Here is a 1,141,128-nt window from a genome sequence, read left to right on the forward strand (position 1 = left end):
AGCAGAGTAATCATGTATCATTGTCACAGAGTCATGCACTTCACTCCTAAGAGAGAAGTAACAACAAACTTCATTGACACAAAGCCATGAGCATGCAAAGTTCAGTGTTAAATGTGACAAGGATTTCACAGCGTCTGATGGCAAGATAGGCTTGATTATTTATTGAGTGGGGAACACAGTCAGCCAAAATTGTCAGGGAGACCCTCCCCTTGAGTTCAGAAAGCACCCTATTGTTTTCTACACACCTTCTCAGAGGGGAGTCTAGGTGCAGTCCAATCCTAGTCCCAGACTTGGTCAATGGTTTCACAGAATCATAGAATGGTTTGCGTTGGAAGGGACCTCCAGAGATCATCTAGTCCAACCCCCCTGCAGTCAGTGGTGACATCGTTCACTAGATCAAGTTGCTCAGAGTCTTGTTCAGCCTCATCTTAAACACAGAATCATTGAATCAGATAATGGCCCAGGTTGGAAGGGACCTTAGAACCCTTGCCATTGGCAGGAATGCCTCTCAGCTAGACTCGGCTGCTCAAGGCCTCATCCAACTTGGCCTTGAACACCAGAGGGAGGAGGCATCCACAACCTCCCTGGGCAGCCTATTCCAGAGTCTCACCTCCCTTGTACCGAAAAATTTCTTCCTATGATCCAGTCTAAACCTCCTCTCCCTCAGCTTCAAACCATTCTCCCTTGTCCTATCTCTAGATACCCTTACAAAATGTCCCTCTCCAGCCTTCTTGTAGGATCCCTTCAGGTATTGTACAGGAAGGCTGTAATAAAACACGCTTGTTAAATTCATTCAAAAGAGAACTCAGATTCCCTTATGCCTTAACATTTTCTTATTGCAGATCAGCAATGCAAATGTCTGCATCTGTTTTAGCTTACCTAATAGAGCCTCCTGGACAGAAGGAAAGAGGATTAAATTTTTAAAAAATTTTATTATGGCATAACAATGCAACCACACAGGAAGGTGTTGCTCAAATTTTACTTCCAATGCATTAACAGACCTGCACGTTTTTTATGGAAATGAGCTGGAATTGGAGAACATGATTGTTCTTGCAGGCTTATCAGGAAATGGTAAAAATATCCAGTTCTTCTACGGAGATAACCTCATGGAGTTAAGAGTAAGTATTAACAAATAAATGGGGATTACGCTAACAAGCTGGATGATGAAAGGACCAGCTTTAGAGATCACTCTCTGTTGCTGTTTTTTTTGTAAGTAAGAAGGCACTCAAAGAAACTAACCAGTCTAAACTTTTGATCTCCTTGCAGTATCCATGTTGAAACCTCTTCTGTCTCCGCATAACACCAGACACAAGGAAAAGGACCTACACAGCTCTACAGGTTCATAAACTTTTCCACCCTTCCTTCAAGTAATACCTTCTTCTAATCCTGATGCCAATTCTGCGAGCTGAAGAAATCCCTTACTGACTGAAAATCTGTATGATGAAAGCACAGCAGTACCAACACCTTATATACACTCAACTATTTGGCAGGCTGAGATGGAATATTAGAAAACACCTCACTCTGAGCTCTGGCAGTAGAGAGAAAATTATTTTTCTCTTTTCTAGTAGGGAATAGCAACGACATCATAACAGTGACATGGGGGAGGAATACAGCTCAGAATCCTGCTGTAAAATAGTGCATAGCATATGAAAAGGATAAACTAACTTCCAGATGCACTGCACAGGGAAACAAGGAGCTTTTGCTGAACCCTTATGCATGCCACAAGCAGACAGCCAATCATTCTTTACAGATCTAGAAGGAGGGAAAAAATACTGTCCCAGCATCAGTTTGGGGTTTCCCCTTGTCTAAAGAATGCATCCAGAAGTCTGAAGTTCCAGGCAGCTGGAAATTTTACAATCTTTTTTCACATCTAAAATATTATTGCGCACAAATATTTGTGCAGTGCCCTGCACACTTTGATTACATGTAAATTAATTACCAGTATCACTAAATACCAATAGCAACAGTAACAGTGTTAACAAGTGAGAATTTTGGTCTCCTGTTCAGGAAAGTAGCAACAGTTAGCACAAAATGAAATGAAAGACACGAACATGAAAGCAAAGCTTAGCAAAGAATTAAACCATAAAGGGAGGCTGGGTGAAATGCCTGGCCAGCTGGACAGCATTTACATTCCAAGCAGTGTTCTCATGATTTACTCTGAACACATGGTGAGGTCATGACTATCAAGTAACTCTACTCCAGATTCACATATCTTTGGGCCTGAAAAGAAAATTGAAGGACAAAAAAGATTAAAAAATGGTCATTTAAAGAAGTGGTTTCATATATCACAGGAGTGCATAATTTCTTCCATGCACAAGGATTTTCAAAATATTTCTGTAGAGAAATAATTTTCTCCTTCACTGATTTTGCAAAGATATTTGATATGGTGGAATGAAAGTGAAATTGCCATAGCATCTAGTTGAATTTTCATGTAAGCTTTGTTGCAATAAAAATATTTGTCAAAGTTGCAGGCACAAAGTTGAAGGCACTGGAGTGCTTGGTCATTTTAAAAGACATAAACCAAGAGTGTATATTATGGAGCTTGCTTTTCACCTATTTTTTATCTATTTTCTGGTGTGTTTCCAACAGATAGAAAAAAAAATACAGCAGGTTAAAGAAGAAATGATACAAAATTGCAACACTTAAAAACTTATATATAGCAATTAATATGCAGATTTTACACTCTTGACTAGAGTGAATTAATCTCTACAGCTGCTCATTATCCACCTTCTAAACTTAATCTTAAACCTCCAGTTCCATTCACTCTTGGGTAGCCTTTTCCCATATTCTACTAAGTGTCCACTTTTTCCCCTGCACATGCTTAAGTAATTCTCTTTTTCAGCTTCCTTCATATCTGACTACATGTACAAAAATCTGACTTCTTCTAATTGCTTCAGTATTGAAGCATCCAATTTCTAAGCATTTTTTAACTTTTAGTACAATCTTAAGAGTGAAGTTCTCACAGCAAAATAGGGTTGATGTGGCTTATAGGGAGAATGAAGAACCATTTAGAGGTTTAGATCTCCTTCTTGACTCTGAGATGACAGAGGGAGGTGACAGAGGCTGTCCAAAGTGGTTTCATAGCTGCTTAAAGTCACAGGTTCATCTGGTCCTGGAAATACGGCATGAATCTGAAGGGACTGTTTGTTTCATGTGGTCATGGCACTCTGGAACATGTTTTAATGGCCCTGCTGATGTTTGGTTGACAATCTTAGAGATCTCTTCCAACTCAAACAATTCTGTGATTCTGTTATAATTTCCTCAGAGTTCAGATTATAAATTGATTTTCTCCCTCTATTTTTCCTGATCCTTTTAGTCTATATGGTGTTTATAATCTCCTTTAAACAAGCTGCTCATATGAACTACTTGATTCATTAAGCCTCATCATAAAGAGGCTAAAATACATCCTTTTGGCTCTTATTCAGGCTCTTTCTATTAGTCCAGAATCATCAGAATTTTCTGTCATTTCTTTTGGCAGTTGTTTCTATTTGATAGAGACAACTGATGAGTTTTTCCTCTGATATGACTTTGTTACACATAGCCTTTAACCACATTCCTCAGACAACAAGATAGCCAGAATCATATATATTCTGCAAAATTCAGGCTTGTGAGGAACCTGCTTCCTGCCTTAGTTCTTCCCCTAAAATCTCTCAGGATTTTGCTTATCATCTCTATTAAAATGCAAAATTCTGATCACTCTTGACATTGAAAGACATTCATTGAAAGGATTCAGAGAGTAGATAGGAAATAACTCAGATGAAGGCAGCTGAAAATATACTGAAAAAGAAAGAAAAGGAACAAGCAAGAAGATCCCATGTTACTATTTGAAACAAATGAAGACAAATAAGAGAGAAACCTTGCAGACAGACCTAGGCTGAATCACAAATACAGAAGTTGAGCTTAAAGAGAGTTTTACAAGTTATGAAAGAGTTTTGTCACCTTAGTAATCATAAAATTAAGATTTACAATTTGAGAGAAATCTATTAATCGATTCCTCTACTACCACCGTACACTGTGTGATGGTTGATCATCAATGCCAAGTGAAAGGGAATCATAGCATCCTAGGTTGGAAGGGACCTCAGAGATTCTGCCTCTCAAGTAGACTTGGCTGGTTAAGGCCTCATCCAACCTCCTTCCTTGAATACCCCCAGGAAGGAGGCTTACACAACCAACCTCCCTGGGCAACCTATTACAGAGTCTCACCACCCTCATACTGAAGAACTTCTTCCTAAGATCCAGTCTAAACCTACTTAAAACTATTCCCCCTTGTCCTATTTCCAGACACCTGTATGAAGAGCCCCACTCCAGCCTTCCTGCAGAATCCCTTCAGGTATTGGAAGGCAGCTCTAAGGTCGCCTTGGAGTCTTCTCTTCTCTAGGCCGAACAATCCCAGATCCTTCAGCCTATCCTCTCTTCTCTCCTAATGCTATTCTCCTAATTGCAGTGTCATGCACCGTCTGGAGACAGCACAAACACATAATGACTCGGAAGTGCTGAAAGATCCCACCTAAACAAATTGTGCTGCAGTCTTCAAATGTAACGAATAAAGCTGTGCTTTACATAGCTACACGAAGTGTTGGATGTTGATTTTGAAGCAGGCTAGATATGGAAAAAAAAATCAGAGTAAACTGTCTATGATTTTCATAGTTCCATTTGTTGTTCCTAGTATCTGCAGACCTAATGCCTGAGAAACAATACAATTAAAATAGACAGTTAAGTCTCATTCAGTTGCTGTGGTCACTACAGATTTGGAGTATCACTTGGCCTATTAACACCCAGATTTCATTAATCCAAATTTTGGTAATGGATGAAGTGAAGCTTTGTTAGTACTATTGCAAATGCTCATATTCCTTATGCTTTTCAACTGCATATTAAGTATTCTAGACAGAATGAAAGTTTTGACTTTGCTCTTACGGGCAAAAACTGACATCAACACAGTTCAACTGATCTTCAGGCTCCTCTATTCATAGTCACACTGTCCTAACCACATTCTTACCCTCAGGTCTAATTCCTGTGTCCAACACATGGGTAATGAGAAGCACTGTCTATCGCATTGAGGAAGATTGATTTACATTGGTCCAGTTTTGGATTCTTTGGGGCAAAAACCCGATCTGTGCAGAATCAGAGTTCTTTGCACTTTCCTAAGAGGTTGTTCTAGCAGGCTGTGTCCCAAGACACACCGCTTAAAGCTTAAAGCTTAAAGCCTGGCCCTCGCTTACTGGCCTTTTCATCTTCCTGAGCACTTGCTGCAGACAATGGCACAACCTTACTGGAACATACTGGCATTCCAATTCGTGCAGCATATCCGTAAAGGTTCACTTTTAGTGGCAAAGGCAGAAAAACTGTTCAGGCACCATCAGCCTGGGCTTGTCAGAATTACTTCCCAACTCCACGGCTGCTGATGAGCACATACTGGGCTCATGTACTCCATAATTTAGATGAAATGAGTCAAAGAAGAGTGCAACCGCTTTTCTGGCTTCTTACCAATGGCCAAGATACCAAGCTAATACAAACTAAATATAGACCCTTCCTGGCATCCACACCACAGTAGCTGCAATATAAATTCCTACCCCAAAGGTGGAAGTATCCTGGTGACTCACCTGGGGCACATCTTCATCCTCATTTCGTCAGCTGAGTCTAAATGAACTTCCAGCAGAAAACCCAGTGTCATCATTCTCTCCATGACCACAGCTCACAAACACTTCCTCTGATTTAAGTGCAACTTCCATTTGCTAATTGTAATAAACAAAGTGCTTCTGAAGCCCCTGTGATAGGACAGGATAACATGATAACATTAAAATTAGGTTGTTACACTGCCTTCTATTTGTTCATGCTACTTTTTCAGCATTAGAAGATAGTTAAAATACCATAGTAAAATATAAATGTCCTTCATCAAGAAAACATCAGAATATTAAATTTCCCTAATATTTGGCAATACACACATGTATGTTGCACTAAAAAAATAATACCATCAATTCTGAATGTTTATGCTGAGTTTTCTATACTGAATTAATACAATGACATATTAATTATTTATCTGAAGCACCGATACACTCTGTAATAAGAAATATATGAAATAGAGTTGTCAGGTAGGAAAGATGATTTAAAAAGTTAATATTTGCAGGAAAGGACCTCCCATTCCATCCAGGCTGAAGAGTTTGTTTCACAGATTCATAGAATGGTTTAGGTTGCAAGGAACCTCGACAATCATCTAGTTCCAACTTCCTTGCCATGGCCAGGGACACCTTCCAGGTTGCTTTTATTTAAAAAATCAGCAACAAGTTCTATCATCTTTGAACCACAATATATCCTAATACATGAGACTGAAAGAAATAATAATGTTACCTTTATTAATTAAGCACATAGGAGTTTATTTATGAAACTAACATTTTATTTTCCATCATATATGCCATAAGATTGTTTTTCAGAATAACTCAACTGAAAGTAGATTTCAGGCTTCACTTATGTCTTATATTTGCTGTTCGTCCCTGAGTTTTGTAAATAACAGCTTTACCTTTCATATAATAATTTCATTAAAAACCCACCCACAACCCACCATGCTGATTAACCTCCACAGCTCTTCAAGGCAAAGGCATCATGAGTCCACTTGATATTCAGTATTGGTAGTATTGAAATATATGAAGAGTAAGTTATCACAGAATGGTTTGGGTTGGGAGGGACCTCCACAGCTCACCTAGAATGTACTGGTTTAATCTGGATTGTATATTCTCCTGCACTGATCAGGGACATCCTCCACTAGATCAGGTTGCTCAGAGCCTTGTCCAGCCTCACCCTGAATATCTCTGGGGATGCGGCCTCTTCCAGTGTTCCACCCTCCTCACGCTAAATATTTGGTCTAAATCTTCTCTCATTCAAACCAGTGCCCCTTGTCCTGTCACTGCAGGTCTCTGGAAACAGTCCCTCTGCAGCCTTCTTGTAGGCCCCTTTGAGTACTGGAAGGCTGATACTAGGCCTCTCTGGAGCCTTCTCTTCTCCATGCTGAACAACTCCAGCTCCTTCACCTGCTCTCGTAGCAGAGGTGTTCATCGTTTATGTGGCCCTGCTCCATTTGGTGGACCTGCTCCACCAGCTCCAAGCCATTCTGGTGTTGAGGGGTCCAGTGCTGGATGCGGTACTCCAGATGAGGTCTCACCAGAGCAAAATGGCAGAATTACATAGGGCAAATTGCATAAAGTTATAGGAGCATAAATGTGCCCTGTTATGCCTAGAAAGTATTTGAAAGCTGATCAACTCCACTGAAGTCTCCAAAACTGCAATTACTTCATAAAATTTGATGCATTAAGAGCAGCCAATGCAGTCAGCAGTTACATACCCTGTTACCTCAGAGGTCAGCCCTAAAGAGAATTCTACATTTGATAGTGATGTCCAATATATGTATATGGTAAAGAACTATTTGTTGCTCCCTGAAGATTATTAAGATTTCAATTATTTAAGACATATTAATTTTTCCCTTTCATCTGGTAGAGTATTTCTGCTCTGCTGCAGTTTTTAATAAAATATTTTATCACTCTTCCAGTTTAGTTTCTGATTTAAACAGGTTTCCCATGCACTGTGACTGATTAGATGTTCCATCTGTGATTCAGGGTTGCTAAAACTTTAACCCTCAGGAAGGTCCTTCACTTACTTAATCTATTAATGTGAAACTTAATAAGAGCTGTACTACATTTTGCTCTCCATTACATGAGCACAATATGATGGAACGGGGAAAACATACTCTTTGGATTCAATACTCCTTCTAACAGAATTGCCAGCCCATGAATGTCACTTGTGGACTGTGCTTTTAGTATTGAGCTGGTCATGATTTTCAAAAAAACAAAAGCTTTGCAAAGCAACATCTTCACTTCTGCACAGCTTTCACAGAGAAGAGTTAGACTTCACCAGAGAAATCTTTCTGAGACACAGTGAAAAAGAGTTTTACTCTACAATAGTTTTGTGATTCAAACCCTTGTCTCCACAGCAGGAAAAGGGAAAGCAGGAACCTGAACATTGAGACATTCAAGGCAGCTATGATAGTCTCTGAGTGGGAACTCTCCTTCCTGCTGCTCTAAAGTGGCTGGGAGTCAGACACTCTTTTGGGACTCTTAGGCTGTTTTGTTTTATTCTATCTGTGAAGCATCCTCAATGATATTAATTTTATCCAGATGTATCTGTGAATTGTTTTTTCAACATCTTTGCTCACCCTCCCATTAACATAATATCTCATGCTGTTATGGCTATTGAATACTCTGACACTACCAAATAGCTGGAAGTTTCACTCCAGGTTAGGGCATCCTCTGTCAAAAAAGCCTGTTGTGTTTTACGCATATAAGGATCTCAGCCTGTAGAACATAACCAAAAGGTGTACAATGAGCACAATTCAGTCCTAAATAACTCCAGATGAGGCATTGGTTGTTGTGTACAAAGCACAAGCAACAACTGTTGAGGCATAAACACGTAATTCTGAGGGCAAATTCCTTTTTCAGTTCACTTAGTGTTAATGAGGCTTCCTCTTACTTGAACAATCAGCTTTTAATTTAGAGGAAACTTAACATTCATCTAGCATATAGATCCAGTGAAAAGAGACAGGTGCAGAATGGTGTAGCTTCATCTTAGTTAACTCTAGACTTCTAAAGTATTTCAATACGAACTAGGCAGCCCCACCTCTCTAGTCAATGGAGAGAAACAGACTCTTCGAATGCCTACCTTGCACAACTATTTTAGGAAGGGATGAATAATTTCCTAGAAACATTTATTTTTCTTGAGCCTTCTCAACTGTAAATCTCTTGAGATAAGGGGGCTTATATGACATTTTGACTCCTAATGACATAAGACACTGACATATGACTCCTAGTTCCAGTTCCAAAAAGGAGTAGCCTGTGAACACACATAAAGAAGAGGTAGGAGACAATTGTTCAGAGTAATTCTGAGCACCACCAGAAGCATGGCAATGGGTGAGCAATGCAAGTAGCAAAAAGGTAGAATGGTAATCTTGTGGACCATTGACACTTCTGACCTTGGTCCAGAAACCTACATGCTAAGGACTGATTGAATAAATCAGCATGGCTAAGCACAGTGTTTTGTCACAGGATTAAATATTCCCTGACAAATATTTAAACTTTATTTTTATGAAGTAAATGATTAGCTACCACTGTCAGTATTTCCCATCTAATGTAATGGAGGTCAGGAGGAGCTTTACCAACACTGAATAAGGAGTCTATATTAGTCTTAACAGGTTTGAATTCAGACCACTACAATTACTGTAGTAATTTTCCATTTAATTAATTTAATACACTGCAATCCTTAAATTAAAATTGTTCGTGCTTTCACAAAAACACTTTCTTTTGATTCATTGACCCAGCACACTAAAATAAGAAGTAAATTGTTTAAGAACATGCAGTGAAAGGAATTTGAAACATATCTTTTTTTCCTGATTCTTTCAAAAGAATAGCACCTAATAGCCCACTCCAACCTCCAGTGAAGTTCATAGAAAGACTCCTATTCATTTTAATGAGGGCTGGCTCAGTCCTACAGTTCTACTAATTTAAGCCAAATATAAATGAGGCCCCTGGTTTTTAAACTAAATGTCACAATATTACCAGCAATAAGCATGTGTTCAGTAATACTTTAACTTTTTTTTTTTTATTACAGACTCGATATCTTTTTTTATTCTCACTAAATAGCTGGAAGAAGTGAAGAATAAAATGCATTCCCTGATGAAAATATAAAATTGTATCTTCAGACTCTTAACCATATTCTAAAACTTAGGTGATGGCTGCTTGCCAATCTTAACTCTTCCCTCGGAGTTGATGAGTTACAGTGGTTCAGAATGGGTTATGATCAGCTGGTGCTCCTAGCCTGGACAGATGGAACAATGATAAAAGGTGCCCCCAGCCACCAGTCATATCTCAGCCTTACCTAGAGGTGAGAGCAAAGAGATTCTATTTCTGCCAAGTGCAGGACAGACTAGTTCAGATACCGAGCAGAAACAAAACCATGGCTGCTATCAGGTGCTGAAATAGAGAGTGATACAGGAATCACCTCTTAGCTAAATCCATAGCTGATGTAAACTGGCCTTTGGCTCCACTAAATTCAACTGATGCCCCATCAGTGAATATTAGCTGTGGAACTATCCTGTTGTCACTGCATGCCATGACCTCAGGTTCAGACTGTGCCTGCTGTTAGACTTAGCAACGACAAGTGGCTTTACAGCTCCACTTTGCCCTCCGGGCCCCAACTAACATCACCACAAGAGTGCAACTTAGTGCTTGCTGACCTCGCTGCAGACGTATTTCTAATGTATCTTAGTACTAAAAGGTATTCTGTGTTACATCAGATGTAAAGCTTATGTAAGCACACTTTTGGGAAGCAATGGTCCATTAGCACTGAAAACATGAAAAAAAGGCACACTGTGCAGAGTTTGAAACATCTACCTCAGCTCCTCTTCACCCCTCAGTAGGTTATGAGGTGGGGAAGAGCAGGGAAGCACTTCACAAGTTCAAACAAGCACTCCAGATCTGTTAGCAGCAAAGTTGTACCTTGACACTAGTGTACAGCAGGTATCATGAAGCATTTTGGAAGGCTTTGCTCCCTCTCATCCCCAGGAATGATAGAGACAGAAGAGGTCTGGCAGCAGTGTGCTGTCTCCACTTCACATTTATTTAATAGATTGGAAAGCCTGCAGAGCTTGAACAAGTGAGACCAATACTTAGGGCTACTTTTTATTTCATCTTTTTGTTACTTCCTTATGGCTGCCTTAGATCAGTTGCTGAGATCTGTTCACTTCTGAGATTCCTTCCTTCCTTCCTCACTTTCTGGATTTCACTAAATGATGTAACACAGTATACTAAAAAAAAAAACCAACACACAAACAAGCAGAGCAATTCAGAAACTGTTGCTAGTAGTTGCTTTTCAGACTTCTTTTTTTTTAGCAGTTTATGCTTCAAGACAAGATTTCAGAGCTGATTAACAGTCTTGCAACCATTATTTTGGTAGGCAGCTCTCCAATACCAGTACATCTAGTCTGAAGCTGACTTAAAGGCTGCAGAAGTGTTTATTTGCACCCATCTCTTCTGGTGTCTAGCCAAGATAAGGGAAAACGTTATGGTGCTGTCAAGGGCCTTGAGTTTGAGCTCATTGAGCCAGTAAGAGGGCCATTAAGCATGTCTTACATGACTTTTCAAGGAGAATAATATTTTGACAGCTTACTAATAAATTCTACTTGAAATACAAATATAGTGGAAAATATTGTAAAATCAAAATTGAAATGAAAAATTATGAAAAATGATGCAGCTCATGGCTTGAGTAATTTATTTTACAAGATTTCTGGTCAATACTTCACAAAAGTACTACAAATAATCAGTATTTCATGTTATTAACATCCCCAAGTTTTCATAATAAAGCTGTTTTATTTTAATAGTCTGTTCCCATAAGGCTTCTAGTGTGATTGTGGTTCGTTATGGCCACAAAAGCATTTGGTTTTATCTGAAGAGTGCAGAAATCACAACACTGCATGCAAATGCAGGATAAAAGTTGAAGAGCACAGGAGACATAGATGAGAGAGGCGTTGATGATCCAGGGCTGGAGCACCTCTGCTATGAGCTAGGCTGAGGGAGCTGGAGTTGTCCAGCCTAGAGAAGAGAAGACTCCAGGGGGACTTAGAGCTGCCTTCCAAGACCTGCAGGGATCCTACTGGCAGGCTGGAGGGGGACTTTTCATAAAACCATCTAGCAATAGGACAAGGGGGAATGGTTTGAAGCTGAGGTGGGTTTAGAGTGGATCATAGGAAGAAGTTCTTCAGTATGGGGATGAGACTCTCTAATAGATTGCTAGCGGAGGTTGTGGATGCCTCCTTCCCGGGGGTGCTCAAGGCCAGGCTGGATGAGGCCTTGAGCAGCCAAGTGTAGTTGAGAGGTGTCCCTGCCCATGGCAGGTAGGTTGGAGTAGCTGATTTCTGAGGTCCCTTCCAACTGAAGCCATTCTAGGATTCCATGATCTTGCAGTAGTAAGAACCAAGCAGCACAAGTGGGACAGTTACACATCACAAAATGCCTCATCACCGTGCTGAGGTCTTTAGCACCAGTCCACACATTTATTGACTTTGTTGGTCATCTCTGCCCAGTTTCTTTCCCCAAACGAAGCCACACATGCAAGGACTGGACACAGATTTCATGTTGCAGAGCACGTTAACCAATTATTCCAAATTGTGCAATCTGCCTGTGAATTAGTCCTGAAGAAAAACTTTGTGGTGCTTATAGTCTCTAAAATCTTGCAGAATGAAGATCACAGCACTTACATGGCTGTACACACACACTACAAGCAGGCTGGAAATGTTTACGTTGCAACACAGACTTTTGAGTACAGCTGGTACTCACTGCATTTGCTCTTTAATGCATGAAGTTTATCCAGTGGTCTGCATTTCTATTTGCTGCAGCAAAGTGACTCTGCTGTTCCTTCCTTAGCAAATGCTCTAAGTCACTGTGAAGCACTACACAGTGTGGTGTACCTTTTACAGTGGCAAATTCACAAATATCAGCCGTCAACTGTGTGAATATTTGGGGCAGCATCAGGTCTCTCTTGAAAAAATTACAACTGTCTCTTGCAGTATCTTGGGATGCTTCAAACCTCTAAGATCTCATTAGAAGAATGGTACTTGTTAAAATGATAACATTTGCACTGAAATGTTAAAATTTAAAATAGAAATGAAATCAGAACCATGACTTAGGAAAGGGTCTTCAAGCCATCTTTCTCCTTCTGGCAAGACTAAACTGGAAATTTGTATCAAATATCACGATAATGAGATTGATGTTACAAAAATAATCAATCCTCTTGGTTATTAGTAATAAACAATGATGGATGCTGATTAATTCATTACACATTATTAAAAACATTTTATGAATTAGAGTCAGAAAAGGAAAAAAATAAAGAATGTTTATGATTAATGAGTTATTTTTTTAAAGCCAATTCCAAAATCAATAAATAAAGCTTTAAACTCCCTGTGCCTAATGCAAAGTACAGCACCTACTGCTCTCCTAATCCAGGGGCTGTTACCTAGGCTCCCAGGTTGGTCTGGCTCAAAAGTCCCTGTGCTGCTGCCAAAGGTACCACTGAACTCTGGGCTTTTATTTTTCAAGAAAGCTGAGGAAGCACAACAAAGAACACATTGTAGGACCAGAAACAAAAAGATCAAGGGGAATGCACTTGATTTTAATCTGCCTGCTTCACCTTCACATTCATTCCAGCTTTTCTTTTAGATAGAGCTTGCTGCTCATTGGACCTCTAAGTTCAAAACTTGCTACCTCAGCTTCTGATGCAACTCTCTTTGAAGCAACAAAAATCCTATTAGCTGTTATAAAAAGAGAGTCATGACCCATGTGATCACTTAGCAGTGTTCCTCCTTCCTCTTAAAAAAGAGAATAGCCAGAAGGCTAGCAAAAAACCCAGTAAGAGTTCTTTTTTCCTAAAGGAGGAGTAAAAGAATTCACAGTATCTCCCCCTGGGGCTTAATGAAGGAAGGTTACTGGAAAGCTTTAATGACTTTTGCACACAAAATCCCATTCTGATCCTCAGGAGCAGCTCTCTGCCCCAGCCAGCAGCAGTGAGTTCAATATGCTCCCAAATACATCTCTAATGGGCGAAAAGTCTGATCCCCTGCAACCAGTGTGTTATGCTCTTTTGCTGTATTACCATGAAAACCCTTCCCCCAGCACCCAACCTCTATATTATTCTTATTTTTCAGGGACATGAAAAACTGCTTTCTTCTTTTGCAGCAGCATGTCTTATATTTAGAGTGAAAACAAAATTTCTCAACTTTTTACTACATCTCCACTGTATCTCCATTATGCTAAATAGTTCTACCTTATTCAGCATCTCCTTCCAGGTTATGTGTCCTGGATTTATGATTACTTACATTTCTATATATTACTCTCACACTTTTGCTACCAGACATGAAGAGCTAAGCATGTGCAGAGCTCAGATAGCAAGTATGTGCAGTGTATTCTAGACAGTTAAGGTTTCTTCTTACTCATACTTTAAAAGAAGCTGATAAACTATATGAATGCTGCAGAAAGATAATATTATTTTTTTTTCAATGAGAAGCAAACTAATAACAAGCAAGTACAGTGTTGGATAAGGAAGAGTCAATAAGATAATGCATTTAAATCATCAGAAAAAGGTCTTTAGAATAAAAGGCAGAGAATTTTTCATGAAGAACTAGATAGGAAACATAAAATAAATGGTAAAAATTCATAGCAAAGTTCATTCTGACTGTGTGTTGAGTTCAGTATTGTGCTTATCAGTACACTAGAAGAAGGACTCTTTGCAAAATGCCATATTAAAGAGGGTTATCTGAGAAAAGCAGATCTCTCACCAAGAATTTCTTCGGTAGTACACAACAAGAAGAGCAGCATGAATAACACTAATTTCTCCAATTTTTTCTTCTTAGGTCAGTTTTTCAAGATCCCTGCTCATGTTTGGTATTCCTCCCAAGACTCTCTAGAACTTTCCTTACTATTCATTGTATTTACTAGTCACTTATAGGTAAACCTCCCATGGATTTAAGTGATACCATTTGGTCTCCACAGTGCTTTTTGTCAATATGTTCTACAGTTTAGTGATGTACCCTCTGAAAAAGGCTTTCCTTTTATTGTTTTAAATTGTATTACACACTGTTTTCTTGGCTTCCCTGCTGTTTTTGGATCATGAGAAACAGTGAATAGTCAATTTCCATTCACTTTCCTCAGCAATTTATAGACTTTTATCCAAACTGCCTAAATAATCTCTTTTCAAATCTAATTCTTCTACTCCATTAATCATCTTCTTCTTCAGAAGTTGTTTGTACTTTTGATCGGCTTTGTTCTTCTAAATCATCTCTGAGATGGAGTGGCCAGGAGTCCACAAAGCATCCATGGCTGGACATGATTGTTCATAAAGTCATGTTCAGCTGCTGCTTCCCATGCCATGTTCTACAGAAAATATATAGCTTTTTAATGTGATCCTGTAGTTTTCCAAGTGCAGAATTTAAAATAATGGTTAGATAATACTTTGGGTTTTCTTTTGTTGTGTTTGAAAGAGAATAACTAAGACATAGCATGTGAAATCTTACTGTTTGTGATGTTTCCTGTGTAATGTTTCACAGTTCAAATGCTTAACAATTTCAAGTGTCTACTAAATCTACGTAATCTTGAATCTATTTTTTTGTATAGTTAGAGCTTACTTTTTTCTGTCCTGTGTCTGCTGTCTGACTACAACTGACTTTGTTCTGAGAATGCTGCTACTAAAAACCCACTTGTGCCACCCCGATATATTGTTACTTTTCCCACTCAGTAGGCAACCAGCTCTTCCCTGAGTTCTTACTTTCTACTTAAGGCACTTACAGAACGTTTTTCTTGTCCATCCTAATGCCCCTTGCAAGCCATGCCTTATTTTGTACTTTTTTTTGTGCTTTCTGCTATTGTCCATGGATGCTTACTTGTCCCTAGCACCTTGGCTTAATTGGTCAGTCTCCAGAGTTCTTTCCTGTGTTGCCTGCTCTTGATGCAGCCACAGCAGTCTCTTACTGCTTGCCCTCCTCTGCACTGGTACAGTTTGTAGTTGTGCCTATATTGTTGTTTTCTTAGGAGAGCTCCCTATTAGATTATATTCCTTTTTTTAAATACAGATTTCCATTGAATAGTAAATCTCTGAGTTTAATGATGCCTTCACAATGCAGGGACCAGACAGTCTTGAGGATTTTCTTCTTTAGCAGACTTCTGTTTTATTCAAGGACTCCAATGTTATAATAACTTGTGTTGTGTCTGATTCCTAAATGTGTTTTCCAGCTTAAATGATTCTCTGATTCTATGACTTCACTGTCTACTTACAGAAAACTGCATCTACCTCATCTTCACAGTAAACTTATCCATAGAGTATCCCTGCTAGGGCAATTGACTTTATTACAGTCGGTACTTGAAGAAATTCTACAGGAAGGCTGCAGAAGAGCTTTTCATAAGAGTTTCTAGCAATGGGACAAGGGGGAAAGGTTTGAAGCTGAGGGAGGGTAGGTTTGGACTGGATCTTAGGAAGAAGTTCTTCAATAGGAGGGTGTTAAGACCCTGGAATAGGATTCCCATGAAGGTTGAGGATGCCTCCTCCCTGGGCGCGTTCAAGGGCAGGTTGGATGAGGACTTGAGCAGCTGACTCTAGTTGAGGGGCATTTGGGGAACTGCATAACCTTGTTGAAAGGCAGTAAGCAGAATAATCTTGGCAGTGTGTATTTCCAAGAGTGCATTTGAAGAAACAAGTAAGGTATCCCAGATACACACCAGTGGGCACCTTGGAACTGCACAAAATGTTTTCATGTCATGGGATTCAGGTAAACCTTTCCATTCTCAAAGATAATCAAGGAAAATGATCAGTAATCATATAAACCAATTACACCAAACAGAAACACCTCAGTGCAGCTTCCTTAAGCTTCCTAAAGAATAAATTCATCTTATATTACCAAGAGCGTTTATCCATTCTCACGCAATTTTAAAGCTTAGAAACCCATTTAATTGTAGCATTATTTTCAATGATTGTATTTTTCTAAATACTGCTTCATAAACTATTGCATTTCTTCACCTAACACATGAACTAAATTTTACTTATATTATCATTGTTTTGTTTGGGGTTTTCCCTTCTTGACCCAGTGTGTTGTGTTCTAGCTTGTATAGATAAGTGGTTTAGGTAGTTTTCGCATTCAGGTATGATGTCACCACAAGTGCTGCAACTGCTGAAATTTTATGCTCAGCCAACTAAATTCAGTCATAGATTCTCATTTATAGATGGAAGCATTTACACAAATTGTCAAAGCTCTCTGTCCTGCAGCTCCTCTCAGACCCATCTGTGGTTTTAACGCACATTGTCCCCCAACTTACATTATTTAACTTTGGAAAGGTCCACTTTATTTTGTTGCCATGTCAGATAATACATTTTGCTTCTTTGTAACACTTCATTTAACAAACAGAATTAATCTGTGGAACCAGGCTGCGTGTGGCCCTAGCCCAGGTATGCTGGGGCTGTCTCTTTGCTGTAGAGCTGTAGTTTCAAAGACAGCAAGTATGATCACTGCTGACTCTCCCTTCTCTCTAACGGGGATGAAGGCAACCAAAAAGCAATAAAGCAAGGCTGTGAAGAAGAAAAACATTATTTTCATATGACAGAGTATTTGACAAACAACTTTCAGAAGATACCATGCTGTAATCATTCAACAGTTGTATCGGCAAAAGAGAAGTGGGACGCTGAGGCCCGCTCTGATGGAACCATAATAGTTGTTTGTTCACTGCTGAGGGCAACACAAACCATCTCTGATCCAGAAACCATTTAGACATATGACTGGACACCCATATAGCCCATGGCCACCAGATCGGAGCAGTCCTGTGGTCTTCTGGCTCTGATGAGCACGGGGAAAATGAATGGCTGCCTCTTTGAACTAGACCTTCACAGGCCAGCAAAATGAGAGCAACCAAATGCATGAACTCTGTTCCTCTGCTGCTTCCTTAGCTTCATATTGGCAGAAACGCACTGGGATCTGGTAGCCCTGTGACTTCAGTGTGGCCACAATGTGCTGAACTGAGATAGAGGCAAACCCCTCCAAGAACAGAGCTTGCAAAAAATTGTTTCTGCTCACTTAGTTTCCTTTTGAAGTCCATCAAAACTGATTGACTCAGAAATCCTATTTCCAAAGTCAAGTTGCAACTCTTAAGGACTCCTTTTGCGAACTTTTTTGTTTAGCCTAGCCTGTGCTTATCATTTCAGATTTACAGATTGCATTGGGTTGGAAGGGACCCTCAGAGGCCATCTCGTCCAACCCCCCTGCAGTCAGCAGGGCCAGGTCATTTTCCTGGCATGGGTGAGAAGTGACTGCTCAGACATTACACAGAGGAGCCCCACCAGCCAGCACCTCCCTCTCCTCTTTGGCTCACCCTTCATGACCTGCAGCTCTCCAAACCTCATTTTATGTCCTGAGAAATTTTTTAATGTAGGAGGGAAATATAGGAAATTAGAAGGGTGGGAAATGTTGAAATAGGGAGTTGTGATGGTTTTAAAGACTGTGTATTTAATTTTTCTTCACAAAGTTCGAGGAGAAAGTGAAAGAATGTAAATAAATCACTATTGGGTGTAAGAAAGCAAAATAATAATTATTCTAAACATTTCCATTGGAGAGATAGAAGTGTTTAAGAGTCAGTACTGAAAGTCAGTTTCAGCTTGCTCTGCTTCTTTCTTCTTCTCTGCCTTCGGAAAATAACACTCACCCCTGCATACTGAAGCACAACTCTCTTTTGGGGGGCCCAAGGGGCTTTGTTGTGTTTTTCTGTTTATTGTACATATTTGTAAATGTTGTGAATAGTGTATATTTGTTCACGTTCATTGCATTTCATCAGAGATTGTAGTTTTGCTTGTAAATACAGCTTTCATTTGCTTCTGGGCTGAGCTAGCCTGATTATTGTCAGTGTGGGAGGGGGATTTCAGCTCTCACACTGTAACAGAAGTGTATTTGAACTCTCAAATTGCTGAACTTGCAGGTAAGAAAGTACATTGAACTGAACCTTTGCTATATTTTGATGTTCACTTTTTCTGCTGGTTTTGTTTTAGAATGTTTACTTTGGACATGTGTGGGTTTTTGTGTGTATGTGAGTTAAATAACAAAATGAAAAATCCAGGCTCATACTATTTTCAGCTATCTGGTTTATGCAAGCTTTTCCAGTTGATATACAGCATGAAGCACATGAGTTAAGGGAAGCAACATTTTTCTCCCCATTCATCTTTTAACACGCAATTTTATTTATTTTATTTTTATTTCTTGAGATATATTTGCAGTCATGCTGCAATTAACACACAGTCCTGGGCAGGTAGAACAGTATTCATATATATTTAGCAGGCCCCATTTAAGTTAATACAAAATCACTCTTCCTTGGGATTACATTGGAAAGAATTTTTACTGCAACTATGAAGGAATGAAGGCACTGTTGTGATGGGATATTTTTTGTGATTTTGGGGGGATGATTTACCCAGAAATAACTGTGTATGCTGCAAAATATCCTGTCACAGCAGTGATTTTGCAGCATACATAGTTATTTATAGGCGAGCAAATAGCTATCCTCATATATAATCTCATTAAAATATCAAAGCTAGTCCACTGAGGCTCCTGAGAAATAACATTGTGCTTCCATCAAACTGTGAGATTACTGGAAAGGCACCACATTATTTTGCCAGTGAGGCTCATTTTTGTGCACAGTAGCATGGAGCTGCCATGCCCAAAGATGTTACTGATTTTTTTTAGCTTTCCTAAACTCTAGCTGTACAAATGCAACTTTCTGATACCAGATACCATAGCCACATGCACAGTTGAATTGCATCTCCCATTTTTAATTGCATGCAATATCACTTCTGACTACTTAAAAAATGCTTTGTGCTGTGTATGCTCTTCAGGCCCACTCTACCTGAATGTTTTATTGGAATGTGGACTCAGATTACCAGGTAGTAAATACACTAGTGAGGGAATTCAGATGTGTGTGTGGGGGTAATTTATTTTTCAAATAATGACCTGTAGCGCAACTTGCTATTATTTTTTCTAATTATTCCTGTTTGAAGGCTATTGACTGTACTTTGCTCCTTTGATACCTTGTGGATTTGAAGCACTTCTCAAAATAAACCTCTGATTTCAGAAGGGGAGCACACACCTTTAGTTAGACATGTGTTGCATGGCAGAAATTCTCTGCTGTGGTTTTATTTCTAATTATTGAGTTGAATGGATTTTTCCTTAAAAGTGCTCTCTCAGTTGTAATGAGTTACATTTGTCATTTGTTCTTGAGTTATGATGGCCTTCTGTTAATACTGCAGCTATATCTACGACAAAAGCATCAGCAGACATTCCCTGGCCACACTTTTTTGTTTTCATGGTAGCTCTGATAACTTTCATTGTCTTTCCTTGCAGACAATTACATGCTTAAAAACATCTTAGTTAAAACTAATTACTCAATCTTTTTTTTCACCAGGTCAGATTTTGAGGGGTACTGAGCCACATAACCTTTGCTGACTCAGAAGCATGTGAAATCTGTAGTGTTCAGATTACTGTCTGCAGATGTATAAACAGCAAGTTTTGTTCCAAAAGATTAATTCTGTCTTAAATATTCAAGATCCCTATCCAAACATGGGAAATACCTCTCAGAAGGAAATTAACAAAAGTTTTAAGATGACACCTGTCTTTCTAGCCTACACAAAGTACGTATTTCCTAACAGGGAAATTCAGCTTGCCACACAATTTGCAAGAACATGCCTAGAACCAGCACAAAAGGGAGCCCAAGAAAGTAGTGGTCTGAAGCATAGTCAGCTATTCGGCCGTACAAGTATCTTTGTTTCCCTTCTCTGGATGTGTTCCAGCCCCTCAATGTTGTTCTAGTAGTGAGGGACCCAAAATTGAACACAGTATTTGAGGTGCAGCCTCACTGGGGCATGATCACTTCTCTACTCCTGCTGGCCACACTATTCCTGATGCAGGCCAGGATGCTGGTGGCCTTCTTGGCCACATGAGCACACTGCTGGCTCATGTTCAGCCAGATTTCAACCAGCACCCCCAGATCTTCTTCTGCTAGGCATCCTTCCAGCCACTCTCCCCAAGCCTGTAGCATTGCATAGGGTTTTTGTGACCCAGGTGCAGGACTTGGCACTTGGCTTTGTTAAACCTCATACAACTGACCTTGGACCATGAATCCAGCCTGGGCAGATCCCTCTGCAGAGCTTTCCTACCTTCAACCAGATCAACACTCCTACCCAGTTTGGTATCATCTGCAAACTTATTGAGGGTGCACTCAATGCTCTCATCCAGATCATTGACAGATACTAAACAGAACTGGCCCCAGAACTGGCCCTGGGGAACACCACTTGTAACCAGACACCAAGTGGATTTAACTCCAGTCACCATCACTCTTTGGGCCTTGCCATCCAGACAGTTTTTTACCTAGAAAAGCATACACCCATCCAAGCCATAAGCAGCCTCTTTCTCCAGAGGGATGCTGTGTGAGAAAGTGTCAAAGGCTTTACTAAAACCAAGATAAACAACATCCTTAGCTTTTCCTCACCCACTAAGTGGGTCACCTTGCCATAGAAGGAGACCAGGCTCATCAAGCAGGAACTGCCCTTCATGAACCCTGTGGGTGGCATTTTGAATAGTCCACTGAAGATTCATGTGACATAACGAGCATCTTCTGATGGATGACTTATTTCAGCCAGTCTGACTAGAGGACAGAGAGGGATAATTAGCTCTAAGATGTCTTAGGTACCAAGAGCAATGATGCCTGAGGCTTCAGTGCAGCAATACAACCATTTGCCAAAGACTGTGAGTGCTCTGCTATTGATATCTCAGCCAGCTGGACTTAAGGCACTGCAGGCATGTCAGCTGTAACCCTTATGCACAGGCATGAGTGCTCTTTAATTTGCTTTCTGTACATTTGCTGTCTTTTCAGAGACATCAGTATCTCTTATTAGGTCTAATCACTCATGAGATGTATACAGGGAATGTATTCGCTCATGAAGGATTAATCTCCCCAAACTCCAGCCCTCAAGTGCATGCAGCTGCCACTGCAGTATTGGCTGCCAGTATTCTTCTGCACCCTGCTCTTTGTTGCCAATTCCTCATGTACTGTTATGCAGTTTTGTAGCCCTTGGGGATTTTCCTGGAAGTCCTTGTTCTCCTGTGACTTTAAGTTTTTCATAATGTGAATATTTGTTTGTCACACGAAGAGCTGGAAAAAATGTTAGAACTAAAGCTACAAGCACTGGAAGTGAAAGAAAAGAGAAGCATTTATGAGTCCTAAGGCTACAGAGTTTTTTAAAGCCTGGATTACAATTACCAAAAATTAATTGCTGCTAAAAGTAGTCCCAAATCAAAACAGGAGACAACGTAGGCAGACAGCACATGCTGTGGTTGCTGTCAGCTGCCAATCTGCCAGGATACTCTGTCTTCTCATGCTGAATCTTGCTCTCTTCTAAAAAGAAATGATGCAGGGGTCAGCAGAATCACAGTGCCTGCAGCTTGAGACAGAAGGAAGCAAAAAGTAAGCATAAGAGAAAAAAAAAATCTTCAATTCAGGTCTCAAAGATAAAAAAAAAAAGGAAAGGGAAACCGAGCAAATCATCAGGTGCTCCTAGAAATGAAAGAATGTAGGCAACGAATTTGGTCACAAGCACAGGAAACAGTGAAGCAAGGGTATAGAAAACAAGGGTGTGTAAGTTCCTACCATTTAGGCAGAACCATTAGTGTGCCAGTTCCCACCTGCCTGTTTGTCATCTCCCACAGCATCTTGCTGAACAGGAATCAGCATGATGTGATCTGAGGTGAAGGAAAGCCTTCAAGATCTGTCCAGGGACATTTTGCACTTGGAGGAAAGGGACAGTCAGGAGAAATCCTTTGGGAGGAGGATGGAAATATTGTGAAGGGTTTATGTGGAGTGTTGCTTCTCTCTCTCATCTGTTTAGGCAGCACAAAAAGCAAGAGAATCCACACCCTTGTGTCTGCACAGTGCCTGGCAGAAATCAGGAGCTGCAGTCAAATAAAAGAAGGGAAATGCAGTGAGAAAAGGAAAGTGGAAAGCAGGATTTTTTTGCATGTCCAAGACACTCAAGTCAATCCTACTGAACGGTAATGTATCTGCATTTGAGGGTTTCATTCTTCCAATTTGTTTGTTGGGTATTTTCAGCTGTGTTGAAAACTGAAAGGTGATTTTACTGAACACAGATTTTTAGGATTATGTTTTTGTAGAAGTGTATCACAAGCATTTAAATGGTGATGACTGCCACACCAGCACCCTATTTCGTTTAAAACTCATTGCTTCTATCTTGTGCAGATTTCTTTTCCTGGTTACTGGGAAGAATTATACATAGGCAAGCCATAAAATGCAGAAGTGAAGGAAACAAATCTGCTTTGAAAAGAGAAATGGAAAATGAGACACAGGAAAGATAAAAGGGTAAAATGTAAAGACAAGGGAATCAAGACCAAGCCCCACAAGAACTACTTAGCTATATAAAATAAAGCATGTATGTAATCGTGCTTTCTGAAATGGAGTCATTTCAAAACACAAATTGAACAAAAAATTTATCCATAAAAACGTATCCTGCTCTTGCACTCTTCTGCTAGAGAGCTACATAAACCTGCTAACACTATTTCTGTGCTGTGCAAATCTTTTCTTCAATATTATTTTATCTCCTCACATTAATGAGTGCAAGAAATCAGCATAATGCAAGGCAACTGATTAATGCATTGCCTACCATCATGGAAAACTCAGCATGAGCCAGCAGTGCACTCATGCAGCCCAGAAGGAAAATCATATGCTCCATCAACAGGAGTGTGGCCAGCAGGGCAAGAAAGGGGATTCTGCCCCATTGTTCTGGTGAGACCCCACCTTGAATATTGCATCCAGTTCAGGTGTCCCCAGCATAAGAAGGACACAGAGCTGTTGGACTGAGTCCAGAGGAAGGCCACAAAAGGGCTGGAGCACCTCTGCTATGAGGATAGGCTGAGGGAGCTGGGACTGTTCAGCCTGGAGAAGAAAAGACTCTAGGGGGACCTTAGAACTGCCTTCCAGTACTTGAAGGGATCCTACAGGTAGGCTGCAGAGGGACTTGTCAAAAGGGTGTCCAGCAACAGGACATGGAAGAATGGTTTGAAGCTGAGGGAGAGTAGATTTAGACTGGATCTTAGGAAGAAGTTATTCAGTATGAGGGCAGTGAGACTCTGGAATAGGCTTCCCAGGAAGGTTGTGAATGCCTCCTCCTCAGGGGTGTTCAAGGCCAGGCTGGATGAGGCCATGAGCAGCCAAGTCTAGTTGACGGGTTTCCCTGCCCATGGCAGGGGGGTTGGAGTACATGATATCTAAGTTTCCTTCCAACATAAGCCATTCTATGATAAGCTGTTTGCTGCTAAGCCTATGACTCATTTTCTCATTAAAAGAAAACTAGGAATGTCTGTAGCATTTGCTGCTATGTGATAAAATACATTTGATTACAGAACTATTTCCCAAACATGAGCATTTATTAAAAGTATGATAATTTACAGAAAACTGAAGGCTTTTAGAGTGCCTTGACTGGAGTGATTCAGTCCTTAATAGAGGGACTTTTAACTCCAATTTCATGCACTTTTCAGCTATAGGAAATTATGAGGGAAATGTATTTACCAGCTCTAAGCTGTAAAAATAACTTTACAATGTTCAGAGTTAATGTTTCACACAGTTCTGGTTATGAGGTAAATGCTAATAACTTACAATGCACTCAAAATGCCACTGCCTTACTCTGCTTGTTCATGTGAGATAATTACAGCAAATGAGAGTTTTTCAGGTGAAAGGATTGCTCAATTCATCTCCTCTGTAATTTTAAAGTCAATATGTTGTGGTTTTATCTCATTAGATTAATTAGTAATAAATAAATAAATCCATCACTAACTGGACTTGTAACCTTCAAAAAGTTTCTGCTGCCTTTAGTTTTTTTTCTCATTTTTTTATCTGCCTAATCTCATTAGATTTCCAAAGCAGGGATTATCTCACAGCATATTCTGTTCAGTTTAAAAGACCTTGATCTCATTTAGAGTCTGCTCACTGTCGTAATATAATGTTAATAAAGAGTGCAAACCAGTAGCATGTAGAATAGCCATCAGAGACTATTCTATAGACCAATATTTCAAACAAGTTTTCCCTTTTCATATTTTATCACACCCCTTTCCTTCTCTGCATGGCTCTTATCTGTTCTCAGCTGTTCTGCTGAATGCTGTCCATCTTGACCTTGAAAGTCCACTCATCAAAGATTTATAACTGAGATTAATGTCTTATCACCTGTTAAGTTAAATACATAGATTTCCCCTTCTAAATCCTCTCACACCACCCCTCTACCCACCCCAGCCCCTTGACTTCTTTTTGTGGTTCACCTTTGGCCATCCAGTATTTCATACAAAGGTATCCTTTTTGCTACAGACAGCACAAAGAAAATATCACCAAGGACACTGATGGCCCTAAAAAAATGCTTCACAAAAACCTGCCATAACAAGCAGTCTTTTTTTTCTTCAACTTACCATGGTACGGGGAAGTAGCATGGCTCCCCAGTGACAGACCATAAACCATGCTCCCACCAGTTTTAATACCTTTCTCAGAACAGCTTCTGTGTTTAAAGCATAAAATAAATGTTTGATATTTAAAGCAAGAGGATTCCATTTGCCCTCTATAAGCTTTGCCAGTCATAAGGCACAATGAGAACTCTTTTGCCAGCACCAGCATCCTGCTCTCATGCTGCTGGTGCCACAACTGATTAGACTTAGCAGATAGATGAGAACTGCTAGCAGCAAGTCCAGGAAGACTCAGCCTTCCCCCACTTTTTATAGGCTTTGATCCAAAATGTGTTTCACAGCTCCTAAATGTTTTTTTTTTTTTTTCCCATGTGGATATGCATTTGAAACCCTACGCCAAGGAAAAGCTGTTTTTCTTTCAGGGATATGAGTAAAGCAAGTATTTTTCAAGTAAAATGCTCCAGACCACTGTATGAAGTGATGGACCCTTTTTCACACACAGCTACTTTCTCAAGGCCAAATCCTGTTCCAAATGAAATCCAGGGGAGATTTACAATTGATTGCAGCAAGATCAGGATACTGCATTTAAGGTCAAGTTCTCTCTTCAAAGCTTAGCTTTCGTGTATGCAACAAAATGGGTGGTCAGACTTGCAGAAAACGCCAATGTAGATTGGTTGTCCTTGGAAAAAATTATCCTGATGGTCCATGACAAGCATTGTATGTATAATGATTTGCAAACTTTCTTATGGCCCTACTATTATTTTTATAAGTCCAAGTTAGAGCTGGAATCATAGAATCATAGAAGGGTTTGTGTTGGAAGGTGCCTCCAAGGTCATCCAGTCAACTGCCCTCCTCCATTCTCTCTCCCCTCTTCCTCTCAGTTCTCCTATCTTAATCTTTACATCAGAATCTATTTCTCTGCCTCTAGAAGATACAAGGGTATCTTCTCTTTTCCAAAGTACATTTCTGCTCTGTAATGTGGCCTGTTTTGATACAGTTAGATAATGGCTTTTCACAGATACTATATCTCTGATTGCTAAAGAATCCAGCTCTAAACAGTTTCACGTAGACTCCAGGTCTGGTGCTCATGATGGCACTAGTGACTGCGAACAGACCAGCCACCACCAGTGGTATTCAGCTGCCTAATCTAACTGTCTAATTATGAGATACCCTGAAGTCTATCAGACATACACCCATCAGTGGCAGGCATGATAGAGGAAACCAGCACCCTTCTGCCTGTGTTTAGACAATCAAAGTAAGCCTTAGGTATCGCTGTCCATGTAAGGTGAATTGCTGTATGGGCTCTGTTTTTGGAACTGAGTAGGGCTCTGATGGCTCCAAAGGGATCTTAGATGCCATAGCTATCATACAGACACCTGGGTAGATACACTTACATTTAAATACTATAGAATGGCTTAGGTTGGAAGGAACCTTAGAGATGATAAATATCTTGGTTTAGAGTTGAATTTTGTTCATATGGTTTGGACTAGCACAAGAAGCACAGTCATCTTTGTCATACAATACTATTCCCTAAAGATTTCATATTACTTGTTAACTGTTTTGATGCCAAATCAAGGCAGATTTTAAAAAAGATTTAAAAAATCCACACCAACTGAAATTCAATGAGTAAAACAAGAACTTGCTACTTAACTATTGCTGTTTAAGAGAAGAATTGTCTACAGTCAGTTTATAGACACACAACCAAAACTATACCACACCAGGCAAGATCTGGGAAACAGCTCTACTATCTTTGGTCTGCCATGCTAAAGTCTACAAAGAAAACGATCCTTATCCAGAACATCAATGAAGACTCTGCTGTGGCACATAATGAATTGAGACTTCTGAGTAGTTGCAGAGGTATATTGATTCTAGAATAAAGCCATTACTATTAATGGCTCAATATGTAGAGTCTACAACATGCATGTGATTACTGCCCTGCTGAGTTTGAGACAAGAGTGTAAATAGCCTTGTGAAAAAATAAACTGTCAGTGTCAGAAACAACTGCCTGGCTTTCATGAACTCTAATTCAAACATTTTGGTTCCATACACCAAGTAGAGCATAGCAGGGCTTGTGGGGAAACATTGTGTTTTATCAATACAACAGTGGCAGATGAAAATCCATTCTGTACCTGATGGCATTTTTAAGTAGGACAGGGATGTATTTTATCCATTAGGTATGGCTGACTGGCTAGCTACAGACCTTAATACCAACTAGCCCAGAAGACCCTGACTCGCAGGAAAAACAACTAATGATTCAAGAGCATCTGCAGCAGCCTGGCCCATGGGCTTGCAGCCAGGAGTGCCCATGTCCATGTGAACAGGCAGCACAAGCTGGTAGCTGAGATGCGACCACAACGTTCTCTGAAAGCAGAGGTCAGGGCACTTATCCCTGGCTGAGGAATGTTACAGATCTGACCAGGATTTTGCAGCCGGAACATAGTGAGCAGCAATTATAAGCAAAACTCATCTACAGTGAGCTAATTGCTTCAATGTGGGATTGGAAATCAAGTGGAGAATTATACTGGGGGCTTTTGGAAGATGTAATCTTAAATAATTTTTATTCTATTAAAAGCACAAAATCAGAAACCAGGGGATTCCTCCTTGGTTTTTCCTTTGGTGGCTCTCAAATACTGGTGAAGGTTTAATGGGGCACAGAGAGATGTCAAGTTTAACTCTTCTCTAAGGTCAACACTGGAACAGGTTGCCCAGGAAGGTCATGGATGCCTCCTCCTCAGAGGTGTTCAAGGCCAGGCTGGATTGGCCAGACTTGAGCAGCAGTCTAGTGGGAAGTGTCCCTGCCCATGGGGAGGAGGTCAGAACTAGATGATCTTTAAGGTCCCTTCTAACCCAAACCATTCTATGTATCTATGAATTCAATTCACACTATAGAAGATTCAAATGTCCGCAGATTCCAGATTCCAGATTCCATTTTGGCTTGAGGCACAAAAACTCTCTATGAGGTCTTACATGATAGCCATTTCTGACCCTTAGTACCAGAGTCAGCTTTGAAGCTCTATGTTCTTGATCCTACAAAGTGCTGAAAAATAGGAAAACGTGTTTAATCAAAGACAGCTAGAAGTGCTTACAATTTCATCTGCTTTTGATTTACCTGCACAAAGCGTTGGAAGGAAGTCCATAACACAAACGATTGGCCACTGTGCTTCAACCCACTAAATTTCTCAAGACTGAGGTATTTTGTTTGAGTCTGTGTAAACAGCTGTAATTACAGGCCAATTAAATTAAAGTCCATAGAGGTTTTGTATTGATATTTTTAATGTAATTTTAATTTTAAAAACTGCAAATCTCTGTAACTCTCTGAACTACACAGTTCATAGTGGAATCCAGGTGTGGAATTCAGGCAAGTTTCAACAATTACTTTTTTTGTATGCATTCTATAATTAAGTAGGATTATTGAGGTGAGAAGCAGAGGAAGAACAATGCAGGTAACAGCACAGAAGGTGTGTTTGTAGCTTTCAGGAAAAAACCAGAGTTTAATTAAAAGTTTTAAAGATGTAATTTTTTATTAACCTTGCATTTCAATATAAACTTAGAAAACAGGAATATCAAAACCTCTTTCTACAAAGATGCACATTATAGTTGACAGAGTTGACAGAAAACAATCAAATTGTTTATCAAATCTAGTCTCAACCTTTCTACTTTCTTAACTATGCACCTAATTATCACAGATTTCAGGAAAATTTATTGATTTACTTGTCCTGATGTGTATTCAGAAAATTATTAATTCTGCAAGGGTTTACTGTGCTGATTTTTTTACCATTCAAATTGTTTTTAGTGAAGAGGAAAGGGTGTAACATATTAATTGGATGTGAGTATCTAGTCTTTCACCATAACATTGATCAGATGATGGTTTGTATAGCTCAAATGTTCTGTCTCTGTTTCACAATTTCCTGTGTTAGGACAGGTGAGCTTTAACTTTCAAATGGAAGGTGATAATGTGCTAGTCACAGCATCCCATTTGGTTAGTTATTTCACAAAACTATGCAGATGACTAATCACTTTCATTGTGTCAAAATGAAGCCTACTCAGTTTGAAGGGTTTGGAAGTAGTATGGATTAAAATTATATGTGGATAATGACTTTAAAATGCCGAAAGAAACAGTAGTGTTCTACACAGCTTGTAAACTACACATACACCTATGCATAATAAAGGATCACAAGACTGTCTCTTGAAATCTAGTTCCTAGTAACACATTTTGTATTATTCTTTTCATAAACCAATATGGCTCTATCTTCAAATTCATTATACCCTTACTCTTCTAATTGGGAGCCTGTTCCAGAGTTTTGTTTCTTTCATGGTTAAAAATCTCCTGATATCCAGTCTAATTGCATCCATAGCTAGTTTATATGCATGTATTCTTGTGCAATCACTGTCCTTTACCATAAATAGTTTTTTACTTCCTGATGCTTATCCATCAAGGATCTTTACAGAGCAGTCATATCCTCTCTCAGACTTCATCTGACTAAACAAGCAAAGCTGCTTTAGGAGATTTTTCTAAAAAGGCTCTCCATGCTATCAACCATCTCAGTATTGTTACGTTTCTGAACCAAACTTAGATTCAACTTGGAAAATAATGAGAAAAATCTGTATTTAATTTAGATGGGTTTTCTCCAGCATCTAGAATAGTCACTCATATAGCCATGATCCATTTTGTTACATCTCACTATTGCATTCAGTGACTTCTTTCATTGCTGATTATGTATTGACTGGCTTATGCCAGTCTCTCCTGTTCATCAGACTTTCTCTCCCTACTGTTTTGTACGTGTACATCTGTGTATTCCCTAAATTAGTGGCACTTTCACTGTGATTAATAACCAGAGTATGGATTACTCTGCACCTGATTTATAGATAATTCAACTTTATGTTCATATGAATTATGAGAACACAAAGCAATATTATTTCTTGGTTTTGTTCAGGAAACCAAGAAATCATAGTTGAACTTCACCAGGAAGACTTAATGGTCTGTTAGCACTAATTAAACCCACATACACGTTTTTGAAATAAGTCCTAAACACCTTAAGATTATCAGTACTACAGTTACAGATATCTCTACTGACCCTGTGGACAAACTCCAGCTAACTCAAGTAAGTCATATGCTATGCAGGGACAGAGTTCAAACTGCAAAACCTGCCTGGTATCTAGGGTAGAGGGGCAGACATTGCTGAATGCCATAATGAGGCCGCAACATCACCTCTCTCTTTCGGAGACAGTAAATAAAAACTTTGTTGTGTAAAAGGAAAACTACGTTGAAATATTATTAGACATTAAACTTCCATGAAAATTCTGTGACATGCATACATGTGACATAGAATCATAGAATGGTTTGGGTTGGAAAGGACCTCTAAAGTGCCCATTGCTGGCTCATGTCCATCTTCTCATCCACCAGCATCCCCAAGTCCTCTTCTGCAGGGCTGCTCTCGATTTCATCATCCTCCAGCCTAGACTGATATCTAGGGTTGCCCTGACCTAGGTGCAGGACCTTAGATTTTGCCTTATTGAACCTCACGCAATTCTCCTCAGCCCACATCTCCAGCCTGTCTATGTCCCTCTGGATGGCACCCATCCTATCCTTCAGACTTATGAACCACACCATTCAGCTTGGGCTCATCTGCAAACTTGCTTAAGGTGCCTCAATCTCGCTGTCAATATCACTGTTCAAGATATTGAATAGCACTGGTCCCAGTACAGACCCTTGAGGGACATCACTTCTCACCCATCTCCATTTTGACATCGAGCTGTTGACCACCGCCCTTTGGATGTGATCACACAACCAATTTCTTTTCCACTGGACAGTCCACCCATCAAATCCGTATCTCTCCAGCTTAGAGAGAAGGATGTTGTCGGGGACTGTGTCAAAGGCTTTACAAAAGTCCAGAGAGGCAACATCTGTCTTCCCTCATCCACTGATGTAGTTAAAGAATAGGCACATGTAAAAATTCCAGTACCCAAGCTTTGACAGATGGACCTAGTCTAAAGGATAGGTCAGAAAGATAAAATCATTTACAAATTGTCTATAGATTTGTGCTTACATTTTAGAAGAATATTGCAGCTGGGGGAAGAATATTGCCAGAAGATACTTTCACTGAAAAACTGGGATAGCCCTGAGCTACCTTTGCAGCCTAAACTGCAATGTGCCCTCGATTAAGGAAAATCTGACTCAGAGCAAACTGAAATCTTGAGCCACTGATAGTTTTACAATTCCAAGTGATTGCTTTGCAGTAAAACTCCTCACCACTGTGCAGGTGGGCATTTCCTTTGAGAGCTTTGTCAGCCTGAATTTGTCATCGAGTGGCTGTCACACATCTTTAGCAAATTTCTCCTTGTCACATGCAAAGAGCTCTGTCACCAGAATTGGAATGACTGTCATTAGCAGTTATGCAAACCACAGGGAATTCTTGCAACATTTTTAAGTGAAATTTCTGTAATATTACTTGAACAGCAGTCTGGCACTATTGAGTGGTCTGCTAATAGTCAGGACAGGTATGGCACAGATGCATGTCTTCACACAGCCTTACAAAGCAGCACAGCTGCATTTTTATCGTAGTGTGAGAACCTCAGGAGGAGGGATGGGCTTGGGACATACTTCTGCTGTATACTCCCTGGGTGACTATAATCAAAAGTCTGTCAAGAAGTGAAGAAGTGGTGATGATACTTCAGCACTGGGTGTGGATACGCTTTAATGAATGATGGCAGAATGGTTGCATGGGGCTCACACAAGGAAAGCTTTTTTCATTGCTAGAGGCAAACCAATTCTGGTGTAGAAGGCATTTAACAAAGGCAAAAGGGGAAGGTATCTTAAGATGCTGACACAATAATGTAGCTCTATGGCTTCAAGGATGGAGACTGCTCTTGTCCAGACAACTCAGAAAACAAGCAATAAATTTTTTAACTGCCCAAAGCTGTCTATCAGTCATAAGCCTAAGAAGATATGTTCAGAGATATTTCTGCCTTCACTTTCATTGTAAGTCTGCTTAACAGTATTTAGGGAATTTTAACTCTTATGATGTATTTTAAATTATAAAACTCTAGGATAGAATTATGCCAAACCAAATGTCTAGCCTTATCTTGTTTGATAAAATGCTACTGCTAAAGAACACCTCATGGTGGTGTGTCTACAGTAACTCTTCCACTGAAATACTGATACTCATACCTTCTACTCTGTGCTCATAACAGTAGTGCTTTCTGTGTAGCTACAGCACACTGCTGCCTGTCACACTGATTTCCCATGGAAATGTTCTGATGGGCAAAAGAACAGGATTTCTAGAAAGGCATCTGGAACTGTTCTACAGATAAATGAACTTCCATCAGACAGAAGGAACTTTCAGTGATAGCTTTTCTCTAATACTGGTATTTTCAAAGACATTATAAGGCACTCAATTACCAGTGGCTGTAGAGAGGAACTGGGTCAGTAAATTCATAGTCTAACCCTCTGCCACCTCAGCACCTTTCCTGCTTCTCTGTGTTTTAAAAGAAGGTTCCTTGAAAGCGATATTCTCCTCCACTTTCCTTTATTGCTAGTTAGAGGTAGAACACCTGAAGAGGTAAATAGGTATCAGCAGTTCTAATGACCCTGTTCAATGGAGTGACTGCATCAGCAGAGACAAGGCAAGAGCTACAAATGTCTTCCACCCAGACTTCTCTAAGGCCTTTGATACAGTCCCCCACAACCTTCTTGCTACTAAATTGAAGAGGTATGAGCTTCACAGATGGACTGTTAGATGGATAAAGAACGGGATGGATCGCTGTGGGATCTAGTACAGCCTCAAGTTTGCAGATGACACCAAACTGAGTGGTGCAGTTGATTTATTTCAGAGAAGGACTGCCAACCAGAGAAACTTTGTCAGGCTTGAGGAATGGTCCTGTGCAAGCCCCAAGAAGTTCAACAAGACCAAGTGCAAGGTCCTGTAAATGGGCCAGGGCAATCCTCAGTAGCAATATGGATCAGGGTGGAGGAATGGATTGAGAGCAGCCCTGAAGAGGAGGACTGGGAAATACTCATTAAAGTATCAGGTCACAGAACGTTAAGTCCAGTAGTGGACTGCCTGCTTCCAGGGCCTAAAGCAGCGGATGTCTGAAGGGATCTGAAACTAAATACCCTTCTGCTCAGACCCACAAAATCTCCACCTCACTGCTGACTTAATCATAAATTAATGACTGCTGTAAAAAACTCAGACTGTGAGCTTTATTGAGCCAAGCATGACACCCAGCAATTCAGGAGGGAACAATCCAACCATAACGTTTCATTTTCTTTCATGAAGTCAAGAGCCCACATAAATTTCAAGTTCATTTCAGCTTTCTTGTCGACTTCACCTGAAAATGATGCCCCCCCTCCATGTACAGTTTTGGTCTACTACAATTATATGAAATTTATCTACACTGAACTTCACAGTTTCTAAGACCAATGTTATATGGCTTGCCATACAGAGAAATATATCAGACTGATGAAAAAGAGTGAAAGTTTTGTATACAAATATGTAATGACTGAGTTGTTGTAGCCTTCAAATAGGAAGAGCCCTAGAAAAGAGTTCAGAGAACAGAAGTTCTCAGAGGCATTTTAAAGAGCACCAGTCCAGCAACTAACTTTTTTCCTTTCTTTTGTATCCTAGGATGCATCAAAAGTAGTATGGCCGGTAGATGGAGAGAGGTGATTCTGCCCCTCTGCTCTGCTCTGGTGAGACCTCACCTGGAGTGCTGTGTCCAGCTCTGGAGCCCTCAACACAGGAAGGACATGGACCTGATGGAGCAGGTCCAGAGGAGGGCCATGAAAAAAAAAAAAGGGCTGGAACACCTCTGCTGTGAGGACAGGCTGAAGGAGTTGGGGTTGTACAGCCTGGAGAAGAGAAGGCTTCAGGGAAACCCAACAGCAACCTTCCAGTACCTGAAGGGGGCCTACAAGAAGGCTGCAGAGGGACTGTTTCCAAAGGCCTGAAGTGATAGGAGGAGAGGCAAAGGTTTGAAATGAGAGAAGACTAGATTTAGATTGGATGTTAGGAACAAGTTCAGCACCATGAATGTGGTGGAACACTGGAATAGGTTGTCCAGGGAAGTGGTTAAGGCCCCATCCCTGGAAATATTCAAGGTTAGGCTTAATAAGGCTCTGAGCAACATGATCTAGTGGAGGATGTCCCTGCTGACTGACGGGTATTGGACCTTTGGTGGTCCCTTCCAGTTCAAACCATTCTATGATTCTATGATTCTTTGATTCCTGTCTGGTTGTCTGACAATATAGGGAGTGAAACAAAATATAAAGCTTAAGATATTAAAAATCAGTCTAAAACAGAAGGAATGGAAGAATAAAGGTTGGGACAGAAGTGTGTACACACACACACACACACACACATATATATATATATGATCTGGAATTTCCTTTCTTTTATTTCCAAAAACCCATGTGTGTTCCTTCACTAAGAAATTGAGTTAGTAACCCAGTCTTACTGGAAATATATTCCATTTCCAGGAAGAGCTAACTGTACATTTCTTTTATGACTGGAACACCAGTGAGGCTGTAGGACATATCTCAAGTCTTGCCACAGCGCTGCCCTGCCCAGCCATGGGACACATTGAGTTAGACTCATCTGTGGTTGACTTCCCACCCCTGTCCCTAGAGAGATGTCTAATACCCAGGACTGGCACTACTTGGTGCTCTCCAACCTACTTTGCTCTCATCTGCAAGCTTCTGCCCTCAGCTCCTGTACAATGGTGTGCAGAGTGGATGAGTGGGATAGAGGCAGCCATGTGTAATGAGCTAGAAGCAAGAGAGGAGTAAATCACAGTCTTTCAGGGGATTCAATAACTTGTTGAGCAGAAGGGTAACAGAGATTCTCCCGAATTGCTAATAGGACAGAGCAGTTACAAGCTCTCCTTTATTTGGAGAAGAGCAGCTGAAGCTGACTCACACAAAATGTCAAATCTTATACTGACCTACTGTAGCCTCTATTACAATCACTGGGTGTCTGCCTGGAGAGTTATGTTTTCCATACAATATGTTCTTGTTATCAAAGTGATGTATGCACACAAGCCTACATACTCATGCTGAATTTCAGGAACACAGATACGTATATAGATGGATTCTTGAAAATAGATATGTATGTATATATGCATTTAGACAGGGAAAAAATTTCCATGAAATACTTCCATACAGAGTCAGATTGTCTTTTAAGCATACAGTTCAAGCTTGGCAACTGCTCACACAAATGCTGGTTTTAAGGTAGGAACTTTAGCAAAAACATGAATGTCTAGAAAAGTTAGACCTATGCACATACAGCATACTTTTTATGTGTAGTGGGAAATAATTCTTTTGCAGATTTTAAGTAATTGGTTGGAAAGCTCATCAATCACTCTTTAGACAAGGAAGCCAACAGTGAAGTGTCATTTTTACTTAACGCCAATTTCTCCTTTTGAAAAAGAATCCTACAAACAATGAGATTAGAAATAATATCAAGTTATCTGTAACATTTTTCCGATGTGAATTTTCAAATATAATTTTTAGGTCCAGTCCTTGGTATCTTCAGATCCAGGTATGGGCCACGTGTATCTTTATTTTCAGTGAATAAAATATTCCCATGTCTCAAAGAATCAAACACCATGATTTTATTCCTAACAGGGATTTTGATCACTACCACTATTTCCCAGCGTGCTCTGGAGCAAAGCTCTACCATTGTGTTTCAGAGATCTTTCTGTGCTCCCTAGCAGAACAAACTGCAAACAAGCCCTAGCTGACCTTTCATATGCAAGGGGTCACTACTTCTTTTTTACCTCTGGCCACCCTACATATCTTGTTTTGCCAGTCAAAACCTGAACTGAAAAGAACTCACCATCAAGCTGACAGTTTGTCACATTTCTGACTTGAGTCTGCATGTTCACATTAAATTCATCTGTCTCAGCAAAAGGATTTGGTCCACTGTTTTACAGACAAATGTGTCTAACTGATCAATAATCTAGCCTCATCAGGCCATGAAAAGCATTTACTTCCTCTCAGTGACTGACAAAATTCTCTAATCCAATAGGCTGGCAAATGAGAACACATTAAACTATTTTCCTCCATGTATACGTCTATTAAAGAGAGATTTCAAGCTAATCTCCTTTATACCATAGAACTCTTACTGTGTGACCGCTTCAGCTTTTTTCTTTGTTGGACAGTAAAGGTAATCATGTTTTCTTTTCCATATATTTCTCCTTCCTGCCTCAATATGAACACAAACATTTTCTCTGTAAGTTTAATGGGAAAATTTTACATTTTTAAAGAAAACACATTAATTGTTTTAAACACAAACCTCTCTAAAGTTGATTAACTTGTGGTGACAGGACATAGTTTCAATACCTTGCCCATCCACCAGGCTTAACCTAAGGTATATTTACTTGGTAGAAAACCTTGTAAGAGAATCTCCAATTTTATCTCCATGACAGAGGGTTAGAGGCACCTAGGTGGGGCAATACTAGATACTAGATATCAATACAGGCTGGGGGATGATGAAATTGTAAGCAGCCCTGCAGGAAAGGACTTGGGGGTGCTGTAGATGAGAAGCTGGACAAGAGCCAGCAGTGGACACTTGCAGCCCAGAAGGCCATTAGCATCCTGGGATGCATCAAAAGTAGTATGGCCAGTAGATGGAGAGAGGTGATTCTGCCCCTCTGCTCTGCTCTGGTGAGACCTCACCTGGAGTGCTGTGTCCAACTCTGGAGCCCTCAACACGGGAAGGACATGGACCTGATGGAACAGGTCCAGAGGAGGGCCATGAAAACAATAAAAGGGCTGGAACACCTCTGCTGTGAGGACAGGCTGAAGGAGTTGGGGTTGTACAGCCTGGAGAAGAGAAGGCTTCAGGGAAACCCAACAGCAGCCTTCCAGCACCTGAAGGGGGCCTACAAGAAGGCTGCAGAGGGACTGCTTCCAAAGGCCTGCAGTGATAGGATGAGGGGCAATGGTTTGAAATGAGAGGAGATTTAGATTGGATGTTAGGAACAAGTTCTGCACTGTGAGGATGGTAGAACACTGGAATAGGCTGCCCAGGGAGGTGGTTAAGGCCTCATCCCTGGAAATGTTCAAGGTTAGGCTTAATAAGGCTCTGAGCAAGCTGCTCTAGTGGAGGATGTCCCTGCTGACTGCAGTGGTGTGGGACCTTTAGAGGTCCATTGCAACCCAAACCACTCTATGATTCTATGATGAAAGAATTACTTAATTTTAATATAAAGTATCACAACTTACGTTAAAAGATGGACAGTCTTTGTTATAAAAAAAAAGGAACACCCCATGACTTTTGAAAGGCAGCCCTGCAATTTCTCAAGTCATATAACTGAGGCAGTATCTCCCTGTGCTACCGTCGCTGTGTACAGGTTCTTATCCACCCCGTGTGTGCTGATAAGATAGTCAAATACTACAGGTCTGTCATTTGTAAATATCCCAATCAAGGACACTGCTGCATTTCACCATCGCTCATGCAGCAGAGCACAGCAAAATGGAACAAAAAAGCTCTTTGCAGCTCTGACTGCAATGCACACTTTAATAAATTAGTTGAATGTCTGGGAAGGTTAAAAGAAGCAAGCTGCTTTGATTTAAGCTAAAATTATTTTGCTTGTATAATTTCTGGCATGCTCAAAGCTTGTCTATGCCCATATAATTCTTCTAACTATATGCAAATTATTACTCTATGCATGACCTTGTCAGGCAGCCACATTGAGCATTTCATTGTCTTTGAGAAAGCTCTGTTTCTATTTATCCAGTTAATTGCCACACAATTGGTGCAGTGAAAAAAACAAATCCCTGGATCTGATGCTGCATCACCCCAGATTTTGTAGTGATTTGTGAAACATACAGAAGAGATGAAAGACATAAAAAAAAAAAAACAAGACAACGGGACCCATACACATTTAATTTGATCATGAAACATTGTGCTGCATCTCAAAACAGGTATCTCAGCTGCCACCAAAGATGTGACTGCAGTTCCTTTTGCCATGTTATGCTGCAAACCATTCCACCTTGTCCTATTGCTAGATACCCTTGTGAAAACTTCCTCTGCTGCCTTCCTGTAGGATCCCTTCAGGTATAAGAAGGCAGGTATAAGGTTCCCCCCAGAATATTCTCTTCTCTAGGCTGAACAACCCCAGCTCCTCAGCCTGTCCTCATAGCAGAGGAGCTTCAACCCTTGGATCATCTTTGTGGCTTTCCTCTGGACTAGCTCCCCTGCACATGTCTTAGCTCTAAAGAACCTTGCATTTTGCCCTCCAGAATCATGCCTTTCATACAACTTAAAAGTAGCACAGAAAAGGCAACTTTCCTCTGTGAGACAGCAGTCCTGTCTTAAGAATCATAGGTTTAGCAAAGTAAACTGAGGTAGAAATTAATTGCAATTAATGCAATTAATGTCTATCTTCATTTAATTTTAATTTCCAGGTTTCAAAATTGGATAAATCATCTTCTTTATGAACATTTATATTGAACTGTAAATCTGATAGCATATATGTTTAGAGAAGTGCTAAGGGTATAATATTTAATTTGGTTTAGACAAAATGTATATTCTTAAACACTGCTTGTATGGCTTAAATATTTTATATATTTTTTTTGTCATGTACCATTTCTGGTGAAAAAAGAGGGAAAAAAAGTGTAATTTTCAGTCAATCCTAAATCATTAGTGTTAAGTAGCAAAATTTTCTTTGAAAATAAAGTGGATCCTAAAGCTACATTTCTTCCCTTTACACTTTTCCAGTCATTTCTGCCTCCAAGCTAAATTCAAGGTAAAATGGTCTCAGGTTGGTCTCAAATGGTCTCACATGGCCAGGTGATAATGTTATAGCCTGCTGAACTTCTTTTAGCTTCTTTCATTTTTTTTCTGCTTTTATCCTTCCTTTTTTTTCACTAAGGTGAAATAAAGCTTGTTACAGGAACAGTGGGAACCAGAGGAGCAGATGCAGCAAGGCACTGCTGTAGGAGAATAATGACATGTTCTCCAGCAACTCCAGCAACTCCAGAAAATAAAGCAAAAAGTGGTGCCATGTTGGAGGACATCCAACAGAGCATTAAGATTTGTGTATTGACTCACTGCTTACTAACAGTACCGAAAACATCTGATACTGAAGCTCATTAACAGGCCCAAAAGAAATCTCACATTTAGTATTAGTGACACAGAAACATAATATCTGAAAAAGATACTAAAAATATTTGTGGAGAGAGGATCAAGAATGCTGTTTGTAAGCACAGTGTATTGTTGCAAGCTGAGCCACAGACAGAGGGAGATGAAAATGGAAGTGCAGATCTCAGCAGTATTCTGTTCTTTTAAATCTCCAGCAATGCCAAATCTAATTTACTCCATTCTGAACAGCCAAACCTCCTTCAGAAGATAGGCTTATCCTCCTAGGTTCATCATGCAACTGTTCTCCAGGAAGCAACTGCCTCCTAGTCAATCCCTGAGCTTCCATTTTCCACCTGAAGTACACGTTAGTTATAGAACCATAACATACTCATCAACGTAACAGCCAGGGAAAACTAGTTAAAAAAAAAAAAAATCAGGCTGAACAGATTTCCACACTGAAAGAACTAAAGAATTTAGATTTTTCCACATTAATTTATACCTCTGAGAGCTTAGGGTAAAACTACTAAGTCATCTCTTGATGATGCAGATTGTACTTTTAAAGCCAATACAAGCCAAAAAGTTCATTTACTATGATTGTAAAACCAGGGATTGAATTTTAAACATGCATTTCTGGAAAGAAAAGGTCAGAGTTTTGGAGCACTGGGGAAATGTAGAAATCACAGGAAGTGATGGAAATATTAATTCAGAGGAAAGAATGCAGGAGAATTTCCTCTTTTCTGCAGTTTGACTTCTTCAGCATAGTCTTGATGGTGAACACTGGCCTAGGTGTGACTCCCAGCTGCATGAAGTAAGATCAGGATTTTATCATTTGATGCTCTCCAGTGAATATATCCCATACTAGTGCAGCTATGGGCTTAGAATCACAGAGTCATAGAGTTGTAGAACCATTACCGTTGGAAAAGACCTCTACGATCAAGTCTAACCTAACTAACTGCCAAGTTCACCACTAAACCATGTCCTGAAGCACCACAACTGCACATTTTTTAAGTATCTCCAGGGATGGTAACTCTGCCACTTCCCAGGCAGCCTGTTCAAATTAATGTCTTCCTGCTTCTTAACACTGCATTAAAGAGCAACTCATGCTACAATTTTCAGGCCGAATTCCATGCTCATCTAATTGTGCTATGGTTTTGAAGAAATCTTGGTAGGCACCAGAATTTGTCATGGTACCTATGCTGCAGTGGAAAACCCATGACTATCACTCCATAGGTTATCACATTAGATATCCTGACCTATCCATGACCTAGCATGAGGTCCTACACCTGTGTAAAGACCTGAGGTCCGCTGTTATGGAAACTACAGCCATACATTCTCATGCCATGCTCAGTGCTTCTGTAGCCCATCAGATCATGGCAAGGACTCTTGACAGTGCAAGTGCAAGGTGACCACAGACATCCTAGAGACATAGGCACAAGGTGATACCAGGCACACTCAGGACACAAACAAAAATGACAGGCAATTGGCCTGTGTATCCTAAAAAAATCTTTCCTGGACAGTTAGATAGAACCAGTTTTAGAGCACAGCAAAGACAGCCCAAAAAGTGGCCCAAAAAGTAGGTCCATGTCCCAGTGGAGGCCAGTGACAAGTAGAGTCCCTCAGGGATCAGTACTGGGACCAGTCTTGTTCAACATCTTTGTCAGTGACATGGACAGTGGCATTGAGTGCACCCTCAGCAAGTTAGATAGTGACACCAAGCTGTGTGGTGCAGCAGACACACTGGAGGAACGGGATGGCATCCAGAGGGACCTTGACAGGCTGGAGAGGTGGACCCATGACAATATCATGAGGTTCAACAAGACCAAATGCAAGGTCCTGCATCTGGGTCAGGACAATCCCAAGCACCAATATAGGCTTGGCAGTGCCTGGCTTGAGAGCAGCTCTGAAGAAAAGGACTCGAGGGTGCTGGTGGATGAGAAGCTCAGTATGAGCCACCAGTGTACACTTCCAGCCCAGAAAGCCATCACATCCTGGGCTGCATCAAGAGAAGTGTAGCCAGCAGGTTGAGGGAGGTGATTCTCCCCCTGGTGAGACCCCACCTGGAGTACTGTGTCCAGTTCTGGAGCCCCTATTACAGGAAAGATATGGACATGCTGGAACACGTCCAGAGAAGAGCCACGAAGATGATCAGAGGGCTGGAGCTCCTAGCCTATGACGACAGACTGAGAGAGTTGGGGCTATTCAATCTCGAGAAGAGAAGGCTCCAGGAGACCCTATTGTCCAGTACTTAAGGGGGCCTACAAGAAAGCTGGGGAGGGACTTTTTAGGGTGTCAGGTAGTGATAGGAATAAGGGGAATGGAAAAAAAAAGTAGAAATGTGTAGATTCAGATTGGATGTTAGGAAGAAATTCTTCACCATGAGGGTGGTGAGACACGGAACAGGTTGCCCAGGGTGGTGGTAGAAGCCTCATCCCTAGAGGTTTTCAAGGCCAGGCTGGATGTGGCTCTGAGCAGCCTGATCTAGTGTGAGGTGTCCCTGCCCATGGCAGGGGGGTTGGAACTAGATGATCCTTGAGGTCCCTTCCAATCCTAACAATTCTATGATTCAACGATTTTAAAGAGAACGAAGAACATATTTCCAACACGAAATATATCTCACATTGGGGGAAGAAACAAAGGTGATAATGAGATGGTATAAACCAGTCATGCCTCCTGCTAGGATAAGAGTAAGGTAAATGCAGAAACAATGGAAGTGCTCCAGCCCTGCTGTGCTTGATTAAAGGTGCTCTACCTGATCAATTCTGCTGCAAATCTGCAGTGCTTCCTCTATCACCTCCAACAGAAAAAAGAGCACTCTTGCCTAGTTTGCCATTTGCCACATTCTGCAACTGGGCAGCCATGTGTGAAGGGTTATCTTGGACTACATCACTGGGTTAAGGAAATTTCTCTTCTAAACTACAATGACTGTGTGCGTTTGTATTTTCTGGCCCAACCTTCCCACTGACAAGATAATTGATACCAAAGCAGGCAGGAAGGATGAAGGTGCAGCTGTGTATCTTAAAAATCTCCCCCAAACCAGCAGAGCATTTAGCCTTCTCATTCACTAATCTGCACTTAGACTTAAATGTGACTGATAGGAGGAACTGAAGATTAATGAAGACTACAGACACAGGCTCTTCCAAAGGCAGAGTCCACTTTACTTTCTCAGATCTGAAGGCAGAATTAGAGAGGTGGCCTGGCACACAGCAGCCCCGATGCATCAGTTGTCTCTGCTCTCCAGCAACAAGACACCAGAGTCTGCCGTCCCCACACATGCATGACTGCATGACCCATTTGGCACTGCTGGCCAGTGAGCGTAGGTCTGCACCTGTCCAGAGCACTCTGAATGCACTCAGTATCAGAGGATGCCTGAACCACTCAGGGATCCACTGGTTTTTGCTATGATACAGGTAATTTACTTTGTAACTTGCATGGTGTTACGGTTTTGATCTGTGCTGTCAATGCACTAATGTTCCAGCTGCTCCTGAGAAGCGCTTACCCAGCATCAAGGACTTTTCTGAATCTTACACTGCCCTACCAGAAAGCAGACTGGGTGTACAACAGCTGGGACAGCTGACCCCAGCTGACTAGAGCATACTATACTGTGATCTGCTCAGCAACAAAAGCTGAAGAAAGAAGGGGAAGCAGGAGGACATTTAGAATGATGGTGCTTGTCTTCTCAAATAACCATTACACAGGATGGAGCCCTGCTTTCCTGGAGATGGCTGAACAACTGCCTGTTCATGGGAAGTGGTGAATGAATTCCATGTTTTGCCTTGCTTGCACATGCAACATTTGCTTTACATATTAAACTGCCCATTTCAACCCATGAGTTTTCTAACTTCAGCCCTTTGATTCTCTTCCCCATCCTGTTGCGGGGGGAGCAAGCAAGTGGTTGTTGCAGCTGAGCTGCCTTCTTGCACAACAAAATATGTTCTTCAATAGTCCAGTATTTAATCCCTTTGCTTGGTCTGGCTGTACAAAGTGTTGTAACACTGGAAGGGAACACAATGTTTTTTATGGGTCACAACATTTGACACTGGATTTCTTGACACGCTTGAACTCCTAGCTTAGTAAGTGGTTGGAAAGTGAACTGAAAGGTCAGAACCCTTCAAATTTTGTGGTATTTGTGGAGCTCTCTAGATCAAGAAAATGTCAGTCAGCTTCAGTTGAAATGTTTGTGTATGGATGAAAAGATGCACAGTTGTACTTAGTGGGTGTTAGAAAAGAACATCTGATTATTCAGTTTCTGCCTAGGTGTGCTTCGGCATGGCCCAAACCATTTCTGAAACTATACAGGGATTACGGAATATAAGCAACTAAGACCTGATAAAACACCAGTTCTTACAACTTCTTATCTTGTCAATTTGCCAATCTTTCAGCTAGAAGGGATGAAACAAGCTTAAAAGAACTTCCTAACAGGGTACAGAGATGATCAATGCCCTTAAAAGAGACATAAGCCTTGTAACCAGTCCATATTGTTGTCTTTGAAGGATGGATAAGAAAGAGATAGAGGCTGCAATGTGTAATGAGGATTAAAAGTACTTCTCATGTTGAGAGGAGCACATCTGACAGCCATTTAAAGGTAATGATAGCAGTCTACTAAAGGCAGGTGAAACAAAGAGACAAGGGAAAATGTGTCCAAATAAAAAACAATGGTCATGAAGCTTAAAGGACTTAAAAATAAGCAAACATCAGGTTACTAACTGGTAAAAAATAAAATATTAAGTGCCATTTTTCACAGAACTGAACAGATATACATGAAAAGAATAATATTCTTCTACTCAAATAGTAAATCAAAATTATGATTTTAACAAGGAATAGTTCAACAGAGGGAAACAGAAAAATGCTTTTGATTCAATCTTGACACTGCAGAGAGAAAGGCATTACCTCTTCAGACAGTGAAAGCTAAGTCTTAGGGCCTTTTTTATTTAATTAAAAATAAAAGTAATTGAAAGGAAGATACAGAGTTTGCAAAGTAATTTGTGCTTTATTCTGATGGCTTGAGTGACAGCTCCATCCAGCTGAACTGATATGTCTTAAATGTTCTATGTAACTATAAAACCCTATAAAACTCAAACAGCATTCATAACCAATCTGGTCACCATGAAGTGTAAGACTCGTTTCAGAAGTTTGTTGATTTTTCCCTCCTTCAGGCTGTGCTATGAAGATAAGCAGATACAAATGCAGATTTCTGGCAGACTGCAGTTCACACACCAGATTCTCAGCTTGTATACATGGTTGCATCTTATTAAACTTCACAGAGACGTGCAGATTCAGAGAAGCAGAGCATCTTGTCCGTCAAGCAAGTAATGGTGTCCGTCAAGCAAGGAACAGCTTATTTTAGGACTACAAAAGGAAACTATTTCATGCAAGAGTGAGATAGGCTTGCGGAGTTTAGTTTTCAACAAAATTTGCACACAGTAACTGGATTTGGTTCACCTACTCAAAATTCATAAATAAGATCTTGTTCCACAGATCTGACCAAATCTCATCAACACATCAGAGAACTTTTCTGACTCAGATATGTTCCAGAGTATAGAAACCTGCTGGCACAGAAGCCACTTTTACAGGTTGGAAAGACACTTCATACTAGCAGAATTTATAATTTCAACCTCTTTCTTTTCACAATAAAGCGATTATTTGCTTGATTTTTTTGACTTAAATTTGTGCAGTTTGATGCTACCCAACAGACAGTAATGTCATGCACACACAGTCATGTGTACAGACATGCATGTCAGCTAACCCATGAAGGTGCTTTTGAAAAACATTTTCCATGCAAACCTTCTAAAATCTCACATGTCTACTTTGGATGGAACCCACCCGGAAAATTGAAATGAATAGCAAAAGGATGACTGTTTGAGTTGATATTCTAACAGGCTTGGATTACTGAAACACACTGCCAGTAAAATCATTCAAGATTTCTCACGATAATTTAACATACAATTTCTGTCTCTTTACTTGTCTGGTAATGTCTCTGGAAAGATAGTCATAATCATCATCTTAATTAAAAGATGTCCAAAATTAGACTTACAGAACCATGAGACTAAGTCTGTCTTCTGTCAGACTTGCTGTAGTATGTTCTGAAGCTATTCCATATCCCACATACTATCTTGCTAGTTACTATGTGGCTATTAGAGAAACATCTTTCTTTGTTTTAGGAAGCATTAGAGAAGAATTTTCCTGCATGGTAAATGCTACTTATAGGGGGATATTTTTCAGCCTTCAGTGTTTAAAAAGCCTCCACAATTTCTACACAGGTAATACATATAAACCACTTAATGGAAATAGTCACAGTAATGCTTGCTTTGGCATCAATTCCATTACTTTGACTAGGACCCTTCACAGTACAAAACAGCTTATGTAAAACAGTTCAAAATGCTTCATTCACAGATTCATAAATTTATAGAATAGTTTAGGTTGGAAGGGACCTTAAAGATCATCTAGTTTCACCCCCTGGCCATGGGCAGGGATACCTTCCACTAGACCAACTTGCTTCAGGCCTCATCTAACCTGACCTTGAACACCTCCAAGGAGAGGACATCCAAGACTTCCCTGGGCAACTTGTTCCAGTGTCTCACCACCCTCACTGTAAAGAATTCCTTCCTAATCTCTAATCTAAATCTCACTTCTTCCAGCTGAAAGCCATTGCCCCTCATCCTGTCACTACAAGCCCTTGTAAAAAGCCCCCTTCCCAGCTTTCTCATAGCCCATTTCAGGGATTAAACCCAAAAGCTAGACCTCCTAAATCACAGGGCTGATGTCCTTCTTACTTGAAGACCAATGAATTGTGTCACACCTTCTGTTTTGTTGAGGATTTCATGGTATCCAGTCCAAGAAGAAATTACTGCACTCCAGCACAAATCCATCCTCTATCTAAATTATTGTTCACAATAAGCAAACCAAGTGAGAGGTAGAACAACTCTTAAGAATCTGTAAAATAATGTGGCAGTTTGCATCTGGTTACCTTTAAAAAAGGCACAAAGTTGCAGTCCTCCAGGGGCTTGGCAGTCCAGTAGGTGGGCCCAGAAAATTGTAATTTTGCAATTCAATCCCGTAATTCCGCTATCTCTTTATGAACTGGCAGCAAGGACACCTGGGTCTCTTTTCTCCCTCCTGTCGGCTCTCCAGAGGGAGTCCTCATCTGGTAGCAATGGGGCAGTAGGCCTGTTTGGGGTCTTCAGAGGCCTGACTAATTTTTCCTGAGCAGTCTTGGCCTGTTTAGGCCTAATGGAAGGGAGACAATGGTGGGGGGACAAAACAAACACTGGGACTTGTGGTTTAGTCTGGTTGGGGAAAGGTTTTTGAGAGGGTTTTCATGTATCCTCTATATGTATTAGGTGCTAAGGATTCATGTATTCTGTATTTTCCTGCATGTTGTTGAATACAATTACTGTATTTCTCTCCAATCAATTAGAGCATCTTTATTTTACTTTCTTTGGCAGTAAAATTATTTCTGTCTGCTCTTTAAACGAAGACAAATAATTAAGAACAAATGTTTATTCTCAAGTTCCTAATGCACCCATCCATGCTCTGCGACTTGTGTCCTTTCAGCCAGTTCTTCCTCTAGGCATACGTGGGACCTAAGTCAAAAAGGCTGCAAAACTACTTTTGTACTTTTGAAAAGGTTTCCCATCATGAACTGAGTCAGACTCGTCCCTGAACTTTATGAGGTTCTGTGAAATGGATGAACATTGAAATGCCTTTGATATTATCATTGTCTCTCAGAGTAATAATTATAATTAGCTCTTTTCTAATATCCTCTTTTGGCTTTAGTTCACCTACAGCTATAAAACAGACTTGAAAATTATCCCAGGAACTGTTGGGAACTCTTTTGTATTGTAAGTCAATACCCAAATGTAATCAGCTTTCTTAATGTGAATGAGAAGTGAAAGGGCTTTTATGGTGTTCTGGAAAGATGCTAGACTCTTATTCCCGTGAAATAACCTTGACTAGATGCATGGACCTTCTGGTAAGGGGCACAATAAAATATTTCCTGTTTTCTTTCCTTCCTCCCACCATTTCATGCCTTTATGCTTCTCTTACTCCTATCCTACACAGAATCTTCCTTTCCAACTGACCTGAGCCTCTCCCACATTCTTACCTCTCCAAAACCTTACTTCATCTTTTTTGTTTCTAAATACTTCCTATTCATTTATAGCCACTGTGTTTCCTTCCGCAGTCAGAAACTGTTCCCAAAGACATCTGCCCATGAGTCCTTGATAATTAAGCCCATATCAAGTGTTCTCATAACTGCTTCCTAAAAAACAAGTATTCCACCTCCACCATTCCTTGATAAGGGCTATCTTCTTGCATTTTTGAACTGTTGCTCTCTTTTAACTTTAAGAATTTGGCTTTATTTTGGTCATTAAGGTGTCTGTTACAGTTTGAAGGGGAACTCTAGCCTAATCCCTGACTGCAAAGACTGAAATTACCATTGGATGTAAAAGGAAAACAGCGGTAAGGTCTATATAATTCATTGGATTGCTAACAGGAATATAGATCAGAGGCAAAAACAGGTTTTTTCTCTCTTCTGTTGCTTCTGCTTGCAACCTCTCTCTCTCTTCTATATATACAATATATAGTACATATATAGTATATTTTGTATGTATTCATTGCATTTCATATTTCTAGAGTTTAGTTTGCTTGTAAATATAACTTCACTTGCTTCCATCCCAAACTGAGCTAGTCTGGCAATTTATTTTCGGGGTAGTTCTCCAAATTAGTTTGGGGGTAATTTCAATCCACCACAGTGTCTATAGTTCTACAGGTCATTCATTGTCTGCTGCTCTTGCCCTTCTGCATAGTGTCACTGAAGACAGTGAAGAAAACTGCAGCCTCTCTGGGAACCTAGTGCTGGTCTGTTCTTGTGAATCAGTCTTGACATCTAGACATTGATAAGGGGACAGAGAGTCTGCTCAGCAATGATGATATGAAACTGGGAGGCTTGGCTGATATACTGAAGGCTGTGCGGTCATTCAGCAAGACTTGGACAGACTGGAGAGCTGGGCAAAGAGGAACCTAATAAGGTTCAAAAAGGATAAGTGCAGAGTCCTGCACCTAGGAAGGAATAATAAACTGCACCAGTACAGGTTAGGAGGTGATCTGTTAGACAGCAGCCCCATGGAGAAGGACCTAGGAGTCCTGGTGGACAACAAGCTATCCATGGGACAGCAATGTGCCCTTGTGCCCAAGAAGGCCAATGGGATCCTGGGGTGCATGAAGAGGAGTGTGTCCAGCAGATCGAGGGAGGTTCTCCTCCCCCTCTACTCTGCCCTAGTGAGGCCCTACCTGGAATATTGCATCCAGTTTTGGGCTCCCCAGTTCAAGAGAGACAGGGATCTACTTGAGAGAGTCCAACGGGGGCTACAAGGATGATTAAGGGAATGGAGCACATGCCTTATGAGGAAAGGCTGAGAGACCTGGGGCTTTTTAGTGTGGAGAGAAGACTGGAAGGGGGTCTAATAAATTTATATAAATATATGGGGGCTTGGTGTCAAGAAGGAAGGGACAGACTGTTCTTACTTGTGCTCTGTGACAGGACTAGGGGCAATGGATGTAAACTACAGCATTAGAAGTTCCACCTCAACATGAGGAAAATCTTTACTATAAGGGTCACAGAGCACTGGAACAGGCTCCCCAGAGATGTTGTGAAGTCTCCTTCTCTGGAGACTTTCAAGACCCATCTAGATTCTATGGTCCTGCTCCGGCAGGGGGGTTGGAGTCAAAGATCTCCAAAGGTCCCTTCCATCTATTAACATCCTGTGATCCTGTCATCCTGTAATCTTGACATCCTGTGATCTTACCCTGAGCGCTGCTTGTCTTCAGTTCTCATTTACTATGTATTTTTTCTTCTCATCAAGTTACACCTCCTGAGGGCCAATGTTATAGAAACAGTCAAAGATAGAATTCTGTGTGTAGGAATTAATTTATGTGGATTGTGGCACAGGATCACACAAATGGCATGGGGAGATTGCATCTGCCTGGTGGCAGGAGTCTCCATTGCAAGGGTTCTCACAGCAGCATCTTCAGCTGGACAGAGGGAGGACTCCCTGCTATGCTATTCTGCTCATTTTATATAACCTAGCTGACTTATATGTGACCTCTTCAACACAGATGTAATAAATTGTTATTGATTGTTTCCACTAAATACAAAAGGCCTCCAAAATATCTTATGAAAGAGGTGTCCTATGTGAGCATTTCTGCCTCTGTAGGAGCATTTTGTATTAACTATTTACATGTTTTGTCCATGTACAATGTGATCAATCCTGCAGCAAGAATCTCTGTGACACTCCACCCACAGTAGATTAATCAATAGCTTTAAACAAATAAATTAGACTTGGCTCAACAGGAGCCGCTGGGTGGAATATCCTGGGCTGCCTACAATTCCCACCTGGAGAGCCCTTGCAACAATCAATAAATTATTTCATTTTCAAGCTGGCTAGGGTTTCAGAAAATCACCTAGTTTGTTTTGTTTTGTTTAATTCTCTCTTGAAAAGTGATGACAACAGTAAGATCAATTCCTAAACTTCAATGAGATGGAGGAACAATAAAGTCCTAGGAGTTTTTTGCTGTCACTGGTGTGTATCTTGGTCATTTCAATAAACCATGTACTTCTCTAGGAGCTAAGTGGAAGCCTCCAGCTGGGATTCAAATTAGCAAATCAGTTTACTATAGCAATATCACATCGACACAAGCAAAGAAATGAAATTTCTTTGGCAATTTTAGTGTTTTTAACTACGTATAAAGAAGGACATTTTACTAATGTATACATTATGGTTTGTTCTCATCTTATACATATTAGTTATTATCATATTTTCATTTCTTCCTCCAGGTATATTTGCTAAGCCAGAGATAGTGCCTGATACTGTTGTTGTTATTTGAAAAACAAAACCAAACACAACACAACCAACACAAATAAAAACGCTTCTCCTTTTGCCTCTTTCTTTGTACCAGTATCTTATTTTTGGAATGAAAGACTGAACAAAAATATTCGGATGTTACATCCTTCCTGAGAATTCAGGGCTGATGCTTGTCTATGTCCTACTTTCAGCTACCCTCGAGTGACACAGCAAGGCTATATCAGGTTTAGAATATACTCAGAATTTATGAATGTGAGATTGTGAAGAGCAAGTAAGTTAATGGCCCTAAGAATCTATCAGGAAACTTCTATACATAGTAAAACTTTATAGCCTCTGGAGATTGGATACCTGAGATGAAATGACAATGAGTGAAAGAAATGACAATGACCACAATTCTCTTTCACATATTACTTTAATCTTCTCCATGAAAACCACTGAAAAGTCTTAGTCATGATAGTTGCTTGGAAGTCACATAGGAAAAAGTTCCTAAAATTAAATTTCACTCAGTCCTTGTTCAAACAGTTCAGAAAAACTGTTAATAATACTATCAATTTTACTTCCTCTATTTTGTATGTATCTGTGGATTTTAATGAAGACAGTCTACACACTGGAAAATGGAAGTATTCAGAAACACCTTTGACATGACTGACTGGATGCTCTACTTTGACTTCACTCTGAAGACCACAGTCAAGTTTGAGAATGAGCATACATATGCACACAGAAAACCAGATGCACAAACCCATCAAATAGTCACATTAATTATATTTTTACAACAGAAAGCAACTTCAAAAACGCCTGTTGCTAGCTCTGTTGTATGCTTAGAGTACGGGAAATGACCAGAAGCACCTCATCTAGGTCAGGGCCATCTTCTTGAATGCAAAAAATTCCACCAATCATTTCAAGATTTCCTGAGGCATTTCTGAGACCACCTGGGGCCTGATAACAATCTGTCTTGCACCCCTAACAGATTTTCTACTGCCTTCCTATTACTTTTGCTTAACTAATAGAGTAAAGAAATCTATCTGTTTAACCAGTTTAATTAAATAAATGTGGTCTTTTAGTGCAAACATTGTTTGGGATTATTTGAATTTAGTTGAAATATTCTGAATCAATTTATACTAAAAAAGAAATAAACAGTATTGGACTGGAACAGTTGTTCACACAGAGATCTAACTCTACAGCGTGGGTTAAACTAGTGTCATTTTGGATCTTTGACTGTGTATGATGCCATTCTGCAGAACATCACATTTTTGAGACTGTATTTTCTGGGTCTGCATTTACTTCATCATCTACTCCTCCTTAAAAATTCAGCATGAACAGGTGCATTTGTTTTAAAAAAAAAAAGGGACCTAGAAACTATTTTCATGATTAGCAACAGCACAAATCATACTTGGAGTCTACAAATGGTCAGATCCAGAAGCTGGTGAAATCAGTGGGAAAATGCTTATTGACATTAAAATTTTGGACTACATCCAGGAGACAAACATTCAGAACTGATAACAAATTTTATGGTGACTAATAGTCTCCAACATGAAGTTTTTCTCTTACTTGAAACAGTAAAAAGAGCAGTTCCTTTAGGCTATTTTATAGAGCTAAGAATAAAAAAAGTCCATAATAGCCAGATTTAAATTGTTAAAAGGGAATTTTTTAAGGGCATTTAATGAGGATTTTTGCAAGCCACTGTGTTCTAATCTCCCATTTGGGACAGTTTTATGACATTTTGGCAAAGAAGCTTTTTTACACACAGAATGTCAAAGGTAGCTTCTCTTCTTACAAACATTTTGTGTTTAAGCACAGCACAGCCAGGCTGGATGGGGTCTAGAGTAGTCTGGTCTAGGAGGAGGTGTCTCTTCCCAGGGCAGAGGTTGGAACTAGATGATCTTTAAGGTATCTTCCAACCCAAACCATTCTATGATTCTACAAAATTTGTGTTAGTTGAACATTATTAGCACAATAATTTTTTTTTCCCTCAATGGGAAATTACTTACATTTAATTAAGATATAAAGTCAAAATATTGTCCACCCATACAGCGCTTTACAAAGAACTCATAAATTTACTGGGACAATATACACAGCTGGCAACTGCAAAAGATATTTGTACCTAAATGTCAGAGACATTTGTGTCCTCTGTATGTTCAGAGCCATCCAAAATGTCTTTCAGACCAAATGAGATGCAGGCTGTATGTATTGGCTTTAAAATGAGCAAGGCTAGGTCCTGATGAAGTGAGAGCAAGATGGCAACAGGTTTCTGTTCCTCATGCATGAATGGTGATGGAAATGAAGAGAACTAGATGGGCAGCCTGTTGATGTAACAGAGTGAAGAGAAAAACCCTTCTCATCATCCTCATTTTGTTTCTTTAATGAAATATATACATATAATGAAATGTATACATTTCTTCTGTATTCCTGTAAGAAACGAATTATTTCTGGGAATGAGAATTGGGGTTTATAACACACCTGCATTTTTATTCTTTCTCCTGCTTAACTGAAGTTAAGTTGAAATTGAATACTGAACTATCACATTTCAACCATAGAACACATCTCTACTTTTCAATTGCTTGGCTGAGAAGAAGTCCCAGAATTATGACCCTCTCCTAACATTAGTAGAGACAGTCCAAAGCTATTTTTGCCAAATGCGGCAGTGGAATCCTCTTTTGGCTGTTCAGACCACTTTATGCCAGCACCTGCAATAGTTCTGTTCCCACTAGGCAGTGGTCAACTGGTGTAAAGTGAGATTAAGTAGAATGTAATTTTGTTCCTGGCACAGGCAAGTTGTGGAGATTTCTGAGATCTCCTTGTCCCTCATTCCACACTAGGGTCAGCTTTGTTGTATTTGTGTGCAGATACCAAAGAAGTAATAGAGAAAGAGGCAGGCTGTGGTCTCCATGCTTGCCTTTGCTCAGTTCTCTGCAGTATCTGCTGGCAAGAAATGGTAAAATCTGGAGATGCCTTGGTTTTATTTATTGCCAGTGTTTACAGTAACTCAGTTGTTTTAGCAGATTGCAACAGTTGTGAAGCTCCACCACAGAGAGACTCCTGGAATAATTCTTTCCTGCTGCAGTACAACCAGAATAGAGATTGTGACTGGGTCTAGGCTTTGGAGTTTGCTAAGAGGAAATTCATGCAATGATAAATAATGTATGTGTCTAATGTGTTGCAACAAGATGTAAAAGAAAATTAATTCCAAAGGTTGTTATTATTCTCAAGTCTGTAACTTGTCATCTTCACTGCGAAATGCCAAATTACAGCCAAAATCCTGTTCTGCAAATTAAATCTTTTAGCTATGCTAATTTTAATTTTAAATTTAATTGTTTGCACTTTACAACTCTTACTATTAGCCTAGAAGCCAGACCTCCTTCCCAAATTTGAAGCTACTTTCCTATTATAGTACTGTTGATGCAAATAATGATTCCATAGCCTTATGTCAACTATGTTTTAAGCAAGCCAAATGCAATGAAGTGAGCAGGAAATTGGGGCTATGAGAAAGGCCTAGAGGAAGCATAGGACTTGGGGCAGAAAGGATCTTGAGACCTTTGGTGTATCTAGGTGACAAAGCCATAGAAAACTGTGTTTCCACCCCTTACTCCATACCATTTGTATCATGCTCAGGTTCCACACCGTTCAATACATTTTACCACCTCATTTGATTCTCATACTTAAATCCCTTCTTGCTTACACTAATGACTTAAAATACATATTTAAACCATCTCAATACCCAACACACAGATCTATACATTTTGATCAGTATCTTAGTCCTTTAATAGAAAGATGTTCTTCCACTCCTCCAGATGTTACTTGGGACTGTTCAGGACAGGAGAAACAGGGTATTATACCGTTGGGTACCAACACCAGCTTGGTTTCAGCTACTGTTGTGCTCTTGTTTCTTGTGATACACCCACTCAACGCTGTGTTTCTTGGCCCAGAAACTGAAGGTGTTATTCCTAAAGTGAGTCCCATTGTCGGATTGGATTTGTTCAAGGGTACTATGTCGCCCCTTCATCAGGATTAAGGGATGTAACCTGAGGTTTTTCTCCACCTGGAAGATCATTGATTACCTTCTTGACTCTACATCAGCTACCTTGACTGCCTTCTTAGATGATCTTAGATGATCCTTTCCTAACCACTGTCTCCCCTCTCAGTTCATGTACTCAAGCCTCAAGTTTAGAGGTACATTCACCATCCCACTTCCTTATGTCCTACCCTTGGTCACACAGCATGGAATACCTCTTTGGCCAGTTTGGGTCAGCTGGCTCGACTGTGTCCCCTCCCAAGACCTTGCCCACCCCTCAGTGTACTCTTGGGGTGGGGAAATGTTGGAAAAGTACAGCCTGGGTACGCTGTTCAGAAGTAGCCAAAACAGAGGTGTGTTACCAACACCCAGCTACAGCACTGCAAAACACAGCACTAGAAAGATGCTCTGAGAATTAACTCCAGCTCAGCCAAATACGATACACTACCAGAACAGTTTGTCTCTAGAGGAAAATATATCTGTGGAAATAACCAATAAAGTCCAACTACTGCCCAGGTTCAACAAGCTGTCAGTGGAGACTTGTGCTGCTTTGAGTGGAAAGACCATGTCTGAGAGCTGGCCACAGTAACTTCCTGGCAGCTGTAACCCTATCTAGTTCAAATGCTTCTCTTACATCTCAATTTTTGGACCTGGTTTTGACCTCCTAATACTTAAGCTTCAAAATTACTTCAAGGCACTTAACCAGCCAAACTTACTAAAAGATCACTTTCCCTTTAAAGAAATTACTTTGGACTGAAATAGGACTTTTTTTTTTTTACAACATGAATCAATTCTAACCAATATTTTATTAGAGGAAATTAAACATACCAGGTGGAGCTGCACCAGGAATTTTAAATTGGTAAAATTAATCAAACCCTAAAGTTGACAGATCAGTAGAGTTAACATAACTAGGCTTGCAGAAAGTTCCCACAAGTGAATATTGTGCAAGACTGTTGCTTTCCAAGTGGAAGAATGAAAATCAAACCTTTTACATGCCATCAGCTCCATGCAACCAAAGGGGTTACAGTAGTGCACTCCATAACAAATGACTGGACATGTACAAATGGCATAGGTTAATCTTTTGCTCTAAAAATTCACTAGCTCCAGGCAGACCTCTGTCTAGAGCAACTGCAAAAGAGGTTTACATGACCTTGATGTCTACACCAACAAGTACAGAGATCATAATCTGAGAATATATAAGTATAAATTACTCAAGCTAAGTGCTAGAGCTCTATGTTCAGTTGAAATTTACTGAACATATTTGCAAACCAGCTTTGCTAATATGTAATTTTAATTGCAGAAGTCCTGCTAATTAGTTCAGTATTCAGCATCTCAGCTTTGAGATCCCTTTTCTCATTGACATAGATATGAAATGCCTAGGCCAGTTTATGAGAGGGCAAGTGATCTGGAAAGGGAAAAAGAACTGGTACCATAGCACACAGCACAAGTGTTGATCTGGCAGCTGATAGTTGTGAATATCCAACAGGACACTTCTAATAACCTAAAAAAGCAACATCTGAAAATACTTATCAGTAAAATGGAAACAGAGAAAGAGAAGACAAGGACAGCATTCACTGAATCATTCAGAATATCTAATGAAAAACTAAGTTATAAAGTTATTTGGGAGAGATGATGGGAACCTTCCATTGAGGTGTATGTAAGAATTGCTTTTTAGATCTACTGTACAGGATATTTTGAGATAATCCTCAACTTTCTAACTGGCATTAGGTTGTCCTGGGAGGAACCCTGTGGATGGTAGGCAGTTGATGGATGTAGTTTTTCTGGGGTTTATTAAGGCTGTCCATCCCAGTATCATTCTGGACAAGTTGTCCAGCTGTGGCATGACTAGGTATGGGTGACTTTTATGAGGTTACATGGCAGATAATTTGGATCTTTTTGTAAAACCTCTCCTGGCAAATACTAGCTATCAGATTGATTTCTGAAGAATACTTGAGATTTTCATGCTCGTGTCATGGCTCATTAACATACAGTAATTCAAAAAACACATCGATTTGGGACTTTGTTTTCCTATCAATATTAATTAACTCCTGACTATACCAATCATCTACATCTGAGATAGCCAGAATGGACTATGATGATCTTTATTCACTCATCGTTGTAGATATTGTTTTAGATTAGATGGATAGTAGTAGCAGCCAATGAAATTGTTTAGAAGGGGTGGACCATCACAAGCAGAATGACTGAGACAGAAGATATTTTTATTTTGTCCTTAGCTGGGAATCTTGCTCACAAACTTTGAACTACACATGTCTTTTCATGAAGAGGAAAAGAAAATAGTATCACAATATTCCTGGATTTCTAGGCTCAAAACTTCAGAAGAAAAATGTAGATGTGGAATTTGTATTTTTAAATGTAGAGATGGGAGAGAAAGCAGGGCAGAAAAAAATCATTAATCATTTATGGATGTAAGTACTGTCCATCATTCTAATGTAAAGCAAAGAAGAAGACAAATAGGCAAGGTGAAAGGAAGACTGGGAAACACATTTTACTGCTCACTTGTGAACAGGGAGGTCATTCCTCTCTGTGCCCTTAAACACTGTTTTTTGCAAGACACTGTAATGCTTGATCCTCATTAGAAATTTGCTGTCAGCAAAAGCCTGAAGGCTTTTGTCCTTCAAGTTGCTGAAATGGAAAGTACAGCAGACAGAATACAGCCAACCCCTTCATGCCTGACAATTTGGAGCATACTGAATGCATGCAATTTTCAACAGCCAGCATAGAAATACAGTCTATTTCTTAAAGAATTCACCTGTGCATGGTGTATTCACAACTGTTGTGCTCAGGATAAAGACTTTTCAAAGGAATAATTGTAAAATGAAGGTTTAGACAGGAAATGTAACAGAAACCACTCCTGAGAATTTGTTTGCTATGTTTCTAAGAGTCTGTAAAGAGATTTTGCATCTTTTTTTCTATGACCTTGAATAGATCACTTTCACAATGATTATAAACTGCTTCCTAATATTTAACTTAAATTATTCCCTACCAAAAGTTAATTATCTTTCCTACTTTAGACATGTAGAAACCCCCCTTTATTCTCCTCTTTTATAACCGTTGACAAATCACAATGCCATTATTATGATTTCCCCTTTATATCTCTCTATCTTAGACCAAATAAAATGAATCCCTTTATGTATTTGTTTTGATTGTTACACTATTACTTTAATTATTTCTCTGGATAATAATGAGTCTCCTTATCAAATGCTGTCATTAGTAATAGTGAGACTATTATTTGTGTCTCACATTCCCTTTAATAATGCTTGGAAGATAAGGCTTGATGTCTAAATAATAAAAGAAGTAGAGTGTTTCCAGATGGCCACAGTAAAACTGTTTAAATATCAAAATGGAGCACAAGCAGGCAAGATGAAAGGAAGACTGGAAAATAGATTTTACTGCTCACTTATGAACAGGGAGGTCATTCCTCTCTGGACCCTTAAACACTGCTATTTGCAAGACACTGTAATGCTTGATCCTCATTAGAAATTTGCTACAGTAAAATATGAACAATTTATCTGGTCTCTTCTTATTACAATTGCAGAAAGATTGGTGGTTGGTGTGATGGATTTGTAATAAGTCTCTTGGAATCACCTGAAGAAAAGAACTTGCAGGTGCTGGTGGATGAGAAGCTCAACATGAGCCACCAGTGCACACTTGCAGCCCAGAAAACCAGATCCTGGGCTGCATTAAGAGAAGCTTAGCCAGCAGGTTGAGGGAGGTGATTCTCACCCTCTACTCTACTCTGATGAGACCCCACCTGGAGTACTGTGTCCAGTTCTGGAGCCCCTATTACAGGAAAGATATGGACATGCTGGAATGTCCATGTCCAGAGAAGGGCCACAAGGATGATCAGAGGGCTGGAGCTCCTCTCCTGTGATGACAGGCTAAGAGAGCTGGAGTTCAGTGTGGAGAAGAGAAGGCTCCGAGGAGACCTTATTGTGGTGTTCCAGTATCTGAAGGGGGCCTACAAGAAAGCTGGGGAGGGACTTTTTAGGGTGTCAGGTAATGATAGGACTAAGGGGAATGGAAAAAAAATAGAAATGGGTAGATTCAGATTGGATGTTAGGAAGAAATTCTTCACCATGAGGGTGGTGAGACACTGGAACAGGTTGCCCAGGGAGGTGGTGGAAGCCTCATCCCTGGAGGTGTTTAAGGCCAGGCTGGATGTGGCTCTGAGCAGCCTGATCTAGTGTGAGGTGTCCCTGTCCATGGCAGGGGGATTTGAACTAGATGATCCTTGAGGTCCCTTCCAACCCTAATAATTCAATGATTCTATGATCTCCGTTGCTGGTCTCACCATCTGAAAATGTTTTGGTTTACAGATGACTTGCAGCACTGGTGACTTGTTGAAGTGGTATCTTGCAAATGATTAAGGAGAATAAAAACTAAAAACAGATATGGCAAATAAATGTTGAAAAATGTCATTGAAAAGCAAAGAAAGAGCAGGATGGCAAATTCAGCTGGAGCAGAGAGGAACCACTAAATCTAAAATTTATAATTTTGTATCATAAGAGAGATGATGTAGCATCTATTCTAAATTAAAGTGCAAGGATATTTTCAGTAGATATCACGTACAATTACAATACAGAGTTGCTACAAATTGAGAGCAGGTCATATGGCTAACCTTGACTGAAGTGTGCAAAGCCAGCCAGAGTGATGCAGAAGAGACCCAGTCAACACCAAATCTTTACATCATATGAACTAACTAAAAATTTGAAGCACTGTACAAATAACGGGATAAAGTGGAAAAGTGGATTGGACTTGAGAATGAAAACAATCTTCTACAGAGCACATATGTTTACTTCAGCATAGCTATAAAGATCATTACATTTGGTTGGATGCCTGCAAACAGAAATTCCCTGTAATGTATGAAAGGACTTGAATCAGTATGGTGCTTTAGAAACAAATGTTCCTAAAAAAGACTGGATAAACCCCAGAATATAGACCCTCACAAAGGGTGCAAAGGTCGCTGCAGCATTGATAGGTCACTTAAGATCTTGAATAATTCTACTACCATGTTGTGCTTTAAAGCCACAATAATGAACACTGGTACACAAATGAGCCTATAGCTGAAAGGCAATTGCTTCAAAAACATCAGGCAAAGCAAAAGGAAAGAGACTAGAAATAATGCACAAGGGACAAAAACCTTTAAGTAAAATTGATAGTAAAATAATTTATATACATTTTCTAGACATTATCAATGTTAACAGAAAATAAAACACAAGAAATAATCTTCACAGTATGCAGATGACAATAAGCCATTTTTGCAAATACTGATTTGCACACCTTAAAATAAGCAACTTATTTGACAGGTGTTTAAGGAAAAGAATGGCCTATATGCTCTCCTTCCATTGCTGTGTGCTCTCATCTTTAAGCTGGTGGTTACCTTCTTTCTCGAGTTCTACAAATTCTGTCTTTGTTTTATTTGTCTTAACAGATTCTGGGATGCTGTGAAAAAAGACTTGGCTAATTCAGTAGTGGAACACAGAGTAGAAGTTTAACACAGAAGTGGAACAAAGAAGGAAAATTACAGTTCCATTAAAAAATATTTTGATAATAAAGATAAATGAAAACCATATCAAAACAAACCAAGTTAGAAATAAAGAATTTAGATCAAAAGTGCTAAGACTATCCAATAGAATAATGCCTTAGGAAAGGATCCAAACCTAATAGAGCCTGCAAAAATAGAAAATGTTCTATTGAAATAAATGATTTACAGAATAGTTATCAAAGGGTCATTGTGAAAATGAAAGGGTTTATTGCATGGGGTTTTGAGAAAGTCTACTGTGGATTGAAACTAATTGATTATTTTCAAGAATTACTTGGATGATAGATAGAATCAAGGGGATTTCTTACATTTGCTAATGCCACCATTCTGGATGGCACTGCAAGTACATTCACCTGGAATTCAATCTTGATAATTTAGGAGAATACCTGAAGAAGATGACATAAGGAAAGCATATGGCTGTCATCCAAAATAGGAACAAGATACTGAACACAGGGCCAGAGTAATCAGCTGCAGAAATAAAGGGGACAATGGATTAGGGAGTAGTTCTGCAGGGGTATATGGCTTAGAGGTAATTACAAAGTGAACTTGAATCATTCAAGGTCAAGTGATTGATTGCAAAAATGACAAATAGAGGGGAGGGATGGCATGTTGAGAGGCACCCCTGCCCATAGTGGGGAGTTTGGAGCAGATGGTCTCTAATGTCCCTTCCAACCTAAGCCATTCTAGGATTCTATGGTAGGATCTCCAAGCAGGAATACAGTTTCCAAAGGACTTGAAGCAATATCCCAGAAGTCTCTGCTAATGGGTGTTCCTGGGCTCAAGCATGGCAAGAACCAGCTGGACAGAATCAGTAGAGTAAGGAAATTAATCTGTAATCACACACACAAATTCATCCTGGGAAAAAATGGGACTGGCATTTGGACAGAGGAAGAGACAGTTGAGGGTTCCTCAGTAATTACTCAAAATTAAAAAAGGTTGCTACAAAGAGGAAGGAAACAATCTATTTTCCATTGTTATTGATTAAACAATCTATTATTCATGTGAAAAATGCAAGCAGCAATCAAAAGAGAAATATAAACATTAAAATTCAACTGCAGAAAGTGTTTTCATAGAAAAAAATAGTGAGATACCAGACATGAGAAAGTAGGATGACCTCTGCAGATGGAGGTCTTTAGGAACAAGTTAGACAACCATGTTGCAATGGTATTTGCTTGGGACATGAAGATTAACTAAATGATCTCCTGAGGTCCCTTTCAGAATGTCAGGTGTTAGAAATAAAGTGATATCGCAGTAAAGTGAAACTTGACTAAGGGAATGCTCAAGGAGGGCTTGCAAATGATTAGGGGAAGTAAGAACTAATAAAAAAGAAAGACAAAACAGAATGGGTTTTATCTGTATAAATAGACACAGAGGGAAAAAAAAGTTTTCATATAAGAATGAGATTTAAAAAATAATATTGACCTAGAACAGATATGGCAAATAAATGTTGAAAAAGTCATTGAAAAATCAAAGAGCAGGATGTCAAATTCTTCATCTGAAGTGGAAGTGGAAAGGTTTAGCACTTTTTAAGACTGGGCACAGACTTCACTGAACAGTAATGAATAAAAAAATCTAGGCAAAATTAATGATAAAGTATAAAACACTTCTGAGAAAATGTGAATGCCAGAAATGCATCTTTATGAATCGTGAAAATAGAAACCATATGCTGCAGGAAAATGTCATGTCACTAACTACAAAATAATTATTTTTCTGACCTTAATATTATGCAAGACTTTGGAACAATTTTTTGGAAGAAAAAAAATCCTTGAAAACATGCAGATTAAAAAAGACAGGATAAAACACAATCTGTGTTAACCAAGCAACAGATTGTCCTGATATCTCAGCAAGAAACTATTTTTATAGAAAAATTTAAATATAGTAGATTTATTTTCTCTTGCTCTTCAAATATGGTGCTTTGTGCAAAACAGTTGATGCCTGACTGCGTAGGAATTAGTAAATGAATTCTGATGGGAAAAGGAAATGACTTATGGAAAATGACACCTGGGCATGCTCGAGGGGGAAATACCAATCTGGATGGAGGTTACTATTCTCTGACATTTTCAAATAAAAGAAATACTCAGCTAGTGGGTGTTCAGTCCATGGGACCAAAGCAGAGGTTTCACGAAGTGAAGCCAGAAGAGCAGACAGGCTAGGACAGAGTGGTACTTTGGGGTGTTATGGAATGGAAGTGTCCCACTACATACATGTTGTATTGCCTCTGAAGGTTCCTGTTGGTGCTGGCAACAGTAAGAAGCCATGCTGCAGCCCAGCACACTCTGCACAGCTCAAGTACCTGACTTCATGTGTGTAGGCCATTTTGGGGTTGCAATTGGAAGTCTTCCTAGGCTCAGTGGCATGGAGATGGGAGGGCATGACCTGCGAGCCATGTTAGAGTCACATGCAAATGACTGAATGCTGACTAGGTCATGGCCTGAGGTTAATGTAACTGAATAGGACATGAGAAAGTGCTGGACAAGACATAAGAAAAATATTGGGCTTAACAAATAACAACGTGAGAAGCTGACAAAAGTAACAGCAATGTGAGGAATAGCTAGATCTCAAAAAAGGATAAGGAGGAGGTATGTGAGAAACAGACAAGCTTCACAGATAATTGATGGGGGGGAAAGGGGAGCCTTTAGGAAGCAGAGACTTGGAGGACCACCATTGCCAAAGAAACATAATATTATGTAACGATGTCATCTTGTTACCTGAGTAGCTAAATATGGGTACAGATGCAGCAAAAGTGGTGGCAATGGGGGAAAACTAGTGAAGGACAGGTTGTTTATGTTGGATGGGATAAGGGAGGGAAATGAGAAGAATAGTGAGGCAAAAAGGGATAGGAATAGACAGAAGATGCTGACAGAAAATAAAAAATTAATTTTTCCTCTTCTGAAGAAACAGAATATTTGTCAACTACTTCCTGACAGAAGAGGCAAAGTTTTGAATTTGCAAAACTTTGACACTATCCTTTCATGAGTGCAGGTGACATCTTTCTATGTAGTTCTGGTGCCACATCTTGCTATATGCATTAGAAAAGGCTGACCCAGTGAGAATAAGCAGCAGAAGGAACTGTAGAAATGAGAGTAAATAAAAGAAAATTGCTTTCACTTCTCAAAGGATTACAACAGCCCTGAAGCTATGCAAATCACTATCTTCCTAACCTCAAGTAATCTAAAGCAATCCTGTACCTGCCCTTGCTAAATTATAAAACCAATACAACCTTGCAAAGAAACCCAGTGTTATAATAAGCAAGGTTATTCAACTGCAGCCCAGAAGCTGAAGTAATTAAAGACTCATGTATTAAAAAAAGAGCTGTGTGCCAACTTAATCACATCTAGGAGAGTGCACATATTATAGACAAATCGTCTCTCAGACTCAGGAAGAGTTAATATATTTTTGCTGAGCGTGACAAGAGCTATCGCTCTGTAGAACAGTGATGATTTACAGAGAGAGGAAAAGGTGCTACTGATACACTCCTTGATGTTTCAAAGAAGCTGTCAAGGAAAGAAGTTGTATCAGGGCATCCAAATAGATCCATTCTTCACCGAACTGATTCACTTGATTCTAACAGTTCAATCTGACACTAAAGTAAGAAATAAAATTTAATTTTAATATTTGTATCTCAGCAAAATTGATTAATGAATGCTTTCCAGCACAGGAGAATCCCAAATGCCTGTATGATCTACATTTTCATAGAATCATAGAATGATTCAGGTTGGAAAATACCTTTGAGATACCAGGTCCAACAATTAACCCTAAACTACCAAGTTTACCACTAAACCATATTGCTAAGCACCACATCTAAATGACCTTTAAACACATCTAGGGATGGTGACTCAACCACCTCCCTGGGCAGCCTCTTCCAATGCTTGACTAAAATGCCTAAATTGTGGCCACTGAACAATTTCCAGTTATTCTGGAGCTATCTGTTCAAAACAAAACCAAGCTCAACAGTGTAACAGAGGAAACTGGGGAAAAATATTCTTTTGTTTCTTAGTTTAGAATTTAATCATGTCCAGATTAAAGTATTCATGCATGATGATGATGGAGATTGGGTACAGTAGAGTAAGGCAAGAACAGAATACGGTAGAACAGAGAAAAAGAACACATGCCCTTGTCAAAATATTCGGGTTGCACAAATGAAGCCACTTAGCAACTCATCTGAAAATATCTCTTCTCCCAGGCAGGGGGAATTATTTCAATACATACAGCTTTATGTTTTCAATAGCTAGAGAAAATGAATATATATTTCTAAAGGAAGTAATAGCAATGATTGTAGCTAACTATGAAAGGTCTTTTGTTTGGTGAATCATCCACATTTTTAAGTGCTCACAATTATGTGTTGAAAAATCCCATTTCCTGAAGTTGTGACCTAATTTTCCCTCAACATGAAGAGAAGTGTTTTTAGACCCTTAAGTAAAATTGGTTGAGGTTGCTATAAACTTGCTGTCGGAATTTTGTAGAATGGTCATCACAGCAAGAAAAGATTCTTTAATGTAAAGTTTAAGTCTTAGTTTTTCTGTGGCTTTTACTGAGATATAGGAACAAAAGGATAGCAACAACTTGAAAAGTTATGAATTTTTAAACATAATTTCATACAGACTTCCTGCATTGCTGAAAAGAACATGTGGATCATAAATCACAGGGGTTTGAAGGGACCACCAGAGATCATCAAGTCCAACCCCCCCTGCCAAAGCAGAATCACGTGGGGCAGGTCACACAGAAACACATCCAGGTGGGTTTTAGATGTGTCCAGAGAAAGAAACTCCACAACCTCTCTGGGCAGCCTGTTCCTGCTGTAAAGCAGCTCCACAGAGAAGGACTGTGGACAGTAGTTATCCAAGGACCATAATGTGGCCAAGAAGGCCAATGGAGTGCATTAAAAAGAGCATTGTCAGTGGGTCAAGGGAGGTTCTTCTGTCCCTCTGCTCTGGTGATACCACATCTGGAGTGTTGTGTCCAGTTCTGGGCTCCCAGTTTATGAGAGACAAGGAAATGAATAAGGGACTGGGACATCTGTCTGATGAGGGAAGGCTAAGAAACATGGGGCTGTTTAGGCTCTGGAAGATGGGCTGGACTCAATGATCTTTCAAGGTCCCTTCCAATCCCTAAATTCTGTGATTCTTTGATTCTGTGAATAGTTATGCCATCCATGCCATGCAGCAAGCAATGCTGTATAATGATCTTGCACACACCTTTATATAAAGCCTTGTGTGTTTAACAATGGTTACAACAAAAGCATTCTCACATGTGGTGCTCTGTTCTTTAGCAGCAGAGGGGATGGCAGACCACTTAATGCAGCATAGCATAGGAATGAGCTGTGCAGTACAGCAGTGTATGCCTCTAGTCTGTACAATATGCAAATGTCTTGTGACAGTTTTTATAAAGAGATTTTTTCTTACATAGTAGGTAATTTTCAGATTAATATTGTCATTGACACAAACAGGATCTCCAAAATGTTCTAGAGTGTGCACAAAGAAGTTACAAATTCAAATAGAAAAGTTATTCTGAAGGAGAACATTTACCATAAGTATCATGAAATTAAAGACCAAGATCATCTCTCTCATGTGGTTGGCATGCCACAGAGGACAGGTCCCACTCAAGAATTAGAAAAATGGGATTGGACAGAAAGATTGATAAGGAAAAGGGTGAAGACAGTGGAAAACTAGAACTAGGAAGTAAGCTTGCCTTTAAAAATCAAGAGGTGCAATTTTTAGTAGCTGTTGGACACATTCATTGTTTTTGAATTTGATAGAAGTTTCAGATTATTTGCTTTATGGAAAGCTAGAAGATCTGTGAATAATTAGTACCAGATTCCTGCACTGTGAGTGAAGTCACTGGCAATGACAAAGCATAGCATGAGAGCCACAAGAAGTGGTTTAAATATAACTAGGTCAGCAAGGTGAATCTTGACTAAATGAGTGCTGTGATGGATGAACTATGATAAAGGTTTCAGTATAGGAGATATCAGGAAACAGCACTCTTGGTGCTATTAATAGAATGATAAGCAGCCTCAGGGAGACAAGAGGCTTCAACTGACAGCTGACAACAGGAGAAGAAAATGTCTAGCAATCTCACCCATCATCAAAATACATCTGGCTCAGGTAAGGACATCAGAGCACTGCTGCCTTCTCGGTGACTGCTAATCCTGCTCAGTTGCTCAGTGACTCCAGAATAATACAAGGGCCTCCAGCCATTCATTTGTTACTAAAGCTGTTCCATGAGTCTAAATACCACACCAGCTTCAAGCAGAGTCCCTAAACACAGGTAATATCATCTATCAGACAGAGCAGAACCTCACCAGTTGCTCATGTAAGAAACTGAAGGTCTTTCATTAGTCTCTGCAGCATAATGAATATAGGTGACAAGTTTCTGGTAGCTGTCCATGAAGAACTAATCTTGAGCTTTTGTGTCTCAGTGTACATCCTAATTTGATAATTTAAATGATCAAATCACAGACTCTTAGATCACAGAAAGCCTTATTTTATCACCACTGGGATTATTTTGTCTCATAGGTAGTTCAGTAGATTTCAACTCTGTTTTCATTTAACTGCAGGAAGAATTGGACTTCAACAGACAGAAAGAAGGATAAAATCTCACTGCAGTTCTACTCTCCTTTGCAGAATTACAGACTCAGAATAAAAGATGTATCCCTGGTAGGGAAAAGCAGACGCCAAAGAACATAGATTCATAAATTTGAAGGCCAAGAAAAAGATTATGATGATCATTTATGCCTTCATGCATAGTTCAATTTACAGAATACCTCACAAGTGATTGCAGTGTCAAATCTAACGATTTAAAGCTGAACTAGAGAACATGCCATGAAAATGATGGGAACTTCTCCATAACGATGCAGTGTAGCCCAGTCTGCTCTGCAGTGCTAGTAGAGCAGCTCCCTTCCTACAAAATTACTGGAAAAAATAATCTCACACTTGCAAAAACTTTGGTTTAAAACATTGTTCAGCATTCTTCCATTTCTTATTTTGAAATTAGACTGAATTTGAAATTAGACTGAAATTAGACTGAAAAAAATAATCTCACACTTGCAAAAACTTTGGTTTAAAACATTGTTCAGCATTCTTCCATTTCTTATTTTGAAATTAGACTGAATTTAGTTTTCAAAAGCAAATACATTGTTACAGTATTCACTGAGCTCTGCCACATGAGATATTCAGTGACAATTTCTGCAAGTATCACCCCTGACATGACTGGCACATCCCAGATCCACTTCTGACATGAGGGTATATTTGTAATGAACAGTAATGAACAGTATGAGCGACCTGATCTCTTCTGTGGCTCTGCTCTACATTAATCTTTTGTCAGATGTATTTACTCTGTACTTGTGCTCACTGTGCATCTAGGTACAAGAATGTCTGAACACTTGAGATGGATCTCAGGCAGGTTTCTGCGGGTGTTCAGAATACCTGCCTTTATCTGTGTCATGGTTAGTGTGGCACCCAAGAAACTATATATTTGCCACAAGGACATTGCAGTCATTCAGCTAACACTCTTATTAACAGAATCTGCCCAAATGGAGGCTGCAAAGGAAATTTTCATCTTCATGTTATTTCAAGGCAATGGGTCTCAGGTCTCAGCTCGTGCAAAATTCAATTTACTGAAGTGAAGAAAGCTACAAGAAAATCTGTTGAAACCATGTGGGGAGAAAGCCATCTTCAAAACCTCCTGAAATGGCAATGCTGCCTGGAAAGGGCTTATTGCCCAGCATCTCTGGCAAGAGCATTTCTCACCTGGGCTCCTGCAAGCTGCTTCCATACCATCAGTGTACCCATCAGCAAGCAACCACTGTGGAAAACATGCAGAAGAAGGGAACCAATGGACTGTGTATTGTCTCTTCTGGCCTGGAATGACCAGGCAGCTAATAGAAGTCCAGTCCTAGTTCAGTGCATAATTATTGCTGCATTACTTTTGGAAATGACTGACTTTTATCAGACTTGATAGCTCCTCCCCTGGAAAAGGTCAGTGTCTCCCCAGGGAGGTACTGCTCACAGCCTGTGAGAGATTGCCTGAGAGTCATACCCTTTTGTCAGCTGACCTTTAAACACAATAATGTCAGTTTGTTAACAAGAAAGTTGCATTTGTTAAAGTCCTTAAGTGTTAGTATGACATGACGTGCCATTTAAAACATTTAGATGATTTTTCCTTCACTGTGATCTCATGACAATGCTATAGTGGTCACCTACTAGGCAGATTCCCTCTCTAGCCCATACTTGCAAGCTTAATATAAATACTTTGTCATTAAAATATTTCTATGGAAGTTTAGACAGAAGTTCAAAGAAATGCCATACAATTTTCAAAAGCTTTTACAGTGGGGACTAGGAATGACCATTCTGGTTCTCTCTGTCCCCCATTTGGCAATGTTGGGAAATCTAGGTAAAGTTTTTTGCAGTCCCTTCCAACCTAAGCCATTGCATGATTTCAGGAGTATTATTAAATCAGAGCTCTGAAATACCAATATCATACTCATCCTCTCTGTATTAAAGGAGCAAACACTGAGCTTTAATTAAAGACAACATGAGTGCAAAACTGTTTTGAAGATATGAATTTAGCTAGTGTATAGTTGGGCAAATGTGACTCATGCAACTTGGCAGCATACATTGAGATACAGTTTCCTGAAGTCCTAGGCTTCCTCTGGTGCTGACCATATTCAGAATGACAGGCATGATATTCAGCCTTTTGGGGAGCACACGTGTTAGGGACAGAAAGTAAAGGATTTTCTGTCAGACTATCTAGGGACATCGTTTTGCTTGTCATATTCTTACACAAACAGAAGGTCAGGTTCTTACAGATCCCCTCCTAGGAGTTATCCAAGTAGTTACAGAGCACAGGTATCAAGCCAAATACAAACCTTCCCTTGAAACTAGCTGAGTCCCTGATGCACAGCTGTTCTTCACTTGAAGGCTGCTTATATAGACAATCTATCAAAATGTACAGGATGCCTTTCTGCCTACCCAAGTTTTCTTCCAAAGAAAAGTGAGAAAAATGTGCATGATGATAACCACCATGTGAGGACTAAGGCTATGATGCAGAGCACACTTCCTTCCAGCATGGACACATCCATGTAGAATCACAGAACTGTCAGGGTGGGAAGGGACCTCAAGGATCATCTAGTTCCAACCCCCCTGCCACAGGGAGGAACACTTTCCACTAGATCACATTGCCCAGAGCCACATCCAGCCTGGTCTTAAAAACTTCCAGGGATGTGGCTTCCACCCCACCTCTGGGCAACCTGATCCAGTGTCTCACCACCCTTATGGTGAAGAATTTCTTTCTGACATCTAATCTAAATCTCCCTTCTCTAGCCTGGATCTATTCCCCTTAGTCTTATCACTACCCAACAGCCTAAAAAGTCCCTCCCCAGGTTTCTTGTAGGCCCCCTTCAGGTACTGGAGCACCACAATAAGGTCTTCTTGGAGCCTTCTCTTCTCCAAACTAAACAACTCCATCTCTCTCAGTCTGTCCTCATAGGAGAGGAGCTCCAGCCCTCTGATCATCCTCGTGGCTCTTCTCTGGACACGTTCCAGCATGCCCATATCCTTCTTGTAATAGGAGCTGCAGAACTGGACACAGTACTCCAGGTGGGGTCTCATGAAAGCAGTGTAGAGGGGGAACCAGGGACCTGTTGGCTACACTTCTCTTAATGCAGCCCAGGATGTGATGGCTTTCTGGGCTGCAAGTGTACACTGGTGGCTCATGTTGAGCTTCTCATTCACCAGCACCCTCGAGTCCTTTTCTTCAGGGCTGCTCTCAAGCCAGGCACTGCCAAGCCTATATTGGTGCTTGGGATTGCCCCGACCCAGATGCAGGACCTTGCATTTGATCTTTTTGAACCTCATGATGTTGTCATGGGCCTCTCCAGCCTGTCAAGGTTCCTCTGGATGTCATTCCTTCCCTCCAGCCTGTCTGCTGCACCACACAGCTTGGTGTCACTATCTAACTTGCTGAGGGTGCACTCAATGCCACTGTCCATGTTACCAACAAAGATGTTAAACAAGACTGGTCCCAGTACTGATCCCTGAGGGACTCCACTTGTCACTGGCCTTCACTAAGACATGGAGCCATTGACAGCCAGTCTTTGGCTGTGGCCATCAAGTCAGTTCTTTATCCACCAAGCGGTTCATTAATCAAACCCATACTTTACCAGCTTGGAGATCAGGATGTTGTGTGGGACAGTGCCAGAAGCTTTGGTCAGATATATGACATCAGTTGCCCACTCCTTGTGTATTGATGTTGTGACCTTGTCATAGAAGGCCACCAGGTTTGTCAGGCAGGATTTGCCCTTGGTGAAGCCATGCTGATTGTACCCAATCACCTCTTCACTGTTATTCTGCCTCAGCAGTGCCCCCAGGAGAATCTGCTCCATGATCATACCAGGCACAGAGGTGAGACTGATTGGCCTATAGTTCCTTTCTTTCCCTTTTTGAAAATGGGAGTTGTTTCCCCTTTTCCAGTCAGTGGGGACTTCCCCGGACTGACACAACTTTTGGCATATAATAGAGAGAAGTTTAGTGACCTTGTCCACCAATTCCCTCAGTACCTGTGGGTGTATCCATCAGGTCTCATGGACTTGTACACTCTCAAGTTCTTCATGTGGTCATGAACCTGATCTTCCCTCACAATGGGCAGTTCCTTCTTCCAGCCCTTGCCATTATCTTCTGTGACTCCAAGACTGTGACTGGAGCCCTTGCCAGTGAAGACTGAGGTAAAGTCATTGAGAACCTCAGCCTTCTCCACATCACTTGGCACCAGTTCTCTCATTTCCTTTCTGAGGGGGCCCACATCTTCTTTAGTCTTCCTTTTGCCATTAATGCACCTATAGAAACTTTTGCTATTCCCCTTGATCTCCCTGGCTAGATTTAATTCTAACAGAGCTTTAGCTTTTCTAACCAGGTCTCTTGCTGCTCAGACAGCTTCCTTATATTCCCCCAATTCTAGCTTCCTTTCTTCCACTCCTTGTACAATTTCTTTTTGTGTGACAGTGTGTCTAGGAAATCCTTGCTCATCCAGGCAGATCTTCTAACATTCTTTCCTGCCTTTCTCTAAGTTGACATATTTTGCTCCTGGGCACAGAGAAGGTGATCCTTGAATATGGACCAGATGCCCTGGGTCCCCCTTCCCTCTAGGGCCTTGTCCCATGATATTTTGGCCAGCAGATCCCTAAGGTGATCAAAGTCTGCATGCCTAAAGTCCAGAGTCATAAGTTTGGAATACATCCTCTTAGGTGCTCTGAGGATCTTAAATTCTAGTGCATCATGGTCACTGCAACCAAGGCTGTCCCTGAGCCTCATATTGGTCATCAGCCCTTCCCTGTTAGTGAGAACAAGCACAGCACCTTTTCTTGTTGGTTCCTCTACCACTTGGAGGAGGAAGTTGTCATCTGTGAATTCCAGGAGCATTCTGGATTGCTGGTGCCTTGCTGTGTTGTCCCTCCAGAAGAAGACCAGTCTTGTTCAACATCTTTGCCGGTGACATGGAGAGTGGCATTGAGTGCACCCTCAGCAAGTTTGCTGATGACACCAAGCTGTGTGGTGCAGCAGACAGGCTGGAGGGAAGGGATGCCATCCAGAGGGACCTTGACAGGCTGGAGAGGTGGGCACAAGCCAACCTCATGAGGTTCAACAAGACAAAATGCAGGGTCCTGCATCTGGGTCGAGGCAATCCCAAGCACAAATACAGGCTGGACAGTGACTGGCTAGAAAGCAGCCCTGAGGAGAGGGACTTGGGGGTGCTGGTGGATGAGAAGCTCAACAAGAGCTGTCAATGTGCACTTGCAGCCCAGAAAGCCAACCAGATCCTGGGCTGCATCAGGAGAAGTGTGGCCAGCAGGTCAAGGGAGGTGATTCTCCCTCTCTACTCAGCTCTGGTGAGACCCCACCTGGAGTACTGTGTCCAGTTTTGGAGTCCCTATTACAAGAGGGATATGGACATGCTGGAACGTGTCCAGAGGAGGGCCACCAGAATGATCAGAGGGCTGGAGCACTTCTCCTATGAGGACAGACTGAAAGAGTTGGGGCTGTTCAGTCTGGAGAAGAGAAGGCTCCGAGGTGACCTTCTTGTGGCCTTCCAGTATCTGAAAGCTGGGGAAGGACTTCTTAGGATATCAGGTGTGATAGGACTAGGGGGAGTGGAATAAAGCTAGAAGTGGGGAGATTCAGGCTGGACGTGAGGAAGAAGTTCTTCACCAGGAGCGTGGTGAGACCCTGGAATGGGTTGTCCAGGGAGGTGGTTGAGGCCCCATCCCTGGAGGTTTTTAAGGCCAGGCTGGATGAGGCTCTGGCCAGCCTGATCTAGTGTGAGGTGTCCCTGCCCATGGCGGGGGAGTTGGAACTAGATGATCCTTGTGGTCCCTTCCAACCCTGACTGATTCTATGGTTCCATGATTCTAAGAGAATCGCAGACTCACAGACTCCTCATAGACTCATAGAATCAGAGAATGACTTAGGTTGGAAGGGACCTCAAAGATCATCTACTCCAACCTCCCCACCATGAGCAAGGATGCCTCTCAACTAGACTCAGCTGCTCAAGGTCTCATCCAACATCTGGCCTTGAACACCTCCAGGGAGGAGGCATCCACAACCTTCCTTGGCAACCTATTGCAGAGTCTCACCACCCTTGTACTGAAGAACTTCTTTCTAAGATCCAGTATAAACCCACTCTCCCTCAGCTTCAAACCACCTTTATGAAAAGCCCCTCTACAGTCTTCCTGTAAGATCCTTTCAAGTACTGGAAGGCAGCTCTAAGGCCACCCCAAAATCTTCTCTTCTCTAGGCTGAACAAACTGAGCTCCCTCAGCCTATCCTCCTAGCAGAGGTGTTCCAGCCCTTGGATCATCTTTGTGGCCCTTCTGTGGACTCACTCCAACAGCTCTGTGCCCTTCTTATGATGGGGACACCAGGACTGGAAGCCACCTAGGCTGACTGTCTATTATCACCTGTATCTTATTCTTTATCCAGACATCTCATAAGGACTGTAAGATCCCTAGTCCTCAGTTTTCAGAGTGTGAACAAGGTGAGAGGAAAGGAGTGATGTACCATCAGAGACTGAGAGTTGTTTAGAGCAGACAAAACACAACTGAATATCCCTGACTTCACACTACAAACGCCACATGAAAAAAATACAAAGACATTCCAAATTAATTTGTCTAATCCAAGGGAAAATATTCTTCAATAATCTTTAATAATCACCTTGATAATGAATGTGTGATTGCTTTACACTCACAGCACATGTAAGGACATAGATTTCCTGCAACTGATCAAAGCACTGACAGAGCTGTGCCGCAGTTGTGCCCCCAACTGTGCCCCATAAGCAGTGCTTCAGGTTCAGATGCACACACACAAACTTCAGATGATTCTCCTACCTCTGCTTGATATATTTTCCCTTCATTGTAGTTATAAAGTTCACATTATCCCTTTTAGCCACAGCATCCCAGGCAGCTCATGTTAAGCAATTACCTGAAATGACCCTGAAGTCCTCCTTGGGTTGTAATGGACCTATCATGCTCATTACCATAATATCACGGTCACCAGAGCGTCAAAGCATCTGAGTCTGTTATGTCAATCTGCAAAGCACAGCCTGCAGAACAGCAGAGAAGGAAAGGAGATGAAGATAAAGATTCAGTTATAAAAGATTTTTAAATTTGGAAAGATATTTAGGAGACCAAAAGGGAAATTTTCAGTAATCAAGCAAAGAATTAGTGGTTTCACTGGAAATACTAATGCTGAAATCACTTTGTGAAACACAGCGCAAGACTGCAGTGCGAGAACTGACAGGAAATCTTTTGTTCTAAGAACAAATAGATTGAACAAAAACAAACTGCAACAGAAGACTGATGCCACTGTCATGTACAATGCGCAAACCAGCAATCATTTCACTGAAAGCCATGCAGTTACACATGTGCAAGAGCACTGGAAGGGCAGAACGTAGCTCAAAGTGAGCGAAATTCAGCTGCATCAGTATTGCTGTGTTTGGGGAACTGTCACATAACAATAATGCACATTACCCAGCATGGCTTCCATCAAATTATACAGTCACTGTACTCTTACACATCTTCCCTTGGTTATTTGTTTCTTGCTGGTTACTCATTAGCTGACCTCCTTTAACAAATGACACAGGCTTCCTAACATCTCTAGCTCAGCAGCACTAACAGAGAGAGTATCAATCACACATTTTCTCTGTTGAATTACACATCTCCTATTTGTGACTGTATTGTGGGAACAGCCATGCTGGAACAGCAGTGCCGCAGGGTGGGAATCATCTCACCTGACGTTACATGTTTACAGCTAAGACAGTCAAATTCAATTCTTCTTGTAGCCAATTGCAGGCATTTCTGTATTAGGGCATAAATGACATCTACTGCAAGTGCAGATGAGTCATGAGCTAAAAGTGCCTATTTCTCTTTACTGGCTGCAAAGGGAGCCAGAAGCAACTAGATCAGATATATCCTGATACAATAGACAGCTCCACAGAGTCAGCTGTGTATCTCCCCCACACTTTTTAATTTTGACAAATTACACATGCATTTTAAACCAAATGTGTTCAGTGAAGCATTGTTTTAACAGAGCTTTTGGCAACTAACACACAATCTAGAAAGTAGGTCTTTCTGTATACAAACCTTCCTTGCCAACACACACACCAGGCAGCCTGTGCCAGTGTTGGACTATCTTTCACCTGGCCAAGCACTTTGCCACTCACCAAAGGACAGCAGTCTGAAATTGCTGCCTCCTGATTGAATCTTAGTCCCCTGAGGCTTGGTCTGTAGTAAAGCATTTTAACGAAGAGATGGAAAGACAGTTTTTTTCCTAAATACTCTTTGGAAATCAGATAAATCAGTCACTTCTTGCTACAGGTGTCAGGCTATTCCAGAAAGCCTGCATGCCCTATGGTATGTGTTGTCCTATGTTGCTGAATACTCATGCAACTAAGCAGTGTCCTCATTCACCTTGTGCTCTTTTCTTCTAATTGCCACTGCAGGTATCAAGCCAGAGATGATGAGCTAAAAGCACAGCAGTGCAGATGCCCAGAGTCACATACTTGCTTCAAGCCCCTTTAGTACAAGGTATTTTTGGTCTCCAAGCTGCCTAATCAACGTAGTGGCTTGAAGGGCACTGACTGGGACCCTGTCTCTCTTGTTTTCAGTCATAACAGCAACATGCCAACATCTCAAGGGGTATGCTTTGCTTACAAACAAAAAGAAAATAAATTTATATTGCAGATGACCAAGAAATAACTTGAGGCACAACACTCCAGGTAGAAACACCAAATAGAACAAGTCACCTAAAGAGGTTGTGGAGTCTCCCTCCTTGGAGACAATCAAAAGTTGTCTAGACAAGGTCCTGGACAGCTGGCTTCAATGTCCCTGCTTGAGCAGGAGTTTGGATAAGACGACTTTCAGAGGCCTTGTCCAACCTCAGCTATTCTGTAATTGTGCCAAAACCCTTACAATGCAGCTGAAATGGAGTTGATGCTTTTGTACCTCTGCCTGAAAAAGCAATTTGTGAAGCAATCTTTAAATATGCAGTGAGGAAGGGTATCACTGCTGCTGCTATTAGAGATTCTTATTCAGGTATCCAGGTAAAACCAGACTTGTAGATTTCAAGTCTGCCACATGAAGTAATTGGACTATTCTGTCCCTCTCTACTGCCTCCCTTCAGCAACTACTTCACAGCAAGATGCCAATTTCTGCTGTACAGTTACAAATACAACAATCCATGTTACAGCAAAATGGCAGCTTTCATTGGCATTCTTTTAAGACAATTCTTACATATCCTATGTTGGAGTCATTCTTTAGCCTGCTCATGAACAGCTGTACGAAATCATATAGCTGTTTGCAAATTAACCAGTCTAGAGAAAAATCACATGCAATAACACAATTCCTAAGATGCCAGCACACAGCAGGGTGGAATTTTCAAGGTGCTAAAACTACAGAAAAAAAACCCCAATAAGGTCTTTCTTCTTGTTTCTTCTTAACAAATACTACAGATATAACCTAAATTGGCTCTCTTCACATGAAACATTCGAAAAATACATGCCTCACCATGTTTGGGACATTTGCCCATATTTCAGATTGGCTTAGTTCTCAAAATCAAGATCTGCCAAATGAAAACCGAGCTCTGAATGCCAAGCAAAGCATCTTGATGTACAATTATGTCCTTAAAATTTTAATTGTTTTGCAAATAGAAGCATTGAATCTCACTCATGATTCATTGGCTCACATGAAATATTGAGTACCCAAAGAGAAAACAATAGTTTGTAATTTAGTCCTCATCTTACATCCTTAGCCTATGGTCCTAGAATCTCACAGCTGGACCATTCATATCAGCATACACTAGTTGTGTTTTGTACCTTCCAAAGGTGCTGTAGGTTCAGTACTGTATGCTTCATAGTTTTTATTAAATATTCCATTCAGTGTCTGAGGAAAGACAGTCTGCAGATGCAGGCCACAAAACTATAGGCCAGTCAGTCTCACCTCTGTGCCTCGCAAGATCATGGAGCAGATCCTCCTGAAGGCCTTGCTAAGGCATACAGAAAATGAAAAGATGATTGGTGATAACCAACACAGCTTCACCAAAGGCAAATCCTGCCTGATGAACTTGGTGGCTTTATATGATGTAGTTACACCATCAGTGGATAAGGGAAGAGCAACTGATGTCATCTACCCAGACCTGTGTGAAGTGTTTGACACTGTCCTGAATGACATCCTGATCACCAAACTGAAAAAGTATGGACATGAGGGGTGAACCACTCACTGGATAAGGAATTGGCTGGACAGCCAATCTTTGAATCCACAAAGAGTTTTCAAGGCAATCTTATCTTTATTTGATATTTTGTTAGTTGCTACAAGTTGAGAGAAACACTAAAGGCATTTGTGTTCAGTGACAGTCCCAGAGACTGATGTACAAACCAGCCTCACTATATTTTATGCATACAGATTGCCTAGTATATTTTTAAACCTTTCTTTGGGGGGAAAATATGTATGGAAAATACTTACATGACACTAAATTTTCTTAGAGTTTTAAGAATTTATATGAGATGAGAAGGTGCCCTTTTAAAATATTTTGGTTTTCCAGAAATTGACATTAAGGACATCTTTTAAAATTCAGATGATGTAAGACTGTAATTTCTTTTCCTCATCCCCAAAAGTGCTTACCTGTCATTCTGATCATTAAAGCATAGAAACCCAAAGCAATTATTTACCCACCTGCCACTTTATAAACATAAATCTTGTATATTTATTGCAGCAGTCACTCTTACAACACTTGCTCTGCTTTGTAGCTTTTGCATTAAGGAAATACGTCAGGAAGTGAGTTAGATCATGTGGATGTACAGAACAGCTTTGGGAGTCACCTTTGCATTCATGTGGAGAAGAAATGACGGCAAAGCTCAGCCAAAAGGTAAATTGTTTCCAGTTTACTCTATGACATGTCAGATGATGACTACCTTCCCTGTGGGAAAGTGGCACTTAGTAACAGTATGTGCAACATGAATGCTTCAGAGAGAGAATTCAAAGAATTACAGAATCACAGAACATATTTGGTTGGAAGAGACCTCCAAGATCATCGAGTCCAAACTTCAAGCCAGAACCGAAGGGTCAACACTAATCCCTAAGCACCAGGTCCAGAGGCCACTTAAACACCCCCTGGGATGGGGACTCCACCACTGCCCTGGGCAGACCATTCCAATGTTTGAGAACACTTTCAGTGAAGAAATATTTCCTAATATGCAGCCTGAACCTCCCCTGACATAGTTTGTAACTATTTCCTCTAATCCTTTTGCTTGTCATGAAGGAAAAGAAGCTGGGCCTCTCCTTGCTTCAATGCCCCTTGTAGAGAGCAATGGGGTTTCCCCTCAGCCTCCTCTTCAATTTGAGTCCATGAAACCTGGAAGACTAAATTAGAGGAACTGACAGAGACAAGAAAATTAAACAATAGCACTTTCAGGGACATGCTGAAGCTATCTAATCTTCAAACAGGTGTAAGTCCTATCTTAAAAGCAAACTGAGAAGTGGAGCTGCTCATTAGGGAGAGATGTGGAACTACTATAGAAGCTTGAACAGCTGAGAAAAGATCCTAATGAGAGGTTTTCTCCCTTAGATAATACTGATGCAGAGTACAGCACCAAGGATGCTTTTCTGAAAACAAGAACCTAAACTGGAAGGAGAGGAAAGATTGGTACAAGTAGACATAAACATCAGAATGAAAAAAATGTTTGCTACCTCAAAGATGATTATATAGTGACTTCCATTTTGCTCATCACAAATCCCATTGATATCATAAGGAACCTGAATCACCTACACCCCCAACAGGACAAGATAAAGGGAAAGAAACTGTTTGGTGAAGATGATGAGAAGAGGAAACGGCTCCAGGTTCATTGTGAATCAAGGCAGTCTGAGCAGGTGAGATGAACTATAAGGGAACAAACCAGGTGGCATTTAAAATCAAGGTACTGAGTGAGGTTTTAAAATGTAATGATAGAGGAATTCCAGTGTTTGGGATGAAAATTCAAAGAAACCTGCTGTAGCCCAGAGCACAAAGGAAAGCTTGGGAAAGACAAGTCCATTGAAGCAGGCAGATGAACTCTTTGCATGGGCATTCACGTTAGAAGAAACTGAGGATATTGCTGCATGAAAGCTTTTTCTTATGGGCAAGGAGAAAAGGGACAAGGAGAAAAGGGACAAGGATGTCCACAGAGAATCTGTTTGAAATCAAACAAACTGTGGTATAACTACACATAAATGATGTATTGGTGCACCTGTGGATAAATACTGTCTGATTACAAAGTCAGCATTGGTTCTTTAAGGGGAAATCTTGCTTTGCAAGTGTCTTAGAGGCTTCTAAATGGGTCAACACTTATGTGAATAATAGTTATTTGACTGATTTAATCTACCCTGATTTTCCAAATAATTTTTGAAGGAAACTGAGAAGAGAAAAGGACACAGCATGTATAAAATTCTTGATAAAATACAGAAACTGAGAAACGAGTAAATAAATAGTTCTTACAGATAAGAGATGTCAGCTCTAGATTCTGTATGGATCTGTACTGATTAATATATCCATAAATTACCTAGAAAATAGAATAATCGATATGAAAGGTAGTAAGATGAGAGCCAGATGTGAAGCGTTGCAGAACTGACAAAACTAATTAGGCAATAAAATGTCAGATGAAATTTAGTGTAGACAAAAGTAAAATTATAGTCATGTGGAAAATCAGTTGTAGTTTCAGGTAAAGTGGTTTATTCTGAGCTGGCTTTTATTTCTTGGGAGTGAAAACTTAGGGTATGATAGTTCTATGTAAATACTAGCTCTGGGCTTAGAAGGGGTTTAGGATAAAAAAACTAAAACCATAGTCTCTTGAAGTTGCTAAGTTAACTTTTGATAACAGTTGTGTTTCATGAAGATGTACAAGATTTCAGCTTGGCCAATTTAATGTTGAATTGAAGTAAAGCTGTGAGATCCAGAGCTTGCTGAAAATAAAGCAAGGCTTTATTTCCAGCTTCAGTTTGTAAGTAATGATGAGGTGCAAAATAATAAAATTTTATAAACTTGAAGAACATGGTAAGCAAAAATAACCAGTTGACTAGTGATGGTTAACACTTTCTTCATTGAATACACTTAATAATTTTGCATTAAAGGAAGCTCTTTTTGCAATTTCTGTAGTTTTATGTCCCCAATAAACAATATGAAACTACTGTTTTGTTTCATTTTCAAGCAAATGTCAGTTAAACTGAATTTCCATTCAAATGAAACTTCACACAAGTAATACTTACACAGAATAAAATATCCATTAAATAATAAATCCACTATTAACTGTTTTCCATAATAATAAAACTGTAAATACTGAGGCACAATAAATGCATGTAGCTTTATAACACCTTAGTCAAATATGTACCAGATATCCATCCTTCACTGAGCAAATAGCTTCATTAAATTAATCAAATTATATCAGCTAATTAAAATAGACTTTATTTTGCAGAATATCTTAGGAAAAAAGGTAAACACTTAAATGAATGTTTGTTGATATAAATGATACTTCAAATCACTACAATTTAAATCACCCATATTGGTGCCTGTACTGCATATACACTCTGTTTTTATATGGAAGAAATGATATCTCATTTGGAAAAGGCTGAAATATAAACCTATTCCATTGTTAGCTGTTGAAGATTTGCATTTGCAAGTCTGATACTATTCTATGATCTATATTTTAGAGACAGCTGTTCTAAATTAATGTAAATTACAAGTCTTTTCTGCTTAAACTTTGTTAAGAAATCTGAGTACAAAGAGCATTTCCACACTTGTTGTAGCCATGGCTAAGGTATGTAGATAGGAGAGACACACGGGAGTGAGCACATCTGCATTTTGGAACATTTTCAAGTGACAGTGTGATCTGTAAATAAGGTGAAAACAGAAGTTTCATAGTACAGCTACAGGATGTAAAATGGTGGAAATCATGAAGTGATGAACTACAACACTCAACTGCAGGAACTTAACACATGATTGTGCAGTGCCTCCACACTCTCCATGATTTCCACCAAAGATAAATCAAGATCTGTGACGTTGAATTTTAATATATGGGAGAAAGTTAAGGTTAATTTCTAAAAGGCATTGTGCACAGAAATAATGGGCTTGAAAACAGACAAGGCAGGAAAGCTCACTGTAAACCCCAGAAAAAATGCAGTTGTCATTGATTTATTAAAAGAATTGTATTTAGAAAACCTGTTTTGATCTAATTTAACCTAGCCTCAGTAATCAGTACTTGGGGAGCTGGCTACAACAGTGAAATGCAAATTTGTACAGACTAAGCAGCCACACACTGCATCAGAGGATGCTAGAGAGACTAATTTGGCAATCCAACACGCTGCACTACCTGCAAGCAAATCCAAATAAGATGTGCCACTGACAAAGCAACACACACAGGCCAAAGAGCTGCTCTGGACATGACCAGGCAGTGTGTACTTGCAGCCCAGAAGGTGAATCACATCCTGGGCTGCATCAAAAGATGTGTTGCTAGCAGATCTAGAGAGGTGATTCTGCCACTTTGCTCTGGTGAAACCTCACCTGGAGTACTGTGTACAGGTCTGGAGACCTCCATATAGGAAGGACGTGGACCTGATGGAGTGCGTGCAGAGGAGGGCTGCAAGAATGACCAAGGGATTGGAGCACATCTGCTATGATGACAGTCTGAGGGAACTGGAGTTGTTCAGCCTTGAGAAGAGGAGGCTCCAGGGAGACCAAATAGTAGCCTTCCAGTGGCAGAAGGGGGCCTGCAAGAAGGATGGGGAGAGTCTGTTTATAAAGGCCTGCAGTTACAGGATGAGGAGCAATGGCTTTAAGCTGAAGAAGGTCAGATTTAGTCTGGATGTCAGGGACAAGTTCTTTACTATGAGGCTAGTGAAACATTGGAACAGGCTGCCCAGGGAGGTGGTTGAGTCCCCTTCCCTGGCGATATTCAAGGTGAGGCTCGACAAAGCCCAGGGCAACCTGGTCTAGTTGGGGATGTGCCTTCTGACTGTGGGGAGGTTGGACCAGATGACCTTTGGAGGTCCCTTCCAGCCTGCACCATTCTATGGTTCTATGAATTTTCCCCTGCCTGTTCATTTTTGTCACAGGGAAAATATATTTTCTGAAAAACTTCACAGATTCATAGAATGGTTTGGGTTGGAAGGGACCTTCAAGATAATCTACTTCCAACCCCCCTGCCATGGGCAAGGACATGTTCAACTAGGCCACATTGCTCAAGGCCTCATCCAGCCTGGCCTTGAACACCTCCAGGGATGGGGCATCCACAACCTTCCAGGGCAACCTGTTCCAATGCCTCAACAACCTCACTTCTTCCTAATCTCCAGACTAAATCTACCCTCCTCAAGTTTCAGTCTATTCCTCCTCATCCTACCACTACAAGTTGTCGTAAAAAGTTCCTTCCTGGCTTTCTTGTAGGCCCCCTTCAGGCACTGGAAGGCTGCTATAAGGTCTCCCTGGAGCCTTCTCTTCTCCAGACTGAACAGCCCCAACTCTTGCAGCCTATTCCTATAGGAGAGGTTCCCCAGACCTCCGATCATCTTCAGGGCTCAGCAGCTCGATGTGCCTCTTATGCTGGGGGCACCAGAACTGGATGCAATACTTCAGATCCAAATACCCACATAGTACTTGGCAGGGGATAGCTGTACTTGGCAGGACAAACTGACTAATCTGAGGATAACAAAACCAGTAGTCGCACATGAGGTTAGATTTTCAGAGAACATGATTTATTGCAACTGTTGAAACCTTTTGAGAGCCACAGGAGAGCATAGCAGTTGTTTTTAAAGCTCGGTCATGAAGATTATAAGTGTCAAATTATATATGAATTTGCACATTACATTGGAATTACACATGAAATTGGAAAAACTTAGATGATTCAAAGAGTAAAGCTTCTGTGCTTTCTCTTTGTTCTGGCTCTTACAAAAAAAATTAAGAAGTTATTTTTTGACAGACATAACCAAATTTTTTTTTTCAAGAACATCAGAATACAAACCAGAGTAAGAAAAACAGCTTACAGAATATTTAGCTGACATAGATATATTCAAGTAAGTATAACCAGACATAATCATCCTTGGATGATTAAGGAAATTGACTATCTTTAAGAAGTCATGACAGACATAATATCTTGAAGACTGGAAAAGGACTACTAAATTCCCTGTCTCCAAACCAATGGGGAGAAAAGGGAACTCAGTGAAATACAGATCTAATCAGCTTAGTTTCAGATCTTGACATACACTGGAAAGTTTATTAAAGGTTCAATTTGTGAGTGCCCAAATGTTGATTAGATGGTAAACAAAAACCAACATAATTTTGTTAATTAATACTTTCAATAGCTAATTAGCAAGCCAACAAGAAAAATATGTGATACAGCTTGATAAACTGCATCAAAAGCAACATTGCCAGTATATAGAGAGAGGTGATTCTGCCACTTTGCTCTGGTGAGACCTCACCTGGAGTAATGCATCCAGCTCTGGAGCTCTCAACACAGGAAGGATGGACATGAAAATGATCAGGGAGCTGGAACCTCTCTGCTACAAGGACAGGCTGAGGGAGCTGGGGTTGTCCAGCCTGGAGAAGAAAAGGCTTCAGGGAGACCTAATAGCAGCCTTCCAGTACCTGAAGGAGACCTACAAGAAGGCTTCAGAGCGACTGTTTCCAAAGGTGTGCAGTGATAGGATGAGGGGCAATGGTGTGAAACTAGAGGAGAGATTTAAATCCCGGTTCTGCACCATGAGGGTGGTGGAACACTGGAACAGATTGCCTGTGGAGATAGTTGAGGCCCCATCCCTGGAGATCTTCAAGGTCAGGCTGGACAGGGCTCTGAGAAACCTGCTCTAGTGGAAGATGCCCCTGCTGACTGCAGGGAGGTTAGACTAGATGAGCGTTGGCAGTACCCTCCAACCCAAACTATTCTATGATTCCATGATTTTAATAAGGTTTATGACAGTATCTACCATAGTGTTCCTTAATACAATGAAATAAGAAGTAATAACTTCATGATGAATCAATAATTGGTTAAAAATTTATTTCAAATTGGCTTTTACCTGTGGTCAACTCTTAAAACATTATGCACAGTCATACAGAAGTCTGGTCTGTTTCACTGTATTGAGAAATGCATCTCTAAATAGGCAGCCGGGCATGTAAGGTGCTTCTTAGCAGAATGTAGTGGTTTGAAGCACACTAATATTCTTCACTATCAGAATTGATGAGTTTACGACTGTAGGGCACTACCACCCTGGACAGGAGATTCTCAGTCGCTCCCTCGCTTTTCGGGTCTCGAGTGTGCAGATGCATCACTGCTTGCTTTTGGGATCCGGACGGAATTTTTCTTTTCCTTTTATTTTTGTTTCATATATATATACTGATGTAATCTGATACTTTCGTAGTGGAGAAGTAAAATATTCTGTGTAAATTAACTAAGAAAACTCTCTCTGCCTGATCTGGACAGGCTGGAGAGCTGGGTGCAGGCAAACCTCATAAAGTTCAATAAGGACAAGTGCAGGGTCCTGCATTTAGGGACAAATAATGACAGGCACCAGTACAGGTTAGGGGCTGCCCTGGTGGAAAGCAGCTCCATGAGAAAGACCTTGGAGTTCTAGTGGACAGCAAATTCTCCATGGGACATCAATGTGACCTTGTGGCCAAGAGAGCCAGTGGTATCCTGGAGTGCATCAAGAAAAGTGTGTCCAGCAGGTCTAGGGAAGTTCTTCTCCCCCTCGACTCTGTCCTGGTGAGACCACACCTGGAATACTGTGTCCAGTTCAAGAGAGTCTGGGACCTGCTAGAGAGAATCCAATGGAGAGCCAGGAGGATGATTAGGGAACTTGAGCACCTCCCCTATGAAGACAGACTGAGAAACCTGTGGCTGTTTAGGCTTGAGAAGACTGAGAGAGGATCTCATCAATGTCTATAAATATCTGAGGGGTGGAAGGGGCCAATCTCTTTTTGGTGGTGGACACTAATAAGACAAGAAACAACAGGCACAAGCTTGAAATAGAAGGTTTCACCTCAAAATGAGGAGAAACTTCTTTACAGCGAGGGTGATGGAGCACCCTCAGTGAGGTTGTGGAGTCTCCTTCTCTGGACACATTCAAAACCCGCCTGGATGCTTTCCTGTGCAGGCTACCCTAGGTGATCCTGCTTTGGCAGGGATCAAGAATCAAGAATCAAGAAGGTTGGGAGAGACCTCAAAGATCATCAAGTCCAACCTGTCACCCTAAACCTCATGACTATCTAAACCATGCACCAAGTGCCACGTCCAATCTCCTCTTGAACACCTCCAGGGATGGTGAATCCACCACCTCCCTGGGCAGCACATTCCAATGGCCAACCACTCTCTCTGTGAAGAACTTTCTCCTCACCTCCAGCCTAAACCTCCCCTGGCGCAGCTTGAGACTGTGTCCTCTTGTTCTGGTGCTGGTTGCCTGGGAGAAGAGCCCAACCCCCACCTGGCTACAACCTCCCTTCAGGTAGTTCTAGACAGCAATGAGGTCACCCCTGAGCCTCCTCTTCTCCAGGCTAAACAGTCCCAGCTCCCTCAGCCTCTCCTCATAGGGCTTGTGCTCAAGGCCTCTCACCAGCCTCATTGCCCTTCTCTGGACATGCTCCAGCAATTCAACATCTTTCCTAAACCGAGGGGCCCAGAACTGGACACAGTACTCAAGGTGTGGCCTAACCAGTGCTGTGTACAGGGGTACAATGACCTCCCTGCTCCTGCTGGCCACACTATGACTGATGCAGGCCAGGATGCCATTGGCTCTCTTGGTCACCTGGGCACACTGCTGGCTCATGTTCAGGCGCCTGTCAACCAGTACCCCCAGGTCCCTTTCTGCCTGGCTGCTCTCCAGCCACTCTGACCCCAGCCTGTAGCTCTGCATGGGGTTGTTGTGGCCAAAGTGGAGCACCCGGCACTTGGTACTTGGATTTGTTGAATGCCATCCTGTTGGACTCTGCCCATCTGTCCAGCCTGTCAAGGTCCCTCTGCAGAGCCCTTCTACCTTCTAACACATCAACACCTGCTCCCAGCTTGGTGTCATCTGCAAATTTACTGATGATGGACTCAATCCCCTCATCCAGATCATCAATAAAGATACTGAACAGGAATGTTGGATGTTGGACCTAATGATCTTTGGAGGTCCCTTCCAACTTCTAATGTTCTGTGATTCTGTGATTTTTCCTCCCTGTCTTATCTCTTGGTAAGAGGGGAGGGAGGAGGCAGGAGGGGAAAGTGGCGGAGTTGTTTTTTCACTCTTGCATTAAACCATAACACTGGCCTGAAAATTTCAATCCTTCTACTGAAACATCTGCATTATTATACTTTCTCTTTCTAGAATATTAGACAATTTTTAGATGAAATATGGCAAATTAGTACTGAATAATTTGATGTCATAAAACAATATTACATTTAATCCCAATTTCCATTTATCTCCATGTCTTAATTACTTTTCCAAATTTGCTCAAAAGCTTTTCATTATACTTAGGTCAAACTGGCAGATCAGTGGTTTTCAAGATTACACTTTTCCTTCTCTCAGATATCATTACTGTAATGCTGTTCTTGCTGCTGTACCATCTCCACTTTGACAAACTCAGTAAAATTTCTTGCTGCTAACTATGGAACTTTGTGTACTAGTTCTTTTCAGTATTATGCAATGCACACTATTATTTCTCTCCAGACTCAGCATAGGAACTTTGTGTCCACCTGACATGGACAGACACATTAATCACATTTCCTATAATCTACAGGGAAGATGACAGATGCTGGTGCCAACCTTCCCTTTGAAGCCAAATTTCTCTTACTAGCCCATTCTCTAACTTCTCCAGACATGAACTCAGCCCACACTGGGCAGTAATCAGGACCATGTGAACAGCTTCTTGCAGGATGAACATGGCATGCAGTAATCCAAGATGATCAGCTGAAACCTTTGTCTTCTAGCTCCACTCAGAACTATGAGTATGCTCAAATTGTTAACCCTCTGATTGCTTTGATTAATCAGGCCTCTCATTAGTATCTCATTCAGTCTAGCTTCCCATACCTGGTCTCTTTATCAGACATGACCCTTCTCTGTCTCATAGATTGCCTTAAGTTACTAAATTGACAGTAACTTAGTTAGATCCAAAGCTACACCTGGTCTTTCTTTTCTACAGAAATATTATCTTAATGGATCATATCCTGGAGGTCTGTTGTAGATCCAGTATTGCCATATCCAAAGCAATTTGAGTCTGAGAAATTCCGGTTTTCTTGTACACTTGGTTTGTTATATGATTAATATTCCAAACTACATATCACATGTATACTTTTCCCTCATAGTTCTTACCCTTCATCATAGTCAAAATTCCTTTCTGCCATATCTCTGACCCTCCTGTAATACCCCCTTTCTCTTCATTCACCTGTAATGTTTTGGTTTGTTGCACTGCATTAGCGTGTGTTGGTGCTTTTTTTTCTGCACATGTCCAATCTGAGAGCTACATAACAAATTTTCACTGTTTATATTCCTCACGGCACTCATCACAGAGAATGTCTTCAGTTTGAAGGGACCTTTAAAGGTCATGTAGTCCCCCTCTTGCAGTGAAGTAGGGGGTTCGACTAGACAGGCTGACACCCTCAACTAGATCAGGTTGCACAGAGCCTAGGCCAACCTGGCCTTGAGTAGTCATTTCCAGGGATGGGACACCTACTACCTTTCTGGGCAACCTGTGCCAGTGTTTCCTCACTCTCATTTTGAAAAATGGTTTAGTTATATTTAGTTTAAATCTAATGTCTTTTAAAACAGTTACCCCTTGTCCTGTCACAACAGGTCCTGATCTAAAGCTTGCCCTCATCTATTTTATAAGCCCCTTTTTAAGTATTGAAAGGCTGCAATAAGTTCTCTCCAAAGCTTTCTCTTTTCCAGGCTGAACAACCTCAGCTTTCTCAGCCTAAGAGAGATGTTCTATCCCTCTAACCATTTCTGTGCCCCTACTCTGGACCTGCTCTAAAAGGTCCATGTCTTTCCTGTACTGAGGACTCCAGAGCTTGACACAGTACTCCATATGTTGTCTCACCAGAGCAGAGTGGATCAGCAGAATCACTTCCCTCAACCTGCTGACCACATTTCTTTTGATGCACCTCAGAATATAGTTGTTTTTCTGGGCTCTGAGGACAGATTTTCATCCACCAGTATCCAAAGTCATTCTCCACACGGCAGCTGCCAATCTCTTAATCCCTTACCCTATATCGATACTTCACGTTGTCCATACCCAATGCGGGACTTTCTACTTGGCTTTGTTGAACCTCATGATGTTCACACAGGCCCAGTTCTCAAGCTTTCCAGGTCTCTCTGGATGGCATCTCATTTCTCAGATGTGTTAACCATACAAATCATCTTGATGTTGTCTTCGGGCTTGCTGAAGGTGCATTTGATCCCGCTCACATTGATGAAGATATTAAACAGCACTGATACCAGTACAGACCCCTGAGGGACACCAGTTATAACCAATCTCCATCTAGACATCAAGCCGTTGACTACTTCCCTGTGACCACTCACCAAGTTCCTTATCCACCAAAGGGTCTATCAATCAAATCCATCTCTCTCAAATTTAGAGAGAAGGATGTTGTGGTTGACCACATCGAAGGCTTTACAGAAGTCCAGATAGACGACATCCATAGCTCTTCCCTTGCCCACTGATGCAGTCACTCCATCACAGAAGGCCACTAGGTTAGCCAGGCAGGACTTGTCCTTGGTGAAGCCACACTGGTTGTCTCAAATCAAATCATGTGCCTAAATAGCATAGCTTCTAGGAGGATCTTCCCAGACACAGAGGTGAGGTGACAGGTCAGTAGTTTCCAGGGTCCTCCTTCACACCCTTTTAGAAATGTGTGCAGTGATTCCCATTATCCAGTCACCAGGGACTTCACCTGAGTTTCATGATTTTTCAAATATCATGGAGAGTGGCTTGGCAACTACATAAGAACTCAAGAACACTCTGGAACAGTGCTTTCATTGTTTTTCTCTGTTATCCTGCTTTCTTTTCTCATAGAGCTAGTCCCTTTCTTTACTTGTTCAGCTCTGTCTGATCCCAATCTATCCTTCATTTGTGAAAATTCTTCACTTCTATTTTCTCTTCATCTCTTCCATGATTACGGGTTTCACTGGTACCCATCCTCCTTCCTGGGTTAATCTTCATCCCAATCGGTACCCAGTTAGGACTTGTTCTAAGTGGTGCTCATCTGATCAGCACTCATGGGTAACACAACCTCTGGTTTTTTCATTCACTCATCTTTGCTCTTTCTTCTTTCTGCATCATCTTCATTTATAATTCACAGTAATGCACTCATCTCTTTTAACACTTCCAAAACATTTTACTTCCCACATTTAAAAGATAATTTATTGAAGATTTCCTGCCAAAACACATTTCATATATAATACTGAGACTATTCTTCATCCTAAAACCTCTGTTAGCATCTTAGAAGAAGTTTTCTTCAAGGAAAATCATGCTGATTAAGCAGTACTGACTGTCCTTTGCTGCTTCAGCCCCGCAGTCCTAGAATTAACTGTTTCTGTAATTCTCAGCTTCTTGGTTAATTATGCACAAATTTTACACTACTGAATAAAGCACGTTGAAAGTTTCCCAGGCTGATGCGACTGATTTACTATTACTCCCTCTCCACGCACACTAGTTCATGGATTGGACTAATTCTAACGCCTACTTGTAATACAGTGTATGAGCAGTAATTTTTGCATGTAATTCTACAGCATTGCTAGCATTTATTTTTCACAGTTGTCAAGGACAGACAGATTTCTAATCTGCTTTCATAATTTTAACAGGAATTTACGGAAAAGTTGAAATACTACTGCTTTATATGTTCAGGTATAATAATTATTTTGTTGTTTCCTTTCAAAGCAGCAGTCTCAGAAAACAACAGATCCTGCTTTCCAAAATAATCTGTGCTTTTAGGGCTGGGAATCACAATCCCATTTAATACCAAACACCAAATAATTTGCTATGAAGCTTTAACAGCCAAGGTATTTGCTCCACAGTGGATGGAAGTGCTCAGCAGGGATTTACACAGTATTTAATAGCACAGGTTCAAATCCATGATTTTGAGAACTTGGCACTTAAATGCTGCCTAACTCTGCAACTGACAAAAATTCTTAATGCCTCAGGTTTCAAGTTCTCAAGCACCTCAACGCACGAAGGACATGGACCTGATAGAGCAGGTCCAGAGGAGGCCAATGAAAATGATCAGGGGGCTGGAATACCTGTACTACAAGGACAGGCTGAGGGAGCTGAGGTTGTTCAGCCTGGAGAAGAGAAAGCTCCAGGGAGACCTAACAGCAGCCCTGAAGGGGGCTGAAGGGGGCCTACAAGAAGGCTGCAGAGGGACTGTTTCCAAAGGCCTGCAGTGATAAGATGAGGGGCAATGGTTTGAAAGGAGAGGAGATATAAATTGGATGTTAGGAACAAATTCTTTGCCATGAGGGTGGTGGGAGATTGAAACAGGTTGCTCAGGGAGGTAATTGAGGCCCTGTTTCCAGAGATTTTCCAGGTGAGGCTGGACAAGGCTCTAAGCAACCTGCTCTAGTGGAGGATGTCCCTACCCACGGCAGCAGGGTTGGACAAGAACAGCCAAAACAATTCTATGGTTCTATGATTCTCTCTTCCTGGCACTACAAGTTACAGTAAGTTGGACGAGATATCACTGTTAACCAGCTATCTGATCACCTTCAAGGGTGCATTGGGTGAAAGGATTTATGTGATTGACTGATATACAAGGAGAAAATACTGGATCAGTGTAGACAGACGATATTGGTGGTTTAGCAGCAATGATGCTGTTACCAGAATAATAGTCCATTTCTGCTATATAGGACTGAAGAACTAAAGAATAGAGATAGTTATGAATGATTGAAGGACTGGAAAATATTGCCTGCAATGAAATCTTCAAAGGCCTGACTCCATATAGTTGAACCAAAAAAAAAAAAAAAATTTGATTATGTGCTGTAAATTCTAATTTGAGTAACAATCTGATTCTATCTGGCTCATCGCCTTGGAGATAAAGATAAAAGAAGACCCAATGAGTGAAAATTGAAGGAAGAAAAGTTCAGATTCAGAAATAAAAGAAACTGAGGATTTTAAGAAAAAGGATAATTAACCACTGAGATAACCTAAGAAGATTATTATTACTACTAAGTTTTATTTGCTTTCAAAAGGTTTAATTTGTTTTTAAAAAATTATTTTATATAAGGAATATTTAATTCAAGAAAATTTATTCAGGAAAGCCTTAAGGCCTGTATTATTCAAGGGTTCAGAACAGGTGATGGTGATGATGATAATAACACAGACCTAAGATCTCTTCTGAGTGGAAGCCCAAGTTTATTTAATCCACAAGTATTTTGCCACTGTTGTGATTTCATTGTTGCATTTGATTATATTAAAGATTCTTTCATCACACCTAGTTTACTGGTAAAATAAACATATACAAGCCCCAGCTGATGCAAAATATGTTATTTATTATATAATTAAAAGGAAAGGAGGAAGCCTTTCCCAAATATGATTGAAATCCTGTCACCGGTTACTCTTTTTTCAGAGCAGTGTAGCACAACTGTGCCAGGGCAACTGCCCGTGGCTCAAGCTCATGAAAGGGATCTGGTCAAAGACAGTACTCCAAAACCAAAAGGTTTGTCAGGGCTTTTGTAAGCCAAATTTCTGTGAACCTGACTACAGTACACCACCACAAATAGTTAGACTGGCACAACTGAAAGCAGTTGATTGTGCCAGGGTGGCATGATAGGCAAATCTCACTTTGACAGAGGGAACGGGGAACTTTCGAAGCCAGCTTCACCACCAAAAACTGCATTCCATGTAGCGATTTCCTACTGCAGGATAAGGGACAGAATTGGACAATACTGGTACTTGGGCTATTCATTGCTAGGCCTGTTAAGACAGTAGATTTTTCCAATGCATTGTGTCTGAGATGTTCTCCTCAAGTTTGTTAATGAGTGAGACTGAAGTGCTTTTACCACAGAATAGTTTTGATGCAAGCCACAAGCTCACATTACATTTGCTAATAGCTGTACTTTACATTTTCAGCATTCAAAGGAAATAATACAGACTGTTAATGGCATCCTTCTTTCTGAGGTTCAACCTCTCTCATACACTGTACATTACACTCAGCAGTGATCACTGAGTGGGAGCAGGACTGTTTTTTTTCTTTGTGTTTAAGACTCAGTGAGATGCTGACTCAGAATAACCTTGCTTGGAGGTGTGCCTTCCTCACACACTAGTCCTTGCTTAGACCTCCACATCCATTTAAAATATACTTGATTCTCTACACGGCAACGTGACTTTTGAATATTATTCCAACAGCACTTACACCGTGCTTCAAAATAGCATCCATATACAGTCATGTCTTACACAGACAATTTATTTTTAGCATACAGCCCTGCGCATTTTTTAATGCCCACATTTCATATTGTATCTATCTTTGATTTGTGCCATGAAGAAGGCCTAGTTAAGGCAAAGTTCATCCAAATGTTCTTTTAAGCATTTCTGAACTGACATGCTATTTTTAGAGAAGATTTGTTATTCCCTCATCTAGCTGCTATATTTTGATTTGCTGCTAACAGGCCTCAAGACAGCCATAATATGTCACGTCCTGAAAAAAAGAGAAGAGAAACAGTGGAAAGGAGACGTAGCTGTGTACTTATATCTGCACAACACATCCAGGATAGAGAAATTCAGCTAAAATGCCTGTAAGCTTCCAGGTAAACAGCTCACACAACTCTGTGTTGCATCACTCCTGTAATTACAATGTATGTTCACTAATACTTAAGGCTATCATTAAACCCACTGATTTTAATGATACAGCTTAAAGGCCATAAATGACTCTCTTCCTCAAGTGTCTAGTCAAATCCTAAAAGAGTGTCTGGATCTGCATTTCCTGAATTCCTTTGATATTCTGATAAAGAAATTTAAAATTATTATTATTATTATATCAAATACTGTTTTGCACTTCTGTAACTCATAGTCTACAAATACCCCAGTGCCCTGCAGGAAAAAAAGAAGTGTTATACTTAAAAAATGACTCAGCATTGCTCATCATCACTCACTATTATTGGAAAAATTTCAATCATGCAGGTAGTAAGATCAAATGTATCTGTTAAAAATCAGATACATGAAGCATAATTTTCAAATTATTTCTACCTCCAGAAAAAGGTGAGATTTAAATTTTCCTTTTTTAATTCCTCTGAAAAATGAAGGTTAAAAGTATGAGCATTTTCACCTAAGTGACATCCTTAAGATCACCACAGGGAAAGTAATGGCATTGATAGTATAAACCAGATCTTCCCAATTCCATTTTTGCTATTGGTTATCATTCATAGAATCATAGAATCATAGAATCATAGAATCAAGAAGGTTGGAAGAGACCTCAAAGATCATCGAGTCCAACCTGTCACCCTAAACCTCATGACTATCTAAACCATGGCACCAAGTGCCACGTCCAATCCCCTCTTGAACACCTCCAGGGATGGTGACTCTACCACCTCCCTGGGCAGCACATTCCAATGGCCAACCACTCTCTCTGTGAAGAACTTTCTCCTCACCTCCAGCCTAAACCTCCCCTGGCGCAGCTTGAGACTGTGTCCTCTTGTTCTGCTGCTGGTTGCCTGGGAGAAGAGACCAAACCCCTCCTGGCTACAACCTCCCTTCAGGTAGTTGTAGACAGCAATGAGGTCACCCCTGAGCCTCCTCTTCTCCAGGCTAAACAGTCCCAGCTCCCTCAGCCTCTCCTCATAGGGCTTGTGCTCAAGGCCTCTCCCCAGCCTCGTTGCCCTTCTCTGGACATGCTCCAGCAATTCAACATCTTTCCTAAACTGAGGGGCCCAGAACTGGGCACAGTACTCAAGGTGTGGCCTAACCAGTGCTGTGTACAGGGGTACAATGACCTCCCTGCTCCTGCTGGCCAAACTATGCCTGATGCAGGCCAGGATGCCATTGGCTCTCTTGGCCACCTGGGCACACTGCTGGCTCATGTTCAGCTGCTGTCAATCAGTACCCCCAGGTCCCTTTCTGCCTGGCTGCTCTCCAGCCACTCTGACCCCAGCCTGTAGCTCTGCATGGGGTTGTTGTGGCCAAAGTGCAGCACCTGGCACTTGGATTTGTTGAATGCCATCATGTTGGACTCTGCCCATCTGTCCAGCCTGTCAAGGTCCCTCTGCAGAGCCCTTCTACCTTCTAACAGATCAACACCTGCTCCCAGCTTGGTGTCATCTGCAAATTTACTGATGATGGACTCAATCCCCTCATCCAGATCATCAATAAAGATATTGAACAGGATGGGGCCCAGCACTGATCCCTGGAGGACACCACTTGTGACAGGCTGCCAGCTGACAGGTACTGCACTCATTTCTTCAATGTTAGTTTTTCAGAAATTTCATGCTCTTTAAAGCTCCTCATCCAAGAATGTTTCTGATCTAGAATTATAAAAGTTGTTAACTTGTTTGTATGAATTTGTTTTTATGCCTTATTTAAAAATAGATTTTCAGATCTTGAGAATACATCTTTTCTCAACAAATTGCAAACTTCAGTGTATGCACAAAGCTAATTTATTTCCTTGGCAACTGACCTTTTTGGCATGATACCAACACTGAATCACTTGTCCTGCAGCACTACTTTTAAAAGCCCTGAGCCATATTGGTAACTTCATGTTCCGATCATTAACATCAATTGCTGTTCAATGAACCACAGAAACTAGGGATCCTGACACACCTTCATGCAGAAGATGAATTAAAACCTCTCTCAACACACTGAGAGAAGATGGAGACTCCATTTTTATGAGGAGTCCCATGAGGAGACAATGGCTGATCAGGACAAGTTACTGCTGAGGAGATTCCAACTGGACTCTAGAAGAAAATTTTTCACTATGAGGACAGTTAGACATTGGAACAATCTCCCAGGGCAAGTAGTAGATTCCCCTGCACTGGAAAGTTTTAAGACTCAGCTTGACAGGGTGCTGGACCAGTTAACTTAAACTCTACTATTACCAGGAAGGTTGGATCAGATGATCCGTAAGGCCCCTTCCAAGCTGGTATTCCATGATTCTATGATTAATCATAGGTATAGCATCTATTTTTATTAGGATCCCTGAAATGTGATGCAATCACAAAGAACGGACCATTGGGTGCAATAGTAACACTTCCTATACCACGATGCTTGTGACAAATTTGCCACCAACAGTAAATACTCTAGACAATAATAGGTAGATGCATTGTGCTTTGACTTTTGAGCTGCTCACAGGCAATAGCAGAAGAGCCACATTTTTCAGATTTTGAGTAGCTCCTAGCTAGTTTGGATGAATTATTGCTAATTTTTCACCTGATGTTTCTTATTTGCACAGTGCAGAATGGAGTTGAAAGCCCATGTGAGTTGTTTTTTTTTCTCTAAGTCCCCATTATCAGTAATGAACATTAACAAATCTCTTGTCTGGGTTATTAAAAGAAAGTCGAGAGCTACATAACCATGGAAACACAACTTCCAGCCCCCTCAAGCACATGACTGCTACAAGCCATGACATGTGAAGCCCTGGTAGCAGGAGGGCCTGAGCTAATGGATCTGCTGAAAATTTTGTTCAAACTTATATTCATTGGAGTTTTCATTATAGAATGTGAATTTTTGAAGTATAAAACTAACACCTAAAAGGACAAAGAAATTTTTTCTAATAACTTCAATGAGCTTTATGTGTTACAATTTGTGTTATAGCAGCACCCCAGAACCTGACCCCAGACATGTTTTGTTTTAGGGCTTTGCACAAGCATACAGTGGGAGACAGTTCTGGTCCTGGGGAGCTTACAAGGCTTGCAAATTACACAGACAAAATACAAGGATGACAACAACAACAAAAAAGGCCTTGTTTGATCACATCTTTAAACACATCAGTCACACCACCAGAAAATCAAGCTGTTTACTGAGTCACAGGATCACAGGATCTCAGGGGTTGGAAGGGACCCATATAGATCATCGAGTCCAACCCCCCCCTGCCAGAGCAGGACCACACAATGTCTAACTGTGTGGTCCTGCTGTGTGTCTAACTATCTATCCTAAGAATACATAGAAAATCAGCACTGGAGTCAAAGGCTGAACCTGCATTGCCCATGTACCACTGTAGCTTCAGCAACAACCCCCTACTATCTTCCTCAAGAGCTGTGCATCTCCTCTTCTGCTGCTCAGATGATTTTCACAAGAACAGATTTCACTACAGATTTAAAACCTGTCACACTGTCACTCTTTCCACTCCTCCAGAAGGGAAAACTACAAAGTTCTTCATGAATGTCTCACAAATCATTGTTACATTCACATGCCAGGTACACTGGGTGGTGTCAGAAAAGGTGTTGAAACACTGTGTTATGTCAATACTTCCTCTGGTTTTAACCCTGACAGTTCAACACTCTGCTTCCTGGGAAGTTCAGCTTTCAGCAGGTAGTATTATTATTCCCAAGAGACCACCCTGCGAAAGGCTGTTTCCAGAATTTGGGCATTCCCCACACATAAAATCAGAAAGGATCTTTTTTAGGAATAGCTTCGAAGTCTTTTGCTGCTGTTGAATGTATTCCTAATGTACTCAATACAGCAAAATTAGCCTTCAATTCAAAGTGCTCCATAGTCCTAGGACATCCCAATCTTTGGAAGGAACTGCAGCATGTAGCTCTGCTACTGGGGACACAAACTGGAGCTACTCAGTGCACGCTCACCTCTTAGGAAGACTCTGACTTCAGCTCAGACCACAGCACAACCAGTCAATGCCACTATTAGAAACCCCACTCTGGTTTTGTTTTTCTTTTGTTTTGTATTTTTTCGACACACACATTTGCCATTGTTTCCAGGTGCAGATTGCACAGTGTGCATATTATTTATTAAATAAGCTGTAAATGTTGTCCTTGGGGAAAGAAATGAACTGCACATAATGATAGACAATAAGTGTTGCTTTCAGCACTTTCAATAGGCTTTAGTAGTAAGTACAGTAGTAGAGGAGAATATTGACACTGTTGTCTTAAATGGGAACATCCCAGCAGTACCCAGCCACTCCTGCATGAGTGCTACCAGCAAGCTTTAGCAGAGCAGGTGTATTGAGGATTGGGAGATAGAATTTCCTGGGTCCTACCTGCTTTCTGTGCTCTCAGGAAAGAAATGCAGAGACCCAATTTGGTGACTGCATGACTGTCTCATCATTGGGGTCCTGTAGGGAGATGTTCTGCTTAAAATCTGGTAAAGACTTTACTTCCTGGAAGGCACACATATGTACGAGCCTGCTGGTCACATCTCTTCCAAGCACAATCCTGCTCACCCACAGAAGTTCATAACATAACTATTTTCTCACCAAAATGGTAAACACTTAACTCTGGGGGCAGCCCATGATGCCTCCAAGATCTGCCTCAGATCTCTGTGCTCTTACTAGTGCTGCAGAGGGAATGTCACCTGGCCTAAAGTGAAGCGTCCATGAAGAGAACAAGCAATTGGTAAGAAATTCCAGCTGTTATCCACTTGTGATCCAGACTACTCAGCCCTCTGCTAAGCATGAGAAACTAATCGACCAGGCCTGCTGCTCTGTATCTTTTGCACTTTAGTCTAGTAATTGAAGCAGTGACTGTTATGAATAAAGGGGTAAAAAGGTGAGAAATTAATAATAATAGATTATTGATTTTATTCCACCTCCCACGTAACTTGATACAAAGGTTATAAAGGTTCAGTATTCAGTTGAGATTATCTTTACAATAGGAACGGTTACAAATAGTTTGAGAATAGCATTTGGAAAAGATAAATCCATAAGCAGTAAATATTACCCTACTAACAAAAGGAAGGAAGTTCCTGGAGACTTTAGGAATATATCAATTACTCACAATGCTGTTTGCTGATTGTAGGAATTTCTATTTGTCTCTTTTAATTGAAAAATCCTCCTGAACTGCTGCTGCTGCCTATAATCCATGTGTGGGGCAAAGACCCAAGAGAGAAGAGCATATGCTCTGAAGCTTACATTTCTTATCAAGCCAAGGTAATTTTTGTCATACATTGCCATAAAGCACATCCAAAGATGAAACAAAAGGCCAGAAGCTGATAACCATCAGTTCTCTGCCTAAAACATGCCCAGACTTGCCCCAGCACAGGGTCTGTGCCCGGCACGTGGCTTGGGGGAAGGTTCCATGTGAATTCACCAATCGACAGGCCTGGGAGGGGGAGGTAGCTCCCCTGGCTCCCTCCATCCCAGCTCCCCTGTCTCCCTTATCCCATCTTCGGGGGGAGGGAGGGAGGGAGGGAGCTGGGATGGGAGGGGTATTGGATGTACTGCCACACTCCACACCACTGACATTTCACCACAAAATTAGTCTTTGCCCCTTGGAGTGGTGGGCAATCACCTCTTGCCTCCAAAGTTAAAAGGAGTTGCAGTTAAGTAAGGTTTGTTTTGTGCTCCTTGTGGATTTATCCTTTTCCAAATACTATTCTCAAACTATCTGTAACCATTCCTACTGTGAAAAAATCTCAGTCGAATACCGAATCTTTATAACCTTTATAATCTTTGTATCAAGTTATGTGGGAGGCAGAGTGAAACTAATAAATAATTAATATATTATCATTAATTTCTCCCCTTATTACCCCACTGAATTATTATCCCAGGATTATAGGTAGTTTCTTCTATTAGCTTGCTTTGTCTCCCTCCTGTTAAAGCCAAACCACTACCAGTCAAGAAGGAGACCAGACTGTGTACCTGCTCTTCCTATTTGAACAGATTTGCTGAAAACAGTGATTCTGTTGTGAATTTGTTTGTTATAGATAAACTCTGAATGCAGCCTTGTAAGTATAATGGAAGTCTTGGATCATAAACAACAGTTCAGTGGCAGATCCATGCAGTGAGAGTTGCTCAGCTCCAAAGGAACTGTGAGCTTCCCCACTACAGCAAACAGACTTGCTCCAATATCAGTGCCAGCAGAAGATGTCATCCCCACATCAGGCATCTGAAGAAATGCCCTGGGTACACTGACCTGCCAGTTGGAGAGAAGAACACTTTTCTCTCATAAAATAAAAATGTTAAGTTTAAACAAACATAGTCCTAGCCTTGTTAGGAATCTGTCCAAAATGAGCAGAAGAAATAACACTCACCTGCAAGAATATTGTGCCAGCCAGGTAGGGAAAGGTTTCTGCTCACCAAAATTATCAATATAGGCTGAGGAATGATGAGATTGAGAGCAGCCTTGCAGAAAAGAACTTGAGGGTGCTGGTAGATGAGAAACTGGACATGAGCCAGCAATGGGCACTTGCAGCCCAGAAGGCCCATGGCAGCAGCATGGCCAGCATGTCGACAGAGGTGATTCTGCCACTTTGCTCTGAGGGCTGGAACACCTCTGCTACAAGAACAGGCTGAAGGAACTGGGGTTGTTCAGCCTGGAGAAGAGAAGGCTTCCAGGGAGACCTAAAAGCAGCCTGCAAGTACCTGAAGGGGGCTACAAGAAGTCTGCAGAGGGACTGTTTCCAAAGGCCTGGAGTGACAGGATGAGGGGCAGTGGTTTGAAATTAGAGCAGAGGAGATTTAGATTGGATGTTAAGAACAAGTTCTTGACCAAGAGATTGATGGAAGACTGAAACAGTTTGCCTGGGGAGATAGTTAAGGCCCCATCACTGGACACATTTAAGGTTGACAAGGCTCTGAGCAACCTGATCTAGACGATGTCCCTGAGGACTGAAGGGAGGTTGGACTAGATGACCTTTGGAGGTCCCTTCCAACCTAAACCATACTATGATTCTATGTGAGGGAGAAGAGCAGGAGCATTGTGATCCCAGATGTCGTGCATGAGGAATGAAAATATGGCTTTATATGTGCAAAGGCAATTTCATTAGGTGCTGCCACATCTGGTAGCTGTAACACTTCCAGTATTACCGCCATTCCTATCAGCTGAGTGATGCCATTTCAGCCATCACTTTTATTGTTTTACCTTCTCTTAAAATGTCTGATGGGTTTTCACATGCTAACCTCGCTGAACTATTTAGGGGTTGATGAAACAATTTTGTTCTGTCTGTTCTTCAAAGCAGCCACCTTCTTTTCCTTTATCATGGTGCATAAGCCTTTTACTTCCACTGACTATTAACAATAAGCTGGGTAAATACCCACTCGTCAATTAAGTTTAGCCCAGCAAACAGTCACAGAAAGCTGATAGAGGTATTTTAAGAATACTGTATCTTTGCACAACAGAGAAGAATCCTAAAATATTCCATAATGTAAATTCAAGGCTTCTTGAAGAGTGGGCACAGAACTTAAGTTCTTGGTGGACATCTCTTGATTCTTAAGCTGTTTGTTAAAAAGGGAAAAAAAAAAAAAAAGTGGGGGAAAGTGGAGCATCATTACCAGTTGCAGTGCTGCCCATTTTAACACTGGGATTCTCTGGGAATTTTGTCAGACCTGGATGCCCATATGGATACAAAGCACCCTCAGGAAGGCTATAGGAGCTCATGTATCTGCTACTACTCCATACAACTTAATGACTACACTTAAGCATCCAGGGAACATTTAGGCTAAACAGAACAGCATATTCTGATTATAAGCAGGTATTGTCTGGGTAAGAACAACAGATATCACAGAATTTATCTCTGAAAACAAGAAGTACTCCTTTATCTCCACAGCCACATTATGGACATTCTCACTTGTGAACTCTACATACCAATGTATTTTGCCACGGACCTTGAAATACTCTGTTTTATTTGTTAGACATCACATTTACATCACTTCTGCATTAATCATGTCACTGGGGTCATGGTGCTGCCAGAGCTTGACCTGGACAATGTTGTTACATATTTGGCATCAACATTTCTGAATTCAGAAATGTCTTTGAACCGCAAAAGTAAATTATTTGCATGCATGCTTCCTCATATGTCCATCATACTTATTAATAAGACTAGCCACGTCAGAAGAGTAATTGATTTCTATTTATAAAAGCAATGTTTATGTGTCTTAATATATATTTGCTTATCTATATACAATGAGATCTTTGTTTCTTCTTGAATCAGCCTGTTGCCACCTGTTTAACTGTTTGCATCTTCATCCTGGGTGCTGCTAATTCCTGAAGCTGGTGCCAAAGCCATACAAGATTGATGGTTTTCTACTGTGTGGGAGTTATCAGTCATGGTAACATATCAGATATATGGCCATCACACGACAGTGATTCTAGCCCCAGAAAGGTTCTTCCTTTTCTATTTTTATTTCCAGGTCTACAGACAAAAGAAATAATTGTCTTTCCTTGAAATACTGGTTATGTGCTCATTAAATTACCATTTTTACTGGGAATTAGAAACTTGGTTTTGTTCCTAATTCACTGAAATAATTTCTGCTACTAGTGATCTAAACAAAGAGAAGAAAAGTATTGAACCCCAAACATGCACTCCTGATCGATGCCTGTTTTCCTTTTTTTGTCTTCTCAAAGTAGTGGCTCCATACAAAAAAATTTTATGACCATGAGATAATTTTTGTCATCACTGCATCAGGTCTTTACTATGATATTCTTCATAGTACTTAGTAACAAATACTCAAAGGTTTTTATGGTATCTCTTGCCAATAACAATTAAGTTGATAGTGATTTCTGAATAAGAGAATATCCAGATCTGTTGACCCAAGAGTTAAATATTAACTGAGGAGATGACAAGGTCAACATTCTCCTAGAGCAACAATAAATCCTGATGTTCTTCACCATAAAAAAGATGCACCTAATACCATATGTACTAAAATGTATTGTGCAGATCTACTAGGCAAATAAAGGATATTCATGACAGAGGGAAAGCTTTGTCGTAGGTAAGAACAAAAAGGGAAAGCTACAGTAAGTCAGCCGAGAATCCATCTTCCATGAAGTTATTTAAAGTAAACTCTGTTGTTCAGGAAAGGTTTCAATCTGTAACCACCAGAATATGGAGAAAACATGTGGGTGATTGCCTCAGCTTCAGAGCTTATACTTCCAGATGCATAGGGTCATAGAATGGGTTGGGTTGGAAGGGACCTCCAAAGGTCATCTAGTCCAGCCCCCTGCAGTCAGCAGGGACATCCTCCACTAGAGCAGGTTGCTCAGAGCCTTGCCCAGCCTCATCTTGAAAATCACCAGGGACAGGGCATTAACTACCTGGCTGGACAACCTGTTCCGGAGTTCCCCCAAGCTCATGGTAAAGAGCTTGTTCCTAACATGCAGTCTAATTCTGCTCTTCTGTAATTTCAAACCATTGCCCCTCATCCTATCACTGCAGGCCTCGGGAAGCAGTCCCTCTGCAGCCTTCTTGTAGGCCCCCTTCAGGTACTGGAAGGCTGCTCTTAGGTCTTTCTGCAACCTTCTCTTCTCCAGGCTGAACAACCCCAACTCCCTCAGCCTGTCCTCATAGCAGAGGTGTTCCAGCCCCCTGATCATTTTTGTGGCCCTCCTCTGGACCTGCTCTACCAGGCCCACGTTCTTCCTGCGTTGAGGGCTCTTCATCCAAATTAGACACAGAATTAGATTTCTGTCTCACAGCAAATGGGCTGTGTAATGATTCTCGGCCTTCTTTGGAGACCATCTGAAATGTTGGCAATTTCCCATTACAAACATTTATGAGAACATATGAACATACATAACAATAACTTAAAATGGAATGTGATAAGAAATTTCTGATTCAAAGACCTCTCACTTCTTTTCAGTTAAAAAAAAAAAACAACCAAATAACGGTCTCAAGGAATTCACTAACCAGTAAACACTCAATTTTTATACCTGACCCATTATTGCATTTCCTTTGCAGATAGTCAGAAAAGATTGAAGCTGACAACTAAGTTAGATACTAGAATTTATATTTCAATCACCTGAATTTTCTGCATGTGCAGTTCCAGTAGGATTTTATTATTGCCCAGCTGAAGCTCTTTTACATTCAACAGGATTACTGTGTGGTAAACCAACATTCAATTCAGGAACAAGAGTTGCAATTTAGGGTCTGAATGACTCACACAGTCACTCAGCAGATCAGAAGGCAGGGTAAGAACCATGTCAGCATGATTTTCAGTCTCATGGATGGAATATTTACTGACTCTATTGTTTAATGTAAACGTTAAAAATAATCTTTGAAATGATAAGGTGTCAAGTAAAAGACTTCATTATACATTGAGTTTAACTCTTACCCAAGGTCAGAATTAGCAGGCAAAACAAAATTTCATTTTAAGTCAAAACAGCACTAAAGCAGCTGCTTGCTCAGTTACTGCTAGGGCTCAACACAATTCCACTGTGAGAAGCCAAGGCATTAACATATCTTTATTTGCGTGATTAAACATGGTAAACAGATACTTCCACAGACAACTCATTGTACCATGTTAAGCATCAGGCTCTAACAATGTGAGAAAATGATCACACACACAACTTGTACTTAAGGAGCAAAAAAGTTACAGAAAATCCTGACCCTAATGCATAGACCAAAAGCTCTGACTTTGATACAGACACAAGGATGAATAACGTTGGGATGAAAAAATAAATAGTCAAGTTAGAAAGCCAAGGTGGGAAATTCAATTACAACAACTGGAAATGTACATCCAAAAATCACCTTGCCTAGTGATTTGATAAGCTTTTATAAAGCCTGATAGGACATGACACAAATTCTTCTAATTTTTTACACACCTATACTTTGCACAATATATGGTGGGATTAAACCTTGCAACAACAAGGTGTTTGGGTGGGGGTTTTGTATGTGTGTCTGTCCATTAATCCATTCTTTACCCATACAATTTCTGTACAACCCCATGCAATGTTACAGGCTTGGGTAAGTGTGGCTGGAAAGTTGTCCAGCAGAAAGGGACCTGGGGATTCTTATTGACAAGCAGCTGAATATTAGCCAGCAGTGTGCCCAGGTGGCAGAGAAAGCCAATGGCATCATGGCTTGGATCAGCAATAGTGGATCAACAGGAGTAGGGAATTGATTGTCTCCTGAACTCTGCACTGGTGAGGCTGTGCTCAGTTTTGGGCACTTCAGTACAAGAAGGATGTTGAGGTGCTGGAGTGGGTGCAAAGAAGAGCAACTAAGCTGGTGAAGGGTCTAGAGAATGAGTCTGATGAAGAGCACCTGCGAGAGCTGGGTCTGTCTAGTTTGAGGAAGAGGAGGCTGAGTGGAGACCTCATTGACCTCTACAACTACCTGGAAGGACAATAGAGAGAAGCAGGTGCTGTTCTCTTCTCATAGGTAATTAGTGATAGAATAAGAGGGAATGGCTTCGAGCAGCACCAGGAGAAGTTTAGGCTGGATATTAGGAAATATTTTTTCCTTGAAAAAGTGGCCAGGCATTGAAACAGGCTGCCCATGGAGGTGGTGGAGTCACCATCCCTGGATGTGTTTAAAGATAGTTTAGATGTGGCACTTAGTGATTTGGTTTAGTGGTAAAGTAGGGTTAATGGTTGGACCTGATGATCTCAAGGGTCTTTTCCAGGATTCTGTGAACAAATTCAGATAAACAGTTTTTGACCAGACCAGAGTTTACAACCTATAAAGTGCATGATCCAATACAAGTTAAAGGAATTTTCAAATACTTGTTTGAACTGCCTCGATTTCTCCTGTGTACATCTGAAGAATCCATCTCATAATTTATTTTACACTGTTTGATACTAACCATGGGGGAAAAAATGTGAGGATTTTTTTTCTTATTTGCTTACTCTAGCTTCTGATATTTAAATGTAAATCACCTACTTTTAGCAGGATTGTTTCTCTTATCTCCCAGAACCTTGTCTTTCTTGTCTCCCTCATTTGTTCTGCTTTAATATATGTGAATGGTCTTTTTAAATTCCTACAGGGAAGTCCCACAGGTCTGTTCTAAGAGGCACAGTGGTAAATGTTCTCTAATTTCAGCAGGGAGAGCCACCAATTTACATTTCATTTTCATGCTGTTGGAAATGGTGAAAAATGATCAGAAGATTTGTTTATCTATCACAGTTTCTCTAAGGTTCAAACTGTTATAACAAGAAAATCTTATTCAGTATTCAGAGAGAAAAATGTCAAACAGAAAATATGGATCTATCAGCTATTCAGGTGGCTGCATCTCAAACAATACTGTACTAGGGAAAGAGGACAAAAGCAATTTTGTAGTTAAATATCTCAGATAATTTAGAAGATGAACAGCAGGCAAAGGTCTTTTACTCACGGCTTTTTTTTTTTTTTTTTTTTTTTTGTGGTCTAAAATACAAAATTCTAAGCCCAGTGACTGAGCACAAAGACATAGTGCAATGGAAATTGCTTGGTTCTCTTTTGGACTTAGGAATGTATTGCTATAACTGAGTTCCAGTTGAAGCCACCAAGATTTTATTGAAAATTGACCATTTTGAACAATTGTAAGATGGAAAATAAGCCTGCACTAACATGCAGAAGGGAAAGAGCCTGATGACAGATTCTTCTGAGTGTGATCAGATTGTTTTACAAAATATTTAAAGAAAATTATTGAGATAACTAAAAGGATGATTCTTTTTATTACAGACAACACATATTTAGGAAATTAATACTGGCTTTTAATTATTTGTTGCTGGGTTTAATCTTGTAATTGAATTTAGTGTTTGGGCTAATGCTAAGTCAGCAAACTTCTTCTACACCCAGAAAAATGAAAGCAGACATAAATTAGCTTTTTGTGCACAGCCCCATAAATGTCTTTCTTCTGTCACCTAAGGGAACTACCCCCAAAGCCCTTTCTGCTCAGGTTTTGGATAGTGTGGTGTGGCTTTCTCTAAGGTAGCCCTGCTTGAACAGGACACTTGGACCAGGTGACCTCCAAAGGTCTCTTCCAACCTCAACCATACTGTGATTCTACAAACATGTTGGTAATTTTCTGGGAAGGCTATGTGGCCACTGTAAACTCCTCTGAGCCTATTAGGACTTGTTCTGATGGATCACAAAACTGTCAAGAGACAGTGACAAATTTCACTTCCTCATGAACTGAAAGAGGTAGATTTATACTAGGTATTAGAAAGAAATTCTTTACTATGAAGGTGGTGAGACACTAGAACAAGTTGCCCAGAGAAGTTGTGGATGCCCCCTCCCTGGAAGTGTTCAAAGCTGCAATGAATTGGGCTTTGAGCAACCTAATCAAGTGGAATGTGTCCCTGTTCGTGGCAGAGGGAGTGGAACAAGATGAACTAAGTTCCTTTCCAATCCAAACCATTTTATGATTCTATGACCTGTTGACCCAAACCAGGAGGCTTGGCTGATACACCTGAAGGCTGTGCAGCCATCCAGCGAGACTTGGACAGACTGGAGAGCTGGGCACAGAGGAACCTGATGAGGTTCAACAAGGATAAGTGCAGAGTCCTGCATCTGGGAAGGAATAATAAACTGCACCAGTACAGGTTGGGAGGTGATCTGTTGGAGAACAGCCCTGTGGAGAGGGACTTGGGAGTCCTAGTGGATAACAAGTTATCCATGGGATAGCAATGTGCTCTTGTGGCCAAGAGGGCCAGTGGGATCCTGGGGTGTATTAAGAAGAGTGTGTCCAGCAGAACAAGGGAGGTTCTCCTCCCCCTCTACTCTGCCCTGGTGAGACCTCACCTGGAATACTGCATCCAGTTCTGGTTTCCCCAGTTCAGGAGGGACAAGGACCTGCTAGAGAAGGTCCAGTGGAGGGCTACGAGGATGATTAGGGGACTGGAGCATGTGCCCTATGAGGAGAGGCTGTGAGCCCTGGGGCTTTTTAGTCTGGAAAAGAGAAGATTTAGAGGGGATTTAATAAATGTTTATAAATATCTGAGGGCTGGGTGTCAAGAGGGAGGGGACAGGCTCTTCTTACTGGCTCCCTGTGATAGGACGAGGAGCAATGGATATAAGCTGCAGCACAGGAGGTTCCAACTCAACAGAAGGGGCAACTTCTTTACTGTAAGGGTCACAGAGCACTGGAACAGGCTCCCCCAGAGAGGTTGTTGGAGCCTCCTTCTCTGGAGACTTTCAAGGCCTGTTGGGATGCTAGCTCTGTGACCTGAGCTAGATTGTATGGTCCTGCTCTGGCAGGGAGGTTGGACTCAATGACCAATTTGGGTGCCTTCCAACCCCTGACATCCTGTGAACTTCAGACCTCCATACAAGGAAGTAATTTAAGCACATGAGTACCTTCAAGAATGGAGTACTGCCATTGAATCAAGCCTCAAAGGGTTTGACTTATTTCTTTAATAGACTTTTCCATATGCTTAAAAAGACGTATGTGCATTTGTGTTTTATCCCAAGCTGCAGCCTTGTCCTGGGTTTCTTCCAAGCTGACCCTTAGCCCCAGCAGAAGCTGCTGCAGCTTGGCACTGGCTTTCAGGGGGCAGTCAAGTAGCTGACCTGAGTATTCCTCACTTCTTTCAATTTTATTTTCAAGCTATTTCCTTTCTTTTGATATTTATCATTGCCTAAACTGCAATTCCTTTCTAAGCAAATATAACGTCCATTGTAATGCTGCAAGTCCCCTTCAGAGAGCTTCATTCTCCACTGCTACTCCAGTCTTACTGCACATAAAGCCACTGGAATCCTTGCAGCTAAGCAGAGTAGTGACCTTGCCCTCTGAACTGCTTTTTTTGTATCACCAGCTTGCATGGGGTTAGTCTGCATAAGGCAAACATTCCTGCCTATGGCCAGGATAAATCCTTAAATGCTATTTAAAATCCTTCCATCAGCTTCTTTCTCCTATAGGTTCAGGGATAAACATTTTGGCCTGGTTATTCTCACAAACATTTTGTTTAAATGTTGAAAAGGAAATTTGAGAGTGTATTAGCGCTTGCTTTTTGAGAAGAGATGAATAACTTAGTGCTAAGATTAACAAGTCTGCTAAGGAAGATGTTACCTACTTCCCAGAAGGAGCAGCCCATCCTCACTGAAGATTTCCCTGTGACACAAGGGTGTCCCTTCTGCATAGCTTGACTCAGTTCAGCCTGGAAAAATCAGTCCAGGAACAGACTACATTTTTAGACCTTAATTCTGCCTCCTATGTCAGTAAGACTTTAGTTTGGGAACGTAGATATGAACATGGTGCTCTGGGTTTTTCTCATTTTTTTGCTGTTTTCATACCAGAGTATCTTCAGTGACTTCTGTAACATCATATCTGATTTGCAACTCAGAAAATATAGTCCTTACTTTCAGTCACACTGGAAGATTTGCCAATTAATTTCATTTTCACAGAACAAAGTTAAAATTTAGACCCTAGATTTGCTCTCAGTTAAGCAAATATACCTGAAAAAAACTTAAATACCAAGCAACCCAAATTCTAATGTTTTTCAGTCATTGCCCAACTGTTAATTTATTCTTTACATAATGAAGAGCTGAGTAGCAGAAAATTGCTATGTCACTATTTCTCTGAGGAAAAATAACTTATGAAACATTCTTTTGTTAGCAAAGAAGTCCTCAACTGATCTTGGATAAAATTAAAATTTGACAATCAAAAGATGATGATTTGTAGTATTCCTACAATATTTTTTCTCCTGAAAATACATAAAAGGAAGTTATAAACTTTTACTTTCTAAATTGCCTGAAATCATAGAAACATAGAATGGTTTGGGTTGGAAGGGACCTTTAAAGGTCTTCTAGTCCAAACCCCTGAGGCTGAGGGAAAGGGGGCTGTTCAGATGTTTCTCTGAACCACAAATGTGGTATGTTGTATAGGTTTGGTTTTTATGATGATCAAATTTTGCAGGTTTAATTTGTAAGATCTCTGTCATCCCAAATCAGCAGAATTTTGGTCTCACGATGTTCTTGCTATGTCTAAACTAGAATCAGAAGAATCAGGATTTTAGTTTGGACTTGTCCCAAGTGTGACTCCCTTGGAATAGAGGGAAATTTGAATATATACGTTTCGTGCTCTGGGAATCAAAATATCACTTCATGTTTTTCAGATATCTTTAAAGCCTCAACATTTGCTGGCCATTTTCAGTTTCTTCCAGAGTATATTTTTTGGAGCCCATTATCACTGAAGCACTTCACATTAACTTGTTTTCTTCAGTGATCTAAAATATGGATTAGATTTCCATTCTTATGTTAATATTGTGCCAGATTCATTGGTGATCAGCTCTAATCTTTCATCCATTTCTGTCCTTATGTGAGCCTTCCATGAGAAAATAAATGCCTGACTAGTCAAATATATATTAAAATATAATGCTAATAACAGTGAACTATTGAACTGAGATATGTAGCGTTCAGATGTTGTCATTTTCTTTTCTTTTTTTTAACTTTCAGCACCCTTTCCTGGTCACACACCATCAACTTAGCAGGTAATCTCAAGACTATTAGGGTTCACTATTACAAAAGAGACATTTCTAAGAACATAAGTGTACAAGTTAATTTGGTCAAAAAGCAAGGAAAATTAGTGCCTCACATCTGGAAATTGGCTTAAGAGCACAACTTCATTTAGGTAGAAAAAATACAGTATGTTGCCCTAAAAAAATGGTTTTTTACAGCATTTTTAATACATGGCAAGCATAAAGGTATAAACCTATCATGTCCTTTTTATGGAAATAATGTTTTTTGAGATCCCCAAAGAGGAGAATGACTCAAATGAATATTTTGCAACCTTTATTCTTTCCATAAATTAAAGTCGAAGTGTAGTGACAAAGAAATTCTACTGGAGAGTTTAATGGAATCAAAGCTTTTTATGGAGATCAATAATAGGCAAGTTACAAGTGCTCTTACCATCATGTCAGAGTGATGCTGTATTCCTGTAGCAGCACAGCACACATTTCATGACCATTCTGCTTTACAGGAGCCTGCTAACACTTCGAGACTACAGAATATAATAACAGCTCATTTCTAAGAGCAAACTCTATTGGGGAAGCAATGCCTGTATCAAAAAATACAGGATTTAATGAACACAAGAAGGATCAAATCTCTGCTTTGTTATGTTTTCAACTTTACCTCAAAGCCCAGACAATTGGAGAGATTTTTACTGTCTTTTAACTAATTCCTGTCAAGAATATTCACAGCCAGCTATTTAAAAATGAAGGTTTCATTGTCTCAATGCCCTTCTCAATTCAGGTTAACAGTCTCGCAGAATCGTGCCTAATATTTCCTGATATTCAGAAAACACTACACTGTAACCTTGGTATGGAATGGTCAGGTGAAAGGAAAGCCACAAATTTATGTTATAAAAGCTATAATTTTTAAAGCCCCAAATAAAAGCAAAAATAATCCATTGTGACAAATCTGGGTTTACTTGCCTTTGATATTTTTCTTTTTTTTCTTCTAGTCTTCTTCGAAAAGGAAATAAAAATTATAAAGCAATGAAGAATGCTAGTATGTTGAAGTAGTAATCTTATTAAGATTTGTCAGTCAGAGCGCAATTTTTGATCTTTCCATAATGCCATTCATCTGAATTAATCAACTCACATACAGAATGTGGTTTGTGTTTTAAAAAGGGCTTTTCCCCCTATCAGATACACCTAAGAAATTGGCAATTGAAAACAGATACCGAATGCCTTAGTGGGATGAAGTTGGCTGCCTCAACAAACAACTCAGATTGATACAACAATTAGGCAAGGCTCTCAAAGCGGTTGCTGCATGAGATACTTCCCTTATCAACAAATTGCAACATCTGATTTACATAATTAAATGTAATTCTTCTTGCCACCTGCATAATGTGAAAAACAACTGATGACAATTTTAAAAAAGCTTAAAAAAAGAGATTACCCTGAAGCAGTGGCTCACCCCACTAACACAGTCCAAGATCCACTGAGCTGAGGTAAAACACTGAAGGATGTTTCAGGTAAGCAGAAATTTGCTGGTGATTCTGGTTGGCTTTGCATGCAATTCAGTACAAGGGTGGTGAGACTCTGGAACACGCTGCCAAGGCAGGTTATGGATGCTTCCTCTCTGGGGGTGTTCAAGGCTGGCTGGATGAGACCTTGAGCAGTCGAGTCTAGTTGAAAGGCATCCCTGCCCATGTTGGGGAGGTTGGAGTAGATGATCTCTAAGGTCCCTTCCAACCTTAGCCATTCTAGGATTTTTCCATTATTTCATAAATAAAACAACATGGGGATCATCCACAGTCTATACAAGATATTGTCAGTAGTTTTCTATATTGCTTTTTACAACTACAGAAAAACACATCTATTTTTGCTTGCTATAATACACAACTCTGCTGAGGAATTTAGCTGCAAAACCTAATTGCTGTGTTATGTTCTCCATCATTCCTATGACACTCCAAGGAAGTAAGAATGAGAAATTTTTAACTGTGAAAGGAATCTTTTCAACCCTTTGGGCAGCTATGTCTTCAAATATTTTTAAAAGGAATTTCAAGCATTATTAGTTTAGCAGACAGTTTTTGTTACTCTAACCAGGTTGCTCAAAGCCTCATCCAACTTGGCCTTGAACACTTTCAGGGAGGGTGCATTCAGAACTTCTCTGGGAAATCTGTTTCAGTGCTTCACCATGCCCATAGTGAAGAATGTCTTCTTTATATCTAACTGAAGTCTACCCTCTTTCAATGTAAAGCTATTGCCCCTTGTCCTATCACTACATGTCCTTGTAAAAAGTTCCCCTCCAGCTTTCTTGTAGGCACTTTTCAGGTATTGGAAGGCTGCATTAAGTTGTTCCCAGGTCCTTCTCTTCTCCATGCTGAACAACCCCAGCTCTCTGAGCCTGTCTTCAAAGAGGTTTACCAGCTCTGATTATCTTCACGACCCTCCTCTGGACTCACTCCAACAAGCATGTCCTTCTTTTGTTGAGGGCCCCAGAGATGAACACAGTACCCTAGGCAGGGTATCATGAGATCAGAAGGAGAGAATCACCACCCTCAACCAGTTGCTTACACTGCTTTGGATGCAGCCCAAGATATGACTGACCAAATATTTCTCCTCAGTTCCTGTAAAATCAGTGGAGAAAGAACAGCTGCTACAAGTCATTCACTGATTGGGCAAGCTGAGTCATGCCCAGTGCTGCCCATCCTACTCTGGCTGAAGAAAGATGCTCTAACAACTGTATGTCTCAAGAAGGCTCCCAAGCAAGGTATACAAAGCTAGCTGCAACTGCTACAGTCATGCATTCTCACCCCCTTAACTGACTTCAGTCTGCATGATTCCTTTTGGCACATTTTTCTGCATGCCATTTTCCCATTACCTCCAGATTGTGGATTAGAAGACAAGCAAGCCCATTGTGTAACACTATAAAATTAGAGCAGTGACTAGATTCAGGAAAGCAGATAGGATCCTTTATTTTGTTTTCCTTCAGAAGTCTTTTACTTCAATTTTCATATCATTACTGTCACAACATTTTAAGATCTGTTTTCTAATGGCTTTTTACAGACTAAGGATTATGCTCCAGTAGATAGAGTTCTTTCCCATTTAACCTACCAACCAACCCAAATGGTTATACTCAAATTTCTAACTTCAGCTCTCCGTGAGGTGAGGAATATCTTAAAGAAGCCATGTGCTATGCAATGCCTCCCATCTCCTCCAGATACATGAGAATTGACAAGGAGTGTCCGCATTTATGGTAGACAAACAATCTATACTTACAAATTATGCTAGTACCTAAATGAGTGAGCAGAACAAAGATGAGAGGAAATGCTGGCACCACAGAGCACTGCTCATGCAGTTTTGAAGCATGAAAGAAACTTGTTCCATATCCTCCACAACCATCTACTCTTCCATTGTCCAGCTGAGCTGAGGTGGAGAATGTAGGGCATGAGTTCATACCAGAAATTGATGTTATTGCAATCAGATCAGAGGGGGACCAAACTCCTGAAACTGATGTCTAACTCATGTGTTCAAACACTGGAAGTCACAGCAAAGATGGCAGGTGGAACTGTAATCCTCTTTAATACACAGGTTTTGAGTTTTCTGGCCAGTCTCTCCTTCCTGTTCCTATAGTCTCTGACTGTACTTAGCTAAATTTATTTGTTCTTTATCATTAGGAAAGATTCTTTGTAATTTTCTTTCACATGACATTGTTGTATCTCTGATCAAAAATACCACCTACATACATTCTGTGAAGCCTCAGATGCCTTCAGACACCAACCTCGTTTACATACACAGTATCTTTTCTCTCTTACTTAATAAAGTGCTGTCACCCAACAGGTTTTTGTATCCCATCTGGCATGAACATAACACACAAACTACTTAAACCTAAGTCTGTTGCTAACAGAATTATATAGAACATGATTTAACATTGTGCTTTATACTAAAAGAGAGTGGTAACACATTCTTGGCAATATCTCATGGGGTAATATCACAGAATCCTAGAATGGCTTAGAATGGAAGGGACCTCAGAGATCATCTACTCCAACCTCCCTGCCATGGGCAGGGACACCTCTCAACTAGACTGGGCTGCTCAAGGCCTCATCCAACCTGGCCTTGAACACCCACAGGAAGGAGGCATCCACAACCTCCCTGGGCAACCTATTCCAGTGTCTCACCACCCTCATACTGAAGAACTTTTTCCTAAGATCCAGTCTAAACCTTCTCTCCCTCAGCTTCAAACCATTCCCCCTAGTCCTATTGCTAGACACCCCTATAAAAAGTCTCTTTGCAGCCTTTCTGTAGGATCCCTTCAGGCATTGGAAGGCAGCTCTAAGGTCCCCCTCGGGGTTCTTTTCTCTAGGCTGAACAATCCTGGCTCCCTCAGTCTATCCTCACAGCAGAGGTGTTCCAGCCCTTGGATCATTTTTGTGGCCCTCCTCTGGACTTGCTCCACCAGAACTGGACACAATAGTCAAGGAGGAGCAAAACATGGGGCCAAAGGATGCTGAATATCTGAGTGCTCTTAGCACATTAGAGACAGGAAATGAAAGGCAAATAATAAGATGAAAAGGCTCTGCATTAGAAATGCAGGGGGGGGATAACCTTCCTGGCAACAAAGCAAACAGATTGCTGCTTAACACTACTCTTCTGTAATTATAATTATTGTCAATATTAGCAAGGTAATTAGCTCTCCACTGCACATAGTAAGTTGGGGTCAGAATATGATTCAGACATTGTAACATATCTGTTGAGATTTTTCACGGTGGGAACTGCTTACTCTGTTCTGAATCAGTCACATTTTGCCGCTATTAGGTATTCTTGTGCTCTGCTGATGCTTATAATTGTCATAGGGTAGTTGGAACACTGGAACAGATTGCCCAGGGAGGTAGTTCAGGCCCCATCCCTGGAGATATTCAAGGTGAGGCTCCACAAGGCTCTGAGCAACCTGATCTAGTGGAGGATGTCCTTGCTGACTGCAGGGGACCTTTGGAAGTCCCTTCCAACCCAGACCATTCCATGATTCTGTGATTCTAAATTCTGAAAGATTTATCATAAAGAGCAGTTACAGCAAAGACGTGCTGAATATGAAAGTCTGAAATGTTTGTGAGTGTGTAATTCTCAGAGCAAATCCTTTGAGCAAAGCTACTCCTTTCAGGAGAAAATGCCATGCAGGAAAAATAATTAAATATTGTTTATGCAGCTGCATTGGCTAAAAGTACCAATAACATCACAGGAATTACTTAAAGAGCTAAATGATCTCGCACTACAAGTACCAAAGGTCTCTTAGCTCTAGCTGAGCTTAGACGATTCCTCTTCAGCACAAAATCTGTTCTTTTATGATATGCTTTTTGCACTTAAAATGTATCACAATTCTATGTTCATTAAATGAAAAGCAAGGAGAGAAGATATGATAACTCTCAATAGCTGAGCTGCATAAATAGCAAGGAGAGAGATGTGTAATGAGGTAATAACCCAGCAGACACACAGAGAATAGTTCAGGTTCAACCTGACATCAAATGTCTTACTGATGATAAGGTCTACTGGACTACAGAGTAGTCTTTAAAAGGGAATCAGGGAAACTCCATCTCCAGGGACAGGTATGAGCACAATGGGAAAACTACAGAATAACATGGTATAAGAAGCAATCCTGATGTGACCTGAGATGAAGCAGATTATTGCAACTGTTTTTGTTCATGGAATAATAGAATCATAGAATCAATGATAGAATGGCCTGAGTTGGAAAGGACCTTAAAACCTTATATTTTTCCTGTAAGCCCCCTTCAGGTACTGGAAAGCTTCTATGAGGTCTTTTCAGAGCCTTCTCTTCTCCAGGCTGAACAGACTCAACTCCCTCAGTCTGTCTTTGTAGGAAAGGTATTCCAGCCCCTTGATCTTCTTTGTGACCTTCTTCTGGACCCTCTCCAGCAGTTCCATATCCTTTTTGTGCAGGGGACTCCAGAGCTGGATGCAGTACTTCAGGTGGTGTCTCATAAGAGCAGAGCAGAGGGGCAGAATGACCTCCCTTGATCTGCTGGCCACACATTTTTTGATGCAGCCCAGGAGACATCTGGGTTTTTGGGCTTCCAGCACACATTGATGGCTCATATTAAGCACCTCATGCACCAGCAGCCCACCAAGTACTTCTCTGCAGGGCTGCTCTCAATCCACTTGTCACCCAGCCTGTATTTGTGCTTGGGATTGCCTCAACCCAGGTGCAAGACCTTCCACTTTGCCTTTTTGAAATTCATGAGGTTGGCATGGGCCCACCTCTTCAGCCTGTCAAGGTCCCTCTGGATGGATCCCTTCCCTCCAGCATGAATATCTTTAATATCTGATTCATGGTGGACTAAGACAAAAAGAAAACACCACAGCAACATTCCAGAACTGCAGTGAGGGAATCAGCTTGGAGATTAACATTTGGAAGACAGTTTTGCAGACCTATCAAAATATATATTGATAATAATGGATAATTTGCATTTAAGTTTTCAAGTCTCTATTCCTTGCCTTCATTCGTTCTGGGCTTCATTTAACAAAAAATACAGCAAATAGAGCAACGGAGTCTCTGATAGTTATGTCTGTAGATCTTGTCAGGGCATAATCACTATGGAAATGATGTTGTCAACCAAGTCCAATTTCCTAGGCACTTTTCTCTTTATTGCCATGGATACTTTCGTCCTTACAAACACTAACATACAGATTTGATAGAAGAATGTGTTTTGTGTGATATTCTGACACGTGGAAATAAAACCACACTGAAACTGTAGCATTCCACTAATTTGAGACCCTTAAACAGTACTTTTAGTTGGTAGAAGAGGACATAGATAGGCAAAGGCCAGTCCCTAAAAATTAGGGTCTACAAATGTTAAGGTCACAGATGCTAGAAGGATTTTATTTCAGTCTCTTCTAGTTTCTTTCCCAAGTCTGTATTCTAGTTATAATGCAAACTCTTCAGAGAGGACCCTCTGAGGGTTCCTTCACTTTCCAAGTCACAGCATCACAGAATCACAGAATGTCAGGGGTTGAGGAGACAGAGACTTAAAAGAACAAGTTACTGACCTGGAGAAACTTGAAAGCTTTTATTCTAGAAAGATGCTGGCAAAACACAACAGAGTATAGTACACAGGTATATTCAGGATGTCAGCCATGCCAGAGGTCCTGTGATACTCTGAAGACCACAGTAACTTCTGAGAGCTTCTCATTGATGCCTATGGCTGCAGTGTAGAACCAGATGAAATACTTTAGCTAATTTTGCATGACACCATAATTGGTGAGTGTGCCCTCCTTGTCCTTTGTCTTGATACTTAAGCCTTTTGTTCTATTTTCTCCTCCTCATCCCACTATGAAGGTAGTGGGATAGAAGTGAGCAAGCAGCTGTGAAGGTGCTTTGTTGCCAGCTGGTTGGGCCTAAACCATGACAGTTTGCCTGAGAGAAATGGACATTAAACCCTTCATACCAGTTTCTACAGACAGTTCAGAACAAAGAGCTAATTTTTAAATTTCTGAAATTGACTAGACGACTCTCAATCAGGTTGAGGGGGTTACTGTGCACAACAGATTTGCACCCAACTAGGACAAGTCACATAAAACTCAGGTGAACTACAGACACTTTTGTTATCGAGGAGTCACCATGTGCTATTAGGAGGGAACAGGAACCCAGTGAAGGGCTTGGCCACCTCAGCATGACAAAGGCAAGATGTAGGTATTGAACACTAAACCACATAAATTGGAAAGCAACAGAAGAGCTGAATGTAGCTCCGGAAACACCTACACTTCAGGTTTGCCTCATTTTTCTACCCTACCTTTCTCCAGATGCTGGTTTACTTTGGGCCTGCCTTGAACTACCACCTGTCTACCCAGCACCCAAGCACCTGACTTCCAGAGTGTCACACTGTGATTAAGAGATAGCAGCTTCTTTGGTTTATTTTCTGGGAAACGTGAACATACAGTCTTCTCGGAGCACAGCAGGTTGTCATCTTCAAAAGAAAAAGCATAAAGCAGCAAAGCTGCCAGTATCTTTTTACCTTTCTTCTCATTCCCATTTATTTATCTAATAGACAAACCACTTCACCTATGAAAACAGCAAATCAAAGTTAATTTTCTCCTAGCTGAGAGAAGTCTTAAATTGGAAAACATATTTTTTTGCCAGTCATCTGTGCAGATAGATTTATTTTCTCAACAAATTTTAAACCATCTATTAATAAGGATCTATTATTTAAAGTGGCAGTTAAAATAATTCTATCTCGGTGATCTCAATTGCACCCATACAATCCTAACAAACAGTATTTTTGCACTGAATATAACTTGTCCTTTGGTTCTGTAAAAGAAGTTTCAAGGGTCTGATGCCCATTTGCACTTGGATTTTTCCAAGGTTTCTAGAAATTCAACTCAGAATACTTGTGAAATGTTGCTGAATCTCAAGATTAGTGCTGTATACACACTGTATAAGATGACACTGATGCAAAGCACAGGACAATGCAGGGTCTTAGGTTCTCAGACCTCAAGGAAAATTTCTCAGTCTCTGCATAACATTTCCCCTATAGCTTTTAAGTTTTCAGAATCTGGTAGTATTTTAGATCTGCAGAAGGCTGTGAATAATAATGTGCACTAATAAGGTAGCAGGAGATACAAGTTCCTGCTGACTGAACATCCAAGCTTGTTGATAATGACATGAGTTGCTATAAATGTAAACAAATTCCTACTTGGAGAGATCCAAGATATGCCAGTTGCCTAGTAGCTAAAGAAGATTAACATTTCAGCAAGGAAATGCTCAACCGTGCTGTCATTTTCAAGGAATGACTTTCACAAGTAATGTTTTTTTGGAAAGAGTATCAAAACCACTTGAAAGTATAAAATATTTTCAGAAGAAGTCTACAGATTTTATTCCCTTCTTTATCCAGACTGCGATGTCTGCCATCCAGTTCAGCACTAAAACGGCCAAGTAATGAAGCAAACTTTCAGATATAAAATACAAATGATATTTATTAACTTTCACTTTTAGTAGTAAAATTGAAAACACCCCCATTTCTTTAATCAATAGCTTAGTTTGATAATCTTATGTACCTGATGAGAATTAGAATTCATCTCATATCCTAGAGATGAGTCCACATACCTCCAACTGATGCCAACAGGCTGAGTCTTTCCCATTGACTTAATCTGAGCTTTTTCCCACTGGACTGTTGAAGGATTAGGCTGCTTCTATGAAGATTCTTATTGAGGTGTGTGAGCCAGGTTCAGCACTGAAGGACTTTATTTTTGGAATAAGGGAAATGAAAGTAGATTGTTGCATGAATATCTTTCTAGAAAGTTCTGCAACATGCAACAAAATATTTCATATTTAGCTTTGTAGAGACATTAAAAGCTACAGAATTCTGGGATCCACCTAACAGAGCCTGACTTATAATTTCACCTAGGAAATTACTTAAGAGAAGTTCTCAGAAAACACATTATAGAATCACAGAATCACAGAATGGCTTAGGTTGGAAGGGACCTTAGAGATAGGTCATCTACTCCAACCACCCTGCCATGGGCAGGGATGCCTCTCAACTAGACTTGACCACTCAAAAGTTTGGGTTGGAAGGGACCACCAAAGCTCATCTAGTCCAACCCCCCCGCAGTCTGTAGGGACATCCTCTACTAAAGCAGGTTGCACAGAGCCTTGACCAGCCTCACCTTGAATATTTCCAGGGATGGGGCCTCAACTACCTCCCTGGGCAACCACTTCCAGTCTTCCACCACCCTCATGCTAAAGAACCTATTCCTAACATCCAATTTAAATCTCCCATTCTCTAATTTCAAACCACTGCTGCTCATCCTATCACTGCAGGCCTTTGGAAACAATTGCTCTGCAGCCTTCTTGTAGGCTCCCTTCAGCTACTGGAAGGCTGATATTAGGTCTCACTGGAGCCTTCTCTTCTCCAGGCTGCGTCAGCAGTGTGCCCTTGTGGCCAAGAAGGCCAATGGGATCCTGGGGTGCATGAAGAGGAGTGTGTCTAGCAGATCGAGGGAGGTTCTCCTCCCCCTCTGCTCTGCCCTGGTGAGACCGCACCTGGAATACTGCATCCAGTTTTGGGCTCCCCAGTTCAAGAGGGACAGGGATCTACTTCAGACAGTCTAACGGAGAGCTACCAGGATCATTAAGGGACTGGAGCACTGCCCTATGAGGAGAGGCTGAGAGCCCTGGAGCTTTTTAGTCTGGAGAAGAGAATATTGAGAGGATATTTAATAAATGTTTATAAATATCTGAGGGCTAGGTGTCAAGAGGGAGGGGACAGGCTCTTCTCAGTTGCACCCTGTGAGAGGACAAGGGACAAGGATATAAACTACAGCACAGGAGGATCTACCTCAGAGAGCACTGGAACAGGCTCCCCTGAAACGTTGCAGAGTCTCCTTCTCTGGAGTCTTTCAGGACCCATCTGGATGCATTCCTGTGCAACCTGTGATAGATTCTATGGTCCCGCTCTGGCAGGGAGGGTTGGACACAATGATCTTTGGAGGTCCCTTCTAACCCCTAACATCCTGTGATCCTGTGAACAATCCCAGCTCCCTCAGCCTGTGCTGGTAGTAGAGGTGCGCCAGCCTCCTGATCATTTTTGTGGACCTGCTCCATAAGGTCTATGGCATTCCTGTGTTCAGGGCTCCAGGGCTGGATGCAGTACTCCAGATGAGTGTCAGAATCACCTGTGTCCATCTGCTGGCCACTCTTCTTTTGATGCAGCCCAGGCTGCCATTGGCCTTCTGGGCTGCAAGTGCCCATTGCTGGCGCATTTCCAGTTTCTCATCCACCAGCACGTCCAAGTCTTATTCTGCAGGCTGCTCTCAATGTCATCATCCCCCAGCCTGGACTGATATCTAGGATTTCCCTGGCCAAGGTGCATGACCTTACACTTTGCCTTACTGAACCTCTCCAGCCTGGCCAGATCCCTCTGGATGGCACCTGTCCCATTCTTCAGACTTAGCAACTGCACCACTCATCTGCAGACTTGTTGAGGGTGCCTCAATCTTGCTGTCAGGATCACTGATGAAGGTATTGAACAGCACTGGTCCTCATACAGACATAGTGACATTTCAGCTGGGAATACAAACTAAGGACTCAAATCTTTCTAAGAAGTTTTTCCAAAGTTTCTTTACAGCTATCTTCTATCAAATCCCATTTGGGATTATAAACTGCTGAAAACCCTAATCAGAAGTGTCTGTGCTTAAGAGCTCAGCACAGTGTCATCTGTATCATGTCTTCCCTGCAAGAACCCTTGAATCCCACCAAAATGACATGCCTTTCCTAATTCAAACAGTTGGCATAATAGATGATGTAACAAGGGAGATCCTAATAAGAAACATGTGCAGACTGCTGAAGGCAGGCAATATGTCAGAGTCTAAGAATTTACCACAAGTAAAAAATACAGACAAAAATATGTAAAAAATGTTTATATTCAACATTGCTTGAAATGCAGCATGAACAAAATGTGTAACAATAGCACGCACACAGAGCACAACCCTCTTTTCATATTTATAAAGATAATGACAGGTTGCATCTGGGTTGGGTCAATCCCAGGCATAAATCCAGGCTGGGTGCAGAGTGGGTTGAGAGTAGCTCTGAAGAAAGACTTGGAGGTATTGACTGATGAGAAGTTCACCGTGAGCCAGCTGTGTGCTGGGCTGCATCAAGAGGAGTATGCCCAGCAGGGCAAGAAAGGAGAGTCTGTCCCCATACTCTGCTCTGGTGAGATTCCACCTTGAATACTGCATCCAGTTCTGCTGTCCTCAGCATAAGAAGAACACAGAGCTGTTGGAGTGAGTCAAGAAGAGGGCCACAAAGACGATCCAAGGGCTGCAACACCTCTGCTGTGAGGACAGGCTGAGGGAGCTCAAGTTGTTCAGCCTAAAGAAGACTCTGGGGAGACCTTAGAACTACCTTTGAACACCTGGAGTGACCCTACAGGAGGGCTGCAGAGGGTGTTTAGCAATAGGACAAGGAGGAATGGTTTGAAGCTGAGGGAGTGTAGGTTTAGGATCTTAGGAAGAAGTTCTTCAGTACGAGGGTGGTGAGACTTTGGAATAGGCTTCCCAGGGAGATTGTGGATGCCTCCTCCCTGTGGGTGTTCAAGGCCAGGTTGGATGAGGCCTTGAGCACCCAAGTCTAGTTGAGAGGCTCCAACTTGAGGCTGGAGTAGACAATCTCTTCCAACCTGGTTCTATGGTTCTATGACACAGGGAAGTAATAGTGTTGTCTATGTCTGTAGCTACTCAGAAATGCATTTCCTGTCCATAGGTACATATTTTTCTCCATCTAAGCCTCATTTCACACAAACAAGCACATTCAGCCTTAGACCAGTTTTGCAGGATAGAGTAAGATGATTAACTCTCCCTTTCTGATTGGAAAACTCAGGTGTAGGGAAGTAAAGTCAAAATTGTTCCTATAATCTGTCTGTAATAACATTTGGGTAATCCATTTCATTTACCTATTACCTCATCAAAAAAAAAATGCTGTATGTCTGAATCTTCACTGCTTTCAGCTAAAGAAATCAGAATTTGGCCTCCTTGGAAACCATGTCCAAGACTTCTCAAGTCACAGATCTCCACATGAGTATGACTTGAAGGTCATTCACAGCATAAGGAATTTGCCTGAGGACACTCCTACACTGCCTGTCCTTATAACACGACTCCCTGTGCTTCAACATAATACAGTTTTCTCTCTTTTACAGGACTTTTTCTTCATCCATGTGTACCAGTCTGGAATGAGCAATAAAAACAAGATAAAACATCCTGCTGAAAGCTATGGAAATTTAGAATAGAATCAAGAAGGTTGGAAGAGACCTCAAGGATCATCGAGTCCAACCTGTCACCCTACACCTCATGCCTATCTAAACCATGGCACCAAGTGCCACATCCAATCCCCTCTTGAACACCTCCAGGGATGGTGAATCCACCACCTCCCTGGGCAGCACATTCCAATGGCCAACCACTCTCTCTGTGAAGAACTTTCTCCTCACCTCCAGCCTAAACTCCCCTGGTGCAGCTTGAGACTGTGTCCTCTTGTTCTGGTGCTGGTTGCCTGGGAGAAGAGACCAAACCCCTCCTGGCTACAACCTCCCTTCAGGTAGTTGTAGACAGCAATGAGGTCTCCCCTGAGCCTTCTCTTCTCCAGGCTAAACAGTCCCAGTTCCCTCAGCCTCTCCTCATAGGGCTTGTGCTCAAGGCCTCTCACCAGCCTCGTTGCCCTTCTCTGGACATGCTCCAGCAATTCAACATCTTTCCTAAACCGAGGGGCCCAGAACTGGACACAGTACTCAAGGTGTGGCCTAACCAGTGCTGTGTACAGGGGTACAATGACCTCCCTGCTCCTGCTGGCCAAACTATGCCTGATGCAGGCCAGGATGCCATTGGCTCTCTTGGCCACCTGGGCACACTGCTGGCTCATGTTCAGGCGCCTGTCAACCAGTACCCCCAGGTCCCTTTCTGCCTGGCTGCTCTCCAGCCACTCCGACCCCAGCCTGTAGCTCTGCATGAGGTTGTTGTGGCCGAAGTGCAGCACCCGGCACTTGGATTTGTTGAATGCCATCATGTTGGACTCTGCCCATCTGTCCAGCCTGTCATGGTCCCTCTGCAGAGCCCTTCTACCTTCTAACAGATCAACATCTGCTCCCAGCTTGGTGTCATCTGCAAATTTACTGATGATGGACTCAATCCCCTCATCCAGATCATCAATAAAGATATTGAACAGGATGGGGCCCAGCACTGATCCCTGGGGGACACCACTAGTGACAGGCTGCCAGCTGGATGTGGCACCATTCACCACCACTCTCTGGGCTCGGCCCTCCAGCCAGTTCCTAACCCAGCACAGAGTGCTGCTGTCCTAGCCACAGGCTGACAGCTTGGCCAGGAGTTTGCTGTGGGGGACAGTGTCAAAGACCTTGCTGAAGTCCAGGCAGACTACATCCACAGCCTTTCCCACGTCCACCAGGCGGGTCACTTGATCATAGAAGGAGATCAGGTTGGTGAGGCAGGACCTGCCCTTCCTAAATCCATGTTGGCTGGGCCTGATTCCTTGGCCATCCTTCAGGTATGCAGTGATTGCCCCCAAGACAATCTGCTCCATGATTTTCCCTGGCACTGAGGTCAGGCTGACAGGCCTGTAGTTCCCAGGTTCTTCTGTTCATCCCTTCTTGTGGATGGGCGTCACATTGGCCAGTTTCCAATCTTCTGGGACCTCTCCAGTGAGCCAGGACTGGTGGAAAATGATGGAGAGAGGCTTGGCCAGCTCATCTGCCAGCTCTTTCAGCACCCTAGGATGAATCCCATCAGGTCCCATGGACTTGTGAATATCCAAGTGACTTAACAGGTCTCGAACTAATTCCACATGGATTTCAGGAGTACAACACTGCTCCTTGACCCCATCAACCAGCTCAGGAGGCCAGTTATCCTGAAGTCCTCCTGCCTTACTGTTGAAAATGGAGGCAGGCTTTCACTAGCAGGTAGGGAAGGCAGATGCCAAGACTCTAATTAGGCATACAAAAAAGGAGTGCACTTTGAACCACAGAATCACAGAATGTCAGGGGTTGGAAGGGACCTCAACAGATCATCCAGTCCAACCCCCTGCCAGAGCAGGATCACCTAGGGCAGGTTACACAGGAATACATCCAGGTAACTTTTGAGTATTTCCAGTGAAGGAGACTCCACAACCTGTCCCATGTGGTAGTTTGAGCAGAGCCTGGCTCCATCCTCCTGACACTGCCCTTCACATCTTTATAAACACGAATGAGGTCACCCCTCAGTCTCCTCCAAGCTAAAGAGACCCATCTCTCTTGGCCTTTCCTCAGAAGGGAGATGTTCCACTCCCTTCAGCATCTTTGTGGTTCTTTAAGCTGCAGGAGGAGAAAGCAATGAAAGAAAAAATAGGAAATAGTTTGGCATATTCCAGACAATGAATAAGCAAGATGGAGAAGAAAGCAGTACCATGTCAGCCTCCTTCTAATGACAGGCTCACTTTTGCAGGAATTGATGTCCTATGCCTGGAGTCCAAGAGGCAAAGGTGTTGAGAGCCTTCAATCTTGCACTTTCTTAAGGGCTTGGTCAGGTCTAGGAGGCCAGTACCTGAGTATTATGTAGTATTGAGTGGTGATGCCTCTGCTGTACCAGATAGTTGATTATGAGAACTCAGGAACTACTTATGCTGTATGCCACTGATACTCAAAATTTTTGTTTCATACTTGGCTAGGGTTTTTTCCAATTTTTGTCATTCCTCAGAGCTTTTCAAAGAATGCTTTAAAAGTTGGAAATAAACTGTTTCAGGTTCTTAATTGATGCTAATTGTTTCTCTGTGCATGAGGCTACATAGCTGGGAGGAGAGCTGAGGATGGCTTTTTAACAACAAACTCCTTTACTCATAATTACAGAAAATACTTCTGTATTCTATAAAAAAATATGCTGACTGTCTTCCAACAAGCTCACTGCTGAGATGCCACAGTGAGCCTCAATATTTTTAGATCGTTTGGGCCCCAGGCAAACTAAAGTAAATATATTTATTTTAGCTCATCCCTGGTGTAAACAGAGAAAACCTGAACATGAGGCTAAAGGTCATAATCCCCTGGGCAGCATCTGCTCTCTTGAATTTTGAGGAATATTCTGACTGCATGTGCAATAAAGCTCAATAACTCTGCTCAAGATCTCAGTGTTCTTATACCCCTCCAAATCTGTCAGTCCCAAAATGTTGTAATTTTTGAGTTTCACCTCATGCACCAGACAGGACTGGATCAGCTACAAGCACCAGACAAGCTTCAAACTGGGAGTCAGTCTCAGAGTGCCCCATCTTAAGTGAAAGTCTCAAACAAGCTTTCATTACCTCTTATCATCACTCTTAAAATCAAGAAACAAGAAATGCAGGTCTTATTATTGTGCAATCTGTACTTATTTTTCTACAGAAAAGGTGATGCTCTTCATTTAGTTCAAACATTGCAGACAGGACAGATATGATCTTGATGCTACATTCTGCCACACGGACAAACACATTTAAAAGCTGATTGTTTGTCATTCATTGTTTTCCTTTTATTGTGCTAGAAAGTGTGGAATAGCATTTATTAATTGTTTCCTCCTGATTTCCTGCTTTGCAGGAATCAGAATCCATTTCAAAATACCAGGCATCTCAGTTATGCCTGATTATTATTTATGTAAAATTATTTCCTATGTTCTGAACAAAGAATGAAAAATCATGTATCAGAAGCATTTATTATTGAAGAGTAACTAAAAAGTGAAAAGTAGTTTTAGTTTCAGAACACATAGTCCTTCAGGATTGTAGATCTAAGCAGATCACAGTCTCTCAGATGTACAGGATATTCTCACGTTGCTGCAGCTCCATCTCTGTTTTGCTCGGTGTTTGCACTGCTTATATACAGCAGAGTGCCTACCTTGTGTGTGCCTGAAGTTGTAATTTATAAATAACAGTCAATAACAAACTGTTCCTGCATTCCTGAGGTTTTCTGCTCACAAGAATTGAAATACACATAAAACATATGCTTTTCAGGGATGTTATGCTCTGGAGTTGTATGTAGTGAGATTATTCCAAATCTAAACCAATGAAACAGATAAATTCAAGTCCCAGTATATTTAACTTTATTTATAGCAAAGCAGCTGTACTAGTTCAAGGCATTTTATTTTTCCAAGCAAGCTTTTGCATAATGGCCTGACTTGTTCAAATTATAAAGAGGGAAAAATAAATAATTGGCAAAGTATGAAAGGAAGAAAGCAGACATAAGAACACATTCCTAGCATGGATTTGCAGTGACACAGTGAAGACCCTCGTCTGGGAATTCACCAACACTGGACATATTTGGGAGAAAAGGAGGAAACCACTTGGAGAGAGGTCTCTCAATATCATATATTTTCACATGAGCTCTAGATGTCCTTGAAATGTCAGGCATCAAACGAACTCCTTACTGCAGATCAAGGCTCTGGTGCTTAGAGGGTGCAGCCTCCCCTGAGCTAAAGATTACAGCTGAGCTACATCACCTTTTGTTATCTAAAGGAGCTGAAGTGTTGCTTTTGCTCCTACAGAGACACACTGAGTGTTGTTCTATGCCAGCGTGTCTAAAAAGTTCCAATTTGCATTAAATTAGATATTAACTGATAGCAAGCAATTATTTATAATGGCTCTAGAGGAGGAACACATGCAATTGTGATTTCAGGCTTACCTCTGACTGCTCACTATTTGATTTCTGAAGCTGTATGATGCATGAACAGTAGGCAACTATTAGGTTAAGATGTAGGCAGATTTAGACCAACTATCTGCCAGATATTTACACATTGTACAGATGACAGAGTCACATCCTGAGGATGTTGGCAATTTAGAAGATTTCAGGATCCAGCCTGAAGAATCACACTCAGCTTTTGTGTTTATTGGAGGCTCCCTGTCAATCAGCCGTGGACTCCCAGGCCACCTGAAGCAGAGGACCACATTGAGAGTCACAAATGTTCAATTCACTGAGCACTTTCTTCACCTTATAGGTGCTTACAAGATGTTCACACATCACAGCCTGAGAATCACTCTACCAAATTACACTTGTGTTACTGAAATTATATGGCAGCTTAACTAACACTGGAAGGGACAATATGGGTTACTGAGCCCAGCTCTGCATAACCTCAGGCAAGAACATCATTGTCACTAAGAGCAGAAAGGTGCACAAGGATGTCCTCTCTAGACTGTACCACTATGCACTAAACATCCCATCGTGTTTGACTTAAGACCTTTCACCAAAACCTAAAAACCCAATCATGTCCAATGACAGGAGAAACTGACATTCTCATTTATGGGGTGGGCCCTTGCAGTGGCTGGAAAACTGCTGGTACTAAAGCTGATATGACCTGCATTTATGAAACCTACCCTAAAGAGAAAGAGTTCTTCCTCATTTCTGCAAAGTAGAAACAAAGGGTAAGCATTTAAATGATACAGGCTTAAAAACAACAAATGGTCATCACTGCGAAAGATTTTACGGGTCCCTCCATGTACTGTTAACTTAGTACTAAACCTGAACTACAATTAAGAGAGAAAATGGGAAAGACAGACTCAAGGAAGAAAGACTTACAGATCTTAGAAATAATGTCTAAATCTGTAACCACCATTTTTCTGAACTGCAGTGATAATCTTTTATCGGAAGCTGTCTTGTGTCACTTTTGTATTTTATCACCATAGCACAAACACAGCTGCACTTGGGATATATACAGTCATGGATTCAGACTGACATGTGTGTTTGACCTAGACCAAGGCAGCATCTGACATTTATGCTCTCTGAATAAGCATGGAGAGGTACAGCAAGACAGTCTGCCTCCCCCTGTGCTAGCTGAGACTGAGACACTCTGACCAGAGCCCTGCACTCAAAGAAATCCTGCTTAAAGTGATTTTCTACTGAAGTCCATATACAGAAACTCTCTTTTCAGTCTTGTGGCCTCAGAGGAGCCACATACATTGCAATATGTAAACTGTGACTCTGCTACCGGACCCATGGCATGAATCTCATGTCAGTTTAATCAGAAAAGTAGAGAGTACCCCCATCTAGGAAGATGAGCTCATTCAGACCCAAAATCTCCATGTGAATAACCACAGTGAGCATAACACCAGGCACACTTGTTTCATTAATAAATAGTTTTATGCTGAGAGTTTCAAAGCCACCCAATGCAAATACCAGCCTTGTCAGACTGCTCTGCAAATACATCACTGAATCCTAGAATTCTAAAATCACAGAATGGTTTCGGTTGGAAAGACTTTAAAGATCATCTAGTTTCAACTCCATTGCTCTGGCCAGGGACCTCTTCCAGTGGATCAGGCAGCTTAAAGCCTCATCCAGCATGGTCTTGAACAGTTCCAGGGATGAAGCATACAAAGATTCTCTGAGCAACCTGTTCCAGTGCCTCAGCACTCTCACAGTAAATTATATCTAATTTAAATCTACCCTTTTCCAGTTTAAAACAATTACTCCTTATACTGCGCTACACTCCCTTATAGAGAGCCCCTCCTCATCTTTTCTGTAGGCCCCCTCTAAGTATTGGAAGGCCTCCCTGGAGCTTTCTCTTCTCTGTGGCAAGTAACTCCAACTCTCCCAGCTTATCCTCACACAGTATGTGCTCCAGCCCTCTGACCATCTTTCTGGCCCTATCTACAAAGAGGAAGTGGATATGACAGTAGTCTAGGAACAATATAATAAATAAATACATAAATTTTAAATAAGTAATTAAATAAATAGACAAATCAACTACCAAAACAACAATAAAAACACACACACCCTTCCACAAGCTGCATGAGGCATAGGTTGTCACCTACCATTTTTTCTTCCTCAGCCATATTACCACAACCCCAACTTTTGTCCTCTAGCAATGGATTTTTCACTATCACCACAGTGTCATTTAGCTGAAAATTTTAAATAACGTGTATTTCATATGCCTCAGTAGATGTTTAATTTTGTTCTTATTTCCCCCTTTAGTTTATTTAGCATATACACAGGCTCTTTTTACTGTTACAGATATTTTATCTCTTCAGACAAAATATGTTAAGCTAGAGGTCAAGAATAAATTTTCCATAATACTGCTCTGTTTTTAAGCTACTGTGACTAGTAAATTAGCAAATATCTTTACTACCATAAAATTAAAGTAACACAGAAAAGATCTGGCCTATAGGTTGATTCAATTCAGGAAACCAAGAAGCAACAAGAACCAAAGTGTCTACTTAACCAGTCAGGAAACAGCACAAGTGTGACTTAATAGCAATTTGCCCCATGCCAGCCACAGTGGCATACAGAGCCTGCCTCACCTGTATACATTGCAGTTCTTTTCACAGCCACAGCAAATGAAGAGGAATGTTCCCAAGAGCTGAGTGCATGTTATTTTGCTGGTTGCAGTTGTCAAATCAGAAGTGAGCAGAAGTCCTCGGAACCAGGGAGAACAGGAGATGATGAGCATGAGCTGCAAGAAGCCTATAGAGGTAGTGGTCATTCCTGCTCTGATTGTTACACAACTATGTGGGATGACCCAATAATACAGAAAATCCATTTTAGGGACATGTTCAATTTCTGCCTAACTTTTCATGTGGTTTCACTTTATCATTATATCATAATACAACTAGCCAGCTCTCTCATTCATGGTTTATCCAGGAGCCACAACTGCCTGACATGAGGATCAAACCCATTTGACATCAGCCTCTTTTCAGCATCAAATGCAGTAAAGGTGGCAAGCCCTAAGATAAACTGCTGTGTTTTTCTGAGAAGGACACATAGTATTAAACCAGAGAAAAGATTCCCCCACTGTGAGGTGTACAAACCAATGACTTCTCTTGCTTCTGGCCAGGCTAGAGCATAAGAAGATGAGCAATCATGAACATCTTCTAATTTGAAACAAATAACATTAATTTTAACCCAAATGGGAAATCCCCTCAAACTGAAATATAATTCTTATGCTGTATTCTGAAGCTTTTGGAGGAAAATCAAATCTAACTCCATATTCTTAATGAATAGCAAAAAGCTTATTCTTCACAGCTGGCAAGTCAGTGTGAGGTATATAATAAAGTGGATGTTCTAGCTATGGAGTTACAACCAGGGCTATCAAAATAAAATGATGGATGGTAAGAGATGTTTTACACTATCTGCTCCAAATCTGCTTCTGTTTTGCTTGTAAATCCCTTCCATTGCAACATGCCGGGAGAGCAACAGATTTATATGCTCTCAGCTATGATTGTCAGCTTCAATAACTCAGGTGATATCGACAGTGCAATACTGGCTTAAAAAGAACCCACATGAGAAGAGAATCAGGCTCAGCAGTTACAAAACAGCTATATTAGAAGAGCATTAGCTGTTTCCATAGAAATGGAAAGGAAACATAGACTCAGTACCTAAAAATCTGTGCTCTGAATGAAGCAGGAGAAACCAAACCATTTGTAAATGTGTCATGTCAAACAGAAATGCCTGTTAAAAGCACAGGCTTGCAATGCTTAGCATGCTAATGGAACTAATGTTTATAATAAAGGTAGGCAAAACGCAGGTCCCAGTGCCTCCAGTCTGCCTTGCTTGCTCTTGCTATAGTGGGAAGGAGGACAGGAAAGCAATTGTGGATCACTGAGTGTTGTGATAGCTCAGTCCTTGTCATTGGGTGGAGCAGTTTACAATGCCCTGATAGTTCACACTTCTGGTACTTACCTCGATGTACATCTTTTGTCACAGGGGCATTATTCCTCACAGAAACAGCAGATGGCACTCCAGAATACCCAGCATCATCACAGCTCTTACTGCTGGGCAGCAAAGGTACCTCCCTCCCAGAGAACCAGAGGTCAGGGCTCCTAACTAAATTACTAGAAATATTTCCAGGCAGAAATGACTGTAGGATGTGGGCAATGCCATACCCTCTGGAAGCATAAATTGCTCTCAGTTACATCCGCAGTGCAGTAAGTCCTTACTCCATGCACTGCAGCATTCGGCATGCCAGCAGCAACAGTACTAGAAAGCACATCCATTGCTTCTCTCCAGTGGGTTTTTTAAAACGTCAGAGTAACCGTGACTGGGTCTGCAGAGCTACAGCAAACTGCCAAAGAGAAACTGAAAAGAAAATCAAGGAGAGAGTGAAAAGAATAAGCAGGAAATTGTGAGCACAGGAAACACCAAAACAAGCAATTACTGCAAGCAAGGCTGAAGATGTTCTCCTGTAACAGGGAGATGATAATGCAACAGCAGTGACTGGCCTTTCAGGAGGGAGCCACAGCTCTATCTCTAACCTCTCCTACTCCATACAGAACAAAAATCAATTAGCAGATGCTCTTCTTTTGCATTTAATCCCAGTCTCGGTTTTTCATTAGCTTGGGAGAGTGCTGACGACTCCTACATCAGCAAGAATTTTCCAATTGCTTTCAGAAAGGCTGCTTGCTGCATTCCTCTGAGAAGTGCCTCACCGTTTGCACAGTGCAAACCGGCACACACATGGGCAACATTTTCTGAAAACCCTTTGAAGCAGTGAAAAGCCAACACTCCTCCACAAATCCTTACTTCTATGCATGAACTTTGACCTCTCAGTTTACAGCAATACTTGTTAAAGAATTTTTTTGCAATAAACTGAAAAGAGGATAAAAGCAGAAAAACAGGTAAAACAACTGTTTGACACCTACAGGGGAAGACTGAAAAGGAAAAAATAATTATTAACATTATTTTCTAGGCTTTATTATTAATTTCCAGTATATCTTCTTGTTTACTGTGTTTTTTATGGTCTTTTAATTATCTTTGTTTATAATAGCAGGTTTCAGAACCTTACTTCCTATTTACAGCATTGTGTCTTCCAAGTCAGGCTACCATTCACAACTGAGTAGCAGATGTTTGTACTCTTGCTCAGGAATTTACTATGATAGAATGGTTTAGGTTGGAAGGGACCACCAAAGGTCATCTAGTCCAACCCCACTACAGTCAGCAGGGACATCCTCCACTGGAGGAGGTTGCTCAGAGCCTTTTCAAGCCTCACCTTGAATATCTCCAGGCATGGGGCCTCAACTGCCTCCCTGGGCAACCTGTTTCAATGTTCCACCACCCTTTGTGGCCCTACTCTGGACCCACTCCATGAGGCCCAGAGTATTTTTGCTCTTTATTAGGAATGGCTGATTTGACTTAGGCTAAAACTAATGATGACAATAACAAAAACATGGGAAATGTTCTGGTGTTCCAAGTATTAATTTCATTATTTTAAAGAATAAAAACCTGCTGTTCCATGGTGCTTCTCTTCTGATTAGGCTGTTCTAGATTAGCGTTATTTTCCTGCATTTTCCTTTCAGTTACTGACCATAACTTTCTTGTTATAGTCACTATAACAAAGGCCTAAATCATTTGACTTGGAGGCATCAGTTCAGTCATTTTAATAACTGTTGCTTAAATATTTCTGTATCAAGGTAAATAGAGATTGAGTTAAAGTCCCCAAAATACTACATGGATATGTTCTATGCAGAGAGCTCTAGAAATATTTTGCACCCACATATTCAGCACTGTGTTTTGCAGAGCAGTAAGTTGGTTACTATGTCATAAAATACCTTATGATTTTTTCTAACCTTCACAGATACAAAATGGAGAAGCAAATCCTATTTCTGAACCATGAACAGAAAAAATATATGGCTGCGTCAATGTTAAAAAAATAATTCCTTTAAAAGCCCAAAGCATTTTTGAAACTAAATTATTCATTCTTGAAAATTCTCACACATGTAGAGAACATAAAAAGCTGGATTCAGTACAGCAAACACTAATCTCCCTGATTCTGTTCTAAGCAACTGCTCATTAAAATGATTTCATACATGTCCACCTATGATGAATGAAAATTAGACTGTTCTAAAAATTAAAATAAAATAAAACAAAAGAAGTTTACTTTGTGGTTGCAAAGCAAGGTTGAAAAATGACCATACTTTCCCCTCCCTTCTCACACCCACCCACATGGGTTTTGTTCAGTGAGGATTTCTTTTTTCATTCCCAGGCCTTTAGCCCTCCTCTAGCTCTTCCTTTGAGTACTGCCCTGGATCTGTGTAGGTGTCACATGGAACTAGTTTGAAAGCATTTGCAGCAACTACTGGATTAGATCTCAGCTGCTGGTCTACGAACAAGTTTAGGTGGGGTATACTCATTCCTTCTTGTGGTTCTCTTTCCATGTCTAGCTCTTGATGAAAGCTATATACTAGGTTTTGCATCACCTCTTCCTACACACAGCTCTAACAGCAAAGCATACCCAGCTTTTTGTCACCAGAATCAAGAGCTGATATAAACACCTCCCTCTTACCTAGCAGCTAGCATAATGTTTGTGTGATGAACAAGACAAAAGTCTTTTCTTCTGTGCACAGATCTTTGAATCTGCCACGTTTTTCATGTTAGTGCTTTTAAACACAAGGCTATTTGAACTTCACAATCCTTCAAACTGTTCTACTGTGTATGACATATAGGAATAGCCACTTGAGAAAACAAAAGGCAGGGATTATGCATGATATGATACACACGTGACAAACATAAAGGTAACCAGTTCCTGCTGAGAAGTTACATAAATTTCAGCTCTCACTCCAAGTACTACTTAATACAGGCAGTACAATACCTACTTTGTGTTCTCTACCCAAAGCTAGCACTCTAACCGGGGGACAAAATGTCATACCTCCCCTCCCTTGAATACAAATAGCTATTTACTCTTCATGGAAGAAAACAGCTGCAACATGAGAAATTGAGAAATGCAGGTACTATATCATCTGGCTGTCAAAGGGAGTTGATCTTAGCTTTTTCACTTACTGAATGATGACTAACCTTAGGTGTTGGTAAAATTAGATGTAAAACATGGCTTCAGCAGATAAATGTCCTTTCTTACAATCATAGCATCATAGAATGGTTTGGGTTGGAAAAGACATCCAAAGCTCATTTAGTCCAAACCCCCTTCAGACAGCAGGGATATCCTTCAATAGATCAACTTGCTCAGAGCCTTGTCCAGCCTAACCTTGAATATCTCTAGGGCTGGAGCCTCTATTACCTCCCTGGGCAACCTCTTCCAGTGTTCCACCACCGTCATGCTAAAGAACTTGTTCCTAACAGCCAATCTACATCTCCTCTTCTCTAATTTCAAACCACTGCCCCTCACCCTGCCACCGTAGGCCTTTGGAAACAGTCCCTCAGCAGCCTTCTTGTAGGCCCCTTTCAAGTACTGGAAGGCTGCTATTAGGTCACCCTGGAACCTTCTTTTCTCCAGGCTGAAAACCCCCAGCTCCCTCAGCCTGTCCTTGTGGCAGAGGTGTTCCAGCCCCCTGAAGCTCTTTGTGCCCCTCCTCTGAACCCACTCCATCAGGTCCATGTCCTTCCTGTGTTGAGGGCTCAGAGGTGAAATCAGTACTCCAGGTGAGGTATTACCAGAGCAGAACCACTTCTACCAATTCTAACAGGGCATGGGGCATAAGAATTTCCTAACAATTCTCATGCTCACATTGAAGACATTAGTGGATCTTTCCTTGGGATCGAATTCTTTCTATACACCACAGGTATCTAATTATCACCATATAATTGATATATATCCAGGAATACAACTCCCAGCTTCTTCTGGCTACTCGAAGTTGTCTCCTGCAACACTATAATGCTGTAGGAGCAAAGTACTTACGGAGTTCTACATCTCAAAGAAGTGTATTCTATCTTTGAAGGATGATTACAAAGGTCTAGTATCAATCAGTTAATTACGCTCTTCAGTTGTTAGAAAACAAGGTAATTATTTCTAATCCTAGCTGGGGGCTTTGGACCCCATCCATTTAGTCCTGTTTGAAAAGTTTCACCACAGCCACGTTACCCGCTGCAGGACCTGGATTCACAAGATTTTACATTTAAGGATTTAAATATTTTTTTCCCAATTAGCTTTTCCTATTTCCATGAGAACTTAGTTTCCAATTAATAGAGGAGATGATTTTGGTAGCTGCTTTACAGAAGTATATCATTTAGAGTTTTGCCCAAGACACAGAACAAGCTTTAGTGGAGATGTCCCTGCTAACTGCAGGGGGATTGGCCCAGAAGACCTTTGGAAGTCCATTCCAACCCAAACCATTCTACGAGTCCATGATTCTATAACACTAAAAAATATAAGTAAAGAATTATTTTACAGCTCATCTCATCAGAGCCCTATGAGGGAAATGAGAGAAAGCTTGAGAAAAAGTTTGTGAACTCTGCAGATGAAGTATCTTTTAATTTATTTTGTACACTTCAAGCAATTTCAAACTTTTCCCCCTTTTGTCATTTTCTATGTCAATGTAAGTATTTAGGGCACTGATATGGGAAACACTTGCACAAATTTTGTACTTCTCTAATGAGTTATCCTCCAAAAGAGAAGAAGATGTTTATTTGTTTAAAGTTCAGTACCTATCTAAAAACATGTGTCATAAATCTGAGTTTTACAACAGGCTACTGTGATTATTAATACTTCTTGGAAAAAAAACCCCAAACCCTAGACTGAAAAAAAAGCAGTTTTTTTTTTTTAAGTTATTAAGTATACTTTGATTTTATATGACAATTAGATCATTAATTTAGAAGTTGAAGTTAACAGTTAATAATTGCAATACTCTTATTTTAACTAAAAAGGCCAATTAAACTAAATTCACCAACACCAAGATATTGTGATGATAAATGGCTACATTTCTTTACTAATTTATTCCAGTATATTAGATACACCAACCTCTTTCAAAGACTCTTTAGTTGTTAATAACCCAAACAAGGACACTTGTGGGGGTTTAATTCCTATTACAAGAAAAGTAGGCTGCATGGTCAGGGATGGAGCCACCATGTGATCTTACAGTTTGTTAAATTTTGATTATCAGGAGTGAGTCCTAGAATGACTTACGTTGGAAAAGACCTTAGAGGTCATCTGCTCCAACCTCCCCACCATGGGCAGGGACTCCTCTCAACTAGACTTGGCTGCTCAAGGCCTCAATACTTCCCTTTCTGTCTTACACGCACAAATAGTTACTGTGCTTTCTGTGTTTAGAAGCGTGGAATATATATATAAAAAAAATTCTAAGTCCTCAAATGAGTTTACAAATCTGGATTATTGCCAGAAACAACAGTGAGTGAAGTAAGCAGATGGAAAAGTAAGGGCTAGAATAAGGAGCAAGTTTTCCCTGGTGAGTAGCAGTCACAGCGTAACACCTGCCTACTACTGTCCTCCGATTGCTGCAGAAAGCCAAGTGTTAGTAGTAACAAATACTGTCAAGTGCCATCGTTTTGCAAAAAAGGAGTAAGCTCCTAAAGAGTAAGCACTCAGAACAGTTAAAATCACTGCTTGAATCATCATTTTTAGAATCTTTTTTAAAAAGTCTATAATTCAGAACAAAAAAATTATAAACAGTTAAATAACATTCTCTGTCAGATGAAAGTAATAAAATTATTGCCTTAAATCTCCAACAATTATCCTAGAAAATCTTCCACTTTTCAAATGACAGACTAGTTTTATAACTGCTCAAAGAGAATATAGAAATGTCTAACTAAAGGCAAACTGAGAGATGTACATAGAGTAGAAAATTGGAGTAAAATCAGTGACGATAGAAATTCAAGTTTAATATTAATGTTTTATATTGAGTCTGTTAATAGTAATTATTTAACATGACACAAATCAGTTCAAAGGAGTTAAAGACTCATATTTACAACATGAAGAAAGAATAGAAATTACTCTCACTTCTTACTCTGTGATTCTGTGATTTTTGCAGTGACTGAAAAGTTGTTCTTCAGAAAATCTTTCTGAACAAAATCACTGTGAAAACAAAATCACTGTGAAAAATCTAATCTAATTTTTTGTTTGCTGAGGATTTAATGCTTTTAAAAATAAACCAGCTAACTTCAGAAGATACTAGTTTAAAAATTATTGTCTTTTAGAGTTTGCAACTGCACAATCCAAAATCAATAACTGTTAGTATTTTTTCATATACAAAAAGGATGAAAAACAAAAATCTGACTAACTGTATTTATTTTGAAGACAACAGTGAGACTAATGGACTTTAGTAGGAGCCAAGGTACAAGAGAGTTCAGATCTCCTTTAGGAAGTTGAGTGCTTACATGAAATCTGAAGTTGGAAACCTGTGTATTTTCTGAAAGATGAGCATTCTAAGGTTACTAAATATCAAAACTGAAGGAAACAACACTGAAGTACTTGAGAAAATCATATTGTTATTTGATCAGGTCACACTTTTGCTCACATCAGTAGTGCAGGGAAACAGTTGCCAGTGCAGCACTCATTTTTTTTAAGGAGTGAGGACAGGTTTTTTCCACGGATATGTGAAAATGTGCACCCAACATTTAAGTCAGACATTATATGCAGCAGTATGTGGGGCCCACTGAAAATTTGGTTTAACCTACTGAGACTTCCTTTGAAGAAGTAAAAATTAATTCATTATTATTTTATCTACATAGGATGATGCAACATTTTAGTCTATGCCCTGCACTCCTCTTCTAAGTGCATCCCACAAGAGACAAAATCCTGTCAAATGTACAATTTGGCATTTTTCTTTCATCACTGGAAGAGATCATTTCCAACCTGAGACCAGCTGAATTAATACCAGTTGCATCCATTTACTACTCAAGGAATGCCAATATATTAACACAGTTAATATATCATTAATTCATCCAGAGCTCCTAGGTCTGAAAATTAAGTGGGATATTAATCTGGGTTTGCAAGAAGTGTCTTAATAGTGCCAATTAATTTTTAAATTGAATTGCATGTTAACGTCTTAACCTTCAGGTCAAGAAGTGCTCAGAAGTCAATTTAATATATAAGTCAATGAGACAATTGGTATGAAGAAGTGCTACTAAATCTAACAATTGCAGAACTGGTCTCCATCCATAACAATATTGGCAAACTTCATGGCAAACGTTATGTGAATGGTTATGTCAGAAAACTTCAGAAATTTAGGTCCTGTTGATTCTGCTCTTAAGAATCACACAGAATCACTGAACTGTTGAGTTTGGCCAGGAGCTCTGGAGACCTCCTAGTCAGATACTGTCCTCAGAGCGGGGTCAAGGAGAGCAGGGTGCTCAAGACTGAGTCCGGTTGGGTTTTAAGTGCCTGCAAAGATGAAGGCTCCACAGCTTCTCTGCACAACTTGTTCAAACATCTTCAACTTCTATTTTACGCTTAGAAAGTGATCATGGAACTATGTCATCCCATCTTACCAGAGCAAAGTGGCAGACTCACCTCTGAAGCCATATTCTAAGAATAAAGCCTGAACTGCACAATAGTACAATTCAGCCTCCTTGAACACACTTTTGTTTACCACCTCACTTCCAAAGCAAAGCCCAATACGTGCCTTCAGCATCTGTGCACTTATTTCAGAACTATAGAAACAACATGGAATAAAACCTTGATGATAAGACATTTTGAGAATCTTATGCCTAGGCATGGTGGCACAAATTTCTTTATCATCCAGAGCACACACACTCTGGATGTTGGGTGGAAAGAAGAGGTTATCAGCCTCTAAGTTTACCCTAAGTTTTTGGAATATTTATATATTATTCTGTATACTTAAGTGGTAATAGCCCTGAGAATTCATAAGGATTTCTGCCACTAATCTCAGAATGATGATACTTTTACCTAAACTTGCATGCATTCCTAGCCAATCTTTCAATACAATCAGCTTTAGGAAGCAATCTGATATTGCTACAGTTTTGAAAAGTATCTGCAGAGTTGAGACTAGCTGCATCCTCGTCCTCAGCACCCTCTGGGCAGGGAATGCCCTGTCTCTCCAGTTGTCATGGGGCAGCACATGTCAGCAACTCTATCAAATTGAAAAGCTTGGTAGAGCAACGGAAATCAGACATCATCCTCACTCAGCTAAGTTCTCTATAGCTTCAGGCTTACTAAGGTTAAAAAAAAAAAAGAGAATCTGGCCAGTGCAGTGTTTGGGCACTACTTTGCACTGAAGTGCTAAGCTGACTGAGGTGTAAGTCTTTCTGACATTTCATGCTCAGCCTCTGAGCAGTGACAAGCATTGGGTGAGTTTGTGCTGGTATTATTTTAAAGCTATTTTCTCTCAACTCCTCACTGTATCATGATTTAATATTTATGGAAATCTATCTTCAAAGTATGTAAGCTTTTATAAATTTCCATGGTGATATCTGTGTGAAGTTACACTACTGCTAACTTCAGAAGTGTTTGTTAATTTTCATGACAAAAACTCTTTGCTATCACATTAAGAACAAGAATTTTGACACAGAAAGGTGATCCCTCTCAGAGACATGAGACTGATGTGCAAATAAGGTTCTGAATGGACATGCTGTCACAATTTTATGTGGAACGTGAACAATACATCCCTAGAACAATATGCCTTCATTTTATCTAAGTTCATAAAACATTCATCTGCTTTCCAAGCTATGCTGTGAGATCAATCTCAGAAGCATCATTAGTTCATATGAAACGTAAAATGAAGCTGATTATAGACATGAAAGAGGAAAATCTCATTTTGGTCTAATCCAAAGGAAATGAAAATGCAACAAGGAAAAAAGAATTCAGAGAATAGTTCCTTTGTAGTTTGTTAATCTAAGATATCATCTATCAAAAGCAATGACTAAATTTGTATAGATACTTTAATGGTAAGACAAACCACTGAATATTAAATAATGGGAAATGAAGATACTAGAAATTCAAATTCAGTGAAAAGACACAGGCTAGTCCACATGATTCAATGCAGTAAGACCCTAACGCTATCCAGTGAGGCTTGCCAGTGAGTGTAATTTAAGCTAGCAAGTACACGCATCGGTGCCATGGCAGTGGAGAAGCTGTCACTCCACACTCAGGCAGCTACCCAGTTGCTTTATCTGATATTATCCAAAACTGCAGCCATCATGGCCCTGTGTGCCACAAGGATCTCAGCAGCAGTAATTCACTGGGTAAGCCTCACTCTTCTTTTTCCATTCCCAGTAACAGATATTTGCAGGTTTGCAATCCTCCCAGTGTCAGGCCAAATTTAAGGTATTCTTTTCAGACAGGGTATTCTGCATGGGTTTGCTTCTGTCTTACTCTGTCTCCTAGTGTGGGTTTTTGCTGGGATGCAATTTAAGCTTCTGTTTGCATGGAAAGAGGCCACCTTTTGTTTATTTTAATGGCTCTTACCAAATTTATTTCGACAGCCTGTCTCCCAGAACTTTGTCCCTGGGGAAGTTTTTGACCTCTAACAAGTTTTCTCTATGTCACCTTAATCAGCTCATGAGCAGCTAGAAAGAGCAGCACAGGAAGTATATAATATTGAACTCTGATGAGAAAAGAGAGAAAGGAAACTGGAAAACATCACATTTAAAGCAAACATCAATACAGAGATGATCAGGAGAGAACATCTACTGCAATCTTACAAACCTATAATAAACTGTACTATTTAGATGAACTCTTTAATTTTTCCTTCATCCAGGCTGTCTTTATTTCTCAGTACAAGCATTGAGACTATTTCACTTCATGTTCGGAAGCAGATTTGCCCTCTCCAAGGGCTATTGCCACAACATAAATCTTCTAATGGGTTGAGAAGGCTGAGCGGTTTCCATTATTTTCTATTCTAACCAAATATATTTTTTACAAAGTTTTTAAGTTTACAATTAAATAACAGATTATTTTGAGGCACTGATGGCCAAAGGCATGGAAGGTTTTGGTCTAAGACTTAAAAACAAGCCAAAACAAACGATACAATAATTGTTCTTTGGATTTGTAGTACAATAGAAGATGTATTTTTATTAAAGCTTCCAGAGTTTGGAGGACTTGGGAAATGAGGTTTTAGAAAATTAGCCTGAGGTTTTAGCTTTTCTGAAGCAAAAGTTCTCAACATTTGATACCAGAAAATATGAAAAGATCATATTAGTAATAATACTAGGCTCATACTACTAAAAGTAGGCTCATGACTGGTAATAATAAATATCTTAACAAACTTTTATTAACTTTTTGGTGAAATCTGCATCTGCACAGGCTAGGAAATTGCACTTTTTATCCAAAAAAAAGGGACAGATTTAGAACATTCTCAGTATTCAAGCAGAATGCCAAGCAGAAGACAGTGAAATGAGTTAAGACACAGCAGAAGACAGTGAAATGAGTTAAGACACTCTGAAGCTCCAGTGGTGGAAATATTACTTGTTGCAATCTTTACAGGCAATTAGGGGCATAGGCAAAATTTTTGTGAATGTGAAATTAAATATCTGAGTTATGCCCAAGTCCTAGGTGAACTTGGTCCTGTGATGGAGCTAAGTTGTAGTGTTGAAAAGCCTACCTAAGAATAAGGTTGTTGTGTAGCTGACCTGCTAAATAGAATACTGTGAGAGTAAAGAGGAATTACGACCACAGTATACTGGGAAAAAAAAGAAGGTGGCAATGTCATGTAGTTAGCATCCAGGTACATGAAGCATGTGTCAAAGAAGGAACTTATGAGTCATCTTAATGGCTTTTGAGTTCAAGTCCAATGCTACAAATACAATTACAAAGTAGAGAACTCTAGTCCTGCATAAATGGCAGTAGGTAATGGATGTATTTTCTTCTCCAGCCCTCTTTGGTGGTGATGCAATACATCATTTTTCATTTGAGGAATTAACTTCTCCAAAAATGTTGCATACTGAGATACAGGTGGAATTCAGCTACATTTTTACTGAATCTGCAGAGTCACAGTAGGAAGGATTACTTTCCACCTACAAAATACATTTATTTACTTAATTCTCATACTTCAGCTTACTCATATGCTCAACTTTACTCCCCAAAGTACAGTGACTTACTGGTTCCTGTGTTTACAGGCTCAGATTTAAAGGAATAATAAAAGGCATTTGTGTTGTGTTTGGTGAACGTGTTTAATTACATGTTGTTACTTCTACCCACAGGAAATCCCTTGTGTTAGATACCCTGACAATCACACTCAGAAACAGTTCATACCTTCCTGGGATGAAACCCAACAGAAGGAACAAACAGAAAGATCTTGACAAGTCACAAAATGTTTTCATGCTCTTAAGGGGCCAGACAGAAAATCTGCTAACTCACCCCACCCCCTCAGCCACACTTCGGGACGCTTGCTGACAGGATAATATTGTTACACAGCTACCCCTCTAACACTGCAATAATGAAAGTTATCTGAAAGAGCGTAGCTACTGCAAAAGACCTTGATATGAAGTGTAATTTCCACAACTACAAGACCAAAGCAAACTATGCATTCCAGTTACTATCGCCCTAGATCCCCAAAACATAAACTAATGATATGATGGCAAGAATTTATCCATATACAAAACTCTAAAAATGTATGCTCTCTGTGTTGTAGAGAAATACTATATCCCTCAGGCATCCCCCAATACAGTATCACAGAATCACAGAATGTTAAGAGTTGGAATGGACCTCCAGAGATCATACAGTCCAACTCCCCTGCCAAAGCAGGATCACCTAGGGCAGGTCACACGTGAACACCCCCAGGTGGGTTTTGAAACTCTACAGAGAAGGAGACTCCACAACGTCCCTGGGCAGCCTATTCCAGTGCTCCATTACCCTCACCATAAAGAAGTACCTCCTTGTGTTGAGGTGGAACCTCCTGTGTTCTAGCTTATACCCGTTGTTCCTTGTCCTGTCACTGACTGCCACTGAGAAGAGCCTGGCTCCTTTATCTTCACATCCACCCGTCAGATATTTACAGACGTTGATAAGATCCCGTCTTAGCCTTTGCTTCTCTAGACTAAAAAGCCCCAGGGCTCTCAGTCTTTCTTCATAGCAGAGATGTTCAAGTACTCTTCACTCTATCCTGATGTTAACCATATGACCTGCCATTCCAATTGCCAACTTTTGCTCATCTACGAACCTAAAAACTGTAATCCCTTCCTGGTATGAAGATTAACTGACATACAATCTTCGACTTAGGAAAACTGATAAAGGTCCTTCCAAATATCTCCCCCTCCCCCAATCTCTCTGCCAAACTGTGGATGCCTGTGTTAGGGTCGTGCTTGGGTCTTGCTTACATTACTGTCCACCTTCAAAAGGCAAAATTAACACAACTGGACTTCCACCAGCTCTATATGGTATCATTTTTGTCAGAAATGAGAAATCCATTCAGCCTGACTTGTCCACAACACGTGTTAAACCGGAAATGCTCTGAATTGTAGGCCTTTCAAAACCGGAGTTTGTGCCACTGCTTACTTAGCAAAACATCTACTATTATCTACTGTTAGTGTCATCTGACTTAAAATGGTAATGAACACTTAAAAAATTCTGATCAGTAAACTATCAGAGACCTCTAAGAAATAACAAAACTACACCCACAGGATTCCTTTCCTCCTTCTCCTAGGAATATTTCAAGTATTTCCTGACATATTTCTTAAAAGCTGTGTTTTTGGGCAAACACCCTACTTGTACATATATTAGGGTGAACATGGACTTATTAGAAATATACTTTTGATACAAATCAACAATTGCAATCCTATACTAGTAGAATAACTATAAACTCTAAAATAAGAAATGGTGACCATTTAAGTAGAAGTGGGTTTAGTAGCGTGGGTTTAGTAGAGTGGAAGACTCAGCAAAGAAGTATATGTGGAAACATTTGTGAAACTGGAGGGTAGCAAGATGTTTTGTCTTGCAACTCCACTTTTTAGCCATTCACTTCCTACCCCATTTTTGAACTAAAAAGCAAGACAAAAAAAGCTATAGAGAGAAACAAAGCTACTCACTCTTGCACTTCTTCCAAGTGTCATAGCTCTTTCCCTGTTCAGACCAGATGCCTTGTTCCCGGTGGTAGCAGACATTTCTGATGGTCTTTAGAAAAGGAGACCATTACTGTAATCCTTGTCACATCCATGAAAATCCTCTTAGTAATACCTTTGCAGTTCCTCTCCCGTCTTCCATTGTCTGTGCTTATGGATCTCTTCTTTCCAGTTTTGTGGGGTCATCTCTTTTGGTTTTGTGTTTGTTTTTTGGGTTTTTTTTTGTTCTTCAATCCCATTTCTGTGAAGCCCCTCACACTCAGAGCGTTACACCACTGGCCAGGCCCACAGAGCAAAGCAGGTGAAATTTGCAGTAATTTCTCATTGCTTTCTTCCCCTCTGCATGTGCCTAGTCCACCTCTGAGTGCATGAGGGTGTTAATCAGGTAGTTCTGGGAGAAGAGGAACAGAAGAAACTTGGTTTCCCTCAGACTTACGCTGAGGCTGATAACAAGCTGTAATTGAGACTTTTCTCATTACAAGATACTTGTATGGTCACTCAACCATGTGAATCGCTGTTTAATAAGAGGCAAGCTCATGTTACAGCCTTTGGGACATTTACAGGATCTCAGCCCTACCCAGATGACTATTTTCACAAAATAATTATATTTGAGATAGATTTGAGTAAAGCTGCCCAGCAGTTTCAAAAGTCATTGGAGAAGTAAAGGAAGCACAGCCAAGCATGATCACATAAAGGCCTGTTTCCATAGGAACCTAGAGGGAAAACAGGAACACAGTTTGTGAAAAATTTCATTGCAAGTCACTTTAATTGAAATTTTAAAAATATCTGACTAGCTTTAAATCAAGTGCCATAACACACACTAGGTTCTGCCACATTCCCCCCTTCAGTACCCTGTCTGCAGACTCATGCTTTCATGCAGTCCACTCTCCTATATCCTGAAGTCACAAAAACTCTGACTCTTAAAGTCAGGAGGATGCTCTGCCTGCATTTCGACAATCACATTTTCAGATGAAAACTATTTTTTTAGGCAAGGCAAGCATCTCAGAAAGACATGGCAACTACTACACTCCCCTGCTTGCATATGTGATACATATATGACAGAAGTAAGCAAGAGCCCAATGAAGGAATGGGCTACAAAATCACCTGCTGAACAAAACCCCCATTTGAGTACTTGGACAGAGAGATAGGGTCTTTGGTCTCTAAGATCATTGGGTGTTCAAGGCCAAGGAGCAGATGGCAACTTGAGGTAAACATCTGGTGAGAAGTAGATTTTGTAGAAAAAAAGTGCCACCCTCCTCTTCAATATACCCTTTCCAGGTGTAACACCCATCTGACCTACCAGCTCCTCTGAAGTGGACACAGTAACCAGCATTAAAGATTACATTCATATACAGCCAATAAACTGAAGCGTGAGACCTACAGACGGAGGGCAAACTGTCTGAAAACATTCATGATATCAAAATCTTCCAAGTAAATGGCTGTTATTTGTTTTCGTGGCCACAACTTCAAGCCTGTCTGTTGCTGGATCCTTCCCTGACAAAGGCAGAACTACTGAACCACAGGATCCCACTTCCTTGCCATCTCATTTCAGGCAGGCTTCCCAAACTCCAGCAGACCACCGATGAGGGTGCCACCCTTTGCACGTTCAGAAGGTTGCCGGGTGGCTCAGCCTGACCTGAAGGAGGCCTCAGTCTGTCCCTGCGGGGAGCTCAGGCTGCCGCTGGGGAGCGTTCAGCTTGCCCCTAGGGCGCGCTCAGCCTCTTCGGGTGGAGGCCGGCGGGAAGCCGCTCGAGGCCGCCTCCTCGCGCATCTTGCCCCCGAGCGCCCCCTCTTGCCCAGGGCAGTGCGGCCGGATGGGGTGGGGTCCGGGCCCGGGGAACACTGTTCTTCCTTCCAGGCCCTTTGCTCCCCTTGCCTGGGTCACTCTCCTCCTTCTGCCAGCCATGCCAGACAGCCTCTCTCTCGGCCTTCACTACCGGGTCAGGCAAGGCGGGAGCGGCGAGGCAGCGCCCGCCTCGCTCCAGCACCGACACCCCTCCTCCTCCCTCCGCCACGGCCGTCCCCTCCCTCCTCCCTCCCACCCCTCTGCCAGTTTTTCTACAACTAGTACATCCACGCACAGGCAGGGTCCCGGCCGCAGTGGCTGCCATGGATATCAGCTAAAGGCGGACAGAAAGGGCAGAGAGGCGCTCCCCAACCCAGCTGCCGAGCCCCACGGGGCCGCCCCGTGCTCCCTCCCGCCGGCCGGCAGCAGCGGCGGCCGCTCCTGCCCGCCCCGAGCCTGCCCCAGAGGAGCCCGGCTGCCCCAGGGAGGTGGGGAAGTGAGGGAGGCGGGGGCAAGAAGCACGGAATACAGGAAAGGAGTCGGGCAGAGCATCCTCACGGCAATGTCCAAGGGCTTGAAGAAGAAAAGCCACTGGACTAGCCGAGTCCACGAGATCGTGATCGTGAGGAACCCGGAGGGGCAGCTGGGCTTCGAGCTGAAAGGGGGCGCCGAGAACGGGCAATTCCCCTACCTGGGGGAGGTGAAGCCCGGCAAGGTGGCCTATGAGGGCGGCAGCAAGTTAGTGCCCGAGGAGCTCCTGCTGGAGGTGAACGAGACCCCCGTGGCCGGGCTCACCATCAGGGATGTGCTGGCCGTGATCAAGCACTGCAAGGACCCCATCAGGCTCAAGTGCGTCAAGCAAGGTAAGGCGGGGACTACCCCCCCTCCGCCCCCTCTCCACAGGGGCCAGGGCAGGTCTGGGGGTATCGGGGGGGAGCAACTTTGTTGCTGCAGTTTGACTTTCCCCCTCCCCGCCGGAGCCGCCCCCTCCCCGCCGGCGCGGGAAGGATGCGAGCGGCGCTGCGCGGTGCCCGCAGCCGGGCGAATTAAATGTGCGTCAGTGACAGCGCTTCGCCATGCCGCGGGAGGGGACGGGGGGGCGGCAGCGCCGCCGGGCAGCACTCTCACAGCATCACCTACCAGCCGGCCAGGACCACGTCGCTGACCCCAACCGAGCTGCGGGCACTGGCCACTGGCCGCCCCTCCGCAGATGCTGCTGGCGCGGTCGGTGGGGCCGGAGTTGCGGCTGGGTACAGTTGCGGAGAGGGGCTCGCCCTTGGCTTCGCTTCGCTGCGGGCTCCTTGGCTCGGACTCAGGGGCTTGTCGCTGCGCGGCGGGTACCTGCTGGCGTTAAGGGCAGCTTTAGGATCTCTTAAATGTCATTAGCGGGAAAGTCATTCATTTGATCCCTGGTGAAAGCTATAGTCTAATCCTAGGGAACGGGGAGCTCAGGAAAAGTGGGAGGGAGCGGCTGAAAGAAACTTCTGGGAGAGAACGGTCTACTTTTGCCTCTCCGCTGTTTCTCTTATTTATTTCCGAAGTACTGCAGTAGATCAGTGCATTTCCAGGAAAGTCAATGGAGAAGAGGCGTCACAGGCGCTGTTTACATGTTTGTTTCTGTCCTCTTTGAACTATGCTGAGTTGGGCTCTGCAGTTGAGCCTCCGGAGATTGCTGCTACCCCAGCAGCATGCCTGAAGCACAGGAGCTCTGTCAGCTGCGCTGCACCCACTGACTGTAGGTGTTCCTTGGCCATGGCTGGTGCAATGCCTGTGCGTGTATTGCCAAAGAACTCCTTTCAGCCGGGCAGTGAGCTCAGCCATTGAAAACTTGGGCATTTCTACTATGGGAAGGCTTCAGATGCTATGCACCAGTGATGTCTGTGCTCTCTAATTATAGCCAGCAGCCTTTGCTCAGAGGATGCACAGTTCCTCTAACATTTGGTATAATTTATTAATTTAACTTCCTTGTTGCAATTGGCAGTTTATTAAAGTGTCATTTATGATGCTGCTGAGTGCTTGAAGGATATGCCAATTGCTAGTTTATCAAAACATGACAGAATCAATGGAAAGAATTGGACTTCCACTCAGGCCTTTATATGTTATTTTATATATTCACTTGTCTACATAAGGTCAAACCTCTAAATACAGATATGATCTGGGATTTTTGTGGTTGGTCTCTTGGGTAAGTTGTGCAGAGTGCTGTAGATCGTATCTTGATCGGCGATGCAGGGAGACACAGTAGTTGATAGGGTAAGTGAAGATTAGAAAGGAGTATAACGGATTCTGTCTTGCATGTATAGTGACATTTCTTGGCACCTAAACTCCAGGAAACCTGCTCTGTAGTTTGGTTTGATTTTTAATTAGTAATGTTAATGTTCTTTCTGTGATGGGATTCAAAGAGTAGCAGCAGTGGGAGTGTCAAGAAGAAGATAAGGGTACATTGTCTGTTAAGCTAGTTGACTTATTACTTCTTTTCTTTTTGCAGAAGTCTTATGGATACTTTACAGTAGTGCCAATTTAGGATTACGTTCATTTGCTACATGAAACAGTCTCTGTCTCACCTCTTCACTGTTTTCCTAGTATTTCTCTGTAAGTCAAAGCAATCACCAGTGATTCATTAATGTGTGCACCCTTAGTAGAGATATCTGTCATATTTGAATTTGGGACATTAGTCAGGCTTAGCCCATGGATTACTGCAAGTTTCTTGAATGAAGCACAAAGGATAAATTCTAAATTCTGCCTAGTTTATTGCTCTCTGTCTCTGAAAAGTTTTACTTCAGCATGGGAACACACTATGCTTTCCATGCAAGTCCTCAAAGCACTGGCCAGATGACTGCATGTTTGGAAGTGACAGTTCTGCATAGATTCTTGGACTGAGAGAGACTTCCTGGCTGCAATGATCTCTTTTGTGTTCCAGTGTATTTTTCAGTTTGCCAAAGGGAGAGGCCTTTTGGATCCAACTTACTATTTTTTTTTAAAAAAAAAAAAGGTCAGTGGTTTGTGTATTTTACCACCTGACTCCTCCTTCTGTGTAATTCAGTCTCATCTCTGTACCCCTTGGTTACAAAGCACAAACAGCAGACATCTACCTTACAGGAACAAATTACTATTCCCTAATGGCACTTTGCAGCAGTGTGTAGGAGATAAAAAGCTGGGCAATAAAATCTTTATGTCTTTATGTATTTTTGTAAGTTTTGTTCTCCTTTAGTGTGCTGGAACTGTGTTAATGACTCCATTATCATTGTTTCTGCATAATTTATCGATATTTCTGTAAATCAGAATAGCATGACCTTGAATGCACCATGTGGCTGTAGCTTCTTCAGTGCTGCTTAGGAATGAAGGCAGAGAGAGAAATGTGGAGATAGGACAGGTCTATTTATATTGTGGTGATAAATAACTGAGTATTTCTCTTGTTTGAATGTTTCGATAATCATCAGCAAAAAAATCACTTGGAGATGAAATCCGGGAATGGCTAATTCAGTTTACAGGAATTAGCTGTTTTGAAGTATGGAAAATAAAGGTACATTCATGATTTCTCATTATGTTGTGTTTGATTAAACACACCTCTCTTCAAAGAATGAATTACTTCATTTTGTATCACATTACAAAATGAAATATTTGTTTTAAGTAAGTAAGTACAATGAAATACTGCTATTTTATGTGAGCTGAACATCTTGAGCTAAAAATATTAACTCAGAAAAAACAATCAGATAGTGTAGGAGTTGCTGTATATCACCAGAAGGAGTAAACATCATGAGAAACCAATTAGCAGTTTCACGATATGATCTGACATAGAACTCTCCTAAGTATGACACCAAATAAATAATGTTTTAATGCAGGAAATTATTACTTGGTTTTGCATGGGAAGAAAAGATTGTAAGAATCATTATTACTGTTATTGTGGCTGCTGTTATTAGTATTATTTAATCTTAAGTGTAAGAGTTCTCAGAGAAGTATTACTTGAAGACTATTTCCTATTTTGTTGGTTGTGTTTTTTTTTTTTTTTTTGGATTTTTGTTTGTGTTTTGTTTTTTCAGTTTGGTTTTTTGTTTGTTTTGGTTGGTTGGTTTTGCTTTTTATCCACTTCTTGTTCTGCTGTTGGCAGAATCAGGCAGATTCTCTTAAAATACATGAAGTGAAATCTTGGCCCAGATGAAATCAATGGCAAAACTGTCCTTGAAATCAATTGAAGAAAGCAGGGATTGCCCTGTAAAGTGCTATGCTTTTTGGAATATATGACCTTTTCATGGAGAATTTTGTACAGCAGTAAAATTTGTTGGGCACATTTGCAAATGTTATGCATTCTGACCTTCTGATCTGTCTGGTGAAGAGAAGGGCCTTATTGTGTCTGCAAGAAATACTTTGGAATTGCAAAAATGATTGTTTTTACATGCCAAACAGTTTGGATTAAATACTGTGTTTTCCCTAGAGACGCAAAGATGTGTAGTTGTAAAATGTGTTAAGGAAAGGCATCTTAATCTGGATAAGCAATCATACAGGTAAAAGTCAAATGAGGAGCAATGTTGTCTCCAGCTTCACTCTCTGTTTGTCACTGTTGTCTCAGACCCAGTAATTCCCATCAGTAGGCAAGTTAGTCTGTGATCTGCACAGACTCCAATACAGCTTTGGTTTTAGTTTGAAGGATTGCAGGAACAGTCCACTCACTTGTACTGCATAAACCAGGACCTTTATTCTTTGCATAGGGTTGTAAAGTTTCACAGACATGCTCAGCACAATGTTGAGGAATGGTCTGAAAACATGGATTTTAGAACTCAGGAGCATTACAGCAGATTTTGTCCTGGAGGTGCTGCCTGACACATGTCATCTTCCTGGAAAATGGTTTGAATATACTACGTAGCCAGGTGACCTTAACAGTTAAGTTTACTTAAGCAGTTTAGTTTACTTTTAGAAGTACTCAGTTGTATGACCATGTGAGATACTAATAACACTGGTACTTTATACCAACACTTCAAGATTTTCAGACTTCAAGCATCAATCCATAATGCTTTAGCTCCTCATGCAAAAAGGCATTTAGTACATATAATGTAAGCAGGGATTTAAAACCAGTTTTATTTTCTCTGTCTAATCATTTACTTAAGTAAGCATATGCAAAAATGTTTTCCTGACTGTCGATGGACTTGGCCGTATTTGCAAATGCTCTACCAGTCAGGAGAGTATTTGGATCGTCATTAGAATGTGTACAGGAGTGGATGTGTTTGGGCAGACTACAGGTCTGCATCCTCCACATCCTCATACTGCTAGTGGCAGCAGTGCTTTCCTGGTGGAAACTAGAAGTTCAGAACAATGCTGCCCCAGCACCCAGTGATTTGTGGCTCAGGGATTTAATAGGCTTGTAGTGTTTGGGTTTTGCCCTTTTTTTTGTTATTTCCTAAAGAGTTCATCTGTGAGTTTTGCAATTAAAACCTAGCTTGGAGTGAACTTTTAAATTATTTTATTAAAGTCTGTGACAAGCCTTTTGACAGAGAAGTACAGGAATGTTTTGGTTTGCAAAAATTCTCAAAAATTTCTTCAGCGTTCATTACAAGACTGTGTGCGCAGAGATTGTAATTTTTTGTTTTCTCTTCCTGGATATCAATATATAATATATTCCATGACGTGAATGTTGGATACAATTTTTTTCACTAATATAAATACAAATATTTTACAATAGAAACATATATGATTTTCCTGAACAACAAACCCCACAAGAGTCCTGCAAAAAAATACACCCAGAGAACTATGAAAACCTGTATGCTGGCACTTCTGATACAAAGATAGTCTCTGAAAATAAACTCTGTTTCAGACCTGCTCCTGTTTCCTTGCTTGTGCTCCTTAGGATTTTGCTAATTCTAGGAATTAAATTGAGAGTTCTCTTCTTACCATTACTTTACATCATTCTTATACTTGTCCATCTTAATTTAAAGACCATTGAAGCTGACTTCTGACTCATGTAGCCAGAGATTTATTCTTCAGCTCCTCCAGAGAGGTTATGATCTTTCATGTCAGGAAATCTGTGCTCACTGGCAGTAGAATTATATTCATCTGTCTTCTCTGAGAGTTACAAATGTGCCATTAAAGGATGGGGCCATGACTTTGTTAGTGCATCATTTCCTTGAAGAAATTAAATAATTGAGACTGCTCTGTTTAGTTCTGTTGAATCACATATGGTAAACTTCATCTCACACTAACACTTGTCTGTCCATTAATACTGTTGACATTAAGGGAAAGTACCAGTATGAAGGGGTAAAATTGTGTCTCTCTCATTTTATGCATCCTGTAACCTCACCTGCATTGACTCAGCATTACATGAAAGATGCATTCTGAGCTTTCGGTGTTTGTGATCTTCTCCTTGATCGTTATAGGTGAGAAGCCCTTTTCAAGATGTGCAGGAGTTGATAAATGTCTCTTTTGTGTATGAGAAGTGGTGTAAACATTGAGGAGAGTAGTTGTAGAAGCAGATGTTTTGTGTTCATGTCTTCCTGACAGTGGGATGAACAAATAAAAAAAGAGGGAAATGTCTTTTTGCTGGAGAGTATCAAGGCAAGGGTTGAAGCACATAATGCTATTGCACTGTGTTAACATTGTCAATGTAATTTCACACAGAATCACAGAGTGTTGGGGGTTGGAAGGGACCTCAAAAGACCATCCAGTCCAACCCCCCTGCCAGAGCAGGATCACCTAGAGCAGGTCACACAGGAATGCATCCAGGCAGGTTTTGAATGTCTGCACAGATGGAGACTCCACAACCTCTCTGGGCAGCCTGTTTCAGGGCTCCATTACCCTCACAGTGAAAAGGTTTCCCTTATGTTCACATGGAACCTCTTCTGCTGCAGCTTGCACATGCTGTCCCTTGTCCTATCGTTGGACAAGCCTGGCTCTGTCCTCCCAACGCTGCCCTTCAAATCTTTATAAATAGGAATGAGGCCACCCCTCAGCCTCTTCTCCAAGCTAAAGAGACCCAGCTGCAGCCATTCCTCAGAATGAAGATGTTCCACTCCCTTCATCATTTATTTTCTTCCATACAAACAGTAGGTGGTTATAAATATATGAGGACAGCTGTAGGTAGAACTTTTTATTTGTAGGCTAAGAATGTAGAAGACTCTGTAGTATGGGTGCACAATAGTGTAATAGATAATGACGTTTATGGTCTACAGTACTAATCTAGAATGTTATTCTTACAAGGTTTGATAGTTATGATGTACCCATCTCTTTGGTGGCCAAGCAGTGTGCAGTATGGCAAAGTATTTGGCAGTATGAAATAAAATGATCATAAACTTTAGGATGATTGATACCTACCCAAGCAAGTGAAGTCTATAGCACAGAGTTTGAAGGTATTGATTTCAGCAGCAAAGTGCCAAACTTTGAGTTTTGTTACTCAATGTCATTGCAATGCTGGCCTTAACTAGATTTTCTAAATGCACAGGGGCTGTCATCCCAACAGTGTATCTTCAGCACACCTAGCTTCTAACAAATCAGCTTGCTTTCAAATTGCTGGATATCTGACAGTGAGAAGGTGTAATAGTTCTGCTGGCCACTTGTGTAGCTTTCTCACTCTAGGCTCAAGCTATCACAATGGAAAATGTAATGGCAGACAGAGGCAAGAGAAAAGGGTGGGAAGGGTTTTGACAAAACCAAACTTTAATGTTCCTAAACTGAAAAGAAATCCTCAATGGTAACTGATAATTTCTAAAACAATACTTAGTGTTGAATGTTGTTTTTAAAAGTCTCATTTATTACAAGCTGCTATCCATAAACTGGACTCCTTGGTAGATGCTGTTGAAGATAGCTGACAGAATACTTTTGTTTATGTCTATTTGCCATGTATTTTTCCTTTTTTACAGTGTGTAAATGAAGCACAAATGCATTATTTCTGAACTCTCAGTCAACATATGCATATTGCTGGGATTCAGACAGCTCTCTCAGAAAGTCTGTGGTTGTAAACAACACTTCCAGGTGTCTTCTCATTCATGTATAGGTTATGATTAGCAGCGTATGAATAATGCTGTTTAACTCTTCTTACCAACCTCAGGTGTTTCTCATGGATGTCTTTGATTATTTCCACAACTCATGAACTCAAGACAAAGGAAAGTAAGACAAGGAACAAAATGGCGAAGGTAAAATGTGGGAGGAAAAAAAATGTCCTAGGGGAAAAAAAATCCAGGGATTATTAAACGAAAACATTACGGGTTTTGAAAATTACGTGTTCTGTCATATGCAAGAGAGACTTGGGGAGATTGTTCAGCACAGGGAAAGTCTGCAAAAGGAATCTGCATTTCCTAGGTCAATTTTAGTTCCTTGAAATATGTTGAATCATAGAATTGCTTAGACTGAAAAAGACCTTGAAGATCGAGTCCGACCTAGTGCACCCTAGTGCATCACTAAACCACGTCCCTAGGTGCTACATCTACATGTCTTTGAGTCACCAGGAATGGTGACTCAACCACTTCCCTGAGCAGTCTGTTCCAGTGCTTGACAGCCCTTCCAGTAAGGAAATTTTTCCTAATGTCCAATCTAAACCTCCACTGGTGCAACTTGTGTAGTGTAGTTACGATCACACTGAAACTGAATGCTGAGACCTTTGTTGCTGAGGAAGCACCTTGACCTTCCTGCTCACTTTCTTCATCCTCCTTCTCTAGTACTGACACAGTTGTGTCATTGACCTTCAGAAGTGGCACTAGCTCACAAAGACCAAGTAGCTTCCATGCCCTTCTTTTCAAACCTCTGACCTTGGGAAGCAAGGATTACAGTTCAGTTGTTCAAGACCATGTACAAATGGAAATAAAAAACCCAGCATGCTTGTGTTCTATGGTCTGCAGACAGCAAAGTGGCTATATTCACTATCGGAAAAAAAATACATAGGGAAAATAATGCCTCCTTACATTTGTGTATCAGATTTTTTCTGACTTTCTTGAATCATTCTTTGGTTCAGATCAGCGTACTTCAAGGAGCTCCCCCATACACCTTTTCTTATATGGACACCCACCTGCTACCAGTGTCCTTGCCTATTCCATAGCTTTCCTGCTACTGAAACAGTTTTGTTCAGGAGTTCCTCTGTCCCTGGAATTAATGTTGACCCTTTCAGGTCTGGCATTAGCACCAAATACTTTAGTCTGTTAGTAAGATATTTCTACCCTCTATGCTCTAATTTACTTCATAAAGCATGCAGAAACTTGTTTTGAACCAGAATTTTGTCATTCCATGATTCCAGATCATTGCTGTTCTGGGGGAGCAAGCTTGGTGTAACAATCTTCTGTTGTCCTTAGCCTGGGAGATACATGGTGTAGCCTTGACAATATGGGAGGCTCTACAGCCAGGCATGGCAGCCCCCACTGAGAGCCAGGGTTTTTTCTTTGGTAGTCTGTTAAGTGAGACACTGAGGACAAAATTCCAATCGCTTGCTATTTGCAGAGTCAGAGCAAGCTTGTCTGCTTATGTTTAAAAACTCAAAAGAATTTTTCTGTCCTCAGTATGCAGAAAAAAAGAAAAATTTGAAATAGATTTTATAGTTAAGAGTAATGTTGATAGATTCTCTATGGATAGCAGAACAATTGGGAAATGATAGTAGAAATATGAGGAGAAAAAATTTCTACATGGTCTACTAGCAAGTAAATTGTGTAGCTGTGTTAATGTAGCAGTAGTATTCCAGAACAGAAATACTTTCTGGAAACAGGTACAAGTTGTAATTTTTTAATTTACCTTAGTGTCTTCATACCTCATGTTGTCCTTGCATTTGTGGAAGGGAAATGTGGAATATGATTTCCTAAATTGCACATTGTATAGCAGGATTATTTTTTTTTGTTTAATAATAATAAAACAATTCTTCTAGGTTTGGTTTTTTTCTCATGGCAGTTGTGAATTAATATGCATATTCCTGAGAAAATACATTCACTTCATAAAGTCACACCTAATTCATGCTACAGAAGCTGAAAGGAAACAAAATTAGGGCACCAGTCTCATTCTAGGACATCTGTTTCACTTTAAGTTCTTGTAACACATACATTCTTTGCTTGATCTTAAACTCGGACTGAAAATTGAAGAACCCTCCCTGTCTGCACCCTGTATGTGTTAAACTAAATAGTTTTCAATGTGTTGCATGCATGTGGCTGGTTCTTTAACTAGTGTGAGATGAAATGGCTGTCTTGGTTGCTGTTATTTTCTTACTAAGTCCTTCCGCCTGCTAAATCTATGTTAATAAACATCACATAAGCCTCTCTTACACTTCCAACTGCTACTTTACTATGAATAAGCATGAATCCCATCATCTTTTAGTTCTCTGTTCTTGTATTTGTATTTTTATAAGAACAGCATTTTATATGTCACAGTGTTGCAGACATGTGGTGTAAACTTAATAATAAAAGAAGACTTCGGTCCCATGAGTGAAGTACAGTTCTTACAGAGTGGGAAAGGAAAGGCAGCAGCAGCTAAACTCTTGTAGCAGATAGATTGAGGGAGTAGGTGAAAACTCTTTCAGTGGAAACTTTCCTGTGCTTGGTTTACGTAAAGTGTAATTGCCCCCAGATTTCTACACAGACGCCACACTATTCTTTTGCACAGCTCTCCCTGAAACTCGGTTCTGCTAAGGTGTCTACTTTGCACTTAACAATATTATGTGGTGTGCTGTGACTCCTTTTTCTGCTTTCTCTTTCCACATGGGTTTGTTTTACCTGCGTGATGATGTCACCTGTGTCACCTTTTTTGGTGAAAGCAACTGCCTTTTTGTTACAGCAACTAGCATGACAATTTTAAGTTGGGAGTTCCTAGTTTCTATGGCAATGCAAGGAAGTATTCACATTAAATTCAGAGTTAGCCATTAGGACTTTCTTAGTAATAGTTATTGGAAATATTCTGTCGGTTTTGACATAGGATCTGTAATTCAAATTCACAATATTTCAGAAGCTGTGAAGTAGATAAAAGTTGAGCGGTAAGATTTAAGAGAAAATACCTGGTTATAAGTAATGTGAAGCTTCCATTATTGGTAGCACTAGTTTGTTGTCTCTTTATCTTCCCGTTACAACTGCTGCTAGGGAACCCTGGTCAAAAAACCCTTAGCTATGCCATATAAAAATTTCCCAAGGAATTTAGCTTTTATCTGCTCCATTTATTTGTGGAAGAACATTTCCCCTCCTTTAAACTTCTGGAAGAATTACTGGAATTTCTGATAAGGCAGTAAAAAGAGCTTTTTTCAACATTCACTCTATTTGGTCATTTTCCAGTAAAAATAGCATAAAAGATTTTGGGAAAAGAATGCATCACAGCACTGAAGGTTTCATTGGGAAATTAAAGTAAAAAGATGTTGGATTTTCTTAATTAAAATTAAAAGGCAATTAATTAAAAGGTCTGGATTCATATTTATGTTGAGTTTTTATGGTACTTACGTACTGAAGTACTTTTTAGAACAGATGAACCCATAAAATTTCAAAATGTCTCCTTTAAATACGTGTGAAATATTGTAGGGCTTTGTGAACAGTTAATTTGACTTGCAGAAGGATCACAGCTGCTTTGCCTCGATAGGGATTTATGTCCATGTGTGTGTTTTAAGGGTAATAAAATATATTGCTTCTGTTTGTAAAAGTTGAAGAAACTGATGATTTTTTTTTTCTTACTTGAGAAGACTCTTCCCACGTGTGACCAGAGCACTATCAGATTTTTAAAGGAATTTTAGCAGATCCAGTTGGTATCCAGTAGTGTTCCTTTAAGTCAATACTAAGCAGATTTCTATTAAGCAGTAAGCAACTTTCTCACCAACTGCTGTAGTGGCTGATTGCAGAGAGCTTGAGAATTTCTCCCTCTATATCTGCACATTGTTGGACAGCTAGTGAGGAGGATGCTGCTGGGAAAGAGATTTGCAGCTGAGACATTAAAACAGAAGTCCTCACATGGATCCCTCTAGATACTAATATTGCTCTTGTAACTAAACTATCTGCATGGTTTTGAAATTCTAAAACTCCTTTACCAAAAGAGATTTCAGACTCCACTCATCAAGGAGTTATGCCTGGTATCCTCACCACTTTCCATGAATTTCAATGTGGGGAGAGAAGCTGGGACTGTGTCAAACTTCTCACATTTTTGATCTGATCTAGGCTATGAGATAAGGTTTTTAAAAATTTCTGGGAAATTGTTGAGTTTCACAATTGTAGTGATTATATTTTTATCATATGTGCTGTCTTTCCGTGTTTATTTTTAATGTTATTTATAGCCTGGCTAGCTTTTTAGAAAGAAAGGATCTATCAGTTTACCAAACTGGTGCAGTATTTCTCCATTACAATTGCTTAGATTTTTCTTTTTTATTCTTAATCTCTTCAAACATGAATGTTATTATTACTTTATTAAGACAACTGAAATCAGATCAGATCCCATGGAGACAGGTACTACAAGCTGGCAGTGAGAAACAGATGCCACCCCAAAGGGTTTATAAAGGCCAGTTAGACACAAAAATAGGTAGGAAGAGACAGAACTGCATGATGGTGAAATGACTTGCTAAAAATCTCAGGTTAGTCAGTAGCAAGTGAAGAGCCCTAAAATGTAATTCCAAAATTTGTGCAAGCAGTACTGTGTCCAAGTAAAGGCACACAAACTGCAAACTCTCTCCTGTTCAATAAGGATTGCTATTGATTGCTTTAATAAAATATTTTTGTAAATACTTGTTTTAAATTCTATGACAAACCCTGTGTAAAGCAGAAGCTGTGTGATTAAGAAAAGTACAAGCATGTGAAGTTCTATACAGATGAGTGTGCTGTGGTGTTGTCTCCTCAAATAAAATGCATTTTGGAAATGTATGGGAAGTGGAAAGTATACGGAGCCAAAGTACTGTACAAAACGTATGTTTTGATGAGAGATCAAAAGAAGCATGGTCAGCAGATAGAGAGCCTGGAGAAGACAAGGCTCAGGGGAGACCTTACAACCTTTCCAGAGGCACTTGAAAATGTGACACTTGGGCCACAAAACCCATGCAGTGCTACAGGTTTGGGTGAGTGTAGCTGGGAAGTTGTCCAGCAGAAAGGGACCTGGGGATTCTAATCGACAAGCAGCTGAATATGAGCCAGCAGTGTGCCCAGGTGGCAGAGAAAGCCAATGGCATCATGGCTTGGATCAGCAATATTGTGACCCGCAGGAGTAGGGAAGTGATCGTCACTCCATACTCAGCATTGGTGAGGCCAAACCTTGAGTGATGTGCTCAGTTTTGGGCACCTCAGTACAAGAGGGATGTCGAGGGCTGGAGTGGGTGCAAAGAAGAGCAACTAAGCTGGTGAAGGGCCTAGAGAATGAGTGTGATGAGGAGCAGCTGAGGGAACTGGGACAGTTTGGTTTGAGGAAGAGGAGGCTGAAGGGAGATGCTACCACCCTCTACAACTACCTGAAAGGACAACAGAGAGAGGTAGGTGCTGGTCTCTTCTTAATTAGTAATAGAACACGAGGGAACAGCCTCAAGCTGCACCAGAGTGGGTTTAGGCTGGACATTAGGAAACATTTTTTCCCTGAAAGGGTGGTCAGGCATTGGAACAGGCTGCCCAGGGAGGTGGTGGAGTCACTGTGCCTGGAGGTGTTTAAAGGTCCTTTAGATGCAGTGCTTAGCTGTATGGTTTAGTAGTGAACTTGGTAGAGTAGGGTTAATGGTTGGACCTGATGATCTCAGGGGTCTTTTCCAACCTAAATTATTCTATGATATGCTCACCAAGTGCCTTTCCCTTCTTTCACCAGGGTATCGTGTGCTGAAGCTTTTATTTAAGCATTTATTTAATATCTGTGGCCAAATTTTGGACTCTGGGGCAGTTCCACACAATTTAATTCCTTACTTTCCAACTGAACTGTGGTAGTAGAAGTTAATGTTGTTTGTGATTGTTACCTTTCACACTAGATTTGTCTCCTGATGGTGTGTGAACACTTTGGAAGATATCTGGCCAAAAATACATTTCTCTGTTGCTTTGTTACTCTTCTACTTTTTTATCCTTCTGTGATTTGTCTATTTTTCTTTCTTTATATAAGGTATCTGTTTTCTCCATTATATTTCTTTGCTTTTCTGAGCCTTTACTCTTCATTTCCATCCAAATTTATATTGTGGGCATTCTTCTGTTTGTTGTAGAGGTGGCACTGAAGGTGAAAAGAATTATAAAAATCCTGGTGTCAGAGTCCATAATAAAGGTAACTTGATTTAACTCTTGATTTCTGTTTGCTGGATTTTAATTGCCCAAATTCTACAGGCTGGTTGCAGTATTTCAGTAAAGTTCAGGATCACTAGGTGCATACAAGATAAGGCAAGAAAAATGTAAGGCCCCACTTCACAACCAAATTTGAAACTTGATTCCAAATGAAGGTGTGTTTGAAAAGAAAGTATCAGCTACTCTTTTGAGTACTCTTTTGGGCACTTTTTAGAAAGTGAGTTTCAATAATGAGAACACAGAAGCAAAGACTGAATTTGTGTCTTGGTTCGGATAGTTTTTTACTGGATGGTAAAAGAATAAATTGATCTCCTTTTCTGTAGACTGCTGTCTGATCACTGAGCATAACTAACACGTACCTCATTTACATGTTGTATTGATTCACATGTAAGAATGTTTTGTACAGAAGAAAAGCACATTTGGTCCCTTGTTTGGATTGTGCTCAGAATCATGGGACTTAATCATTTTGAGTAGTAACCAGAACAGATAATCCCTTTGGAGCTTAAGGAAGTGCTCCAAAATCAGGGTATGATCTTGCAAGCCTTGATTACTTGACCAAGGACTGTCAGCCCTATTTTTACTGATTGGTGCTGAAAGGTGTAAAAGCAGCTAGTGGGATTTTAAGGTGGTTTAGGCACTTCACTTGCCAGCTACACCTTTATACACTTGCGGACTTTCCCAGTGATTCCCCATTGTGTGTTAATACGGGATTATGAATAGGAAGCCTTTATTTTATTCTAACCTAAATATGTTCATGATTAAATGTAAGAATGTGGATCAACCAATTCTAATTCCTAAACTGATTAAAGGAAAGTGGAGTGTAGCTCCTCTTTGAAAAGCAGGGGTGTCCTCTCCTTTCCTTAATTGTTCACTGAGGATGTGTGGATGTAGGAGAGAGGAAAAAGTTGGTACCCAGCTGGTTTCCAGCTTTTTTGTTGAGCTGGGTGGAATAGCACACCCCCTCATGATAACTGGTGAGGAATTTTTGAGTTGGGGTTTTGTTTCCCTATCTGGGAATCTAATGCTAAAGGTAGAATGCCTATTTTCTGTTCTGCAGAAGTGTAGTAGTAGAGTTTGTAATAGCTGTGATGTCAGGAGTTCCCCAACCCCAGAAAGGTTCTGTCTCTCCATGGTGTCTCACTCACTCCCAACCACTTTGAAGAGCAGAATGGTTGTGTAGGAGGTGGGTTTGGACTTGCTAATTTCTCTGCGTCTGCATGCAGTGGTCAGGCCACAAATCTGCCATGGTTCATTTGCTAGCTACGTGTTTTTCTGTCCTATTCTTTCCCATGCTGCATCTTAGGAAGGGACATCTCTTTAATGCTGTATATGAGACTTTTACTTACATTGTAAAACTTTTGTTAGGGGAAAGTGGTGGAAGTACAGTCTTAAATTTGGGAGCTGGTTGTGCAAAATAGTTGTGCAAAATAGTTCTTATGATGGTATCAAAATCAGAGGCTATTGAAGAGAGTGGAGTTTAATGGATTTTGGCCCTCTGTGAGGAAGAAAGGTTTATGGCAATATATATATATGTATATGTTTTTTTCCCTACAAACTGCAGGTAAACTAGATTCAAATGTTGTTTTCCTATTATCTGTGGTAGATAATGCACGGAGAGTACCTGAATATATTTGGAGTCCTAATCTAATTATTGCAGAATCCAAATACCTTGACCCAAATGAAAAAAGCTGTACAGAATTTTTCTTTGTTTAGACTGCTTATGTCTGAAGAATGATTTAACATCTCAGGTCTAGAACGGAATACCAATAACCAGTTCAAACTGAAGAATAGTGCTTTCACTGTCTTTTAGAGAATAGCAGCAGGCAGAAAAATCAAAGTATCTGTGCCATCTTCCTCATAGGAGCATGTGCAACAACTCTGCAGTAGTTCACATACTAAAATACATACTGCCCAAACTGGGTGAACAATTTTTGCCTTCATACATATTTATATGAGCAAATGAATTATTAGAGTGTCTTGCTTCTCTTTACACTTGATAGTTGAAATTTATACCCATATGATCAGGTATCCATTACACTCTGACATTTCACTGATCAGCCACTTCCCAGAGGATAATTTATTCTTTTTATCTGCTTGTTTGTAAAACTAGTATAGAAAGGAGTTTTACATAAGGGAGAACAAGATTTTGGCTGCAGGGAGGAAATACTGAGCATAGGAGAATAGCTGGAAACACTGCAGGCTGTGTGGATGCTCTGTTTCATGGTGGTGTTACATCCTTCAGTGGTACATTAATACTATATTATGTCAGAAGCAACCCCTGCAGTTTCCCAGCCAGAGTGTCTTGTGAAGTCTCTGAGTCAGCAGATAATGGAGTCAAATCTGGGATTTGAGAGAATCCTTAAAAGAGACTTTATTCTCTTTTTATTTTCTTTTGTTTTTGTTTTTTTTTTCAATTGACATAAAAAATCAACAAAGCTTCCTAAAAACAATTTCTCAGTCTATTTATATTTAATACCTTTTGTTCTTATGCAAGTGTTATTTTTGTAACACTTTGTTTCAGCCTGGTCTGTTTAGGTTTTTGTACCATTCTCATCATTGTTTCTGACTGCATTTGAATGCTATATAAAATGACACGACAAACATCTGTCCCAAGTTTCTTTCATCCTCTCCCCAGGGGGAGTGCCTGCAGTGCTGTTTTTGTAAGACTTTTGTTCTTGGTTGTGTTTGTTTGTTTGTTTGTTTTTAAGCTATACACGTGTGGCTGTAAGCTTATGTTAGAGTAGGTTGGTTCAAAGGAGAGTATTTTGGACTTGGAGGAGAAGGTTTTGAGGTATTGTCTATCTCCCCATAAATATGGTAAAGAGCGGCGGTACTCAGCCACTTGCTCTCTGCTTTCAAAACCTGATGTTTCTTTTTTTTTTTTTTTTTTTTTAGAGGCATGCTAAGACATTATTGTGGGAAAGCTAAAGCAGAGGATTTGGCTTTGCCTTTGATTCAGCATGTGGTAAAGTCAGTGGTTGTCGTGTTTGTGATCCACTTCCAGCTTTTGTGAGGCTTCAGCTCTTGGACAAACCCTCTCCCTCACACATAGATTCAGCCTGCAGATACAGTCAGTCATCCTGAGCACTTTTCGAAGCACAAGCCTTCGCTGTCCTTTTTGGGAATGCCTAGTCAAGGGAAGGGAGATTAATCATGGCCTTCTGCACACTGTACAGAATGGGGTATGGCACTATGTCAGGCAGTAGACCTGAGACAAATATTCTCACAGTCAGAGTTGCCTGGATATCTCAGCTACAGTGACCGGTTTGGTGGGAGCCTAAGGCTGCAAACTAACATTAACTAGCAGAGAGAGATCATTGCAAGTGACTTCCCATGATTTTAGGGCTGCAAAACCTGATTGTTCAGTTCTAGACAACTAATCTTGATTGGCTTGGAAGATGTGAAAATGGATGCTTGAGTCTTGGATGATTCATAGAATGGTTTGGGTTGGAAGGAAGCTCCAAAGGTTGTCTAGCCCAACCTCCCTGCAGTCAGCAGGGACATCCTCCACTGAAGCAGATTGCTCAGAAACTTGTCAAGCCCTACCTTAAATATCTCCAAGGTTGGGGCCTCAACTACCTCTCTGGGCAACCTGTTCCAGTGTTCCAGCACCCTCACGGTAAAGAACTTGTTCCTGACACCCAATCTAAATCTCCTCTCATTTCAAACCGTTGCTCCTTGTCCTGTCACTGGCAGGCCTTTGGATACAGTCCCTCTGCAGCCTTCTTGTAGGCCCCCTTCAGGTACTGGAAGGCTGCTATTAGGTGTCCCTGGATCCTTCTCTTCTCCAGGCTGAAGGACCTCAACTCCCTCAGTCTGTCCTCGTAGCAGAGGTGCTCCTGCCGCCTGATCATGTTTGTGGCCCTCCTCTGGACCCACTCCATCAGGTCCATGTCCTTCTTGTGTTTGAGGGCTTCAGAGTTGGATGCAGTACTCCAGGTAAGATCTCACCAGAGCACAGTAAAAGAAGTGAAGAAGTGACTGGAGTGGGCAATTCTTGCCTTTGACTTCCGGCACTGTATAGGTTGTACTGTAACAATGCTAATTTTCTGAATGAAGGTTATTTTTGTTATAGGTGATTGGCAGTATCATGCCTGGAATCTCAGAGGCATGGATTCTGGAAGTTCAGCTGCTTCTGGCCTTTCTTGGACTACCATCTTGTAGTTTGGTGTTTGTTACCTTGAGCTTATATTTTAGAAATATGCACCATCTTGACTGAAGTGTCTTAAGGGAAGAGTGATTCATGATCAGTGAAGTGTTCCACATTTAATATTCAAACTCTTAAAAAACCTTTAGGTTTCTAGCTTCAGTTTCCAGTTGTTGAACTTTGTTAGGCATTTGAATGAAAATTAAAAAAATCCTCATACTGATATCTGGAGAAGAAGACTAAATTGCTTTTTAAACTTCTATGCGTGAACTACTTGAACTTTATTTAGTAATATCTGTTATTCTTAATTTATTGATATCTGCTTAAAACATGGGCACTAAAGTTGAGCCCAATATTCCACTAATGATCTTACAAAGCCAAAATGCAATGCTAGTAATGATTATGAGTGCTGTTTGAATACTCATCTTTGTGTGCAGTGATCATCTTCACACTGGATCAGTGTTTCTTGTCTACCACTCAGCATAACCATATAGCTTTATATTCCAAAACAGTGAAGGATAGATCTGTGTCCAACTAGGTCATAAATCTGCATGAACAGAGCTGTGAATTATGAAACTAGACCTTGTCTCCTTAGTTGCATACTCCAAAATGTGTGTATTATGGTACAATTACTTGCAAAGTCATATGATGTGTAACAGTAACCATTCTGACAATTGCAGTGGCAAAAAAAAAAAGCAGAGGTCAAATATATAAACATTTCTTTGCAGTGAAAAAAAATTGCCCTATATTAACAGACATGTATCCCCATCAAAAAACTTAGAAAACAGAATTATGTCATTACTATGTCATACTCTTTATTAGTAACCCAGTCATTAGTGGTGACTTAAACCAGTCCTAGTGGTTGGAAATTTTATGAAATTTGGCAGGAAAGGAAGACAAAAATTACTTTGGAATTAAATAATTAATGACTCGACAAACTTAGAGCTCCTGATGATAGTTTCCCTGTCACCATTTCGAGAGAGTAGAGAAGCACTTTGGTTTGCCATATTCCACTGAAATTCCACAGCTGGAAGACAGTCAATAAAAAGGCAGAGTATATCTTCTTCCCAAAAGGACAGGGTCTGACCATAACCACTCATCCAAGCAAAGGAAATCCATATTGTAATTCTTGGATTAGTCTGGTAATGTCTTGGATTTCAGCCTCAACAGATCGACCTAGGTCTTTGCTGGATAATGTAGGATGCTTTGAGTTGCCCTTTTCCCTAAGATAAATGAGCAGTTTGTGTCCAATCATCTAGGACAGCTTTGCGCAACTTAAAAGCACAGGACAGTTTTTTTTTTAGCTAACCTGGGAAATAGTGTTTGGTCTGATCAGATAGCTTGCCTAAGTTGACCTTCTGGCTGCCCGTCTTGGTGGTCATCCATGCAGAGAGCAGGTGTAGATTACCTTGCCATGGTCAAGCATATCATGATCAAATAATAGAAGGGGACATGATGGAGGGTAGTAGTTCAGGGAACAAAAGGGTGGGTGTGGTACTTACTGGCAGGGAGAATGGGCAGGTGAGAGGCATTAAGGTAGGACGGGAGAGATGAGAAAGCATGGTCAAATGAGAGTAGTACTTGGGAGAATATTGTGGGGAGACAGGTAATAGTGGGGAGAGATATGTGAAGAATAGTGGGGATTTGCAGAAGGAAAAGAGGATTTGTGGACGGAGAGGTATCCCAGAGGTGGAAAGGGGGTTGGTAAAACAGAGTGTATAGTAGCAGGAGATGGAAGTGTGAAGCTCAGTGTTGCTGAACAGGAATTGCTAATGACCTGCTCTTTCAGCTGATCTGCACACTGCTCCCCTTTGGCTTCATTCATTCAGCTTAGATACCACTCAGATGTGATGTGCTAGGAAAAGTAATTTCATCTGTAAACAGCAGTTTAAGAAGCAGGCTATCAAGAAGGTGCTTAGGGTATGGATAATGATGTGGCAGATAGGAAAAGAATCGCTCAGAAACATAAATAAGAGAAATATAACCACGTTGTTTCTTTGCAAAATTTTGACTAGAGCATGTCAGTTTAACAAGGATTGGTTTTGTCTTGTCATGGTAGTACTCTCCACATTTATTCTGTTAAGCAAGGAGTAAACATAAATAGTTTAGGTCTTCAGATAGCAAGGGGTTCTTTGACTTCTCAGACACCACAGAAATTTACCTCAGCAGAGTCCTCCTGGAAAGTGGCTGATTGTTCTTGGTTTCCCTTGTTTCTTCTTCTGAAACGAGTTTGGCAGTACTCTGCTTTATTGTCTTGGGTCTACCAGTCCTTGATAACAAATTTTACAGCCCTGAATTTACCATCTGTGTTGTGAAGAGAGACTAAGGAACCTCAGAGGAGAATCCACAATGTCCTGTGTAGTGCAGAGTGGGAGATACCTCTGCTACCCTCAGCATATCCTCCTGCTGCTGAAATCTGCACCTCTCATGGATGTGTGATGCAAGCAGACAATCAAGAGGCAGAAGCCAGCTCTTTACATAGCTGCTTGAGATATATGTGATGTGCTCTGCCTTTTAAACATCTTTGTCAGCAACATGGACAGTGGCATTGAGGCACTCTCAGCAAGTTTGCAGATGACACCAAGCTGTGTAGTGCAGCTGACACACAGGAGGGAAGGGGTGGCATCCAGAGAGACTTGGACAAGCTTGAGAGGTGGGCCCAAGGCTCAACAAGTGCAAGTGTAAGGTCGTACACCATGACTGGGGCAATCCCAAGCACAAATCCAGGCTGGGCAAGGAGTAGCTAGACAGCAGTATCAAGGAGAAGGATTTGGGGGTGTCAGTTGATGAAAAACTCAACATGAACTGGCAATGGTCACTGGCAGCCCAGCAGGCAGCTGTGTGCTGGGCTGCATCCAAAGTAGTGAGAGTAGCAGGACAGGGAGGGCATTCTGCCCTTCTGCTCTGCTGAGGCTCCACCTGGAACACTGCATCCAGTTCTGGTGCCCCCAGCATATGAGGGACATGGAACTGCTGGAGAGGGTCCAGAGGAGGCCACAAGGATGATCAGAGGGCTGGAGAACCTCCCCTATAGGGACAGGCTGAGAGTGTGTAGCTGTTCAGCCTGGTAAAGAAAAAGCTTCAGGCAAACCTTACAGTGGTTTTCCATCACCTGAAGGGGGCTTACAAGAAAGCCAGGAAGGGACTTTTTACAAGACCTTGTAGTGATAGGACAAGAGAGAATGGATTGAAGCTTGAGGAGGTCAGATTTCGTCTGGAGATTAGGAAGAAATTCTTTACAGTCATGGTGAGGCTCAACAAGGCTCTGAGCAAACTGCTCTAGTGGAGGATGTCCCTGCTGACTGCAGGGAGGTTGGACTAGATGAGTTTTGGAGGTCCCTTCCAACCCAACCATTCTGTGATTCTATGATATTTGATGTGGCTGGAACACTGGGAAAGTGGCTGGAGTGGTTTAAGTACCCTTGATCTATGGCTGGTGTCTTCTGAATTTGGTAAATAATCAGCCTGAGGCCAGTATATGACTCCTATTAGCATTCTGTACCTGGATTAAGGGTTGCAGTAAGCCTGTTGAGCATGCTGTACATTGGCCATAATTGATTTATTATGTAATGAAAGCTCTAGAAGTGGCACAAAAGCCATTCTCCATAGTGGGACAGGCCTAGTGAGCTTTTGGGGTGGAGAAATCACTCTCATGTTTCGTTTCAAGAAGCAGTTGCATAGTTTACCAGGCATATCATGCTCACGCAAATAAGAAAGTTATAGCAAGTAATTAAGTCTTACTCCAAATTACTGGTTAAACACCAAATGATTCCCATGTGGCACCAAGAATTACAAATATGAGCGGTTCTGAATTTTCTTCATTTTCAGCAACTGTGAGGTTTTTTTTGTAAGTCTGCCCTGTACTGCTTAATGCATAAGCTTGTATTAGATGAGATTTTGGAATCCAATGTCATTCACTGCAGGAAATAAGCAGCACAGAGGGAACTTTGGATTTCAGGAAAATTGAGGCTTACAGGACAAAGTAATATTTTATACTGCATACTGTAAACTGAAAGACAGCACGTGAGTAATTGCCTGGGTGCTGAGATTCAGATCCAATTTCACACCTTTTTTGGGGGGTAATGCAGCCTTTTTTTTTTTTTTTTTTAAATGCAATGGCTTAAATGCTGTGCAGACTGAGTGTACACCACAGTGCTGTCTGCTTAGATGATAAGCTCCTTAAGATACAGGGTTTTTCTTCACACAGCAGCTAGCATCATGGGGGCCTTGATCTCAGGGAGGGTTTATGCAAGTAGTGTGGTACAGTGTGTAGTGATATCTGAATAGCAGAACTACTTAGGAAAACTTCTTCCTTCCATGACACCATAAAATACTTTTTGCTGGAAGTCTTCTATGTATAGAACTGAGAAGTGTTCAGAAATGAGCTCAGAAACTGCCCTGTGTGGGTATGAAGTGCTCCATTTATTTTCTCTTCAACTGGAACCAAATCAGAGAATGGCTTAGGTTGGAAGGGACCTTAGAGATCATCTTCTCCAACCTCTCCACATGGGCAGGGTCACCTCTCAACTAGATTTGGCTGCTCAAGGCCTCATCCAACCTGGCCTCAAGGAATCATAGAATGGTCATCTAGTCAAACCCCCCTGCAGTTAGCAGGGACATCTTTCCTCCTCAGTACCTGAAGAGGGCCTACAAGAAGGATGCTGAGGAACTGTTTCCAAAGGCCTGCAGTGTTAGGACAAGGGACAGTGATTTGAAATTAGAGAAGAGGAGGCTTAGATTGGACGTTGGGAACAATTTTAGCATGAGGGTGGTGGAACACTGGATCAGGTTGCCCAGGGAGGTAGTTGAGACCCCATCCCTGGAGATATTTATGTAGGGCTTGACAAGGCTCTGAGCAACCTGACCTAGTTGAGGATGTTACTGCTGACTGCAGAGGGGTTGAACTAGAGACCTTTGGAAGTCCCCTCCAACACAAACCGTTCTATGATTCTATTGCAGCATGAAGTCATCAAATGAGACATTGTGTTTGTGCTTCAAGAGACAGGGGCTTATATTCTGTAAAATATGAAAAAAATATTTAGAAACTCAAAGGAATGAAAGAGCATCAAAGTAATTGCTGGGTAAGCTCACTACTTGAATGGTGTCTAGATAGAATTCTCACTTCGCTCTCTGCACCTGCATTGCAGTAGTACCTAGACATATAGTTTTTAATCGCTTTCCTCTAAAAATCCCCTTTGGTCACTGCTGAAAGCAGGATCCCAGGTGATGCAGGGAGTTGATATAATTTGTTGTGATAGGTGTTTTAGGTAACTATAAATCATGGAAAAATATCACAAATTAAATGATACGAACAAAAAAAATCCCCCCAAAATGCGCTAAGCTAATGCAGCATGTGATCAGTCAAATCTAGACAAGAAAGAGTCCAGCTGTACAAAACAGAACTGTCCCTTTACTGAGAGCTGTGCAATGCATATTGGGTGTGCTACTTATCTGGAGAACAATCATTCTATTTTTGGAGTGCTGTGTCCAACTGGTACAATACCTCTTAGGAAAAGCTGTTACAGTACTACCCATTATTGCAGCTGTACTTAATATTCTGTCAGCATTTGCATGATAAATCTATTTCTAAAGGTTGCAACAGGGCAGTAAATGTTCATTCAGAAACAAAGACAGCTGTGATTAGCCATGTAAAAAATGTAGAAGTAGCAGCAGACGTTCATGACAACAGTGTTGGGTTCTGGCACTTGTATACAGAATTTAGAAGTTGCACAAGCACTGCAGGGTTGGGACGTGCCTCTGGTGTGAGTTCCTACTGAACATAACAGTGGCTCTGGCTACCTGATTCTGCAAGAAAGCTGTGGAGTTGTCTTTAAGGCCCAAACCCTCTGATTATCCAAACTACCTGAGCCATCAGAAGTCCCATCTGGATCACCATGAGTGACCTCTCAGGACAAGTAAGCAGTTTGAATGACCAAATTGAAAGACTGATGCCATCACCTCCCTACTCTGTCTTTACATTCTCTCACTGGTCATCCTCAAGACATTGCTTGGCACAGGTGACCCACTGTCAACTGGTCCTAGAGAACACCTGCATATACCTGGCACCACAACATTCCCAAAGCCTTGCTTGTGTGCTGACCTCATTGCCTGGGAATACTCCAGCCAGTTGGCCACCAGTGCTCCATGAGGGCAAAAAAGCTGGAGGAGGTTGCAGCATGGTTAAGTGCAGCTGCTCTTGCTCATAGATGCCTCCTGCTTCTGCATTGAGTGTAAGGATTTATAGAACTCACTGCTTTTGCCATTCTCTTCATGCATTTATGCAGGCTTTCTTTGAGGTGAAGAAAAACTCCAGTAGCTGGAGAGGACAGAACTGAAACATCTGGTGTGTCCATATCAGTTCAGGACTTCTCTCACCCTGGTAAACTTGCAGTGCACTGAGGCATGAGTGTCACCAGTGTGAGGGACCAGTCTCTTTCCAGAAATGGTCAGATCTTTCTTGGTGTGATCTTCATCCTGAAACAGGAACTACTTATGGCTGAAACACTCCAGCCTGCAGTCTTTGCATTAGGACAGCCAGTCCTCCTCTTTCTCCTTCTGCCAGTAGGCCTCAGTTCACAGACAGGACTCAACTATTCCTCTTCAGGTCACCATCACTTGATGCTTGGCTACAAGCCCTCTGACTGAATGGTATACATCTGCCAGCAGATGTGGAGGAGGGCTTGTTCCAGGCATGCAGCCCAGATCCTGCAGAAGTTCTTCCTTCTACTGGACAGCAAGGAAGCCTTGAATATTGGTGAGTCTGGTTTGTGGTCTCATTTGTTTGGGAGAGGAAGGATAATTTGAGGTATCTTTAGGTAATTTTGAAGAGAGTAGCTCTGAGACTGGAGTCACAGAAAAAAGGCAGGGACAAGAACAAGCTGGACTCAGAGAGCTGGGTCTTTTGCATGATCTTGACCTATCACCTTACAAGCCATTTTGCTCAGAGGAAAAGCAACTTCTTCATACTGCCTAGAAGAAAATGTATCTACTCAGCTATCGCCCATGTGAGAGTCTGACCCATCTCTGGTCAGAAGAGTTAGGAGTGACAGTCTTATCCCTTGCTTTCTTCACAGAGTCACCAGACAAAGTGAATTGGTATGATGGATTTTTCTGTGTCACAGTACTTGTCCAGCAGAAGTTCAGGCTTCAGGGAGCACACCAACTGTGTTAACATCCCAGATCCAGTAGACCTCTCGATTGGCACCAGGCCATAATAAAGTTTACCAAGAGGGTAGATGAGCAGGAAGCCTAGGTGCAGCAGGACTGTACAGAGTGGAGATTTGGTGCAGCAGGACTGTACAGAGTGGAGATTTGGTGCAGCTGGCAGCCTCTACAGTAGAGGAGCCTGGTAGGGCATGAGGAGTCCCTGGCACTTCTCACTCCAGATGTGAGAGCTTGTCTATCACTTCTTTTCTGGGAAACTCCACATATCATGTGCAGACAACCAGGCAACCCACACTACTTCCAATCAGAGACAGTGTTTATGGTACCTGGTCTGCTGACTCACTTGTAAGCTTTTGTATTCTTAGTTCCAGGAAGTTCACTCAGATGGTTGGATTGCTGCGTGATGCAGCATTGGAGGGGCACTTACAAACTCACTGATACTGGTAGTGGAATGTTCATAGCCTTTGGTGGGCCTGAAGGTTACCGTATTCTCTCTTTTTTAAATGTTTTTTTGTTTGTTTTGTTGTTGCCTTTGACATTTGGAGAAGGTGTCCTGTCACAGACTGATAATTCTAATTAAAATTGGAGACAGTCTAATCCAATGAAGAAGTGAACAGACTCACTATAGGGTAGAGAAGACCAGAAACACTCATTATTTTTAGTGCATTTCAATAGATATGTGCTTGTGGTATAAGCCTGTGTTTTATATCAAGTTGCCCTTCAGAACATAGAATATTTTTGCTCTCATTCTGTCATCAACCAGAGGCATAAAGCCCAAAGAGGGCCCCTTGGTGCATGTAATTTGTCTCATCTTAAAGCATGCTCCCTAAGGATGAATGGCCAGTTTCCCAGTCTTGCATGGCAGGACTCTGCTTGATCTCATCTGGTCCTACTGAACAAGGGTGGCCTGCATGAAAATTTATGTATGGAGCAATTCTACTTGAGGATTTGGAGTGTGCTGGCTGCAACAAGAACAGCTGTCCCATTTTGAAACGTCTTATCTTTCAGCTTCTCAGTGTCCTGTTGTAGTAGGTAATCCATGGAGTTAAATAATGGTTGGCTTTCAGGTCTACTCCTTGTCAGTGGCTTTTCTATATAAGGTGAATATAGTTGCCCTGCACTTGTCAAACCAGATGGCAAATAAAGGAGGGTTTTTTCAGTGTACAGTGTGTGACTTGTTTTCTGTACTTGGTGAGCTTTGGGAAGGTTCTTAGCTATCTCAGCCTGGAGTTTAAAGGCCACTTGTCCCAGGGTTGGGGTGAACTGTTCATTCTTACAGAGACAAATGGGGAATTTGGCCTGGACTAGGGAGCTGCTGTACTGAGGAATGAGGCAAATATTAGCAAATGTGTGACTGGTATTCTTGGGGGCAAGCCTGTGGACTTGGCAGGCATCTGCAACATTTGCTGCTGCTTATATTGAGTGCTGAGCAATTCTGTAGTTCCTCACAACCCTTGGGAGGAGTGAAGCTTCCGTAAGTTGTAGCTACAGACTTCAAACAAGAAATGTCATACATGAAAAGAATGCTTTGGATGAGCAGAATTAGGGAGTTCTAACATTGGTTAACTCTTAACAAAGCTGCTGTCCATTTTTGTGGCAGTTAAGAGGAACAGTCTGGCTCTAAGTCTTCTCCAGACAGTGGTAGTCTCTCTTTGGCTGCATCAGGAAGACAAACATGAAAAAGAGCCCACAAAACAAAACATGGGGAGAGCTATGTAAAAGACCAGAACAGAATTTTGAAAGGACTGGATAAACAGGTGAGCCTCAAGTTAAAAGGTAAAGCTGATGCTCTGAGCTGGCATAGGAGGGGATGTTGGCAGTGGACAGAAGGCCTTACAGATCACCATTGTTTGCAGGTGCTGCCTTAATAGGGTTGTGTTGAGGCTTGCTGGTGGGCAAAGACTGGAGTACCTGATCCTCAGATAGCCCCAGCAGGATTTTTAAGGGCTCTCTATTGTCTTTGTACATATATACACCAAGACCATCTCATAAGGAATGCCATTCCGCAGAAGCTGATGAGTATATGAAATTCCTGGGCACTGTGGTCACTGGCATGAGTCCTGTGGCATTAAAGAATAGATAGCTTTGGCAATGACAAAGGGAAATACTTCCACTCTCACACAGTGGAAGTTTCTGTTCTGTAGAAGGAGCAAGGTACTAGCATGTCCCAGTAAGTACAGGCTGGAGCACTGACCCATGGGTTTACTTGTGGAGTTTGTACATAACCACGGAGACTTCTGAGGGGTGAGTGCATGATAGGTTTATAGCCCATATCATCACAAGCATCATGTATTTCCTCCAGTAACATTGAGGGGGGAAATATATCACACTTGGACCCTTGCTCATTAATGCTTCTCTTGGCTTTGCACCTCTTCAGTGGGGAATTACAATCAGCACAGTGATGGCCTTGCAAACCTGACAGATCTGCTGACAGTGTAAGAGTTTAGAAGCCCTTAAAATAAACCCAGAGTCTCACTGCAATGCTGATGATTGCATTTTTCCATTTTCTTGGTCCTCTTTGGAGACTTTAGCTCCCTCCTGCTTTTACTGACCCTTGCAAGTATTCATCTGTCATAGTATAGTAATGCAGCAGTGTGAAGGCAGGAGGGAACCAATAAACTGAGCCCTTCTTAGTGGATAGTGTGATTACCTGTGAACCAGGCAGAAGCTAAGAGAGCCTTGTGGAATATCGGTGGGTTTTGGAAGTCACCCCTCTTTGCTGTAGTACTGAGACACAGAACACAGGGTCAGCAACACTGCCAAAAAGTGAGCAATTGTAACCTACAGCCCCCTCTAAGATCCTTGGGAGGTTGTATCTACCAGTACCATCCAAGTCCTGGCAGTTCACCCCTTGTGTTTGATTGGTCTCATTAATAATTCAGGTTTAGTAAAGGTGGCGGTTTCATTACCTTTTCTGTGTCAGGTTTCTTAAGGTGCAGTGACAGTCATGCATCTTTAACTTTTGAGACTAAAGATGAGGTACACAGGGAGATGTCTTACCTAGGGTGCACTCAGAGACAAAACTTCCATCTTACTGCTCGGTGACCCTGATGCTATCAGGTGTTGAGTATCTTCAAGTTTCTTTGCTCTCCATAGTAAAATACTTGTACCTCTCAAGATCAGACCTTTAGGCCTTCAGTATTTGCACACTCATGCTGTCACTCTATGCATGCTTATTTTCTTGTCAAAAGACTGATGATGCAGGTGTCCTAGAAATACTTGTAATAGAAGATGAAGGAGTTTTTGAATTGCTTACACATTAGAAAAAGCTTTACAGCTTCTCTGGGGTTTCAGTTTGAGATACCACACTAATAATTATGACATTATGTTCCTTCTGTGCTTAGCATTTTCTAGCTTGCAGCCGAGTTACTGGTGCTAGTCATCGCTTGTCACTCCAGGGTTGTGATACCCTGACTCCCTTCAGTGTCCCTGTTTCCTGTTTCCCCAGACCCTCACGTGCTCTGTGCAAGTCTCAGCCTGCCCATACTGGGTCAGCCTCTCCTACCTGGGCATGGGCTCTGCAACTCGCACAGGGTACTGATAACCAAAATAAGGAGTGAAGGAGTTGGTCACTGCATTGGGATAGTTCCCCACACTAATCGGCTCCAAATTTCTGTCCTACTGTCCTACTCTTTGAAAGGCTGATTAGTAAGTGTGGCAATTCCTGTTAATAATTCAGTGCCTTTAAACAGATACTGGGCAACTACTGAGACTGTTCTCGAGGGAGAGGGCACTTGGACAATGAAAAAGATAAATGGCATATTTTTCCCCTTTGGTATTTTCTTTACTGAGCATTCTGTAAATAGCATGATCGTGGTTTTATTGAGTAAGTGTGGACATCTACATGCAATGCATTCATGTACCTTGAACAAGATGTTCCTTGCATTAGTGCAAGTATTTCATGGCCTTTTGGAATGAAATAGAAAAGAGAGCTTGTCAGCAGGCCTTAATGCCTTTCCATTTGGAGGCAGTGCCTTGTGCACATGATCATAGACTCATAGAATAGTTTGGATTGGAAGCGACCTCGGAAGATCATCTAGTCCAATCTCCCAGCAGTCAGCAGGGACATTCTCCACTAGAACAAGTTACTCAGAGCCTTGTTAAGCCTCACCTTGAATATCACCTACCTCCCTGCGTAGCTTGCTGCAGTGTTCCACCGCCCTCGTGCTAAGAACTTGTTCCTAAGATCCAATCTAACTCTCCTCTCATTTCAAACTATTGCCCTTTGCCCTATCACTGCAGGCCTCTGGAAACAGTCCCTCTGCAGCCTTCTTGCAGACCACCTTCAGGTGCTGGAAGGCTGCTATTAGGTCTGCTTGGAGCCTTTTCTTCTCCAGGCTGAACAACCCCAGCTCTCTCAGTCTGTCCTCACAGCAGAAGTGTTCCAACCCTGTGATCATCTTTGTGGCCTCATCTGGACCTGCTCCATCAGGTCCATGTCCTTCTTGTGTTGATGGCTCTGGAGCTGGACACAGTACTCCAGGTGAGGTCTCATTAGAACAGAGTAAAGTGATGTTTAATGTGTTTTCCCTTACTAAATTTCCTACCTTCTGGTATATATTTGTTTATTCTTTTTTGATAAAAGAGCAGAATTAAATTTATTATACGAAAGGCATAGTTCTTAACTCAGAGTTGTGTAAAACTTCCTGTACAGAGAATTATTTTTTGGTCATCTGAGCAATGTAGCTTGATGTTCTTGTAATGCTGGAACTTTTCTTATTCAGTGAGAGAAGTAAATATAAGTAGTTTGTAACAGGAAAACACATTGCTGTATTGAAATTAGAAAGATATGCTAAGAGGCTGTGGCAGTTCAGGCTGGGTGCCTCCTGTCACTGCCACATAAGCTACACCTCCAGTGTCCTGAGTGCCCGCCCAATAGGGGTGGACACAGGAAACGGCATAATTCTACCCATAAATCCTGCCCCCTATCAATCCATCTGCAAAGTCATTCTCTTTCTCTTTCTTCCCTCTCTGCTCCCGTGGCAGATGCTCTCTTACCGGGTAATGCCAGGGGAGTATCCTCAAGGCCTCTTAGGCCTGTCTAGGCCTAATGCCAGGAGGAGAAAGGAGAGGGGGGGCAGTCTCAGACCTGGCCAGCCTGAGACTTGCCTAGCAGTGGGGGGAGAAGAAAGAGCCCTGGGGGTTTGGGTAGACCCTCAGGTGGGGAGAAGGGAAGGATTGGAAAGCTTCTGGGTGTTATGTAAGGGGCTCTGTACACTTTGGGATATTCTTGGCACCATGCTTTGTAGTTTTCTGTAGTTTCACCAGCTGCTTTTCCATTTAAACTTTCCATCACTCTCCAATCCATTTGTGTGAGTGTCATACTTTTGTCCCTCTCGGGGCAAGAGAGGAACTCTCTGCCCTCAAACCAGCACAGAGGCCCATTTCTGTCCTTAGAATAATAATATAAAACTATAGATTGTGCAGCATAAGAATTTCAGAGTATGAAACAGAATAATACTGTGAGAAATACTTTACTTATGTTTCTGCTGGATGTGTTAGCTAGGTCTTTTCTGATCTAGAAATTACGTTAGAATTAATAGACATAAATGGAGTTGTCTGAACTGCATGGTTAAATCGAAAAACTTATCTCAGGTTTACTGAATCTTAATTTGATTGCAGTCACCCCTTCCTTCTGTCAGAGAATTTGATTTCCTCAACCTTAAAGAACTGGCTGGGGTTCAGCTGTTGGGATCCAAAGTAAAATCCAGTGCACTAAAATCCTTAGAGGCTAAAAACCCATCAACCCAGACAGCAGTAGGACAAATTTACTTTCTAGGACTGCACAACCTAGTAAGTATCTCTTCTTCTAGCCAGAAAGCTTCCTGGATTGCTGTTATGAGGAGATAAGCACTTACCTCTTGACTAGACTGTATTTGCAATTGGATTTAAGGAGGGAATCATTTATACTTCAGCTGGGTCCCTCAAGGAGCCCCAGCCCAAGAATTTAAATGACTGCTTTAGGTTGAATGCCTGTGCATCTTTCCATACTCTCCAAACAGCACTCAAAACACTTAGCTTCTGTGAAATGTCCTATCAAGGCTGATGCCATGAAAGATTAGCATTTCTTCTCCCTAAATACAGCTCTTGATGGAGTGATATTAGCCATGAAGGGAATCACTCACTATCCATGCTGCTGTTTATGGCAGAGGTTTCACCAGATGTGAAAGGAGGACAGACAGTGTTACCAGAGCCAGGAATAACATTCATGCTTGAATGTTGATCATTTGGATTTGAATTTTCTTCATGGGAGAGGGGGCAATGTGGAGCAGAGCCATTTTTCTCCTTTCTCCAGTTATTGAGCAGTATCTCTTACAATCTGTGCTAAACCAGGCCAGGAATAAGTCTGTGGTCTCAATACTGTATTCCCTGTAGCTTTCAATCCATGACACACCACATTATTTGTCCATAAGAGTCATCATGTGATAAAACTTCAAATAGAGCTCTGTGCATCTTTTCCTTTTAGCTGTTGCTAATATTGTTATTGATGATAATTCCTGTGCACAACATACCACAATCCTCTGGTAATTCAGCTGAATTTTGTTTTCCTAGTATTTCATCTCTTGCAGTAGGAGTATTCAATTGTTGGCATGACTATAAGCATTGAACCAGTTCAGGAAGTGTTGGATGGTGGCTATGGTGCCTCAGCAACTCAATGCCAGATGTTGTGCTTCATCTGTAGTGCCCAAGTGAATTCAAAATATCACACCTGTATATTAGCAACATGAAGACTTTTAATTTCTTTTTAACATAAAAAGTGTTGTCAGATATATGTCTCCTACAAGAGATAGAGAAGAACAGCTTGCTTTCATCAGTCTGTTTCCAAATGTTCTTAATAAAATTCAGTGACTCCAGCTTTGAATCCAGTGGCACGTGTGTAGAATCTTAACAAAACTATCAGAGATCCAGACTGTTACTTTAGTAGAAAATTAAAAAGGTATGATCCAGCTCAGCAATGTTCTCAAGGTGCTGAGCACATTTAGCTTCTAGGAATTTTACAGAAAGTACTGAATGGTTTGAAATTAGAGTAGATTCAGATTGGATGTTAGGAACAAGTTCTTTAGCATGAGGGTGGTGGAACACTGCAGCAGGTTGCCCATGGAAGCAGTTGAGGCCCTGTCCCTGAAGATACACAAAGTGAGGCTTGACAAGGCCCTGAGCTACCTGCTTTAGTGGAGGATGTCCCTGCTGACTGCAGGGGATTAGACTAGATGAGCTTTGGAGAGCCCTTCCCACCCAAACCACTCCATTACTCTGTGTTGCTCTAACTCTCCACATGAAAAGTATGTATGAAGGGTAATACCTGGTGATTTCTTGCTTGATGGATGCAGGATGGTAAGTGGCGAAAAAGGCTTTAATTTGAGTCACTTTTAGAAACCTTATATTTTTTTGATGAGTAACATGCATTATTTAGTTAATTGCTACTTTAGTCCTTTTTTATGGATACTAATTATGGTAGTTTGAAAAGTGTGATGGAAAGAAATACATCCTGGTCATCATCTAGTATAGGAAGAGGGGGGCAAATGCAGAAGTTACTGTGAGCTGCAGTTGTTGAAAGAATCATAGCATCATACCTGCAACAGGCAAAGCAGTCTGTCTCCTCAAAAGCTCTGCTGAGCCACATTATGAAATAATGTCTGACATATTGTTCTTGAGCTGTGTTTTTTATGGGCAAAGAGATGATAAATTCTTATTAAAAGAAAAATTATGTGGAAATGGCAATTGCATTGGAGACAGCAGAAATGCCACATGCTTAAATGATACCATTTGACAAATTAGAAGCTCAGTGAAGCAAGATTTTGACTTTATGTCTACAGGTTCTATAAATTAATGAAAAAAAGGAGAAGCTGGAGTGTAACCTTTATAGAAAAGGAATGTATTTTAAAGAAAGAAGTGGGTATAGGATGTTTTATGTATTTATGTTCCCCCATGAAACAAGTATTTCTGTGAGTGAAGAGGAAAGCTATCTGATCATGGTCACATCCATAACTCATTTGAATTTATTCATTGTAAAATATGTCAAGAAGAGATGCATTCCACCCATTGCTTCTAATGTTGGCAGGACTAGAAAGGAAACTGCATTTCACAAGCTGAGGAATGCCATTTCTAAAACAAATACTGAGTCTAATGCCTTTTCACACACTAGAAAAGAGAGCAGAAGCTACTGGTAGTGTTTCCTAACATACTTTCTCTGTTTGTTGTTAGAGAGCCTCTGGCAGAAGTCATGCTAGCTATAAAAAAAACAGTAACATGGACTTAGCTCTTTGCATCACAAGCAGCAGAAGTTCTTGACATTTCTTGTTGTCTGTACCAGGTATGCCTTCACTAGGTATTAAAAATTAAACTTAATCCTGCAGCTGAATCTCTTGGGAGTTTGTAAGCCTGTGAGAACTCTGCACTGGTGAAGGAAACAGAAAAAAAAAATCAGGCAAAACCAATAACAAAAAGGAAGAAGCCCTGACTAAGCAGTTTCTCTAAGATGATGGGAAACTTTTCAGTTTGCTCTATTATCAGGATTGGAAGCAGAGTCCTTGTGATAGCAGACTGCAGTTCAAGATGCTGCTTTGAAGACTCTGCTTTATCTTAATCAAAAATCTCTCAGGGATATATGAAATTCCAAGTCTATCATGCCCTCAAGACCCTTCAGATTGGGGTTGCTTCTTAAACCTTTCCCTAGAACTCCTCAGACTAGCAGGGATTCCTTACTCTTTCTCTAGTGTCTAGTCTGTATGATGACCTTTAATCTGGCTTCTGCAGCTTTATCTAACAGACAGAACTTTGCTGTCTCCACTGTGCCATTGTCAGTTCATAGTGTGTTTTACGAAACAAACCTAATAGCTACAAAAATTCCAGAAACAGTTAATGACTTTTCTCCTGACCAGGAATAGCCATTTTGTCATCTACTCTTGATACAGCAGTTGCTGCAGTGGTTGTGGTGTCATTTCAGTGGTCGTGCAGAACAAACACAGAAACAAAGATGCTGTGGATCTTACCAGTACAGTCATCTCTCACTGATGGCTTATCTCCAAAGCAGCGTGTGCAGTGCCTGAACAGTGTCTTATCCTATTTCCCATCATCATTTGCAGAACTCAGCTGTGGTGTTACGTGTCTAGCCTCAGCTCCCATTCTTCATTCATCAGCCTTTCTCCTGGGTTCAGCAGAGAGACACAGATATAGTAGAAAATAGTAACATAAAAGGCAAGGTTTAATAGTGTTTTCTTTCCTCTTGGAAATTCATATGGAAAATTCACAAGGCTTTATCCCATTTATTTTTGTTGTTGTCAGAGGAGGTAGTTGAGCAGCCTTTCAAACCTGGCAATAATATGGATTGTGATTTGTATCCTGTGTGACCAAGCCTTTCAGAAATACATCATCTCAAAGACCTTCTTCTTTTGGATTTGCTTAGGATTCGCTGGTAGTCTGAAAGGTGTTTGAAAAGGCCTAATGGATAATTTGACAAGCAACATGGTTGCTCAGGCTTCATTTTATCAGGCAGATGTATGGCAGAGTAAACAGTTGATTCCTGTGCTGCTCAGCAGAATCTGCTTTAAATTTGGAAAATCTGCATTTTCAATTTTTAATTAAAAATTTGAGCAGTAAAAAGTGCCTTGGTTATTCCTGCTCCTTAAACAAAAGTACATGAGGAAATAGAAGTTGATGTAGCTGGATGGAGACAAAGCAGGTCTACCACTTTACCCAACCACTCCATGCACCTTGATAATAGTGAAAGGCTTAGGTCCATGGGTTCGTGGTTCTCCTGCTTTTGAGTCTTAATGGAGCGGAAAGAGAGCTTGCATGTATCTTCACTGTTTGTTCAAAAACATCAGAGCAAGAAAGAGCAGATGATAGGGGTCTGGAACACCTCTGCTACGAGAACAGGCTGATGGAGCTGGGGTTGTTCAGCCTGGAGAAGAGAAGGCTCCAGGCAGACCTACTAGCAGCCTGCCAGTACCCGAAGGGGGCCTACAAGAAGGCTGCAGAGGGACTCTGTCAAAAGGCTTGCAGTGATAGGACAAGGGGCAATGGTTTGAAATGAGAGGAGGGGAGACTCAGATGTTAGGAACAAGTTCTTTAGCATGAGGGTGGTGGAACACTGGAACAGGTTGCCAAGGGAGGTAGTTAAGGCCCCATTCCTGGAGATATTGAAGGTGAGGCTGGACAAGATTCTGAGCAACCTCCTCTAGTGGAGAATGTTCCTGCTGACTGCAGGGGGATTGGACTAGATAAGCTTTGGAAGTCTCTTCCACTGCAAATCATTCTATGATCTTACTAATGCAGTCAATATGCAACTTTCTATCCTCTGTATCTCCCAAATCCAGCAGCTTGCATAGTATTCCTAAGGGAAATGCTGAAGGAGTGATTCGAGGTGCATGGAAACTGTAGTGCAAAAAAAGAGGGAGAGTTTTCCAAAGCCCTATTTAGTTCAGTATTGCACATTAGCATTAGTTGATGTGTAACAAATGAAGAAAGAAAAAGAAAAGAAAAAAAAATTTATTTCTTTTCTGAACTCAATTTGGCTGTCATGCTGTTATCAGTGAGATAAAAGGAAGTACTCTGAGAATGTCCATCAGCAGAAAAATGGTGATTGCATTAATATAAAACATTTCAGCTCAAAGCACTTCGCAAGCCACAAAGCTTTACAAGCAGAGGCCTCACTAGGGTAAAGAAGTATTAATCATTGTGTTACAGCAAAGTGCACAGCACTGGGAATGCACAGCACAGGAATTTCTTACAATCAAAAAAACTTACAGATAGGAATTGTGCTTTGTACTCCTTTTGCCATTTAATATCATGCTTTCGATTTGCTCCCAGGTTAAAAAATCAAATTCCAAAAATCACAGAATCACAGAATGGCTTAGTTTGGAAAGGACCTCAGAGATCATCTACTCCAAACTCACTGCCATGGGCAGGGATGCCTCTCAACTAGTCTCAACTGCTCAAGACCTCATCTAACCTGGCCTTGAACACCCCCAGGGTGGGGGCATTCTCAGCCTCACTGGGTAACTTGTTCCAGAGTCTCACCACCCTCATACTGAAGAAATTCTTCCTAAGACCCAGTTGAAACCTCCTCTCCTTCAGCTTCAAGCCATCCCCCATTGTCTTATTACTAGACACCCTTATGAAAAGTCCCTCTGTATCCTTCCTGTAGGATCCCTTCAAGTAATAGAAGGCAGCTCTTAGGTCCTCCCAGAGTTTTCTCCAGACTGTACAACCCCAGCTCCCTCAGCCTATCTTCATAGCAGAGGCGCTCCTGCCATTGGATCATCTTTGTGGCCCTCCTCGGGACTCACTCCAACAGTTCTGTGTCCTTCTTATGCTAGGGACAGCAGAACTGGATGCAGTACTTGAGATGGGGTCTCACAAAATCAAAGTAAAGGGGCAGTGTCACCTCTCTTGCCCTGCTGGCCACACTGCTCTTGATGCAGCCCAAGATACGATTTGCTGTCTGTGCTCTTTAAGATTTGCCCCCACCGACAACATTTATTCTCTCATTGACTTCTTGTTTAATTTGTGTTTAACAGTGTTTTCTTCATCAATCTAGAATTCACTGTTCTTGTTTCTTAGTTCCATGGGATTCTCAGTTGCTAAACTTGTGGTATTCATTTACATTAAGGGAAAATTGGTCCTCTGTATTTAAGCTATATAAAATACTTGTAGCAGTTATTTTTGCCACTTCTATCTATCAGATTCAAAGCCCCAAAAAAGTCTGACTGCAGTTCTGTCACTTTCTACCGTAACAGAGAAAAAACATGAGAGTGTTCTGAATTTGGGGAGTTTTCACTGTTCATACATTGCTAGTCATGCTTGATGTACTTAAGAAATTAAGTGGTAAACTCCTGCCTTGATTTCAGGGGATTTGTGCAGAGAAATATAAATTTACCCATAAATTTTGCCTGCAAAGACTATGTCAAACACTTAGAAAACAGAACACATGGTACAGAACAGAATTGCAAACAGCCATGTTTGACGTTTTTCTTCTTTAGTGCTTACCTTACATTATTTGATTTAACATGACCTGATGCAGGATCTAGTTACATACATTATATGACATATAAAACTAAAGCCAGTTGCACTTTACATCTTGAACAACTGATAATAGTTTAGTTTATTTGGAAAATGAAATTTGAAAACAAAGTGGAATGGCCTACTTGTGTAAAAGAAACTGTTTATGATTAAGAACCTTTAAGATTTGTTTTCTGTCATCGTTTATTTGATGAAACTCCAGAAAGAAAACAATTTGTAGTACCAAAAAGGATTTTAAAAGCTGCTTCAATAGGTGCATTGCTATCTAGTAATAGATACTTTAATTTGTAATCTAAAAGACCTTCACTGACTTGAAAGCATTGTGGATTGAACATCTTATGAAATTGTTGCCATTAGAAATTTCACACATCATTTAAATCTGCAAGAAAAAATACATCATTATCAGAATGTAACAATGGAATCTGGCCATTGAGATCGTGTCTGTCTCATCTTGGACTCTGTCTCAACCTTTTCTGCTCAGTGACCTCTACTGAAAGTATAAAATTTTCACAATCTTTTTATTTTAGTATTAAAATAACAAAAACCCCAAACCAAACCAAAAAAGGGCAGAAATACCAGCAGTGATAAACCTGTGTAGTTTATTAGTGTGTTTTGAAAAGCTAATGCCTACCATTCAGCCTTGAAGGGTAGAAGCTTTGTGGAATAAACTATTCTATTCTTTATATTATATTTAAGTATCTAGGATGTTGCATACTTTCTTGACTAAATTTGTGAATCCATAGGGACTCCAGAAAACCTCCAAAGTTCATGAATTGCAACTGTCCAGTCTTTGTAAAAATTATATACTGCATAGATGGAAAGAATTAAGCGTTCAGATGGCCGAATTACAGCTTTGCAACAGAGTCTCTGCATAAGGAGATGGAGACCAGTATACAAAAAGTGGTCAATCATAAATTGTTCCCAAGAACAGCATCTTAATAATGATAACTCAATGGAAAGCAGGACTTTTATGAGTGCGTTGTGATGAAATTTTCCTTCTTTATCAAAACTCAACTGTAATCTAAGAGTTTACACAATCATAGAATGATTTGCAGTGGAAGAGACTTCCAAAGCTCATCTAGTCCAATCCCCCTGCAGTCAGCAGGAACATTCTCCACTAGAGGAGGTTGCTCAGAATCTTGTCCAGCATCACCTTCAATATCTTCAGGGATGGGGCCTCAACTAGTTCCCTGGGCCGCCTGTTCCAGTGTTCCACCACCCTCATGCTAAAGAACTTGTTCCTAACATCCAATCTGAGTCTCCCTTCCTCTAATTTCAAACCATTGCCCCTTTGCCCTGTCACTACAAGCCTTTTGACAGAGTGCCTCTGCAGCCTTCTTGTAGGCCCCCTTCAGGTACTGGAAGACCACTACTAGGTCTGCCTGGAGCCCTCTCTTCTCCACGCTGAACAACCCCAGCTCCCTCAGCCTGTCCTCGTAGCAGAGGTGTTCCAGCCCCCTCATCATTTTTGTGACCCTTCTCTCTCGACTTGCTCCATCAGGTCCATGTCCTTCCTGTGTTGAGGGCTCCAGAGGTAGATGCAGTACTCCAGGTGAGATCTCACTAGACCAAAGATTAGGAGAAAATGTGAACCACTAGGTTTTACACAAATCTAGCCAAGACTGGATTCTGAAAGCAGAGCATGGGCTTCAAGTTTGGTTTGGTCATCTCAAAGTGATCACCACCTTGTGTGACTGCATAGCAATAGTGTACAGGCAATAAACTGACAAAAATAATGACAGATAAAAGATAAATTAATTGGGGCAATGCAATGTTACCCGATAGCAGCAGAAACCAGACTGCTGAGAATTAAGTAAGTCGTGAAGCCTTAGCACATGTTGGCTTGGTGTGATTAAATACCAGTGGAGAAACAAGAAAGATCAGCCAGAGCGGAAATAGTGATGGAGCAAGGGAGAGGAAGGAGTGGTTCTTTACAGTAGGTTTTCTTTGAGTTGTTCCCAAGAGACTGGATTGCTTTTGCCTCTGCAGATGGGAAATGTATTCCAGATCCACAGGTGTTTGCCCTGTATCAGCTGCTTGTGCCACATGGTCAGTATTGGGGTTCAGTCCATTCCTGTATTCATGCCTTTTAAAATACAAGAGCTGTGATTCCAAGACCTCAAAGAGATTTGCACATAGAATTGCTTGCAATTTTTTTGCAGAGATTTGTGGGAATTTTTAGACAAGAAAATAGTTATCTTCAAGATCATATTTGCATCTTCTTGCACTTTTCTGTGACCTTGGTGTGGTCTGTCTAGGTAGTGTAGGAAAGTAGCACAGAACCACAAGGACAGCTGCATTTTTTCTGTGCAGTGACACTTACATAGAGTCCTTGAAATACAGATGAATATTGTTCCTTCTTCCATCTAAGCATGCTTGCCTCAGCTGTACAGATGGTCAAATATGCAGATCATTGATAAACACACTAGTAAATTGCCAGCCTTAAATTTGAACTTTTTTTCATCAATAATCAAAACACATAAATATTTCCTTATCTCACTGCAGCACAAGACAAAGATAGCTAGCATACACAAAATGTGGAGAAAGAAAAGGAAGTTTACCATTTTATATGTATGCTTGAATTACTAAAAGGCAAAATGCTTTAAAATAAAGTGGGGTTTTTTTCTATTTCAAGGTCAATAAATATGACCAAAAGAGCCATATTTCAAGATTTCAAGTGATAAGTCTCTATAGCTTAGCATAAAACCTTAAGAAAGGCAATTTATATTGTTGGCTTCAACCATCATTGTCTTTCTTTGTGTCCAAATCAGAAGATTAATATATAATTCATCTGTATGAGTAAATTGATGTATTTTGGTGGTATCGAATTAGATTGTCTAAATAGAAAGGATGTGAAAGCAGAGCTACTCTGTAGGCTCATAAGATAGGATTCATTATTTCCAAATGTATTCTATGTGTTGTCAATGGATGATTGAAAAGAATGCAGCTCCACTGCTTGTGTTCTTTACAACACACAAGCTTTAGGAATCATTATGTGGCTAAACGACAGAGATGGCCTTTTTTAGATCTCTACTTATCTAACTACTGAAAATGAAGGGAGAAAAATCCCACAGACTTTAAAGGGTTTTTTACGTTAAAGGAAGATATTTAAAACCATTAATTTAAAACTGAGAAGGTTTCCACTGGTCATGGAATGTTGAGATGATTTATAAAGGGAACAACTTTGTAATTTAAATTCCTACCAACTGTTACTATTTTGTCAGGAACATTTCCAGCCTACTTGTTGTGAATTCCTGCCTTCCTTAGACCACAGTAAACTGCTAGATTTTTCTAGATAGAAAAAGATGAGGTTTTGTATCCTAAACAAACCCACTAAAAACAAACAAACAACCAACCCCAAAACAAATAAAACAGTCCAAGTAACTGTTCAGAGCACATCACAGTGGCAAAAAAGAATCAGGGATTCAATCTTTGTCCATTCCTAGGGCAGCAACCCCAGCATTCATCCTGCTGTCCTTGAAAGCTCACACCTCCCAGCATCCACTGGGCAATGTGGTGGAGGAGAGTGTCTGAAGGGACACTGTACAAACCATCTTGTGTTTGACAGGAAATCCTCATTCTCAAAGTGCTGCAAACTTTTCCTTACCAAAGTGATTTACTGATAGTGTGATCCACTGAACCGCTTCAGTTGGTTCACAAAAACGTGTGCTGGTGGGTCAAGTTAGTGACTTCTGACAATGAAGTACAGGGCAGGGGGAGCTGGGGTTGTTCATCCTGGAGAGGAGAGGGCTCTGGGCAGAACTGATAGTGGCCTTCCAGTATGTGAGGCAGGACAACAAGAAGACTGCAGAGGCACTGTTTCCAAAGACCTGCAGTGATAGGATGAGAGGCAAAGGCTTGAAATTAGAGGAGGTTTAGATTGGATATTAGGAACAAGTTCTTTAGCATGAGGGTGGTGGAACACTGGAACAGGTTGGCCAGGGCCGTAGTTGAGGCCCCATCCCTGGAGATCTTCAAGGTGAGGTTCAACAAGGCTCTGAGCAATCTGTTCTGGTGGAGGGTGTCCCTGTTGACTGCAGGAGGCTTGGACTAGATGACCTTTGGAGGTCCCTTCCAACCCAAACTATTCTATGATTCTGTGATAAGAAGGGCTGTTCTCATAGGCTTACTATTTTTGTTGTGGTCTCCTAGTTTTGATGTATTTCATGTAGAATTTGGCTAAGTGGTGGGTTGGAGGTTTTTGTTGTTGTGGGGGTTTATTTTGTTGGGGTTTTTTTTGGTTTTTTTTTGTTGGGTTTTTTTTTGACCACGAAAGAGTATCCTGAAACAGGTCTGCTGTCTGAGCTGAAAAGTCAACATAATTTAAGGCTGTTTTGATCTGTGTGACATTGTTCGCTCTGACTTCTTATCCCAGTAGTATTGTCATTGAAGGTACAGGAATGACCTGCTAGAGAACTTCCAAATAGACTTGTGCTTATGATTCATTATTCATTAAAGGAGATAATCTGTAGAGTGTTTTTAGGGTAGTCTAGTGTGATGTACTGCTTTATTCCTTGTTCCTTCTTCCCTTTATGATTTCCGAGCTCAAAGGGCAGCCTGTTCAATCAAAAGGCAAGAATATGACTTACAAAAATGAAAGTCCTTGTTTTACAGTGAAAACTTACAATGTAGGATGAGCTTAAGTGACAGAACTCAAGCCAAGATCCACATCCCCAGCATGCAGATGCTTACATTCTCCTATTCGCTCCACCTCAGTACCCTGAGACAATAGCCAGAAGGGGTCCTGGAATGGTTTTTCTCATTGCCCTTGGATAAAGGACAGAGTCTCAGAAGGTCATGCTGACTTCCCCAGGGGAAGAAACCCAGATGACTCTGAACTGCAAAGGACAGAGGATATGCCTCTTGTACAAATCTCCTGATTTGAAGTAAGATGGATTTTTTTATGATGATGATTATTGTGATGTGAAAAGATTGAGTAGTGAAAAATATTAATAGACAAATTATTAAAGGCAGCTGAAATGATAAAGGGAAAGAAAGAAATGAAGATTTTTGCAGTTATTGATTTTACTCTGATATCTCTGGTTTGTACTTGAATATCTCATTTTCGAAAAGAGCTAAAGAAGGACATTCATTCTCAGACAAACAAATGTAATGAGTGATGGGAGTTAGCACTTTATTCACTGTCCAAAATTTAAGCAAACAAGAGAATCAGTTTATTTTTGAATAATCATGTAGCCCACTTGAGTCATAAATGCGTATTTTTTATAGAAATATTATGGGCTTGCATTTTGTAAGTAGTGAATGATGCTGCTGAATGTTGAGTTTTGAATACAGATCTCCTTTTCTGAAATGTAGGCTATGTGAGACTTTTAGCAAAGGCTCTTGTTTCTCTCGCAAAGATTGTAGTTCAAGTTACTTATGCATGTGTGCAGTTTGGTGTGTATAGTCTTACTGATTTTAGCTTAAACTTTTAAACTTTGAAGCTTTAATTTATTTAATTAAATTACTGAACTAAAAAATAAATTGAGTTCTTAGGAATGCTATCACATTGAATTAAAATCTGTAAATTACTTATTATGGCATCAGTCACTACCCATTGTTAATTTGTGCTTTATTTACTGATAAGCATAGACTAAATACCTCTGTATCAGAAGTGGAATCTGCCTTGCTTTGCAATGTTTCCCATTCGCTCTTGTGAGACCCCACCTCGAGTACTGCATCTAGTTCCTGGTGTCCCCAGCATAAGGACTGTTGGAGTGTGTCCAGAGGAGAGCCACAAAGATGATCCAAGGGCTCGAGCATCTCTGCTACGAGGATAGGCTGAGGGAACTGGGGCTGTTCAGCCTAGAGAAGAGAAGACTCTATGGGGACCTTAGAGTTGCCATCCAATACCTGAAGGAATCCCACAGGAAGGCTGCAGAGGGTGCCTAACAATAGGACAAGGAGGAATGGTTTGAAGGTGAGGGAGAGTAGGTTTTAACTGGATCTTAGGAAGAAGTTCTTCAGTATGAGGGTGGTTGAGAGTCCAGAATAGGTTGCCCAGGGAGTTTGTGGATGCCCCCTCCCTGGGGGTGTTCAGGGTCAGGTTGGGTGAGGTCTTGAGCGGCCAAGTGTAGCTGAGGCGGCCCCACCCATGGCAGGGTGGTTGGAGTAGGTCTCTAAGGTCCCATCCAACCTAAGCTATTCTGTGGTTCTATGATTCCAGTACGTACCAGCTAGGGAAGAAATGAAGATTTAGAACAGCATTCTCCACAACCTCTAGGACACAGGGCTGTCCTACAACCATAATGTGGAGAGGAGGAGATACAGGTTATGAAATGAGGGAGAAAGCATTCACAAACTGATAGGGAAGGGAAAGACAGTTGTAGAAGTAGGACATGATATGATTTGCTTTTACTTTTGGTTGGTTGGTTGTGGGGTTTTTGTTTGCTTGGGGTTGTTTTGTTTTGTTTTTCTTTTTTAGGAAAAACACTCCCTTCACGTTGTTTTGGCTGTCATTGCAAATACACGGAAGAGTGTATGGGAGAGAAAGAACTCCGTAGGGCCAGGTCTATAACTAGTTTTCATGGTCCAATGGTGTGTAATTTTGCAGAAGTTAAACTCCCTTTGTGTTCCAGCTTGTCCTCAGATATCAGAGGGGCTGGGGGAGGCTGAGCTTAACTCCTGAATAATGCCAACTTGGACCTTCAGTCAGACTAACTTAACACTTTCGAGAACAGAATTAAGACTCAAGCAGAGTCAAGTGCCTGATGCAATCTCCAGGGCTCTAAACTGTGTCTCTGTCACTTCTGCCGCCAGGGAGTCACCAGGGTTCTAAAGTTCCCCCAGGGAGCCTCCCAGGCCCCAAAGCCCTACAGTTGACCATAGCGGGCAAAGTGCCAAGCTCCCCATATCCCAAATGATTCTCCCAACAATGTTTAGTCCCATATATAATGATTTCTGGTCTCTTACACTAGTAAGAGCTTATTTAAGTCAGGGGAATTACAGAGTTTGTTGGCACATAGGGGTTTAATTATTCTGAAATGTCTCCTGTGATGGAAAGCATAAAATAAGCACCCTGAAAGATATTGTGCTCTTTGAGGATCAGTACAAACCTGCCGATACTGCAAATGAATTTCAGTATTAGTAACATAACTGCCTCTGTTTTCATACCAGATTCCTGGTTCAGTGAACGAAAGTTAAGAGTGTCACTTTGAAGAAAAATAGTCTCTCTCAGGATATATTGTCAAAAGTTTGATGAGATGAAGTGCTGAAGCTTTGAGTGGTTCTTTGGTTGTGCTTTGACTTCAGAGTCCTTTGGGTTATTCTTTATTAATCTAAAGAAATCATGCCTTCTGGCTATTTCACATAGTTTGAATTGCTAAACAACCCTACCTGTTAGATTTCCAATTCCAAAGAAGTCCTCTAGATCATATGAATGACCTCGGGCAGTACTGCTAATACCTGAAAATGTTCTCTGGATGTAGTTACTAGAGGTGTAGTCCATATTACACAGGCTTATTCTGGGAATTTCTTTGGATGCAGAAAAGCTGCAATAGCAGTACTTGAGGTTTTGGGGTTTTTTTTAGGTTTGATCCTCAGTGCTGGACTTAATCTTCATTTCTCCATGCTCTTGATCCTATACTAGCAAGGTACTGAAATGAATTACTTTCAAATTAGTTATAATGACAAGGTTTCAGTGCTGAAATTATTGCTTAGTCTCCACATGGTGGAGGCTTCATCTTCCAATGTGGAAACTCTAAACCCTACCTACAGGTATCCTGGGTTGAAAAATCCTTACAAAGAACAAGAGATCAGGTAACTTTTTTATTAGTTTATTACTCTGTGCTCTGCACAAAGAGGCCTTGATCTCAGTTGCTATCCCAAAATAGAATCATCATAGAATAATTATGGGAGCTTTATATCACTGTGTTGCCTAAACACTGTCAGATCCAAGCATGAAGACTTAGTCCTCTTTTTACTGAGTAACTGGCTGGACTCTTTAATCTCTTTACATTATTTCACTGATGTGCTTATTGAATGTCGAAGTTAGTTAAATCTCTAGTAGGCACTGTATTTTGTCCAAATCTATTCATCCCAGAAGACAGAAGTTTCAATTTCCTTCTTTTTCTGCCTCTCAGTGCAGAGTAAAAGCAGACTGGGGAAGAATTCAAGAGACTGACAGTACATATTCTCTTGAGATTAATTGTTGTCTCAGGTTGGAGACGTACGGCTGAGATTCCTTTATTGTAAAGTCCTTTTCTGGTTTGGGTTTTATTTTATTTTATTTTTAATTAACATTTAAATTATGCTGAGTAATTCTACTCTGATGATAGCTTCTCTGAAAATAGATATTATTTCTTCCCAGTGGTTCCTGATGTAAAACATTGTGAAGGATGAGAGATTTTCAACACAGTAGGTTGTTCATTAGCTGTTCCAGTAGAGGAACTTGGCAGAAAACCATGTCACTGTACTGATTGGTTTATGTTTTGAGTAAAATAGGTTAAATTGTGGGGGATGTGCAGGGCCAGGGTGGATGAAGCCTTGAGCAGATGAGTCTAGTTGAGAGGTATCCCTGCCAATGGTGGGCAGGTTGGAGTAGATGATGTCTAAGGTCCCTTCCAACCTAAGCCATTCTGTGATTCATTTCTTTCCCTTCTCTCCTCATGACAGCTCTTCCACTTAATGACCCACTCCATTCCCTTATATTCTTTGTTTCGGTTCATTTGTTAGTTGCTCTGACTGTACCAGATGCTTATCTCACTCTGTGTTTACCTTATCTCCTGACACAAAATAAACTCCCCTATTTGCCAAAGATTTACACCACCTCCTGTTTCTTCAGTTGTTTCAGAATAATTGCACCACCCAAAGTTCTCCAGCCTTACACCTTTGGCAATACACACTAGTTATTCATTCATTTATTATTAGATTCTTACTGTCCTCTGGGTAATCCTGCCCTTTACCTTTCCTTTGGATTATAAATTCCTTTTGTATTGGTTCTCCCAAAATTTGTAGTGCATCTGTTGCTCTGACTCTGTGTCTCGCTTTTGTTCATGATATTTGAGCTGACTTCAGAGAACCAGAGATTCACAGAAAACATCTGGTTGGAAGAGACCTCAAAGATCATCCAGTCGACCCAGCACTGAAGGGTCAATACTAAACCATGTCCCCTAAGCACCAGGTCCACACGCTGCTTAAACACCTCCGGGGTTGGCAACTCCACCACTGCCCTGGGCAGACCATTCCAATGTTTAGTAACTCTGTGAAGAAGTATTTCCTAGCCTCCAGTCTGAGCCTCCCCTGGTGCATCCTGAAGTCATTTCCTCTAGTGCTGTTGCTTGCCACCAAGAAGAGACTGGCCCATTCCTCAGTCTGGCATCCCTTCAGGTAGTTGTAGAGATGAGGTCTCTCCTCAGCCTTCTCTTCTCCAGACTGAACAACTCCAGCTCCCTCAGATGCTCCCCGTGGTCCATGTGCTACAGGCCCTTCACAAGCATTGTTGCCTTTCTCTAAACACACTCCAAAACTTCGATGTCCTTCCTATAATTAGGGGCCCAGAACTCAACACAGTTCTCAAGGTGTGGCTTCAACAGTGCTGAGTACAGGGGGATAATCACCTCCCTGTTCCTGCTGGCCACTGTTTCTAATACAGGCCAGGATGCCATTGGCTTTCTTGGCCACCTGGGCACACTGCTGACTCATATTTAATCGACTGTCAACCAGAACACTCGGGTCTCTCTCAGAGTTGCAGCTTTCCAACCACACATGCCCAAGTCTGTAACTTGCCACGGGGTTGTTGTGACCCAGGTCGGGGACCTGGCAGTTGGCCTTGTTAAACTACATACAATTAGTCTTGGTCCAGGTCCTGCTGCAAACCTCCCTATCCTCTAGCAGACTGACATGGACACCCAGCTTGGTGTTATCTGCAAGTCTACTGAGAGTGCACTCAATCGTCTCATCCAGATCATTGATAAAGATATTAAAGAGGACAGGCCCCAGTACTGAACCCTGGGGGAGGCCACTAGTAACCTCTGAAATCTATAGCATTGAGCAAATGGATGACCTTCAGACATGCCTTGAAACTGTGAACATGCTGGTTGATCAACAATCATCAGAAAATATTAGTGTTTATCATGTAAAGGAGGAATCTGCTTGTGGTATTGAACTACAAGCTTTGGACAGGAATCCTGATTAAAAGGTTTAACAAGAGATTTAACAAGACCAGGTGCCAGGCCCTGCACTTGGGTTGCAACAACCCCAAGGAACACTCCAGGTCTGGGGCAGAGTGGGTGGAAAGGAGCCTGGGGATCCGGGGGTGCTGGTGGATGGCTGGCTGAACACGAGCCAGCAGTGTGCCCAGGTGGCCAAGAAGGCCAACAGCATCCTGGCCTGAATCAAAACCAGCATGCCCAGCAAGAGTAGGAAAGTGATAGTGCCTCTGTACTTGGCCCTGGTGAGGCCACAGCTTGAGTGCTGCATTCAATTCTGTGCACAACAGTATAGGAAAGACATTGAGGTCCTGGAGCATGTCCAGAGAAGAGCAATGAGACTGGGGAGGGGTTTGGAGGGTGTCATATGAGGAGCACCTGAGGGAGCTGGGGTTGTTTAGTCTGGAGAAGCAAAGACTGAGGGGAAATCTTATTACTCTCTACAGGTAGGAAAGGAAGTTGGAGTGAGGCTGCTGTTGGTCTCTTCTCCCAAGTAACCAGCAATAGGATGAGAGGAAATGGGTTTAAGTTGTGCCATGGAGATTTAGATTGGACATTAGGAAAAACTTCTTTACTGAAAGAGTGGCGAGGGGTTGGAATAGGCTGCCCAGAGAGGTGGTAGAGTCTGTCCCTGGAGGCATTCAGGAAGCTGTAGATGTCGTGCTTTAGGTTATGGTGGTAACGGGGTTGTGGTTGGACTTGATCTTAAAGGTCTTTTCCAGCCTTAGTGATTCTATGATTAAAAAAAAAGAGTGAAAATTGCACTTTAAAGTCCCATTTGTGACCATTTCCCTGTTAACTTGAAGGGTGTTGGTATTGTTCTCGAGAGGAAATACTGCTTACGTAGATTCATTTTTTTGGGGGGCATGAAAGGCCACAAATATTTCCAGAATGCTGCTCATATTCAATGCTGTTACTCTGTTGTACCATACACTGTGCTGGGTTTTTTAATCTTCTTCCATTCTTCACTTTTTCTTTATTCAGAGCAGTAGGAAAAAAAAAATTAAATCTTGGGTGTTTATGTTGTCAGAGGTGAACCAGAGCCTAGACAGAGGTTTACAATCCCCTGACTGAACAATATTCTGTAACTGAGGTGTTTGGAGTACTATTTTACAATCATGCTAGAACAAACACAGAATCCTCCTCTAAATCCTCTAAACTGACTGCAGTTGGGTTGGACTTGTGTCTTTTGGAGGTCCTTTCCAACTCAAACCATTCTATGATCAATGACTGAATTTTCGGCATTGCAGGCTGTTATCAACCCTTTTAATTTCTCTGTCTGCACTCTTAGTGTTACACACTAATTGCAGGTGCATGGTTTAACTGCAATCTGGTTAGCAAAGAATTGGGAGTAGTTGGTGTTTGGGAGAACACGTTTGGAAATCAGAAGGTAGAATATACCCTCTTAAGAGTCAGTCACCATTAGTGTGCTAATCAAAACATTGTTTACCTCAGGCAACAGCTTATATCTAGAAGTTCTGCATTCAGTTTATGGAAACAAGCCTGTGGAACAAGGCTTTAATCATAACATAGAACATATTTACCAACCTCCAGTGCAGGATATGATTTCTTGTACACAAATAAGTTATTTCACAGCAAATTGGTGCATTACTAAAGTTGGCAAAATATACCAATTCTAACTTGTCTAATCACATCATTAAGGATATGTGTTTTTTTTTCCACTCAGACCTTGGAAGTGGAACTTGAAAATTGGAGTAATTAAATAAAATTTGTCTTAATTTCTGTAATGTTAGAAATGCAGCCAGTAATTCATATGCCTAACCATAAGGGCCTAATGTTGTTAGAGGTGTTCTGGGGTAGCCAGAACAGTTTGTCAGGATTGGCAGATAAAACCCAAGACCTTTTTAGATGAAAAGCTGGAGGTAGGAAGACTAAGCGGGAAGATGACATGAGATCCTCTTAGCCTTGCAGTGCTCTGAGCAAACTGATCTAGCAGAGGATGTCCCTGTTCACTTCAGGGGGGCTTGGGCTGGATGACTTTTGGAGGTCCCTTCCAACCCAAACCATTCTATGATTCTATAACTTGGTGTTGGGTATTGCATAATAAGAGAGTGTCTGAAAAATACTCAAAAGACTCGAACACAGAAAAACATAGGTGAGGAAATCCTCCTCTGTTGACATCTAGTGGAGACATATCCAACATGAATAAAGATTTGCATTCCTTTTGCCAGACAGTGTGCCACGTGACAGTGATCTTTTGACTCACAGGCTGCTGAAATACAAATACATGGCAGTTTGAATTGCTCAAGTGCTCAGCACTGCAAGTGATAATTTCAATATTGAGGTCTGGTGTAACAGTTTTTAAGGATGGGCTTTGGATTTTAGCTGTGTACAGTGTAGTAAACTGGTTCTCTCTCCAGTATAAGAAAGGTCATTAGACTTCTGATGATTTTAAATATTGGCAATTCTTCAGTGACTGTCATTGTGGTGTTCATTTTTGTGGCACCACAATCCTGAGTTGAGCTTTTAAACATTTTAATTAAATGTGTCGTTTCAATCTAAACTCACAAATAATTGTATAACCAGGAATTGCAGAGTTTTCTTCAACATCAGTGTTACCATTGTGTTTGCCTTCCTATATACACCATTTATTTTGTGGAGAAATACTTGCTGTTGGTGGACTTTTGCTTTCCTGTTATTTTAAAACCTGAGAAAGTCATAGTTTAGCTGTGTAAGATATTCCTTGTGAATGTGCCAGGTGACAACATGAACACTTGCTGTGTCTCCAGGGGCAAACTGTATTTAGTTAAGTGATGCTACTTAAAGAGAAGCTGCAGTTTCCACTAACACTGGTTTCATTAAGTGACAGACTGGGACTCCATAGTTCCCTTTCATAGGTGTTCTGGTTTCTTAGCCTGAGTTTGCTCTGTCAGCTTTCACACAGGTTACTACTTTTTCTCTTTTAGCAATCATTTCAGTTATTGTGCCATTTGTGATGATAAGCTGTTTTGGTGTGGCCTTCACTAGGAATGCAGTCATCATCTAGCATGACAGTTGGTGGCCATGTAGTCCTTTGTGGTTTCCCCCACTTCCAGTGCATGCTGCTTTTTTTTTCTGCCCAGTGTGTGTTTCATTTGTTTGAGTTCAAGGCCAGGCTGGATGAGGTCTTGAGCAGCCAAGTCTAGTTAGGAGACATCCCTGCCCATGGTGAGGAGGTTGAAGTAGATGACTTCTAAGGTCCCTTCCAACCTAAGCCATTCTGGGATTCTATGAGTGGATACCCTTTGATCTGTATGCTGTTCTTACACTCCTGCCTGTCCTGGAACAGGCTTGCTGATTTATTCACCTTATCTTACTTGTTTATGATCCTTTGAGCCTATCCAGTTCCACAGTCTGGTTGCCTGCCAATCCCGGTCACTTATTTTCCATTCTTGGTCCAGGACCATTCAATACCTGGAACACTTATTATGGCCATGTCCCATCAAAGTTCAGACTGCTGGCTTTGCTGTTCACTCTCTGATTCTTTGGTGGTTGGACGTGTATGCATACTTCTTGCTATAAGCAGTTTCCTACTGGCTTTTCATTCTCAGACTACCAATGTGTCATCTCATCTCTGAGTCTACAGCCATGTCCATCCTGAGAAGCAGGCTTGGTCCTTGTGCTTGTTACAGGAGGGAGAGTATGGACAGGATCAGATTTTGCATAAAAAGGCACAGACAACTTCAGTAGGAGATTTAAGAGAAGACATCTTGCCCAAATGAATGCTTTACATTTTAGGAAAAATGCTTGAGCCAAGTCAGGAATAAAATTTATATTAGCAATCATTAAGAGCTTTAGAGCTCTTCATGGTCTTTAGACCATTTTATCATGTCATCTGACCTGCTGTATATCACATGCCAATTGTATTTCTTCTGGCTTTTTCTTCATTAAATCTAGTTTAAAAAGCAGACTTCCAAATATCGTGACTTTGTATCTCTTTTTACTGCAATCTCCATCCAGATTGATTTTCAATAATAGAAACTGGAAAGGAAATGATTTTTCATAGCTCACCTTTGCACACTTCTGTGTTTTCTGGAGAACTGAGGTAAATCTTTTCAATGTTGCTTACACATGCCTTCAAAAAATATGCTTGGTGTAGAATATTGAGCTGAGGGAGAATCTATCCAGCTATTTCCTAGCCTGCTAGAGCTGTCTTTCTATAAATATATATATTGATAACAACAGGAGGAATTTAGAATAAAACAAATTTAAACAACCCAGCTCTAGGTTGCTCACAATTATTTGGAATTTTCTGCCTTGATGATGGTGCTGAGTGTCTAGCAGCATTTGAAAACCAAATTCAAACAAACTTGCTGCTGTTTATACCTAGGTCATTTGGTATCCTGAGATTTGGAGGAGGTTTTTTACAGAAATTATCAATTACCAAACCATCTCACATTTTCTGTTGTCATATCTGATTACTATTTATTTTCAGGCTTAAAATTTTAATCCTTTTTATATTTCTGCCCTGTCATAACACTTATCGTGATATAGAATCATAGAATCATAGAATCAAGAAGGCTGGAAGAGACCTCAAAGATCATCGAGTCCAACCTGTCACCCTAAACCTCATGACTATCTAAACCATGGCACCAAGTGCCACGTCCAATCCCCTCTTGAACACCTCCAGGGATGGTGACTCTACCACCTCCCTGGACAGCACATTCCAATGGCCAACCACTCTCTGTGAAGAACTTTCTCCTCACCTCCAGCCTAAACCTCCCCTGGCGCAGCTTGAGACTGTGTCCTCTTGTTCTGGTGCTGGTTGCCTGGGAGAAGAGACCAAACCCCTCCTGGCTACAACCTCCCTTCAGGTAGTTGTAGACAGCAATGAGGTCACCCCTGAGCCTCCTCTTCTCCAGGCTAACAGTCCCAGTTCCCTCAGCGTCTCCTCATAGGGCTTGTGCTCAAGGCCTCTCGCCAGCCTCGTTGCCCTTCTCTGGACATGCTCCAGCAATTCAACATCTTTCCTAAACTGAGGGGCCCAGAACTGGACAGAGTACTCAAGGTGTGGCCTAACCAGTGCTGTGTACAGGGGTATATCTCATGATGTCCTCAGTACCTGTACATAAGAGCATGTTACAAATATATTTGCTATATGCCTATTGCTTATTTATTAAATATATGTCCAGTGTTTGTCCAACACTTTGGCATACCTCACAGAAGGTAACATGCTGCACCTGCTCTTAATTAGGGAAAATGTCGGTGGTTCGGTTAGAGGCATAACAGTTCCCTTTGCTTTACTCCCCAAATTGTACTGCCTGAGGGAAGGAAATAGCTGAGAGCACCATTTCATTAACAAACGTCTGCCCTTACTCAGGATTTCCCAGCATAATACCACTCACTCTCAGAATTAAGCCTCTACAGCATCTGTTAGCTGCTTATGAAACATGTCCTGCTGTATTCCTTTCACAAGTGTTCTTCGTTTCCAGCCTGGAGAAGAGAAGGCTCCAGGAACACCTAATAGTGGCCTTCCAGTACCTGAAGGGGGCCTGCAAATATGCTGCAGAGTTACTGTTTCCAAAGGCCTGCAGTGATAGGATGAGGGGCAATGGTTTGAAATTAGAGGAGATTTAGATTGCATGTTAGGAACAAGTTCGTTAGCGTGAGGGTGGTGGAACACTGGAACAGGTTGCCCAGGGAGGTAGTTGAGTCCACATCTCTGAAGCTAATCAAGGTTAGGCTGGACAAGGCTCTGAGCAGCCTGATCTAGCAGAGGATGTCCCTGCTCACAATCCCAAATTTACTTGCACAGAGGCTTACTGAAAATAGTCTGCATAGCCTGAGGGGATGGACAGGTAAATATTTCCTGTGAATGAAATCAGCTGCTCTGCGATTGAACTGATGCAATTATCCTGCAGCAAGCTGAGAGTTTGTTAAAAGTTATTTATATTGGTTTTGAATGCACCTACACGAATTAAGTACTGTGGTCTCATATAGGAAAAGAGATTAAAAACAATTATTTTACAATCAGATTAACTATATGATAAGAAATAATTATCATAGAATAATAGAATGGTTTGGGTTGGAAGGGAACTCTAATTGTCATCTAGTCAATTCTGCCTGCAGTCATCAGGGATGTCCTTCATTAGATCAGGTTGCTCAGAGCCTTGTCCAGTCTCACCTTGAGTATCTCCAGGGATGGAGCAGCCTCAACTGCCTCCCTGGGCAACCTGTTCCAATGTTACGCCACCCTCATAGTAAAGAACTTGTTCATATCATTCAGTCTAAATCTCCTCTTTTCTAATTTCCAACCATTGCCCTTCATCCTGTCATTGCAGGCCTTTGGAAACAGTCCCCCTACAGCCTTCTTGTAGGCCCCCTTCTGGTACTGGAAGGCTGCTATTAAGCCTCCCCAGAGCCTTTTCTTCTCCAGGCTGAGCAAACCCAGCTGTCTCAGCCTGTCTTCATAGCAGCAGTGTTCTGGTCCCCTGATCATCTTTGTGACCTGCTCCATCAGGTCCATGTCCTTCCTGTGTTGCTAAGGTGGTAAATATTAAATCTACAATAATATTTTTCATTATTGCTTTGAAAGTGTCGTTGAATTAGAGGCAATGAGCAAAGCAGACTAAAACCTGTTCAAAAAGTCAAGGAATGTGATCTACAGATATGAAGGGCAGAGAGTCAGCATTAACCAAGGATCCTAAGACTAAATGGGCAGGCAATTAGAGCAGCTTTTATTACATAAAGACTAAATACCATATTATACTATTGATTGAGACCTTAAACGCTCATTGATTTTTACAAGATGTTTCATCTGTGAAAGGGTGGTAAAAATTAAGGGTTTCAATGGAAATTTATTTGAGCAAGATAGGTGAAGTTAAAACCATACTATTTCAAACCACTTAAGAAGATCTGGGTTTTGGAAACAAGTGCATTATATTGGCAGAGCTGGGCTGCCTAGTGCAAAAAGGACACTGACTACAGCATGTCCAGAGAAGAGCCACTAAAACACAAATGGACTTGGGGAATCTCTTACATGAGGAGAGGATGAGAGATCTGGGACTATTCAAGCCTGGAGAAAAGAAGGGTAAGGCGAATCTTAGCTATGCATGAAAGGACAGTGTAAAGAAGACAGAGACAAATGTTGCTCAGTGACAGAAGAAGCAGTGGGCACAGGATGAAGGACAGGAAAATCCTTTTAAACGTCAGAAAATACAATTTTATTGTTAGGGGACAAACACCAGGGCAGGTTGTAGAGTATCCCTTCCTGCAGATAGGCAAAACCCATCTGGACACAGCTCTGAGCAATAAACTCTGGCTAACACTTCTCTGAGCAGGGATCCTGACAAGATGGTCTCCAGAAGTGCATGCCAACCTCATTCATGCTCTGATTGTTCCATTTTGTCACGTTGGACAGTTTTCTTATTGTCAATATATGTTTTGTAGGAGCTCAGATTTTCTTCAGCTTGTGAAAGTTTAATATTCTGAAAGCTTTTTCAAATTTGCTTATACTGCTAGAAGAAACATCTTTTTCATGGTCAGATGCATAGATTTTGTGCAAAGAGAAACGTCTTTGTTTTTTTCCCTAGGCCAAGTGGTTCTGAAGGACCATAAAATATTATCAAAGAAGAAAATACTTTTCAAAGTAAGAAAAATACCAAGAGTTCATTTTGAAAAAGAGAGGTGTTCTTGAAAGGCTGTCTAATGTTAGTTCAGGTTAAACATCTGTAGAATGATAGCCTGCATTGTTCTGTCCAGGTGCTCAAAGTCTTGTGCAAATACATCCAAAAACTTGGCAAAAAGTATTTTTTATAATTACATTTTTATGCTTGTTTTACAGTTTAATAGATTCATAGAATTGTGTAGGTTGGGAGGGAGCTTAAAGATCATCTAGTTCTGATCCCCCTGCCATGAACATGGACTCCTTCCACTAGACCATGTTGCTCAAGGCCTTGAATATCTCCAGGGAGTGGTCATCCACAACCTCCGCAGGCAACTTGTTCCAATGTCTTGCCACACTCACTGTAAAGAATTTCTTCCTAATCTCCAATATAAATCTGCCCTCCTCAAGCTTCAATCCATTCTCTCTTGTCCTATCACTACAAGCCCTGTAAAAAGTCTCTCCCCGGCTTTCATGTAGGCCCCCTTCAGGTACTGGAAGGCTGCTCTAAGGTCGGCCTGGAGCCTTCTCTTCTCCAGGCTGAGCAGCCCCAGCTCTCAGTCATAGGGAGGTTCTCTAGCCCTCTGGTCATCTTCATGGCCCTCCTTTGGACCTGCTCCAGCAACTCGAAGTCCCTCATATGCTGGGGGCACCAGAACTGGCTGCAGTGCTCCAGCAGAGCAGAGGGGCAGAATCCCCTCTCTCGACTGCTCTCGAGCCACTCTTTGCCTAGCCTGGATTTCTGCTTGGGATTGCCCCAGTGCAGGTGTAGGACTTTGCATTTGGCATTGTTGAACTTCGTGAGGTTGGCTTGGGCCCACCTCTCAAGTCTGTCCAAGTCCCACCTGAGTAAATTGAGCCACAGGGAATATAAGGAAATGGTGCATCAGAGCAGTGGCATCCACAGAAATGACAGCTATCTAGAGGGTCTGAGCTATAGACTCTGACATAAGATTCCATTGCATTAATTGAAAATTACATTGTGGTATACAACAAGTTTTGCAGTAAGGAAATTCTGGTGATTATATTAAATCCCTCAGAAGTTAAAATTAATAACTTGCAGATTAAGTGTCATTGTAGAGAATAACAGGCTTCCTCTTGTTCTGTAAAATAACTGTTTTCCAAGGGACCTAAGAAGGTGAAATCACATCTGCAGCTGAAATTCACTGGCACCAAAATCCTGATTCTCACTGGTGCTTTTAAAACATGCACATTTTGTGGCTTACAACCCACATTTCTATTAACTAACAGAAACGTAGCTGGAAAATAGTGTGAAGAAATCATCTGCATAAATATGAAGTTCGGCACAGCTGTTCTGAGAAAGCATGAAGCTAAAATAGCATAGGAAATGGTAGCAAGGAATTCCTTTGTCTTTAAAATATAAGCCTATATGAGGAGAGATTAATGAGCATAGTTGTGAAAATGAATTTATTTAAATATGAGCTATTTCTTGCATTTTGGACCTAGTAACTTCTGGTTTCATGAGTATTTGTCATAGTTAATGTCATGAAGCTGAGCTCTGTTGCTCTTTTCTTGGAGAGTACAAGTTATTGTCTTCCTTTGTAGCAGATATTCTCTTAAAAACTGAAGAGAATGCAGTGATTAATACTTGTGCTGGTAAGTTTTCAACAACTGATTCAGATATAGAACAAGAACATTTTGCTTCTTGTGAAAAAGTAATGACCTGTGTAAATACAGGAATCAAGCCTTAAAGTTGGCTGAAGACGATGAATGGCTCTTTTCTTTGGAAACTTTGTGCAGTTTCTTGACTTTCAGATAGGAAGAGCCATCAGGCTTTTCCACACTTGCTCATGCAGTAGTGCATCATTATAGTGCTTATGGTCTTATGGACAAAACAAGCCCTTGTCCAGTTATGAGGTGATGTACTTGGAAATAATACAGGTGCTCCTGCAGATTGAAAATAAAAAAAAGACCCCTTGTGGTTTTCCACAGTGACACTACAAAGCAAAACATTTGTCAAAGACAGCATATGTATTAAAAAAATGATCACAGAATCATAGAATTGTTTTGGTTGGAAAAGATCTCTAAGATCATCAACCACTGACCTCACACTACCATGGCCATTAAACCATATCCTGAAGTGCCACATCCACATGTTTCTTGAACACCTCCAGGGATGGCGACTCCACCACCTCCCTGGGCAGCCTGTTCTGATGCCTGACCACTCTTCTACTCTAACCCAAGTGCAGGACCTTGCACTTGGCCTTGTTGAACTTCATGAGGTTGGCGTAGACCCATTCCTCAAGCCTGTCCACACCCTCCCTTGCAGACCTGTGGGACGACTTCACTGTCCTTCCCTGTTCTGCTCCCTTCTCAGTGGGCTCTGTCCTAGGATGCCTAAAGTAAATGAGGCCATCAATAATGGTAGACTGTCCCAGCAGCTGGGCAGAATCTGAGTAGCTGATAAAAAGAGATGATTTCTTTATCATTAGTAAAATGATTTTCTACTATCAGAATACCTCTTCTTTGCCCTCCCCTCTCGTCACACACATATATACATAACCTTTCAGTAGCCAGATCTCACTGCTATTTAGCGTTGTTGAGGCAGAACAGTAGCTGAAACTGCATGACACTCATTCACAACTCCAAGGTTCACATCCACATCTAGTGCCACAGTGCATCAGCTCAGCTTTTCACCACATTCAACACCTTACAACAGCCACGCTCTTGCAGGGTGCAAGTTGTACAACTACACGTCTTAGAGGGTGTATTTCTTTTTAACCACAGACATCAGAGCATCTGACTTGTCGTTTAGACATTTTTTATTTCCCTAGGCCAGAAGTATAATATTGTTTGTCACATGCATATCTTTTCCTGTTTTGTTAAAATAAAGGTCATGACTTTCTTGCTTTTTCCAGATCACCTCAGGCAGGAAATGTTTTCTGTCTCCTCTGACAGTTAATCAGTAAAACTGTGTTCCTGTAATGCATGCAAAAAAATAAAAAAGGCTGCCTTCAGCACTAAAGTAATGATTAATTTATGCAATGTTTGAATGATTTTCATCAGTTAGCAGATACAATGATTTGATTTTCCTGTAAATGATTTCGTCTTGGATATCTCACTTGACAAATGAGCCTGACAGGTCTGATGTGAACACTATTTTTTTATTACCATAAACCACTTTGTATTCAGATTTTTTTTTTACATTTTCCTACATGCTTACCTTAAGAGAAAATTTAAAAAATTGTACTTCATCTTCATGTTGAATTTTTGTTCTTTTTAAAATGACTCATTGATGAACCTGTCAATTCCCTAATGCAGTTCAGAACTCAATTTATTTTAAATAACCAGCTGCTTCACAAAGAGTGTAAATGCTCAATCATAGAATCATAGCATGTTTTGGGTTGGAAGTGACCTCCAAAGGTCATCTATCCAAACCACCTGCAGTCAGCAGGGACATCCTCCACTAGAGCAGGTTGCTCAGAGTCTTGTCCAACCTCACCTTGCCTATCTCCAGGGCTGGGACCTCAACTACCTCCCTGGGCAACCTGTTCCAGTGTTTCACCACCCTCACTCTAAAGAACTTGTTCCTAACATCCAGTCTAAATCTCCTTTTTTCTAATTTCAAACCATTGCCCCTTGTCCTTTCACTGGAAACAGTGCCTCTGCAGTCTTCTGATAGGCTCTCCTCAGGTACTAGAAGGCCACTATCAGGTGTCCCCAGAACCTTCTCTTCTTCAGGCTGAACAACCACAGCTCCCTCAGTCTGTCCTTGTAGCAGAGGTGCTCTAGCCCCTGATGCTTTTCATGGCCTTCTTCTGGGCCCACTCCATCAGGTCCATGTCCACAGAGAGCAGTTCAGTCTCCCTACCATAATTTTGGATTTTGCCTGATGCATTCAATAGAGGCACTTCTGAAGATGTACAGCATCCAGCCTCTCTCCCTCATTCAAATACTCTTTTCTCTCCTTTGCCTCTAAGGGGTTTTTAGCACCTTGAGAGACTTTCTCAATCAGATTAATTGACAATCACCTTCACTGAAACAGAAGAAAGAGCAAATGTTAGAGAAATGCATTGAACAGCCATTTTGCCCAGCCCGAACCATTGGGATCTGTGGACTTCTAAGGAACCCTGTACTCGGCCCTGGTGAGGCCACAGCTTCAGTACTGGGTTCAGTTCTTGGTGCCACAGATTAGGAAAGACATTGAGGTCCTGGAGTGTGTCTGTAGAAGAACAATGAGGCTGGGGAGGGATTGGAGGGCATCCTACAAAGAGTGGCTGAGGGAGCCAGGGTTGTTTAGTCTGGAGAAGAGAAGGCTGAGAGGGGAGATCTTACTGCTCTCTACAACTATGTGAAAAGAGGTTTGAGTGAGGCTGGTGTTGGTCTCTTCTTCCAAGTAACCAGTTATAGGATGAGAGGAAAAGGGTTTGTGTTGTGCCGGGGAGGTTTAAATTGGACATTAGGGAAAACTTCTTTACTGAGGAGCCATTGGAACTTTTGTATCTTTTACATTATGTTGTTGTATAAAATCCTCCAGCTGGTCCAAGAAGCAAAGCTTAGACCTCCCCCTTTATACTCATCCTATGTGCCAGGTTGCTTTCCATGTACTTCCCTGTAGAGATGTGTCACTCACCTTTGGCTGCTTGGGGTAGCTGCCTTGCATCACAGCATGCTGAGGGCAGCCCAGGATTGGCTATTCAGGGAACATCTGGCAGCATAAAATGCCACACCAATTTGCAAATACAGGAATGTCAGCATCTTCAAGTTATCCCGTACCTGGGTGATTAAGTTTAAGCATGCAAAGAATGTCCAGACTAACTGGGGAAGTATCTAATGAAATTGATTCTTTCTGGAATAGTAGATCAATATCTAGATATTCAGGTGGACTTCATAGGTTCACCTCCCTACTCAAATAGAAACCTCCGCTTGTTTTTTCCTTTTGTAGAAACAAATAACAATTGAAGTTCGAGACTGGCCTTCTGAACTTGGCATTATAGGAAGGTCAGAAGATCATTGAAAGCAAACTTGGGGTAACACAGTGATAGAGTTTGCAGCCTACCTACCTTCATTAACACCTTAATTAATGTGTACTACAAACACCGTGGGTGATGATTTGCCTTTTCTTTGTCATACCTCCTGTATGAGAGACCGATCAGGATGCCAGATGTTCACAGGTGATTTCCTCTCAGGCACTGTGCACAAAGATGTAGGCAGTTAATTAATTACTCAATTCTATGTTAATGGAGCTGGGTAAACGGCTAATTCCTTTGTCAGCTTTTTCTAGTCCTTCTGACTCTCTGTCTCTCCTGTTCTGTGTTGAAGCTGGAGTAGTTAAAGTACTCTTGAAACTTGCCTAGCAGAGATGCTGCAGAGTGGTTCTTCTGGAGTTCATAGTGGTGGAGTTAATTTGTGAGCACTGAAACTCTATGAAGAGCTTCAGGCTGGAGGGTTTGGAATCGATTAACTTCTATTTTTGGGGGAGGGAGAGAGGAGATGCAAACCCCGTGCCAGGAGGCACAATGTGTTGGAAAGGTTTGTAATTTCATGTAAATTGAAAAATCTTAGTTTTTGTGATAGTCTACTGGCAGATGAGATTGCTGGCACATAATACAGTGCAATTATGTTCATGTTGCTCCTGGGGCAGCATGCTCAAGTGGTTAACCATATATAGTTGATCAAATGCATATAAAAGTTTGCCAAGTGTGTCTGAGCATTGTTCTGTTTAGGGAAGTATTAATTGGAATGAAGTAGGTAATAAAAGTTGTCTTTGCTGCTGAGTTAAAGATAGTATAAATCATGAAACAAAAAATAAATCAGTGAAAAATCTTGAAGCTCAGCCAAAAAAAGGAATGTTCTCTTCTATGTTGCTGTCATTCGTGACAGCTTATTGTTGAGGAGACATGCAGTCTACATCAAGGAGTTTAAATCCTTGAATATCTCATACATCGGTATTCCTACTACATCCCAGTTTAATTATTTTAAGGATATGTTTACAAGTAAATTTAATTCCTGTTTTAACAAAGTCTACAACATAAATTTTTCACGGTCAGGTTGGATGAGCTGTTGAGCAACTGAGTCTAGTTGAGAGGCATCCCTGCCCATGCAAGGGAGGTTGGAGTAGATGATCTTTGAGGTCCCTTCCAAACTAAACCATTCTATGATGAAATACTGAGGCATAAGTGCTGTGATTATTACTTTTATTTGACTATTTTATTTTATTTTTACTTTAAATGGAAGCAGAAAATGTCTCCTCTAATAGTAAAAGTGATGGAAAGTTTCCATCTGTAGATGTGCATATTATTAGTATGGCTTCATCTGAAGTTGAGCTCTGTGTAGAGAGGCAGTATGTCCAATTCTCCACTCAGCATCTCATTCTGAAAGCTATGTTTATAGGGATTAGTCACGGAAGTAAGTAAAGGTCTGATTGTAGTTGAAAGATCATATAGTTTGATCTTAAAATCATAGTTTGATTTTATAGGTTACATGGATTTAATTAGATCTCATTCAAAAATGGTACAGTTACAAAAACTGTTTTACAGAGTTATCCCTACTTCCTACAAGCTGCTTTAAATTACTTACATGGGATCATAGTACACATCTTGTTGACTTGTAGCTGTATGAGCTGTCCTTCACCAGGTAACTCTGCAGGAGTTGTCCTGATCCACCTAATGATGATTCCCTTGATGCCTCTGAGACAGGGAAATGCCTTTCTCTCTGTTGAGTTGCAGTAGCTGTCATAGGACATGAAAGAGAAGTAGGCAGGTCTCTTCCTCTCTTCCAATAACTACATTTTTATTCATAACTGTATCGAGTCTGCACATCTTGGAGGAGCTCTTGGCGTCAGAATAACATTCAAAGAGGTATATGATGTGGTCTGTGGTGGGGAAGCAGGAGAAGAGGTGTAAGTATCTTTTAGTATCTAACTTGCAAGTGCTGCCATCAAATTGGAGACAAATGTGATTATGGATCTGTAATACTCAAACCCTGTGCATAACTCAGTTTCCAAGGAAAGGATTAGGTAGTTGTCATTAGTTTCTCAGATTTTTTTTTCTCCTGTGTTCAGCCTGTACTTGAAGAACTAGAATATAAATAAGGATTTCAAAGAAACAGGCATAATATCTTCTCCCACTCCCACCCCCTTTTTTTTTTTTCTGGTTGCTGTTTCTCCTTTTTTATTAGACTTTTTAATGTGGTGTAAAGATTTGATTGGTGAGAAGAATTTAAATCATTGCTTTTGTGTGTTGAAGGATGGGCTGGAAAACTCTAGACCTAGTTAAAACTCGAGTCGCATTCAAACCACTTATGAGTTGAAATGCAGTCTGTGTTATGTAACTCTGATCATGAAAAGCCCATGAATTCTTAAACATGTACTTTGATACTGCTTGACAGATTGATTTACTCTACACAGACTCCTTCACATGCGTACACCCAGTTCTCCCTCCTGGAGCTCTGAATGTAAGGAAGTTCGTTTCACTGAAGTCAATGCCAGGGTGGTCAGGCGCCCAGAATGTAGAAACTCTCTTTGTTGTAGTAATTGTCGAGATCTGGTGTTATTGTCTTGGATTTTCCTGATTTTATTTATCTTTTGCTTGTTATTCTCCTCTTAATTTTTTTTCTCCCAAGGCATTATATTCTTAATTAAATGCAGTTTTTGCTTACAGATGGGAAGGACAGTTCTGTTGCTGTGGTACATAACAGACTTAGAGAAATCTGTCTTCTTTTCATGGTGATTGTGTTAAGTGTGCTGACAAATTTGGTCTGCTTAAGGAACAGAGATATTTTTCCTTACTTCACTGTCCTTAAATGTTCTCACCCATCTTCATTCAGTTAGACTCAAAGTTACTCAGACCTAGAAAGAGCTCTTACCATGTTAGAAAGTCTTATACTGAAAGTCTCTTGAATTGCCCAAGGATCAAGAACGTTACTATGCAACAAATTAAAAAATATTAATGTTCTTAATCGTTTGCCTGCAAAACCTGTTCAGTGAAGTACCTGTTTATTCTTAAATCTGCTGTTGTGTGACATCTCATAAAGAGTGGAGCCTGTTCTTGGATACAGCTTACAAATTATTGCTGTCCTTGTTTAATCTATAGTACTCCTAGGCTGCATCAAAAGCAGTGTGGCCAGCAGGGCAAGAGAGGTGATTCTGCCCCTTTACTCTGCTCTGCTGAGACCCCACCTCTAATGCCTCATCCAGTTCTGGTTTCCCCAGCATGAGAAGGACACAGAGCTGTTGGTGCAAGTCCAGAGGAGGGCCACAATGATGATCCAAGGGCTGGAGCACCTCTGCTATGAGGGTAGGCTGAGGGAGCTGGAGTTCTTCAGCCTAGAGAAGAGAAGACTCTGGGGGGTCTTAGGGCAGCCTTCCAGTGCCTGAAGGGATCCTACAGGAAGGCTGCAGAGGGACATTTCATCAGGGCGTCTAGCAATAGGACAAGAGGGAATGATTTGAAGCTGAGGGAGAGTAGGTTTCCCCTGGATCTTAGGAAAAAGTTCTTCAGTATGAGGGTGGTGAGACTTTGGAATAGGCTGCTCAGGGGATGCCTCCCCTCTATGGGTGTTCAAGGCCTAGTTGGATGTGGCCTTGAGCAGCTGAGTCTAATTGAGAGGCGTCCCTGCCTGTGGTGGGGAGGTTGGAGTAGATGGTCGCTAAGGTTCCTTCCAACCTAAGCCACAAAAAATGGCTGCTGGAGACTTAGCAGTCTTTGCAGATCTTTGTCAATGATATAATAGTAGGACAGACTGACTGAATCTTTTGCACAAACATTGCTACATATCTAACAAGTAATTTAACTCTTAAACTCTGCTTAATGTATTTATCTTTTTCAGTACCATTAGACTGGAGTACATCTTACGTTGCTGATAAAGCACCATGTGCACTGCAGCTGCAAGACTTTTATTATTAATTAGATCCATAGAAGTCCCATCTGAAATCTCACTAGCTGTGTAATTGACAGATTAACCCTCTGAAGAAACCAGTTAAACTCATCAGACCAGTAATGCACTCTCAAAGGAGATCTCTCAAATTGATCAATGATCAACTGTAATAGACAGCATAGAATGCATGCACTGATTTTCTTATCTAATAAATCTTAGTGCTGTATCTTTACTCAGTCTAGACAATGAGATTTATATTTGCCATGCACTCTCTTTATTCTTACATTTTAATTTTCTTGGTTGGACTTGCTTTCATGTCTGTAGCTATCATATCCCATGTAAAATGGTTCAGCTATTCTCTATAGATATATGTTAATGATATATGTTAATAATAGAAATGATACTTAGTTCTCTATAATTTTTATTTTAATGCATGATTGTCTCTATAAGAAAAAAATGCATTTTTTTCAGTGGGTGATTGAAAATCTTCCTCTGATTCATGGAATAGTTTAGGTTGGAAGGGACCTTAAAGATCATCTAGTTCCAACCCCCTACCTGACAGAAAGCTGCTTCATTTTAATTTTTCTATTCTAATATCAGGACTTTATTGAATAAAGCCTTAATTCTCATACATGCTAGTCATAAACACACTAACATAAACAATTAGTGCAGTGATTTTCTGGGAGTTAGAGGAGTAGAGGAGTTAATATTTACTGGTACAATGTACTAGGAAGACATCCAAACGTCCTACAATGCTGCTCTCAGTAGCTGGGAATCTTAGGATCAGCAGTACATGGAGTGAAAGACTGGCAAAGACAGGTTTCTAAGTCAAAAAGAGAGAAGCTGGATTTGTGCATGAAAATTGTTATTGTACAACACCGTGCAAAAGACAGTACTAGAGAGAGCATTTGTCCTGAGTTTGCCCCTATTTAACTAATTGCTCCCTAGCTAGCGATGCTGTTATGGTTATAAACTTTGGCATAAATGCCTCCAATTTTCACTATAATAAATCTTTTGCCATCAAAGCTCAATTGAATCTTCTCAGTGTTCTACTGACAATTATTCTTACTGGGGTCTCTTTTATGTTTGTCATATCTCTAACTTAATGCTGCTCTGCAGAGACCTGAGCTTGTCTGGATTATTTTCATAAAACTTGCATGTCCTTTTCTCAGAAATATTTTTAAGATCTGTTGCTTTTACCTAGACAGTTATGACAATCACATAAATATAATCTCTGTGTTTCAGAGGAAGTCTAATTGTAAAAAATTAAGGAAAGAAAAAAAAAAGATATTTCAACACAGAGGGACCTTTGGAAGTACAGTCATGACCAAGATAGAATTTATGCTTTCAGTAACAAGAAAAAAAAAAGGCAGTCAAATGGCCTATGGGCTTGACAAACAGTTGTAGAAAGTGGGTGGATGAAAATGGAGTAATTGGGATTTTGGCTTCTTATAGGAAGAAGCAGCTTCAATGAAAAATGGTGCTCAGGAAGGCTGCCTCTTATTAGCAGAGTTACAGGCATGCTTTGCATCTGTGCAAGCAGTTTGCTCAGTAAAAATATATTGAAATGAATAGGAAAGTATAAAACATAAACCCAACAAGATAATCAGTAAGTCTTGTTTACACAGTGGAACTGTTTGACCTTTACCACATTCAGTGTGTGTGTGCTGTTGTTCAAAGGGCAACTTGTTCTTTTAGCATGCTTGATCTTATTCTTTTAATCAAGGGATTGTGATACATGGCATTGGTTATGGTAGAAAATGCACTTCATATAAGGAGGAGTTCTTTATGATCTTTACGGCTGGAGAGGTGGGCACAAACCAACCTCATGAGGTTCAACAAGACAAAGTGCAAGGTCCTGCATCTGGGTCGAGGCAATCCCAAGCACAAATACAGGCTGGGCAGTGACTGGCTGGAGAGCAGCCCTGAGGAAAGAGACTTGGGGGTGCTGGTGGATGAGAAGCTCAACATGAGCTGTCAATGTGCACTTGCAGCCCAGAAAGCCAACCAGATCCTGGGCTGCATCAAGAGAAGTGTGGCCAGCAGGTCAAGGGAGGTGATTCTCCCCCTCTACTCAGCTCTGGTAAGACCCCACCTGGAGTACTGCATCCAGTTCTAGAGCCCCTATTACAAGAGGGATATGGACATGCTGGAACATGTCCAGAGGAGGGCCACAAGGATGATCAGAGAGCTGGAGCTCCTCTCCTATGAGGAGAGACTGAGAGAGTTGGGGCTGTTCAGTCTGGAGAAGAGAAGGCTCCGAGGTGACCTTATTGTGGCTTTCCAGTATCTGAAGGGGCCCTACAAGAAAGCTGGGGAGGGACTTTTGAGGATCTCAGGTAGTGACAGAACTAGGGGGAATGGAATAAAGCTGGAAGTGGGGAGATTCAGGCTGGACGTGAGGAAGAAGTTCTTCACCATGAGAGTGGTAAGAGCCTAGAATGGGTTGTCCAGGGAGGTGGTTGAGGCCCCATCCCTGGAGGTGTTTAAGGCCAGGCTGGATGAGGCTCTGGGCAGCCTGATGTAGTGTGAGGTGTCCCTGCCCATGGCAGGGGGGTTGGAACTAGATGATCCTTGTGGTCCCTTCCAACCCTGACTGATTCTATGATTTTGTGATTCTATAACTTCTTTTATATTAATAGGGCCACTAAGCAGCAAAGACTTTGTTCTGTTCATTGTACATCAGCAAGTCTTGATGCTTTAAAGAATTCTGCTCTTCTTCCAGAGCCTGTTTCCTCTCCAAACAGTTACATCCAGTAGGAATCATTAATTAGTAGCAATAGCTTTAACAGCAAGGGCAACTTAGAGAAATATCAGCACTGTAGGTCTGTATGTGGCTATTCAGCCAAACAAGTCACACAGCCTTTGTGGCTACTCTTGTCAAAGAACTCAGGAGGTGCAAAACCCATTTGTGTCCTTGCTGTAGGATTTGCAGCTGTGTCTCCTATGAAATGGTAAATACCTCAGTGTGGCTGTATAGCCTGTCTCATAAAATGTACCTGGCTGCTCCTACACTTCTAATTCCTTAGTTTTGTATTAGATGCTGTGTATTTTTGCAAAGTTGTTTGATGCCACAGTATCCATGCCATTCTGTGGCTGCACTGTGTCTTAAATGTCCTCTGTTCCTCTGAACTAACACTCCCTATGTGATCTATGGTACAGATAACTTCAAATGCTTTTCTTCAAGGTCCAGCAAGGCATTATAAAACATTACACTGTTGTGGACTCTCCTGAAGGCCTTATTACGATGTAATTGCTTCCTGGTTTGAATTTCATTTGCTCTACAATTTTCATCTGGTTTGCAAATTTTATCATGGGGATAGTGTATTAGTATAATATACTAATACTAATGTAACTGTAGTTACATACTCTGTGATCCATCAGGGCATCCTCATAAGAAAGAATGAAGCCAGCCACCTTTATGTTTTGTTTTAGTTGTCGCAAATATTTGTTGCAAGGAAATTTTTACTGGGGAAATTTCAGGTGTAATGTAAAAGTGATAAGATGGTGGTTCCCAGGATGTGGGTGAGGTGATTCTGCTTCTTTACTCTGCTCTGGTGGGACCTCGCCTGGAGTACTGTGTCCAAGTCTGGCACCCTCTACACAGGAAGTACATGGAACCGATGGAGTGGGTCCAGAGGAGGGCCCGAAAGTGATGAAGGGGCTGGAACACCTCTGCTGTGAGGACAGGCTGAGGGAGTTGGGGTTGCTCAGCCTGGAGAAGAGAAGGCTCTGCAGAGACCTAAGAGCAGCCTTCCAGTACCTGAAGGGGGCCTACAAGAAGGCTGCAGAGGGACTGTTTGCAAAGGCCTGCAGTGAAGGGACAACGGGCAATGGTTTGAAATTAGAGAAGAGCGGATTTAAACTGGATATTAGGAACAAGCTCTTTAGCATGAGGGTGGTAGAAGACTGGAACAGATTGCCAAAGGACGTAGTTAAGGCCCCATTCCTGGCACTATTCAAGGTGAGGCTGGACAAGGCTCTGAGCAACTTCTTCTAGTGGCGGATGTCCCTGCTGACTGCAGGGGGTTTGGGCTGTATGACCTTTGGAGGTCCCTTCCAACCCAAACCATTCTATGATTCTATGATCAGTTCTCTGTTCTGGAAACATTAGATACAAATTATTGCAAAGGAAACCATGGCAGCAATTCAGTGTAGGCAGGTGAAAAAGAAGATAAAATCCCAGGCCTAAATCCAGTTGTGTAATTTTCCGATTATCAGACAGTGTGATGGAGCTGGTGAGGTTTATGTTTGGCATTAAGACATGTTGTAATTTTGCTTCATGGGCAAAAACAAAAATGGGAATGCTTTTTGCAGTACTTTGAACAGAGAAATTTTACGGCTAAGGATTGCAAAATCTGCGTATTCTGTAGAGTTGGGGCTTACTTTTGCGTTAACACTTAGCTTGTCAGTTTACTGTTTGGATGGAACTGGAAAACTTCCAGTGAACATCTTTGCAATATTAGTTTGATTTGCTGACGTAAAAATTCTGGGTGCATCTTCTTTCTGAACTTCTAGGTTTTCTCTGTGTAGTAAAGGGATTTGAAGTTTATAGCATAGATATGCTTTTTTTTTACTGTGCTTGTAAAAATCCTCCCACATTTGGCAAAGTTACAAACATTTGTAAAAGTGCATTTCACAGATTCTTAGTCAAATCTTATTAGATTTTTTTTCCATTTTTTTTTTTTAAGCAGCTACATTTCCAAAAGATTATGTATGCATTGGGTGTTTGCCTCTCTTATGACAGGACTTTGCCTTGAAATTGCTACTCTTATTTGGACAGGCCAAACCAGTACAACCAGAGGAATTGAGATCAAGGAATTTGCCTTTCATGATTTCTATTGAGCATCATGTTAAGGTCAGTTAGCACATCAATATGAATTCAACATAGAGGATTAAACCTCAAAAGAGATAGGAACTAGGCAAGTGGGTGAGAGTGGTTGTTATTTAAGTGGTAAGCTGGATTTGTCTGCATGACTAACCAAAAGTGTGAGCAGGACTGAGGTTAGATGAGAATAATAAAAAGGAGCTCTGGCTGAACAAAGGACAGAGAATGAAGTGTTGGCTTTGAAGGAAGTGAGATCCAGTGAAAAGCTGGACTGCAGGTGGGGAAAAACTTGAAAAGGTAGAGAAAAACATGAGGCTGTAGAAAGACTGGACAGGATGCCCTTGATATGATAAAGGACAGGGACAGACTGGGGATTATGAATACCACTTCCTACAGAACTTCAACATGAGTTCTACCAGGAGGTAAAGTACTTCAAGTATGCTGGAAGTGTGCTTGAGTAGAAACTGTGACACAGTGTAGTTGCAAGGCAAATCTTTTGTTCTAAAAATGAATGCCTTCAGTGCATTAAATTCTTTATATAGATGCATCCAATGTTCCCCAACAATACTTGCACATACTGAAGTAGAGGTTCTCAATCATTCAGTTTTGTTGGCTACCCCTGCAAGCCCAGATTGTTATGATAATGTTCTCCTCCCCTTTTTTTTTTTTTTTTTTTTTGCTAGATCACCTTCCCTTTTGTTTTGCTTTGTGCAAAATCTTTGAGATGCTGAGGGGACTGGAATTTCTCTATTATGAGGAAAGGCTGGAGAATTTTAGTCAGGAGATTAGAAGGCTAAGGTAGAATCTCATCAATGCTCGTCTTCAAGGGTGGGTCTCAGGAGGATGGGACCAGGCTTTTTTCAGTGGTGCCCAGTGATGGAACAAGGGGTAATGGACACAAACTTGAGCATAAGAAGTTCCATCTAAACATGAGGAGAAACTTCTTTAAATTAAGGGTGATGGAGAACAGGATGCTTAGAGAGGTGGTGGAGTCTCCATCTCTGGAGACATTCAAAACCCATCGCGACATGTTCCTGTGTGACCTGCCTTGGCAGGGGGTTTGGGCTTGGGATCTTCAGAGGTCCCTTCCATTCCCTACCATTCTGTGATTCTGTCTCTGTATGGGAACTGATGCATGTGTGAGAAATTGTCTCTCTGATACTTCTAATGGAAAAGTTGGGACCCTTATTAATAACTTTACTCTGGTGCTGTCTCAAGAGGTTGCATTCTGTTGCATTTTCTGTTTGAAAATGACTACCTTGCTGCAAATGAGCCAGTGATTGAAGTTTCCGCAGCATCCATTTCTGAGTAGATTACCATTACAAGTAGTGGGAGGGAGGGAGAAAATTTTATTGCCCTCTTCAAGAGCTAGAAAGGTAAAAGCTATTTTACTTGCAGTTGGAGCTGAGATGCTGCAAAAGGTCCCAAGAAGGTAGTTAAGAAACCTTGATATCAAGCATTGTCTGGAGGAAGTGGCACAAAAATTCTTTTCATAGTCATGGGAGAAATGTGGAGCTCTCTTGCTCCTCCCATCTAAATGCTACAGAGAAATGCAGCTCAGACAGTATCTCCAAAGCTGGGGACAAAGCAGTGATGTCAATGCAGAACTCACTCATGCTGCTGGCCCCATCAAAGCTCTGGACTTTATTTGCCTTGCAGGACATCTAATGCCACAGCAGATCTGTTGCCTGCAAATTGGTTGGGGGTGGGGGGGAGGGGCAGCTTGGCAGCTTTTTATTTTGCCCATCCATCATCCCCCCCCAGGAAACAAGGACCTTGGTAGGCTTGGCCAACCCAGCTTTCCTCCTGACCTGTTAGAATAAATGGGGAATAGTTCCCAGCTCCAGATGTTTATTCCCTTGTTCCCCAGTATTAGATGCATGCAGGGTCTTGCTCTCACCTGAGTGACTTTTATCTTTCAGATGTAGAGCTGGACCTTTGGAAGTCCCTTTCAACCTAAACCATTGTATGATTCTGTGTGCTGTAGAATCTAGTACAGCTCATGGCTGTAAAGACACCATGTATTACATTTTGTAAACATTGCTGTAATCTCTTCCCATTATTAGAATAATATTAAATGTGCGATTTTTGCTTTTTACCTTTGGTTCCTGTATATGAGAGTGGTCAGCAGCATCTTCATAAATCCCACTGAATCTCAGCATACCCTTCAGTCTTTCCAGAATGTAGGCCAATAATAATTTTACAAATAGACTGGTAGTGTAGACCACAGTGTATGTAACAAATTCAGATGTTTTAAAAAGTTTAGGTTTCGTTTTTTGACATTTCCTAAGTTTAATACTACACAGATTTTTTTTGCTCTGTACAGTGCTGTACATATGTAGTGTGTTATGTATTATGCACTAACGTAACTGTACACAGATTTTTTTGCTATGTACAGTGCTGGAGAGATAATTTCTTACATTTCTTTACAAATAGATTAAATCAAGGAAAGGGACAATAGTGATGCCTAATTAATCCATTTGCTTGAGTATATCTTTCTCTTCTTTATTTGAATGTGTTTCACTTCATGTCTCCAAATGTTATGTTTTAATCTTTACCCAACTCCATGGGTCAGTTCCCAAATCCACATGCTATTACCTTTCCTCTCCCCACCTCTCCCCACCAGAATGAGCAATCACATTTTATTCCTTATTCTCCCAAGTGGGCTACTTCTGCCAGACTTGTGTTTGTTTTGTTTGCCTGCCAAACTCTAGAAAATGTGTTGTGTTTGAAGGATGATGGGTCAGTCTCTGCAGGAATTCATTTGGTTCTACAGATTTTTTGAGGTGGTTTTTTGTTCAGTTGTTTGTTTGTTGTTTGTTTTTTTTCTTCTGTTTTGGGCTTAAAATTTTTTTACTTGCAGATTTTTCAGTCTATGAGACAGCTGCTGAAATAATCTTCAGCTAAAGAGTGAATTTTATTCTGCTCTGCTGGAATGGCAAATGTTCAAATACACTTTATAAAGCAACCAGGAATTCAGAGAATTGCATGGTGAGGTCTTTCACGTGTTTATGGAAGAAAGATCAGCTGGTCAGGAATTTGTGGTTTAAATATGGCATTTACAGCTAGTACTCTTTAACAGCCCTTCACTGTGTTTACATGACCCAGTAAGGGCAAAACTTATGTCCACTCATTCTTCTACAATCAGTGAAATCTTGAAACCTGCCATCAAAATTCAATTTCAGTAGTGCACCACTGACATTTTTATGAAACTCCTCTGGGAAGTAGATTTTTATTTTACCACTGTGGGTAATGCCTATGTAAATCTGCCTGGGAAAATAAGCTGAATTGCATGCAAGGTTGAAATGATTTCCCTCTCCCTCCCAGCTATTGATCAGTTTTGTTCCATTGCACAAAATGATGATGATGTGGCTGTCCATGTCCATCTGAGTATTGCAATGTGAATGGGATAGTTTTAAACTGTTGAGGTATAAGTCAGAAAAAAAAGGCAATTATGAAAATGAGTTTGAAATATTTTTGGTATGCTTTTTAATTTTTTTTTTCAAACAAGAATTCAAACCATTATGTTCCATGGTGTTGGCTCTTAACTGCCTGTATAGGAAGAGTGGAGGGGTTTTACTGATCTCAGTATCACAGTATATTAGAGGTTGGAAGGGGGGACCTTAAGAGATGATCGGGTCCAACCCCTCTGCCAAAGTAACATCAACTTAGGGTAGTCTGCACAGGAATGCATCCAGGTGGGTTTTGAAAGTCTCCAGAGAAGCAGACTCCACAACCTCCCTGGGCAGCCTGTTCTTCTAATTGTCTACAGGCAGGTTGTACTTTCTTCTAAAAATCTACTGTTGCGCTTTGTAAGATTCGGATTGAGAGAGGTGATTCTGCCACTTTGCTCTCTAATTTCCAATCACTGACCCTCATCCTATCACTGCAGGCCTTTGGAAACAGTTCCTCTGCAGCCTTCTTGTAGGCCCCCTTCAGGTACTGGAAGGCTGCTGTTAGGTCTCCCTGAAGCCTTCTCTTCTCCAGGCTGAACAACCCCACCTCTCTCAGCCTGTCCCTTTAGCATAGCTGTTCCAGCCCCCTGATCATTTTCGTGGCCCTCTTCTGGACCCACTCCATCAGGTCCATGTCCCTGTGCTGAGGGCTCCAGAGCTGGGCACAGTACTCAAGTGAGGTTGACTTTTCCAAAATGCACATTGTGGTTGTGAGTACATCTGTGGATCCTTCTCTGGCATTTGTGTGGGCTTTTAGGGTGGTTTCCCCTGATCCATGTTGTTTCATCACATTGAGGTGTATCAGGACACCTGCTGGTCTGTTTCGTCAGGTCTCTCTGAATTGTACTGTTTTGCCATTGTCTCATCCTTTTTCTTGACTGGTGAGAGCACAGGAGTACAGCATGTTGACAGAGGTCTCCATCTGACATTTCCAGGTGTCCTACTCAGGCCAAGAAAGATGCCATTCCTTTTGCTTCCCACACTTGTCTGCTTCTTGATTGCTGCAGTGGCCTTGGTCTTGGGGGTGTGTGCTCAGATTTTGCCAGTGGAACATACATACAAGGTGTTGTGGGCACATGAAAAGTGCTGAACACCTTTGTTGTTGTTGTTGTTGCAGTCTGCCGAGGCAGTGAGCCTGGCCACATGTAGCAAAGCTTTCTGAAGAGGGGCTGCATGTATCTCTGTGGTTGAGGCATTAACATTCATCAAGCTTGTTCCTCCCCTCAGTGGTCTTTCTGATTAACCAAAAGCTGCAGCAGTGCTACAGAGCTGCTCATCTCTTCTGATGAGTTATATATATACAGCCCAAAGTTGTTTTGAAGAATTCAGCATATAAATGTAGAATAAATCTCTCTTAAAAATATTTCTTGATGAAAAATTTGAAAACAGTCTGTTCTGAGTGAGGAATTGCTTTATATTTGCCACGTCTAACAAGAAATGCTGAAGAATGAAGCAGTTCTGTGAGGATAACTGTAAACAGTCATCATGTTAGTTAGCAGTTTGTATTTCACTCATTGAAAAAAACATAAATAATCAAATTTATGTAGTTTCAGCTACTTTATGCTAATGCTTTTCAAAGTAACATAGTTCATTATTTGACTACCCAGTAATTCACAAAACTATTTTCATTCCAAGTGTTTACCTTCTTCAAAAGTTTGTCAGTAATGAATGTTTGTTAATAATAAGCTTTGAAAGACCCAAACAGTTTTCCAAATCTACACCTTGAGCTCTGTAATGAAATGAAGATGTCGCTCTGACAGGATTACCATGGTCTCAACAATTCTGATCTTGCCCTTTCTCAAGGAAGTTGGGTTGGGAGATGTTGAAAATAAAACAAGGCAGACTACAGGAGTACAACTGCTTTCAGCAAGAATTTTTATGCTTTGGGGCTTTTCGTTTGTTTGTTATTTTTAAGTGCTTCATAATCAAATACTCTGATTTATTGGAATTGTAATTAGGTCCCATGCTTCTGGAGAATGAGACTGCTAGGCATGACTGAGCTGCTGGATTTCCCTTGGTGTTGATCCATTTTTGTTTTACAGATTTAATTGATTCCAGATTCCCATTGCACACTGCATACAAATGTATTCTTAGGTTAAAATCCTGGAATCAAAATCAGATCTGGCTCCTACTGACTCGGTGGGAAATCATTCCTGATTTCCTGTAGGACTGATCCAGCTGAAGCTGTTGTACTTAAGGGAAGCAAAAAACAGTATTACCTGATTTCGTATCAGAAGAGACATGGAACTGGAGCGGGTCCAGAGGAGAGCCACAAAGGTGATCAGAGAGCTGGAGAACCTCTCCTGTGGGGAGAGGCTGAGAGGGCTGGGACTGTTCAGCCCGGAGAAGGCTCTGGGGAGACCTTACAGCAGCCTTCCAGTACCTGAAGAATGCTACAAAAAAAGCTGAGAAAGGACTTCTTATGAGGACTTGTAATGATAGGATGAGAGGGAGTGTATTGAAGCTTGAGGGGGGCAGATTTAGACTGGAGGTTAGGAAGGAATTCTTTTCAGTGAAGGTGGTGAGGCCAGGTTAGATGAGGCCTTGAGCAACCTGGTCTAGTGGATGGTATCCCTGTCCATGGCAGGGGAGTTGGCACTAGATGATCTTGAAGGTTCCTTCCAACCTAACCCATTCTATGAGTCTATGAATCTGTGAACTACTTAGGGGGGAAAAAATCATATTGTCAATCTCACAGTTAAACAGCATCGGTTCTTCAGGTTTTGGCTTCAGTTTTTCTTCCTTTGTAGTTGCGCAAAAATTCCTGTGGGTGGGGCAAAGCTCTATGAATACTGAGTTTGAGCTTTTTTCAGGTTTTTGTCCAGATTTCCCAAATCCTTTACATAGACATCCCTTATTTTCCTTCATTGTTTGCTTTTGAGTTGCTTTATCCTAAGGAAGCCAAGCTATAGCCAGGGAAGTAGATCTGTCATGCCAGCTGTTTTGTGTGGCTTGTGGGCAGACACAGCAGTAAGCTGTTGCAAGCTCTACTCCTGACTGTACACGAACAGCAGTGTGCTCTGAACCTGTTATGCTGTGGGAGGTTTGTCTGGCTGAGATGGCAGACACAGGTTAGTTAAAATGTGTAATATGCTTGAATGTGAAGCCTGCAGCAATACAATAAATGAACCAAAGGCTGTTCAATGGGAATTGATGGTGACAATCAATTGAGTGTATTCACTGATGGTAGACACAGAGACAGCTTCTCACTGGGTAATTTCTCTGAACTTTTGAAAAACATGGCAATATATTTAGGACATTTCACAGGAGAGCTGACTTCAAATTCTTCTGTAAATCTCTTAACTACTTTCTTAAATGGGAGCACAAGCTTGTCATTTAGGTGATCACTCAAAGAAACTTCTTTTAAATGTAGTACACAGCAAAAGCCTGAAATGGATTCTTCAATCAAAAGTAGCTTTAAGTAAGATACACTCTTGTTATCCTGTGAGCAAAGATGTTGTAGTAAATAAAGCAATTTGAGAAATCTCAATTTTGGAGCTCTGGTAATTGATGGGACGCATAATGGATGTTATTTTTGATTTTGATGTGCTTTAAGATTTAGTAATTTCCCTGAAGAATTGGCAATGCCCAAATAGAAGAGAAAACATGTAGAATAATAAGAGCTTTCAACCACAGAACCATAGAATGGTTTGGGTTGGAAGGGACCTCCAAAGGTCATCTAGTCCAACTCCACTGCAGTCAGCAGGGACATCAGCTAGAGCAGGGTTTTTAGAGCCTTGGGAGTCTCACCTTGAATATCCCCAGGAATGAGGCCTCAAGGCTGTGATTGTACCATTTTAATAACATGGCATTTCTTCACTGCTCTCAAGGAATTATCATCTTTTGTTCCAAGTTTTGTGTATGATAATACTGAAATAAATTAGAGATTGTAATGTTCAAATGTGCATTAATTTGGGCAATTTTGTTGTAGAAACTACATGACATACAGGAGATATGGGATCCTGTTTGAGGTTGAAAGGAATTAATTCAAAAGATTGCAGCAAACTTACAATTCATTTGTAATGAATTGCAAGTATTAGACCTTTCCAGCTTTACTATTCTTGATGTAATTTCTCTTTGTAATATTGCAGTTCTAAAGGCCAGAAAACTTCATGTTCCTTTTTCTTAAATTCAGAGGAAATGCTGCTTTATACTGAATTACACTGAATGCATCCAATTTAAATTTTTGCTTGGCTTCTTGGTTTTGTTTTCTTTGTGTTTTCATCTGGGAATAAAAGCAAAATTATCCTAGAAATTTATATTATTAAAATGAGGATATAAGATGGAAGCAGAAAGATCCCCAACTGTAGTTTTGCAGTGTATCCCAGGAGGAGTTTTAATGATGGAGACTTGATGAGCTTGAAAATCTATTTATATTAAAAACAAAAGCAAACTGAAACAACAAAAAAAACCCAACCCCTTAGCCTGTTCCAAATGGGAAATGTGAAAATTTGTGGCACACCGCATTTGTGATCTGCCAGATGCAGGGTTAGAAGTAGATGCAATCTTAACAGGAAACAGTGGGCAGTGAAGGATGTGCTTAGCCTATTCTCGCAGCCTGGCTGGCAACCAGAATCATCCCTCTTGCCCTGTCAACACCTGAAACACCAATTGGATATCAACTGGATATCAAAAAATAATCAAGGGATTATTTTTTAGATTAACAGCAAATCACTCAGTGTTTGAAGCAGCCTTTTTCTGGATGTAAGATGGATTTCTTTTAATTTAGTTCTAAGAGCAGTGCAGCCACAAACAACTTCAATTTGTACTCCTGAATTTAAGGTCATGATGTTGGAGGAAACTGAAATACAAGTTCAGAGATACTCATCAGTAAGACCCAATAATTTGTTACACACAGTTCCTGTGCTCTCCTCATACTTAGTGTTTTAAACAAAGCATGGGGCTTGTGGTTTGTGTTTTTTTTTTTTTCTGCTTGTTTTCCACAGAAGGCATAGGCCAATAACAAACCAAAAACACCTACTGTAACTTGCAGTCTTGGAAAACTTCATAAGCTTCACAGCTGTGGCATTCAGCTTCCTTTAATCTTTTCCTCTGTCATTTTTATGATCTCTTGGTGACTGTAGTTGTTCACAAATGTATTTTTCTCTTCTCTGTGTGAGTGGCCACTTCGTCACATGAAGGCCTGGACTTGGGTCATTCTTGCACCAACAGGAATTTAGAGATTATTAGTTTAGGGTGGGAGTGCAGATGAGCATTAACTTTGTATAGAGTGTCAGATGTGGATCGCAGAGAAATGAAACCCATTGATCTGAGCATTGTAAGTGCCTGATGTAGGTGTTTTAGAGACAGAGGAAGCCAACTGATCTCTGAACTCAATAAGTCAGCAGTGTATGTGGAGTGTAGGTCATGAGCAACAGCCTTTGTTTTTAGAATAGTGATGTTTTGTCCAATGCACTGGAATGTTTTATCATGGTGATTCTGAAGAATCATGTCCTTTCAACCTTTTATGTTTGTGGTCATTATCTTGGGCTCAAGTTGTCCTTTGACGGTCCCTTCCAAACTGATACAGTCTGTGAATACATAGAATCATAGAATTACTTAGGTTGGAAGGGACCTTAGACATCACCTACTCCAACTGCCCTGCCATGGGCAAGGACGCCTCTCCGCTAGATTGGCTGCTCAAGGCCTCATCCAACATGGCCATGAATACCTCCAGGGAGGAGGCATCCACAACCTCCTTAGGCAACCTATTCCAGAGTCTCATCACCCTTGTACTGAAGAACAGGCGCAACCTGCTCTCCCTCAGCTTCAAACTATTCCCCCTCATCCTATTGCTAGACACCCTTATGAAGGATCCTTCTCCATCCTTCCTGTAGGATCATTTCAGGTGCTGGAAGACAGCTCTAAGGTGTCTCTGGAGTCTTCTCCCTCAGCCTATGCTCATAGCAGAGGTGCTCCAGTCCTTGGATCATCTTCGTAGCACTACTCTGGACTCACAACATGTATGTATGTAGTAACCCAAATTAAAATTTTGTTTACAGTAAAATGAAAGCATTTTCAAACTTCATTGTATATTTGGTAAGTTAATAAGTTTCTTTTTAACACTATGAAATTAAAGATGCAATTAATATGACTAAGTGCAGTCAGCTAAAATACATCATAGAAGCATTTGAATATCCCAATTCCAACATATGAAAGGAAATTACTGAAATGAAATCAGCTAAATCAAGATATGTATCCACAACAGGGATACTCTTTTGCAGGGTGGGGATTGAGTTTGAGAAACAAAAAGAATGTATCTTACATCTGAAAATCAGAGCTGAATTCTTCATGTAATTGATTTCTTGTGGAGAGGTGTCTGTATGTAAATATATGTATGTATATATTCTGTTTTATATTAAAAAATCTGATGGAACTGCACTTGTGCAATTAAACTTAGACTCAAAAAGCAGAAAAGAGTATAAACCCGTAGATAAACATAAGGGTAAAATAAAGCATTGGCTTCAACACTCACAGAGCTGCTGCCATTGCCAAATGGTTTCTGTACCTGAGCTATGGTGGTTGTGAAACAATTTAAATTACGTTGCAAAATTAGCTTCTTTATAAACAAGAGTACTGCTAACAGAAATTCAAGTTGCAGCTAATGAATGAATGAAATTTCAGTGAAATAAGTAAAGTATAAGCAAAGTAATGTTTTGGTTTAGAATTGTTTCAAGCTATAGGGTAGACCCAATAGTGGCGTTCCAGTACCTGAAGAGGGCCTACAAGAAGGCTGCAGAGGGACTCTTTCCAAAGGCCTGCAGTGAAGGGACAAGGGGCACTGGTTTGAAATGAGAGAAGAGCAGATTTAGATTGGATGTTAGGAACAAGTTCTTTAACATGAGGGTGGTGTTACCCAGGAAAGGTAGTTGAAGCCCCATCCCTGGAGATATACAACATGAAGTTTGACAAGACTCTGAACAACCCGCTTTAGTGGAGGATGTCCCTGCTGACTGCACAGGGATTTGACTAGATGCCATTTGGAGTTACCTTCCAACCCAACCCATCCAATATTCCATAGTTTTAGGAGGTAGTATCCAACACACTTGAATAATTAGAGAGTTAAATGAAGTACATGCTGATGAATTGACTTTCATAAGTAGAATTTTGTAGTGTTGAATTATTAAAGAAACTCTATAGAATAGAGTCAGGAAAACAGAACTGTGGATATTAAAACCAGCATCAAACCCCCTTAGTCTTTTAATGAATACAGCAATTCCTGGTGCCATCTGCTGTTGGGAAGATAGCGATGACAGAGGCAAGCTGAGGGATGGAAACAAGCGTTGGAAGAAAACTTTTAAACAAACGGATAAATACTGGGGTGTTTTGAACAATGTCAGCAAGAATAGCGCAGACCATAAACTTGACTGCAATAGAAATAAAGATTTTACAACAAAAAACAGTAAAGAACAAATTCTCTTAACATAAGAAAACTTGTTAGGAACTTAAGATACTCAACTGCTTGTGTTGTTCAAGTGAGCTTGAAGCAGCGATACAGGAAAGCACAAAATGTTTCTGTCTGTGTATGTGCAGAGAACTTTGAGGGTGCTCTCACTGGAGATTTAATCTCTCATTATATTCTTGGGTCAGCAGGCTTTTTTCCTTCTAAGGCTGTACCCTGGTTTCAGTGAAGTCGATGTCAAAGGTCTTGATTACTTCAGCCAAGGCAGCATTTCATTCACAAGTAACCCTGAAATACAAAACTCACTTTCAGGTCCATATTCTGGGCACAACTGTGCTCTGGAGCGTAAGCTCTTGTTCCCTTCCTACTTTTGTAACCTTTTATATAGCTTTGCTAATGTGACTAGCATTTGATTTGAAATTCAAGGTCAATGAGGTGACCACTTTGTCAGCAGCCAAATTGAATATAAATTCAAAGGTCCAATTTTTTTCTTCATGTTGGTTTTGATTTGAATGTTGCTGGCATTAGCTATGTCTTTAACTTTTGTTACTATTAGGTTAATGCAGCAGCGCTGTTGTAAAGCTGTAGCAGTGTAAAGGCACAGCACTGGTCTGTGTCTGTGGGTATTAGAGGGCTTCCAATGCAGTTTCTTTTCTTTCACCTTTTCTTAGGGGCCAGGGGGATGTTGCTTGACTGATTCTAAATCTGTTGTCTGCTGCAGAAGTATTTGTTTGTCCCTGGATGAGAGGAATTTCAGGGTATTACACAGGTGCTGAATACTAGTGATTTGTGCTTTAATATTCCCTTCAAAGTACATGGCTCCCAGCCCTGATTGAAGTGAGAAGTGATTTCTAAGATATGATATGATAGCATCTCTAAATGTGGATGGATCAGAGGGAGGAGAAATCTCTGTGAAGGTTAAAACTTTGGCATGAATCCAGGTTAAAGTCCTCAGTGAAGTATTGTAAAATGAGCAGTAGAGGTGAAGGTGCAACTCATCAGCTGCTAATCTAATAGCACTGCTTTGCCTTTGAGCAGAGCTCAGCTTTACCCTTATTTAAAAGTCACTGGTAATTGTTTAATAGTTTGGGTTTTAACCACTTATTGTTGGTGTTGAAAAGCTTCCTATAGGCCATATTATCAGACTTTAGACTTTCTTTTTGGTATGCTTCCATACAAATTCCTGTACTTCTTTTTCATAATGACATCTAAACCAGATGGGTAGAATTGGAAACACAAGTAATTTTCCCCCCTATCTTAATTATTTGGAAGGTATTCTGCCAACAGGTACACTAAGCAAGTATGGCACAGTAATAGATGAGTTTGCATCAGTTTTCACATCTAAATGGTGGCTTTTTTTATATTATTCTAACACTGTTAGAAATCTATTCTAGACTGTGGATCTCTAAATATCAATAGTGTAAATTTACCTCTTTCTTTCTCTTGTCGTGAGAGAGTTTCTTGGGAATCCTGGTGACTGTCTGCTTATGTGCTGAAATTACAGGCAGAAGTTTGAAACATTCCTGGAAACTGTCATTTTTTTAGGCTATTACAGTAGGTATGCATATTGAAAACTTCAGAATTGAGTTTGCAGTAGCTGAAGTCAATGCATGCAGTTTGTCAGAATAGCTCTCTCAGATGATTCCTATCCTAGTCTAACTTGAGTGAAATAGTTTAAAATCAAAGTACCAAGTTTTGGTGTTTTTAAGGCTCTGCATTTCAATTTCAGATCCCACCAGAGGATAAAACCTGATAATATTTCTGGACTTCTAGTTTGTGGAGTCTTTTGTAATAGGAAGTTTCCTTGCTTTTGGTTAAGCAATTTTTGTTTCTCAGTCAATAGAAATGATTTGTAGTGGTGGGGTGGGGGAGAAGAACATAAATATAAGCTGTAAAATACTTGTGATTTCAGACTCTATTGTACCTGAACCCCTGGTGAATGAGCTCTTTGCTGCATAACCACTTTCCGGTGACTTGGCTATTGGTGTATTTTCTAGCAGCAGAGTGCTGCTGCTTCAAGAAGATGACAGGGATGGCAATAATTAGCAGTGCTGGGAGAGACTTAGCAGAAAGCTCAAGGTCAAACTGTTTCCTTGAAGTGATTTCTTTTTTCCTTCCCTTGCAAAGAGAGGTTGAGGTGTTCCTCATGTTGAATGAAGGAGGATAGGTTTTTCTAGATAATTAGAGGCCTTTAGTCTCTGAAGTTCTCATCTTACAGCTTTCATGAACATTGATTTTCACTGCAGAAAAGTCTAGGAGTGGGGATAGAGAAAGCTGAGGAGTCCATTGCACTTCATTTGTGAGAACTTGAGCTAAAATCTGAAATGTATCCAAAGAGCAAATGTGCTCAGTGGACTTGCTATTTTTTTAAGTGGTTATTTTCCTCAGAAGACCAACCTGCTGCTGGGTGGTTTTAGCCATTTCCAGTCAGCAGAGTCCTGGCCACAAGACATCAATAACCTTGCCAGTGCAGGGATATTTCCTCAGCAGTATATGAGAACTCCTGTTGAGGTCCTTCACTCTCTGTGATTGTGCTCAGATTAGTGATGGGGTTTTTTTTCTTTTTTTTTTTCCCCAACAGTAGAATATTTCACTAAAACAGTAACATAATAGACAACATGGAGGTTGCTTGTTGATAAGCTGACCAGAGGAAAGGTCAAATAAACCATCATGATAGCATTGTACAACATACAAATCCCAAATTTAGCAGTTGGAGTGTTCAATTCAAGGAGGGCTACAAAGATTATCCAATGGCTGCAGCATCTCTGCTATGAGGACAGGCTGAGGGAGCTGGGGTTGTTCAGCCTGGAGAAAAGAAGTCTCCAAGGGGACCTTAGACCTGCCTTCCAATACCTGAAGGGATCTTACAGGAAGGCTAGAGAAGGACTCTTCATAAGGGTGTCTAGCAATAGGACAAGGGGGAATGGTTTGAAGCTGAGGGAGAGTAAGTTGAAACTGGATCTTAGGAAGAAGTTGTTCAGTACAAGAGTGGCGAGGCTCTGGAATAGGTTGCCCAGGGAGGTTGTGGATGCCGTCCTGCGTGGGGATGGGATGCTCAAGGCCAGATTGGATGAAACCTTGAGCAGCTGAGTCTAGTTGAGAGGCATCCCTGCCCTTGGCAGGGCAATTGGAGTAGATGATCTCTAAGGTCCTTTCCAACCTAAGCCATTCTATGATTCTGTGATTTGAATTCATTAGAGGTGAACAGTGTAGATTTTGTGGAAGCTTAGAGAATGTTCAAGTAATACCAAAGCAGGGGACCTTTTGGCCTTAGAGCCATTGGAGAGGTAATTACTGTAATTGAACTGCACCAATTCCTTTCAGCACAGCTTGATGCATGTAGTGTATATTTTGCTTAATATTTGTATAAACCCTGTAATTTTAAGTAGCACATGCTGTTCTTTGGTACACAAAGATCTGCAGTCTGGTTAAAATAGAACAATTTGACATAACTGATGGCTGGAGGGAAGCAGTGTGAGCTGTAACAGCAAAGAGAAAGATGGATCAGAACTGTTGATCACCACCATAGGGGAAGCCTTAATGAAGCTTCTCTCTGTGCTTTTAAACATCTCAAAAGCCTCTCATTTAGTTGAGCAGCTTTTCACACCACACAGTTGCTTTGGCCAGGTGAGGAAGCACACCGTACAGTCACTGTTTGCCTAGGTTTGCTACTTCCTTACGTAAATATATTACTGCTGGTGGAACAGTGAAGAGGCATCTGTGTCCTGAAAGTTGGCTTGGTATTTACTCACCTGGTTGAAAAACTCAACTTTCTATTCCTCTCAAGCTTGAGCAAGCAGTCACAGTTTAGGGCTGTCTTTCTAGCAGAGTCCCTCAGGGCTCAGTCCTGGGACCAGTCTTGTTCAACATCTTTGTCGGTGACATGGAGAGTGGCATTGAGTGCACCCTCAGCAAGTTTGCTGATGACACCAAGCTGTGTGGTGTGGCTGACACACTGGAGGGAAGGGATGCCATCCAGAGGGACCTTGACAGGCTAGAGAGGTGGGCACAAGCCAACCTCATGAGGTTCAACAAGACCAAGTGCAGGTTCCTGCATCTGGGTCGAGGCAATCCCAAGCACAAATACAGGCTGGGCAGTAACTGGTTGGAAAGCAGCCCTGAGGAGAGGGACTTGGGGGTGCTGGTGGATGAGAAGCTCAACATGAGCTGTCAATGTGCACTTGCAGCCCAGAAAGCCAACCAGATTCTGGGCTGCATCAAGAGAAGTGTGGCCAGCAGGTCAAGGGAGGTGATTCTCCCCCTCTACTCAGCTCTGGTGAGACCCCACCTGGAGTACTGTGTCCAGTTCTGGAGCCCCTATTACAAGAGGGATATGGACATGCTGGAAGGTGTCCAGAGAAGGGCCACCAGGATGATCAGAGGGCTGGAGCACCTCTCCTATGAGGAAAGACTGAGAGAGTTGGGGCTGTTCAGTCTGGAGAAGAGAAGGCTCCGAGGTGACCTTATTGTGGCCTTCCAGTATCTGAAAGGGGCCTACAAGAAAGCTGGGGAGGGACTTTTTGGGATCTCAGGTAGTAATAGGACTAGGGGGAATGGAATAAAGCTGGAAGTGGGGAGATTCAGGCTGGATGTGAGGAAGAAGTTCTTCACCATGAGAGTGGTGAGAGCCTGGAATGGGTTGTCCAGGGAGGTGGTTGAGGCTCCATCCCTGGAGGTGTTTAAGGCCAGGCTGGATGAGGCTCTGGGCAGCCTGATGTAGTGTGAGGTGTCCCTGCCCATGGCAGGGGGGTTGGAACTAGATGATCCTTGTGGTCCCTTCCAACCCTGACTGATTCTATGATTCTTCTCTGTGCCAGTCTTTCAGAGCCAGTGCTGATTATGATGTCTTGATATCCGAAGTCCTGCAGAGGCAATGCTGATCAGAGTGTTTGGGTCTTGGTTTTGATTTCCTGACCTCTGGGTGCATCAGAGGTTGTTCAGAGGAAAATTAATTCCTGTTTGGAAAGCTGAGACATCTGTATATATCATCTGGAAATGTCAGAGTTCAGTTTTGCTAATCTTTTCACAAGAGAATCATGGGACAGATTGCCCAAAAGTATTTAAAGGGGGTGTGTGGTCTGAAAGATAATCTCTTGGCCCCTTTTTGTCTTAGTAGTGAGGGATAATCTTTTGGCCTTCAGTTCCCCTTTTCTCTTCCCCGTGAATGATGGAGACTAAAGAAAGAACAAGGTGCAGACCTACAGTTATTTCCCAGGGAGTATATATCTAAATCTGTTTTTTGGATTTATTGGTCAGGTTTTATTGCCCTCCACCTTGTTCAGGCAGAAACAAGGAACTGGGAGATGAGTTTAGAGGCTACAAAGGAGTAATTCCATCAGTCAGAATGTCAAGTACTGTGGATGTACATGTAAGAGGACTAAAAGTATATCTGCCTCAAAAAAAGCTATAGCCACTTCTGTTTCTCACATTGCTTGGGAAGCTGAAATTGAAGGAGAAAGACTTTCTTGCCACTCACGAAAAACTGAAATAGTATTTGGCTGTTTCGACAAAGTCCCAGCACCACTCTGAGTGTCTGTGACCTCATGTCTGTTTTCAGCAGCATAGCTGCTGCCCTGCAGATTATGCTTTTTTCTATTCCTGCTTCTCTCTGCCTATGACTGAGGTGGAAAGACTTGAAACAGAAAAAGAAGTGGCTTCTTGCTTACAACATATTTACTAGCCTACCTGTTGGACTGTTTCATCTTCTGGGTATGCTCAGTTCAGCCTATATTGTGTGAGGCTAAAAAAATTATCTGTCCTAGGAGCCCTGCTCTATATTAACACAACTGTCTGAAAAGGGTTTCTTCCTTATTTTTAACTCAGAGGTGTTTGTTCTTTTTAACGCTTTTTAATCCTTCAAAAACTGCAAATGATCCTTCAAGAGATGCAACTTTGGCTTCCATTAAAAAAACCCTCACAACTGATCTTCTGTCATCAGCCTAATACCAATGAAGGTACAAGCCTGAAGTGCCATATAATGCTGTGTCCTTACTTTCAGAGTGTGGTCTAACACTGGTGCTCAGTTTATGGTTTCTGCTTCATTAAATAAAAAAACCCAAACCACTTCAATAGGAGTGAGATAGGGCTGCGTCAGCATGTTGTACATAGTGTTCCATATCCTCTCTTCTACTTCAGAGGTCTATCTTTGAGAGTGATATATAGACACTGAAATTATATGCTGTGACAAATCCAAGCTTTCAGTGTGAGAACAGGAAAATTTGCAGAAAGCTTGAGACTAACCAGAATCAATCACAGTTGTTTGTGAGCCTTGTTTTTTTACCCTTTCTGTCAGAATCCACAGAAGGCAGTATGTGTTAGGTGACAAGTGTAAAGCAGTCCCCAAAACGAACCAAGGAGGAGTGTTACTTTCCAAGTGGTTTCTGTAATACCTCCAGACCTTAGAGCAATTTGTATGGCTGCTAACCCACTTTTACTGGAGTTGGTCCTTGCAATTAGCCAGGAGCCTGCAGTCTGGGAACATCCAGCTGACCATGGCTTCAGACAAAAGGAGGGAAATAGGCATTTCCCAGAGAGGGAAACTTGTCGAGCCCTAGGAGAATCTTTCTACAAACATGTCAATGGACTAGAAGCCATGCAACATGGATGTTCGGTTGTAACAGTGTAGGATCCTTGAGTGTCTTTGAATAAAGCTATGAAGAGGGAACAGGAATTCCATCTATAAATACCTCCAAAGGAGGTGCTGTTGTTGAAGCCCCACTCGTAGTCCACATCTCCTGCAGTGTACAGGTGGTTTTACTAATTTAGAGCATTAGCTTTGCCCAATATAAATAATCGTCATTGGATCTGAAGAAAATATTTCTATATAGGCAAAAGTCTCTTGAGGTTATAGAAATCACCAAATCAGTGTTTAAGAAAAGAGAAGATGGAAATTTGTTCTGCTGATCATCATTCCTTCCAGACAGGAAAATATATGCTCTTTTATGCAGTATCATGAGTTTCAATAAAAAACAGACATGGTGTAGTAAGTGCTATACTAGGAAGCCTGGATGGTATATGCAGCCTGGTTTTGCTGAAGCTGTTCTTGGAAGGGTGTTAGCTGAAGACAGTCATTAAAGACATGTCTGCGTCAGAAACGAAACTGCAGGTCTTAAAGAAAGCGTCTGGGAATGTTAATGTTACTTAAAAGTATCCTTCAGTGAACTGGTGTTCATGTTAATCCTCTCCATACTGTATCACATTACCCTACTGGCAGAAGTCAGGATCCTAAACTTCACCCATTTTTAAAGGATTAACCTGTTTAGCTGACAAATAATCATTGTTGTTCCTGCTACGATTGCCAGTTTGCCTGGCAGGCTTCTCACGAAGAAGCTAGAAGATGCATAATAGCCTGTTGCAGCTGAAAAAAATCAACATCTTTCTTGGACTCGGTAGCAGTACATGGTACCAGTTATAAACCACCTTGTGATCTCTTCAGGTGGTGAAATTCATCTGAGCAGATGATTAACAGTGTCTTGCAGACTGGAAAGGTTGCTGCTGTGGATCTTCACAAAACTCTTCAGGGCCAGATGGAATCCAGGAAGGAAGCAGCAGCTTTTGAGAAGGCTCTGGCTCACAGTAGTGATTAGCAGGAGAGCAGGATTTCCAACATAAGTCTTTCTTCATTAGGGAGATGGAAGTTATCAAATTTAGCTCTCTATTCATAATAACTCAAGCAGACACCTGCATGAAATGGTGGCCACTTTCATGTCCTTTATAGCAAAGCTAACAAGCCTGGCTAATTCTAGGAAAATTCACAGGGAGCCAACAATAGGGCTGCCAGCAGCACGATGGTCTGTGTAGCTTCTTTGGGAATATAACTTTGTTTCTAACAAAGTAGTAATGTTTGCAAACATTACACCTATTGTTTCTAGGTGTTTGTGGATTGGTTTTTTTCTTTTTTTTTTTTTTGGTGGGGGGAGGCCTATGGCAGGTGTGTTGGTATTTTCAGTTCTTTAGTTTGGGTTGGGTTTTTTGGGCAGGGGGGAAACAACCAACCAAACTTATTTAAAAATGTTTATTTAACTTATAGTTCATACAATATATTCCAAGCAAAAAGACACTTTTTACTTTCATATTGTCTTTAAAAGTTCATAAAAATATGTAGCCATGGCATCTTAGAAGTCTTGTTCCAGCCTGCAAGTAGATTTATTTCACAGAATACACTGGTACTTGCAGACTGCGCTGACAAATGTATGCAGCTACTAGTATATTCACATCTGTCCCTCCTTTAATTGCACTGGATGCAGAAGTATATCTTAGTGGAATGAGCACCACATTTTCCAGTTGCTGAAGTCCCATCCATCAAGAACTTTATCCGTCATGTAATTGTATTAACCTTGGCTGATTTCAATAGTTCAGCAGAACACATACACCAAAAAAAAAGCCTTTACCAGTTCTGTCTCTATTCATTAAACGCAGAAACAGCTCAAATCTATAGGCAAATAAACCCTGAGCCAACCAGTTGTATATTGCTAGCTAGAGTAATTCCATTGCATTTCAATACTGATTTCTGTTTCATTAGACTTAATTTTGCAGAAGACAACAACAACAAATCATATTGTTCTGGGATTGCTGTTGACCTTCAGAATCCATCACAGTACTCATGCTAATCATGTTAAAGCTATTAAACAAGGGAAATTTCTGCAGCAAGCATTTCCTTCATAGACATATAAGGCTGATTAAGCCCATGCAGGAAAAGTTACAGTCTCCATCAGGTTCTCTTTCACTTCGAGTGCATTTCTCAGGACAGAATCAATGATGCGTTCAGCTCCAGCATCCTGTGGCCACTTGGGATTTATAAGAAATTTAGAAGAAAAGGTCATGAGACCTGTTGGACAAAAGATAACTGTTCCTTGCATCAAAGACAGGAGTGCTTTATTTGGGGTATAAATTTGGAGAAAGAATAAAAATTTCATGAGGATTGAGGGCTATTTTATAATCCCAGAAGCATGCTGCCCTGTGACATGGGTCATCTTTGTCTGGTTTTGAAACTAATAATTTGAAAGAGTTCTGTTCCTTTGTGGAACATGTCCCGCCTTCACATTTTTCTGAACTTTTTTCTTTGTATTTTTTAAAAAGCTTGTATTAAAAATGTAAGCAAACTGTTAAGAGGACTTTTTAGAGCCTTAGAACCTTAATTTAAAGGCTTCAGTTCTTACTTTTACCCAGCTTTGATGTAATTATGTCTGCAAAAATGTTATATACCAGGTCCCTAGCTTCCTGAACATGAGCAACATCTTTTCTTCCACTATACCTATGAAAACAGACAGATCTAATTCAGCTGGAGCCTGCAAATCCAGCAAGAATGGTGTGGGGTGTGATTATAAGGCAGTAGTGTAGCATGCATGCCCTTCGTTCTGGATCCAGGTAGCTCTGGAATAAGGAGTTGTGAGAGCAAACATTGAAGTTTGAGTTGGGCTGTTCAGTGAGGAATAACTTCTCCATTATGCACATTAAACGAAGGACTAAAGTCTTATGAGAAGCAGCTGAGGAAACTGGGATTGTTTAGTCTGGAGGGGAGACCTCCTTGCTCTCTGCTGCTCCCTGAAAGGAAGTTGGTGTGTGTGGGGGTCAGTCTCTTCTCCCTGGCATTGGGTGGTGGGGTGAGAGGAAATGGCCTGGAGTTGTGCTGGGTCAGGGTTTGGGCTGGATATTGAGAAAAATGTTTTTACTGAAGTAGTGGCCAGGCATTGGAACAGGCTGCCCAGGGAGATGGTGGAGTCACCACCCCTGAAAGTGTTCAGGATGGGTGTGGACATGGCTGGTGCTCTGGGACGTAGTTTGGTGGCTGTAGGAAGATAGCAAACTGAACAATTTTTGAGAAGGCTATGTTTTGTCTTTGAGTTGGAAAGAATGTAAACATCTTTTAACAAACTGAAGAGAAAGACTAGACAGAAGTGACTGGATATGTTGAGAAGCTTGTTTGTCAGTATAAACCTGTTGTATGCTTTGCTTGGACCCATGTCAGTGGAAGGATAGCCAACTGGGATGTGGCAGCTCTGTATTAGAGAAGTACATAAGTTTACTGTGTAACACAGTAGAGGGGTCTTTGCTTTGGCTTTGCTTTTGCTTTTGCTTAGTACTTTGCTTAGTTGCTTAGGCAATAAATGCTTTTACCTTTTGCAATAAGAGTCTTCTCGTCTTCACCCGGAAACATTTTGTCACGCAGCCTGTGGAGCATAGTGCGTGCTGCCGTTACAGGTGGCCGTAGTGGTGTTCTGTTGATGGTTGGTCTTGATGCTCTCAGAGGTGTTTTCCAGCAAAAACAATTCTTTGATTCTGTATGAATATTAATGAATGAAAAATTCCTTTCTCACAGACATAGGCATATCAACATTTGTGTCACACCTCAGGACCACTAACTCCTGTGGTTAGAGCAGGAAAACATTTTGCAATCTCTGCCATGCTGTAATTGCTGCTGCTGTGCAAAAACAACAGTAAAAACTCAGGTCTCTTATATGTGCTTGCATCTTGTACAAAGATGCTTTTAAGTAACTTATAATAGTGGCTGTCTGTTTTTATCCCAGACACTGTAAATAAATGCTTAGAGTGTTTTTCTTTACAACTTTCTTCATCTTCTACCTCTGGCCTTGCTGGAGAAAATTAGGTTTATGAAAAATGTTTTTCATTTCTTATTTGCAGCTAGTGGTAGGAAAGTAGAATCTGGTATTTTCCATTTAAATAAAGGCACTGAACTGAATAAATAATTGAATTAAAAAATGAGACTTATCTAGGCATCAAATTTTAGTAATTTGTCTTTGCAGTGTCACTGTGTATGTATTTCTCTGCATGACACTTGGTTAATCTCTTTTGACAGCTACTTAATTTTACAAGCTAAGATACAGGGCTGAGCATCTATTAGAAAGTGTTTCTTGTGAGGCATTTGCCTGAGGCTAGTTTCTTATTTAAATGAAGAGCCCTCTACAGCACAACAGCTAAGTAAATGTACCTGAGTGTGTTTGAAACCCTATTCCTGTCTCTGTTACTCATCAGAGAATGGCACAGAAATGAGTATGAAATTGCACATGGAGATGTGTGGTAATGTGGGACTCTTGTTTTCCTCTGTTTTCCTTTGAACAACAGATAGCTAGGCTATTCTTTCATCGTTTTGCTTTTATTATTTCTCTTCTACTTTTTAGGATGCTATTATTCTAGTTATCCCCATATGCATTTAAGATGTTGAGTTGATGCTGTTCCATCTGATCAGAGATAAATTGTGTAATCTTGGTTGAAGGTTTGAAAGGAGGAGGAGCCAGCAGCCTCTCCTCTGTATCCTGAGCGGAGGAATCAGAGGCTGAAGTAGTGCTCAGTATGCAAATTTAACATGAGTGAAGGGTGCAGCACCTGAAGGACAGCACCCAATCTTCCCTCAGCATCTGTGTGTGCAGGTACAGCTAAAGCTATTTAAATAGGAAGAATTGCTATGTATGCCAGAGAGAGAGACTAGATTATTTTGTATTCTGTTGATGTTCTAAGCTCTCACTCTTGCAAGCATGTTTAACGCTCAAAAGGAGCTAGAAATGTGTTGATCCTATTAAAACAAACAAACAAAAAACAACCCACAAAGAAAACCCCAACCCAAATCTCAAAAAAAAGGTGGACTTTGTTTTGTCACTAATCTATTAAATTTTCAGGTACCTGCAGTGACTGTGAGACAACAAAAGATCTGAGGGGTTAAGAGACTGTTGAACCGCAGGCTAAGGGAGGAAAATGTGAGATTGGTCTGAATTATATTTTTGTGGAAAGATTAATGACTAAAATGCTTAGAGAGAGAAATTACAATTTTGAAGAAGCATGGGTGTTTCTATCAATACATCTCAAGTCTACAGAAAAACAGAAAATGCACGTGGTGGAAAGATGTAATGGGTGAGTGAAAATGTCTACTGTTCATAACTTACCTTCTAGAAGCAAAAAGATAAAAATTTCTTAAAATTTAAGCCTGTTTTTAGACTCTATTTTTTTTTAACTAGTTTTACTTTCTGATAGGTGACAGGTGAGAAAACATCTTATTTCCTACTGAAACATTTTATTCCCTTTGAATTTGCTTTCTGGAATCTTAAAATGTCAAAGCTATTCCTAGTCTTGTCCTTGTAGCATTTAAACAAAATTGAAGAAAATGTGTGTGCTTTCTGAAGTAAAGCTACAAGAAAGGACAGCCACGAGGAGAAGGGTGTTTGGATAATGTTGTTTGAGCTATGATATTACTTTGCATTGCATAGCCAAATGCAAATACTGCATTTAAAGAAAGAATGCTAAGGGAGGAGCCGTGAAGACCAGAGAACAACTGAAACAAGGAAAGGGCAGATGAAGAAAGAACTCCCCAGAGAATGTACAAGGTGGAGTCACAGAATCACAGACTGTTAGGGGTTAGAAGGGACATTGAAAGATCATCCAGTCCAACCTCGTTGGCGGAGCAGAATCACTTAGGCAGGCCACAGAGGAATGCATCCAGATGGGTTTTGAAGGTCTCCAGAGAAGGAGACTACACAACTTCTCCCATCAGCCTGTTCCAGGGCTCCAGCACCCTCACAATGAAAGGGTTTTTCCTTATGCTCAGCTGGAACCTCCTCTGTTCCAGCTTGCAGCTGTTGCCTCTTGTCCTGCCACTGGACATCACTGAGCAGAGCCTGGCTCCATCCTCCCCACACTGTCCTTCACATCTTCATAAACATGAATGAGGTCACCTCTCAGTCTCCTGTTCTCCAAGCTAAAGAGACTCAGCTACCTTAGCCTTTCCTCAGGAGGCAGATGTTTCACTCTCTTCAGGATCTTTGTGGCTCTGCACTGGACTCTTTCAAGCAGTTCCCTGAGTTTCTTCTTGAACTGAGTAACCTAGAGCAGGACACAGTATTCCAGATGCAGCCTCACCAGGGCAGAGTAGAGCAGCAGGGGAGAACCTCTCTCAACCTACTAACCACACCCCTTCTAATTCTCCCCAGGATTCCTTCTTGGCCACGAGGACCCATTGCTGGCTCTACAGCATCCTATTGTCCACCCTAATCTCTCTCAGCTTCCTAAGCATTTATGCAAATTAGACTCAAGCCTGTGGTTAAACCTTCATGGCTGTAGAGCTTTACCTTCTCCAATCACTGACAGGCTATTCCACCTGTCCATCAAAGAGAACTTAACTGCCAAAACAAGTCATAGGAAAGACAAGAGGAGATACTGCAAAGGCAGGTAGCAAGAGAGGTTATTAACATCATGAGGAAGCACAGAAGAGGCAGATGCTGCAGAATTACCAACATATGTAGAGAGGAATGGGGAAATGGCAACCAGGGTAAGAGTGGATCAGTAAGCAATGCTTGCTTCATCCAAAAGGACCAGCAGGAAGATTATTTCTACTGAAATAAAATAGCCATTTTAAAGCAGTTTGGCTTAACAGGTAACTTACTGGTTAATCATTGAACATTTAAGTGTGCACTTTGGAGGTCAGATGAAGGACATGGACCTGATGGTGCAGGCCCAGAGGAGAGCCACAAAAGTGATCAGGCAGCTGGAACACCTCTGCTGTGATGATAGACCGAGGGAACTGGGCTTGTTCAGCCTGGGGAAGAGAATACTCCAGGAAGACCTGATAGCGATAGCATCCTTCCAATACCTGAAGGGAGCCTGCAAGAAGGCTGCAGAGTTTTTTCACTGTTACTGCTTTAAATTACAGGATGCATACTGTGACAAATAAATTAGAAGTTAACACCTCTTAGGGTCATCTTAGGCTGATTATATTTCAGTTGTTTTGCATAGCCCTAGTTTTCTTACTTCTTATTCAGCATAAAAGAATGTTTGTATTCCTAAATGAAAACTTAGGACAGTGGGAGGTATTCAACAGTTGATGAGTAGTGAATGACTTTTCACAACTTACTGGCTGTAATTTGAAGTAGTTTGAAATTTCATTGAACTCCATATCATCATTTATTGTCAAAATAAATGATATAATAAGCCTGTCTTATTGTTCTCTACAGGTACCTGAAAGGAGGTTGGAGTGAGGATGATGTTGGTCTCTTGTCCCAAGTAACCAGGATAGGATGAGAAGAAATGGCTTTGAGTTGTGCCAAGGGAGGTTTAGATTGGACATTAGGACTGAGAGAGTGGTGAGGGTTTGGAACAGGCTGCCCAGGGAGGTGGTGGAGTCACAATTCCTGGAGGTGTTCAAGAAGCTGTAGATGTGGTGCTTCAGGATATAGTTTAGTGGTCATAGTAGTTGGGTTATGGCTGGTCTCAATGATCTTAAAGGTCTTTTGCAACCTTAATGATTCTGTAATTCTATGAAGTCTTTCAGATCTTTTAATTCCTTCCTCCTTTTGGCTGAATTTGCACAGAGGGTGTCATGACTAAATTCTTGGTGATGATCTTTGGATTCTGTTCCTTTACTGAATGGAATTTTGCAAAACTGTGTTGCTCAACTAGTCTTTTGGGGTTTTGTTGGGTCTCTTCTCTTTTCCCTTCCCTTCCCTTCCCTTCCCTTCCCTTCCCTTCCCTTCCCTTCCCTTCCCTTCCCTTCCCTTCCCTTCCCTTCCCTTCCCTTCCCTTCCCTTCCCTTCCCTTCCCTTCCCTTCCCTTCCCTTCCCTTCCCTTCCCTTCCCTTCCCTTCCCTTCCCTTCCCTTCCTTCCCTTCCCTTCCCTTCCCTTCCCTTCCCTTCCCTTCCCTTCCCTTCCCTTCCCTTCCCTTCCCTTCCCTTCCCTTCCCTTCCATTCCCTTCCATTCCCTTCCCTTCCCTTCCCTTCCCTTCCCTTCCCTTCCCTTCCCTTCCCTTCCCCTTTTCTCCTGATTTTATCACAAAATTTACTCATGACTGTGAATAATTAAGAGCAGAATATGAGACTACATTTCCACTTAAAACACATGCCCAGTAATCATGCTTATTTCAGATGATAAGAATGATTAATTACTGTACTCATCCTGGCTAGTGTTAGAAATTCTGCTAGAAGGAACAGCAAAAATAAAAAGTGCAATTAATTGCTCTGTAGATGTTCCACTGCTAGCTCTCTAAGCACTTTAAGCACTTTTGAAAAATTACTTAAGAAATATTATCTTCAGCACTCAAATCCATTTGACTCTTTTATTCTAGCAGTTCAAAGCTGACCAAGAGCCCATGCAGAAGTAGCAACTTGAATTGGTACTGTGTACCCCAGCAGTGTTGGTGTGTGGGCACAGCGTGACAGCTAACTGAGAGCCTCCGGGTGACAAACACTCATCAGCAGTACACTCACCCCATCACTCTATGGCAAAACCCTGCCTCTCAGCCAGCAATAGCAGTGGGAAGGGATATGGATGTTTTAGTGACCTGAGTGAAATTTTCAGGGTGGTAGGTAGGTGGTAGGTAGTTCTTGGCACTGCCCTCCCTTGTCCTGGGTCTGATACTCATGTTTCTTGCATTTCTTGATATTAGCACAACCCCAATTCTGAAGTAATGCTATTGGAGCCCTTTGATCTCCATCCAGACATCTTAATTCGTGAAGACATAGATTAATATAATTTATTAATTATCATTATAGGATGGTAGATAACACCTAACCAAAATTACAGCCCCATTATACTGGGCAGTGATTCAGCACAAAACTAGGAAGTTGTTCTGCCAAATAGTTTCATAGTTCTTAATGTTTAATAGAAGGGAGTTGGAGTCAGGATGTGGAGATAAATCTTTTCCAATGTCACACAGGAAGACTGTGACAGAACTTGGAATTTAAGACCTTATTAATCTTAGTCCACTGCCTTACCCAGAACAGCTTTTTCTTTCCTTGCAGTAGTTAATGTTATTTACTTAGTGTAGCTGAGCTTTTTCCCTTGCTTGGTAAGAAACACTATTAAACACTGCTAGAATAATGCCATAAATCTAAAACAATTAACAATGTATTCACCAGAGCAAAGACTTAGTGATTTTAGTATTTAGAGGATGTAAAGATTATTTATTTTTGCTTTAAAGCAAAAAAATTTGTGTGCACATTATGTGCAAATACAGTATTTGCATGTGTTTTGTTTTTCCCCTAAAGGAATGAATCAATTACTCCTCTCAAACAGAGCATGACATACTGGAGTAAATGTTAAAAAAATCACCAAATAGCCAAAGTTAAAGCAAGTAGTTATGGTAAAAACAAAACAGCCCTCTGCATTCAAGAAATCTGAAGTTAGACTATAGCCTGTCAAGAAGAAAATTACAATAGAAATTTTCTACATTAGAAATTATGCTGCTCTGCAAGCAAGGATTATGTAGATCTTTCTACTTCATTAGGATTCATTCAACTTTGATGTTATAGGGTTCCCTAAAATCCTCCCATAGGTGTCTGAAAAACAGTGCTATGACAGTGCAGGAGGAGAGAAAGGAATCTACACAAAATATTACTGATTTTTATTAGTGTCATTTATTTGTAAAGAAGGAGAACGAAAGTGTAAATTATATTTGAGGGCCTTGTGTTTACTATGCTGTGTGAGTGTCTGTTTTGCAGAGACCCAAACCATATAAACACATGTTCTTAAAAATTCAAATCCAGCACTGTTCTGTAAGGTGAGAGTGGATTCCAGGGTCCAGTAATGCACAGTGGCCCAGAATGAGCTGGACTCAAGTTGAAAGGCTTTGCTATGAAAGTGTTTGTGGGCAGGTGGCATCGGGCTGGAAGAACTCTAAGTGTGAAGAGCCATGGCTGGAAAGAGCCTGGGGTGTGAGAAGGGAACACAAATTGGTACTACAGTGTCCCCTTGGCTGTGAACCTGTAGGAGACACTTTCCAGTCTAGGGATTTTGTGTTCATCTGGGCATACGTTGTGAATCGAGACCAACTTAACATTGCTAAATGTCATATGTGTGGTTTCAGGCATACAACTTTTCCAGGTGGGGCTATTAACAGATATTACCTTTCCTTGAAACCTTGGATCTTGTAGGCAGTATTGTCTCAAGATACTAAATTTAATGCACCAGTTTGATGCGTTTCACTGTATCTGCATATTTGTGTGTACAAAGACCTTCTGGCTCTTGTCTTTGTAAATGTTCTTCCTCAAAATTTTCCTGATTTCATCTTTCCACCTTTACTGCTTTTAGCCTCTTTTCTATTCCGTGTTTTTTCCATCTTCTCGTCACTGTACTCATAACTGGATTCCTGTGCTGTTAAAGGATGTCTGCACTTGCAGTAAGATACCACAGAGTTCTCAAAGAGCACCTTATTGTACTAAACCAAGGCATCGGGAACGCCTCTGGAATGGAAGCTTGCAAAAGGGGAATCTGTTGTAGCCAATGCACCTAAAGCAAAACGTATTCCAGGGCAGGCTTTTCAGAGCAGTGTACAGAGTCCTTTGTATTAGCCTCTGATATTTCTTTGGAGAACTCTTATTGAATAATCTGTAGTGTTCTAAACTGAATCAGACAGTGATGACAGAGGCATTTCTTGAAGGAAGCTACAACAGCACTCTAAGCAAAAAAAAAAAAAAAAGATTCTCAGTCAGAACATGAAGATCTTTGATAGCTTTACTGCTGTTGTATTTCCTGACTTGTGAATGAGGTTTGTTTGCCTTCACTTTTACAAAGAAATGATTAAGGGAAAGCATAGTAGGGGTTTACAAAAGAATTAATGGAAAGAAAGGAGAATGGCTCCCTCATAAAAACTGATACAGAGTCACAGTTTAAAATTGTCAGGCATTTAGTAAAAGAAAACAAATGAAGCACTTCATGCAGTACTTCAGGTTGAACTTCCATATTAAGTTCTGTAGAATTAAGTAGTAGAACTTGCTGCTATGGGACATAGTTCATTAAAAGAAGCAAAAAGAGCCCTATTGCCATCTCTCAAAGGCAGTTTCTAGTTTAAAATCTCCCTAAGCTCTGGGCTTTCAGATTCAGGAAGGTGCACCATGGCAGTTTTTCTTTGTGCTCACATTGTTCTCAATTGCCATTGTTAGATAAAAGATGCTGACCTCACAGAGGTGTTTTAACCTACATCTTCTGATTGCCTTTGTTGTGTGTATGTTTGAAATTAATCCCAAAACCCCCAAATCTTTGAAGTTGATGAACAGATTTTTGTGAGATAGGTTAAGAGAAGTCATTTTAAGGGTGTCTTTGGTGTTGTTTCAGACTCTAGGTTCTGTGGTCTTTCCAGCTTAGGTTCTGACCACAGAAATCCTTGAGCAGGACCAGCAAATTTAGTACACCTTTGTCTAAGTGTCTGAGGTGAAAGGGTGTATATGAGGCAGTGAAAATAAGCAGCATATGAGATGAAAGTATCCAATTAGTGGGCTATCTGTTCTCTTTTTATTTTGGGTTATTCATAAGACAGAGGTGTATATTTCTGTGGGAAATCATTTAAAGCGGTCTCTTGAAAGAGCTCATTTTCCTTTGGGAATTCCATGGTGGAAAGCCAAGCTATGGGGAGCACACTGTTGTGCAGACACTGCTACCTTTCTGGCACCACTCTATTCCACCAGTTCAGATCACTTGGTCCACTAGACAGTCTTCCTTTTGCCAGGCAATTGGCAACTGTGTCTTTGCACTCTGAAAGTTAAAGAGAACAATGCTTGAATTTCACAGCCTCTTAGAGTATGTGAACCAAAACTTAATGGGAGAAATTCTACTAATTCCCTGGGTCACTTTTGGAAACATCAGCCATTGTTTCTGTGGAAGATGGTGTTCATCCATATCAGTGGGCGCACTCCATGAGTTGGCATCCTCTGAAACCTCTGGTATTTCAGTTGTGGTGGGTTCAAATTTCCCTCCCACATTAACAACAAAGTGATGTATAAGCCGATATGCAGAGAGAAGACTAACAAAATTCAATATTTTAAAAAGAAAGCAGCAATACAAAAAAAGTTTTACAGTACTTCTCCGATGCTGCTTTTTAAAATAAGCATGTTTTGGTTGATTTCACAGAATCACAGAAACATTCAGGTTGGGAAAGACCCTCAGCATCATCAAGTCCAACCGACAACCCTACTCTACAAAGTTCACCCCTAAACCATATTGCTAAGCCCCACATCTTAACAACCTTTGAACAAATCCAGGGTTGGTAACTCAACCACCTCGCTGGGCAGCCTGTTCTTATGCTTGACCACTCTTTCTTTTTTCATAATGTCCAGTCTAAACCTACCCAGTCGCAGCTTGAGGCTATTCCCTCTTGATCTATTGCTAATTACCTGTGAGAAAAGACCAGCACCAACCTTTCCACAATGTCCTTTCATGTAGTTGTAGAGTGATGAGAACATTATCTGGGGTTGTTCAGCCTGGAGAAGAGAAGGGTCCAGGGAGACCTAATAGTGACCTTCCAGCCCTCAATGAAGGCTGCAGAGCGATTGTTTCCAAAGGCCTGTAGTGATAGTATGAGGGACAATGCTTTGAAATTAGAGGAGATTTAGATTGGATGTTAGGAATGAGTTCTTTAGCATGAGGGTGGTGGGACACTGGAACAGGTTGCCCAGGGATGTAGTTGAGACCCCATCCCTGGAGATCTTCAAGGTGAGGCTCGACAAGACTCTGAGTGGAGGATGTTCCTGCTGACTGGAGGGCGTTTGGACCTTTGGAGGTCCCTTCTCAACCCAAACCATTCTGTTCATTCTGTTATTCAACGATAACTAGCCACAAGGAGCATGTATTTAATAAATTAGGAAGCGGCAAGCTTGCCTCTTGTAGTTGCTTCACTGTGTAGTCTCACCCTTCATCAAGTTAAAAACTTGTACAGTCAGATGTCTGACTACTTCATTACTGCAGTGATCAAGGCTTGTTCTATGACAGCAGGTGGCAAATTAGCTTTTAACAATCTTGCCTGCTGAAAAAAAGAAATTAGTTCTGTGCCTTTTTGGAAGGTTTTAAGGTGTTACTTTCCCTGCCGCTTTTGTTACTTTCCCAACTTAATACTCCTTTAGCCAGCTGTAATCTGTGATTGCCAGACTGCAGGCAACCGTTTGTTTAGACAACTAGAATATCATATTTCTGAAGTAGCTATCCATGAAAAGGGATTTATCTATCCAAATTTTGTTCTTTATAGAAGATAAATAGACATTGCAGTTGAATTAAAGGCTAGTGCTTGTTGCTCACAACAGTCACCCCTTACTTTAAAATTACATTTTTCCTCAAATGTATTTAAGAATTAAAAAAAACACCCATATCTCTAAAGGTCTTGTATATTCAAGACCATATTTGCAAGAAGCAGTCACACATGGTGAGATGAAGAATAAAAATGTGTTGAATTTTAATTTTAAAAAAATCACCTGATTTATGATCTTGGTATAATTATAGATATAAATAAATACATAAATGTACCTAAGAAGCAAAAAAACCCACATTTCTCTGGTCAAAAAACATTGCTTGCTAAAATAAAGGAGATGAAAGTCTGAGCTGTCTGAGTTACTATCTATTTATTCCAATCTAATCCCTGTTGCAGTGAAACTCTCAGATACATAACTAGAAATTTAACCCTTAGAGGGCTAGCATCCAAGGAATGAAAGCTTAGCAGAGCTGAGCTAGCAAAACTATGAAGCTGTGCTCTATGTATTGTGAGTGATGAAATGCAGGTAGCTTTCAAAATACCAAAATACTTTTTGGCATGAAAGCAAGCTCCATTTTTGGCAGAAAAAAAATTCCAGCAAAAATCAATTAAGAATTTTTTATTGAAGTGTAGTTGACATGGGTGCTGTTAAAACGATATTTGTATTATGTACTGCTGACCTCTATTGGCTTATTTCCACTATGTGCTGATGTTCTGGCACTGCTATTGTCTTCACCTGGCAATTATCAACATATGGTTTTGAATTTAGGGAGATTTTTAGCAGGATGACACAAACTTGAGCTTATATGGTACTTGTCACACAAGGGCACACCTATTAAGTTACTTTGCCAGTCTCAGGAAAGTCAATGGAAAAGCCATTATGTAGAAACAGTGATTTGATAGAGGCTGCTCATGTCTATGAATTTACAAATGTGCTTAAATGGTTTTACTGAACTACAGTCTGAGATATACTAGACTATAAAAATAAATGCAGTGGTTTCAATTTTCCTTTGCCTCTGTGTGTCAAAAACTACTTTTGTTTTAGAAAGATAATTTGCTGAATCATCCGACTGTGACGTAGCCTAATTGATTTTGAAGCCATAACATAAAATTTAAATTGGAGAAGGTATTTAAATGTTCAAAGTATTCTATTGATTCCCTCATAGAACTCCATGCCATAATGGTATTTTCTGAGAATTTGTTCTGATTAATTCTTTTTCTTGCGTTGCCTTTATGCACTTGTGTACAAATTTCAGATTTTGATTTGCATTTGTTATATCAGTGTCTCAGAACACTGCTTAGCCTAAAGTCACCTGCACTGACAAATGCAGGTTCTAGCTCATACTGAGCCCCCAAATCATGATTTTTATAAAGGCACTCTGCTGATGTCTTTTTGTCTTTAAGAAGTGGAGGCTGTAATGGAGGGACATGGACCTGGTGGAGTGGATCCAGAGGAAGCCATGAAAATGACCAGGAAGCTGGAACAGCTCTGCTATGAGGACAGGCTGACAGATCTGGGGTTGTTCAGCCTGGAGAAGGCTCTTGGGAGATCTAAGAGCAGCTTTCCAGTACCTGAAGAAGGCTGCAGAGGCACTGTTTCCAAAGGCCTGCAGTGATAGGATGAAGGGCTATGGTTTGAAATGAGAGGAGACTTAGATTGGATGTTAGCAACAAGTTCTTTGGGATGAGAGTGGTGGAACATTGCAATAAGTTGCCCATGGAGGTAGTTGAGGTCCCATCCCTGGGTATATTCAAGGTGAGGCTGGACAAGGCTCTGAGTAACCTGATCTAGTGGAGGATGTCCCTCTCACTGCAGTGGGATTGGACTAGATGACCCTTCCAAGCCAAACCATTCTATCATTCGTTTTCCAGATTTGCTTGATCAGAGTGCCTGTGTAACACTTAACACAGCCCTATGTACTGCTTGCAGTAGGTAAAGTGATGTTGATTGTGCACTTTTTAGATGAAGCCCTGGTTTGCAATTATCTTTTTTAAGGATTTGCTTAAATAATTTTGAAAAGCATCTGTATGTTTTTTCTGTTTAGAGTACTGCACTGGAATTTCAGATCGGAATGACTTCAGTGGCTTGAGAAGGTCATTCAAGGAAATACATGTTTAAGAAATAGTTTTTATATCATGGCAGTGTGCACACAGGTTATAGGGGTGGTCTGTAAGATCATGATGATTCTTTATGTGAACCTTCTATAATTTACTCAGAGTGGATCTAAGAAGCAGGCTTCAATGGTTACAGTAGGCTCAAAATTTCAGAGAATCAGGTCCAAAATAGGTTGGGATTTTCTTCTTTAATTTTCTCTAGGGAAACATAGGAAATAGCACTGAGAGAACAAATAATAAGGCTTTGGAAACACTTGGGGAATGGCATATCCCTCTGGGTGAATGCACATATGCACAAAAAGGAGATTTTTTTTTTATTCTGTCTTATAGCTGCCAGAGAAAGACCAGGAAGTTTCTAAACCGTTTGAATTCCTTCAGGTCTAAAACTACCCCATTATCATATAGTCCTAAAACAAGCAGGGCCATCTTTTTGAAAAAGAGACAGGAAACTGCTGTTCTGGCTGTTCCCTACTGCAAGTTTTGTTGGGAAGGAACATTTCAAAGGTCAACTTCTTTAAAGCCAGCACTTCTTAAATGAAGTCTGTTTCTAGAGAAATGTTTCATAGGTCTTTGTTCTCCAGCAATTATAACCTTGTTAGTGCTTACTAAGTCAAAAATAACCCATTGCAGCAAGCTGGATTTATCTGCATCAAAATTTCTTTATAGCCTGTGATTATTAATCTTCTTGCTATATACAGAAGGTTTTTTTCAGCTGAGTATTCTTAGCCAGTGAAACCCTAATGAATGAATTCACCACTGCCCACGGAAGACAGACACAATAAATTTGAACATCCACCCCTTTATTCTTCCCCCAGCTTCATATGCTGAGCATGTTGTCATATGTTACGGAATATCCCTTTGGTCATCTGTGTCCTCTCCCAGCTTCTTGTGCAACTGCAGTCTACTTGCTGATGAAGTGAGAGGCAGAAATGACCTTGACTCTCTAAGTGCTGCTCAGCATTCACTAAAGCATCCCTGAGTTACCAGCACTGTTTCCAGTACAGATCCAAAATATAGCCCATACTAGCTCCTGTGAAGAAAATTAACTCTATCCCAGCCAAAGCCAGCACAATTTTCAGTCAAACCTAAGGTTCAGGCTTTGGACATGTGCCCAGGGTAATGAGGTAGCAGAGATCAAGTTTGCTGAAGGTGAGGTGAGGTGGGACCAAGGGTCAGACAAACATAACATGCATGCTGCAAATCGAGTCAGGCAAGAAGTGTAGAGACAGCTTGAACAAGGCAGAGAACAACACTGAAAGAAACCAAAGACACTAGCATGAACATCAGGAATAAAAATTGAGCAGTTCTGACTCTGTATCAGATGATTGAAATATCCAAATATTTCAAGACATCTATTAAACCTCACATTAATGGCAAGGAATCTTTATTTGTTTCATTATATCACTATGGATGTAGCTAACCATATATATCTTTGTGATAAGGAATTCCAAAGAGTCCTGTTTAATCTTCAATGGCAGTGCTAGACATATGCTAAGGATCTAAACACTGTCTTTTCTGAGTTGGTTGGTTGGTTGTTTTCAGAGGGAGCTTTTTAGTATTAGAAATAGTATTCTTTTATTTTTACAAGCATTTTTTAAAAATTGCAGGAGAAATTGAGGTGTTTTTTTTCCCCTTGGAAATATTATAAAATTAAAATAAGAAAAGCCACTCTTCTGTTTCCTTTTCTTGTTTGAGTAATCAGCCTTGAAAAGATGGAAATTAATAGTAAATGGAAGTCTGAAAGATTTTATTTTCAACTCAGGCTAGTTTGACTCCCACAAGAATCTTACAAATTGGATTTCTCTGTGTGTCTTTGTGAGCATACAGTTTCATAATGATGATAAAATACTGCTGTGCTGGTTTCAAAATAAAATCAAACCTGGTACCAAAAAGCCTCTGGTAGGCTGGTCCAGGTCATTTTCCAGATGCAGAGAACTCTTTTTTAAAAGGCTCTGGCCATTTCTTAGAGTATTTTGTGTGGAAAGGCAGTAAATGTGAAGCATCAGAGAACAATATGATAGTGTTAGATACAGTTTTAGAAATCTCTAATTGTAGTTTCCCTGGAAAGTTCCATTCTTGTTCAGTGGTATTCTAGAAGTTTAGAAAAGCCATTGTGCATGGAGGCTCTGTTAAGTCTTTGACAGGAGTGTTGGGTGTTTTAATCTTGCAGGCTGCAGTCAGTGAATTCTGTTAATTAGCACCACGGCTACCCCGCCTCAGCGGTAGCAGGAGTGTTTCTTAAGAAATATGTCTTTTATAAGGTATCTTTAATGCACTTAATGTATACATTTATCCTCTTAAAATATTTATAATAGAGGGATTGTGTAGCTACTCGAGATAGGTTTGGAAAGAGGACCAAGCCCTGTGATACGTGCAGCAAGAAATTAGCCCACTGGTGAGAGGGCAGAGAGCTCTTTGTATCTTCCTGCACTACTGCCAGGAGAAATGCCGTTCAAAGTAAAGCAGTCTGAGGAAAGTCTGCTGAATTTTGCAGGATCAGTCTTGGATACTGAATTAAGTTCTAAGAGTACGAATCATAGCAATAAACTTGCCTGAGGTTGAGAATTCTGTCCCTCAGAAACCAAAGAAAAATCTAAGTGTCAATGAGTCGCCCTTTCCCAGATCATCCCCATTGCTCAGTGAACTGATTACCAATTCTAACACCTCTGTGGTAAGAGATGTGTAATCCATACTGAAATGCTGGAAGCACCAGAGTTAACATTAAGAGAGATCTCAAGTTTGGGTTTGTTCTCACCTTCTACAGTTCCTTGCAAACATATTTCTATCTGAAATCAGTATCAGTGTTAAACAAACAGACATACATACATCTGTCTTTTGGGGACAGTGAAATATAGTGTTTCAGGTAATTTACTGTACTGAAAGCAATGTAATATTGCATGTCCTTCAGTGAATAATTCAGAATGTGAAAGTTAACAGGGAAATGCAATTTGTCGGGGTCCCGAACGTTGAGGTGTTGCTTTTATCTCGAGAGGGCAGCAAAGAGCTTCCGTTCGAAACCTCTGCACAGACAGCCTGCAATGATCTGGTTTGGCTTCCGTAACAGCTTTAAAGTAACCACATGAAAGTATTTTTGGAGCGTTCCTTAGTTTTCTGAATCCAAGTATAATCACAAGGTTTGGGGGGTTGCTTTAAGTTATGAGACAGGATAGTCAGATTTACAACTTGACCACAGGCGAGGATTTTAGCAAATTGAGGCAATGCCTCCTAATTGAGACCCAAACTCCGTTTATCAGTCTCAGTGCTTCCATGTAATTGAGGATATTCGAAATAGGGGTTTTATTAAAGCTCAGGAAACATATTCATTGTCAAATCCATTGTCCTGAAAGAGCAGTCTGAATGTGTGCCACACAGACTTAGCAAACATTAAACAAAAATTCAGTGATTATGTTGCTTTTCAAAAGGAAATCCAGCTCCCTCATGACAGATATTGCAGGAGACAAATATGCTGCTGGCAGAGTTGCAAAGTGAAGGAAGGCATGGGGGCTATGGGATGTTTGGAGGGCAAATCCATAAACATCCCAACATTAAAGAAAGAAGAAAGTGGCTACTAATCCACTTTCCAGTGAATTCAGCAGAGCTGAGCCTTTTGGAGCAGAGATGTAAGAACAGTAGCACATGACTGAATTCCAGACTTACAACATCTGAAGTTTCTCTCATTCTGTTTATTATTCCCAGCTGTGTGGCTTAAGTCCAGGTTTTTGTCCCAAGTGATGCTAGTGGGAAATTTGTTCTACTTTCGCTGAGACTTGCATTTGAGATGAGCAGAATGGTCCTTACTGAATTTCTTGTGTGCTAGTCTACAGCAGTCCTGCAATGTGTCATGTTCAAAGCCACTTCTGATTACCAGCTTGGAGATTTTGTGATGTGTAGCTATCCCTGCCAGCCTGAAGGAACTGCAGGGTTATACCAGTTGTATTTTTCTCATATTCTGGGATCTAAAAAGGGCTTTATTTTTACTGTAGTGTGCCCCTCATGTACTGCAGTTCTTTAGTATGGATGGAACAGGCTAAGTGCTAGCCCTGACATCATGCATTGACTAGAACTGATTTCCATAACATCCCTCTTGAAAGCAGTGATTTGTATCCTCTTCTCAGTGGCAATTCACGGAAGGAGGGGGATCAGCAGGATATTATCTATTCGTAGAAATATCTGATGGGGTGGTAAAGAAGGCAGAGTCAGAGCAAGAGACAACAGGCACAAATAAAAAATTAGGAAAACCCACTCATACATAAGAAATAACTTCTTTTATTGTTTTTAAACTGTTGGGGTGGATGAATATCTGACACAGGTAGCTCTGAGTGCTTGTAGAATTGCCATTCTTGGAGACACTCAAAAGCTGGACACAACCTAGAGTAACCTGCTTTAGGTGATCCTGCTTTGAGCAGGAGAGTTGGGTGGGAGGATATCTTGAAGGTCCCTGCCAACCTTAACCATTCCGTGATTCCCCACCCAGATCTTCTTATTGTAACCTGATGAAAATAATTAACAGGTATGCAAATCCCATCAAAACTGCACAAAATGTTTATGTAAATTAAAAAAAGTAAAAAAAACACACTTGTTTTAAATTAATTTGATTAGTAGTCTCACCAAATGAATACAGTAGTACATTATCTGTTTAAAAGATGATCTTCTTATCCTGCTGCCTGGCCTGTATAAAGAAGATTTTTTTTTTTCCAATGTGTGCAATACTGTAAAAATTCCCTTTAAATATTTCATTTGATAATCTTCCTTCCATCGTAAAATTTCTGGTCTTCAACTGTCATTTAAAAGTCCTGAGCACTAATAAAATGTGAATTGTGGCAGAAGTCTGTCAGAGATGTAAAGAAAACGGGCATGCTTTTCCTTTCTCTATTTTATAAATGTTGTGACATTTTGACTAAAATAAAATGCAGCTCTTGCTGGACTGTGGAGGAGTAATGCCTGAATTTTTGATAGTCTTAGCTTGACATTCCTGAAAGTCAACACATCAATGTCATCCTCGGCTGCATCGAAGGAAGTGTGGCCAGCAGATTGAGAGGTGATTCTGCTGCATTACTCTGCGCTGGTGAGACCTCACCTGGAGTGCTGTGTCCCATCTCTGGAGCAGTCAACACAGGAAGGACATGGAACTGATGGAGCAGGTCCAGAGTAGGGCCATGAAAACGATCAGGGGGCTGGAACACCTCTGCTGACAGGCTGAGGGAGCTGGGGTTGTTTAGTCTTGGAGAAGAGAAGGCTTCAGGCAGACCTAATAGCAGCCTTCCAGTCCCTGAAGGGGGCCCACCAGAAGGCTGCAGAGGGACTGTTTCCAAAGGCCTGCAGTGATAGGATGAGGGGCAATAGTGTGAAATGAGAGGAGAGTTAGAGTGGATGTTAGGAACAAGTTCTTTAGCATGAGGATGGTGGAGCACTGGGACAGGTTGCCCAGGGATGTAGCTGAGGTCCCATCCCTGGAGATCTTCAATGTAATGACAAGGCTCTGAGCAACCTCATCTGGTGGAGGATGTATCTGCTGACTGCAGGGGTGTGGTCTAGAAGGGATCTTTGGAGGTCCCTTCTAACCCAAACCATTCAATGAAATTCTTACATTGCTCTTACAGACTCAATGCTATTGTGTGAGAGCTTTCCCAGTCAGGAAACAATACAAAAAATGACCATTAGACAAAGAGAACAACAACAAACACCAAACTCCCTGAAAACCCTGAAGCTATGTTGAATGTTCAAGGAGTCTCTGGCAGAGAGGAGCAAAATCAATTCAGAAGCAGCTATCCCATGCTGTTTGGCTTGTGTCTGAGAAACTATTTTCAAGCGAGCTCTATAGTAATCCAATCTCATTGATCATTCTTAGATGTTGGGTCTATCATTTGCCAATAATCCCTAGCTGACAGTACTTTCTTACTCTTGGCAGCAGCCTTTTGACTAATTGCAGGCATTTTTGATGTCTTTTCATTATCCATCTTATTTTTAGACTAAACTATCCTGATTGCTGTTGGTTTGGGATTTCCCCCCCCATCCTGCTGTTCATTGTTATTGCTGCCATGTGGACACTGTCCAGTGCTTAACATCTCTCTTGATCTGTGGGCATGCAGTAGTCATACTTCTCCCAGCCAGCAGACAGATTGCTACAACAATTTAGAGCTGCGGTTTGAAAATGGATGCAATTTTGTCAAAGCAGAGCTTTCTTAAGGGCAGCTTCATGTCTGAGCCACCTTAACTTTGAAGCTTTTTAAGTCTTTAAGATGGAAATTTGAGCCCAGCCCTTGAGGTGCTCATTTAGTAGGGAGGAAAATCTCCTGAGTCCCTAAGGTGTTAATGCACTGGATCAGTTCCTGACTAATATTGATCACAGCAGTCCAATTGTGAGCATTTGCCTGTGTGATGGGTTGATCCCAGCTGAATGCCAGGTGCCTTCTTTACCTCCCCCCCACCATCTGTGCAAGGGGACAGGGAATGTGGGTTGTGGTCAGTTCATCACATACGGTTTCTGCTGCTTCACCCTCCTTGAGAAGAGGAATCCTCACACCCTTCCCCTGCTCCAGTATGGGGTCTCTCCTGTGGAAGATAGTCCTCCACAAACTTCTCCAACATGAGTACTTCCTGTAGGCTACAGTTCTTCATGGACTGCTCCAGCCTGTGTCCCCTATGGGGTCACAAGTCCTGCCAGCAAATCTGCTCCAGTGTGGGCTCCTCTCTCCATGGCTCCAAGGTCCTGCCAGGAGCCTGCTCCAGAATGGGCTTTCCATGGGTCACAGCCTTCTTCGCCCCTCCATGGGTGCAGGGTGAATATCTGCTCCATCACTAACCTCCATGGGCTGCAGGGGGACAGCCTGCTTCATCATCATCTTCACCATAGGCTGTAGGGGAATTTCTGACCCAGCATCTGGAGGACCTTTACCCCTACTTTTTGACTGACCTTTGTGTCTGCAGAGTTGTTTGTCTTACATATTCTTACTCTTGCCTTTGTCTGAAGTTGACATTTCCCCCCTCACTCCCTCACCCCTTCTTCATTAGATTGTCCCTGGGGCATACCACAAAGGCTCAGCCTTGGCCAGGGGCAGGTCTGTCTTGGAGCGGGTACTGGCTCTATTTGACACAGGGGAAGCTTTTAGCAGCTTCTCACAGAAGCCACCCCTATTGCCCACCTGCTACCAAAAACTTGATGTGCAAAACCAGTACTCCCTGGGCTGACTGGACTGCAAGGAGATCTGTCTAATGCACTCCTCTTGGTAGGATATTTGCCTTTTCTTCAACAGCCTGAGACAGTTGGCATATTTGGTTGGTGAATGATGGAACCACTGAAATCCATGGGTACTATCAATCAGTTGTTTCTTGTCCTTAAGAAAATAATACAAAGAATTCTGTTCCTCATTACAGTTCATTTTCCTACTTGGAGTCCTCTGCCCCCATCCCCTGTGATCAATTTGAGAAGCAGAATTTTTTCTTCTTAAAGTGTATTTCCAGTCAGGGTACCGGCAGTGCCTCTCAGCATGATGTTGTCATAGTAGGGCCATGAAATGGCCCAGTACAAACCCAGACAGGCCTTAAGATGTCTAGACAAGGTCCCTTTCTCTCCCCTGCTTCCTGCAGAAAGACAGGGCAACACCGGAAAAAGAAGAAAGGGGACAAGACCCCTGCCTGACTGGTAAACAAGATATTTACCTGGGATAAGAGCACGTAAGCTGACCACTCTCCCCCAGAAACAAGGCCTTTGTTTCTGCCTTTTATGGCTGTAGCCTGGCAGAACGCCTTTCCATTGGGCAGCTACACGTTAGCTTCAGTTGCCCGTATGGGCCCAGTTGATCTCTGGCCAGGTATATATACACGTTGACTTGGTAGTTGCCTTGCCTTGCTTCAAACCTTGCTTTAAGCCTTGCTTCAAGCCTTGCTCTTGAACCTACTTGGACCCGTCTTGTAGAAGCTGCCTCAAGTTGCCCTTCCCTGCCTCGAGTGCCTGGTCCAGAGCCTGGGATGAAGCCACGAGCCCACACACAGCAAGCTGGAGAAGCCACAAGCCTAGAAACTGGATCCACCTAGCCTGCTTCCCCTAGCTACTAGAATCATGCCGTGCCTTGGTTTACCCAGGAACCTAGCAAGCGCCCGTTGCCAGAAGCATCATTAACTGCCTCCCATCTGCTGAAGCCGGACCAGCCTGGGACAATACGGCAAGCCCTTCTTGCCAGCAATCTGCCATGCCAGCGCTGTACAAGAGCGCCCCAAACCTTCATTGCTAACACAGCAGCAGCAGCGTCCCCGTGTGGGTAAAACCAGCTGTGAGTAATTAATTCATTGCCCTTTGGGTTTAAAGGTTCTCACCAAGTCTCACCCCATTATAATTGAGCGCTATGTGCTTCTGGGGATCTTCTCTTTCCAAGTTATTACTTCCTAATTTGTATAGAATTGTTTGTATTTTGCCCAAAGACTGTATATTCCCATTGTAAATGTATATTCAAACTGTCCAATGATCCTATTTAACAAGTTTTGGTAATTTTCTTAATACAGGGTTACTAATATTTTTATTAATACCCGTTTGCCATATCATTTATTAATAAAGGGCAACTTTCTTAACCCTCCCTTTACAACAGATGTCCTTTTCAAAATTTGCTTTCTGTTCTGTTACCCGAGTTCTTGCTGCTTCTGACAATTACCAGTTTTAGGTAAGAAAAAGGAGTAATGTTGACTGAAGAATATATACCCATCCATAATTTTCTATCTATGGAAACCATATAGTGATGGAAGCAATCTGCTGTCTGTGGAGTTGTCATTTCTTCTCCATCCATATTTCTGTCTTAAATACCTGGTTAGTGTCACTGTGAGCCTCTGGTGTTAAAAATCTGTTACTGTGAGTGGAAATTTCTGATTCGCAAGAAGGTGAGTAGATCCACCAGCATATGATGTGAACGTTTTTGCACGTGTCTGATCTGTATCGAATCATAGAATCATAGAAATGGAGGTTGGAAGAAACCTTTGAGATCATCAGGTCCAACCGCTCACCTGGAGCTCATAATCCCACCACAACTGCTAAGCTACTAGCACTAAACCATGTCCCTCAGCACCACATCTTTTAAATACCTCCACCACCTCACTGGGCAGCCTGTTCCAGTACCTGAGAACCCTTTCTGTAAAGAAACTTCTCCTGGTATCCAACCTGAACATCCCCTGGAACAAATTGAGGCTGTTCTCTCTTATTCTGTCACTTGTGCATGTGAGAAGAGACCAACCCCCACCTCACTCCAACCTCCTTTGAGGTAACTGTAGAGGGTGATGAGGTCTCCCCTCAGCATCCTCTTCTGACAGTAAAACAGGCCAGATTCCATCAGCTGTTCCTCAAAATACTTGTGTTCGAGGCCCTCCATAGCTTAGCTGCTCCTCTTTGGACATGCACCAGCAGCTCACTGTCATTTTTGCAGTGAGGGGCCCAAAACTGAACACAGTAGTGCCTAGATTGTTGTTGCTTGCTAGGGGAAGGCAGGCAGGAGAGAGTTGCCTGTGAGAGTGACCCTCTGGTGTGCCTGCAAGGATGTGTCAGGTTTCTATACGGGAAGGATGGAAGAAAGAGGGCAAGTCTGCCTCCTCTCTGGGCAGCCATGTCAACCTGATCTCATTAGCTCCAGCCCTGAGACAGAATCATAGAATGGTTAGGTTGGAAGGGACCTTAGAGATCATCTACTTCTACCTCTCAATTAGACTTGGCTGCTCAAGACCTTGTCCAACCTGGCCTTGAACACCCCCTGGGAGGAAGCATGCACAGCCTTTCTGGGCAACCTATTCAAGAAGACTGAAAAAATAAAATAGGAGAGAAAGAGAAGTTAGGTGAAGGATAATAAACCTTAACAGGTGACTTTCTTTAAGCACCAATGTGGGAGCAGAATTGTAGGTATGAATGGTTGTGGTGTTAATCTGAGGACAGAGGAAGAATCAAGAAATTAGTGGGCTTGCTTTGCTGATATCAGTGGTTTGGTTTGTGGTGGGTGATGTTTAAATTTTAGCTGTTCACTGTTCCCTGTGTTTGTTTTAGTGTTAAGTTTGAAAGTAGCTCAATTTTAGCGAATTGGAACACCTGAAATATGTCTAAAGGGACACACTCTATTAGGAAAACCAGCCCAGAGCTTCCTGTCTGCTTATTCATACCATGGAAAAGAAAAATGAATCTAACATAAAGGCTCCCAGAAGAAAGAACCCTGGAGGCCTTAGAGAAAGATAACTTCTGTATTTTGAATGAATGCTATTTTTCATCTGATTTCTAGACTGTCTCTTAAAAATTGCTTTGACCGTTATAATGAGCAGGAGGAAAAAAGTATGGCCAAAAAACCAGCTAAAGAACCACAGAGGAACAGACAGTAATCAAATGAGCATTGCTTCAATCTCAGATCAAACTTGCCTCGTCTGTTGTTTTGGTTTTTAATTACCTCGTTTAATGCTGCATAAAATACCATTAGATCTGCCTCTAGGTTTGAGGAGTCCTACTTTGTAGGTGATCAATCTCAGGCATTGGTAGGAAGTGAAAGTAAATGTTGCAGGAAAGTTCAGAGGTGAGAATGTGCCCTGAGGACACAAGAAGAAGAAGCTAATCCTTCTCTGAGTTTAGTGTCTACACATTTGGTGCCAGCTCTGTTTTCCTGGCCATCAAATATGTCTGCAGTACCACTGGTTTGCCAGCAGTGTGTTCTGGATGATTCTGCAGTTAGATGTTTCCTGCAAAGTCTCAGCTGTGGTTTTGTTTTTTGTGTGTGTGTGTGGTTTTTTTTTTTTTTTTTAATTTCTTGATGGGATTCATAGAACCCTAGAAGGGCTTAAGTTAGAAGGATCCCTTCAGGTATTGGAAGGCAGCTGTAAGGTCTCACCAGAGTTTTCTTTTCTCCAGGCTGAACAACCCCAGCTTCCTCAGCCTATCTTCATAGCAGAGGTGTTCCAGACTTCAGATCATCTTTGAGGCCCTTCTCTGGACTTGCTCCAACTTGTTGTTGGACTTGTCCCAACAGTTGTGTCCTTCTTATGATGGGACACCAGAATTCACAAGGATGCATTATAAATGCAATGTTAAAAGGAAAGAAGATGGTGACTAAAGCATTCCCAGTGGATAATCCTATACAAACACTGCCATGGTACAGTTGGATTTCTTTTTTTAATTATTTGACCAGCCTGGGAAAGTGCTGTCAGAGAGCAGTGATAACCTGTGCATTGCTTGTTTGAGCATACCAAGGGACTTGACTTGGAGAAAGCTGCAATGCTGATGAAGTATTGTCTGAGTTTATTATGCCTTTCTTGTTCTCAAGAAGCAGAAATTTAATCTAGAGCTGCAGTGGAATTTAGTACTTGGGTATATCTTTGCAGAGAAGGAAGTCAACGATACATTTCTCTAATTAACCACAGTCTTCCAGTACCTGGAGAGATCTGATAGGAAGGCTGCAGGTGGACTTTTCATAAGAGCGTCTAGCATTAGGGGGAATGGTTTGAATCTGAGGGAGAGAACGTTGAGAGTGGATCTTAGGAAGAAGGTCTTCAGTACGAGGGTGGTGAGGTCTGGAATAGGTTGTCCAGGGAGGTTATGGATGCCTCCTGTTGGCTGAGGCCTTGAGCAGCTGAGTCTAATGGAGAGGTGTCCCGGTCCATGGTGGGAAGATTGGAGTAGATGATCTCTAAGGTCCCTTCCAACCTAAGCTGTTCTATGATTTTATTGTTCTGCTGTGCTTTTGACCAGCTAGGAAATCTGCTGTATCAGAAGCATTGCTCTCACTGGTATCTTCCCTGCTTTACTTAATATTTTTCTTAAATCTGAGAATTGTATTAAATCTCTTTCTTTGGAGAAGTGTCTCATTGTATTCAAATGAGCACTGGATCAAATAAAATCTTAGGATATTTTTCCTTTATGGATTTCACATTTTGTCATTTTAGATTTTCAGGTGGTTTATACACATGGAAATACTGATAAAAGGGATTTGGAATAAACTGAGTGTGAAGACATAATCTACACAAAGTATATCATATCGTATTGTCTTGCATATAGTATGTTTTCTTTTCCTACCCTCTACTATGATGCTTGTGTTTTATAAATCAGCCTGACTCACTTTTCCTTCCTTTCAAAAGTAGGTGTGCACTGAGGTGCTGGTTATTTTTTTCTGCTGCAGAATTGACACAGGCTGCTGCAGTTATAGAATGAGTTTATTCCATTTATTTAAAGGAAGCCATAGCACACCAGAGGAACTTATGTTGAGACACTGGAATTTGGGAAGAGGAGTTAAAATAACCGGAGTAGTTCTGCAGACTGAGAGAATGAACAGTAAATAGCCATGCCCTGACATCTGAAGTGAGACTCTATTGCATGAGCATGGACACCTGATGATGCTTTAGATGTCCTGGGGTGTGTGAGACATTTCAAGAGTGCATTGACATGGCAGAGGAGTTCTGTAGTTCTAGATGGATGGCTTGGGGGCCAGGTGTCCACGAACCATCAAAAATATCTCCAGATGTCTTCATTTTAGTAGACAATTAAAACTTCCCTTGTATTCTAAATGAGCATGAGTCTGGCAGTAGAGAGGTGGATCTTAGGTGCTTTGCTGTGATTATTTAATCTCCTGCTCCCTGCATCTTACTGCCTCTTTGGGGGACAGAGGGATGTGGGGTGTGTGTTAGTTTGGTGGCATTTTGTTTGGTTTTTTTTTCCATTCAGAAGTACTGACCCTCTGGAAGACATTTGGAAGGAAATACTTTCAGAACATGTGAAATAAGGCTGGGTTTATGCATATTTTTAGAGAGAGAGAGAGATTATAAGAAGCTTTAGGAGCCTAAATATGGACTCCTCTAGAATCTGGTGCCCATGCCCTTCCTGCAAAGGTGACGTACCATTCTATGCAGACAAGTTCAGCACAAGAAGCATAGCAGTATACTGCGGCAGCTGTGGATGAAGAGGCATCAGGAGAGCTAGACTCATCTCAAGCTCAATGGATTCAGAGGATTACTGTGGCGTAAGCTGTATTTAGTGTCGAAGGAGCAATGCTCTGTTTCATTCAAATCTGTCAGATAAAAACTTCTCAACCAAGTTTAAGTACATACATTGCACACAGAATCACAGAATGTTAGGGGTTGGAAGGGATCTCCAAAGATTATCGAGTCCAACCCCCCTGCCAGAGCAGGATTCCATAGAGCAGGTCACACAGGAACACATCCAGGTGCGTTTTGACTGTCTCCAGAGAAGGAGACTTTACAACCTCTCTAGGCAGCCTGTTCCGGTGCTCTGTCACCCTCACAGTGAAACAGTTTTCAAATGTTTTTGCCTCATAACGAATCAAAATAAAATCCAGAACTTATTCTCAGGGTTGAAGTGAAGACTGTGGGTTATGAAATCATGCTGTGTGGTGTCAATTTTCTGCCTTTTGCCCTAGAAGAAAGTCATAGAAATGCTTCTGACTAGTCTGGTGCCTGCAAGTAGTGTGTAACATCTGGGTGACAGAACCATTATGAATGGATGGAGAAAGATTGCAAAGCCAGAGGAAACAGTTATGCAGAATTATTGTAACTCTATCTTTTGAACCTATTTGGAAAGTTCTGGGGATTCTGGATGGGAACATAGCAAATATTGGCAATCAGTCCTTGCAGAGTGCCAGGATATTCTCACAGTGCGAAGGAGATCCCTATGCAGCTGTTAAAATATTAGAATTGAAAATGTTAATGTGTTTAATTGCAGGCAGTTTAAAGAAGGTTGAAAATGTCATGTACAGCTTATTTTTCATTATTCCTAGGCAGAGCTGTCCAACTCATCATTGCAGCTGTTTCAGTGAGTGTCAACTCTAATCCCCTTAAGAGAAAGCAGTTCTCATTTTATAAAGGAAGTGAATGGCTGAAAGGCTAAAATATTATTGTTCAGAGGAAAGGGTGAGAAAACTGTTATTTGAGGCTCTTTATACATAGAATAAGGGTATGTTTGAGAAATGACAAATGATCAAGGTAGCTTTTCTGTCATCTGAGAACTGCGTGTACTCTTGTCATCTGGAAATAAGCAAGACACGTTAGCTAATCTGCTTTCCTGGCTAAAAGGAGATACAGTATGTTAGTTTAAACCTTAGCAAAGCCTCCTGTTCACAGCTGGCTGCAAACACTTGTGCAGTGGCTTGAGCTGACAGACAGGAACTTCATTAATCTCAGTAACGAGATGGTGGTCGGAGAGATAAATGGGACTGTCTATTCTGTATAGGTATCTGACAAAGCCTGTGGGAGGGCCTGAAGCGCAACCCTGAAGTCTCTATCTACCCAAGATCTCCCAGAGTCTTCCCAGTCTTGAAATGCTGCTAAAATGTTAAGTAAAAATTTCAGTTTTTAACACTACCAAGGGAAATGTCAGCATGTGTTTTTGCCTGAAGTCTATACCTCTAAGGTCTTGCAGTAAGCTCAGAGAAATGTAAAGGAAATCAAAATGTGTTCTCCAATAAAACTAATAATTTAGTCCTAAAGTCTGTTTTTATTAGCCCTTAGATTTCCTCCCCTTTTTGTCTTGTATGTAAGCTGATTAATGTTATTTTTGGGAACTACCTGATGCTGCTCAGTTATTGAGAACTGGGAATTACACAAGTAAATATTTTCTTATCTGTGAGTGAGAGTAAATTAGGCCATAAATTCTGGACTTTGTTGCTGTGATGCAGTTGTATTTTCTGTGAAGACATTGTCACAATCTTTCATCCCAGAAGTTGCAGAGGATTGTCATAGATTTTGAAAAACTTTTTTTTTTCTGAGACATTTTTCTGCATAAGAGGTTAGAAATATAAAGAACAAATTTGTGCAAAAAGCATCTGTGTGCCCTAATGCTGACAATTTTATCACTGTTTTCCCACTAAGACTTACTTCGTTACTCAAGAACCTTTTTAAAAGTCTGCCATCACATGGTTTCTAGTCAGATGAGAAAGTGGTATTAAGCATTTAGTTTATTCCTGCAGTTGTAATAGTTGGCATCTGTCCACAGGTCTTCAACTACAGCTGTCTACAAGTTTCCTTCTATTCATAAAATCACTGGGAAAATTGCAAAGAAAATATCCACAGAAATTTGTTCACATGAAAGCATGCCATGCATCTGTGGTGATAATGGTCTAGTACATGGTTTAGACCAATTGGTCTAGTATAAAACATGGAGTTGTGCCTTCACTTAAGTTCTGGTCTTTACAATTCTTAAATTATTAATTATTACTCATCCTGTTATTTAATCTAGGAAGGATATGGACCTGATGGAGCAGATCCAGAGGAGGGCCACAAAAATGATCGGGGGCTGGAATACCTCTGTTATGAGGACAAGCTGAAGGAGTGGGGGTTGTTCAGCCTGGAGAAGGCTCTGGGTAGACCTAAGAGCAGCCTGAAGGTGGCCTACAAGAAGGCTGCTGAGGGACTGCTTCCAAAGGTCTGCAGTGATAAGACAAGGGGCAGTGGTTTGAAATGAGAAGAGATTTAGATTGAATGTTGGGAACAAGTTTTGCACCATGAGGGTGCTGGAACAGTGGAAAAGGTTGCCCAGGGAAGTAGTTGAGGCCCCATCCATGAAGATATTCAAGGTCAGGCTGGACAAGGCTCTGAGCAACCTGCTATAGTGGAGGATGTCCGTGCTGACTGCAGGGTTTGAACTAGATAACCTCTGGGAGTCCCTTCCAACCCAAATCATTCTATGATTCTGTGCTAGTGGAGCTGATTTTCTGTTGACATGATTAATCTAATATCTTTAAATGCCAAGTGATTCATACAATATTTTTTGTAAAATTAAAACACGTCTTTGATGTTCCTCATAAATATCTGTGCTCCTGGCTGTGGACAAGAGCTGCAGAAAATAGAGCAAAATTCTTGTCTGCTTACCTTGAAATTAATTCCAAATTAATTACATGCACAAAATAAGTGCCCAAAGTCTCAGTTTCTCCCTTTCTTTCTCTTTCATTGATGTTATTTTTACCATTTTATTTTACACCTCCTTCGGCTCTGTAATCCCCTGAAACATTTCACAGTCCTGATTTTCACATTCTAGCTCTACAATTTTTTCCTGTGTATGCGGTCAGATTTGTGTTCTTCATAATCTCTTGGGCTTTCATGCACATGTTTTTATCTCTCCACATCCCCTTATCTATTTTTCCTTAAATCTCCTTATCCTAGACCCCAAATATGCCCTAACCTTTTTCATGCTCCACTCTCCCCATTGCTTTGATAATGCATATGTATTTCAGTTGCCTAGCCATCAGGTAGTTATCCCTTCATATTGCTTTTTCTCTGCTACAACTGCTTCTGCCTCACTTTAGTGGAGTATCAGGAAAGTTTGAACAGCTAGTGAATATCTTTAGTATCAATGTGACTTCCCACTCAGTGGTTGAACTAGCATGCTATAAGTCATTGCAGAAACCTGAAGAAGGGTTAACTGTCTTGTTTGCTGCAAGAAATCTGCATTAGCTCTATTTCAAATCTGAGCCCATAAAATCAACTAAAATCCTGTTTTCTCTGTAATAGGAGTTACTTCAGCTCCATTTTTACTGTTGCCTTCATTAAGTAGCTGCAAACTGTGAAAATTTGTGAGGATGCTAAAAGAACACAGAGCTTAATCCATTAAATAGCCAGAAAATCTTGTCAGTACTAGGAGTAGTTCTTTTTGTTATATACTTTTGTACCTAACACAAAATACTGCTCCTAGTACTGCCAGTGACATTTTCAGGCTATTTACACTGTAGTTACAGGTTTATGTGGAGTGGCCACAAGAAGAGCACAAGAATCTCCTAGCCTGCTTCCATGCTGTGGAAATTTGACCTTGGCTGGTACTGAAGTGGTCGTTGCCCCTTGCACTCCATTAGTTCATAGAGTCACAGAATGGCTTAGGTTGGGACCTAAGGGTACCTTAGGGTAGGAAGGGACCTCAGAGATCATCTACTCCAACCCCCCTGCCATGGGCAGGGATGCCTCTCAACTAGTTTTGGCTGCTCAAGGTCTCATCCAACCTGGCCTTGAACACCCCTAGGGAGAAGGCATCCACAAGCTCCCTGGGCATCCTATTCCAGTCTCACCACCCTTGTACTGAAAACTTCTTCCTAAGAAGAAGTTTGCTGCTTTTTTGGGGGGGGGCTGTCCTCAGCCACTGATTTGTGTCATTCAACATCTGTTGCCTTTAATGCCAGTGAATTTGAGCAGCAGGCAGTGATTCCCTTCAGTTTATATATCATTTTTAGTGCAGTTATGGAAGGAACAGGCCTGAAATGCTGTACAAATGCTGTAAAAAAAGGGAACAAACCCACAACCAAAATTACACAAACCAACCAATCAACACTGACACCAACCACACTATGGCTGCATGTAACAAAAAGTGAAATATATTGAGGTTACATTTGTTCAGGGATGACTATTCTGAAAAAAATATTCTTATAAATCCTAGTATTTCTGGAATCATGAATGATAAAATGAAGTACTTTGCCTTATAAGAGTATTCATGATTTTTCGAGACTGCATTGCATTTAATCAGGTTCAGAAAGAAAAGGAGAATTTTGTAGAGAAAAGACCAAAAAAGACATGATATCATAAATGGATAATTTAGACCTCCTTCACTCTTTGTCAAAAGGTGAAGAGCTTTTATTTTGGATTACTTAGGTTCAGTGGGTGTGTAGTGAAAGCTTTACCCAACACCTTCTGAAATGTTACCAATAGGAATGTGATCAGATTTGGTAAGGCAAAACTGAACTGGAGTGCTACAGGACTTCCTTCTGATTTCTTGAGAGAGAGACTTTCCTTTTTTTAAACATTCAAGAGAAATGAAATTTTACATTAAGACTTAGAGGTCCCCAAAGGATCCAGTAAGTTACTTAGTTAAAGTCAGGTTCTTTCATTAGTGTAAGAATGCTTATGACTTACAATATGCTTGAGGAAGAAAATTACACAGGGAAGAGAAGCAGTGCTGTGCTTGGCTTGTGCAGGGGTGTACGGTGTTTGGAACATGCCAGAGAAATGAACTTCCGAGGTCCTCCGAGAAGATGTGAGTGGGGAAGGGGTACAGGATACAGCCTTTCTATCCTAGGGGCCTTACTCTGTAGGAGTTAAAGGAGTATTCAAGGATTATATTTAAGTTACTGTTATTGGGGTTTTGTAGCCACCTTCACTTGGATGGAGCCTAAACAGGTTGTTATGCTGGAACTGTTCTTAACTGAAGCAGAGAATCTTCATCAAGTTGAGGTGGGAATAGACAAGATCGCAGAAGTATAAGATAAGAGAGAAGAATCTTGCACTGATTAAAACAGTCAGGAAACAGGACAGGAGTGATGATTTTCATATTGGAGGGTATTCATTGGTAGAATTTTTGAATTTGTGGGGTTTTTTCAACCTGGTCATGAATCATCTGGAAAATTATGGTAAAACTTGCTGACGGTAGTCACTTGTTCTGTATAGCAGAGACAAAGGGCAACTTGAAGAGCTACACTGAATAGCTGAGAAATCCAGTGGCAGAGGACAGGATATTCAGTATTGAAACATGCAAAATGATGCAAATGAGAGAGAAAAACATTCCCTACTTTTAGTTCAGCAGTGATCACTGAGATAGTGTCATTCTGGATTCTATGCCTTATAAAACATCCAGGATGTTTTCTTTTTTCTTTTTTCTTTTTTTTTTTTCTTCATAATTTGAGAGCTGAATTTACCATCTGGTGGTTTTCCCTAAAAATAGTTGAAGTGTAAGCATAGTGTGTGCATTTCCTTTCACTGATTTTTTAAAGGTACATTACTAGTGATACAAAATAGACATAATTTAGTCTTGGACACTGGAACTACAAAAAAGATGAATGGGGTGTACATGTACTACACAGGCAGCTTTCATTTTGTTCCTTTGGGCAACCATATAGTTAAATGATAATGTTCCCGGAGACTGACTCTATGAAGCAATAAATGGCTTTTATAGTTGATTAAGTGCTGAAGTGCAGCTGGAGCCACAAAAGCCATCTCAGGCATTAAGTATGTTATTACCCCGATGGAAACATAAAAGGAGAACATCATGGGAATAGGAATATTTAAAATTTTGACGAAGAAGTTATAGTATTTTCATTAAAAGTATTTGCAAGGAGATATGAATCAATATTCTCAGTCTATAACCTTTGCATTTTGGATCAAATCCAGATCCACAGCACACAACTGAACATTGTTACCACAATCTGTAAAACTTTAAAGTCTGAGCTGGTTTGGATCTGAATTGGGCTACTTATTTCTCAGAAGAAGCAGTGAGAAGGAAAACCAAGGTTTTGCAGCAGGAGTAGTTTTGCATTATTTTCCTAAATCAGTGTGAGTTCCAAATTTTGTTGGGCTTGGAAGGTGGAATGTGACTTTTTCTTTGTAAGATTTGGCCTCCTAAGACATTCCCTCCCCCGGGAAAATAACTTTAACCTCTACAGGTGGTTTGGAAGGGAAGGAATTTGGAAAGAACAGGACTGAGGAGTTTCTGACTGTCTCTACTTAAGCAAACAGAAGTCCTGCAGCAACTCCTTGTTCAGACCCAGGCTGCAGCTCCTTTTCCCAGGGAATTGATATCAAATGCAATCAGAGTGGGACTGAAGTGAACGGAGGTTCTTGTGTTGATGTTCTAATTAGGGCCGTGTTGAGCAAATGATCGTTTCTGCTGCACGATTCTGGACTTCCAGGAAAAAAACATGGTGAATGATGCCAAAAATTGCATTCGTGAAGCAGTGTACTTTACCTCAACTCTCTGAAGTGATTCATTTTCTTGTCCTCTCTGTTACAGAAACAAGAATGGTTGTCTGGCACAAAACAATCTGTAATTGTGTTAAAATTGTCAAATATACTCAAAACATATGAAATTAATTTTCCCAAGTAATTATCTGAAAATCATATCCTCATATTTGAACCAGTTCTTCAGGGCTGGGCAGGCAAACACATCAACACCTAGGTGCATGAATTGGGCAGTGAGCACACTTCTCTAACCCAGACTATTTCAGTCATTGGCATCATTTTACCCAGAAAAGGATTTAGGTGAACACTGGGTTTCCAGGAGTTTAAAGCTGTGGGTGTGCACTGGTAGCACCTGGAAGACTGATTTTATGCCATGTTTAGCCAACTACATTGTGATGTCAGATCTTCAGCAACTCCTATCAAAATTATGTGTCCTGGACTCCAAGACCTAAACATGAGTCAGCAAACTCATAGTGTGCTGAGCAGAGCTGCTTCTTCATGGCTTCTGCATTGCCTGTGATGCTTGGAGAACTCTAGGGCTACAGCTCCTGAATCATGCCTTTATATTAACAGATGTGTCTCTTCTTTTGAGTTTCATGAATAGTGGCTCAATCATTGTTGTAGTATGGTGGGATGAAATTCCCATCCCACATTAACAACACCAGACTAGCTCAGTTTGGAAGAAAATGAAGCTGTGTTTACAAAGCAAAAGCTACAGTCTACAATGGAATGCAATGAATATGTACAAATAAACAATATTTATAAATATGTACAATTAACAGAAACAGCACAAAACCCTCCTGGCCAAGGCTGGGAAAGCTGCCCCACTGCCTCCCCCTTCCTTGCCTTCCCCAGATCCCCCTGGCAGAAGGAAGAAAGACAAGAAGCAGAGAGGTTGTTAAAACTTAGCTTTCAAGGTCAGTATTCCAGTATGTTGTCCCTGAAGCTAAGCACAGAAGCGAAACGCAGACTGCCCAGCGGAGAAACAGCAGACAGACTAACAGAGAGACTGAGACTTTGTTTTGAGTACTGACTCTTAAACACTTCTATGGAAGTGTTTAGAATAATCATTATTTTGCTTTCTTACACACAATCATGATTTATTTGCGTTCCTTTACTTTTCTGCTCGAACTCTGTGGAAAGAAATTAAAAGCATAGGCGTAAAACCATCACAATCATGAAAGCCCAGTCTGTTCCCATTAAGTCAAAAAAACTTTTGTCAGTGATTTAAATGGAAGCAGACCTGACTCCAGTATGAAAACATCCATCGTGTCACTAGCAAAGAAGAGTGAAAAAGCTTAATTTAACCAAACTTGCCTTCAGTACTGTGTCATCTAAATGGGGTTATCTACAAGCAAACACCTCTTGCTGGTACCAGAGCTTTGGCTTTAACTATTCATTGAAATATATTTATTATAAATAACATCGGCAAACAGTTGTTTTCACTGGATCTTTTTTATAGATCTTTAATGTGTTATGGTACAATAGGAACTCCATCATTCATCAGAGCAATCTTTCTTTAATGTGATCCTGATGAACCAAATCTCCCAGGAACTGAATGCCCATCTTTATTCTGAACTGCAGCTTCCTGCATCTCTCTTTTTTTCAGCCATTTGTCTAAGTCGTCGTCTTGTTTATTTGAAGAATTTTGAATGTCTCTGTGGGAAAAATTCTTTATACCACATTTTTAATGCATGTAATATATGCTATTTTATTTTGCTTCTGTTAAAGGCGCAAGAGAAAAAAGTATCTGCACTTTTCTCATCTAAGTGTATGCTTTTGGTCAGCTCTTGAACGGGCTGCAGTTCTTAACTGGAAACTTTAACTTCATCAGGTAATGATAGCAACATATATCCATCCAGGTGGGAAGGATCTCAGGAGATCACCTGCTCAAAGCAGAAACAATACTGAATGCAGAGCGGGTTGCTAAGGGTTCATGCAAATTGCTTTCGGAAACCTTTGAGGATGGAGATCCCAAATCCTCTGGCAAACCTATTTCAGTGCTTAATTATCCTCACAGCGATTTTTTTCCCCTATACCCAATAGGATTCCTCTGTTTCAAGTTGTTCCCATCATCTTGCTTCTGCACTTCAGTAGAGAGCCTGCATCTATCTCCTTGGTGACCCCTTTGTTAACTATTGGCAGGTTGTCGTAGTTACTCTTGAAGTCTTCTGTTCTTGAGGCTAAAAATAAAGCTGCTCCCTCAGATTGTCTTCATAGGTATGTACTTACAGAATTATATATGTCCTGTAACACCTACAGTTGCTTGAGCACATCATTAGTTGTATATCCTGCAGTGTTTTGCTGGAGGTCAGATCATTTCAGATATTATTCATTACAAATTTGAATATCTTTTCTAAGTTGTTACTAAGCAAATGGTTTGTACCTATTGAACCCATAAATGCATTTTCAGTCAGTCTCAAAAAAATATTGATGCATAAGACCTCATCTGGGGTACTGTCTGGGCTCTGAAGCCCTCAACACAGGAAGGACATGGACCTGATGGAGTGGGTCCAGAGGAGGACCACAAAAATGATTGAGGGCCTAATCACCTCTGCTATGAGGACAGGCTGAGGGAGCTGAGGTTGTTCAGCCTAGAGAAGGGAAAGCTTCAGGCAGACCTAATAGCCTGAAGGGGCCTACAATAAGGGTGGAGAGAGACTGTTTCCAAAGGCCTGCAGTGACAGGATGAGGGGCAGTTGTTTGAAAGAAGAGAAGAGGAGATTTAGATTGGATGTTAGGAGCAAGTTCTGTGCCTCGAGGGTGCTGGAACACTGGAAGAAGTTGGCCAGGGAGGTAGTTGAGGCTCCATTCCTGGAGATACCCAGTCAGGCTCTACAAGGCTCTCTGCAACCTGATCTAGATGGGGATGTCCCTGATGACTGCAGGTGGGTTGAACTAGATGAACTTTGGAGGTCCTTTCTAACCTAAACCATTCTATGATTCTATGATTGCAAGGCCCTATACAGTCCTTACATGCAGGTTATACATTTCTAGTATGACCTGTAATTTGTGTTTCTCTAAGGAAGGGAAATACCTGTGATGTGGAGATTTGTACAACATGATAACCTTTGGCAATGCAATTTATACAGCAAATAATTTTCTGACTTGAGGCATGCATGAATCTTTTCTCTCATTTATTGTAGTCAATGGTTGTTTTGGATTAGCAGATCATGCTGTCACCTGATGTTGTATTTCTGTCTTGTACGCATGGATGTGTTTAGTGTGGAGGTTACTAGCAGTGAGAAATGAGCATAATCTCACCAACTCTTGTCATTATTATTAATTATTTTTACATCCCTCAAAAGCATTTTATGTACTTGCAGAAAATGTAAAAGCAATATAACACTTGTAATAATCCAGTAACCAGGAAAATTTTATACCTATATTTAGTCTTATGTAGAGAATTATACAAAATATGCTGCAAGCAATCACCTTACAGCTCCTTGTGTCACCAGTGTGTGTGATGTGCAGGGTCCTGCTGATTTTCCCTGCTCTCTTGTTCTGTTTCACAAGGGAGGCTGTATTTCTTACTTGTATTGTTGCAGTGCTTTATATCAAAGTGTGGTAGTGGCTTTACAAGAATTACAATGCAATTTTGTATGCTGCTCACTCTTAGTCGCACTCATATGTATGAAATCTGTGGGTGCACCTGCAGATGTGGAACAGCTAAAGTCACAGATGGTCTTATGAGACCACGCCTGCCTGCTGGAGTTGTATCCTGAGGGAGAGTTTGTTTCAAAGGAGAATTAAAGTGCCTCATTCTTTTTGCTCAAAATTAGCTCTGGTACTTTTATAGCCAAACCTCTACATGTCCATTTACATTTGGAGCTATTGCCAGTTTACCACAAGGGTTTGCAACCTGAAAAGGTCTGCTGCATCATACTTTAGCACCTCTGGTTCACTTGTGTGGCTGCTCAATGCTTTAGATATGGTCTAGGGTTGTACCTGTGCTTAGCACATCTCTGTGTACATCCCTGGTGGCATAAATGCAGGATATTTCTTTCCTACAAGACAAGTCAGAATTTAGTCTACATGTATGATATGATTCCATTGCACTTGGCTTTACTACCCAGATAAATTTATTTTGGGTTAATTTATATTTTTATATGTAATACTTGTTATATTTTTCTTATATATTGCATTTTCTTTGTGGATTTTGTGCCTGGAATGATCTCATGAACATTTCTTCTACATAACTTCTGATAAAGCTTCCTCATCATGTTAAATCAGATGAGAGTGCTTTTTACATATGGTCTTCAATCATGCATATTTAAGTCTGTAACCATCAAGATTGAAAAAAAAACCCAAAACAAAAGAGATGGACTGTGACCATCTCTTGCCATTCTTAAGCAAATTTAAATCATGTCTTCTTAATTCAAATTTAACTTTTTCTTTCATTTACATTGACCATGAATGAACTGGAATGAAGAGCAAATACTGCTAGATGTTATATGAACACCCAAGTGAAGAGCTGGAAACTCAGTTTGTTAATCATATTGGGAGTGTTGTATTTGACATTGTAAATGGGTGCAGTAGCAAAAGACCATTAACTTTTAAGTGTTGTTTGGAACAGAGGTGTACTATTTCTATTTGTGTATGAGGTTTTGGAAGCACATGTGTACTGGGAGCAAACAAATTTAAACTGCAAATAATGTACTTCTGTATTTAAAGGGTAGACAGAATTCATAAGCTATTGAAACCAGCCTATTAATTTGAGACAGTTCCATTATCTTAAAAAAAAAAAAAGAGGCGGGAAAAAAAAAGGAATTCAGTGAAGTGTAACTGATGCCATTTGTGCATTGTAATAGAATCACAATGGTAGAGATTTTTTTCAAACAGCAGCTCAGAGCAGACTGAAAGTTGTTCTAGAAACAAATGCAGGTTTTAGTGCAGCATTTAAATGATAGAGGTGTTGTATTAATAGTTTTCAATTAGAAAAAGAAAGTGGGTGTTGTTCAGTGCATGCATCCTCTTGGCATTCAGTGTTTCCCTGGAGTGGGGATTACAGCAGTTTGTTTAAAGATCTGTAAGGAAAAGACAGTATTTCATGAGTGTCCAGAGAGTAGAAAAAGATTTAGTCACTTTTTATAATAATAAAGTATCTTATAGCACCCTACATTACAGCACATCCCAGAGAGCTCTGCAGGTTGAAACACAGATCTAGATAGCTGCAGGTATTTGCTGTAGCCGAGTGCCAACTTGCAGGTGAAATACAAAAATCCTTATTAGCGTTTTGTGACCCACAGACCTGCATCAGAGGAAAAGGGAAACTTCTTTAAAGATTGCCTGCCTGTCTTTAGGTTTGCTAAATTATAATTTGAATATCTTAGTTCACCTTGGGTCAGTCAAATGTGTAAAACATGTGCAGGGCTTGCTTTGAAATCTAGATGTTCTATATGGTGTCACTTGCTCTTGCATCTTTTTGTTCATGGGTGATTGTGTGAGGACCATATGCACACACACAGACAAGCACTTTCAGAGCCCTCAGCAGTGTAGGCTCCTTCTTTTCAGCTTGATTCAGAGTTAAGTGGGGTGATTTGAGGCATAACTGAATTCATGTAGTAAATTCAAAAACTTCTGCCAGTAGTTAGCTAATTTGTTTGTCCATAAAGTCCTTGCTATGGAATTGAGAGGAGAGCTTTGGTACTGGTGCAGAGGAACTGTGTAGCACTAGCAAATACCCAGGAGCTGCTGGCTTCAGCGCTGCATTGAGCCAGGTGAATGTTCAGCCTCAGCCCCAAGTTAGTGGCACTAAGCATCACCACTGCCTGCACAGCTGGGCAAGGTATTGTTTCCTGGAATTAATAATAACTATGGGAATGTTCTTTTGCCTTTGGAGATGATATTTCCATAATAAAACATTATTACTGTTGGGATGAATGGCTTCTTTTCTTTTCCTTTTTCTTTTTTTTTCTTTGTTTTCTTTTTACAATTTTTTTTCTGTCAGAAATAGAAAAAAAAACCAACAAAAAACTATTGAAATCCATTACATTAAATCATTGCATTTAAAAGGCCTAGAGATTAATTTGGTTGTTGAAGCCTACAAAATATCCTTATTCAGGCTTCTTAGTGTGTGCTGTATTCAAATTGCTGGGACATAGAATTTGTTTGCACTTTCCAGTGTAAAGATTGCCCTGAGTTATTTGAAGTTTCAGAAATAAATTGCTACATATTTATTGCTATAAAGATAATATTCCAAGCAGGAACTGATACTTCTCTGACTTCCTGAGAGTTCAGCACTTCTACTGTAGAAAAACCTGTCCAATAAACGTAAAAGGCAAGCTGCCAGTACTTTGGTAATTGGAAGCTTGAAGGGTGAGGTGAGGATGATGTGATTTGCAAGGATAAGTATTCAGATATTTCTGGAAGAAAAAGAAAATCAGAGTGGCTAGGCAATGTTTCTGAGCATTCTGAGCAAAAATAATATTTTAAATTGTAAAACTGTGACTGACATCGTCTTCATTAAAACCAGTTTCTGTATACCTTTTGTGACTATAATAGCTGGAATTCCTCAACTGAGATTTAACTGCACTCTTACATTTGTTCAAACTAACTTAGTGAAATTAAAAAATCAGACTTCTTAATTGCTATCTACCACTCCACTTACAACTTTCTTTTGCTCCTATTTCCTTGGAAATTATTTGTAGATAAGGACAGGACAAATGTTGGAAGATAAGAGAATCCTTTCATAGAAAAACAGTTGTCCTGCTGTTCCAAGTCTCCAGGAGAGTAGACTGCTTTAGACAACCTACATGTAATATGTATTTTATTTTTTTCTTAAAACAGCAACAGCAATAAAGAGTTAAAAATATTAGGTGGTTTAGGCACTGTGGGTGTTGTTGGGTGAAGGAACTAATTCAATCTAAAATGTCTTCAGGATGAATGACTAAGGGAACTGAAGAAGAATTCACTGGTCCAGACTGACAGCTGTTTTCACCTTAGTTGCAACATGATACTTGTAAAGGTAGAGGTAGAGGGAATGCCTGTGTTTGGAAGAAATTCTGGGATATTGGATCAAAGCATCAAGTTACTTTGAAAAAAAAAACCACAACAGATCAATTTTACAAATTTCTGTTCTTTTTTTTAAGGAGAAAAATGTAGCAGCATTGGGCTCGATGAAAACCCCTTAATGATTTTTATTAGATTAATACATTACCTTCGAATGAGAAAATTGATATATTCTTGATGTGCTAGGCAAAGATTTATGTCCATCGAGGTTGTTCCGAGGTTTTTCAGGAAAAAGGTGCCACTGTTTCAAAGAGTATGTGATGTATTTTTGTGGTGCTTTCAAATGCCTGAAATCACTGTCTTCAGAAAAAAAACACAACCATATTTCCTGTAAATTCAAATGTAAATGTACAACATATTCTCTCCCATTTCAGGAGGTGACTTTTGCCATCTGCTACAGGTCTTTTCGTTGTGTACTCTGAATTCAGTTACAGTGTGACATTTCTAACGTGTGCCAAAACCAAAGCTATATTTAAATAAGAGGTTTGGGTGTTTTGAAGACACAATCTATCTGCTTTGAAAGAACGACAAGACTCATCTGCCAAACCTGCCATTACATGTTACTGTTGTCATGACCCGGTGTCCTGAGCCCTGGGCAGCAGGGGAGGCATAAGTTAAAGTGAACTGACACCAAGAGGTGGGTTTGTAAGACCCAGGGAAAACTCTGGGTGATGGTCTGGATCAGGGGGAAGATTAGAAGGAAATGAGGCTGAGGTGTTTGGAGGGCATCATACATGGAACAGCTGAAGGAGCTGGGGTTGCTTAATCTGGAGAAGAGAAGGCTGAGGGGAGATCTTCTTGTTGTATACAGCTACCTGAAAGGAGGTTGGTATGAGGCTGGTGTTGGTCTCTTCTCCCAAGTAACCAGTGATAGGACGAGAGGAAATGGGTTTGAGTTGTGCAATTTGGGCATTAGGAAAAACTTCTTTACTGAGAAAGTGGTGAGACATTGGAACAGGCTGCCCAGGAAGGTGGTGGGGTCACCATTCCTGGAGGTGTTCAGGAAGGTGTAGGTGTGGTGCTTCAGGATATTGATTAGTGATCATGATAGTTGGGTCACAGCTGGATCCCACAGGAAGGCTGGAGAGGGACTTTTCATAGGGGTGTCTAGCAATAGGACAAGGGGGAATAGTTTGAAGCTGAGGAAGAGTAGGTCTAGACTGGATTTTGGAAGAAGTTCTTCAGTATGAGGCTGATGAGACTCTGGAATAGGTTGTTCAGGGAGGTAGTAGATGCCTCCTGCCTGTGGGTGTTCAAGGCTGTGTTGGCTGAGGCCTTGAGCAGCTGAGACTGGTTGAGAGGCATCCCTGCCCATAGTGGGGAGGTTGGAGTAGATGATCACTTCCAACCTAAGCCATTCTGTGGTTCTGTATTTTGTATAGTGCTAAATCTTGTTGAAAAGGCAACTCAGCCTGGTGTCAGTGGAGCGTACTGCCAACTTGAGAGTGAAAATAAATAAATTAGGAACATCAGGTGATTGTATTGAGGTTACATCTTTTCAATACTTTCACTGCTTTCTAAAAAAGTATCTTGATATTACCCAGCTGTAAGGATTAAAAAAGGAAAAAGCTAATATTAAATAGACCACATGGGACATCTATTAGAATGGAGTGAGGGAGTCAAGCCTTCCTAACTTTAGGAGTAAATTATTGAGTCAGTGGATCTTATTTAGGATGGTATCTGCAATAATAAAATACAGGACTAAGACAGTAGATGCCTTCTCTGCTGTTAATCAAGTTCTTCTGTAAAGCCAATTTCCTAGTAGCATTAATCCTTGTTCTTCTCATAAGAATAGAAATAATTTCAGTTGATGAATTGATTACAAGTTGAAGAAGTCCTTTGTGACATTCAGAGAGTGAAGCTCAAAAACTATTTCTATTTTAGTTAATAACATAAAGTTAAGTCTGTTCTCTGGCCTCTGGAGCAAATGGCATGGTCTGGGTCATGTCCCTATTGCTATATTCTTTTCCAGTCAGAGACAGTGGCAGTAGCCATACTGATGGAAACTTGATTATCCTCTCCTTCTATTTTATTCACTAAAAAGTCTCATCACTTTAGAAGTGTTTTTTTATAAATTAAATTCTTATTTTGGAGCTGCAGAAGATTTCCAAGTCAGTTTCTACACCTTCGGAAGTATTTGCAGGCAACTTTAGGAGCAGTTTATACAGTTCCCTGAGAGAATTTTCATTGAAATTTCTATTCTGGTTTACTTTGTAATCCTCTGTGTTCCCAAGATGTTAGCCTGCTATTTAAAGACAGAGCTGTGCATGTTTTTCTAAATGTCACCATGAGCTGCATCTAATATTTTTTTATGAATACTCTAGTAATCTCTGAGTGCTTTCTATTGTATGAGACCCCCAAATAGTTAAACCAAATAAACTTGGAGCAGGAGCTATTGTTTGGCATGCTCTGGTTTTTAACTACTTTTTCGATGGCATAAGAAGGCAACACTGAGAACAAATATGCACGGAGCTGTAGTGGTCAGCAAGGTCTTTAAGGTTACAATGATAAACTGAATTTCATACTGTGCTAGAGAATCATAGAATCATATAATAGTTAGGGTTGGATCTCAAGGATCATCTAGTTCTAACCACCCTGCCATGGGCAGGGACACCTCACACTAGATCAGGCTGCTCAGAGACACATCCAGCCTGGCCTTAAACACCTCCAGATATGGGGCTTCTATCACCTCCCTGGAAGGTGATAGGGAATATGACTTTGGCTCCATTCAAGCAAAGTACTTAAAGCCAAAGCGTAGTCTCATTATGTAAATCTATTTATAGAGGTAGATATATTCCGTCTGTAATAAATGCGTGCATCTCATTCGTATGAACAGAATTTATGAGTTAGCAGTAAGGAGAAAATGTAGCTATTAGTTTGAGTAACTTTTTGTGTGTGTGTAATAAAATCTGACCTCAGAAAAATCCACCTCAGGGTTGTTCACAGGATACCTCTGCGAGTCAGTTTTGGAACAGAGAGGAGAACATGGTATCTGTCACATTCATGAGTTGAGCTGCAGTTTTTGACAAATAGCTTATTAAAAAGAAACAAGCAGAATTGTAAATTAAGGCATAATCAATTAAAATTAACAAGAAAATGTGAAGTACAGCCACGAGTGTACCTGTTTTTGCAAAAATGGAAAGCCAGTGATAGTCTCATTTCCACAGTGTGTTTAAAGAGAGCGTTCTTAAGAAATGGTAAGTCATTGATACATCATTTGGTACAGGATCATGCCATTATTGATGGAAGTACAGAAGATTAATGTCTAGAGACTCAAATAAGTTTGAAAGATGCTTATTCAACAGACCCTGGAGGTGTGTTAAAGGGATTATTGGAAATAGGAGGGAAAGGCTACAGGCTATTAAAGTTTATAAAATATTTACTTCTTAATTCCATTGGAAATTAAGTAAGAAGCAGCAATATATTAATCTGCTGTGCTTTGAGTTCAGGTGCACATGAGTCAGGCTTGGCCTAGTATTGCCTATTACAAAAGTACTTTTAATTGCTGAACTTGAATAAAGTTTTCAGACCTGAATCATTTGGGATCTCTGGGTCTGTGGGAGAACAGTGCCTGGGATTTGGCAGACAACGCCAAAGGCAGAAGGAAACACAGCAGAAGACCCAATGGAAACTGGAAGAATTTCTGCAAGATAAGATGACAGGAAAAGTTCAGCAGGAGGTGGAAAAGCAAAGCAGGAGCCAAAACAGAGGAAGTGCTGAGGAAGTGAAATTGGAATAAGGTTGGAAGACTCTCAGAGACCCAGGGTAAGGAATGCAGGGGTCAAGTTAAAACTAGGGATGATAAAACAAAACTGTGCACTGCTGTTACAGAGCAGGCTTGCTGCCAGACCCAAAGCCTGGATCTGTTATTTCTCAACGCTACTTTGTAATGGAAAAGGTTCATCATCAGAACCAGTTCAATACTGCTTAGCAATTTAGACAAAACTAAGTGTTTTTGCCCTATGGAAAAGAAAAAAATTAAGCTCTCTCTGACTGCTGTGGTGTGGGGCAGGAATGGGAACATACCCGTGTGTTTGCACCGTCCTCTCCCATGCACTCAGGTTGCTGCTGGTAGCAGTAATTGCAGTCAGACCATTGCCTCAAGACCATCCCACTAAGGAGAGCTGGCAGTATAGACACCTCTTACTAGGACAGTCTGAACATCTATTTATTTAGCCTCTGTCTGAAACTGGTACTATGTTCCTCTGCAGGGGCTAAATCCACAGAGAAGGAATGTCCTCTTACTGCCAGCCACTAAGCAAGCAAACTGTCTTAGTCTGGAGTAGCACTGTAACAATTTTTCCATTTTTACTTTTTTTTTTTTTTTAAATAAGAAAATTGGTTATAGTTTGCTGCCTCCTTTTTTCCTCAGTACCCCCCAAACCCGATTATTTTTCCACAAAATTCTTGTCTCAGTCAGGGTGTGGGAGAAGTGGTGATCACTGAATCAATAACTACTCGATATTTCTTTTTAACCTCAGCCATATGGTAAGTCTGTGATCGTTGCATAACTTGGTCAGGGGCTTAGAGATCTAAACCTTCTTATGCTTTTGTAAGGCCAGCTGTTTGTATTAGTAGGCTGAAGATTAAGCATTCATAGTGCTGAATTTATCTCAAAATCTCACTGTGTAAATCTCAAAATGGGAGTATTAAAACAAACCAAAAAAAGACTCTAATATGCACTGAGAATTTTTGCCTAAGAATTCTTCATAGAATGGTTTGGGTTAGAAGGGCGCTCCAAAGGTCACCTAGTCCAAACCCCCTGCAGTCAGAAGGGACATCCTCCACTAGATCAGGTGGCTCAGAGACTTGTAGAGCCTGACCTTGAATATCTTCAGGGGTAGGGCCTCAACTACCTGTCTGGGCAACCTCTTCCAGTGTTCCAGCAGAACTTTTTCCTAACATCCAATCTAAATCTCCTCTTCTCTCACTTCAAACCATTGCCCTTTTTGCTATCACTGTAAGTCTCTGGAAACAGTCCCTCTGCAGCGTTTTTGTAGGCCCCCTTCAGGTACTGGAAGGCCACTATTGATATTCCTTCTTTCCCATACTTCTTGCTGATTTCTCCAGTTTTTAATCACTGTATCAACTACCCATTTATTTGTAGTGACTATTTCAGCAATATGTCAGAAAGGAAAACAAGAATATTCAATTTCCAGTTTTATTTTAAGCACAGTTCAAAAGTTGCTATAACAGCTGGTAGCAAAACAAGAACCATTTTCTGCCATCCTAGTTTAAATTAACATTCCAGCACTATCACAAAAGCAGCAGCACTGTGATTGAAACAACTAATTGTATATGACTGCAATTGCAGGACACATTTCTAGAAGCTTCTCATTTTTCTGTAGGTTACAGTCAGCTGTGCTTTAAATCTACCTTATCAAATAATGATGTCCTTAAAGGTCTTCAAGACATGAATAAAGTTCCTGATGACATTGATGTTGGGAGGGAGGAGCTATTACTTAGAAAAATAAGAAAAACAACCTTTTTTCCCCCAGTACACATAGTGGCTTTACAGTGAGGCTAGAACTGACCACTGAGCAGGATGTGGTCCAAAACAGGACCCAACCCAGCTCTTGTCTTGCATTTGACTTGCCCCTAAGAAGTCCAATCAACCCAGGCACTGGGATTGCTGGTCCCATTCCCACAGGCATGTCTATTGTAAGTTGAAACAATTGGACAGACAGAATTTATGCTCTTCTTTCCAAGCCTTCATGCTTAAAAGTGGAAGAGAACTCGGTTGAGAGGATCTGAAAACATCTGGAAATAACCTGTCATCAAATGGGTGAAGTAATTCCACATCTGCAGGGCAGTTGCTTCTTCCTTTCTTTTCCAGCTTAGGAGCTGTGGGAGAAACAGGAGAATTTGTCAGTTTGTCCTGTTCTTTGTGCAAAACCACAACTGGGAGTTCTCATATTAATCTTTCAAGATCAATGTTACAGAAACATTCCTGCTGAAGAGCCTGCACAGAGGAAAAAACAGGGTTGTGCCTCCTGGAGTGGGAGAAAGAGGAGTTGCAACTCAACCAATAGGGCTGCAGTATCTGCAGACATGCAGCTACCACTTATTCAAACTTTCCACTGCCAGACATGCTTCAATAACTGCTGGCAAGCAGTGACTTTGGGAACAATGATCTCACTGCCGAGTCATTCAGGGTACCAGTGAGTTGCTATCACAGTGTGTCAGTGATTGTAGCTATTGCCCTTTCCATTTCTGCCTCTAGGTTAAGAGGCATTTCCTCATGCTCTCTAATTACCAGCCAAACAGCAAGAATCAGCACTGTCCATCTGACAGGGTCTGTGATACTCTGTGATTATTCCTACTGATGCAGTAACCATTCCATGATCTACTGGTTCTTGCAGGAGGCTTCTTTCATAGTTCCATTGAAGCACATTTAAGAACACAAGAATCTGAAGAGAGACTCTGATATAAGTAAAGCTAAGATATTGTAGTTTACACAGAGCTTTAATTTGAGACAACAAATGGCACAGTCATCAAGTCAATCAATTTAGAATGACAGGAAACATTTAGATTAACACAAAATCATCTATTCCATAAATACAACTAGCTAGCCTTCCTATAGAACGAAACTTAAATAAAAATGGAATAATGGGGGGGGCTTCTCACAAGATGTCTATTTATACTGTGCAGTCATTTCAGTTTAGCAGCATGAGTGGAAAGTATAATACATGACTTTTCAGCATTGAGGGCTTCAGGCTAGATCTAGTCTGCTGATTGTCAGTACGTGGTGAAAATATCGTCAATCAGAAAAAAATGTTCTCTGTCCTCTCACACCAAAAGAGTGATCTTTGGTTGCCTGGCAGTCCCGTTGGTTGGAAAAGGCCTATGCAAAAAAGAAAACCGTTTTCTCTGTATGGCCTGAAGGGGATTATGAGCAGAGGTGTTGCCATGCTTTGTCTGAGGGTATATGGAGAATTGGTGATGTCTGGCAGGTTCTTGGCCTCCCAGGAAGGGAAAACTTAATTTTCTTGCTTTTTGAAATCATTGGGTGATACAGCTAAGGCATCCCCTCTGTTGAAGGAATGAGGAAAAGGAGGCAGTGGATTGCAGGTGGACATGAATGATTTTTTATTACATATTTAACATTACAGGCTGGTATATGAAATCTATATCTTGGTTGTAAGATACAGATGAGAGTGAGATATTAAGAAAATCAGATCTAGTACTAAAATGTTAACAAAATATTCAGGAACTACAGATACAAAAATAAAACTATCTTTGTTCAGGAAAATGGCTTAATAGGCATTGAAGTAAAATATGATCTTGATTATATCCCTTATAAACTTGAGTGGTAAGCAGAGCTGAGAGAAAAAAAAATCTATAAAAATCAATCATAAAGCTGAAAATAGAGATATTAGGAGTTTGTTAAAGTGGAAGAACGAATCAACAGAGCATGTGAGCAGATACTACAGTGTGGTTCTGCTCATCACAAAGTTGAGATACTGCAGTGACAAGATCCTTGCAAGAAATTAGACTGCACAAGTGCAAAACTAAACAGAAGATTTTTAAACTCTGGTCACCTTTTGCTTGAAGTGGTGGTAAAGTGGAAGCAATTTTTTATGATCTTGTTCTCTGAAATATTCAGTTTGTTGAGTTCAACAATAAAAAATGTCATCAGCAGCATAATGTTTGAAGTAGCAAATTGATTTTTAAGCTTGGACAGCCAAAGGCAAAGTTCTCAGTAACATAAAAATGTTAGCCATGGGGTTCTGATTCTGAATGCTACCATCAATCATTTCCACTTGCAGTGCAACAAGTATAGGACAAAGGCAGAGCCTGTTAAAGGTCTTGCTTTAAATTCTACAGAAAGAAATTAAAATCATTCATAGGTTCTTAGAAAAGCAGGTAGGTACTGAGTAAAAGATCTGAATGGGAATGAATTTTCTGCATCCCTATAGCTCACTGTCAGTGGAAATTCCTTATGACTAAAAGTGAAAACAGTTACTACTGGAAATTCAATAGTGAACAATGCTATTGAGTGGTGTAAGAAAAGAAGACCCAGCTGATAGTGCGCTTCTTGGAAATGTCAGAAGTGCTACTCTCCCATGGTCACATCTTTGGACAGATGCTTCTTTAAATCCAATGTTTCTGTGTTGCTCTTTGCTCTATTTCCTGTCCTTGCAGTTTTGCAAAGGTTTTAAAATTTTCAGAGCAGAGCCACCTTCTGATGCAGGAATCCTGCACCGCATAGCATAATGCTGTGCTCTTTTCACTTGCCACAGTTGCTGCTGCTGCAGTAGTAAATAATAAGAATGCAGACGGTATCTGCCTAGTCAGTGCATTTGTAACTGAATAGAGAAATCACAACATTTTGTTATTTGGAAATTGGAAAGACAATATTCATTCTTAATTTGAGTTAATTACAAAGCCTGAAATCATTGCTGATACTGGGAACTGTGTGGTATGTGTTGACTTACATTTTGCCTCTGTGATTCTCTTGATAGTTTCAGGATGCTGAGTAATGTTTATTAAATTCTTCTTAGTATTCCCGGGTACCAGCTTGTGCGTGTTTGGTTATAACAGCAATGCCTTTGCACATTTGTGGATGTTTACGTCATAGAAAAGATTTGAAGGGAAAAGATGTGGCCCTTGTCAGGAGCTGGTTTGTAGAATGTGTCTCATAGTGCACCTCCTTGCTTTAACTTCATGATGCATTTCTCTTGCTGTCACCAATGATCCAAGGGAGAGCGGGGGTGGTGGGTTCCTGAGAATACCGACACTTTTAATACTCATTCCATGTTTGTGCTGAATGGAGAGAGTTTAGGACTTCCTCGTTTAAAAACCCAGAAGTTGCTAGCCTTCTCTGACATCAGTCTTGTATATCAATGCACAAGGGCTGCAGATTGTGGGGTGTGACAACGTACAAGGTTATTGTTAGTTTGGATTTCATATTTCTTTGGTATTGGAGAGTAAAGCAGCAAAAGAAGTGGCCTCATTTCTGTTTATTCTTTGGTGGCAAAAGTGGTAGAATTATTTTCTTTCTACATTTGATGATTTGTGCAGTTTCAGTGGGAGGCTTGGGTCAGTCTGTCTTTCAGCAGCTGTCATTTGTGGAGTTAGGAATTTTCATGAAACTGCCTGAGCTTCTCCTAGGCATGGCAGAAGTGAATGTGCCCTTCCCTTCTGTCCCGCTTCTGTCTTTTTCCAGGCTGGCTTTTAGACTTGCATCTTCTTTCACTGTGTAGGCAAACTGTAAGTCCTCTCTAGAGATAATAAATCGGAAGAAATCTAGTACAAAACTATTATAATAAGCTAAGGAATTGTTAAGCAGTTAGAGAAGAAACAGCACTGGAATTAACACTGGGTCTAGCAGAAGATCAGTGAACTTTAGGACTTAAAATTCATGCGTTATTTCCCCACTGAGCATGTGTAAAGTGCAGGTAAACAGCTACAAATCAAAGTGTTGCCCATATGAATCTTTTCTCCCTATTTCCAATTCATACAATCTAAGCACAGATGCTGCACAGGAACAGAGTTTCATAAGACAGTTTTTCATCTGGAAGAAACATTAATCTTTAAATATAAGGTTGTTCAGTTTGTATTCTTTTATGGATTATTTAGTGCTTTTCATGTGCTATAGCTCAAAGTATTTTACTAAGCAATGAGCTATAGCAGAGATGTGCCATGAATGCAGAACTCACCAGAGCTGTGGATGATATAAATGCATTATTTTTTTTTCGTCTGAATGCTTTCACTTGCACCTACACAAATGATGGATAGGGATGAGTCCTGTGCAAAACAGATGTTTGCTTTTATGAACTAACTAGAAAATGGGAATCCAAGAGTAATATTTACCAACAGGAAATCTGTTTTTTGATAGAGAAGTTTTCTGCCACCCCATGAAAACACAACAGAATACATGTAAAAAATATGGGCAGGAAAAATATTCGTAAATACGAAGCAGTATTCTAGGTTGGGTTTTGGTGGGTGTTGGTTGATTTGTTTGGTTTGTGGTTTTGAGTGTGTGTATTTGGTTTTTTTTGTGGTTTTGTGGGTTTTAGTTGGTTGGTTAGTTTGTGTTGGGTTTTTTTTTGCCACATTTTCTCAAGCATTGCAAATTTGCATGGTAGGGGATAGTTCTTCCCAGAAGACCTTGCGTTCTATATAGATAAAACAGGAAAAGCTTTTTGGTCACTAAAAAATGAGGATTGATGTTTGAAAACAAGTAAGTTGCTGTTGAATAACAAATTAATGTTGAGCAGCTGCAGAAAACTTAACATAATTTTAGCCTGTTCGGTTATGAGGTTATATTCATTTGCTTCATCATCCTTTACTGGAAATGCAGGTGAGTCCTGGAAACTGGTGATATTTCCTTGGCTGCTCTAAGGTGGCTTTTTTCACCACTGTGATTTGACCTTGCTCAGTCATTTGGCTACACCCTCAGTCACATAGAGAATGGAGTGGTTTGCACAGTCATTGATATTTAAATCTTGATGTTTCTACTACTCTTTCCAGTGTCTGAAGTGGAAGTCCCCTGTCTTTTGCTGTATTTAATGAGGCTTACAAGGAGATAAAGAGTCAAGATGAATTATCAGAGAATCATAGAATGGCTTAGGTTAGAAAAGACCCTAGAGATCATCTGCTCCAACCGTCCTGCCATAGGCAGGGACACCTCTCAACTAGACTCGGCTGCAAAAGGCCTCATCCAACCAGACCTTGAACACCCCCAGGGAGGAGGCATCCACAACCTCCCTGGGCAGCCTATTCCAGAGTCTCACCACCCTTGTGCTAAGAACTTCTTCCTAAGATTCAGTCTAAATCTACTCTCCTTCAGCTCCAAGCCATTCACCCCTTTCCTGATGCTAGACACCCTCATGAAAAGTCCCTCTGACTGTAGGATCCCTTCAGGTATTGGAAGGCAGCTCCAAGATCCTACTGGAGTCTTTTTCTTCTCAGGGCTGAACAATCCCAGCTCCATCAGCCTATTCTCACAGAAGAGGTGCTCCAGCCATTGGATCGTCTTTGTGACCCTCCTCTGGATTTGCTCCAACAGATCTGTGTCCTTATACTGGGTACATCAGAACCTGATGTAGTAGAATCCCCTCTCTAGCCCTGCTGGCCACACTCCTCTTGATGCAGCCTAGAGATCAGAAACTATTACATCTAATGTGCTGGTTTTCAAAGGTGTTTGCTGTAAGTCTCATCTTTCTATAGCACAACAATGTGAAAGCAGCAGTCAATAACTCTGGGAACAAAAAAGGAAAGGTATCTTGAAAATACAGGATTATAGCACACTGAGTATCTACAGTCACTTTGCTTAATGGATCCCTTGGGCAAAGCGAGTATTTTCACCACTTACTGCTCCTGCTGGTTATCACAGAAACAAACCTGTAAATTGTTTCAAATAACAGGAACAGCAGAACACTGGAGAAACTGCATTAGCTTTTTTCTGTTCTTGTCACTGCCATTATTCAGATGAGTCAAGAGCATCACCAAAATCAAGTCTGAATAATTTCCATCACTAATAGTTCTTTTAATTGTATAAGAGCAAGAGCTGTTTGTCATTACCATAACACATCTCAGTTCATGGTACCAAGAAGGGCAGGATTTCAGTATTTCATGTGCCTAGTACAGCATAATCACAATCACAGAATCATAGAATGGTTTGGGTTGGAAGGGACCTCCAAAGGGCAGTCAGCAGGGACATCCTCCACTAGAGCAGATTGCTCAGAGCTGTGGCAAGTCTCACTTTGAAGATCTCTAAGGATGGGGCCTCAACTACCTCCCTGGGTAACCTCTTCCAGTGTTCCACCACCCTCATGCTAAAGAACTTGTTCCTAACATCTGATCTAAATCTCCTCTCATTTCAAACCATTGCCCCCTGTCCTATCACTGCAGGCTTTTGGAAACAGTCCCTCTGTAGCCTTCTTGTAGGCCCCCTTCAGGTACTGGAAGGCTGCTATTAGGTCTCGCCAGAGTCTTCTCCAGGCTGAACAACCCCAGCTCCCTCTGCCTGTCATCTTAGCAGAGGTGTTCCAGCCCCCTGATCATTTTTGTGGCCCTGCTACAGACCTCCTCCATCAGGTCCATGTCCTTCCTGTGTTGAGGGCTCCACAGCTGGATGCACTGCTCCAAGTGAGGTCTTACCAGAGCAAAGTGGCAGAATCAGTGTTTTTAATAAATACACAGTTTTCTTAAATGCATGTGTAAAATGTGAAACTAATCTCACAGGTTATGTTGTCTTTCTGATCATCCAGCACAACTGATTTCAACACCTGCACATCCGTATAAATAAAGCTTTAAGTCACATTTGAAGATTTTTGTAGCCATACAGCTAACATTCTTATTTCTCTACTTTTGATGTGATTTGGTGAAAACCTGTGTTCATGGAGGGGGCAGCAATCAGTTCTTACAGTACATAAGCAATCTCTTATACTTGTCTAACATTTAAAACTGTCTTATGGAATCTGTTTCTTGCCTTGCTCTTAGCCATTTGAACTTTCCTGTTGTCAGTAAAATCTATAAAAAATGACAAGGGGATTCTGGTTTATACGCAAGTGAACTTTGAGCTCTTCTCAGACAGCAGTCACAAGTAAAACCTGAACATCTCTGAATTACTATTTCTGAAAGTGGTGATGTCTGACAATATTCAGCTCATCCAGCAAGATTCCAAAACCAAATAAGCATTGCTGCATTACTGCAAAAAATCATCCTCAAGTAACTGGTGTCTAATCATTTTTGTGGCCCTCCTCTGCACCCTATCCATCAGGTCCATGTCCTTCCTGTGGTGAAGGCTCCAGAGCTGTACACATATATCATAAATCATATTTGTATTTACATATAATTTAAAATAACAAGTATAAGGTAAAAATCTCAGTTCCCTTGAGTTGGTTTTAAAATCTCAGTTGAGTTCAGCATGCCAGGATTTCACAGTCAGCCCTGCTGAGCCTCAGAAATAGATTCCTTTCTGGCAATGTCATCTGAGGATGCACTTATCCTGGTGTCACTTTGAGTGCTCCCGGAGTGCTGCTAACAGGCCTTGGCAGTGTACTTGTAGGATGTAGTGTCTTTTGCCTTCACACCTAGAAAAGTGCCACCAGTGTTTTGTGTAGTGTGCTGGATGTATACTACAAAGAAAATACTTCCAATAATATGGCTTTCAAAATCTTTCCCCTGCGTAATGTTGTTTGTCCTTTAAAACATACGTGCAATCTGTTCACAGAATCACAGATTGTTAGAGGTTGGAAGGGACCTCGAAAGATCATCAAGTCCAACGCCCCTGCCAGAGCAGGATCACATAGAGCAGGTCACACAGGAACACATCCAGGTCAGTCTTGAATGTCTCCAGAGAAAGAGACTCCACAACCTCTCTGGGCAACCTATTCTAGGGCTCTGACACCCTCACAGTGAAAGAGTTTTCTCTTATATTCACATGGAAACTCCTCTGCTCCAGCTTACACCTCTTGCCTCTTGTCCTATCATTGGACATCACTGAGCAGAACCTGGCTCCATCATCCCAATGCTGCCCTTCACATCTTTATAAACATGAATGAGGTCACCCCTCAGGTTCCTCTTCTCCAAGCTAAAGAGACCCAGCTCCCTCAGCCTTTCCTCAGAAGGGAGATTTTCCACTCCCTTCAGCGTCTTTGTGGCTCCACATTGGACTCTTTCGAGCAGTAAACTCCAATTTAAACATATACGGACAATATAAAATATTGAAATTATAAACAAGAACTTTGGAGCCTCAGGAATAACTGAAGTTCGGTGTTAAAAAGCCACATTATGAATTTATCTTTATTTCTGTGGTCACAGCAGTTCAAATCCTCTATATTATTAAAGTTTTTATGGCTGTGCTCATATAATTTATATTGAACATGATTGATTAAGAAATTTGTTGAGCAAGACAGCACAATGTAGCTATAAGTAATATTTCATGTCCTTGCTAACTAAGAAATGCAGCATGAAAATATTTCACTTATTTTTCTGTACCAATGAGGCTAAGATAACAATTTTTTTCCAAAAGCAAAAATGCTTAAGTAAATGTCAGCAAAGCAATCCACTTTCTTTACCTCTCAGAAATACTTTATTATAAAAAAACCCTTCTGTTTTGTTAGAAGGAAACTAACTGTTAAACAAATTGATAGTTTTGTTGCCACAATCACTGCATCAGAAATACTTCATTTCATAATAAAACAATCATTGTGCCTCTTTGGAATGGCAACAAGTATTGATAAAAATAAATCTATTAAAAGGTGTACTTAGAAAAGCAGCAGAAAAATATAAACTAAATATAATTGTCTTGTTTTCTTTCTTGTTTTCTTAAGCAAATAACTTACTAGGTGCACTTTTGAAATACTTAGGTATTTAATACACTTTACATAGTTTTAAATCAGCTACCCCAAATCCACCCCAAAATGCCATCCTTCAGAGGCAGATGAGGATCTCATGGAGCAGGTCGAGAGCAGGGCCACAAAAATGATCAGGGGGCTGGAACACCTCTGGTAAGAGGACAGGCAGAGGGAGCTGGGGTTGTTCAGCCTGGAGAAGAGAAGACTCTGGTGAGACCTAATAGCAGCCTTCCAGTACCTGAAGGGGGCCTACAAGAAGGCTGCAGAGGGACTGTTTCCAAAGGCCTGAAGTGATAATACAAGGGGCAATGGTTTGAAATGAGAGAAGAAGAGATTTAGATCAGATGTTAGGAACAAGTTCTTTAGCATGAGGGTGGTGGAACACTGGAAGAGGTTACCCAGGGAGGTAGTTGAGGCCCCATCCTTAGAGATCTTCAAAGTGAGACTTGCCACAGCTCTGAGCAATCTGCTCTAGTGGAGGATGTCCCTGCTGACTGCCCTTTGGAGGTCCTTCCAACCCAAACCATTCTATGATTCTATGTACACCTCAAGGCTTGTACTAATCTCTACTGTTAGAAGTGGATATTGATGAAATGCAGACAATAGTTTAATGCACATATATGTGTCACAGGATTCTTGCACCTGTTACTGTTAGATACAAGATACAGAGCCAACTGGAAATTTGTATAGAAACAGCCTGGAATTTCCATCTGTTTTTGATAAGCTCAGATCAATCAGTGCTTCATTGCTGTCTGCAAACCGAAAGTATCAATCTGTGAGCGGTATTCAGTATCTACAGTTTTGTATCCTCTGTTCATGAAAGTAAATCTCCAAGGATTTAATCTTGCTATCCTGGATCCTTAGAATTTCCACAGGGTTCTGTTAAAGACGAGCTGGAATTATAGATTAGTAGATGAATACAAAGCACTCAAAGTGTACCAATGGCTATGAGTATTTTGAAGACTTTATTACTCTTGATATTAAGTTCATTGGCAGTAGGATCAGCACTTATTCTGCTTTTAACTTGCACTGTAAAATGCCTCATGTTCTTTGTAGTATAGTAAGAAGCAATGTTGTTGTCTAGAAAAGACAAATTAAACATAGCATTTTGAATTTTGAAGTTGCCCTTTTACCCTTACTCACCTGCTGGGGACTGTATGGGCAAAGGAAGAAACCTGTTAAGGTTAGCCTGTTATACATGACAGAAAACTGACTTTTGAGGCTTTCTGCCCTTGGAGGCTTACAGCTTGTTGGGTCACAGTTGCTGACACTTGTTTCTGAAGTACATTATCTCCACACTATGTCACTGGAAACAGAGGGGGACAATTCCAGGTGGAAATTCAGGTCTTACTGATTTGCCTGATGGAATTGCCTCTTTCTTTTGTTGACTGTAAAGGCAACTGCAGTAATGATGTGAGTTTAGCTGTCTGCAGGCATTTGTAGAGTGTGGTTTGTGTGACAAATACTAAGCAACTGCTGTAGGGTGAGATGAATCACGTCTAGAAATGCTAATTTCACCCCATTTACTGTAAGAAAAGTCCTTCTAACTACCTCATACATAAGTGTCTCTGTTCTCTGTGTAGGAGAGTAATTAGGCCATCAGCAATTCTGTGATGAGGGATTTATTCTAAATTCTTTTCATAAGGGCTGCTTCACTTGGCCTAAACAATTAAGATCCACTAGCTAAAAAGAGGGAACATTAATGAATGTTAACATAAAATAAAAGAATGTGGTTGTCACAGTTAATTAGCCATACCACTGAGGAAGACACAAGTTCTGGTTTTAGGCAATGCTGGACAAAAAGGTATAACAAGGACTGGAAGGCAGAACTACCATCACAGATGAATGCCCTGAAACTAAGCCTTGTGCTGAATCTGTCTTTTTCCTAGCAAATATTTGTGCAAAATGGAAAGCAGGAATGATTTAAAGTTGCCAGCAGTCTCCCCTGGAATACCCTGCAGGCTTGTGCCTGGCATACCATGTTAGTTGGACTGAACCTGGATGTGTTTGACTCACCTGGAAAAATGATGTGGTGGCTCATTCTGGAGGCCATCTCTAGGCACTTGGAAGAGAAGGTTATCAGGAGTAGTCAGCATGGATTTACTCATGCTTGACTAATCTGATAGCCTTCTATGATGTGGTAACTGAATGGGTAGATGCAGGGAGACCACTGGATGGAATCTCCCTTGACCTTAGCAAGGCTTTTGACACTGCCTCCCATAGCATCCTTTGAGTAAGCTCAGGAGGTGTGGGATAGAAGAGCAGTGAGATGCATTAGGAACTGGTTACAAAATAGAGTCCAAAGAGTGGTGATCAATGCTGCCAAGCCCATCTGGAGAGCTGTAACTAGTGGAGTCCTGCAGGGATCAGTGCTGGGCCCAGTCCTGTTCAACATTTCCATCAATGACATTGATGAGGACACAGAGAGTCTGCTCAGCAAGTTTGCTGATGATACCAAACTGGGAGGCTTGGCTGATAGAGCTGAAGGCTGTGAGGCCATTCAGTGAGACTTGGACAGACTGGAGAGCTGGGCACAGAGGAACCTGATGAGGTTCAACAAGGATAAGTGCAGAGTCCTGCACCTAGGAAGGAATAATAAACTGCACCAGTACAGGTTAGGAGGTTATCTGCTAGTCAGCAGCCCCATGGAGAAGGACCTGGGAGTCCTGGTGGATAACAAGTTATCCATGGGACAGCAGTGTGCCCTTGTGCCCAAGAAGGCCAATGGTATCCTGGGATGCATTAGGAAGAGTGTGTCCAGCAGATTAAGGGAATTTCTCCTCCCTCTCTGCCCTAGTGAGGCCCCACCTGGAATACTGCAGCCAGTTCTGGGCTCCCCACTTCAAGGGGGACAGGGATCTGCTTGAGAGAGTCTAACGAGGATGCTACAAGGATGATTAAGGGAATGGAGCACGTGCCTTATGAGGAAAGGCTGAGAGACCTGGGACTTTTTAGTGTGGAGAGGAGAAGACTGAAAGGGGATCTAATAAATTGGTATAAATATAGGGGGTCTGGGTGTCAGGAAGGAAGGGAGAGACTCTTCTCACCTGCACTCTGTGATAGGACAAGGGGCAATGGATGTAAACTACAGCCCAGGAAGTTCCACGTCAACATGAGATAAAAATTGTTTACTGTAAAGGTCACAGCACTGGAACAGGCTCTCAGAGAGGTTGTAGAGTCTCCTTCTCTGGAGACTTTCAAGACCCATTTGGATGTGTTCCTGTGCAACCTACACTAGATTATATGGTCTTGCTCAGGCAGGAGGTTGGACTTGAAGATGTCCGGAGGTCCCTTCCAGCCCCTAACATCCTGTGATCCTGTGGTCTGTGACCTTCTGCAGAAGAGATTTGAACATAGGTCTCTTAACACAGTCTGAGCATTTTTGTTAAAAGCTGAAAGCCAGAGAAGTACCACTGGAACAACAACCATGGTTTTCTTCAGCCTTGTTTTTAAGGAGAGTATTCATTTTTCCACAGCTTCTGGAAGCCAGGGCCCATGCACAGAACTGCAAAGGTGCATCCATGCTTGAGTGAGGCTCCTGTTTGTTGCAGAGTACAGGTTGCAGTTTCCTATTCCTTGCCTTGTGTAATTTCACATGCATGGTATCTGTTGCAAATCCTCTGTTGTTTTTATGTCATCCAACTCTGCTCAGCATTGTCCTTACCATCGGCCTCACTAAGTAGGAAAATGGAAAAATTTGTGTGTTACTTCATTCTTTTAGTGATGAACTTTTCCAGCACTCTTCCTGTGTAATCAGATCTCTTGAAGCATGGAGTCCATACCTTCCGTGCACAGAGGACATACCTTCTGTCAGTTCAGAGAAGCACTTCAATCTCAGCTGAAAGTCTGAAGGTTATAAAAATAAATGGAAACAGAGTATATATATGTGCAAATTAGTTTTTCAAGGAGCAGCAGGGAGCTCAGCTTCTGCTCTCAACAGATGAGCAGAACGGTGCATCTCAGTCGCCCATGCAGGAAAGCCACATGCCCACCACTGGTGGGTCTGCAAGGGCTTTTCTGCCTTCAGAGTGAGGCTTCCTAACCTTGACACAACCTCAGCAGCCAGCACATGAAGGGTGCAGCTCAAGCATTTCCCTTTGCAAAAGAGAGCATGGAAAAGTAGGTCTTTGTAAGCTGGCATTAATTTCAGTCTGCCCAGGTATTTAAACCATAGTTTATAGCACAGCGTCACTGAACCATTGGATTTTGCTAGCAAGACCCATGAAACTGAACAGAAAAAAGGCAACTTTTTCTTACTGCTTTGGGACCTATTAGGACAAACATTTTAGTACTCAAAACACAGACCTTGTAACTTACTGAGCAATACTGAAAGACACCACTGGATGTCTAGTGGATGCGAACTATGTTTAGTTTTATTGCCTTCTGAAAGCGTACTTTCTAAGAGCCTCTCTTCTGCATTGAGGAACAATTTTTTTCACACTAAAAGTGTGTTATTCCAGTGGGAAATTGAGAAAATATGAAGCTAATTAAACTTACCTCTAAGTGCTGTAGGTATAGTTATGACAGGAACGTTTCTTGAGTGCAGATTTTTATGTTTTCTGTCTAAAGAATGATGACAAAGCATTGGCCTGTGACTTCGATTAGAGGACACATGAGTCAACAACATGCCACAAAAATAGCCAGTTGTCAGATCAGATTTATCATTTGTGTTAGCAGACTTGTTAAACTAGAAAAAATTATTTCACTCTGGACATTAAAGAATTAGGTCAAAAATTATTTATAAAACAGAAAAAATAACAATAAGCTGCCACTGTATTTTTATTGTAATATTAGTTCCCCCACTAGTCTTTTGGTCCTAACTGAACTTCTGTCTTGGTAAGAGACACCACTGTTTCCTGGGTGAATCTATGAGCAAAGAAAACCTTACCAGATTTCCTAGGCAAGAGTAGCTTAAGATGTATAATGTAGAAAGCATAAATATTTTTCTCATGAATCATGAGAGTTTATTCATGTACATAAATATACAAACGTCTCTCAGTGTGGGTGGACCCATTGGTAGCAGAAATACATCTGTACTGATGTCTGAACATTTCAATGTGAGTATATTATTTCTCCTCTCTAAAATGTCTCTTAGAGCTTTAAAATATCCCAGATATGTTCATTCAAGATTTTGCTGAAAATGGTTCCTGAAACCATTCCCATAAAATTAAGCCAAACCAAACCCAAAAAACCCCAAACAACAAGAAACAGATAGAGATTGAACACATCAGTTTGCCCTCCTGGAACACCTGTAATTGGACATGTGTGCAATAACTGTTACTTCACATTTTAAATGTGGTTGTTCCCAGTATAGCTCCAAACGTAAATCCAGTTTTCCTCTAGAAGACAGCAAAGAGCTGTTCTTGTGGCTCAGACCTTTTCTTGTACAAATTTGCCTTTTGTCTCATAGGCTTTGTGCCCATATAGAGTGTATGAGCCAGTCACTGCCCTGCAGTCAGCTGCCTGGACCTTGGTGGTAGCTGATGAAGAAATGGGAAACAAGTTGGGCTTTGCAGCAGCCAAACTGATTCCAGTTAATTTGCTTTAATAAACTCAGATGTCTTTTCACTCAGATATGGTGATAAAACTGGAACCATCTCTTGAGCAAAGCTAAAGGGCTGCCATCCAGAGCTCTGAATAAACTGCTTAGCCCAGCTTAGCTTTTTAGGGTTCGTGAGCAGCTGCTTAGATCTTCAGTAATTACAAACTTCTACAAAAGACTATGGCTTCCATTTGTTGTAAGGGGAAGTATAAATTCAGCTCATTTACCCTCAGTGGTTATTCCACAGCTGAGATGCTAAGCTATTTCTTGTCTTTGTGTCTCTGTGTAATATATAATTATCATTTCTTAATTGCATTTTAATACCACCTGATTTTTTTTAATTCCACATGCTCCTTCTAGATACACTTTTATTCCTGCACAAGAGGAATGAATATTTGTATTTTAAGATTTTTGCAAATAAGTAATTTTGTTTTCTTGTTAGTTACAAAATTAATTTTAAATGCCTAGATCTTTCATACAAGTTCCAGCATTATTGTTAAAAAATACCTGACACAGAAGAAAAAAAAAGACAAATTCCTACCTTAAGATAGCAGCTCATTTAGTGATTAAGATGATGATTAAATTCTCATCTTGAAAGGCATCTGCTGCACAACTTATTACTACAATAAAATTCACAGAAGTTTTCTTAAAACTTAAAAAAAAAATTACTGGGGTCAATCCTGACTTGGTTTCTTGTGAACGTATCTGGGGAAGAGCCCTCCTTATGAGAGCTTCATGCTGTATTCCCCAGTTATATTACCACTTTGAGGAGAAGCCCACAGTACCTATCTAAGCTTTCTGATTTGAAATTTACAAGCCTCAGGAATTACCAATTCTACTACCGATGTGGCCACCATCACTATAGTTCTTTTGACTTCAGTGGAATTATTTTTGATGATGAGTGGCCCAAGCACATGACCTACATGCAAGCAGCTCATTGTGTGAGTCCATGGCTCTTTGTGCTGAAATTCAAATGAGGCCTTTCCAGCTCCACACAAACAGAAAGGCACCTCCACCTTTGGAGGTTGCTTCCAACCCAAACCATTCTATGATTCAATGATTATAATGTAGTTAAAGCACTGGGCAAGTCCTGCTATGTGGCCATAAATGGTTCAAATCCAATGATATGGCTGTCCTCAGCCATATTTTTGTCTGTGCTGTTACATACAGTAATTTTAGTAGGTCTTCCTGGTGCAACAGACTGTGAGCTGAAGTTTATAATATTGTACTGTGTCATCTAAATCACCATACTACTGGCAGAAGCACACTACAAAAATAGTCTTTCAGTAAAAGTTAAAGAACAACGATTGAATTGTCCATGGGTCACTACAGAGATGTTAAAAGTGGTGCCAGCTAATGGGAGCAGTGCAGAACACCTCAGTTAGAAAGGCATTCTTTCTGCCAGCAGCTTCTGTAGAAAAATAACAGAGCTGAAAGGTTTGCAGAAGAGGTTATAAGTTAAGGAACTGGAAAGATGAATTACTAGAACTCATACATATTTTATTTCCTTTAATACCTTGCTTTCCACTCCTCCAAAATAGCTTCTAATGGATTCTCAAGTGACCCTTGAGTTTTTACTCTAGAGACATTTTTTAAACATTATTTTTTGATAGGATAAAGTGCATCCATATGTCTGCTTTGCTGCATGCTCCTAATGCTCTCTGAAAAACAGCATTTTTGTTGACAGCAATATGTTCTTTCAATTTCTTCAGTTAAACGTTTTGGAAGACTAATCCATATAGGTTTAGGATCTAATACTGATTTTCATTGCACTGCTATAAAATGTGATTTAAGCAAATTTAACATTTCAGTAGATGCCTGAAAACGATTAAAAGATCCCAGTTTCTGTGCCACTTCATCACTGTTGTGTCCTAAGTCATAAAAAGAGCCAAAGTGATATATTCAGTCCAACAGAAGAAAAACTTTAACAGCTTATTCACTTCCCATATGGAACTCAGAAAAGACATCTAGAATGAAGATTGATGGATGGATTTGGCAAATTTTTAGTTCATAGTTTGGGTAAGAAACTAATTGTCCCATCATGAAATCTAATTTGGAATTATGTAAAAATGTTTGTTTTTTTCTCCTACTGTACTTTCAAATCTCATCCCTATATTGTTCTGTCTAAAGGCAGTTCTACAGCCAGTTTTAGGAACTTTGGGCTCCACTGTGTGCAGCAGAGGGGTTGGCAGGACATCTCCTTTCAGTTTAAGGATGAAGAAGCTAGGCAAATAAATTTCATTCCCTCTGTTGGTAGTTGGCAGAAGAAGGCTGTCCAGAATGGCCATTCTTCCGTCTAAGACACCTCTTTCAGTATTGGATGATGGTTCCCATCTTCCTGTATTAACTGCAGAGGGAGACCAAATGACTTGTTCAAGCTCCATGTCTCACTCTTAGCTAAAGATGATTCATACTAGTTCCATGCTGCAATTTTACTGATCCTCAGTAAGTGAAGAATGGGAAATAAGTGGGGCTGAAAGAGTCATGAATCTCTCAGCTTTAGCAGATTGGATTGTTTCCAGTTTCAGTTTTCCTTTTCCAACATCTGTAGCATTAATTCCCTGACAATTCAGCAAAACATCGGGGGGCCTCTGAGAAATTGAAAGCTGAAAGAGAATGATAGGAAGCAGTGTATGGCAGTGAAAAAAAGTCAGAGGGATAAGGATGTCTGTAACTGCAAGTAGCTTGAGTGGTGTTCCACAGCCCTGGAGAAGAGCCAGGCATCAGCCATCTCCCTGCTTCTGTGAACTGTTTGGAGTTTGTAACTTCAGAAGATTAGATACAGGTATTTTCTTCTGCATCAAAAATATGAGCCTTCAGTTTTGTAACTGTCCTAAGAGGGTTTTGAGGAAAGTCTGATATCTAAACCCTCACAAATCACAGAATCACTGAATCGCTTTGATTGGAAAAGACCCTTTAGATCCTTGAGTCAAGCTGTCACCACCATGGCCATTAAACCATGACCCAGAGTGCCACGTACACACATTTTTTGAACACCACCAGATAGTAGGGTCACAGAGAGTTTTTTACTATTGATACAGAAGGGAAATATAGGACTATAGGAATTATAGGACTACAGAAAAGATAAGAACTACAGGAAGTGGGAAAGAAACAAATGGGTAACAAGTAGAATAAAAAGAATTTGATTTAGCAGCATAATGCCTTTCCTCTGTAACTCTCAGTCCCCTGTTTTATAAATATGTCATTTTCATTCAGGATTATGTGCTGTGACAGCTGTACTATGCTTGCCTTACATTGGGAGAAAAGAGCATAGGGAGAAAACCAGTTGATGACAGTAAATGCTAACAGCATAATACTTCTACTTTGATACAGTTCAATCTATAAGATTGCTTTAAAGATTGCATTTTTGTAGATATGCCAAAAAACTATTGAAAGGGATCCCTAATACTTTTCTGAGACTCATCAAATATTTTTAAAAAGTCTTTCTGTTACAATGCAACGATTTTCTTTTTTGTTAAAGTGTGGCATGCCGCAGCTGAAATCTACTGATGTGAAAACAACGTTGAGATATTTTGCTGCAAAGGCGTTCATGTGCAAATCACAACTTAGGAAGCAGAGCAGATTATCTGTGAAATTTGATCTTAACTGTTCTCTATAGCTATGTATAGATTTAGAATTTCATAGAATCACACGATGGCTTAGGTTGGAAGGGACCTTAAAGATCATCTACTCCAACCTCCCTGCAATGGGCAGGGATACCTCTCGACTAGACTCAACTGCTCAAGGCCTCATCCAACCCTCCCTTGAACACTCCCAGGCAGCAGGCATCCATAACCTCCCTGGGCAGCCTCTTCCAGAGTCCACCACCCTTGTACTGAAGAACTTCTTCCTAAGATCCAGTCTAAATCTACTCTCCCTCAGCTTCAAGCCATTCCCCATTGTCTGGTCACTAGACACCCTTATGGAAAGTCCCTCTGCAGCCTTCCTGTAGGATCCCTTCAGGTATTGGGTGGCAGTTGTAAGGTCCTCTCAGAGTCTTCTCTTCTCTAGACTGAACAAGCCCAGCTGCCTCACAGCAGAGGTGCTCCAGCCCTTGTATCTTTTTTGGGGCTCTCCTCTGGACTTACTCTGCCAGCTCTGTGTCTTTCTTATGATAGGGACGCAGGAACTGGATGCAGTATGCGAGGTGGGGTCTCAGAAGAGCAGAGTAAAGAGGCAGAATCATCTGTCTTGACCTGCTGGCCACACTCCTCTTGATGCAGCCCAGGAGACAATTTCCCTTTTGGGCTGCATGAGCTGGCTCATGCTGAGCTTCTCATCAATCAGTACACTCGTGTTCCTTACTTCTTGCAAACATTTTTCTGTTTATCTTCAGCTTTTCTGCTGTGTTTTTGTATTGCAACACTGAAGTTTTATAAATAAATAAAGATCGACATCTTTTCTTAGTGCCTGACTTTGAAATCACAGTAAATACCTTGTTTTTTCACATGCTCCTTACAGCTTACTTCCTAGTGGTCACCTGTGCCATTGAACAGCCTGATTGTTGCTCTTACTAAATTATTTCTTCATTTGTTTTGTGATTCTTCAACATTTTATTTTCCCTAAATAGTTGTCTTGTACCTTTTCTTTTTCTGAGTCCTGTGAGTGGCAGTTGGAAGAGAATTACCATTGACAGCTTTCTTTTTCTGAAACTGAAATACACTTAATTATACAGCATTCTACAGGTAGTGTGAAAAAGTGTGGGGCTTTTCAGAAAACCTAAGAGTTTATTTCAGATAGAAATTAAAATCCTTTTGACTTCATTATGATGCAGTCACAGGCTCGCTGTGAGTGTTGGTGTTAGCGGGGTGTCAGCATGCAGCTCTGCACTCTTTTCTTTAGACAGAATGTAGACAAATTGGAAGCCAGCTGCAGGGAAGAACATGCAAGCGATGTGAAATCTGAGATTCTTTTTTTTCCGCTCAAGAATAACAGTGGGGGGAAGAAAAGTAAGAAGAAGAAAAGAAAGTGGTTTCATTTACAAAGTTCACATTTTTTTCATGGAGCTATTCCAGGTATTTCATTGTTGAAGGGCAACACAGATACTTCAGCCTAGGATTGGAAACTGAATATAGAGACATTCAAATTCAAATTAATGCACAAAAGAAGACTGAGACACACTAAACTACCAAAGAAAGAGGGGAGTCTATTTGTTTTCATCCTCAAGCCTATAGACATTTCTGGCAAGTGTTATAACAAACAAAAATTAATATGCTTAATACAGAAGTCACTGATCGCAATAGAGCGTCCTGCAACACGTGGGAGGCCACACTCAATCATCTGATGTTTTTTTTCTGACCTTAAACATCAAGCATTAATCTACACAATCTTAAAATAATACTGTATGCTATTGCCTAGCTTTGCAGCAGTTTTTGATCTTTCCAGATCTGCCACCATCAAATGATACATCTGGCTTTTCTGTGCAGTGCTTTTAAATTTCCCACATTTGTGATGCAGAAACTCAGAAAATGTAATTTGCCTTAAAATATGAAATTATTTAAAAAAACCCAAAAACATAGTAATACTGTCTCATGCTCAGTTCCACGTTTAGAGATATAAATTGCTCAGTGACATTTTTCTAACCCAGTCATTGTTTCAGTAGCCTTTAGCATCCTAGACACTTAGAGTCTACAGCTCTGAATAATTTATAATAAACAGTATTTTTCAGTCATATCTTTCTTGTTTGTGGTATAGTAGCTGGCTGCTACCCCAAAGTACATCAATTTTACCCTTGTGGAATTCTCTTTTGACACAATTTAATACATAGATGAATAACAGTATAATTATTAATAACAAAGCTAAAAGCAGCAAGAGTGCCAAGTATCTCTTCAGGTACTTGTTAGGGCAGCAGATAACCTTCATGTGTTGCCTGTAAAACAGAATCAAAATCAAGAACCATAGCATAGTTAGTATAGCATGAAAATAAAGGATTTACAATAACAGGAGAAACTTGGTTGCGTTGAGCAGTTAATTTTATATTATTACCAGAGCAATTCTAATTTATTAATGGATATTGATTTATTTCCAGCACAGATTAATCAAATGTTCGTGGTGATCATTATCTAAATTCCTCTGAAGTGTTACTGAAAAAGCAATAAATATAAACAAAACCTCCTCTGGTCACTGCTTTCAGGAAAACACTTAGTGAAATACAGAATCATAGAATCAGTCAGGGTTGGAAGGGACCACAAGGATCATCTAGTTCCAACTCCCCTGCCATGGGCAGGGACACCTCACACTAGATCAGGCTGGCCAGAGCCTCATCCAGCCTGGCCTTAAACACCTCCAGGGATGTGGCCTCAACCACCTCTCTGGACAACCCATTCCAGGGTCTCACCACTCTCATGGTAAAAAACTTCTTCCTCACGTCCAGCCTGAATCTCCCCACTTCCAGCTTTATTCCATTCCCCCTAGTCCTATCACACCTGATATCCTAAAAAGTCCCTCCCCAGTTTTCTTGTAGGCCCCTTTCAGATACTGGAAGGCCACAAGAAGGTCACCTCGGAGCCTTCTCTTCTCCAGACTGAACAGCCCCAACTCTTTCAGTCTCTTCTCATAGGAGAGGTGCTCCAGCCCTCTGATCATCCTGGTGGCCCTCCTCTGAACACATTCCAGCATGTCCATATCCCTCTTGTAATAGGGGCTCCAGAACTGGATGCAGTACTCCAGGTAGGGTCTCACCAGAGCAGAGTAGAGGGGGAGAATCACCTCCCTCAACCTGCTGGCCACACTTCTCTTGATGCAGCCCAGGATCTGGTTGGCTTTCTGAGCTGCAAGTGCACATTGACAGCTCATGTTGAGCTTCTCATCCACCAGCACCCCCAAGTCCCTCTCCTCAGGGCTGCTTTCTAGCCAGTCACTGCCCAGCCTGTATTTGTGCTTGGGATTGCCTCGACCCAGATGCAGGACCCTGTATTTTGTCTTGTTGAACCTCATGAGGTTGGCTTGTGTTGGCTTGTTCTCTCCAGCCTGTCAAGGTCCCTCTGGATGGCATCCCTTCCCAGTGTCTGCTGGACCACACAGCTTGGTGTCATCAGCAAACTTGCTGAGGGTGCACTCAATGCCACTGTCCATGTCACTGAGAAAGATGTTGAACAAGACTGGTCCCAGGACTGATCCCTGAGGGACTCCACTTGTCACTGGCCTCCACTGGGACATGGAGCCATTGACAGCCACTCTTTGGGTGCAGCCATCAAGCCAGTTCTTTATCCATCTTGTGGTCCACCCATCAAACCCATGTGTCACCAGTTTGGAGACCAGGATGTGGTGAGGGACAGTCTCGAAGGCTTTGCTCAGGTCCAGGTAAATGACATCAGTTGCTCTCCCCTCATCTATTACTGTTGTGACCTTGTCATAGAAGAACACCAGGTTTGTCAGGCAGGATTTGCTCTTGGTAAACCCATGCTGACTGTGCCCAATCACCTCTTCACTATTCTTCTCTCAGTAATGCCTCCAGAAGGATCTGCTCCATGATATTACTGGGCACAGAGGTGAGACTGACTGGCCTATAGTTCCCTGGTTCTTCCTTCTTACCCTTTTTGAAAATGGGAGTAACGTTTCCCCTCTTCCAGTCAGTAGGGACTTCGCCAGACACATTGTACCTTACATTTCCAGAGCTGCTGGATGAGGAGATGACATCACAGAATCAGAATCACAGAATGTTAGGGGTTAGAAGAGACCTTGAAAGATCATTGAGTTCAACCCCACTGCCAGAGCAGAGTCACCTGGGGCAGGTCAAACAGGAGCATGTCCTGGTGGATTTTGAAAGTGTCCAGAGAATGAAACTCTACAACCTCTCTGGGAAGCCGGCTCCAGGGCTTCAGCACCCTCATAGTAAAGTGTCTCCTCATGTTGAGATGGAATCTCCACTCATTGCAAAGTTCAGTGTGCTGGTGGCAATCATCTAGAAAGCAAATGTGGGTGTATATGCTTTAGGATTAATTGTAAAACCATAGAAATAAAAGTTCTTCAGGGGACTAGAAAGTCCTAAGAGGAAGGCACAGGATATTGTAATTTGTTATTCTGTTCCCTTTTCCTCTATCTTCCTATATAAGGAGCAGACTTTCCAGTCAGCTCTCTCTCTCTCTGGATGTGTGGCTTGCAGCATGGGGCAGGTTTGACTGGCTGGAGGATATTTTTGCTGCATTATTGAGGTCTGTCTTGGGGCTTAATTGAGACCTAGCAGAGGCCTAGTTTGGGGCATAGCCAGGGTGGCTAGGCCAGGGTTGATTCTGAGTGTATATAAATCCTTTTACCTTGGTACCTTCTGTATTTTGTTTTGTGTATTTTTGTAAACAACATTTCTATTTAACCTCCAATTCTGTGTGTGTTTATTTACTCCTTTGGAGTGAATTCATTCTGTCCTCAGTCCAGAGTTGTTCCAGCTCAAACCAAGACACAGTTCAAATCAGGAATGTTTTGAATTCTCCATTGCTTTATCACATTATAGTTTTTCTTGCATCTCAGCTTCACAGGATGTGGACTGGTTGAGGATAAACCAGGAAAGACCTTATATGAATAGCCACTAAGCCTATGGGATTAGACTAGAACAAGCAATACCCATAAAGCATGTGCAGCCTGAATGTCAGGTCCTCAGCTCTGCCAGTCTGCTGCCACTGAACCACACTGTTTGCTAATGTGGATAGATCCCTCTTTAGCCATTCACAAAAGCTTGCAGTATTAATAGGAAATACTATAGTGCTGGCAGAATCCTCAGATGTTAGCCTTCCTCTTGGTTTTCCTTGATGTGCAGCATTCCCTTTGTGGTTGAAATGTCTCCAATCAAAAAAAAAAAAAAAAAAAAAAAAAAAAAAAAAAAAATGCTGTTAACTCCATAAATTGACTATTCCCTTTCTGAGCAAGGGGATCTGCCAACTCTTCCTTGGCAACTGGTGAATTGCTGTGTCTTTCATGTATTCCTTAAGAACAAAAAATAGATCCTTTTTTTTTTCTGGTGTCTTTGGTCTTTTGCTGATTAGAAAGATGCCTGTAGACTGCAGCACAGGAGAGAATATTCTATTCAATTTTCTTTGAAATGTCTCTCCCCCATTTGCTTAATTAAAACACCAAATACAGAGGCCTTTGTGGAATACCTCTGAGTTCACATCATGAATAAGATCACAGCTTCAACTGGCTTGAAACAGCCAGCCAATCTTTTTGATGATTTGCTCTGCACTTCAACCAATATTACAGATTTAGAAACTTCTTGAAATGTTCTGGGTTTTTTTGCTGGGGCAAACTTTATTTGCACTTCCCTCCTCTTCCAGTTACAACAAGAGAATTTTCTAAATATTCCTTCTCAGGACTCTACTATTTTGATGTAGAAAGCTATTATGGAATCTTGGTTTGGAGTTACTCTGACATGTCAACACTACTGCAAATTGCTTTAGGTATTTATGCCAAAATATTTGATTATTACCAGGGTCTCTAAAAGGTATTTTGTTCTTTAATTGTAAGCAAAAGCATTCTTTTTCCTGTAGTGTTATACTTCAGGCTGGTCTGACTATGCTATACTCATAGATACATATAGATATACAAATAGCCCTGATTTATGAGCTATTTCCTTAGCTCTGGCAACTATTGCATGGAACAGGTATAAGGACCTAGATGCATTAGATTAATGCAGGTACATATGTACATATGTGCTTCTTTGGGACAACAAGAGCTTTGACCCACAGATATCTCTTCCTGTGGGACAGGCTTAGTGTGACTGTCATGTCAGATGCTCACTCCAGCAGTCGCCACTATGACAGACCAGTTATGCTAGAAAATGAACAGGGTTTGAAAGCATCCAAAAAAGAGAGGAGAGGTGGGGAAGCCACGATGAGAGTACAGGAGGAAAGGCCAGAATGAAACTGGAATTCAAGGTAAAAGTAAAGACACTGAGAATCAGGGAAAGGTTATAGAGCAAAAGGAAGAAAAAGAAGAAAAGGAAAAAAAAAGAAAGCCATTTCAGACAGGGTTGCTTTATGCATTTTGTGAATTGGATTTCTTAAGCAGGGAAATGAATTTTTGTGAGCTGAAGTTGTGTAGATTTAAATTACTCAAGCTACCTTGCTGAGCTAATTAATACTTGTGTCAAGTGGAAACTTTTGTGCAGGATTCTTCATGTATTAATTTGTCCAACATATTTCATGCTAAACCATAACTAACTCCTCATGAGAGCTGCTAATATATGAAAAATCAACAGGGAGGACTTGCTGTCTATTAATATTAATCCCCAGGCCACATCCTCTTTGCAGATATCTCTGCAGTTGACAAGAACTTCAAATAGATAGGTCTGACACAGCCTTTCAGTCCTCCTGTCATGTACACAGATTTATGATTTTGGGCCATCACTTGGCAGCTAAACAAGTTTGACATTCAAATCAAATGGTTAGCATATATTAGTCTGGAATGACTCCTGAAACAGGAATGCTTCTTTCTAAAGCTCAATGGATGATATGGTTTATTTACTGTATGAAATATGCATGGGAAAGTCATTGTTTCTTCCTGTGTTATCATCCTTCTTTGTCTGTCCTCCTAAAGCAACAGAGACTTGCAGAGTCCCTCTGGGTGCATCTCTGTTTGTTTTGCTCTGAGATCTCATATGCAAAATCTGAATGCAGACTCACTCTGGCATAAGCATTATTTGAGCTTGTTAGAACAGGATGAGTATGACTTGCACACTAGCATTGTTCTGAATATGAGGCCTAAGTATGTGCCAGAAGGACTCACAGTAGAGTTGCAAAAAGGATATAGTTAAAGTAATTAACTCCGACTGCTCAAGTTCTTGTGTTTTCTTTCATTCATGAAGAGAATCCATGAGATGAACAGTAGTTTTTCTTCACCAAGAATACGGCCCTTTATTGTTTTAATTTCTCTCTTTATTACAGTTTTATAGAAAGAGAAAGTTTTTACTAGCTTCCTGACTTAAAAACAAATCTGTCAATTATCTTTGCATGCTAGCTTAATACTGTTAAGATGTTAAAAAAAAAAAGAGAAAAGAAAAGAAAAGAAAAAAGAAAAGAAAAGAGAAAAGAAAAGAAGAAAAAAGAAAAGAAAAGAAAAGAAAAGAAAAGAAAAGAAAAGAAAAGAAAAGAAAAGAAAAGAAAAGAAAAGAAAAGAAAAGAAAAGAAAAGAAAAGAAAAGAAAAGAAAAGAAAAGAAAAGAAAAGAAGAAAAGAAAAGAAAAAAGAAAAAGAAAAGAAAAGGAAAGAAAAGGAAAAGGAAAAGAAAAGGCAAATTGACTCTGTTGGCATTTCTTATATGGCGTGAAGCTTGCTTAGATTATATTGGATCTGTCACACCAGAAGAAGGAGAAAGTACAGTTCTAGCATTCTATGAGATGTGCATCAAAGTCTCACCAGAGAAAGGCAGGTGAAATTCCAGGCATGTCGTCGTCAACAGTATTTGTATCTGAGGCACTTTTAATGGTTTTGTGCCCTATGCACAACTGACACTGACCTTAACAAAGGTGCACAGATAACTCTGGAAATGTGTAGCTGTTAATCCACACCTCAGTAGCTTGGCAGATTCTTTATTGTCCCATGGTTTTCGCCCCTTAGTTTTCTCTTTTAATTAAGTAACAGTGAAGCTGTAATGAATTCTGTAACAACTAACCATACTTCTGAACTGTAGACTGGTATATCACAGCCACGGGGACAATGTGCCTGAAGGGTAAAAAGAAGAACCTAGAACTCTGTCATCTCATTTTTGTCCCCTGTTGTGACACCTTCCTGCTTCTGGGGATGCAGAGTGAGCAATTTTAGTCCAGCTGTAATCCTGTGGTTTGCTCTGTGGATGAGCAAACTGGGGTAATTACTGAAGTGCAGCAGCAGTCTCTTCCCCAGAGGTTGAGGGCATCACTTCTCTACAGGCAAAGTGCATGATTTTACTGGAGTACCTACCATCTGCCTGCCTGCAGCTCCTGGGAACAGCATCATTTGATTTCTTTGTAGAAATATGTTATGTAAGCAGACCTATTTTGCACAACACCATTTTGCAGAATGCAGTGTCTTTTTCGGTCATTTATGTTTTCCAGCAGTGCTAATTAAATCAGTGTAAGGGGACTCAACTAACCAAATGAGACTGTCCCTGAGCAGAACAGCTTCTTCATGCACTGAGCAGCTGGTTCAGTGCTCCAAGACCAACTGCTGTCTTTCATGCTAAAGTACCATATTATACAAAAGATACCTTTGATTGATTAAAGACATTGCTTTATTGGCTGGGCTTAGCAATGTAGAATCACAGAATCCTAGAATGGCTTAGGTTGGAATGGTCATTAGAGATCATCTACTCCAACCTCCCTGTGATGGGCAGGGATGCCTCTCATCTAGAGTTGGCTGCTCAAGGCCTCATCCAGCCTGGCCTTGAACACCCCCAGGGAGGAAGCATCCACAACCTCCCAGGGGTTGCAGAGACTGTTGCAGAGTCTCACCACCCTTGTACTGAAGAACTTCTTCCTAAGATCCAGTCCAAACTACTCTCCCTGAACTTCAAACCATTCCTTCTTACCCTGTTGCTAGACACCCTTACAAAAAGTCCTTCTCCAGCCTTCCTGTAGGATCCCTTCCAACCTAAGCCGTTCTATGATTCTATGTCACTTAAGTGCTGAGTATTGTGTTGTGTATGAAGCTGGAGGACACCTTCTTGACCTCATGTTTATTTGCATGTTTTGTGTTCTTTTACTTTCCCGTTACTGAGAAACAACTGTAAAGCATTTTACATGTTCTTTGACTTGATGTAAATGCCATGACATTTGATTCAGGAAAACAGTTTTTCTGTGAAAGATGTGCCTTTGATAACATAAATGCAACTCAGTCTCAGAATTTAGCAATAATATTGTGAATTCTGCTTTCAAAGTTCAGTATCTATTGCAAGTTGAGTTTGCACTTGGTAAGTTTCCTGAGTATAAAGTCTACAAAATGGTGTCCTGCTCTTCATGCAATAAAAGTGTTAGAAAGCCAGGAAATAATAATGTATTGTAGAACTGATTTTTCATGCTACAGTATGGGTTGACTGAGATGCTGCAAAGAGTTAAAAAAAAAAAGGGCTCCCATGATTTAGATACCAACCTAAATCGTATTTTGTAACTATTATTAGAATTCGTCTAATGGTATCCTCTGTGAGCTTGCCTCCCTCATAAATTGTGTTGCTGGTTTGTTGGTTTTTTTTTCACCCAGATTAATCTTTCTCTTCTTACAAAATGTCAGCACACAATTCACAGCCTATTAACATGGCAATATTCTTTCCAGAAGTAAGGAAAATTACTCTCTATCTCTAGCAATTAAAATTGTGCAGCTATGATTTAAGTAAAATACCTTTCAAATAATTCAAGTCTGGTAAAACTGTGCTACTATTCTGATCCAGTCTTTAATATTTTATTCAAATACATGTCAGACCTCAAAATTCCATCACCATTGTCTTCTGCAAAGAAGATAAAGCTAAAAAAGTATTAGAAAAGAAGAACATTTGTGTCCCTAGCAAATGGACAGTCGTATTGCTGCATTAATAGAAAAATAATATTAAACAGAACAGTAACCTTTCCCATTGATGGTGAAGAGCAATATCTGTCAACTTTTAAGAGGAGTTGATTTTACCCAGGAAAGACAGGAGAATATATGTCCAAAATAAGACTATTTTCACAGAATCACAGGATACATCCAGTTAGAAGAGATCTCAAAGATCATGCAGTCCAACCCTTGATCCAGCAGTGAAGGGTCAACTCTAAACCATGTACCTAAGTGCCAGGTCCCTACACTGCTTAATCACCTCCAGAGATGGTGACTCCACCACTTGCCCTGAGCAGACCATTCCAATGTCTGAAAACCCTTTCAGTGAAGAAATATTTCCTAATATCTGACTTGAACCTCCCCTTGTGCAGCTTATAACCATTTCCTCTAGTCCTGTCTTTTGCCACCAAGAAGAGGTCGCCCCCTTCTCATTCCAACCTCTCCTCAGGTAGTTGTAGAGAGCAATGAGCTCTCCCCTCAGCCTCCTCTTCTCCAGACTGAACCCCACCTCCCTCAGCTTCTCCTCATAGGCCATGTGCTCCAGGCCTTTCACCAGCCTTGTTGCTGTTGGTTCATTCCTGAGGAATACTATCTGAACATGCCCTTTTTGCTGGTATTCTGGACATTAAAGTTGCTGCTACACCAGATGACCCCAAGAAAGCTTGTAGGGTTTCAGGGTTAGGTGACGCACCCTTACATCAGAGAGTTAAACTGAGGCAATGAGGCATAAGTTGTACCCAGGCAGAATGAATGAACTTCACCTTATCACTATTATTATGTACCAGAAATTAAAGCTGTTTCTGAGCTTCTCTAAGGAAGTCACTTACCAAATAGTTGTTGGGTTTTGTTTTTTTTTCCAGCGAGCATGTCAGTAAGTGGCACACAGAGAACAAAGTGGTTTCTTTCCAAGTATATACATTAAAAAAGAAAATTCTGCTTATGGTGTGAGTAAAAAAAATAAAATTCTTACTTTCTTTTCCCCCATGGTTAACTTGTCTGGGGGCATTTGTTGCTAATGTGGAATTTCCTAGAATTCAAAACATCTTGGCAATATACTCAGTCCAAATAATACTAAAAATGTTGTTTCTCAAGCTGAAACTGGCCTCTGTTCAAAGGTTTTAGTATGCTACAGTAAATCTCTGTTTAAACTTATTCTGAGTTTTCATCTTTATATGCTATCAATTTTCAAAAAGGTTTAGTGTTTAGAAGAGATGTATTATTAAAAGGAAGAACTTCTTCACTGTGAGGGTGACAGAACTCTGGAACAGGCTGCCCAGAGAGGTTGTGGAGATTCCTTCTCTGTAGACATTTAAAACCCACCTGGATGTGTAACTTGCTCTAGGTGATCCTGCTCTGGCAGGGCAGTTGGACTGGATGATCTTTTGAGGTCACTTCCAACCCTTAAGTTCCCATGATTCTGTAATTATTTTCCTTTTCCAGCTGTTCTTGTTGAAGTCTGCTTGGACTTTCCTATTATCTGCTTTGGGAGCTGTATACGGGAGTTAGGTCACATTGGCCTTAAAAAGTTTCAGAATCTGTTGTGGTACCCTTTGTCCAAATAAAAAGATATTTCTTTGAGTGGGAACATCTGAATGCCAGGTAGTATTTGAAGTACGACTTCAGTAAATATGTCCTCGCAGATATTGTTTGGCTCTGTACTGAGCCTCAGCTCAGGCTGTGTGTCAGTTTTGACATTCTTTTGACATTTTCTAAGTAAATCTATAATCCTTTACAATCTAATGTTTGTCAAAAGCATCTGTAAGGCTAATTTCCTTTGTAGTAAGTCATGTAAGAACAAACACAGTCTTAAGTATCTCAATAGCAATCATCAATGTTTATGTGTAAGTTATCAGTCAAATCAATTATATACTGGAGGCACCTACAGGCAGCTGTTTCATAATTAACATTAGTGACTTTCAAAACCAGAGTAAAAGGCAATTCCTTTCCAGAAATACTCTGCAGAGAAGCAGCAGCAGTGCTTGATCATTTTTACTTTGTTTGTGCACCTATTAACTGCAATACCAAATGAAACATCCCTGCTCTGAAATCACAGTATCACAGTACATTAGAGGTTGGAAGGGACCTCCAGAGACCATCAGGTCCAACCCTCCTGCCAAAGCAGGATCACCTACGGTAGTCTGCACAGGGATGCCTCCAGGTGGGTTTTGAAAGGCTCCAGAGAAGGAGACTCCACAAACTCCCTGGGCATCCTGTTCCAGTGCTCCTCACTGTAAAGAAGTTTATCCTCATTTTGAGGTGAAATCTTCTATGCTCAAGCTTGTACCCATGCTTCCTTGTCTTATGACTGTGCACCACTGAAATGAGATTGGCCCTCTCCACTTGACACCCACCCCTCAGATATTTATAGATATTGATGAGATCCCCTCTCAGTCTTCTCTTCTCAGTGCCCTAAACTGTCCTTTTACATGAAGTACAACTTGACTTTTTTTTTAACTAGCCAGTTAAAGAGGGGTATTTCCCAGAAACTCTACTCAAGCACTGTGCTGTCTGGTCAATTAACTGAAATTAAAGTGAAGTTAAACCAAGTTTGTCTAAACAGCAGCTATAAAATGTTTTTACTGGTTAAATGGCAGATTCTTAAGGTTAACTTGGGAGTGCTTATCTCAAAGTCACTGTAGCATGCTGCCAGCAGGCTCTGGTAGATGCTACACCTGGCTTCACAACAGAGAGTTTTTTCTGTAGCCACGACTACCGGAGATCTACTATTGTAATAAGAGTTGAAGTTCAGTAATCTGAGATAAGGTATGAAATGCAAATGCGTTTGGCTCAGCTGACTCTCCTGCTGATAGAGTCTCCTGATATCATTACAAACCACAATTTTCCATCTGGCACAGTAAACACTTGGCTCTTGTGTTTCAAACAGTCTTAAGGTTAGCCACAAAACTAAGAAAATAAATCCAGGGCATGATATGCTCTCTCAGTATTCAAGATGCAGTCTACCCACAGTGTTTTTGATCTCATCTTGTTGCTGCTGTAGTGTGTCCTGATTATCTAGGCCTTACTCAGAGTGCCCCCGTAGAATGTACCACAAGGGCAGGTGTAACACAGTGGTGAATTGAACCCAGGTTGTTCTTGGGATTCCTCCATTCCCAGCAAGAGAGGAAGTATAAACTCCTTCCATTATGAAGATCAGAGTGTGCAGACCTCAGCCTGTCTCCAGGTCTAAGGAAGCAGGTGAAATACACTGCCCACTGAGACTGGGCTTATACATATCTGTACAGAGACATACATCCAAGTATGAATGATCAGCATGGAGAAAAGTAGTAATTATTTGGCCAAATTTTGATGTGTTCTATTTTAATGCAGACTGCAGTTCCCAAGTAGTACCATCCCTATGCAATTTATCCTGCAAGCCATACTCTCCTGTATTTTAAAACTTTGAATTTATAATACTAGGCTGAGAAATCCAAATATATACCAAAGGATGGAAGTGTGTGTGATAAATACAATATACATGTATAGAATATTTAATATAAAAGATCAGTAAGCAAAAGGTTATTTATACAATAAATATATGCAGAAAGAGAAAAGGGAAGACTACAAAACAGGCTGTAAAAGAGAAGGCCATTTCCCCATCAATAAATTCAATCTTAAAATATTTTTCATCATATATGGCACAAATAAAAACTCCCAAGTTTTACATTCTTCCAAAGCCTTTACTCTTGAAATGTGTTTAGATTTCCAGTAAAGCATCATGAAATAGATTTTTTTGAGTAGTCCCAAGTATGAAATAAATTAATTTTCTTCCTCAGGAGTCTATATTTGCTTGCATAATTTCCTCTTTGTTCTCTGTCATACTTTACCTCACCACCTGTTCCACAGTGATGATAGTTCAACCCTGATGATTTAAGACTTTACAGATAAGTCTAATGGGAGACTTAACTGAAGGCAGTGGTGGAAGGCAGGCAGAAGTTCAAAGACCTATACAGATTTTAGTCTAGGGATAGAAGAGCTTTATAAAATAAAATGTGTAATCTTCAGCAGAAGGCAGGAATGTAATACAAGATGCTTGTAATTTACTACAGCTTTGTTGTACTGTTTTCAGACTGTTAAAATGATTATGTGTTTTACATGGAAACCTGAACAAACCTCCAGGGTTGAATATACCAAACACACAATGATTAGTGAAATGCAACATTCATGGAATGCCAGGTCCTGCACCTGGGTCAGGGCAATCCCAAGCACAAATCCAGGCTGGGTGAGGAGTGGCTCAAGAGCAGTCTCAAGGAGAAGGACTTGGGGGTGTTAGCTGATGAAAGACTGCATCAAAAGCAATGACAGCAGCAGGACAGAGAGGGGATTGTGCCCCTCTGCTCTGATCTGGTGAGACCACACCTGCAGCACTGCATGCAGTTCTGGTGTCCCCAGAATAAGAGGAATGTAGAATTGCTGGAAAGGGCCCAGAGGAGACCACAAAGATAATGAAAGGGCTGGAGCACATCCCCTGCGGGGACAGGCTGTGAGAGTCGGGGCTGTTCGGCGTGGAAAAGAGAAGGCTCCTGGCAGACGTTCGAGCAGCCTACAGAAAGCTAGGGAGGGACTTTATACAAGGGGTTTTAGTGATATGACAAAAAGGAATGGATTGAATCTTCAGGAGAGCAGATTTAGACTGGAGATTAGGAATAAATGCTTTACAGTGAGGGTGGTCAAACACTGGAACAGGTTGCCAAGGGAGGGTGTGAATGACCCCTCCCTGGAAATGCTCAAGGCCAGGCTGGATGAGGCGTTGAGTGACCTGGTCTAGCAGAAGGTGTCCCTGCCCGTGATGATCTTTAAAGGTGATCAGTCCTAAACCATTCTATGAATGAATCTATGAATCGTTATGTTCCTCTGAGCACTAGAGAGGTTTGTTGGGAATAATTTCCTTTAAATAAGTCTTAGCTGCATGCTGTATTTTAATAACCAAACCTTATAAAATCCAGTTGAGAGTTTTGATATTATGTGGAATTTGTATGTTTTCTCTCTAAAGTGATTTTTTGGGGGGTTACTTTTGCCAGTTAGAGAACCTACTAATGCAAATAATCTCATACTGGCTCAGAAATGTAAAATGCATTGCCTCTTAATTAATCAAACACTAAGATAAGACATACTTCATTTGCTTATAAAGCATTGTTTGCACTACAAAGCCTATCAATTCCTATGAGTAATGGTAATAAATTCCTCTTTAATGGATGCTTTCTGACAGAGTTTATTATTTTTTTAATGTTTATTACAATAAAATATCACTGGACTTGTGGAAATAATTACTCTGGCGATCTCATAAAATGACCATCTAGGGAAAGAAACTTTGAGGGAAAAAAATGTTGGCTTTATGTTTAAAATGTTTTCAGTTACTATAAGGAGCTCACAGTGAGTGATCTGTGTTGGCAGGAGCGTTTTGGAGCTCTGGCTGTCACAGGCTTTCTCACAGCTGGGTAGTGCCAGTTCCTCACTGCTCCTCAAGCTTGCATTGCTGACTTTCGTGCATACAGACTCTGTGGGTCTGGAGAACAGGCGTGAAGGAGGGGGATTACACATTGTATATGGCAAAATGAGAAAACCGTGGAGATTTTCGTAAGTAAGTGGGCACAGTGTCCCTGATCTGATGGGGATGACTGATAGGAGTTGTGTGTTATAATTTCAGGTATTCTGAATTCATACTGAACCAGTAAAAACCTCTTCAGAAATGAACAATTAAAGCATCAGTGCAATTTTTTATTTATGATGGTTATGATTTTCTTGATATATTCCAGGGAAAGTCACCAAAAAAAAAATTCAGCCACTTTCATGGGCAAAATACTTTTTATCTCATCAGCAGAGAAAAGAACTAAAAATCAGATATTACTGATACCTGGTGTAAAGAATTCAGGCCACCATGTACTCTATAGATTGAAAGGGCGGTTAGATCATCTGTGAATGATGAAAGATAAGTTGGTCTAACATGCACCAAATTGCATGTCTTTTACTGGAGAGCTGCAGAAGAAAGATGGCATACTGTCTGATATACAAAGAGGCATACTATACTGTTAATATAAAGCTTCAGGTAGCACCTAGGGAAATATTTGGGGTGAGACTCTAAATTTTCTCAGAAGTGGCAATTATCTTCTTCAGTTTTGAGTCTTTTAATGAGATACAAACTATTCAATACCCTTTTGTATCTGTGTTCTTTATTGTATTACTTTTCTGATTGGACTTTGCTACTAGATTTTATAAACGGCAGGACATTTGACAAATACATTAAAACACTGTAAAAAGATATACTTTGCTCATTAAACTCCTAAATATAGCATCTAAACAGGGTATTTTAAAATTTATGGAATCAAATTCAGTCATAGTTACGAGTTTGTCATCATGACCGGTAGCTGCACTAAGCCAGACATACATTATGCAAGAGATCATTACTTGAAGTGTTTAATTCATGTCCTGTATTTCCCAGCTAGCAAAGTGATGGGATTCATTGGAGTGAAGTGAAACTGAAACAGAGTGCAGGCCTCGAGCCAGAACAAGGGGAAAAAAGCCCTCTGCATGGCCGCAAGCCAGTGCATGCTTCACTGTGCACTTGTCAGCCTCCTCCTGTGGCCATGGCCAAAGACCATTTTTAGTTGTGGTCTTGTGAGTGGGTTTCTAAACCTTGTGTTCTCTAAGACCTTTGGCACACAACAGCCCTTCCCTTTGCTGTTGTGCGCAGTGAGCAGGACATGGCCTTCCTCAGCTCCTTCTCCCTGACCTTCTGAGTCACTGTGCAGCTGCAGTAGGGTTGGTGCTATGGTGTGACAGGCATTGGTGGCCCCTGGCATCATCCTGAGGTCCTCCACTGTAGTCTACCTGGGAATAACTGAATGTCAGGAAATTTTCAACATCTCAGTGGTTTCAATATTCTGCCAAATGTAATCTGTAACACAAGATCTAATTCACTGCTGTGAAATCAAGGCTGATTTACTGACTTGTGATCATTACAGTTTCTTGCAAAAAATCTTATGGCCGCATACTAACACACTCAAGATTTTGTTCTGCTTGTACTATAAATGCATCAGGCTGCTCAAATGTGCAGGTACTTGTGTCCCCATCGGAAGAAGGACGCAGAGCTGTTGGAGAAAGTCCAGAGAAGGGCCACACAGATGATCTGAGGGCTGAAGCACCTCTGCTATGAGGATAGGCTAAGGGAGCTGGGGTTGTTCAGCCTGGAGAAGACTCTGAGGGGACCTTAGAGCTGCCTTCCAATACCTGAAGGGACCCTACAGGAAAGATTCAAAGGGACTTTTCATGAGGCTTTCTAGAGGCAGGACAAGGGTGAATGGTTTGAAGCTGAGGGAGGGTAGGTTCAGACTGGATCTTAGGAAGAAGTTCTTCAGTACGAGGGTGGTGAGACTCTGGAATAGGCTTCCCAGGGAGGTTGTGGATGCCTCCTGTCTGTGGGTGTTCAAGGCCAGGTTGGATGAGGCCTTGAGCAGCTGAGTCTAGTTGAGAGGCATCCCTGCCCATGGCAGGGAGGTTGGAGCAGATGATCTCTGAGGTCACTTCTAACCTAAGCATTTTTATGATTCTATGATTCTACCTGGAAAGTACTTTGAGCATCAAGGTGTGCTTTTGGAAAGTATCAGGTAGAACACCAAAATGTTTTAGGAGAGAATGGCAGAAGAATGATAATCAGAAGGATGAACTAAAAATATTATACCCACTTTTTAGGACTTTTGAACATTTTAAAAAAATTTCTTTCACACTTTCCACAATATAAAAGTCATTGTTACACCAGATTCAAACACAAGGTAACATGCCCTAAAAATTGAAAACTGTCAGGTCAGAAACAGAATTACTTCTGAAGATGAAGATGTGTGTATTTTACATGTGCTGTCTGTGGTTCATCTGACTGCTCTTTAAAATAGGATTTGCTACTACTGCTACAATACATGGTTAGATATTAAGAAATTTTTTTTACTTTTCCCCTATGCTTGGAAATGAATAATTTTTTCCTCTGTACCATGTACAGCTTTTATTTCTGTTACAAATATTTGCTTTTTAATCTGTATGTAAGAAATACAAGGCTGTAAGTATCTCATCATTTAAATATACATGTTTATGCTCCTCTTTTGAATGTGCAATTTGCGAAAAATACCAGGTGTCTCCTTTTGTCTGGTGCTTAGAAGGTTTTAGTGCATTTGTTAATGCATGGGGAAGTAAATTTCTGTATTTGAAGCAAAAGAGTGTAAATAAAAACTGCAGTTTGAGGGTCAGGAATCTGTCTAGGTTCCTAAACTCAATGTCATAAGTTGAATGATTTGTGTTTATGCAAGTGAGCAGGCTACAGCTGTTGCTCTTGAGTTGGCATTTTCTCAGGCTGCCAGAAAGCATCTGCATCACTGGGCATGTTCTGTATATTAGAGTGAGAAGGACAAGAACTGCAGGACCTTTACTCTCTGCAGCTGATCACAGAGGACAGCTGATTCTGGTTAGGAGCAGAGTGTCTCTCTTCAACCTCTACATCTCTCTTGCTCTGAAGTCTCCTAAAAAATTAGCTGGATTAAGGACAGGCTGGTCTGTAAACAGAACATGTTGCCAGAAACAGTTAGTGATATCAAAAGTAGTAGACTAAGCTGGGATCCTGAAAGAGCAAAGATCTGTCTGGAAATTCTCAGCCTCTGGGAACTGGGCATACTGGGCATACAGGTTGTGTTTTGTGCTGGGCGGGGGGAGCTGTGGGTTTTTTAATTTATTTTGATTTGTAGGGTTTGGGGGTTTTTTTGTATGTGTTTGAACTTGGGTTTTGTTGGTGGGGGTAGTGTTTTTTCGTTGGTGGTGGTTGGTTGGTTGCGTTGGTGGTTCTTTTTTTTTTGTTGTTGTTGGTTTGGGGGTTTTGTTTTGTTTAGTTTTTTCCCCTTCTTTTGATTATGAAATTCTGCTGGGTTTTTTTTGCTTTAACTAAAGATGAAATTATTCATAAGCTTTTTGTAAACCTAGAAAAAAAGATTTGAAGTTATTGACAAAGCAGCACTAATAAGATTATGAAATTGTAATTGGTAGATAAATAGCAATAGCTGTAAGGAGAAATATATTTTAATTTATGGCTATTTGTGCTGTGCAGTGACTTTCAAATAATTAGGTAGGAATGTTCCTTGTTACAGTAAAATCTTTATGCAGTGCAGGTCAATAAGACTTTTGGCAGAAGGTTCAATAGCAAATGCCATTTGAAAAAATGTTTTAAGGTTGATTGTATGAAGCAACAATTTAGGCATCTGCTTGCAATTTTTCATCTGAGGAATATATGCCAGAACTCAGTGCAGTAATCCTTTTCTATGTTTTTCCTTATGTCAGAATATGAGAGAAAGAAGAAATGCAGTTATTTATAGACTTTTTTTCCATCATTACAAATGTGATACATACTCCAAGTTAAAAGAAATGAAAGAAACTATATTGAGCAATGTTTATTAATCATATTGAATAGGATTTTTAAGTATGCTTTTAGTAGTGGAACTTGATGCACTAGTTGTTTTTTCCTAAAGTTATAGTAAAAGTGGCAAATGCAGGGGTTTAAACTCAGGATTTTTTAATGAGATTTGAAGTGTTATGAAGAGATGTATCAGCTATGACTTTTTTCACTGATGGAAATTAAAATATGTACCCTCATTTGCTAGAACATCTTTTTCAGATGAAAGCACTATTAGAAATAAATAACACAAGATTGTATCATATGTGTACGATCACTAAGTGCAGTTGCATTTTATTCTGGTTACACCTGGATAGAAAACACCAAGCATTAGAGAGACCAAGAATTTTTGGTTTAATAAACAGATGACGAATTAGTATGAGGTCATGGGTATCGTATTAGCAACCCCATCTATCAATATAGTGTGGGGACTGACCTGTTGGAGAGTAGTGAAAGGGAAAAGGATCTCAGAGTCCTAGTGGTTAGAAGGATGACCATGAGCAAGCAGTGTGTTCTTGTGGCCAAGAAGGCCAATGCCATTCTAGGGTGTATTAGAAGGGGTGTGGTTAGTAGGTCAAGAGAGGTTCTCCTCCCCCTCTACTCTGCCCTGGTGTGGCCACATCTGGAATATTGTGTCCAGTTCTGGGCCCCTCAGTTTAAGAAGGACCTCAGGGAACTTCTTGAAAGAATCCAGTGCGAAGCCACAAAGATGATTAAGGGAGTGGAACATCTTCCTTATGAGGAGAGACTGTGGGAGCTGGGGCTTTTTAGTTTGGAGAGAAGGAGACTAAGGGGTGATCTCATTAATGTTTATAATAACGTTTATAAAGGGTTAGTGCCAAGAGGAGGTAGTCAGGGTCTTCTTGGTGATGCCCAATGACAGGACAAGGGGCAAGGGGTGGAAGCTGAGGCATAGGAAGTCCCATGGAAACATGAGGAAGAATTTTTCCACTGTGAGGGTGACATCACTGGAACAGGCTGCCCAGGGGGGCTCATAGAATCTCCCTCTTTGGAGATATTCAAAACCCACCTGGATGAGTTTCTATGTGATCCTAGTGTTAGTGATCCTGCTCTGGCAGAGGGGTTAGACTAGATGATCTTTCAAGGTCCCTTCCATCCCCTAACATTCTGTGGTATTACCTAATAATGCAGTATTTAGATAGCTATGTAGGTAATTATGTAATAACAATATGGTCCAGTTTGGTGCAGAAGCCATTTCTGTCTATAATCCTGTGTATATTTTCTGAACTGTACAGATGTAGCCAGTTAGTTGTTATGAACTGGTTTTAACCTTTGCAGCTATCAATCGGAATGCTATTATAGCAACTGCATGTCTTAACCAGATAGCTCTTTGAGCTTCTGTCATCTATTGTGGCAGGTACATGAAGGAAAATGAGCTACTGAGACTTTATAAATGATTAATTTCTTCTGTCAAAGCAATATAATTTTAAATAATAGTTTCATTCGTCTTTTCCTTGACAGGAGGCATTGTTGATAAGGACCTTCGTCACTACCTCAATTTACGGTTCCAGAAAGGTTCAGTGGACCATGAGCTCCAGCAGATCATAAGAGACAATCTCTACCTCCGTACTGTGCCATGTGAGTAAGGCTGAGATGAGCAATTCTCTTTTCTTAATGGCAAATGCTGTCTGAATTAATGCACTTGAGGCTGTTCGCAAGGCATGAAATGGTGAGCTGTAGATGTAGCAGACTTCCTGTAAACAGATCTGTGGCTTGGTTCGTGTTGTCTCTGTTATTGCTGAGAAACTGAACTGTGTAATGGTGAATTAATTTCTGAATATATGTGGTGTTTCCAGAGTTGTGGTATTCATAAACAGTGGTTCTACAAAAATATTTTTTTTTTCTTCTGGAGTTTTAGAAATCAAAAATATAAAGAGAAAAGCAGGGTTTTAGGGTTGTTAAGTGGATGTTCAACAGAGTTCACAGTATTATATATTGCATCGTAATAACATGGGCTTTAGAATACAATAGGGCAACAGAGGAAACATGAAACAAGAAATTTTGTTGTTTAGGTGCAGCAGGCATGCCAATGAAATTCTGTATTTTCTTGCATGTGTGTTCTTCTGCTATCACATCATTCAGTGGTATCTGTATCGGAAATATTCTGAAGCTGCTGAAATTTCTGAAGCTGTTGACGTTTTTTACCTGCTTCTGCAGCAGATGTGAAGTTAACCAGAGCAGTGCAAGCTTTACCTTGCCTGTCTGGGCCATGCCTTTCAGAATGGCAGAACTGCTTGGCTGACAGACAGTGTGTCATTTAAAATGGACTGATATTCTTCAGATAAAATAATTGTGTAGTAGACAAAAAAAATGGGCCTTCTGATTTGTGCAAACAAAGAGGTGCACCTTTGAATTTTCAAATTTGACATTGGGATGATGGGCAGAGGAAGGTATGCTGAGTTAGTGACTGTGCTGTTTATATGGTAATGAGTGGATGCTCTTTGAAAGCTATGTTGTTCAGAATGCTTCTGTAGGTTTTTTCTTTTACTACACTAAAGAATGGAGCTTTGAAAAGCTCCGCCAAGGAAAGTTGCTCAAGCACTTCTCTTTTCTTTGGGAAGCGGAAGAAAAAGAACATCTTAATTTCAGGAGTCCCTTCATCCCTGGTTAGAAAGGAATGTGGAAAAAAACGTTTTGAAATTATTACCTATAAATCAAAGCTCTTACGTTTGTGTGGGATTTGTGTTAAGTTTCTCTGAAGGTGCTGAGAAACATGACAGCTGAAGTGCAGATGGAAGTCCTGTCTGGAAGGGTCGTTAGTATAGGAGTATACTTATTGTAGGCCGAGGACATGCTTTTTAATGATGGAGATCCAGATTAAAAAGAAGGAAAGCAACAATGTTGCAACTACAGCACACATGTAACAGATGCTGTCTGTTGATAGTATGGACATGATGAGTACTTTGGGGATTTGTTTTGGTTATAATTAAGGAAATAATAAAACATTTTCATTTGCCAAGGGAAATACAGTGCTGCAGGTGGGGTCTCACCAGAGTTTAGGAGGGAAAACGTTCTCAAATGCTTTATTATTTTTTTCATATAATTTAACTAATTTTTAAAACATGAACTTACTTTTCAAGTGTGCTGATATCCAACATGTTCTGATTTGGGCTGCCTTGGGGTGTTTTGAAGCTCTGTATGTAGACTAAGAGTGGTTGTTTTCCATCCAGACACTGTATTTTAGAACTGTTACGGAGATTTCTTTAGCATGCACCAGTAATATTTAACTGACTATAGCACTGCCACAGGTTCAGATAACAAGTACAGACTATGTACTTATTACAAATCTTGCAGTGGATGCTTGCACAGCAAAAGCAGCATTCCGTTTAGTCAAATTCTTGTGCAGAAAAATGAGAAAGATAGCTGTAGGCAATACAGCTGTTGCTCCCAGTGACAAGGTTGCAACATAAAGAGGGGAAAAAAATGCTGAAAAACGGGTGGCAACCTTTTTCCCTTTAAAAGTACGCCTACAATCCTTCCTCAATTGTAGAGGTATAACTGCCAGTGAACCAGGAGGACTTTTGTAAGAGAGTCCTTGACATTGAGGTTTTTATCTCTTCTTTGCTTTTTGTTCAGACTGGCAGCACTGCCCTAGCAGTGTGCAGTGGACATGACCACTGCTTTCTCAGCCTTCCAGGTCAAACTAAGGTATCTTTCACTTACGTTAAACGAGTGACTGTTCTTTGTAAAACTAGGAAGCAGAAAACTAAATTCATACCTCTTTTAAATCAGGACATGCCAAATGTTGTTTGAACAGGTAAGCCAGTATTTATTGGATAAGAATTGGAATTGTACATTATACAAGTATGCATTCTTGTGTGCACCAAAGGATGGATAGGCCAGAAATGCATGACATGAGGATAACAGCTCAATTCTGCCCTCAGAACCTATGGCCCCTGTGGATGGGATGAACTGTTTGGTTTGTGACTCTTGGGACTTCTCTATTTTTACTAATTCAGTGCTACTTTCTACCTAATTAGAAATGACTGAGCAACCCTAAAAGTCAAATGATGCTTTCCCTAAGTGGTTGCAGTTCTCAGTGCCATGTTAAATTGATTTTCACTGCATTGTCAACAGGAATTACACGCATGTATCCCAAGGCAGAACATGTGATTGTATTTGCAGCAGTAGAGATGCAGCCTTTAGCTAGCTCTGTCCCCAGAGCTGTGTGACAGCAGTAATGAAACTGATACATAAACAAGAAAATGAGAAAGTTATGTTAATTTGAAGCTGAGATAGAAAAGCAATAAAGCTTCCAACACTCAAGGTCACAAAACTGAAACTTTTTTTAAAGATGCAGTGTTGCAAATAGTATGAAAATATGAACTCTTGAGAAGGAGGACTGGGCAGTGATCTTCTGTCAGGGCACAGCTCTTGATTCAATGCAAGCACGAGGACACAGCTTCAGCTGTTGGGAATCCAAAAGTAATACAGATAAGAAATATGCTGAGCTTCTCAGAGGAAAACACTGCTCTAGGGAAAAAAAGTATTCACAGACCTCCAACTTCAGAAGACCTGACTGTAGTTTGTCTCACTAATTTTATTGTAATTTTTCTGTTGTATGTGTTTCTAGCATAGTTTGTGTACCCTAAATTTATTCCTGAAGTTATTTAGGAGCATCAGCCATGGAGGCTGTCTTACAATGCAGAATAATAAGGAGTGGTAGTTGTTAAACACAAGTAAGCAGTATCTGATGCTCTGACCAAGTCCAGGGATATAGAGAAAGGCCACAAAATGCATCTGGAACTGTGAATGCTACAGGCATAAAACAAATTAATCATTCTGCACTTTGTGCTTGTTAGTGTCGTCAGCGAACTGTGATTGCCGTGTGGGTAAGAAGCTTTCCAGTCCTTACTAATGCAAGAAGAGAGAGCTCTAACTTTTTGTCTTCGCAGAAGTAAAGCTTTAGGGAGAGTGTGTGACAAGTAAGCAGTTTTGGTGGTGACAGTCATGGTCAGACCTGTCTCTGATACGTCTTTCCGAGCAATTGCAGATTCCATTTCTTTAAGAGCTGGCAACATGGTGGAGTTGTTGTTGAAAATAGTCTGTATGCTTCCTTCCCAGGCAGGGAATATGAACTGATAGTGGAAGACATTATGATTAAAAAGCGCTGTGAAAGTCAAGCAATGACAAGCTGATTCACTGAAGTAAAAAATCACCTATTAATTTAAAGAGATTCTGTTGGCATTTCCTGGGATATAACCTCAGAATGACAGTAGCTCAGGTAAATTACTCCATCCCACTGCATTAATTTACACCAGTGGAGGATGCAGCCCAGAAATGCATCCTCCAGTGACCATGTGTCAGAATAGATAATGTGAAATAATTAGGGGGGGGAGGAAGATAGGTGTAAGGAAATTTCATTCCTAGTGTTTGCATTCAGGAAAATGCTGACAGAATGAAAAGGGCTGGGGGTGTGGCTCAGGCTTATTGCATTGAACAATGCAGTGTTACTATGAACACAAGTCTTGGAGGAAGGTTGGTTTAAGACATTTGTCAACAACCTAGGTAAAAAGGGTCAGTTTGTGACTGTGCTGTATGCTAGATGTGAGTGACCACAGGCAAGAAATGCAATTATTGTGTGCTGTAGTTCCCTGCATATGAAATAGTGATAATCATAATGATTCCTCCTTTTGCTTAGTTTGCTCATTGGCATAAAGATTGCTCTGTGTTAGGTGAATATAGGCAATGCAATGAATTGTAAACGTGAAACCTATGAACACTTAATATCTTCCCTTGTTGCTGTGATTTGTTTATGTTCTTCAAATAATTAGATTCTTGGGTTATTTTGAGTCACTTTAAAAGTCTCCTTTTCAAACATGGCTTTGTTCTGTTTTGGTATAATTTGGTCTGTGTTTAAATATGTTTAACCTACATTCTGCAGTACTCTCTGTGTATTGCTTACTACCAAAGTCTTAGATACTCCATAGTGCTTCTGTTTATTGTCTAGTCCTCTTCCCAGAAGAAAAGGTGTTTGTAGTGATTTTTTTTCTTTAATTTTGGTGGTTTTTTTCCCTAGACTTGCCTTTGTCATGTATTACAAAGGTCAGTGCCATTAGCTTTTTCTTTTTTGATTGGCTTCTGGTTGGTTGGTTTGGGGTTAGTTTATGTTTTGCTGGGAGCCCAGGGTGGTGGTGTTGGTTTTTGTTGTTGCTGTTGGTTTCATTTGATTTCTGGTGGTGTTTTGCCAGACACTGAACATGTCCCTGCCCATGACTGGAAGTGACCATGGAGATCATCTACTCCAACCTTAGCTGTTCTATGACTCTAGGAAGTCAGTAATATGTGTTTCTACTTGAAGCAGCAATTGCTGCAGGGTATTGAGGACACTCAGCCTTGAAGGAATTAACTCCACACTTTCAGCCCTGGGAAAAAATCTCCATCTTCAAAAAATTTTGGCAGAGAGGTGTATTACATTAGGAGACCACAGTCATTCATTATCTTCTTGATGAGTACCAGTCAGAAGCAGCAATTCACCTCCAGGTGTGTATCTACTGTTATGATGAAGCTTGGGTCTCTTCCCCCTCCTCTCTGGGCTTGGAGCTGATAGATGTTACCACAGAACAGTGGTTTGTGTTAATCCTTTTATATCCATCACCACAAGAAGGGAGTGACAATGTTGAGTAAATATTGAAGACAATTCCAATTACATACTCAGATTTTAATTTGTTTGTTAATTGAAAGGTGAGGAAAGAGTGGCAGAAGTCAAGTGAGCAATAAATATGCATTGGATCAGGATACTTCCCAGACAGAAGCTCAGTATGGGTAGTTCTGCTGCTCTAAATGAGGATGTGAGATGTATTTGACTAATGGATATTTGGCCTTTCAGATTTCATTTGTAAAATACTTTGTTCCTCTTCAGAAAAGTGTATATCCCAGAGCATTTGAAGGGGAATGTGTGAAAAAGGCTTGCCAGTGGTTTCATGCATTTTCTTTATCCTTCAGCATCAAAAGTATCTTTCAAGAGTCGAAATTTAGTGCGTGGCTTTGTTCTTAAAATAAATAAATTAGAAAGTCCAGTCAGTTAGAAGGTCTGCCAGTTCGACATCATATGGAACTATTCTTAGGATAAAATAACCTGTGCTTAGCACACTGTGCTGCCAAGAACTGTCCACATCAATGCAAATAACAACACCTAATTCTAATGACTACTTTATTCTTGCAGACAAGCGTTTGTTTTTGCTTAAATTTGACTTTGATGGCTCAGAATTAGAACAATATAGAGGAATGTTCTAGGGAAATGTTCTTGGGTTTGGGTAGCTAATGGAGCACAGCAGCACGCCTCCAAGGTGTATTGAAAGCAAAACCATTGGCAAGAGTATTCAGCCTTTTTTGTATCTCAAGCAAATTAAACCAAATCAGGTAATTACGTGAGATGAGAGCCCCACTGTGTTATGTGCACAGCCAGCCACGTGGACCAGAGCACCTCTGCTGTGAGGATAGGTTGAGGGAGCTGGAGTTGTTCAGGCCAGAGAAGAGAAGACTCCAGGGGGACTTCAGAGCTGCTTTCCAGTACCTAAAGAGATCCTACAGGAAGGCTGCAGAGGAACTTTTCATAAGGGTGTTTAGCAATAGGACAAGGGGGAACTATTTGAAGCTGAGGGAGAGTAAGGTTAGATGGGATCTTAGGAAGAAGTTCTGCAGTACAAGGGTGGTGAGACTCTGAAACAGGTTGCCCAGGAAGGCTGCGGATGCCCCTGCCTGGGAGTGTTCAAGGCCAGGCTGGATGAGACCCTGAGCAGCTGAGTCTGGCTGAGAGGTATCTCTGTCCATCTTGGGGAGGTTGGAGTAGATGATCTCTAAGGTCTCTTCTAACCTAAACCATTCTGTGAAGATGAGGAGGCCACTGCTTCAAATAACAGACAACCTAAATAGAAGAGACAAAGAAGAGTTGGCAAATAAAACCATAGCACAGACGGAGCCTGAGCTGACTTGCATGAGGTGTAGTGCTGGTTAAACTGGTGCACGTGGACCTGGCTTGCTTTCCCACTGATAGATTTTGTATTCCTACTTACCTCCTGGAACCATGCATGGTACACTGTCCTGCTTCTGTGAAGAGGCTGTGAATGTCTGGTTATAAAGGGATTGGCTGATGCATCTCTGTATTGACTTCCATGTGATTTTTTTTGGGGGGGGGAGGCGGGGCTTTTTCTGTTGCAGAGCAGGATGGAAAAGGCTACGGTCAGCACCATGCTGCGTCTCAATCAGTGGGCACAAAGCATTGCTCAGGTTCAGCGTGTTCGGGCAGCAAGCACTCTGTTGCCATCAGTGGATGAACAGAAAATTAGCTACAATGTTATCTTTATTAAGATCTAGGGTAAACAGATTCTCAAACTATGTCTACAAACATCAGTGCTGATAGAAAATACTGTACTGTTTGGTAGCCATGAGAGGGAAAACACATCATTTCTGTCAGCTTTTCTCAGAAATTTCTCAGCTCAACATATTGAGGCCATCGATTCTCAGATATTCAGTGAGTAATACAGCTGTTTTACACACTCACCTTAAAATAACAAGTATCCAAATGAAATACATACTGTTCAAGGCAAAGGGAAGATAGAATGTGTCTGATGTAGTATAACTGGAGTATGAGGTGAGAATATATTCAACAAAGAGAAGCAGCTCTGTACCACTTATGAATTTACAGCTTGAATGTCTCATAAAAGATCGTGTGAAGACATTAGGATAGTTTCATTGGCTGTGCAGTTACAACAGTTTGTGTTTCTCTGAGATCCTTATACCCAAAACACATCTGTAAGAAACTGGGACTGCTTATTCTATTCACATTCTTCCCACTCTCTCATTCTCTCTGCTTCCTAAAACACTGTTTTTCTCTCCATTTTTTAAAATTAAATAATCCAAAATAATACTATTTTTTCCACCATACTGCTGTGCAAATATAAACGATTTATATAAAAGATAATTAGATATATTGCCAGCTGGGGAGTTGCTATAATACCACTACAGTTCATTACAAGTCTTTTCAGTAGCCAAAAAAAAAAAAAAAAAAGGCAGGAAAAAAATCTGAAATTGCAAATCTGACCTTTTTTAAGTGGTTCTCCTACAAAAGAATATCACGTATCTTCTTTAACTGATGTTAACTGGCATGTGATTTAAACACTGTCTCTGGCAAATAGCTTGAGTTGCTAATCATATCTGTCTGCAATTATTTATCGGTGTTATAACACCTGCTTAATGCCAGATGAGAAGGCTAGTTACAATATTTGTGCTGATCGCCACCAAGATTGATCAATTTCTCTTGAAACTTTGAGGAGGCTTCCTGGAGTTGCAAAATGAGTTATCCAATTCACATGATACCAAAAGGATAAAGGATAGTGGCAGTTTTAAATGAATTTTGATGATAGTACTAAGCTTATTGATTGCTTGAGAACTAGCAGGAAACTAGTGGGGCAATAGCATAAATCTCATAAAGTACCTTGTCTTTGCAGAACAAGAACAGCAAATAACAGAAGAGGACACAATTTACTTGTTAACAAGTTTTTATAGCTTTTGACTCACCTAAAGCAGCTTGAATTTTGGGTAGAAACTGTATCTCCCTGTGACAGTAAACTTTTCCAGCTTGAAGGTCTCAGATATGCTATTGACCTTTTCCCTGATATAACAAAGCTATCTTTGAAATGGTGAGAATTACAAATATTATTAGCAACAGTGGCAGCATTATTGAACATGAGTATCCTCTAGATAAATTTAGCCTTCATCTACAGTCAAATAGGTCAAAATCCTGATTTTTCTTGAGGGAAAATGAGAATGTAACATAAAGGCAGAAGTGCAGGCCAGATTGTGCAAGTTTTGTGGTAAAGCATGGGTAATTTAGTTCACCTGGGGACATTAGAACTGGTTAGACTCAAAGCTGCATTCTTTTGTAACTTTTCATGTCTTTGAATGATCTTTGGATTTGCTGTCTTTCTTGGCCAAGTTCAGGTTCACCAAATAACCAGCTTGCATCCATGTCACTGCACTGCACCTGTAGTTCAATGGCAGCATCACACCAACTGAAGCTCGGGTCCTTGCTAGTTTGTTTGGACACCATGCTCTGTGCCACTGATCCCTTCATTTAACAAGGTCATAGCATATTGCATTAATGAGGTTATACAACTGAGACTAATTGAAAGCTTTTATTCAAGCTTTGAGATCTTTTGGTATGCCCTCACATTTAGAGAAAAAGGTACCCTTCATATTTTCTCTCTTATTCAAGACACAAATGTTGAATTTCAGACTTCTCTGTGTGGCTAGCCAAAGTGAATGGACTAGTGCCTTTAGTCGCACCATGTTTTTCATTCAAAAGTATCCAGGCTACAATGAATCTTTTTGTGGAAAGAGAAATTAGAGAATGAAGATTAAAGAGTTACTTTTTAACATCTGAAGAGGGAATAACGCTTTGATTTCTCCAATAGGGGTGAGATTAATTTGTAACTTCCTGGTGGAAAAGTGCTATGAGGAAAACTCTTCTCTGCAAGTCCTTTCCTTTTTATTTCCCTTTATCCTGAGGGTACCACTGTCCTCTTTTTGTCCCATGACAGTTCATCACAACTTTGTGTTTCTCCTGTAGCTCCAGGTTTTGATTCTACCCAATGTACTTTTCCTTTACAAATGCATTACTGTTATTAGCACATCAGCTGCTTGATTAGCTGTCAATCTAGCATGGGTTATACAAATAATTCTGCCAAATTTATTTCAGTGATTCTGAATAGGGAAGGATTCTTACTGTGGAGATCACAGAAATATATTTTGGTTCAAAAAACATAATTATAATGCAGAGGTTCCAGATTGTGTTTCAAATGAAAGCAACAATGTGGTTTTAAATGAAGACCACTACTGAAATTTCAGCTTCAAAATTCTTGTCTTTGAATTTTGAAAGATTTATATAAAAGTCTCTTGAAAACAATATACTTTCCAGTGAAGTTATATGATATTTTTACTATTAAAATATGTTGAAAATAATCAGTAATGTGAAATTTTCCTCAGGTATTTTCACATTTTTCACAAAAATAATAGATCATTTTATATGTAGGGCCACCACTCATTTCAAATTGTCTTTATTTTCTAATTCTCATTTTTGTTTTGGTTGACTGCTATGTAGTGATACTGATATGAGTTCTTCAGTTCGTGTTGCTACTGACTTGACTGGATGCTTGACCTGTCATTTGGCATTTGTTAATCTTGGACAATCACAGATTTTTTTTTTTAAATTATTTTTTCCAAGCTTGTGATGGTTTGAAACTGTCTTTTTAATTTTTCCTTGCAAAGTTCAGAACAGAGAAAGTGAAAGAATGTAAATAAGTCACTATTGGGTGTAAGAAAGCAAAATAACGATTGTTCTAAACACTTCCATTGGATAGATAGAAATGTTTAAGAACTATTACCCAAAACAAAGTAGGCATTCTGCACATTCTGCGTTCGGCAGTGGGGGCAGTTGCTGGGCTGTCTGGCTGCTGTTTCTTCTTCTCTTCTGGCTGAAGATAACACACTGACCTTGGCAGCTAAGTTAACAACTTTCTGCTCTAACTAAACTCTGCTTCTCTGTCCAGGGGGGTCTGGGGGGAAGCTCCTGGGAGAGGGAGGCCCCTTTGGGAGGGTCCCCTTGAGGGGAAGCAAAGGGAGATCGATTGTGCTTTTCTGTTGATTGTATATATTTGTAAATGTGGTGAATTTTGTATATTTGTACATACCCATTACATTTCATTGTAGATTTTAGACTCTGCTTGTAAATACAGCTTTTCATTTGCTTCCAGACTGGGCTAGCCTGGTTATTGTCGGTGGGGGGGGGGAATTTCAGCTCACACCGACACAAAGCTTTAATTTAAAACCACCCTGCCTTTTTCTCTGCAAAAGAAGTCGTGTAGCTCTGCTTTGAGTGTTTCATCACAGGTGTGTCAGGTCTTACACAGCAGAGCTCTGTAATGAACAACTCCAGCTCCCTCAGCCAATCCTCATAGCAGAGATGTTCCAGCCCTTGGATCATCTTTGTGGCCCTCCTCTGGACTCGCTCCAACAGCTCTGTGCCCTTTTTATGCTGAGGACACCAGAACTGGATGCAGCATTCGAAATGGTGTCTCTCAAAAGCTGAGTAAAGGGGAAGAATCACCTCTCTTCAGGATTTCATTCAAGGAAGACGTGAAATAATGTGGAGTTCCTCATCAATTACCAAAGGCTATGGGGCAGGGAGTTTTTCCCCTGTGCATCATGTAGAATGATTTTGGCTGTGATTTTTATTACCTAATATTTAGTTTATCTTTCTGTGCTTCAAAAATAATGGCAATTGCCTATAGTACTTCAAAATTTGCCAGGAGATCATTAGTCAGTTTTATCTAAAATGCAAATGGATTTGTGCTTGTATCAAAATTTGTGCACTAACCAACTACTATTTAAATATACAGTGCAAATTGTACTGACTCAGAAGCATGGCCAGAAACAATTTAGTAATCTGGATTTTAAAGCTGCCAGAGAATAGTTGTCATTCGGATTTTGTACTTTATAATGCCATGTTCTGGAAGAGAGCAATGAGTTTTGGAGAAAATCCTTCCTTTCATCATCTTCACAAAAAGAGAGCATTTAATTACTCCTGTTCTTTCCTGTCATTATCCTCAATTTGCATCTCTCAACTCTTGATATGTCTGGTGGGCATTTGTAGAGATTTTTACTTTTCAGACTGTTCTGAGTAAGATGCAAGATTATTTCTGGTTTGGATCAGAGTCGTTCATTTTGAACTGGAGAACAGAAGTAGAAGAAATACCAGGATATCTGAGGGATTCAGGAGTGACAACGCTTCCACTGGCTTCTATCTTTTCCAATAGATATTTGAAGTCCATGAGGCACTGGGTCTCTAAGAGCTCTTTTTGCCTGCTAAATTGGGAAAAATTTCTAAGCTTTATGCTTTAAAGAATTAATTTCTGTTAAGTAGTTCCTATTTATTGGAATTCTTTTAAAAGCTATGAAAAAAGCAGGAAAGTAAAAATGGAAGGAGAAGGCTTCTGCAAGAGGCAATTATACCATCTTTCTTTGTCCTTCTTTTGTTAAATGTGGAAGGCTTAGGCAACAATAATAAATATAAAATGTTAGTTTTTGTGTAATCTTCCATTGGCATCATAAAAGAGAATTCTGAATTAAGATAAAAGGTTTAATTTTTTGGAAAAGATTATATATTTAAGTTCTGTCTTCTTTAGGGAACCTTAGAAGAAGATGAGCAGAAAGGAAAATGAAAAAGATAAGTAGGAGGGCTTGTTGTAAAAACAAATATCTTTGCTTCTTGTGCCTGATATCTCTTTGTCCATCAGACAGTGGATTGGCCTGAAATGCAGACACATCACAGGGGAAACCAAAGCTAAACTTTGTCCTTTAGCTCAGTACAGACCTTGGAAATGATACTGTTATTTTTCAACAAGGGTCTCATGCAGTGAGTGGTGTGCCCATATACCAACATTTCCATAACTTTGGGGCAATAATAGAAATTCCTTTAATAACACTAGGTCGAGTGAACCTAATAATGACTTCAAGATTTAAAGACTCTAACTGGAATTCTAGAAATGAGGTTGTAATGGTTTGTACTGAATGAACAAACCTTAGAGCTGCCTTTCAAGGTCGTGGGTAAAGCTCAGTAAAAACATGTTAAATGTTTATGTCCCATGTATATCAATTTCATTTTTAAGAAACAGAACTCCCTTTTAAATTTTGTACAGCTCATTAGTCACTGTAACCTGAGTTTGGAAACATGGAGGGGTTACTGATGGTGTGTATTTAAATGCCTTATGGCCAGAGCCCTGATCATGCTTTCATAGAAAGGCAGAAGTCTTCCTGTCTTGGGCAAGAGCTTCCTGAAGCTCACATCATTGCTGTCATTAAGGACATGTTATGGCATATACTGCAGCGTAAACTTGGTCTTTTACCCTTTGAAAATGTTGTTGCTCCTAAACGATTACCAAATACTAGACAAAAGCTAAATTTTAAGAGGGTAATTATGGGTTTGGAGAGACAGTAAGCTCTTAGCAAAAAATGCATCTCGTGTCCTCCTATCAAGTGACTTGAGTGGCCTCCTAGGTGTCAGGGTATATGATACAGGCAGTTGTCTGTGAATCTGTTCGGGTGGTAGAGGGAATACGTGGGTAATTTCTGAAGATAAATTTATAAAGGATTGTGTGATGCATTCAGCATTTTCTACAATTTCCTGGTTTATTTTTTTTTATATACTCAATCTGAAATTGGACCATTGTTTTGGACTGATGATCATTTAAAATCTATCTATATTCTATGTATCAATATATCATCCTATATATAATTTTAAAACCAAGCAGCTAAAAATATGCACACTGGTTAAAAAAACAAAACCAAAACCAACCAACCAAACCCCAATGTCTTTGTGTTTAATTTCTTGAAGCCTTTTCTGAAGTGATTACTCTTTACTTTCCCATTTCTACTGACACTGATCCTAAAAGCAGGAAGAACACTATTTCTTAGGCTGGCTAGGGCATTGAAGAAAATGAAACACCTCAGGTACTTGAGGGCTGATTTTAATCTGCTGGGTAGGGACATAAGCAAAGTTACCTAGGAAATGTGTAGAAGCACAGTCATAACTTGGAGTAAAGTTTTTACTGCTCGAATGAAATATCATCATGAACTTTCATTGAGCTAAAGTGAGAATTAATTTAGTTCTCTATGTCCCTGGTAGAATTTTGTTAAATTACTACAAGCCATAACTTACTGCATCTTGTAAAATAATGCACAGCTTCCCTAGACAATGCAATGATGTTTATAGCAGCGTGATTTTTTTCTTTCATTATGTGATTCCATGTAGCACCTATAAATATGTAATCTGTGCAGCACTTACAGTCCTTCAAAGTTAAAGCTTAAACACAGCGATGTTGTCAGGTCCATTAAAACAAAGCACTTATAATGCTGGCCAGAGAGCTTGATAAATGCATAGGAGTTATGTAGAAATAAGAACCCTGTCAGCAATTGTGGAAACTAGACTCTCAACCTCATCCTTCTGGAAGTCATACACAGGAGGCTCTGCAGAGCTGTGACACAAGGTTGAAAATGCTTTTTCTTCCTGTTAAGTCCTCCAGTAAAGGTGTTAAATATGTGCTTATAGAAACTGCTTCTGGTTTAGTGCTGGTACAATTCAGGAAGAGGAGAGAAGGGGATTTTATAGAGAGAGGAATGTTTTAAATGAGTTGGTCTATGTTTTTGCCCATACCATGTATGTACATCACTGTGCAGAGCCCGTGAGGCATGAGCTACCCCTGTTCAGACAGTACTATGCAGAACAGCAGCATGTGGCAGGCAGAGAAATGTGTGTCTCCAGACAGTACCCCATATGGTGTTCATACCCCAGTTCTCATTTCATACTCCAAAGAGAGACCACAGAAAATGTGGGAAAACTTTTAAAGATCAGTTTCCTTGGCCAGTATGGGAAGGCCCGCAGCAACAACACACAGTTCTCCCCTTTTCAAGGTGGTGGCTGTGTCTGTGCTAGTAAAATCACAGAGGTGAGCAGAAAATAGTAACTGTAGACTGATAGGGAGAGATTTCTTTCCATTCGACTCCACTTATAAAAACATATGACATAGTTAAATGTTCCATTAGCTGTGTCTTCACTGCTCCATGAATCTTGCACAGAAGTGTACTTCCACGCTTATTTTCCAATGACACATGCTGCAAAGTCTGAGATGATGAAACTGATTCTGAATGATATAGTGCAATTTTCACTTCTGGGAGCTCAAGAGTACCACATCACCTTGGCAAATAGTCTATATCTGCTCTATCAAAGCAACCATAGAACTTTTCAGATATGTCCCTTAGCACACGTTGAAAGGTTTGGTGGGGTTTGTTTGTTTGTTTTCCCTTTTTTTATAGTAGGATTATTTAAAAGATTGGGAGTCAGAGTTTGGGTTATATTCTTATTGTCCTTGGTCAGATTAATGATTTTGGACAACTGCTTTGTTAAATCTGGGCCATAAGCTATGCCTCTTTCTGTGTTATTAAAAAGCTTGTGCAAAGTAAAATGGCCACAGTCCTACAGCATGGGACAGACTAGTAGTAAAGACAGTTCAGCCTTGTCTTCCCATCACTCTCCAGCTCCACAGATGAATTCTGTGAGCACTGGGAGAGGCTGCCTGGAGAGGTTGTGTGGTCGTCTTCTCTGGAGACTTTCAAAACCTGCTGGGTTGCATTCCTGTGTGACCTGCCCTAGGTGATCCTGCTCTGACAGGGGGGTTGGGCTCAACGATCTCTGGAACTGTCTTCCAACCCCTCTCATTCTGTGCTTCTGTGGTGGCATAGGGACGAGATGAGTACTGATAATGAGAGTCTAACTACATGGATTCACTTATCAAGGCCAGAAATACATCAGCATGACTTGTCTGTTCATTCCCTACAGGCACAAGCACTGGCACAACTGCTGAGAATTTGGGCTACTTTTTCATTCACAGAGGCAAGGATTTGCTTCTCTATATTCCAATCTAAAGGCAAATACAGCAGTGCTGCAATATTGCTGCTGATTGGCTACAATGCTGCTATTGTGTGTTGTTCATACACAACACTTGAATGATGGGTCAGGATTCTGCAAGATGTTTCAGATCAGCCATACAAGTAAAAATAACTATTATTCAAGTTATTTGGTGATTTGAGCAATAAAAAGAAAAGGAGCTGGCAACAAAATAAAACCATTGCTTAGATTCTTAATTTTCTTTCCAGTTTTATTTGCTTGGGGGTTTTTTTGTGTGCTTGTTTGTTTTTTTTTTTTTTCCTTTATTGTATTACTCAAATGAAAATTCAGTGCGTGACAGCTGAAACATGCATCATGATGCTATTTCTCTCTAACAAGACTGGATTTTCTGTTTATGCACTGCTGTTTGACACTAAGTAGCTGTTATATTATTTATGATTTATGGTGTTGCTGTTGTAGTCATACATGCAGGGAACGCAATGCCTACATGGATTACAGATGTGAAGGGATCCATACTTCCTTGGTGAGCTACACACAGCATCTTGTGAGATCAAGGTCTGAAGTGCAGTATTCACAAGGACTTTGGTGGAACAGGGGATGTGGAGCATGTCAAAAGTTGTACCTTACTGATTTAATAGCTGAATTAGGTCTGCAGCTGGAACTCCTCTCATCCTCTTCTGGAACTTTTCTGTACAGTGAAATTGAAGTTAATGCTCTTAAGAGTTTTCATTTTTCTGAATATAATATACCAGCACCCAATTCTGCACCAATGTCGATCAGCATAACTTCATTACTCTTGGGGAGTTTAGGAGATGACCAGTCTCAGGCTTTAACCTTGTTGTTATGGCCAGGAAACATCAAGTATCATTTCCAAATGAATATTGAATGCTAGCATTTTTATTGATTTCAATAATACAGATTGGCACAAAGAGCTCCGATCATTGTGGAGCTAAATATGTTCCGGAAATATCAAAATAATTAGTATTAAAAAAAAAAAATCAGTAATTATGCAGCATTTTTCTATAGAGACTGGTGAATGGCTTTGTTCTCCAGAATTGGAAAAGAAATTAGATAACAAGTTCAATCATGCAACTATGAAAGGCTGCAAATGTGAAAAGCAGGAGCTTTGGTGTTTCCTTTAAATATTATTTTGTTATTATCAATTCCACATTTAAACCCAAAGCAAATAAAAATAACTCACCCTCAACTTCAAATTAAAAAAGAAACAACTTTGCATTTATTTGTGTATTTTTGAAATAATTCACTTTTGCAAGCTAATTTTTCTGAACAGTCAAGTGCCAATTGTCATAAGTGCTGCCTGAAAAAGGATACCTATGCCAAGGTTATTTCTATCTCTTCCCCTCATTTTTTTCTTTAATCTTTACCACTGAAAATAAATGTCATGTGGTTTCCTAAATGCTATTATAAGCAATCGCTGGCCTCTATGCACCTGTAATTGAGGACCTACCTATTCTTCTTTTCACAAAGTGACAGAGGTAGTAAAAGAGAATGGAAAAGACAGAAAGAGTTGGCAGTGATAGATGATGACATGTTGGGTGGAAGATCCAGCCATTGATATCTCTCCTCCTTCTGTAAAGTCAGAAGCTGTAAATACAGTCTTTTGGTCAGTGGAAAGGTTGAATTATACCTTTCAGATGAAAAAAAAAAAGGCAGAAGTGGTAGAAATTGTGTTGCATGGCTTCTTCAGTCAGTGGGATGAATGTGACAGGGTGAGAAGACAGAGAAAAGTGAGAGGAGCGATCCAGAAAGGTGGCTGGTGGCGTTGGTCTGGAGGTGGCTGTAGATGACAGAACTGAGCAAAAGCAGAGGAGGGAAGATGGCATTGAAAAATCAGGAGGAGTAGTACAAACACAGGACGAAGATTTCCAAACAAAGTGGGGAAGGCAGCAGACAACCCCAGCCTGGACCAATTCAGGGGAGGGATTGTAGAAAAATTAGAAGTCTTGTTAAGAGAGGGCAGCTGCCCAAGCAGTGGCCCTCACGTGCAGGTATTTTGGTGAGACAGGAACTTCCTCTGCCAGTACTGTTGGGGATGTCTGGGAGGTTGCAGCACTAATGTAGGTATCAGCCAGAGGTAGTACAACACACTCAGCTGATGTATGAGGTATGGTGCCACAGTAACATGGCGATCCAGCTGCATGCCCAAACTGCTAGCAGGTTGAGCTTGTGTAGACTTGCACTCCTATATGTTGATTTTCTGCATGAGAACTAAGAATCAGAAGAGACTGATGTGATACTGCAGGGCTGTTGTGATCATGGGTTCAGAGAGAGCAGGAGAATAGATGGAGGAGGTGAGCCTAAGGCTCTCTAAGGTAAATGAATAAAAAGAAGATACAATTTTTGCCAGGCTGATTGAAGAGGCAAACCTGTGGGGAAATACTATGTTACAGGATTATTAAAGAATGCAGTATAACAGAAATTCAGAAGGAAGTAAATTAAACCAACTGCTAAATCATGACATTTTCTGATTCTTTGAGTGTTATATTTCACAAGTGTAATAATGTTCTTCTATCATAGGGTAGAAATAGTCATACAACAATTTTTGTTCTTGGAGGAATCAACATTTTTAGAGGGAAAAAGAATGGTTTAGATTTCTATCTTGCTTTGTTCCTGGTTATAGTACAGGCAATGCTTCGGTAAAAAAAGTTTTCAAGTTCATTTTAATGTAACTTAACTACAGCTCTCAATAAATGTGAACACTGTAACAATTTCTTAACAGAAAACCCAGTATCACTTTAAATATTAAAACAAAAATTGTAGCTGGCCTTATCAGGGATAGATTTACACTTCCCCTCCCCCTCCCCCCCCAAATCTATTGTTAGTTTTATGCAATCATTCTGACCTTGTTGGAGAAAAGAACGATAATAAAATATGTGTTGACAGTTGCAGCTAACAGTCTGGAGTGATGCAGAAAACAAAGACAAGGAAAGATTCTGAAGAAGTAGAAGTTTGTTTCAAGCATGTCTAGCCCAGTGCTCATAAAACTGAGATTGTGCTTTTTATTTACAGTAGCTGGGCAAAGCTTATATGAGACATGAAAAAAATAATAATAAAATGTGAGAGAAATATCTTGTGGTCTCTGTGCCAAGCAGGCATTTATATACCAGCTGGGGAAGCCAGTAACATTCTTTAGAGTGGAGCTATGGTAAAGGAAAATAGCAATAATGAATATTTTCTGCTGTCCGTTAGTGTAGATTTTGCTCTTTTAATCTCAGACATATCCCTGGGACTTCTGGTAAAATCAGAAGCATGTGAAATGCTTTGTGGATGCTAGGAGAGCTCTGAAATCCATTGGAATAAGGGAATTGCAATGATGTGCTGCTTAAAAAGAGAAGTGTTTTTGTCTAGGTGATAGTGTGCACTCAGTTTTCAAGTTCTGTCCTTACAGCAGTACCACACAGTATTCTTTACCAAGAAATGGCCATGGACTGGCTTACAGTCAGACATGCTCAGATACACCTCTTGTGAGGAATCAGGAATGACTACAAAGTCTGCAGAAGGAAATGGAGTGGGAAATAAAGAATTATTCTTAGGAGAAATAAGATGATTTTAACCAATGTTTTGCTGTAAAAGAAGAACTTGCACACAGGTACCATGCAGGAAAAAAAAATCTATTTATTCCATATTTATTCTATATTTATTTTCTTTAGAGAATTAAAGCTTTATAAATTACCTGAATGTTTACAATAAAATCAGCTCTGAATCTAATTTATTACTCAGCATTCCCCTTTGGGGTGGTTTTTGGTTGGTTGGTTTGTTTTATTTTGGTTTGGTTTGGTTTTTGTCTCTGCTTTTCCTGCCTCAATATACTAGCATTTGAACAATATAAAAGATTGGACATATGAATTACTTTTTTGGTAATTATCGAGAAGTTTTTCATAGATTATAGAATTGTTTTGGTTGAAAAAGTTTGTCAAGTCTAACTGTTGACAGAACACCATTAAACCATGTCCCAAAGTGCCATGTCTACATATTTTTCTAACACCTCCAAGGGATGGTGACTCCAGCACCTGCCTAGGCAGCCTGTTCCAATGCCTAGCCAGGCTTCCAGTAAGAAATTTTTCCCAATATCCAATCTAAACCTCCCCTGATAAAATTAGAGGCCATTTCCTCTCATTCTATCACTTGATATTAGGGACAAGAGATAGACTCCCACCTCACTATGGTCTCCTTTCAGGAGATACTGGATATCATACAATTGCCCTTGGCTCATGGATCCAGTCTGTCCAGCTCTCTCTGTAGCTTGGTTTCATCTGCAAATTTACTGAGGGTCCACTCCAGCGCCTCATCCAGATCATTGATGAAGGTATTAAAGAGAGCTAGCCCCAAAACTGAGCCCCAGGGAACACCACTTGTGACTGGCTGCCAGCTGGATTTAACTCCATTCACCACCACTGTTTTGAGCCCTGCCTTCCAGACAGTTTTTAACCCAGAGAAACATCCACCCATCCCAGGCATCAGCAGCCAGTTTCTTCAGGAGGCTGCTGTGGGAGACAGTGTGGGAGGCTTTACTGAGGTCCACATAAACACCACCCACAGCCTTTTCTTCATCCACTAAGTGGGTCACTTTGTCATAGAAGGAGACCACGTTTGCAAGCAGGAACAGTTGGTAACTCATGTGTCAAGGCCTTCAATTACATATTTATATCAGAGAGACTTTTATAGGAGAAAGTAACAGATAAGAGAAATACAAAGTATCATTTCAGTAGTGTACCGCCTAGATGTGAATTAGTTCCAAATATCCATTGTCACACCGTGTCTCATAGCTTTCCACTCAGTAAACACTGCGTAAACATTCAGTGTTTTGATCTACGGGGTAAGGAAAATGTCAGTCAGTTCCACAAAGTAAGTTTGCCCTTCATTTTTTTCCAGTTGATTTTCTCTTTTGATAATGAAAGCTTGAGAGTATATGACTCAGTTGAACATGAAGAAGCAAAAACAGGTTGAAGGGTGCTTTGACAAATAAGGATGAAAACAAATGTGTGTATATCCTAAAATGAATATGTTTATTATTTACAGGTTTTACTCAAAGGTGTTTTTTCTGGAACACAAAAAAAGTAAGGGGCTATACTCAATCAGTTAATTTGAGAAGTTTGGTAGCCAAGGGGCTGGAGCTTCTGTAAGATGAATATGTACAACCATCCAGAATTTTCTTCTAGGCAAAAGATAATCAGAGAAAGATTTAATCTTCATCTACTCTGAAAAAATATTAGTAGTAAGTGAAGCATCTACAAGGAACAGAGAACACATTTATCAGCCAGGAAAGTCAGCTCTGTTCCAGAGGTTGAAATGTAAGGCTGAGAAAAAGAAAGATGAATTAGACCTTCAAGAGAATTAAACAAAAGCATAAATTCTTTGGCCACATAAACAGAAATGAAACAGGGAAAGATGAGGTCTTCCTTAAGAGGGGGATGTAAGGTGTAGCAATTGCTCAGACTAAAAAATTGTTCAGTAAGTATCATTCAGAACCTAAATGTGGAGGATGAATGACTGATAAGAAAGTGTGTGTATTTATAGCATTTCAGTTGGGGGTTTTGTTTGGTTGGGTTGGGTTGGGGTTTTTTTGTCCCTTGGCTTTTGTTTTGCTTTTTGTTGTTTGCTTTGGTTTGGTTTTTTGTTTGTTTTTGTTTTGTTTGGTTTAGAACAAAAAGGCAATTTATTGTGTCTGAGATAGAAGCAAAATTAAGAATTTGCCAGGAGATGTAGGGGAGCAGATTACCTCAATGTCAGAATACCTGAACAATTTAAGTGTGAAATAGCAAGTTTGACATCCAGGTTGTTCAGTATGTTTATGATATCACAAATAATATCATGAATAGCAAATGTAGCTCACTCTAGGAGAAAAAAACCTTAAACAAACAAAAAGCAAAAGCCAACCAATCAATCAACCAAAAAAAACCCACCAAAAAAAAAAGTGTTGATTTGTTCAACTCCATAGAAAGCAAAAAAAAAAAAAAAATTGTAAAGAGTCAACACAGCAAAGTCATAGAAATGAATGGAAAATGAGATGAAAGACAAGGCTCTGAGCAACCTGATCTAGAGGAGGATGTCCCACCTGACTCCAGGTGGGTTGGACTAGATGATCTTTGGACGTCCCTTCCAACCCAAACCATCCTGTGATTCTATGACTTCTGTAAAGAGTTAAATATGTCAGATTGCTCTGTTAGTTTTTTGATGATAGGATTATTGATTTGATCACTGAGGAAGTGCACTACACAATGAATCTGTAATTCATTGTCATGTTTGATTTGGAGAAATAGGAAGAAATAAAACTGCTCTATAGGAGACTGGGGAGACTTTATCTGATGTTCTTTGTACTATTTTGCATGAGTGTATTCAAGAAAGATGTAAATTTGAAGAAGCACTCAGAAGATATATGAAGCTGCTCATCAGAACAAAGTACCTTTCTTACTGACATTACCTACATTAATTACCTTGGCAAAGTAGAGATTGATACATAAGAGGAACTTTATTCACCATCTATAGATAGATTCAGGAATAAGTGCCAAGGTGAAAAAAAAATAAGATAAAAGATGTTAAAGAAATGGGTAAAAACTGAATGTGAATGTACTAAGGCTGGAAATTAATAGCACTTTTGAAAACCAGATTTTTTTTGTTTTAAGGGAGCAGAAAGAAACTCATTTTAAATTTCTGAAAGAGAATCATAGAGTGGCTCAGGTTTGAAGGGGTCTTAGAGATCATCTACTCTAACCTCTCTGCCGTGGGCAGGGACACCTCTCAACTAGACTGAGCTGTTCAGGCCTCACCCAACCTGGTGCTGAACAGCCCCAGGCAGGAGACATCCACAACCTTCTTGGACAACCTATTCCAGAGTCTTACCACCCTTGTACTGAAGAACTTCTTCCTAAGATCCAGTCTAGACCTACTCTCCCTCAGCTTCAAGCCATTCCCCCTTGTCCTATTGCTAGACATCCTTATGACAAGTCCTTCTGGAGCCTTCCTCTAGTATCCCTTCAGGTATTGGAAGACAGCTTTAAGGTCTTCGCAGAGTCTTCTCTTCTCCAGGCTCACCAACCCCAGCTGCAAACACAGAGTGTGTTAAAACAAATCATGCGTGATAAAAGGAATGTGGCTGCAGTCACCAAATTGCATAAATAGGCTCAGATCTCCAAAAGATTGTTTGCACAAAGACTGTCATTGCTGGAAAAAAATATAGCAGAAAAGGAACTAAAGTGCTTTGATAGTCAATAGCATAAAACTCTTGTTATGAATACAAACATTTTTACCCAGAGTTCAGGAAAGTTAAAGACTCTTTCATTGGCAATGCTGAGTTAGATACCTATTGTTAGAATTTTAGATGCAAAAACCCTAACAGAGAATTTAAGCACTGATTTTAGGAGTTACTGATAGGCTAATATAGCATTTTAAAGCTGCTTGTCTCTGAGCAGCAATCATCCATCAAGTGTATATAGTCCAACATGATAATTTTTCGTGACTCTAGGAAATGGTCACTAGAAACACTTGTCCTATTTCCATCTCTAACTCTTTATCTGATAATTGAAAATTAAAAGCATTGTTTATTATACTCACTACAAACTCATGTTTATATTTGCTATAGTTTTGAACATATTTCTATAAGCTTCTCCCATCAAAACCACTAATTTGTCATTAGTACTTCTGGGAAGACTTCACCAGAAAGTGGTTGCTAATCTCCTCTCTAAGTGCAAAGAAGCAGAGCCATCAAGAAAGGGGCTTGATTGCAGAATCTATTCACAGGAGGCTTCACATTCTGTGTTATGAGAGACTCACAGCATTCCTTGTGAATTTCAATTGAGGGCATGAAACCATTCTGCTAAATTTCTGTATCTTTGAATAGTAAGTTTGTTAAGTATTATTGCTTATAGATTTTTTATAAGAAAATCAGTGTAGAAAATCAGCAATACAAAATCTATTTATGCTTTTATCCTCATTTTAACTTTACTATTGACTGACTTTTTATGAGTTTGTCTGACTTGAGAATTGCTCTGTGATTACTGGCAATCCCAATAATAAAAATAATGTTTTGATTTGTGAAAGTCTTTCAAAGAGAAACATTCAAAAATACTTGAAGAGCTATCCAGAGAGCCTTTTAATGGGCTTTAAACTGTGTGTGTCTTTCATCTAGATTCAGAAAGCTACTCAATGAGTTAGGCAGGAATTTCCAGAGTAGTTGGCTCCATTACCACCCATCAATGGTAGTGACAGCTGCTGTCATTAATGATCTGCATTTATGCACAGAAAGAGAAGTGTAATTTCCCTCTCACTTTCCAAGCTGGAACCTACATACTATTATCTTCTATTTCTCTTACACTCCTGTCCCTCTCCCTCACAGACCTTCCCTCACTCCAACGGGAGCCCAGAGTCATCCCTATATCACTTTAAGGAGCATCCCGTCTAAGCTGTAGTTTAATCGTCTTGATATAAACAGAGTTAAAATCTGTTGTATCCCTGCCTCTTCCAACCATGCCACATTGAACATCTCCTGAGAAACTTGTCTTCTTAGTAATAAAGACTTTATTCCAGATCACTCAAAGGTGCTGCAAACATCCAAAAAGCAGATTTCCTTACAAGAATGCTACTGTATATGGAATTTATTTATTACCAGCTATGAACCTGGCATGAATACCATTTTCAGAGCCTACCTCCTTTAAATATCAAAAACTTTTCAGAATTTTTTTTTCTTATATTTTTCTTACTTCTGTCAAATTATTTATTTCTAAACCATCATTTTGGGATTCCAGATCTATCAGTGAACACTGCTTACTTCACTAACAAAATATTTCTTTGGTCACATCCCATGAAATAGTTCTGGGAATACTAATGTCGCCTGGGCCTCACTTTTAGGCAGCAAGGCTGTAAGGCTGCACAATGACAACACTGGTTTTGGTTTGTTCTATTTTTGAGTGTATTCCAAACAATGTATTTGATCTATTCTGACAACTACCTTGAAAAAAAGTGCTCATTTGTTTTCACCAACTGTACACACAGGCCAAGTAAGCATCTTAGACATAGATGTCTAGGTACATGAAACTGGAGGAGATGAATTCCCCTGCAGTGTCACTATTCTGTTAATTCACTCCTTTGCATTCATGACGCTGATTTCACTTCTGGTTGGTAATTTTTTTAGTCTTCTCCTTCAGCAGGTATTTTAAATTGTTTGGCTTTCAAGAAGCCCTTTGATAAAGATGGTTTTCAAAAGTTAAAATCTATTATCCAGCAAACTATCAAAAGAAGTTCATTCATGATGATGTATATATAAAGGAAATTGCATTATAGTTGATTCTTCTTCAGGACTTCTTGTCTTTTGGACAGGGAAAAGAAACCTGACAGCAATGGGATCCCAGCGGTGCCTCTCTTCTAGAGATTTATACATTCAACATTCTACAGAAAATCTTTTGTATATATAATAGAAGTGATCTTCAATGGGTTTTAAGTTAATTCTGAAGGAAGCTAAAGGAAAACCTTTGGAAAATGAACAGAATTCATTTCAAAACACGAAGAAGTACTGAAGTGCATTCAGCACTACCAAATACAGCCAGAGAGCAAATAGGGTTGTTTTGTGGCTGACTCGTTAGCAGGTGACCCACTCACCACCACATCCTCTGCCCCAAAGAAGGTGCAAAAAACCTAGAAAATACTGATATGATTAGTGCTGTTTTCCACTCTTATTCCATGGAAAATGAAACTCTGCCTGCAGGAGGAATTCATGGAGTTTGTCTACCCTAACACACATCCATTCAAGCTCATGGATTATACTTGTCCTCTTAATTTATTTTGCTGATCTTCATAGCTCTTTAAATGTGATAAAGCTACAAGGTAAACTTTACCTTTACGTCTGGCTTTTCTGAAGAATACTCCTTGCAGGTATCCATTTGGAATTTCCAAAAACACCCTATAGCTGAACAGACACTGACAAAATCTGTTTGTCGTATGCTGGCAAAACCAGTTACTGTCCCTGTTAGCCTGAGGTACAAGTGAACAGAGAAAAAAGCTGAGATAAGGGCTTCTATTGTATGGTGAGGAAAGCTTGAGATGGCAAATATTCTTGGTATGACCCTGAGACATTCTTTCCTAGTGAAGAGGTCAAGGATATGCTGTGAGGGTGGGCTGAGAGAGCTGGGGTTGTTCAGACTGGAGAAGAGAAGTCTCTGGGGGGATCATAGAGCTGCTTTCCAATACCTGAAAGAATACTACAGGAAGGCTGCAGAAGGGCTTTTCATAAGGGTCTAGCAATAGGACAAGGGGGAATGGTTTGAAGCTGAGGGAGAGTAGGTTTAGACTGGCTCTTAAGAAGACGTTCTTCAGTAAGAGGGTGGTGAGACTCTGGAATAGGCTTCCCAGGGAGGCTGTGGATGCCTCCTGCCTGTGGATGTTCAAGGCCAGGTTGGATGAGCGTCACAGTCCAAACAACAGACTTGTGATGGTTCGTTACTGTGATCTCAAAGTACAAAGAACTAAGGTGACTCATGCCAGGGGGTTCAATTAAATCAGCAGCAAAATTTTATTGTTTTACCCATATGAGGTAGAGAAAAGTGAGGGGAGAAAAGGGAAAAGTAAAGTGAAAAAGGAAGAGGGAAAGAGGTCTGTAGCTACCAGCAATGCAAGGGTCCAAAGTCATGTCTCTGGTCCTAGGGCCAGTCCTGCTGGTCTTTCTTGATCTTAGTAGCGAAAGCTTTCCTTCAATGTCATCATCTTGTTGCTTCTTAACACATTCACACACACACACACAGAGAACTCCCCAGAAAACTCCCAAAAAACTCTCTCCTGATCCCGTTGCTAGGGAGACATGTTTTATAATCAACTTCACACCTGTCGATGTCTGAACTCCACCTCTCTCCGTCCCTTGTGCCCCCCATGAGTAGGGCTTCCATGCATGCTCAAAGAGGCGTGTCCAAGGTGTGGTCAGGAGGTGTGTTTTCATATTATAATGATATTACAATGAGCAGAGTTCACTAAAGTTCATGGTTCCCTTGGCAACGCCAGGACATCAGTCTTTCCTGACTGCAGTTCCATTTCTCCATTCCAAAGTGTTAATCACAAACAGTAGGGTCGTCCATCATACTTGGTGGGTACAGACCATTGGTACTATCTAGGTCTCTGCCACGGAACCTGCATGTGGAAAACCATGGAGACCGCATTCCAATGCCCAGGCTCAGTCACTTAATCAGTAACTTATTATGGAGTAGAACGCTGCAGAACTCATGCTAAGATGTTAGCCTGACTTTCAGTTCTTCTCCTGATTCCTGGTGGGGAGATTCAGATTGGATGTGAGGAAGAAGTTCTTCACCATGAGAGTGGTGAGAGCCTGGAATGGGTTGTCCAGGGAGGTAGTTGAGGCCCCATCCCTGGAGGTGTTTAAGGCCAGGCTGGATGAGGCTCTGGCCAGCCTGATGTAGTGTGAGGTGTCCCTGCCCATAGCAGGGGGGTTGGAACTAGATGATCCTTGTGGTCCCTTCCGACCCTGACTGATTCTATGATTCTATTGCAGGGATGTTGGAGTAGATGATATCTAAGGAAGGTCCTTTCCAACATGAACCATTCTATGATGATTCTGTGATGAATCAATCTACCTCTGGCCATCTGAATATTTTTTGTGTTCATGGAGTACTTAAAACATTCTGAAATACCTCTGTGTACAGCTGATTGTAAAGGTAGCACGGGCAAAAATTATAACGAATATAATCTTAATTTAGTTCATGTGCATCCTTTGGCTTATTGCTGCCTTTTAAAGTCACACAAAAGGAAAGTGATTGATATAATTGAAATAATCTAAAGTAATGTATGGCTAGTTTTTTATTGAGTGGTTGCCAGCCTGAATGATGACATGCTTTCTTTGGCGTGTCATAATAATGCTGTGGTAGAATATATACATTGTGATAACATGAGTTAGTAACCAAGGAAACAGAATTAGTATTGTACTAGTGTCCTCCAGGACATGTATAATTAAGAGCCTGTCAGGTTTTCTGAAAAAGATCTCCAGTGTCTTGAGACTTAACATCCTTGTAAAATTCTGATCACCAGACTAAAATGAGGGAAGTGAGGGAGCAGGTACTGCATCAGCTGTGACACACTTGTCTTTGGCTGTGAAGGTCCTTGTCAGCAAACTGTACATACAGGCTTTTTTTTTGCTTTCAGTGCCTTACCCATGTCTTCCTAGTTCCTCACAGGAAGCAAATGCCTCAGAAATAAAGCCTTCATTTAAAATTTAAACCCTCTATTGCACTGAAATCAGTAGCTGTTGAAGACATTGGGCAACATCCAGCTGGATAAAATCATAGGATTAAAGTTATTTTAGATGCTTAAATTGTCTACATTAGGTTTGTAACTGGGGCAGGGTCGATTTAGGTTGGACATCAGGAGGAAGCTCTTCACAACGAGAGTAGTAACGTACTGGAGGCATCCCTGCTGACTACAGGGAAGTTGGACAAGATGATCTTTGATGGTCCCTCCCAACCCGATGCAATCTGTGAAAACTGGTTCACCAAGTGCTTAAACTTTAAGCAAAGTTGAGATGGCTAAGATGGGCAGATGGGATCCCATACCTGCCTGTCACAGGGAGAACCTGGTCAGTTCATGTAGTTCAAACCAAGTCAGGATCAAAACAATGTATTTATTTAATAGCATGCAATTTTCTGGCAATTGGCAAACCATACAGAATCAACCAGTGACCACCTCCATGAGCTCCCAGGCGCACCCTGCTGTGGGTCCCCAGGCACTGTGCCCCACACTGTCACCCCTCTAGTTGGTTGCAGATTCTCTACTGTGTCATTTGAGGAGGCAGCTCATGATGCTGAGGAGCAACTGTTGGTAGTGACAAACCCAGTTTTGGCTGCTGCTTTCTCTGCACCCATGTAACCCAAGTGTTACAGATTTCCATATTTCTTTTACATTTCTTAAAGCTGTTTTGAAAGGTTCCTTGTAGCTGTCCTTTACTGTTTAATCCAGTTAATGATCATCTTCCTCTTGGACCTAAGTTTTGAAAAACACCTCCTCAGGTCTTCTTAATGACCCTGCTTACCCAGGCCATTTTGCCAAAGGTTGTCTGTGCAAGCCCCCAGCAGATGGCTCCTGGTTTTCCTGTATTAACTGAGGGCAAGTGCTGAGCAGGGAATGGCTCGGGCCATGAGTGCTCTGAGCAGATTTGGAAACTGAGCTTTGGTGGACCAGAGAACCTTTAGATTTTAAATATTTGACTGTAATTTTGAAGAGGACCAGAGTTAGTTTCTACATGGATTTCTGTATCTTTGGATTTGAAATCTGTGTTTCATCCTTTTTATTTCATAAAAGTACATATAGTTTGCATATTTTTCTTAGGAAGTCTTAAAAATTGTCTATGGCACAGTGGCTGCTGCTATTTCTAAACATGCAGTTCTAAAGTATTATCTTACTTTTATGGACTCTTGCAGTCTGATTAAGATTTTCTTTTTTTTTTCCTCTCCATACAATAAGAACTCTATACTGACAGTGCAGTTAAAATAATGACTTACCACCTCCCTCAAATCAATCAGCTGAAGCCTGACAGCTTCACAGTATTTCTGATAATTTTAAAAGAGCACAAACTGTAACTCAGAATTAGTTTGCTGTGAGCCCCAAATAAAATATTGATGAAATATGCTCATAATAAAAAAAACCTTAGAACATCATTTTCCCCTGACTGTCAAGCATAGTAATATCCTGTTAATCCATATCACTGGGAAGAGTCAGTAGTAAAAAAAGTTTGAGTAGGACAGAACTTCTCTTGGGCTAAGGAATAATTTAGCTGACATCTCTCCATTTATCAAATATACAGGTGCAGAAGAAGTCTTCAGAGCACAAAGAAAATTCTGCTTATTTTGCAGAATATTTTAAAAGGTTAAAAATTACATCGTGGTATGAACTGGGTCATGTAATTAATAAACACAAAAAAGGCACAAGTCACCAACTTACAGATCACTTCCTGATGGATGTGATACCACTTCCTCTTGCATGAACCTGAGGCAGGATGCATGCAGAGTTTGCTGCAAGTTTATGTGATTTCTTCAAGAACTTCATAGAAATACAGAATGATTTGGGTTAGAGCTCATCTCCTCCAAGCCTCCTGCAGTCAGCAGGGACCCACCAGAGTAGGTCACTCAGAGCCTTGTCAAGCTTCACCTTGAGTATCTCCAAGGATGGGGCCCCAGCTACCTCCCTGGGCAACCTGCTTCTGTAATTTGCTAAGGACGTGTTGTTGTAGAGGCGTAGGACAAATATATGTAACAATTGTCCTTTGAAATACAGAAAACAATGGTCCAATTGCTTCTGTGTTGCCACATTTGGAAGTTGTTCATACCTTTCACAGGAAAGAAGTTCCATGCTTTTGGGACTGTTTGTCAGTTTGCATTGCTTTCTAGAATGGAGCCCATTTCTTTTTGAGCCCATTTAGACAATTGTGACAGATATGAGCATTTACTGTTGGCTAATTGGCCATGATGTGAGCTGTACATCTGAAATCAAAGAAGATAGAGCAGAATCAAAGTAATCAACACAAACCCAGGTGATTGTTATTGCCACACACTATATCATAAATATTCAGGCACTTTAATACTTTTCTTGCAGCATGCTCCACAGCTGTATTAAAATAATACGGCACAGGACAAAAATTGTATCATAAAATTGTTCTGAAACCTCATCCAAGCTATTGTCATGGCAAAGGAATCTATGCTTTTAATTCAACAGTGTTTCAGTGGGCCTTTAAAAAGTGTTAGTTAGAACCAGCTAAAAACTGTTCACACATGAATTACAACCTGGTGCTCTATTGTCTCTGTCTTGTCTTTGTGTATTTTAGGGTTTGGATTTTGTCAATAACCTCAGGAGTAGGGAAGGGTTTGATCTTTCTGCTTTTTGCATCTGTTGGGGGTAATTGCTTGACAAGTTGCAATGTAATAACACTGAGGAAGGAATCACTCTCTTGTTATCCCTCAGTCCTCATATAGTGTGCAGAAAATGTCACCACACCGGGAGGCCTGTTCTTTAGGTCTCTGAATCTGAAAGATGTAAAATTACCCCTGTATGGGATCTTTCATAGCACAACTGAAGCAATTTCAAATTACTCGTGCTTATGATTTAAATTTAGGAGCAGTTTCACAATAACCAGGGTGGGGGGGAGGGTGGCAAAAAAACCCCCAAAACAATTAACATTCGCTTTCCTGGGTAATTTTCACCATTTCCAAGAAAGAAAATAAAAACATGATTGGTCATTCATCTGTTCAGTGTGTTGGCTGGCATCTGTGTGCCAGTGCGCACAGTTAGGGAACAGATTTATTATATGATCATTTCAGAATCAGTAATAATGCTAATTTATTTTCTCTTTTCATGGAGAGAAACCCAACTAAACCATCTTTATGTCTGTGGAAAAAAGTAGTTCAAGATCCAGCTGTTGGAAATAGGAATTTTAAATACTCAAATTAGAAATTAAATTCTAATGAGGGGAATTTGCTACTGAAAATTTGCTTTTAGAACAACTAAGCAGAGAGAATAAGGAATTAATCTTTACTTGCAATGAATAATCACAAAATCACAGAATGGCTGAGGACATGTAGAAGTTACCTGGTCCAACACCCCTGCTCAAGCAGGGCCCTCAAGAACCAGGTGCTCAGGACTATGTGCAGAACAAACAAACAAACAAAAGCAAAGATGCAAAATTAGGTTAATCTGCTTGAGGAGAAAGCAACATAGAGGTGTGTTTAGGGCATTATCTGAGATAACTGAATGTCAAAGGATTTTCCCAGGCACATCTTTTCTTGGCTTTCTATGAGTATGTTACCTAGGCTGGAGAAAATGAGGTGAGCTACAGTAGATGCACTGGAAGATGATGATGAAATGAACATTCCTGCAGTGGGTGTAGTGAGCAAACCTACCTGTGTGACGTAAACTTGACTACAAAGTGAACAGCAGGAACAGATTATTTTGTAAAAGAGCAGTGCTAAGGTAAGAGGCTTTTTTGTTGTACAGAAATAGAAATTCTCAGTGCAGATGCCTATGTAGCTGTGTCTATGTGCACAAAAATCCCAGAGCAGAAGACTACTTGCTCCCTACTACCCCAGCTGAATGCTAATCAGAGGAAAGACATTAAGGGAGCCATGTTGCAGTATAGTAAATAAGTTACTGAGTTGAATTACGAGCAGTTTCAGTTCTTGGTTTATGAGAGCAGTCCCAAGGTGAAAAATGCAATTTTCATGGCTTAAGTGACTTAAAATACCTGATTTCTAGAGAACAAAAGAAAAACTAGTATTGACTTATTTCTAACAAAAATGCAGCCTTTGGCCCATTAATAAAACAGTAATTGAGTGGGAGGAATAGTATCCATAAAATAATTTACTCTCTTGATGGTGAATCACAAGGAAAACTTCCTGTCTGTCACCTCAAATGTAAAAATAGGAACGTGAAGGAAATTAAAACTTATACTAGAAAAATGAAAACTCAATTTAGAGTTGAATTAGTCATAGTAATAGAAATGTCACAAGTGAGTAAGCTCCAAAAATAGTTAGGAAGGCAAGAACAGAAACAGACAGGAAGACGCAGGTTTGGGTGGGAGGCACTATTTGCTTTCTCTTAAGTTGGAGAACTTAAATGAGCTCTAAGAGTAGTTACGCTGAGTTATACTGAGTCATTTCTCATCTTCAGCTGCTGCCCTTAGAAAAATGTTGGGGGAAGTGTTTGACAATTTTAATATATGAAAATGTCTCGTCTGATGTGTTGACATCATTTTTGGTTCTTGTATTTCTGCAAAGTTCTAGACTACTTGAACAAAAAGGTATGGTGAAGTCTTTCTGGTTTTGTGGAATTCCCCATATTTCTAACAGCAGGGCATGTCATTTAATCATGTTTTCAATGCTTTCTGGTCCTTTTTCTCCTGTTCTACTCACAAGTACTGCCAAGATGTATGCTAATTAGTATGGTGAATCTTGTCTTTCAGCAAAAATAATGTGAAGCTTTGCTTAAGGGAAGCAGTGATATTATCAGGGGAGAAAATGATCAGGAGCAGTGGATGTGGGTACTATTTTTCCAAAAATATATGGATCCACTCTTTGCCTTCAGTGCTACCATGAAGGGAGGTTGCAGTGTCTGTTCTCTCCAGATCTACTCATGCAATTTTAGATGCTTTTTCCCCACAGAAAGATATGGTACCCTTCAGAGAATACTTCACATTTTGTCTTCTTGTGTGTGCCTGTGATGTTTCCAGAGAGCTTTTCACAGCTAGAATTCTACTTTTGGTTTTCTCTGAGCAAGCCCTATGCAGAGATGCAATTACTTGTGTGGCAACTGTCTCTTCTCAGTAATTCTTAACTAGCTCACATAACAAAAACAAAAGGCAGTGCATGTAAGGAGCATTTGTTCCAACATTAGTTTTATGAAATTTTGTTTAATGCCACTGTTTTCTAGAAATTTCTGGGGCATGGATTTGTAGAATCTAACCCTTGTTATATTTCTCCTTTAAGATGTCCTTTAAAGTGTTTCAACTGCAAAAGTGCTCCCTTCATTACCTTGGTCAGACTTGGCTGGGCTGACTGCAGGCTTGAGGGGGTGGAATAACTGTGGACCTTTTTGAAAGGGAAATTAATGAAAAATCTTAATTTCTAAACTAAAGCCTTCATTAATGTCACTTTTATTTGTTTCTTTAAAGTGAATGTGTTTTAATAGGCTCCACTAGAAGATGAAATTAACTGTTCCATTAAAAATGTTCTTTTATTACATGTTTATTTTGGGATTATACTGCAATCTGTTAAAAACAGTAACCCTTCCAAAACTGTCAGAGTAGATCATGTAGGAATTTGAAAGATGCAGAATATTTACTTAAGAGGAAATGGCCTAAGGAATTATTGCTAATTTTAATTAAGTTTTTTGCATACCTAACTGGTCTGCTAGATTTAGACATCCTTAGAACTACTCATTGCCTGCAGAACACAGTGCTTCATGACTACTGCAATGCCTCCTGGTAATTCACTTCCAGAGATTGCTTCTCATTTGATCTTTATTAATGCAAAAGAATGAAGAACAATGTTAGTTTTAGTATGGTGAAGAAAAATTATTTGGTGAAAAATAACTGTGTCTGATACTGTGTCTTCAGGGTATTTACAGCATTCATCATTTCTCTCCTTTTGCTTTTTACTCTGTGTGTATTGCATGAAATCTCCTGAAAAAATGTCAGCGATGTCTACATATTTTCCTTTTCCTAGGCCCTTTGAGAGGCCAGCTGAGACTATTGAATCACAGACATTTTAGTTCAAAGTGACCTGCAAACCCCAAGCTGCACTCAAAGCCAATTTGCTATCTGACCCACAAAGTTTATGGAGGACATGAACGTGCTTAAATTGCTATCTAATAACCACTAATGGCCTATCTGAGGTAGCTAAAGCTTTCTGCTCTTCTCCACCTTTTCTCTTGCATCTGGAACAACCTTACATAATGGTCTTTTTTAGAGCAATCACTGAGGAAGAGTTCAGAATTCCTGTAAAAAGGTGAAAAAGCCCCAAATCTAACAACAACAACAACAAAACAACAACAAAAAGACAACCCTAAAACAAATCAAAAGCCCTTTGCTAAAATTATATTTCCGTCAAGGTAAGGATAGCACAGAACAACAGTCTAAGCTGAGCTGCTGTTTTATTGTTTGTGTTTTTTCTCTACATATGCATAGTCTGTACAGTAAAAATCCCTAATCCAGAACTACAAAACCACAGCTGCGAGGAGATTATGAGAAGCCTTTGGGTAATTACCTGAGGAATTGTCGTTGGGGTTTTTTTCCTATTGTCTTTATTCAATGGCTATAATTAGACTGCTAATTTTACCATAAGCCTTCTAATGCTGTTCCCATTCCATCTGGCAGGTATCTATACCTCAACAGATTCCTAGTTCCCTCCATCGAGTGACTTGAGAAGTGACTTGCCAAAACTACCACCGTTGTCTCATCAGGGAATAACCATTTTAGCTCAATGAAGATGAATTATTTCTTAAAAGAGCCTTCAAATTCAGTAACTACAGCTCACTTCTCCTGCTAGAGAGGGGCCCTTCCTGGAAGCCAGGAAGTTACTAGATACCATGTCACTCCTCACAGCTTGATTGCAAAGGCGTTATTGCTGTGGCAGTCACCAGTTTTTTCTTCCAAGTGAAATGCTGTTTTGCAATATCAGGTACAGGCAGTAAAAATCACTTCAGAGAAGAAAGTACTTTCTTGCCCAGTTCTTTGGTTATAATGCCTTTGATACGATGTCCTTAACTGAGAACTTTTCCCCCACTTCACCACCATACTTCCTTTCAAAGCAATAGTTTTTGCTGAATGTACAGAACTTCACTGGAGTGTTTTTATTTGGAAAGGATGTCTGATGATAAGAGAGAGCAACACACAACGGGAATGATTCTACAAATACTTTTGGTGTGCATGAGTTAGCTTTCACTGTGTCAGCAACAATATAGCTTTTTGATTTTCCATGTTTATAGGCATCTGCCTGAAATACTTTGCAAAGGCCTATCTCCACTTGACTGCATAACTGGACCTGCAAATGCCAGTCTTCCATGGGAAGTTTTACTTGGGTAAAACAGCTCTGGATTTTGGCAAACACAGGCATAAGTCTACTGCAAATGAATCTGAATAACCACAGATGTCGCTTCATCAAAGCTAATGCACCAGAATTCCAACTCAGGAAAATAAAAAGCCTCTGGTAACAACAACTCATTGAAAATGCCCTTACACGGAAGGATTTTGGTATTGAGGCTTACAGCCATCCTGAACCCTGTAGCAAAGTTATCATGGACACTTACTTGTGATCAAACAACTCAGCACCATGAATGCGAGTTTGGCTGTTGCTGCACAGAAAGTGCCTCTGTGGACAGAGCAGCCTTTTCAGCAGCCTCTATGCTCTCGAGAATACTAGACACAAGAAGGTATCCCTAAGGAGTGTATTTGCTTTTGGAGGAACAGCAGTTGCAGTAATGAACATTGTTTTATCCTGATGCAAAGCTGGGTGACTTTGATAGTGACATGATAATATTGAAACACGAGCTTGCCGTTTCAGGCAAAAGTACAAAGAGAAGGTGGATTTGTTCCTTGGAGATTTTTGTTCCATGGATAAAAGATTGCTTAAAAATATGCTGATGTATATAGTGCTTGAACACTGCAATGGAGAGCATATGTCTCTAATGGCTCCTTAAATACTTTAGGTGTATTCTGGAGTTTCAAACACTGAAGCATCTGGAAGCAAGTAGTTTAAGGAGAGAACTTTCTTCCCACTTCCATCCAACTCTTTCTTCACTGATAGGCATGATATGCAAAAATCATTAAAAGTTAACAGGGCAACGTTGTCCACAGATCTTATTTTTACAGAGATCACTTGTTAGATATTTTCCTTAAGGATGAATCCTGATCTTTTTTTCTATGGTAATAAGAAATCAGGAAACCAGTTACAACGTTAACACAAATGAGGTGTGCAAGAGCTTCCCACCAGAATGAACACCTCTGCTACAAGGACAGGCTGAGGGAGCTGTGGTTGTTCAGCCTGGAGAAGAAAAGGCTTCAGGGAGACCTAATAGTGGCCTGCCAGTACCTGAAAGGGACTTACAAGAAGGCTGCAGAGGAACTCTTTCCAAAGGCCTGCAGTGATAGGACGAGAGGCAATGGTTTGAAATTAGAAGAGGAGATTTAGATTGGATATTAGGAAGAAATTCTTTAGACTGAGGGTGGTGAGACACTGGAACAGCTTGCCCAAGGAGGTAGTTGAGGCCCCATCTCTGGAGATCTTCAATGTGAGGCTGGACAAGGCTCTGAGCAACCTGATCTAGTGGAGGATATCCATGCTGACTACAGCGGCTTTAGACTAGATAACCTTTGGAGATCCCTTCCAACCCAAGCTGTTCAATAATTCTATGACTGTCAGTGAGAAGGGCACTTTGGATCACACTGTTTGTCTGCTCTCTCACGTGGCACACAAACACAGTCACACACCTACACTCACATTCATTCCAGCATCCTGGCCACTGCTGCCAAGAAGATGGAGATTATTGCCTTTTAAACAGTAATAGAAATATGAGTGGTACTCAGATTTTGTTGGAACAATGGACCCATGTCAATTTTGACATTCCTAAATCTAGGTAGAAGTCTAGTCCTGTAAAAATACCACAATAGATCAAGGGCCACAAAAGCACACATCTCTTCTCCAGCTAGTTTGTTGGTGTGGGAAGGAAACCCAAGAGTGTGACCTAGAAGGGAACTGGTGATCTCCAATCTGGGTGGGCAAGACACCAGATCTTACTATCGTGTGCATCTGCCTTTCAGCCCATGTATAGGCAAGTTGTGTGCTGCCCAGGCTGGCCTTTCCTCCTTGGTATGTGTTGGATGGCATGTTTCCTAAGCAGTTAAAGGTACAGTTGTAATTTCTTTCCTTTTAGATTTAGGTCCAAAATGTCAGTAGCTATCAAAGAGATGCAGCCTGTAAAAGAAAAAACAAAACAAAGAAAAGAAAAGAAAAGAAAACATCCAATCAAGGCCCAGACTACCAAGTGTGGTACTTCTAGGGAAACCATTATTGTCAGTCTTAAGACAGAAGTTACACTATATACAGGTATGAGTATATGTCATGGAATTTTCCAGACAAACATCAGTAGAGAGAAAATGTAGAGGTAATGCATGCTGAAAAACAAAGCTTTTTGAGGAGTGTGAAGCATTATGTTTAATATAGTAAGTGTGGAAGTCATGCTGATACTGCAGGAGGCCATGTATCTTCACCTGCTTTTTATCGATCTCAAAAATTCCAGTTAATCAGTTTTACTCATCGTGGTTATCTTCAACTTAGATTTGCTTCTCCTATGAGGACAGGCTAAGAGAGCTGGGGTTCTTCATCTTGGAGAAGAGAAGACTCCAAGGAGACCTAAAAGCAGCCTTCCAGTACCAGAAGAGGGGCTACAAGAAGGCTGCAGATGGACTGTTTCCTAAGGCCTGCACTGACAAAACAAGGGGCAATGGTTTGAAATTAGAGAAGAGGAGATTTAGACAGAATGTTAGAAACAAGTTCTTTAACATGAAGATGGTGAGACACTGGAACAGGTTGCCCAGGGAGGTAGTTGAGGCCTTATCTCTGGAGATACTCAAGATGAGGCTTAATAAGTCTCTGAGCAACCTGCTGCAGTGGAGGATGTTCCTGCTGACTGCAGGGGCATTGGACTAGATGACCTTTGGAGGTCCCTTCCAACCCAAACCATTCAATGATTCTATGAACTAAACATAACAAAATTTTAATGTTAAAACTACTTTCTCCCTAAAAGACTGTGTGAGTTTAAATCCACCACAAAAGACAGGCATATCTGAGCAAAATGAATTCAGCAGATAAAATTAACATTGTTTTGTGTAATTCGTATCATGCTATCCTAATGTTAAGATCAACCAAATCCAGACTTCTCATATTTTGTCAGCACTACTGTAAAGCCTTTTCTACCCTACATTCTTCATGCTTTGATGTATGAACTTCCAACTATTACTGTTAATACTACAAAGTGTTTAACATTTCTTAGTTTTTACAACTGACATGTTATTGGAGGTCCAGGTCAGCACTTTCATAGCAAGGGCAGTTTGATGCTGTCATCCAACTGCCAGTCTTCACTTTTTCTGCTTGTTTAGCTAGAGCCTTGCATTTTTTTTCATTTACAATTGACAAGGAGCAGGAATGCAAGGGTGCAGAATTGTCTCTGGACTATTAATTTTCTTTACAGATTAAGCGTATCATTTGGTGTCATCATCTCAATAGCAGATGGCTTGTATGCAGAATGGAGTGCTTTATAGATGCTTTTGCTGAACCAGGTTCTGGCCTGGATCCTACCCTTCCAACTTCATGTTTTCTTTGTGCTTTATCCTTTCTTACCTCTCTTTCATAATGCCTGTTAAAAACTCTATCTGTCTCTATTTTCTGTCACCTCAGTTCCTGAAGGCCTATGTAGTCATAATACAGGCCCATCAGCCTTAATTTAATGCATGTGACGATGCCCAATAGTCTTTGCACCTATTCAGAAACAGATAATAAATGAAACTGCCTGGTTACTTCTAGCTATCATTTAATCTTGTGCAGCTTTACTGAATTGGCACAACCAAAGTGCATCAATCCTTGTAATAAACAGTTAATTCTCTGGTGTAGCAGAAGCAGTCAAGTGGAGATCTAGCTTAAATCTGCGAGTTGTCCTATTGATGCGATGAAACCACATACAGGTACGTGGGGAATTTGCTTAAATAGTTTTGAAGGATAACGTCTTAAGAGGGTTATGTTGTAAAAAGTCTCTGGCCTTGTGTGAGGTAAACAGCTGCCATGCTATCAACAAGGACTGAATTTAAAAGTTCAAAGCCCTACATCATATCTTCATTAAGTATTTTTAATGTGCAGACTCTCACCTGTGATATAACTAGTCAGGAGACAATAACCCAGTTGCAGGTGCCAGTGCAGTGTTACATTGGTGCTGTCTGAACATACAACTCAAATGCATTTGGAAATCTGTGGCAGTCCATAATTTAACCCTATAAAATCCAATTAATATATTCTCTTTCCTAGAACTTTAAAAATGAGAAGTTTCTTTAAAAAAAAACAAACAAAAAAAATCAGTCTGGGGCAAAATCTGAATATATGATAGCTCTAGTGACCTATCCATTCTTCATTAAGACTGTAGGAAATACCCAGCTTCATTGATACTGGCAACTGTTTCATATGCTCGTAGAATGGTTGAGATTGGAAGGGACTTGGTTCCAACCTCCCTGCTGTGGGCAGGGACACCTTCAGTGCACTAGACCAGGCTGTTCAAGGCCTCATGCAGCTGGCCTTGAACACCTCCAGGGAGGGGGCATCCTGTTGCAGTGTCTCACCACTCTCACTGTAAAGAATTTCTTCCTAATCTCCAGTCTTAATCTGCCCTTCTCAAGCTTCAATCTTCTTCAATCTTCTTCAATCTATTCCCTCTCATCCTGTCACTACAAGCCCTTGTAAGTTCCATGCTTTCTTGTAGGCCCCCTTTCAGGTACTGGAAGGCTGCTCTCAGGTCTCCCTGGGGCCTTCTTTTCCCAGATGATCTGTAATTTGTATGCAATTCCCTTCTCACCTCCACTCCTCCACACAGATACTTGACATTCAGACTGAGTGAATGTCCTCCTATGGAGGATTTTGACAAGAAAGTACATAAAACCGTAATCCAAGCACCCAAAGACCAGGCAGTAGATTACAACTAGTATACAGAATAGAAGATGAGCCTAGTTTAGACTTTGTAGTGCTGTATTATGTTAGCATCAGAATTAAATAAGAAAGGACTTCATAAGTGTTTGACATTTCAGAACTTTCCTTTAGTTACTGTTCAAAGCAGGATGTTTCCTTTGTCACAGTTTAGTAAGTTCCCTGCTGGTGTGGCAGTGTTCCCTATGTGCCTTTGAAAATGAGAAGCATGTTTCCCGTTCTGTGAACACTCAGGTACCAGGTGAGATTGCAAGAATTTTAGTCACTCATCTGCCATCTTTAGGCATAATCAACTGCAATTCAGAAAGTGATGAATTCTGCAAAGCTTGTGAGTGGCATCTGGCTCACTTTTTATTCTGAGTTCCAGGGAAAAAATTGTCACAATGTGTTCTGAAAGTGGATTGGTCCTAAAAATTAAACAGATGAGTGGTAGCAGAGGATCAGAAACTTTGAACAGCAGCTGCAATGTACTGTGGCCAAGTAATTACTCTTCTTATTAGAGTACAGAAATGGTCTTGATTAATTCTAATTAAACTTGCAAAGTTCTTTAAGGAAGTCATGTTTGGAATCCTCAATGAATTCTCATATAATGCCTAAAACCAATACAACTTCTAACCTGTTGACTAAGCAATTATCTATGCATCTGCAATCTGTATATCATGGACATTAAAATGGTATCTCTATTTCAAATCCTCATGTTTTCCTGAGGCATTCAGATTATGAAGTCTTCTGAAGTGTCTATTGTGGAACCAATGCATTCCTTGGTCAATATTTCTTGTATTGAACACTACATTATTAGTGTGCTTAACTATATATTCCTTCTGAGACGACTGACCAGAGAAATATGTTGCTCTGTACATGTGGATTGATCTTATGGTTCAATATGTCACCAAGAGAAAGCTTTCTTTTTTTCAGTGTAAGAACGTCAAGTCAGTAAAGAGAGTGATTATGTCCAAGTTTACTTCACAAATCCTTAAGGAGCACCTTCAGTAACTGAGCCAGTAGAGGGAACTCTGATACAGTGCATGGCAGGAGACCTGGGACTGCAGAATAGGGTAGCCTCACAGACACAAGCTATGAAAATGTACAATTAATTAATGTCTCATGCCATGTGTAAAGCAAACCCCTTATTTCCTATCACCCGTTTATTATTTAATAAATTTATACCTGATGCCCTATATCCTTTCCTTTTCTTTGTCTCCTCTGGTAACAGTTTGTGATTTAAAGGATGGATTGTCAATGCCAATGTCACAGTTCTAATAGTTCAGAAGTATTACAGATCATGTTCAATTGGACATTTAGTTGAAATTTGGCCAGAATTTAAAAAAAGAAAAATTGAGTCTTTTTTTTTTCTTAATTTTGCAATTTGTCACAAGCTTGTGACATAATGGTAGATGGTGTTGACTCTTACACTGATTGGCACATGTCCTTTGGAGTAGATGCCAAAAACCAGTATGAAACTTGCCTTTCTTTGGAAGGTCCTGAAAAGGAAGTGACTTTCTTTTTTTTCTTTTTTTACCTCTAGTCTCCTGAACATACTTTCATTAATTGTATCACTGTTTCATTGGGTTTAAGATTTGATGCCTTCATTCAGTCATCATTCTATCATTTATGGTTTTCCTCTCTTTGGTTGTTCTTAGGGATAAAATGTCACCATGTAGGTTGATCACTAAATAGCTTTCCTAGAGAAGTCGTTTCTTGTTTCGTCTGAACTGTTAAAAGTCATCGGGTACATGAAATAAATGTAACATTTCTTTGTTGAAACTTGAACTTAAGTTCCTTCCCAGGTCTGCCTTCATTTAATAGCTTTAGTTCTGCTACTTGGAGTGTTTTTATTATTTCTACAAGTTGAGGTATTCTGTGGGCTTCTGTAAAAGATAATCAAACGTTAAAAATGCAAAACCTGCTGACATCACTGAAAAATTTTAAAACATTGTCATAATATGTGCAGTGTGCAGACCTCACATGAAAATGGATTGAATAATATGGTTTTAAGGACTATTTATTGTCATGGAAAGGACATGCATTCCTGCACATCTCATGCATTAGTATTTCCAGTGGCAGCTGTGAAAGAGTGCAGAAGTCTAACACTGCATCTGCTGTAGGCTTGGTAGATGCTTCAGCCATGCCTACTGAAGCATGGCACAGTTGCCACTGCTTATGTGCATTTCTAGAATTAAAATTGGACTATTAACTGGTTAATCTTCCTTTTTCATAAATCATAGAATAACTTGGGTTGGAAAGGACCTCCAAAGGGCATCTAGTCCAACCCCCCCGCAGTCAGCAGGGGCATTCTTCACTAGGGCAGATCTTCTCAGAAATTTGTTGAGCCTCACCTTCAATATCTCCAGGCATGAGGCCTCAGCTGCCTTACCAGGCAATCTGTTAACAGGGGTCCACCACACACATGCTAAAGAACTTGTTTCTAACATCCAATCTAAATCTCCTCTCATTTCAAACCATTGTCCCTTATCCTATCACTGCAAGCCTTTGGAAAAGGTCCATCTGCAGCCTTCTTGTAGACCCCCTTCAGGTACTGGAAGGTCACTCCGGAGCCTTCTCTTCTGCAGACTGAACAACCCCAGCTCCCTCAGCCTGCTCCTGTAGCAGAGGTGTTCCAGCCCCCTGATCATTTTTGTCGATTCCTCTGAACCCACTTCAACAGGTCTATATCCTTCCTGTGTTGAGGGCTCCAAAGCTGGTTGTAGTGTATAATTCATTAATGAGTTAAATGCACTAAATCCTCATTTAAATGTGTCTATAATCAGTGGGGAGCAACAGATTCCTCAGTTACACTGGAGTCCTTTATCAGAGTCCTGCAGTGGTGTCAGGCTCCAGAACATCAGTAAGGCTCCCTGAACATGTACACTTCTGCCAGATATTTCATTTACATGTCATTAGGGGACATTCAGAAGATGACCCTTTTTCAGCAAGCTTGTGCCATGTTATCTTCCATTCAGGTTGCGTTTTCTATTCTCTGACCATTTAGGATGGCAAAGCAGGTTAGCTTCCTTTGTTTAGAAAAGCAGTTTCAAAAGAAAAAACTGGAAATGTATATTTACGCACCTAAATTTTAAAGCACCAGTCCTGATATATTGCTAGCTGCTGAAGTGCCAATACTAAATGATAGTGGTGGTAGAGCCTTGACACATGATGTTGTGTATACTTATTTTTGTTGTTTGTTTCAGGATAATTTTTGCTGTTTTTTTTTCTCTTTGTTTTCTGATCTATGTCTAGAGGCAATTAAAAAGCACCAAACATTCCCATAGCATATTTTTGTTCAAATAAGCTGGTTTGTTCTGCAAGAACAGGACTTCATCTAGTATTGAATTCAGTACCTCCTTCAAGATGTGATGCACTGTCAATTCTAACTGGTATTGACAGAGAAAAGAAAGCAGTATATAGTGAGCAGGAAGATGGGAAGGTATAGACCAGAGAAGGTATGAAGTCTTATTGTCATGAACTGTTCATAAATGGATTATTCTTTGTGGGAGCAGTGCTGTAGTGATGCAAGATTGTTTGCACAGCCCTTGCATTTTTTAGAGAACATTTCCCTTTTGGTAGCATTTCTACCAGTTGTGCAGGAAGGTGCCACATTTTCTGTGGTAAACACTTTTCTGGGTATACAGTGCAGGGTGAGTCTATGCAAATGGGCTGCCAGTTAATGTTCTAGTTTCCTGCTACTGCTGGCATCTAAAATATTACTCATTTAGCATGTTACAAATTGGTTTGGATTATTACTGTGTTACTCTAAGTGATGAAATGCCTACTTTTCTAAAGTAAATGCAAGGCACATCATGCAATATTAAAGAAAGTGTGTAGAGGGCCACGTGTACAAGACAGGAAGGTAATTTGATCTCTGTTAAATTATTTAAAGCACATTTCCATTTAAGTAGGAATTAATGATAAGCAACCAGGTGAAGCTTTGTACATTGATTTATGGATTTGTATTAAAGATTTCACATGGTTACTTACAGTTCAGCCAGTTTACAGAGTCACTCCTGTACATGGAGCATTTTTGTATTCTTCATGTGGAAATCAGAGTCGGCGTTTATATTTCCAGTGCAAAAGTGTGTGACAGTAGGGACATAAAAGGGCAAACACTAAATGATAGATTTGTTTTTTCTGGTTGTTACTTCTGTGATATACTGTGCTAGCATTGGAACCAATGATTTCCTTAATAGGGTTTTGTCAGTGCATCAATATGCTTTCTGTGAAGAAAACACTGAGGTGTTTTTAAAATTATTACTAGCTTGAGTTATTTGCAATGTCATAAATTGATTATGCTATACCTAATATGAAATTGATCCCAGTGATTCAGACAGTGGGATGACTGAATCTGATCTGTTGGAAAATATATGATAGGCCTTTTTACAGCTGCTACTCTTAGAAAGTGATTTCATTTATCACTGAAGCTGAAACTAAATCCAATATATTAATCAAATGATAGTTTTGTATTAAATATATGATTACTAACTTGGAGTGGTTTCGTTTTCTACATTTATATTTTTGTAATGTAATGTTCATTGGATGTTCTGCATCAGAAGATAGCTAACATGCTGAACAAATAGGAGATCCACAGTTCCTGTCTTTCTGAAGTGACAGAAATTAAGTGCCTGTCTGGTATGGCACATAAACCTCTGTGATTGTACTGTAGAAATATGATTGAGATAATTTCCTGATTAAGTTGCAGTTTGGCCTGGGTTTGCTCACCTCACTAAGAAGGTTTTTAACTGATTGTTCCAACCAGTTGCTCAGAAGTAACTCTTGCTGTTTGGCATCCATTCCCAGCAATGTTTAATCTTCGCTTCCTTGTGTGAATACTCCCCTACGCAGTTTGAGCCAGCAAGATGCACTAAAACTACAAGAGAATTTTGTGGTGCTTTATGATGCCTTGAGCAATGTACCTGCTCAAGTAGAAAATCGAGAATGCATAGCTGCTGCCTTCAAACCCTTTTATAAATAAAATCCATAAAGCCACCATAGCTCCATGGATCAATGGGTCTAGGACTCTTGCAAGTACCACTGATGAGGAATATATTTCATGATGTTTCAGAAGCCCTAGCTGGTGTTGAGTATGTCTTCAACCATTAGTGCTATCTTTTTTCCCTTTTCCCTTGTAAAATGGGATTACATTTTTGAATAACAGATGAAAAAAATAACCAGTAATCCTTTACCTATGCTAACTGGTCCAACAAAGTGTATAGATTTCCTATATGTACAACAGGAAGGAAAAAAAAAATCAGCATTTGATCAATGAATCATGAAGGTTAAAAGGATGCTTTTAAATACAGCTATTACTGCATTTACTTTAGGTGTTTGCCAGTCTTCTTGTTCCCAAATGTTTGATTGCTGAAAGATAATAAATACATAGTGAATTTTCTAGACATACATATGCAAACTTTGTAGAGGACACTCATGCCTTAGAAGAAAGCAAAAATATTAATACAAAATATTTTTAATTTTAGTTTCTGACCCTCAATTTTTATTATGTTCAGCCTTACCGTAATGAAGTAGTACAGGGGATTTATTTCATTCCATTTTGAGGCCAGTCAGCACCCTTACAAGATCATGTACAGGTAGTGCTGTATACAGTGTCTCTCCCAGGTACTTGCATGATCCCATTATCATGTTATCTCATCTCCCCAGTGCCTTCTTTTTTCCAGGCTGAACAGCCCCAACTCTTTCAGACTGTCCCCACAGCAGAGGTGCTCCAGGCCTCTGCTTATCTTTGTGGCCCTCCTCTGGACCTACTCCAGCAGCTCCATGTCCATCTTAGCTGGCAGCACCAGAGCTGGATGCAGTCCTCTAGATGGGGTCTCACCAGACCAGAGCAGAGGGACAGAATGATTCAGAGTATTGGGTTTTTTTCAGTTTCCTGGTATGTTTTCAAGTGACTTTTAAGTTTTGCTTTCATATTCAAATACAATAGAAACTCTTTTATATCCAGTGTGTCTAGTCTAGCCAGACCTGTAGCACAGAACAAGATTCTTCTCACCCACCTTTATACATTTCTAATGCAAATTTTACATTTCAACTAGTTGCTAGACTCCTGTTGTAACCCTTGGAGAGAAATAGGTGTTGAGAGCATGAGTCATCTGTTCCTATTAACTACACAAGGGATTCTGGATAACTAGCTGAGATATCTACAGGGAAGATGATTAATAAAGCCAAACCTCGTTCAGAGCAATTAGCTAACTGGCCAAGACAGTAAAGGAGCAAAATGAGAAGCTGAAGTTGTGTCTTCTCCCCATTCCTAGGTCTGTGTCCTCAGTTACATTGTCGTCTCCTGATCTTAGTACTTGTCACAGTACAGCCATAAATTTTAGAGTGAAATTCATGCCAATGAAATTCCAACACCTATGAAGTGGCAACTGATACAAGCACCAGTCACTTTAGGCTCTGCTTGTTAAAAGATATTTATTCCAATGACTATCAGTAGAGGATTATCTCAAAACTGAACCATTGGCATGCTTTCATTGACAAATAATGTAAGTTTTTGTAACCATGAGGAGTTAATTGAAGACAGATCAGATGGAGACAACCGAGAAGCCAGATATTTGAAGGAAAAAAATCACAACCAACCAAACAAAAAACACAACACTGTCTGACATTTCCTGTATGCAGAAAAAATTGCACTGGGAAGTTGTCTTGTGATTTTTTTTTCAGTATTTTATTGGTGCTGCTGCTGTTTGTGGTTTGACCACATTGCTTATTCCTGAAAGCAGTAGTAGCTATAAGGAAGCATTTGAATATGGATGTTATAACCATTGTGATACACTTACAAACTATATTCTCCTGGTTATAAATTTCTTAGATGTCACAAGCTCAATTCTTTATTTGTAACTGAAGTACTGTGATGAAGTAATTGACAGCAGGACCTAAATTCCTGCAGTACTTTTGAAAGAAGTAAAGCTTTGTATGCCATAATTTGTATTTTAAATTATCCAGTGAGAGTGAAATCATAGCGTACAGAGTGCTTTATGTTTTCTGGAGTAGAACTTTTTGGGGGTTTTTTTGCTGTGGTGTTTGAAAGTAAAAGCTATGTAATTCTGGTAGGCAGATGGATTTTATATTTTTTGTGCTTCTGTCTAGCTAGGGAATCTTGTGAAGGTGATGCCAGCCCTTTTTTTTTTTTTTTTTTTTTTTTTGGGTGGTTCTACAGATCATATGTGAAGTCTTGAGACAGGAGATTTTGTTGTATTTCACGAAGGCCCTTAAGTCAGCTAAGGTAATGAACAATGTGACCAGGAATATCTCTAACAAGCCTCTCATTTGCCAAGATTTATAACATAGTCAAGGTTAGTCTTGTACAGGACTGAAAAACATGTGAAGCAACAATGAGATTTCGATTTGAGTATCCTCTTCATTCAAGCCCTAAGAAGAGCACAATTCTTTTTCTGCATCCCATTCCTATCCCTGAGTCTCAGTTCAAGTTCTGAGGCTTAGAGTTGTTGAGATGTGACCTTCTTTTTTATTTCAGACTATCCTTTTTTTTTTTCCCCTCTGTAAAGAACATAACAAAGACAGCTCATAGAAGTTCAAGATCTTTTTTCCCCTCTTGTAAAAGGGTACAAAGCAGAAAATAAGGATAAACTAAGTGGTTTTGTATACCTGGGGTTTGTGTTGAGTGCTGATTAATCACCAGTACTCTTTTTGCCCTGTGAAGCCAATGAAACCACTCAGCTGAGTAATAGTGTAAACTCAGAGAAAAACAGATCTCAACAGAACATGAATTCAACAGTAATAAATTCAGGTAAGTTATTGTACCAGTGACTAGAAATGAATGAGTATTGATTGCAAGGAAAATACATTTGAAAGAAATAAATAAAGGGAGAATGATATTAAAAAACCCAGAAGAGTTAACATGGAAAGGTGTGTGATCAGGAATGATGCACCATTAGCACCTTTTGAGAACAAGCTTAGTGCTCATTATCACAACAGCTATTGAATGAAAATCACAGAAAAACATGGAATTTGCAAGCTGCATTGTAATATGCCATATCCAAAGCCTTATGGATGTCCCTTTTTTATTTTTCATATACTTTTCCAAATGTCACTTGCTGAGGAAGGCACAGAGTACTTGAGTAATGAATATTCAGTTCTGTGTTTCTACAGCTTGAGTGCTGTGCTCAGTTTTGGGCACCTCAGTACAAGAGGGATGTTGAGTTGCTTGAGTGGGTGCAAAGAGAGACTAAGCTGGTGAAGGGCTAGAGAATAAGTCTGATGAAGAGCTGCTGAGGGAACTGGGACAGTTTAATTTGAGGAAGAGGAGTTTGAGGGGAGACCTTACCACCCTCTACAACTAGGTGAAAGGACAATAGAGAGAGGTAGGTGCTGGTCTCTTCTCACAGGTAATTAGTGATAGAACAAAAGGCAACAACCTCAAGCTGCAGCAGGGGAGCTTTAGACGTTAGGAAAAATTGCTGCCCTGAAAGAGTGGTCAGGCATTGGAACAGGCTGCCCAGGGAGGTCGTGGAGTCACCATACCTGGAGGTGTTTAAAGGTCGTTTAGATGTGGCACTTATCAATATGGTTTAGCGGTGAAGTAGAGTTAATGGTTAGACTTGATGATCTCAAGGGTCTTTTCCAACCTGAATGATTCTATGATTCTATTAAGGCAACTGTCAGATTATTGGCCAATTGTGCAAATGATTTTGTGTCTGTTATAAAACAAGGTGCATGCATGTTGAGTGCATATGGGGAAGGACAGGGCAGAAGCAAGAGCTTTGGTCATAGGTAGAAGCTCTGAAATAAGGAGTTGGTAGTGCAAATAGATGGTCATTAAAAAAAAAAAAGAAAAAACAAGTGTTTTACTAGTTGCTAAACATCATACTTATCTTGCACTTTAAGAATTTGAGTTAGTACTGTAGTCTTGGGATATCATTGTGAAGAAGTGCTGAGTGTTGAGGATTCAAAGGAGTTAAAGTACCCCAAGTCTGCCATCCTGCAGTACTAGTGAAGCTACAGCAAACAGCAGTTAATATTTCATATGTGTAGTATGGGTAGAGAAAGGAAAGAGAAAAGCAAACCAAGATACAAAAATGATTGTTCCTTCTTTTTAGGTCAGCTTCTATATGGGTCACTTCTATATGAGACTTCTTTTTTTTTTCTTTTTTTTTATTGGGTGCTGAATGTTGGTTTTACTGAATAATTTTATTACTTTGCCAAAGAAATAATGTGAAAGGTTCCAGTTCCGCATAAAATGCAGTGATGTTAAAATGTTAGCTGCAGCCAAAAGCTGTATTATGGTGATGTGGTAATAACTGTAATTATGAAATACGGCACACATCCCAATAAACACAGGAGGAGCAAGATCAGTTTGTGATTCAGTAAAAGTTAAAAGAATTAGACATGATCTAGGCTAGTACAAGTCAATAATCCCTTCACAGAGGGCATGATTTGGGATCTTTATATTTTTCCTAAGAAAGCAGCCAGGGCGTCACAGTAGTGGAAACAGGAACAGCTCCAGGTTTTTTGTTGTTTCTATGGAAACAAACTCCGACTTTGTTTACAAGGCAGAGGAAATGCCATATAATGCATAAATTAAGGGGACAAAGCATTGCACAGAACAGGTGAGCCTCAAAAAATTCTAGGAGCCAAGACCTGCAAATCCAGATGTTGCAGAACCAGGGTTTAACAAAACCTCGTCTGAGCACTTTCTTTGTTAAATGGAGGAGAAAAGTAAAACATTGGCTGCTGTTTTAGGGAGGATGGATCACTGCTATCATGTCAAGTGTTTCAGAGGTTCCTAAATTGTCTTCTGTCTCACACTCAAAACTGCCACATTTGAACAGTGGAAAATACTGTCTCACTTCCAGCTAAATGTACTTTAATGGCTTCTAGACAGCCATAAAGCTGTGCAGCATGCATAATTCTTCAAGCAGGATATAGCATCCAGTGTGTTTCTTGATTATCCAACTCCAGCTGATTCTCTACAGATTTCTACTGCCTACACTTTTGTATAAGATATATTTCTAATAGAATGCATTCATCTACCAGCTTGGATATCATTATGTTAAACTGTAAAGATTTATCAGTCCCCATCAGTCTGGATTTGATCAGCCTACCCTCTAAATTTCCATAACAAGAAACAATTTAATTTCACAATCTCCATTAACTTTGAGGTCATATTTGGCTTTATCCAACATTCTTTCAACTCAGCAACTTCAGGAACTTTGACTGCAGGTCGGTAATTTGGTCTGAAGTGCTAAACCCAAGTAAAAGGCTCCACCATGAAATTTATGGGATGTGTAAACATTTTGTAGAAAGCATTTGCTTTATTAGAATCATTTGGGGGGAAAAAAAAAAGGCAGTCAAGCCTATGTGTCCAGCAGCCATACAGTCGTCATTGACACCTATTTTACCTCCAGTAGATCTAAAAACTCAGTACTGATTAAGTGAAATATCATAGAATGTTTCTGGTTGAAAGGGACCTCCAAAAGTCAGCCCGTCCAACCCCACTGCAGTCAGCAGGGACATCCTCTGCTAGAAGAGGTTGCTCAGAGCCTTTTCCAGACTGACCTGGAGTATCTCCAGGGACAGGGCTTCAAAGGACTGGGCAACCTGTTTCAGTGTTCCACCACCCTCATGTTAAAGAAATCATCAAATCATTCAAGTTGAAAGGATCATCATAATTCTAGGTATTTAATGTCTCTTTAGGAAATTGATATTTTGGGACAATATTGGGATAACTATTCTTAAATAGTACCTTCCTCAACCTTCTTGCACAAAAAGATTTGCATATATGTGCCTCTACTTACTTAGTGATTCTGAGGCTGCTGTGCTATCTGTTGCCCTGCAAGCTTCAGTCACTGTGATTTTATGGTTGCTTGGCTTTCATTCATATTGTTTCTTCCTGCATGTTAAGTGAATTGATTAAGTACAGTGATTTTAGAGGCTTTCAGGAATGAGGTGGCAGGGGGTTATTTTCTGTAATAACTCAGAAGAACACAATTGCAATGTCTGGTGAGGCTCTTGCATGTGACAGCAAATATGAAAGGCAGGAGATGGCCAAGTATCCAGAAGAATGACATTAGGATTGACACTGAGATTTTTTTGTTGTTGTTGTTTAGTTTCATTCATTCAGTCAGAGATATTTCTAAGAATCTATCCTGACAGTTCTTTTTCCAAGCTCCCTGGTAATCCCAAAGGCAATGACATTTTTGTTAGGTTCAAATACAGTTATACTGCTCTCCATTCTAGCTCTCTGACATTTCGATAGGTAAATAGAAGAAACCTGTAATCTTAGTCATCATCCTAGGGCCATGCAATTTTGAGAAAACAAGATTGGATAAAAAATTACGTAGCACTTCTGCACATTTTTGTTTCTCTCAGCCTTCCACTTCAACTGACAGGTCTTCCTGATGCACGGTGAACACCCATTCAAAAACAAAATGAAGATTCATTTGCTGTGGTGTCAGAGAAATGTATTAATACTGACTGTAATACAAAAGGGAAAAGGTTTTACAATAAAAGATAAAAAAGGAGAAAAACAAACCCTGGATAAATGTGTGCTATTGTCTGATTGCCCTGAAATTTGATCGTGTTACTTGGTGCTGCGTATTATTCAGAAGCAATTAAATCTTCTAAGTTTGCTTTTCTCATTATTTTTTTTGAACAGCAGATAGTGCCAGGAAAGTTGCTGCAGCCACTCTGCAAGTGGGAAAAGTATATTGGCTACATTTCACATTCATATACAATTGGAAAACTATGAGTTTGAAGAATATTAAAAGTTTGGGGAAGACCAGAGTTATGCCTTCAGTTGCTTTGTTAAATTACATGCACAACTACCCTTGGAGTTTTTCTTCCTGATGATGCTGTCTTCATTGTGAACTGCTGTTTTGACATTTGTAAAGTTGCAGCAAATGCTTCAGGAAAAGGTCAGTTTATAGTGACATTTTCCCTTTTCAAAAAACCTGTGGAGAGGACACTGAATACAGGTTTCCATGATAAGCCATTTTGGATTTCAAAACAAGGCTATTCTCACAGGATTTTGGAACACTTGTTTTCCACAAGTCTGATTTTGAAACTGCTGTTTACTGGAAAGTTCTTTTAATATCACTCAGGTCTGAATGTCTTCTTTCTGTGGTGTTAACTACAAAAATATTTCACAGCCTTGTGGGGGGGTGGGGAGTGTTTCAAGAATAGAAGAGCTAGAAAACTGGTCTTTATATTATATCAGTGGGTGACAGAGCACTGGAACAGAGATTATGGAGTCTCCTTCTCTGCAGACTTTAAAAACCCACCTGTGTGTGCTCCTGCATGACCTGCCCTAGGTGATCCTGCTGTGGCAGGGGGCTTGGACTGGATGATATTTGGAGATCCGTTCCAACTCCTAACATTCTGTGATTCTGTGCCTTAGATCCAAATACACTGAAATAGCTCCTGCAAAAGCCTTCCCGTGTCGCTGTGCAGTATTCGTTTTAGTCAGGCCTGCTGAGACTCTATGTACAAACATTTTTTTCCCCCCATCTTACCACATGGTCACTTCCATCTGTCACTCTGTTCTGTAATGGTTTGAAATACACCAAATTAAGTAGAAATTGTCCAGTAACATACACTGATACTTTCTAGTACAGTCAGAGATTCTATCAGTGGTGCCATAAAGTAATTCACTGTTTGGGAGATAAAGGTCCCTTTATGAATGAGTCATAGAATGGCTCAGGTTGGAAGGGACCTTATAGATCATCTACTCAACCTCCCCACCATGTGCAGGGATGCCTCTCAACTAGACTCAGTTGCTCAAGGCCTCATCCAACCTGGCCTTGAACACCTCCAGGGAGGAGGCATCTACAACCTCCCTGGGCAACCTATTCTTACCACCCTTGTACTGAAGAACTTCTTTCTAAGACACACTCTAAACCTACTGTCCCTCAGCTTCAAACCATTTCTCTAGAGACCTCCTCCAGGTCTCTAGACACCCTTTTCAAAAGTCTCTCTCCAGCCTTCCTGCAGGACCCCTTCAGGTACTGGATGGCAGGTCAAAGGTACCTCCCATAGTATTGTATTCTCTAGGCTGAACAACCACAGCTTCCTCAGTCTGTCCTCACAGCAGAGGTGTTCCAGCCCTTGTATCATCTTTGTGGCGCTCCTCTGGACTCGCTCCAACAGAGAATATGAGAATGTCACCAACCTTTACTTAATGTTTTCAAAATAAGAAAATCTTTGACATATTGTATGACTAAAATTATCATTTTTCAGAAAGATTCTTTAAATACTAAAGAAATAATGTACTTTTTAAAAAGTATAGATTTACAGAATGAAAAATATATTGGGACATATATCTTTGTTTGCATATCAACATGTTCTTTGTCCCTGAGAATTCTGTGCCTTCAACTCCCCAGGAATTATGCTGGTGCTTTAGCGAACGCAAAATCTCTTTCTACCAAAGCAAGGCCTATTAATGTTAAATAGTAAGGGCTTAGAGGAAAATTATAAGAAATTGTTCAATGCTGCTATTGACAAGGTGGTGCTTAGGAAATAAATACCAAAGGCAATTTTCCATAAATATGTATTTTCAACTGTGGAAATTGCAGCACCGTCAGTGCTGTATGTTTAATGAGTGAAGGAGCTGGCCTTTAGTTATTCCGTGCTATACACTTCTTATAGAGCAGTGTGACAGAGTGTGTAAACTGACCTTTTCTTTGGCTCAATTAGAACATAAATTCTCCTGATTTTTCAGAACTGTGGCTGTGTAACTCATTAGAGCTGTCAAACTACCTGTGCCCACTGATCTGATAGCATAATGTGAGAGCAATAATTTATGTGGCCAGATGATAGAGGTCCCATGAGCAAAACGATTCAGTTCAGCTTAGATGAAAAGACTAGTCAGGACATCTCAATGACATCTATTTAGTCAAACATTATAGAGCCACTCTACCATCAGAAAGCAGAAACGTCTGATTAGACATACTTGGTGAATTTGACGGATGAGGAAGATGAAAATGCCCACAGCAGCATTCTTCGTTTCTTGAGAGCCATCAGACATTCCTGTGAATGTTCGGTTTTTCTTTGCATAGCGAGCTTTCTAGTTCTTGACTTTCATAATTTTAGAGGGGATTTGTTTACAGCATCTGCATAGCACCTCCTTACTGGTACACTCCTAGAAAATATTTTTGGTTCCATTAAGTAAGAGCTAATATTTTACAAATTGTTTAGCTCTGTTTTGGGTGCCCTACTTTGTATCACAAGAGCATCACCAAGTAAAATCTATGTTCCTGTGTAGTTAATGAATGAGAAGCATGGGTTTATTAAACAGATGTGTTCTAACTAGGTCAAGGAGAAGATACCTAGCATATACTCTTCTGAACTGCTGCTGCACTATTACTTTTGATGACTTCACTTACCAAGTGATAATATTAATGGCAGAACACTTCACCATATTCTAAGCAGAAACATCATAGATATTTATTTCATCTGGAATAGGTTGCCCTCGGAGGTTGTGGATTCCTCCTCCTTGGGGGTGTTCAAGGCCAGGTTGGATGAGGCCTTGAGCAGCTGAGTCTAGTCAAAAGGTGCCCCTGCCCATGGTGGGGAGGTTGGAGTAGATGATCTCTGAGGTCCCTTCCAACCTAAGTCTATAGTGATTCTATAGAATCTATAATGATTCTATGAAATGTGTAATTACAATTTGTTTATAACGTCGTGCCTTTTAGCTTTTAGTTGCAAAGTCTTGGACTGAAAATTGCAAGAAAACAAATGCAATGCTATGCATTACAGCATAAACTTTCTAAAATGTACAGCTTAAGCTCTATCGATGAAAAGTTTTTTTATCCTTCCTGCCTTCTACCTTCTTGCCTTTTTCTTTCATTTGTTCATTCTTTTGTTGTTTCATTCTTTTTAACCTGCCTTCCATTCTTGGTTCCTTTTTATCTTTCCTTGTTTCTTCATGAGACTTCAGTAGTGTGTGAGAAACCTGCCAGCAGAGCAGTCACCTATCTGACCAAGTTCACTCAATCACAGCAACAGTTCATCCTGTTTGTGAATGACTGGTGATTAGGGGGGCAATTTAAAACTCTTGTCTTTTACAGGAGGGGGCAACTGAAATTATTTGGGCTAAATTTCCGATACCAGAAGGTTTTAGGATAGACTTAACACTCCTAAACATATCTGTAAGCAATGAAATATTAAATATGGGAATGCTGTTAAGTTTTGATTGGATTTTACTGCATTGGTTCAAATCTATGTCCTTACCCTAGGTTGTATACCTGCTGAGGTTAGGATATGGTGTATCCTTTTGAAATTGTTGAAATTAACTATATGCATGAAGTTAAACATATAGGTATGCCTTTGTTTTCACAGTCTGTCTTTATCATGGAAAGGAAAAACAGCTTATTGAAGTTTGTAAGCTGCTGAAACAAAATAGAAGACTTCTTTATGCCAATCCATTGTTTAAAGTCTATGATAACTGTCAGATGGAATTACTTGGAAAACATTTTAAGTTTTCACTTGTTTAATAGAAAAGAAGTTTCATGACAAATGTAGGAGATACATTCTGTTTAGAAAAACTTGTATATTTGGGAAGTATTCAGAAATTAATAGACTGATTATAATTTCAGGCAAGTTTTGAATGCCTCCAGAGATGAAAACTCCACAGCTTCTCTGGGCAGCCTGCTTCAGAGCTTTGCCACTCTCAAAGTGAAGAATTTCTTCCTTACATTTATGTGGAACTTTCTGTGTTCCAGTTTGTGGTCATTGCCCCTTGTTCTGTCATTGGACAACATTGAGAAGAGCCTGATTCCATCCTCCTGACACTCTCCCTGTAGATATTTATAAGCATTCATGAAATCCCATCTCAGTCTCCTCAAGGCTAAACAGCCACAACTCTCTCAGCTTTTCCTTATAAGTGTATGTTCCAGTCCCCTAATCATCCTAGTGCCTCTCCTCTTTCCAGTAGTTTCTTCTTCCTCTTCTTCTTCTTCTTCTTCTTCTTCTTCTTCTTCTTCTTCTTCTTCTTGAACTGGGGAGCCCAGAACTGGATGCAGTATTTCAGGTGAGGCCTCACCAGGGCTGAGTGAAGGGTGAGGAAAACCTTCTTCAATCTGCTGGTCACACTTTTCTGTCCCAGGATGCCACTGGTCATGAGGGCACATTGCTGGCTCATGGTTAGCGTGTTGTCCTCTGGAACACCACCCTGTTAGAGATTAGCATCTGTATTTCTGAATTAAGATTTGAAGAGTTTGAGTGAGACTTTTGCATAAAATAGCTGATCTGAAGTAAATTTCAAAACTTTTGCTCTTCTATTCCTGATTATCCCAGTGTGCACTGACATTCTTGGCTGTATTAAAAAATTAAAATTTCTCCCCTTTTGGTCATTAAAATAAAACTTAGAGCATTCTGTACAAAGTATGGATTATTCTAAAAAATCAAATTATGGGAAAATATGTATTACATGTGTTTGCTGCAAGGTTTAAAATATATCAAAGGGTAATGAATGCTAAATTTTGCAGTTGGTTAAGAAGTTCAACTCTCCTTTTTGAAGTTCTGAATCATCTCTATCTCGAAAATTTGTAATAATTTCCAATTTAACACTAAAAGCTAGTCATCTGTTGGAACAGTGGTGGATTTGTTTCCTGCAAACTGCTTGTTTTACCAGGTTTTGATTTATTACTATGTAAAGTGCTTTGAAATACCTTAGGTGTGAAAGAAACTTTAAAATAAAAATAATTATATTTACTTCTGTGCAATTCCACACACACATTTTCTTGAGTGGAAAACTTTGAAAAGATTATTGAGGAGGTCAGACTAGCTGATCACAGTGGTTTCCTTGGCCCATACATAAAATCTATGACTAAATAACTAGTATCAGTTTCCCTGTAGAAGTGAAAAGATAAGGACTATTTTAGTACTAGAAAGTGATTGCATGTTTGTTGTTTTTTTTTTAATTTCTAATAAAGTTAGAGAATTGCATCTCTCTTTTCACTGATGATAAATTGTATGTATCAATCTCTTTGAATTTTGTTTATCCTATTTTACGAGAGTAAGTGAATTATTTCATCAGTTTTGTGTTACTTCAGTATGTTCCGTCTCATTTGTAAAGAAAATAGACCCATTGTAATTCTCTCTCATGATTCACATAACACGTTTTTACTGCAGCAATAAAAACATCCTCAAGCAATAACCTTTGTTGTCTGCTGTGAAATTAATAGTATTTAGTTAGGCTATGAAATCTGAAAAATACAGTCAAAATTCTCATTACAAGACATTATGGAGATTATCAGAGGATGATGAAAATTTAACTGAATTAAAAATTTAGAAGTGGCAGGCCTATTACTTAGCTGAAGAAGCATTCAGCCCTCCTCTCCAATTAAGAACCTAGGACAGGCCTTTAACTTTACAAGAAGAAAGATGGAGATTTATATTTTAAATGCTACTTCACAGAGTTGGTTTGTTGGTCCATTTTGTTACTAGGAAGCTTCTGTGTATGTTGGTTTAAAATAGATACCCTGGTTAACATCAAATAATTCAACACTTTCCCCATTACTGGGTACTTTTTTAAAAAGGTTAAGACTTTCAAAAGCCCCCTGGGTGTGTTCTGGTGTGACCTGCCCTAGGTGATCCAGCTCTGGCAGAGATGTTGGACTCAATGATCTCTAGAGGTCCCTTCCAACCCCTGACATTCTATAATTCTCTGATGCTATGAAGGTACATAAACTTTTTCACATATCTAAAATATGTGGAAATCCTGCCATTCCCTTGGCATTCTTTGTGTTTTACACATGAGGCTGAGCTGAAAGCTAGGAGCGTATCATGATCTTAGCAGTACTATTACTGCCCTTCTGAAGAAAGGTAAAAGATATCTAGGACCCTGTAAAACATTTTATTGCAATTTAAAAAAAAAAAAAACTAAAAAGGATTATTGGTGACTTTAAGGTGTAATTCCCATTTGTTCAGATTTCTTTAGGTTTACTTTTGTTCCATCAATCTTTAAATACAGGTTCTTGCAAGGCCAAGACAGATAAATCTTCCCTTTAAGGGGTCTCAGTCCACCCTGACTGTTTCTTTCCAATGAACTCACTGGGGCTGGAACACCAACATATCAGGTGATCATGGGTGATGCTTGCAACAGCTCCTTCCAGTACAGTTTTCTGTACAGAAAGGAAGACAGGAGCTTTTCCCCAAAGCCAGACAGAACTCTTGGGTCAGGAAGAATGTCCAAACAGATTGCATGCCATAATTTTTATGGTTTGAATGGCAGAACCATGCAGTGACACTCACAATGCAATATGATTACAGTAATACATCTTCTGACCCATAGCACATCTAGGAATCATTTCATGCACTCTCAGCATGACATGAGGGAGTTTAATAGGACAGAGCAATAATATAAAGCCATTTGGTGCAGGAATAAAGACTATCCTAACCATATGGAATTCTGAACAGAAGCATATACAAAAAGACCACCACTTCATGATATCCAGAAATAAAAATAGAACAGGAAAATACAAGTAATTATAATTAATATTTATCAATCAAATATGTATCAACCAAAGTCATGTTGCTTGCTGTCATTCCATCTTTATTGGACTATTCAGTCTGTGTTTCCTGTTTGAGACAGTCTTTCTCATAACCTGGTGGGAACTAAAGACCAAAGGATAACAGATAACAGTAGCTTTGCTTACAGTTAGTAAACCTGTCTTTTACTGGCAGAATTTTATCTCACAGAAGTGAGATCTGTCCCTTTAGCTCTGGGAAGGTGTGAACAACAATGACAAAAAAATCCTCTCTGAGTTTTTTTGTGTCTATGAAGAAACTACATTGCCCACAAAAGAGTTCTTCTTGCAAGTAGCTCCTCAATTTGCAAAAGATACGTTTGTGGTCTCTGACTTCAAATCTAAAAATGTCTGCAGAGAACAGACATATCATTTGAGAACACTTTTAACTAATTTTAAGTGACCGTGTGCCAGATTTTGTTAGTATTACGGAATGCTTAAAAGACATGGTCATGTCTAGTGCATGCTTGAAAAGTCTTGTTCCGAATATAATCTTGTGGAGATACTGACAGGACCCAGCAAACAGTAGTGAAGGCTCATCTGCAATCTGTGATTTTTCCCATAGTCCTGATTGATCCTCAGGGTGGCTTTGTACTCTCATAAACTCATCGTCCCTTAGCCAAACATACTAAGATGAACTGGTTTGGAAACAACTATCTTTCATGCTATTTACTTCTCTCCTGCTGCACACAGAGTATCTTGCAAGGCTGGTTTTTACACTAATAAAATCCAGTGGAAGGCATGATTGGGGCCATTAACCTTTAAAACACAAAAAGCGTAAGCTCAAGGAATATTTCCGAGGTGCCTCATAGTGCTTTGATTCTGCTGTCTCCATCCTTCATCTAAATTGCCTAAATTCATTTTCAGGGCTGATAAACTGTCAAGTGAATTATGAGATGTAGGCCTTGGGTTAATTTATAGAAATGCTCCTTCACTGATGCTAAGTAAATCCACCCTTCTTTGTTGAGTATACTTCCTTCAGCTTCCAGAACTATGTTATTTTACTCTATTGCAAGCTCTGCATTTCAAACTTTTCTTTCTTTATTCAGCAAAAACTAGTTTACTAAGAGGTAATTATGAGGGCCATTTTTCTCTTGCATTTATGCTCCTCCAGAAACAGTAGGAGCAATACAATATGTTAAAAAAAGATGGTCAGATTGACTTACCTTTTTTTTTTTTTTAATAAGCTGTGGAAGTTTTTCTCACAGTACTGCCAGTCCTTCACTTGTCAAAGAGGAATAATTAATCTTTTATCTTCCTTTATTGAATGACTAGACAGACTGCAGTTTATGCTTCCGTGTACCTGAGTTCAGAGGTAATTGCTAGAAAATTCTGTACTAGCCAATTGACTTTCACTGTCAGGTTGTGGGTCTTCAGTTCCAGTGGAGGATGCCCCGGCTGACTGCAGGGGGATTGGACTAGATGACCTTTGGAGATCTCTTCCAACCCAAACCATTCTGTGATTCTATGATTAATGTTTAAATATTTGTATGATTGGAAATTCAAATGTATGATGATAACTAGAGTATAAATTGTCTTACTGAGAGAAAAGATGTGGGCGTAGTTCTCTGGAAAGATAGATGTAAGTAAATGTTTCACACTAGTTTTTGATTTTGCATATATCCTTTTAGTCTCTAAGCACTTTAACTTGGGTGAAATCTACTTACACTTCAATCTTCATAGTGTGTGCATGTTTCGTTCTCAAATTCTGTGTCAACAAGATCCTTTTCATGGTAATGGTTGTAAAGACCTTGCATGTATAGCAATCATAGCATAATGTGCCTCTAGAAAACGCTTACTAGGTAAGCATCTGAAAATCATAGAATGATAGAATGGTTTAGGTTGGAAGGGACTTCCAAAGGGCATCTAGTCCAGCTGCCCCAAAGTCAGCAGGGACGCCCTCCTTGTCCACCCTGACCTTGAATACCTCCAAGGAAGGGGCCTCAACTACCTCCCTGGGCAGCCTCTTCCTGTGTTCTAGCACTCTTATGGTCAAGAACTTGTTCTTAACATCCAATGTAAGTATCATCTTCTCTCATTTCAAACCATTGCCCCTCATCCTATCACTGTAGGCCTTTGGAAGTAGTCCCTCTAAGCCTTCTTCTGGGCCCCCTTCAGGTACTGGAAGGCTGCTATTATGTCTGCCTGGAGCCGTCTCTTCTTCTGCTGAACAACCCCAGCTCCCTCAGCCTGTGCTTGTAGCAGAGGTGTTCCAGCCCTCTGATCATTTTTGTGACCCTTCTCTGGACCCACTCCATCATCTAAAAGTCTTTGGGGATGAACAGAGTTTACCAGGTGTTCAGGGACTGTAAAAGGCACTTCTGTTCAGAGAAGGAGTGCTACACCTACTGTCACATAACTGATAAGTACTGGCTCGATTTTGGTCATTTCTTAACCAAGATATCTCCCTTATCTGTGCACCCATTGCAATTGTTTTCAGGAATTAAATAAAGCTCAGTAAATATTCATCCTGTTTACTTCAGCATCTCTTCCTAAAAATGTACCATATAGCTCTGACATGCTGCAAACATTTAATATTGGGAAGCAAGATGGAAACAATGATAATGTAAACCAAATGGCTCCAGAGGTCTTTAAACTTTGTTATATATTTGGCACAAAGTCCTATGACATTCTGCACTGAGAAAGAATATTTTGTTTTCAATTAGAATTGTATGAAGCAAGTTCATTTTTGCTATGAGATTTTTCCTGACCTGGATAATTAGAATGGTAATATGTTCACACTTCAGAAGTGTGGTCTGAAACTTAATTCACTCAGCAGCATAGGAAATTAGTATTGAAATGTTAAGCATTATTTACTAAGGTCCCGATCTTACAAAGAAAACCGTGTGAGAAAAACTTTGGAGGAACAAACTCACAGAGGAGGGCTGTAGAAGGTAATGGAGGCACTACTTACTGTACTCTTAGGTAGTTCCTGTTCCTTGTATTCTGTACACAGGGCTTGTTGGCAGTCATAAAATCATAGAGAGGTTTGGGTTGGAAGGGACCTCCAAAGGTAACGTAGTCTAACCCCTCTGCAGTCAGCAGGGATGTCCTCCACTAGATCAGGTTGCTCAGGGCCTTGTCCAGCCTGACCTTGAGTATCTCCAGGGATGGGGCCTCAGCTACCTCCCTGGGCAACCTGTTGCAGTGCAGTGTTTCACCACGCTCATGCTGAAGAACTTGTTCCTAACATCCAATCTAAATCTCCTCTCATTTCAACCATTGCCCGTTGTCCTGTCACTGCAGGCCTTTGTAGACATTCCCTCTGCAGCCTTCTTGTAGCCCCCTCCAGGTACTGGAAGGCCACTCTTAGGTGTCCCTGGAGCCTTCTCTTCAGGCTGAACAACCTTTGCTTTTTTCCCTAAATTTCATCACAATGCTGTTCTGTCCTAGCACAGATGACTATAGACCTTATTGTAGGGCCTTGGTAGCCCCATGAGAAAGATTTTCACTACAGCCATAACCCAAAGCTCTTACCCACAAAATTACCCAAGTTGCACAACTGTTCAGCAAATCCATCCAGTGCAAACCACAGGAAACTGGGATTGTTTGGTCTGGAGAAGAGGGGGCTGAGGGGAGATCTGAAAACAGGTTATAGCGAGAGAGGATTTGTGTCTTCTCCCTAGTGTGATAGAACGAGAGGAACTGGTCTGAAATCGCACCAGGGGAGGTTTAGGTTGGAAACTAGGAAAAATTTCTTTTCTGCAAGAGTGGTCAGGCATCAGAACAGGCTGCCCAGGGAGGTGGTGGAGTCACCATCCCTGGAGGTGTTCAAGAAACACGTGGACATGTCACCCAGGGACATGGTTTAATGGCCATGGTGGAGTTAGGCTGACAGTTGGATTCGATGATCTTGGAGGGCTTTTTTCAACCAAAATAATTTTGTGATTCTATAGTCACGGTCATAGCTACAGTGAAAGGACTGGCTTTTTCTCCAGGTCTTTTCTTCCTCTCACTGTATTACCCAAAATTAGTAAACAGAATATATATATAAAATGATGATCAATCAGAAGAGAACCAGGGCTGATCAACCATGCTTATTGTGACAATGCATTTATTTTCTATTAGTTACGTATAGAAGGTATATTGCAGTTGTAAAGACTAAATTGATTGTGTTTACTAATTAAGAAGGAAAAGAAAAAATTAGGCTGAATGTTTATTCTACTATTCCAGTGTACAGTATTTAAAATGCATGACAAGCTACAGTCTTCTTTCCTAATTACTTAGTCCCTGTCGCTTCTCATTAACATGTAAATCATGTTATAAACATAGTAAAGGTGGAATAAAATATGTCCTGAGGGAAGGGGGCATACTGGAAATTTGCTTTGGGCAGTGTGGTGATGACAGTGTTTCATTTGCAGCCCATCTGTATTCAACTCCCATGGGAACCTGCATATATGAGATTTAAAGCAATCATATTTTCTTTGTCCTAGACTGTAGTGGTTGTTGCACTTAAATCGGCCTGTAGGTGTTGAATAATCTACAAGAAAATTAGCATACAAAATCTAAGTCTATTGTACAGATTGGGAATTAATCCATGGAGTAATTATATTCTTCCTTAAAAAGAAAGAAAAAATTGCCTATGATCTTAGGTGATTTTCCTGAAATTAAGAAAGGACACTGTTAATAAGATGGTCTGATTTCTTGCAATCCACTAGCAAAAGCCTCTGGGCACCTTGGTCTGTAAAAGTGGATTATACGAAAATAAGGCAACATTGAGAACGTGCAGAATTAATGAAGTTAATTAGTGAAGTTATTTGAAATCTGGAGATATGATGTCCATAAACTCCCTTACTTTTCATGCAATAACATTAGCACTCTTTGCTTAGTTGCTTCATCTAAGTTCTTGTGCAGAAAAAAGCATCAAGGCCCATAATTTTATTGAGAAAATCAGCTTACAGATAAGACTTTGCTCTTAATTTACTTACCTGCCACTGACTGACTGATCAACAGAGAAGTAGAAGGTTTCATTATGACACACTACACTAAACACAGGAGAAAGAAACATACTTGTTAAATACTTGTGGTGCTTTTTTCACTGTTGACAACTACTTTGGGGTCTTTTATTTGAACTAGAAACCTGAATTTGAAAATTCAACTACCCTCTTCTTGTAGTCAAATTTCAAACTCGTTCATGAGTACAAATATTTGGCTGAACTACATAGGAATGAGTGGCCAGTGTGTGTTTAGCATAGTTATCTGACTTGGCTTCGATTTCACTGATCTGGTGAAATGTAAAAAAAAAGGGTAATAAAACGAAGGAAAAGAGAGAAAGGCAAGAAATCAATTGTTTGATTAAAATTAAGCCATGGTGCTTCATTTTCTGATGTATATATTGTAATATCCTACTTATTTTTTTGCTTTCCATATGAGTGTGGCAGTATGTTTTGAAAAGAGATATTGGCAAATGCTGAGCAAACATCTGTGGCTTTTGGCATGAATGATGTGTATTTCACACATCTAGAGGTTACTGAGGCATTTAATTTTGAGGAAAGGATGGATTTTCTATCCTGCCTTGGGAAAGGAGAAACTATTTGCTTCATTTTGGGGAGAAACATTATCTCATTCCCCAGCTTCTCAGGATTTTGATGGCAGCTAGTTTTCCCTTGTCATGCCCCATTATCTGCCATTACCTCCACTTATGAGTAGCAGTTACATCATTCCACTGAAATGATATAAAGGCTATAGACAGCAACAAAGAAAATAAAAGTATGCATTTTGGACTAAGTTTTCACTGAAATTTTTAGGACAGTTTGCTTGCCTCTGAGTCATCTTCTTCCTCAAAGCTGGTACTTTTAGGAAGACATATTCATGTGTTTACTGTTGTAGATACATAGATTCATAGAATGGTTGAGGTTGGAAGGGGCACATTCCCCTAGACCAGGTTGCTTGAGGGCTCATCCAACCTGGCCTTGAACACCTCCAGGGAGGGGGCATCAATGACCTCCCTGAGCAACCTGTTCCAGTGTCTCGCCACCCTCACTGGAAAAAAATTCTTCCTAACCTCCAGTCTCCATCTCCCTTCTTCCAGCTCAAAGCCGTTGCCCCTTATCCTGTCACCCCAAGCATTTGTCGAAAGTCTCTCCCCGGCTCTCGTGTACCCCCAGATAATGGAAGACTGCTTTAAGGTCTCCCTGGAGCTTTCTCTTCTCCAGGCTGAACAGCCCCAAGTCTCTCAGTCTGTCCCCATGCAGGAGCTTCTCCAGCCCTCTGATCATCTTTGTGACCACCTCTGAACCTGCTCTAACAGTTTGATGTCCTTCTTGTGTCAGGGGCACCAGAACCGGATGCAGTGTTCCAGTTGTGGTCTCATGAGAGCGGAGTAGGAGAGAATCACCTCCCTTGTCCTGCTGATCACACTGCTTTTGAAACAGCCCAGGACATAGGAGGCTTCTGGAGATACTAGATGTTAGTGAATTAAAGTTGAAATTTCAGACTGTGCTTTGCAGCATATTTTTTAATTAGATGGTGATTACAGTACAATAATCCCTCCCTGAGCTCACTGTGTGGTTTACTGGACATAAGGGGCCCTTAAACAATGTGGCAGTTTAGGCTGGGTGCCTCCTGTCACTGCCACATAAGCTACACCTCCGGTGTCCCAGGTGCCCACCCAATAAGGTGGACACAGGAAACGGCATAATTCTACCCATAAATCCTGCCCCCTATCAATCCATCTGCAAAGTCATTCTCTTTCTCTTTCTTCCCTCTCTGCTCCCGTGGCAGATGCTCTCTTACCGGGTAACGGTGGGGGAGTATCTCAAGGCTTCTTAGGCCTGTCTAGGCTTAATGCCAAGAGGAGAAAGGAGAGGGGGGGCAGTCTCAGACCTGGCCAGCCTAAGACTAGCCTAGCAGTGCGAGGGGGAAGAAAGAGCCCTGGGGGTTTGGGTAGACCCTCAGGTGGGGAGAAGGGAAGAATTGGGAAGCCTTTGGGTGTTATGTAAAGGGCTCTGTATGCTTTGGGATGTTCTTGTCACTATGCTTTGTAGTTTTTTGTAGTTTCACCAGCTGCTTTTCCATTTAAACTTTCCATCACTCTCCAATCCATTTGTGTGAGTGTCATTCTTTTGTCCCTCTTGGGGCAAGAGAGGAACTCTCTGCCCTCAAACCAGTACAAACAAGAAAAAGATAATGGACATGGTGAACATTATGTGAACTTTAAACTTCCTGAATAAAGAAAGACCAAAGAGATTTAAGTACATGAGAATAACGAGAGTAGAGTTTTGCCTCTTCTGAGTGGAGGCAGAAAAGGGATTGTCCTCAGGACTGAAGTTATGGAGGGGTATGTGCTGAAATAAAGTTAATTGTCATCACAGTTTTTGGTAAAGTCAGTGTTAAAAAATTAAGTTGGTTGTTACAAGAATGAGATAAATTGAATGTAAGAATGCTGAAAGTGCTTACACACAAATTTACCTCAGCATACCAGGAGACAAGTTAAAGCGTGGTTAGTCATGACACAGGGACAAAGAGAAGGAGTTTAGTCCATGTCTGGAGAAGGATTCTGGCTGAAGGGTTTTTTAGCAACAAACTGACAATAGCATGGCTTTAAAGACACTGGTACACTTGTGTGCTTCAGTCACAGAAAAGGAAATGTCTTTGCTTGCAGTGGTAGGAAGAAAGCAGAGATGGGAAATGACAAGTTCAGGTTTCTCAGTGGTTCTGTAAGGCAGCATTGTGGCAGGAGAGAGAAAGCTGCAGGTGGTCAGTACCTGTGTCAGTGTGAGCTGAAATTCCCCCCCCCCCGACATTCAAACCATCACAGTACCCTGGCTGACACACATCAGCTGTGGTCTCAGCCCAGGCAGCTCGGCAGACCCACCATAGGGCTGGGAGGTAAGGCAGTCTTTGCTCTTCCCATCTGAAAGGGGAACTGGGTGGCAAGCACTTAAGAAGCTGTAACTTGGCTCCTGTCTGAGCCTCCTGGTATATTTGAGTGATGAGAAACAGTACCACATATAGAAAAGGATGCTTTTTGGCAAGAGTAGACTAGTGGAGAAAGAAACTCGGAGAAGCCTATGGCTTGTCTGATGGCACTGTCACCCATAAGTCATTCAATGGCACTCCAGTAGGCAGTTCCCAGAGAGGTAAAACTGAGAGGCCATTTCCTTATCTCAGTTGTTATTTACCTACCAACATAAAAGGATTTCATGCTGCCTTGTTCATTGGGTCATAAAAGAGCCTGACTCTAGGGACAGTCACTTTGGCCCATTCTCCACTCAGGCTGCCTGAGGGCACTCTTGCTTCCTAGAGCGTTATTCCTCAACTACCAGCCTTGCAGAGCTAATCTGAAGCATTTGCAATTGTGCAAACCCACTTACAGGTTTTGCACAAAGCACCATGCACAGGGCCAGCAGGAGCCTGGGACATGTTGGGAAAATACCAGGAAGACATTGAGGGTGAAAGTTTCCTGTGGAATAGAAAGGAGGATCTGGAGGAGTTAGCACAGAGGTACGTGGTAGAGTTAGCACAGAAGGGTAGGTGATGCTAGAATGCATCATGTACCAAGCAGGAAAATGTAGAGAGGAGAGGGGAAAAAAAAATACTATCACCAAAAGTAACCTTGGGGGAACAGCAGTAAAAAAAAGGGTAGGAAAAGACAGGGTGTCTGTGGGTGTTACAGTGAATAGATATTCAGTAGTGTTCTACAAACACTAATTATCTCTGCCTCTGTACCTGTCTTCTGTTGTCTGTGGGGCTTCTTAGTTGGTTATTAAAATAAAAAATGAATAATCAAACGACCAAGTTGTATAAGTAATGTCAACAAAAACTGTTAATTTCAGTTAACAAGAACAAGAGAGGAAAAGTTAAGGAAACCAGAAAAGGGACAGTTAAGAATATAGTTTTCTGGCAACCAAAATATTCTGTGAAGTACAAAGCAGAAAAGGAAAATTGAAGGTGTGGAGGAGCTATGCACTTTGGTTAAATTTTAGCATCTGAGTTCTGGCTTGTTATTAAAATTTTCCGAGCCAGACAGAAAGTTGAAGGCAGCAACAGTGCTCAATGACAGTGACATTTCCTGACAGAGCAATTCTTTTCGTATCAGTTGTACTAATTGTATCCAAACTGACAGCAACAGTTTAACCCATTCACCAGAGCAGGTCTTGCTGCAAGACCAGTGATCTATGTTTTCCTCTGTATGTCAATCTAACATTGTGCAATCTAGCATTTCAAAGGTGCAATTAGTCTTAAATGATTAATACTAATAGAAGAAATATCATCTTCCCTTGAAATGTTGCATAACAAAACCTTAAAAACGCAATTTGTTTTCTCCTGCAGAAAAACTTAGAAACCTAAGGGGGTTTGCCCTTTTCAAAGCCAGGTTGCATGAAATCACTTCTTGCCTAAGGCAGTTTTCTTTATTTGACCATAAATGAAAACAATTTTGAACAACAGAAAGTGTTTTGCCTCCACAACTTTACCCAGAGTGCATCATGCAGCTGGAACAGTTGAAGTCCAGCTGCCTGTGCCATTTTTTTCCAGTGTGAGTGGGTTTACATTTTTTACATGAGAGGCAGGAGAGCCTACCAGCCTGAAATACAGGAACAACAGATAAAAATAAGTTAAATACATCCATTCAGTGTCGAAATTATTCTGCCCATAGAAAACTTAATTGTGAGTTGAAACGAAGAGAGATGAAAAATCCTGTATGACTGGCCAGGCTCAGAGCGTTGGAAGCTCCTTTAGATGTGTATTCAGTTGTCCTTTGGAAAATGTCAAGCCTTTTAAATGCTTCCTAGGTCTGTTTCTTTGCTCCCACAACACTGCTAGCTGCTGAAGAAAATATTGTCAGAGCAAATCTTCAGAAATTACACCTTGCCATTGGTTTATACTGAAGGTGATAGGCACCTGAATAGACTGCTGAAATAGTCACTGAATACATTTAAGGTGTGGAAAAATACCAGATACAGGATACTTAGTCTATTAATACAAGATATAGGCTTAATTGAAAAAAAACAGGAAAGAGGAAAAGATGGGGAGGGCATTGTTGGTGACTTCTGAGACCTGAAAATCTATTAACATACATCTTTTTGCCTGATGCTGTTGTCTAGAGTGGTGAGGAGGTTATATACTGTGCTATGAGAATGACTCTTAGAAAACACTGGGTGAAGAGAATGAGCAAAAAGTCTGGAGGCAGTTTGAGGGGAAAAAATGTGATTAAAAGCAAGAGAATGGAGAAAAAAAATTGTAGAGAAATTACAGAAAGAAGGAAACGATGGAGAAAAAATAATGATGATTTGGTTTTGCAGAAAATCAATACAGAAACGTTACCTTAAAAACAGAATCTAGTAAATTGTTTCACATTGTACAGAAAGCTACAGTACCTGGCATCTGTCAACATACTAGGGCATTATGATGAGTTTTGAAGAGCCATGGTATGAAGACATCATTCACCTGGTAGCTCAAACTGAATTAGTGTGCTGAAGTTTTTTCTTTAGATGAAGTTTGAACTTTCTTCCCAAGAGCTCTCAGGAATTAAAGTTTGTAGAGCACTCATTAAGCTTTCTTTGGAGAGACTGTAAAATTTTCCTTGCTGGGATGAGGAAAAAACTTAAGCTAGGTGGATCACCAACACGATGGTGAATGAACAGAAAGCAACAGACTTTGATCCAATTGAAAGTTCTATTCATAGACCTTGAGTTCAGGCTCAACATTAACTTCATCAATATATTTAGCCCAGGAAAGGAATCTGTGCAGCACTGTAGAGACTGCAATATTAATACAATGTTAATGTTTGACTACTGCCTAAAAATCCTTACAGATATAAAAACAAATAAAGTATTAAATGCATGTATCCCCATGCCAGTCCTAACCTAAAATGCAAGGCACATCATTTGAACAGGATTCATTTTATGTAACTTCACTCCTCTTGCAGTGAGTTGTCTAATTTCATGCTAGTCACATAGGCTTCTATCCTAGTAAATGGAATAAATAGGTATAGCTGAAAGATAAATAACCTGGCCTACTTTAGAAGCTATTTTAGGATGAAACATATTATCTGTTGGAGGTGCTTATTTCTTTTTGACAACAATGAAGAGAACCTAGAGTAACTGGCTCAGAGGAATATATTTAACTTTTGGACCCCTGAACTATGGCAAATCAGTTGCATCCTTTGTTACATGAAGGAGGGTCAAAGTGGGCACCAGTGTTCTGCCAACAAGTAACGTTTTCCTTTTTTTTTTTCCCAAAAAACATGAGTTGTTTCCTGTTGTTAATACAGACGTGGAGCAATTCAAGAATCGTTTGCTTTGTTCTGCTTTTGTTTTCTCACTTGCGCTGGTCTCTTTCAAAACCTAATTAGCAGAAGTTTGTGAAGAGCCTTAATATGATCTATTACTTTTAAAGCAGAGAAATATTTTGTGGAGGCTTTATATTTCCATATTTTATATGCTCCACTGAGGAGCATAGTAAAGTTAAAAATATCTTCTGGTATGAATTTTTTAGCAAACAAAAAAGTCTTTAGATGTTTCTGGAAATTGTGTAAAAAATAGAACAAAAAATTCAAATGCAGAACAGCACTTAGGATTGCAGCTTATTTGGATACGTGACTACAGACTGCTTATTCCTTGCTTTCACCTGCTGACAAGTTTTGATTGTGATAGCAGCAGTTCCCAAAAAGCTGCCCTGCCTTTTTGGATCTGTATCCAAGTTGTGTACTTCTCACAGCACCACACTAGAGATGACTGTTTTCAAACACCTGGAGTGATAGGACAAGGGGCGATGGTTAGAAATTAAAGAAGAGATTTAGATTAGATGTTAGTAACAAGTTATTTGGCATGAGGGTGGTGGAACACTGGAACAGGTTGCCCGGGGAGGTAGTTGAGGCCCTATTCCTGGAAGTATTCAAGGTCAGGCTGGACAAGGCTCTGAGCAACCTGATCTGGTGGAGGATGTCCCTGCTGACTGCAGAGGGTTTGGGATAGATGCCCTTTGAAGGTCCCTTCCAACCGAACCATTCTATGATTGTATGTTGTACTTATCTTCTGGACGTTTTCCTGGTGTTATGAGGGAGAATTTTTGAACATGGATCAAAATATGGGATTTCCATAAAATATACACAGTGATCTATCAAGGGGCTTGCTGTTGTGAAATTCTTATTGTCTTCAGCCCTGTTATTTTAAGTAAATATTTGTGGTTTCCTCTTCCTGGGTGGCAGTTGGCCTTGTACTAGACTGCAGTTGTGGTTCAGATATTGATAACTGCCTGTAATTCACTACAGAAACTGGATGTGTGCTTTTGTCATTTGTGTGTCATCAGTTTGTCTTAAGATATTAATCTCATTTTGTATTATTTTGAAAATACAGGTTCCTGCTGAGTAGATTATATGGGGTTTTATTCTTTTCTTCAGGATTTTATTTCACTGTTTACCACAAGTACTTTAAAAATGGGAGGCACTCTTAGCAGAGCTGCTGCAGTGTATCATTCTGATGTTAAAGCTGTCAAGGACATGAAATAGCATCATTACATTTTGACTGAGTACAAGTGAATGTGGTGTAGTTTTGAGATTGTGGTTTGCAAGCCAAGTGTCAGTAGAGGTAACTCATTAGCTACATGGCTTTCAGTAAAAGACCACACAGTGGATTGGCAGTCACATAATGTTTAGCTATATCCTAACACGTGTTATTTCCTGCAGACCACAGCTTCTCAAATGTTGCTAAAAGTAAGCAAGTCATGTTTATTATAGGTCTCTAGACTCCAATCTCTGTTATTAAAACGAAGTAGGTTAAGCCACAAGAAGAACCTTCTTCTTGGAGAAGTGTTCACAATATTAAAGTATCCTGGGACTTGCTGGACTCTTGTACCGGACCTAATGTAAGGAGAGCAGCAGATTTAATGAGGTTTGTTGAGGACTAGACTGACAGTATAAATGCTGTGCCACATACAGTGGAATCTCCAAAGGTCATTGGGGAATCAGGAATGGCTGGTGTGGGGTCAGGGAGTTCCAGTGTATGCATGTTAGTGCAGCCTAGTTCAAATTGTATCCTAGGCTGCATCAAGAGGAATGTGGCCAATAGGGCAAGAGAGGGGATTATGGCCCTTTAATCTGCTCCTTTGATACCCCACCTGAAATACGTAAGAATGACACAGAGCTGCTGGAGTGAGTCCAGAGGAGGGCCCCAGAGGTGATCCAAAGGCTGGAACATCTCTGGTATGAGGATAGGCTGAGGGAGCTGGGGTTGTTCAGCATGGAGAAGAGAAGACTCCAGGGGGACCTTAGAGCTGCCTGAAGGGATCCGACAGGAGTGCTAGAGAGGGACTTTTCATAAGGGTGTCAAGAGACAGGACAAGGGGGAACAGTTTGAAGTTGCGGGAGAGTAGGTTTAGACTGGATCTTAGGAAGAAGTTCTTCAGTATGAAGATGGTGAGACGCTGAAACAGGCTGCACAGGGAGGTTGTGGATATGTTCTCCCTGGGGGTGTTCAAGGCCTGATTGGATGAGGCCTTGAGCAGCTGAGCCTAGTTGAGAGGCATCCCTGCCTGTGGCAGGGAGGTTGGAGTAGCTGATCTCTGAGGTCCCTTCCAACCTAAGTCATTTTATGATAATATCAAAATGAATATCAAAGATCAAGAGGCTTCTTTCAAGAGGTGCTTGGTATCTGCCTGTGAATTTGCCCGAGCCAGATTCCTCATTTCTGTTTGAGTTGAGGCTCAAGCCACTCCCCACCCAAACCAAACCAAACAAAAGCCAAGAACACAAACAATTCATAAAAATTCTCAGTTACTCAGAGAATAGTACAACAATATTGTGACCATTTCACTCTAAAAGCAGTAATAGTTTGTGTAGAATACCTGGTACTACAGCTGATTTGAACTCATGTTTCTAACTTTTTTCTTTTCTTTTTTTTTTTAATTATTATTTCAGATGGTATTTTCTTCTGAAATTGAACCTAATCTGTAGTTACAATAGATATGTAAATGGAGCGTCTCACATAAAAGATCCATTAGTAAAGTACAGATGAGCATCCTCACTTCTCTGCCATCATTAAGTGCACTGATTAAGAGTGTATCTCCTCAGCCTCCCTTTGGACTCTGTATGTCAGTCATCTGGACAAAAGTCAATAGTGTCAAAAAGGTGGCAATCAGAAAGTTTCTTGAGAAGCTTTCATGGCTAAAAACAGGATCTTTCTCTGTAAACTACCATCAATTGTATATAACATATCTTACAGCTTCTATATTCCGTGGTGATACCTTTCATTCTAAGCAATGAGTTTATATCAGGTATTGTGAGGGTATTTTAATGAAGAGAAATTAAGTGAAAAGATCTTGTTTGAGTTACCACAAGCTTCCTTCAGACTCGTTGTGAGTGTGAATAATCTTAGAATTTTTTAAGTGAGGGAGGAACGGAATGTCAATACAAAAGTCTCCAAACAGGATAAAGTATTCTGATATATATTGCATAATATAGATGTGTAAATACTCCTGAGCTGCTGGAAGATGGAGAAACTATCCCAGTCATAGCTCAGTCATGCTGGAAAGAGAAGAGGGTTGAGGATTCCTTTTCAGAAATATATTAGTCTGTTTGAGTAGAAGATTCCAATAAGGCCATGAAAACTTTACCCATTTACATCAGTTCAAATCAAATAGTAGTTTGAGAGAGCCCATTAACCTTTGTTGATTTTTTAATATGGTCTTAATAAATAAATACCTTTAAAAATACAAGAAGGATAATAATATTTCCCCTGTATTTTCAAAATAATATTTCTTTTTCATGAGGACACCTAGCAAAAATATCCTAACTTATTTTGCTTATTGAAGTTAGAATTTTGTTCTTGCATAGACAACATTGAAGATTTTAAATCATGATAATGCTTTTTAAGCAAATCAAATGTGGCTCTGATAGTCAAATATTAGAGTAAGAAAATTATAACTCTTTGAGACCAACAGCTACACCACAGAATGCTTACAAAATCTTGGCATGATATTACATGTGATGGTGTCATCTGTTTAAAATCTTAACACAGACCATGAAATAAATGAGGGACTAAATACACCAAACATGGTAAGATGTGCCTCTGTGGGCCACCATGGGAGTGATCTGGGGATCATCTAGTTCAATCACCCTGCCAAAGCAGGTTGCATAGGAAGGCATCCAGGAAGGTTTTGAAAACCTCCAAGAGAAGCAGACACCACAATCCACAATCTGTCTGGGCAGCCTGTTACAGTGCTCCATCACCCTCAGAGTAAAGAATTTTTTTCCTTAAGTTTACTCAGAACTTCCTGTGCTCTAGTTTGTGCCCATTGTGCCTTTTCCTGTCACTGGGCACCACTGAAAATACTCTGACACCACCCTCTTGGCATCCACTCTTTAGATATTTATAAGCATTTATAAGACCCTCTCAATCTTCTCCAGGCTAAAGAGCCCCAGATCTCTCAGCCTCTCCTCATAAGAGAGATGCTCCAGTCCGCTAATCATCTTGGAAGCCCTCCATTGGACTTTCTCCAGTAGTTCCCTGTCTGTTCTCAACTGTATAGCACAGAACTGGACATTCTGGAAATATTCTCACTTGTGTGAGAAAATTTGTCATTCATAGTCCCAACCCAAACCATTCTATGAATGATCCATAGAAGGAAGTAGAAGTATGTCATCAGTATATCACAGCTGTGATTACTACAAATACAACTCCAGCAAACTCACAAATGAGGCGGGTTTTGTTTTGTTGGGCTTTTTTGGTTGGTTGATTTAAATGGAAGCAATAGAAACATCTACTGCAAACCATTAGAACTGCTGGAAAAAAAAGAGGAAAAAATATTTCCAAGATGTTTTGAAGTACAGTGTTATGTTCTAGATATCTACTGATATAAAACAGTCATACAAACAGGCATCAAAGGGTTTCCTAAGATATAGAACACCTCACCTTGTGATTGTGGAAACAAGTTACACCTAGAAGAAAAAAGCAGTTGCAATTGATTAAAAAAAAAAAAGATTAAATTCTCTGAGAATGCACTAACAGGAGAGCTCTAGATGAGTGACTGCAAAATCAGTGAGGATGTAAAATAGATTCTGTATTTAAAATAATTCACAAAATTACTGTGTGAGCTAATTAAATAAGACTAGAGGGAATTTTATTGCTCAGGGTGTTAAAAATTAGAGTGGATGAGACACTAGGGGGCCTGTTCAAAAACCTTTGAAAGCTTTTGAAGTTATCAGAAGCCTGTCCCCTGGATTTCATCAGTTTTTCAGTCAGCCATAGATAGTTCTGTTACTCCTCATCGAATTCCTCTCTGTTGTTAGGATATGCAAGTACCTAACCTGAATGTTTTCTGTTTTCCAACATACACCTTTCCAAGTGTAGGAGAGTATGAAATCTTGCATTTTTCCCTTCCAGAATAAAATCACAATATGAATGGAAATGAAAATAGATTTCCCACTTATATAGTATCAAATTATATATTTCCATATTTCTCAGTGTTAAAAAAAGCACATGAACTCTGTTCTTTGCTAAAATTCAAGGTCTTTTGCTAGCCATGTTACACTGAAAGCAGTAAAATTTTCAAGCAGAAAATTACTGATGAAGAAAATGTAGTAAATTAATTGGGAGGCAATAAGAAATATAATTTCTTGTTATCATTACTAATTCATGAGGTTGTGACAAAGTGTGGACTCTAATAAGGACCCTAACAGGAAGGAACCGTCTATCCCCCATAAGTTTTTCATTAAGTATTCCAACATTTTAGAATCAAATCTTTAAACTACTTTAAAATGGATGAGTACATTCCATTAGACTTGCATATTCATAACTTGATTTTTCTTTCAAAAAAGACAGGAAAAATCCAATGTGAAGTATAACTTCTACTCCTCTAAGTCTTGTAAAACTGTATTATAGGTAAGAAGAACTGTGAAATTAATATTTTACTGTAAAGTCTGGAGTCCTTGAGGCTGTTTATGCAGATACTTAGTATATTTGTATCTCCATGTGCAGAAATATGCATGTGGTCCCTAAAAAGCCAGCTGGGTGAAATTACTCTTCCACTTATTTGTGTAGCATCAGAAATGAATGTTTTTTGGAACTGTCTCTGAAATTCTGACCGTGATCTATGGCATACTGCGTAACAAAGCAAACTGGAGGAGAAGAAAACCACTGGCCAGACACCAGCATTTCCACCCGCATTAGTGTCCAAGGGAATCTTCCTGCGGTGGTTTGCTCTGTAGAGTCATGCACCTGTGAAATGAGAGCAAAATTAAGGCCTCTCATACTTGCTCACTCGAAACCACAGAACGGTTTAGGTTGGAAGGGACCTCCAAAGGGCATCTAGTCCAGTCCCCTGCAGTCAGCAGGACATTCTCCACCAGCGCAGATTGCTCAGAACCTTGTTTAGCCTCACCTTGAATATCTCCAGGCATGGGCCTCAGCTACCTCCCTGGGCAATCCGTTGCAGCGTTACACCACCCTCATAGTGAAGAACTTGTTCCTAACATACAATCTAAATCTCCTCTCATTTCAAACCATTGCCCCATGTCTTATCACTCCAGGCCTTTGGAAACAATCCCTCCACAGACTTCTTGTAGCCCCCCTTAAGGTACTGGAAGGCTGCTATTAGGTCTGCTTGGAGCCTTCTCTTCTCCAGGCTGAGCAACGCCGGCTGCCTCAGCCTGTCGTCAGAGCAGAGGTGTTCCAGCCCACTGATCATTTTCATGGCCCTGCTCTGGACCTCCTCCATCAGGTTCATTTCCTTCCTGTGCTGAGGGCTCCAGAGCTGGATGCAGTACTCAGATGAGGCCTTACCAGAGCTAAGTGGCAGAATCACCTCTCTCAACCTGTTGGCCACACTTCTTGTGATGCAGCTCAGGATGCCATTGGCCTTCTGGCCTGCAAGTGCCCATTGTTGGCTCAATATGGAGCTTCTCATCCACCAGCACCCCCAAGTCCTTTTCTGAAGGGCTGCTTTCTGTGTGTGTTGATAATGAGGATTGTTCCTACCTAGATGCAGGACCCTGCACTTGAATCTCATGCTGTTCACCCGAGTCCACCTCTCCAGCTTGTCCAGGTCCTTCTGAAGTAGATCTGCTACAGACCTCCTAACTATTCCACTTCTGTCTGAATTGTCGTTAATTTATCTTTCTGTATAACCAAACTTCCTACCTTCTAGCAGTCTAAGAAATGAAACTAGGATGTCCCTTTTAAGGAAATTATAAAGATGATAATTTGGGATGACTTATGTATAACTTAGAGATCAGAGCTAAATATATAACTTGTTGTTGTTGTCATAATTATCCTGTCTGTATGCTTATAACCTCATCCAACTAGTTTTTGCTTAGATGAAAATTCCATTGTTTGAGCACCATTCATCTGTACCTTCTTGAACTAAATCAGCTATTCATGGTTAATAGAAATGCAGTGACCAAATGCATCTGCCAGTCCCTTAGAAAATCAGGTTCAACCCCCAGTATGCAGTTTTGGTATTGAATGGTATAGGAGGAGGCACAACTTTTTAAAGTAGCTTTCAGATTAAAAAATACATGTGAGAAGAAACAAATAGACCTTAAAATATTCCAAAATCTGTTTTAGACAATCAAAATATTTTTCCCCAGAGTTATTAGTAAAAAAGACTTGTAAATTACTGAAGCTTGATTACATTTTTAAAATAGCTAGACAATAGCACTTCAAAAAAAGTCCAGGTGTATCCACTGAAATTTACACTTTCTATTCATCCCTGGAGTGGTGAATTTTTGCCTCTAATAGTTGAATAATCCATTCACTGTCTTCGCTGAACCAAAACCATGTAAACAAAGAAGTGGAGCTAAAACACCTAGACAGTGACGTTTTAAAAATACCTGTATGCATCATTAAATTGTAACAGCAGGGGGCTTACTATTTACGTACTATTATGTCCGTTTTTCTCAGTGGGGTGTAAATAATAGGTGGGGGGTTTTGTTTGTTTGTGGTTTTTTTAAGATTAATAACACTCTGCTCCCCTATTTAATTAGTGTGTTCCACAGACAAGGTATGCAGACAGAAGATACCCCCCAAGACCTCTGTTTTCCAGTCTCTCTTGTAATTTAGTTATTCTCTGGTATGTTTTTAGGCATAAAAGGCTATTACAAATTAGTAAGAAACAATGAAAACTGGTGCAACATCACTTCAGTACTATGAACTTGAAGCTAGTCAGAAAAAAACAACCCTGGTTTTATGGCTTTCTATGATGACTACATACAGAATTAAAAATACTTGCAGGCGTGTCATTTGAAATCAACTGAAATGTGGAACAACAGAATTTCATTTTTAGTGGTCCCATATTAAAGTATCTGTTTATGTTTGCAGTACAAAGAGTGAAATTAAAATGCCAGTGCTGTTCATAAATTTGGAAAGGAAACTTAATAGTAAATATTTTTGAATCGTAACAACATGAAGAAGTGATAGTAAACTTTGCATAAATATTGAAGGGAGGCCAGACACTCAGTCCTGACAAAATTACTAGAAAGTCATTCTCATCTTTTGGCTACAAACAGTCCCCAGTGAATAGAATTTGACATCAGATTTTGTCAATGACTTGGTTTATGTAACAGAACCATTACGGACTTGACAGAAATGGCATGCTTTACTCAGGAAAAGCTTAGAAGAAAAAAAGTACTGTGGGGATTGTATAAATTCTCTGCAAGTAAATTGCATGATGGATGAGCTTCATATAGGATGCGGTTTTAAAAAAAAAATCTCAAAATAAAATTCCATGGATTGGCAGCTTCCAGGCAGAGTTCAGAAAATTACCTGTCTGAGTAATGATATCATCCTCTCTTTGACCATAACAGAAAACATGACATGATGAAAAAGCTTGTTTGATAAAGGATTCTGACGTCAAAGCAAATTAGTAGCCAACAATTTTTGCTGGGGTGCAAAGCATCTACAATATTTTTTCCAATAATGGTAAAGACACAACACATCACTGAATACTATTTTATGTTTCCCCTGGTTACTGCTTAATTATTTTTTCTTTTTTAATCCGTTCATAAGAAGGTGAGAATGAATCTTCAAATAGTATGCTGTATATATTTATAATTATTTTTAGTTCTGTTTTCTTCCAATAAGTTCGAGCCCTCTAAAAACTGCTGTTTTATTGAAAAACAAGCAAACAAACAAGCAAAACCCAAACAAACTAAAGCTCAAAACTGGTATAGGAAGAAAACCAGCAAAAATTGGTAGCTGCTCTCATTTCCAGAAGAGTTTCTTCATCTCACTCAAGAGTTTCTTCATCTCCACACGTAATACTTAAAGAAGCAGGCTGAGGAAGCTGGGGCTGTTCAGCCTGGATAAGAGAAGGCTCCAAGCAGACCTAATAGCAGCCTTCCAGCACCTGAAGGGGATCTACAAGAAGGCTGCAGAGGGACTGTTTCCAAATGCTTGAAATGATAGGATAGGGGGCAGTGGTTTGAAATTAGAGAAGAGAAGATGTAGATTGGATGTTTGGAACAAGTTCTTTAGCATGAGGGTAGTGGAACACTGGAACAGGTTGCCCAGAGAATTAGTTGAGGCCCCATCCCTGAAGATCTTCAAGGTGAGGCTGGACAAGGCATTGAGCAACCTGCTCTAGTGGAGAATATCCTTGCTGACTGCAGGTTGGACTAGATGCCCTTTGGAGGTCCTTTCCAACCAAAACCATTCTATGATACTGTGATTTTGTGAAATTTTAATAATCATTATTAGTTCAAATTGACTATAATAATAAAAAATAGTTTTAACAAATAAGGGGAGTGAAGTTTAGAAAACTCCACCAAATGCAGTCACATATAACTGGTCACGTGCTTCTAACATTCTCCCCCCAGCAATATCATGTTATGTGCACAAAGATATTTGTCTAGCATTAAACATTATCTCTCTGGAAAGCAGTAGGTGATAAATTAGGTGCTGATGAGGAGCCAAGAGAGTGCAGTCAACTGTGAGAGTGAAGATAGCACTATTTGCATTCCTTATTATTCATGAAGAATTAGAGGACGCCCACACATCTGACATGATTAGAACGCATGAACAGTAGATTTAAAATCATACTGTATAAAACATACAAAGTGGAGTGGAAATTAAACTATGTTTTGGTCATTGGGAGAAAGTAATGTTTGTTCAGTATTTCCTAATTGTTCTCTAAAGTTCTGTGCCAGCTGTCTTTTTAAGAAAAGAAAACAACAACCAAAAAACTACAACCAAGGTTTACTTCTCTCCTAGAAGTTCTCTGACTTTAGATTTCCAGAGACTTTATTGCTTAGGAACTACATCAGAGGTTGTTTTGCAAACCAAGTCATACTGGAGTTGGCATCTTAGAAGTGATATTTTCCCCTGATCTGTCTCTCCTTTTTTGCAATTCTAACTTTAAAGTAGTCTTAAAGTGAATTTCTGATATTGAAAGGTTTTTATTGAAGTTAATGTACCATTTTTAAAGGGTCATAGAATGTATCAGAATCATTATACTCTGCTGAGCAAATACAAACCTACATGTCTTTAAACAGCAAGTGTGTAGTACATGGTCAATGTTGTCAAAATGTGGCATGAGAAATATAACATACCTAGAAAGATGATGGAATGGCTTAGGTTGGAAGGGACCTCAGAGATCATCTACTCCAACCTCCCCACCATGGGCAGGGACACCTCTCAACTAGACTCAGCTGCTCAAGGCCTCATCCAACCTGGCCTTGAACATCCCCAAGGAGGAGGAATCCACAACCTCCCTGGGCAGCCTGTTTCAGAGTCTCACCATCTTCGTACTGAAGAACTTCTTCCTAAGATCCAGTCTGAACCTACTCTCAGCATCAACCCATTCCCCTTTGTCCTATCAGTAGAAAAGTCCCTCTCTAGCCTTCCTGTAGGCTCTGTATTGGAAGGCAGCTCTAAGGTCCCTCTGGAGTGTTCTTTTCTCTAACCTGAACAACCCCAGCTCCCTCAGCCAATCCTCATAGCAGAGGTGTTCCAGCCCTTGGGAGCAAAGTAAAGGTCCTGTTGGCCACACTCCTCTTGATGTAACCCAGATACATGCCTGGAAGTTGGTGCCAAGCTCACAGGTGTCAAAGAAAGTCAAAGTATCACAGCATCCGTGAATTTTGGGTCAACCTCATGCTCCTGAATCACAACATATATCCAGAAGTGTGTTAGTGCTTTCATTTAACTTGCAATTTTCATGAGCCTTGAGTTTCTCCTTTCTATGAAGACTCTCAAGCTGAAAGAAGTTCACTGACATTTTGTGGCAGAAATCTGATTGCATATGTATGTATATATGTGTGTGTATATATATATACACACACATACAAATTAAAAGTTACAAACTCTACAATCAGATGCTTAAATTCCACTAGGCAGTTACCCTCATACATTGGTATGCTGTAAATCAGAAATAATTTCATTAAAATCACACTGATTTGGCAATCCTTTTATGAGTACACAGACTTAATCATCTGTTCACTCTGTCCATGATCCTGATTATTAGTCAGCTGTTGTCCAGGTGGCAAGGAGCTGTGTTATGAGTGCTGAGCCTGAGCTTAGAGATGTGTTTCAAACCCACACATCTTCTTCATCTGGAGGTTATAGAGACAGTGATTTTGTTTGATTTGACAATGCATTTGTTTGATTTGACAAAGTCTGTCATACTCTGTGAGCTGAATTTTTCAAAAACTCTCTAGGAGAGGTGAAGAGCAGCAGAGTAGAAGGGTTTGCAAATTAAATCACAATAGTTAAAAGTTAGGCATGATTAGCTTCTGAGAGACTTAATGAATCTTAATTACATATTTTACATGATAGTAGAAGAAATTTTAAGATGGCAGGTGCAAAATAAAGAATATTAAAATATATACTCAAATTGTCCATATACCTCACTAGACCTAAAGATATTGGAATTGTTCCTACTGAAAACCAAGGTACCATTTCAGAGAGCTTTTCGAATCATAAAATCATAGAATGGCTTGGGCTGGAATGGACCTCTAAAGGTCATGTAGTCCAACCCCCCCTGCAGTGAGCAGGGACATCCTGCAAGCTTTCAAATAGGCAATTATGTTAATGAGACCAAAGACCACATAGAAAATAATACAGAGTATTCAGTATCATAATTAAGGTTTTTGTGCTCATTTTTCATCACCTCACTTAAGAAAAATGGAAATAATTTAGAGAGAAAAATAAATAGGGGTGGAAGAGACTTTGAAGGACATGAAGAGAGATTGAGAAGTCCGAAGCTAACTTGTATATAAGGTAAGTAAGATGTAATAGTAAGAAGTAACACATTAGAAGTACTGGTAACATAACCATGACTTCTGTTGTATCTTTTTTCTTTGTACCAGAGAAAAAGAATAGTCACAACCTGAAAATAGTCACTAATATTGAATGGCAATGTGCTTTTTTATTTTCGTTTGTCCTTTCCTTTGCATAATGTTGAATCTGTGTGTGAATAAATTGAGACCCAGAGCTTGAAAGGATTTGAAAAAAAAAACAAAACCAAACACTAACAGATGCATATGACTATGAAGAGTGTCCATAGTCATATCAGATAAGTCATGTCCTTTTTAGAAGGGATACAAACCCATAGACTTCTGAGGTTAGGGCAAACCATTAACTAATGGCATTTTTTTGCCTATGGCTTGATTGTTTCATAATTGTCAGCTGAAGAGTTCCTTTCACCTTCATTTGAAGCATGGGGTGGTGGCCTCTGTCAAAGATGTGGTAGTGGATTAGATGGATAACTGGTTTGATTCACTGTGACAGCTCAAATAATTCTGTATAGAATCAAAGTAAAGGGGAAGAAAATCCAGCTCATACATTATGCTGAAGATGAAAGCAGCTGTCTAGTGTGGTAGATTTTTTGGGGCTGGCTAATTCTTGCAAGCATTTCTGCTACACCTAAATAGTCCTGAAGCAAGGATTTCTGGAGATTGTGCCAAACTGCAGTTCATTTTAGAAGTAGCTGTGCTAATTTCAGTGATGGAAAAGGTCTAAATCTGTATGAGAACGGCCTTTTTCCTGCACTAACACATCCTTCTATGCTGCAAGTCCTCTTCACCCAGGCACAATGCAGCAATAGGCATGGTGATATTCATTCTGGTATAGGAGCCAGTGTATATCTGACCAGTTAAGTACCTGTGTGTGATGTCATATTTTGCTGTGTGTACTTAACCTTGTGGAAACAACCATCTAGTAGTGAGTTATAGACTAGATACAGACATTTTAAGCTTTTTTTTAATGTCCATTAGATTGAGAAAGAGGATAAAAATAGATGGAGTTACCTTTCAGTACCTACATGTTTACCACATCTGTCTAATGAGGTCATGAGATCATTAGTGTGAAATAGCAGGAGCAGTTCTTTCTGTTCTAGAGAGTGCTTGAAAGAAAGAACAGTCCTTGCCTTCCTCCTTGGCTTGCTTTTGGCTTTCAAGGAGAGTATGTATTAACAGCCCTGGATTATATTTAACAGATACACAATAAACTTTTCTTCTGTGCAATCTTTAGTGCTTAACAAGTAGAGAGAACATTCTGGTTTTCATCTATGTTTTGTTGCTTTTTTGTATCTGTGCACTGTTTTGGACGGATGTGATCACTGGAAGGAAAAATGCTGATCACAAGATGAAGGGAAGCTTAGAGGCAAAAAATGAGATAATGTTTCTGGGAGGAAAAAGTATATATGGATAAAAAAAGGGAAATGCCAAGATTGATTATTCTCAGAACAATGGATCTCGTATTTACTGTAATGACTAATACTGTGTGGCTCCAGCAGCACTGAGTTCTTCGTTCTTCTAGGACTAGCTTTTGATAGGAGTTGATTACCCACTGTATACCACTTCTAAAGATCCCAGTATAATTCAGTTAGCAAAAGCCTGCTATAGAGAATAACAGAAACCAAACATTTTCTTGACAGACTGCTTGTCCAGCAGCAAAGGAGGAAGAGTGAGAGTGTAGAAATATGAGGTCAAACAGTCTCAACCACCCTGGATTTACAGCAGCAGCATTTAGAGCAGCTCTTAGCTCCTAATCTCTAATGCCAGACATGGAGTGAGACCTTAAGCAAGTCATACAGTTCTTGTGTTCATTTCTGTAGATAGTTGTATGATGGCCCTTACAACCCTGTGCTTCCTGGGGCCGTGAGGGCACCTGGGGCATCTTTTAACTTCATCTAAGCCAATCAAGTCTTCCAGGCTGTCAGACAGGTTCAGCAGAATCAGCTCTTCTTTGGTCAGATGACCACTAATAGTCCTTACTGGGGGACCAGTGAAATCAGATGAATTCTCTTGTACTGGATGGAGAGCCCAAGTCCGAGTGTGCTCATGGTATGCATGGAATAAGAGTGATGGAATAAGTTTCATGTATTGAGCTTTCCATCTTTTTACTTAATGCTCTGTAATTTTCATTATCCTAGCACTTTAACTACTTGTTTGCTGTGTTATATTTTGAGCTAGACAGTGTACCTACAAAACATAAATGGTAATGAGTTCTTGAAGCAAAAAGGTGATAGCATTCTGCTTCACCTGGCTCAAGATGTAGCTTCTCTGCAATTATTTTCCCATAACAAAAATGCAGCCAATTTCAAGGAGAAATACATGTACTGATATATAGAGAATATACCAGTAGCTCCCTACACACGAGTATTTTAGAGAGGAAAGGATAGTGCTTCAGCTGGGAATCAAAATGATTTTCAGACTTATCATCAGATTGCTTAATGCACTCACTTGTCAGTGCCTTTATTTTCAGTGCTATCCGATGTCAGGAGCCTAATAGGAACAAATTCTCCAACTGGCTTGCCCATATTCTTCCTTATAGTGCCTGGATTTTTTTGTGGAAGCTCTGAGCAGGAATTTCAACAGTATGGGAGCCTGCTCAGCTCATGCAGTTGAAAGTGACATACTGAAATGTCAAGCGCTGAGTGAACAATTGATTTCCACAGTTCCATAATTAAGTCCTTTCTCATGCATTTATAGTTCAGCACTGTAGCCCTTTTCTCATTTTGTGATCCCAGGTGTGAGAAGCATCTGGTTGTTGATCTGGCCTGGGTGACCAGCTGTGCCTGGCACATATTGACAGAATTTCTAGAAAACTGCAATGCAATGGTACACTGCTTAAGAGAACATTCTCTGTCCACATGTTAGTATCACAGCCTGACCCATACCACAACCAGATGAGCCTCTATAGTAGTTCTACAGACTCCTCTAACGTGTCCTAGTGCAGACATCACACAAGACCCACTGGGGAACTCAGGATTGCATATCTTGCATAGACTGAATTGCATACCTATTTTACATGTAGGTCTGTGCATGCATAATTTGAGCGAGTCATGCAAGTTTAAATTCCTTTCTGAGTATCAAAGGTAGAAGTTGTTTGGGATGTAACAGGATGTTGCTCCAGAATGCAATGAGATAATAAAGTCTCAGTGTGACAAGATTTAGATTTAGCCTAAACAAATGAACTATATGTAACCGTGCAAATGTTAACAGAAAGGAAAGCATTTGTGGTTAATACCCCATTTTTTTTTCCAATTTAAGATAACACATTATTTTAGGAAAAGAAGAAATTATGATAAATGCCAGATTCTGTATTTTTAATTATCTTTGATTACAAATGCTGATATTAAAGTTGACTAATTCACATTTCACAAATATGCTTCACACTAAAAACACCAACATAAAGAGTTTCATGTGGTGGACAGCAATATGTAATCCTGGACAAGTGCAGGCTTACCAGTAATACAACCTTCAGGCTATGCAGTTTTGTGTTTGTACTTCATTAGACATTCTCTAAAAGAAAAAAAAAATCTTTCTCAATAATTTAATACCTCAGACAACAACTGCAAATAGTGAATAATGAGGCTGGAGACTACACCTGCTTCTAATGTATCTCTCCATAGTCCAAGTTTTTACCTCAGCATATGTGCATGTATGGCTTTTAACTTTTCAACTGCCTACAACAAAAATAGACTAAAACATCCTTTATTTTATTTTATTTTGTTATGTCTGTAGTTTTGCCTTGCAAGATTTCAAGCTTTTTAGCAGTGTTCTAAATTTGAAAAAATATAAGAGAGGTAATCTAAATGTGAAGAAGGGTTATAGTAGAGGATAATGGAGTAAAGGTTTCTTTGTGAGAGTTGGACAAAGAAATCTGAGCTGCTAAAAGGGAAATATAGGTGAAAAAAGAGGATGGAATTAGTAAAGGAGTAGTGGACACTGATAGACCATGGGCTTACAAGGTACTGAGCAGAAAGACATGGAGAAGATGAATGGTTCTGAAGGAGACTAAATGCATCCAGTCAGACAAAGGAAATGAAACACAGAGGACTGATGACAAGGCTGAGCAAGTGGTAAATGGATGAGTTGATCCATGACTGAAACTGGGAGGTGGTGCTAGGGAGTCAAAGGGGACATCATTGCAGCTGCACCAGTTACACAGTCTGAAAAAGAGAGACTTGAGTAGAGAAAATAGTCAGCATTATCTTTAATTTATTGTCCTAAGTCTGTGTAAACTTTGAAATATTACATGTATCCTACCTGTACAAGTATTTTTTTAGGGTCTGAACTTTGAGTATATCCATTGTGTTAATAGACAGAGGACTTGTTCTTTTCCTTTCTTTGAGTATTCACATATAGTAATTTAGAATTCTATATTTATTTAAGGAGATTAAAGTCAGGAAGAGAAGTTGGTAAATTGCCTGCAGTTTTCTCTGCTTATACAAAACATGAAGATACTGAATGCTAAAACCATCATTATCACACAATCAGGGCTTAGACACTATTATGGAGCTGTAAGCTCAAGAGCAAATCTTTTAAAGGGCTTAAATAAATTAGATTAATAAATCTCATCCTGAAAGAAAGAACCTTATTTATCTGGATAGATGGGATTTATGCATTGTAAGCAGCCTTCTTTCCATATGATGAATATACAGGTGAGGTTGATTTGGCTTCTGATTTTAAATAAAATGTCCTTGACATAGAGGAAATCACGTTAACAAGGCTTGCCCACATGCATCATCTGGCTACAGGAAAAGAAAAACTGACTTGAAAGGGTGTCTCTCCTGAGAGTCTACTTCAAGGGCTGTCTTTGGAGATGTTGTAAAGGTAAACTGGCATCTTTTGCAGTTTCCATAGTCCTTGCTACTCTCCTCTAGTGTTTTTCCATCTTTTTGCTTTTTTCTACATTCCTAGATCAGAGGGGGAACAACTTCCTTTCCAGGGGGCAGTTAGCATACCAGTAGAGTTGTCCCCCAGTGGTTTTCTCCCAGACACAGAAAGGAGCACTTTACTTAATATTTCTTTATGAGCTCTGTAGTTAGTATCCAATTACTATCCTAAAAATTGGCCTGAGAGGCACATCTCAGTCTTGCTAAAACCTACCACTTGAAGACTGCTTCTGCCCCATTTTCTCTTGAGCCACAGCTGTGACTGACCTCCACAAAGTCTTGTCATGCATTTATGTGAACTCTCTTAATTTTATATGGAGGAGAAAGAGAGATTCAATGAAACAAGTGACTAAAGACAAAACTGTAAATGAGCAGTTTATCCTGCAATTAAAGTCAGGGCCTGAGAAACCAAATTACAGCAGCAATTAATGAAAAGTGTCCCAGTCTGCAAAGCTAATGATATCTTCGGTAATTAAGATACAAAACTAATGTAAGCGCTACACTCTCTAATGTATAGCAAAGATGGTGAAGTGCTTTTGTCTGCTCTGTTTTCTCCGAGTGAACAGATAATAGGCTCATGGTTTAAGCTGAGAATAAACTGTATTACGACATCGAGTCCTTAATTATTTGACCATTTGGAGGACAATAAAATATTCCTAAAAAGTGGTTGTTAGTTTAGTTATCACTCTGGAGTTTTAAATGAAAAAATGTACAATATTTTAAATCTAATTTACTTTAAAAGCCCAAACAAATCTTGCTGTGAGCATTTACCAAAGTTAATCTTCACTTGTGCAGCTGGTTTCATTCTCTGTTTAAACCTGAGTTTCTTTCAGTGGTCATGAAGTGGCGTTTTGCTGAATAGGTATTATCTGGAACTACAATAATTTTTATTCAAAAGCATGCTTGCTGTCTTCAGGATAAGAGAAGAAATGGCAGCAAACTTGTATTTGAATCATCTTTATTTCCAAAGAGTTGCACAGACTTCTCAGCTGGAGATTTGAATGATCAGTAGTCACGTTCAATTAATTAACTCTTGTATCTAAAAAGTGAGGCCATCTCTATGCATCCAGTTTCTATTTATTTTGCATTTTCCATCTGGAGTCATAATAGGAAGAGAAACTGTTCTGAAATGCGTCCATGTTTGTGATTTGTGATTTTTGTATTTTTTTGGAATTATAGCCCATTTTGTTATCTGATTATAGGGGAGGTATTCATCAGCATCTATGTGTAATTTGATTTTAAGCCAATCCCATTTCCTGCAGAGTTGTATTGAGACAGTGTCAGGCCACAAAGTCCATGGAACCAAGTAGGGATTTGCTACCAGATAATTTGATATCCTTTACTTTCTGCACTTCTTTGAACTTTTCTTATCCTGCTTTGCTATCATTTACACCCCACAAACCAATGTGAAAGTAATCAACTGTTGCATAAAAGTTAGTGAAAAATAAAACTTCTCTAATAATTGAGAGTTATACTGGAGTTACTTTATAACTGCCTTCCAGTACCCAGAAGGGATCCTATAGGAAGGCTGGACAGGGACTTTTCATAAGGATGTCTAGAGACAGGACAAGGAGGAAAGGTTTCAAGCTGAAGGAGAGTAGGGTTAAACTGGATCTTAGGAAGAAGTTCTTCAGTACAAAGGCTGCCCAGGGAGGTTGTGGATGCCTCTTCCCTGGCTGTGTTCAGGGCCAGGTGGGATGAGTCTTGAGCAGCCAGATCTAATTGAGAGGCATCCCTGCCCATGGTGGGGAGCTTGGAGTAGATGATCTCTGAGATGCCATCCATCCTAAGCCATTCTAGGATTTTAGTTTTAAACAGCATTGCACTGAATAACTCCTGAAAGTTGAGGGGACATATTTTTTATATGTACAATGCTGACCAAATTTCTAACTGATAGTTGAATTTATTTCAATTTATTGAAATTGAAGCAAGACAACATCATGATAACTTACTTAATTTAGACTAAAATTACCATATCTGTAATGTAGCTTCAACCAGATAACAGAATTGTAGAATGGCTTAGGCTGAGGTTTGAGTGGATAGGTGTGAATTATGGCTATTCTGCCAGATTTGTCAAAGCAAACCGTATTTTCAGAACATGTTCTTGCTATGACAGCCACGAACAGGCTCTCTGATGTGGTACCCACAGTTGTAGTCAAGAACTACTGCAGTCTGTCCTCCACAGTCACCTCTGCATTTTTGATTATTTCATGGTTTGAGGACACCATCAGGCAAGTTGCTTTCCCTCCCTGCAGGAGCTGCGGCAGCGTGGTTTGCCAGAGCTGTGAAATGTTGTGAGGCTCAGGGTGACTCTGAAATTGAGAGATAGGTGTGTAAAGAGAGGAGAAATAAGAAAGTAATCAGAAGGGCAGAAAAGAAAACGGAACACAATCTCATGCGTTTCTGACAGGATTTTCTGGGTGTCCTGGTACAAATCAGAAATCTTTGTGGCTGTGCTTGTCTAGATGTTGCTGTGATCAGAGCTCACTGAGAGAGAGAACAGAAATTACTTTATTAACCTTTAAGCTTCATTTCTGTTATCCTTCTTTCAGGGCCCAGACTTCTGATGTTGTTTATTCAGAATTATTGGTCCTTGGATTTCATAGCTTGTCCTTTAGGTCTTAATTCACTCAGAGGTTTGTTCCCTTCTCATGCCCTTTCTATCAGAGTTCCATCTTACCACCTTCTGAACTTGCTACAGCTGAGGCACTGGTTACAACAATAAGCTACAGATACAGTGGGTACTGGTAAGGTTGGTGACTGTCCATCACTTTCACATCAGTTACTCTCATGCAATACTACCCTGGGGTTTTTTTTTGGCCGAATATTACCTGCTATGTCTGTTTGAAAAGCATACAGAATAATACCCCACTGAGTGAGGACCCCTCTTGTACTCAGTTTCCCCTGCACTGCTATGAAGCCCTCTTTAGAGATACACCCACAAGAGTGGTTCTGACAGAGGATTTAGACACCCCTTGCATCAGCCACTTCTAAGTTCATTTGACATCACCTTTCTTTATTTATAGGGACAAGCGCAGTAATTCTGCAGATGTAAGAGAGCATGAAAGAAATTTGTCGTTTAAACTGTCATTATACTTTGAAGTATTTTTTGACTCTGTGTGTAAAAAGACTGAAAAATATTTTTCCCCAATATGCATATATATAGATTATTATTTTGACCCATGTGTTTACACTTAGTTGCCTTCTGGTGAATTTCTTCTTTTACTATAGTTTAAGTTGACACAACTGCTACAGACAGGGGTAAATAATGCCATTGTTTGTAGGAGTCCCACAGCAGACCACTTCTGCAGCTGTGGTCTTATTTTTGCTCTTGCATTTCCGTTTGTATACCTTGACATTTGCCTGAACCTTTATTCTTTTCTGTTACAAATTTTACCTGTAGAGTACAAAGGAAGGTGAAAAGACCTGTTTTGGGTGTGTTTAATGCGTACTTCTTAATTGTGATGACCAATTGGAGCTCTAGGTTGAATGACTCGAAGTTTCTGCAAGCATAGCAGAGCCTTTTCTTTGTGTCATCATTTGCATGGGAGGCAAGGATCCCAGATCTCCACTGCCTGTGCATGTGTGTTTCTTTGTGTTCCCTCTAACAACTTTTGAACTTTTTGTGTTCTAACTGAATGTGACAGAAGTAGAGGACTCGAATTAATTAAATAATTAGATTTCCACAGCTGCATAAATATTTCAGTTGGACATGAAGGTCAATCAGAAACAGAACACTTCTATAAGAAATCATGTGTTATTAGTTCCGGTGATGTCAGAACTTACTGTTGACTTTCATGAGTCATTCAGTTGCTGTGATGCTAGAGGATATGCAAACACAGACAATAGATTTAGATGGCTGTGCAATCTGTGACTTTTGAACAGCCCAAATTTGAAAATCTTTAAATGCAATTGGTATAGTATTTGAGGACCCAGGAAAATTGAAATACCTAATAGGGTTTCATGTCTGCAAACCTTGGGTGTTAAGTGGCTAAACATTTTCCAAAGTCCATGTGTCCCTATGTATTTTGCAAGTATATGTAGAATTTTGAAGTAGCATGAGAGAACATTACTGTACTTTTGTAAGTATGAGCATCGAAGATGCCTTTTTGGTCAGATATAGATTCTGAATCCTTATCTTTCAGAGCCTAAAGCAACTACAAGTCTTCCTTAATTTGATTCAGAGACCAGAGATTGATCTTGATCTTGCAAGTATTTTCCCATTGTTTGCAGTGAAAGTTTCATTATTTGAGAACTACTTGCCTTGACCAGTCTAATATCACATTCATCTTAATTTCTGAAGTATTTATCTTTGTTGTTGATAGGTAAAGCGTCAGTTCTCTGTGAAAGTTGAGCTGAAAATTTTTGCAATACACTACTTAAACAATGCCGAAGATTGAAATTTAACTTTGTCTTCTGTAAATTTATCCAGAAATTCTGCAAGGTAAAATTCAGTCTTGTACTAATTAATCAGTTATGTTGTTTCTGAGGAGTTTGTGTTGTGCCTCTAATGCACAGCATAGCAACGTGCCCTCTACTGGGAAGTGTGCATTTGATTGTCTCCATCCTTACAGTTGGGGAAGAAATTTATCCTTTTTTTTTTTTTTTTTTTTTTTGATAAAAGGTATTGATTTTCCTTTTAAAGTCTTGCAGTACAAAAGATCCCAGTAGTAATAAACCTGCAAGCACTGCTTCTAAATAAAGCTTTTCTTCCTGTTTCTCTTTAAGAGAACCTTACAGGCACACAAGGGTTATGTTCTTGGCAGTTTCTGCCACTTCATCTCTAAAACCAGACAATAGTCTGTCATATAGGCTCTTGATGTCCTATTACGCCAAAAACAATTCAGGCAAAGACAGCTTCCAAGCTTGGCAAAGGCTACAGTCTCATCTCCTTCTTTCTATTCATTCTCCACAAGACCGTTAGAAGCATTGGAAAGAAGAGATGCACCTCAGCTCATCTAGAAATGTGTGCAGCATTCATAGCCACCACCATGCCATATGGAAGCAGATCTGGCAGTACCACACTGGCCATGGTTTAAGGGATAGAGCTATAAGCCTCTCAGATGTCCCCATTTGTCCTCTGTATCATTTATCTTTTGCTCATTATCAGGGAATTTCCAAGAGCAAACACAACCAGTTTCCTTCCAAAACTGGTATTTCTGGATGATAGTATGGGAAAGGCAAAATCTGAAAGACATTTGTCTGTTTTTGCCAAACAAGCAGTGGTTTTTCTTTGATCTTAGAGGTCATTGTGGTATCTTGCAAATCATCAAAAATATAAATGGGTCCCATATATTACTGAAAATCTCTGGGGGAATTTTTTTTTTTAACCCAGGTTTTTGTTGTTGTTGCTATTGGTTTTTTTTGTTTACTATAATGTGTAAGACCACAAATAAAAGCATTCTGTTCTGGAAGAGTAACTACTATGGAAGTGTTTTCATAAGTTGTGTTAATTCATATTTGGCTAAATTTAGTAAGGAAAACAATGTTCATTTTGGGTGCTTGTTTTTGCTACAAATATGTTGCAGATGTGAGAAAGGGAGCTGGATCCTATTCCCTTTTTGTGCAACCACGTGAGACAGTGAAGCCTTCATAATTCCAGCAAAGCGTTGCTCACACATGGGAAAAAGGATAGGTGCAGTCACTGCCCACTAGGGTCAGTGGAGATGCTGAGCAGGAGGGTAGGGAGGCTCTACAGAGGATCTTGGATAGATTGGATCAATGGGCCAATGTTAACAGTATGAGCTTCAACAAGGCCAAGTGCCAGGTCCTGCAAGGCTACAGACTTGGGGAAGTGTGGCTGGAAAGCTGTCTGGCAGAAAGGGACCTGGGGGTTCTAACTGACAAGCAGCTGAATATGAGCAAGCAGTGTGCCCAAGTGGCCAAGAAAGCCAGTGGCATCCTGGCAGTCAGGGCAACTTGCTGGGCTGTCTGGCTGCTGCTGCTGCTTCTCTTCTGGCTGGAGATAACACACTGACCTTGGTGAGCTAAGTTAACAGCTTCTCTGCTTCTATGTCCCTGCCTTCTGCCAGGGAGGTCTGGGGGGGAGGCCCCTTGGGAGGTCCCCTCAGGGGAAGCAAAGGGGGATTGGTTGTGCTTTTCTGTTGATTGTATATATTTGTAAATGTGGTGAATTGTGTGTATTTGTACATATCCATTGCTTTTCATCGTAGATTGTAGATTTGCTTGTAAATACAGCTTTCATTTGCTTTCCAGACTAAGCTAGCCTGGTTATTGTCAGTGTGGGGGGATTTCAGCTCACACTGATACATATTTTTATTTTCCTGCTGTGTCCAGCAGGAGTAGGGAGGTGATTGTCCCCTTGTACTCAGCTCTGGTGAGGCCACACCTTGAGCATTGTGTTCAGTTTTGGGCACCTCAATACAAAAGAGATGTGGAGGTGCTGGAGTGAGTGCAGAGGAGGACAATGTAGCTGGTGAAGGCCCTGGAGAATAAATCTTATGGAGAGTGACAGAAGGAGCTGGGGCTGTTTAGTTTGAAAAAGAGCAGGCTGAGGGGAGACCTCACTGCTGTCTACAAATACCTGAAAGGATGTTTTGGAGAGGCTGGTGCTGGTCTCTTCTAATCTGGTAATTAGTGATAGAATAAGAAGGAATGGACTCAAGCTGCAACTGGGTAGGTTTAGACTGGCTATTAGGAAAAAATGATTTCACAGAAAGAGTGGTCAGGCATTGGAACAGGCTCCCCAGGGAGGGTGGTTGAGTCGCCAACCCTGGATGTGTTTAAAAGTTGTTTAGATGTGGAGCTTTGAGATATGGTTTCGGGGTGAACTTTGTAGAGTCAGGTTATCAGTTGGATTTGATGATCCTGAGGGTCTTTTCCAAAGTGAATGTTTCTATGAATCTGTGATTTTGTTTGCTCTGAAACCCACAGAGAACTGCAGTGGAGGCTGGTGCCCAAAGCAATGCACTGGCATTATTCCTGCTGACAAATACTGTTACTGCCTGTCAGTGTCCACCAGTTAACCTTCTCATAATAATGTCCATTATGTTTTAAAAGGTTCTTAAAGAAGACTGTCAGTGGTGTCTAGAAATACAGCATGCAGGTGTTTTAAGACCAGTTTTAAAAATTGCAAATACCAATGTGTACCAACTCTGCCTTCAGAAATGCCATTTCATTCCTTTGCGTGCTGCAGTATTGTTTAAAAATCAGCTGCAGATAAACATTACTTTGGAAAAGATGGAGAAGGAGGACATTATCACATTCATTTAAATAAAAAGATGTGATCACAGCTGACAAGGTTATTTTTTGGTTTTTTTTTTTTATTCACTGCTTGATGTCATATAATAAATCATCCTTGATGTTTCCCCCATTTTGTTATCAGTATCTGTGAACAAGCTAGAAGTTGATTCTTTATGAACTATTACATTTATCTGAAAAACAAGACTAAAAACTCAATCTCCAGAGGAAATAATTAAATCATTAGGGAAATATGGAGCAGAATGTCTAATCAAATGATTATATTGGATGAAGGAAAACCATGGTTTGGCAATGAGGCATTTTGCTTTGTAGTTAGAATTAACTTGGTAATTAGACTAAGTTATGAATTTTGCAATTACTCTTTTTTAGAAATAAATAACTGTCCAAGAGAGTGGATTTCAAAACAACAGTGTTTGCAACATCAGAAAAAGCTTGTACTAAACTCCAAATTACTAAGTAGAATTAAACTATACATACACACAAAACATAACTGCAGCTCTGTAAAGAAGAAGATTAGTATTGACTGGTGAAACAGGCTGGGAGGAATACAGAGACACTGTTCAAACATGGAGAAACAGAGTTAGAAACATCAAAGCCCATCTGAGCTGGATCTGGTGAGGAACATGAAGGGCAACCAGAAGGCTTCTACAGATGTATCAGTAGCAAAAATAGAGCTAGGGAAAATGCATTCCTGCTGCTGAATGATGCAGAGTTCCTGGTGATAAACAGTGTGGGAAAGGATGAGGTACTTGATGACTCCTTTGCTTGGTCTTTGCTGTCCTGCAGAAATTCTAGTTTCCTGAAGGAAGATCAGGCAAGGGAACATTTAAATACGTAGGACAAGATAGGACATACAAAGGTCTGTGGGACTTGATGCCATGCACCCACAAGTGCTGAGCAAGCTGCCTTTGTGCATTGAAATAACTAACTTGGTGGATGAGAGGAGAGCAGATCATGTTTATCTTGACTTTAGCAAGGCTTTTAACACTGTCTCCCATAATACCCTCGCAGCCTAACTGATGAAATATGGGCTGGATAAATGGACTGAGAGATGGATTGAAAACTGATTGAACTTCTGGCTCAAAGGGTTATGATAAACTGTTCAAAGTCGTGCCTTTAAGTTAAATCTGTAATGTGCAGGGTAACAATGAGGCAACAAAACCATCTTGCTTAGCAGGATGCTGTGAATTTTGTACCGCACTTGTATGGATGTACTGCTGCAGTACAGAAGAGACTTAGTTTTTTGCCAAGTTTAGCAGCTACATTTAAGTTTAGGGCTGCCATGTCTTAAGGACAGCCTACACATTTGTGCATGTGGCATGGGGACTGTGTGACTCATGAGCAAGTTTGGGAAGCAGATCTAGCTCAGAATTATTCCTGTAAGAGTACCTTGGTCAGCTTTGGGCCAGATCAGCATTTTGAACTAGCATAATTGGTGAAGGAAGGCAGAGAGGACAAAGCCATGGCCAATTTGCTCTGCACTGACATAAGTTGCTATATCTCTCTCAAGGTGAGACTGTAGGTAAAAATCAAAGAACAAGATTCCAGAAGAAAGTTCAGTATGCAGGCACAGCTATACAGCTGCAAATCATAAGATTGTTTTCCTCAAATATATCCTCAGTTACCTATCATTTATTTATAGCATGATTGCCTTTCACTGTATAAATCACTTTACACCATACAATAATGTTGAAAGGAATAGCAGTTTAGGCAGTCAGACTTCTCATATGGAAACAGGACTGCTTTGAAATGTTCACAACAGGTTGACTTAATGTTTATCTGTTGTAAATTTTTACTGAGATGAGAAATATTCTCTTTGAAATAACTTGATCTATATTGTGTTAGAAGTGAGGTTAGAAATACCTCATTATTGATTGTGTGATTAATTAGAATGGTAGGTAGAAGAAAAAACATTATTAATGTTTAAGTGAAGTTGGTTTGTTATCCTTTTGTTGGATAAAGTGCTAAATACATTAAAGGGAATTGCTTTGGAATGAATCAGCTGAGTTATAAGGGTTAAATGCAGATCTGGGAGAGCAAATCTATTTACTTCCTTATCTGTCTTATACCAGAGAAAAGTAAGTCACATGGAAATGATTTTATGACTGTAGCTAAGCTGTTAATTAGGACACTTCTCAGAGACAATGGATTTTGTGAACAAAATGAAACAAATCTTTGATGGAGGAGAGCAGTTCAGAGGAGTTTGGTATTACTTTTGCTTATAGGTTTTCAGATATAGAAATTTCAGTTCTTTAAGTATGTATTTTTAAAATGTGTAGATTGTAATAAAATATCTATTTTTAAATATATTTCTCAAAAAAAAATTGAACATCTTAATACAGAAACAAAACTGTAACAGCACAATTTAATTTTTTCCCACTTAAATCTATACCTGTAGTGTTAAGGCAATGGTAGCAATTGTCTTAGCTATTTGTGACTTCTTTGTGAGGAATAATATGTTTACTGAAAAATGTGGTTTAGGTGTCAAACTCCATGAGAACTTTGCTTTAACCCTTTAGATGAATTATGGAGATTGAAGGGAAATGCATCCATTGAAATACTGGGAAATTACAGCTTTTTTTATTCTCAAGTATGGCATTTAGAAACTTTTGGAGAAAAGTTAAATTTTTGAGTGGATAAATACACTGAATAATTTTGTGGGTTTGGTTTTTTATTTGGGTTGGGTTGGGTTTTTTTGGGAGGGGACTTCAGGCCTGCTGGTCTAGGTCAGGGATAGTGCAGCCAGAAGTAGGGAAGTGATCTTACCCATATATTCGGTACCGTTGAGGCCACACCTCAAATACTGGGTTAAGTTTTGGACCCCTCACTCCAAGAAGGATATTGAGGTGCCAGAGCGTATGCATAGAAGGACAAAAAAGCTGGTGAAGGATCTGGAGAGCAAATCTTACGAGGAACGGCTGTAGGACCCAGAGTTGTTTAGGCTGGAGAAAAGGAGGTCAGTGGAAAGCATCACACCTTGATCAGATGATGGGTGTGAAAACCCTATTAGTAGATCTCCTGATTTAAAAAAAAAACAAATCAAAACACCAAAACAAAACACCCCACCCCCCCCAAAAAAACCCAAACCTAAAACCAGAACACCTGCCTCCTACCCCCAACAAACCACAAATCCAAGGGGAGATTGGAGTAGATGGTCTCTATAAGATCCCTTCTGACCTAAGCCATTCTATGATGATTCCATGACATATACCGACTAGGAATTAAACATAAGCATACAAGTTTTGGAGCACATTACAACAAAATAGTGGAAATTTTATGTAAATTCCTCCAGAGAACCAGTACAAAAAAAAAAAAAAAACTTGCACCAAAGAAAAACAATTTTATCATGTGAAATATAATAAAGGAAACCTGAAAAAGTCAATAGCTTGCTTATGTCAATAATATTTACATTTCTGCATTATTTGAGTATATAATTATTTAAAATCTCTTACATTAACTGCAAAAAGATGTTACAGATATTCAGAATGCAGATCAGGAACTTCCTTCAAAAAGAAACATAAATGAGGTAGCCAGTTCTAATGGGTTTATCTAGCAACACCCACTGCTTCTTGCTGACTGGCTACTTGCCAGGAAAACTAGGGAATGCCAAAAAAGAAAATAAAAAATTTTTGTGAGCAAGAAATGTTTCACAGATACTGAGACTAAATTCGTGCTGTACTGTCTGTGTACCACATGCATGCATCTAATATCTCACCTCTCTTTTGATGCAGACACTGAAAATAGCAAACCTTTTATACATTACAAGAGAACAAATAACGAATAAAATAGCTGAATGCCGCACAAAGGGACAAGAATTGGAAATTAATGTTAATTTTATTGTATATGCAACTTTCACAGAGGTTAGCTAGAAAAATTAGCTGCCTCTAGAGATGCTTGGAGAGTAAGAAAAGCAAGAATTAATCCTCATTCAGAAATCACAGAATGGCTTAGGTTGGACGAGACCTGAGAGGTCATCTACTCTAGCCTCCCCACTATGAACAGGGACACCTCTCAATTAGACTAGGTTGCCCAAGGCCTCATCCATCCTGATCTTCAACACCCCAGGGTGGAGGCATCCACAACCTCCCTGGGCAATCCATTCCAGAGTCTCACCACCCTTCTTACTGACAAACTTCTTCCTTTTCCTACTGATTTTAATGGATGCTGAAGGTACCTGAGTTGAAATGACATCTCCTGTACTGAAGTACTTCCATAGGTAATTTGCAGTGGGTGGGTAACAACCCCTCAGAGGTTGGCTTCCTGTGACATTTTCCTTCCCAGTTATGGAGGTACTTTTGAAAATGCTCTTCCTGGTTTTGATTACGTTGGCTTTTCCCTCTTCATGAATACTGCAAGTCCTCTAAAGATGCGTGTGGAAATGTGACACCTCCCAAGCTATGATCAGTTGGTCATTCTGACCACTACTTGTGTTTGTTAAAAAAATGTGTTAAAAATCATCTCTCCAGCTCTGGGCTTCCAGAAAGACACACAGCAATTGTTGCATTCTGCTTTAGTCTCCTGCCTTGGAATGAAAATAAAAGGCAGCATTCCTGTCCTTTCTGACCTTTGTTCAAGTTTAGCATGTTCACTTTGGCTGACATAATTTTCTATGAATGAGCAAACTTTTTAAAATAGCTGTTTTCTTCCTTCAGATCTTTGTTTTACTCATCAGAAAACTGATGTGTTTGCATCAAATGTTGGAAGGTAGCTTGTCAGCACTTGAAATAAGGAAATACCGTACAGCAAATTGTCCATGCTGGCATAATGCAGTTACAGTATCATTAATGCGTCTTTCAGGGCTCTCCTGCCTTCATTGGAACGTAAGAATCAAATCTTTTCCATTCATAAGTCTCTCCATGACAACTTGTAAATGAACAGTTTGTGCTCATTTTGTGCTAGTAGTCGTTTTGTTTCTCAGTCATCCAAGACCATCTGCACATTTCTTTAAGGATATCTATTTCCATTTCAAATCAACTTGCAATTTGCTGAATATAGTAACCTAAATACTGTGCTTGAAGACCTCTTTAGATAAACTCAAACACTTTAATTTCTTCTTCTAAAATTCCTGTAGACTAGGTAATTTTTCTAACAGAAGGCGTATCTCTTGAGTATGTATAGACTTATCTAAATTTGTCTATAATTCAGGAAGTCCACAATGGTTTACAGTTTCCCTTAAGGTGAATGTGGTTCGAAGCCCAGATAGTGTGTTTCAGTTTGCAAGATGTTATTTAATCTAAATAATCTTTCCCCAAAACCCAGCAGAAGTCAGGAAAAATGAACTCAAAGATGACTTTCTAAATAACGAATGCTTGGAAAGTTGTTATTATGACAAAACCAATTTTCAAAATTGTCTGCCTTTTTTCTTAGAAAAACTATCTCCTCCTGAGTCTGCTGCATATTCTTTCATCCAGCAGCAGAAAGCGATAATAGTGACAATGAATCTTGTGCTCTTTTCCCCCCAGCACATATTTCTGTTGTTTTTATCTATCCTTTTTAGACCACAACACTTCTGTACTATCTGTCTTTACAAAATAAATTACAGGATGAAGCATTTTTAAAATTTAGGAATTGTCTGCTACATAAATGCTATCCATTTTGCTGATTTATGTTTAATTTTGACCAGAACTTTCTTGTCACCCAAGCTTTTCTATATTATGGCTGGATGCATTTATTTATTTATTTGTTTGTTTGTTTATAATAAAAAGGTATCTGCAGTGATTTAGGGGTGGCTATGTAAAATCATGGGAAAAAGTAGCAAAGCATTTCAGTCATATATGCAAGGGGAGGAAAGAAATCCCAATCAAGTAGCATATATATTTTACACTGCTCACTAACATCACAGTCGGATGACAGCTTTACTACTAAGCATTTCACTCTTCCATACTCAGGGACTGAGCACATCCTTTTACAAAGAACCAGCAACTCAGCACACTTCTTCACTAGCCAAGCTCTCTGCTGATCATTAAGAAACCCCTGCAAGGAGCATGTAGTCAGAAAACCTTAGCCCTGTACATATTACTGCAAAAGTAGAGATTTGTAAAGTATCTTGCCTTTTTTTTTCTTTTTTTTTGGGGGGGGGTACTTAGAAGTAGTGTAACCTACAGAGACTGATGCTATTTAGACTTGAGATAAACTAATATTCTATCTCTCTTAGTATCTTAGTAACTACAGCATCCAATGATGATAATGATGGGAATTATTATTACCCTTCCACTGCAGTAATGTGGCCAGGAGTGAGAAAAAAACAGCAGCATCTCAGCTTTCAACTTTGGCAATAGCTATAGCCATCTAAATCAGCTTCAATTCTTGTATAAAGATGTCTTTGCTCTTATATTTAGCACCCACAGAACATCAAAAAAATGAAACTGCAATTTATGGAAAGCAGTCCAACAAATGAACTGAAGTATATACAAGTTACCTACTGATCTCTAACTTTCTGTCTGTAGCCTGTTTCACAAGCTAACCACCAGTGGCTTGACCTGTCAAATTCAAGCTGTAGGAAATGAGGAAATATAAAATTAACCTTAGCTCTGCCCTAGCTTATCACTGTCCTGCCATATATATTTTGCATTCTATTTTTGCAGCTAATATAAAAGAATCCCCAGGAACACTGTGTATTTGGGGTTTTTTCTCCTCTTTACTCACTATATCTTTTTCCTACTCTGCACTCCACTGCTGATGGAGATGGGCTGTCACAGATATTCCCAGTGGCTTTTGCAGAGGTAGAATTCGAATGAGTTAGACTGAGCTGTCATGTGCTGTAATTCTTTATTTTATGCTTTTCAGAAGGCTTAACTTTTTCTGAAGTGATGTTATGTAAGTGACACTTGAAAGTCTTAAATGTGCATTAACAAACCTTTTCTTGCCAGAGAATGTGATTTTTTTAATGTAAAAGGATATAGATTTATATCTGATTTCTGCCATACTGGGAAAATTTTGGTAAAGTTGAAAACCTAAGTAGAACACAGAATCCTCCCCCAACAATAACAACAACAGCAAAAGAACAAAGAGAAGTCCAACAAAACAGCACCAAATTAAGCTAAATAAATAAATAAATAACCAAAATTAAAACAAAGCAAAAGGAACTAAAACTGAATTGGGATTGTTGGTGATTTGAAGGCATCATGCATACAAATATCTCACTTATGTGACTAAGGCAAGAAATACACTTTAGAACAGTGCCGAGGATGCACCTACCTCTTCAGCATGACTATCTCCAGAGGAGAATTTGTATAATAGTATTTTGAAATACATAAAAGATTTCATGTTAAATGGTGATATAAATTGCTGAACTATTTTGTCTTGATGATAATTCAGAAGTCATAATTAAAGCTCTTATTTAGCATAGAGACAAGGAGCTTGTCGTGGTTGGTGTCTGATGCACACAGTGATAAGCAATGTAATTTGTATCAGTACGAACAATAGACTTTTAAGATTTCAGTGCATAACCTTGACTATCTTCCAGACAAATATCAGAAAAATGTCCTAAGGCTACAGATTATTACATTTGGCATGAGGAGTGTTGTATTCTCAGCACAATTACAAAGTTGTCCCATTTTATCTCAGTTTTGCTTTTTCTAATTATGTGTAATTTACTATACAGTGATGGGGGGGAAAGCCACCTTCTTTATACCTGCAAGCCTGCAGTTTTCATGTCTTTTATTATTCAAAGAGCTGTTGATACAGATGCTATGCTCGTAAAAATTCACATGCCTATAATATTTCCTACAGTGATCCTATGTACTTTATGAGCATAATTAAGCGCTGCAGCACAGCTAAATGGCATTAGAGTTTCATGAGGTAAACTGAGGCATTGCAGTCATGACTTGTTTAAAATTACATCAATTTAATGACAACATTAGCAGTGGAAGCTGGGGCTCTGACTGACAGTTCTTTGATCCAAATGGTAGAGCTGTGGTTGTTTAGCCTGGAGAAAAGGAGGGTCAGGGGAAGTCTTACTGCGCTCTACAACTACCTGAAAGAAGGTTGTAGAGAGATAGGAGTGATCTCTTCAAACAAGAAACAGGTGACAGGACAAGAGGAAATAGCATCAGGTTGCACCAAGGGAAGTTTAGATTGGATATTAGGAAGAATTTCTTTACTGAAAAGGTTATCAGCATTGGAGCAGCTTGCCCAGGGCAGTGGTTGAGTGCCCATCCCTGGAGGTATTTAAGAGTCCTGTAGACATAGTGCTTAGGGATAAGGTTTAGTCCAGGACTTGTCAATGTTAAATTAATGGTTGGAGTCGATGATCTTAAAGGTCCTGTCCTTTCTAGGCAATTCTGTGATTCTGTGGACATGCAGCCTCCATTAACCCAAACTGACTTAAACTACAGCCACGCTTCTTTATAACTTTGTATTACAAATGTTTCACTTGTGTTATGCTGTAATGATTGACATTTACATTTCATCAGCTACCTTGATTCCAAGTGCCTCTTTCAGAGGGTTTAGCTTTCCAAAGCCACATCATAAATCCCCTTTTATACACTCACATTTGCCCGTATTTTTTTCCATTGAGTATCTACTCCACTGTACAAAATCTTGTCACTATGACCCTGCAATACACAAGGCACACTTTAAAATTCTCTCTTCTTTCCTGATGATTTGTTTCATTACTGACATTCTTCAAATCAAATGTTTCTAATCCATGGTTCAGTCCACTAATGGGAAATCGGTTCAGTGAACAGGGATTTGTATAACAAAAGAAGTGCTCACTTAGGGAGTACTTTTAATACTTTGTTCACTGAAAAAAATGCTAACCTTCAGATTTTTCTGGCTTTAATGCTTTGGTGTTTCAGTTTGGATTTAACTGTAAATGAAAGCCTTCACAAGCCATATAATCCATCGATCTCATATTTGCTGAAGCACAAGTTCATGGGGCATGAACATTTTTTGTTTGCTTTTTTTTTTCTCCTGTAATTATGTCAACTCCATTACTTCCAGGCATGCTTAATTCTGTTGTCTCTTCTGTTGTGCAATTCTTAACCAAGGTCCAAATATTTATTATAGTTTATATTTGTTTAATTTTGGAATTATTATTGTAATCCTAGCATCTGAATTTATTTGGGGGAGGGAGGTAGGGATGGGGGGAACGTTCCTCTTTTTTATGCTATCAGTACTTGAGCTCTTGGGATGTTGAGGCTTTAAGTGCTCTGCTTTTAAATGTGGATAACTAAACATACACTCATCTTACTTGACAGATTTTTAATTTTTGGTTGATATGCACAAATTTGTAGCTCTTTCCTGAGACAGGAATTTCCTGTATTTCTTCCAGGAATATGCTTTTGTTTCTCTTAGCTTTGCAGAGTGTCAATGAGGCACTATACTAGACTGCAGATCATTGGATTATCTCATCACCTCTCAAATTAGTTTAACTAACTGCACAATTCAGTGTTCCACAGAAAGACCCAAATCTACTGTCACTACTAACAGTGTTAGCTTGTCTGGCTTTCCATTGCTAACACTCTGGAAAGAGTGTTGGCCTTCAGCATCAGGGGATGAAAACAAGAAAGAGTACCATGCCAAGTTAGCTGTATCTGGAGGTGGTGACAGAACCTAAGGAATGATTGTGGCCATTTCTTTTTTTTATTTTTCTCAGGAAAGAATGATTTCACTGTGTTATTGATTACAATATGCAAGTCCTAAAGTAGCAAGGGCTGTTTACTGAGTTGTGGCATGGTTCTTTCACTCTTTCATTATAAAATCTAGTAAAACAACCTCTGCCCCCCAAAGGCAAATGACCTTATTCAGCTCAGCTATGGTTAAATTCTTAATAAATTTAAGAAAAGATGGTCATATTTGAATGAAAACAGGGTTCTGAAGAAAGGAAGTTAAAAGCAACATCCAGAATGTAAAAAAGACTTCTATAAAATGATTTTTTGTTCTTTGGAGGTAGCTGAAGACCTTTTGTGTGATCATTTGCTGTACGGATTTTCCATTGCATTTCAGTGGGATATTGAAAATTGTAGTCACAGAATCATAAGAATGGTGCATATCTTCTGTACACTGATCCATAGTTTTGAGAGAGGAGTCACTGTGCTACTTTAGTCACTACTCCTTGAACCCATGGTCCAACTCATCACTCATCTCTGAAAATTCTCTTCATTCCCTGTGTGATACCTATCCCATGAAATGAGCCACAGAAATGACAGTTTTAAGCATTCCCCAAGTAGGAAAGAAGTTCCTCCCAATATATGCTGCTTGACCTTCTGAAAGAGAGGACAGATGCAATCCATCCATTCATTATCTACTTTTCAATTCAGAGTACACTTTATCTGTTGCCTGGTTTGAAAGAAATGAGTTCTCCACATTTCAATCACCTGTTTTTCCTGTTGTGATGAAATGCCAGTCGTGTTCAACAGGCTACTCAACTGACAATAGGGTCATTGTACAAATCAAGCAACTCTTCCTTATCTAAGCTATCTGCTGAATAGAATGTTTTGCTGTGACATGAAAATGTTGACTAGCAGAAAAAACACCACAAAAATCAATGAAGCATCTGCAGTACATCCCAGCACTGATGAATAACTATTCTGCTTTAAATATTTAGAATTAAAAATACACTTAATATTCCTGGATGTGTTTAAAGGTTGTTTAGATGTGGTGCTTAGTGATATGGTTTAGTGGTGAACTTTAGTAGGGTTAATGGTTGGGCCTGATAATCTCAAGGGTCTTTTACCACCTGAATGATTCTATGATTTAGGAGATAGGCTCAAGCTGACTCATCTGGTTTCCTGTCCCTCCAAACCAAAGTGCTCTGCCAAATGTCCCCAGGAGGTTCTGTCTGTGCTTTGCAGAGCTGGTATCTGCTCAGATTTGGCGCTAAGGTGTTGGAAGATGAAAGAAGTTCTTCAGGAATAGGTTGTCCAGGGAGGTTGTGGATGACCATCCCTGGAGGTGTTTAAGATCAGATTGGATGAGGCCTTGTGCAGCTGAGTCTAGCTTGAGAGGTTTCTCTGCCCATGCCAAAGAGGTTGGAGCAGACAATCCAAGCCATTCTATGATTCTGTGGTACATGCTGTACCATCACTGTAATCAATTTGCAAGTCTGCAGCTTCATTTTTTGAATCCATTAGGGACCATTAGAACAGCAGTCAAAATCTGTAATCTAGCCAGGGTTTCATCTCTCATGTGGGAGTATCCATAGATAAATAACTCTTGTTCTACTCTTTTGTTACAATGAAAAGTCCTTCTGAATAGTATTTTAATGGGGTAGCAAGCTAGAAGGATTTGAAATACAATATTATGTTTGTATTTTGTGCTTGCTGAGCCATTAAGTGTTTACAGCAACAATATTCAAAAGTTAGTACTTGAAACTCATTTTATCAAATTTCATATCAGAAAGTAAGATGGCATTCAATACTGGACGGGTTGGATGAGCATGCACTGAATTTTGGTGTAGGTAGCCTTTGTTCACAATAATTTTTCTTGTCAGTGGAGAATAGGTCCAGTGAGGTAAGCTGTGATATTAGAAATCCTGACATCTATGTCAAAAATGGGTGTCTCTTCATGTGCAGAGGTGTTCCACAGAATAAAGAAAAGTACAGGAGAAGAAAAAGCAAGGTTAGGCTCCTGATGTGGAGTCTGACAACTGGATAAATGGCTGACACTATGGGAAATCAGCAGCTGCAGCTACCTTCTGAGGAGATGGTGAACTGTCTGCTTGGGATGTTCAGCTCATAATTGTAAATCATGAACTTTCTATCTAACCTATCATTCAATATTCACCTTTTAGTATTATTTCTGGGTTTTACATATGGCCACTGCAACTGTTCATCTCTATTTTAATTGTTTCTAATCTAACAATTGCATGGCATCTAAGATCTAGAAAATATTAATTCTCTGCAGTTATACACTACGTCTTCTTATTGATACCATTCACCCATTATCAGATATATCTTTTAACTCAGATTAGCAGCAACACAGGTAAATATTTTTAAAAGAAAAAAAAAAGAAATAAAGAAAGAAAAAAGGAAAATTTAAGAAAAAGTATAAATGAGACAAAACTTGGTGTTATTTGCAGAAGATCTTTATATCTTGTATTGCAGCTAAACTTAATCACATTGAATTCAAAGATTTCCTTTCAAAATCTTTACTTGTCAAGTTTCTTCTCCCAAATCTAGGGGCTGCTTAATTCTAGAATCTTTATAGAACATAGAGCTTCTGGTGGGTTTTGCATAAGTTGTGATCTCCATCATAGTCAAGTCATCATAAATGCAAATAAAGAAAACATTTTTATTAGTACTAGGAAAAAAAGAGCCATGAGAGATTAGTTATTGTTTATTGGTAGCATGCTGTATCAGATTTAGGTTCCATTGTAACATTCAATGCCTATAGAGTGGCATTATTTGGTGTGCTTTTGCATGTGAAGCTACAGCCCTTGTAATGGCAGTGGCTTGCCTTTCTCTTTCGTTGCATATGGAAGCAGGACCCCTGATTTTGTGCATAATTTGTTGATGGTGTTTGAATTTGCCAGCATTTGTATACGAGTTTGACTTTCCCCTTCTTGTTTAAAGAATACATGTCTTTAAAAAAAATACCCTTCAACTTTCAACTTTATAATGCTTGATTTTTCTACTATGTACTGAGAAGTGCTGTGACTGGAAATGGGTTTCTGGTAGAAGGTGTGTTGAAGCTAATACAAGCAGTTCTTCACAACATTTCCACTGTTTTCATGTGAGGATTTTTTTGTGTGCATTTGAATCATCTAAAGCACATTGCATGGGTGTTTTGTTTGCTGTAAAGAAAGGCTACTTCTGATTCTTGTTCCGATGGAGAGGCCATCTCCAAGGATGCACTCTGAATTCCATGTAGCAGAGTAAGCTTACAAAAGCTACAGTATTAAAAAAGGTAAGTAAGATGTATACTTAGAGCTCTCTCAGCTTTTAAAAAGAAAGAATGCTTTCATGCTGCCAAATCCATGAAACTCTTCTCTTACAAATCTTGTGGTTGAACTCAAGAGTGAGGTCTTTATTCAGCCTTCCCTTAGTTTCCCTACACCTTTGTATATCCACAAAACTTGTAAAGGATTGATAGCTTGAAGATGTCAATTGTGCTGTAAAAATAATCCAAAATTGGCCATTGTGCTCAGGCATAGTAGAGGAGACTGAAGGACACACAGACAAATGCATATATGTGTAGATATCACACCCACATCCTCCCTGCTCCCCTTCCTGCTTCCCTCTTGTAATGCCATCACAGAAACCTAATTTTCATTAAGAAACCAACATTAAAAAAAATCACTGAGTTACAGAAATGAATCTGTACTGACTGTTGGGAATCATTCTTGATTTATCACTATCTGAGAGTTAATTAAACTCTGAGCCTTAATGAGATCATTAGGTACAGACCCTTCAAGGACGTATCCTGTGGCTTTGTACAGGTGAGCAGTTCCAGAGGAGTGACAGAGATTATTCATCCTTGTAAGATTTTTTTGCAGAATCATGTTTTTAGTTCTTGTTTTAAACTTTAAGCAACGTTTCAAGCTTTGAATAGAATTTGAATAATTCAAATATTTCTGAAAGACGAATAGTAACTACAGCTGCATTTTTATGGCTACAGTGAATTCATTTTATGACAACAATCACAATGGTTTCTGATTCAGGGTTATAATAAAGTAAGTTTTGTAACAGTATTGGATGAAGAAAAATGGAGTGTATGTGACCAATCGTATATTAAAGCAACAAAACTGAAATGCTTGATACATTACTTCCATTGCATTTCCCTTGCTTGTACTGTCAGTATTAAATATAAGGAAGCCTTTCCAAAACCAAACAAAAATACAATAAAATAAAATGCAGTGAGTTTGGAGAATGAAAGAGAGAACATTTTGTTTCAGACAAAGGGGGGAAATTACTGCAACAGTAAATGTCACTATGAAAGAAGAAGACCATCTGAGGATGAGGAAAGGATAGATGGAGTAGTCATAAGAGACAGAGAGAAGCAGAGAGGATGCTAAGCTGTGTACAATGAAAGCACAAAGCGATGTTGGCTCCTGCAGGCCTGCGGCCATCCGCAGCCGAGCGAGGCTGTTGCTCTCCAAGGTCCTAAATGGAGAAGGATCTCGAGCTCCAACAGAGGGACAGGGTCCTTTAAATAGGAAACCCGAAGTGAATGAGAGCAACGTGACTGAGAAAAAATGTAAATATTGTATTCATTTGTTTATAGGAAGTCAGAAAATACAATACGATTGATTGATTGATTGATTGATTGATTTGGGTTGGGAGTGTGTTTTGTACATCCTGTGCTATTTCACTGTGGTTCTTACAGGGAATATGCATCTGTGTGGTTTTACATGCTCATGCACAATATTTAGAGAAGAGTTTGATGTGTGCTGCTGACACGAGTTTCCCATTGTTGCATTCCTTGGGCATTAGATCTAATCAGTGATATGCTTCCATTCTTTTTTTCATACTGAGTTAATTCTCTCTTCCAGTGGGCAAGCACACCACAGTGTTTCATTTACTTGTCGTGATGAGATCAGGAAATCTTTTGTTAATTATTATGGTTTCAATTCCCAACTCAGCCACTTATGTCAGATGTGCTATTGTGTGTGTGTTTGACTATTCATGACTAGATGGAATATTACTATGTACACTATTAATATGAAGCTGTTTTTAAAACAAACTCTTCTAGAATGAAAAAGTAAAAATGGTACCAGAAAAATCTGACAGTTTCTTACACAACTATCCAATAACTGGTTTAAATACAAAACTAAAACTACCAGCTTTATGTGTGCATATAGGAAATAAGCTAATTCTTCAGACTGCTTTAAAATGTACAGAAGATGCAAAGAGATTACTTTTAGAATAGAATATGAATATATAATTGATAGTATTAATAATAGTAATAGTGCATTTTTATTAACTGGAAAATGTTACCACACATAGATAAAATGCTGAACATTAATTAAAATAGTATCTAATCCATTAAATAAAATAGTATCTGATCCATTAATTAAAACAGTATCTGATCCATCAAGAGACTGTTATACCCTCCATACTTACAAATATATCAATTTTTAAAATACTTAAAGTAAATTCATTATGAATTTTTTTTACTCAAACAAAAGAAAAATTAGAAAAATTTAGAATTTCACTCTAAAATTCAGAATTTCAGTCCAAATTCCTAGCCTTTAGAGCAAATGGTATAGGACTTTCATTTTGTTTAACAGATGTACTATAGCATCCTCATATAAACACAATTAATTTTAAACAAGGTATATTAATAAAGTATGTACAAACATAATACCCATTTTAAAAATAATGAATAATAGTAATATAATAAATTAATAGATTTTATGCTGGACAGTTTGACTTTTTTGCATCTTGTTAGTAGCATGATATTAATCCAAAATTTGTAATTAAAATTTTGAGAACCGTTTTAAATGGGGATTGTGTCATATAGAAATTAGTGAATGCTGAGTAAATAAGCAGATGAGCAAAACTTATAATAGCTTGGAAACACAGTGCAGCAATACTGTGAAAGTGATAGGAATAGTGTTGCACATAGAATTAAGAAATATTGGGTAATGTAATCTGCCTCTATTCTGGGATGCATCAAAAGCATGTGTGACCAGCAGGACAAGGTGGGTGATTCTCTCCTTCTACTCTGCTCTCAAGAGAACTCAACTGGAGCACTGAGTCCAGTTCTGGTGCCCCCAGCAGAAGAGGGACATGGAACTGCTGGAATGAGTCCAGAGGAGGCCATGAAGTTGATCAGAGGGCTGGAGCACCTCCCTTGTGGGGACAGGCTGAGAGAGTTGGGGCTGTTCAGCCTGGAGAAAAGAAGGCTCCAGTGAGACCTTAGAGCAGCCTTCCAGTCCCTGAAGGGGGCCTACAAGAAAGCCAGGATGGGACTTTTTGCAAGGACTTGTAGTGACAGGATGAGAGGGAGGATTGAATATTGAGAAGGAGAGATTTAGACTGAATATTAGTAAGAAATTCTTTATAGTGAGGGTGGTGAGATACTGGAACAGGCTGCCCAGGGAGGTTGTGGATAGACCTTCCCTGGAGGTTTCCAGACCAGGTTGGATGAGGCTGTGAGCAACCTGGTCTAGTGGAAGGTGTCCCTGGAACTAGATGATCTTTAAGGTCCTTTCCAACCTAAACCATTCTATGATTCTATGAACACGGGTAAAACCACAGTCATGTCATTATTGATGTTGATACAGCCACATTGATTTTTCAAATAGACACTTTAGTTGTCCTTTACATGTCAGGAAATAATTTTTTCTGCATAAAAAAGTTTTGTAAATCAATACTTGTCCTGCTTGACTGTTTAACAGAGGAAAGAGCAAACATACAAATTTAAAATTTTAATCAAAATGTCATTTAAGAAAAATAAAAATTAACAAATTCTTTGGCCAGCTTTAATGGATTTACTTAATTCATTTTGCACTAAGTGCTTTTAGCTTACTTGGTGTCTTTATGGCTTCAGATCTTAAATCATATAAAAGAGGATTAGGAAGCAGTAAGAAAAATTGTTAGGAATTCTTTTACTTAATTGTTTCATGTACCTTAAATTGTTGAAATCTAAGGAGAGTATTTCCAAACTATCCTATTTATTTTCTCATATGAACATACAAAAACGTTATATTTTCCCTTGCATACTTCATAAAATGATATCTTTTCCCACTTCTAGGGAGGGAGACTACCAACACATGGGCAAAGTCATAGATGCCAAAAGGAGATTCCAGAACTAGCTGTAAATAAAGTAGGTCATATGCTGTAAACTCAGACCAGATACAGCTTTCATTTTTGCAGGCAGTACCACAGGAGTTGTGTGATTATGCTGCTGTTTAATAAAGAGTATGGCATCCTTGTACAGTACTTCTTCTCTGGGAAGACGGGGAAGAGGTCCTATAATGAGAGAAGTGTGCCGAATGAGTCAGTCAAGGGCCATTGGAAGAAGAGGTCCACACTGTGAACACTGTGATTATACCAGTAATTGATATCTCGTGGCTGCCACCATTGTAATCCAATTAAACTTTATTGAATTCCAAGAGGGGAAGACAGTAGAGGCACAGGTCCTCACTGCAATACTACCACAGGCCATCCTACTTAGAGAAACTGGAAACCAATTAAAAACTTACTTTTCTATAATAGCACGCTTAACGAACTCTCTATCTGGAGAGGACTATAATTATCATCTCCTTCTCATCATGGGTCTGTACAGGCATTACTACAATGTCAGAGAGACACAGTTGAACTATCACAACAAAGTTAAATGAAAATCTTCCAAAAAGTAGGCAGATCATTTTATGGGTTTTTTGTTTGTTTGTTTGCTTGCTTGCTTTTATTTCCCACACTGCCCACCACTTTCTGCCCATGTTGTTAAGACTGCTCCTCTTGGCAGCTAAATGAAGACAGCAGCCCAGAAGGCAAATTACATCCTATGCTGCATCAAGAGGAGTGTGGCCAGGAGGTCAAGAGAGGTGATTTTGCCCCTTTACTCTGCTCTTTTGAGACACCACCCCAAATACTGTGTCCAGTTCTGGTGTCCCCTTCATAAGGACACACAGCTGTTGGAGCAAGTCCAGGGAAGGGCTACAAACATGGTCCAAGGGCTGGACCACCTCTGCTATGAGGACAAGCTGAGGGAGCTTGGTTGTTCACCCTGGAGAAGAGAAGACTCCAGAGGGAGCCTTACAGCTGCCTTTCAATATATGAAGGGATCCTACAGGAAGGCTGGAGAGGGACTTTTCGTAAGGGTGTCTAGCAATAGGACAAGGGGAATTGTTTGAAACTGAGGGACAGTAGGTTTAGGCTGGGTCTTAGGAAGAAGTTCCTAAGGTTGGTGAGACGCTGGAATAGACTGCCCAGGAAAGTTTTGGTTGCCTTCTCCCTAGGGGTGTTCAAGGCCAGGCTGGACGAAGCCTTGAGCAGCCAAGTCTAATTGAGAGGCGTGCCTGCCCATGGTGGGGAGGTTGGAATAGATGATCTCTAAGGTCCCTTCCAACCTAGGCCATTCTGTGATTCTATGACATTTATGATCTTTTTTAAGCTGTAGTGTATTACTCTGAGGAGCACAAGATATTTTGCTTTTTCTGAGACTGATGAGAATTACCCAGAGCAACGCTCACATACGTGCATATACACACATATACACATCTGTATATATGACAAAGGAAAAGAAACCTTTCTCTCTTCAGTCTGGGTCAGCATAACATTTATCCTGGCTCTAGATTCTAACCAGGGTATTGGCATTGAATTCTTGCTTCACAAGAAGAGCTATGAGATACTGCAGAGGAGAAACACAGTCCAAACCCTCATTTTTGTATTGGGAAGTGGTTTACTGTAGCACAGTCTACTGAGACAGCAAATAAAGGTCTATTGCTGACATCAATGTTGAACGGTATCTATCTGTTCAGTTTCCACTTCACTCAAGCAGTTTCTATAGTAGTGTCCAAGAGCTGATGTCACTCCTGTAGCACTCCCATAAGGAAGAAAAAACACAAGTATTCTAGCAGGCTCACTCTCAAAAGAATTTTGTTTCTGGTTTTGTCTTTCATTGAGTTTTCAAAGAAGGGAATGTTTCCACAATCTCTTCATGTGGCTTCCCATAATTTGACAAGAAAATTCCAGGAGCTCCAAAAGATGTTTGTACTAACTTCAGTCATCATCTCTCAGTTCTTTCAGTCTGTTTTAAAGTCAAAGAAAATGACTAATTTGTTCTAGAGAGAGGCCTATCTCTAGCACAGGTCACAGCCCACACATGGCAAATGGCTTATTTATAATGTCACTGGAACAGGACCACATCTCCACCTCAGCCTTCCTTCTTTGCTTTTGCTCTTGGCAATTTTTCTCCTGTGAGTACAAAGAAGTGTAGGTACATCCAAAACAAATCTATCCCCAAATTGTTAACGTAGTTCTTATAACTCAGAGTGTTTCTGAAGGTGCATGATAGTTCAAGCACTGTCAGTGCTAATTCTGTAGTGGTTTTCTCCATTGTATGAAACCTGTGGGCATTTGGGCACTTTCATTCATCAGTAACACTGCTGTAAAGGATCTGAAGTTAACTGTGCTTTGTCTTCTATAGCATTACTTTTGTAACACAGACTTGCAAATTCCACATATGAAGAGTAATAGAAATCACAGAATCACAGAACGTTAGTGGTTGACAGGGACCTTGAAAGATCATCCAGTCCAACCCCCTGCCAGAGTAGGATCACCTAGAAGAGGTCACACAGGAACATATCCTGGTGGGTTTTGAATGTCTCCAGTGAAGAAGACTCCACAACCTCTCTGAGCAGCCTGTTCCAGGGCTGTCACCCTCAGAGTGAAAAAAATTTCCTTTATGTTCATGTGTAACCTCCTCTGCTCCAGCCTGTACCCTTTGCCTCTTGTCCTATCATTGGACATCACTGAGCAGACCCTGGCTTTGTCCTCCTGACACTGCCCTGCACATCTTTATTAACATGAATGAGGTCACCCTGCAGTCTCCTCTTCTCCAGGCTACAGAGACCCAGCTTCCTCAGCCTTTCCTCATAAGGGAAACGCTCCACTCCTTCAGACTGTTTGTGGCACTGCGATGGACTCTTTCAAGCAGTTCCCTGAGGTCCTCCTTGAATTGAGGGGCCCAGAACTGAGCAAGATATTCCAGACGCAGCCTCAGCAGGGCAGAGTAGAGGGGGAGAACCTCTTTTCACCTACTCATCACATGCCTTCTAATACACCCAAGGATGCTACTGGCCTTCTAAGAAGCCACAGGGGCACATTGCTTTTTTCCCCCACAAATTCAAAGGGATTTAGTGAATACACTTACCTGACATGCCAATTTTCCTAATGTTTGGACACGGTTACGTTTTTAACATATATAACTTTCTGACTTGCATAAAAACAGTAAAAAGCATGCAAACTTGTTCTATGACTTCTTGTAGGAATAAATCTAGCCTCAAGGCTGATATGTATTATAAATAACTTAGGGATTTTTATTGTTATTTTGTGTTTATATATACATGTTTTTACTCTTTTGAAACTAACATTGCAAATATTGAGACTATTTCTTTAACAAAGTAGACCATTAATTAACTTTTGTCATGCCTCAATAATTTGATTATGTATGTGTTTTTGATCAAATTGCAGTCTAATTTTTAGAAGAGTATAGTTTATAAATAGTGATTCTGCCTGGAAAATTTCAAATTCTTCTCAAAGGATTACAGGTCATATAATGATTAAAAAGAACTCTGTTTACTTCTTGCATAAAGCATCAGTTTGCACAGATTTTTATTTTGATGAGTATTACTGCATACAGTTTCCAAACCATAATTGTTATGGGCATAATTGAGACAGGTTTGCATCCATATTTATTATATGGGTTTTGTTAATTATGTTTGGATGATCAGGGGGTTGGAACAGCTCTGCTGTGAGGACAGGCTGAGGGAAATAGGGTTCTTCAGCCTGGAGAAGAGAAGAGTCGTGGCAGACCTAATAGCAGCCTTCCCATACCTGAAAGGGGGCCTACAAGAAGGCTGCAGAGGGACTGTTTCCAGAGGCCTGCAGTGATAGGACATGGGCCAATGGTTTGAAATGAGAGAAGAGGAGATTTAGGTTGGATGTTAGGGACAAGCTCTGCACCATGAGGGTACTGGAACACTGCAACAGATTGCCCAGGGAGGTAGTTGAGGCCCCATCCCTGGAGATACTCAAGCTCATGCTTGACAAGGCTCTGAGCAACCTGCTATAGTGGAGGATGTCTCTGCTGACTGCAGGGGGGCTTGACTAGATGCCCTTTAGAGGCCCCTTCCAACCAAAACCATTCTATGATCCATGTGTATGTACACATACAGCCTTTAGATGGAAGGTAATCTCGCAGTTTCTTCCAGTGGAGTAGTCGTGTACTTAGTGCTTCATCAACACATAACTTCAGAATGTCTTGTTCCTGTCACTTTGTATGGCAGCCCAAGCAGACTTTAAGAAGTCTAAAATCATTACTTTATTTCCTAGAAATTAAATTACTGTCTTTTGAGAGTCATAAACCAGCACTCGATGGGTGACCACAGCCTTTCATTGCTTGAAAATCTGCAGTGTACTCTATTTTGCTAAACTGAGTGTTTCTGGTGGCTGTAATAAATATGCATAAGATGTGATTCTCTTGTTCACAGAGGAACTCATCACATCCAGTGAGAGTCCTGTGCACAGAGTGACACAACTGCATGCTAGTAGTTGACTTTAGGTTGAAAATTTTGTTGAGCAGCCCCATGATTTACACAACGTTGTAGCTACTCTAGGTGGCTGGCAGGATAATGGTGTCTGTTTGTCCTTTCAGCAATGATAGTTTAGGCCTATTTCTTTGCCGAAAACAAGTTCTATGTTGACTGCATAGCAACAAAAGACTGTTGCTGATACCCAAGCTAGAAAACACCAATACATCTGCACCTCTGTGTTATGAGCTCTGAAGTAATTAAGAGTAAGAAATTCGTCTTGGCTATCCCTGCTAACCTCTTCAGATTGTTTCCTCAGCTGCCTCTCTTCTATTTGACTTGTTCTAGCCAATATATATCATTACTGCTCATTCACTTTTGTTGCTTCAGGAGGATGAAGGGGAAAAAAATTACTGAGAGGTATTATTATCCACAGGTGGATATACAGTCCCACAAAAAAAAATGTGGAATTCCAGAAAATAACCAGAAACTAGATGTCTGGCTCTAGGTTCTGTTGGCTACTATGGCCTTCATTGTTGGGATCATCATAAAGGTGTTCAAATGTTAAGTGTGCAAGGCACTAAATATTTTTCTTTGGGCGTGATACGAGTACCAATTCTGAAAGTTTTTCAACATAATTAAATGAAATCTAGCATGAGTTAGATTTAATTTTATATATATATATATATATATATATAGGAAGACTGGTTTGAAAGAATTTCATATATAATAATTATGGGAATTTCACCAGCCCTTGGCAGTACTGGCTTCTGCTGAAAGCTCATAGACTATAACAGAAACTTAGTCTGTAATACGAATGATGCAAAGTGCTTCTGCCACAGCATCACTAAGAAGAATGTGTCAGAGTTAAAAATCTTAGGTCTCTGAAAATCAGAGCGTGATGAAGTCAGCTGGCAGTATGGGTCTTGTAGACATCTGCTAGTAATATGGTGCAGATAATCCATGATAACTCTTAGGGCTCCTCCTTGGTATCCTAAAACAAATTCAAGTTGCTTATCAAGAGAATTACCTTACATCATGAGTGATGGCATAGAAAGCAAAGAGTGCAAACATACATTCTGTGTGAAGTGCCACAGGAGCTGAAGTGCTGACTGTGGACAGATCTCCAGTTAATACGAGATGGGTCATTTATGAGTTATTTATTATGTAGTTGAAAACATTGGGAACTGTTAGAAGTGCCTGGGATGGACGGGTAGATGGGTGGATGAGTAGGGTGAAATGCTGGTCCTGTTAAACCTGATAGTAAATTTTATATTACAGCTAGGGTTAAAAATGCAGTATTTTACCTAGACTTTAGAGTCTTTGATGCTTAGAAGATTTCCTTGCCACACACTGTTTGCAAGTAAATGTTGCTTTTGCAACAATATTTGGGTGTTTCTGAAAACCTGGCAATGACTAGGACTCACATAATCCAGGGCTGTAGTTTCATTCTTTCAGGTGTTTTGAACCTAAGCTCCAAAGCCCTGCACAGTCCTGTAGCTTTAATCAGGGTAATCCCAGGCAATGAAGCCGTTGGATAAACTACAATTTGGAAAGGCATCTGTACACATAACGACCCTTGTGTCAAAGATATTTCAAATTGCAGCATAATAATTATGTATAAAGACCTAATAATTGTTTTCAGTTGGCTATGGTCCATTTGCTGTTGAGATATTAAATATAGCTTCATCATAAGTATTTAAAGATCATATTATAAATTAAAAAAAAATATGCTGTTGGGAAGAAGCTGTAAAGGGACTTGCAGAACCAGCACAGCATCTACAAAAATGTGAAAATTAATTATGTTTATTTAGGAATAACGAAAGTCGCCCCACACTCCTCCTCTTCCTCGCCCCCCCGCCCCCCCGCCCCAACCTTGTTGCCCCTCCAAAATATTTAGGATTGTAATGGTATACAAACTATATGTGATTATTCCCACTGAAAATTTTGATTACGTATCTTTCCACTGTGCTTGCCTTTGTGGATTGCTAGAGGAGAATTAGAAAGCCGAAGAATGCTTAATGATGTCCTCCGAGTTATATTTTTCTCCCTGCTTTGTAATGTAAATGCCTAGTTTGAAACCACCACGGATCCATGCGCTCCATCCCCGAGCATCCTTTCTGTTTGGAACAAGAAGATCACCTGACCGCCACCTAAAGCTGCCCGTTTTGCTGAAAAATCTCGGCAGGCTCTGGGCAGGGCCGGGGTAGGTGGTGGCTGCCGGGGGACGGCGGCGGAGCCCAGCGCTCCGGCGGCCCCGGGGGTGGGGACAGGGGCGGCAGCGCCGGGAGTGCCGCTGCTCCAGCCCCGGGGAGGAGGGAAAACAAAAGAGCTCAGCTGCAGTTTTGTGTTGCTGTGTCTGGCTTAAGCAGAAGATTCTAGACATTTTTGCCGAAATATCAAAGCACAGCTGAGACTACATCTACCAGGAAGATATTTTCTGCCCCCACAATGGGCTGGATCAGTACAGGTGGTTTGCAGATCATGCGAAGACAGACAGGCTGAGAGCCATGGAAAGGTGGGATAAGGCTCTGCCTCTCTTTCTTGCCTTTTTTCTTTTTTTTTTTTTTTTCTTTTCTCTTTTTCTCTCTTCCTTTTTTTCCTCTCGATTTGTGAAGCGGTATATCTGGGACCTGAGATGGGGTCAGTTAAAGAGATTAGATGGGTTTAAATGCCTCAAAACAAAATCAGAATTGGAGGCACTACTATGTTCAGCCAGATGTTGAATCCAAACTTAGGCTGAGTCAGACTTGCTTTGCACGATCTTGTGTTGCTTTTGATGTTGTCTTTGTTTAGAATAGTTCCTGTATGAAGCACTGTGCCTTAAGATGAGCTGCATGCTTCCTTCACAGATTGTCAGATGACTGTTCCGAGGCGGTTAGGATTTTGCCAGGGAACCTGCAAATGAAGGCTTTGATTATGATGATTATGGAAATAAAGAAAGCTATGATGTGGGCATGGTTAGAAGTTAGCTGTGATTGTTGTACATTGTCTGCATCGTAACAATGGGCAGTTCAAGTAGAGGAAGTTTGAATGGTGTTTCTTCAGCAATTCCAAATACATTTCAGCCTTCTGATCTTTGGCTCTTCAATGAAGGCAAGGGATGTGATTTGTAGTTCTTTTTATAAGGAAAAAGCCAACAGAATTTTTAGGAAGACTGAAGGACAAAAGCATTAACATTTTCATTGGTTTGAATGGTTGTTAACAGCAGCATGCCTAAACATCTCAACCAAATTGCAGCAATTTCTCATTTCTCTTGCTGGGCAGATGCGTTTCTTTTGTTCCTGAAATTTTTTTCATGCTGCTTTAGAACAAAAGACGTTTGCCTTTTTCTTTTTTTTTCTCTCTCTTTTTTTTTTTTTTAATGACAGAGAGTTAATACAAATTAGCAATTTTGTACAGGTTAATGCTCTGCTTCATTCTGAAGTAAACTGCCTCGAGGTATTAGGAGGAAAGGGGGTGGGCAGAGAGGGGGGAGGCTTGACTGATGTCCAAGAAATATTGAATTCAGATGGATGTAAATCATCTAGAGCAGCATACATTTATCCATAGCTGGATTTCAGCTCCATGTCATGCAAAATCTGCAGACCATAGCAGGGAGATTCTTAGCAACCAATAAATCAGATTTGTAATGGGCCTTTAAAATTTGTCTGTGAGGGGTGACTGCCCGCGTCGCCTTTGGCCAAATTAAGATGCAATCTGACAGTACAGTAGCATCTGTGTGCTGACATTTTCTCATGAACCTAGTGAAAAATGGCTCCATATCTCTTCTTCACTCCCCAAAAGACGGTTTCTGAATAGCCATGCATTTTTCCCCTGTATTATTGTTTGTTCTAATCACTACTATCTCTGGTAATGTCTGACTGTTTTGTTTTGCTTTGCTTGCTTTGACTGTTTGACTAGCCAAGGGACTGTAATGAGCAGGGGTTGTTTCACCTGAAATCTGAACCTCAGGCCAATGCTACTGCTTACCGAAAAAAACCCCAAACCCAAACCCAACAACAAAAAAACCCACAAAACCAAACAAAAACGTTTGTTGTAAATGAGTTGTATAAATACTGCTAATACATCAGCTTCTGCCTGTAGTGCTGGAATTAGGTAAGTGGGTTGAAAAACATGTGTCTTAGATAATGTGCCACCCACCACTCAAGTGAAAAAGAAATGCCAGCCAGTAGTGAGTGCAATTGACAGGTAAATCTGAACATCCTAAAAAAAAGGCGTAAGAATAAATTGGTCAGAATTTTACCTATTGGTACAAGTGTTTGTAAGACAGAAGTTCAGGTTCAGACACTACCAAACCAAGAAGGGGAGGAGCAGTGAGGAAGGCACTCTAATTGTACTACAGATGTGCTTGTTGGAGAGAGCCTCCTCATATGGAATGGCCATTCAGTCTGACACCACAGCTCTGCTTCAGCACTCCTCAGCAGAACTTGGAGCTCAGGGGTGGGAGAAACCTCTGTCTCTGCAGGTGTGGGGTGAGCACAAAGGAGAGAGGGAGGGGCCTGTGATTCTCTGAAGTGACCTGTGCTGGGTGATTCGAGGGATGGCAGGGAAGTTTCTTCTAGTGGAAACTGCTTCATTAAATGTTTCCTGAGCTAAGGTGGCTCCCTAGCACAAAACTAGGAGGCAGAAGGATGGCTGTGGAAAGTTGTGAGTAGTGTAGATCCTCTCCAGAAAACGTGGCTGGTGTTATTTTTGTGACTGCTTAATAGTGCTTATGGAGGCTTTAGAAAAATCATTGTATTTACTGGACTGCTGTATGTTCTCTCTGGTTTTGGGTAATAGTTGCTCTTTATTGCAAATATGATTTTCAGGAAAAGGATAAATTTAAAAGCTACCCTCAAACAAATGCTGTAAATATTCTGCCATTTGCCCATTGCAAGAGGCTTAGAAAGCATGTTGTGTGGGGTACTTATAAAACCCCCAAATGTTACTTGCCAGACTTGTTACAGTCTTTTGAGATTAATTTTCATCGACCTAAATGCTTTGAGTTATGGAATAAAATTCCACTACCACTGAAGAGGAGTGAAATCAGATCTTTAACACCACATGCAGATCCCATTACTGGTTTTGTACAAGAAGATAATTTGGCAGTAGTGAATAATTTGCTTCATGGAAGGTGACACAACTGTCCTTTAGGAATATGGAAAAGAAAACAAACATCTTGCAACCATCAGACAAGCAGAAATGTCATTGTAAGAAATTAAAAATAAACAGAATTAAAATGCTTTGAGTGACAGAAATATTCCAGATACCTAATTCATATTGATCATAGTTCTAAAGCAAGGGAATGCAACTGCAGTTTTAGAAGCTAAACCAAATCAGGCTGCTTTCCAGATGTGGATGTACATAATCAGAAAGAATGGGAGTCTAATACTGAACAAAGACAAATTAGATTTCAGAGCTTAACAGGACACATTATGAGAAACTAGATCAAAGATTCACCACAGGTACAAAAGTTTCTAGAAGGTAAAAAATGAGCCAACTTAATCCAAAATGATACACATGCATCCAACTGGTGGCATTGCCTGCGTGACTACTGAGTACAACATTGTTTGAAGTGGGGTTAACAGTAAAAATCTGATATAAGAAATGAAGTAAGACTTCTTGACATTTGTTCCCATTACAAAATGAAAACTACCTTGGGACTTTGCTTGCAAATACACGCTTTCTTAGGGCACAACATTAGCACATTGGATCTCTGTGAAGGGGGAGGGGAAAAAGATTGGAATAAAATGATGGTGCTTTGAAAATTTCTCAGCATCCCTTTCTACAAGCTGTGTAAATGCATTCTGTGGTTAATCATAAAGGTTACAATCCTCCTCTTCTTGTGATATAAATAAAAAACAACAAGAATTAGATTAATGTATGGTAGCATTTTAAAAGACTCAGATTCAGAGTATTGAAGTCTGAGGAAATGGTATTTACATTTAAGTGGTCCAAGTTGCGATTGTCAGTGTTCCAGCTGACAGACTCAGCAAACAGCCCACCTATTTCCCATCTCAGCAGCAAATGCCTATGCAGAAACATCATCCTCTCACTGCAAAATAAGCTTAAAAATGTTGGAGGCCATATAGTATTCCCAGTTGCCCTAATTCAACCAGTTTAAATGAAGTTTGTTGTAAATTATATCACTATAACAGAGGTGATTGTAGCCTATAGAGTCAAGAAAGAGTATGGTCAGGAGAATTTACTACTTCTTAGTTTTATTTTAATAGAAGAACTTCTCAGCTATTCAACATGTGTATCATAGAATGGCTTAGGTTGGAAGGGACCTTAGAGATTCCAGACCCACTCTTCTTCATTTCTAGCACCAGATAAAAATTTCAGAGCCAGATTTATCTTTTGTCGCTGTTGTGACAATTTTCTGACTGTATTATACTGTAGGATAAAGAGTAAGGTGACTCTTACATACAGAGCATACCCATACATTAGTGACTGTCCATTATTTTGTAGAAAATGAAACATTAATGATAGTTATCTGAAAACTAATTGTATCTCTCGCTCTTTCTCTGAACATGGAAGGCTAAACTGACTTTTTCAGCTGAAGAAAGAAAAAGACTCTCACCTGGAAAGCTGCAAGATACTTCTAACCTGACCTTACCATCTTGTCCCTGTCATCCTTCTGATTTCTTTGTTTTTCTCCTCTCATACTTGTTTCTTGATCCTCCACAACCTTCTTTATTTGTATAAATTTTCTTTGATTTGACCTTGCCAACCACCTATGACTTTCCTCTCCTGGGATCTGGGATAGTGAGAAATACTTTCTGACACCTGGCCATTCTCTGGCCCAGGTGAAACCTGAATTTGATGCTGAGGAAGCAGGTTGTACACAGGTGCATATTCAGATGCCTACAGAACAAAATACTCTCATCTACTACAAAAAGGAAATAAATTTTCATCCCAACTTTAGTCAAATGTGCCCTAAAATATTTAGCCTATATTCCTATGGTTAAAACTGCTGAAGAAAGCAGGTGGTGAGAGCAGGTAGCTTTCTCGGGACACTTTGATCATCTGAGTCTTTATCCTGAACACCTATATGACCGCATTAACAGTTCTGAAGGAGAGTGAGGTGTAGGGCTCAGCTCTGCCAAGTTTCACTCTAAAGATGAGACAAGAGAAATTTTAGTAGCTTAAAGAAATCTAGAATTATAGAATTGTTTGGTTGGAAAAGCCCTCTAAGATTGCCAAGTCCAACTGCCAACTTACCATTAAACCGTGTCCCCAAGTGCCATGTATACACATTTTTTTAATACCTCCAGGGATGGTGACTCCACCACCTCCCTGGACAGCCTCTTCCAATGCCTGACCATTCTTTCAGTAAATATATTTTTCGTAATACCTAACCTAAACCTCCCTTGTCACAATTTGGGGCCATTTTCCCTCTTACAGAGGGGCTCAGATTGAATACATTTTAGTGCCTTCCTGGCAAAGAAAACAAGTAAATAGGATTGACAGTGGGTGAACACTGAACCTCTAGACCCCCTTACTGCTATGCCTTATAAAAATGTGAACAACAAAAAAAAAGGGGCCTGGGGAAAAGTCTTGATCTGAAGGTATCAGGACTTAAGTCTTTACAGCCATGACAATCCAAATTGACAGAAACGCTCATAACCCAGAGATGAGGAAGTACAAGTGGGCATGGATGTGGGTAGCATTGCAATAGAGAGCACATCACAATAAAATCTCTCTTTCTCAGTTATCCTCTCCTTTCCAGTCAAATAAATAAATTGCAGTGATGTACAGTGTGAGAAATTATTGCAGCTAGAGTGCTATTCTGATGACAGAAATGACATACGCTATAAAAGCCTCTCTAGATAATAGAAGGATTGCTGAAAGTTAGTAAAGATTTAGGAACTCTTGTGAGCTGGATAGATTCAAGCATATTAATTGGATATGGGTTACTTCACTCCCAGTTTGGTCATCTGCTGAGAAATCTGCACTGGTAGTAACAGAGAGCTATGGCAATCCTGTGCTTCAAGTGTTCTTCATCTGACTCTGCTCCCATGGTCCTGGTTTAAATCTTCAGGAGCACTCCTGACGATGGCCGAAGTTGTTGGAATCATTGTACCCATCTCTGTTAACCATGATGGCACAAGCCACAATGAGTCCAGAAGGTGACAGTGATCGTAGCAAAACGTTGGTGAGCAGAGCCTCTGCAGAAACAGGATCTTCAGGGCAGAGTACCCTGACCTTTAGAGTCAGCTTCTTGACAGAAACTCAAAAAGGTACCTTGGCATCACCCCACAAAGCTGTGAAGTCAGCTGCAATCCAGCATTCTGTACTTGAACAATGCTGTCATTTTTACACATAGCATAAAGAGGAGGGAGAGCAGTGCCTGTCTCACTAGTTAAGGTTCCCCATCACATTTGGGATCAAGTGCATTTAAAAGCAAAGCTTAAATATGACACCCACTTTCTGGAATACTCTGCAAATCTAGAATATCTGAGGAGATTTGCAGAGGGCTAAATAAAGAAACTTGATCAGTCCATAATCATTCGCTGTCTGTGACTAGGGCAGCTGGAAGCACACACACCTCTGCCTTCAGAGCTCTGCAGCTCCTGAATGATGGAAGAGACTCTTGCCTTGGTGTTTCTTGTTAAGAAAATGCAACAGAAAGTGGTTCTGGGAAAGATAAGTGAGGAGTTTGTGGAAGTGTGGGTATCTTTGCACCATTTGCTTTTATAGTCCTGCACCAGAAATCTTCATGGGATGCATGGTATCTATCCCTTAGATAAGAGTACTCCCTTAGCAGTAAGAGGACTGTGCTGCACAAAACAAAAGGATAGCTCAAAACTTTCCTAGTTTTTGCACTGCTGGATTTTAAAACTTGGAATAACTGAGGGGACAGTGTGTTCCAATCACCTCCCATTCTGTCACTGGAGCCATCAAATGCTGCTGTCAGAACAAATACAATGATCCAACCATCCTAAAACATCTGCCTGTATGCCTACTGGAAAGACCTGAAAAAAGGAGTGTACTGATAGAGAGCTCTTTGCTGTGTTGTTTTGGTTTTGTTTGGGTTTGTTTGGATTTTTTTCTCTTCTGCAAATTCAGCTGGTGCTATATATTATCCTTTACAACCTTCAGCCATTGGGAGGTAGGACACTGCAATTATGTTCCCTGTCCGTGGAAGTTACAGCCTGTTATTGTGTGAAATATGCACTCTGCATGGGATTCAAAACTGTTTGCTGCTGCTTTCATACCAACAAAATAACGGTAGTGTTAATTTGCAGTTGTAAATGCTCTCTGCCCCTTGTATGATGGAACCTGTATAAAAATACCTTGGTGTTGATATGCAAAGAAGGAAAATTCCCAGCGCTGATTGTTAGCTTGCACAAAAATATTTGACATTTGTGTAGTTCCTTTTACTAAAACATCAGAGGGGCTCATTTGTTTCTAAGTGTGAAAAGTGACCTGGGAGTCTGAGACAGAAAATACAGGAACATTTTTGTACAGAGGTAATTTCACAAGTCAGGATTTCACAGCCCTTCCTAACAAGTTGCCTTAATTGCCCTTTGCTCTTGAATTTGTACATGGATTGCTCTTTAAGGACCTGGGCCCAGTTCCCACAATGACTCATTAGAACAGGAGAAAACAAAATCTGGACTTTCTAGCTCCTGTTCCTCCTACTTTTGTGAGCTCACCTACATGAACGTTGCTTTCTGTGAGGTTTCACCACTTTCTGACTGAAAAAATGCAGTCTGGTTTTATCTTGCTCTGTTCTCTCCTGAAGTTACTCAGAGGAAGTGAGATGCACTGTGGGTACCTTGCACACTATTCCATTAGGATAAAGAATGGATGCTGTCTATTGTGTTTAGAAGAATGTTCCCAAGAAAACTTTCTGTGCCAGAGTTGTGATAACAACCAGGAAAGAAATAAAGGAGAGACAGCACAAGAAATTTGAGCAGCTTTGGTATGACCTACTAGTTGAGCATTGCAGTACTTGGTACTAGTGTGCTTCTTTTGCCAAGACTCTTGGCCACAGCAGTCCCTAACATAAGGTGCTGTGTTGTCTGTAGCTGCCCTAAAGGCAAAGATAACATTTTCATTGCTATGTACCTCCAGGAGATAATGTGCAGGTTGTCCTTGGAAGGATCATAGTGTGCACTGACTAGCTCTTGAAGAATTTTTTTTTGTCCTGTTAATTTCTTCTTCCCACTTTCATTTGAAAAAGATAATTCAGTGCTTCCTCACAGGACTGACCATGGCTATAAGAAGTCCTGAGGTTCTCGGTTTGTCTCTGCTCCCATCACATGAGTGAGGTTGTGAATTGCTAGAAATGAGAGTGGTTATTGCTAGAAATGATGTAGAGAGCAAATTTTTGTGGCCTTTACCTGACATCCCTACTCATGAGAAAAAGCAGAAGGGAAAGAGAGTCAGTGATGTGGTCCGTAATCCCTGCTGCTCCATGGTGTATTATTAAATGAGAGTAAGAGATAACAGTGTGGGTTTTGATAGGAAGTCACCTTCTACCACTTTGTCATTCAGGTTCTGTGAAGCTCAGCCTGAATGAAACCTGCCTGAATAAAGGTCTAAAATATGTAATTTATCTTAAAGTCCCTGCAGAGGAAGTTTCTCCACTCCTGAAACATGTCGCAGCCTTATTATGAGCCATATTCTGATCTCAAGCACAGCACTATAAATCTGGTATTACTCAAAATCACTGATATTATCCAAGCAGTAGAAGAGAGCAGGTTCACCTCTTCCTCTCAAGAAAAGGGATGAATTCGTTCTATGTTGTTGGCACTGGAAAGTTCTCCTGACACAGTGCTGGCACTTACTTTCAACTGGATCATTAGAATTAAGCAATTCTTGTTGCAATTATACTAGATTAAGTTAAATCATTATGTTTTCAACCTTCTGTTAAACTGCGGAAAATGTGCATTAGGTAAAACTCACCCTATTTAAGCTCAAAAGTGCCTTGCAAAACATAGAAATGCACTTTAAAACCATGCAGAGGTAGTTGTCTCTGCAATGGTGCTACTAATTTTTCTCTTTTCACAGTTACAGATGCAATAATTCTCAGGATCGTGCAAAGCTTTTTGTCACTTCAGAACAGTGACTACATTTCTGGGTTTATCAGAGGAGAGGTGTAAGTGGTGGTCAATGAGGAGTCAGTGTTGGAATTTATATTCAAATGAATGTTTCGGGTAAGAATAAGATAAGACTTTAGGGCAAGAAGAGTGAGAAGGAGCCTATGTGTCAGCTCTTAGAAACTGTTTCAGCCAGCAGCACCTTGCAGAGCTGCTAACCTGACTGCAGCTCACAGATGCAGGCAGCTTTGAATAAGGCAAAGAATGAATATGCACAGGAGAGGTGAATAATTTTATATGCTTAGACATTATTCTTCTGCATCCCAGGTGGTGGTGTCAAACTGAGGGGATATTCCAGGAAATAATCACAAGACTTCCTTTCTAGGACCATTAGTCCTAATCCTCTCATCATCTTTATTTTTTTAAGTAATAGTGTGAGCTATTTATAATGAAAGTTGCTCCCTCTTTACTAGTCCTGCCTAGGTAATTTCTTTCTCCCCTCATTAAGATGACTATTAACTTATTTATTATCTATAATGCAATAGGTCCTACACATCTTGGACAATATATTTGGTGCACTTTTATAAAGAGAAAATCAGTGTCTGCCTTAAAGGGGTTGTGAACATGCTGGTCTATATTCAGTATGTTCTGTAGCCTTCCAAATGGTTTCTGCTGTTCCAGATGTTCAGGAAACTTAACATAAAAGCAGATTGTTTAAGGGTTATTTTTTTAGAAGTATAAACCAGGCATTATTAAGTCATTTAAAATAACACGTCTATCCATAATGGAAAGAGAGACTCTAAGAGGTTCATAGACAAGATTATAGTTTTCTGCTCATTATTTTCATACAATTATAGAATGCTTTAGGTTGGAAGGGACTTACAAAGGTCATCTAGTCCAAGACCCCTGCAGTCAGCAGGAACATCCTCCACTAGAGCAGGTTATTTCCAGGCACACACCCTCAGCTACCTCCCTGCGCAACCTGTTCCAGTGTTCCACACCCTCATGCTAAAGAACTGGTTCCAAATATCCACTCTAAATCTTCTCTTTTTTTCTAATTTCAAACCATTGCCCCTCATCCTGTCACTGCAGGCCTTTGTAAACAGTCCCTCTGCAGCCTTCTTGTAGCCCCCTTCAGGTACTGGAAGGCTGCTATTAGGCCTCCCTGGAGCCTTCTCTAATCCAGATAGAGCTACTTAAGCCTGATGTCATAGCAAAGGTGCTCCAGCCACTATCATTTTTGTGGCCCTCCTGTGACCTGTTCCATCAGGTCCATATGCTTCCTGTATTGAGGGCTCCAGAGCCTGACACAGTAGTCCAGATGAGGTCGCACCAGACCAGAGCAGAATCACCCCTCTTGACCTGCTGGCCACACTTCTTTTGCTGCCTCCCAGGATACCGTTGGCCTTCTGGGTTGCAAGTATACAATGTTAGCTCATGTTTTGCATAGTAAAGACCAAGACTGAAGACTTCCTGTGTACTAGAGACAAAAAATTAAGTTATTTGACAATTTCCTGCTATTGAGAAGCAAAATAGTGGCCTCCCATTGAAATGTAATTCCTGACATGGTATCACAGATTACATCTTGTCTTTTTAGTTATACTACCTGTGCCTTTCTTTGAGAAGTGAGAACTGGAAGAAACTTCTGGGCCATTGAAATCAGTCGCCCTACAGTCAAGGGCACCTGTATCATATATTCCTTTGCATAAACATTCAGTTCTGCTACACATGGAGCACCAACTATGTTCTTATCTATTATCAATGTTTTTCATCGATTTCAGTGCTGTGCTTTATTCACCAATTAACTGGGCATATCACCTTCAATGACCTGAATACAGACACATCCAGCTGCCAGGTTTGCTGCTTCATACTCTACCACCTGTCTAGCCACATTCTGATCATATATTTTCTCTCTGCTGAATTATTTTCCTTTTTAGTTATTATTTTAAAGTCATAGACATAATATATCAAGAAATGGGCCAAGAAATATTTAGATGGGTCAGTCAATACAAGGGAGTGCAATTTCTAATTTATGTTTAAAAAGTAAATTTAATTGAGCAATTGTGTTCACAACAGAGGTTGGTTTAACTTTGATTGCCCAAGTAGGCACCCAGTTTGTGTTGAAGGAATCTAATTTGGTAATGCAAACAAGCATTGCCCTTGGTGCTTGAATCAAGGCATGTTCACAGAGAAGAGTAGGTTGTTAAACTGTTCAAAATGCTTTCTGGTGAGAAGTTCTCTTCTGAACTCTTGGTTGTCTCTGTGGTGCTGATGGATCAGTAAAACAACCCTTATGTTTAAAAATGATTGCTGTGTTTACTGTGTGCTCCCTTCTGGCTGTATGACACTTCATTAGGTGTAGCCCCTTTAACTGTGATGTTTGCTTTGTTCTTCATTAAATCTCACATGACGTTAGCTTAAAATAAGTTACGTCACAACCCTCTGATCACATCACAGATTTTCATTTGTGATACTTCCGTGTTTCAACATTATCTTAAATTAATCTTGCTGTGACCTTGGTTGATGCAGACTTTCATTAAAGGATTTTCTTATGAAATGAGTGCAGGCCATTCCTTCTACACCATTTTGTTATAGACATCTCAAAAAGTTTGCTGTCAACAACCAAAATGAATGTTTTATGAGATTATTAGAGTAGTCTCTTGAGTATTGAAAAGCAGCAATGAAGAGAGAATTTGTGTTTATCGAGCACCCAGCTCTTTCTATTTACAGTCATACTTTGATCTCTTTCTGGAATTGACAAGATAGGAAGCAATTGGTAATTTTCAAGGGTTTTGTCTTAAAATATATTAAAAAAAAGAGAGAATTGCAAAAGCATGTTTTCATCATCATGGTAGAGACAGGCAGAGAACAAAACCTGGATTTCTAACAACAGTTTAGGTACTGCACTAACACAATCCTACAGCAGGAAAATATATTTCCTGTTCTGAAAATTGCAGTTTGTGCCATAAATTATATGACATAAGCAAACTGGGCCATCTAGGTGAGGTAGCTTTTGTTTCTGGAATATTAGTTTCATTTGATTCTTTAAAATAGTGTTCCTTTGGCTGTTGAGAGCTGCTGCGACTCTGGGCTCTTACATCTCTAGACCCTTCTGTCAGGGAGAATTCCAGCCCCTTATGAGTTTTCAGGTAGCATTGCCTGCAGAGAAATTAGAGATTGAACTCAATAGTGAAGTGGCAACTGCTAGCTTGTATTCACAAGTCTCTCAACCCTGAGATGTCACTTGAGAAAAAGCCACATTCCCAAATGCTTTGAGATGCTGCTTTTGAAGTGACAAGGGGGGAGTGACAGAACGGAGAGTGGGCTAAAATCAGGTACAAGAGAAACAAGAAACAGCTACATATGGAAGACTGCATGCTTCTAGCCTTTGATGGAAGAGGTGAGTAATTTAGAGTTTATATAGAAAAGCTGTTGCCAGGCTTTTATGGCACAGTACTGAAACCATTGAAGTGGAAATCCATTTATTTCACATTTCATTGGAGAAGATATTTAGCTTCCTGAAACAATTTTTTGTTGGTTTGCTTTTTTGTTTTTTCCTGTGCAAAATTTTGTATAACCTATGAAGAGATGACTGAGGAATAGAAGAAGTACTATAGTGACTACTGGAGTACTACAGGATCCTGAAGGGCTTTTACAGGAAGGCTGGAGAGGGACTTTTCATAATGGTGTCTAGCAATAGGGCAAGGGGGAATGGTTTGAAGCTGAGGGAGACGAGGTTTAGGCTGGATCGCAGGAAGAAGTTCTTCAGTATGAGGGTGGTGAGACTCTGGAATGGCCTGCCCAGGGAGGTTGTGGATGCCTTCTCCCTGGGGGAGTGTTCAGGACACGATGGATGAGGCCTTGAGCAGCTAAGTCTAGTTGAGAGATGTCCCTGCCCATGGTGAGGAGGTTGGAGTAGATGTTCTCTCAGGTCCCTTCCAACCTAAGCCATTCTATGACTAGTGAATTAAGGATAAATCCATTTTCACATAAGAATTTCAGAACAGTGTCTCTTGATAAGCTCTGGAAAAGCTGCCATTTTGATAAACACAAGAAATTTCTGGGAGGTTTCTAACATTAGAGATGTAAATTAAAAAAGAAGTTGAAATACTCTTCACACATGTAACATGATGGAGAAAGGAGGAGTGTGTTCCATGCTTTGCATTCCATGTACCTGTCTGGTGTTGTCCAGCAGACCAGGATTTTGACATCTCAAAGAGACTTATGCATCTGTTCATGTAAAATAGGTTGGGCCCAGTCCTGGACAGTTGTTCTCCCAACAGCAGGTTGTACTCCTTGAGTTCAGCTTATATACATACCTGCAGAGATGTTAAGGGGCTTCTGTGTGTGTTAATGTTCACAACATTGACATCCTAGGAATGAACTAATTACCAATTTTCTGATGAAATGACAAGAAACCAGAAGACAGGCATCCAAATCTGATTCAAAATTAACAGAAATTAAAGAGGCAGGAAATCTGTCCAAGAAAACTGTTGGGACCTGTGACACAGCTTGTGTATTTGGGGAAATAATGAAGAAAAATGTGCTGCATTTGCTTAGAAGATAACAAAGGGACTGGTGTTGTAGGGAGCTATGTAATTGCTACAGGAAGGATTTTTTTATTTAACCTGATGGTGATGTTAGTACAGAAACTAAATACTGGAAAGAAAACGTTATCACATTTTGTTATCACATAACAAAATCTGTAAAGGTTAATAAGGAACTGGCGGAAAGAGTAGAAACTGCTGCTGCTGTTGACAGGCATTTCTAAACAAGCTGAGATCACAAAAATCCCTGAAGATTAACTCAGTAATTTAGAAATTACAAGAGAGGGACACAGTGGCTGCTGCTTTCCACTGTGATGACTTTGTGTAATTGCCAACCCCTTAATGGGACAGTATATCTGGGTTGCTCAATTATAAGACCGTGTCAACTGAAACAAGCCTCAACCAAACAAGAGGATGAGGTAGTCACTGGAATGGCTCAGCAAATTCTTGTTGTTGTTTTACATAGTGATCTGCTCTCATTAAGGTTCATATAGTTAATGAAAGAATCATATTTAGGAGTTTGAGAAAGACACTTTTACTTCAACAGTAATCTACATTAATGTAAAGCTTTCTGTGTTTACACTGCAAAAATGCTGACACAAGCTGAAAGTGACTCATAAAGCAAGTTTATTTTTCAAATACATCATGTACAGAATGCACAGAAGAGCTTACAAAAGAGAGAGGCATATCTCATACAGACAGGAAAAGAGTTCAAACTACATTTTACTGGCCTAAAAAAGATGCTGGTTTTCATAGAAATATTGTTTTTTTCCTTAAAGACTTACCCATAGCCTGTGACAGAAATTATATAGTTCTGGAGATACATCTTTTTCAGATTTGTTGGAAAACGTCCAATATTCCTGCTTCAAGCCTTTCATATAACCTGGGATAGAGGTTTTACTTAAGGCTAAAGCCTCTCATGAAGTATTAAGCCTGTCCCAGATTCTTCCATTTCATTTCTTCAACCATGCAGTTGAAGAAATGGAAGTACTAATCCTTCTCAGCATGGCTTTTAGTTCCAGGCAGGAGTTCAGCAAGCAGTTGGGCTATCAGATTGCATCATGCCTGGAAGCTGCATTCCACGTTGCCATGGCAATGCCACACAACAGTTCCACTGAGCTGTGCCACCTCAGTGGAAATGGAGCTCCAATAGGTGATACACACAGGTGAGGCAGTGTATTTGATTGCTGGACATTTATAACCACATTTGGTAGGGATGTGTTTTGGAATCTGTGTCTGTCCTGCATAGCTGCATCAGTAAAAATGTGAGTTAGCATTGACAGGCTCTGTATAGCCCTAGAACTCACCAGTTTGCTATGCAAATAGATTACACTGTCCTAAGTGAATCCGCCTACATCTGGGAACTGTACTGATCTCAAATGCACCAACACAGACACAGGGATTCATGTTTGTGACAAAGCCGGGTTTTTAAGAGATGTCTGTTGCATCAAGAAAAGTGTGGCCAGCAGATCTAAGGACATTCTCCTACCCCTCTCTGCTCTGGTGAGACCACACCTGGAATACTGTGTCCAGTTTTGGGCTCCCCAATTCAAGAGAGACAGGGATCTGCTGGACAGAGTTTAATGGAGAGCTTTAAGGATGATTGTGTGACTTGAACATCTCTCCTGTGAAGAAAGACTGAGAGATCTGGGGCTGTAGTCTGAAGAAGAGAAGGCTGAGAGAGGACCTTAACAATGTCTCTAAATATCTGTAGGGTGGGTGTCAAGATGAAGGTGCCAGGCTCTTTTTGGTGGTGCCCAGTGACAGGACAAGGAAGAAGAGGTGCAAGCTAGAACGCAGGAGGTTCCAGCTCAACATGAAGAGGCACTTCTTTAGGTGAAGGTGGAACACACTGCCCGGAGAGGTTGTGGAATCTCCTCTGGAGACTTTTAAAACCCATCTGGATGTGTTCCTGTGTGACCAGCCCTATGTGGTCCTGCTTTGGCAGGGGGATTGGACTGGACGATCTCTGGAGGTTCCTTCCAACCCCTAACATTCTGTGATTCTGTATTGTCTCTCTCAGAGATGTGACTTGGCTGTGCTCTGTTGGCCTGAGCAAGCTGTGACTTGGCATTTAGAGGCAAAGACAGTATGGGAGATTGGACTCAGGCTGAGATGAGTTCTCTGTCTTTTTTTTTTCTTATAATCTATAATCATAACCAAGTCTCTAATGCCTTTGAAACACAGACATCGATAATGATGACAGTCCTTCAGTGTACCACGCTTAGAATCTACATATATACATATACCTTTTTAAATTATCAGATTTTATTAACAATAGAATAGAATTATAGTTATCATAGGTAAGATTTGTCAGCTATCTTACATGAGCAGTGATGAGCTCATTTTTAAAGGCTTGTTGCTGAATACTCTAGTCTTTGTTTTACAGTCTTCTTGAGAATGCTGTCACTTCTGTCATGTGCATGGCAGGTATCCCATATCATGGTCACTTAAAGATGTCCCCATGCTTCTGGGATGCTGAGGTCTGAATTTTGTGCTTAAGTTGTCACACTTGTCTTCTGGTTTATAACCCAGGCTGCAGTGTCATGTCCCTGCAGGTGTTAAAAAAATGTGTTAGACATGACACTTTGGGACATAGGGCTGTTCAGCCTGGAGAAGAGAAGTCTCAGGGAAACCTAATAGCAGCCTTCCAGTACCTGAAGAGGGCCTACAAGAAGGCTGGAGAGGGACTGTTTACAAGCACTTTTAGTGATAGGACGAGGTGAAATGGCTTTGAGCTGGAAAAGAGTAGATTTAGACTGGATATTAGGAAGAAATTCTTTACAGTGAAGGTGGTGAGACACTGGAACAGGTTGCCCAGAAAGGCTGTGGATGCTCCCTCCCTGGAGGTGTTCAAGGCTGGGCTGGATGAGACCTTGAGCAACCTAGTCTGGTGGAAGGTGTCCGTGCCTGTGGCATGGGAGTTGGAACTGATAGATCTTTAAAGTTCCTTCCAACCCAGTCCAAACCATTATAAGTTCCATAAATATCCACCTTTGAGTGTGCAAAGGTGGGGAGAAAATTGCTTACTTGTAACAAGACTGCAGTTAGATTTCACCTATGCTTGCTTTTTCTGCATGGAAAAGAGGTGTAAAACAGAATAAAAGGGTTATACTTCTCATGTATGTTCATCTTACAAAACTTGTTCTCCATTCATTTTTGCTCATGGTCTCTGACTCATGCTAATTTGGTGACAGAAATCATCACTCTGTAGGAAAGAAAAAGCTTCAGCAGTGTAACTCCAAATTGATGAATGGTTTGTTTAAACACTGGGAGAATAATCAGCTCACCTTCAGATCGTCTCTCTTGTTGAGATGAGCATAGTGTTATCTCAATACTTTATATAACTGCAGATACTCCTGTATTTGAAAAGCAACACATCAAAGTGATTTAATGTATTAATTGGATAAAAGAAAAAACAAGCAAGTCTCTAAATGAAGGAAACTTAATAAAGCTGGCAGATCTTTTACAAATAGAGAAGTGTCCACTTTGCATTTTGTAGGCTTTTTTCTGAAAGAGATTTTTTTCTTTGATTTAGCCTTGATTAAATGTTTCAGGGGTAAAAAAATCTAATTATGCCTAAGCTTGATGTGTTGAAAATACCCAGAAGAGAACTTAAATCTAATTGATGTATCTGAATTCATACTCGAAGTGAGGAATTACCTAACATATGTCTGTAAAGCTTTGTACCAAGGCTGTTCATTTCCTTGCAGCATCTTTCTTCTTTTAAGATATTGCCCGCAAAAAATTAAATCAAAATAACCAAATGTACTGATTTTTTTTTCAAACTGTCTAAAGAGTTCAAACTGTCTGCTGAAGATTAGTGGATCAGAATTCTGTAGCACTCTTTCCTTGACTCCAATTAACCTGCTTTGTGACCTTGGGGAAAACCATTGGATGTTTTTGTCTGTCTGTCAGTAATACAGTGGATAATGAAGCTCATTTAGGGTTAATTTTTAAAAATGCATTTATGCTTATAAATAGAAATGTGAAGTACCACTGTTACTACCTTCCCAATCCTCTTAAACCCAACATTTATAACTGTGATAGTTTTACGCTATGCCTTTAAAAATTTTTCACAGATCTTGAACAGAAAGTGGTAAAATGTAAATAAATCACTATTGGGTGTAAAAAGGAAAATAATGATAATTCTAAACAATCCCATTGGAGAGATAAGAGACTTAAACTAGTTGTACCAAAAGAATCGCTCTCTTCTTGCTTCTTCAGGCTGGGAGATACTAACTTTGTGCTTCTGTTGGCTTCTGCTTGACCTTGGCTGCGTTGCTTTGGCTAAGTCTAACATCTCTCTGCTCCTGTCTCTTGTCTCTTTCTGTACAGGAAGGTAATGGGGGGGCAGGGAGGGAGAAGCTATTGGCTTCCCCTGGTCTTTGGCCTGGGCAGTCTTTGTGCTGTTTATTAATTGTAAATACCTGTAAATATGGTAAATACTAAGAGCAGACACCAACAGAAACCAGTGAGATAGTAGTGAGGGTGTAAATTCTTACTGTAAAGAAAGAACATACTGTGCACCTCTCTGTGTCAGTGTGAAAAAAAGTTATTTTCCTTTTTCCTTATGAGCTGGAGGATGAAATTCTCACAAAGCTGAGGAAGATTTAGGACTACACCAGATAAGCTGGTGTATTTTATTGCTGTACTCATTTACTTTCTTCATGCTGTGCAGGCTGACATGAATAGATTGTAAAAAGAGGCAGTAATACAATGAGACACAGTTACAAAGAAAATTGGGAAAAATGTAACCGTTTTATTTGCCTCTGAAATGTAATTTAGGTTTTTCCAAACAGTAATAAAGCCTAGATCTTTAGGATGGTAAGTGGAGGTATGTATTTGTCTCAGAAGGACATTTAACTGGACTGTACATTTACCAGCTAGATTGACATTGTAATGATATTGATATCTGTTGAAAAAGTTCAGCAAAGATCAATTATATGTCATGTTCTAAAATAGTTGGAAAACAACATTTCCTGCCAGCTTTTTATTTTGTAAATATGGTTACATTTCAGGCAGGGCTAAATTATCTCCCCTGTGAGTTAACTGTGCAACAACGAAAGAGACGCTGAGGTAAGTCAGTGTAGAGCCAAATCATAGCTAGCAAGATTTACCTTAGCTACAGAGCAGTGTGAATCATAGAATGGCCTAGGTCAGAAGGGACCTCAGAGATCATCTCCTTCAATCTCCCTGCCGTGAGCAGGGATGCCTCTCAACTAGACTTGGCTGCTTAAGGCCACATCCAGGCTGGCCTTGAACATCCCCAGGGAGGGCATCCAGAACTTCCTTGGGCAACCTATTTCGGGTGCCTGCCACTCTTGTACTGAAGAACTTCTTCCTAAGATCCAGTCTAAACCTTCTCTTCCTCAGCTTCAAACCATTCCTCATTGTCCTGTTGCTAGACACCTTGATTAAACGTCCCTCTCCAGCCTTCCTGTAGGATCCCTTCAGGTATTGGAAGGCAGCTCCAAGGTTCCTCCAGAGTCTTCTCTTCACTGAACAAACCCATCTCCTCTTTTCGTCCTCATAGCAGAGGTGTTCCAGCCCTTGGATCATCTTTGTGGCTCTCCTCTGGACTTGCTCCAACAGCTCTCTGTCTTTCGTATGATGGGGACACCAGAATTGGATGCAGTATTTGAGGTGGGGTCTCACCAGAGCAGAGTAAAGGGATAGTAGCTAGGGAGGTCTTGACCTTTCCCAGTGCAGTGCCTCTGCATCATCTCAGCGTGACCGGGAGTTTGGTGATTCCTGTGACTGGGTGGATGGGCAGGATCCTGTAGGGCCTGTTACAGCTATGCACTGAAGGAGACACATACAGTGGTGCCTGGTTCCCAGCTCAGTGCTGCCCTGGGAGATGCTGGTGCAGTCATGTCTGCGAGCTAGTAAATGAAAGCAGTTCTGAAAAGCCACTGCAGATAGTTTTGTAGCTCCTTCCCAGCTTCCTATAGCATACGTATCCACCAGACACAAAAGTCATGTCACTCCTCAGCCCTGGCTGGTGCTAGCAGTACACTGTATATTTACAGTGGGCTTGTAAATAGAGGCAGCTCAAAGGCAGTGTACAGAGGATATAGCAAAAGCTCTGAGTGCCTTTCCTTTGACATTTTGAGTTGTGGATCAAGCTACCCTCTGCTAAAAGAATGTTTTTTGTGTGTGAAATCTGTTCAGCTCTCAGTTTAGCATCAAAAATCTGAAAATATGCCATTTTTTGACTCTGTGTTTCTGTAAGTTTTTACACAAAGCTGTAAAGCAGATAAGCTTAAGAATAATTTGCACAGTTATTTCTAGTGTGCTTAATTAGAATTGGGTTAAATGAGGACAAACCCAGACTGTTAGACTGTGGAGCAGCTCTTCCACTTAACCACAGATCACTAATGGGTGAACATTATTTCTATTAGTATAACTGCTTCTCTTCATTTTGGGGCCATATTGGTAGGATGTCAGATGTGGAAGGTGTGCACTCATGCTTGCCTTTCAGTTAGAGTGCATTTGAAAGTGTGTAAAAGAGAATACATGTGTACAGACAATGCATACCAACTCTCTGTTTAGCTCAGTATGTTCTGATGAATACATCTTCAGTATCGCAGATAAGGATCAAATAAACAAACATAAGCAGACCTAAATAGGACCTAATTAAATACATTTTGGAGGATTGTCTTTATTTGCACCACTATTAACTTCAGCTTTTCTTCTTGAATAATGTAAGTGAACTTTTCAGCTGTTAAAGGCCCTTTTATCAGCTTTGCTAGTGACATGCATGCATTTCTCAAAGGAAATGCGTTCTAGTCTGTGGCTTATTCAACACTTCAGAGAATAAAAGGGATGTGTAGAAGTTGTGAAATGCATTATACAGAATGATTGTTAATTCCCTATCTGATATAACTTGAATTTAGTCAGGAAAAATGCTCTGTGGCTGATAGAAGTTGTTGAAGTATTGCAGCTGTGATTGAAATTTTGAAAAAGTATCCATGAACTCTGATTCAATGGAGGCACATTTAAATATTGTTCTTAAATGCAGTACATATTTTCTTAGTACCTGATGACTTTCCTGCCTTCAGGATTTGTACCAATATTAAAATTACATTATATTATTTGATTATAGAGCAGGTTATAGAGCAGGTCATCTTTATATGTTACAGTTTACCTGTGTAAACTGTATGAAAATGTGTTTCAGCTACTTTAAAGGAACAGCATCCCATGATTTATCTTATGTGTCTTATGTTGAGCTTGGATCCTAATTTCAGGACTTCTTAAGTTATATATCTTAATCTGAAGCTTGATCATGGCCTCCTGGAAATGATATGAATATTACCATTGAGTTTGCAAAGTGCAGGTAGAAATGCACAGGCTGCCTGACCCTGCTCTCTAAAACACACCATGCTCTGCTGGCCATTTTAAGATCCAGCAGTAAAAAAGAGAGAAAAGAGATAATTTCATGAAATGTTTAAAGTGGGTAAATGAGAACTGAAGGTTTGTTCCTTTAAATCAAAGGAATCAATGTCTATATGTAGATTTCAGCACATGTTTTAGTTACCATGGTGATCTTAGGTTGCCAGTTGGACTTTATTATCTTAAAGGTCTCTTCCAACCAAAACAATTGTATGAGTTTATGAGTTCAGGCATCCCCTTCTTCCGATCTTTGACAATATGCTATATGAGGATGAACTGAAGAACTGTTGACTTAATTTCACTTTTCCTGTAACTGTGCAATATAAGCCATTGTGCTGTCTTAGTCAGCAGGTGAATGGGATTGTTGTGTACTTTGGAAGACATCACAGCTGAGAAAATGGAGTTCTGTCTTCCTGGAAATCAGGGCTAAAACTCCAGGTGATTTCTGTACTGTTGGGTCTTACGTACTCCTCCAAGTGCATAACAGGACCAGCAGAAGCTAGACCATGAATTAATTTTAGTAATACCCAGAAGCAATTGTGCTTTGCGTGTACCTAACATCTGTTGTCCAGAGAATTGCATTGACTTTACTAAACATCAGGAACCAGGTATGACTTAGCTTCAGTGAGGTACCTAAGTGTTAGGGTTCTGTGGTGTGCATGGGGATAAACTGAGAAGTAGAATCTTCCAGAAACACCAAGCAGTCAGGTCAGGAACACAGCTGTATTGCAGTCTCAGGTTTCTGTCCTCAACAGCAAACATAAAATCTTCGGTTTCTGTACAACTCCAAGAACTGCCACGGAAACCAGGAAAAGTTCTATCTATTCCCACTGATTTTCTATCTTGCTGCTAATTGAGAGGTAACACTAGCTCTGTATGTTGGTTTATGTGACAACTCATACCCATTTACTGTCTATTACTGTTATTCTTCTAGCTTCAGAAATGCAAGTTGGCATCACAGTTTACAGCCTGGGAAAAGATCTTAGGAGGAGCAAAGTACTAGAATGCAGTCAGAAGTGTCTAGTCCTTAATCCCAGCCATCATCTCAGTTCTCAAAAGTGCTTGGATTAGTGTTTGACAGGAGCCTGTTTGTTAAGAGAAAGAAAAGGTCTGTATGAAAAGAGAATGCCTTGGTAGGACACCTATTAAAGTAACAATTCCAGGCTATTAAAGCAGCACTTCTGGAGGAACCCGCTAAGTGTTTGTTTGTCTTCTACCCATCCTGTGCAAAGAACCTTGTGTAGATAATGATGTCTTGACTCTTGCAAGGATAACAGACATGAAGTCTGAACTTTCTTAATAACAAACAAGCCAACAGCATCCCTTCATTTCTGGGGATGCTGCTAGGTGGTATTTTAGAATGCATCCATACTGCAGAGATAAGTCAGTGCATTGCTTCATGTGTGCAAAAATCCATACTTTGAGCCTGCTCTTGCTAGCTCATCGGCCAAGCAATGCTGCTGAGGTGACATCACCTCATGCTGATCACCATGCTGCACTACATGGGGCCGCAGCAAGGACAAGCAGGTGCTCAGCCTTCTCTCCTTCGTGCTCCCCAGAGCTCCAGGCTGACTTTGGGGTCTCTAACTGTTTATTCCTGTGTTCTGATATGGAAATTCCATTCAGCTTTCATAAACAGCCAACAATTTTTGGCCCAGCTCTGGTCCATCTTGCAGACAGCTGTCTCTGTAAGGCAGCTCCAATCTGCAGCATTGATCAGGTCTCAGTAATTAGGATATTACTTTCCTCCCTGTAAAGTCTGCTAAGTTGGACAGTCCCATGCTCAGGGATCCACATCAGGCCCTTACACAGTTTTTTGGTATCTGAAATTAATATTTAAGCCTGATTATGTATTTGAGGATCTGTGGTGTAAAATTAGGAAGACTCAGGCTCCAGTGCCAACCCCAGAACTTCCTAGACAATTTTTCTTGAAAGCTAGATGGAAAAAAAAAAAAAAGTAAAAGGAAACCTACAGTTCTTGCTGTAGCACCCCTCCCATAATATATGTTCTTTATAGGAAGTTGAACCTTTGTCTGAAGCTCCTAAAGAACCTGAAACTCTGATTCAGAAAATCTGGATCTGTTGCAGACAGAAGCACTCACCTCAATCCACCTGCTTAGAGAGGAAGAAACTACAAAGATTAGGGGAAAAAAGGTAGAGAAAGGGGAAGAGGCTTGTTTCTTAAAAGCAATATGAGAGCATAAGAAGGTCAACACTGCCTGTTTAGGGACAGTCTCTTAGTTTAATTCACTGAGGGATGCTGCATGCTGGAGGGGAGGCTTTTCATGCAGTGTCAGTTTACATTCAGCCAGGAGAAAGAGGCATTACTGTCTCCTTTCCAACAATGCGGAAAGGAGGCCACCATCTCACTCATCTGCAGGCATGTGGAAACAGGGAGGAAATTAAACCCACAAACAGCTCGTGCTGTTTCATGTGTGCAAGTCAGAGATGATGATACCCAAAGTAAACACTACCTCCAACACACTGGTTGCAGTGGCTCCAACAGACTGCGGGTTGTCTCAACCAGCACTAAACGATGGCATTTTGACAGGTGCTCACACATTCACAGGGGACAAATGGCTGAGCTATGTAGAATCTTTCTGTGGTATTTTTGAAAATCCTTGGGAGCTCGACTTCTGCAGGCTGACCAGCTGAAGCTGCAAAAGCACACAGGGCCATCAGCACACCTTGTATGCTTCAAATCTAACCTGTCTGTCTAACAACTCAAGCGAGTTTCTGAACACACCAAGCCCTAGAGGGAGTCCATCCTTGCTGCTTACTGGTGCAGTCTGCCCACAGCATCATTTTCAGCGCCAAATCCAATCTTCACACTCTGCATCATGGCCTCATGCACAGAGCACTCACACAGCTGATGCAGATATCTCATGGATGCTCAAAGGGACTCACTCTCAAGACTGTCTATTGATCATTGTGTGTGAGCCCTGCCCTTCCCACTGTTTCTCTCCCATGAATTGTTCCAAGCTATTCTGAGAAATTTGCAGGTTTTGCTCATTTCCCCATAAGTCACCACCTCCTGTTTATGAGCTGGCAGATGATTGAAACTAATATGAATGTTTCAAAGCATTTACATAATATTTAGCACTCTAACTATCTTTTTGTAGGTGCTAGTAATAATAATGTAATATTGATTCGTCAGGTCTCAAACTGAAAAACTCAGCAAGTCAGCAAGATTGGGAAATGCAAAACTGTGTAATGGCACTCTGTTCTCCTAATCTGTTGCCACGTGATTGCCTCTGCTGTCTGTTTTGGTTTGACCTATTCTGGAACGGCCTCCTTGGAGCACGTCTGTTCCTAACAGCTGAAACTTGTATCCATCTGGAGGAAGAGGAATCAGAATCATCCCCCTTCATCAAGTTGGATATGGAGGTTTTAAATTCCTCCTTCAGCTCTTTCATGCAATTCTCAATCTTTCCAGACAAAGTTTCAATGGCTGAAACCAAAGAAGTACGTGCAAGACTATCCTCCAATTGCCTCATTTGGTCAGTGAAATAGCCAACAGTGGGAGGCACTCCACCATAATTTCTTGCCACAATCCTGCTTGCCAGAATAGTAGCATAATTAGGAGGAGCAAGCTTAATGAGCTTTTTGGCAAGGCCTGTTCCAACAGGAATTTCATCAGGATTCAGAGTCTTATGATCTCCATACATTACTTCTCTCACAGCAAACTCTCTCAGACGCTTGATTCCCTCAGCTATTGTGGTCCAAGGCTTAGGGTTCCATGGTAAATCATCTCTGCTGGGGTACCTCAGCGAGACTGCCAGTAGGAGGCGTGCCCACAGAGAAGCTTTACCAATGCACTTGCCTAGGTGCCTGTCTATGCCTGTATCCTTTGAGAGCATCCCCAACTGAGAGGCCGACTTGTCACCTACCACCAATGCTGGGGCTCCCATATCAAAACACCTGGCTAGCCAAGACAGGACTGGCTCGTTATCTCCTCTGATGTAATCCTTCCTCACATGTCTAATTTCCTGTCTGGGTGCATTAGCTGACTGTATGTCATCCTCATCATCATCATCATCCTGAGGTCGCTGTCCCCATAATCCTATTTTAATCCTCCGTTGAATTTCCTTGAGTTCAGAGGCACTGCCTGCAGTTGCTAATTCAGCAGGGTCTACATCTCCATCATCCATGTGGGGTCTCAAAAGGTCTGCCAGAGTTTTAAGGCTAACCTTCTCTTCCTCACCAGAAGGATCTTTCTTAAGAGAGGGACCCTGAGTAGAAGGACCCTCATCTCCATCTGCACCATCTCCTGCAGCATCTGCATCTCCTCCTGCAGCTCCTTTACGCTTTCTGGTTACAGTGGCCACCAAATTTACTGGATTGGCTTTCACATTCACAGCAGAGTTGGAGGGAGTAGAGGAATTTTGTGCAGGGTTAGCAGGAGCAGAGGGAGTCTGTGCAGGGTTGGCAGGAGGTGTGCTTTGAGATCCTGCAGACACTGCTGCGTCCGTCTGGGCAGCAGAGGGAGGAGGAGGAGACTGTGCCTCGTTAATGGCGTCTGCCTGCACGGCTATGTCTGTCTGCGCAGCCATTTCTCTCTGTGTAACTATGTCTGCCTGCACAACCATTTCTCTCTGTGTAACCATGTCTGTCTGCGCATCCATTTCTCTCTGTGTAACTATGTCTGCCTGGACAACCATTTCTCTCTGTGTAACTATGTCTGTCTGCACAACCATTTCTCTCTGTGTAACCATGTCTGTCTGCGCATCCATTTCTCTCTGTGCAACTGTGTCTGTTTGTGTACCCCTGTCTGCCCGTGCACCCCTCTCTGCCTGTGTAATCGAGTCTGTCTGTGTCGCCGAGTCTGTCTGTGTAACTATGTCTGCCTGTGTACCCGAGTCTGTTATCTCAGATTCTGGCAAAGGTCCCGCAGCTACTGCTGCTGGCTCTGAGTCAAAACTATCGGCAGCTTTCTCACAAACCTGAACTGTGATTTCCTGGTCACCGTAATCAGAATCAGAAACCAATTCCGAACCTCTCTGAGCTTTTCTATGTTTCCTCTTACATCTACGCAGGTCGGAAGAGTGAGTAGCCTTACGTCTTTCTTGACACAGTGCTATCAGCAGCCATATGATTATTCCAAGAAACAACAAAATTAAGGCTAGCACAAGATATCTAGGGTACCACTGGTTCCAAAGACCCTCTGTAGTTGTAAGAGGAGTAACAAACTCAAATGTGTCTGCTAGCAGATTCATAGTTGAGTTACCATATCTTCTAAGCCCAATAAGACCACAACAGAATTCAACAGCATTCAGTAACTTGTTCTTAACCCAAAGAAACGACTTATATGCCACATATCTCACAATCTTGTCTATCATGCAAGAAATGGCCCATCTGTAGACAATCACACTGATAATAGATAAAATAGAATGACTCAGAACCCAAAACAGCTTCATTTTGCTTCCTAATCTGAGCAGAAATAAATCACAAGCAATCGAGCCCCGAGTTGGAGCGCCAAAAATAAAAAGTGTGTCGGTGTGAGCTGAAATTCCCCCCCCACCGACAATAACCAGGCTAGCCCAGTCTGGAAGCAAATGAAGGCTGTATTTACAAGCAGATGAAATGCAATGAATATGTACAAATATACAAAATTCACAACACTTACAAATATATACAATCAACAGAAAAACACAACCAAGCTCCCTTTGCTTCCCCCCCAAGGGGACCCTCCCAAAGGGGGCCTCCCTCTCCCAGGAGCTTCCCCCCCCGACCCCCCTGGACAGAGAAGCAGAGTTTAGTTAGAGCAGAAAGTTGTTAACTTAGCTGCCAAGGTCAGTACGTGTTATCTTCAGCCAGAAGAGAAGAAGAAACAGCAGCCAGACAGCCCAGCAACTGCCCCCACTGCCGAACGCAGAATGTGCAGAATGCCTACTTTGTTTTGGGCAATAGTTCTTAAACATTTCTATCTATCCAATGGAAGTGTTTAGAACAATCGTTATTTTGCTTTCTTACACCCAATAGTGACTTATTTACATTCTTTCACTTTCTCTGTTCTGAACTTTGCAAGGAAAAATTAAAAAGACAGTTTCAAACCACCACACCTGTAATGAAATACTGACTTAAAAATTGTGATTGTGGAGCAATAGTGAATATTTCCACACACTCGTCCCTAGATGCAAACTTCACATAACAAGATACAGATTTGTATATGGCAGAATTATGCTAGAGCAGTGTTCCAGCACGAGAAAAAAAGATAATTCATACTAAGACATAACAAAAGGAGAGATGAAAGAAGTCCCATCCCTTCCTGCCTTACGTGATGCCTGTGGGATGGTGCGGTACAATCAGGAGTGAGCGTGCAGTGCTGGAGAACAAAAGGATGAGGTATGAATTGCTGCCTTCTTGGCTGTACTTCTTTCTTTGGAGTCCTTGCTAGTGTTTAAATTAATTTATTTTCCCATGGCTGCTCTTGTGGAATACATTAGCTATTCATAGGCATTGAGATCTGTCGGGCAGGAAGAGCACTGGGCTAGATGAAATTTGCATTAGCTAGTGCAGTTGAGGGTTTGTGTAAGCTCTGCTGCTGAGAATATGACTTTGTTTAGTGAGGGACACGTTCCTGAGACTGAAAAACCTCAGCAATTGGTTGGCATTCTTTCCATCATGCAGACATCTATTCCCTCCCTGCTGGAGAGGCACTCCTTCCATAAGAGGTGCTTTGCAAATAGCATGGACAGCTTGGCTTTGAGTTTCAGACACAGTGAAGGAGAATTGGAGGTGGAATTTGTATAATGGTTTGGGCTGGAAAGGACCTTGAAGGTCATCCATTTTCAAGCCCCCTGCCACAGGCAGGGACACCCTCCACTAGACCAGGTTGCTCAAGGCCTCATCTAACCTGTCCTTGAACATCTCCAGATCCCAAAAAGGTCACAGTAAGAAAATTACTGCAGCTCTGTTTCACCACCTGCCAGGGCATGACAAAGAGATTCTAAATGTCTGGAAGTGGGTGTGAAGCAGGACACTGGGCACAGAAAGTTCAGTTAGAGAAGCTCTATTCACCTGTGGCAGCTCTGTAGTTGCCACTGCCCTTCTCATGGGTAAGCAGGCTGAGCTGCCTGTGGAGCTGGTGTTCCCCAGGCTCACAGGGCTTTCTGCCTTAATGCTCTCTGATGGATAAATGCCAGCACAATGCAGTAAAGAAATATGTGCTACCAGGGCTATTGACACTGAAGATCAGGCATTCATACTTAAGACTCATTTTCCTCATTTGCTTACTTACCCACCTGCAGAAAGAAAAGGGTAAAGGCTGTAGAAGAAAAGTGCCTTTTCTTTTTTTTTTTTTTTTTTTGTTGAGGAATAGCAGCAGTAGTAACAAATCAGCAGTTATTGAACGGCTGATTTTGTCAGAAGCTAATCATTTCCTGTCTGTTTTGATGGGAGATTGGGAAGGCAGTCTATCCCCCCTTGTACTCTCTTGTTCTTGAGAGAGCTGATAATTTTAGCAGATAATTTGAATGATAAAACTTACAGACTCTGAAATTATGAAATGCAGATGCTAGTGGCATCACAGAAGTGACATCCTGAACTTGAAATGGGAATTGGGTCTGTTTAACAGAAAAACATGCAACTATCTGACGAGCTATAGAGAGTCACCTCAATGCCTTTTCCTAGAAAAGAGGCCACAGTATATAAAATCCAAAAGTAGTTCAGTAGGTTCATCAGAGATCTAACAAGGTGTTTGCAGAAAAAGCAGGAGCTTGCAGTGCTGATTTTTAAACAGATTTGTGAGTTATTTGTTTTTCTAAAGTTCCAGCTACTGCAGGAAACCACTGTTCCAACATTTTTAATGACAGTAAGTGCATGCACACAGGCATTTTTCTTCTCTCTGTTCTGAATTTTTGTTACTGCAGGGAGAGAGCAAAGTGCAATATACAGAAATCCTACTGTCTTGCTCTGTGAAGTACTCATAAAGGCAGGGTGCTGATATGTTTCACCACAGCACTGTTAACAAGAAAATGGAGCGACAAACATGGCTGGGGAAAGCACAGTGTGTACACAAACTCCAGTCTAAAACATAAGTGCTTGATCAGATCCTTTTAGAACAATGTCTTCATCTCTGGTAATAGCAGTCAATTTTGCACAGAACCAGTAATGACTAGGGGTTATCCTGCTGGAAAACAGCTCCATGAAGAAAGACCTTGGAGTCCTAGCAGACTGTTCTCCCTCTGACAGCAAATTGCCCTTGTGGCTAAAAGGGCCAATGGCATCCTGGGGTGCATGAAGAAAAGTGTGGCCAGCAGATCTAGGGACATTCTTCTCCCCCTCTACTCTGCCCTGGTGAGACCACACCTGGTGGCCAGTTTTGGGCTCCCCAGTTCAAGAGAGACAGGGATCTACGGGAGAAAGTCCAAGGGAAGCTACGAGGATGATGGCGGGACTTGAACATCATTGCTATGAAGAAAGACTGAGAGACCTGGGTCTGTTTAATCTGGAGAACAGAAGGCTGAGAGAGGACCATAACAATGTCTATAAATATCTGAGGAGTGGGTGTCAAGATGAAGGTGCCAGGCTCTTTGTGGTGATGCTTGGTGACAGGACAAGGAACAACAGCTACAAGCTAGATCACAGAAGGTTGTACCGCAGCATGAGGAGACACTTTGTGGTCAGTGTGCTGGAGCACTGGAACAGGCTGCCCAGAGAGGTTGTGGAGTCTCCTTCTCTGGAGACTTTGAAAACCCACCTGAATGTGTTCCTAAGTGACCTGCCCTATGTGATCCTGCTTGGGCAGGGGGTTTGGACTTGGTGATCTCTGGAGATCCCTTCCAACCCCTAACTTTCTGTGATTCTGTGAACTTCTAGCCTGTAGTTGAGAATGAGGATAGATGAATAAATAGGTGTTTCTTTTATACCAGGTACACAAGAACATGTTTGAATCACATAATTACTGAGCAAAGTCTGCAGGCCAATAGGCTAACATGAAACCCTATGTCTTGGGAAAATTTTAAGAATTTGGCTTCTCTCATTAGACAAAACGGTACAGATGTGAGCATGGATGTGAGGCAACACCAACAAAAGCTTGGAGGCCTTTGGAGTTCCATACTGAACTAAGAAAATTTCTGAAATCGTGGTCTGAGTTTAAATGGGGGAGAGTGACACAGATGGCTCATGTAAGGTTGGGTGTTCTCCACAAGTTTTGTTTCTGTGCTAGCTTCACAAACATAGCTAGGATTTTATAAATAGGTATCATATGAAATGCAACATGGCCTGTGAAATTTAAGCAGCTCTTGGCCTAACCTCCAAAAGACTGATTTGGTTTAGCTAAACCCTGCCAAGTCAAGAGTTGATTTGAAGACAGTTACCAAGCCATATGTTGTCCTCATCTTAACACAAACAGAAAGCTTTTTTTATAACACAGCTCCTCTGCTATCACGTGCTGCCTCCCCAGAACACAGCCCAGTTTCCCATCCATAGTTGTTTCTCCTTTGGCAGTACCCACCTCTGCCCACAGACCCCAGCATGCTGGCCAGCTCTGCCACTCTCCTTTCAAACGTGTTTTGAGGCTTGGCAGGCATGGCAGCCTCCACACAGCTCCCTGGGCGAGGTGCCATGTGAGCCATTGCCCATAGCACAGACAAGGAGAAGCAGGAAGGTGTGATCATTAAAGGCAACGACCGCTGTATGCGTCCATATGTCGTGAGGCCCCAGGGTGCAGCTCATGTACAAAAGGTTCTGGTGATGGTAAAGGTGGAGAGCGAACTGGCCTGTAGTCTGGAATAACCCAACAAATGGCTTTGAGTCTGCTGTGCATTGAGTTTTAGGGACTACATATGTCCAGCATCAACTAATAAGAAAAATGCCATGATAGTTTTGTTAATACTTTGTGTGCAGGGAGTTCAGTCAACTGTTGGAAAGGTCCCAGGGAACAGACAGAGATTGTGTGTCTCATGCAAAGTTTTTTTTTTACCCAGAAACGGAGCTGACTAGTTACCTGTAACCCAGGGATCTCAGATGGAGAATTACTTCTCAGAAATGCTTTTGACAACTGTTTTCTCCCTAGTGTAAAGAAAAACATGCTAAAAGTGGTGACATGTGTCATTTATGCCTTTGGGGATTCATTACAACTCAGCCAACACTTCCTGCCACAAATTTCTTCAGTGGTAAGCCAGTTGCTGAGAAAGGCAGTAGTAGAAACTCCTGGGGTTTACAGGCATTTCCAAACTTGCAGAAATTAGATAGATAAATAAATAAAAGGCACATAGTCCTTCTCTAGGGAGAAATGCAGTATTGTTCCTCCCCCCTGCTTCGTACAGCTGAGATTTTATTGTTCATTCATTTGCAAAGAGACACATGTACTTTCCCATGAGGGCAGAAAGAATCCACAAAGCCCCTCAATACCTACACCTTTCAAGAAAGCCCATACTATCATGCTGCCACAAGACCTCAGCAGAAGCACTGTGATTTCTGAGGCTCATGAAAAATTCATGATTATATTTAGCGCAGAGGATTGTTCCACTATGATGGACGACTACTGCAAGTGCAGAACTTGGAGAGCTAGGTTCAGTCTTCAGTACAAAGTGGAACACAGGAAGTTCCACCTCAAAATGAGGGAAAACTTCTTTATGTTGAGGGTGACAGAGCACTGGAACAGGCTGCTGACAGACTGGGGAGTCTCCTTCTCTGGAGACATTAAAAATCTACCTGGGTGCATTCCTGTGTGACCTGCCCTAGGTGATCCTGCTTTGTCAGGGGTGGGGCTGGAGCAAATGATCTTCAGAAGTCCATTCCAATCCTTACCGTTCTATGATTGTATGATTCTATTGCCCAGATGTTCTGCCTGACCAGGAACAAGCTCCAATCTTAAGCCTTTTAATTTTTAAACTGGGATGATGATACTGCTAAATCTCCTGCAAGTGCTCTGCAACCATGTTATAGAAATAGGTATGAATCTGAAGTGTCTCTTATTAATTTCATTCTTATCCTATCCTATCTTATCCTATCCTATCCTATCCTATCCTATCCCATCCCATCCCATCCCATCCCATCCCACCCCACCCTACCCCACCTTACCCTACCCTACCCTGCCCTACCCTACCCTACCCTACCCTACCCTACCCTACCCTACCCTACCCTACCTTGCCTTGTCCTAATTGCAAGGCTCTCTCTTTCAAATGTACTGCTCACTCTCAGTAAGCATTGCAATCTTTAGAGCTGTGGAAGGTAAAATTACTTTAAAGTTATGGTATCAATCCCTTGGGAAGACTGTGCCATGACTGTCAAAATGGGATTTGCAGGGAAGGAGTCCTTTGGTTGTCCGAGCACAGCACCCTTCTGGTTGCAAACAGGGAGGAGATGAAGACAGTATCTGATGGTAGGCATGTCACTCCCCCAAAGTGTCTCTCAACCCTACAAAACACATGAAGTCCCATGTTATAAGAAAACATAAGAATGCTCAATGATGTATGTTAATATGTAAATAACTTATGCCAGCTAAATTAACTTATTCTAAATATTTTTCTATATAGATCCAGTGTAGTTTTAAGCCTTTGCTTTGAGAACTTTAAGCAAACATTCTTCAATATCCATTGTCCTTCTGATTTTAAACCCAGATGCTTTCTAATATTTGTATTATTTTTCAATTATTAAATTGTTTGTTTGAAAAGTTTTATTAATTGGTCTTGAATTAGGAAAAAACATTATTTGGTCTATATACTCTAGATAGATGATAAGAGACAGCTGCATAGATATTTAAATCTAAGAAGGACCATTCTCATCAAGCAGTCAAATTTTGTGCATATCTCTAAGCACAGAATTTCATCTGATAATCCCTAAAGCAGAGGGAATTATTTTTTCCTTAGCAAACAGTAGTAGGCCTAAGAACCTCTGGTAGAGTCTGCACATATCTTTCTGAAAGACTTTGCATCTCAATTTAAAGACAATTTAAAGATGAGGTTTCCTTCCCTGGACCCAGCCCATCACACCGCTTCAGGCAAGCAGGCAGTAGCACAGTGCACATGGCAGGAAAATAACCAGAAAACATGATGGTGCCTTCTCTTATGCACCACATCTTTACATTAGAGGAGCCTCTTCTGGAAGGTAAAAAGCAGGCAGAAATATGCCCTCTTCTCTTTCTTGCTCTTTCCTGTAAAATTTCATCGATATGAAATGTACCTACTGTGCTCGAGATGCCTGTTGTGTCATTGCCCTCTTGCCATTCTGTGCACTTCACTAAAATCTCTCCATCGTTCCTTTTCTAGAGGTTCCCTCAATCCCTGTAAACTGACCACAACAGGAGAAATATATTGTGGTAATGACAGGGTGTTCTGCCACTCTCTGGGGACTGGACACAGAACCATTTTTCTGCACTGCTGATGCTGCATTTGGCCACATCTGGAGTGCAGCAGAGTGTGCAGCCTCTGGGGGCAGGCTGGGGGAACCTTGCATGCAAAGGTTTGCTTAGTGGCAGATGATGAGCTAACCAAGGTTCAGTGATGCTAGATTAGACTTTGGGGCATTAAAGTATGGAGGTAAGGTGATGCACAGTCATGCTTGGGAGAGGGGAGGAAAACAAATAATCAAATTATTCCAAATAAGCAAAATAAATTGGTGTGGCTTTTAAACGCCACTTTGTATGCTGCATGCAGGAAGCTGCATCCTGCTTTTATAGTACAGTAATCCCATTGACTTTGCTGGAGTTTTTCCTGATGTACACTCTTCTGAGATAAATACAAAGCCCAGTGTCTTTCCAAGTCATCCATCTTCGTTGGTGGAGAACTACTTGTGAGAGAAACAGCTCAGCCATGCGTAAGGAAAGTCGTTATCTGACTGTAAGATCTGCAGTGGCACGCTGTATTATCAGCTCCTGAGTAGTCTGTTTTAGAGCACAAATTAACTGAAAGATACCTTTTTTTTTTTTTCCTCCCCAGCTTCAGAGAAACTATTTTTTTCGTGCAGGCCAGAATAAGTCAGTAATCTAGGACAGTAGTTTATCTGTTTTGCTCATGTTTTCACTGTGTATGAAAGCTTGGAGTGCCCTCTTATATTTCCTGAACTGAATTTGAGATTTGAGCTCTGCCTGTTAAAATTGGAGCCCTTAGTTGTCTTTTCTTCCCAGGGTCCTCAGATAGGTTATAGCCTTTGTTGCCTGCAACTGTGTGGGCTGTGAGATCCTTAAGACAGGGATCTGGTTTTAGTGAATCTCATTGTCTCCCTTAGTGAGTTTCTTTTCCTTCTGTTGCAAACGTGTGAGGAACCTAAAATCATATATCTCATTGATACATCATTGATGGTGGCTTAGGATGCACGCCAGAATAATGATCTTCCTGCCAACATAGCGAGTGTACAAAGCTGCACACACACACAAAAAAAGGTATTATAATCACTTAGTTTTCTTCTTTGTCGAGCTAGTGTGCTTAAAGTTGTGACCGTGAAATGAGCTGAAAAAGCTACCATGTATTACTTCTTGTATTTTGAATGAGTTTTCATACATTTGTTCTCAGAAAAGAGATATAGATATATATACATAGATATAGATATAGATATAGATATAGATATATATAAAAAAATACTCCACTGACCTATAAAAAGGTTTAGATTTTGTTTACGTGAAAATTTCTGGTGAAAGGGGGTGATCTACATATTGTACACTGTCATTACACAATCATTTCTAATTCCTGAAATCAGGAATTTCTCAGCTTGCCCCATTCTCGCTGCACAGAGTAAACTGAAAACAAGTTTCCAGCTTGCATGTAGAATGTCTGTGGTTTTCTCTGAGAAGTAGTAATGCCCTCTACAAGCTGTCCTTTTCCTCACTTCGTACTCGCTTACGGTTCATAACTGATAGCACTCCAAGGCAGTGATCTTTTTGTTTGCCTTTTCATAGAATCACAGGATGGTTTAGGTTGGAAGTGACCTCCAAAGCTCATCTAATCCACCCTCCCAGCAGTCAGCTGGGACATCCTCCACTAGAGCAGGTTGCTCAGAGCCTTGTCTAGCCTGACCTTGAAGATCTCCGGGATTATGGCCTCAACTACCTTCCTGGGCAACCCATTCCAATGTTCTACGACCTACATGGTAAAGAACTTGTTCCTAACATCCAATCTAAATCTCCTTTAATTTCAAACCATTGCCCCTCATCCTATCATTGCTGGCCTTTGGAAACAATCCCTTTGCAGCCTTCTTGTAGACCCCCTTCAGGTACAGGAACGCTGCTATTAGATGTTCCCGGAGCCTTCTTTTGTCCAGGCTGAACAACCCTAGCTGCCTCAGCCTGTCCTCATAGCAGAGGTGTTCCAGCCCCCTGATGATTTTCGTGACCCTCCTGGGTCCACTTTGTCAGGCCCGTGTCCTTCCTGTGTTGAGAGTTCTAAAGCTGGATGCAGTACTGTAGGTGAGGTCTCACCAGAGTAAAGTGGCAGAATCACCTCTCTCCATCTGGGATCACACTGCTTTTGCTGCAGCATAGGATGTCATTGGCCTTCTGGGCTGCAAGTACACAATTTGCTCATGTCCAGCTCCCCATGCACAGCACCTCCAAGTGCTTTTTTGCGGGGCTGCTCTCCATTTCATCATCCCCCAGACCGGATTGATATCTAGGATTGCCTTGACCTCTGTGCAAGACCTTGCACTTTGCTTTATTGAACCTCACAAGATTCTCCTCAGCCATGGATCTTATTCATGTGTCCTTATCTGTGCTACCATCATCATATACATAATTAAAAATAATGATAACTGTACAGAAAGCTCAGAAGATACTAACTTGAGACTCTATTGAGTGATTTTGTCCTTACACATTCATTTTGCGTTTCACTGACTAATTTCTCACCATTGCATGTAGCAGTCTCACTGGAAAGCAGTCCTAGCAATAGTGGTATCGGCCCTTTGGCTACTTGTTACTGATTTAAAGATTACAACACTACAGTGTTGACTCAGTTTTCACAAAGTTACTTCCTTCATGAAGAGTCTTTGGGAATACCTTAACTTTGGGGTTTTTCTTTGTAATTATTTTCTGTTAGAAAAATCTAAGTCAAGCTATATCCCAGAGAAACTGAGCAAAATTAAGCCTCAGATTAGTATACAAACTAGGTAACACTGCTGTGGGGTACAGTACTGGGGTTCAGCTCACCTTCTGTGGTTCTGGATTACTGCAGATTTCCTCTCTTTAAAAAATATCTGCATGCAGTGAAACATTTGTCTTTGTGTGCAGTCTGACAGTGCATTGGAATAGGAAGACTAATTGTAATAATAGGTGCAATAGTGGCTTTTCAGCACTGCATGGATTTTTCAGCAATTTATTGAGGTCACCAATTCCTTTTATGCAGGCTATGAATAGAAGTGATTTGGCAACACTAACCTACACAAAGAAATAGTCTGTGATTCGTTATCAGTTCTTAAATCTGCATCTCCCAGTTTTTGCAAAGCGACTGATAGTCTATTTAAAAAAATAAAATAAAATAAAAATTAAAAGTCATTTACTACATACAGAATCAAAGGTGTAGATTATATTTATACTTCATAATAGCATTTTTTGTATACTAAAAGTAGTAGTATAATTTCTAGCTATACAAACTGCAAAGGTATCTGTTTTTAAACATAATATGCACACAAGAAAACTCAAATAGCCATGCATTAGCCTTTTAAAAATCTTAATCTGTGGTACTATAGAGTTCTGAAATATTTGATTCTCCTGACGACTTCTCCAATGGTGCAGTGTCAACCTGTAGTTTCTTAGTATTTTGGTGTTGCTGGAGCTGACCATGTCTGTTTGAAGTAGGTACTACCATTGGGCATGCTGTAGGATGCAAGGTTTTCATGTGTATGGCAGTCAGTCCAGGAAGCATTTGGTTGCCTGAAGGCATCAGAAGCAGTATGACATGAGGACTGCGTGTAAGAACAAAGGCCTGTTGCTCACGGCCAGTGGGACTAATCCTGGAAGCACAATCTTAAGACTTAAGCAATGGGCAGGGTGCCAGCTTGACTCCTGCCTCTCACCATATATTGTCCTGATTTTCTGCTCTGCAAAGTTCAAAAAAAGAAACCTTAAGATGTATTTTATCTGCTTTGGCGGTGATGAGTGACTGGACTTTGCATTCCACACATAGTCTCACCAGGGTAGAGTAGAGGAGGAGAAGAACCTCCCTGGACCTGCTGGACACACTTTCCTTAATGCACCCCAGGATGCAGGTGCTGCCTCTTGTTAGAGAAAAATGTGCTTGGGCATTGCCAGCAGGAAAGTGTGGCACCAGGACACTGTTTAGGGTGGTGGCATAGCGTGCTGCCAAGTGCAAGTGAATGCCCAGGTATTGCAATTGGTTGTGTTTGGTTTGGTTTGGTTAACATAAAGAAACGTCCTGGGATTTGATTTTTTTAAGTTGGTTGGTTGGTTTTGGTTTTGTTTAGTAAGAAAATGATTTAAAATTCATGCTTAATCTTTGAGATGCATGGATTGTTGTACTGCCTGAGTTCTGAAGACAGTTGTACTTCCTTTTTTAGTGAGGCTCTAAAAATAGCCATGGCTGTAGTGTATGTCATGAGTCATAAATCAATAAGAATCTTCTGCAGGACATTGATTTCGGGCAGTTAAAGTAAAACATCTATTCTGGGCTTCCTGAATATGAAAAGGGGAGCACTTTTGGCAATGCATTGTATTTTGGATGTAAGGTTTGTTCAGTGGTAGTTTGGCATATTACAGAAGGATATTCTTTATTTTGCATGTTTGCCTATTTTAAGAAATAAGGAGATGTGGTTAAGAGGGAGAAGCTAGGCACTACACAGATGTGTTAGTCAAATACTTTTTTTAAAGGTGATGATTAATAAATTCTTTATTTAAAGTGCAAACAGAACAGTTCTTTAAGGTGCAAAGTGTCAGTGATAAAAGCATTACCTGTAGCAGCATTTGCAGGCTCTATGTACAACTGAAACACCACTTAGTACTGATGAATTTGCAGATGTATTAATCTAACTTCTTGTTTGGAAAAAAAGTGAGAGGAGCCACTGACACCATGTGGAAAACTTGGAAAGTGCCTTGTTAAAAAATTGCCTCCTTCCACTGTGATAGCTTCTAACATCTTTCTTTCTGACTCACCCACTGTTGACAGGACAGGGTGAAGAGGGAATGGCGCTCCATTACACTGCAGTCTTTTAAAGGTGGAATTGCTGCTTCTTGCGCTTAAGGCCATGTAGTAGGTAGGGATGACTGAGTTGGATTAAAAGAACTCATGTCAAAAAAGTCATGCTGTCTGATCTGCAGAGGAGGCTCTTAGCAGCAGAATAGATAGTGCTTTGAGGAAAAAAAGTGGCCAAAAAGATATTGAGTATATCCACATGTATTAGGTGTCTGATCATAATACTTAATGATTCTTCATGGGCCAGATCCCCAGATGCAGGGCCAAAACTCTGTAAAAACAAACAAACTACATTTGTTATCTTTTGGACAGTGGAAAACCCCCACTGGTATTATTCTCCTTTCTCAATATCTCTTTTTCTGTCCAAAAATAACGTTTTTGAGAATAAATCTTTCTCCTCACCTGATTTCATAGCAATAATTAGACCGTGATATTACATAGAACCAGATTTAATATTGCCTTCAGAAAGAGAATATTATCAAATGGCAAATGAACTACAGACAAGCTACAGGAGGGGAGGACACTCCTCTGGAATTAAACCTCTGTTCACTCAATGTTCCTAGAGATAAAAATGTCCCAAATAATGTACTAGTTGAGGGAGGCAAGAATCACAGATGCAGACAGAAAATGGCTCAGAGACATTGTTTGGAAAGCACAGAAACACGAACAACTTGTAACAGTCCAGTTTCTGAAGAAAAATGTTCACCATAGCTGTCATCAATACAACTTTCATTCCTTCTCCTCCTGAAGGATAAGCTTAATAGATTCATGATGGATCATTTCTTTTTGTGACAAAAACATTTGCATGGATTTTTGAAAGATTTGTTGAGACATTCAATTCAGCTGCAAAACAAAAAGCTGTGTTAAAAAATCATTGACTCCATTCAACTTTTTCATCCGTGAAGTGTTTTTGTTGTGCTCTGCTGTAGGTGATGTGTACTTTAAAAGTAGATTTTCTTTCATTTTCTTTGTAATTATTTAAATTGTCTGCTTTCATTATTGAACTCATTCATAATCAAGTGTGACCTATTAGGGTCTTCAATGGTGCTGTCATTAGCAAGTGTGAATTGTTTGACACCTTTTATGCAATTTTTGCATATTATATTCCTACAGTGTCCTATATTTTAGTTAGAATAATTATTATCAAGATCCTTGGAGAAAATGTGCAATTAATAAAATATATTATGAAGCATCAAACATCCCCACAGATGTGTTGTAATTTCCAGTTCATTTTTCAAAAACTGTGGTTCTTGAAGGGCAATCTGTTACAACACAGCATTATTGACATGAAAATGCTAGCTAATGAAGGAACCTGATAACTTTTGTGAAGACAAACTGAGAAATAATTTATCATTTAGGACAACATTTCACAAGCAGGGCAGCAGAAGCTAATGATGAAAAGTAGTTATAGAGTTATAATATGCAATCACACAATTAATAATGGTATACAGATGTTCAGTTGTCTTATGTGAGACAAGTGAACAGCCTCTGTGTAATCTTAAGGTCTAATCAATCCCAAATGATTTTGGTGCTTATTTATATGCAATATAACTGCTACTTATTTCATGTGACTTCTCTTGGTCCATCAGTGCTCAGGTCAGGTGACTATTAAAGAAAGAAAGAAAGAAAAAAGAAAGAAAGAAAAGAAATAAAGAAAGCAAGAAAGTATTCCAGGATAGAAGGCAAAATATGTCCTGGGCTGCATCAAGAGGAGTGTGATCAGGAGGTTAAGAGAAGGGATTCTGTCTCTTTACTCTGGTCTGGTGTGACCCCATCTCGAATGCTGCATGCAGTTCTTGTGTCCCCATCATAAGAAGGACACAGAGCTGTTGGAGTGAGTCCAGAGGAGGGCCAAAAGATGGTCCAGGGGCAGGAGCACCTCTGCTGTGAGGATACGCTGAGAGAGATGTGGTTGCTCAGCCTGGAGAAGAGAAGACTCCAGGAGAACCTTAGACCTGCCTTCCAATACTTGAAGGGATCCTACAGGAAGGCTGGAGAGGGACTTTTCATAAAGGTGTCTAGCAATAAAACAAGGGGGAATGGTTTAGCGTGGATCTTAGGATGAAGTTTTTCAGTATGAGGGTAGTGAGACTCTGGAATAGGTTGCCCAGGGAAGTTGTGGATGTCTCCTGCCTGGAAGTGTTCAAGACCAGGCTGGATGAGGCCTTGAGCAGCCAAGTTTAGTAGAGAAGCATCCCTCCTGTGGCAGGGAGATTGGAGTAGATGATCTCTGAGGTCCCTTCCAATCTAAGCCGTTCTGTGACTCTATGGAAATCATCTGCAGTAGTCTGATTGAACCTGTGATTGAAGAAGCTGTGTGACAAAGTAATGCAAGTTCTGATGGACTAACATTACAAATTGTGGCATTCATGCTATTTTCAGTGATCCTGTTTTGTTCCCATTTGGACACTAGTCCTCCAAGTGATGGATATGTGGAAGGACACCTATGCCTGATGAGATCCCTGTTTAAAGACTTAAGAAGTCCTTACAGGTACAGAAGCCAGTCCATTTGTTGGACGGGGCCTTGCAGAACAAACAAAGGACTGAAATAAGTAAGATTGTTCCACCAAGCACTTCTTTCATAAACTACTGTATTCACTAACAAAATGAGCAGTTTAAACCTGCATGCATTAATGGCATTCAGAGTTGAAGACATTCAGAAGAAGACCATCTCTGTTTTGCTGCACACAATTCCGATGTATAATTTTTTGGTATATATTCTCCATTTCTAGTTAGCTTTTTTTTAAAGAATATTAACTGTTGTTGACCTCACGTTCCAAAGGTGATCAACTTTCCATTTTCTGGTAGTTTTAATTGACTGTTAAGATACAAATTCAAGGTGAATTGGAAAAGGATACTGCAGCCGTTGTCAATTACTTCCTTCATAACCTGCAGCTATGGAAATTCTAAGAACTTGGGTAATGCTGGCATTAAAGGACTCAGAGTTTTGTTGCTTATTGTCTGCCCAAGTTTGCCAGAGAAGATCTGCTTGGAGACCTACTTATTATGTCTCCTTATTGCTGCTGTATAAGGAGCTACTCATCACTCCATGTGGATTACTTAAGAACTTGGTTTCTATTATAAAAAGCAACTAAAATGTAAGCAGGCAGCCAAATTCCGTGACTACACAGAGAACTCCGTGTGGTACAATGACAAAATGTAGTCTGGTTACTCCAGTTCTTTTAACTCCTATGCCTTATCTTAATATTGAAAGTATTCATAGAATCATAAAATCATCATAGAATGTCTTAGGTTGGAAGGGAACTTAGAGATCATCTACTCTGACCTCCCTGCCATGGGCAGGGATGCCTGTCACCTAGACTTGGCTGTTCAAGGCCTCATCCAACCTGGCCTTGAACACCCCCAGGGAGGAGGCATCCACAACCTCTGCCCTTTTACCAACTGCCCTTCAGCTTTTGGGCAGAAGCTGTTTCTCACATCCCCACTGCATGCTCCAAGCTCCACTGTCCCTCTTCTCATCTGTCTGTAAAGTAAGACTTCAGTGTTTTCTAGCTTGTGTTAGCCAGACTAAAAGGGACTGAAAAGGACATTCAACTCACTTTAGCCCACAGCTGCTTCCTCTTCAGCAGCTCTAATCATGACCTGATCTGGATTGGGAACACCAATTTTCCAGCCACCTTTTCCAAATGGTGTGCTCTAAGATGTAAATGAAAAGAGTGAATACTTGATATTGCTGGGACAGAGGGCATCAGTATTCTGAGGGAACCAAGGTAGCCTGCCCTGCCTTTAGGTCCATTACAAACCTTGAGTCTTCAACCTTCTTAGAAGGTTGTTTAGGCAATATGAAGATTTGGTACTTGGAGTGGCTCAGGTTACCAAGTAGCAGGCTGCCAAATCTTGGTGTCTGTAGAGCTGATGTTACACAGACTCCAGCCACCTAAATTTCCCCAAAGCTTTCTGCTTTTCTCTCTGGATGTGCACAGTTAAGAAGAATATCTGGATTTGAGGTGTACCTTGGCTTTCGGTAGTTCTGGGGTATAATACATTGTTGTGTATGTCATCCCTGGTGGACTTCTTGCAAAGATGAACAGATCTACAGTTTCTGTAGCCCAAATAAGTTCTTGGAATGAAATTGAATTTGAAAAACAGTGAGAAAGGAGATAACTCCTTGTCAGGCTGTTATTGGAACTGGATGTTAGTATTAAGTTGCTATTCTTCATACTGAACCTAGAAAAGACATTTGCAAGTAAAACTAGGAAAACGGCAGTAGAAAAATATGCTGAAAAGGTTTTCTCATATCTGTTTTCATTGGTGCATGATTTCTGTAATTAACAGCAAACAGAGAGATCTATATTTGTGCTCTCAGATACCCATGTTTAACCAAGTATTAATTAATTAAAAATGAATGTGATTATTCATATTGACTTTGGGGTATATTCTCCTTAATGTATTGGTACCAAATGAGTAAAATCTGGTAATGGGAACTCTGAGACTTCTTTATTCTAATATACTTCATTTTATTGGTTTGAAACCACAAGTCCCAGAACTTTGAAATGTTGGAACAACTGAGTTTGAGCCATGATAAAGACACCTGAAATCAGAGCCCAATATAATATTCCTACATATCTGGAAATATGGATTTATGTTTAAATAGGGTCAAATCTGTTAAAAACTGAGAAAGCTTGCAGCTCCCATGTTTTGCCAGTCATGCAAAACTAGTAACACTTTTGGAAGTGGTGGCTCAAGGTTGTTATTGGCAAATTTTTTTTTTTTATGGTATTCTTTTAAGGCTGGCTATCATAGATGCAGAGAGACCTGAGCCTGCTGGGACTTCGTGTCAGTAGCTCAATGGAGGCAAATGGGATGGTTCAAGTGCACAGTTTGAGACTGTCCAAGAGGGATTTCAAGGAGGGATTTGTTTCCTCCCTCATGTCAGATTTGTGCATTCCTAGGTCCTCCAGCAGCTGATGTTTGATCCAGAAGAGGTAAACAACTGCATCTCGGATGGTGTAGCAAAAGCAACCACTGCCAAGTTTGTGCTGGTTTAAGACAGGGTAGACTTGCAGAAAGATGCCTGGGCAGCCAAAAAACCAACCAACCAACCAAACAACAACAGCAACAACAACAATTAAAAAAAAAAAAAAAACAACATGGAAAAGCTTTCCATTAGAATTTAAGCCATCAAAACCATTTGGACACATTTGAAAGGACAACGCTTGTTAATACAGGATCAGCACTGTGTTTATGATTATAGCTTTTTTGGCCTGCTACTAGGAACCCTAAAGCTGAATTTACTTTATCATGGAGTCTTATTTGGTAGTCAGCAGAACTATACATGTGGGAGTTTTCTATTTGAAAAGCCAAAGACACTGATGTCTTGGGGTTTTTTTGGTTGGTTGATTGGTTGGTTTTGGTTTTGTTTTTTTAAATTCTTCTAATGCCATCAACTTCTGTTTTCTGATAGCTGAGGTAAAACATTTACTCAGTAAGTAAATAAATTTATAGAAGCTGTATTTATCTTATACTAAACCAAACACCTGTTTGTCCAATAGACTGGAATTGTTGCAAGTCAATCCAGTCCATTGGATAAGTAGGTACTTAGGCACTTAAGAGATAGAGATAAACATATAATAGAGGTATCAGTGAGGAAGATCCTTAGCTGCTGTAAATTGTTACAGATTCCTTTGGGGTACATTTATAGCAGCTTAAGTTTTAATCAATATTGTGCATGTATTTATAGTCTACACTGTTCTACTCTTTACATTAAATAAAAAGTAATGCTATTAAGGCAAATATTAAAGAGAAAATTATCTTTAATTTTACTGTGTGAAGTTACCTCTGCTTAATACTATTGATTTTATTGAGAATATAAAATTATAGAATCCTAGAATTTTTTGGGTTGGAAGGGACCTCCCAAGGTCATCTAGTCCAACCCCCCTGCAGTGAGCAGTGACATCCTCCACTAGATCAGGTTGCCCAGAGCCCTGTTGAGCCTGATCTTGTATGAATTCAATTATTCTTTTCCTGAAATGTTTGTCAGAACTGGGTTTTAGATGCAGCCTAAAGGAAAGCTTGTGTAGACGGCGTGAAAAGCAATTTTTTAATCTCAAATTTTGTTGTGATTCTGATGATACTGAGTTTCAGCCCTTAGAAATCATCCTTTTCTCCTCCCCATGTATATTTATTAACAAAAATAATGGAATTCAACGAACTGTATTCATTCTCAATAGAGTAAAAAGGACTTGATGAGTCAAATTACTTGAATATGATACTCATTAAATATGAAATACAACCAAGTTAAAATAGACATTGCTGACCATAAGCAAGATACAGCCAGGAGCAATAATCCTGCAAGTTCTTGTTCTCCTTCCAGATTCTTTTTCTGGGATCTTGAGGCAGCTTGTATTACCTACCATGACATGCAGCTGCTAGAATCTGAAATGAGATGATTTAATGGCATTGTATTATCTCCTGATGACAAATCCATTAGCATATATCACTGCTCTCACTTATAATATGAGCCTCTGCTTATTTGGTGCTCATTGCAAGGGAAAATCTGCAAGGTTTTATATTTCTGTTTCTTTACAAATGTTTTCTACAGCTTTATATGGCTGAGCATTCAAATGAAGGACTAATTTATGTGTTCTAATGGCTATACATAGATTAGTTGTCTTAAATTATTTACAGTTTTCTTTGTCAGATGGAATGACATACAGTACATCATTCATATTTGTTAGATTAATTATTAATTGGGGGGTTTTAACTAAAATAAAAAAACCATATTATTTTTAAATAATTTGCTATAGAGGAGAAATTTTTCATTGTGTTTTACTCTGTGTGAATGCTTTTGAATTGTGGAAAGAAGCCTTATTGGTGTACAAGTTTACTGGCTCCCCAGGACAGTTGGGTAGGCAGGACAGCACTGCAAAGGGTGAACAAGATTGCATTCTCTCAGATGGAGTGAGTTAGCTTAAGCTGGCCCTTCATGGTGGTGTCACTTGCAGAAATCACTGTTCAAACATAGGGTAGCACTGAGCTGGGGAGTAGCACAATGGTTGACAGACACCTTAACCTGTCTGGCTGCTGGGTTTCAATACCGTTCTTTACTTCCTGAAGTCAATGCAATAGACATTAAAAATCTGTATTGAGAATTAGGAAAGAGGGATTTTTCTGGCTTTAGTGAGGCGAGGGGCCAGCAGTGAGGAAGGGCAGGAAATGTGTTCAAGGCATAATAGTTGGAAAAATCAAAAGGAAGATGAAGTGGGAGAAGTGAAGAAATGGGTGGATGGTTGTCCTCGGTGGAGGCTATAATGAAGCACTGATCTTTTGAAGTGAAGATCAGGGATCTGTAAGAAGCCATAGGTGGGGAGGTATTTATTAGGGCCAGAGAGTCAGTTAAAGAAGGGGATGTAACTGTAATGCCTCAAGAGCAGGGTATAAATGCCCTGTCAGAATATCAGTCAGTGAAAATAACTATAGAACACTGACTTTATAAAATAAACAGGCTGAATGGCATATTTAACAAAGACTACCTTAAAACTGAGTCAGTTATGGGCAAGGGAAGACCTACAGATGTCATCTATCTAGATTGCTGTAAGGCCTGTGACACAGCCTCCCACAACATTCACCTTCCTGAACTGGAGAGCTATGGATTTGATGGGTGAACTGTTCAGTGGATGAGGAATTGGTTGGATGGTTGCACCCAGGGGGTAGCAGTCAACGACTCAATGTCCAGATGGAAATACATGACAAATGGTGTCCCTCAGGATTCTGTAATGGGGCCACTGCCATTTAATATATTCATCAATGACATAGACAGTGGGGTTGAGTGTAGCCTCAGAGAGTTTATAGACAACCCCAAGCTGAGTGGTATGGCTGGCACACCTAAGGGACAGGCTATCATCCAGAGGGTCTTGAAAAAGCTTGAGAAGTACGCCTATGTGAACCTCATGAGGTTTAACAAGGCCAAGTGCAAGGTCCTGCACACGGGTCAGGGCACTCCCCAGTATCAATACAGTCTGAGGGATGATGTGATTGAGAGCAGCCTTGTTGAAAAGGATTTGGGGGTACTAGTGAATAAAAAGCTGAACATGAGTCAACAATGTCCGCTCCCAGCCCAGGAAGTCAACCGTATCCTGAGCTACATCAAAAGAAGCACGGCCAGCAGGTCAAGGGTGGTGACTTTGCTCCTCTATTGCCTTTACTCTGCTGAAAACTCACCTAGAATACTGTGTCCAGCTCTGGAGACCTCAGCACGGGAAGGACGTGTATATGTTGGAATGAGTCCAGAAGAGGGCCATAAAATTGATCAGAGAGATGGACCAACTCTCCTGTGAAGAAAGGCTGTGAGAGTCTGAGGCTGTTTAGCCTAGAGGAAAGCAGGCTCTAGGGAGACCTTATTGCAGCCTTTCAGTACTTAAAGCAGCCTTATAAGAAAGGTAAGGACAAACTTTTTAGCAGGGCCTGTTATGATAGGACAAGGGGTCCATTCCAACACAAACTCCTGCATGATTCTATAAAAAGCAACAGTCTCTTCAAAACAATATTTATTTCTTTAATGTTACCTACTTTGGAGTCTACAAATTAAATACTAGGCCTCTATTTGACCTACCCAGCTTTAAGCATTTAACTGATGCATTAAGTTAGATCAAATACCAAAGTTAGGTAATTAATTGTAATCTAGTAAAGCAGTCATCTTCCAGGAAGTTCCACAACTCCATAAAAAGTATCCAAGAAATAAGCCTGAGCAGGAAGAATTCACTCTCCAAGCAAACGTACTTCATTTTTATTGTCTTCACAGGTATTCATATTACATCAACTTGTGTTTTCCTTACGGGAATTCTTTCAGAGTGCTTTCTGTTCTTCCACATCATTCTGAGTCTCCACTCTAGTATCTTCAAACACTTAAATCTCTCATTGTTTTATTTTGACCTTTGGAACATAGTTTGTGTGTGTGTGTGGGGGGGGGGGGTGGTTAACTTGTCCTTTGTAGGTTAAGCGTAGTTTGGGGGGGTGGTTAACTTGTCCTTTGTAGGTTAAGCGTAGTTTGGGGGGGTGGTTAACTTGTCCTTTGTAGGTTAAGCGTAGTTTGGGGGGGTGGTTAACTTGTCCTTTGTAGGTTAAGCGTAGTTTGGGGGGGTGGTTAACTTGTCCTTTGTAGGTTAAGCGTAGTTTGGGGGGGTGTTTAACTTGTCCTTTGTAGGTTAAGCGTAGTTTGGGGGGGTGGTTAACTTGTCCTTTGTAGGTTAAGCGTAGTTTGGGGGGGTGGTTAACTTGTCCTTTGTAGGTTAAGCGTCGTTTGGGGGGGTGGTTAACTTGTCCTTTGTAGGTTAAGCGTAGTTTGGGGGGTGGTTAACTTGTCCTTTGTAGGTTAAGCGTAGTTTGGGGGGGTGGTTAACTTGTCCTTTGTAGGTTAAGCGTAGTTTGGGGGGGGTGGTTAACTTGTCCTTTGTAGGTTAAGCGTAGTTTGGGGGGTGGTTAACTTGTCCTTTGTAGGTTAAGCGTAGTTTGGGGGGGGTGGTTAACTTGTCCTTTGTAGGTTAAGCGTAGTTTGGGGGGGTGGTTAACTTGTCCTTTGTAGGTTAAGCGTAGTTTGGGGGGGGTGGTTAACTTGTCCTTTGTAGGTTAAGCGTAGTTTGGGGGGGTGGTTAACTTGTCCTTTGTAGGTTAAGCGTAGTTTGGGGGGGGTGGTTAACTTGTCCTTTGTAGGTTAAGCGTCGTTTGGGGGGGTGGTTAACTTGTCCTTTGTAGGTTAAGCGTAGTTTGGGGGGGGTGGTTAACTTGTCCTTTGTAGGTTAAGCATAGTTTAGGGGGTGGTTAACTTGTCCTTTGTAGGTTAAGCGTAGTTTGGGGGGGTGGTTAACTTGTCCTTTGTAGGTTAAGCGTAGTTTGGGGGGGGTGGTTAACTTGTCCTTTGTAGGTTAAGCGTAGTTTGGGGGGTGGTTAACTTGTCCTTTGTAGGTTAAGCGTAGTTTGGGGGGGGTGGTTAACTTGTCCTTTGTAGGTTAAGCGTAGTTTGGGGGGGTGGTTAACTTGTCCTTTGTAGGTTAAGCGTAGTTTGGGGGGGGTGGTTAACTTGTCCTTTGTAGGTTAAGCGTCGTTTGGGGGGGTGGTTAACTTGTCCTTTGTAGGTTAAGCGTAGTTTGGGGGGGGTGGTTAACTTGTCCTTTGTAGGTTAAGCGTCGTTTGGGGGGGTGGTTAACTTGTCCTTTGTAGGTTAAGCGTAGTTTGGGGGGGTGGTTAACTTGTCCTTTGTAGGTTAAGCGTAGTTTGGGGGGGTGGTTAACTTGTCCTTTGTAGGTTAAGCGTAGTTTGGGGGGGTGGTTAACTTGTCCTTTGTAGGTTAAGCGTAGTTTGGGGGGGTGGTTAACTTGTCCTTTGTAGGTTAAGCGTAGTTTGGGGGGGTGGTTAACTTGTCCTTTTTAGGTTAAGCGTAGTTGGGGGGGGTGGTTAACTTGTCCTTTATAGGTTAAGTGTAGTTTGGGGGGGTGGTTAACTTGTCCTTTGTAGGTTAAGCGTAGTTTGGGGGAGGGGTTAACTTGTTCTTTGTGGGTTAAGTTTTTGTATTTAATTGTTATTTAGTACTCTATGGTTATTTAGTATTCTACAGTTAGAAAATGATCCCTGAAAGTACTTACCAAAGGAAGAAATCCCTCACTGCCACCATTTTATATACAGGGTGACCAAAGCAGAAAGGTGAATGATTTCCCTGCTGCCTCCGTATTTCCAGGCTGGGGCCTCATAAACAAGATCTAAATAACATTTAACTGCCTTAAATGTTTAAAATTTTCTGAGGAAATCTGGGATTCTTCTAATTCTGTGTAAAGTAAGATTGTGCACCCTCGGCCTTGTGTGGTGCTGAGCAGACTCTTCATTCGCTGACTTTGGTAGCTGAGAGCGCTCAGCATTTATTAGATGAAGTCCTTTCTAATTATAAATGGGGAATGAGTCAGGCTGTTCCAGTCATGATAAATGAACCTGATTAAACATTTTGTGTCAAATATAGCACAGTAGAAAGGAAAGTTAAGAGTAAGTGGATTGAAGTGCTGCATAATTACCAGGAATGGTGCTCGTTCACTTCAGGGAGGTAGTGCTGTGCATCAGTGCCAATGCTGCAAGGTTAGGAGGAGAATTAAAAAACCACAATACCAGCCCTGTTCTGCTCTGGAAATCAGCCTTGCAATGTGTGTGTTTAGCGTCCTAGCCTACAGATACCCTCTGAACTTTGTGTGGTTTTCCTGTACTTGCCTCAAATTTGAACTGAATGACTTCCAGTGACCTCTCAGACCTTGGTGGGGGGGTTCGTGAGTCTGCTAGAACTGCCAAGGAGGTGCTATCGCAGGCTTCTGAGCAAAAGCCAGCTGAGGTGGCTAAATAGGAAAGGAAATCATTACTAACAGAAAGAATTTGAATTTGCCATATTTACACTACATTTTAATTGATTTTGAATCTTAAGTGGCTGATTTTACTTTTGCGGATGATCATGGTTATTAACACTTTTTTTTTTAATCTGATTAATTTCTACTTACATTTCTATCTGTGAATGGATGCTTTATAGCATTTTTCTTGATTAAGAGAGCCACATTGTTTGCTTTTAAGCTTTTCAGGCAGTTCTGATATATACTGGCAAATAAGGGGAAGAGGAAAAGAAAGAAAGGACAAGTATGTTTTAATGTTTGGCAGAGACCTGATAAATAGTTGTTGAGTTTTTTTTCCTGTTACATAGACTGAAGTATATTCAGCTGTTGGAAAATCTCTGCACAGCCCTGGAACTTGGACTCTTTGCTGGGATTGTTTGTTGTAGGATTTTTTTTTTCCTTAGCTACATTGTGAGCTTCAATATATGAAACATGGTTTTACCATGGTCACCAGAGGAGAACTGCAAAGCTGGAATTAGCATATCCCATGTTTCAGCTGAAATATCAATAGCACAAAAATCTGCGATCTCACAAGGGTCCATCCATGAGCTTCACTCTGCATACACCATTAAAGGATTGGGGCTATGCAAGAGCTGCAGAGTTAAGCATTTGTGTCAGGATAAGGCATGGGAGAAAGCAATGAATATGTGAGAACCTTTGACATTTATCCAGTCTCTAGCTTTTTCTTGCCCTGACCATTTGAGAAGCTGCTGTAAACTGAATTGCACAATGAAGGAGAAAATTCAGAGCATACTGTGCAGTGCTTGTTTTGGAGAGCAGGGCATGCTGCAGGACAGCCTCCACCAGCAGTGCAGTCCTCTTTGTCTGCCTCATATCCCTGCAGAGCTCACCAGCAGGCTGGTGGGATCTCATAACACGAGAAGGGCCATACAAGTGGACAGCAAGCCTGGGAGATGCCAGATGATGAGATGTATCATAAATATTGCCCATGTTTTGACAGGACTGGAATATGTGCGCAGAAATAATGGTTTTCTTCAGTGATCACTTTTCATCTTACAATACGAACTTCATGGCACACGAAGCCATAAATATTATCTGTGGCCATTAAAATATTAAGTCTTATTTCTAGGGTAGCCACAATGCTTATCTGTCATGTTCACCCCAGGCATTCAGTAGCAGACTGCTGTTCCTAAGCACAGCTGCATTTCTCAGAACAAATACTTCTTACCAGAATTTCATCATGATATGACAAATCTTGCTCTGGTTTTCCATTAAAAAAAAAACCAAACCAAACCAAACCAAACCAAACCAAAAGAGTCATGTTTCATAGTTGTTTTGTTCTGCATGTGGAAGTCTTGGGATATCCAGCACAAACATCTCTTTTCTGTTTTATTAAAATCTCACAAACTCGGTAAGTTGAGAATAAATAAGACTGGAAACATCAGGCATAGTACTAATTCAGTCTTAATTTTGATGAGGAGCAGTGTGATACAAAGGTACAGAATTACAGAATGAAGGAGTTATTGAGGCTGGAATCTGAGATCATCAAGTCTGACTTATGACCCAACACTACCACATCAACTAGACCACATCACTAAGTGTCACATCTAACCTTTCCTTAAACACCTTCGGGGACAGTGACTCCACCACCTCCCTGGGCAGTCCATTCCAGTGTCTAATTACCCTTTACGTGAGGAAGTCTTTCCTAACATCCAACTTTAGCCTCCCCTGGTGCAGGTTCAGGCCATGACCTCTCATCTTGTCATCTCATCTCATCTCTCTCGTCTGGGAGAAGAGCTTTACCCACACCTTACTCCAACCTCCCTTCAGGTGGTTGTAGAGTGTGATAAGGTCCCCCCTGAATCTCCTCTTCTCCAGGCTAAACAAGCCCAGCTCCCTCAGCCTCTCCTCATCAGACTTTCCCTCCAGCCCCCTCACCAGTCTCGTCGCTCTCCTCTGGACCCACTCCAGCACCTCAATATCTTTCTTGCATTGAGGGGCCCAGAACTGCACACAGTACTTGAGGTGAGGCCTCACCAGTGCCGAGTACAGGGGCAGAATTCCATCCCTAGTCCTGCTGGCCACACTATTCCTGATACAAGCAAGATGCCATTGGCCTTCCATGCCACCTGGGCACCCTGCTGGCTCATGTTCAGCTGTTGTCAACCAGCACTCCCAGGTCCCTCTCTGCCAGGCTGCTCTCCAGCTACTCACCCCCAGTCCAAGGCACTGCATAGGGTTATTGTGGCCAAAGTGTAGGACCCTGCACTTGGCCTTGCTAAACCTCATACTGTTGGACTCAGCCTAGAGACCCAACCTGCCCAGGTCTCTCTGAAGTGTCTTCCTACCTTCCAGCAGACCGACACTGCCCCCCAGCTTGGTGACATCTGTGAATTTACTAATGGCAGACTCAGTGCCCTCATCCAAGTCATCAATAAAGATGTTGAATAGAACTGGGCCCAGGACTGATCCCTGGGGTTGCCGGACACCAACTGGATGTGGCACCATTCACAGCCACTCTCTGTGCCGGTTTTTAACCCAGAGAAGGGTGCACCTGTCCAAGCCATGAGCTGCCAGCTTTTCCAGGAGGGCACTGTGGAAGAGTGTGTCAAAGGCTTTGCTGAAGTCTGGGTAGACCACATCCACAGCCCTCCCCTCATTTACCAGGCGGGTCACTCACTCATAGAATGAGATCAGAGTGGTCAGGCAGGACCTTTCTTTCCTAAACCCATGTTGGCTGGGCCTGATCCCCTTGGTGTCTTGTACATGCCACTTGATGGCACTCAGGATAAGCTGCTCCATGACCTTGCCAGGCACTGAGATCAGGCTGACAGGCCTACAGTTCCCTGGATCCTCCTTTTAGTGTCACATTGGCCAACCTCCAGTCACCTGGGACCTCCCCATTTAGCCAGGACCAATGATAAATGATGGAGAGCAGCATAGCCAGCTCTTGTGCCAGCTCCCTAAGCACCCTAGGATGAATCCTCTCCAGACCCATTTACTTGTTAGGATCTAAGTGGCACAGCAGGTGCCACTACTTAGTAGGTGAATAACTACTTTGTCCTGGATTACAGGAGGCATATTCTTTTCTCCATCCCTATCTACTAACTCAGGAGCCCAGTTCCCCTGAGAATATCCAATCTTTTTGTTAAAGAACTTTTGATCACTTTTTAAAATATGCTGTTTCCAAATCCAGATCACATTTTAAATATACACTTATTTAATGATGTCCATTCCATTAAAGAATTTCTATTATTTGTGTACAGTGCAAATATATTGGATAACATAAAAGAATATACTCTTAGATGGATATAATATATACCAGATCAGTTTAAGATTGTTCAGTTCACTGTCGGATGCAACAACAACAAAAATCAAACCTTTTTTGTTTCTCTTTACAGAACATATTTAAGGATGATGCTTTACAAGAAATTAAAGAATCCTGTCCCACATCTCTTTGGACAATGCTGAAACAGTCTATACGTTGGCCTTTGCTCAAGAAAGTATCACTCTAAATCAGGGATCTTGCCATTGCTATCCTATTTCTAATCTTTTCTACTTAAGTGAGGTAGTTGCCTTACTTTTACCCCTAAAAACTCAAGAACATTTTTAATATAATTTAGTTGGACTAATCCATGTTATTGTAAAAACTAAGGAGAAATATGCACATTTTTATCAGCTGAATTCATCAAGAGATGTTGTTAATATGCTTAAAGGATACAGCAAATGAAGTTAAGAGAGCCGATTCGGTTCTTTTTTTAAATAGATTCTGCAAAAGCTGGGATGAGTGATTGTTCACTCTTACCAGGTGTTCTTATTTCAGTATTCCTCCACTCAGTCCCATTTGTCTGAAGTTTTCATAGTACTGCTGTAGTTGTTTACCCACCTGGAATGCAGACTCGGCCATTATTATTAGAAAAAGCTTGTTCTTAATCAATGTTCACCTGAGACTTAGGAACCATGCTTGTTTACCATTTTCTGCATAAATATCTGTATGAATGTGTGTGGCTGTGATTTGCTGTAGTGTGTGTGTGTGTGTATTTCTGAATTACTAGGTTTGCTGTTTCTTTATAGCAGGTGATGGACATTTCATTGTTTTCTCTTTTCTCCTTAGTTGTCATCCCCCTCCATCCTTATATCCCAATTCCTAACTAATCTTTACTCCCTCCTAAAGACAAAATACAGTTCTGTCATCATAATTAAGATATCTCATCACTAAATACTTTTGTCTTCACTGATCGAAATGTGTTCAGCCTATTCAAAGTCTGTAACTTTCCTCCTCTGAAATCTCTCCCTGAGAAAGCTGTGGGGAAGGGTGGCTTCATCATGTCTTCTTCCCTGCCATGCACTATTCTGCTGTTCTAATTTAAGTGAGAAGGTACCATAAAGATGTGTAAGCATTCTTTGATCATAGACAATTTATGAACGGGGAGATTTAAGCACGTCCAAATGTGGTGGAATTTTATGGGAAGTTCCAGCAAAATAATGAAACTTTTTATGTACTCAAAAATGCTGAGGAAGTGGGAAACAGCTCAGGCAGGTTGTGGAGGCTGCACACTTAAATGGAAAAATAGGAAGTTTTTAGTTTGGGTTGAACATTTTTAACTAGTTTTATTTGTTCCAGCAGGGCCTAATGGGTTGTTTCCCTTGAAGGGACTTTTAGTCTGTGTGGCCATGCTGCCTCTATATCATCAAAAAGATCACATTACAGCTCCATGATGCACAGCAAAAATGTCTCCAAGATTGTTTCTGATACTTTCTTTATTACTATGATCACTAAGAGATTTTTATACATAGATGAAGTGGTTTAGATGCTGGGGTGTTTCATCTGCTTATTCAAATTGTACCAATGCATTTTCCCAGCCTGGTGTATCTCTAGCAGCACTCGTCTTCATTACTTTGCCTGGTAAGGTTGAATCAGGTGCTGAAGGTCTGGTGCCTTATTGTTGCATATGTGTGAACAGCTTGAAATTAAAACAAATGCTGAAAGATTTTGCATAGCTCCTGTTTCCAGAGAAACCAAGTTTCCTGTTGTCTGGGCATGTTCAAAGAGAGTAGATCAATTGTAAACTAAGCCTTGTAAACTAAACCTTGCTGTGCCTTCAGTCTGAGAAAACAAACAAGAAAAACAAATTATGATGGAAAAGCTGTGATAATAAAATACTAAACCAAGTTTTTTTAACATTGGATTGATGAATGACTGAAAGGGTGTCTCCAGGGATAAAAGCAGAAGCTGATGGGAATGTTCTCACTTTACTGAGTTTCTTTGATTAATTCTCTCCCTTTTGTTTTTCTTCTTTTCTCATCTGCAGAGCTATTTGATTTGGACTGAGGGAAGGAGGGATGGGGCAGAGTGAGATACAGGTTGGGAACTTCAATATTTAGATATTGCTCCCTTTTCCATGCTGTCAATAGGGGAAGCAGCATTTTAAAAAAAGTTTCTGGCATCTGTACATTTCTCTGGAATTTAGATTTATATCTATCAGTATTATCTTGCTTTATCCATCTCTGAACACACTATAATCACCTAAAACTAGGGTTTAGATCCATGGTTTCTGCCATTCTTCCCCAAAATAAGCTGGATATTTTAGCCTGTGTTAGCAAGGCCTGCTAACTAGGACAAGAGTGATCAAGGCTGCCTTTGAGCTGTGCATTGAAAGAAGACTGGATTTGCTCAGCCTTTTCCCGTCACTGTAGATGTCTCAGCTCATAATGTTTAAAGGTTCCTAGACTGCAGCGAAGAGCTTTTAAGCTGAATAGCAAGATGTAAGTAAGGGGAATCAAGTGTTAACCTTCAATTGGTTCCATACAGCAGTCTGTACTACAGCAGTGGCTAACAGGGACTGTCGTTTAGATCTATTCTTCCTTTTGAGCCACAGCATTCAGAAAGTATTAGCTCCTTGTGGGGAATTAGCATGGGTCAGTACCTATCTGTGCTGTCTGGGAGACAGAAACAAATTGTTCCATTGAGTATTAGATTAAAAGCCTGATTTGCTCTCAGTGTTTGTCCTTCCCACTCTGTCTACCCGGTTGTAGACACCTTTGTCTCTCTTATTCCACGTTTACTCTTTCAAAAACATTAGTTCTTCCAGCCCCCAGGAGATGACTCCCAGTACACTCAGATCTGTGGATGAAAAATGCCAGGTGGTGGGACCGTTTGGGGGGCAGCTGTGCACCAGTCAGTAAGTGGAGCTGATAGACCATCGAGCAGAACAAAGGAACTGCAAATAATGTGCTCACACTTCAGCCCTACCAGTTTGGTCTGGCTGCCCAGCTGCCATCGTTTTTGACATCTAATTATCTCCCATCTGATACTGGTTTTACCAGCTATATGTGGGGGAGAGGAGGTCGGGGGGGGTGGCTAGCAGGCACATGGCACAAGTCTCACATCCTCAGTAAACCAGGCTAAACACCTTGTGTTTGCAGGTGGCAGCCCCACAGCAGAAAGGCACACAAACAGAATGTTTCCTGAAGAGGTTTGCTGCCTCTGGAAGTGAAGAGCACTTGTTTTGACAATGGGTCAACATCACCAGATAGAATACTGGCTCAAAAAAGTCATGACAGGGATGGTTGTGGTGGAGGTCTCTCTCCTTTCCCAGTGATGGGAAACCAGTAGGGGCTTTCCCTTTGTAGCATCCCCATAGTTATTTGGGCTAAGTGGAATCTCCTTAGGTAATGACAGGATAACACTGAATGTGCAGAAAATCCATAAGCAGAATCACAGAATGGTTGAGATTGGAAGGGACCTCTGGAGGCCATCTGGTCCAACCCCCCTGATCAAGCAGGGTCACTCAAGTTGCCCAGGACCATATCCAGACAATTTTGAATATCCAAGAGGGAGACTCCCCACCTTTCTGGACAACCTGTGCCAGTGCTCAAACATTGTCTGCATGAAGAACTGCAGCATCTGACAGGTTATGCCAGCCCAAACCAGAAGTGGTTTAATCATTATTCTAATCTAAGCTAACTGTCTCTCCACTGAAGTCAAGAAAATGACACTTCCTTTGCACTGGTGTTAGTAAGATCAAAATCTGCCCCAAGGCTCTTATGCCCACATTGATGTCTTGCAAAGAATGATGCTGTGTGCTTTTATCAGCCAAAATGTTGAATTAAGAGATTTTTGTCTGTTTGTGGTTTGGGTGTTTTGACTTTTGAGGGCAAAGGGGTAGATGGGTGGGGGACTGTCATGGATGCCTCTTCCCTGGGGGTCTTCAAGGCCAAGTTGGGTGAGGCCTTGGGCAGTCAAGTGTAGTTGAGAGGCAAGGAGATTGGGGTAGATGATCTATCTCTTCCAACATGAGCCATTCTGTAATGATTCTATGATTCTATTTAGAATATAATAACCAGAGAGGTATATCTGGGGATTTTTATAACATTTCTTTTCCCGATACAAGTAAGTAATACTAGCAACAGGTTTCAAATGCAGAACTACTGTATTTCTTACCTATATTCCTTCCACTGAGAAAGGTAAATCACAAAAGAAAGGACTCAAATTAATTATTTCTTCTACACTATTTTTTTTCAAGTGAGATTTATTATTAATTTTACTGGAAAAATGAAATAAAAACCCCAAACCAACCAACCAAACAAACCCCGCCCCCCAAACCAACAAAACAACCCCTCTAAAAAGCCCCAAAACTGCCAACAACAACAAAAATACCCTGAAACACAATCCCCTCAAATAAACAAAAAACCCCAAACCATCCAAAACCAAAACCCAATCCATCTAAAACCAAATTAACCGAAGTTGCTCTAACAATTGAATTAAAACTTTATTTACTGAAAAATAATACAAAGCTATTTGGGGAAGAATAGAATAGAATCGTAGAATGATTATGGTTGGAAAAGACCTTTAAGATTGAGTTCAACCATAACCAATCTACCACGACCGCTAAACTGCATCAATAGCTTCTTGAACACCTCCAGGGATGGCAACTCCAGCACCTCCCTGGGCAGCCTGTTCCAACCCCTCACCACTCTCTCAGTAATGAAGTTTTTCCTAATGTCCAATCTAAACCTCCCCTGGCACAATTTAAACCCATTTCCTCTTGCCCTATCGTGGTTGACCTGGGAGAAGAGACCAACCCCAGACTCACTGCAACCTCTTTTCAGGTAGTTGTAGAGAGCGAAAAGATCTCCCCTCAGCCTTCTCCAGACTGAAGAACCCCAGCCACTCCTAGTATGGTGCCCTCCAAACCCCACTCCCAGCCTCATTGCTCTTCTCTGGATAGGCTCAAGGAATATTGTTTGCTGATCTGTTTTGATTATCTGGATAAAAGCCTAGCAATTATGAAATTGTTGTATCACTAATCAATTACTTACTGGTACAAACTTTCCTTGTGAGATTAATTTATTGTCCTTGGTGACATTTACAAAGTACAAGGGAGTGCACTGAAGGCAAAGTAACATTCAGTACAAATAACAAAGATGATCATGTGTGAAGTAATACCTCTTGTTTGTTTTCCTTGGTGTGAGGAATATCTCAGACCTTGGTGCCTTAGGACTTTGGTGAATTCTCAAAGGTGTTTTAATAAGTTCTCTATCAACACTCATTTGCACTTTAGGTAATCTAATTATCTGAAATAAATTCCACCATTATGATAGACACATGCAAGGTTATCACACTTTGCACACTTCTGCTAACCACTGCTCTTTCTTCTGTTCCTGTTTTGGGTATTGTTCTCCCTTTATTTTTGCATTCAGTTCTTTATTTATATTCCAAATGATTTCTGCAAGTCAAGTGATATTCAGAAGCAGACATTTTCTTAAAACATTTGGTCACTTCCACGTTATTTATTTAGATGAAAGGAGGTTTATTTTTATTTATCTGCAAAGTATATTGCATTTTAATTCTTTTGAATATTAGCAATATACTTTTCAAAGGTAGTTTATTAAATCATGCTAAAAATTTATCAGCTTTGTGAGACACTTAAATGAATTATCCTAATGCAGTACTTTTCAGCTATTTTATTTCTTAAATGTTATCCAATAATGCTTTCTGAAGTCTGTTTAAAGTAGATATTATGCTTATTTTATAAATTTGAATCCTTGCCAGATCCACCCAACTAATTGGTCCTGTGCCTGGAAACAAACACAATTTGCAATTCACATTGCAGAGCTGAATGATGTGAACCCATAGATTAATTTTTATCCCCCTGCATTTGCATAGTCTGAAACAATGCAAGACATTATGAATATTTTTGTTCTATGGCAAACCCCCAAAATAAATCTTAGCTGCCTCAAAAAAAAAAAAAAAAGAAAAGAAAAGAAAAAGAAAAAAATGTTCCTGAAAACCTGCTATTGCTCAGACATCCTCATCATCCGTACAGTTTACATTTGGTACTTCACTTTTTTAGATTTAGGAATTTAACCACTGCATGGTGACCAAGGAAACTGTACCCGAGCCTCTTTGGAAAGGCTGAAGTACAGTAATAGGCAGTGGTGCAGTCTGAAAGTGGGAAAAATGAGAACAGAAAGCACTGACTCTGATGACCTTGCTAATCAGGTTGAGTACTGGAGTGAAAAACCTGTATGGGAGTGTTATTTGTTCCTACTTGATGTAGAAGTCATAGGCTAAACCTTGTCAGGCACATTATTTTCCAAGGCCCTTCCCTTTCCTTTGCCTAGCTTGTAGATCAGTAAAGCCATAGGGTTTTCAGGAGCAGGTTTTGGAACAGATTATTTTTCATGGCTCTGGAGTGGTGGGCAGGAGGACAGGTCCATGTGGGTTACAGCACTCAGGGCTCTGGCCTCGCTATTAGACTGCCCCAGGAGAAAGTCTGAAACTGAACCTCTTCTTGGGTGGATGTTTGTGAAGTATTTTTCCAAAAGACATTGTGATTCCTGGTACCAAGGAGCTGCAGTTCACCACTGCCTTTCTTCAAGAGGTGCTTCTTGATCCTCTATAGATAGAGCTGGAGAACACAGCTGGCAGTGACCTTGACTTGCAGCTTCCACTACGGTGTGGGAGAAGCATCACACCCCAGTGCCTGGCCATAATCACAAGGATAATATTAAAAGCCCTTCAAGAGAGCAGAGATTAAACATGATTTTTCTCAGGAAATTAGGGGATACTGATAGACTGTAAGCAATCCATCTGGGAGGGAAGTATAGACACAGGCATCCTTCCCTCCCTCACACATTCCTTTCTCAGCTCATTTACCTGCCATATATTCAGTGCAGTTTTGAGATTCTGTATAGTTGTAAGGTTCAACAGCACTGCAAGAACAACCCCATGTTTGATTTTCACTGTGCTCTGTAAGAAATCCCATCCAATTCAAGAAAGTCTGGCTTGGTTAAGAAACAACTTCTAAAATATCCTCAGACATCTGCAGAGAGTCAGAATAGGTTTTTGTTGACAAACAAGGACATCTTGGAATCATGTTGGCTGGATAACTTCTTTTCAGACTGATTTACTATGGGGTGCATCATGGGTCGCTGTGACTGCTGAAAATTTAGGGGACAGGATTTTTGAGCATTAGAAAAGCAGATTATGTGGAGTGACTATTTTTTTTTTCCCCCAATACATTCATAGATTCACAGATTGCATCAGGTTGGAAGGGAGCCTCAAAAGTCATCTTGTCCAAGCCCCCAGCTGCCAGCAGGGACATCCTTCACTAGATCTGGTTTCTCAGATCCTTGTTGAGCCTGACCTTGATTATCTCCATGGATGGGGTTCAACTACCTCCCTGAGCAGTCTGTTTTGGTGTTCCACCACCTTCATGCTAAAGAACTTGTTCCTAACATCCAACCAAAATCTCCTCTTCTCTAATTTCAAACCATTGCCCATCATCCTGTCACTACAAGACATAATATATGACACAAACACCAGATATTATGCCACGTGTTTATCTTTATTAGTGATGGAAGAAATCTGTTCTGCACATGACCTATAATTCCTGTTTGCTAATATTCTTCTTTGTATCTTGGGAATAAGTTTTGAGTTAGATTTTTTTTAAATTCCTTCTCCTAATACTACCATATTTTAGAGAACACCTCATCTGTAATTTTGCAAGAAACTAATACGTTGATACAAAAGGTTACAAAACTGATGATAAACCCCTGACTGTTAAAGAAGAAATCGATTTGTGAGTCTAACAAATGTCAGCTTTAGTTTTACCATGCTATTTCCTTCAGTGCCTCATTAGCCTCTATATAAATGATGTAACAATGCCATTGTGCTACAGGAAATGCTGGGCCTAGAAAAACAGCAATGGGAAACTTCTTTTTTTTAGTGTTTAACATCTCTCTAGTTCCTGGGGAAGAGAGTTGAAAGCATTGTAAGCACATGAAAATAAATGGAAGTCTCCGAATTTGTTGCTTCATACCAGGAAATAAGTTTGAACAAACAAACAAAAAAATCATTGCCTTTTAAGCCTGATTTTAATGTCATATATAAGAAATGGCATTAATGGATAAAGTAATGCCAGATGATGAGGCAGTGGGCATGGAAAGAAATTACTGACACCGACTGAGATCAGTAGACGTAAAGGGAGAAGAGTTGTATAATAGTCAGAGAAATGATAAAAACCAGGGTAGAGAATGTGAGTCTGTTAAAACCTAGTGCTGAAAGTATGATAAGAGGTCCTGTTTGGATGTATTATCAGCCTTCTGTAGGCTTTTCTGATCAGACTAGGATATAAGAAAAGTGTGTCCAGCAGTTACAGGGAGGTCCACAATGGAATATTGTAAATATCCAGCTATAGCCTCTCCTTACTAACAGCAATGGTCACCAGATACCCAACAGACCAAGAAGTGATTGTGTTTTGATCTTCTTTTCAGCAATACATTATAGATGTTGTTATAAAAAAACTGGCTGGATGCTCAAGAATATTTTTTTTTTTTCAGTTTAAGTTAAATGGAAGAATAAACAGAAATCTGTGGTTAAAGTGTTTAATTTTGAAAAGGGAAGACTCAGATTAAGAAAACTAATTAGTGAAGTCAACTGGAATGAAAAGCTTTGATTTGAAAATAGACAAGATGTGGAATGTAGAAGAGGCTGACCTAGTGTGCATATGAAACCTAGAAAAAAATTTAAAATTAAGAATAATTAGGGATGTAGTGGTGAACTGAGAAATGCATCACAGGTTTACTAAGGGTGATCATGTTCATGTTGTTCCTCTCTATATAACTGATTTTCTACCAGAAATAAAAGCAAACAAATTTCTACAAGAAAAACTAAATTTAATCTGTCAGGATTTCAAAAAAAGCAGTAACTATTGTGTGACATAGGAAATTTTGGGGTAAACAATAGAAAATTATGATTAGTAAAAGAGCCATGGGGTAGTGAACCATAAAGGAATCTATCTAACAAGAGCAGGCTTTGCTAAAAGGGCACTGTGGTTCTGAAAGGCATTCTAGTAACAGAACTAACAAGGATCATTAGTAGGACAGATTGTATTTAATGATTTCTTTATGGTGTTGGTGTAAAATACAGAAGACATGAATTTTCAGGACAAAGGACAAATAGAATATCATAAAAATAGTACAAATAGGATGAAATTTCAGATTATCTGATAAAATACTTCTGCAATAATTTAGAGACTCATCAACATGAAATTTTGATGGAGATATAATAGCAATGACTGATTAAACCTGTGTGACCATGTCTGTAGTTTTATGCACAATGATAGTAATGAATATTTAAGAAGACAAATTGGAACCGTGTTAGGAACAAAGAAGGATGTCATTCTACCAGTTGTGTTAAGAGACTATTCTATGACAAGAAGGATAAAGAGCTTGATATGAAGAAAATGGTGTGTTGATAAATGATCACTTTGTTCCAAGGTACAAACAAAAAGGTGGTAAAAGAGATACTTTAGTGAAAGAGCAGTCTCGGCACAAGAGTAAATGAGAATAAATTGGCCGTTAACAGATGTTGTCTGGAAATTGGAAGATGTGTTGTATTACTCAAAGGTACTAGACTGGATTTCAGAGGAAAGTGTAATGGTAAAAGCTTTGTTTTAGTGAAGTTGGTAGTCTTTCTGACATCAGAACAGGACCTTATCTCTACAGGAAGAGTGGACTGGATTTGGTGGCTCTTTCAGTCAACTCTTCCATTACATGTGCAACCATAAATGCAGATAAACATTGTGTCTTGCTTGTATGCCTTGCCAGGGTTTTTATCGCAAATTCCTCTGAAGTTCACAAAGTAGAAGTTTACATTATTCCTACCCTGCCTTGGCAGGGAGGTTGGGACTCTAAGGTCCCTTCCAACCTAGGCCATTCTGTGGTTCTATATTTTTGCACAGTAACTATGTAATGCTCGAGTGTTCAAAATATTCTCTTAGCACATCTAACGTTCTGGCATCCCTACAGGTGGGCATATATTGTTCATAGTTTTCCAAAGACACAAACATATCGCCTTGCTCAAGGTTATATTACAAGCCAATGGCAAAGATTAAAGTAGAGGTCTGTCAGACATGGATCACAATCTTTGTTTGTAAACCCTAAACTAAGATTTTTTTAAATTTTTCAGGAGTTCTTCAGAACAAGATTATTTCACAGTCTTTTTGTTCATTCTGTAGCAGCATTACCCAAAAATTATTCATTTTTATGCTGAGAAGGTGAGAATAAAGAGTTTATGGACAGGTAAGCAGGAAATGCTAATTCCAAATAGTAATAAAACTGTAGGTATGCAAACCCAAGATGATCTCATTAAAGTAATAAACTCAGAAGGATACTGAAGACCAGATGGAAATCCAAATAGGAGAATCTATAATAGGACATAAGAATGCAAATTACCCAGAGCAGAGTTTTTTACATTTGAATGTAGTTCCTTATGTTACATAAGGATATATACATAAAATACAATCTGTTAAAGTATTTTTATTACAATCACAAATTCTAAAAAGATATACTTGGGATGGTTTCAAATTAATGAATATGTATGGAATTGTTACATTTTGTGCAAAGATTCAGCAAAAAATGTCAAACTTTCTCTGATATGTGGAATCAAAGTTTCAGGTTTAACATGCCTACAGCTTTTCAGAGGCTTTGTCCTTATGCCCATATATGCAGGTGGAAGTCTATTCACTGAACAGTCCATCTACAGAATATGAGAAGCACTTAGGGGTAATTACAGGTCAATAGGAGACTTGTTTAGTTGCTATCTGCTGTTCTTCCTCTTTCAGTCTTTATTGAGCATTGCAAGTAGGTGCAGTGCCAGAAGGATTTGAATTTGATCTTGGCAGAATCTGGGCAGTGAAGTGCAGAAAGGGCCATCATACTGGCTTGAGAGATCCATCTGTTGTCCTTGTGCAGTTAATATTGTGGTATTAAAAAAACTGGTATCCTCAAAGATCCTTCTATCACTGTTGCAGGTCTTTCTGAAGTAGTATCTTAGGATAACTGTCAAAATGTTTCAGTGTTGGAAAAAGCTCCCCAAAGACTGGTTGTGTCCTATATGTAAGATTTCAGACTTGTTCCCTACATCCTTCTTTCCAGTCCCTCTTCAACAGTCCAGTCAGGCCTCACGTGGGGTTGAATTTCTCTTTGGTTTTGTGGAAAACATGCTTGGAGGGGAAACAGTGGAGACTGATAAAGCCTAGCGGAGAACACAGTAACTGGATTAAGACGTCAAGAAGTATTGCCTCTGACTCAGTTTCCAGAGGAGGGTTACGAAGACGATCCAAGGGCTGGAACAACTCTGCCATGCGGATACACTAAGGGAGCTGGGCTTGTTCAGCCTGGAGAAGAGAAGACTCCAGGAGGACCTTAGAGCTGCCTTCCAATACCTGAAAGGGATCCTAGAGGAAGGCTGGAATGGGACTTTTCATAAGGGTATCTAGCAACAGGAGAAGGGGGAATTATTTGAAGCTGAGGAAGAGTTGTTTTTCACTGGATCTTAGGAAGAAGTTCTTCAATATAAGGGTGGTGAAACTCTGGAATAGGCTGCCCAGGGAGGTTTTGGATGTCTCCTTCCTGGGGTCGTTCAAGGCCAGGCTGGATGAGGCCTTGGGAAAACAACTCCAGTTGAGAGGTGTCCCTAACCGTGGCAGGGTGGTTGGAGGAGATGATCTCTGAGGTCCCTTTCAACCCTGACTGATTCTATGATTCTATGATTCTAAGACATTCTAAGATTTTATGATATGTAACAGTAAGGCACAGCCAGGTGAATTTAACCCCTTGTATCGAGGGAAACAATGAAAGGGGGTGTGCATCACCACTCTTAAATGCAGAGAGTCAGATTAAATAGTCAATAAACATCCTAAAGTGTTATTCACGCCCTGGGTAGTGTGCATGGTGTCATTCTGTGGACTGCTCCAGGGGAGTAAGAAGGCATTGTTTCTGTTGTGTGGTTTGGGTTTTGTCAAGAAAAGATACTGACTTCTAACAGTGCAGAGAGTGTTTAGCACTCATTCACATTTATTTCTATTTCTGAAAAATTGAGCATGTAGCAATGTGAGCAAGTTCTTGCAATGTGGTAATGCTTGTTCCAACTTTGTTTGCTAGGCAGACTGGTGAGCCCTGGCCTGGCAATTGCCCTAAGTAGCACTTTTGCAGCAAAACAGAATTGTATTACATAGGATAGAAATGTCAGGTGTGAATCTTTTTATACTTCCTTCCCTTCTGCTACCTTTTTCCCTCAGTTACTAATTTTAAAGAAGGCTCCTATGGAGGTTTGGCGCAAGGCAAAACAGAGCAGCTGGGAGTCCCTAAACAGCAGAACAATCTCTAAGGTCCTTTCAGATTAATTGATCATAAGTCATTCTTTAAACTATATTGCTTTACATTAAGGCTAGTTTGGTCTTAAGTCTGTCTCTAAATCATGATAACAAATAGATATTTTGGAACCAGCTTGCCCTGTTGCTGAAATATGATCTTGTTCCAGTAAAATAGGCAAGTCAAAGTGGAGAGCTGGTTCAACAGTAAACAATAATATGACATCACATGTGGTATAAAAGGAAAAAAGTCTTGGCAACATGGTTCTTGATGCTTTTGTGACTGGAAAGTGAAAAGTAGCCTGCAGTGCAGATTTGGGATTATAACTCAGATGGTAAAGATTCTAAAGCACCTTTAAGCCTTGCTTCACAGTTTAAGTTTGAAGTTACAAACTACATCCATCACAAAGCTTACCATAGACAGATAGTGTATGTTTTGGACTAAACACATCTAACCTTACAATAGAATTACTTCTAGAAATCAATCAGCATGTGATGTGGACAGCATTCAATAACAAGCTGCCAGATCCTGACCTCACCCTGGTTTCACTCCAGCAGGAGCTCCAGTGGAGTTAGCAGAAGTCAGTGGGGCTACTTGAAATTTACACCAGAGGATATTAATTTGGAAGCTGGCCCATGCCAGGATAGCATCTCCTGAGGCAATGTTTCCATTCAGCTGCTCTCCAAAGTTGGTGGTGTTCTTGTTAAGGGGGTTAGAAAACTACCCTAAGTTTATTTCAACAAAAGGTTGATATGTAGAAAAAAATAGAACATGAATTAGTAACAATACTTTGCCCAGTTTCAAGTTTCACAACTTGGATGCTTTTGTTAAGCCACAAGTGATTTTCGAACCTTTTCCATATTCTAAACATAGAAAGGGACAATTACAAAATGGGCAATAATGTATGATTGGCAGCAAAACAATTAAAAGCAATATCGAAACTGGTTCTTCTGAAAGGATGGGCTGGACAAAGCCACTCATTTCTGCAAGTTGGTAATTCTAAAACTGCTGCAGCATTCATTTCATGAACTGCACTGAATCATGGATTTTACTCTGTTCTTTCACACGAATCTTTCCAGACTAAACCCATGCTTAAATATCTATTTCCTCCACATTTAAACTCAAATGATATACCAAATAGCACTTTTCTTCTCAGAATCCTGGGTCCTGTGAGTCAGGGAAAATGTGAATGAATCTTATTGGTCATTGCTATTAATAAATATTGACTGTAAATAAAGGCTGCTAAGAGCAAAAATTAAGATTTTTAAATGTCTAGGCCAAAAGGCAGGTAGAAGGACTATAGGTTTACTTTAAATCTCATTTTTAAAACTCACTTTCATAGTTTGTGAACTCTTGTTAGTTGATTGGTGGAGCGTGAAGAAAGGCAGAGTAGAGTCTTCCGGCATGAGGTCCCCAGATAAGTGAAGTTCCTTGCTACTTTATACAAGCACCTTGCCTTGCAGACTCATTTGGGTATTGATTCTCCTGGAAGAGAGAACTGTGCCTGAGAGTAAGTCATGCAAGTTAGTCACCCTGCAGAATGCATAAATGTGTTTGCAATGCTTATAATTTTGCCTTTCTGCCTTTGTGAGTCTTGCAGTGTGGACTGCATGGGAGTATGAATTTGTATTTGCCATCAAGGATATAAGTGAATATTTTAGACCACGTGGCATTTCTTTGCAGTCAGAGTTCCCTGAGAACCACTGGTGAGCAGTTCAGCACAGATTAGCCTTACAATGGTGTTTTAAATTGTATTCTTAATCAGTTTCTTTACTCTTTATTTCTTTCTCTGTTTACCTTCAGAATCCATTTACAGCACGCATAGACAAAACTATTATTTCCTGTCTTTAAAAAGTGAAGCTGGCATAATTGAAATAATTGTTCAGGTAGTTTGTAATAGCTCTTGAGAGAAAAGTCATTCATCTGAGTATTGTATGAGGTTTCATATTTCCTACTTTACTTGCTTAATTATGAAGAGCTCTTTAATGACTGGTTATATGGAAAGATACTTCTAAACAAAGTCCAGATTTGGAAATACATATCTTACATACATATACATATATACATACGTGTATACGTATATACGTATGTATATGTATGTATATATGTATGTATAAATAACTAATATATAATTTCACTGTTATGTATCCAGTTTCCCAATTTGATGTGGCTATTCTGACACCTGAACTGACTGAATTAAGGTCTTCCCACACCTCCCAGCATAATTATCTTCTATTTCCCCTGTGAACAGGAAGAATATGCCCAGAGCTTTCTCTGACACCAGACATAAATATTCAAACTTAATGTGTGACTGGATGTAGCAGAGGTTTAAGGTCCTGATTTCCCAAAGGTTAAATGAAATTAGCTTTTCTGGAAACAGTACACATATTTGGGGGTAGGGGTGGGGAGTGGATTGCCTGCAGCAGCTGGGAAAAACCATCTCTTCTTATAATAAAACTTTGGCTATTTCTTCCCTTTATAAGCTCTTTTTACTAAGGTCAGACTGAAGATGGGCATAAGAGTGATAATTCTTAGAGTGTGCTCATTCAGTTTCACTTTCTGAAATGATACCACATCTGGACCAGTAATTCTGTCCCTTTCTCCCTTCTCCATACTACAGTGAAGCCTAATAATTGTGCAGATTTTAGGCTACTTACAATGGTTTACCTTTAAGCAGAAAATGATTGTAAGTCCTGCTAAAGACGAAATTGTGCTTTGCTTTGATAATTAAGAAAACTAGGATCTTAAAGTTAGTTTAAAACATGTTGGGAATGAAATGCATTAATGTTAGTCATGATGCAAGACTATGATCACAAATTCTATTCTCATCTGTGAGGAAGAAGTAGATGTTGCTCCTCAGTCCTGAGAACTGTGATGTCTGAAGCTAACTTGCTTTCTCTGCATCACAACACTTGTGCAGCTATTTCATGTCATCAAAGCCCTGACAGTTTTCAGCTGAAAGCTGTTAAGTTCTGAAGATGAGCTAACTCCATTGCTTGGTATCATGAAAGCATGGCCTGGCTGATCAATTTCACATGACTGTGTGTTTGCAACTTTGTTAGTCAAGGAGAAACTGTTGTATTTTGGAAATAAGTGACAGAAGTGAGTGTGTAACATCAACTCCATTTTAAAATTAAGTAGCTCAAGTAGTTGCTGAAATTTCTGATGGATCCATATCCTGCTTTTCCCTCAACATAGGTATAACAGAAGTTCTTAACAATGCCATGGAACAGGAAAATGATAATTTGAAAGAATATCAAAATAGGGCTGGTGGTGGTTTCTTTCGCTTGGGTTTTTTTAGTAGTCGGAAATATTTGACATCTTGGATACTTCAGACAAGCAATGGCATGGCTTGTCACCATCCTTGTTGGACCCTCTGTTGGATCATTTCAACTGATCAAATCCGTTTGCTACAGATGTTCACAGACCCATCCTTCATTGATTTGCTAACTAGAAACGATCATTTTAATCATCTGTTGTGACACACTGCATTACACAAACCCCACGCTTTCACAAAAGGCCTTGCTTGAAACAATACGCTTCTGCAAGTATTACACCATGCTTTCATCTTAAAGGCTTCATATGAGGAAAAACCTCCAACATAAAACTTGCTCTTTCTGCCCTAGTTTCTTGACTTGTCATCCTTGAAATGCAGGGAGCATCTGATCTTTGTAGTAACAACAGTGATGATCATATACAACAATCATACAATCTATGAGCTGATTTCAGTGTCCATAAGATCTTGCACTTGGTATGAGTTTGGGTTGGAAGGGACATGCAAAGCTTATCTAGTCCAACTTCTCTGCATTCAGCAGGGACATCCTGGTTGCTCAGATCCTTGTCAAGCCTGATCTTCAGGGATGGGGCCTCAACTACCTTCCTGGGCAACCTCTTCCAGTGTTCCACCACCATCATGCTAAAGAACTTGTTCCTAACATGCAATGTAAATCTCCTCTCATTTCAAACCATTACCCCTCATCCTATCACTGCAGGCCTATGGAAACAGTCCCTCTGCAGTCTTCTTGTAGGCCCCCTTCAGGTACTGGAAGGCTGCTATTAGGTCTCACCAGAGTCTTCTCTTCTGCAGACTGAACAACTGCAGCTCCCTCAGCCTGTCCTCATAGCAGAGGTGTTTCAGCACCCCTGATAATTTTTGTGGCCTTTGTATGTAAATAATGAGATTTATTTGACAAATCCTGCCTAAGCTAAGCCAAGAGTGCTCCCAGAGCAATGCTCAGCATGTTATTAATTTTTAAAGAAAGAGACAGTAGTTAATAGCCTTGGACAACAGAAATCTTCCTTCTAGGACATGGTGTTTCTACTTTGTTTCCATATGCTTTATTGCTCTTTTCTGACTGGTTGTTTGATAATGCACTGAAAATGTTCCAGAAAGCCTGGGCAGGCCTCAAAGTCCAGCTGGACTCCAAGCAATGCCCTGGAACAAAATTGATATAAACCAAAAACATAGAGCAAAGAGTATTCCATCTGATGGTAGCAATCTGCAGGTGATTTGGTGTTTGTTTAAACGAATTACACAAATCAATGGATCAGGATTTTACATAATCATGTATAAGTTGGAGATGAAAAGTTATTCATTAAAATCAAAAGCTAATTGTTCCTGCTGTCTCTTACAGCAAGTTACAGAAATTTCCATGTGTATACCTAAGGATGTTGATATTTTCATTCATTCCAGCTGGAACAGACAAAGATAGGTTTTTGTGAATGGCATTTGCAAATATTTCAGCAGTAAATATAGAGTATTATATACCTAAAATAATATTATAATGCATAAGTTAAAGTGAATAATAAGGATGAAACAGTAAAATCCTAATACCTCATTTCTATGCATTTGTTGTAACTTTGTAAATTTACATGTTCTGACAATGCACTTTGATTTTAATGAAGCTGTCTTTCCACTTAAAGAATCTTCCACTGTAGTAATTAAGATTCTCTTAGGTTTGTAGTTAATCTAGAGAACTGCTTATTCTTTCAAAGTTTCTCTTCAAATTAAAAAAAAAAATCAGTTCTTTTAGAAAGATTTCTCTCTGTTAAATCTATCTTGGGAAAAGTAACTCCTGTATTAAATCAAGACAACTTCTTAATATCCTAGTCAAAAATACCCCAAACCACAAAAGCCACAACCCAACAAACTGCTCTTACTTTATCAGTATACCTTCTATGCATGTTATGGGAGGATGTGAGAAGGATGACACTGGTGACAGTTTGGTTTATGGTTGTTTTTTTTTTTAAAACTAAACTTTAATCATCAGCCTGTATGCTTTTGATATTTTATTCAGTCATCTGTCTGTATGCCAAAGTGCCATTCACATGCTGGTTGCTGTAACTGTAAAAACTTATGTTCATTGCCTAATAATGCTTCTTTTGATAGCAGAGAAATAGAAATACTGAAAACAGATAAAACTTGGTACCACTGTTTAAACTGAAGAAACCAAATCTTGTTAAACTTGTTACCTTCAGAGGTCCCTTCCAACCCAAACCAACCCAAATCTAGCAGCTGTCAGCAAGTAAAAAGAAACTAAAGTTTTATACTAAAGATACATAGACCGTAAGAAAACTCTACCTTGTTTACTTACAAAGATTTTACAGAGAAACCCAGAATCCTGGCATAAAGCTGCCATCTCTATCATTCATGTTGAGATCTCTCTGAAGAGAAGGTCTTGCTGAGAGCTCCCTCCTTTCTCATAAAACCTTCGAACTCTTTTCTAGGACTGAGTAGAAGTGGTCTCTTTGCTCCCCAATGAAATTTCAGGAGACAATACTAAAATTTTTTACTTTTTGGTATTCTTGAATAAAAGCAACAAAGGAACGTAAAATACTGGTTTCTGCAATATTAACAGCCAGTGGTGCGTCCCTGTGCTGGCTCTGTCCTTTGTGGGAAATCTGATGTACATTATTGGAAGTTTCATTTCAAGTGCTATCATTTGCCTTTTCAAAGGCTAGCCTGTTTATAGAAGAGCATATTAGACAGATGGATGAATTATCTTACAAATTAGCATATTATAATTTTGTTTCCACAAAAGAAATATACTGTGTGAGAAGAGACCATGGTGTGAAATGCTCAGCTTCTGCTTTGTCAACAAAGCTATGAAAATGATGGTTCCCTAAATGAAACTGAGAACATATATTTTTTCAAAAAGACAAAAGAGAGTCTCTGGCCTTCTATATACACAATAACTTTTGCCTATTACATTATCACATTGTAATTAGATTTATTACTCTGTGTGCTTACGTTTTCAGTAAGTCAAATATGTGATGTAATTTTAATTGGCTTACGTGTCATGCTGAGTTCACTAATGCATCAGAGCCTGCCGTGTCCTGCAGCTGTAGGAAACGTTTCCTGTAAAAGAATCAGCCAGTCCACAGCAATCTTTCAGAAATATCCTACTGCAACAAATGGCAGTGTTTGCTAATTAGGCTGGAGACTTACCCCATCAGCAAAGTACCTATTACCTCCTGCCTTTCCCCTCCTTCTCATCTTATTTGAGAAATCTCTGTTGAAGTCTGTCCTTCCAGGTCTGGTGCAAAACCTTCTCATCAGGAAGCACAAATTCTCTTTTTATTTCTGCCACAGGCTTCAGACTATTTCTAGCTACTGTATAATGAATAACACTGGGCAGCTCATTTCGTCTGTCTTGTGTCTTTATATAGCAGTTCTGTGAATAGTTCTTAGGCCATCTCAGAGGTATGCAGTATGAATGAGGTCTGCAGTATGAGCAGAAGATGTAATGAATATTACGGATACTCATAATAATACATTGCAATATCATTGTATATTTGCCCCTATTATATAGGTCTTCCTGCATGTACATTGCACCAACATATCAGGGTGCATTATGGCTGGGGAATTTGAATCCGAAATTGCATGGTCTGAATTTGTTTCTCTTTTCTATCCACTTATAAAAACAATTGTGAGGTCTATTTGAACCTTACTGTGAGTAGTGATCAAGTCTAAATAGGATTTAAACACGAGCAGGTAAAAATAGGGGGAAATTAATTTAAATCTGTTCAGCCTGGAGAAGAGAAGGATCTGGGGAGACTAGGAGTGGCCTCCCAGTACCTGAAGGGGGCCCACAAGAAGGCTGCAGAGGGACTGTTTCCAAAGGCCTGCAGTGATAGGACAAGGGGCAATGGTTTGAAATGAGAGGAGATTTAGACTGGATGTTAGGAACAAGTTCTTTAGCATGAGGGTGGTGGACACTGGAACAGATTTCTTAGAGAGGTAGCTGAGCTGCTGTGCTTGGAGATATTCAAGGTGAGGCTCAACAAGGCTCTGAGAAACCTGCTCTAGTGGAGGGTATCACTGCTGACTGCAGGGGGTGGGAATAGATGACCTTTTGAGGACCAGTCCAGTCCAAATAATTTTATGATTCTCTGATCTGATACTGAGAAAATGCTCATACCAAGTGCAACATCTTAAGGGATACCGAAACCAGCCAATAACTGTATGACTGTCTCTGTTGTGTATGGTCGTCTGTTGTTACTATTAACACCAGATGCTCCCTGCATATCAGTAAAGAGTTTTTACAAACCTGTCATATTTATCTTACGCTCTCTGTGCAGGTTTCTCCACAAGTGAATAGTGAAGAGTAAAACATGCAAGTGCAAGAGTACACGGTACATATTTCATCTCTTTATTAGTGGCAAGCAAGCTTTTTGGCAAAAAAAATGCTTAGCTTTTGGAGAAAGAATTGAGGCCAATTCTCCAGTTGCAGCCTCAAAATATAGTGTATGGATTTTAGTCTCTTGTTACGTCAGTAGTGAGGGATGACCCTCTGTTTAAATCATGCAACAATAATTAACAAATCAACAAATAAATAAATAGTGTTCAAATAGTTCTCTGAATCTGTGAGTAGGCTGGTCTGAGCTGTGGTATGACATCTTGTCTGGTCAGATGAGGTAATTAGAGTTGTCTTTGTGCACTCTTTTCTTTGAAATCAGCAGATCTGCATGGATAGTCAAATCCTGTCTGCTCCCTTAGGACATCCATTATGTTGAGGACTTTAAAATCCAAACAAAAGTTAAGGCTTCGCTTTTGACGAGTTACTTCATGATTGTGCAAAATACCTGTTTATTCCTTCTTGGTTATTTGGGGAACAGAGTTCAGTTTTGGTGTTGATGAGCTATAGACATAGTTCTGACTCTGCTGTTTGGTGCAGAATTTAAAAAATGCATACAAGTGAAGCAAATAACTTTCAAAATGCTATTCTAAAACAGTATTTAAATAACTCATGAAATAACATGGAGAGGTGCTTATTCTATAAGCTGCATATGAAATCCCCATAAATTGAGCACTCAAATGAAATACAACAATAGATGTAACCTGTTTAAAATCACAGAAACAAAGAATGGCATGGGTTGCTTTGAAGGGACCTTAGAGATCATCTACTACAACCTCCCTGCCATGGGTAGGCACACCTCTCAACTAGACTTAGCTGCTCAAGGTTTCATCTAGTATGGCCTTGGACAACTCCAGGAAGGAGGCATCCAACAACCTCACTGAGCAACCTGTTCCAGGTTCTCACCACCCTCATACTGAAGAATTTCTTCCTAGGATCCAGTCTAAATCTACTCTTCTTCAGCTTCAAACCTTCCCCCTTGTCCTGTTTCTGGACACCTCTATGAAAAGTCCCTTTCCTTAACTGTCCATCAGTATTTAGAGAGGACTTTTGTAATTTGCCATTTCTTTAGTGATATTTGCATAAGTGTATTAGACAGGTAACAAGTATTTAGAAGCACGGCAATAGTAATAGTCTCTGGATACCTGCAGACTTCTCAAACTCTTATTATTTTATGCAAACAAACAAGATAAAACTAATATCAGTCAGAAGTTGAACCTTTGGAACAGTTTGTTAGCTAGAGATCAGTCAACGTTGTGAGCGATAATAGAAAATAAGAACCCTGTAAATGCACGCAGTCAGTCTTGCTATTGTTAATTTTACTATCCTGTGCTCCTCTGCCATCTGTACGTTGAAATGCTTCTGATTTTGGACTCAGCACATTTTCAGCAGAAGAAGAGAAATCAGTGTTTTAAATTTCTCATTTCTATTGCCTACAAAATGTAGAAGCAAGCATGTAGATACATGACCCCTTCAGAAGGAGTGGGGTCACAAGCAGAGGGTAGAGCAGAACTGCCTTAAAAATGACAGCAGTGATAGTAAATGTCTGCAGGTTTTCTACAGGAGAGAGAACATTTCCCTCCTTACACTGTGTTCAAGATCTCCATCCTCAGGAGTGTGAGTTATTCATGCCTAAAAGCTGGACCACATCAAAAGGTGTATTTATAGCTCCTCTAGCTGGTCATAGACATGGAATCTGAAATTAGTCCTCTTTCTCTTCCTGAGTAGGTGGAATTATTTTCAGAAATTATTTTCAGAGCAGTCAAAGTCTCTTAAAGTCTCAGGAGAAATATTTCTACATGGCCAGTGCAGAGTCTTTAAATGGAATTGCCTTTGGGAGATTCACGTATGTTCCAATAGATTCCATATTTAAAATCCAACCTGATGAAAGCAGACAATCAAATACACAGTGGAAGAGGTTCAAGAAAGGACAGCAGGATGTGTGGCTTAAACCAAATCAAGAATAAGGAAAAGGTTTTATGTGTTACAGGAGTATTTTTGTAACATCCATACTTATTAAATATTCCTCTGTGTGTGCACACGTGTATCAGAATTGTCTGCAGCAGTAATATGCAAAAAATAGCTTTCACCAGACCTTGTGGTGTTCAGTGAGATGGCAATGAATGAAAAAATCTGTGTACACCTTTGCAAATGATGAGGAAAGTGGCAATGTTCTTCCTGACTTTCACTTTGTCCATAATGAATTAGTATGCTAATGCTGAGTGAGCAGACAATGCTGAGGTTCTTGAGGATGAGATGTATAGTCCCAGTGTTGAGGAGCTTTCTCCTGGTTGTTCTGCAAAAATCTGCCCAAGCAAGAATAGTTACACCCTTTCCACACCAGCTTCTGTATCCACTGCCTCTCACCCATTGTTTCTCTAACACTGCAGGATAACCTGAAGATAGCAAGAATGGACTGCACTTTCCTGTTACTAATTTTTAGCTTGAATACTTTTCCATTCATATTAGTGTTTTCGTTCTGTTGAATTAAGTACTGAGTTAATAACTTTGGCTCTGTTACCAACGTAGTAAAGTGATGAACATCAGTGAATGACAAATTGGAATAGAGTGGAGTGGAATGGAATGGAGTAGAATGGATTTTTTTCAGATGTGATGGTGGTGACAGCCTAAAACTAGCTGAAAGCCTAACTCTGAGGTTTGTACTTTAAGAGTTCCCAAGAAAATGTGAAGTTTTGCTATATTTGTGCTATATTTACATCTGAATCAGAGACTGGAATGGAATAGTAGCATGTAAGAATTAATTTTCAAAGTAAAACTTCCAAATACAAACCCAAATTGTTTCAATCTACAGTGGTGTCTGTAGGTGGCATATTGTGTTTTATTGATGCAAATGGCTTAAGAGTGTCACTGGCAGGTCAGCAACTTAGGCTAATGGGTGAAAAAGACATATTAGATATACTTGGGTGAGCTCATTCCAGTATTTTTCAGATGGACATAGAACATCATATTTGGAGAGAAAGAGTGAGAAGTTAATGAGGAGGGATGGAACACTTCATATGTTAAGAGTTGGTGTGAGCCAAATCTAGATGATCATATTGCAGTTGTGTCAAATTTATATGATGAATAGTAGTTATGTTTCTGAAGGAAAGGATGCTATGGGGCAAAAAAATGCTCTGGATAGGAAAAAGGCTCAGTGTATCAAGCAAGGACACTGGGTAATCAGTTATAACTCTAAACATAGCAGAGGAGATGTTTGTGCTTTAGGCAGAAGGTGATATTTTCCTGTTCACCTTTCAAGGCTAGAAAAAGCTTCTTTAACTTCCTCTGAGCTCTAGAGTTTAAACGTTTTAAGTATCAAATTTAAAATAGCAATTTCATAGAATCACAGAATGGCTTAGGTTGGAAGGGACCTCAGAGATCGTCTACTCCAATCTCCCTGCCATGCACAGGGACACCTCTCAACTAGTCCAAGCTGGCCTTGAACAACCCAAGGGAGGACATCCACAACCTCCCATGGCAACCTATCCTGAAGTCCCACCACTCTTGTACTGAAGAACTTCTTCCTAAGATTCAGTCTAAACCTACTAAACCTACTCTCCCTCAGCTTCAAACCATTCCCCCTTGTCCTGCCACTTGACACCTTTATAAAAAATCCCTCTGTAGCCTTCCTGTATTGGAAGGCAGCTCTAAGGTCCCCCTGGAGTCTTCTCTTCTCCAGACTAAACAGCCCCAGCTCCCTCAGCCTGTCCTCATGGCAGAGGTGTTCCAGCCCTTGGATCATCTTTGTGACCCTCCTTACATTAAATACTGCATTGCTGAGAATGGTTACATTTGCTGTCCATATTTTAGATGAACCATCATCTGCACTGAGACTTCTGATGTTAACTTTATATCATTTTCTGCTTTCTGTGATTTTTACAGTTTATTGTAATTTTATGATGTGTATTTTGCATTGTTTCTTTGCTTGCTGTTTTTATCCAACAGCAGATATTACAAATAAGGCCAGTATGAAATAATGAAGAATTTTAATCTAGACTTTGGTGAAACTTTTTTTCTTGCTTTTTATGTTTGTGTGGTGAAATTATGTGAAGGAAAATCATTCTGGAGCACCTTGGGGAATGCAGCTGAAAACTGTAGAAAGGGAAATGGAAAGAAGGGTTAAATTATAAGCAGGAAATAAATAGTTCTCTTGCTAGAAGTCAGTATGTAGATATCATTCAATAAATAAATAATGACATGATAGTGAGTTTTTCAGGATCAGGCACAATATCTTCATTTTACCTCAATACAAATATCAGTAAAAATATTATTTCAAGAATTAAAATATCTCTGTATAAGCATTTTATAAGGAAACAAAGTAAGTTACACACTTGAAAAGTACCTCTTCACATTTTTACATAGAAAGTGATGCTTTTTAGAACCAACATAACAGTGGATAGATCATACAAAATCATTTTAGCAGAAATGGAGAATTCTTAGTAGTGATCTTTTACAAACCTTCCTAGGTTCATTATCAAAGTATCTTGTTAAATAAGCTGCAGAGTCAAGAAATCCATGGAGGATGAAAAGCTAATTTTGAACCTGTTAATTAAAGAATAATAAACAAGAATGTTGCCAATGGGAAAATGTGAGCTTCCTTCACATCTCTACTGTCATGGCTTTACAGCATGCAGCTTAAAAAATGGAGAAATTCCATATCCCTTCTAGGGCCCTTTCTTGCTGGTGTGTTTTAGAGCCATGTGAGGGCAATGCAAATCCAGGCATTAGTTTTCTTGGACAATATTAAATAATTTAAATCCAGGCATTAGTTTTCTTGGACAATATTAAATAACTTTATATGAAAAAGAGAATATTATTCTAATAAACCTCTTAGTTCTGTATTCCCTGATGAGCAAAACAGAGTCATTATGTCACAGTACAGGGAAGATGACTTTCCGGGTTGAGAATATTTATGTCACTGTTTAATTTTTCTTTGTTAGAAGGACAGTTATCATTACTATTAAAATGTCCAGCACTATAAATTCAGGTAAGGCTGAGATCAAAAATTAACACATCCAAGGTCAGAGAAGGAAAGAATGAAGATACAGCCATGCAAGGCTTTCTTGGGTAGTGACTGGCAGATGATTTGGTTTTGTCTTGTACTTTTGTTCTCTACTCTTGTTTCTTCCTACTGAAGATACTTTGAAAAGAATTTAGGATCCATTTTTTTTCTTTAGAAAATGTTATTTTAGCTTGGTTTCTCTTAGAAGAAATGTATTTCTTGTTGAGATGGCTAACAGACAAATACAATTCCTTTGGCAATACTAATTGCAAAATACTAATTGGATTATCAAATAGATAAAGTAGCAGTAGGTAGAGCTATGAGGATGATTGCAGGACATGAACATCTATCCTATGAAGAAAGACTGAGAGACCTAGGTCTGTTTAGTCTGGAGAAGAGAAGGCTGAGAGAGGATCTTGTCAATGTCTAGAAATATCTTAGGAGTGGGTGTCAAGATGAAGGTGCCAGGCTCTTTGTGGTGGTGCCCAGTGATAAGACAAGGAACAACAGGTACAAGCTAGAACACAGGAGGTTCCACCTCACCATGAGGAGACACTTCTTTATGGTGAGGGTGACAGTGAACTGGAACAGGCTGCCCAGAGAGGTTGTGGAGTCTCCTTCTCTGGAGATGCCCTGTGTGACCTGCTCTGTGTGATCCTTCTCTGGCAGGGTAGTTGGACTCAATGATCTGTGGAGGTCCCTTCCAAGCCCTAAGATTCAGTGATTCTGATTCTGTGATAGAGATCATTTTTTATTGTGTAGAATATTTGTGGCAGCATGCACCAATACAATTGCTCTGATTTATGCTAGTTGCATATATTGCGTATTTTTAGGGGTTTTGAAACTTTATGCTATCCTTCAGACATCTCAGAAGAAAAGCCCCACAGCTACACTTAAGAATGTCAGGAGTGTGCTGGTTTGAGGCCAGACAGATCCTCTCTTGCCCCGAGAGGGACAAAAGAATGACACACACAAACGGATTGGAGAGTGATGGAAAGTTTAAATGGAAAAGCAGTTGGCGAAACTACAAAAAAAACCTACGATCATAGTGACAAGAACATCCCAAAGCATACAGAGCCCCTTACATAACACCCAAAAGCCTCCCAACTCCTCCCTTCTCCCCACCTGAGGGTCTACCCAAACCCCCAGGGCTCTTTCTTTTCCTCCCTCCCTCCCCCCCCCCACTGCTAAGTTGGTCTCAGGCTGGCCAGGTCTTATACTGCCCCTCCCCCCCCCCCCCCTTTCTGCTCCTGGCATTAGACAGGCCTAAGAGGCCTTGAGATACTCCCCCACCATTACCCAGTAGGGAAGCATCTCCCACGGGAGCAGAGAGGGAAGAAAGAGGAAGCAGAATGACTTTGCAGATGGATTGATAGGGGGCAGGATTTACAGGTAGAAGTACGCCGTTTCCTGTGTCCACCTTATTGGGCGGACACTCAGGACGCTGGAGGTATAACTTATGTGGCAGTGACAGGAGGCACCCAGCCTGAACTGCCACAATGTAGAACTGATTCCCATGGGAGATTTGCATCTGCTGAGCCCATTTAACTTGGTCCTCTTTTCCCTGCAACTGATAAAAAATCCAATAGGCTGTATTGTGCCTTTCCCTTATTATGTATGACAGTCTGGGACTCCTTGGAATAAATAAGAGATAGGTATATATTTATTTAAAAACATTATAAATCACAGGGGAAAAATGGTAAAGTGATGCAGAATACAGATTGTATTCTGTACAGATTGAATACATCGGTTTAGATAATATGGTCTCTCTAACCATAAACAGGTAACTCTAAATTCTTCATAAAATTGTAAGATACTTATTCAAAATGTTATTGCTTAGTAAAACTTGGAAGTAATCTTTTACATTCATGGTGGTGCGTGATCTGCAAGATGCTTTATTGCATACATATTTTGGATAATATCTCAACAAAAAGTTGAAATGTTTCATTAGATGTATTTAAAGACAAGATTTCTTGACATATATCACCAACATTTGTTCCATTTTCTCTGAAGATTCTGTGAACCACAGAATATATTTGTGGTGAATTAATTTTCTCTATTCAAATAAAAATAAATTCACAGAACAACTGTAGGTTATATAATAAATAGACCAGTTTGCACTCATAATTAATGCATGCTTCAATCTTGCTACAGTGCCACTAAAATTCAGTGTCCCCTATACAGAATGATGCTCAAGGAATACTTATGGCAAAAAATTAGATTCATTGGCTATGTAAGAGGAGGATTGATGCAGTAATTACAGCATTACTTCATTTATTAGTAGTATTATCTTTATTAGTTGTAATTCAGCCAACCAGTGTAATTTAGACACCTGCATCTTCTCCTTCAGTAAAAACGTGCTTGCTGCCCTTGGCAGCTTCATGTCTTAAGCAAAGCCAGTATATTGAAAGCTCTGCTTCTTCATGCTTTCTTCTCGGTGAAATTCTGTAATAGGTTGGCCAGGGAAGTTGTGGATGCCTCCTTCCTGAGGGTGTTCAAGGGCGTGTTGGATGAGGCCTTGAGCAGCCAAGCCTAGTTAAGATGTATTGCTGCCCATTGTGGGGAGGTTGGAGTAGATGACTGCTGAGTTCATTTCCAACTTGAGCCATTCATTGGATTCTTGTGGAGTTCGGCCAACAGAAGGCTTTGTTGTTGCCACCATTGCTTTATTCTCCTTTCAGGAAACCATTTACTATAGCTAAAACAGAAAAGCTCTTGCTTTCCCTTCCTCAAGGTCAACTGATTCAGCAACTAGTGTTCTTGATTAGGTTTTCAAAACCTAAAACAGTATTAGTAGACTTAATGTTTCTTTCTTCAGGGAATCTTTTATACTGGAATTCAAATTACATTATTTGAAATATGTTTTTTAATACAAACAAGCAAACAAAACCAAGCAAACTTCTTAAAAGCAAGAAACAATTAATTCATTATGCAGATAAGGTGTGAAAGTCACAGCTTGGTGTAAGATGTAGTTACCTAGTCATTGACAATAAGCTATTTTTGTCAAATGATTGATAAAAATGATCCATCTGTGGTACATCTATGTTGCCCATGAGTTGATAAGTTTTTCTGAAGATTTTCTTGAATTCCATGCTTATTGCTGATAAATCAGTACTACAAAGTAAGAAATAAAGTTGAAATTAAATCTGGCAACCTAGCAGAGAAAGCACATGATTTAGATGTTACTCCAGGTAAGCTGGCTCCACAGCTGTATAAAAGTAGTTCTACTACGTGGTAAACCTGAGGCTTTTTCGTAACTGAGAAGAGAAGGTGACTCTCTTGAGGACACAGTCTCAAGTTGTGCCAGGGGAGGTATAGGCTGGATATTAGGAGGAAGTTCTTCACAGAGAGAGTGATTGCCCATTGGAATGGGCTGCCCAGGGAGGTGGTAGAGTCGTCATCGCTGGAGACGCTCAAGAGGAGACTGGATGAGGCACTTAGTGCCATGGTCTGGTTGATTGCTTAGGGATGGGTGATCGGTTGGACTGGATGATCTTGGAGGTCTCTTCCAACCTGGTTGATTCTATGGTTCTTCCCTCCTGCTGAGCATGGATGCTTATAGTGTTGATGTGTTCCTGTTCCAGTAAAGATTTAAGCAATGCCTTGGTCCTTCCAGAACTCATTGTTCTCCCCTGGAGAAGTAGTTTTAACAGCAGTATTAGCTGAGATTCGGCAAATCTGCATCCAGCAGTATGTCCTCACTAATACTGAGTCAGCGCAGCAGTATTCGTGTTTGATCAGCTTAGTGACAAATGTTGTTTGTCACAAATACACACAAGGAAGGATCTTGAGACAAAATAAACTGCCTGTCTTCCTCTTCTCCGTCACAGCAATACCACTGTTAGCAGGTCACCTCTGTAGTGTAAATGTAGGGACACCATCTTGCCTAGAAAGGATTGAAGGATCACGATGCTGAAATGTTGTCCTGAAAGAGACAACTATCTTCCACACATTCGTCAAGATAAAAACATCCTCTTTCTTTTTTGTTCTTCTGGATTTTCATAATTATTTTTTTTTTGTCAGTACAAACGTTCCTACTTCATTTGTGCTGTATGTCCAGACATAATTAATTTGGGGGTTTAAAAGTGGTATGAGATATATCAAATTTCTGTGACTTCTCTGAAGTAAACATGCAGTGTGCATCCCTTCCTGTGGGTAAACTCAAAAAAGAGATGTCTGCTGAGGACATTTTGGCTTAGTATGACAATACTTTTCTGGTTAGAATTTTATTCCAGAGTTTAGAAACTAATTTATATTCTTGCGGCTTGTTGTTGGTTACCTGTCTTTATATGCTTTGAATCAAAATCACATTTTGTTCATAGACAAAGCTTCTAGTTATCTATTGTACTTTGAGGGTATCAATAAGAAGGCCTACCTGTTAGAATTGACACTGGCTGAAAAATTGCCAGATTTGTCAGTAAAACGGGTTTTGGATGAGAGTCAGGAGGCTTTCTCACTTTTGGAACTTCAGAGATCATTTGAAACAATCACAGCTGACTGAGGTCATCATTCCTAAGTGAACTAGTTGCCACAATGATGTACACAAATCCAACTTATCAGCACATAAATCCCTCCTAAATAGGAGCTGCTCTTTCCTGGTAGCTGGGGCTATATTGCAGAAAAGTGTTTTCCAGAAAAGTGATATTTGGATAATTTTAGAAGCTTCTTAGTGGGCATATTAATTACCTGTTGGGAGAAAACACCTTGGACCTCAGGGGCCTCGGCTGGATTTATGTCGTGAAAGCCCCTTAGCTGGGGCCCAGTGCAAGAATGCTCTACCTTAGGTTCACCTCACCTGACTTTAAACACACACTGGAGGCTAATAAGCAGAAGGCTACTAATCTGAAATGTCTTCTGAAGTCATTGCAGGAGGTAGAAGTGTCAGGCTAACTGAAATCACCCTCTGCTGAGTCCACAGCAGGACTTGGAGGTTCAGTTGTACAGCAGAGGCCTGCACTGAATTGTGTCAGCATGCTTGTGAAACCATCAGTGGATCCTGGACATTCCTTTGAGGGGCTTAAAATGAGGATGGAGCAGCAGAATAGTATTGCGTTAGTAAAGAAAAGCATAAAAAACCTACAAAAATGGAACTTCTTTTTTCTCCTCCTCTTCTTTTTCTTTCCTATATTTTTTCCCCTCTTACTTAATTTTCTCTCTCCTTTTCTGGACAAAAAATAATAGGACCTTGTACCACTATTGTGGCTGAACATGAAGCATGCTTCATGACCAGCACATGAGGTCATTCAACAGCATGAGCCCTTTATTGGGTAATGGATGTGTGTCACGTACACCATCTTCACATTATAAATCCGTCTCAGATTTTACCACTATTGAATGCAGTGGCACTTGTGCATATTGAGATGAAGAGACCACTGTATTAATGTGGTACTCAAAAAAAACCCCATTGCATTAGAACTTGGGTCAGAGAGCTGACTACTGTGAAATACAAATAGCAGTACTGTACACAGTCTTACAGCTACAAATTCTTAAACAGTAATTAATTACACCCATAAAAATAAAAGTAATATAATTAGATATGTTTCAGTTTTACATAGGTACATCTAATTTGCTCTGTTATCATCAGTAGCAACAGATGCCAGTTCTTGCTACTTGTTTGAAGTTAAAATAAGTGGAGTTAATTCATCTCTAGTGACTACTGAATCGAATGTTTCAAGATTGGTCATTACAACTCATCATATCAGAAAAGTCTCAGTGTACATAAAAAGCAGCAACTTTAATTAGCCAACAAGAATAACACTTGCTACTCACCAACAACTTTTCTTCAGCACTACCAAATAGAAGAAGAATATCAAGGTCACACTTAGAACTGAAATCTTTCAGGTTGTTCCAAGCCCCTTTATTCAAACATAACCTTCCACATAACACTGATGTTCCTCTGAAACAGGGAAATTGTCCATTAGAGGCTGTAGTCTTCATGAAATGACCTTCACCAGTGCTGTAGTTACACCTCAGAAATAATTCCTGTAGGAGATAAGAATAGCAGTGGGCCTTCTTGCATTCAGAATTACGTGACATTTATTCCTTCATCGTCACTTTATTTGATTCCTTTGAAGTTAAATCTAAGCTTATCTTTTTCTGTCTTCAGAAGAGGAATGAACAAGGCTTTTAAAATTTCTTTTAAAAACTCGAAGATAGTCACAGTATCTAAATCTGCAGCATGTGCTTTTAAGTTTCTGAGTATGCTATAAAGTAATGACTCTTGTATAAATAATTTATTCAGTTTGTTACTGAGGAATGATTTTTTGTTGTTGTGGTTTAATGTGAGTTAAGCTGAAAATAGTGTTTGGTTTTTTTTTCTAAATACAGATGGGAAGAAATCTTTCAAATAGCTGTTTTTTTGTGAAAAGTCGTGTTTTTAGGGAAAATAATTTAATATAAAACTAAGGTGATTTCGTAATAATGCATTTCTTTTCTGAATAACACAGTAGAAGTGTTTTGTGATGCATTTGTTTACCTGAAAGAAGAATACATTTTCTCTCCCACTGTTTTAAAGTGGACTTTTTAGAAAAGAAAAAATCAAACATTGCTTTTCCTTGGAATTTACTTCTTAAGTTCAGATTTCAGTCAACTGTTTGCTCCCTGTGAGAAACAGTGGATGAAGAAGAGGAACAGAAAAGTTTTAACCAAGGAGTTGACATCATTATCTTTTATAACCTATCTGTGCTGTTTGTAATGGAATATAAGAGGTGGAAAGAAGGAACAAGATACTTTCTGTTACTCTAGAAGCAGACAAGAAAACATGTCCTTGTCATGCCAATGTGCCATTTGCTCTGCTGTCTGGATAGCAGTTGACCATCAGGGATTTTGGCTGTGAATCTTCTAGAGGTGTTGCACTCAGTGCAATGATTCTATTGTGCAGTCACTTACTCGTTTGTTTGAATCCTGTGTATTACAAATGAGTGCCACTGTATCTGTAATTATATATGAGCATTTTTTTCTCATCATACCAAGCTCTAGTCCAGCTACCTGTTGAGTGGTGCAGAGCCTTGGCTGTGTATCACCTTTTGGTGTGAAAGCCAAGGGATAAAACCATCAAAACAAACTATAGACTGGAAGATAATGAAAACTGAGTAACTTGTAACATTTCTACCATTGTAGTTTTCCAAAGTACTTTCTGATGCAGGAGAAAGTATGTGCTCTGAATTGGCTCTTGCTCCCATGCCCTTTTGCATAGATACGATTCAGAGGTACAGTAGAAAACTACAGAGAGAACAGACTCATGTCTGAAGATTGCCTCATTTTAATTACAGATTATTATATTTCATCCATACATATTAATTAGGTTCTCTATTTTAGGCATAACCTGCCCATATTTTTCTGTGTGCCATCTGCCCCAATCAATAAATAGCCCTTAAAATGTTTCATAGTATCGATTAATTCATTAACCCTTCTCCATTACTGACATAAACTCTAAAACAGCTGAAATGAGTTTGCTTAGGAATACATCTGTGCATGGTTTCTATGATAGCCTATTCCACATCCTTTAAAGCCTCTCCAAGTAAGGCTGTAGATTTAGAAAATCCATTTATAAATATTTTCAGAGATTTAGTAGTGACAGCTCACAACTTCACAAATCCTCCTAAAATATACGCTTAAACAGACATTGCACAGGCTAGCTGGCTGCCTGAGTTTGAGTAAAACACATAGAGCGAATGAGAGCATTGGTATTTTTTCAGTTTAAAAGTTATTATTACATGCACTGAAAGAACTTTCAAGGTGCACTGTGGCCTGTATATGTATATGATTTAAGCAGGTTCTTCACTTCTCCGTACTTATTAATGTAAAAGCTGCGTAAGTCACGGAGTACGGTCTTTTATAATGTTAATAACAACAAGTGGTATAGAATCATGGAATCACAGAATCACAGAAATCTAGAGATTGGAAGGGACCTTCAAAGGTTGTTGAGTCCAACCATCCTGCAAAACAAAATTGCTTAGGGTGGGTCACACAGAAACGCATCCAGGTGGGTTTTTCCTTTTAGTTAAACATTCAGAAATTAAACTATTAGTTGTGTGTTGAGATATGGCAAAATGCTTCTTTTCTACTAAAACTAAAACAGAAAATTCTGGAGACAGTTACAACACACTGTTTCTTCCAATTTCTGTTTTCCTCTGTATCCAGGTAAGTAGCAAACAATGCTGCAGTCTCACAGTCCAGCAACTGAGAAAGCCTGTCTTTGCCTCACTGTGGGGCACTGTGCACCATTGCTAGTGGTGTCTGAATTGATGAACCAGCTGTGCTGGGTTTGGCTGGAATATGGTTCTGCTTTGGAGTTAGATGTTTTTTCCCCTTCAGAAAAAGCTGAGGGGACCCACAGCCCAGACAGGTAGCTGAACCAGCCAATGAGTGTTTGATACCATATTGATGTCATACCTGCTATATAAGGAAGGGCTGGTCAGGTAAGTGTGGGTGTTGAGCATGGGGCTCTGGTGCCGTGTGGCAGGATCATGTGGACAAGACAAGATAGGAGAGGATAGGACAGCTCATCAAGGTCAGTGTTGCATTTTGTGCTGCTCACTTTATATGCTGTTTCTCTGGTATTACTGTTCTTCCTGAGGGTTTTTCTCTCTTTGTGATGTCCTACTAAAACTGTTCATCTCAGCTCATCAGGCTTTGCCTTTTTCTCCTGATTTTCCTTCCCATCTCAGTGCAGTGAGGGGAAAGGAGAGGCAGTTTTGTGATCAACTGCATGGGACTCAGCTGTGGGCTTGGCCTAAACCATTGCACCTGGAGATCTTTGTCAGGATCCTATTTGCCAGCAACCTCCTTATTAATGCAGTCCAACGCTATTACACATGAAAAATATATTCAGGAATCTGGAACTCATTCCTCTGTTTCTGCATTTATTTTTATAGGGATGCCTCAGTGAAACTGCTGGTATTGCACCCTTAAAGGGAAAAACTTTTCTTCTTCGTGACCTAGAGCTAGAAGGGGCTTGTACTGTTGTCTTTTATGTTGTTATTGTAAGAAGGATCATAAATGTTGAAGCTCCCTGCCTTGTAGTACATCTAAAATCACTTTATTTGAAAATTGTTTATTATTCTCTTCATCTGGAAATTCAGTAGATGGAGACAAATGTGGTGTTTCTCTGCTTAATGCAGTTAGCAATTTGAAAACATAGGTATAATTTTCCATGCAGTTCAGTTCCTCACAGTAATAGCGTCCCAGAGTAATTTGGCAAACAAACAAAAGAGATAATTAAACATTGTTGAGTTTTTCTAAGGCAAAGTGTATAGGAGGTCTTAGCAAGGGCTCATCTGAACTTTATTAAAGATTAGCAGGCTGTTTCTGCAGGAGGGATCTCTCCAGCTGCAAGCCTGCATGATGGCCTGGTGCATTGCTTTCCACATCAAGCTGTTGTACGGAGCACAATTACAGAACTACTTTTCAGTAAAATGTGTAATAAAAGGCTTTTAGATGTTTTTGTTTTTTTTTCATTTTTGCATTTTTAGGTTGTTGTTTGGCTTTTTCTTTTTCCTGAAGGTGTTCAAGAAACGTGTGGGTGTTACACTTCAGGGCATGGTTTAGTGGCCATGGTGCTGTTAAGTTGATGGTTGGACTTGGTAATTTTAGAGGGCTTTTCCTGACTAAAACCATTCTATGATTCTGTGATATTTTCATAGAATTCTAGAATGCTAGGGTTTGGAAGGGACATCCAGAGATCATCAGGTCCAACCCCCCTGCAAAGCATGTCCCCTTAGGGCAGGGGTGTGTCCAGGCTGGTTTTGAAGCTCTCCAGAGGAGACTCTACAACCTCTCTGGGCAGCCTGTTCTAGGGCTTTGTCACCCTCACAGTACAAAAGTTTTTTTCTCATGCTGAGATGGAATTTCCTGTGATTGAGTTTATGTGCATTGCCCCTCATCCTGTCAGTGGGTATCACTGAAAAGAGCCTGGTTCCATCCTCCTGACAGACACTTTTCAGACATTTGTAGGTGTTATAAGGTCCTCTCTCAGCGTTCTGTTCTCCAGACTAAACAGCCCCAGGTCTCTCAGTCTCTCATAAGAGAGATGCTCCAGTCCCTTCATCATCTTCATAGCTCTCTGTTGAACTCTCTCCTGTAGCTCTCTCTCCCAGACTGTACACAGCATTCCAGATGTGGTGTAACTAGAACTGAGTAGAGGGGGAGGAGAACTTTCTTAATCTGCTGGACACACTTTTCTTAATGCACCCAAGAATACTATCGGTCTTCTTGGTGACCAGGGCACATTGCTCTCCCATGGATAACTTATTATCAAGAGGACTCCAGGGTCCCTCTTTGTGGAGCTACTCTCCAGCAGAGTAATCCCTAACTTTTACTGGTGCTCCTTCCCAAGTGCAGGACTCTAAACTTATCCTTGATGAACTTTGTTAGGTTTGTCTTTGCACAGCTGAATAAAGTAAGCACATTAAAGCCCTATTCATTTCCATATATTTGGAAAATTAATCCAGGAGTAGATCAGTATGCAAAAGGATTATTAGTGTAAACAGCATGTAATTCCTCTCCAGAAGTAGTTTGAATATTTGTGAACTGTACCAGCTATCCATCTTGAAACTGTAAATCCAAGGCAGTTGCTCAGTGAATTACCTTAATATTGTATCTGAGAGCAAATTGCTGAATGATTCAAGAAGTGCTCGTAAAATCAAAGGTATCAGTCCAGATTTTGTTGACCAAGCTCCTGTAATTTCTAAGGTACATACACATTGTGTGTCAGCACTCAGTTCTATGGAGTGTTCATAATTATTTGCAAGCTACTCATTTTGTGTCTTCTATCCAGCAGCAACAATAGATTGCATTTGTCATAAATATGCACAGTGCAAACATCCCTTGCCAGTTTTGATCCTGCAAGATCTAAAAGTATCATGTTCTTTCATTATGGAATTCAAAGACTATTTTTTCCTACATTACCATGGTAACTGGGTTCCTATTTTTATTTTATGTTAGTAAAAGGCTATTACGAGTGGTGGCAAGTGTGTCCTATTAAGCTTTGATGTGGTCTAAGAAGAGTTGTTGTGTTTCTGTAATAATGAGGGTTAAAATTTCAAATCCTGATTCACCAAAGCTTTTAGGTCTGCTTGTCTGTCCTTATGAATGTAGTTAAAGACAATATCTATTACAATAAGAAACTCTGTTAGTTTAAAGGCAAAGAAACCCTAAAAGGGCCCTTGGTCTGTAAGATTCATACATATAGTCCTCAATATTCAGACCTTGATGAGTGTTTAAGATTCTCCAATAACTGCCTCCAAGTGTGTAAACTTTAATGTTGCAAACCCTGTGGTGCTTACAGAAAAGTATAATAGACAGTTGCAGTATTAATAGCAGCCAGAGAGTTCCTTCAGAGTGAAGGAGTAAATGAGATGATAACTATTGATTATTCCATTAGCCAGGAAATTGCTTTAACCATTTGCAAGATCTAAGGTCCTTCAGGCTGAGGGAGTTAGAACAGACACAGGAGGGAAAAGAACTCAGCAAGATTTTATCAAGAAAACTGAAGTTCTGGTAGAGATGGAACCTTCTATACCCGGGGTAAGAGTCACCCTGAGGACATGCAAGTTGTGATAGTAGTTTGCTCTTTTCTCCGTTTTTTGAAGGAATTTCAACTTCAGGAGAAAGGCTTCTTCATTTCTGTGCTGGAATATCTAGTGAAACCACAGGGTGCAAGAGAAATGGAGAAAGGAAAACATGGTGTAGAATTGCTGGTAGCTATTTAGTTACCTATTAAAATCAGTGGGGAAGTGAGATTCAGGGATACTGAATTAAAAAGCCGCTGTGTACTGTAGCACACTGGCAATTCTAAAATGGACTTCTGAATCTTGTTTTGCACAAAAATCCATTAGTTTAATCTTAAAGAAAAACAAACTCTTTGAAAGCTTGGAGTGTTATGGAAGAAGACAACAGTTATATATGCAGCTTTAAATACAGTGCATCTAATGGCTACCTTGGGGATAGGTGATAAGCAATTCCACTGGATAACAGACAGGCTAGAGTTAGGCTGTTAGGGATACAGAATTAGTCTGGAATTCAACCACACATTATAGGGCAAGATTAAACAAATTCTCAGTTCTTAGTCCAGGACATAGGCAAACATGACCATACACCTACTATATCTAAAAGAATGACCGTAGCATGTAGGGGTAGGAAGGTCTGGTCTTTAGCTTCCAATGTAAGAGAGGAATTCAGAACCTAAAATTTAATACATTACTCTTTGTTAGGCAAGTTGACCAAAGGAGAGAGGTACAGGGATAACTGAGTCTCTTGTTGGACCACCCATGAGATTTTGCAAGCATCTGATGAGTAGGACTGCTGAATATATATGCGATTAAAACAAACCACAGTGTGTTGTCAATACGACAGAATCATTTAGTTTGATAGGGAACTCTGTAGGCCATCTGATCCAGCATTCCAAATCAAAATAGGACTTACCTCCACATTTCATGTAACTTGTATTTTTGTCTGATTGATAAACTTCTGGTAATCCTAGTCTGGGTACATTAAATATATTGAAGAAATAGTAACCTAGAGGTACTCATCTAATATCTCACCTTCTTTCCTGGGCCATGTCTAGGAATAACATGGCCTTAATTTGCCAAAATGTATTATGGAAATAGACTTCCTGTCAACAGACTTTTAGAGTGAAAAAATCGTCAGAAGAGAGCATGCAGATCAAACATCTGATGTCTGTGCTGTTAGCAGTGCAGATTTGCTAGAATGCCTGTGCTTCTACACAGTTCTCATCAGGGGTTGGAGATCTTTGAGGATGCTGCTGCATCCCTGGGGTAAAATATTTCATAGGGAGTAAATTCAACATAGTTATGGAAAATCCAAGTGTGTCAGTGCTTTAACCATACTATCCCTGAAACACAACAGTAATAATCCTAACAAACCCATGTCTGCAAATATGAAATTCCCAGAAATAGACAGATGAGTTTTAGTTTTAAATACTGAGGTAAAAAGGGAATTTGGAATCAGACAAATAAAGCCAGGTGTCTTATAGATTTATCATAACGTATTCCTGATGTTAGCTACTGAAACATTAACTTCTCAGGCTCATTCAGGCTGCCTGTGAGGAAAGTTGTCTATGACAAGCCCTCCAGATAAGGCAACATTACGTATCTCTCTCCACTGACTCCAAGGAATTTGGACAATTGTGAAGGCCATCCAGTGCTTTGGCAAAGCTGACCACTGGCCAGCATGACTCACTGAGAGCATGAGAGTCCTGTCATTGTCACCGAGAGACCCTTGCACTTCTAGTGTGCACTTTGTTGCACACTATTCTGTTGGAGTGGGATTCTGTATGAGATTCACACCTGCATTTGCAGCAGTGGAAAGGGTAATTTTATGTATGGGGCAATGCAAAGGATATTTTGTTCTTTATGCATCTCCTAGCTTCACATGGATATCTGAGGCATCCCACAGAGACCTATGTATGGCCTGCTGAACTGAGCTCTTAGCAGGTATGCAGCTGAGTAGCTCTCTTGCTTCTGCCATTGATGAGATCTCTGACCGTAATAGTTTATACACATGGCAGAAAGGCAGGCAATTGCGCTTAGCTTTCATAACTTCACACAATTTTTTTCAAGAGGTTTGAATGCAGATGTCTGAATAATAGGTGTCAAAATGTAGATGATATTGATGTTAGCTGACCTAAAGAGATGTCTGAATCACTACTGCATAATATGACAGTCATGGTATTGTGGTTTAGGTGGTGAATTAACTGAGAAGAGACAATGCCTTCTACAAAATATTAGTGTTAAACTTTAGTCCAGGAAGTGGAAGACATAGTTTCTAGCTACTTCCTGTTGTCAACATTCTTGAAACAAAACCCAGGGAGTGTGATCTTACCACTACCATGTTGATAAAGAATTGATTGACTAAGATGTGTCAAACATGCTGAGACTGAGGAGGAGCTAAAACTGTCCCATTTCCAAATAGAGCATTGTGATTTATTTAGTGCCTTCAGTCAAAGTAGTGTGATAGCCTGATCACAATAAATTGGACTGTGAGGAAATTAGGTCAAATTCAGATGCTTCCCTGCTATCCTCTCAACTTCTGCTAGCTAAGCTAGGTCACTTCTCAGCATGCGTGAAATATTGTCTGTTGGCATTACGGAGTACTACCATCCAGATATGACAATAGAGGCAGTAACTAAATACAGGAGGCTTTGCAGTTTGACAGTCCCTTAAGCCTAGCCATTTATCAAGGCCACTTATGGCCCTGAAACAAGGAATGTGAATATAATCCTTACAGATCTGTTTACAGATTAATATGTTGTGTACTAAATAAATGAATAAAATGTCATGAAGCAGATTAGTTGTAGGCAAGGCTTTGTTGAAGTCACAGAAGTACATATCAAAGACTTGTGTTACTGAGGGTCTTTCTAGTAACATAAAGTATGATACATTTTGGTTAGTAAGAATAAGTAATGTGAACCCAAAGAACATCATGATCTTTAAACATGTATCTCATATACCTTAGCTTCAATAAGTCAGCATAGAAGAGTTGGGATGGAAGGAACCTCTGACCTCCAAAGCTTGGGTACTCCAACCACCCTGCAGTCAGCAGTGGCATCCTCTACTAGAGCAGGTTTCTCAGGGCCTTGTTGAACCTGACCTTGAATGTCTCCAGGGATGAGGCCTCAGCTACCTCCCTGGGCAACCTTTTGCAGTGTTCTACCACCCTTATGGTAAAGAGCTTGTTCCTAACATCCAGTCTAGATCTCCTCTAATTTCAAACCATTACCCCTCATCCTGTCACTGCAGGCCTTTGGACACAGTCCCTCTGCAGACTTTTTAGGCCCCCTTCAGGTGCCAGAAGGCTGCTATTAGACCTCCCTGGAGCCTTCTCTTCTTCAAGGCTGAACAACCCCAGCTCCCTCAGCCTGTCCTTGTAGCACAGTTGTTCCAAGCCCCTGATTGTTTTTTGTGGTGCTCCTATGGTCTATGTCCTTCTTGTGTTGAGGGCTCTAGAACTGGATGCAGTACTGTAGGTGAGGTCTCACCAGAATAAAGTGGCAGAATTGCCTCTCTTCATCTGCAGCTATATGATTTTGAAAGTCAGACTCACAAGGAGGACCAGCTATGTAATGTGTTGTATAAACAATTTACTTTGTACGTTTTTCCAAAACTTTCAAAAGGATCATTCTACATTTAGGTCATGTGCCTGACAGTCTCTCTTTTGTCTCATTAATAGGCACCACAAGGCCACATAAGGAGGGGGAAGTCCCTGGTGTGGACTATATTTTCATCACTGTTGAAGATTTTATGGAACTGGAGAAAAGTGGTGCTCTCTTAGAAAGTGGAACATATGAAGGTAAGCATGTTCTTGCTGCTAAATCTGTTTTTGTTTTTAATCATTTGATGGAATTGCACTGGGACTTCCCATTACAAATGTGTCATTGCTACTGCTATCAGAAATGTGCAAAGCGTCATATGGCAATTACGAAAATATTTTCATATATAAAATCTAAATGCAGATGGGTTCATTGTGATTTTAATGTATTATCCTGGTTAGGAGAAACAGGATAAGACATTGCACTTAGAGGAAAGAACTTCTAATTCTTGATGCCAAATATTTGAGGGGATTTCCAGAAAATTTCAGCAAACAGCTGATAAAGTTTACAACAGAAATCAGTTGTAACACTGACAGTTTTCTGTTGCATGTGTGATCCTGCAAATACCAATCTGTATCAGAGCTTGAAACCTCACTGTTTAAGTAAAAGAAGGATTTACTATGTCTTGTGTTACGGGCTTTGTAAAGTTACTGAAAAGAACTCATTAATTTATAATATAATAGAGTAGTAGGAGCTGTCCTAATGCCTATATTACAAAATGTCTGTGTATGGGGCAAGGAGTTGAGGAATCATCACATTTTAAACCTTTTCCAAAACACAGCTACCCTAAAAATGAACCTACTATAATGGAAAGGCAGTTACAGAGTAGCACATTTTAAGGAAACCAGATTTATGGTAACTAAGTCATGAATAGCTGTTTTTACCACAGTCTTCAAAATTACAGAGAACACCCTGCATATGAAAAATGTGACCAATATCACAGAATCACAGAATGTATGTGGTTGGAAGAGACCTTTAAGGTCATCCAGTCCAACCCTCCACCCAGCACTGAAGAGTCAACACTGAGCCATAGCCCTGAGCACTAGGCCTGCACACTGCTTGAACACCCACAGGGATGGTAACTCCACCACTGCCCTGGTCAGACCATTACAGTATTTGAGAACCCTTTCAGTTAAGAAATATTTCCTAATATCCATCCTGAAACTCCCCTGGTGCAGCTTGAAACTGTGTCCTCTGTCTCTGTTGCTTGTCATCCAAGAGAAGAGGCTGGGCCCCTCCTCACTCCAACCTCTCTTCAGGCAGTTGTAGAGACTGATGAGGTCACCCCTCAGCCTCTTCTTCTGCAGAATGAACAATCCCAGCTCCCTCAGCTACTCCTCGTAGGCCATGTGCTCAAGGCCCTGCACCAGCCTTCTCTGGACATGCTCCAGAACCTCAATGTCCTTCCTGTAGTGAGGAGCCCAGAACTGAATACCATACCCGAGGTGTGGCCTCACCAGTGCAGAGTACAGGGGGATGATCACCTCTCTATCCCTCCTGGCCACCATGTTTCTAATACAAGCCAGCATGCCATTGGCTTTCTTGGCCACCTGGGCACACTGCTGACTCATACTCAGTTGATTATCAATCAGTCCCCCCAGTGTGTCTCCAAATTGTGGCTTTCCACCCACACATCCCCAAGTCTGTAGCTTCCCTTGGGGTTGTTACAAGAGAGTATCTTCATGTGCAGAACCATTTACAGGAAGCAGCCTCAAATTTTTACCTGGTAGCAAAAGAAGCAATGTAGACCTTTTGTCCTGACTTTGTCCCTGTCCAGGAAAGCATCTGAAGATAAATAAGGAGCTATTCACCCCAAAGAAAATCATTAGCTATGTTATAAATAGCAGGAAAGGAGATAATCCTTTCTCACCCAATCAGCCCAAAGTACCAATTGCAAAGTAAATAAATTTTCATTAGGATTTATATCAATACAAAATTTTAAACAAAGATTTCCATTCAAGAAGGTCAAATAAAGGAAAATGTAATGTCTTTTCCCATTCTACTTTTTCCCCTACTGTCTGACACCTCATGGTAAAAGTTACCTAAACGGTAGCACAAGTACAACACTACAATGTTACGTTTTGTTAAATAACCAACCTTTCTTGACAGAGCTTTTTGTTTCCTTGGGTGTTTGAAGCTAACATTAAAGGAGCTTAAGCGTAGCAAAAGTCTGTCATTGCTTGACCGTGTAATTTCATTAGTTTGTAGCAAGTTTGTAGAGATTGAACTGCTAGGTTAAATTAATTCACAGTGCTCTTCTGTCCCTCGAGGGGTACTGAGAGGTGTCTTTTGAAACCAGCTACCAGAGCTGACTGGACAGCAAGGTGAAATATTGGTTGGGGAAGTCTGTATAACTCTTGAAACCAGCTGAGGACCTAGCTGAGGAGAGTTCCAAAGTCATGACTATGCAATGCGTGTCACATCATTCGCTGATCACAGATGACAAGTTCACTGAAGCCAAGAAGGCAGAAACTAAATGCAAAATAAAATAAACTCCACAGCCCAATTTCTGCATAAATCATGTCCTCGATTCCCAGATTTCCCAATCACCATCTGTGCATTCTGACATATAATACATAGTATATTATCTGTGTGTTATAGCAATAGGTAACAGCAGAAAATATGCCGTGTTTCCAGATGCTGTTTCTCACGTTCCCATACAAAGACCTTTGGACATGGTCTTACAAAGTTATACCCCCAATTTTCTGATTAATTCCTTGTGACTGTAGTACCGTCCTTGGGGAAGGATTTTGCTAATCATTCCACCACAAATTTTCCCGAGCACATTAAGTCTGCAATGATTAAATTTAGCGAGGACAATTAGACCAACCAGGGCAAAGAAATTTTCAGTTCCCTTCACAAAGAGAAGATGATTTTTTTTAATCCTTCTGTGGATCAAGCAGCTTCTGTGAGTGTGCATGTTGTGGGACATGAAATTTCTCTTCTGTGAGTACTCATTATTAGGCCTCTGAATCAAATCAGCATTTTGTTTTAATAATTCTCAGTGTTAATAGATTGCTTATCAGATTTCTTTGTTATTTCCTTTTTGTCTCGAAAAAAAAAGTCATCCTCTAGTTAAGTTTAGTTAAGTTGAGTCAGTCTATGCTGATTGTCTAACCATGGCAACTATGTACCAGTTTGTCTCTGCCATAAACATTTCTGATTTAGCTAAGGAGAAAAGACAGGCTCTGTGTATCTGTGTTCCTTTTCACCTCTTCTTGACTAGAAAGGTTGATTCAGCCAATTTACCTTTTATGAGTTCCAAAGAGAATCAGAAACATCCATGTAAACCAGAAGAAAAAGAGACCAAGTGGAGCCTTACCTGACACTGAACATTTGTATCGTTTGTTATAGTGTCAGTATTGTTGGGAGGGGGTTATTTTCTGGTAGCAATGAGAAAACCAGTGAAAACAACCAAAACCATGTTGTTTTCATGCAGGCAAATAATAGTTGTGATTCCAACCTAGGCAAAAAGTGAGAGCAGTATATGAACTTAGAAAAGTACAGTACTATAATTCTTTTTTTGAAGCACCCTTTTTTGTGACTTTTAAAATAGACTTTTTAAGTTATAAAAGCTTCAGACTTAAATTAGAATGCTCTGTGACCTCCTTACTACTGAGGCTTTCAATACACCTTTCTTTGTCTACCACTTTTGTGACAGCTGTGAATGGCCGTAGCATTCCAAAGTGCTGTAGAAAAGAAGCAGTCTGTACGTGGCTAAAAACTCTCAAAGCTCTTGCTTTACCAGTTTTGCAAATAGAAACACAAATATTTTTAGTAGGACCAAATGCAATACTGTTTTGGCCTTTTCTGCTTGTGCTTTTTTGAGTAATGGCTGGAAAGAACAAACCATCTTTATAGAACTTAATTTTAAAACATCTATATTGGTACATCAAAGTTGCTGCATAATTTGCAGTTTATCTGTAGTAAAATTCCATGGCAGTCTGGGTGGCTTTGTTCACTGCTGAACAAGAGGAGGAAGGACTGAACTCCCTGCCCGGACTGTTAAAACAGCTCTGCTGACTAAATGGAGGGTACTTGGTGGCCAGACCAGTGTTTCTCACCATCACAGTTTGCTGGCTGGTGTTCTCCCTGAGTCAGCGGGCAGTGCTTCTTTCAACAAGTTGTCAGGTACATCTTCAGAGACTAGCTGCTGTCATATATGGCTTGGTAGAACCCCTAACTCTGCTGGCTGGTGCTGTGTAGCTCAGCAGAAATGTGCATGGGCAGTCAATTAATCTAATTTGTGTTTTATTGAGATTCTAAGGCTCAAGCAGGAATTTCTTGTTAGCTCACAGTTGCTTTAAATTACATCAGCTGCTAATTTTCCTAAGGAAATCAGATGGATGTATGCTCCCTGGACACAACACACTTCACTTTGCTCATGTATGTTCTCAGGAGGTAGAGTGCCAGAGATCGCATATTATATGGGTCTGCATGCTCCAGGAACCTTTTCTGCTGCAAATGTGTGTTGATTTGTATCAAAACTAGACCATCACCAAGAGAATCTTGACTGCAGAGAAATAAAGAAATGACCTTTGCCTTCATGCTTTTTTTTATGATCTGGGTGTGCAAGCTCAGTCCAAGATGTATCCGGTCCTTTACAATTTTGTGTAGTCACTACCAAAAAGTTAGTAACAAAATGAAGTGTCCAGACAAAGGTAAAGCAAATTACCAGGGCAGCTGTAGGGAATAAATTTAGAGAACTCAACAGATAGAACTTTAAGTAATGATTGAGAAGCTCAGAGACCTTAGAATGTATGAACCTTGGTGGATGCATAAAGATAATTCAAAGTTGGGCAAACGTAATGAATCTGGACAAGATGGACGTTTGGGTTGAATATTTGGAACAGAGTTTCTCATACTGATATGATTTAAATGTTAGAATAGCCTCGAGGTGGTTTCATCTCTTAGGAAGTTTAGAAGTAGTTATCTGGAGCCCTCAACACAGGAAGGACATAGACCTGATGGAGCAGGTCCAGAGGAGGGCCATGAAAATGGTCAGGGGCCTGGAACACTTCTGCTGCAAGGACAGGCTGAAGAGTTGGGGTTGTTCAGCCTGGAGAGAAAAAAAGGCTCTGGGGAGACCTAATAGCCTAATAGCAGCTTTCCAGTACCTGAAGAGGGCCTCCAAGGGACTGTTTCCAAAGGCCAGCAGTGATAGGACAAGGGGCAATGGTTTGAAATTAGAGAGGAGGAGATTCAGATTGTGTGTTAGGATCAAGCTCTTTACTATAAGGGTGGTGGAAGACTGGAAGAGGTTGCCAAGGGAGGTAGTTAAGGCCCCACCCCTGGAGATATTCAAGGTCAGGCTTGACAAGGCTCTGAGCAACCTGCTCTGGTGGAGGATGTCCCTGCTGACTGCCAGAGGCTTGGGCTAGATGAGCTTTGCAGGTCCCTTCCAACCCAAACCATTCAATGATTCTATTAGCAGAACTATTCCTGCACTGGTAGAGGCATTAATTAAAGGCTGTACTGCAGTATTGCTTACCTCAGTATAATATTTAATGCTGTCTGTGTGACATGTTAGGGTTTGGTCACTGGGGGTTTTTTGTCAAATGAGCACAAACGGTTCATGTGAGCATTTCAGGTACATTTCTAACTGAGCTTAACAGCAGTATTGTGCTGTTTTAGTTTAAATGCAGACTGAATTAGAAGGATACTGTCAAAATGTATCCAGCCTGAGCTCTAAGGCTATCACACGGATGAGGCACATTTTTCTGTGGTTATTACAACATTTCAACTTACAAACCTTATGGTTTTGTTTTTATGGCTTTGGTTATGTGTCATGCTCTGGAGGAATGTTTAGCTACGTTGCTCAGTTAGAAATCTCCTATTTTTTATATATTATTGAAAAGACAATGTTTGTTATGTCATAGCCAGTTTACATGTGATTATTGTGTCATGTCTTTGTTAAGTTCCTCTGAATTTTATATCTTCCTGGATACTACACTTTCAGATTTGGATTCCATAATATTTGGCATCACATGAGAAAGGATCACCTTCCTGTAGCACGTAGCATTCTGCTAAATACCATAAGCTGCAGTCCAAAAAGTGTTTGGGAGGTTTTTCCTAAAACATGTGGAGAAAATTCCCATTGCTACAAGCCTTTCCACTTTGTCAACCTCAGAATTTTCAAAAAGCTTTGCTTCCTAAAGAAAAGATATACTGAAGTGCCCATAATTCTTTTTATTTGCATCTTCCTCAGTCAAAGGATTATTTTTTTTCTGAAGTATGTTCCCTAAGTTGTTCTCATCTTTTTGGAAGGTAGTTTTAGTAACTGCCCTCTCTAGTCTCTGATCCCTTTATCAATATTTTCAAACATGACAGAGAATAGTCCCAGAAGTTTCCCAGCACCTTCAGATGCATCCTATTCAATCCTATAGGTTTGCATTTCTCCAGCTGACCTAATTAGTACCTAAAATGATCTTTCTGTACCATGGGTAGTATCTGTCTCTGATAGTCTTCATTACTAAGCAAAGACCTGAAAGGCCTGGGAGTGAGCAGCAGACTTGGACAGGAAAGGCTGAGGGAGTGAAGGCGTTGAGTCCTTCACCAAGTTATCCTTTTCCATGTTCTCTGTCATGCTCTTCCCCGTCTTTCTTTTGTTGCTGCTGTGGCTGTAGAAACTTTTCCTGTTGTTTTTGTCCTTCAACCATTTCAATTCTAGCTGTCTGTTGGTCTTGCTAATTCTGCTCTGTGTACCTAGGAAACATCTATCTGTTTCACCTTGATTGCCTGTCCATGCTTCTGCCTTTTAACATACCTACATTGAGGAGTTCTCTGAGAGCAAAACTGACCCTTAGAGTCTTCCCTTGTTTACACTGTGTTCCATAACACTAGAATAAGGCTTTGCTTGACTAGCAAGTATTGGATTGTAGTTTCTGTGTTCCTGTTCTTTCAGCAGAAAATGCTTTGCAGCAAGATATGAAAAATTCCTTTTTTATGGCCTGAGGAGGAGTTGCGTGTTTTTGAAATCTCGTTTTGATTACTCTGTTTCAATAGTGATATTCTAGGACTTTGCAGTATTGTTTAAGGCCTTGGTCACGGCTGCTATGGTAGACTCCAGGCAGGTAAACAAAAGTGTGCATCTTGCTGCCTGCTAGCACAAAACAAACAAATGGGCTGCAAAATGACCTTAAAGTAATGAAGGATATTGAAAGAAGCAGGTTGTGCCAAGTATGGAATGATGCAGTGTAAGTGTGGGAAGAGGGCCTGGGTTTGTATGGTTAATTGAAAAGAAGGATTCAGTTTCTGATGGAGCTTTTCCTGCAATACAGTTACATTACTTCCCTAGTGAGCTAATTAAAACAAGATAAAAGACCAACAAAACCCAAGCACTAAAAGAAGTGTTTATGTTTCAAAGCAAGGCAGTTTCTTACTGAAAACAAAACAAAAAGCCCTAAAGATATTAAAAATAAACAAAACCTTTTAAGTGTAAGGAAATCTCTGTAGTGGGTTTACACGGTTTTCAAAAATAATTATGTTTTACCTTGTGCAAATGAAAATAAATAGTTCTATAGGGAGTCTTTTGACCAGTAGAAGCCTTCCCTTGTATTTCCAGTAAAAGTAATGGAGACACTATCAGAAATCAAGGTCAAATATGCTGGTAGATAATTAAATATGATAGTCCATTTGGTGACCTATATTTATAGTTAATTTATGTAGTGCATATATTAAAAAATAGCCATGGATATAGAATAAGCTTTAAAAGATCCTGCTGATGCAGAAGAAACCTATTGCAGCAAAAGGGAAGTGTAATCTATTCAGTGCATCTACACTGAAATAGGTGCAAGAGAGGTATCCTGGCATCTGCAAACTGAGTGGCTCTCTTTGCAGACTCATTTAAGGGTAAGACTAAGCTTTCTCAGCCATCACCAGGAAGCTATAGCATGTGACTTAGCCATGACCACAGCATGTTGATATCTGACCTAGTTTAGAGCATCCTCAAGGCTGCTACGGTCAGAGGAATGCAAAGACATAAATCTTCCTTTGATCTTAGTTCACCCCTAAATTATGTGATGTACCCGGTCACTGAATTCAGGACTCCAGGAGAAAAATCTCCCAATTTTAAAAAAGTAAAAAATCCTTCTGAGTTGCATAGTGATGTGCCTGATAAGAAAAATGAGCTTTCAAATTGCTGATAGGGAATCAAATACCCTTTCTGTCCATGGATCGACCATTTGCAGGGTCTTCACAGACATTGTGGTCAGTCGTAGGGGAAGGATATAGCTCTTCTTCCTTTGTGTTCCATGCATGTGAATACTCTCCTCTAAAAAGCATAGAGGTTGTAGGAACCTTAAATGAAAGAATCAAATTAATCTTGTCATTTTTTGTATTTACATGGCTTCAGAGAGCCCCAGAATAGACCAGGAACCAATGACTAAGTGCTCCAGAATCAGAACAGGTTGCAGTTTCCACTGTTTTCAGCACTGCCATCTCTTTTCAGCTTGTCAGTATAATCTTTATTTGTAAAGAAGGGAAAAGTGTAGTGATATATTTTTATAGAGGCGTTCATGCAGCTGAACTGCAATTTGCAGAATAATTACTTTCTTTTGCTGCTTTATCTCGGACTTCCCATTTCTCATTCTGAGGGTACTCAATAATACATAGGTTTCTGAAATAGCATTTACTTTCAGAAGTGCCATTTCACAGAAGTCATGAGGGCAAAAGGAGGTAAACCAAACCAATGATTTTCAGTCCTTTATTGGTGATTTTAGATTGGGAAATGGAGAAGGAAAAAAAAAGAACAAAAAAAAGCAACTCAACACAATCTCCACTGCACCTTCGCTTCATCAATTGCAAAAGTTTGCATTATAAATGTTAGAAGAAACATCACTCAGATGAAAATAAATTATGAATCCTCATCTTTCTCACTGAACTTTTTCATTCTGTACATTTTCGTTGTAGAAATGAATCAGGAATTCACCAGGAAAAGCAGCATGTGACTGAGAGGTTATGCACACTATATAACATCAAGTGTTTAGCTTAATGCTCTTAACTACCCCTTGAGGTTTTCGGTTCTATCTTTTCCCTATATTGAGAATTTCAGTGCGTAACGTTGGGTGCAATAAATTACAGGGCAGATTATGAAGGAGTTAAGTAGATGAGGTGAACACTCTTATTCAGCTGAAGGCCTGTTTAAGATTCCAGAAGCCCTTAGGAGAACAGGGACTGCTCTACAAAGCTGATGATCAGAGTTTGATTCTGGGTACAGCTACAAAGTCAAGCTACCATTTTCACTAATAGCTCTGATGAACATAAATTTAGAGGAAGTCAGCTCTAAAATTCCCTAGGATTGCAAAAGAAGCCTGGCAGGTAGGGGTCAGGTTCCAGGTTTACTGATATCAGTAAACCTAATACTACTCAGTGCCAACCACTTTGACATTACAGTAGCTATCTGCTCTCTTACAGATAGATTGCCACAATTTGTCTACTCTTCTTGTCTGGCACAGACTTTTAAACACTCATCAAGATTATAGACTCACAGAAGTATTTAGGTTGGAAGGAGCCTCTTCAGATCATCTAGTGATTAGCTTTGTGAATGAGGAGAGGGTAGCAAATGTTTATTACCTGGGCTGGACTTTAGTATGAGTTTTGGTGCTGTGTCTGACAGCACCCTTGTAGGCAAGCTGACAAAATATGAATTAGGTAAGTGAACAGTACAGTGGATTGAAAATGGTCTGGTCAAGTCCAGGGGTTTGTGATCAGCAATACAAAGTCAAGTTTTTAATTTCACTCTTAAAAATACAGCATCTTTGTCTTCTGCCTCTTTGTTCTGCTAACCTGTGTGAACCATGTTACTTTTATTTAAATTGGATATTAGGAACAAGTTCTTGACCATGACGATGGTAGAGCGCTGGAACAAGTTGCCCAGACAGGTAGTTGAGGCCCCATCCCTTGAGATACTCAAGGTCAGGCTCAAAAAGGCTCTGAGCAAATCTGCTCTAGTGGAGGGTGCCACTGCTGACTGCAGGGCATTGGACTCGATGACCTTTGGAGGTCCCCTCTATCCCAAACCTTTCTATGATTCAAGATTTCCAGCAGAACTCTCAGACTGAAGACAGATCAGGTTACCAAGTTTCTCCAGTGTGTTTTAAAGGCCTCCACAGTCTTCAGGTCAGAATAATGGGCCAGTGTGGTGTTACATATTTTCCCCTCTTTCCTAAATATTAGTATTTGATTTGCAATCTTAAAAAAAAATAAACTGATAAATGTATTAAATATCTCCACTACTAGTCCAAGAGATCATGTACAAGTTTTCTACAATCTAGGTTACCTTTTATCCTTATTTTGAGAACACTGAACTCTTCTTTGCCCTTCTCCTTTTTTGCCTTCACAATCTGGAACATATAACTACAGATATGTTAACTCCTTTTCAATCACAGAAAATAACTGTAAAGAATAATACAGAGGAGAGGGAATTTCAACAGCAGAAGTGGGTAAGAATTTGTTACCAACTTGTTGCTTGTGTTCTTTTCCTGTAAACTTCCCCAAAACTTCTTGCTTAAGCCTTCTCCTTTCTCTGCTGAGTGCGTGATGGCTGGAATTGAAGGAATACCAAATAAAGGTGTTCCACTCCTGATGTACATGCATAGGGGAGCAAATTTAGGATGTCTTACTGCTCAGATATGAATGGTTTCTACCAACACTGTATTCCTTTCTGCTGGTACCACTTTTGCTTTGATGTTGCTCAAGGAGACTGCAAAGGTAGATATTTCAAGCAGTAGGAGTCCAAAAATAAATAACCATAATCATTCTGAGTATAACTAAATCTTGTTTATGCATTTGATTGCCCCTAACTGGCTCACCTTCTGGCAATGAATTTCAACATTTTGGTAGGGGTGGAGGGGGAACGCTAAATAATAAGCCAAATGAAAGGATGGTTCACTTAGTCATTAGTTTTAGTTATCTCATGTCTGAATAGTTATGATAACTTACGTATTTTTTTATTTGCAATCAGTCATTTGAGGAGATAAATACATGAGTGCTGCACAGAATTATATTTATTCTCATTTTACTTAATATGAACATGCTAAAATTAAATTGAATGATAGGAAGGAGGGCTGGTTAAGACTTGTCAGGTCATTGAGGTTGTCTGCCTGCCAACAAAGCTGAGTTGCCCATGGTATATGCAGGTGCTTTGTTTCAGTCCAATCTTAAATGACTCATACAGCAAAGCTCCTTTCACCACCTCCCCTGGGAGACAGCTCTGTAATCTAAAAACCTAACGGTGAGAAAATGCTTCCTGCTACTTGGCTGGAGATTTCCTTTTGTGCAGCATCAATCCATTGTTCCTATTTCTATCCGCTGAGGCCATTTTAAATCATTATTCTTAATCTGGGTTTGACCCTTCAAAAAGAGGTAATGGTTATATTCCCTCGATTTATCACACCCTGCATTGTGATTTTTTTAATTTGTTCAGTCTGTTACTCAACTATTCCTAAATACTTTCTAAGTATTCCTAGAATCAGTTCCTGTATTCTGATGTAGTTGTTTCCTGATGTGCTGCTTTTTTTGTTTGGTTGTTGTTGGTTTTTTGTTTGGTGTGTTTTGTTTTGTTTTGTTTTACTTCTTGGCGCTGAGATGGTTTGAATTCTGGACCCCAGGAGTAAGCTATAAACATGCCACTCCAATTCAGCTCTCTCCCACTCTGTGCACACTCTTTTTACCACTAGCTTCACTGCTTTAACTCTCTCCCTCACAAGCATGTGCACAGGTTTTCTGTATGTAATCTGGGAGCTCATCCCAGGAAGGGAGAAGAGGAATCAAGATGAAAAAGTAAATGTAAAACCTGAAAAATTAGAATTTACAGTTTAAAGTAGCAAATTGCCACCTTAATTAGTAAGGTGGTATTAAAATTAATCGTCCTTTAGGAGTGATGTCTAGTCTGGAAGAAACCCAAACTTTGAGGTGCTGCAAATTTATGTAGGCTGATTGGAAATGAAGTATGGAAGAAGGAAAAAACAAGTAAGTCTGGACTGTAGTTACAGCAGCAAGTATTTTTTAATTTTTTGTAATTATTTTTCCAGAAAGCAAATGTACAGAAAGCTGTCCCATCTGTGCTTCAGTTTGTTATAGCTGATTTAGAGAAGTCTGGTGTTCTGTTGCACAGAAGAAGGTAGGGTTAGGGGTGTTCCAGGTTCTCCAAGGGCTGCTGCTCCGAGGAATGGGGTTGTGCAGCAAGACTGCCTGTCCCCTCCTCCAAAAAGGCTGGGGAAAGGACTCCCCTGCCCACAGAGGCAGGCTGGAAGCATCACGCTCCATGTTAGGTCCTCCTGCTACCTTCAGGGGGGCTTGGATATCGACTATCATTACTTATCGATAATTTGCTTTATGTCATCAATTTTCCGCTGATACATTGCATTTGTAAATCAAATCAAGTACAACAAATATCCTTTCTCAGTCTTGGCTAGAATTAGCTCATTTTGTCCTTTCCTGATGCTTTTTCCTGCACACTGTCACTGACTTGTGGCTCCTTCTTTAACTCATCTTTGTTTTCATTGCAGCAAATAAAAATTATTCCTGGAGTAACTTTCTCACTCATTTGTTTTATTAGTTCCTGAGTGGTGATGCTTGCTGTCACAAAGTAGCCCTTTGCAATTTTTAAGCTTCCCCAGACATCTCTGAACATAAGGGTTTCAATGATAGCTTGACAGAAAGGAATCATGACTTAAATCCCCAAGATTTTATTTCTCAAAAGTTAATGGCTTTGCTTTCATTGAAGCCCTTTCTTAATGAATGTAATCCATAGCCCATTGTCAACTTAACCAAACATTCCTGTTTTCACCAGTCATTGATTATTTCATACTTTTTAACAAGGCATATTTTCTCTTGCTTTGGTTATTATTCTATCTGTTCTTGTATTTTGCAATTGTATCTTTTCTTCTAGAATCATGAGCTCTTCTGAAGATGGTGTTTAAATTATATTTTTACATAACAAATACTTTTCCAGAATGATCCCACATGAACAATCCCTCAAGGACTGCAATTGTACTGAAGTTAGTAAAAAGTTCTGTAAAATAAACATCAGTGAGGCCCAGACAAGATTGGTTTTCAAGCACAGCAGTAAAATGAGATGTCAAAATTATGTGTGAAAAGGGAACTGTATCTGAGCACTTTGTCTCTTCCTATCCAAGGCAGTTAATTCAGGTTCCAGGCAAATCAAACTTGCCCTAGAAGGAGAATATGTTTTTGTTTGTTTTTTTTTGGTTTTTTTTCTTCCAAACAGCATAATTTTTTTAAGTAGCTAAAATGACAAATGCAGAATGAAAGGCAAACAAGAGAGTAAAGAAAGAGACAGAAGATAGGATGTATAGACATTATCTGGAAGGTTCCCAAAAGGTCTAGGAAGGACTTTCAACACTAGAAAATCTCTCTTATAAAAGAGATCAAAATAGTGTATCTGAAGGACAAAAAAGACTTAATTTGGAGATATGTACATTAGTTTTGATAATGTCAGGTGTCTGATTAAAACTTGGGTTCAATATGAAGTAGTATTTTGCTATCATTAATCATCATGCTATAAATTAATTATAACTAATTTAATTTTAATTAATTTATACAGTAAAGACATTAAGGCTTGTTTTTTATCAGGTGTTTATGGAATTAAAGACTTCTTACACTAAAACCTATTTGCTGATATACTCAAATCAGCAAAACTTTCTTGAGAAGATGTAGCTTATGTTGGCAAGAGAGGTTTTTTAAGGCCAGACCTCCCATTGGTTCCTTGAATAAGATAAACTACCCCGACAAAAGGCCTTGTCTGCTAGTATAAATATGTCCAGGCTGCAGCTCTTGCTGTGAGAAAAGTTCTGATTTAGTCCTCAGTCATTTCACAGTTAAAGGAAGAACCACGACATCTAGGTGATCTTCCTCTGCCTGTTCCGAGGAGGGTAGAGAAGCATCTGTAAGCATCATCTAAGCATCTGCTTCATGAAATCCGGTTAACTAGCCAAGAGCCTTAAGAGGGATTCAGCTCATCAGCCACTAGATGTCAACTTCAGGCTGAACCAAGTCATTCCCACATTTTCATAGCGTTAGACCAGAGAATTTCAGTTGCTTAAAGATACTCAGTGTCATTTGGAAAAGTCTGGATTGTCTTTGTGCTAGCCAGTGGCATGGTAACAGAGGAGCAGACCTGCTGTACTGTGTCCACGGTGCCTGAAGGTTGTACTCTCTTCTAGTCCCACAGATTTTAATACATTTTGTGGACAAGGGACATATTCTCTGTTATTTTCATCAGGAAGGAGTACAGTTTATGTAACTCTGAGATGACTTTACATGCATGATGATGTGTGGTACATAAGAGCACACATCGTATGTGTGCTTCTGATCCAAGCTCAAATGCTGATGTTATGCAGACATTGCATATCTCACTGGACATTCTTCTGCTCTTCCAGAAAGGCATGTCTCCTGTAGGTCTTGTTTTACATCTTCCAGTCCTGTAGGAATATCCCAGGTATCTTACTGAGTCCAAAGCTGCAGAGGGTGTTTGCATTTAGTTAGCTGTATTGTAATCCTGATCTCCACTGTTTCTCCTGGTAGTTTATATCTTAAAGGTAGACACCTATGTTCAGATATTATCAGTTGCCCAGTCCCACCCATTGAAATGGACTGAAATTACCAAATTCAGTGTCAGCTTCTGCTATTGTACTTTCTGTTGCAGCAAGTGAAAAAAAATTTCCCCATTTCTGACATTTCCCATTGTTTCTAGATTCACTCTGTGCTCTAGTTTCACGTTTCATTTTTCATTTATATTCATGTTTTGTTAATGTAATATTTATACATTTGGTCTTGGCATCCTGTGAATGCTAATGATAGTTTGATGTTCTCTCAGTCCCAGAAGAACTAGCAAAGAGTTTTGTTAATTACACATTGCTTATCACATAAAATTTCACACAAGTATTTGGCTGTGTGTCAAATACCTCTAGCTCACAGTTGTAGAATTCAGCATCAGAAGATTTGGGAGTGCTCTGTTTTCTGCTTGAGTATAGACCAATGTTTCCGGTTTTTATAGATGGTAACCTTTGGGTCTTTGTTTTATCTAGCATCAAGTAGGCAGACTCTGGAGTGAACTCTGGTAGTTAGTCATGGCTGGAATTTGAGAGGGTTTCTTTTACACAAATTGGAGCATTATTTTGTACTTTGGGTAGATGTTCCTGGAAACGATGAAAAAACAGGTCGGCGTAGAAGTAGCTGTGAAGACCTCATTCACCTTTAGCATCCCCAGTATGCTATGTGTTCCTACAGGAATGGAAGGAAGAAACAGTCCTCCTCACCTATACCTACATCAAAGGATGACAGGATCTTGTCAAGTTTGATACTAATCTGTAACTGTAAATGCCAAAAAAATGTTGGGAATGTCCGATGACAAAATCAGACTGATAACAGCTCAACCCAAACAATTACAATTTGTTTTTGTCATTGTTTTCCTAGATATTTTCCACAGCATTCATAGCCATGTGAAAAATCCATCTGCAGACAGAAAGACCATTACAGAATGAGGTGAAGTGTTAAGAGATGCAAAAGAAATAGACAAAACTGATACCTGAGTGACAGGTCTGGGGAGAATTCTGCTAAGGCCCAACCGGTCCCAAGTGATCTGAGCCTTCTTCAGAGCATTGGATCCAAATGGCCACTTGATTCTACAGCTCATTAATTAACTACAGGTTTTTTTTCCCACCTCTGTGAAGGTGTAACCTACGCTTATCTTAGCCCCCTACATATTGCACCTATCAGATCAAGCTGCTGGTAAACATGTAGTGTAAGGATACTTTGCACACAGCATGACCCAATAAAGTATCTCCTTAAATTACTCACTGAAAATAATCTGAATAATTCCAAATGCTGGTGAATCTGAGTCATCAGATCTACTGGTTTATAAATAGCACAGGTGCCTTTATTGGCTTTCATGCTGTCTCTAGCCATTACAGTTCACTAAGATCAGATGCATGTTACTTTTCCCTGCTATTTGGATTATTTAAGCCATTAAGAAGGTACAGGAGTGAGAGAGAAAATCACCAGAGCTTTTGGATTGAATCTGTTGCTAGGAAACCACTTTTTATTTCAGTACATGGGACACTAGTGTCACTTTGAGCCTGACTTACAGAAGGACAACTTCATGGATAAAAAGTAGAATTAGTGAAATCCTAAACTTCCATTCTAACTGGAAAAAGAGTTATATAGGATGCTTCCAAAGCAACCTGAAAATAGTGGATTTATTTTGTTTTTAAAAATCTGACTAGAAATTTGAAGGGAAATGTTAAAGGTAATACATATAAGAGACATGGGAGTCTCTCCAGACATGTCACGGATAATACCCATGCCTTTTTCTGTTCACGGTGCATCACCATTTAAGCAGAATGGAGGATATCAGACTGGAGTATGTCACTCTCCCCAGAACTGTCCTCCTCTGCCCACAGCTGTCTGTACAACTTCACTTGTATCCTTGCATGCCTGGAAGGGTTTCCTGGCTTAATGTATTCAACCGTTCTGTCCTTTAAGCCTTTTTTAAAGCATACTTTTGCTATGTATTTTGTGAAGAGTAATGACAATGAGTTTAGAAACAAAAACCAGAACAAATGATGGGTGAACTGTCTAGTGGATAAGGAATTGGTTGGGTGATTGCATCCAAAGGCTAGTGGTCAGTGGCTCAATGTCCAGATTAAAACAGGTAATAAGTGGTGTCACTCAAGGGTCTGTACTGGGACCAGTGCTGTTCAATATCTTTATCAATGGTATCAACAATGAGATTGAGGCCCCATCCCTGGAGATATTCAAGGTCAATCTCAACAAGGCTCTGAGCAACCTGATTTAGTGGAGGATGTCCCTGCTGACTGCAGGGGGTTGGACTAGATGATCTTTGGAGGTCCCTTCCAACACAAACCATTATATGATTCCATGATTAAAAGTCTGATACCAATCTTTCTTCCACTACAGCACATATTCTATAGCTATAAACAAATGTTGAAGTGTCTGACAGCCTGAATGGATGTGTAACTAGATGAGTAAAATCTAGTTTGGTTTAATTTGTTATATAATGTATCAATATATAAATATTGTATAAATATTTCAATTATTTTTCTTAAAATATTTAAATAAATCATAGATGATAAATAACTAATTATTTTGGTAGCCTAACTGAGAGTCAAAATATCTAGGGAGTTTGTGTAATATGAAATGTTGATAGAAGTCTTAATAAGCAGATACTTCTTCCTTGAGCACTCAAAAATTTTATGTTATAGAGTCTTAGAAACCAAAATCAAAACATCTGTAAACAGATGCTTTATTGAGTGGAGAGGTGAGTACAAAAAGACAGATGATCTATTTAAAGACACCTGCATTAGATGATATAAACAAACGATAGGTTGGAAACTTAAAGTTTTTTTACTATGAAGCAATTAGTCTGGGGCTCTTTTATACTGGTAGTGTTTTAAATCATAATTAGTGACAATTAAAAGGTTTAAGAACATAGCAAACCACATTAACTGAGTGTGGGCTCCTGCTCTGGTGTTAGGGCAAAGAGAAAATATGACTCCATGGTGAATGACCAGGCCAGCAGGACCTGTAGGGTTACATTACCTTTGTGTATGAAGCTGCTTGAAGCTTTCCTGCCTGTCACTGTTGATGTGGTATGTGCAGTTCAAGCAGGAAGGTGACAAGTTGGAGAAAATATTAAAAGGACTGGAAAACATGATTTATGTGAGATACTCAGACCTGATTCTGTCTACCTTAGAAAAGTAAAGCTGAAGGGGTGACTTTGTCACACTTTTCCCTTGTTTGCAGAAACAGATATCAGGTAATAGAGAGCTCTTCAGTCTTGCAGCCAAAGTATAATATGATCCCCTGCATGTATCTTGTATCTCATCAGATTAGATATCAAGCACATTTTCAGCAATGAAGGCAATTAATGAGATATCCAGAGTTACCATGTGTTATATTTTTAAAGCTAAGATTAGTTTGGGTTTTTTGGTTTTTTTTTTGTTTTGTTTTGTTTTGTTTTGTTTTTTCCTAAAAAGCAGACAGCTATTCAACAGGTAGCTAATTTAGGGAAGTTCAGAGCAGGATATGTCCACAAAGGTACCATGCTATTCTACAGTCTGAGGAGCTGGATGTGGTCTCCTCTTACCCATTAAGTTTCCTGTAGGGAAGAAGAGAGGTGGCTTGTTTTGGATTGCCCTAGCTCCTACAGAACCCTGCCACAAGGAGTATTGCATAGTCTTGACACATCCCCAACAGTACAAATGCCAAGAGCCTGGACGACATCAGAGCTGGAGTCATCCTATGGCAGACAGCTCTCCAACCGCAGGTCAGAAGTTTTGACTTGCTTGGCTAGATTTAGACTGGATATTAGGAAATTTTTCTTCACTGAAAGGGTTTTCAAACATTTTAATGGTCTGCCCAGGACAGTGGTGTCACCATCCCTGGGGGTATTCAAGCATTGTGTGGAACTGGTGCTCTGAGACTTGGTTTAGTGTTGACCCTTCAGTGCTGGGTTGAAAGTTGGACTGGATGATCTTTGATGTTACTTCCACTCAGATATATTTTGTGATTCTGTGGTGCAATGCTCTTGTCATCGGTTGTGTCATCAGTTAATCTATTCTTGGATCCCCAGCATTCACGGCAGATGGGGCATTCTAGCAGTTTTGGTGTTCCTACTGTACTCCTGGCAGTGTGACATTATGGGGCAGGCAGTTTTGTGTGAAGAGCTACCCTGTGTGTGATCAGGGGCTAGTGTGGTTAGTGGGCATTGCCAGAAGGTAATGTGAGAGATGTCAGCATTTCCCACTCTGCTGCAACCAACATTTGGGACACCACTGCGTGCCAGGAGCCTGTGCAGGTACCTTTACACCCAGGTCTGATGCAGATGCTCAGCTTGAAGATCACACAGCACATAGAACATGGGTGTATGAAATTATGGATGGTTAGCAACTGCATAATGGGGCTCTCCCAGAAGGGCATGCTGTCTGTTTAGTCTGTACTTGTACAATACCCATTTAAAATCTGCACAGCACATCCTGAGGAATATTGGATCACTCTCTGCTTTTATATTGCCAGAGGTATTTGGCACTATCAGTGCAGCACCTTCCCAACACAGTAGCAGTGCCAGAGTGTTCTAGTAGACTGTAGCTGTGTAATGCATTGACTTCATCTAGTGGAAACATCCCTCTAGTTTTCCTGCTGTCCTTCCTGTCCCATTCCACTCTGCAGAGTATCATCAGCCAGGAAATTGCTTCATTTTCAGTCAGTTCAAACAAGTACCAGTGGTTTTAAAGAGAGATTTTTAGAGTGTATAGAAAACAATTTTAAGTTGAGAAGCATGAAGGAGCAAAACAGTTCCCTGAAAATATGTTTCTTAAATTCAAATGTTCTCTTCTATTATATGGTTACTAATAGGCTGTAAACCAAGTTAGAAAAAATGTCAGGATGCAAGTATGTGAAATCTTAGGGGTAGATTTGCTAAAACAATTCACTTCTAGTTTTCTGTTCATTTAAGAAAATATTCTCAGTTCAACAGTTCTGACTTAAAATATAAGCAGGTGAATGACAAATACTTGCCAGTCTTCCTCATAGAAAATGAGTATATTGTTAGAGAGCAGCTCTGGGGAAAAGGACCTGGGAGACTTGGTAGACAACAGGATGACCATCAGCCAGCTTGGCCCTTGTGGCCAAGATGGGGTGGATTAGAAAGGGTGTGGTGAGTAGATCAAGAGAGGATCTCTTTCCCCTCTACTCTGCCCTGATGAGGCTGCAGTTCTGGGCCCCTCAGTTCAAGAACTGGGAAACTGCTTGAGAGAGTCCAGCAAAGAGCCACAAAAATTCTGAAAGGAGTGGAACATCTCCCTGCTGAGGAAAGGCTGTGGTAGCTGAGTCTCTTTAGCTTGGAGATGAGGAGCCTGAGGGGTGACCTCATTTATGCTTATAAATATGTGAAGGGTAATGTGGGTAGGATGGAGCCAGGGTCTATTCAGTGATATCCAATGATAGGACAAGGGGCAACAGGTGCAAGCTGGAGCAGAGGACGTTCCACATGAACATAAGGAAAAATCTTTTCCTGGAATAGGCTGCCCAAAGAGGTTGTGTAGTCTCCTTCCAACCCCTAACATTCTATGATTATGTGAAAATAGTTCTGCATGTTAACTTTTCAGCTTCATCTAATGAAATGCTACGTCTGGAGATGCAGTAGAAATCAAATAACATGCAAGACTCTGTTTACCAGCTGCTGGCTGGTAATCTAGGTTCATAGTAGTTAAGTTAGCTTTAACTCAAAAGCTTCAATGTAGAAAGTTCTTTTGCAAAAATGTAAATGCAAGGAATTAGATAAGTTCAATTTTCACTAAAAATACAGTCAAGAGATTGATCAGCGTGGCAGTTTATAAACCATGTCACCCTGGTGACAAAAGCAGACATAGTCATGGCAATCCATACTTCACTCTCTTCACATACAATCTGTGAATCAATTTTGTCCAAGGGTCTTTAACCACTGTTAATTCTGGTTTAAAGCATTCCGTCCCATAAATATGCAGATTGGTGTATGAGCGGTCAAATTACCTGTCCCAATCTTCCTTCCAAGTCAGAGGAAGCAGTAGCAAAATCAAATAGTCCTGATTTTTTTTTCCCCCCTGCATATTTCCTCAATGCAGCTTTTACATCCACTGTCTACCATTCAGGTTTCTGGATTTGCAGTTCTTCATCTCACAATGCACGCAGTGTGCCATAAGATATTTTACAGTCATCTGAAGGACATTTAGTTCTACATTTAGAAAGCCTTTTTGACTGTTAACCTGGAATGTCTTGTTTTATCCAGGCTCACAGGAAAGTAAAAGAGATTTAGAGTGCAAAAGATTTGGATGTTAAGGTAATATTAGAGCCAAAAAAGACCTAATGGTCTTTTTTTTTTAATGCATTCTTCATTGTGCAGTGTTTGAGTTGAATTAATTACATCAGTGTAACAGATGGATTTTATTCCTCTTTTGGGGCATTGACAGACATCTTCCTCAGCACCAGGTGCCCTGGTGGAGAACCAGCCACCTTGGCTGTTTGCTGGCACTTTCTCCCACCCCTCACTTTTTTCTCTAGCTCCCTTTTATCTGCCAGCAGAGCAGCTTGTACTTGACAGCCCTCTGCTCTGCTTCAGACAATCACCTAGAGGTACTCATGTGAACTATCAATAAGGAATCATAGAATGGCTCAGGTTGGAAGGGACCTCAGAGGTCATCTACTCCAACCTCCCTGCCATGGGCAGGGATGCATCTCAATTAGACTTGACTGCTTGAGGCTGCTTCCAACCTGGCCTTGAACACCCCCAGAGAGGAGTCATGCACAACATTCCTGGGCAACCTTTCGCAGAGTCACACCACCCTCATACTGAAGAACTTCTTCCTTAGATCTGGTCTCAACCTACTCTGCCTCAGCTTCAAACCCATGTCCTATTGCTAGATACCCTTATGAAAAGTCCCTCTCCAGCCTTCTGTAGGATCCCTTCAGGTATTGGAAGGCAGCTCTAAGGTCCTCCTGGAGTCCAGTAACAAACTGGGTGACAGTGAGCGATGGGGGTCAGGTACAGCCTTGCATTTTGTTCCAAATGTGCAATGCTGCTGCCATCCAAAAGCTATTTTGGGAACCTTACACAAAAATAAGCCTTGCTCAGCAAGGTTGGTGAATGTAGTGGCAAAGACCACCTGTAAAAGCAGTAGATTTAGTACTTCTGAACAGAAAATTTGCATAGAAACTCAACATTTCCAAAGAAAACATAAAAACTTTGTACTAGGATGGCACTGATGTAGTGTGTGCTAACACAACACTCTGAACAGCACACAGCAGCAGCTCTTAGGATCATTCTGAATGGTGTTTTTAATAGGGGACATCCAGCTTAAAAATAAGAGCTGACAGTAGCTCAGTAAATTTTTCCTTGCAGCCTGCTCAGTAATCATTGATCTTGTCTTTTCTCTGTGGATCTCATTCCTGTGCATTCTCTGTGCCTGTGTCACCTTTGATCTTCAGGCACTGAGAACTATTAATAGCAGGGCTTACACTGCTGACTTATTTTGTAGTAGTAACTAGGCATTCCTTTGATTTGCTATAAATTTGGATTAGAATAGTAGTGCACTTGAAGGAGCAATGTCTACATCATCTTGTTGTTACATTGATGCTTGTAGTGGCTTCAGCCTGGCAAATCTGTCATTCTGTAAACCTTGCTCTTTAGACATGGTTGAGCTGGTTGCTGATTCAACTTCAGCTGGCCACAATACCATCAAAGTTCTTTACAAATAAGCAGAATTGGGTACACTTCATAATAAATGATAAACTTTGCAATTTTGACTTTCCATAATTGTTTAGTATAGTTGGACCAAGCGTTCACTGTCCATAAGCATGAACAAGAAATATACTGGGTTTAGAAAGAAGGGGTTCATCTTTGTTATCATTGATAGGATTAAAGACATTTTGTTTGTTTGTTTGTTTTTCCCCAGTAATGCGACTCTGTGTCAGAGTGGGAGAGTTACTTGCTGTGCTTTGTCTTAGGAAGGGATTTTTGCTATTGCCCAATTAAATTGTTCTTTGAGGGCCTCTCCATATTCCCACCATCAGGTCATGGTGACCAAGTTAGGCACAAGTTAAGAACCCCTTCCGAAACTCTTTCTCCTGTTGGTACATGAGAAATTTTCAATGAGCACAACATTACTACTATGTGTGTGTACACACCTATGTTTATACATATGCACACATCTGGTTGCATAAGTTGCTATCCTTTCTGATGCCAAAAGACATATGTTGCTCCACAGGTTATTCTTATCTCCTCTGCTAGTTATTACTTTCTGTAGAGGACTCTACATCATGCTTTTGCACACACACATGTCCCTGCAAGCTCAGAGACCATCACTAGAATCCAGAAGGAATTTATACCTATCAACTACCTGACGACTGACTCCCTTGTCTAGTCCAAGTCATGTCATGCCCTTCTTATCCTTTTCTCCTAAAGGGGCAGGAGTGTGACCTGTCTCAGAGTCTCAGACTCTGCAGCACCATGGTACTTCAGGCCGTCTGAGAGTATCAAGATGAGCCTTTGCACCCTGCTGCTCAGACTTGTGAAGTAACTGTATAATTACAGCCTCAGTCATGAACTTTATGTTCTTATTTGCCTTTTATCTCAGAATCATAGGTACAAATTAAAAGTAGTACCTTTATAGATAACTTCCATCATGCCTTGGTGGGTACATGCTTTCCTGTCCCATCACTGCTTGTCTGACACGTTTATCTTAGGGATGTCTCAAGATGATCTCTGGGTCTATTAGCTGTAGCTGTGTATGCCTGGTGCGCACAGATGCCCATCAGTGAAAAGGACAGAGTTAAGAAATATTGTGAGGAACCAAACTGGTAAGAATCCAACCTCCTCTGTAGTAATGCATCCTGACTTTTAAGAGGGAAATGTGGCAGTGGCCTTTTGAAAGCTTTTCCAGTTGAGGCAAGAATGATGAAGGAGAAGCTTTCCTGCCTTTCCAGTGCAGTCGTGTGTTCCTTGCTCTTTCTCCCCACCCCACACTTTTTTCCCCACTTCTATCCACTCTTCTGATTTCTCCAGGTTCAAATCAAACCCTTTTCTTTGAATCTCAGGTCAGCACCAGTCACATGGGGCCTTTCCGTTGCTAAGAGCAGCCTGTCCTCTCCTGGTTGCATGCTTGTGTGCTGACAGGGTCAGAACATGATTGAAGGGTGAGAGATGCACAAAAGCAGAGAAGGCTTGAAATTAAATAGTCTTTGAAGCTTTTCCTTAACTAGTCTCACTCTGGCACAGACCCCTGCCTTAGGGGGATGATCCAGTGGAATAGCAATGACCTACAGCTACTGCTCTGCCTACTCAAGCATGCAAGGAGAAGAATTTACCTCCAAAATGACCATATGAGAATATCAGAGCTGCAAAGAAATGTTTGTAAAAGGTGTACATTAACCTTCAAAGAATTATTCCCCCCCCCCCCCCAATTAAAACTGTTGGGTTTTTCCCTGAAATACTGAATGGTACACAGAAATAAAGTAAGAAAAATGGACAAATTTGGTGGATAAGACCTTTATCTCTTGTCTCATTTATTACTTGTGTCAATGGAGTAGCTGTCCTAATTAAAAAGAACTTGCCCTTTCAAACAGAGGAGCTGGATTCTGATCCAAAATGCCTGGTAGAAAAGAAAATGCTGAATGAAGTCATTACTCTAATTAACATTTATGCCTCTAATGTTAACAATGTGCTTTTAAAAGGAGCCAGCAGCACTGATATTCCTCCTTAAACCATCTAGTAGTCTGGTATGGGTACTGATTTTAATTGCCCTTTGGTTATCGATTTAGACAGATCTGCCAGGGGCTATTGCATTGTACATCAGATATCTCACGAAAGTCATTAATGATGTAATGAATGATAGCTGTTTGCAGTGATGAATGACATAGCTGATAATGCTTAGTTAGCCAAGCAGTGTGCTTGAGCGTTCTGTGTTGCATATAGAAAGCAGTCACCATTCCTCAGTAACCAGCTAATAATGTATTAGCTGTTACTCTCTCTGCTCCATGGTTTTATCTGCCAATACCCAGAATTAGCCTAGTCCCCTGTGTTCTATGTCCCTAAGATGTTTCTGTGATTTGAAATTCACAGAAGTGCAGTTTGGAGCCCTGCATCTCTGTTTGACTTTGTTTATAGATTTCTTGTCTCCCTTAGCATAAATCATAACGACAGCTTAATTGGTTTATATTACTGAAGCAGTTTGAGATGTGATGTGTTGCATAAGTGTTCAAGGTTGTCACTAGTTTGTGACTCTTCTCAACAATTAACTTTCCAGAATGAAAATTAAAGATAAATTATTTGCTATTTACAAGAGTAAATACAGGGAATTGTGTCAGAAGTAATCACTCAAGGATCACAAAACCTCTGTTTTGTCTCACAGAATTTTGAAGTGCTTGAACTTTGCCTTTCTTTGTAATGTAGTACATCGATTAACTTCACTGGAAGTGTATCATTTATGCTGAGGTGAATAGAGAATCAGCTTTGCTATTGGTGACTATGAGAGGGTAGTTGGATGAAGGTCATGGAATACGCAGGTCTTGTCTAAAGATTTTGTTATGGTTAAACCACTGAGCCAGAGCCATATGATACAATTGGAATCAGATTATGATTTCTTTATTTCACAGGAAGAACATGTATAATTGTATCAGTCTTTAAAGCACAGTGTTACTGCACGCTTTGAATGATTCCTTCATTCACAGATACATCTTTTACCTAAAGAATTTCCATCTAGAAAACTGACTACTTTTTTTTTTTTTTTCTTCAGAGCAGTGTTGACTGGTGAGGGAGGTTGGGTCGTTCAGCATAGAGAAGACTTTGGGGGGAATCTCTGAGGTCCCTTCCAACCAAAGCCATTCTCTGATTCTAAACCTCCATCTTTCCCTTAGGATCTGACTGGTGCTTAGCATTACCAGAGAATTTTTATCAGATGCAGTGTTCAAAAATGAAGTCACAAAGAGCCAAATGTTTGTGTGTTTAATTCTCTTTGTTGCTTTCACTGGCTCACAAGGCAGAGTCAGTAGGTATCCATGACAAAGCAGAAAAGTCTTGTATCCATAACAGGATTTTAGGATCTGAAATGAAGCAGGTGGCCAAAAGAAGGACAGCAAACAAAAAAAGTAGCCTGAGGCAACACAGCATGTCAGTGAATAAGTGAGAAATAAGAAACACTTGGACACTTGGCATTTTGGCTTCTATCAGCAATGGCTGTGCAGACCACGCATCAAAAATATTTGGCTGTCCTTGACAGAGAACAAAAAAGTCCTTATCTGTCAGCTGTTTTTTCATTTGTGTTTTTTAGTTTGGTTTCTTTATTTGTTTGTTTGATTTTTTCAGTTGAAGCTATTTAAGGAGTCAACCTATTGAATGACAATTCATTTACTCTGCCTGTGGTTTCAATTATTTGTCTAGCTGTCTTCAGGTAATTATTAGATGTCATCTTAGAGAAATGAAGTAAAAGCTCTCTTTGTCTTTACAGCCACTGTTTCTGTTGTTGGTCATCCAAATCTACAGCTCTCACTGGTGTAAATTCCATTAGTATTTATCTTTCTTTGCCCACTTAAGGGCAAAATTTGAACCATAGGCTCCTCTAACTTTTCAGTCAGCACTGGCATCTGCTGCATTTCTCCATTTCTGAGTATGCAGTGACCATCATGGCCTTGGGACCAAAGTGTCTATTTGTGCCTGAATTCTGTCATGGTTGAGAAATGAGTGGGAAGCACCTACATCCCACATGCTTTACTGCAGTCCTATCCATGCTCAGAGAAGGAGTAATATGACTTGTGTGCATGGCAAAATGCCCAGGTTCCCACTGTGGAGATGACACTTTCTTGTTACCTCTTGGCCATTTTCTTGTGGCTGAAACAAAGAGGCAGTAGAAGGCCAGTGTTTATTTAACTGGAAAGCATAGATGGGAGGCAGCTTATGGAAGGAACAGATTAATGTGTAATGCAAATGTTCAGTAATATATTTAAGAACTTTATTTCTTATGGTATTGGTCCAGATTTTCATAAGGAAAAAAAAGACAGAAAGAAAAGACATTGAGAAAAGCAAAGAAAATTATAAAGTTCCTATAATAAATCAAAGGTCTTTCAGTTTTACAGATCAAATGAAGCTATGTAATAAGGTGGCAAAAAAGAAGGGATGTGATTAAAGTAAATAAACACAAAGTTTACATACAAGATAAGGTAAGAAGTGGAAGGGCAGTGAGATTAATCACCTGCATTCATTGTTAATTAAACTATAGAAATTCTTAAGTATTCCAGATTAAGTTTTGAATTAAAAATGGAAATGAGTTTCAAGAAGAGTTACTATACCAGATTTTTTTTGGAGATTACCCACGTGTTAAATTAATCCACAGTTGCCACAGATCCATGTGAAAATGTAGGGGAAGAGAAATAAGGTAAATTTTACTTCAAAATGTGTATTGTAGATGTCTACATAGTCCTGAGATTTTCCTGATCTGTCGTTTGTCTGAGACAAGATGCTTGATCAGTGCCCCCTCTTCTGATTTGATTGGTACTGTTTCCTTCTTTTTTTTTTTTTTTTTTTTTTTTTTTAATAGGAGTTTAGGTTTATTTTAAAAGCCTTCTACAATTCCACAGTGGTATTTTCTCTGGGTTGTAGTTGGAATCTTCAACTTCCTTGGTAACCTCAAGGAGGCACTCTAGACTGTTCATTTCATCTGACATTTTCTTCAAAATTCTTTATGGAAGAAGAAAAGAGATCCTTATAGCCAATCTGTTTTTATATGTTTTGTTTTTTTTTTCAAGCTGCTGGCAGAGAAAGTTACCTTGCCAGCTGTAGATATACATAGGGAATCCTTGCCTTGTGTGCCTAAGACCACCTCCGCAGGCTGTCCTGGATAGTCATCTTGCACAATGTGGGGGAAAAAAAAAATCATATATTCCCTATTGGTTCTTCACTTAAGAAGTTGTCAGAAAACACAAATATTTCTCACAGACTCACAGTAATTCCAGGTAAAGAAAATTACTGAAGAGAGACACTTCTTTGTTGTGAAGGTGACAGAGCCCTGCAGCAGGCTTCCCACAGAGGTTGTGGAGTTTCCTTCTCTGGAAACTTTCAAAACCCACCTGGATGTGTTTCTGTGTGACCTGCCCTAGATGATCCTGCTCTGGTAGGGCTCCATAGTGTTTGGAGGTCCCTTCCAACCCCTAACAGGTTTGACAGGCCAACCATCTCCATTCCTGTATTTATGAATTTCCAAGCTTTCTCTGGTACTCCATTTGTTGGGGTCCAGAAAATACTTGGGCAAGAATCCACAGCTATAATTAGTGATTTAATTTTAATGCAGATGAATAGACAATCCTGAAGCTAGTTATTAAAATGTCATTAGCTGACACAGAAGTTAGCATATCTGTCTGTTAGCAGAAGCTGGCAGAGACCAACCCAAATTAGAATTCTGCCTGAGGAAGTGTAGTGGCAACACAAATCATCAAAAATTGAACTGTGGCTGGGCAACAGCTGGATAGTCCCTGCCAGAAAATGTCGAGTGTTTGTTGGGTATGATGGGCAGTAACTCTGACCCCTCTGTTCTAGCAGAATTCCAAGATCTCTGGAAAATATTCCTTCTGAGTAGCTTTAGCCTTAGCTGAGGCCCAATACAGCTAGAAACCATGAAGGGTAAAAAGCAGACTTTATAACAAGTAGCCCTGGGGATCTCTACAACCCACAAGCATAGAAGGAGTTCTGTGTATCTTGCGTAACTCATTCTAACAGCACTCCCAAATTAAATAAATTTTAATTTGTATTTTTAATTCAGACACTAATATAACAGCAAGGCTCAGAGAACTGAGCAATCCACTTTCCAATACTTAGTTAGAAAAAGGAGAGCAAAGACTTCTCTGGGATCTTCAGTCTTTGTCTGAAAGTAGAGAAACCAGAAGTACCAGTAAAGATGTTAGTAAAAGTATAACTGCTTGTAAATATTTCAGAGAATGCAATAGACCTTCAAAGCTTTTGTTAAAAAACATAATCACAAATCTGTATTTAATAAGCTTATTTTCCCTAAATCCTCAGAGATCTGAACTACAGCCTTTTCTGGCTTCTTTACCATCTTAATGACACAAGATCATGAGTTTAAATAATCCTAGTGTAAATCTAAGATCTAAAGGCTTTAGAAGGCTTCATTTTTAACTCCACTTACTCTGGCACAACACTGAGTCCTGCAACTTGGATCCACCAAGCACCATTGCAAAAAACGTCATGAAAATGTATGAAGCCAAGAACAAAATCTGCTTAACCAACCTTACAGCAAAGATTTAAAAACTCCTAATTATAGGATAGTCACCATCAAAATAAATTACTCACTCAGGGCGAGTGGGTGAAAAGAAGTTTGCAAGGTTTTCTTAAGGAGGTGGTAATTGCCTTGAACTTTGTTAAAATACATTACTAATTATATTTTAACAATGTCTATGTACTGGTGTTCTCTTTGTGAATTTTATAAGTTGGTTTTTTTTTTTGAGAAAGGGATTTTTCAGTTTTAAAATATTCTGTACTTGTTTGAACATTTCAAAACATGCAGAAGAATACCCTGGACAACCTGGACAGATGACCAGAAATGCTGTAATTAAATAATTTTAGAAGATGCCAACTCATCGAGTGTGCTTCCACAGCAAAGCGATGTCTGGATCTGACAGCACAGTGAAGTGAGAGCATGGAGATGCTGTATGGTTTGCTCCTAGAGGTCTACACAAGGGAGCCCGCATTTAAGATCACAGAATACATCCAGTTGGAAGAGGCCTCCAAGGATCATCCAGTCCAACCCTGAACCCAGCACTGCAAGGTCACCACTAAACCATGTCCCTAAGCATTGGCTCCACACAGCCCTCAAACACCTGCTGGGATGGTGTCTCCACTACTGCCCTGGGCAGACCATTCCAATTTTTGAGAACCCTTTCAGTGAAGAAATATTTCCTAGTATCTATCCTGAACCTCCCTTTGCACAGCTTGTAACCGTTTTCTCTAGTCCTGCCTCTTGCCACCAAGAAGAAGACGCTGCGCCTCTGGGAAAGAGCAATGAGGCCTCCCTTCAACCTCCTCTTGTTTAGACTGAACAACCCAGTTCCTTCTGAAATTCCTCATAGGCCATGTACTCCAGGTCCTTTACAAGCCTCATTGCCCTTCTCTGAACATGCTCCAGCACCTCGGTGTCCTTCCTCTAGTGAGACTGTCCTCAACACCCGTTGCACATAATACCAAATCCTTCAAAGATCTCTACAACCCGTTCACCTGAGCTGCATTGGTTGTGAAGATGTAATGCAATGTTTGAAAGACTGCCAACCACCTATGATCTTACTCTGCTGCTTACACTGCCAGGTTGTTGGGCCTGCTCTAAGCAAGAACAAAACCACAAGCATTGTTTTGTCCTTGAGGAGGTTGCTAGAAACCTACACTTAAATTTTCATCCAAAGAATGCTCAATGCATGGACTCGAGACTGCAGTAGGCATGAACATGGCATGCCAGGGCTTGCAGGCTGTGGGCTGCTGTAGGTGGTTTGAGAACTCTTTTTGTTGTTGTTTCAAAAATCTGGGAGCTTTGTTTGTTCCCTACTATAGTTTAGATGATGTTCAGACACCTTTGTTTAGAATAGAATCACTCAATAGTTTGGGGTGGAAGGGACCTTTAAAGGCCATCTAGTCCAACCTCCCTTGCATTGAGTGGGGACATGTTTAACTGCATCACATTACACAGAGCCCCATCCAAGCTGACCTTGAATGTTTTCAGGGATGGGCCATCTATGTATCTTTGGACACTGTGTGCTAGTGTTTCACCACCCTCTCTGGTGAACTGAATCTACCCTCTTTCAGTAAAACCATTACCTCTTGTCCTGTTGCAACAGGCCCTGCTGGAAAGTTTGTCCCTGTCTTTCTTATAAGCCCCTTTGAACATTAAAAGGCTACAGTAAGGTCTCACAAAGCCTTCTTTTCTCCAGGCTGAACAACATCTCAACTCTCAGCCTTTCCTCACAGAAGTGTTCCATCCTTCTGATCATTTTTGTGGCCTTCCTCTGGACATGCTCCAGCACCACATCTTTCTTGTGCTGAGGACTCCTGAGCTGAATGCAGTACTCCAGGTGCGATCTTAGCAGGGCAGATAAGAGGGGGAAAATTACCTCCCTCAAACTGCTGGCCATGCTTCTTTTGATGTAGACCAGGATGTGATTGTCATTGTGGGCTGCAAGCTCATATTACTGGTCATGTCCAGATTTTCATCCACCAGTCCTTCTCTGCAGGGCTACTCTCAATCCCTTCATCCCCCAGCCTGTATTTATGCTGATGTATTTATGTATTTATGGTACTCCAGCCCATGTGCAAGAGCTTTCGTTTGGATTCATTGAACCTCGTGAGGTTCACACAGGCCCATTTCTCAAGCTTGTCCAGGTCACTCTGGATGATATTCCCATCCCTCAGGTGTGTCAACCACACTGGTCAGCTTGGTGTTGTCTGCAAACTTGCTGAGGTACTTGATCCCTCCTTGTCATTGATGAAAATAGTAAACAGTACTGGTCCCAACAGAGACTCTGAAGGACACCACTTGTCCCTGATCTCCATCTGGACATTAATTATAAAGAGGCATAGTTTATAAACAGATGCTTCTTGATACATGCAGTAGGCCTCCAGTCATAAACAAATGCAGCTTTGAATCAAATCACAGAATCTGTGAATTAAATGAAATTGTCACATTCATGGATGTTATTATTTTAATTAAAAATTAAGCTAATTTCTGCCCACCTAAACCTCTGTAGACCATTGCAAACTGTTATTTTTCCATGTATTTGTTTGTGAGTTGTTAAAACATCAAATGTAATCCTTATATCCAGACAACAATTAGACCTCAGAGACTTTTCCCTTAATTTATTGCCTCTAATGAGTGCCACAGAAGTAATATGTAGAAACTTAACATTCATCACAACATTTGCAGTTATTGTTCTAATAACTGATAAATAAGGTTTGTCTTTCATTTCCTAAGTTGTGGCTGATTCACACAATTTTGACTGATGCTTCAGCAATTCAGTTATATAAACAGTGCAGGCAGATCAATCTAAATGAGGGTGCTGAATAAGCAGAAGCAGGGATGTTTTTGTATCTGGGTATTGTTTCATCCCACTCTAAAAATAAGTGCAAGAAGGAATGTCTGTCTCATTCTGGGCTCAGAATTTGAGTCACACCATACTTGAAAGTACTCATATGAAAAGCTTTTGGCTCTGGCACACCTTTCATTTTCTGTCTGATTGTTCGTTCTTACTAAAACTTCTTAATTCCTCATCACCACTTTTAATTTTCATAATACTTACATTTTCAAACTAGAGTTTTTCATTTCTTAGATGAGATCAGTCAAGTTTCAGGAGCCAAGGGCTATCCCAACAGTAAGCCCCTTTTTCCACATTCTGATGGCTCAGGGTAGCCAGTGCCAAGAGCTAAAGTACATCTTCCTCCACAGCCAGGGACGTAGCACTGTCAAAAAAGCCCTCCTCTCCCTTCCCTGTGATGTCCACTCTGTGCTATGTTTTGGGTTCTTTCCTCACAGAAAGAGAGGGGCTGGGGGCACTGCTGGTAAAGGTGAGTGATGCTAGGCAGAGGAAACTGCAGGTAGGTCAGTCCCTGTAGTGTAGTGAAAGACACATTTACAATTGTGTCCAGTAAGTGGATCACTGCATGTCATGCAAATCAGTGGCTCTCAGGAGAGCTGAGTCTTGGTAGCATTTCAGCAAGACAGTTCTTTGGTTTCTTTACCACCACTCAAATACTTTGCCTTTTTTTTTTTTCTTCCGTAAGGGTTTACCTCTTCTCAGGAAGCAAGTTAGGATCTATTGCATGGTCATCACTAAAATAAAAGTCTTAAAATAGTAAGTCTTGCCTCCTGACATATGGGATCTGAGGTTAAGAACAAAAATAACTGTTTTGTCATCCTCATTTTCTCCTTTTTCTGCTGCTTCTATCTCTTTGACTTCCTGATCTGGTCTCTATCATCAGGGCTAAATTGCCAAGTAATTTCATCTGACTCTTTACAGAATCAGGTAGCTTAGAGGTGGTGAGAACTACTTGGCAATTGTAACTCTGTTATGGCTTCCAAGACGTTTTGGCAACAGTCAAAGGTTGGGTTGGGTTAGACCATCTTCAGTGTTCAGCGTCCCTCAGAAACAGGCTGGGAACACTGAGGCAATTTGGCACAGTAGCAAGATGTATTAAGCAGTGGTAGTTTTTCAGCAATTAAATAGATATTTTGCACTGCCTGGCTGTACGAAAGCATTTGGTCAGGTCCAGTGCAAAGAGCTTAGCTTAACCTGCTGGTTTCAAGTGACCTCTTGAACTTGTTCTGGTGTGGCAGTGGAACATGCACACATTTTTTTAAGTATAGTGAGGAGGCACCTGAGTAAGAGAGCAGCTGCACTGAGTCAAGCAGGTCAAGAGAAGGGGATTCTGCCCCTTCACTCTGCTCTGGTGAGACCCCACCTCAAATACTGCATCCAGTTCTGGTGTCCTCAGTGTGAGAAGGACACAGAGCTTTTGGAGCAAGTCCAGAGGAGGGCTACGAAGATAATCCAAGGGCTGGAACACCTCTGCTATGAGGATAGGCTGAGGGAGCTGTGGTTGTACAGCCTGGAGAAGAGAACACTTATGGGAGGGACCTTCTAGATGCATTCCAATACCTGAAGGCATCCTACAGGAAGGCTGAAGAGGGGCTTTTCATAAGGGTGTCTAGAGACAGGACAAGCGGGAATGGTTTGAAGGGTAGGGTTAGACTGGATCTTAGTCAAAAATTCTTCAGTATGAGGGTGGTGAGACTCTGGAACAGACTGCCCAGGGAGGTTGTGGGTGTCTCCTCCCTGGGGGTGTTCAAGGCCAGGCTGGATGAGGCCTTGAAAAAACAGGTGTAGTTGATAGGCATCCCTGCCCATGACAGGGATGTTTGATGTAGATGATCTCTGAGGTCACTTCCAGACTAAGCCATTCTGTGATTCTATGGTCAATTCTAGCCCTGTACCCTGTCTCTGCTACTGCTCCTTGGTGGATATTAAGGCAAAACACAACGGGGAAGGAGTGCAGAAATGCATTCTACACTTCAATGACTTTTGTTATATCTTTAATAGGTTTTCATGGTTTTGTTTTTTTTTTTTCTTCTATAACTTTGTATCATTGCTTTTTGACTGTGCTTATGACACTGGCAGCATCTGACAATGAATGCCATTATTCTCCTATGCTGTGTGGAAAAAGAAAAAAAACACTTCTTTTGCTTATTTTGAACTTGCTGATCTCATTGGGCATCCTGTTCTCATGTAGTGAGAAGCCAAGCATCCATTCATTTATTTTCTAGGCAGTTTCCCAGGGTTCCCCTGATTTTATATGTGTCTGCCATATCCTCCTTTGGTTGTCCCTTTTTCAAGATGAAAACTCAAAATCAATTTAAGCAGTTCCAAGCTTTAATTGCCGTTCTTTAGATCCCTCATGTAATTTTTGAGGCAAGTACCAGAACAGCAGGAAGTATACAAAAGGAAGGGTTCTGTATAATGCTGTAAGGGTGTTTTCTGGTTTGTGGTCCATTCTTTTTTTTATAAAGCTCCTAACTGCTGGGGGTTTTGGCTGCCAATGAACATGGGATTTATGTTTTCTGGTAGTAAGCTTTCTTTTTTGGTGTGTTTTTTTGTGGTGGGTTGGTTGGGGTTTTTTTGTTTAATTCCTTTTTTTATATGAAACACAATTCAAATTATTTCTTAGGTGTGCTTTTTGTACTTACAAGAAGCTGAACTTCAGTGGCTTATAATTAGTGTTTCCACAACAACACCTTGAGCCAGTACTGTCCTTTGTTCAGGAAAAATGAAAAATAGCTCTTGTTGCCAGATACTTTCCAACCATCATTGCAACAAAAGTTATGGTGTTTAAACATTTAGTCTCTGCATTATACCTAGATGTGATAATGCCTGAGGCTTTATGAGAGAAATACACTGATTATGTTAATACCTGTAGACAAGTTTCTTATTTTTATTTGCTGTGCTTATGGATAAATTTTAAGGATTGATAGACCAATGATAGATGGATAGCAACTAATAATGAAAAATTCACTTTTAAATCAGTGGTGCCAGTACAAAACCAGTTTTGACTCCAGATGTGCTAGAAATGCAGTCATACAAATAATGATAGGTAAGATGGTCCATCTAATCTGTTAATTCTTCTGACAGAAAGGAGATGATTCAGAGGAAGTTGCCAGAAGTTTCATAGGAGACAAATAAAAGGCAGTCTGTCAGCCATCTTAAGTCTTCTCAGAATTTCTTAGTTCTTTGAGTTAATTTTAAGTCCTCAAGAATAAGAATCTAACTTTCTTTGAAGATATATTAACATCAACTATTATAAATCTGGAACTCATGAATAGCACAAATTTGACAAATAGGAAGTGTGAGATAGTGCAGGCATTACTGAAACCTGCAAATCTCTGAATCATTGCATGATTATTTACTTTCTAATTTGTGAAACAATTTGAAGGTGTGAAAATCACATACCTTAGTGAATAGCCAATACTTTTATAGCCCTTTTGATCTTTCAGAAATTGACATTGTTGCATGAAAGTGACAAAACTTGAAATAAGTTTGAAATAAGGAAACTGCTTATTTATCAGGTGTTTGAATGAGAATGTTAACTTACCCTGTTAGTTTCAAGAATCATAGAACCACAGAATGGCACCTTGGGCAGGAACACCTCTCAACTAGATTTGGATGCTCAAGGCCTCATCCAGCCTGGCCTTGAACACTTCCAGGCAGTAGGCATCCACAACGTCCATGGGCAGCCTGTTCCAGAGTCTCACCACCCTCATACTGAAGAACTTCTTCCTGAGATCCAGTCTAAACCTACTCTCCCTCAACTTCAAACCATTCCCCCTTGTCCTATTGCTTGTCCCTCTCCAGCCTTCCTGTAGGATCCCTTCATGTTGTGGAAGGCAGCTAGAAGGTCCACCCCATAGTCTTGTCTTCTCTAACCTGAACAACTTTCGCTCCCTCCACCTATCCTAATAGCAGAAGTGCTCCTGTCCTTGGCCCATCTTTGTGGCCCTCCTAAGGACTCGCTCCAACAGCAATGTGTCCTTCTAACGATGGGGACCCTAGATTCGCGGTGGGGTCTTGCCAGAGCAGGGTAAAGGGGCAGAATCCCTTCTCTTGCCCTGCTGGCCACACTCCTCTTTATGCAGCCTAGGATAGGATTTTCCTTCTGGCCTGCATGAAAGTGTTATTGTAAGCATGATTTTATCACTGGTGATACCACCAAGAAAATCAATTCCCATTTCATCAAAGGTGAATATTTAACTTCACAGAAAGCATTTTGAACCAATCTTGATATTAGCTGCTGAACCAGATCCTGCTTTACATAATCCTGTTAATCTTAAAACAGAAGCAGTAGCAGCATGTGTATTTCTGCACATTTATGTTACTCCTTTTCTCTTCTTTGCAGACAACTACTACGGCACTCCAAAGCCTCCAGCCGAACCGGCTCCACTGCTGTTAAATGTAACAGATCAGATCCTCCCAGGAGCCACTCCCGGGGCTGAAGGCAAACGTAAAAGGAATAAGTCTGTGAGCAATATGGAGAAGACTGGTATTGAACCACCAGAGGAGGAAGAGGAAGAAAGACCTGTGCTCAATGGAAATGATGTGACAGTAACACCAGGTCGGTTCTTCCTTTTTTGCTTTGCAATCCTTTTCTCATATTCAGAGAGTCCTCAGGTACCTCCTTCTGTAGTGACAATATGCGTGTCCAAGTAACGGTGTCCTTGCTAGATTGAAAGCCCGGAATCCCCAAGAACAGGATTTCTCTGAAGTCTGAACCCAATTACCTCTGTTTTGGGAGTCATCTCACTTACCTCAGCTACCATGAAGTCAGCTGTTTCTGAACTAATCGTTTTGAACCCTCTTTACAGATAAAAGAGAAAAATACCCACTTTCTGAATACAGTTCATGTGACCTGCCTTAGATTGCTAGGTTAGGAAATCAATCACAAATGACTGCTTCTCTCCACCAACTATGGAAGGACTCTAGGTTCACTACTTTATGAAATCAACTGTTGTAAGCTGTTAAGAAATCTTAGCAGTCTTGAAGAAGAGTAATGTTATCATATTAATGAACACGTGGCAGTGCCCATGAAGTTTACTGGCAATACTATTAGGAAGAACTCTTTTAGCAATGTTCCAGAGCCTGCATAAAGCTGATAGAGATTTCAGATGTCTAGTCATAAAAAGCAGCTGTTTTAACCCTTGGATCATAATTCTTCAGAAAAAAAAAGGGCTCAAGATCCTGGCTGGTATCCTGAGTGAGAGCACTCCAACCTTTTCCCAAGCAGGTAAACAGCTTCCTCTTCAACATTTTAGCAAGTCATCATTTTGCAGTCCTCAAATCATTTTTGTTTAGAAATGCCATTTAAGAAATTATCTTTTAATTGTTCGAGTTACTCAAGCTCAGACTATTATATCTTTCTGAGAAATAACTCTGTGCATCCTTTTTGGTGAACAAAGAAATTCAGACACAAATTATGGACTTAGATATCTGTAATGATAATTACTTTACATTATGTGTAAGGGCAAATCCATGTGCACAATCCGTCCCCACGTGCAAGGGAGGTGGTAGGGAGTGAGGGAATGAGAGAAGATCTCATTCTCCCCTCCTGCCTCACCAAAGGGCTGCAGCATTACTCCCTGGCCATTGCTTTCACATGCTGTATGAGCCTTGCCCTTGCCTTCCAGCAAGACAGCATTGCATCTGTCAGCAATGCTCTGATGCTTATTGCCTTTCCTACACAGCTAAGTAGAAAAGGATGAAGCCCAGAAATCCTTACATAAAACATCAGCACTGGCTCCGTTGCCAGGATACTTCTACAGCAAAAGAGGCAAAGGCAGGGTTTGGTCTCTGATGTGTATCGTAGAAATCATTAGAAAGATTGTGCTTTGTAGTTATCCAGAATGTGCCACATAACACAGGAACGATTTCCAGGCCAATGTGTTTTAGCTCAAACTGGATCAAGAGGCAGTGTTTACCTGATTTTCTCCTTGGATTGTACACCTCGAATTTGCCTTTCCCAGGCACATTCTATGTGAATCATAACTAGGCAGCACCCGAGAAACAGGCACTGGCATGTACTGTCTTACAAAATGAAATCCCTGAGCATCAATGGAAGATAGACCCCCCTCCCCCTCCTCACCCCTCACAAAGTAATTCCTGTAGGTGGGGCTAGCAGAACAAGCAGTGCCTGTGTTGGCTCTCATGGTTTCATAAGCAGGGTTTTGTTCAGTTACACTGATTGAGGACTTCAGGGATTGTAGCAAAGCAGCGCTATACATACATGCTGTGTTGTTTTGTTAGGCACTGCAGCTCCCACGGACCCTCAACTGCAGTTGTTTTATCTGTGATCTGACAGAGCCTTAGCTACCTCTGAAATGTGTGTGCATTCATCCTTTGTGTCTTAGAACAATCTGATAAAAACAGTATGTTAAATTTATTCATTCTTGGTGGAGGGAGCAATCTAGTTTTTATCAAGAAAAAGTGCTTTTAGCAAGCATACTTTATTTTAAATGCTTCACTTCTAATGGTAGTCTTGGGACATCCTCAACTTTGATATGTTTTTTTATAGATGGCTTACTTTATGGCTTACTAACTGCCAAAAGTATCAGTCTGGCAACTCAAAGTGGCTGCTGTAACACCTAGGACTGGTAGGTTGAAATAGTAACTAATCTAACATGGATCTGAAGAAAACAAACCCCTCTTTATCAGACCAATAAGTGACGTTTATAGTTGCAGAGATATTTGTGCTTTGTCTGATTTTTCAGATCGCTTTTCAGTGTCTGTTGAGAGAATCTGTGCATCTCTTGAGCTTTATTAGTAAGAATCAGTCTTTCATTAATTCACTTCCACAGACCTTGCTTTCTTCAGAGGCCATCAGATTTCCCTCAGTTGTATATAGACAAACTAGAGATACTCAACCGTGATCCAAAACTCTTTTGTGTTAATTTGTGCTTTCTAATCACAGAATGGTAGGGGTTGGAAGGGATCTCCAGAGATCAAGTCCAACCCCCTTGACAAAGCAGGGTCACCTAGGGCAGATCACACAGGCACACATCCAGTCAGATTTTGAAAGTCTACAGAGAAGCACATTCCACAACCTCTCTGGGCAGCCTTCTGCAGGGCTCTGTCACCCTCACCATGAAGTTTCTCTCATATTGAGGTGGAACTTCGTGTGTTCTAGATTGTATCCATTGTCCCTTGTCCTATCACTGGGCACCACAAAAAAGAGCCTGGCACCTTCATCTTGACACCCACCTCTCAGATATTTATAGATGTTGTTAGAATGCCTTCTCAACTTTCTCTTCTCCAGACTAAACAGGCCCAGGTCCAATGTGTTTACTCTTTCTGATTTTTGTCACCTGCCCTCAGCCCATAACCCAGCAGGAGTCTTTCTCAAATCTTCAGGATGGGGATTTTGACCATTTTGGAATGGAGCACTCTCAATCTTTCATCCAGAGAATGAAAGTTCTGACAAGTTAATTGAGGGATAAGATATGACAGAAAATTTCAAAATTATCATCCCATGCCTTAGATTGATAATGAAGCAAGAGGCTAGAGTCACAGTATCACAGTATATCAGAGGTTGGAAGGGACCTCAAGAGACCATCAGGTCCAACCCCCTGCCAGAGCAGGATCACTTAGGGTAGTCTGCACAGGAATGTATCCCAGGTGGGTTTTGAAAGTCTCCAGAGAAGGAGACTCCACAACCCCCCTGGGGAGCCTGTTCCAGTACTCTGTCACCTTCACTGTAAAGAAGTTTCTCCTCATATTGAGGTGAAATGTGAGTCCAAATGCTGTCAATCACTATGCAAGGTGCAGCAGACCCAGGCAACAGGTTGAGCTTATTCTCTTATTGTTAAAAGCATCCAGAGGCATGAAGGTAACACAGCATACAAGAGCCCTGAGATTTTTTAAATGTACAAAAGTTGATATCTGTTGATATTTTTGTTGTAGGTGTTTTCTCTAAGCTCAGTTTATCACAGTTAGGTCACAACCTACAGAATGCCCTGTGCTCACCCAGTCTCTGTGTCTCCCAGTTACCTTCCTTCATGTCAGCTCCTACTTCTTATTAATAGTCAGTGGGAACAGTGCCTCCATGCAAAGCACCAAAACCTGATTATGGCTGTAGCTCTGTGAGAAAGGAAGCAGCTCCAAGACTGCAGAGTGAAATTTTCAAAAGAAATGCTGGGCAAACATGAGTTAAACTACTCTTGTAGCCAACTGTTGTTTAAAATAGATAGATTGTTTCCTGTACAAATTTTAACAAATTATTGATTTAAAACCAGTAAGAGTATTAAAAAATGCATTATTTTCATGAAAAGCTGATGAATTACTCCACAAATTACTATTTGGTATTTCCTGTAACTGGTTCTCTGCTGATACTAGGTCATCTGAATTGGTTCTTCTGGAAAAAAATAAAAAGGTTTTAAACTTTACTGCATGAATAATCTGCAGCATTGGAATAAAGTAACAGGGTCCTCTTACATGTTTAGATGATGAATGCCAAAAGTTAGCCTGTAAATAATAGAAACAACTTAAATGCAAGCAGCAATGTCAATGAAGACTCAAGTTCTGAGTCTTGCTGTTTTCAAATGGGCACTATATTGTCTTAAGAGGATATAAAAAAGGATCTGTCATATCGACTACTAGTGTTTTAACTGCTGGAGTACTGCAGAGACAAACTTAGAGCTCTTAATGATAGTAGTTATTTTTCACAGAATTGCAGTACATTAGGAATTGGAAGGGACCTCAAAAGTCATTGAGTCCAACCCCCATGCTGGAGCAGCATCACCTAGGGCAGGTCACACAGGAACACATCCAGGCAGGTCACACAGGAACACATCCAGGCAGGTTTGGAATGTCTCCAGAGAAGGAGACTCCACAACCTCTCTGGGCAGCCTGTTCCGGGGCTCTGTGACCCTCACAGTGAAAAAGTTTCTTCTTATGCCCGTGTGGAACCCCCTCTGCTCTAGCCTGCATGTGTTGCCCCTTGTCCTACCCTTGGACATCACTGAGCAGAGCCTGGCTCCATCCTCCCCACACTGTCCTTCACATCTTTATAGATATGAATGAGGCTACCCCTCAGTCTCCTCTTTTCCTCTTCCCCAAGCTAAAGAGACCCAGCTCCCTTAGCCTTTCCTCAGCAGGTTCCACTACCTTCAGCGTTGTCGTGGCTCAGCTGAAAGAGGTTTGAATGAGAAAAATACTTCTGGTCTTATAATATAGTACAATTTTAGGATTTTTATTTTTAATATATATCCTGTATTGTCTGAAGATAAAGTATTTCTGCTCAGTGTTCTTGCAGTATTTCAAACTTTATTTGTCCATTGAAGACACTGCAAGTTTTTAAACAGAACTGTTTTTTTGTCAGATCAAACACAATGTTTAGCAGAAAAAAATAGCAGTAAGGTGAATTTCTGCCTTTCCTGTAGTACATGAACAATAGATTCACATAGTAGAAGATATGATGGAACCATAGGACTGTATTCAAGATAAGTGTGACTAGGATGTTCGCTGAGTAAAACTTAATGCTATTAAATGGCATTAGGCAATGCTTCCATAATTGCTTGGGTTTTAGTCGTCATGATGCCTTCTCCATTATCAAAATAAGCTATTAAAAGATAAGATCTGGTAATTACTAATTCATGAGATTGGCTTTAAAATAATTATATTTTTAAGTTGTTAAATAAGTATCTTGTTCCTTTTTCCCAGCTATGTTTTGATAGCAATCACAGAATGTTAGGGGCTGGAAGGGACCTTGAAAGATCATCTAGGCCAACCCCCCTGCCTGAGCAGGATCACCTACACTAGATCACACAGGAACTCATCCAGGGAGGTCTTGAGTATCTGCAGAGAGGGAGACTCCACAACCCCCCTGGGCAGCCTGTTCCAGTGTTCTGTCACCCTCACAGTGAAATAATTCTTCCTCCTGTTTCCATGGAACTTCCTATGCCTCAACTTCTACCCATCGCCTCTTGTCCCCAAGTTCTGAATATTTCTTCTGATCCTCAGGGCTTAATTTTCAGATTTTTTTTTATGCCATCATGGTGGCTTGGATTTGTTGATATAGTTATTGAAAAATCAATAATCTGATCTCTTCAGACCTGTTGAAAATAAGCTCTTGAGGAAGAGCACGTTTTGCCAACATAATGGTAAATTGAAAGGCACAGTAATGTCACCCCAGCAGTGCTCTGTTAAACCCAGCTGGCTGGTCATTAGCCATTGTGTGATGGAGCTGTGCTCCACATTTGTTCTGCTGAAGTCATATGTTCCATGTATCCTTGTGTCTTATCTTCATTTCCATCTGTACAACATACTTCCTGTAGTAAAAATGTGGTCAAGAGTATAGGCAGCTTCAGGAGTAGAAGCCTCAGATCTGTCAATGATGCTAGGGACAGATAAGAACTTCTTTTGGCTCTGTAGGGATAAGAACAAAAATAACCCTAAAGAATTTATCAGCAATTACATTTTCTTATTCCGAGGGAAAGTGTAGACAATATATCATCTCTGTTTTGCAGTGAAATTTTATATATTTGAAAATGCTTCTTCTATCCATCGTTATTTTCTCCTTAAGACTAAAAATACTTGTTTTGCAATCTTCCCATGCTGCCAATATTTTTTTTTATTCTTTTTTGTTTCTGTCTTCTGGACTGTTTCCCATCTTCCTTGACATGAAATTCTCGAAACTGTGCACAGTATTCCTGAAAAAAACCTCACTGTATGTGAAAGTGGACATGCTTACTCTTGTTGCCTATTGTGATGCCTGTTTTTCTTTTTCAATAGAAATAATTATTGATTGAGGGTAATTGTTAGACATCAGACATTCCCATACACTGTTGTATCTTCAGTAGGACTTCTGCCTAGGCATTTACTCCCCATCATACATTTTACAGATGATTGTGACATTTTGCACCAGATAAATGCCACATACTTTGAAAACTCAAGGTCAGAAACTCAAGGTCAGAGAGGACTATCCCCTATAATCCAACTGTCCTGCTGTGGGATGCAACTAAATAAAACTTGGTTTTGTGTTTCTTGTTAATTCGTTCCTTTCCACCGAAAAAATTCATATTGCCAATCACAGAATGATCAGAATACCACATACTTCAAGTCTTAGTTCAGATTTAGTAGCATGAGCTGCATATGGCTGAAGAGGTCTAGACCATAGAGTCATAGAATGGTTTAGTTTTATGGGCAGGGATGCCTCTCAGCTACATCTGGTTGCTCAAGGCCTCATCCAGCCTGGCCTTGAACACCCCCAAGGAGGAGACACCCACAACCTCCCTGGGCAGTCTGTTCCAGAGTCTCACCACCCTCATACTGAAGAATTTTTGACTGAGATCCAGTCTAACCCTACCCTTCAAACCATTCCCGCTTGTCCTGTCTCTAGACACCCTTACAAAGAGTCCCTCTTCAGCCTTCCTGTAGGATGCCTTCAGGTATTGGAATGCATCTAGAAGGTCCCTCCCATAAGTGTTCTCTTCTCCAGGCTGTACAACCCCAGCTCCTTCAGCCTATCCTCATAGCAGAGGTGTTCCAGCCCTTGGATTATCTTTGTAGCCCTCCTCTGGACTTGCTCCAAAAGCTCTGTGTCCTTCTCACACTGAGGACACCAGAACTGGATGCAGTATTTGAGGTGGGGTCTCACCAGAGCAGAGTGAAGGGGCAGAATCCCCTCTCTTGACCTGCTGGCCACACTGCTTTTGATGCAGCCTAGGACACATTTTGCCTTCTGGGCTGCGTGAGTGCACTCTTCAAGACAGAAGAACAAAAGAATAATGAAGAGCTGATTGCGAGTAATCAAAATGGCTTCACCAAGGGCGAATCATACCTGACAGACCTGGTCGCCTTCTATGGAAAGGTCACAACATTAATAGACAAGGGACGAGCAACTGACATCATTTACCTGATCTTGAGCAAAGCCTTTGACACTGTCCCACGTGACATCCTGGTCTCCAAACTGGTAAAGTATGGGTTTAATGGATGGACCACTTGGGGCATAAGAAAACTAGCTTGATGGCTGCACCCAAAAAATGGCTGTCAATGGGTCCATGTCCAATTGGAGGCCACTGACAAGTAGAGTCCCTCAGAGATCAGCACTGGGTCCAGTCTTGTTTAACATCTTTGTTGGTGACATGGGCAGTGGCATTGAGTGCACCCTCAGCAAGTTCTCTGTTGACACAAAGCTGTGTGGTACAGCTGACATGCTGGAGGGAAGGGATGGCGTCCAGAGGGACCTTGACAACCTTATGAGGTTCAACAAGACCAAGTGCAAGATCCCACATCTGGTTTGGGGCAATCCTAAGCACTGATATAGGCTGGGCAGTGACTGGCTTGAGAGTAGCCCTGAAGAAAAGGACTTGAGGGTGCTGGTGGATGAGAAGCTCAACATCAGCCATCAGTGTGCACTTGCAGCCTGGAAAGCCAATCATATCCTGGGCTGCATCAAGAGAATCATGGCCAACAGGTCGAAGGAGGTGATTCTTCCCCTCTCCTCCACTCTGGTGAGACCCCACCTGGAGTACTGTGTCCAGTTTTGGAGCTACTATTACAAGCAGGATATGGACGTGCTGGAACTTGTCCAGAGAAGGGCCACCAGGATGATCAGAGGGCTGGAGCACCTCTCCTATGAGGACAGACTGGTAAAGTTGGGGTTATTCAGTGTAGAGAAGACTCCAGGGAGACCTTATTGTGGCATTCCAGTATCTTAAGGGGGCCTACAATAAAAAGGTGGTGAGGGACTTTTTAGGATGTCAGGTAGTGATAGGACTAGGGAGAATGGAGCAAAAGTGGAAGTGGGTAGATTCAGATTGGATGTTAGGAAAAAGTTCTTCACCATGAGGGTGGTGAGACACTGGAACAGGTTGCCCAGGAAGGTGGTGGAGGCCCCATCCCTGCATGTTTTTAAGGCCAGGCTGGATGTGGCTCTGAGCAACCTGCTCTAGTATGAGGCATCCCTGCCCATGGCAGGAGGGTTGGAATTGGATAATCTTTGAGGTCCTGTCCCACCCTGACAATTCTGTGGTAATTATTTCTTATTATATTTACTGGTTTTCATTTTGTCAATTTGTGCTTGCATTCCTAATGTTGTTTATCTAATCTTTACCACTTATCCTGAACTCTTTTTCCCTTGCCATTAATTTAGTGGTTCTGTGATTTTATTAAAATCTTTTATTTTAAAACTACTGTTGTTAGTTTTTTTGTTGCTCTTCTTTCCTGCTAACATCTAAGCATCACAAATTGGAAGATAACTTGGTTGAAATGATCTACCTCCTACATGCTTCATACAATATCTGCATAGTTCTGTGCTCTTTTAGTTCATTTTAAGAAATTGTCATCTTCTTGAACTTTATTGGAGACCACATTGTTGACTTCTGAAAAGTATTTTTTTTTCTTTTTATAGTTGTCCACAGACTTCAATATAGTCTGTATAATACTATTCAGGGCAATTGTATATACAACTTCGATGATACAAATCACACTTCCTTCGTTCCTTATATATATTTATGAACAAGCTATAGTAGTCTCAGTCTACTCTATATAATACTGGTTGTACAAGTTCACAGTTTTGTCTGTGTTCTCTGATACTCATTTTGTCATATCCCTTGGTGAGCTTATGTCATTCACATAACCTTATGTAAAGCCATGCTCACTGGGTCTTGGATTCATCTTCCTTGATTTTAACTATCTAGAAACTGAGCAACTAGTCTATCCAGGACTGAATTTGGTTTGCCTCACTTAACATGTAGGGTCAATTCAGCCATCTCTGTCTAGGATCCCATCACATTCAGTGGAGATTCTATCAATCCTGTTCAAACTAGTAGTAGTCAAGGCAAGATTGTGTTTTCTCCACTGTCATTAGTTGTGTGCATGGAAGCCCTGCTGTGCAACACTCGTTTGTGCACATGAACATGTAGACTCTTTAGTTCCTATTTAGTTCATTTTTATTTTGTCTTTGTGCTTTTTTCTTATGTTTGTGTTCAGTGGATGTTTTAAAAAGTAGCATTTAGTTTTACTGCACTTGCTTAGCTAAAAGTATGTAGACTGGACTGCAGGAACTAATAGTGGTAGAGATAGTGTTGGACACCATCTTAAATTTCTGACTTCATGGAAAGTAAAATCAATATAAAGTGACAGATCAAGTACTGGAAAAGACATAGGAAAGGAAGACTCCTTTCTGAGTATGTTCTTGGTCATAGTGTGACACAGTCATGTTGGGCATAGGAAGCATTTGCCATTGACTGTGGGAAACTAAGCCTCCTACAGATGATATTGAAGATGAAATCACAACCAGTGGATATATTGCTGTGTGTTGATGGATGCCACGTTAATTTCTTTGATGTAGAGATTGGTAATGGAATTATTATATATACTTTTGAATTCAAAAGGATCTCTTGTCTGTAATAAAACAGCAGGGTAGTTGCTTTATGTGTGTATAGATTGAAAATTTAAGACACAAGCACTACTGGATATGAAGCTGCCTTCTGCTCAGGGCTGCCTGCTGGTCTGGAAGGACTCCTGGGACAGAGCAAGCCAGAAGTCTTTGGCTTGTTTCTTAGCTCTTTATTAGTTTCATGTTTCAGTAAGGTTTTATTGTTTTATTTTATTTTGTTCCAGATTAAATGCATCATCAGAGAGACCCTCATGTAAACCAAACAGAATTTTTCTCTTTATTTCAAGACATGCAGTTCATAGAGTATACCTTGGAGATTTGCACCTGATAAATTCTCCACCATTAACTTGGATATACAAAACCTATCATTTTTCTTCTCTTGTAGAATCAAGTGAACATGAAGAGAAGAGTACAGGTGTTTCAGGTGAGGGAACTTCCACCCAACCTTGTCCTGCACCAGGATATACTCAGTCTGAAGAAGCAAAGGAAGATATGGATGTAACAAAGCAGACTAAACCTGAAGAGAATGATGACTTGGGCCCACTACCTGATAACTGGGAAATGGCTTATACAGAAAAGGGGGAAGTCTACTTTATTGAGTGAGTCTTATTTCTTCTCTTTCTTAATAGCTGTGTCGTATTTAACTGAGTGGGGAATTGGCTTATATGGTAGAGTGGTGCATCACATTCCTTCTCAGTAAAACTTCTGGCTGTCAAGGCTCCTGAGAGCTGATGGGGTGACAGTCCCTATATTAGTTGACTACATCAAAGGATCTTACTTTCTTAAGATAGGTAACCAAACTGCTTAGCACTTTGGTGGCAGAAATTAAAGCTGCTGTTTCATCTCTTGAAAGCAAGGGTTTTGATGCTTATGGGGAAGTGGCCTTGTCATTGGATTCTTCATTTCTTCTGTGGACAGAGCTGGAGAGGGTTGAGCTTTTTGCCAATTGAAATTAATAATAATGATAATAATAATAAAAAGGATAGGTGGGCTAAAACCCAGATAGTCAACAGTAGAGGGAGGCCATGCTATGTTTAGAAATAATAAAATAAATGAGTAAACAGTACAGAGAATTAATTATGTGTTTTTCCTGTTGGTAGGCTATACCTACCTGTTGCTATGGTTGCTAAGTAGCCAGCTTGTGGAACAAATGAATATGAAAATTCTCTCTTCTCTAAGTGCTGTCATTAATACACATTACTAAAAGAAGAACACAGCAAATGAGTGAGTGCAAATAACATCACATTACACACACAAAAAAAAGAGAAAGGAAAAACTAACAGCAGCATCAGCAGAACACTACTATAGAGGCAGCAGTAACATTTATGTTTATTTCAAGGAACTGCCTCAAAGTACTTAGAGTGTTAGCCAGTATTCTGATTATTAGTAGCTAAAAATAACATTTGTTGTTAATTCTGCTTTTTAACCCTTATTTCATATCCAATTTTCTGACTATTGCATGAGCTGTAAACAAGTTATAAGAATAAAGCTTGCGCATGTGATTTTTCATGGACACTGCCACAACAGACTGTAGCTTCTGGTATATACAGGGTGGAAAATAGTTGTAAATTTTAAGCCATGAGTGTCTTTGCTGAAAAGAGCAAAAATATGCTTATTCAAGAACAGAATAATTATAGTAACTTTGCCCAAGCAATCAGAGAACACGAGGATGACCTCAGGGCTAGCTCAAACCTTTGATGCTTTCTTTCCTCACTCTCAAATTTAATTTTTCTCTAAATATTGAATGCTCTGACAGAGAGCAGAGTGAATTATGTTGCACTTTCATTTTGCTTCTTGTAACAGATAATATTTTAGTGGTGTAGGACAGGATGGTGCGTAGGTCACTAACACACCAGGCTGTCAGTGGTGAATATTACAGCAGGCAATTTAATAAAAAAACAAATGTATATTTTGTGGCACATACAGTGAATGCAAATACCCCTGCTGCTCCACAAATTCCTTTGATGTTACAGCTTACTTCCTTTCCTGGAAATGCTGTTTTATGCTGCAGTTCTGACAATGCTCATCATTCACTTCCACTAAACGAATGTTATGTAAAGCAGAGAAATCAATCAGAGGTGCAGACAGATAGGCTGCTGTAAGGGCTTCTTCTTGTCTTCAGAATTATATTCTTGAATAATGTAATTGAAAAAAAAAAGTGCAATTACATATCTTAAAAATACCAGCTTATTTTCTAGAATTTACGGAACAACTCTTTGATCGTTTGAGTTTTCACATGACACAGTCTTCACAGGGTTAAGGAGGAAAGGAATGCTGTGGGGATGCTGTTAAATTGCCTCTTTGTTTACAAGTCACTTTGCCTAATGGCATGAAGAGACTCCATTTGCTTTGGAAAAAAAAAAGGGTGAGATAAAAAGACAACAAAACCCTATTTGTCCAACAACATCTCCCCAACAGTAGTAAAGATTGTGCTAGATTATTAAATAATAGATGAAAAACAAACGTTTATAAAGTGTACATCACAATGGGTGAAAAAAAGTCACACTAAGCAGCATCTTTTTTTGCTTTGTTTGAGGCTCACCTGAATTTTGCCTTTAAACCCTAAGGACTTCAAGCTATAAGCAATCTCAAATTCCAGGTTGTCACAGGTATACTCAAGTCTTAGATTTCATAATAGCATTTTCATTCATTCACCTCAAACTAACTTCTAAAATTTGTATGTGAGCTCCTTTATCAAAACTGCCATTAGAAGTAATGTAGCAGATTTACAGTGAGAGAAGGAGTAAATTCACAAGACTACTGTCTGTAGGCAGTATTATTTATTTGTTAATCATTAATGGCCCAGTTAGCATTTTATAAAGCATAGTGGAAGGAGTCTCCTCTGCCTCAAGGACTAAAAAAGAATAAATAAATACTGTACTAAATTCACTGGATGATTCGGAGGATGGTCGTATTTTAGAGCATGGTTTGATCTGTTTCTTTTCTTTCCCTTTTTGACATAGGTTCATGACCTTAGGCTTACCTATATTAGCATTCACCAACGGAACAGGAAAAGCATCCCTTCTTCCTGTATAATACTTAGCACTGGTTTTCAGGAAGAGCTACTCAAGTACATTTCTTGGGCTGTTTCCAGCCTCCCTTACATATGAATCCCAAGTTTCAAATACAGGCACACACCACACAAACAGAAGGCCATCTCCTACATTTGCTTTCATTGAGAACATATGCTAATGAGGACATGCAATAATTAAAATACTGTATATAAATTGGAATACCAAAGAAAACCTCCAGTTCTGCTCCTTCTTTCCTTCTTTAAATATGGATGATGAATATGACCTATTTCAGCATGTTTAAATAAATTGTAGACATCACTGAATTTTACTTTTTTCCTCTCCCAGGGGTAAGGAAAGGTTGCAATTCCCCATAGCTTTTAGACCTGACCTTACCAGCTACTCTCAAACCACAAACTAGAGATGCAAGCTTTATGGTGTCCTCACACGGCTGTGTTGGATGCCAGGCAATTGATGTTTGATGTTTCCCATGTCAGTCAGTGCAGTGGAAATACAAAAGGACTAAGATTTTTGGTGCTTCTGCTATCATGTGAAGTCAGCCTGAAATACAGTCCTCATCTAACTCTCATAGAGCTTGTTACTCATGGTGATTCTTCTTTATAAAAAGCAGAACTGATTTTGTTTCTCTCCCCTACCCTCTATCCACCCATAGGCAGCAGAACTCTCTGGAAGGGGTGCAGGGACTGTAAGGTATTAAACCAGCAAGAGCTGCAGTTCATTAAGCTGAGCTACAACTAAGCCTTGATGAACTCAGCCTCAGTTCAAGAAGGACGTCAGGGAACTGCTTGAAAGAGTCCAGCGCAGAGCCACAAAGATGCTGAAGGAAGAGGAACATCTCCCTTCTGAGGAAAGGCTGAGGGAGCTGGGTCTCTTTAGCTTGGAGAAGAGGAGCCTGAGGGGTGACCTCATTCATGTTTATAAAGATGTGAAGAGCAGTGTGGGGAGGATGGAGCCAGGCTCTGCTCAGTGATGTCCAATGATAGGACAAGGGGCAACAGGTGCAAGCTGGAGCAGAGAGGGTTCCATGTGAACATAATGAAAAACATTTTCCCTGTGATGGTGACAGAGCCCTGGAACAGGCTGCCCAGAGAGGTTGTGGAGTCTCCTTCCCTGGAGACATTCCAAACCTGCCTTCATGTGTTCCTGTGTGACCTGCTCTAGGTGATCCTGCTCTGGCAGGGCGTCAGACTCCATGATCTTTTGAGGTCACTTTCCAGCCCCTAACATGTTATGGTTCTGTGTAATAGTCTCAGGATATTACATATCCTTCTGCTGTTCAAACGCAAGTCTGGTTTCTTTTGCTTACACTCCATTCGTAATTGTTTTGTTAGTGGAGAAAATTCTAGAATAAACTCAAATCTCTATTATATCTTTAAGGGATAATCTTCTTTGACACATGGTGATGATTTTTAGCATAACTTTGCCACATGAGGTTTCACAAACCACTTTCCAGTACATCTAACAGACATTCAGTGTATTCCTACTTGAACACCTACTTCCTCATCCCTCTGGTGACCGGAAGCAATATTGAAGAAAAGAAAACAATCCATGTGATTAACACATGGCTTAGAGGTTGCTGCCACCAAGAGAACTTTGTGGTTTTTGACCATGGGGAAGTTTTCTGGGCACTGAGTCTACTAGCAACACATGGAGTTCATCTGTCCCGTAAGGAGACAAGAATCCTTGCACATGAGTTGGCTGGGTTCTTTGAAAAGGCTTTAAACTACTTTTAATGAGGTATGCGGACATAGCTGGCCTTGCCACCAAGAACTTGGGGTGTAGTAGCCCAACACTTGGGGAGCAAGCACCTTAGATAACCAGTTCTACCCCTCCTCAAGGTTGAAAACTATGTACTCAACTCCCTCCCTGAAATATTTATACACCAATGCACACAGCATGGGCAGTAAGCAGGAGGAGCTAGAGGCCATTGTGCTACAGAGAAACTATGATATAGCAGCCATCATGGAAACCTGGTAGATGATTCCCACAGCTGGAGTGCTGCAATTGAGGGGTACCAATTTTTAAGATGGGATAGTCAAGGAAGAAGAGGTGGTGGAGTGACTCCACTTCCTATGGTGGAGTGCCATAGGAAGACATATGAAACCATGCAAATTAATGAAGGTGATGATAGGGTTGAGTCCTTATGGGTAAGAATCAGGAGTAAGGCCAGAAAGAGTGATATCATGGAGAAAATCTGTTTATAGACCACCCAACCAGGAAGAAGAAGTAGATGAATTTTTTTATAAGCAGTTGAGAGAGGTTTCATAATCGATACCCCTTGTTCTCATGCGAGACTTCAACTTCCCGGATGTCTGCTGGGAATACAATACAGCAGGGAGAGAATAGTCCTGGAGGTTCCTGAAGTGTGTAGAGGATAATTTCCTGACACTACTGGTGAGGGAGCCAACCAGGGAAGGTGCCCTCCTGGCCATGCTTCTTGTGAGCAGGGAAGAACTTGTTGGGGAAGTAAAGGTTGGAGACCATCTAGGGCTCAGTGATCATGAGATGTTTGAGTTTTCTGTCCTTGGGGAAACAAGGAGAGGGGTTAGTAAAACTGCCACCTTCAACTTCCAGAGGGCAAACTTTGGCCTGTTCAGGAGACTGATTGACAAAGACCCTTGGGAGGTCACCCTGAAGGATATAGGAGTCCAGGAAGGCTGGACATACTTCAAGAGGAAGTCTTAAAGGCACAGGGGCAGGCTGTCCCTGTGTGCCAAAAAACAAGTCGGCAGGGAAGGTGTCTGGCCTGGCTGAATAGGGACCTTTGGCTGGACCTCGAGAACAAAAGGAGGGGTTTTGGAAGGCCTTTGGAAGAGGGGACAGGTCTCTCCAGAGGACTATAAAGATGTAGTGAAGCTATGCAGGGAGAAGATTAGGAGAGCCAAAACGGCAAAGCAGAGCTAGAGCTCAACCTAGCTACAGCTGTTGAAGATAATAAAAAATGTTTCTATAAATTCATTAACCACAAAAAGAGGAATAGGGAAAATCTGCATCCTTTGTTGGATACAGAGGGGAAACATAGTGACTAAGGGTGAGGAGAAGGCTGAGGTGCTTAATGCCTTTTTTTTGCCTCAGTCTTTAGCACTGGAACCAGCAGTTCTCTGAACACCCAGCCTCATGTACTAGGGCTCAGGGAAGGGAATCAGAATGAGGTCATCACAATAAATGAGGAAGTGGTCAGTGATCTGCTGTGCCTCTTAGATGCCCACAAGTCTGTGGAGCTGGATGGGCTACACCCAAGGGTGCTGGAGGAGGTGGCAGATGTGTTTGCCAAGCCACTTTCCATTATTTACCTGAAGCCCTGGCTAACTGGGGCAGGTCTGGATGGACTGGAGGGTAGCAAATGTAGCACCCATCTACAAGAAAGGAAGAAAGGAGCATCTGGGAAACTATAGACTTGTCAGTCTGATCTTGGTACCAGAGGAGGTCATGGAGCAGATCATCTCAAGCACCACTACACGCCATATAGAGGACAACCAGGGGATCAGGCCCAGTCAGCATGGGTTTATGAAGGGTAGGTCCTGTCTGACCAACCTGATCTCCTATGACAGGATGACCTGACTGTTGGATGAGGGAAAGGCTGCGCATATTGTCTACCTAAACTTTTGAAAAGCCTTTGACAGTGTTCCCTACAGAATTCTTGTGGACAAACTGTCTGCTCATGGCTTGGATGAGCACACACTCCGCTGGATAAAGCACTGGCTGGGCGAACAGGCCCAGAGAGTGGTGATCAATAGAGTTAAATCCAGCTGGCGACCAGTCACAAGTGGTGTTCCTCAGGGCTCAGTGTTGGGACCACTTCTGTTTAACATCTTAATTGATGACCTTGATGAAGACATAGGGTGTGTCATCAGTACGTTTGCAGATGACACCAAGTTAGGTGGGAGTGTTGATCTTCATGAGGGTAGGGAGCATCTACAGAGGTACTTCAATAGATTGCTTCAAAGGGCCAACGTTAATGGGATGAACAGGCTGCCCAGAGAGATGTTGGAGTCACCACCTGGAGATGTTCAAGAAGCCGTAGATGCGATGCTTCCAGATACAGTTTAGTGATCATGGTAGTTAGGATATGGTTGAACTTGATCTTGGAGATCTTTTCCAGCCTTGATGGTCCACGGTTCAATCGGTGTGCCAGTGCATAATATTGAAATTCACTATGCTCTGAATGTGTGGTTATTTCTGCTACTTTAATTAAGCAGCAATTAAGATGAAGGATTTTTGTTCATATACTGTTTTAATATTCACTCCTGACGGGATTCTTTTTCTTCTGGAAACAAGCCATCTTGTATCACTGTGACTTTATTATCTGAATAATTCTTGAATCATCAGGGCTTTTGTCAATATGATCAGAGATATCTGTAATTCTTTTTCCTTGTTTATGTGTTGTAGTGAATTAGTCAGCTTGGGTCACCATAACAATGATTGGATCTCTGATGTACTTTGGATTTCAACAAGACAGACAATGGGGCTGGCAAGAAAAAAGATCTCTTTTGGCATCTTTTTACTGACACTATTTCCTTGCCTCATGAGGAATTAATTAGGAATAGAGAGATTGTAGGACTGGAAATAATTTGAGGAATGCTGAATTTTTTTCTTCTCTTGCCTTTTGATATTATAAAGATATTCTCAGTCTGTACCAGCGGTGTACTGAACCTTGCTCTCCCTTGCTGTTTTTGTCTATGCTGACATCCAGATCATGCTATAAGCTCAATTCCCGTTGTTTTTCCTCACTGTCTTGGTTTGTGTCTTTCTCCCAAAGGTCTCTCATTCTCTCTCTGCAGAATTCCTCTTCAAACAACTTTTCTCTGATGTTTACAGTGGATTATAATTTTTCTCCTTTGTATTTACTGAACTGGAAGATTAAACTTACCTGATTTGCCATGTAGCATTAGGCATCTGATATAAACTAGTTGCCAAGACTCCTTCTGTGGTCAGTGGAGAGAGAGAATTACCTCTAGAGGCTGGTTCATCCTGTCCAAAGATAAGGGCAGAATTAATTTGTCTAAATATGTACTGTGATACTGTGATACATATAGGTACTTCTACCAGTAAAGATGCCCTCAGATATCCAATGCCTGCAGTAGTATGCAATTTGTGTTGGCCTGGCAGTTGAACTTGATTTTAAGGTCTCTTCCAACCAAAACGATCCCGTGTCAGGAGTACACTTTTGAAGCAAATCTGCTGGCTGTCTCCATGCACTGTGATTTGGTTCACATTTCAGAGCATCACAAAATGCTAGTGGTTGGAAGGAACCTCTGGAGATCATCTAGTTCAACACCCCTGCCAAAGCAGGATCACCCAGGGCAGGCTTCTCAGGAACACATCCAGGCAGGTTTTGAAAGTCTCCAGAGAAGGAGACACAAGAGTATATGAACCAAATTTGTTTCAGAAGAAACTAAGAAGAGAGTTAATCTCTGGAATTCACTTAATTGTCTCCAACACCTGAACCCCAGAACTTCATTCACAAGACCAAATCTGAGTTCAAATCAGCCTGAATGTCTTCTAATCTAAACCATGTCTATATCTGAATTAGCAATATCAGTTGATTGCAGACAGAGTGAAACACTTGATGCACTGACAGAAGTTGGGTGCCTGAGTCAGAGAGTAACTTAAACAGCAGAATTTACAGTAGGAGACTTTTGGCATTTATATATTAAACAAAACAAAAAAAGTAACATAAGCATCTTCTGCTCCTGAAAATGCCTGAAGTTGCCATCACTGTGTTTGGGCTGAGTATATAAGGGCTTATCTGGGCCATCTGGGATTCCCAGGATAAACACCCCCAAACCTGTGTCTCTTAAGAACCTCATACTCTGAGGACATCTAACATACTGCCAGCATGAAATGCAACGCAAGCTAGCAATCATAGTTGCTGCCATTCATACCATAATCAGAAGACAACTCCTTTTTGTGTCTGTCCTACATGTGTGTAAGAAGTTTGAACAGCATCCCACAAAGGATGAATTGCAAAATTGTGATCTTAATGCTCTGTTTTCCTGCCACTGTCCCCCTACACACAAATTACCTGAAGATAGTCCTTGTATTACCTGAAAAGTTTTTGTATACAAAAAGCAAGGAGGAGTAAGCATTCTAGAGGTCAGGTGGCCTGTGGTGCACTTTGTTTGTCTCTGTCTCATATACTCCCCTTTGCTCAAGCTGCTTTATTGAAGATCACCTTGAATCTTAAATATCACAATATGAGCTGTCTCCAGGTACACAGAGGCAGAGAAAAGGGGTAAATACCCATTCTGAAATGCCTTTCACAATACTGTCCAAATTACAGCCCTCACGAGGTCACAATTTGGAGTAGGTTTGCAGTGTTTTCAAAAGACACAAAGGCAATTATTGTCAGCAACTACTTTCTAAATTCCCTACATAAATGTTTCAAGAGATTGTCTGAGGGCTTTGTTAGTACCAGAAACATTATCTGTCAGTGCTTCCAACTAACAGATTGCTAACACAAATTATATTCAAAATAGTAAATAATAATACTAAAAAGATGCATTCTTAAAGAAGGAAAGCCACACTCCTACTGGTATTTACTTCATAAAGGTATGGAGGAGTATCCAGTGAGATTGCCAGAGAGGCTCTTGTCATGGTGTCTAGTTGCAGTGGTAATAATGGGGAACTGTGGCATAAACAGTCTCTGTGACTACAGAGCTACAAAAAAAATCTGGAGAAGAACAGGAGGCTGAGTCAAGGTCCCTGGGAATCATTAGGAGTTTTCTTTCACTCCATTTAAAGCAGCCAAATGATATTTTTTCCACATATGTTTCAAATTGTCTGTAACTGACATGGGAGGATTATAATGAACTGTTCGTGTTCCGTGCAAATACTTGACAAAAAGGGAGAATTTAAAATAATTCAGCAATAATTATTTTATTGACTTTTGTCTGCAAGGTTAGGCTCCACTGCTTTACTGAGTGACTTTTTTGTTGTTTTTTTAAACTATTTTTCAAATTTACAATATACATCAGGCCTGCAAGCAGTTTCTATTTTGTATAGCAAGTAACAAATTAGGAAGAATTAAAAATGTGGTAAGTACACCTGCTTGAAGTAAAACCAAGGGGATCCTTCATGGACTGCTTCCAAATTTTACAAAAACAGGGACTTGCTCTTGACTTTAAGGCAGATTCTAGGATGGGCACTGTTGACTTACAAGCACTTTTAACTCAGTAGTCCTAGCTAGTAATCAAGATCATTGACATTGTATAAGAATGAACTTTCTAAACCTGCACTTTGATGATGAGGTGTGGCTATTGCTGAGTAATGAAGCAGTGGCCGGTGGAAAATGCTGGTGGAAACACAGCTGTACTTCTCACAGGATACTTTCATTGCATCACTTCACTCCCGTTCAGGCAGTGACAACTGGCTTCAACTGCCTGTTTGTGCATTTTTTCCACAGCTGCCACCACTATTCATCTGCAATTCGTTCATAACTAATCTGTAAAGCCCCAACCCCTTTTCCTTCTGGCCCATCTACGAGTCTTCCCAAATGGGCACACATAATTAGCCCTAGTGGTAAAGTGGGCAGGTTACACACAGCAAGGTTTTTAGTGCTTACAAAGCATTAATAGGCACAGCTCAGGCAGCAGATACGTGTTAGTGCTGCTTCTGCCATTAATGTTAAATTAGATTTGAAGGGGGGAAGGAATAAAACTAGGCTCACTAGAGATAAGCCTGGGCACAATGCATCACTGTTTTCTAGGTGTGCTAGCAAGGTCCTTTGTTCTGCCGTCCTACTGGGGATGGGGGACAGAGTGCCAAGCTATAGCAAAGATATAAGGAGTATTGACTGGTTAGAAATCAAGAGTCTGGGAACAGTCAGATAGGAATTACACCTTTTCCTCATAAAAAAGGTGGCCCAGTAACAAGATGGCCCAACTGAAAGGCATCTACATCAATGCACACAAAAACAGGAGGAGCTGGAAGCCAGGAAAGCTATTAGTGGCCATCACAGAGGCATGGTGGGATGATTCACACAGCTGGAGTGCTGCACTGGATGGCTACTGGATGGGTTTGAGAGACTAACTAGAAGAGGAGACTGAGTGCTGTAAGAGCTGATCTAGATGAGATACCGTCTTCATACAAGTCTTGCTCTTCTGTTGGAAAAGCTCTTGACTTTTTAAGTGGTTTATGATTTTGTTTGGAATAGCCACAGTGCACAAAACTGGAAGACACCAGTTCTGAGTTTATGGAAGCCATATTTATGCTGAAGGAAAGCATAACCGTGCACTTGTTGTTCTCAGTTTCAACAAAAACCTTGGAGGCTGTAATCCAGAAATTCACATTTTTAAGCAGTAATACTGAATTGGACGTGTTTTCATCTTGCACCTGTCTTTACAAATGCCTGAAAACTCTTTTCTTAGGTCCATTCTAGAAAGGGTGTATGGGTATTTTGGGGGCTGATAAATTATGTGTTCTGATGCACAGCCTTGGTCTTGTCAGTCGTGTGAAATATGGTAACTTTTCAGTACATATTCCACCTGAGTTTTTGGAGTTTACAGTCTGTGTAACTGCGTCAAATTCTTATGGTAGATACCTTTCCAATGGGATTGTTTAGAACTATCATTGTTTTCCTTTCTACATCCAACGGTGATTTATTTACATTTTGCTACTTTCTGTTCAAGATCTGTGGAAAATTTTAAAGGTACAGCCTAAAACTACCACAGTTAGGAATAAACTGGCCAGTTGACTTGCAATAGAATGGGCTTCTAGTACTGTGCCACTGTCTTGTTTGGTGGCTGTGGAGAGTCACTTGATGACTCTGTGACTGTTTTCCCACCCTTAAAACAAGAGTGCTGGTTTTATTTCCTTTGTAAAATGCTTTGAGATCTACTTTATCTCCCATTACTATTAGCAGTCACCTATATTGCTCTTTTAAAACCATGGGAAACTGTCTGTGAATCTGCAAATTCAACAGTCCCTGCAACCAGTGGGGGTCCCTAAAGTCATTCAGAATTCATAGCTGTGAGAGAGTGGCTTTATTTCAGACATACTCAAGCTCCAGAGATGTGACTGCAGGTTCCACAGGTATGCCCAAGCTCACTCTGAGCCCTGGCATTACTAACAGTGTATCTATGGTAGTGTGGAGCTCAACGTCTGCTGCTGGCTGCACCCAAGTAGTTCAGCAGCTGCTGGGGTGATGGGCCCACAGTGAGCTTCCACATTGTCGCAGTGATGTTGTTGCCACTATTTCCCCTAGTTAGTTTAAAGCTAGCTCAAGTATGTCTGCACAAGTTGCAGTCAGATATTGACTGCAGTATAAAAATACACTCACCAGGAGACCACAGGCAGCCAGACCTCTGGAGATAACATCTTAGTTACATCTGCAATCAAGCATGGGATGCCAGCATCATTTCACGTTTACCTTGGCTTATCATTCTTCATACCATGCTATACAGCCCTCCTCTCAAAGTAAGGGAAGGTTTCATTTATCTTCTTCACCTGTCAGTAGTGGTGTTCATGTTAAAAATAGGAATTTAAATGCCTCCATTCTCAAATCACTTGCCACTGTATCCCGATATAACTATCAACTACCTATTTTTCTGGTTTAAAATGTGGAGGAAGCTTAAGATTGTGACAGTAATGGTGAGAGGTGGGTAGTACTCTTCTGTTTTGAGAGAAAGAGATAAATCAAGGCAGAGGAAAAGTTACCTACCATGAACTAGACTCAGAGGGAAGCTGGGAGAAGGAACTGGCTCTATGCACTTATATTTCCTTGGGGATGCCAGTGGTGTTGAACCATACGGACTGTAGCAGTTAATAAGTAATTCACTGACTACCAATGGCATATTAATATTTTTTTTGCCAGGTCCTCTCTTTTTGTACACCTTAAAATGATGTTTATAAGAGGAGTCTTAAGTACTCTTTAAGTACACCAAAATGACACAGTGAATTAATAATAAACTAAATAATTCAGTCCTGTATAAATTACATGGTGCAAAGTATCAGATAAATAAAACATGTTGGAAGTGACTCTGAGTGATGGTATTGTAGGAAAGGCATCTTGAGAAATAAAGGAGTCACGATCACATTGTTTCCTGTATGAGTCTTACTTTCTTAGCAGATTTAGGTTATTTGGCTCTGAATTCAAGTACTTGTGGGAAAGGTGTACGTTGAAAAGATTTGAATTTAAGTCCTGTTGGCTGTGCTGAGTATCAGTTCATTTGGCAAAATATTCTCACAGCAAATACTTTGTGCCACTTCAACGCCATTTGATGGCTGATTCCTCAAAGATCTATTCTGAGTGCAGAGAGGAGCCACATGATTCATTCAGCTTGTGCATATCTATTTTACCTCGATAGAAGGATTGTATATGGAGGAATAAAGGTTTGTTAAACAAAGTATCATTAATCACCCTGTCCGGAAACGTAGACTTTGAAGGAGCATGCTGTAATTTGCATCGCTTTTGCTGTGCCATGCCAGTGCTGCTGGTAAGAAATAATAAACCTGTGCTTATGAAAAGCACCGGTTTAAGATGAAAATCATTCTATCTGAAAACAGTGAGAATGCTTACAGGATCCTGTTGTCTGCACTCGTTCAACGGCAGAACACTGTATTTGTAATAAATTCCTTTTGCTCTGGATGAGTTCTGCATTTTCAATGAGGTTAACTTGGCAACATTCTAGTTGATTTTAATAAAAATAGCTTCTTTGAGGACAGGGAGCTGAGGTTGCCAAATTTACAGCTGCCTTGCACAATTACTCTTACACCTCCTTCAGGGCTACTTAGAACCAGTAAGCAAATTAAGTGTATCGATTGCAATTTTGTTGGACTAACCCTTTTTTCTTAAGGAATAAACCTGATTCCTTTCAGTATGTGTCTGCTCAGAGTGATCTCTTTTCTTTTCAGCCATAACACAAAGACAACATCATGGCTGGATCCACGACTTGCGAAAAAGGCTAAACCTCCAGAAGAGTGCAAAGAAAATGGTAGGTTATTAAGTTTTCCTTGCTGCTCAGAGGGGATTTGCCTTTGTGTGTGTGTGTGTGTGTTACTCAGTTCTTACAAAAATCAGGCATTTGGGGGAATGATGAAAGGTGTTTAATTGCTGCTTTGGTTAGAAGGCATAAGTGATACCAGTTCTCAGTGTGCCATGTGTTTCTGCTTTTTATTCTCCTTTCTGATGCTGTCCAAAGCTGAGGATCACAAGTGTGTTTTCTGCCTGTTGTGTGTGTGACTCCGGGGCTGACCTTCTCCCTCATCTCCTACAGAGAACTTTGGTCTGCAGAACAGAATCCCTTTTCAGATTCTGAGCTTTTAATCTACAGACAATTCCATGCATAAGGGAAACTAGCAGCACCGTGGGAATATGAATATTGTTTGATTTTTATTTAAAGGTACAGTGCTATGCTATTTGGTAGCCAACTTAAAGAAAATAGTGTCTGATGAAAGAGGGTGTAGGAGGGATAAAAGAGATCAGTGTCTGTCAGAGTTCAAGGCTGGATTTGGGGTACTGCATTGTTAATGGGTTACAAATTAAAAGTGTAAATACTATTGAGGGTGCTTAAAAGAGCTGTAGCTGTTGTGTAGGAGAGACGACTCTGCTGACATTCAGAGATATGAAATAATACAGATGATCTGGAACTATCTTATATGCATTCAGTATAATTTCTACTTTTTTTCTAATTAAGTTTCAGTTATCAAAATCATTTAATAAAGCCAAAGTAAAAATGTATTTTAACAAAGCTTTTTTATGAGGATTTTTTCCTCCTGGTTTTATAGTTCATTGTTAGTTTAATTAGCTAGTTAAAAAGTAATGATTTCTAAAGACGTCTACTTATTATTGTGAGATACAGAGGATCAAATGCATGCATGCTATGTGCATTAATTCTAAGCATTTTAAAATATTTTAAATGCATGAATAGGATTTCATGTACTGTGTCTCATTAAATTTTCCTAATTACATTAATTTGGTTAATGTAAATGCTATAAACAGAAAGAAATATCAGTTCCATTTGGAGCTGATAAAGAGGTCAGTGAAGAGTTGCTGGCTTCATGAAATGCAGGGTCAGTGGTTTGGTAAAGACCGTTCCTGGGGGGTTTTTTGTTTGTTTGTTTTTGTTTGTTTCGGGTTTTTTTAATGGCTTCATTTTGAAACATTGCAAAAATCCCTTCCTTATTTCAGCAGTAATTCTGACGTTCTCTTCTGACATCAGAAATTACATGTCTGAGCGATTTTGTGATGCTTATTCTGACACTGACAGCACTAGCTCCACAGTAAATTCTACAGTGAAGACAAGAGAAATGTGTTACTGAAACAAGACAAGGGCACAGGAGTTTTGCATCCTAAATCCTTAAAATCACTTATAAGAAACTATATCTTTGCCTGCTCCACAGGGAATGATAGTGGAAAAAGCTGAAGAAAAATCCACCAGTATCTATGGAGTAGCATATTGGAGAGTTACTTGCAGGAAATATGTTTTCCTTTCTCTTTTTCTGCTAGCTTGTGTATGCTGAGATCACAACAAGCACTGAAATATTAAAATATAAAAATACCAAAGTATCTGAAACAATTTTAAATGAAGATCAGTACATTAAAGAAACAGTGTTATTTTGTAGTTATTGACTACAAAATTATGGAATTATTCCAGTATGCTAGGATGTGTTGTTCTTTTAAGGGTTGCTCATCTCACTGATGCAAAATACTTGAAGTGAAGCATAAAAGACTTTAGGAAGAGATTTTCTGTTTTTACAGAGATTGTTCTTGCAACATCCTCTTTATTCCTAAGGTTCTTTGGTTGCTTAAAAATGTGGGCTTGGTGGGGTTTTTGGGGTTGTTTGTTTAAATCTAATATCTGCATAAGAAAAAGTTCTTTAAAAATCACTCATGTGCCTTAAAATGGCTGTACCTTGCCATTGAGGTCCAACACTAGGGAATTTACAGTACTCAGTGCTCTGGAATTTTTGTTTAAGGATTAATTTTGCACGTGTTTCAGGTACAGCTTGGGAGATGGTTTTTATGCCGAATATATTTTCTGTTACGCTTCATGATTTATTTTGGCGCATTTTACTCAGAGATTCAAAATTTTAGAGAGACATCAGTGTTTAGATAGGAAATTATACTTACCTTGCTTCTTCGTTGCTATCTGCATAACTCGTGTTTCATTGACATTCATTTTGTCACATCTATAACTCGCACTGATTCCCTGAGATACGTGATGATGTCCTTATCACCTGTCAAATTCTGCTATCAGGTTTTCATTCTGAAAAACCCAACTTTCATGTTCTCATGCATGTTCAGTGCGAATCCTGCCAAATCCTTCTTCATTCTGCCACCAGCATGCAGTTTCCACACCAGACAACACTGAAGCAGCATACAATATTTGAGTCCCGTTGTTCTGGGCTATTGATACTGAGCCTGCCTCCACTCCAGGCATCTTCTGTCTTCCATTTTCAGCTCTTCAGAATTCCTTTGTCAAATACATTGTCTTCATTTTCTCTGCTTTCTGTATCTGCAAATCCCAGTGCTTGCTCATTTCTCTTTGCAAAATCTGAACCAACCTTCCAGCGCATCCCTCCTCCTGGATAAAAATTCACATGCCTTTGCCAAGAGATTGACAAGCCCTACCAAGTCAAGCTCTCTTTGCCTCTGTGCAGTGGACTCTTTCTTTTTGCCACCCAGTGCTCTAAACCCCTTTACAGGTCAGAAGATTTGAAGGGCTGATCTTTATTTGTCTCTGTCATGGAACTTCTGTGAGAGGTTCAGAAAAATTACTTCAGTTGCTCCGAGAGATCTACTCGGATGGCAGATCTTTGAAGTAAGAATTGCCTCATGCTCTTTCTGTGGTTCCTATCTCAGTTTCACAATAGCAATAAGCAGAAATAACTGGCAATTTTTTTAATAAGAACTACATTTTTTCCACATACCTGTTTTCTTCCATAATATCTTGACTTTATTAAAAATATTTGTGTTTTCTCTCCTGATCATATAAATTAAATATTTGGTGGTTCTGATATGGAATATTTCTTTTAAGTTATTGCTGGGTTGGATTTTTTTAACCTCAAATTTGGTTAATCAGTTTTTGTCTATCGTACTCCAGAAGTTATGATTCTGTGAGCTAGATTCCCTGGTTAATGCATTTTCTGTAAAATTATATTACATAACAGACTCAGGGTTTGCATGGTTGCAGGTATATTATGTTAGTGGTCTACTAAGACAGCCTACGGAAAAGAATGACAAGTCCCATAAGGGAGTAAAAAGTGTAGTTTAATGTTGAAAAGTAGTTCAGCCTTAATAACGTTTCAGGCTTTGGAAAGTTAACTTTTGGGTTAAAAAAATATAGTAATTAAATTTTTAAAATTCTTCGGTTTAGGGAAATTTTCATTAACAAGTTTATGCATTAAACAGCTGTGGAAATTTCCTGGGGTCAAATTTAATTTACTTCATTCTTATAATTTTAACTTACTTCACTATTAGTCTATCCCAATCAGTAGTCTCCACCATTCATAACCCTCCCTTTCTTTTTCTATCAACCTCCTTTCTCTATCTCTTAGTTTTCAAATTACAAGCAGGCTTAAGACTATAAATAGAGCTTTGATTTCACCTAGCATTTATCTGTCATCTTTCTTTCCATCTCCTCTACACCCACCAACTTGACTGCAAAATATAGATGTTTATTTAGGGTGAGCCAAGTTGCCTTTAAACTTCATTGACTGTGAACATCAGCTCTGTTTTGATGATTAGATGTGACAAGTGTCTGATTCACATGGAGAGGGACTTTTCATAAGGGTGTCTAGTGATAGGACAAGGGGGAATGGTTTGAAGGTGAGGGAGAGGAGGGTTAGACTGGATCTTAGGAAGAAGTTATTCACTACAAGGGTGGTGAGACTCTGGAACAGGCTGGAATAGGATGCCTCCTCCCTGGGGGTGTTCAAGGCCAAGTGCGATGAGGCCTTGAGCAGCTGAGTCAAGTTGAGAGGCATCCCTGCTCATGGCAGGGAGGTTGGAGTAGATGATCTCTGAGGTGCCTTCCAACTTAAGCCATTCTAGGATTCTAACCACCTGTATGTAGGCAAACTTCTACCTTTAGGTGTCTTCATCTTGAACTGAACCCCATCTTCCTGTCCTGTTATGTTGGGTCCTTTGCCTCATTCCTGTAAAAACAGGTGATACCTTTTGATATCATGTACAGCTTCAGTGCTTTTCTTCATGTCAATGATACACACATTTCCCCTTGTGAATAATAATAATAATAATAATAATAATAATAATAATAATAATAATAATAATAATAATAATAATATTTGCTCTCTGATACTTTTCTTCCTTTAAGAAGATTATTTATATGGAATAAAAATAAAGAGTGAAAAATGAATAAATAATTGGCATTAACATTAATCACCACAATTCCTGTTTCATGATGAGCATCTAAAAAGCTGTTTTGTGTTTAAAACTGCCTTGTTTTACTTACCAATAATTTTTCATTTCACTTGTAAAGATTTCACAACATTACATATAAAATGAGTAAGAAACAACCTCTAAACTGGAACACACAGTTTCTTTAATTCATACTGAATATCTTGTCAATATGTTTTGGGTTTTATTTTCTCATTACACTTGACTCAGGCTGCTTTATGACACAAGCAGGTTTTTTCAGTACTTTTAGCCACACTTATTTACACAGAATTTTGGAGTATTTCTGTCATGATCAAACTTTAGAATGTCTGTCTGTAGACACCTCCTTCCTCCTGAATACTAGTTAATATTTTCCATGAAAAATATAAAACTATTATGTCTCAATATGGGCATGTTAAGTGATCTCAAACAAGAGAGAAGGCACTGTGCACAGTCATCAGGGGTAGGAAATGGCCAAGGAGATGATCTCTCTGGGAAGGCAAAAGCAAAGAATTCCCCACCATAGCTGATGTGGTCACCTCCTAGGTACTTGCTGCAACATCTGATACGTAGCGACCTGGTGCCTGAGAGGGAATCAGATTCTCATGTTGGGAGTTTATTTGTGGACATAGTGGAGCTGAAGACAGAAAAGAGGAAAGGTTATTCACAAGCTTGCATCTTGAATCTTGATCCTCTCCACAGCTCAGCAAAATGTTCAAGGCTCTGAAGTGTTATATCTGTCTAAGAGCCCTCTGGCCTCTGTAGAGGCCTCCTCTGCATCCTCTCTTGAGGATGGAGCTTATATGTATTTCTCAGAAAAGTGTGTGGGACCTATTTCTTTTCTTCTAAACCACAAAACCTTTCTCTTTTACAGCCTGGAAAAGATACTAACATGCAAGTTAGAAAAATACATTGAGTAAGCTCCTCTGCCAGGTGGGGTGCAGAATATAATGTCAGATTAGTCAGTCCAGGGCGAAAATATGAGAGCAGCATAGAACATGGCATTGTCCTTAGATATTTTAAACCATCTCCCCTGGGATAGTTTGAGTTGCTGTGCCAAAGACTGTTGTGTTTTTTTTCCACCAAGGGCAAGTAAGCAGTGTTTGCAGAGTTCAGCTGAGAGTGCCAGGCACAGCAGTAATTTTACTGCAAACTTTTGATACTGTTATGAAAATGCTTTTTAATTCAGACATCAAAACTTTTCCTGTTCCGGGCCTGAGTCACTTCTGAGTAGGAACTGCCCATCATGCACTCCTGCCTGGTGGCTTTGTGATATGAACAAATGACTAGGAATTAGGAAATGGATTGACAGACCAAGTTCATTTCCAGTTTTGACTTAAATCCAGGTGTTTGCAAATGATAAGAGTACTGCATCTTTAAACCACAGAGTTTTTACTTAGAACTGTCTTTGGCAAATTATTAACCCAATTTTAAAGTAGTATTTAATGCCACCAGTTTTGTAATGCGGCTGACATAATACTGATCATCATGAAATTTTTCTGTCATTTAAGTACATATTGAACACACTTTTTTCCAGCTCGCATTTTTAGTTTTGGATTAATTAAACAATAATATAAAATGTCTTGAACTTCCATGACCTTTGGAAAGGCATCTTGTGCTGGCAACACCAGCTGGACATTAATTGACAAAAAAACCTTTCCATGCCGAAGTCACAGTAATGATAATATAAATAAGAAGGGGACACCTCACTATTATTTCACTCTGTGAGTTCAGAACACACCTCCCTGCACAGCCTGGCTGCAGTGACACAGCTTATGAGAGTGATTTTTCTTCATCCTTTGATAAGATTGAGGCCAAAATAGCTGTCCACATACATATACCTTGGCTGTCTATGCCTTGGGGCCAGGCCTGAACAGCCTGCTGGTATCTGCTGGAGCACACTTCTCAGTATGATAGACAAGTCCTTTCAGCTGAAATGGGCTGTTAAGTATTACTCTACTTTCAGAACTATTAGAGTTTCTCACAGTCTCAGACTTACAAATCCCTATAGTGTACTAGACTTAATTTTAAATAGCACTGGTAATTGTGAGGACAAGAATGAATAAAAGTAGAGGAAAAAAAATAGTTTTCCTTGATTGTTCAGCTAGCGCTTGACTGTCTTGCACTCGCTGTACTCACTCCTCACCCAGCTAGTGAATTTAAACGGGAAGCTGCCTGGGACCCAGAGGCATTTTCTGGCTGCCTGCTGACAGTGCACAGGCTGCAAGGGTCCCTTCCTGTACAGGTGCTATCAGCCTGATAGTAACTTCCTGTGACCTCAGGATCTGAAAGGCTGCTAAATGCAGGATGACTAAGCTATTAATTTGTCCCATAGTTCTTGTTGAGGAAAATCACTGTCTTTCATTCTAATTAGTTCATGTTGTGAAAAAAAAAATCACTTGAAGCTTCACTGCTTTTATGAAAGGGGGGTTATCTGAGAATTTATTTAGTCTGGGTACCATCTCACTGTTGTTAACCTACACCTCTGGTGTGCTGGCACTACGGTGATAACATTGTTTACTCTGCTTGACACTGACATGTCACACACATGTGACTGTGAAACATTCTAGCTTGTTAAATGCTCCAGACCTACATGCCCAAGACAAAATGGTTTGCTGCTGATGCTACTGAAGTTCTTCACATCCAATTTCTGATAGCATCCTTTTTTCATTTTGCTGCCAAGTTAACTGGTTAGGCTTAGGTAGTTTTCAGCTGACGTGTGTAATAAAATTTCAAAAGCAAGGGGGATTTTTTTAAACTCATCAGGAGAAACAGGGCCAGAGTTTCAACCATTCATATGCTTAACAAGCTCTAAATTGGATTCCATTCACCACTGAAGCAACTAGCAAAATTCTCACTGACTGCACAAGGTTGATTTTTACAACTAAAATGCAAATATTATGTGGTATGAGAACAGAGGTGGCCTGAAATATTACTTCAAGGACAATTGAAAGGAATACTCCAATGTGGGGAAATCTGAAGGAAAATCTTTTTACATAGAAAACAATATACAACATCATATTGAACAAAAATCATACAACAGTCTTTGATATCAGTAAAGAACAAAAGGTGGAAATTCCTTCTGAAACATTATTTAATCAGAAGAAATCAGAGTACATGATTTTTATTCCTGTTCTCCCTATAACCTTAATCTTTCAATCCTTGACTTATAAATGGCTGTGTACCATGACAGATTTAACAAAGAGGGGCTCGTAGGATTATATTCATTATAATATGTCTTAAGATGCCTTAGTTTTGATTATTTCTCCTCCCTCTGGCTTTTTTTATGAAACTTCTTGGGTTTAAGAGAGATCATTAAGGAAAAAGGAAAAAGGAATGGCAGTCTTCTCCTTTTTAAAAATTAATTTTCAGAATCACCTCATTTTAAATTTAATCCAGAAAGTTCGCAACTTCATCAAATTAGAAGTTGAAAATAATTTGGTGCTCTTTGATGGAATGTTTGCCTTCTTGTGCAGAGCTGTTGGGTATTTCCTGGTAATCATTTCAAAGTATATTCCTAGCAGATAAGAAATACAATGACTTTCTGAAATCTGTACTAACGTTCATTATTGTTCATATATTTTTAAAGGCAGATTATTAGCAATTCTTTCAATGTTCCTGCACTGTTGTTTGCTTACAATGCACTACGCTTACAAACAAGTGAAGGTGAATCCAGATATTTCTGTAGGTTTAGCAGCTGAGCTTCACAAATGCAGTCGCCTCAGGATTTCTTCTTAGTATTAACTGAATTCTTTATACTTACAACTTCCTGGCTTCCATTTTTTAATTTATTTATTTATTTATTTATTTATCTTTGTAACATACTTTACTAAAAGTCTCAGTACTTTGCATTTTATGAGACCTGGACTTTGATTCTAGCCTAAACTCCTCAAAGAGAGTGTTGGAGTCCATGTTAAATAGAGCTGGAAAATTCTGCATGAGCACAAATGACCTGTGTTTACGATTTGACAGATAATGCAGCACTTAAAAAAACTCCTGTCTTTCATTAATACGCTCATGGACCCAGTGGCACTGTTTGCGGGAGGGAAAAAAAATAATTGTGGTGACATTTCAGGCTTTTTGAGAAGCTTGCTGCCTTCCAGTACCTGAAGGGATCCTACAGGAAGGCTACAGAGGGACTTTTCATAAGAGTGTCTAGCAATAGAACAAGGGGGAATGGTTTGAAGCTGAGGGAGAGTAGGTTTAGACTGGATCTTAGGAAGAAGGTCCTGAGTATGAGGGTGGCATGCACCTGGAATAGGTTGCCCATGGATGTTGTGGATGCCTGCTCCCTGTGGGTGTTCAAGGCCAAGTTGAATGAGGCCTTGAGCAGCTGAGTCTATTTGAGAGGCATCCCTGCCCATGGCAGGGAGGTTGGATTAGATGATCTCTGAGGTCCTTTACAACCTGAGCCATTCTGGGATTCTAGTATTCTATAAAGTGTGTCTGCCCAAGTGAGAGGAAGGAATAGGCATTTAGTGAGTAGATGGTGGCTATAGCAGAAAATTGGGAAGGAAGAACTACATTTTCAGAATACATAGTAGAAGGCTTTGGATAGAGTAAATGATTATAAAAGATGGAAAGTATAAGAAGCAGGGCTGTGAAGAATGTGTTGTTGGATATATGAAAGGAGATTTGGATTTGTGATGCTTTAGAACATCAGTATTTCAGCACAGAAAGATAAAGAAAAAAAATATATCTCTGGATATGAAAAATTCCTGCATCTAGTAAAGATAGGAACAAAGGACTTGTGAGGTAAATGGGCAGGATTCTGTAATCCGGAAATGTTAGTATTTGTTTCTTTCCAACATAAAATGTTATACATGATTCAGTTGTACAAAATATAGTTTAATGTATCATCAAAATAATCATTTCTGATTACACATTCTGGTGAAGTGTTGGATCTTTGTTGTCTCTGCAACTGTAAAAATGAAAAGGCCACAGAAATGGGAAGGAATTCCAGAAACGTATTTTTTTGCTCTAAACAAACACAAATGAGTTTTCCTTAACTCTGCGTGTGCTTATTTCTGCAGCCGTGCAGGCCAGGCTGTGGTAGCTCCCTAGGCTGCCAGGGTTGGATTTACTGAATCTGAAAGTGTCTGCCACTGCTCTCACAAGATGGAGCTTTTCATGCTATGCCTTTTGCTTGAACGCAAATTTATCCTCTATTTATTTCTGTTGTATAGAAATTTTCACCATTGCAATCAGGGAGAATGCACCAACTTCCGCTGTTTTGGGAGTGACATACCTCGTATATACAGAAACTCATCTTTAAAGGGTTTCTGTCTGGAACTGATCCCCTGATTTCCTCCGCTAGAGGAATCACTTAATTTCTTCCTGGTTCAGCTGTGGAAGTGGGAAATCTCTGACACTGTTCCTTGTCTTACTACTGCACACTACCACAGCGAGATTGGCCCCATCCATTTGACACCCACCCCTCAGATACTTATAGACATAAATATCAGATCCCCTCTCAGTCTTCGCTTCTCAAGACTAAACAGCCCCAGGTCTGTCAGTCGGTTTAGTGGTCGTGGTAGCTGGGTTACAACTGAACTCAATGAATTTAAAGTTTTTTTCCAGCATTAGTGATTCTGTGATCCAGATTCTATAACCTACTTTTCGGTCTCATCATTGTTTTATCAGTAAGTTTAATGGGGGTCATTACGCTCTTACAGATTGTAGCCTCCATTATTGCTCATTAAAACTGCCTTCCCCCCCCCAACTTAAGCCATTCTAGGATTCATGTTTCCTTCTTTCCTTCATGATAGTCACAAAAATGACATAACTTTTTCTCTTCTTGGGGTAATTTTTGTCATGACCAGACTGATAGAAAGCTGAGCTAGAATCTTCTGTGTTTTCAGGATATGTTTTTGTTTCTTACATCTTCATCTGAGAAAGACATAATGGCAGATTTCCTCTTCATTCCCTGGGATAGCAGATGTGGCCTGCCGTAGTAAAGTTAGGCCTTGTTAGTACAAATGCAGAAGACTTTGAAAAATCAATAAGAAAACTTTTTCAATGTTTGTCTAGGGGAAAGGTAGAATTGGTATTTGTATGACGTCCTGCTTTGCAGGACAGATACCTGTGCTCCCAGGAAGAAGACTGACATTAAAAAGTTAACTGTGCTTTATGGTCCCATTGTATGTGCAGTGCTATTCAGAGCTAATGAATCTGCACATATTACAGAGTACTTTCACCATTATTATTGTAGTTGACTTAATGCTTGTACTTTGGGAAGCACTGAGGGAATGCTCATCTCATGTCCTGTTGACCTAATCTAGCTGTTGCTACTGTTCTGATCACCATAATGTCTGAGCCACTGGTTCTTTGGTTTGCTGTTCTGCTTTTCTTATGTATACAGATCTCCCAGTGATGTTGCTGTAGGGAGCTAGATAAGAAAAGCAGAATATCCAAATTCATCACTGTCACGTGCAACTCAGAGGAAATGTTTGAACTGCGAATGTTGCCCTTCGGTTTCTGCTGTTGTACATTGCTTTTCATATGACTTGGTGCCCATCAGCTGAGATTTTGTACAGACTTGTGCTGAATTTGAGGTTGAAATAGTGCTACCATGGGTTTGATCCTTCTGAGAACTGAGACCCAGCTCTCATTTTTAAAACATTGTATGTGGCCAAGTGCTAGTTCAGCTTTGCGTTTATTCATGCACACAGAATTTTGCAGCATCAATTGAAGCAAGATAAGCTTTAAACCGTTTGAAAGAATTAGTGATTTCTTCTTGGAGTTTCTCTTTCTATGCAAAGTATTCCTGTGACTGTAAATCTTTGAGTTTAATACCAGAGATATATTTTCTCCACAAACTTAAAACATCGCCTTTGGGAATTGCTCATCAAAGGAGTAGAAATGAAAGGATAACTGTGATCAGGTGTTCCTGGGATGCATAACTCATGCAATGTGCATTTTTGTTATACTGTGATGAGAGTTCCTGACAAGAGATGTGAAGTTCCTTGCTACTCTTAAAAAAATCATGTGTGCTGACACTCAACTGATGTGAATATAGAATGCCTACCTCAGCTGGGATTTCACAGAATGTTGCTTGTGTGAAGGACTTTATCATAGTTCTGAGTATTATTTTTCTTTGTAAAGTGCTTAGACAGAAAGATGAATTCCTGCTTTATACGTAGTGAGGAAAACATAGTAAGAACAGAAGGTCTGCTTTCCTGGATCGGAATAGCTCTCTGCCTAGCCTGTATCCTGTCTCTAAGTACCACTCTGGGCAGCTGATTGGGAAAAGGAAACAAAGGAGACATTATCTTATCCTGCTCACACCTTCCTACTTCCTGTTTCTCAGTATCCTAAAGAATCTCTGAGCTGGAGGCTACCTAAGGATCATTGTGCTTAGTTAAGCACAATGTCTTTTATAAATGCAGCTAATTCCTTCTTAGGGGCCATTTAAACTTTCCTCTTTCCTGTCCTCCTGGGGGAACTTTTCTTTGTTGGGATCTGCTTGCTCATATCTTCATTAAGTATTATGAAAAGTGCTAAGTAATAGTTTTCTTTGCACTTTATCGATATCATTACTCATTTCACATACCAGGGAAGGTTTAGGCTAGATGTTAGGAAATATTTCTTCACTGGAAGGGTTCTCAAGCATTGGAATGGTCTGCCCAGGGCAGTGGTAGAGTCACCGTCCCTGGGAGTGTTTAAGTAGTGTGTGGAGCTGGTGCTTTGGGACATGATTTGGTGTTGACCCTTCAGTGCTGAGTTGAATATCAGGCTGGATGATCTTGGAGGTCTCTTCCAACCAGATATATTCTGTGATTCTGTGGTTATCCTATCTCTTTATGTGGTATCTGTCCAGCAGGAGAATCCTGGTCCACTAAATCTCTTGTTTGCAAAGGAGCTCTTCCAAGCCCCTGATGGCAGTGGCTATCCCACTCTGCAGCTCTGCTAATTCTGCTACATGGTTTTTGGGTTGAATGACCAGAATTATATGCAATACTCAGGATGTGATCGCACTGCTGATGGCATAATGGTGTTTTCTGGTTCTTTTCCTGAGATTGCTAACATTCTATTTGCTTTTTGAATGTCACTGAGCTTAAGCTGGTGTCTTGAAGATCTTTTCCCTGAGTGGTAATAAATGCTTTAGAGCCCATCATTATGTATGTATGGGTATGCACAGTTAGGGTTATTTTTCCCTTTGTGCACTTCTTTGCATTAAAATTCATCTGCCATTTTAACACTCGGTATTATGAGATTGTTCTTCAGAATCTCACAGACAGCTTTAATTTGATTATCCAAAATAAGCTTTCAGAGTCTCTAGTCAATATCTCAGAATCAGGGAGGTGACTTTGGAATCAGAAAAGCTTGAGAAGGAATGTGTGGCAGTTTTTATTTATCTTTGTTTTGCTTGATGCTTTAAGGTGACTATTTGCATACTTTTATCCAGCAGTGAAATGAACTAAAACCATGCTAAAAAGCCGGAAAGAGAGTTAATGGTCACCTTGTTTCTGAAATGGAGGCTTTAGGAACCCATGGTAACAGCAGCTCATCTTAATTAGCTGAATTTAATTACTTCACAGAAACTAAACCAGCTGGCCCAATTTAGTAATGGAAAAGTGGGATGTTGAAATCCAGAGTTGCATATTGTGGGCTCTTTGTAGCTGTAGGGACCTGCAAAAGGTGTTCCTTCTCACCCTTAGCTTCTCTGATAACTTAGATGGATTTTGCATCCCTGTCCTCCCAGGCAGCTGTAAAAAGAGTCAGTGAGGATTGGCCCTGAGTGAGAATGACAAAGGGGTCTTTAAAGTAGGTGAGATAATCCCCACTTCAGTCATGGCAAACTCCAGGGAAATCCTTCCCATGTGTAGGTCCTGAGATGTCTAACCAGGGCAGAAACATCCAGAGAAATTGTTTTAGTCTGGGGTCTCCTGCAATACTGGCCTGAAGCAGGAGCAGCAACAGGCATTACCTTTCCTTTCTTTCACAAGACACAAGCAGCCTTTTACGCTGTCCTTTCTCTCCACTCCCCTCGGAACTCCTGTTGATGCTGTGCTAACGAAGAGCTCTGTTGGATGTGGACAGTAGGCAAATTTGTTAGGGAGCTGGGTTCTGGCTTCACTTTGCTTTGATAATATTTTCTGCAAACTATTGAGTGTTTTGTTCTTTTGTTCACTAGGGTTATGCTGGGATAGTGCTCTGAATTAAGTACAGTGTTTGATGGGTTGAAGCACTGGAGGTACAGGAGATATTTTGTAATGTAGAGAAGTTTTAACTATTAAAATATTTTTTCCAAGGTATTGTCTATTCATCTGAGAACTTTAAAGAGCTTTTAATGAAAACGTTAACATTCAAGGCTAAATTTAAACTAATTTCATCCACTGATATATTTTGAAATGTGAAGCGTGAGTACTGTAATAATATTGAAAACATTAAATTGTCCTTCAAGATGAAAAATGTTAGAAATTACAGGAAATAAAACTTGTAGCTCTACAAACTTTTTCTAGTGCATTACACCTGCATTAGAAGGGTGTAGATGTGACACTTCAGGATATAATTTAATGGTCATGGTAGCTGGGTTATGGTTGGACTCAGTGATCTTAAAGGTCTTTTCCAGCCTTGATGATTCTACGGTTCTGTGATTCTATGATCTCCTGAGAAAAATTAGCGCCAAGGAAAGGAAGAAAACTTTGTATTAAAGGAGCTTAAATAACTCTAATGTTTAATTGTAACTTGATGACCCAGTGCATGGTTTCTTTTGGCTTACTAGGAGTGTATAATATAAATTCAGATTTGTTTGCGACATAAAAGCATCCTACTTTAGCAGACCTTTGCTATAGCTTAGTAAACAGCAGGACACTGCATCTGGGAGTTTATGAATAATTCATCTGAAGTAAGGAGAATCATCATGTGATGCTCTGTCAAAGGAACTGCTCAAGTGAAAGCCAGCTGGGTACAGATGTTGTGAATCAAATATTTTCTTCAGTTGTCTCTCTGGAAAAATTAAAGAACATAATGAGCAAAATTAGAAAACCTAAGGAGCAGCCTGCATGGGTACCTATTAGCATAAAGTTATTTGATTAGTGTGAAATCTGTGAAAGTTCATTATTTCCAAAGTTTGCTAGCATTGCAAGAGAAATGCATGTCTACATGCACACATCATGGACATACAAACAGAAAGTAGGAGTACTAGGGGTACTGCTTTATGAAACAGTATTAACAGATAATTATTAGCTCAGAATCTAAAGGAACTAATTTTTTGCCCAAGAGAAGCTTTTGTGTTCAGTTTCCCGAAAGGTTTTACATAGTCTCAGCAAACATAAATTTGTCAAAAGCAAGATCCGGCTGAGGCTGACAGAACACATTTGCAGAAAATGCACAGCTCTGTTAGGTATTTGATTGATGCTTTTATGAGGTGCTATTTGTGCCCACTCTGCGTGATGCTGACTAGGAATACAGAGCCCTGACTTGCAAAACTGGGAGGACAGACCTGCAGAATTTTCAGTGGAGTCAATGGAGGCTACAGCTGGTCTGCATGTCTCAGGATTAAGTCCTGCTCTAAACATTACAAGTGCTTTTACTAGCCTATCTCCTAGTCAATCTAATATCCAAATGGTTTAACAATGAAGTAATTTACAACTTCTTTTGGATCCACCGTTTAAGACCACAAAAGCAAGATGATATATTTGTGTCAGTGCCTTTTGTAGCTATGGCGATTTGTTTTTTTTTTCTCTGCAGACATGAGCAAAATACTGCTTCATAAGGTTGTCATTAGCCTGGGAAAAAAAAGGCCATTGATTAGAGGCATGAATAGAATGGCTTGTAAGATAGTGCCATTTGGGGATTCCCAAATGGCCGAGGGCACAGCATGTCTGATCTTAGCAAAACTGCATTGCAGTGGGGAAATTCCTAAAGCATGCAATATCTTGAGATACTGACCTGAACTTGGTGTTTGAAGGAAATAACACAGAAACCTTTTCCTTTCAAAACATATTTGAAGTGTGGTAATTCAAACACGATCTAAAAGGAAACAACAAAAAAATTCTATAGCAGTTCAGAGTAACAGGCATATTTCTTTGACATATTTAGGTACATTTCTGTAAACCTAAAGTATTCTACTAAAATCTATGAAATATGAATACTGCAGCATTATTCTATTACAGGAGAATTTCAAAGTGGAGGACTGCATAACAATTCTATAATATCATATACTAACATAAAGCAATCACATTCTTTAATAATAATCACCAAAAACACACAAAAAAACCCCAGATCAAACCAAAACAAAAAAATCTATCCAACATCTTTGTTTCTTCTCAGGCAAAGATATTTTATAAAAATATACTTTTCAAACTGTCAGTGCCCTTTGACAGACATTAAGAATGACAAAGTAGAATCTTTATTTATCCACATTCAAAGACCTACTGCATCTTGGTGTCCTCTAATACTCTATTCGGTTCTGGTCTCCCCATCACAAGGACACAGAGCAAAGAAGGGCCACAAAGGAGATCCAGGACTGAAACACCTCTGCTCTGAGGATAGGCTGAGGGAGCTGGGATTGTTCAGCCTAGAGGAGTCTTATTTGAGAGGCATCCCTGCCCATGTGGAGAGATTGTAGTAGGTGATCTCTGAGGTCCCTTCCAGCCTAAGCCATTCTAGGATTCTGTGATATTATCTCATGAGGTATTGCCAAAAATGTGTTACCACTCACTTTTAGTATAAAGCACAATGTTAAATCATGTTCTATATAATTCTGTTAGCAACAGACTTAGGTTTGTAGTTATGTTCATGCCAAATGGGATACAAAAACCTGTTGGGAGAAGTGTCCCTGCCCATGGTAGGGAGGTTGGAGTAGATGATCTCTTGAGGTCCCTTCCAACCTTTTTAAGTCCCTCTGCTAAGACTGTAATATAAACATCAAATGTGTATTAGAATGTTCTTATCACCTATTGAATTTAGCTAGGTAATGTTTTTTCTAAGGAATCCAAGTGCCGGGTGCTGCACTTTGGCCACAACAACCCCATGCAGAGCTACAGGCTGGGGTCAGAGTGGCTGGAGAGCAGCCAGGCAGAAAGGGACCTGGGGGTACTGGTTGACAGGCGCCTGAACATGAGCCAGCAGTGTGCCCAGGTGGCCAAGAGAGCCAATGGCATCCTGGCCTGCATCAGGCATAGTGTGGCCAGCAGGAGCAGGGAGGTCATTGTACCCCTGTACACAGCACTGGTTAGGCCACACCTTGAGTACTGTGTCCAGTTCTGGGCCCCTCAGTTTAGGAAAGATGTTGAATTGCTGGAGCATGTCCAGAGAAGGGCAACGAGGCTGGTGAGAGGCCTTGAGCACAAGCCCTATGAGGAGAGGCTGAGGGAGCTGGGACTGTTTAGCCTGGAGAAGAGGAGGCTCAGGGGTGACCTCATTGCTGTCTACAACTACCTGAAGGGAGGTTGTAGCCAGGAGGGGGTTGGTCTCTTCTCCCAGGCAACCAGCACCAGAACAAGAGGACACAGTCTCAAGCTGCGCCAGGGGAGTTTAGGCTGGAGGTGAGGAGAAAGTTCTTCAGAGAGAGTGGTTGGCCATTGGAATGTGCTGCCCAGGGAGGTGGTGGAGTCACCATCCCTGGAGGTGTTCAAGAGGGGATTGGACGTGGCACTTGGTGCCATGGTTTAGATAGTCATGAGGTGTAGGGTGACAGGTTGGACTCGATGATCTTTGAGGTCTCTTCCAGCCTTCTTGATTCTATGATTCTATGATTCTATGAATAAATCTTAGTAAATTTCCTGTCCTTCAATGTAAACCAGTACATTTCATCTATATGTGCAGAGCTGTGAATCATCAGTGAGTTAGCTGAATGAAGGATTTTATTATTTTCTGTCTTTTTGCCTTGTATGTTGTGAAGGTTAACTAAGACAAAATGAAAAAAAAAAAAAATCTCTTTTACAAAATTCAGTGTGACCTACAGATTTTGGACTATTACAGGCACATAGATATTTGTAGTGAGGCCTAGAGTATTGTGATCTCATAGAATGTCCTCTTTTTCAGTTATTATAGTGAAATGTCTAAAACTGTGATAAGAAAACAGAACTACTGCAGTGGTTGCTGTTTAAGGAGCCTCTGCCTTTTTTGTTTTCCTTCTGGGTCCCAGAAGTATCTACTGGTACCACCCATTTTGCCCTTTAACTGGACTCTGAGGATGAGAATTACTCTCTGATTTCCATTCCCTCACTGGCAAGGCAAAACAAAGGTGAAATTTAGTCTTTGCTGAGTTCTGAAATTTTTAGTGTGAAATACTTAATCACCACTGGGATGAAGATTATTTATTTTCAATTGTGCAGCCATTCTGGAGTTCTATACAGTTAGTGCTGCACTTGGTTTCATTATGAAATCAATCCTCTGGAGATGACTATCTTCATATATACCAGAGTAAAAGTTGTCACAGAGGCACTGGTGATCTTCCAAGGTAGAAGTGGTGGCTGCTGTAGAGGAGGTGTAGTTAAAGTAGGAAAAAGAAATAGATGTCCCATGTTGATGTTCCCTAAGCCTAAAGGAGAAGGCTCACCTATTTTTATACTTCAAATTAAATCCCATTGTCACTTTTAACTGTATGGGGATCTGCTCCCATGTTGTCCTGGCTGTCTTTCAAGAAGTACCTCCTGATTAAACCTGGACAGCTTTTTTCTCTCACTTGTCAATTGTCCTTCGATTGGTCTTTTCACGAAGATCTACTCTGTACTCCAGCTTCTGGAACCTTCTCTACACCAGTGCTGAGGAGATGGAGAAACAGAGCTCCTCCTTGCATCATAGATATGGGCTGCCTAGCTCAGGAGAGAGTCTTACTAGATATATTTCAGAAATGGTGTTTGAACCTGTCTTTTTTGAGCTAATTTAACATTTATTAAAAGCCCAACCTGCCTTTCACTTGACTAAAGGACCACGTCAACTCTGAAACTGTTTATCAGCCTCATAACCTTCCTTTACCTCATTTCTAATCATTCTGTTTCCTTTTCTACCTCCCTTCCCCTTCCCACCCTTAAAGTGATCTTAGCACATGCTAATGACATCAGACTAATCGCTCTGCAGTTACAGGTTCTCTTTATCAGAGTTTAAAGATGTTGTTAATTCAGGAATAAGCAATGTCAGTCCTAGATCAGATTATCTGTCCTGGCCTTTACCCAGGCTCCTATTTGTAGAAGGAAAATCTATACAACATGTTCTTTGTCTTCTTCAGTGGTAGCCGCTGCAATATTTGCAGATCAACCACTGGTGATGGATTACCAGGTAACAGGTGTATGCTAATCTGCATCCTGTCATTATGTCAGAGGCTCCACGTTTGCTGCCATTTGGGCTATTAACCACTTACAAGCTTGCTATTTAGTACTTGTACCCTGAATATAGCCCACTCTAAATGCAGCCTGTCATAAGTCTGCCTTTTGTATGTTCGTCTGTATGTATACTGTTCTGTTCTCTTTGTGATTCCTTTTTTCCCTGGATCCTGTTGTTTTTCATACCAAGTACCTCAAACACAGGATGTCTTCACCGGACAGACAGCTATAAAGCCCTTCTGTACAGGAGTCTGCATGCTCACGGTGTTGGTCATGTGGAGCTGACTTCAACTCAATGTACTGAGGGAAAACCTGAAGGATAGTTTTACTTCTGATGGCTTCCAATTCCATTGTTTCAAGAAATTTGTTTGGGTTTAGGCTGTCTAAAACTAACAAAAACATTGCCACTGTTTATCAAGGTAACTGCTCTAATTTTAGTAGTATCTCTCTCCAAGAAAAGACCTACAGTCTATTTTTGCTCTTCTGTCATGAGTTAGGTAAATACAGCAGTACATGAAGTTAATCCTTGCCCACTCCTTTTATTTGTTTAAAATGTGTGTTCAAAATCACCACTATAAAAATAGCACCATATCAGTTTTTAAATTTTAAATCAATTCAGGAATCCACTATAATTTGAAAATCTGCTGTTCAAGCATTGTCCTTCAGAGAAGGTATAAAACTAATAGTATAAATTTAAACTTTTGGCTTGGAAAATCATATAAATTTACATTTAGAGATTGGCAATTGGCAAAAGCCCTGTTTGGCTGCTATGTCATGACATGTCCAAAGCTTTTAAGGTGTTTATTTATCACAGAATCATAGAATCAGTCAGGGTTGGAAGGGACCACAAGGATCATCTAGTTCCAACCCCCCTGCCATGGGCAGGGACACCTCACACACATTCTGTTACAATATTGATACAGTAATCTTTGTGAAAGTTTGCTGTGTGATCTAAGGGTGAAAAAATTATGCCTGTGTTATTATATGTTAGTTTTTAAGTTCATATTTTGCATAAAATTAATTTTGTGAGCACTATAATCTTTTACTGGGTGGGTTACATGGAGCTGCTGGAGCAGGTCCAGAGGAGGGCCACAAAGCCATGAACCTTGCCTGTGGGGCAGGCTGAGAGAGTTGAGGCTGTTCAGCCTGGAGAAAACTCGAGGGAGACCTTAAAGCAGCCTTCCAGTATCTGAAGAGGGCCTACAAAAAAGCCAAGAAGGCACTTTTTACAAGGGCTTGCAGTGAGAGGATGAGAGGGAATGGATTGAAACTTGAGGAGGACAGATTTAGATTGCAGATAAGGAAAAAATTATTTACAGTGAGGGCGGTGAGGCACTGGAGCAGGTTGCTCAGGGAGGTTGTGGATGCCCCCTTCCTTGAGGTGTTTATGGCCAGGTTGGACAGGTCCTTGAGCAACCTGGTCTAGTGGAAGGTGACCCTGCCCATGGCAGGGGGGTTAGAACTGGATGATCTTTTAGGACCCTTTCAACCTAAACCATTCTATGAATCTATGAAGCTATAAGGTTTACTTGCTGTTAAGTCCTAACCTCTAGACGGTCCTACCTACCTCGAGCTCATCTGTATCAGCACTTTGAAGTCTCTTACATGCACATCCTTGCAGCCTGAGCCCATACATTTTCCTGTGCTTGCAACTGCCAAATATACCTGGTGGCTATTGCCAGACATACATTTTGGGGTGTCTCAGCAGTAGCAAGCATCTCCAAAATCTTCATGGTACTGCAAATACCACTGTTTAGGTATTTCAATTTTGTAAGTAATTGTCACTTAGGCTTAGGTTACTCATTAAATGATCAGCTTTTAGTAACCTCCTCTCAGGTGAGAGAAGATCACTAACTGCAAATCTTGACAAAAGACAAAAACAGATTAGTTTTGTATTATGTCATTGAAATTTGGCTCTAAGCACTTGCACAGGTATTTTGCGTGTTTCTACGACATTATTTTACTGAAGTGGATGAAAGGTAGTGATAAGCAGTTTTCTAAGTTGCTGTTCACGTATTCCTGATGGTGCAATCCATCCTATGTGGGGAAGCCAACCATAGGAAGAATCATGTCTGAAACTGGTGCATGAGCAAACATCAGACTGTACCTCAAGTTTCTGCTCAGCTCACCAGGAGAGCCTAGTGCTATATAATTATAGCTCAGACTCTGTCTGAGTTGGACAGTTTCACCTTCCTCAGAGAAAGGACCTCATCAAATAATTGGAAAAGGCATCCTGGCATAAGCAAAGGATTTTATTAAGTGGATGGACAATGGATGTTTTGTTGGCTCTGCTGTAGTTTTGTAGCACAGACCTGTCCTTAAAACTTGTAACAGGAAAGTACAGAGAGTTTTGAAGACCAGATCTTTTGTACCAGCTTCTTCTTTGCCACAGTGAACACCAATTCAGTAACTCAGTGTTCATGTGAATGCATAACACAATGTATAGTCAATAACTTTTCATTTAATAATTTAATATGTCACTTCCCCAGTTTGCCACTTGCGTCTGGCACTTTTGCCATACATTTTATTTTTCTGACATCTCTTAGTGAATCACCAGAGAGAGGGAAAGTCTTCAATAGTGCCTAGGTAGTGGTAGTTAAACTACCATTTCAAGGTATTTGAATTGGTGGTCGATTAAATATTTTTCTAGATAGTCACATAGTTGTATTAACCTCAAATATTATTTATGAACAGTTTGCCTTTGGGGTTAGAATGAAGAAAAGCAATGGAGTTTTTATGTCTCAGTGGTAATTAGTGTTGGCGTGATACAGACATACACTGTGCCAATCACAAGCAATCCAAAATCATCAACATGTGTGCCACAGCCTTTTGCTTCATTTAGTCTAAGCTAGACAGAACTCCTACATTTCAAATGCAGGAGAACAGAAGCTGTGCTGCCTTATTCTATCTACTCTGATTTATAAAAAGTGAACTGAAACTAATCAGTGAGAGTCCAGAGGTCTACATAGTAAAACGTGAGTAACATGCAAGATGAAACCAGCTATTTCAGAATCAGAAACTGAAATCGAAATGCAATACATAAATGCATTCATAATTTTATATCACAGCTCTCCATAGTCTTGTGACTTGCCTTTCCCAAATCCTCAAGCAGACTTGTGTAGATATGAGCAATTTAGGGACACATTATGAACCTAAATGCCAGGCTCCTGCTGTTAGCTGAGACTGGATAGAGCCTACAAGCCGCAGCCAGTGTGAGGGGCAGAAATGAGTGGAGTTTAATTCTGCAGACACCTGCATGAGGGATAGCTGGATCTAGGGGGGAATTCACTGGAAGATGTGTAAAAGCCCAATTCAGTAGTTTCATTTCCAGGCTCATTCAAGAGCTTATGCTAGGGCAGACGATGTTTAGTTCATTACTAGAGTTTTCTCCTCATCCCTTTACATTATTTTGACCTTTATTTTTTTAAATGAAATGGAAACTTTTCAATTGTGGCATTGAAAGTAGAGGGAAGTGCTGTCTGCAGGAGCTGTAGGCATAGCATTTCTGTCAGCTTTGTGATTTTCCTGACAGTTTTTTTCCTTTTGTTACTGGGATTCCATAACACTGACAGCTTTTATTCTTTGAACAAAACCTAGCAAGGAAGTTTCTGTTGAAATATGATTGTTCCTTTCACTGACACAGATGGGGACTGTTCCCACTTACTTCTGAACTGTGCTCCCAAAACTGTCACCATTCACCTTGTTGGGTTTTTTTAGACACCAAGTATTTTCTAGGGCCTGGCAGCATTCCAGAGAAAGAGTTGCTCTTCTCAGCAGAAGTCCCCTGTAATTCAGCTGCAGTGCATTCAAAGAGAGATTTCTGCTTTCCAAAATACTGACTATTCCTTTACCTTGTATGCAATTGTTTTTCCCACAAAAATGAGCCGCACTACAGTTACATTTAGAATCCATTTATCTTTAAATGCTGTCTTTTCTTAATGCTCAAAGATCCACACCTATGTATTTCCTAGACTTTTGATATTTCTACTGGAGGGCAAAGGTAGAATTAATTTTGCAGGTGTATTACCACTGCATTTAATACTTCCTGAGAAAGAATCCATCTTATCGTTGTTTTGTAGAAACATAGACGCTCAGCCATGGTTTTCAATGTGCTTCCAGTGGTCTGAAACACTCAACATTCACTCTGACTGTTATATGGCACCCAGAGCACCTCCAGTAAAGAAGTTTTAAGTTTTCAACAGAGTGAGCAACCACGAGGCTCACTCCTCATCCCAGCCCAACTGGATGTGCATGAGTCCATCTCTCTGCTTTGTGTGTTCCTTATGCATGGCAGATAGTGTCCATAGAGCTTTTAGGCACTCTAAATGGATCCCGCATCCTTCTTATATATGGGTTGCAAAGAAAATTGTAAGATCAAATATATGGTGGGTTTCTCTTCCCGTTTCTTGTCTCAGTAAAGATGAAGAAATTCTAGGTAATGATAATAATACAGTTGAAAAAAAAAAAGAAGAAATAAATCTGAATTAATGTCTAGTTCCTCATACACAACATAATTTCACTCCAGTGTTAAGAAAATTAGGTGGAGGAAAATGAGATGGAGGGATAGGTAAACAGGGATAAAGGAGCCTGTACAAAGGAAGGAAGGGAATCCAAATAAGAAGAGCACAACATTGGGGCTTTGGTCTGGGAAAAAGCCACACTTGTAGACAAGGAGGTGTGAAACTTTCCAGTAAAGAAAGAACTGGTTGTAGGGATTTTTTTATTCCTGCTCTTGCAATGATGACTTGTGTAGGGGAAGGTTTGTTTTCAAGGCTATGTTCTGTCTAGGAATGTCTACCTCATCAGGAACTGAGAAAGACTAGACAAGATTTGGCTGGACATGTTGTTAGCATTGTTTGTTAGCATTAACCAGTTGTATGCCTTGCTTGAGTACATGTCAGTAGAAAGATAACCAATTAGAGTGTGACAACACTGCATTAGAAACATATATAAGTTAACTATGTAACGTAATCAGTGCTTTCGCTTCTCGCAACGAACACCTTGGCTTGAAACTGTCTGCAGAAGCCATGTCCGCTTCCCCACAGACTTCTAAAATGCTGGGTATTTAAGTGGCAGATGAATGCTAGGAAATTCAGTAACAAAAAATAAGCTTGTAACTCACATGAAGTACCTCTCACCCTAAATCTCCAAACACCTGGAAAAAGGAATTGTGGCCATATACTTTTAACTCCCTCCTCTTTAAGCAGTGCCCCAATGCACCTAAATGCTCACTTTGTGAGAATTATGTGATGAAGCTGTCTGATATGCTTATGCAGTCTACTCCAGAAAATTTGATACACCTATTTGGTCCTAACCCTGCTGCTAGCACCCTACAGAGAGTTAATCTCCGTCTCCTGCTATTGAACAGTGCAAACAATTTCGAGTTGACTTTTCAAGGAACGTGTGTACCTTTTCCTCTGATCTTTGAGAGTTAAATCTAAGACACCTGATCCAGGAAGATCATGTCAATATATGTCAACTTGTTCTAAATGACCTCTTGAACAGTTAATACTTTATACTGCATAGTCATTGAACACTTAGAAGGGTTCTAAGTTGCTTCCATTAGCTTTTGCCACTGTATGAAACACAAACTTCATTGGGAAAAAAAAAAAAACAAACTTGACATAGGAAAATGGACATTAGAGTATTTTCTGTCTTGTTCAACCCCAATATGTAGCCACTAATTCATACCTAAATTATAAATAATAGTGATCCAGACAATCACCATAATGCTTACACATGGTAAACAGTTTCTTGTTACTAGATTTAGGACAAAATTATACTCATGTGTTAATATTCTCTCAAGTTGATTTCCTAGAACTTGTAAGCAATCCCTAAGCTTATTTAAAGCTTTCTAATGTTTAGCATAACTTCTTATATTCCTCCTTTAGATTTCATCTTCATCAAAGAAGCTTTGGTAAAGTATCCCATCATAGTTTACAGAATGTTAGGGGCTGGAAGGGAACTTGAAAGATCATCTAGTCCCACCCCCCTGCCAAAGCAGGATCACTTATACCAGATCACACAGGAACGCGTCCTGTGCGTTTTGAGTATCTCCAGAGAGGGAGACTCCACAACCCCCCTGGGCAGCCAGTACCAGTGTTCTGTCACCCTCACAGTGAAAAAAAATTTCCTCATGTTTCCATGGAACTTCCTCTGCCTCAGCTTCCACCCATTGCCCCTTGTCCTGTCACTGGGCATCACCGAGAAGAGCCTGCCTCTATCCTGTTGGCACTCACCCTTTACATATCTATAAACATTAGTGAGGTCACCCCTTAGTCTCCTTTTCTTCAGACTAAAGAGCCCCAGCTCCCTCAGTCTCTCCTCATAAGGAAGATGTTTCACTCCCCTAATCATCTTTCTGGCTCTGCACTGGACTCTTTCAAGCTATTCCTTGTCCTTTCTGAATTGAGGGGCTCAGAACTGGACACAATACTCCAGATGTGGCCTCACCAGGGCAGAGTAGAAGGGAAGAAGAACCTCTCTCGACCTCCTAGCCACACCCCTTCTAATACACCCCAGAATGGCATTGGCCTTCTTGGCCACAAGAGCACATTGCTGGCTCATGGTCAACCTCCCATCCGCTAGGACCCCCAGGTCCTTTTCTCCTTCACTGCTCTCCAACAGGTCAATCCCCAACCTATACTGATGCCTGGGGCTGTTCTTTCCCAGGTGCAAGACTCTACACTTGCCCTTATTTAATTTAATTAAATTTCTCCCTGCCCAGCTCTCCAGCCTGTGTAAGTCTTGCTGAAAGGCAGCACAACCCTCTGGTGTGTCAGCCACTCCACCCAGTTTTGTGTCATCAGCAAACTTGCTGACAGTGCTCTCTGTTCCCTCATCCAGATCATTGATGAATATATTGAATAGTACTGGTCCCAGTACTGACCCATGAGGTACTCTACTAGACACAGGCCTCCACTAGACTCCATCCCATTGACCACAACTCTCTGACTTCTTTCCTTCAATCAGTTCACAATCCAGCTCACTACCTGACCATCCAGACCACACTTAACACACAGTTTAGCTGCTTAATTTAGTTTCTTCCATATTCTTTCATTTAGGTAGCACAAAGTGCAATCTGTAATAAAAGTCAATAGTGAAGAATTACAAAAAGTGTTTCAAAATGTTAGTACTGTCAATACTTTTAAAAATAATTAAAGTATCATTAGTCTTAAAATTCATTTTCTCTGGTTTGCTGCATTTCCTTCCATCTAAAGTATTCATCCACTCCTCTGTGTAGCTGCTGTTAAACATAAACTATGGAGAGCACTTCCACATCCAGTTTGTTAATGTTACAAAGGCTGTCTGGAGTGATGTATGTCCTTCTCCTCTGCAGTCTCAGAACCCTAAATCTAATCAAGTAACTAGAGTCCTAGGGGAAAGGCCAGGTTCCAGTAGTGCTGAGGACAGTGATGAAGAGGAATTGTATAAAGCACCGTTTATTAGTTAAAAAGCCCTCTTGTCTGCTTTGTACACCTTTGGAGGTCACTTCCAACTCAAACCATTCTATGATTATCTTCCTTCAGAAATACATAACTGGAGGTGGAAGCCAAGTCCTAAGTAATTCTTCCGTGTGACAATTAACAAAAGGTGGTTTGTCAGTAACAGAGTCTGTCAGTAACAGAATAAAAAACACATTTAAGTAAGTTCATTACAGACAGCTTGCTTTGCTGCTTTGGTGAACTTGCTGTATCATGTCTTGTAGACTTTATTTATACACTCCACAGAAGATAATGGTAATGTGTTGTCTGAACTTGTCTAAACCACAGATGAGAGAGCAAATAAAAATTAAAATTTACATTGAGTGATATATGCCAAAGAGTCAACATTATTAGTTAACTTAGTGACTAAATACAGCAATAGAAACCACCTTTTCTCACAAAAATATTAAATCTAGGTGGATATTCCTGCCTATAGAACCATAATCTACCTCTCCCATTTGAGGAAATATTCCTGATTTACTATTCCAACGAGTGAAAATTAATCCAAGGAAAATAGTCTGTAGAATTTCTGATAAAAATTAAATTGGAAATGGAGCAAAGAAAGATAAACATATTATTAAGTACATGCAGCTTGAATCAAGATGTTGTGAAGTTTTTTGGCTGTGCAGCCTTAGGAAACCGTAACCTGCCAGGGTGGGGTCTCCACTGTTGTGTAAATAAGGTCAGTGGGGGATTTACAATCTCGGTGCAGAAAGCGGTGCTAAGGATTTGTTAGAGGGCACATGGTTTTCAGGCACTCCTGATCCATCTGCCCAGTTTAATAATAGGGATGCTGAATATGTCAAAGAGATGTGAGATTGGCCTTGAGGAGTACCATTTATGGCAAGGATAAAGGCATAATCAGTGTACTCAGATGCTATCCGTTCCCGATACAGGCTGAGGGGATAAGCCTGAGGGAAGCTCCACCTCTCGTAACTTACATCTCCTCATTCCTTTGGACTCCAAGGAATGAATTTGAAACACCTGAGGAAAGCAGTGCTCTAATGTAAGGATCCACATTTGCCTTTCTACATCTCTTCTGTTCTCTCTCCTATACACCTTTCTTACTTTAGACTGAAATATTGTTGGCCCAACTATACACCAAAAATAAACATACTTGTGTGCCAGGGGACAATTGAATTCTCTCAGCCAGCTAGATAAGGTTTTTGGTGATGTTGTTCAGTGTTTAACAGTCTCTGCAGCTTAGCCACAGCAGAAGATTCTGTCAGTGTACAGTAAACAAGGGCTGATTGATTTTGTAATCTCATGAGGGAGGCTAGCCTTCACATTTGACTAAAGTTATCATTTATTTGCTCAAGTAAATCTACAAGCTATAGAACAAACAGCACTCTAGTACTTCATACTAGAAAGAAAACAAAAAGAAAATCCATTTCCATCCTCCAAATGACAGAATCTCAGATCTTGCAGAAGGTCATCACAAGTTGCCAGGCATTCTGTAGCACACTGCTCTTGAAAAAATAACTTTTTTTTTTCCTTTTCAAAAGCAACTGAGACAGTTTCAGCATCAGCTCACCTGTAGTACAAGCTGCAATTTAGTGCAAGAACTTCCTTTTAAGACAATGTTATTTGTATGAACAGTGATTTTTTTTTTTTTTGTGAGACTGAAAACCAGGAGGAAAACAAAAGCTATAGGTATTAGAGGGCAATATAAAGTTTGTGCTTTTTACAATGAACCTAATATATCCATAAATTATTCTTAATGTGTTTAGAACCTTCTCCTATACCCCCTGAGGCCAGTAAAACAGTCTCCTATGGCATATGTCAAGGGTTTAGAAGGAAGAGGCTGTTTGGATATTCAATACTTTACCTCCCACTCTTGTTTCATCACTGTGCACTTTTTTTATGCCTTACAATTATAAGATGTTTCGGGGCTTTTTGCCCCGTGTTATCCTATAACCTACCCCATGTGTTATCCTATAATCTACAAATGTGGGGGTTTCCAGTGTTTATGGTGAGTTTAAAGAAAATTAGAAATATTCAAAAAAACTTAAAAATAACGTATTAAAATATGTCCAAGTTTTTTTGAAAGAAAAGGTATTTTCTAACATTGTAGTGTTTTTTCTTAAGTGCTAGCAAGTTTCACACATTTTAATTACATGGAAATACGCTCATCATGGAGAGCAGTGATTGAATATTGCAAGGTCTTTTGAAAGGAAGATCACAGCCTTTGAGTTATGTGACAGCAAAGTTATGGTCAAAAAAAGTATTTTTTTTCTTTATCATTTAACAAAACTTTCACAGCTACAATTGTGTTGAAAGATAATATTAAATTCTTTAAACTCCTAGGCAGCCTGTCAGAGAATCAAAGCACTCACAGAAATGGTGTTCTAGCAACTGAGATGAAGTCTCTCAGGTACTGTGTCCCATCTCTTTTTAGTGCCATTGGGAGGCACAATGTTTTTCAAACTACTTGGTTGCTGTTTTTCATAGAACTGAGGTACTTCTATCAGCACTTCTCTTTATATAACAACTGCTTCCTTTTTCAGTCTTGCATAGAAAGAAATGGTAATGTAATGAAAGAAATTAAATATCCTAGGTGAGAATGCATTCTGCAAGTGAGCAAAATAAAGCCTTACTATGAAAATACATTATTACAAAATGAATATAGTTTTGGTTTTCAGTCAATGTCAGTTTCAAAGCTGTAAAAGTGAAAAAAAACATCAGGCAGTTTTGGGTCCTTAATGTTCAGGTTTTACTCCTCCAGGCTGTCATTACTCATTGCTAGTCTGAATGATGTGAGCTGGACAACGTGCTTGATATTCTGAAGTACGGATTTTAATGATGCAAAACCCCTAACACTTGCAAACTGCTTAGTGGATCTCTGGTATACTGGAAAGGCAACATTTATTTCTCCAGAATTAATTTTCAGAGTCCTAGAATTGAGGACACAGAATCCCAAGAGAGGATTATTCCCTTCAGAGATAACTTCATGGCAGCTTTCCCTTTGGAGAGGTGGATGGATTTTAATTGGGTACATCTGGGACTTCCCCAAGCCCCCACACTGAATCCGTTTGCTGACTTTCAGCTCTGGCATGGTCAAGTCTCCACAGCTAAGAGTTGCAGTTGGTCCTTTGAGAAAGTGTCAGTTGAAATTTCATAAATATAGCTTGAGAAAGAGTGCCTCTGTTTCCATATTTATGGCTTTAACAAAGCCACATCCGAAGCACTAATGTAAAGCACACCAGATACTGAAACAGAGAAAGAGAACAAGTTATGCAACCCTTTATCTATTGAGGTTAGATAGCCCCTCAAAATACAGACAGCTTCCAAACTTACTGCATTGTTTGTTGTTGGGTGTTTGCCTTTTTTTTTGTTTTGTTTTGTTCTATGCATATAAAAAGACTTAGAAGCAGCAGATTCCCCTGGGCAATCCCTATCACACCCTATGTCACTCTCCCAATTCCCTGAGTAATCCCACAGTTTCCAAGCTCTTCTGTGAGATTCTTCCTTGTTAGAGATATTTGCCCCCAGGTCAGTGAATCCAGTGTAACCAGAAGCTGTGTCTCTGTGACATATTTGGTATTCCAGGTTTAAAACATCTATTGATTAGCTGTGGTCCATGGTCCTGCCCATGGAGCTGTTAGATTTTAAGGGAAAGTTACATTATTGATCTGAAAATTCCCGAGTTGCCTTAGTTTATAACAAAAGTAGAGGACTGGTTTTCTTTGAAAATCATGTTAGTGAATATATGATACTGATTACCCCTCAAAGGAAAAATTCTTCCAAAGTCTGTGATCCTTTATAGCAACAAGTTCAATCTCATTTTTGTCTTTCAGATGGCCTCGCATCACTCCTCTCATGCATTAGTAACCTTCCCCACCCAGATCTCACTGAAATATCAATAATTATATGCCATCTAGAAACCCAGTACCCTGCAGGAGGCTGATGTCACTTCTGAGAGCATGTCTGAGTGAGAAAGGAAAGGAGAATCCTGTCTGACTGTTTGCCAAGAATGCAGACGAAAGCAGTATCACCAGCAAGAGCAGGGTGCTCAGTGGAGTGAGGCAGGAGAGATTGGGTGCCTTGCCCTGAGTTCAAGGTCAAGCTGAAGGCAAGATCACAATTAGTTTTTTTGCCATATATTTTTTATTATTATTTAAGTTCATAATATTTTTCAAGAGAAATCTGTCATTAGATGGACTAATCAGTGTGCTTGAAAGGGATGTCATCAAAAGAGCGCAAGTGAAGAAGGTGATGTGAGAAATGCAGTTTGGCATGGATAGTATTGAAGTTTAACCTATATAAAGGTGCAGAAATGGTGAAGCTTCATTATGGACATCAATTAATGTTTGCTGTTCCTGATGCTGGCACTGGATGCTCATGCTGTCTCTGTCTAGCTTCATCAGATCTCTGTCTCTTGTCAGATCTCTATTGAAACAGCCTTTGAGAGAAACCCACTAAAGGTATTCCATAACATGAAAGTCTGGGCAATATACATCTTTAATTGGTCAGAGCTGTTGTTTATGCTGTACCAGACAGCTCTTTTACGATCTTCTCTTTATCATTTACTAGACTTTAATGGACTATCAGGAACTAATTATCGGATTTGTTTCATTTTGTCAGATTAGGTGGAGCACACTTTCATTAAGGATTAGAGTGAACTTTAAGCCTTGAATTGTGTGGTTTTCAACCTGTTAAAACACAGTGGAATATCTCCCTTCTGAGGAAAGGAGTCTCCTTCTTTGGAGACGTTCCAAACTGGCGTGGATGTGTTCCTGTAGGACATGCCCTAGATGATCCTGTTCTGGCAGGAGGGTTGGACTCAATGATCTTTTGAGGTCCCCTCCAATCTCTAACGTCCTGTGATTCTGTGATCCATAAGGGGATTATCTGTTTCCTATGGGAACCAAGTATCTTCATTCTTAGGTGATAGATTTTTTTCTTTTCATACATGAAAGTAAAACAAGTTACTTGCTTCAGCATTGTGTATGTCATTAATTCTCCATGGAGGCTCTAACTACTGCTCTATTCAAATGTATAATTTCAATGAAGCATTGGTCTAGATGAACATAGGAGACAGATACCATGACAGATTCAATAACTGGCCTGGTGGAACCATTCTGGAATCACTCGAGAGTAATATATTTGATCGTCAGCCGTCACTCCCCCAGGCAGTCTGGTTTCAATCTTGCAGTTGCAGCAGAGGGTGTTAGCATAGCATCTGATTCATGGGGATATGAGGAAGAAATGCATTACATATGGAAAGTAACATTTTGATCTCTGAGCCATGGTAGGATGTTGGAATCAAGAGGGATCTTAGCACACTGAATCTTGTGGCTGAGATGATGAAGAGTGATCAACACAGGCACATGAGGGGGGTGGATGCCAGCAGGTTTCCAGGGGAAATTTGAATGTCTTGCCATTGACGTGGGATGGGTAAAATTCTTGATGGTATGTTAGTCAATTATGATTCTTTCCTCCCCTTTGCACATGAGAGGCACAGTTTGATGTAAGGCCCTGTCCTTAGAGGAAGCCAAGATAGTGACCATGTTGCATTCTCTGTCTTCCTCAGTGAGAATTTTAGAGGTAGCAGGAGAAACACAGCTGGGATCAGAGATGGGAGCAGCTGTGGGGTGGATATGGTGTAAGACATAAAGAATATAGTGTGTTCGATGTCAGAATTTTCCTGCTTGGGCAGGGAAAAAGGGAAGATGTGAAGTAATGGCTTGTTACAGCACTACCACCTCAGTCAGAGCCAGGCCCTCCTGACTCCTCCTCTGCTCTCTGCTGTGGCTCAGGGACACAACAGGGACCAGCTGAGATTAAACATAAGCAGCAAGACATAAACTTCTCTATAAGAGGACATGTTATGGACAAAAATAGCAGAGCTCTGAGTGATAGGATGAGAGTAATCTCACTGCTGCTGAAATTGCACAGAGTAAAATCACAGTGACCAGCCTTTCCTGTTGGGTATACCCCACACCTGAATTGCTGTGTACTCAGCTTAAATTGCATGTGGCTGCCTATATCTCTGAACTACTCCCTGACCTGAAGATCTCTCAAGAAGGAAATCACTTGCAATAGACCATGTTCTGGCCTCAGGATACCTCATACCAAGGGCTAAATGAATTGGAAAGACATAGCAGCTTCCCTACTAATAATTGCTTGGGCCTTTTCTCATCAAGGCCACCAACAGTTCCCAGGAAGGAGAACAGGCAGGTTCAGTAGTTTGAGGCTGTATGGAGCTAAAGATGTATAGATTGAGAATTGCAGAAGTAATCTATAAGTCAGGATAGGAAAACCAAAGTGACCATGAGGAGGGACACACTGCGATCGAAGTTCCAGAAACTGTGGGATGTCAGCAGCAGTGTCAGGCCAACCTCCCTGCAAACACTGTACGCAGACAGCTGGTGTGGCTTTTCTGAGGTTTGGAAGGTGAAATAAAACTCACTCTGTGTGGCAGTCAGAATGTTAAAGGCTATCTTGACTCAGACTTAATGATGTCATGGCTCTGCTTTTTTTCAACAAAATAAACCAGATTGTCTCTAGAAAAGTAACTAGAAAGGTGAGGCAGTGGGCAACAGATACTTTGGATCTCAGCCTCTGAGTAAGCAGTGCTTCCTTAACAACATTGGAGGGGGGAGTGGGAGGAATTAGGCCCTTCAGATAGTGTCTGAAGCTTCAAATTATCTTCATTTTTCTTATCAGAGAAAAAAAATAAAAAAACAACCAAAAAAACCAGAACAAACGTTCCTGCAGAAATGGCATTAGTGTCTCAGGCCTGTGGGGGCATAGCAGAGCAGGTACTTCTGAAAAACTCTTAAGATTTTAAGTGTCTCCAATTAGTTTTGAACAACTGAGTAGAGTGCTCATTAAGCATTTCCCTTAACTGAAAATGATGACCTGCAAGGTCATGTTAATTAAGAAGAACGGTAAGTCAGTGTGAGGAGGTTCTGTTAGCATGAACAGTGGGCCCAATCCTGCATTTCCCAATCCTGTTCTCACAATTAGTCTGGGTTTGTGTTCACCCCTGTAGTATTAAGAATTTGTAGGACAGGATCATTGCACAAGTAAAAGTTGCTGTAGGCTACTTCAATCTGACAGCAGCCACAGTAGGGTGCTGAGTAGGGTGCTCTGGCTTACTGTGGCCAGAAGCAGTGCAAATTTACGCTGCTGAGAAGAAAAGTTGGCGTGTTCCAACACTTCCACTCACATTCCAGAATTTGTCATTTGGAGTGCTATGGTGTAAGATCATGCACAGTGATGAAATTTTACAATTGAAACACTACATTTCAGCCATAAGTCCCTTTAGCTGCAGGAGGCTGTACCTGTCAAACATCTTCCTACTCCAATTAGCACAGCATAGGCAGGGCTGGGGCATGAATTTCTGCTCTGTGAAGCAGTTTATTACCACTTACCTCCCACTGCCCCACAGCTTCTCTCTCAGACTTTCTCATCACAGTCCCATCACATCCATGTAGGAAAACCATGCTGGTTCTGGAATACAAAAGGTTCCATCACAGAGAAAGGATGTAGAGCAGCTGGAGGTTCGTGGTCTTACACAGTCCTGTGCTGCACTGAGTTCTCCTGCACAACACCTTGTCAACCAGCTACAACTGCTTCCCGTTTCCTTGACATGACCTTGACAATACCAGGGTACCCATGTGCCCTGCTTTCTAATGTCTAGAGCCTAGGTAATTCACCCCAAAGGTTTATACTTTGGGGAGATGAAGCATGCACACCCTTACAAGGATGACAAAAACTTAAATAGGCCTGTCAAAAGGTACACAGCACTGGTGTAGCTGCCAGACCTCTATGAAAATAGAGGAAAGTCCTTGGAAATAAAGATCTTTTAAATTTGAGTTTTACTTTTATAAAGCATTTAAAAGTCTCATTTTTAAATGCCTGTACACAACTGTACAGCCCACTGCAAAATACCAAAGCTTGCTGCATTCTTGCTGCTCAGCCTTGTTAGAAAACACCACGGTTTTCTTCTTACTCATGATAAAACTTCATTAATATTGGAGGATTTATACTGTTTTCAATGAGTTTACATCCTAAAGTCTTTACTTTTTCCATTCAAACAAGAAAAATAAGCTATTAATTAAAATCTACACACCAAATAAAAAGAGAAAAATGCAGAAATTGAAAAGAATTTGGGAATTTGAGCTAGTAGTTTTCCTCATGAAATGTTAAGATTTTCAAGTGGAATTTTGTGTCTTACATTACAGTATTGTACCTCTGACTGTTGCTTCTACATCCATGGCTGGCTAGCTGGGGTTTTTTTTGTATTCGGTATTCAAGGGCATATCTCTGCTGATGTAAACTGTGACAGCTTTGTTGAAGCCAGCAGAGCTCAGTCAATAAATGCCAGCTAAGATCTGCCCCTTAGTATTCACCCCCATCTGCTGTGGGACTCAGCCATAACAAAACTGCCGAGCACCTGCTTGCCTGATATTTTTTTAATGAGTTGAACTCCTCGTGTTAGGTTTGAGTCTCTGCCAAAATCCAGTTTAATCACATGTAATTTTTAGTGTGAAGTTTTACCTTGGGCTTTGAACTTGTAGGCACAGAACAGAAAGTCCTATTTCTAACGGACCTTGCATCATCACAATAGCTAGAATACAAGGCAAGTGTTTTAATTCATAGGTTATGACATTCAGCTTTCATGAACAGCAAGGAGGAATTATCCTCAGCAGACAGAAAATAATGAGGTTGACCCATATTCCATAACGCTGCATGAAAATTAACTAAAGATTTGTGTAGCTAAGATAATGAGCACTTATATTTAATTTTATAGCTGGTCTAATTGTCTAAAAGTTTGTGGGATAAGATGTGTGTGTGTACGCTAAGAGACTAACTGCTCGGAAAGAGTCCAGTACAGAGCGACAAGAATGATTGTGGGAGTGGTACATCTTCCTTATGAGGAGAGACTGAGGGAGCTGGGGCTTTTTAGCTTGGGGAAGAGGAGACTGAGGGGTGACCTGGTATTAGTTTCGGGTTAAATTAACAAGGTGGGAATTATAAAAATGTAGTAATTTTTATTTTCCCAAAACCCCACCCCAAAACTATGTACAAAAATGATAAAAATTATTTACAGGTTCTATTCGGTCACAAATTCTTCCACGATGCTTAACGGCAATTTTTGACACAATTTAGAGAGTTCAGAGACTGGAGAAGGCTATGATACAAATAGCTTCACCCACTTATAAGCCAAAGGCCAACCACTAACCCTCAGGGAGATATGAGCAGGCCGTGTTTACTCATGAGAATCAGAATAGGAATTTGCAGATGGTCCCTAGCTCGCTCTCTCTGCTGGCAGGCTCCAGAAACTGTTCATTTGTGATCCAGTTCGAGGCTCAGGCTCTACGCAATCGGTCCCAGGGAGAAGCGAAACGGCAGGCAAGTCTCAGGCAGGCAGGCTCACAGCTTTGCTGTCAGGCTCCCGAGCAGGAGCGGTCCCAGGCTGGCGGTGGCAGGCAGGTCCCACGGCTCGGGGGTGGTCTGGGGGGAAGTGAGCAAGAGCGGCGAGAGATGAGCGCCCAAAATGGCAGAGCCGAAACGAGCGGGCCCCGCAACACGGGTGAGCCGTGTGAGATTGAGAGCGGCAGAAAGGGAGAGCCCCGACTGCTCTCTGCTCACCCTTTTGTATGTTCCTAGGCAATCTGTTCAAGCCAAAATGTGAAATATCCCCCTTATCACGTTTGCAAATGCCAGTGGGCTTCTCCCCACCGGTAAATACCTGTGGAGCCTCCACCCAGCAGGGCCAACAGGTGGTGATTACTGTCATCAGGGCAGAGTGTTTCACACCTTGTCTCCTCTATTCAGACCTCTGCTGAGAGACAATGAGGGAAGGTGGGGGGGATTTGGAGCACCCTGCAATAGACCTCATTAATGTTTATAATAACATTTATAAAGGGTGAGTGCCAAGAGGATGGAGCCAGGTTCTTCTCAGCAATGCCCAGTGACAGGACAAGGGGCGATGGGTAGAAGTTGAGGCATAGGAAGTTCCATGGAAACAGGAGGAAGAATTATTTCACTGTGAGGGTGACAGAACACTGGAACAGGCTGCCCAGGGGGGCTGTGGAATCTCCCTCTCTGCAGATATTCAAGACCCTCCTGGATGAGTTCCTGTGTGACCTGGTGTAGGTGATCCTGCTCTGGCAGGGGGGTTGGACTGGATGATCTCTTGAGGTCCCTTCCAGACCCTGACATTCTGTGATTCTGTGATTAGTGCCTGTCTCTGGAGTTTCCAGTCAAACCCTACAAAGCAGTTCAGTATGTAAGACATCAAAGTCAGAGGGCTTGCTTGTAAAACATTTGGCCAAAATGTTTCCTAAGATGCATGAGGCCTGCTCTGCCATGAATCTTAGAATGGCTCAAGTTAGAAGGGACCTTAGAGATCATCTAGTCCAACCTCCCTGCCATGGACAGGGACACCTCTCAACTAGACTTGGTTGCTCAAGGTCTCATCCAGCCTGACTTTGAACACACACAGGGAGGCATCCATAACTTCACTGGGCAACCTATTCCAGAGTCTCACCACCCTCATACTGAAGAACTTCTTCTTCCTAAGATCCAGTCTAAACCTACTCTCCCTCAGCTTCAAACCATTCACCCTTGTCCTGTCTCTAGACACCCGTATGAAAAGTCTTCCTATAGGATCCCTTCAGGTATTGAAAGGCAGCTCTAAGGTCCCCCCTTGAGTCTTCTCTTCTCTAGGCTGAACAACCCCAGCTCCCCCAATCCGTCCCCATAGCAGAGGTGTTCCAGGTGTTCCTTGGATCATCTTTGTGGCCCTTCTCTAGACTCACTCCAATAGTTCTGTGTCCTTCTTGTGCTGGGGAGACCAGAACTGGCCGCAGTACTCAAGGTGGGGTCTCACAAGAGCAGAGTAAAGAGGCAGAATCCCCTCTCTTGCCCTGCTGACCACACTCCTCTTGATGCAGCCCAGCACACAGCTGGCTTCAGGGCTGCATGAGGGCAGTGCTGGCTAATGGTGAGCTTCTCATCAGCCAGCACCTACTCTCAACCCACTGTGCACCCTGGATTTGTGCCTGGAACTGGCCCAACACAGATGCAGGCCTTTGTACTTTTACTTGCTGAACCAATGCAGTTGGTATGGGCCCACTTCTCAAGCCTGTCAAGGTCCTTCTGGATGTCATCCGTTCTTTCCAGTGAGTCCCTACCACCACACAGTTTGGTGTCATCTTTTTCAACCTTCAAGTTAGAGTCAGTATGTGGTAAGTGGTTTGCAGGAAGTTGAAATACACTTTCTTAAATAATAAAATTTATGTATTTATCAGGAAGTAAAACTGTCAGTAAGTAAATTTAAAAAAAAAATTGCTGTGAGATTCTGGAACCACTAATGTAAGCCTCTGATGAAGTATACTTCCATTCCTAGTTTGCCCTTAGGAGGAATTATTGTAATCTTTAAAATCCTGGGTTTGGCCAAGCATTGTAAAAGACAAAGTTAATTGGCACAAACAAACTTCTTAATGTCAATGGTTTGTGAATTTGTTAGTTGTGGTAACTATAAAGTGGCTTTGGCAGCATTTGATTGATGTTATTAATATTATTTTTGTAGTTTTGTTCTACCATTTGTCTGGGAATTTGAAGGGTTTCTGTATTCTCCCAGTGATTAACAAATCAGAATACACTTTCAGTCTAGGATAATACTGAAAGTTCCCCCAGTGGTACATTAGAACATTTTAGTGAAATATAATTTTAATAAGGAAACATTTTAGAGCAGAAAGTGATAAAAATATTGCTAACCTACTGACATGGCAGGAGAAGCAGGGGGTGAGAGTTCATCATCCTTTTAGTGAGGTAGGAATTTCACTAGATAAGCTGCATTCATATTGTCATAAGAATACAAGAAGCCAAGCTCCATTGGTTGAAATAATGCATATAAATTTTGCTTGAAGAAAAAGATTGTGGAATATCATTTCTGTAAGTCACAAAGGACAGCCATCAGGGAACAACTTCAACATGATTATTTAAACATTGAATACACAACAAATACAGAACTCTTCAAATACTCAAACAAGGAGCTCTTTAAACTGCACATCTTGAGTCATATGTAATTTATTCTGAAAATGAAAGGATATTTTCCATTGCCCTGCTGCTGTTTAAGACGGTCATTTGGGACAGCTGGATAAAAGCATTCCAAAGAAAATCAGTACTACAACTTTGTCTTTGCTTTTATTCTCTGCATCCTGCATCCCTGCATGCTGCCTTTTCTGTCTTTCACATTTTGCCATGACCAGTAGAGTGGTACTGGTGAATAGTCCTTTTGCAGCCTGAGGAAAGACTGATACAGGACAATCTACAACATGCTGCCAAGTCACAGAGTTACCAATACACACACACAAATCTTAGTCTGGAGAAGAGAAGGCTGAAGGGAGATCTTACTGTTCTCTACAACTCCCTGAAAGGAGGCTGGTGTTGGTCTGTTCTCCCAAGAAACCAGTGATAGGATGAGAGGAAATTGGTTTGAGCTGTGCCAGGAGAGGTTTAGATTGGACGTTAGGAGAAAATTCTTTACTGAAAGAGTGGTGAAGGACTGGAACAGGCTGCCCAGGGAGCTGGTGGAGTCACTATCCCTGGAAGTTTTCAAGAAGCTGTAGATGTGGTCATGGTAGTCGGGTTATGGTTGGAGTCTTGGAGGTCTTTTCCAGCCTTAGTGAGTCTATGATTAATTTTCCTAGTGGGTATTTCTTCTGATATACTTTACAATGTTACAATGCAGAAATCTGGTGTGTTTTTTAAGGTGGTGCTCTTGCTTTGCAGAATAGGATGCTGTGAGCTTAGGCGCTCCTTGCTGATCAACACAAGCAATGTCAAATGCTTCAGAGAAAAGGGCAGGAAACCCAGGAGTGGCAATTAAAGATGAATTTAAATTAGAGGAAGTTTCCTCTTAACCTTCATTAGGTTGTGATACTACCTCATCTGAAGGATGTTTTTTCCTTCAGTTGTTACTATTATACTTTTAATTTGCTAAACTTCTTTGCTTTGTTGTTAAGTCTCAGTGATAATCTGTGGTGGTGAGCAACACCCCCCCACCCCACCCCCGGTTTTATAAAAACAATTTATTTCCGTCACTTTTCAGTTCATTCTCTTTAAATTTACTATTTAAGTTGGCAAAAGGAAGATAGCCATGTTCAATTTATTTTCTGTATATCCACTTGTAAAACAGCTCCCATTCAAAACAGTTCTGATATTTTAACGTCCCTTTGTATAGAATTAATTTGCCTCTACCTTTTTTATTTAATACTAATTACATTCCCCAATGTGATGCTGAGGATCAATGTCCTTGTTTACATCTGACATGAGTGCCCTGGACCACAGGCAATCTCCCAAGCTGTTTCTACAGCCATTGCATTGTGCAGGCAGAAGTACTTGCCCATTTAATCTCCTTCAGGACACAGAAGCCAGAAGAAGCTGCTATGAAAAAGCTTTTTCTCTCCTCTGTCTGCCATTCAGAGGTGTGAGTCCAAGCTGCACTCCAGTGCAGCTTCTCAGGATATTTCTAGAAATATTTCTAAAGCTCATAGGAGGAGAGAGGAGGCAGTGATGTTGGTGGAAGAACGGTTGGAAGTGGGCATCTGCTTCTTCCAGGATAAGTGCACTTGTGTTATCTGCGCTAGCTTGATAGCTGCAGTAGGTTGACATACCATGCAGCAGCTGACTGGCAATAATTCCCAGGAGAGCTTATTCCCAGATGAAATGTAATAGTGGATGGCATGGTGCTGGACTCCCAGTTTCACATATGTGCAGAGGAAAGGCAAAAGTGATGGAATGAAAGGAGGAAGACTTTGTATTGCTGTGACAGGTGACAGCAGGACACAGATATTATGCAGTGTAGCCTACCCACATTGACCAGTATGGCTTCACAGGCCGATGGCTTCCTTGGAGGCTACTGAAGCAGTTGCAGACTTTCTGAACCTGTCCTTAAGACTCGTTCCTAGGTGTGACAACAACAAATACTCAAAAGCACAAGATGCTTCCAAAGCTTGACTCAGAGCAGTCATTTAGAGCACTTGTGAAGGCAGAAGAAGTGGATCACCAGTGATTTTGATCTCCAACCTCGCCCCACATGTGCTCTTACACTACATTGTAAATACAAGTGGCATAGATTTGGGAATATTTCATTTTGTGTAAGACAGAGATCCTAGGAATTTTTATTACAGAAAGATCCTATGATGCTTTCACTGAAATTCTGACCAACTTTCAAAGCAAGTAAATAGGCTGCTGACCACGAGTTCTGTTGCACTGTGGGGTAGTTTGTTTCCATGTGCCCAGAAAGATGGAAGAAAAAAAGGATTTCGTTTTCCAAAGCATTTGCTGTAGGATTTTCTTTGTCAAGACTTTTCCCAAATTCTGTAGGCATAAACTAAAACTATTGCTGTAAGATTCTGAAAACAGACTAACCACTGATGTCATTGCAGTAGCTCGAGGGAAACTGTCTCCTTGGTGCTAGTGAAACTGCTCTAATAACTCTGGACCTTTCTAATAACTGTGGACCTTTGCACCTATTCATCTGAGAAGTAAAAATCCGGTATCAAGAAGACAATTTTACTAGCTAAGTGTACTGTGCAATCACTGTTTCAGCCTATACATATTTCTTCAGTATCAAGAAAGAAGTTGGAATGGTACTAAGCATTACAATAATTAATATCTAGAACTACTTATATAATTGTGGTGGTTTGAAACTGTCTTTTTAATTTTTCCTTGCAAAGTTCAGAACAGAGAAAGAGTGTAAAGAAGTCACTATTGGGTGTAAGAAAGCAAAATAACGATTGTTCTAAATACTTCCATTGGATAGATAGAAATGTTTAAGAACTATTACCCAAAACAAAGTAGGCACTCTGCACATTCTGCGTTCGGCAGTGGGGGCAGTTGCTGGGCTGTCTGGCTGCTGTTTCTTCTTCTCTTCTGGCTGAAGATAACACACTGACCTTGGCAGCTAAGTTAACAACTTTCTGCTCTAACTCTGCTTTCTGTCCAAGGGGGGTCTGGGGGGGAAGCTCCTGGGAGAGGGAGGCCCCTTTGGGAAGGGTCCCCCTGGGGGGAAGCAAAGGGAGATTGGTTGTGCTTTTCTGTTGATTGTATATATTTGTAAATGTTGTGAATTTTGTATATTTGTACATATTCATTGCATTTCTCTGCTTGTAAATACAGCCTTCATTTGCTTCCAGACTGGGCTAGCCTGGTTATTGTCAGTGTGGGGGGGGATTTCAGCTCACATCGACACAATAATGAATGTGCTGACTGTATTTATATTGTTGGTTGCTTGGAGCTACTTACCTGCTAAGCATCTTGCTGAATGAGATTAATTAACAGGATTTCTGTTCAGAGGTCAGATCATTTTGTGTGGATTCTAGATAACAGAATCACTAAAACATTCTTATTTAGCCGTTGGGTTTAATTATCAGATGGAATCTTTAAAGAGTTTTAATCCAGTTTCCGGTCTTTTTTTTTTTTTAACCTTTTTTAACCCCCCTGAAGGAGACCTACAAGAAAGGCTGCAGAGGGACTGTTTCCAAAGTCCTGCAGTGATAGGATGAGGGGCAATGGTTTGAAATTAGAGAAGATAAGGTTTAGCCTGGGTGTTAGGAACAAGTTCTGTATCGTGAGGGTGCTGAACCACTGAAACAGGTTGCCCAGCGAGGTAGTTGAGGCCCCACCCCTGGAGATACTCAAGATGAGGCTTGACAAGGCTCTGAGCAACCTGACCTAGTCAAAGATGTCCCTGCTGACTGCAGGACGTTGGACTAGATGACCTGTGGAGGTTCCTTCCAAACTAAATCATTCTATGATTACAACTACTCTGTAGTAGTGTGGTGGTTTAAATGGGTTTAAACCCATTTAAAACCCTATTGATAATTTTAATATACAAATCATCTAATTGTCTTATTTCCTTTTCTGTCATTGTGCATATAAGTACACATTGTGCAAACATTCCTTCTCCAGCTTTCATGACTCTCTGTCTTGGTCCCTTCAGAGATGTGTGTAGTCCTGTCACTTGCCACCAAGAGAAGAGGCAGGTAGTTGTAGAGTTATGAGGTCTCTCCTCAACCTCCTCTTCCCCAGACTGAACAACTCCAGTTCCCTGAAACGCTCCTTGTGGGCCAAGTGCTCCAGACCCTTCACCAGCCTCATTGCCCTTCTCGGAACACGCTCCAGGACCTCAAAGGCCTTCCTGTAGTGAGGGGCCCAGAACTGAATACAAAATTTCCACATTCTCTTCCTAAGTTTAAATTATGTTCCAAATAATATGTTCTTAAAGCTTTCCAAACTCAGGAGTTGTGGCTTTGTTGCTTTAAAGTAAATTCTCTTTGAGGGTGAATAAGGCCCCAAAAGGATGGACACATGCGTCTGTATGACAAGTTTACTGGATAGTTCCTCTTTTCCTTGGATTGATCAGAGAGTGATGCCACAAGAACTGGTTAGATATGTTGAGATCTACCTGACCCAGATGCAAACTGGAGGAACCATTCTTGTTTTCATTCGTGTTATCTTAACTCCACTCCAGAATATCTTTGGCTAAAACTCCCATTTTATTAATGATGATTTTCTGTGTCCAGTTTCTTTTTCTTATGTCGATAACTTATTTCAGACTGATTTTTTGTTTGGCTTTTTTTTTTTTTCATTTAAGACCAATTGTTTCTTGCTTCTTTCCAGATACTAAGTGGAAGTGATTCACACTTGCAGTCTTACGTATGTTTGAAGAAATCCTTCTGAATTTAGCTTAAACAGAAAATCAAGGTAGATTTTACTAAGAACCTGTATTATGGAGATTTTAGCATCAGATGCCATGGCAACATTTTATTTATTTTATTGACTTATTCTATGAACTTCTATAAAGAACTTTCAAACTACTGAGTTAAAATCCTATTCTAAAAAAAGGTTGTTTTCCAACATGTCTTTTCATAAAAAAAGACTGAAAAAAAAACCCTGAAGTGCTGTTTCTAGCTGAAGTCATTTAATTTTTTAAAGATGGTGATGCTATGGTGTAATTTTAAATTTAATGTATTTTACAATAAGGTAGTACGGACTCAGCTACTGCCTTACTAAGCTTTCTTTTTTTCATTTTTATTTTGTTTTCCATTTGTTTTAGAGCACTTCTCTGCTAGCTTGATATTTTTGCTGGGAACAGGAGAAAATTATGATAGTGTTCAGAAGATAATACTGTGAAAATATCCACTGAATGTTTATAATTCATGCCTCATATGTCTAAGGGTTCAAGAGACCTGCAAAGCATTGCGTGCCTTTAGATCCACAAAAATCAGATGCACATATATTTGGGTGCCTGCTCTGTTCAAACACCAGTTTACTGCTCTTCAGTCACTCTGCTCCTGAAGCTGTCTAAGTGCATTACTGGGGCAGTAAGCTTATCTTAATACACCATAACTTTGCTTTGAAAATATTTACAGGTTTTTCCATATTTCACAGACCACACCAACAATTCAAGTGCCTGAGAAAGTCAAAGAAATGTGAACAAGTGTTCAACTTGTTGAAACATTTCCACAGTTAATGACTTAGCTACCATTTGCTCCTTCAGATTAGAAGAATGAGAAGTACAGATCAGAATCTGTCTGTTTGAAGATTTAATGTTTTCCGCATAATTTGTCTTGCTGTTTGGAAGGTTTATTGCAAAGAGTAACATTGTGGTCACTTCTGGTTTCATCATTTACTTTTAATTTTCATTTGGACAAACAAATTCCAATGTAATAATTTTAAACAATATGCAGTAACTAGAGATGAAAAACTATTACCATATAATCAGCAGATGTATAAGGATACTAGAGAAAATAATTGAATACCTAATTTAGATGTTACATTTTTCTGTTTGCACAATGGCCATAAGCAGTTTATAATTTTTCATTAAATTAAATGTGACAAAAATACTTTTTAAAATATTGTAGTTCAGCACATAGAAGCTCACACTTTCAGTCAAAATATTTGTTTCTGCCTGTATTTCAGAGGTCAGTTTTGAAATTTTGGCATAGCATAAAAAATTTACCCGTTTTCCAAAATATTACACCTGGAATGTCTTGTCTGTGATTGGAAAGAGAAGTTTTCAGAGAGAGTCCAGCAAATCATTAAACTGTCATCATTACCTTTCTTCTTACATTCTAACTCAACCTTATCATTCATATGGATTCCTGACCACTAGATCTTACACTGGGAAGAACAAAGAAAAGCTTTGAAAAGCTATGATATTACACATATTTAGATATCCACCTCTTCCAATCGATCCTGAATGATGTATTGCAAGGCACTAAATATAGAATAGATATTTTGTTAATTGTGTCCAAGTCATCAAAGTCTTGGTGTGGGCAGAGGTTTACCTAGTTACAGGTCTAAACACCAGGCCCTTGTACATCATTGCTTTCTTATTCCCTCCTGTGCTTAATCCCTACTGTGGAGGAGAATCTCATGAGGTTCAATAAGGTACAGAGCAAGGTCCTTTACCTAGGTCGGAGCAACCCTAGATCCAAACACAGGATGAGGGATGATGAGATAGGGAGCAGCTCTGCAGAAAAGGACTTGGGTGTGCTACTAGATGAGAAGCTGGACATGAGAAGAGTAGATTTAGATTGGAACAAGTTCTTTAGCATTAGGCTGGTGGAACACTGGAATGGCTTGCCCAGGGAGGTAGTTGAGGCTCCTTCTCATCAAGGTCAGGCTGGACAAAGCTCTGAGCAACCTGATCCAGTGGAGGATCTCCCTGCTGACTGCTGGACTAGATGACTTTTGAAAGTGCTTTCTAACCCCAACCATTCTATGATTCCATGATTCTACGACTTTGTATAGAGTCAGCCAATAAAAAATAGATCATATGTGTAATTTTATAGTCTGATGATAAGTATGCTCCATTTAACAGGAAAGTAAGTAAACTCCAGATTCCACCTTGTTTCATAAATATTCATAAGAAGTGAAAGAGCAAAGGCAAATTAAAATCTTTGCTTCTTAACCAAGATCACTGCTAAGACTATTTCTGGAAAGTGGGAAATTTGCCTCAAATCTCCTCTGAATATGAAGGCTACATCTTGATGGGGATTACTTGCACTCTGCATTTAAATTGGGAATCTCATCCAGAAAAAAAAGTATCAGCATCCATATATTTCCCAAATCTTATTCTCTATTTCTGTATAGTTATGGAGTGACCAATTTGTGATCCTTAGGCAGATTTATTTTTCATCCAGCTCTGTTCAGAACACATACTGCTTAGCTTAAATCCTTTATTTTTCATAGTTTGGTTCCTAGTTAGGGATTTTGTGTTTTTACAAAACTGAAAGCTTTTCCAGCTTTCAGTGATAATATTAATTCCCTGATAAATTCTTGATTTACAATATTATTGGCTGTGTTATTAATTGTAATAAGCATTATCTGATCCATAATCCATGTTTGGCTGAAACTCAAGGTTCTCAAGAGCTAATCCCAAACCATACTGCTAAATCAAAAACCCAAGAAACAGGATGAACGGAAAAAAATGGAGTTACAACTACTGCATTTGACACCCTGACATGAATTTTTTGCGAAATTGTATTTTACAAAGCTGTCTTCCGAGATTGAGGGTGGCTTTTTAAATCAGGCCAAGAGGTAGCATAGTGCAGTGGTTCACAGTAAGTCAGGAGAGGACTCTGTTCCAGGCATTGCCAATGGTTTAATTTGTGACTATAAGAAATTCCGTCTTCAATATCCTTACCTGCAAACACAAGCACAATGGTATTTGGTTCATTCTTTGAAGATTGTAAAATATTACAGTATCACATTATCACGGTATCAGTATATTGTTGTATTCTTAAGAAATTACATTATAAAGCTGTGGCATTTGCCATGACTTAAAATGGGAAAATCTTCCAATTTTTTCAGTTGATCATGGCTCCCCCACTACAAAACCAAAGTGTATTATTAAAGGGAACATTTAAAGAGAATATTAATAGGAGCAAAGGGCATGACTGCCATTTGCACTTTTGAAGGTGTCCCTATTTTTGGATTCCAGCAGTTCTTATGATAATCATCGCTTCTTGAGGTAAAGAATCTATGCTTTTAGAAAATTAAGTAGCTAATACTTACAGTTTTGCCAGCTCTGAATGTCATGAGTTCATTTCTGATTAATTTCAGTGCAAGCAAATCCCCTTTCCATGGACTTGTGAGCTGGCCCAGATCCAAGGGATTCAGTACAAGTACCAATCTCAAAGCCACTTTAATAATGCCTCTATTAATAACAGCTCCACATTCAAAATCAGATGCAGTTATCTTTCCAGATTTAATCTGTTGGGTTTAATATCATTAATCAAAAGCATAGTTTAGGCCACCATATTTAAATGCTTCTTAACATAATGTTATTGTGTTCTCTAGATGTTTTGGAGTAATCTGTAAACATACATCAATAGCCATGTGGAAAAGGAAAGCTCAGCACAGGAAACAGATCTAGTGCTTTGTATGGGAAATATTTCCACTTCATATGGAAAAAGAAATCAGTTATTCAACTACAGATTTGAAAAACAAGTATTGCTTTGAGCAAATAATTGAAAGAACTAACATAAAATAGTGAGAATGATGTTGTAGAGGACAATGAGTTACCTGAAGTCAGCACATAAACTCTTCAGTATAAGGATCCTTGTAGTTCAATAATTGCTGAGTTGTAACTAGAGGCAAATTCAGCCTTAATTGAATAGAAATGTATCTGCATGTACTGAAAATCTCAGAAAAGCAAAATTGTTCAGTAATGTGGCTCAGAAGCTAAAATGCTGTGCATCCCATTTTTTATCATTTTCTCCATCTACTTCAATCCCAACCTGCTGATAAGAATTCAAAATTGTTTTCTGCTTTGGTGTTTATAGTAGCTAAAGCTCATTTCATTCTATATTTCAGATAACTTTTACAACTTTCTTCATGAGTTTCTTTATTGTGTTTGCTTAGAAGTTTTCTGGAATAAATAATTTTTGATTGCTGTGGCATTTTAACAAACACGATGTTTTGCCACTATGTGACCTGTTGCCTCTGTAGCTTTATGATTATTAAATTACACTGTCACAAAGCATAAAAGACTTTTTTGGTTTGGTTTGGCTTGGTTTTTGTAGACACCAAATAAATGAGTATTAGCTGATCTCTGCCGAGAACTTACAATCTAAGAAGTCTCTTGACAACTCCAATGCAGTGAACGGAATAAAATCAGCTTTCAAAACATGTTGAGGGAATGCTTGACTAGCTCTGAAAGGTCTTTTTCTGCATCAGGAGTAGCAGGATAAATCTAGTTTGTGTGCAGCTTTATACTGCCAAGTTTATGGCTAGAGTATTGCTGGGACCTAACTTACCTTGTTTGCGTCAATGGTGTAAATATATTTGCAGTTCCAGGGACTTACCCACTGCTGACTGCAGGCAATATTTAGATCCTTTTGGTCAGTGAAAGTTCTGCACATGCACTTCAGTTCATGGTAAGAAAAAACTAAGAGCTTGGGTGGAACTGAAAAGAGAAGTTGGATGAGAGCATTTAACTTGACCATTTTGTTTGTTTTAATTTTACATTTTTACACTGAAATTGGTTTGTTTTTTACATTCTGATCTTACATTATCTTTCCTGTGTCTGTTTTTATGTAGTTCTTCAAGCATATTTTTTTAATATACTTTTGGCAAATCATAATCCAAGTATCTGGGATACTTAAGACTTTGTAAATGCTGCCAGTATCTTCTGCCCTAACAGAATCACAGAAAAGTTGAGGTTGGAAGGGGCCTTTCCACCATCTCGTAGTCACTGCAGCCAAGACTTCCTTTGACCTCTGCCTCCTTGATATGGCATCCAGCAGACCACTTCTCCTCTTTGGTTCTCTTATCACTTGCATGAGAAAGTTGTTGATGCACTCCAGGAGCCTCTGCTGTGTTGTCCCTCCAGAAGATACCAGGGAGGTTAATGCACCCCATGAGGGCTAGGGTGTGCAAATGTGAGGCTGCTTCTGTCTTTCTGTAGAAGGGTCTCATCTACTTGTTCTTCCTGATCAGGCAACCAATAGCAGACATCAAACATAAGATCACCTTTACCTGCTTTTCTTTAGTCCTCACCCATAAGGTCTCAGTTGGCTTTCCGTCCATAGCCAGGTGGATCTCTGTGTGTTCCAGTTTCTCTCTCGCATAGAAGGCAACTCTACTTCCTTGTCTTCCCAGCCTGTCCCTCCTAAGGAGCCTCTAAAGAGCCATCCCTTCCTCCCTGACTGGTTGTTAGTGCAGTCAGTTTTGAAGTGCTGCACACAGGATCAGTTCACAGACGTCCAGGGTGCTCTAACAGCATTATTTTAGTAGAAGAACGTCGTGTTTGTCTTATGTCTGCTTCAGAAAAGTAGTGAGTTACACATTGCTTCACCATCATCAAGAACCAGTGGTCCTGAGAAAAGCCTCTTTTAGACAAATTGTTTTTGAAATCCCAACACTTGTAATGTTTCTGATTAATTTCCAATGCTAATTCATGGCGAATCAACCCAAATTATTAGAGAAAGCATGTAAGGAATTTTTATTTTAAAGAGTAAGCGTATTTGTGGGAAGATGGAACTGGGGATCTGTAAGAAATATCTTGTAACAGTTACTGGGTGGAAACTGCAGAAAGAAAAGAGAGAGCGTGGGGAAGCAATAAAAGAAAAAAATAAATAACTCACATGTAGAAAAATTATAGAGACTTCCTGGAGAAAAGTTATCCTACGTTCTGTAACTATTCATGTTACTAATTATCCTTAGAATCAAGGATGGAATCATAGAATGGTTTAGATTAGAAGGAGCAGCTGTAGATCACCTAGTTCAACCCTTCTTCCATGGGCAGGTACATCCTTCACTAGATGAGATTGCTCAAAGCCTTCCTTTTTCATTTGTGCTGGAGACTGCAATTAAAGTCCATTGGACTTTGTAATGAAATTATCCCCATAAAGGTAATTATTTGTTCTTCTGAAGGTAAAAGGGAAACTGAAGAATCCTGTAGATCTATATACTTCGGAAGCAGAAACTATAATACAGGGATTTTTCATCCTTTTCATATTTCTACCTCATGTTTACCATGTATACATGAATTGTTCAGTATTCATCTGAAGGTTAACCTAGCAAAAGATTCTAATTCCAGAATAATACCCACACATATCAAGAAGTATAGGAAAACAAAGCACAGCCTACCTATGGAGTTACCAGGTAGTTTCTTTGGCAAATGTGAAAAACAATCTGTAGATATTGTCAGTCTCTTGTATGGTTTGGAATGGACAATGGGCAAGAGATCATGCTAACTGAAAATTACACTTTTGTTATTTTCAAGGTCTGTTTGTGCACATATGTTTCATATCTATTATTCACTTATTATCTTGTATCTCTTTGGAAATTAAATGCTAGAAGTGGAACCTTCAGCAGAGATTCTCATTTTCTGGCCTCTAGATAACTCAAATGTTGTCATAAATATCCATTAATAATTAAAGAGGAGAGAAAAAAAATTATAGAGAGGTGAAAGCTAATCTAGGAAAAATATTAAGGACCTTTGTGTGCTATCCTTACTAAATCAAGGTCTTTTTGGGGGGAGAAGGGAGAAGGTTATATATTTTATCTCTCTTCTTTCTTCCAGAAATTTTCTTCTACTTAATAAGATTTGCATTAGACATGAATCTAAATCAAAGACTGCAGGCATACAATTTTAGATAGATGAAAAATTGAATATCATACTCATATTTGGCATCTCAAGACCATTCCTGTTGCAGTAGTTGAATGAATATTCCCTTTAATCCAATATTTTATTCTCACAAGATCAAGTGCTGATTGGGGGGGTTTATTTCATTTTTTTGCTTTCATTGTCCCAACTTTTATTTGTCCCTAATAACAGAAATGTTTATCAATGTATCAAAAGATAAGTGGGAAAGCCTGTTTGTATCAATAGTTTCTTTTAAGGATTTTGTCTCCTTCTAACATTCGATTAGCTAAAATAAAACAAAAAATCCCCCGTTGAGAGTTGTTTCTAAGTTAAGGCAGTGGATAATGGACAATTCCCATGAGTTAAACCCTGTGGCTTCTGCAGCAGCAAAACTGCTGCTGGTTGTTTGAGAAAGAAGCAATCAGTGCTGCGGGGCAGAGCCTGCCCTGTGCTGAGCTAAATCACCCTAGGGCTGGGCGGTGTGCAGCCACAAGGACCGCTCAGGGCCAGAAAGCAATTGCAAGTGGGAGATGCAAATTCCTGTCACCATGAGCAAAAATGTTTCTACTGTGGTGACTGTCTCAGGTTTGCATCATGTCATGAAAGAAAAGCTTTGGCTTAGTAGTGTAACCTTGTCTTGCAGAAAACCTCACTGTATCTGTACTAAAGTCATGCTCTGCATCACAATTTAAGCCCTTTATTGACAGCTTCTCCTCATGAGGGGCAAGGCATCAACATGGCTGCAGAAAAACTTCCAATCCTTTAAGGATTTTTTAATGTTTCCGGTTAGAATAAAAATAAATAAATCGCTTGATATTAACTGGTAAAAGAAAGATCTTGAAGAAAAATGGTATCATCATCATCATAATATAAGAGAACAGAGCAGAAACATGAGCAGGTCTGAATGTAAGCTCTCATCATTTGAGGCTGGTTGAAGCTGTGAAATTGTGTTAATTTATGCCTGGTTGCAGTGAATTACTTTTGCTACAGCCAGGAAAAAAAAAAAAGATGCTGTTGCCTGTCATTTTTAGGTCAAAACAGCCTCCAGCCTCCAGATTTTGTGGTGTGAACAGACAGAAGCTGATGATTGCTGGGGCACTGATACTAATCCAGTATTCTTCATTGCTTTCATCAGCTATTTTAGTATGGTTTTCCACTCATGGATGAGGATGTGGGTGATTGATTTCTCTAAACGCCTGTTGTCCTGTTGTCTTGGTTTGCTTTATTAAATTATTATTAAACATCTGAACAGCAAAGTCTGACCTGTAAATTGAACAGTGGGTAGGGTTCAGCTCAGAGATACTGTCTAACACCAATTGCTTTTAAGAGCCCAGGTCTGAAGGAACATGAGAATAACCTTGATGGTTGTAGGATTGCAGCTGCTCATAAAGTCCCCTTTTTTTTGCAGTAAGCAGATATTATCCACCAACCATGAGAGAGCAGGATACTGGAAATCTGAGCAAATAATGATTAGGTGCAGTGAACTTCAGAATCTTTAGGACAATGGAAAACTGGCAGACCTGATATAGCCCATACTTATCCTGTTTACAATTGTGGTCCCAGCCCAAATGAGTGGCATTAAATGCCTTCGTTGAAGGAAGACAAGAAACTGTAAATGTTCTCAGGAGAACTTCAGGCTGACATCTGAATGGGTGATAATTTTATAAAATCCTTGTCGTGCTAAGCATTCAGTAGTGAGTTACCCAGGGTGTTTTCTTGTGTTTTAAAGGAGCAGCCAGTTAATGATCTTTAAATTGAATAATACAGTCCCCCTTCTGTTTCAGACTTGGTACAGGTGTTCAGGCTCAGCTTCTGCAAACTCTGGTTGTAAACATGAGCCTTTGCCCTTCTTCAGACTGGATAGAAATTCAGTCTTAGGTAAAAATTGCATGCTCTTATTTTAACTTGAAAGAGATGCTATTGTCTTCCAGCACTTTGGGAAACCAAAAGATATCTTGTTTTTTACTGACTCAAATGATTGCCAAATTAGAAAGGGAAAGGAAACTAAAAATATAAAAAAAAAAGAAAGAGGAAACAGAACTGGCAAAAGAGAAGTAATTGACAAATAAAGGATAAGAGAAGTAAGATATGGAGGAAAAGGAGCAATTCCAGCACCAGTCCAAGCAAGACTTGTGCCAGTCATAGCACCATATTTTTCTCCTCTCACTGTCAAAGTGATGATTTCTCTCACTCTTTTCCACTCATCTTTTGTACTCATCTTGTCCCTTTGCCCTTTCACATCACATACTCATTTTAAATTGGCAGCATGAAAAAAAAGCAATTAAAAAGAGACAGCTGCAAAGCAGCACCATCTTCACTCCTTCCACTGAAATTCCTTTGCTGTTAAGCAGCACAGCTTTTCCTGCAGCACCAGCTGCATTGTGTAATTAGGACTGCAACTGCAAAGTGGAAAACTAATACATTTTTATCACTTCACTGTGTACTAAAAGGCTGGCAGAGGCTGCCTCTGCCACAGGTGTTGCAAGTGCTCAGAGCCAACTGTTTGACAAAGGTGGAAGCTGCACAACTGACATTGTCAGTGGAGCAGAGACAAATATGCATCTACAATGCATGTAGCATTCAATTCCTCGTGTGTAAGACTTTTTATAAAAGGTTGGGGGCTTATTTTTTCCCATGATACAGAAATAATCTTTCTCTGTGAGAACAGACCAGTGGAACCAAGCGTGTGAAATGCAAGTACCTAATTACATGTGAAAGAAGAGAATAGACACTACTTTAAATCCACAAATCCTGCCTGCAGCTCAGCACAAAAGGCAAACTTAGGCATTGAGCACACATATTCTGTAAGCATAGAACATTTTTCTCAAAATAATGCAAATTCATCAGGAAAAACATAACTATTAATTGGTGTACAAAGCAAATGTATTGTAAATTACAATTAGCCCATTTTACTGCATCTGAAAGTTATGGATGATACACTCAATACTACATTTTGCAGCAGTATATAGCAGTTACAGTATATACAGTTACAATGCCAGGAGTATCTACTGAGAGACATCAAATCTCTCCTAGCGCTGCTTGATTTTAAGATGATAGTTACAGACCCTACACCTGTCCCATAACATCCTCTGAGTGCTGCCTGTGGATGGCCAGTAGACTTTGTGAAGTTTTATGAAGATTAATGAAAGGAAACATAACCAACCACTTAAACTTGTTCTGTGCTTATTTGTTCTTCTCTGTTTGTATTACAACTGTGCATAGTTTCAGACAACAACAACAAAATCAGCCTTAAAAAATATGTTGAGCCAACCTCATTTCTCCATTTATCCTGCTTGCAATTTCTGCATTTTAGTTGCCTGATATCCTCACACTCCTTTCTACTGGTTTAGGGCCAGTTTTGGTTGGGACAGTAGTTTTTATATTCTTTTTTAGGCTATAAGTAAGGTTGTGCTGCTGCCCTTCTTACTGAGCCTTCTCAACAGTATGCTGACATTGAGGTGCCCCAGCCTAAGCATTCAGTGTGAGTTGTTCGCATGATCCAGAAGGAGAAATCTTCAAAAAATTTCAACTAAGTATCCCTATAGAAAGCAAGCCTTTATATGCCTCTATTGATTGCTTTTAAGATGGCTTGCAGGGCAATTAGAAAGGTATAAAATGGACTCAACAAAGCTGGGTGAAATGAGATAACTGCAGTGAGAAATCTGTTCAGTCTTTGTGTTTGGTGTTCCAGTGGGGTCCCTGTTGGGTCTATTCTGTACTAACTTTGTGGCAGACCATCTGTCTTTTGGGATAAGTTTTAGGGGAAGTAGTTCAGAGGGTATCTCTTTTTTTTTTTTTTAAGAACTTGTAGTGACCTTTGTATTTAAGGAGCTGAAGAGACTGCAGAAGGGTAAATAGCAGAAAAACACTAACAGAAAAAGCTTGAAATGAAAGATTTATTGTGCCACTTAGTTGGTACAGCTTCAATTTGGAGATGTACCTTCAATCAAACACAAAAGTAATTAATTATTGTATTACCTGTGCAAGGGTTTGCACTGAGAAATTTCTGTTGGAATAATTCAAGTAGCTCAGTTGCTGATTCCAAAATGGTATGTAGCAGTATTGTGCAAGTCAGATACCTCCTTTCTCTGGATTGATGCTTATGATAAAGGCAGCCATAGGACTGAGTAACCTGAAGTCCTCTGACACATGCAAATAGGTTGTTGCTCACATGAGTGATAAAAACACTGGGCAAACACTCTCTTTCTCCAGAAGCTGTTGTAGATAAGCCTTTCCCAAAGTAACCACAGCAGTCTTTTGTTCTCAGAAGTTCTGGGAATGGAGGAGGCTCATGCTTATATATGGCAGCAGAGGTGACCTTACCCAGCAGAATTCAGGTAGGCTGCATTACCAGTGGGGCTCTAAGGAAGGAGTCTCAAGAAGGAGGCTGGGGGAGGAACAAAAAAAATTGGTAAAACACCACTATGTTTGGGGAGAGCTAGGTGCTTGTCTTTAAAGGAGTTTCTTGTTTTCTTGGGAAAAGTAAGGAGTTTTTTTCTTCAGGAACAGAACATGGAGGGATTTGGAGATGCTTGATAATAACAAGACAGATGAAGAACCACAGCCTGCTTTTTAATTTTTTTTCCATCTTTCTGTCCTGTCCTCCTCTCCATCCTATGCCTCTAACGGTATCCTCTTAGTACCTTCTCTAGACTTTGGGTTTCTACTCTCTTCTCCCTCACATAGGATTTACACTATGGAGGAAGAGAAAAGGAAAAAAGGAAAAAAGGAAGTGGAAAATATGTGTGCTGTCACTTTTGATGACATTTTCAGTGCATTAAAATAAAATAAGAAATAGTGACTATGATCAGGTACTACCTTCTGATCAAGTACTACCCTGTCTTAGTTTTTCCTCTTTCTTCCTCTAACATGTTAGTACATGCCAACATTACCGAATGTTAACACATAAACAAAACATGGATAGATCTTAACTACCTCATTATTACCACACACAGCGAAAACTCTTGAAGGGATAGTGACTTGGAAGCCTGATTGTTTTGTCATTGTCACAAATCCGGGTATTAATTGGGCACTACATTTGCAGAGTGCCCTTAATAAATGCAAACAAAACGTGTCTGGCAGGTTAACAAAGGACCGCATACCTGTTTCTCATGCAAAGTTCCTTTCTGATGCTGTCACAGAATCGTACTGAAGAAGAGCTTTGGCAGATTGCATCACAATTCAAATAAAGAAAAATAAGTTTCAGAATTCATACATAGTTCCATGTCACTCAAATGCGAAGGGATTTTTTAACATAATGTTTAAAATATGGAGTGACTCAACTTGAGTGTCCTTATAAATATAACTAATGCATAATGATGAATAAGTTTTGACAAGAAATTTCAGAAAGCAGTTACATGCCACCAGAGCAGCTTTTTATCTATTGTGCAACAAAGAAAAAAGCAATAAAAGATGGGACTTTGAAAGTTCTCACCCTCAGCAAGGCAATGAAGACACTGAGGAGACAAAACCAGATTCTAATATGATTTCACTAGTATAAATCAAGAACTGCTGCCTCAGCAACTGCAGTGTTTCCCTGGATTGTCCACAGAGCAATGTAATCTCCCTCATCAATTGTACTGATTTATCTGCTTCATCAAATACTGTTTAAACAACTAATTTATCTGCATTACATATATTGAGCTACCGTTCAGAACTGTGAAAACATGATATTCAAAAGCATGGTAGTCATGGAAACAGATCATGTAGGAAGTACCTTGAGGAGGATTCTTCTGTCTGATTGCATACAATTTCCTTGGCCACTTCAAAGTAAAATAGAGAAATGTAAGATGTACTTGATCAGAGCACTAACTTATTTCATCTGCTGTGAGATTTCTATCTAAGGCCAGTATCTGATGCTTCCAAGGCTGTTGCTGCTCATCACAGATCAGTAATGTACCCATGCAATTTTACAGTCTGGGCAGGACAGCTTTTTATTTGTGGACCACCCACAAATAATAGTTCACTATAAGCATACTAAGTAGTTATTGGCTGCTAGGGGTTTTCATTATTACTATAGATGATACGATTTCCCATCTCTTTTTCTAACATGTCTATCCATTTCCATCACTGACCTGTCACATAAAATCAAGTAATTGACATGTGGTGTAAGAACAAAGCAGAAAAAGAGAAATCCAAGAAGTAAATACAGTGTACTTTATTCTGAAACACTGACTTGAGATTTTCAAGACCCACTGACACAAATGAAGTTATGAAACAGGTGTTTTCTAGTGTTGATTGACATTCTCATTAAAGTTTAGTGTTATTATTTTTAAAATCAGTCAGAAGCAAGGTAAAATAACCTTTTGACCAGGAAAGAGAGTGTAGGGCAGATGAGGAGAAGAAGTTGTCCTCTGTGCAGAGGACAGAGGTGTAGATAGATGGCTGGCTGTTGGATAGTCTGTGGATCGGGATCAAAGGAGAGACTGGTGAGGGAGACTTTGTTGGATTGTTGGACACGGTGAGGAAGCCTTCTTTAAACATCTCAAGGAAGTCTCTGATCACAGATTCTGGCATTCATGGGGGACTTTAACCTCCCTGACATCTGCTAAAATGACTGGATTTGTGAATGAAGCAAAAGCAGTGAATGTCATTTACCTCTACTTTCACAAGACTTTTTGCACTGTCTCCCACAATACTTTGTGTCACATTTAGGGTATTGAAAGTCTGGGTGGATGCAAACTGTACAGGTAAATAACTGGCTGGGTGGTGAGACTCCAGAGAGTAGTGGTTAATGAGCTGTACTGTACCTGAATGTTTATACGAGAGGAGTACTGCAGGGATTTACAGTGGAGTCTGTCCTGTTTGACAACTTTATGGGCAGTCTGACAGAGGCAACAAAGTCAGATTTGCAGGTGAGACCTCATTCAAGGGCAAAGATGCCAGTGAGGGACCTAGCCAGGCTGGAGGAACAGACCAGCAGAAACCTTGCAAAATTCAACAAGGGCAAATGCAAAGTTCTGCACATGGGCAGGAAGAAAACCTTTCAACAGTACAGGTTGGGAACCAACTCGTTAGACCACATCTCTAATGCCGCACCAAGTTTTGGGACCCTCAATGCACAATAAACTGTGTTGATACATGGGACCTAGTTCAGGGCCACCAAGGTGGGCAGGGGCAGGAACACTTGCCCTGTGTCTAAAGGTAAGGAATAAACCTATTTCTTCTTTAGTAAAGCATTCAAATGTATCATCTGGGTTTGTTACAGAGTAATAGGGTTTTTTTTTAATTTGTTAAACCAGAAGTTGAGGTGAACAGCTATCTAATGTTGGAGCTTCTACATTCTGTTGAGATACTAGTAATGGAATACCTAGCCTACCTCCCATGAGGTCTAGCCTGCTCTGTTAGCAGCTGCATGCTTTTATATGTCTTTTTAGGTCAGTAGCCAACCTGAAGGGTTTAGATTATATCACAGTAAATTCAGTAACTCCATTAATTCATAGGATATGTTGTTAAACATTTAGGAGCAAAGGAAATAATATAATTAAATGAAGAGACTGAAAAACAAATAGAAGAAAAGTCTAACTTCAGGAGATCAGGCAGTTATTGGGTAGAAAACACTGGTTTATAATGAGGCTGAATTGATAGAGCCAGTAATGAGGTACAAAGCACTGAAAGATTTGAACATCCAAAAGATCAAAAAGAATGTTTCTTTTCAGTCTGTTTTCTTCAAAGCTTAAAGAATAGAGCATGAAAAAAAAATAGAGCTGTGTTAATCAAAGCGGTTTCAAAGGCAGAATCTTCTGCATTGGAGCTGTATGTGGAATATAGCAAATTTGCTGAACTTCAGGTATACAAATTGATAATGTAGCACACAGATAACGTACTTGGGGCTGCTTTTCTGCTGGTAAAAGAAGTGTGCTGGTGGCAGTCCCTTTTGTGTACACCTCTGACCTTTGGACCAGCCAGCAGTGCCATCTCAGCTCCTTTGTGTGCATATGAGTAAACTACTGAGGCAGTGAGATTCATTCTGGTGTGACTTTACTGCTACCAGAGTACACCTTAGCTAGTTTTAAACTAGGAGCTGTGAGAATAAAAGTGTCAATGTCTCTGTTCAGGTGTACCTTTTGTTATATTAAAAATGAGATCATGTGTAATTAACACAAAATTAAGAAATTACCTTAAACTATTCTTGGAAGCTAAAGTATGTGGCTGCTTAATTATTCCATGGAAGCCTGGAAGCATTCATACTGAATCTCCTGGGCAAGAACTTGTAGCTAAAAAATGAGTTTTTTTCAGTTTTTTCTAGAGGTCTCTACTTCCCTAGCAAAACACTGGTCACTTCAGTGGGAAGTGAGAGGTCAGCAAGGACCTGGTTTAAGTTTCTCTCTGCCCCAACATTCTGTGATGCAAACCAAGTACCAAAGACAAACACAGTCATGAGGACAGAGAACACAACAAAAGGATAACATGATTTAATGGGGGAAAAAATGAAGTTTTAATAATAAATATTTCCAGGTAGTATTTCTGCTTTCCTTGTATCTGTTATTGCTAAAGAAATGGAAAATAAGACTTTGTCACTTATTTGGAATCTTCTAATGAAAGTCTGAGCTTTCTCTTTAAAACGTAAAAGGAGTGAACTCTGATTGCCTTCAGCTATTGCCTACTAGACTGTTGAGAGCTGAGTTTGTTATTAAGGCTTTATTAAGGAAACCACCTCAGTCACTGCCTACAATAACATTCTTGACATATAAGGTATCTCCCCCTAATTACTTTTTTAATTGCCTTTTTTTCTTTTCTCATTTGTATTTGAATTAATAGCTAACAAGCCCTTTGTGAAGTCTTTTTTTTTTTAATGTTAAAACTCAGTAATTCATTTGGTACTTTTACTCTATATTAATGCAAATCTTCATTGATTGCTGATAGGTTGATAAGTCTGAAGGACAGGATGGGTGCCGTCCAGAGGGACATGGACAGGCTGGAGAGATGGGCTGAGAAGAATATCATGATGTTCAATAAGGCAAGGTGCAGGGTCCTGCACCTAGGTCGGGGCAATCCTAGATATCAGTCCAAGCTGGGGGATGATGAGATTGAGAGCAGCCCTGCAGAAAAGGACTTGGGGGTGCTGATGGGTGAGAAGCTGGGTGTTCAGCCTGGAGAAGGCTCCAGGGAGACCTATTAGTGGCCTTCCAGTACCTGAAGGGGACCTACAAGAAGGCTACAGAGAGACTGTTTCCAAAGGCCTGTAGTGATAGGATGAGGGGCAATGGTTTGAAATTAGAGGAGATTTAGACTGGATGTTAGGAACAAGTTCTTTACCATGGGGCTGGTGGTACACTGCAACAGGTTGCCCAGGAAGGTAGTCAAGGCCCCATCTCTGGAGATGTTCAAAGTGAGGCTTGACAAGCAACTGGCTCTACTGGAGGATGTCCCTGCTGACTGCAGGGGGGTTGGACTTGATGACCTTTGTAGGTCCCTTCCAAAACAAACCATTCTCTGATTCATTAGATATTATACAGTTCTGTGTGTCAAAGGAACTGAGTACACTCAGTGTTCAAAATACCCCTGCTTTTGGCAGAGTATCTTGAATCAATAGTAACAGTGAGCAGTCTATGTTCTACACAGATAAGGTAGCTGCATGTGACATTAACCTGCAGAGGAGGATGAAGATGCATTTATCAGCTGTCTGTTTCTTAGACATTTGTTTCCATCATGCAAGAATAAATTATGCATAGTGTCATCATGATAATAAATTGCACATGAATGGTTTGTGATTACAGACAGAACATAAACACTTGGGACTTTGTGGGAATAGGAATGGCAGTTGGAGAACAAAAGTTTGACTGAAATTGAGCTTTACATGGCTTCGCTTGGAGCTGTTGCATTTCATAAGTTTTCAAGGTCTCCCATGATAGGCAGAATGAATTTGGGTTTGTTGTGGAGGTGGAGTTGTAGGTCTGAACTTTGTAGTTATTTTCACTGAGGCAGTGAATAATTCTACTTCCATTTTTTTATATCCTATTTATTTTCTCTTACATCTTTTGATTTAGACATTAGCATAAAGAAGTCCATGTTATTAACTGTATTTTCCAGATGAGGCAGTGGCATTTGAAACATGGCTAAGTGGAAGAACCTGTTGAGATAGTATAAGGGATTTTACCATTGCATATACCTATTGATTTTGTTGTTCATTCTTGAAGTTCCCCCTGGTTAGCCCTCTGGTCCTGTGGGAGCAGGCACAGCATGGTAGGAGCAGCATCTACTCCCTGGTAATCTCTGTGTTGTGCCTTAGGGTATTGCAGACAACACTTTTTGCCTAAGCTGTTCAGTGAGGAGCACTGATTTAGGTTTGCAAAGACTCCATCTCTTAAAGACAAGTGGTGTGCACTGGATCGTGCAGCTGCATGGCATTTTAACTTTTAACCCAGCTCTTTGGGTACCCTCTGTTGTAGGTAACCAACTTGAGAAACTGAATTTGAAAGAGAGAGGAATAAAAGAGAAGAGCAAAAACAAGATATAAAACAAACAGGCTATTGAGTGGAAAGATAAAGCATTTTTCTGAACAGTCTCATGTAGAGGCTAGAAAAGGATTCCTAACCTGTGATGGGTGTTAACGAGGGAGGTGAACCAAACTCATGCTGATTTCCATGGCTCCCATGTCCTTATTGACAGAATTTTCAATAACAGCAGATACTATGTTTTCTTATTGTTTCTCACACTATATTGTTTTTTACTATATAAATAATTTGATTGCAGCCAATTCCAGAAATGTGCTATTATCTTTTTTTCCATCCTGTCAGAAGGGCAGAGACATGATGCTAGCTGTTGTTCTGAAACCTTGAGAGGTTTTTATGACTCTCTTTAACACAGTTAGTACTCCATAAACTTCAGAAAAATTCATCTTTGGGTTTGGTAATATACTTTTTCATCTTGGCACACTGAGATCCAAAATGTACTCCTTCCTTCATCCCCAGAGAAGGTTAAGTGGTAACATGAAAATGCAACAGCTTTCAGAAGTCAGGATAGGAGCATCTGGACCATTAGCGTAAAGCAGCCTGTGATGAAAAGACACCACCATTGATTATTAAAGTGACCTGCTTGAATTTGTATTACCCATCTCTGTTTCTGCAAGATGTAATTAGTTTTAAGGTCAGAACATGCTATAATACCTACTCCATACGCAGATGTCTTTGATATAGATCTAAACCTTGGAACAGGATGCTTTGGAGGCTGTGGAATTGCCATCACAGTAAGACAGTACAAATTTCTTGGGAGCTTTTAGGTATGCTTACGGTACTTAGACAGCAGAAGGCAAACTCTCTTTGTTGGCTCCAAGGCCAAATTTCACAGGATTCCTAGGAAAGGAAAAAGCTCAAAAAAGCAAAATACTTCTTTTGTGTGCACCTATTTGGGAAAACAGAATGCCCTCACTTCCTCTGGTCGTGATGCATTACAATGTGTGCTGCAGTTGATGGCTGGCACAGCTGTTGGAGCAATGAAGTAGTTCAAGTAAAATGTGTTTTTTAAAGACTGAGATCGGTGTTTGCATGCCAATTTTCAAGTTACTGGTACTTGTGGCTGCCATGGTATGTGTTGAAGATTTGACATTTGCTTTGGTCACTCTATCAAATTATTTCCTTCAACACCCAGGAGAGATCCTTGTTACTAGGAATCTTAGCATTTTGTACTGCATTTACTGAGAGAGATAACTCTTTGTTTTTCAGAGCTTCCATATGGCTGGGAGAAAATTGATGATCCCATTTATGGCACTTATTATGTTGAGTAAGTTCCCAAGTTCAATATTAAGTTGCTGTGAATATGTCATAACCTAATACCAGTATCCTCTGCAGTGCTTAGCCTGGCAAGACATGGGTATGATTACTTGTCATGTTAAATTGAAGGTATACCAGGAATTCCTATGCAGTCATCAGTAAAGCTGAGGTGTCCACACCTATTCTGTGTCTCAAATCAGCAACTCAGGCATTCAGTCATTCTCTTACTTCAGCGTCCGATTTCATGGTACCATTTCAGGTGACACTTGTACAAAGATCATATTCATTAAAGAAATCTTTTATTTTCTATGTAAGGTTTGGATATATAGTGAGGTAAAGATCTTGTTAATCAATGATTAGAGCAAAGCATAATTATTCTAGCTCAGCCAAGATCCTTTTCTGGGTAGTCCTTCCTTGCTGCAGATCAGGTGTTTACACCTTTTATACCAGAAGGCAGGTTATTTCTACACTGCGTATAAAATTGTAGGGATGTTGTGGTTTATTATGTAATTAAAAGTGCAGCTGAAAATAATATAATATAAATTATTACTTTAATAATTAATAACAACTAAAAAATTCTTACTCTGTGCAAAGGGCAACAGAAAGTTTTTGTTTGAAATACTAGGTAAAACCTGTTCTGGTCAGTTCCTACAAAAAACAAAAAAATTCTGGGGTTTAGCTTAATAGGGTGAATTATATTTATGCAAAACCCCCTAGATTCCGAGTTGTGGGACCAGAGTGGTCAGTTCAGAGTGGCCAGTTCTCACTCTGCTCTCTGCACAAAGTGTGCAGCAGAGGAAGGAGAAAGCTACTGCCCATCACTGTGCAGATTGTGCTTTGAGAAAGATCTACCCATTAGTTCCTATTGTTCCTTTAGAGAAGATGACCCTTGGCCTAAAATCTCAATTTCAAATCTTTGCACTCAAGGGGTAAATTTGTTCTAGTTGTTTCATACAAAATGGAAAATTTTAGTTTGTACTAAATCACATCGTTCCCTTTGTGTCTCAAGTCCATACTAAAGCTTTAACTGTGGTATCACTCTGGACCAATACTGGGGCTGCAGCTTTTCCAGACCTCAGGATATGCTACTATTAACATGTACATTTCCTGAACTCCCTGGATAGAGAGCTCAGAAAAAAATCTGATTTCTGGAGGGTTAGAAGATTAAGATTCCCTTTACTGCTGTAACAGTTTGTGGATGCTCGTGCACCTTCCCTTGCCCTCATAAAAAGCAAGCAAACAAATGAAAACAGTGTTTGGCCATTGCCCTGCTGACTCCTTCTGTCCCATTGTCCAAATACAGGAGCACCTGCTCTGCCTTTCTCTGTGGCTTGTTCCCTGCTCTCAAGTGAAAGAGCCAGCAGACCCATCTGCTTGGCTGCACAGCCAAAATCAGCTTAGTCAGTCCAGATTCAAGCAAAAAAAGATACATTTTTTAAGCCCCTACATAAATGCCCTTAAATTTCCCCCCTGTCTTTATGCCTGAGTTCTTCTATGACGTGCCCAAGTAGCTAGGGGATGGAGTTCTTATATCTCTTTGTACTTCATCCCCCTGAAGATTTCTGCAGGTACAATCATGCAGCTGCTAGGTGTGAGTAAGTCTTTTGCCCTGGTGGTTTTAAGTGTGTTCTGGTGAGTAACAAGTGTGCAGTTTTTCTATGTTAACCACTTACTGAGACCCTGCTGGGTTGTCAGCATGGCCCAAAAAATTCTGGCACTAGTGAGCCTTGCACTTCACTGCAGTCAGAAAAGGAACAAGCATTTGTCTCCGTTTCATGTCCACCCACAGGTAAACAGATGCGAGGCACCAGACCTGCATGCTGTTATGCAATTATACATGTATTATATAATTACATACTTTGATAGTGCCAAATTTATTAATCCTACCACAGGTAAGATTTGTGGAAAGATATGTCAAACCTACCACAGGTTCAGAGGTTTATAGAAAAGGAATGGATGATCAGAAGATGGAATTAAAACTGAAGCCTCTTCAAGCCCATAAGGAGTTTTATAGATAGTAAAATGTAGCTTTAATTTGCTGCCTGAGTCCAATTAGTTTGAAACAAATATTACATCTGACTTTTCATGCTTTTTATTATGAGTACTCAACAGATGAGTTTGGTTTTATCTCAATAAAATCTGATTTGCGATAACCACCCATGAGAAGTTTGTAAGGATGATCAATAAGGCAGACAGACTCAGGTTCACATTGTAAGGACCACAGCCATGTTCAGCTCCAGTATTCTGAGAACAGAGAAAATACTGATAAGGAAACAAAAATCTCCAGTGTCTTGCTAGTAAAGCTAACACAGACCAATCGTAACAGATTTGCAAATTCTGTTTGAAAATAAGGTCTCCAGTAGAAGTTTCTCTCTTAATCATGCATGAATGTAGTTGAGACATTATGAAAATTTTCATTTGTCTTGTTATGCAGGTCCAGGTTCATTTGTAAAGTGTAGATGTTGGACAGAACTGAGAAGGGTTTGCCACATATGAGTTAACCTTCATGCAATTTTCTCTTAATTTATAAACTAATATCTAGTAGCACTTAGCTGTGCAGAACTGTGGAGAGAATGTGGTTATTAGACTGTGCTGGGTCTTTCATCTTTCTGATTGCCAAAAGATTATTTACCCCTTTAAGGATGATTAACTACAACACAGAACTCAATTTCCAGATGTAGTCTCCTTAATAGAAAAGCTAAATTAGCCATATAGGTATTTACCCTGGAAAAATATACCTCCTTGACTTACAATTTCTGACAACACTCTGTTACTGCTCAAATAGAAAAAACTTACTGAATTTTTTTTGTCATTATAGAGCATTAGTAACTGAAAAATGTGACGTAAAGGGGAGTTGGGCACTAACAATTGATGCATAAGAATGCCCATCTTTTAGGCATCCTGGTCCTCAGAATTGCTTTGGTGGGTTGTAAGCAACAATTTCAAAAATTAGAGTCACAAACTACCAAAAAAGCCCCATACATAAGTAGCCAAGAAGAGGAGATAGGTTAAACTCCTTCTGCTGAGGCACATTCTTAGATATGCTACCATTTTGTCAGGGCTCAACATCTTGATCATCAGCTAAAATCTGCACACTAGACATTACTGCCCAGGAATCTCATAAGAATGTGTCTCAGTTGTCTTAGGCATATCTAATGTGAAACTCCATCACCAAAATAGCTCAGCCTGCCCACACTCACTGCTGAGATGGCAGAGTGGTCCCTATGTCTTACAGACTGGATGGTGATTACAATACCTCCTTGTAACACAAAAGGTGGTATTTTAGCTTCACAGCTAAATGCAGACCAAAAACAAATCCTAACTGAGGGACTGTCTTCAGCACACAGAAAGCTAACACAGGACAGCAGCACCAACTACCCCTTCTTTTCTACAGAGGCAAATTCAGGGTTCCTAGGACTAGAAAGAAAAGAAAAGGCAGCAAGATTCTTCTGTGCAACCACAATGGCACTAGAAGAAATTAGTTGGATTCTTGCCTTTGGATCAAGCTTTCAAATTTTGTATGCGTTGTATAAAATAAAGGAAGAAATGTGAAGAATGAAATGCTTACTGAGTTAGATATCATGAGCTATGATCAATATGGTTTTGGATCGTATCCAAAATCTATTTTAACCACAAAAAGCACTCATTTGCAACCATCTCTACAACTCATGACTGTCTTGTCTTATTAAGGCCTAGCTTAGTGTTATCTATTTTGCATGCAGCTGAAGTAGCTAGATGAAAGGCCAGAATATCCTTTCAAGGGAGCTACTTAGCTTATTAACTTCTTTCTTAGGTAAACTTTTGAGTAGCAACATTTTTTTATTATTTAGCCATGAAGCTGTATGGCACTTAAAATTCAATGAAAGGAAGGTGTTTCATGTCTCATCGTCCTAGAAGCACAAATTCAGTGTTACTGATTGACAAACACTGTAATTTTCTTTTCTTTGACTCTTCTTGAACACAATATTTAATGCAGTTGTTTGGATTTGTTATAATCCTCACATTTTGCTTTTGAGACTGCACACTACATAAAACACTCAGAATATGGAAATATATTGGAGCTAAGAATTACTGTTCACACCACCTACTTGAGGTGCTTCATCTCTGCTAATCTTTCTGTCTGATCTACTACCACAAAAGGTCATTTCAAGATAGCCATTACTGGTGACATTGTTGTGTCACAACTTTATCTAGAAGCTGTAAAGAAGCAGTGGGTAACAGATTCTAGCTGTGATGTCAGTACCACAACTGATATCCCTTGAGCCATCCTGTATTAGCTGAAGTCTCATCTTTTGTATATAATAGAGCTACATGTAAGTTGTAACTTTGGTCTGCAAAAGGCCTCCTGTGGCACTGAGATGTGCCCTGCAGTTACAGTATGACACTAACCATAGGTCAAGGTCATAAATGCAGATCTGTAGTGTGATCTTGGATATCCATTAGATCTGTGTAATACAGCACAAAATCTATGGAAACTCGTGCTCTTCTAGAAGGGCAGCTGAAGACCAGAACAGGGTACTTCAGAGCCTCTAAAAAAACCACATGATCTCTATGCTGAAGCACTTCATCCATTGTGTTGTAGCTCTGGATTTAGCCTTATGAAATGCTAACATAAACCAGGATAAATATCTTACCCCATACCTGCTATTGAAAGCTGTTTCATAATTCACACTTCTGCTTGTAAGCAGCCTACAGATTTCAAATATGAAATCCTGACATTTTTAGTACATTCTAGTGTTTACTTGCAAATGTAGTCATAGAATTTATTTATATATCAGAATTAATGCCACTTGACCAAAAAGCTAAAACTCCTGTGGTCTTCTATCATAGAAAACTCTCACTGCTCTTACAGTCAAATCTTTTCTATGGATTGATTTTACTTGGTCGTGGGTGATCAGAACTTTATGTAGTAGTTTCATCACGGCCTCATCAAGTGGCAAAAGTAGCATTTCCTGTACAATATTGAAATATAACACATGATAGTGGTAGCATGGAAATTACCCTTTTCATGCTAGTTCATAATTATGCTCTTTAATGTGTGTGAGTCTTGTCTTTCTCTCCATTTTGAACTGGTGAAGTCTGTCTCACTTCTATCATATGTTTCTAGGTTTGCAATAGATTAACGTGCTGATGACCCTGACCATTACAGCATGGTCAAACTAGAAAATAGAAATCTAGAACAGGAAAGCCTACAATCTTAAACAGCTTCTCTGAAGAAGGGAAGAATCAAAAGGGAGTTTCTCTGGCTGCGGCACAGATTAAAACGTACAAGAAAACTATTAATCAAAATTTAGAGTACAAAAGTAAGTTAGCAGCCACTTGAATGAGTTATAGTAGCAGCAGTTCCAGGATTTATCACATCTACTTCCTCTCATTAAATTAAATGTTCTTTTACGTGACTGGAAATATTTTCATTGCATTAGCTTTGGCCATTAAATCCTGATTTTCCAGGAGTATTGCACTCCCATCGGACTTGCTGCTTTTCATCTACCTCACTTCTTAATGGCAATTCCACTTACTTTCTTTGAAGCAGTGGTAGGATCTGAATCCCCAGGAACATGAAAAGTGCTTAATGTGGCATAGAAGGTCATTTCAATATAAATTTGAAGGTATTCAAGCCTTTTTAGGTTCTCAGAGTTTCAAAAATTCCCAGGTCATCTCTCCAAGTGCTTAAAGCCCATGATTAGGATTGGATTTTCAGAAGAACTCAAATGCCTAGTAGCTCAGTGCAAACAAATACGAAGTGACATGTTTGAACACCTGCCGTTCTGTATAAATCTATTTCTTTTGCCACAACAACGTTTGCAGCACAAGCCTCCGTTGTGATCCTACCGTGATCCTATCTTGCAGAGTTGTTGAATTCAGTTTACTAAATTGAATTACCTTCTTCAGAAAACATGTAAAACATAGGACAGGACAGGATTGTAAAGTTACTCATTGATTGCTAAAATGTATGCTTTACATTCAACAATTAAAATGAAGGATAGGATGAAGGTATGCAGTTAAGATAGTAGTTCTAAACAAAATAGAACATTAGTAGCGTAATGAGAGAGACGTACTTAATGATCTATTGCAGGAACATAAAACGTGTGTATTACTTTTCCTTGTATTTCATATATTTGTCCATGTAGTTCTAATCTACCATCTGACTTATTTTATGCAACATCCATTTTTTCTGTACAGCTGAGCAGATATATACCATGGAATTAAAAAGAAAACATCTTTTCTATATTTCCTGCGTTAGATTGATTTCTAAGCTGTGATCATAAAAGCACTCTGTGTCCCAGGCTTTCCCTTTTCTGTGATTAAGTAGTTTCACTTTACAGCTAATCAATAACAATGCACGGAACTGGTTCAGATCCTTTGAGTCATGCACAGAACAATGCTTGTGCTAAAGAGATGGAAAACTGGTGTTGCAGCATCTTTCAGCAACACTGCCATTTCATATGTGGGCTCGTAGATCAAAGCCATCTGTCTGCAGCAGCCTTCAGCAAGCTGAAATTACAGAATACTTCTCAGTGCTGTTCATTGTGCAGTGCAGTAGACTCTGCATTGCTCATCCCCAACGTTCTGTGGAGTGTAAGGGACGTGCTCAGGCCTAGTGGGGATTCATAAAGGCTTCACTCTCTAACCTCACACACCTAAGTCACATACAGCATCCTACTACGAAAATGATCATTTTCCCCAACTGAACCAGCTTGTTAATCAAAACCAAATTTTTTTCAGCCACATAAATAGAAGAACACAGTTTGAAAACCCTGTCTTAGAAGCAAAAAGGAAGCTACAGCAGCATAACATGCCCAACGCAGAACTTGGAACAAAGCCTATGCAGGCCCAAGGTTTCCGAGGTACAGTATTGTGTCAGCTGTCTTAGTTAAGATTAAAGGTCCTGCTGTCTCGTTTCTGTGACAATGATGTTGCCATAGTCTGCTTAAAAGTAGTGTTGCCAATTCTCACAATGCTATCATCTATCTCCTAGCATTTTTTTCCCCTAAAAATCCAAGCTCCCAGCATGGTTGGACTCATGAGCCACCTTAAATACTCTAGCCTTCAGAAGCAGAGAGAAAGAAAAGAGAGAAAATTAGAGGCTGAGAAACAGAAAACAAAAAAAGCTCCAAATTAAAATTTAAAATAAAATCATAAATCCTGTTCTTGGAATGCATAATTCTGTCTTGAGCACCTGAGGTTGGCAACACTGAAATAATTAATTGTACTTTCTCCAAATTACTGTTAATTGATGTTTGCTATGTTTCTAAACTAGCTCATCTAGCCAGTATCAAGCAAGTTAATAGTCTCAAGCACCATGTTATACTAGTTTACAAGAATACAGCCTTTTGGTAATATAAAAATTAATGTGCTTAAAATGAGCTGTACAAGAGCAAACATAGAATCCTACAGTAGCTCAAGTTGGAAGAGACCTCAGAGATCATCTACTCCAGCCTCCCCACCATGGACAAGGTACAGCTCTCAACTAGGCCTCATCCATCCTGGCCTTGAACACCTCCTTGGTCAACACCTTCCAGAGTCTCACCACCCTCATACTGAAGAATTTCTTCCTAAGATCTAGTCTAACCCTGCTCTCCCTCAGCTTCAAAGCAATGCCCCTGGTCCTGTCACTAGACACCCTTATGAAAAGTCCTTCTGCAGCCTTCCTGTAGGATCCCTTCAGATATTGGAAGGCAGCTCGAAGGTGCCCCTGGCAGGGATGAATAAATTTTGACTGAAGGTTATAGCCAGAGAATGAGGCTTGTTCTCTTTTGTAACAGTAGAAAGCTTCTCATCAACCTTACCTAGACCCAAATTCACCCACCTGTGCCTCGCCCCCAAGAGGTCCCACAGCATGAATGACCTGTCCTGGTGCCAGTGTGACCCCGCTGGGACATGCAGGCTGCACGGTATGTCCTCTGCTGCCTGCCAGCTCAGCCCCACCACCACAGGCATAGCAAGAGCAGCTGGAGTCACAACCTTTGCACCTTCCTCCCACTCTTCCTCACCAAGCACAGCATGGGAGAGAGGCACGGGAAGCCTCCACCACCCACACTGCACACCAGGGCATGTGGAGAGGGCACGTGAGGGTTGCACAGCAGTTATGTGTCACTTGATGGATGCCAAAACCTCACTTTTTTGAGGGGAAAACTCACCTGATGTTGAGCACTGTTTGTAAACAAATGGAATGAGATATTCAGGGGACATTTTCCTTGCTGTGACTGGAAGAAAATTGTGGAGAATGTTTTTACTTTACTTCATAGGCAAAACTGAATTTATAGGTTAGGAAAGAGGTTTTAGAATGACCTCACAGATCATTTTTATTGTTGTAATTATTTTAGCTGCACAATCTCCCCTTCTAAATGTGCTTCTAATATGAAAGAATATTTATAACTCTCCACATACGGCTGATCTGCCATACATGAATACATTTTAAGCTTTGTATTAATATAAAACCTCACAAATACTTTATTTCCTGGAATGCCTGCACTCTTCATTTCCTTGGTTTTCATACACTGTCACCTGCTGTCAGTTAATGTTGTTAATCCACTCTCCCTGCTGTCTTGTGACTAGATTAGAACTTTCTGCTTTCTTGTTTTTGTTGACTGATGTAGAAAAACCACTCTTCACTCGTGATGCATCACAGCTGAAAGGGACTTTCCTCAGCACAACTCTTAAGAAAAGCAACATGGGTTTTGGATTTACCATCATTGGTGGGGATGAGCCGGATGAGTTTCTCCAGGTGAAGAGTGTAATCCCTGATGGGCCTGCAGCACAAGATGGGAAAATGGAAACAGGTAAGTAAGATGGTTCCTCTGTTCTTTTACATGAGAAGTAGAATGAAATGTAGATTTCTGTGTCTTCCTTTCTCCATGAATGTATGCTTTTCCCATATCACTGTCTGTGTCCATGTGTAAAACATCTGCTGTATAAGAAAAGACAAGCTTCTCAGAGAAAATTTTCCTGTAGTTTTTCTTTCTAATAATGCCAAGTGGCTTATTTTTCCCATTTCACTTTTAAGAGAGAAAAGATTTCTGCATTCTCCCACATCAAGTAGGATACAGCGTTCTTTGCTTTATAGGCTATTTATTCAAGGCGAGTCTGTGCATGGAAAGAGAAAGAGACAGCCAGACACAGCACAGACTACTAAGTGCAAATTTATTTCTTGAGAGAGGATGGTTTTGCAAAATAATCAAAGTGGAGTCTGATCCAACATTGTTCTCATTAGAAACATCAAAACGAGTTTTCGCTATGGCATATGGACACGTAGGCATCTGTGTCCTACTAATAGAGAATATGTCAAAGCTAACTAAATAAAAGAAGCTTCCTGTGGAGAGATTTAAAGCTGCTCTTAGGATCTGGACCACCACTGGAAATAGTTTCATGTTCACAGATTGATAAAGATTGTAAACCACCATCTTAAAGGTTTGCAGGGTCACATCACATCTATATATATATATGAAACAGTTTTGGAGGAAGATTTAACTCAGTTTTCAAGCCAGCCATCATCTCTTGCATGAGGACACAATCAGAGAAAAACAGAATAATTTCAGTTGGCAAGGACCTCCAGTCACTAATCTCCTGCTCAAAGCAGGGCTGACTTTGTGATTGGATCAGGTTGCTCAGGCCTTCAGCTATGTGTATTTAGAAAAATCTTACAGGACAGAGATCCCACAGCCTCTATGGGCTTGTGTCCACACACTTAAGCACTTGTGTGCCTAAAATTGTTGTGCTTTAGATCCAGTTAGTATTTTGACTGATTCACCTTGTTACCAGTGACTGGAGTCCTGTGTTCATGCAGCTCTGTCACTGTGTCCTGTCTCTCTCCAGCAGTACTTGATCTTCAGCTAGCAGTCAGGCTGCACATTGGTACTGGGCCACATGCGTAATTTTTGCTTCCATTTCTCACCAAGGCTTTATAAGAAGAAATGCTAGTTTGTGATTTGGTTGTCTCTGCAGAAAACCAAGTTCATGGTGGCCAGAGTCACTGTGAAGATAAAGAAAATTTTCTAGCCTGTGACAGTTCATTGTGAACAGACCACAGCAGCAAAGCAGGAGCTTTTCAATGTGTTGCAAATATAGGAGGCAGAGACAAATACATAGTCACACAGGTAAATGAAATTCTAATGTTTCAGATCTGCATCAGACACAGTGGGGAAAGGAAGGAAAGACACCATCTCCTTTACCTTACCTGATCTTGGCCTCAGGCTGAAGACACCAATGCTGTAATTTTTCCCAGCTGTTAAAGAAACCATCTCATGGAAAACTGATGTTGTAACTTTGGGTTACTTCTCCATCCAAAATCTAATTTAGAGGTCAGTTAGAAACACCATTAAAAGAGAAGAGTGAATCTATGTAAGATGTTGTCGTCACCTTTTAACATGATCACAACACAGTGGTTTCACCTGCAGATTTCAAAATCAAACCATTTTGAATTTCATCCCTTAGGACATTGGAGCACCTGCCTGATGGTTATTGACATTGCTGTGATGCTATGAAACAATTTAAGTGCTGAGGCAAACTTAAGTTGCACTGGTGTTCAACGAGAGATATCTGATGTCCTGGTGATCAAACACCACTACTCAGTGCCCAGTGCTAGAGGTAGCTGTAGTTGTCCCAGACACACAACAAACCTCCCAAGCAGACTCAGATGAACCACATCTCAGTGGATATGTCAAAACCAGCCAAAATGACATTTCTGATCCCATTCACCAGATGTTTTAGAATTCCTCAGGGTTATTATGTCCTCATGTAAATCTAGCATCTGTGAACTAATCACTGTTAATAATACAGCAAATGCCTTTCTAGGACATGTTTTAGCATTTGGAGCTAAGTCAAGCTGCTGGATATGAACATTACACTCCACAGCTTCTCTCTACCTCAGGACAGCCTAGGAGCTAATGCCACATTCTTTCCTGAGAGGTTACATTGCTTGTCTAGTACGAAGCCTCACACTGCCAATAGAAAAATGTTTGCGTTTAAGAGGCCCCTGTATGCCATTAAAATGCTGAGTGAAAGTCACTGGTAGAAGGCTGCATCTACTTGAAAAGATTTTTGTACAGTGAGTGATTTTGAATGACTGTAGTTCTAAGGCAAACAAAGATTTAGGCCTGTGGCTGCATCACATAAAAGCTCAAGCTGCAAAGGCAAAAACTTTCCTGCTATTCTCAAGGTTATTCAGTGGAATAGAGAAACTGAAACACTTCCACTTAGTCAAGCTCAGGAAAGATTCTCACTCTATGCATTTCAGCAAGTTCTAGTTCCTTTGCTGAAATTTTCCAGGAAACAGCTCAAAGACATGTTGCAGAAGTGGCTAATTGAGTCTGTTGATGGCCCTTCTGACTGATGAATAGCTATGGTCATCACAGACTGAACTTTCTGGAAGCATATATCTGTGATTAATTGTCATAGCTCATTGTGAAGCAAAAAATGAGAGGCATGCTCTTTCTTTTCACCAGCCAAGCATACACCTGGCCAGTGCCAAGATGCTACATCATCTAGAAACAATGCAGACCTGAACTATTAGCTCTGTTCTCTATTTGTCCATTTTCAGTTCAGATGAACAAACCATTCTCTCCCCTGATGTCAGATCATATGAGATGCAAAGCTATCCAGTCAGAAAAGGTGGACTGTATGGGCACAAGGAATACCTTCAATCCAAAGAAGGAAATATGTTTAAAAAAATAAATAAATTTGGCAGTCATCTGGGAATGGGAATACTGCCAGAACATCACTACAGGAAGGGCTCAGTGTATCATGACTGCACACTACCATCTGCATCTACTCTTTCAAATAGGTCGAGTCTCTCTTATGTGCTATCAGTCAAGATCCATCTTACAATATTCTGGTTTATAACAGTCCCTCCCACTGGTAGCCAGCTGTTTACCACAGTTGTCATCTCAACAGGTTCACTGACCAGAAACTCAGTGAAAAACTGGTCACATACAATTTCCACAATACCAGAAGCTGGCTGAAATTTAACTTAGCTTACCTGCCTGATAGCACCTCATCCAGTGGCACTAGGAAGACCAGCCTCCAAAAATGAAGACATGATGTCAGGGTCAAGACAGATTGTACTACTCTTTGGACTGCTGAGGAAGGAATATGTTTTCCTTATTCATCTCCAGGCTAAAAAGCTCTTTTAGTATATACCAGGGCCTCATCAAGTGTAAGCCAGGAGGAACAATTTGGTAAAATCTCAGTCTGGTTTTGTAAAATGAGTCTTCTTTCATTTGATCTTTAATTTGGCTTTTCAAGGAGAGAGGATTGAGAGGCCATTGAGACTGGAACTGCAATGCAAATGTTGTGGGTTTCTCACCCCACATGAGGAGGGAGCTAATAGATGCCCTGCTAGTTCATAGCTGAAACAAGTGGACATCTAAGGAGCTGTACTTTCTTTGTGCAGTACACAGCACACCACTTCATCAGTCCTTTCTGGTTTTCACCATAAAAGCTTGCATATATCACAGCACTAATGTTAAAACTATTTAAAGAGGTGTATGCATAAAATTATCTCTGACTTTTGAGAATCTTCCCAAGATAGACTGATGCAATTTTGCCACTCCTCATAAATTTATCTTCAATCTCTACATAATTAGAATTCTTTAAAATATAATTTTTTTTTTGTGACTAAATGTGAATCTTGGCTTAAATTTTATAAAATAAAAGTTTCTGTTCCCCTAGTTGCAGAGGAAAGCTCTGAAGTATGACCACATCATGTTTATATAATGCATAATATAAATATATTTATATATTATATGTTATGAGGACAGTCTGAGGGAGCTGGGGTTGTTCAGCCTGGAGAAGAGAAGACTCTGGAGGAACCTTAGAGCTGCCTTCCAATACCTGAAGGGATCCTACATGAAGGCTGGAGGGGGACTTTCCATAAGGGTGTCTAGAGACAGGACAAGGAGGAATGGTTTGAAGATGAGGGAAAGTAGGTTTCGACTGGATCTTAGGAAGAAGTTCTTCAGTACAAGGGTGGTGAGACTCTGAAACAGGCAGCACAGAGAGGTTGTGGATGCCTCCTGGCTCGGGGTGTTCAAGGCCAGGTTGAATGAGGCCTTGAGTGGCCAAGTCTAGTTGAGAGGCATCCCTGCCCATGGTGGGGAGGTTGGAATAGATGATCTCTGAAGTCCCTTCCAACCAAAGCTATTCTATGATTTTAGCAGTGTCAAATAGAAAGCAAATTTTTAAAAATGCCAATTTTACTATTTCTTTGATATAATGCATTGAAATTATCACTTTAGTTGGTGGAAGGGATGTGAATTTTGGTTTGGAATGTTTGATGGTGACTGTAAAATAATACTTGAGTTCTGCTAGCTATTAAGAACTTAACACCAGAAAGAGATTCTTTTCCAATAAACCTTTTTTTCAGTCCTCCCTTTCTCATTGATCTCCACATGTAAATAGATAAACCAAAAGACTTCACTTAGGCCACTAGTAATTTTTACTACTTGTGCTGTTTTTCCTAACAAATTTTTTTTTTTTTTTTTTTTTTTTTTTTTTGCATTTCTGTTGCTTTCGGATAAAATGAACTTCCTCTAATGATTACATTAATACCTGTAAATCTCTTCTTATGTTAACCAAAGACCTGGAAAAATTTTCTACTTATGAATTCTAATCTCCATGAGGTTTCTATTTTAGTGTTTTATTCATATTTTTATTATTTTGCTATTCAGTAGATTGTTAGGTACTCATTCAATAATAACCAGGATAGAGATGAGCCTAGACTTAAAAAATTGCAGTCGTATTTTATATACCACACTCTCTCTACATCTGAGATCTATGTGTGCTCCTCGACAGACTTTTTTGGTTGACTGGTGTTATATTCAAGAGCCTTGTGTTCTCCCCAAGGTGCAGAAAATCCATATGTCACTATCTGTTCTGCCTGATACGGAGTTAGAACTTGAATCCATCTTCCTTATTTAACAAGCTACTGAGCATTCATTAAGCACTACACACAAATCTGTCCTATTAAAGCCATTCCACTTTGCATAAATATTCCTTGAGGTATGAAGAGAGCTATTGATTCTTTTTAGCTCTGTCCTTTGGCTATTCCCTCAAAGTCTTGAATTAAAATTATATATACAAACTGGAAGAGCAATAACAGCAGATCACTAACTTGGATTTCAAAATGGTTCTGAAAGCGTTTTTTAAGTCAGAGCAGTGATTAGAAACAGATTCTTAGGAACTCCTTGTCTTTACCTTCCATGCTGTCTCCGTTCATAAGATTGTAGAATCATGGCATGGTCTGGGTTTGAACAGACCTCCAGAGGTCATCTAGTCCATCCCCCTCTACGGTAAGTAGGGGCATCCTCAGCTAGATCAGGTTGCCTAGAGCCCGATTCTGGTTTCGCATTACTAGTACCAGTGGCCATCCATGGTCTCTGACTCAGTATCTTGATATTTAGCCCTCAGGTTTGCCATAGTTCAGAGATTTGGCTTAGTACCTTAATTCAAAGTGTTCAAAGCATCACATTAAGGAATGTAGATTCCCAAGTATGGTGTCAACAGTGGGGAAACTGCCTTCAGGGGGCAACTGAGACTACCAACATTGGGGTTGCAGTTCAGTTGAGTAAACATAGGTGTCCAGGGCCATTTAAAGTGCCAGAGATCCCACTGCCTTCTCTTGCCCTTCCAGGCAGCAGTCTCTTGTAAGTCCTGTGTCATACTTGGAAGTCCCATATGAATATGTCAAATGCCAGAGGCAGTGGCACACGACACTAGACACAGACACCTGCTGAAACACCCACATTCCTCCTTAAGTGTTTTAATACACTTCTTTGTTTTTCCTTATCATCTATTACACAGGCAGTGATTGATTCATTATTGTAATAATAACCATTTTCTGACAATGTTAAGGGTATTTGTCTCCCCTAGCCTAATTCAAACCTCAGTCTTGGTTTTATGAACACTTGAAAGAAGCAGTAAAAACCCTTTTAAACTTAGCAGGCTTAATTTTGTCATTTAACAATTCAAACAACAACATTGTATGAAGTCTGATGGCTGAGTTCAGCCATATATTGATGATTATAAATTCCTTTCAAGCACTTGTAGTAATTCGGTTTAGATATTATTGGAGTGCATGAAGTATGCACTTACATTAAGATTGCGTAATACATGTAACTTGTTCTCTTTCCTGTGGTGATTCTTCTTCAAAAACTCCCTTTTTTCATGTCCAGATGATATACAGAAATGCAGCAGCAATTTTTGCTTGATAAAATCCATATTTATACACAGGAGGCAATTCATGGCATACATAGTTTAGAGCACTATGCTTTAATTTTGAAAGCAATTCACATTTTGATCTACGTTTATCAGTCCTAAAAATGCTAATATCTGTGTGCTACTTGAAACACTAGAATATTGGACATGTAAATAGACAGAGTTCTGAGTTCTCTAAGTACCAGATTCCACATGTGCAGCGCTTACTCTATTTTTATCCCATTTCACCTTTGACCAGATTTTTGCTGCAGTTATGTTTTTACGTAACCCAGAACCAAAGGTGAAACCAACTGATGTGAAGAGAGGGTATAATGCAGATGCACTTTATGCTGAGATACAAATGCAACACAAACCATATACACAAGACATACACACCTAAGCTGCCAGTCTAGGTCTGTGTAACAAGAAGAAATGGAGATCTTCCGGTGCTCATAGGTGCCATATCTTTACCAGAGAATGAGATCATACAGATTCAAGAAACACAACAGAGTAAAATTTGAAAGGCTAAAGGTGAAAAAGCAGAAAGAATATTTTGGGCATGAACTACTGAAGTGTGTGCAGCCTCACTCTCCTATTAATTCAAGGTCTGATTCCACATAGAACATGGCCACAAAGACCAGAAGCATAGAGAAGGATACCAAAAATACACTCATACATATTGCAGTATGCAAAATACAAAGACAGAAGAAACGTCAAATATTTTTTTGTCTGCTTTTGCATACTAATACACTTTCACCCCGTTTTACTATTCATAGATTCACAGAATTATATGAGTTGGAAGGAACCAACTAGGGATATCTAGTTCCCACCTTCAGTGATCATGAGATGATTGAGTTTTCTGTCCTTGGGGAAACAAGGAGAGGGGTTAGTAAAACTGCCACCTCGAACTTCCAGAGGGCAGACTTTGGCCTGTTCAGGAGACTGATTGACAAAGACCCTTGGGAGGTCACCCTGAAGGATATAGGAGTCCAGGAAGGCTGGACATACTTCAAGAGGAAGTCTTAAAGGCACAGGGGCAGGCTGTCCCTGTGTGCCAAAAAACAAGTCGGCAGGGAAGGTGTCTGGCCTGGCTGAATAGGGACCTTTGGCTGGACCTCGAGAACAAAAGGAGGGGTTTTGGAAGGCCTTTGGAAGAGGGGACAGGTCTCTCCAGAGGACTATAAAGATGTAGTGAAGGCCTGGAAGGGACCTCGAGAGATCATCTAGTCCAACCCCCCTGAAGGTTGGTCCTGCCTGACCAACCTGATCTCCTGTGACAGGATGACCTGACTGTTGGATGAGGGAAAGGCTGTGGACATTTACCTAGACTTTTGAAAAGCTTTTGACAGTGTTCCCTACAGAATTCTTGTGGACAAACTGGATGCTCATGGCTTGGATGAGCACACACTCTGCTGGATAAAGCACTGGCTGGGCGAACAGGCCCAGAGAGTGGTGGTCAGTGGAGTTAAATCCAGCTGGCAGCCAGTCACAAGTGGTGTTCCTCAGGACTCAGTGTTGGGACCACTTCTGTTTAACCTCTTAACTGATGACCTTGATGAAGACGTAGAGTGTGTCTCTTCTCACAGGTAGGTAGTGACAGAACAAGAGGGAACAGCCTCAAGCTGTAACAGGGTAGGTTTACACTGGGCATTAGGAAAAAAATTTCACAGAAGGAGTGGTCAGGCATTTGAATGGGCTGCCTGGGGAGTCAGATGAGTCACCAACCCTGCATGCATTTAAAAGTCATTTGGATGTGGTGCTTGCAGATAGGGTTTAGGGGTGAACCTTGTATAGTAGGATTATTGGTTGGACTTGGTGACCCCAAGGGTCTTTTCCAAGCTGAACGTTTCTGTGATTCTGTGAACCCCCATTCCATGGGCAGGGACACCGCCCACTATAGACCAGGCTGCTCAAGGCCTCATCCAACCTGGCCTTGAACACCTCCAGGGAGGGGACATCCATGACCTTCCTGGCAACCTGTTCCAATGTCTCACCACTCTCACTGTAAAGAATTTCTTCCTAATATCCAGTACAAATTTGTCCTCCTCAGGCTTAAAGCCATTGCCCCTTATCCTATTACTATAAGCCCTTGTGAAAAGTCCCTCCCCAGCTTTTTTTGTAGGCCCCCTTCAGGTACTGGAAGGCTGCTCGAAGGTCTCTTTGGAGCCTTCTCCAATCCAGGCTGAACAGCCCCAGCTCTCTCAGTCTGTCCCCATAGGAGAGGTTCTCCAGCCCTTGGATAATCTTCGTGGACCTAATCCAACAGCTCCATGCCCCTTCTATGGTGGGAGCACCAGAACTGCACACAGTACTCCAGCTGGGGTCTCACCAGAACAGTGCAGAGGGGCAGGAGCCTGTAGATTCGTTCTTCAGTCTGAACAACATGATAAAAAAATCTGCAGATGATGATATTAAGGGTATTTAACATAGGCCAAGAGATGATAAATAGATTGTCATAATCCTCACATTTCTTAGGACAATGTTTTGCAGTTTTGCAAGTTGCCAGTTGAGTAAGCAGTGTGCAATGAAATCAGTGGCTGGCAAAAATGCTGCAGTTGCATACATAACTTTTCTCCTATCAAATGAAGTTAACATCTGCTTCGCATGATTTGGCTGTTTGTATGAACAGGCAAAAATATACATTGAAAATAATAGTAATCATCTTTTCCTGTACTATTTCATTCAGTAAATAACTGCATCTTATTTCTTAAGAAGAATGATCTGGGAGCAGGGAAAAGGTCTTCTTTATATAAAAAGAAGTGACAGGGAAACTGAGAACTTCATATTTCACTAGTAATAATAATCTAAAGGTGTTCTTTCCAGTATCATCAGCCATGCCACCTCTGATTTTCTTTTAATTTTGTTGTTTTGGCTTATAATAGGCATGTTATCAATTACCAAAATGAAAAGTAAACCTTTTGAATATTGAAGAGTAGCTTACTGACTTTTATGATACAATTTCTGCTGTATATTTAGAATAGAAAATAGCTTTCTTGAGAGCAAATATTTCACCTGAACAAATTAGTTAACATCCCTGTACCTGCATTTCCTCATCCAAAAGGAGAAAAAGCCATTTTAGAATTTGTGAAGTCCCACAGAAATCTGTGCTCAATTGCTTGTAAATCAATTCTTGTCAGTGCTCTGAGTTCCTCATTTGATGCATGGCATGGCATAGAGTAAAAATATCCACAGTTACACAGTTGAACCTTTAACTAATGGGGTTACAGAGACATTTCAGGCAATTTTGTTATGAATTCACTTCTAAAGCATCTTTCACTGTCTGTTGCTGGAATCAGGATGTTAGTGTGCATGCACCTCCCATCTGACCCTGGTTAGCTGCTCATGTAGCCTTTGCAAGAACAGCAGAATTCCTTCAGCACTTGGGGAACTGCCTCTTTGTAACCAGTGATTCTGACATTTTGAAAAATGGTTGGTTGGTTTGTTTGTTTAAAAACCTCTAATGTCTCCATAATGTAAGGAGCACTTTTCAAACCAGTAGATGGACATGAAGTCAATCCTGATGAGAAATGAGAAGTCCCTGGAAGATTTCATTCAGCCTTTGCTCTCTTTGCCCCACAGAAATCTTCTCCCCTGTATCAGTCACATAAGTGGAATATTGATTCTGAGTTAGTTAATGGAAGTGGAGCCTGAGATGCAATGCTGCTGCCATAGTCTCTGTGAATGTAGCAGCAGAGGGCTGCCCAGGCAGCGATCACTGCTGCTCATCTTCTCTTTCAGTCAATACCACATGGGAGCAGTGCCAGGCTCCCCTAAACGCTACTCTCCATCATGCCCAGATAAGCAAGGGCTGTGCACATAAGCTAGACAAACTCTTGGTGACTGGAGCACAAGAGTTTGGCCAGGTCTCAGTTGTTGGTCTGAGGGGGTGACTAGGTGGTGGGAGAAGAAGGTTCCATCTCTAGAGGCTGAGTGCAGGACTGTGAGAAAACTGACCAGAATAGGATTTGCTGGAGCTGAAGATGTGACAATTTGTTTTTGTTCTGCAGGAAAAAGAGGCAGTAATTTTATGCTCAGAGATGGCTGGCGAGTGGGTGTTTATATGCATGTGTGTGCGTGTAAAAGGAGGCGAGAGAGAGGAGGGCAAGGTACTAAAGAAAAGAGAAGGAGCTCTGCGAGAAAGGTCTGAGAGCAGTGATGTGAGTATGGCTCTTTTAAATGCTGGCACTTGCATTCCTTTTGATGTGTTGCTTTCTTCTTCAGGTCTTAATGAAAGTAAATTAAAATTCATTGTATTAAACTAATTTTCTTTGCACTAAAATCAGCGTCACTCTTTGCAGTAATTGCCAAGGCTTTCTTTGCTATACTGAGCATCATCTGTAGTATTGCTGCGGAAAAGTCAGGAGATAATGTGTGATACCTCTTCTTTTCTTGATAGGTCTGTTCCTTGAGAATTTGTTCATAGTCTAACAGTGAGTCATGAAGCATGCTGGGTTATGCTGCTGCTCTGTAGTTCATGACCTTTTCTATTCCACCTGTATGTATACAAAATATCAAGTCTCCATAGGCAAAGGCTACCAGCAGCTGATGATTCAATAATCAGCAATTCAGCCTGATATCACACCTTTGAATCCTGCAAACCTATCAGCTCTGCAGGAGCTGGCAGGGCTGAGCTGGGGGTGTCTGTAACAGAGTGAAGAGCTGAAAGAGTGCAGGAAAAAATGTTGGTTTCACACTGTGTGAATTCCAAGAACCATGCAGCAGAAAGAGGTGGGGAGCTGGAAAAAGAGGAAATTGAGATAGTAATGGGAACCTGACAGAGTTTTCATGTCTTGTAAGAGGGAGATGCAGGTTACAGTTTAACAGAAACATCATTGTGATTGCAGGAATGAACAACATGATAGATGTGCAGGGTAGCATTAATCATACCACTGTCACTAGCATATTAGTAGGATTATTTCCCTGATATTGTCCAGAGCCTCAGCCAGGGCTCTCAGTATGCTGCTTCTTCAGTGGAGCCTGCTTGACTTTTTTTCCACTGAAACATGTAGAAAAGTCCATCCACCACAAGGCAGCCTGATGGGCTCAGGCAGGGTGTCTTCAGGGAACTGGAGAGGAGCCTCCTGACAGATCTCATCACTGGCACCAGAAACTGCTCATGTGCTGAGCCTAATTTAATTAATAGGTGAATTTGGGGTAAATTCCTCTGTAAAATTCCACATGAAATTCATGCAACTCTGCAGTGCTGCACATGGTACCGAAACATTTACCACATTTATGAGTTCATACTTTTTATATCAGTTGAGAAGGTTGCTGTAATTCAGGGGGGGGTTTGTTCTCAGACAGACAAGTTAAAAATACTGTTGTTTTATCTCTTCCCTTTCCAGTCAGGTTTGAGTGGCAGCATTATTACTCAGAGTTCAAAAGCTTTCTGCATTTCTGGTAGATTATTTGCAGCAATCTGTTTAGTCTGCCTTACTTCAATTATTTGCTGTATATCAGACAGAGTATATTTTTTAGGCCAGGTGTGATTGCATCAAAAGGAAATGCAGCTGACTATTATATAAGATACTGAAGTGTTTCTAGCGCAGTTGCTACTTATTTAAAAATAGATCTGAATTGTTTGGGGAAATAGGAATAATCCTAAGAACTGCACTTGAACAATTGCTCATGTCAAAAATTCTGCTCCATCCAAGGTGCCAAGCTGATGGATTATGATTTTAAGTTGTTCAGTGTTGTAAATCCTTTCCAGTTCATTTCTGATTGCAGGATTGTGATATTTTAAACATTTCATTGAAGACACAAAGAATTCTGCTTTGCTAGAGGACTAGAGCATAATATATGTAATTTCAAGTCAACTGGAAGTATTTTTTTTAATGTTAGCAAATAATAATATTTTTTTAGGTTCAAATTGAAAATAATATGAGCTTAAGAAAATTTAGTGAAGAAACAAAACCATAATGCTTCACCTGACTCATCAATTCTGTGTCACATTTCCAAACATATAATAATTTTTCCAATACCAGTCTGTGAGGGAGAATCTATTATAAAAAAAATTATAGGCAGGTGTCCCTATCATACACAGAGCGAGCTGCTGGAGACAGTCCAGAGGAGGGCTACAAAAAGATGATCCAAGGGCTGGAACACCTCTGCTATGAGGATAGGCTGAGGGAGCTGGGGTTGTTCAGCCTGGAGAAGAGAATACTCCAGGGGCACCTTAGAGCTGCCTTCCAGTACCTGAAGAGATCCTACAGGAAGGCTGCAGAGGGACTTTCGGAAAGTTGTCTAGCAGTAAGACAACAGGGAATGGTTTGAACCTGAAGGAGAGTAGGTTTAGACTGGATCTTAGGAAGACGTTTTTCTTTTTGGGCAGATAATAGGTATCATAAAAGAGGCTTGAAACAATCCCCCTCTGAGTCAAGATGGGAAGGAGAAGGAGTGTTTAGTCAGTGTCCAGTAGCCTTCTTGTGGCTATGAAAGAGCCCCAGCTCTGCAGCTGACAAGCAGAGTGGTGCATAATACCCTGTACAGTATAACTGCATCTGCTTCAACAGACCTCAGCAAAATTTTTACTCTTACAGTGACAGCAAGTTCTTATCCCAAATCTTAGAAATAGCATGGGCTACCATGGTAAACTTTTGTGATCTCTGAGGGGACAGGCTGTATACTGAACTTAGTCCTTCAGAGTAATTTAAATTTCTCGTGCACTGTAGCCTTACTGTTACATTGCTATCAGTGATGGAATTAGATGCTCTTTTAAATCCTGATTTAGGTGGAAAAGAGAGAAATCACATTGACCTCCTACAATTTTTATTCCTTTTCCTTTCAATCAGTTTGATCCACCAGTATTAATTTGCTGTTAGATGAAGTCACATCTCATATTTTTGTGTTCAAATTAAGCAAAGTGTTTGATTTTTAATTTGGCAAGTGAGGGATTAGAGGAAATTGCAGAATGCTCACAGAACTAATTTCTCTTTTAATGGTGACACCTTTTAATCTCTTTCATGTCTCATTGGTATCTCAGCACATCTCAGTCTTCCTTAGGCATTCAAAGTCTTTGTTATGCCTCAAGAGCATCCTTCCCAATGGATTCTGTTTGTGCAAGTGAAAAAGAAGAAAATATTATCAGTCATCTTAAACAGTCTTGCTTTTGCACATTCCCTTTAACTACATGAAAACAGCTGTACAGCTCTTGTTCTGCTTCTTTTCATAGTTGGGAGGAAAGGGAGGATCCTTTGTTAGAAGAAAAGTGGATAGTGGGTAAGAACAAAGTTGGGAAAATAATTATAATTCAAAGTAGAACCGGTCTAGACTCCAGGGGAGGAAAAGCACATCTGTAACACGTAGATGTGGTGCTAAGGTGCATGGTTTAGCACCAGGCTTGGTAGTTACATACTGGTTGGACTCATACTGGTTGATCATAAAGGTCTATTCCAACCCAAAGTATTCTATCTGTTTTGTGCCAACAGTTCTTCCCTGTGTGCACAGAAGACTTGCAATCAAAACTGAACCTCACCTTGATATTACTCATTTTAATGATAGTATCGGTTTCGAATGGCAGAAGAGAGTCATTAACAAGTTTGAGGAACATGCTCTTAGTTAGATTATCTACTGACAGACAAAAAACTGTGCAAACAGAAAAATTCCTTTCAGCTTCTTTGGGCAGTATGTGGGACAGTAGGCAATCATACCAGAGAGATTTATCCTACATTTTCTCCACTTCCTTGCATTTCTCCTTCCATTGCTGCTAGTGTTTGCTTTTTTCCTACATTACATTGCATTAGCAGTTCCACTGTTCCCAGCATTCTTGTGCTAGACTAGCTTCAAGGGATCACTGGTGATATTCCCTAACAGCAGCAGCCTAAAGCTGGACCTAGAGGCAGATGGTCTCAGTTCTATCAGAGTAAAGACAGTCCTGTCCCTTTGAACCTGAAGAAAATGTTCCACCTGTGGTTATAAGCAACACTGCACCAGAGAAACATCTCTGCTTGCTGTTACATAGATTCATGACTGCCTTAGAATCCAAACGCTCTTCAGTTTTAGGACTATACAGTCTAGTGATTGTCCTTCTCAATCTCTTCTCTTTTGAAGTAAGTGTGACAATACAAATACCTCTGTTTTCCAGGAAGACCTTTTAGATGAGTTCTACTAGGAGTACTTTATGGCATTCAGCATTTAATCCACAGGTCCTTGCAATAAATCCTGGAGGACAGAAAAGTCTGAGAAACAAAATGGACATTGCAGAGACCAAAGTTAGTGTCCTCTCTTTTTATAGTCTTCTATTTTCATAGTCTTTATCATATATCACATAAGTGCATTGTGAGGCTGCCACTTTAATTATCCCTAGCATATTAAATAATTCTTAGAAACAGTGTTAGTAACCATACTATAGACATTAATAGCATGAGATCAGACTTTGTCATTGCATAAACCTCCTCCACAGTCCCTGGTTAATCAGAGAACTCCTTGCCATGAGAACTCTAGCAGTGCTGTTACAATGGTTTTCTTATGTGGGATAATAATATACAGATTTTTTTGAGTGATAGTGAAAAGACCAGATAGTTTCATTCTCAGTTAAAATAGGATGATAGAACTTTTCAGAATTTGTTTCTTCACAGTGTTTAACTATAATTCCACTTATTTATTAACTCTTGACAGTGTTTCAATAGCAGTTTTCAGCATTCCAGGTTCAGTAGATATTGAATACACTGATTGATTGGTTCATCTTTATTTATGTAAAGTTTGTCAAGGTGAAACAATTTGTGGATTCTTTGCTGAGAAAAGCTAAAGGACTGCCAGTTTGAAAAAGCTGTGATTTATTCTTTTATGTATTAACTGTTAACACAATACAGAAAGTTTCAGTAGTATAAAATTAGAAAAAACATTATTTTAAATTATAACATTTAGTACATTGTATTCAACTATTGTAAAAGTTTATTCTATTTTACAAACTGGCTTATTGTCTTATGAACAGTTACACCTTCTCCCTGATAGGTCCATTGTCAAATTCATAAAATCATAGATTCCTAGAATGCTTTAGGTTGGAAGGGACTTTGAAGATCCAACCCCCCTGCATATCCTCCACTAGATCAGGTTGCTCAAGGCCTCATCCAACCTGGCCTTGAACACCTCCAGGGAAGGGACATTCATGACCTCCCTGGGCAACCTGTTTCCGTGTCTCACCACTCTCACTGTAAAGAATGTCGTCCTAAATCTCCCCTCCTCAAGCTTCAATCCATTCCCCCTTGTCCTATCACTACAAGCACTTGTAAAAAGTCCCTTCCTGGCATTTTTGTAGCCCCCTTCACGTACTGGAAGGCTGCTACTACGTCTCCTCAGAGCCTTCTCTTCTCCACGCTTGAACAATCCCCTCATCCTGTCCCCATAGGGTAGGTGCTCCAGCCTTCTTATAGCCTTTGTTCATAGGAGTTTGTGAAATGGCTGTCTCATTTCCCACCAGTTTCACAGGCTTACCAAATAAGAGTAGGCTTCAGAAACTTTTTTCCGTAAATCATCTTCTGTCTTCAGACAGATGGGAGACTACAGCTTGCTGTCAAGTTTTGATGGGCATAGAAGCAATACACTCAGGAGAGATGCTATCACCTACTTTGTCAGCAGCATAGAAATATTGTATGGAAGCACATGACAGTAAGTGGTAGCCTTTTGAGGGAAAATGAGATACAATGATCATTTTGGGAAGGGCGTTTTAATTACAGGTCATCCATGGGATGATTCCCAGTGGGAACATTGGGAGATGGCAGGCATGCTGTGAAACTGCTTTTTCAGTCTGAACAAAAGTCTGATACAGGCTTATAGTGACTCATAAGAACCCATTTTAATTTACTTTTATTCATTAACTAATTAACAAATTAATAAATCAAATTAATTATTTTCTAAAGAGGAAGATATGACATGTTCTCATGCACAAATATATATATCTATATAGATACATATATAAAAATGCCCCTTTGTGTATAAAAGCTGAGATTTGAGTCTTGAGCAGTAATTGATGTATCCATAAGGCAGCTTAGCTTGTTGCCAGCATTAGGATCCAAGCATTAAGCTGAACCCTTACATTGCACTAGAAAATGACAGTGTTTACCCTGCAGTGGTGTTATTCTTCAAATATTTACCGCATTGGAAATGAAGTCACAGCAAAATTGTGACTACTCAGTGCTATAAACCATACAAGAGTACTGTAAATTCTTGTCTCTCTCTCAGAAAGCTTGCAGACCAAAAGAGAAAATAGAGAAGATGAATGAGACATAAAGGGAGGCAGAATAGCTAGTTGGAGATTGGGTAATGGTCATAAAAGACAAATGTGAGTCTTAACTATGCAGCTGTAAGGGTAAGAAGCGACCTTTTCCTAACCATTACAAGCCTGGAGTTTCCTGTGTGTTTTAAAGAAGAGGCTTAGAGGGAGTTTTGTTAATTATTGTACCTCCTTCATCTCACCAAGAAATTATTATGCAAGATGAATTTTTTTAGTTTAGACTCAGTGGAGTGTTCAGGAACAGGCTTGGAAAAGAGTATAAATTATTGGGTGATGAAGGTGTTAAATTGTTATGCAAAGAATAAAAATATATTATCCTTGAAAGTGAGTGCTAGGCAGTGGAAGAGGCTCTAGAGATACTAAGATAACATTTGCTTGGAGGGAAGGTCAGTTTGATAATACATTACCCTCTATTAACCTGGAAAAGCAGAGTCAAATCTGAGAGAACCAAAAGGAATGCTGTTGTTCCTCTTTGCCATACCATTTTAAAGCAGGTAATGTATTAATACATGCCTGGAAAACTATTGAGGAGATCTTTTAGTACAGAGAAGCTCTCTGAAGTAGAGGTAACGTTTGTGCTGGATGCGTTTACTATCAAAAAAAGATAAAACAGAGATAATACATGAGATCAGCATGTATCACCCTAAGGGCTGAATGGCCTTTCTAAAACTCCTAAGTATAAAATGACTCATACAAGCCAGACATTTGTATGAGATATTTGTTAATGAATTGGGAATCAAAGATGGCTCCATCTTTGTACTGAGCTGTTTGTACACAGTAGACTATGAGTAAAAATCCACTTCTTCAACTGATTTTTTTTCACTCTTTTCATACATTTGCATTCTGCTTGATACAGTTATGCTTTCTGTCTTTAATTTTGCATAAAAGCATTAACCTGTATTCATCCAGACTTCTTTTGAAGTCTCTGTCTCTATCTGTGGAAGGTGCTGACTTTGTAAGTCCAATGGACTGCTTTCAAGACACAGCAAGATCTGAGGATTTAGGTATATGTACAAATATAAACACATAGAGAGATGTGCTGAAATACTGCTTTGGCAAGGCAGTAGAAGCTCTAACAACTAAGGTTAATCAGTGAAGGAGCACACAGTTTGTTACAACTGGTTTAAGAACAGAAGATGTTTAGCCAGAATCAGATTCTTCAGCATATTTTGTGAGTGAATTTAAGGTGTTAATGGCAGCATCTAGAGCATGGGAAGCATTTGAATACATATTATTATAATAGATTTAACTTGCTTAACCATACATCAAAACAACACCCTCAGATTTGGTGCCTCGCATTTGGCTTCACAGCCATGGTGATGTGCTGAGTGCTAGCAGCACCCATTGAGCTCTATCAGCAGAACATAGAACATTCATGAGCAATAAATACATAAAAAAACCCCAGAGGTCAAAGTTTTTAGCTTTAAATTAAGTCCATGACCTCACTAATAGTGAAATCAGATTTGCAGCACTCTTAGAGAGTCAGCTGCTGAAGTCAGGCACCTGCATAAGCACTCTGGGAGTATAGCAAAACAGTGTATTGATCAATGATGAAATTATGACCTTAATGAATAGATTAAGGACTTCTAACACTGGCCAGTTCTGGCAGTCATGCCCACTTCAGTTACAGAAACCACAGTATCCTTAAAATCCAAATGAGCTTCCAAGTTTTACCTCTCTAGAGTCAAAATGGAGGCTAACCCTTCTCATCTGTGTTTGCACATGTTTATAAGTGTCCAGCTGACTGCTGTTACTTTCACTAAGTATTAATTTAGTATTTTATTGGTTCTTGTTCATCCTCACAGTGTGAACATTACTCAAAGAAAGAAAAAAGCTCTGTTAACCCTTTCTGTTCACAAGTTATACATGATAGCCTATTACTAAAAGTTCCCAATTCCATCTATATTTCAACATAGAAGGACATTTCTCTTTGTGCTGCAGCCTCTTTGTAGATGTCCTATCCAGTTCTTCACCTCATTCATCTCCCTCTTTCCTTCCTGGCAGTTTGTATCAAGAATTAGCAGTTGCAACGGTGTGCAGTTGACAATGATGCTGAACACATCTTCTACAGGGACAGGTGGCACTTTGCCAGGTTTCTCAGGCAGGAACAGGGACTGTTTGGTATTTACATCATGCTTTGCCATACCCTTATGCCTTCAGGCTGCTGGGAGGCTGGCTGGGCTCTGTTTCTCCTCCTGGGAGCCATTACCTAGATAAATGTGATGTTGTGCACACAGAAATAAAATGTGGTGTGGACAAAAGCAAATGTGTTGTCAATTTTGACCTCCTTTTTCTACAGAAAAAGAGGGTTTCATTTCTACATGTGCCTCAGCACACAGTGACACCTTTCAGAGTGATGCCTTATAGCTCTGCAAATATGGTCTTGCTCTTTAGAGGCACTGATATTTTGTCACACAGTTCATTCACACCAAGCCTTTCAGGATATAGAAGTAGTTCCTGCAAGCAAAATCTAGACAGAACAGGATTACATAATTTGTAAATAAAAGGCTGCCTTAGAAATTGGATCTTTTTGGTTTTTATCTGGTCTTGCCTAAATATTACATACCATCTTCTAAATAATTACTTTTTTGTCAAGTGGCAGTTTTAAACTCATGCTATGCTTTCAGGTGCTTGAAGAAGTGAAAACTGTCTAGCTAGGAGGAGAATTTGCCTGCTTTTCAGCACTTTTTGAGCATCATTCATTTAAGTATTATTTTGATACTGCTTTACTTTTATTTTTAATCTCCCATGTTTCATGTTAACTGAATCAGCAGATAATCAAAGTCTTTAGTTTTTTTTAATGTATTTTATTCCTCTCCCCCCCAAAGTTAAATACCTCTATTTAAATAGCTTTTACCACTATATGCAAAATACAAATAATATGTAAACAGTTTCTTCTACTAATCCACATCTGCCTGGTTGCAATTACATGCTACGTGCTGGTTAAGCACAAAAATTCTGAATAGACGTCTTTTTAATTAGACATGTGCATTGGGTCACAGTGGAATTAAAGTGGGTTCTAAGAAATTGATTGTATAAAAATGTCACCTGCTTACTCAACAGATCTGGTTCTTGAGTAAAGTTGCAGGCACTTTTCTATGTCACATCCTTCTCTTGATCCTTGTAGAGGAAGCCAAGTTTGGAGCCAGGTTACTCTGCCCTTCCAGTGACTGGGACAATTTTTTGCCCTCTGAAGTTGACCACTTCAACAATGATGCCATATTGAATGACTTTCCAATGTGACAAACATTGGGTTTACAACTGTTGCTCAGGTTTCATTAAAAGGAAATTTTAAGCCTAACACAAGTCTGTTCTCCCAAGTAACAAGAGGAAGTGGCTGCAAGATGTGCCAGGGGAGGTTTGGGTTGAATATTAGTTAGGAAAACCACAAAGGGTTGTAAAACCCTGGAACAGGCTGCCCAGGGAAGTAGTGGAGTCACCACGTAGATGTGGTGCTGAGGGACATGGTTTAGTGGTGACCTAGCAGTGCTGGGAGTTAACAGTTGGACTTCATGGTCTTAAAAGTCGCTTCTAACCAAAACGAACCTACAATTGTGATTCCAAGTTTAAGTGTCTGAATGCCTCAAAACACATTTTTATTTCACCTTTTCTTAGGTTTAGTAAATAGTATTTTTTGTAAAACTTTCTGTACAAGATAAGGACTGGGAAACATTTGTTCCATGTCAGTGTGAACAGAGATATATTAATGGCCTGTTCAGTGTTGTCACATAGAAACAAGCACTGGTTAGGCCGCACCTTCAGTACTGTGTCCAGTTCTGGGCCCCTCAGTTTAGGAAAGATGTTGAATTGCTGGAGCATGTCCAGAGAAGGGCAACGAAGCTGGTGAGAGGCCTTGAACACAAGCTCTACAAGGAGAGGCTGAGGGAGCTGGGATTGTTTAGCCTGGAGAAGAGGAGGCTCAGGGGTGACCTCATTGCTGTCTACAGCTACCTGAAGGGAGGTTGTAGCCAGGAGGGGTTTGGTCTCTTCTCCCAGGCAACCAGCACCAGAACAAGAGGACACAGTCTCAAGCTGCACCAGGGGAGGTTTAGGCTGGAGGTGAGGAGAAAGTTCTTCACGGAGAGAGTTGTTAGACGTTGGAGTGTGCTGCCCAGGGAGGTGGTGGAGTCACCATCCCTGGAGGTTGTTTTCAAGAGGGGATTGGACGTGGGACTTGGTGACATGGTTTAGTAGTCATGAGGTCTTGGGTGATAGGTTGGACTTTGATAATCCTTGTGGTCTTTTCCTACCTTGTTGATTCTGTGATAATTCTGTGAAATTATTCCTGAGTGCAAAGGCAGCTGAGCATTATGTCTCACAGCAGCTCTTTTCATTTCACTGTGGGTGCCACAGTGTTATTTATCATATAAAGTTGTTCTTAACCTAATAATAAAATGGTCAGTTTTAAATCTAGCTCTCCGATGTGTATCTGTGGTTATTATATGCATGTACTTCTCCCCAGATTGCATTCTTGATATATTTTAGCAGTTATTTAATTATTTTTTTAATAAAGAAATAAGTTAAAATTTTTCTGGCAAGTGTTTTAAGTATTTTACTGTTAATATGCAGTAGCCATCTTACATAGCAACCCCCTTTAAAAGTTATTCAGTCATTTTTATTTTTAAAATATGGATAACTACCTAATGAATGTTACCAAAAAATAGGGCCATTTTTTTAATGACCAATAGATATATCAGGCTACCATGAACTGCAGGGTCATAGAATCATAGAATAGTTTGGGTTGGAAATGACCTCCAAAGGCCATCCAATCCAACCTTACTACAGTCAGCAGTGGCATCCTCCACTAGAGCGGGTTGCTCAGAGCCTTGTCAAGCCCAACTTTGAATATCTCTAGGGATAGGGTCTAGAGCACCTTCCTGGGCAACCTGTTGCAGTGTTCCAGCCCCCTCATGGTAATGAATTTGTTCCTAACATCCAATCTAAATCTCCTCTTCTCTAATTTCAAACCATTGCCCCTTGTCCTATCACTGCAGGCCTTTGGACACAGTCCCTCTGCAGCCTCATTGTAGGCCTCCTTCAGGTACAGGAAGGCTGCTGTTAGGTCTCTCTGGAGCCTGGTCTTCTGCAAGCTGAACTCCAGCTCCTCTAAAACTTATGTCATGTAGATGTTAACAACTAGAAACAAATTGGTCAGAGCACAAAAATCCCCTAGAAAATTTCTGTTTATGCAGAACCTTTTGAAATCTCTTACATCCAAAGAAATGCTTCTACCCATTCATAACAAAAATTATTTATTCACGCACTGGGTTAACGTTTATGGCAAGTGGAAGGAAGCTGAGATTCAAAGGTCCAGAATATAATTTGGCTGCTACCATTTAACTAAGTGTTCCCTCATGCCTTCGTTCATAGAATCACAGAGTGGTTTAGGTTGGAAGAGACCTCAGAGATCATTTACTCCAACCTCCCCACCATGGGCAGGGATGATTCTCAACTAGACTCATGTTGCTATTAGTAACTCTATGTGCACATGTAAAATCTTGTTTCTAACAAATTTTCACCTCTTTCCTGACCGTCAAGCATATGCTATTGTTATTAAAATTATCTCCATGTTTCATATCTCACTGCAGAAAACATGCTAACGTTAATCTCTGAATTTATTATTAATAGCCTACAGTGCCAGTAATCTTGCAGCACTTTGCAGAAAGGGAAGACAAGGTCACTGCTGAGAAGTGACAGAAATAGCTGGTAATGACAGTAGATAGTGTGGGTGGGCAGGTGAACAGAAAGCTCTGACAGTGAGGTAATCACTTATTCCTAGTTCTGAAGCTCATGCAAAGTGTGTGCAGGCAGAACTTAGAATATATGGCTAAGAAATGCAAGTGGGAATAAATAATACTGTAGAAGTTACTAGAGCTTACCTGGATTATAGATGCAGCCAAAAACAAGTGCAACCTGAGCCTCGCAGAGCTGATGCTTCCTGTGCTGACTTGCCAAACCATGGGCTGTTCTTAGCTTTATTTCTGTTGGCTTGTGCTGGCTGCAGGAAGGTGGCAGAGCTGTCTCTGACCCCCCACCAGATCACAGCCTTCTGGTGTATTTTAAGCACATGAGCACAGATGCTTGATCCAAACCCCATCAAAACAATGGAAAATTTTCTACTAAACTTTGAATGTCATTGTAAATTAACAACAAATGTCTAATCTGCCCCCTCTTCATTCAGACTTCCAAGTTCACAGAATTGTAAATAAGAAAGGCAGTCAAGTAAACAATTCAGGTTCACTGAGGTACCAAAGCCATTCCAGCCAGGAAACTGAAGCACAAGGAACAATAAGAGTGAGAAATAAGCAAAGTGTTTATATACAAAGGTGGAAATAAGGCTAAGAAAACAGAGAATCTTTACCTACTTGTGCAAGATGTGTATACAGACATTCTAGGGGTAATAAAAACATTGCAGTAAAAGTAACTGGAGTCACTGTATAATGTAAGTCCTTCAGAAAGGGGGAACACAGAACTGGAAGCATTACATGAAACATTACGATAGTAAGTGGGGAAATGAATTATGTCAATAGAATAGATTCTGTTTGGATCAAGCTCTTAAAGCATGAGAAAAAATGGTTTTGCAGAGTTAGTGCTTGCCCAAAATCCCCAGGATGTCAGACTTAGTTCTGCAGTGTTATTGGAGAGAGACACGTGAGTAAGAATCTGTCATTACAGCACGTTGAGGCTCACGGACTTCCTCACCAGTCACTAAGCTAAAGATAGCAATAGTTTAGTGATTTTTTTTTTTTTTTTTTTTTTTTTTTTTTTTTTTTTTTTTTGCATTGAGAAAAGCAAATAAAATTAAATAGTTGTTTAGCCTGGAAAAAAGGAGGTTGAGGAGAGACCTCAGTGTTTTGTACAGCTACCTCAAAGGAGGTTGTAGTGAGGTGGGGGTTGGTGTTTTCTCCCTAATAACAACTCATAGGCCTCAAGTTGCACCAGGAGAGGGTTAGGTTGGACATTAGAAGAAAGTTCTTCAGTCAAAGGGTGAAGCACTGAAGTAAACTCCCCTGTTTGTCAGAAAGCATGCACAGACTCCAAGTATGTGTAGCATGGAACAAGCAGTTTATATAGGAAAAATGAAGCAGGCTAAACAATAACCTGACATGTTTTTACCCCCTGTTGCTAATTGAGTTTCTTCTTTGATGTGTAGTTGTCCATTGTTACCTTCTTCCCGTATCAGGTTGATAAATGTTGTCCTGTGTCACACTTCAAGTTGTTTACTGCAGTCAGCTCCTCTTATCATCAGGTCATTCTTCTGTCACCAGCAGCCTGCTGTACTTTCTTGTTCTGAAGCCTTTCACAGATACTTTCTCCCACACCTGTTCAACTGATAGGTGGTTGAATCCCTATCCCTGAAGGTGTTTAGAAGAGGCAGAGATACTGTGCTAAGGGATGTGGTTTAGCACCAGACTTGGTAGTTTTAGATAATGGTTGGATTCAGTGATCTTAAACATCTGAACTTAAACAACTGAAATGATTCTGTGTTTCTATGATTTAGACATTGAGTCCATTAACATTACCTGGCAAAACAAGGAATGGTCAGCAAAACAAGCTAGTTGAGAAAGTGAAATGATCTGGGGATTCATGGACCAAGATATGTAAATAGCTGGAGGGGAGATGCAAAGAAGATGGAGCCAGACTCTTTGGAGTGATGCCCAGTGACAGGACCAGAGGCAACGGACACAAACCAAAACATAGAAAGTGCCATCTGAACATCACCTTTCTTACTCAGAATGTGAACAAACACTGGAACAGGTTGACCAGAGAGGTCGTGGATTTTCCGTGTTTGGAGATAGTCAAAAGCTACCTGGGTGCAATCCTGGGGAACTTCTAGGTGAATCTGCTTGGGGAGGGGGATTAGACAAAGTGACCTCCAGAGGTCTATTCCAACCTCATCCATTCTGTGATTTTGTAAGCAAGTTCCAGTCATTTTAATAGGTTTAATTCTAAAAGCCAATGAAAGTTTATTGCTTAATATAAATGTTCTGAATAACTTCGACTATACCCACTCACTGCAAAACTGTGATTTCTGGAGGCAGACTATGGCTTGCTCAGAAAATCAGTCAGGAATTATAAAGAGGACTGATATTATGCTTGTCCATATGCACCCATTATTATTAGAAGCAGAAGGAGAGAACAGGCAGAAAAGATGCTAAAGGAACCTTTCAGGGAGTTTTCCTAAAGTAGAGAGGTTTGGAACTTTGCATTAGCACAGCACTGGCTTTCTAATGCTCTTAATATATCTCTCTTCCTACCAAATACTGGTTCCTTCTCTCTGTGTCAGCAATGAGGAACTCTCAGCCTGGAAAATTAATTAGATTTGGAGAAACTCCTGCAGTGCAGAGATTAATTTGAAGGATTTCTGAAATTAACCCATTTAATTCCTCCTTCATGTCTCATCATCTGAAACTTTCTTCCCAGTTTAACACCACTGTAGCTGTTTCTTTGAGTTGAACTCAGTAACTCTTGCCTTTTCCCCATCCCTTTTGACGTTCAGTTGTTAAGTTCTCCATATGACAGTACAGCATTATGGGTCCCAAACAGCAGTTCAGCTGTGAGTGAGTTACAGCTTCAGTGTGTGCCTAGACACAGTATTCATCTTATACTTCAGAAACCACAAAGACCTTTAAAAATGTTGGTTCAGATAATGCAGCATAATTTTCTACTGTGTTGTGAGGGATAATGAAGGGTTATTATATGAAGAAGGAGTTCTTACTGAACGCCTTCTTATGCTCCATTTTGCCTGTTTAGTGACTGGGAAAAGGTGCTTCTTGGCCTGTATATCTCCTGACTGCGCTCCTTGTGCACAATCTAATTTCTTTTCATTGGACACCTTATGTACTCAACTGGTTTATCTGGGTTTTTTGTTGTTTTTTTTTTTTTTTTTAAACATATGAAATTTTATGTCACGGATAATCTTTGGAGACATTCAGAACCTACCTGGATGCATTCCTGTGTGACCTACTCTAGGTGATTCTGCTCTGGCAGGGGGCTTGGACTCAATGTTTTTTTGAGGTCACTTCCAACTCCTAATATTTTGTGATTCTTTACAAATACATAAAGCAAAGAGGTGAAAAAAGACAGCCACTTACTTGACCCACACAATAAATGCATGTTGCATTTGCACTCTGTTTAACTATTGCAAGAGAGGATTGAACAAACAGTTTGATGTCCTCCCACCACATATCTGCATTGACAGCACTCAGGGAAATAAGGACTGCATGGGTTGGAAAGTTACAGGGATACTGAAACAGAAGCAAGCAGTGAAGAGGTTTCTTCTGTTCAGCAGTATCAGTCCCATTGTGAGCAATGACAGCCTCACTGCTAATGTGAAGCCAGGGATGAGAATGCAGGTAAGATCTTTCTATACCAAGGCAGGAGCAGATCACCACGAATTGTAGCCATTGCGATGGTAATTTAGTGCAGAACATTCTCTCTGTCTTTTAAATCTTGGCTTATGAAAACTGTTTTACTCTCAACTGCTTGAGAGAGAAGCATGGGAGTTCTTTCAGCATGGCCTATGAAGTGACCTTTCTGCTTTTGCTTATACTTTGTAATCTATTTGTGATGCACTTTGAAGACAATATTTGCAGCTCCTAAGGTTTCTGTGAGTAACAAACATTTAAACAAGCCCTCAGCTGTTTTTTCCCTAGTCATAGTCTGAAGAAAACTTTCTCTAAGTCACAATTTGTGCATGTGCAGTTAATTAGTGCCAGGCTGTCAGACAGACCGATGGGTAGGCATTGACCATTTCATTTTCACATTGAAGCAGCCTTTGCCTTTTGTTGTCACACAGAACAGCCCTTGCACTGGCATTTTGATGATCTCTTTTCCCCTTGGTGTGTTTGATTAGATCCTTTGATTGAAGTACTTGAAAGACATAATTTCCTGAATGCAGTTGAAGCAATTCCCCACAAGCTGTCTTATCTTCCCTAAATCGTTCTCATTTTATTGCTGAATTTTCAAATACCATTGCAAAATGTTGTGTTATGATAGGTCAGTTATTGAACTGTGCACCTCATGGCATTGTCTGTATAAAGGATTTCTTGTTCCTAATTAATGGTAGGATAATGAGATGATTTTCACTTAGTAAAATAACTTGTGGTATTCTCTAGCTAAACATCCTTCTTATTTGCTATAAAGATTCAGAATGTCTTGTTAAAGTGGAAACTGTGGATCAGCAAATTGTTCTGAGTATCTTTTGTACTGATAGCTCATTTTTATTTTGATGTGCACCTTAACAATACCATAAAAATATTTATGATTATAGTTCTATAGATCCATTCTAACAACAAGGAGGAACTTGAACTTTTCAGCAACAGAAGCTGGTTGGTACATGAACAATACAGAAACCCATAAACAGCCTGTTGCCTTAAACTATTCTGCTTTCATATATGCTCTGATTGGTTTCTCTGTACTAATTACAAGAGATAAGAGTTGCATTGCTTTTGTTTTTATTTGACCAACTGGTTTAGTTGGAAATGTTAAACTGATATTCAGACGTTTGCTATTATACCTACCTGTTGAATTGGTGCTGTCATTGCCCTTGAACCATCATGGCTACAACAAAATGCCACTGAGCATCTCTACAATGTGCAAGATACGTTTTAGTTCATGCCTACAGGAGGAAATGACTGCAGTGGTCCTGGATGTCTGATGGTAAATAATGACATTTAATAGAACTGTCAATATCATGATCAATATGAAAAATATTTCCTTATGCAGATGCATGAACAGTCTTGTAGCCCTATTCACTGATTGTTACATCCATGCATGTTTACTATTCCTATTGCTTTTAGTCTTCACCAAACAATGGTAGTTCTTGACAACCCTCAAAATGAACTGCCATTATATCGTATAAAGAACTAATATGTGGACTCCACTGAAAGGAGTGAAAAATGGGGAAGAAATGTTAAGAAAAGGTGTATGTCTGGATCCAGCTCAAGTCTCCAGCCGTGAGCTGCTAGAGAAAAAAAGAAATAATGCTGTCATTGTCTATTTGTATAGCGTTTGCTTACAGATAAATTTGACTCTTTTATGTCCCCACTATTTGAGCAGTATGCTGATCTAATTTATTTCCATTTTTAGTACAGTTCTATCTCATTAAAAAAATATTAAATGACACTGCCTGTACAAGAACTGAAGTTGTCTCATGTCACTTTTTTTTCTTTTTTTCTCCTCTTTCTAGGTGATGTCATTGTCTATATTAATGAAGTTTGTGTCCTTGGACATACTCACGCAGATGTAGTCAAACTCTTCCAGTCTGTTCCTATTGGTCAGAGTGTCAACTTGGTGCTATGTCGTGGATACCCTTTGCCCTTTGATCCTGAAGATCCTGCCAACAGCATGGTGCCACCCCTTGCAGTAATGGAGAGGCCTCCGGTAGTGGTAAATGGAAGACATAACTATGAAACTTATTTGGAATACATTTCTAGGACTTCTCAGTCTGTTCCAGACGTAACAGATCGACCACCACACTCCTTGCACTCCATTCCAGCAGATAGTCAGCTTGATAGCACATTCCCACCACCTGCCCATGATGATAATGTATCAATGGCTTCTTCTGGGGCCACCCAAGCTGAACTCATGACCTTAACCATTGTGAAAGGGGCCCAGGGCTTTGGCTTCACTATAGCAGACAGTCCTACAGGACAGAGGGTGAAGCAAATTCTAGACATTCAGGGATGTCCTGGTTTGTGTGAAGGTGACCTCATTGTTGAGATCAACCAGCAGAATGTACAGAACCTGAGCCATGCAGAAGTAGTGGATATACTTAAAGAATGTCCTGTTGGAAGTGAAACTTCTTTGGTTATCCATAGAGGAGGTAAGTTTGGAAAGTCTGTACAATTACAACAATGTGTGTGAAAGGTTCTAAACCATAAGACATACATCTGCTCACTGCATCTTGTGTGCTAAACTGGAAAGTAATTTCCATGTTGTGGGAGGTAACAGCACTGGTTCTGGAAAAGTGTGTCTGCATTTAATTACCACAGGCAAAATCTAACAGTTTGTTGTACATTCCTTTTTGTGTTTTGAGTGTCAATGGTTCCAACTCAGTATAAGGGTAAAACTAGAGGAGTACCAGGCCTTCACCACATAATATGGTGTCTGCAGCAAACTCTTACAGTCTCAAAGAAATGCTACAAGAGTTAGATTTATTTGTACATATTGATTCATTAAGGGAGATCAAAATCAGAGCAACTTATTAGCCTGTTATGAAGTTACTGGGTTTGGTAGCCATTGTGCCTCCTTTTCCTTCATTTGTTTCTTGCTTATAGCAACTTAGTTTCTCTGACCAGCTTGACATAGGATTAATGTACACCACTGAAAGAGGAGGGTCAGGACTTGTCTGTAAGGAAGCAATTACAACAGAAGCATTAATACCTTGACAGTGAAAAGTACTTTCATAGCTTTTAATATTTGAGCCAAAGAATCTGGATAGTCTGAGATGACCATCCATCACGATTTATTGTTACCTCAAGTGAATAATGATTGAATTTCTTTAATTAAAGATATTTATTCCTCTAAAGGTATTCATACATCACAGGACATACATTACTGTGTGCTTCAAAAAAAAATAGGATTCTATATAAAAATACTGATTTCTTTTCTTCTGAAGGGCAGAGATTGGGAAATGTAGTTTTAGTTTTTGCATATGCCAAATGTTTGTTGTTAGAAACATTACAGATCCTTAGAACAAGGAATATGGTAGCATTTTATCAGGTTGCAGAAATAATAAAGATATTTATGTAACTGTAGATTAACATAGTCAATCAAGTAATTTACATATCTATATTTAAATGAATTATTTATAAGTGACTGACATTTCTCTGAAGTGAAATTAAATTAAGGGTGAGAAGCAAAGGCTAATTGGTGTCACAAAAATGTATGAACTTGGAGAAAGTTAATTGTTGCAAAGGTGCTGTATCAGATGCTATTAAATCTGGTTTTATTTAACATCTGGAACAGTGGAGTAATCACCAATTTTTCAAAAGGTACTGACAAACACAGGAGAAATGCATATTAAAAAAAAAGGTATAAAGAGAATTAGAAGAGTTAATGTTACCCCAAAAGATAGGATATTATTTTGAAAATCACAACCTAAGGCCCCTCTAGAGGAAAATAATTCAGAGCACCAAGCTTCAGGGAGAAGTGGAGTGTGAAATCCAATATGCTGAATGACCCTGGGTAATAATAGACAGCAAAATATCTATTTCAGTAATCAGTGCAGGACAATAGTACCAAAGCCCTGAAGCAGCAATGTATTCAAGCTCATGAGGGTGATTCCTTTCTCTCAAGAGAATTTCTTCTTAGACCATCAATTCATGATCAAAATAAGTTGCTCAGCACAATAGTTTAACAAGTTGTAGTGCTTTAACTTAGCTGTGGTTCTTTTTCACACACTCTGGCAGATAGGAGATACACACTGAGCTCAACCTTCAGTAAAAGCAGGAGAAACTTACACCATCTTTTGTCAGGTGAAACGCTGGGGTACTGATAGGTACCCTGGCTCAGCTGACATAAAATACTAGGCCCAAATACAGTTCTTGAGTCTTAACCCTCTTGCTGGAACAGGGAATGGTTGCTTGCTTTGGAGAATACATAGAAGAAAAAGAGAACATGTTTTGTTTGTGGTAAAACAATGACTAAGACTAAATCAACTGTTTGTGGTTAAGCTTAATGGGATGATATAGAACAAACGGAACTTTACTATTAGAAATTTCTGTACATTAGAAATAAGGAATGTACCTTACTGCTAGGTTGTTTGAAAAGAAAGAAAGGCCTGTTTGTTTGGGTGATTCTGAAAGAGTGAGAAAATAGAGTATGCTGTGCCTGAGAGACGGCTAAATCAGAGCTTAACTGAGAACTGGTTTAAGGTGACAGCCTGGGATTTTTTAATAAATTCATAGGAAAAGGGAATTCCTGTGGCCAAATATGCATCTCTGATGGGGTGATTACATCTGCACTTGGTGTCATGACTCCTGTAGTCCTTATGCAGAAATAGGCCTTTCTAGGGTGTGGTTCATGTCATTCCAATGTAGATGCTTCAAATAAGTCAGATATATCCTTAAAGTGTATATTCTGCCTGACTGACTATGAAGGGAATTGAGAATGACTGCTTCAGATGTACGTGGCTGTCCCACATGTTGTGAATAAGAAACAGATCATAGGTTTGGGCATGTGAGATAGTCTGAATACAAAACAAAATTCTAGCACTTAAAGAAAACTGCTATGATTCTAAAATATTTAGTCTGTGGTACCAGTAAAGCAAGGCATACATTCTCATTACTCACTGATCCAGGTTTTATTTTATAGTCTCTATTGTGTAATGACACTTGAAGGATCCCATCCTTCTTCATCATTACCCTATGCATGCTGTTTTTAGCATCTCATTTTTAAGATTAAGATCAAAGATGTAAGTCTAAGATTCCTGCCTGTGGAAGAGGAAGACTGCATTTTGCATAAGGTTGTGTGTTGCCTTGTAATATATTCCGTCTCTGATATGAATATTGCCTGTCTGCATAGTTCACTGTGGCAAATCCGTGTTTGTAAAGTGACTCACTTTGTCTCTTTCAGCAGTCTTAGGCATATTGCCACCAAGAAACAGACTGACATTAGTTGAGGCATATTTTCACTATAGAAAAAAGGAATCGCAGACAAGAAAAAATCTTCTCTCATATGCATGTAATGTGCATGCTACAGTGTTCAAAAAGTCATTATCCCTCAAGCTTAAGAGGTCAGCAGCCAGAGTACACTGCGGGAGGAGAGGTCTGCGTGTTTCAAAAAGACAGAGGCAATAGCACTACTCGAATTTAGAGAGGCCTGTCTGCACTAACACAAAAATGACACTTGCCATGGGGTACAACCCAGCTGGAGGAAGTCCCACGGAACTTGTACTTCATTCATTTTAAAATTTTTGAAGCAGAAGTACTAATTTATTTGCCTGTTAAAAGAAAAAAATCATGCAGAAAAATATAATTGTAAATCTAAGAAAATACTAAGCAGGACTTGGTTAGATGATAGCTGTGATACTCTAAGTCTAGAGATCTTACAATCTTCTTTTGATTTATTAGTCAGTTTCTTTGCTAAACAGAGATGCACTGCCTAGTTAGGCTTTCTTTGCATCTTTTTTGCTGACCAGCAGTTTCCATTAATTACTATAAGCTGAAAGAATAATTCATACCAAAAAATAAAAAAAAAAGAAAGATGGTGAAAAATATTTTTTTTAAAAAAGAAAGGAAAATATATGGGGAAAAAAGAAGGGAAGAAAAAGTACACAAACAGGTGTACCCCTTTTCAGCTTTGCTTCAGCTTTCACACTTTATCCTCAGCTTCTGCAGCAGGATGTGTTGAGCATAGGCTGCTGAAATAGTGTGGAAGAGCTATCAAAAACCAAACTTTCTGAATTTTGGCAGAGCAGAAATTTTGCATTAATCCAGAACTACTGAAAACCAGCAATAAGTGATCGAAGCAGTATGTAACAACTTTGTGTAAAGCAAAATATTCACTCATTAGGACATCAAAAATTGGTTTTGGCATGTTATACTGAGTTATCCAAGTGTCTGACATATGCCATCTCTTTTTGAAGGTACCTTTTTTTTTGGTATATGAACCTACAGGCAGCAGCACAGCCCTAGAAATCTTCCTGTCTGAGCAAGAACTGACAAATTCCAATGTAGATCCATCAAGACTGTGTCTTAAATACTGTTCTAAGGAAATCTGAAGACAGCCTAGGACTGATTGATAAAGCTGTGGCAACTCCTAAACATGTGCTGTGAGTAAAATGCAAAATGTGGGAGCCTGACAAAGTTCCTACATTAGGCAGCTGGTTTATAGTGGTGGAATCCAAAGCTCCTACATTAGGCAGCTACTTCATAGTGGTGGAATCCAAGCAGGCCCTGAGAGGCTGACGCTGTTAGTATGAAACAGAGCTAGAGAACTGCCATACTGTCCATACTGGTTAATTGTTAACTCACCCCTGTCGTGGGGCTGGAATTTCAAGCCAGCATCTAGTTTCACCCTGACAGGATACAAGAGACAGCATGGGCCACATGCAGTGCACAAGCACTCAATATGAGGGGACAGAATTTAACCATGTAGACACCTGTACATCAACGTGAAGCATCAGCAATTTCCAAAACAGCCAGAAATTAGTGAATAATCCTAGCTTCTCAAATTGAGCAGAGTACAATGGAAGGTTCCCTCTTCATGGACTGATCTTGGATTTACATCTCCCCCACAGAGGTGAAATATATTTTTTTCCAGGCTTCCTATAAGATGACTTCCACTTCCTCCAGTCAAGAAAGCTCATACGTTTTTCCTCCAAGTTGTCCTCTGTCTTGGGAAAGTTGCACAAGGTAAGGCTGCAGGCAGCACCATCACCCTGTTAACACTAGTCTGACCCAGGCCGTTTTGATCTCCGGGTTCCACAACCTCAGAGCCCACCAAGGAGAACTCTAGAACTTTGACTCTGCTTCTGCAGTTTTGCATTCAGAATATTAAAAGAATATGTCGTGCAAGCTGGAAACTCTATATCTCCTGGCTTGCTCATTTGCAGCTCAGGACTTCCTAGTGAACAGTGCTGAGGGTTTGAGGAAATTGTTAGGAGGATGATGTAGGGTTTTGATTTGGGACTAATGGAGGTTTTCTCTCATCCTACTGTCTCTAGTCTTTCACATCCCTGAGTCATTAGTGTATTTCTTCCTTGCAGTCACTTCCTAAAGGAGCCCAGTCTTGGTTTAATTGTTTCTTATGGGTACTCTGTATGAGCTTACTTTGTTCATGAAGGTATGCTTCTTTCTGGTGTCTCTGACGGGAGATACTGGGAGATAAAGATCTGATCTCTCTCCTGCCTTCTGCTGCATTCTTTTCTCTCCAGAGAGTCAATCCAGCTGTGTATTTGCTGCTGATCCCTTTTCTTCTACTTCTTGAGAGAATTCTAATGTTGGGAGGAACTTAGATGTATCCAACAGATGCATTTTTAGCCCTGCTGTGTTTTGGAATGGCACATATATCTATTGTTTGAGAGGGATGTTTGATCCCACAAAGGGAATGTGTGCATGAACCTAGTAGTGAACCACTGACCCATTTGAAGTGAACCAAGTGAACCACTGATACCCAGAAGTCAGTGACATAAACTTCTGTCCGATATGTTGCTAAAACATCCTCTTTCAACTTTCTCTTTCCAATTCACCAAATCATTTTGCCTTGCCATCTCCATGTGAAGTGCTCTGTTGTTCCTTTTCCAGAGGAAAACAAAGGTTCATAGCTGGCATTTTTTCTTTCCATCTCAAAATTATGAGCTTTTATATGACATCTTAAGTTCAAGTTTCCATAGCCTGAATTCTCTGTAATCATATCCTTCTTGTGCTGGCTTTTGAGTTGTGGGGGTTTTTTTTGGTTGGTTGGTTGGTTGATTGTGGGGTTTTTTTCCTCATTTTTGTTGCTGTTCTTATCTAGAGTTTTGCCAGAAATATTTAATGGTCAAAAACATTGTGATTCATGCTGCATTGTCCACTTCATTGGCTTTGCTGTTAGATGCCATGTTGTCCTTTCCTCACCTCCAACCTTAGCCCCTTGTCCCTTCCTCTCTTCCGTATGTGCAAGATGTTTCCATAACAGCCTTTTGTGAGGGGCAGCTGTCTTTCCTATGTCATTTCCAGAAATAAAATATCTGGAAGAGTTTAGAAAATACTGTTAGCTTGCAAGAAACTCTTGTTATATTGACAAAACCCCTGGAAGCACTGCTTTCCAGATTCAAGCCATGTCTCACCTTACAGAGTATATTTTTAGCTATGAGTTATGTAATGTCCTAGTAACCTTCAGATTATTTACATCTTTTTTTGTTCTACACATTGAGACTGTTTTATAATTTGGAGTAACTGGAAATATTCTTTAAGCATCTTGTAATCATTTAGCATAACATCTATTTTAATAAATATGTTATAGCAGGTAAACTAAAAAAACAAGTTACATGTATAGCCTGGTTTATGAAGGGATTCAATGTAAATCTTACTAGAAAGAGAAATGGTCACCTATCAGTAGCACATGGAATGACAAATCTGTCATGGCAGGAGTTGTCCTAAAATTTGCATGAATGAGAATTTCTCATCTTTTCTCATATAGAGTCATAGAATGGTTTGGGTTAGAAAGGACCTCCAAAGGTCATCTAGGCCAACCCCCTGCAGTCAGCAGGGACATCCTCCTCTAGAGCAGGTTGCTCAGAGCCTTGTAGAGCCTGACCCTGAATATCTCCAGGGATGGGGTCTCAACTACCTCCCTGGGCAACCTGTTCCAGTGTTCCACTACCCTCATGATGCAGAACTTGTTCCTAACATCCAATCTAAATTTCTTCTCTCATTTCAAACCATTGCCCCTTGTTCTATCACTGCAGGCCTTTGGAAGCAGTCCCTGTTCAACCTTCTTGTAGGCCTCCTTCAAGTACGGAAGGCCACTATTAAGTATCCCCAGAGCCTTTTCTTCTCCAGGCTGAACAGCCCCAGCTGCCTCAGCCTGTCCTCATAGCTAAGGTGTTCCAGCCCCATGATCATTTTCATGGCCCTCCTCTGGACCCACTCCCATCAGGTCCATGTCCTTCTGTGCTGAGGACTAGAGATAGCTAATTAGCAATGAAACAGTGCAATTGCTTCCATATTTCTGAATAAAAGTAAAAGAAACCATAGAATATGGATTCTTGATAAAATAGACATCAACAATAGTTAGTAGCTGTTACACTGTGTTAATGGAAGTAGTCCTAATTGCATTGTGTTTCTAAGTGGTAGTTTTACAGTTTTGCTGCTTCTTTCTTATTAATGTTTGTGCACTGTGTGGTACATTTGTGGATGATTCTGCAAAGCATTAGATAAGTTTTTTTTACGTATATTGCATAGAAGGTTTTTAATGACTATTAGCAAGCATTTTGTTTCAAAAGTGCTTTTATTATTGGTGGCACTGTTTCTAATGTAGGCTTATATGATCTGTATTGAAGTGCTTATATTAACATTTATAGGGACACTTGTCCTAGGGATGTGTTTGCATTAAGAGGACTCAGTGTGCACTCTGGAGAAACACATCCCTTTGGAAGACTTTTAGCCAAAGGTTAGACAAGTATGTAGCCACAGATTCTTATCTTTGCATGTCTTAAAGTGGTAACCTCCATTGTTCCAGAGGTTATTTTGCCGTTCAGTTCTTACGCCAAGCATGAGGTTACATACAGTAGGCAGTCTGACATTATTATTAGGTCTACACAGGGACTTGCCCTGCGCCTAGGCTTTGTGCAGAGTTGCAGGAGCTCTGCCTTCAGGACAAGCAGCTACTTCACTGTTGAGGAGTGCAGGACACGGTCGTGTCCACTAGCTAAGCTCACGTCACTGTTAGAATCCAAGAGATCTACTGGCACCACTGCAGACTGATTTCAGTCTTTCTTCTATTAATGAATGAATGAATACTAGTTGAGGAACAGGTTTTTTGAGTAAACAGACATTATGGCTTGCCCACACCAGAATCTGTCCAGGCCAGAGAAGTGTCTCCTCTGTTATTGCAAGCAGTTTTGTCAGAAAACTAATGGGATTGTCTTGGACTGTGTATCTCACTGAATTTTTTTTTTTTCCTAATTGCCCATAGTCAAGACTCTGAGTGAATCTATCCTTCCTCAGAGGAGATCTGGGTGATCTCAGCATAAGGAGGGAGAACCACAGACCTAGACTCTTCAAAAGTACCATATAACCTGTGCTTGTGTACTAAAGCTTGTCTGAAGTTTAGCCTGAATGTGTTGAACAGTGTTTCTGTTGGTTCAGTATAATGTAATATTTGTTGGGTTGCCAAATCTGTTGTCAAAGCACATTGTGTAGACTTTGTGACATGGTGATCTGTACTAATAGTGCAATATTTAATAGTAATAAAGTAAGCTAATACATTATGAAACGAGTACATTATCTATTGTGCTACAGACACAAGACACAGCCCTGGGGAAATGGGAAGGTGTGATTTTGAAATACTGTGTCCAGTTCTGGACCCCTCAGTGCAAGAAGGACCTCAGGGAACTGCTTGAAAGAGTCCATCACAGAGCCGCAAATATGCTAAAGGGAGTGGAACCTCTCCCTTGTGAGGGAAGGCTAAAGGAGCTGGGTCTCTAGCTTAGAGAAGAGGAGCCTGAGGGGTGACTTCATTCATGTTTATAAAGATATGAAGGTCGGTGTCAGGAAGACGGAGCCAGGCTCTGCTCAGTGATGTCCAATGACAGGACAAGGGGCAACAGGTGCAAGCTGGAGCAGAGGATGTTCCACATGAACACAGGGTAAAACTTTTTTACTGTGAGGGTGACAGAGCCCTGGAGCAGGTTGCCCAGAGAGATTGTGGAGTCTCCTCTGGAGACTTTCAAAACCTGCCTGGAGGCATTCCTGTGTCACCTGTTCTAGGTGATGCTGCTCTGGCAGGGGGGTTGGTTCCTTCCAACCCCTGACATGCTGTGATTTTCTGATTCTGTGATCTTCAGGCACTTCCTAAACCACTTAAAAGAGCCATAAAACTCTCTTGGCTCTTACAGTTTGCCTATCCAATAAAAACTCAGCAATTAAATTAGTCCTAAATGAGGTATTTCTCCCTAAATAATTCTTTAAGCCATTTTCCTTTACAATCTTCAGAAGGGAGGGAAGGCTTTAACAATGGCTACACTTGTTGAGTGCTTGAATAGCACTCAACTTGTTAATGTTTTTTATAAACCAAGAGCATGCATTTATTAAAGACAACATTGACCTTCTGGGGAAGCTGTTGGGTGACTCAGAATTCAAACTCAATCAAAACCAACACCAGAATACACGCACCTTTGCTGTGTCACCTTCAGATTACAGTATCAAAAAGGACGTGGAAGGCAAAGCTGTCAGGCACAAACTCTGAAAGCTGACTCCCAAAACAGATTTCTAAATTGCTTTCCAAAGCCAGATTTGTCATAATTGGAACAGTATTTCAGTGTATACAAGAAACTTCTTCCTGACTTTATTTTGTACCTTGTATTGCCATTAGTAGCTAAAAGAAAGCAAGGTTTCTGTGCACACGTTCCTAGGGTCACCTTATTTTCAGTGTATGCTTCAGTAAGGTGTCAATTACATTAAATGGACTTTTTTAGAATATTTTTTCCTCTAATGTAAGCATTTTTATTGCTCTTCATGTGTTCAAGTGAGAGGACTTCCAAAGATCCTGTGATAATTAGAAAAATACAAATAAAAGCAGAACTTTTGAATACAAAAAGATTTTAATGATCTTAATGAAATTCATTTTAGAAATTAATCTCCATTTCAGCAATTAGTTGTTTTTCTCCCTAGCAAAAAATTCTACTAATATTTTAAAAGGAAAATGATGATGATGTAGCAGTAATAATAATACATTTTTTTCTTTCTTAAAGACTAAAAAAAATCTTTAATACTTCTGGGATCAGTTAACATCATACAAAGGGTTTGCTGATTATGGGAAATATCTGCTTATATTTCAGTAGCTTGACTAAATACTTTTGTCAATACAAAGTGAACATCTTTTTCTTCACTATCCATGTAAAATAGTTTCTGTATTGTAAACTACTTGTTCTCAGTAAATGTGATTTTAGGCATTCGGTGTCAAGCAGTGCCTCTCTAGTGTAGTATAAGCACTCATCTCTCTGAAGTAGCACAGAAGACAGGAGATCAGTGGAGGAACTTGGTCCTTTTCATTTTGTAATTAGTGAGATAGTGTATCAGAAGACCCTGCTTTTAAGCCTCATACTATTTAACATGCAATGTTCTCAAGAATAAGTATCAGGAATTCCTAAAAGAACGTGGAAAGGTTCTGGCAGAGTAACTCAGCTTGTAACCAAAATGAAGCATGATTACATCATTACATCAGTAGGAAGTCCTAGAGTATTCCAGGCAGCAGTCTGTAAAAAGAAAAATTCACAGGGCTTTGATCTGTGGCCAGTGAGAGACAATAAATGTGGCACAGCCAAAGGCAGTCATCTCCATACAATTTTTACCCTGCTTCAGTAGCTTTTTCCATGTTACAGTCAGGTCCTTCCTTGGTGTGTGTTGTTTATTGCTTGTCATTCTGGCTCCTTCTTCCTTCGTTTGAGCAATGCAGATAAGCTGTCATTCTTGAACGTCATCCCAGTCTTTGAAGTTAGCCTTACTTTGAACAGGAGGTTGGACTCCAACGGTCCCTTTCCATCTAAACTCTTATATTATTCTGTGGTTCTCCACCTCTCTCATGTTTGAAGGCCCAGGGGGTAAAAGAAGGGGTCTCTGACTGAATGTAATAAATCACCATCTGGATCATTTTAAACTTCTTCCACAGTACTTCTCAGAGAGAAAGAGAAGTTATTTACGTAGCACTCCTGAGACATCTTGATGGCTTGTGGGATTGACTCCAAATCCTGAACCACTAGATAATGTGATCCAGCTAATATTCACTACGTGGACATCAGCTACGGCAATTATTTCTACTAAGTTTAATCTTAATTAAGCAAGAGATTAATCATGTAACTTGTTCACTCTACACCAGATTTTCAACTTTATCAAGCTTTTTATCCTAATAGAAGCAATTACGATGCATTGTGTTAAAAGGATAACCAGCCATACAGAGTTTCAGTCAAAATGGCCCTTTGGAAATAGTCATCTCATGACAGATAACTGTGAATATGCATTTGTACACCTCCTTAGAGGCAAAGAAATGAAAACTATTTTACATGGTACATGCTTCAGTCTCTCTCTCCAGGCTTGCCTCACAATACATGCAGCTCCATTCAGCTCAACTGTTGTTACCAAAAATCCTGTGAGACAGCTACAGGGCAGGCTTCCTCTGAGCTGGACAGCAAGCAGGGATGCCTGTATGATGGGCAAAACAGGCAGCTCTGTGGTGCCATACAGAGACTGCAAACATCTGAAATGAGCAGCATTCTAAAACAGCCTTTTCTTCCCTGTTGATTGTTAAAGGTTTTTAAAAATTAATCTGTGAAAAGTTTGTATTTGAATTGCAAATTTAATGTTAAAAAGTTAGATTTCTAGTCTAAACTAGTCTAAAAGTTACCCCTGCAGCCAGTGATAGAAAATAGGCTCCCCAAAAAAATGGCATCATTTTATTAGGTCATTGCTCAAGCAGCTTCTTCTCTGAGCTTGTGCATCACACAGCACTGAATACAGAGAAGTCTGTCTGAAGACCTTAACTTAGCTGATGAGACAGCCAGACAGGGATGTGTGAGATGAGTCCTGCCCATGCACTAGAGGCAAGCATGGAACAACAGAAGACAGTAAAAACACACTCCTCTATTATCACAAAAGTCAAGATCTGTCTCGTGCACTATTGCTACATCTGGAATCCCATTTATGCTACAACAGACAGTAATCTGAATTTCTTGAGGAAAGGGAAGTTATAAATGTGGACTTGCAGAAAATAGATTTTCAGATTAGATATATATTAATATCTTTATTAGTATTGCAAGCTTGATTATAAAATTTAATTGCTTTATATGATGGACTTTTGTAAGGCAACAGCCTCACTCCTTGCTTAGAAATGGAAGCAAGTAAAATTAGTATGGCTTATAATGAGTGTTAAAAATTGGCTAATTGATTGATCTTGTACTATAGTGATATGTAGGAAATTAGTAAGGGAATTTATTTTTAATGACCTTCCTCTAGGAAGCTCGTAAGTTCTTGGCTTTTGGCTATACCGCACATTTCATGAAGATCCTGTAGAAAACATAAAATCAATACCAATAAAGTTTGCACATGGCAGCAACATTGGTCCATGTCAATGAAGAGAGATTTTTTTACAGAGCAATGTGGAATACTTAATAAAATAAGCATCAGCAAGCAGGAAACATTTTTGTTCAGTCAGTGTAAATTAATTCACTGCAAAGAATGCAGCCCAAACTTGCCAAAGTGCTTTTGAATCGTTATGTGTAATCAGCTAAGCATGACATCACAATGAAAAAGGCAAATTCAGCACAATTTCTCATCATAAAACTTAATGGTTTTGTCTTTTTTTTTCACTAAGATGCCATTGGTTAACAATGTTATTGCATTTACTGTGAATATTAGCAAAATCATTGAGATCCTGTTCCAGATTTGTTTCTCCACCTTTTTCATTCTCCATGTCTACCTCAAAGATATTATGTAACGCTTCCATATGCTATGCAAAGAGCGAGCCTTTTGCCAGAGTCTTCTCTTTAATTAAATCTCTGTTATTGTTAGTAACGATCTGAAACATGGAACTTGTGTAGGGTTTTCCATATAGATCACCATTAACAAATGTAATGGCTGATTCAGTTGTCCATGTGCAAGGTAGATGGAAAGATGCTTCCTTAATAGCCAGCTCTTGTAGTCTGTCTCGATTCCTGTGCTGACAATTAAGCACATCATTTCAAAATGTGTTTCCTGTGAGGAATCTTGAAAGCAGTTGTTCATTAAAAGCTCATAGAAATGGAAGAAAAGGACCTGGCTTGGGAAAAGTGGTCTAAAACAGAGCTGAAAGGATAGAAACCAGAGTGTGAAGAATTAGGGATTCAGAAAAGATGTTTTGAGTCATTGTAAATGCTTCTCTATAAAGGCACTAGTGAGATGATCCTTTTTTTCAGCAGAGCAAAAGCATGGTCCCTGACCTACAATACTCTGGGTATCAGTCTGCTACTAAAAAACTGCTCTTAAGATATTTATGATTAACATGAGAAACTGTTTCCTTCCAATAGCTGCAACCATCCCCTGTGTCAAGTAGGTAACAGCAGTCTGATGGAGACCCTCTATTTGATTTCTTCCAAGGGTGTATGCTACCCTTCTTCTGCTGAGGAGTACCTAGGTCAGGCAAGCCCTCCTGCAGTGAAGATAGATGGCTTCTCCCTGAGGTCCTCCTCAAGGAGAGACATTTCCAATGGCTATGGGACTTGAGCAACTGGTGTTCCCCTGGGCTCAGTATTGGGGCCAGTTCTGTTTAATGATTAGTGATCTGGACAACAGGGTCAAGTACACCCTCAGTAAGTTTGAGGACTGTTAGGTCCTCAAGAAGTTAGGCAACAGTGTTAATCTGCTTGAGCATAGGGAGGGTCTACAAATGGATCTGGACAGGCAATATTGGTGTGCCAAGGGCAACAGTATGAAGTTCCACAAGGCCAAGTGCTGAGTTCTGCACTTGGGTCACAACAGCCCCATAGATGTTACAGGCTTGGCACAGAGTGGCTGGAAAGCTGCCCAGAAGAAAAGGCCCTGGGGGTGCTGGTTGACAGCTGGCTGAACATGAGCCAGCAGTGTGCTCAGGTGGCCAACAAGGCATCCTAGCCTACACCAGAAATAATGTGGCCAGCAGGAGTCAGGCAGTGATCATGCCTCTGTACTTGGCACTGGTGAGGCCATACCTCAAATACTGTGTTCAGTTTTGGACCCCTCAATACAACTATTGAGTTACTGGAGCATGTCCAAAGAGCAAGAAAGCAGATGGAGGGTCTAGAGCACAAGTCTTACAATGAGTGGCTGAGGTAACTGGGCTTGTTTAGCTTGGAAAAAAGGAGGATGGGAGGAGATTATGTGTCTCTACAGCTACTTGACAGGAAATTGTAGTTGGGGTTTGGTTTCTTCTCCCAAGTAACTAGTAGGACAAGAGGAAACTACCTCAGTTGCATTTCTAGGTTGTTCATACTAGGAAAGGGATGAAGAAAAAATTCATGACTTGTGTTTATGCACAGATACCCACTTTTATTCATTTACATTCTGTGTAGCTGGACATATAATTTTGTTGAAACTAGAATGGGATTGTAATTGGTTCAGTCTGGATCTAGATGATCTTGAAAGTCCTTCCCAACCTAAACCATTCTATGAATCTATTAATTATTAAGTTAAAACACCTCCTACCAAGACTGATTCCTAGACCTTTTTTAAAATTTCACCAAAGTGAATATCCACTGAGAAAGAGAACAACTTAATCTAGACCTGTCAGTTGCCTGATAGATGAAAAACTTATTTGTGGTATGAGAAACGTCATTATAAGGCCTGCTTATAATAGGATAAATTACTTCATAGTCCACATTACCAGGAACATCTAATATCTAGTGCTTCCTAAGTACTACTTAGTCCTGCTAAATACTAGATGGTTGTTAGTTGTTTGTTGGGTTTGTTTTGGTTTGAGGTTTGTTTGGTGTTTTTTGGTTTTGTTTGTTTGTTTGTTTTGGTTGGTTGGTTTTGTGTGGTTGGTTGGTTGATTTTTGTCTTTTTGACTAGAACTTAAATAGACATTTCATCTGAGATATGATTTATTTCCTTTTTCTCCAATTAAATGTTCAATACCTTCTGGAAATGCAGCTGCTTTTCACGAAAATGGCTTTAATGAATCACCATTCATCAGTGAAACCTCCCTTTGTCAGAAGCTCTGGTTTGAATCAACGTTTTCTTTCCTCTTTCCTTGAAACAGGCCATTTTCTGTTGATCCCTATGGCATGAATTATACTTCTAAATTTAGGTCAGAAGACTTAAAACCAAAACTATAAAGTGCTTCATCTCCTAGTTCTTTGGGATGATACACCCTCAAAAGTGCATGGTAGCTTGGTAAAGAGCATACAGAGATCTACCTTTAGTATTTTATTCTTTACCTGTTCTGTGGGAACCCCAAGGAAAAAGCAAACTTCATATCCAGATTGAGGACCATCACTAAATAATTTTACTCTTTCATACAGCCAGCTATGGTCTCTAAGCATAAATTCATAGGGGTTTTTTGGTGGTTATATGGGCATACTGAGATATGTGGGGCATACTGAGGAAGATGTTTTAGAGATCCAAAGGTTTGCTTCCTTCTGCAGTGCCAATTTTTAAAAAGGAGAGATGTAAATGCTAGGCTGGGTACTCTAACAAATATTTCTAAAAATGCTAATTTTTCGGCTTAGGTCAGCTGTGAGGTCCACAAGGTCCTTCGCGCTTGTCAGCACCATAATCTTCTTTGTTTAGCTTGTCATGTTTATGCACTGTTCCAGTTTTCTCAGTATTGAGGTGTTATTTCCATTATGTTAGACATGTCCTCTAAATCTCAACAGTCTCAAATCAATTTATGTTCCTCTGAGAGACAGACCACTGTCACAGGCTAAAATATTACCTAGTCACAGTTTTTCCTTGCTTGTCCTTGTAATACATTTATTTAATACTTCTCATTTCCCAACCTTCTTGTCAGGATCTTTTATCAGCATCATTTTTTAGTCTTCTGTTCATTAACTTTTTCAAGTACTGCACAGGACTATGTGTGACCAGCACACAATCTAAACTCTATAAAATTCACATCAATACTGTTCCTCTCTCATTAGACTTGAGGACACAGCTCTTCTTTATGTTAATTACTCATCTCCAGACTTTCAGGAGTTTAGAAAAATGTGACATTTCTCAACATTTTTTTTTTTTTGCAAGCCAAGTCATCTTCATCGATTTATCGTGCTTTATGCTCTTTAGAGTTCTGTACTGGAGTAGTGTCATGCCCATCAATCATTATTTCTCTCTTTTTCTCTTACAGGCTCCTATGGTCTTGTGCTAAATCTTCTGTAATTCATGTAATTTTAACCATTATAGTTTAGACTGCTGTAAAGTTTTCAATAATTCACCTTTGTTCTTCTTGGTAAACAAGTTGAATACTGAGAATTGCCTCCTGACTGGGTGTACATGAAAGCAAAAAGTTTATCCATATTAAGTATGTGTCAGTGCAAGCAGCATCAGCTCTTCAGGAGCTCAAAGCAAATTGAAGTGCTTGGAAGTTCAGCTAGGGAACCAGGAGTGTATGTAGAAATTCACTATTCTCTTTACAGTTTTGTTGCTCCTTGGATATCAGCCTTCTACTGACATCCCTTGCCAAATACTCCACTTTCCTAAACTAAATGATGTCATTTCACAGCTAAGACCCAACCATGTAAGAATTGAATCTTGTGATAAGCTTTGTTTTTTTGCTTTCACAGTCTCCCACTGTTTGTCAATCTTTTTCTACTTTAGTCCTGGTCTGGTCTGCCAAGCTAGTGTGAAGGGACAGAAAACCAGAAAGAAATTATTACTTTGAATAACATCTGGATCCAAAGAATCAAATATGCATCCTAGTGCTTGTTCCACCACTGTGGCCAAGTAGCATGATTACCTTTTCATTATGTTGCCATCAAGTGTTTATCTTTCCACCAGATGGTACGAAAATGAGCTAACTATAGTTAACACCTGAAGTTAACACTTCCTGCTGTCACAGAAGAGATTTCTAAGGCAAATGTATAAAATTCAGAACCATGCTGACAGGTTATTGAATATTAAACACAAAATTCTGAAGTTACTACAATGGAATTTCATAATGGTGAAACCAACAGGTTCTCTCAGTTTCTGTAATGTAATTAGTTGTTGCTTTATGATGTTGAGGGCTCTTAACCTCAGAGTAATCAGGAAGAGTGAGCAAGCTCTTCTCAGCTCTGAGCTCACTAACAGACATCCAGGACCATCTGAGATGCACTGAAATATCAAGGAATCTTCACTGGAATGGCAGAATTAGTGGAAGACTCCAAACGGTGGAGGATTACAACTGAAGCTTTAAATTTTCCCACACATTTCTGCAAATCCAGTTCAGATTTCCAGATAACATTAAGTATGTCACCCCTGACTTGTGTTAAGTTCTTAATTCACAGACTGTGACATCAAAATTTAGTTGCCTAAATATCAGTGTCTGAATTTGGTACAGGTATGTATGTGTCCATTAGAACTGATGTGGGCTTCAATAAAGTGCATAAATGCAGGCAGCCTATGCTAACTGAGATGTCCCAGGGTATTCCATCTTACCTGTAGGTCCTTTGCCACAGCTAGCAAACACCATTAGAATTCCATCCAGAAGACACTAGAGGGTGATGCAGCTGAGCTGATATCTGGAAAATTATTCGGTACAAACACAAGTCCTGACAGTTTTTCAGGTCACTGTAAGGCTGCTATATCTGTTTGCTTAGCTGAAATCTATCTAGACTGTTGTACTTCAGTTGCTCTCCCATACAAAAGCAATCACAGATGCCAAGGGCATTTCCCTACATTTACCTAGTTTTATTCTTTTATTATGGATTTTTCTGATTACTATTTCAGGAATAGGGGTAGCTGGTTTTCAAATCAGGATCGGGACACAGAGAGGGAAATCCTGGGAACAAGGAGGAAAAGTATGTGAGAGTTTGGGAACAGATATCTGAAGAAGGGGGAAGCTGAGAGAAAACATGGATGCAATGGAGTATCCAATTGCCTCCATCAAAGAGGAGGAGTTGGCAGCATAGACATCAGACTTAGTATCTGGTGACTCCTTTTCACCTATGCGTTAATACATAGCTGAAATACAAGTAATGGATTTATTACTGAATATTTTCCCCACACTCCCTGAAGACTTTTTGTGAATGTATTTTCATGGGAAGGACTTACAGACACTATGTACAAACAATATGTGTGTTCTATCTACATTTTAGCCAAACATTAAAAACATGCCTTGATATTCATCAAAGTAACATGCCAGAATGTAAACTGAGATTTTTCTAGTGTGCTTAGAAAGTGTAAAAGCTTAAATGGGAGCAGATTCTAAATACACACGAAAGAGCAGAGACACTGGCATGGAGAGGCTGTCAGAGAACTCTGAAAATACAATGCAGTATCCCTGAAAAGTTAGGTTTGAAGCTTAAATTAGCTTTTGCAAAAGGCAGGCTGAGTTGTCAGACATGTTTTTAGCAAGCACATGGAACCTTTATGGGTATGGTAACACTCACAGGCCCTTCTAGAAGCAACAGTTACAAGCTGTCAGGACTCTGAAGACTCAATTCATACTCTAAATTCCATTGCTGATTCAGTGTGTGTGACATGTACTGATGCTGTGTCTACCCTTCTCAGGGGAGTTATGTGCCACAATATGTTTGCCCAAGATGTTGCATTACTCATGTTAATGAGGTCTCACAGTGTTTGAGCAGTAGAGAGCATAATGCCTAGCTTGGACACTTGAACTAGCAACACTGATTTTAGCAGCAGTCATTGGGCAATATCTATGAAAAAAATGGGGATTCTTCTGGGAAAATTTCTTTCTGCAAACCAAAAGGTTCTTTCTCTTGTATGTGGAGAAAAATAACTTTGATCTTTTCAAGGTGTAGGTAGAGTTTACATACATGTGAGGAAACCTCTGAGATCATTTTCCACTCATCGTGTGTTAGTACCTGCACTTGGAGGCTTTTGCTAATTGGGTTGGTATTCCATAAAATGTATGGTAGATACTGGTGAACAAAATAACAATTCACCCAGTACTAGTTGCAGCTGCAAATCATAAAACAGGATTGTGATGGTTTTGACTCAGCCAGCAGCTGAGTTCCAGCTGCTTAGGCCTCACAGACCTAAGGATATGAACTTTCAGTAAGGGCTTCTGTAATAAAAGGCAGGAGACTTCCTCCATTCCAGAAGATATCTTTTTCAATTCCAGGTCAATCTGTTGCAGTAAAATGTATCCTGAATTGTACTGTAGCATCATTTTCTCTGTTCTGAGCCATGACTGTCCTTCAGATAATTCAGTTTGCTATCAACAAGGAAATAAATCTGTAAGAGCGTAACACCATTCTGGTAGTAGGTGCCTGAAAGAGAACAAGGCTTGTATCAAAGTGTCACCTAGTGAGATATTCTATAGGTGTTTAGTATTGGACTTTGTCTGTGGAAAATAACCTCCTCTTGCTGACCACATGAAAAGCTACTTGTTCAAAAAAATGTATTTCTCATTTCCAGAAACTGTTGTAGAAATTTTTATTATTTTCCCCAACTCTAGTATATCTAAGCATCAAAAAATGTCACTTAACAGTGTTCTGATTGCCTCTGCAATATTTTATCTATGGTCCAGAAATTCTCTGCATCACATCCAGATTAATCAGGAGAAGGTACTTAGTTTGTTGATTTTTTTTCTAGTTTCATAAATTATTTTAACTCTCTGACTGATAAACAATACACAGAGCTGTAGCAGCCAAGAAAAATAAACCGCTGTGTGTCCAGTAGAATGCAAATTAACTCATTACTGTGGCAACTTCTTACTTTTCCTGATGGCTGTATTCTTGCTAACAAAGACTCTCTGCTGTTCATGAGAGTGAAAACATAATGGTAGTTTGCAATTCTCTGGTGTCTTATAAAGGAAGGTGATGGTCCCAGCTTAACCAGCAAGTACTTCTGTCATTTATGACTTTGAACAGCTCTCATTTTTCTAATTATTTGTGAAGGTCTGAATATTATTAAAAACATTTTGCTTAAGAAGGGCTAGGTCAGTAAAACTTCACAAACTGCACAAAAAGTGCTCCTATGTGTAAAAAGCTGAGCATTGATTTAGTATTTGATCTCACAGTCAATTAAGTTTTTGTATCAGTTCTATAGACTTCAGTGAGATGAAATCGGGTTTAATTTCCCAAGGCACTCCCCTACCTCCACATCGTTTCTGATATACTTCTTCATCTTGCACTTCATGCTAGTCATCAAGAAATCTGAAAGTTTGAAGGGAAGAAGTACAGACTTGGAATTATTATGCTCCAAGTCACCCGGAGAAGAGATGAACCACCAAAGGTGCTACCCCAATGAAGTCTAAAGATGCAGCTGACCTTTCTGTGAACTCTGCCTGCTTTTTGCCTTGCACCTTCATAGAATAGCTGGCAACAGGTACAAACTAGAACACAGGAGGTTTCACTTAAATGTAAGGAAAAACTTCTTTACTTTGAAGGTATCAGAGCACTGGAACAGGCTGCCCAGAGAGGTTGTAGAGTCCTCTGAAGACTTTTAAAACCTGTCTGGATGTGTTCCTGTGCCACCTGTTTACTAGACAATCTCGGGAGGTCCCTTCCAACCCTCCCCAGTCTGTGATTATCTGCGGGGAGGAATGTATGAGTTCTTCGGAGTCACTTTTCACAGGTGTCGTAGGCCAAAAAAAGTGAAAACTAGTGCTAATTTGGGCTGAAGCATTACTTCTATTATAGTCTCACCTGGGTTGAGATCAGGATCAATGGAACAGTGGAGCATAAAGCAAAATGCCACCACAAGCAACTGCTGATGCTCAGTTTGTGCTTCTGTGAATCTCTCTCAGACAGAACTGTTTCATAATATCTGGGCCTATGTATATAGCCTTAAAGAAGAGAGAGCTATTTCGTGGTTTTATTAATCTGATCCTGTATTTGATAGAACAACTGATGACTGTAACCAGCCCTCATCTCAGTGCAGCACAGTGATACATCAGATGCTTGCCATGCTGCTAGTGTGTAGCCTCCTGCAAGGGAAAATACAGTGGATCTAACCCTATATAATGTTGTGAGCCTGATCAAACATGATGGGTCATTCATCTCACTCTGATGTGGGATGTATTCATTTTTGACCCACTGCATCATGTGCCATCCCAGCCAAAGACCAAATGGATCCTCCACAGCATGGCACCATCCCTCTGAAGGACAGCTGACAACTGGACTAGCTAACTATGCCTGAAGAGCTAGAGTTCCCAGTCTCCTTACACCTACTGTTTATTTCAAGGTAAATCAGTTTTTTGTTGTTGCTAGAGTTAGAGCTTAATACTTAAAGCTGTTTGAAAAAGATCGACCATTGAAAAGTACTCCATGGTAATGATTGATTTGATTAGAAACTGAAGCACTGATTGCCATTCCCTACACATCATCTGGTATTTTAAATATGACATGATTAGTTTGATTTTTTATCACTTGTTTGTTTTCATAAGTATCATTTCCATCTATTTTAATTAATTATTTCCTTTTAGATTTTGTTCAATGCAGTATATAAATTAATTGAATTTACTTGTTCTCATTGATCAGGTTTGGTTCCTGAGACGGGGAAAATATTTGAAGAATAACTGAATGACTGCTATATATATTTGTTCTGTGTAGACAAGAAAAAAAAATATCCCTCCCACCAGTATTTTAAGAATTTTAGCTGGAGGATATTTTTCAACCAAATGAGTGAATTCAATGCTTCTGTGATTATAGCTTGAGTTCTGTGCACCTAATCCAACCACATTGAGTGCAGCTCAGCAAAAGGTGAACAAAGAAAAGCAGAAGCCAGATGTAACATAAGCGTTTCCTGCATCCTGCTGCGTACAGCTTGAGTTTGAACTCTCATAGATGTTCTCCATTGGCACATCCATTTGAAGTGAATGGATATTTGACACCTCTAGAACTGAGGAACCACTGCAGGCAACTGATAGACATTGCAGGAATCCCAGTAAGAGAAAGATAAAGCACAAGGGAAAAGAAAAAAAAAATCAACTGTTACAGTAAATTTATACAGTCACTTTTCTAGAAAGAAAAAACTTTTGCTGAACTTAAGTGTTGTCACATGGACGTTAATAAGATGCCCACAGAGTCACTTCGTGTCTGGGAGTGCACATGAGCCCATCTGTTCACTGACTTCCAAGCACCTCTGTGAGAAAGGCCTGTGCAATGCTTGGGACAGCATTGCTCAGGAAGCTGTGTGCAAGGCTTTTATAGCACACACATGAGAAGAAGCCCAGTGAAAGTTAATGGGCAAAACACTTGTTACAGCATCAGTGTGACTAGGGACATGGGAAGGTGACTTCACCTGAACATTGCTTTGCATTCAAATATTTTATCTTTGATGCTGCTGAGTTGTGAGTTGTTCCCTGCAGCACTACTGCAGGCTGCCACTGCAGAAATTAAACTGTGCCCAGCTTTTATCTTAGTTATCCATACACATCTGTCTCATAGGTGAACAGCATTAAAGGTGTGGTTTAGCCATGCTTGCATTAGTTACTTTTGATTTTTACAAGGTTTTGATAACTTTTCCAAAAGCCAATACAAAACACTGAGAATAATTGTGATGGAGATGTAGCAAAAGCATCCACAGGGCAGCAGACTAATAACCAAAGACTGTTGCGTTTGGGGTTTTTTTATTATTATTACTGACATTGTGAAATATGCCAAATTAAGGTTTGTTACTGGAAAGGGGAATAAAGAGATAAATCAGGACTCTTATCTTTCAGATGCTTGAAGTCTTTCAGATAAGCTGCTTTTAGAAAGCAATAAATCCTGGCTGAAGTATAAGGCATGTGAAATCTGTAATCATATTTTATGACAAACGCATACTTAACTTTTTCTATAAGAAGGAGTAGATACAATAAGTGTGATGTGATTTGTCTTTTGTTATAGGATATCCTCATTGAAAAGGAGAAGTACAGTAAAATGAAGCTGGATTTTTCCCCAAAATACTTTTGAATCCAAATTCTGTTTTCTGTTACTGGTGGTTTTCAGTAAAGTTACACCATAGAAACCATCACATCTATTTCCAGGGAAGCTCGTTTTGGAAGGTGGTAAATACAATTTCAAAAGCAATATCAAAACTATTTTTAATAACACTGCTTTATGAGAAAATGTAATTCTGTTTTTTCAAAAGCATATGGTTGTTACTGTACCTCTGCTTCTTTATTTCAAATTAATTAGAATTTCAGTAAACGTGTTGGCCACTAGCTACCCTACCTTATTACAGTTTAAATGGCCAACATCTAAAAATGAATCATTACATTCTCAAGACTAACTCTGGAGAAGTAAGTGTGGTGTTTTATTTATTTTATTCTCACATGCTTGCATGTTACATGACAATGCTTTAGGTGGTGACTGCAGTATTTTCCTGCTAGCATGTGGCTGGGTGCTTTTTTGACATATGCCAGTAAACTTGGTCTCATTTCCAGACCTGTGCTGCTGCCTTTACAAGGAGTTAAACAGGCTGGCTGCTGAGTGGGCTGAAAGTATCTCTGAAGAAAGAGACTTGAGTACATTGATTGATGAGAAGCTCACTATGATCTAGCAGGGCACTCATGCAGCCCAGAAGGTAACTTGTATGCTGGGCTGCAACAAGTGAAGTGTGGCCAGCAGGGCAAGAGAGGGCATTCTTCCCCTTTACTCTGCTTTGATGAGACCCCACCTCAAATACTGTGTCCAATTCTGGTGTCCCCAGCATAAGAAGGACACCAAGCTGTTGGAGTGAGTCCAGAGGAGGGCCACAGAGATGATCCAAGGGCTGGAACACTTCTGCTATCAGGACAGGCTGAGGGAGCTGGGTTTGTTCAGCCTGGAGAAGAGAAGACTCCAGGGGGAAACTTAGAGCTGCCTTCCAATACCTGAAGGGATCCTACATGAAGGCTGGAGAGGGACTTTTCATAAGGGTGTCTAGAGACAGGACAATGAGGAGTGCTTTGAAGCTGAGCGAGAGTAGGTTTAGACTGGATCTTAGGAAGAAGTTCTTCAGTACAAGGGTAGTGAGACTCTGGAATAGGTTGTCCAGGAAGGCTGTTAATACCTCCTGCCTGGGGGTGCTCAAGGCCAGGCTGGATGAGGCCTTCAGCATCTGAGTCTATCCCTGCCTGTGGAGGGAAGGTTGGAGTAGATGATCTCTGAGGTCCCTTCCAACCTAAGCCATTCTATGATTCTATGAAAAGTAGTAGAAGGAGATGGGCATCTTCAGAAAGAGAGCTAAAGCTTATGTGGTAAAGGCATATGAGAAGGGATGATTGGGTGGCACATGGGTGAGCAGAAACCACTCATGGTAAGAACAGGCTGCATGAAGTGTTTTTAAGTGGATGTAAGGTGGCTTTCATTATTTTAAATTATAAAAGGATATGTCAATGTGGGGGTCAGGGTTTTTTCTATGTATACAATATTTTTATAAAGGACATGATAAGTTGGGAGTTTGGGGAGGGACAAATGGAAATCTGGAAGTGGGATAAGGAAGCTACAAGAGCTTATCCAGTATGTGTGGCTAGTTGGATGTGAGTTGATTAGAAGATTGAGTAGTGTTAGTACTGTGTCCATAGTCAACAGAAGTTGAAAACTGCACTATTTGGAGAACAAATTTTAGTCTTGCTTCTAAATCAGTACTGCACTGATGCCAGTCTGCCAGTGGCTGTCACTCAGGTGGGACCCCACTGTGAGGACACTTACAGCATATAATGAAAGAGCATAGGAAAGCTAAGGGAAAATGTGGTGTTGTGAAGTCCAACTGAAGCCCATTGCTTCTCCCTGCCAGCCATAGATGTGACTGCAGAAGGCAAACACTTGTTGTGTATGCACTAAATACACATTATTAAGATATATTTTTCAGGTGATCCTTAATTTTTCTATATGTAGAGAATATGGTCCCACAGTAAGGCAGAACAATAGTTAAAGGTGAAAGTTAAAAGGGAGCGTGCACCAACAAAAAAAGGAAAGTGCATTTTACTTTTAGGCTTTTTCATGTGACATTTCTGTTACAATTTACTCCATAGACATTCTCCTCGTGAACTGTTGAATTTGCAGCAGTATTTTTGTGTATTTAAATAGCAGTGATAATTCTGAACGTATTTGGTTCACAGCAATTATCCATGATTAGTCTCATGTTAAATAACTTAAAATGCCATGCATTGTCTGAAGGTTGGTTTGTTTAGAATGGGAAAAGGATGTTTAGTATACAGATGTTATGTGAGACAACATTAAAATTGCCATGAAATACATGAAAGATATAACACAGAGTTTGCTTTATGAAACTAGACTTTTAATCCAGCACCTAGTCTTTGACTTAAGTGAGGGACCAGCTCATCTTACATGTGATCTTGGTCTAATAGTTGAGTTTAAATCTGAAGAATGGATTCTCATATTAGTTCCAGGTTTCTTGCCTTCTATCATGATTTTTTACGTATGTGGATATCAAAATACTTGGTTTTTTTAAAAACCTTGTTTTGGATCTTTTGCTTCAGTAACATCCTTTATCCATTAGTTTTCTTAACATAATTTCACACTGTGTGAATTAATATCACCTTTTATTTGTTTTGAGTGTAAATGTTATCATTTATGTGTTGCAGTCTGTGCCCATAGCATCCAAGTTAAATATAAATCCATATTCTCCTTGTTTGGACAAAGAATTTTTTTTAATGAGAGGTTTTTTTTAATCTTCACTTGATATTTATATCATTATTTTATTCATTTGATTTATAAATATTTATATATTTTTTATTGATAGCAACATTTTCTGATGACTCCAACAAAACCTATTTTTATTTGAAGAGAGTAAATAAATAGGAAAAAATTACCTTTCCATTTGACCTGGAGCAATTTTTGCTGGCAGTAAGTGATGGGAGGTGCACCAGAACCAATGGGAAGGGAGTGTTACCTATGCCAATATTTTCCAAACACCAAGTCAGGGCATTAAGTTGATTTGAGATACCTTCCAGCAAACCTTGTTGCAAGTTTCATCTTTAGATCCAAAGGGAAAAGTTCTTTCACACTTACCAGCTATGCAGAACAATAGCAAGTAATAAAAAGTCAGCCATCTGCAATCCAAGTTATTTAATAAGTTTCTACTACTGAATGTTTAATACCAAAGGTGATGTACAAGCCAGATCAATACAGGATGCTTGTTCTCTCAGCCTGAATTTCCAGATGGAAAAAAATCTGTCTGTTATTAGAGCAGTTTTTATCCAGACACTGTAGACTAAGTAAACATAAACCTTTCCATGATTGATTTTTAAGAGCCCTATCAGCTATTTATCAGCATTAAAAAGCAGCCAGTGTTTCTCTGCAAACAGCTCGAGTGTTTTTGCATTCCCAAGATTTTTTCAGTCTAAATGGAACATTTGGGTTTGGGGTTTTTGGAGGTTTTTAGGGGGGTGATTGGTTAGTTTGCCTTTTTTTTTTTTTAATTTGGCTATTTATTTTAGATTGCAAAGATCTTAAGGTAGTACTTATCTCTCATCAGAGTTGTGTAAAGATAAAAAAAATAATCCAATGTCTGCCTCAAGGCTTCCAAGAGTGATGGGAATAACAACATATCATGGTGGAAAAAATTACCTCATTATCACAGAAATCTTGGAACCTTAAATACTGTGTACAATTCTAATTCCTGTTGTGATTGGTCTCTAGAAAGATACTTTCCTCTAGTGTTTTCACTAGCTGATTTTTTTCCTAAACTCACCTTACAAAAATAAATAATGAAGTCAATAGTACTCTTACAGCTTAATTGATTCTTTTAGTGCAAGAGCAGCCTTCCTATTAGCTGTCTCAGTTTAAGCCCCGTTTCTGTTTCTAACAAAACAAATTAACTCTTTGTTAGCTTGTAATCTTACTTATTAAGGGCCACAGATTTTTTTTTTTTACCTGCTACTAAACTAAGAATAATGTTTTAATTAAAAGCTGTGCTGAAAGCTGATATTTTAAAAAATATAACCCAATATCCTTTGAAATGCTTCTTTTTGTTTGATATTTTGTAAGTTTTTTAACATTGTGCTGCAAAAAAAAAGTAAGAACAATTGCAACAAGTGTTTCAAATTATCTCCTTTTACTAAAAAGATATATCTGGAGTTTTAAACATTTGTAACCTACAGCAGTTGGAATTTATTAAAGTCACTAAAGAATCATCAATAACCAAGGAAAAAGTGATAACTAATTGTGTAGAATTATTCATGTATGAGTATTTGCTAGCAATAACAAAACGAAACCAAAACAAACAGGACAGTATCCAAACAAGGAAACCTCCCAAGACTTGGCTTGTTCTAGATTTACAAACCAGTTATTGTTCTCCAGGTTTTTCTTCTAAAAAAGTCTCTTGTATTATTAGGTTTTGTTAATGGGATGTTCGGAATTGCTTCTTCTTAAAGGTGTGACTGCATTTGACACATCCGTACCAGGTCATTTGGTGTCTTATCCAATGTCCAGCAAGACATTTGGAAATCCTTTTATTTAATTCTTTTAATTTCAACCTAATCCCATGCTGTTTGTAAAGTATGGCAATGATCTCAATAGCTCCACTTGCATATATATATATATATATATATATATGTATATATATATTTGCACTTTTTTTTCTTAGAGATTTTCCCTTGTGGTTTGTGTTTTCACCCTTTGTGTGTAGCCAATTTTCATATATATTATTACCTGCAGACCTGAATTTGAATGAGAGCATAGACACCACTTAGCATCCACTCTTTATGCATCGGAAAAAGCTGCTAACATTATTTTTTGTTTATTTCAGGTTTCTTTTCTCCATGGAAAACTCCAAAGCCTGTAAGTTCCCTTTCAAAATTATGCACATTGAGTTCATAAGATAGCTATCATTCCAAGCAAGTTTCTGTAGACTTTGATCTAACCTTCATGTTCCCAGCTCATGTGACACCTCTCAGCAGTGTCCCAGCTCTAGGTGAGACAGCATAAGGAGTATCCTTACTAATAAGTTCTGCATATCTGTTGACTTGGAGTCTGTCAGCAGCAGTCTGGAGAAAAGAATATTTCAGTTTTAACATGGGTATCAAGAAACAGAAAGGCAGTGACTCAAAAAGAAATCTGGATAAGGAGGAAGCAGAAGGCCCCAGCAATGAGGCCAGTCTAGTTGGACTTTTTGACTATCACTTTGAAATGGACAACATGCACATTTTTTGGTTTACAAGTGATTTAATCTTAACATTCTTAAAGTGATTGCTACTCTTTCATGTAGTAGTAGATCTAGAGTTAGAAATAGTCACACTTCAAGTGAGATATTGGACTATGTAGTTTACTGAGGTGTCTTCAGACTAACATTTCTGTGTGTTTATGATTGTGACATGAAATTACAAGACCTTTTCTACTGTAAGGTTGTAAAAAATGTATGTATTTAACACGTTGACATCACATTATGTCGTTTTTTGAAATTGTGAGAACATTCACAGTGTAAAAAGAATTCATAGGCTACCATTTGGGTTGTCTGTTGGGTTGTTGCTTATCTCCTATTGGAGGTGCACAGAGGGGAAAAGCCTAACTTTGCCTAAGAGCAGTAGGAATAACAGAAGCAGTATTTTCAAAAGGATTTATAGCTTTCTTACTCAGAGGGGGCAGGAGAGACACATTGAATCTGGACAACCTCACATCCTCTCATACTGAATTATGGCATGTTTAATGCATAAAGCAATAATTTTTGTAGCCTGTCAAATACAAATAGCAATTAATTAATCAGCTGATGTGACTTCATCAGACTGTCTCAGCTTCCTGAGATTTTGATGTAAAGGGCTAGAGGATGGATGCAGTGCATTGGAATAACCGTTGCCTAAGTTTGTTTATTCATCTGAGCGGCAGGACATTTGTGGAAATAAATCTGACTACCAAGAGCTAGCTTCTTCTCACCATTTAAGGTTCCTGTCTGACTTTCAACTTCTAATCTCAGGTAAAAAGCAATGAAACGGAGAACTTGGAATTACCTGTGAAAGATGTCTATTCGAAGACCTTCCACTGTCAATACTCATCCTCTTTGTGCACATGTCAGATATATAAGTATCAGCATATTTTTAATGATTGTCTGCACAGTTTTGGTATATAAACAGTATAATAGTTCATGCTTAGGTAGTACTTGCTAGTAATCAGAATCTAGAGAAACAACGTGAGTGATGTAGTTTTTCATGCAGCTGTCTGAAGAAACCCAGCCTCACCACGGTGTGCAGATACCAGAGCTGTATGCAGCTAACCATCCACAGATAGTCTCTTTTAGGGTAGTCTTAGTAAGACAGTTTACAAACTATTAACTAGGCTTTAATAGTTTGAGGCCTTGAGCAACTGACTTGAGGCCTTGAGCAGTCGACTTGAGGCCCTGAGCAGCCAAGTCTAATTGAGAGGAATCCCTGCCCATGGTGGGGAGGTTGCAGTAGATGATCTCTAAGGTCTTTTCCAACCTAAGCCATTCTGTGATTCTAGGTTAAAGTCATGTGCATTCCTCAGAGAAAGAAATGTCACAGAACCATTACCCCAACTGATATTTGATGCCCTGAACACAATACCGTTTTACTCATTTCCAAGAGTGCCTTCATCTGTGAGCTGGCATTATGATAAATTACATTGCAAAACACTGTGACAAACTGGTATCAGTTTGGGAAACATAATTCTAGTTATTTATGTTTGTAGTGTTGTCCACAAGTAAGAATGTTTTGTTTGGTTTTTAACTTCACACTTCAAGATTTGTAGCTAACCACAAAGCAAGAATTACACATATGGGACCCAGTAGTGTTTTGGAAGTTGATCTCCAGTCTTTTGTCCTTTCTCCAAGACATAGTTGCTTATCAAAGATAATGATATTTCCCTTTCTCTTTTTAAAGCCTTCTTTAAATAGTTTAATATTATTCATTTTCACATTTTGAAAGAGGCAAGTGTTGTGTGTCTCTGCACTATCCAAGAAGTTAGGAAACTTTCACTTCTAGATAGGCAGATATCTTTCTGTTTCATAGTGATAACATAGTTTGATTTCACTGCTTTGTATTAATTTTGAGATTCCTCACTAAAGGAAGCTTACACTGAGCAGTTTTCCTTTCATGTTTAGACATAGGGCTCATAATCAGATTTGTTTCTGGAGATCTTTGAATTTACATGCCTATAATACAATGCTATACTGTAAGTGTGTTCGTATATGCCCAAGGTCATTGCTTTAGATCCAGAACAGATATCAGAGCTATTATAGGGAGACTCCTGTGTTTTGCCATATAGGCTAATTTACCCTACACAGAGGATAAATTTATCCTGATATCTGAAGGTACACTAGGTACTTTCTTGTACCTAAGCTATTTCAGTGACAGCTCAAGTATCTCCATATTTCACAGCCTTGCACAGCATCTACATACCTATAGTGCCATCTTATATCACATCCTAGCTGCTATCTTTTGTATCTAACCCAAAAGAAACATATCTATCTTAAGCACTGGTAAATTTTGGATACAGTTTTCTGTATCTTCCCCATCAGTATTTCACAGAACTCACACTTTCCTTCCTCAGCTTCAATGCATGCCAGTGAATGAGAATCATCCTGTGATTGATATACCTAGAACTTTCTTTTTCTCATAATTTCTAATGAAACAGCCCAATTTACTACTGAAACTCTGACAGAAGCACAGCTTGATTTATAACATTACTCTGTATACAGAATGACCTCCTCAACAAGTTAAAATGCCCACTGTCCACATACTGTTTATTTTGAAGTATGAAGTTAAGAGTGTGAGATCACCTGGGATGTGCAGTGTGATAGCTACTCAGCGTTTACAGGAGAACTGTAAAACATCTGTAGGCCACACATACTTGGTGTGGAAAAAGACTGATGACAAAGCCTACTTGCTGAGCCAAACCCCTTCTGAAGCCAAGGAACTAGAGGCAAATGATAGTCACAGAATTTGTAGAGCAAGCTTTCTGTAATCCTGCAGTCATCTCTGATAAGGCACTGCTCAGGCAACACTGGAAGTTGATAGTATTAAATTACAGTTCAGTTTGTTTCCAAGAGTAATTTTTTGTGTAATTAACTGATTATTGGGTTATATGCAAGAACTCTGGGCCCTTTACGACCCTTTGCTCCAAGTGGGGTATAAACATTTGTGATTTGTTTAGCTCCAGCCTTTTCAACTACATTTGCTAATGGCAGCTCCTTCAAAAAGAAAAATGCAGAGCCCTAACTCTTTTTTTACACAGTCTATCATATGGCCTCAAGATGCCATCAGGGGAGGTTTAGATTGGATATTAGAAGAAACTTCTTTACTGAAAAGGTTATTAACCACTGCAACAGGCTCCCCAGGGCGGTGGTGGAATTCCCATCAGTGGAGGTGTTTAAAAGAAGCAGAGAGATGTGGTGCTAAGGGACATGGTTTAGCAACAGACTTGGTAGTTAGCTAATGGTTGGACTGGATGATTTTAAAGGTCTTTTCCAACCAAAACAATTCTGTGATTCTTTGTATCTCCTTTCTGGCATAATGTGCTTGTGAGACCACTAAGGGCAGTCTTGGTGAAAACATGGATTAAGGTGTCTTTCATGCTTAGACTGTACACTGCTGTGTACTTCTCTTCTGTAAATGGTCTGAAAGAGTTGAAAAGCTTATCCTGTGCTTGGGAGTTTGGTTGAGTGAATCAAATGTAATTTTTTATGTAACAAAGAGAAAGTAAGAAATGAAAAAGACTATCAGACTAATGCCCACTTTTCTCTAACCTTGTTCTGTGTTTTATTATTGAACATTCAACTATGCTGAAATGCCTACAGTAATAATTTTTCCTCTGTTTCTTTTTTTCCTTCAATTGAACCTGTAAATTCTACTCACAGTTACAGTAATCTACTTCTCCCTGGGCAGCTAACTGTTTCTATGCATTCTCAAAAGATACTGCATTAAGATCATTCAGTTACTACCCAGTCTGGTTACTTCTTTGTTAAGCTGTGCTTTTGGTTGTATATTTTGATGAATGTGACAGACCCACAAATTCCACCTCTCACAAAATAACTTCCAGAAGTTGAGCATATTCTATGTGAGGCACTCAACACAGCTTCATATTATTTGAGAAAGATCACATCCTCCTATGAACAACAAATTAACAAGTACATTTAACCAAGTCATTTGATAAACAGCACAACACACGTTTCATCTGAAAAAGCAGCAAACACATTTGCTCATTTTACATAACACAGCTGAAATCACTGCCTTTGGTCTCATTCTGGGAGCCAAAAGTTTTTACAAAAGTTCATCTTTATTCTCTACGTGTTTTTATTCCAGATGATGGAACGCTGGGAGAATCAAGGCAGCCCTCAAACAAGCCTGTCTGCTCCAGCTATGCCACAGAATATTCCCTATCCACCCACTCTTCACAGGAGTTCATTTCCTGATTCGACAGAGGCCTTTGATCCACGAAAACCTGACCCGTACGAGCTGTATGAAAAGTCAAGAGCTATTTATGAAAGTAGGCGTAAGTGAAAGTCATGCTCACCCTGCTGACCATTTAATGTTTTAAGCTTTTGTCTATGAATGTGTCACTGCTGACATAATTTTGCCTCATCTTTTGTACTTTAAAGAAAGCAACTCTAAATCCAGCTAATAGGGACCATATAAATTATGCAAGAATTCTACACTTGCATATTTTCCTAGATCATGCCTCTCTTACTTTTGCTCTTCCTCTTGCTCTTGCTGTTTCTCTTTCTCTTGCTCTTTCTGTTTTCCTTCTGCATTAAGGGTGGAGTGACAAATATGAAAAATTTAAGGGAAAATAAGTCATTCCATAGATGGCAAGAGGTTTGTCTAGTTCAACACCTCTACTGAAATCACTCTTGATTTAATGTACTGCTTAAAGGGAAGGAAATCCCAGGTAGCTTCTAGAGGTGCAGTATTTTAGCAAAAATCCACACTTCCCAGTAAGCAGAGTCAGAACCATCACCATCAAGCCAAGAGTAGTAAAGCACATCTTACAGACTTCCTGCATTGAAACAAATATCTTGGTTAGACAATTAAGTAAAAGTTATACATGCCGTGTGCATACCTGAGATATGCCATCTTCTTCCATCTTGTTTCCCAACGTGAAGAGTTCTACATTTACAAGATTTATGAAAGGAAATAGACTCAATCCAATCATAAAACTGTGGGAATATAGATCTGATGTCAACTACAGAGAATGATATATTAAACCAAAAAGATATATCACACCATTCAACCATATAATGAAATTATTCATTATTATGAGTGCCTTCTACCTGTTTTCTGACTACTTCCTTGACCAACAGGAACTCCAGTCTTTTACTGGTATAATCTATTGTGCTCAGGAGCTTACACTAAGCGAATTGCTGATAACTCAAAGGTTGGAATTATGCTAAAGCCTGTGTTTAAATGATTTCATTTGAGTTCTGTCCAAGAGGCAACTGGAAATTGTACACAAGCCTTTTTCATCCAGCTACCTAGACAGAATTACGACATTCCTAGGCCCAAACCAAGAAAGTGAAGGATGAAGGGCAAGACTACAGTAACCACTCCTTTCAAATTTCCAGCAGCCTTGATTTCACAGTTCCCAACTGAATCTCTTCTGCATTCATTCATGTCCCTTAGTCATAAACCACTGCCTACAAACACCTCTATTCTCCCTGACATATTTTGTTTCATGAGTGCCATAAGCACACATTTTAACAAATTCAATTTGTCAAGCCTTTGATTGCTTTTATTCTCTACATAGTGCTGGTGTTTCCTGAAAAGAGAAGCCACAAGCAGGAAATCCATTACTGATTCAAGAAATTGTCATCTAAATTGAGTATATAGGAGGCAGAGTTTCAAGTTAGTACACACTTAGTTTCCTACCATATGGCCATGTCAGGTTGGTTATCTTCAGAAAAGATGTACCATTAATGTGCACAGAAAAAGTTCAGCAACTTGGGCTTTTTAAGTACTCTTATCTCAAAGCAAGCCTGCCTTATCTCCTGACAACACCAAGAAAGAGGGAGGTTCATCTTAAAAATAGTGCAAAGTTGCTAACAATCATGGCCTGGAAAACTCAAAAGAAAGAGATAGTGCTAGAGTTTTGTTTCTCTCACAAGACTGTTACTAAACAGTTCGGTTTTGTACTGCTGTTCTGAAATTCTACAGATCCTTTAGCAGAGAATCTCACCACAGTCAGCACTCACCTGGACCTTATCAAAGCCACCTGCTTCCCTGCTAGGGCATTGAGCAAATTCTGCATCGGAGCATAGCTTTGTGAGGAGCACAAGTGACGTGACTCGAAGCAGAGCAAACACTAGACCCAAGGAGCCTGATGAGCAAGCTTCTGCTCTAGCTGCTAGGTGTGCTCATCCTTACCTAATTGTCTCGATTTAATACAGTCTGGTCTAACAAGCAAGCCCCACACACACGGATGGGAGGGAAAGTAAATCAAATAGCCCTGGTTTTAGATAAGGAGTTTAATGAACTGATCCAATGCACAATTCCCTCAGCCTGTTTCACAGAAAAGCACAGCAAAAGCAGAAGCAGCGGCAGACACCAGCTATAGGAAGCAGCAACCAGAACAGGAAGCCTCTCAAGTTCCAATCTGAATTTCAAGCCCCATGATAGTTTGCTCCAGCCAGCACTTTCATTTTGAAGCTGGCATGATGACAGCATGGCGTTGAGTACGCATCATTAGTTTCAATTGGCTAAACCCATGACCCAAGTTCTGCATCACAGCATAGTTCTGTGAGGAGCACAAGCGACATGATTCAAAGTGGAGCAAAAACCAGACCCAAAGAGCCTAGTGAACAAGCTTCTGCTCCAGATACTATGTGCGCTCATCCCTACCTACTATAGCAAGAGAAGGATTTCAAGCAGGAAGTCTGCATGAAAAAGGGTGATTTTCATTCTGCAGGAATGTTTTTCCACCTCAGGAAAAAGAAGGAGCATGACCCTCTGCCGTAGTAGACTTCAATGTTTAATGATTATATATGAATTACAAAGGACTAACACTTCTGCTCTGGAAACAGTTTTGTAGAAGCAGCTCTAGCAATACAGCTTGGAGACAAATCAAGTGATGCATTAGTACAGAATCAGCGTGCAACTCTATTTTGTAAGTTATAGCTCCTTGGAAAATTGTTTGTCACATTAGCTGTTACCTGTCAGCTCTTGCCTGTTAGCTGTCATCTGCTCTGCTGTCATCCATCAACTGTGCTCCATAGCACAATAGCTCAATAGCTCCACATAGCCAAAAAGGAGCATGAGGGGTTTCCAAAGACTGCTGAAGATTACCACCTCATCCAAATCAGTGGCCTAAGAGCAAAACAAGGGAAATTATTTTCTTCTTTCTTTGCCTTTTCTTTCTGCAACTGTCTCTCCATCTCTCTGCTTTTTTTCTCTCTTTCACCTATCCCCCTTCATATTCCTTCTCCCTAGTGAAGAGAAGCTACCTAGCTTTCTACTGTTCCATTATTTTGCAAAACTCATTAATGGAGAAGACCTGCAGGAGCAGGGAGGTCATTGTACCCCTGTACACAGCACTGGTTAGGCCACACCTTGAGTACTGTGTCCAGTGCTGGGCCCCTCAGTTTAGGAAAGATGTTGAATTGCTGGAGCATGTCCAGAGAAGGGCAACGAGGCTGGTGAGAGGCCTTGAGCACAAGCCCTATGAGGAGAGGCTGAGGGAGCTGGGACTGTTTAGCCTGGAGAAGAGAAGGCTCAGGGGTGACCTCATTGCTGTCTACAGCTACCTGAAGGGAGGTTGTAGCCAGGAGGGGTTTGGTCTCTTCTCCCAGGCAACCAGCAGCAGAACAAGAGGACACAGTCTCAAGCTGCACCAGGGGAGGTTTAGGCTGGAGGTGAGGAGAAAGTTCTTCACAGAGAGAGTGGTTGGCCATTGGAATGGGCTGCCCAGGGAGGTGGTGGAGTCACCATCCCTGGAGGTGTTCAAGAGGGGATTGGACGTGGCACTTGGTGCCATGGTTTAGATAGTCATGAGGTTTAGGGTGACAGGTTGGACTCGATGATCTTTGAGGTCTCTTCCAGCCTTCTTGATTCTATGATTCTATTCTATGATTCTATGATTCTATTTCAATACATAGTTGCAGGCTGCCTTTGCAGGATTGCTGCAGGTTTTCTACACAGATACGCACTAAAGTATCAGCAAGAGGAAAGATTCATCAAACAGCATTACACTGACTCATAATGTATACCTTTAAAAACACCATTCATGCAGGAAAATACTGAGGCCATCAGTTTCCTAAATTTGGTAATCATGGAACATAAAACAAATGTTAGATGTGTGGAACTGGAAGCATTATCACCTGAGGAGGACTAAGGCTAAGTCTACAGCTAAGCAAAATTTTCTTGTCATTGCTTGATGGCTGAATACTTACGCAGGTACAGCCTTAAAGTTGAAAGACTTTTTTCAGACAGTATTGCCTCATGTCTACTATAAAACAATTCACATTTTGACTATGATTCTTTTAAAAGATAGATCCATATATGTGCATATGTATAGATACACAGCACTAAGTGTTAAATACATGGTATTCTAAAGTAGTAGATAAATTTAAAGGGGAAGGGATTGTATGGGTAAAGGATTGGGACTATAAATTCACAACATTAGGTTCTAATTTCTAATCTAGGTCCTAACTTCTCTTCAGAATTCGGTTCTAATTTCAAATCTTCCCTGAGCTTGGTTTGCCATATCTTTCAGTATTTCTATTCACCAGTTACTGTCCTTTATATCACTGAGGCATGCTTGCCTTCACTTAGGAAGTAAAAGACTATTATGAAATTACTAATTATTACATATTATCATCAAACTACTTCTTGGTCTAGATTATGAGCAACTGATGTATAGGAAGGTAACTTCTCTAAGTAATTTCCCAATAGTGGGTTGTGGTTTTCTGTGCGTCTATTGCTACTTCAAGCAACAGCATAGAGAAAGTGTAAGATCTTCTATTATTAAATGAATGTTACTCTCTTTTTTAGTAAGAGGTGATACATAACACAAGAACAGGAAATGTAGCAGATCAACATCAAATAATTTTGTATTGTTCATTACTGCAGAAAGAGTTACTCAATAGGACAAAATGGATTTGTTGGTTATAAGAACTGACAACAAAATCAAAAGCATTTTTAAATGGAATTGTGGGAATATCATCCTCACAGTGCTGTGAATATAAAGTGATTTTGATTGCTGGATTGCAAAATAGGTCCCAACCAACCTATGCTAATATGAAGTGTCAGTTTTACAACTGATAGCAGATGCAATATTCCTTTCTCTTGAACAATTTACACTTTACTAAAATGTATACAAATATATTTTCATGTGCAAAGCAGGGTGAACTTAATAAGTCAAAGTAGTAATTTAAGAAAAGTTACTTGTAAGCATTGAGGAATTGGTCACATGTGTGTGAGACCGATGGGGAATGCATTGCCCATGTGCGGTTTCAAACTGCTGCTGGCCCAGCATTGGAGAGGACAATCATATTCATTCTGCTCATTTGTAAAACTTTTGTTTACTTAAAGCATGACTGGGATTGAGATGCTGAAATATAAATATTTCTTAGTGCTACTTTGGTTTCATATATTCAGTATTCAACTCATATGATACAGAAAATAATTCAGTGTGGACAATTAATATTATCAGCCCTATCTTTCATCAGTATAATTCTCCCTTCAAAGAAAACCAGTGTCTACACTGATGCACATAAGCATACTCCTGTGCCATGTTGTGGGTGAACTGTGCTCCTAAGGCTGTATCTTGGCACCAAAGAGCCCTGTTATTTTCACCATTGGTCTCTTACAGGAGAATTGTGTCCCAGCTCTTCTCTATTGTTTATCCGGCTTTACAAATATTTTGCAGCTTTCAGTTTCAAAGACATGAATGCAAAGTGTTTTAGAATAAATATGAAGCCAAATGTACAAGCTTTTTACTGTTCCGTCTTCTGATAGCAAAATTAACCTTGGCTTTGCATTCATCTGACGTGGAAGGAATCTTGGTATGTAGCAACCCTTCTTTGAACTGCCAGCTGCAGCCTCGTTCTCCAGAGTATGTAGACCAGTCTTCATGGTGAGATTTATTTCAGGTACAGTTATACACAAGTAGCAGTTCAGAAGAAGGCCTCTTAGTTTTCCTTCCCTGTTTCTTCTTTTTAGGACAAGTTAGCTGACCCAAAAGAATAAATGCAGTGAATGTGATGAGTATTTTATTATTCATTCAAGCTTTGAATTATAGTTATTTAATTCCTATTTCACGTGAATGACTAAAACTACTCATGGCAATGAAGCTGCAGAAGTCAAACCAAAAGGGCTTCATATGGAGAACACAAAAATCTTAGTTCAACATTTTGAAACCTTCTGCACTTTGAGTATAGCATTGGATAGTCCAATCACTTTGTCCTGGCTTCTCCAAACATGCCTTCTGCTGTCTCATTATGTAAGAGGTGGAGACAGGAGGTTTAACACAGTAAAAGTTTAGAAAAGGCCAAAGTTAATTTAATAATAAGTAAATGGGAAATTTCTGATTGCCTTGCATAGGAGGTTCATTTCCTATGAAAACTAATGGACTGAGTTGATGAAACAAAGCTTGAAAGAATTCCTCAGTTCACAGACTCACGGAATGCATCACATTGGGAGGGACCCTTGAAGGTCATCTCGTCCAACCACCCTGCAGTGAGCAGGGACATCTCCAACCAGATCAGGTTGCTCAGGGCCACATATTGTAAATGCTCTTGGTATTTTGGTAAAACTACCAGTTCAATAAGTTTGTTCTTAGCAGATAAAAGGCACCAGTATATAAACAAATTATGTGCAATCTGCTTGGCTGAGGACCAGTCCCAGCAATTCTTCCTCTTGGAACTTACTGTTCTGTAGGGTCTTTGAGCCCAGAACTATGTGAGTTCTGAAAATAACTACCTGTATTGATATAGGTCTTGCTAACCAAGACCCTTCATAGAATCACAGAACAGCTTAGCTTGGAAGGGACCTCAGAGAGAGAAGGACCTCCAACCTCCCCTCCATGGGCAGGGATGCCTCTCATCCAGACTTGGCTGCTCAAGGCTTCATCCAACCTGACCTTGAACACCACCAGGGAGGGAGCATTCACAATCTCCTTGGACAGCCTCTTCCAGAGTCTCACCACCTTCATACTGAAGAACTTCTTCCTAAGATCCAGTCTAAATCTACTCTCCCTCAGCTTCAAACCATTTCCCCTTGTCCTGTCGCTAGACATGCTTATGAAAAGTCCCTCTGCAGACTTCCTGTAGGATCTCTTCAGGTATTTCAAGGCAGCTCTAATGTCCCCCTGGAGTCTTCTCCAGGATGAACAACCCTAGCTCCCTCAACCTATTCTCACAACAGAGGTGTTCCAGCCCTTGGATAATCTTTGTGGCCCTCCCCTGTCCTTGCTTCAACAGCTCTGCATCCTTCTTAAGCTGGGATGCTCTATTCAGTTGTGTTAAGTGTTCTTCACAGTTCTTTCCTCTCATAAAGTTTTCTACTAGTTGCTAACAGTTTGTCTATCAGATATTTGGAGGTTATATTCTGTTTTTCAAAGTACCAACAACACGATCGCAGATATCCTGTGCTGTGCACAGGCCCAGACTTCTGACGGCTCGTTGTGCTCTATAAAAATTCTACAAAGCAAAGAAATGACATCTATTGACAATAAAAGCCAGATCAGACTTGATGAGATTAGACCTGAAGGAAACTACTTCACTGATAGGCACTTTAGCTTGACTACAAACAATTGTTTACAAAAAAGATACTAGTAACTTATTTACAGTATGTGGCCATCTTAATAGAGCAAGCTGTTCCATAACTTACCACAGTCTGAATATGGTTGTACTCCTTTCACTTTGCTGCTTGAGGCCAATTCTGGGGGGGAAACTAGGGTGACTGCAAGCAGAAATGGAAGCACAGAATGAAATAACGTCACATCTCCAAAGAGTCATTCTATCTGGATAATCAAGGTCCCTTCAAACCTACAAGCTTATTGAGATCACCAAGATGAAATTGCTTTCTGTATATTGCAATCATTTTGTCTTTTTAAGAATCCCATTAAAATCTTGACAGGATGTGAGGAGTAAAAAAAAAAAAAAAAAAAAAAAAAATTTCCAGGTTCTCAGTGTTGCAGCACCAGCTTCAAAGGTTTTGGTTTTCAGAGTTGGGCTGGTGGAATAATTTACATTTAGATAGCAACTCTTGTCTTGAAGGAGCCCAAGTCACGTTAAAAATCTGGAGTGTATTAAGGAACTATCTCCTGCAACCACCAAAGATATGCAACCATTTCTAAACTAGAACACCATAGCACACATGACATCACTCCTAAACCACAAAATACAAGGGAATGTTCCAGCCGGGTGAATTTCTAAAGTGTATTTTAGGTCAGCAGGATAGCAGTCATCTGAATTTGAGCAGGTCATGGCTGGTATGTAAATACTCTTACCAAAAACGTCATATGAATGCGTTAGTGCTTTATATCCTTTTTTGTTGTTGATAAGCTGATGAACATCACCTCTGGTTTAGGATGTTTTGTAATTCACTCTGGATTCTGCAGAGATTAAAAAAAAACAAAACAAAACAAACTCACAGAAATTGCTAGTCAGAACATTTCAAAATCAGCAAAGGAAGTCTGACAGCTGTGAACTTGTTCCAGATTCCTCTGATGCCAACAAAGTAGTTGCGTATGAAAACAAAGCAGCTATTTGCTGCATTTCATCTACTGAAATAAAAACACTTTGAAACTACCTGCTTGAAACATAGGTTAAGTGGGTTTACCTACATTTGCCTTCATCTTCAACTGGTTGTTATTAGCAACATTCATCCTCCTTCTGACAAAATCTTGCTCTTGATAATAAAAGGCATTTTGCATTTCAGTTGAATAAAAATGTTGGCCACGTCATCTAAACACAACCTTTAAACATTCCCTTTTGTTGCTGAACTTGAAAATGTACAAATATTGTCACTAACTGTCACAATTTAAAAAACATTACCAATTTTTTCTTCATTGTAGCCTATGTTACATTAAAGGAATGTTACCATCCTCCCATCTGTTTCACTTTGCAGAGAACGAGACAGGGAGGTCTATGTCTAGCAGGAATGCACAGGTATACCACCTAGGAAGTCAGGAAGGAGGGGAGGAGAGAAAAAAAAATGCAATAAAAAGTAGAAATTGCACTTCAGTAATTCAAAACACAGCAGAGATAATGATGCTGCATCTTTAAGTAACTTGAGAAATGTATTTCATCTGTAATTCCCCATTTTCCTATTCAGAACAAGTGCTGCCCAGGACTGGTTTTCGAGTGGATTCCTCTGGCAAGTATTCCTCAGTCTTCCTTGTTCTGTAAACGAATTGTCCTTCATTTTATGTTTTAGTTATTCTTTTTTCTTTAGTCATTTCTCTAGAAAATGACCAGTCATGACTGCACAGTCTATTTGTGTGAGCTTTATGGGGCTGTAGAATCCTAACTCTAAATCTTTTTACAATAGATTTGCATTTTGAGCAAGGAAAAGTATTTCTTTTTCCTCGGCCACTTTCTGTGTGTTTTATGATGTTTTATGTGTACTTTCGTATGTTACTGTTCACTCTTTATGATAAAGAAGTACCCCTATAGCTTATGCTCAAATCTAAGCTTAAGCTGTATTTTGTGTAAAACTGAAGTTAATTCTATCTTTATTTGCAAAAAGAATAGAACTGATGTATTATGCAGACCCACCCATTCCTTGCTCCCATACATAAATCCTGTTCTGTAAAAACTTAAAAGCTTTAAAAAACAGACTATCTTCCAGGTGCTGGAATCAACATCGTTCTTGTCAAATGCCAATGGACTTGTTTACAAACCAGAGATATTTGATTTTGCAGTGTGCTCATGTTAAGTGAACAGTTAAAATTGGCATTCCATACAGAAAAAGGCAATTCCATTAAATTCCATTTCTAGTCGTACACAAGGTGGACAGAGATCCTAAATTAAGTATGATATTGTGCTAGTCTGCATATTCCAGCAGGGGGTTTATGTCAGATAACTCTGTTAGCACATCAGTTCTTTTGTTCTTGGTTTTTTTTAGTTTGTTGATGTTTATCCTTAAGTCTTTATTTACCATATTTTCCTCTCTATAACTATCAAAAGGAAATATGTATGTTTCCTAAAAAGCTACTCACGTTAGAGACCAGCAGACCCATGACTATTTCAAGCTTTCAACATCTTTGAAGAGTGTTTGAAACTCAGATAAAAACTTATTGTAGCTTTGTGTCAATCACAATTCACAACAATGATTTATATGGAACAAAAATCTTCAGCAAAGGAGTCCAAATTAAATGTTATTTTTAGCAGGGAAGTTGAGTACACACAAACTGTAAAATTATTATAGTAAAGCTCTTCATCCTTGTTTTAATTGCAATATAGAAGAGATTTAATTTAAAAAAATCTCAACATTTAGAGCATCATCTCAAATATCAGGTTTATCAGTATAAAAACCACAGAGCACTTGTGCAATTTGACTCAAGCAGAAAATGAATCAATCATCTTCAGGGGTATATTTTCTCTACACACTTGTAAGAAACAATTTCATGTGCACAGCTGGATACTTGCTCAATAGACATTCAGGAATATTGAAACTGCTGTCACAAAATAGTAGGAGCTCTTAGTAAATCTACCAAGCATGAGCCCCTGTAGTAAGAACACATAGTAGTGAACAACTTACATATCTTTCCGAAAAAGGAAAAAAAAGGAACTCAGCAGCAGCAATAGTTTAGGATATTTCTGACTAAAGACTAACTGCCAGTATGAAGATAAATTGAGACCTAATGCAAAAGGCATTTTTCAAAAGTTGGTTGTGTTACACTAACCTGGTAACTGATTTTTTACACCAAACAAAGATGCATGCTTGATCAGTCTCGACTTCAGCTAGATGTTTTACAAAATGCCAGTTAGAACTGAAGCACTTCCATGTTAGCCTTAGGACAAAATGTAGAGAGCAATGGCTAGAAAGCAGAAAAGAATTCTACTGAAAGAGCAGTTTCTGGGCTGAAAGGGTGATACTAGTGGAGAGCCTTGCAATAAGTCTGCTGTGTTACTTTCATAAATGACCTAAGTACAAAACCTAAGGATGAAAATCAAGTCCACACTAAGACATGTATCTTCAGCTATCAGTTGCCTCCAGACCAATAGAGAACTGATTAGTGGAGCTAGTGGAGTTGTATCATACCAAGCATGAAAGCTGAAACAACCAGCAACAGCAGTGGAGGAGATGCTCTTAGGTGCACAAGTCAAGTTGCTGGAGATATGATATTACTATAATGGGGAAAAGTAAGTAAAATCACAGGATGGAGTCCATCAGTGAAAATTTTGAATGAGGCTGGTGACCTAGAGACAAAGGCCACAAAGAAGCTCAGGTACCAGTGTTGTCTTTGCCTGTCTTTACTGGTAAAGACTATGTGCAATTTGCCTGCAGAGATTTGGACTAGATGAGCCAGGGATCTTTTCCAGACCCTTATTTGCTTGGCAGGACAGAAAAGGTTGTTTTTTGAAAGCTGTTTCCAGTGGCCTGGTAAGTGTTGGCAAAAAATGGTCTCTATAGACTTACAGCTATTTGGGAAGAGTCTTCTGAGGAAGCATGATGTGATAGTTATTCCAAAGGCTTCCAAACTGTGCTCCTAGGAAGGTATGCCCATATACAGTGGTTTTAGCTTAAACCTTTTCGTAGTCAACCTGGCTCACCTATTCCATTCTAAGTGGGTAGAAAAACAGCCTCTATTGAAAGAAGAAGGAAAAAAAAATTTAAAGTACCTCTAATTTTGAAGTCTGCTGCCAGCAGTGGTTTGGATCAGCTTTGTTAAGGTATGTGTTTGAGTGACGTTGTCGTTTTGCTGTGCCAAAGCACGTATTCTTCACAACCAGACATTCTTATACTTAACGTATTCCCAGCTGTGCATTTTTTTACTCATATGTGTGCAGATGAAGGTAGTGTTTAGTTTCTGGCAGATTGATGGAAACTGTGTTTTAAGTGTTAGAACTGGGCTGTAAATGGTGATCATCCTCTATCTACAAAGCCCTCACCTTAGTACTAGACTCCATCCTTGTTACATTTAGGCACAGCAAATCAGGTAAAGATGAGGTATTGCTTTCATCTTAAGCTTCCTTTGCCTCTTGCAGTTTTGAAACACTCTTTGCTTTATGTTAACATACTGTACATGCACAAAGTTATTTTGTTCTTCTGTTCACTGCTGAGACACCAAATAAATTAAAAGAATGTCAGAATAGTAAGTGGTTAGGATCTGTCTGGGTTTGTCTTCTAAATGAAAGAAGCAAGTTGGTATGAAAAAGCAATGCATTACCAGTTGAAATATTTGTGATTCATTCTTACTCATACCAATATACAGTGCTAGAACAATGCACTATGCTGCTGTCTAGAAAGGATTCTTACTGTACATATGATAGAGACACTGCATGTAGTTCTCTGCCTCTGCCTTTGCAAGACCTGACTGAAGCTGAATTGGCTCCAATCCTAAAGCTGGGATCTGCTTAACTCCACAGTTTGTGAGGTGCCCCCTGATGGCTTGGTGCAGGAGGGAACTAAATGAGAGCTGCTGAACTACCACCTTTCAGTCACCTGTAGTCTGTCCTCTCTGGAGAAAACAAGGCACAACTACAAACACTATGAACAGTTTGCTGAAATAAACCTACTCATCCCTTTTTGTCTTCTGGGGTTGGAAACAAGCTGACACTAGCCAAAATCTGTCACAATTTAATGACCAGATAGCAGTCTGTTCAAAAGGTCATTCCTGTTATTCACTGTCCTGCTTTAGGTGATGAACCAAAGCATGCAGACAAAGCCTCTGTGAAAAGAGACAACTCCTTAGTCCTTTAACTGCTTGCTGCTTCATTTTATACTATTCAAAATGTTATTCAAAGTTTCTCTTTTGTATTTTAAGTGCATCGAAGCCAAAACAATGGGATCATTTGAATGAAGACAAAGACAGTTTTTTGTAAGAATCTGACTTTTAACAAAACAAAGCACTACCTTCCTGAACTGATATATTCCAGGGCAGAATATGTGTATAGAGGCAAATTACATAGGCATCTGGAAGCACAATCTTAATGATTCATCAAGCTGTTGAGACTTTAATTGAGTGGCATTAAGGAGTTCAAGTTAATGATGTTAGCTTGCAATTTAAACACTAAGAGTCAGAGGCTTATAATGATAGCTTTCTTCAAAACTCTTTATTGAGAGTATTACCTGAAAATGGAGTGCTTAAAAGCTGCACTATATACAAAGACATGTTACTTTAGATCTGTGGAACCAAAATAGCCTGTAATGATAAATCATCTTTTGTAAGCTGGACTGATAATTTTTCTATGTATCTCTATCTTCCATTTCAGTTTATTCTCTTTAGCTTTTAATGAACTGCAAAGGAAACACAAATTAAGTACAAGAGGTGGATGACCAGAAGTATATTATGCAGTCAGTTATAGGAAGAAGTCACCTTTATAACTTCTATTTTGGACAGACTTTTCCAGTACTGTTCTCTTGTGAATGTGTCCCAACTTGGTTTAGTGTAATTACTGGACATAATCATCCTCCAAGAGATACCTACATGTTCAAGTCTTCTCCTTGTCTGTGTACAACACATTGTGTCCCATTCATTTCCACCAACTCTAACCAGGATGACATTAGTCATGTGCCATGAGCACAGGGTGGGAGGGAAGATGGTGCAAATTCTCAAGACAAAACCAAAATACTTTGCTCAGTGGGATTTCCCTTTAAACCAGGTCCCGATTACAAGGAGCTGGATGTTCACCTTCGAAGAATGGAGTCTGGCTTTGGCTTCAGGATCCTGGGAGGAGATGAGCCTGGACAGCCTGTGAGTTATTTCTTCCTGACTTTTCTTTTTATAATTCTAAAACCTATGTAAAGCTCAGGAAAATATTACTATATAGCTGAACCCAAATGAACACTGTTAAGGCTGTAAGTAAAATGGCTTTTTTATTCATCCATAGAAAAAGACTCTCAGGTTATCCTTAGATGAAGGATGTCACAGTAAATTAAGTTAGAATCAGAAGGAATTAAGTCAGAAACAGTAAATCACTCAGCCCTTCACTTCAGTGTAACCTGGCATTGTTTAATCTTGACTTTTCCAAAGCAAAGTTTAAGCATATCTTTAAAAACAGATGATGTAAGACTATGTGCAGCTGTGTTCAATGTCCAGAAAGACAGAAAGCCCCACCAGGGAAGAGTAGCTTGTGTTCCAGGTTAGATGACAGTATCATGTGATGCCCAAGGCATGATAACTTTATACCCTTGGGAGTGAGGCAATCCCCATCACCAAATAACAAGTAAGAAAACTAACAGATTCATTGCAGATGAAATAAAATACAAACCCAAATATACACACAATTTACAAAAGAAATGTGTGTACACGTCAGTGACGTATATAAATACCACAATTTTGAGAGAGCAAGCAGAATTAATGCTCCTTCAGGATAATTTTGGTGACGTACGAAAATGGTCATGGGGGTAGAGCACCTCTGCTGTGAAAGCAGGCTGAGGGAGCTGGGATTGTTCAGCCTGGAGAAAAGAAGGCTCCAAAGAAACCTAATAGGAATTTTCCAGTACCTGAAGGGGGCTACAAGAAGGCTGCAGAGGGACTGTTTCCAAAGGCCTGCAGTGATAGGATGAGGGAAAATTATTTGAAATTAGAGGAGATTTAGATTGGATGTTAGGAACAGGTTTTTTACCATGAGGATGCTGGAACACTGGAACAGGGTTACCCAGGGAGGTAATTGAGGCCCCATCCCTGGAGGTATTTAAGATGAGTCTTGACAAGGCTCTGATCAACCTGCTCTAGTGGAGCATGTCCCTGCTGACTGCAGGAGGGTTAGACTAGATGACCTCTGAAGGTCCCTTCCAACCCAAACCATTCAATGATTCTATAATCAATCACCAGATCACATGGAATTGCCTTATAGGAAAGGACCTTTAAGATCCTGAAGTTCAGTCATTAACCAGACACTGACAAGTCCTTGACTAAACCATAGCCCTTGTCCAAAGTCAGAGTTAAGCACCTTGCTTTTTTTGAGAACAGGACCAAAATACACTCTTCTGTGAGCCACCTTCTAAGAGACTTCACTGTCCTACTGAACAGTTCCTCTCCCTCAGATATGGCAATCTATGTTTCCCCACAAGTCATGTCTCAAAGTCATCAGGAATGAAAAATCCTAGCTGGAGGCTGAGGATCCCACAAGGCAAAGCAGCATCTCCTCAGAGCTAGGCTTTGCAGTATTTGACTTCTCAGTTCTCGTTCTCCCTTTGTGGCCCATCTACTTGTTTTCGCTGCTCAAATTCATCACTAGTAAAGATCACGTATCTACTCCCTCTTTTTTTAGTTTCCATCTGTTTTGTATTCAAACCACAAGACTTCTTAACTTTGTTTTCTCTCCTCCACTGCTTCCCTGATCCCCCATAGATAGCCCACCTGCAGCCTCCCATTCCTTTCACCTCCAGAAAAGGAGAGGCAGTTTCTTCCTGTCCTCCAAACCCCTGCATTTCCTGTGAAACAAGAACTGAGATGCTTTGAAATCTTTGTTTCAGCCCTCCAGCTGTGCAGTCAGGTAACATGGAACAGAAGGAAGCTTTAGTTGCCTTTTTTCTTTGTGGTTTGATTTCTAAAAAGAAAGGTGGATTCTTCAGCATAAAGCAATAAGTTTTTCAAATAAGTAGATTCCACAGAAAGTTTTTTTTATAAGGATAATACTGACACTATAGAGGGACTGTATCGTAGTTTCTTTCTAGTTATATCAGGTATCTGGCACCTTAGGAGGAGAAAGTGCTGCTAGACTATTCCACTTTGCATATTTGTAAGTATAAGAATGGTTTCCAAAGGAAATCTGTAAGAATTTCCAAATACCAAGACTGTGGGTTGTGCCAGTTCCAATCACCTCTCAAATCTCATGAGTTCATATGACCACAGATATTTATCACAATCTTCCAGTAACTTGAGGAGTGAATTATAATATCATTGAAAGGTTGCAAATATATGTAAACTGGAATTTACTGAAGTTGAAAATTGCTGTCCCAAAATGGAAAAGTATTTTGGTTACATTTGTGCAGCTCCAACTCAAAATCACAGGAACAGCTATGTAATTACACTAAGAGTTTCACCTTTTCAACACAGATTGACTGGGATTCTTCTCAAAAATGCCTGCAAGATGTGTCTACTACATTCCTTTCCCAGTCACTGCCAAGAATCAGACATTTCTAAGACATAATAGATGTCCATAGATCAAAACATTAGGATAATGCAGACCACATCTTAGGAACTCCTATTTTTAGCAATGATTTGACAGACTTCAGGTAATTAACTTGGATTGAGACATCACAGACATTTAATATTAGGTGAGAGGAATCACACCTTCAATGTGTATTACTTAATTTTTACTATGTGCCTGTGAAGCTACTGTGTTATGTGCAGCACAAAGTCAAAATTGCCAAGAATCACAAAGAAACTCGGTATCAAAACAGGAAATATGTAGGAGTTAGTAGACCCAGGCCTCATTTTTGGATTATGCTGTGTCACAGTCATGCTAATCCCATCATTTCTCATATTTAGTCTCAAGCAGGAGGTGAAACTTTTCCTTTTCTCTACAACAGTCTTTATTGCTGACATATCATCCACTTCACACACTCAAAGCAGTCTCACGCCAGTGTGACTCTGCATGACAGAGGTAATACAATCTTGATAAATGTTTTTCCAATTTGTCTTTTGCGTGTAGGATTTATAACTATTATGGAAACTACCGAGCCATGAAATGTGAACAGATACTGGGTGACAAACAAGTTCAGACACAGAAAAAGAAAGAAAATTGAGTTATTCTTGCTATTAAAAATATCAAATAATAGATACAGTGGTCATCATCTTGACAAACACACTTACCTGAATTGTTAAAGTAGGAGCAATATCAGTACCTACTTTATTAGTCAATACTAGAAAGAGCTTTTATACTTTGCTCTAGATACTGATGACCTAGCATGCTGTAGCTGCATTTTTGCCTGTCCAAAGGATGAACATGCCAAGTAGTTCGATACTTTTGCAGCCAGTTCTAAAACCAAAGGAGGAAGGCAGTCCCTACAGTCCTCCAAGCTGTAGAGGGTTATCACCTGTCTCTTTCCATAATAACCAGGAAAAAGATTCTTACTCACAGGAGATGGTTGAATGTAAAGGTTTTCCTGTGATAAGTACAGATTTCATGGGTTGATTTTCCACAAAGTATTTCCCAAAGCTTTGAGATATGATATTTCACTATTTGATGAACAGAATGGAGAACCTGAAGAGCTCTGGCAACTCAGCCTGGCACTGCTTAACAGGTTCCCAGGAACACCAGGAAGCAGGAAAGCACCACATGGTGTTCTCTCTTTGCTAAATTTTGAAAGCAAAAGTGAGCCAAAGGAAGGCTAGAACCTAGAGAAAATTCTCCAGGCTCCACAGAGGGCTTCATTTAAACACTCTGCTGGGATAGCTGCAATTCTGAAGCTAAGACCACAAAAACCCACAAGACCACCTGTGTGACTACCACGTCTAGACTTTGCAGTTCATCATGAAAAGGAATGCTTGATAGCTTTTATCTTTCATATTTCTAGTGGTTTGTCACACAGCATGTCATATCCATCATTCTGTGCTCACTCTCACAGTGAACAAGAGAAAGGACATTTGGAACACACTCTGTCAATGCTTTCATATTCTCTCAAAGAAAGCATGTTTTGTTTGAATCAATCTCAGCTGTTCTACCAGTTATTCCACAGGGGAAATATATATGTCTTCTAATAAATTGTGTGAATTTATGTGCATAGAAAGTGGAGAAAGTCATTAAAAGTTTTGAACAGATTTTTCATAGTTTCTATGTCCCTTACAAATTAGATTTAAATGTTGATTTAGGAAAAGAACATCTGCCCAGAGTATGCTGACATTCTTCCTCTTTCTCCATTTTGTTAATCAACCACTACCTGAGCAATTATTCATTATGAGTAACAAGAACATTTGTTATAGCACTGAGGAGTCACACAGCAAACTCTGTGTAGTGCTGTCACTGCCATTACTGACCTACAGTGTATCACTCAACAAAGTTTCAGTCTAAAGGACTCTTAGCTGGACCTAACCTGCTTAGATATGCATAATGTAGTCCATATAAACTCAGCTCCATTTATAGACAAATGGTCTTGATTTTAAGACATTAACCTGCTGTTTTGTAGGTCACCTGAGTTGTTTCACTCCTACACCTAGGAAAGACATTCAGGTCCTGAAGTGTGTCCAGAGAAGAGCAACAAGGCTGGTGAGGAGTTTGAAGGGTGTCATATGAGGAGTGGCTGAGGGAGCTGGGGTTGTTTAGTCTAGAGAAAAGAAAAGCTGAGGGGAGATCTTACTGCTCTCTATAACTGCCTGAAAGGAGGTCACAGTGAGGCTGGTGTTGGTCTCCTTTCCCAAGTAACCAGCAATAGGATGAGAGGAAATGAGTTTAACTTGTGCCATGGGGGGAGTTAGATTGGACATTAGGAAAAACTTCTTTACTGAGGGAGCAGTGAGGCATTGGAACAGGCTGCTAGGGAGGTGGTGGAGCTGCCATCCCTGAAGCTGTTCAGGAGGCTGTAGATGTGGTGCTTCAGGATCTTAAAGGTCTTTTCTACATTACTGATTCTATGATTCTACACAAATAGGAACATCTTACCAAAGGTAAGGAAGCATCTTCAATCATACCCAGAGAGGAGGAGCACAGTTGTCAGACACACAGAGATCTCTTCACGTGCACTGAATTGCCAGCTTGACTTTGACAGAAAACCACTGCACTGATCATAGCACTGATGAGCAGGCTTCGCATATATATGATGGGATTTTTTTCTTTGCTGTCCAGATTCTCATTGGAGCAGTAATTGCCATGGGCTCAGCAGATCGAGATGGTCGTCTCCATCCTGGTGATGAGCTGGTGTATGTAGATGGTATTCCAGTGGCCGGGAAAACCCACCGATACGTGATTGATCTTATGCATAACGCTGCCCGAAATGGGCAAGTGAATCTTACTGTGAGGAGAAAGGTGCTACCCACAGGTGAGTGAAGGCTTGAAAGGCTAAGGGAAAAGCAGATCTCAATGCTGGCAGCACAAACAGGTGCTGATTGAAAAACGGATAAAATTAAAGTGAATGTTTGTGTCTGGTGAAGAAAGAATAATTGTAAATATGTGTCCCTTGTTTCTGTGACAAAAACACTACAGCTGTCTGTTGTTTCCGTCAGAAGGGGAAACAATATCGGCAACCCTGGTGTGGTGATCATGAATGCCTTGGATTTGTTCCATGCTGTCTTGGTCTGTGCTGTCTCCTCTTGTCCAATTCTAGGACAAAACATTCACCTAAGTTAAAGTTGTTAAAGCCAACTGTGTCAATAAGCAATCAGAAAAAACCTCAAAGACCGTTAACTGTTTAGAGCAGGAACTCATCTCACTCTTGTGTGTGTGTTAAAAGCCCATTTCTGGTCTCACTGATGTCATCTGGAATTTTACCCCACTGACTGGAGTGCAAGCTGGCTGAAACCTTCTCTGTGGCTCAAGTGGCTTCTAAGTACAGGGCCAGATCTTCCCTTCAAGCAGACATATTCAGAAAATAAATCGGAAGCAATGTGAAGAATTTGAAGGAAATTAAACCTTTAGACTATCTCAGTCTGAAGGGAAAATGGGAAAATGTGTGTCAGCCTCCTGTAAAGCTTTAAATGAGACTTTGCTGCCATTCCATTGCAATCTTTGCTTACCCAAGGAAAGAAGTTTATATAAAAACCTTTAAAACATTTGTGGTGAGTACACTTCACTGAGGCACCAGAAATGAGCAAAGCCACCTTCTCAGCCTGTCCTGTCTTTTGCCTCCCAATGCCCTAGATCCGCTGTTGTTGCCATTTCCCTTTGCTCCCCTGCCAAAAAGCTGCCCTCCCACTCACCTTCGTCTTCGCAGTCCCCCTCCCACTGCGGCACCGCAGCTCCGTGCCAGCCGCGCTCTCGCGGGACTGACTTTCTTCTGTTGCTGACTCCAGAGTCCTCCAGCCAGAAAGGTCCCCCTGCGCCCGGCACGACGCCCCCTCGCAGCTCCCCCAGCTCTAGGAAAATGGCCAATAACCAAGGTAATCAGCACCTTTCCCCTTTGCAGGCAAAAGCAGCAAGAAGCTTAGTACATGGTGTGTGCCAGCCTTCACTGCTGCTTCTTAAACATTAAATCAAAGAGTCTGTGAGACATGCTGGTCTCCTGGCACAAGAAGTGAAGCAAGGTGGTAAAACACCTGGAGTTGTTATTGGGCCTTGAGAGTCCCCCACTGGGGGGTACAGTGTGTAACTCAATATTTTAGCATTACAGGAAACAAGCAGGATTTTCATTTAGTGTGGGACAACCTAAGATATGTAGAAAAAAAGTTTAAACTGACTGATGTTGGGCATGACTGAAAAATGCTGTGCTAAGACATGGTGTAGATTTGAAACTAGAAAAATGCTGTGCTAAGACATCAATTGATTTGGTGTGGATTTGTTACTAGTGTGAATGTGTGCCACAGAGGGAACTGGGGCTCTCCTTTCCTGCCACGTAGCTGATGTGCGGATCTTAGCCTTCGCCTGAAATCATCAGTTTGCACAGATACTCACCCAGATCTGAAACCAGAAAATCACCATTTTCAAGTTCTGGAATACATTTTAGCTAGGAAAATGTGGTATTTGGAACAAAACAGGTTTTTTTTAAATTACATTTTTTCACAGACAGAAACAAAATTGAATTTTTATGATGAATGTCTATTGCATGAATGTCTATTTATGATGACTGTCTGACAATCAAATATCCATTTAAACTTTTCTTCCTTTATCTTCCTCTTCCTGGACCTAATGGCATTCAGTTGCATTTTTCTATGGCCAAGCCAGCTCTTGGTCATTCTGCAAAGTAAGATAATTTCCTTTCTGTTGCATCCATACTGGCGTGAACAATACTTGGCTTTCTAAAATATGACAGCCAGAAAATGAGATCTCTCTTGTCACTGACTATGGCATTTAGTTGCAGATTTGGTTGAGTGATTCTTGGAGATTTTCAATACTAATGCAGGAGTACAATAATTGTTTGTTTTTCTTCCTCTTTATTCTCTCTAATCGCTTTATTTCAGAGTTGCAGAAGAACTGCTAAAGGACACACCTGACTGAGAAAACAACAGCTTGTCCTTGGATGATGTTTATTTTATTATTATATAGACATTGGAGGTCTAATTTGCAAGCTCTCTTCCTAGGATGTGTGCATGTATGTGTAAGCTCTTCACACATTCAACAGAAGGATTCTTCACTCTCATTGCTCCAAAGAGAATATAGATTACTTACATTCATTTGAAAGTTCTGTATTAAACCTCTCAATAGATGTTGATTTGTGTAAACAGCTCAGATCTGCAATGAATATAAATCCTTTTTTTCCCCATCTGGAACTGTAACTTTACTGTTTTTAATTGCCAAAATGCTTGTACTAAAAGATCATGTCATCACACAGGATTTCACTTGTTCCCTCTTCTTGTTACTGTAATGCTATACCGAGCTGTGGATGGACTCCATTTTCACCTCTGCCCTTTTGAAATCACCACACAAGAGGGTCTTCAAAACATTTTAGTGACCACCACAGTGTTTCCGTCACAACCCTCACAGAGAAATTATTTGTGATTATTTTTTATTGTATAATTGCTCTGTTCCATGACATCTTTTGAGCATGCTGATCAACTTGTAGGAAAAATATTATGTGGCTAATCCTGATTATGCTCTGTTAGATGCCTGCTTAAATTCTTTTAAGCCAAACACAAATAATTTTATATTGGATTAGAGGGTCACAGCTTCTTCTTGATGACAGATAGCAGACAAGGGAGCAGTGATTGCTATTGTTTTTGCAATCCGCATAGCCTCAGCTTCCTACTTTCCTCTCCTCTCTTGTAGACAGCTTAGCAGTGAGTGTTCAGACTCGCTTTGTCTGATTGTTTTGAATCTTGAACGTTTTGCATAATTGTGTAGATTCCTGTCTCTCAGCATCTATTACAGCTCCCAGGTTAATACTTAGGGTAGTCTGGGCTATAGACAGGCAGCTGTATTCATGTTGCATTAGCAAACGTGCTTTAAGTCACAGAGCCACTGAGCAAATCCGACTGTAACACTGGTGTGCTTTATGTTGTAGGAGAGCAGTGCCCAGAGAATGGCAGAAGTCCAGGCTCAGTGTCTACGCACCACAGCTCTCCAAGAAGTGACTACACTACTTACGCTAACAGTAATCATGCTGTCTCTAGCAGCAATGCTACACCCCCCGAGGGCTTCACTTCCCACAGCCTCCAAACCAGTGATGTGGTGATCCACCGCAAGGAGAATGAAGGCTTTGGCTTTGTTATCATCAGTTCTCTGAACAGGCCTGAATCTGGGTCCACAATAAGTAAGTAAATCACATTTCTCAGTTTATATCTTTCAGATTTGCCCCAAATTCAAACAAACAAACAAACAAAAAACCCAAAAAAACCCCAAACCCAAAACCCACCTGACACCTGCTAATTAATCACCGCAGAGTTGTGGCTGTGGATGTTGTTTACCTAGATTTTAGTAAAGAATTTGACACTCTCCCACAGCATCCTCCTGGAGAAACTGGCTGCTCAATGGAAGTTTTGCTGAGTTAAAAACTGACTGGCTGGCCAGGCACAAAGAGTGATGTTCCTTGGGGCCAGTTCTGTTTAATGTCTTTATCAAAGATCTGGATGAGGGGACTAAGTGTGCCATCAGTAAGTTTGCAGATGACACCACACTGGGCATCTGCAGGCTCTGCAGATGGATCTGGCCAGGCTGGATCCATGGGTCAAGGACTGTTGTATGAGGTTTAACAAGGCCACGTGCTGGGTCCTGCACTTGGGTCACGACAACCACATGCAACATTACAGGTTAGGAGCAGAGTGGCTGGAAGGCTGCCCAGCAGAAAAGAATGTGGATGTGCTGGTTAACAGCTGGCTGAACATGAGCCAGCAGTGTGCTCAGGTGGCCAAGAAGGCCACTAGCATCCTGGCCTGCATCAGGAATACCGTGAGGCCACACCTCAAATACTGGGTTCAGTTTTGGCGGCCTCACTACAAGAAGGAAATCAAGGTACTGGAGCATGTCCAGAGAAGGGCAACCAAGCTGGTAAAGGGTCTGGACACCTTATGAGGAATAGCTGAGGGAACTGGGGTTGTTTAGTCTGGAGGAAAGGAGGCTGAGGGGAGACCTTATTGCTCTCTACAACTACCTGAAAGAAGGTTGTGGTGAGGTGGGTGTCATTCTCTTCTCCCTAGTAACAACTGACAGTTTGAGAGGAAGATGCACCAGGGGAGGTTTAGGTTGGATATTAGTAGAAACTTCTTCATTGAAAGAAGCCTGGAATAGGCTCCCCAGGGAGGTGGTTCAATAACCATCCCTGCAGATGTTTAAAGGACACACAGATGTGGTGCTAAGGGACATGGTTTAACACCAAACTTGGCAGAGTTAGATAATGGTTGGACTTGATGATCTTAAAGGTCTTTTTCAACTGAAACAATTCTATGATTCTAAAACTGAAGAAACTGTCAAGGTTGCTTCCAGGGTAACATGTATTTGTTGCATCTTGGGCAAAACCAAAGACGATTCTGGCCTCTGATGCTCCATTTGGAAGGAGGAAGCATAAAAGGCTTTTATGTTGAGAGACATCCACATCTCCCACCAAATCCATCTGAAATTGTGGATGCTAACCACTGCTGAAACATCAAATTGCAGCTTAATGCAGTCCTTTCCCTGTGTGCAAAACACATTTTAAAGAAACCGTTTTTTTTCCCCCAAACTGATTCCTGAGGAAATAAATTCACAATTTCTGCTTTTAGGACCAACTTCAGTATTCTGCATTCATAACAGAGAAGCAACTAAGAGAGTACCGGAAAAGCCATATCCCACAATAGCAAGTTACCCCAGAAAACTTCTTTGGAGTATTTCGTGATCATGCAGTTATTAAAAGAGTTGCTTTTCATGTTGCCTCAGCTGAATTTTAAAATTCCGTGATTGCCAGATTAATATTGTAACAAAACCATGGATAATTAGCCTCTTGGGACTCTTGAGTTTTCACTTTATTGAATATAATAGTGAACTGGAAGTTTTTTGCAGGAGATCAGACAAGGGAAAAAAAAGCCATGGAGGGCACTGAGATACATATTAATCACTTAAGTCAGTCATGACTTTTTCAAGAAAATAATTTCACAGGTAGGGTTTGTGTTTGGAGATAGAAAGGGGAGAGGGAGAGAAAGAGAAAATGCTCAAGCAGACAGTAGTTCTGTGAGTATTGTGCTCAAGACAACAGACCCTGCTTTGCCTCCTACCGTTCATGTTCATGTGATGCCTTTCTTTCTCCCCAGATTACAAAGGTAGCCACTGCTAAACCACAGTTGAGTATCTCCAATAGTAAAAGAAAATGACAGTCTGCTGTGGAAATGACAAGTGAATTTATTCAAGTAATAACTGCATTGAATTTTAGTGATCCCAAAGAGTACCCAAATCCTAAGTTTAGAATAACAGCAGTGAACCAAAAAACTACATTTGCTGTAGACAGTGACAGAACAGAGGAAAAAATATCCTTTCTATGTGAATTTTGTTCCAAAACCAGTAGAAAAAATAAGCTGTAAGATGAATATGACATAATCTGTCATCAGTAATCAAAAGTATAAAAATAATTTCCTATTTGTAGTTTAAGGGACATTCATTTTCTTTACTTAGTATTTATTTGGGTGAAGTACTTTGGTTTGTATTAACAGCAGTATAACCAATAGATGGAGAGGAAATTATTACCCACTCATTAGGACCTGAGCAGAACACAGCATCCAAGTTTGGGGCCCTATGGTAGAAGACGGAACAGAACAACTTCAACAGCAGCCACTGAGACCTCCTCAGCTCCTTCCAACTTAAAATAAACCATTTGATTAAAATGAACAATTAGGATACAGAGCATGTTAACAATAGGAGAGTATCCACTGGATGTAGGAGGCATAATGTCCAAAATGTAGCTTTCATCAGGATCAAAATATGGATCTTCATGGCACCATGTCAAGCACTCACTCCTCATAGCAGTGGTGTGTTAATTTGGTGAAATGTTTTACTACAGTTCCAGTGTTTCTGGTTTCAGAGCCTGTCATCTTTTTGCCAGCTCATATATCCCCGTGTGGCACAGAATGGTGCAGACACACTCTAAACATACGCAGTTAAATGTTAATGGCACTGCAAAGCAACTCTGAAAGAATCAAAATGGGCAAAATAGGTCAGAACAGGGAATATCTTCTAGTGCCAGACACTACTAGGAACAGCATAGTTTAAGTAGCTGTCTCTTTGGGAGCTTCCTCAGGGCAGAGTAAAGAAGAGTTCCTTTGATTTAGAATGTTTATTTTGGTAACTCTATTCCCTTCTTTACTTCCTTGTAAAAGCAAAAGACTTGAGGGCTTGGAAGTGTAAGTATCATCATCACTTTTACTCAAGATGACAATTAATCGTGCACTGCAAGTGTTTTCCTTGTCCTTGAAATCACACTTAGAACCATTTTACAATCCAACAAATTCCAATGGCTCTTTCTGAGTACAGCAACATGATCCTTGGGTCACTGGGCACTTGTGTTTCAAGCACTGTTAAAATTGAGGTGGTCGTTCCAGTAGAGTTGCTGCTAGCCTCAGAGACACAGGTTCATCAGTTTGCTGCTTTTCAGTTGGCCTAAAGCTCAAGGGGTTACAAAAAAGCTTACCCTCTGTTTGCTGGGCAAGTTAATACTAGCTATGGCTAGTCTGGGCTCTGGCTCTAGCTGTGAAGATGTAGGACCACCCCAAAGAGTCAGAATAGCAGTGCTCCAGCTGGGCCTCACATCCCCTGAAGCGCAGTGCACAGGTAGTCTGTTAGGAGTTCTTCGTGCTTTCTCTGACCTGAAAAAAAAATGGAAAAGAGTCACAAAGGACTCAGGAACTCCCACAATGAAAGAATTCATTCTTGTTACAGGAGGCTTAAGGTCTTGTTCAACTTTTCTCTCAAGATTCTTTGCAGGGGGTTTGTTGTTGCTGTTGATTTACCAATCTGCCTTTGCTGTGCAGAAATTTTCAAAATATACATGCTGCTTGTTTTTCACCCTTGCTGCAGGGTGCTGCAGGGACAAGCACCCTTGCTGCATGTCTGCAGAGGGCAAACTACAGCCATAATTAGAGAATAGAACATTTTTTGCATTTTGTGGTAGGCAGTACAGCAGTAGCTATCATTTTAATAAATTAGTGTTAAGTAACTTGGAACCAGCCTTTAGATCTGGATATAATTTTGTAATTTTCCCTTGATTCTTTTCTTGTGCTCTATAATGGCAGAAATTTTGTCTCCCTTTTGTCAAGGATTTCTTGAGATGTTTTCTGATCCAACACAGAGGATTATCTTGCACAAAACTGCAGTTCTGATGTGTGGCATATCAGGAGTGGAAAACGAATGACAAGGATTGAATGAGGAGATTTCACAGGGCAAAGCCAGGGCATAGACAAGGTCAGCCATGCCTCCGAATTATATCAGTAAAAGATGAAGTAGGTAAATAAAGAAGTGTGTTTTGAGTGGCACATCCAGAAGCAAGCCATTTTGGCTAGTGCAGAGCACACTGAATCTTAGAGTGCTAAGAGATTAGGGAAAGAAAATATGCTGGGACAGGCTCCTGACCTGTTTCTATTAAAACTGTTAACTTCCACTGCCCTGTAAATGTACTTTCCCCCAGACCCAATCCCAATATTTAAGGGTGCTTTGGCTTTCATCCCTTCTTCAGGAACGCCACCTAAATTTGACCTTATGCTGAGCTTTCTTTTCTTAAGAAAGGCTACACGTAGTTCATCAAAACTTTGTCACCTCCAGTGGGATTTCTTTAGAGGATTCAGTGTCAGGTTCCCAGCTGAATGCTTGGAAACCAAATCTAGCTTTTCACTTTTAGCTTGGGGTGAATCTGGACTGCTTTAACTTCGCAGCTTTATGGAGATCTTTCCAGGTTCACCAAATTTGCCCACCAAATTAGCAACATCTTTTAGATGCCCTTGTTCAGTGGCAGAATTAAAGGCAGATGACTCTGCATATTGCCCATTGGAATGGGCTGCCCAGGGAGGTGGTGGAGTCACCGTCCCTGGAATTGTTTAAAATAAGACTGGATGATTAGATGGTGTGGGGTGATAGGTTGGACTTGATGATCTCAAAGGCCTTTTCCAACCTGGTTAATTCTGTGGTTCTGTTATTCTCATGTTTAGCCCATGTATATGCCAGTGACTTCTGGATTTTCAAACCATGATAAAACAGAATCTAATGAAAGAAGTTTCTCTCAGTTCCCAAAATGTGTATTCTTAACTTAAAACCATAACCCCAAGATAAGCCTTTGCTGACTGCAGGAAACAGCATTCTGAAATAAGTCCCATTCAATTCCAGAGTCTCTTTGAACTCTGTGCAGTTTAGAGATAAAGAACAGTTTATTGATCAATGATAACTCTCTGATCTGAGGAAATTATTTGTGCTGCAATTTCACCCATGCTTCTTCCTGGGTAAGATGGTGCCTGGGCACACCATTTTCTGTGACCAATCTTCAAGTTCTAAAGAAAAGAGGGCTTTGGATATGAGGATGTCTGCCTGCACTGCCTTGGAGAGCTTTGGAACAGAACAGTGAAAACCCACCTACAGCACCCACCTGTGGAAAGTACTTGCAATTTAAGGGCAAAGAATCTGGTTTCTTACTTTGTTATTCAGGTTTGAGCTGTTCTTCTGCATCTTCAGCTACAAAAATACACTTTCTAAATTTGTTTAACTGATTGTATCATTTGGAGCTTAAAGAAATTTTTACATGGTTTAGTTTTTCAAATCAGTATAGGCAATTAGTAACAGTGAAGTAACCTTAAGAAGTTAAAGACATTTTGAGTATCACTGAAAATACATTGCTGCAGTTTGCAGGCATGAAATACTTAACTGAGTAGTTGATATTTTTTGAAGAATAAGGTGCAGAAGATCTTAACCACATCACTCCTCTCTTTAGATGACTTCTGGTCTCCAGCGTGTTCCTGAAGAGGTCATTTGGACCTAGTGGTGTTTTCAAAGAACAAACTGCAAGTTTTTGTAGTACAAACCTGGGAAGGGAATTAAGGGTTTTCTGGGGATTCCACAGGACCCTTTTTGCTTTCATGAGAAACCTAAGTTGCATTATTTTTTTCTTAGATCTTCAGATTTCTAAGGTCTCTGCAGTCCTTCCCACCTAGCTTCTTACACCTGTGCTGTGCAAGTGATTGTGCTCCATAGAAGCACACAAGGGGATGTTTCAGTCCCTAGGTTCGTCAGCCTTATAAATAAAAGGGATTATTTTCTTCTGCAACTGTGCAGCATGCCACAGATTTTTCTTTCCAGAATGAGTGCCACGTAAAATAGCTGATGGATTTCAGGAAAATATTTTCTCTTGATTCAAATAGCAGTACTGATGATAGAAAATCCACCCAGATTTTAGATTTTTCAGTAGCAACGGAATTACAGATGTTTACATTTAATATATTCTCCCAATTAAAATCTGATCTTCTGGAGCCTGTTGGTTGCACCTTCTGAGAATTGAGGGTATAATAAATATTCATGTGATCAGCTGCATAACATTGAAAAGGACAGCTGACTCAGGAAGGTTCATTTACTTGGTTTACTCTCTGCAAGAAGACTGCAAGAATTTAGCTGCCAAAGGGTTTAATATAGAGAGGGATTTTTTCCCCCTTAACTGATCATTTTTTACATTTAGCTAATATAGAGGGGGGAAAAACAAGGAAATTGCATTCTACAAAAACCCATCTCAACAGTTATATCTCAAATTACTAAGCAGATATTTAAAAAAATCATGATGTAAACCACACAAATATTGTGTGTCGGTAACATCATCCTAGAATCAGCTATTTCTAGCATATGGGTCTCCCAACTGAGGAGAAACATTTTTATTTCCAAAAAGCAAGGGGCTGATAGATAAACACAGTTAGAAGCAGCACCTGTCTTCAGCAACTGCATTGGCTTTGTATAGGGCTGACCCAATCTTATGTGCCCTCAGGTGTTTACTCTTCTTTTTCTATTATGAAGATGTGGGAATGGTGTTAATTTGTGTCATGGAGAGCAGAAGTGGGTGATTTTGTCAAATAGATGTGTGAATTTGCAGTTATCAGTAAGTTTCTGAAAGGAAGCCTTATTCACTTTCAAATGCAAAGGTTTCTTTTAAATCATTTTTGTCTCTTAATTTTTTAATTCCTCTATGGCTGATGTGCTTAGAGCTGATCATTGCACAGTTAACTACCTGACACAAATGTTGTGAGTATGTGAAGGAGATTCAGGGGGAAAGGTTGATGGCTTCAGATCTCTTAGAAGTTTTGGTGCTGTCAGGATTCAAATCTTCCTGAAGTCGTGATTTTTTAATAAAACATGCAGCAGACAATTTGGATACTTTCATAAGGCTTTCACAACCATGACTTTCTGATTTAATCAGCATTGGATCCACCTATGTGAATTTGCCTACTTCCCTTTTGAATCCTTTCATTCTTCTGGCCCTCCAGGAAGTTGCCCCACCTTCTCTTCTCCAAGCTGCAGATAGCAAGTTCATAGACTTCTCCTTTGGGCAGAGTCTCTTTTCTGTTGCTGACTGCCGTATTGTCTTGCTCTGACACAAGTCCAGTGCTAAGTGTTTTTTGGATGAGATGAGGCCTTGAGCAGCCAAATTGCGGCTTTGAGCAGTCAATTCTGATGTCTTGAGCAGCTCAGTGTATTTGAGAGGTGTTTCTGCACATGGTGGGGAGATTAAAGTAGATGATCTCTAAGGTCTCTTCAATCATAAGCCATTCTGTGATACTGAAACTATCAGTAATACTCAGACTTTGGGTGCACAGTAGTAACTAACAATACTTTGTTTCATTTGCTGTTCTGTTTTCTGACTGTTAAAATTCTGTTTTCTATTCTACTGAGTTTGTTTTTAGAGAAGTAAGCACACGTCAAGATTTTTTGAGTGGTAGTAATCAACATAGGGCTCACCTCTGCTTAAGCTTAGACAGGGTTATTTCTTCTCCATATCCCTCATCTTGCATTTCTTTTCCTGAGATCTGGTCTGGCATTTCACTCAACCCATTCAGTACTGACTGCAGTTCATCTGCTCTTGTTTTAGATGACCTTTCTGAATGATAACATTTCTCCATTACAGAAATTCATAGTTAATTTCTACCTTTGTTCCCTAGCTTTTACCTAATTAATCTCCTATGAGGGTAGCTCCTTCTTACCTCTTCCAAGTAAGTTTTTCATCATCACAGACTCTGTTTTCATGAACAACCTGCACATCAGATAACCTGCATCCCTTAGAAGAACCCATGCTTGTAAAGAAATCCTTAATTAAATCTTCCCCTCCCAAGGCAGCAGCCAGAACCTCAGTGGCCAGAATATTGTGGCTTAAGCGGAGACTAAGGCAGAGCTCCACTGGAGAAAGCAAGCAGAGACCAGAAACTCAGTATATTACAGAGAGAGAAGGACCCAGGAGACAAATTTCTGCTCTTTATTATCTGGAAATGCACAGAAATCAGCTTGCATGGAATGGTGTGACTTTCCTTAGGAATTTTTTGACTTTGCCCAGAAACCCTTGGTATAACAGCATACCAGTGGAGTCCTTTGCAGAATCTGATAGACATTCAGCTTCATTCTGCAAAGGCTTTCAAGACCCACCTCTGCAGCAAGATCATATGACAAGGTATTGCACCAGTACAACCTCAGCAAAGGAGCATTAAATCCTCAAAAACCAAACTGCAGTGAACAGGTACTTTGACAGACACAAGCTTTGTTCTGAAGGTCACCTACTGTGGATGCTTTCATATTGTGACAGAACGAAGTGCAGTGGTGCCAAAACATTTAGAGCAAATAGCTTTATTGGGAAGCTAAAGGCCACTAGGTTGAAAAGGAAGCAAAAATGAATACAAAGTTCCTCCTCTTTTTTCCTTCTTTCCCTTTTTTAGGTTTTGGAGCAGAATCAGACTCTCATTGCTCTCCCACCTCCAGCTTTGATTTTAGCAGACATCTCAAGCATGCAGACATCTGCTCTGTTCGCTTGTCAGGTGCAAGAAGTCCAAGAAAAATTTTTCTGGCAAATTAATAGGATTCCCCACCCACCCCCCACTGCTGAAATTGTGTCTCTACTTAATTATTCGGGCTAGCAAAAACATCTTCTTTTGAGTTAGAAATGACAAGCATAGGAAGTTTAACTATGGCAATCTGGTCATATTGCTTCCCCTTCTCTCTTCCTAGCAAATTGTTTGCTGTGATGTTCAGGACAGACATGGTAATTTCAGACATATTTTCTTACATATACTAGACTTAGTGTAAGTGATTCTTGTTGATGATTTAAGAATTGGTGTGAAAGGCTCTGTGTGAATGGAAATTGTTTCAGTGTCAACTTCTTCTTTGTTTGCTTCCTGGTATGTTTAGATGACAGCTGCACATCTTCACTCTTCATTCAAGGGCAAAATAAACATGTGTTTAGCACAAGGTGTGCTTAGTCAAATTTAGCATACTTGAAAACAGAAAGATTTAGACATTGTGACATAAACTAGGTACTCATTTCCTAAGCAGTAAGACTTTTCGTGTCTAGCAATAGGATAAGGGGGAATGGTTTGAAGCTGAAGGAGAGTAGGTTTAGACTGGATCTTAGGAAGAAGTTCTTCAGTACAAGGGTAGTGAGACTCTGGAATAGGTTGCCCAAGGAGGTTGTGGATGCCCCCTCCCTGGGGGTGTTCAAGGCCAGGCTGTATAAGGCCTTGAGCAGCCGAGTCTAATTGAGAGGTGTCTCTGCCCATGGAGGGGAGGTTGGAGTAGATGATCTCTGAGGTCCCTTCCAGCCTATGCCCTTCTATGATACATTTGTTATGTCAGTATTACTGGAGCCATAATTTAATTTACATTCTTGTCTGAACTATAGTGGTACAGAAGCATGCAGTTTGATTATGGCTTGCACTTCAGAGTGCTCATTTATATTTTTAGCTCTCAGAAAATTAATTTTTAACACTGTAAACAACACTTCTGTCCACACTAGAAATAAAAGTTACTTAGAGGTATGTGTATTGTGACTTTGCATGAGATGTGCCATCTGTGTTCCTCAGGATCGCCTTCAGGGAATAGTTATCAGAGGGCTGAGAAATTTGTTATTCAGTGATGGAGTATTCTGATCCCATCTTATGTTGGGGCTTTGTTTTATATGACCATTGATAGTGTAGATATATTTTTTAAGGAAAAAAAAAGCTTAATTTGTCTTTTCTTTCACCTTTTTTTCAATTGTTCTTTAGACATTAGAATGTTAATTTCTTTAAAAAGAAAAATGCAACTATTTTTAAACACCAGTTGCAGGTGGATTGTGAAGCTGAGAAGCTTTGTGCTGAGTTTACCAAGACTGAAGTCTTGCATTGGTGAAGATATTAATAGAATGAGGACATTAATAGAATGTGTAGTCAAAATTAATTATGAAAGAAAAACAGCATGATTTTCAGGGAGCCTAGCTAGAGAGAAAAGGAGAGTCCAGTGTAGTGTATGAATTTAGTTTAAAAAAAAAGGCATAAAAAAAAAAAAACAGAATAAAAGGGAAAAAACACTGGGGGAACGTTCAGGAGTGATATTTAGAAAATTCAGTGGAAAATGAGGGAAAGGACAGGATAAGAGAATGGATGGAGGACACAGAAAGGTAAGGAATCACAGAGAAAAGCAAAAGGAGAGGCAAAGATGATCTATAATATTTTTAGAACTGGGAGGTGTGTGTTCGATGTAGCAGATATATTTATGCACTGATAATTAACTATAAATTCATGATGCCATATATCTAATTAGAAAGCTGCACAACTCAATAAACCTGCTGTATAATTTCTTTTTATCAATGGAGGAGGAGAATAATTTAGCGAACCCTGGCATTTTCAATAATAACATCAATTTGTATATAAAATCAATCTTCTTTGTAGTGTCTTTATTGCAGCATGGGAAAAAACCCCAGGAAATTCTGTAAACTAGTAGGTGGGAGGCAATTTATGACTACTACTTATTGTGAAAATGTATCCCATTCATTGTTCTGATTCCTAATTGTTCTCTTGATCACAGAATCACAGAATGGTAGGGTTTGAAAGGGACCTCAAAAGATATCTATTCCAACCCCCCTGCCAGAGCAGCATCACATAGAGCAGATCATACAGGAATGCATCAAGGCAGGTTTTGAATGTTTCCAGAGAAGGAGACTCCACAGCCTCTCTGGGCAACCTGCTCCAGGGCTCCGTCACCCTCACAGTGAAAAAGTTTTTCCTTATGTTCCTGTGGAACCTCCTCTGCTTCAGCTTGCACCTGTTGCCCCTTGTCCTATCATTGGACATCACTGAGCAGAGCCTGGCTCCATCCTCCCCACACTTCCCTTCACATCTTTATAAACATGAATGAGGTCACGCCTCAGACTCCTCTTCTCCAAGCTAAAGAGACCCAGCTCCCTCAGCCTTTCCTCACAAGGGAAATGTTCTGCTCCCTTCAGCGTCTTCGTGGCTGGGCGCTGGACTCCATCAAACAGTTCCCTGAGGTCTTTCTTGAACTGAGGGGCCCAGAACTGGACACAATATTCCAGATGCATCCTCACCAGGGCAGAGTAGAGAGGAAGGAGGACTTCTCTTGACCTATTCACCACACCCCTTCTAATACTTCCATGCCAGATTTGGAAAGTAGTTGAACCATAACCTGATTTTAGGCTCCTTATGCATATGCCATGTATATGTGCACATTTGGACTCGGAATTTTTAGGGAAATCTGTACTGTGTGAATGCTGGTTGTCCAGGATTGGATCAGTTTGCCCAGGGAGGTATTTGAGGCCCCATCCCTAGGTCAGGCTCAACAAGGCTCTGAACAACCCGATCTAGTGGAGGATGTCCCTGCTGACTGCAGGGGCATTGGACTAGATGACCTTTGGAGGTCCCTTCCAACCCAAACCATTCTAGGATTCTATGATTCTAAATAGCACTATATAAGAATTGATATTCTGGTATGTTTATACACCAGCTGGGTTTTAATTTCTATAGAACTTGCTTCTAAATTAACTAATTTCTTTTACTTGTGAACATCACCACTTGCTTCAGCCAATTTTAAGTGTGACTGTTGTTCCTTGTCTAGCTGTACCCCATAAAATAGGGCGGATAATTGATGGAAGCCCTGCGGATCGCTGTGCAAAACTGAAAGTTGGAGACCGGATCTTAGCTGTGAATGGCCAGTCTATTATCAACATGCCTCATGCAGATATTGTGAAGCTAATTAAAGATGCTGGTCTCAGTGTAACTCTTCGCATCATTCCTCAGGAGGGTAAGTAAATGGCCCTTAAAAACAGGAAGAAAATTTTAAGTATCCTCCAATTAGCTTGAGTTATGTCACCCCCTGAAGGGATGTCTTTTGTTTGGCTTTCTCAGCTGTAATGTACAGCTCACCAAAGTTACAGCCTCAGAACCAGCACTGATAATATCTGGATTCTTGAAAAGGTTTCTAGTTCTGAAAAGGGTTTTTTAAAGCAAATCTGGAGAAACCTGAGAGAAAGCTAAGTATCTGAGAGTCAAGTTAATGTCTTTCACAAGAACTATATTCTACATGGAAAAGCACCTACAAGAGAGCCAGGTTTTGAATTTGTTCTTTTATATCCCGCTGAAAATCAAATCAAAGTTTGTCAAAATAACCCACAAGAGACTGTAATGGCTGTAGCCAGGCATGTTCAGCTACCAACTAACTGCCTGTGATGTGAAAAAGTGATGTGAAGGAAGAGTTCAGATTTGGTAGTTTCCTCCCCATTTATCACTATAAATGCACAAAGCAGGGAAGAATGGAACCCTAAATTATCTCATTTGTAGGGTGAGACTAATTATTCTGGTCATTATACCACAGCTAATCAGTGAAGATCTTTTGATGTTGGTTTCATGGGTTTTGGGGTTGATTTCAGGGCTTTTTTTTTACTTTTGCAATGTGCTGTACTGGGATTTAAATTGCACTGTGTTAATGAGACTGGCTTTATATCTCAGCAACAAATACCATTAGAGCTACGTATGTCACACAGCAAGTAAAGTAATTACTTAATGATCCATGCTCCAGTGAAATGACCTTCACCTTCTGCTGCTGCATTCAGCAACAGGGCAAGGAAGTAGTCTATCATTGGTCATGGACAGCTGGCAGAACTTACCTACTTTGTTAAATGAATTCACTGATGGGAAAAACAGGAGTTCAGAATTCACACCAAAGAGCTGCTGTATAATCACTGGAGGTCAGGTTCGCAAGCACCTACAAATAAGTAGGACTCTGCACACCATGCAGCTTATTTAGATAATTCTGGATAACACAGATTAGTTCATATGAGCAAATTGCTAACAGTTCAGTGTTAAAGATGGATACCTTATATTAGAAAGTAAAGGTGCATCTGAGATGCAGTGCTACAGATGTTCTCAGGTTCCAGTGGTGAGAAACTTATTGTGTCCACATGTGCCCTGTGTGACACTGGACACCTCATTTGCCTTCTGATATTAGCTTCCCAGCTTATAATAATAGGGGGAAAAAATCTGTAATGTACTTTCAGGTGAAAAATACCATATAAATGCAAAGCAGTTTTAGAAGCAGCTTATTATTTGACTAGTTCATCCATAGTTATGAGAGCAATGTAGAAATGAGGAACAACATTCCCAATCTTCAGCTCTGAAACTGCAATACAAAAGAGACTCACAGATGCAAAATGGGCAATTAAAGCTTTGAGCATAGTAATTATACAGACAACTGTTGCTTATGCCTGCATAAGGATTGTTTTAAGTGCAGATATACAAGCTTTTTTGACAATTAAGCACAAATTGAAAATATTTTTAAATAATTATATGCATAAACTAAGTAAGTGGGGAAGCATTAGAAATGTTCAGTTGTAGGTGACAAACTCACGTACAAAAAGAAAAAAAAATTCCAAATTCAAAGTAGATTCAAATATAAAAGTAGGCAGAATATGAATTGTGCAGAGCTATTGGTGCTAGGGATATTCAGGCAGACACCTCTCCATTCCAGATGCTTTGCACCATGCCACACACTGGCCTCACTCATTGTGTTGTAAGCAGGAATACAAACATACAACATGTGCAAGAGCAATTGCTTCTGCAGCACTCTGTCCTGTTGTGAGTGCAGTCTCTCTTATTTACGCTACTTAATAGTTAAATGATAAGCAACATCATTGTGCCACTGTGTCAGACCTGAGCTCAGTGCCAGATTTGTCTTCCACCAAGTTCAGTTGGGGGCTTGAAGGAAGACTGGCATCCTTTATTTGTAATAAGGACATGAAGACATATTTCCTACTCCAACCTCTCTCTCTTTTTGAATTTTGTGTTGTTTGGAAATAAGGATTGTGTTTTTCTGCCATGTTCCAGTGTGAAACCCTGTTCATTTGGCACCATACAGAGAAATAAAACATTGGCTTAGCTGCTTAGTCAGAATTTACTGAGATTTGGTTTACTATTTAACAGTTCCCAAAGATTTAAAAAACAATGGTAAACATCTGCTGACTTCAAAGTCAGCAAGAACAAGCACACCACTGTTTTAGCTTTTGTGACAAAAATCTGTGGTGAAAGCAACCAAATCATTCATTCTCTTTTTCAAAAAATATTTTAAGTATCTAGAAGTTATGCTAAGGCACATGGAAAACAGGAAGGTGATTTGAGAGAGCCAGCATGGCTTCACCTAGTGTAAGTTCTGCCTGACCAATCTAGTAGCCTTCTTTGATGGAGTGACTACACCAGTAAATAAGGGAAGAGCTTGACATGGTCCCCCACAAACTCCTTCACTCAAAAATGGACTCTTTGGTGGATGAGAAATTGGTTGGATGGTCACATCGAGAGTGTAATGGCCAATGGCTTAATGTCCAGATGGATATCAGTGGCAAATGATGTCCCTCAGGGGTTTGTACTGGGACCAGTGCTGTTTTGTATGTTTATTAGTGATATAGGCAGTGGGATTGAGTGTAGCTGTAGCAAGCTTGGAGACATCAAGCTGTGTGGTGCACAGTTGGATGACATGCCTAGGGGATGGGCACCTGGACAAGCCTGAGAAGTGGGCCTATGTGAACCTCATGAGGTTCAGCAAGGCCAGTAGCAAACTCCTGCAGCTGCAACCCTTGGTATCAATACAGTGTGGGGGATGATGTTATTGAGAGCCGCTCTGAAGGGAAGGGCTTGGGGGTACTGGCGGATGAAAATCTGAACATGAGCCACCAGTGTGCTCTTGCAACCCAGAAGCCAAACCGTATTGTGGACTGCATCAAAAGCAGCATGGCCAGGGAGGTGATACTGCCCTCAACTGTGCTCTGGTGAGATGTCACCTGGCATATTGCATCCATCAATGGAGCCCTTAGCATAGAAGAGACATCGACCTGGTGAAGAGGGTCCAGAGGAGGGCCACAAAAATTATTAGAGGACTTAAACACCTCTATTATTAAATAAAGGCTGGGAGAGATGGGGTTGTTCAGCCTGAAGAAGAAGAGGCTCTTATGAAACTTCATAGTTTCTTATAAGGGGGCTTGTAAGAAAGATGAGGGCAGGCTCTTTAGCAGGGCCTATTGTAGGGGTAATGGTTTCCAACTAAGAGAGGGTAGTTTTAGACTGGATATAAGGAAGGTGTTTCTTACAATGAGGGTGGTGAAACACTGGCACTTGTTGTCCAGGGAGGTGGTAGATGCCCCATCCCTGGAAACATCAAAGTCAGCTTGGATGGGTCTCTAGGAATCTGATCTAGTTGATGGTGTCCCTGCTCATTACAGAGGGTTTGGACTAGATGACCTTTAAAGGTCCCTTCTAACCCAGACTATTCTATGATTCTATGAGTATTTCTAGGCTTTAAAAGAAAACATGAAACAGAGAAGCAATTTGCCTTGTTCAGTTGGATTTTAAATAACAGAGGTGTCAACTGGAGTCACAGAAGCAACCGAGAGTTTAGATCCCACAGACTATCTAAAGGAGCCTGTTAGGTTGAGATGTCCTAAAATCTAATTACAACCTAAGAGAGTAAAAGTGACAAAGCATAAATTTTCAGAGGTAGTGTGTGACCAAAAATTATTATTGTCTACCTTTACCCTTTATCAAATGCTGTGCTGTGACATGTCTTTAATCTCCACCTTCCCATTATGCAGAGCTGAACAGCCCAGCCTCAGCCCCCAGCTCGGAGAAGCAGAGCCCCATGGCCCAGCAGCACAGCCCCATGGCCCAGCAGAGTCCCCTGGCACAGCAGAGCCCCATCACCCAGCACAGCCCTGTCACCCAGCCTCCACCTCCACAGCCCCTCCAGCTGCAGGGACACGAAAACAGGTAAGAGCAGCTCCTCCAGCCTCTGTCTCCTATGAGGAGCACGGGACACCCTTGTGCTGGGTCTTTGTGGTGTTTCTAGCAACTGCAAGCTGTCACTTGTGGGCCTCTGACAAGCCATGGCCCCATGATTATGCTTGCAGATCCATGCTAGGGTCATCTGTAAGTCTTGTTCAGGTATGAAACATGTTATTATGAACAAGAATCTAGCCAGCCTTCCATAAATGTCCATCAGAATTGTGTGTTTGCCAGGCAGCTCAGCTCTGAGGTAGTCCTTGCTAATAATTTCATGGCTAGCATATGAATGTCACATATCACCATGACTTACAAAATGTGGATCTATCAGTACCTGATTAGGAGGTGGAGCTTCATTTCATTATCTTGCATATCTATTTATTTTTGTCTATTAGATTTCTGGAATTGGGAAGGTATTTTTATAACAGGTTTTATCTATGGTTTATCAATTTGGAGCCAATTTCTCATGTGCAATTCATGCACATGCATTGACAAACTTATCTGGGATGGAAATGAAATGGTAGAGGAATAGAAATTTTGTGACCAGCTGTATTAAAAGCTGCATATATATAAAAAGCCCACTCGGTCTGTGGGATGACACGAATTTCTGTGATCTTCAATCAACACTATTTAGTCTTTGGATTCGTTTTTGGCATGTTTTAAATGGTGCTGATTACACCAACTGTCTTCATGCTAATCTTCAGTAAGCAACACAACCTCAGCAAGATGCTGCTCCCAAACAGTAGATTTTGGTTTCAGGATTGTAACTTTTTGCTTCTGAAGTCACTTGCATTCAGTTATGAGTTAGATCCTGTGCCCTCTAATCCTTCTTGCTTAACAGATGTAGCACTTTTCACCTACCCAAAATTATTTTTTCTAAATTAGTTACTCTTGGTAAATTTCTTTGACTTAAAGTTCATTGATTACTTCTTCCAAAAGTAATCACCTCCTAGAAGACATGTTTCTGACAAGATCAAAGTAAAGCTTCCACCAAAGTCTCTCTGTGAAGCTATAAATCAGTATTAGGTGTCTGGTGAACTGGGAACTTGCAGAGGGAACCAGTAAACTATATTAATTAGAGTTCCCCCAAAAAATTATGCCATAGTTTTACTGAAAAGTGTCAGCTATAATTGGTTATGTCACCATTTACATATTTATTAGAAATCAGAGTGCCTCCAGTGGTAAATAAAACCATCATCTTCTGGGATACAGTGGTGGCCATATATTAGGAACCTGGCTAAGGATGACTCTTTTTTCCAGAAAAAGGTTCATTATTGCTAGTTTATGTAGTATCATTTTTCACTAGGTTTTATGTTGGATTACAACTTGTTTACGTACACACATAGATTGTTTCTGTATCAGAATCAAAATACTTTAAGACATTTAAAATTCTTAGGAATACTGACTAGTATTTTTACTTCTAGTCTAACATTAATAAAGCTCAGTATCACAGTAAGCTTGTTTGCTCTCCATCTTCTTTTCACAAGATCATGAGTAAGCTAAGAGGATTGCATGTATATATACAGGTCTTATTATAGATGCCATGTACGTGCTTTAAAAGAGCACTGCAGCAGGCTATTTTCATCCTCTTAGAAGAGTCAAAGGGAAACAATTCTGGTGTCTGGTTAGACGTTCGGCTAATTAAAGTTACTGTGTAGGAAGATTTGCTATAATCTTACTGAAACTTTACTAATAAAGGAATGAAGTTTTGAAACATAGCTGAAACGTTATGAAATGTTTAGATTATGGAGATTGTCCTTCCATACCTAAGCCAATGTGATTTAAAAAAAATGCTCTCATTTCTTCAGATCTTTTTTTTTTTTTTTAATCACATTTCAAATTCCTTTCCACAGTCATAGAGTGGTTTGGGTTGGAAGGGACCTCCAAAGGTTATCTATCCAACTCCTCCACAGTCAGCAGGGACATCCTCCACTAGATCAGGTTGATCAGAGCCTCGCTGAGCCTCATCTTGAGTACCTCCAGGGATGGGGCTTCAACTACCTCCCTGGGCAACCTGTTCCAGTGTTCCAGCATGCTCATGGTCAAGAACTTGTTCCTAACATCCACTCTAAATCTCCTCTTCGCTAATTTCAAACCCGTGCCCCTCATTCTGTCACTGCCTGTGCAGCTTTCTTGTGGGCCCCCTTTAGGTACCGGAGGGGTTACTCTTAGGCCTCCCCGGAGCCTTCTCTTCTCCAGGCTGAACAACCCCAGCTCCCTCAGCCTGCCCTCATAGCAGAGTTGTTCCAAACCCCTGATCATGTTTGTGGCCCTCCTCTGGACCCACTCCATCAGGTCTATGTCCTTCCTGTGTTGAGGGCTCTGGAGCTGGACACAGTACTCCAGGTCTTACCTGGTAAAGTGGCAGTCCATATATGCCTGCATGTCTTCACTTGTACATGTACACACGTGATCACTTGGCTGCATGGAAGCTTCCAAACCAGTATTAAAGCAGATTCTGAAATTTAGGTTTCTTGTATAGGAAAATTTATTTCTTCTGGCACCTAGAGGTGAGAGTGCAAGCATCTAATAAATGAAAAATTTTGTTACTTCTAAATCAAACCACTATTGCAGAATCACCTTGCTAAAATGGTTCAGGACTTCCTCTCTGCCCATTCAGCCTGTTACATGGCTGAGGTGCAGAGATTTTGCAGTAAGAAATGCTTCTTCCTTCACCCTGAAACGTGAAATGCTATTATGCTCTCACTTCAGGCAGACATTCATTCCTATCTGAGTCAGTTAATTAACTAGTTGCTGTACTACAGAAAGTCACTTTTCTTTGATTCATCTTCCTGTTACCAGTTACCAATTAAAGCTGTGTTTTGCTTCTTATTAATTCCTCATTTACCAAATTTGTTTTCCTTTCCCCCTGTGTTACTCCAGTGCATAACTACTGGTATGACCTGCTACCTGTCATATCAAAGACTATCTTACATTAAGAGGATAACAATCTTTATGAAGAGTGTCTCCTTTTTTTAACCTTAAGAAGCTCACAATAATAATAGTTTATGTCAATGAAGCTGGGGCCATAAATGTCTGCACTGACATTCCACTCACTTTAAAGGAATTTTAACTCTGTGAAAAAGCACTTTATAAACTCAGTGCATTATATTCCAGTGAATATTCTGGGTGTTTCCACATGCAGGAATCAAGATGCTTTTCCTGTTCCTGTCCCTTAGACCCTAATCCTGATTTTACTGACACGAGGTGGAAAATTGCAGAGTATGACCCGAGGGTAAATTACTGATGTCTTTTTCAGAAGAGCTGCTTTGAGGTGTTTTGACTATCTACTTTCCAAAGTTTTGCTACTCTGTGAAACTTTGTTTTATGCAGTTTTGAAGTCAGGCACTTAGCTCTCAGTTCTCAGTATTGCATGTAATGCATTCCTTAATGTTATGCCACTTTCAAAGTCATTTTGCCTTTCCCAGTTATAGGTCTGAAGTAAAAGCCCGACAGGATGTGAAACCTGATATCCGGCAACCTCCATTTACAGACTACAGGCAGTCCTCAACAGACTACCGACAGCCTCCACTGGACTACAGGCATCCTCCAGTGATGGATTACCAGCAGCCACCACCTCTGGACTACAGGCAGCCACCCTTGATAGATTACAGGCAGCATTCACCTGACACCAGGCAGTACCCTCTGTCAGAGTACAGGCAGCCCCAGGTACAAACTGAAATACTTAGAGCACTCCTAAACAGAAAGCATGGGGGTCTGTAGGGAGAGATCATCTCTGTTGGTAAAAAAAAAGATGACATTGTAAAAGAAAAAGGTACTTTTATTGGTTTGAATCTGAGTTGCTATTTCGCTGTAAAGGAAATCACTTCCAAATCATGAAGGACTATGTGATCTTTCAAATAACACCACATTTAGAATCCTGTTAAATAAATGCTATTTTTAAGGTACTGAAGTGACAGCCTAGGTCGTGCAATGCTTTTGTTTGATATCAGGCATGATCTTACAAATTCAAAGAAAAAAGCTTTAGATGAGGAGTTATGTTACCTTGCACAAGACTGATGATAACAAATATTTATTGTAATGACAGCTGTGAAGGTTTCAGGATATAGCCTGAGATCAGACTTTTTTAAAAGAAAATCCTCCTTGCTCCTTACATAAAAACATTAAAAAAATAGAGGTCAGAAAGCTACTAAATAAGAGACACTCTGTGCTGGAACCATCTAGAGATGCTTTCTATGTCCGTATTTTCAAAGCCAGACACATAAAACTAATCAATGAAAATGTCCAAATTCCTAAAGATGATCCAAGGAACACTGGAAATTTTATGCCTTTCAGTATGTAAATGAAATTCCTAACCCCATGCAAACAGCTTCTAAAATGCTTATTAGCTTCTAGAGAGGTGTTTAGACTGATTATTTCTCACCGTCTCCAGTTTAATTCTCTAACCATTGGTCTATACAACCCAAGCTTGCTCTTTATTTAATCCTGCTCCCATGGGTCTTGCACTCTTGCCTGCCAGCAGATCAGAAGCAACAGAGCAAGTTCCCACCCAGACCCCTCTATGGGTCTGGTAGTTAAAGTCTACCAAAGATAAAATGGAAAGATAAATTTCAGTCTCTGATGAGAACAGCTATACTTTGTGACTCCATCCAGTCCAGCCTGCTGATCTTGAATTCTGATGGGATTTTAGGAGATATCTCTCTTACTGATTTTCACTTGTGATAATTGCTTATGCAGGAACTGCCCACTACCTCCCTTGCCAAATTGCACTTCATTGAGTATAAACACCTATACTCAGGTGCCATGAAAGTACTGAGGATGAACACAGAAACCATCTGGAGAGCTCCTGGTACCAGGCAGGAAGATGCCTTTTGAGGATGGTTCAGACTGAAGCATTTACATTTTCTTAAAGTCTCTTTCAGAAATGACCAATGTCTGTCAGTGCAGACCTTGAAGATTTGTATTTTAAAGTTTTCTTGTATGTGTACCATGACATTCATATGGTTAACTGTCTTTCATTTTGCCTTTGTCAATACAGGACTTTGATTATTTCACTGTTGATTTGGAGAAAGGAGCCAAAGGTTTTGGGTTTAGTATTCGAGGAGGAAGGGAGTACAAAATGGATTTGTATGTGTTGAGGTTAGCAGAAGATGGGCCAGCAATAAGAAATGGAAGGATGAGGGTAAGTAACTTTTGTTTTTCAACTTTTACAGTTAAGTTTGATGATGGTATCAAAGAGAAAGCATGATCAGATTTTGAAGAGCCAGTCCCAAATACTTCTTATATTATAAACTTGCTTTGTAGAAGTTCAAGAAATTAGTTGAAACATATCCTAGGTCTATGTAGTTTCCTTGCGGAATAAATGTATTACTTCCTGTTGATAATAGCTTTTGCTGTGTTGTACATTTTTCTTCATATTCTTTCACTCACAGCTAAGCAACTTTAAAATCTCTGACAAGTGTAATGTTTCTTTGATAATAATATCAACATAATTTACATTTATGTCTCTAATCACAAAAGCAAAGTGATAGCAATATGACATTTATTGGGTAACTATGAAACCTAAGCTATAGTCTGTGTTCTTTTACTAATTCAATCAAGTTGCCTTCAGAATGTTTGCTAAGTTTATTTACTGATATTATTCAATCATGGCTGTAGTGATCAGTTTTTACTATTTGTCTGCATAGGTCTTACTGCATTTGAGTTCTGTATTGGTAGAAATCAAAACACTACATCGAAATACTAAATCTTAAAGCGTTCACTTAAGAAATCCCATAACAAAAAAACCAAACACTGCCAGTGATAGTATCATTGAGTTGAATCAGTCACCAGAGATGAGGGACATAACATGAACAATGTGGAGCACAGTCCCCACAGCCTTGGAAGATTCAGCCACCACTGACAACAGTTTTACAGGTCTATTTAGATAAGGCTCACAGTAACTCATATTTTGCTAATGTCTCACATTAAGGACAATAATCAGCAGAGCTTTGCCCTGCAGATCTCTATCCCTTCCTGTATTAAAGATGAGGAGCTACTGACTGCTCTCAGGAGAATTGCTAAAGGATGTTCATAGTGTTTGCTAGATATGTGAGATATGACCAACAGACCTCTTACTGCTTTGAATAATACCTCCTGCAGCCAAAATGTTTATTGAAACCAGCATCAAAGAGCCTGTGGCTGAGTGCTGCAAAGATACAGAGCAGCTTGCACAAATGGGTTTAGTGAATGCAAAATTCATGAAGAATGGGGTGAAATGTGCTTTTTCATACAGACTGCATCTGTGCCGTTTTGTCACTTTGTGAATTACATCCTTTTTCTCACATCTTCCACAGCAGTCATGCTTCCCATCTCTGACATTTCTAGTTTTGTTGTCTTGTCAATTCATTTTTCTCAGGCCACATACACCACTGGGCCCCATCTATATCTTCCTCATATCTCCTAGTATGACATTATTTTTCTCATTCTCTTGTAGATTTTTCTTATATATTTGCAGAACATTCAGGCACTGAACAATTTCCTGGCTTTCATGTTTTGCAGTCCTCCTTTGACTCTTCAAGTCTTTTTCCTGTCTGTTGCTTCTCCTGTGGTCTGTGGCACTCTCTTTATTTCAGTTGTACACAGTGACAAAAATAGGCTCAAGGGACAGGAAGTTCTTACAGTGTCAATTATGAGCTTCTGTATTGTTGTTGCAAGGGAGTCTGTGTGGCCTTGCTTGGTCTGTTCTCAGCTTGCCAAGCGAGCAGCACAGTGAGACTCACAACAGTAACCAATCTACACTGTGAATGGGTTTACTGCATTCTGCATACTATCACAATTTCTGTATTTTGTCCTTTCCTATGATAAAAGTGTTCACAGCAACCTTATTTGTGGTTCTTCAGGAAACTTTATCTACCTACACCAAGAACTATTCCTAGCTAAAAGGGAGAATTCAGTGTTTTACATCTAAGTGTTGACTTTATGTGCACACATAAGTGACAGACATATACTCCAGGAGCACATGGTGCTCCACTATCCTCTGACTAAGGTCTGTTGCACACATCTGAAAGACAAATGCCTGAAGAATGATTCATGTCAGTTAAGCAGACGATCTTTTCTGCTTAAGAAGCACTTGCTCTTCAAACCTTCAGCATACCTGGTTTACTTTATGTGGTAATACAGATCTCACCCTCAGAGTAAACATTCAGTAAACGTCTGCAGTGTCAGTACAATGGAGCACAAAGACAAAGATATTCTTAGTCCCATCCATTTATTCTGTGATTTGTGATATGAGCAGTACAAGAAGATGTTAGCTACGCTCTCCCACTAAATACCACATCCCTTTGGGGTAATCTCATTCATGCCAGTTCCCTACTATATACATCACTATCCAACCTGACTTGTGGTGAGATTAGGTGTGATTGATCTGAACTCTGGGAATTCAGCTGGAATACTCAAGCATGAGAGCTTTATGCCAGCCTGTAGCAAGGAGAGCTTAATGCTGGGTTAGTGTGATTTGCAGAACTCAAGGAAGAATATATTGACATGCACACATAAAGCTGATCAACATTCTTGTTCTGCACAACAAAGAAATGCAAACTGAGATCCTCAGGGATCCTGAAATATTTTGACAGTATAAGTGCTTAATAAATCAAGAGTAAATTAACTTTCAGTGTACTATTATTCAGCATTCCTCCAAAATCCTGTGTGTGGTTTTCAGCATTTGTTTGCAGAAAGGTAAGGAGAAAGAATATTTCTCTCACACATGTAATTAGCATCATTCTTGTAAAAATATACTCAATTTGACACATTCAAAGCATCCTTGTAGGTCTATGCCTAATAGCAAAATCCTTCGAGCCAACTGTGAAAAAGAATGAGTTAATAATCGTGATAAAAATGGTTTAGTATGAAATTTGAAGATGAAAATACTTAGTTGGCAGGCAGGCACCGTATTTAAAATCTTTATTTTATGGAAGATTTATAACGGTTTTCAGGCCTAAAAATTAATTAGCCCAAACTTCAAAAAAAAAAAAAAATCAAGAGTGTTAGAAAAAAATGAACTCACCAAATGGTGCCTCTCTGGTAACTGACACACTTTGTTTAGCAACAGGAACAAGCAAGGCAGTGTCTCTTCTGTGCTTCCCAAACCATGACAAGTAGAAATTGGAGAGCTCACCTTTGAAGGTAAAAGGATACAGAGACTAGACTCATTCCTATGGCACACTCAGCCCAGTATCCTCACTCCAGCAAGAACAAGTAGAAGATGTTTAGGAAACGAATGTAGGACAAGTATGAAATTATTCTAATCCAAATTCCTGATAATCATCAGTTTACAGATTTTTTAATTATGGTAGGGTTTTCATATGTAGTATCTATTAGGCCTATTTCTTAACCATTGATGCATGCTTTTTTTTTTTTTTATCTGTAGCTACAACATAATAATCTTATGATTCCTTCCTCATTCTCCATTATTCTGCTGTCCTACATCATATTCACCTTTTTCCCACTGAAGTTTACCAGTGTGTTTCATCTTGCCTCATAAGGGAGCCGCTCTTTACCCTTGACCAGCCTCACTGGCCTCCTCAGAACCTTTTCTTCCCTTTGTTTGGAGGTTTAAGCATCATAACAATCTGCAGTTTTCATGACACTGGTGTTCCTAAATGACATGATGATGGCTTCTCCTTTATTGCCTATTCCTTCCCTAATGGTAATATTCTGTTTCCTTTATTGACTGGGCTGCCATTTTATGGTGGGTTTTTTAGGCACAGCCTAAAACTACCACACATCTCTAGCGAGCTAACCACAAGGAGGTCTTTCTCTTCAGAGGGAATGATTAATTAGAGGCATTGTGTACGTAATTTGCCACAGGTACTTCACACTTAGCATCACTGAATTGAACCTGTTGTTTTAACACCCAGTCTTGTGCTATCTTTTTACAGCTTTGTACTTTCTGTTTATATTTGATAGACTTGCATGGTATTGTATTACTTGCAAATACTATCACCCCATCTTCAACCTCTTCACCATGATATATACAAATATACTGAACAGAATAATCATCATAATCATCATGGCAAGGTCTTCTGATTGTGAAAATTGACCACTTATTTAAAGCATTTTTTCCTGGAATTTAATGTCTCACCTAGCAGACTCTTCTTTCTCATCACTCAGCAGAGCCTTTACTGAAGGCATTACTGTGAAAAGCTTTATGAAAATGTCAGAGTCCTAACCAGAGCACATTTGTCTATATAGTTGTTGAGAGCTCCAGTGACCTGTGATAGATCTGTGAGGAATGGCCTCCCTGTGCAGTAGCTACACTGACCCTTTCCCACTGTATCATCATTATCCGTGTTCCAGCTGGCCCTCACCATCCTTATTGCTTCCTTCTACCTGCTCAGTTGAACAGGAAATTCGCTTCGTTACTATCCAGCACCATTCTCCTGGAAGTGGTGTCACACTTGCCACTTTCCATTCTTCTGCTATCCAGCAATCTACTGATGTAGGCAGCAGCTTACATTCTTTAACTACTGGTTCAGCAGCTTCATATTCAAATTCCTTTAGAGTTGAGGATGAAAGTCGTCTATCTCTGATGTTTTCTTATTGCCCATTTCATCAGTTTGTTCTAAAAACTTTGCCACTGACCCTGCTGTTGGAGTCAGTTCCTTTAGACTCACCCCTGTGGTGAGCAGACCCTCTGCAGGAGTTTTGCTCTCTCCTCTTTAGTGAACACTGATGCAAAGAATTCATCTGTTTCCTGCATAAACTAGCTTTTGAGGTCTTGGTTGTCTGACAGGCTCCATATCTGTGGTATGTCTGAAAGTATACTCTTAGCTTTTATATTTAGCATTTTTCCTTTTCACATTCTTTTTGTAGTTTTATGTTTAACTTCTCAAACTTTATGTTCTTCTCTGGTTTCCTTTTTGAGTGAAGTTTTGGAAGAAGGAGTCTCCATACACAAGCTTTCATGTAAGATCTATAAAATCAGCTTGTCAAATCTTGAATTTACTTTGCTTTTGCCTGATAGTAACTGCCGAAGACCATCTAGAAGAAACAAGAAAATGTTCTTCTTAATTTTTAGCAGTCTGCTGGTTTCCATCCATGACTGTAGTGGTAAAATGCATGGTATTAATATTCCATTATGCTACGCTTTGTCATCCTAGGTCTATTTCAAAGAAAGTAATGGTATATCAAGTCCAGTAGGATAATGACTTTTCCTTTTATCTTTGACATCTTTAATGCACATGGAATGTTTTGCAGCAATGATGCAGAAGGCATCAAGTGTGGCCAGCAGGAGCAGGGAAGTCATTCTGCCTCTGTACTCAGCACTGGTTAGGCCATACCTTGAGTACTGTGTCCAGTTCTGGGCCCCTCAATTCAAGAAAGATGTTGAGTTGCTTGAATGTGTCCAGAGAAGGGCAACAAAGCAGGTGAGGGATCTGGAGCACAAGCCCTATGAGGAGCATCTGAGGGAGATGGGATTGTTTAGCCTGGGGAAGAGGAGGCTCAGGGGAGACCTTGTTGCTGTCTACAACTACCTGAAGGGAGGTGGGGGTTGGCCACTTCTCCCAGGCAACCACCAACAGAACAAGAGGACGCAGTCTCAAGCTGTGCAGGGGGAAGTTTAGGCTTGATCTTAGAAAGAATTTCTTCACAGAAAGAGTGATTGGCCATTGGAATGGGCTGCCCAGGGAGGTGGTGGGGTCAACGTCCCTGGAGGTGTTTAAGAAGAGAGTGGATGAGGCACTTAGTGCCATGGTCTAGTTGATTAGTTAGGGTTGGGTGATTAGTTGGACTTGATGATATTGGAGGTCTCTTCCAACCTGGTTGATTCTGTGATTCTGTGAGGTCTCCTGTAGTACCAGAAGTGCATTCTGCTGTCTTGTTAGCCCCCCATCATCACAAACTCCCTTATTCTTTCCTGCATACCTCATTCTCTGCAGACACTTGATCATGCACTTTTTCCACTTTCCAACCTCTCTTTGTATAGTAACACTTCTAATGTTTCTCCCTCTCTCAGAAAAAGGTGGAAATGTGAAAATCAAAACAAGCTAGAGTACCTGCTAAGAAGTGGTATGAAAGCCATTTCTTGCTCTGTGCCAATTCAGTCCGTGTCCTCTGTCCCCTCTCTTCCTCGCAGCATGCAAGATGCAAGATCAGCTCTCTGTGGGAACACAGGGCTGGCATTTCCAGGGGGAAGAAGCTACAGCTGCTTAAACAGCTGGCTGTCAGAGAAAAAAAAATGTGACTCTAAAACTCCATGGGTCATGCTTCAAAAGTGGCATGGGACATGTTAATGTAATTCCTCCAGAGATAAATGCCACGTCTCTTCCGGAGACACCCAAGTTCACATATCTAATAGGCACTGGAGGGAGTTCAAGACCAGAAATACCCTGTAGCTTTGCTCAGTCCACACAGCACAGCTGGGATTTCCAGGCAGTACAGATTCTCTGCTGTGAAGAAATTTGCTCAGCAGATATTCAGCCTGTGCCTAACTCTAGGCAATGGTACTAGGGTTTGGCAATACTTGGAAATTCACCAAAACAGATATTCTGGAGTCGCTATTAGTCTCCAAGTACAGACAATCTCTCAGCCTTTTTGGACTCACTGACAATAATAACAACAAATAATGTGCAAAAAAAAGTTTGACTTATAAAAATAGAATGCCCATATAAAAGGAATTAACTGTAATTAGTCTCTTTCCTGAGATTTAATTATAAAATGCATTAATAAAATCAAAGCCATGCCCTTTGCACAAATAATTTTGAGGCTGCTTTTATCATTAGTTTTTCTCATTTAACAGAGAATGAAAATGTGCACACAAAATTAAGTTCATTTAGTGCAGCTGGCATCTGCACACCTGTTTACAGACCAGTCCTTACACACTGATGGAGGCAAATGTACACAAAGCTGTCACCATAGAATAACAGACTGGCTTGGGTTGGAAGGGACCTCACAGATTATCTACTCCAACCTCCCTGCCATGGGCAGAGACACCTCTCAGCTAGACTTAGCTGCTCATCCAACCTGAACACTCCAGGCATCCACAACCGCCCTGGGCAACCTATTCTAGAGTCTCACCATCCTCATACTGAAGAACTTCTTCCTAAGATCCAATTTGAACCTACTCTCGCTCGGCTTCAAACCATTCCCCCTTGTCCGCTTCTCCAGGCTGAACACCCCAGCTCCCTTAGCCTATGCTCACAGCAGAGGTGCTCCAGCCCCTGGATCATCTTTGTGGCCCTCCTTTGAACTCAGAACAGCTCTGTTTCCTTCTTATGATGGAGACACCAGAACCTGTTTCAATAGTTTTAATTAACAATTTCAAAATACATTTGAGCAAGAAAATTCCTCTTGACTGCCTTAAAGCTCTGGGTATTTCCTTCTGGTTTAGCCTGCTTCTGAACTCCTGATTATATGTAAGGTTGGCTTTTTTTAACAAGCCAGGTAATAATTGCTATAAAATATGAACAGGACAAAGACTCTGCAAATAAACTCACATGTTCTAGAGGTCCTTTATTCTAATGATTGGGAGAAGCTTTACAATTTTCTTTCTAATTAACCTATCAATACTAATGTCACCGAAACATTCCTTAGGAATATTATCTTCTCATTATTGCCAGAAAAGAGGCTGCCCAAGTTTATCACTCAGTTGCTCTTATGCATGAATGGAGCATCTGAATTAACTTGAACTGAAACGGATTTTTTTAAGAGACATTTCCCATATATACAAACTACTTCCATAATTACATTTAAATCATTAATATTCAAAATAAAACATTAAGGTACAGGAGGGAAGCATTCAGTGTTTACTTCGTGCTTGCACATTGTAAGAATATAATAGAGGAGCGTTCTCTTTGTCACATGTCATTGGGCCAGGAGAAGAATCAGTGGGCTTGGGCAGGCATTTATCCCAAACAGCATGGAAATTCATCCAGGGCCACGTTCTGTGGGAAGAAAGATGCACAATGAAGAGCCAACATGCCAAACTGATGGCTGCAGAGAGCATGTTTCTTCAGATTCAATACAGCTCAGGCAGCAGCCCTGCAAGCTTCCCAGGCTGGCTTGCCAACACGTTTTAATTGTAAACTGGTGGGAGCGTCTGGAGGGGGTGAAGACTGATCACTCCAGCTTTGTAGTCTTTGCTGAAGACTGCCAGGAAGGTTACAAATCAGAGCTGATGCCAGTTTGGGGGGTGTTTGTGATGGGGGTGGCCTGGCTGTTGAGAGCAGGAAGGGGTCCATCTGTTCCTTTCGCATGACTGGCCACCAACAGCTGCCAGCCTTGCAAAGGGAGACATCCACGGCAGCTCCACACATGGATCCCATGCACACACACCTTCAATTTAAGGTTTATTCCAAAGAGCTAAGGGCAGTCTTTGGCAGTGGCTTTGTGAGATTAAAATGTTGCAATTCAAGGGCTATACTCTCAAGCATTTTCCCTGCTATTTGTGGATTTGAAACTTGGTGATTAGGATGTATGTGTTCTCTCATGCTGCCATGGAAAAAGTGTACCTGAATAGCATGGGAGCTAAAGATATTATTTTAGGGATGCATAACTCTCCAGATTTGGGGAACTGTTTTTTTCTGTAAATTTCATGACAAAAATGAAGTCCATAAAGTCTAAAAAGACAGGGGACCTAAATGCCGTGCAGAGCAATAATGTTGCTAACTTGAACTTAATCTTTGGAAATATTCTGATGTTTCATCTGAAAAGCTTTATATCTGCAAAGAAGGCAGCTTGCTGAAATGTCTCTTAAAAACAATGGTCTGCTATTAAAATGTGTCATTCACTGTGAAAGCAGCTAGTGCCACAGGGTGATATCCGATAAAAGATTAGATGCTCAACACCTGTCAGGCGGTTGGTGTCCCACCAGATGCAGAGGGAAGATGAAATACAACAGAATGATATCCAAGCAGTCTGCAAGAAATATAGAAGGTAACTAGAACAGGTGACATAAATATACTAAAAGAAATATGAAGAACAGGAAAAAATGAGGTCCATTGCTTGCTGAAAATGTAGAGAAGGCTGAAATATTCAGTGCTTGCTTTCTGTGAGTCTTCACTGAGATGTTGAGAAGGACCATATATGTACATCAAATTCAACAAAAATAAATTAGTATAGATCAGAATAAGGAGAAACTGCCAAAAGCATACTTGGATTCAAGTCAGCTGAGCATGTTGATGTTCCTGTGTGCTCAATGACTAAGAAGGTAATTTCTAGACTATTAGTAATTATGTCTAAGAGAAAGCAATTTCTAGACTATTAGTAATTATGTATAAGAATTCATGGAGGACAAGAAAGTTAGTATCAGACTAGAGAAATGAAAACATGCTCTCTATTTTTAAAGTCAAATAATAGAGAAAAGTTCCTTCAGCTTTCGTTCCCAGAACTAATCTGTGACAAGATATCAAAAAGTTGAAAAAGTCCATCAACATTAAAAAGGTAGGAAGTAAATCCAATCATCCCAGTCATTTTCTCATTTCTAATTTCTGATTTTCATTTTTATTTCTTTGTGGAAGAGGGGGAAGAGAAATGTACAAGTTAGTTATCTTCTTTTCATCTTTCAACACCACTTTCTATGAAATTAAAAAAAAAATGGAGAAATAGACTCTAGGTGGAATCACTGTAATGTGGTTGCTGAAAATAATCCTTCTCAAAGGCTGCTGAGCATGGTCTGCTCCTGAATAGTAATTACAAGTCTCAAATTACAGCTGTGGTTCTGAAGGGTCTGGGATGAAATCAACTCGATTCAATGTTTTTATTAATGATTGGAGACCTATTGATAAATAATTAAATAAAATTTGCTGGTGCCAAGATGTCACCATTCATAAAGGGTTTAAAAGGACTTTGAGGAACAGACATAGATGTCAAAATAAAATTTTATCCTAAAGCAGTCAATCAGATAAGGTTCATCGATGCACAATGTAAAATGTGGGATACCTATTTAGCCAATACTGCTGAGGATAATATTGGAATCCAAGCTAACTCTGAGCTGCGAATCTGATGTGTTACAAAAAATCAAAGGTCTCGTTCTGGGAACAGTATTAGTAAAGTGTTTCTCCCACATGGGAGGGATGTTAGCATTTTGATGTCTTCTGCCTACCCTCACTGAAGTAGTATCTCCAGTTTGGAGACAGGGGACAGGCTTAGGAGGATCCAGAAGCAAAGGACAGAGAAATGTCATGTGTAATATAAAACTGCAGGAATCAACTTTTATCCTGAAAACAGAGTAATGAGGATCCCATGTAACAGACACTGGGTTCTTTTCAGACCACTTTCTATGCTTACCATTAACTCTGGCCTTACCTTGGTGCATCTTCAACATATAGGTATATCTAAACTCCTCTTCAAAAAAACTCACTGGATTTAGGAAAGACAGAAACAGCCCAAAAGTATCTAAAAATCAGTCCCCCAATAGATAATACAAGAGAGCAAGCATGTTTGGATGCATGGCCAGAAAGAAAGCATACAGCATGGCTTCCTTCAGATGTAAGAGAATCTACATTGATGAGAGGAAGGAAGGTGTTACAAATTTTTAAATGTAGACAAAATAGGAATAGGAATGTATCTGACACATGGGGAACCACTCTTCAGTCAAGGTTTTCTCTTTTGTATGAATTCCTCAGATACGAATGTAAAGTCAAATTGAAGCTTTTCTCAGGGTAAGAGTGTTGGCAACATTTCTCCTTGGTTTCTTATCTGATCAGAGCTGGGCCTGTGCTGCAAAGGCAATGTAATTCAGAGACATCACTCAGCCACAAAACACAAATGAATGGAACACAATTAACCCATTGCTCCTGCATCTATTCACTTCACCTCTCACTTTCTGATGTAAAATTCAAAGCACCGAATTATTGCCAACTTGTTTCTCTCTCCTTCTTCAGTCACAGAAGCATGATGCTGGCATCTCTTAAGCTTTCCCAGGTTATTTGCACATAACATTTTATAATAAAAAAACTGCTATGTGCTGCCTGCAGAGGAAAAAAAAATTTTAATCCACTGAAATACAGAAAAAGGTTACATTAATATAAGGTGGTTCCTGTATATTAACCAATGAGAAGAGAAGAAAGGCAAACAGCAAGGGGAAAATGTGACATTAACTTAACCTTTTTACATATTAAATTGTATTAAAATCTCTTTCTGTCTGCTCCAGAGTGCAGAGCATTTTATTTGAAGGACTGTACATGCTCTGCATGGCTTTCATCAGTGCTCATTTTAAAGGCCATTTATCAAGGACTGTTAAAAATAGCTCCTTCATTTGATCTAACCTGGCACTTCTCTCAAAACACACTAACAAGTTAATTTTAAATGCCTTCTGCAGAACACGGTTTCTCCAGGCAATGTGACACCAAAAAGAGCTGTCTTTAAGCCACTGGAAAATCCGAGTTTACTTTTGTAGGATTTCTACCAGGGCTTAATTGTTTCATGACATTTGGAAACAGATTTTCCCAAACTGGCTGAATTTTGTCTGTGTCTGCCGTGACCAGTATTCTCATGGGGATGCTACAAATCCATCTTCTGTCTGTGTTACAGAAGTGGTAAAAGACATTTTCCACTTTTGCTCTGTGCGCAGCAATTACATCCAACCAACCATTTCAAAAGTCATGGTGATGCAAACAGCCCTGCATGGGCAAACCTGGGGGAGATCTCTCCACAGTCCAGAGAGTGCATGTGCTGTGTGTCACTGTGGTTTGGAGGTCATCAGAAATACCTGAAACCGCATAGTGCATGGTACAGCCAAAGGCATTCTGAAAAAATCCACCAAGGAAGAAATTTGCACTGCACAGTTAAGGCTTTTTTGCACAAATAATCCTGATTTCCCCCCCGCCCCCAACACTCACTCTGCAGCATTTACAAAGTGGGATAGAATGGCTGAAAGGTTTTATTTGGATCAATGTTTTTTTAGTTAACTGCTGGCATTGATTGCCTGCAGGATCCTGGGAGAATTCATAAGACAAGCTGCAACTCTGATAGACAAAGTATGAATTCCAATTGAGAAACAGTGCCATAGCACTTCTAGTAGCATTCTTTCTGAACAAAAATAGGGACTACGTAAGTTCTTGACATCCCTTCCAAGTTTCTTTGATGTTTGACATTTTATATTATTCACTTTTATTTGGTAAATACTGTACTTCAAACTAAGGAAAGAAGGAAAGCCTCTGAAGGAATACACTTAACAGTTGACAGAAGTACAATAGTAGCAAAGGCAGCTTACAAAAGATTTCAATGTCCAAGGCCAGCAAAGAGCTGGTTGTGTCAGGACAGGCTAGTGAGAGGAAAAGAAGTGTCTGTCATCTTGAAATCTGTGTAGAATCCTGAAAGCCCTCTCCAGGATGTATGCAGGGTGTACATTTTGATGTAGTGGATACACACAGTGAGGAGGTCACAGATGCAGACTGAGGCCAGTGTGATCCCACTGAGCCTGTGTGCTCCTCTGGCTCTGATAAATGTGTCTGCTGAACCCACTCACCTGGGAGTCTCACGCACTTCCCTTGGCTGCTCATCACCTGGACCCTCATCTCTACCAGCACCATGAGATCAGTTCTTCACCAGGGTCACCCCTTCAATAAGGCTTGGAGGCTTCTGCAACACAGCTGCATAATCTCAACTCCAAAGGCTGTGGTGCTTCTGAGAGGAGGCTCATACATGGCCTGACCGTGTTGCTCATTCCACTTGCTCGCAAATAAGTAGGTGGCTGTGGTACTGCAGCACCAAACAAGCTGTACAGCTGCTGCTTCCTACACGTCCTACATGCTGACCAGCCACAACAGAGAGCAGCCCCTCCACTGGGCATGGAGAAAGTTTCCAGCATTGAAAGCCAGCTCTTCTCACGGAGGGAAGAGCAAAATCAAAAATTCCCAGCGGGAGGCAAAGCTGGGAGAGAGACTGTGATGGATGGATGGGAGATGCAGACATCAGTGCCCAATTTTACAGCTGCAGAAACAGAGGTGGAAAAGTAATAACAAAGCTAACTTTGACTGGAGAGCTGGCCAGGAGGAGAGTAGTAGAAATCTGTAACCAGAGCCCTGGAGCTGGCAGCTCTAACTGGATGCCTCATCCAGTGGATGTGCTTACTGTGAGCAAAAACCTTCCATGCATAAATAGCTCAAAGCAAACCCATGTCCCCTGTGCAGTAGCACTAACCTTTCTTTGTTTGGTAGATTGCTTCATAACAACTTCTAATTTGGTGTGAGACTTTCCTACCAAGATTTGGATATTCAGATGATGGATCTTTGTGCTTCAAATCTCTCTTTTCTCTATGAAAACAGCACGTTAAATGCAGAAACGGTCTTCTTAAGGCCACACAACACTGCAAGTTAAGGTATAGCACAGATAACATTCCCAGTGATTCCAACATATCAAGAAATTAAAAAAAACTCATACACCTAAGACTTGTAAGGCAAGTTACAAGTGTAGCAGGCTGATTTCAGCAGATGTGCAGCAGTTGATGTACCACATTCAGAATCCACTTTGGAAGTTATTTAATCTGCCAGTAATATCCCTCAGACAGACAGGAACAAATCTGCCTTGATGTGCCTGTCTGTCATTCAGTAACCTGTGATCCATTCACTCTGTCTCTTTCTGAAATGCTCATTTTACTGCAGTTCTGTTTGACTCAATATTCTTCTTTCTTGACAGGTAGGAGATCAAATAATTGAAATCAATGGAGAAAGCACAAGGGACATGACACATGCCAGAGCAATAGAGCTAATCAAGTCTGGTGGCAGAAGAGTGCGGCTGTTGTTGAAACGTGGAACAGGCCAGGTCCCAGAATATGGTGGGTTTTCATCTTGACATTTTATCACATGCAGGAAGCTATATCAATTACTTTGCTTTTGAGTTAACTAGCAATTGCAGATATCTTTATGCTGTAATGTCCTGGGGCACATGACCTGTAGGCTTAAGTGGTTCAATGAGTAGAGGTGGACTTACTCACATGTCTGAGTGTCTTCTTGGCTCAAGACCATATATTTATGTCCATCACTGTTGTCTGCTGTCTTCCTGACACAGGCAATGGTTTATAAGATGTGCATTGTAGGAAGCACCTTGAACCCTTTAGGGGACATCTCTGAGTGTGCTGGGAGTTGCTGATCTGTCCATAAAGTATCCTTTTCTTCCTCTATTGGTACTTCTCTGCACATTTTTAATCATAACAGATGATCTTGTTGCCATGCAATTCAGTGGCTCAGCTTTAAACTCAAAGCACTAATAAGAATGTACCTCTTTGACATCCTCATCCATTCTCTGATATCATACACAGATGGGTCAAGTAGAAGCCAACTCTGAATCAAAAAAGAGACTTTGCTCATTGTGATAGGAAAACAGGATCCATTCTTCTCATGTTTTATTTCAGAAGGACTTCTGGAACTTTTTTGAGTATTTCAAAATGTTTGAGTCATTTAGACAATATAGAAACCTATTTCACTACTGAAATGATAAAAAGTAAAAATAAATTATCCAAAGGTAATTTCAAAGACAAGAAGCTCTTTTCTCAAGTTGAAATCAAGGCTTACTCTAAAGTATGGTGTGACAATGTCATATAGTTACAGAAGTTCTATGATGTGCACAGCTAGGCCTGAAATCTCACAGGAAAGGGGGGATGTTAATGAATATTCCTTGACTTCTTTATGCTAGAAGGTCCAAAACCCCATTAAAGTTTTGTGATGTTACTTTTGAAGTTTCAGCATTATCTTCCATTAGATTCAGTAATGCCAGTAGCATGTGAGAATTCAAAAGAATGCTTAGGCTTCACTGTAGGCTCAGGTCAGTCTTTGTTAGCAACATAAACTCATTACCTCTGCTGAAATATTCAAGTCACCTCCACTGAAAGTCAGCACTTTACTGGCTGTCAGTAGACATGGTAATTGCACCTCCTTCTCTAAAGCAGAGCCAGTTCTATGGCTGAAGCAACACCTGAGAGAGTGTTTGTTGCATTTTCTCCAGCTTTCAAGAGCTTCTGAATATGGACAGCAAAGATGGGCCATAGCCTGCTCATCCAGTGATAAAGTTAGTGAGCTGTACTTTTGATGAGTAGGAATACAGTCAACATGGCTTCCAGGGATTGCAATAAATTGGTCCTGAGACATCTAATATGAATTTTAACCAGTGTATGATCCTTTCAGAGAGAAATTTCAATGAAAGAACAAACATCCAGGACTGGTTCTCTAAATGTAGAGCCACATTCCCCTGTTCTCTGGTTCCTTAGAATGTAAAGGGGGGTCACAGGAGGCTGCTATGACCAAAGAATTAATTGCAGTTGAGATCCAGTCCAAAGCAGATGTGACACTTAAACCTAGATTTACAGGAGATACAAAACACATTTCTATGTTTATATAATCTTTCAAATCTGTGCCTTATTCCAGAACCATAAGAAAATGGAAATAGATATAGTAAAAAGTTCCGTGTAAATAGCATTGTTGGGCAAAAAGAAATCCCCTGCAAAGGTGGAAATGTGTACAAACCTTCCCCTCCTCAGAAAAACATGAGCAGAAAATATGGATAAGCCATTACAAATCCAGGCATGGTTTATAGCTCTAACTGAAAGCAATGAGACTTAACAGGACTGTTTAGAGTCAAGGTCACCATTTGGAGAGACATTTGGAATGCTTAGCCTTAGTTGTGTAAAAATTCAGATTACTGCAGAATAAGAATTGCTACAAAGAGCTGCTGTTAGATCAGATCATTTTCTTAGCTGCATCCCCATCTTATAGCTCCTTATTAGAGGGAAAACTAAGAAGCTGTGCTTGAAATCCATTTTGTACTACTGCTACTACTGATAGAGCAGTAAAAGTGTTCAGGAGTTACTTAGTAATGCATGGACACACTACAGAAACCATCACAGCACAGAATAGCATACACATGGCTGCAGTTCTCAATGTGTGCATTACACAGGCAGAGAAATGTTAGTGCTGTGTCCTGGCTGCAAGCAGACTAGAAGCAAAAATAAGAAGGCACCTGTTGAAATTAACTGAGATGTTAAAAGTCCCTCCTAGGTCTTTTCCAAAGCAATGAGAAATACTCTAAGAACAAACAGAAGGTGCACATAAAACCCAACATCAGCTTGCTTAGGAAGTTAAAAACAGAAATTATCAAACAATAATGATTAAAAACAGAGGGCATGTCTGGAGAAGGCCGTATCTCAAGGGTGAGTCATTGTGCTGCACAGAACATGTCAGGGTACTAATGTCAGGCACCCCCAGAAAGAACATCCTTTCCAAACAATGGAAAACTGGACACAGAGAAGATTGTCACAGTAAGCTCAAGAACAAAGTACTTCTGACAACAGCAGATAAACTAGTCAGTATTTAGTAGTTCCCTCTTCTTCCCACCAGAATTGCACAGTTGGGATGTAACAAAATTAATTGGAGCTCTTTTTACTGACATAATCAGTCTTTCTTCTTTTTCTAGTATTTTCTTTTTTCTTTTCTTTTATTTTTTTTTTCTAGTTAGTAGATTTCAGAAATTTTTCTTATTCTCATTAAGTTCCAACTCTGGAGACCCTCAGTGGGAAGTAAGACTTAGCTGAGCATAAAAATGCAAGGCTGGAAGACTGAGCTGGTATCTGGACTGGCATGGTGGTGTGCAGCAGAAACCTAGGGAGAAATATACAAACAAAGCAAGTGTTCCAGGGTCATCTCATAGGTATTCTCTCTCAGTCTCTGACGAGCAAAATGCTCAGGGACTTCCCAAGTCAGTTGTAGCAATGCTGTGTTTAAAGAACCTTTCCAACAGCAGTGGCATTCAGACTTACAGCATTGAAAAGAAGGAAGCTTACCTAGAACAATTTAAACCAACCAGGCAAAACCATTACATGATTGTCTCTCAGTCTTAAACATTTTTATTTTCCTTGTGCAATATAATAAGTGATTTTTAAATTCCAGAGCCATGTTTCTGCTAGTACCAAATATGGCAGCATATATTTAAGTGGAAGGAAAATCAGTGTTTGAATGATAATGTGACTGACATCAGTAAAAGCAGTATTGAAGAAAAACAATCAATGCTAAAGAAATTGATCTATGAAAGAAAAGCATGTGTAGTGTAAAGAAGCAAGCACTCAGTGAAGAAACAAACAGGCTCCTGGGAGGATGTAAACCTCCTAAATGAGTTATGTCAGTTTATGCTGCCTGGAAATCTGTCCCTACAAGTACATCTCTGAAAATTCTGGCTGAGCTGAAGCACTGTTCAAACCTGAGGGAAGAAATAAAGTGTGTTGCAAATGCATCATTTACCTCAACTCCAGCTGATACTGCTTGAAAACAAATGCCAGAGATCCGAGAGCATTTTAGAGGGAGAAACCCTGGTAGTGTGCACAGAATATGTGAGAAAGAGCATAGATGTGATTAATGCTCTAAAACAATAGCTGATGGCACAGGAGGATGCAACAAAAGCAGCTTAGAAAACAGATGCTTGATCGCTCGGCACCTCAGAACATTTTTGCTGGGGTAAGGATAGCCAGAAGAACTTTGCTTCTACTGAAGGTGAATTATCACAACTCATCCAAACCCAAATAATAGCAGCAGCATCTTTCATAGGAAATAGTCTACCAGCCACATTCTCCAAAGAACCAAGTCACAGTAGGAAATCGTATTACTGTGCAAGAAAGGCTGGAAGTACTGCTGGGAATCCTGATCCTGGAACTAGCTCCCAGGGAGTCAGGCTGGATGGAGTGCAAGTGTAATCTCTACCTAAGAGGTTATTGACCTCAGCAGGAGCTTCTGGGTGTGCAGCACTCTGAAAGTCTGTCTGCTCACACTGTGGGAGCCTAATTACAGACCCTCATGTATTTCAGGCCCTAGCCATAGCTGTGTGAACACCATGAGAAGGACACTGCACAGCCAAACATCAATATACAGCATCTATAAAGGCCAAGTGTGGGAAAACTGCACACAACCTCAAAATAGTAACAGTAAATAGAACTTAGAAATCACAGCCTCTCTTTCCAGCAATGAATTCTGCAAGAGCTCCAGGAAGCTACATTTTTCTTTGAGAACAACCACTGTTTTCTCTAAACAGCTATGGAAGAAGGTCCGTAGGAAAGCCTGAGATGTTTTGTTCTCAGTCCCAGCAGTCCTGGCAGCTTCCTTCATCTGGCTTACTGCTCCAAGTCTTTCCTGACTGGAGCTTTCATCACTAAATTAAAATATACCAGTTCCTATGAGTATCTGAAAACCATGAATTTTGTAACCAAATAGTTGCAAACAAGGTATAATGGTGGAGGAGGCTGAGGCACAGTCAACTGTTGCAGGCAGACACCATCCCTCCAGCAAGGCACAAATTCCTGCCTCAGATGCTTTCTGTCTGGCACTGCAAAGGAAGCAGAAACACTGAATTTCACCCATGAAGAAAACCTGGAAGAATGCTAATTCACTTGAGTTCCTGCTTTTACAGCAGGACTTCAAGTTTGGTAGTGTTTTCACATAGTTTTAAGTTGCTGAAGAGCTCCTGCAGAAAGTTGTGTTAGAGAGTCTAGCCCATTCATACTGAGATTTTGGAAACCATTTCCAGTCCCCTTTCTTGGAAATCTAGACCTGCCTGTGAGCGTGCTAGGTCACGATGTGATGGTAACACAGAATCTCAAGAACCACAATCATTGACGGTTGGTGAACAAGGATTCCTTGTGCCATGGGGCTGGTTGCTGTGTAATGGATGTACACAGCAGTGGTTCTTTCCCTCTCCCGCCAATGCCTGTTTGACTTAATGAAAAGCTATGTCCTGGGCTTGTATTGCACATTTTTTGCATCTCTGGTGGTTCACAGGAAGCTAAATTACATACAAAACTCACTCATTGGGTTCCTGACATTAGAATTTAGATTCAGTTTTGGCTACTTAAGGGAGGAAGAACCCTTCCTCCTGCATGCAAAAAGTAAAGTTTCAGTATACACGAAATCATTGCTGGTTCACAGATCAAAGCTACATATTGTTTAGCAGTAAGTCACTTCTGGGCCTTGAAGAAACTCTCAGCTCATGTTTCAGCACCACCCCACCAACAAACCACCAAAATGTCAGAGTTGATACCAATACAAGGATTAGTCATACAAATAAATGGGCACTGTTCTGCAATGCATTAAACTCTTTGCTTTTGATTTGTTATGACTCCTTCAGATAGCACCTCAAGATGTTATGTTCATCCATAGTCCAGGTGAATCTATGTTCTGAATATTTATGCACAGTACTTTCAGTCATCCACTAATATTTAGACTCACAGCATGCTTATTTGTCTCAGCTTTGCAGAAATACTTCTTTCCTGTTACATACAAACTTTTTACTCAGTTGTTCTAAGCTTACTAAGAATTCTCTGCTCTAACAATAATAAAATATCTGTATGTCACTGGTTCTGTTAATTCTAATGATTGGTCCTAGGCTGTTCCTCCCCTTCCTTTAGGAATGGTACCTTCCAGTCTCTCCATGTGCATGAAAAGTGACAAGCATGGGTCCCCATATTTCTACTTATTGGGCCACCCTAAAGATACGGTTTGTAAACTCTGCATGTATATTATCTTTCTCTAATATGCTTTTGTTTCTCACAACTGTTCATAGAAACTTTTCCAGCTCTTTCTTATGTGCTAGCTCACTTAATTTCTACAGTATTCAACTTTTGTTTCATAACTATCTGAGATGTCAAAACATCTATGCACTTTACAAATGTCTTTCAATATCCTGGGTAATTGGCTTTTCCTGTAACACTGCTGCTAGTGCTGGAAACACAGACATAGGTCTGCTATAAATGTGACAAAAATTTATCTTCTGAGTATGACTTTTCAGGTAGAAAATCATACACTTTTGAGAACCAAAGCCATAATTTTCCCCTTCGTTATGGTACTTGGCTTGAGAAAACATTAGTAATGTGAAGGTGAAAGTTAGATGCTAATCTCAAACAACATTTATAGGCAGCCTCTTGAAGAAACAACCAACGTGGAATTAAGACTTTGGGAACACACTGTAAGGCAATACTCATTTTTCAAACCCAGAGGCTACACTGAATTTACACATAGCACTTTGCACTTGATTCAAGCTGCTTTCTTCACAAATCAGATCCCACTGCACAAATTATCCAGATCACATTAGAGAGTCATGGCCCAGAAAGGATACCTGGAAAGCAAAAGAAAACTTTTTCCTGTTTTTTTTCTTGATTGCTGTCATGAAAGAAATCACAGGAGTGTTCAGATGTGTTCAGTCCGTTGATTTTGCTAAAATGACAAGGCCTGCCTCACACTGTTGAAGTAGACATCTTGGAAATACAAAGGGAGTTATACCCAAAGGTACCCTCCTAGCCTTTGAGCTTTGAGCAGATCCCCCACTGGGACACCCACAAAATCCCTGCCCTCAGCACCCAGGCACTAAGCTGTGCTAAAGTTAAAACTCTTGTCCATGTAATCTAATCACAACTGCTTGCACGCGTTTCCCATTACGGCTTCATCACGCCTTTTTTGACACAATCATGTCCCTATATTTCCTAGTGCAGAGCTGGGCACACATAGAGGGCCCCTGAAAATTGTACCCATGTAGTTCAAGAGTGTGTGTCACTATTGGAGACCTTCTAGCAGCAAAGAAATCCCTACATGGTGTCAAAATCCAACCTGCACCATTCCTTGCAGTCATTTTCACTTTACTTCTGTTTGTTCATCGCTAAAAGCAGTTCATGAGGTTAAAGGTCCAGGCTGATACTGGGGCCATTTTTCAAGTCCTAGTTGTCAAGTACAGGAAGCTCAGCAATTCCACCACAAGTGTTAGATATTTATAACCACAATTTTCTGTGCATTGTCTTTGGTTTTTCCTGCTGTAGTGGAACAGACAAAGGAAATAAGTTTTTGTTTTGTTTTGGTTTGTTTTTTTTCTGGAATAAGTAGAAATGTATATCCTTTATAAATACAGGTAAAGTTAGTTTTGCACAGACACCTGTGAATGGTTCTGATTATTTATTTGGCAGGACATATTAAGACAGAATTTTATGTGTGTAAAATCTATCCAGGAAAATCAAAAGCAATTTAGTTTTGGTCAGCAGCAAAACCAAAAGACTTGCTTGATAAAAAAACCAATATCAGGTCAAATGAGAATGTGTTATAAAATGTTTCAGGTGTTTTTAATGGAGGAGTTTAGAGGGAAAAAATTTTCCTAAAGAAAATCCCAGTTTTGCAGTGGGGCTTTTCCCACTGCATTTTGGTTGTGTTAGTGTTCATCAGAACACTGCTCAAGGATGTCAGTCAAATTTTCTGATGCAGAAGAGAAATATTGACCATTTTAGCATGCCTTAGGAGAGGCCCCTACCATAGTATCAGAGTGCAGGCATTTCTCCCCCAGGAATTGTTCCATTTTGTATAAATAGTCACTTAAGGAAAATGATCAGCAGCTATATCTCACTTGAAGTTAGGTAGAGCACAGGAGAGAAGCAGGTGCTAGAAGGCTGTTTAGAGAGTACATCCAGATCAAGGGATACCTGCCTGTGCTTCCTTGCACCATGGGTTTGACAGTCCTTACTAATGACTACTGCTTTTATATTTACAAAAACAGATGGATGAGTGGGAGCTAATACTGTGTTTTAATTGTTTGAATCAAGTCAAATTCTTCAGAAATCTCCATTCAGCTGAAAACTGCATTTCTCTAGTTCTTTAACTCTCTTAATATGTCTGAAGCTTTTATGTTTGTCTAATAAATGGCTAAAGCATCTTGGCCTCTCCTACCTGTTCAGAGTACTGATCAGGTAATCTAGTTCATCCTATTTTTAATGCTCATTTTGTAAATCTCTAGAGCTAAGGTTAGGTGTTATTTGAAACTCAAGTGACCATGTATCATTCATCTGATGTGAGTGCAAAAATCAATAGTCATTTTGGAAAAGTGTCCTTTCCTTCTGTGACCACCTTGGTGGAACTGCAAACATTCATTCATATTCCTGCTGCATTTCCAATACCACTTTTTTTTTCTGGCAATGCCAACTTAATTTCAGGAATATGTGGTGTGTAAAAAAAAAAAAAACCAAAAAACAACCAAACAAAATAAACCCCAAACCCTAACTAAATGAATCAATATATTTGTTAATAAAATGGGCCTAAAACCATCATGCAGTTTGAATACGGGCTCCCAAAGACTCTAGATGTTGTGGTGCCTTGTGGGTACAAGCAAGTCAAGGACAAAACTAAATATTAAAATGAGCTTTACAAACATGTATTTAGTATTTAATAAATATGTAGCAGCTCGCAAGAAAGTGGATCATCCTGTTAAATAACAGTGGCTGTGTATGGATATGGGGGTGTGTACAGTTATTTCTGTCTTACAGCTAAGTTCTGTTTTTAAAAGATATGTAGACCTTTTAACATAGGTATCCCTTGAAATACAAACCAGTACTGAAAGGAAGAGGAGCATATAAGAAGACATTTTCAGGTGCTTAGCAATGTTTTGATCTTCTAAGGAAACAATACCTTTTCCTTACTTGAGTCCTTTCTGTAGTCCTAAACATTGCTTTGGCAATTATATTCCCAGTGGCTTTGGATGGTCCAGCAGAATTCTCTCACTCTTCCTCTATCTGTAGAATGAGGATAGTGATATTTACTTACCTCTCTAATGGAAATGCTGTGGGATTAATTATTTAATGCTTGAAAAGCACTTGAAAGATGAAAATTCCTAATCGACGCCTCAGTATTATTCTTACAGCAGAACCTCACTAATCTGTGCACTTTTTATAACCTACACCAAAAGTGGCTGTGTCCCCCACATCTGAACAAAGATTTAATAATAAGGCTGTGGAGCAAGTTCTCTTGTTACTAAGACTTAATTATTATACTATAACATTCTGGAGTAGGTTTAGTAATACAGTGTAAAGTGTAGATAATTACAGCTAAAGTACAGTGACTAAAGCAGATGAACAAATATTATCCCTATGTTTGTTCACATGAGATGGCAAGCAGACTTACCAGCCAAAGAAGAGAAAAGTCCCACCCACAAATCTTTTTCTCACTTTTTTTTGGTGGCTTCCTGTGTTTCAGTCAAGTTGATGATATTAGAAGATAAGCACCCCTGCGGCCTGGCCCAATAATCCTCACATTGAAGTAACCACTTCAATGGTTCAACTCCAAGGGATCTAAAACTGGTTCCACATAGAATCATTAGGGAAAAGAACCTTAAGATCAAGTCCAACCATTAAGCTAACACTGCCAAGTCTACCACTAAACCATCTTGTAAGCACCTCCAGGGATAGTGACTTCCCTAGGCAGCCTTTTGCAACAGGTAACAAGTGTCCAGCACAGTTTTTTGCATTTCCCCAGAGGAGAGCAGAGCCTGGCATCTACATATTTAAGCAAGTAGTGGTCTGGAGAGGTCAAACTTCATACTCTTTAGAAGCACCCAGAAACTACTCTATGTCTACCTCCAGATTGACATGAACAAGAACATCGTAACTTCTGACAGACTCCATCAGCTGAACTTGGCTTTGAACTCATTTACATACTCTTTTAATTGATCTGTGGTTATCCAGGTATAAAAACTGACTTTTTAACTTGCTTGAAAGAATCCATAAAAGGCTATCAGCTCTTTTAGGGACAAAAGAAAGTAAAACCTGATACAAAAGTACAAGAGGCAATGAAGCTGTATCAGAAGGGCCTTGCCAGCAGCCTGATGCTATGATGGCCAAGAATAAATTCATCTAATGATGAATTATGACACTTATGACACTCATTGTTGGCATCTGAAATTTGATGAGTCTAAATGGTCACATAGAGAATCCTCTTATTCCACTACTGGAGAGCAGGAGGCAAGCTTTGTCCGTAAAGGATCTTGTAGATGGTCCTGCCTCTGCCCTTCTCTCGCCCTTGCTGTCCCATGGTACAATTCCCAGCTGATGCTTTGTAGCCTCTGTCAGATTTCTTATAGCCTGTTACTCCTAGTTTGGGAAAAACAAAAACAAAACAACTAAATGAACACTAAATGAATATGATCACAGAGCATTCTATCTTTTGGTACAATACAGCACCCAAGAATTTAAACATCTGGGGTTTCTAACAAGATGTAGTTTGTTTCCTCTTTAGAAATATCACAATGTGCCATTCATTTCCTTGTGCACTTCCATCTCATTTTTATACAATTTTCAGAGAATTGTCTTAGCATCCAAAATATACCAACTACCACAGCAGCCCCAACAGCAAGCATGGTCCCAGAGTCAGCTCTGCACCTTCAGTGCCCAGCAGCCTCCAGTCTTGAAAGAGACTAAACTAATTCTGCAGCTTTTACCCTAAGCAGGATGTGAATACTTACTAGTGACCTTTGTAAATAAGGATATGTTCAAAACAAGTTTCCTGCTGAGATGTTAAGTAAGAACCAGCAACACTCAGCACCTGCCAGAAACAACTTTCTAGAGGCATTTCATATACAGACAAAATGCTCTGAATTCCTCACTTTTATATATTACCTACATCCCTTTAATAATGGCAGCTATTTATTGATGAGACAGGATATGATGCCTTCCCTTAATGCCCATTCTAGCTGTGATAGTTAATGGGTTTAATATTTAAGTTTAATTAAGTGTGTGATATCCAACTCTTAAATTATTCAGTCTCTGCAGAATGTTTTTCATTAATACCACACATTCTATTAACATATTTATGAACACCTTTTATGACTTTATGTGGCTTAATTCTATTAATAAAAACTAATTTTAAAGTCATTATGTTCTTTAATTATACAGTAACTTGCAGTGTAGATTTCCCAGCTCCAGCATGGCTCTGGAAGAGAACTGTTGAGGTTTCTGGAGCTTCTACTTTACTGCCTGACCACAAAGGGAAAAACAAAGCCTTCTTTACTGAGGGGATGAGTAACTCTGACCTGATAGATATGCGAGATGCTCAGGACTTCCTAAAGGGTACCAAACCACCTGAAGGACCTTAGTAAATGATAATTCATGGTTAGGACAGCATCACTCAAGACTAGCACTTGGGCTGTCCATAGGCTTACACTGGCAGTGCAGAGGATAAAAACACTCTACAGGCTGCAAATTTCATGTCACCTATTCACAGCATTAGTGAGTAATCCTGCAACAGTTATGCAGCACATTAACTTGATTCAAGGAAAAATCAAATTTAACAAGTTCTCTCAGATTACCAATCACAATCGCTGGTTTGAATATCTAATAGATAGGACTGTTTACTAGATCCATATGTATTGAACATGCTAAAATGGGTCTTGGAATGAGTGATAAACTCTGCACTCATAATCATCTGGCCATAAGATTCACAGTTAGAAGACTATTAGAGTAAAATAGTAAATTGGCTTACTAAATTAATTTATTTGTTTCAGGTCTGAAACATAAGTGTAGATCTTGATAATTTGTTACCTTTCCCATTCTGCACTTCAGGTGATTTTTTTTCTGCATAGAAAAATTGCCCGTTATTGTTCTTGTTGTTGTAAGGGGAGTGTTAGAATTACCTTGGATTTGTAAGGTGTGATTGATGTTGTTTGAGAGAGCCAAATGGTGCAGAGCTTAGGCATTATTACAAAATCACAGTGAGTTCGCTTATGGATGTGATTTACATTTAATGAGTGAACAACAGCAGGGTAACCAGGAGACGGCTAAAGCAGCACAGCACCCCAAGATCATCCAAATCCTGGAGACCACCCAGTCCACCTGCTCTCCAGGGCAGAAGCTCTAAGGCTTCTAAATTCATTAGTTATCTCAGGCTGTACTAGCCTGAAAGGTCTCATGCCACTTACCTGGGCTGATGTGGGGCAACAGATGTCAACCCTGTGTCCATCCTCTCAGCTTTGATCCACAGCCTCCAAAAGGGATTCCCAGAAGGAGTTCCCCAACATTCAGCAGAAGAACAATCATCTATTTGCACAGATCTTCTGAGACACCTCTCTCTGACTCTGTAAGGCAATTACATTATCTCAAGTGATTAGGACAATCAAATACTAGTAAAGCAGTGCCATAATTGAACAACTAACTCAGGGAAAGGGATTTAATGAGGGTGCACTGAGTATTGTGTAGGATCAGAAACACTGCAGAATAAGAATGGGAGCTCTCCAAGTCAGATCAATCACTTCCCATGTTTCTTGGTTAATCATATTTAAAGAATACATTACATTAAAAAAATCAAAAATTCCTTTCATCCATTGCGCTCTCCGCAGATTAAAGCCAGCACAAATCAGTGTGCGTGACTCTCTTGTTTCAAGAAAACATACAGCATTTTTCTAAAGAGCCTTTTTTTATTCCCTTGCAATATGCATTTTTGCCCTCTCTGCCCCAAGTTTAAATTTTCCTTTCCTCTCTGTTCCCTTAGCTCCAAAATCAAGCAATATCATCTCCTGAGGTGCTGCAGATTTGGTCCTCCAAGCGTAACAAACAATTCAGTCTTTCTGAAGCATATTTTGCTAATTCTCACATTAGCACACTCTGAACATGAAAGCAATGTTTCTAACAAACCTTTATGCAGAGTACAGCAATAGCAATGAAAGGGAATTTCACCTGAGATTAGATTGTTCAAAGTCTCACCTGATGGTGAGACTTGAGATCTTGGCAGAGCAGATAAGCATAGCAAGACTAGACCTGACAATCTTAGGAGGGCAGTCTGTAAACATAAATAGTGCAGGAAATTAAAGAGCTTTTTTCTCTTAGTACCTAGGCAATGCTCAGAAAGTAGGACAGGCAGACCTGTCTTCATTAGCAACAAAGCCAGGTTTGTTTTGCTAGTGGTTCAGATGGAAGCCATCAGCAAGCACTGGATCCAGGTAGAAGACTAGAATTTAGTTACTAGAGGAGCAAGTAGACACATGAGAGTAGCTCCCTCTTTTCCATTCCATTGAATGTAAACTGACACGGCAAAGCAAACAACTCCTGTGTATGGCAGCCCTGCCTCAAACAAAAAAAGCCTTTAGACAGAAAACTTCTGCTCCTGATGTTTTCTCCTTGTCACTGTTCCTCCAAAATGGCTACAATCAGCTCCTACACACTCAAGATCTTGTGTCTGTGGTGTCTCTACTCAGTTAGCAGTTTACTCCTTGCCTGGGAGTTACGTGAAACAGGTCATAGGTGAATCATTCTTACACATCTCATGGAGAAGTGCCACTAACCTGCATGACAGTACTTTGTGGAAACTAAAAGCCACCCAGTAGACACCCACTAAATTTCACTGAACCAAATGCCACCACAGAGACACAGCATAGTGCTGCTCCCAGCTCATATATCTCGTCTAGATCAGGAGGTTGAAATTTTCTCCCTTTAAACAAGGGAGGAAGGCATCTGTTAATCTTCAGTGAAACAATTTCTCCCACTGTAAAATGGCTTCCCTAAGTCAAAAACAAATTTAATAATACATCTTCCCTAAATCCCTCCAGCAGTTTTAACTGAATGTGATCTCCTCCACTTCTGCTCATGGGTTGCTTGCGCATTAGCAGTTCTATTAAATACTGCCTTCAGTTCCTCCACAGGTGAGAAGAGGAACAAAGTAAAATTTACCCTGCTTTGTCTCTGCTTTAGTAAATTTGCAAAATGTTTTGAGATGCTTTGGAGTAACAGATACTAAATGTAGGTTATGCCCCCAATTAACAGAGAGCTTTATATAAAGCCTAAAAACTACATTCCAAAATCTTAATAAGTCTCTCCAAAATGTAGCTCAGAATAAGCCTAAAGAGAAATAATTTGTTTGGTTGCTCTGCAGAATAAAACGTTGTGGTTTTTATTCTGTTTACATGGTATGAAAAAGCAATCATTTTAGTGCTTGTTGAAGAAGTCTAAATGATCCTTTATGGCTTGAAGAAAGCTCTTTCTTTAAAAGGTTTTTCTTTTGACCAAGAAATTACTGCACTTCAGTAATTTCGATGTTTTCCCATAATGTTCAAACATTAGAGGAAAGTTGGTCACAATACCCTCACATCAGTGTTTTCCTCACTAGCCAGTGACATATTGCAACAATGGCTTGTTGCCACCAACATCTACCAAGGCTGAGGAAGACTTTCTACATAATTTCACTTAATATGAAAGAAAAAACAGATTGGACCTTGTCTCAGACTGATGGTGCTTAAACCTTACAGAGAGGCACTCTGTCAGGCTCTTATCTGCAAGTACTTTATTGCTACAGAATAAGAATGACACCTTTATTGCAGGGCAGCTTTTCCTGCAGCCACTGCAAATACAGCCCATGGAGGTGCCTCCCCAGCAGGGCCAGGCACAGTATTTTAAACAAACTGCAGTCAGTGCCCATAGCCAAATTTCCCTTTAAGCTGTGGTCTCCCATAGACCACAGGTCTCCCATAGCAAAATTTCCCTTTAAGCTGTGGCTACAGGTCTTCTTGCTTACCTGGCCAAGTTGTTTTTCTTAAGAGTTTTCTGATGGAGAGACAGAAATCCGGTAACCCATAAGATACTGCATGCCCTAATTTATAGTTACCTATAGTTGCATATGGCAGATACGTTGATTCACTTTTCTTGAAGTAGGTTATAACCTCTTTTGATTTCTCACTACACTATTTGGTGGGGTTTTCCCTCCCCTCCACAAAAGAATCCTAGAATGACTTAGGTTGGAAGGCACCTTAGAAATCATCTACTCCAACCTCCCCACCATGAGCAGAGACGCCTATCAACTAGACTCAGCTGCTCAAGGCCTCGTCCAACCTGGCCTTCAACACCCCCAGGGAAGAGGTATCCACAACTTCCCTAGACAACCTATTCCAGAGTCTCACCACCCTCGCACTGAAGAAATTCTTCCAAAGATCCAATCTAAACCTACTCTCCCTCAGCTTCAATCCACGCCCCTTTGTCCTGTCACTAGACACCCTTATGAAAAGTCCCTCTCCAAGAAAATAGAAAAGACAAAAGAGAGCAGTGTAGAGGGGCAGTCCATTAATAAAGCAGTCCTCTTGTCTCTTAGGAATAAAACAGCAAGCCACTCACCCTCAAGCTTCCTCCCCTGAGTGTCCCACAAACAACTGCTGCAATATGGTCCTTTGTGCTTCAGAGGAACTCCAAAAAGTGTTTGCCACTGGTTTTGAATGGTGGCCTCCTGGCTTAGCCTCTTGGCTGAGAAACAGCTGATTTGAGCATAGTGGCATGTTTTACACAGAGGCAATCTTGTTACCCAAAAGCATCTTGCTGCTCCAGGCCATTTGATGTCCCTGGTGTGCAGCTGCTGTTTCCAAAAGTAAAAAGCTATTGCTGTAACTTCAGGTGCTCTCAGAGCCTTACATGAGATCTTGGTAATGGCTCACTGCTCAATCCTGCACTCAATGAAAAACCAGCTCCTGGGCAACTGGGAAAAAAAAAAGCACTGGTGAGACCAATACTTGGCACCACCTCTATGCCCTGGGGCCACGATAGTGCCATAAAACCCACAAATTTAATTTTCTAGGGCCCAAAGCAGCTTGTTGAGTGCTAGCTCACAGACCTCACTAGTGTGTGCAGGCAGCTTCAGGGCTTTAAGAACAAGCCCAGCAAAGTCAATGCTTTTTGTACACAAGCTCCCGAGAGCTGATCACTCTGCATGCAGCAGCTTTCCTTTCCTTTTTTCTTGCTCATGTTCCAAGCAGGGAGCAGATGGTACATTACTCAGCCTTAACTGGAGGGTAAGAAAGTGTGATTTTTTTTTTTTTTTAAAGAAAATTCAGTTGAGACCATTAGCCCATATAGAATCCCAGCTCAAAGTTTATTTGTCTTACACAGAGCTTGTACTTTCTACCCCTCTCAAATGCTAATCCTCTCCACACATATGCTCATTATGCAAAAGCATATGACGAATACCATCTGGGAAAATAAATAGCTCCTCAGCTAACTGCACTGCACCCTCGCTTTACATCACCCACCTCACTATTGTCTCTCCTATTTTTGTCTGCAAGACAGCAATCACTCAATCAAGCTATTAACTTCAAAGTGCCGTCTCAGGCAGGCAAGCTGCAGATCCCAGGCTGGGCAGTAAAACCCATTCTGGTTTTCTGCATCTTCATGATAATTTGATAGCAGCCCTTGCAGTGAGGACAATAAATGGATCCTTTAAATGACAGTCGATACTGCTGAGCAATCCTGTTCCCGACCCCCAAAGTCCAAGCTTGTTTTTCATCTAGAAGGTTACATTTTCTCCACCACCAAATATGCAGCTCTTGCCATGAGCTCCACCTCGTTTCCATGGATTCCCAAGATAGTCCTTCATCTCTGACAGATGCTGTTCAGAGCCAGGCACTGGTGTTAAATAGGGAATGACATTAGCCAAGTCCAGTGATTTCTCTAACCTCTGTATAGATGGGTAAGAACAGGAGCCCTCATTAGTCATGATGGACTCGTTGGCTGCCGGAATGTTAATCAAAAGAAACGAGTCTCCTGTATGCAGGAGAACGGCATCTTGGAATACTCTCTTCTGTACCAATGGATTAGAAAAATCATCAGGTTTCAGCAAAGGAGATGTCTGTTTAGCTAAACTGAACAGCGTCTGCACAATCTAACCATGTTGTGTTGAGGCGAAGTAATCGGGAGAAATTCAGAATGTACAGCCAAGAGACTCAGCAGCTGACACTGGGATAGGAAGGCAGAGCTTTGTAAGTATCCTGTAAGAACTGCTGGGCCCTAAACACTGCAATAGTATATCTGCTTAGAAAACATATGAGACAGAATTCACTGATGACCTAATTCTTGTCAATTATTGTATGCTGGTAGGGACATGTTTAACAGATGAGAGAAAGTCCTTCTCATTTGTCCTCAGAGACAGTGCTGATACTGCCCAGCTAAGAAATCCATTATATGGCCTCATAAGAGGCAATCAGATTTCTTGAGCAAATGCCTTTATCATTTTAATAATAATTTAACATAGATGGAGGAAAGCAGAATCTGTGTGAAAACAGACTGAGGTTTCCAACATTTGCAGTTACCAGCCCTGTGGTTTTGCTTCTCCTTGAGGGGGAGGGTGGAAATTATTTTTGTTTTCTTTCCCATTGACTTCCCTGGGAGTTTTGCCTCCCCTAAGACAGAGAAATTTGAGTCTGGTTTGTGATTTGGTGTTGCTCAGAACGCAGATCACGGATGCCTATGTTGTGCACACCCCACTAACTCCCTTCTCTTTGTTGTTACAACAGACGAACCAAGCTCCTGGAGTGCTCCCTCTGCCACCTCCCCAGGTCTGTCGGAAGTAGCTCTTTCCCTCGACGACATAATCTCACCATTATCTTCATCACACATAGCCCCACCCACTGACCCTTCTCACCAGATAAGCCCAGAGCCAACATGGGATATCAGGAGGGAACACGACGTACGGAAACCAAAGGAGCTTTCGGTGAATGGTCACAAAAAGAAAAGGTTAGGAGAGCAAAGAGAAAGGTCAGCAAGCCCTAAAAAGGTAGACAGGTCAAAGCATGAAGAGGCTTCTTGGAAAGGATATTCAGAAGGCAAAAATAAGACCATTGATGGTGGCAGGCCCACCTCAGAAAGTCAAGTGGTGGGACACAGCATTATGACCGAGGCTGGCACAAGAGAACACAAGTGTGCTGAAACCAGTGATGAACAGTTTGGGAGGCTGAGGAAGCCGGAAAGCAAGAAAGGAGGATCTCTTAGCAAAAGAGAAGATCACAAATCTACCACTACCAGTGAGAAGAAGTCAGCATCTGACCATGGCAAGCTTGATATAGGTGCTACTAAGACGTACAGTAGCAACCGCTGCAGCTCGCCTGCAATTGATATGGACCACAGCCAGAGGGACCCTGATGGGAAACCCAACGAGTTCCCCAGAAAGGGCCATCTCCACTCCATTAGCACTCGCAGCACCAACACCACAGTTCGGAAGGCAACGGTCTCACCAGGGCCGTGGAAAATCCCCGGCTCAGATAAGCTACCGAGTGTCCTGAAGTCTGGTACTTCTGCCATGAGCAGATAAGCAAGGGACTGTTGCCCTCGGTCTCAAACTGACACAGAACATTCTCCTTAGTTTTTTCTCTCACACTGGTTTGTTTTAATTTATTTTAACTATCACACATACACACAAGGCGTTGAGGAATGAAAACATTGGAGTGCAATCCCATTGACAGTGTGCACAGTATCTGAAGAGTTCAAAAGCATTCAGTCAACATGGAGATTTAAAACCGACCCTAAAGTCCTGGTTCCATTGTAGGGACTTTGGCAGCTATGGAAGAAACCAAAACAATGAGAAGGAGAGTGCAGTGTAGCTTTAGCATTTTTCCCCCCACTGCATGAAGGACTTGGATTTCATTCAAACTTTATCTCAAGAAACTGGAACAAGTTAGAGCAATCACAAACTGGAACATCGCCTTAAATAAAACTGCACGGAGCAAGCTGAAACTGAGAGAGGATCCTTTCATGGAGCTAAAATGTTGTAAATAAATTGTTCTCGACATATCTAGACAGGGGTTAAAGGGTTTCTTTGAAGCATCATTTGGAACTGTACACCCATGACACATCTGCACCGTTAACACTTTGGGATAGTCCGTGTGATACCCTGTAGCATAGTTCACTGGGCGCTACGGGAGGAGTGGGGAATCCAGTGGATGAGTTTCTGTGATACCATTTTACTGCCATTTTTGTGAGCAAACCATGTTTCTGTACCTTGGAAAGGAGTTAGGGTGGAGTTGTATTCGCAAAGTATTCTCAAAAGCGATTTGTTACAGGTTCCCCAAATCCTGCAAGGTAGCACACAAATCAATTGGGCAGGCTCAAAACCCAGAAGTCTGCAAGGCCCTTGCAATGAAAGGAAGAGTGCTACAGAGAAAAAGCTGCAGTTTCCTTAAGGAAAGGCCTTTTCCTCCTGCAGAAAGCAAGAGCTTCACTTAGCAACAGTGCTATGTTTCATACTCATCTGCGTTTAGTTAGGACACTCACCTTTCATCCCTCAGTCTGGCAGAGCAGGTGCCTCTTAGGCACACGTTAACAGTAATTAGACTGGTTTCCGAAATACAGGTGTTGGTGACCTCAGTCAGTAAATTTGATGTATTTCCATTATAATGGTCTCCATTTTATCATTTCTTCCCTACCTCTTCTTTTTTGGTTGGTTTTTGGTTTTTTGGGTTTTTTGGTCTTTTTTGCGTGTCTGTTTTCAATTTCAAGCCTTAAGTGCCAGGTAAACATTCCAGTCTGCCTTCACAGGAAATAACTCCAAGTTCAGTCATTATCTGGTTTTACAAAGATGTGTGTGTGTGTCTGTGTAAGTGTGCATATGCTTATCTGTGTGTCAGAATTCAAACAAAATCCTGGGCAATAACGCATTGGTGATTAAAAAAAACCCAAACAAACCATGAAGCTAAGTACTGTCAAAAATTCATATTTAAAAATTAATGTTTTCTAGCAATCTTAGTTCCTCACATGCTCTGCTGACAAATTAGATTGAGATTGGCTTTGTTTCAAGAAATTAGCACATTACTGTATGTCTCAAACATTGCACTGGACTGAGAAATTTATAGGCATGTTTCTTCCTGTCCAATTATTTGAAAAGCCTCAAGTCAAGGATTTTGCAGCTTTCAAACAATTTAATTTTTTTTTAGAGGTAAAAATCCATTTATAATTTCTAAAAAAGCACAAGCCCATGTAGCTGTTTATAAAACTCTTATTTAATGACAAAAAAAATTTAAATATCCTTATCCCCTGAACTAGAATCCAATATAATTTGCCATTAATTTATTGAATCTGATTTTGGACAATGCTTCTGTAGTGTAGATGCATGTCCCAGTATCTTATTTTTATGTATAAAGAAAGCAAACAATGAAATCTGAAAACAGTTGAGATTATGCTTGCATAAACTCTAATTTGCACAGTTCACAGCTACTCCTTGTGCAGTAATTGCTTTATGCGGCTGTAATCGATAACCTGTGAAGACAGCACATCATCTAAACCCCATTCCAAATAATATTTCTGTGTAGTGTTAGCTGTGAATTTACCCTGTACAGCTCTATCTCTATAAATATAATTCCATGTATTAATAGTCACAGAAAGGCTGTAAGTGAGCAACTATTTTTATGAAACGCACCACTATGGATAAATTAACTTTTACAGAAATCTTGTTTACTGTATGATATTCTAAACCACTGTCAAATAAAATATATATCCAAAAATCTTTTTTTTTCAATTGTACATAGTCTGTGTTAATTTTGAGTGACCGTCTTCCGTGTTACAGCCAAGAAACAATCCTTTACGTGCATATGAGTAGAATTAACCACTGCATTATACAAAAGGGATTGCTCCAGTTCGATTCCTCACGCCAAAGAGGGATATAATTTATAAATAAACCTGTAGATGACCAAACAAATTCCTCATTGGCAAGTTACAGTGTGCGAAGCTCCACAGATGCAGAGAAATCCCTCTTACTTTTCTTCCAGTCCCAGGAGACACAGGACATGGGCAGCCAGACTCCCAGCACTGAGAGGCAACTTCTGAGTGGATACCACTGAGTGGATGCCATACAAAAGGCATCTGGCAGCTCTAACTAGCCCCAGATAGGTGAAGGGGATATAATTTGCTGTCACAGAATCACAGAACGTTAGGGGTTGGAAAGGACTTTGAAATATCATCAAGTCCAACCTCTGCTGCCAGAGTAGGATCACATAGAGCATATCACGCAGGAATACATCCAGGCAGTTTTGAAAGTCTCCAGAGAAGGAAACTCCACAACCTTTCTGGGCAGCCTGCTCCAGGGCTCTGTCACCCTCGCAGTGAAAAACTTTTTCCTAATGTTCCTGTGGAACCTCCTCTACTCCAGCTTGCACACATTGCCCCTTGTCCTATCATTGGACATCGCTGAGCAGAGCTTGGCTCCATCCTCCTGACACTGCCCTTCGCATCTTCATAAGCATGAAGGAGGTCACCCCTCAGTCTCTTGCAAGCTAAAGAGACCCAGCTCCCTCAGCCTTTCCTCACAAGGGAGATGTTCCATTCCCTTCAGCATCTTTCTGGCTCTGTGCTGGACTCTTTCAAGCAGTTCACTGTCTTTCTTGAGCCAAGGTTTCCAGTTTACAGAGAGAGCATCTCCAAAAACATAAGGGTGTAAAAATAGTGGTACACAGACAGGCTTCTCTGGGCCTAATCCATCCCCTGCTAAACAACAGCAAAATCATAGAATCATAGAATCAGTCAGGGTTGGAAGGGACTACAAGGATTATCTAGTTCCAACCCCCCTGCCACGGGCAGGGACACCTCACACTAGGTCAGGCTGGCCAGAGGCTCCCTACCTTCAGTTAGACAAAAATAAATCATCAGGTTAAAGACTGCAGGCACTGAGATGTGCTGAAATGCTGCAAAACCATTGATATTTTTCACATGATTATGACTTTTTTAAAGTAAATATTTTGGTTTCTTCAGAAAAATAATTACTTGCCTTCATACACTCTGAGTCAGGTTCTGCAGAGGAGCATTTTTCAGAAGATTAATGTTCCACATAAAAAATTCCAACCAGCTGAACTAACAACATAATTTTTCAGTACAATAAACACGTAACGAATGTGAAATATCTTTAACATTAAAAAAAAATTTGCTGTTCTTAAAGTAGTCACTATTGTCATGGTTGGAAAGCTAAGCATGGGCCTGATTCAGGCCTAGAGGAACCCCAGGAAAGCTGTCTGAACCTATATACCCTCACAAACTCTTAATTTTTTCTGGTATCAATACGTCCTTCCTCTTTTAAACATAGTACTGCAGTATTGCTTTGCCATTCTTTTGATCCCTTTTTATCCATTTGTTCACACCTATAAAATAAGACAGGAAATTAGATGTTTGGTTTGATGCAGATTCTCTGTTCCCAGCTGCAGTGCATCAGCATAAGTCACAATGCCTGCATGTGATGAGCAATGCACATCTGGGTAACTCCTTGTAGGCAGATGTTGGCACAGCCTTTTGGTATCCTATTGCTGCAGGAGGAACACAGGCCCAGAACTGCAGAGGTATAAGTAGCAGAGCACACCTCTTCTAGTGAGGATCCTGCTCTTCATGTTTCTCCTTGCTTGGACAGAAGCTTTGGTGTGAAAGGGAAAAGTGTCTTGGTACACTGCCATAGATCTCAGAGAAGGATTTGGACTTGCCTAGTGATGACTGATCTGATTAGGGATTTACCTCACAGTTTGTAAGTCTCCAAAAGAGTCCTTTTATTCGTGCCCTTGTTACCTGGGATATTTTCTGTAACTGCAGTTTAAAAGGCCACAGAGGCAAGGCAGGCTGCCTACTCTCAAAACTAGTAGAGGACTTGGAATTTTCATGGCGGTGTCATGCCGTGCTCCCATCCCCATGTCTCAAGGACTCCCAAGGCTGTTTCTCCATCTATCACATCAGAGCCTAACATCACCTTTGCCTTCACAGCTGTCATCAAAACGGTGAGCCTTTTTAATTAGTCATGACTCCCAGAGCAAAATCCATCTGGACAGAAACAGCTGTGTCTTGGGAGGAGCCCAGACTCAGATGTCACCTCTGCTTCAAGTGCTTCACTGGAAAGCCTGCAGGTCCCCTGCCCAGAACCCAGGGCTGGCTGGCCTCTCCCCTGGAGCAACAGCCTCTCCCCACCACCCAAACGAATGCTCAGTGCAGACGTCACCCCACTGGAGCCAGCACAGGCTCAGTCCAGCTTTCAGGGGCCTAGAATGTGTTTCTCAGTGTTTCTAACAGCAATAACATGATCTCACATTTATCTCCAGAGCTGGTCCCTAAGCTTAAAGCAATTTTTTAAACATCTGATGTCAAGACACGGTAACATAAGAACAATCACAGAATTCTGGGACAATCTCAAATGATGTTTTGCCCTTTCCTGCCTTTAGTGCCTCTGACAGTAAGTCACTCTGCCAGTTCAGTCAACCGGTGAGGAGAGTTTTGCTTACAAAGTACAAATACATCTCTTGTAAACAGCTGGGGTGTAACTGTGAGAGCTGAAATTCCCCCACACACCGACAATAACCAGGCTAGCTCAGTCTGGAAGCAAATGAAAGCTGTATTTACAAGCAAATCTACAATCTATGATGAAATGCAATGAATATGTACAGATATACACTATTCACAACATTTACAAATATATACAATCAACAGAAAAGCACAACCAAGCTCCCTTTGCTTCCCCTGAGGGGACCTCCCCAAGGGACCTCCCCTCCAGACCAGAAGGAATCCCACCAGACCCTCCTGGCAGAAGGCAGAGTCAAGAAGCAGAGAGGCTGTTAGACTTAGCTCATCAAGGTCAGTGTGTTATCTTCAGCCAGAAGAGAAAAAGAAACCGGCAGACAAAAAGCCAAGCGAGCAAACTGAGTCCCCAACTCAGACTGCCCCAACTTTGTTCTGAGTAAAGATTCTTAAACATTTCTACCTCTCCAATGGAAGTGTTTAGAACAATCATTATTTGGCTGTCTTACACCCAATAGTGACTTATTTACATTCCTTTGCTTTCTCTGCTTGAACTTTGTGAAGAAAAATTAAAAAGACAGTTTTAAAACCATCACATGGGGGAAGACGGGTGCACAAATACTGACTTCCACTTGCATTCACAGGGGCCTGGAGCACCCCTTCCACTCCCACCCAAAAACCTCCCAAATATCCCCAGGAAGGGTAGCTGACCATTTTGGAAAAAAACCCAAGCATAAAGATGCAGACTGATCCAGAAAGCTATTGTTCTGCCACAGATTAACTGCTGTAAGTGATTTAAAGGTAGAAGATGTTTAAACTGAAAAAAAGCAGGCAAGAAAGGGTACGAGGAGAAAGGAGGAGCGACAGAGCTTTCTATAATGTGGCCCCTGTTGCCCTGCTCTATTTTCAACTTCTTCGCATTTAAAAATGAAAACAAAAAACATAAACAAAGATGACCTATTGAACATGACAAATGCTGCAAAAAAGGCACTGCAAATTTATTGAAGAAAAAGGCTTAGCTAAACATAAGGAGAGGGAAGGTATGAGAGGGGAGGAGAGGAGAGGGGAGGGGAGGGGAAGGGAGAGAAGGGGAGGAGAGAGGGCTGTTCTCTGCCCTCTGGGGGCAGCTCTGGGATGGTGATGGGCTCTTCAGACACAGATGAACCAGTTTTTCCAGAGGCCATGCTGAGTGGCCTTAGCAGTGTGCTGGCACTGTAGTGACAGGCTGGCAGCAGCAATTGTTTCACTGCAATGTGGGAAGGCCAAAAATCCAACCCCTCTGATGCTTCTTTTACCTTTGTGTCCCAGGACTGCTGTATACCACCAAGAAAGCAGTGGGAGGAAGACTAAAACATGAAAACCAAATCCAGACCTATGATCAAGAAACTGGAAGAAAGGTTTGAACAAGTGCAGTGCCACAGCTATAGTAGAAGCCCCAGCAGGGCTGAGACCAGGGCACTAGCATCCTTCTGTCCCTTCCTTCCAGTAAATTTGAGCCATTTCTGTCGCTGAAGCCACTTGAATTTCCATATTGCTTTTCTAACACTCCAAGAAAAAAAAAAAAAAATCAGGTTTGCTTCCTGGATTGCCCTTTGCTCAAAAGTAGTGAAAAGATACTTTCCACAGGCAGCCAAACCAGTCCAAAACCCTGTCTCCCGCTACCAGCAGGCAGAAAGGCTGCCCATGGCTCTGAAGTTTCTATTCATAGATATTCACAAAATTCGTGAGTTTTGGTGTTAGTGCTTTCCCAAAGCAATTAAAAACTAAGCCAAAAAGCTTTAACTAAAGTATTTAAAGAACTGCAGTTCCTAAACCAGAAAATTGTTCACCCTGTCTCTCAACCAGCAAGTACAAAGAGCTACATTTAGGTACCTATTTAATACAGGAAGAAAATCAGACCTTTCCCTGCATAGCCCACAAAGCTCCCTATGGCAAACGCCCCTATTCCAATTAGCACTTCACTCACTCCAGAAGGGGTTTTAAAACAAGCCCAGCAGGCAGTAAGAACCACTGTAATGAGTCAGTACAGAGTATTTCCAAATACCTTTCAACCCTCAAACATCACAAACAATACCCATGGATTACTCTTTTCTGTCACCCCAGGAAAGACAAATAAAAGCATTTTCTTCCTCCCGAATGACTCCTGCCTCATATCCCTGTTCTGCACAGCTTTTCAGAGTGGTTCCTGGTAGAGGCATGCTCCTAATGCCACCATGCCATGTAGGCTGCAGCAGGTCCCAAGGTGTTTTGGAGGCACCTTCCCAGCAGACTTGCACAACAGGACTGCAGCATGCCCTCTGCACCAAGGAACACAGAGAGCCATCCTGTGTGTTGTTCAGCTGAGAGGGGAGTCATAACCCTGAGCCACTGGGCAGTCAAACAGTTCTGCATCCCCAGGCATGTGGCACAAAGTCCTACATTATGGCTGTTGTGAATATTATTACAATATTCATAAAAGAATATGTGATTTGTGTCAAGTGTCAAGAGTGAAGTTTAGGGAACTTCTTTTAAAAGATCGCAAAGAGCTGTTCTCAAAAGGCTCGAATTGACTTCTAACTAGACAGACCAAAGATAAAAGCGGCCTTGCCTGGCTCTGCCTTGGAATGTGTAGATTTCAGATAAGAAACCCTGTTAATGTGGGAGGTTTTTCAGCGTTTTGTGAGAAAGATTGTCTCACTCTCTGATCCTGTTCTTCTCCCGAGAACCCCAGGGGACTCATTGTCATATCCCTGCCTTCTATTTAACATAAGCCTGTTTATCTAAATGAGGTAGCTATATAGGAAGGAAAAAAAGCTATTGCTGTTGCTGTATTTTCCATCCCTTTTTCTCAGCCCAGCGCGCTGCTTTGCTTGCTCGTATTCCCAATAAAATTTTAAAAGACATTTTTTGGCTAGCTTATTTATGACATGGCTCCTCCCAACAGCTAGTATGTGGCAGCACAAGCCCACAAACTAATCTTGTGTCAGGAAGCAAAAACTCTTTCCCTGACCACAACAGTTTGTCTTGAGATCTTGTTTTGGGGCATACAGGCCTTTTAATATGGCTGTTTATTCATTTGCCATGTTGATTTATAGCAAGGCTATCTTCCTGAGAGAGGGCAGCTTCAGCGATGCTTCTGCCCTGACTTCACATCCCAGTACAAGACAATCTTCACATTTAACAAAGCTGAAAGAGCGTGACCCCAGGCTCTGCTCATAAAGCATCTCTGGAGGATCAGCAGCCTCAGTCCCTGTGGGAAGATCCCTTGAGCAGGCCCTCCCCAGTTCCCTGCTCGTCTCTAATCCTGTTCTCTTTATATCGAACATTTTTCATGCTGGTGTACAAATGCAAGTGTAGCCTGAATTGATCCCCTGCACACCTTCAGTCCCCTGAGGTTAACAAGTAGGTCTCTCCTTCACAGTCTTGTAGGTCAATGAGGTTATTTGATTAGTGTAATAAAAATACATATTTTTATATATTTTATAATTAATACCTTGGGCAGTGGTCTCTTCAAAGACCATAGTAACTTATTTACAAAATGTATGCACAGGTTCAATTATTTGGTTGTGGGTTTTACACTCCACATATAAAGACAGTGAAATGATTTAAGCACAGGTCGAACCTTTCCAATATAGAAATTCAAATTGGACATAGAGGTACTGTGATCTGTGGTTTTCCCACAAACGGGATTCCATGGCAGATTAGTCAGGTACTCAAGACTTGCTCCTCTGTCTGGTATCTTCCCAGATGCTGTGGCTGTAATTTGAGCAGTCCTTGGCTCAAAGAGGGCTAAGGGGCCTCTCTCTTGTGCCCAGTTCACAGTCTGCAGCTTGCCCTTGATTCAGAGGGCTAGGGGGCCTCTCTCTTGTGTGCTCTCTCTCCGGGCTGCAGCCTCTTCTGGGATTCAATTCCCTTGGAGCTTTTCCCCTTTCTGCCTTTGTCAGGTGCAAGACCTGGGAGAAGTTGTTGGTCTGCTAGAGCAGATCCCTCAGCTACTACCTGGGCAGCATTTGGCTCTTGTTGCTGTCTGGGTGAGAACAAGGCAAGTTGCCCGACTTCTTGGCTGGTTTAAATACTGTCCTGAGACAATTAATGCCCTTTGGTAACACAGAACCCTGGTAACTGGACCTATGGGATGGGGTATAGCCAAACATGGCCAGGGGCACACACAGTTCCCAGCTGTGTTACAAAATTAATTACACGTGGTACATGTTTATCTGGACCCCAGGAAGTGTCCAAGAATTCACATTCACAGGTGCTTACAACGTTAAATGCTGCACATTGATCTTGACCACCTGGACCCCAGGAAGTGTCCAGGTTAGCACATTGGCAGGTGCTTAGCCCATTGTCTGGGCTGGGGCATGTTTGGGGGGTTGACCCTTCAGGACAATTAGCAAGCTCCTTCCCAGCATAATCAGTGTTGAAATAAATTCAGAAGGAATTGATAACTAGAGGTTTTAAGAGTGACTGTTAAAGTGCTTTTCAAATTACTTAGAAATTATTCATATTTCAGCCCCACTTACAAGCACTGGCATCCCTGAGCTTCATTGTCGGTGGGGCGGGGAATTTCAGCTCACACTGACACAATTAGCTACAGCAAAATGCCAACAAGCACCATAGCAATGGGACTGGAGGAGTCAAGGTGTCAAGTGGTGCTTGGGTGCCTGGGTGCCAGCAGAGCATAATGGACCAAACTAGTGAGAACACACATACACCCCCCGCCCCGATTTCCCCATTAATTTCAGGCATTTTCCTCACAGCAGGTAGACACAGTAAACACCTTGCACAACAGCACACAGCTCTGCCACCAGCAGCCTAACAGCAAGCTTGCCTGAAGCAAACTACCTTGGAGAATCAGATATTGATTTTCTTTCACCATCCAGGTCTGGACTGCCTCCTGGTGACCCAGCCAACACAGCAAAGTGGTCAGAGACCTCTGAGCCATGTAAACATTGCAGATTCAGATGGAATGAACGGGCCCCATGAGTCAAAGCAGGGTGGTACAAGCTGTGGCTGTACAACAGCAGCAACTACTTTCACGTCAAGCAGAGAAACCTTGGTCAGCATAGCTGAATTTTTTTTTATAAGAGACTGTGTTGAAGTAATAGATACAAAAGTAAAAAGACAGTTGTAGCATATGAGATATGAAGCATGAATTAACCCACCCATTTAAATGACACTTCCCACTCCCTTTTCTTGCAGTCAGAGACAGCTTTGTCTGTCAAAACACCATCTGTGACCAGCCTGTATAGGATAGAGGAGCAGTGAGAGCTGCTCTTTGGCGAAGGTGAGGAAAGTTAGCTGAAGTGGGCTGCTGCTGCTATTGCTCTGTGTCCTTGAACACCACACACACAAGCACAGGTTCACATAGAGAAGCAGAGAGAAGCAGGCAGCTCTGCCACTGCTGCTGACTCTTCCTCACAGCCTCACCACTGACAATGGACAACTCAGATGTGGCCACCCCAGCCCAGAGCAGGCTTGCTGCCAGGCTGTTGGAACCATGCCGCTGGCACACAGGATATTCCCGTCATGCTGGCACGGCATTGCTAAAGCTCTTCTACTCTGTACATGGAAATATTTATAGGCAAGTGAAAATAGACTCAATAAGGCAGTCTTGATCTTCTGAGCTTTAGCAGCGTTAGTTTAAAACACAAACATCATATTTTCTACTACGGCCTTTCAGTAGAAAAGTGATTCACCAGTATAATAAAAAACTTCATACTTTAACAGGAAACAATTTTGTATTTAAGTCATAAATAATCTACATAGTCACAGTCTTACCAATAGCTAATGTTGTAGTATTTTAAAAGTTATTGTAAATTACCTTCTAAGTATGTAACCTTAGGGAACTGCCAGATATTTTACGATGTCTAATGGAATCGGGACACGAAAACACAGAATTAAACTGACACAGAAGCAACTACCAAGTCAAAAGAACTCAAATCACAGCAACACTATTACATAGACTGATCTACAGCCTAAGTAAAAGCAATGGAGATAATACACAAACAAAACAATACATAAACAGTAACAAAAACTACAAGTGCATAAATGCATAAAAATAATATGAAAAAGAATCAAGTTATAAAATACCAAACTCTGAGGCTGTGGCAGAAAGGAAATATCCTTCCCCAGGCTGTTGTTTGGTCACCCTAACACCAACTGGGATCACCTTCATAGGAATCACAGAATTATTGAGCCTGGAATCTGAGATGATCAAATTCAGCCTATGACCCAACACTACCACATCAACTAGACCACATCACTAAGTGTCACATCCAATCTTTCCTTAAACGCCTTTGGGGACGGTGACTCCACCACCTCTCCCTGGGCAGTCCATTCCAGTGTCTAATTACCCTTTACGTGAGGAAGTCTTTCCTAACATCCAACCTAAACCTTCCGCGGCACAGCTTCAGGCCATGACCTCCCATCTTGTCACAAGTTGCCTGGGAGAAGAGCGTGACCCCCACTTTACCCTCACCTCCCTTCAGGTGGTTGTAGAGTGTGATAAGGTCCCCCCTGAATCTCCTCTTCTCCAGGCTAAACAAGCCCAGCTCCCTCAGCCTCTCCTCATCAGACTTTCCCTCCAGCCCCCTCACCAGTCTCGTTGCTCTCCTCTGGACCTACTCCAGCACCTCAATATCTTTCTTGCATTGAGGGGCCCAGAACTGCACACAGTACTTGAGGTGAGGCCTCACCAGTGCCGAGTACAGGGGCAGAATTCCATCCCTAATCCTGCTGGCCACACTATTCCTGATACAAGCAAGATGCCATTGGCCTTCCATGCCACCTGGGCACCCTGCTGGCTCATGTTCAGCTGTTGTCAACCAGCACTCCCAGGTCCCTCTCTGCCAGGCTGCTCTCCAGCCACTCACCCCCAGTCCAAGGCACTGCATAGGGTTATTGTGGCCAAAGTGTAGGACCCTGCACTTGGCCTTGCTAAACTTCATACTGTTGGACTCAACCTAGCGACCCAGCCTGCCCAGGTCTCTCTGAAGTGTCTTCCTACCTTCCAGCAGACCGACACTGCCCCCCAGCTTGGTGACATCTGTGAATTTACTAATGGCAGACTCAGTGCCCTCATCCAAGTCATCAATAAAGATGTTGAATAGAACTGGGCCCAGGACTGATCCCTGGGGTTGCCGGACACCAACTGGATGTGGCACCATTCACAGCCACTCTCTGTGCCGGTTTTTAACCCAGAGAAGGGTGCACCTGTCCAAGCCATGAGCTGCCAGCTTTTCCAGGAGGGCACTGTGGAAGAGTGTGTCAAAGGCTTTGCTGAAGTCTGGGTAGACCACATCCACAGCCCTCCCCTCATTTACCAGGCGGGTCACTCGCTCATAGAATGAGATCAGAGTGGTCAGGCAGGGCCATGTTGGCTGGGCCTGATCCCCTGGTTGTCTTGTGTATGCCACTTGATGGCACTCAGGCTTTTCAGCCAAGAAGATCTGTAATTTCTTCTCTGCATGTTCATTATGCAATGTCTTTTTCATTAGTTTTCTGCTTGGAAGCAGACTTTTTTTGAGTTTTCCCATTTCTTCCAGCATGACAACTGTTGTGTAGTGGGTCACTTAAGGACTCAAAGGACACATAGGCTTAATCAATACTGGGAACTGGTAATCAATGGATAAATCTATGCTGTAGAGCAAGGAGCTCTGAAAGAACAAACATAGGATGGCAGCAGAGGAACTCATCAGAAGCAACATTACAGGACCTGGATGACACTGAGGTCACAAGCACAAATTACCAATTAGTGGGCTCAAAAGGAATGTGACCTCAAAAGCTGAGAGGAACCCATTTTTGGGGCACAGAAAAAGTCCAAAATTTTAAATATACTGCATAGGATATCAGCACAAACAAGGTAGCAAGGGAGTACAAAAGATAGTTATGGAGTTTTCAGGATTGAAAGAAGAAGAAAGGAATTGTTCCATCGCCATTGCCCTTGGTTAAAGACTCTACATATGATCAGCATTGCCATACATCTGTAGCAGTTCATCCATCACCACCAGTACACAAAGAGCTCTGCTTCTGGATTGCCACATTCTGCCACTGCCACTCATCAACCATCTGTAGAAGGTTCTCTCCTACTACGGTGTGAGAGACTAAATCTTGTCTCTCTTGTACATGTAAATCAACAAAGATAAAATCACTTTTGCTCCTTGCTGAGACAACAGCTGCCCAGAGGGTGTGGTGGAGAGACCACCTGACATATGCAACAGAGATAAAATACATCCTGGCCTGATTAGGCCAGGGATGTGCAATGATGTGTGAGCAGGGCAGAGGCCACTCTGGTGGCTACCTGGAATGTCCCACAAAAGATACGATCATGTCTCAACAGAACACCACCCAGCCTGCTCAGCACAGAAATGTGTAATGGGAGAGGCCCACTCCCCCAGCGCCAGGGCCACTCTCCCAGCACACAGGAACACACAAGAAGATTCCATGGAGGCAACCCATGGAAGACAATGGACTAGGGTGAGGGGCCAGGAGGAAGCTGTTATTTAAAACAACTGTGTAAAAAAACCTGAGCAATGCCTGCTTTGAGAGAGAAAAAGACATCACACCATGAACATCCAGCCTGAAAGCAGCAGCTCAGAAACCCTCTCTCCACCAGCACCCTTCCTCAGAAGGACCATGCCGTGCCCTAAGTTTTGCCTGCTGTAAGAAGAAAAGAAGAATTCCTGGAAAAGAGACAAGAACTCCACTGAAGACATGACACACTGGAAACAGCACTGGACAACACAAACTGAAAAGGACTTGGACTTTGGGATCTCTCCCTCCTCTCCTCCAGCTGAGGGCAGCACAAGCCGACAAGGACATCTTTCTCTCTCCCTCCTCTCCTCCGAGCCAAAGCGGTAGCACCCTTCCTCAGACCTCCTCCAGCCAAAGCCAGAAAAGCATCTTCTGGGGAGTGGTAATATAATTTCTTTCCTGCTCTCTCCCTCTTTCTCTCTTTTCTCCCTTCTTCTGTTCCATTCACTTTATCCTTTGATAAATAGCTTCGCTTTTGATATTTGACCTCATTTGTGCCTTAATTTCACAACATGGGAACGTTCAGAAAAGAACCAGGTCCCTCTCCCCCACTGGACTGAGACAGCTGGTTATCTTTTGCTATGTTTCCTGCTCTAGCTTTTCTCCGTGACTCAATTATACTGCAGTGATGCACAACTAGTCATTGTGGATTCAAGTCCCTACTCCCTGTAAACATTTATACAATAAAGAGCAAGGGAAACTGAGAGTAGGCAGTAGCCCAGTGTTTACAGAGATGAATGCTAGTGTCCCAAGATCAGTGCCTGCTCCAGAGACCGATAGGATACAAATGCAGAGCAGGATTTATCTCATCCAGGTTTAGATATCTACATTACTATTACTCATTCTAAGCTTTTTACAAAGGAGACCAATAGGCACCAATAGAAAGATTTATCTGACAACTTCAAGATTAAATTAATCGTGCTGCAGAAGCATCTAAATCTTTCCACAGACTGGAAAGAGTGTGCAGGGTTACTAGCTCTGAGTCACGTCTGATGCCTCAATTTCTCAGGTCAGGATAGATAAATTCCTACTAAAATGTTCCCAAGATGCCTTCAATTTTAGACATGTCCTGAGTGTATTTCTAGGATGAGGCTGCACAAAGGAGCCAAGCAGGGAAACTCTGAGGGTTCAGCCTGAGCTATTAATCGTATTATTTCTGCACAACTCCTCTACTCAGGTACCCATGGCTGATGCAGGGACTCAGCCCCACAGGCAGTTGGGAGGTAGCTGAGCTGCAGCTCTGCTGATCTGGGGCAACCTCAAGGATTGCCATCAGCACTAACAAGGCAGAGAGAAGATCAGGATTTCTAAGCATCAGCACCTTCCTACCCAGGGAGTCCTGCTGAAACCAGAACTCCTCTGTTACTGCCTTCCCGGCACTGCCACTGCCGGCTGCTGTCCCAGATCACACATGCAATGCTCAGAAAGTAACCCAAGAATGAGGAACTGCACATATCACAGGTTTAGAAGAAAGAATACTTCACAGTGCATCTAACTAGCAAGCAATGGGTAATGTGTCTGCAGAGGTGTCATGTTGGTGACTGAAAGTCTTTCCGAAGTTCACATTTGCATTGCAAACCCCACATCCTCTTCCCAACAAGATGCCACTGCTTTTTCACTGCATTCACATGTCTGGAAACAGCAGTTCAGGCTTTGATGTACAGCTGGTAGAAAAGGATGTGTGTTTCCAACAGACCACACACACACTTTCCCTCAGTGCAATGGCTGAGCGGTCATTTCTTTTGGGTGCTTCTGCCTTGAGCCCATCAGCCTGATCCTCACACAAAGCCCACCATCCCAACTCTGCCTTAGATTTTTTTGTTTGCTTTTCCTTTTTGCAGGCTTCTTGAGTGGTTTATTTATTTTATTTTATTTGTACTTGTTGTACAAGTGGTATGATTGATGAGGAACAGAAAATGAAGCAGAACTTTCCTGCCCAAACAGGGCACAGCAAGAGGACCCACACATGCACACACTCACAACAGTCTCACACACAGCCCTGCTCAGTCAGGCTTTTCCAGTAAGGTCCTTGTAGGTATATTCATACCTGAAGATCTCTTGTGCTGCAATTATTTTGGCTTTCTATCATGAAAGCTGAATTTTGCATCTGATATTATTTTTCTCACATATTTATGTATATCAAATGTTTATTCTACTCTCAAGAAAATAAAAGGAAAAAAAAAAAGAGTGCTTAGTGAGCACTATCTGTACCATGCCTGAATCCCAAGAAAGCTTCTTCAGTTTTCTGAAGGACAGTAAGGGGATAGTTAACAGATAGAGTGATTAAAATTGTTATCTCACACACACCATAAAATGCCCTTGGTAGAAGAGTAGAATATTATGGTAACAACATGCTGAGTGCTGTAGCTGAATTATGCTTGTTTATTCCATAATTAACCCATCCAGAATTTTTCATATCACAAGAAAAAAAGAGGTTATAACACTACTATAGCACTATAGTTACAGTTTGCACCATTCCCAGCTCAGTTTGATGCTCTGTTGCTAACAGTAGGTGACATAAAGGATACTGGATGAGCTGGGACACACTGCAGCCAATTCCTTACTTCCTACCTAAGTGCTACCTTATCAGTTATGTTTGTAGTCTACGGATTTTTAGAACGGGAAATTAAAAGGACTTTTTTTCTTTCCTTATTTCTTTTACCAACTCTAGGATTGTTATTTCCTTCTAATATTTTCCCCAAGGAGGTAAAAACTCTTTAAATTAAATTAACATTAGATGTCTAATACCAGATAGCACAAAGAGAGACAGAAAGCAAGGACCAAAAATATCCTGAAAGTAGCATGACCGTGAATTACGGCAGGTTAATAAATCACTTCAAATATAAATCTGTCTGCTCTCACCTTGAGTTCTGAATAACTTTAATCAAGTAGTATAATAGAAACGTTGATGATCAAAGGCTGTAACTGCTGGCAGAGTGAGACTACAAGTTGGAGAGACAGCCAGGACTTAAAGTTTGGGCAGTTAATAAAAAAATGCTTTGGAAATTCAGTCTCCTACAAATCTGTGAAACCAAACAAAATAATGAAAATTATTTCAGTATTTAACTAAAGACACTGTAAAGCTTGTAAAGCCCAGCATTGCTGATGCACGTGGGAACCCAGAGACATCAAGAAGACAGGAAGAGAAGAAAGAGACTTTGGGATGAGTCACACAGTGGGCATTCAGGGGCACAACCATGTAGGATGAGTTGTGTCAACCCATGTCCCAGCAGAGCTGTTCTTTAACACCATCTTGCTGGAATTGTTGACACTAACAGAGTTCAGAGACCTGCATCCTGCAACACAAGCACATGCAGAGTGCAGTGAAGCCAAGACTCACAAACAGAATCACAGAATATATCTGGTTGGAAAAGACCTCCAAGATCATCCAGCCCAACCTGTGTCCAAACACTGCAAGGTCAACACTAAACCATGCCCCTAAGCACAGGTCTACACACCCCTGAAAACGCCCCCAGGGATGGTGACTCCACCACTGCCCTGGTCAGACCATCCCAATGTTTGAGAACCCTTTCAGTGAAGAAATATTTCCTAATATCCAGCCTGAACGTTCCCTGGTGCAGCTTGAAACCATTTTCTCTGGTCCTGTCACCTGACAGCAAAGAGAAACGGCTGTCCCCCTCCTCACTCCAACCTCCTTTCGGGTAGTTGTAGAGTGCTGAGTTCTCCCCTCAGCCTCCTCTTCTCCAGACTGAACAACCCCAGTTCCTTTATACACTCCTCATACTCATAGGACCTGTCCTCCACACCCTTCAGGAGCCTTATTGCCTGTCTCTGGACAATCATTGGAGTACTAATGATAAACATGGGGTTTCTGTCCTACTAAGGAACCTGAGAGCAGGTGAGCACCAACATCTAATGCATTGTCCTCTATACCACAGTTCTGCAAGTACAAACAAACAGTGGCTGTAAGCCTTCCATCTGAAAATCTGGGAGGAGAAAGACAGTCATGGTTTTGTCCCTATTTATCTATATTACTGATTACAGTCACGAAAACATCCTCATCTTAAAGACATAATTTGTGGATATACATGTCCCTACACACTTAGGAAGCTTCTAAAGGCATAAAAAAGGTATCTTTACAAGAGGTAAGTTTCATAATCCTATTAATAATATAAATCAGAGCAAGCTCCCTATGGAATAAGAAAGAAAGCTTGGATGCACTGAACTCAAACATAAACCTCTGATTTCAGAGTGGACAGAATTTCATATAACACCTGGAGGAGAAATCAGCTGTTATGCCTGGTTTATTACAGTGCAGGAGGAAGCATGCCCAGCAGAATACTGGACTGCTTGAACACCTCAGGCTTTTTATAAGGAAGATAAAAGCCAGAGATCTGGTGCTGATTCCCCTGTTTCTGCTCTTTCCAAAATGATGAATAATTCCTACATATCATGGAAGATTTCAGCATATTCTGGAATGGAAACATCTAGAATTGCTACAACCAAAGGGAAACACTCACTACTGGGGTGTTTTGGTCTGCCACGGTAAAACCCAGAGACCCTCAGGAGAGCCACCACTGTGGCTTGGTTCTGCACTGCCACATTGTCTCCTAGCACTGATCTGCACTGGGGCCATGCATAACCACAGTCACAATGGCATTACACCTCAGCTAAGCAGCACAGCAGCCATCTCTGATCATCTGTGTAACAAATGCAAGTTGGATAATCTGCAGTCAAAAGAACTCACAGAGAAGCAAAAGCAGACTTACCAAATCACCTTCCCCTGCTGCTTCACATCCCAGCATACGTAACGTGGAAGACACTTTGGCCATGGCTTTGACTGTCTTTTTCTATTTGATATATAAACCAGAGCACACTAAAGGTGTGTTTGTGGATTTGTACACATGCTTGAGCCAATTTCTTACAGCAGTTTGCACTGATAAATTTTATATCTTGCTGCTCCTTCAGGTTCCTTCTGTTTTTCAGCAGAAGACCTGAGAGAGAGACCTGGCATGCCCCTCTTCAAGAAATGCAAGTCTCAGGAGGAGATAGTCTGGCTTGCAGTGGATGAATAACCGCCTCTGGAAACAACCTGCAGCACTCAGGCTATATGTGCCTTCAAAATGCAGTTTTCAGTCCCCATCTGCAGGCAGGATGGAGCAGGGCAGCTCAGCACCCCAGCTGGGCTGGGCAGTATTGGGCTGAGCTGGGCCAGGGGCTGGGGGCCACTAGGCTGAACCATGACAGTGCATTGGAGGATGAAGAACAACCCCATCGTGCAAATCAAGGTAGTGATCTGCAGATAAAATCATGTCTACCAGTCATTGCTTAATCACCCAGCAGCCAGCACTTCAAGGGTCTGGTCTGATCTGCTCACATGGTTGTAAATGGGCAATTGTTCTGCAGTTCTGTCAGGGTCAACCTATGCTGGTAAAATGGCACCAAGTAATAATTTTTAAATGAAGGAGGAAAAAGCTGTACACAGGCACCTCCACAGGTGTGCACCTGGCTGGGGCAAAGCAGGGGTGTCAGAGGTGCTACACAAAACTTTGTGGCAGCAGCAGGGATGCAGGGAAGAGCAGCACAAAGCTCTGCAGAAACTGAGGACTGCACTGAATGCTCAGGCTGGTTCCAGTGACCTAAAGCATTCCCCAAACCACAGCCAGATTGAAATTTCGTAACAGGTAAAAGAAAGCAAAGTATCTGCTCAGACAGCAACATACATATCAATTGTATGAGCAGAACCAAACTGATCCCCAGATTTCCAGCTTAAGGAAAGGGATGTACACATGAAGAATTTGGGGAGAGGGGTTCATGCAGTTGAGCTGCAAGCTCCATAGTGCCTGGAGGCCGGTTCACCGCTCCCTTGAACACAAGTAACTACTAAGCTTCTGCTTATACCAAATATTTTGCCTGCTTGATAAACTGGTGCCTGGACCCTAAGGCAGTAAAATCTTAAAGGCAAATTTACTTTGCTCCCTACCTTGGAAAACAGTGACTGAGAGCAAGGTTTTTAGCTTCAGCCCAAGGCACATGGAAAATACAACTCAATCAGTACTTTCAGGTGAAAGAAGACTCCCTCAAGATGAGGAAGTGCAAGGAATCAGAAGATTTTGATTACAGTCCACCTTCCAGCCCTTCCTCTTGTTAGGAGGTCTCACTGTTATCTAAATACTCTCCTGCACCTGCTGATGGACAGCTTGCTAATATGAACAACATTTTTCAAGCCTTTGAAGTTATTTTAAAGCACACCAACATCAGCAAAGTGAAAGGAGGAATACTAACCCCTAATCCCAGCTAGTCAAAACCTGCACTTTCACTAGTTTCTAAACAAAATTACTCTCTAAGTTTGTCTTCATTTCTTGTTGTGACACAAACCTTTAATTAATACATTTTCACAGCTAAAGTAATGAGTTTTCTCTATCAGATCTGTCTGATAATACAACTTCTAAGACAAAAAAAGAGATTAATTGTTATTCTAAAACATTGGGTTCATGACTTTTTTTCCATTTAATTTACGATATCTCCATAGATAAATAATAATTTAAAAAAACAACCAAACAAAAAAACCCAACAGTTTCCATCACCCTCCCAGAATAGGACTAATTTACTATAATGAAAATAGATGGGAGCATCAGAAGTGCTTGCTCCAAACATGCTCACAGTGACTAATACCATGAACGTGAAAAGGTGTCTTAACTCATTCAAACCTTCAGATGGATCTTGGCAGAAAGGAAGCCAGAGGAAATTAATGTAATAGCTACAAAATATATAAAACGACAGAGAGTGGAAGGTCTAGACAATGCAAGATGATTGTTGTGTTCTTGACCTCATCCTCTGGTAGTTCTGAGATTTACTCTGCTGAGCACACATCACTCTTCCATCCCATATGAGCAAGCATACACGCCTGAACACCCAGAGCAGCACTGCTGCTAACACTTCAGGCAGCAAAAAACAGGCAATTCTGCCTGGCCCTAACAAGAGGGTGGAGCAGTTTTTAAAAGAAATAGCCAATCTCTACATGATATCATGTTTTTCTCCATGCTCATAGCTATGTGAGGACCACAGAAAGAGATCTTGGGGGTTTTGGTTAATGGCAAGTTGAAGATGTGTCCTATGCCCTGGCAGCCAGTCTTGTGTCCTGCATCAGTCACCTTGAGGGAGGTGATCTCTCTACAATGCACTGGCGTGGCCCCACCTTGAGTACTATGTGCAGTTTTGGGTGCCTCAATGTAAGGACAACAAATTATTAGAGCGTATCCTGAGGAAGGTAACAAAGATAGTGAAAGACCTCAAGGTCTTAAGAGCAGCTGAGGTCACTTGGTTTGTTAGCTTGGAGAAGGCTGAGGGGTGACCTCATTGCAGTCTACAACTTCCTCAAGATGGGCAGCAGAGGGGGAGATGCTCATCTCCTCTCTCCGGTGACCAGCAACAGGACACAAGGAAATCTCAAAATTCCTAAATTCATTGAAATTCACCTTGAGTAGAGCATCTAAACAGCCTGTACAATCTCATCTACTTACCTTTGTTATGTTTCTTTGATAACACCATTCACTTGGCAGCTGTCAAACTTTAGGGCATTCTGGTTAAATCAGGCTGTAGACACCCACACAGAGGGCACCTCCAGTCTTTTGAGTCTGGTTATATTGGTGCTGGTTGTAAGTATTCACAAAGTGTCTCATAGCCACTCAAGTTCAAGGACACTAAAAGTGTTTGCTTGTAGTGAAATACTCAGTAGCTTTCTACTGCTTAAACTTCACTGATATCTTAAGCCAAAAAGGCAGGATTTCAACATACAGTCAAGCTAAATTGTTCTATAAACACTCTAGCCTGACTGCAATGCTGAGATTTTTCTCCTCTGCCACATCAACTGAAAACAGCAGCATCACAGACATGTTAACCCCTTAATCCTGCTGGCTGGTATCAAGCAAAATGTCTTTAGTACAGCACAGGACGACCCTCAAGAATCAGAAATGGTGCTCCCAGATGATAAATCCAGGTAGTCTGTATAATTTCACAACACCCTGCACACAGCCAGAGGCAGCCCCAGCCAGAAGAGCACACTGACCTTACACTCACAGCTACATCCCAGAGCGTCTCCAGTAATATTTGTGTCTGATAAGGAGCATCACAGGGAACAGTAGTCCTGCAGTCTAATTTCTTTTTTCTTCTTCTTTACAACTGTTCTTAGGATTTTTTAAAGATATTTTCCAATAATCAACTTTGCTTTTGATTTCAAGAAAGGTTACTGGCCCAGTTCAGAGAATTTGAAAGAAACCAAGTGCAAAGGTAATGGCAAAACCTGATAGGCTAGTCCCAGGAGTGCGTTTGTTGACTGTGCATTCTTAAGCCAGCACAAAGCACTTTTGCAGGAATGCCATTATACTGCTGCAGAGGAAAATGGGTCTGATTAGCAGGTACTTGATATGCTTGGAAAATTATTTCTCCTTCAGAGAGTTCCAGCAACAAGTGAAGCATCTGTTGCTTCCTCCAAGTTATAATAATTACTTCACAATTATTCTTTTGCATGTGTTGAATTTCTGATTTTTTATTTTTTATCTAGAAAGCCAGGATCTGTGGTACAATTGAAATGCAAAATGTGCCCATGTGCATGGGAAAGAAGAATAGGAAATAAAGGTGATCTCTCACTTCAGCGTTGTGTCACTTCAAGAGCAAAATTGTTGGCTGTTATTTGCATTCACTGTATTAATTCCATTCTATACACAATAGGAATTAATCCCATTTCAATAGCTTCAACAGCTCCTATTTATTCCAAGGTTGATGCTAGCAAGGGCTGTTGTGAGGAGCTACATGACATGCTTTCTGTAGCGAAAGAACCAGGTTCATTTTCCAACCCCTTACCACAGTGCACTGCTTGTGCAGCTGTATCAGTACCAATGCTCATAGCATAAACATCACTGAAATAAACTGTGATAAAGGAAAATCACAACTGGGTCAGAGTAGCAAACAGCATAGCAACAAAAACACACAGCTGGGCTCAGAAGAGGAAGGAATTGCTTCAGCCAGCTTGACAAGCAATGAGAACAAGTTGTAGTACAAACTAGCAAGAGCTGCAAACAGACCCCTTGGCAGCACGAAAGTCAAAAGACCAATCAGAGACCTTGTCCCACAGCAACATTCCTAAGACTAGGGATAGATTCACCTCATTATACTCAGTACTGGTTACCCACCATCAGGACCTATTACTTTAAAAGGTGATGAACAAAGGAGAGGTGAGAAATGAAGGTTAAATATTGTACTTCACTCTCCCTGCCATGTTTGCCTGCACAGTAACAACACAAGTGCTGGAGGCCACAGCCTGGACAGAAACAGGGCTCCAGCATCAGCCCTTGGTTGTCATTGTAGAATTAGTTCTGCCATCCACACAGGCCAGATAAATAACTAACTTATAAATACACTCAGAAGCAGTCTAATTCCATAACAAGGGTTTACAAAAGACTGGAATCAGAACAGCATGCTCAAAGATGGGTAAAAGGTCAGTAGTTCCCCCTCCGCAAGCTAGGGATTTTTGATACTGTTTTTATCTGCCCTGCAAATATCATTTGGCCAGCCAGAGAAGGTCTGATAGGACTATCCTTGACTCACCTTCAAAACAACAGCCTGGAGATAACACAGGAGACACATGGAAAGCCTTGCCTCTGTTTCTTTGGAGCAGAGGGTACTCTTAATTCCAGCTGCCAGGAGGATGCACATTGCAGCGTCTGCTCTGCAAAAATATCTTGGTCAAGGAGGGAGGGCTGTTTCTGGATGGGTTTTAGAGCTTGATGCCATCACACCTTTACATGTTGCAGCAGCATTGCTATAAGGGCTTTTTCAACATGACATGTGAAGAATAAATGCAGAATAATCCCTGCAACTCCTTGGGAATAGCAGGAGCATTTGCCCATCAGTGGATCAAGTTTAGAGCTAATCTTACCCAACCTTCAGCTACACCTGTGTGTTTGTTCTGGTGGTGACTGTGACTATTTTCAGTGCTGTTGCTGTGCCTGCCCTGTGCTGTCCCCAGGTTGTGCAGCTGCAAGCTATAGAGTTAGGCACTTCAGCACCTGGGGTATTCACATCTCTGGGGGAGACTCTCTAAGCACTGGGACAGGATTATGGAATTGGCATTTGGAAATCTTTTTTCTTTTTCCTAAGAACAAACCAACAAAACAAAACAAATGAAAATGTCTTCCTTCACATTGGCAGCTGAACTAATTACACAGCTGCAAACACTGAAGGCTTCACTGTGGCAGAACAGGGAAGTAGAATTAATCTGCCCTAAACATGGCTAATAGTTTCACATCTGTTTCTAAACGATCCACACTATTTTCCTTTGACACTCAAGAAGAATATGCCAGAGGATCACTAAAATCAGTGGCAAAGATCAGATGAACGAATCCCTCCCTGAAGGTAGATGTGAGTTTCTGCTGACTGCAAAAGAAGCCTTGGGGCAATTCTGCATCTAACACTTGGGCACCTGAAGCTCAGGTCAATGAACCCTACACAAAATGTATGACTGTGGCCATAGGTATTGTGAGAGGGGCATGTAGAGCTGTCAGTGAGCTACCTTTACCATGGTCAAACCCTTACCCCTAGCTGCCTTTGATCCCAGTCAGCACTATCGTAGAGATGGTTAAATAAACTATTAAGGGACTCCTTAATATGTTTACTCAAATCAACTATTTTCCCCTGAAGCTACTTAGTTACCTTTCCCCCTTCCCAGGAGAACTGTTTGATTGAGGTTACCAGCAGGGCCTATCTGCTCAGTTGGCAAAAAAATGGTTGGCAAGGCAGATAGAATGAGCAGAGCTGACAGCTATTACCACAAACACCTCTATCAACTAAGTCATGATCAATATCAGCACTCTTTTTGACTCCCAGGCCAGATGTTCCCCAGGGCTCAGCAGAATTACTAAAATCACCCCCTGGCTGAACACACTTCCTACAGGAGTATCAAAAGATATCTCCAGGCTCCATCCATCACAGATGTCAAGATGAAGGGGATTTTCAGGAAAGTATCAGCAAACCAGGATCCTTCCCAGCAAGGACTGCTTAGTTTTCCTAAGACTGAGAAGTTAAAAAGACAGCGTGGAAGAGGAAAGCACACCACAAGTCAAGACTGTCGTACTTTGGGCTTTTTTTAAACAAAACTAACTATGTGGGCATCTTCTCAAGATGATTTCCAGTGCTTCCTTGCAAGTAGAAAAATGATTGGAAGAAAAAACATCTTCTTTCTCCACAGATTGTCACTTGCTATTTATGACTAAAACATTTGCTTCCCAATCTCCTCTACCAGTACTGACATATTTTGTGTGGTCTTGCAACAAAAATGAGATTGGTTCTACAGACTAAGAAAAAAGAATCATGCATTCCTTCTGCACCAAAATCCTCTCTTGCATTGCAACAAATGAAATACTGAGAAACAGGTAGCAAATCCTAACTAAGGAGGCAGCAGTAGGTACACCTGCAGCATCAACATTTTTTTTTTCCTTCTTTTCCATGCAACAGACAAGTTGAACGCCTTTGAGGTATACAGTAAAGTCAGCAGCAGCAGCCCACTACCACCATCTGCAGAAACAGAAAACAACTCTCTCTGCTCTATACTGCTGAATTAATCAAACAATTACAGCATCTATTCTGCACTTTGTCTGTACTTTAACATGCTAATCCATTCTGGTGTAAATTTGCAACCCTGTATTAAGCAAATAGCACAGAAACATCTTAAAACTTGGTCTTGCATCTCTTAAGATCCAAACTAAGAAGGATCCATGTTAATCCATGCTAGGAGCTGTATAAATTCAATTCTCACTTTAGGAGGTACCAGGATTTTTCAGTCCTAACAGCCATTATAAGACAGAGGAGATATTCAGCAATTCTAACATTTCCAGCTCCATAACTATTTTGTAAGGTACTTACACACAGATGGGGTCTGGACTAAGGAAACAGCCACTGTGCGTAACATTTTGTGGCAACATCTGGTAACTGTGGCACACAGGGTTGTCACCTAGACATGAATATTGAAAAGAATGGCTCTCAGGTGGTGTTGATTTCCCAATGTATCTAGTATAATTCAGGACCATCAAAGGCAAATTTTAATTGTAAATGGGCTACACTTGAAGTAAGTTTAGGACATAAGCAAATGAACACAAGTGTAGAGTGTAACCTGTTGCCCAGTAATCAGTGGTCATGGGGATTCTGGTGTCCCCAGCATAAGAAAGACACAGAGCTGTGGGGGCCAAGTCCAGAGGGCCACAAAGATGATCCAAGAGCTGAGGTACACCTCTGCTATGAGGATAGGCTGAGGGAACTGGGGTTGTGGAGCCTGGGGAAAAGAAGACTAGGGGGGGACCTTGCAGCTGCCTTCCAATACTTGAAGGGATCCTACAGGAAGGCTGCAGAGGGACTTTTCATAAGGGTGTTTAGAGACAGGACAAGGGGGAATGGTTTGAAGCTGAGGGAGAGTAGATTTAGACTGGATCTTAGGAAGAAGTTCTTCAGTACCATGGTAGTGACACTCTGGAATAGGTTGCCCAGGGAGGTTGTGGATGCCTCCTGCCTGGGGGTGTTGAAGGCCAGGTTGGATGAGGCCTTGAGCAGCCAAGTTTAGATGAGAGGCATCCCTGCCCATGATGGGGAGTTTGGAGTAGACTATCTCTGAGGTCCCTTTCAACCTAAACCATTCTGTGATTTTATGATACTGCTAGCAGAACATGCTTAAAGTCCAAAGACTAAGCTTTGGAAAAGCCAAAAATTAAGCTAATAAAAATGTGTTTGAGAGCTGTTAATAGGACAGTTTTCTGTTAGAAAAATTTCACTAATCAGTAAACAGCTAAAATATCAGTCCAAATATACCATTAGATACTACTGAAACATCTTGGATTTAAGTAAGTGCTTTCATTTGCTTGCATTTTTATTTTTTTACATGGAAGTATATCTTATGGTATAAAAAAATCCAGTCAAAATGGGGATTGAAATGAACCCCTTAAATCCCGGTGAGATAAGACTGAATTTTGTTTCAATATTTTTCAGACTGAAACAGTTATTTGGAAGCTACACAGCCAGTTGTCTTAATAAAACTAAACTGTTTATCTTAAAGTGTCTGAAAGTTTCTATTCTTGCAATAAAGTTCAATTTTGACAACCATCACTTGCATTCCATGTGCAGAATTTCTCATCCAAATGTGCTTTAGTGTATACAGAATATTGAAACAGGCAGAGTCAGAAATATGCTGGGTTATTAAAAGATATAGCTTACTGCATTGGTTTCTTTTCTCTTTTACCATCAACCATAGAAAGCTTTATTCCAAGCCTGATCACACTTTCAGTTACAAAACGTGGCAAAAAAAATAACAGTTAACACTCAAGATCTGCCATATTTCTACTTGCCTCTATTCTCATTCTGGATTTTTCCATATTGAGGGATGGAAAATGAACCTCTTCCACTTTTACCATAATGAATATACCTAATGGTAGGAAAGAAAGGTTTTTATTCTTTTTAATTTCATTTCACAAATCTTTTACTCTCCCCAAGCCGCCATTTATTAGTGCAACAATCCAGCACAGTGCTAGTTGCTGAGGTATACATGGTTAAACTAATTTCACCTTCAACCAAAACCACATTGTTTTCCCTCTCTTCCTTTTTAAGGTAATGAAAGCCCTACATTGACCATTTTACATTTCTAAAAGTAACTCCATTCTAGAGTCAAGAATGGTTTTGTAATAGGCTGTAAAAAACAATAGCCTCATCTTTTATCACCCATACAACTCGTGATGTACTTTTTTTTCCTTAAAATATATTTTGTGCAAAATTAAAGTTCTGTGCAGGTCTGTACCATAATTCAGAAAAAAAAACCCTGTGTATAAAATGTACTTAATTTTTAAAAACAACCCCAACATCAAACAACAGAGAAAGAAGAAACAGATCAGATGCAGATGAAGTTTTCACATGAGAAACCAAAGAGAGTGTGTTCTTAAAGCTCCAGTAATACATTCTTTCAAAAACCAGAATGCACTTTGGTCATTATTAAACATTAGTACAGAGGCAAATAAAATACAAAATGCTTGTTTGTGTTGCTTTATATATAAAAATATTTTATACCACAGAAGTTTAAGATAGATTATTTCAAATCTTTCAAGATTTTGAAGATTAGCAAACATAGTGCAACGTCCAGACTCATGTCACCTAATTATTTTCATTCTTCAATAGGAAGCCACTATTTTATAAACACAAAATGTATGAATACTTGTGCCTGGTGGTATTAATCCTCCCAAAATAATTTGTAGATACAAAGTTCTAAGTAATTTGTAGATACTTTGTTCTAAGTAATTTAACACTACAAGGGTGAACATCTTTTGAGAGATGGGAAACCCATGGTTGGGAAAACCCAGTGGAAAAGCACTGGGGAATGGGAGGAAAGGAGGTTATCTGAAGACACAAATCTGCCCAGCACCAAGCTTCATGAACTCTGCTGCTCACCAGAGGAACTTGTTTTCTGTGGTTAACTGTTCTTAAACTTCAATGTGGTATGAATGGCATATACTATAGTGTACAAGAGGAGAGCATCCCTCTACCTTATGCTCAGTCATTCATAGTATTCCTTTCAACAGTAAATCTTTTGCTTGCTTAAATATTCAACTTCAACATATAATATATACTGCTCCACAGTTCACCATAATATATTCCAATTAATATACATTTATAAGTGTATATATATATATATATATAAAGTTTCTCCTTAAAAGTAACAAAAAGTGCAGATATCGAGCATGCAGAGTCAGAGCCGCGCTCGACAGCCCAGCATTTCAAATAAATACATTATCTCATTTATCAAAATATCATACAGCATGGTAACCATGTGCAGTTATTGCTCTAAGGAAAGTGTTAGCAAAGAGCACTTGTTGACTTGTTATACAATACTTTATTAATATCCCAGAGGATTTAAACTGCAGCCTCTGTCAGTTTAGATCCTGGGAATTACTCAGGTTCAGAATTTCCACTTGCCTATAACAATAACACAAACTATTTTTGCTTACCTGTCATACTCTATTGTCAGAACTTCATGTCTATACCTTGCTTTTCTACTGCAACCAAACATCTGCTGATGGTGTGTTGTCCTCATAAAAGAAATATTCTAACTCATTTTACCACGCTTCCATACAGCCTTACCCTAACTAAAAATGTTCAGCATTGGCTTCAGCTTTAACAACAGATATAGTCAGGTAGTGTGATCCATTTCCAGGATTCCAAGTTCTCAGTCACACAGTTTTTGACCTTTTCCTCATATGACCCTTTCCAAGACAAAACAAATACATTTGAAAATAAAATCTGAATGTCAACTCGAGTGAACATAAAACTGTGATAAGATGAAATAAATACAAAGATTGCACAAGACAGTCAGATGTAAACACTTCAATTTTCCAAACAACATCCTTGAAGAGGTTGTAGCATCTGAAGTGGCTGCTTTGAGGCAGTTTTGTCAATCAATGAGCTCTTCTGTAACACTGTGTTATCTCATCTTCTTTATGTATCATCAAGATTTGATCTTCCAGAGCTGGAAAAGTTAGAGCAGTAAATCAACATTATTTCTCATCTCAGTTTTGTGTTTACTACAACAGCAATACTGCATTTTGCTTCTGATTGCATTTGCTGCATATTCTAAGGGATGCAAAACAAATTTTACATTTGTTTACTTCTAATAAGAAAAACCCAAACTCAACAGCCAATTAAAGGCTTTGTGATACAAGCTGGTGTAAACTACCTGAATCTTGAAATAGTCTGAAGAGTTTGTAGGTCAAAGAGTAGAACCTAACAGTCACAACGAAAGGTCACTGTGTGAGACTGGACACAGTAATACTGTACTGACTGCAATACTTTACTGCAGTGCAAGACAAGGACTGCCTGCATCTTTCTGCATTCCTTAAAATTGCTGCAAGGTCAGCAGTGAGGAAAAGTTAAGGTCTTGTATTTATGTGTACAAACATCTCTGTATTTATGTCTAAAAATTCTTGGTAATTATGTGTCCTAAACAAAGCTAGAAAGCCTCAAATATGCGTTTAAAGGCCAGCTCTGACAAAACCCAGGGAGGTTGTGGATGCCTCCTTCCTGTGGGTGTTCAGGGCCAGGTTGGATGAGGCCTTGAGCAGCCAAGTCTAGATGACAGGCACCCCTGTCCATGGCAGAGAGGTTGGAGTAGATGGTCTCTAAAGGTCCCTTCCAACCTAAGCCGTTCTGTGAAATACATCACTATTCTTCTGATCCAGCTTACACGTCATAACCATTTTCAGACAACAAATCTAGTCAACACAGGGAAGAATTTATAAGGCTACAACACATGATCCATCTATCATAACATTCCGAACACCATGGTGAAAAACTTGTTTATCAAGTAGTTACCTTTAGATTAAATCCGAGCAAGTCACTGATGACACCAGAAACAGCTGACAGGATGACAACCTGGGTGATGTTATAAAGCAGTGGATTCATTGTAAGCCCATACAACCTAAAGGGACTGTCCAGTTCCTAGTAATGCAAAACAATGACACTGTTAAAAAGCCAAATATACACACTGGAGAGTTTGGTCACAATATTACATAGCTTAGGAAGGCTTCACATGGCATTGAAGCATTCCCCTTCTGTATATAAAAGACAACATGCAAGAAAATATCCGTCATGTTAACTGACTGTTGGCTGAATAACACCTCCAAAAAATCAGAGGCTATCCATGTAGAGCAACTAATAATTTGCTCATGGAAAATAGAGTTTTCGTGGTACCAAGGTGCTGTAATTTTAGAATTCATTATAATTTTCCAGAAAAGAGCTGACAGATAATGAACCACAGAAAACAGGAAAGATTTTCCAGTGACAAACGGCTACCTCACTACCATGAGAACTTAACAGAAATATCTTTCCTAATGTGATCCTCCTCCTTTGCCATTAATTTGGATAATAATTACTGAAGAATATACCCAGAAAAGTAAAATAAAATTAATTAACCCCCCCCAAACTAATAACCAGTTAATTGTCATTTTTTTTTAATTGGAGGGATCAGTAAAATAGTCAAAATTAATCTGCAATAAAACTTGAACAAAGAGGCTTCTTTGCCAATTTTTAATTATTAGTGTGTGAATAAAGACACTCAAACTTTTTTTGGCCTAGAAATATGTCAAATAAAGGAAGAAGAAAAAAAAAGAGTTTTAAAATATAAGAGTGGATTATATAAGGCATAACAACTTTCACTGCTTGGGTCATTTACATTTTTTAGCTTTAAATTCATCTTCATTCCTCTCTTGCATTACATTCTGAGCCTTGAACAAGATCTTTTAAGCTCTTTTTAATAAAAATTAATTTCACAGCTCAGAAGAGGTGAAATAAAAACAAACAATATTTTCAGTTAGATATAATGTGATATAAAATTCTGCTGGAAACACGAAAGATACAGAAGACATGATTCTGAGAACAGCAGCAGATAAATTCTTAGAGGAAGAAGTTTTTACATTTTAGATCAATCTTGCCAATTTTGGAAGTAAGAACATAATGTAGTCTTCAGTAAGTTTAAGGAGCAAAACCATGCAAATCCAAATTTTAAATGCTAAACAAACAACTCCATGTAGATCCTGGCCATGATACCACTGATCACTAATGACCACAAATTTGTTTCAAGCTCCTGCTAGGTCTCTTGGAAAGCCCATCTCCCTTTCGGGCACATTCTCACAGGAATGAAGTATGAGATTTGTGCCACAAAAACAGAGCCCTGTGTTGGATACAGTTGATATATTTCTGGAAAGAGATTTTTTGTTGGTTAGGTTTTCTTGTTTGTGTGGTTTGGGTTTTTTTGTTTGTCGGGGTTTTTGTTGTTGTTTGCTTGATTTTTGTTTGTTTGTTAAACACTGAGAAAAGCACAAAAAAGTGTGAAGTGATCAAGGGTTGATCAGCATCCTGCCCCCAACAGCAGCAACTTCTCACACCACCTACCTTCTCACAGCACACAAACAGCTCAGGAGATACCCTGAATCTCTTGCACTTTGTCCAGTCTACCTGTTCAGTAGAATCCAGATAACCCTTCTGCATCTACAGTGTCCTGTGACCAAGACTTGCACAAGTCTGCTACCTGGTGCATAGTGGGAAATTTCCTTTCTTTTATTCCCAAACCAAGTCCTAAAGGCTTTGCTGTCCCCTGTTCTTACACCAAGAGATACAGTCAGTAACTGACTTTGCCAGGCTCTCCAGATCACTCTACCATAACTCTCAAGCTGTTGCTTTGTCAGCTTGGAGTCCTTTGCTGACCCCATCCTCTCAAGTAAAGTGCTGCACACCTCTTTTAAGATAAGAGGACTGCACACACTGTTAAATGTGTGCTGGTGGGGAGAATCCTGTTGACTAGGAAAAATACTCTATCACATCAGCTACTAGATGAATCGATTTAAAAGAGTTTAACCTTTGTTTTAAGAACTGCTCCTTGGGACACAGGAATTAATGAGACAAGTGAGCAGAATTCAATGGGTGGTGGAATGAAGCAGCAAGGTCTTAAAGCACTACTACATGGAAACCCCCAGAGTTTGTCTCTTAATAGGCTTGAATCTTCCCAACTGAAGAGGAAAGGTACAGAGGCACTGAATGCTGTGTTTGGGTGTTGCTGTATGATAACCCAGCCATTCCCTCTGCTGATGCAGATCTCTGGACATGGAATTGATGTCAGTTATGCTACATTTGAACACAGTGGGAACGGTGTGTGGACTAAAGGAAACTTGTCTGAAGCGGGGAAAATACGTTTACATTTGTCAGTCATTCCTGGGGAACTGTTCTACATGACGACTCTATCTTGGACTAAATAAAGGTGACTCCTTGAAGGAGAAGGCAAAAGTACTGTTGTTACCTTACTTCTGAACCCCCAAAACAAGAAATCAGCAGCATCTCTTAAAAACACTTTATCATTACAGCAGAATGTGTAACAAGATCCCAATACTACAAGTTGAAGCTAGACACATTTAAAAATAGCTCATACAATAGCAGCAGGGATTAAACACTGAAACACCAAGTCATGAGAGGTGGAATGGCAAGCAACGAATTTGGGTTTGGTTTTTTTTAGTGTTAAGACTGGCTTCCTCTTTGAAGGCCACCTTTAGTCCATTATAAATTATATGCTGTAAATTTCAGTATAAAAACACCTAAGGAATATTAGATCTAATTGATTTTATTTGTTCATAAAATCCAAATCTAAAATAAAAGAAGTTTTTCAAGTGTTACATTTATCTCCTTATTTGGCATTCATGTAATGCTTAAGCTAACTTTGGATCAGGGTACTGTTTAGTCTGAAGGACAATAAAACATCTATAGAACAAGACTTAAGCTCCCAGACAAATGAAAGAAGGAAACAGCTTGCTTCCCAAGAGACGACAGAGTTTGGGAAAACAGAAGAATTCAGCAGAGGCAATTTGGATCAAATGTGTCTTCCTGAGGACCTCCACCACTGTGGTGTTAATCATAAAAAGTTTTTAAAAGCCCTGAGCATGTCCATGCTCAAGGTCCAGATGATTGAAAGTTAAGATTATTTTTCTTCTGAAAAATTCTAGAACTGGGAAGTAAAATAAGTGTTCTCTCACAGTGAAGAAACCTCTTCTACCCACCAAATAGCGAGCAAATACTGCATAATATTGCCCAAGCAAGAAACTTTTCTACTAATCAGTAAAATTTAATGAAAAGAAAACAACCAACTAACCAACCTAAATAGGCCAAGGGCACATAAATATTGGAACTACATTAAATTAAATCCTTATCTTTGCTCACTCATAAACAGATCTATGAAACAGTTTGTCTTGCAAAAGGATTCTTCTGTGACAGTAAGCAAAGACAACAACAGGCAATCAATTCTGCTTCTTAGTTATATGTAGTATAGTAATGCTATTTTATTCCTTACCTTCAATAACTTAGTAGCGAGTTTTAAAACGTTATTCACTAGTGTCAGTTCCTCCTTCTTATTAGGCTTTTTCTCCATTTTCAAGTACAAGTTTATCTAAGTTAAATAAAGCACAAATATCACCACTTATTCAGAATTTAAAGGAATTAATTTGGAAATATTAAAGAATGAAATGATTACTCAGCAGCCATATGATAAAATGACATTTCTGCCACCAAGCAGTTTTTGCTTCTTTTTTAATATTAGAGAACAAATAGTAGCTGCGTAAACACACGGAAATACAAAGTTTTACCGTATGAAAAATACATTTGACACTGTTATAGCAACAACATGACAATTTAGCCTAATCTTCAAATTAGGCAAGAAAAGAACCCCACACATGTCAGCTTTACATAATTTCTTTTGCCTCCTTCAGTTACTCCCTGAGATCTTTTAATTAATTTCCAGAATGATTTTGTACTAGTTTGCAGACCTTAAAAAGGTTAAGATCCCCAAAAGCTACTGAATGGATTGAAATTCTAAAACATACTTCTGCTGAAGTGTAATTTTTTTAAAAAGAGTTTGGTATAGTTAAGTATTTTGGGAGCTCCTTGAGTGCAGAAAAATCAGTATTTCCACTCCTTTGAGATATTTGAACAAATATCCAGCTCTTCATTGCTGTAGAAGAACAGTCCATTGATGATTTTACAACTTCTAAAATCCAGGCTGGTTTAGGTCACTGTTTCTGAGGAAGTTTACTTAAGAGTACAAACGAGCTTTTTGGCCTTCTAGCAATTTTGAGACATCAATTTTCATTCTCAAATGACCTACCTTTGATATCCTAGAAAAGGCAAAGGTTAGCTTTTCCTTTTAATTGCAAAACAAAAAGGAAACATACCTTGAAAAACCATGAAGATGAAGAAGAGCAAATAAAAAAATGAACAATGTAGCAATATGCTGAAGTAGTCTTTCACATCACAAAGACTCTTGCAGAAAGGAAATGATCCTATATGATGGTGTGATGTATTTAACCACCTTGTTAGAAGTTGGTTTTTGAAATAAGGGCCACAGACAACTAAAAGTAACTGACTACTATCAGAACTCCCTAAAAATAAAAAGTCACTTGAAATTTTTTACCCAACTTGAAAGTCAAAATCTAAGCCTAATATATTGCAAGACATTTTAAGCTCTTGAACAATCAATTTGTTTTGAAGTAAATTATGATTTTAGAGGCAAAGAAATAACGGTCTTTAGATATAAAACTACTGATTCAAGTGTAAGAACAAGAACAAACTAAAACTAAAAGTATCTGTTTAGCAGTTCTGAAAAAAATGGGAGCTAATAAACCCTAGGGAGGTTCAAATCTCTTAATATGTACTGGTTTGTGATTTTAAAGAGCACCGCTTCAGATGTAGTGTTTTAGATCAAGTAAGCATCAGTAAGTTGCTTGGCTTGACCTGTCAGGAAAGGCCACAATGACAGACTTTCCAAGTTTGTCTCAAGAACAATGTAAACACGCTGTGGTATCCCAGGCAGGTATGTGAAATGAGTTCCACCTAGGGTAACGTATATCCTTTTTATTTTCTGCGGAAAAACTGTGAACTCTTTTGGTTTTCATTTCATACAGCTCTCAGGCATTTACGAAGGAAATTATTTTTAACAGGATAAGATGGGTTCAACATAAAGCTAAGTGTCTGAGGCCATAGCACTTTCTGAATTTTGTGGGTGTTTTTAAGGTTCTGAAAGAAGCCCTCCATGTTTCCAGTGTCCATGATGTTTAAAATGTTCCAATACTGACTGTTGCAAAGAAGGTAGCATAGAAACATGTGAAAACAAAACAAAGGCACAACATTCTCTGTGCCCCTTTCTTTCTTACACCTTGCTCTCTGCGTTTTTTTTCCAATCCTTATCCCAAACATTTCCCTGCCTTTTAAATCTAGAAACAGAAGACATAAACGTCACTGGGACATTAGGTTATTCATACTCTGAGGATCAACAGAACAATGCAAAGCTCTCTGGCCTCAGGAACTCTGACACGTTTCACAGTGGGGAAAACACAGCATTCAGTCTTTCTTTTCTCATCTTTACAAAGGACAAAGAATTCTCATTAAGCAGAAGATGTAAGCAGTCATTTACACCATTTGTCATAAGCTTTATATCCTGACTTTGGGAGATTCAGTTTGGAAGATTTTATTCTCCAACCTGAACACATTTCCTGTAGGAAACCTGTGAGGATTTTTTTGAACCGTTTACGTACCTTGTCCTGAGTGCTGTGTTTGCACAAGTGTGAAACCACTGAGCAGAAAGAAGCTGCTTCTCACCTAACACTATCTGAACTTGACTAGCTCAGAAAACTATCAGCAGTGCCAGTAGGAGCAGAGAGAGAAGTCTGCAGTACAAACACCGACTAGAACATTCCTAAGAAGAAAAGTACATAGATCCCAAGCCAAGCTTGACAGATGACTGAAAGAAAAAGTTTCCAAGGAATCTAGAGCAGACTGCATGTAATCCAGGCAACCTAGCAGTCAAAATTATTGGACTGGAAACAGTGACCCGCTTTGTGAAGGGGAAATTTGCTTTCAAACCTTTTACTCTCCCATTCAGTGCTTCAAGAGTTCAGGTTTCTTCTTCCTGCTTAAAAGCTACTTTTTAATGTTTGTGTTCTGTAAGATCTTCAATTATGTTAAATGATGTACACCTGCTAATCTAAAGAGAAATTTGGGTAAGGCTATCTCAGTGTTCCATACGGCTTTAAAACAATGTCATACAGTACTCACAGAAACTGAAACACTTTTCAGGTTGTAGAGTACTGGTCTCAATACACCATAATTAACTCTCTCATCTAGACTACTTTAATACATCTAAAATGCATGCCTGGAATACAGTTATAGATATGTTTAGATAGAAAATGTAGGTCTATACAAATTCTCACCTGCTCAGTAAGTAATATTGAGGTATTGCTGTACTTTTTACTAGTTTCGGATCCAAGAGTAACAAATCTTAAAAGAAAAAGAGTTAGTGAAATGCACCAAATTATGAGTTCCCAATTGTAGTGACAATCAAGGAAGATCTCATGCATGTGAAGCAGCTGAAAAGAGAAAATACATAAATCAAAGTAATAAGTACATACCATCCTAACTAAAAAATGTCACAGCAATAAGTATATGAATTTGGTTTATGCATAAATTATTTTTAAAAATCATATCTTAAAATCAACACTGCGCCAAAGACACAAGGTCTGATATGCTCTGATAGGAAAAAAAAAATACACACTCTAAGACAATTCTGAACTTGTGTTTAACCTGGAAGACACACTACATGGGCTAAAAACCTAAATACACCACCAAATTTGAATCTAAGCAGACTTAATGCTAACTCTATTCTTACTAAAACATTTACAGCTAGCTACCAAGGAAAAAACAAGAGCATTAACCAAGGAAAAAGGTGGAATTGAAGTAAAACCAGAAGCCCTTTAGAAGCTTCCCTGTATTCTGAAACAGAAGCTCAAGGAAAAGTGTTCAGCAATTAAAAAAAAAAAAAAAATCTTTAAACATAGATTTGCTCAGCAAAAGATAACCCACTAGAGGGCAGGCCAATACAGCCAACAATCTCATTTCTGACACAACTCAACCAAGGACACTCTTAATTGTCTGCAAAAGTGTGTTTGGATACAAAATGTTAGGAAGAAAACCTGTGTTCCAAAGAAGACACAGATTTAAAACCTAACAATACTATGTTAATAATAATAATAATAAAAGAATGTGGCCTGCAGATGGAGAGAGGTGATTCGTCAATTCGCTGTGGTGAGACCTCACCTGGAGTACTGTGTCCAGCTCTGGAGCCCTCAACACAAGAAGGACATGGACCTGGTGGAGCAGATCTAGGAGGGTCACAAAAATGATCAGAGGGCTGGAGCACCTCTGCTACAAGGACAGGCTGAGGGAGCTGGTGGTGTTCAGCCTGGAGAAGAGAAGGCTCCAAGGAGACCTAATATTGGCCTTCCAGTACCTGAAGGGGACTTACAAGAAGGCTGCAGAGGGACTGTTTCCAAAGGCCTGCAGTGACAGGACGAGGGGCAATGGTTTAAAATTAGAGCAGATTTAGACTGGGTGTTAGGAACAAGTTCTAAACCATGAGGGTGAAGGAACTCTGGAACAGGTTGCTCAGCGAGGTAGTTGAGGTCCCATCCCTGGAAATATTCAAGGTCAGACTGGACAAGACTCTGGGCAACCTGATCTAGTGGAGGATGACCCTGCTGACTGCAGGGGTTTGGACTAGATGACCTTTGGAGGTCCGTTCCAACCCAAACCATTCTATGATTCTGTGTTATGACTTACGCTATCAATAGTTTCCTTAGCTTTTGCAGAATAATGCTCTGAAGTAGATAAAACCAAGAACAAAATATGGATCATAATCACCTGAAAAACTGTAACAGCTGTTACTGATTTTTTTGCTGTGGTCTTAAATAGGAAACACCATGCAAAAGGCACTCGAAGTTATCTTTAAAGTATTTGAGATCATGGCTATTTCTATACAAGCAAGATTTCCTCACCTGTGCACAACAGATGAACACAACTGAGATAGTCAGTAGGAAGGCAGATGAAACTATTACATCAACTGAGCGTTGAGGGCCTCGACGCTGAAAATAAAAGATATGCATAAGAGTGAAAACCTACCCCAGCAGTGTTGATATTTAGCATACCCAGATAGACTCACACCTGGAACCTATTATCATGGCTTGCAATCTGGCAATCTGTTCCAACCACCATATGAGATCCTATCACATTTAAATACCCCTAAAGGCATGTGAGATTAATTCAGTCATAAGCACTTAGAGATAACTACAAGAAAAGAAAATATTTACCACTTTTCAGTCAGCTCCTTCATGTTGTGACAAATGGAGTTGAAAATTACTGTTCTTGACTGGTTATGATTCAGTTCCCTATGCACCTGCCTCTGATCAAGGTTTGATTGCCTTTTTTCTTAGCCACATAATTATACAGATGCTTCTAGTAGCACAAAAAAAGATGGAATATAGAGACGTGGTGGTGAGAAAAGCAGGCCCTCTTCCTGGAATTGTTCAAAGTGAGGTTGGACGGGGCTTTGAAAAACCTGTCCAGTGGAAGGTGTCTCTGCCCAGGGAAAAAGGGCTGGAACTAAATGATCTTTAGGGCCCCTTCCAGCCCAGACCATTCTAAAGCACTGCTTTCATACACAGTCTTTAAAGCATCAAAACTACAGCCTCTTGGACAAGTCATGCTAGCCTCTTTCCCTCTCACCCAGCAACACTACAAGGCAAGATACAAGTGTCATAAATGCAGAGTTTAAAGGACAGCTCTTTTTTACAACCATATACTTCCATAACAAAAGAGGTGGAAATGAATTGCCTCAATTCCTCTTAAAATGATGCATCCTTCAGATTTAATATTGCGTTGTACATTAAAAATATTGCCTGCTTATACTTTATACCTTCCACATTTCCCAGTCTCCACACCATATTTTCTTTATGTTTTCATGATCCTTTACCCACTTCTAAAAACTCTTGACAACAGACTTCATCTAGCCTTTCTTAATTGCTGTTGGAAAGAAGCATAGGTGTAGATAAGGGGATTACTGCCATTAAAATTGATGGAACGGGTTCAAAGGAGGGCCACAAAAATCATCAGGGGGCTGGAGCACCTCTGCTATGAAGACAGGCTGAGGGAGCTGGGGTTGTTCAGCCTGGAGAAGAGAAGGCTCCAGGCAGACCTTCCAGTACCAGGGGACCTACAAGAAGGCTGCAGAGGGACTGTTTCCAAAGGCCTGCAGTGACAGGACAAGGGGCAATGGTTTGAAATTAGAAAAGAGCAGATTTGGATTGGATATTAGGAACAAGGTTCTAAACCATGAGGGTGAAGCAACTCTGGAACAGGTTGCCCAGCGAGATAGTTGAGGTCCCATCCCTGGAAATATTCAAGGTCAGACTGGACAAGGCTCTGGGCAACTTGATCTAGTGGAGGATGTCCCTGCTGACTGCAGGGGGTTTGGACTAGATGACCTTTGGAGGTCCCTTCCAACCCAAACCATTCTAGGATTCTGTGACTGTCAGTTGTTGAGAGACTCTCACCAAAAAATGGGTTCCACAAGAAACCACATAGGGAAAAACCTAGCGTCATGTGAGCTGAATTACCCAATGCAAAGAGAAAAATGAAAAACAAACAGAAAACCGAACCCAAATACTTCCTCTTACTTCCCTCCCAAACCAAACCAAAGAAAACCAACCCTAGTTAGATAATATGGTTCCTTTTGTAAAGGATCATCAAAGTTCTTTGACTTGGAAAGGTCGTAAGAGAGATAAGGAGATTACTCAGATATGAACTGAATATAATAGAGGGATCAGAATGTCTTTCAGTGTAATTTCCAGCTTCATTTGGCACATCTGGACTCACAGCATAAACATTCACATAAAGCTATCTTGCTTCATAAATTCCTTCTGTGTTACTGACACTAACTGATGGGCCTCATAATAAAGTGTTGTCTCTACTATGTTACAAATAGCTGTTTTTACCTATTCACCTGAGAGACGTTTGCTAGCATTAGTAAAACAAGACTCCAGCTCTGAACACACTTCCAAGGTGAAAACTACACCTTTACTTTCTCACTATTTGGCTACCTACAGACACTGCTTGCCCAGAGTCACCAAAATGAAGCAAACAGGGCATGTGCACCAAGAGAGGTAAGTACACAGTAGGAAAAAGGCAGCCTACTAACCTTCCATGATCAACATATGAGATATATCATATTAAAGCAGTAGCAACACATGAGATATATTGTATTAAAGTAGTAGCAAAAAATCACGTTATTTTACCTTCAGATAAGACCTGAGAGAAAGCCACATTTTTATATTCTGTACTTTCTTCAAACGGAAATGAGGAACCTCTGATTTTCTTGCCCTTCTGGCAGATGTTAGATGACCAAAAAGTTTGGCAAAAAGTAGCCTCTGCAGAGAAGAAGAAAAACCATTTACTTTAACTGTTAATTGGTGTTCGAGGGCACTAAAAAGAAAATGGAGAAAAGGTTTAATATGTCAAAGTAATGTAAAACGTACCAGTGCAAATTAATATAGTGCAGAAATAAGGAACATGTTACTAAAAAGAGGAGGCACATTAGAGCTCTAAAAGTCTTCATATTTTAATGATAAACAAAATCTAGATACACTTTCAGTTCCTTTCTTCAGGTTTCAGCCAATGGATCTGCTATGCTCTTACAATCTGGGAGAAAATTGAACCTGTTGATCGTTTGCATTGGAGAGTGGCTGCATCACAGAATTTCCATCCAAAAGAAATGATTCTTACATGCAGATTACCTCTATTCTACTGTATTAAATCACATACGTTGTCTATAATTTGAGAAAAGGAAATAGAATTATCTTCTTTTGCATGCCTGTAAGTACCCTAGCTAGTGAGGGGTATTGAAAGTCTTTAACTGTAAACTGGAATAACAAGTACTAAATTAATATGTGTATTCAGATAGCAGTTCTCTGAATCCCCAGACTTGGGACTGTTCCACCAGCAAGTTTTGAATTAAACTAAAGGTTTTGAATGAAACAGTGGTAGAACAAACTGGATATGTATAGACTTCTTTCAAAGAAACTGCTTCTCCTCAGGGAAAACTGAGACAAACTGGGACATGACTAAGAGCTAGGTTAATGCATTAAGCCAGCAATATGCAATAAAAGGTTATGATGTTTTCCCTCAGAAATTCTCTCCAGGAAAAAAGTTAGCTACAGGGACTGTACAGAGACTTCAGTCCATTGCAGCTGAGTCAACTCCTAAACTGTAAGCCCACTAGAGTATTTGTCAGCAGTGACCTATGAATCATGGCATGCTGAATAAAGCACGTCTAGAATATCCACAAAGTAAACAAACCACAAACAGTAATCCAGGAGAATTAAACCTCTTAGTTTGCTGTTCCTACCTGTTTATAAGTCCTCTCTGCCACACAGAGCAGAAAAAAGAAAATCCACACCAGAGACACACGGACCACAAAACTGATAATAACCATGGAGAGAACCAGAATGTCTCCGTTTGACCCAAATGCAGTCATACAGAGTTCAGTGGCAGAATGTGCAGCCAGTTGTTCCAAATCTTTAGCTTGGGAAAGTCGAAAGACAAATGGCATTAAACCCAAGATTAAGGAGATGACATTTCCAAAAATCTGATAACCAATTCCTGGTATGTAGCTGTTCACCTAAAACCAAAAGAAAACAAGGGATAGTTTTGATTTTGGCATTGAGTCAATAAATGAATTATTAATGTTAGTGTCTTACAATTACAAAGAGCACTTTATAATCTGATAGCTTTATTATTAAGAAAAAGGAAGTCCTCAAAGAACACAATGCACAGGAACCAAATATGACAAATCAATTAAAAAGCCAACAACATAACATTGCAGTTAAAAGACTTCGGTGCATATTCTTACATTAACAATTCATTCAGCCCTGAATTAGCAAAGTGTGCCGATCAGACTGTGCTGCTTACAGCCTGCACATTGCTCCCTATCCATGTTTCACTTTTGGGCTGTATGTTTTTTAAAGGAATCCAAGGATGCACCGTGAAGACAGGACTGGAGTTCTGTGCTGGCTGTGGCTTTGTTAAATTTACTTCTGCTGTGGATTACAACCCAAACTATCTCATCTCTGAGACAGGTACAGAGAGATGTGAGCTAAGTTTGTGAATACAATTGCTTTTGAACAAGTTTGAGATGATAAGTATCCACTTGTCAGAATTAGACATCATTTCCTTAAGTTATGCCAAGATCTTCTGTTCAACTCTACAACATGCCTGACTATATTAAAAAAAAAAGTACAAGGCCAATTCAATGCTTTTCTGCTTCCACAAAAGTACTAGGAAAAAGAAGGAAAGACTAGTGAGACGTCCCACTCATCCTCTTCGAAGTTTATATCCTGAAGAAAAAAACCTTCCTTTTCCAGTCCTAACTTTAGCATCCAAATACTCCAGACCTACATATTCCTAACCCAACATATTAGTTATTCATCAGAATCAAGGAGATAAATGAGAATATCCACAGCATGTATCACTTTGGAACATTAAAACAGAGGTTGTCTATGTTGGCAAGCACCTAACAATGCAAACACCTTTTATTGTCCCAATGCTTAAGTTTTGGTAGCTCATTTCTCTGTTAGTAACAAGTAAATCAGAGTGTTCTCTGCCATGGAACAGGAATGTCAGTAACAGATACTTAAAAGAAAAAAAGAACCCCCCCCAAAACACTAAAAATCGAAAGACCCTCAACATAAACCAAGCTTATTTTTGGTAGTTTTTAGACTCCTAAATAAAATATTTGCATAAAGTGAAAAGAATACTCACTCTGTTCATGATCATACCACTGATTTCAAGCACAGACATGTCTGCTTTCTTGCAGTCATTACCCTCCCATACAATTGCACTGATTTTTTCTAGTCCTGGATTCAAGCTGTGGATCCAAGGCAAATGACTCTGGGGAAGACAAGAAATATATTCCATCAGAGAAAAATCTACTGTCATGCCTATGTCTTTGTTAGCAACATGTGGACCAAAAAACCCAATGCTTTAGACTGACACAAGTATTGTTAGACAGCATCTGCTTCTATTACATGCTACTATGTGCTAATGACATTCCTCAAAATCATCCACTTGTTTCCCCCAAAACTCCTGTCAGTTCTTTCCTTCCTCTTATTTCATTTTCTAATAGTGTTGAGTTACTGTGGTGGAGGATTAATTGGCTTCATTTTTCTTCAACATATCAAAGAGAAGTATGAAAACAAAGGTCTCCTTATAAGCCATTTTTAATTTTGTCACATGTTGAATGAAATATTTCTGTATTCTGATGATTATTTTTACCCCTTACATTCTGAAAAGTGCTCTTCTCAGGTTGAATTACAGGCAAACCATTTTTCTATTTGCTTTTAATGATATTTGTGTACTTCACAATCCTTGTTATGGATAAAAGCCCTCCTATGCTAACTGCATCTGGCAACACCCAGAAGAAGTGGGTAGAAGGTCCAATCAACACATGCTGCTCCAGAAGCCAAGCAATCCCAGTCTAATCTACTGAATGCACTTCTGGCTGAGGCACCTTTACTCTAAACAGAGCCAAGCAAGAACTGAAGATCTGGAAATTAGTTCTTGCTGCAGCCACTTTTTGACTTCCCTCAGCTCTGTCTCACTCCTCTCTCATTCAGGTGATTAAAAATGGTCTGTGTGGTCACCTAGCACTATGTGCATCCAACTAGTGGAAGTGGCAGTGTTGGGAGCAGCAGGGGTAGTGGAGTGATACTATTTTTTTTAATTTATCATTGATTAAAAGTAAAGCTTTTCATTTTATTGATTGCTTTAGCAGTATTTATCTGAAGTCTCTGTATTCTGCTAAGTACTCAATTACCTGCTTTTATTGTTTCATGGAAAATGTTGATTAATAGTATGAAATCAACACAAGCATTAGTTGGGAGACTTTTTTAAGCACGTGCTTCCTAGGTCTCCCTCTAGAGGGAGTATCAACACCACGACCTGAAACTCAGACGTTCACAATCTGCAGTGACTGCAATTACACTGCCTGCTTTAAAGCTTCCAGTTTAGTGTTTAGGTGGAATGTAAGCAAAATCAACTAAAAAAAATCCAACAAAGCAAAGACTGCATGAATCTAAACTGCTGTCTCTTTAGCTTTTTGCTGTTGGGGTTTTTTTGGTGTCTTGTGGGGTGGGTAGGGGTTTAAAATCACAAATACATAATTTTAGATTCCGGTTATGAGTGAAAACCCTGTCCTTTGAAATTCTTTTCCTTTGCTATCATTAACACCATCTCTTGCATGGCATTCCTTTGCACTGGTGATGCCCTACCAACACATGACATGTCTACCCAAAAGTGTTTCACATTCTCTCCATCTCCTTACTTTTATAGTTCAAATTAGCAAGACAATTCACATGCAATTGAAAGGGAAGATTTGTACTACAAATATAAGTGGCATTGTGACATCTGAATGACCGTTATCAAAATTAGACTAACACTTGATTGTTAATTGTCAAAAATGGATTCTGTCCAACATTAACCCAAGGCAGATTGGAACTGCTGTGTTGCCCAACCAGCAGTAACATTTGCAGAGATGACTGTACACTGGTACAAAATAGTACTATAGAAAGGAAATATTATAATGTATTTGCTTTAAGATAAAAATATATCTAAATAGAATTTAAACATATTTAGCTAAAATTATATAATTTTATTATGTAATTAAATCATACAATCGTTTTGGTTGGAAGAGAGCTTTCAGATCATCAAGTCCAACTCTGAGTCCAGCACAACTAAGTTATCACTAAACCATGTCCCTAAGCACCACCTTCTCTGTGTTCAGGAGTAAAGTATACTGACAAAGAGGAATAATGCTAGGATATGTGCCTGGATGAGCAAGGAGTTCCTGGACACACTGTCACACAAAAAGAAACTCTACAAGGAGTGGAAGAAAGCACAGCTAGGATGGGGGGCATGTAAGGAAGCTGCCTGAGCAGCAAGAGACCTGGTTAGAAAAGCTAAAGCTCACTTAGAATTAAATCTAGCCAGGGAGAACAAGGGGAACAGTCAAAACCTCTATAGGTATGTTAACAGTAAAAGGAAGACTAGGGAAGGTGTGGGCCCCCTCAGAAAGGAAACAGGTGAACTGGGGACAAGTGACATGGAAAAGGCTGAGGTTCTCAATGACTTCTATATCTCAGTCTTCACTGGCAAGGGCTCCAGTCACACTCCAAGAATAATGGAAGATTATGGCAAGGGCTGGAAGAAGGAACTGCCCATTGTGAGTGAAGATCAGGTTCGTGATCACCTGAAGAACCTGAAAGTACTCAAGTCCATGGGACCTGATGAGATACACCCAGGGGTGCTAAGAGAACTGGCAGATGAGGTCACTAAACCACGCTCTATTATATTTCAAAAGTTGTGGCAGTCTGGGGAAGTCCCCACTGACTGGAAAAGGGGAAACATAACTCCCATTTTCAAAAAGGGAAAGAAGGACGACCCAGGGAATTATAGGCCAATCAGTCTCACCTCTGTGCCTGGTATGATCATGGAGCAGATCCTCCTGGAGGCACTGCTGAGGAGGAATAACAATGAAGAGGTGATTGGGTACAATCAGCATGGCTTCACCAAGGGCAAATCCTGCCTGACAAACCTGGTGGCCTTCTATGACAAGGTCACAACATTATTAGATGAAGGCTGAACAACTGACATCATTTACCTGGACCTGAGCAAAGCCTTCGACACTGTCCCACACCACATCCTGGTCTCCAAAATGGTGAAGTATGGGTTTCATGGATGGACCACTTGATGGATAAAGAATTGGCTTGACAGCTGCACGCAAAGGGTTGCTGTCAATGGGTCCATGTCCAAGTGGAGGCCAGTGACAAGCGGAGTCCCTCAGGGATCAGTACTGGGACCAGTCTTGTTCAACATCTTTGTCGGTGACATGGAGAGTGGCATTGAGTGCACCCTCAGCAAGTTCACCAATGACACCAAGCTGTGTGGTGTGGCTGACACACTGGAGGGAAGGGATGGCGTCCAGAGGGACCTTGACAGACCAGAGAGATGGGTGCTAGCCAAGCTCATGAGGGTCAACAAGTGCAGGGTCCTGCATCTGGGTCAGGGCAATCCCAGGCACCGATATAATCTGGGCAGTGACTGGCTTGAAAGCAGCCCTGAAGAAATGGTCTTGTGGGTGCTGGTGGATGAGAAGCTCAACATAAGCCACCAGTGTGTACTTGCAGCCCAGAAAGCCAATAACATTCTGGGCTGCATCAAGAGAAGCATAGCCAGCAAGTCAAAGGAGGTGATTCTCCCCCTCTACTCTGCTCTGGTGAGACCCCACCTGGAGTACTGCATCCAGTTCTGGAACCCCTATTACAAGAAAGAAATGGATGTGCTGGAACTTGTCGAGAGAAGGGCCATGAGGATGATCAGAGGGCTGGAGCTCCTTTCCTATGGAAACAGACTGAGAGAGCTGGGACTATTCAGACTGAAGAAGAGGAGGCTCTGAGGAGACCTTATTGTGGCCTTCCATTATCTTAAGGAGGTCTGATGAAGGACTTTTTAGGGTGTCAGGTAGTGATAGGACTAGGGGGAATGAAGCAAAAAATAGAAATGTGTAGATTCAGATTGGATGTTAGGAAGAAGTTCTTCACCATGAGGGTGGTGAGACATGGAACAGGTTGCCCAGGGTGGTGGTAGAAGCCTCATCCCTAGAGGTTTTTAAGTCAAGGCTGGATGGGGCTCTGAGCAGCCTGATCTAGTGTGAGGTGTCCCTGCCCATGGCAGGGGGGTTGGAACTAGATGATCCTTGAGGTCCCTAACAAGTCTATGCTTCTACACCTCTTTTAAATCTCTCCAGGGATGGTAACTCCACCACTTCCCTGGACAGCCTGTTTCCAATGCTTTACAACCCCTTCAGTGAAGAAATTTTCCCTAATATCCAACGTAAACCTGTCCTGGCACTGCTTGAATTCATTTCCTCTTGTCCTATCACTTGCTACTTGGAATAAGAGATTAATCCCCATTTCACTATAACAACCTCCTTTCAGGGAGTTGTAGAGAGTAATGAGGTCTCCCCTCGACATCCTTTTTTCCAGAAAAAGAAGAAAGATGTCCGATATTGTGCTCATAAGAGTAATTCCACTAGACTAAAAAACAACCAAACAAAAACATCCACCAGCAACACCAAATGAACAAAGCCCAAACCCCTGAAACATCTATCCCAGAGGAAACTGAAATTAATTGCTACTTGGCCTGAACTAGAAGATTAAAATACTCAACTATTTTATTGTTATAACCTCTTTATTTGACAAATAAGTGAGTAGCAGAAATCAAAACACTTTGTTACTTTTATTTGATATGGAGCTTTCTCCCAGGCCTTCTGACATATGATAAAGCCAATAATGAACATGTGTACTATAACAAAATCAAACTTAGCAGATACCAAACCTGGTGAAACGGGTCATCTCTCAATTCTTTCTTCACACATGGATTCACTTGAGGGCTTTCTACATCTGTCTCACTGCTGCAGGAAGAGTGGTACTCTGCACAGTGTAAGAGGTACTCCCACAGCACATCTTCAGTTTCCGATTCGGGTCTTGCACTCTCAGAATCTTGTCTGGAGCTTGAACACCGAGAACTGCAGCTAGTACCTGATTTAGGTGTATCCTGAAACCAAAATGTGTTGGAATTACTGCAGCTTTTCCATTCTGCATTGTTTCCTGACCCAACATTTTTGAAGTCCAAAGTCAGTTTTTGCTGCTATCAGTTATCATCAGAAGGAATGACATGTTTATTAAAGGAGTGTCCAAGAGCACACATCTTTCTAGACACTCTACAAAAAAGTAACAGTCCAAGGCCCCTGTTTTTTGGGAGACGGTCACATAGTTAATAGGATTTGATTCTTTATTGTTAAAAGGAAATAACTATTTTATAGATTTTTTGAACACATTCATACAATCTTTAACAGCAATTATCAAGCCACAGACTCCAACTACATCTCAAACTTTTGATTTTATAAACTATAAATTAAGCCTCTTTTAAAATATTTTACAGCTTCCTTCTTGCAGTGAAAATGCAAAGGTGTGAAGGACACAAGTGGAGCTTAAAGCCATATACAACAGACTGAAATTGCAATACAGATGTGACTGAGTGTGAGAAAAGCATCATTCACAAACTATTTCCAATGAATTTGACATTTTGATTTTCTCATTGCTTGTCCTCAAGTATTTCAGCCACTTACTATCTCTACAGTAAGGAATTCTTTCTCTAGAAAGAACAAGGCCCTGAAGGAAGAAGGGACAGATATTTTTAGTGGAGACCATATAACTAGTTCTAGAAGAATGCTTGACGTGTTTCAGAAGTACATTTCTCAACCTACAACCCTGTAATAAAAGAGGAATTAACTCTCAGTCTCCTACAAATCATATCCCTCCACTGCTACTACTAACAGACCTTCTCTAAGACAGAGGGAGTTTGTTCGAAGACAGTTATGCATCTGAGGTAGAGTGGGAAAACAAGCAGGGCACTAGATAGCTAATACTAGGTGTATGTGTAGTCTGCATAGACATATACAGAATTTTAATGTTTTTAAACAAACTGTACTTGAGAAAGCATTTCAAAGGTTCAGATTTTACCTATATCATAGAATGGCTCAGGTTGGAAAGGACCTTACAGATATCTTTCAACCTCCCTGCCATGGGCAGGGTTGCCACTCAACTAGACTCTACTGCACAAAGCCTCATCCAGCCTGGCCTTGAACACTCCCAGGGAGGAGCATCCACAACCTCCCTGTATAACCTATTTCAGCGTCTCACCACCCTCGTATCGAGGAACTTCTTCCTAAGATCCAGTCTAACCCTACTCTTCCTCAGCTTCAAACCATTCTCCCTTGTCCTGTCTCCAGACATCCTTAAGAAAAATTCCTCTGAAGCCTTCCTGTAGGATCCTTTCAGGTATTGGAAGGCAGCTCTGAGGTCTCCCTGGAGACTTCTCCCCTCTAAGCTAATAAGATATAGAAAAATACTAAGTTTGTGTCACTGAAATCTCTTCAGAACAAGAAAGCAGAGCTTTAGACTACTTTCTACAGTAAGCAGAATCCCTTTTCTGCAAGACAGATAGTGATATCACTATCATATCTTCTGTGATATGAAATTAACAGCTCTGACTATTCACCAGTCAAGTCATCCCAGTCCAAACATACATAAGGCATTAAACACTCAACTCAATAGCTTCCTGGAGACTCTTAACGGAAGTCTGAGACACATAGATGAAAGAACAGAATGTCAGCTAATGTTCTTATGCAAAGCATCAACTTAAGACTTGGCAATTGTCATCAGAGAAAGCAATACATGAACCCTTGTAAGGAGATACATCTTATATCAAATAGAAAGCTTGTTCATGAGGCTCTGCCTGTTAAACCCATGAGGAAAGACTTTTGTCAGAGCTGAAATGACTCTTTGCACTCTTTTTCTCATAGTTTTAGTGGGAAAAAAGGCAATACACCCTTTAAAAACAATCTTCCATATATCTATTAAGTTCTACACTGCTAGCAAAAAAGAGCATAATTTCTTCTAAATAAATAAAACTCTCAAAAATATATCCCTTTATCTTCCAATGTAATCCCTTTCTCTTCTCATGTAGGAGTCCTTAAGATTAAGGAGTCTGCTAATATGGAATCTATTAATTCCCACTTTTCTAAGCTATGACATCATTAAGTTTCTTAAAATGTCCTTATTTTTATGTATTAACAATTTTGTTGAGATTTCATGACAACATTAGAAATGTCTGTTTCTATAAATATGAGAAAATGAGAATTCAGAGGCAGAGTCAGATTTCTCCACAGGAAGGGTGGTGAATCCAAACACTAAATGGAGTGAATCAGCCGCAATAACATGATGACAATTTGCATATTGTCAGTTACTGCTGTTTCTATAAAAAAAAAAATCAGTTTTCCAGTGGTAACTGGTGTGGCAAGACAGCAATAGAGTTCACCATAATCTGATGGGAGATCTATAAAATATATTTTAGGCTCTTTAAAACAAATTGAAAGCTAAAATGAAGCTCAAACAAACTAAATAACTTCTCAATTTCAAAATGCTGTTGTTACAAAAAAAAAAAAAATCATCCCTGTCCCCTGTTGTCTAGACTTCTAAACAGCAGACTGCTAAAATCTAAGATAGAATGAAAAATATCTAGGAAAATGCATCTATTTAAAGAAAACTAAGAGGATTTAACAGTTTCCAGAGAAGCAGTGATGGCAAAGAACATACCTCCAGAGGATAGTGTTTCTTATAATGGTGAGATTTCCTGTTTCGAAGGGTGCAGTCACTAGATGTGCGTTCTACGCCACGCCGTATGGAATATCCAGTTTCAGGCCCATCCTCACTAGAAACTTCATCTGATAAATTTGTTGCAGTCCTGTGAATATCCTAGTGCAAGAAATACAGTGTAAGACATACACTTATATTTACTAGGTCTTGTTCTTTATCAACTGTCATCAAATCCCTTCCTGCAGCATTATTATCTGTGCTCAGTTTAAATCAGATATTGATGCATTTCCAGTTGTCCAACTGAAGTGGCACAGCAGCAATTCGAAAAGACAAATTGTACTATCAAAGTAAGCATTTCTCAGATGATGAGATGATTTCCTGGCTGGAAAGGACCTTAAGATGATCGAGTCCAACCATAACCTAACCTCTTCCCATACACAACTGTTTGACCATTCTACATTCTAAATTCAAATGCAATTTCTTCTGAGGAATTCTTAGAGGCAATATATCCAGAAGATTAAAAATCACCCCCCAAAACAATCAAAGAAATGAACAAACAAAAAGTGATAGCAAATACTACAACATTGAATTATCGACACATACAAAGTTAACTTCTACTCTTCCTCTAACAATAACATGCTATAGATTGCATGTAGAATAGTGAGGTCATTAATTTATTCCACTATTTCCCTCATTTCAAACTAAAGTAGCCCTTACAGTAAGAAAAAAAAAAAGGGCAGCGAAAGATCATTCAGCTGTCACAAACTATTTTGTATATTCTCATTTATTAGGAGATCACTAGACAGGAAAGTTTCCTTTGGAGTCTTCCTGTCAATGAAATGCTAAAATGAGAAAAATAACAGAAACAATAGCTGAAAACAACAAATCCTTTCCCTGCCTCTGCAACACAGACATCATTCTTCCATGATGAACTGCTTTCTGAAGTGCTTCAAGGTCAGGTCATTTCACTTTTTTATCAGCCAAGTTGCAGAGAAAAAGAAGGACAGGCAGAACAGTTTGGGCTCTTATCTACTGTCTTCTGCAGTAACACTGAAATCTATTGTCTTTGAGGAAGAGACAAGAAAGAGAGAAGAGAGGAATCTATTTTAGCCACTGCCAGCTTCTCTTTAATGTGGGTTATTCTATCAAATAAACTTAAAACTCTTCAAATAACTTTTTCTTTAAAAATCCTTGATTTGTTGAATTCCATCGAGAATGCAAAACACTTCAAATTGATGAAGATAATCGAATCTCAGTTCCTGTCACTGATGAGAAATCACCTCTTGCAGAGCAGAAGAGTGAAGGTTTTGCCCTGAGATGAACTTCCATCAACTTCATTATGACTTAACTATATGGCTCCATAAAATATTATTGCTAAGAAATAGCACACAGAATGCCTTTCCTTTATAAAAACACGTACTTAAGATTTGCAGTAACCTGTCCCTTTGCTCTTATTATGGAAAAATCCTTGCTATGATGATCACCGAGGGTAAATACTAGTGAGAGAGAGTCTTGCTATATAGAGTCCTGTCTACTTCACTAAGAGGGAAATTTAAAAAAAAAAAAAAAAGATGATTCACAAGCAAATACTCAGAATGACCTCAGGATTACAAATTGTCAGCAATCCAAAATCTCTACTGTTTTAGCACAGAGATAGGCCTGTGCCCAGAGTATCAAAGAGGCAGGAAAAAGTACAGTATGTTTAGCTGGTGTGGAAAAAAAACACAGATAAAAGCACAGAAACCTGTGCACTGAAACACTGAATCATAAAATCAGGTTGTAAGGGACTTCAGAGATTATCTGCTCCAACCACCCTGCCATTCCTCCCTCAGCTAGACTCGGCTGCTCAAGGCCTCATCCAGTCTGACCTTGAACACTCTCTGTGCCGCCTGTTCCAGAGTCTCACCACCCTTGTACTGAAGAACTTCTTCCTAAGACCCAGTCTAACCCTACTCTCCCTCAGCTTCAAACCATTCTCCCTTGTCGTGTCTCTAGACACCCTTATGAAAAGTCCCTTTGCAGCCTTCCTGTAGCATCCCTTCAGGTATTGGAATGGTAAAGAATGTTTAGTAAGGATTCTCCTACAAGAAAAGGGGAAGGCAAGGAACATTAAAATGAAATAAGACTTAATAGAATTTTTGACACCAGGACTGTAAGCCTAATTTCATTTTTAAAACATTTTTAAGAATAAAGTAGGTAAGAATGAAGCAAACCCACCATATAAATACAGCTCACACATCATTTAACAACTGCTCTGAGAGCCACCAAGCAGACTTACTTTGTGATGACTGTGATTGTTGAAGACATCTCTCACTGCTGTTGTGCTCCACCCTGACTCCTCTGGCTTCATCACTTCACACCGATGCTCCGGGCTCTGCACACATTCTTCACTGCTTTTACCTGTCTTTTTCCCATCAAGGGACACGTAGCCATTATCAGTCTCTGTGGATTTATCTATTGAGTTTTTTGCCTTCTTAGATCTATATTTGAAACAAATATATGTATCAAATGAATGATTCTTTGGGTTTCCCCCCCCGCAGTCTAAACCCATCTAAATCTCAATCCATTTTAGTTCTACTACCAAAATGAACACAAACCATTAACATCAACATGTGATGCAATACTTGAAACTGATTCATCTTCTAAATAATACCCAGTATCCTTTCCTAAAATTGTTACAAAATAAAGTCGAGGGTCTGAAAGAAAATTTTATCATTAACTACTGAAAGAAAACCAATACTTTAAAGTTAAAACTTTGCACAATCACTGTGACAAAAGAAGAGCCACAACCCTCAACTGTAAATGAGAAGTTTCTCCACCTTAACAAAAACAGATGTGTGCTATAAGTTTATTTAAGTGATACTACTTCAAAGCAAGCATGACAGTTACTGAAGCTGCAAACCAGCCTCCCTTGGCAGCCTGTTCTAGTGTTTGAAAGCCTTTTCAATGAAGGAGTTTCTTCTAATGTCCAACCTAAACCTCCGTTGGTGTAACTTGAGGCCATTTCCTGTCATCCAATCACTTGTTGCTGGGGAGAAGAGACCAACCCCACCTCACTACAACCTCCTTTCAGGGAGCTGTAGAGAGCAATGTGGTCTCCCTTCAGCCTTCTCTTCTCCAGATTAACCAACCCCAGTCCCTCAGTTGCTCCTCACCAGACCTGTTAAGGCAATTTACCCTTTTCTGCATTATCCAGTAACACTCCAAAAATATATTTCAATACAAATCACTTAAGCCAATTTTTAAATCACAAAAGAAGTTTATGAATTATGCTTCAGAATAATTCTGAAGACTGATGAATAGTTTTCTGTAACATTCTCTAGACAAGGCCCTTACCTAGGCAATAGATGTACCAGCAAGAATATCTAATGCTAGAAAAGTGCTTTCTCAAAGCATATTTGGATGATTACACTTCCAAATTAGAAAGTGCAGGCAATGAAGGAATAGCAGCTTGCTGCCTTAACAATAAAGACTACTTTAAGTCTTTGTGTGAACTTCTGTATTCTCCAAATAAATAACATGGCAAAGAAACACAACAAGCAATGTAGATCTAGTATTTACTAGATTCTGGGTTTTAGATTCCCAGAATAGTTCTAGGGGAAAAAAAAAAAAAAGTGTTGCAAATCAAGTTTTTATTAAAAAGCAGAACACTGGGCACAGGCCATGAAACTGACAAAAATTTGTTTAATTGCTGTTGTGAGAGAACCTACGTTGCCTTTCTCTTTAAGGAGCCATGCATTCTGTGAGAGATTGGATTACACAGCAGCAGATTAAATTCCCCTCTAACATGCACAATAAACAAAAGGGAGAGCTGGGATAGTCACATCGCATTCCTCCCAAGGTAATGTACTCCACAAATACAGGGACAACCTAAACGCACATAAAACCCCCCATCTTTAATCTCATTCCATCTTTACTCACCCCTTCCTGGTAAAAAGCTAATGGCATTTTTAAATGTTTAAATTTTTGTTTGAACAAACCAAAGTAGCTGCTGCTCCACTTCCGTGGGAAGCTCTTTTAGCAAGCTATAGGACTCACCTACTATTCCCTGACCTATTGCCAAAATTCTTTGTCAGTTTTGTTTCTAAAGGAGTACAAGGCTAACAGAAAAACTTTCTGTAGTTATCATATATTTGCATAGATGATTTTTTATTAAAAGTTTACAAATGTAAAGAGACAAGAAGATGCTTCAGCCTGTGTTTTGTGGTGGAGAAGCTGTTAGCGAGCCTTCTGCTTGCAGGTCACCAATGTGCCAGCTGATATAGAGAGGTTTAGTTTTCTGGGTCATCACAAACATTATTGAGGCTTCGGGCAAAAAGGTCAAACTATCAACAGTAAACACATTAGGACTTTATCTCTGTGTCATTTTGTAATATCACTATTTAATTAGCTTAATAATGATTAGACAACTGACGAAAGAGAATCCTAGAATGGCTTAGGTTGGAAGGGACCTTAGAGATCATCTACTCCAATATCCCTGCCATGGGATATTGTCAAGTCAACCAGACTTGGCTGCTCAAGGCCTCATCCAGCCTGGCCTTGAACACCCCCAGGGAGAAGGCATCCACAGCCTCCATGGGCAACCTATTCCACAGTCTCACATTGCAGCAGTTTTAGGCTGTGCCTGGAAAATTTTCCACAGATCTTGAACAGAAAGTGGTAGAATGAGCTAGCCTGGCAATTTTATGTTGGGGGGGGGGATTTTCAGCCCACCACACACCACCCTCTTACTGAAGAACTTCTTCCTAAGATCCAGTCTAACCCTACTCTCCTCCAGGTTCAGACCATTCCCCCTTGTCCTGTCTCAAGACATCCTTATGAAAAGTCTCTCTGTAGCCTTCCTGTAATGTGCTTATCTAAAGAGCTTTAAAATATGTCTTAAGAAACAGGACAGATGTCACTATACAGCTTTGTTGTAAGATTTTCTTCAGCTTTATCAGCAGGTTAAGTAGTCAATGTACCCCACGCTGCTTCTGTTTTTGCATTCCCAGCCTCACTGTGCTGACAAAATTCTTTGCATTACCATGACAAAAACTGCACGAAGAAACTGATTTGCATTTTATTTTTCAGCTGGACAATTTCCTGACCTGGTTTGTATGGCTCTAGACACACCAACAACTGTGCCTTTGCAATTGAAGAGGCAACAACTGACTCATGCCTACTTTCAGCCTTCTCAGTCGCTCTCTGCTCTTTCTCCTTTAAAGATGCTGTATATTCTAAGCTGTCAACACCGAGGCTTAACATCTGCATATATACAAACTACCTCTCCTAACATGGTTTAAACAAGTCATAGGAACACATCTCATACAGCCCTTCTCAACTGAAAACACTTTGAGTCCAATACAAGGTAAATAAAGATAAGAACCTTCCAACACTCCTCTTATTGCAGATCGTCATTTTCAATGAATGGAAAACATTCCAAAAAGTACAAGATTACACCCCAAACATACCAGAAATTAATGAACACAGACCCAAAGAACACCAGCTTGTCAAAGTCAGCTTAATCTACACAAAGTCAAATGAACTCTTCCTGCAATATTTTTAACCATTTCTGAAACTTCTCCAGTGTTAACTAGGTATTTTTGGAATGGAACATAACATAATAAGCTTTACCAGTGGTTAAGAGCACATACCACAAGTGACAGACATGTTAGTGTTGCCATGTTTAAGATGCAGCATGCACAACAAAACATCAATGTAATAACTTGCAGTATCCCTTTTCTCAATTTCAAACTATTTTATCAGCATATTTTGTCTTGCTAATAATCACTGTTATCTAGCACTCATAGTGCTGTGTGTGTACATAACCTGGATACAGACTGCAACAGAAAGTTTCTTTAAAAAACTTTTTCACTGCCCAGAGCACTGCATTGGCAAATTAATAATTTGCAAATCAGCTCTGGAATGCAACAGGGTTAGATGTTTCTTTAAGTCATTAGAAAATGTATCTTTGATGTTTATTTCCAAAGTAAATTCTGTGCCTCTTTGAGTCCTGAAGGCTTTCCCTTCTGCACAAGTGTGTGGTTTGATGGCAGTGACAGAATTCAATAAGCATTCTCTCAGAATAATGAGCAGATCATGCAATAAAGTAAAATTCAAGAGCTTAATTTTCTCTCTGGATTAAAATTGAGACACTGAGTTATTTGGTGCCTGATGGCCCACACAGTATTTTTACATCCAAATATCATTTAAATAAAAGTTAACTCAACATTTGCGTTGGCAAATGTTAAGAAACAACAGATTAGCACAAGTTCAAATACTTAGATGAGTTTACTGCTACAGACAAAACCTAGATCAACAAAGGCTTAATCATTACATCAATGTTTACTTATTTAGAAAAGGGATAGTGCGTCTCTCACACATACATAGCCTTGAATAAATACAAACCCTGATAAAAAGAAAGCAGCATGCCAGATATCTCTGAAGACAGCGCCAATACTGCAAGAGGTGCTTGTACCGTAGCTCTGCACTGTTCCTTCCTGTGTGTTATCTGTGGTACTAGAGCCATCTCCTTCCCTATGTACTTCCAAATGTGCTGCTTTCCTTAATTTCCTTCATCAGAAGAGATTAAAATTGGAAGGTAGCTTTAGAAGTACAATCTACTAGTTCTGTAAAGTGTTCAGCAGTTTAAGCATGCAAAACCAAGCAAGATTTCAATATTTTGCTAAAGCTTTATCATGTCTATTTAATAAATTTCATTTAATAAAAGGAAGCATAACACTTACTATCACAACATTTAAACTCAAAATACATTTCTTCTCACCATCAGAGGCTTAGACTTGAAAAATTCACTACTGCAGGCTTTCCCATTGTAATGGGATCATCCACTGTAGCAAAGCATACTCAGTGAAATGCTGGAAGACCCAAGTTCTCCTTTAATGTGTTTCCCACAGAAATCCTTAGTCAATACTGCAGAGTTCTAAAACTAAATTTGCTGTAGTATAAACACTGTCACTCCAACACCACTTAGATACAAACTGTTCTGAGGCAAAATGTCATTTTCAGTGCATTAAAATTCAAATAAAACAATCAGATAAAACAACACACTGATCAGTCAATGTGTAAAAGAGCACCAATTAAACCGCCCTCTTAAAGTTTCAGATGAAAACAGAGCACCAATTTCTCAGCTTTTGCAAAGCAGAGACAATAAATCCAGACCATTTTTTGTGCACATTCTTCAGCCTAACAATGCTAAATGATAAGCATTTTACCTTCTTCTTTTACCCCCTGTGCTGGGAGGTGGCTTAGGTGTTCGTGTTGAAACAATCTGACAATGCACAGTTCCAAGCAGTAACATCAGCCATACTGGCCCGATTACTTCAGTCAGAGGTATATTATGTGGGCTTTGGGCTGTATAGAATAACACCACAGCAGCAACTGCAAAAGAAGGGAGATGAAGTTGAGTTCAATATTTGCAATGTCTGAAATGGACCACTCATTACATGGCTTTTGTTAACTTCAACTGCATTTTAAACTAATCTATGTAATTCTGAGAGGAAGTAATTATAATTGCAATGAAACAGGGTTATTACATTAGTTACTTCATTAATTTACATAACTTCATTAATTTACATTATAAGTATTCCAATTTATTTAAAAAAAACACTAAAAACTTGGCAGTTAATTCACAATTTACCCAACAAATGTTTTAAATAGTTTGTTTATACTGTAATATTAAATACTATTCACTTATTTCCAGCATTTTTTTAATTCACAACCCCAGAAATATCAGAAATATTTTGTCACATTACAGACTCTATAGATTAGGGAAATGATGCATTATGACAACAAATTTAGCAACTCAAAATCCCAAGAAATCTGAGAAGGGAAAAAAAAAAAAAAAAAGGAAGTTAATTACAAGATATCTCTGTAACTAATGTTCTGAAAACTTGCTCGCACTGAAAATCTGCACTTTTAGTATTTGGCTGCTTCTAAAGTTCTCCTGAAGGCTCCAAAAATTAAACATGGGATACTTTTAAAATAAACTTAAGAACGGGAAAATAACAAACTACAATTAGGGTCTTTCTCAGCATAAGCCACCTATGAACACAGTAATGAATGAACAATACCTGCTGATGAATGTGACTTCTTAAGCACCTAGCTTGGAAATGGGGATAAGGAGAAGGTTTTTATAGGAGACCAAGTGTGTATTTGCCAATATTTCAAGTCTTGCAACCCTGGCACTGTGAAACTTAATTACTAGCTGTTGACATCATCATGCAAGAGGCACTGTTGTCTTTTTTCAACTCAATTTCCTGTTTAAAATACACTTTCCAAATGATGCAGTGATTCACAACTGCAAGGACAGAGGGCAAAACTAAAAAAGAAATCTTGCGTTTTAGTTGGATTTCAGTGGAAAATTTATCAGTTTATTTGCTTCTCGGGATATTTAAACTATTCCCAACTTTCATTAACCTTCCGTTCCATTTGTTGTACATGCTTCTGATAGGTATTGACTCACTGCACCACTTCTTTTTCCAGTTTTCCTCTTGTATGTTGCAAATAATTAAGCATAAAGTCAGGTTATTAGAACTCAAGACTACCCATCCAGAAAACTGTGAATTGCCTTCTGTTTGTTAACAGTTGCCAAAAAGTCCTTCCATAATCTAGAAAATATAAAATTAAGATGCATAGTTTCCCCACACAGCATCACAGAATATATCTGGTTGGAAGAGACCTCCAAGATCATCCAGTCCAACCTTCAACCCAGCACTGCAAGGTCAACACTAAATCATGTCCCTAAGCACCAGATCCACATACCACTTAAAACACCCCCAGGGATGGTGACTCCACCACAGCCCTGGGCAGACCATTCCAATGTTTGAGAACCCTTTCAGTGAAGAAATATTTCTTAATATCCAGCCTTAACCTCCCCTGGTGCAACCTGGAACCATTTCCTCTAGTCCTGCACTTGCCACCAAGAACAGGCTCACTCCAACCTCCCTTCAGGTAGTTGTACAAGCTACAAGTTCACTGTCTCTGATGTGACCAAGTAACACATGGAAAAAGACAACTGGAAACTGGTCAAACAGGTCATCCTACCAGGCTGCACACACTGCAGGCACCTTGGCAGGTTTGGCCTGGCTTGCTTCTTTATCAGCTCTTGATCTGCACACATACCAGAGAGATCGACAAAACACACTACCTAAGCCAAAGCTTTCTTTGGTATTGCTCACTCCCAAACTGAATTACATAGTCCTGGCAACCTAAATTATAGAGAGTGATGACAAACTAACAAGTGTGCTAAATGCTTGAAGTGATCTTTTGAGGAACTCCCTAAATTTTCAGTATGTTCCCTTTATATATATATATATATATATGTTAATCAAAAGACACACACTTAACACTGTGTCATTCCAGTATTTTCAGAAAACATTGGAATGAATCTTAACTGCAAAAAGTAGACTAAGTAAGGCAGAAGAGCTTCTATATGGTTAAAATCAGCAGTCACTTGAAGATGGGCCTGTAATCCAACTCTACCTTGCAGAAGGTAAAGAACAAGCAGCCAGAAAAAGATGACCCTCGATGTTACTTGTAGCCACCACCTGTAGAAGAACGGAAAGAAAACAACTCTCACGATTCCTTTGCGGGTCAGAGATGTCCAAGGACTTTCAGGTTTTGCTTTAGCAAAAGCAGATCCTTGAAAAAAAAGAAAAGAAGTTTTGATGTATTTTATTGTTATGGCTAAAAATAACTTTAGTTGTTCAGTAGCAGTTAAGATAATTATTAAACATAACTATTTGACAAATCTCATACTTCCACCATTACACTATGTCAGTCCAAAATTTGTGCAAAATGCTGGTGTCCTCCTGACTGCCAGTATCTGGAACTTCTACAAATACCAAGATTTTAGAAAGCGCGAATAACAAAACAATGCCATTTCTTACCATGTCAAAATTATTATAAAATAATTTAATAAAAATTATTCTGCTTCACTGAAGTATCAGAAAATGGATATGAAGCAGCAAGAAGTCATATGAAAACTCCACATTCCTGTGCAGGCACTGAAGAGTCCTTTCCATAGCAAAGGGATCTAAAACAGCAATATCTGTAAATTGTTCCAGCTGTGTCATTCAGGTAAACAGAATACGTCTGAGTAGTATAGAGGAGTTACCTGTACAAATGAGGGCTAGCCCAGGAGCAGGAAAGCTACTCAATTTATCTTTGTCTGGTTTTTTTTCATAATTTTTTACCTCGCTCATTCAAAATGTTTTTCCTCTCAATTTCTTTTTCTTCCTGCAAATTCCCACTCCTCTGCCAGCTAGAAAACCACAGCATTTACTCACTGGGGCTGGGAAATTTATGCTAAGGTTACTGCCCTGAAAGGGCAACTACTGTGTGCTGCTATGCCATCTCCACCTTGTTTACAAGCAGAACTGGCATCACTGAACTCCGTGCTGGCATGGAGTACACTGTCAGTACTGGAACTACCTTAAATGCCCACTTACACATCTGTGCCGAGTAGCCATTTAAATGTTATTCCTCTGTATCACTATATTGAAGTGGTCTGCTGCTGTTCCTTAATTCCTACCAACACATAGTTTTCAGTTCTGTTTCTTTTAATTTCAAATGTTATTTGATTTTGTTTCTTTCTCTCCTGTACCCATTTTTTTCAGAAGTTCTATTGTTAGGTGATGTGATAAAAGCTCGTTTGCTCAAAGAGACAATGTCAGGAGGGGGAGCCCAAATAATACACTGCTGGGGTTCTTCTAGACCCATCACTGAAGCCATCAGTCCATTAAAGGCCCATTAGAGAGGCACAAGAGCAGGCAGAGTAAGTGCTGTCCTAGGAGAGCCATCAGTTCTCCAGGTATGAAATCATCACCCACAAGCCATTGGTAGGGGCTCTTCAGATCACCTTTCAGAGGAAAGGGAGTTACCACCCAGAGGTGTGGGACTCATTATGGAATGAAACTAAAAGGATCTCTTGTTGCACAGGACTTATTATGGGATGTTTAGGGAAGAAACCAAGGGAGAGGTCTAGGCAACTTGAGGAGAAACAAGTATGGAAGAATTGAGGGGTATGGACGTAAAAAAACAACTGGTCAAGCACAACTAGCTGCTTCTTAAGAGTATGCTGCTGATCCAGCCATGCCATGCACCTGCCCAGTTCAGTCAGTAATTCCTTCTAATTTGATTCCTTAACTCCCTCCTGGGCAGGGGCTGGTCTGTTTTGAGAGCACGCCTGCCTAGCGGGGTAAGTGCCAGAACCTGGAGTTAAGTATCAGAGCATGAGTGGGGCAGGGGTGGGGGGGCAGATGTTGATAGTGCTAGCAAACTGCAAGTGCCAGCAGGGATCAAGCCAGCCCAACTGGTGAAGCCATGAAGTGGCCTGGGAACACAGGGGTGAGCAGGTCTCTACACAGAGCTCGGGGTGGGAGGGTGCCTGTGTATCTCTTAAGGGCCAGGGCACAGTGGGGTGCTTTGGTTAATTCAAGACTGAATTCAAAGTGCACTACCTGGAATGGATTCAGGAGACTGTGCTGGCTGCTGGACTTACGGAAAAAAAAAGCTCAATAATATTTTCCCTAGCTTTCACAAGGCATGAGGGAAATTAAATAAAGATAAAAATAAATTAAGACTAAATAAAGATTTTTAAAGTGTCTCATATCATCTGACCTTCGGTCGCTGTTTTGTTATTTAAAATGGGCAAGACATAGTCAAGGCTGACAGAACTGCTGCTCTCCAGAAATTTCAGCATAACCTTTCTCCTAGATGTCAGATGATCTGGAAGAAATCTGAATACCTGATTTCTGAACTACAAACTTTGATCCATTACAATCTACTTGCTGCTTTTTTCAAAATATAAATCTATCTAACAAAAACTAAGTCAAGCCTTTAAGCCTTCAGTTTAATCAGAGGTCATCTTTTAACAAAGCTTCCTATTCATCTTTGTAGAGAGGAGTTACTTAGGGATGTTTGGTTGGAGTTTTTTAGTAATTACACTTTTGTTACTGTACACAGGAAGGCAGTTATTTTTATACTGAGAAATTCAGCTTTTTCTAGCTCAGGACATACCTCTCACAAGATCAACATCTATGAGGTCTGGTTTCACATGTCCTGTTTTTTTCGGTTTGTTTCTCAAACCCTGCAATAGATAAATGCTATTAAAATACATTCTTGCAGGTGACAGACAGGACAACAGAAGAAAATACTGATGTAGTCAGTAATTGTATTCAACCTCTTCTGCTATTGAAAACTCAGACAAATATGTCAACTTCATAGATTTCAAACAGTACAAAATAAATATTCTATGAAACAAGACACAGCAAATGTCTTTTTACACACTTTACAGTCTCAACAAAATCCAACCAATTACTGACCCATTAGGTAATTTTCCAAACATGGTTAAGCACTGAGCATTCATCTCCCATGACTTGGGATTATGCAGAAAACATATGCACACACTTGCAAGAATTAGTAATACATTTTTATTAGGTTTCCAGAATTTTTGCAACAAATTACTTTCCTGAATATCTTTTTCTTCTTAGATGTCTAAATAAACTGCACAAAATGCTTACAGTGCAGATCCTTCATTCAAAACCTATACAGCAAATCATTTGAAATGCAGGCACCACTAATCAGCAATGTCAGAAATCCAAATTCTAGTAAACTATTCATTTTTCTTAATAGTGAATATAGATTCACCTGTTTAAAAGAGGAAAACCCCGAAGTCCAGAAAACAGGAAAGCAGCAGGGAAAAAAATAAGCTTATCTTGTCTTTTAGAAACAGCACCTTCCTTCACTGAAGAGCCATGTTATCTTGCAGAACTTTCAAGTTTGTTTCTAATGACAAAACGTGATGCTGCACTCTCAAGTCTCAAAGACAGTTGTGTTTATTCCGATCCCTTTAGATTAGGCTCTTGGTCACACCACACAATGATTCCACAGAGCACAATTCATTCAGAGTAAACAGAATACTTCCAAAAATATTTCAGGTACAAATGGTATTATTACATAAATTCTGTAATTATTTTAATTCAAAAAAGCAGTTAAATCACTGTTGACCTCTAGATTTCCACCACTTCCATATTTTATCCATGTGTAAAAATGTTTATTGCTTAAATGCAAACATTCAAATCAGATGAAATTAATAATGAAAGATCAGTGAATGTTAATTTTACAAGAACAAGCAAATTGTTCAAATGCAGAGTGAAGCTCAAAATATTTCTCACATCTAGATTCAACTGGATTTTTCATGCTGCATTAATAAAAATAAAATTAATCAAACTGTTCACAATGAATTAAATATATAGTCATCACCTGATGCATCTATTAGAAAAATGAGTTTGCTTGAAACAAACCAGAATTAATACACAGCAGTGAAACATGGATATGGCAGAATGTGCAAAAAGGTAACTGTATGATGCATCTTTCCATGGGGGGAGAAAAAAAATAACGGTGTCATACTGTTTAAAAATTCCTTTGGTAAAATCTCAAACGCTTTCAGAGTCCAAGGACTACACTGAATTTGTTCTACATTTTGCCACATGCAGAGAAAGAATTCCATTCATTAGGATGCAATTTCTCCACTCTTTTAATACATCACAAATATCTGCAATACACATGGAATACAGCAGTGCTTCAAACTCACATTGATCACAAAGGAAACACTCAAGTTTCGTATTGTTCAGGCCCATCTGGTTAGTTCATAACATTTCTATTCTGCACCAAACTCAGTACAAGGGTGGCGAGACTCTGGAATAGGTTGGCCAGGGAGGTTGTGGATACCTCTTCCCTAGAACTGTTCAAGGCCAGGCTGGATGAGGCTTTGTGCAGCGGAGTCCAATTGAGAGACATCCCTGCCCATGGTGGGGAGGTTGGAGTAGATGATCTCTGAGGTCCCTTCCAACCTAAGCCATTCTAGGATTCTATGATTCTAACAGTAAAATAAAGTTTACATGAAAACATTTAAAAATAGGTGTTACTACTGAGAAAATTATTTTGCACAAATTTTTAAATTTATCTTAATAGATTCTACTATAGTTCTAACTAAGCAGTACATTTATATCATTTCAGAATCAGATTTTCTTCTGAAGAATCATTTTTTAGATTTTTTGTTAAGTTCATTTATGAACAGTACTGTAGTAGCTTTGAGATTAAAGCACCACTGCAATCTTCAAACTTAGTGGCCTGTTGCAGTGTTGCCATTGTTACACTAAGCTCAGTCCACAGAAGCTCATACAGCCACATAATTAATTTCTGAGTTACTGGGCTCCAGAAAAAGGGGATGCATTATGAATGAGCACAAGGCATCACTTGCAATCAGTTATTGGAATAACGTCCTATTGTACAGTTGTTATAACAACTTCTGTCATAATGGTGAGCAGTTCTCATTGTCATGGGAAGGACACTGAAAACAAGTACCAGGCTTGGCTATCAGTTGGAGATGAGCTGTCCTGATGGCCAAGAACATTTCCAAAAGCTTCTCCTGCACATTACAGACAAATGACATGACAGGACACAAATTTCCTGCAACAACTCCTGCCTGTGCTAACAGCACTCATCCCGGCTGCAGCTGCTGCTTGGAGATCCACTGGCCACCTCCGAGCAGCCCGCCCTGCCTGGCACTGCCCCTGACGCACCCCCGGCCTCTTCAGAGCAGCTGGTGGCGGGGCTGGGCCGGCGGCGGGACAGAGCTGGGAGGGCAGCGTGGGGAGCCAGATCCTGCCACAGTGGGGGCACTGCGCCTTAGGTATAGATGCACTTTTAAAATCCCGTTTGCTCCGACTTCAAAGTCAGTTTGTAGACTGAAACCTGCCACATCAGGAGTGGCTCCCCCGCAGTGCTAACAAGTGCCTCCGGCACACCCTGCTTGCCCATTTAACTGCTGGGCAGGGGAAAAAAACACCCACAGGGAAACTGAAGCAATGGACATTTGGCCAGTGTCAAGCAATGCCTTGAAACTCAAGCAGAAATAGCATACCTCCTGTGTGCAGTATTTGAAGAAAAAAAAAAGGTTAATTGCAGACATTGATGGCACTGTTAGTTAAACCAAAATGCAAAGAACACTGTTAAATTGCTTGTTCAGGGAAACAAAGCCTGGAGTACTTACCAGTCTAATAAACTGTACAAAACAATGACAGCATCATAAAGGAGGAAAAGTAAACTGCAGGTATAAGGTAACTAACTGAAAGTAAAGAGAGCTCAGATAACTGACATCAGAATTAGAACACAAAGTGAAAGACAGAGGTACTAAAACAACTAAGCCCCATCTTAAGATAACTGAAAAGAAAAAAAAGGTACTCAGATACAGAAAGATGTAGCAGCCTACGTGCTGCAGAGTCACTGATTATGTAAAATAAATAGAGCACAGTATGCTGGCTATGTTTGGTTACACAAGTCTTGTTCTACTTGACCAGTATTAAATACCATCACACAGACTGTAAGTTATATCAGCATACACAACCACAGACAGCACGCCCAGTAACTAACCCCGAAAAGGTTGAAGCGTTATTACCTTGATTTCTCTTTGCTCTACTGATTTTTCCCATATTTGTTGATCATATGCACCAATCTAAAAAGAAAATACACACACACAAAAAAAATCTACATTAGGTTTTAAAAGACATTGCTCAAATAAAATCAGTCGGTCAGTCTTCAGTAAAGACAAGCATGAAGACAATAGGCTATTTCCTTGGGGAGACTTATTCACAAAGAAACCTTTATTTTCTCCATTGCATCTTGGCTGGACTGGATCTGGCTGATCTGTAAATGAGTTGTGCAAGAGGGGAGAGGTGAGCAAGGAGATAGCCTCAGCCTCATGCCATGACTTGTGAAGGCCAGAGGAATGGAAGATCACGCTTCCTCCCCTCCCCCTGCCCCATGAATAAAAAGCAATTCTTTTATCTTAGGCTCTAGTCTTACCACAGTACTGCAGTATTTGTGTATTTCTAAGAGCAGAACTACAGAAAGAGTAAAAGTTGACCCCAAAAGCACTTCTTAATATGCTTGCACCAAGACCAATTTTGGTGAGTTCTGCCACTTAAAATAACATCAAGACCGGTGGCTACAGTTAATTTAAGAAATTACTGTGTACTGGTTTATACAAGAAATCCACTCTAAGACTGTCAGATGTCTTGACCTCAAACTTCAGGAAATTCAGACGTAAGATGAAGTGGTAAGAATAAGTCAATATATGAGACAGTATATGCAAGCTTTGTGAGAACTTATCAAAGATGTTCCAAGGGCTGGAGCACCTCTGCTGTGAGGATAGGCTGAGGGAGCTGGGGTTGTTCAACCTAGAGAAAAGAAGATTCCCAGGGAACCTTAGAGATGCCTTCCAATACCTGAAGACATACTATAGGAAAGCTGGAAAGGGACTTTTCAGAAGGGTGTCTAGCAACAGGACAATGGGGAATGGTTTGAAGCTGAGGGAGAGGAGGGTTAGACTGGATCTTAGGAAGAAGTTCTTTGGTACGAGGGTGGTGAGACACTGAAACAGGCCAAGCAGGGAGACTGTGGATGCCTCCTCCTTGGGGGGTGTTCAAGGCCAGGCTGGATGAGGCCTTGAGCAGCTGAGTCTGGTTGAGACTCCCTCCATGGCAGGGAGGTTGGAGTAGATGATTAATAAGGTCCCTTCCAACCTCAGCCATTCATTGATTCTATGGTTATAAGATTGCTTTGGACCCTGCACAAATAGTGAAGACAACAGCCTGCAATGATCTCTTTTACTGTGTCAATTTCAAAAACTTTCCATCCCAGTTCTCCCCAGTTATATCCACACTGCACATAGGCACACAGAGACCGCTAGGTATCTGGGATTTGATTCATACCTCAAACTCTGAGCAGTTAAAATGCAAGATCACTTTTAAAGGTCCTAAGGGAGAGACAGATGCACTTCCTGAGATTCAAAGTCCCTTTGCTGACTGTGCAAAGACTTGATACAAGCAACTTAGTCCAGACAGCTAACAGAGAGGTAGAAGGAACCCCTGTCATTTGAGAGACTCGCTTCCACTCAATCTTATTGCAGGAAGATGACTTCTCATCCTAGTTTGCACACTGCTGCTGACATAAAAGGCCTGAGAGTACAAGCGCATATGCCTTAAACCAGAAAACATTGTTCTGATTTGTCTCTTACTATTTCAGTCTTCAGTATTACATTAGAAAATGCAATTTATAAAATATATAAAGAAAAATAGGGGAAAAAAGAAAGAAAAAACCCAACATGGTCATTCTTGGTTAAACATATACCTTTTCACATATCCTTCAGTGGGGAAAAAAAAAAAAAAGGAAAATTTCTAATTTAATTTCTAATTTAAACTAGTACAATCCAAAGCGTATCTAAAATTTCAAGTGAGAAGCGTGAACTGAATTACTTAATTGCCCATTCTCAAATTTAAATCATGTTTCCCATTTGGAAGAACTAAACACCAAAACAAGTTTTGTTGTAGTTTGCTACCTTAAAACTCCAGGGTAAAGAAACATTTAAAAAAAAAAATCTACTTGCATAATAATAATAATAATAATAATAATAAATACTTTGCATCTCTCATTTTGGAAAAAAAAATATGCTGCAGAAAGTGATTAGAGAGTCAGGTACTGTACTGGGCAGAATTAAGCACTTGCTGCAATTAAATTAATTACGCAAAGGAAGTTTAAGAGCTAACTCCACCAGAATAACAGCCAGCAATTAAAAAGTCTCTTGAATAAGAACTCCACCCAGACATCGATACCTGATTGTGCTGGCTTCTTTCTCCAAATACATTTTAAATCAAACTTCAGACCTTCCTGTTTTTCATGACATTTACTGTAACACTCCCACGTGAGGCTTCTGTGCCCCACAGTAACATGTCCTCCCCTCCTCACTTCCAACAACCATTTCTTTCCACAGAGACAGAAAAGGGGACGCAAGTCTCAAATATACAAGAAACCAATGTGGAAGGAAGCTAACAAAGCTGCACAGCAAACTTGATTATTCCTAATTCCATGCATAGCTGAAACTGGTGTAGAGTTGAGTCTCTAAGAGATTGCTCTTCTTTCAGACAAATAACAGACCATTTGTTACAGAAATTCTGGGAAACAGAACCCAGAAGACATCTATGACAAGGCAATTGACAGGCTTATGATCTGAATTAGTTATGTTTTTCTACAAATGTTTCTTCTCCCTCAAGGCTAGGTAGCAGCCTCCTTCTCCAGAAAAAGACAAGTAGGGGTTTTGCCTTTCACATTTTTCTTTTAACATTGCCCAGTAATGCAATTCTTCCAGAAGGACGTAAAATGAGGGAGACAAAACAACTTTAAGGGGGATGGTCTTTTACAACTGTTTTATTAGATTACTAGTTCTGGCCAATCAGTTCTGATCAGCTTTAATTATCAAAATCTGAGCACTGGACTATTAAGTAAAGACATGCTGCTGCAAAGGGAAGAGAGCTAAGGGGATAATTACAGATAGCAACTAGCATTACAGTCTCTTTCTGGTTGTTTTGTTTGGTTTTGGTTTGGGGAGGGTTGTTTATTTGGGGAGGTTTTGTTTGGTTCATGGGGGCATTTTGATTTGGTTTGGTTCTTTGTTGGGGTTTGTTTTGCTTTGTATGTTTGAGTTTGGGGGTGGATTTTGGGGTTTTTTTGGGGGTTGTTGATTTTTTTCTTCAAATCTACCTTATTTCACCTCTTTTAATTAAGCCCTAAAAACACTTTAAGGAGCAAGCTAAGGTGCTCAGCACATCAAATTTAGATTCGATACAAAATTTCATTTCTCTCCATGTGAGTCAACACCCCTCTCTATACTTCCCATGCAAGTGTTTGAGAAGGAAACACATGAAAGCAAAGACATCATTAGTAGCTGGCAATACTTCATTTTCCACATTTAACAAAAACAGGTAGAACTTGAGTTACTGAAACAAAGCAAGCAAAAACCATAGGCTTTTTATTTTATATTATGTCAGGAAAACACACTTACAGTTTGTGAAATGTATTGTGCAAAATTCACCCAAAAGTGTTCTTCATTGTCAAGCTAAATTACAACACACTACCTGAGAATTACCTGAGATGCTGGACTCCTCCACGACAAATTCAAGAATGCAATTTCCCAATGAACTCATGAACGTAAGTTAATACTAGCAGACCTTCCCAGTTTTAAATTATTGAGAACATCTGTCAATTCCATCTTCAAAGAGTTTTTATTTACAAGCATTTGCATCTAAATTACATTTCACGTTAAAAGTGAAGTTGCCACATGTTTGCATGCAGGCTCTAGCACTTGGCTGTTCACACAGTTCTTTAAATTCGCTGCTGCAGGGCACAGAAAAGAAGCCTAGCACTCAGCAATGCCAAAGAAATCAAGCTCTAAAGGCAAATAAAATGAAGAAATAACCTTCTAGAGATAAGATCTTTGGGTTGGAAGCATGAATTAATTTACACAAACTCGATCAAAGCAAGCTCTCCCTCAACAAGCAACTGTCTTCAGGCCTACTCTACAAGTATTCAAGTGTCTTGTGCCTGGAACCATCTAGTCAACATGAAGGCCCCAATCAGCTCAAGTAACTATATACTGCTAAACCCACCACCTCACCTGGAGTCTCATCCATTATAGCTGCAAGTTCTGGAGTATCCTTCAAAAGCAAATTTACAGTAGAAATTGCAAGGGTCTAAAAATCATCCCACTTTAAAGAGTGCAACAATAAGCAATGTTTTTTAAATCTGCCCAAGGCTCAGTGCAGGACTGTTTGTGTAGCAGTTTGTCACTGATATTTTTAATTCACTCAGTCCAGTCTACAACTGGCTACAGATTTTTTAATTTCAATTTTTTCCAAGCTATTCCACACAATATCACAACTTTTCTGATTTATCACAGAAATTTGCTCTAATTTAATTTCTATTAAGATGTGACAGAAAATAACACAAAAGTCTTCCTTGATCTTTTTACAACTATTTGCTAATTCAAGTTAGATAACAAAGCCCAATTTATCACTTAAATGTAACTTTCATCACCAAACATCAACAGTAACACAACACTGTTGTAGGAAATTTAAAATAGGTTACAGATATAACAACTGTGGTATAACCTACTTGCAGCAGAACTGCAAGTTCATAGATTATTCTATGCACACCAATTTAAATCATGCCAGGCCTCCTCAATGCCAAGATTCTCTCCAGGCTATCCAGAACTGTTACCTCTGATATGATCAGTTCTCAAGCCATTATGTCTCAATAAACACTGAGTAAAGAAGATGAAAGAAGTTCTATTCCTTTATATGCATGTGAAAAATTAACAGCAATTCTCCAAGAAGCTATTAATCTTTTCAACATATAAAGCATTACATGCAAAGAAGGAAAACTCTCACAATGGAAAAGTGAGGGTTTAGCATCCTAAGTTAACTAAGCATCATGAACTTTTAAATAGGTTTCCTAGGAAAGAAGTTTCCTCACAAACAATTGTCAAAAGAAATCTGACCTTGTATGTGACTTGGTATGGCATGTCTGCATAAACTCCCCTGATAAAGCTAACTCTTTACTGAAACAGTAAATAAATTGGAAAGCCTCTTTAAGTGCAGACTCCTCAACATTTTCTGGTTTTAAGAGAAATGTGCACCTCTTGAAAGTACCTCAAATAACTGCACTTACTCCTTCCCAATCTCACATTTCAGAAAGCACTTCACATCACATCAACTGAGCTAGTCTGGAGTTGTTATTGTGGGAGCGGAATTTCAGCCCACCACACTACAACATCTTTATCTAAAATTTGTTTGGCACCCACACAGCCTAGGTTTGTAACATTGATTAGCCAAAGAAAAAAGTTCAAACTATTGAACTTCTGAAAACACAGCTAATTTTTATTTCCAGTAAAGCCCAGTGTGAAGGCTTTCTGTACTGCCTAGGTCCTTCTTCCCAGTGTACTGCTCATGAAAAGCCATATGTGCATCAAGATTGAATTTGAGCTTTGTGAATGACACTGATAGTCACTCTAAGCTAATGTAGTGATGCTATCAACCTGTAGCCCAATACTCACAAGGCCTTCTGATTCTAACAGAATCAATCAATATTTCAGGAGCCATTTATAATTTATGCCCAAGAAGACTAGCAAAGATTATAATCCTAAGAATACACAGTATTTCCTGATGGATATTAAAACTTTAATGTCTAGCAATAATGAAACCTGCATACTCAGCTTTGCTCTTTAAAACCTCTAAACACTTTTACAAGCAACATCACAACAGTGTTACAAATCCAAAAGATCAAAGATACAGAGCTTGGTAAATAAAAAACAAAGCTGCTTCCTTGGACTGGCTACAAAAGAAACTAAGAGTTTAACACCTCATTAAAATATTAGCTAATATGCTTTATTAACGTCTACAGTCAAATATTCTTCAAAACCACATACGACTCTAGGTATTGTTACATTAATGCAATATAAATTTACACATACATAATATTATTCATTTTTTAACTATCTTTTTAAATGCCTCTTATTTTGTGTTTATGTTTAAGTATACGGTCCCAGATATTGGGCATAGAATTCCTCATTTTCTCAAAACTTAGAACAGGATTAATAAAAGTTACTTTAAGGTCCACTTTCTTCTTTACATAAACTGATCCCAACTGCAGCAAATGCAACAATCTAGTAGTTCAGCAGTACAATTTTCTCTGTTGCTACAGATTTCTGCTGTTCAGATGATCTTTTTTTTTCCAGATCTCTTGAATTTTTGGGGGTGGGGAAGAGGTGAGAGAGAGAGAAGGGTGTTCAGTTTTGTTTATGGTGGAGTTGTGGATCAGACAATCTAAGCTAAGACAAACTTAGCTAATAAGCCACAGACAGAAATCATTATAAAATAGTTGTGCACTACTTAGTAATTTAGTCCCTTTTACTATTTACTAATTTAGTAACTTTTAGCCAAATAAGGGAGGGCACAGAAGGGGTTAAAGCTGTATAGCCTAAATCACTATATAATAGTTCTGCACTGCCTGCTGACAGTGAAATTCAGTAACTTTTAGCCAAAAAAGGAAGGGCACAGAAGAGATTAAAGCTGTATATTCTAAAGTGCAGGGCTTTCCATTTATGACTGCTAAACTGTTACCTCTGATTACTGAAAGATTCTGGGATTCCTCTCTCTTATCAGCTCCAGAGGGAGAGCTAAAACAAACTATGCAGTGTCCAAGGAAGCAAATCAGAGCTCTTAAGACTTACTTATTCTGACCGTTTGAATTGCAACTAATTCTGGCAATAACTGTGGCCTTTCAGCCACTTCATTGAACAATAATTTTACCAAAGCTTACTTAAATGTACTGTTCCTTTCAGAGTACAGTAATACATAATTAAATACTTACCAACTATGTCTTAAGAGTTTTTCTGTATCACTCTTTACAGCCCTATTTATTGCCCTGAGTAAGGGTTCGCAGATTTCAGCATATCTACTAAAAAAAAAAAAACATCTTTTTTCATTGCACAACTAAACATAAAGCACAATTATAGACATAAAAAGAGTTGGAAACAGTTTGCAGCTTAAACTAAATGAGAGTACAGGAATAACCAACACCTACTTCATGCCACCATCTCCTAGTGACATGAACTGGATAGTAGAGGTACTTCAGGTACCATTTCTTCAGCTTAAGAGGACTACAGAGCAAAGTCTAAAAAGCAGCACAAACAGAAGGAGATTTCAACTCTGCCAACAATCACAATTAAGCACAATCACTTATGATAATGTTTACTTGTCTTCAAATTTCAAACTAAAAGCATCACAGAATCACAAAGATTCTGGGTCATCTAACCCAACCTCCTGCGCAAAGCAGGTCCTTACATCATGTTGATCAAGGACTTAGCCAGTAGGGATACAAACATCTCCAAAGATCAGTCATTTCACAGCCTTTCTGGGCTTCTGTCTCCATGCTTGGCAAACTTTATGTTAAACATTTTTATGTTTAGGTCCCTTAGCACATCTACACCTCTTTCAAATTCATCCATGGATGGTAACTCAACCACCTCCCTGCGGAGTCAATTCCAGTGTTTGACAACCCTTTCAGTCAGGAAGTTTCTTCTAATAACCAATTTAAACTTCCCCAGTACAACTTGAGGCCATTTCCTCTTGTCCTACCACTTGTTACTCGGCAGAAAAGACCTCACTTCAACCTTCTTTCAGTTAGTTGTGGTAAGATCTCTCCGTACCCTTCTTTTCTCAAGACTGAGCAAACCAAGATCTCTCAGACTGTTTATACATCACATGCTTCAGCTTCACGACAATCCTGGTGGCCCTCCGCTGTGTTTGCCAAGGAATGCCAATGTGTCTTGTACCAGACAGCCCTGGAATCAATGCCCTATATGATAACTTCCATGAGTTGAACAGAGGGTAATAATCCCTTTCCGTTCTCTTGACCCACAGACCACACAGCCCAGTGTGCTAAGGATTTAAGACCTCTGCAACACTCTTTTTTTAACGATTATTTACTTGACAGAACAAAGCTGCCTTGAAATCTAACTGGGAAAAGAAGTCCACTCCGGCAGCCTCATTATTCAGTACAATTCCCTGAAGACAACTAAAACTCCAGCAATTTTTCCAACATTGCGACTTGTGTATGAGAACAGCAACCCCGTTATGCTGCTGTGGCACACTTTCCTTAGGCCAACACATTCATCTGGGTGGCTGAAATCTATCAGATCCCTTGAGAAGAGAAGACATTATAGTTTCACAAAGCATAATGGAACAATTTAATGGCCACAGAGCCAGGTTTTGAGTCCTCTTCTGCACAAGATTCACAAATCTTTTTGTTTTGTCTTACTGAAACAAGGTGCTGAAGGTGATCCCTACCATTTGGTCAGATGACAACCTGAGTACCCAAACCCAGCACTATGTGGAAGAAAGCTCTTCTAAATATTTGTGGGGTTTTTCCTCAGTGTTTTCAAAAATAGGAAGCTCCAACACTTGTCAAGTTTTGAGACTTGAAAGGGAACCTTTTATGAAGTTATGCAGTTTCTGCATTCAAGTTTTAAGTCATACAGCCCGACCACTTGGCAAAAACAGGGTCTGGTGTCAGGATCACCAACACACCACATAAATTCAGTGTCAAAATGAAACCAGGTGCTTTCAGGAATTATTTTTTATTATTATTATTTGCTTCTTTATTAACTTGGCAAGCAAAATCTTGGACTAATGAGCTGTAAAACACTGACTATTATAGATCTTCAAGCAAAGCAATTAGAACTCTAATTTTGCCCTTTAAAACCATAAGAGAAAGAACATCTCATTTGTTTTATTGTGCCCTTTAACAGCCATACCCAAGGGACAGCCAGAACAGTGTAAAGCTGCAATGGCAAAGGTAACAAACAGACAGTCAGATGCAGGATCTGGGTTCAATTCATTAAGCTCCATTCTGCCTTCCACCACAACGATCCCCAAGACAATGAACAAAATAATTCTATCCTGCAGTATTATTACCAAATTTATATGAAGTTGCCCATTTTAACGGCAAGGCTTCTGTGAGGACTAGAAACAGAAGGTTATTAAGGTAAATTTATATATAGTCTTCAAACTGGAAACCAGACCAAAAATTGCACACCTACTATTATCTGTAAAATTTGCAAGTATTAGAAGAAATTAATGCAAAAAGCTTAAGTTACAAGCAGTACAAGCACTATTTTAGATTATTTCTGATTTCATTATTTATAGCACCAGTTACTGAGGCAATACTTCAAGTACGCATAAACTATCAGTATCAGAAATGTACACCATCAAGATACTGAAATTGTTTAAAATAACTGTGGGGGTGTCAGATTTTTTTCAGAGGAAACATTCTGATAGTTTTCTCTGCAAAACTAATAAATTTCCAATCCAAAGCAAGTTCAGTATTCTGGTAAATACACATAATCCTAAGGGTATTAACTAACAAAGTGTACGTGTGTGAGTAGTAGCTTGGTAGCTGTCTAGGACCAAAGTAAACAGAATGGTTTGGGTTGGAAGAGACCTCCAAAGGTCCAGCCCCCCTGCAGTCAGCAGGGACATCCTCCACTGCATCAGGTTGTTCAGAGCCTTGTTGAGCCTGACCGTGAATACCTCCAGGGATGGGGCCTCAACTACCTCCCTGGGCAACCCATTGCAGTTCTACCACCCTTCATGGTGCAGAATTTGTTTCTAACAACAAATCTAAATCTCCTCTAACTTCAAATCATTGCCTCTCATCCTATCACTGCAGGCCTTTGGAAACAGTCCCTCTGCAGCCTTCTTGTAAGCCCCCTTCAGGTACTGGAAGGCCAATATTAAGTCTCTCTGGCGTCTTCTCCAGGCTGAACAACCCCAGCTCCCTCAGCCTATTCCAGAGTGCAATGCAGTCAACCCCTGCCACACCCTTTTATTGCAAGAACCAGTACAGCAGAACATGTTGAAAACAAGCTAGACAAACCCTATCTGACACAAATATCTCAGCATTGCACTCCCCAGTGCACCCAGCAACACAGCAGAGCTTTACTTTGTTGCTTCCTACAGAGCAGGATTTATCTGTTGGATTTCATACCTTGTAAAATATTCATACCAGCCCGGAACCATGAGCTATCAGTGGAAGCAGGTAAACTATGTCCATGCAATCTTACACCTCAAACAAGTATCTGAAATCTTACAGTCAGACTTAAAATAACTAAGAATTTATGAGGGTACTTTTGCAGGACAGTAATCAAGAGCTCTGAAGCACTAACAGCAGAGTATATCTATTTCAACAACAAACAAGTTTACATAATACAAGGTCTGACCTTTCAAACAATTAAGCACATTACTAAATCATCCTGGTGTGAGTTCAATTTCAGACAATGGTATGACTCAGATGAGTAAACTAGGTGTCTGGAAAACTTGCCTAAAGTAGGGTTGGAAAATATCAATTGCTTAACCTAATTCCATTAAAGAAATTAAAAAATGCTTTGTTTTAGAGAAAACAACAGACCATTGAAACTCAGTAGAGAGACATAAAATAAATACATGCAAGAACACATTAAAACTGAAAAAGAAACACAGAGAGTAAGTTACCTGCTCAGTATTTCTTATGCAGCCTCCACCTACTGAAATATATTTTCCTCTTTATAATATGACTAGAAATATCAAGAAGTTCCTCATGTTCCTTTTTTACGGCATTCCTACACCAGCTCATTAATGTGAAAGCACTCCCCGAAAATAATATTTCATTTTTCTCATTCTACTATATATGCAAGTCATTTCAATTTGATCAATACTGACTGAAATCCTGGTTCTCTCTTGCTCCAGAAACAATGTTTTACTGCCAGAACATGCCAAGCTTTGATTGCTCTCCACTTGGAATCTCAGTTACTGTTGTGTGAAATCAACAGATCTAAAAAGCAAGGTAACTGGGACAACATTGAGAACTCTGAAGTAAAAATCTGAAACTGAAAGTAACCATCAGTTCAGCATTTTGCCACCATAAGCAATCACAGAACAGAAATTTATCAAAAATGACAAAAAAAAAAAAGTCCGGTAGCTACTAACCAGTTTGCAGTTTGTGGTGCCAGCAACAAACCCATGGGGGAAAAAATACTGTACCATGTAATATTTAAATAAATAAAAATCAGCAACATAGATTGAAAAGCCTAGATGGCCCTACAAAAGGATCATGCACCACACTACAATGTTCATTCTTTTGGGCTATCAGCATCGTCTAGGAGAAACTTCAATAAATGGGACCCAAGATATAACAGTGTAATTAGCATGAACATTTGCATGAGATGCCACATTTCTGCAGTGCATCCATTTGTCCAAAAATAAAAACTCCACTTCCTCATACCAAAAGAAGCAAAGCCTGCTCATTTGGCCAACCCCAGTCCACATGTAGATTGCAATTAAATGTTGTTCACACCAGGGAAAAGATTTATATCTGCTTTGTACAGGATCTTATCTCTCCTGAAGACAGTCCAGTCTTTGATGAAGTAACAAAGTTACATCATTGCAACTACTTGCCATAAAGGCAGCATGAGCAGCCCTCTGTTTCAAAAGCCTAAAGATTTGTAGCAGAAATATTGTCGTTGCTATGAATTAAGTCAGTGGAAGCATGCGTGAAAACTCTGGAAAAATAAAAAAGAACAAGGGTTAAAGGAATGACCTGTGCTGATAATAACCAACCCTGTTAGGAGCAGTGCCCTGGGAAAAGTAAAACTGAGGAATGGGTTGTTTATATCAAGACCAAAAGGCCTGCCCTCTGTAAGATGAGCAGTGACTCATCAGCAGAAGATCCTGCCTTCCTAACATCAGGAGGGTGTTGACTGGAGCCTATCATATCTGGCATTGTTTTCCCTATATGACCAACAGGGAACAGAAACATACTTGAAAAAGAAAAACAGGCAACAAGGATGAACTTCCCTAATGATTTACAGAGACTGAAGACCTTTCCTTGCATCACTTCCCCCCACTGAATCTTCTGCAAGTCATCTCCCAAATACTTAAAAATTGGGATTGGACCTGTAGTCAAGAAATGGTTCAAAAAGCACAGTGCAGTTCCACTGATAACTTAAAAAAAAGCCCAACTTTTAATAAAGTTTGAATAGAGATAGGAGTGAGTACACAGTACAGAAACCAAACAAACAAAACTTCACTAAATTCTGAATAGTATTCAGGGTTTTAGTATATAATTGAATGCTTGATATAAATTAAGTCAGCAAAGTTCACTTTTCGGCTTTGCAACCGTACTTTTAATTCAGTTGTAGAGATCTCGGCAAATCACACCAGCATTGTCTGGTTTCTAGAAATCACTGTTGCTTAGCTAGAAGTTAATCAGAATTTCTGTTCTGAGGACTGTTGTCATATTTCTCCTAAGACACATCCTTTCAGAAAGACAGCCACAGGCCCAAGGTTAACAACAACTCATAGAAACTTCCTAAATCATGGAGAGTGAAGGGAAAAAAAATCATTAGATCTTATTTCTTAGTAAAGAAGCATACTTTTCAGCCTTTTAAAAGCAATTTACCTGAATAAGCCAGTTGGCATACAAACGTCAAGAGGATGATTTGAAATTGTCAAAAATATAAATTAGGAAGAAACAAACATTTCTACATGCAAACATGAACCAGAAGATACAGTATCAGGTGATACTGGAACTATCTACCTCCAAGTGTGACCTTTTTCCTCCTCCCTGTGGTTCTCTTCTGTTTGCTTTGTGGGTTTTTTTTCTAATGAACTTCTAAAAAGCCCTAGCTTATTGCTTTTGGGTATGGATTAAAACACTTCCTTTTTACTAACAGAAAATGTGTTTCAATTCTTAGTTTCCACTTAAATAAAAGGTTTCATTTATGTGCTACAGAAACAGTATTCTCCTGTATGTGAATTAATATTCTGAGAACAAGAATGTTCTTCCCGTACCTTCCACAGCACAAACAGCCAAAGGAGTGAGGAGTTCTCAACACTATTACATTTCATCAGAGATGGTAACTAAATACTTATTTACTTTCAGGAGGAAAGGAAAGTTTCAAGCTCCCCATTCTCATACTATGCTAACCAATAATGCAGTAGTGTTTTATATTTATTATACTTCACATATAAAACACAGCCAACTTTTTGTTAAGCCACCATAAAAACAAAATGAAAGCTTACCTTCTTCTGGTACCAAACTATAGCATCAGTTACTTTGGACGCCATTTATTCCACTGAATTCACACAGGCATTTTAGGCTGTTAACAGAAAAAGACAGAACTTTACTTCCACCTTCCCTACAAAGGCCAACACAGATAATGTAAGAACACTTGCAATCCCAAGCACAAATACAGGCTGGGCAGTAACTGGCTGGAGAGCAGCCCTAAGGAGAGAGACTTGGGGGTCCTGGTGGACAAGAAGCTCAACATGAGCTATCAGTGTGCACTTGCAGCCCAGAAAGCCAACCAGATCCTGGGCTGCATCAAGAGAAGCGTGGCCAGCAGGTCAAAGGAGGTGATTCTCCCTCTCTACTCTGCTCTGGTGAGACCCCACCTGGAGTACTGTGTCCAGTTCTGGAGCCCCTATTACAAGAGGGATATGGACATGCTGGAACGTGTCCAGAGGAGGGCCACCAGGATGATCAGAGGGCTGGAGCACCTCTCCTATGAGGAGAGACTGAAAGAGTTGGGGCTGTTCAGTCTGGAGAAGAGAAGGCTCTGAGGTGACCTTATTGTGGCCTTCCAGTATCTGAAAGGGGCCTACAAGAAAGCTGGGGAGGGACTTTTTAGGATATCAGGTAGTGATAGGACTAGGGGGAATGGAACAAAGCTGGAAGTGGGGAGATTCAGGCTGGAAGTGAGGAAGAAGTTCTTCACCATGAGAGTGGTGAGAGCCTGGAATGGTTGTCCAGGGAGGTGGTTGAGGCCCCATCCCTGGAGGTGTTTAATGACAGGCTGGATGAGACTCTGGCCAGCCCGATCTAGTGTGAGGGTCCCTTCCAACCCCGACTAATTCTATGATTCTATTCCCATTACCTGCAAAGCCCAAAACAGCTCCATTTATTTTATATCCTGCCTCTTTACTGTTCTAGTAAAAGTTTGGGGTTTCTCCTCTAAGCAAAGAAAAAAACTACAAATCTGCGGTTATACAAATCTAGTTATTACCACAGCACAGCATTCTAAAGGTCAAGAAAATTTTGTTCAGACTGTTAGACAGAGAAAATAATTTTTAAAAAAATCACTGCTAGATCTCCACTAATTATAAAATTTATACCACAAAAACAGTAGACTAAAACTCAAGTCAAACGGAGAAAAACAAGAGTGGCATGCACTCCGCTAATTATAAAATGAATACACTCATAAAAAGAGTAGACTAAAACTCAAAAGGAGGAAAACAAGAGTGGCATGTTGGCTTCAATGGAAGCAAAGAGCAGTAGTACCAATCTTTGATGTCACTGTCATTAGTTTCAACGTGAAGAAAAAACCCACCACACACATGAAAAAAAAGCCCAACCCTTCAGGATACATAAAACATTCCTACCTTGAAAGGTAATTCTAAAAGTTTTTTTTTTCATGTAATCAGTCAACTAGAGTTAGTTCAGGAAGAAAAGTTTTAAAATATTAGATTTGTAATTTTTGGCTTTCTACCAAAATTTCAAATATTCTCTTATAGTGGTCATTCTGTAAAATCAAATGAAGGTTTAGCTGAATCCTTTCCGTGTATTTTATAATAATATACAAGTTCTTTCAGATATGAGTATATTATCATTAAACCCAAAATCAAATAGTTCACAAATTGATTACTTCCAGTATTAACAGATTAATAACAGTTAAATTAGTTCAGTACCCACATTTCAAACTGTTAATTAAGACAGGAAGCAGCAGTGGAAGAAAGGAAGGAATTTTAAAAGAACCTGTTAGAATATTTGCCAAAAAAGCTGAATATATCTGTGTTTATTAAATTTTCATCTGATTACCTTTAAAATTACATGTATATAAAAAAAGCAGCCATACTCAAGTTCACTTAAAAACCAAACAGTGGGGCACACCATACTAGTTGTGACCTTTTCACATCAGACCACAAAGCCTTTTCACACCATACTATTTGTGACCTTTTCACATTAGACCACAAAGATCTTTTCACAAAGCCCACATTTGCAGCTCTACCTAACATTCAGCATCATTCCTACATTTACAAAAAGTTATTTTTATATACCTGCACTGTGCATTTAACATGCAAGGAAAATTCCTATTCAAATCTATACAGCTATAAACTCCTAATAAATTATGCAAAAGCTTTTGAAAACAGTATAAGTATCTTCAAAGTATTAAACAAGTTCTTCAAATGTACTATCTGAACAATTCTAGAATCAAGCGTAACTAGTAAAAATCAACACCAGATCTCTTAAAAGAACTTTACAAACACAGTTTCACAGAATCACAGAAGGCTTGAGGTTAGCAGGGACATGTGGAGGTTGCCCAGGCCCATGTCTAGATGGCTTTTGAATATCTCCAAACATGGAGACTCCAGAACTGCCCTGGGCAACCTGTGCCAGTGCTCAGTCACTCCTTGCAGTTGAAATAGTGTTTCCTGACGTTCAGAGGGAACCTCCTCTGTTTCATTTTGTACCCATTTTGTCTGGTCCTGTCACTGGGCAGCACAGAAAAGGGCCTGGCTCTGCCCATTTTGCACCTTCCTTCAGGTATTTATATAGATTGATGAAAGCCCACTGAGCCTGCTTTTCTCTGGGCTGAACAGCCCTGTGTCTCTCAGGCTTTCTCATAGCTGAGATGCTCCAGTCCTTCACCATCTCTGCAGCCTTTTGTTGGAGTCTTTCTAGTATGTCCTATCTCTCGTGGGTCCTCAGCAGTGGTGAGCAGTGGTAGTTTAGCCCCTAAACTTTACATCAAGTATTCCTCCAAGATCAAACTCCCCCAGCAAAAAAACGTGATTGAGGGGTATATTGCTGATTAACATCTCACATTTATCATAATGCTGTCAATATCAACAATACCACATCTTATATTTCTTCATTAAAGGGAAACAGAAATTATTATTCTGTAGGCAGTTTTTATAGTGAAAGATCAAAGCTGATCTTTATCTTTAGAACAAAGAGAAAGATAACACATTTTTTCACAGCATTTGCATAGATAAGAAAGGCAAAGAAAAAGTGTCCAGCAGATGAGACGGAAACTGAAACTGTGCAAGAGAGTAAAATAAAGTGTCTTTATGAAATGTCTAAGCATTAGAGTAACACTTTAGCATACATTGTGTGGCACCCAAATAGTCAAAGTTAAAAAAAAAAAAAAAGCAAAAAGCAGAGATTACCTGATTATAACAGCTGTTTGTATGAAAAATCACAAATAGTCCCTTTCCAAAAGCCCTAACCTTCCAAGACATTTCTCTGAAAGAAAAGATGACCTTCCAAAAGCCTTGGTTTTAAACTGGCACCTGCTTATTCAGTCTTCCCTGACTCAGTATGGATGTACTCTTATTCCACACACTGCACCACTCTAAAGATACTGTATTTAGTAAGCTTGGATGTGTATCATAAACACTGTAATACAAACCTAAAGAAAATAGATTGACTTTATACCAGCTCCTGAGGATTTCTAAGATACATAATGCCATAAATTTTCATGTTTCAGAAAGCTCTTTCAAAAGAGAAATCAAATACCTCAAAGGAACTACTTTTAAGATTTCTAACAGTGTAGCTCCAATACCCTTCAGACAACTCCAGATAAAATAACAAGGCAACAGAAAGAAATGTCTCAGACAGCTTAGACACTCATTAACAAATTTCAGAAATAACAGACACTGAGTTCTGCTGCAACTGAACAAATGAACACTGCAATTTTCCTACTGTTTATAATACAATCATGTAAGCCACATCAAGTCCATTGAAGCTGGCAGCCATGACTGTGTCAAAATCTGCAATTGTTTCTGACTATTTGTTTTCCCAAAGTAGCAGTTTTCCCAAAAGCAACTATCAGTTACCAAGAGTTCATTGGCACAGATATAAAAATATTTCTACCACACAAATCATGGAGCCCAGCAGAGTCTTTTATATAACCTGCCATACTATATAGACTGGTTATACTTCTTTCTCGCCACACACAGCCTAAAGCAGGATTTGCCCTCTTGTTTGAAAACCAGTTTAAGTAAACTTAAAATCATTTGTTACACTGGACTATGGATTCAAAGCCACATAAACCCTTTAGCCATACATAGCCCTCACACATAGCAGGACCTGCATAGCAGTCACTGCAAAAGCATTAAACATTTCCACTGCTCACACAGGTAGGAAGGGTGCCATAAAGATTTTGACCACACTTGTACCCATCATCTTCCCCTCCTTTGTGAACGCATCTTGGAGGACCCTTGAACTCCTTCTCATTTCTCTTAAACCAGCCTCCTCTCTCACACACAATACACCTTGCTTCCTACCACCACAATTACAGGATGAGAAAACGGTTGGAGGAACTCATAGGCAGTAAAGAACTAATGTTGAACCTGCACAGAAACCTTTCCCTGAACACTACATGACACTGATCTCTCTCCAAAGTCAGTGGTTTTTCAGGAAACCAGTGCTATCTTATGAATCCAAGACTTCCAGCTGTGTTAGATATGACTACAACTGGACAAGCCATTTTAAAGGCAGCAACCTCATTTTGCAGCAATTGTCCAATTCACTCAAAAACTCTTTGCCTCAGGGAACAATTATGCCACTAAACTATAAACCCAGTACCATGAAGCAGTTTTTATTACTAATTTATTTGATTGCTATCAACAAAGTTGCTATTTAGATTCCTCATGGGTTTTGCTTTTTTAAGAAACTCTACATTCTATCCTCCACAGAGTCCATTTTGGTGGGCTTTAGGACATTGCCATACATACATGCAAAGATCATGCTTACAAAAATAAGTATGACAAAATCATGAGATGGATGTCACAAAAGACTTTAGCAGAGTTTGGTGTACTAAGTAAAAATACCTTTACAAGGTAATATCACACACCTTCCTTAAGAGATACATAACAATTTCCGAGACAGCACTGAAACTACAGGTGAAAACTTTTGTTTTTTTACTATTTCCGGACAGTGTTTCTGCTTGAAGGGACTGAGATTTGTCTGTGGATTGTTTTTTGTTGCTGTCATTCTCTGCGGTTTTCTAAGATAGCATAATGAGTGTGATACACTTGGCCTAAACCTAACTCCTCTGGGTAAGAAATGGATGACAATAATTCACAGGAATTAAGCTGCAGCTCTGGATTTGATTTCTGCTATCTGCCTACAGTCCACTGAGAACCTAGACAGGAGACTAAGCACTGCAACAATTTCAGAGTTCTGTATAGTAACTACAAGTTGTTCTTCAGCTGGCAGTTTGTACTGATACTGATTCTGGAGTCAGGCTGTACAAGTTGGGCTTTAAGGCACATGAGTAGCATCAAATGGGTGAAATGACCAAACCAAAACAGCTGACATCCTAAAGCACACCAGAGCACTGCCTCATCTTCTGCCTTGCTCTTCTCCCATCCTCTCTGCATCTAGCCATGTTTCATGTTCTGCGCCAAATACTTGCTTCTGGGGAAGAGAGAAGTTTTTGCGCTCATTTGTACAATGTCCTGTACAGCAAGGTTTTGTAACTAGTTGGAGCCTTAAAAGCAACATAAAAATTCTTCCAAACTTCAGCATTTTGACAGGATAGCCAAAAATAAAAGCTTGGTCATGACATCTCAAAGACATTCAGCATAGACGTTTAGTGTAACTCCATCAAAATCACAGTTAATACTATGAATAACAAACAACATTGTTTGATAGAAACTTCATTACTCCTTTAAAATTAAAAATAGATTACTACCTGGACTGGGTGATCCCAATTCAGAAGTGGGGTTTCTCAGCTATTTCTTTTCCATTTCAGAGTATCATTGTATTTTATTTTCAGTAAGTACACTCCACACCTCGCAATCAAATGAGCATTTTTACAAAAGCCATAGAAATTTGTATTTACATGTCCTCAGATAGTTAATCACTCATTCAGGCAGTGCAGTGCTTATTGAGCAAGACAGAATTAGATACTACACCAGGGATTTAAATAAAATAAAAGTAAGCATAGTTTAAAATTTTACTTGTACCCACAGGGTTTGGTGCCCCAAATTAGACATAAATGCATACACTTCCAAATGACCATCTACAGAAAAAACTACTCTGAACTCTGACAGTTCAGAATAAAATGTGCTCCTCGTAGTGACAAAGGACAAAATGACAATTTTTGGAAGAATATACAAGTATGAGCAGTGTCAACTAGCAAAAGAACAGAATTAAAAACACAAGCAAGGAATCATAGGCAAATAGTTGCTCTCCTTGCCTGTAAACACTGTGAATCACTAAGTATTCAAGGCACACGTTTCCTTTACAACAATCCTAACAGGAACAGCCAGGATACCATCCAGCTGTTGAGTCAAGATGTGAATGTCCTCCTCAACTCATTGTGATCACGAAATGGTTAAGTTGGCATGTTCACTAGACATCATTAGGAGTAAAATTGCACAGCTGTGGCATTTGTCTCAAATATCTATTTTTTTAGAAGCCATCAGTTTTTATTACCTTAGAAAAACTTCTCTTTCCAGCAAATTAAAGGCAGGTTGAAAAGTTACTGCAGAAATACACAAGAATGGTAGAACTTGATTTAAACTCCTTTCCAAAACAGAACTGTATTACCACTATGCTAGATCCTCCATCAGTTTCATCATCACAGCATAATTTCACTAACATTTCCTGCTGTGAAGAGTATCATAGAATCAGCTAGGTTGGAAGAGACCTCCAAGATCATCCAGTCCAACCTATTACCCCACCCTATCCAATCAACTAGACCATGGCACTAAGTGCCTCATCCAGTCTGCTCCTGAACATCTCCAGGGACAGCGATTCCACCACCTCCCTGGGCAGCCCATTCCAATGGGCAATCACTCTCTCTCCTCCTAATATCCAGCCTAAACCTCCCCTGGCACAACTTGAGACTGTGTCCCCTCATTCTGCTGCTGGTTGCCTGGGAGAAGAGACCAACCCCCACCTGGCTACAACCTCCCCTCAGGTAGTTGTAGATGGCAATAAGGTCTCCCCTGAGCCTCCTCTTCTCCAGGCTAAACAACCCCAGCTCCCTCAGCCTCTCCTCATAGGGTTTGTGCTCCAGACCCTTCACCAGCTTTGTCGCCCTTCTCTGGACACGTTCCAGTACCTCAACATCTCTCTTGAACTAAGGGGCCCAGAACAGTACTCAAGGTGTGGCCTGACCAGTGCTGAGTACAGGGGAAGAATAATCTCCCTTGACCTGCTGGCTACACTATTCCTGATACAGATCATGATGACATTGGCTCTCCTGGCCTCCTGGGCACACTGCTGGCTCATGTTCACAGCCTACTACCAACCAGCACCCCCAGGTCCCTTTCTGCCTGGCTGCTCTCCAGCCACTCTGTCCCCAGCCTGTAGCACTGCCTGGGGACAAAATGTAGAATCCTGCACTTAGCCTTGTTAAATCTCATCCCATTGGCCTCTGCCCACCCATCCAGCCTGTCAAGGTCTCTCTGCAGGGCCCTCCTACCCTTCAACTGATCAACACCTGCTCCTAACTTGGTGTCATCTGCAAACTTACTGATGGACTCAATTCCCTTGTCCAGATCATCAAGAAAGATATTGAACAGGATGGGGCCCAGCACTGATCCCTGGGGGACACCACTAGTGACTGGCTGCCAACTGGATGTGGCACCATTCACCACCACTCTCTGGGCCTGACCCTCCAGCCAGTTCTAGACCCATTTCAGAGTGCACCTGTCCAAGCCACAGGCTGACAGCTTGGCCAGGAGCTTCTTGTGCCAAACAGTGTCAAAGGTTTTGCTGAAGTCCAGGTAGACTACATCCACAGCCTGCCCTGCATTCACCAGGCAGGTAACCTGATCATAAAAGCAGATCAGGCTGGTCAGGCAGGACCTGCCCCTCCTGAATCCATGCTGGCTGGGCCTGATCCCTTGACCATCCTGTAGGTGCTGTGTGATTTCACTCAAGATGACCTGTTCCATAACCTTGCTAGGCACTGAGGTCAGGCTGACAAGTCTGTAATTTCTCGGTTCCTCCTTCCAGCCCTTCTTGTGGATGAGCACCACATTGGCCAGCTTCCAGTCATCAGGGACCTCTCCAGTGAGCCAGGACTGCTGATAAATGATGGAGAGCAACTTGGCCACCTCATCTGCCAGCTCTCTCAGCACCCTAGGATGGATCCCATCTGGTCCTATGGACTTGTGAGGATCCAAGTGGCTCACAGCAGGTCCCTTACCACTTCCTCATGGATTACTGGGGGACTATACTGGTCCCTGACTCCATCTGCCAGTTCAGGAGGCCAGCTGTCCTGAAGACAACCTGTCCCACTACTGAAGATTGAGGCAAAGAAGGTGTTAAGTACCTCTGCCTTTTCCTCATCTCTTGTTACTATATTCCCCTCCCCATCCAATAAAGAGTGGAGGTTGTCCTTGCCTCTTCTTCTGCCATTAATATATTTATAGAAATATTTCTTTTTCTCCTTTACGGCAGTGGCCAGTCTAAGTTGTAAATGGGCTTTTGCCTCTCTAATTTTTTCCCCACAAGACTTAGCAATGTCCTTAAGCTCTTCCTGGGATATCTCCCCTTTTTTCCAAAGGTGATACACCCTCTTTTTTTTCCTTAATTCTGTTAGAAGCTCCTTGCCCATCCAGTCCGGCTGTCTCCCTCGTCGGCTCCTCTTCCGGCACATTGGGACAGCTTGTTCCTACACCTTCAAGAGTTCTTTCTTGAAGTAGGTCCAGCCTTCCTGGACCTCTTTGTTTTTAAGGGCTGTTTCTCAAGGAACTTTCCGAGTTAGTTCCTTAAATAAGCTTAAGTCTGCCCTTCGGAAGTCCAGTGTGGAGGTTTTGGTGATGCCCCTCCTGGTTTCACCATATATTGAAAGCTCAATTATTTCTTGGATTTTTTTGGGACCCCAGGCAGCCTCCCACCACCACATCTCCCACCAGCCCTTCTCTATTTGTAAATAGCAAGTTGAGCAGGGCTGCACCCCTGGTAGGCTCACATAACAGCTGGGATAAGAAGCTACCCTCCATACACTCTAGGAACCCTCTAGACTGCCTCTTCTCTGCAGTGTTCGATTCCCAGCAGATGTCTGGCAGGTTAAAATTACCCACAAGAACAGGGGCAAGTGATCTCGAGGCAGCCTCCAGCTGCTTGAAGAATAATAAATAAGAGACAATGAATCAGAATAGTAAAGCTTATGGCCTAAACTACTAATTTTGTGGCAATATTTGCATCATACGAGCTCCTTTAAAACATTATTCCTGCTGATGCACACCTAGAAAATAACTTTAATGAGGAAAAAAAAACGCTCCTTTCTGGGTTCAACATCAAAAGAGAAGCTCATGTCAAATTGCTGATATTTTTGTTTGATATTTTAAGTTAATTTAAAATGAGCCAAATAAACAGCGTAGTCATATTAGACATCTGCTGTTGACTGAAAAGCTGCTTCTGCCATTGATACCACCACAGGTATCAATGTAATGCAGATCCACCAATAAAACTTACCAAGAACCATCCTTCCTATATTCAGATCTAAGGGTGTTCTGCTGCTGCCACCAAGTACAAGATTAAACCCTTGAAGCAAAGTTTCAAAAGACTCAGTCTTTCCATGTGCATTACAAAGAAACCCTTAAACATACACTTCCTTTTTAAAAAGCAACATCAAATACTACATAATGCATTCAGTGTTCTCTAAGTACTTTATCTATGCATCCCTGTTCTCAAAACAGCACTTCAGAATTGCAAATTGTATACAAGCAAATGAGAAACTTGTCACTCCCAGGTTCACACCTTTCAGTGGAAGTTTTATCACAATCCTTTCAGCTGGCAACAATAGGGAAGGAAAAAAGAAAATTAATATCAGACACTGTTAACCTAAAGACCATACAGCAGCCAGCATGAAAAATCCTCTTGCTGCCACACAATCCAAGGCTCCCCCAAGTTGCCTACCTATCCAAGGTCATGATTGCTTTGTAAACAAAAAAGGAATTAACATACTTGCTTTCTCAAAGGAACAGCATGATAACTTGTAAATAAAAAGGAATAAACATATTTGCTTTCCCCAAAGAACAACTCTGTTAATCCCAGATACGAGCATTTCTAAGATGCTGCTCACGAGAGAATGAATTGCCAAACCTTGTTCTTCACTATCTCAAAATCAAACCAACAAACAAAAACCAACCCCCCACCAAAAAAAAAAAAAAAAAAAAAAAAAAAAAAAAAAAAAATCAGCCCTAAACAACTGTCCAAAAGATGCCATCCCTGTTACCAGTCTGGGGAGTTTTGTTGTTTGTTTGAGGAGTTTATCAGGCCAAAACCAAAATATGAATCAGATCCCCTGCTGGCTGTAGTGTATCAAGCTCTCATCTTCATGAATGTAGATGTATCCAACGTGATATATCATGACAGGCATTTGGCAGCAAGTCCATACCTGCCAATGCCTCCGGTAAGGTATCACTTACTGAAAAACAGATACTTTCTCAGGCCTCTGTGTTTTTCCCTGCAAACTGCACTTATACCATTTCTGCCACCGCATTTTTATTCCTCCTTATAAGCTCATGCCCTCTACCACCATCCAAAGCAGAAAGCCCTCATAGCTGCAGCAGGGAGCACACAGAGTCAATCAGTTTTCAAATTCTGATGGGAAGTAAGCTTGATTTAACCACCTTCACTTCCACAGTGAAAACCCCAGTATCTGAGGGATAAACTGAAAATAACTGTCTCCCAAGGAATACTTGTTTTTCCAGTTAGTTACACACCATCCAAAATAGCAGCAAAATGTTGAGCACCAGGACTTCTGAACCTTATTTCAGGGTCTGGGAAAAGAACATAGTGTGCAGTTGTTGCAACTGCTGTAGCCATTTTTGGAATCTGTGATCCCAGCCTAAAGGCATGTGCAAATTTCCTAATTTTGTTACATAACTGGTTACATTAGAAGTGACATGACACAATTTCATAGTTACCCTATTTGTCAAAAAATATGGGGGGAAGGACTCTCCTGAGAAGTTCAGTATTATACACCTCTCATAATTTACTCCTGAGCCTGCTGAAGTGTTTATTAATTAACAAAAAGCTCCTAATATTGAAACATAGCCTACTGTTTACTGAAGTAGAAAATAATCATGCCCTTAAAGGGTATTATAATCAAGTTAATTTTGCCTCTTATTTTCTATGAGGGATGTTACTTACAGAATCCCTCTAATCCAAATGCAGTAACTGCTGCCAGCACAAAAATGCTGCATCTTTAAATAAATAAATAAATAACAGTATATGGCTGATCTCAAGCTCAGCTCTTTTTAATTCTGGGGGGTGTGTACCAAATATTACACACATGCATATCCCATTAAATATATTTACAATTTTAGAAAGAGAAATCCCCACAGTATTGCCTGTATACACCTGCTTTTTAGAACTGCACCAATTTTACTAGGGAATAGAATTTTTTTTTTTTTTTCATTTATCATAGAATCAGTAAATGGCTTAGATTGGAAGGCACATCAGAGTTCATCTATTCCAACATCCCTGCCACAGGCAGGGACACCTCTCAACTAGACTTGGCTGTTCAAGGCCTCATCCAACCTGGCCTTGAACACTCCCAGGGAGGAAGCATCCACAACCTGCCTGGGCAACCTATTCCAGAGTATTATCACCCTCGTACTGAAGAACTTCTTCTAAGATCCAGTCTAAACCTCCTCTCCCTCAGCTTCAAACCATTCCCCCTTGTCCTATTGATAGACATCCTCAGGAAAAGCCCCTCTCCATCCTTCCTGTAGGATCCCTTCAGGTATTGGAAGGAGCTCTAAGGTCCTCCTGGAGTCTCCTCTTCTCCAGGCTTAACAAGCCCAGCTCCCTCATCCTGTCCTGATAGCAGAAGTGTTCCAGCCCTTGGATCATCTCTGTGGCCCTCCTCTGGACTCACTCCAAGAGCTATCCTTAACAAACACCCCTAACCAAAAATATAGGCAGCCACTTTGAAATAAAACACTATGCTCCTTTTCTCCTCCTTTTGATTCTAAACTCACCAGTAATTTCTTGCAATAAATCTTGTTTATTGGAAGTACTGACTTGGTGTTTAGGAAGATGTGTTTTTCTGTCACCAGGCAATGCAGAACAGAGTTGTGGTTTTTGATGGGTACAGTCAGGAAGTTGAAAACCACTCCTAATGCATCATGTTCTACAAATAGTTATCCAGCAAGTTTCTGGAAGCAGCTGAGGCATGAAGCTGAGCTGCCAGAAAAAGCTCCTGTCTCTTGTAACAGCCACTCTCCTACAGGAACACAGCAGCAAATGCTGAGCCTGTATTTTTTTTAAATTTTCTGGACTGCCCCAAGCAAGGAATTGCAGGGTAACGAGCCTGGCATGTGTATCTGGCAAGCTCCTCAATAGTCATTAAAAATAGAAGACCATTATACCTGAAAGACTATCTGATAGGGTCTAATCAGCAGTTTCTGCAAAGAAAGATCATGTCTTAAGTCTATCAGTATTTCTGAACATGTCAAACTAACTGATAAACAAGAGCAAGTGACAAAACATATGTGGGCTTTTAAAGAGTCTTTGGAAAGATGTCAGACTTTTCAATAGGCTGCTGTTTCTGAAAAGCAAACATTGCCGTGGATCAAAAACCAGCCAAAAAATTGCACAAAATGTTGAGGTCAACATTCCTCAACGCAATAGGCTAACTGGGTAACAAAGACTGGTCTGAATCAAACAGCCTATTTATTGCCTGCTGGGGTGCCTAAAGCTCCTCTGGCACACTGCTGCCCTGCTAGCTCTTCTCTTCAGTGACAGTCCAATGAAGTACACGCAAATGCCCATTCTCATTCACACAGAAGCATCCTAATCCCAAAGCTAAACCCAGACTACATCTGCTTGCTTTATGTTCCATTAGTTTTCACATATCTGACCACTCTTTAGAAGCAGACATTTGAGGTGCCATTCAGCACACACATGCTGGGTGGCTAGCTCTTTCCAGAGGCTTGATGTTAAGGCCACTCAGGATGAGAGCACCCAGAAATCACAATTTGCTGTTTTATAACTATTAGACTTTTATGAGAAAAACAAACACAGACATCAAACGCCTGCTTCATCAGATGCTGACATCTAATGCTAGCTTACAAATAAATAGAGAAGCCTCAAATTCCTGCTAGTTCCCAGAGCTCTTAAGATGGAACTTGGGGCAGAAAAAAAATCACTCACTAAAGACATGCAAGATACACACAAAGATGCAAGAGAAGATCAGGGTGAACTACAAAGGCCTCACAACTGTTTTGACTACTCTTAACCATTACTACCACAGTCTACCCTCCTTCTCAGTCACCAGCTTCCAAGCTTCTTTTTACCAGCATTGAAGCCCATCACATAGGAAAGAGCTTGAAGGAACTGTCTGACATAGCTAAGTAAATGAGCAGTTTTCACCTGAATTAGTACCACAGATGTATGGGGAGCAGAAGAAGGTGAGTGCTAAAGCCACCGTGGATAGTGAGGCAGCTCTGATCAAAGCCAGATTAAACACTCTGGATCTCCTCCTGCAAGCCTCCTAAAGTACCATCAACAGAGTTAATCTGGACTAACTAAAACTGTTTCCCCTCTCCTCCTGCCCCTACTTAGACTAGTAGCCTAGAGTTTTTATGAAGTACTGCCTGAATTAAAACCTTAAATGGTGTAAACTGAGCCCTGTCCTATTATTCCAAACTTCAAGCTTCTTTAAATAGGTCTAGCCTTGCTCACTATATTTATCTTTCATACATGAGAGAAGAAAACCTGCAGTAACATTTGCAGATGACTATGAATCTTACATCAGCAAAGCTTAAGAATATGGATAAACTTTAACAATTAATTGGATCAATATTAAAAATGAATAGGCAACAGAATTTAGTGTCAGTACTGCAAATTATATCCGGGGAAGGACAAGAGAAGGAGAAGCAAAACAATACAAAAATTTTAAATCAGGTATCCCAAATGCAGGAAGGAAATTTGGCAGCTCAGTGAGCTCTTCCATTCAATATACCACAGTCAGAAGAGCACAGACACCTGAACAAAAGAGGAATGACAAGGAAAAAACTGTGGTACATGTTTGTTTATCTGTTGTGCAATCTGACCCTAAATGTGTGCATTTTATTTGAAAAAATAAAATTAAAATACTGGAAGAGGGAGCAGTGTTCTGCGAAGGGCTATGTATTATCAACCACTAGAAAGACTCTCCTGTTGACACAGGCAAACACGAACAGAAAAACAAAAAATTATAAATAGGGCTTCGAGAAATATACACAAAGTATCATCAAGAAAACAATACATTCAATAATACAGGGAACTCCATCAACTTCTTTCATTAACTGAAATTAGAGGATAGCAGAGACAAACTTATTACAATACATAATTAGATTGTTAAACTTGGTACCACAGGAAATCACTAAAGCCAAGATCTTACTCTGATTCAAAAAGAAAGCAGATATTTAAACACACAATAACAAGAAGAAAGAAAAAAAACATACATCTAAGGGAGTCTCAAGCTTCATGACCCAGGAGGCAAGGAAACATCCTAAGAGCTCACCAGACTGCATCTGGCTATGCAAACTCTCTACCTAATCTGACCCCACAATGGGCAGCAGTAATACCAAGGAAAGCATCTGAGCAACACGGCAAGCATAGAACAAACTGCCCCTTAAGACCACTGAACATGGAGAGTGTTTAGCTGACAGGCTGACACCTACCAACCACCTAACCCCCAAAAGCATCTGGTGCTGGCCAAATTCCAAAAGGCAATGGCTGCATGACTTCATATTTGATGCTGTGTTATGTTAATTTCTTCTCTCACTTCTGCCAAGACCACCTTAAGTGAACAAAGAATTAAATACTGAACACTACATGTCTGTCTTAAAGAATATACCCAGCAGAAGAGAATTTGGAATAAATCCACTTTAAATCAAGAAAAAGAGAATAGTTTTATGAACTGATATACTCCCCTCAGTTGAAAAACAAACAAAACAAAAGACCAAACCAACAAAAAAGCTGTATTTCCAAACATCCTGACAACATGACTCTATATACCTGTACGTGTTTGCTCTAACTTTGAAGCTAGCCCTGCTTTGGGATATGATTGGACCAGAAAGATGACTTCCAGGGACCTTTTCAACCTAAATTATTCTGTGACTATATATAGAGCATACCTAGACATTACACAGCAACACATTATAGCCCTAATTGCTTTTAACTCTTTCATTCCCATATAGGCAATTTATTAAGCTCTATGTATTTGCATTACAAGTTTCAGTATAATTTCTTCAAGCAATTAACTGCTTCCTCTGTACCCAGCAAGAAGGACCATTAGGAATAACAGCAAAGCCAGGGAAGAAAATAAGGTATTTAAAGCTTTCAAAGTCTTTTATTCCTCATGGCCACCATGTAGCTTACAGTAAGTGGTCGTTATCTACCCTTGAGCTGTCAGAAGGATCAGTACCTATGACAAAGGCATGCAAAAAGAGGGGGTTTTGTTTGTTTTTTTTCATTCATAAAATAAACAAGCAAAACGTTACAGGGAAGAAAAACAAACAAACAAAAACAACCCCAGGCCTATCTTGCTCTGTGGGCAGAAGCAGACACTGGTCTGCTTTTACCAGTATCCTGTGGCTCCCTCTTGTCCTCCTCCACCTCACCCAACACTGTTTTCCAGTCACTCATCTGTATTACCAGCTGCCCCAAGGATTTAGCAGGGCCAGTAGCAGTACACACGATGGCTCAGAGCCTACTGCACATAGACTGGCCAGCAGTTGCTCTCTTTCTGAAGACAGAAGTATTTCTGTTCACTTTTATTTGGGTGGAAATATTAATTTGGCTCACTACCTGTCAAAAGCTTTATAAAAAATTGCCACTGTGTAGGTACTTAATGTATTTCAGTTGCCATTAAATTTGGTTTCATCACCTGATGGAGTAAAGAAGTTACCCAAATGGGAGAAAACAAAGAAAGTAATTGTAAATGTGCCCTTAGTAAGTCTAGCTAAAAATTCTCATAAACTGTTTGGTGATGAAACCACAGAGCACACTGATTATTATGAAAACAACTTCCTCACAAACAAAAAAAAAAAAAAAATCCAAACCCTGTGACCATCATCACTTTCATTCAAAGGGGAGGAAAAGTTGGTTTTATTTCTTTAGCAACATTTTCTACTATAAACAAACAGAGGATAGGATATTTACTGAAAGTCTGGGCAGACAGTCTATGTACCTTTGGAGAACTGGGAAATAATGTCCACTGCTTTCCAGTGACCCCTGCCAGCTGTGACAGGAACAGCATTTTTCAACTCTAACAGCCACTTCACCCTTCCCTGGCTTGTTAACTGCCTCAGACAAAGTTGACTGGAAGCATCAATACTCTGTTTCCTATTTCAAAGCCTACAGGACTTTTAATTCTCCCAGAATCACACCAATATTTAGCAGCTATGGACACAGTTGGGACCACTTACCTGAGACAACCTGAGCTAACTCAGCTTTGGGAGAAAGCCAGTACTGCCAGAACACTTAAAATGCTCTGTGGAGTTCTCAGCAATTACTGACAATTTATTTGTAGATCACATTTCACACAATACAAGAGTTGCAAACAATTACTGTCAATTTATCTGTATATCACATTCCACACAACACAAGAGGGGGAAAAGAAATCTACTACAAGCATTGAACTAAACTAAGTAGGTTTCCAAATTCTTTTTCAGATGACTCAGGCTAATGTTTTGTCCTTTATAATATTTACATCCAGAATACAAGCATACAGTAGCAGCAAAACATAGCAACAGAAAATAAACTGCACAAACGTTCTTCTACCTCAGTCATGCATCAGGATGTTAACACACACCACCAGTTCCAAGTATCACTCTCAGCTCTCGCTTGCAGAAATGGAAATTGTTTGCAAATATTTTAAAGTGGAGTTCTAGGGGAAAAACAAAGTCCAGACTTACAGGGATATGATACATATACATACATCAGTTCATAAACACTTTACTGGAACAAAAATAAAGCTTCTGAGAAAAGGATTATCCTTTCCAGGGAGTCACAAATAAAAAAGCAAGTCAAAGAAGATCACCAAAACATTCAGAAGTACAGAAATAGCCAAATACAGCTATTTATAACCCAGAGATTTATTCACAGAGCACTTTTAGCCCCTAACCCCAGGAAAAAAATAACAATTTTTAAAAAATAAAATACTCATGCCAAACACTAATGCATATAACAGAAATATATACTCCTGCCACTTAGTGACCACTCTTAGTGCAACTAAAGATATTAAGAGTCACATAATAGGATTAACAGGTTATTTCAAGGGGTGCACTTCTGCCTGATAAAACATGTATCCCCATCTGTTTAACAGCATCAACAGGAAGACAGAAGCAGGCAAATTGCTGATGACACACTGTTTAGTCTCACCCCTATTAGAGAACTTGTATGCCAAAACTGTAAAACCAGCTGTACTTTCTGTAGGAATGTTTCAACACAAAGAATTTCAGAACATTAATTAAAGTACTTTCAACAAGTCAGGTTTTCCAGTTAATTACTTTTTCCAGGTAATTATATGACAGATGGATAAGATACTGGCAAATGTGGAGTATAATGCAAGATTCAGCAGCACCACTTTTCAAATGACCAGTGATGTGTAAAAGCAGTGTAAGGGAAAACACCAAGTGTAGACCTTGAGAATATAGACTAAAAAGTGTCCCTGAATGTGATACACCTGAATCACATGCACCCAGGGAGTAGGTATGAAAAACAAAAGCAAAAGAAGCAAACACCTGCATAGTTCTACTACTGCATAATCATTTTCACCCACTACTCTCTCCTTTGTTTCCCGTAGAAAAGATAGCAAACAAAACACCAAGGAAATGGAAATGACAGAAGAAATTTTAACACATGGGAAGCAGCTTAACATTTAGATCCCCAAACTGAAAACCAAGGACAACACGTAAGCTGTATACAGGTTGACATTGGATTAGGGTGGAAAGAGGAAAAAAAATAGAATAAGGAAGAACGCACCAAAAGAAAAGTAAGGCGTGTAAACCACAAGAATACAGGAGACAAAATAAGAGATGAAGGTGAAGATGCAGAAATTTTGTACCTTTAAAGGAAAGGAGAAAAAAAGTCCCATCTCCAGACACAAGCATTAAAGCAGCTCAATGTGCATTCAGGCAACTCACCAAAGCAAAGGTGTATTACAGCAGAAGTCAAAACTGGCAGCTAGCAATAACCCGTACGGAAACGGCCAACAGTTCAAGCCCTCAACGCGTAACAACGCCTACCACCCGCAATAAACTTAGCCATCGGAGAGCAACGAGCGCGGTTACCAGAGGCTGATCAGAACGGCGCGGCCCCCTCCAGTGGCTGGACCCGCCCACACCTGATGCGGTTACACAGCCCGGCGGGAAGGGTCTCCCGTAGCAGCCGCCCTCGGAACTCCGCGCCCTGGCGGGAATAGCTTGGGGGGGCGCCGTGGCGCGGACACCGGAGTGGGACCTCGGCATCGCGGAGGCCGCGGGCCTCTCGCCGTTACGTCGGGGTCAGGCTTCCCTGCAGGGGACTGGGGCGGGAGGCCCCCGGCGCGGCGGCGGGCCGACAGGGGATCCACTCTCGCCGCCCGGCCAGAGACTAGAGGAGCCGCGACAGACGGCTTCTCCGCACCCCGCCGAAGACAGGCGTATTGACCCGACCACCCCCTGCCCCACAGTCGGGCAACCCCTCGCCCTGCCACCCGTCACGGGCGAGCACCCCCACTGAGCCCCAGCCGCCTCCCTCCGCCCCCGCGGAGCCGGTCGGCCCCTTCCCCAGCCGAGCAGGGAACTTGGCTCCCGCTTCTCCCCTTCCCACCGCCCCAAGGATGCCCTCCACTCCGCTCCCCCTATACCCGACCTCCTCCGTTGACTGAGGTGGGTCCCGACCTTACCGGCTGCCCGGTGCCGCGGCGAGGCAGCGGAGCTAGCCAGCGCGCACCGCAGACAACAGCAATGAGGAGAGCGCGAGACACCGAGGAAGAGGCGGCGGCCGCGCGCGAGGCAACAGCTTAGGAGGGGTTGGGGCGGGGGGGGGGGGAGGAGGATGAGGAGGACGCGCGCCCGAGCGGCAGCGGCAACAGCAACAGCGCGCGACCCGAGAGAGCGCGCGCCGCCGGGGGTGGGGTCGGGCGCACGCCGGCGGCCAACAGCGCTCCTCCCTCCGCCTGCACGGTGGGGCTGGGACGTGACTGGCGGTGGCCTTGTCCAATGAGAAGGGAAGATCACATGGGGCTGTGCTTGACAGACGGCGCACCATGGTAGAGGAGTGGCCACAGTGACAGACAGGGCTCTGCACGAATTGGAAGCAGAGACAATGGGGGGCGGGTTGACTTTGGTGGGCGTCGCCATCTGAGGCGGAGATTAATTTGAGCGACGTCGCTGGTACCCAGTGGCAGTAGGGTGTGCCAGGCCGGACGTCTTTGCGGCCGAATAGCCGGGTCCGGGGCGCTGGGTGAGGAAGGCGGTGGGTTTTCTGTGACGCAGGCAGCTCAGCCGCACTCTCATCTGCGTGCTGGCCCCGCGTAGCCGGGCGGGAGGGGAATGCACCAAGACCCGGCGCGGAGAGGCGGTGGGTCCTTGCGAGGGCGGCTACGGCGTAGGGCGCCCAGGGACCGTACGGTACGCGGCGTGGGAAAGGGAGGAGGGCCTTCTACCTCAGGTACCCGAGCCGCTCCTGTGCTTCCCGAGGCGATCAGGGCCTCTTCCATGACCAGGGAAGAGGGGGCCTCTCCGGAGGACCCACAGGGAAAGTTGGCTCTGGCAAAGGAGGAACCGTGGGAGGCTGCGCGCCGGCAGAGAAAGCTGGACTGGGGATTGCAGAGGAGGTCGGGCGGCCCGGGGCTGGGTGAGGAAGGTCAGAAAATACAGGCGGCCTCCACCGCTGTGGGGCTCCACGCTTGACCCAGCCCTACTTGTCCGGCAGCTGCTTGAGCCACAGCCTCGCGGGGGTCTGCCCAGACGCTGAGATCCGCTGCCCCTGACAGTGGGCAGCAGGGGAGCGTCGGCACCCATGGAGACCGTCGGACGGAGGTGGTCGAGGATTGCCACGGTGCTCTCTAGGGCTGGCTCGGGCCTGTGCTGAACGCAATTTTCAGAACACCCCCAGAGGCTGTTAAATTGCTGTCGCAGGCTTTGCTTAGCCCGATACTGTCGGCTGTTTTGCCAGTTACCTCGTTCTGTACCTCTAAGTAGTTTCTGGTTTTGTTTTGTTGTTGTTTTTTTTTTATCTGCCAGCTAAACTCAGCACTTCGGAGTCTCTTTTTTGCTGAAAAAAAATACAGTGAAACAAGCACTCCAGTTAAGGGGATGTTGTAGTTTGACTCTATTTGTCGTTTTAAATCTACACAGCCTACAGGAACTGAGAATGTACCAACTGCAGGTAACTTGTGCACATCTAACCTGCATTTGTATCAGACTTCCTTAAATGTGACTTTAAAACAAGGCTACTAGAATATTTCTTTCCAGGTGTTAAATTACCCATAGCTGCTGAAAAGGTTTTCGTGTCATTTAATCTAGCCAGAATTTTATTTAATTTGGATTTGGTATAATATTGTCTGAACTTTGTTAGGCAATGCTCGAGGTTTAAAGTTTAATTTATAGGTCTATTTTATCATTAACATTGAGCTGAAAGCTATGTCTAAGTTTCCCTGTAGTTTTTTTCTTCTAAACAGGACATAATTAGCTATAATAATAATTTATGTAGACCACCCCACCAAGGTCAGTGATGCTACTTAGTGTTTCTCATTACTGAAAATTTTAATTTCTTAGTAATTACATGAGTCCTGTAAGGAGATTAAAGGTTTTGTTGTTGGTTGTTTTGTTTGCTGTTTTTTTTTTCCACAATGACATTCTTTCAGGGTTTTCACCAGAAGAGCTAGTTCAGAGCTGTAGCATATCCACCTTCCTTTTCTAGTTACCTTGTTGTGATAGCTGGCCTGTAGCTGAAAATCTGGTGATAATCTCCTTTCTTTCCTGAGATAGTCGAGTGCTCCATATAATCAAACCCTCCATCATTATGTCTGCTGTATGCCCAGCTGTCACTCTTCAAAATTTGGTAGCTTTCTTTACTTGAAGTACAGGTCTACAAGATCTCAGAAAGTACCCTTGGATTATTTTTGTTTTATCAAAAAAAACCAAACAAAAAAAACCCTTTAGAATTGAATAGACCCCTTTTGTCCTGCTCAGTCTTGCATTTAATTAGGTCAGAGACAACATAATGTCCTGTGCTGAGTTTTCTGTCTGTGCTGTTAAAAATAATTACAAAAGGGTTCTGAACACCTGAAACTGAAAGACTTTTCATCAAGTGAACAACCTTCAAATTAAGTAGCACCATTTAATACATCTTCAGTATCTTTGTGTTTCCTCAGGAGTCAGTTGATAGCACCTTTGAGTATGTGATAACCTGACCCTTGTAACAGTGTTAAATTTATTTTTTTTCTTTCAGGCCCCAGTTTCCAGTCTGTTTCTTTGGTTTCTGCTTTCTCCAGTTTGCTAATAAGAGATGGTCCTTCCTGTAGTATCTACAGCATTGATTTCTAGAACTAGTTTTCAAGAACGCTGCCATGAAAGGAATGTTGAAATGTTGTTTCAGATCAAATTGTTGATTCAGATGGCTACCCTCTTTACTTCAGCCACAGGCTTATCAGAAAGCTTTAGCAGTACTTACTGCCTGCAGTTCAGCTGCAGCTCTGCAGACTATGGGAGCTTTCCCTTGGGGTGCTGATTGTTGCTTGGTTTACATTTTACTATGATTATTTTGTTACATTTATTTTCCAGTGTTGACTATGAGTGCCTCAAGTATGGAGGAAAATGGATCTCAATTCTTAGCAAATCCATAAATAGGTTTGACTGCTAGTTTAGGATTTAGACATCACTTGTCTCACACAGCAAGTTTTAGATAAAGGCAGCTTACATAGCGGACGTAAGGCACTGAGAATGGTAGTTACAGAAGAAATGTTGGGAAGTGGTATGTGGGTGAGAAGTGGTGAGAAAGCAAGAACAAGGAATTGCTCTCCTTTTTAAGGAATATGGGTAATGGGTGCATAGTGATAACCTTTTGATGCCTTCCCCTCTTGTCTTGTCAGGTTGTTGCTGACAGTGAAAGACTTCCTCTCAAATCTGTTTAAATGAGAATGTCCCTGGCGCAAAGAGTGCTACTGACATGGCTTTTTACCTTACTCTTCCTAATTATGCTGGTGCTGAAGTTGGATGAGAAAGCACCATGGAACTGGTTCCTCATTTTTATTCCAGTCTGGATATTTGATACTATACTTCTAGTTATGTTAATTGTGAAAATGGCTGGACGTTGCAAGTCTGGTTTTGACCCTCGCAATGGCTCCCAGAACCTCAAGAAGAAAGCTTGGTATCTCATTGCAATGCTACTCAAGTTAGCCTTCTGCCTTGCACTCTGTGCTAAGCTGCAGCAGTTCACTGCAATGAAACTAGCCTATGTCTTTATCCCCTTGTGGGCCTTGCTCATTGGAGGGATGGTTGAACTTGGATATAACATCTTCTATGTACGGAGAGACTAAGGTGCGTGGTATGGTTTTCAGCACTAGCTTGTTACCAAAATACTGGATTATTAGAGTTATGTCACAAACTTCATCTCCAAATTAAAATGCAGACGAATACAGACAAGCTGGAGCCTATCTAAACCAGGCTGAAGACCAAAATTAGACTTTTTCCATTTTATTTTAAAACTGACACATACGCTCTTGTAAATAAAAGTATTTGTTCAACAGAAGCTGGTGGAAGACGGTTATTATTGGTACTTCTTACATGGTGTAAGACAAAGGCTTTTTCACATACAGATGGAAGGTCTGCTGAAAGGAATCACAAATGTTCTATCTGAGAATATTTGGCACTTTGGGTAATCCTTGGAAATAGGACTACTTATGCTGTCACTCAAGAAATAACCACTTGCTGATAATTGCTGTAAGATGCTAAATAAACTTCCCACAATCAGTAACAGCTGATAGCCAGAAAATGAGAAAAAAATAATAAAAGTGACAGAGTTTTCTTTTTGACATTAAGAATCCACTTTTTTAAAGCAGCTGAAACAGATCATAACCAGGACTTAGGGAAAAAAAACTTAGCAACTGAAGCATGCGAGCAGTGCAATATCCAGAGCGGAGGAGACAATGGTGATGCCTTCTCAACTCTGCAAGGCACTGGTACCTGCTGTGAGTGGTACTGTAACAAAGAAGGGATTTTTGCAATGCCCTTGTGTATTAAATCTCTTGGTGAATCCTTGGCTTTATGGAGTACTGGCAACCTCAGCTGGGAGTAAATGAACTTGATTTCAAGTAACCAATCATGGAATGCCAGGTTAGAAGGGACCTCAAGGCTCCTCTGGTCCAACCTTGCTAGGTGATAGTATAGTTGAGCTGGCCCAGCACCCTGTCAAGCTGTCCAATGTAGGGCAATTCACTGCTTCCTCTGGGAGATAATTTCAATGTCTTACTGTTCTCACAAGGAAAACATATTGTTGTGGAATCCAATAGGACTCTCCCCAGCAGTAATTTACACCCAGATGTAGTGAATGGACTTCTGGGGAGAGCTGGAACCACAAGCACAGCTTGTGAACTCACGGTGCTTCTCCAGGAACTGTAACAACACCCAATTCAAATGTAAAAGTTGCCTGCAGCATCATTAACATGCATGCTGAAGAGTGATCCATTTGCAGTGCCTAGGTACATGAATGAAAAGAGCCCAGGAAAAACAGCCTAAGGTGACAGGAGGTGACAAGAGCAAAGTGTCTCACCAAATTTCCATTATGTCCATTCAATTGTACGTTTATAAAAAAAGAATTTTCCTAAACAGCAAATCCTAAAGCTTCAGGCACACAGACATGGGCATAAATACCTGGACATGATCCTGGCAGAGACTGCTGGCAGAGCTTTAGCTAAATAAAAAGCCTGTTCCAGCCTGAGGTGATAGATCCAAATTCACAACATGAGGTCACAAATGATCTTTGGGAAGACTATGTCAGGTTTGCTTCAGAGTGGCTGACTGTCTTGACAACATCAAGGAATGGCCAAAAGACACAAAAAACCCCACCAAAAGAAAAAAAAAAAAAAAAAACACCACAACCAAAAAACTACAACCAAAAAACAGTATCAAAACCTTAATAAGCAAACAAAAAAAAAAACCCTACACAAAACCCACAAACAAGGTATGGAGTATACGCCTCATAAGCCTACAGCACATTTAGGTCTCTTAAGCAGTCCCTAAGTTCTGTCAAATGGAAATTAGGGTCCCTGAGCTTTCTAGAACGTAATCAATATTCCAGGTATGTCCCATGGCAGGAAAACTCAGCCTCACATTAAACTTTTATTGGATGCTTTAAAATTTGATGGAGGAGGAGTATTCACAAATTCACACGGGTTGGAAAGGATCTCTGGAGATCATCTAGTACAACCCCTTTTGCAGAGCAGGTTCACCTTGAGCAGGCTGCACAGGACAGAGTCCAAGAAGGTTTTGAATGACTCCAGAGATGGAGACTCCACCACCTCTCTGGGCAGCCTGTTCCAGTGCTCCACCATCCTCAAAGGCCTACCTCCAATTAAGGCAAGCTTTTATGAACTACTGAAATAGTAATGCAAAGGCTTAAGAAGCATTTAAGCACCTCAGACAAGACAAATATAAGTATTTATACACTCACTCATCTCTGTTGGGTATGTTATGACACCCCAAGGACAAAATTGAGTACCCAGAGTCTTCTCCCATCTGATCTCACACAATAAAAAGCACAAAGACCTTGTCCACACAATGCCAAACCACCCCATAGTGCTCAGGAGAGCAGAGCAGCTTTCCTCAGTCAAGCTGCTGAAGTTAACAGCTCTAACTTAATAAGTGATGAAAAAACAGGAACTAGCCTCCTTAGTACTTGGTATATTATTAGTAAGATGGGCCACAAATCGTGACTGCCCCCTTAATAAGCCCCTTCTATAGGTGTAACAATTGTCTGAAAGTTTGGCATCTCTAATTAACTAGAATCAAACACAGCTGTTCCAGATCTCCTCTGAACTGCTGCCTCTAAATCAATAGAAAAAGATCAACAATTTCAGTGTTTGGGTTGTGGCTTTGGCCTCTCCCCCCTTTTTTAATTTTCTTTTAAAAAGGCTTACAAACCTTTAAATAAATGAATTATTTTGAAAGCTGGAGCAGACCTTTCTGGTGTCCTACAGAAGTTACAGACTAATTGATTTGCTTTTTTAGGACACAGCCATGTGCCAACTTTGTACTGAACTCTGCAAGTTCCTAGATACACTTGGGTAAAAGGAGTATCCCGTCTGACTCAGTACTTTGTGTCAAATGGAACTGACCTAAATCATGCTGACATCTTTGTAGGCACAGCCTCGCTCTTTTGCATTGTCAGAATTTCAAAAGGTTTTATGATACAAAGTACACTGTGGCCCACTGTGACCTTGCCAGCAGTCCTTGCAGGAATACCTCCACCCTGCTCTCAAAGGCACTGCTCACAACTTTGACATTGAGTGAGTTTTCCTTATAGTTCTCAAAGTCATGGACTGATCTCCATCAAATAGAGCAAAACGAGTGAAAAGCAGACTTGATGTTGGCAGGCACAAGGGGCAGCTGATGGCTCGTACTGATTTGCAAGAAGTGGGCAAAAGGAAATGAGGACCCAAGTCCCCAGCATACTGAACACGTTATCAGTCACCTGTGGCATCTGATGAGGGACACAGAGGGTAGAACTTTGTCTTGCTGTTCTGGCATGAAACCCGAAGTAGTTATGGTGTAATTATGATCTTTTCACTAAGCAAATAATGTATCCATTGGTACATTTTATATATGGAGATACATTTCTATAGCATTCATTTCAAATCATTCTTCAGCGTGCACTATAGGCATCTTGTCTGACTAAAAAACAAATAGTCAATGCACATATGAAAGGTCATGAAACTAGACTTTCAAATCACCTATTCATCCTGCTCTTACTGAGTTATCACCAGTTAAAATTTGCAGACACTTTCCTGGGGTTTTTTTGTTTGGTTGATTGGGGTTTTTTGTTTTGTTTTTATATACTTGACAAACACAGTTGTGTCATATCCATATCCACCTTCAAAAACTTGAACCCAAATGCTCCAAGAACACAAATGCACTGCTAGGCATGGGGGACAAGATCTAACAATTAGCTAGCACAGCACTAAGTTACAAACTGATCTAAGAGAGGAAAGCTGTGCTGTTTTCTGACATACATGCAGAGTACCACAGAAACAAAACCTTCAAGTAACCTCATGGACATTTTCACATTTTCCCAGTTTAAAAAAATCAAGTGACACAAAGATATCAGTGTGAAATTCATGAGACTCCCAGACACTCAGATTTATAACAACATGAGGTGTTACCTACTTTACCACCACTGTTTTGGGAACAAATAACATTGCTGTTCAGTAATTAAGCTCCTGAGTAACTGCATCCTCAAATATACATAATACTATCATGGAACAGCACACTTTTTCTGGTGTTTTTTTGTTTGTTTTTGCTTTTGTTTTGTGTATATATATATACACATATTAAAAAAAAAAAGTTAAGATTGAGGTAAAAATAGCTATATGGGCTGGAAAAGGAGTGTTTGTAACTTTTAATTGTACCTTAACTGTTGTAAAGGTTTTGACATAGCTACTGAACAGGCCTGGGTACCAACTTGCTGCTGGAAAGCAGCAGGCTCTGTGGACTACAGGCAATATGCAGTTGGATCACTGGAGTACCTATTCAATATTAACATTTTGTGCTTGTACTGAAGTTGGATGAAGAGCAGAAAAATCTACAGCTCAGTAACACTATGCCCTTCAATCTGCCTTTTCTAACAAAACAGCATAAATGAAAGGCGAGTCTTCATACAGCACATGACAATAGTGTTAAGAGCATAAAACAGGGAAGAAAGGAGAACCCAAGCTTGGTTCACTTGAGTTAGGTTTTATCTCAATGTTCCAGTTTGTAAAGTCACTGCTAAAAGATGTTAGTCTAAAAATGTAATTTCTGAGATTATCAAAAGCTCTCAACTACATTGCTTAGACAAGTACCTAAGTGTTACTGCATGCTCTGGATGTAGCTTCAGCAGTTTTGCTTTACGTTACTTCGGTTTTACACACACAGCTCTAATTCTCATGACTTCTGTCTTCAGCCTTCTCTACTAGCTTTCTCTAATAACTGCCCTATTTTGTCTCAATAAAACCAGATAAAAACAAACTGCCATAAAAACACAGTCCTTAAAGCTTTACAAGCATTGCTTTTTGATTCAAGTAGAATGGAAATTAATTAGTAAACTTAATGTAGTATCAAAATAATTATTGAAAAGTCAAACTTGATAAAAACAGATGTTTAAACTGCTGTTTTAATTAGTTTGTATCAGATTATTATAACTGTACATCAAATATGAAAGGATCATTTAGGACTAATGCCCTCACTAGTAGGCTCATCTATTCAGTATGACCCGAACATGAGAAGATCAATATTTAGCCAGCACTCAACTACAGCACAGCTCTGCAGCAGAGGAAATATTAGCATCATCACACAGAGAAAAAGAGTGGTTAGAGTATAATACACTAAATTGTCTAAGTCAGTATCCCTGACAATCTAATAGAAGCAGTGACCTAGATATTGTGAAGTTAATGACTGCTCCTGAACAGAACACAAAACAATGTGCATTTCCAAGAAAAATTAATTAAGTGACTGAAGGGAATCCAAGTTTCCCAAGTTTCCCCATGTATGCTGCAAAGTCAGTGGGATCTGTACAAAATCTCAGTATTGCTCATTACACAGCTTTTAACAGCACATCTCATCCAGTTAAGCAAGTACTAAAGCATCAGTTGAACACAGGCAAACACTCTCAAGCAGCATCATTCACAGCACAGAGCAGGCAAAACTCTTCCTTGCCATTTACACCCACAGCAAGGCCACAGGCACTGCTCTGTCCAAAGACAAGGTTCTCTACATATCTGACCATGAGAAAAATTAATCAAGTTACCTCTGAGCAGCCTGTAGAGTTCGCTCTTGATCAGAATTAGCACACTTTTCACCCCATGGGGTCAGGTGGTAGTCTGTCTCACAACAGTTTATTTTGCCAATGAGCATGGAGAAAACATGGATTTATTTCAATCAATTCAGCATCCTTATTCACATGCAGCTATTAGAACACAATCATTTTGATCAGTGAATACCAGTCCTATGTTTATTGGAAGACTCACTCAAATTCTCCAGACTTGTAACTTTCAGATCTGTTTCACAGCACTCTATTATTTCATGTCATTATTTCCATTTCCTACATCATTTGTAATGCCAATTTACTTAGTGTGCACATCTGCTTAAAAATCAATTTTATTTATTACCAAGGAATTCTTTCACAGATGAATACTTAAATCATCACCCTCCAAAATAATACTTTATTTCTAATACTAGATAGAACTAGTATTTCAGTTAAAGAAGTACTAAGATATTCACTATAGTAACAAGGAAGGGAAATCTGCATGCCAGCAGTACCTGTAACGAAAATGCTGTTTCAGAGTCAGTTTGCAGGCATTTGGAGGGCTGGGAGATGACAACACTGAGTAACACTTGTATGTAACACATGAAGTCAGTTGCCAGTGAAATGCAAAGATCCAGTAATTTAAAAAACAAAATAAAAAGAGAGTAACTATCACCCTGAAAGCTCTTGGTAGTGACAGTAACAATGCAATTCTTTGCTACCCACAACTATGGTACCAATATCTAGGAAAACAAGTCTACACTTCTGCACATCATGTCATTAAGCAGCACACCACTGCAAATGCACAGATGTCGATACCATTGCAGTACAGGCTACAGGCCTTCAGCAGATTTATCCAATCCGCAGAGGAACAAGGGCCAAGGGAGACATCTACAACACTGGAAATTTCAGCCTGAAGTAACAGAAATATTTATACACAACTGAAATCTGGGGAGAGGGGGAAGCAATAAGCAAAGACTAGTTTGAGTACCTCAGAAGGCATGACAGATTTATTGCTGAAGCAGAAGTCTGAATATGAAGTTGTATGCGGTAGGAAGAACGGTCATAGCATAGGAGCACTGGAAACCAAAGCAAGACCTTTGTCAGACTGATGGACAATTTGGGAGTTGAAATACTCAGAAAAGATACTTCCCTCTTAGAGAGCAACTACATAAAAAGGAATACACCACAGGAAAGGGACAAAACCCTTTTTTTTTTTGCTTTACTTTTTTTTTTTTTAAGCAAAATAAGTAGCATATGCTACTCTTGCCAGTCAGCCCAGACTGCTCACACCTTTGCACACCAAGGGACTTCCCACAGTCATTGGTAATCCTGGGATTGGTCATGTTTTGCCTGCAAGTTCTGTATACAACTGAGAATCTAATCTGTCACAAAAATAAAAAATATAGGATGCAAAAACATTGCAAAATATCTGCCTCTTTTTAAAAATCTCTTTAATTCATTTAAGCAAAGAGGGGGGGGGAGGAAATAAAAGGAATGAAGCTGTAGGCAGTTTAGAAATAAAATTTCAGAACTAAGACATACCTGAGCAAAAGTTTGAGGCTGTATCAGCCAAGACCACTTAGCAGGTCTTCAAAAGGAAACAGTTCTGCTCTTAAATGGAAAATCAGGGTTTCAATTTCTTTTTTTCAGCCCAGACAGAGCCTGTGATACAGAAAGCTATTTGCTGTCAAGGGGAACGTCCACACTATACTAAAAACTGACACAGTTCAAAAATGAAAATATAAATATTTGAACCAAAGTGAATGGTAAGCATTGGGATCACCAACACCCAAGGGTTTGTCTGGGGTTTTTAAACTTGATATTTTGTTAACCAAAAAGCAGTACCTCCTAAAGCTGGGTTTGATTAACTAAAGCCTTCTGCTAACCCAATTTGAAAGCTGTGTGCTTGGTGCAGCTGAGACCACATTTCTAGTATCAGGAAGGCTCAAACTCTTAAATGAACCAGTTAATTTTTCAAATCAGAATCTGCTAGAGTGATAACTTATCATGTCACATGAATCATTTGGTCATGGCATAAGGGGAAAGCAAGATCCCTGAGGCTGCAGAACTGGTAGTAATCTCTTAGCCAGCAATAAAGAAAATAGTAGTGACACTTAAGGACATATTAGCCAGATCCAAGAGATTCATGTTTCTATTGCTTTTCTAATACGTAACTATGGCTATACAAAGGTAACATTTAGCAACTGAAATACTGATTTAACTAATAATTCCTTGACAGACCTAATTTAGATTTGATCACATTGGGGCAGTAATTTGTTAAATGACTGATTTTAGTGCCAGGCATAAGTATATAATAACATTTTGAATTTTAACAGCCTAAAAGCAAAATATATTTGAAACAAAAGGGTCTTAGGTGGTTGAATTAGACATCACCTGAAAATCACATTGTTCTATTGCTACAAGGGAAGCCAAAGTGATCACTAAGTGCACCAGTGTTATAAACTGGGTGCATGAAGATGCACAACTTTCAGAAAGCTATTGGGAAAAATCATTTTGAAAAAAATTTTTGAAACCTGACCCACCAACAAATCAGAGCTACAGAGGGCTTTGGAAATAAACATAGGCCTAGAATCTTACATTTTACACACTTAGTTGAAGAACAGGCTGTAGGACAGTTTACTGCTATTGTAGCTACTGGCGGGGGGGTGGGGGGAAAACTATCATTCAGATGTGTTTGAACTTTACAGCAATATGTTACACAAAGAATTAAGTAAGTTAAATGACAGAGGTTTTGCTGTTACCACACCAGATGCTAGCTAGCCTTGAAATCCTCTTCCCTCAGAACTCTCTTTAATAGAAGTCAAGTGTTCCACAGGTAGGGAGAGAGGAGAACAGTTACCTTGGACACTGCTGTTCTTTTATTAATGAAACAACACTGGCTTCCAGACTGGGACTCATCAGGAATATTCCTACAAAACACATTGACAAGAATCTTTATTGCTCGGCACTGCCAGCACAGGGAGCAATTCAAATCCAAATGTGCCTCCTGAATTGCAGGTCGCTACTTAATTTGAGGCCTTTCTAGCTTGGTAAGTAACCATTTAAATATTCTTTAGTTTTAGTCAGATCACTGATTTAAGTTGAGGCAAGTGGTTCGTTGTTTGGGGGGGTATTTGTTGTTTGCTTGCTGTTGTTTTTTTAATGTGAAATGGAATTGTCTTAACTGTGGCTTGAGCAAGGGCAAGAGGTGAACATAGAGTTTGCTTCTTTGCACCAGCTCATTTAGAGAGATGCACTCAATTACCGGTAATGTTCCTGGAGACCAGAAGGTGTCCAACTGTCTTCCACAACAGTGAAAGGTTTGTCTCTGTTCCCCCAGTAACATCCGAAAGGAGTAGTTTGGGGAGTGCCTTTAATGAGCAACTGGAAGGAATCTGTGAAGGAAGGGCTGATTTTGCATTCTGACTGATCTCAATTTACTAAGAATGCCTCAGCTCTCCCTCAGTTTGCTACAGCTCCTCACCCCACTATGGCGTAAGGGCATCCTATGCGTTAGTGCAGGTATGAACATAACCATTTAAAGAGGAAGTTAAACTGAATTACTATTTGCAGACCCAAAAATAAAACCAATCTGTTATTATGAACCTTTATTAAGCGGCTCACACTTCAGTATAAATCACACTAAAAAGATTTTTTTTTTAAAAAGATATTTACACTACAGTGCTGACACATTTTAAATGAAAAAATTGGTATAAATAAGCTCTATGGAAAAGCCTGGAATTGTCAAAAAGAATTCTGGCTCATCTTACAAAAAATATATATGTTAAATGTCAGCTCTACTCTAAAACCTACAACTCAAAATTCTTTAAAGACTTCTTTATGTTAAACCTGCAGTGTTTACAGTGCATCTGGCCCTAAGTGCTTTGATACTTCACAGTTATGGACAGGCACTGAGGAATGTTACAAAGCTACATAACTATTTTCTGTAACAGATGTGGAGGCAAGTCACAAGCCTGCCTCACAGAATTCATGAATCTTTACATTATTACATCATTAAGTTTAAAAAGGAATTTAAAACCACATATACAAATTTAACACAAATTTAACACAAAAAATCATCCTCTCTTTGTCCATGCAGTTTTGGATATGATGAGCTATGTTGTCTTGTGTCATCTGGGTGTATGTGACCTCCAGAGCATAACTTGCCTTGCAAGTCCTTGTTGCCAGCTTCAAATTTAGAATTCATTTCCAACTTAAATGCCGTCAACTCAACAGGATCCAACCTAGTCTGAACATTCTGGCCCCCAACATCATCAGGTGCCACTGGTTTTTCAGCAAGATCAACATTCATGGGTTCTTCTTTCACTCTGTGAGATGCAATAGGTTCATGTTTTATCAGCACAAGCTCCTGCTGCAGATGCTTTGTCTGCAGAGCATCTGAAAATTTGGTGTCTTCGGAGGTATTTTTGTTCACCGTATATATTCTGCTGTCAGTCTGAAGTCCAATAACCGAAGACTTAGGGTCTGCAGAGGTCTCTGTTTCAACAGTACTTGTATTTTGAGAAAGTTCTTCCTCTGCATGATAGAGCTTGAGGCGGATATGCCAAGCCAAACTGCACACAGCTGAGACTGTTTTGAACTGGTGCACAACATTCCTTGGGATAAAATATATGTCATTATCGAATAACTGAATTCTAGCATAACGAATGCCTTCCCTTCGCAGCTGGTTGAGTTTTGCATCATCAACCCACTGGACACACTGAGGGGGGAAAGAAAAAAAAAAATCAGAGGTGAAAACTGATGTTGGACGCAGAGGGCACCTGAACAACACTTCATCTTATGCTTACCTGAGAGAGCGGAGGCTCATGCAAATCTAATTGCATTCGCTGAACCACCTCTAAGAAGTCTCCAGCATGAAAACAAATTACATCTTTGGTTATACGAGGCTGCTCAGACCTGCAGAACCGTAAGAGTTGCAGTGTCAAGGGCTGAAACTAACATGCTACAGAGAACAAGAAACAAAATCTGCAAGCAAGGAAAAGCAAGTGATAAAAAAACCCCAACAAAGCAATTCTCGCATAACCTACATTTTGAAGAAAAAAGGTTGACTAAAATGGCTAATTCTCAAACACAGTCTCATTAAACTGATTAAATGAATTTCTTCACAAGTGGTAGTAAAAGCAAAAAAAAAAAAAAGCCAATATAGCTCACTATTTTTAATTGACCTCTGTCTGCCTCGATGCTGAAAGTTGGATGTCCCTGATACACTGGGCTTACTGTCACCACTCAACACAATATGACCACTAGCTATCTCAAGGCATGCAGCATTGTGACTCCTGGCATACATCCCTTTGTATCTTTGCCTACAACACCCTGTTCAGAGTTAGGAGTAAAGCTGAATCTACATTAAGCTGTCATAACGCTAGCAAGCAGCAAATACTGGCATCCTCCACAAAACATCCCCTGATTTGTGCTCACTGAATGGATTTAGATCTTCTGTAGCTCTCTAAACCGTTAGAATTTACCTCTTGTCCCACATCTCCCCCAAAGAAAGACACACCATTTATGTAATTCTTCTAGAGACACCATCTAGAAATAGCTAACAAAAGGCAAAACCAATTACAACCCTTTACCACTTCCTGATCTAAAAGCCAAACTCAGTTCTCCAATGCAAATATAAAACCAAGCTCCATGTGTTTGGTTTTGAGGGATGTTTGGATTTCCAAAGACTTTTACAATGAGGCAATATGAAGATTTTTTTACTATGGGATATAGCCCACACTGCGATGGCTTTGCAAGGAAAATTTATCAGACTCTAGTCTCTCAACCAGGGTGACAAGTTAAGATTTACTAGGATCCAGGGAGGAGCTGATACAGCAAAACTGTTTGACATATTTCAGAATTTATTTAATGGATGTTCAAGCCCTCTATTAAAAGCAAGATTGTAATAAATCTTATGTCTGTGTGTGTGGTGCTACTAATGTTCTAAGAAGCAGGCAATGATATAGAGTTTGTCTTTTTAAACCCTCAAAACATTTTGATTTTTTTTAGGTCATGACCTCAATAAAGCAAACAATAACCAGTTTGAGGCTCTTTTCAGAGGGAAAAAACAAACAAACAAACCTGCAAAACCATCAATAAAACCTAAAACCCACCAGATCAACTACTGTAAGTATGCTATGGAGAATTCTCAGACTACATATTTTACTTTTAATTTTATGAAGATTAAGATGTCTCTCTACATTTTGGTCTAAATACTCCTAAATAGTATTTAAACATTGAAAGCAAAAAGCTTAGAGAAACACTAAAAAAGGCATGTATATTAGCTACATTGATCCACTGCCTGTAATGCAGGTGTGGGTTTTATTTTTTTAAAAGATGTGCCTGCATCTGGAGTTAATGTTTGTAAATGAAGTTAAGAATTAAAATAAGCACAAAGAATATTTGCATACTAAAAGCTTCAAAGAAAATGCTTTCACAGCATCTACTCAGACATTTTATACAGGAAAAAGAGTTAATGATGTATTTTAATAATGCCTTTTCACATTCTGTATACATGCAACATCTCATTCCCAGCTCTATGCTGCAATCCTACCACAAAACATGACGTTTCTTTTGCATGCATGAAGATTGCCAGGTTATTTTTAACTTTGCATTGGCAGATTTGATACATCACACAACTCCCAAGATTTTATTTTGTAAAATCCAGTTTAGAGAGTACTGTGTGTGTGCATCCCATGCAAAATAGTAGCAGAATAGTTCAATTTAGATGCTCCAAAAGATATTAAATACAAACAATACTATAAAATTACTTCAGAAAATCAATTTCAGTTCCTACTAAAACACTGCTAGAACTGTTTTTGCAACATTTTCTTCCTTAACCTCATTATTCAAAAGGTTGGACTCTTTTTGCTGTAACTTTTCAAAACAGATTCAAGACTACAGGTTTTACCATAAATATTTCTGACCTGAGGCATAAAGTCTTGGGGGTGGAGTTGCGTTTGACTGCTGTTTTTTTTTATTTTCATTGACAAAGCTAAGTCTCTCCCATATGTGCAAACTAAAATTTAAAATAATCAGATCAGTGGATCAGCTCTAGCCATGCTACCACTGCTCAGTCTTAATTCGGCCCATCTTCTCACAACCAGAGCAAGCAGAAAGTTTAAGGCTTCAGCTATGATGAACCTGAAGAAGAAATAAACTGCAAAACCTCAAAGCCCAACACACAAACACATTAATGTTCTAGTACTTCCCCATCTAATGTTCTAAATGTTCTAGTACTTCCCCATCAGCAATTAGTCTGTTTCCTATCTCAATGAACTCATGCACTGTAACATAAATTTGCATCCGTTCATCCACGGGGAATTCACTCTTCTTGTTTCTAGACATACATAAAGAGCAAAATGTGGTTCCAATGTTTAGTCTACAAACTAAGATCATTCTATCAAGTCAAGGCCAGAATATCTTGACAAATGCTTCTTGAATCTGGACTAGGAAGTCCATATGACTATGAGTTTTTTTATTTGGCTAAAAGTGACCAGCTTCTAATGAGACACATTCATTCCCTGCATCTCATATGGGAATTCCAAAGACAGACATCAAGGACTATTGCACAGCAGGATTCTTCCTAAGTGATCCACCATAAATAAATAAGGGCTAGAACAGCCACAGCTCTGAAACAAAAGCAGAAAACTTCTGCTCAGCTCCAGACAACACAAAGAATTTCCATAAAGTCTTCATGTGCACCTCTGAGAAAGAAACTCGCAAGACACCTTTCTACTTTCAACAAAAAAGAAAAAACAGAGGACAAACATCTAGTGCACAGAGGCAAAAAAAAAAAAAAAAAAAAAAAAAGGCCAGTATCTACTAAGTCTTCATTAAAGATCTAATGCTACATTAAGCTAGTCTGTGCTCCTTCAACCAATTATACATGGAAATCCAGGCAAATCTTTCTCGGACACCTAGATGAGTAAGTCAATCAACACATACCACTCTCCACAGTGCACAGCCTTCAATACTCCCACAGCAGCTGTAGTCTGTCGTTCAAAACCTTGTCCTATGTGATCTGCATGGGCTCGTGTCCGGTCTTCAAATAGCATTTCACGGGGTTCACTGGTTCGAGGTAGGTACTGCAAGTTTTTTATTTCATTGGTAGTTCTGTGGAAGAAAAACAGTATTAGTGATTCATTTTTTAATTCCTTATTACCTGATTTCCACCATCACAGCCAATAGTTCTTTTCTCCCTTGATTGTGAACAGACAGTCAAATGAGAAATGAAGCAACACTTAGGACAGATAAAAAAATGTACTCAGCTATGCCAAAAATCAGAACATCTACACAATAAATTTTTTTTTTAACCCAACCAAGCAAAAAAACACATCATCAGGGCCCTGAGTGCACTGAAAGACCATGAGTGAGCAGCCTTATCTGCAGTCTCCACCCACAAACCCAGACAGTAAAGCCCAAATAACAAGTGACATGACAGACGAAAACAGCAGACGAAAACAGCCTTTCGTTGTGCCAGGGGAAGCTCAGATGTGACATTAGGAAAAATTTCTTCACCAAAAAGGTTGACAAGTGTTGGAATAGGCTACCCAAGGAAGTGGTTGAGTCACCATCCCTGGAGGTGTGATGTTTAGTGACATGGTTTAGGGGAGCCACGGCAGTGCTAGATTAACATTTGGACTTCGCGATCCTAAAAGTCTCTTCCAACCAAAATAGTTCTATAATTCTATCACATCAAGTCCCATGAGTTTATGTCTTCTAATCTGTTACATGTAATGTGTTCCTTAACCTGATTCTTCTCCCCTGAAGTCAAGTAGCCATTGCTGCAAAAATTCCTGCTGTCTCCAGCACCTGGCATTCCTGAAACTCAATCTCAACAGTAAAGGGCAAAGGAAATATTGAGTATGTTGGCTTTTTCTGTGTCCTTTGTCTCCACGTTGTTCATCCCATTCAGCAGACACCTTATATTGTCCCTTATGTTTCTTTTACTGCTGTCCATACACTTGCAGAAATCCTTGTTGATCTTCACATCCCTTGTAAAATTCAACTCCAGATGGTCTTTGGCTTCAGCTGCATCCCCTTCATGATTGGGCTGTGTCTCCATACTCCTCCTGAGGCACCTGACCTTGATTCCACTTCTTGTATGCTCCCTTTTATGTTTGAATTTTTAACAAGAACTCCAGACTTAAGTTTCTCATGACAATATTCCAGTTCTGCAGAGAACATCACTACTCTTAAGCTGGTACTTATGTCATTTAATGTTGGAAGTGTTCGCTTTTAGATCAAAGAGAAGCTCTTGTCTCTTGGGGTCTTTAAACATTCGCTTACATTTAAGAATAGGGGTATTAATTCCAGTCTCCTGGCAAAAAACATCAGCAGTTGTATGTCTGTTCACATTTCCCCACAGTTTTCATCTTAGATTCCTACTAGAGGTCTAACAGGGACTTACTTGGCTACCTGGTATATCATTTTAAATAACTAAATAAACAAATACACATCCTTACAAAACAACTTCAAAGTATATTTTGGAATGAAGATGTACAGAAATTTTTTTACTAAGATATAATAACAACCAGTCAAAGGTTTGAGATAAAATGAATTTGTAGGGGAAAAAAAACTAACCAGGTATTTATCTAGCAAAAAATTCAACATACCTCTTCCTTTTGAAAGGTGACTTTGGCATGTCAGCCACAGGGATCATCTGTTCTCCTGGCCGTACCCACATAATAGGGCCATCATCACTGTCTTTACGACTCTCTAATTTTAAACTAGAAAGTGTCCCCCATGGCAGTGTACACTAGGGGAAATACAAGGCACAAGTTTTAAGTGAGGTACTTTAAAAGCTTTTTAAAAGCAGCCTTTCTCTGTCACAATGAAAACATTTATCACGCCACCCAGTTATCTATACAAATATCATGTACTCTCACTTCACTGTAATAGTACTAAAGAGCATATCATCTCCCTTCTCCCAACCCATTCCCTTCTGTCCTTACTTTTAAGAAGGGTGATTCTTCCAACATATCAAGGAATTCAGGGAAGTAATCCCCCACTTCCTCATCAACTGCTCCAACCAGGCTGATCTGTCTCATTGGGCCAGCTCTATACGTACCATGAGAGTATGTTCTTTTTACCTACAAGTAGAATACGACAGCAAAAGTTATACTAATTAAACATCTTTCACCTCTGTGCTTGTTTTGTGATTACTATTAGTCCTAAGGTTTCGGCATCCTTAAGATTACTACGAAGTCAATTATTATGAACTTATCACTAAAGACAGAAGTTCTTGTTAAGAGACACTTGACAACTTGTATTTCATTTATGTTTAGTCTGAAAAGAAGTTTGAGTAGATATTCATTGCCTTTCAAGAAAACACCATTCCAAAGTAGTAACTGTGAAAAACTATTTATGTTCTGCTCAGTAACTAGTAAATAAGGTTTCTTACCTGGATCACTCAAGTCTAGTTTAGTTTATACCTTTTCCTGTAAAAATCAGGCAGAACACTAAGTTACAACTAATTAAACTCTCAAACATTTCCTCTGTTAATCATCCTCTGCAGTGTGGCCTTTGTGTTAGTACACTGACTGGAACTAATGATCACAGTGAAGAGAGGGCTCTTAGAGAGCATGAGTTACTCCATTTTTGCTGTGCTAACACATCTTGTGCTCCCTTAAAACTTTAAGGACTGTAGCAGTCAAAATCACATAACAATGTTTTCCTGTTCAAGTTCAAGGTAAGATTCTTTCTTCAATAATCTGATTTGTCATGTTAGAACAACAAAATACTTAGGCATAAGATTGATGAGGATCACTTTCCCCTTAAACTTCCAAATCTCAGGCTGAAAGACTGTGGTATTAATAGATGAGAGATGACAAGGACAGGAAGCTCACTTGTCATTACTGGCTTATTGGATTCTAAAGTATCCTAAAACTACTGTCTGAAGGCAGAGATAATTATAAATCTGTTACTCACAGTTTACTGATAAACCTAACATGCAAAAGTATGCTTCTTCCATGGGCACAAGAAGCTTAGTATTCCATCATTCCAGGCCAGGATGTTAAGCTGCTGCTTTCAGCCACAACCCCTGCTTCCTTCTGCTACCAATACCATTCTCCCAAGTAACAAGTGATAGAATAAGAAATGGCCTTGATTTGTGCCAGGTGAGGTTTAGATTTGACAGAGTGTTTAGGTGCAACATAATCCTTAAGGTGGATCAATTAAGAAACACTTCCTACATTTCCAAAAAGATCATGTCACTGAAAGCTAAAACTGAAAGACCAACTCAACTTCTCTAAACATTATTTGTTCATCCCAATTCACTCTTTCTCCTGATGAATTACGTTCCTCTCGTTCACCAGATAGAACAAATTCCTTTCCAAAACACAACTTAGAAGAGGTGAAATAGGAACAACAAGAAATGCTAAGATAACATCAGAGTTACACATGATGAACAATTTCTTCTGGGACCATGATCAGGTCATATAATTGCAAATACAAAGAATGAAATGTCTAACAATTGAACTAACAATGACTTATGGTACCTTGCTCACTCACTGCCAACAGTAAGAGCCATGGGAGAGAAGAGGAAAAGCAAGCAAATGCATGGGTGCAAGTAAAGATAGTTTAATGAGCGAAAACACACCAAATGGTGTTTTTCACCACTCACTACCTCCACCAAGGAATGGCTGTCCAGCCAGTCTCCAAGCAATAGCTACCTTTCAGACCAACACTCACACACCCCAGACCCCTCAGTGTTTTTTTTATTGCTGAGCACAAAGTTATCCCTGCAGTCAGTTTGGGTCACCTGTCCCAGCCCTTTCAACTTCTTACCCACCCCACTCGACTCACCAGAGGGTCCAAAATGGGGAAAATGAGAAAGCACTGACACTATGCAAGTGCTGCTCAGCAACAGTCAACACACTAGTGTGTTATCAACAGTCTTAGTCACAAATGCAAAACACAGACCCATAAAAGGCTGCTATGAAGAAAATTTACTCTAACCCAATCAGACCCAGTATAAACAAAATAAATCCACACTGGTGGAGAAAGAGGAAAGATCTGCATTATTTTCCTTCTTTCCTATGCTAGCATTGGGTCTTCTGATGATAGACAGGGAGCCAGTTTAGAGAATTGATCTGATTTTAATCCACAAATTACCTGGATAATTTATTCATTTCAGAAAATAAAGCAAGTAAGAATTAGGTAAAGACGCAGGCCATAAAGGCTAAGCCCTAGCCAGAAAGAACAAGAGAATCTTGAAGAGGAGGCAGCTGTCACCAGTGGAAAGCAACTCTCATCTCATTTCTTCCATGGACTGGGTTGCAGCATCCTAAGTTCCAGACCCAGATCAGGGGTTGCTATTTAAATGACACTATCTTAGATTAGGCTAAAGAAGTAGTGAACAATTATATTAAAAGGTGAGGTCAGACATAAAAGTAAAAACTAGCTAGCAAACAAATTCAGTTTATCCTCACTCCGAAACTGGACTCCTACTATGTAATAGTGTGAAGACACTAAAAAAAACCTTCCACGCATGCTTGGCCAAAACCAGAATGAATTCTTTTAAAAGCAACAAAAAAGATCTATTACACATTAGGTAATGGCAGTATTTTCTTTTTTACTGTCAAGATCCTTTATTTGCTTTGTCCATATAAAGTAAAAGATCCTCTATATTTCTGAGCTCACAAACACAATGCTAACGTACCAAAACCAGTACTTCACCAAATTCTATACAGAAAACCACACACTGATCACAAATCAAGTATTACACGCCCTTCATCAGGTAATCTTCCCAAATGTAATTTTACAGTTTACTGTGTGGGTATGCTTTTAGAATGTTACAAATGTGCTCAAATAAAGAGCTAACAATCTAAATCCAGAATCAAAGGGGGCATCGGTGATAGTTTTTCTAACACGTAATCAATGGGATATATAACTGAATCAATGCAACACAGCCTAACCTCTTTCTTCTCAAGTAGCTTACATTTCAAGTATGTCACCTAAAACACACAAAAAGAGACTGTCATTCTCTTCCACCAAGGTAATGGAAAATTATGACAGTAAAACGACCACTGAATTCAAAATTACTAAAATTTTAGAATTATCTGCTTCTGTGACTAGTATGGCATGAAATGACATTTTTGTGTAACTTGCTCAGTTTTAACTAAGGCATTCTAAAAAGCTAAAACAAATATATTATTGTCTAAAAGAATCTAAACACCAAGTCTGAATATATACATACACACACACACACAAGTCTGGATATGTATATACACAAAATACTAACAAAAACATATTTGACCATTATCATCCCACAAATATGGAACATTTTAGTCGCTTATGTTAAAGATGTTTCCATTTTCTGTTTGAAAAAGGTATGAACTGCAAGGAACATTCCAGAAAAAAAGCATTTCAAGAGATTAAAATAATGCATAGTGGGGTTTTGGCTTGGTTTGGGGGGTGGGGGGAGGGAAGAGGGAGGTTGGGTTGGGTGTTGGTTTGTTTGGGTTTGGGGTTTTTTTTGGTGGTGGTTTTTTGTTTGTTGGTTTGGGGTTGTTTCGGGGTTGGGTTTTGTTTGTTTGTGGGATTTTTGTTGCTTGGTTTTGTTTGTTTTCCCAGTTGAAATCCCAACATTTTCCTGCAAGAATTTTAAAGGTTTACATTTCTTTCAGTTTTAAAACCAGGTAGTCTGGAAAAGCAGCCCTCACAGAACAAAAACAAAAACTTCAAACCCACTGAATATAATTTCAAGAAACCCACAAAAATACCCCACCAAAGACCAACAAAAACATTCAATCACCACAAAAATATGCTTGGTGATCAGAACGAACAGTGGGTTTCATTACACAAGAGCATAAGCAATTCACTCACATGAATGCATCTTAGAACTGAAAATATCCAGCTTCATGTTCACTGTTACTCCTCTAAAACTCTAGTCATGAAGAGGCAATGTAGCATAATTCGGTGCACAAAAGCTTTTCTGTTCCTTGCCCACTTTTTTCAATCCTTAAATGCTTATGTAGATAGTCAGTTCGAAATGGTAACCAATCCTGAAGCATCAAAATCGCACTGAACAAATATTAATCAGAATTGCTCCAAGTTTAAAAATACTTGTAAATCTACTTGGCTACTTTCTACTTTTAAGCCAAGTGTTATTTCATAGCATTTTTTTTCTCAAGTCAGACTTTTTGGTATCAGAATAAGATGCTTCAACAGTTCCAAAATTACTCAAAGATGGCCCAGTATCACTAAAACTTTAATTTGAACATAGACACCATCTCCCTACTGGAAGCTTCTGGAAATGTATTCCCAAGATTTTACTATGGTATAGGTTCCATCAATGTCTTTTCACCACCGTACTCTGATAATCATGTTTCATCGTGCAGCTGAAACCTTCAAATAATGCAAAATGATCTATTATTCTGAACTGCAGTGGCAGAGAAACAGTGAAGCAGTCAATCAGTAAAGACTCTTTTTAAAAACAGTAACATATGGAAACAAACATGGTGCAAATCTTTCATTATAAGAAAATGAAACACTAACCAACTATTTCAGACTTTCTTTGGAAAAAAAAACCACATGCATGTTTCCAGCAATTCCCCTCAGACACTAGAGGAACAAATATCTTCAAGCAGGACTTCACAAATGAGAAAAGGAGTAAACAGCAAAAATCTTTCTGCAAAAGATAAACTTTTAAGATCTAATCAAGGAGGACAACAAAGAGAATATTAAAAGGGGCTGAAAAAGAATTGCAATGAAAAGCTCCACATCCAGAATTTTAAGTAAGGACAACCACTCAGATGAAAATCACAACACAAACATGAACTATCATTACTACTCCGTTTCTCCCTCTACAATTCTTCTATTGTTCTTTATACTACTTGAATATCCAGTGTCTGACTCTCACGGTTAATGTAGGCAACATGGAATAAGTTACTTCAGACTGCAGAAAAAGCAAAAAAAAAGAAAAAAAATTTCTCTGAAGATGTAAACTGCCTTCTGGAGTGGAATGGGTCTGATTGTGTAGCCTCACACTCATACTCCAGCTACCTCTCGGACAATAAACTAATATTATTACTCAGTAATAAGTTAAATTTGCTGCTGGATTAACAAAACCACCCAGCTCACCGGTTTGAGAATCATCACAGCTTGTCAAAAGAACATGCAGCTGGTTTAGAAAGCTGCAAGGACATTCTCTATCAGCTGCTACAGATGCTGGGTTCGCTCTGACAAATTGTTCAACTGCCTCCTGTGCAGTGTAAAACACAAGTGACTTTCCTGAAACTGAACACGCTCACTTTAGTCTAGTTTCAATTTCTAGGAAAAAAAGTTATTTTTAAGGTGTTTTTAAGACAAATACTCCAGTCTTAACCACCTAGAAACTTTAATATGGCAAAAGCTAATAAATGTGAACATGTCAAACCAATCTTTCATTCTATACCAGGATAGGCTTTTTTCAGAGCACCAATACACACTTCAACATTTGCATAACGTTCTCAAACTGCTACCCAAATGTCACCTAGTGACAGCAGATGGTGGGCACTATGCATTTGTCTGTGTTCATACAACTCCCAACATGAAATGGCCAACTCTGTCACATGCCATGGGAATCTCTCCTTTGGACACAAGGTATGCTTATAAAACCTACACGCTACACAAAGCTGCAAACTTACTACAGGAACAGATCAGAAAGGTCTTCGATAAACTGGAGAAGGGATCTAAATACAGCAGATACAACTCAATTCGAACAAAAGCAAATCACTGCACTCAGCTATATATAATTAACTGCATAAAGACAGAAAGAGGAGTGACTCCTCAGCAGGAGCTGCTGCCACAACATATTAAAAAACTGCTCTGAAAAAAGGAGGAATAGGTAACAAAGAGCAATAATTTGCAACACACTTGAAGCAATCTCTTGTACTCCTCGACAACAATACACCATGCAGATACTCGATACTCAGTTCTGTATTTGTTTTTAAAACAAGGATGACTGAAGAGAGCATAAGAGGAAAGAAGTAAGACCAAGAAGGATAAAACATAGAATGGTAGACCAAAATAATGCCCATTACTTAATCTAGGAAGGGAAAAAAAAAAATGAGCTGTTATGCAGTCTTCAAATACAGAGAACATTCTAAGAAAAGCATAGACTGTTTGCCTCGTCCACTCATAATCAGAATAAAAGAACTGGCAGAAGGATTAGAATTAAAAGGACAAACAAGGGGGAGAAAAAACCCAAACAAACACCAACCAACCAACCAAACGCACACCAAAAAACATTTTCCACCAGGTTCCTTTAGGATGTGTGGAACAAACTAGATCCAGCAAACACATCAGTCAATAATTTGTCAGATATAGCAATAAAAGTAAGTCAATCTTGTCTTGAACCACAAGGAATTGCTGGGTATTACTCAGCATTTTACTTCACCTGTACTAAGAAGTCTCTTCTGGGATACAACTGAAGCACAGTAAAATCAGTCCATTAAGCACTGTTGTAGCTAAACACGAAGTGTGCACTTCAGGGTTTCAGCAAGGCATGAAAACTTTATACTTTTCCAGCCAAGGACACAGTAATGGGTGCAAAATACAAGAGGCATTTGCCTCAATGGCACTAAATAGCTTAACTGAAGTGATGTAAGCTGCAAGTAGGTGGCAAAAGCTGATTATTTACATTCCTCAAAATCTTTCTGACAAGTTAAGATTCACAGCTATCAGGTAACTGATGCAGCTGTTGCCATCCACACAGATGACGGAGCCCTGGAATGTACCTCCAGAGAACAGTTTTCCACCACCTGAAAGAGTGACTTACGGATTACAAAGATACCCATATGAATTCCAGCAGGCCAAATCATAGAAACAGTCTGACTGAGCCTTACAGACAGTTCATAGCAACAAAGCTGCTCCTCTAACCAAACAAAAATTTAAGAATTAAGCACAGGCCCACACTGAGTGACAAAAAACTCTCATTCCTCTCTCCCCCAATTCTGTCGAGACAGAACCAGCTCCAAAAGAAAATCCTCCTTCCTGTGCCTGCTCTAACTATTCTCACAAGCCCACTTCTAAATCTCCTAACACGTCAAACTGCATTGCCTCTGTCTGACACAGACACATCGGGAAGCATTTGCAATGCTACAATTGTGAATACTATGTAAATTACTTAAGAGATGAAGACTTTTGCAGATGCAGACCTAGGAGGACTCCAACAGTTTTGACCTGAACAACAGAATCTACTGTGGAATCTGCCTCTTAGCACAGAATTCAGTGAATATATGCATAATTTAAAACCAAAACCCCCTCATCTTTCACAAAACAGAGGTTGGAAATTATTGAGTAGTAATCAAAGAATCAAGTTCAGAAATATATAAAACAACACTGATAAAACACTGTAATGCTTTCCATTTCAGGCTTATTTCAGACCTTTTGTTTTGTTTCAATATACTTTTCAGACCTTTTTAAATACTTACATTTATCAGACTGATGATGTGCTACAATGAGTCACAAAAACAACCAAAGAATCTCATGTACTGAAGTGAACTTCATTTCGGTATTTGAGTTAAAATTAGCAAAGCAATACCCAAGTTTCTTAAGGCTAAAGAAGGGTGAGACACGCTCAAAGCAGCCTTAGATAGAACCAATTTCCTACTTAAGATGTCAGAAAATGACTCACCTCTCACTCAGGACTATACAACTGCTAGGCATTGCTGAGGCAGCTCAGACAACAGGGAATACAGCAGCACAGAGCTTTTGCAATGTAGGAACACAAAACTACATTTTGAATTTCATGGAAATATACTGCAACAGCATATTAGCATACCTTTAAGAGATTCACAAAGAACTCAACGAGACAGGAGAACATTATCGATCTGCACAAAATGTAATGTTATGCAGTCATTTAATACCTTTTATAAAGGAAGGGAGAGGCAGAAAGCTGAAAAAGTAGTAACCAATAATAATGAATCAGAAATTTAAAAACACACACAAAACCATTTGAAGGTTAAAAATCACAAAAATTCACAGCTCTCCAATTCGAAAAAGGTCCTGCCATATGCTGGAGGATGAACCCTCTGACACTGCATCACTCATTACTAAACTTTCATACTCCTTCCTAGACATCTTTGACATTGGGCCCAGTCAGAACAGACAACAGTAAGCTAACAAAACCTTTCCACTGTAACAGATCACCTGAGCAAGACAAAGTAAGCTGCCACAGCAAGGCAAAAAAAAAGTAACAACATGGTAAGGAAAAACAGAATCAATAGCTAAGCAACCAAGACACTGACTTAAGTCTTCCAGGAAACAGTGATGCTGTGCAGAAGACTATATGAGTAAGCCTGATATACGCCTGCACACGTTATTTCTAATTTATACATACTACACCCTCCACAGTATTTTCTGTCAAGCAACCAAACTCTGCTAAGTGACAAAATTAACCAAAACCCAAAGAAAACAGAGGATGAGAAGACACTAGAACTAAATCTGCAGGCGAGTAAAACACAGGTTAGAAGACAGACTACGAAGCTGACCAGCTGAATGAACTAACAACAGAATTCGGCTTCTTTCACCTGCTACATTCTCTCTGTTCCTCCTCCACTTACAGAAAAATGGGAAACCATAACGTCAACCCATATGACCACAGGACTGCTTTAACTACAGATACCAATGATCTCATTGGAATAGCAAATTAATCTGTCCTTTCACTATATATAATTCCATTATTTTAAACAACAACAAAAAATTGTGCTGTTCTTAATTATTTCTTTAGGGCAGATACTAGCACATGGCCATACTTACATTAATACTGCCCAAGACATGAAGCTGGACTTAAAGAACATACTTACAAGGACTGATACAGCTTTTTTTTTTTTTTTTTTAATACAAAATTACCTAAGAGAGCAGCTTTGGGTAGCTGCCCTTAGCATGTGGTGTGATTTTTTTACTACTGAAGTAAAGACTCTGTTTAAATACTGGGAGGGAAGGGGAAATCAATAAATAAGCACAAGTGTATTTTACAGAATAATCCATGGCAGTGGATGTTTTCTTAACCAACACTGCAAAAGTGCTCTTGCATCAACACTTCAGTACTGCATATTTTTGTGGGTAACACACACTTGAAATCTGTCCCTAAATACAACAGTGTGCCATGCAAATATTTCTATGTAGTCAAAAAAAAAAAAAATGTTTTTGATGAGAAAGATGACAGCATAACTTACACTTGAACTCTCCACAACTGCCTAAAATGTGAAGAATAAAAATCATTGAAAGATGTTCCATACAAGACCTAAATTCACAAATAGGGTATTAAACAAGCAATTGTGAGCTGAAAATGCTATAATGAAAAACAGGATTAAGTTTCTTCATAAATTCTTTCAGAATATCTACACAGGCTTTACATAACACTTATTATCAAGGCAGCAATTTAAGGTTTGAATTGTTTTTTCCTGAAAAGATGTAAAACAAATAATTAAACAGCAACATTCCTATTACAGCAAGGTAACAAATGGCAGAGGGGTTGGTTAATCAGTAGCTATTTTTCACAGAGTATATAGTAATCTTTTTCAAGAAAATAAAAAGAAGAAAAGAGACTCAAAAGCTGCCTGCCATTTTGCCACATAACTAAACAACCTTCAAAGGAATACAACTAACTGGCAGAAACACAAAAGGGTAAGGACCAAGGTGGTAGCTACCTTAAACCAGGATGGTGTTCTCCTTTAAGGATGGATTTAGAAGACTAACTACAAAAACAACTAATTAACTGTGCCCTACACAAGTTTCAGTGTATTAAAGCATTTCAGTTTTATCAAGAAGCTCATACAGATAATCTACAGAACCCAGACATCTGCAGCTAAAGCATTTAAACCCTCCAAAACTCAGTTAAGGTTCAGCTACAGAAACAAATCCAAAGAAATCGACAGATGTACACATGCATACAAACATGTCCTCTCCTCCATAAAATCCAACTCTGTGTCTCATTTAGGCTCCTTATCTTTAATACTGCACAACTTATTTTTTAAAGAATTCCCTAGTTTCTAGTCTTCTCCATCATCCACACAGCACAGGTAGTAGCAATAGTATTCTAAAAAACCCATTCACAGTTGTTCGAAACCATTATATGACTTTAGAAAGTAAAATGTATGACCTCTTACCTGAGCATGAAAATTTGACATAGTCGTTGTCTCTATATCTTTCTTTCCCAAAATCTCCATTTTCACTGGTGAATTGGGAAAATTAAACGAAAAGTAGTCTAAAAAGTCAGGTAAATAGGTAGCTGCCCCATGAACAATACCCATTACATAGTAAGCTGCACAGTTTTCATTTTCACTAAAAACCAGACCCACAAACTCTTCTGCAAATCTCTCCATCTCCACAGGAGATAAGTGGGAGAGTTCATTACTGTAGGCATGGATAACTGATGCACCTCCGTTAGGCTGGTGCTCAATATGAATCAGCTGTTTGAACTCCAATGTGTCCAACCTTTTGAGTTTATTTTGAACCCGTGGCTCCTTTAACGAGACAAATGGAAACTCACTGTTCTCAGGTATCTTGGACTCACAGTCCTTCTTGGGATCCATATTTTTCCCATTGAAATCCTTAAGATGATCATCTATGATGCCTTTGGCTTCCTGATCCTCAATATCAGAAACCAATCCTGAGCAGATGGTCTGAATGGATTTGCTGTACATTTTTGGACGCTTCCTCTTCTCATTCTCTTTATGTTTCTTTTTCTTTTTCTTCTTAACTTTTTTAATCTGTAGCTCTTCTGCATTGGTTTTTGGTTTCTCCTTCCCACCTGTTGAGAGGGGAAAAAAACATCCTTAAGTACCTTCATATACTAAATTCATATTAAAGATGAGGATTTGAAGTTACCAAAGGCCTCATCTTGGCACATAAAACCAGAGAACATTACCAAGAGTCAATAATGCATATCTTACTGAAACCAAGTAGTAAGAGACACTTGGCTGTGTTCATATTATGACTGACAAATAAGCTGGGAGGAATAAATCACAGAAAAAAAAAAAATTCCCAAGGCTGCTTTCCTGATGAGTCACAATCCTTAATCACACTCTTTAACTGGTTATCAGCAATTACTATACCAGAAAGTTCACAGACATTTTATGACAGCTGTCAAACACTGACAAACAAGGCGTTTAAAAATGGTCAGTGAATATCAGCCGTCATCACCAAGCTGTTCACAGGATGCCACTGCCAGAACCTACCTTGTCAGGTGGCTTTACATAGTTATTCTTCCAGAACTAAATAAACTTCGTTGAAACACATATGAGAACACCTAAAAAAATTATCCTACGCTACTTTAAAAACAGTAATTTAAAGAAAACAACACCCAAAACAAAAACAAACAAAAAATCCAAGAAACCAACTACCCACCTAATATCAAAACCTCACAAAACAAAAACTAGCTTCAAGTTTCTATAATATGAAATTTGAACTGAAAACAAAGTGTACTGGTCTAAAGCCGAAAAGCACTGGTTTGGAGATCAGGTGTTGAAGCGTTTTGCAAGGTTAATATTCTCCTTTGTTTTAAAGTGTTCCCTCAAGTGCTTTTGGGGTTTTCCAGAAAGTCATAAACATAGTAGTCAAACAAACGTTGTCACTACACTACCCCGAAGTCTAGAATTTGAAATTGCTTCACAATTTGATAAATCAAATTACTTTGCGTATTACAACACAAAATTATATTCATAACAAGCAATTCAAAGTTCAGACACAGAAGTTGAGAAGTTTAGTCTTACAATGAAATACATAATTTTTAAGTAATCTCAAATTCACTGGAGTTGTTAGACAATATGCTGTACGCAGGTAATTCTCAGATTGCAATGCTCAGCCCAAATAATTCACAAGAGTCCTTCGGAAAAAAAGAAAACACCACCACCACAAGTGTTGCTGTACAGAATCACACTTCCCAGCTGGTAATTAAGAGGTCTGGATATGGAAGGTGCAGATACTGGAAAGAACAACAAGCAATTAGGGCACCTGCCTCTGAACCTCTTGAGGTTTGTGATAGCAGCCGCATACCTCTGGGATTTCTGAAGTGGAGGCAGGAGCACTAGTTATCTCTCTAGCTTCTATTTTTCTCATCTTGTAGGAGGAGGAAAGGAATGCCCTGAGGTCACTCATTTCTTTCTTAGCCTAAACAAGGAAGCAGGCTCTAGGATTTCTTAACTTAATCCACACAGTTAAGAGCTACAAAGACTTCCTTCACTCCAAATCAGATTTAACACAGCACATTCTCCAAGGACCATTTCACTTTTAGCTAACAGAGTTCAACTGCCAAAGGGCACAGTGTCCATCCTCACAAAAATTCCATCTTTCATTAGCAAAACTAGCCTGGGCCTCTGCAACAGGACTGCTTCATTTGGTAGATGTAATATTCACCGCTTCTTTGTTAACATCCTCTGCCACTGAAATCGTTAAATCTAGTGGGCATGGAAAGACCAAAGAGAGCAGAAACACACACATACAACCAACTACTTCAAACCTTAGAGGAATCCTGAAAATACTTCATTGATGGTGCCAGGGTACTTGAGTGAAGTGTCATCACCTGACAAAACCCCACTACTGTTCACATTCTGGGATATTGCAATGGTATCACTATGGCATCAGTTCCATCCAGGGAGAAATGAAAACCAAGAAATTGTCCATAACAGTGGGAAGTTCTGTAACACAGGTCTAGAAATCTCAATCCAAATTTCAAAATATGGACCGCAGAATAGACCATTTCCCCCCTCTTCCTCACTACAGGAGTATCAACTGAAGAGCATCCAAGAGCCTACAGGTATTGCATACTCTTAAATATCCTTTGATTTACAATTTTAAAATTTGTTTTACTCTAAACATGAACATTCATTGCTATACTGATGGATATCATAAAGAAGTCAAACGCTTACAAATGTAATATTAGTTAGAACACAGAAAATACGGAATTCTAGCATTAAATGCTGTAGCAAGGTGAGGCAAGAAGAACCGTGGGTTACCTGTCAACCCACTTCACTGTTCCCAAGTGGAGCTCAGATTTTCAGAGGGACTGGTCATTCAGATCTGGGACTTTACACATAACAAGGAAAGGGTAGAAATTTAAATTCACTAGGGTACAATCAGCAGTAACATAACTGGCAACAAAGACAACTTCTATGGTTAAAGCAAGAAGCTATTTACCATGGCAAGAACCAAACTGCGCTCTCATACTTTAGCATGTCTGTAATCACCAAGAAAGCCTGAAGAAGACTAAAGATGAGCATCTCTACATCACAGCTGAACATTCAGCAATGGGCAACCCCGTCTAGTTGAGGATGCCCCTGCTTACTGCAGAGGGGGTTTGACTAGATGACCTTTGGAGGTCCCTTCCAACCCAGACCATTCTATGATTCAGCTATTATATTGCACTCCATTATTGCTAGATGAAGTACTTATATAAAAATGGGCATGAATCTGCAACTGTGCAAAACTACCTCAAAAATTGGCAACTTCCATTTCCACAGTAGAAGGAGGAAGATTATCTGACTTCCCCTTTCACTGTCCCCCTGTATTTGCACTTCACCGTGCTGCTTTTGAGACAGCAACAACAAAAAGAAAAACTGTAAGTAACACACACAGTTAAAATCAGACAAATGGAATGTAAATCAATGACAAATTCTGCAAAAGGTCTGCACTCAAAACCAATTATAAAAATATGGTTTAGTTAACTTTGTATATGCCTACATAAGTACTCAAAACCTTAAAGGTAATCACACTAAAACATTTTTGAAGTCAATAACATTGGTGTTTGTTTTCACACCACCTCCATGAAACCTTCACAAAGAGAAAAAAAACACTTAACCACAAGATAAAAATAATTATTTTTCTGGTATCCAACCCAGTTCACCCTCCAACTTGAAAAGATATTTTCTGCTCACTATATACAACTATTTTACTAACATAAACTGTTTTAACTTTTAATCACAGACTACAAAAGCTTTGTCATTTACATATATACCAAGTATTCCACTTAATCAGCCCATGCTTTCCCACATCGTGAGAAGTTGCTAAAATGGTGCACGCATTTGGAATCAGATAAATACTTGCTAGCAGCCTCTCATCTGTAAACACAACTCTATATCATTGGTTTGATGATCTGACTCACAGTCCTGCCCAATGGCTTGATGTCACTGGAAACAAGCAATGACTGCTGTTCCTCAGGGTATTGGGACCAGTGCTGTTTCACATCTTTTTTGCAACACCAACAGTCTGCTGATGACACCAAGCTGTGTGGTATAGTCAACACACTTGAGGAATGGGATGCTGCCATCCAGACTAACATTGACAGGCTGGAGAGGTGGGCCAGTCCCAACCTCATGAAGTTCAACAAAGCCAAGTGCAAGGTCCTGCACATGCATCAGGGAAATCCCAAGCACAAAAACACAAGCTGGGCCAAGAATGGATAGGGAACACAGTCCTGGGAAGGAGGACTTGCGGGTGCTTGTTGATGAGAAGCTCAACATGAGCCAGCAGTGTGTATTTGCAGCCCAGAAAGTCAGCTGTGTCCTGATCTGCACCAAAAGAAGTGTGGCCAGCAGGTCAAAGGAGGTGATTTACCCCCTCTACTCCACTGTCGTAAGACCCTACCCAGAGTACTCTGCTCAGCTCTGGAGAAGCCCCAACAAGAAGAATACAGAAATGTTAGAGGTGGGCAAAAAAGATGACAAGAGGGCCAGAACACCTCTCCTATGAAGACAGGCTGAGAGAATTTGGGTTATTCAGCCTAGAGAAGAGAAAGCTCCAGGCAGACCTTAGAGCAGCTTTCTAAGAGTATTTGAAGGGGGCTTATAGGACAACTGGAGAGGGACCTTTTACAAACACGTATAGTGATAGGACAAGGGGCAATGGCGTCAAACTGGAAAGAAGCCAAATTTAGGTTATACATTAGGAAGAAATTCTTCACTGTGAGAATGGCACAGCATTGGAAAGGGTTGCCCAAAGAAGTTGTGGAGGCTCCAACTCTGGGAGTGTTCAAAGGCAGGCTGGATGGGGCCTTGAGCAACCTGGTCTAGTTAGAGGGTGGCTCTGCACACAGCAACAACATGGGAACTAAATGATCTTCAGGGTCCCTTCCAAGTCTACTCATTCTATGATTCTATATACCAAAAAGACACATCTGAGATTATTTTTAATTCTGGAACACTTGGAGACCTAGACAGCAACAATCCCTGAAGGAACAAAAGGCTGTATAGCAGTTCTTCTGTAGAACTATGATGGGAAGTAGCAGACCCCCTGAACTGCTCTTTGCAACTGCAAAGAGAAACAGAAAACTCAAAATGGGTAATATCTGGTCTTGGGAGACAAAATTGGAATCCCTTCTTCAAAGGTCCCAGCTACTGATGCCACCAGAGAGAAAAAAAGCCACCTTAAAACACGGAAGTCATAAGACAAACAGTATTCCAAATGTTTGGGGGTTAGTTTTCATTTTGGTTGTTTTTGTTTGTTTGGTGTTTTTTTGTTGGTGGTGGGGTTTGTTTTGGTTTTGTTTTTTTCAAAACACTACTGAAATCAAAGACTTAAAATAAATTACATACCAGCTTCTTCCCCATCCTTTATTGGAGCGTTTTGCTCCTCAGAGTGCTTAGACATCAACATATATTCAACTTCAGAATATTTGTATTCAATTGATTTAGCATACAGTTTCCTTGAGGAATACAAACAAAATGAGAAGCACATTCCTAGAAGTAGTGTTTCTCAGCAAAGCTAAAATATGACTTCACACAACTAAGAGGCAGCACATTTCCAGCCTAAGGCTTCTGCTCAGCTGAGTCTCAAAGATCCACTATGGAGTAGGTATTTAAAGCTGCTCAAAAGTTGCAAAGAGTTCAACAAAAAAAAAAAAAGAATTAGTTCTCTGAAATCACTGGTCATTGATGATAGCAGTCCCATTAAGTATTTTGAGCTTATTCTACTTTTGCATTAGTTCTAGAGAGAAACAAAAACATGCACACTCACTCCACTGCTGCATATATCCAAATATTTTAAAGCCAAATGTACTGCAGCTTCCAAACCCAATAATGCTGCTTTGACACTTGGCTACGGGGTACCAAAAAAACCCAAGTCACCCAGCGGCAGGCATACAGAATTGGGTGAAAACATGAGCAAGCAATCCAAAAGGCTAAATAAAGATCCAAATGCTGTAAGGCTGAGATACCCAAAGTAGCTTTGTTTTAAGTGAAATTTGGCTTCAGCAGTGCAGTGCCTGATGCAATATAACAGCCCTTAAAAACAAAGGGGTCCAGGAGGGCTGGACCTACTTCAAGAAACAAATCTTAAAAGTGCAGGAACAAGCTGTCCCAACGTGCCGGAAGATGAGCCGACGAGGTAGATGGCCAGCCTGGATGGGCAGTGAGCTTCTGAACGAATTAAGGGAAAAAAAGAGGGTGTATCACCTTTGGAAAAAAGGGGAAGTAACACATGAAATGTTTAAGGATGTTGCTAGGTCATGTAGGAAAAAATTAGAGAGGCAAAAGCCCCTTTAGAACTTAGACTGACCACTGCTGGGAAGGACAATAAAAAATGTTTCTATAAATATATTAATCACAAAAGGAGGGGGAAGGACAACCTCCACTCCTTAGTGGACATGGAAGGGAATAAAGTAACAAAAGACGAGGAAAAGGCAGAGATACTTAATGCCTTCTTGGCCTCAATTTTCAATAGTAGGATAGGTTTGCTCTCCAGACAACTGGCCTCCTGAGCTGGCAGATGGAGTCAGGGACCAGTATAGCACCCCTGTAATCCAGGAGGAAGCAGTTAGAGACCTGCTGAGCCACTTGGATCCCCACAAGTCTATGGGACCAGATGGGATCCATCCTAGGGTAATGAGAGAGCTCATCAAGCCACTCTCCATTTTTCAACAGTCCTGGCTCACTGGTGAGGTCCCAGATGACTGGAAGCTGGCCAATGTGATACCCAACCACAAGAAGGGCCAGAAGGAGGAGCCAGGGAATTCCAGGCCTGGCAGCCTGACCTCAGTGCCAGGCAAGACTATGGAACAGGTCATCTTGAGTGCAATCACACAGCACCTACAGGATGGTCAAGGGATCAGGCCCAGCCAGCATGGATTTAGGAGGGGCAGGTCCTGCCTGACCAACCTGATCTCCTTGTATGACCAGGTGACCCGCCTGGTGGATGTGGGGCAGGCTGTGGATGTAGTCTACCTGGACTTCAGCAAGGCCTTTGACACTGTCCCCCACAGCAAACTCCTGGCCAAGCTGTCAGCCTGTGGCTTGGACAGCAGCACTCTGTGCTGGGTTAGGAACTGGCTGGAGGGCCAGGCCCAGAGAGTGGTGGTGAATGGTGCCACTGCCAGCTGGCAGCCAGTCACTAGTGGTGTCCCCCAGGGATCAGTGCTGGGCCCTATCCTGTTTAATATATTTATCAATGATCTGGACAAGGGGATTGAGTTCATCATCAGTAAGCTTGCAGGTGACACCAAGCTGGGGGCAGGTGTTGATCTGTTAGAAGGTAGGAGGGCTCTGCAGAGGGACCTTGACAGGCTGGTCAGATGGGCAGAGTCCAACGGCATGAGATTCAACACGTCTAAGTGCCAGGTTCTACACATTGGCCACAACAACCCCATGCAGCACTACAGGCTGGGGACAGAGTGGCTGGAGAGCAGCCAGGCAGAAAGGGACCTGGGGGTACTGGTTGACAGTAGGCTGAACATGAGCCAGCAGTGTGCCCAGGTGGCCAAGAAGGCCAATGGCATCCTGGCCTGCATCAGGCATAGTGTGGCCAGCAGGAGCAGGGAAGTCATTCTGCCCCTGTACACAGCACTGGTTCGGCCACACCTTGAGTACTGTGTCCAGTTCTGGGCCCCTGAGTTCAAGAAAGATGTTGAGTTGCTTGAATGTGTCCAGAGAAGGGCAACAAAGCTGGTGAGGGGTCTGGAGCGCAAGCCCTGTGAGGAGTGTCTGAGGGAGCTGGGGTTGTTTAGCCTGGAGAGGAGGCTCAGAGGAGACCTTATTGCCATCTATAACTGCCTGAAGGGAGAGTGTAGCCAGGTGGGGGTTGGTCTCTTCTCCCAGACAACCAGCAGAACAAGAGGACACAGTCTCAAGCTGTGCCAGGGGAGGTTTAGGCTGGATGTTAGGAAGAAATTCTTCACAGAAAGAGTGATTGGCCATTGGAATGGGCTGCCCAGGGAGGTGGTGGAGTCACTGTCCCTGGAGGTGTTTAAAATAAGACTGGATGAGGCACTTAGTGCCATGGTTTAGTTGATTAGATGGTGTTGGGCAATAGGTTGGACTTGATGATCTTGAAGGTCTTTTCCAACCTGGTTAATTCTGTGATTCTGTGATGTTTCATCTCTCAAGTAGTTACTCCTGAGGCAGGCAGTCACAACCCAAAACCTTCAAGGAAAGTGTTTCAAAGAGTCCTCGGCAGCAATCACAATAAAGGTGCGTACATGCAATACATATACACACAAATGCTGTTTCAACCAGAGCAGCATCTCCCAACTTGGAGGTCAGAATCCCCAAAATCATTAGGGGAGAAACCTTATAACTTTAGAAAACAAACAACGTTAGTAACACTAAATTGCTCTTTTTCCAGTTTCTAGCTGACAGCTAGTAGCAAGAAGGGACAAGCATTAACTGCAGACAGTAATTAAAATCAGTTTTCACTTCGTCTCTTTAGAACTCAGTCACCAGTACTTGGTGGGGGGTAGGAGCACCGAGGAAAGAACAGTATAGAGGAGTCTGAACAGGAACCACATTTTCCAGATTTTTCAGCTGAAGGAGTGGAATACAGCATCTTACTCCTCGTTCCATGGCACAGAGTCACAGCAGTGGCTATTCTTATCACTAGCTAAAAACATTAAGTGTTTAGCTTGTACTACCTCCCTCCCACAGCAGTACAACAAGATGCTCTGCCTAGTAGTCTACAGGAGGGAGATAAGTAAAAAGTAACCTCTGGTTAATGATTTTCACTTTCTTCACATAGGCCCTTTTGGCCAGACACGACTCAAGCATTTTCTAACATTCTCACTGCAATCCAGACTAAAAGTACTGACATGTTAGAAATTTATGACGACTCATCTCTGCTACAGCTCTTCAGGCTGAATTTTTAAATAGTCAACAACGAAATACCAGTTCAAACCACAGAAGCATCCCTCTGGATCTTCCACTGAGTTTGAAGTTCATAACCACAAGCAACTAAAAAAAATAGCTTAGAACAGGGGCAGCCTGGATGCCATTCACCAACCAGTAATAAATAAAATACGCAGCCACAGAGTATGAACACAAGAAAAGCCACCCAGCACAAGTAAATCATGACAAGCCTTTTAGACCCAAAAAACCTTTGACTGTAGCAGCCAGACAGTTAACTGACAGAATTTTATCTTTTAACATATCATCATCTATTCTGAATTTGGTTCTATATGTTTTTCAATAAGTAATTTTTTTATAATGATGAATTCATGAAAAATGTTACAAAATAGTTCAGAAGCATTAGAACTGACTTTCTGATGGACTTCAAGCATGCACACAGAATTCTGAGCAGGCACTAATGTGCAGTCATGCTGCAGATAAGGAGAATGAGGAGGATCAATCACTGACATGTTGAAAAGTTAATAGACCATGTGCTGAAAACAAACATAACTTCAAGGCATCTCAATACACAGCCCAGGAAACAAACCAAACAGTAGGACTACAACTGAGCACTGACAGCTATCTTCTTCTGTTTATAGGTTTTAAAGATTGACTGTTAAACATCAGAAGAGTCAGGCTCAAAATACATCAAATAATCCAATTTTACGTTGTCTAAGCTCCCCTTAAAGGTGAATAATCATAACCACCTTGAGAACAGCTATTCAAGACTTTCAGAAAGTAACACTTGGAGGAATAGGATGTGATAAAAGTTACTACAAGGATACCTTGACTCCTGTCATTAAGATAACTGTCTACTACCCATCAGAGCCAGACTGGAAGATCCTAACATGCTTCCTCCTACACCCTTTTCCAACAACTGCATTTATGAAAACTTCAATGGCTTGTTGTAATAACCTATCCTGTTACTTATCTTGTTCAGAACAGCAGAGGTGTTCTAACACAGCCTCTATGTAAACATTTTTTTTTAATTAAGACCAAACATTCTCATTAGTTATCATTTATTAGATCTGTATAGTAAGACTTGCTGTCTTTGCAGCTTTCATTTCATCTGCTAGTAACAAAAGGCTGGTATGCAAACAAAAACTTGAAGAACCTCATTGTTAAGGTAGTTAAGCGCTGCACAGTATCTCAACAAGCAGCTCCCTCTTATGCTCAGCAAAGACAAGCCAAGTCTGTTTTTTTCACAGAAGTCACCAGCTCACACTACTCGTTGCCTAAGCTGATACCTTGAGATCTGATCAACACAGGTTTTAAGCTGTCACAGTTGCTAATTCAGTTACTTGAAGCTGTGCTTAGAGCATATGTGATGCAGTAATCACAGGGTTCCACAACCTCTGACCTCATATGAGCATTCTGAAGAGAACGTGTTTTGAGGACTTCAGGGGTTTATTTGCAAATGAAGACCAAAATAACAGAAAAAAATATAAGGAATTTGTTCCTAACTTCAAAAGCAGAGTCTGAAAATAGCTGATTAAAAAAATGGTCTACCTAAATAAGCAACATCCTCACAGAAAAACTGACACATCATGACCTACATAAGTGAGCAGCGATGTGGATTAAAACTGGCTTAACTGCTATGCGCAAAGGATCATCTCCACAGTCCAGCTGGAGGACAGTTGCTACTGGAGTAACGCAACTCTTGATACTTCGTGCCAATATTAAGCATTTTTACTGAAGGCCAGCATCCTGGGAAAGAACACCTCACCCTCAGGAAGTCTGCAGGCAATACAAAACTGGAAGTAGTGGTTGACACCACAGAGTTGCACTGCCAGAGACTGACCTCGAGAGACTGTAGAAATGGGCCATCTCAACAGTCGAAGTTAAGACAGGGATACGCAAAGCCCTGCACCTAAGAGGAATAATCCCATGACCCAGCACAGACTGGGACACAGCTGACTGAACAAAAACCTAGTGAAGGAGGACTTGGGCATCCTGGAGGATGACAGGTTGACCATAAGCCACAAAGCAGGCTAGCAGCCTCCTGGACAGGATCAGGAAAAGCATTCCAACAGATTGCAGGAGATGATCCTTTCCCTCTGCTCATCACTGGCAAGGTACATCTGGAGTACTGGGTCCAGTTCTGGGCTTGTCAGTCCATGGTCGACATGGGCATAGTGGTGCATGTTCAGCAAAAGGCCCCAAAAAATTATTAAGGGAGCAGAACATCACTCACACAAGAGAGGCTGAAAACAGTTTATTGTTCGTCATGGAAAAAAGGAAGTGTAAGGGGAGAAATGATTTTATCAGTGTGTAACAAATACCTGCTGAGGTGGTGTAAAAATGTAGCCGGACTCAAAAGCTCTGAGGTTGAAAGGGACTTTTTGATATCATTTAGTCTGATCCCCTTGCTCAAGCAGTCACCTAGAGGGAATTGTCCAGGACGGTGTCCAGATAAGCTGTACTACCTCTGTAGGCAAACTGTGCCAGTACTCAACCACTTTCACATTAGGAATGTTTTGGGTTTTGCTTACATTCACGCAGAAATTCAATTGTTTTGTGTGCACTGCCTCCCATCTTGTTGATCACTGTTGAAAAGAGTGTGGCTCCATCTTCTTCATTCCCTTCCATCAGATGTTTATACATGTTGGTATCCTGGGATGCATTAAGAAAGGTGTGTCCAGCAGGTCTAGGGAAGTTCTTCTACCTCTCTACTCTGCCCTGGTGAGACCACACCAGGAATACTGTGTCCAGTTTTGGGCTCCACAGTTCAAGAGAGATAGAGAACTGCTGGAGAGAATCCAACTGAGAGCCATGAGGATGATTAGGGGACTTGAGCATCTCCTCTATGAAGAGAGACGGAAAGCCCTGGGGCTGTTTAGTCTGGAGAAGAGAAGACTGAGAGGGGATCTGATCAATGCCTATAAATACCTGAGGGGTGGGTGTCAAGTGGAGGGGGCCAGGCTCTTTTGGGTGGTTCACAGTGATAAGACAAGGAACAATGGGTTCAAACTTGAACATAGAAGATTTCACCTCAACATAAGGAGAAACTTCTTTACAGTGAGGGTGACAGAGCACTGGAACAGGCTGCCCAGGGGCTTGTGGAGTCTCCTTCTCTGGAGACTTTCAAAACTGCCTGGATGCATTCCTGTGCAGACTATCCTAAGTGATCCTGCTCTGGCAGGGGGGGTAGACCTGATGATCTCTTGAGGTCCCTTCCACCTTCTGATATACTGTGATACACATTCATGAGATCCTTCTTTGAGCATTCTTGTCTCTAGAACCACACTCTCAGCCTTTCCTCATGGGAAAAATTATAGAACAGAATCACAGTACCATTTGGTTTGGAAGCAACCTTTAAAAAAATCATATAGCCAAATCTTCCCGCAGTAAGGAGGGATGTCTTCAATTAGATGAGGTGGATCAGAGAGCCCCATCCAACTTGACTTAGAATGTTTCCAGGAATACAGCATCTACCATCTCTCAAGGCAACCAGTGTCAATGTTTCACCACCCTCATTTTAAGAAATGTCTTCCTTACATCTAGTCTCAACACACCTTTTTCAGTTTAAAACTATTACCTCTTGTCTTGTCACAACAGGCCAGTCCTTTCACCAAAAACCTTTGATCACAAGACAACATTTTTTTACAGCAAGAGTGGTCAAGTATCAATACTGGGTGTCCAGAGAGATTGTGGAGCCTCCATCCTTGAAGATACAAAGTTTTGATTGTCCTGAGCAATCAGGTCTAGTTGCCCCTACTTTGCATTGGACTAGACCTGTTCCAATCTAAACTACTGCACAAGGGAGAGGGAAACTATGTAAATTATTTCTGGGAACTAATTAGAACAAGACATCTTTTTCCTAAGAAATGCAATGAATATGTAACCACAATGTGTATAAATTAAAGTAACCCCTCACCAAACGGTAGACACACTAGGCAGGACAATCCTCTGTAATAAGGAACGCCTACTCTTTAATACTACATTGGTGTTCAGGAATTTGATTCCCAATTCTTGGTGACAGTTACATTTTTAATCTCCAGTACCTAACACAGTTGACAAAAAAAAATTAACAATTAGAATGAAGTTTTAACTTGCAACGCACACACCAATTAATTAAGCAAAAACATATTCAAGTTAAATGAAAAGCATACTAAAATTCAGCATCCAATCCAATTAAAAAGACTTTAGACTAGAATGAAATACCACTACATACTTTGAACTTACCTTTCTGCAATAATTTGACCTCTCCATTTTCTTTCTTCATTTCATTCATTATTTTGTGCTTCTTCTTCTCTTTTTGCTTCTTTTCCCTTTCTTTAATTTTATCTTTGACTTGAGCTGAAATGTAAATATTTTACAATTAAGGAGGAATGGAAAATTAATTGTTGTGTGCATATTTCATATTACTCTTATGTAAGCTCTATTAAGAGAATAAAAGAAGGATCTACAAGGAAATTCTAGCACTTAAAATATGAAAAGCTAGTATTTATTTGTTGCATAATCCAACATTAGCTTATTTAAGTCAGACAAGTTTTGTTTATTATGTTAGAACCACACACAACTCAGCATGCTTACAGTTTTTGATTACTCCTACTACCCTCTCACTTTGCACATGTAGTCAGCTCTTATTTCTTGGCATTCAAATTAGGCTCATTACATTGGAAATGGGGAAAGAGACTATGGTTTGTATTCTCCTAAGTGCATATGTACACTGGAAACTTCATCTAACTATTTTCTCTAGTCAAAACTTAAGAGGTTTTTGCAAATAGCTTGGAATGAAGACTTGTTAGCTGCAAAATCTTTTACATTAAGTTCACAGGCTACACTAATGTAGTAAGAGCAGTAAAATGTAATTAACAAAAACATAAGAAGTGTGCTGTATTTGCACAAATGTAACTCAATGGTGCTTCCCTTGCTTACAATCAGCAGCAGCTCACTGGAGCATCTCATTATCGATTTACTTTCTTGACAAGAAACTACAGGTTTTTAAACTATTGTCATAAAAAAGCAGAGCTTTGAGGCACACTTTCTATATGAAAAATGTTAGATTCAAAAGGAATTAATAATTTCCAGGAGCAGTCTTTCAAGCAGAGGCTAGGTTTAATCTTGAGGTCAAGCATTTAGAGAAGGCACATTCTAGATACACTGCAGCCAGCACTTCCTGCCTAATTTTTGGCCTGAAGCCAAGTACCTGCTCCAAGAGTTTACTGAGTTTTTTAACCTCCCCATGGAAAGAGGAAACCTGATTTCAAGTTTCTACATAATGTTATGCTTCAGAATGCTTTCTCAGTGATACAGCTGTGAGACAATCCTGATGTTTTATTTATGATACTTGCATTATAAACCCTGCATGGAAGCCAAGAGAAATCCAATTACTTTTCCTTAAGCATTCATACAAAACAGATAAAATAGGTATCTTCACTACTAACAAATCAGAAATATTCCTCAGTTGCAGAAGGCAATACAGAGTATCCCATAACCAAACTACTTATGAAGCAGGTCATCAGTTAAACAAAAGGTGCAAAGCATTAACAGTAAGCCACATAAATAAATGATGTAAGAGTGACTCCACAGCATTTGTATCTTTCCTTTTAGGAATCTTCCAGTAATGCAACAGAACTTGAACCCTAGTACCTGTTAGGATGAAAAACATGTTTTGGGAAGAGGCTAAGAAAGAAAATAAAAACTACAAGAGCTAATAATTGAGATGTGTCTGCTGTCTATCCACAGAGAAGAGAAACTGGTGGCACAAAAATAATGAGTAAGGTAGCTGTGCTTAAAACTGTCTGGAAGCTGTAGTTCCAAGCAATTCTAATAATCACATCCAAGAACAGCCTTCAAATGGTTCAATGAAAAGGTACGGCAAAACAGATTAATCTGTACAGCAGGCCATGAAATACAAACAATTTTTTCCAAAGCAACACAAACCTGTACTTCCTCAGAATATCTTAAGGAGATGTGAATCTTCCTCTTTAGCTTGCTTCTCCCAAAATAGAAACCCCCAAATTCAAATTTCAGGAAATTTACAAGAGTATGAGTGCAATACAAGTTTCAGTAACACTGAAAGCAGATGCTCAATCTGCAAGTAGGCAGTTCACACCAGGCTTGATTTGTAACCTGCACTGAACGTTCAAGTCAGGATTATAATGACCATGGAAAGACCTAGATTTTATCTCAACATTTGCATACCGTTAAGAGACACACTCGACTTCTGCTATTGCAAATCAAAGAAAGATTGAGGAGCATATACAAATGCTGAGCCTTGTTGAAAAGGGGACAAGGAAAGACTGAAAGAATTCTTTATTGCAAGGCTCATGAATAGCATTGTGACCAATGAATATTCCAGCTTTGTCAGAAACAACAAGTAAGTAAAGATAGAGAACAAGCTAAAACCTTTTAAAGAGCCTCTAGTTTATTTTCACATCTTGAAAGCAAACAGCAGAGTCACTGGTGAAACGTTCCAGACAAAGGAAACAATGGAAGTGTCCTATGACCTTGCGGCAACAGCCACAAGCCGATCATACCTGAAGAGACTGCAAATGCAATGTAAGTGCAGATGATAAAGGTCTAAAAAAAAAAAAAAATAATCAAGTATTTCCCTCTTAGAAAACACAGTACTCTAACTAAAGCAGTGTACAGCCTAAGGCAAGTAAAGAACAGTTGAGAATCCCAATTAAATACACAAACTCTCAGGATTCCTCCTTCAAAGCCCACAGAATAGGTAAGCAGTAGGTAGTAGAGCTGCCTCCCCCCCAAAAGATGCATCAATAATATTGAAATAAAGTCAAAGCTCAATACAGTTGTTTTGTTCTTTTAAAATCTATGTCAAAATTATAGTAATTTCAGGGATTAATACTTCATTCTTAGTTTAACTGTCTTCAGAGTAAAAAGCATTTTCTAGCATGGATGGCAGAATTTAAAATAATTCTCAACCAAAAATCTACAGATTTTCCTCACTGAGATGTTCCATTTCAAACCTTTTAAAAGGATTCAATGGGATGCAGAGATTTAAAAAAAAATTTAAATCTACCAAATTATTTTAAAACTGAGTTTACCACAAAATCTACTGAATTTATCTGTGCTAGCTCCACAAAGTCAGTAATCTAGAAGCATCCAATAGTCATTATACTCAATAGGTGTGATACAGTTCAATACAGGAGAGAACCTCTTTGGGACTTTGTAAACGCACAGACCTTTATCTCTAATACAACATACCAATCCCCCCAGCTACAAGTAATTTCAGTCCATATCTGACTTTTTCAACCAAGCAGCATTAAAATTCTTCATAAAAATCCTGCTTTAAAAGAAATGCCTCCAACATTAAGCAATTAACAATCTACACATCATAGAATAGAACAACCAGTAAGTGAAGTTAAGAAAACTTGGAACATTCTTGGACAGCTTTTTTGAGGTTCACCAGTAGCAGCTACTACAGATTCAAAATATTAGGTCTCCACTTCACTTGTAAAACAACAACATCTCAAAGTAGTAAAAGATAGATGTTTATACTAATCTTTCCGTGTCCACAGAATGGTCTGCAACTCCCAGCATTTTTAAAAACTAAATAATTAAATAGGCTTCAGCTGCTGAGGGAACAGGCTGGAATGACTCCGCAGAGAAATAATGTAACACAAATGGTCAGCAACCAGGCCAAGAGAACATCAAGTACTAACAGCTATTGCCTCCATATGTCACAGAACTGCAATTGTCACTACAATAGTTTCAATTTCCACAATGCTTAAAACCTGCAGCTTCAGAAAAACAATTAAAAAGTTTAAGTTTCATACATTAACAAGAAGATAATGTCAGTTCCAAGTCAGATGAAGGGACAGTTTCACTCAGAGAACATTCATTCCACAAAGCCAACATATACAGATGTAGCAGTGCCTAGAAGCCAAACACCCCTGGTCCATAAATGCTCATAGCACAGTTCCATTAGTTTGGGTAAACAAAGGCACAAGTTAGTCACAGGACCAACCCAATACTTTTCCTGCATTGTGTTCCACACAGGCTATTTTGTTGGGTTTTGGGTTTGTTTTTTTGTTCTTGGGTTGAGAGGAGGTGGGTGAGGGCAGGGGGAGGGCGAAGTTTTGGGATTATTTTTTTCTGTTTTGGTAGGTTGGGGTTTTTTTTGGGGGGGGGGGCGGATTTTTTTGTTTGTTGCTTGGGGAAGGGAGGGTGCTTCTTTGATGTTTTGGGGGTTCTGGTTGGTTGGGTTTGGGGTTTTGTTGTTGCTGGCTTTTGGGAGAGGAAGAGGGAGATGGGGCAGGAGGGTGTTAAAAACAGTTGTAGCCCAAATAAAAATTAAAGAAAAAGGAATAGGCACAAGAAATCATAAAAACGTTTATAATAAACCTCTCAAAATCCATCATTATATGTGAAGCCATCTAAGCCTACTTACAGTTGAATAACTACTTGTCCATTTTAGTAGATATTAAAAAAAAGACCTTCCAGCAATACGGCTTTCACTTTTATTTATGCTCTCTCCTTTTTAACACAGTTGCTCTTTTGAGGAATAAACAAAAGATTAGTCTAGCTCAAAGGAGCAAACTCAGGTCTCTCCGTGTCAGGAGACGTGTCAAGGCCCAGCCAGCATGGGTTCATGAATAGTAGGTCCTGCTTGACAAACCTGATCTCCTATGACAAGGAGACTCAACGGATGAGGGAAAGGCTGCAGATGTTGTTTACCCGGACTTTAGTAAAACCTTTGACACTGTGTCCCACAGCATCCTCCTGAAGAAACTGGCTGCTCATGGCTTGGATGAGTGGAAGCTTCGCTGGGTTGAAAAAAATGGCTGGATGGTTGGGCCCAAAGAAGGGTGGTGAATGGAGTTAAATCCAATTGGCAGCCAGTTCCAAGTGGTGTTCCCTAGGGCTCAGTTTTGGGACCACACATGTTCAGTATCCTTTCAATCAGCTGCATGAGAGATTGGGTGCACCTCAGTAAGTTTGCATATGACACCAATCTGGACAGACTGTTGGTCTGCTTGAAGGCACTGCAGATGGACTTGGCCAGGCTGGATCTGGCCAAGCTGGATCTATGGGTCAAAGTCAGTTGTAGGAGGTTTAACAAGGCCAGTGTCCTGTACTTGGGTTACAACAACCCTCTGACACATTACAAACTCCTCTTTCTCTGGATCTTAAACAGGTGTTCCATTTCTAAGTTAAATAGCCATTTATGACTAAAGGCTATAATGAAAGCTTTCTGTTCCCTATCTTGGTAGATACCTTCTCATAACGATTTGATGGATTTCCCAAGTAATAAGTAAAGGAATACAAAGTCATGCACCACACCATTCAGAGTTCAGAAATTTAACCAGATCTTTGCCTCTACTGCAAGCTTTCTATAGACAAAAAAGTTAATTGAGTGCATTGAGAACAAGCCAAGTGGGAAATGCTCTGCTATGGATTAAGTGCAAGGTGGTCACTGTCACACCATGACATTCACACCTTAAAGCAAATTCAGGAGCTCGAGGGAAGCTTTACAACCTACTCAAATGCCAAAGGCTGCAGCTGCTTTGCATCAGTTTTCCAGATGGTAACCCACATTAGTAGTCCGTCATAGAGCATGTTCAAAGTATTCTGCTTCTCTCCTCCCTTTGATTTAAGGGCTGTCACTGCACATCAGGCACAAATTTACAAACTACAGCTAATGGACACATCAATAGTTACACCAACAGTATTGTAACTCAAGAGAAGGGGGAGGAAGTGGGGAGTAGAAAAACATCAGTTGCCATTCCTTTCACTGGCACTCTCCTCCCTTCAAATACCCATAAAAATCAGACCTCAAGAAGCCACGTTTACCTGGTTATGATACACTAAGTAAGTTTAACACCGCTATGTTAACTGTTTTGACACCTGCACTGTTATTAAACCACACTGGTGAGGTGACTTCCCAACTTAATGAACATGAAAAAAAAATATACAGTATTTCTGAGGCCAAGTAAAAAAAAAAAAAAAAAAAGCTAACCACCATGATGACAAGAAATATTTGCCTGACATCCCTTCCAGTAATTAAAGATTAAAATTCAAGATATGACTAAAGAAATCCCCTTACCAGGCAAGAACGTTTCCCCAGGTCCTCCAACAAATGGGAAGACAGACCCCCTTCAGAATCAAAACACTTTCATGAAATTTAAATCTAATCTTTACAATTCATCCAATCCTCACACTTCCAAGAGAAAAATCAAACACTGGGGAGCTGCATCGGAAATTTGTAGTGGAAAACATGACAGCTGCAAACAAAGCCTCTACAAAAGGTTTCGGATCTGATGCTTCAGTTCATCGATCTTGTCTCAGCTAAGACAAATTCTTCTAGTTGTGGAATAAATAAGTTTCTACTGCATAAATTACATAAAGAGATGGATTCATGTACAGAAGGGGCACAGAAGGGGCTTGCTTTATTCTTCCTCTTAGAAGACTTAAGACTTTGTTCTGCCTAGCAAAGCTTCACAGTTATTTCACAGAAATGAAAAGGGGATGGGGTCACTCAGGAAAGATACACTGTTCCAAATTCATCTGGACGTCGGACACTTAAGTTAATGTCACTATCAGCTCTCAAAACTAAACTGCATATAAATTTCAAACACCCAAAGAAATCTGAGAAGTCCCCCTTCCTCTTGTATTGTACATTTAAAACCCTAAACACATTCTAGACACTGCAGATTACAGTGTGTCATGGATTGAATTGAACTGCTGCTGTTATTCACACCATGCCGCAGTCATGCCAGCTTCAAAAAGTGAAGGAGCAAAGTATTATGGGGCTTGAAGTTCACATTGCAACATGGGAGACTTCCTGTTCTGCTGCTGCTTCTGAGTTCCAGTTTCTTGGGTGTGGTCTCTTTTTCCGCAAGGATGGCAGTAAGGCATGCGGGAGCCAGGTAGCTGCTGGGTTTTGCTTTCTGTTTTATGCTGGGCTTTTCCTGTATTTCATTTTGCTGCTTCTGCAAATAGGCCAAGCTAAGGTAATCATGCATTGTATTATTAGATATGCATTGCATTATATATTGTTAGATTAATTAGATTATTAGCTAAGGTAATTATGCATTGTGCATATGATATCTCATGTTATATTAAACTATTTCCTCTTTATCTCAACCCTGAGTTTTGTGTGATACTCTTCCCCTCACTTATGTATTGGGGAAGAAGGCAGGTCAGCCCTTGCACTAAACCGTTACATTGCACCGCACTATATAAATAGAAATATATTAAAGAATTCAGGAGAGAGTGATCAAGAGGCCTCAAAAAGCATGACAATGCCTCCTGAATTCAAGGAGCTGGCAAGGGGAGGGAGAAGGGAGTCAAGCCACAAAGTTAAAAAAAAAATTAAAAAGGCAAAGGAAATAAAAGTACACAGATGGAAATGTTTAGCAGAAATTAAAAAAAAGACAACCTAACTGGCAAGACACACGGTCCCAGTTCTAAAGAAGAGGAAAAGAAGTTCCAAAACTTTCTCCAACCTACTTTGCTAAATGATATCATGAGAAATGAGTATTCCACTGGACGCAAACTAAGCTTAGCAAGCCTGAAAAGTGTAATTTCTTGAAAGCTTAAAACCCAGAAGTGTCATGAAACCCAAATCAATTAAGTCATCAGGAAAAATCAGTAGTAAATGTCCATTTGAAACCTAAACTAATCTATTCTTTGAAGGGATCAGGAGAAAGGAGGGAGAGAGAAAAAAAACACATGCTAGATCATCATCTCAGAAGGGTTCACTCAAGTATGTAATTAAACAGAAGTTGTAAGGCCAGGTTATGACTCTCTATCTTAAAGGTCCTTATAATTAATTAGAAGGCCAGATAAATTTGTAAATGAGGATTAGTTCAAGAAAGAAAATGCAAAAATTTTCAAGAGCTGTAAGCACATCACCCATCTTTGCTATAACCAAACTTAACATCTTCCTATCACTTAAAAGTGAATGGTGCCTCAAAACTAGGCTGTTTCACTTAGCAATCACTATTGCAAGCAAATACCAGCTCCTATCAGATGGTTTTGAATGGCAGGTGAAAAAAACTTCTCATAATTTCTTCCTCAGTGTCAATATCCCCTATAATCATCACAGACTAAACTGGAATTAGGAAAATGCTATTGGTACTACTCGAAGTCCCACGATAACAGTTTTCCAAGTTCAGATCTCACATTTATTCACTCCACATCACTCACATCCTGATTCCCTGCATGATCTTGCCTACACCACAGTCCCTGCAATCCCATGAGATTTTGCCATTCTTCCCTTCCTCATTTTCTCCAATACTAAGGTCTGTACATGCCGTCCCTCTCTCATCAGCATAAGGCTTTCTCTCCTAGCACATGCACACAGCTCACTGACCAGAACTGTGATTCCTCCTAATTCACAGACACTGGCACCCTTGTCAATACAAGGTTCAACTGGGAATTCAACTCCAACCCATGCATCTCTGCTTTGGGTATGAAGAGGAAGGTGGAGTTTTTACTTTTCTTGGAGCCTCAAAACAATCAAGGAAATCACAGAACCAGAACCGTGGGGGTTAGAAGAGACCTATGGAGATCATCTAGTCCAAACCCACCACTAACACAGGTACACCCAGATCATGTTGCACAGGAATACAACCAGGCCACTTTTGAAGGAAACTCCACCACCTCTCTGAGCAGCCTTTTCCAGTGCTATGACACCCTCAAAGTAAGGAGTTTCTCAAGCTGAAGTGAAACCTCCTGCTTCTAGTTTGTACCCATTGCTCCTTGTCCTGTCACTGAGGAGAGCCCAGCCCCGTGCCCCTGACCTGCATCGTTCAGATATTTATATGAATTTATGTAAGATCCCCTTGCAGTCTTCTCTTTTCCAGGCTAAATAGCCCCAGATCTCTCAGCCTCTCCTCCCAAGAGAGATGCTCCAGTCCCCTACCTAATCATCTTTGTGGCCCTCCATTGGACTCTCTCCAGTAGTTTCCTGTCTTGAGTTGGGGAGCCCAGAACTGGATACAATACTTCAGATACAGCCTCACCAGGGCAGAGGGGAAGAAGAACCTTCCTTGACCTGCTTGCTGGTCACACTCTTCCTAGCACAGCCCAGAATACTGATGGCATTCTTGGCCATGAGGGCACAATGCTGACTCATGGTGAACTCTCACCTCTTCCACCTGTTTATCTTTCCATACTTCTGCACCTTAGCTTCCCCTGCAGAATCTTCTTTCTGGCAGTTGCAACACTGACATATGTATCCATTCTGAATGCTATGAGGGAAAACCCAGACAATACCATTCTCCACAGCATCAAAAGCAAGAACGTTGTCTAATTACAAACTCCAAGACTTGCCAGATGCACATATCACAGCTTCTACAAACTCACCTTTTTACACCAAAAGGAACATATTTTACTCTTACTCTCCCCAACATATTCTGTGTGTGCAAGCCTCTCAGGTGGTTTGGAGTTTTTATTATACAATACCTTCTAAATTCACCCTGGTGTCACACGTGGGCTGTCTACATTTTCCATTTTTCTTGTATCCCACCCTTCCTCTAACCTTGTCTTTTCCATAGCACCTATGTATACACCTTTTGCCCCAAAACAGGATCAGAATCAGCTGCTTCTTGCACAGCTTTTGCACGCTAGTTCCCCCTATTTCATATCAGTATCTCAAACTGACACATTTACTGTTACAACCAGAGCCCCTGTGATACCTTCCCCTAGCCTACACCATAGTCCAGCAATCCCAGTGCACAAAATCTATCTATTCCGCCTTCCCACCCTAATATATCATTCTTATTTTCCCTCTGTACTTAGGATTCTGCACACACACCCATCATTCTTATCTCCCTGTATTATAACTACCTTTCTCCTTTCCTCTCTGAGAAGTAAATTATTCACAGGATTAACAGCACAAACCTGTTCTTTAATCTATAGTCAAATACCAAACCACCTAAAAAAGGCCGGCAGCTGTCAGCAGAACACTCAGTGCGTCCCTCATTTCCTTACAGCCTTCTCTGCAAAAAACATACAGTTTAATGAATACAAAGGTTTTAATTTAGATAGGAAACTACGCAAAAAAGCTTTAGCTATAAAAACCCCTTCCTCTAAACTCTTAAGAGTCAGATGCCCAAGTTGCATTATTTGTCTTGGAAAGAGCTATTTTTTGCCTGTACTTAGGTTTTCAGGAAATAAATGAAAGGTTAAGAGATCTCTTCTGAACAAACATCAAAACTGAAAAAAATCAAGTTCTTGTGCTGTCAGTACGTAACTTCTAACAAAACATTCTTTACATATCGAAGGTGCAAAATCTCCTTTATAAAGATGAATCACTGCTTCCAGAACGGTTCCATTAACAATTACTCAGTTGACACCGTAAGTGTCATCGTTTCTTCCACCCAAGTGCAAAAACCCCACATAATACTGTTACTGTAATGCTGTTCTCAGAGTGAATATAGCTATCATTTCCATAGCTTTGCTAGAAAGATACTGGGTGAGTTTTTTTAGCAGCTGTCCTTGAAGACTGGAAGGCTTCACCAACATTATGTGTGCACGGAATATCATTTCTGAATACTTCTCCCAGTTCATCTTTTGGACAGAAGAAAACAAAGTAAAATACCTGAAAGCACTGAAATGCTGTACTTAAAGGCCCACTTGTCTACCAGCAATTGAGATCCCAAGAGCAAAATGATACATGCAAAACACTGACAAAAAAGCAAATAATATTTTTTTTTTTAATGGAAAAAGGGGGAGTAAAACAAAGGTACTAGTGGAAATTAGTGGAAAATGCAGTAAGGTAGCCAGTCAACATAATCAATAGATAAAGAAGCATACTGATATCAGTAACTATTCTCTACAAGCTTGGTTCATCCGGTAAGTACTGGTACAGAACACACTCAAAGTGCCCTAGGCCTATACAACAGCTGTAATTTACCTCCCCTTTGAAAGGAGGGAACTTTGCTTGAACTAGGTAATGGAATGAATGTTTCAGGTTGATCATATTTCAACACAAATGCAAAAGCATAAACAGCTCATTTAGAGAACACTGGAGAGTGGGAAACCATACACTGAAAATAAAAGCATACATTCTTGTATTTCTGTATTGCCTTTTACTTCCTAAGTGTCTACTGTTGATCACATCAGCAGGAATCAAAGCAAGAATCTATCCTAATATCTTGTCTTACCAGGTATGGCAAGAGAGGCTTGAAGGTTTTGAGCATATCTTGGAAGATTTTAGCCCACTGATTTTCACAAAATAAAAAGCAAACCTGAGGCAGCAACTAAACAAGATTTCAAAAGTCTAAATACCTAAATTGTAACTGCATGCTTTTTAGTATTCAATGACTTGGCCTCTAAAAATTAATACCCTAATACATGAGATCATTTGGATTTAATTTTAACTTTGTGAAGTTTTTTCCAACATGTGGTCTTCCCCATTTCCTCCCCCCAACAATGACTAATTCAGTTTTGTTCCAGATCTCCAGTAAATTACTAGGCACTCTTATTTCCCTAATAGGTAAGAAAACCTAAGGCCTCTGGCAGCTTCTAGCTGACGCCATCACTATTTCCACACCCCCTTTTTTGACAGGATTGACGGCAGACTAAGCTACCATCGCCTTCTCCACAAACTTACACAACGCCAGCGCTCTCCTCCCTGATTCTAGAAAGCAGCCCACAAGCCTAGCTGTCCCTCAGCTCAGTAGAGAGCAGGGTGGAGGGGACAGACAGGTGAGGCCCCATGAAACGGCACTGTCCCGAGGCCGGCGTGCTGAGGCGAGGCGGGGGCAGCCAGCCATTCTAACGGCTCGACCCGATCATCGCAACCATTTCCTGCTCCGCCAGAGTAGCTACTGCTGCTCCGGCCACCTTCACGTACAGCACCATACCCACTGCGCCCAACCCGGGCTTGCTGCCCCGTCCAGATCTCCTCCAACCTTCCCTACCCCAGTCTTCCCGCCTCTCCGCCGCCGTCAGGCTGCGGGCTGCGAACGGTCCCCCGAGGGCGGCATACAGTCACGCCGCCCGCCTCTCACCTTTCGGCAACAGCAGCTTCACCTCTCCGTTCTCCTCCTGTCCTGCCGCACTCAGGCCGCCGTCGCCATCTCCCACCGCCGCGACCAACTCTAGGGTCCCGTGCTTCCTCCTCTCCTTGTCCCGCTTTTCCTTGGCCCTCTTCGGCTTGGCACTCCCTCCTCCAGCGCCGGCCTCCCCACCACTACCGCAGCCTCCCGTTTCGACGGCCAGGCGGTGCCGGTGGTGGCGATGCTGGTGCTGCTGGAAAGAGGAGGGGGAGGCGGACGAAGGCAGCAAAACGGCGGGCGACAGCAGCTTCCGGGGCAGTGGAGAAGGGAAAGCGAAGCCCCCCGTGCTCCCGGAGGAACCAGAAGGGAGCGCGGAGAAGCCCCACGCCGAGGGATTGCTGTAGCTCGGCACGACCGCTGGCAGAGACATAGACTGCTTGCCGCTCCCACCGCTGCCGCCACCACCACCACTGCCCCCTTCACCGTTGACACGCTTAGTACCCTTCAGGCTCCTCTCATCGGCTGCCTTCATCTTCTTGACGGCTGGCTGAGACCCACGGGAAGCCTTCGTGTCTGGTGCCGGCCTGACGCCAAACGACTCCTGCTCAGGCGACGCCGCGCCACAAACAGCACTCGGCGCCTCCGCCATTTTGGGCTCCTGCTTCTATTTACTCTTGGCTAGCCTCAACCGACAGAACCGGGTGGGGTGGGGGGGCGCCCCAGCTTCACCCAATGGGCAGGGGAGGCGCTGGAGAGACAGCGAGCTCAACCAATCGCAGGACGACGAGGAGGCGGGTTCTCAACGGATTGGGGGGCGACAGGCTCGGCCTGAGTGCGCAGTCGGAGATTGGGGGGGAGGGGACGGCGCTCCGCTGTCAGGGCGGGCGCAGTTGCTTGGGACTGAACTGACGCTAGACCAAGCCCGGCCCACGGCTGCAGCGGGTGTGGCGGGGAGCGCAGGGCCGGCAGCCGCCCCGAGCATTGGCGGGTGGAGCCGGCCTGCGGCAGCTGGAGGAGGAGATCTGGGCCTGAGGGGACGCAGCCGGCGGAGTAACTTCTCCGGGTTTCAGATGGTTACGGCGGGAGCTAGAGGCGCTAGCGAGCTGGGAGCTGATTTCCTTTAATTCTTCAGGTTTGGGGCTTACCTGCTGCCAGGACTGTTGAGGGGATCCCTGAAGCCTCGTGGGCTGTTTGCTGAAGAAGGCTTCTGTTTAGGAAAGTTTGGAATAGCACCTTTCCCAGGAGCTTACACTGGCAGTGGCCCATGAAGTGATGCTGCCACTCTCTTAAGTAGAGGCAGCCGCAGCTCTGAGGGTAAGCCTTGTGTCCTGGAGTTGCGAGCGTTTGCTCAGTTCGCTGAGGTTGCAGTGACGTTTCTGGCTGCACCCGAATTTTCCACATTCTCAAATCATCAGAGGCAGTCAGCTTAAGGCCTGGAAGCTCTCGTGGGCCCGATAGGAGGAAAGCCAAAGCTGCGAAAGATTTGCTGCGGTGTGAAATGCTGTCCCACCGGAATAGTCGGATGTTAGTCTCAGCAGGATCACCGCCACATGACCGCTATGCTTGGGTACAGACGTCGCACCGCTGCTTCCTCCAAAGCCTGTAACATGGAGCTTGTTGTAACAAATAGGAGCACCCCCACCCATGCCTTTGGCATCTACAGCTGTCATAGGTTCCTGCTCAGGTACGGACTGAAATTCTCCCAAGGCCTAGAGTAAGCAGGAAGCAGTCACAGAAATAAAAAGAAGGTGAGCCCTTGTTCCCTGGAGTTTTTGCATTGCCCATCTCGTGCTCTCCTCAGCCATATCTGCAAGTCTCCTCATCACAGTGGAAGGAGCAGAGAGGCTACCATGTTAAATGTTATCTGGTAGACTACTGCCAAATCGAATTGCTTTGTGAAGTTTCACAGATGATCCATTAGCAGACAAACAGGGTTTTGAGGTAAGATTTCTTCACTTTGCAAACTGTTTTCATCTTAGCCACAAGTGGTCAGTCTCAGAATAAGCTCACCCCTCGCACTCTGTATATCTCCTCTTTTGTTTTGCTTTTCCAAATTGTGAACCAGGTGGAATTCAGCTCAGTGTTCACCCCCACAGCACCAAAGAATTTTCTGTATCCAGCCAACTCGACTTAAAGGTTTTTCCATAGATCATGAGAGTGTAACCTCAAACTGTATTTCTGGCCATGATGGGAAAATGGCATCTGTGTCAAAGCATGGGAAGAACATTTCACAGTACTTGTTTAAGGAGTAGTCAAATTTGTTAGCATCCAATCCCAAATGGAAATCCAGGTACAAATTTACTCACACGGACATAGGCTAGTAGAACTAGAATAGGCCTATGAGTACTAAGGTCACTTTCAAATCCCTCAGAAATGTGTTACTTGTATCAGAAGGTGAGAAAAAACAATCCATTTTAACACCTCCAGAGTGAAAACTGTTAGGCACCTCATGGCACTCTCAACCTTGCAGGCTTTCTCACCCATTTAATCTTCTGTGTTGGTATTGATACCAAACCAACAGTATATTAAGTTTATTCAATAAACTTATACTTCAGATAAGGCACAACTGTATTCTCACACTCTCACTCTGAAAAACAGCAAACCGTGTTTCCTGAGAGCAATTGATCTCTGACTAGAGTAAATGCTGGGCATGCTTTTGGGCCAAGAGACTTGGCCACAACTTCTGTGCAATCCTAGAGTCACTTAGGAGTGCAGCATCATTTCTCTCTGCATGTCAGGGTTAAAAAGATTAATAGACTAATTAGGCTAGATAGCTACATATTTAAACAGCTGAATGTCTTTAAATGTACACTTGCATTCATGTAATTGATTCTTCATATTTCAGAATTTATTGGACAGGCTGAATGCCTAAAAAAATGCACTGAATTGTAACGTAACATATGAATGGGATTAACTTGAAAGGGAGTTCAGGCACTGGAATGGGCTGCCCAGAGAGGTGGTGGAATCACCATCCCTGGAGGTATTAAAAAATATGTAGACGTGGCACTTTGGGACAATGTTCAATGAGGATAGTGGTGTTAGGTCAGTGGTTGGACTCAATGACCTTAGAGGTCTTTTCCAACCCAAACAATTGTATGATTCTGTGAAAAGAAAACTGGTGAGTTATAGCTCAAAAAAGGATGTAAAAACTGACATGTAAACTAATGTGCATCAAACTGACAGCTGACAACACACTACTAAACTTCAGTCAAGCTATTGTTTCCCTTGCTTTTGAAAGTAGCATATCATGCTTGTGAGCATTAAACCAAGTTTTTAGAAAATTCAATTCAATCAAGGTGACAGAGCACCTGTTAAGTGTAATTGTTGCTTGTTGGAAAGCCACATGACTAATGGTTGGAGGCTTTCTGCCATCTCCTAACCATTTGTCAGCAAGGAAAATTATAGGGCTCTGGAAATCCAGAAGTGAGCTCCGTGTTTAAGATCCCACACTCCTGCTGCCACGTGGCAGCTAGCTTGGTGGACATGCTCAAGGACTAGGTGTTGTCTCTTTTACTTGTTCTGTCACTAATCACACAGATGCATGGAAGTGCTACACTATAGCTACAGCAAGCATGCATTACACAATACTGAACCCAGATTTTACTGTGTCTTCCTTTCTGATGCTTTTTACTGTCATTAAACCTTTGGATGCTGGTGCACAGACCACAGACAGACGCTTGTGACTGAGAAAAAATGAGAAACTTCAGAATAAAAGATATCTTTGAATAAATACAAGCAATATACCTCACATAAAATACAGGTTAGAATCACAGAACTGTTCTGATGTTAATTGGAAACCGTGCAATATATATGTTTATAAGAAAATTATACAATTTCAAGAAATACTGTCAAAAATACTGACCCCAAACTATTATGGAGAAATATAGTCACGTCTTCTGCCACAAGTCCAGTAGCCCACAATGACTGCACAGAGGTTTATAAACTCAGGGATCCTCTTTGAGAATCAGTTCTTGGTAGAATTACTGCAGCATGGTACAGACTCCATACATGCAGAGGGCTGAGGAGCTTAGCTGTTTTAATAGAAGACTTTAAACTGATGATAGAAACATTATCAATGTGCTTTTCTCTGAATTTTCATATGCACTTAGGGAAAGCTATGAAGATTTGCTAAACCATGAAAACCCAAAAGAAGACAAACCATAACAGTAAAAATGCCAGGCACATATCAGTCCAGAACCCAACATAGATTAAAGATAAGTTTAGCAGAGTTTGGCCTGTTTATTACAAATGTGCTATTTTAATTAGAATAATGATAAAATGCTGATGTAATTGTGTTTAATCAAAACATTTATATAAATACCTGTCTTGTTTCAGTACCTAGGGAATCTAAAGGAGTGGTTGCATATGGTGCATATGCTCACCTAAACTTTGCCACATTATAGACATCTTCTATAAAATGAAAATCTATGTGTAAGCACAACAGATTGAGTTACCGTTTTGGCATTATAGTCTTAGCTGCCTACCAAAGTGATGCTCCAGAACCTTACTCAGGTCTCCAAATAGAGATACAATTTTCAGAAACACTGTTTAATCTCTATAGTTTCAACAGTTTGCTGTCCATGTGCTTACTTCCTTGGTTTGGCATCTGTTGAGCTCGTAATTCAATCATGGAACTCACTGTGCTAAGAATAAATTAAAAACAGTCATTAACACTTAGACATATTTATGCTGGCTTCTGTAAGCAAAAGTAGCTAAATGTCATTTTAATGCTATTAATTTTTCCTACAAGTCATTAAAATTAAATTTATTCACCTTGGAAATAGAGGAGAAAGCATTCTTATGTGCACAGAATGGATTTACAAAGGGGGTTTCATCACATAAAAGTGTGATTGATTTTAAAGAAGCCCAGAAAAGCCTCATTTTCAAATTTTTCAGACCAACCATCAACATCCAAATTCTTCTGTAATTACTACCCAAACAACTGAACTCACTGAGACAGTGGGGACTAACTTGTTTCATAACTAGGACCTGCTGACATCATGACAAGCCTTGCTGCATGGCAGGTAGTAACTTCCACCTCGCATAGTCCTTCACAAGGAACAGTATCCCCATGCCTAAGCAACGCAAATGTGCAGCCCAGCATCTTTGATTAAGCAGCTGACAAAGGCAGGTTTGTGCCAAAAAGCCTTTTTTTATAGCAAAGCAGGTCTCTTTTTCTGACTGCTCAGAGGTAGCGGGTTAGAAATTTGGAAGAGGTACAGAGCAGACAGCTGGGGACAGTAATGTTTTGAGTTGCACCACTTGGCTGCCAACACATTGTAAAATCCATAAAAAACACAAAAGGGATTTTACCTGCAATTATTGTTTCTTGGTTTATGTTTCTTTTTCAAGTAGCTATATATTATTGTCACAACTGTTCAGTCTTTTTGACTTCTTTTTCTCACTTATGTTTAACGTGCAAAATGCCATAGCTCCTGTATTTCTCTTCTGAAGAGGATTTCTAGAATGTCCATTGTTCTCCAGTGCAGATTTTTAGGAAAGTTAAAGTTACTTTACCAAAGTACTTACTTCAGAGGACAACAACAGATTATTAATTTTCAGATTATATGGACAACTCACAGTGAGCCAGCTAAACAAACAGGAAAGGACAGATGCCAACTTGGGCAGGTAGCACTGAGGGTGATGACTGCAATAAGGCAAGTTTCACAATTGGAATCTGAAGGCCACAGAGTGAGCTACCAGAATTTTGATATCCTGAGAAACTACCTCCACCCATGTTAAATCCAGCACATCTCACAGAGGCTACAGGCTAGGTTTAAGCAGAAGGTATTGTACTTGCTTCTCATTAGAACGTATTTATGCTAAATAAGTCACCCAGAAATGTTTAAACGTATGTACTGGATGGCACTTAGGGACCTTGAGATCCATTCAGGATGGAATGGGTAACATTGATATAAATCTAACACATTGCTTTCAACCTTGGACCGCTGTCTTGGACGTGAGACAGAACCTGGCTGCTGCCAGCCTGCTCAGATAAAATCACAGCTGTCCTGTACATTGTTACTTGCATAGTCTTGCCCTGGCTCAGAGGCAGGAATTCTAATGGAGAGCCCCACATTCCAGTAAATCCTGGAGAGGATTTCTTGTCTCACCACAGCCCAGAGGCTGCTCCAAGTGAACTTCCTTGTGCTGGTTGTTTTTGATGCTTGGAGATAGTGGGGAAGGAGAAGGAAGGGAGAGAGATAAAGAGAAACAGATAGAAAAATCGTCCACATATAAAATGCATCTTAAGTACTGAAAGATGAGACACTGAAAAGTGCTTGCTTGATACATCTACTTCTTACTGAAATAAAAATTGATTCCAGCCAGCCTGCTGAACTGTGCAACTGAAGAGTGCAGAGTGTGTACAAGAAGTCATATACCCAGCTGTCCTCTCTCTGGCTCTTACTGTCATGTACACTTCAGTCTCTAGCAAATCAGAGATTTCTTCTGTTGTTTTAAATATTAATTTAGACAGGCTTGTGATGGGGTCTGTCAGAGCACCTATACCTTTCATGAGTTATGAGGAAGTGAGAAAAGGAGCCCTGAACTGCCAAAATACAGAGCATTCAGGTTAGCGACAAATGGTGGTCCCTTCCAAAATACTTTCCATGTGATCTTGGGGCTGCAGCCGGGCCCCAGAGAAGAGCTGCCACACTAGGAGCCAAACTGCTCCTGGAAGCAGGGTTGAGCTGGATCTTCTAGATTGATCTGGAAGATTTAAAAGAGAGACCTTTTTGGCTCATGTAGCCATTCTGACTTCAACACCCAGAGAAGGCTGGCAAGTGTCTGAGGTCCTGAAGAGGCCTGATTTCTTTTTCTTTCTTCCTTCCTTCCTTCCTTCCTCCCTCCCTTTTTCTCTTCCTTTCTCTCTTTCTTCCTTTCTTAGCATAGAAACACTCTGTCTTGAAATTACCTCAGGCTGAGAGCAGGAGAAGGTAGAGAAATGAATAATGACAAGTTTAAAAAGAATCTGTTGTTATGTGTAGATTTTAAGACCTCAAAGTGACACCTGAGTCGAAGACTCAACGAGTCCAAGACCACCCTCCCTGTTGTGGAATATCTGCCTGAGTTGAGTTTTTCTAAATGGAAAATGTGAAAGGCAGAGACAAGAGCGAGGTAAGTTCAGGACAACTTTGACCACCATGCAGTTTCCAAACTCTAAAAGCTAATTTATCTGTAGAAATATTTTTTGAGAGTCTGAAAATGTATTTCCCAGAAGGGTAGATTAAAAAAAAAAAATCTGCTTGAGAGTTCTTTCCAGCTTCACTAAACTTAAATTGATTTGCTGTCTGAGGACACAGAAGGGGAAAGAGCTGCTCAAGAACAATTTTTGGAACTATTAGGTGTCCTACTAGTCCTAAAGTATAAGGCTGATTTACACTATCAAAATAATTACTTGCATTGCTTCCTTCCTATCAACAGAGGTTTAGATAAATGTGCATTTATTACTCAGCAATGGTATCACACAGTGACACTGCTCAGGCATCACTTCGAGGTCTTAAAATCTACACATAACAGATTCTTTCTAAGCTTGTCATTCTTCATTTCTCCACCTCCTCCCCTTCTCAGTCTGGGGTCATTTCAAGGATCAATTTATCCTTATTAGGTCCCACCACCCATTTTAATCCCACTGTAAGGAGTAATCTTCCCCAGGACCTGATCAGGCAAAACCAAGATGGCTGGTACACAACTGCATGTTTTGTAAGAACCAACCCCCCACCAATTTATTTGAAGAAATGTCTTCCTTGTGCTACATTCCTGTTACCCAACCACACCTCTTTTGCCCTGCTGAGGATCTGGAAACCTGCTTAACAAGTTCACTGCAGCCGTTTTTTTAGCCAGAGGCAGACTATTCCCTCTGTACTTACTACAATTCAGCTCTTACCATCTCTCTCCTCCTAAGCCACTGCTCCTTGTTCTTCCTGACTGTCACACTCCTTACCACACACCAAGCAGAGACCGTATTTTATGAACATGTTTTAGGTTGTCTATCCAGGCAACTTCCTTCACTTTTGAAGTGCTCACAAATTAATTCTCACCTCTCATGACCTGAGTTATGAGTCACTTACAATTAACTTTTTTAAGAAACCATTTTACCAGTACTTTTGCAAAGCCTGATGGCATGGACTGTTCACATCATAGGAAATATAACCTTGGGTTCTTTGCTGGAGTAAACAGTGATGGCTACTTCAGTTTTTAATTGTGTCTAATGAAACAAATCAGAAACTATGTTACTGCGTTTTAAGAAAATTGCCAGCCTTTCACTGCTGGATTCAACTGTGTCCAGACACATGGAATTAGACCATACCAGACCAGTGTATCCAGTGCATGTAGGAGTGAAATCCTAAAAAGAGAAGTGTGCTAGATGATGCTGATAAAAGGCATAGGAGACAGCATGAAGTCAAATATTCACCATAAAGTATATGCAGTAAATTAAGAAACTATTTTGGAGGTAAAGCAAGTAAAAGGAGAGCAACTACATCCAAAAGCCATCAGACAGTTTGCTTGCTTCCTTGTAAGATTTGTGTCTTCTTCCTGCCAGCTTCTCCAGGCTCACCTGAACAATCAATTCTTACACATGTACAAAAAGCGAAACCAGCAAGAGAGCTAATAAGAACGTGAACAAATCTAGCAAAAGATGTTAAAATACTCAGATGCATGAACCTGGTTTTCTTTGTCCTTCTGACATTAAGCCTGAGATGTAGCAAGTGGAACATATGCTAGGATGAAACCACACACCAGACTTCTGGTGGCATGCATAGAGTCAGTAAGTAGAAAGCTCAGCAGAGTCTTTGATGCTCCATGTTTGAACAATGGGATCTTCTTTGAAGAAAGTTCAACATTTCATTTGCCTTAACAGTCAAGCTCTCCCTGGGATTTCAGCACTACTTGCCCCAAAGATCCATTTTCTGATGTGCCTGTGATCTTTTACATTAAGGACTGTAACTGTGGATCAAAGTGAGAATGGTAGATGTGAAAGAACTTGCACTTCAGCAATGCAACTGAGCTCCGTGGGTTTCAGCTAGTGAAGACAGAGCTAACCACCCTCCCTACAAGAGCCCCAGAAGTACAAACATTTACATGTGTGCTTAACCCTGCAGATGAATGGCTGCTTTGAGCTCACTATGGCTGTTTACATGCATAAGCTCCTCACCTAACTGTCTGCAGGATGTAAGTCAAAATGCAAACCCAGTTTCTTGCCTTGGCTTCATGCAGATAGGCTAGGTTTTCAGAAGCAAGAGTCAACTGGTTAAAGAAATCAACTGCTAAAACAACAACTTAATACATCAAAGCAAAAGATGTTTCCAGGTAAGTCTCTTCAAGGAGAGACTACCCTAGAAGTTCAGACTGTGAGACTTGAGCACACAGACAAACATGATTGGATTTATGCATTGTTATAAGACTGTGAATACTAAGCTTTTGCCATGAACAGTCTTAGAGGTGATGAAGTTCAGCATTTAGTACCAATCTTCAGGATGATTAGGAATACCATGGTATTGCAGCAAACAGTATTTGATAGCTCTAGTTGATGGCCCCACACTCAACAAGTTTTAAGTGCATGCACTGAAATAGTCAGATAGTCACATCAGAGAGAGCCTTGTTGCTCCTGGTTGTTACTAGGACTGTTACTAACCACTTTGCAGACTTTCTAACAATCTTAATAAGCTTAAAGTATGCTGAGGGTTCCATGAGGCCAGTTAGTGTATTTGCACTGGCTTGTCACTGCCCCAGCTACACTATCCTAGTTGAATGCATTACTTGCATTTAGCCCTGCTTTTGAGCCCACACATCACAATGTTCTGTGGAAGCTGTTTGAACTTCGAGTTAAAGAGCATTTAGAGGTCATGGGAAAGGCCCTTCTTTGGTGAAGGGCTGCAATAATTGCAACTTGCTTATATTGCTGAGATGCTACTTCACTGCCAAGCACTGAGAAATCTCTCTCAAGTGGTAGTTACATGCAATTGTGTATGCTTGCATCATTTGCTCAGTTACATGAAGCCAACATTGTCCTTAACTCCTTGTTCCTCCATCAACCCCCATATTTCAAGGTGATTTTAATTTCTAGTCTCTCTTCAGTCCAGCCATGTCTTGCTCTGACTGCAATGCTGCAGGCAACAGCTTTATACTTAGAAGCTCCTAAATGCCACAGGCAAATCTCAGCTGATTAGAGGCAGCTGGGACTGCATAGTGCCTACAGCTATACTGAGCTGGCTGGCTCCCAGGACAGAGCCTGCACCCTGAGCACACTCACTTCCATTCTTATCATCCAGTTGCACTTGAGTCTTTGCCACCAAATCACACCTACAGCAGAAGCAACACTAAAATCCCTGGAAGCAGTTTGAGCGTGCTCTCCTTAGCACTGCTGTTTATGCTGCGTAAGTAGATGCACGTTTTCCAACAGCATCAGGAGCAGCCTTGATTTTTATGGTGTGTCTGGACACATAATGAGTTCACAGTAGATGGCAAGTTCAGCTTTTAAGACTTTCAGACTGAATTAGTGGAACCCTGATGAAGCTTAAACACCTGAGAAAAGTTCTGCCCTTATTTCCAGCCTGTACTTACAGAGAAGTCTACAGTGTAGGGAATTTACTTCAGCTTATGCTTGAGCAAATTAGGTCACTTTAAAGTGGTTTGCACTGATGTTGCTCAAGAAGCCCTTGAACAGTGAATCTTCTCTTTGGGCATCTATCCATCACTGTCACATCATGTTTATTTACTCTGATTCCCATTACCCTTCATTTCAGTCCAAGACAACTAGGTTAATGTTCACCAGTTCTCTATGCATCAAGGGAGATGACAGGTGCAACAAATACACAAAATTGCACGTTGTTGGCCTGTTGTTGGCAGCAAAGACAATGAAGAACCTTTGAGAAAGAGTAAGCCAGAGCCTCCACACACACATCTTACTGGTAACATCCCAGGCAAAGCCCAGATAGCAAAATCAGTTGTGCTTTTTAGACCAGCTGGGAGTGGCGGTGCATAGAGAGAAGTCCACTACCTAGGTATGGGAGGTTTTCACTGCAGGTCCGTATAGCTGTTCATCCTCAAAGAAGGGTAACAAACTGTTTAAGTGTCTTAAACCTTTACAGATTTAAGGGATGGTGTGGAAGTGACTTTTACAGAGAAACCATGACAAGTAAGGGCTCCCGTTGTAGAAACTAAAATACCTCTGATTCAACTCCTCAAATTCTCCTTGACTTCTGCCCTCCCTTACCTGTAACATCTCATCTTTCTTCCAGCAACTGCATGCCATTTTTGTCTTCTCAACTTTTTCTGCTTGTCCTCATTTCTATCCTATCCTTGACCTCCATCTTGCTGTTGTCTTTTGCTCTTCCCTCACTCTACAGCCTTGAGTGTCTGTGTAGGTGTGTACAAGCAAGCAAACATAATACTTGAGCTTTCTGCCTCCCAAAACATTCAATATTTGCTTTCATTTTCACCTCCATGCTCACTTGTGTTCAGCTCCTGAAACATCTTTTTTGGACTGTGTCCAATCTAGCTCCTCTCTCATACCGGTTTCCAAAGGCTTTCTTGATTTCAGATGTATTAAATGCAGGATCATTTTCCTCCTTGCACTGTCCTGGAAATTCTTTTCCCTGTAGCCTATATGCTTTTTCTGACTTGTTTTCAGTCTTATAAACTTTTTTAGTATGCTTCAGGAGAGTCCTCCCCAGGCTGTCTAGCAGCATGGGCACTCTGAGTAGTTCATAACAAAACCTACTATCACATAGGTGTGTTCTTATCCTCCAGGTGCATCTCTTTCTGCACAAAGGACTTACACCATTTGTTTTCTCCTTTTATAGATGCCTAACCATTAGCAGAAGCTCCATTTGGCTTAATCAGGCCTTTTCTCCTGTTTTCATTCTTCTACCCTTTCTTCTCATCACTTGCTGCAACCAGCCCGATCATCACTGATGCCTATTCCATTCCACCTGGCTTTCTTTCCAGGTGCTCTGATTTAGGCTAGTCAGATCTTGCAGGTCTTTCCTGCTGAATGTGTAAGTCCTTAGCTTCCCAGAGTTCTTGCCCCTTCACCTTCACAAACAAAGTATCTTGCTTAGAGCCTTGAGAGGGCAGCTGCTATCGCGACTTTTGCTCAGTGCCTCACCTACCCTCATCTTACCTCTTGCTCTCTTTTCCATCACACTAAACAGAACAACTTGTTTTCAGTTTCAGTGTCCTCCACACCCTTATTTTTGCCCTTCCTGCTAAGAGATCAGCTTTTGCATGATTGACCCTGTCATGCCAGCAGTCACTGTCCTCTCCCAAGTTTTAAGGCCAGCCTTATAATTTCTCCCATGGTGCCTCTCAAGTTTGCAAGTTTCCTTCAATCCTTCCAAAGACATCTCAGTTTGCATTCCTCCTTGACTGAGACAAAACATAGGCTTAGTTAGATCACATTGGCATTTTCATGTCCTAACACAGAAGTTATCACATCTTCCTTGCACTCCTGTCAACCTTGAAATCAACCAGCAGTGGTTATGTTACCCCATTAGAAACATGGAATATGTACTTACTATATATGAAAGTACCAGCCACTAACTCATACCAAGTGCTGTATGATACAGTGGGAATTACAACCTGAAACAGTTTAATCCTCAAATACAAATGTCTTGCACCTGATCTGTATTCATTCTTTCATATCTATCTGCAAAGAACCCCAGTCCAACATTTCAACATATAAAAACTCAGAGGTAATTTGAGATTTTTCCATTGTTCTGCACAGTTCAAGTTAAAAACTTCAAGTACATGTAAATGCAGCAGGTTCTCTTAACAGATAAATAAGAAATTAAATTATTGAAGTAATGCTCTAATTAGTAAAAAGTAGAAAGCTGACTGCCAAATCAATACAAAACCTAAAATATGCTGCACAATGAAGATGAGCAGAGGCATTAGTAGAGGTCAGACTTCTTCTGAGTTGAGTATTCCCATGTTTAAACTGTGGAGAACTCATTTTGCACTTGATGTGATAATTTACTGCATGACTTACTCAAGATATTAAGGTATGTCTAGATCTCTGTTCATTGGTAACTTGCAAACTAATGTCCTTTGATTCAATTTCAAATACACAAAAGCAAATAAAGTTCTTGGGTTTCGAAGCAGCTGTTAAGGCTGGATAACATTTTGAAATGATGTGAAGCTATCCAGCACCAGAGTGCCCAACACAGCACTTCTGTCTGTACCACCCACAAAAATGGATACAAGTAATGACACTGAGCAGGTTTTACCTTGCACACAAAACTGTCAAGTTTACGTGAAATGAAATAGGTGAAAACAGGAAACTCAGATGAATGGAAGCAGGCAACAGTGAGCTGTAAAACAGGTCTGGCAAATGATGCACAAATCCATACAGAACAACCGCAGTTTCACATCACTGAGGCAAAGAAAGGCTGAGAACTTCCAGTGATGAAGAGAGTTTAGAACACTATCCAAATCCATACAAATCCAAGGAAAAAAGCACAAACCTGGATGTACCTGAATTAAACCTTACCAGGTGGCCTGTATGTAGTGTACAGACTGCTGTCACCCTTTGCTCTAAGGTAAATTCAGATGTGGAAAGCAGAAAACCTGCAATGTGCACAGTTCTATACTGCCTTGGTAGAGAAACATGGAAATGGTCCTGTCATGGATTGAATTGAACCTGCTGCTGTTATTCATACCCATGCTGCAGTCATGCCAGCTTCAAAAACCAAAGTGCTGACTGGAGTGAGATATTATGGGGCTTGAAGTTCACATTGCAACATGGGAGGCTTCCTGTTCCCATTGCTGCTTCTGGGTTCTTGGGTGTGGTCTCTTTTCTGCAGGCATGGCAAAGAGTGGGAGCTGGGTAGCTGCTGGGTTTGACTTTCTGGTTTATGCTGGGGGTTTTTCCTGTGTATTTCACTGCATTTCTTCTGCAAATAGGCTAAGGTAATCATGCACTGCATTTTTAGATTAATTAGATTATTAGCTAAGGTAATAACGCATTGTGCTCATGATCTCTCATATTAAACTCTTATCTCCAGCTCAGCCTTGAATTGTGTGTGTTACTCTTCCCCTCACTTTTGTGTTGGGGCAGCAGGCAGGTTAGCCCTTGCACTAAAGTGCAAGCATTGCACTAAACCATTACAGGTCCTTAGAAAGTGCAGCCAACATATATTTGAAATTTTTTTATTTAACACAGCAACTTCAAAAAGTGAAGCTGATTTGGACCATCTTAGTGAGAGTCTAAGTTAATTGTCTTCAATGCAGGGGAAGGGAACAAAGCTCTGGCTAACTTCATTCACCAACTACAAGCCATTCCAGCTGTCAGAACTTGTTACAAAGCAGTAATCTAGTTGATTTCCAATTGAGTAGCTGCAAAACTACAACCATGGGAAGTTGGGGTCTTTGGAAGGACTCCCCAGCCAGGTTGTCTGCATGCAGCAAATGCACAGAAATGAATCCACAAAGACAGCAACTGTAGGTTTTGTACCTTTTGGAAGTTACAACAGGACTACTACCCGGGCATGAGTCTTCTTTTAGCAGAGAGGCCCTACAGGTACAAGTAGTAAATTAGACATACTGTTTCCATGGCTGAAGTTTCAATTAAAATTTCACTACCTCAAATGAACATTTTTTCTTCTAAACATTCTTCTTCACTTCTCTAGCATTATTGCTAGCCAGAACTTTGAAAGTAGTTACTAAAAATCAGGTCCTGAGGGTCACTGTTTTGCTCAAGTATGAGAGCTATAAACTAAGCCAGACTGACATCCTTCACTCTATTTTAGCTGCATCTGAATACAGTTCTTTCTCAGAGTAAAAACACTCATAGTGAGATTTTGACTTTCTTTAATTTAAAGATTGTATTACAGAAAAGTTTAAGTAAGGAATCCTTATAAGGATTAATTCCTGACATAATATATTGCCAAGATACAGTGTAGCTGCATGGGCTCTATGTGAACCTTCATATAAGTTGCTTTCCTACATACACAGTGGCTGACCAACAGAAATGGTATCTGCCATTTGGAAGAGAAGACAGTGGTATCCAAACAATCCTTCCACCAGTCTACTCTATTCTCCCAGATCAGAGACACACTATAGTAAAACTTTTGTACAGCAAGTTGAGTGAGATGGATTTTCTAGACTGCACCTGATTAAACATTAAAGTGAAAATTAAGGAGTGTTGATTATGCAGAACGGTTTCTCTTTTACTGGCAGGTCAAATATACTAGAAACGTACAAATATTGATGATCTAATTCCAGATGAACTCCAAACACTGAGTTCTAACATACACAGGCTAAGAGAATTCAATATTGTTCCAAGGCACTTACTGAATCTCTGTGACTAGATGAAAACCAGAAGGAATTAGGTCTGACAGTTAAACAGTATATAATATAAAAATAACCTTTTGCTTACAATTTACAAAATGTATTACAATCTTTATCTCTGCTAACCTGGAATTCTGGCTGCATGTGCCCAGCAATTCTTGTAAAAAAACCCTTAAACTATTTTCTAAAACTTCAGGGCAAATAATTTACAAATAAGGTACACAAAAAATTTAGATCGTGCAGAGATTTCTTACATCTTCTGTTAATATTTTATGATTGCAACTTTATCAAATTATATACTTACTTGCCCTGTACATATACAAAATAATGCATATGTGGTACTCAAACATTAGCAAAAAGTAGTCCATAAACACAACCTGTCCCAAGTAGTTTCTATTAACGTGTGCCTACAAGCAGCGTGTAACAGGGTTAAACACATTAAGGCAATAATACTTGAAGTTACAATATAAATCATAAGTAATACTTTCTCCTAAGTGTAATAAGGCAGGTAGATGGCCCCAGCACAAAGTTAACGTCTAATACTGGAATCCACTGTGGTGAACAACATGTAAGGTTTTGTGTGGCATGTACTGCAGGAGTGTACCATTGGTAGTTAGATCTGCACTGCACTGTGTTAGTTGCTCCCCAGAAAACGTCAACACTAGTTCTCTAGTTCTCAGTGGCACATGAGTTTTCCAGTATAATTTATTGATAGTATGTCTATTTGTCCTTGGCATCATGTCCATTCTGAAGGGGGCTCTCTTGGTCCTCTGGGCTTTCCACAGCGGTTACCAAAACCTAAGGAAAGAAATCACAGAATCACAGAATGTTAGGGGTTGGATGGAACCTCGGAAGATCATTCAGTTCAAGCACCCTGCCAGAGCAGGATCACCTGGGGGATTGTCATGCAGGAACATATACAGGTGGGTTTGGAAAATCTCCAGAGGAGAAGACTCCACAACCTCTTTCGGCAGCCTGCTCCAGGGCTCTGTCACCCTTACAGTGAAAATGTTTTTCTTTATATTCCTGTGGAACCTCCTCTGCTCCATAACCACAAATGAGGTCTCCCCTCAAGCTCCTCTTCTAGAGCTGAGGAGACCCAGCTTCCTCAGCCTTTCCTCAGCCTCCTTGTGGCTCTGTGCTGGACTCTTTCAAGCAGTTCCCTGAGGTCCTTCTTGCACTGAGGGGTCCAGAACTGGACAGAAATATATCTAATAATTCTGTTGTATGACAGCAGTCTCACAAAGGCTGGAAGCTGTCAGAAAGATCCCTGTCAGACACATCCCAGCTCTTAGGGAAGAGGTTTGCTCTCAAGGCTAGAAAACAGCTCTGCAGTACTAAGAGCTCTAAAGGCACTGTGGCCACAGGAAATACAAACATGAAGAATTTTTATATAGTTGCAGTTAACTAACCTAATCCTCACTTGCAAGTGCTTTTCAGTACATGCAGTGTTACAGCCTTTGTTAGTATTTATTGATTTTTTTTCCCGTTCCCTGTGTACCAAAACAGTTTTCTCAGGTGTTGCTTCTGAAAGCTTTCAGTGCTCCACAGAAATTACATGCCTTGTGACTAATTGTACATTTCACACTTAAAAACGAGGAATGACTGAATCACTCATCTGGGGAGAAACTCTTTCAGCAATGCTGAAGAGACAAGGCAGGCTTGTTTGGCTGGGTTCTGGACCTCAGCAAGTCAAAGGGAGACAACTAGCAGCTATTCAAACCAGTTCTGCTAATTAAGTTATTTTGGAGTTAAATGATGTTTTGAATTAAGTGCAATTACCAATATCTGTTACTTCTTCAGGAAATTCAGAAACTTGACCTCTTGTATCAGTAGAACCAGAAAAAGAAATCTGAGGTAAAATGTCAGTTGGTGTCTTGCTGCTTCTTTCAGGACAATCTGGAAAACAAACCCCCTTACAGTTAGCACTCTGTGAACATGATGTGTAAGTACAGCTCAGTCCAGAATACAACTTGCTCAAACATTATTGACAAAGAAAAAGATTTCTCATTTCTTGGAAAACACTTCCAAATTGCTTAGGAATGAAATATTCAATGACAGCAACACATTCCTTTTCACCAGCTAGGAGTTATTTTTTAAAGTTTGCACACATATTTAAGCTCTGATATAGCACCATTGAATGCATCAATATAAATGTATCTGTTCATGGTCTTTCTAAACAGAAGGTGCTCAAGAAGACATGAAATGTAATGATGTGTTGTGTTCCTGTATGACAGTGTTAGCAAATCTGGTATTTCTGCAAACCAATTTATTGTGAAAAATCTATCAGGTAATTAACATTTGGCTCCAAGTGGACTGTGCAAGCTCCTTCAAGCACATGCAGAAGACGCAGGTCAAACAGGCTTACAGCTGAAGCAGGTTGCTGTGAAGCTAAACATCAGCTGATAGACTACACTTAGTGCTTAGCCTTTCCAGAAGATCAAAAATTAAAACAGAGGTAAATAGGCAACACAGACACCACTGCTGGACTTGCTTCAGTGTTAGTCTTATGAAATTAAAGAGACTGATTTACCAACTTCCCAAATTTCTATTGCAATGACACAGTAAGGTTCTGAATGAGCTGAAAAATAATTATTATTACAATATGCATTTAAATTTAGTATTTTTTGTCATCGTTATTTTAGCATATCCAAAGTTTAACTTGGATATGCATTTTTTAACTTGCTTCCTCAGAAGATCTCAGAAGCTTTCAGAACAGGAGGTCTTTTCAAAAATGCCAGTGTTTTAGCTATATCTTGGATATTTTCAGAGCAAAAGTCAAGTCTAGACAAATTTCTGTTGTGTGGGAAAAACGTATTTTGAAAAAAAGAATAAAGAACATAAAAATCTTTCCCATCACTTACCAGGTAGTATAGGTGAAGTTGTTTTCAAACCCTGTTAATGAGAAATATTTAAAATAATTTTATAAAATGCTTCCAAAATTGTAGAAGAACACCAGAAATTTAAGCTTATGAAAGCATCAGCAAAAACTACGTAACATCTTTGGAAATAGCTAGTCGCACCTACCTTTCTGACCTGCTACAAATCTGACCCAAACATGACGCAGTAATTAATAATTTACTACCAGAACCTTACTCAATATTTAATTAAAAACTGGTCACATTACAAATTATTACAAAATTTGGTAGGTTAGTCCTCATACTGAATTTATAGTCCCTGAAAATTCCAATCTGTCCTTGTCACATTTTCAAGTGGTGGGAAATTTTAAAGAGGCTGCAATGCGTGTTGGGGATACAGAGAAAAAGGCACAGATGTTAAGAGGCACAGAAACAGGCCTGAATGTAAAGAGGCTCCGAGTGCGTCTGACATTTCACCGTTTATGCTGGATGACTGATCAACTGATGTGAAAAGTGCAATCTGATGGGCAGAAAAGGTGTTCTCTAGAATAAACAGGGATGGAAGGAAACAGGCTGCCCACAGAGAATATGAAATCTCCATCTCTGGAGGTTTTTCAGGACCAAGCTGGTTAAAGCCCTGAGAAGCCCTTGTATCAGGAATAGTGTAGCCAGCAGGTCAAGGGAGGTTATTCTTTCCCTGTACTCAGCCCTGGTCAGGCCACAACTGGAGTATTGGGTCCAGTTCTGGGCTCCTCAATTTAAGAGAGATGTTGAGGTACTGGAACATGTCCAGAGAAGGGCAATAAAGCTGATGAGGGGCCTGGAACACAAGCCTATTAGGAGAGGCTGAGGGAGCTGGGGTTGTTTACCCTGAAGAAGAGGAGGCTCAGGGGTGACCTCATTGCTGTCTACAACTGCCTGAAGGGAGGTTGTAGCCAGGTGGGGGTTGGTCTCTTCTCCCAGGCAACCAGCAGCAGAACGAGGGGACACAGTCTCAAGTTGTGCCAGGGGAGGTATAGGCTGGAGGTGAGGAGGAAGTTCTTCACAGAGAGAGTGATTGCCCATTGGAATGGGCTGCCCAGGGAGGTGGTGGAGTCGCCGTCCCTGGAGGTGTTCAAGAGGAGACTGGATGAGGCACTTAGTGCCATGGTCTAGTTGATTGCTTAGGGATGGGTGATAGGTTGGACTGGATGATCTTGGAGGTCTCTTCCAACCTGGTTGATTCTATGATTCTATGACTCTAAGCCTCGTCAGAGTCCCTGGCTTCATGCAGCAGGTTAGACTAGAGACTGCGATTCTCCTCCAGCTTCAATTAGCCTGTGATCAGATAACTGTTTTGGTTGAAAGAGTCCTCTAAGATCAAGTCCAGCCATCAACCTAATGCCATCATGGCCATTAAACCATGTCCCTACGTGCCATGTCTACATGGGTTTTGAACAACTCCAGGAATGGTGACTCCGCGATCTCCCTGAGCAGCCTGTTTCAATGCCTGACCACTCCTTCAGTTAGAGTATTTTAGCTCATCTCCAACCTAAACCTCCCCTGACACAATTTCAGGTGATTTCCTCTCCTTCCACCACCTACTGAGGAATAGCTGTACCTTTTAACAAATCTACATTCTACTTTGGTGCAGCTCCCAGCCAAACAAGCAATACCTGATTTGTTCAGACTTGTCTCTCATACTTACTCCAGAGAGTGTTTGTTCAGAGCGATGCTGATCATGCACTGTGCTCCACTCTGACTGTGAAATCACAACTGGCTTCAGCAAGGGTGTGCCTAGAAGACATTATATTCAACTTAGCATACTTAAGGAAGCATTAGAACATAGCTTTAGAAATATATTACACAGCAACTTTGTAAATCCAATGCTTGTAAAAACATGAACCTATCTTTATGTGAAGAGTGTTTAAGATAAGGGAAAGCTCCACAACATCATTCAGAACAGGAGACTGCAGTATGTGCACTGTGAGTGTTCTTTGCCTTCACCTGAGAGCTTCTAACCAATAAAGAATTAGCTTCTTTTTCAATACTGTTTCATGCTTTGTTACACCAGCTGTGCAACAACAGATCTCAAAAAGACATAACTAAATAAACACCCAGATCAAGACAGTCATATCTATCCTTTACTGACAGCGCAAAACCACCAAGCTGGAGTGTTTGGAGTGAATCCAGTCCCTAAAAGATTTTTTTCATAAGAAAAAAAAGTTGTTTCTTGTGTTCTCATAGAAAAGCAGCAAGCCCATAAAGACAGGCTCACTTTGAGTCTGAACTCCTTGTGCTTGCAACACTCAAGGGAAACACTTCCAGAAGTTTGATGGTTTTATTCTGAACACATCTATACTAACTACTTGGGCCAAAACTTTTGAAGCTTTCACAAAGTGCCACTACACAAGACCTCAGGAAATAACTGTACCACACGAGGTTTTTTGGAACAAAATGTCAACCTATTTATAATTTCAATTAATCTCTGTTGTATTCTTCCATTACTTGCTTGATGAATGAAATATGAAGATATAAGCACATAATTTGTGTCAGTTTTCTCTTTCAGTTACCCTTGACACAGGCAAAGAATAAACTGTGTTAAACTCAGATGAACTGGGTGTGTTCCCTAGGTGCAGTGCATTATGAAGTCATCATCATTCCTTTGCCCAAGAAAGGAGAAGCATTGTACATGTGGTTTCTCACTTTGTACCTGGGAGCAGTAGGAAACTCAAACAGCTGGGGAATCCCCTTACTGTACTGCATTTCCCCACTGTATCTCATTTCCATACCCTTCATACTGAAAACCAGCTCTACTAAAATCAATCCTGAAGTATCCAATATAATTAAGTACCATCTAACAGCATGCTTAGTCAGAAAAAAAATTATTTGCCCGTATTCAAGGACTTGTGAAAGCTAAGCTCAAAACAAGCCATTACATGTCCTAGATTTCATTCCATTTTATGATTTGCTCCAAGACTTGAATACTAACCAGAAAGCAAGGGCATTAAAACACAATACTGAACTGCGTATCACATTTTATCCCCAGTTATCACAAAGCATTAAGGACTCACTGTGTTCACTTGCTAATACAAATGATTCTGGTGTCCTTTCTGGGAGTGGGGGAGAAGAATCTTCACTACTATCAGCATCTAGATCAAACATAACATTGAGATAAGTTAAAGTACACTTACATTATCCTCTTAGGCTCTTAGAAATGGGTATTTTGGTATACGAGATAGCCCTAAACTTGGTAATCAATTTAAAGCAAAGAGAAGATTTGCTCTAAATATTATAAAACATTTTGGTTTACCGTTCAAATGCCTTGGGAGCAACTTCCTGCTACCAACACTATCCTCATATTAAGGAGTATTGGTACTTTGTGTTATGAGAAAAAGAAAATGTATTTTCAGTCTAAATAATTTGGAGGCGAAAAAAAACCCTCAGCCACTCCAATGAATACTGTTTCTTCATCTTTCAGGAACAGCATATAAGCAGAACTAACAGTCTGCACTGGAGCAGGACCATTTGCTTCTTGCACAACTTGTGAATATCTCTAACCACAGCAGTTACTGTAACTTCGTTGCAGTTCATGACACATGTACTTGCAGCCACTCCAAGTGACTACCGCTCATTTACAACACATTGGCTTCTTGAATCCTGCAGATACCAATAACTATACTCAGCTGGCCTACCAACTAAGCATTGGTGGATTTCCCAAACCACATTAAGAAGCCTATGTGAAACATGTATAGGCTCTTGAGCTGTGCTGAAGTCAGTAAGGTACTGCTGGTGAGCAGTGATTTTTCTGAAATTGCTCTAACGATTCCTCCTCACAAAGTGAGCACAGCAAGATTGCTTGGTGCAAGGACATGAAGCAGTGTTGGCTTTCATGACTGCCTCCTGTGAAATCAGTTCTAGGGAAGCTTTGTATTACCTGTTTCTCTAAAGCCTCAAGTTTTGCTTCCCAAGTCCATCTTGGGGCCCAGTCAGACCAATATAAACTAGTTAAACAGTCTAGTGAAAGGTTTACTGGCCAGGAGTGTAAACAGGAGCCAGAGATGGCTACTGTGGTGCCAGTAACACATCCCATCCCCAGCCTGTTCCCTCTCAGCTGGCAAGAGTATACTAGCTTTTCTGGAAGCAAAAGTCCCATTCTAGCTTGCTAAGGAATTGGGAGTAGAAGTTAAAGGTTTAAAACCATTCTACAGGGCTGCTGCCATAAAATGTCTCAGCAGACAACTGTATTCTACCCAGGGTTCATCAAAAGAAAAGAAATGTTTCACCTGTGAAAGCCATGAAGCTTGTCTTGCCAACATGACAACAGCTGGGACAGGAACTCCATCATCTTTTACAAGCAGCTGTGCTCAAAGTGACTTCTCTGAGACCTGCTCCATCTCAAGTTTACCATACAGCCCAAGAAAACCTACCTGTATTGAAACAGTCTCTAAAAGTAGCAAAGTCACTCTGCAGCATGCACTACCTGAAAGCGAGGGTTTGGTTTGGGTTCCCTGGGATTTTTTCGGTGGTTGTTGTTGCTCTTTTGTTTGTTAAACCTCAGGGTACAACTACTTTTCACTTGATTTGAATTAAAAAGAGCATCTAATTAGGTGGTAAGATCATGCACACCAATAGCTATGGTTAAGTAACTAGAGTACTGCTAAGTTCACAGCAAGCTTCACTGGTGACTGTACCCACTTCCCCAGCTTCAGAGAGAAGAGTCATGGACAAGCACGACAATGACAGGGCAGCTGTAAAACGTGGCTTAGGATCACTGTTGCAAAGCAATCTAATCCTGCGCTCTCGAGTCTAAGACTAGCAGCCTGAGTATAAAATGGGAAGTGTTCACTATCACACAAGAGGGAACAGATACACCCTAGATAACAAAAAACAACAGAAAAATCATATAATAATTTTAAGCCATTCATGTGAAATCAGCAACATACCAGCAACACTACAGCTGTGCTGTTACTTCAGGATGTTTCTGATATGCAGTTACATGAAACAAACTCTTGAGTTACATTTCTCCAATTCTTTATCAGATTTATGTCATATCACATTTTATTTGCATATTCTTACAGCATCTACACAATGAGATGTGTAAAGAGATAATGATTTTCAAACAGGGATAAACAAGGTGCAAGGACATGAAGCAATGTTGGTTTTCATGACTGCCTCCTGTGAAATCAGTTCCTGGGAAGCTATGTATTACCTGCTTCTCTAAAGCCTCAAGTTTTGCTTCCCAAGTCCCTGGGAAAGAAACAAAAACCTTGGCTAGAAGCAGTGTTGGGAAAACACTATAGTATGCTTGCTATAAACACTGAAGTGACTATGACAAAGGGCTTCGCCTTCTATGCAGAGCATGTTTGAAGTGTCACAGAGTTAACATCATACATGCATGTGCAAGTATTGCTTTGTGCATATACATCATCTCACTAAGTCTATATAAATCAGACTGTTTTGAAAGCTGCAAAACAGCTCCTGTTTCTTAATATACAAGTTTCAGTGAAAACTTAGCTCACAAAGCAAGCATTCATTACAATTCAGCTGGTTCTGCACCTTGGATCATACACTGAGCTCTATTTCACCTCAGAAAGTCACATAATCCTCACAGACTCCTGAAGCTAGGCCATGGCTATAAGGAACTCCTAGAACAAGAGTTCCATCTAAAGAGAGCAGCTCATGTTCTCCTTTCAGCCTTACTAGGTGTTGTGTTGAACGTCAGGCAGGCAGTTATCAAGGCCTCCTTCGTTCTTCCCAGCGTGCCAGCCTGACTGAAATATGCGTCTGCACATTTTAGGACCCTTTAGCTCTCAGTAAAAGATTTAAGTTTTTGCAGAAGCAGTCTTGCAAACCTTCCTTGCTCAAAAAAAAATGCCAAAATGCAGTAAAAGATTAAAAGCAGCTTTCAAAGCACTACTAAAGCAGCACCTGGATTTTGAGAAGAACAGCAACATCACTTTGTCTCCACTGGCCATGTACACAGAAAGAGGAAAGCAGGACAAAACATTTATAATGCAATTAAAATGCAGTGGTCAAAACACACTCAACTTCCAAGGCCTACAGAGTGACAGTGGTTACAGCTGTAGCATTAGGACTCGCTCATCAATCAGTAAACGTGAATTTGATGCATACTTGCACAAGCCTCATTCGAATACTTCTACTACCCAAAGCTGCCATCACTACAGACACTTCATGAGACTGGATGTGGAAGAATGAACACACCAGTCAGTAACACAGAAGCCTGCAATTAAAAATGCATTCATACCTCACAGTAAGGTTTGTGAAGCAGCTTATCAAGATCTGTAGTACCTTGGAACAGACAGAGCTTATGTGTAAAGTGAAAGCTGGGAAGAAAAGATTTGTTCCCTTCCTGAAGCTGCCACACATTTAGAAAATGGTGTTGTCAAGAAATTTACATTGTCCAGCCTTATAGATGCAACCAGGTTAAAGAGTAGCACTTCTTAACCACAGTGAAACCTACCTTTGCCATCTTTGGAACACGTTACAGCTGTTAAGTCTTGCCTAGCAATAGACATTGGCAACACTTTCCTGGCAGCACTGTTTTCAGTGTTAGTGGCAGCAGAAACAGTGGCACTTGCGGTTGAAACGTTAGACACGCTTCTGCTGACGGCTCCGTCAAAGTTCATCTCCTCCATGTCAGAGTCATCTGAGTGGAGAGGATTAGTAAAACAGAGGGGTGCTCGCACAGAAACAGCAGCAAGAGCAATGCTGTCAGTGGGAGGATGTTCAGCTGTGGTGTTTGATACCAGGGAGAGAGTTTTCACACCGGGACATAGGAGGTTTGAAGAGACATCCTCAGATCCTGGCGTACACAGTGCACTGTCAGGCCCGTGCAGCGACCAAGTGGCTTGTCCCTTCTCTGCCAGAGGCAGACGGTCTGGTCTTGGTGGAGGATCAGAAACCTGCTGACTCTGCAGGCTTTCTGGTGAAGATATAAAGGCTGTGTGAGACTGTGGCACACTGCATTCCACACATGAGTTTTGAGAAGCATCTACAAATGAATCCCCAGAAAGCTGTTCCTGTGGCTTAAAGCTTTTATCAGTTACAGAGGATGACACAGGCTTCATTTTAATAGCATGTCCCCTGTTCAACAAGGAGTTCCCATCAAAGCTCCGTGGCCCCTCCTGAAGAGGAACCTTCTTGATCTCAAAACTTAAGTTGCGCTCCAGCCTCTTCTCTGAACGTTCACTGGGCTCATTCTTCCCTGAATGTTCTGTGGACTTACTGTAATTCTCATTGAGGTCTGTTGAATGCTCTGAGGAAACCATGTGCAAAACTGGCTTTGGATGGTATCTGTCGTTGTCCTGCCACACAGTAGTTACTGTTGGATAAGCTGAGGGGGGAGATGGTGTTAAGATTGGTGGTACTGGCTGAGGCTCTGGAGGCTGTAAAATTTCTTCTTTAGCATCTCCTTCTGCAAGGCAACTGCAAAAAAAAAGCAAAACACAACCATGTAAGTTCTCTTTTGGCAATATTTGAGACACCTATCCAGCTAACTGCACAGCAAAGCTTTCATATCAATACTGAACTCCAAGCACTGCTCCCACTGCACACAGAAAATGGTCATAAAATATGACTAATAAGGGAGGAAAGAACTAAGTTAACACACTCAATGTCTTTCAGAACATCACAAAGACATGCACTCAGACCACAAGTAATCCTGAGTTCCAGGATTGCTCACATTCTTTCCCAGCAGCATTTTGTCAGACTCTCTAAGAAAGGCCCTCTTGTGGCAGGATTTCTCTACTTTTTTTTGCTTTCTTCTTTCTCAAAAATTGGCTCAGAACTTGATGTGGAATTCAATTTTCAATAAATCCAGAAGACAAAAGTCTTCCCAAGACAAATTTCCATCTTTCTTTTGTTGCTACTTTTAAATCTGAAACAGCATTTTTATTTGAGACAACATGGGCTAGTAACATAGCTCTAGGTCCAAAGACTTTTCCACCTTCTCAGCCAACATTAATAAGAAAGTATTAATTAAAACCAGTATGAAAGCTTACAAGAAAACCACAGAGTACTAAGTTATCCTCCATATCCCTTTAGTATTTTATTACCCAGCAACCCACAGTTAGGGTTCTCATGGCAGATGCCAACCTATCTTTGTCAGTCAGCAAGAGAAGCAATAATGACTCCAAAATCTTAATCAGTGGAGAGCACAGTGGATAAATAAAACCCCCTAACTGCTGCAGAACTGAACTGCTACTTCTTCTACAAGGGTATCAAATGAAGTACTAAGCATTGAATACAGTTTCTGATATGCTGGAACGAAGCCAACAGCAGGGTTGCTGTTAAGAGTTACAGGGAATAGGGCTAAAGACCTTTGTGACTCATTAACATCAAGCTTATAGCAACATGGGATGAAGAACTCATATCCTTATGACTCCAAACTGAAGAGAACTCTTTAGACTTTCAGTTTATGAATATCTTCACCCACTCAAGTGCCACAAAGTCCCCAGCTTCCAAATTATCTTCTAAAAGTTACTTGACCTTTGTATCTGGAAAACCCCAAATCCCCTTGCAGTTCTTCCATGTGCCCTCTTCCATTCTTTGCCTGACACCTGTTTTCAAAGACTTGGGCCTCAGATTCCATCTCTTCCACCCTCCCCTGTGTGTGTATATTGTTGTTTACCTTTACATTAAGATAGCAGAAATACAGAGCACATCCAAACAATTTAATCAAAAGTAGTCTCTAGACATTCTTGAAAAACAAACAAGCTTGAGCTTAAGTTGTTCACTTGAATTAGTAAAGATAAGGGGGAGCAGGGGTAAGTCAGCCTTGCTCCAGTTTAACGTACACTAAGGACAGGAAAACATCTCTCTTCTAGGGGTGGAGGGAGAAAGAGACTTCACTTGCGCAAATATTGATATGACCCCTTTACCAGCAGTGATGTTTATCAGTAATCTCTACTAAATCCTCCTACTGAAAATGAGTTTTTTTTCCTTCTGGCCTCATTTTCCTGACCCAAAGTTATAGATGCAGTCAGCAAACACAATTTGCTATCTGGTACACACATACCATTAAGCACCACAATTAGCTAAAGCAGTAAATTAGCATTAAACTAGTTAGAACAAGATTACAGGTCCATTAATACCAATACAAAAATTTTTCAAGTTCTTCCCTGATCACTGTTTCATGAAATCACTCTCCCATGAGATTCATTAGTAAACAGAACCCCAAAGCTACAGAAACTGACCCCTTAGAGATATGCCTAGAACCGACACCACAGGAAATACCGCACAAGTCAGCAACCCAAAACTTGATTAATCACCTTTCTTGTACACAGCTAAACAGTTATGAAAAATGTTTCTCATTATGTTTGAAGTTATATTTCACTGAGAGCTTACAGTGATTAAGTAAAAAAATTCTGTACCAAAACCACTCTTTGCCTTATTAATCCTGAAGAATACCCATCCTCAGAAAATAAGATGCCCAAATTGCATTCTGATGTACTTGGTTTTTAAAGGAAATAGATGACACCCAGGATTTCCTGGTTTTCTCTAAATACATCACAATGTTCCCATTTTACTGACATGATATCCTTATTTCACATGTTTGGCCTTACAAATAATGTTTTTGTTTCTTTTTACAAAGCAGAAATATGGGGATATGAATACGTTTAAAAGCTCTTTGTCTGGCACTGCTTTTTCAAAAACTCTTGCCAGAAAATCCTGGGCATTTGGAGCTGCTGCATAATGCTTTCTTTGGGCACTTCCTTCAACAGCTGTGCTCTATAGACACTTCTCCCCCCAGAGGCTGAAAATTATCTGAAGATGAACTACTAATATTATTACACACAGGAAATCGTATAGGAAAAACAGCTTGATTTAAATTGCCAGGAAACTAACAGAAAGCTCATGAAAGAGGATACTGAGACAGAAGAGTCAGTGACTCAAAGAATGACAGACCATTTGGAGAGAAATAAGCTTTCCTGTGCTAGATCTTCAAATTAACCGAGCATTGCTTTTATATGCTGCAGAAGAAAGCATTTCTCCAGTACATTTGTAAGATCACAGTGTGTGATAAGAAACCAGAGAGCCATCCCATACCTCGGCCTTGACAGCATCTCTTCATGCACACCTGCTACTGGCTATCTTGTAGTTCCACTGCCTCAGCACTGCCTCGCATACCACTGTGAATGGCATTGCCCCAGGTGACCAAGGCAGCTGTTTCATGCACTTCTACTGCCACACAGCCTGAGCATCTGGCCTTAGTGCCAGAGACCTCAAGTTAGTGGCTTCTCAGCTGTCAGATAAATCATGCATTAGGTTAAAAGAACTGGGGAGAAAAAAAAGATTTCTCATAGTAAAAGTTAATTATAAAATTGCCCCAAACACAATAATTCATGAAAAAATCCAAACCAACCAAACAAACCAACAAACAAAAACGACCAAAAACAAAAAAGTCCTTCCACAATTTTCCAACAAAAACAGACACATGGAAAAAACCCAAACACAAAATGAAGTGATGTCAACACTATTTTTGTTTTTCTTCTTCATATTCTGAATGTTCAGAATGTTAAACCATCCTAGACTTAATGGAGAAGAGCAATATTATTAAAATAGGACACCGTGGGTTCAGACTTCAATGAAACTTGTCCAGTGTTCAGAAGAACACCTTAAGAAAGCCATGGTTATTCTACACAGCATACTATAGGGGTTTATTTGGAGAAAAAAAAAAGTGATGCCAAGGCTATAGAATTGCTGCTGCTGTCATCAACAAAGAAGAGGTATGAAGCTGAACATTAAAATAGGAAAATTAAAGTTAATGTAAGTAGGCTGCCACCAGACAACCACATTATTCTGCATTAGCATTAAACCACTGCCACTCACATCAAAGAAAGGCTGCAGCTGAGTGAAGCTGTGAAACTATGTTACAGATAAAAGTATGTAGAATCATAGAACTGCTTGGGTCAGAAAGGACCTTAAAGATCATCTAGTCCCAACCCCAACACTTTCCACTAGACCAGGTTTCTCTAAGTCCCATCCAACCCAGCCTTTGAACACTTCTTGGGATGGAACATGCTGCTCTAAGGTCTCCCCAGAGCTTCTCCAGGCTAAATAAACCTCAACGCTTCCAGCCTGTCCTCATAGCAAAGTTGCTCCAGCCCTCGGATAATTTTTGTGGCTCTCCTCTGGACCTGCTTCAGCAGGTCCATGTCCTCCTTTGATTTACTTTTAAAAGCCTAAAGATGCGTGTAACTTCTAAGAGCAGACAAGCATGAAAGAAGCCTAGTAAAGTACAATAAGAAATTATACTTTGGAGGATTAAATACTAAAAGGATTAATTATCTTCCTCTGAGTAAGCTTCCTATCTTAAATGACAAAAGTCTTTAGCAGCATCTCATCCTTACTTAATACAGCTGAGAGTTAACTTGATACTTAGCTACACTGTAACAGGAAGAGAGCTGCAGATTTAAAGATAATACAGAGATGATCTGTCCTATGATCCCGTCACAAACAAGATAAGAGACAGCTGAGAAAGCTGCCTTTACAGAAAAGTTCTACAACGTTTTTGAGAGACTAGCCACTGGAAAATGCTGTAGATGTCACCATGTCATCTAGAAAGCAGCCTCATGGTTGTCAGAAAACAGCTAACAGGAATCATAAACAGCACTGTCTAAGCAAACAGAGCTTGTCTGATAGCAGTATTGAAGACAAGCACCCTCAGGGCAAAAGATGCAAATCAATTTTCCTCCTGAAAGCCCTAGCTGCCACATGGTACTGTTCAGTACTAGTCACTGTAGCCTCTTTCTCTTTAAAAAAAAAAAAAAAAGCACCTATTAAAAATTGCTTTAAAAAAATGGAAGTTGCTTTACTAATTACACATTCTAGAGCCAACTATGACAGTATATAAATAATTTCAAAGCCTTATTGCTGTTAAAAAAAATGCTATCAGCTTTAGCAACTTGCTTGGAACTTCTTCGGAGATGGTGCACGTACAGCTCAAGAATACATTTGGCTGGCAACTTAAAACGTCACTGAACAAAGTATTTAAAGCAAGTTCCCAGGGAGAATTCTAAAACAAACCAAAACCAGGAGTGTAACTGGAGAGTACCTATTGAATGTGAGCTTACCGAAAAGGCAACGACACTTAGACAACCCTTGAAACCAGTGCTTCCAGAAAATATGTATACTAATACAGTTGTACCAAGGTATTTTCAGTCACAGCAATGCAGAGAAAAATAAAAGAGGAGAATGCTCTGGGGAAAAAAGCTACAGATGTGATAAAGAGACAGATGATAAATTTGATAGTTTCCTTCTTCATACAGTGATTACTTTTGAATCTTTCGTATATTCTACTGGCTCTAAGTCATGATGAATCAGACTTCAGATTGGTGAAGTTACCTCCCACAAAAAGACCAAACAGTGGGTATTCTGAGCAGATGTGACTAAGAGCAAATCAAATCTTTCCTCAGAGACATCTTGCATGAGGGGATATAATTAATTTTCAAAAATATCCTGCATTTTATAAAAAGACAACAGCTTTGCCAAAGGTTTCTATTTATTCACTAAGGAACCAGTGCTGGCAGATGGGTAAGTTTATGAAAGCAGGCCCAAAAGAGACCAGATTTTGTAAAACAGATTAGTTTTTATAAGAGAGATGAAAAGATTTTAACTTAATGCAGCAAGAACAATGCAAAGCAGATAAGACAGATGTGTGCTAAAACATGAATTACACATTTCTGACTATTACATGACTACGTCACATTATATAAACCTAGGTCCACGTAAGATTATTTCAAGGAACACTAATAAGGAAACTAGGTATTGGACAGAAATTATATCTAATTTGAGTGACTATGTTTTAAGAAGAGCTGGAAACTCATCATGAACACAGGTTAACAGACTTCTCTGGCATCATCTTAATCTAGTGACTGAATACAATTACAATCCATCAATCCAAATAAAATAAAAGTGCTATTACTTACCAAGCACAAATTCTGCTACTTATCATAATCATAGAATCAACCAGGTTGGAAGAGACCTCCAAGATCATCCAGTCCAACCTATCACCCAGCCCTATCCAATCAACTAGACCATGGCACTAAGTGCCTCATCCAGTCTTTTCTTGAACACCTCCAGGGATGGTGACTCCACCACCTCCCTGGGCAGCCCATTCCAATGGCCAACCACTCTCTCTGTGAAGAACTTTCTCCTCACCTCCAGCCTAAACCTCCCGTGGCACAACTTGAGACTGTGTCCTCTTGTTCTGCTGCTGGTTGCCTGGGAGAAGAGATCAACCCCTACCTGGCTACAACCTCCCCTCAGGTAGTTGTAGACAGCAATGAAGTCACCCCTGAGCTTCCTCTTCTCCAGGCTAAACAACCCCAGCTCCCTCAGCCTCTCCTCATAGGGTTTGTGTTCCAGGCCCCTCACCAGCTTCATCGCCCTTCTCTGGACACGTTCCAGTACCTCAACATCTGTCTTGAATTGAGGGGCCCAGAACTGGATGCAGTACTCAAGGTGTGGCCTGACCAGTGCTGAGTACAGGAGAAGAATAACCTCCCTTGACCTGCTGGCTACACTATTCCTGATACAGGCCAGGGTGCCACTGGCTCCCCTGGGCACACTGCTGGCTCATGTTCACAGCCTACTACTAACCAGCACTCCCAGGTCCCTTTCTGTCTGGCTCCTCTCCAGCCACTCTGTCCCCAGCTCATTTAGGTCTCTCTTTAAATGGCATCTCCTACTCTAACTTCTGCTTGGCATAACTAATGCTAAGTACAAAAGCTACTCATGTGCTCATCCTACCGTAGCCTTAATGGTTCTTATCACACAGTATTTCCCAAGTTACCCTACTGCAATTACCATCCCAAGAAACACAAAGTAGTAGAGCAACAGGTTAATCTATAGTAGTTCCCCGATACCTTCACTAGAATGAGCATTAGAATCACATGCAATATTCCAGATCTGCTCCAAATCACTAGTGGATACTCAAGTGGATCGCTTTAAAACCCAGTTTTAAACTATGTTTATTCCTGCGACAAGAGGAGGATGTTGCAATATTGAATACACACACACATTCTGTTACCCATTCTGAGTTGCCAATTCTCAAATGGCTTTCTATGTCCAACTACTTTATGTATGTGCATGTATGTGTATATATATGTGTGTGTTTGTATGTGTGTGTGTATATATATATATATATACACACACATACACATTTAAACTTCCTCCTTTACCAGCATAGTGTATTTTAGGATTTAAAATTTATTTTATTGTGCAATCACTACTCTAGCCAGCTCCTCAAAAATGGGTTCACTTCAAATACAGTACTGCAAAGAAGTGGTTAATTATCATTTTCTACCTGAACTCTTCAGAAATTCCCACTACTGACCTGACCTTGCATTACTCTGGTTTTATTACATTTTAAAGTAGTAAAACTACTTGTCCTGATGTGACTGTATGTTACACAAATATTACCTGGCTGGTGGTTTCTTCTCCTTCTGTAACTGCAGGAAATCCAACACTTACCTTCAATATCTGTTTAACCAGAGACAGTGCAGCACAAAAGCCCATGTAAGCCTTCTAGAAACTAGTAGGGAACTTCGGCACTTAAGCAGAGAAGAACCTCTTCTTAAGCTGGCTAATGTTCAGGTTGGGTACCCATGTTAAGCAGATGAATCTGCTATTTCAGATTTACTTTTAGCTTAAAGTCTAAGTATTTTAAGAGCTAGAGAGAACCTTCTTTCTGCTCTGTTGAATGAAAAAATTGGTGAGAGCAATTTTTTGTTGGCATACTCTAGTCAATAGCAGCACACACTTTTAAGCTACCATTTCGTTGAATAAATGGATATTTCATTCTGGTTTTGCCTCCAAAAATGAGGGTTCAGTCATTACTTCAGCCTATTGGGAAGTCTGTGAAGTCTGCTAGGTGTTACTACAACCTAGCAGAATTCACGAACAAGTAGATGTAATATATTTGACTACTGAAGGGTATATTTGCCTACTCGTGTAGCCACTGCAGGATTGGTGTATCCAAACACAGACTTCACAATGATATTAAAACTTCTATTGACAAAGTGTTGCGGTGTGGAGAGCTGGAATCCCCCTCCCCCACTAACAATAACCAGGCTAAGTCAGTTCGGAAGTAAATGAAGCTGTATTTACAGGCAAATCTACAATCCATAATGAAATGCAATGTATATGTACAAATATACACTACTCACCACATTTACAAATATGTACAATCAACAGGAAAACACAACAAAGCTCCCTGGCCCAGAGGGGCCGTGCTTCTTTCCCCCCACCTTCCTAGAACAGGCAAAAGGGAAGTAAGCCAAGAAGCAGAGAGGTTTGTTAAACTTAGCTTGTCAAGGTCAGTATGCGTGTGTTTGTGTGTGTGTGTTATGCAGCCAGAAAAGAAACGCAGGACAGATGAAGAGAGACTACCCATACTTTGTTTTGAGCATTTCTAAGCATTTCTATTTCTCCAACTGAAGTGTTTAGAATAATCATTTTTTTGCCTTCTTACACCCAATAGCGATTTATTTACATTCTTTCACCTTTCTGCTCGAACTCTGTGAGAAGAAATTAAAGGTATAGCCTTAAAACTATCACACAAAGTTAATTACAGAAGTTCTATTTGTATTATGTCTATTTCTATTTATAAATGAAAAGAAATTGCATCTTAAGACTTTATAGTATCAGTAGTTTTAGTTGCTATTTATGAAGCATGTCAATCTGTCAGATTAAAACTATGTATATTAATATACAATTAACTACCTGCGGGTTCGTGGAGGCTTTGGTGGAGGAGAATCCTGTTTCTCAGCATCTGAAGAACTGACAGCATTCTCTGTATTATTTTCATCCTGATAGAAAGAAAAAAAAAAAATCATGGCTTTAAGACAGATACATACAACACTCCCAACTGCAAGGTCCAAGGATCCATGATAATAGCTAAAAAGAAAAATTAAAGTTTTTGCCACAGAGATTGTTTTCAAAATTCACAATATTCTTTTATTTCTTTGTCTGACTTGAAATTTTTCTGACTAAATATTGTTTTAATTGTACAATCCACTAGAAAAAAAATGTTCCTCAAAAGCTCAACCCTATGAAGGAGATAACTGAGGTCAAAGGTGTTTTTAAACTCTACATATACAGTATGAAGCTGTTTCTAGTTATGACAGGAAATAGCCGAAGAGGCATTGCCATTTTTGCTACGAGTAATAAAACTTATGAATATGCCTTGAAAAAACTTGTAAACTCCAGTGTCTGAGGCACATACACAACCAGTTTACAAAAACAAGTCTTTAGCATATTTTTCTAAAAAGGCAAAGCCTCTCGACTCCAACCAAACAACAACAAAACCCAATAGAGAAGATGGTATTTTTGAATTCAACCACAGAAGAGACATCAGTGGTTCATACACTGGGAAGTTGTCAGGCAGATTCATGTTCAAAAGCTTTCACTTCTGCAGTAGGTTAAAATCAGGATCAGTTGACTCTGTTCTAGCTACATGAAAGAACATTACACCCAAAAAAAGGTACTTCACTGCTTTGCTTAATTAGTTCAACAGATTGATGCTTCTGTGAAAACTTCGTTTACTTTTATACAATTCATTCCCCAGTAAGTGAAGGATTTTTACTTGAGAGATGGAAGAGGATAAAAGTTTAATACACTAAGCCATGCAGGCATGCAACGTGTTCATACCATCTTCACAATGCAGCATTTTTAAGTAGTCATGCTCTGTTACTATTGGATCTCTTGTTTTTAACTGAAGAGATACTGCTCGCTAAACTCTCAGAGCAAGTCTGTTACTTTTTCTCAGTTCCATGTCACAAAAGATAGGGAACAATTGTTACTTTGAGCACTCGAGTGATACCAACTCACGGATTTCCCCTTCTGTCATCTATCAAAAGAAGTGAATTGGAAAATACGCAGAAAAACTAGTGTGGAGCAGAACAGAGGCAGCTTAAGTATAGAAGCCAATGCAGGGTATCTCACTGGGGTGACTGCATCTGTTGAGAAGAGCAGATGGCAGTATTAAGAAAAAGCCTCCCAGCCTTCCTAATCACAGCTTATTGGCATCAGCAGACCTTCTCTTGCTTCTCCAGACAGATGTTACATCCTCAGGCAGAACACAATTTTTGAAAGTATCAGCTTAGAGAAACCAGGACAACACACAGTGTTCACAAGGGTCAGCATTGAGAATTATTAGGGTTTTTTCTTGTGCAATTCAGTCAACTACTTGAGCACTCAGTGCAGTGCCCGTCTTTCTTACAGATCATTTCTATTGGGGCAGGCTTCTCACCCTAGAAAAATGAAAGCATTAAATAAATGGTGGGGGGAGGAAATACAAACTTTGCTTAATATTTGTTTTTTTCTGCATCAACGGCTGAACAGATCAAGAGTTACAATGTCCTTGACTTGAGGGAGCAGCTACTCAGATGAAGTAAAATCCATCCAGGTATTCTGTTCAATTACAGAGAGATATACACAGAGATGGGAAAAATGTGTGCACATCTATGAAAACCTGCATCAACAAATTAAAGGACCAGGAAGTCAAACAAGCATGGATTACATCTGGGCTACAACAATACAGACCAACTCCTGTTCCTGTGGTAACGCAGAGGAACCAGGAGTTTTCCTGGCAGATGCAGTGTCTGAATTCAACTTGTAAGGCGACCTAAATTGTGCCGTCATCTCCCGAGGGTGAGTCTTTTCCCCACCTACTTCCTGACTGGATGAAGTACCAAATGCAGCTGTCACTAACTGAGCCACTAACAGAGGGCCACAGACTGAGGTTCCACAGACATTGCCTACAGTTCAAAACTGCCCAGGAATTGCAATGCCCAACTGTCTTTTGGAACACACAGTGGAAACATTCAACATGATTCAGAAGCTTTCTGTACTGTTAAAAGTACCAGCAAATTTATTGCAAATACTCTTCCAGAAGCAATATCATCGTTTCCCTTAAAAGGAATCAAGGCATTCCTTTTGCCCTTATCATAAAGTAGCATGGGAACCACAGAGCATCAGTAGATAAGAGAAATACTTCAGACTGAAATGATACACTCCAACGATTCATATTAAATATAACTTTACAGGCACAGACAGCAAGATAAATGTTTCTGAAGATAATTATTTTTTTGAGAATGCTTCAATGGCAAAAAAAAAAAAAAAAAACACAAAACTATTTCCAAGCTGCAAAACAGTGAAAAGAGTTTGAACAACAACAACAATCTTTTCACTTGCAGTTTCCAAACTGATAATATTTTCAATACCAACATTCTTTCTATAGCAGCTGATTTCTGCACAGCTTCTAAAACTGCAATCAACTGCAGCAACAAAATTCTATCACTTTTACTGGAAGAAATCCAGGAGATAACTTGAGAGTACCACCAATGCCTTATTTTGGAGAAAGTGTGTAATATTAATATAAGTTTCTATTAGTAGATAAGGGTAAACCAAGGACTTGCAGTACTTGGTACATGCTTGCTACTTTTAAAGAGACAAAATCGAACAATAAATATTTTTAAAGAGAGTAAAATATTTGTTGCTTGTCTTTTAATCATTTTTCCCATTTCTACATACAGAACATCCAACTTGATGGAACTTCATCTGATTTGGACTTCCCAAGATGATGATAGCTCACTCTAGATCATGGAGACGTCTCTCAAGCAGCTCAGAAAACATTCTACTGATACAAATCTAGCTGATATCTTACCACATGGTCAAGACTAATCATCTCAGGTATGTTCCAAAGCTTCCAAACACAAACCCAAGCATAGTACTAACAAAATTAAAGATGGCAAGAAGAATACTGTTAATGATTTCAAACGCCTAACACTATCAGCAAGAGTTTCAGTAGGAAAGGAGGGCCAAGTCCCAACACAGTTCTGATTTGTCTGATAGTTTAAAAAAGATTGTGGGGGATGGTGGGACTGGTGTGTTTGTGGAGGAAGCAAAATAGTCTTGATTATTGCATTTAGCCCTGAAATTTGTCCACTGTGGGGGTTGTTGAAAGGACTCTAGTATCTGAAGAAAGCTTTTCCTCATACTAAGGGTGTAAATGTAATGGTTTTAGCACATGAGGATTTACAGGTCTATCTACTCAGTAGATAGTACAACTATATGGTAAGAGTATACAATTACTACATGATCTTATATATGCGCATTTTCTAGATGGTTCTGGATCCTTCTATCAAACTCCAATAGACATTCTAACCATATTAAAAGTCTATTTTCAAAACACTATGTGGTTTTTTGTTGACTTTTTACAGTATTGTTTCCAGTAGGGCAAAGCTGGCAAGTTGACATGAACACACGTTCAGGATTGTCTGAGCTACTTGCCTATGAATGCTGCTCCTTGGTGCCGATCAGATGAACTTTTTACTCTGCTGTAACTGGCGAACACTGCTTACAAAGCTTAGGTAACTCAATTCCAACCACTGCTTCAAATGGGAACAGTAACTGGGTAACAAAATCATGAAGCCAACCCTACGAAGTACAACTCTTCAGAATATTATAAAAATATAATAAATGAAAGATAAATGAAAATTTCCTCTTCAGTTCAGTATTATCTGCCATATAACTAACAGCAATATATTCAAAGTAGGCACATTCTTTTATTTGGCATTAATTCCACTGAACATGGTGAAAACCCTCCCCATGTAAACTATTCCATACTTGCTGTAGCATCTGCAGGCCATTTTTCTTCTAGTTCTGGTTGTTCCTTATATAGGAGTTTTCTGACACTTTGATTCTTCTCCAAATTTCTAGTGTCTGAATTCTGTAGCTTTGAGATAAGCAGAGTAGACCTGCAGACAGTATTTGAGTTGCAAGGTACCCACACAGTTACATTATGTTTTTTGCTCTTCCTAGTTTCCAAATAATTGCTAAAAGTCTATTTCCTTTACAACTTACTGATTATAACCAAGGCCATATCCAAATGTAACTCAAAGCTCACACTCCCTCACTGCATATTCAGAGTTCGATTTTCCCTGTCTCACTCCCAAGCACATGATCTATACAATCTCTTTTTTCTTGTTTTTTTATTCAGTCGCTCAGATACTGTAAGATGTGCCATGGACAGCAGTTCCCTTTGTTACAGACACAGTATCAGTATATTGTGTCTCCTCCTTATTTAGATCATATGTATGATGTAATAAGAGACATTTTTGATTCCATGTAAGAATGTAGATACAGATCAAAGTCCAATAACTATACACCAGACTGATCTGCCTATCCGCTTATGACCAAAACTCAATTAATTAGGAATAACTTCTGCACAAAGCTAATAAATCTGCACATTCCAAATCCCACCATGCTCATTCCTTAGGAAAATTTAAATAAATAAATAAATAAATAAAAATCCCAGCCCATGTAGGCTGAATATCAAACCTGTACCACATTATAACAGCCTGCCTCATCCATACTACATTTAGTCCATCAGGTTTCTTGCCATGACTAAAGCCTATAGCATTACTGCATGAACTGAAACACCTTTTTCGTGAATGAAAAATATTTCACACATCCTAGAAATCACAGTGCAGAACAATTAAATCCCTCAAATTAAAAGGATGCTTTTTAGTAAACTCAGATGTAAAATTACTTCCAGATATTTCAAAGTGCCTTGAAGATAGCACTCATAATCGTTCTAGAGAGCTACAGAGCCTACATCAATAATTTACTGAAGAGACAGATAAAAATACTGGGTAAATGAAATGGTCTAAGGATAAGGGTGGTAACACAGTTCTAGGCTGTAGGGGACACAGAATATATTGATCCAAAAAGTCGTTTTTCACATAGGACCTAGTAGCAACCAAGAAAACATATTTTAACATAAGGGGGAAAAAAAACTAGGGGAGGACATGACATTTAAAGTAGAAGCACAGAAAGACAGAAAAATCATCAAATGCTCTGATAACCACTGAATAATATTATTCTTCCAAGTACGTTTCTATGTTTGTTAAAAGGGTAGTGTACAAAGCTTTCTTACAAAGCCAACAGATGACCTGTCAACTGCTGCCACCTCACCAAGGGAAGGGCACATTGCCCAATTTAAATACTGACTTGGAATACAGCATTTCTTCCATACAAAATTCTTCCTATTACTTTCCTCATGGCAATTGCATTTGGTGTAGGTGGTGAATATTCCTCTAATTGTCTGAGATTCTCAGTCTTTCCTACTCAGCAAAACACATTTGTAGTCTAAACAAGTTCTGTAGGTGCCTTAAGAGCATTAACACTTCACTTGAAAACTAGACTTCACAGGCAATTGTTGATTAGAAGCTAAGAGATACAGCTGACTGAAATTCGTATGGTAGAGACGTACCACTCTGTCTGCAATCTTCCAGTTGGCACAGCTCTCGTACTTTTGCAGCTGCTTCTCAAACAGTTGTGCTATGGCTCGGTGGACAAGCTCATACTGCTCCTGGAGTAGGTTAACAGAAATTATTGCAGAAGATCTTTACAGAAGATATGATCAGATAATCAAGATGGATTTTAAAACAAATGATACCTTTGTCTGGACAGCAGAATGCCTTTGTGTCCTCATTTCCTGTATTAAATTAAATACATTGAACTCTTCAGGTATTTTCTGAAATGCAGAAGCAAGTCAATTACATTGTTTGTCAGAACAGCAACATAAAATCACTTTGAACTTCCATAGGTACAGCCAATCTGCTCTCTCCACATGGCAGCTATTATTATTTATTTGGTTTGGGTGGTTTTTTTTTTTCAAAAAACAACAACAACAACAAAAAAAGCAATTTCTCCCCAGAATTGTTTCAAACACTTAATTTAGACCAGAAAAGAGCATTTCAAGTATTTTGAAAATGAGACATCCAATGAAAGCATTAAGATGACACTTCCAGCTTAATGATGCTTCATAATCTAAAAGCCCAGAATGAAGTTTTATGTGCAAGTTTTATATTTGAAATATCAGGCTTAAAGAACCACAAGATCAAGCAGAGAAATTGAAAAAGTTGAATTGAAAATAACTTTATATTGAAAATTTAAAAAAATATTAAAAATTTTAGTGACTTTTTAGATAAAAAACTTGCTGTCAAAGGAAAGTAAGTTCATACTAAAGCATGACTGTAATGAAACTAAACATCCACCCTGCCAAAACAGTTCCAGAACATTTCATTATTTTAGAACACTTGGGAGCTCAATCACTTTATGAAATTATGAAGATTCCATAAAATTTCTTCTTTAAGATTCCTTACCCCAGCTTTAAGCAAATTCCATGTATAATCTATGGCACAGATCGCTCCTGTTCTTCCACACCCTGCACTATGAAGATAAAGTTGGGGTGTTAGAATCACCTAAGTATTTTACAAACACACTATGAGCTTTATATTTCCAGAGTCCACATGAGAGAAAAAAAAATTCCTTCAACTAGCATTTTATGTTCACTCAACATGACACTAGAGTGTCTAAAAAGAATTACAAATTAGAAGTGCGAAATGCAACATTTAAGATTTTCTATGCAAGTTTTTCACACAACCAATTGAATCATAGAATCACAGAATGGTTCGGGTTGTCAGGGACCTCAGAGATCATCTACTCTAATCTCCCTACCATGGGCAGGGACACCTCTCAACTAGACTTGGCTCGTCAAGGCCTCATACAGTCTGGCCTCGAACACCCCCAAGAAGGAGGCATCCACAAACTCCCTGGGCAGCCTACTCCAGAGTGTCACTACCCTCATACTACAGAATTTCTTCCTAAGATCCAGTCTAAACCTCCCCTCCCTCAGCTTCAAACCAATCCCCATCATCCTGTCTCTAGACACCCTTTATGAAAAGTCCTTCTGCAGCCTTCCTGAAGGATCCCTTCAGGTACTGGACAAAGCAGCTGTAAAGGTCCCTGTGGTATCTTCTCTTCTCCAGGCTGAACAACACCAGCTCCCTCAGCCAATCCTCATAGCAGATTCCTAGCCCTTGGATCATCTTTGTGGCCCTCCTCTGGACTCGCTCCAACAGCTCCGTGTTCTTCTTATGATGGGTACATCAGAAGTGCAATCATGAAAGATGCCTTAACCCTGATGTTTGTATTGCTTCTTCTATCACACTATTCCTAGTTACCTCTGCTTCAACAGCAGGGATTTCCTCCAAGTTTAAAATATATTAACCAGCAGTACAGAACATGTGTGAAGACTTCGCACATTTTTCTAGTACCAAATCTGTATTTTCAGGTCAAAGATGGAACTGCTGTTCAGGAGCAAAGACTTACCAACTAGAAACTGGTTTTATCATCATACAGAAAACAGGAAAGTTCTCAGGTAGTGATGCACTTGCTACACGTCACTCTTCTCAAAAGTCTCGACTTCAAGACTATTAAAATATATATCAACTTAAACAAATACATTTGCTACCTGCAGTGTATACAGATTGGTACGTCTTCATGCTCCTGGTATTCTCTCATCAAGCTGATCATATCCAGAATAGAATCAAAAGATGAAGGGACATCATGGTCAGGCCAGTTAACATAATGGAATTGATAGACACTACGAGTCTCCTAAGGGAGAGGGAAGGAGAAAAGTGTTAATGATAATGCATATTTGAGGAGTTTGCATGAAATAATTACTTCTATGAACCTCTACTTTTTGCATGATTAAGCACAGACAAGCAGAGTTAAAAAAAACAAAAACAAAAACCAAAACCCACAACTCTACAGTTTATACCACTTGGAAGAAAACAAAAGGGAAATTCTGAAGTACTGTTGGAGTGCAGCTAATGCACAGGAGAATGCATTATGGGACAGTTCACAGAAGCCAGTCCCTCCTGTGGAGGGATCCACAATGTTGCACTGTGTTAAAAGATTCTTTGGCCTTACAGTCTTAAAATGCAAAAGGGAGAAAGAAAGGCCATCCCAAAAGGTTCTTTTTCTAATCATATTCTAATAACTTTCATTGGAAAAAAAGGGGGGAGGGGGAAGCAAGGAAATAGTTTTTGTTATTTTGTTACATTACAAAACAATTGTGTATGCAGATGTACATGCACACAGAGGGAAACTTAAAACAGGTGAGAAATAATTCAGGCCATGCCTAGATACGGACAGTGCCTGCCACAGTAGGTACATTTTTATTCGAATTAGCTGATGGCACAAGAGTAATGAAGACAAAGTATAGAACAAGCTTTAGCACAGCCTAGTTACTCAGCTACCTGAATTCCTGAAAGACCAAATTCTCTCATCATTACCCAAAACATCCAGAGTATTACTAGTTCTACTGCACTCTTCCGTGCTGTGGTCACACCTGGATTTTCAAATACCCTCCCAGTCATGTCCTAGAGAGGTATATGAAGTTTTTGATCAATGTTAGAGGTTACAAGCTTCAAGACCTCTGCTACCTTCTGTTTAGATAACTGAGGAGCAACATAGTGGGCCTCTTGAGCATGGAAATTCATATCATCTTCCAACTGAACCAACTATTTTTGATGTTTTACTTTTGCCAGACCTGTAGAAGTGCAGTAGCTATTAAAAACAGAAGAAAATCCAGTCTAAGAAAAGATATTTCAGAAGTCCAACTGTCTAATTTGACATTTCAGTATAAAGTTTTCAAGAAAGGCTTAAATCATTTATTCTTAACACATAAGAGAATGCAAGTGCTTTTATTTCATACTCAGTCCATTTCTTACAGTAGGTCTCATGTTTTGCAGTAGTTCGCATCATAATTTTTCACTAAGCTGAATAAACTCCATTCTTCCTTAAAGAGATTAGCTGTAACCTTTTATATCTGCCAACTTAACGAATAGTGTCAATGAATACCTGTCTGGTAAGCCAATTCTACATCCTGAAAACTAGAATATCAAATTTTCAAGAATTCCCAAGTCTTGACCTCATTTTTAAAAGCAGAATTCTATCCTGACTCTTGAATATACTGCACACAATTCACCCCTGCAGGAGTTCTCCAAGCAAAAAGACAATGCAGCTCAAGTTAATCAAGAACATCCCATATTTTTCATTATCTCTTTTAATTCCAAAAATAGGAACTTTTTACATGATAGAGTGAAAAGCACTAGAGAAAAAAATACTACTAAGTTGTTGTCATTCTTGCTTTATTTTTTTCTGGCAATGTAATTCTATGGATGGGCAACTCTCTTGACAATAAGTGAAAGCACAGGGGAAATTCTAACAAGTACACACACCTCATCCGAAGAGAAGCTAACTGGTAGAAACAGGGGGTCTTGACAAGCTTGATTGAGTTTATCTCAAACAAATGTGGAGACATGAAATTCAACTAGGGTGACAGAAGCTTTCTAGTTGTTAACACATGCTATTGAAGACCATCACACACCTTTGGTTAACCAAAGAAACACATAAAAGACAAGTAAAGACTTTCAGTACTCTGTACTTATATACTAAGTTATCATCACTTCTAAACTTCATAATTTACATAAATACAGTGAGAACCTAAAAAAAAGTGAAGATATTTTAATGAGTTTCCTCTGTTGTATCATTTTAGAGAACTTTCCCTAACCACTGAGAGCAGAAGTGATCAAATACTTACATTTTGAAATTCAAGTAGTAATGTTCTAATGAAGTAATCTGTTCTTGCTTGCTCAGCTTCCTAAACATGAAAGAAATAGCAATGAATTGGGAAGGATCGATATGCAACATACAGGATGCAACTAAAACTCAAAACTTTAAACTTGGGTTTCCTTTCTTGAAATTTATTAAGAGTATAGCAAAGAAGTGCTTTGAAATATTTCTCCATACATCTACAGATTGCTTTCCAGAGCCATCCTCTGTAACACCTCTGCTGTATAATATTCAGCTCTTATCTCTCTATCCAGTGACATCTCCTTCCATTTTTTCCTTTTCTATGATTTCCAGCAAAAATGCACCTGAATGGATCACTGTAATTAAAAGTATAGCTTCTAGGCTATCAGAATCTTCAACTGTGCCTTTGGAACACCAAGGAGAGTTTATACTGCAGACACCAAACAGTATTATTCAACTTCAAGTTCTAATACTGCTGGTATTTTAAAGTACGTTTAGAAGTTTAGCATTACAATTTGCCTCAGGAAATTTAGGACTCTGCACACATTTTAATGTGCTCCTACCTTCTATGGGGAATTTAACAATGTTCCATCAAGGAAACTATTGCAACACTCTGCAGATTTGCAGGTGACAATGCACAGCCAGCAGCCCGGGGGCCCACATGCAACACTGGACCCAAATTTACCCATTTTGAGCCCTAGATGAGGAGTCAGTTATGATGTACACAATTCCTTTGCACAAAAACTTGCCAGCTATGTGACCATCACAAAACCCCTAAAAATCTTTATCGACTAAATATAAATGTATGCCTTCCTGACAAGATCAATTTGAAGTGTACTTAATAGCTTGATAAACTAGCATGATTGTTCTTCCTGAACACCTTAAAGCACTTAGGCTAGAAAAGAACAGCAATTCTTGTCCAAATACACTTAACTTTGAGTTAAGAAAAAAAAAAGCTTTGAGATCAGTTTGGAATGGATTAATTCCACTGTTTTAGAACAAGTGAACAGCTAAGACAAATCATGAACTGCAGTGTAAAAAGGTCACAGTAAGGTCATTTTAATGCCAGGTCTTCCTCATATCCTAATAATAACCAACAGAACAAAATCGAACCTGACTAAACTACCAGGTGGCAAGGTAAAGACACAAGAAATTATTTTTTCCAACATATTTATGTGAATGTCAGGAACAGTAAGTGACAAAACCCAAAATCCTAATAAAAAAGGTCAAATTCATCATCTACTGCATTATCAGTAGTCCACTTTTGTGGAATGTTAATTGACAGTGTTCCCTACTTGAAAAACAAACCCCAGAAAATGTAAAAAAATAACCAAACCAACCAAACAGCTTAGGTACAGACTTTCTTTTCCATTGCATTCCTTTGAGTCTTTACGCAAAATCTGGTAATAAAAATGTCAAAAGCACTTGTTTTGAAAACTTGTTTTCAACTGTTTATTGAACAGTTACTTTAAGTTACAAAAGCATTAAATCCTGCAAACTGAACTTATAAATCTTTATACTTACACAAGAAACACGAAATGGCCCAAAAGTCACAGCTGCTTCTCCATATAAAGGCCAGTAACGTTCACACTTTTTCTGTTAAAGCAAAGAATCCTAATTTAATTCATGTGTTGTACTGAAATGTGATTAACAGAAGCAGAGCAAACAAATTTATAACCTCAAATGCCTTATTCTCTCTATCTTATTGAGTGCTCTTCCTTAACACCTGTCCAGTGGTGCCTTGCTGGACTTTTAAGACAGTAAAATGAACTTCCTTTTGGATACCAAAGGAAAAACCCCCAAAAAATCCTAGGACAAATAAATAAACCTAGAAGGACAGGCTGCCTACATATGCACAAGCATGCCTCATACGGAGGGGAGCAATGAGAGCCAATTATTTTTTGTACAAGTTTGGAGTTCACAATTCGGGACCACATTTTTATTCCTTTTCAGATCCTATGAACATAGCAGAGAGATTGAAAAGATATTGGTTTTGCAGCTGTATCAATTGACAGGAATTTCTGAAGGGCACAGGATTTTTATAGTTGGTCTACATCCCACAAACAGCAAGATTTTCTCCAATAGTGATGTGACCAGAAAGAGACCATTGCTACATTTCTGTGTACCGACACTTCTATTTCACCGAGATGACACCTGGATAATAATGTAACAGCACAACTGGAGGAAAGCCAAGGGGTCACATGCACTGTTTTCCATGCATACACACCATAAGGACAGGCATTCCCATTCTATCTGGTAGATGATCTTTACAGTTCTGCATCTAAGGTTTCACAGGTCTCAGCACACTGCTTACACAGGCACTGATCATTAGGTTTTGTACAGTGTACATACCCTTCCCATTTCAAATTCTCGACAGGCCATTACAATTATCTGAAAAGAACAAAAAGATTCTCCAAGTTAGCTGCTTTTAGATAAAGCCTGCTTCTATCTGGGCAGATGCTGATACTCCTCAGTTGGTTACTGCTGAAGAGACTAATATTTTCCTACCTGCAGATGCATGCTCTACAATATTACCCAAGTTGTATCCTGCACAAAATAGTCTACAATACTAATACAATATTTTAAGGTTACTTGATTTGAATTCACTGTAATCCTGTACAAATACATTACTTATTCATCCTGACTGTAAAGGCTAAACTTAAATAACTGGAACAAAAGTAGCTTTATTAGATTAAAATGACAAAGTGCTTAAAACAGGTACAAAAATTCATCTAAAACACAAGAGCTAGATTTCTTAGGTGAAGCTTATTTCAGACACATCCATGTAAACACTACAATAACACTGCCCTGACAAGTAACCATCATTTAAGCATCTGATAAAGAAAAAAAAGAAGTTGTTGACCATACCAAACTTTAGCAATACTTAAAAGCTAATTCCTGACAATAGCAAATAGCTGCAGTAAGTAATCCCAAACTAGCATCAACAGAAACAGGCTTTTGTTTGATGTGCTGCTTCTGTGTCTGTATTTGTCCCATGAAGTTAAGAGTTGTTAGGCTCCCTACAGGACAGATGTAACCAAGCACCAACCTATTCAATACAAAGCATCACTTCACAGCCATTCAGTAATGCTTTGACTTAGAATTTACGTTGTTAAATTGAGTAAATTAATACTAATGCTATACAGAATGCTATTTAAACTACACAAACACGATGTGAGAACTAAACTAAATCACAGCCACCTCAGGCAAAAGATAGAATCACTGTGTCATGAAATAATTTTGTCTTTTAAGTAGGTACTTACTGCAACATTGTATTCCCATATCATCCTCCAGAAGTCTATTACTGTGTTTGCTAATGGTCCCTGGGTAGCAACATATGCTTTTGGCCCATGTACTCCCTAGGAATGCACAAAGGTACCATTAATGTTCATAAAGAAAACACATGTACACTGAATAAAAAGGTTAATAACCATGTACAATTAGAATTTTTTTTTTTTTAATAAAACAGGGAAGGTGAATAAAAAATGAGTCCATTGACATAAGCCAAAATTTTGAAGCGGGGCCAAGATTATAACAACTACTGTGCTGTCAGAAACTGCAATAGAAAATAAGGTTTCTGCATGTTCAGATTCTGAAATCTGCATTTTCTTTGTTATTCAAGCATTTAATGATGAAAAGTTAAAAACCTTTCTGCCAAAAAGCATCACTTTGAACAAATTAAAGCTTCCCCCTTCCAGTAATACCATATCTCAAAAAAACATTTTTTTTTCTTTTTTTAATATAAACCTTGAGGATGTTTATATTCAGCTTTTCAACTTAAACATTCAAGAAGTAAGAACACCTGTTTTGGAATAAGCATTACTGTGTAGATGTAGCATTGAAATAAGATTGCAAGGAAAGTCTAAGACATTCTCACTTTGAAACAAGTGTAACAGTAACCTTTCAGAAGGTTGGATAGAATTCCATTGCCACATTTCTCATGAACAGCAAGAACTGCATATTGACACACACAATTTGTCAAACACCTTATTGTAACCCCTAAACCCAATCATGTCTGGATTTTCCTGTGGTAGAGATCTTGTTGCCTGTCACTTTAAATTTAAGCATTTTTAATATTATTTGCTTTGAGTAATATCAACCCTTTTTATTTTCAAATGCCTTATAAACTGTAATTTTATTTGAGCCATAATAAAGGAAAAACCTTCCCTCACAGCTTTACAGTGTCATTTAGGACTATAATGGTAAAACTGCACTGATATGCAATAAAAGCTTAACAAGAATTTAAGAACTATTAAGACAGCAGCACATACCTTAATAAAGTTGGCATTGATGTAGTCTGAATCTTGGGGGGGAGTTTTTAATGTCAGTTTAACTCGGCTATGATCAACTAAAAGAAGAATTTATTTATCTTTTTAAACAGGAATTACAACACATGTAAATCAATATGGAACAGTAAACATAATAAATATGTACAGAAGAAACTAAGCACTAGAGAACGTTTCCCAAATATAAGTTACACCAGCAAGTCAGTCAATTTAATTTATGGGTAAAGCTACCAAGGTAAGCAGAGTAGCTCCTACTGCTATGTGCTTCTGCTGCTCAAGTTTACAGAGTACCAACTACCAGAAATCCAAGAGCAATTCATTACAGAGAAGTAGAAGCTGACTGATCAGAAATAAGTGTGTAACTACAATTTAGATGAACACAGATCATAATGGTCAGAATTAAAGCCACATTTAAAGAAAGCAAAAGGAAGACTCCATCAAATATTAGACCATGAAATGCACTGGGGTTTATTGGTCAGGCACAGATTGGTACTATCCCCCAGACATTAGGCTGGGCACTTTACTGGCTCACTTCAAAATGAGAAGCATCAGATTCCTTCATTCAGAGAGTTCTGATATTTCAAGCATTACTGACTCTCAGAGAAAGCAGATCTTTCTTATGAAAACAGGTATTTGGAGCCCAAAATCCTCAGCAGTCTTGAAAATAGCCTTTATTACTTGTTGACAGAATAAGCTAAACATCTTGAAATTCTTTTTGGTGGTGAGAAGAAAATTAAGTGTATCTTTAATAGAGAAATAACTTGGTGATTCTTACTAAGGAGGGTAGGTGATTGGCAGGCTCATGAGCCCTTCCAGCTCCTCTTGACACCAGCACTTCCTATCTATCATATAAAAATCCCTCAGATTATTTCTACAATAGGAGCTGTTTTAACTAGAAATACAGATAAAAAAACCATATGAATCATCTTTGAACTGAGGAACAGAAGTATCTGCAGAAACAGCATGTGCTCAAGCAATTTCTGTTACTTTCAGCTCCCAGGATCAATTCCTCAACCACAGAACAGGTGCTAAAACTTTTATGCTTTTTTCTTGAATGTAGCTCTAGTAAAGAAAAAGCCTATTTAAAAAAAGGAAATATGGTTGGTTTGTTTTTTTTTTTTATAATCAGAAGATCACTGACAATAAAACAGGGAGCCATGCGCACAAGTAGTACATGCTAAGTGTTATTGCTATACAGAAATGAAGCTCTTCCAAAAAGCTTCCAAGATAATGACATTTTCTGCCTGAGTTTCAGTAACATGCAAAAAATGTTTGTGTTAGCATGCAATGCTTCCTAAAAAAGCACAAGTGTAGATTACAAGATGTTTAGATTGCAGATCTGAAGACAGGACACTCAAAGGCCCAGAGAAATTCTTCAAACATACTGCACTGCGTAACACTCATTGACAGAACAGAAAGGCAGGAGCAACCTAAGCATGCACTCTTGTCACAGACTTAATACTAAAAATTACTTTAATTACTCTGATCTGCCATTTTAACATGGTAGGCTGGGGAGGGCTCCTATCTTCCCAGCAAAGTAGATCCAAAAGTCTACAGCAGTTTCAATCCCCACATGCCAACGTTTCCTGCCTGCCTCTATCTGACACAGCTCAGCTGTGTCAGAGTTTTAGGTCCAGAATAGAATTCTCAAAAAAAGTCCACTGCAAATTCCAGCTTTCAGATTAAGTGTTTGGATATTTGTTTACAGCTTACAGGCTCAGTTCACAACTGCTAATTATTGTCTTCAGGCAACCAGTGAACACCATGTTTCCTTTAACTGAACTGTAATGTGGACATGCACATGCTTTACTCCAAGGCTGGTAGTGAATTAATACTGAGGTACTGCTTTCTCTGATAAGAGACATTTCTGATAAATGTAGCACTAATCTCAATTTAAATTAAATTTTTTAGGTTCTTCACATTATTTATAAAAGATGGGCAAAGGGTCAACCTTCCTCCTCCTCCAGTACATCTCCTGGCTTTCATTTCTGTCAAGCTGGTCTCCCACCACATCATTCCTGAAACCTCTGGATGTTTGAAGATATTCTCACAGTAACTGACAACATACCTTCAAATTACCTCAGTGACTGAGGTTTTATTCTTACAAAGAAGAAAGGCACATCTACCACTCTAGATGCAGCCATTCACTACTGTAATAACTACTAAGTATCCCTCTGATATAGCCTATATGCTACCAAGATTTCGCTATATTGATCAGGATCTACAAAATTCCAGCAAGGAGGAAAGAACGTAACAAGTCTCAATAACACGATGACAATAACAACTTCCCTTGTCTTTTTCATTACAGCCATTAAATGCGTTTCCTCACAACTGAAAAAAAAAAAAAAAAAAACAAACCACAAAAACTCCAATACCCTTCAACTATTTTGCTGCAGTGGAGCTTCATACCACACTACTTTTCAACAAGTGATGCGTCTTATATACAGCAAAACAAGAACACAAGCCTTTTCTTCTCACTGCTGCAGCAAGCACTATGTCCACCTTGTTAAACAATCTAGGGCCTGTGGCTTTAGGGCAAAATTTACCACTAGAAGCAGTACTCCAAGTGCTGACAAACAGTAAAAATTCCAGCACTGGAAAAAAAGAGCACACAGGTACACAATGATCTGAAAGACAAACCACATCAAGAGTAACAGGCACTTTCCTTCATCGTGTTTCACCATAGAAATCAGACTTACATGGCAATATATCCTTGTATCTGTTCTTTTTAACGTTTTCTTCTTTTTCTCCAGTGGCTGTTGGGTAGATCTTCTCTGTCCTGTATTTTGTTGATAATCTTCTTAACCTCTGGAATAAAACAATTGTTATATTTTCAAGTCTCAAGATAACAGAAACATCACGTGGTATTAGCTTCATTGATGTAAAGTAAGATCACACAAAAACCTCCTCTTCTGTCCTTTTACAATGTTTTAAATGCCATTTTAGGTCATCAGCAGTTCACAAACATTGAAGCCAGCTCTACATATCATGAGACATGGAGCTTGAGGAAAGCCACTACAGCACCCGTATGCAATACAGCTGTACTTCATTTGTAAAAGACACTGCCCTGTTAGAGAGTATCACCTGCACTAAGAATACCTGTGAGAAACAAAAATCTGTTATTGCTCATAACACGTGGAGAAAGAACAGACTGGCTCAGGTACAGCTGCTAACAGCCAGTACTTTGCTCTGAAGCCTATTGCTTCTAACACTGACAAGTGAACAGAAAGCAAAATCTCATTTTTAACAGACACCAACTCCCAGTGCCCAATTTCTGTCGAGTTTCAAGCTTACTTGGAGAGAGAAAGAGTCCCTGCCTCTCAGGCAAATGTATTCACAATTAAGATGAGTGACAAGAGGTTTTCTGTATTGCCCTGGTTTAAGACAGTCTGCTCTAAGAAGACTCGCTCACACAATTGGGAATGAGATAATCATGCAAAATGCCCTGTGGATTGAGATACGGAGAGTTTAAGGGAGTAACACCATGTGCAATACTCCAGCATATTTCACAGAAAAGCACAGCAAAAAACAGAAGCAAGCCAGCAGCCTTCATTTATTTCAAATCCTAGAAATCTGAAACAGTCATACTCTTCAATACTAAAATCCAGCCACGCCTTCCAGCCTCCTAGGAAAATACAAGAGCAGCACAGCTTTTAACATGACACTCAAATTAGGCCTTTGCAACCTTAAAACTGAGGAGGAAAGAAAAGAGTATAAATTGTATTTTAAACACTAATCCTAAATTCAGAATATAACCTGTATCCGTAACAGGCAGAGAAACCTGTTTTGTAACACGGTACAGACAAAGGATACCACTGCACATGGGAGACATTGTCCTACTAAAGACTGCCCTTAACTGTGTCAAAAAAAAAAAAAAAAAAATCACCTGTGCCAAGACTGGCCACAACCAGAAGTCCAGAAATAGAAAAATAAATACACATAATTTAGCTATATCAGCTATGAATTGCAAGACTGAGAAACGTATTGAAATAGGAATACAACCCCCCAAATTCAGAAAGGTAAAAAAAAAAAGTCAAGGTAAAACAATTACTTTCCAAGCACAGCCACTAGTATGATTTTAGATACTGTTTCACATCTCAACCTGATTGTGAGTTTTGGGATTTCTTTTTTTTTCCCATGTAACTGAGTTCTATGAGACAAACACTATGACTCTCCTTAGAAAAAGTTTAAAGAAAATCACCTCTAAAAACCATGGGTAGCAGCAGAAATCATCTTGCATGAGAAAGGATACACCTGAGGAAGTAATACCTGAAAAGGTTAAGTGTCAAAAAGCACCCTAGGAAGATGATCCTCTTTGCTTCAGCCTATTTTAAAGGCCTGCAGGAAGCAAAACTGTTTCACAGGTACAACTTAGCCCCATCATAACCCAAAAAGCCTGGAGTGATTAGTATCAACTTCCATTTTCTAGAAAGCAATGCTCCAAGAATTCAGAATAGCCTTCACCTCTCTGTGACTCCGTAACAGCACAATCTAGTAAACAGACTGGAAAGCAGGATTAGCATAACCCAGGTTTAAGGCAACAACCGAAAATTAAATACAGATCGATTTTAACACACATTTGTTCCTAAAATACCTCAGGATCCATGCTTTTAATGTTCATTTGCCAGCTGTGACACAAGTAATACAACAAATAAGTAAAGTACTGAAAGCAACCCAGAAGAGTAAGTAGCACTCTTGATTTGTAGTACTATCTGTTAGAGTAGTATCTACTTCATGCTTTAGAAAAGAAAGAGTACAATGCAAAAAAATTCTAAAAACTGAGCTTTAAACAAAAAGTACCACAGAAATAGAAAGTGCAAGACTCAGCAGAAGATTTCACCCTATACACAACAAACCAGTGTCTGCAGAAAGCTATTGCCATGTGTATACTGGAAGATGAAAGATTCAGTGTCTCCTAAGTGACAGCCTAGAGACCACCAGGAGAACATGTTCAGTAGCAGAACAAGGTAATGACAGAGCAGAAGACGACAGAATTTTTTTTAGGCTGTGTTAAGTTGATGACAAGATCTATCCCAGTCCAGTTCCATGCTAATTTACAATAAACAGCTGCCTACAATTCAAAGAACACTTGTTTGGGTTAAGGCAGTAAATAGCCAAGTCAATTCCCAGAAGATGCTCAGACTCCAAGAGCAGGGTGTGGCTTAACCAGTACTGAGTACAAGGGCAGAATGACTTCCCTGCTCCTGCTGACCACGCTATTCCTGATACAGGCCAGGATGCCATTTACCTTCTTGGCTACCTGGGCACACTGCTGGCTCATGTTCGGGCTACTGTCAACCAGTACCCCCAGGTCCCTTTCTGCCTGGCTGCTCTCCAGCCACTCTGTCCCCAGCCTGTAGCTCTGCATGGGGTTGTTGTGGCCAATGTGTAGAACCTGGCACTTAGACGTGTTGAATCTCATGCTGTTGGACTCTGCCCATCTGACCAGCCTGTCAAGGTCCTTCTGCAGAGCCCTCCTACTCTCTAACAGATCAACACCAGCTTTATTTTTTCCCAGAAGTCTTTTTTTCCTAAGTAAGCTTGAACCTTGTACAGAAAATCAGAATCTTCCGGTAGTTTAGAGCCAAAAGCACTGAGCAGGCAAGGTGAGAATACCACTAATTTGTTTACGTTAGTTCATAACAGGCAAGTAGACGACCATTGCCCCTCTGAAACCCATAGACACAAACACAAAGGAAGCCCATCTTTTGGAAAGCACTGAATCAGTACTTCTATGCAGTAACATATACACAGGGATTATAGAAGGGAATGTAGAGGGAAAGAGGTGGTGTCAAATAGAAAATGCATTTCTACTAACTGGAGAAAACATGCTTACAACTATTTTTACCCCTTCTTTGAGGCTGTTTCTGGTGGCCAAGGAACATGCTGGTTATAAAGAAGCCATTTATGATGGCGTTCAATAGCATTTTAAGGGCCAGAAAGACGTAGCCTCATTAAACATACAAACTTGTGCCTAGACTTCAGCTGTAATAGCCTTAGTTACTAATGACCAGCACAATGTTTATGGATAGGCAAAAGAGGTTTGCTTCATAATTGTCTGTACTTGAAATACATGTCAATTTTTGCCTAACACCTGTGTCCCCATGCATTGAAAGCATGCACCTTCCAACAAGGTTATGCCAGTTCTGGTTTCAGAAAGAATTAAAACAGGGCATGCAATGGTCAACATAATTCTCATAATTCCAGAGGAAAGATATAAAGCAACTACTCAAACAAAACCAAAGCAGCCATGACCAGCATAGAAACAACAGATCAAGACTGCAAGTTATTCACAAGCGAGATTTCAGATTAGCTCTCTCCATTAAGGTCTTTGTTGTAAAGGCTGAACATTCAGGAGTTGGACATAAAAACTGCTAAAAAGCTGAATTAAAATCCTTAAACTCCTCTCCACACGTTATATATATATGCAGTTCTCTTCTACAAAAGTATATAAGCATATACACAGAATTTTCTATGACCTTATAGTATTACCACTCAGAGAAAATGTTTCTTACTGCTTGAAAAAAAAAAATTAAAAATTATCTTTCATTCTGGGCTGCATCAAAAGAAACCTCGTCAGCAGGTACCTGAGGGGGGCCACAAGAAAGCTTGGGAGAGACTGTTTCCAAAGGCACATAGCACTAGGATGAAGGACAATGTTTTTAAACTAGATAAGGGTAGATTAAGACTGGACATTAGGAAGAAATTCTTTACTGTGAGGGTGGTGGAACACTGGAACAGGTTGCCCAGGAAGGTTTTGCAGGCCCCATCCCTGGAGACTTCCAAGTCAGGCTTGATGGGGCTCTAAGCAACTTGATCCAGTTGGGGATGTGCCTGTGCACTGGAATGGGACTGGACTAGATGCCCTCTAGAGGTCCCTTCGAACGCAATGCATTCTATGATCCAATGGCTCTTACATTTAACCTTTGTAATTCATGAACATTTACAAGAATTTTTTAATTACGAAGACTCAGTAAAGCTTCCATCAAACTAAAAGGTCAAGTAACAAACACTCCTAAAACCATTACTGAGAACAAAAATCCCTGATACTTCCAAAATAAACCCTTTAGATACATTTTATTGCCTTCTGTACACCAAAGCAGCAAGCTAAACTTCAGTTTCCAAGCAGTTTGTTTGTAGCAGTTTTGCCTTTATTGCATTTATAATGTAATTACTTGTGTAACTCTATTTTGAAGAGCAGAGAAGCGTTTACTTGACACAAAGCACATATTCAATCACATAAGGGTTTCTGAAGTAGCCAGTCGTTTGATGTTTGTACCCTGCAGGCTGTGTTTGTCACACAGGCTATTATGAAATACAGTCTTGAAGTGCCAAATTTCAACAAACAAAAAGGTACTAAAGTCAACTGGCAAACTTCATCTGGTTCAAGCAACTACCTTGTCAATTAAGCCACTGATAAATATTAAACAACGCTCAACTGTCACCACTTTCAGAAGTCGAGTATTCACAATCCAGAATGCAGAAGTCAATAGTTGGTTTGGTAAACAATAACAAACCCTTGTATTTTTTTCTGTCTGAAATACAAACAGCTTCATTTCACACCCCCAGGTTCTGGATAATAGATTTAGTGCCTGGTATTTCAGAAAGAGAGGGGAACACCTTCAGATCCAGTCTTACCTATAATTCTCATCTAAGTGGAATAAGTGACATAGTAATAAGACTCCACTTCCTTTCTTGGGAAAAGAAGCTGTTCTGATCTGAGCTTCAAATCAGTATTTGATCTGGTGCCAATTCAGAAGAATATGTGAATTTTTACAAGAATTCAAGCGAGGCAAGAATATTCCAGGTGAATCAGGCATTTTCCTTCATGACTTCATGAAGAGTACAGCATGCTAACAGACATTTGATGACAAAGCTAGAGCACAGCAACCAAGGGGAAGCTGAGAATAAAAGATAAAAAGCAAGCAGACAGACTTCCAGGGTGAAAAAAGGAAACTTAACAAATGCCAAATACAAGTGTACACTAGAAGCTGCCAATGAAGGAAACACACCTGCATGTTCTCATAGATCAACTAAGCAGTCACCAAGGTAATAAAGATGTGGGATATTTAGATAAACAAGTTGCATTCAACAGTAATTCCAGCATGCTGGAAAGTTTCTAGAGATGAGACAACACAAATTCTCAACAAACAACACGAGATAAAAAGATTTTCTTTGTTTTCCTTAATTAATAAGTCCATTGATTTGTCTTTTTTGATGGGTTGTATGGTTTTATTTTAATTCCTGGTCTGATAATAAAACTGATTTAACTTGAAATTACTGAAATTTTCCTCTTAGGACAGAAACATTCATATTCTACTTTATCTATTGCTTGAATTGCCTAAATTCAGAGATTGCATTGGGTTGGAAGGGACCCTCAAGGTCATCTTGTCCAACACCTCTGCAGTCAGCATGGACACCTCCAACTAGAGCTGCCCTGGGCTGCATTAAGTCTGATCTTTAATGTCTCCCGGGTTGGGGCCTCAACCATATCCCTGGGCAACCTGTTCTAGTATTTCACCATTCTCACTGTAAAGAGCTTCCTCCTGATATCCAATCTGAATCTCTCCTGCTCGTTTCAAACCATTGCCCCTCTCCTTTAGCACAGAAAAAGCACTTACATTTGATTTTCTGATATTTCATGTAAAACGTGAATTCATTTTCATGTTCTTGTTTTGGTTGTGATAGGTTTTTTTCAAGTTGAGGATATTTTCACTATCACCAAAGAACAGCAGTAAACAGCTAAATAATGTTAATATGTTTTTTGGGGAAAAGTCGATGTTTTTTTCTAGCCAAGGAAGCAATAGTGTAATTTTTGAAGACTGTCACCAAACATTAAGTCCAACACCCTCACTCTGCACACTGTCTACACTTTCTCTGACTCTCTTACATGAAGCTTGAAAGGCTTCTTTTAAATCACAATTCAAGTATCTTCAAACTGTCTCCTGTTTTAACGTCATTTAGAAAATTACTATATGGTCAAAAATCCAAACCCAGTAGGTTATAGTTTAAGAAACACTAGTGCAGAATGACTTAACTCCACAGTGGTCAAACCATCTGCAGCAAGGTACTCACAGGCATGACAATTTACTTGTTCACACTAATTGTCTCCAACAGCAGAACACACTGTGCTTAACTGCTGAGCTATCAAGCTTTACATAGTGTTTACTTTGATGAAGAAATCTGGATTTTATGACTTCCACTGAAACATTTATTTTTGTCTGAAAGCAATGCTAACATTTTGATGAACATTTTCAGAAAGTTTGGTTTCTGTGCGCTGATTAGGCCCATTCCTGGGAAAACTGCTTTTGTAAAGTTTTCCTTGGTACTTGGTTGCCAGTCAAACTAGCCAATGTCTACAACGAGCTGCAAAGTAACACTACAACGTGATATTAGACTTAATAGACACAAAGTGAAGACAACTCAGAGGCACTGTCTAAAAGCTGAGAAGCTGGAATATCTGCCTCTTCTTGCAGTGCTTGACTACATAAAGCTACCTTTTAAAAATTCTTGTTTCAAACAACCCTATCTAAACGAAAGCAAAATACAGGTAAAAGTCCAGGAGAAAGGTGGCTTTAAAGTATCAGTTTGCTTGCTCTGTTGCCTGTGAACCCATCCACTAGGTGTCAGTGTCCTCTTGGGCAGAGGAAAACCTTGGCTCCTAACAAAAAGAAGGCAGCTGAACCATAGAATACCAGGTTAGAAGGGACCTCAAGGATCACCTGGTCCAACCTTTCTAACTAGTCCTTGGTTATCAGATGAATTATGAAGAAGGAAATTCTCCTAAAGCATCCCCAGGCATCACCTGGGCCACAACAGAAGCAGCCAGCAAGTGTAACATTTGTGGATATCAGACAGTGAACATACAGTCCTAGACACAAAGTTTAGCCAGTGAGGTAAGAGGTTAAAGACCAAGAGCTGCTTCATAAAACATCACTGATTAAAACTACAGCACACTGGTCAATAGATATTAAGGCATGTTGAAAACGGGTGATAAAAAGGCTGCAAAATAAAGGAATTGGTTTCCTATCTTCTAAAATGCTCCCAAGACACAAAACATTTTTAGACAAAAATACCCAAAAGCAACAACAACCACTCCCAAACAACAAAATAAAAAAAAAAAATAAAAACCAAAAAAACCACAACCACCAAAAAACACTAGACACAAGAATGAGCTTTACCTTTACCAGAATTCAAATCAGGCCCAAAGAGACTTCGACGCAAAAGCAAGAGAAGAAATCATTTTAGCACAGTCTGAACTCCCCTGTGCTAGGCATAAGAACAACACACCCTAAGCAAAGGACAGAGAAGTCAAAGTTCAGGCATATTAAGTGCCTGTTGCAGGAAGAAATGGGTAGGTGTTTCTAGTCACATGCAAAAAAATCTAGATAGTAAGACAAACTATATATTTAGAATACTTCAGATGCAAGGGACCCAACACCAATCACCTAGTCCAACTGTCTGACCACTTCAAGAGTGTCTAAATTCAAGTATAAAAAGGACAGTAGCAATATAAAAGGAATCTTTAAACTGGACAGCAGAACCACATACTTAGAAACTAATGCCACCCCTACACACTATGGAGGGTTGGTGGGCAAGGACATGTCAGAGGAAGCAGCATCATGCATTACAAAAGCAGAAAGATGATCAAAAGGAAAGTGAGAAAAACCAAGCTAAATTATAATCTGTTTAACTGCACTCAGGACTGTCTAAGACATATACTATCAAGGAAGCAATCACAGTAATTGTAGCACACACAAGAAACCTGTTTTTTCACATGGAGGAGACTGGGAAAGCTACAAAGCTGAAAAATCAGAAATTAAGAATTTCAGAGGGGCACAAACTACAAATTTCTTTTTTAAAACATATCAGACTAATTTGCTGGAAAACAATCTCACTCCATCTTGATCTCCCAGCAAGGAAAACACCCTGAAGTAGATTTGAGCAAGCACAAGATCTGGCTAAAGACACAGCACCAAAAGAATCACAGAATCACAGAATTAACCAGGTTGGAAAAGACCTTCAAGATCATCAAGTCCAACCTATCGCCCAACACCATCTAATCAACTAAACCATGGCACTAAGTGCCTCATCCAGTCTTATTTTAAACACTTCCAGGGACGGTGACTCCACCACCTCCCTGGGCAGCCCATTCCAATGGCCAATCACTCTTTCTGTGAAGAATTTCTTTCTAACGTCCAGCCTAAAACTCCCCTGGCAGAGCTTGAGACTGTGTCCTCTAACCATTTAGAGTTACTGCATACTTTTTACCTGGTATCCTTGCCAGACAGGAAAAGGCTGGTGAAAATAAAAAAGAAAGAAAATTTCACCACAACATTTTCCTTTAGAAATAGGAATCTTAAAAAAAAAAAAAAAAGAAGCTGAGTGAAAAAAAAAATTATACAGAGCTGAAAAAGTCAAATCTTTGCAAGCAACAGAGGGCCTGTTTAAACATGCCAGGTAGTAGTACTTGCTGCTGTCCTGTGCAGCAGTGACAGGTCCTGGTGGCATGTGACTGTCCACCTGCTGCTACTGTGTACACAGTCAGGGATCTTTTGCTTGGACTCTGTCATTGAAAGAAACTGGGAGGATGGCTCCATCTCATGCCCTGCTGGGAAAGCAGCTCCGTGGAGAAAGGCCTTGGAGTCCTAGTGGACAGCAAGTTCCCCATAAGACAACAATGTGCCCTTGTGGCCAAGAGGGCCAATGGTATCCTGGGGTTCATCAAGAAAAGTGTGTCCAGAAGGTCTAGGGAGGTTCTTCTCCTCTACTCTGCCTTGGTAAGACCACACCTGGAATACTGTGCCCAGTTTTGGGCTCCCCAATTCAAGAGAGGCAATGATCTCCTGGAGAGAGTCCAATGGAGAGCTACGAGGATGATTAGGGGACTTGAGCATCTCCCTTACAAAAAGGGACAGAGAGACCTGAGGCTGTTTAGTCTTGAGAAGACTGAGAGGGGATCTGATCAATGTCTATAAATATCTGAGGGGTAGGTGTCAAGTGGATGGGGCCAATCTCTTTTTGGTGGTGCACAGTAATAAGACAAGGAATAATGGATACAAACTTGAACACAGAAGACTTCGCCTCAACATGAGAAGAAACTTCTTTACAGTGAGGGTGACAGAGCACTGGAACAGGCTGCCCAGGGGGGTTGTGGAACCTCCTTCTCTGGAGACTTTGAAAACTGCCTGGATGCATTCCTGTACAGACTATCCTAGGTGATCCTGCTTTTGGCAGTAGGATTGGACTCTCTGGAGGTCCCTTACAACATCCATCATTCTGTGATTTTGTGATTCTCTCTCAGTAACCATAAGTCAGAATACAGGATTATGCTAGGTATGTATCTGATTACAACATTTTAAAATTTATTCTGTTAAAGAAAAATTATTCTAAAATTTACCCACCTTCCTCCCTAGTTATGAATATGCCTATTGCACCATGTATAGCTGATCGCATTGCACAGCCTGGAAAGGATAGAAAATAATCTCATTCACGTTATTGCTTTGTCCCAAACACCACAGTTGTTGTTATGATCACTTCAAGCGTTTTTTATTTTATAACTAAGCTATTTTTAAGGGCCTGTCTTCTAACGAGCTCCTATTTGCCTGAGCAAGTCCTAGACAATTTTAGCCCTTTCGGTCTAATGCTGTGAATAAGAAGAAATCAAGAAAACTGCCCACAATATAGAAAACAACTCCAGATTTTACTTCCCATGTGCATTCATGCAATACAAGAATAGAGAGTTTGCTGGTCCATCTCTTTCCATGTGCTGGAACGTGTCCAGAGAGGGGCCACAAGGATGATCAGAGGGCTGGAGCACCTCTCCTATGAAGACAGACTGAGAGAGTTGGGGCTATTCAGTCTGGAGAAGAGAAGGCTCTGAAAAGACCTCATTGTGGCCTTCCAGTATCTGAAGGGGGCCTACAAGAAAGCTGGGGAGGGACTTTTTAGGGTTTCATGTAATGATAGGACTAGGGGGAATGGAACAAAAATAGAAATGTGTAGATTCAGATTGGATGTTAGGAAGAAATTCTTCACCATGAGGTTGGTAAGACACTGGAACAGGTTGCCCAGGGAGGTGGTAGAAGCCTCATCCCTAGAGGTTTTTAAGGCTAGACTGGATGTGGCTCTGACCAACCTGATCTAGTGTGAGGTGTCCCTGCCCATGGCGGGGGTACTGGAACTAGACAATCCTTGAGGTCCCTTCCAACCCTAACAATTCTATGATTCTATTATTTGAATGAGCAAGTGAACCTTCAACAGCAATAAAGGCAATAACAGGAACATCATGGCCAAATACCATCTCTGACATTTCCTGTCCTGTTTACACTGTATCTTCTTCATCCAGCATGCTGACACTACTGGTTGGGTAAATACAGGTGTACTCAGTACCAACATAATTAATCTGTAGATTCACTTAGTCACCTTTCTGCCCAGTTATGAATACACCTATTGAATCATGACCATCAAATTCTAGCACTGGGGGTGGGGGAAAAGAGAGAGAGAGAAAACCCCTAATGATGTTTATAACAATTTGAGATCCTTTCCAGACAGCATAAGACAATCTCATTCCTATTATTCCTTTGTCCCAAACACCACAATTAGAGCTATTAATACTTGACTAACAAACTCACCACTTCAGCACACAAGAAGCCTTGAGAAAGCAATACTTCTTCAGTGGTTTATACTTAGATGCTATTGAAACACTCTAAGATATACATGCTAATGGATTAGTGGGATGGAATCACAAGTTTCTCATATTAAGAAACCAGAAAAAAATATGCTAAAGTAAAAAAATTTAAATATAGATCCTAGGCCTTTCCATCTTATAGGGAAAGGCAAGTAATCACTTCAGATACAATTTCATGGTACACTTCAGATTTTAAAAGAAGCTTTCCTCTAACTTGAACCATAGGTGCATAAACTGCTACCTATCTGCTTCTTCCACATCATACACTACAGCAGGTAACAAATAGAATACGGGACAGAACTTTTGATGATCTACATCATTACAAGATATGGATAGAGGGCTTTCCTACTTCTTCAGCTCTGGGATTTTTTTTAAGCTTGGCACAATCCATGCTTCTTCACACAAGACTGCTCAACTTCTCATACAATGAACTATCACCAAAACAGTATTATATATCCATCCCTACAGACAAGGTTAGCTGGACTGTTTTTACCATTTTGAAATAAATATTTAATATCAATGACAGCAGCTATTTATATATTGAGATTTAACAAAACAATCACTTATCCATTGCACCAAGTTCAACAGTTGTTCAACTCTCAGTAGTATATTCCAATTCCATTTCCCTTATTTTCCAAGTCACTAATCCACTTTATTGCCATTTTTTCCTCTTATCAGAACAAATGCTGCCTGTATAAGAAACTTGCTACTGACATGGAATTCAACCCATACATGCTCATCCAGGAACAGTAAAGTTGCTCAACAAATGAAGTATTCCTCCTTTCTCTGTTTACAGATATATTTGTAAAAAAAAAAAAAAATACAGTTGTGGTCAAATTCATATCTTAATTGTGGATAACTGGAAACCATTTCAGTAAAGTCATAGAATTAACAAGGTGACTTAGTGAGACACTGACTGAGGACACATCAGAAAAGAGGCAGCAGGTGGATCCTATCACAAAGCCCACTGTCTGAAGAGGCTGGAGTCAAGCCTTGTTTGTAAAATACTGGTGACAGTTCCTGGCACAAGCATCACTTCTTCCACATTTTGACTCTTTCAACTCAGTATATTGCTCAACACACATTACTCACAGAAACAGCAGGCTGCTAACCTGCACTCAAAGAATACCTTCCTATTTTAGCTGACTGAAATGCAATATAACCTCCACAAAGAAACTCTTGCCTCCTTCTCCATCAAGATTTTTTTTACCTCCCTTGAGAAAAGTCACACTTTATAGCATTTTACCAAGTATTGAACGCAAAGATCTAAAATTGGAGAACTGACACCTAATTACGTTTTCATACAGTGGAAATGTAAGTTTGTGAAACCATTAGTCATGGCTCTGCAGAATGACGAAATAAGCAGATGAAATAAAGGAAGTGAGAAAAGTTGCATTACCAAAGTTACTTCCTCAGACCTATCAAAGCCACTCTTGGGGAAAAAAAAACTTTTACGAACTAAGGTAGGAAATACTGAAAGCAAGCAAAGTGTGGGTTTCTTTTTTTTTATATATACAAGAAGGAAAAAGAGCACTTGGGCAAGTGAGGCTACATCACAATGAACCCCTTAACAGTTTTCAAGGTTGTCAACAGCAGCATGACCTACATGACTTGCTTTTCAGTATGGACACGGATATGCCTTAAGTCAGAAAAAAACCCGAACTTTTACAAACCTCAAGATGTAGAAGACTGTTTCTAGCTAGGAAACAGGCTCGATATTGCAGGCAGTTTGGATGAGGGAGAAACAATGATCCTTTCCAAATATGAGGACTCCCCACACTTACTGATAGGATAAATATTTAAGCACCCTATAAAAGTAGGGCATAAACCAAGTTTTTCAATCTTACTTTCCCTTGATGGAAGAGGCAGCATCCTAAACAGAATCAATAGCTTTGAAAGATCTCGATTTATTTTCAGTACAACAATTAAGTTTAACCTCAACCCCAATGTCTGCCGCAGCTTGACTTCACAGAACAGCAGCATTTTTCTAAAGCAATGGCCTCTTGAATCCTTGCATTGTGCATTCCCTTAAAGGCTACCTTCTTCTCATTCCCAGTTGCTAGAATTGTGCATCAGTATTCCACTAGGGAACCAGAACAGCTATTAATGCTAGTGAGTCCAGACAGGAACACACGTTTGTTCTACAGAGACAGTAACTGCATGACAAGTAATAGGATGAAACATACAGGATTGCTACGTCCTAGCTTTAAAAAGAGTAACGCAGAAATACATCCTCTACAGCCAAAGTAAATTAATTCACAGGAGCAGTGGAGTATCACAATGGCATATCAGGGCACAAGTGCTTCTTATGGATGTATCATGGTGAATAGTACATGATGTGAGAGCAATTGAGTACACTGCTTACTAGAAGATAACACCATGACCACACACTGCAAGGTGTGCTGCTGTTCTCTGAATGACGACTGCATCCCTTGTAGCTGTCAGGACTCAGTATTTATGTCAAAATAAAATCAGGCTTAGGTCTCCAGCGTTCTCTGTAAAAAAAACAAGCTTAGACAATGGATCACTACCACAGTTCCTCTTTTGAGGAAACTGATTCCTAAGCAATATAATCCAGTCCAATGCAAACTCTGGAATATAAATTCTGGTCAAATGAACAAAAGTTACATGAAAACTCACAAGGAACAGTGTGTATGATGAGTTTTACAAAGACCATTTTCAAAGAGAAATCAAAAAGAACAACTTTCAGACATATAGAGAAAACAGTTCACTACATTCAAAACAGCATTGAAGAAATCCTTTTAATATCTGCAGTTGCTTTTAACAACTCTGGTTAAGCCTCACTATTCATCTTCCCAGGATCCTGTCCCATTGTCTACAGCTAACACACATTAAGATTTTTACTTATTAAAAGAACGTTGATTATCAGAGCTAGATAATATTCACAAACAATTTATCTTTTAGAAGATAAATTCAATAAAATGTGTGGCTAAGATTATTCTGTTCTGAATTTAAAACCAGACCCAAATAGACCAGCCAATTCTACTCTGATAATTGAGTTAAACGAAACAAAAAAAAAGAAAAAATTAAAAATCCATTTTCTCTTTTGAGAGAGAAATTGAGCAATCAACTAATGCTTGCACAGCTTACAACGATTTAAGACAATCATTAGACAATCACTTGCCTTCATTGCATTCAATTAATAACAACCTGTATAAAGCTAATCCTCGTTCTTGTCTAAAAGCAATGCAAAGACAAAGTTGAAGATATTTAATTATTCACATGGTTTTCCACACATCATGTAATGGCCTCCATCTTCCAAAAATAGTTAACAACTGATAGTTTAAAGAAAATAAGGAAATAATTTTGTAGTACAGGGATAAGGTAGCACAAGCACAGGAGTAAAAGGGAGGCAATAAAAAAAAAAATCTCAACAGAAAGAGAAACAAAATGAAAATAAAATATCCAAGACAGATCAGAGTTGATAAGTATTGAATCAAAAATAAAGGTTGCAATGTGCATGAGATCTGACAGAAATATTACGCCCAGTGGAAAATGAGACACTTTGCAGTAATGATTGAACTATTGCTTATACGATATCCAGAAGCTAGATCCAACAAGCTGAAGACAGAGCAAAAGAAAGCAGTTTGAATGCAAAATGAAGCCCACACGAGCAAGCATTTCTTCTATCTTCTGTAAATATCCTTCCTCCATAGCATTTGAGATACCCTTAAAATTCAGAACACAGTTTGCACAAAGTTCCCCAGCTTTTTTTCTGGAGGCGTTTCTCAAGCCCAATCTATAAATTGAATGGGTTTACGTACATAACTTTCCACACAATACAAGAATCATAAACCCATTAAGCTGACCTACCACAGGAAGGGAAGACAGTTGTGGTCTCTACCCAAATAAATCTTCAGCTCAAGCATAAAAAGTTGGTAAGCAAAATTCCTACAAAGAAAACATTTCATGTTCTCAGTTGTTACCAATAAACACTGAATTCCAATAGCACAGTAGCAAGAATCTGTAACAGGGAAAGGAAAACTAAAAATGACATAAATCTTCCCAGTAGTGCTCCAAGTGTCTTGGAATAGTATGCAAGGAACAACATCTGAAAGTCTACACCATCAGTACATGAGTCAGGAAACTCCAGACTTCAAGATCAAGTTCTGGAGGTTTTAAAGTGGTAAAATAATAGCCTTATAAGATCTAAAGGAAATGGCACTGAAATGCAAGAACAGACAGAACTCATTTCTGCATTGTTTTACTAATTTCAGCGACTTGCTGACACACCCTATAAGATCCTTTAGCTCACTAAAATCATGGTCACTTTTAGTTAAAAGGTACTGACTCTCTAGAAATAAATCAGCTCACTATTTAATTATATCCCTGCACTGAATTCCTTTTTTACTTCACTGGTACTTTTCTCACTTTGACACACATCACGGCCTCATTGTACACTTAATATGTCTGGAAGTTATCTTCACCTATTAGAGCTAAAAATACCATCAGTGAGGTTTTTACATTCATATACCTTCTTCACTGGATGATCATACCACCTTACTTCACCAGACAGAATGTTTTGTCTATGGATATAGGAAGGGAAGCCTATTATGTATGCTATAAGAGTGTACAAACAGGATGCTGGCTTCATTTTCACACAATCACCAATTTAAACGGTGCTAATGGTTTTTAAAATACTCTGCCAGAACGTTACTATAGCTCTGCACCAAAGATGCTCTAGTGTTTAATACCATAGAGGTTACCACATGCAAGCTCTCATTCAGATTATTCCATATCAGAATTACTTGTGGAATTAACAAGCATTTCAAAAGTAAATATTATTTCCCTTCAGGAAATCACCGTTTATACAGAGATTTATGGCAACGGCTTGCTGACTTTAGGACACTTTTTTCTAGTTTTAGTAGTCTCTCAATTTAAATCATTCATCGAAGGCTACGTATTTCTGTAATTTAAACAGGACAACTAGGCATCTCTCCGCCAGTTTTCATGTACTAAAGTTTCTACCTGTTTTTTCCAAACAGCAAAAATAGGAAGTCAACATCCTAAGTAAAGTGAAAATGAAACCTGCGAATTATAAAACAGAAAGAAACGTAAACTCAAATTTCATCATCTTAATCAAAATATTAAGAAAATACGTCAGCAATTGAAGAAGCAAATGGAATAATGTTACCATGGAACATCAAAGCAATTCCCACCAAAGTTCTGTGGAAAAGCCTTTAGAAAGGTTATTTTGTTTATAGAGAAAACACAAGGGTTGCAACTGATTTGTGACTACATGGTTTAACATTCAGCTTAATGATAACTTACTTCAGACCATTCAGTTTAAAAAAAAAAAAAAAAAAAGACTCATGCCTAAAGCTTTAAGTGCAAAGCTCCTGTGTTCCAGTTTTACAGCAAAGAGCTGTTAAATGAAACAATGTAAGTTACATGTCTGCGACCTTACAGGAAATAAGTTAAAATTAGTTTTGCATTTTAATTTGGTCATAATAAAAATCAATGTGTCTTTGGTTAACCACCTATACTACTAGAAATGGAAACCTTGCAAGAAATTGTCAAAAGCATCTAGCTACCTGGGGAGACCCATACTATATCTAAAGAGATTATATCCTTCAGCATTTTGTGCAATGGGGCTGCTGCCGTATAGGTAATTTATAAACAACTCATTTCTGTGGGAATTCTCAGGGTTTTGAAGCAGTTAAAGTAACCTACATATGCCCTTCCCTCCAGAACAGTATTTCATTTCCCAGCTTTATTTTGGGATAAATGATTCCCTCGGGTACTCCTACTGGACAACTGCTTTCATTTAATTTAACAATTATCTCTTTGCTAAAATTATCAGAATATACATGAGGGAGTAACTAATAATGAAAGCAAAGCTTCCAGTTCTAATTCTGCTTCCCATGCAGGAAGGCAAGGATTCAGTTTAAAAATAAAGAAATAATTAAGACTTACTTTCTACAACCAGAAAAGTAGCAGTAAACAAACAAACACAAAACCCACCCAACAGCAACAAAAACCCCAGCTCTGGACCACAAAAATTCAGACATAATATATTTACAACTGAGGCATTCCCATGATCGATTTCACTCACTCACAGAGCAGTTAGTCATCAACTTACAAACGCAACTTATCCATAGACTAAGTGCAGTTCACTATTCTTATAATTTGTTTTCTTTAGTTCTGCTTTTCATGTTAATTAATTTCTCAGTTCTGTGCAGTAAGACTTCGCAAATACCAGACAACTAAACCACTAAGAAAATATGTCTAAGAAGAAAGTTCTACCCAAGCACCACATATGCTACCAGAACACTGAGTGCCTTGAGGGGGGAAAAAAAAAAAAACAAAACACACAAGACTATTCCACCACAGGGTTACACAAAGTCAAATACACTCTAAAAAGAAGTGAAGCATTTAGGACAGAGTGGAATACCACTCAGGCTTCTCGAGAACCATGCAGCTCCCACAGCAATCAGTTGTATCAACATGATGCCTAATCTACACTAGCAAGTCCCTTCAACACTTACAGACATGAATCCCATGTAGCATCCTTTGAATTAACAATTGTGTTTCCTCAAAGATAGCTGTGTCCTCCAAGAGCTACCAGAGGAATAAAAATAATGCCATGCTAACATAAATGAAAAACATCTATTAAAAAAATAAACAATGGAAAACAATACGAAATTCTGGAAACTCTCAAACATGGCAGGTAGCTGGGAATGATGCCTATCAGTCCAGACAAAACCTGCATAAACTAGAACCTTGTCTAAAGAGACACCCAGTTCAGAACAAGACATGGATATGAAAGATAGCGATGATAACAGAGGTGCTAACTGCCCAATCTCAGTAAAACCTGGAAGATAAGACAATGCCACTCATGTATCACATTCCTTTCGGTCTCCCATTGATTGTCCTTTATTAGCTGTCCAGAAGAAAGTCTTGACCCCTTGTTCCCATTGTAGCCCAGCTGCACAGATTAAAGATGGTCATCTACCTCTTAAGAACCAAAGAAAAAACTGTTTTCAATCTCCCTGACCCACATAGAAGCTGTTCTTCCTGTGACCATGAAGACTACAAAACATTTGTGTGTTTTCAGATGAAAAACAAAAAGCAGATGTCATCCACATGAGGCAGTAAGAATTACAAGACAGCAAGATGGATGCAGCAAAATGCAAAATTGTTCAACAGGACACCACTGTACTCTGACCTTAGAAAAACAAACAAAACCTGCTATGAAATGAAGAAAGTGAATGTAAAAAAGTTTTAAACAGACAAGTTCAATACTGTAACTACAACAGTGATTGGAGTAGTGCATATGCTCTTTTAAGCTATACAGTTTTAACTAAGTTAACTTCTCCTTAGAGACTGATGCTTTATAACCCATGACTTTAAACACCAACACTCACACCATTAAAACTAATCTATTTCAATAATGTTTAAAAATCAAGGTCTGCTCTCCAACATAAGATTATGCCTCTTCTCAAAACAGAAAGGAACCTAAATTACATGGATGCAGTTATGAACATTTAACAACTGTGAGGGTTTTTTCAGATCATGGCAAATTAAAAACTGAACATGCCAACTGACCCATATAGCACTTACAACTTTCAGTTTACTAATGTAGTTGCCCTTGGCACATTCCTAACACTAGGTAATTCAATTATTTATATTGGACTATGGGAGCTTAGAATTAACTGTCAGAATTACAGTTAATACACAATTCCTTCTAGAAATCTGAATGAATATAACATGTACCTTTATTTGCTTTTGTTTCTAATGACATGTCTAGCCCATCAGGCAACATCACTCATAGCTTAAGCCCTCTTATAATAGCTAGATATTTCCCCCTATTGAAGCAACTGGCTACAGCAGCTTGCTACTTTTGACAGCTGATAATTCAATTCTTCTAGGCTTTTCTTTCACAACACTTCCATTAGAGTAATATGGCCTTTAAGTCTTCCCATAAATTGATTACCACCAATAAAAGTACCTTTTAAAATAATTAAAAGCACCAGTTTGTAAGAGGATAGATAGGAGGCAAAATTAGGTCAGTCAAACTAGGTCATCCATTTATACCTCAATCTAGTACCTTTTGGGAAACTTATTTCCACACTTCATCTTTTTAGCAGTGCAAGAATTTTTCCTTTCTAAAGCTGATGGCAAAAGGACAGCTAGAACATAGCCCTCAGAGATACAAGCACTAGCTTTCCTATGCAAACCTCACGGTGCCTTTCTAACCCAATAGCAGTATTCAAAGATTCTTTAGAACGCTTCCAAGCCAAGAATAATGTTTCTGATGTCCGACGTACTTCACCGCGCTCTTCTCTTACAACTCCTTTCTTACCTTGCTGTTGCATGCTCAGCTTCCCTAGTACAGCTACTAGCTTTCCACTTACAGGGTCTCAGCAGTATTGGGTCTGAACACCGTTTTGTTTCTCAAAGATGCAGAGGGACTTAAGACAGTACTCTAACAATACAGCTGCTCTCTGGGGCACCTGGTTCTGGATCAAAAACTCCACAACCCTACCACAGTGCTCTTCATTGACACATCAAGACTGTTCAAATTCAAACAAATAATTCATGACTTAAGTTTATCTTGGCAAGTTTGGTGTTTGTTTTGTTGTTGTGGAGTTTTTTTTTTTTTTTTTTTTTTTTTTTTTTTTTTTTTTTTTTTGTTCTTGTTTTCTCCAGATGAAGCAGGAGAGCAAAGAGTTTAATCTCTTTGCAACATTGATATGTTGGTTAACAGAAGCAGAAATCCATATCCATACTTCATCTAGGGCACACAGTCACAGCTCAGTTCACTGAGCCTGCACTGGCATAACTGTAGCAACTGTGGAGTACAGCATTCCAAGGAAAGCACCAGGATGCAAACACTGCACTTCCTAATAGCACAAAGAGCTCCTGCACTACCCAATTAACTTATGCTGTACTCAGTTCCGTATCTGACCTTTAGTACTGATGCCTCTCCCTCAGTGAAAACTGTTATATAATACCATGAAGAAAAATGACGTCTAGCTTCTTATTTCAGTTCTACAAACAGGGAGTACTAAGTTTCATCTTTTCCCAACGTTAACCAAGTCCATTACTATTTTCTCATTGTCAAAATTTCCTGTGTGCATATTACTGTAGACCTGCAGCAGTACACAACACAAAATCCATATGTCTTAAACAGTGATGAAAATCAAACAGGATTTCCATTTATTACAAATTAATGACTTTAAGATTAATTTTAAAAGCTTCAGAGTATTTTTGCACTTACTATTAACAGAGATATTAGATAAGCAGATATTCAGAGAAACCTTTCCCTGCTTGCAGAGCTCATAGCTTCTATTTAGCTGTAATAATATCAAGGAAAAATATTCTGAACCTCTTACAGTTTTAAGATAAACTATGTACACTCTGAAACAATTAATTCTTACTATAGCAATCACCAACACATATGCAGAGTAGTACACAGACATATATCCAGATCTATACATACCTGGATATACATATAAATGCATATATTTCCAAGTATACATAGATGTACAAAGCTATAGACCAGGGTCTAGAGTTGAAGAACTACAGCCACATGAGATACCTATATTTAGGTATCTGGATATACATACAGATAGATACATATAGCAAATACAGCACAGCAAAAGGCACTGTAGAACTGAGATTAGAATAAAAGTGAAAGATGTATTTGACATGCCATTTAAATTATTAGGAATACATGTAACATGCCATGAAAAGCAAGGTGAAAATCAATGTTTGGTCCTCTGGAACAATTCTCTAGTACTCACCAAAATCAGTACACAACCCTTTTCTCCATAAGGACAATGGACTTACATACTGACTGTCTTTAGAGAATGAGCTAAGAGCGCTTATTACCACACAAGCTATTTGACACAAGCCACATCATCACCTAACTGACTTGTTTTAGTTTCATTTGCCTGAAAGAATTACTACAACTTTAGGCAAAGTTCTCAAGTTCTTATACCCCAGGGTCACTATAGCAGCTTTTCTGTTGTATTCAACTGTCTCTATGGAAATTCATAACGACATCTTTGAAACAACAGGAACAGCACTCATTTCCTCAAAGGCGACAAAAAAGCTGCGTATCTTAAATGAAGAGTTTTTCACAGAAAGTTTAACTTCTCGTGTAACGTTTTAAGAACAGCGTTTCACAAAATTTCAGAAGCTTCTGAAGTGGAGGGTTACTGAAATTGTTACTCAGTCATAGTGCTCCAACCACATGTAGCCTGTGTAAGTGAAGCTTTCTGAATGGCCGGGACGACTGTCACTGCTCACAGGAAATAATCACTAGTCTGTCCCCCCAGTAAAATTAACAGCATCTAGCTGAAATACGGCTAATGGAAAGAAGACTTCTAAAAAAATACATTAAGGTTCAAACTAAAGCATATTATGGAAGATGAGTCGTAGCAGACCCATTTTTTACCCTGAAGTTATAAAAAGATTCAAAACATATCTAGAGTGACAGTTGTCTATGAACTATTAGCACAAATCTAAGAGCAGGGCTTCTTATAACAGATCAGCTGTACAACATACCTACAGATCAAGGCAAGTATTCTTTTTATCCCACTTAGGTGAAGGGAAATGTACAGAACTGTTGATGTTTGTTCAAAAGCCCCCAATTTACAAGATTTTAATGAAAAAAATCTGTATTTACACCAATTAAATATTTTTAAAGTTTCAAGAAAGTCTACCATCTAGTTGATTCCACCAAAGCATTTTTCCTAGTTTAGCCTTAGAGATTAAAATATTTCTCTTGAAAAAATACTTAAGATGATAAAGCATTAAGTTAAGAGTTCATGTTTCAAGCCATATTCCTGGCTTTCACCCTTTTATTCTTCCACCTCATCTTTTTTTCAATAGTATTTTCAGAGAACAATGAGGTAGAAGTACTTAAAAATTCTGAAAATTAAACTATCAAGGTTAAAAGCATAGAAACTGCCTTTTTGCTTGCTTCAAATCAAGGAGACATTCAAAGTCCCTGCATACTTCAGAAAATCAGAGTTTTTACTATCTCCAAACTTAAGACTTTCAGCTTAGGTGGACTGAACAGAACACAGATACACAATATTCAGTTGAGGTTGTTACCAGTGTCCTCTGAGTTAACGGTAAGGTATAAAAAGACCCGAGACCAGAAGTTAAGTACTTAGTAACTCCTTGCAAAGTCATCAAAAACCACTGCTACTTAGACTGATCATCTAAGACAGGATCATTTTGACACCACTACCTCCAGGCAACTGCTGAGGGTCCCCTACACAGTACCCAATGCAAAAACCCCAAACACTTTCAGCCATTCTGTGTTCATGACAAGAGACTAGCCAGATACAACCCAGCAGATTAAGCAAGATTGTCATATACCATAAAACATTTTAAACATAGCAAATTATTTTTAAGGTAAAGCTTTACACCAGCTCTCAGTTCTGATATAATAACTGCAGTCTGCATCAAACAGAAACAAGAGTATCAGAATGCTTTTGCTGAGACTATTGCATAGGAAAACAAAATGTGTTAGTTGTGGATACATTAAATGAAAATCAGGAAAAAGTCATTTGACAGTTTGGGATTTTTTCTGAAACTTAGGCTCGAGGCAAACTGTTTTCATTACCTTCATATGAAGCTTTGACTTCCAACCCTTGTTTGATGCAAGACATATGTTCACCATAGAAAATCAGAATCTCGATCAGGCTGGTTGTATTTGTACAACATGAGACACCAAGAGGAAGCAATCTATACTTCCTTTTGCCTAAATAGCAATATCAGCAGAAAACAAGGAAAAAGTACACACTTGGATGTAATTACACTAGTAAAATCCTGACCTGCATTATTCTAGGAAAAAAAGCACATTTGCTATATCCGTGGACACATGCTTATTGGCAAAACACCGGCAATTCTACGCTGTTTCAAACTATCCACTTCATTTAAACTTAATTGTGCACACACACAGTATTGAAGTGATCTACTGATATCTCCTGCTTACTTTCTAGTGCAGACTAATTAAAACTAAAGAAATTTTATTTCCAATAACAACCTTGCTATTGGTGCCCAGATTATACAATTTATCTTACAAGCAAACGGGGGGGAAAAAAAGCAACCAGAAACAACACATCAACTTTCCATCTACCAAGTGGAACATATTCTCAGGCATGTCAATAGCATTATTAAATAGCAGCCTCAGTCAGCTACACTATGGACTTTCAGTAATGTCTAGCCCGGCTAATCAGTCTACCTACATAGAATTCTAACTTCTTGACCCTTTCTTCCAGTGCTCCCTGGCACCAGCCTATCAAATACTTTTAGTTCATTCACTCAGGACTGAAATACAATTCTGTGAGCCTATTACTCAATATATTCAAAAGCAATAAAGACATGAAAATAAAGAATTGTTTTCAACTGCATTCACCCTCTATTCCATTCCTATTTTTAGATCCCATTCTGAGTTGGAAATGAAGTGATGAGTAACAGCAATTCCTATTCCACAAATTTCCCACTGCTTAGCAGCAACACTACATCCTGCACTTAAATGAGAAAATACAACTTCCTCCCTCCTCCACTCCTCAAAATATCTCTGCTAAATCTTAGAGAAAATAGAATACTCAACGTTTTTACTCTTTTCAATAATTTCAAAGCACATCTAGGCATGGTTCCATCAAAAAACCTACAACAGGCATCCAAAAAAACAAAGTGAATATACTGACTTGTTCTTAGTGAAAAAAACCCATAAATCAGTAAGTCTGATTCTCGTTGCCATACTAATTTAAATATGCTTTACTACATGGATATGAATATTGAGACTAATCTGACTATTAAGGCCAAAGATCAGCAGCCTAGTTTCCTGGTTTTCCCATCTTTAATTATGAAAAAAAAAAATCACACAAGTTTGAAAGTGTTTAGAGAACAAAAGGAATTTTGCATGCAATTCTTTCCAAAGCACTTCACGCTGTTTCAGCTAATACATCTTTCTCTTGAAATGCCTCACCAGTTAGTTCCTACAACCCTATTTCCCTGTTTTTTTAGCAGCACTCTCTGTGAAAGTAATAGGAAAGCTTACTGACTATACGGTTAAAAGCTATAGAAGCTCTGTAAAACAGAGAAATTGAAACAAAAGATATTTTTCTGTTCAGAGATGAGCTACTGCTGAGAAGAAAGGATGACAAAACCATATATATATATATACTATTCAACTATCACAAGGCCAAAACATCAAGCTATTTATCAGTTGTAAAATGCTAGAACTGAGTTATAAGATCTAGAACAAAGTATTTAATGCAAAGGCTATTAAAAACTCCTGCATTTTCCACTCATCTACACCACCCTTTCTGTGAAGTACATGTAGTTTACATGAACAAGACAGATGCATCAGTACAAGACCTCAATGTGTGTTTAATAAAACAATCACTAAACGAAGCAGTTCTGTCAAAATATTTAACCTTTAGATTCTCCTGTGAAGATGCTCTACTCAGCAAACAGATTTTGAAGTGTCCCCCAACGCTGCTCATTTTACATATTTCTCTCTTCCTTTCCCACACACTCAGATGTTTCAGCAGCATACTTTCAGTATTTGCAAAATCCTGCTCAAAGAGCGTGGCCGATTTCCCACGGGCTCCCACCCCACCCTGGATGAACTTGTTACTTCCCGAAGTCCACTGCACTTCCTTTTCCACCCCTGGACCTGCCAGCACTCCCAACGCCCCTCCACTTTGCGCAACATCTGCGGTCTCCTCCCCACGTTTCAGGCCATCCCTGACGTGTCACTTACATTAAGATTTTTATTATTTTTTTTATTATTTCCAAACCACCAGCAAAGACAGACAGCTTAAGGGGCAAACGGCGTGGTTTTGATTCCTAATAGCATCAGACAGTAAAATAAGCTAAAGACACACGTACATGTAGGTAGCTAACCCGGCCATCTTCAGCTCTCCTGTGGGTCACATTGTATTTTGATACTAAGTACGTAAGTATTGAAAAGGGTCAGTGATAGCTGCCCGATCAAAATTATTGTTCACAGCTCAGACCATTTATTCAAAAGATAAACCTCAAGCATTTTAACAGCCCGATTAAACAGCTACAACAAACCAGGAAAAGAGCTAGTTCTCCAATAAACTCTTCCCCCAGCACATACGTTAACCAAAGGCTGAGGGTGAACTGATCTGGAAGGAAGAAAGGACGAGGGATACAGGCAGGGCTGCGATGGGGGATGGGGAGCGAAGGGAGATGTTGGGGAAGGGAAGATAAATATTTCTCCAAGGACTATTCTATATATTTAACACACCTCCTCGAAAAGAAGAGACATCTCAAGCAAACGGCTACAGGAGCAAATAAAGGGTGAGGGGAGGAAAGAGTGCTCGATTATCCCCAGATGACATTATACATGGCAACTCCGCAAGAAAAGAGGCTGTAAGGGAAAGGAAGCGCTAACAGCCCTCCCTGAGCCGCCTCGGTCCCCTTTATCTGCTCAGGGAAGGAAGGAGGGGGGGAGGGGGGGATGGGGGGCGGCGAGGAGGCTCCCGTTTAATTTTGCAGCAGCCATTCACCTACCATCTATCTCTTCATGAGCTGAGTAGGGCTGGGACAGGGGGCTGCGGTGACAAACCTTCCTTGAGGAAGGAGGCAGGAAGAAGGGCAAATTAAGGCGGCTACCTCCACCGAGCCGAGCTCAAAAAGTGGTGGGGGGCACAGGAGGAACGACCGAGTTTCGGCGCTACACAATAGCAGGTCATTCCCTGGAAAGCGATGCTTCCCCTGATGCACCCAGAGCCGCAGGGGAATGGGGAAGGGGCTGCTGTGGGGGCAGCGCGGCACATCGACACCCCCCCCCCCGGCGGGACTACCCCACCCCCGCCCTGAGGAGAGGCATAAGCCCTGCTCGCACCCCCCAGCCGCGCCGCCGCCCCTCACCATGAAGTCGCTGGCGAAGTTGTCTTCCCCACTGTGGTCCGTGTCCTTCATGGCCTGGACTCGCTTAATGAATTTCCTCAGGATCTCCTCCTGGCTCATCCTGCCCCGCCGCCCGCTCTGCGGAGCGGGAGCCACAGCCCCGGCCGGCCGCTCTCCGCCTCGAGCCCCCTGCGCCGCACGAGCCCGTCACCCGGCTGCTTCCCCTGCCTTGTCTCGCCTCCCCTCTCCCACACTCCAGGCCTGACCCGCGGCCTGCTAGCGCGCCGCGGCTCCCCACCCCACTCACGGCCGCTCGGCCGTCCGCTCCATCCTCCCCTCCCTCGGCCCGACCCTGCCCGGACGCTGCTGCCGACACAGGGACACGACGAAGTCCCCACCTCCTCCCCCCGCGCAGGCGCGGCTCCTGCTCCTCCTACACCCGTCCCTCCGCTGGAACCGGCCCCGCCTCTGCCTCAAACCCACTGGCTCCTCTGACGGCGACCTCATTCTATTGGTGGCTATGCACGCCAATCACCGGTTAGCCCAGCCTCGAGTGAGAATTTTCTCTTTCCCCACTCTGCCAACCCCTCCTTTTTCCTATGGATGGGACGTTCCGAAGGGTTCCAATGGAGCACTGGAAGGGACCACTTGAAAGGTAGGGGAGGGAGGGAGGAGAGCGGAGCGAAGTACGGTTTCCTCTGGCTGGAATACAATTGGGCGGTGGTGGGTGCTTACAGCTCCGGGGCCAGGAGGTAGCGGTCGGTGCTGCGGCATGTTGGGACCTGTAGTCGCGCCAGCGCTACGTCCCGCGTGACCGGCGGCCCACAGCGGGGGTGGGCTGGGGGACTGGGGATTGCCGCCTCCTCGTGAAGCGTCTCACTGAAACGCCCAACGGAAAAGGGTTCCCTCCTTGGGTGGGAATCCAGAAGCCATAAAAAGTGTGCCGGGGGATCCCCGCGGTGGCGGTGATCGAAGAGGGGGGGAAGGGGCTCCCCATGGGGCCGAGCCGCGAGCGGCGCCGCTGCCGTGGTAAACACCGGGCCCTGGGAAGATGGCGGGGCGGGCCGGAGCAGGTGACAGGCCGGGCGCGGAGTCGTGACCGGGCACTGCTCCCCCAGTGTGCGTACACACATCTATAGATCTATGTCTATGTCATCTATATCTCTATATCCACGCTTAACGTACGAGTGTCCACACGCGAAGCTGAAAGGCGACAGTACTGCCCACCCGGCGGTGTTTGTAAGGGGTTCTGGATTCCTCTGGGATGGCAGTAAGCGACACTGCAGGGAGTCCGGTGCACGGACATGTCCTGACGGGAAGAGGGGCCCCCTCACCCCGCAGTACGGCAGCAGACTTCTTCAGGCACCTTGGGCCTTCCTAGTGGAAAATACTGAGAAATGTCCTTGCCTGATGTTGGATGTTTTGGCAATGTCAAAACATGACAGCCAGCAAGATCTTGCTATTTCTACTTTTATGTGAAAAAATTGAAATTTCTTCATGTTTGGTATCCTGACTATAACTTCTGCTTCAGCAAAGCAAAATCATTTTAGAGCTGTGTGTATGTATAGTCTTATAGCATAATAAATATACTCAGTCTTTTAAAGTATAGTCTTTACTGATGAAGATCTCCACAGCCTTTTTTGATGTAGTCAACCCAATAAAACTTTGTCATACAGACCACTGCTAAAGGTTCATGCTGAGAAGCATAACCTGATTAAAGCACACCTACCAAATCACCCGTTTTCCACTTCGCATTCCTACCCACTGGGGCATGTTGTGCTTGCAGCTGCCCCAGCATGACCATTTGTTGGACAATACATCGAAGCAATTTAGGGAACTGATTGAGCTGTGATATAAGCCCATAGAAAAATGTTGGGTTTTCTTCTCAGATGATTCAGTTAAGATGCCATTGCTATCAAGACAACCCTACATAAAAGCTTGGTCTTCCTGTGATGATATAAGATGCTACTATTTTAGATGTCTGCCAAGAATCAGCAAAATGGCATGTTACCACCTTCAGCCTAATTCATTGTCCATCAACTCATCACCTTCCTAGTGAATGCAAGTTTTGAGCTATGACACGAGGCCCTGAGCTGTAGCTGCTGGTGCAAGACCACATTTCCTTCTACATCTGCTACAGAAGCAGTCACCTCTAGCAGAGGGGTAGGTTGGAAAATCGAGAGCATTAGCATTCTCACGTGATTTGCTGCAGACCTCACCCTCACCCATGTGAAAGCGTTATTTGATGCTCATGGAACCTATCATACCGCAGACATAAGGACACACAAAGGAACTGGGAAAGTGCATCAGTTCTTCTGTGCTGAGGTAGTGAGTGTTGAAAAATTCCCACTGCACATGAATATTGAATCTTGAGCACTCCACACAAGCACATCAGCTGTCTGAGCTCAGTCTCCTCTCTCTGTGTTTTGCAGCATTATCCATACACAAGCTAATCAGTCAGCCCTGAAGAGCCACAGAGATGCCTGCTTCTCTTGCTTTAATCTCCTTTTCCTTCTGCAAGCCTCCTTTCCCTTCTATCCAGAAGCAAAGGGAAATATAGAAACAAGATAGATGATAGACAGACAGATACATAGATAGATAGGACAAACACAAAATCACCAAGGATAGCTGTAACTTGGATCATGATATAATCTTTTCATGCCACCTTGCTGTATTTGTATCTGCTTCAGGAAGGTTGCTTAGTTTGTTCAGCATTTGCCCTGGAAAATCTACTGCCAGATGTCATGTAAGTGGTAAGATAAATGATAGCTGGGACTAAGCAACCAATTGATAAAAATCTTTACTGTGGTATGGTTTTTTTCACTGCTCATTTATTCACAGGACAGAGTTATAGTGGACTTGATTAGGAGAGAAGAAAAGATGATTTATTGCTTTTGAATCTCTTATCATTATTGCCTTCTACTGGAAGAACCCAGTTACCAGTCTGGCCTTGTTCACAATCTGTCACTGTGTTGTAATAACCTGTTGTAGACTATCAAGTGTAAGAGTGACCTTTCATTTGAGTTAACAGATAAGAAGGATCTACAGTCTCGAAAGGGAAAAAAAAAGGCCCCCCCCAAACCACGCATGTGTGGCAGCCAAATAAGGGTGTACAACAAACAAAACAAATTTAGAAATGTCTGTGTGGAGAACTTTGCTTAGTGTTGTTTGAATACTTGTGAGAGCTGCTAGACAGTCCTGAGCTCAACAGCACCATTTTTGCCTCTCTCAGCCCTAAATGTTGCACGAGGCCATCTCATCTCTGTGCTATGAACACAGAAACCTAAACTTTCAGTAGCAGAAGCAATGCTTTAGCCAGGACTTCTGATCTGAAAAACTGTCTGGCTTTAGCCCAGGCATCTGACCAATCTATCATGCATGTATGAGTGTCTATTTGTGTAGCTGTAGGAGAGAGGTGGAAAAAGAGAGGCACAGGGTGAATTACTCACCCTACAGATACAACAGGAAGTTGCAAACAAAATCTGTAGAAAAAATCGTTATGTCTTAACAATCTACAGGAGCATGGTCCTCAGAGAAAAGCAAGTACATTGCAGCAGCTTCTTTGCTATTAATCTATTTTTGCCTTGCCATGCACTACTCCAGCTGCTGCAGGGAAGGAAGACAGACTTTTTTTTTTTTTTTCTGTTCAGTGTTGGTTTCCCATGTTCCTACATGGTAAGCATGTGTTCACTGGTAAATGTATGCATGGTTACACAATGGGCAGGAGTACCAAATGTCCTAGTTTACCAAGCTTCAGAGGTTTCCCTGAATGAGATGGAGCACACCTCAAAGCTGTTTGGCTGCACTATCTGTTTGGCTTGGAGGCACGTTCAAAACCCAGTGCCTATCTACCCAAAACTGCACTCCATAAAGAAACCCAAGAACTGAGATTAGAGAGAAGGCTGAAAGAACTCTGCAGCTCTGAGTAAGGGCGTAGTCTCCTATGGTTTGATTCCTCCTTTGTCCAGCAAAACCAGACAGTGCATTCCTTGTTATTTGGGGTGACTGCATTACAGTGATAGCTCACTTCATCACAGATTTCTCCTCCCTTTTACGATAATCTACAAATTCTTAGATGTTAACTACCTATTTGGAATAGCTTATTAGTTAGTGGGATGTAATTCTTAACATATTACTGTAATTATAATTATTACTAATACATCATCTACATGAAACCTCAGAGAGTTTTACCTATACTGAGAGTCTGAAATGTATTTTTTTTAAATCACAATCATTTAGGATAAAAATTAGATGCTAACATTCAGAGGTTCTGTAACAATACTCTTGAAATACATTTCAAATGCATTTGGTTGGGATTTTTCTAAAAAGGTAGTGTTTCAATGGAAAATGCTGTTTCTGTCAAAAAATTTTCCCAAGGAAACAATTTTGCCAAAGTTTTTCTGCTTTTTGACAAAAACTATGCACTACTGTACTTACAGATGCGGAAATGTCTTTACCACTGAAGACAGTAGAACTTGAGATAGGGACCCAGCACATGAAAGAACTGGAGTGTGGAGTATAAATACCAGGAAGCTGTTGAGCAGCTTGAGGGTACGTACGGAAAGTCCAAATGGTACATTTGTCTTTGATCTGACAAACTGAATTGCAATGTATCTCTCCACAAATTTAAAAATGCTTCATGAAGGTTGAAAATGGCTAAATGAAACATTCAGGAATATCAGCATCCAGTGACCCTCAAAACATTGTGGTATTTAGTCACTTTTGTTTCTGAAGAGGATACAAATAATCATATGGGAGGGATTCCTGCAGATCCTCAGTTACCATTTGACCACTTTGATTATAAGTAACAAACTAACAAACAGGAATGCCCATGGTTGCTCAGTTTGAAAGGACACTGTGGACAATAAATCTGAAGAAGATGCTTTGTATACAACAAATGAATTGCATTTCTGATTTAAACCTGAAACTAATCTCATTTTAAATGAGGCATAAAGACCTGATCAGCATCTGTATAATATGTTCCATTCATACTAATTAAGTGCCATATGACTTCTGGATTTCTTGATATTTGCCTCTCTAACTCTCGGTTAGGCAATGACTGACTCCTCTTCTAGAACTGCCACTGAAAATACTACTGCTACAATTTCATTTCACCTGGCTTGATTAGTTTTTATTTATATACTTACCAGCTTCTGGGATTCATTGCACAGTGTTGCTAAAACACTTAAAATGTGGCATTTTTTATACAGCTAATAAATATTTTTTAAATTTTAATTAAAATATTCATTTTAATAATTACTGTGTTTCATAATCAGTGCATAATTTGGATTCCTCTATAACTGTAACATATACACATACACCCCCATATGCACAGTTGCCATGCACAGAAGAAACTTTGTTCTTGCTGCTGCTGTAGTTACTTTGGCCACATTCAGGTTTAAGGCGGGTTTGAGGTATCACTAACATGCAACTGAAATGAAAATAAGAGTGTGCATTATGAGCATCAGCATAATCCTCTAGCGTGACCAGTTCTAAAAAGAAATACTTAACATGTTTCATAGAATTAAAGGTATACTTTTTTGATTGAGGTATTTTGTTTCATTTTTGTGAATGTAAAAAAAAAGGGGTAGGGGAGGTGTTCAGAATACAGTTAATATTTTCTGCAATATATGAATGGTGTTAAAATAAATACCATATGGACCCAAATGAATTGCTGTGTGTCCTTTCAATAGCTGGTTTTAGGCAGTTTCATTGTAAATCACGAGCAGGCCTGATGACTGTCATTTATATATGTGGCTCGTAGTGTAGGAAGGCTGATTTCAGCAGGATACTTGCTTTGCCCTGTTGGACATAAGATCAGGAAAATCTGGCACCATTTTCCATCTGTATCTTTTGACCCTCTTAAAACTGGACATGCAATTTCAGAGGCAGAAATATTTCTATCTTGCAACTATGATGCACTTTTGACATGACGTGACACATCTCTGGTTTGCTGTCAGCCATCAGCCAGGTGCAGCACTATGGTGGGCTGCTCTGGGGGAACCTCATTTGCCTTCTTGTGACAGAGCTTTCATCATGGGCATTCCCCAGGCACAGCCCAGCACATCTGAAACAGAAATACCAGCAGCAGAAGGTAAGCCTGTGTACAGGGCATGTTAAATACTTGTGCTCTCAAGTCTTTGCCTCCAAGTACCAGGAAAAGCATCATTTAAAATATCAGGGTGTTTAAAAGACATAAGGCAGGAATTTGTATTTTCTAATGGGAGGCACTCATTCAAAATTTGATTTTGAAAACAAGAGATTGAACAAAATTTAAGTATCCCAAAATTTAAGTATCCCAAAATTTGCAGTATCCCTTACAAAAAAAAAAAAATCTGCATACTAAAATCTTGCATTAATGAATCCAAATTATGTGTAAAAACTGAACAAGCTCTGCGTCATTTATTTGTTTAGTTTTTGTGTATCAGCCTCAAGAACAAAATAATTAATCTTTTTGTTACCAGTTCTATTTCAAAGTTTGCACTCACTAGTGTAGCAATATTTGTATTCTGCTTTAAAAAAAAACTCAGGTTAATTTTTGTCTCTAGCTTTGTATTAATAGATACAAGTTAAAATATTTCCACTTCCCTAAAACAACTTTACTGAACATAAAGCTAAAAAAATTATTAGACAAAGGCTAAGCCAAAATTATTCAGCACCTGGCATTAGCATTCTCTGGATGCACATCCTAGTCCATTTTATTCTAAAAATCCTATTAAATAATAATAACAAGGACTGAGACTGCTGCTACTAATATGTTAGATATGCCGGTGAACCTGAGCTCCCTAAATGTTCCTCCTGCAAAATGCTTGCTGTTACGACCATTAGTAGCTGTAATGGTCAGCTCAGATTCTCTTCTTTGTAAATTAAATTTTTTTTCTTTGTTGTTAGTTTCTTCAGGAAAATAGTGAGCTTTATATTTTGGGCAACAAAACCATACAGAAAAAATAAACAAACCAAAGAACAGCCCTCCCCTCAAGTCCATGAACATGTGCTATAGGGAGCCACTCCATATTTGACCAGGTCTGGTTCTATATTCACTTCAAACAAATCTGGGTATGCTTCTGACTTAGACTTTCTGACTCTAACGTGAGTTTCCTCCCACATTTCAAGTGAGAGGCTCGCTGTTACATCTGTGCACATTTAGCAAAGTGACATAAGCCCACCATCCACTATATGTTCAACAATAGTCATATTTCATTATCAGAGAGCTCAACAATGGTGCTATTGTAAAGGGCAGCTCTCCTCAGAGGTGGAAGGAAAGCTGCACACAGGCTTCCAGAGTGGTCCATAAATACGATGGTGACACCCAAGTGGCTCATGTAAACAGGAAATCAAACCAGGATGTAAACTGGACTGCTTCCATATTCAGTAATACTCAGCTAAAAATAAACAGGTTGAATAGAAGTAGGAAAGCCAATTCTCTCTGTAAACTAATTTGTCAACTTGAATCTTTGAAGACCTGATAGGAAAATTAAAATAAAAGTAGTTTTAATGCTACTTTAGTAATATGTTTGTAATGAGATTGCAGTCACATCCAGGGGGCTACTAACATTAAAAGGAGAATGGAAAGTCTCTCTTCCCAGAGAATACTAGGGACTTGGAGATGAAGATTGAAAAGAGATATGACTGCTTTGTGAATACATCAAGTGATTAAAAAAATCAGGGGAAAAGAAGTTATACTTAAGTTAAAGACAGTATTATCATGACAATAAATAAACACAGACTGAAATCTAGAAGGAGTAAGGAGTTCCCAAGCACCCATTATAAAATGAGGAGGGGAAGCTGTATTTTTTTTCTCAGAGAATTATCTAATGCTGCTTTCTTCAAGAACATAGTGTAGAGTTCACCTAGAAGATCTCCTGCAGCTTTCAGTTGCTTTTGATTTCTCTAACACATCTGTCTCAGAAAAGAAGTCTTTCAAAAAATGAGGAATTCTTGAGGGTTGTTTAGATGACATAAGAAATACACATTTTACACCCCTATGGCAGGGGGCTGGGAACTAGGTGATGTTGAAGGTCCCTTCCAACCCAACCCATTCTATGATAAGAATTGCCTAACTGTTTATTAAGGTTAGGTATATCTCCTTGACTTTGCTTTTATTTTGTAAGAAATAAATATCAGCATTGAAGCTAAATGCTAACATCTGTGATCACTTAAAAAAATGTTGGCATTCACTTTTGGCCCCTCTAACCAACCAGAATATTACGAATATGGAATATTCTTTTAGAAAGCTAATTTCTGTCTGTTGGCACCTATATTGACACTTGTTGAGTTAAATTTGATGCAGCAATAGAATCCAGAGAATCAAAAAGATTAGCATACAATGTTCAGTACTTAACAATGTTCCATATTCACAACACAGACTTTGGGCTTCTTAGTTTCACAGCACATTAAAGTGGATAGTAAAATCTATAAATTTATGAACTAAAGTAGAAAGAGGAAGGAAAAAATATTCAGTTATGATAAAAGGAAATCTGCAGAAAGAATGAAGGTAGACTACAATGCAGCTGCTACATTTCAGCATCACTCACTGAAGAAAAGTAGCATGAGGCTCTTTTAAAATGGTATCTTTTCCTCCTTTAGCTGTTGTGTACAAAAATGCAGTAATTGCTCAAATAAATCAGGCATAAAACTATTTTGCACATGTACTTGGTTATCATTTTTGAGCATGCATTCTTGAAAGTGCTAAGACTTCAACGTGAACATGGCTTGGGTTCAGTACTGATTGTGTGTACTGCACGCATGTTTTCTGGCTAATCATTTAAAACAGCACAATGCTTTTTCCTTACTAGTTGTACCAATTTATGCTTTCCACTACAGGGAACACCTTGATTTTCAGTCATCACAAAAGAAACTGTACTTGATTAGAGTCAGGAACTATTATGCTTGGTATTTTTTACAGATGACCATGGCGTCAGCCTCTTGGAAGGATATATCTGCTGAAGAAGTGGCTAAGGAGTCTCTCAGAAGAAGATACATAATTGACAACCATTTAATAGATCAAATCTGCTCTCTACAGACATAGGCTGGCTGATTGGAAATGCCTGCAGACTCCATTAGATGCTCTTGCCATTACACTGTTTTTCTCCCAAACAATCACAAACTCAAGAGCCTGTAACATAAGAAACCACTTACTTTATTTTATCATCTGGCCATGTCAATGAGTAGGTAATATCACGGCTGAATGCTTTGAATACTGAATATAAAAAAATAGAGAAAAATAAACTACTCAGGTCCACACACAACTACTAAAGCAGAATTCTCTCAAAGATAGCTGTAGTCATGGTTTAAATCTGCTTCTCATTTTAGTTTTTGCTTCCATTATACAAATCCACAGAAGTCAACTGTCACAGTGTTGTAAACCTGGTAGAATTAACTAAACAGTCCTTTAACATGCTCAGCAAAATCTGCCATGCCTGAAAAGCCTGAGTTATGGTTAAACTCAAACCCAGATGCTGCTTGAGCTTTCTCTTTAGACTTTCTAAATGAATCATGAATGGTCGTCTTCTATATTGCTTGCAGAAATAGAGATCTACACAGGTCAGGAAACACTCCACAGCATTTTTCTGATGAGGCTTTTCCAAGGCAATGATCCCAGCAGCACTGCTCAACCCATGTGGTACCATGGACACAGCATCTTAGACCTCTCTCCTGCGTGCAAGTCAAAGGCATAGAGATCCAACTGCCTACCTGTGTGTCCACTTCATATATCTCCCGTAGAAGCCAGCTCAGAGAAGCCACCACTAAGCAGTGTTTATTATCCTGATACCAGTTTTTAAACAGGACTCCAGGACAGCTTTTCAGTACTTTGAACTAATAACCTTTATTGGTTAAACCAGAAGAAACTACAATAAACACCAGAATTAGTACCCATCAGGATAAATATTTGCATCGGGTTTGGCTGAGCTGGAGTTAATTCTCCTCAGAGAATTCTCCTCAGTGCTGTGGTTTGCAGCACTGTAGCTGGGTGTTGATAACACACCAGTGCTTTGGCTACTGCTGAAACAAGCACCTAGGCTGTGCTTTTCCAACATTCACCCACCCCAAGAGTACGCTGAGGGGTGGACAAGGTCTTGGGAAGGGACAAAGCCGAGCCAGCAGACCCAAACTGGCCAAAGGGGTATTCCGTGCCATGTGGCGTCAGCTCAGATATAAGAACTAAGTGAAAGAAGGAAGTGGGGGATATTCATCCATGGCTTTTGTCCTCCAGAGAAACCACTACACATTAGAGCCCTGCTTCCTGGGAGTGACCAACCACTGTGTGCTGATGGGAAGCAGAGAATGACATCTCTCTTTGTTTTTGCTTCCATGCATGGCCTTTGCTCTTTGCCTGTGCTTAGTATTATTAAATTGCTTCTACCTTATTACTGGCTTTCATTATATTTTTCCCTCTTCCATGTCCATCTTAGAAGGGGAGTGATAGCAGCTTTGGTGGATATATGGCCCCCATCCAGGGCCAAACCACCACAATATGGTACAAGAAGAAGAGTTGAATGGCTTTTGTAAAGGGAAGTCATGCTTCACTTATCTACCAGAGTCCTCTGACAGAGTCAACAAAACATGCTGGCAAGCATAGATCTGATACTATCTGCCTGGATTTCCAGAAGGCACTCAAGAAGTTGTTTCCCTCAAGGCTCCTGAGGAAGCTACTCAGATATGAAGAAAAATTCAGAAGATAGGAAGAAGGGGGAAGAACTAATAATCACCTTTCACAGTAGAAAGGGTTCACACACAGAGAGGGTTCCATCTGGCTCTGTGATGAAGTCTGCATTGCTCAACACACATCATAAGTGATGAGAAAACACTGTGGAAGAGGGATGAAAATGTTTGCTGGTGACACTGAATTAGTCAGAGTGATAAAGACCATGGCTGATTACAGACTCAAGGAATTACCTCCTACCATGCAATGACTCCACAAGAAAAAGTCACGGTAGAGAAATGTAAAATGAAAGCAAACAGTGCTAGAATTCACTACAAAAGGAATACAGAATAGAAATTATCCTTTTGCTGTTGTATAAATACAGGACATACTGACACCTTCGGTACTGTTCATAGCTACGTATCCATCTGAAGACAGATATAGAAGTACTGCAAAAAAGAAGTACAAGTGCAGCAAGTATGGTTAAAGATATAGAGTGGTTACAGGGTGAAGAACAATAAAATCAGTGAAGGTTTTTGTGTGAAAAGCACTAAGAAGACATAGCTACAGATCAATAAAATGAGTGGCCTAGACAAGGTGAATAGGAAATAACTTTTTTTCAATCCAAAATCTGAAATATATCAAATGAAACCAGGAGATGATAGCCTCCAAGAGAACAAAAGGAACTATGTCTTCACTCACCACAAAAGCTCATCCTCTAACTTGTAGGACTTGTGACAGAACACTGTGGATGCTAAAAATGTACCTGGGGGAAAAAAAAATTGCAAAATTCCCTGAAGAGAAGAACACCAAGAGCTATCCAATACAAACCAACAGCATCTAGCTAAGGAAGCCCTAGAATAACTGATCACTCAAAAAATATTTTGGGAAAAATTTCTAGAGGTCTTACTAATCTTCTCAAGACACTATCAGAGACAAGGTGCAGAGCTATATGAAACTCTGTTCTTACCTGTATTGCTGTTATTCAGGTTTGAATTTGGGTTATGCACTGTCAATATAGTGTCAGTGTGCAAATGCAAGTCTCTGTGCTGGACCTGCAGAATGAGCCTGGGTCTTTGGGGGCAGTGCCATCACACTGTGCATGCACAGCTGCACTTTTTAGGGGAACATCAAACCTGTGGTACACATGGAGCCTCAATCTCCAATGTACTGTGAATGTCCAGGGTTCCCAAAACTATGCCAAGCCTCCACTCACAACTGTGCATGCTCACTGTCATTGAACAGTCAGATGTACCAGGAAAAGGGCTGCTGCATACCTCAAAATCTTATAGATAAATACAGAATTCCTCTATATTGTGCCAGATAAGATTTTTAAGTGAGAAAGATGTATTCAGGAGAAAACAGAAGGATGGTAGTCCTGCTTGGAATACCCTCTTTTACCTGGAACAAAGGTGGCTTCTCTGACTTGAAAGACAGGTTTTATATCACTTATATCTGCAAATGAACTGTGACCTGGTCTCTTTGTAGGATCTAAAAATTTGCTAGACAGTTACTTTTCTTTACTGTCATCATTTTTGTTGTCACAAGTTGCACTCTAATAATGACAGGTGGTTGAGTTTGTGACAACGCCCTCAAATAGCTGGAATTCTGCCAAACCAATCTTCCTGGGCCATACTGCACATGTGAATGAGGCTCTTGACTAGAGAGGTGTGGCTTTGTAGTGAAGTAAACAAAGATAGGGTCTTCATTATCTTCATTTGCCTTTGTCTTTGCTTTGCTGTTTCAACATAGTTTTCAAAGGCCATTGAACTCTGAATAATACAGGCTGTAAGTGTGGCTATGAAACCTCCATACCTTTCACATACTTGAAATTCTTGAGATATTTAATGTGTTCTCTTATCTGAAACAACTTTATCATACATGTTGTTGGCTAATGCTGTCCTGCTGGGATTAATTTACTTGCTGACTAATGAACTAGCTGAATTCCTTTAATAAAACTAGAGCAATAGTCAACTCTGAGCAAGTCCTGGTCACCTCTGTGTTCAAACCATTTCCTTACCAAATGCTTCCAGGCACTGCTCACTGCCACACAAATGAGCACAGGCTTATTGTAAGTTCATCCTTAATATTTTCTGTACAGTGAAAAAATAATTTCTTCTGTCTCTGCCTTGTATTGGGTTTGGGGGTTTTATTATTTTTGCATGTTCTCTTGTCAGCACACGACCAGCATGCATCTATGTTTTCCTCAGAACTGCTTTCTTTTCTTTTAGGACTAGTCCACTTCCTACAGTCATTTGTAAGAATTTATGAAGTTTTGATTTGAAGTTTTTCCCTGTTTGTTTCTTTAAAAGCACAGTTTTGCTTCTATGTCTGATAGATTATTTGTAAATTATGGTAAGTGTAGTGTGCTCGTTTCTCCTTGATCTTACATCTTTTACATCTTCTTACTCTGAAATTGAGAAAGTGAGACCCGTTTGTCAAAACATAATGTAAACTTCCAGGCTAACACTAAATTGCTTGCTGTATTTTTCATTTTTAAAGTTTTACCATTGAAAAGTTGGCAGCAGAGATACCAAACTTTTCTCAAGAATATTTTCTAGAAATAGTTCATACAATTTAGCTGTCCAAAGCTTGTCCAGACTGTTATCTTTGCTGTCCCTATCACCATGTCTCGCTTCAAAGCTCTCGAACACAGGATCATTTTCATTTGCCTGACAACAAAATATTGAAAGTTTCCTTTCTGTTACTGATGTGAATTTCTCTTAGGTGAGGCTGGTGCTTTTGGCTGCTGCTGAACAATCATAGATAAATTTTCAGACATCTAGTGACAATGTGAAATAATTCTTTCTGCTTGAGAACAATTCTGCTACTTCAGCATCAGTGTTCTCCATTTGCTCCATTCCTGCCACAAGGCTGCTCAAGGGGCTGCTTGTGAAGCAGTTTATCAACCTGTAGCATTTTCCCTTGTTTCACACACCTTCAGGAATTATTTGGCTTTCCAGCTCAGACTCAGCTTTTTGCAGTCAGCTCAGCAGAGGCAAGCAGTCACCACAAAGCTGGAGCTTCCACTGATTTCAACTGCTTGGCATTTCTAAAATGAAGCATTCTACATACAGATATTACAGATTCCTCTCGTTTTGTCTCCTAAGGGCCTGAGCAAATGTGATTCATCAATAATGAACAGCCTATTTTGTACTTTATAAAGAGTCGTATTTTAAGCTGAAAAATGCCCAGTTTCTGCAGGAGATTCTTATGCAGCCAAAAGCCAGACAGGAGACAGAGGACAACATGGGAACAGATATTCATAGCCTTTTGTCCTATACAGCATTTCTGCCAGAGGACACCAGCCTTGTTTAGGTTTCTTGTTCCACATGCTGTGAGAAGGAATGGAGGTAGTCAGTGCTAACACTCACTGGGGTCAGCCACAGGAAAAGGAGTAGAGGGAATTCTGGATAGAACTGCTGCAGTCTAGTCAGCACCAGCTTTTCCAGTTTTCTGTTTAGGGTGTATTGATAGCTATGGAATTCTGGATCTCTTCTTTGTGGTGCTTGTGGTGCAGCCACAAGAAATTAAGACCTTGCACTTGGCCTTGTCGAACTTCATGAGGGTGGCTTGAGCCCACCACTCCAGCCTGTCCAGGTCTCTTTGGATAGATCCCTTCCCTCCAGCACGTCAACTGGGCCACATAGCTTGGTATCATCCACAAATTTGCTGAGGGTGCCCCAGTGCTACTGCCCCTGGTCCTGACAAAGATGCTAAAGAGCACTGGTTCCAGCACCAGTTAAAAACGTTAATGGTCAGTAACCGAAATGTGAAGGCTGACATTTTATCTACCCTTCTTCATTTTTCTAACAGATTTTTGCATATTCCACATAACTCCTTATCAGTTCAGTTAAAAAAAAAACACCAAACCCACCCCCCAGCATACTTCCCCCAATGCCTTGACTCAAAACTTCCATGCATGCATTGTAATTTGAAGACTAATAGCCAATTTACAATGCAAAATGTCATACAAATTTTTATATACAATTCAAATTGCCAGAACAATGGCACAGACATTAAAAAGAATGCATTTTGAAAATTTCACCTTATGTAAGCAATATATTGCTGTTGCACCTACAAAAGAGTATCTTAAAACAGCCAAGTATGTCTCACAGGTCATAGCAGAAGACACATCAGCACTCCCAGCAGTAGTTTTGTTTGCATGAAAATTAACACTGGGAGGTTTTACTGGGAAACTGAGTGCTTGGGTTTTCCATTAGAAGACTGACTGCAAGATATGGAGTTATTTTGATTTTTGTCATGCTTGTGTTCTGCTAATTCCCACGAAAATACCCATTACTTTAAACTTTCTGGGAAAATCCCACTGAGTTTTAAATAAAGTGTGTTTGTATGAAACTCTATGAAACAGCTGAATAAAACTGTGCTGCCTGGATGCCTTTGGGGAAGCTATCATCACTAGTCTGCAGTCAGGATACAATGGTGGGGATGTTCAGAGATGGAGAAAGGCTAAGGGAATACAGAAATTCCAGCTCTGGATTTTACACCTACCCTAGTCACTTCTTAATACCAGAGGATGATTTGTACAGTGATCAAAGGTAGAATCTGACCAGCATTTAAGCAGTCAGATGCTACTGCTACAGCAGTATTACAAAGGTGTTACTGCTACAAGACCTAAAGAAAGGCAGAAACAGTCACGCTTTGGATCTCTCTACTATCACTGCAAATTGATTAAGATAGTGTGGCATGAGTTCTGAAGCCTGGATAACACCGGTGAGAGATTCCCATAACTATAAGGTTTTTTTAAAAAAATCCCTTTTTTGGTAATTCCTGAAATTCTAGACAGTCTGAATTTGTTGGTAGGTCCCCAAAATACCCCTTTATGTTATACAGACCCATTGTGCAGTCTGTGCATGTAATAATCCTGATTCAAAGCATGCAAGGGGGCACCTGCTGAAACATACTTGTTATTTCTTAGAGTTATTTTTGTTCTGCTGAGTTGCTTTGAAGCTCTAACTATCCTGAGATTTTTTACTATCTCCATTTACTATGCTTGCACTAAGTTCCCTCTACAAAGTCCAGAGTAATAGCAGGATGACCACAGCCATTCTTCAGAGAGTTTGTAACTCACATTGAGACCAAATATTGGTCACCGAGGTAAATACTTTTTTCTATTGTCAACCGCTACCATTTACATAGCATTTCATGTTTCTGAAATACTGAAAACATTTGAATTTGATTAATCCCGTCTGTTGTACACTTTAAGGTCAAATTTGTTTTCACAGGCAGCAATGTTACTCTATCTTTACATGGTAAGATAATTTGGCTTTTAATGTTTACTAATCTTTTTAAGAGGTTAAAGCAGTGAATCAAGTTTTGTCCTGATCTGCAAATCCATTGCTCCAGTCTTACTGGATTACATAGTTTTAAGCAATGGCTGGATCTGCTCATTTAAGGGATTGTGTAAAGGCTTACGACGTTTGTGGGATAAAATTTATGCCTGAAACAAATTCACTGAACACAGGTACTTGGCAACATCCTAGGTCCTTGCTACATATGTCCTACAAGTGCAAAAATTCATGGCTACAGCAATGCAAGCAGACACAAATATTCCTCCAACAGGAGGAAGTGCCTCTCCTCATGCAAAGGAAGGCTCACAGGCTGTCACAGAGAAAGAAGAGTGAGCCTACAGACCGCTAACTAGGTCCAATACAGGAAATCCTCACCCTACCAGCGCTATTGTATTTTATCATATTACAAATATATTCAAGTAATTGCAGGTTTTCAAAACTGAATCAATCCCTCCTTAAATGAAGAACAGATGGTGAATTCTTCTTTATGGCCATAAGAAGAAACCCAAGAAATAACTGATTTAATTTATAGCATGGCAGGGTTAGCACAGACATTACTGAAATGCTTTTCAACCTGAAGGATTGTTAAACACTGAAATAGATTAGCTTGGAAAGTCATAGAGTCTTTCATTGGTGATGGTTTAGGATACAGTGGACAAGGTCAGTGCAGGGGGAACGGTCCAGTGATCTCTTTCAATTCCATCCACTACAATTCCGGAAGGGTAGGACAGCTTCCGGACTGGTGCAAATAAATCTGAAAGTAAATGACCCACCTGAAACAATTGTATAATTGGATAGACTTAAGAGAAAGGAAATGTCCTCAGAGTTTTCTTACTCTTGTTTTTCTCAAAGTTGTGCATTATATTGGGTCAGCCAAGAAAACAAACGCCATGTTCTGATGCAATTCAGTCCTGTCTGTGTTGCCCACATCGTTGTTTCTTTTTCCTATCTTGATTATAGATCAGAGTAGTAGGGGCTTAAAATTGCAGTTGTCAGAAGAAGAGGTTACTTGAGTCAGTGCAATTTTCAGAAATGTGGCTTATGCCCTCAGCATTTTCTCTGGGAGTGTTTTGTTGTAAATGAATCATATTTCATATCACTGGCTTTGCAATAGTTCAGGAGGTTTGACAAAGTGGAATGGAATGGCTGAAGGATTTCTGCTTGGGGTTTTTTGACTGCACAAACATTAAAACAATACATTTCTGGTTTGGTCAGTTTTATGTCTCACTGCCTGCCCTTCTGGTAAAGGGATAGTTTAAAGGAACCAAACTGAACACTGATGCTCTATTGCAGTCTTGTTGTCTGCATCACCCCTCCAGAGAGGGCAAATTCTTTTGAGTAGCCAGAGCTAGGCCTCTGATCCAAATTCTTCACTGGTGTAACTCCTTTGATGTGTATAAACCTGACTTTTGCTTTCTTTAGTTACTGCAAATTCGTGATTTGTGTTTTAACAGGTATTTTTCATGGTATAAATTACATTTGTCTGTAAAAATCCATATTCTGACCTAAATGCAGTCTTGGCCATCTAATACTCTAAAGCTAGAAACTGAATGATGAAATGACACATTTGAAAATATACAGTCATCCTCATTCATACTAGAAGAAACAACCCCCCAAAAAGCAGCACATAAGTTTTACTCATGTTCCCCTTAAATCCTGATTTTATTCCCACCAGCAAAATTACCTGTCTAGCTAGTGATTAGATTGCTAATATGTGATTTTCAAATGTGCACCCATACTTTGCCTCTAGGTATAAACTGTAAAGATGCAAATGGAATGCAAATGTCACCAACATTGCATCAACTTCGGGTCCAAACCAAAACCAAATTATGTTCTAGTTTTGCACCAGTAAATCCCCAGCGTAGGTCAAAGGCACAGCCAGTATCCAACAGAATAAAAGACTCTAGCTGAATTCTGACCAAAAAGTTTAATGCAATAACCACACCGAAGCAGGAATAAAAACCAGTAGCATAAAATAACAGTAGAGAGTAAGCTACATTTATTCTCTAAAGAGCAGGCAAAGTAAGTGCATAGTATTTGTGGTTCTCAACTGCTTCAGAAGATTGCAGAGTATTTAGAGGAAATCTTTCCAAATTGCCAACTAAACTGATGGACATCTTGTTTCTACATGTTACATTAGCCAAATTTGTCATTACTATATTTAAATGAGGCTTTGTTGAAGTTTTTCACGTCCCACCAGTTTTGGACTAAACCAAACACTGGCTTATTGAAATAGAAACATTTTCCAGTTAGTCTGGCCTGAAGACAAGCCTTAACTGACTTTAATTCTGGAATTATTTCAGATTTAAAAAAAAAAAAGCTTAAAGATGCTATGCTAATCATGTTAATTTAGTTTTGCTGCACAGATTTTTTCCCAGCTTTCATATTTATTACTTATATTTCCAAGATTCTAATAGCTGCCTCTAATTATCTTTTCATTTATTCTGTCTTCTAGATGGGAAGCCTAACCAAAGATTTGGTTATGGTGTTTAGAAAGTATGCTGTAAAATGTAACTCCTAGTAGTTCAGCAACTGAAAGAGGAATCTAGCATTGGTTTGAGACCAATGAACCAGTTAATTCACAGTAACATTCTCCTTTCTGTTGGGCAAATAGAGAAGATATTTACTGTGGTACTTACAGAACTCAACAGATCTTATTACTGTTCAAAGACACTCCATTTTATGCAAAGATGATACACGCTTTACATGTGCACAGTTGTGCTACAATTTGCAGCTGTATTTTTCAGGCTTGGCAATAATGTCTGTGCTTTTCTGCTTCTGCAGCACTTATACCCCTGTCTCGTCCAATCCCAGCAAATTCATAAGAAAAAGCCACAGGTTTTCCTCACCTTTATTAGCACAACTCACCCTCACAGACTACTAGGCCAATTTAGGAGCAGGCCCAGCTTGTGGTTGCAATCATTTTGCTAATTAAGTTCATTACTCTTGCACATCGCTTGCATGGCTTTGTATTACAGGACCGAGAGTTGCAAAGCACCTGGGGGATAAGGGAGAGAACTCTTTCCCTTCTTCTTCTGCAGTTTCACAAGTTTAGTTTCTTGGGTAATTCTCAATGACTTGGATGTTTTTGTTATCCTTGGCTATGTTTTGAAACTTTATAGCCCCCACTAGAGAATATAAAGTGTTCCAACTCATGCTCATCCCCTTCAGTCATGGGGAGAACCCTTTACTCTCTGAAGCAGTCACTGTGTGACTCCAAATTTTGTGCATCCAGGACCTGTAAGTGACTGAGTGGCATTTCACCTGAAAGGACCAGTCTGCTCTGACCAAACTGGTTTTCCAGGAACAACAGTGTGTTTCAAAACACTCAGCTTTCCTTGCTCATGACAGCGCTCATTGAAAGGACGCTCAGAGAGCAGTCATTAGAGTGGGTCTGCAGCTCAGAACAAAATCAAAGCAGCAGACACAGAGCTAGTCTTACAGTGTTTGTAAGAGGTACTTACACTGGCTGTTTGGAAGCAAGAAGTAACTGTGCATGCCTGGTGAGCCATGGATGTATCTGAACATGAAGCATTGAGAGTGCTCTCTGTCCTCCATGGTGTGGGGGAGCTCATGTCCTGGAGATTCCACCTTTAGATAAAAAGACACAGGATAAAAGGCTGAAATACATTACTCAGGTTTTCATTCATGTGAGAATGACAACAGCTGTTTGGATTTGCATGTTGTGCATTCACACACTGCTCCTCAAAATGTTTCTCAGTGGCATGAGCAGAGCCCAATCAGTGAGCTGGGAGTGCAGCTCTGCAAGATGCTGCATGCCCTCCTCAGTGACCCTGATGATTATTTCATTGTGTTGTTTAGTGAAGCAGGTTTTCTAACTCCACTTACATTTTAAGAAAGGTTTGTCTTCTGCAAACTTTTCACACAACTTCAAACCTTCCCAGAAATGACAAAAAGGAGATTGTGTATGAGACACCACCCTGCACATTTCTCTACCCATAGACCCCACCACACATGCACAAACACATAAACCCTACTGCAACTGTGTGGCACTGCTGAATTTTGTGGCTACTGTCTTCCTGCTGGGCAAGAAGCAGGTGAGAAAATGTGTTTGGCATGTATCAATCATATTTATAGCATGGCCTGGCCTGGAAGAGACATTTAAAGATCACCTACTGCAACCTCCTTGCCATGGGCAGGAACATCTTTCACCAGATCAAGTTGGTCAGCACCGTACCCAACCTAAATCACTTATCATAATGAGGCATCCAGTGTCTCATCACCCTCATTGCAAAACCTTTCTTCCTGATGTCCAACCTAAATCTACCTTCTTTCAGTTACAAACCATTAGTCCTTGTTCTGTCACCACAGGCCTTGGTACAAAATCTTTCTCCAGCTTTCATACTGGAAGGCTGCAATAACGTCTTCCCAGAGCCTTCACTTCTTCAGGCTGAACTATCCAAACTCTCTCAGCCTGTCCTCACAGCAGAGGGGTTCCAGCCCTTGGATGACTTTCGTGGCCCTCCTCTGGACTCACTCCATCAGGTCCATGTCTTTGCTGTGCTGAGGGCTCCAGAGCTGGATGCAGTATTCTAGGCAGGGTCTCACCAGATCAGAGTGGAGTCACAGAATGATTTAATTTGGAAAAAAACTTTAAGGTCACCAAGTCCAACCATAAACCTAGCACTGTGAAGTCCACCACTAAACCATGTCTCTAAGCACATCTATATGTCTTTTAAATGCCTCCAGGAATGATGACTCAACCATTCCCCTGGCAGCCTGTACCAGTGCTTGACAATACTTTCAATGAAGAAATTTTTTTCTAATATCTAATCTAAACCTCCCCTGGTGCAATGTGAGGCCATTTCCTCCTGTCCTGTCACTTGATACTAAGAGACCAACTCCCACCTTGCTGCAACCTCCTTTCAGGGAGTTATAGAGAGCAATGAGGTCTCCCCTTGGCCTCTTCTCCAATCTAAACATCTATTTCTGCAGCTGCTCCTCGTAAGTCTTGCTCTCCAGAACCTTCACCAACTTTGTTGCAGTTCTCTGGACCTGCTCCAGCATCTCAATGTCCTTCTTGCAGTAAGGGGTCCAAAACTGAACCCAGTATTTTAGGTGCAGCCTCACCAGTGCTCAGTACAGCAGAATCATCATTTCCCTACTCCTGCTGGCCACATTATTTCTGATGCAGGCCAGGATTCTGGTGGCCTTCTTGGCCACCTGGGCACACTGCTGGCTCATATTCAGCCTACTGTTGATCAACACCTCCTTGTCTTTCTCTACTGGGCAGCTTTCCAGTCACTCTTCCCCAACCCTATAACATTGCATGGGGTTGTTGCAACTGAAATGCAGGACTCAAGCAGATCAACACTCCCACCCAATCTGGTGGCAAATTGACTGAGGGTGCCCTCAATTCACCACATCCAGATCACTGATAAAGGTATTAAAGGACCCAAATACTGAGGGACAGAATTACCTCTCCCCAGCTGCTGGCAATGCTTCTTTTTTTGTAGCCCAGGGTTTCTGGGCTGGAAGTGCTGGCCTGCATCCATTTTTCTTGTCTACCAGTATTCCTAAGACCTTCTTCATAAGGCTGCTCTCAATCTGTTCATCCTCCAACTTGTATTGATATTGGAGATTGCCCCAGAAGAGATGCAGGACCTTGCATTTGGCCTTGTTAAATTTCATATGGTCCACACGATGCTATGGTGTCTTACTATAAAACCTGAGAAATTCAGTTCATCTTGATATTCTGAAACCTTCAGTGTGGATGGTGCCAAGTACAGACTGTTTCTGCAGCAATTTTGCTGTCCCCACCAGTCTGCCAACCTAGACAGCTGCTTCCTTCCCTATGGCTAAAGCCAGCCCTGACAGGTATGCAAGGACTGCAACAGAAAAGCAATGTGTGAACTACAATTGATAATTAGCATCAGATGGCTTTTGTGCCTGTGAAAAGCAAACCACTCATTTACATGCCTTTGTAAAAAGTGCTTCTGAGAACTAAGATATCAAATGGAAATTAGAAGTCCTAGGTGGGAATTTGAAAAGCAAATAGGCATTGACGTAAGACAAATTACAGGGAATTTGATTGCAATATTAAAATACAAATTTTGGATCCATGGACTTCCATGAAAACAAAAACAATTACAAAGAATAAAGCTTCTGTATCCCATTTCAAATATATTATATATGCAAAGAAGTAAGTATAGTAAAAGGCAAAGGATAGATTTTACTTGAAGAGACATTAAATAGATGCCTCACCCTAGAATAAAGACAATAGGTAAGGAAAACATGACAAATTTGTATAAAACCCTGATTAAAGCATGATTATGCATGATTTTCCTGATAATAAAAACTACAGTACATCATACAGAATTATCAAGCAGCATCAACCTCTTGAGGTTCAACAAGACCAAGTGCAGGGTCCTGCATCTGGGTCGGGGCAACCCCAGGCACCGATACAGGCTGGGCAGTGCCTGGCTTGGGAGCAGCCCTGAAGAAAAGGACTTGGGGGTACTGGTGGATAAGAAGCTCAACATGAGCCACCAGTGTGCACTTGCAGCCCAGAAAGCCAATCGTATCCTTGGTTGCATCACAAGAAGTGTGGCCAGCAGGTCAAGAGAGGTGATTTTCCCCCTCTGCTCTGGTGAGACCCCACCTGGAGTACTCTGTCCAGTTCTGGAACCCCTATTACAAGAAAGAAATGGATGTGCTGGAACTTGTCCAGAGAAGTGCTACAAGGATGATTAGAGGACTGGAGCTCCTCTCCTATGAGGACAGACTGAAAGAGTTGGGGTTGTTCAGTGTGGAGAAGAGAAGGCTCCGAGGAGACCTTCTTGTGGCTTTCCAGTATCTGAAGGGGGCCTACAAGAAAGCTGGGGAGGGACTTTTTAGGGTGTCAGGTAGTGATAGGACTAGGGGGAATGGATCCAAGCTAGAGGAGGAAAGATTTAGATTAGATGTCAGGAAGAGGTTCTTCACCATAAGGATGGTGAGACACTGGAACAGGTTGCCCAGGTAGGTAGTGGAAGCCACATCCCTGGATGTTTTTAAGGCCAGGCTGGATGTGGCTCTGGGCAACCTGCTCTAGTGTGAGGTGTCCCTGCCCATGGCAGGGGGGTTGGAACTAGATGATCCTTGAGGTCCCTTCCAACCCTGATAATTCTGTGATTTGGATTCCCAAATAATTAATAGGTTCCAGATTGTCTTGATCCCTGAAAGTTACAGCAGAAGGAAATATAATCTTTGATGGTTTTGTTCATGTTTTCTCTCAGCATCTGTTACTGGCCACTGTCAGAGACAAGAGGCAAGTTAAATGGACCTTTGATCGGACCAGCACAGTCGGTCTGAAGGTTTTTGCATAACAAACAATCACCCTTGTTTAGCCTTTGTCCTATCAGAGAACTTTGGCTGCAGTCATGTTTTATTCATAATAACAATACAGCAATGGCAGAAAGATTACAAAGTAAATAACATATATATATATATATACCGATCAATTTAAAATAAGGACCAAGCAGGACACATCCAACCACACTTTAAGGATGAGAAAGTTCACAAGCTAATACATGAATGTTCTTGTTTAAATGATCTAATTATCGAATGGTATTAGAAGTCTATAACATATGTATAGATCTACAAAATTAAGACCCAAACAAAAAAAATTTCTAGGAATTACAAGATGAGCGTCTTTGTCACAAGGTCAAGTGGCTGACAGTTTCTGATGACAGACTTACAAAAGGCCTAACCATGAGCATAATAGGGCAAAGAGCTCTGTCCAAATAAAGGAAAGCTATGCTTCTTATCATCTAATGGACAACAAGCACATATAGCTTATTTTGGGGGTTTAAAGGAAGTTTTTCAAAGTCTCACTTCAGAAGAGGGAAAGGCTATGAAAATGATCCAGAGCCTGGAAAGCATCTTCTCTGAAGACATATTTGAAAGATTAATAGTGATTAACTTAGGAAAGAGCACGGAAGACTAGAAGGTACTACAAGGAAGATAGAGCGGGAGTTCAATTCAAAGCAATTAAACGATGGCACTTTCTTAAATAATTCTCTTTCTTACTTCTCTCGTACTTCTCATGTACTGTGTAATTAGATTGTGGATAATGAAGGTCACTGAACCTTAAAGTTAAAAAAGAATTAAACATTTCTATGGATTTTAAGAATATGCAGAGTTCTAATTAATCTGAATACCCTGGAATATTAAATGTTAGACTTTGAGGCATAAATCAGTCTTCTATTATTAGATTTCAGAATTAAATGTAATGCCCAAGACAGGTGCAGAATGTCTTCAGTTGACAACTGCAGGACTTTTAGCACCTTTCTCAGAAACATGAAAAATGGACAACTTCTGAAGGTACAACAGTGCAATTCATCCGCAATTTAAAATACATCTTCAATTTCTGCACTCCTGCCATGACAAAAACAATTAAGTCATGCTGTGGAAAGAGCCCAGCTACAGCATTCCTCTGTTAGGAACCAGTAGCATTTAATGCACAATGAGGAGCCAGTAGCCCAAAATGAGAGAAAGAGGGAGAAAAAAAAAAAAGGCTCTTGTTTAAACACCAAGATAAGATGCAAAGCTGTAAGAATGTCAGATAGGATGATTTCAATGCTTGTGTTTGCTGACTGAGGTTAGGCAAGAGGAGTGTGTAGACGAAAAAATGGAAGAAGAGGCTGACCAGTACGTGTTTGTAGGGAACTTGGGCCAGATATCTATAGATGTGTTTTGGAAGGAATGGACAGAAGCTGGAGGCCTTAGAAGAAAAGAAATGACAAAGCATGAAGGCTGCTTCTTCTAGGACATGAGAGTTTTTTAGAAGTTATAGAAAAAAATGCAAAAAATACAGAAAAAAGTGCCACGGTCACACTGCACACTGCAACAATATTCTATTTACAAACAATTATACTTTGCTGAGAAAAAAACCTGCTGTTTTGATCATTAATAATTGTTGTAATTCAGAAACTTAGTGACTGCTTTCTTCTGAAAACATATGCACTTTCTTCCCAGATAAGGAGTATCCAGTGCTTTCATTTGTTCCTTAAAAAACCTAAAAACTTAATTACAGTCAGCTTATTGTTATGGTACTGGAAGCAGAACTTAAGTGCTTATTTTCTCCTGTTTTTTGTTTGTTTGTTTGGCTGAGGTTTTGTTTGTTTGTTTGTAATTATTATTATTATTATTATTTACAACATTGCAAAAATAAAAAATAACATATGCAGCCCTAGGAAATGATTTTGTGACATTTACCAATTCCAGGCATCTGGGAACTCACCCTTCAAAATCATACTCATGAGAATTCACTCGCCAAGTCAGCTCACCAAATAAAAGCTCCTCACACAAGTAAAGCTATAAGAATAGACTACAGGAGGTGAAGGTCAGTGGTGAGTTTTGGCTGAGTCAGGGTTGGAGGATAAAACGTTTATGAAACCTTTAAATAGTTTGTTGTTACAAGAGGTCAGATTGAATTCTGGAAGTATTTTGAGAAAAGCAGCCATTGCATGACCAGTGACGTACACCTCCTTAAGCCTCTGCCCACTAATGTGACATTTGTTTGTAACCAATACATATAATAAATCAAAGATATTTTTAGGACGTGCCAAGGAAATGCATTCAGATTTTGAGAGAACACTTTGCAAGGAAAGTGTTGCACTGTACCAAAGGAATGATTGCTACGGCACACAAGTAAGGTACCAAAAACTAGTGGTTTCCAGTGATTCTTATGATTTCTATTTGATTCTTTGTATTGGTGGAAATAAGAAATCAGGCCAAGGATGCCAAGAATGGGATTGTCTTTCCTGACTTGTATCAGCTAAGAGCTAATACCTAGGTAGCTGTACAGCCAGGTAGCTGTAGTCAGCAGACGCTAGTTGTACAGCTAGAGTCCTTTTACTGTAATTTGAGAGAAGCAGGTGCCTCCATGAACAATCAACCTCATCCTAATGCTGTAGTGTGGCACAAACTTAAACTGGACTAACTGAGCACCAGCACCAGCAAAAGCAGTTTTTCTAAGGCTTTCTGTTCAGCATGAGTGGTTTGTTCCCAGTTATGTGGAATATTTTCATTTTTGTTGGCATAAGAGTTCAGTAAATTCAATGGGCAGCTGATGTTACTGAATCCAGCCCCTGCTGCCTCTTTCTTTCTCCTCTCAAGGTGATTTTTCAGTTGGATCAGTTCTCTGGCCTGGAAACTATGTCAGCAGTGGCTGGACAATGGAGATGAGGAATGCTGTGCCAAAAGAACTGTTTCCTTCAACCTGAGAGCCAGAGGAAAGCGTTTGGCAAGGGCTCTGCATGAGCCATACAAGTCTGACACTCAATTCTGACAACACAGGGAGGTCTTCAATTCTTCTGTTCCCCTCCCTGCTGCCAGCTGCAGACTAGCACCACTTCCCTTTGCAGTGGCTGTGGCACTTGTAAAAGCCTTCTGAGACCAGCAAGTATCACAGAATCACAGAATTATGACATCTACTGCTCTTCCCTCATCTACCCATTTGGTCATAATTTCATAGAAGGCTATCAGATTAGTCAGACAGGATCTCCCCTTGGTAAATCCATGTTGGCTACTCCTGATGACCTTCTTGTCTTCCATGTGGTTAGAGATGACCTCCAGGATGAGCTGCTCCATCATCTTTCCAGGGGTGGAGGTGAGGCTAACTGGTCTGTAGTTGCCTGGGGCTCCTTCTTGCCTTTTTTGAAGACTGGAGCGACATTTGCTTTCTTCCAGTCATCAGGCACCTCTCCTGTTCTCCAGGACTTTTCAAAGATGATGGGGAGAGGTTCAGCAACATTATCAGCCAGCTCTCTCAGCACTCGTGGATGCACCCCATCAGGGCCCATGGATTTGTGTGTCTTCAGATGGTATAAGGGGGTCTCCAACCCGGTCCTGACTGACCAGCGGAATGTCCTCTTCCCTCCAGTTCTGCTCCCTGGCTTCCAGAGACTGAGGTTCCTGAGGGCTGGTCTTAGGAGTAACGACTGAGGCAAAGAAGGCGTTCAGCAACTCTGCCATCTCTGCATCATCAGTTACCACATCTCCCATATCATTCAGCAGCAGGCCTACCTTTTGTCCGCTCTTCCTTTTATTATTGATGTATTTGAAAAAACTCTTCTTGTTCTCTTTCACCCTTCTGGCAAGATTCAGTTCCAGGAGGCCCTTGGCTTTCCTTGTTGCATCTCTACATTCTCTGGCTATATCTCTATAATGCTCCCAACTGACTAGTCCTTTTCTCCACATATTGTAAACCTCCTGTTTAGTTTTGAGTTTTACTAAGTGTTCCTTGCTTATCCATGCAGGTCTTCTGCTTGCCTTACTTGATTTTTTTTTCAAGGGAATACATTTCTCTCGAGCTTGGAGGAGATAGTGTTTGAATATTTACCAGCTCTCTTGGGCTCCCCTTCCTTCCAGAGACCTAGTCCACCGGACATTTCTAAGTAGAGTCTTGAAGAGGGGAAAGTTTGCCCTCTTAAAGTCCAGGGTTGAAATTTTACTTATCACCCTGCTGGATCACTGAGGCATCAGATGTGCAGAAGCGCTGGCAAAGGAAGAGGTGGGATGACCTGGAGATGAGGGTAGGGAACAAAAAAATGAGAAGAGAAGGAAGTCTAGTACTTTCAACAGTCATGACCTGTTAGATCAGCTGCTCATTAAATCACAGCTTCAGAGTTCCACTCCACACCCTCTGAACCCCCTTCCATATTACACCGCATGCTTTCCACCAGGCCTTCAGCTGCACATTCCCAGTAGGCATGACAGGAGATGGAAGTAACAGGAGACCCAGCATCTAGAACTGGGTTAGATTGTAGAAAAAGCATCCTAAAATGTGTGGCAAAACCTATAAATTGCTTTCTAGAATTCTTGTCTTTCTTCATTAAGCTGAAGGAGGCTAGAGAAAGAACTCATACTGGGGCTCTGTATTCAAGATGGCTGAAGCCCAATGAGATTAAATTCAATTGATGCATTCATCCTATGCTGTCCCAGTCTGTAGTCTCCACTCTGCCATGTTGTAGCATAAATTTTGAAGGAATGCATTTCTTTTCTCCTTTACAATAAAAATGACAATGAAAATTAAAAGAAACCCAAAAAGTGAAAGGTACTGGAACTGATCTGCTGATTGATGCATTTTTACATCTGTTCCCAAAAGCATTGCAAATCCCTTACAGAGTATCAACATGGATGCCTTGCAATGCAAAATGAAGCCAAAAATGAAAGATTACAAAGGAAAAAAGGCAAGTTTCTAGACTCTATTGATGAGTACTAATGAGGCTGTAGCTGGAAGAATAAACACAGAGCAGAGCTTCTTCGACAGCTGTTGAGACAGTGTGCGCTCAGAGCTTTCATCAGCGCTTGCAGGGGTTGGCCTCTGGAAAGAACAAAGGAGCCTCAGAGCCTGGGCCGTGGAGGGAAAACTGTCAGGAACAAAAAAGCCACTTGGACCACAATCAGGGACTTTGTTAGCTTCCATTCTCTTCCTCTCCCTCACTTTGAGGAATACCTTGTTTCAGAAGCCTTGTTGACTTGAAACATGTTATTGGCTTGAGCATGTTATTGACTTCAGTGGAGATATTTAAAAGAAGGTGCTCTTCAGTATGAGCATGAATAGTAAGACGGATTTTTTCCGTAGTAGCTGAAAGACTGTTTCCTATGATTAACTATTAAACAAAGAGTTGAAAAACACACCCATGAAGCACTGGCATCTGTAACGGATGCTGACTGACTTCAGTGAAACTGTTCCAATTTATGTTGATGTTCTGTGGTTAAAGGTATTGAAAAAATATTATTCTCACACACTGAAATAAAGGTATTTGAGTTTAGTGGCCTTGAATCCCAACCTGTATTTTTACTACCAAAACAGTGACTTCTAACTCTATCTTGTGGTTCCTAGAGGGTTTAATAAACATATTGACCACCTCCTTGAAGAAAACTGTTTATATATTTTGTGTTTGGCTGGCTGAAAACATTCTTCAAGGAAGCAACTGTCTAGACAAAACGACAATAAACCCTCTGCTGCTAGAACAGCGGGAAAAGAGGTTGCCCTGAGTATGCAGTCATGAGCTGTTTTCTTGGCTGTCGTGTTTAAATAATTATTTCAGAGAGTAATTCTTCACAAGAAGTCATAAATTCCTGATGCAATACACATTGATGATTTATGGCTTTGTGTGTTTTTTTTTCTATGAATTAAGCTTTATTCTGTTGAGAAAGCTGAAAGTTACGGTACACTCATCAGCAGTAGGATGGGGAATAATGCCTCATCAGCCCCTCATTTGCTTCATGGTATGATTTTCTAGCTCCTGCTACTTGAACTGTTTGGAAAAGGATGATAGGCACATTCACAATTAACACAAAAATTACTAGTAAAAAAATGCTGATGCACCACACTATCAGTAGTGCCACTACTATTTTTGGATTTGCCTGACTATGGTCAAGGCCCACTCCAGCTAAGAATTAGAGGGACATCATCCCATTGGTAAGATGGAAACAGATTCCTGACTGGGAAAAAAAAAAAAAAAGACAGAAAAATTTAATCTGTAATTTTTTATTTCCTAACAGCTTTAGTTTCACATCCCAGTGGTTGCTCCATCGAGATCTGTGCCTGCACACAGCTTCAGTTTGGTCTAGAAACCCAAGCTAAGTGCGATAATCAGAAAAGGAAACAGAGCATAAATAGAAAGTGAAAGTTGCGATTTGGTTTTAATGCTGCAAGCAAAACGGAAGCAAAAGTCAGAAATGGGTTCTAATATTAATTTCACTTGGCAAAGGTAAGAATTGGTTGGTTGTTTTTTTTTTCACACCAAGAACCTTTTCCACCTAGCGACACTGGCAGATGTTATCAAGAATTCAGGAGGCCCTCTTAGTTCAAAGGCTGTCGAAGAAGGGGCAAGGGCTTGGGGTTTTTTTCAGATGCTTATGGTTTTTGCATCAAGCTTTTAATTTTATGTACCAGTGTTGAGGTGGTATGATACACTATACTAAGTTAATACTTGAAGTACTCTGAATGAGTCAGCTTTGTGGTTTCTGAGGAATGTGTGGTGTTTTCTAGGAATTCAACCTTGTTCTTTGGGCCTGTAGATATGGGCTCTAAAGCACATAGCTAGACTGACAGCTCAGGGAATGATGAGTTTTATACAACAAGCTCCAAATCTGTGATCTATTTTTTTTTCAATAAGCACTCTGAGTTTCACTTTAACATTAATGTTGACATCAGTTGCCAGCATTTTATGTTTCCTTGGCTAATTTAAATGTGCTGACTGCTAAAACTAACTGATTCAGAAACTGCATCTACTTTGTCCATTTACTGTGAAAATTATTTGCTTGTTTGGAAGTATTTCCTCTGTACTATATAAACATACAAACACGCAGGCAAACCATCTACTTTCTCTTACAATGTATTTTTGGCAACTGAATGCAGATCTATGTATTCTCATGACTGTAAATTAAGCTCTCAAGAAATTGCCAAAAAAAGCAGTTTATACAAGCTTAATTAGTTCTCTTTGAAACATCATTCATCTTGTAGGATACAGTCCACTTTCCTTATGATTTCCCTTTTATTTTGTTCATTGCATGGATTACACTGTAGAAATGAAAGAAGACTGAGACTGTTATCTATACCAGAATGATTTTGTTGTCATTCTTATATGTAATTCTGTGTGAATTTTTGAGGAAGTCCAGATAATTGCACCATAAAATCATAATGACATTCCCAAATGTTATCAGCAGTGTTGGACCTGCTCATGTGGAAACCTTTACCACTTGACCCAAATAAACTGTCAGAAGTAGTATCTTTTTATATGGATAAGCCATTGGAAAATAGTGGAATTCAAATGATTTGTTGGACAAGGGAGAAACCTATGAACCCTGACTTCAGTTCTGGGAAGACTGACCTCAGTTCTACACAAGTTATAAATATTTTGTCTTGTCTTTCCAGATTCCCTCCTCCTCATTCCCTTCTGTTCTCCTATTAATTCCTCCAGCTCTTGCTGGCACCATCTTCCCCTGCTATATGTGGTTGCTCTTCTCATGTTTCTGTATCACTAGGGCTTGATAGTCATCATCCCTTCCTGTTTCTCAAATTTCTTTATGTGTCACAATACCACTTCCTTCTACTCACTGAAGACAGGGAAACTTCCGAACGAATTTCTCTTCCTTAGTTTCAGGGACTGATATCAAAGAAGCTTCCACATTCTGGGATGGCACAGTGGTGGTGAGGTCTGACTCTATGCGAGGAGTCTCAAGAAAACAGATTTATAAACTCCAGTGAGATAATGCAAACATACTGGCCATACAAAAATCATGAAGGGTCCTTTTCAGTGAAAAAACAGCCTGAGTGGAATAACCAATTCCTCAGCAAGAAAAGCTTCTCCTACCACACACCATGAAGTCTTTACTTGTGCAGACCTCCAGCAACCTGTACAAACTCTTCCAGTCTTTTCCTGAATAAGGACTGTAGAGTAGATCCTATGCACAGACCACAAGTGACTGGATCTCCTCCACACTTAATTTTTTGCATAGCTACTCGCTAGTTCAAATCATCTAGGAACATTTCCAGTTTCCTTTAATCATGTTAATCAGCTTAAGTTCTATGGCAGAATGGCAGGCTCTGCAGTTGCTCTGGTTAACTCAACTCCATGCAGTGTCCAAAAGACCCTTCACATTCTGTGTACTCTATTGGAACAGCACTGTCACAACTCTCAGTCTGTAGCTATTAGAGAATGATTTACCCACCAGTTATGTGAGCTGTATTTCAAGAACTTTAATAAGTGTCATGGTTGACTTGGAAACAAAAGAGTAGTGGCGGCTTTCTTCATTTGGTTTGTTTTGCTTTGGGTTTTTCAGATGCAAGACCATCATGCTAGGCAGCTATACTTAATTTTCTTTTACTTTTGCAATTGGAATGCCTGCTGTTACAGGTAGACTCTTTTTTACCCATCTCCATATTTCTTTTTCTGTTACTTTACAGAAGAACCAAAATTCTGCCACTTGGCCTCATCCTGGTCTTAAATGCACTCTATAGGTCTGAGCACATACTTTCTCTGTGTGAAAATCCTCCTTTTGGCACATAGTTAGTCATATTATTTGCTTTATTTCCCTCCTTTGCTTGCCTCTTTGGTTGTGTCATTCCCCCAAATACTTGCAATCACAAATTTCTTAATAAATGCATCCATTTGGGACATTTTGACTTTTTCTACATTTTCTTCTGAAAGAAACATTCCAGTCACACTTTCAAGTTTTATTTCAAAACAGTGAAAATATAAGATGAAATTCTTGCACAATCACTTGATCCAAGATGCTTCACGAAGAATGCAGATTGTGAAATTTGTACAATGTGGTAGAAGTTGGCAATAGGGAGTTTGAGAAGAAGTATTTGTCTGCTTTGCATTTCGACTACCACTTTGCAGGCATACCTGATTCTCCTCTGGTCTTTATATACCTACAAAGCTTAGCAATAAGGGGGAAAGCTTGGTACTGGATGACAAACTCCAGCTGTCCTGCACTCAGCGTGTGTCTAGATTCATGTGTGTCTTTACAAACCATCCACTTTGATACCACTTGTAGCTGGCTGACATTAGCCAGCACACGTCATAAAGGAAATGGTAATTAGAGGCAGACTATAGATAACAATGCAGTAGCATCTTATCAATGCTGCAAATATTTTCAAAAGCTAAAAAAACCCCAAGCAAATAAACCACAAAACTCCTTAAGATTACCCTAAGGTTTATCTCCTTTGCCAGTAAGCAGATGAAAGCAGAATCAGGCCCGGCTTAGCTTGCGAGAACACGCCAAGCACTGCCAAAGCAGTCTGCAGAGACACTCGAGTCATTTCAGAGAGCATAATCTCAGAAAACAGGGATGCTGATGGACACTCTGAAAAACACCTAACACTTTCAGGGGAAACCCGAGAGGAGTAACAGGTGATTGGGACCTTCTAATCAGAGAACAACAGATGACTGTAGCTCGACACCAGACCTCACCCAAGGTACCCTGAGTCAGTCCGTGAGTGAAGCTTTAGAACGGCTCACCCTTTCTTCCAGCGCTTCACGGGAGGAGCCAGGGCACAGGCCTCAACGGGAAAAACAGAGCCTTCGAGTCCACCTATAGCTTATCGATCACCTGCGCGCAGGCTGCCCCCACCTCAAGCCTCTGGAGCTCTCTCCCTACTGACCCCGTCTCCTAGGAAGCGGAAGACCTCAGGGCCTGACAACACGAGTGGCACCGCCGGAACCCCCTAGTGAAACCGGGGACGGGGAGAGGCGGGAGCGCACCCAGCCACTCCGCGCCTCGGTCGGCTGAGTGACACCCGCTCTGCCCAGTGGACTAAGAGACAGCCGCAGCGGGTGGGCGCATGGCGGCGGTGCCCGCCCCATCGGAGCCGGTGCGAGTGGGGCGTGGAGCTCCCACCTCCGGAGCGTGGCTGCGCGGGATTAGCGGGCCGCTCCGTAACCTCGGCTCGCCAGGGCGAAAGGAGAGCGCTATGCTGCTGCACCTGGTAGCCGAGTTTGACCTGCAGAGGGATGTGGTTCCCTGGCTGGTGACACGGGGCTGGGCCGCGGCTCTAGGTAACGGCGCGGCGGGTGGTGCTGCGCCGGCGGGCTCCGCTGCCCCGGGGCCTCCTGCTCCCGAGCTCCCCAGGGAAGACCGAAGACAGTCCCCTTCCCCTCTCCGCCCGCTCATTCCCGGTTGCCCCCATGCGCTGCCTTCGGCGGACAGAGAAGTGGGCCTGAAGCGAGACCCGCTGTGTGCTTCCAGTCAGGGCCGCGCCACCTCTGGCCACGGCACAGGGGCGGGGAGGGTCGAGGTGTGTGGGGGGGCGAGGGTAGTGGCGCGTTGTCGGCAGGCTGCGGGGAGCGGCCGCTGGCCCCTTGTCGGTGGGGCCCCAGTGCAGCGAGCTCTGGCCTCCCCCCTACTCTGCGTCCGCAGCGGAGCACGTCTCTCGGCTGCCTGTGGCGGAATACTTCAGTTGGACAGCTTTGATGTCTCCAAGGCATTTTGTGTGTCTGCAACATTCTTTCTTCTGCTTCTTCACGCTTCTTTTATTTTTCCCCAAAAAAAGACTTTTAGTTTGACACTCTCTGCCACGCTACTGTCCTTTCTGAGAGGGGAAAGAAAACCCAACAAACCACAAACGCTTTGTCTACGTGATAAATGGGTGCTAGTTAAAATTAGACAAGCATTAGCTCTCAGTGTAGCAAGGGCCTGATGTAGTGGTTGGAAACACAGAATGACCCTTCTTGTATTCTTAGCCCTCTGGGTTTCTGGTTGTGTTTGTTCTCATTCATCTTCAGGGCAGCAAGCTCAGTTCTGCTTATCGGAAACTAGTGGAAAAAAAAAATTATTGCTTCAGTACAAGTAGATGGTTGTTGATGCACTGTTAGATGAACTGGAAACCTTGGCACCTTTGATTGCTATTAATTAACTCATTTAACTTGCTTCCCTCATTGACGGGCTGTTATCAAATAGCTTAATAAGCACTTGTTTGGTGGTAAACCAGAGAGCAACAGCTTTTTTTGGTTTTATAGAAGAAAATTTTTACCAAGCCATCATTTATCTGTTAACGCCAGATAGTTTGCTGAACAACAGTTGAATACTGCTTGAGATAAAATTCTCAAATTCTCCATGCATAATCAATTAATCTAGGAATTTATGAATTCATCTGTGATGAATTCAATGAGTCAGTCTTTGTGTTTATGTCATCACAATCTCAAAATGGTGCTGACTTGGGAAAGGGACAACTGCATTCAGCTTTTTAAATATATAGCCTCTTTATTCAGTAACTGACCCTGGTAAGGTACATCTGATCAGAAACCAATATTGCTGTATTACATCTGAACTTTTGTCTGTGTGTAATGACTTTCCCCTGATGTAGTGCAGTTATATGGGGAATATGAAGGTGGCAGGTAGGGTTTGAAAAGATTCATTTAAACATCGAATAAATACCTATTCACAGAAAGCAAATAATTAGGAGTCATGGTACTTTTGTGTCAGTGGTTTCAGATGCTGCAGTTTTTTGTATTTATAATTGTCTTGCCTGAACCTTTGACAGTGTGTGAGAATTTCAAATTGTGTGAGAGCTGGGAGTAGCTATGGGAGGGGAGCAGCATGTGAAGAGAACCAGCTTTGTTCTCTGTATTCCACTCATTTTTGTATGAGCTGCTTATAATCGCCTTCAGGAAATCAAACACTGCATTCTCCTGAGTATGTTGGTAAGTATTGTTTGCTTGGCAGACGGGTTGGGTTGGTTCTTTTGCAACTGTTCTTCTGTTGGTCTCAGTTTTGGGGACAAGGAAGAAGTGATTCTACACCTCAAGTTTTACTGCAGAGATGATTGCCACTTTTGCTTTGGCTCCACATTCCCACCCACGATATTCAGTGACATGAAACTCACTTCTAACTGAACTACTGCGGTTCCATGTCACTCCATGGCTTTTTCAAAACCTTTAACATCTCTGTGCGAGCTGATACAGAAATTCATTGGCAGGGAGCTTTCTTGTGGACCTAAATGTTCTGAGGAAGTATTGTACAATAGAGAAGTGTGAAGACAGTGTTCATCTTGAAAGTTTGAATGAGCATTAAAGTCTGGAAAGTTTCCAGAAACAGAAGAGCAGAATATGTGGTTATCTGAGACTTTCTCAGACATCACCACCTAGTCTTAAAGAAGTGGCATTGCAGTGTACTTTGAGCTGAAGCCAGCAGAAAGTGATGTATTAAATGTATGCTAAGGATTTTTGTTGTCTTCCCCCAGCAAAAAACAATTTTTTTTCCTTCTGATAGTACTTGGAAAAAGTGTTTTGTTTTGTTTTTTCACAGCACTGTGAGTTGTACAAGCCAGTTTATGCTTGTGAAAAGACGTTTCACATCTGTCTGTTCTGCATTGGTTCATGATATCTGCAAGTCAGTGGCACCAAACTTGACTGAATGCTTGCGCAGAGTTGTATAGAATTCTTTTTGTTGCTGCTGACTGAACTACTGGCTACTTTTATCTTAAACCTAGGACTATTCATGCAGCTGTCAACCTTATCAGGGACAAAATTCCCACTTTCAGTGAGAATTCTATCTGACATGAAGGCATTTTTGAAGGCTACAGCAATTAGAAAACAGAAAAGCAGCATCAGGAAAGCATGCACTTTGGTCATCTTTAGTATTACTTATATTTTTTGTTCCTGGTGTTTTCCTTTACTTTTTAGTTTGTGTTGTGCTGTCTGGGTGTGCTCTTTTCTTTCTGTATCCATTCTAGGCTCCTGCTCATATATTTCCTTTTTAACCCTACTACTTCATTCACACCCCACATCACATCTCTTGTCCTCTGTTTCTTAATTCCCTTGTACCTGTATGTAGTGTGTTGCATATGTATACACATAATGCCAAATCTTGTGGTTCCTGGGGTGGGTGGGGATGGGAAGGACTGTGTTGTTGGAGGGCTAACCTCTGATGTTTATTTCCTAGCAGTTCTTTGGGAGGTTGAAGTGGCAGGTGGGAGCAAGTGACACTTTTCCTCAGGCTAGTTCTGTCTCCCTGTATTGTTCTGAGGTTTGAAGTGCTTAACTGCTTGAATCCTATGTTGTATGTAATGGTTAGATGCAATTCTTTTTTTTCTGTGAATGGAAGATGGCAAAAAAAACACTTTCCATTTTCATCACAAAATGTAGTGGCCATTAGAATCATAAGTAAGAGTTTACATAAATATTTTTTCCTGTGTGTTTTGAAACCCCTCAACTATTTTTGTGTCTGAGTTTATCATATTTAAATCATGGGGTAAGAAATATTCTCCCTCTCCTTTCAGAAGGCAGCGATTTTGGCATGTATGAAGAATTATTTATATATAAAAGAGTAGCTAGTATCTATGCTTGAAGTGTGCATAAATTATATGGCTGTGATGGGTTGAAAATTCCCCCCCCAAACCAGCTCAAATGAAAATCCTGTGCCTTGTGGTGCTTATCATTTCAGATACTTCTGGGAGGCCACCAGCACTCTACATTGTAAATGTTGAGAGAAATGGAAAAATTATTTATACCTGGAAGGTAAGGTTGTCTTGGAATGAAGCAGAAAAGAAGCTCCTGTTGTAGTCAGTAGGGATCTGGTTAAAACAGTTGGTAGACTTTAGAGAACTGGCCACTTGTGACCTCTATTTTGAGAGGAGATGTGTGGGGTGGAGGAGGTGGACAAATACCTGCTAGAGTCCATTTTCAGAGTAGGCCAGTGATTCTGAGGAGGATTTAGACACCTGGGCTTAGTTCCCTGAATCTAGGGATAAAGGCTGCATGGGAAGCCACTAAAAATGTTCATTGTAGTTTCTCTTTCCTAATTTTGGGAATAAAGGTGACCCCTGCAGACTGTGTGGTAGGAATGTCTGGATGACAAAACCTGAGAATTGGAATTATCAAACTGCACAACCATGCTGCAGCTTGCACTTCTCAAATGTCATCTTGAGATGCTGTGCTGCTTCTTTTTGTGTTCTTTGACCATGATAAAGTAGTCCGATCTTTTTCTCCTGAGGGATTCAGCCTGCTAAAGAACCAGCATCTATTCTTCTGTTGGGAAGGATGCTGACATCTTGTTTGCTTCTGCTGTAAATCAAATGTCTCTTCAGGTGGTATTACACAAAGTATATGACACTTCTCCCAGAGAGAAATTGTTCATAGTGTGACACACACTTGTTTCTTGGATCAAGAAAAATTCTGCTCATCAGGTGAAATCGTCAGTACTCACTGAGGTTCTGTTGATGTCAGTGGGAGTCAACACATCCATGCTTGTCTGGGTGCATGAAGAGAGCATGGGAGTATGCCTGCCCCAAGGCTCATGTTAGTCTGGGTGGCTTTATACTGGTAGGAGCATGTGTGATGGCCAGGCCGTGGCTGCATAGAACTCACCCGGTGTCCTGAACACGCTGGGTCTTGAGCTGCTGGTGCTATGCCTTTTGTGATGTCCTTTGTTAAATTAGTTATGCCTGTGCCAGCTGCACTCACACCTTGGGACTGTGATGCCTTAAAGCAGGACAATTTTTTTTTTTCTCAAGGACAGAATGCTAAAACTCAGCAAGTGTTGTGTATATGCCTCTCTTTTTCCACTTCACTACTGATTTAAGGATTCCAAGTGTTTCATTTTCTGAAGCACTACATCAGCAGTGTGTGGGTATAGTTCTGTGCTTTTGGAATTTAGTGTAAGCTTTTTAGAGGAGCATCCATTCATGTTTACATAGAATAAAAAGTTCTTGCTGTATGTGCCTTGGCAAATGAAAAGCAAGTTTAGGTCCAAATTTAACACTTTTAAACTTTTACAAACTTGTTCTAAACCACAAGTATTTGTGCTTTGGTGTTGGCTGCTAATATTCATTATCATGCTGGAAAGCTTACCTGAGAAGAAGAGGCTGCTGTCTCTATGGAATTGAGACGCTAATATATATATATTTTTTTTCTTTCTCTCCCTCCCCGCTTTATAATAAACTATCTATCACTAATGAATCACTCGCAAGACTCAGCTGAGTCTGTAAGACTTCCCTGTGGGTTTTACAGCAGACAACTTTAGCCCATGACCTTATCAGTGACGACAGTGCTCAAGCAAGGATGGAAACTGAATTGAACTGCCCTGGCTTGTTTCCTAAAGCATACAAATACAAAACACCCTTTGTTTGCTGAGTGGAAGGAAGTCAAGTACATTCTGCATGAAGCCAGGGAAGGTGGAGAGTAAGCCTTATTTTTAAGCTCATTTTAGAGTATTGCATTGTGCTGTAGTTTAGACAGCATCTCTTTTGTAACACTGATAGTGTAAAGGAAGATAATTTTTTTCTAGTGTCAGCACTCCTGTTTTGCAAGGCAAGACAAGAATCTTTAAACATGAACAAAAGCATTTCAGCTTATGCACAGACATGGGCACTAGCGGAGTGCTGTTGCCAACCTTGTAAAGTATATTTTTCTGTGCTACGTGCAGAGGATGTTAGCATTTCAGACACACTTGGAAAGGATAGTTTTTTGTGAAATCACTTGCTTAACTTTCAATTAGGAGGCCTGAAGCCTCCGTCTTAATATAAAGACATTTTGTTTTCCTTATTTAAATGTGAAATCAAAGACTTTTGTGTTTACCACAACAATAATGAGACAGTCAGAAACAGACCCCTTAGGAAGAGAATATTCAGGCATTTAATTTCACAAGGTGGGGTGCCTTAACTTTGTAAATAACCACAGATTTCTCCCCTCTCCCCCCAAGCTGTAGTTAAAAACAATGATGCTTACTGTTTGGGTACAAGCTTATGTAGCTGGATTTCATTTCAACTGTTGAGCAATTTAGTGCCTCTACCTAGAGTACATTACCTGACTTCAGCTTGATTTGATACACAATATATGCTGCCAAGCAGAACTTATTCTAATTTTTTTGTATTTAAAAAAATATTTTTTGTATTTAAAAAAAATAGATAATTTAAAGCATAGTAAAAACTACCAAGAAGAAAAGTTTTTATTTGTATTATTCTAGGAGTACCCCTAAGAAATCATTGTATGTTATAATCCGCAAGCTAGAAAGGATGTGTATTATATTTCTTCCCAAAGGCAGGAGCCTAATGGTGTCATAGAATCATAGAATTGCTAGGGTTGGAAGGGACCTCAAGGATCAACTGTCTGAGCTTGTGAAATACATTTAGCTTTCTGGCAATCATTTCCTAAGGCAAAGTTGAAATCCCTTTTTTCCAGCCTACAGCCAGGTCACTGGAAGCTGTGTTTGGTGATGTTTGATGTTTCTGTGCTCCCTGTTGGAGCAGTGACCCATGAGTTGGTGAGGTTTGGAATACCACCCCCTCTTTCATTCTTATGCAGACATCTGGCCCTACTGCCTAGAATTAAAACCAATTTAGAACCAAAGGGAGAGAGACGCGCTTGGCTTATGCATTGGATCATGGGCTGTGGACTGGCCACGTTTCAGCTTTATTCCATGTGTCAGTTCTAAACGTTAAAAAAAACAAAACAAAACAAAACAAACCCAACTTTGTTCCTTTCTTAGCATTAGATAATTAGCTGCCTGTGTAGGACAGGGAAGTATGTAAGATGTATGTCAACAGGAGCGGGGAAGAGGAGAGGTAGACAGGAGAAAAAAACAACCCCAGTGTTTAACTTTGTATGTATTTACATTGCCAGTGCTAATTTGTGTTCATCCACAGGGAAATCAGCAAAATACTCACATTGGATTGTATGATCTTCACACTAAACAAAATGAGGTGAGAGCAACACCAGGGCTTTCTCTGGTGCAGACAGTGCTGTGTTGTTTCAGGGTTTGATGTCTTACAACACAGTCTGTTATGACCTTAAGGAGTAGATGTCTTTGAAATGGATGGGAGACCAGAGAATGTATTTGAGTGATGTTCATTAGTATTAAGATGCAGAACATCGAATGACTTACGAGCAGTAAGGCATCATGGCTGCAATCTTGATTTCTAAAGAGCCAACCCAAATCCTTTCCACTCCTTTTCATGCTGAACATGTGTGCTAGGAAGTAACTGTTTTGCCCTTTTGTTTTTTCATGTGGGCAACCTCAGTCTGTTTGGTGCTACCATTTGTTAAATACTCTAAACCTTAATGTATTGCAAGTCAGTGGTTGGAATGATCTGATAGGATTCTGAAAACATATGCACTCTCTTCCCAGGTAAGGAGAATCCAGTGCTTTCATTTGTTCCTTAAAAAACCTAAAAACTTAATTACAGTCAGCTTATTGTTATGGTACTGGAAGCAGAACTTAAGTGCTTATTTTCTCCTGGTTTTTGTTTGTTTGTTTGGCTGTTGTTTGGCCCATAACAATATTCACATAAAGGTCTGCTGTGCTGCTTTTGTGGCAACATAGAACCCAAAAGAACCACTAAGAAACAAACGGATGAGCAAAAAGAAGTTAAACAACTGAGGCTTGAAATATGATTGTTCTGGCTGTGAAACTATTTGCTTTAAACATAAAAATTCCGTACTGATCAGCAGTGCATTCCTCAGAAGGAGTAATGAGATGATTTTTCTTTATATAGCAAAAAGAGAAAAAAAATTGATAAGCATTAATGTGTTTCTTTCTAGCACCTCTATATGTTTGAGAAGGATCTACACATAATCAGTTGTTCGGTCAACAATGAAAGGACATTATTGGGTAAATATGTGTTTTATCATTACATGTGTTTGTGGCTTGGGAAATATGATGTGGTTTAGCAGGCCGATACATTTGGGTCTGTAATTACTTGGATCTGTTTTGACCCATATGTTGTCCACAGCAGTTTGTGTGGATCCATGATCAAGTAATAGGTAACATCGCAAAGACCCAGCTGTAATGATAGTGCTGGTTTACAACAATCCAAGATATGCTCACCCTTTGTTGACTTCCCCATCCTGCCTCCTACATCTAGAAGAGCTTTTGTTGTTCATTTAACAGAATGGTTTTGGTAAGAAAAAGTTTAATGCTTGCTATCCCAGAGTGTTTAGTAAGACAGGCATCAAAATGCATACTCACTGTGATTGTGTTGATCTGTGGGGTTTTTCTTCCCTTAGCGGTCAGCTTCCGTCAGTATACAGAGGAAGAAAGAGTAAGTCAGCTATTGCAGTCAGGTACTACAAGTGGTTTAATACTGTTAGAAATATTCTACCCTTTTGCTCCACCCCCCCCCTGTAATTTCTCTTTAGAAAATAGCATTTCATCTAAAATGTGTTCTTCTTGCAGTAACCAAGTATTTAACCTTGCTAATTGAAATTTGTCCCATTAATAATGTGAGAGTCCTGAAGGCTGTGGATTGCTGTGTTCGAGTACAGGTAATTTGTTCAACTAAATATGAAATCCTTTTCATGCACTGTGCTAGAGAGAAAGAGATTGAGTGCAGAAATATCTCATGTTCTCCTGCAGCTGTTACAGAGACAGTCTGTGCATGTTTCTTCATGGAATGAACAAAATGAGAAACTTCATAAAATATTGGATGTAGAATGTTTCTGAGATTCATTATTTCTCTTTAATCCCTCAAAGCTTGCAATTATAGTGGTTGGTGACTGCTAGTCTGCAGTAATAACTATTTTTTATTAATTAAATAGTGTTAGTATGTCTCTCAATTTAAGAATATGTAAATATCCAGCTATATCCCCCGCTCCCCTCTTTCAGCTAAGTGTTCTCAACTACTTTGGTTACTTACTTGCTTTTGTGGAACTTTATTCAGTTTCTTTACCCAGATGAAGGCAAAAGTGCTTCTACAGAAAGTCACCTCTTGCTAGTTTCAGAAGATAAATGTGAGTTAATATTTTGAAAATACCTTGTAGTTTTTACTTCAAGATGATCATTATAGATTATATTTTTGGTGGACTTTTACTGGAAAAAATACCCAACACAACACAGGAAAAAAAAGTGTGAGCTAGTTTAGGTATTCCATATGTCTTTCAAAACCTGGAAGATGACTGTTTTCAGTGTTGGGAAATGGCCATCTTTAGCTGCAATTTTTTGCTTGGTTCATGTGTTCGTCAATTATCTTTATTTCTAAAACAAGCTTCCTGTACAAATTCAGAGCAGATTGATTGGCTATGAGAGATGGATTGTGATTTAACATGTGACAAGTGGAATAAAATTAGGACAGTAGTTCCTTGGATACATCTATCTTTGCATGTTCATTCTAATGGGAGGGAATGGATGGGGGTAGACATTTGGAAAAGGCTGTTTATCCCTCTTGCTTTTCTCTTTTAGTATAAAGTAAGATTCCTTTTCCCATCCTTTTCAAGAAGCCCCTTTTCTCTGCTAAAGGTAGCTGGACTTAGGTGAGCAGAGTTCACCTCCTCATGCATTCAGATAGTGCTGGGAACTGTCAGAAACATTTTGCCATACACTAGGTGAATCTTGTACCCTGCACACAGGCAAACTGCCAGTAACTGTAGGAATTTTGTGGGGGAAAGGATTCTGAGATGATACTCATGCTAGGAAGTAAACCAGGGCTGTGATGGCAGTCTCAAGCACAGGCATGCAGTTCTGCGTGTTCTCTGTGTGTGCTCCCTGGCTTGGTTTCACATGTTTCAGTTAGCACCCTTTTCACTGGTGCTGTGCTGAAGTGGGCAGAGAACTGTTTCCATGAGGTGCTGTGGCTAAGACCATGCCTCGCCTCAGGAAAGGAAGTGAGTCTAGGGCTCTGCATAGTCACCTGTTCATATTTCACAGATTTCCTCTTAAACTGAGTTGAACTTTCCTGGCCCTAGTATATTCTTACAGCATTCTAAGAGGAGAGCTTGCTCAATAAGCTGTATAAAACCCTGTAAAAAGCTGTGCTTGTAATAATTTTTTTTTAAATACATTTTAAAGATATTGAACAATTTGGCATTCGTGTTGTTGCAGAAGAGGAACACAAAGTGGTAAGGCTTGAAAAATCTTGGCTTTTGAGGTTTTTTGCTTTAATTGAAAATTTAAACATGGAATTTTACCTAACTGATCCTGTAGTTTTATACTTGGGCAACACAAAGTGTGTTCAAGTATTGCTAGTATGGCAAGTTACACATCTAACCATAAGGCTAATTGAAAAACCTGCATAACGTGTAAGCTTTCGGAAAGGTACCTATTCTGTTGTTGGGGTTTCATTTTGTTTGCTGTGTATTTTAGAAGTTGTGAGTAAACATAGGGTATATACATTTTTAAACCATTAGAAATATTTGCACTCACCTTCCTAACTTTGCCCTTTGAGAGTCTGTGTGTCCCAGTAATGAATTAATTTAAAAATCACGCAAACAAAAGACATAAAACTTAGAACATCCACACTACCTGGAGTGTTTCTAATCCCCTTTGCCCCACATATCTTGGTTTTTTAACACGAATTTGTCATGAATCGTGTGTGTTTTGCTTAAAAGGTTTATTAATAAGTATAATTCCCATATAGCAAAGAATTACTTCATGAAAGCCAGTGTTTCACTTTATGGAGAAAAACGTAGCCTTGGAAGGAAAAAGTTAAGGCCCCGATTTTCAGTCACTTTGAGGTCTTTAATATTTGGTTTTGTTTCTTCCTAATGGTTAATGCGTCTGGTTCTGAACTGACTGTGGTATTTCACTCCTCTCCCCTTCTCTGTGCCATTTGTTTGTCTTTGCTTTATGCCTTTTCTGTCTCTGCTTTTCTCTTTAAAGCACAATTGTTACGGAACCCTATTTGACTACATCTACTGTTCTTTCTTTCCCTTCAGGTGATTCATAACTTAGGTCAGCTTCCAAGAGCCAGAGTAGCAGATGATGTCATTTGGGCGCAATGGGATATGATGGAACAAAGGCTCTTCTACATTGTTCCAAAGGTGAGATGAAAATCATTCTAGTACTTTTGTTGCTGCTTGTCTCATGATAATAAAGTTTTGAGTGTGTGGGGTAATAACAGCCTGAGTTTGTTTTTCAGTGTAGTAGGTCTTGTTCCTGTCTCAAATAACTCAAAGCAGAAGACAGACTTGCCTTAAGCTGTTTGTGTGTGGTGAATTGCAAGAATACTGGTGGTCTTAGTGCTTTCTCTAAAGAAGAGTTGGTTTGTTAGACGGTTTGGCTTTAAAAAAGTCTTTTATTCAACAGGACCTTAATCTGCCAAGAACTGGCGTGAGTATAATGCCTCTGTTCTAGGGAATTCCATGCAGAAAATATGGTGTACACAGACTTACTGAGTGACCAAACAAGGGCAGGTGCTTGGCTAGAAATAGTGAAACTCTTTGGCTTTCTTTTGTGGTTTTTTTGTTTGCTTGTTTGGTGTTTTTTTTGGGGGATTGTTTACACTTAATGTATTTTAGGTAAAAGAAAATTACTTTTTCTTAACGCTTCTTAGCCACCCAAAAATACAAGCATTAGGAAATAACAGGAAGTGAACTGTGATGAAGAAATGTCTTCTTGTTTTCATTTATGAACTGACTGAAATAAGAGACAGTTCCTTTTGTGATCTAGGTGCTTATGGAAAAGCTTTTTTCACTTTCTAGAGCTTGTGTGTGACATGTACATGCTGTACTTGAAGTGGGGGCCCACGCAATTAGAGATGATTGGTAGATAATGAACTGGGACCGGAAGGAAGCATGCCATAGTGCTATTGTGGGGGGTTATATGTGGGTTTTAAAGTCATCTTTTGTCCCCTAACTTCTGCACGTCTGTTGGCAAAGCTGGTTGAGTGTGGAGAGTGGTGTGGAGTATCCAGTCACTTTTCAGTCTCTATGATATGCTTTCAATTTTATCTTTTACAAAACACATCCTCTTCATTCCAGGAATCAAAGACCACTTTAAAATGTGTCCAGTTTTATCCTGATGAAAATTTTAACTCAATAGTAAGTCCTGAGTATTTTATTATGCAGTGATTTTGAGTGGGATGTAACTGTATGTTCCAGGCACTGATGGGAAGGTGTATTTCAGTGTCTTCTATTCTTGGAATTGTTGTAGAAGAAAGCTGTGTTTTGTTTTTCCTTTTTTTTTTTTTTCATTATTTATCCAAGAACATATTCAGTCACATTCAAAGTGCACCACAGTTAGGGAACTTAGGTAACTTCAGTGGAATTGCACAGATACTGACCTAGAAGTAAGTGACATCCATGACCTGATACTGATCTTAGACTCAAGTATTGAAAAGCAGGGTTATCAAATGCACTAAACAAAGAAGCAGTGTACAAATTTTGTGTTCCTTGTAAGCAAGACTGATTTGTTGTATGGAATATAAAAATTACAATTGCTGAATATGTAATTGTTACCAGACTTTTGCTCTAGTGCAGGAAGTTAAATATCTCACAAATGTTCGATTCTTTTAAAAAATAAAAATTTATGTTTTTTGGGGTGACTTATAAGGACTAGAGAAGGATAAATAAACTTTGTTAAAATCTCGAATCTCTTGAAATGTGAGTTTGGCATATTTTACTGGTCTAGAATATGAATCGGAGTGTACTGACCTCACTAAACAGATTTATTTTGGTTAACAGCTGGAATCACACCTGGATATTTCTATAAATGACACACAATTAAAGTAAGGGCTTTTTTTAATGTTTTGTTTTGCTTTCCTTTTAATATATAGGATAATGTTTTACCAGCCTAAGTAACATTTGTCCAAACCACAGCATCTTTATTTGCAGTTGCCTCCATCGTACCAGAACATAAGAATAACATGAACACTGTGTCCAAACTTCTCATTCCTCTCATTTTCATTGGAGTCAACTGTAAAATGGAATGTAATCTTTGACTGCTTATTAAAAAAAAAGAATTTGTCCAAAGAGCTAGCTCTAGGTTAAACCATCCCTTCCCTGAGCTTTCTGTACCTATTTAAACTAATTTGTCTTAATCTTGGACATGTTGTACTGGTGATGTCAAATTCCCTGTCAAGGGAAGCTCTTAGTTTTTAATTGCTGCTCCATGTTTTACTGGACAGTTAGCCAGACCAGTAGCTTCTTTTTATATCCTGTGAAACACTGCCTGGATTCTTTTCTCCTCTGTCATGCTGTTTCCAGGCAGCCTGTACTTTGAGAGGCTAAGATTTGTCTGATTCTAGCTGTGTGTACCCTGACTGTGTCTGAGCTTGTCTCCTTAAGGCTGTCTTTTAGTTGAGGAAAAACTAGTCAGGATGGTCTGACTTTCAGCCATAATTCATCTTACCTTCACCTATCTTAAATTAGTTGAATTTATATTTGAAAAGGACCTGTTCTCTTTGTGAACAAAAAAGCTACTAGATCAGATATTGATAACTGAAGGGAGTCAAGTTCCACCCTGCCAGAAGTGTCTCTTGGAATGTCTCAGTGCTATGCAGAAGGCTCAGCGTGCTGCTGCACATGTAGGTTGCCCTAAAAGGGCAGTGCATCCCCTTGCAGTTAGTACTGAAAAAATCAAAGTCTTGTAAGAGTGCTGTAATTTTAGTTTTTTTTCAAAATTATTGCAGAAGACCTGGGGAAAAATCCCTACATGATCAAAATGTTTTCTGGAGAAAACCCAAACCAAATGAAAACGCCACCATTAAAGAAGCCAGAGCAGAATGACTACAGTCTTCTGTTGCAGGACTTGTAGATTAAAAGATAAACAAAACCACGAAAGCACAAATAGTACACTACTGAAACATGCCATGGTCTAACAAGTTCCATGTGAGTGTGATTTATGTGCTTTCCTTTTTGAGTATTTTTGTTGAAATTAGTGTGTCTAATTGCAGATTAAAATGTAGCTTTACAAGAATAAGGATGGTAGAGTTATGAGGGAAAGTCTTGAAGTTCTCTGGTGTGATGAATTTTTGGATTTGCAGTACTTCATCAGAGCATTGACTTCAGAGGACAGGAATGGTTGGTCAGTGCTACAGTAGGTGAAGATGATGCTTGCAGGCATAATCCAAATTGTTGTTTCTGACAGTGTGCAATCAGGATTCTCTTTTCTAACATCATTGAGTGGACTGGTTAAAGCTTAATTTAACTTGAATTAGAGAGCATCTGATTATAATTAAATTAGTATGTTTTGATTACATAGTGACTGTTCTCCAGATCTTTGTTTGATGGACAAGAGATTTATTTAATGATCTTTCTTTGCCTGTAGACTTGTGAATTTTGGATACGATCACTGTGAAGAACAAGATGTGGCATCTAAATCTTTGAATCTTCAGGTTTTTACAAGTAAAGCAGGTAATGAATAAGTATGGGTATTGGCAAAATGATTTCCACTAGTAATTAGCATCAGTATAATCAAAATTGATCACTAGTTTTTTGGTAAGACAGATCTGTGTTTCTGTGGTTTTGGGGTTTTTTTGGGTTTGTTTTTTTGTATGTGTGAGGTTGTTGGTTTGGGTTTTTTTTTTTTCCCTTTAGAGTATGCATGACAGGTAACTGTGAGGAGAGGGAGAAGGCAATTGTGCATATTTCATGGGAGTGATTTAATGTTAATGCTGAGCAAAAATGTGTTAGCAATAAAATTCAAGGACATTTTGTTGTCTGAGTATCTGCCATAGTATATGGCAGTGTTAGCAGAGTGGACATGTGCAAACGGCGCATGTGCAATACAGGTTCTGAAAGCTTCATGTTGCTGTTAGCGTGTGACACTTAGTCCAAGTATGTGATACTTAAAGGTTTAGTATATGTATGGTTTCTGAAACTTAAAAATGTTCCTTAGACCTTTAGGATTTAGGAGTCCCTCTGCATCCTAACGTATGCCACGAGCTTGCCTTTTTTTTTTTTTTTTTTAATAAAAACTGGTCTCAAGAGGCATCTGTTCATCACAGATGCCTGCATTTTCAGCTTCTAAATTAGACCATACCGCCAAGCAGAGATGGATCTGATTAACCTTGGAATAGGCTACAGAGTTGTGTAGGGATGTGATGTGTTGCAGAAGTGGCTTTGCATCTCTTAAGGAGTGCTGTATGCACACAAGTATGCTGAGGTATGTGCCCGTTGCCTTGAACTGACCATCAATGCAAGCCAAGTGAAGTACAGTTTCCTTACCCAAACTTTTCTTATCAAGGCAAACACCACACTTAAAAAGGTTAGAGGGAAGGAATCAGAAATGAGGGAAAGCCAAGTTTCTGTCTACTATATATGGATTAGGCCACTTTTTCTCTGGTAGCAAGACAATTTCTTACATAAATAGTGTGTCCAATAATGGTAAATTTATATATTTGTTTCTTTTTAAGCCTATACTTCCCTAGGGTTTGTTCAGATTGAAGTATCTCCTTCTAGTTTAGGATGGAATTCAGTCTTCCTCCAGCCAGACTGATGTTTGGTTACCCTGAAGTAAAAATGTTTTCCATCTGGTAACAGTGTTGAGATCCTGCACGGAACCTTTCACATGCAGTTTTCATTGCACTTACTGTAAATACATAATTTGACAATTACTAAATGAGATTATTGTATGTGGCTTTTCAGTGGGTGTTGTTTGAAAATGAGGATTACTTTGTACAGCTCATTTTCAGTAACCAGTAGTTTAGAGCAAATGGTTTTGATTGTAAAACCATATCTAGTTGTCAAAGAACGCTGTGGGCAGTAACACTGAAGTTCCCTCTTGTACCTCTTGTTTGTGGTGATTTACAAAGCTGGACTCCAAGCTCTCTGGGGCACAGACTGTGCCTTCAGTGAAACCACTAGCATGCCTCAGATGCTAATGCCAATATCCCTTTTTGTATCGTTCAGACATCTCTGTCAAAGAATAATTGGCATAACTTCAAAATGGAATATTCCATGCAATTTCCCATTTAATAAAGCTGTTAGTGGCTGCTGCCAGTCTGAACTCTGAATTAAATCACTCTTCCTTTCTCAGACTTCCGCAGCAGAAGAAAAGTAGCCCTGTTCCTTATACCCAGCACAGACAAAATGTCTGCCTATATACTTTTAGATTAGCTGAGCTCAAGCAGTTCTTGTCTCAGAATTAACTTCAAGTCCAGAAATCAGTAGTTATTTAAACAGCACTCAGCTGTTACCTTTTCTTTTATTGCTTGTGAATGACTTTTTGGTTAAATTTGCTCAAAATGCAGACAAGTTAAATCAACCCTGTCTTACCATTGGCTAACTTGATCTGCCTGAAAGTTAAGCATCTGGACTATATAGAGAGAAATGGGCATCTTCAGAGCGTGATTGCTACTGTCCATATTTCTTCATTTGCTGTATAGGAGTCTAAAGGAGAGATGCTTGGATGGCTGAAGTTAGGTGAGGCAAGTCAATGCTAAGCCAGTACAACTAGGCAAAACACCCTGGTGCAGTCTTGTTTGAGTTGTGACACTTGGATACCATGTTGATATGTTGGTACTGCCTTATGTCTTATGCTTCTGTATGAACAGAAATGAGAAATTTGAAGTTCAGGTTTCCTAGGGAAAATTTCATCTCCTTGGGTAACTGTTAGAGTTTCAGTGGTATTCTATCAAGTGGCAGAGCTGCACTTGTTTCCCTAATTCTGCTGAATGCAGTAATTCACTGTTGGCTCGTATGAGTAGAACTTAATTTATAAATGCTTCCTGTTGTTCACTTTGTTGTGATTGAGATCCTTTTCTCCCCTTTTATTTCTGAAGAGTCCATCCAAATATATCTTCATGTGAGTCTTCTCACCTGCTAGCATTCAATTACAGCTCTTACTGTTTGCAAATTGCTTTGAAATGGGTAGTGTACAAGACCTAGTGCTTCCTATGCGTGAAACACTTAGGTGCCACAGGATAACAAGCTTTCCTTGCATCAGTGCAACACAGCTCTATTTTGCAGAGGGCACTGAGATGGATAAGAAAGGAATTTCTCTTCTATTCTCAGTCTCTGGCTGCTCTGAAGGGATTGTCCAGCTGCTATCAGGTGTAACATTTCTTGGATGCTCACTGATCTGAGACTCATGTTTCTATCTGTATTAATAAAGCACTATTTGGTATTTTCTATTGGTTTTACTTCAGTTTGTTGACATTTGGACCAGAGTCCTAGTGTTGAAAAAATGCATGTCCTATTAATAGTCTCCCATAGGCACTGTTGGTGTGATCAGCATGCATTTGTTATACCCTGACACTCTGCTCTGAGTAGGCTCACTTGCATGTCGTGCAGTTTACAGCACAGTGCATACATGAGCTTCCAGCATACAAGAGAGAAAATCTGCAGTGCTGGAAGGGAGCTGTGGATAATAAACCAGCATTGTGGGTTGCTGGAGCTTTTCCAGTCTTCCTCATGAGGCCTGATGCTGCTACTTTAAAAATTATGCATGCTCTGAAAGATGCCAAGTACTCTGGCAAAATGCCTTGGCTGTTGTTTAAGTCACTCAAATATCTAAACAAAACTGCATCAGACAATGTCCAATTAGCTAGGATTAGTCTCTTTTGGGATGCACTGTTTACCTTCCCCAGAAGTGTGGAGTGCCCCAGCCACATCTGTGTGTCAACTATAGTAAATCCTTGTGGTCTGAAGTAGGAGGCATTTAACCAAGTAAAATCCTTGGTAGCTGTGCTTTTTTTTTTTTTGTACTTGTGCTTTTATTGTGCCTTTTTCTGTATATCTTGTATACATAAAGCTTCATTTTTTACAGAACACTATCTCTGTTAGCATTGCTCTTTTTTCTTTTTTCTTTTTTTTTTTTTTTAAATCCCTCCCTTTTCTAAGTGATAAACTTTCAATAAAGGTAACAGGTGAATAGTCATAGTTGTGGCTCAGCTTTCCCAACTGTACTGGGATAATGTGGTTTGTTAGCTGTTTCTAATGAGAGTGCTAGAGCAGCTTGCCAGAGCGTTGAAGTAAGTGGATTAAAGTTTTTCTAAGAGATGGAAGGAGTGGAGTGAAAACAATATCAGTCTGATTTAGAATTAGGCTGGGAGCAGGGACCATTTCTGCATGGAATACATTGGCTGGCATAGGGTCATGCTGAGGACTGACTTTTCTCCTGAAACAGGGGTTGACATCTTTTTGGGCTGGGAAGGGGAGAAGTGAGAAAGCTCCTGTAGTGTATCATGCTGCTGCCAATATGAAAGTATTTAGAAAGCAAAGAGGTTGTTTTACTAAGTTGTTCTGTACACATGGAAAATCTCTAGAGATTGAGGTAGTCTGTGGAGAGAAAGTCTTAATCAGTTTTGTCTCAAAGCATGATTTCTGCTGGGAAGGGCTAAAAATATACTTCTTATATTGCTTCCTTCTCTCTTTGTTTTGCTAGGTAAATGATGGCTGGAGATATGTAGTATGTATTTCTGTAATCCTCACCTCTTTTTGCGGGGTTAGTTTCTAATTTGAAACAGTTTAGCTTTGTGCAGGGTAAGGATGTGGAGGTATTCAGACAATCAATTTTCTTTTCCTTTTTATTTTTGTAGGAGGTTTGTGTGTGTGTTGTAGTCCAGCCTCTGCTATTGCTGATGAAATAATGTACTCCATATATTTTTTACATAAAGGTAAGAGTAACCTGTTAAACTATGCTTAATTTTGGAGAATGTCACTTTGCTGAAAGAGTCACTTGCTGCAAAGCAAGTAACAGGCAAGGTCTGCAGGCAAACCACTGTGGCTGGAGTTTGAAGACAGCAGTTGCCTTCAGCTGCAAAGGTGACTTTTCTGTTGTAGACTTCTTGCCTAATGCTGAATGAGCTGCCTCAAACCAGTGGCCTCATGAGTGGCTATTAATTTGGTCCCTTATTTCTAGCCAGGCTTTTCCAGCATGCTGAGCACAAACATCAGTGAAATCTGTGGGAGCTTGCAGGTGTGTTGTACTTATGCCATAAGTATGGGAAATGGAGCCAACAGCTCTTAGCTTGAATGCCTGTTTAGAGTTCCAGTTCAACATGTCATTTTCACAGCAAGTGGTGCAACACCCACTGACTATAACTGCTGTGTAAGTGGTATTCTAGCTCTTTGTTTGAACTTTTTTTTTTCCTGAAAAGAACAAAGGACATTGGTTTATTCTGATCAGAATGAAAATTGTCATCAGCAAGATCTTTCTTGTCTGATCTGTGAAGGAAAGAGGTGGGTTTTTTCTCAGTTGAGAAGCTGCATACTGTGGAGTAACCTTGTTCAAATGGACAGCATGCCTCTTAAGTTTTTGCTTTCTCATGTGAGAGAGGATGTCATATGTCAGAGCAGCCTTAAGGTGTTGCTTTGCTGCTGGAACCTTGTGAGATGGAATGCACTGCATCTTCATGTTGAAGGCATTAAAGACTAGGAAAAGGTCCTTCTGGCTGTGTCAGCATTCTGCACTGCACTACTGTGAAGGGCTGATTGCCCCAGATGTACTCAAGATGTAGCTGAATGTTGATAGCATTGCTTGGAGCCAGCCACGGCTTTTATGTGCACCTAGCTGTACCAGTAAGAAACTGGGAATCAATGTGTTGACCTTGACCAGCTGCCTCTGAAATGATCTTCATGGCAGGAGTTGTTTTAGTGCAGAGCTGTTTGTGAGTTCATGTAAGATTCATCAGTCATGCGAGAGAGTCTGATCCCAAGGTGACCCACAGAAGCAGCAGTATATAAGGCCATAAGCCACACACTGGAGACAGTATAGAGAGTTCAGTCTGTGCTGCAGCATCTGTAAACTCCAAAGGAAGCCTCCTGTCCCCTGTTAAAACAGTCACTTGATGCAGCATAAACACAAAAGCCAGAGTGTTGCAGATGTGTTCTGCAGTGCTGGTGTTAGCTTGCATGTGTTGGCATTGGCAAGTGATAGGGTGGCAGTTCATGAGTATTGACTTCAGTCAGTGTCTTGTGTGAATAACTATTTGGTTTAGATTCTCCATCTGTCATGTGGCTGTTGGTCTTGGAGGTCTCAATCTTCTATTTTTTGTGGCATTGATAAAGTGCATCTTTCTGCTAGGCTCAGGAATCAGTCCTGGCTGAGTGGCTGAAGTGTGGCCCATGACCTACTTTTTCCCTTGGTGGTCTTGTAAGCTGTGCATCTCTCATCTTATCTGGAATTTTCATGCAGTGTTTAGTAGCATCCTGTTCATGACATCATTCAGCCTTTAGGATAGTGTAGTATGTATGAAGGACAGTCATTGTCTCCTTCGTTATTTTAATCTTCACCTGTTCTTAGAGTCTGAGGGAATTTGAGGATTCTGTGTCATTTACTAGAGTTCAGAAGAAGTACAGTGCAAGTGTAGCATTAAATAGCAGCTGCGCTGATGCAAAGCCCCTGCAAACACAGCAGGTCTGCAGTTAGCCAGTGTTTAAACAGAGCTGATTCAAATTACTGCAGTAGGGCATCCAGGTAAACAAACTAGAAATTCTGTAAAGCAGTTGAAAGATCACCAAAATGGGAAGCACAGCTACAAAAAGAATTTGGTTTTGGGGTTTGTGGTTTTTGTTGTTGTCGGGTTTTTTTGGGTTTTGGGTTGTTTGGGTTTTTTTGGCAGGGGATGGGGTTGGAGAGGTGTTTTTACACAAGTTTGCTCTGAGGTGGAATGCTTCTTTACACATGAACATAGGCTGTGCAGTGCCTGGCCAGTTGCCATGTACTGAAGGGTGGCATTGTGTGGGAGCAGGTGTCAGTGTGCCACAGCTCTGCTTAGGATGAGGTCAATCTGTACAGACAACCCCCTAAACCAGTCTAAAATGTCTCTGGGTGTTTTGGCATTGCTGAAGTTTTTAGCTATGAAGTCATACTTGGATTGTAGCAGCTGGTGTTTATTGTTTGGGTTTTTGTAAAGTGATGTTATTTTTCCTCAGGTTACAACAAAACTTTTACAGTTTCTCTAGAAAGAACAGAGTCTCATCAATTGAAGGAAGTGGCTTTTATGAATCTTGGTAGGTTACTTGTGTTACTTCCCTGTGTGACTGCTGTTCTGGCCCCAGCAGCGAGACAAATGGTTAACCCTTCTCTACAAGGAAGGGATTTTTTTTTCCTTGACTTTTAAGTAGTTGTGCTATTTTGCTCCTTTTTTTTTTTTTTTTGGTTGGTTGGGTGGTTTTTGCTTAACTTTTCTATTTGGCATTTGATACTGCAATGTGTCACTATACTAGCAAGCAATCTCCTCTGAAATTGTCTTAGAATCTGCTCTGGAGATCAGCTGCTGAGTTCTTGAGTGTCTCAAGGCTCTTGAATCCTCCCACAGAAAGGCAAATGAATTGCTAGTGTTTCCTGTGCTAAGACAACAGCAGCTTTTAATTAGCTCCTTTTATATTTCCTAGATATAATCAATTACATCAGAGAGAAGGGGGCTGAGATGAGAATCATGTGCAACAGCCTCTTAAAGCAAATAAGTGCACAAGTACTAAATTGACCACTGTTGTTTCTTTAAATAGACTATTACGTGGCTGCTTATTTGCCTGGCCAGTTCCTGCACCTCCTGAATATTCAGCATCCTGACCTGCTGTGCTATAGTTTATTTCTGACAGGTATGGTAAGGCTGCTTCTTGAAGTAATTGTGGTGGTGTAGTGGAAGCTTGTTCAGATGTCTTTACATGAAAATTTCGTTTCTCAGTGTTTGCTTTGCTGCAGTGTTTTGAAGGAGACAGACTGAAATAATAAGAATGGCATTTTTGCCACTTTCCATTTTAAAATGGAAAAACCTGCCACATGAGGAAAGGCTGAGAGAGCTGGGTATGTTCATCCTTGAGAAGAGAAGGCTTAGGGGGAGACCTTATTACCATGGACCAGTATGGAAAGAGTATGTACCAGGAGGATGGAGATTCCTGGAAAAGGATGGAGTCCCTTGGAAAAGACAAGGGGTTGATGGGGACAAGTTATTGCTGGGAAGATTTCCATTGGACAGAAGAGTTCCCCCATGAGAACAGTGGCCATTGGAATCATCTCCCAGGGGAAGCAGTGGAGTCTCCTACTTTGGACAGGTTTCTAAGACAGCTTGACAGGGTGCTGGACCAGCTCATTTTAACTAGACTGTGACCTAGAAAGGTTGGACCAGATAAGCCTTGGGGTCCCTTCCAACCTGGCATTCTGTGATTCTGTGTAAAAGAGAATCTGAAGTGACATTCCATACTTCATCTGCTGCCTACTTCCAGCTTGTTATGAAATGGCAGAAGACCTTTCACTGAATTTGAAGTTCTGTGCTTAGTTTTATAGTTCCCCTTCCCCCATCTTTGCACATACTTGGTGGTTCTCCACTGTTCTCAAATTTCACATGGAGATGTAAATTTGATTTTACATTTCCTTCCTCCAATTGAGTTGCTCTAAATGTGTATGTGTTCGGAGGGTGTGGGGAGAGGAAATCTGTGTTTCCTTCACCTGATCAGGCTGATGCAATTTGATTTAGAGTCTCATCTGAAAGACATGTTGTTTCATTTCCAACAAACATCTTTATGGGAAGCAGGTTATTTTTGGAAGTGGGGGGCCTTTGTTTGGAACCAGAAATCTGCTGTTCTGATTGGGTGAAGGAGAGGTAAGTAGTGGGAGCTGGTGCAGGGGCAGCATCACAGGAAACTAATACCTGTTGTCTATTCATTGTGGAATGGTGTTCTGCTAGAGGAGAGTGGAAAGCATCACTGTGGTACAGTGGAACTGATTTCTGTGATGCAAAGGGTCTGGAATGTTACTATATAGAAGTGTGGCAGTGAACTTTAGTGTTAGCATAAATAAAGTGATTTTCAACTGATAGGTCGAGTAGGCACAGAGCAGACTCTTCCTGTTCTGGCCATTGTCGTTGATGACAGGAGATCCATCAGTACAAGTCTGTGTCATGAGCCTAAATGTGAGTGGCTGTGATTTGTACTAATATGCTTAGATGCTAATTCTAGTAGTGAATCTCCATTAGTAGCCTTGTGCCCTTCTCTAGTCAGTCCTATGACAGCATTGTGAACCTCCAATCTGTGCACCTCTGCTTCAGCAGTGGGGAAGGTGAGCACTGAGGGTGAACTGTGTCCTCATTTATAGCCTTTACCCAGCTAGCACCATTCCTCCTCTTCAGCATGATACCAGGGCAGGCAGTACAAGATGCAAACTGTTTCTTACTGCTGAGTACCTGGGAGTCTTAGCAGTCAAATTTTATGTTCTTAGTCCCTTTTGTTCTCAAACCCATGTTCTTCAGGTGAGGATGCAAGAATTGACATGTTACAGAACTGCTGCATTCGCTCCCTGCTCACGTCAGCAGTGCTGGATTGCCAGGCAGGGAGGATGTATGCAGTGAGCATCAGTGCCAGTGCCTTGCTGCGATTCCTGCAGGGCAGCCAACGAGACAGCCAGAGGCTGGCAGCTCTGCACTGTGCCCTGCTCTACTTACAACTCCCAGAAGACTTGGAAATGCAGGTGGGAAAAGAATGTCCTCTAAGTTTTTTCAGTGATTGACATAAATCAGGGTCAGATCCTGAATGATATCAATCAAGGAATCTTAGAATCCTAGAATGCACCTTTAAGGGTCATGTAGTCCACCCCCCTGCTGTAAGCAGGGACATCTTTAACTAGATTAGGTGCTAATTCAGAGTCCTAATTGCCATGTACCTTTTGGCAGTGCTTATCATCTGAGTTGCCAAATCACTTTATTGGTCATGGCTGTGCAGAGAGAGATGACAAAGTCCCCTGTTCTCATTCTGACAGATTATTTGGTGGCTTTCTGAGAACCTGTCAACATGTCATTCATTTGACCCTATTCAAGAATTTATCATAGGTAGGTATTTCTTTCCCTGCATTTTGAATTCCTGTGTGCCCTAACTGTGACTTCAGAGGAAGCCACAATTCCTGTGTGCCCTAACTGTGACTTCAGAGGAAGCCACAGTGTCACAAACTGACTCTTTTTTCCAAACGTTTTGGTTACAATTTATGTTAACTGATCTGCATCCTCTAGAGTTAGAGACAGTAGCAGGAGTTTAAAGAGATTAATAGATCTCTCAAAATCAGATTGGCAGTAAAATGTTTCAAATGCGTTTGTTTAGTGAGATAGATTATTGGTATTTTAGGTCACTGAAGAGCAAATTCTCCATCTGGTTCCTATCTTGGATGTCTAGGATGTAAATAAATGAGATTGGAGCAGAGGAATAAATCTCCTTTAGTCTAGCTCAAACCATTTTTCATAAGGATTTGGCACATCATGTTATTCTCTTCTAAGAGCTGATTCCTCAGCCTAGCCAGTGCATGTCCTGTGTCCTGAGCCTTTGTACAAAGGGCCCCTGCAGTGCTGATCTGTAGCCAAGCAGCTGACCCAGCCCTGCAGCCATCTGGACTTCTCTTCCTCCTTTTGTGCACAGAATGAGACCAGTTCCACCATAGAGGAAGCTGCTGCAGAGACAGCAGCAGGATTTGTCCCTAAAAAAGTTCCTAGATAGGAACTGACTGTGAAGTCTTCTCTTGTTAAGCGACAGTTTATACAATCTTGTCCTTATAAATCTTTTTGCGTTGCATTCAGCCTCTCTGTACTGCAGAATGTGTGCAGAAACTCACAACCTGGATAAACTTTTGCCCTACACATCCCTGCTTGACTGGATTGGGGTAAGATGAAAGCTTGTTCTTTAATAGCTAGAGCGAGGTGTTTTATTCTCCCTTAGTACAGCCTTACCTTTTCATAGACATGCTCCAAATTCATGGGCTTTATCCCTATTTTATTTTGTCAAATCTTAAGCTTAGTGGAGGTTTCCATGAGTCTAATTTTTTGTTAATAAATAAAAGTATTTATAAAACAAGAACAGGTACTATAATGAAATGCATGATTAAATCTGTTTTCATAATGAGGTGTTAACTTAATGCTTATAATATTATGTTTATAATGAATACAGACTATGAATAACCATCAAAGTCATGCAATTATTTCCAAGACAAATGGTAGCAGTTAAGATTTATGAATAAATTTGCAGAAGTGAAATAACTTTAGAGCAAGTAGCTTATTTCAGTTTTTCTGATCTGACACTGTTCTAAAATAAGATGAATGAGAGAAACATCTTCCATATTTTTCTTGGGCAAAACTTAAATATACAGGTTTGGCTAGCCAGCTATTTTCACAGAGGAAACGGGTTATGAAGATTCACTGAAATCCCCAAAGAGGCTCATGTTTTCTGCTAAATGATTCATATTCTTATTTGTCTGTGTTTCTAGAGCATCCCTGGGGTAACATGTACAACAGACATTATCTCTTTACCTGTCTTAGAGGTAAGTTCCAGTATAAACCCACATTTATATTTATATTTACAGATTAGGAGCGCTTGTGTGTGTGTGTGTAGGGTGGGCAGGTGCAAATTATTAATGAAAGTGTCCCCCACAGCCCTATCCAAAAATAACGGTGAGCAGAAAATTGTGCTGTTTGAAATGGTTTATGCATTTACTACAATACCTGGCTAGCTCAAATATGCGACCTCAAAGATGCATTTTTTTTTTCCCTTTCTGAAGAGACTTTTTCTATTTAACAGGCAAAATACTCCAAGAATTATTTCTAGTTAGATTTGACTTGATACTCAATTATCTCTGAAGGTCCCTTCCAACCCCTAACATTCTGTGATTCTGTGATTTTTGTGGCTTCATTAGCTGGAGGTAAACTTGGCACCATGTGTAGGACTTCTACCAATGTCTACATATCCTGCTTTGAGAGGTATTTCATTGTGCTGCCACTGGTACCAACGGCTCATAACCCTCTCACTTTGTTTTGTCCAGAGCATCCTATGACTACACCAATGTCAGGGTTTTGGCTAGCGCAGTCTAGACACATTCCTGCAGAGCCTGGAGGGGTGGTGGAGCTGGCTGGGGAGAGCACATGCTGTTGGGTAGGAAATGGTGCTTTCCACTAAACATAACAAAATGATTCTTCCCATCTGCCATCCCACTCCCTCAGCTACAGTTTAGACAAATAGTTGAAGATTTCCTAGATGCTCCCATACCAAATCTGAAAGAGGCTTTTAATAAGCAGCTTGTTGTGGAGGACTTATGGGGAGAGTCAGAGCTTGGATGCAACAGTTTGTAGATTCTGGATACATGATGATGTTGTTTCATGCAGTACTTTAAGGAGTCAAGAATCTCTTTCCTCCCTGGTGCTTGTAGCTAGCTCAAAGCTTCACATAAAGTCTTTTAAAATCAGTGAAATTACTCACTGCTCACTTACTCCACAACAGTACATCATAGTAGTGCTGCTACAGAAGCACATGACTGCTGTCAGGGAACCAGGCTTTGCATTCTTTGCTTGGGAAGGCTGTCCTGAGAGCTGGGACACCTGGGAAAGTCAGATCTTGAGAAAATTTGTAAATTTGTTGCTAGATAATCCCTGTAATTCACTGAGGTCAAAGTTAGGAGGCCTTTGATTTGTCTGAGATTGAACCTCAAGCCCCTGGGGGCAAATGCCTTCAGCAGCTATACTTCCTGATTGTGGAACTCATTTCCTATTTCTGTCTGAAACCTAAACAGATTGAGGAGGTCAGAGCTGAGCTAAAGACAAATATTTCCTGCTATTTCTGAGTGCAAATTACTCTTGAATAAGGACGAAGATGATAGCACAGGGTAAGGTTTAGTGCTTTGACTGCTTGCACAAAATCACCGTGGCTTGAGTTCCTGTGGTCAGTTGTAGGTGTTTCAGTTGGTGTGTGTCATTGGCATCACAGACCATGGTGACAAATCTGGTCCTGCAAGTAGGATTTCTTTTGCGAAGACTTTGACATTTTTTATAGACAGACAATGTTTCACAGAAATAATGGTGAGTTGTTGCATTGAGAAGCTTTTGGACTTCTCAAGCTGATGAATTGTTGAGAACCTTTGGGAGGGCTACGTCCATGTTAAAAAAACAGTCCTAGTTAGGTCACAGGTGCATTTTCATCACCAAATTTCTGTTCAAGAGATGCTGAGTCTGTGAGGAAGGAACAGCAGTCAGTCCAGTTGTCAAAAAGCTATATATAAGGATTGCAAATAATAAGATTCTGATTTTTATTCTTCTTTAAACTTAGAAACCAAACTTGAAGGGGTACGCACAGGCTTGATGAGAAGGGGAGAGGGAAGGGACAGAAGGAAGAAGATAAGAGAATAGGAGAAGGTCCAGGAGAAGAATAAAAATTTGTAGCACAAGCAGCTGTGCTGAGCCACTGGGGTGATGAATGATTTTAAGGAGTAGCTGCCTGTGTAGCTAGGTAGTTAGTTATGCAGCTCTCTGAATATCTTCACTGCTGGGGACACATAGCACTCCAGAGCCCTGGGAGAGGTCATGCACCTCTTAAAGGTCATTGTCACCTTGCATCCTTTTAGAGGGGCAATAGCAGAGAGCTCTCTTTGTCTTTACTTAAACCTGCTACTTAGGGAAGGTTTTCTGGGAGTTTTTCACTGGCTGCAGCCTTCTAAATGGTAATGAAATGGCTTGTAGGTCTTCATGCTTAGTTATTAATTCCTGATTCTCTAGAAGTGTTTGCAAAATAACCACTGCCTAGGGTGAAGAAGGATTCTCTTCCCAGTCCTTGCCCTGATGATGCTCAAGAAATAACAGAGTTAAATGAATCCTTTCTTTTAGACTTTTGACTTTTCAATGATACCTAATACAGTGCAAGTTTTCAGTGGTGTCTGCTTTTAATTCTGCAGTCTCCATTTCTTGTTACAGTTTTGGGCTCCCCAGTTCAAGAGGGACAGGGATCTGCTGGAGAGAGTCCAATAGAGAGCTAGCTATCAGGATGATTAAGGGACTGGAGCATATGCCCTACCAGGAGAGGCTGAGAGCCCTGGGGCTGTTTAGTCTGGAGAAGACTGATGGGGGGAATTGATAAATGTTTATAAATATCTGAGGGCTGGGTGTCAAGAGGGAGGGGACAGGCTCTTCTCAGCTGCACCCTGGGATAGGACAAGGGGATATAAACTACAGCACAGGAGGTTCCACCTAACATGAGGGGGAACTTCTTCACTCTGAGCGTCACAGAGCACTGGAACAGGCTGCCCAGGGAGGTTGCGGAGTCTCCTCTGGAGACTTTCAAGACCCATCTGGATGTGTTCCTGTGTGACCTGTGCTAGGTTCTATGGTCCTGCTCTGGCAGAGGGGTTGGATTCAATGACCTTCGTAGGTCCCTTCCAACCCCTAACATCCTGTGATCTGTGAATAAGTGACAGAAACTTGCAGTCTTGCTTCCCTTGTGCCACACACCAAAGAAAATCCTGCGTGGCCTGAGTGCATTTCTGCAGCAGTGGTGCTGTTGCAGTTGCATGAACTGCTCACTAGATGCTACCCTTATGCTATACTCTTGATACTCCATTTCTGATGAGTAACATCTAGGGAACATACTGCAGGAGTAGATTGTAGATCTTGCTGGTTAGCTTCAGCAGGCTGAACATACGGTGCCATATGCAGTCCTAGTTTCCAGCTGCTAAATATAACTAACATGAAGCGAAAAAGAGTTTGATTTTTCTCTGCTGCAGCTACAATAATAAAGTGAAAGCACTGGCAGCAAGAGGGAAGTGGCTGGCTGGATTGACTCTCTGAAATGTGTTTTCCTTGGCAAATTGTAGTTTATAGCAGGAAGTGATTTTATAAGGCTTCTGAGAGGTGCTTCTGAAATTATCATTGTAGAAAACTAGGCGAGAGAGAGCACAATCCAACATGTTAACACAAGATGGAGGAATAGTGTGAACTCAGCTTCTCTTCCTTCAGCTGTCACTGCTGTGATACAAATGTGTATGAAGAGGGGCAAGAACAGCTACTACCACCTCTTGCTTTTGGAAACTGCCAAGAAGAACATCTTGAATCTTGTGTCTTCTGTCTTCCTCAGCTGTGATCACATCAATCCCTTTCATAAACAGCACCTTCAGATCTTGACAGCCAGTCCAAGAGCTAGCTTAGGAAACCAGCGTGTGTTTGTCTGGGCTTTTCTCGCCTGCCTATTCACAGCTGAGTTTAAATTAATTTCAGCATTACAGTCAAAGGCTTGAGAATTGCCGTGGAAATATTTGATGTTTCTTTCTTTGGTGGGCTGAGGCAGTGTTGCTTGAGGTTGGCAGATGGGTGTTTGCAATGTAAGTATTAATGCAGCTTGAAAACGGTGGCAGTCTGCAGCTGCCAGGGTCATAGTAGTGTTCTTCTATTTGGAACTACTTAGAAACCTGGAATGGGATTTCTTTGACCAACTGTAGATATTTAGATCTAAGTCAATTGCCTGAGGCTCCTTCTGCAGTCAGTGGAAGTCTGAGACAATATGGCCAATGTAGACTGTGGGGCATTTCTTCCCAGCCCATCCCAAACGTGTGAAGGAGGTCAGAGGAATTACGACCTACAAGTACTTATTTCTTCCCAGTGACTTAAAAAGAGTCTAAGATGACAAAGTGCATTACAGGCACCAAATCTTGACCTCAAGTTTACATTAAGCAATACCCTTGGTGTCAAATCAAGGAAATAAAAGTAGTGAAGGAAAAAAAAAATCATGTAGTTGCTTTGGACTTTTTTCACTTGGATTGTTATGAATTGCTATACCAATTATCACTTAGTGGGAGAGTAATGAAGTATTTGAGTGCAGCCTGTATTCATGCTTTCCCTGCAATACTTTGCAGTTCCAAAACTCCAAAGGCTTCTGGGAGAAACTCAGCTCAAACCTGGAGAGTGTGAAGTACTCAGAGCCACACTTGCACTACCACAGTAACCTGCTGAGGAGGGAATGGCGCAGCCTTTTTGAGGAGGTAAATACACAGGCTTTAAACAGTCTCCAGAGCTGCTCTGAGGTGGGTGTTTTAAAGCCAAACACAGAGGAGTTTGCTTTATTTTGAGGATAATGAAATGGGCATCTGCTTATGAGAAGTGGAAGAAGTCATTTTACTTACAAGGTGACTGACTGCAAATCTTTCTCTGTTAAAAGAATGCAGGAAACTAACTAAAAGCAGAGCTTGCAGGTACCTGGATTGTGGGTGTAGGTCAGATGTGTGTCAGTGGGTATGAGCAGGGGTGGTTGGACACTGGGTTGAATGACCACTGCACGTTATTTCCATTCAGAGGGAAAATAAGCTTCATTTCTTACCTGCATTTTATTAAAGTATATTTTAATTTGCCTTCTACTTTTATTCATTTTGGGATTTTTGTCTGCTCACAAACCAGAGAGAAGAGAGAAGCAGCACAGCTTATTTGAGGAATATTTTTGAAAATGCTCAAAAGTAGGTACTGCTTTCTGGTTTATTTACTCTTTTTTGTTTTGTTGAAGCATGTTGAAGGATTTACTGTGATGTTTAAACAGTTGATGAGGTATCTGATTAGATATCTTTAAAGAAGATGATCGAGCTGAAAATCAGTTATTGGAATCCTTGTCATCACTATGGCATGATCTGAAATACACAGGCCTCTAGAGCTAGGGAAGTTATGGCAGGCTGGGCAGTTACTTGTGCAACTTAGGCAGAATTTTATCAGTGCTGTTTACATCTTTACTAACTGTAGTCACATGCACAGTTCTTGGATTTCTTTAGCTGTCTTCAGAAGATCAAAGGATTGTGTGGACTTTCTAATGTTGGTGTGAAAGTCTGTAGAGTATTCCATATGAAACAAGCTGACTTTTTTGTTGTTGTGGGTTTTTTGTTTCGTTTTCTCTTTTTCTCTCCAAACCCCAGGGTGCTCTCTCATCTGGACACTTGGGACTCTGGTAAGTAACACTTGTCTTGATATAGGCCCCAGGTGTAAGGCTTATTAGAATATTTCAATCTAACTATTGTTTGCTGAAGACAATTGCTGTGTGTGTTTTCAGCACTGAAGAGTTTGAGGGATTAAGATGAGCAGTTACTAAATTAGAGGAGAACTTTGGTAGTCATGGTAGGATCATATACTGACTAGGACACCCTTGAAAATCAAGTTCCCACTTCTTACTCGATCTAACAACATAAGCACTAAGCCTTTGTCTGCCAAAAGGTTTCTTTAGGCTTTTTCTCCTGGAGCAGAGTATGAGTGATGCCATGTTACTGCTGAGTCTTGTCCACTTAAAGCTGCCCTTGCAACTCTCGAACTTGCGTACAGCTGATTGAGCTTGATGGTTTGTGAGTGACAAGATCTAAACAGTATATGCTGAACACCCCACTGTGGTAACCATTACTTAAAGAGTAAGACAGATGAAGTGTAAGGTGGTGACAGGCATCTGTGTTCCTCTGGGTTCAGCACTGGAGAGAGATGACAGCAGATCCAGGGCGGGTTTCCATTCCTCATTTCTCTCTTATGCAGTCCTCCATTCTTTGTTGTCTTAACGTTGTAGGTGAGTAGGTCAAACCACAGCTTGCCTCTGCACCTTTCGAGCACTGGTGAAGCTGGCTGAAGTCTGGTGGTGTTTTTACAGCGGCATCTACTTGACTGATTGTTGCTGCGTTTGTTTCAGAGGAAAGGCTGGCTCCTCTCTTCCAAGAGGAGGATTACCAGCAGCAGCTGCTGATGGGACTGGTATGTACTTTTGTCACCTTGTGCACTAGGGGACGCACAGCCTCAGGAAATGTAAAGACTAATCTTATAAACCCCAGTGCTGAGTGGAAGCTCACTCAGGTACCATGGGACAATGATGGTGTTTCCACAGGTTCAGATTTCATAGGTCAATGCTTTTTCCCCATACAACTTTTCTTCGGCTAGGAACTGTTATTCCATCTCCCTGGAGTTCATCTTAATCCATGAGTCATTTTTGGACTACTTTACATCTTCTAAACATGTATAAGTGAATTTGCCACCCACTGCATTACTCAAGGAGAAGATCACAAGTCTTTTTGCTCTGCAATTTATCACCTTTTTACTCTCTTCTTTTCCTTCTACCTCACTTCCAGGATTACCACGGCTGTTCTGAGACCCCTTTCCTCTTTGCACTTTTTTCACTGATGATCTCTGTAAAGAATCCTCATACTTCTGGATAATAAATCCTGTCTCAAATCCCTACCTGTCCACCCTCTGCCTAAATACACATCTTTATCTCTTTTCTCTTACTATTACAACCAAATAAAGCTCTTCAGTGTGTACTGGGACGGCTCGGCACTGCACCTGTGAGCAGCACATCAACACTATCCTGGCTGTCCAGTCTAAGGCAAATTCTCATTCTCTGCACTCTTGGCCCCTTGTTTCAAAGTTCTGATTCTCATTCTCTGAACTTTCTTTGCCTTCCTTCTCTGCAGTTTATTCAGACAGATCCAAAAAGCTGGTCACTACTGTCTCTTGTCTCTGTTCCCTAACACCTATACTACTGTCCTGACACATTGAGATTAACCCACTTGTACACTCCTCGAGACAGAGATTTTTATTTGCCTCAGTTTTAGTTTGAGCTTTGAAACAAATAATGCTTCATGATAATTCTCAGCAAAGACCTGACATGGACTTGAGTTGGAATCTGAGGCTGTATGAGATCAGGGAATATTTCAGCAAGGAGAGGATAAAGAGTGACATGGGCTGTGTGATAACAAGCACCCGATTTTAAAGACTTTGCAATTACTCTTTAACCTGAAGTTGCTGTTAATCGCACTCAGGTTCTCCAGTTCTTGGCTGCTACCACAAACTGTACTTGTGATAGTTCTCTCTGTTGTAAATTCCCTCAGCTTTATTTGTGTGTAATAAATACACTGTGAGCAGGCAGCGTTCCTACTGAAATCCTCTTTAACCCTGTTGACTCAGCGGTATAAGAACTGCAAGCTTTTTCTCTTCAGTGTCCCTGAAAGTTCAGTTTAGCTCTCATTTTGCTGAATTTGCACCAGATGAAGATGTTCACGTCTGCTTTAGAACTTGGCAAGATCGCAGGGTGGCCTGGGATCTCACTCTGAGCTGGAGCTTTGTGACAGGGAAACGTTTTGTTGTGCTAATGCCTATTGATCAGGTCCTAGGCAGCAGGGCACTGTCTGTTTGAAGATGCCCAGGGACACTGAACTGTTGACTTTTTGTTTTCTAGATGGTTGCTCAGCTAAAGGATCACCTTACGAGACATCTCCAGTATGTAGGAAAAAAGAAGATTGACCAAATAGTTTTGGATTACGTTGCAAACCTGGTTAGTTTGATTTCATAGTTGCTATTGTAAGCAAGCGTGCATTTGTTGTAGGGTAGGGTCTTAGGTATGTGCTGTGTGTATCCTGCATGTGTTTAGTGGGAAAAGAATGTTTATTAAGGTGCTTAACCATATTTGGCTGCTTAATAGTGTTTAATTGAGAAAAGAAATAATAATGCTTATGTTAACCATACTTGCTTTGGTCACTCAGAATACTGAAGAAACAAGAAACAGTTCCCCTTATAGCTTGTACGCATGTGGTCTGCTCCCAGAAGTGAGAACATGAACTCATCCTGAAAGTTGAAGGAATAATGTTTAGATAGGTTTTGTTTCCTGTAGAATACATGGCTGCATGTATTGAATAATCGAAGTGCCATCAAGGAAACTCCCCTTAGGGCTGTTTTCTATAGGTAGGCATCTCAAGGAACTTTGTTGAGGCTGCTGTTGCCTGCATCTTTTCAGCAGTCCTGTGCAAACTGGTTGCGCTGTCATTGTTGCAGTGTTCTCTGAACTGCTGAAGCTTCCACTGAGGTTAGTGACCCACTCTGTAGCTTGACAAGTTCTTTCACTGGTAATCAGCATCTGTATCACCTCTGTATCTTTATAGGAAAAAAAGAAAATATAGTGGCTAACTAAAATAGGAACAGTACAGCATGAATCAAAGCTCTGAACCTGAGAACAGCGCTGAAAAAAGCCTAAGCAGAATGTTTGTGCTTTCAGTTGGACTTTCCCAGTTATCATTTGTTCACTCTATCCAAGAGTGATAAATTTGAAAACATCTATGCAGCCTTGATCTGCAAGACTAAGTTGTTGTAGACTAAATCTTATGATCCAAACAAATGTCAACTGTCTCCAGCAGCAAATTCTCAAGGTTTTTTGGGTTTTTTTGTTGTTGTTAACTTCACTAGAAGAAAGAAATCACTCAACTCCGTTTAGAGACTTCTTGCTCTTAGAAACAAAGAGAGTATGTCCCTGAAAATTGCTTCTGCCCTCTGGCTGGTACATCCGTGGAAAACTTTAGAAACTGTTTCATTGTTAGGCTTGGGTTTTCCCTCATACTGATCAGAAGCTCTTAAATCTTTCTGTATCCTAAGTATTTGGAATTTCTTCAGGGGAATCAAGTGTTTTGATTTTGACACCAGTTTTCCATAGCAGCATCAGCATGTAGCTGAGCTACCAACGCTAACTGAAACAGCAAGAGACTTGAAATTGCTTGTCTGTTTTCAAGAGATACTTTTTATTCCATTCAGAAGCAGTTGTGGCTGGAGATAGGGCTCATTGGTCTGTAGCCATCAACTGCAACTGAAGTGGGAGTAGAAAGGACACACAGCATTGACAGTTTCTCATAAAGCAGGAGTGGCTGGTTGCTGTCAGAGAACTGTGTGTGTTTGTGCACAGAGAAGTGACATGAAGTGGGAATGAAATGCCTCAGTGGGAATTGCCTAGTCTGCTGAAGAAGTCTGCAGAGCCAGAGTGTGCCTGGTGACCTCTCAGTCTACATGCCACCTAGCCTGCAGCAGGTGCTGCAGCTGTGCTCTCTCTCCTCTGCAATCACTGTATTTTAGCACTACTCCATATCTGTGTTTCTCACTCCTTTGATTTCAGTGTAGCAGGAAAGGGGGGCAATAACTTAGGGAAACCACATGACATTTGCTGGCCTGACAGCAGAGGAATAGCCAGCCTGAGACACAGGACGGAGGTAGACCAGAATGAACTGTTGACATTTCTCTGAAAGTCACTGCAGTGGCTGCACCTTTTTCTCTGACATCTGTGGCTAGGTGTCATCTGATGTAGTCTTCAACTGCAGAGGAGTAGAAGACTGCACCATTTGGATGAGTTTCCTCAGAAGGAGAACTGCCTTGTATCCCTTGTGCAGGAGGGGATCTGGAAGACAGCTAGACTGTGTCATTCCCTTTTCTCCTTTGCTCTTGATCCTTTTCTTTGGCTACTTCGATGTCTTTCCTGTAGAAACAGCCACAGCTGTGTTTCCAAATGACTTCAGTGGAACTTCAGTCTGCTCGTCACCACTGCCTGGAATTGTAGATCTTTCAAAACAGCAAGGTGCTTCACAAGTCTCAGCTTAGGCCCTGCTGCTTGCACTGTCTCACTTGTCTTACGTCATTAGTTTAGAGCACTTCTGATACTTGCTTAGAAAAATCTCACGTTGTACATCAGTCACCAGAAGGTGGTGATTCTGTATCAGGTAGCTGTGCCGGGCTGGATGGAGTAGGGGAGAGTGGAGGCAAAATGTGCTGTCTCATAGAGCTTTCTGGCCAGCATAGAGAGCACTGGGGAGTGGTACTGAAGACTGATATTGCTGTGCTGGCCTTGCCTGTGACCATCTCCTGTGTGTCCTGTTCCTTGCTCTGCTAAGAGGCTGGAGAGGGCAGAACTTGTGAGGAGAGTAGGAAAAGAAGATTCCTGGTTTCTGGCCATCTTGGGGGTTAAAAGGGTTTGTAAGTTCTCATGACACCTCTCTGCAAAACACAGGGCAGTCTTGCTTCCTGGGAGTTCCCTGGGATTGGTCAATTAGTGCACTTTGAGGCCTAGAGATTAAAGGCAGAGAGGAAGCATCTCGGTTCTGTTAGTGAGACATGGAAGTGGTTACATGGGACACATGTGAGGGCTGGCTAGGGGAAGTGATTTCAGTTCTTTCACGAGTGGTTTCTCTCAGCTGCAGAAGCTTAGAAAGCCCACATGAGAAACAGGGCTTGTGGCTTTTGTACTGGAGGTCCATCTGGGAGCGCAGAGAAATGACAATGAGGGCCAAGGGCTTGTGATACTCTGCTGTTGAGGAGAGGAATTTGCTTGTCTCATCCTTCCTCCTTGCTAGGACTAGATTTTTGGTTCCTTCTGCAGGCTATTTTTTTTTTTCAGCAAAATGAGCATTCCACTGTCTTCAGCATCATCCTGTTTTGTTCCTTGACAAATGCTCAGCCACTTGGACATGCAGTTTTTGTTTTCATTGCAAACAGCTCTTTGAAAATTTGATGCAAGAGCATGAGATCAGTTGATCCCCAAAAAGTATGATGTCTTAAGATGCTGTATGTCTTACGCAGTGCTTTGATGAGCTGTAAGCACTTGCTTTAAACTTCTGGATAGGACAATTCAGTCACAACTCCAGTTTCAGTCAGTGTCGCATTTGAAGCCTGTATTGAAAATGGATAAATAATGAAGGCTTAGTTGGAGTCTCATGGTAAGTTTTTACCAGACTGGTGTGTGAAATGCATGAAGGCCACACATCTGCCATACTCAGGCTCCTGCAAACAGTCAGCCTTTCTCTTTTGTTTTAGCTGAATCTGGTACATCGAATAATGAAAGAAGTTTGGAGGAAATATCAGCTTCATTCCTGCATCTTCTGCTTGTGAGCAAGTAATTTGTTAAACTTTCCTACCTGCCCTTTAAAAGATGGGTACAGTAATTCTGGTCCTCAGCAGCCCTACTGGTTTGGACAGTCAGTGCTTACTCTGCTGGGAGGATTGCTGCAACTGCCATGCACTCCTCATAACGAAGCTGCGGGCCCTCTCCAAGCCAATGTGATTATTAATCATGGAAGCAGTTTTGTGACTGGAATTCAAAGCTGCTATATTCATAGTGGTCTCAACTGGATGTTGGGGACTGAACATCTGTAAGAGCCAGATCACTCACACCAGCACTTGAGTCACCTGCTGCTTGTATCAGGGACTGCTGAGAGATTGTGGTAGTGGGATTAAGGGAAAGGGGACACTGCAGAGGCTTTGTGTCAGCATGAAAGAGCTGCTGCTGTAGACACCTAAGTAAACCATATAGCATCCCATGGCAATTCACCCAGAATGCAGGGTGCACTTAGTGCAGGTGCAGTTCAACAGAGTGACCCTGTCTCCAGGAGGGTGGGGGCATCTCGAGGCACTGATGTGTTGCTGCTTTGTTAAACAGTGATGAGAGAGGGAGTGCAGGAGAGTTCGCTGTGTTCTACATCATGAGTCGGATCCTGGAAGCCACAAATGGCATGTGCCTGCCTTTGCCTCCTGGTAAGTTCTGTCTGTTGCTGGTTTAATCATCAGGGGGGAGAGCACTGCTATCAGTCCCTCCCAGCATAAGCTGCAGGGCAAGTGTCAAGTTACCTTTGGTAGTACTGGAATCTGTCCGGGACAGTTATGGTGGGGAATACCCTCCATGAACATAAGCAAGTGAAACAACCCAACCCTGAATACTTACTACAAACAGTAACAACACATCAGAGGTGTAGTTCTGCTTTCAGCTGCCAGTAAAATGCCTGAGCACAGTCTTAGCTCAGAACTAAGATTTAGACTTCTTTAGTTTTTATTTTTCTTGGACAACTGGACTTTTAAGTGTAATGGGCAGCAAGGGAAAATCCTATCCTGGATTAGGTAAAAGACTTCTGAATGCTTTCAAATTCTGTTTGAATCTTTCTAATTTACATTTCCTGATGTGTCTCTACTCTGAAACTGTTTGGGTGCAATCTGTTACACTGTGTGGGTACAAATAGTGCCTTGTGATGAGAAGACCATCATGTGGCTGATAAGTGACAAACTGAAGTCTTAACTCTGCCCCTAGGAATATGTGGGTAACATCCACATACTAAGGGTGGTGAGGCCTCAGGTTTTGATTAATTAGGAAGAAAGAAGAAGATAAAGACAAATCAATAGAACAATTCAAATAAAAGGCAACAGCTTGGAGATATTTAATAACTATGTGTGATTATAGTGACTGTGTTCAGTCCCCATGGCTTTCCTCTTTCTGACAGGGTTGTACATGAGAGGACTGAAACCATTCCTAAGTGAGACTACAAGACTTCTGATAAACTTATTTTTCTCGCCAAATAGAAACGGATATTAAGGAGGGTGTTTGCTTTAGCTAGAGTAATGCCAGTCCCCAGTACAGGCTTAGGGGAAACCCTAGCGTGGTTGTACCACCTAAGTGTGTCTCCCTTTCACAGGTTTTCACACTCTGCACTTGGGGCTTGGTGTTCGATGTCTTCCTCTGCACACCCTCCTGCACTACATTGATACTGGAGTGCTGCACTTGACAGAAACCTGTGTAAGGAAGCTGCTGAAAGGTACGGTCTGTTCCCTGGGTCTCCTTTGTTGCCAGCTGGCTAAACTGGGAGTGATGGCCTTTAGCTGCTCAAACTCAGACACACAATTTCCTGCCAAGGAGACTCATCTCTTCTCGCAGTGCTGTTTCACTGATGAGTGGAGAAAGTTAGGGATCCAACTGTAGGGCTGCCAGAGCAGACAAGGAAATCCCCATTTGCAGATTATCTGAGTTGATCTTTTTACCACATGCAGCTTCTCAGTGAAGTGAATACTGAAGCTTATCATAAAACTTGCTGGAGATCTCTGTGACTATTTCTGGAAGTGACAAGGAAGTCAAGTCTGCTGTCCAGGCCTCATCTTTTGGCTTGGAACCAGATAATCCTAGTGCAGGGATTAGCAAATGGCTAGAAGCTGGGAAGTAATTCATAATAAGGAGACAAAAACCTGCCTGACCCAGCATCCCAATATTTTAGTACATATTAAGCTTGTAGACATCTAAATATATTATAATGTTAACTGCAAATGGGAGTTAGAATGAATTCTGTAAAAACCTGTGTAGTCCTCAAGAGCAGAGTGTGTCTGAATGGGGCTTTCTCCTCAGGAGAAGCTACGTACCTCATTTCTACAGAGGAGGCTTAGAGGTTTCAGAGTGAAATGGGGAGTGGGAGAGACTGGCAGTTGGCATCACATCTCTGTGAGCTACTTTTTCTGTGTCAGTGAGGAAGAGGATAGAACAGCAGAAACTTCCTGGTATGCAGCAGCACTGTGATAAGGCTCTCCAGCAGTAATGCATTTGATCACAGCTGCAGCCACATCCCATTACAAGAGGGGATTTCTCTGGTGTTCAAGAAGAGGGACAACACAAGATGCTGTGCCTGGTCCTGATCAATGAAATTCTGTAAATGGGGCAAGTTACACTTAGAACAGATTTGAATGACTATCTAAGTTGTTATCTAAAATGGTGAAGTTACCTACAAATACATAGGAAAATATTTATCTGAAGGCTATAAACATAAATAACTCTGTAGTGAAAGGTGACAATTCAAAGTTTTAGTTTTTGTGGTTATTGTTGTTTTGGGCTTTCTTCTTTCTAGATCTGGATGACAGTGAGCAGAATGAAAAGCTGAAGCTCAGTATTGTCATGAGGCTCCCTGAGGTAACCAATGACTTCGGATGACATTTCTTAAATTTTGGAACTCATAGGAAATTCCTCCCTGCGCTCAGGATCAAGCCAATGGAAGACTTAGCTATGCACATAATAGGGCACAAAGATCACCTGAACCTCCAGTTTCTCCATCTGCTGCTTATGACCTGTGGGGTATCAGATTCATGGTGGGATCCATGCAGGGGTCAAACAGAGGACTGGCACTGTTGTACATGAAGCTATAAGGTTTTAATGGGATTTAAAGAGGGTGTATGGGGTTTCTGTGTGTGGTTTTGAGCATCCACAAATGCCCTTCTTATCTGTGACCTCTGCACTTGGTTTTATGTATTTTATCAAATATGTTCAAAAGCTGGTACAGTAAAAGCTGTAAAACTGATCCTGTCACAACTCTGTCAGGAGCTGAAGTATAAAATCTCCTCTGAAATTCCCTGCTTTGCCCACTGGTAAACTGACTTGTTTAGCCACATGCTGGGACTACCTACTGATGCTCCATTCCAAGTTGAGTAGAATGAGAGATTGACTTCTTCCCCCCGTTGTTCTTAGTGCACAGCACTGCAGAGGAAACACAACTTGGTGAGCAGAGGAAAAGTAGGGATCCCCCCTCAGGAACTGCCTTGCTGCAGAACAGGCTTTTCTCAGCATAAGTTGCTTATTGTTTGCTCATTATGGGCTCTGACATATAGTTCAGATGGCCAGAAGTGCCACTTTGGTTTTCCTATAACAAGGACTTCTTTATTTGCCAGCAGTTTTGAGAAGGGGCAGGGAAAAGGAACCCCACAGGAGGCTCTTTGTCCTCTGTCTTGTTTCGGTCGGGGGTTGGTGAGCTGGGGTCAGCACATGGGCCCTCTGTGCTGTCAGCCCTAGGCCTGGTGGGTGGGGAGCTCCATTCCAACTGCACTTGGATGTGAAGAGCAGGGAGGGACTTCAGGGCTGGGCACTGTGAGGTCTGCACAGCAGACTCAGTGCCTTACTGTGTCTATTTACAGCTTTGGGGGAAAATGCAGAGAATAGTTTGTTTGCCATAAAGGGACGCTTTGCGGTGAATTGGGCTATTTTGAGCAGGGTTTATTCAGTAGATGACTGCAGCTGTGTCAGAAGCAGGCATCATTGAAGCTGTCCAGCATTTCTAAATGAACTCTTTCAGTAGTCTGTGCTGCAGCACAGCTGAGAGTGAGGGCAGGAAGAAGATCTAGATGGGGGAAACAGCAGAAGTTGGAGCTGATTTCACTGTGTGTTTGTATTTGTTTGTGCATTGGTTAAGACTGGAAGCTTTGGATATCAGGACTTGAATCCCTTTTTTTTGCCTTTGGGAATGTGAATTGATGTTATTAATTCCCAGGATGGTGTCCTAAAAAATGGCATGCAAATTCTGCTCACAGTATCTCTCCTTGTTGGCATTCTGCTTTTGTAAGAATCCTTAGCCTGAGCCTGAGAAAATCCCTGTTCTGAACAGAGTACTGAGGAATGGGCCATCTGTGTTACTCTTTGGGGGAAGAGAAAAGGAGAAACAGTCATTTATTCTCAATAGTTAAGTAGACATGCAAAGTGGGACAGAGGTAATGGGGCAAACCAATTGATAGAAACTTTCTGAGTAGCTTAGCGGGTACTGAGTAGCAAGGTTTTGGTTCACAGCTATCAAAGAAAGGCTACAAATGATGACAACTTAGTTTCTGTTGTCACTGTCTGAAAGCAAACCATCTGTAATACAGCCTGGTTTTTGTTCCAATGTTTTTACTTGTTTTCCCCCTCCCTGAATTTCTGCTGTCCTGTGCTTATGTGCTTAGGTTTGGGGTTTTATTTTTTGCTTACTAGGCTCTTGGTCAAAAGGTTCGTCAGTTTTGGACTCATCCCATAAATGCCTATTTCATTGCACGGAAATACGTGAAATTTTTGCTGGAGAAGCTGGGGAACAGGCAGGTAAGAGCACAGAGTCATTTCAAAAAGCTTATGCTTTGATAGTGGTGAGATTCCTGGCCACTCTGCAGGCTGTAAGACACTAAAGAGAATGCTGGACTTGGTGCTATGCACAGTTCTGAACTAATGTGAAATGCTTTCCCTTACAGTGCAGCAGGCCTAGCCCTGAGAGGCTCTCAGACCCTGTAGAGTTTTTGCCACTGAACTACCTGACCAATGTGTTGGCAGAGATAGAGAATCAAGGTACTGTTCCTTTTGTGATTTGGGAGGTCAGTAGTTGTTACCCTCATCTGTGTCCTGACTGTACTGACATCACTAAGTTCTAGAACTCCAGAGATGGAACACTGTAGATTTGGACATCTTTCTGCTGCTCAGAGCCATCAGGGCCTTCCTTCCACATTCTCTGTGTTTGGAATCTTGTTAGCCAAGTTGTGTGTCTCAGAACACAAGTAGTGAAATGTGGTTCTTGTTCTGTGTTCAGATGGAGGGAGGGGCTTGCTCCTTATTTATGCAGTGTGGTGCCTAAGAGGCTACCAAAATCAGACCTTCCACCTCAAGAAAAAGCACTTGCAGCAACAGGTGCGGAGGTACTCAGAAAGAACAGGATTTATCATTTTTCAATGTTACTACTTTTTTTTTTTCCTAATGAAATGTACCTTAGTTAGGGCACTTGCTTCAGAGTGAAGCAGCTGGACATGTTCAGTTCCAGAGAAAACAAGGTGCATTAAGGCAAGTGTCAGGCTTTTTACATTGCTGCCTCTGCCTGGACTGGGGAACAAAATGAAGTCACGGCAAGGAGCTGGAGGCTGAAATAGGATTGTCCATGTGTGGACATCTTCCAGTTTGGGGAGGAAAAGGAGTTAAACCATGCAGAAGCATATAAGGATGCGCCCTAAGCCGTTTTATGTACTTGCACCAACACAGCCATGGTGCTGAAATATTTTCTTGGGATCTTTCCAGTGTAGAACTAGTAGGGGATTCCCTAGCCAGCCTCCAGAGACAGTCCCAGCTTTCTTGCAAGTGGGATATCACTTACTTGTATCCCACTTAGAGGGAAGCTTCTGCTATGGGTGAGCAATCAAATTAGTTATTTTGTGTAGATGGAAAAACAGACCCATCTGGTCCTGTATCTTCCAGTATTGAGATGGAGATGTTCAACAGGCTGCAGGACTAAGTTTGGGAGAATACTGAGAAGTTTAAATGTTGACTGCCTCACCATGTTTTTCTAGGTGTGCATCTACATGAAAACCAAGATCCTGTTAGTGTCAGATTTGTAGAGGAAACAGCACTCAAACACACTGTGGTGCTTCTGGGCCTCAAGTATTCCTGAAAAAAGAATCAGCTGAAGAAAACTGCCTGGGGTACTCCTCCTGTGAAAGCATTCACACACACGTATGACCAACTCTTTTGTTTGAAACTTAAATGCCAGGTTGTTTTGTGTAGCCACTATTACTGACATAAACTACTCAAAATACTGTTTGGTGCAAAGTATTTAGGCTGAAATCACTGACTTCTAGAGAAATCCTAGAGAGATTTATCTGACACAAACCCAGGCTTCCAGTGAGAGAGATTTGGTTTCACTGGGTCATCCTGAAGCGGTTAAAAAAAATGCAGCTACAGCAGGTATTGAAATGGGCTGTGAAAATTGGTATTGCTGTCAGTTATTTTAACCAGATAGTCCTGAAAAAGATAATCCATAAACTGGGAACTACTTACTCATTTAGATTCATAAAATGATTTCTTGGTGTGTTTTGTACCACATTAGAAATGATGCATTCATTCCTTGTGGTGGCCATGGGCTACAGTCCTCCTGCCTCTGAGGTGGATTCACATAGATCCCTTTTGGAATTAGCATGAAATAGCATCCTAAAAAGCATGTGACAGGATTTTGTTTTGTTGAACATGTGTAAAATTTTTTGTAAGCAATACAGGACAAGAAAAACGTTCTTTAGAAATTTACCTTAACTGTGCCTTTGACAGATTTTTACTGAATTCTTTTGTTACAACTTTTAGTGTTACAGTTCCAGCTTAATTTCTTTTTGAAGCTGATGGAGGCTGTTTTTCCTTTATTTCAACTTTTATTTATATATAACTTGAACCAGTGTTGTTTGCTTTTGTTAGTTTTATGTTCTGGACTGTGCTATTAATTTAAAATAGTGGTTTGCTATGCAGAGAGCATCTGAAGTTCTGATGTAGGATTGCTGCAATCTTCACTGGATTTAAAACAACTCCGTCAAAACTCACTGACACAGTGATAGATATTGAAGGTGTTTCAACAACAGCCCCTGATATTCTCTCAGAACAGGGTCCACGGCTGCTCCCTGTTGCTTAGCAGTGAAATAAATGGCTTGGTGGTCATTCCTCTGTCATTACCATCAGTGAAGAGCTTCACTTTCTCAGTAACTGCATAAAGGGCAGGAATATTTTTTTCTCAATATAATTGAAATCTGTCTGGCAAGTGTAAACTCCAGCCCCAGCCTGCAGCAAGCTGGGTGGGTATATTTGTGTATCTGTTTGTATTATATTAATAGGAGAAGATTTTGTAACCTTTTTTGTTTTAAGGAAATGTATTATAAAATATAATCAGATGCAATAAAACCTCACCTGGAAACAAAATAGGCTTAGTTTGATGACCTCTCATTTTTCTTGACATTTTAAAGCACTGCACTGGATTTGGGATACCAGGCTCCTTATCGGCAGGAGAAGGGTCACTGACTGTTCAGCTGTGATCTGGTATCAACTTTTGTTTCTGACATGGCATTTGGCAAAACATTTGGCCAGTGTTTCAGTGCAGCGTAAATGCTACTGACCCTTCAGGTCCAGTTGCTGGTAATGGCCTCTCCTGCTTGTAGGTGCTGTCTCTTAGATTTCAATGGGCTTCACACAAGGTTTTCTGAAATGTCTCATATTTGAACCAGGCTCACTTGGTTTGAAAGGAGCCAGAGCACCATAGGGCCGTGGTAGTGGGAGGCTGAATTCATCATCAGGGATGTAGGCAGTTGGGCGCTGCACAGCTGTGTGCATGTACCTGGGTGCTGCAGCTTCTTCCTCCTCTGCTGTATTCTGTGGAAGCAATGCACTTTGATCACTCACTGCTGGCTGTGAAACTCTCCTGAACCAACCTACAGAATGCCTGACAAAGGAAATGCCATTGGTTTGGCCTGAGCAAAACGAGGAACTCTGGAGGGCTGCTGATTGTTCAGGGAAAGGAAAGTGTGAATTGCTCCCCACATCGACCTGGGTCCATAACTCGAGTCTGCAGTGCCTCTGCCACTTGTGAAAGCAGGTTAGATGAACTCTTAGGTGGTGGTGTAAGTATGCACAGAACAGGAACAAGATAATAGCTCTGTGCTTCAAACCGTAGCTGTGCTCACGCTGACAGCAGCTGTTGCTGAATACAGTTCCTACAGTGAGCTTCTACCACAGTCCTGAAAGGAACCAGCCCCAGCATAAGAAGTGTTAATGACTGAGAAGTTTGTTTCCTAAACCAGTTTTACTGCAGCACTTTTAGTGTATGCACAGTGTATTCCTCTCCCAGCTTTGTGTGCCTTTCTGAGTTCCTTGGAGTGATCAGCTAAAGGGTTTATATAGCAAAGCTAATTCCCCATCAGCAAGAATTTCCTCTATACACATCTCATTTCTATGCTACTTTTTCTCTTCTGGGAGCTCTCTGCTCTAGGCTCATTGGTGGTCTCAAAGAGGGAGGCATAGTATCCAGCAGTTTGATTTCTTCCTACTTCTGATCTGATGTTCACTGCAGCTGGTATGTAGGAAATGCAAACCAATCAATATTCCTGAACCCCACACCCAACGTTTTGCAGTGTTAGCTTGAAATCAAATGGGAGTAGTACTTCACCAATGGCTATTTTGTCCATCACCCCAAATCCATAACTGAAGCTAAGCTTTTCTTTTGGTGTATTGTCTCCTAAAGGTTCAATGACCAGGGCTAAGTGGTGTGCCTGAGTGCAGTTATAACCCACAATATTCCACTTCACTGCTTGGCTCCATCTATACTGTCACCTCCACTGACTCTTGGAGCTCCATGTTAAGCAGCAAGCAGCCACTCAGAGAGGTAGCATAGCTCTTTCTGAAAGAAAAGCAGTGAAAAGATGGGGTTGAAGATTTAAGTGCAACATGAACAATCTTTACCTTAGCTCTGGCTTTTTGCATTTTCTCATTGCGTATGATCTTCAACCATTCATTTTCTGTTTCTTTGGGAGGGGGAAGGCCTTGGTCTATCCTTGATGAAACAGTCATCAAAAACTCTTCTTTGTCTCTCATTTCCTGCTGGAGTTTAGTGGCAAGTGCTTGCTTCATGGATACCTCTGCAACAAGAGCCATCGCTTGCCAGGTTCGGTCCTTTATCTTCTTCTGCAGTTCATTTGTCTGGAGGAACAATTGTATGTTGCTAAGGCTTCCCTTTAGACACTTAACTGGGCATGGCACTTAGGTCTAAGTGCAAATCCAACCTGACAGGGTTTTAAAAGTAGTGTGCTTGAAAACGATGTCATGGAACAGGACCAGTCAGAACCACAGAAGTGGGCAGCGTAGGAAGTCCCATTCACTCCAAGACAAGACATAGAAAAACGAGTTAGTGATTCCCTGCTGCCTTTCTTGGCTGAACAGCAAAATTCCCACTGCCCTCTAAGGCCTGGTGCCTTGAGTCTCACTTTCTGCACAATTAACTTCCTCAGAATGGTGCAAGAAGCCTAATCCTTACAAGACAATTGAGAGATAATGCAGATGGAGCAGGGCTGTGGGTTGTGAAGTTACCCTTGGCAAGGGGATGACCAGAAAAAGAACAGGACAGGAATCCTTGAGTCTGAGTGGAGATGATTTAAAGAACAAACCCCAAAACCACAACACAACTGAAAGGCCCTTTTCTGACTGACAGGAATGGGGACAATCAGAGCAGTTGTGCGTGTAAATTATGGCACACTGCTGTTTTTACAAGAGTTTATTAGTCCATGGCAGTTATTTGGATGTGTGAAACCATGTTACTTCCTGTTCATGGAAAATTACTTATTAGAAAGATTTGTTTAAAGCCTGAGTGCCAAACCTAACACCTAAGTAAAACAAACAAACACAAAACCAAAACAGCAACCTTGGCCCTGTTTTACATTAATTACTTCTTTTTTTTTTTCCTATCTTTTACTCTATTTAGAGCTTTTTCATGAAGGACATGGTGGGTGAGGGGACTTTTGCTATGGCAGTTAAAAGGAAATAGTTATAATTCTATAAAAGCAACAGTATTGAAAATGCTATTTTGTTCTTGTGTGGTTCTCCCTTCCTAAACAACAAAGAAACCTTTAGCCAGATATCAATTTTATCGTCTCATGTGATGGACTAGAATTTAGCTGCCTTGTCTTTATGTCTTTTCAGCCTTTGATATGTTTGTTGTGGAAAGGCTGTTAAGTAGATTCATAGGATGGCTTAGGTTGGAAGGGACCTTAGAGATCATCTACTCCAATCTCGTGCAAAAGGAAGGTTCTACAAGTTTGTAAGCATTTACCTGAGAACTAATCCCAGACTTTGATGAGAGGAGCTATTTACAGTGCACCTTTCAAAAGCAAAGTGCTTTTGGTTTGTCCATGTTATTGTTACTACTAAACGGCTACAATTTCTGAAGGCTAACATGATTTGTCTCTCACTGTTTCCAGCCACTTTAGTAATTTATAAGTGACTCACCTTCTTGCCTAGATACTTCATTTCTTACAGGCCAGCATGCAGAATGTGTAAAGCCCTTCTTACCCTTTTAGCCAAGAGCAGTGCTTCCTGATTCCTGTTTGCTGCCGTGGCACGGGTTCTGTCTGTCAGCCTGGAAACGTGCTCATAGAGAATATCCTTCTCCAGCAACAACTTCTCCTTCTGCACCAGCTCTGCCTCCAGCTGCAGTGAGAAGGTGTATACAGGGTCTAGGTAAATGACAGGCAAGGTGCAGCACAAGGTGTTCCTGAGACTGCACTGAGAACTGCTGATATAATGCTGATGAACAGCCAGAAGTAATCCCTCAAAGCCTTTATCCTCTCTGCCAAGTATTAGGCCCAAGTTGGTTTCACTTGGTTCCTGTCTGTCACACAGCTGTTCCATAACAGACTTGGCCCTTTTGGGGGCAGGGGGTTACACCAGCACTATTGTTTGCCTTGCTGTGATTTTCTTGAAAGCAATGGGTTTTTACAGTGGTTTGTTTGGGGCTTTTTAAAAAAAATCCTCTGGTTTCTTTGAGTTGCACCATAATGAGAAGGTTTCAGCTCTTGCTTTAAATAACTTCTCCATGCTGCCACTAAAACCAAAATAATGTACGAGGTGCAAAGACTAAGAAAGTCCTGTGCAACTAAAAGGACTTCCAAATCACAAAGAGATTGGAAGAGAACGTTTAACATTATCTCACAAGTCCAAGCAACCTGGCTTTTTAACGTGGAGGTTGCTGTGTTGTAGCCTGCTTGGCTAGGCAGAGTTCCTTCCTGGGAAGGAATATGGGACAGTAAAGCAAAAAACTCATGTAATTAAAGCAGAAGTGTTCATGATAAATCCTTACAAACTAGGTTTGACAAGGAGGACTTAATTATGTTCTGCTCCAAGCTTGCCATTATCTTAACATTTTCATAGCCCCACCTCAATCCTAAACACTAAACTTAGTGAGGGGACTTTTGTGCCCCTCTAAAGGGAACAGGCAACAACAGCTAAGAAAACACTACAGCTGCTCCTTCCATTCCTTTTCCCTCATATGCCATACAGGGGGTGCCCTGAATTAGCTTTCATATGGCAACTAATTCTTCATTTCGCAGCCTCTCCTGGCAGCTGCTGACGATGCTGCAGTCAGATGTGCAGCTGCTTGGCTGGCCTGGCTGCCGCTTCCATGCAGGACTGTTCTGTGGCTCCCTGTTTGCTGTGGAAACAAAGCAGTCCAGCCAAAAGACAGGTGTTGGTTTGATTCTGTCGTGTATGAACACTATGCTAAGAGGGCAGTGGGACTGCATCCTGCTCACAGCCCCTACAGAGGTGAAACAGCTCACAGCCAGCTGCAGGAGGACAGCTTTAATAGCAATTTGTTATCACAGAAAGTTTTTTTTTTTTTTTTAAATCAGTATTTGATTTTTCTAAAAATGGCCAAATCACAGCAGGAGAGATTGGGAAGTGAGAAGTAGTAATGTTACCTGCTCAATCTTTTTTATCAGCTCAGGTGGAGATGGGTCCTTCCCTCTCAAGTCTCGCTTTCTAGTCTCATTTTTGGGCTCAGCCAAGATGTCCTCCATCTGTTTAATCCTGTCCTTGCACTGGGAATACTAGCAAACAGAAAGGCACCACAGTTATGTTTCCAGCCAAAAAGCCCAAAGCTTTGCTGTTACTGGGTGACCAAAGAGGGATGGTCTCCATGTGTCTAACTTACAGCAGGAGAACAATGCACATGCAGAAACATGGCTGGGGTGGCTGCACAGCCAACACCCAGGCTTAGAAGCAGGACTCCAGCCTTGCTGGGAGATGCTTGGGGTGCTTGAGCAGTGTAGGACTAAGCAAAATGACTCTGGTCAAACATTAGGAACCATTTCCCTACAAAACCAGAGGTGGCTGGCTGCCATTCTGCTGTCCTACTACTGATGGATGACAGTTTGAAAACCAGGAGACTGTGTCCCAGAAAGTCATCCATAGAGTGCACAAACATAAATCAGCTTCATCTTACTAATGGTTTAGAAGTTTTGCACACCTGTTCCTTTGAGCCCTTCTCCATGTGCAGCACAACCATCTGTAATTGTGTATAATTAACTCAGCAACCCAGAAGAGGCCTCTTCTCTGAGCCCCCAGGGTCAGGTACTATGACAAGAACCCTAGACCAAAAGATGATTCCTACATGCTGAACATGTTTGGTAGGTCAGAAAAAGGCTGTCTCAAGGCCTGATAACCTTCTTCAGCTTCTCCTGGGTGGCTTGGATGGAAAGCACCTGGGGGTCCTCTAAGAATCCCCACCTAACTCACCCCCAGACCTTGATCCTGCGGACTTTAACAGACAAGGTATCCTTGCACTGGCAAGGAGGTAGGGTAGCACAGAAGACCGTTTAGAGGTGGAGAAGATCTTCTTTTATTCCCTACAATCTTCTGTTGTACCCACAAGACCTATTTAGGGATGTAGGAAGGATGCAAGTGCCTGACGTTTTGGTTGCAAATCAAATCTGAAAGTCTCACTTCCCTGCTGGTTAGCACTAAAGGTCTCATCCCTACAGGCATCAAACTTTTCAGTGTTAAAGGTCTCAGGCATGTGTCCTGAAGTGACTCAGTGGTGGCAGTGCTCCTGGGACCCAGAGAGGCAGGTGTTCCCCCACCTTTCTGATGTGAGGCTTTCCCATAGAATAATACTTCCCGGAATACACCAGATGGACACCCCTGCTTTGTGTAAATACTCACTGACGAAGCGACTGGGCCCATTCCTTCATGTTTGGATTTGCAGGACTGACAGTGGTGAGGTTTTGTGCTTCGATACGCACCTGAACATCTGTCAGAACATTGTCACTTCGACCTTAATCTATTAGCTCTAACATACCATGACCCAAGTAAGTTGATCTAAATGCTGTCAAATGCATGTGATGATATTTTTAAGGAAACAAGTGGTCAGTGGCTCTTAGGGGCAGTCACCAAAAAGACAAAGTAAACGTTTACATGTTGCTACCAGGACGGGGTTTGTCACTGGAAATTACCAAGTCATGTTCAACTGGCAAAGGGAAAACTGACAGCTCTTGGGTTAAGAACACTTGTCTTAAACACTTCTTTTTCTGTTAAAAGGAGCCTTGTGCAGCTTCTTCTTTCATGTTTTGTCTGCGAGCAGGCAAAGTAAAACCTTAAATAACTGTAATGAAAGATTTCCTTGTCACGTCATGACTCAGTTTGCACTGAGTGCCAGCTAGGTACTTTCTACAGTTTGAAGGGGAACTTTACCCTAATCCCTGCCTGCAAGGAAGTGAAATAAATTACCATGGTATGTAAAAGGAAAATTTGATAAAGTCTATATATTTCATTGGATTGCTAATGGGAATATAGAGCAGAGGCATAACCAGTTCTTTCTCTCTTCTTCTTCTGTCACTTCTGCTTGCAACTTTCTCCTGTGGCCTTGCCAGGATATCTTTGTTTTGACTGCTGTGTGAGGTAACAGGAAGGAGGGAGGGAGTTGGGGGGGAGGTAAACAGGTCCCCAGGATCCATCCAGAGGGTTCTGAGGAATTTCTGTGTTGTTTATAAATTGTAAATATATATATAGTATATTTTGTACATATTCATTGCATTTCATATTTTTAGATTTTAGTTTGCTTGTATCTATAGCTTCATTCACTTCCACCCCAAACTGAGCTAGTCTGGCAATTTATTTTGGGGGGTAGTTTCTCCAAATTAGTTGGGGGGTAATTTCAACCCACCACAGTACTGAAAGGTTTAATGTAATTATAAACAACTAAAACACATGACCAATAATACATGGAGTGCAAGAATGTAAGAGCAGGACCAGCACAAACAACAGGTTGCAGCTATGCTTCCAGTGATGTTTCCTATCTGAGGCCACCCATATAACCACTAACTCAGCTGAAAATGCCTCGCTGGAGGCAATGGTACCTTAATGAGACTAGGGACAAGTCAACAAGGCAATTTTTGCATGATTGAATAGTTACATTAGAGAAGAAGAACTCCTGTAGCAAAACCACTGTCTAAGATGGTAAAATAAGCCAGCCAACATAAAAAGCTTCATGTTAAACTTAAACATTAGGCTTCATTTCTTAGTTTTAAATGCACTATGAATCAGGAGTGACTAGACACAGGCTAATCCGTAAGTCCAGAAAACAAAGCACGTTTAGAGATAAGCACACTTCTGCGTCTGCTTCAGTGATCTGACCTTTATTGTCTCCTGTTTGTGGTGTTTTCCTTGGGCAGACTTTATGTCACTTCTGAGAGATTCTAAGTCTTAAAACCAAAGCCCCAGTCTTGGAGTGGATTTGATAGAGGTGATAAGAAAAGGCCCTGCCAGAAGTGCTTTCTACATCTGAAGGTAATCGGTCAAGAGGCATTCTCAAAGGATGGACAGATGTAACAGTGTCTTAAAACCATCACAACAGACAAGAGAGAGTGCATGCCAAGATAGAAGGATTGCTCTGAATAGGTGGAGATCTGGTGCTTATTTTGGAAATGCCAGAGAAGGCAGGTGAGGTCTGCAGGGCATTAGGAAAGGGCAAGTATCATAACTACTTTTAAAAATAGCATGGAAAGAAGCTATTGAACCATAGAAAACTTCATTTTTTGAAGAACAAATCTGGGACAAATCATTCATCTTTCTTTGTAGGCAGCTAGAAAAGTAAAAGGGCAGGAGTCACAGCCAACACAGGAGTGTTGAGTCATGCCAAACCGGACCCATTTCCTACAATGATAATTTAAGAGGTCTGACAAATAATACATCTGGATTTTTACATAGCTTCAATATTGTTTCATATGACATGCTCATACACAAGGTAAGGAGATGGGTTCTTGAAAATAAAAGGTAAGTACTGTATCAGTAGAATGAGATTAAGCTAAGAGAGACTGCAATCACTTTTTGGATTCAAATTCGGAATTACCTTGGTCTGAACAAAAGGGATAATATCCAATAACAAATGCAAGGTGCTACAGATGGCAGGAAAAATTACATGTACAAATACAGACTTGAGGCCATCTAATCAGACAGCCTTTCTTCAGAGAAGGCTCTGGTTGCTACATATAGAACCAATATGGCACCTTGAAAGAAAGGCTCCCATCCTGTCTGCACACATAAGCACATAACCTGCAAGATGCCTGAACAAATTCTCTCACTCTCAAATAATGCTATTAGAAACTGCACCTCAAGAAAAATAATTACCAAGTTGCCAGAAATAAATATTAAAAGAGAATGATGTAAGAAAAATCTGTAAAAGCTGATTAATTGAAACAGGAAAAGGATGGGAGAGGTAGATGATTAACTTTCTTCCATTAACAAGAAAGACAATGATCCATTTATCACATCACTGGTGGACAGAATACAAATCAAGGCAGCAGGAAAGATCCAGGATAAAGGTTAAGAAAATCCTTCCACTCCTAAGGATGGACTAGGATAGCTTGCTGGGGGACTGGGAGGTGGCTTGAAAGCACAGCTTAATCCTTAGCAATGACAGGCAGTTTGTTGCTGGAGTAGGAGCAGGACTGCCTAGATCAACTCTCTACCTCTCTACTAGCCCCATTTTTCTATGGTTGGAATATGGAGTCTGGAGTTGTATTAAAATTGGGGCAAATGTTGATGCCAAATACCTCAAATAAATGGTTGGTCCCTGTATGTTAGCTGAACTCTGAGGCATGGAAGTTCCATCAACAGCATCTTGACAGCTCAGCAGTGCTGGAACTAATTAATGATTAATGCTAAGTATTTCTCATTGATGCATGAAGGCAGATTAGTTTTCATGGATCACTTCAGCCAGCAGGAACAGTTCCCTGATGTGCAGCCCCAATTAAAAGTTACATAGTTTTATGACCAGAGAAAACCACTTTAGGATCTCACTAGGTGGGTTTTGTGCTAGATAAAGGAAGTACCTGTATTTCTGATTGTAATGTTTTACATTCACAGTAACAGAAATACCTAGTCCATGTTATTAGCACTTTCTTCAAAGAACTCTGATCTTGCTTAAAAGAACATTTAACTATTTTCACACATTTTGCTAGTATTCACTGAAACCTACTCACTCATGCTCTGCTCTCTTGGGGAAGCACGCAAGTACTGCTGAAAAGCACATGTGCAGAACATGCATCAGGCTGATGATCAAGCAGCTCATGTGGAATAGGAGACCCAGGTGACACTTTTGTTCTGGCTGAATTAGCACACAGCCCTGAGCTGTGCTTTTGCAGTAGGGTACGACGGCCACCCAGACAGGAGTAGCTTCTGCAGCCTACTGCTGATTAAAGCATCTGGTGAGAATACTGGGACTTAGATTCAAACAGTGTCTCTCTAAGAATCAAAATACCTCAAATGCAAGCAACGAATTCTGAAATCTTTTCTCTTGTAAGGCTGAATCTTGTTTTCCTTTCAAATCTTTCTATATGTTTGAAGTATTACCAGTTATGTATATCTGTTGTTGGAAAATCCTTCAGCATTTAGTACTAAAAGTTTAATTCATCTGTGGAGTGAGAAAAAGGAAGAAAGTTCTGGGGTAACGGGAAGGGTGGGAAATGCAGGAGAGGAGAAAAATAAGATGGATTGGAGTAAGATGGCAAAATGTGAACAATAACAAAGACTTAAGGAGACAGGAAGGGTAGGTAAAGTTAAGAAGAAAATGTAAGAGGTACAGGTATGGGATTCAGCCTAATTCAGATGATCTAAACTGTATTTTAATTGTAGATGCCTTTCGAAGAACTCTTCTTATATGATTCAAAATTTCCCATACCACTGATGAGGTAAGAGAATAAAGACCTCCAAGAGGAATATTGCACTCCCTAAGTAAGGGTGTCAAGATCTCCCTCTGGAGGCAAGGGCATCCAGTTCTTGCCACTAACAGAAAGAACTTGTTCAACTATCTGCCCCTAACACAAGCTAAGGTTGGCATGGTGGCTCTTACACAAGGTCACAATAGAGTAAGGAAAAAAAATGAAGAGGAAAAATCAGAAATGAGATTTCCTATCTGCATTAGAGGACATCTATGGCCTCTGAAACTAGGGTTTCATAGTCCTGTGGTGCACTAGTCAGCTCTCTGTATATTTATAATTAGCTAAATTGAAAGATAGACTGATGGTAGTACAAAAGGAGCTCCTGTTATCATTTCTTCAAATTTTGGCTTGGCTTCAGAGGTTAGTTTCATAGACAAAATAAGTGATTTGGATCTGTGTTCACCACATCAAGTCAAAGTCTTGTAAGACCCTTTGCAACTCACACCAGAACAGAAGATGAGTCAGATTTCAACATGGGACAAATCTGTAATCAGTACAGAAGTTAGCATTCTTTTATTTAAAGCACAAAGATAAAGCCAGATAATTTGAAACTGTTTCTCACTAGCTGTTTCCACTGTTGGCAGTGGAAGAATATGAATGTTAGAATGAACTGGCTGGGTTAATGGCTGGGTTGAACCACGCAATGTTCAATAACCACAGTATCTAGTTATTTTAAAGGCTGGTAATTCATTATTTGCCATTGTTCACTAGAAAAATCTCTGCCTTGGGAACATTTATTAATACTGCTTTATGTATAATAACTTACCACTTTGTATTTTTCTACTTTTTAAATTACGTCAATATTGCAACAAGCTTTAAAGCACCTGTAACACTATCCTCCCTTTATGAGTGGTTTTAGGCTTCACACGAGCCATCACCACCAAGGAGAAAGTTTTAAGAATGTAGAACAAGCAATGCAAGGCTTTATGATTGATTGGTAGTTCACAAAACTCATCTGCTTTTTGTCACTGTATTTGATGCAGTGACTCAGTCTCATTCTAAATCTTACCTGAAAATCTTTCTCTTCTAGTTGTCTTTAGTCTCTGTATATTTTTCATACTGTCCCTGTTCATCATTTAAATCAGTAATGGCGCTGCCAAGTTCTTTGGAGTATGACTTGCATAAGGTATTGTCCAACATTTTACTCTTTCAGCAGAACATACAACTTTTACAAGACCAGAAGTACCAGAATAGTGCTAGCAATATCTAACAGTGAGTCACAGCTCCCATGGATGCGATTATGCAAGGCAGTGGTAAAGTCTCATTTATGATTTTGAGCAGACATTAACAGAATATGTATGGAAAAAAATTCCATCTAGAGAGAAGGTCAAAAGTAAATGAGCCATTTCAGAAAGCAAGGAAAGAATGTCCCAAACACTGCAGTTTGCTTAATGTCATTTTGTAACTAGAACTAGAACTTACACTGGTTTTATGTAGGAGAAAATCTATGTGGATTATATCATTGTAGGCAGCAGAGCAGGCTCAGGGTCAAGTGTGAATTGCGTTATTATTTTCAAAATTTGAAGAGCTAAGGACATCTTTCACCCCTCCACCTACCCCATCAATACACTTTTAACAAATTTCATCTACATTCCCATTTTTTCCCCATGACTCCAATTCTCCAGCTTAGTCATGATGACATTTTAGGCTGTGGGGAGCATTAGCTGAGATTCCATGCCCAGGAAGCATTTGGCATACACATAGCAAAGTGCATCAGCCAATTACCCATAACTGTAGAAACTCACAGATCTGAACTTGAAAACATACATCAGTGGTTTGCTAGACAGGTGTATTGCTGACCTTTGTTTGAATATACCTCATACATCCAGACATTTTTTGCTATGCAATTATGTTAAGCCTTAAAATACAGAACAATACAAACAAAATAAACAAGGCTTTATTTGTCACCCACCTGTATCTGCAGTACCGCCAGTTGTGCATCCAGGGCATTCTTCACTGGCAGTGTTTTGAACCACAATTTAATCTGTCTCTTTTTCTCAGCTACCTTCAGCTTCAGCAATCTGATCCTTTCATCCATAGCTTGCATCTCAAGATCTCCATTCCTACACAGCAGCTCTTGTGTGTTTACTTTTTCATATAAGATGCATAGTTCTTCTTCTCGATCTCTCAGCAGAAGACCACTGCAATAAACCCAAAATGAAAGGGCAAAAATTTGATCAATTTGACTCACACTCATCTTATATTCAGTATACTCCATTCAAGAACATAAATGGTGACCTTCAAAGACAGCACTAATCCAGGAAAATGCACAAAGCTTTCACAACTATTGTTTAATATTATGACAGTGTTCTAAATCTGTAACAAAACCATTACAATGTGATAACAGGAGAATAAACAATTGCAAAGGTTACCCTAGTCTCTCATTTGATTTGGAAAACTCTTTTGGCCTTCCCACAGGATTAATTTAAGAATGGTTTAATGATTCTGATCAGGGAGCTTTACATCTTTGGTGTTTTTTTATATGTCATCTGCACAGAAATCACAATGGCAGCAACAGGCTGAAGTTCTCAACCATGCAGTAGCCGAGGCACCCTGTTTATTTTAAAAATAGTTCTGAAGAATGAACACCTTCACCACTCAAGATAAAGTCTGTAATGCAAAGCATCACTGACATTGCACTGAGGCAGACGACTGTTTAGCCAGTAGACTGCAGTGAGACAGCCTTTTAGTATTCCCAATTTGGAGTGCTTGTAAACGGAAAACTATTGTTGGTTCATCGGTGTCAAAATTAAACACTATATGAGATCAAATTTCCATGCCTACCTGTTTCTTTGTTGCTGAATAGCCCTTTTATATTGTTTGCATTGCTGCACAATTTCCTCTTCGATGTGTGTGACTATGTTGGTAAATTTCTCAAGCTCCAGACACCGTTGCTGCTCCTTTTCTCTCATCTCATGCATGGTCTGCACAATTTTGCCACAATCACTTTTGAGACTGTCTCTAATTGCTGCATTATTTTTATTCTTCAGATGTAGTTTCTGCAATTTTCTTTAACATAACAGAAAAGTAGGAAAGTTTTTAGTCTTTTCATTTTGAAAGCATTTTCAGCAACTAACAGCAGAGGTTAAACTAATTCCTCAAATACACAAAATGTCACTCTGCTTCACAGAAGAATTACAAGAAGCAGAAAGACTCTGAGAACAGCTTTTGTCTGCAAGCTCTTTCCAGCTTGAGGAGAAATGGACTGTAGCCCTAAAGCACAAATGGAGCCCTGCACTAACTCTTTTCTTCTCCACTAGGTAGTCCAAATGGACCTGAGAAATAAAGTTCAAGAGCAGAAGCATAAACTGTGATGCAAAGTCCTAATGTGTAGAAATTGTTCCCCTTTAAAGAGTGACATATAAATACTTTTTTGATTGCAATTCAAAGACCTACAAGTGTATTGTTTATAAAAGCAATGTACCACAAAATTCACGCAGGAAAGAAAATTACCAGTTTCCATGATAATTACTATCAAGGATGGTACAAGCATAGCTCTAGTCTGACTAGATTATCTCTTATGTTTTTTTCCTAATCTTACATTTCCTTAATTGTGATCTATAGCTTACTTAAAACTCACCTTTCCTTAGTTAGAACAATATTCCTTAAATTTTCCATTTCATTTCCTAGCAATTTTATCTGGTTTCTAATTTCATTTCCTTTGTGCTGACCAGCATGCACCAAATTTATACATTTGTTCCTTTCCTTTTGGATAATATCACACATTTTAGCAAATCCTTGGAGTCTGAAGAAATGACAAGTGTGAACAAAAATATTATCATTTTATACATAATTTGGCTAAAAATCCTTTTTAGCTAATGTATAATTATTATTTTCTTACTGCTTTTGAATTTCTCTTTTCCTCATTTTATAGTCTCTTATTTCAAGATCCTTTCTTTTTATTTCTTTAATAGTATTTTGGAGTTGCACCTGAAATGTAAACAGAATTCAGTGAGCACTTCAGATATGTCAAAGAAATATCTCAAAAAAATTCTGAGTGGCTATTCCTCTTGGACAAGGAAACAACAGCAAGGCGAGATTATTCTAAGAACTTCCTCTACAGTAAAATGCTTTTATCATAACAACATTCCAGAACACATTTTTTTTCTAGATATATTAAGCTTACAACAACTGTTCTTAATGTAGATATTTGGTACTACATCATAAAATGCTTAGTCCTTTGTATATGGAGTTCTTCTCTTTCTGTTACTCAGCCTCTCAGTTCCATCATAACATAATGATTTGGCACATGCACCACTGAAATTGAACCTTTTCAAACAAAATTTCTTTTTTACCCTTTTCTGGCTTTTAAGCAACCACTAATGAATGAGTAGAGCAGTACATTTTCATTCTGTTATGGCTCTGCACCTTTAGTTTTCTGTTGTGTTCAGTCTTTAATACCCCATGCCATTAACCTTCAAAGGACAGGCCTCTTCTTGCCTCCTACTGCTAGCAGGAGGAAGAGATTGGTATGAAAAAAGCTGGTGCATATTGGGTTGCAGCTACCTTATTTCAGTTGTGGCATATTTTAATGTGCTCTTGCACTTCACCATAAATTACCAATGAAACAGCACAGTATTGTGATCTTCCTAGGTTGTGATGAAACTTCAAAAGGTAAGTGGGAAATGGCAGTCCATGAGGCTCTCCTCACAAGTAATTCAATTTCTCCATATGTCAGCTTTCACTTTACGAGAGTCTTACAGTCATACGAGATTTTACCCGGGCTTTCTGAACATCCCTGGATTTCTTTTCCCTCTCTTCAACTCTGAGCTTGGTTAGATGTACAAGTCTGGATAACTCATGTCTGTGTTCTTCCTGCTCTTGGAAAAGCTGGCCCTCTTCCGCAATACATTCTTCTAACACCTGGGCATCCATATCTGACATGGTTTCCTAAAGGAAATTCAATTCAGTTCCTTACACATTGATACAGCAATGTTGGCACATCTGAAGTCAGAAATGCTTTGGGTTTATCTGCCAAGTACATATAAATCCAGACTACAGAGAGTTTGTTAAAAAGGGAATATTGCTTTAACATACCAGCTGAAAGGCCATGCACCATCCTTATAATGTCAGAACACTGGGCAGGATGGTTCCTTATGGCTGTATAATCTTAAAGCAAGCTTGCTGTCAGTTCTTAACATGCCCATACTATGCAACATATGACATTTAGCTTTCACATTAAGAGACCAAATTTAGACATTGAAACCAGAGTAACGTATCTAGATGCTGGAGTTGTTGGAGATTCAGTCAGTACAGCCAGAGAACTCTGAAGAGCTATTTGTTGTATCCAGTGTATGCTAACTTCTTTAGGAGGAGGTGAGGGGGATGGCTTCCCAGGCTCCACTGACTATGGTGGCATGCCAGATACCTCAGCCACATACAAATAGTAACATGTTCAAACACAGCTGAATGCCACCTGATAATGCTAATGAATTCAAAGACAGCACAGAAAGAAAACTGATGTAAGAGAAAGAAGCTAAGGAGGTATGAGCTTAAGATGAAGTATGTCTGAAATACATTACTTCCTATAAAGTCACTTACAGCAGAGGCAAGTACTAACATTCTCATAATGCAGACAGCTGCATTCCCACACAATACATGGCTGTGCTGATACATCGACAACATGGATAGACACCCACAAATGACAAAACTCTGGAGATTAAAAACTGCAGCATACAGATACTGAATTGTCCTTGTTTCAGCAGCAGATTGTGCCATATCCCAAGGAAACTCACAGCCATTATTTTTCCAGTTCCGATGTCATTAATTATACCCAGAAAGACTTAGCCTAGAAAGTAAATTTGCTTTCTACCTTTCAATATGTAACCAGTGGCACCAAAAGATGTTTTTGAAACATGACAAGCAGGTGGTCTTTAAAACTGAACAAACACCATCACATTTTCTCACCAGAAGGCTGCAGCTAGAAACTCGCATCATTTTTTCTTCAAACAGCCCCTTTATTCTCATGACTGAAACTCAACCATTACAGTGACAAAGTATGAGAAAGCAGAACTCAGCACCTGCTCAGCTAAACGTCTCTTTGTAACTTCCACTTCTTTCTGCAGCTCTCGGCGTCTTTCCAACAAAACTTCATTACTTTTAGAGAGAGTTTCTACCTGCAAACACAAACCAAGCACACTGAGTGTTGCAAACAGAGATGTGAAAAAACTTTTAGGTCATCTACTTGAAGCAGTTATACAAAGGAAGAAATTAGTTTTGTCTTGCTACCCTAGCTAGTCCAAGAGGTGTTTGCTGAGTTCCTCAGCAATATATCCACATTTCTCATATTTTTCCTTTAAACAATATAACTACAAAGGGTAAACTTCACAAAGCCCAGTTTAAGCACTGAATTTCTAAGAGCTGTATTTTTCAGCATCTACACTCTCATTTAAAAAAGTAAAAATCACTAAGACTCACCTTCCAAATTCACAGAGGATTTTTCTGACCTTACACAGATTTTAATAGAGACATCTGTGTAGATTTGTTATATTTCATGAGGTTTGTTACTAAAGTGAAGATTTTCATGTTTCATCCTTAGACTCTAGGAAGTCAAAGCAGACACCATAAACAGTCACGTACTATTTTTTCTTGGGAAAATTTGTTTATTTAATCAGATTTTATAATGGAATGCACATAGGAGGATACATTAGAAACTACCTTCTGTCTGAAATATATCATCTTGTGAGACCTCAAATACTGCATCCAGTTCTGGTGTCCCCATCATAAGAATGACACAGAGCTGTTGCAGTGAGTCCAGAGGAGGGCCACAAAGGTGATCCAAGGGCCGGAGCACCTCTGCTATGAGGATAGGCTGAGGGAGCTGGGGTTGTTCAGCCTGGAGAAGAGAAAACTCCTGGGGGGACCTTAGAGCTGCCTTTCAATACCTGGAGGGATCCTACAGGAAGGCTGCAGAGGGACTTTTCATAAGGGTGTCTAGCAAAAGGACAAGGGAAAATGGTTTGAAGCTGAGGGAGAGTAGGTTTAGGCTGCATCTTAAGAAAAAGTTCTGTAATGAGGATGGTGAGACTCTAGAATGGGGTTGCCCAGGGAGGTTGTGGATGCCTCCTCCCTGGGGGTGTTTGAGGCCAGGCTGTGTGAGGCCTTGACAAGTCAAGTCTAGTTGAGAGGTGTCCCTGGCCAAGGCAGGGAAGTTGTCGTAGATGATCTCTGAGGTACTTTCCAATCCAAGCCATTCTATGATCTGAACGATCCCACTACCAGTCTACTTGCCTGATAAAACTTGTAAGTCAAAAGGTTGTATCAGCCTCACATGGACTAACTTCTTAGATTTAAACTTAGGAATTCTTTATGGTTATAAGTAAGTAAGAAATAAACACAGCAGACAGATGTTGCATATCTGTAATCCATACAGTTGGGAAAAAGATGACACTGAATCATGTGTCTGGAAGCTATTCAAAGAAGGATATGCGCAACCCTACGGTATCACTCCCAGATCTCAACCAGATGTTAAGAGTGCCAAACACTATCACTCAATATAGCTAAGGGATGTTTTGCATATATATTAGATAATGTTATAAAGTCAGATGTTCACCTGCATTAGGGAAAGGTAAACGAGAGGCACAGGAAAGGTCAAACTGCAGAGTTACTTTGGTTTCAGCTGCCAGCTCTGAGATTTGATTTGACTTAGGTTTACTAAAAGGTCAGCAAAACCTGTTCTAAGGAAGTAACTTCCACTCTTGTGGAGGGAATAAACACGGCTCTTCTGTGGACCACTATTTACCGGTTCTGCTGTGTGCATTTCCACATTTTCAAGATGAGATTCTATAGAATGCCATCAAGTTCTTGGGTCTTAAAGTAGAAAGCTCATGTAAACACAAAACATGACTAAACTCAGGCACTTTTGGCTGTCTCTGCCTTGGCCTGGCTGAAGAGAAGGAATGCATGGAGAGGAAGAGGGGCTCTGTTCCGGGCTGGTGGCAGCTGGAGCGGCCAGTTCTCTTTCACACAGAAGGTTGGTGTTTAGCAAGAGCTGACCTTTCACAACTTACTGAGAATAATAACATATTTGAAGGAAGTGTTCCTGTAATTTCCTTATTCTACAAACCAGTTATTTTGCACTTGGCACGTGATTGAAAGTAACAGAAATCTGGGGAAGCACACTGATGTACTGCTGTTTCTGCCACTACATTTTTAAATTAGCAATTAATTCTTGTGAATTTTTCACTTGAAGCCACAAGGGGTAAGTGGAAATCCAGCTTTCTAAGCAGTTAAAGGACCTGCAACTACTTAAAATATTTTAACTTCTCCTAGGTGTGCTCCCAAGGCTTCCAAAACCAGTCTCAAGATAGCAAAGGCTAAGCAGAATCAAGATTCCCACTCCAGTACTACAGTCCATGATGCAGAGGAGAATGGTTTCACATTTACTCTTCCAAAAGAGCCATGAAAGGAAGCAGAGAAAATGCAGAGCATGGGAAGATGGGCTAAAATAAGGATATTGCCTGGCCTGTTTGTGTTAGAGTAGCATCCTGCAACTTCTGGAGTAAAATACTGCTTAGAATTCCACTTCTATGCATACTGGCATTCTCTTTCCTTCACTCCTCATGATGATGCTACATGCAAGACACATCCAAGCCTAGAGAGCAACCTAGTATCAGCACCGAGCCTTTAGGGTTCTCATTACTGGTATCTCCCTTTTGCAATGTGAAGGGTTTGGGCTTGGAATTCACCCAGGACTGTGAACCAGAGCCATCAGTGGGTTATGGCATTCAATTTGAGCATTACATGGGTTTGAACAACTATGGTTCTCCCTCCGGGAGATTCTCTTAGCAGATACTGGACAGAAACTCAGTATGTGGTTTAGGATCAAAGACTCTCCTCCCAGATGGGCTTATACTACTAGTAAGTACACATATGACTTCAGAGTAACTTCAGTGAATCAGAGTGGAAGGGGTGGAAGAGACCTCTGGAGATCATCTAGTATTTCTATTACAGCCAGAGCACCTAGATGCTTCTCTGTCAGTTGTAGTAACCCTCTTGACACTTTCACCTGCCTAAGAATTAAAATGGTCTTCTCCCCTTCCTCCTTTTACGACCAGTCAAAAGAATTCACAGACAGAGTTCTTGCAAGCAAATTTCAAATCCTTATGATCAATGCATTCATACAGACCTCCAACTTGAGCCTTTCGTGCTGTGACTTATCTTGTTTCAAGGAATCATAAATCACATTCATTTGTAACTCCATCTTTTTTAAATTTCTCAGTTCTCTGTCTTTCTGTGTTTGCTTGTGAAGAAAAATATCCTGCTGCTTTTTTACCTCTAAAACACATGTTTTTAGATTATCTTCCAGAGCTGCTCTGTAGAGATAAACACAGAATTATAGAAGCAGGTAACCTGACCAAAATACGCACACAAGCAGTCACAGTCATTTTAGTGGGTTTTAAGTACTGCATCAGTATGGCTAAGCATCAAGAGAAACTCATAAACTACTGACATTAAAATGTAGCATTTTAATAATTTCAATCAATGATAATATTCCTAATAATGGTAATAAGATCTCACAGTCCAGACTGAAGAGAAACTATTATTTAAAAGATAAGAGTACACTTCTTAACATGAGGGATTCTGTACATCTTCACTTCACTATTTCAGTTTAAAGAGCCACTACCCTTTAATACAAAGCTTTGTGGGAAAAGACATTGCTACAGAGAACATGGCCATGAGTACAACTACACATCTTCCTCTGCAAAGAAGGAAGCATTTGAAGCTTTCATTGACTCAATCAACCTAACAGTTTATTTTACCAAGTACTGACAAGCTCATTATTCAGGGGGATATTAGAAAGGTAACTAGTCAGTCCCCCCTGAAATTCAGGAGTATGTGGGTGCAGTATCTATGAACCTCATTTGAAAAAAAAAATACTTAAATACTTACTTTTTTTTTCCCTGGTTAAATATACTTTCTGTGGGTTACACACACAAAAAAAAAATTCTCTGGAGTAAGAAACCTTCTGAAAGATTTCCCTCTCAGAGCAAAACCCAGTTTCACTCTCCCAGGATTTTATCAAATGCTTATTTTTTTTTGTATCCTTCTTCAAGCCAGATCCCAGGTTCCACAAGTCTGTACAAAACATTCTGAAGTCAAAACCAAGCCTGATAATTTCTAATCTGTGCTGATTGCAGCATAAAAACTTGAAAATATAAGTAAGAGAGCAGAAGAAAGAAATAGGTCTTTGAGAATAGAGAGTTGTTCACTCATACTACATGGCTTATGTTTACTCCTCTAACCTGTCTAATAGGACTGCTGATTCCTTCTCTCTGATGATTTCTAGGGATTTTGTCAAAGCAATGCATTCTTGTTCTTTGCTTTCCAGCAAAATTTGTTTCTCATGCAATTCTTTCATTACATCTTCTCTTTCTTGCAAAATCTCTTCAGTCCTTTTTCCAATGCCTTTCAGAGTAGCATTCAGCTCATCTATTTGGTGATTAAGGGCTTCTTTCTGCTTCTCTGCATCCCTGGGGATATATTTTAACAGAACAGTAGGGGTTAACATCTCCACCTGTATATTTAAATAGCAAAATGCAAGCTGCTACACAAGAAAGAGAAGTCTGGCTACTGCCTTGAATTTTGTCTGTTGAAATACTGGAGACCAGAATTCACATCAGGAGCTTACAGCAAAGCAGCTCTGACTAACAAACTGGTATAGCTGTGTTAAAGGAGAATGATTGTTTAGCTCAGGCCAGACTATCAGCTGTGAACACTGCTGCTTTCACTGAGGCCAAGAGAGATCAGCTGATGTACAGGCACTGAGGACCAGAAACTGTAAAAAGCCTAATTGACAGATGCCAGGGTAACATAATTCTCCATTACAAATCTACTGAGCGGATCTGATATACAGTAAAACACCACAGTAAGATGGTTAAGCAATTTGGGACTAAGCTTTCTTTTATAATTTCTTTGTTGTACTTAAATTGACAATGTTTCACAGCATACAGTGTATTTTTTCAGTACATGCATGCATTTTAAGTGGATTATAAATGTTTTTTTAAACATTGATCCTAAGGTCACTCAACAACTATACCAAATCATCTCTGTAACAAATGGATGAAATCACAGATCCATATTCATGCACAGATAATTATTTATTAAAGCCATACTTTTTTTTTCGATTCATCTTCTCAATTTCTTTTCTGAGATGTGTTGGAACACCAAGGATCTTAACCAGCTCATCCTAGTGACAAAACAGAAAGGTTATATTAATAGCCTCAAAATCTGATGAGATTTCACAGACATAATATTCACCTTGAACTGCTGTGAAAACAGCCAGGAAACATTTTCAAATTGTTTGAGCTTGTCCCAGGGAATTGCAGCTGCTGCTTTTGAAACTAGACATTGATAGTTATAATTTCATTATGTCTGCAAGATACAAATTAGGCTTGAATATTATTAATACTATTAATACATCTGATTATGTTATCTATTCCAAAGACCTGCTGATGTTTCTAAATTCTCAGCATAAATCTGTGTTAACTTGGAACTGAGTGTCTGTTAGAGCAGCCTACAATAATACAATGCATCAAACAAGTCTTTACAGAAACCACTTTTTAATCAAAACCTTGACTATTATTATTTCCTGTAGAAGTAGGCACAGCAGCATGGTTTTTGCCTACTGAAAAATGGTGAAATGCCATTTAATGAATTTGGAATGACAGACATTCAGAAGGTTCATTTCCTTGGCCAAAGCAGGCACTCATATACACATACATGCACACAGAGATATAGACAGACACAATTCATTTAGGGTTACTTTTAAAGTGGCCTGCTTCTCCAGGAGCTGGTCCTTTTCGTTCTCATCTGCTAACATCAGCCTTTGCTTGGATAAAACATCTTCCTTAATTGCATTAATTTCTGCTTTCCTTTGGATTACTTCTTTGCAGAGCTCATCACAATTGTCTCTCAACCGTTCCATTTTCTTTTCTGTTTCCTTTAAAAATGAAAGAAAAGATCAGATTAATTTTATTTTCCCTTCTGTATTTTGCAGGTTTGTGATATTAGAGAATCATTAACGTGACGACAACATTTTACAACAAAGTATGAAATATATTTTTTTACCAGACATCTTTCTTCCATCAACAACCAGCAGAATTTTATTTCCAACAAAACCACATTTATTCATCAGGATTTATAACCATAAATGTATTTTCCACACTCACATCCTGAAACCAAAACCCTGCAGCCATCTTTACAAGCAGTATTCATTTGCTGAATACAGTAAAAAATTTCCGTGAGCAAACTTCAGAAAATCCAGATCTTTTCTGAATCAATTGTTTATTGCTTGCCGCAGAGTTATAACACCTGAATAATAAAATATAGCCTCTCCTTGATTTCTCTTTGCATTTCAGATTTCAAATAAACTCTAGAGCTACACACACTGTGAAAATATTTTCATTGATGCTTTTATAAGTTAGCTAACAGAACACAAATCATGGCTTTTCTCACGTTTTGTACTTACTCTTTGTCTTGGAATTCTTTCATATTCATTTTCCAGAAGGCTTTTTTCTTCTTCCAAACTACAGGAAAATCAAACCAGAGATAAATATATTATTAGTATGATAAATATTACTACAATATTGTGAACGGTGAAAAAAGTGGAAGCCTGTCTTGTGCTAAGACTAAAATATATGATGAATTATCACAAGGGACAACTGAAGGTTGCTGACTGGCAACTGGAAGTCCTGAAAGACAGGCTGTACCAGTGCAGGCTTTTTCTGCAGTGCACACATCTAAACAGGGATGCATTTATGTTTGCACTTACCCTCAGGTTGTCTAAATGTATAAATACATCAATATGGACAATCTATCTTCCCAACACATGTTGGCAGAATTCCTAGTTGAACTCCTTGGGAGTGGCATAATCACACTAATTACAATGAACATCCACTTTGCACAAATACCTGTAACAGTCTGACTGCCACAAAATCTGATTAAGTAAGTCCTGGGCAAACTGATCAAAGAGGTTGCATTGTTTGTCGTCACTCCTTGCTGTGCCCTCTTTAATATCATGCCACATGATCAAAAAGCAATCTCCAAAACCAGGAGGGAGAGCAAAGTTGACACTTGTTTTGCTTTTGTCACATTCCTCACTCATGAGGACAGATTCCTGTGGAGCCCTGCCAGTTAACACAGGCATTTCCATCCAGCAAAAGTAAAATAATTTGAACATTGCATTTTCTGTGACCTAAACAAAGGCAACACTGAACAGCAGGCACCTAGGTACCTTAAGAACTGGCGGACAACTACTTACAGACAAAAAAACACTGAAAGTGAGAAAAGAAAAAGGGGGTAAAAGAAAGAAGTTAAATCTCTGCCTTTTGAGCAATGAGTTTTGTCCAGCTGCTCGTAGCCAAAAGTTAGACAGGTGCCCCTATGCTAAAATACTCCTTACTGTCAGTGGTAAAAATGGGAACCTCCAAAGGACAGGGTATCTGACATCTTCATTTTAGGAAGATACAAATTACCAGCTGAAGATAATGTATATCTCTCTGTTGACTCCAGAGGAAAACCAGAGACATTAACTCAGATTAAGATACCTTCAAAGATTTTAAGTTCAGTCTCTGATTTAATATGGACACAGAAGCTCAATGTAAGGTGAGCAGAGAAAATCTGATCTTTACATTTAGTATCTGTATCTTGCTATCTGAATCTTGCAATCTGTGATATAGGGACCTCAGCCTCATCACTGCCTATAAAACACTTAGACATCAATCACAACCACAAACAAAATGGCTGCAGCTGGTATTAGGCATTTATAATCCCCATTGGTTTATAGCCCTTCTGTGATGAGTACATTTTTCAACATCATGGTTTTTATTATTATACCTATAACAATATACAAAATGAAAAGAAGATGAAACTCTTTAGTTTAAGCATCAATGTTTCCAAATGTTTCTCACATTGCTTTACTTATTTCCATGAAGCTTTGTGGCAGTACTGTCCAGGAAAAGCTATCATGGATGCATATGTAAGGAGCTTAAAAAAAAAAACCCAACCAACCAACCAACCAAACAAAAAAACTTGGAAAATTGGACCATTAATGAAAATACATTCCAGACTTTTCCCTGGGAGATGTCTACAGCTGCAAGCTGACCCAGAAATAAAAAAAAAAAAATAAGCCAGAGAGATTAAGAAATATAGTGGTAGTTGTCAACAGAGTGCAGCTCCTCAGCTCACAAAATAGCCAGAATGTTGTTATCATTACGAATCCCATCACCAAATCCTTCAGCTGCTCTGACCTGTATAGCTGGGATTTCTGAGGAACCCACAGAAGGTGCTCAGCACCTCACAGCTAAATCTAGTGGCCACAAGGAGAAGACATCACAGCTGCCAGGATGCCAGCATGAGGTTCCTGTAAGGCTCTTAGCTGTAATTTGTATGTACTGGACAATGCAGTCACAAGACTAGTTGATAACTTTAACTATAACTCAATGTATTTTACTTATGGCTTGTAATTCTTTACTAGAAAAACTAGACCAAAGCTCCACTTTTCACTTTCTAATTACTAAGTGACTAATCCTGAAATAATTACAAGCCTTGAAATAATTTTCCATACTTGCAATGCTTCTACAAGGACAAACTAAGTTTCACAATCCTGACTTGGATTTAACAGTACTTCTGTGAATAGCCATTTTGCTACAGGAAGAACTGACAGTGAAGGCTGTAGATTTGACTCAGACTTTAAAATAAAGTTGTTTTCCAGAATCACACCTCTTTAACCTCACAAATTCTTGTGATAGATGATTTCATTACAAAATAATTGCTTACTTTAAAGTAGATGGCTTAGATGATAAATTAGATTTCATATTTATTATATATGTATTATTGTTGACACTATTACCTGACCAAAAAAAGCATAGCTACTTTATTTTTGTCTCACAAACCAAGAGTCTGAGCCTCACATGGCCATTAGAATGAAAAGTTTCTGTCTATAACAAATCTTTGCTGATCACATTTATCCTTTCCTTGTTCTTGTGCTAATCTGATTGCCTATACCTTTATTTACTGAGGCTTGTTCAGTCCCAGTTATATGGTGAAAATTCATGGTTCAGAATGCAATTGTATCATTTTTCCTTTTACTTTATTACACTTGCCTAATAGTTTTTGAGGTGAAGAACATGCCAGAAGTCAGCCTGACTGTCTCAGTAAAATCCTTCCAATTGCTGTGCAGACACACTAGCAACAAACCCAGCATAACCATGCAGCAGACCAGGAACACGAACTGGAAGAGGAGGCACACACCTACAGTCTCTCTCAGGCTGACTTCCTCGACAGCTAAAGTGCACTATTCAAGCTATGAGAAAAGTCACAGAATTTCTGAAAACCTGCTGATATGGCAGTGCTGAAACCCATTTAAATTTACTCTTGGAGTGCTGACTGCTCATTGGAATAGTGAAGAATTAAAATAGAAATATCCCCTTCAGTTGTTGCAAAAGCTATCTAACTGATCTGGGAAAAAATTGTTTACAGAGGCAAGCGAACAGGAGATGAAATACGGAAAAGAGAGCACAGAATACCACGGGACTTTGTGACAAAACATAACTTTGCTGATGTTATGGTGTATCTAAATGACTCTTCAAGAGAAAAAGTTTACTGCTGTCAGATTTGGATCTGAAGGCCAAAAGGGTGCTAAGTACTCTTAATTCTTAGCTATCAGAGAACGTGAACTGAGGCAGGAAATAAAGGAAAGCAGAGACTAGAGATAAGATCCAAAGAAAGAAAGGCTTACAGACACAGGGGAGCAGATCTGCTGAGGCTCTCACTTTCAGCTCAGTGGTATTTCTCAGTAGATAAGATCCAAGACTTCTAAGAAAAGGATAAAGCAATAGATAAGACACACAGATATTACCTTCAAAAATCTTTTCCCCTTCACTTTCCCCACCTGTTCTACCTAAGAAGGTAAATAAGCAACATGTTTGTTTTCAGACTAACAACCATTAGTGAAAGCACACAGGAGAAGTTCCCTTGTAAGTGAAAAGCACAGCTGGTGCTGTATCAACACAGTTGGACAACAGGGGAAACTGTACTCCAGAGAGATCAAGGGCCAAGAGAAGTTTGACCATGAGAATCTATCCTTCTGAGTGATGATGGAAACCAAGAAGTTACCTAACAGCACACTTCTAATATCTTTGATGCAGCTTCCCCTCTGTGGCACCAGTCATGCACACCAAGATTTCAGAAGACATTCCTTTATCACTTGTATAAAACCATCAGCCATACAGGTCCTCATTTTACATCAGTGTTCCTGTTGGATCACCGGCTGCTCACAGCTCTATTCTGGACATTCATTTCCACTTGCTTTCACAGGCACCAAACCCATCCCTTCTTTACAAAGGTGTATTCACACGCAGTAGCTGTTTTATTTTCATAGCTCATTTCAGTTGTCCCCACTGTCTTCACTTCCCATTCCCCACACAGATGTGTGTTCTGCCAGTCCTGTTCATCCAGCACTACTCCCTGCCATTTCTCTAAGCAGCACCTTCTCTCCCAATAAACAAATCCACACAACCGTGTCCCATCCTCTTCACTCCATGCCCACAACACATGTAAGACACGATGCTCCCACGAGGCAGGAAACAGATTCCAAACGAGGAACAATCTTCAGCTCTTCAGTTTAGAAAGTTGACAAATTGGGAGTGGAATAAAAAAGAGGTCAAACCATCCTGCAGCAGTGAAAGTGAAGAGGATCAGATGTTCACTGTCACATCCATTACAAAAACTACAGGGCACAAAATGAAGCTTGCATGAGCCAGGTTCAAAAAAGGAAGAGGTGGCAGTCCTTGTGTAGTTTTACCTGTGGAACTCATTGCCCAGGGTGTTGCAATGCCAGAAGTTTATTTGACTGAGGAAGACACAAGAGAAGTTCAAGGAAGAGGGGTCATCTGAGGATTCCTAAATACAGAGGACTGTATCTGACTCATGAAATCCCTGCATCACAAGTGGCTGGGGGCTGTACTTGTGGGTGTTGTTAGATACTGTGCCATGTGGACCTCTGATCAGACGGTACAGCTGGGTTTCATCTAATGCAATACAGAGAAGGAAACAGAGGAAGTTTCTTATTACAGTAAAAGAACACTTTTCAAAGTATGACTGACCCAAAAAGTGTGTTTTTAATCTGCATGATAGAGTATTAAATTTATATACAGAAATTAATGCAGGGTATGCGCTAGGGTAATTGAAACAATACCTAAATTGTATTTCTGTTAGACAGAAACCGTCTTTTGACTATAGCTTGAAAATACAGTATATTAAATGACCCCTAAACATACAAAACCCTGTCATACTTTTGAAAAGTGATTAAAATAAATCAGTTAAAATTGTTCATAAGCTATGAGGACAAACGGGTAAAAGCATGATATTTTGAAGAGCTCGTTTCTGGACTGCTTGGAAATTGCAATAAATTCCATATTTAATAAGTATTTCAGGAAACTTCATGTTGCTTAGTTATCTCATAGCACATAATTTTTTCCAGATGCTTTTCATGTTTCTTTATTTCTCCCACTCCCAATTTGCTTCTCTCTCAAGTTTCTTTCTCACTTAGAGCATTTAGCTCTAAAAATAAAAAAAATAAAAAATAACTGCCAGAAAAATCTGCCCTATGCAGTTTTTTCAGTGCCCTTGCTCTCCTTGCAGAAAATAGCTTTAACTGCTGAGATGCTGACATTAGTTATTTGTATGCACCAACTACACTACATCTGGATTGAAAATGGGTAAAAATAGCAAGGACCCCACAAAAAGAAGATGTAAGTTCATCTCCATTGGAGAATATTTTAAAAATACAATGTTTGTAATTTTACTATGAAAGCTTCAATACACCACACAAATATATGCAGATAATTAAAATATATACAATAGCAACCTTGCTCTGGACTTTTCTCTCTTCACAGAAATGTCAAATATTCACTTCTTTCATAGCCAACTTTTAATTTTTCCATCATCAGAATATAGAATGACTTCTCCTTTAAATACTTGACTAGAAAAACTTGACTACACTGTGCCTCTGATGTTAAAACAGCACTGTATCTATTGATGACATTTTTTCAATAAAATCTCAGTCACCAGGTCTTTGAGACACTTTAATCATACATATTAAAGATGTCCTAGACTAGAATTGTTTCTGTACTCTTTTCCTACTTAGACATTAATTATGCAATCTAGTAAATTTTAAACAGCATTTCAGAGGACACCATAACATGGTCTAAAGTTAAAATTTTGCACCGATTTTTGCACCAGTGTAATTTTATTATCACTGAAATGTTGCTATCACTAGGGAAAGGTTTTAGCAATTTGTTTACCAAAAGCCATCAAGCAACCTGCCTGCATAAGATGGAGATCAGATGATATTCTCTGTTACTACCTAGCTAGATAAGCTATGACAAAACAAGCAGTGTTTGACACGCATCACCTACCATTCCATCTGGAGCTGAATCTCATACTCTCGGTCTTTAATGGCCTTGTATTCATTTTGGCAACCAAGAAGTTGTAGCCTTATTTGGGAAGCTTCACTGGAGGATTCTTCAGGGAACTGTTCTGCTTTTTCCAGTTCATGTTGTTGTTGTTCCAGTTCTACACTAAGATGTTTGGCTTCCTGCAACAGCTGGATCTCAGATTCCTGTAAACTATATTAAATATAAAAACCTAGAAATTGGCAATGAGAAGCATAAGCTTTGCATTTACCTACCTGTAATATTTAATTCAAGGCTTTCAAGATTAACAGGGGGTTGGATCAGAGACCTCCTGAGGTCTGTTCAAACCTGAATTATCCTATGATGCTATGAGAACAGTGCAATCTGATATGAAAGATTTTTTTCTCCACACCTGGAGGTAGAGTGAGTTTCTCTCATCTAATGGTTAATCAGTCTAATTTACGTCTAGCATTTCCTGGAACCAGTGAAGAGACAAGGAATACATTTTATCTTAAGAAGTGCTAAAGGCTAGATGTGAATCAGCATGAGGACCAATAACAGAGAGGTATCCACCAGGACCAGGCCCAATCTGGGCACTAAGACATCCTTGTAAATACTGGGACACCTACAAGTGCTGAGCTGCATGTGGCTATTGCTGCAGTGTTAACAGGATCTGAAGTAACTCACAAGTTGTAAATGGACTTGTGGTCCTCTGTGGAAGCTTACTATAAAGCTTGATGCCAGGATCAGTTATCTGATCAGACTTATATCACCCAAGTCTAGCTTCACAGAAAAAAAATCATAATGTTCTCTCAATGGTGGGAGACAGATGCTCATTATACACTTAGGCACCAATCTGGTGATAGCTAAACAACAGCTCTTAATACATTGATTATAATGAAAAAGCCTTAGAGGGACCTACAGTATGAAAATTCATAAAAAGTATACAACATATAAACCTGTTCTTGATACTACAGAAATCATTGTGTATGCCCCGACTTATTAAAACATTGTAACTTTTGTATAATGGCATGCTAAAATTAACCACAAATTATGTAGAAGAATAAAGAACTCTATCTCTTGCCATTTATTAATTACAAATATAATGCAATTTAATATTTTTTTAAACAAAGGACCCTATAATCTCCAACATTGAGGAACTCTACACACAAACTTTAGTTCAAAGATGACCGTCATGGCTTAGCAACATCAAAATTACCTATCATACTGAAGAACAGAGCTGAGATGGTAACTATAAAAACAAACATCATACAACTGACTGCCCTGCAGCAGCATAGCTGAAACAATATAGCAGAAGTTTTGGTTTGTGTAACTTCTACTTAGATAACCACTTCCTTTTTTAAACCAGGAAGCCAGGAAACCACTGACATCAACAGAAAATAGTGTGCCTGTATCACAAACCAGTAACTTCATGTGTGATGTACTTCAAGTAACTATTGAAGGAAAAAGCAAACTGAGATCAAATTCAGTAAGTAAAAAACCAAGTTGTTGCTCCACAGAACTGTACTGCACATGTAAGGCTGGAGAAATAAAAATCCATAGAGTTGTGTTGGTTGGAAAAGACCAGTGCAGCAAAGAGTACACACACGTACTGAACCTGTCATCAGGGCTTGCTTGACAGCCAATGGAGAAAACCCAGCACTTACAGATATCTATTAAAGGTAGAAGTGTGTTTTCACAATTTCTTTCTACTGTCAGGTAAGGGACTTCTGATACCTAGTTCAGATGTGCATGCCTACTGATGTTAACAAGTGAATCCCACTTTCGATTCAGAGATTCATAGAACGGTTTTGCTTGGAAGGGACCTTAAAGATCACCTAGTTTCAACCCCCCTGCCAAGGGCAGGGACACCTTCCACTAGACCAGCTTGCTCAAGGCCTCACCCAACCTGATGTCTGAGAAGTCCCTAAAATATGCTAGAGATGATGGTCAGCTTTTAGTAATGGATATCCCAGGCTTTCTTTTAGCAGGAAGAACAATTTCTCTGTGGGAATCAGCCCTCACTCATGTGTTGGCCTCATTCTGCTTTCACACATCTAAGTGAAGAATGTGACACCATTCTCCCTGATCCACTTTTATACTCCTGTGAGAGCCTTGGAAAGAAGGAGAGATGGAATCTACCATCTCATGGTTTCACATTTTTGGTGCACGGTGTTTACTGCAGTTTTGTACGTGACAGAACAGACAGCTGAGTCCTGTTCTAAGGTCGTTTTCCACTTATGCACACAAAGTAAGTGTCTTTGCATAAAACAATGTTCTATATAAAAGAGTAAAAGATGTAAATATACATCTTTTAAAACATGTAGAAACAAGCTAGTCATTTTTCCAACCAAAGACTGGTTTCAAACTAACACTAGTTGAAAATCAGTCAAGTTCAGAAGATACTGGATTGAACAATGGTGTAGTAGAGACCACCTCAAACAACTAATCCAGCTCCACATAATGTGTTAAGTTCTGAGCATCATGAAAATGCTTCCTGCATTTTCTAGGGAGTTGAACTGATTTAGGAATGCTGTTTTTAATTTTGCTTCCCAAAAATTATTTGCTATGCAGTAATCTGAATAAAGTCAGATGACTTTTTACAACGCTGTATTCCAACTCCTCATTTTATTGAGATGAAACAAGAAGATTTAGCTAACCTCAAGAAAAATTGTGGGTTTAGGATTTTGGGAAACTTTTCTGAATTCCTTTAGATTACTTGGCACTTGTTATTCAGGTTGCCAGGAGGCACAACAAAGCGTGGCATAACCCACGTAAGCATCTATGACTTGAATTATTTTTGGAATCCTTAAATTAGGTTTTAGCTTCAGTGACAGAATAGACATGGTTCTCTTAAAAGCAAAATAGCCATAAAGGTTTTGATATAGGCTGTTATGGAAACTGAGCCAAAACATTGTTTATGTGGTGGATATTATGATACATATTACAGAAATATAACATAACTCCTGTGGATGCTGATTTTACTGATAATTTTAGATATACCATAAGTAATCTTAAAGTTCTTAGTCACAAATACTGATGTAGTATTGCAGTGCTTGCAACAGGCCTGCTCTGTGCTGTGACACTGCTCATTTTCCTTTGAGAAAGGAGCCTTTAGCTTCTGCAGTTGCTCTTATAATGTTAGCTCAGCAGGTCAGAAGCTTTTCAGGATACAATTCTGGCTACATGATCTTCAACTATTTATTTATTTAAGCTTGTGTATTGTCTGTTACAATTTATGCTTCCCTCCATTGCCATTATTATAATGTTTATATTAAAGCCAAATATACTGTTCAAACAGGTGTTTAAATATCCCAAATTACCTCAAACATTCCTATTAAATATTACTAGTTTTCAGCTTTGTGTTCTTGCTTCCTCTTTATGAACAATTACTGTAAAAAAGCTTAAATGAGCAGAAAAATTACCTTCAATACGTAATGCTCCGGCTACTTAAAGTTTTTAAAAGTATTATTATACCTTATCACAGTCTTATGCAGCAGAGTGTACTTTTCCTTCAGCTCATTTACTCTGGTGGCTGTGATTTTTCCAGCAGAAGATAGCTATGGAAGTGAAACAGACAGTTATGAAATCTACTCAGCAGTAATATTTTCATCCTGCTGCAACTTTTTGTAACTACAATTGGCAGCCTTATTGTTTATACAGCCTTTGGTGACATACCAAATTAAATACACAACCAAATCAAATACAAAGATGAAAAAAAAAATGCTTATTTACATCATAAATCAAAGCATGAATATACAAAACATGTCTGTCACAACTACAGTGCTGCCTGCATCACCATTTCTTCTCTGATTTTCTGTCTCCATGAACATTTTGTGATAATTCTGCCCTGACTTTGAACTCAGGCTCTAGAGTCACCTGTTTTACACACTGCTTAATTGCTTTACTTTTGGTATATAGCAGGTGGCATGCACAGGCAATACGTCCATAAAAAGGAGGAGCTGGGCTCATCCTGCATCATCCCCAGGCCGTGGAACTCATTGCTTTCATGTCTATGCAGACCTTCAGCAAACATCAAAATCAAACCACTCTGCATATTTAGTACTGCACAACCCGTATGTGTGAGCTGCAGCACACCTATCTCTTAGGTGATCCTTTAGGTGTCTTGAGAGCAGAATCATGGAAAGGCTTTGGGTTGCAAGGCACCCTAAAGATCATCCAGTTCTAACACCCCTGCCATGGGCAGGGACACTTTCCACTAGACCATGTTGCTCAAAGCCTCATCCAACCTGGCCTTGAACACCTCCAGGGAGGGGACATCCATGACCTTTCTGGGCAACCTATTCCAGTGTCTCACCACTCTCACTGGAAAGAATTTCTTCCTAATCTCCAGTCTAAATCTCCCCTCCTCGAGCTTCAATCCATTCCCTCTCATCCTGTCACCACAAGTCCTTGTAAGAAGTCCCTCCACAGCTCTCCTGTAGCCCCCCCCCCCTTCAGGTAATGCAAGGCTGTTCTAAGGTCTCCCTGGAACCTTCTTTTCCCCGAGCTCAATAGCCCCAACTGTCTCAACCTGTCCCCACAGCAGAGGTTCTCCAGCCCTCTGATCATCTTCATGGCCTCCTCTTGACCCACTCCAACAGTTCCACATCCCTCTAATGCAGTGGGCACCAGAACTGGATGGTGGGGTCTCACCAGAGCAGAGGGGCTCTGTCCCTCCCTGCCCTACTGCTCTCACTGCTTTGGATGCAGCCCAGCACATGGCTGCCGCCTGGGCTGCCAGTGACTGTTACTGGCTTATGGGGAGTTTGGCATCAACTAACACCCCCAAGTCCTTCTCCTCCAGGCTGCTTTCAAGCCACTTCTCACCCAGCCTGGATTTGTGCTTGAGATTGCCCTAGCCCCAGTGTAGGACTTTGCACTTGGCCTTGTTGAACTTCATGAAGTTGGCTTGGGCCCACCTCTGCAGCCTGTCCAAGCTCCTCCTAATGGATCCCTTTCCTCCAGCATGTCAAATGCACCATACAGCTTGGTGTCATCAGCAAACTTGCTGAGGGTGCCCCAGTGCCACTGTCCATGTCACTGACAAAGATATTAAACAGCACTGGTCCCAGTACCAACTCCTGATCGGGAGTACCCGCTAAGACCTTAATTTGGGCCAATGACTCAATCCTTCTCAATACAAATAGGAAATCAGACTAGGAGGCAAATTTTCCCACTGGAAAATATCACAGCAGCAATACAATATCTTCTGGGATGCTTCTTTAGGAAATATTTTCTTCCCTTCCTTTGGTTACAAGTAAGGAGAACCAGGTTAAATCCAGGTAAAAAAAAAATGAGGTGATTCACCTCTGGGAAAGTCCATAGCTATCCTTTTAGAGCAGCAAGTCAAATCTGTACCTTCTAAGAGAACTTGCCAAGAAATGTGATGGTGCAGATGTCCTGAAATAAAAAATGAAGTTACTGCAGCGCCAGGAAAATCCCAGAAGTCATACTTCAGCCCTTATGTTTAACAAGAACTCCAAGGAAAGGCTTTTTCCTAAGCTAAGCTAAGGGCCGTTTAAGAAAGCCATCTGTGGGCTATTCTGTAGATGCTTGTTTCTTGAATATCCAGGAGAAACTGTCCAGAATAGTCCCATGGTCAAGAACCAGAACCCAAGTTAATATGCCAAAGGAAGTCTATGTTTTGTTGGTAATTGTTTGATTTAAATATTTTTTTAAGATCTATTGCAAATATTTCATGGTAGCAAAGACAACCTTTGCTGTCTGAGGCCCTGAGAAAAGGAAAGGAGATCTGCCTTTCATTTGTTTGCATGAGATTAAAGATAAGCAGCTGTCATGTTTATTTTGGCATCCCCTATGATCCAAAGACACCATTCACTGAAGTTCACAATAAGAAATAGCTCTTCTGTGAGAACAAAAATACCTCCCTTCTCAACCCATTTATGACATATACTCATATGTAGTTATAGTTGTCCTGTTTGGGTCGTACATAACTAATGTCTTTTCTCCATACTCTTCCGGTCTGTACCTGTGAGTGCCTGTTTGTCTTACTGCAGATCTATGCTATACTTGACAATGTTTCTGCAAAAAGAAACTTCCTTGTCCTTGAGGCTTTGTCTTTTCCTTTATATCCATAAGCTTTTTACACCTTTTACACTTAATTTCTCAATTGAGTTCAGAGTGAAGTTCTCTATGCCAATAAGGCTGGTCCTACACCACGTGAAGAAACAAAGCTTTGAGGCCTACATAAGGCAGGTTGTATGGACAGCATATTAGCATGTGAAAGGGAGATAGATGCCTGTGAAAAGTATCATCACCATATAGTTCCCCTTACCACAACTTTATCTGGAGAGTCATCACAGAGTCAGTGCTGGGGTACTCTAATCCCAGGATTTGTTACTATAAACCAGCACACTGGGTTTCTCCAAGATTCTTGGGAATGCAGAAAGGAATGAGGTCACCACTCGAGGGGAAGAAACAGTCAGTTGTGAAAGAAGGCAGGAAAAGCATGAGCCTGCTGTAGAAAAAAAAAGGTGCTATTTGTGGGGATAAAACCAGGCAAGGGTTCATGCCTCTGATACATAGATATATACTGCTTTCAAGTCTGCTTTCCCACAGTTGTGAGAGCAGGTGATGTGCATATGAAATGAACCTCAGAAGCTATGCTAGCTGAATCAATGAATGCTGCCAGAAATCCACTGAGCCCCTAGAAGGAGGCTAGCAATTGTTTTCCCGACACTTCTATCATGCTGATGAATAGCAAATTTCCAACACCTGAACACATTGCCTATTAGAGATAGGACTGGAAGGACAATAAGTATCCACTTAGACCTGGAACTATAGTGTGCACAGTCAGCAGAAAATTAGTAACTTTTTTTGAAAAACATCCTGAAAATGAGTAAGGGTTACCTTCCTTTAGAGCCACCATTCAGGGAACAGTATAATGGGTAGAGACTGGCTTGTTTGCCATCAGGGGGCTGAGAGTTAAGAGTTTTCTAACTGGGATTGCTTTGGTTCCTACTAATGTCTAGAATGGAATTAGAGCCAAGAAATTGACTGTACTTCTATCTTCTGAAAAGGCTATTCACAGTCCTGAAGCGAACCACCTCTTGTGGCCACGGACATCCTCTAGCTTGATGGCAAATTACAGTAACTCTAATAACAACCTTTCCTGTATAGTTCCTCCTCAGAACATTTTACACTTCATTCCATTGCATGGAATCTAGCACATTTGGTCTTCTTATAATCACAGACTTTGCCTATCCCTTATGTGTGGTGATATGCTTTTGCCTCTGACATTCCACTCCAGGTCATTGCCGTATATATTTTTGTTTACAAGGACAAACACCTTATGGTAGAGAACAATATCAGCTACTAAGTTTCAGTGTAGCTGTCAAAATAGCATTTGAAATACTGTAATCTAAGGACAACAATCAGATTATCTTATTTTTGCACATGTTTGTACCTATTGTATCTACTAGTTATTAAGTAAAAGTGATACCATGTCCATAATGTTAATTCTAAAAGGTATATACAGAAGTCTCCACAACAATGTTTTAAAATGCAGCACAATCATAGAATGGTCTGGGTTGGAAGGGACCTCCAAAGGTCATCTAGTCCAACACAATACAAGTTAATTAAAAAAAGTCTACTTGGAATTGATTAAGTTAACACTCCCTTCCCTGATGTTCGTCACCTCATCCAGAATAAATATGATTTTGCAGGCAAAAGATACATTTGCATGACAGAAGACTGTATGGAAGGAAGTGTCTTGTACAAGGTACCTAACACCTCAGACTTTCAGAAGATAAATTCTTGACAGAGAGCATTAACATCTTGTGCACAGGTCAGAGTCCCCACATTCCTGTGAAACCTAGAACCAAAGATTAAAAACCAAAACAAAACAACTAAAAATCTTAAACCAGCCAATTTTTCACATGCAAAGCAATTTGATTAATTCCTAATAATTGCAACAAGGAAATTTCATGTAAAGAAAAACCAGAAACTATTTCTACCTTTATTACTATTTGTAAAAACACTTGAGGCTAAAAAACGTATGTTTGAATATGCACTGGGTTAAGTTAAAAAACACTCTACTTTGGCAGCAGTGACTGCAATGAGTATTAGAGCCTCCAGATTTCAACCTTAGGGAAGTAAGGTTGCAAGATAGTTCAAAAAAAGTCATTATTCAAAAGCATACAAATAAAACAAGCAATGATAAACCAGCCAGCAGTATTTATTTATACACACACACAAACATGGCATTTCTAATTTATGGCTTATGGCCATTTTCTTCTACTCTGTTGGATGGATATTAGCCCATCTTTCTATTAAAAACAAAACAATCAAAAAAGATGTGCACAGGACTAATATCCCAAGTTTTGAAAATAAGTTCTTTCCAAGACAGACTCAGATTTCAGTTTATTGCTTGGAAGCTCTCACAGTGCTGGGCTAAGTTACTGCCATTTCTCTGTGGTTCCACCAATTGTGTTGCTACACTGAAAAGTGAGAAGACAGAGGAGTGAGGAAAAAAAAGCAGCTTGTGAATGGCAACTGAGGATGTTTTTTTTAGTCTTGTGCTAACCATAAACATCTTGGAAAGCACTGAGAGCACTTGGTCACACTGGTAGTCTCAAATCTAGTCTGGACTATAGTCAGAGAAACAGTATTAAACTGCTGAGTCTTCCTGTCCCTCTCCATGCCACTTGCACAGTTTTTCTTTCTCATGTTACAATGAGACGGGCTCCCACACCTTTAACACACTTAAAACTGATAAATCATCTGGATAAGCTAAAATTGATTTTTCTTATCTAAATGAAGAATTATTGGAAAGTTGGATGAAGATTTGGCTGCTAACAGAGGGCTGCCTGGCAACTTTCTGGTTTCATTTCCCCCATACTCCCATCAGTGTAATGACATAAAAAGTATACATGGAAAAAGGTATCTTATTGTTTGATTTAGATCTACTGCTCCCTTTTGATTTAAAATTTCTGTTATGTTTATTTCACTCTATTAAGTTACCCTTTCTTTTACTTTACACTTATTGTTAACTGATCAACATGAGTGCAACTTTCTAACCTTGGTACATTTTTTCATGTTGAAGCCTGGCTTTTCTACTAGAGAAACAGAATGTAACAAACGCAAACTAAACCCCTAACTGAATTCCAAACCAAATTGTTTCCTTCAGTCAGTGAAAATCCCATGAAGCAAAGCACTAGATAATCCTGTATTATGACAAAGACTATGGAGGAAGATTTTGCGGAAAAGCGGAAAGGGAAGGGCAGATTTTTCTAGCAGGAAAAGGTGGGTTTTGTTGGCTCTGGGCAGGAACTTTTTAAATACAGGAATCCATGAGAAATCCAGAGAATGCTTACACTCCAGTAGCTGTTCTGTACAGCTGTACAACTCTTCCCTATACACTTATAAGCAGTAAGTTCTTATTTGATTGCTACCAACAGCTCCCCATCAGAGCTGTCTTCAAAATCTCTAAAAGACAATTCCAAGAAGATGTGAGCATAACATGAGGATATACATAACATGAAGGAGCTCTTGTATAACCTTCCAGCCTGACTTCATGTCCACTAGCCACTGGATGTAGGGCCACAGCCACAGTAGCTTCTCCAAGGCTGGAAGGTGAGATATTGGTAAGAAAATGTCAGAATATGAATGAGAACTAAAACCACAAAAGGGAGAGGACTAACTTGCTAGATAAGGTACTTTTCCATGTGAGCACAACTAAGGAAATCTAGCCCTAACTACATCAACACCTCCTCACTCACCCATTAAGTGCAGTAGGCTTTTATTCTCAATCTTAACAGATTGCATTCAGTCTTTTCTGACAGTCAGCTCAAAGCAATACACTCATCTGGAATTTCAAAACAAGTTTTCTGTAACTCAAATGTGATTTAAATAAGAGCTCTGACATTTCCTGTTTGAATTTCAACGCTTTTAAAGCTTCTTTTGGACTCTCCAGAAATGAACAAAACTGAGCCAGTTTTTAAACTTAAAAAGATCTGAATGTTGATCTAAATTCTAACTTCTCACACTTTGGATAAAAAGCAACAAGAAATGGAAGATAAATATAGCCACTATCAAGAAATTACTGATTAACACCAATTACTCATTATGGAAGTGAAACACTTGGAGGCTTCTTAGGAAAGACTCAATTTCAACAGTCTCTAAAATCTCTGCATTTCAGAGAAATGATGCAGCTAACACGTGTTTCTAATTAAGTTTGCAAAATAAGTAAAAAGTATTCTAAGCTCAAAAGAACAATACTTTCCACCTCTCATTCTAAACTGCAGGTTTTACAATGATAACAAGACATTGTGACTATACTTAATGTTGTTTTACACAGAATAGCCAACATTTTTCTAGTGTTTATTTCAAACATCTGAAAGGGCTCATGAAACAACTTAATTGCCTTATATTAGGAGGAAACAGAAAAATCTCAATGGATTAATACATTTTATAGTTTGTACATGCTAGGGATTTCAGGACAGTATTAGCCAGTTGGCAGATGGCTCTTCTGGCCAGTCTTCTATGTGAGGTTTGAAATTTTTTCTCTCTGTTTTTTATTAGAAGAGCTTTTCTTACCTTTTTTGAATAATATTTAAATGTTTAAACATTCAGGGAAGAGAAAGGGTAAGTGCTCGTCTTTGAACAGAAGGCTCTGTACCTGTCAAAATCCTCACTGACACTTGCCACATGGCTCAGGTGGCTTTTAGTCTGGGGAAAAGGCAATCCCATCTCCCTTCCAATAACCCCATTTTCAGGGGTTATTTCTAAATTGCTGAGGGGCAATAGGTACAAGTATGCTGAATCCATACTATAATTATTCCATATTGGAATATATGGCTGTAAGTCTCCATAGAGTCTATTCCATCCTTTAGAAGAGGTGAGCTAGGGATATGGGCTGGTGTTCAACTTACCTGTTCCTGAATCCTCCAAATTATCTGGACAAAAGCTTGGACCCATGATAATACACTAAGGGAACTGAAGCTTTTCTCCTATGTTCAGCCCATTGCTTAGAGCAAGTTTATAACTGAGCTTGCACTTATGACAGAAGACTACAGAACTGGAACAGAAAACAACGAGCATCTCCTCCAGGTCCCCAGAATCACCCTTGCCATCAACTAGAACTGATAGTGATATGCTACCAATACAATCAGCATACTAATGTGGCTTTGAAATGGCCAAATGTAATAGTTTATATTGTTCTAGATTTGAACTAGATTTGAAGGGAGAAGGGGCTAATAGTCTTCTGCTGGCCAGTGACAAACAGAGGGGCAGCTCACCAGAGGCAGAGGGATGGAGAGCTAGTGAGGGCTCTCAACTTGCTGCCCTGAGGCAAGCCACGAATGATGCACCAGGACACTCTGTGGAAACCAAGGGGAGTTGGCACAAGAGGAGGACAGGGCCAGCCCAGCTGAAGTGCCTCTACGCAAATGCACACAGCTTGGGCAACAAACAGGATGAGTTAAGGGCCACTGTGCTGCTGGGATGCCATGACATAGTGGCTATTACTGAAACTGGGTGGGATAATTCCCATGACTGGAATGTAGGGATAGATGGGTACAAGCTCTTTAGGAAGGATAGGCAGGGAAGGAGAGGAGGAGGTGTTGCCCTCTGTGTCAGTGACCAGCTGGAATCAGCGGAGCTCCACCTGGGGAAGGGTGATGAGCTGGTTGAGAGTGTATGGGTTAAAATTAAAGGCAAGACAGGGGAAGGAGATGCTACTGTAGGGGTCTGCTACAGGCCACCTGACCAGCAGAGCCAAGCAGATGAGGCCCTTCACAGACAAATAGAAGTGGCTTCCAGGTCACACGCCCTGGTCCTCATGGGTGATTTCAACCACCCTGACATCTGCTGGAGGGACAACACAGCAAGGCACCAGCAATCCAGGATGTTCCTGGATTGTATAGATGACAGCTTCCTCCTCCAAATGGTAGAGGAACCAACAAGAAAAGGTGCTATGCTGGACCTTGTTCGCACCAACAGGGAAGGGCTGGTAACCAATGTGAAGCTCAGAGACAGCCTTGGCTGCAGTGAGCATGAAGCAATTGAATTTAAGATCCTCAGGGCAACCAGGAGGACGTATTCTAAGCTTACAACCCTAGACTTTAGGCGTGCAGACTTTGATCACTTCAGAGATCTGCTGGCCAAAGTGTTGTGGGACAAAGCCCTAGAGGGAAGAGGGGCCCAGGACAGCTGGTCAGTATTCAAGGACCACCTCCTCTGTGACCAGGAGCAATGTATACCAACAAAGAGAAAAGCAGGGAAGAATGCTAGGAGGCCTGCCTGGCTGAGCAAGGAGCTGCTGGACACACTATCACTTAAAAGGAAACTTTACAAGGAGTGGAGGAAAGGACAGCTGGAATGGGGGTATATAAGGAAGCTGCCCAAGCAGCAAGAGACCTGGTCAGGAAAGCCAAAGCACAGTCTGAATTGAATCTAGCCAGGGAGGTTAAAGGGAACACTAAGAATTTCTACAGGTGTATTAATGGTAAAAAGAAGACTAGGGAAGGTGTGGGCCCCCTCAGAAAGGAAACAGGTGAAATGGTCACAAGTGACCTGGAAAAGGCTGAAGTTCTCAATGACTTCTTTACCTCAGTCTTCACTGCCAACGCCTGCAACCACACTCCTGGAATAGTCATGGAAGCTAATGCCAAGAACCAGAAGGAAGAACTGCCCATCATAAGTGAAGATCAGGTTCGTGATCACCTGAAGAACCTGAAAGTACTCAAGTCCATGGGACCCGACGGGATACACCCACAGGTACTAAGAGAACTGGCAGATGAGGTCACTAAACCCCTCTCTGTTATATTCCAAAAGTCCTGGCAGTCTGGGGAAGTCTCCACTGACTGGAAAAGGGCAAACATTACTCCTATTTTCAAAAAGGGTAAGAAGAAAGAACCAGGGAACTATAGGCCAGTCAGTCTCACCTCTGTGCCTGGTAAGATCATGGAACAGATTCTCCTGGAGGCACTACTGAGACAGAAGAATAGTGAAGAGGTGATTGGGTACAGTCAGCATGGGTTTACCAAGGGCAAATCCTGCCTGACAAACCTGGTGGCCTTCTATGACAAGGACACAACATTAATAGATGAGGGGAGAGCAACTGATGTCATTTACCTGGACCTGAGCAAAGCCTTCAACACTGTCCCGCACCACATCCTGGTCTCCAAACGGTGACACATGGGTTTGATGGGTGGACCACAAGATGGATAAAGAACTGGCTTGATGGCTGCACCCAAAGAGTGGCTGTCAATGGCTCCATGTCCCTCAGGGCTCAGTACTGGGACCAGTCTTGTTCAACATCTTTGCCGGTGACATGGAGAGTGGCATTGAGTGCACCCTCAGCAAGTTTGCTGATGACACCAAGCTGTGTGGTCCAGCAGACACACTGGAGGGAAGGGATGCCACCCAGAGGGACCTTGACAGGCTGGAGAGGTGGGCACAAGCCAACCTCATGAGGTTCAACAAGACAAAATACAGGGTCCTGCATCTGGGTGGAGGCAATCCCAAGCACAAATACAGGCTGGGCAGTGACTGGCTAGAAAGCAGCCCTGAGGAGAGGGACTTGGGGGTGCTGGTGGACGAGAAGCTCAACATGAGCTGTCAATGTGCACTTGCAGCCACAAAAGCCAACCAGATCCTGGGCTGCATCAAGAGAAGTGTGGCCAGCAGGTCAAGGGAGGTGATTCTCCCCCTCTACTCTGCTCTGGTGAGACCCCACCTGGAGTACTGTGTCCAGGTCTGGAGCCCCTATTACAAGAGGGATATGGACATGCTGGAACGTGTCCAGAGGAGGGCCACCAGGATGATCAGAGGGCTGGAGCACCTCTCCTATGAGAAGAGACTGAAAGAGTTGGGGCTGTTCAGTCTGGAGAAGAGAAGGCTCCGAGGTGACCTTATTGTGGCCTTCCAGTATCTGAAAGGGGCCTACAAGAAAGCTGGGGAGGGACTTTTTAGGATATCAGGTAGTGACAGGACTGGGGGGAATGGAATAAAGCTGGAAGTGAGTAGATTCAGGCTGGACATAAGGAAGAAGTTCTTCACCATGAGAGTGGTGAAAGCCTGGAATGGGTTGTCCAGAGAGGTGGTTGAGGCCACATCCCTGGAGGTGTTTAAGGCCAGGCTGGATGAGGCTCTGGCCAGCCTGATCTAGTGTGAGGTGTCCCTGTCCATGGCAGGGGGGGTTGGAACTAGATGATCCTTGTGGTCCCTTCCAACCCTGACTGATTCTATGATTCTATGATTCTCAGTTTCCAAAAAGTTCTATGGTATCTCATTACTTCTGAAGATTGACTTGGCTACTCCAAGATGGGGCACCTGAAAATGAAGGAAAACCAATTATAAGTCTATAGAGGTAGTATTTGTAACCTCTGTAGCAATAGATTTCTCTCAAAAAAACCCCCCAACCAACCAACAAGAAAAGTACTGGTCCTGCTGACAGAAAATTTAATCGTCATAAGAACTTCTGTGACACTTGCATCTGATTCCCTGAACAATACATAGGATATAAGACAATTTTTGCCATCTTTACCACTTTTGCTACAGGCCTCGAAGTAGGCACTTCATTTTCAGAATACCTGCAAATTTTCAGCAAAAAATTACCCACGTAATGTAAAAGAGGAGGAGATTCAGAAAAAATAAGGCTGGACGGAACCTCTGGATACTGTTTTAGTCTGACTTCCTCCTCAGAACAGGGACAACTTCAAAGTAAGACCAGGTTATCTCAGGGCCTGTCAAACTCTAAATAAGGATGCGGTGGCTGAATAAGTATTGCACCAAAAAAAGACATCGACTTGTTCTGAAGCACACTGAGTCTAAACACTGACTGGCTTACTTTGCCTCACGTACCTATTTCTTCCAAACCATGCAGTTCAAGACAAAAGTATTGCCTTTAGATTTTAGGAAGCACAAGGATGACAAAAAGAGATGCCAGAATAGATGATAATAATTAAGCCGGTGTATTTAAGATTCTGATTCCTTCTAATAATAAAATTTAACTCAATAAATCACTTCAGACTGCTTTCCAGCATTTATAAGAAACAAAAAACACCCTCAGTGAGGCTCTTACTGGCCTTTCAGAATAGAGTGAGCTGATGATGACTAACTAGGTTAGACCAAGCACTAAATGTTTAGATGACCTAAACTCTTTTTCCACCATAAAGTGCTGCATCACAATTTTTATATGCCCAATAAATATCATTACATCATTTTTATTCTGTCATCCATATCACTTCTTTGTAAATACACCTCAAATATCCATACAGGGTTACGAGGGTTTATTTTATATATAAGGTCCTATGCAAGGTTGGCAGACTAACACTTTTAAAACTATCTAGAATTTCTCTGCTTCGAAATGTGTGCTGAAGCCCGAAATATGGCTAAGTATTTTAAGACTAGAAGATATAAATCACTAATTTAAGACTGTAAATATTAAACCATATCGATAAATCGCAGTTATCAGTATTTCAGTGCAATTCTGCAGTCTATTTTGTAGACTAGCAAATACTTAAAGCACAGACATGAATAGTTCCAATTAGTAAAGGAAGAACACACCTTGTTTAAGGGATTATTCCAGAGAAAGGTTATGAATGTAGAAGGTAAAGAAAAATGCAGCAGGATTTTTAAATCAATGGTGCCATTGGTTTAAAAATAAGGCGGAATCCCTCTCATCTGTACCTATGTACATACTGACAGGGTAAGTATGAAAAGTTCCCAGGAAAAGCATGTCCATTAGCCTTGCAAGATAAAAACAATTGGTCACTGAGTTTTTGTAACATTTAATTTAGGTGATTAAAAACAATGCCTGAAGCTGTGGCTACTGCCTGCACAAAGGTGGTCAAGGCATTTCTCTCCTGATGTTTGTGATGAGCAAAATTACAAGGTAACAAATATGTCCCTATATGTTATGTCACATTTAGATGCAAAGCTGTTTTCCCTAATTACCATTCTAAGCCATTTCTATTTGGAAGCTAAAGTAACTCAAATAACAAAGTGATTTTTTTTTGCTTTTCACAAAGCGCTTCAAAACACACTTTACCTTCTTTCCAAGAAAACCATAAATGAACATAATATGAAGCTATCATGTATTTTTAAAATACAGTGTATCATTATTTCACCAAGTGAGGGTATGAGGTTTATGGTCCTTTAACTTTGTTGTTTAAAGGAAAGTGACTTGGCTGCGTCGCTTCCATGTACAGCAAGCCAGTAATACAGAAGACAAAAGTTACATGCTAGAAAAATGAGCCTGAGAAATTATTAATATTTGCTCACTTCGGTTTGATCTGGAGTCTTTTTTAATGACATACCATTGAAAGGTTCACAGTCTACTGCAAAGTATTTCCCATTAAAAAAGCTATATGCAGATGATGGTACATAAAAAACACAAAACTGAGAGCAGGGGTAAAGTAAAGGTATACATGAAACCCACTAATACAACACCCTTACAGTGGATACAGCACTGTAGTGCTTACGCTGAATTTCTACAACTTTGTATTTTTAATTACAGATGGATCAACCAGGCATCCTTTAATGAAAAATACACTGCTGAAAAAGGCTTCTGAAACTCACAAATAACAACTAGGGAAAATAATATCAGGAATAGTTTCCCACAGCATAGTTCATAACAGTAGTTTTGTCCTCCAGTTCATAGGAAATAGCAATCCCTATGTGGAAAATACCAAACTTGGCCACCATCGAGATGATACAGTGGGTGAGAAAACACTGCAGCTGGGGGCCAATTGTGTCTTGCATGGCTCAGTAAAAGGAAGTAGAA

At 40.2% G+C, this 1,141,128-nt stretch overlaps 7 protein-coding genes across 7 annotated transcripts; 3 read left to right on the forward strand and 4 right to left on the reverse strand.

Annotated features, from left to right (window-relative positions):
- The first annotated feature begins 144,822 nt into the window (after positions 1-144,822).
- On the forward strand, positions 144,823-791,257 carry MAGI2 (membrane associated guanylate kinase, WW and PDZ domain containing 2). Its single transcript, XM_054399405.1, has 22 exons — positions 144,823-145,123; positions 317,021-317,137; positions 526,060-526,179; positions 561,984-562,199; positions 572,362-572,575; positions 585,863-585,942; positions 647,395-647,452; positions 654,169-654,290; positions 656,043-656,225; positions 684,057-684,692; positions 711,868-711,899; positions 716,372-716,561; positions 725,339-725,380; positions 729,835-729,926; positions 734,965-735,157; positions 738,272-738,520; positions 750,283-750,468; positions 754,301-754,475; positions 757,916-758,156; positions 759,487-759,630; positions 773,067-773,205; positions 790,464-791,257. Exons 1-22 carry the CDS (start codon positions 144,823-144,825, stop codon positions 791,255-791,257), a joined length of 4,524 nt encoding a protein of 1,507 aa, XP_054255380.1.
- A 28,950-nt stretch (positions 791,258-820,207) lies between these two features.
- On the reverse strand, positions 820,208-888,322 carry PHTF2 (putative homeodomain transcription factor 2). The gene is made up of 18 exons (XM_054399778.1): positions 888,101-888,322; positions 856,852-856,908; positions 856,447-856,458; positions 853,410-853,479; positions 850,872-851,030; positions 848,603-848,768; positions 847,779-847,943; positions 843,670-843,871; positions 841,392-841,550; positions 838,570-838,788; positions 833,938-834,066; positions 832,526-832,798; positions 831,417-831,548; positions 829,122-829,208; positions 827,502-827,657; positions 824,591-824,686; positions 821,071-821,196; positions 820,208-820,228 (listed from the first exon to the last, which is right to left on the reverse strand). Exons 1-18 carry the CDS (start codon positions 888,320-888,322, stop codon positions 820,208-820,210), a joined length of 2,451 nt encoding a protein of 816 aa, XP_054255753.1.
- Positions 888,323-890,046: 1,724 nt separating this feature from the next.
- On the forward strand, positions 890,047-892,596 carry TMEM60 (transmembrane protein 60). Its single transcript, XM_054399596.1, has 2 exons — positions 890,047-890,228; positions 891,294-892,596. The coding sequence occupies exon 2, from the start codon at positions 891,976-891,978 to the stop codon at positions 892,378-892,380; it is 405 nt and encodes a 134-aa protein (XP_054255571.1). The 5' UTR covers positions 890,047-890,228; positions 891,294-891,975; the 3' UTR covers positions 892,381-892,596.
- Positions 892,597-901,905: 9,309 nt separating this feature from the next.
- RSBN1L (round spermatid basic protein 1 like) lies at positions 901,906-943,495 on the reverse strand. Its single transcript, XM_054399467.1, has 8 exons — positions 942,859-943,495; positions 931,109-931,222; positions 917,945-918,588; positions 907,802-907,939; positions 907,463-907,605; positions 905,793-905,960; positions 902,651-902,759; positions 901,906-902,562 (listed from the first exon to the last, which is right to left on the reverse strand). Exons 1-8 carry the CDS (start codon positions 943,493-943,495, stop codon positions 901,906-901,908), a joined length of 2,610 nt encoding a protein of 869 aa, XP_054255442.1.
- A 14,247-nt stretch (positions 943,496-957,742) lies between these two features.
- Positions 957,743-1,019,444, reverse strand: PTPN12 (protein tyrosine phosphatase non-receptor type 12). Its single transcript, XM_054399414.1, has 18 exons — positions 1,019,328-1,019,444; positions 993,442-993,550; positions 990,728-990,804; positions 989,720-989,815; positions 988,809-988,847; positions 987,981-988,052; positions 986,464-986,523; positions 984,328-984,470; positions 983,177-983,243; positions 982,468-982,545; positions 982,282-982,380; positions 976,728-976,813; positions 967,462-968,426; positions 964,052-964,129; positions 962,686-962,774; positions 961,005-961,035; positions 959,923-960,039; positions 957,743-958,938 (listed from the first exon to the last, which is right to left on the reverse strand). The coding sequence occupies exons 1-18, from the start codon at positions 1,019,424-1,019,426 to the stop codon at positions 958,877-958,879; spliced, it is 2,367 nt and encodes a 788-aa protein (XP_054255389.1). The 5' UTR covers positions 1,019,427-1,019,444; the 3' UTR covers positions 957,743-958,876.
- A 33,253-nt stretch (positions 1,019,445-1,052,697) lies between these two features.
- On the forward strand, positions 1,052,698-1,095,291 carry GSAP (gamma-secretase activating protein). The gene is made up of 31 exons (XM_054399488.1): positions 1,052,698-1,052,782; positions 1,056,168-1,056,241; positions 1,059,367-1,059,423; positions 1,060,262-1,060,331; positions 1,060,727-1,060,783; positions 1,060,896-1,060,984; positions 1,061,380-1,061,449; positions 1,062,504-1,062,553; positions 1,063,370-1,063,474; positions 1,064,414-1,064,473; positions 1,065,116-1,065,159; positions 1,066,701-1,066,786; positions 1,070,914-1,070,991; positions 1,073,252-1,073,329; positions 1,073,828-1,073,920; positions 1,075,567-1,075,784; positions 1,076,073-1,076,142; positions 1,076,878-1,076,960; positions 1,077,561-1,077,614; positions 1,081,962-1,082,087; positions 1,082,500-1,082,555; positions 1,083,003-1,083,034; positions 1,083,755-1,083,816; positions 1,085,294-1,085,389; positions 1,088,680-1,088,750; positions 1,089,302-1,089,396; positions 1,090,326-1,090,445; positions 1,091,520-1,091,581; positions 1,093,403-1,093,507; positions 1,093,654-1,093,747; positions 1,094,734-1,095,291. Exons 1-31 carry the CDS (start codon positions 1,052,698-1,052,700, stop codon positions 1,094,832-1,094,834), a joined length of 2,541 nt encoding a protein of 846 aa, XP_054255463.1. The 3' UTR covers positions 1,094,835-1,095,291.
- A 1,075-nt stretch (positions 1,095,292-1,096,366) lies between these two features.
- Positions 1,096,367-1,124,386, reverse strand: CCDC146 (coiled-coil domain containing 146). The gene is made up of 16 exons (XM_054399648.1): positions 1,124,379-1,124,386; positions 1,118,429-1,118,486; positions 1,117,712-1,117,900; positions 1,117,074-1,117,147; positions 1,116,204-1,116,431; positions 1,115,087-1,115,273; positions 1,111,980-1,112,075; positions 1,110,679-1,110,849; positions 1,109,801-1,109,889; positions 1,109,540-1,109,704; positions 1,108,744-1,108,968; positions 1,107,872-1,108,100; positions 1,100,662-1,100,790; positions 1,099,256-1,099,393; positions 1,097,654-1,097,890; positions 1,096,367-1,096,567 (listed from the first exon to the last, which is right to left on the reverse strand). Exons 1-16 carry the CDS (start codon positions 1,124,384-1,124,386, stop codon positions 1,096,367-1,096,369), a joined length of 2,424 nt encoding a protein of 807 aa, XP_054255623.1.
- Positions 1,124,387-1,141,128: the final 16,742 nt, after the last annotated feature.

The sequence above is a fragment of the Indicator indicator genome, chromosome 3 (assembly GCF_027791375.1).
Source record: "Indicator indicator isolate 239-I01 chromosome 3, UM_Iind_1.1, whole genome shotgun sequence".
In the NCBI taxonomy this organism is placed as follows: domain Eukaryota; kingdom Metazoa; phylum Chordata; class Aves; order Piciformes; family Indicatoridae; genus Indicator; species Indicator indicator.

What these genes read in the sequence shown, in the direction of transcription:
- MAGI2 (XM_054399405.1), top strand. Translation starts at nt 144,823, where the DNA reads ATGTCCAAGGGCTTGAAGAAGAAAAGCCACTGGACTAGCCGAGTCCAC. An exon ending in AGATGGGAAAATGGAAACAG is followed by an intron (nt 656,226 to 684,056) that starts GTAAGTAAGATG and finishes TCCTCTTTCTAG; the next exon opens with GTGATGTCATTGTCTATATT. An exon ending in GAGATGAGCCTGGACAGCCT is followed by an intron (nt 729,927 to 734,964) that starts GTGAGTTATTTC and finishes TTTGCTGTCCAG; the next exon opens with ATTCTCATTGGAGCAGTAAT.
- PHTF2 (XM_054399778.1), bottom strand. Translation starts at nt 888,322, where the DNA reads ATGCCGAGGTCCCACTCCGGTGTCCGCGCCACGGCGCCCCCCCAAGCT. An exon ending in GGCTAAGTTTATTGCGGGTG is followed by an intron (nt 856,909 to 888,100) that starts GTAGGCGTTGTT and finishes TTTTCTTTTTAG; the next exon opens with ATTGGTGCATATGATCAACA. An exon ending in GCTGCTTTCTTTTTATCAGG is followed by an intron (nt 843,872 to 847,778) that starts GTTTGTATTTAT and finishes TTTCAAATATAG; the next exon opens with ATCTAAGAAGGCAAAAAACT.
- TMEM60 (XM_054399596.1), top strand. Translation starts at nt 891,976, where the DNA reads ATGAGAATGTCCCTGGCGCAAAGAGTGCTACTGACATGGCTTTTTACC.
- RSBN1L (XM_054399467.1), bottom strand. Translation starts at nt 943,495, where the DNA reads ATGGCGGAGGCGCCGAGTGCTGTTTGTGGCGCGGCGTCGCCTGAGCAG. An exon ending in GAAGCTGCTGTTGCCGAAAG is followed by an intron (nt 931,223 to 942,858) that starts GTGAGAGGCGGG and finishes TTTACATTTCAG; the next exon opens with CTCAAGTCAAAGATAAAATT. An exon ending in GGTCAAATTATTGCAGAAAG is followed by an intron (nt 918,589 to 931,108) that starts GTAAGTTCAAAG and finishes CCCTCTCAACAG; the next exon opens with GTGGGAAGGAGAAACCAAAA.
- PTPN12 (XM_054399414.1), bottom strand. Translation starts at nt 1,019,426, where the DNA reads ATGAGCCAGGAGGAGATCCTGAGGAAATTCATTAAGCGAGTCCAGGCC. An exon ending in ACTTCGCCAGCGACTTCATG is followed by an intron (nt 993,551 to 1,019,327) that starts GTGAGGGGCGGC and finishes GTTTTATTCCAG; the next exon opens with AGGTTAAGAAGATTATCAAC. An exon ending in TATGGGAATACAATGTTGCA is followed by an intron (nt 988,848 to 989,719) that starts GTAAGTACCTAC and finishes TGTTCTTTTCAG; the next exon opens with ATAATTGTAATGGCCTGTCG.
- GSAP (XM_054399488.1), top strand. Translation starts at nt 1,052,698, where the DNA reads ATGCTGCTGCACCTGGTAGCCGAGTTTGACCTGCAGAGGGATGTGGTT. An exon ending in AAATTATTTATACCTGGAAG is followed by an intron (nt 1,056,242 to 1,059,366) that starts GTAAGGTTGTCT and finishes GTTCATCCACAG; the next exon opens with GGAAATCAGCAAAATACTCA. An exon ending in TTGTCATGAGGCTCCCTGAG is followed by an intron (nt 1,091,582 to 1,093,402) that starts GTAACCAATGAC and finishes TTTGCTTACTAG; the next exon opens with GCTCTTGGTCAAAAGGTTCG.
- CCDC146 (XM_054399648.1), bottom strand. An exon ending in ACGAAAGGCTCAAGTTGGAG is followed by an intron (nt 1,112,076 to 1,115,086) that starts GTCTGTATGAAT and finishes TTGTGTTTGCAG; the next exon opens with GTAGAAACTCTCTCTAAAAG. An exon ending in AGAGACGTTTAGCTGAGCAG is followed by an intron (nt 1,110,850 to 1,111,979) that starts GTGCTGAGTTCT and finishes AATTTCCTTTAG; the next exon opens with GAAACCATGTCAGATATGGA.